This window comes from Balaenoptera borealis (genome assembly GCF_965194805.1).
Source record: "Balaenoptera borealis genome assembly, chromosome: 5".
Classification (NCBI taxonomy): domain Eukaryota; kingdom Metazoa; phylum Chordata; class Mammalia; order Artiodactyla; family Balaenopteridae; genus Balaenoptera; species Balaenoptera borealis.
The window spans coordinates 131896759-133050191 of record NC_138862.1 but is presented as its reverse complement, the minus strand read 5'-3'; the positions used below and the strand labels follow the sequence as shown (position 1 = coordinate 133050191).

General features: G+C 39.6%; 7 protein-coding genes, 1 long non-coding RNA gene and 1 pseudogene across 46 annotated transcripts; 6 read left to right on the top strand and 3 right to left on the bottom strand.

Moving 5' to 3' along the window:
• The first annotated feature begins 12400 nt into the window (after nt 1-12400).
• On the top strand, nt 12401-135296 carry DNAJC13 (DnaJ heat shock protein family (Hsp40) member C13). Of its 10 annotated transcripts, none has more exons than XR_014244815.1 (58): nt 12488-12661; nt 36612-36692; nt 50127-50202; nt 51004-51153; nt 51905-51946; nt 54622-54822; nt 56923-57129; nt 57221-57316; nt 57689-57780; nt 59146-59312; nt 59421-59500; nt 59583-59752; nt 60207-60306; nt 62326-62433; nt 63135-63290; nt 64043-64099; nt 66147-66268; nt 68590-68665; nt 68930-69025; nt 69776-69919; nt 72570-72584; nt 73156-73238; nt 75199-75352; nt 78299-78402; nt 78489-78648; nt 79926-79988; nt 81098-81199; nt 82661-82765; nt 84399-84601; nt 85696-85780; nt 88436-88590; nt 89296-89341; nt 91262-91416; nt 92808-93009; nt 94856-94971; nt 95519-95597; nt 98121-98256; nt 100946-101130; nt 101563-101637; nt 102660-102779; nt 104614-104793; nt 105510-105677; nt 107459-107572; nt 108893-109009; nt 110157-110334; nt 111678-111769; nt 113398-113497; nt 115473-115547; nt 115786-115898; nt 120581-120750; nt 120913-120955; nt 121337-121510; nt 123057-123236; nt 123674-123814; nt 125453-125596; nt 128825-128924; nt 133389-133497; nt 134436-134547. XR_014244815.1 is itself a non-coding variant. In XM_082392607.1 (58 exons), exons 3-58 carry the CDS (start codon nt 36625-36627, stop codon nt 134540-134542), a joined length of 6747 nt encoding a protein of 2248 aa, XP_082248733.1. In that variant the 5' UTR covers nt 12488-12661; nt 36339-36446; nt 36612-36624; the 3' UTR covers nt 134543-135296. The 10 variants fall into 10 exon arrangements, 7 of the variants coding, with proteins under 7 accessions (XP_082248735.1, XP_082248733.1, XP_082248734.1 ...); XM_082392607.1 differs by lacking the exon at nt 133389-133497 and adding an exon at nt 36339-36446 and having other exon boundaries at nt 134436-135296; XM_082392608.1 differs by lacking the exon at nt 133389-133497 and adding an exon at nt 18786-18913 and having other exon boundaries at nt 134436-135296.
• Nucleotides 135297-153853: 18557 nt separating this feature from the next.
• Nucleotides 153854-253320, bottom strand: ACAD11 (acyl-CoA dehydrogenase family member 11). 3 transcript variants are annotated; one of them, XM_082392655.1, is made up of 21 exons: nt 253019-253320; nt 246215-246314; nt 237831-237956; nt 236789-236950; nt 235012-235176; nt 219378-219519; nt 218669-218790; nt 216689-216795; nt 215230-215356; nt 209706-209783; nt 208932-209070; nt 204598-204705; nt 202418-202516; nt 181374-181440; nt 180661-180746; nt 177583-177654; nt 176530-176684; nt 174668-174841; nt 160192-160308; nt 159190-159299; nt 153854-158284 (listed from the first exon to the last, which is right to left on the bottom strand). In XM_082392655.1, the coding sequence occupies exons 1-21, from the start codon at nt 253165-253167 to the stop codon at nt 158170-158172; spliced, it is 2520 nt and encodes an 839-aa protein (XP_082248781.1). In that variant the 5' UTR covers nt 253168-253320; the 3' UTR covers nt 153854-158169. The 3 variants fall into 3 exon arrangements, with proteins under 3 accessions (XP_082248781.1, XP_082248782.1, XP_082248783.1); XM_082392656.1 differs by lacking the exon at nt 237831-237956; XM_082392657.1 differs by lacking the exon at nt 174668-174841 and having other exon boundaries at nt 253019-253318.
• Nucleotides 197158-202410, top strand: ACKR4 (atypical chemokine receptor 4). Its single transcript, XM_082392799.1, has 2 exons — nt 197158-197982; nt 200183-202410. Exon 2 carries the CDS (start codon nt 200192-200194, stop codon nt 201242-201244), a length of 1053 nt encoding a protein of 350 aa, XP_082248925.1. The 5' UTR covers nt 197158-197982; nt 200183-200191; the 3' UTR covers nt 201245-202410.
• Nucleotides 253321-253327: 7 nt separating the features above from the next.
• On the top strand, nt 253328-275034 carry UBA5 (ubiquitin like modifier activating enzyme 5). 11 transcript variants are annotated; one of them, XM_082392756.1, is made up of 13 exons: nt 253329-253799; nt 253896-254125; nt 259686-259731; nt 260202-260351; nt 263871-263980; nt 264826-264912; nt 265587-265671; nt 266448-266552; nt 266741-266868; nt 270724-270859; nt 272067-272142; nt 272290-272396; nt 272954-275034. In XM_082392756.1, the coding sequence occupies exons 1-13, from the start codon at nt 253743-253745 to the stop codon at nt 273035-273037; spliced, it is 1401 nt and encodes a 466-aa protein (XP_082248882.1). In that variant the 5' UTR covers nt 253329-253742; the 3' UTR covers nt 273038-275034. The 11 variants fall into 11 exon arrangements, 10 of the variants coding, with proteins under 10 accessions (XP_082248882.1, XP_082248881.1, XP_082248877.1 ...); XM_082392755.1 differs by having other exon boundaries at nt 253893-254125; XM_082392751.1 differs by having other exon boundaries at nt 253330-254125.
• On the bottom strand, nt 274595-320301 carry NPHP3 (nephrocystin 3). 13 transcript variants are annotated; one of them, XM_082392633.1, is made up of 30 exons: nt 320159-320272; nt 319580-319639; nt 318111-318212; nt 317641-317766; nt 316917-317067; nt 314996-315148; nt 313465-313598; nt 311899-312059; nt 309715-309871; nt 307075-307149; nt 305582-305755; nt 303535-303638; nt 302446-302560; nt 302046-302189; nt 301464-301561; nt 300299-300401; nt 299788-299870; nt 298239-298377; nt 296003-296167; nt 289296-289390; nt 288593-288715; nt 287024-287213; nt 286630-286871; nt 285549-285624; nt 284208-284335; nt 283083-283323; nt 280135-280260; nt 279436-279551; nt 278676-278852; nt 274595-278278 (listed from the first exon to the last, which is right to left on the bottom strand). In XM_082392633.1, exons 2-30 carry the CDS (start codon nt 319595-319597, stop codon nt 278230-278232), a joined length of 3765 nt encoding a protein of 1254 aa, XP_082248759.1. In that variant the 5' UTR covers nt 319598-319639; nt 320159-320272; the 3' UTR covers nt 274595-278229. The 13 variants fall into 13 exon arrangements, 11 of the variants coding, with proteins under 11 accessions (XP_082248759.1, XP_082248758.1, XP_082248763.1 ...); XM_082392632.1 differs by lacking the exon at nt 320159-320272 and adding an exon at nt 319865-319998; XM_082392637.1 differs by lacking the exon at nt 318111-318212.
• Nucleotides 320302-320504: 203 nt separating this feature from the next.
• Nucleotides 320505-358417, top strand: LOC309629120. Its single transcript, XR_014244853.1, has 4 exons — nt 320505-320577; nt 325703-325734; nt 330152-330234; nt 357723-358417. It is a non-coding gene; the product is annotated as an uncharacterized lncRNA (long non-coding RNA).
• A 42984-nt stretch (nt 358418-401401) lies between these two features.
• On the bottom strand, nt 401402-402341 carry LOC309629098 (neo-calmodulin-like; annotated as a pseudogene). The gene has a single exon. The product of its transcript is annotated as a neo-calmodulin-like (transcript).
• A 32515-nt stretch (nt 402342-434856) lies between these two features.
• Nucleotides 434857-1044255, top strand: TMEM108 (transmembrane protein 108). Of its 5 annotated transcripts, XM_082392730.1 has the most exons (8): nt 434857-434868; nt 637520-638679; nt 676423-678374; nt 684952-685066; nt 891613-891698; nt 1025585-1027018; nt 1035865-1036019; nt 1040947-1044255. In XM_082392730.1, the coding sequence occupies exons 5-8, from the start codon at nt 891659-891661 to the stop codon at nt 1041067-1041069; spliced, it is 1752 nt and encodes a 583-aa protein (XP_082248856.1). In that variant the 5' UTR covers nt 434857-434868; nt 637520-638679; nt 676423-678374; nt 684952-685066; nt 891613-891658; the 3' UTR covers nt 1041070-1044255. The 5 variants fall into 5 exon arrangements, with proteins under 5 accessions (XP_082248856.1, XP_082248857.1, XP_082248859.1 ...); XM_082392731.1 differs by lacking the exons at nt 434857-434868; nt 637520-638679; nt 676423-678374 and adding an exon at nt 678618-678667; XM_082392733.1 differs by lacking the exons at nt 434857-434868; nt 637520-638679; nt 676423-678374; nt 684952-685066 and adding an exon at nt 793746-799437.
• A 663-nt stretch (nt 1044256-1044918) lies between these two features.
• BFSP2 (beaded filament structural protein 2) lies at nt 1044919-1119288 on the top strand. Its single transcript, XM_082392797.1, has 7 exons — nt 1044919-1045476; nt 1091704-1091786; nt 1097572-1097728; nt 1098721-1098882; nt 1112631-1112762; nt 1117461-1117681; nt 1118998-1119288. Exons 1-7 carry the CDS (start codon nt 1044988-1044990, stop codon nt 1118999-1119001), a joined length of 1248 nt encoding a protein of 415 aa, XP_082248923.1. The 5' UTR covers nt 1044919-1044987; the 3' UTR covers nt 1119002-1119288.
• The last annotated feature ends 34145 nt before the right edge of the window (nt 1119289-1153433 follow it).

Genomic DNA, 1153433 nt, shown 5'->3' with positions numbered 1-1153433 from the left:
CTCCCCTTTTTGCAATAGAAATGGAAATGTCAGCAAAAGGTATTGGTTTGTTTTCTTTGTTCTTTTTATCAGCAAAGCCAGTGTGTTGCTATTGTTTCCTGGCCTGACAGAAAAGGAATCAAAGCTTTCACTGTACAGCTTTCTATTCTTCAGCCAAATGCTGAATCAACAGCCCAGCTTCTGCAACAGCTTGGTTTAATGATCCTAGACAGCTTCTGTTCGTGTCATGTACTGGGTCACATAAAGGAAAAAGGGAGAACAGAAAGGAGCATAAGACAGAAGTGAAATGAGCACTTTGAAGGTTATTTGGGCTGGTATCAAATTAGCTCCTCGGGAAGGCAGGACTGGAATTATTAGCTTCCTACTACATACATTTTTAGTTATTTCATGTGTTGTGGTAAAAATTAATGTTTTGTAAAATCTCTAACCTCATTTAACAGAGTGCATTCAACTATTCTCAACAAATCCTTTTATGATCTTCATAACTTTTTTGGGAATTTTGATTTATTGATTTTTAAAACTGTTAGTGAAGGACTTCCCTGGTGGCGCAGTGGTTAAGAATCCTCCTGCCAATGCAGGGGACACGGGTTCGATCTGGGAAGATCCCACATGCCGTGGAGCAACTAAGCCCATGCGCCACAACTACTGAGCCCACGTGCTGCAACTACTGAAGCCCATGTGCCTAGAGCCTGTGCTCCGCAACAAGAGAAGCCACTTCAATGAGAAGCCCGTGCACCACAACGAAGAGTAGCCCCCGCTCGCCGCAACTAGAGAAAGCCTGCACGCAGCAACAAAGACCCAATGCAGCCAAAACAAACAAACGAACAAACCAAAAAACTGTAACTGACTCTACCTAACAAGCACAGTCAAGGTTTTGATGCAAAATCAGATAAGCAGCCTCCAATCCAGACGCTTGTTAGGGTCTCGGGGTGCCCCCACAGCAGCTCTCACAGTACAAGTTGCTAGAGGGTTGAGTGACCCCAGGGCTATGAGTTAAAAATGATGACTTTCAATGATGATGGTTGCATTCTGAGCTAGAGGGAATCAGGCTTTCTTTTGGGACTTTCAAGTCACCACACCCTCCCATCTGGTTTGTGGCACTGAAGTCACCATCTTCCAGGAAACTTGCAGTAGAAGAGATGTTCAAGACCACAGTCATGAAAAAAGCAGCAGCAAGGAATGGTTGGCTGCCCTTTTCTACAAAAACCACTCTAATAATCTGAAATTGCATACCTGAAATGCCTCAAGTCAATGAGGACTCTTTTGAGCAACACTAATTAGGGTGTTTTTGTGATCAATGTTGACTAAGTAGTGAGCTATGTAGGGGTCCTTTTTAACTCCCTTAATGACAGAATGCCTTCTTGTCATTTTTTATGTAAAAGTCCCCTTGAGTGAAATTGGGGGACTGATAAAAAGTGAAGAAAAAAGAAAAAATTAAAGCTGGAGAGAGAAAAAAAGAGAGAGAGAGAGAGAGATCACTTAAACATATTTGGAGATAAAACCACCTATCCTTGCTCATCCTTTGTATGAGTCACCACCGTTTACTGTTCACTTCTTAAAATATTGGGCAAGTGTTCCCAAAGTTGAACTAGGTTTTCCCCTTTTCCCAAGACATATTTTACCAAATGGAAGAATAGTTAAGAAATGAAATTGAGGGAGGCAAAGGAAAGAGCCAACAGCTTCTAGGACCTGATTTCTTAATCTACCTGATATACCATGTATACTTGGACTCTGGGCACAAATCAACTGATAATGTGATAAATTAACTCAGACACTAAAATACTGCCATTTTACCGTTATAAAAGAAAAATATGAAAATTCCCTCTTTACTCCAACCATATGCAGCTTAATTTAAGTTGATTTTGGGTTATTTTGCAGTTTCACTTCCCTCTTGTCATTTATTTGATTTCATTAGAAACAGACTATTTACTTTCCATTTGTTTTATTCCTAATTTAGGCTACAAATGGGCTGTAACTGAGGGAAACTGCAGATGAGGGTAAATCACATTTGCTGTTAATTTGAAATTACAGACCCTTGATCTTTTTGAGGAGGTAATTTATCTATAGGTCAAATTTTAATTTAAAAAATACAGTTTTATAAAATTGATGTTGATAAGAATAAAAAACAAGTAATAGTCATTCTATACTATTCTGAGAAAATGTTCTATAAACAAAGTGTGAAAGAGTTGCACTATTTGTCTTTCCTTCATTTAAAAATCGCTAATATAAATTTTTAGTAGAATTATAACCAGAAGTAACTTCTGAATGCGCAAGGAAGGAAGTGATAATGGCTAGTAGAGCTTGTGTGTTAAATGACGTGTAAGCAGTTTAGAGCATGGACTTTAAAATCCAAGAGACCTTTAAAGGCTTTGTGGCTTTCTGGTGAAAAGACGCTGGGAAAGGTAAATAACTTCTCTAAAGTCTTGGGCTCCTTGTCTATAAAATAGGGATAATAATAGCACCTTACTTTACATGGCTGTGATGAAAATTAAATGAGATGATGCATTAAAGTCCTTAACCAGTACACAAAGTAACTACTCAATAAACAATAGACATAAGATAGGATGATATATGATATGAGATTTCTCTGAAACTGGCACAAAATTAATCAGAATTTTGAATTAACTAGAATATCTTTTCCTTGGTCATTTGAGAGAGTATAGAAAACCCTAAAACAAATTAATAACTTTTTTGGGAAGGTGCTAAAAATAATGATTTACTACATTTTGTTTGTTCTATTTGAATGTTTCACTATTATTATTATTCATCAGGGGCACTTTTGCAAAACCTGGTTGCTTTAGAACCAGTTTGGTTGGTGACAGAGATTTAAATTCAGGAATAAAAATGATTTCATTTTAATATTTGTTAAAAATCTCAAATTGTTTAACATATGGAAATATAGAAAAAAAGTTTTCTAATAGTTACATAGTTTTCCAGTAATCAATATTGACATGCAGTCACATAGGTTAAAGACATCCACATTAGAGAAAATATATGTCTTCTAAGATTATATTAAAAAAAAGGGGGGTGGTAAGAAGGACATTAAACGTAATGATCTGGTGAATTTTTAAAGACTTCTTTAATCCAAGCTATCCATATGACTTTTGAAAGATTCTATTATCAGACCATAAATGATACAACTAAGCCTACAGATGAGACTATATGTTGGAAACTCCTCACTGTAGAAATGTTAATAACTCTCAGGAAAAGCTTAACTCTCATACTTCTAAATAACTATTACTATATATATTTTCTCTCTGGTGGAAATCAGTGTTTATCATATTGTAATTCTCCTAAAACCACCTGCGACCTCCCTTAAGCATCTTTTCCTCCACCTGCTGATAGTAATAGTAATCACTACACAGTTTGTGTTCTGGTCATGGCAGAACATCTTAAATTTCCTAAGGAATACAGAGGAAGGACCAAAAGAAAATCTAATTTGTCTATTCCATTTGCTCAAAGTGTACCATTTCACCTATAAGTAAAAACAGTCATTGATTACTCTTAGAAAATCCTGGGCTTTGGAACCAGGCAGATGTGGGTTCCAATTCAAATTCTAAGTAGCACTTACTTAATTGGGAGGTTTTGGGCAGGTCCCATAAGCTCTCTGAAACTTGAGGAGTTTCCTCATCTGTAGAAAACAGGTAACAGTATGTTGTAGCACAGGGCAGGGCTTATGGTAAACCCCTGATGCACAGGAATGCCCTCCATTTGTAACTCTCCTCTGACCTCTCATGCCTATCTTCAACTCCTCTATTTTCCACATAGTTATATAAACAAATATATATCCACAGATTAAAAAAAAAAATCTCCCCAACTCAGAGCTGGATTTAGATCATTAGAGATTAGAGGTCCTCAATTTTACACCCATGAAAAAAATCAAGAAAACTCAACAAAATTCTGATTTTCCCCATGATTATTATTTTGATGTTTTTTATAAAACATTGACTAACAAATCCTTTCCAAGGTTTTTTTTTTTTTTCTTTTTAAATTTGGCGGAGGTGGGGGTGGGGGCGTGCATCTTTCCTTTGCTGGTGCCCTAAATACTTGCCTAAACTGCCTATTGTGCAATCCAGCACTGCCCCAAATGTTGCATTATTTGCTTTTAGAATTAAGGAGAAAGAGAATAAAAACTACATAAGGAAGAGTGAAAGTTAACACTTTTGGAACATCAGTGGTGCTTACTAAATGACCTATAAAAGTTAGTTTCCTTTTGCTCTTCTTTCAGGGTTTTTAAATAGTATTAATTTACTCTTATTATGAAAGTTGAAGATTTGGCTCATTTAGACCATCTCCCTCTCCCTTATCCCATTTTTGAGAGTTTATGAGCTTCACTCTTCTATTATGTATGTTTATAATATTAAATAATATTTAATAATATTTCTATCATTAGATAGAATATTTTGATTCTTCTCAAAACAACTGCAGTTGATATGTATATTACCTTTATCTCATTGATAAGGAATTAAGATTCAAAGGTTAAGTAGCTACCAAGTGGTAGAATTCAGATTTGAACATTTACAAGATAGAGCAAAGATAAAAGAAAAAATATATGCTCCCAAGTGAGTGAATACATTGTCAGAAGTGAATACAAATAGGAAAAAACTGGTACCTTACTTGCTGTAACTATTGTTACTTCCTAGCACAGTGTATTCTTTCAACTCTCAAAGGTTGTCTGACAGGCAGATCTATAATAGACCCAAAGTAACTATAGCATTTTTGAAATTGGGTGGCTGCAATGACTAGCATATGTGAGTTACTTTTGTATCAGTAAGCTTTTTCCAAATTGTATTTATTAGTTGCCTTTTATTTTGCTTTACATTGATTTACTATTTATCTTTTGCCAAATCCACAGTATGGATTTGAGAATCAGTAACTTAATAAGCTAACTAGTTGACCTTGAAATACTACTTCCAATATTAGTTTTATTTTCCTTCATGCTAAGTAGGTGGCTGCCACCTCATTTACAGCTGCTTACAAGAAAAATAAAGTTTTACATGAAATAGCAGTCATATCATCTCTATATGGTCAAAGTCAGCAAGAATTTGAGTAATTAAGTTTTATGTTCTTAGGTGAACATAATATGAATAAGTTATTATCCAATATTAACAAATATACATCCTTTCCTTCTCGTTTCAATGAACTTTGACAAAATTAATGGGAAGTAAAAGCTTCTGTTGCACCTAGTTAACTTTAGAGGATGTTTTCTCACCTTGATTTAGGTATGAATGAGCCATTGGCATTCTAAGAACTTCTTCGTGGTCAAATCTTGGCTCCTTATTTCTCAAATATTATGTTGTACAGACAAAATAACTGTATGCATCTAGGTATTTTTTGCATTGTTAACATTCATGTATATGACTTTAGCAAGTTGACTCTGTGTTCTCTTGTAAGAAGCAAAGAAATAATGACACCTTTTTTGCACGAACTATTTTACAATTTTTCATGATATATATATTCAAATATCGTTGTCAAGAATGAACACAAACTTCCCCCCTTTTCTGAATAACAGTCTAAATGTCTCTTTACATTGTCATGGTGAGTCCAAAGAAACTCAAGCACGAGGATAATACATACCAGTTGGAAACCCTGAGATTAACTACATATGGTGAGGAAACTAACAGTTATTGAGTGGTGAGTAAGCAGATGCTCCGCATATGTTACTTAACTCTCACTACTGTCTCTCAAGGAGGGTATCAATATCCCTAGTTTACAAATAAGGGAACTGAGGCTCAAAGAGGTGTTGACCTGAAACAAATGGACTGCCAGATATTTCTCCAGCAAAGACGGGCTTATTTGGGATCAGTAGAGAATTGCAATTCTGGGGTCTGCAACCATGGTGAGCCATGTGCAAGTCCTCCACACAGCAAGGGAAGGAGAATGCTTTTATACAGGGAAAAAAGAAGTTGGGAGGGCTATAGTAAACAATGTGTCTGTTAGGGAAACCACTGTCTGAAACCACCCACTCTGGCAGGCCCGATAGTAACCACTTGCATGAGTTATCTTCAACAGGAGGTTCTGGCAAGGAACGTGGAACTAACAAGCTACCACCAACCAGAAGAATTCGGGAAAGGTCAAAAGGAGAGAGGAGACTCCATGTCATACGTCCTACCAACCTCCCAGAATCCTTGTCGCTGAAATCCATCTTGGCTGAGTGATGCATGTGCCACCAGGAGGGACCCTGAGTCGAATGATTGGCCAGAGACAACCAGGAAACTAATCCCATCACCATAAAACCCAAGACTGTGAGTCACGTGGCAGAGCAGTCCTCCTGGGTTCCTTTACCATCCTGCTCTCCACCCAGGTGCCCCTTCCCAATAGAGTCTCTTGCTTTGTCAGCATGTGTATCTCTTCAGACAATTCATTTCCGAGTGTTAGACAAGAGCCCATCTCGGGCCCTGGAAGGGGTCCCCCTTCCTGCAACATGTCCATGGCTTTTCATTGGCTGAGTCCTTGCCAGTAAAAAAAAGGACTCTTTCTTCCTCTTGAGCTTGGCTATCATCACAGGGTGAGAGAGTTCCCCCTTCTGGTCTCCCAACTCTATTTAACTGAGGTTTCTGTTTATTATCTTCTACAGAGAATAAGGGGCTTGCCTCAGTTCTTTTTACCACCTTATATTTCCTTCAAGTGCTGATGGCTAAAAACGTCTGAATGTAATAATTTCACAATGGATTCGAAAACTTGTTCACTTCAAAACCCTCTATAGAAAAAAATATGTAAGGCTCTAGATTTTTCTCATATCTGGTAATACTGGAAGTGTTTGGATTAACTAGTAAGAATACTGAACTGGAAAATCCTCATATTGAAATTGAGCAGGACCCTGAGGGGGCCTCCTGGGTACAAAAGCCTGTCCATGTCCTCCCTTTCTTGTTTGTAGAAAAAGGCTTTTGTCTCCTAGCCCTTCCCTGAGTTCCAAAGAACAGACCCAAGCAGTTACTAATTAGAGAAGTGAAGGAATGCAGAAACAAAGGAAAATCAGCCAAGCAAGAAAAGTAATGATAGCTTAAACAATGGTTCAGCAATAAAACAGAGTCCTAGTTCCTCTCCAAGGAATATGCATAACAATCTGATGCAAATCTTTGAATTTTTCTGCAGAAACTAAGACCACCATACAGGTGGAGGATGGTGACTACATGCTGACCACAAGCACGTAGACCCCAGACTGGTTGGAACCAGCAGGTCAATGATTAAGATTCCTGAAACGTCACACTGTTACCTCACTACCAACCAACCAGAAGAAAGTCATGCACCCTGCAGCTCTACAACAAATGTTTCCTTTAAAAGCATTTCCCTGAAAACCATTAGGAAGTTTGGGTCTTTTGAGCATTAGCTGCCCATGCTCCTTGCTTGGCACCCTGCAATAAAGGCTGTACTTTCCTTCACCACAACCCAGAGTCAGTAGATTGGCTTTATTGAACAACAGGTGAGTGAACCCAAGTTTGGTAACCATTTTTTGCAAAAATAGCAGTTGAGGTTAATTTTATTGAGAGATGGACACAGAAAGGCCTTTTCCTTAATCAGTTAATATTTCAATAATGGTTTCAAACTGTTAAACCACAAAAAAGGTATTTCATTTTCCCTCTTTATCCAACTCTGATAATATGGTCAGAACTAGATAATTTCCTGTAATTGATTGGAAGTATTGGGGAGGAAGAAATTTTCCTCTACCTTTCTAGATTCTTCTGGATGGTCTAAGAATTAAATGGACATGAGACAAATTAACAGGAGAAGATCAAAGTTTAATAACATGTATACATGGGAGAGACCTAGGAAAACTGAGTAACCTGTCAAAATGGCTGAAGCCCTTACCTTAAATACCATCCTCAGCTAAAGATAAAGGGAAGTCGAGGATGAGGAGAGTCAGTTAAGAGAGGTTACAGGAAAAGCACAGTAAACAAGGATGATTTTGTTACAGATTTAAGTCATCGCCTATTCCATTGATAAGAGTTTCTAGAGATTTGGTCATCCTCCTCTTCCAGAGTTAGAGAGGGAGATGCCCTTACAAACGGAGATTCCCTTACAAATGTAATGTTTCTTACAAAAGTGCAAGTCCTACTTGGTTTTTAGAGCACTTCTAATGCGTGCTGTTTCTCAGAAAATAACCAGCTTAAAACAATTAATATGCCAAGGGACATATTTTAGGGTGGCAAATTCTGCTCTGGAAACTATATACATGTATACAGATACATATGTATATATGTCAAGTAATTCTCATGTCAATTTGCCAAATGTTGTCAATAATTTCAAGTCTATATAATATATTAGTAAGGTATAGAGAAACACAAAAACCAAATATATGTGGTGAGATAAACCTTGAGACAAACTACAGGAGACAAACAATAACAACCACATAAGAAATTAAAATGAAGTCCACTAGACATCATACTAAGTGAAGTAAGTCAGAAAGAGAAAGACAAATACCATATGATATCACTTATATGTGGAATCTAAAATATGACACAAATGAACTTATCTACGAAACAGAAACAAATTCACAGATATAGAGAACAAACTTGTGGTTTTCAAGGGTGGGGGTGAGGAAGGGATGGATTGGGAGTTTGGGATTAGCAGATGCAAACTATTATATGTAGAATGGATAAACAACAAGGTCCTAGTGTATAGCACAGGGAACTATTTCAATATCCTGTAATAAACCATACTGGAAAAGAATATGAAAAAGAATATATATACATACACACACATATAACTGAATCACTTTGAGTACAGCAGAAATTAACACAGCATTGTAAATCAACTATACTTCAATAAAATAAAATTTTCTAAAACAGAACAATAACAAAAAAATGAAGTCCAATAGAAAATGATTCCGTGGGAACTTCAAGCTTGCCAGCTCAACTGGAAAGTATTTTCTAACAGTATGTGTCTGCACAAGACCTTCTAAGCATCACCATCCAAGAGAAGTTTAACAGGAACCACATATACAATTTTACATTTTCTAGTAGCTACATTTTAAAAAAAGAAACAAGTGAAGTTAATTTTAATAATGTCTTTTATTTAACTGTATATCTAAAATATTTTTTCAACATGTAATCAATATAAAAATTTTAATGCAATATTTTAGATTTTTTCATATTAAATCTGGTATTTTAACTTTATTTCAAGTATTCAGTAGTATGGGGTTAGTGGTTACTATACTTGAAACAGTTCAAATCCTGCTGAATTATGCAGAGTTCTTAGGGATTCATTTAGGATCTGGGCTTTGATATAATTAGGCAGGTCCATTTAACAACAATAGGGAGCTTGACACGCAGCTGTTTGTCTTAGTCTAAAATCTTAAACCTCTCCTGTCTTGTATACTAACGTATGCCACTGATAAAAGCTATTGATATCTAAAAAGCTGTGAAATGTTGTAAATATATACCACATAATTTGTAAATTTGGTATGTGTGCACTATGAAAGTATCAGAAAAGCTAATGCAAACTCGGATTCTGAATAAAAAGATAAATCCAGAAAGAGAAATTTGAGGGTCATGCCTTGTATTTGTCACTCTTTTTAAAAAGGCGGGCAAAGACTAGGGAAAGAAGAGACAAGTCCTCCTACCCTTCCTGACTCTCATGCTTAGTGCTAGTGTTTTTCGGGGTTTTTTTTAACATCTTTATTGGAGTATAATTGTTTTACAATGGTGTTTCTGCTGTATAACAAAGTGAATCAGCTATACATAAACATAGTGCTAGTGTTTTGAGAAGGATACTAACATGTGCAAATCAATTAACAGCAACCAGGAGAATTGTGAAAAGGCTTGAAACCACATCCTGTAAGCAACAGTGGAAAGCACTAGAAATATGGCTTCTGAAGACAGAGGCTGCGGCCAGGGTGGTTAAGCACAGAGATAATAAGCAGAGGAGAACGGGGTAGATAGGATTTGCTGTACTGGCAAATACTTAAAAGGGATGTCACAGAAGAGGAATAGGCAAAAACAAACAAACAAACAAACTACTCGTGAAATAGAGGGCAAGTTGGCTGAATACAAAGAAAGTGGTTTCTAAAACTGCAATGAAAAAAATGCCTTGGAAGGCAGGGAATATCCCACTTTAGTGGAATTTAGGAGGGGTGGGGCAGGGCGGGGGAGGAGGGGAAATTCATAATGCCTAAGGCTCTTCCTAACTCCAAGTATGGATTTTATTTTTCCCAAATATTGAACAGAGAGGTAGTGTGGAGGTTTAATAGTTCACTGGCCTTGATGTTACAAGTCCTGTAGCTAAATCTTGGCTCAACCTTTAGGAGTTAGGTTACCCTGGGTAAGTTTCTTAGACTCTCTCGGTTTGTTTCCTCTATAAAATAAAAATAATACATCCCATATCTACTTCTGGGATTACTGGAAGGCTTTGTAAGCTATAAAATGCTACATAAACACAAATTTCTGTTTCCCTGGAATAAACCAAAGAAGGCCCCTTAACTGAGCCCTCCTATTTCTTTTTCCTTCTCCTCCCTTTATACTGTATTTCAGGTCCTGTTGTAATCAAGCAGGACCCTATGGGGCCTTCCTGGGACAGATTCCCTGCCCCCTCAAGTCCTCTGCCTGCCTCTTGTTTGCGAAAAAAAAAACCTTAGCCTCCTAGGCCTTCCCACAGTTTCAAAGAATAAATTTAATCAGAGAAGTGAGAAGCTGCAGAAACAAAGGAAAACGGTCAAGACAAAATAATAATAGTTTAGTCATTAAACAAAGTCAAGGACCTTTAGTTCCTTCTCAAGGGCTATAGATAATATTCTGAGCCATATCCTTTGAGCTGTTTTGCAGATACTGAAACCCCCACCAGGTGGAAGAAGTTAACTGTACACTGCCTACAAGCATGCAGACCCCAGATCGATTGGAACCAGAAGGTTGATGATGTTGACTCCTGATTACCTCACCACCAAACAATCAGAAGAATGTCCCTGAGCTGATCACACACTCCGCAACCCTCTCCCTCACCCTGCCTTTAAAAACCTTTCCCTGAAAGCCACAGGGGAGTTCAGGTCTTTTGAGCATTGGGGGCCTGCACTCCTTATTTGACACCTACAATAAACACTGCACTTTCCTTCCCCACAACCTGGTGTCAGTACATTGGCTTTACTATGCACTGGAGCCAGCGGGTCCAAGTTTGGTTCCGAAACAGTCTTCCCACACCCAGTTATTCCTGGTGCCACCCCTTAGATGTACCTTATCTTACTGATGGAATACAGGAAAAGTCTACTGTAAGGATAAATGCAGTCTTTTTCTACCTCAAGGTAGGGCAAAGGGTCAAAACAGTCAGGAAGCAAAATCTGTAAGAGCCATTGTCTACATTTTTCATCCTGCAATTGCCATCTCTAAAAACGAGACAACCAGTGAAAGGACTGCCAAAGAAAATATTATACTATTTCAGGATTGCTCTACTGAGGATTAAACCTCTTACCAGAGACCTTTAACCCTCATTAAAAAATGAATTCATGCCAGCCACCTACACCACCCATGTTTTGAAGTTTGCAGCAGAATTTTAAAGTTTGCACTGTTAGAACAAAAAAGAACTGGACTAACTTCAAATTATTTTGTGGTCTTTAGATTTCAGGTCTGAGAGTGGAGACTGAACTTAATTAAACCCTTACCCACAGGTAACACATACTATCACCTCTTTTCTCTAACCTGATTCCCCTCCCCCAGCGTCCATATACGTTCAGGGCGATAGCATCGAAGGTACAGGTCCTAGGGTGAGATTGCTTGGGTCCACTGCTGTGGAGAGGGGCCTCAATTTATCTGCAAAACAAAGATAATTCCTACTTCACAGAGTTGAGGATTAACTAAGTAAACCCGTGATCAGCAATAAAAGGGAGCTATCAGTATTACTATTCTGGCACTCCCACCAGCAAAAGGCTGTCGGTATTTCCGAAGCTTTGGTCTCCGTGACTTCCCAAACCAACCGATGTTTAAATCTTTTGCAGCTGTCTTCTGGGAGTCTCAACAGCAAGTGAAACTGCCGGCTCGCGATCCACCAAACCGGGTATAGACTGCCTCGCGGATACTCCATGGCATTTGAAGTCAAGACTGGGTAAATGCTTTAAAACAAGACCTCAAGAGATTAGGAGTGCAAAACCCGTGCCGCGTGACGACCACTGGCGGGACTCAGCCACACGCTGACAGGCGGGTTCCCTTCACACGCTGCATGGACTCCAAATCCCACTGCCGGCCTCGACCTTCTGCGCATGTCTAACTGCATTCAGGGAGGAGGGCGGGCTGACCAGCCGGCGGAGTAGCCGGCGGAACGCGGAATTTCACGGAAAGTGGGCGAATAAGACGCGGAGGGCTGGATGCGAGAGGGCGGGGCAGAAAGCGGAAGAATTGAAATCAGCTGACCGGGTCTTGTGACAGTCTGGGCGGGGGCGACGCAGGCGTATTGGAACGCGGTCGCTCAAAGCCTGAGCGAAGATGGCGGCCTCCAGAGTGAGCCTCTGAGAAGGCAGAGGGAGGAGGCGGAGGGGGCGCAGGGGTCGGAGGGGTCGGAGGGGGAGGGGAGGCAGCGCCGCCGCGGCATCAGGACCCCGCGGGAGCGGAGCTACAGGGCCCCCGCGGGGGAAAGGGGAAGTGGTGAGGGGGAGGAGGCCGGAGGGCGCCTCATCCCACTCTGGACGTTGAGCCGGCGGCGGGAGGAGCTCGGGCTGGAGCCTCTCCAGCCTCCCGCGAAGGTAAATCACTACGGGCACCGGACTCTGGCTCTGCTTTACCCCCTCGCCACGCCGCGGGGACTTGGGGGACCAACAGCAGGGAGAAGGAGGGGTGGTGTCTGGGTCGCAACTTCCTTCAGTTAAGGAAAGCAGATTACCCTCCCCCCAGATTGCTGGTCTGGTTCCTGTCCTCCGACCCCGCCCGCCCCCCGCGGCTCTGAGTGACAGTCGCCCAGGGCCCTGCCTTGTTCAGCCCCACCCCTCTTTTCGCCTTGTTTTCTGGTTTTCTACCCACCACGGTCCCCCACTCCACTCTGCACATCCTTACCCTACACAGCCCTTATTCCTCTCTGGGCTCCGCCCTCGGGATTCCCTTCCAGCTTCCTAGTCTGAGCAGTCTTCCCGCTGGAGGCCGGGAACTCTTGTTTCCTTGGGTGGGCGACCCTCCTTCCTCCCATGCCCTGCATAGACTTTATTTGCTTAGCTTTGTTTCGTTTTGTTAGGAACTGGGGAGCACCCGTGTGGTTTCTTCTCCAGTCCCTCCCTTATCCAAAATGAAGTTTTCGTCCACAGCTTTTCCTTTTTGCAAGGTAGCTTATTCACAGGGGCCTTTCCTTCGCTGCTGTGATTTTGCCTCTGAATGCGGCCTTTGGAGTGGATGAAATAGGACTTAAACGCTCAGTGAAGTGGCTGTTAAACGCGGATTTGACTTAGTGCACTTAAGAAGAGTGTATTCCCTTAAATTGTCTCCTTACTGTAGGATGTTAAGTTAACCACTCTTGTCTTGAGATTGTTACCTTTATCATTTGCTTAGGGGAGAAAATTAGAAATCTTCCCCAGATGTGGTAATGGTTTCCTGAAGTAATGATTTCTCAATTCCCCTCTCTGCTTTTCCTTTTGACCCGACCTTGATTTCTCTCAGGGCCTCTCTACCTGATGCTGTTGCCTCACTGTGAAGGACTTTATACTGTAGGGTTATTTTGAGCGTCTTGGAATATAGTGTCTTGGGTAAAAAGTTAAATTTCAGAATATTTCTTCAGGACCTGTCCCGAGGATTGTCTTACTGTGTTTTCTTTCTTGCTTGATGGATCTGGTAGATTTCTAGGTTTGAAAGTACTGTCTGCAGAGTTTAAGGAAATTACTCACGGTTGTCAGGTTTTGTAGTTATGTTACCAGTACTCTGTGAGTTTATGGGAATATGAAACAGAACTTGCCTTTAAAAAAAAAAAAAAAAAAGGACATTTACAGAATTACTTGTCAGTAATTGGGTATCTCCAAAAGGCTTGATTTCACTATTCTTTAGAAAGTGCTTTATTGTTTGACTTAAAACGTAAAATCTTGTTAACATTTTAAATGTAATGTGAAACAGTTTAAGCAGCTATATCTCAAACTTGGCTTTTGCGGTTAATATCACAATGGAACATAAGTCCATACTTGTTTAAAAATATTACATTATACTCCTTGTTTGAAAACAGGAAGTAAAACATATTAAGGGAGGAAAAGAGGAGTCAGAAGGTTAAGAGATAGGAATGTAAAGCTGTAGTTCAGTTCATGGAAAATACCACAATTTGTATTCCACTGGGAGGTAATGGATATTCCTGTTTTTCTAAAGTGGCAGTAGTAAATAGTCTAAAATATATGAATGGTATGAGAGGAAAAGTTATGGAATTATGGAAAGCATAAATTCTTATTTGTAAGAATTAACTTTATCCACAAATAAATGGAAGGTGGTTGCTTAGGTGGACGGAAACAATACTAGCTTTATTACTGAATTTGTAAAAAGGTTGGTAGTGGAGTCAGGTTCTCAGTAGCTGTTAAATTCTGCTTGAAATAAAATGTTTTAACTAATTTGGCTCCATTTCTCAACCAGTTCTATTTACACAGGTGAATCTGAGGTTTCCTTCGCACATACCTTTCCCCTTTTTCTCCGATTGAAGTACTTAAAATTGGTAAATAGAAGCAAGGCTAAGCAGATAAACTAGCAAAAATTTTGTTGCTACTAATACTGTAGTTTTAGGCCTAAATGTTAACTGTAATACTTATTAGTGGTTAAAGGGGAGTTGTTTTGAAAGAGATCCTTTAAGTCAGTGTTTCTCAACTTTATCAAACCCAATAAAGGCCAACTTTTTATTTCAAATAATTAGTAACAGCCCCTTTACTATCCTGAAATAATAGTTTATAAATAATATAACCACCTTCTGGCTTTGGCCCTGGGACAAAAAGAAGCTTTGCTTCCACTGTTAGAACAAAAAAGAACTGGACTAACTTCAAATTCATGACTTTTTTTTTTTTTTGAAACCTATTAAATAGCTGAGGCCACAGAGCAGACCACTGGCCCAAAGTTTAAGGAGAGAAAGAGTATGTATGAACTCACATTCACCTTCAGTAGACACAGCTGGACACTGTTAAGAAGTGTTCAGCTAGAATAGCTGACAAGAAAAGGAAGCCTGGATGCACCTTCTTCCAATCTCTTTACCTACAAACCTCACTGGGTACTCCTAGAAAAGACTGGGTTGAGCTCTGGGGAGTGTCTGCTGTGGTGCTGACCTAGAGGAGAAGAGCAGCAGAACTTTCTGGAGGGGCAAGAAAACTGTGCTCTGAGTCTTCCCCTCTGTCTCTTCTATGGAACAAAAGCCTTAATCTGTGGAGGGAAGAGCATCTTTGCTAGCAGGCCCTGTTGGTGAGCATTCATTGAGCTGGGGGAAGACAAAACCAGGGGGAAAGAATCTTTTCTTGGGGGAGGGGCACTGAGCCCAAAACTGCAGCCTGGGGAAACAGGAAGATCCTGTGATCCAGAGACACAGTGTATGTCTAAGAGTAAACCTTAATCAGAACAACAGAGACTGTACCCCCAACTCACTGCCATCAAGCTAAGAAGCTGTGAATAATAAGCAACTGCAAAATACTACAAGGTGAAGAACAAGATTATGCAAAGAGGCTCAGGGCAAAGAATCAAATAGACATTGCTTTAGTAAACCATCCCCCACCATAGGCACAAGCTATTCTGTAGATATTCGAAGCCTGTGGTACACTGAGGATAACCGTAGCAACAGCAAAATCATGAACCCAGCCCAACTCCTAACACCCAGCACTAAAGACCTAGCAAAGAAAAGGTGTGCCCATTTCCTGTCACAAAAATTATTTACCTCTATCTCTACTGTCTTATACATGTCCAGCTTTCAACAAAAAATTCAACAAGTCATACAAAAGGCAAAAAAAAATTCCCAAGAGAAAGAGCAATCATCAGAAATACTCATTGATTAATACAGATGCTACTATCTGGTAAGGAATTTAAAATGACTATAATTAATATGTTAAAGGTATGAACAAAAAGTGGACAATGTACAAGATCAGGTGGGTAATTTCAGCTGAGAGACAGAAACTATAAGAAAGAATCAAAAGGAAATGTTGGAAGTTTCATTACATAGTAAAGAGCTGCAGAGTGCCTTTGGGCTCATCAATAGATTTGACACAACCAAGGAAAGAATCAGTGAACTTGTAGATGTCAGAAATTATCCAACTGAAACAAAAAAAGAGTTCAAAAAAAGAACAAGATCTTGGGGATAATAGCAAACATTTATTATAAATATATGCATAGTTGGAATCCCAGAAGAGAACAGAGCAGAAGAAATATTGAAATATTTGAGGAAATAATAGAAAATTTCCCCAAATTAATGTCAGACATCAAACCACAGGTGCAAGAAGCTTAGAGAACACCAAGCAGGATAAATACCTGCCCCTTAAAAAACCCACACAAAACACACCTAGACATAACAAATTCAAGCTGATGTAAACAAAGGACAAAGAGAAACTCTTGAAAGTAGCCAAAGAGAAGCATTACAGAGGAACAAAGGTAAGAGTTACAGCAGAGAAACCATGCAAGCAAGAAGACAACTGAGTGACAACTTTAAAGTACTGAAAGAAAAAACAGTAAGATATAAAAAATGAAGACAAAATATAGATACTCTGAAAAGCCATGAGAATTCAAAGTATAATCTCTCAGTTTATATGATATATGCATTCCTGGAAAATTATGTGCATATTAAACTGCAAAACATACTTTGTGATTTGTATTTTAACATAAAACTAAATTCTGGGGTTAACTATAAACAGGCTTTTATCTATGTGAATGACCACTTGGATATTTGAAAGTCACTTGAGGACAATTCTTCAATCTATGGGACTGTCTTATACATTGAGGGATATCTAGCCCCATCCACTAAATCCTAGTAGTTTCTAATCATAGTGTCTCAAGGATCAGCATCCCCCCCCACCACAACCATTACTTTAATTCAGAATTTTAATCAGTGTTTTCAGCACGTTTTTCTGCTTCAGCAGTGTTCACACATGCTTATCACATGCCAGTCAGTAACGTCTCTTGTCATATGGTGTGATTCTTAGTTCTGGGAACTCCTTTGAGAATCACTGATTTAGGGGATATCTTTGTAGCAAGTAACTTAAGCCAACATGATTGTGATCATTTTTGCAAACTTAAGACACAGTTACCTGTGCAAAGTTACATTTAAGTATGGTTCAGTCAATAAAGCTGAGCATAATTTGCTAGTAGTTCTTTTCAGATGCTCTTAAGTTTATTCAGCCTACATATTTGAGTTTTACTTGTACTTTTATGGACTACTTAAGAGGAAGAGTGATTTCTAAAATAAAGTCTGAAATCAGTGGGGTTTTTATAGTTTCAGAACTTAAGTTGCCCTTAGAAGTAGGCCACACTGCTTAAGCAGTGTTCACATATTTAGCACATGCTAAATATGGTAATATTGGTAATTGGTAATATCATTTTTGCAATTGATCAATAAGAATTTGACCTTTTGATGAACAAATTGAAAACAAAATCTGTAAAGCAATCTAAATTATTTTAATGTTCTGATTTTGCCAAGTATGGTTGTGAAACATAATGGAAGGATTGATAAGGTTATGATTGTAGGAGACTTTCTCTAATGTGTAATAAATTCTGTACTAATTATATTAAAATTTAAATTCTTTTTTTTTTTTAAATTCATTTTATTTATTTATTTTTGGCTGCGTTGGGTTTTCGTTGCTGCGTGCGGGCTTTCTCTAGTTGTGGCGAGTGGGGGCTGCTCTTCTTTGCGGTGAGCGGGCTTCTCATTGCGGTGGCTTCTCTTGTGGCAGAGCATGGGCTCTAGGTGCGTGGGCTTCAGTAGTTGTGGCGCACGGGCTTAGTTGTTCCACGGCATGTGGGATCTTCCCGGACCAGGGCTCAAACCCGTGTCCCCTGCATTGGCAGGCGGATTCTTAACCACTGTGCCACCAGGGAAGCCCTTAAATTCTTTTACTAGTGCTGTGGGGTTTCTCTCTCCCTCAGACTTGTACAGAATATATTTTGGATGTTTATCAAATCTTAGAGTAGATAAGCCATTTCTTTCCCCAAACTAATAGGACTGGGTTTAATTTTAAAAGTAGAATTTTCCTTTTTTTTTTTTTTTTTTTTTTTAAATAACTGGTAGATTTGGGAGTGTTCTGTAAACTGTGAAGCACTATGGCAGAGTTAGGAATAATAGGGATTTTTCGGAAAGGGCCAAACTAGAAGCCTGCGTGTTGTTGCTATTTGTATTGGGTGAAAGAAAGGGAAATTGCAGCCACTTAAACTCTTTGTCTTTTACTAGTATAAAGAGCACAGGGTTTGGGTATTAAGATGCTTACTGTAAAACTTTCTTCAAGTTATATTTGTTATATGCTTAGGAAATTTAGTCCCCCATTATGCGTTTACTATATTGTTAAGAAAAACAAGTTAAAACGTGGCATTTTTTACCATTAGGGTCTATTTAGCATATTAGAGCAAGGTTATTAAGTGCCTGTTGGTGAGCTGACGAACAGTTTATTGAACTAGTACATTTTGTTCTTGCATAAGCCAAGTTAGCTTCAAAGATAAAATGAAATAGAAATTGTGTCTAGAAAGTTTTAAGAATGTGTGCAAACTAAAAATGTGTAAGTGATCAGTACCACTGATTTCACAGAATTGCTTAAGTGAACACATTTCTTAGTTGGTTTTTTGTTTGTTTTTCTCCAGGTGAATATTTTAAGGCATTTTTAAGTTTTGGAAAGGGAAGAGTCATAACCATGCATCTTTCCTGGCAAAAACATTAATTTTTTTTTTTTTTTACAACAGATAGAGGTCTATTTTGTGAGAAATAAGAATTATTCCCTCAGATTGAATCTAAAATATGAAGAGATAGGTATCTTTTTCAATATCTGATTTACATTGAAGAGAAAAGGCCAGCAAAATTAACTGCTATGGTATGTATGCTTGCTTCTCCACCCATTGAGATCATATTAAGTGTTTCTTCAGATTTAGGGGTTGCTTTTGAATTTCTCTTGCCCTTTTATTTCATGCATATATATTCAGTTTCTAATTGGAGAGGAATGGATTTTTTTAAAGAGAATGAGGGGAACTTAGATTATTTTGCCCTATGGTGGCAGAAGTATTTGAAAGTTTATGTTAATGTGGCAGACAGTTCAGAGGTTTCAATATTGTAACTCCTGGGCGATTATTTGGAGATGTGATTGTCAGCTGAAATTTGGTGTTACCACTGGCTTTCTTACCACATTTATTTCTGGAGTTATCAGGTTCTTCAGCAAGTTAAGAAAGCTAAGATAGAGTGTACTAAAACCTTACTTTGTGATCTATTTTATAGCTGTTTAAAGATCCCTGTATGGTAGGTGTCATACACATTACACATTACTGATTTGTTGTTTATTTAGAAGGAAATGCTTTTGCCTATACTTGAGTTATATATTAAAACATGAAAATTAAAAATTAAAAAAGAGGATTAAGGTTCATATCAGTTTTCTTTCATACACAGCACATTCTAAGATAGTCTAGTTGTAGCTTTTTAATGTGGGTAAAAATTAATGTTCTGTTAACCATTTATATTTTTTACCTTTTATTTGAAACTGAACTAACCTAGTGATATAATTCACTTAGGTTTTGAATCCAGTTACAAATAAAACTAGGTCTTTAAGAAGCCAGTAATAAGGGATTCTCTCTTCCGTCATTACTAAGGATTAGCCTTTGCCTTAGCAGTTGTTCTCCTTCCCCCTGCATTTTCAGTAAGATATAGATGTATGAGGAAGTATTAAGTTCATAAATTAGTTTCTATCGTGAATGTCTACCATATTTTCAGGTGTAGTTTTACAATGTAGCAGAGAAACAGTGTTTCTTTTGTAGGAGAGTTTGGTCAGAAAATAAAGGCAAATGTAGTTTTCCCCCAACTTAAAAGTTTTCACCTATAGCCAAGTTGAAAGAGATTTACATTAGGCACCCATATATTCACCTCCAAGGTTTTCACATTAATATCTTGCTATATACTTGATTTATCGCGTATCTATCCATCTTTCTATTCACCTTATTTTTTGATGCATTTCAAGACAACCTCATGTTTTTAATTCATTATTTGAGAGCAGAGTTAATGATGAAAGAGTTCATTCTTTCATTTTATAGACTCAAGCTGGAAAGTTAGTATCTTATCTGCTCTCTGGAAGTTGTCATATTTGTGTAAAAATCATTTCCAGTTGGTCATGCAAAATGTATGCTTTGAAGGCAAGTAGCCTTGATTAAAGCCAATTCCTTCATTCATTCACTAGTGTATTATTTTTCTGAGCATATTCATTCATCCCTGGCTAAATAAGTGCTCTGTTTGAGTTTTTACTTAACACAAGCCATGCACATAGACTTAATTTTGCTATGTGTGCAAATTCTTTTTCTTATAGCCTGGCTGAAATCTGCTTGGGTGCTTGTGGTGTTGAGTCCCTTCATTCTGCTTTTTGTTCTTAGTGTCATTTTGATGTAGTCTCCTCTCATTGGACTCTCAAATCCTGCAATTTTTTGTCAAAATCATACCGTCCAAAAGATTGTTCTCATTTTATCCATTAATGATCTTAAATGGATTGTCAGTTTTGCTGCCAGTAATAAATTAAAGAATGTGAGAATGTTAAGTGTTATTTGAAAGCATGAAGCAAGGGAGCTCATTGAAAAAGGTGAATCTAGCCAAAATCCCTGTTAACTTGAATTTGACTTTTTAACCCTTAGTACAGTTCTCTCAAAAGAAGAACAAACTGAGAAGTTGCAGAAAAGCTCTCTTGGTGGTGTAATATTAGGATATAGAATAAGAATAAGTGAAGCCAACTTTAGAGTTTAAGTGAAGCAAAATTACAGGGACTTCCCTGGTGGTACAGTGGTTAAGAATCTGCCTGCCAATGCAGGGTACATGGGTTCGATCCCTGGTCTGGGAAGATCCCACATGCCGCGGAGCAGCTAAGCCCATGTGCCACAACTACTGAGCCTGCATGCCCTAGAGCCCGCGTGCTGCAACTACTGAGCCTGCGCGCCTAGAGGCCGTGCTCTGCAACAAGAGAAGCCACCGCAATGAGGAGCCTGCGTGCCACAATGAAGAGTAGCCCCAGCTCGCCGCAACTAGAGAAAAGCCCCTGCACAGCAGCAAAGACCCAACGCAGCCAAAAATAAATAAAACTAAAAAAAAATTAGAGATACTTTCAATGTGATTTAGTTACAAAGGGCATGTAAACTTGAGTTTTTCTCATCAAAAAGGTCTTTGAGAATTTGAAGTGGGACAGTCCTGCAGGGAAGGAGATGAAATTTAAGCGGTAATTAGTTTGAACAGATAAATTCTTGCTAATTTGAATAGCACCTTAGCAACTGGCAGGATGGCAAATGCTGATGATACAGCTGCTACCAAGATCTCATCCAACAATTTTTACACTTTTTTACCTGGACAATTTGTTATTTTTTATGGAATATGCCTATAAATGACTTATGCTATTATGCTTGATGCTAAAAATTCTGCAGATGTTTCATCACTGTTAATGGGAATTATGGTTGCTTATGAGTTTTTGCCTATAAGCAACAGTTCTAGAACCACTTTTAGAGCTTATTTAAGAACTGTACAGAGGAGATAATTGAATGGGGAGTAAATTATTTTTATGGAGTTTTATGGAAACTTTTTTCCCAACAGTTTCATAAGCTATAACTTATAGGCATCAAACATAAATTTAAAAACATTAGGTTGGTTTCAGGTAAAGAAGCATTTCTAAGAGCTGAAATTCCAAATGCCTAAGTGGGAGATATTTTATTTTATTTATTTATTTATTTAATTTTTTTAAACGTCTTTATTAGAGTATAATTGCTTTACAATGGTGTGTTAGTTTCTGCTTTATAACAAAGTGAATCAGTTATACATATACATATGTTCCCATATCTCTTCCCTCTTGCGTCTCCCTCCCTCCCACCCTCGCTATCCCACCCCTCTAGGTGATCACAAAGTATCGAGCTGATCTCCCTGTGCTATGCGGCTGCATCCCACTAGCTATCTATTTTACATTTGGTAGTGTATATATGTCCATGCCACTCTCTCACCCTGTCACATCTTACCCCTCCCCCTCCCCATATCCTCAAGTCCATTCTCTAGTAGGTCTGTGTCTTTATTCCCATCTTGCCACTAGGTTCTTCATGACCTTTTTTTCTTTTTATTTCCCGTAGATTCCATATATATGTGTTAGCATACTGTATTTGTTTTTCTCTTTCTGACTTACTTCACTCTGTATGACAGACTCTAATTCCATCCACCTCACTACAAATACCTCCATTTCGTTTCTTTTTATGGCTGAGTAACATTCCATTGTATATATGTGCCACATCTTCTTTATCCATTCATCCAATGATGGACACTTAGGTTGCTTCCATGTCCTGGCTATTGTAAATAGAGCTGCAGGGAACATTTTGGTACATGACTCTTTTTGAATTGTGGTTTTCTCAGGGTATATGCCCAGTAGTGGGATTGCTGGGTCGTATGGTAGTTCTATTTTTAGTTTTTCAAGGAACCTCCATACTCTTCTCCATAGTGGCTGTATCAATTTACATTCCCACCAACAGTGCAAGAGTGTTCCATTTTCTCCACACCCTCTCCAGCATTTATTGTTTCCAGGTTTTTTGATGATGGCCATTCTGACTGGTGTGAGATGATACCTCATTGTAGTCTTGATTTGCATTTCTCTAATGATTAATGATGTTGAGCATTCTTTCATGTGTTTGTTGGCAATCTGTATGTCTTCTTTGGAGAAATGTCTATTTAGGTCTTCTGCCCATTTTTGGATTGGGTTTTTTGTTTTTTTGTTATTGAGCTGCATGAGCTGCTTGTAAATCTTGGAGATTAATCCCTTGTCAGTTGCTTCATTTGCAAATATTTTCTCCCATTCTGAGGGTTGTCTTTTGGTCTTGTTTATGGTTTCCTTTGCTGTGCAAAAGCTTTTAAGTTTCATTAGGTCCCATTTGTTTATTTGTGTTTTTATTTCCATTTCTCTAGGAGTTGGGTCAAAAAGGATCCTGCTGTGATTTATGTCATACAGCATTCTGCCTATGTTTTCCTCTAAGAGTTTGATAGTGTCTGGCCTTACATTCAGGTCTTTAATCCATTTTGAGTTTATTTTTGTGTATGGTGTTAGGGAGTGTTCTAATTTCATACTTTTACATGTACCTGTCCAGTTTTCCCAGCACCACTTATTGAAGAGGCTGTCCTTTCTCCAGTGTATATGCCTGCCTCCTTTATCAAAGATAAGGTGACCATATGTGCGTGGGTTTATCTCTGGGCTTTCTATCCTGTTCCATTGATCTATGTTTCTGTTTTTGTGCCAGTACCAAACTGTCTTGATTACTATAGCTTTGTAATATAGTCTGAAGTCAGGGAGCCTGATTCCTCCAGCTCCATTTTTTGTTCTCAAGATTGCTTTGGCTATTAGGGGTCTTTTGTGTTTCCATACAAATTGTGAAATTTTTTGTTCTAGTTCTGTGAAAAATGCCAGTAGTAGTTTGATAGGGATTGCATTGAATCTGTAGATTGCTTTGGGTAGTAGAGTCATTTTCACAATGTTGATTCTTCCAATCCAAGAACATGGTATATCTCTCCATCTATTTGTATCATCTTTAATTTCTTTCATCAGTGTCTTATAGTTTTCTGCATACAGCTCTTTTGTCTCCTTAGGTAGGTTTATTCCTAGATATTTTATTCTTTTTGTTGCAATGGTAAACAGGAGTGTTTTCTTAATTTCACTTTCAGATTTTTCATCATTAGTGTATAGGAATGCAAGAGATTTCTGTGCATTAATTTTGTATCCTGCTACTTTACCAAATTCATTGATTAGTTCTAGTAGTTTTCTGGTAGCATCTTTAGGATTCTTTATGTATAGGATCATGTCATCTGCAAACAGTGACAGTTTTACTTCTTCTTTTCCTATTTGGATTCCTTTTATTTCTTTGTCTTCTCTGATTGCTGTGGCTAACACTTCCAGAACTATGTTGAATAATAGTGGTGAGAGTGGGCAACCTTGTCTTGTTCCTGATCTTAGTGGAAACGGTTTCAGTTTTTCACCATTGAGGACAATGTTGGCTGTGGGTTTGTCATATATGGCCTTTATTATGTTGAGGAAAGTTCCCTCTATGCCTACTTTCTACAGGGCTTTTATCATAAATGGATGTTGAATTTTGTCGAAAGCTTTCTCTGCATCTATTGAGATGATCATATGGTTTTTCTCCTTCAATTTTTTAATATGATGTATCACGTTGATTGATTTGCATATATTGAAGAATCCTTGCATTCCTGGAATAAACCCCACTTGATCATGGTGTATAATCCTTTTAATGTGCTGTTGGATTCTGTTTGCTAGTATTTTGTTGAGGATTTTTGCATCTGTGCTCATCAGTGATATTGGCCTGTAGTTTTCTTTCTTTGTGGCATCTTTGTCTGCTTTTGTTATCAGGGTGATGGTGGCCTCATAGAAGGAGTTGGAGAGTGTTCCTCCCTCTGCAATATTTTGGAAGAGTTTGAGAAGGATAGGTGTTAGCTCTTCTCTAAATGTTTGATAGAGTTCGCCTGTGAAGCCATCTGGTCCTGGGCTTTTGTTTGTTGGAAGATTTTTAATCACATTTTCAATTTCAGTGCTTGTGATTGGTCTGTTCATACTTTCTATTTCTTCCTGGTTCAGTCTCGGCAGGTTGTGCATTTCTAAGAATATGTCCATTTCTTCCACATTGTCCATTTTATTGGCATAGAGTTGCTTGTAGTAATCTCTCATGATCCTTTGTATTTCTGCAGTGTCAGTTGTTATTTCTCCCTTTTCATTTCTGATTCTACTGATTTGAGTCTTCTCCCTTTTTCTCTTGATGAGTCTAGCTAATGGTTTATCAATTTTGTTTATCTTCTCAAAGAACCAGCTTTTAGTTTTATTGATCTTTGCTATTGTCTCCTTCATTTCTTTTTCATTTATTTCTGATCTGATCTTTATGATTTCTTTCCTTCTGCTAGCTTTGGGGTTTTTTTGTTCTTCTTTCTCTAATTGCTTTAGGTGCAAGGTTAGGTTGTTTATTCGAGTTGTTTCCTGTTTCTTGATGTAGGCTTGTATTGCTATAAACTTCCCTCTTAGAACTGCTTTTGCTGCATCTCATAGGTTTTGGGTCATCGTGTCTCCATTGTCATTTGTTTCTAGGTATTTTTTGATTTCCCTTTGATTTCTTTAGTGATCACTTCGTTATTAAGTAGTGTATTGTGTAGCCTCCATGTGTTTGTATTTTTTACAGATCTTTTCCTGTAATTGATATCTAGTCTCATAGCGTTGTGGTCGGAAAAGATACTTGATACGATTTCAATTTTCTTAAATTTACCAAGGCTTGATTTGTGACCCAAGATATGATCTATCCTGGAGAATGTTCCATGCGCACTTGAGAAAAATGTGTATTCTGTTGTTTTTGGGTGGAATGTCCTATAAATGTGAATTAAGTCCATCTTGTTTAATATATCATTTAAAGCTTGTGTTTCCTTATTTATTTTCATTTTGGATGATCTGTCCATTGGTGAAAGTGGGGTGTTACAGTCCCCTAGTATGATTGTGTTGCTGTCAATTTCCCCTTTTATGGCTGTTAGTATTTGCCTTATGTATTGAGGTACTCCTATGTTGGGTGCATACATATTTACAATTGTTATACCTTCTTCTTGGATCGATCCCTTGATCCTTATAGAGTGTCCTTCTTTGTCTCTTGTAATAGTCTTTATTTTAAAGTCTATTTTGTCTGATAGGAGAATTGCCACTCCAGCTTTCTTTTGATTTCCATTTGCATGGAATATCTTTTTCCTTCCCCTCACTTTCAGTCTGTATGTGTCCCTAGGTCTGAAGTGGGTCTCTTGTAGACAGCATATATACGGGTCTTGTTTTTGTATCCATTCAGCCAGTCTGTGTCTTTTGGTGGGAGCATTTAATCCATTTACATTTAAGGTAATTATCGATATGTATGTTCCTATTCCCATTTTCTTAAATGTTTTGGGTTTGTTTTTGTAGGTGTTTTCCTGCTCAGAGAAGTTCCTTTAGCATTCGTTGTAAAGCTGGTTTGGTGGTGCTGAACTCTCTCAGCTTTTGCTTCTCTGTAAAGGTTTTAATTTCTCCATCAAATCTGAATGAGATCCTTGCTGGGTAGAGTAACCTTGGTTGTAGGTTTTTCTCCTTCATCACTTTAAGTATATCCTGCCACTCCCTTCTGGCTTGCAGAGTTTCTGCTGAAAGATCAGCTGTTAACCTTATGGGGATTCCCTTGTGTGTTATTTGTTGTTTTTCCCTTGCTGCTTTTAATATGTTTTCTTTATATTTAATTTTTGATTGTTTGATTAGTATGTGTCTTGGCATGTTTCTCCTTGGATTTATCCTGTATGGGACTCTCTGTGCTTCCAGGACTTGATTAGCTATTTCCTTTCCCATATTAGGGAAGTTTTCAACTATAATCTCTTCAAATATTTTCTCAGTCCCTTTCTTTTTCTCTTCTTCTTCTGGGACCCCTATAATTCGAATGTTGGTGCCTTTAATGTTGTGCCAGAGGTCTCTGAGACTGTCCTCAGTTCTTTTCATTCATTTTTCTTTATTCTGCTCTTCAGTAGTTATTTCCACTATTTTATCTTCCAGGTCACATACCCGGTCTGCCTCAGTTATTCTGCTATTGATCCCTTCTAGAGTATTTTTAATTTCATTTATTGTGTTTTTCATCATTGCTTGGTTCCTCTTTAGTTCTTCTACGTCCTTGTTAAATGTTTCTTGCATTTTGGCTATTCTATTTCCAAGATTTTCAGTCATCTTTACTATCATTATTCTGAATTCTTTTTCAGGTAGACTGCCTATTTCTTCTTCATTTGTTAGGTCTGGTGTGTTTTGACCCTGCTCCTTCATCTGCTGTGTGTTTTTCTGTCTTCTCATTCTGCTTATCTTACTGTGTTTGGGGTCTCCTTTTCACAGGCTGCAGGTTCATAGTTCCCGTTGTTTTTGGTATCTGTCCCCAGTGGCTAAGGTTGGTTCAGTGGGTTGTGTAGGCTTCCTGGTGGAGGGGAGTAGTGCCCGTGTTCTGGTGGATGAGGCTGGATCTTGTCTTTCTGGTGGGCAGGTCCACGTCTGGTGGTGTGTTTTGGGGTGTCTGTGGCCTTATTATGATTTTAGGCAGCCTCTCTGCTAATGGATGGGGCTGTGTTCCTGTCTTGCTAGTTATTTGGCATAGGGTGTCCAGCACTGTAGCTTGCTGGTCGTTGAGTGAAGCTGGGTCTTGATGTTGAGATGGAGATCTCTCAGAGATTTTTGCTGTTTGGTATTACGTGGAGCTGGGAGGTTTCTTGTGGACCAGTTTCCTGAAGTTGGCTCTCCCACCTCAGAGGCACAGCCCTGATGCCTGCCTGGAGCACCAAGAGCCTTTCATCCACACAACTCGGAATAAAAGGGAGAAAAAATAGAAAAAGAGAAAGAAAGAGGATAAAATAAAATAAGATAAAGCTATTATAACAAAAAATAAGAAAAAACATGATTAAGAAAAATTTTATTAAGAAAAAAATTTAAAAAATTTTTTAAAATACATTTATTAATTTTTATAATAAAAATAAAAAAATTATTAGAAAAAATTTTATTAAGAAAAAAACTTTAATTTTTTAAAATAAAAAGAAAAATTTTTTTTTAATTGTTTAAATTTTTTAAAATAAAAAATAAGGAAAAAATTATTAAGAAAAAATTTATGAAGAAAAAAATTTTTTAAGTAAAAAAAAAAAAAACAAACCAAAAACGGACGGACCAAACCCTAGGACAAATGGTGAAAGCAAAGCTATACAGACAAAATCTCACCCAGAAACATACACATATACACTCAGAAAAAAAAGGAAAAGGGGAAAAATTAATATATCCTGCTCCCGAAGTCCACCTCCTGAATTTGGGATGATTCGTTGTCTGTTCAGGTATTCAACAGATGCAGGTACATCAAGTTGTTTGTGGAGCTTTAATCCACTGCTTCTGAGGCTGCTGAGAGAAATTTCCCTTTCTCTTCTTTGTTCGTACAGCTCCCAGGGTTCAGCTTTGGATTTGGACCTGCCTCTGCATGTGGGTCGCCTGAGGGTGTCTGTTCTTTGCTCACAGAGGATAGGGTTAAAGGAGCAGCTGCTTCGGGGGCTCTGGCTCACTGAGGCCGGGGGGCGGGAGGGGTACGGATGCGAGGCGAGGCTGCGGTGGCAGAGGCCAGAGTGACGTTGCAGCACCCTGAGGCGTGCCGTGTGTTCTCCTGGGGAAGTTGTCCCTGGATCACGGGAGCCTGGCAGTGGCGGGCTGCACAGGCTCCCGGGAGGGGCGGTGTGGAGAGTGACCTGTGCTTGCACACAGGCTTCTTGGTGGCTGCAGCAGCAGCCTTAGCGTCTCATGCCTGCCTCTGGGGTCCGCGCTGATAGTCGGGGCTCACGCCCTGGAGCTCTTCTGGCGGCGCTCTGAATCCCCTCTCCTTGCGCACCGCGAAACAAAGAGGCAAGAAAAAGTCTGTTGCCTCTTTGGCAGGTCCAGACTTTTTCCCGGACTCCCTCCCGGCCAGCTGTGGTGCGCTAACCCCTTCAGGCTGTGTTCACGCCGCCAACCCCAGTCCTCTCCCTGCAATCCGACCGAAGCCCGAGCCTCAGCTCCCAGCCCCCGCCTGCCCTGGCATGTGAGCAGACAAACCTCTCGGGCTGGTGAGCGCTGCTCGACACGGATCCTCTGTGCGGGAATCTCTCCGCTTTGCCCTCCGCACCCCTGTGGCTGTGCTCTCCTCCGTGGCTCCGAAGCTTCCCCCCTCTGCCACCCACAGTCTCCGCCCGCGAAGGGGCTTCCTAGTGTGTGGAAACCTTTCCTCCTTTACAGCTCCCTCCCACTGGTGCAGGTCCCGTCCCTATTCTTTTGTCTCTGTTGTTTCTTTTTTTTTCTTTTGCCCTACCCAAGTACGTGGGGAGTTTCTTGCCTTTTGGGAGGTCTGACGTCTTCTGCCAGCGTTCAGTGGGTGTTCTGTAGGAGCAGTTCCACGTGTAGCTGTATTTCTAATGTATCTGTGGGAAGGAAGGTGATCTCCATGTCTTAGTCTTCCGCCATCTTGCCCAGACCCCAGGGAGATATTTTAAATGTAGTAAATAAGATTGACTTGCAAAATAATAGTATTTTGTAGGAAGAACGTTGAAATAAAGAGAAGCTTATAGTTGACTTAAGATGATTTTTTAAAATGTCATCTATCATGGTTATCTTGGCTTTTTTATTTTTTCTTTTTAAAAACACTTTAGGAAAGAAATTGTAAAGAATAAAAATAATAATGATAATACCCTGATGTACTCCATCCAGTTTAAGAAATATGATATATTGGTATAGTTATTTTTGAATGAGCACATTAAAAACTATGAATACTGATTAAATCAATAGAACACTATTCTTCAAGGTAGAAATTCTGTGTGACATACTGGTGATATACATTGAATAGTACAAGGGCTGAAGTTAATAGATAAAAGACTTAGGATCAAGTAATTTAATAACAACTTTCCCTCCATAATGCCTTAAAAAGTACAGGGGCCTGTAGAAAATCTTGAAAATGAAATAATAATACTCCAAAGAACTATTGCATATCTGGGGTAGTATATTTAAAGTACAGTAATAATTATTATGATTGCTAACAAAAATATTAAGTATCTTTTTGAGTGCTTATTCTGACCCAGACATCACACTAACCCCTTTATTCAATTAGCTCACTTGGTCCTCACCATGGCCCTTTGAGACAGGTACTGTCATCCCTATTTTATAGATAAACTGTGATTCTGAGAAGCTAGGAAACTTTTGTTCAAGGTCATGCAGCCAGTAAATGGCAGTTATCACTAGTCTGTCTTTGACCATAAGTAATATTTTTAAAATTCACCACTTTTATCTTGGTGATAGCTTATTAAAACCACTTCAGCGTGTATCTTACTAACACTAGCTTCTTGTGCTCATCATTAGTTAATGTTTAGTGTGTGCGGTAGCACCTCTAGTTATCTGTGCTACAGGGAGGTATTCCAAGTGGGTCTTCCTAGATTGAATTATCACTTGACCATGGCACTTGGGGGACCCCTAGACTTGCTTTTACTCATTTTCCAGTGGTTCTCTTGAAGTTGTTCCAACTCTCACTTTAAATGATATAGTCAAGCACAGAATATTCTTGTCTTATTTTTTCTGCATTTTTCTAATATCTGTGCATTACCATTATCCACTAGTGAGTTATCTGTGTGTCTAGAAATATCCTCATGGTCTGAAAGAGTTAATGCAGTTTCCACATCAATTACCTTCATTAGATGAAATGACTTTATCGCAAAGTGGTTGAGGTTTTATTGAGCATATAAAATAGATTTACTTGAAAATGGAGAGATTAATATTACACCATTGGGAAGTAGGTCCCAAACTATCTCATTAATCTGGTGGTTTTAAAAGCTCATTGTTTGTTAGAATAGTATTATTCTGTTGAATTCTCCTTAAAAATTATCCTGAAACCACATATTGGTAGCAGATTTCTGTTGTCATGTATTTGTTTTGAACACTTTGTTTTTTTAAAACAATGTAAGCTTATCTATAGATGGAAACATTTAAAATATTTATTTTTACATGGTAGAGTATTTCAGCATTGGCAACACCTTTTTTGTTTTATTTCTTTTGCCCTGTGTTAAGTACGGTAATTTGTTGCACTGCTTGAAATTGTGGGTTTCAAAGTTGTTTCCAACAAGTGCCTAATCATATTTCCAGGTGAAGATAATAACTGGAACTAGTTCTGAATTAATCTAGGAATGTGCTATCAATGATAAATCTGTAATTACATGGTCAGAATGAATTTATTTTGATTTTCTAAATTTGAAGGAAGGTATTATAGTTAAGCTTAAGTATATAGAATGTGGAGTTAAGCAGGTTGAGTTCAAAAGCCTGGCCCAATCACTTACCAGTTGTTGTGACCTTAGAGAAGTGATTTAATTTCTCTAATTCTGTTTTCTTGTCAATAAAATGGGGATCATCATTCCTGTATCTTAGTGTTGTTATGGGGACAGTGAGATACATAAATGGGTGGTAAATGCCCGGTGTCTTCATTAACACATGATGAGTACTTAATAAAAGTTGCATAATTTCAGGACATGTCATAATTTTTTGGTTAGGGTCACCTACCCTCCCCAATTTTAGGATAATCTTTACTCAGGATTCAGAATAGAAAAGGGTTATCCTAATTTCCATTTTGAGGCTGTGCAGGCACTAATATTAGCTTTGAATTATCCCATCATTTCTGGGGTTGACTTGGCTACTTAGGTAAGTATTTCCTGCCTTCATTATCTCTCCAGTGTACCCTTACCTAAATATAACATGGCTGAAGGTGAGCTTTTCAGGTAGAGGAGTGATTTTCTTCCATAAAGAGCACTTCCATTTTACTAGCCTTAGCCTTTATTGGATTGCTGTCATTCAGGATTGGATGCAGAATAGCAATATCACTTGTTGCTTCCTAAAACATGAGAGGTAATTATCAAGTGTGCTGATTTTGGCCATAGGAACTTGTATTGATGTCCAGAGAATCCTTTAATCCTACATTATATTTTTCTGTTAGCACTGTAATCTGCATCAGGAATACAGTATTTTTTTTCTGACAGGCCAGATAGTGGTATACTTTTAAAATTTTTTAAATTTAATTTTTGGGGACTTCCCTGGTGGCACAGTGGTTAAGAATCCGCCTGCCAGTGCAGGGGACATGGGTTCGATCCCTGGTTCAGGATGATCCCACATGCCACGGAGCAGCCAAGCCCGTGTGCCGCAACTACTGAGCCTGAGCTGTAGAGCCTGCGAGCCGCAACTACTGAAGCCCACGCACCCTAGAGCCCATGCGCTGCAACTACTGAGCCCGCGTGCCTAGAGCCTATGCTCCACAACAAGAGAAGCCACCGCAATGAGAAGCCTGCACACCAGAATGAAGAGTAGCTCCTGCTCGCCACAACTAGAGAAAGCCCACGTGCAGCAACGAAGACCCAAGGCAGCCAAAAAGAAAAAAAAAATTTAATTTTTTGAGGGTAAGAACACTTAACATGAGATCTACCCTCTTAACAGATTTTTAAGTGTACAATACGTTATTGTTAACTATAGGCACAGTGCTGTACAGCAGACTCTAGAACTTACTCATCTTGCATAACTGAAACTTTATACCCGTTAATTAGCAACTCCCCATTTCCCCCCTCACCCCGGTCCCTGGCAACCACCATTCTACCTTCTGCTTCTGTGAGTTGGACTATTATAGATAACTCGTGTCAGTGGAATGATGCAGTATTTGTCCTTCTGTGACTGGCTTATTTCAGTTAGCGTAATGTCCTCAAGTTTCACTGGTGGTGTTGAATATTGCAGGATGTCTTTTTTTTTTTATAATTTTTGTTTGTTTTTTATAAATTTATTTATTTTTGGCTGCACTGGGTCTTCGTTGCTATGCGTAGCTTTCTCTAGTTGAGGCGAGCGGGGGCTACTCTTCGTTGCGGTGTGCGGGCTTCTCATTGTGGTGGCTTCTCGTTGCAGAGCTCGGGCTCTAGGTACGTGAGCTTCAGTAGTTGTGGCACACGGGCTCTAGAGCGCAGGCTCCGTAGTTGTGGCGCACGGGCTTAGTTGCTCCACGGCATGTGGGATCTTCCCGGACCAGGGCTTGAACCCGTGTCCCCTGCATTGGCAGGCAGATTCTTAACCACTGCACCACCAGGGAAGCCCAGGATGTCCTTTTTTAAGACTGAATAATATTTCATTGTGTGTGTATACCACATTTTCTTTATCCATTCATCTGTTGATGGACATTTAGGTTGTTTACACATCTTGGCTTTTATAAATAATGTTGCAGTGAATATGGCCATGCTGTCTCTTAGTGGTCCTAATTTCAGTTCTTTTGGATAAATACTCAGAAGTTTGATTGCTGGATCATAGGATAATTCTTTTTTTTGGCCATGCCACGTGGTTTGCGGAATCCTATTTCCCTGACCAGGGATCAAACCCGGGCCCATGGCACTGAAAGCGCTGAGTCCTAACCACTGGACCGCCAGGGAATTCCCTAATCTATTTTTAATTTTTCTGAGCAACTTCCATACTGTTTTCCATAGCGCACCATTTTACATTCCCATCAACAGTGTACAAGGGTTCTAGTTTCTGTACATCCTCACCAAAACTTGTTGTCTTTTATTTTTTTGATAATAGCCATCGAACAGGTGTGAGGGAGTATCTTGTAGTTTTGAGTTGCATCTCCCTGATAGTGACATTGAATATCTTTTCATATACCTGTTGGCCATCTTTATGTCTTCTAGTAGTTTAATTTTATATTAATGTGTTTTATCTTTTCTCCCTTTATTTATCCTAACCTTGGAACTCTCTGGAGTCTAGTGTTTTCATCACCCCCGAGTTCATAGGTCTCCAAAAAGTGGTAGATAAACCTTCTTGATGTAAACTTGTTTTAATTCCCCTCCTAAAAAATCCGTTTGAGTTATATATTCCCCCAAACCAGTGATACTTACGAGATCATTCTTTAGGGTTTTTTTTTTTTTAATTCTTAAATTTGCTTTGTTATTGTGAGATTTCCCCCCTCCCCCGCCTTTGATTTATTAGGGATCTTTACTCCTGGGTCATGCCATAAGTTCTCTGTGGCTGTCATTTTAAACTCTTACATTATTTTTTCTCTCACTTTTAAAGTCCCTTGATGAGGTCAGCCAGTCTTCACTCAAACACATTTTCTTTCTTGTCAGTTTTCTCTAGATAGGCCTTTGGTTCAGTCAGTCATTCTGATGTAAGAAATTGTGGACTCGGAATCCAAACACCACTCTTCAATATCAGCCATTTACCTTTTCTGTCCTCCTTTTTCTTACATTTTTCCAATCTTCAGTTACAGTATGTAAGGGGAAAATATCATCTGTAGACCTATAGTTTTTCACTTTTTTGGCACCTTTTCAGAGATCCAACCTAAGTTTCTTTTCAGCAATATCGTTTACTACAAGTGATTCAGGAGGCAGGGATGATGTGTGCTGGTGTAGTAATTCTTGGTTGGCTGCCTGTGTCATTTCAGATACACAATCCAGAAAAAACAAAACAGCACACCAAATGACAGGACTATATTTAACTGTCTCCATGCACACTAGTAGGAAGATGTCATTGACTGTTAAGAGATATTTCCTCTCTGGTAACAATAATGGTTTCTCTAAACTTGCTGTTACTTGTGGTTCTCTTATTATTCCTCAGAGCATGAATTGATGTTTTTCCGGATGGTTTGCCAAAACCTTATTTGGGAGTACCTTTTAGAATATCAACTTTGAAGTGGCCATCAGAATTGCTCATGGGGTTGCTGAATTTCATTCATTCACTCAAATACTCATTGAGCACCTGTTTTGTGTCAGGTACTCTTGTAGGCTCTGGAGAGCCTAGAGTAAATGAGCATAACAGACAGAAATACCTCTCTGGATATTCTAGTAGGATTAGATAAATAATAAATAGACTAAATTGCATGTTGGACTATGAAAGGTACCCTAGAGAAAATATGAGCAGGAGTTAGGATAGAGAGTGTAGAATGAGGAGGGTAATTAACAATTTAAAACAAGATAGTTAGGCTAGGCCTCATTGTAAAGGTGACATTTGGACACAGAGTTGAAGGAGCTGAAGGTGTTAGCCATGTAGATATCTAGAGGAAGAGCATTCTACAATACATAGAGTACAGAGGCCCTTGCTAATTTGCTGATAGAAGAACAAGAAGAATGAAGAAAGCAATGTCAAAATAGAGGTATTTTTAAAAATGTGTTTGCCTCTCAGATATATATCCAAGAGAAATGAAAACATTCACACAAAATGATTGTTCATAGCAGCATGATTGATAATAGCCAAAAAGTAGAAACAACACAAATGTCCATCAACTGATGATAAACAAAATGTGTTGCATCTATACAATAGAAGGAAACTGATCCATGCCACAACATGGATAAACTTTGAAAATGTTACGCTAAGTGAAAGAAGCCAGTCACAAAGACCACATATTGTATGATTCTATTTGTATGGGATTCCAAAATAGGCAAGTGCGTAGTGACAGGAAGTAGATTAGTGGATGCCAGGTGGTGGGAGTGAGGGGGATTGGGGAGTGGCTGCTAGCAGGGTTTCTTTTTGGGGTGATAAAAATACTGTGTTGGTTGTAGAACTCTGTGTACATGCTAAAAACCCATGAATTGTACACTTTTAAAAGGGTGAATTTTATAGTGTGTGAATTGTGTCTCAAAAAGCTGTTATAAAAATGTTTTTGGATGAAAATGGTTTTATTCTAATAATGAAAAGAATACTTGTTGACTAAAAAAAGTTTAGACATATAAAGATGTAAAGAAAGCTAAGTGAACCATACTTCTAACCATTCAGTTTGCATTATTGACCCTTTGGTATGTACCTTATAGTATTTTTTAGAGAGCATTTCTAATTATTAAGGGTAGGAAGCAATAGCCAAGTGACCAAAAAAAAAAAATGACCATATTCATTTTTAACTTTTATTCAGTGTGAAGCAAATGATGCAGAATTTTCAAAATTTATCATCAGTCTTTCATTAGTAGCCAGTTTATGCAATTATTGTGTAAAATTAGCTAAATTGAAATTTTTTCATGAGGTAAATGGATTCTGGATTTTTGACACCTCAAGGTTATAGTCAACAAACTAATCTTGAAATATTGCACATAACATGGTCCCTCTGCCTGTGGCTGTTAGGAAGTTCAACAATCTTCAACTGTCCTGTTTAACTAGAGAGTTCACTAACCAAACTGTAACAAACATTTCTAAACACTTAATTTCTGCACTCATCTTGATGTTTGCAACTACACTTTGAGTAGCATTGTTCTAGTATGGAATACCATGTGACTTAAAAATTATTTTCTCAAAGTATAATTCTGTGGAAAAAGGTTAATATTCTGTAAAAACAGGTTAAGTGGTATGAATGACAATCTCAATTTTGTTTAAAAAGTTATTTTTTCTAGCCAGAAGAAGGGAAGCTAGAATGATTATCTTTGGATGCTAGGATGAAAGATGCATTACTTTATGAACATTAAAATTTTTTTATTGTGTACTTGAATTACTTTTATAATGAGACTATTAAACCTTACTTATTTACAATAGGTTCCCTTTAAAGTGACAGTGACAGCAAGATGGCTGACGCTTAGCAGCTAAGTGTTTAGCTAAGTGTTTTGTCTAATAGACAAAAACCTATTAGAATTGGTTTGACCCTTGGCAAACATTTGTAGGTGCCCATCATGTGTTAAGACATTGTTTGGCAATGTGAGATTTAAAGATTCATTTACTTTAACATTTTTTTTATTAGGTTCTCTGCAATCGAGATGTTGGTAGAGGGTGATTCTTGTCCTCAAGAAACCCAGTGTAGTGGAAGAGAGCTGTGACAATATGCTGTGCTAAAGGCTGTGATAGAGAGGTGAACAGACCATCCCTATCCTTTAAAACCTTATGGTCTTGTAGAAAAATAGGTGTCTTAAAATCAGTGCCATATGGCAGGCTATGAAATTATGGTATGGGAGATTTAGGGAAAACTCTTAAGGATAGCACTATTATGAAATTTACCCATATTTTTATCTTTCAGGTTTCAGCACAAAATGAACATAATTAGGGAAAATAAGGATTTAGCATGTTTCTACACAACAAAACATTCATGGAGGGGAAAGTAAGTATTTCTGTTGGTTTTACTTTTCTCTGCCTCTATAAAGTATTTTAAACATTACTTTTTCAGTGTCTTGAATAGTACTGCACAACTCAGTAATGTCATTCAGCCCTTCTCTTCTGAAAAGCATATGTACATATTTTAAATGCAAATGCTACATTTAGAATAAATTATTGTTCTTTTTTCTTTTGATATGTCTGGTTTTCTCTGTCTGTCTTGGGAAGGAATTTGGTAGGAATTAAAAGGAATATAAACCAGTTATCCACTGTCTTGAATGCTGTCAATTAATGATGTTATGTAGTAGTGGAGTGTTAACTTCACAACTCTGTCGCTTAAAGATAAGCCTGTGTTATCAATACATATTCATTTCCATTTGACTCTCAGGGAAAATATGCCAATATTGCATTTTGTAATCTTTTTTTAAACCTGTAATGAAATTTAAAAATTGGGTTTGGTCTCTTCCTTGGGAGGGGATGATGACATTTTTCAGTAACTTGCGTGGTCAAAGCAAGGTGTACATGCTTATGTATCCTTTTGTAAAATGGATAGTAATTCCTACCCCTCAGACTGATATAAGGATTAAATGAATTGTTATGGAGTATGTGAAGGTTTTAAAATTATACCTTAAATACATTGAGTATTCGGTGAATGGCATCTTTTGACCATGACAGAAAAGTTTAGTCTATGGTCATTTTGAGTAGTAATAAGTAAAATGAGTGTGCCACACTTTGACAAATAGGTAACCACATTATTCCAGATCAGGCCTCAGACAGATAAAACATGACACGTGCACAAAGCCAATAACTTTAGTTCTTATTCTTTTTTTTTTTTCCTCTGGAGGATGAGGAGAGAGGGTGGGATAGTTCTTATTCTTAACTTTCCATTTTTTAGGTAATAGTGTTGTAACTTCTTAGAATGGTGCAACATCTGAATTCTGTAGTGTTTCTGGTTTGCATTAAGAAACTGACTACAATTTTGAAAGATTTGAGTGTTTAATTTTGTTTCCTTTTAGTAGCTCAGTTGTATGAGCTACTTAATTGTTATCCTGTGGAATACTTGTCTTGAATTTTTTTCTTCAGTTAATTTCATTGAGCAAAGTTAGAATATTGGCACATCCAGAATAGTATGAGTCTCTTTAGTTCTTTTAGCCTTAAAAAAAGTTGTATATTTAAATGATCTTTATTTTTTCCTCAAGAGTTAAATTGCTCTAATCATCATAATATAGCTTTTGCTTTTTAATACAATTATAGCATACTGTTGAATTAATTCTAAAGAACAAACTTCCAGTAATACTTTTTGCTTTGTGAGCTTATCAGTAATTGTGGTCACCTGGAAAAACTTTTAATGTTCTTAGTAATGACTGTGACTTAAAACAATCCTTTTTTTTCTTTCCTTTTTTGTAATTATTTGGAGCAGAACTATTTCTGTGCTCCGAGCATAATTCCTTACCTCCATCATTCACACCTTGAAACTTTTTTGCTTTGTTTTTATAGCAGCTTTATTGATATAATTTATTTAACATAAAACTCACTCTTTTTAGGTGTACAATTCCGTGGTTTTTTAGTGTATTTGTAGAGTTGTGAACCATCACCATTAACTATTTATAGAACACTTTCCTCACCCCCCAAAAATACTCCTCTAAATATATTAGCAATTCCTCCCCTCTCCCCTGCATCTGGCACCCACTAATCTATTTTTTGTCTCTGTATTGCTTATTTAGGACATCACATATAAATGGACTCATCCAATATGTGATCTTTTGTGACTATCTTCTTTCACTTAGCATGTTTTCAAGGTTTATCCACGTTGTAGCATGTGTTAGTACTTCATTTCTTTTTATTGCCAAATCTATTGTATGGATATTGCCACATTTTGTTTATCCATTCATCTGTTGATGGACATTTATAGTGTTTCTACTTTTTTACTATTATGAATAGAATAGTGCTGTTATAACACATACAAGTTTATGGGTGAATCTATATTTCCATCTCTCTTGGGTATATACCTAGGAGTGGAATTGATGGTATTGGGTTGGCCAGAGTTCATTGGGGTTTTTCCGTAACATCTTACCAAACACCCAAACGAACTTTTTGGCCAACCCAGTATATGGAGTTACATAGAATTATTGGTAACTCCATGTTTAACTTTTTGAGGAACAGTCAAACTGTTTTCCAAAGTGGCTGCAGCATTTTATAATCCTCCCATCAATGTATGAGGATTCCAATTTCTCCACATCCTTACCAACACTTCTTATTGTCTTTCTTTTCATTTTAGCCATCCTAGTGCATATGAAGTGGTATCTCATTGTGGTTTTGATTTGCATTTCCCTAATGACTAAGATGTTGAGTATCTTTTCATGTGCTTATTGGCCATTTTGTGTATATTTCATGAAATGTCTATTCAAATCATTTACCCAGTTTTTAATTGAGTTGTTTATTCTTCTGTTGTTGAGTTGCATAAGTTCTTTATGTATCATGAATACAACTCCCCTATAGAGGTATGATTTGCAACCCTCCTGTTCAGTGGGTTGTCATTTCACTTCCTTGATGGTATGCTTTGAAGCACAAAGGTTTTAATTTTGATGAAATTTTGATGAATCCAATCTATTTTTTTCTATTGCCATTTGTGCTTTTGGTGTCACATCTAAGAAGCCATTACCTAATCCAGGGTCTCAAAGATTTATTCCTATGTTTTCTTCTAAGAGTTTTATAATTTTGATTTTGGGTTAATTTTTGTGTGCAGTGGGAAGTAGGGATCCAGCTTTATTCTTTTGCATGTGGATATCTAGTTATCCCAGCACCATTTGTTGAAAAAACTATTCTTTCCCCATTGAACTGTTTTGACAACCTTGTCAAAAATCAATTGACCTTAAAAGTTTATTCCTGAATTTTCAATTCCATTCCATTGATCTATATGCCTTGCCTACCGTTATGGCAGAACCATATTGTTTTTTTTTGGCCGTGCCACACAGCTTGTGGGGTTTTAGTTCCCCTGACAAGGGATCAAACCTAGGCCCACGGCAGTGAAAGTGCTGAGTCCTAACCACTGGACTGCCAGGGAATTCCCAGAACCATATTGTCTTAATTACTGTAGCTTTGTACTAGGTTTCAAAACTAGAAAGTTTCAGGTTCCAACTTTGTTTATTTTCAAATTATGTTGGCTTTTCTGGGTCTCTTGCATTTCCAAATGAATCTTAGAGTCAGTATCAATTTTACAAAAAAGGCAACTGGGATTTTGATACGGATTGCATTGAATCTATAGATCAATTAGGGGAGTATCGCCACCTTAAGAATGTTAAGTCTTCTGATCCACAAACATGGGATGTCTTAACACTGAAATCTTTTAAAATTTCTTTCAACAATATTTTGTTGCTTTCAGTGTACACACCTTGAAACTTTTAACTTCTTCTTGAAAGGTACTACATTTTCCAGATAATGAATCATTTCATTAGGTTATATACATTATTATGTGGCACTGAATCTTTTATTATATTACCTACTTTATGTAGCCAATTCTAATCTAAGTTTAAAGTATTTCTCGTTGGTCTTATGAAAAAAATAAATGGTCAATATTAAAAATTTTCTGTTGTTTCAGAGTTGCTATTTGAACCCTCTCTCTAGAAACATATCTATATGCAACAAATTTTGCACGTGATTTTGGGGTTTTAGGGCCTCAGTTTTAAGAGATTCCAACTCAACCCCAACATTTTAGAAAAATGTTATTGATAGTGACAGTAAAGATGGACAAATATTTTTCTTTATCTTAATATACCTAAATTAAAGATAACCTCTCCAGATATTTCCCTTGGGGATATTCATGTGACCTATTTCATTTTACCTTTGTAATAGTTTTCATATGTTTACATTGCGGCCACTAGTGTTTTTAATGATTAAGGTCTCTTCACCCCTTGGCTGGCAAAGTAGCCTTTCTGCTGTGTTTATCATTTCCCACTTGTAAAATACACAGTTAAATTATATCTTTGTCTGGAAGGAGCAGGAAGGGGGAGGAGATTTCAGTGGTAAAAAGCACTTTTCTTTCATGAAAGAACAAAGTTTCCTTTTTGACCTGGCAAGTCATTTCTGATAGGAAGGAAGATGCATACATTTCAGTTAAAGCTGAAATGCAGATTCACTATGGAAAACTTCACAGTAATGTTGAAAATTAGGTACTTAATTTTTTTCTGGATGGAAATTACATGTAAAATCTACCTGTGGATCACTTTAATATTTGCATACATTAATTGTAGCAAATGCTCTGAATTTAAAAGTAGCATTTTAGTATCTGAACAGGATTTTAACTGCAGTACATTGGGATATATCATAATCAGTCTATGAAATTCATTGGCAGATGCCCACTACATTCATAGACAGCCTGTGTAATGACTAGATACAGGAAATTGAGAGAAGAGTTGAGGGAAAGGGAAGCTAGTGAATTTCTCATACCTTTCTTATAATGTAGGAATAGAATCCTACAAGAGAAGAGAGACTCTTCTCTTTAGCTGCCTGGCATTTACACATCTCACCAACTCTGATAACTCTAGGAAACCTGGGGGTCTTTTCCCCTGCTTTGTTGATTTTAGTCCTTGACCCTGCCAGCCTCTAAACCTCACATGCATCCATGCTGAATTCTCTTTGTGTTTTCTTTGTACATCTCTTTGTGCTTATTATCAAGCAGTCTGGTATTTGAATATCTTTCAAGTGCAAATAGGATCACATCTGCTAGGAATTTTATATTTTACACACAATGCTCTATTAAAAGCTAGTTTTAGGAGCAAAGAGTCTTTCCAACAAATGATACTTCTCTTTTCAACAAATGATACTCGAACACCTGGACATCCACATGCAACAAAATGAATCTAGGCATAGATTCTACATCCTTCACAAAATTAACTCAAAATGGATCACAGACCTAAGTGTGAAATGTAAAATTATAGAACTCCAAGAAGATAACATGCGAGGAAATCTAGATGACCTTGGGTTTGGTGATGACTTTTTAGATACAACACCAAATACATTAGCCATGAAAAAAATGAATTGATAAGTTGGACCGCATTAAAGTTGAAAACTTCTGCTTTGTGAAAGACACTATCAAGAGAATGTAAAGACAAGCTGGGAGAAAATATTTGCAAAAGACATATTTTATAAAGCACTGTTATACAAAGAACCCTTAACACTCAACAATAAGAAGACAAACAACTCGATTAAAAAATGAGCCAAAGATCTTAACAGAGACCTCACCAAAGAAAATATTCAGGGAATTCCCTGGCAGTCCAGTGGTTAGGACTTCACACTTCCACTGCAGAGGGCACGGGTTCGATCCCTGGTCAGGGAACTAAGATCCCACATGCTGTGCGGCGCAGCCAAAAAAAAAAAGAAAAGAAAATATACAGATGGCAAATAATTCAGAGAAATGCATGCAAATGTAGAGATACCACTACACATCTACTGGAATGGCCAAAATCCAGAACACTGACAACTCCAAATGCTGGTGAGGATGTGAAGCAACAGGAAATCTCATTTATTGCTGGTGGAAATACAAAATGGTATACCCGCTTTGGAAAATAGTTTGGTGGTTTCTTACAACACTCAACGTTCTCTTACCGTATGATCCAGCAGTTACACTCAGTTTACCCAAAGGAGTTGAAAACTTATGTCCAGACAGATGTTGATAGCAGCTTTATTCATAATTACCGAAACTTGAAAACAACCAAGATGTCTTTCAGTAGGTGAATGAGTAAACTGTAGTACATGCAGACAATGAGTATTATTCAGCACTAAAAAAAATGAACCATCAAGTCATGAAGAGACATGGAGGAAACTTAAATGCATAATAATATTAAGTGAAAGAAGCCAATCTGAAAAGGCTACGTGCTGTATGATTCCAACTGCAGTATATGACATTGTGGAAAAGGCAAAACTTTGGAGACAGTAAAAAGATCGTGGCTTTCAAGGTTTAGCAGGGAGGGAAGGATGAATAGGCAGAGCTCAGAGGATTTTTAGGACAGCGAAACTACTGTATGATACTGTAATGGTGGATACATGTCATTATACTTTGGTCCAAACCATAGAATGTAAGGCACCAAGAGTGAACTCTAATGTAAACTGTGGATTTTGTTGGATAATGATGTGTCAGTGTAGGTTCACCAGTTGTAACAAATGTATCACTCTGGTGGGGCTTGTTGATAATGGGGGAGGCTGTGCATGGGTGTGGACAGGGAGTATACTGGGAATCTTTGTACCTTCTGCTTAATATTATTGTGAACCTAAAACTGCTCTAAAAAAGCCTGTTTAAAAGAAAGCTCCGGGGCTTCCCTGGTGGTGCAGTGGTTGAGAATCTGCCTGCTAATGCAGGGGACACGGGTTCGAGCCCTGGTCTGGGAAGATCCCACATGCCGCGGAGCAACTGGGCCCGTGAGCCACAGCTGCTGAGCCTGCGCGTCTGGAGCCTGTGCCCCACAACGGGAGGGGCTGCGATAGTGAGAGGCCCGCGCACCATGGTGAAGAGTGGCCCCCGTACCACGATGAAGAGTGGCCCCCACTTGCTGCAACTAGAGAAAGCCCTTGCACGAAACGAAGACCCAACACAGCTAAAAATAAATAAATAAATAAAGTAGCTGTTAATTAAAAAAAAAAAAAAATCACAGAACTAGTTACAAAATAGTCCATATTAAATAAAAAAAAAAAAAAAGAAAGCTCCATCTGAGCTGGAAAAAATATGGACCCTGCATCACAGAAAATAAGTCCTTAAAATACTACATTTCATGGGATGCCCTTTAATTAGAAATGGGACATTTTCTCACTGAGTTACCGCAGAATGTTTCCTATACATTCCTTTTTTCTCTTTTCTGAGGAATACAACTTCTAATGTAAATGAGCCCTCTCAGGTGAAACTCATCTTTCAAGTGGAGTTTCACCAGAATGGAGTATCCCGGTAATATAATGAGATGAATGATCAATTAATTTTGTTCTGTATTTTAAATATGAATTCAGCAGTCATGGATACTTGAAACATATGATACTAATAATAATTAGTTCAGTGACTAGTGGAGTGTTGAACCCTCCCCCCCATTATTCAATCAACAGAATAAGTGCAATAAGAATAACATTTACTGATTATAAGCACTAAGTGACAACAACTTTACATGGATTATTTAATTCTCACATTATGAGCTAAGTATGCATATTATCCACATCTTTCAGATGCGGAAACTGAAGCTTAGAGAGGTTAAGCAAGTTATCAGAGGATACACAGTAAGTGAACAGTTTAGACAGTATTTGAACCCAGGCAGTGTGACTCCAGAGCTGATGGGCTTAACTATAAGAGTGCTTACCATTGATCTCTTAACTCTGAGAAACCTTGCACTTCGGTTATCCCTAGTTACGTTATCTGATGGGCTAAGATTTAGTTCAAGTAACTAGATTCTCAAGCTTTTAATAATAAAAGGAAAAACTCTAGATTCTGTGAGAATCCTAAAGGCTTCTAGAAATTGGTGTTCAAATCTTTTTATTTGTTTATTTATTTTGTTTATTTTATTTTTGGCTGTGTTGGGTCTTTGTTGCTGTGCACAGGCTTCCTCTAGTTGCGGCCAGCAGGGGCTACTCTTTGTTGCGGTGCGCGAACTTCTCACTGTGATGACTTTTCTTGTTGCAGAGCACAGGCTCTAGGCACACGGGCTTCAGTAGTTGTGGCACACGGGCTCAGTAATGGCTTGCGGGCTCTAGAGCACAGGCTCAGTAGTTGTGGCGCACGGGCTGAGTTGCTCCGCGGCATGTGGGATCTTCCCGGACCAGGGCTCAAACCCATGCCCGCTGCGTTGGCAGGCAGATTCTTAGCCACTGCTCCACCAGGGAAGCCCCCAGATCTTACTTTTAAATGGTTGAGGCACCTAGGTGTTCAACCTAGGAAAGAATTCGCACTGAAAGTCTTATTGGCAGAAAAATTAGGTATGCTTCATATGAAGCTGAAAGACAGAACTTGGAGCAGAGGGTGAAATTTGTGGGGAAGTATATATTGGCTTAGAACTAAGGAACAACAGTCAGTATCTGCAGTACTGGAAAACAAATAGAATTACTTTTAAGGAAGGTTAGTTGGTTCCCTCGTACCAGTAGTCGTCAACTACTAAAAGTAGCCAACTTTACTCAGGGTACTATAAGGGTTCGAGCTGTATGTTATGAGGACTAGACAAGGTAACATAAAAGCTGTCTTCCAGCTCTGATTAGATGTGTTTGGCTTATTTGAGACCTGTTGCATAGACTGTCCACTGAAAGGATTGAGGATCTTAAGTTTAAAAGTAACACACAAAGGTTTTATTATCCCAAGAAATTTGAGAACCATTATTTTATAATAAGCACAAGCTTTTTCTGTACCTTACAAAAAAGTAATGTTTAATTTTCTCTATTTTGAGAGAACTGAATAATATGAATTTCTGTGCAGAAGGGTATGACATTGTGATGGTGGCCAATATTTTTGTAATATCTCTTTCTCTTGATACTATTGTACATGCTTAATTGATATAAGCTAGTTAAGAAATTCAAATCCGAAATAAACTTTCATACAATGACTGACAAGTATCTTAGCTCTTACTACTTTGAAGTTTATTTCAGATTAATTTCTGAATTAGTTAACTAAATAACAAACAAAATGTCTGCCCAGAGGAAACTAGGTCTTTAAGGGACTCTTATTCACTGCCATAGCATTCAACCCAGCACACTGTGCTCATTTAATATTGGGTCAATCCATGATAATACTTAATATGCAGTATCTGATCTAACGTATTAGTTTTTTCTCCCCCCCCAAAAAAAATTGCCATATAGGAAAAAATCGTGATATAAAAAGTTGTTTAAAAGAAGAAAGCGATATTCATAAGGACTAGAAGGTTTAAGAATGGCATAACATTTTTATTTGCAGGAATTAATACAAGAGTGTGTTTGTTTTCATGTAAGTTAATATAAATTTAATCTGCCTATTAAGAAACCTGAACATCACTTATCAAAATCCGAAACTGGAGTACATCCCCAGCTTTTGCTTCAGCGGTCTTGCTTTCCTGTCAGATGATCTTTCTTATCTTATCAGCACTATTGTTAGCACATCTTTTGTTCTTATCACCCAGTTCTTTATCACCAATTGCTAAGGGAGCAAAATGCCCCCATACAGAAAGCAGTTGTCTTTTTAATTTATTTGAGTATCATTAGTTTCCTGATTCTAAATAACCTTATAGTTAATGGGTAATGTAAATCATTTCTTAATAGGCTATCACATTAGAATAAATCTGTGAGTTAAGAAAACTTAAGGAGTGGAAGAAATGCCTACTCCCTACTGGCATTTAATGATGTGTGTAGCTTTAGTTCCTGAAGAAAAGGAAACAAGTGCAGTAAATATATTGAATATTATATATTTACTAATGAATATTAATTTCATTAATATTAATAATGAATATTAATTTCATTTGGGGCAAAGGTGTTTGCTTTCACATTTCATCATGTGTATGGCATCATCTGTCATATATTTCTCATTTTGTCTACTTTAGTCTTTATTCCTTTTGTAGTTGATTTTATATAGCTGTATATTTTGTAATAAGAACTTATTTTTAGTATGATAATTTTTAAGAATGAGCCAACAGATTCATCTCAGACCCATAGAACTGCAAATTAAATTATTAGGATTTAAAAAGGGCAATTTCATGGACTTCCCTGGTGGTGCAGTGGTTAAGATCCGCCTGCCAATGCAGGGGACACGGGTTTGAGCCCTGGTTCCGGAAGGTCCCACATGCCGCAGAGCAACTAAGCCCATGTGTCACAACTACTGAGCTGGCGCACCACAACTACTGAGCCCACGCATCACAACAACTGAAGCCCTCGCGCCTGGAGCCCGTGCTCCACAACAAGAGAAGCCACTGCAATGAGAAGCCCGCCCACCACAACGAAGAGTAGTCCCTGCTCGCCGCCACTAGAGAAAGGCCTCGCGCAGCAATGAAGACCCAATGCAGCCAAAAAAACAAACAAAAAACCCACAACATTGCAAATCAACTATATTTCAATAAAAATTATTAAAAAAAAAAATTAAAATGGCAATTTCTCATTGCAGATAGTGAATAAAATGTATTTTCTTCCTAAAGATACGAACTTAGTCTTTTCCTGATGTCACAGTGGTTATGAAGAAAAAAATTGGTGTGCTGTTAATTGCTGTCTGATTTATATTGTGTTTTAAAAGCAAGAGTAAACTCTTGCTTAGAGTCATAGATCTGAATGCATGGATTGGTCTGTTTAGCTATTGGATAAACATTTATTGAGCACCTGGCTTTATGCAGTGCTGGGTACTATGCTAGGAGTTAGAGTTTCAAAGATAAGGAAGACATGTACCTCCTTGAATTTATGGAGTATTTGTCTATTCTTTATGACTTAAGACACCAGTGACTTAGTGAAAGTAAAAGTTAAGAGAAAAACCTTAAGTTGCAGGTATAACTAACATACCATTCATGTGAGCTCATTCAGATTTTAATCTCTAAATCTGATCTCCAAGGGGCTTTTTAGGTACTCTTTGAAGGTTTAGGGCTGCTTATAAAGGTTTTAAATGACTTAGAAGTATTTGCCCTAACGTTAAAGAGTAGTCCAGCAGCCATTCTAGAGGAGAGAGGCATGGGGAACTCTTAGAAGAAAGGAAGGGGAAAAAAGGGGAATGGAAGGGAATTCTCCTGAGAATTTTCTTACAACTCTCTTCTTAGGAAGGCTTTAGAGCTCTATATTTATCTGAAAGATAGCTCTGAGTTTACCAGTCATGACAGTACTTTGGGCACCTCACTCCAGCATCCTTTTGCTGCAGGATCTAGATTGTGTTCTCTCCAATATTGTAGCCACTAAACATGCATGGCTATTTAAGTTTAAATAAAATTTAGAATTCAGTTGCTCATTAGCCACATTTCAAGTGGTCAATAGAGCTACCTAATTGGACAGTGTAGATACAGAACGTTTCCATCATTTTGGAAAGTTCTTTTGCACGGCACTAATCAGGATGAAAAAGTTACATGAGAAAAATGTTAGAAATTAGAAAGGGCTTCATTGCGTGGAGGAGATTAGTATAGAATTGAAAAGGATATTTTCTTAACTGAGATCCTCTAAGATTTTGAATATGACAACATCAGTTGACATTTGGAACATTTCAGGCATTTAATTCTTACGCTTGTGCTTCCAGAGTAAAATAAATAAGTTCTGTAGTTTCATTTCAGGATTATAAAAATTGTCATGTTTGAAATGAACTCATTTACAAAACAGAAATGAGTCAAAGATATAGAAAACAAACTTATGTTTACCAGGGGTTAAGGGGGGGAGGGATAAATTGGAAGATTGGGATTGACATATACACACTACTATATATAAAATAGATAACTAATAAGGACCTACTATGCTAGCTCTTCTAATTGCTCTCTCTTCTGGCACAGGGAATTCTACTCAGTACTCTGTAATGGCCTATATGGGAAAAGAATCTTAAAAAAATTGGATATATGTATATGTATAACTGATTCACTTTGCTGTACACCTGCAACTAACAACATTGTAAATCAACTATACTCCAATAAAAATTTTAAAAAAACAAAAATTGGCATGTTTGACTCTCAAGATGATTCTGAAAGTTAGAATTCGTGAATTCATATTTCTGTCATACATTTGATTTCATTGTGCAATCTTCTGAGGCAAATATTGCTTTAATAAGATTTTCTTTGTTTTTCTTTGTTCCCATTAATTGATTAAGCCTCTGAAGCTTTGAGACTTTTTATCTGTTTAGATAAATCCTCATCCACTTCACCAATCCTTCAACTTCTCCCCACTTTAGAAAGCAGCAAATGAATGTTTTTATGTTAAAAGGAAGGGCTGTCATTCTTTAGTTTCCCATTCCACTTTAGACTTATGAAATTAGGGAGAAAAATTTGTAATATAGCAATATGGTAAAGATGAATAGAATCTATCATTTTTCCCCAAAATGGAAATTTCATCATTTTTATTATATAATATAATGATTAGAAGAAATAATAGGGAAATTAAAATGTGAAAGAGCTCTCTTGATCTTAATGGGAATACTCCTAGTGTGTGACCCTTGAGTCAGCTAGTGGCTGCTGGATTAAGGTAATGTATGCCTTTTTACTGTATTAGTAGTTTAAAGCAGAAAAACACAGTCTTTTCCATACATATAAAAAAAGCATCTGATTGTGTTTAACATCCATTTTTGATCATTTAAAAATCTCTTATTAAAATACAAATAGATATTTCAAAAAATATGATCAATTAATACATTTTTCTGATATTCAACTGTTTTCCTAAAATGACTGTCTTTGGTCATGGTGTATTACTATTTTAATATGCCATTTGATTCATATTGATAGTATTTATTTAAAAATAGATTGGTGTATTTTTTTTTCTTTTTTGTATTGTCTTACCAGATTTTAGTATCACTGAAAGAATTGAGAAGCTGTCCTTAGTCTGTTTCCTGGAACAATTTAAGAAGCATAGGATTTACCTGTTCCTTTAAGATTTCATCTCCTTGTTTGAGCCTTGGTACTTTTGTAGGGTGTAATTGTTTGCAGCTTTCTTAAATTCTTCTATACAGGGGTTGATTTATTCTTAATTTTCAAATTTATCAGCATGGATTTACACACATCATTTTTTTTCTTCTGTGTCTATGGTTATAAATTCTTTTATTCCTGATTTTGTTTTTGTATTTTCTTAGACCTATTTTATTATTTTATTTCCAAAGAGCTAATTCTTCAGTTTTAAATAAATTTTTCTAATTCAGTTTCCACTTTTATCTTTATGAATTGCTCTCTCTTCTAAAGGATTACTGATACCCAAATGGTTTTTCTCCTTCAGATATGTTGCTTTAAGTGAAGGAAGTGAAGTGAGAAGTGAAAATTGGTTGTCTGTGATGTAGCCTTCCTACTTCTATAAAATTGCAACACTTAAATGTAATAGGTAGTTGCTTAAATAGAAATTATTTAGATTCCAGAATAGGAGTGTGACAGACCAGTTGTAGACCATAGCTTTTCCTTCATTTGCATCATGTTCTTGTCGAAAGGATATTTTGAAACAATTAGTAGTGTACAGTGTCTTTTTTTTTAAATAAAATTTTCCCATTTAGATTCTTTTGGCATCCTCTGGCAGTGATTTGCTAACTTCATGTATACTAACAGCACAAGATTGCTTGCATAGGTTTTACTTTTCTACTTAAGGGTCTTATTGTTTCACAGTAAAATGAGTGATGGGTGGGTCTTAATACCAGTAGCATTTCAGAACATTAAAAATGTGAGAATATAAAATGAAGATATATTTAGTCACATTAATCAGTTAACACATTTCTATTTATTTATTGAAATGTTCCTTTTGTGTTATATGTATTTTGTTATAAAATGTTTCTTTTATTTAAGACTAAACTTAAGTACTTCCTTTGTAGGTATAAGCGTGTCTTTTCAGTTGGAACCCATGCGATTACTACATATAATCCCAATACCTTAGAAGTAACAAATCAGGTAATTATGTTAGAAGCTATTAGGTGTTTGAACTCCATTTGAATTTTAAAAGCCAGGTTAAAACCTGACCCATGACTCCCTGCCTGAAATCAGTACTTTAGGATAGAAGTGTCAAATCTGAAAAAGATTAATATGCTTATATAATGCTCAGTGCTCAGGACCAAACATAAATAAAGGGGGCATGTGTGTGCTTATTTCTAGGCTCTAAGGGGTATAACATTTTAATATGTTACTGTTGATTACAGCAGTCTTTTTAATGTAAAAGTTGTAAATTCTTTATAATTTTAAAGGCAGCATTGTTACTGTAATACAGGCATACATAAGTCACAAGTGCAGTGGTTGGAAAATACTTGTCATGAAAGTAAGGTTACTGTCTATAAAGGCAAGACTAATGTGAATATGGATAAGTAAACATAAATATATTCTAGTTTATTTTAATTCTAAATTAGGTATGTTTTACAGATTCTTCTTTTTGTTGCTGTTTTTAACACATTTGTAGGTAATCATAAAATGCTATTCCCCAGTTCTTTTCACATCTATGTATTTTAATTGCTTTGGATTAATGTCATCAATCATTGAAGTTGGAAAACGGATAGGACTTCTTTATTGTCTCTGATGACTGAAAACTTTTAAAAGTTTGTTTTATAGAATTACTGTAAGACAAAACCGTTTCTAGACCTCAATACTGTTTTGTAAAATTTTCTCATTTAATCAGTGATTGTGAAATTAAAGTAGTAAAAATAAGTGTTGCATTTCCCCATAGTATAGCACAAGTTGAAAGAATTCCTTTCTTTTTGTTAGTGGCCTTATGGAGACATTTGCAGCATCAGCCCTGTTGGAAAAGGACAAGGAACAGAGTTCAACCTCACATTTCGTAAAGGCAGTGGAAAAAAGTCAGAAACATTAAAATTTTCTACAGAACACAGAACAGAACTTCTTACAGAAGCATTGGTAAGAACCATTTCATGTTAATACACTAAATTTCTCTCTTCTTTTTCTTAATGAAACAGTTACATTAAACTACAGATGTTAATGTTCTGAGTCCCTGTTCCCACTATGTTTATTTTTTTCTTATTGACCCTTAACTCGACACTGTGAAACTTTCACTTTTTTCTTACTGACAGGCTGGTTAATCCTTTATATTTGATAGTTTTTGTCTTTTTAAATACATTATACAGAACAAAGCAGTTTTACGTTTAATTAATCTATCCAGTTTTTCAGTAATATTTTACACACTTTTTATTGAATATCCTTAAACTATAACTTTAATAACATTTTTTGTAATAGATTTATTTATTTATTTTGGCTGCATTGGGTCTTTGTTGCTGCACACATGCTTTCTCTAGTTGCAGCGAGTGGGGGCTACTCTTCGTCGCGGTGCGGTGGCTTCTCTTGTTGCGGAACACGGGCTCTAGGCGTGCGGGCTTCAGTAGTTGTGGCGCGTGGGTTCAGTAGTTATGGCACACGGGCTTAGTTGCTCCGCGGCATGTGCGATCAGCCTGGACCAGGGCTCGAACCCGTGTCCACTGCATTGGCAGGCAGATTCTTAACCACTCTGCCACCAGGGAAGTCCCTAATAACATTTTTTAATATCAGGATTACCAAGTTGGGATTTTAACTTTGGATAGAAAGTACTGAACTGAAATGTGAGTCTTTCTTACCAATCTGTTGTTACAAACTATGCTTATATCTTCTCTTTCAGAGATTTAGAACTGATTTTTCAGAAGGAAAAATCACAGGAAGGGCAAGTATTTAACATTTTTTAATATCTATCTTTATTTTTTCAAATGTTGTGCTTTAGAAATCCTTCTATGAACTGTGTGTTCCCTTTATGGCAAAGTTAAAGGGGAAAAAAATGAAACAACTTTAATGTCTCCTGATATCATGTGATAGAGAGATGAATGTAATTTAACAGGAAACTCAGATATGAATAATTAGACTTATGACTGTTAATGCTGATAGTTGGGAAAAAATCTTCCGGTAGAACTCAGCATTAAAAACAATGCTTCATTCACGAAGTCTTTATTCAGTATTCTAAACAGCAAGAGAAGCTTCACGCTGCTGTTAATACTTGTTAGACCATGCAGTAGTTGTTTGGTGTAGGAGATTCCTATTTCAGAAGTATTAAAGTTTTAAGAATGTTTATGTATTGAAACTGCCTTATTACATGTTCTTGCACTGGATCTGGCCAATAATGAAGCTTTGCATGGTGCACTGACAGCTTTCAGGAAGTCATGGTTACTCATTAGAATTTAACTTTTCCAGGCCTTCTCTAGTCATGTTTACAGCAGCATTTAAACTAAATCAGAGTCTTCTGGGGACGGTAAATGGGTGTTGATACTTTTTTCACTCCCTTGAAATAGGGGGGACGTAGAGTAATGTGTAAACTCATAGCACTGTCCAGAACGCTAGCTTCTGGCAGAAGGCAGGATCTGAACTCTCATATGCTGGCAGCACTGTTCCCCTGTTTTTTTTAAAAGCCCTCATTCTGTATATAGATGTTCTATTCTTGTTTTAGTATCCCAAAAGCCTCACTGATCTCAACTCAAGCAATTGACTGGTTGCCCAGGAGCCATTTAAAATAGCTTAATGGCATTTGGTGAGCTGCTTGTTTCTTATATATGATGAGCCACAATCAGATTTATATAAATCATAATTTGGTATGCTTATTTTAGTTATTTTATGTTAGTGAGTGAGTTTTCTGTATATCTCATCTGTTTGGAAAACAACTGCTTCCAGAAGCATACTTAAGAGATTTTGCTTATAAGCTTCCCTTTATATCCGTTAACTTCAGCAACTTAATACTTTTCAAAATTTTGTGGTGAAAACAGTATCCCTAGAAGATTGCCTGAAGGACAGCAATTTTATATAAGTTGAATTTGGCCTCAGGCCTCTCATTGTCCCTGGATACACTCTAAATCAAGGTCTCTCAAGACTGTCTTGGCCTCCACAGTCCTGAAGGACAATGATTTGTTTCCCTTGGCAAATCTCTTTACTTGACAGTTGATTATCAGCTGGAGGAATGGAGAATATCCTGTGCGAGTGGGCTGTGGGGCATGTAAACCAGCATAGTTGGGAAAAGCACCACTTTTTGTGGCCTCCCTTCTACCCCCACTTCTGCTGGAAAGGTGTGGTACTGCTCCATCCTTTAGTTCAGAATCAAGGCTCTTAATATATTCTTGGGTTAATGCAGGCCTTTTTGTCTTTCTGCAGAATTCCTTTTATGAAACCGTAATGTGCATGATGCCATAGATCAGTAATGCTGAGGGGATTGATGTGGTATGATCCTATGAACCTCATTGCTGGGTTTAATGTTGGGGTGTTAGCGGAGGTGTTTATTATCTAATGCCTTACTCTCTTTTCTGAACACCTGCAAGAGAATTTCTCTCTTATTTTAGTATTAGAAATAGTTGTACTCTTGAGCAGCAACCGGTTTATTTTTACCTTAAGAATCATGTAACTGACCATGCGTTCCTCTTCATACTGATGGGTAGAAAACTTTGTGGTCTTTTCAGGTAGACAAGGGAATGTTCATTACACATCTGACATTTTGTTATCCTTATTTTCTCTTTGCCTCATTTTGCCTTTATTTTAAATTATTCTATACACATCATTTTGGTTAGCAGCCTCAACTAAACATTTTTTTCTTTTTAAGAGTAAAACTGGGTAGTAAATGGATGTTGACCATTGTAATTATTTCTGATACTAGGTACTTTAATTTACAAAGGAATGTTCTCTAAATGGAATTTTACTTGCTAATGAGATCAAACTTCTAAAGATAAGTTTCCAATGGTGTGATTAGAAAAGCCTGCGGTGTTTAAATTGAATACTGTAACAGCTCTGAAATGTGACTTAGCTCTTTTCTATATCTAACTTGGTTAAAAGAAGGGACCTCAGCTCAGTGCTCTGTGATGACCTAGATGGGTGGGATGGGGTGGGGGGGAGATCCAAGAGGTAGGGGATATATGTATAAATATAGCTGATTCACGTCGTTGTACAGCAGAAACTAACACAACATTGCAAAGCAATTATAATCTAATTTTTAAAAATCCATCAACAAAAGTTGAAATCTTTTCTCCAATAGAACTCTTGAAGAATAACATTTCTATTTAGGATTTCCCTAAAAAAATTTTTTATAGATTTGCATAAAGGTGACTTAAAATTGTTTCACAAAATATTGTAACCCAAACCTTTGTTAATTGTAAAAGGACATACTGTCTTCAGTTAGCATGAACATTCTTAATTGAATAAACATAAACCTCCAAATGGCTAAAATAAAAATGTTTTTAACAATTTGGATAGTAGCTCTAAATATTTATAATTTTTGGTTGTTTCAGCAGTGACTGATAAGTTAAATGTAACTGTGTTTTATGGTAAACTTAAATATGAATCTAAAAGTATTATTATCTTTCTCTCTAGAGATATAACTGCTATAAGCATCACTGGAGTGATATAAGAAAACCTGTCATTTTGGAAGTAACACCAGGAGGCTTTGACCAAATTAATCCTGCAACCAACAGAGTCCTCTGTTCCTATGACTATAGAAATATTGAAGGCTTTGTAGATCTCTCTGATTATCAAGGAGGGTTTTGTATACTTTATGGAGGATTTAGTAGATTGGTAAGTAGTGTTTTTAAAAAGCCATTTTAAAAGGGACATGACCATTTGAAGGAAAGCAGAGTTAATTTTGAAATTTCCTGAGTCCTCAGGGAGGAAGTATGACATGTATTATGAGTGCAGGCTTTGGTATCAAAGAGACCTGAGCTTGAATCCCAATTTGCAGCTCTATAAAATGAGGAGAGTAATAGGTATGTTATAGGTTTTTGTTTTTTGGATCGAATCAGATAATTTATGTAAAATGCTTAACACAGTGTGTGGCTTAATATTCAATAAATGGTAGTTACAGTTTTATTTTCATTACTATTCATGTCTTACCTGAAGGTTTCTAAACTTTCTTTGAAAAGGTATTTTAAAATCTTTTTTTTAATAGTCTTCTTTCCTTCGCCCAGCTATTTGTAATCTGAAATCTGAATATTCATTGAAACTTCAAATTTGGAATTCATTGCCTGTTTTTGTCTTGAAATTCTGAATTATATGTAAATTTTGGGGTACCGCGGAATGCCCTGTATGTTGGCAGTAGAAGCTGAGCTATAGAAGATGACCATCTTTTTTTTATAAGAAACGTCCTGCCTTCCTTAATTAAACCCCACATCTCAAAGATGAGCATTAAGAGGGTCCACATGGAGAGGCTCAGCTGAACTTACTCTCAAGAATCCTTTCTCTTGAGAATTTTAATTCCTGTAGCTACCTTAATGTCCTGGGAACACTACTTCAAGATTTAGTGTTCTGTAGATAAATTATCCATCCCTGGGTAACAGAGCCAGGGCAAGTCTTTTGGATATACAAGAGGCTAGAGGGTAGCAAAAGGGAAGTAAAAAGAATGGTGGATGGGGTGAACAATCTGATTTACAAAATATGTTAACTCTTCAGAGTTATAGGCCTTTACTCATCCTGGATTTCACTGTTTACCCATATGATGGGTACCATCCTAGTGTCCCTCATCTAGGAATGTGCATGTAGACATTTTGTTACCTCTGAGTCTAGACCCAAAAGGTGAAGGCCCAAAGAGAAAATTAGTTCCTTATTCCACACTAAAGCAACCTAAAGCCTGCTGTCATGGTGCTGTCCAAAGGTTTTTCTCTTCCCTGGGTGGTGGAAATTTATAATGATTAACACCTTGGTGGAAAACATACCTAATTTCAGGAATATGGCCTCACAGATCTTAACAGAATCACAGTAATTCACCAAGCCTTACAACGCATAAGGTAAACATTAAAGATAAGAATTGTGACACTCCTCAATTGCCAACATTTTTTATTGCTTGATGGCATCAAGCACTTTTAAATTTTAATCATCCACTTTCTAAGCATACTGTCTGCCTTTTAAAAGACACTAGCTAAAATGAGACATTCACTACAAATATGAGACCATGACAGATCCATTCACCAAACCTTCATCTGGTACCTTCTGCATCCATAGTGACTAGATACGCTGCTGGGAATAAAATCAGGTTTTAAAACATGATCTGATCCAGTGTTTCTTAGCAGGGTAGTTAGTGGCATTCTGGGCAGGACAGGTCTTTATTGTGTGGGATTCTCCTGCCCTGCCCTTCATGGGATATTAGGCATTTCTGGCCTCCAGGTACCAAATGCAAGTAGCAATATATAATTAACCTTTGTAATACACTCTGGAGGTTGGTTTGTAATATTCATAGGCCAATGACTTGTAAACATTTAAACATTCTTCAAGGTAATCTTGCAAGAAAGTCCACTATATAAAAACAGATGAAGTCAGAGCTACCTTAGTTGAAACTGGGAATCCTGTCCACATAGTACCCACGCCCTGACTGGACTTAGCTGGGGTCCCTGGGGCCTCTTTTGGAAGCCCCAGAGTGCTGTTTTCCACGCGGTGATGAGAACCAGACTCTGAGAAGTTAGGAGATAATTTCCATTCAATGATTATTTTGCAAGCCTATCTCAGACTTTGTGATTTTAATTTAATAACAGTATTTCAGCCACAACACACTGCTTATTTACTTCTGATAAGATCTACCTTTTTTTGCTAGAAGTGCTCCTTCAGTCACTTTCCTATGAGTTGATTTCACTATGTCACATTTTAGTTATTTCAACCCTGACTTTTTAAATTTCAAAATTTATGCAGCATTTATTTGCATCAGAACAAAGAGAAGAAATTATCAAAAGTGCAATAGATCATGCTGGCAACTATATAGGTATTTCATTGCGGATCAGAAAAGAACCTTTAGAATTTGAGCAATATTTGAATCTTCGCTTTGGGAAATACAGCACTGATGAATCCATCACATCTTTAGCGGAGTTTGTAGTCCAAAAAATATCACCTAGACATTCGGTAAGCCCATGTGTTAAAAGTAAAAATTTGTTCATCTGATTTTGACATTTTTCTTCAATAATTTTTTAATATGTATCAATTTTGTTTGAAGGAACCTATAAAAAGAATTCTAGCACTTACAGAAACATGTTTAGTGGAACGTGATCCAGCAACCTATAATATTGCAACATTGAAGCCCTTAGGAGAAGTAAGTTTCACCAATATTAGCTTAAATGAGATTTCTCCCTGTTGATAAATTAGAATAATTTTCTATTTTAATATTTTTTAATGCCTAAAGAATAGGAAACAGGAAGAATCTGTATTTAATTCTTCATTATATTTACTGATCTTAGAACAATGAATATTGCAAAATTTATTTTCCGAGTATACAATGAAAACTTTTTATTTGGTATTGTGTGAAAATTTGAATGAGACTTTTAAGTGGCTCTTAAAGTCTGATACTATAAACAAGTTACATCTTTAAATATTGACTTTTGTCAGCTAAATGATGTGTAGTTTTTCTAATGAAATACTGTAAAACTAAACATCTTTCATGGAACTTGTGTTTTATTTTCCTTAGGTATTTGCATTGGTTTGTGACTCAGAAAACCCACAACTTTTTACCATTGAATTTATAAAGGGCCAAATACGGAAATACTCTTCAACAGAGAGGTATTTTTTTAAATTCATCTAGCTTTTAATATCCTAGTATGTGCAAGGCAAAGTGCTTCATTAAAGTGCTTAATTACATAAGTTACATTAAAATTATGTAACTTAGGAAAAGACAGCTCTATTCTGTTGCATATGTAAAATGTCCTTCATTTAGTTTTCAAGTTTCTAAAGAGTATAAAAATGGTGACTTGATTTTAAATGAAAGGATGAAAAATAAAGTGTATTTCTGAAACTTACACTTTTAAAGTATTTAAAAATAGCACCTTTCACTTTCATTCTTAAATTGTTTGGATAATGGCAGCAAGTTACTTTAATATAAATATACTCAATGAAACTAACACAGCATTGTAAATCAGCTATAACTGTGTGCAGGTTTTGTGTGGATGTAAGTTTTAAACTCCTTTAGGTGAACACAAAGGAATGTAATCACTGGATCATATGGTAAGAGGATGTTGAGTTTTGTAAGAACTGCCAAACTGTCTTCCAAAAGTGGCTGTACCATTGTGCATTCCAACCATTTTGCATTCCAACCAGCAGTGAATGAGAGTTCCTGTTGTTCCACATCCTCATCAGCATTTGGTGGTGTCAGTGTTCCAGATTTTGGCCATTCTAATACTGGTGTTATGGTATCTTGTTGTTTAAATTAGCATTTTCCTGATGTCGTATGATGTAGAGCACCTTTTCATGTGTTTTTTTGCTGTCTGCATATCTTCTTTGGTGAGGTCTCTGTTAAGGACTTTGGATCATTTTTTAATTGGATTGTTTTTCTTATTGTTGAATTTTAAGAGTTCTTTGTATATTTTGGGTAATAGTCCTTTATCAGATATGTCTTTTGTAAATATTTTCTCCCAAATGTGGCTTGTCTTTTCATTCTCTTGATGAAGTTTCTTGAAAAAGTAAAACTGTAGAGACAGAAGGAGATAAATGGTTGCCTTGGGGTGATGGAAGTGTACAAAAACTGGTTTGTGATAATGATTGCACAACTGTACAAATTTACTAAAAATTACCAGACTGTACGTTTTAATTGAATGAATTTTGTAATTTGTAAGTTATACCTCAGCAAAACTGTTAAAAATAATCTTAAAATTAAAAAAACAAGAGGAAAACGTTAAAGATCCATTCCTTTAGTAACTCGTACGTGGTATGTAACAGCAAAGTGAAGAGCTAGTATTGGAATGTCAGGTTCTCTCCTAATGTTCTCTCCTAATGTTCTCCTAATGTTCTCACCACTGTTCTTTTTAGCTTCTCTTGTACCCAGAGTGCCCCTCTGAGCAGGTAACCTGCTAAAGGGCCTATGCTGCCTTCTACATCAAAATTTTCCTAAATTATCAATCCTAAAAGCTTTATATTTTTAACCTTGCTTAGAGATTCCTTATTAGCAAGTTTGCTGGATGGAGTAAGAGCCTCTGGTAACAGAGATGTTTGTGTAAAAATGACATCAACTCATAAAGGTCAACGATGGGGGTTACTCAGCATGCCTGTCGATGAAGAGGTAGAGAGCCTTCATCTCAGATTCTTGGCTACACCTCCAAGTAAGTATTGATTTAAATGTAATTGCATTTCCATCCATCTACTTAACAATAATTTAAGAAATATAATGCAAATCTCTAAATCTTTTTGAACATTTCATCTCCTTACAGATGGCAACTTTGCAGATGCTGTATTCAGGTTCAACGCTAATATTTCGTATAGCGGAGTTCTCCATGCAGTGACGCAGGATGTAAGATAAATTGTATCATAATATGTTCATTGTCATTAACTTTTGGTATGGAAACTTTTTTGAAATATCCTTCCTTACCTAGGGTCTCTTCTCAGAAAACAAAGAAAAACTGATCAATAATGCCATAACGGCATTATTGTCCCAAGAGGGGGATGTTGTTGCTTCAAATGCAGAACTTGAGAGTCAGTTCCAGGCTGTGAGGAGGCTTGTGGCTTCCAAAGCTGGTTTTCTAGCCTTTACTCAGCTTCCAAAGTAAGTTGCCTTAATTTTTTTCTTCAGAGAATTTGAACAACTCAAAATAGCAAATAATCAACAATTTATACCTCTTTATATCTGAGTAAAACCTGATGACCTTTTAATATGGTGATATAGTAGTTTCTATTCATGAGAAATAAAAAAGGAAGGTGAATGGAAATGATATTTCTGACTTATTTATCCATTCACCCGTGATATTACTGACTCTGTTTTAGTGAATTTGAATGGGAAATTATATGCCTTTTAGTTTTAATTAAGCTTAAAAAAAATCTTCCCCTTGAAAGAAAAAAATTATTATGATAACTGATATGTTCCAGAGATGGGATTCAGAATATGTAATTGCTATAGTAATGCAATAGAAACTTAAGATGACTTATATTATATTTTAATAATAAAATAATAGAATAATGCTCAGGCATTGCTACTATATGCTGTTGTTTTGTTCCCCAAGGTTTCGGGAGCGTCTAGGAGTGAAGGTAGTAAAAGCACTCAAGAGGAGCAACAATGGAGTAATCCATGCAGCCGTTGATATGCTCTGTGCCCTCATGTGTGTAAGTACTAGTGTTTTTCTTAAGTAAACTGATTTTGTTTAAGTTGACTGATGGTTTAAACTTCCACAAATCCAGATTTTCATTGTACCAATTAAATTCAGTGTTTCTATATTTCCTAACTTGCTCTCATAGCCATCTACTTATTCAAATAAACATTTGTTTAACATAGCCTATAAACTAGGCACCATGCTATGTACTAGAAATACAAAGATGTTAAGGCAGAGTTACTTCCTTGAAATTGCTAACAGTCTAGTAAGGTAGGCATATGTATACAATATAAAGTAGTAGAGGCCATGGGATCCATAAAAAGCAGCACTTAATTTTAGTTTTGTGATGAGGAGAAGATAAAAGATTCTAAGCCAGTCTTTCTGGAAGACATTACCTTGATCTGAATCTTGAAAGGCAGGCAGGTATTTTCTAGCTGTGAGAAGACTTTCCTAGGAGGAAGGAATAGCGTGTGCAAAAGCATATTTGGGAAGCAGCAAATAATTGAATATGACTGGATCATAACCTATGTATGGGGGCACATGGGATTCGGAGTTATAGCTAGAGATGTATGCAGAGACAGCCATAAAAAGCCTTTTGTATCAGACAGAGAAGCAAGATTTTTGTATGCTTTAGTAAGGAACAACTGAAGGATTTTTCAACAGGAGTTCTAACATACCATGTTTGAATTTTAGAAAGCTCATGGATGGTATGTGGAGTGTAGATTAAAGGTCAAGTTAGAGGCAGGTAGAGCAAATTATCATGTAAGACATGAGATGCTGAGGTAGGATAGGCTAAAGAAGGCACATTTGAAAGCTGTTTGAGAGGTAAAAATCTAACTTGCTGACAGCTTGTTGGGGGGAAAAGCAGCTGTTCAATATAACTTTCAAGTTTCTGATTTATCTCAATTTTGTGTAGAGTATATGAGACTTTATTCCTTATATTAAGTGTTTTTAGGCAGACTTTGTGGTATACAGTAAACATAAGTAATCACTTGTTTAAAACCTTGCATTTATTCCCCAAAGTGGATTTTATTATCTTTACTACAAATAATTCCATTAAAGAATTAGTGAGGGTCTTCCCTGGTGATCCAGTGGTTAAGACTCCGTGCTCCCAATTCAGGGGGTCTGGGGTCGATCCCTGGTCAGGGAACTAGATCCCACACACTGCAACTAAGAGTTCGCATGCCGCAACCAGAGATCCCGCATGCCGCAATGAAGACCCTGCATGCAGCAACGAAGATCCCGCATGCCGCAACTAAGACCCCGCATGCTGCAACTAAGACCCGATGCAGCCAAATAAATAAACAAATAAATATTTAAAAATAATAATAATAAAAAAAGAATTAGTGGAATAATTAGAACATAAAATAACAGTAGTGTGAAGTAAACACGTTGAGACCTCATTAAAAGTTAGGTGTTTGCTGTGTATTTTACATGAATTATCTCATTTGAACTTCATAATAGTCCAGTGAGGTAAGTACTGTTATTCCCACTTTATAGCTGAGGAAAATGAAACTAAGAGAGCTAAAGTAATTTAACTGTATCTAAGCTTGGTTATAGTCAGTAGCAGAATTAGGATTTGATCTTTACTCTTAACTGTCATGCTGGAATCCTTTTTATGCTCTTAGTTTATTCCAGCAGTCAAAAGAGAATCATCTTGAGACAGGAAGTATTTACTGCTAATTTTAGTACTTACTTTTAAATGCTAAGTTTTATCATTTCAAATTTATATTACAAAATTGGGGGAGGGAGAATGGATGTCATTTGCTTTTTAAGAAGGAGATCTGTGACTTTTTCTCTCAAAATTACCTTGTGCAGTACTATCTACAGTTACTTGTTAGGCAGATCATCCACGAAGTCTCATCAGACCCAGGAGAAATTATCACTTCTGCCCTCTTATCACGAGATTCCTTTCTGCCTTAAATTTTAAAGGCTGTGGTTTTTAGTTCTTTCAGTGTTCAATGAGTACTCTTTATAAATGACTTTTGTGTGATGCCACTGCTTATGAATTATCACTGTTTTTAATCAATAGCCCATGCATGATGACTATGACTTAAGACAAGAACAGCTAAACAAAGCTTCTCTTCTCTCTTCAAAGAAGTTTCTGGAAAACTTACTGGAGAAATTTAATTCCCATGTGGTAAGTTATAATTAAATTTGTCTTAATGAGAGATACCATACATATTGAAAGGTATTCTGTAAGTACAGCAGGGACAGTTTTTTGTTTTGTTTTTAAATTGTGGCCCTCAACTTTTGGTCAGTATTGGTTTAGCTTGGTCATTAATAATAAAATATTTTGTTTTAGGACTATATACATTTATCTGGAAAGGATAAGTTGCAAAGCCTTAAAATCAGTTATATCCCAGATTTTTGCTTTTTTTCTCTCTTTAAAAATGTCATTATGAAACAAATTGCTTAAAAAAAAACTAAGCCAAATCTTTGTTCCTCAGTCATTAGTAAGTTTTGGAGATGGGCAGTATATAACATCTAGAAGGAATATGAACAAATTGCCAGAGTTTTGCAAGTGTTGTCAAAGATTGCTTTTTATACAAATACACATTAACCTTAGTTATATATGTTTGAAGAGTCTTGGTTTTTCTCTTGAAATTTGACTGAATTTTAATTATTTTCCCTTTGAGATATGGTAAGCACTGTGGATTGATACATTAGTAAAACAAGTACTGCTTCCAGTAGTACTCGTGTTAAGAGTACTTTGAAACTCATGTAGGGAAATTAAATGTTTACTTCTAACATATAGAATAACAGAAAGAAACCCATTACTGCTATGTTTTAAGTGAAGCTTTCTGTCCTAAGCCAAGGCAATATGTTACTTTGTTTCAGGATCATGGGACTGGTGCCCTAGTTATTAGTTCGCTCTTGGACTTCCTTACTTTTGCCCTCTGTGCTCCATATAGTGAGACAACAGAAGGGCAGCAGTTTGATATGCTCTTGGAGATGGTAGCATCCAATGGAAGAACACTTTTTAAACTCTTTCAGGTGAGAACTTATACTTTTATCAGATAACAACTAATCTGAGAGAACCACTTTTTGGGTCAGTTTGTTTTTAAAATAGTACATGTATGCTTCTGTGGTAATATAAATAAATATAGCCTAAGTACATTGTCATATAAGGACATTTAATTCCATGAATTTCTTTGTGTTTCACATAGAGCTCTGTTGATAGCCTTTGACCACTATTTGACTCTGTTGCCCATCTTTTCCATCTTAGAAGTAGTGAAAAACTCATTTTTTTCTGTGGTAGACCCAAAGTTCCCTTTTGTAGTTTTTTGTAGTTCCCTACAAAATTTCCAAATAATAAGATGAGCTTTAGCAGGGCTGTTCGTAAGCAATTGAAAATATTTATTTCATATAATACCATAATATTTATTATGTACATGTGTGTATATGATATTTATATTTATATTTTATATTTATATTATAAATGTCGATTTCTATTATTTTAATACCATAATTATTTGATATCATTCCAGTAAGTAGAATATATATTCAAATAAGTGCCAGCTGTTTTCTACTACTATAGACTCTTTGTTTTAAGTATGTGTGAAGCTATATTGTAAGAATACCTAACATTTTAAAACCAAACTGTGAACTGACTTTGAGATGTAGCCTTTACTAATTTTATGGCTTATGCCTTGCATAAAATTGTGTATCCCTCTTAAGAGCAACAGCTAAATATGTTGGGATAAGAGTCTTTTATTCTATGATACTTTTTTCTCCCTATTTTGAAGCATCCTTCCATGGCAATTATAAAGGGAGCTGGATTGGTTATGAAGGCAATAATAGAGGTGAGAGAACAATTTTGAAATGTTAAACTTACTTGAATGTTGATTGGCTATTTTAACTTGGGCTGACAAAATTAAGTCTTTTATGGAAAATATGCAGTTTTTCTGGGTAAGAAAAGTAATTTTAAATCCTTAGATTAGTTTTAAACTAGTTGCAGAAACAGTCCTCAATAATAAACTAAGAATTTAAAGTTCTTAAGTAAGTGGATTTAGAGCAAATGAATCTTTCTGGTCCTCCATTATTTGTTTGTTTTACTTTAAAAGAAAAGTTAGCATTCTTTCTCTCTTCCTCTTTTTTGGGGATGGTGGTGGTGATGGTATTGAAACTTTAGGTACTGAGTTTATATGGAAATCTGTTAATGGAGTTAGTTTGTAGCCAAGTAGTATCAAATAAGTATGGTAAGAAAAAGTTCCTCATATTAACCTGCATATGTAATTAAGCTCTAGAGATCAGGACATAATATTGGTGGACATGAGCTATTGCTTCTCCAGGATTGTTGCTTTAGCCTTATATGTTTTTTGGAAGATGAGATGGGGCTATGAATGTGAACTTACATACTGTATGTTTACAATATCAGTCTAATGACTTTTGAATTCTTGTATTCTTTCGTTGTCATAGTAATAATTTGGTTAAAATGTAAGAGTGTTTGCTCCTTTCATCAAGAAATTCTGCCATTATAGCTCATAAATCTAACAAGTAGCTAAATAATAAGCACAGAATTAGTATACTCTTAAGCAGCTATTAAAAAAATTATATATAGACATTAGATTGATTGGAACATCAAAGTTTATATGCATTTTTAGTGTATACATGCAGCTAAAGGCTAATTTTCCCCCTCCAGCTAATGGGTTTTATGCTCAATATTAGCTTCCAAAGTAAGTACCACATCTCTCACGTACAGAGCTTGAAGTAACCAGGGACAGTTAGGACCGTGAGACCATACAAAAGTATTTTCCTGACCTTGATCCACTAATATATTGCCATTCATTCAGAAATATTTAATGAGTGGCAGGTATAACCAAAAAGCCAACTTTGACTTCAGTGCAAGCCACACGTATCAGATTCGTAGCCAGTGACTACAGCCAATGTCTGTGTAAGGAAGGCTCTATTTATTTACACTGAAATCCTGGCAAGTATCTTAAATTATTGTTTTCTGATTGCAAAAGCAGTATATGATCTTTTAAGAAACATTGGGTTGTTTAGAAAAAAAACAAAGAAATAAATCACCTATATTTTTACCATCCAGAGACAACTGCTATTAGTATTTTGGTAAATTTCCTCTTAGACCATGTTCAAAATTATATATGTACATATACATACTATATATATTTTATATACATACTACATGTTCATTTGTGTCAAAATGATATATGTACGTATTCATACTGTGTGTATATTTGTATACTTACTGCATATTCAGTTATTCTATTTACTTGTACTTTTTTCAATAACGTGAGCATTTTTACTTTTCGACAGGTTGTCTTAAATATCACACTGCTTGCTATTCATAATTCTATGATTACCTTTGATTAATAGTTCTATCTGTCCTACCCTTTTGTCAAAGTGAGTCTAAATAAGCAGAGTGACATCAGAATAGAAAGAACTACCTCAACATCACATCATTCTTTAAAAAAGATAAAGAATTGTATTCACCATGAAAATGAATATATCTTTAATAACAAAAGCAAACCAGGTTTGCAGATGCCTTTGGTAGGAATTGCTGATTTCTGTGAGTCACCTCTCCCTTTCATTGGCTGATATTATATATACTTAGGGAATGAACCTAATTTTAATATTAAGCAAAGTTTAATTCATAAGATAAATTTATCTGGGAACATTTAAACCTCATTCCAAAGGCAAATAATATTTTTTAAGTAACTTGTACTACTGTTCACCTATGTTATTTTTGGATAATTGAAGTGGCATTTTAAATTTTTATTATATTGTATACTGAATAATTTTATCTAGAGATGTAAAATTAGTTTTACAAAATCAGGATAGCTTGCTGTAGATTGTTGCTTTAGGGATCATCTTACCCTTTTTCCAAAGGAAGGTGACAAAGAAATTGCTACAAAAATGCAGGAGCTTGCCCTAAGTGAAGGTGCCTTACCTCGACATTTGCATACTGCGATGTTCACAATAAGCTCAGATCAAAGGATGCTTACAAATAGGTAGGTTAAATTTAATTTGCTATAAGTTAACTTGCTGTTTAGAGAAGGGGTTCAGATATTATGTAAAACAAACAGAAGAAGTCTTTGGATTGCACAAATGTTTCATTTTCTTTTGATTCACTTAGTTCTTTTCCTTTCCTTATGGAAGGATTTTACCCAAATGATCATTGTCCCTATCCCTGCATAACTTGGGAGGAAAAAAAATAAAACTGCTTTTTTTCCCCCCACTCTCTGCTTATCAGGCTCTATACCCATAGTCATGGGACTGGAACATGGAAAAGAGTGCCTAGTAGTTTATGGAACTAGAGCCACATGTCCCCAGGGTTTTTCTCCTTGTATTTCCTCCTGGCCATCTTGCATGTAGATGACCCACCTAGTCAATTTTCAAATAACTTTGGTCAGTTAGGTACTCTAAGAATAAAGAAAACTTTAATATCTAACCAGCCTAACCTAAGCCTATCCTAAATCTCTTGTAGTTAAACAATTTTCCCTTTGGCAAGTCTTTTTTTTTTTTTTATAATAATCCTTCAAATATGAGGAAACACATAAATCTGTTTACTCCAGGCTGTATGAATTCCAGCCCTTTTAATTTTCTTTATAATTCCCGACATGTGATCCTTTCCTATATCCTTAGCATACCGTATTATTACTCATGACTCATATTAGTTAAAAATATATATATAATAAATGTTTTAATCATGTTCTTTTTGACTTTTTGAAATAACATAAATTGCTGACTTAGGCTTACTTTGTTATGGAAATATAAATTTCATTTCTTTATCACCTGTGTTCGGTTATTGGATGTTGTAGTATGCTGCCCTGCCAATAGTTTTCTGCTGTTTATACTATTATAAGAAGCTATCTGCATCCCTTACTTGTAAATGTTAGTCACAAAAGTAGTCTTCTGTGTTGCTTGTAAGGATAAAAAGATATAAAAGGAAGGTTATTTCCTTGGTCTACTGCCTTATTAGCAATGCTAAGCACCATCTTTTGTTACACTAGAAACTATTTGATGTCTAATTCTATTAAACCCCTTTATGTTAGCCCTTTGCTTTTTGTGTTCCTTTTTATTATAATCAATTGCGTTCCCTACTGTGATCAATCACAATATTGAAAAGCTGTCAAATTATAATAGAAATACTACTTTTCATTTGCATTGCTTTATCTTTTGCAAATTGCTGCTATAAAATGTTATCTCTCTTATCCCTAATTAAAACCTTTTTAGGAATCATTGATATGATACCTACCAAATGCCAGTGAAGGAAATTACAAGTGTCATTACTTCAATATGTTAGCTTCCAAATAGGCATAAGAGTGAACAGTTTTAGTAGTGGTTTTGTGTGTGTGTGTTTGTGTGTGTCAGAACAAAGCACAATTTGGGTTTTCCTATTGAACTTTTTTCTTCTGGGAATGTAACATATATAAATACATAAGCCTGTAGATGGTTATTTGGTTATTCCCCTCACAGGTTTCATGCTCATTCTTATTGCAAATGGCAGTTGAATCCTTATCAAAGCACAGAATGGTCTGTGGTGAATAAAATATATACCCTGTTTGTGAGGAGCTTCCAGTCTGGGTAGCAGATATCATCGTGGGGATTAAGATTAATAAATGACTAAGTCATAGATTCAACTTGGATCTTAGATTTTCACTTTGAACCGAAATGTGCTTTTAGCTCAAAAGTGCTTTAAGTCTTTGTTCAGACTCCAAAACTGAAAATATTTTCTATCTCTGACCTTGTCAAAAAGTATATATTAGAACATAGTTGACTTTTGCTCATGTTCAGAATTCCAAAGAATTCCAGAATGCTGTGGTCACTATAGCAGGATTTGTTATACAAACTTAATTATATTATCAAGTCTAATTGTTTCCCTATCTTTAAAAGTGGTAAGAACCTACTTCTTCATGTTCAGGTCCATTGAAAATTAGTGAGTTCATCAAGGAAGCATTTTAGTTTGGAGAAAATACTAAAACGTTAGTAGTATTTGAATTAACTATCTCATACATCTCTCCAAATTAAAATATTAATTTTTAGTATTTAACATCAGAATGATTTTTAAAACTTTTTATTGGAGTATAGTTGATTTACAATGTTGTGTTAGATTCAGGTATACAGCAAAGTGAATCAGTTATACATATACCTATATCCACTCTTTTTTAGATTCTTTTCCCATATAGGTTATTACAGAGTGTTGAGTAGATAGAATGATTTTTTTTTTTTTTTTACTGTAGTCTTATTTCTTATATTTTGTTCTTAAAAATTCCTTTTTGTTCTACCTGAGATAAAGAAGCAAACCTTTCTCAACGTCTGCTTTTTTCAGACAGCTGAGTAGACATTTAGTGGGACTCTGGACAGCTGATAATGTAACTGCGACAAACTTGTTGAAACGCATTTTGGTAAGTCAGTTGAATAACTGGAGAAATGTATATATTCTTGCCCAATAAAATTCCATTGATAAGTTGTTTATACTGTTAAGGGTTTATCTGTTTGTTTTTAATATAAAAGATACTTATCAAAGGAGTTGTCATATAATAAATGCTATGCTTAATAGCTAAATCATAGTATTAATTTATTTGGGTTTCGAAGGCTAGGTTTTTTGTGTGTGTGTGCAGTTGTTTTGAAAATGGATTTTATATCTTGTTTTTGTTTGTTGTTTTTAGCCACCAGGCTTGCTGGCTTACTTGGACAGCTCAGATCCAGTTCCTGAGAAGGATGCTGATCGGATGCATGTTAGAGATAATGTGAAAATAGCAATGGTAAATATGCTTGTCCTGAGTATCTTTTCGGGATGAAAGAGTACGTTTTTCTGAAACACATGTTAAATAGTAGTATTCTTTTTAAATATTATTATTAACAGCTTTATTGAGGTAAAATTTACATCCCCCAAATTTTAACCTGTTTTTAGTGTCCAATTCTATAATCATTACAGTTATGCAGTTATCACCACAATCTAATTTTATGAATAATAATAATCTTGTATTTTTTTTCTCTAACTCAGCATATTGGTACATTCACGAATGGATTTTTTTTTTTAATTTCAAGTGTATAAGGTGATATTTTGCACATAATATGTAATTGATAAATGTTGGTGAAGGGCCAACACTGAAAAAAATAATTTATGTAGGGCTTTTTTTCTTTACAGAGCTATCTTAATTATTAATGTTGGGCCATCTTTGAGAAAATTACTTAACATCTTTCAAGATATGCTATTATAATAATGTCTTATATGTATTCTTTTCCTGTCTTCACCTCACTTCTGTCTGCACCCATCTCCCACTCATATCTTGCCATCCCTCTAAAAGGATTCATCTTGAAAACTAGGTAGAAAAGTTTAAGATTTCTTGGACAAAATGTATAATTTGTTGTAGAAATTTTCACCATGTTCTTTCACTATTTTTTTTCAGTATTCATTTAATCATGTAAAATAGTGCAACTTGGCTTTAATTAGATTTTTAAAATAAATTTGAAATTATAGGACTGTAATGGAATTCAACGTTATTTTATAGGATCAGTATGGAAAATTTAATAAAGTTCCAGAGTGGCAAAGACTAGCTGGTAAAGCTGCTAAAGAAGTTGAAAAATTTGCCAAAGAAAAAGTGGATCTTGTGTTAATGCATTGGAGGGATAGAATGGGCATTGCACAAAAAGAGGTAAAAATAAAGTCTTCTTCCAAATTTCTAGCACTTCCATATATCCTAGGTTACTTCAATTGTTGCTGTTCACAGAAATGGTACAGATACTTTTGACCGAACACCTGAAGAAATGTCACTTAATTCTGATTATATTTTTATATAAATTTTTCTTAATTCATAGTTTTATGAGTCAGTGGTTAGGATTTTAGTTAGTTAATATAAAATTCCACTCTTTCTTACATAAGTTTCTTCCATAACTTGCAGTTTCCAGACTTTCGAATTCATATGTATCTTTTTCCTTCTCTGAACTTTGTTTTGTAGCTATACAAGTAAAGTTGCCCTTCTTGTTTAGCTTTTTTATTGAGAGCTAGCTAGACAAGTATTTTGAAAATAAGATTCACATTGTTAAAATTAAATTTACTATATGTACTTAAATTTCAGTATTATTAGCTCCTCAAATCAAGATCAGATCTGAAACAGTTTTAGTCTCATTTTTCAGCATGTAGTATGTGCTACAGAACCTATCCAGTAATGTTCATCCTTCTATCCTAGGATGGAATGTGCAGTGGTTAAGAATGATTTAAGGTTTCATGTAAAAGTTGACTTGATCTCAGTCTTTGTTGACCACACTTATATTCTTTCCCTTTAACCATCTCTTTATTTATGGTAGCTATTTTCTTATTCAAGGAAAGTAATATAAGTAACTTTCTGAAACAAACATGTTTCTTATGAATTTCCAGAATATCTAAACATAAGGCATCAGGTGCAAAAGAACAGAAATATTATTGTCTTGTGTGTCTATCTGAAATTGATACCAAAATTGAGTTCTTTAGAAGTTGAGCATAATGAATTAATGCTAATTTGTATGAGTGACATATGCACTATTAAGAATCATTAAACAGGCTTTCAGAGGTCTAGGATAGTAAAGAGAATACTGAACTTTCAATTGGTTAACGTACATCTGAGCCTGGTTCTGTCACTTACTACCAACCCATATGGCAAGTTACGGGTTTTCAGAATTTCACTTTCCCCTTTCATAAAATCAGAATAACAGTACCTCCGTTCTCTGTCCTTTGGGGTTGCTTTGATGTACAGGGAAGTCAATAATAAAAGCACCTATACTAAAAGACAGTGCATGTCTTGTCATGATAATATTGCTATAGCATTTGAAAATTGAAAGTCTGTAGATATGAAATGAATGATTTTCACAGTTGTTAAAAATTACAAGCTTTTGGCTTCAGGTAGTTAAACCCATTTCTGAAATAACAGTTGTTTCAAGCTGTTGGGTATAATTATACTGAAAATAAGTTTTTGGCATCAGATTTCTATATAACATTTATCCAGCATACACTTGAACACAAAGCTATTTTAGCTAGAAATGTGGATAGCATCTGTTATTTAAAGATAAAAAATTCAGAGGGAAAACAATGTATTTTTAATATCAATAATGTTTTATCAGTCTGTTGGTTTCATTTACATGAGGTGTTATCTAAAGTGCTGAGCAATTATTTCTGCCAGGACACTGTTTTCAACATTAATTTATGAAACAGTGAATAATCTTTGTGACTATTTTATTCGTAGAAATATTAACACCAAAATATCTAATTAATCACTTGTGCTTTAGCTAAAGTCTGAAAATTAACCATTGTCTAGATTAACTGTTTAGTCTTAAAATGAACTGCATTTCTTATATAATCAGAATGTTTAGGGAGTCAGTTCCATTTGTAGCTAATGTTCTTTGTTGGATTAATAATAACCTTTGGCTAATGTATAAAATTACTTTTTTCTTATTTATGTTATTTTCAGTTTAGGGATTTGTTTAGCCAGTTAGATCTTTTAACCTAAGTCTCTAAATCAGTCAGCTTAGTTTATGGAGAGCTGGTTGTCCTTTTTCTGTATAGTGTTTACATTTTCATAACTCTAGACTCCCAGCTTTTTGTCCTGAGGGCAGGGGAAATTGAAGAAAGTAGTACTTGATTAGAGGTTTTAAGGAAGGGTTTGTCATTAAAACTAAAAATATGAACTATTTATATACTTTCTTCAAGTCACCTAACATTAGTTTTCATGATAGTGCACAGAATTAAAATTTGTAGGGAATATTTCCTTAATTAATCAATATGATTTACATTTCAAACAGCATTTACTTTTTAAAATTTACTACTTTACCTTTTTTCTTTCTGTGATATCTAGTCTGTTTTCTTGCTTTATTTTATATGATTTGCCACTTCCTTAATGAAGTTACAGACTTTCATGTTTTAATCTATAACTACTTTCTACTTTTTGCTTCTGTCACATTGAGGATTAGAATTTTCATGACTGAAATATCTACACGTTTTACTCAGAGCAAAGATTCTTAACCTCCAGTCCATATATAGACTTACAAGAAATCTTTGAAATCTTCCCCTCCATTTGTAAACCTTATGTATGTGTCTTTCTCTGGAATAGGACCATAGCTTTCTTTGAATTCTCAAATGGGTTTATGACTGCCTAAAATTTGAGTCATAGACCTCAGAGAAGCAGGTGGGCCTTTTTCTGTCTTAAAGATGATTTATACTGGTGACATCCTTGTGGAATTTATATAGTAGAGATAGCATAGCAGATGTAGGCTCACTCTCTTATTTTTATTTCATTTAAAAATTTTTTTTTCCTTTTTTACAATTAAATTCAGGACAGAAACAATATGGTGAGTTTTAAGTCCCTGCTACATGTGTGAAATGCATTAAACTGCCTGCATGTGGAGTTGTCTTTGATATTCTTTGTCTAGTAAATTAAAGTCTCACTTCACATGTGTCTGAATGTAGATACTTATTTCTTGTCCATTAGCTATTTCAATTTATACTTGCTCCTCTTGGCTTTGGTAGCAATTTAATAACCTATAATCTTTTGTGTTTATTGGTTTGCCATGATTTTTGTATTAACTGCATGTAAATGTTTAAAATGTCACCTGTTTTTGACTGTTACAAATTTTATTAGTCATCACTGTAAACTTTAACAAAATTTGGATTTGAAACAATAACTTTAGGCTACATGGAAAATATTTCAGCTACACTATAGAAATATATGCTGGCAAAGTATTATATTGTGATATAATCTAATATTTTGTATTCATATTTTATAGATTTTGTTTCATTAATTTTGTCTCTGCCAAAATTTGATGAAGGAAATGTTTCTCATCACTTACAAAGTGATGATATTCTGACTGAGCTTATTTGGTAGCTCCAGATTGAGCACTATGAAGTTTTTTTCTTTTCCAGAATATAAATCAAAAGCCAGTAGTTCTTCGAAAGAGAAGACAGAGAATAAAAATAGAAGCAAACTGGGATCTCTTCTATTATAGGTAAACTTTAGGCCTCTTTTCCAATTAATTAAATTTGGTATTGCCAAATTTAATTTTTGGACAGTTGTTTTTTTGTTTTTTTGTTTTTGCCTGAATCTAGTGCTTTATGCTACAGGTATTTTTATGCTCTCAGGGTCAAGAATTATAACTGTTAAGATTGGTATGATTCAATGGAATATTACTCAGCCATAAAAAGAAATGAAATGGAGGTATTTGTAGTGAGGTGGATGGAGTTAGAGTCTGTCATACAGAGTGAAGTAAGTCAGAAAGAGAAAAACAAATACAGTATGCTAACACATATATATGGAATCTAAGGAAAAAAAAAAAAAAAAAGGTCATGAAGAACCTAGTGGCAAGACGGGAATAAAGACACAGACCTACTAGAGAATGGACTTGAGGATATGGGGAGGGGGAGGGGTAAGATGTGACAGGGTGAGAGAGTGGCATGGACATATATACACTACCAAATGTAAAATAGATAGCTAGTGTGAAGCAGCCACATAGCACAGGGAGATCAGCTCGGTGCTTTGTGACCACCTAGAGGGGTGGGATAGGGAGGGTGGGAGGGAGGGAGACGCAAGAGGGAAGAGATTTGGGAACATATGTATATGTATAACTGATTCACTTTGTTATAAAGCAGAAACTAACACACCATTGTAAAGCAAGTATACTCCAATAAAGATGTTTAAAAAAAAAAAAAGATTGGTATGATTAGTTATGCTTTCATAAAATTAAGACCTTTTGTAGAGTGTTGGTAGTCTGACTAGCCAAAGGTACTTTTAGCATTTTATTAAGGCTTAGAGGTGATTACTTTAAAACACTTTATCATGGCTTAGAAATAACTGTATTATAACTTCTTTCAAGCTTGTTGGAAATAGAGGCTTTAAAGAGTTGAATGATGAAACCATAAGGAGTCTTGTGGGAAATGGGTATCCAAGTTAGCAGACCTCATATACTTTTCCAGCCCCTGGAACCCCTCCTCCCCATCTACTGCTCCCACCACCTCCCCAGCACCCTCCACCTCAACACCCTCCCCCTACACACAGTTAATACACACATAGAAGGACTTTGGAACATTTTGGGGAGTTTGCAAAATTTTTTGAGATAACTCACAATACTCAGTCTGGAAGCTGACCTATTGATTATACCTTGGTTAATAAGGGAAAATATGTGCTTTGGGAACTTCCCACAGTACTTTAAAAGTGTAGTATGTATATAATACAGCCTTAAGAATATGCCTTGGTTTTCTTCCTCTGGAATCCCTCAGTTGTGTTGTCCTCCCTAGAATTCCCTTGGCATTCTGGCATCAGACTTTTTAGGAGGATTGCAGTTTGAAAGTGAATGGGTATAAAGCCCAACCACCCCAGTTCAGACTTGAATTCAAATTTATTATGATAGTTAAATAATTTCATGAATAAAAGGAAGGTATTTTGAAAGTATCAATCAGAGCTTGACAGTTTAGCAGTATTTTTTCTTGGGTAGTTTGTAAGGTTCTAATCTAGAATGTTGCTCATCCCATACATTTCATACTCAATTATCCAGAAATTCTTCTTCCCAACCGGTAATTTGATATCTGTTTATAATTCTTTTCTGACTGGAATTTATATTAGCAATAAATATTAAAATTGAAATATCAGTTCCTTGTTTTAAAATCCATACAGATTTGTCTTATAGTTTGGCTTCATTTTTTCCCCCAGCATTTTATAATGAAAACTTTTAAACATACAGAAAAGGTGAAAGAATTTTACAATGAGCACCTGTATACCTGTGACTAAAATTCTACCATTAACCTTTTACTATACTTACTTTACACAGTAGATTTTATTTTCTTTCTTTACGCTTGCTAAAGTTTATTAATTCCACTGTTTTGTTGCTTATTATAAGTTGTAGTAGGGGAGATTTATAGATTTTTAAAACTGTTTATTGCTTCCCACTATTTTCTGATTACATGTATATCTAGGTTTGGTCAGGACCATGCCAGGTCAAACTTAATTTGGAATTTCAAAACACGAGAAGAATTGAGAGATAGTCTTGAATCTGAAATGAGAGCATTTAATATTGATAGAGAGCTTGGTAGTGCTAATGTGATCTCCTGGAACCACCATGAATTTGAGGTAAATTTTAATTTTCGTAGTATAGTAGTTTTTTTTTGAAGCATGTATTACTTTTGGAGTTTTTCTTTTTTTTTTAATTTGTAGTTGTTTGACATATATCTTTACCTTTCACTCATAATTTTATGAAGGAAATACTGGAAAACTTTCACTTTGCCTGAGACAAATGAAAAATTAATTTTGTTTAGTACCTCAGCTTTTTATGTGAAAATCATGTAGGAGTCAATAAATTTGATCCTATGCATTCTAGATCTGTTCCTTGCTTTTTTTCCCCTTTAAATTCTTTATTGAAACATAGCCTGTTCTTATTTCTCGTAGCTTGTTTAATAGACTTTTCGTGGTAATTTGATTCTGAATGTGGCCATTTTTTTGCTGCTTAATTAAAATACTGATGTGAAGCATGACAAAGTAAGAACAAGAAACATGTTGGTGGTAGATAATCTTGTGTGTGTGTGTAAATTTTTATTATAGGTGTAAATTTGGGCATGTTTGTGACCCTGCCGGCTTTGCTGTTTAACCCAACTGCATTTCTTAAACATGTTAATGATTTGTTTTTGCTCATTCCCACCTCTTTGTGAAAACTTTCTTTATTTTGGTTTTGGGAGTCTGTATTCTCTGGGATTTTCTCCTTCACTGTCTATTCCTCCCCCTTTGCTCATTTTTCCTTATTGCCCCAACTGCTAAATGCTGGTTGGCCCCGAAGGACCAGTTCTTGGGCTTCTTTTCATTTATATTTATTGCCTCAGTGATCTCATCCATTCTCATGGCTTAAATGTTTTTTATTTGCTGATGGCTTCAAGATTTTTATCTCCTGCTTAGACTTTCTTTCCTAGACTTCATACTTTTATCCTATAAATTGGATATCTAATAAGCTTCTAGAACTTAGCTGTAAAACTGTGCTCTGGTTCTTCCCTCAAACCTACTTCACCTACAGTCTTTCTGATCTTAGATAATGGCTATTCCTTATTTTCTAGTCAAAACCTTTGACATCATCTTTTTTTCTTATGCCACAAATTCAGTTTGTCAGCAAGTCCTATTCAGTGCACCTTCAATATGTACCCAGAACCCAGCCCTCTTCTCTCTATGGGATTGTAGCAGTTTCCCTGCTTCCACCATTGCCTTTCTGTAATCTGTTATCAACATAGTAGCAGTGTGATCTTGTTATAATGTAAGTAGATCTTGTCACTTCTCTGCTCCAAGCCCTCTCTGGTGCTCTTATTGCTTCCCAACTCACTTAGTAAAAAGCCTGGGTCTTTAAAATAACTTACAAGACAAGATCTGTACCCCCTAAATCCAACCATTGTTTCTTTGATCTCATCTCCTAATATTCGCACCATTGCCTGTGGCCACACTGGCTTCCCTGAAAACACCAAATTCATGTTCTTGATTCAAGGTCTTTCTACTTGATGTTCCCTCTGCCTAAAATACTCTTTTCTACAGAGAGCCTCATTTCCTTCAGGTCTTTTCCTGAAGGTTGTCATCTGAGTGGGCCTTCCCTGGCCACCCTGTTTAAAAATATAGCCCTCTTCACACACACACACACACACACACACACACACACACACACACACACACACACCTGGCCACCCTGTTTAAAAATATAGCCCTCTTCACACACACACACACACACACACACACACACACACACACACACACACACACACACACACACACACACACCTGGCCACCCTGTTTAAAAATATAGCCCTCTTCACACACGCACACGGCCACCCTGTTTAAAAATACAGCCCTCTTCATACACACACACACACACCTGGCCACCCTGTTTAAAATATAGCCCTCTTCACACACACACACACACACACACACACACACACACGCACACACACACCTGGCCACCCTGTTTAAAAATACAGCCCTCTTCATACACACACGCACACACACACACACACACACCTGGCCACCCTGTTTAAAAATACAGCCCTCTTCATACACACACACACACACACACACACACACCTGGCCACCCTGTTTAAAAATATAGCCCTCTTCATACACACACACTTACACTCTCTCTCTTTCTCTCTCTCTCTCTTCCCCCCCTCCCCGCTTTATTTTACTCCATCGCACTTACTGTCACCCAACTATCATATATATTTTACTTTTTTATCTGCTACTTCTGTAAGGACAGAACTTCTTATGTTTGCTTAATGCTACATCCCTGATGACTAGAACAGTGCATGGCACATACCTTATATTCTTAATAAATGGAGTTGAACAAGTTAAAACTCAGAACTTACAGGAAAAAACTGAAATGGATATACATATATATTTGATTTTGTATAGTTTATATTTTTAGAAAACAGCTGTATTAGGCTTTGGAAAAAGAGTTTTGATAATCTAGTCAAGAAATTCCTTTTTACAGCTGCTTGCAAATCTTTGCTTGAGACAAACCCCAGTTCCCAATCAGGGGCTACTCCTCACATCTCACTTCCAGTGTGTAACCTGGAGTAATTGTACATAGAGAGAATGAATACTGTATAAAAATGTACCATAAAATGTAGTTGATGTGTTGGGAGATCAGGGAAGACCTGAAGTGCCTTGTGTGAGTTTGGCAAACTGTGTGTAGTGTGGGATCATTTACTTCTTGCTTGATTGTAGCCAGCCGAGAAGGGGAGGAAGCGCATTATCCTTTAATGGTGTTTTTAGTGTTTTCTTCCCTTAAGTCTTCATGGACACCATATAGTCTTGTGACAGTATTTATCAGCAAATTTTACATTCATAAAATTAGTGTGTAATTCTGACTCTCGACATTTAACTAATGAATTACCAGATATTTTAAGAAATGACAAATTTTTTTGTTAAAGGCTGTCTCATCAAGAAAAGAAAAAAACTCTGAACAGAAAGAATTTAAGAAGTGATTATGTGAAAATTGCCAAAAACAAGTATTGTAAACTAAAATAATGTAATTTGCTTTTATTAATAAAGGTTAAATATGAGTGCTTGGCAGAGGAAATCAAAATAGGAGATTATTACCTGAGATTACTATTGGAGGAAGATGAGAATGAAGACAGTGGATCAATTAAGAGATCGTAAGCTACTCTTCTATATCTTGTTATGTTTGTTTTCACTGTTAGTTTCATGGCTAATTCTATTGTGAACTTTTTTTTTAATCTAGATATGAATTTTTCAATGAGCTTTATCATCGTTTCCTGCTCACCCCAAAAGTAAACATGAAGTGTTTATGTTTACAAGCCCTTGCTATTGTTTATGGCAGATGTCATGAAGAAATAGGACCTTTTACAGATACAAGATATATCATTGGAATGTTAGAGAGGGTAAGGATATCATTAAAAAGTAACTGCTATTTGATAGTGTCATTGGAGTATATGTTAAATTTTCAAAGCTAAATTTAAGTTCTATTTGATCACGTTGCTGCCATAACTTTCTACATGAGTTTTTCTGTAATTTACATTATACTTCTTTAAATAAAAGTTAGATGAACAGGAAAATGACTGATGGGTTAGCGTTTGTCCATGTTGGTTTATTTTTTTCAGTTGCTGCTTTTGAACATCTTTAGCGACCTATTTGCCAATCTTTAATTTAAGTATGGATGAGCTGGACAGGTGTGTAAAAGAAATAGTGACTTTTAGAGTTGAATGTTCTTTTGGAATGGACATTTTGGAAAAATCTTAAATGATGTTAGCACACTAAACTTCAAAGTGTGAAAATAAAACTTTTTAGAACTACAATGATAAAGAAAGGGAACCTTGAGTTAGCACAGTTTTGGGGGGGGGGGGTTTGGGTTTTTTTTAATTTAATGAAGTTTGTCATTTAACATTTCAACAAGGTGGGAGAAGAACAAACTGATCAATTCATCCATTATGCAGCTCAAATTTGAGTGTTACTTACCTGTATACACTTTATTCTTTCATTTGTGTTTACATTCCTCTTACATTTAACAATTTAAATTTCAGTGAACTGACAGAATCATCTCACCAATTTTTAAAATGGTCATCAGTGCTTGCTGTAATTGCCTTAACTGTCAGTCAGTCATGCTTTGTGGATTAGAAAACTGGTTCTGAATAAGTTTACAAAACACACCCAGGAAATAACCAGATGAAAACCCTTATTTTTTGCTGTTACACTAGATTTCACTATTGAATTCTAATTCACTCTTACTCCAGTGAACTGAGTACTTGTGGCATAGCATTTGTATTTTAGGCAGTTAACATTTTTTCCTTCTTGTGTTCATGATGATGTGATTTATGTGAAACATCACTTATCAATTCTTTAGAATTTTTACTTAACTTGGGAGTATCATTTGGGCCAATTCTTTCATTTACTTCAATTTTTATGTACATTCTTAAAGCTATGTATTAATCTGTTTGTGACTTAAAATATCTGCCTTTCTAGGGAAATTAGATAAGGTTTATAAAATTGCAGAGAATGTAAAACATTGAGGAATTGCAATAATTGACAGTTTTCTCTGATTTTCTTTGTTTACAAGATGACTTTATTTCTTTTTGGCTGTTGGTTGATTGTGTCCAGTGATGGTAATGTCTTAATTTCTGTTTCTACTTACTTCTGACTAAATTCTAATTTATTTCAATAGTGCACAGATAAACTTGAACGAGATAGGTTGATCCTCTTCCTTAACAAGTTGATCCTTAATAAGGTACAGTATTTTGCATAAATATGCTATTATTTCCAAGTTAAATCACATGTATGTAACAAAGATAAATGATTACAGTTTGACTTAATTATCAAGACATGGTTCTTGTCTTATCTTCTCCTTTTGCTCTCAACTCTTGAAGGGAAAAGTTTTTGGCAAATATTCATTTTTGAAACCAACACTAACTTGCTTAATTTTATTCTCACTTTTAGTAAATAATGCAGATGTTTTTAAATGAAATAAAATGAGTAAGTCCTAGGAAAATTTAATTTAAATTATAATCTCTTCCAAACTTCTAAGAAATTACCAGTTTTTATCTTGCTTACAAAAACAAACTGGAACTTTAAAAAGTTTTTTAATGTACTGGATTCTATTTCTGAGTACAGAATATTTATTAACAAAAAGACATTGGAAAAATGCAGGATAATTGTAGAACCAGAGAGTTTATCCTGGCTGTTATTCCTGCCAGGCTTTAATTTGTTTATTTTTATTTTATTTTGTTTTGCTCAGAATATATTTAAGTAAAAATTCTTTTTATTCTTTTTTAATTAATTAATTTTCGGCTGCATTGGGTCTTCATTGCTGTGCATGGGCTTTCTCTAGTTGTGGCGAGCGGGGGCTACTCTTCGTTGCAGTGCACGGGCTTCTCATTGTGGTGGCTTCTCTTGTTGCGGAGCATGGGCTCTAGGTGTGCAGGCTTCAGTAGTTGTGGCACGTGGGGTCAGTAGCTGTGGCTCACGGGCTCTAGAGCGCAGGCTCAGTAGTTGTGGCGCATGGGCTTAGTTGCTCTGCAGCATGTGGGATCTTCCCAGAGCAGGGCTTGAACCCATATCCCCTGCATTGGCAGGCAGATTCTTAACCAGTGCACCACCAGGGAACCCCAAGTAAAAATTATTTATATGATCTCTCTGTAATATATTTTTGCCTTTTTAATTTTTATCTAAATTTATGCTTCCTTGAACACAAAATCCTGGAAATACTGAGTAATACCAGTTATGTGCCAGTTTTTCCAAAGAGATTCCAAATATTCTCTTCTTGGAGAGCCTTTTTAGGTAGTAATATCTATTGGAGAGAAAGATTTTAAATTATGTAAACATGTTTCTGTCTTCCAGAAAAATGTTAAGGACCTCATGGATTCAAATGGAATTAGAATCCTTGTGGACTTGCTTACCCTTGCACATCTCCACGTAAGCCGAGCTACAGTACCACTGCAAGTATGTATGCTTATGTAGATTTTATAAGTTTAACATTCTTTGAGTACAAATTTAGGATCAAAAGAATCATACAAATCTGAAAATATGTCAGGATGTCTGGCCATGAATCTACTTCTCTAATAATTATTATAGTACTAATGCCTGGGAGATTAAGTCACACACACAAAAAGTGAAATAACCAAAATGGACAGTGATGATCCAGTTTTATTTTTCTGATGTCTCTTTTGTCTTTTAAAGTAACTGCATCTCTAATGTGGCTTATTTTGAGGCAATGTATCCTTTAGGATTTAAACTGAATCCATCAGTTATATAACTAGAACATTCAGCATTGACATCCACTGAGAGTATACTTTGCCGGGCCTTATTGAAACCAGCCAGTAAGAGGACAGAGCTGCAGGTCTCTACCTAAAGGCCTCTTCTGATACCTAACTTATAGAAGGGATCTATACTTGGCTCATTGGTGATATTTTTGGTGTTAATGTTAAATTTTTGTTTAATCTCCTTGTTTGAGGAGATGTGTCATATTTTGGCAGAATTGTGTACAAAAGTGCTATTTGAATATTAGGACATGGTGTTTTCTATTATCAGGTACAAATAATAGTAATCATAATGCTTGTATCATATTATAGTGTACCAGGTACTGTTCTGGTACACATAATATATTAACTCTTTAAACCCCACAACAGCCCTCCCATTTTACAGATGAAGAAAGTGAGGAACAGAGAGACTAAGTATGTTGTCCAGGGTCACCTAATAAAGGACAGAGCCAGAGTTAGAACTCGGAAGTCTATGCTCTTAACCACTTTCCTATACCTCTCTATATGAATCTAACTGAAAGCTGATGGTAATGAGGGTATTTAAAATCATGTTTTAATAAAATATACTAAGTACATAAAAATTCTATCCTAGATTCTTATAAACATTGATATATGAAATTATAAGAATTATCTGTCATGAGGGTAGTAAATTGAAAGTAAGTGTTTAAAACCACTAAAAACTTTCCTGTTAGCATTTTAACTCTTTGATCTCAGGTATTTATTGAAACTTTTAGTTGGAGTGAGTTTTTTTCTTTCAAAAGAACTTTAGTATTTTTGAGCATTGTGGTTTTGGTTAATGGTATATGTTTGATTATATAGCTATTTGCAGTATTCTTTGCTACTAAAATTTTAGTGTCCTGAGAATTTATTAATGACCATCTGGAATACAGATGTCTTTGAGTTTAGCTTAGATTGCCAAGTGAATTTAGGAAACTGTTTACCTCAAATGCATAATAAGGAAGTAGCATTTTTGGACTATTAGGTTAGGCATCTAATACTTAACTCTTAAAATCGGGTCACTTAAAATTTTAAATGGATTTCTAAAGAAATATAAACTCAAGAAATTAGTACTGTGTAACTTTTTATGACATCTGCCCCCTTAGATTTCTGCCTTGAAAAATAACTAAATCTTTTTAAAACTTAGAGCAATGTAATCGAAGCTGCTCCAGATATGAAAAGAGAGAGTGAAAAGGAATGGTACTTTGGCAATGCAGACAAAGAAAGGAGTGGCCCATATGGATTTCATGAGGTATGTGTTTTGGAGAAACTTTTCATGGAAGTCTTAGCCATTTTTTATGTCCTCCTGATAGCACATATAGAGACATGGAATATTTTAAATCTATGATTTGATTTACTGTCATCAGCTCCAAGGACTCTGCCATTCTATTTCCACATAAAGGACTAGATGACTTGTATTTCTAGACACACACACACACAAAATCATGTCTTCAAATCTTACTGTTTAAAAGCTGTTGTTATGACATTGCTAATTATTAGAGAAATACAAATCAAAACTGCAATGAGATACCACCTCATACCAGTCAGAATGGCCATCATTAAAAAGTCTACAAATAACATTTGCTAGAGAGGGTGTGGAGAAAAGGGAACACTCCTACACTGTTGGTGGGAATGTAAGCTGGTACAGCCACTGTGGAAAACAGTGAGGAGGTTCCTCAAAAAACTAAAAACAGAGTTGCCATATGATCCAGCAATCCCACTCCTGGGTATATATCTAGACAAAACTATAATTCAGTTAGATATGTGCACCCCTATGTTTATAGCAGCACTATTCACAATAGCCAAGACATGGAAACAACCTAAATGTCCGCCAACAGATGAATGGATAAAGAAGATGTGGTACATATATACAATGGAATATTACTCAGCCATAAAAAAACAAAATAATGCCATTTGCAGCAACATGGATGCAACTAGAGATTATCATACTAAGTGAAGTAAGTCAGAAAGAGAAAGATACCGTATATGTGGACTCTAAAATATGATATAAATGAACTTATCTATGAAACAGAAACAGATTCACAGGCATAGAGAACAGACTTGTAGTTGCCAAGGGGGAGGGGGAGTGGGGGGAGGGATGGAGTGGGAGTTTGGGGTTATCAGATGCAAACTAGTATATGTAGACTGGATAAACAAGGTCCTACTATATAGCACAGGGAACTATATTCAGTGTTCTGGGATAAACCGTAATGGAAAAGAATATAAAAAGAATGTATATATGTATGACTGAATCACTTTGCTGTATAGCAGAAATTAATGCATTATAAACAACTATACTTCAATTAAAAAATAATTGATTTAAAAAATTAAAAATAAAATAAAAGTTATAGAAGTAGAGCTCAGGTTTTTAATGACTTTGGTATAATAATTATGTTAACCTATAATACTTCTTTATGGTATGAACAGGTAAGTTTTAATGTACAGTCTTAAATTCATTGAAAATTGCCTATACAGTCCAAGGGCAGTTTCCATCTTAATTAACATCTGGTGATGTTTGATCCTGCCAACTTGGCTTCCAATTCTTGGCTTCCCAGGCTCAGTCCGAATTTAGTCAAAGATAGTTTTATAGAAGACCAGCCTTCCGCTTATATATAATTTGGTTACTTTATACTCTGCCTATGGTGTTTATTCTTTCCAGTGTTCCTTATGCTCTGCAGTTTGACCAACTAAATGGTTATTTTCTAATATTAGCAGCCAAATTTGAGTTTCTGAAGGCCTGTCAACAGAAGTCTGTTGTTTTCTAATAGTGAATTTGCATGTGTATTTCATAGTTCAGTTTGTATTTTCTGTAAAATAGAAAACATTAGCAAACCTTTTCATTTTGTTTGGTCTGCTTGTAATAATGATGCCTTCCATTCATTTAGATGCAAGAATTGTGGACCAAAGGAATGTTAAATGCAAAAACCAGATGCTGGGCTCAAGGCATGGATGGATGGCGACCACTTCAGGCAATACCCCAGCTTAAGTGGTGTCTGTTAGCCAGTGGACAGGCTGTACTAAATGAAACTGACCTTGCTACCCTTATATTGAACATGTTGATCACAATGTGTGGATATTTTCCAAGCAGGTAAAATGTAATTGAACATTTCCGTAGTTAACAAGGACTCTAAAACATCTTGTTCTCCCCATTTGTATGGGTGCTTGCTAAGGCATGGGATTGTTCTAGTGACTTAGAGCAAAGGTTTTCTATTTGTGGCTTTGGGGGAATGCTGCTTTGGATTTTGGAGCTTTTTGAAACAAGATATAAAGAAATAATTTGCAAATTTTATTGATAAAGTAAGCTAAAAAGCAACTTTCTCTGGGAAACTTCAAATAATGTTACAAAGCTGAGGCTTACTAGCAGCTCTCTAGCAACAGTAACAATTGTCATATTCATTGAATCAGGTATGAAAGTTTTGAAATGAACAGTCTGTAGTTCATAGACCAGTGGTGAGTGCCTAGTGCCTGCTCCTGATCTGTCAGGTTAGCCTCTCCTGGTTTAAGAACATGAGTCTAGGCCCACATCTTGCCCCGCTTGACTAGTGAAGGTGAGACTTTGTTATCCAATGATAGTCATAATTATAACCCTTGCATGGAACTTTTCAGTCTTTCAAATTTTTCAGTCAAAATTTGCATATATATCATCTTGTTTTATTACTATAGTAAAGATACTTTGTGATGGAATTTAATGAGTAATTGTTAATTTTATAGCATTCGAGGCTTTTATAGTTCCAGTTCTCTTTAAAATTCAGATCAGGCTTAAAAACATACAATTAGTATTTAGAAGTAATGTAGCACTAAAATTGAGGCTACATTTGGAAAATACTGAGAGTAGTTAAATTAAGGTTTACATTTATTGAAAAAGCTTGATATGCCCTTTGGGGGGAAATCCACTGACAGTGTGTTGGAAAACACCAAGTTTAAATAATAAATAAGAGTCTCTGGCTGTTCTAGGGTACTGTTTTTCAAGGAAATCTTATGGAAGGAAATGAAGTCATATTAAGCAGACAAATAGATTTAAACCAAAATACCTAATCATGTTCCCAGCTGTATGAGAGCTTAGTCTTCATTAACAAAAATGTAAGGTAACATGCTTCATGCCTAGTAGAATGTCATAATGCTCTGAACATACAAATTTTAATAAATATATTAAATGTTGACCATAAAAAAATGTTTTTCTAGGGATCAAGATAATGCCATCATTCGACCTTTACCTAGAGTGAAAAGGCTGCTGTCAGACAATGCTTGCCTTCCACACATTATTCAGGTAAGTTACTTTTATGTTATAAACTAGGAACAATATTTTAAGAATCATTTTCCCTTATTTAACTTTATTGCGAGCCCCAGTCTTTGTCTTATTGTAGTCTGTTCCATTTTCAAAAAGCCTGAATTATACTTACCTCACTTACTCCTAATTGAGTTGATATTCTGAATATACTGTGGAAGGTTGTGTATCCAAGAGCCTAGACATGGGAGGCTTCCAGGCTACAGAATTATTCTCAAAAGGTTTTATTTATTATCTGTTCTTAAAAATTACAACATTGTAATAATTGAAAGGTGACATACTCAAGTTTGTGGTGCATGTTGATGTTGTTAGGGGTACTGGGAAGCACACCAGCATCCCACAGATGTGGACATGGTGGGTTATATCATAAGAAATAGTTACAGCAGTCTTGTCAGCTTGCCTCAGAGTATTTGAGTCTTCTCAGTTATATGTTTTCATGGATAACAACTAATCCAAAGCATTGAGTTGAAATTATGTAGGATATACTAAGTATCTTTTCTTTCTTTCTTATTGTTATTCTGCTCCTTGGGAATTAAGCTACTTAAACTCCAGATGAGCCCTAAGTCAGGTTGCAGAGATGTCAGGTCACTGTTTCTCTCCTGTCTATAGATTATTCTGTCAAATCTAATTTTTTTATATTAACCACACATGGTGGGGCTTTAAAATATGTCAGTAACTTGTGCCATTTGTATCTCTCAGTTGTACATTGGTGTGAAAAGGGAGAGGAGAGTTACTCAGTATATTTTTACATTCACCAATAGTGAAAGTCACTGGTAATGAAAAAGGCTTCTGAATATGACAGTGCCTTATCAACTTTTAAAAGAATTTTCCCCAACTTCTGTTACTTAAGCATACCTGCATTTCAACATTTATGTGCTTTTCTGTTGTGGGCATTTCTTTTCAGAGGCTTAAATGAAAGCCACTACCACCCTGGCCTATGTGTGTCTGCAGCTGCATATGTGAGGTGGTACAAGGAGAGGGATTTGTTTTCTATCCCGGCCTCTCTCCTGTAGAGAAAGGACCATGCCTAGAAAATCTATCTCTCCAAACATTTTCCCAAGACTTATGAAACTGAAAGGAAAGAAGTAAATGCAAGCAAGGTTGAATTTCAGGCCAAGGAGGATTGACTGAAAAACAGATTTTAAGAGATGTGGTCAGTGTAACATGAACCTTTGAGGGGAAGATCTATTTTAATTAACAAAAATTTTTAATAGTAACTGAACAAGTAGGATGATTGAAGAAATTTATTGGTAAACCTACCTGCTTTTAACAGTATATGTCTCCCAAATTTTTTTGTACTGAGTTCAAAAAAACATTTCTTAGAAGCTGTTTTTGTTTTCACTTAATTTTCTATATTCTGGGAGGCCTTATTCTTGCTAAGCACAGTTAGGCAGTTGTAGCGGTTTTTAGGAACATTATCTATCTACATTGCTTGGTACAGATTTCTGTACATCATTTGACTGTAAGAGCAATCACCAGTTTTACCATCTGATACAGCTCCAGAATTTTTGGAGTCATCTAAGATAAAGTGAATGAATGTCCTAGGTTTTCTGATATAGTCACAATTTCAGCTATTCTAGGCTGTGAATTCCCGTATTTTTGTTAGAGTGATGTCAAGTCTTAAACACAAACACCGTTAACGCTAGGGAAAATCCTGTGGTATCATATCTCAGTTCTTCTTTTGTAAAGTTTATCATAGTAGTGTTTTACTATGTATAATCTAAATACCTTGTTGAATAGGTAAGACACCAAAAACAGAGAAATTTAAATTACTTACTTAAAGACATATGGCTATTCAGTCTCATACACTGAATCTAGAACTTTGACCCCTAATCTGAGCTAGTACTTATTCTTGTTATTGTAATTTTTTACTGGTAGCATTTGACTCCAAATTGGGAATTCTTCAGAAGTAAGTGTTTATAGGAAATTGAAATGCCACTTTTATTAAAGAAAGTTAATAAGTTTTATCTTATCAGGTGTTTAGTCATAGCAATACTGTATGCTTTTTTTTATTAGCCCAGATTCATTCCAGTGATCCCAGATAGTTCCTTCAGTATTGCTAGCTCAGATTTCTGTAAACCACATCTCTTGGTACTTTCTGGTAGTGGCACTACTGGTATTTGGTTACCCTCTTGCCTTGTACCTGCACTTGTAGATCTATTTTTTAGTGCTGTTTCACTGAAAGCTGTTCTCTGCTCAGCTCTTTGAGTTCTCAGATAGTCTTCAGAGGATGCTTCATTTCAAATCAACTGACCTGAAACTAACCCAAAGGGTAGCTACTTTTTTTTTTCTTCTTTTGTCATTAACAGAGAAGTCCATTCAGGAAGATTCCTACACAGGAAATAATTTTATCTATAATCATGACAAAGCAGCTTCAGGCATGTTTGCACTTTTTATGAATAAGTTTTGATCAATTCTTTATTAATATTTTACTATCTCTGCATTAAATGCTATAAAATATTTTCAAATCTGTTTAGAACCTGGTAGACAAGCATACTGAGTCTGATTTTTATTTTGTTACACTACTTATAAGAAACTGTAACCCCAGCACATGAAATGCGTAAACCTAAGATGAATGGTGATGTTGCAAGTTTTTTACAGCCCAATAACCAGACGTTTTATTTCTTTTTTTTTTAGCTACTGCTGACCTTTGACCCTATCCTTGTTGAGAAGGTTGCAGTTTTGTTATATCGTATTATGCAAGATAACCCACAGTTACCTCGACTTTATCTTAGTGGAGTATTTTTCTTTATCATGATGTATACAGGTTCCAATGTGCTTCCTGTTGCTCGGTAAGAGCTCTAGTGATAATCTATTTGAAATTACTTGAATTGTACATGGACAGACTTATTAAATTAATTTTTTTGTGAGCATATCATTGCATTTATTAAATTTTTCATGATAAGAGCTGTTTATATGTCTGAAAATTTGAAAGTTAGAAGAATAGGGGAAAAATTATTCAGAATTACACCATTTTACCACATCTAACATAAGAATTGTATCATCATCTAGTATTTTAATCATACAGATTTAATATAACTATATTCATATTATATACAGTTCTACATTTTGCTTTTCTCTTAAAATTGAGTAATTTTTTTATATTATTACATAACTGTAATATGACCATAATTTAAATTTTTTTTTAATTCATTTAAGTTCTTGCCTTAATTAGAAATTAAACTATTTGGGAATATGGATTTACAAGTTGCCTTTTGTGGCTTTTATTTACATATGAAAGATCTGGTCTTAAACAACAAGGTCCTACTGTATAGCACAGGGCACTATGTTCAATATCCTATGATAAAACATAATGGAAAAGAATATTAAAAAAAAGAATGTCTATATGTGTATGAGTCACTTTGCTGTACAGCAGAGACTGGCACAACATTATAAATCAACTATACTTCAAAAAAAAAAAATCTGGTCTTAGAAAACTAAGGTTACTAAATCTAAATCAGTTCCTATACCTGATAAGTAATTTTTTTTTTTCCTAGATTTTTGAAGTACACACATACCAAACAGGCTTTCAAGTCAGAGGAGGTAAGGCAGATTAATCCTCTGAATACGTGACTTAATACTGGGGAAGCTGTCTTGGTACTAAAGTTTCCTTAGCTGTGAATTTTCCTTCCTTCCTTTCCTTATAAGCACTTGAGGGCAGGTATTGTTTTATTTTTTGCATTCCTTGTGGTACCTTGCACATAGAAAGTCTAAGCTAATATTTTAAAAATGAAAATAAATGTTGCCTATTAGACTTAATAGTTAAATTGTAGATATGAATTGTAACCTGACATTGCTATGAGTATAATTTGTTCCCTTGGTGTAAAATTTACATTAGTAATGTTCATAAATAATTCAGTATATACCTGAGTCTCATAGAGTCAGCTCAGATTCAGTAAGACTTCCACCTTTTTTTTGTTCATATCCCAACATGTTAGAAGTGCTAAGTTTCTTTTTTGAAGCTACTTAATTTTTCAGGTGCTCTCAAGTATTCTTGCCATTTTACTGGGGAGGAAAAGTAGGAATCCAAAAATAAGATAATACTTATCCGGGTAGCTCTGACAAAATGTAGCTTTATACCTGCATTTTACAGAGATATTTATTGTAAACACATAACTGAATTGTGTTTGAAATTTTGTTAGGCTTTTCATGGAACATTGATTTTCAAATTTTATTGAGAGCAGAATAAACCAAAACTAGACCACTGTTTAAGAGACTAACCAAGGAATGTTACACCAGTCTGACAACAGACACAAGACCAAAACTGCATGTTTTATAGAGCAGCCAGTAAAGCCCTAGCAAGTAATCTGTCTACAGTCTAATAATACTAAAGTGATGCCCATGGAAGTATGATTTCCATAGCTTTATACAAATAGAAAATGAGAATATAAAGTTTTTAAAAAATTTGCCCCTATTGTTACCACCTTAATGTAACATTAGGCACTTTTAATCATTCTTTTTTTTTTCCTTTTTTTCTGTGCAGTTATGCATATGTAATCTTTTTTTTTCCAAATTTTATAATATGAGAAACTATATACATCATTTTCCCTAACAATATTTTGAATAATTACAGCAAAACAGTATTTGTTTATAGCAGAACTCTAGATGTAGGAATTATGAAATAATAGTATTCTAAAGAAGAAGCAATTCTTCACCCCAAAGTTTAACAGATAGTGAATTTATGGCTTTTATTAGTAAAAAGCCTGAAAATATTTATCATCTAATTTGTCTTTGCACTAAGTGGTAAAACCATGTCTGGGTTTTTTTTCCCCTGTCTCTCTGTCAGATCCTAGAAGAATAAAACATCCTCAGTTTGCCTAGAAGGAAATAAGAAAAGTATTTATAGTCTTTAGGAATTTTTTCCATCAGGTAAAGAAATGAGTTTAAAAATTCAGCATGATAAGTATGAACATTACCCTGACTTCATATGGCCAGTCAGAGAATATGGAGTTCTTAGTACAGTTAATTATAATTACTTTGTATAGAAATACTCCGTCTAAATTCTAGCCACGTTTCATGAGGACAGGCTCTTTAAGATCTCAGTTTTTCTGGACTTATTTTTGAAAACAGAAGCAGGTGCAGGTGGGAACTACAGCCAACAATGTAACACAGAATAATTGATGTAAATCTTTGCAGAGTCTTCCTTGTGTTGTTCATTGCTATTATACATGGTCAAAGGCTAATTGTGCTAAATAATGTTGGCAACACCTGAGCCATGAGGAGGTTAAGGCTACTGCAGGGCTAGATGGGGTAGTTCCACCTTGGAGTTCATGCCAAGCCAGTCTATACCAGACACCTTGCACTTCTCATTTTGCCATTTTTCCATCTAAATTTCAAAAGCATAAAAGCAGTATGTTCCAGTTATTCTCCTTTCTTAAAATGTTCTCTAACCCCGATTCATTTATTAGAAAACTGAAAGATAACTTTAGTGTTTCTGATTACGTTTTGTTTTTTTTTTTAAAGACGAAAGGACAAGATATTTTCCAGAGAAGTATACTTGGGCACATTCTACCAGAAGCAATGGTTTGTTACTTAGAAAATTACGAGCCTGAAAAGTTTTCTGAGATTTTTCTAGGAGAATTTGATACTCCAGAAGCAATCTGGAGCAGTGAAATGAGGTAAATAGCCAGCTGATTGTATTTTATACACAGAATCTTTGCCTCTTCCCATCTGGTTTGACTTCTGTGAAAAGATTTCCTTTCACTAATTGCATAATCTAAAGCTACAGTAGTCATTGATGCCAAATCAAGTGACTGCTGTTGACAAGGCCCTGAGCTTTTTTCTGTTCTAAGATGATTTGACAAAATTACTGTTACCTTAGTAGAGCTTTATATAAGGGTGGAGCCTATTACCACTGGTGCTTTTAGACAATGAATTAATATGTACATAAGAGATATATAGGAATAAAATCAAGACACTCCTTCTGGGTATTTGGAAATAGAACTGTACGCCACTAATTAAAAACTATGCCCACATGGAATGGATCAGTCCAGAGATACCCACAATCATTTTAGAATGAGGGCGCCCTAGCCAGCACATATTGACCATAATCTGGAGTTTAGCAGGAGAATGCCTTAGGAAAAGCCTGTTTCCACCAAGAAAAAGGAGAGGCCCAGAAGCAGATGTCAGTGTCCAGGCAGGCACTGTCCAGGAAAGACACGGCAGTTAATGGTTCCAGTGTCAAGTCTGGCTCTCTGGAGAACCCCTTGCTCTTCTTAGCTGGATGGCAGTTGATCTTCTGAGTCAGTTACTCATTCTTCTTTGGCTGACTCATACTCACAGTGCCACCTGCTGGTCATCATTTGGCTTCTCTGATAGGTTGACGACAGGCTTGGCATATGCTAGCCATCAATTTGAATATATTCTGTATGAATATTCATATAGAAAATGGAAAATTTTCAATTTGAAAATTGACATTTCAAATTTCATATTGAAATATTCATATTTTTCATTGGGAACAAATGTATAGGAATATGAATACGTTTATTACAGTTATTCTGTATAATATTTTTCTCCAGAGATTGGTTAGTATGAGTCTCTCATCTAAAAGATGTAGCTCTCTGTATACTGAGCAAATCAATTTTCTGCTTAGCTGAGGGCCAGATCCCAGGTTGTGCTATGTTAACTAAAATAAAGACCAGGCAGTGAGCTTCTTTGGGGTGATAGCTAACTTGATTCCGTGGCTGTGCCCTCATGCATGCAGATTCCATACCATTTGACTTTCTAATGACTGAATTTTCAATAAGAAAGGCTGGTATTGTCAGCCTTTTTCTCTATGGTCTTCTTTATAGATAGTGTTACAAATAAGTTTATATCCATGGAGTGTTTTTACATAGTAAGTTTAGAATACTCTGAGTAACATTCTTACAAGCTCTCATTTTAGGCCAATAACTAAGTTATTCTGAAGAAGATCCATGTAATTACCTTGAATGATTACCTATCTTAACCTTTTCTTTAAAATAGAATAAAATAATGCCTTCATAATGCTTGGAGACTTTTCTAATTGTAGGCGCCTTATGATAGAGAAGATTGCTGCCCATCTTGCTGATTTCACACCTCGTCTCCAGAGTAACACAAGAGCACTTTATCAATATTGTCCCATCCCAGTTATCAACTACCCACAGCTAGAAAATGAACTATTTTGTAATATTTATTACCTCAAACAACTTTGTGATACACTCCGGTTTCCAGATTGGCCAATTAAAGACCCGGTAAGTCAGCAGATTAATTTTTGCCTTCTTAAACCATAAAAAAAACCTCTAATCACTTCTGGGTATTTCTTCTTTTTGTGATAAGAAGGATAATAGCTTTCTGAAATATTCCTCCTTACTTAAGCACTGTGTAATTCTGAGTGTAGTTCAGTATATTTGGGTAAATCCCAAACTAAAAGACAGTTTTTTCAGGGAGCGTAAAAGGACTTTACAATCTTGATCTTTTGTGACAAAAACAAAACAAACTCAATTTCATGTATATAATACAATTACATACTATAATAGCTTGGTGGGAGCTCGTCTTTATAGCAAATTCATTAAGCTCACAGATGCTGGAGTTAGGCAGTCTGGGGTTGAGTTTCAGTTTGGCCATTAATGGCTCTGTATAACATTCAGTGTACCGCTTGACTTCTCTAAGCCTCAGTTACAGTAATAGTACTACTACTACTAATAGCAACTGTTTCATGTGGTGGTTGGTAAGATTAAGTGAGAATTCACATAAAAAAACACAGCATATTCCTGGCACACACTGGAGGCAGTAAGTGTGACTTGCGCATTTGTATAGTAGTATCTACTGTCACAGTGCCCTTGGGACCCATCCAACTTGAGCCCCTGGATACCTACTGAAAGCGTGGAATAAAGTAGGCCTGGGTTCCCCTGTTGGTCTGTTACTATAGCAGAGGTTTTTACCATTACCCTTACCATCAAAAGACTTCAGAACAATTGCCATTTGTACCACTAGGCACTGCCTCTTTACAGTGCAATGACCAAATGAAGGCAGGTAGATGCTGCTGCTTGTTCCAGATTCAACATGAGGTAGTAGAAAAAGTGTGGACTTTTTAGTCAGACGTAGGTTTGAATCCAGCTCCATCACTTATTAACTGGGAAATATGCAGCTGTCTGTCAGAATCTCAATGTTTTCATGTATTACTGAAATTTTATACAAGAATTAAATCTGCAGTCTGTAAAGCACACACCTTCTTGGCACATAGGCATGCAGCAAATATTAGCTCTTTTCTTCTCACCCCTATCCAGACTCCCTTGTGTTCTCTATCCCTTATGTTTGTTTGAATACCAGTATACCAATAATTATGTTAGATCACCTTGAGAAGCATGCCATCATGTACTGCTTCCTCCCTTACTACAGTGAATGCTAATTCCAAAGTTTTCTGTACTTCCTGAACGTTTCTTTAACAATTAAAAGTAGAGACAAAAATTGGCAGAGAATTAAAATATCACTTTAGGGACTTCCCTGGTGGTCCAGCGGTAAAAGAATCTGCCTTACGATGCAGGGGACGCGAGTTCAATCTCCGGTCAGGGAACTAAGATCCCACATGCCACAGGGCAACTAAGCCCAGGCGCCACAACTACTGAGCTCTCGCACCTCAACTAGAGCTCACGTGCTCTGGAACTCGCGCACCACAATTGCAGAGCCCATGTGCTCTGGAGCTGCCTGTCACAACTGGAGAAGAGAAAAATCCGCACACCACAACTAGAGAGAAGCCTGCATGCTGCAGCAAAGGATCTCACATGCCTCAACGAAGATCCTGTGTGCAGCAACTAAGACCCGACACGGCCAAAAATTAAAAAAAAAAAAAAATTAAAATAAATAAATAATAAAATATTACTTTAAAAAAAATATAGCCCCATAACAAATACCTTGCTATCTGACCATTCAACAGTGCTAGAAGGTGATTTTGTTTATTTGTATTTTAGAAAGCTTTTAATTGGTTAGCCTAGAAATGTCAGTTGAAATAAATACAGCACAACAATTCTGTAACTTAAAAATTATATTCTGAAATAGTTTTACGTTAATAGATATAAATTTTAATTCTCTGTCTTTAAGGTTAAGCTTCTAAAAGATACCCTTGATGCCTGGAAGAAGGAAGTAGAAAAGAAGCCACCTACAATGTCAATAGATGATGCTTATGAAGTGCTTAATCTCCCTCAAGGACAGGGGCCGTGAGTCATTTTCAGTGTCATCTTCCCCCTTCTTCTTGCAGTTTGTGTTATACATGAGGAAGAGATTTGACAACAGTGTGTCTAGGATAGTAAATGACAAACATATAGGAAAGAATGCAGATTTATCATCAGTGAAGTTTTATAGTAGAATAGATATGTTAGAGAAAAAGTTTAAAAGACATTTTCTTAAGTATAGACTGAATTTGTTCATTTTTGACAAGGCTGATAGTTAAAATAACTTAGAATTATAGTTTGAAGTGACATTTTGAAAAGTTAGTTTAAAATTCATAGTTCTTCAAAACCCAAATATGGTTTTGTAATTTGAAGTGAATATGGTAACCTTGCATAGGGAATGTTTAGGTTTTATCTTTTCTGTGTAAAGATAACACATAGGAATCATCTTACTTAAATCTTACTGGGTTTAATTTGATATCTACTATATGATCATACACAAAAAAGTAAGGTTCTTAAAATATCATTTTAGATGATTGTGTAAATATTTTCTTGCACCTTACTTAATTCATGAAACAGTTTTCCTATTTTGTAGGCATGATGAGAGCAAGATTAGAAAAGCTTACTTCAGACTTGCACAGAAGTACCACCCTGATAAGAATCCAGAAGGGAGGGTATGTACTGCCTTTGGAATTAGGGCTTTGGGGTTGACTTGCTTTTGCTTTATTACTGTTTCAGCCAGAGAAAAGATACACTCATCTTATGCGCCAGTGTCTGCCTCATAATATATGTCCAGTATATGTTTAATTAACCTCTGACCCACGTGCCCAAGTTTTCAGCATAAATGGTCTTCTCTCATTTTATCAAAAGGACTACCCTGTGACTAGTAACTTTTGGGTTTTATTCTCTTTCCTTACCCATGTCTGTTTGAGAATTAACTCTAAAGGGCAGTCACATAAATAACTGAAACTTAGGATGTGGGTGAACTTAACTCATTTGTAGGTGATGCCATTGCCACCCAGATTGCTTTGGGTAATTTATTTTTTTCTAATGACATCCAACTTCATATCACTCTTAATGAAAAAGTAGAAAATTTGCTTCAGACTTAAAGTCATCTGCTGCCAGCATTCCCTGATCTTGTCTTTTCCAGCTTCCTACTACAGTGCCAATGGAGATTCATAAAAGATAAAATCAGACAAGGACCACTAAAAACAGTACTCATAGTTTGTTGCTAGAAACTTGGAGTAATTTCCACTGATTCAGGGCTAGTGTTTTTTATTAGAGACAGGCAGTATTCCTGAATAGGAAGACAGCATTGAAAAAATGTCACTTTTATATGTTTAAGGGATTTTTAATCAAAAGCCTGGGACATTTTTTGAGAAATCTAAAGCAATTCAGATTCATCTGGGAAAGAAAACAATCAATATAGGAAGAAATTTTGAAATTAGAATTAAGTTGCTAGACTTAAACTACCAGATATTAAAATACTCTATAAAACTGCAATAGTAAAATAGTATTATACTGGTACAAGGATCAACATATAGATAAGCAACATTATAGTATAGTAGTTTAAGAGCACAGATAGAGTCAGACCTGGGTGTGAGTCTTAGCTCTGTCAGCAATGGGCTTTGTGACTTTAGGCAAGCTATTTAACATCTTAAAAATGAAGTTAATAAGGGTACACACCTCACAAGGCTGTTTTGAGGATTAAGTGAGATAATGTATGTAAAGCATTTAGCACAGTGCCTGCCATAGTGCTCAAAAAACAGTAGTTCTTATCATAACTATTTTTTTTTTTTTTAAAGACTATTTTTCGAGGGGATGATTTTTTTTTTTTTTTAATAGCTACTTTATTATTTATTTATTTATTTTTGTTTTGTGTTTGGGTCTTCGGTTCGTGCGAGGGCTTTCTCTAGCTGCGGCAAGCGGGGGCCACTCTTCATCGCGGTGCGGGGACCGCTCTTCATTGCGGTGCGCGGGCCTTTTCACTATCGCGGCCCCTCCCGTTGCGGGGCACAGGCTCCAGACGCGCAGGCTCAGTAGTTGTGGCTCACGGGTCCAGCTGCTCCGTGGCATGTGGGATCTTCCCAGACCAGGGCTCGAACCCGTGTCCCCTGCATTAGCAGGCAGATTCTCAACCACTGCGCCACCAGGGAAGCCCTCATAACTATTTTTATAACAACTCATAAACTATCTCTGGTGTGTATGAGTTTAATATGACATATATGGTATAAGCTACTGAAGAAAAATTTTCAGTAAATAGTACTGAGATCATTGAATAACTATTTGGAAAAAAAAATTGTTTCACCTTAAAAGCATACCACCTTGGGCTTCCCTGGTGGCGCAGTGGTTGGGAGTCTGCCTGCTAATGCGGGGGACACGGGTTCGAGCCCTGGTCTGGGAAGATCTCACATGCCGCGGAGCAGCTGGGCCCGTGAGCCACAACTGCTGAGCCTGCGCGTCTGGAGCCTGTGCCCCGCAACGGGAGGGGCCGTGATAGTGAAAGGCCCGCGCACCGCGATGAAGAGCGGTCCCCGCACCGCGATGAAGAGCGGCCCCCGCACCGCGATGAAGAGCGGCCCCCGCTTGCCGCAACTAGAGAAAGCCCTCGCACGAACCGAAGACCCAACACAGCCAAAAATAAATAAATAAATAAATAAATAAAAAATAAATAAAAGAAAAATAACAAGTGGCAAGTGTTGGCAAAAGATTAAAAAAAAAAAAAAAAGTATACCACCTAGGGGCTTCCCTGGTGGCGCAGTGGTTGAGAATCTGCCTGCCAATGCAGGGGACACGGGTTCGAGCCCTGGTCTGGGAAGATCCCGCATGCCACGGAACAACTAGGCCCGTGAGCCACAACTACTGAGCCTGTGCGTCTGGAGCCTGTGCTCCGCAACAAGAGAGGCCGCGATAGTGAGAGGCCCGCGCACCGCGATGAAGAGTGGCCCCCGCTTGCCACAACTAGAGAAAGTCCTCGCACAGAAACGAAGACCCAACACAGCCAAAAATAAATAAATAAATAAATAAATGAAAAAAAAAAAAGTATACCACCTAGATTACAGTTAGAATGAATTCCTTAATGTAAAAAACAAAACAAAATAGTAACCAAAGAATTTACTGGCAAAATACAAATCGTCTGTGTTCTAAGTTGTAATTCGAGATGTTTACAAAAGTTAATTGTCTTTGGTTACATACAGGATATGTTTGAAAAGGTAAATAAAGCCTATGAATTTTTATGTACCAAATCAGCAAAAATAACAGATGGACCAGATCCAGAGAATATAATTTTAATTCTGAAAACTCAGAGCATCCTCTTCAACCGTCACAAAGAAGGTAAGGCATTCATTGTTATTCTCAAATTTTGATTTACCCTCCAGCTAATTCTACCATGCTCCTTGTTTCTGCAGCCTATTTCTAATTATTATTGCAAAAGACTCTTAGAATTGCATTTTAGATATAGTAAAAGAGTAGCTTTCTGTAGTTAGACCCAAAATGTTGTTTGTTTTATACCTTCCACTTCTTACCTGTGTTTTTCAATAGTTTACATTTCCAACCAGATTTCATTGTTCCGTCCTAAAGTACATTTCTGTTCTCTGGAGGTACTTGGTTAGTTTTTGTCTTTATCCATTTAGCAGTAAACATATTAAATGAGATCTAAAATGGACCTGGCATTTAAGGATCATTAAATGTCTTTTACAAGACTGTACCTATCCATAATCTTCTAAAGGCTGAAAACACCAAGAGTGTTCTGGTTTTTAAAAAGCAACAGAAACTTTTCAAATGATCATATATATCCCTTAACACCTCATTTCCTGTGGTAGCTTTCGAAACCCTCTGATCCTCTGGGACAGTTTGAAAAATTTATAGATAAAATAGGTGTGATTTTCTAACCGAAAGTGGGATCCAGCTGCTTGCCATTCAGAAGTCAATAAAGAGGCAAGGTTGGTGGAAAGGAAAGTTTGCTTTATTTTGGATGCCAGCAACCAAGGGGGTGGGGTGGAGGGAGGGCAGCTGCCTGTTCAAAGGCCGATTCCCCCCACCCCAAACCAGTGGGCAAGAGCTTTTATAGGCTGAGGGAAGGGGCTACATGCAGAAACAGTACAGTCAGCTATGACAGTCATCTTAAAATTGGTCATGTGGTGGTCTGACCAGTGTCATCTTGATTGCTTTAAGTACAGTTAGTCTTCAGTTCCAGGGTCAGTTTGTTCCCATTTCCTTGAGGCCAGTTCTCAGAATTGTGGCAGCTTATGTCATGGCTATAGTCTGGTCATAATGTAGTTAACTTCTTCCACCTGGTAGGAGTTTCAGTATCTATAAGACAGCTCACAGGATATGGCTCAGAATATTATCTGTAGCCTTTGAGGAGGAACTAAAGGTCCTTGACTTTGCTTAATGACTAAACTATTATTTGGTCTCCTTCGACTGTTTGCCTTTGTTTCTGTATTTCCTCACTTCTCTGATTAAACTTATTCTTTGGCTAAAGTTTTTGCACAGGTGGAGGACATGGGGGGCAAGGACCATAGGGTCCTGCTCTGTTTCAATTTCAGGATACAGGTTATTGGAAATCTCCAGCATGTTTTCAGGGCGATTTGTGGTAGCCCTAACAGTAGCAGCCAGAAAGCTAGGCGCACATTGAGAATTTTTAAGACTCTGTTGAGGGTGGGAGTTGGGTTCAATGTGGCAGGTGTCCATTGGCTTGGAAACTAAACTTGGCTTACACACAAAGTGGGAGACCCATTTGCTCTATAGGATGATGGGAGAAAAGAGAGGACAGTGGGGATCTGAGATAAGCAGGAGTGTTGGGTAATTGAAGACAAGTAGGGTTCCAGTATAAGTATTGGAGGGGACAGTGTGGGGATTGAGCAGCTTGGTCATTAGAGAACAGTGATTAATTGATTCACTTTCGCATATGAACTCAACAGAAAACATTTGTAAAGCATTCAGTTATATGGCATTTATCACTAATCAGAATGAGTTTAAAGAAGTCTTTTTCAAACCATTGGTTGTTTTTTGATGGCTGGTAAATCTGTATTAGCCACAAGGTGCTGTTGTAGCTCATCATTGGTATATTATCAAGGTCAGAATGTTTTTTCAGGCTGTCTTCCACATTTCCCAAAGGGGGTTTATACTCAGTAAGTTGGGATGGGGGTCCTGATCTGATAGAACTTAACATTAATTCACTCTTCTTCTTATGTATGTATGTGTTAGGACTACTGGGACCAGTTCCAAGGGGCTTTTTTTTTTTTTAAGCCATCTTAGAAATGAGTTAATTTAAAGCAGATTATTTGTCATCCTCAAAAGGCAAAAAGCTTTATGCTGATTTCAAGTGGGATGACAGAGATACCTATAAAGTCAAAGCCAGTTAATTTACATATTTCTGCCTCGTAGGTTAGTTTAAAAAAAAAAAGAATGAAAAGAACAAGAATTGAGCACCAGTATATTTCAGATTTCACTTTTAAATTTGCTTATCAAAATATGGAATTAGCCAAATACAGTTAATAAATTAACTTTCTATTTTGTATTCATAGTAACAAATTATATTCAGTATTTTCAAATGTTTATTTTATGATAACTGGTAAAATAGAAAAGTACTCTTGTTATTCAGAAAGCAGAATATAAAATATTCACTCTCATTTAAATCAAATGTTTCTGTCTCTTTATAAAGAGGTATGGGTCTCTGGTGCATTGGCTATGTCTTGCTGTCTGTGATCAGGTGAAAAGTTATAAAGATCACATGGGACAACATAGAAAGCAGATATTCTGCAAAGGATCAAAACCACTATACACAAAGTTCAGTTTTAATCTACCAGAAAATACTCTTTTTCTAGTGGAAACATTTTAGAAAAGTCAACCAAACAAGTTCACTAGTTGAAAAGATCCAAGGGATTTGTACTTGTTTAATTTCTTTTTACAAACTAGAATTAGGAAACATTTAAGATATTGCATATTTTAATCTTTTTTTTTTTTTGGTAACATAATTGAACATAGTGTCAAAATTAACTTAAAACCATGATTATTTCAGATTTACAGCCTTATAAATATGCAGGCTACCCCATGCTAATTAGGACAATAACAATGGAAACTTCAGATGACCTCCTTTTCTCAAAAGAATCACCATTGTTGCCTGCTGCTGCAGAGCTGGCTTTCCATACTGTTAACTGCTCAGCCCTCAATGCTGAAGAGCTCAGAAGGGAGAATGGAATTGAGGTAATATGGAATGACCTTTGTTCTTGTCTTCAAGCTAGTTTAGGCAAACTGTATGTCTCTTAGCAATAAATAATTCACCAAGTACAAATACAGTTGATACAGTTTCTTTAATTTATTGCAACAGATAACATTATTCTCTATATTATAATACCAAAATTAAAATAAATGGAGCTTTATTTCATAACGTGAATTGGAGAATATTGGATTCAAAATTGGTGAGCTTAATATTACTTGCAAGATAGCATAGTGGGATGCTTAAAAAAACTTCAGGGTCCTTTGTTTACTTGTTTATTTAACAAATGTTAATTGAGCAAACATTTCCTTGCCAAGTTTCTGATATTAAAAGGTTATTAATGTTTTATCCCTACCAGAAAAGGCTTTTCAGACTCCAAGTCAAAATGGACAGTTAATGGCTGACTTCTTTTTCTGCAGGTGTTACAAGAGGCATTTAGTCGCTGTGTGGCTGTCTTGAATCATTCTAGTAAACCAAGTGACATGTCTGTACAGGTAAGACTAAAACATATGGTTCCAAGAAAGTTACGCTAGACCAGTAGTTCAGACTTTAACATCTGTGAGAATCACTTGGAGGGCTCATTAAAACCTGGGTTGCTGAGCTCTGCCTCCCAGGTCCCCTGCCCACAGAGTTTCTGATTCAGTATGTCTGGGGTGGGGCATGAAAATATGCTTTTCTAACAAAATTCCCAAGTGATACTGATGCTGTTGGTCTGTGTATCACACTTTAAGAACCACTGTGCTAAATCATACGTAATCTGTTGGCTTAATTTTTTTTTTCTTAAAATAGAGAATGATATAATGAATCCCTGTGTCCCCTTTACCCAGTTTCAAACATTTGTCATTTTGCCACTTTTGTTTCATTATCTTCCATCCCCTTCCTTAATTTCCTTCTCTACCTCCCTCTCCGATCCCTAGTGTTTTCATTGGCTTCTTTTCTGTTGAATTCTTTAATAGAAAATCCATCAGGAGTTCATTAAGATCACTGTAGATGCATCTTTTTATGTGGCCTTTTGTTTATGCCAGCAAAATTTAGAATATAAAACAATCGAGTACAGGCTTTTGAGTTTCATCCTATTTTTAAGTATAGTACGTTATTAGAATTCTGGACAAAAATACTTTATTCCAGAGGTTGGCAAACTTATTTTTATAAAGGGCCAGAGAGTAAGTATTTGAGGCTTTCAGGTTACTTACAGTCTGTTGCATATTTTTATTTGTGATTTTTGCAACTCTTTCAAAATGTAAAACCCATTCTTAGCTTTCTGGCCATACAAGAACAGGTCATGGTTGACTTGGCCTGTTAGCCTTAGCGGCCATGGTTTGCCAACCCTGCATCTATAGGGAATCTTAACCAGAAATACTAATAATTCAATAGAAATGTTCTGTTTAATTTTGGAGTGTCATATATACCATTAAGCATTATTCACGAATCTCCGCTGATTTGATTTCCACTGTCTTAAATAAGGAATGCACATGTGACTTTTTTTTTTTTCTTCTCTCTTTGGTGTTGTCTGCAGGTGTGTGGACACATAAGCAAATGCTATAGTGTGGCCTCTCAGTTTGAAGAATGCCGAGAGAAGATCACAGAAATGCCTGGCATCATCAGGGATCTCTGTCGGGTGCTCTATTTTGGCAAGGTAGAGGTCATCTTTACCACTTTCTGGATTCAGTCAGCAGTGGGTTTTCTTGTCAAGTAGCCAGTCCCCAATTTATAAACAAGTTGTTTTCCTAAAATTATTTTCAAGTAAATTACATTTTTCACTGAAGCCTTGCTGTAAATGGTGGCTTTTGTTCCTGGGCTGGCCCACAGAGAGTAAGACTAGAGTGACATATCTAGAGGGAAGTTGGTCTTATGTGAACATTTGAACAGAGGCATGGAAGCAAGAGAGAAGACTAGACTAAATCAATCTAATGAAAGTAAATGACCATGTAAAACCTGAAACTTAAGAGTCGAGTCATTGCCTGGTGGAAAGGCTATAGGGATCTGAGAGCTTGCTGTTTCCTCCCAGTCTAGTACTGCCAAGGGAAGTTGTCTGTGGGTGATGTGATAGGTGGCTGGGAAGGAGAGTGATTTCTCAGGTAACTGGGCAGAGTAACAGTTGTGTTGGAATAGAACAGGATTGGAGTGCTGATCCCAGGCTAAGGTATCTAGAAATAAGAAATCTGATGAAAATAATGTCCTCAACTATATTTACTTGATGTCCTTAGAAGTGTTTAATAAGAATGCAAACTCTGGTATAAAGAAGTAAATCTGTACACCTGCACTAAAGATATCATTGATACACTTAAGATCACTAGCATGTGCATTGCTATTAATGCCTTATCAGTATTTTTAAAAATTAAAAATACAAGAAGTGAAACAAAGAAAACTGTATTCCCAAGTCTTTGACACTAACTAGCCTCAAAGATAGTAATTCTGATACAAATCAAAACCACAATGAGCTATCACCTCACGTTAGTGAGACTGGCTATCACCAGAAAGTCTACAAATAATAAATGCTGGAGAGGATGTGGAAAAAAGAGAGCCCTCATACACTGTTCACGGGAATGTAAATTGGTACAGTACAGCCACTATGGAAAACAGCATGGAGATTCCTTAAAAAAACTAAAAATAGAGCTACCATATGATCCAGCAGTTCCACTCCTGGGTACATGTCTGGAAAAATGAAAACACTAATTTGAAAAGATACATGCACCCAACGTTCATAGCACTATTTACAGTAGCCAAGACATGGAAACAGCCCAAGTGCCCATCAACAGACAATTGGCTTAAGATGTGTACACACACACACACACACACACACACACGCAACAGAATGTTATTCAGCCATAAAAAAGAATGAAATACTGCCATTTGCAGCAACATGAATGGACCTTGAGAATATTATGCTTAATGTAATAAGTCAGAGAAAGACAAACACTGTATATCACTTATATTTGGAATCTAAAAAATAATAAAAATGAATGTATATACAAAACAGAAACAGACTCAGACATAGAAAACAAACTTATGGTTACCAAAGAGAAAAGGGAGAGGGAGGTGAGGAAGGACAAATTAGGAGTATGGGATTAACAAATAAAACTACTATACATAAAATAGATAATAAGGATCTACTGTATAGCACAAGGATTTATACCCAGTATTTTGTAATAACCTATAATGGAATATAATCTGCAAAAAATTCAAATCTCTATGCTCTACACCTGAAACTAACACAATATTGTAAATCCACTATACTTCAATTTAAAAATTAATTAGTTTTCTAAAAGTAGTAATTCTGTGTTTTTTCACAGGGTTACTTTTAATTTTAGGCTTTAAAAGATATAAGATTCAGATATAAACTGGAATTGAAAATATAAGAGGAGGTAAACACACAATAAGATAGCTAGCTTGACATACATTCACAGCCTGTTTCTCTTGGGAGCTTTTTTTTTTAATCCTGTAATTAATTCCATTATTCTTATTCTCAGAGTATTCCACGGGTGGCAGCTCTTGGGGTAGAATGTGTCAGCTCTTTTGCTGTGGATTTCTGGCTACAGACACACTTATTGCAAGCTGGAATTTTGTGGCATCTGCTTGGTTATCTGTTTAATTATGACTACACACTAGAAGAGAGTGGTATTCAGAAAAGTGAAGAAACAAACCAGCAGGTAAGCTTAACACTACTTTAACATTGAATTTGAACCCATACCATAGGTTAATGCAAAGCAAAGCCCTAGCTCAAAGCCTCAAAGGCATAAACTGTTTTTCAAGATTATTAAGCTTATTGCTCTTTAAGCCCCAAAACTTTTTATCTTAACCACTTATCTCGGAAGGATTCGAGGCAAGGGAATTTGCAGTAGCATATTCTGGACATAACTTAATCTTTTCTTGATTACTCAGAGTCACCTTTATTTTTGCAAAATTATGGTTGTGTATCACAGGGAGATCATAACAGTGCTGTTGGGGCTAGCTCCCCTAAACACTTGAGAACTTACCTGATTTTTACAGATATTTTTTTCTGTCTGTCCTTTCCTGTTCACTGTCATTCATTACTCATATTGTGATATGTGCCTCTAGCGATCAGATCTACCTACCCATCCCTATTCCCCACCCTGTCCCCCAGTGTGCTTCTTCCAGTTATCTACAAGATACCGTATTAGGTATAAATGAGTACACAGATTCTGATGGTCTTTCATATAAATGAAAGAATAAGCTCTAATGCATAAACTCTCTGACATCAGTGTTGGGGACTTTTTTGTTTCTTTTTTTTTGCTTTCTGTTCCTTAATATGTTCCATACTGTTTTGATTCCATAAAGGTACTGTTGCCTGTGTAAGATAGCAGATCTATTTTAATGTCTTAATGTCTTAATTTTTTTATAACAGGAAGTAGCCAACAGTCTTGCCAAACTGAGTGTCCGTGCTCTAAGTCGCCTTGGAGGGTATCTGCCTGAAGAACAAGCAACACCAGAAAATCCAACCATAAGGAAAAGTGTAGCTGGCATGCTGACCCCCTATGTTGCTAGAAAACTTGCTGTAGTTAGTGCTACTGAGGTACGTGCTTCAAAAGTAGCCTGGGTTTTTGATAAATATTGCAAGATTCTTTAGATAGTAGGGGAATATAACAATGTTGATTGCTCTCGGAAACCTAAAAATTGAAAATGCTCACATGCTTGTTCTCTCAACTAAGAAATTTGGTTTGTTGTTGTGGCTTGATGCTGATGTTATCAGCTCCACAAGTCCAGTCTCTCTGTAAGGGTAGATTAACTTCATGTTTCTCAGCTGTAGAGCTCCCCATAATTCTTGATAATATTGAATCAGAAAGGAACAGGACAAGAGAGTGAACTTGGAATGGACAGAGAACTGGGAGTCAGGAGACCCAGAGTCTATTTTTAGCTGTTTGTTATAAGCTATAACTTACTTACAGTCAGCATTGAAATCCTAAAAGTCAGTATATACACACATATGCATTCATGACAAAAATAAGTATGATCGTGGCAGATCGCCCAACCTCTTCTGTGAGAATCATTGAGAAACAATCTAAGCATTAGAGAATTAACCTATAGAAATCCATTAAATAGAATATCTTGAAGCCTCAAATTGTAAAGGGATATGGGAAGACATTAAAAGATGTTTAAAGTATTTTAAGTGAAAAGGTTAAATCCCATTTTTGGTATTAAAAAAATGAATGAATGGATGGATCTGTATCAATATGTTAACTGTAGTTATCCCTGAATTGTAGAATTGTAGGCTATTTTTATTTTATTTCATTTTCTCTGATGATCATCTAATAGTTTTAGAAGAAAAAAGGCCTCAGTGTTCCAAATGTAAAATATTTTTAGAACTTATAAACAGCTTATTTGTTTTTTTAATCTAATCTGATTGAGTCTGTTTTTTAGTGCAAGACACTGCCTTTCAGATCCCCTGAGTAAGAGGGAAGAGCTTTAGATGCCAATCTTGATCTTGGTTCTTTTTCCGGACTTTGTGTTCACCAGTGTGAAGTATTTTGCTGACTGAAAACATTCTTTCCAGAAATACTAACAAGTTGTTGATTAACTACTACAGGAAAGAAAAAAAAAAGTAACACTTCAAAATTTGGGCCTGGACTCCATCTGGATTTAATAAAATGCTTATTTTAAACTGCCACTTCTCAGAGTTTTAAAATTTTCTTCATGATAAATTTTTTCAGTCATTTTACTTAACTAGTAGTTCATGTTTTGAAAACAAGGGTTGGATTTCTTTTTGTAAGATGGAGGTAATAACCCACTGCTTTCCTCCTAGCACAGAGCTCTGTAAATGTGAAGTGTAAAAAGTTCTTATTAAAACATTTAGGGAATTCCTGGTAGCCCAATGGTTAGGACTCTGCTCTTCCACTGCCGAGGGCCCGGGTTCAGTCCCTAGTCAGGGAACTGATATCCTACAAGCCACAAGGCACGGCCAAAAAACAACAACAAATATGTATGTAAAGGCAGTATGGTATGATTCTTTTTAAGCTTACATTTACTGAGTTTATAAAATGCTTTAACACAGAATATCGTCTGTAGTTTTCACAAAGCAGAGCAAATGTTAAGAATGTGAAGTCAAACAGATTCAAATTTGAATCCCAGTTTCACCACTTAAGGGTTGTGAGACCTGGGGCAAATAATTTGATCTTTCTCAGTCTTGATTTTTCTCAGCTGCAAAATGGAAAATATTAACAAACTTGCTAGAATTATTGAGATCTGTTATACTTAAGGCACCTATTACAGTGCTTGGCATGTCATAGACAATTTTAATGAATGGTAATTTCAATATATTTCCTAAATATTATAAAACAGTAATGTTCTTTCTCCTAGATTTTGAAGATGCTTAACAGTAACACAGAGAGCCCCTATTTGATATGGAACAATTCTACAAGAGCAGAACTACTTGAATTTCTTGAATCCCAACAAGAAAACATGATTAAAAAAGTATGTTATTGTTTTATAAATTTCTTACTCTAATGGAATCTCTGGAAATATAACTTAGTATTGACGAAACAGAAACCCATTATTTCTCCATTGCGTGTTGATCAAGCCTATAGCTTTTGCTACCTAATATTTGGCCCATTTAATAATAGCATTCTTATTGTATTTAATATACATTAGGATTTTTTGTTGTGTTTTTAATTACCACTTACATATAGCTGTCTTCTATTTTAACCAGTTTTTGTGCCCAGAAGCTCTGTTTTAATTGTTCTCTTTAGCCTCTTTTCCCCAGTAAATTAAAATTGCTTTCTGGTATCAAAATTGAATAATTTCTCCTATCCTGCCACCTTCTAGAGGAGAAGCTATTAAGCCATGAAAAAAACAAAAGACAGTAAGTAGAATGGGAGATAAGGAGAAGGCCTGGATAATACATACATTAGATGGTTGAGTCTTGATGGTTTAAAAGAAGTTGTGTTTTTGGGCTTGGACTTCATTAAAGAGTAACCATCACTGGGTGTCCTGAATTATTCAAAATTTGGTTTTGAATTCATTTCATGATAGTTACTCAGAGCTCTTCATTGATAGAAGTTTTGAGAATTGCAGAGCTAGGGAGAACAAGTCTCAGATTTCTATATATCATCTATTCTTTCACCAGGAGAGAACATCATTCTCTCTTCGTTTAGCCCTTTACAACTTTACAACAACACTTTTGCATATTATTTTAGTCCAACCTAAATTTTGAGTGATTTCCACCTAAATCTTCTTGGAGCTATTTTTTTCCCATTCCTCTTTCCTATCTTTTTCCTCGTCCTTAAATGGAAATTCTTCTTGCTTTGTCAACCCATCTACTATTACCTTGCTTTTTTATTCAGAGACCCTGTTTTCCAGCACTTTTCACTTAATGTATTACTTTTTAAAACCAGTCCAAATGTGTTCATTTCTTAGCTCTATCACCCTATATCTGACTGGGCCAAATGTTTGCTGAGCGGAGAGAGAAGAGCCACATGTCATACTTGCTTATGAACACTTCATTGGCTGACCTCAGTGATCTTTTGAAATTTTAAAATGAGTTACAATATTGATCTTTGGGTTAAGAAATAACATAATTCTATGCCTTTTCCAGAGTCCATATTACTGATTACAAACCTTAAAATTGCATTGAGTGCTGTGATGTGTATCCCACCACATTTTTCCCTCTGGAAAATGAATGGATCTTTCAAGTTATTTATCTGCTAAGTTATTAAACTGAATATGGATAGATTAATAAACCAGACACTAATGATTCCAATTTACCTCTAACAATCTGTTTTCTTTTTTAAAAAGGGTGACTGTGACAAAACCTATGGATCAGAATTTGTCTACAGTGATCATGCCAAAGAACTTATTGTAGGGGAGATTTTTGTTAGGGTCTATAATGAAGTCCCTACTTTCCCACTCGAGGTAAGCTCTCTCCTTTTAATTTTGTCTGACACCTTTGATCATTTGTTATTGAAAGCTACTAGTTTATTCACACTGTATACATTGAAATAATACCTGTTTTTTGCCAAATGCTTTGTACTAACTTGGGTGTGTGATGGGGTGACCATTGATAACTTATGATCCTCTTTATTTTGAATGTTAAAGAATTTAATTTTGTGGATTCGTGAATAAGAATTTATTCCTTTCCCAGCTGTTCCTGATATTTTATGCATAATGCTACCCCACTGTATCATGTATATATGCCTTCAGCTTTACTATTCTCTCATGGAAGTGTAAGGCTAATTACATACTCATTCCATCATGTTGAATATCAGACCACCAGACAGTAGTCCGTCTCTGGCCCATTTTTAGAAGAAAATAAGAAAATAGACGTGGAAAGCGAAGAGAATTTTTAGAAGATGACTGGGGTCACACCAGGTCATCTCTTGTGATGATGCCTAATCACCTCCGGAAGCAAATGATCTTCTTTTCCTTCCGTAGTGCTTGGAAATCATGTAGGAAATTTTTGTTGTAGTTCTTTTTGGAGGGGTGGCAAAGAGAATTTGTTGGTTGATTGGTTTGTAAGGAAGAAAGAAGTGAGGCTATTTCTCTAAAACAAAGAGTTTGCTCTTGGAAAAAAAAGAATTTACTAAACTGTAACATTTACTATTTATCACAGAATAATATCTATAAATAGCTGCTAAGCAGAATGAGTTCAGTGATTTGTGAAATGTCTTTGAAAACTGTCCTTTGAATTTATAATCTAAATATATATAATTTTTAAATATAAAAATATAACCAAATTATAGAAGTTACATATCATACTATCAATACCTTGGTAAAGGGAAGACATACTCATCTCAGAATTATTATACTGAGGTACTGATGGGAGTATATCAAATCTCTAATGGATTTGGACAAAAATGTTAAACACTTCCTAATGCAATTGGGTTTTGTCCCCTTTCTCCCCCTCTCCCCACTTAATCCATAGGTATATTCATGTGTATGTATAATTTAATCACTTTCATGGCTTGAAGTATTTTGTTGTTGTTTTTTTTGCTGTGGAGTCTTCGTTATAGGTTATTTCTAAGGGCACACTTGTTTTTAAATATTTTTCCACTCAACTTAGGTTCCAAAAGCATTTGCTGCAAGTCTCTTGGATTATATAGGCTCCCAGGCCCAGTACCTCCACACATTCATGGCTATCACTCATTCTGCAAAAGTGGAGTCAGAGCAACATGGAGACCGCTTGCCAAGAGTGGAAATGGCTTTGGAGGCTCTGAGAAATGTTATAAAATATAATCCAGGTGTGTGACTATACCCTTGATGAGTAAGATCCTTACAATGGAAGAGCCCAAAAATTCCAGTTCTCAATTTTACCAGGGAAATGCAGGAAAAATTGTACTTGGTTATCATGTTATACTTTGTATAACATTAAGAAGAATTGACTCCATAATATTTTTACCTCTAAATAGTAGGCTGGAAAGAGAGGTCAGGTCACCATGCTTAGAATAATTCGTATCTGTAAGAGCATATGACTTTCAATGAGTTGAAAAGGCAGAGTAACTTGCTAGTGTAAAATATCACATTGATGACATAAATTGACATACCAAGTATCAATATAAGCGCTTAAATTTTATTTATTAGGTGATCTCATTTTTGTGTCTTCTGGTCCATAACACAATGCCATGTTTTTGAAAAACTGCCTGAAGTTTTTGGTGTATAAAAACTGAAATAATAAAGTGAGAATTGTCATTCTTAAAACATCTTTAAGAAGGACATTTCCAAGAACATTATCACTCTTGCCTGACTTCAGGGAGATGGATGGGTGAAAATCCGAAAGCTTCTTCCAATTCTAACTTTGATAACAAATATAGAATATAAAACCTAAAACAATATATATTCAGTTTAAGTTACATGAAGATCTCAAATCTTTTTTATTAACACTTAATATTATCTTTCATGTACTTCTTTGCTCTTTTCACTATGTATTACAGTAATACATTATTCAAATAAAATAACCAATAATAATTAAATGTTGTTTAAGAAAATAAGTCATTCCCATGGTATATATACATGGGGATGTTTTTAAAGGCAGTATTATAAAATCTGAAGAAAACTTCATTTCTTATTGTTTGGAGTTGACATATTAGGTACAAAGGAATTGCAGTAAAGCTGGCTATTGATTTGGCACTTACTTGTTTATAATGTAGTTCTCAAGTGGCAGGGTTCTAACTCAGTCTTAATTAAAAGCCAGATGATGTCACACTCTCCCCAAATGTAATTTGGCTGACAAGGGTAGCTCTACAGTCTTGAGGTAAAGAGTAAAAATACCACCTTACACTTTTAATTTTTGAGTTGTATTTGGATTGTGTGTTTGATAAATTTCTTGTTTTTACCCTGTGGGTTAACTAGGGGTGGGGATGGAAATGAAGACAAAACAAACCTAAGATAGTCTAATATCATTTAACTTCTTAAGATTTACTGATCCTTAGTGATACTTCACTCACTTTGTGTCACAAACGTTAAGAAAAGTTTACCAGAGACTTATAATTGACAGTAAACAAAAATGTGTATCAGTTTCCTAAAGGTGGATAATTTAGAACATCTCTTGGAAATAAAAATTAAACATTTTATTTTTACTTCCTAGGCTCTGAAAGTGAATGCATTGGGCACTTTAAGTTAATATTTTCTCTTCTTCGAGTCCATGGAGCTGGTCAAGTGCAGCAATTGGCTTTAGAGGTAAAAGAATTTTGTACTAAAGGGTGTTGTCTTTCCTACAACTTACTGTACATGGTTTGATCCTTGATTAATCATCATCTAAAGTTGAATGGAAGTTTGCATGTGGTTTTTTTCATTTTGCCTATTAAGCCAAGTGAATATGTTTTTAAAATTTGAATTAATATGCTCATTTTGAAGAGCAAGTATTGTAGTGTTCAAGGTGCTTTCCCTCTGTGGTCATCGTCTGTCATGCATTAGAACTTGGGATGCATTTGTTCAGTGTCATGTGGCGTGAGTTAAGGAATGCGCTTTACTTGGGAAGCTTGGAAGCCACAGATCAACAAGAAAAGGAGGCAGGATTTCCCAGATCTCTCACTGTCCCCACAGAGAGACATGTTGAGACCAGGGCACTGTGCTGGCTGCACACTGTGGGTTTGTATTCCCTCCCCCTAAGTTGCTCTCCCTTCTTATGGTCTGGTACAAAAGCAACCTTTCCAGTGAGGGTGACAGACAGACACCTGGTGTGTTACGCTGTTTACAGGAGCTGTCTAGGAAAGGCAGCTGCCGAGAACCTGTGGGCCTTGAGGGTCCAAGAGTGGTTGGAGGCCCCTCCTTCAGGAGAATGAAATCATTGGTCCCACAGGAAGCTGTTTGGGTGGAGCCTTTTCCTCTGGGAGAAGCAGGAAGACCCTGGTCACAGGGGGCTCCTTGTCCAGGCAACCCAGAGTGAGCTCCCAGGGTCTTTTTTCAGATGATCCTGCCTATTATAACACACGATTTATTATAAAGAACACCAAATTCAACACTGCGGTAACAGGTTAATGAGTACTTTATGAATGATTAAGTGTTCTTAGATTGCATTTTGGTTTAAAAAAGATGTTTAATAAAATAATAAATGTTAAATTGGTCAAAAACCTTAACAAGCATGTTCTTTAAATTGAAAAGCATGCTTCTCCACTTATTTCCTTCAAGTATCTCTTGTAACTCTTTAAATAAGCATTATTAAATCTAGGATATTTTGCTTTGAGATGCTGACCACATAGTTCAGATTAAGTGACAATGATCTTTAGATCAATGTATATAATAAGTTAGACTTAAAAGTTCATCCTCTTTGAAAGAAAAACATGCCTATTTCTTTATAATGGAAAGATAGACCTAATCTGTTGTGCTGGGCACTGAAGACATTTACTTTCTCCCTCTAAAAGAAAAAGTCCCAGTAGTAAAGATGATTATCTTCCTAATCACTTGCCACCCCAAATCTACAATTGGAAAGCACTACAGTGTACACAATAGTTCTAGAGCATGAACTGGTGTAGAATTGAAGGCTTCTTATAAGCCTCAAGATTGTGAATGGGTGCTGAAATATTTGTTTAGATCTTTATATTTAATTCTTACCTCTAAATTAATAGAAAGCTAATGTATATAATATATGCTTTACCATTAACATTTTTTATTCTCAAAAGAACAGAGTAATAAGGCCAATCTTTTAAAATTAAACTCTTGCCTAAAAATTAAATATTTTGTCCTCCAAACATTTTCCTCACTTTGGTAAAGCCTTTAAGTTTATTTAGGTCTGACTAATTTGACTTAATTTGTTTAGGTCCGAAATTATTTCCAGAACTCTTAACATCCTATTGATTAATTTTCAGGTTGTGAATATAGTGACGTCTAACCAAGACTGTGTCAACAATATTGCTGAATCAATGGTTTTGTCCAATTTATTGGCTCTTCTACATTCTTTGCCGTCAAGTACGTATATTCACTGGAATTTTCGAAACAACAGTACAGTCAACCCATTGAGGGGAGCAGTTACACAGATGATACAAAACCTCTGACACAGTGTTATCCATGTTTTGTTTTGGAATATTTTAAGTGGTATTCTTTATATTAGATTTGTCTTTCTAATTATATTTTTACATAAGTTAATTATTTTGCATTTCTCATATCAGAAGTTGAAAGAGGTAAGAGAGATCCAAAAGCAAAAGGAAAATAATCTAGGATTTTCAGTATGTTGTTGTTGAGTTGTTGAGTATAAGCTACACATGAGTAATTGAGAATTGACTAATAGTCCATGGTTTATTTTAAAAAAAAACAGACACACACACAGTTGATCTTGGATGATAGGAAAAAATGCTTAAGATAAAAATCACCTTGTGTTAGCTTAAAGTTCAGTCCTGCATTATTTGTCCTTTACTGATTTGATGCTGATAGCGACTGTTACCACCAAATGATATCAATTTTTTAAAATACACCAACCTGATTTCTTGAATACAGCCTGAAATAATATAGACTCCTTACAAACTGTACAGTCGTCTAGCATAAGTGCTAGGATCAACCTTGAGATTGCTTTTCAAAGGCAATTGGCGATACCGAGTCCAACTTTGCCACTTAACCGTCAGCAGACATTGCTCAGTCGGCTTTGCTAGCCCCTTGGAAGTCATGTTAATCTTGACTTCATACCTGTTCACCTCCTTGAGAGCAGCAACCTGTCTCATTCATTTTATGCCCCAGTGCCTTGCACGTGTTAGGTGTTATGTTCAGTGAATTGAGTGGAGTTCAGTTTCCATTGAATATTTTTGTTTTCTTCAATAAACGACGTTTGAAATAGCTCTTTAAAATGACAACTTTTAAAAGTCATTCGCAGATTATTTTTATCATCCCTACAACCTTAGTTGGTTTTTCTTTTTTATTAGTTTTTGACAGCTTTACGAGGCTTCAAACAATGCAAAATTAAACTGATTGATGAAGTGAAGAATGTTACAGAAGTCATAACTTGAAAGATTTTATATTCATATCGGATTTATATAGTCCAGTCATTATTTTAATCTTACCGGTAAAATAGCTGACATCTAGATATCTCAGCCTACTCTGCTATCATTTATATTTTAGACTAAATTATCTTTAACTGTTTGCTAAGGGACATTAAAAACATAAAATGTTGACTTCCTCTCTCCCCTCCAAAGACTTGTTTTCCTTTGAAACTATGGTTAGAACAGTGGTAGGTTTTCAGTGAAGTACTGTTGCTTCTCTTAAAAATCTCCGTTTGAGTGTTTGTTCTCCTGCCTGTTAACTTAGCTCATTCTGTCTACCATCCTTTGTTGTTTTAGTCTCAGCCTAATACTTGGCAGCCTTCACCCTCTTTGCCAACTCTTTACTCCTTTGGTCACCTGTTGTTGCCATTTTGACTTTAGAAGAGTAAAGTCCATTAGCCGAGTCTACTTCGATGACTAGGGTGAGAAGCGCACAGACTATGGGCAGAAGGATGCTATTGTGTCTTAGATTGGAATAGTGTCTTGCAACTGTTACTTCCTACTTATTTCTCTAAGACACTAGCACCACATATAAATTGTAGATCCCTGAATAGAGTGTTCTCAGGGTGTCAGGAGGTGAGAAGATTTTGTTTGCACAGTGAACAGTGAGGTAGCAAGACGGTATGGCATAGTGGTTACGAGTGTGGATTTTGGAAGTCAGACTTCTATAAACCTCTATATACCTTAGTGGTATAGTGAGCTATACCTCTCACTAGCTGTGAATCCATGGGTTGGTCAATCTGGGTCTCAGCTTCCTCACTCATAAGGAGGCCACAATTCCTGTCTTGCTGGTTATTGTGAAGATGTAAGTATAATACCCTGTGTAGAACACCTAGTTCAGTGCCTGGCACTGGTGCCCAGTAAATGTAAGCTAATGTGATGATACATTCCTTGAAATGTCTTTTACTTTGCAGGTCGTCAGCTTGTTCTGGAAACTCTTTATGCTTTGACATCAAGTACAAAAATAATCAAAGAAGCAATGGCAAAAGGTAATGTATGGAGTGCTTTCTCATCCAGTCATGCTCAGTAATGGTGAAGCTTATTTTGAGCTGCTTTGTATAGTCTGATAAACTAGAAGAATGCTTTGGAAGGTTTACAGTTTAAAAAAAACCAAACGGCATTGAGTTGAAACAAGGTTGAAAATGAATTCTACTATGATTCTATGATTAGAAAAGTCTTTTTTTTTTTATTTAGAGTATAAACACTAATTCTTTCTTTCCTTCACAGGAGCTTTGATTTATTTACTAGACATGTTCTGCAATTCAACACATCCACAGGTTCGAGCCCAGACAGCAGAACTTTTTGCTAAAATGACAGCAGATAAACTAATAGGTCCAAAGGTGAGCACAAAATGGGTTCTTAGAAAGAAATTATTAAAGCTCTGTAACTTTGATAACGGATTACATGAGGGTTACCAAAGTCTGAGATGGTGAGGAAATAACTTAATGTGAAAGTTGGAAGATCGACATACCTGAAATTATTCCTATATATTACTAGTTAGAAAAAAATTATAGTCGGTGAAGCCTGCACTAGAATTGAGAAGTCTTAAGAGAGTATTTGAATTATGGTGATAAAGCTGTTCATCTCCCTTGAAGAAAGAAGAAAAGTATATTTAAGTTATGACGGATGATACGTTAGGTTAGACTTTCACACTTCAAGGATTGGCCTGTGGAGGTAGCTTGTGAAGGAGATACACCCCACACCTGTATTAGTTAAAGCCATATAGCACGTGAGTAACAGCACCTTTGCTTCCCCTCTCTGCAGGGAGATCTTTCATTAAGAATCTGGAGCTAACAAGATGATCTCTGGAACCATGGTCCAATTTGCAGAGCAGGAACCTGTTAGAACAGCACTTCTAAATAGAATTTCATCCAGACACAGGTGTAATCAAAGTCCCCTTCTTCTGTTATTAAATCAGTTTCACATGAAGTAATGCTCACTGAAGCCAGCCCAGATATGAAATGAAGGCTCCTGAGCCCCCACTTCCAGAGTGTTAGGTGTTATTTTACATCAGTAAAACACGCTAGATTCAGTTGTTTTTTTTCCTTGTCTGATCTCCTGAGAATCTGGCACAGGACCTAGAACTGTTTTACTTTGGGAATATGGTTAATAGTCTGTCATCAACAGGGTTGATGGGATAAGGGCGATTACATTTGGATATCTATAGCAAGGGTCCATAAAATCATGAATATTGATTTTTTTAAAAAAATTTTTGGCCACACCATGCGTGGCATTTGGGATCTTAGTTCCCCGACCAGGGATCGAACCCACGCCCTCTGCATTGGAAGGCAGAATCTTAACCACTGGACTGCCGGGGAAGTCCATGAATATTGATATTTAATATTGAGTTTTCTTAAAGCTAGAGTTGGGTAGCACATAATTATAATGTCTAATATTACATGTTTTAAATAATGTTTTAGATATTTAAAATAAATATGTATTGATTGATTGATTTTTGAGCTCTTCAGTAATTTTTTGACCTTTGAAATACATGAGGGACAAATTTTACCAAGGTGAATATATTTACACTTAAATTTTCTGTATAGGAAAAATACAAGTGTCAGCTCCTTAATTGAATGATTTGCAGCAAGAGATTCTAGAACTGGGGTCAGTAAACTTATTTTCCTTTTTGGTAACAACTTTATTGAGATATAATTGACATACCATACAAGTCACACATATGAAGTATACAATTCATTGGTTTGGGCAACAACAATCTATTTTAGAAACATTTTCATCAACCCAGGAAAAAAACCCATTCCCTTTAGCAGTCACTTCCCATTCACCTTCCCCCTAGCACCTGGCAACCACTAACCTACTTTCTGTCTCTATAGATTTGCCTATTCTGAGCATTTCATGTAAATGGAATCATAATATGTGTCTTCTGTGTCTGGCTTCTGTCACTTAGCATAATGTTTTCAAGATTCTTCCATGTTGTAGCATGTGTCAGTACTTCCTTCCTTTTTATTGCCAAATAATATTCTATTGTATACATATACCACATTTTGTTTTTTCCATTTATCATTTGAAAATGGACACGTGGATTATTGCTACTTTTTGGCTATTCTGAGTGATGCTACTGTGAACACATGTGTACAAGTTTTTGTGTGGATATGTATTTTATTTCTCCGAGAGTAGAATTTCTGGATCATATGGTAACACTATTTTTAACTTTTCAAGGAATTATCAGACTGTTTTCCACAGTGGCTGCACCATTTTACATTCCCACCAGTGATGTGTGAGGATTCTGATTTCTCCACCTCTTCTCTGACACTTGTTATATTAGGTGGGCCAAAAGGTTCGTTCAGTTTTTTCCGTAAGATGGCTCTAGTAGCACTTAGCTGTCTTTAACTTCATTCAAAACAATTTTGTTGGATTGTATGTGACAGCTGTCATATCAGCGTGCATTTAAAAAAAGACTTAATCAATATTGGTTAATTTTTGTGTAGCCGTTTTAATATTGAAGATGGAAGAAAAAAGCAACATTTTCAGCATATTATGCTTTATTATTTCAAGAAAGGTAAAAATGCAACGGAAACGCACAAAAAGATTTGTGCAGTGTATGGAGAAGGTGCTGTGACTGCTGGAACATGTCAAAAATGGTTTGCGAAGTTTTGTGCTGGAGATTTCTCGCTGGACGATGCTCCATGGTCAGGTAGACCAGTTGAAGTTGATAGCGATCAAATCGAAACAATAATTGAGAACAATCAATGTTATACCACGCAGGAGAGAGCTGACATACTCAAAATATCCAAATCAAGCACTGAAAATCATTTGCACCAGCTTGGTCATGTGAATCGCTTTGATGCTTGGATTCCACATTAAGTTAAGCAAAAAAAGCCTTCTTGACCATATTTTTGCATGCAACTCTCTATTGAAACGTAATGAAAACGTTTCATTTTTAAAACAAATTGTGACGGGCGACAAAAGTGGATACTGTACAACAGTGTGGAATGGAAGAGATCGTGGGGCAAGTGAAATGAACCACCACCAACCACACCAAAGGCCGGTCTTCATCCAAAGAAGGTGATGTTGTGTATATGGTGGGATTGGAAGGGAGTTCTCTATTATGAGCTCCTTCTGGAAAACCAAACAATTAATTCCAACAAGTACTGCTCCCAATTAGACCAACTGAAAGCAGCACTCCATGAAAAGTGTCCAGAATTAGTCAACAGAAAACACGTAATCTTCCATCAGGATAACGTAAGACCACATGTTTCTTTGATGACCAGGCAAAAACTGTTACAGCTTGGCTGGGAAGTTCTGATTTATCTGCCATATGCACCAGACATTGCACCTTAGGATTTCCATTTATTTCAGTCTTTACAAAGTTCTCTTAATGGAAAAAATTTCAGTTCCCTGGAAGACTGAAAAAGGTACCTGGAACAGTTATTTGTTCAAAAAGATAAGAAGTTTTGGGAAGATGGAATTATGAAGTTGCCTGAAAAATGGCAGAAGGTAGTGGAATAAAAGAGTGAATACGTTGTTTGATAAAGTTCTTGCTGAAAATGAAAAATGTGTCTTTTATTTTTACTTAAAAAACCGAAGGCACTTTTTGGCCCACCCTATATATCTTTGTTGAGTATAGTCATCCTAGTAGGTGTGAAGTGTTATCTCAGGGTTTTGGTTTGCATTTTCCTGGTGCCTAATGATGTTGAATGTCTTTTCATGTGCTTAAGTGGCCATTTGTACATCTTTTTTAGAGAAATATCTATTCACATCCTTTGCTCATTTTTTAATTGGGTTGTCTTTTTACTATTGAGTTGTAATTGTTCTTTATATATTTTGGATACCAGTCCCTTATCAGATATATGATTTGCAAATATTTTCTCCCATTTTGTGGATGTCTTTCCACTTTACTGATGGTGTCTTTTTTTAATTTTGATGAAGTCCATACTATCTTTGTTGTTGTTGTAGCTTGTGCTTTTAATGTCATATATAAGAAGCCATTATCTAATCCAAGGTTACAAAGATCTATGCCTGTATTTTTTCCCAAGAGTTTTATAGTTTTAACTCTTGTATTTATGTCTTAGATCCATTTGACCAAGAAAAGTGACACACATCCTGTTTTGTGGATGCTCTCTATCATGTAACTGACACTGTTTCCTTTAGTTCATTGGCTGCTAGGAGTTCAGGGCTAAATTTGTAATATATTGCTTGCAATTATACAGAGCTTTTGATGTTTCCTTTGTGTACTGACTTCCTATTAGTCTCATTCATTCAAATAAGTATCTGAATGAGTATACTCAGAGTATATACTGAATGAGATATTCATTCAAGTATCTGCTTGTGCCAGGGGCTGAAAATACAGCAACAGCAAGACAGACTTGGCCAGGGAAGATTTCTATAAGATGAGATTTGAGCACAGACTTGAATGACACAAAGGAAGGAAAACTATGTGAGGACCTGAAGGAAAAACTTATCTTTCCAACCTTCATTTTCCTTTTGTCCTTATGCCTCGGACTAATTTTCAGTTTGTGTGTATGTGTGTCTTGGATATATTTTTTTAAGCTGTTTTTTAAATCCTTTCTGGAAAAAGGCACAGTATAATGTAAAACACAGTATAGCAAAATAAATGCACTAAAAAATACTTGTACGCCACAAAGGTAGCATGAGAAAAATTTGTGAGGGTGTGGGGTGTGGGAGGGGTGGAGGGACAGGCCAGCTAAGGGCCTTCTGGGAAGAAGGAACAGCATGTGCAGGGCAGGATCTGGCAGGGTGGTGTGCTCTGGGAACTTCACACCCCACTGGTGCTGAATTTCTTAAAGTTTCTTAAATTTGAGGAGGAGAGAGGAAATGAACCTGGATAGGTAAGTAGTAGCAGGTCGTAGTGAGTCTTGTTACCTTTGCATAAACCAAGGTTTATCTGTTCTCTCAGTCCAGAATTTTTGGATGATAGTTGTGGCCCATATCAGCCATAACATAAATTACAGCAACATTCTGTCTTAGAGAAATGTAAAGCAGACCAAATATTGAGATGTTTCCAATAGGTCTCTTTTCTTTCTCAAACCTCCTCATCTAGGTTCGAATTACATTGATGAAATTTCTCCCGAGCGTGTTTATGGATGCCATGAGAGACAACCCTGAAGCTGCCGTACATATTTTTGAAGGAACTCATGAAAATCCTGAGTTAATTTGGAATGACAGCTCCAGAGATAAAGTGTCCATGACAGTTAGAGAAATGGTGCTCGAGTAAGTCAAGAGACGCGCAGTAACTTAGTGCCTTCAGGTGGGGTCACCGGGCAGGCAGGCGTGCCTCACGTTGTCTGTCACCTTTCTAAGGCTTACTCTACATGCATGAAAGTGTGTCTTGTGACTGAAGTTTGATGTCCTTTCTCCTTTTTTTTTCCCAAGGCACTTTAAAAATCAGCAAGACAACCCCGATGTAAACTGGAAGGTAAAGTATACTTTTATTCAGAGGAAGGAATTTTACATTTTACTGTAAATTTTTGTTGTTTTTTTAAACTCCTGATGAGTGAGTTTAATGCCAACCTTTTAGATACTTTGTCATTAAGAAACTTAGGTCTTCCCCTGGAAAATAAGGTTGTAAACATAAAAGTAGGAATACTCACTTTCAGAGTAAGTAACTTAATCAAAGGGCTTTTTCTGAATTTTGTTAAGAGAAAATAAAACTTACAATAATTTTGATTTGATTATATTAATGACTATTTAAGGACTAGTTAATTTCATAACGATTTCTTTAATAAGGTTTTTATTTCTTGCTTAATGTACAACTAATGATTAGTAAGTGACTTGACTATTCTTTCTCTATTTAAAGTTGCCTGAAGATTTTGCTGTGGTGTTTGCAGAAGCAGAAGGTGAACTTGCTGTTGGAGGAGTTTTCTTGAGAATCTTTATTGCACAACCAGCTTGGGTTCTAAGAAAGCCTAGAGAATTTCTTATTGCACTGCTAGAAAAGTTAACTGAGCTCCTGGAGAAGAACAATCCTCACGTAAGCTTTAGCCGTCAGCCAGACATTTCATATAGTTTGCTAAACATGTTGATAGTGTTTCTGTTAAAACACCATCCTCATTGACCATACATTAAGAATTGGCTACCTCTTTCAATGTAGCAGCCACCCTTAAATTCACACATGCCTTGTCAAAAGTGAAACTTCTTGGTAAAAGTTGGAGGTATGTATATTGAGAGGATGCTATTTCTAACAATTATAGTAGCTCTGAAAGGTTTCTGCTGTCCCATTTCCAGTGATGGTATGGTTTTAAGGAGAAACCTAAATGTGCAGTGTAGAAACCTAAATGGAAGTGTGTCCTGCTAGGGCATGTTCTTCACTTAGCTTGCCATAGATGGCAGGAATGACCCTACTTAAAAAAATTGACAGGGGAGTCTTAACTACATGGGTGAACCCTGTACCTATGCTCAAAGCCAAAGGCTAGTAGGAAAGCAGGAGTGAGTAGGAGAGTAGACTTGGTCTTGGCTTGGCAAGTCATAAACCCTGATGTAATATAAGGTTTTGTTATTTGAACTCATATATTGAAAATAATTGAGGTACATAATTAATTAAGCAAGCTGGCAGTAGAGGTGATTAAGAGCCCGATCTGTGTTGTTAAATGGTCCTGGACCCCAGTACCAGCCCCCCCACTGACTAGCTCTGTGGCCTGGAGTAATGCCTCCTGATTCTACCTCAGTTACCTCATAGAAGGGTAACAGCATCTGCCCCTAAGGCTGAAGTTTTCATGAGTTTTGATAAATGTGGAGTGCTTAGTATAATGTCGAGTACTTAGAAATCATTAGTTACTATCATTAGCTTTGCAAAAATTAACATTATGTCAGATATTTACATATGTCTCTTTCTATAGTCACATTTTCTCTTTACTAGAATTTTTACTACATACATAGTTTGCTTAAAAAATGAAATCCTCAGAAAGGAGAAACTTGCAAACAGAAAAACGTATAACATTTTCCTTCTATATTGCTTTCTTTTTCAGTGCATCCCAGCTTCCATGTTTATTTAAGACATGTTATGTTATGGATATATATGTTTGCATATAATGGTATAAGTTACAGGTCTTTGCAATCCATTTTCCACAATAGAAAGTGCATTATGACAGCCAGACATGTTAATTAGTAGGATTTTTAATAGAACTGGGGAAAACATTTTTGCTAGTTCTTCATTCTCCTGAATGATTGATGTTCTCTGACATTGGCATTTCTATAACATTATCTGAAAATTTCTAGTAATATCTTTTGAGAGCTGATCTCTTAATAGACATCTCTTATCTGCAATAGAAATGAGATGTGGAATAGAAATGCCCAGAGAAAGGTTGCTTAGATTAATGTATCACATTCTTAAAGTCCTTTAAATTCATGCCTTTGTCAAGATGGGGAAGTTTGTTGTTCTTTTAGGATTTAGGGATCACTTTTCAAGTATCAGCACTTAGAACTTGTGGACCCTTAGTAACACCAAATAATTACCAAGGATGTTTAGGACTTCATCAGTATTTTACAGTTTGCTTGTTTGTTTGTTTTATACCCTCCAGGGAGAAACTCTGGAAACTTTGACAATGGCAACAGTATGTCTCTTCAATGCACAGCCTCAGCTGGCTGATCAGGTCCCACCATTGGGCCATCTCCCCAAAGTTATCCAGGCGATGAATCATAGGAACAATGCCATTCCTAAGAGTGCCATTCGAGTTATTCATGCCCTGTCTGAAAATGAGGTATTGATGAATCCATTTAGTAGCTTATAGCTCTAGAATTCATCTGTGCTCCCTCTTCCTGACTAATGTACATTGAAGTATAAATCCCCTTCCTACCATATGCCTTAATCCATACGAGCCTCATGGTATTGTAACAATTCTTAAACTGGTTTAAATGATCTGATTAATAGGAGACTGAATTTGACTTAGTTCATTATTAAACTTGAGCTGATGGGACTTCCCTGGTGGTCCAGTGGTTAAGACTTGGCACTTCCACTTCAGGGAACATGGGATCAATCCCTGGTCGGGGAACTAAGGGATTTTTGGCGTGGCGCGGCCCAAAAGAAAAAAAAAAAAACTTGAACTGAATGTAGGTTTTTCATATATTATTGTGGTATTTACCGTGTTACATAAAATATTGCTAGTCTACAAGTAACCTTCTCTTTTTGGGCACTTAGCTGTGTGTTCGAGCCATGGCATCTTTGGAGACCATTGGCCCACTGATAAATGGAATGAAAAAGAGACCAGATACTATTGGTCTAGCCTGTGAAGCAATTAACCGAATGTTTCAGAAGGAGCAGAGTGAATTAGTAGCACAAGTAAGTGACTTTCTAGATTTCTATTTTAGGGAAGGCAACATACCAAACAAATAGATTTTCACTTATTTAGCACTGATTTTGGTTTCCCTGACTTGGCAGAGAGGTAACTTGTGAATTTGTGCATGCACAATTTTATATTTTATACACACACACACACACACACACACACACACAGGCACATGTATATATACACACAGAAAAGGTGGGCCAGCTACCAAAAATCCTTCCAATGTCAAAGTACTTTTGTGATGTCTGAATTTTAAATTTTGGTTATTTATCCTTAACTTGCTTTGTAAAATTTGTTTTATCCTTTTTGGAAAGATTCATTCTGTTTATTCATTCCTTTGTTTCTGAAGTCATGTTCAAAAAACATGCCAAGGTTTTTATAGTCCTTTTCAAAGAGACTACCCATCTAATGAAAAGAAGACTTTGTGGGTACCAATGTAGCAGACATCAAGGGAACCAAAAAACATATAATAAATTTAAAAGCCATTGAGAAAGTGATCTTTCTATAATACAACTTTTAAACGTGTAACTCATTCTTCACTTAAAAATCCTTCAATGGTTTCCCATTACCTGCCAGATGACAAAGTGACATTTGACATCCTTAGCCTGAATACAAGGCCCTGCATCCTTATTATCTGGCCCTCCTATTTCCCAGCCCCTTTTCCTCTCACATCTTCTCTCTCCATCCACCCCCACTTCCATCCCTGTTCCTTGTTCAGGCAGGTTAGAAGTACTGAGTACATTTCAAGGAGATAATTGGATGCTCTGAGGTTCAAATTTATAATTGGCTGGGAGGGTTGTTGTATTGGAAAGAACATGAGTTAGTTCTACCACTTGATGGCTCTGTGACCTCAGGCATGATATTTAACCTTACAGTACTCAGATTCCTCATCTGTAAAATAAAGTTATGACTTCTCACAGGGTTGTTCCAAGAATAATATCTGTAAAAAAGAGGTAGACTTACTTAGTTACTTCCACCTCTTTCCTTTGAATTTCAGAGCGGGCAGTGAAAATTATGTGGTAGCAGAGTATTACTTAGCTTTTATTAGGCTAATAGAAAATGTATGGTGAATGCAAAGGTTGATGTTTTAAGAAAATGTGAAAAAGAACTAATATACTGCCAATATTGTTGCCCATCAGTGTATGTCCTTAGAGGAAGCAGACCAGTATACTCGCTGAAGCTCAGGTTCTGTACTTTATAGGTCCAGACACAGATTCCATTACTGTCTAGCTCTGTGACTGTCAACATGTTTTACCCTCCATGCATTGATTTTTCCATTGGCAATATTATAGTTGTGCCTACATCATTAGGTGTTGGGAGGATTAAGTAAAATAATCAGCATATAGCATTTAGAATAGTTGATGGAACAGAATAAAATCTCATTAAGTAAAAATGTCATTACTATTAGATACCCTCGCCCCCGAAATTCTGCATCTGGCATTAAAATAAAATAAAGCAGAGTGTCCTCTTCCAGATATGGTTCTGGGAGTGAAATTATTTCCTCAGTGGACGGCTTACATTTTTTAAAGCGTATATATTTGTGTGTGTGTCTATATATATATATAGACACACAGACACATACATACATACACACACGTACACACGTATGTATACTTAATATTCTCTTCTAGGCCCTGAAAGCAGATTTGGTCCCATACCTCTTAAAATTACTTGAAGGCATTGGCCTTGAAAATCTGGACAGCCCAGCAGCCACAAAGGCTCAGATTGTTAAAGCTCTCAAGGCAATGACTCGAAGCCTGCAGCATGGAGAACAGGTGAGTCTGCACAGAGGTAACTTTGCCGATTACAAGGCATTTTCAAAGCCAGGTGTCTTGGCCATTGGTGATCTATGCACCTCAGCTCAGGTTCCACCTACAGGTGTGGTTCTTGACCGTAACTGGAGCAGATCCCAAGACCAGGGATGGACTAGCATAGCTGCCTCATAAAACACAAACTATATACTCAAATAGTCACCGGGAGGATTCTTTCTCTGGATAGTGGTAGCATGTTGCACATTCTTCAGCATAGAAGAATACTGAGCATTTAGTTGCCGGTTAAGATTAACTTTCAGTTCTAGGAGTTACTGTGGAATAGTGATAACTGCATTCATTAACCATCCCATAATACCATTTTAAAAGATACAGAACATCATTTTAGTTTCATCTCCTTCCGTTATTAGCACTTACAAAGTGTTGGCTTCCTTTTTGTTGTAACTTAGATTCTATTAATGTGTTTCAGCTGCATGCATATGCTGAGTTCAAACCAGTTCAGTAATTTAATTTTCCTCATTGGTTTTTTTTTTTTTTAAACATCTTTATTGGAGTATAACTGCTTTACAATGTGTTAGTTTCTGCTTTATAACAAAGTGAATCAGTTATACATATGTTCCCATATCTCTTCCCTCTTGCATCTCCCTCCCTCCCACCCTCCCTATTCCACCCCTCTAGGTGGTCACAAAGCACCAAGCTGATCTCCCTGTGCTATGTGGCTGCTTCCCACTAGCTATCTATTTTACATTTGGTAGTGTATATATGCCTATGCCACTCTCTCACCCTGTCACATCTTACCCCTCCCCCTCCCCATATCCTCAAGTCCATTCTCTAGTGGGTCTGTGTCTTTATTCCCGTCTTCCTCATTGGTTTTATTCTTTTTTTTTTTTTTTGAAATCGATTTATTTGTGGTTTGCAACCACAATTTTTAAAAAAAAAATTTTTTTTTAATTATTATTATTTATTTATTTATTTATTTATTTTTGGCTGTGTTGGGTCTTCGTTTCTGTGCGTGGGCTTTCTCTAGTAGCAAGTGGGGGCCACTCTTCATCGCAGTGCATGGGCCTCTCACTGTCGCAGCCTCTCTTGTTGAGGAGCACAAGCTCCAGACGCGCAGGCTCAGTAGTTGTGGCTCACGGGCCTAGTTGCTCCGTGGCATATGGGATCCTCCCAGACCAGGGCTCGAACCCATGTCCCCTGCACTGGCAGGCAGATTCTCAACCACTGCGCCACCAGGGAAGCCCTGGTTTTATTCTTAATGTTGCATCTGAGGAGTTCCTCATTCAGTATAGCCCTATATATATATATATATATATATATATATATAGCCCTATCTAGTAATGCTCTCTTTTTTTAAGTTGAGGTGAAATTTACATAACATAAAATTAACCATTTTAAATTGAACAATTTACTGGTATTTAGTGCATTAACAATGTTGTATAACCACCACTTTATCTAGTCCCCAAAACTCTGTACCAATTAAGCAGTTATTTCCCATTTCTTCTTCCCCTCAGCTTCTGGCAGTCACCACTCTGTTTTCTAGGAATTCACCAATTCTGGACATTTCACATAAATGGAATCATACAATATGTGACCTTTTGTGTCTGGCTTCTGTCACTTAGCATGTTTTCAAGGTTAATCTGCGTTATAGTGTGTTTCAACACTTCATTCCTTTTTAAGGCTGAATAATGTTCCATTGTGTGTATATGCCACGATTTGTTTACCCATTCATCCGTTGATAGATGTTTGGACTATTTCTACCTACTAATGTTCTTCTGTAGGTTTAAATTGACTTAAACCTCTCCTTTAGTGAATCCATTGTGTTTGTATGTTCCAACTAAAGAAACATTTTGTATGCTGTTGTCCCTCCTAGCAGTATTCTCATTTGAACTATTTAAGATGATAATAAAGAAGAGAGACAGCATGTGCTGCTGCAGTCATTAACTATATGTTGAATAAAGTTACCTGTGGGTGTTCTGAATGCCAAGCAAAGGCACTTCTGTGTACCGCGTGCCAGCAATTGTCCTCCCCTCTGGATTCCTGTTGATGAGAATTAGCAGAGCAACCTTGACACCCACCTTCCACTCCCAAGGGGAGGAAAGAGTTATGATACTTTCCAAAATAGGAACTTTAGCACCTTCACAACTAATCACTTCCACCATTGCTTCTCTCCAAGGTTGGGACAAAGAGTCTTTTGGACTCACACAGTCCCCGTATATATCTCTACTTTAATGCTTACCGCTAAGTTATCTGGCATTGTCTGTCTCCCCTACTAAACTGTAGGCACTTCAGGGACAGAGAAAGTCTTTCTCATCTTTGTGTCCACTGTGCAACCCACATATGAGGTGCTCAATAAATATTTGATCTGAACTTTGATATGCGAAAGATATCCTCTATATTGGAATTTCCTAAACTTTTTTTTTATCTATGTCACAGAAAGAAACATGTCTTCCATCTTAGTCCAATACACATTTACACACATGTTATTTATACTCGTGTGTGTATATATATCACAGGACAATTTTGCCCATTTTACATGTGATACTCTGACGCTTTCTATATTAATCTATTTTATTTTCTCAAGCATGTTGATCACAACTGTCTTAATAGATTTCTTAAACTTCTAACAGGTCACATCCATAGTTTGAAAAAGTGCTTTAAATTGTAGCTTGAGGGACTTCCGGGGAGGTCCAGCAGTTAAGACTCTGCACTCCCAGTGCAGGGGGCCTGGATTTGATCCCTGGTCAGAGAACCCGAATGCCGCAACTAAGAGCCTGAATGCCGCAATGAAGATCCCACGTGTCGCAACTAAGACCCGGTGCAGCCAAATAAATAAATAGATGTTAAAAAAAAAAAAAAAGTTGTAGCTTGAGTTTTGCAGTAGCTCCTCCCCAAACCCCTTCCTGAGGAATACTTCATGAACCCACACCACACTGTCAGCCAGTTGTTACTATCACAAGAACATCTTCGTGCCCAAATTACATACAAGTCAGTAAGTTCAAATAGTAGAGTCCAAGTTTAGAGGGAAGACTGATTTAGGGACTTACTTGCATTTGGCTTAATGAGATGTGCCTGGTATAGAGTGTCTGATGAATGTGAGGTCTTGGTTCATCTTTGGTTCTTTCCTCAGCTGGCCTGTTCCTTTTGTCTTGTAAGTTTGCTTTTTCTCTTTAATTTCATCTACCAACATCTAGCACTTAGTTTAAGTTCAAAGAGTTTGTTTTACTTCCCTAGGTGAATGAAATCCTGTCTCGTTCTTCAGTCTGGAGTGCCTTCAAAGATCAGAAACATGACTTGTTTATTTCTGAGTCACAAACAGCAGGATACCTCACAGGTAAACCACACCCAATTCTCTTCCCTAAGACACATGGCAGAAGCCACTTGGACCTTTCTTTTGCCCTGTCTAGACTAAAAATGGCATTTAGAGGGTTTTCCTAGGTTCCTAGCTACCTGTCTTGGAGATGCTGTGGGCATGCAGTGGACGTCTGGTTCTAGCCCAGACAGCATGCGAACTGCTGTGGTGTCGAATGTGTGCTGACTGCAACGTGGACACTGCTTAGTTTTGATCCAGTAAATCCATGGTGTCATATGTTGTATTTGGAGTATGGCTGTATTAAAATGTTTATCTTGAACATGTAAAAAAAGAGTGGAGAGATATCTACTCAGAAATATGATAGCATCGTTCCATTCTGTCAGAATACTAGGTTGAAGTTCCAAATATGCATACTCACATGTGAAATATTTTTTCTTCGAAGTTACCAGTGATTAATCTGAAGTTTTACTAAATATTTAGAGTTTATCTTCTCGTGGGAGGAAATATGTGGGTACCATAAAGGAAAGGATGTTTTACTGCCTAGGGATCAGAAGATAATACACTGCAGAAGCTTGGGACATTTGTCCATTTTACAGACTTATTTTAGCATAGTAATTTTGGAATACTTGTTTTCATATTAGCTTCTGTTTAAAAAGAAAGTCACAGAAGTCTATTGCTAAATGCTGAAAATGAAATATAGTCTTTGGTATAAAAGTTTTTAGTTTGAAATTAACCTTAGGAATATTAAGTGATTCTTGCAGCCTGCCTGAAATTATAGTATTTTAAAAAATGTCAGCCCTGCGTCCTCCTCTAACCAGAGATGATGTAGGTAAATTGAGAGAAAAAATTAATTACCCAGGGTTTCTCACACCAGTGTAACTGTTTTAATAATCCTGATCGCTAGTATAGAAATTTATAAATCCTGAAGACCAAATCTTGAATATTCAGAAGTGGGGACTTTGGTGAAAGTTTTGCATGGTTTTAATTTTAGACGTGGTTGTGACATTACTGTTTTTTCCTCCACTATGACCTCTTTAATATTAATCCACTAAAATTTATAATCAGACTTCTAGAAATTATGAACATGTGGTGCATGTGTGTGCATTAAGAGTAGAGTGCTGTGGGTTTCCCTTCTACCTTTCCCATCCCCTGCCCTATGATTTCTATGGAGAGAAATACCTAGAATATGGTCTTAGTCTCTTCCATATCTCTTTCAAATTCGGGGTAAAGCTGTAGCTTCTAAGTAGGAGTATGTTCTTATAGACACACTAAAAACTACCACTTTAGACTCTTTTCCCAAAAAGTTTACACAATACCACCTTTTCATGGTATTATATTCATTACTTTGTATGTAAGAACGGTACGATTGGAAAATCTGCCGTATTTTTTTCTAGCTGAGAGTAAACTTATTTAAAATTTGACCTTGAAGAATAGGAAGATATAGATTACAAGCAGGGACAGGAAGGCCTCTTCTAATTCTTTTTGTTCTTGAGTGTACTTCACATTCATTGCATTCACTGACTTGACTGGATGGAATAAAAGACTGCAGGTGATCTTTGACGTACTAACAGCTGTGGGTCAAAAGGTCTGTCGTTAGAATACAGAAGAGAGAAGGATTTATCTTCAGAGACCTAGAGTTCCTTTAGAAATCACTTGGTCCTCACCCCCACCCAGATTCCCTAATAACTGTAGGAAAAGTTCAGGGAGCCAAAAGGTTTCTGTCTGTGCCTTTCCTTTTACTTGGATCCCTGGAGTAGCTTCTGAATGAGTTATGAGAAGCAGCTTTGATGGGCTGCAGAAGGTTAGGGAAATAAAAAGGCTGGGGTTTATAAATTTCTTCACATCCTTGGTCTGGCTCACGGGGCAGCAAGTTCCATATAAAGCCATCGAGGGGTAGGTGGTATAAATCCCAGCCTGGAAAGGGCCTGGAGCTTTACTGTGGCCATTCTGAAGGTCATTGTTGAAGCCCAAGGGCACATCAGTTGACGTGGGACAATCTGGACTAGCTCTGAGCTGTGTTGGCCCCCTAATTGTCCAGTTCTTAGCACATCATCAGTCTGGGATGTTCTTTTGTTGTGAAAGTACTACCGGTTGAACTGATGTATATTTATCGCTTGGATTGCCAAATGTTTTCTTTTTTGTGTTTGAGCTTTTCCGTTGAATTGTGTGTCATTGTTTGATAAAAGGGGCTAGTACTTCTAATAATGATAAAATTCCGTTACATGGAACTCCATGGAATGTATACAGTGTTGTGTTGAATTGGAATTTTAAATTTACCCCACTCTGCCTTCAGTCTTGAGAAGATTCAGTTTGTACCAGCCCCTGTCTAATCAATTTGCAAATGAAATAAGGTGCTGTGAGAACATAAGTTGTCACCAGCCTTTTCTTCTGATAAGTAGATTTTGTTTAGGAGATGGGGAGAGATAAAGGAAAGTTAATTACTATTTCAAAATAAGATGGGAATGACTAATCGCATTTATGATTTTCTTCTTCCTGGCTGCTGAGCAAATGTCACTCAGTCACATGTTCAGGATTTGGGGTAAAAATTAAAATGTCCTAGGCAAGATTATTCAGTGTTGATAAATTGAGATGAGACGGACCCTCTAGCCTGGCATATTGTTTTGTTTTATGATAAATGTTCATCTAAAAGTGCCTCAGTGGGACTTTACCCATGGTGCAGTTAAGCTGTAACTGCTCATTTTGCAGGGCCTTGGGTTACTTAGCCATTTATTTTGTTTTAGAAGAGCTTGGTGCTAACAAGCTCAAAGCCCTATAAAAATAATTTCAGCAGTGAAAATCCTCAGATTTCCTTACCTAGAAAATCAGTAGAGAAAGAAGGAACAACAAGGAAAGAAAGAGAAGTGGGCCAAGGCAAAGATGCTTTTAAGAGCTAGAATTGGAGATGAAGAACTTTGTACCATATACTTATTTACTTCTATTTAATTAGAGGCATGTGGAATAGTTAACTTGTTTTCCTAAGGTCATCAAAGGGAGCAAGTGTGCATTTCTTGGGCCTCTCATCAAACTGGTCCATTAGTTCTTTGCAGAGTTGGTTTTTATTACCTTTTGTTTTTCTTTTTACACGTGTCCAAGACTACACAATGGGAGCCATGTTAGGAAAGATTCCCTAAGGTCAGTGTCAGTTTATTGTAGGACATTGCTGCTAAGACAGGGCTTTCTTTTTTTCCCCCCCACTGAGAATCCCATGTTCATTTTCACCAAAGGCCATGCTCCTTCCACTACTCCATCATGGCAGCCAATTCCATTCTGTGGGATTCTTGGTTTTCACATCCCTCTTAAGTCCAGCTGCCTTACACAGTGTGCCATGTGCCCCGTTTCTGGCAGCCCCTACTCTTTCCTGCCATGTTTCTCTGGAGAACACAGTGTCGTATCCCAGCAGACTGTAGCTTCCAGCCCCTAGAAGCCAGACATGTCTGGAAGAGGCCAGGGGTGTGAGGGAGAGAGCATCTCAGACTTCATTTAGAGAAATACCAGGAATTGACTTGTCTTTCCTAAAGAGGCAAATGGTGGGGCTAGAATTTGGTCTCTTCTGGATAATTCTTCTAGGCCCATCATTCACAATTTAGATTTTAGCCCAGAGGTTCCCAAACTTTCTCAGTTCACAGTGCCTTACTTAGTGATTTTTTTTTTCTTTATCTACCCCTAGGCCAAAAGAAATGCTTAATAATTAAGTTTATTAAGTAGTTATATCCAAACAACTTGCGATTAGTTGTTTGTATGGTATCCAACAGATATCATTTGTCTCTCAAATTAAAAATAGCCCGTGGTGTCCCGTGTGAATTTGCCCCGGGGTGCCTCAGCATGTAGTCTGAGAACCACATCCTTAGTCCTTTCTCTATATGTAGCATTCATGATTTGGTCTCATAATCTATTCATTTGATGTGAACTAAGTTGAGCCCACATCAGAAGTGCTCAGGAACTGTACCAGTCTGGAGTGTTTAGGGGTTTATTCTTAAGGGTTGCATCCTTGGCACGTTCCCTAGCAATCTTGCTGCTGCCTGAAGTTCAGAGTGGCAGGTTGGTGGGAAGTGATGTAACCGTGCGGCGCTGTTGCTCTGAACTGCTGTCAGGGGGGTATGGTCTCTTTCCTGAGCAGTCTGTGGAAGGCCTGGTGTCCTGATTGGTGGAAAGCAGGGGTTGATAGATGCAGGCCCACCTTGCCTTAAAAAAGGGAAAATCCTTTTTCTAGGTTTTCTAAGTTCCCGGGCACTCCAGGTGGCAAGTGGCACCTCACGTGAGCTGAGTTGTCTCTGGCCGCCGTGTAACCACGTGCTGCATACACAGTGTCTGCTTTCTTCACGTCCTCAGTACACATGCTCATGAGGTTAAAAACAAGATGAATCTGAATTGTCCCCCTTTTGTCCTGCTTCAGTCCCTGTTATACCTTAGCCTTCATCAAACTGCTCTGCTGTTTGCACTTCCTTATGACTTCCCTTGCTGCTTATGTTTCTTTTTTCCCCTCAGGTGTCTCTCCTTCCCTTCTAACTGGCAGCAGTCCCCTTCACCTCAGGAGCGGGCTTTAGATCCGCTCTGCCAGGCAGCTTGCTAACTTCTGTGTAGCTCTCTGAAGCAGGTAGAGAACCATTTTGCTAAATGCATGCCGCTTCCACTGCCTTTCTAGTCCTAACCCTTACAATGTTCCTTAGCTGTTTGCCTTGTTTCCTATGATTTCAGCTAAAAGTATTGTTCAATATGCAGTATTATGCTGCAGTACGGTGTCTCTTGCAAGTACTCTGTTGTGCAGAGTACAGTTGTGCAGTGATTCTGAGGTGTAATTAAATGTCTCTGCAGTTCATGATAAACTAGAGGGCTAAAGCCATTATATATGCTCATAGGCCACATCTTCATAAATGCTGGCATAGATAATGGCATTTTTGTGCACTAGAGATTGTTAGAATCAAGACATATAAAACTAAAATATTGATACCTTTTCCATAGCACTCTTATTTTGACCTATGAGCGATGTCCAGAGTTTGCGTTTTCTTTCTCAGAGACCTTGGTGTAGCAACCCTTGTACATTTGGTGTTACTTGTTAAAGTAGCATTTCTTTGCACCAAATGAAAATAGGTTAACTCGAATGTGGATAGAAGTGTTTTTTGTTGGGAATTCATCACGTATGACTTTCGAATGGACTGACCCAAGTACAGAGTTTCTTTCCTCTGTTCCCATTTTTTCTCATTTGACATTAGCTATATCCTTCAGCGTCCAAGATTTTTTGAAAGATTGAACTTCCCAGATGTGAGAAGGGAAAATTTTTCCATGTTTCCAGTGTTACTGTCCAGCATAAATTTTGAAATGATTTTTAACTTTGTCATATAGTAAAGGCAAACCATGAAAATGGTGCTGTGTAGCTGTTTATTAAGGTTTCGTTGTATGCTTAGGTAATCCTAATAGATTGTATCAGTTCCTTGTGATGGGGTGCTTGACCTGGTTCTGACATTTTTATAAAGGTCAGTGTTTTCACATCACTCTGCTCTTTAGAAGGTGTGTATTTTCCTTTCTCTCTTGCAGGACCTGGAGTTGCTGGCTACCTTACTGCAGGGACATCGTCTTCAGTCATGTCTAACCTGCCGCCTCCCGTAGACCGCGAGGCAGGCGACCTTGGCTTTCAGACTTGAAACTTTATTGAGAGACAATAAACGCTGAAAGGCCAGTGCCCCGTCCACATTCCTCCAGCTGATACGTTGAAGAAAACTCTTAACTGCCTTTCTCCTGGTTTCATGACAGTGTTATTCCTTTTTCTATAAATATATTTTTATTTAGGAAAAAAGTCAGTGATTCTAATTGTATCACGTTATAAGAAAGCACTCTGGGGATCAACCTAAGCGGGTACACAAGAATTTTTTTTCTTGATGTATGTAAGCACATTTTGTTCCTTTATATCTGTTTACAAGACTGTGAATCAAGAAGACAAAACTTTCTTCCTAGTTTTTATAATGTTTTTTTGAACTAGTGTGACCGTGGGGTTGAACTGCAGTCTACAGAAATTGGGAAATCTAAGTCACCCCTAAGAAGGGCATTTCCCTCTCCTGCATCGAGTCTGTGTGGCTGTTCTCCTACCGTCGAACACTATTAGGTTTTGTCCTTGCACCTGTTCGCTGGTATCCTCTCCTCAATCATTAACCTTCTGAGAGCTCACAGCATACGTTGGTATGTATAACTGGCTTTACCAAATTGAATGAAAAAGGAGTTGTGCAAAAAAATTTAAAAATGGATGTCAAGATGTTATGTAAGAGATTAGTGTAATTGTGAAATGTTCTATACATTATCAAATATATAAAGCTTTCTATATTGAATGTACATTATACAGATCATTCTTATGTGTACATAAAATTTTAAAAATAAAGGGAATTGACTGCTTTGTTAATGAGATATATTTGTTCTCGTTTCATTTTTCCCTTTGAAGACCTTGTATATCTTTATTTCTAAGACAGGTTTAGTAGTAGTAGCAGTAAACAGACTTTGCCTTACATTTCCAGTATCTCATACAGCTACATTGACATATATGTTCATTCCTAAATCCCTTCATTAGTATTTCAACCACATCTAAATTTCCAGACACAGATAGCATCTCATTTATTTTCCACACAATATTCAGGAATGGGTCAGGCTGTTAATAAATAGCTTAATGCATGTGACACATTAATTCCAATATTTTTAAGAGGAAAGAAGAGTGAGAGGAGATTTCACATAACAAATTTCAGCACTGAGGTCTTCTAGTGTGATCACAGACTACAAGAAAATATAAACATGTAAAATATATACAAACACTTCTTAAAGAATAAGGAAATATCCAACCCTCCAAGTTGCCTTTGAAAGCAAGAACCAAGTTTATTCCACAGTTGATGTGTAAGAAGAGCTGGAATGGACACTTATTCATATCATAAATTGTTAATTCAAAATTTTCCATCAGATTTATCATCTCTCAACTTAAAGATTATGGAGTAATGCACCCATGTAAGTATTTTAACATATAACTAGGTTTTTAGTTTCTAAGAGGAAATACTTAGTCATAAAAATATGTTCACTAAAAGAGATTCTAACAGCTAATTTACGAGTAGGTGTTTTAGAAGAGCATAAATCACTACAACAATATATTTTCTTTAAATACTAAAAGAATGTAAATATTGTGAATATTTACAATAAAGGCCCATTTAAATAAATCTGCAAGTCACTGATGTTTGAATACCAATAACAGTTCATCTTTTTTATTTATTTTTATTTTTATTTTTATTTTTTTAAGAGGAATGTTTAATGTTCTTTTTTTAAATTAATTATTTATTTATGGCTGTGTTGTGTCTTCATTTCTGTGCGAGGGCTTTCTCTAGTTGTGGCAAGCGAGGGCCACTCTTCATCATGGTGCGCGGGCCTCTCACTATCGCGGCCTCTCTTGTTGCGGAGCACAGGCTCCAGATGCGCAGGCTCAGTAATTGTGGCTCATGGGCCCAGTTGCTCCACGGCAATGTGGGATCCTCCCAGACCAGGGCTCAAACCCGTGTCCCCTGCATTGGCAGGCGGACTCCCAACCACTGTGCCACCAGGGAAGCCCATCTTTTTTATTTTTGAATTTTATTTATTTTTTTATACAGCAGGTTCTTATTAGTTATCCATTTTATACATATTGGTGTATATATGTCAATCCCAATCTCCCATTTCATTACACCACCACCAGCTCATCTTTATTGAACATTATGCCAAGCATTTTATAAAGTGTCATATGTGCATAACTTCAGTTAATCCTCAGCAAACCTATGGGCTTGTTGCTGATATAATTCCCATCTTCCAGGTGAAGAACATGAGGTTCAGAGAGGCAAAGCAACTTACCGAAAAGTCACACAACTAGTAAGTAACAGAGTAAGAAATTAAAACTACTTTTACTTGACACCATAGTCTGTTTTCTGAGCCACTATCCTCAGATAGCGATAATCTCAAATAGGTGTATGTGGCTAGGAAGACTGAGTTTCTTTGTTTTTTTGTTTTGTTTTTTTTTTTTAAATTTGAGTTATTACTTTTTTTTTTTTCTTTTGGCCACACCTCACGGCATGTGGAACTTCCCCGACCAGGGATCAAACCCATGCCCCGTGCAGTGGAAGCACAGAGTCTTAACCACTGGACCACCAGGGAAGCCCCTGTTTTTCATTTGTAAACATATTTTATTGTAAACTAAAACAGGTATAGAAAATCTCAGTGAACAAATTAGTTTAATGAATATTAGTTTAATATTCACTTCCAAAGAATGAATATAAGGCAAATCACCCTTGACCTCCCAGGCAGGTCAAGAACTTTGCCAGCCTCTCCAGAAGCCCCAAAATGTGCCCGCATCAGAATCATAGCCCCTCCCTTCAAAAGTGACCACTTGTCTGACACTTCCTTGTGTGACTTCGTAGTTCATCACCCACATGTACATCGCTAGACACCAGAGTTTGGTCTTGCTTTTTGTCTTTTTTAAATGTGTCTTTGAGTCTCTTTCAGTCTGGCTGCCCCTCCATCCCTTTCTTTTCCCCACCACTTGTCTGTCAAAGTCCCTGCGGCCATTTGACTTGTTGGTTTTCCTACAGTTGGAAGTTGCTGATCACACAGTCCTGATGCAATTCAGCTTGGTCCTCTGTCCTCTTTTGGAGTGGAAGCTTTATCTGAGACTTATGCGTGGGGAAATTTGCCCTGAGAGAGAAAAGTGAGACAGCATGAGCAGGGTAACAGGAAAGTAAGTATAGGATATCTGGAGGGGTGGGGCGGTATGGTGTGGGTGGCATATAGGGGTCCAGAGAGAGAACCGAACCTGAGGCCCAGGGAGGGGCCAGTTGGGCAGTGTCCTGAGTGCCAAGCTGAGGCATCGGCATGCAGGCCCAGATGTGGTTCAGGAATGAGAGCTGTGTTTTAAAATAGCAGTGGGCTGTGATCAATTTGGTGTGTTTGTTGGTGGGGGAAGGTGGTGAGAGGTGGCAAAACTGAAAGACACTAGTAACACACAGCCCATCTAAGGAGCAATGCAGGGGACGAACACGGGAGACGGGCAAGAGACCACTTTTGGAAGTCATATGTAAGCCCAAGGATTGTCACTAGATAATCAGCTCCAGAACCCTTTTCAGGCCAGAAATTCTGTGATCCCTTTCCTAATGCATATTGTCCATTATGTGATGAAATGTCTCTAAATGCCTAAACTTTACTAGGATTTGGGGAAGAGCAATTTGCAAAAAGTATTGCAGATAAACTCAGTCTGTTTCTGGCAAACTGTTGACTAGGAATTTAACTACCAGCTTGGAATGCACGGCCCCCTATATGGTATAAGCACTTCCCTTTTAGTGGCCAGAGGGGCTGTAAGCAAGGAATGCAAAGGCTCCCTTGCATTTGTTCCCTTTTCTATAAAATAATGATCATTCTTAACCCATCCTTCTCAGGGCTGTTGTGAGGATTAAATACGTCTGTGAGAGGGTGTTGAGAACTGTGAGACCTAAGAAGAGTGATAATAATGATGAGGTTGTATCAATAGCAACTGTTCTCGTTGTCTTCATACTTGGGATCAGGAATAGGGTAAAACAAATTCCAAGGACACTTTAGGTCAACATAAAGTGATTTGTAATTTTTTGTTAGTTTTTAAAATAGTCATGTTGCTATGTAATCGCTAACTAAAAAGTCATTATCTTGGCTCCAAAATCAGAGATGCCATAATCTTTGGTCAGCAAGACCATCTGTTTCCTACACACTAAAACATCTTTTCCCTTAAGCTGCTGCCTGTTTACCATCAGATAAGGTCCAAGAGGCAAGGCCCAGAGAATGACTTAAATTTACTTCCAAATTGAGGACGCTTAACAACTGAGTTGAATGAAGAGTTCCGTCCTAAAACTAAAACACAGACTGTTTACACAGTCAAATGAGTCTCACTATAAAATGAAATGTAGAATTCAGAGGTTGGAGTTGGTGGATTAGAAAAAGCTAGAGAATACAGAATTCCTTGGAAAGCTGATTTCTAGCAGGCAGGGATACCTGGACAACAGCAACCAGCCTCCAGTTTCCATTACCCTATGAAGAGACCAGGGCTAAAACCTTGGCCTGCAAAGGTCCGGTGGGCGGGTGCAGAGGGATGGCAGCTGTGCCAATTGGAGAGCAGCCTCTGCTTGGCTCCACTGAGACCTTCTGGGGGAAGAGCAGTCGCAGTGTGCTAAATGTTCCCATGCTCAGGAAGATAGGATCAAGTCTGGATTTCCCTGTGAAGTTGACTTTTAAAATATGGGCAACCCAGTCAAAGTTTTTAAAACCAAGTGGGCCATACAAAAAGTACCTGCAGATTAGATTTGACCCAAGGGTGTTCAGTCCTCTTGAGATCGAAAATAGGGGTTACCCGGAGTTGGATGAATGTGCTTTCTGTCTAATGAGTTAATTAAGTCAGTTGTATTTTTAAATGACTGAACTGCTATTGCAGTATGGGGTAGTTTCACCATCAGGTGAACTCATGATGCTTTCATGAAGAGAGGGAAGAGGACAAGACTTCAGCGAAGCTGTCATTATGGACTGAATGTTTGTGCCCTGCCCCCACAAACTCATGTTGAATCCCTAACCCCCAATGTCTTTGGAAGTAGGGCCTTTGGCAGGTGATTAGGGTTAGATGAGGTCATGAGGGTGCAGCCCTCATGATGGGGTTAGTGCCCTTATAAGAAGAGACACCAGAGAGCTTGCTCTCTCTCTCCTTGTGTGCACAGAAAAAAGTCATAAGAGCATACAGTGAGATGGCAGCTGCTTATAAGCCAACAAGAGAGGCCTCAGATGAAACCTACCTTGCCAGAACCTTGATCTCAGACTCCCCAGCCTCCAGAACTGTGAGAAATAAATGTCTGTTGTTTAAGCCACCCAGTCTGGTATTTTGTTATGGCAGCCTGAGCTGACTGATACACTGGTGCTGGCTGGAGGACCAGTAGCAGAAGGGAGAGGAGAGTTTGCTCATAGATTAGCAGGATAAGGGCTGATCAGAACCAGAGCCACCTGAGCATTGGTTGCACTTGGTATAAATTCAGCTTCAGTACCTTTGTAAAGAACACATAGCCTGTCCGGAAGTTGGGAAGGCAAACCTCCCAGGCTGGTCTACAGCACACACCAAAGTTTGGAATGGGCACTGGGTTAGAAGTAGGTAACTGGTTGGCTCCTGGGACCAAGTGTGTGTTTCCCGTTTTGTTGATTTTTTAATGTGTTAAATTTTGAGTATCCAGATTATATCAGAATCACTACTGGATGCCCAAGGACCTAGGTGTTCATCCTAAATAGTCCATCCTCATTCACATCAACCCCAAGTGGTTGTGTGGACTTTGGGTTGAATTCTGTGTCTCCCTGTGGTCTTGTGTCACCCAGTCTGTTTAATTGAGAGCAAGAGAGAGGCAGCAATTTGTCCTGGAACCAGCATAGGCCCTGGAGTTGGGGCCATCCAGGCTGCGGTTCTGGCCCTCACCGTGTGACCTTTCATCTTCAAATGGGGCTCATTAACACCTCCCTCTGTTCTGTAGATCAGAGATAATCGACATAAACACCTAACACGTCCTAGACAGTGCCAGCCTCCTAGACGGTGAGGTGGTGAAGGGGGAGAAAACACTGCCTTAACAGGTAGAATCTGCCCTGCTTGGGATTCTGATCTTGGGCATAAATTTCTTCTCTAAAATGCCTAGGTTGGTCTGGTCAGGTAATATTTCACTGTTAAGAATCTCATAAAAGATAATATAAGCCGGGACTTCCCTGGGGGCCCAGTGGTTAAGACTCTGCGCTCCCAATGCAGGGGGGCCGGGTTCGATCCCTGGTCAGGGAACTATATCCCACATGCATGCTGCAACTAAGAGTTCGCATGCCAAAACTAAGCAGCTAGCGAACCACAACTAAGACCTGGTGCAACCAAATAAATAAATAAAGATAAATATTAAAATAAATAAAATTTTAAAAAGAAAACAAAAAAGATAAGCAATCTATGCAAAAATGTATAAAGGCACATATTTTATATAAGAGAACTCAGTCCCTCTCTAACCCCAGTGCTAGATGACTTCTAAGAATTTTGATACTGTTGTCTCACAAATAACTGGACTTATCATGAAACAGACTCTTTCTATCCTCCACCATAGTGGGAACATCCAGGACTCTATCCTGCTCATCAGCACTTTCCTATTGCTAGTGTTTACTGCATACGTTGTTTAGTATATCATCTAGCATTTAGAGCAAAGAATTTCACATCTGGACCATCCATAACTTCCAAATTCAGGGAGTAAAAGATGAGGCTGGGTTACTGTGGGCTCCAGGGCCCCACGAATACAGGACGTAGGATGGCCAGTTTAAAAAGTTTGTTTTTCCATATGGCTTACAAAAGAAAATGTGTACATTTCCATCATTTTAGCCCAGCTTAGGGAAATGACTTTGTAAGAGTAGCTAAAGGCCCCAGAACTGTTAATGGAAAGTCTCAGTTATACATACAAAGAATGTTTATGCCTATATATTTTTAAAGATTTCTTTTGTTACTTATTTATTTATTTTTGGCTGCGTCGGGTCAGTTGTGGCACAGGGAATCTTTCATTGTGGCGCATGGGCTTCTTTCTAGTTGTGGCACACGGGTTTTCTCTCTCTAGTTGTGGTGTGTGGGTACCCTCAGAGATAAACATTGCATCCACAAAACAGCAGGATGCCACTTTAAAAAATACTTTTATTCAGAGAATTAAAACCAGGTCTTGTACATTTTAAAAAATTAAAATAGCAGAAATGAAAAACCATGAGAGACAAAGTTGACCTTGAGAGATAAAGTTGAGGAAATTTCCTAAGAAACAGAGTAAAAAGATGGAGATAGAAAAACAGGAATAAAAGTTAAGCAAGAGGCCCAGCCCAGGAGGCCCATTATCCAAAAAACTTAGATTCAGAAAGAGATACTAGTTTTTTAAAGTAGATGTTATGGACTGAATTTATGTCGTTTCCCCATCCCCCCACCCCCCCCACCCCCACCCCTGCCAAATTCTTATGTTGAAATCCTAATCTTCAAGATGATGGAATTAGGGTGGAGCCCTTATGAATGTGATTAGTGCTCTTATAAAAGGGACCCCAGAGAGTTTTTTCTGCCAAGTGAGAACATAGTGAGAATGCAGCATTTGGAAACCAGAAACAACCCTCAACAGATGCTGAATCTGTCCGTGCCTTGATCTTGGACTTCCAGCTTACATAACTGTGAGAAATAAAGTATGTTTAAGCCACTCAGTATATGGTGTTTTGTTATAGCAGCCCGAGCTGACTAAAATGAGCAGAGAACAAAATCAAAAAGTCAAACTTTCCCAGTGCCCAGCCCAATGGATGAAAATAAACCCTGACACATTCATGTCATTGTGAAATTTTACAATATGGAAACAAGAAGTTCCTATAAGCTTCCAGGGTGTGGCAGGAGAAGGGGAGAACATTTCTCAGAAAGGAACAAGAATCAGAATAGCCTGGATTTCTCAATAATACTGAATGTTAGAAGACAAGGAGGTGATGCCTTCAAAAGCCTAAAGGAAAATGATTTCCCAGCCTAAGATTCTAGATCCAGCCACACTACCAATTAAATGAAGGGGGGGGGGGATTAAGACATTTCCAAATACACAGGGTCTCCCATGAATGTTTTGTAAGAAGCTCCTGAAGGATGTTTTCCACCAAAGTTGGGTAACCAATAAAGCAAGGTGGGATTCTCCAAATGGTGGTGAAAAGAGATCCTAAAGTAAGGCAACAGCTTGCAGCTGACTTAGAGCATGACCAGACTGGAACAGGCCAGAGCAGACCAGAGGCTCAGGGAACAAATTCTTCAAGATGAAACTGATAGACAACCTACGTGTTTGAACATTGTAAGAGGAAGGAGGTTGATGTACCTGAGGAAAAGTTTAGAAGAGCTGGACAGCAAAATAACATTGTACATATAACCTGTAAGATTCTGACTGGTACTTACATAATTATAATGCCACCATGATTATATTGGGAGAATAGAAATGCAGGAAGGATGTGTGTGGGAGTGTAAGTTTGGTAGGGGAGAAGATGAAAGACAACTGAATAATGGCTAAACTAGAAAAAAATCAAGGATTAGCAATATACCAGAGTATATATGAATAACAGTATTTTATCCAGATCAAATTCCCCAAGTGTGGTCATTGTATTATGGATAAATGACATGATGTCTGCAACTAACTGTCAAATAGCACAGAGAGAGGGAGAGAGGGAGGGAGAGAAAGAGAAAGGAATGTGGATCTAGATAAGGATATTTGGGTGTTCATTTTACTCTTCCTGCAACTTTTCTGAAGGTTTGAAATTTTTCAAAATAAAAACTGGGAGATGAGTAGTAGCATACTTGCATTATTTAGAAGTAGATAGCCATGTTTATCAATTAGCTTAAAAGTTTTAAAGTGTTTGCCTACGGGAATGGGAAGTTAGCATGTTGGAAGGGTGGGAAGGAGGAACCACTGATGTTTTCATGACTAGCTTTGAACAGTGATTTGACTGTTGAACTCAGACATGTACACCTTTGATTAAAAATAAAAACTAAATTAACAAATCAATACATATTAAAGGGAAATTAAAAATCAGTAAAACCAAAACTTTTAAAAAGCAGCTTTTTTATGGAAAGCATGGAAAGATATCCCATGCTCTTGGTCTGGAAGAATTAATATTGTTAAAATGGCCATACTACCCAAAGCAATCTACAGATTTAATGCAATCCCTATCAAATTACCCAGGACATTTTTCACAGAACTAGAACAAATAATCCTAAAATTTATATGGAACCACGAAAGACCCAGAATTGCCAAAGCAATCCTGAGGAAAATGAACAAAGCTGAAGGCAAAACACTCTCAGACTTCAGACAGTTACAAAGCTACAGTAATCAAAACAATGTGGTATTGGCATAAAAACAGACATATGGATCAATGGAACAGACTAGAGAGCCCCAGAAATAAACCCACACACCTACTGTCAATCAATCTTAGACAAAGGAGACAAGACTGTACAATAGAGAAAAGACAGTCTCTTCAGCAAGTGGTATTGGGGAAGCTGGACAGCCTTAAGTAAATCAATGAAGTTAGAACACTCCCTCAAATCATACAAAAAAATAAACTCAAAATGGCTTACGACATGTCACCATAAAACTCCTAGAAAGACTTAAATATATGACATGTCACCATAAAACTCATAGGCAAAACATTCTCTGACATAAATTGTACCAATGTTTTCTTAGGTCAGTCTCCTAAGGCAATAGAAATAAAAGCAAAAATAAACAAATGGAACTTAATCAAAGTTATAAGCTTTTGAACAGCAAAGGAAACCATAAACAAAATGAAAAGACAACCTACGGACTGGGAGAAAATATTTGCAAATGATGCAACTGACAAGGGATTAATTTCCAAAATATAAAAACAGCTCATACAACTCAATATCGAAGAAACAAATGACCCAATCAAGAAATGGGCAGAAGACTTAAATAGACATTTCTCCAAAGAAGACATACAGATGGCCAACAGATACTTGAAAAGATGCTCCACATCGATAATTATTAGAGAATTGCAAATCAAAACTACAATGAGGTACCACCTCACACTGGTCAGAATGGCCATCATCAAAAAGTCTATAAACAATACATGCTGGAGAGGGTGTGGAGAAAAGGGAACCCTCTTGCACTGTTGGTGGGAATGTAAATTGGTGCAGCCACTGTGGAGAATTGTATGGAGATTCCTTAAAAATCTAAAAAATGGAGCTACCATACAATATGGCAGTCCCACTCCTAGGCATATATCTGGAGAAAACTCTAATTCAAAATGATACATGCACCCCAATGTTCATAGCAGCACTATTTACAATAGCCAAGACATAGAAGCAACCTAAATGTCCATCTACAGATGAATGGATAAAGAAGATGTGGTACATATCTATACCTACAATGGAATACTACTCAGCCATAGAAAAGAATGAAATAATGCCATTTGCAGCAACATGGGTGGACCTAGAGATTATCACACGAAGTGAAGTAAGTCAGAGAAAGACAAATATCATATGATATCACATATATGGAATCTAAAATATGATAGGGACTTCCCTAGTGGTCCAGTGGTTACAACTTTGCCTTCCAATGCAGGGGGTGTGGGTTCAATCCCTGGTCAGGGAGCTAAGATCCCACATGCCTCACAGCCAAAAAAAAAAAAAAAACAACAACCAAAAACATAAAACAGAAGCAGTATTGTAAGAAATTCAATAAAGACTTTAAAAGTGTTCACATCAAAAAAAAAATCTTAAAATAAATAAATATGATACAAATGAACTTATTTACAAATAAAAATATCACTTATATGTGGAATCTAAAATATACAAATGAACTTATTTGCAAAACAGAAATAGATTCACAGACATAGAAAACAAACTTATGGTTACTGAGGGGAAGGGGGCAAGGGAGGAATAAATTAGAAATTTGGGATTAACTTATACACACTACTATCTATAAAATAGATAATCAACAAGGACCTACTGTAAAGCACAGGGAACTATATTCAATATCTTATAATAAACTGTAATGGAAAAGAATATGAAAATAGAATATATATATGTATAACTGAGTCACTTTGCTGTACAGCAGAAACTAACACAACATTGTAAGTCAACTATACTTCAATTTTTAAAAAAAGGTAAAAAAGAAGATTTTGTACATTCAAACTGTGTGGGAAAGACAATAGAAAAAATATTATCCACAACAACTAAAGGAACAAAATATTTAGGAATAACATTAACATGAAATGTGCAAGATTTCTATGAAGACTAGCCCTCTACAGAGGGACATAGAGGAATTATGGAACAGGTAGACATGTCTTATTCCTGGGGAGGATGATTCGATATTGTAGAGGTGTCAGTTGTCTCTAAAGTAAACTCAATGCAATCTCAGTCAAAATCCCAACAAAATGATTTTATGGCTCACTTGTGAGAATACTATAGAACTACAAGAAAGAAATTGGATAACGAATTGCTCAACCAGATTTTAAAATATATTAAAAAGCTACAGAAAATTAAAACTGTGTGGCATAGGCACTGTAAACAAAAGGTCAACAGAAGCAAACAAACTGTCAGTCCAAGTACATGATAGACAGCGTGTGGTAAAGATGGCCTGTCCACTAGACATGTGGGGGGGGGGTTGAGAGAGGAGAAATGGATTAATCAAGCAACTGGCTAGCCTTCGTATAGATACCTCCTCCCATAAGAAAGGATCCACAGAGTGGCCCTACCTCATTTACTTACATGCACGTATATCCCAGCTACGTCAAACGTTTAAAGTGAAAAATAAAACTTATAAAATCCATTAAATAAGAGTGACTCTTCAATCCTAGCCAGTTGCCACACCAAGCCATGAGCATCGTCCTTGATTTCAGCCTCTTTCTCACCACATTGCTTTCAATTAACTGCGTTTTGTCTCTTCTACACCTTAAATATCTATAGAGTCTATCTCCAGTCTGTCTCCCCATTGTGAAGCCCTCCAACAAGTTGCCTTGGTTCAGGGCAACAGGATCCTACCTGGTGTCTGACTTCTAACATGGTTCGAGTCAAATCCATTTTTCATGGAGCAACAATTCTAAAACCAGGTATGACCTTTTTGATCCCATGTTCAATGCCCTTCCATGACTCCTCACTTCTCTCAGAACCAAGTCCAGTGGCTCGTCTTTGGCCCTGCAGCCCTTCATACTCCAGCCCCTTCACTCTCTGGCATCATCTCTCCTACTATCTCTGTATCATTCCAAAAATAGTGAACTTCTCAGTTTCTAGAGCTTGCCAACCTTTTCCCCAAAACCTTCCCATATACTGTTCCACCCAGAACATTTCTCCCACACCTCTTGTTCTTAAGGTCTGGGAACCTCCAGTGATCCCCTGATATCGTGGACTCCACTAATGAAATAATTGTATTTACTTGACCATCTCCCCATAAGTAAGTTTTGTGTGTGCCGGGATCATGTCTGTCTTGTCCATCTTAGATCCCCCAGAATTTAGTATTATATCTAGAACAAAACAGACATGCCATACGTACTTGATGAATGAATTGAACTGTGCTTGTATAAATCCGTTTTTCATAATTAAAAAAAAAAACAACCAAATTCACATGGTATAAAATTGACGGTAACAGCAAACAGCAACTTTTACCAATTGGCATTAATAGAGCCCCAGGCTGGGTCTGAGCCAGTGCTGTGTGGGCTGTTTACAAAATTACAAATTCCTGTTCCAGGGCAGTCTCTTCTGACGTCTAGGTATTGGGTTGGCCAAAAAGTTTTTTTGGGTTTTTTCCATAAGATGTTACAGAAAAAACCAAACGCACTTTTTGGCCAACCCAATATTTTCAACAATGCCAGCTGCTCAGAATCTGATCCCCTGAGGTTTGGGGCTGGGACTAGAGGTCCCAAATGAGGAGAAATCCCAACTGTGATCCTCCTTTGCTTCCTGCTTCTAGGTCCTTCAGCTGAAGTTGCTTCAGACTCATCTTGTGCACTGTCCTCGACTTTCTACAGTGGAAATGGGGTCTTAGAAATTCTAAAAATATTTTCCGTCATTTTCCACGTAAGTACCAGTTTATTTTCTCAAGATTGTGTGATTGATGAAAACCTGGCATTTTCTTGTAGAAATGGGTGGGAGTTTTAGGTTAAGGGAGTTGTCAGCTGACGGGAAGACCTCCTGAGGGCAAGGACAACATGGGTCTGTGGGCAAGTGCATCCCCAGGGGCACTCAGGAAGGACTGGGGGAATTGCCTGGGACCAGGGTGTTCTCTGCCTCGGCTCTAAAATTAATCTGGTGTTCTCTCAATTCCAGTTGGTCTAATGTCGTGTTGCTTCACCTAGATAGAAATACAAAGTCCTTTTGATTTAATACTTTAAAGAATCATGAGGCAGCAACACTGAATAGGAAGGAACTATTTTAAGTCCCTCAGCACTCATGCTCCACTTGGAGCAAATGGCAAAGCTTCTGTGACTGGTGGCTTCTGCCTCTCTTTTCTTCTGGATGGCTTTTCAAACTTTGTCAGCAAAAGAGAGGTTAAAAAGAACAAATAAAATCATTAACTAATTACGTGAGGGTCACAATATATTATGCGCTTGCCTGTCAAATTATTTACTCCTTTGGGATTTGGTCCAGCTGTCTTGATGGATTGGCAGGAGACTTCTTGCAAAGAGGTTTCAAATGGACTTGGAATTTAAATCTAACTTCAAGCAAAGCGGTCAGAGAGACTGCCAGGGTCCACAGGTCTGGGTGGGTCTGGCCTGAGGTCACGTGTGAGAGCTGGCTGTGAATGGAGGCTTGTGTGCTGTCAGCACTCGGAGAAGGGAGCCTGCCCTTGTAGGCACTGAACATCCACACCTGATGAGTGGGCCGTCCCTCCAGCTGTATTCACGGCTTAGTCCGTGAGTAGCAGAAAGTTTGTTTAGCATCTTGGAGACAGATAACAGGAGTTGTGATGGACTAAATGGAATGAAATGCAGCAAGTAATCCATTTGGGGGCCATCTCCCCTCAAGCCAAAAGCCTCATCATAAACAATTTGCAGAAGATGGGTTGGGAGAGAATAATTGATGATCACAGCTTGAATTCTATAAAAAGTATTGTCTCCATTTCCCATGACAAGATCATCATTAATTTCCACCAAGTGGGGTGGACTCTGCACACAAATCAACTGTGTGACCTCAAGAGACTGAGTTTACACCCTTCTATTTCCGTGTATTAGAGCCAAGCGTTTTTCCCACTTGGAAACCCTAACTGCCCTGAACAAACAGCAATTTTCCCTCACATGATCTTCAGGAATGGTTTACCACAGGACCCTTGGTAAACTAGAGATGCTTAGCAGTTCCTGTCATGATGAGTTTGTTTTGTTTGTTTGTTTTTTTCGAACTACAGGAAATGCATTGGAGTTAACTTTTTCCTGCACCAGACAAAAGCATAGAAGATATAAAAACACTACCTTCCCTTAGCTACAGTAGTAAACGGTGGTTTTGGCTGCTGAGCATCTGTTCTCTGTATCTAATGCCTCAAGGCCTTTCCTGCACTGCGTGTGATTGGCTGGTCGGTGTCTCAGTAACCTCCTGGCCAGGACAGTAGCCACTGGCCACGTGTGACTACTGAGCACTTGAAATGTATCTGAGAAACTAAATTTTTAATTTCATTTTAATTAATTTGTTTAAGTTTAAAAACTGATGCTCAATTCAGTTTTTGAAAACTTATAAATGTGTTTGGAACAATTCAAGTATGTGGATCTACTTTTTCAACTATAAATTTTATGAAACCCACAGACAGTTAACTTTTTACAGTTCAAGTATTTCCATTGAAAAGTTAGCTTCCAAATTGAGATGTGTTGTAAATGTAAAATATACTCTGGATTTTGGGGGAAAAAGTGCAAAATATCTTACTGGTAATTTTTTATATTGATTACATGTTGAAATGATAATATTTGGGTATATTAGGTTAAATAAAATATATTGTTAAAATTAATTTCTCACGTTTCTTTGTACTTCTTTAAATGTGGCACTAGACAATTTAAAATCACACATGTGCCAGGCACTATATTTCTCTTTTCTCTCCCTGTTCCAAGACAGGCCCCAGTGGCCTGTGAGCTGAGCTTGGCCAACCAGCCGCTCCTCAGAGCCTGATCGGGTGAGGCAGCGGGCGAGGCGCAGACTGAGTTGGGGGAGGCCAAGGGAGGTCAGCCCTGCTTGTCGGTCACTCTCCCTCCCTGTGTCCTTTCCTGGTGAGACCCTCCAGGCTTTCTTGGTCTTCTGCTTCCATGCCCACCTAGCAGATTCCCTTTAGCACACGTTAGCCAGTCTCTTCCCGGGGTTTTCAGCCAGACACCCGAAAACAGATCTGACCAGAATTTGAAGGGAGTGAGTCTCTAGGCCCTCATTTCTCCAGAATCCCTGGTGCATCAGTTACCACTGAAGTCACCATCACCAGCACTGGATTGGGGCTGGGCTGGAGCAGCTGAAACTCCTCAGGGGATTCTGATGCTCAGCCAGGATTGAGAAGCATGGCTTTAGAGCATCTTCTTTTAAGAAACTGCATGGCCAGTGAGCAAACAGGAGCTTGTGCTACCATACTTCTGATGGAAAGGAAAGCAAAGTTCCTGGGATCCCTGCACTCCAGCAGTCAACAGATGTTTAGTGAGGATTTATTAAGCACTCCCTGGGCATTGTTCTAGACACTAAGTGTGTAGCAGTGAGACAAACACACAAGTATACTTCTTATTGGGAAATGGGGGGATAATACGCCAAATAAAAAAGAAAGATACATAGTATGTTACAAGATGGACATTCTCAGGAGAAAGCCAAACCAGGGAAGGGGGTAAGGAGTGTGTGCATGTGTGTGTGTATGTGTGTGTGTGTGTTAGAAGGGCGGAGGCATTTAGTTAGGGTGATCACAGAGGGAACACCTAGAATGTTACATTTACAGGAAGGGAGCAAGCCTTGAGAATGTGGTGTTGGGCCACCCCCAACTTGTGAGGCTGAAGGCTGCTCAAGGCTTCTGGATGCTGGAAGCTGTTGCCCACAAGGAGCAGTGGTCCTGATGGGGAGGGGAGGGGGAGGGGGGGGTCAGAGTCTGTGTGAGGACATGATGAGACCCTTGCCTTAATGACATTCTCTACTTTGTATAACTGAAACTTGAATTCACTTTTGTCGGTTTAAGGGATCACAAAAGAATTTACGTAGTTTCTAGACCAGATACCATTTGTGGCCAGGTGGGTGCCCTACTTCACCCAAAATATTCCTTGCTAAGAAGGGACTTCAGGGCTTCCCTACATGAGGGTTACAACATATTATGCACTTGCCTGTCAAATTATTTACTCCTTTGGGATTTGGTCCAGCTGTCTTGATGGGTTGTCAGGAGACTTCTTGCAAAGAGGTTTCAAATGGATTTGGAATTTAAATCTAACTTCAAGCAAAGCGGTCAGAGAGACTGCTTTGGTTAAGAATCCACCTGCCAAAGCAGGGGACATGGGTTCAAGCCCTGGTCCAGGAAGATCCCACATGCTGCGGAGCAACTAACCCCGTGTACCACAAATACTGACCTGCGCTCTAGAGCCCGTGAGCTACAACTCCTGAGCCCACACACCACAACTACTGAAGCCTGCAGGCCTAGAGCCCATGCTCTGCAACAAGAGAAGCCACCAAAATGAGAAGCCCATGCACCGCAACAGAGTAGCCCCCACTTGCCGCAACTAGAGAAAGCCCATGCGCAGCAACAAAGACCCAACGCAGCCAAAAATAAATAAATACATAAAATTTATAAAAAAAAAAAAAAAAAAAAAGGAGGGATCTCAGCCTCTCACTGGAGGCTGCATGTTTTCAGCCAGCTGACCAGGAGCTGGGGTCTTCTTCAATCCCTAGCCAGCAGCACCCACTTGACTACCAGGGTACCTCTAATCCTGGCCTGCACAGGAGGATGTGGACTTGAGGCTCACGTCTGTCTGTCTGTCCAAGTGGACTGGGCCTGTGTGCCTAGGGACAGGTAGCCTTTTAACAGTTGGGTTTTGATCTGTTTTTCATGCATGCGAGTAATCAAAGTTAAAACTAGAGTAGCCTAATTTCCTGGGAGTAGGTGGAGAGCCTTCCTCTGTACAGAGTGAGGAAGGTTTGGAATCAATAGTCCAGGTCTGTTGGGATAAGTGAGAAAACACAGGAATGTTCTTTTTGCACATTTGTTTCTCATAAGAATGCCCTATTTTAACAGGAAACAATATATATCGTTTCTAATTTTTAAAAAAATCTGGGGCATCCGAGGAACAGCAGAAGGCCGGTATGGCTGGTATGCAGTAAGGAAAAACCAGTAGAAAAGGAAGTCAAAGAGGCCAGGGCAGGGGGGCGAGGAGGCATCTGCAGCCTCCACTTTCACTCGTTTAAAAGAGTGAAACGAATCCAAATCGGAAAAGAAGTAAAGCTGTCACTATTTGCAGATGACATGATACTATACGTAGAGAATCCTAAAGATGCTACCAGAAAACTCCTAGAGCTAATCAATGAATTTGGTAAAGTAGCAGGATACAAAATTAATGCACAGAAATCTCTTGCATTTCTATACACTAATGACGAAAAATCTGAAAGTGAAATTAAGAAAACACTCCCGTTTACCATTGCAACAAAAAGAATAAAATATCTAGGAATAAACCTACCTAAGGAGACAAAAGACCTGTATGCAGAAAATTATAAGACACTGATGAAAGAAATTAAAGATGATACAAATAGATGGAGAGATATACCATGTTCCTGGATTGGAAGAATCAACATTGTGAAAATGACTCTACTACCCAAAGCAATCTACAGATTCAATACAATCCCTGTCAAACTACCACTGACATTTTTCACAGAACTAGAACAAAAAATTTCACAATTTGTATGGAAACACAAAAGACCCCGAATAGCCAAAGCAATCTTGAGAACAAAAAATGGAGCTGGGGGAATCAGGCTCCCTGACTTCAGACTATATTACAAAGCTACAGTAATCAAGACAGTTTGGTACTGGCACAAAAACAGAAATATAGATCAATGGAACAGGATAGAAAGCCCAGAGATAAACCCACGCACATATGGTCACCTTATCTTTGATAAAGGAGGCAAGCATATACAGTGGAGAAAAGACAGCCTCTTCAATAAGTGGTGCTGGGAAAATTGGACAGATACATGTAAAAGTATGAAATTAGAACACTCCCTGACACCATGCACAAAAATAAACTCAAAATGGATTAAAGACCTAAGTGTAAGGCCAGACACTATCAAACTCTTAGAGGAAAACATAGGCAGAACACTCTATGACATACATCACAGCAAGATTCTTTTTGACCCAGCTCCCAGAGAAATGGAAATAAGAACACAAATAAACAAATGGAACCTAATGAAACTTAAAAGCTTTTGCACAGCAAAGGAAACCATAAACAAGACCAAAAGACAGCCCTCAGAATGGGAGAAAATATTTGCAAATGAAGCAACTGACAAAGGATTAACCTCCCAGATTTACAAGCAGCTCATGCAGCTCAATAACAAAAAAACAAACAACCCAATCCAAAAATGGGCAGAAGACCTAAATAGACATTTCTCCAAAGAAGACATACAGATTGCCAACAGACACATGAAAGAATGCTCAACATCATTAATCATTAGAGAAATGCAAATCAAAACTACAATGAGATATCATCTCACACCGATCAGAATGGCCATCATCAAAAAATCCAGAAACAATAAATGTTGGAGAGGGTGTGGAGAAAAGGGAACACTCTTGCACTGTTGGTGGGAATGTAAATTGATACAGCCACTATGGAGAACAGTATGGAGGTTCCTTAAAAAACTACAAATAGAACTACCATACGACCCAGCAATCCCACTACTGGGCATATACCCTGAGAAAACCATAGTTCAAAAAGAGTCATGTACCAAAATGTTCATTGCAGCTCTATTTACAATAGCCAGGACATGGAAGCAACCTAAATGTCCATCGACAGATGAATGGATAAAGAAGATGTGGCACATATATACAATGGAATATTACTCAGCCATAAAAAGAAATGAAATGGAGGTATTTGTAATGAGGTGGATGGAGTTAGAGTCTGTCATACAGAGTGAAGTAGGTCAGAAAGAGAAAAACAAATACAGTATGCTAACACATATATACTAAGGAAATCTAAGGAAAAAAAAAAAAAAAAGCCATGAAGAACCTAGTGGCAAGACGGGAATAAAGACACAGACCTACTAGAGAATGGACTTGAGGATATGGGGAGGGGGTGGGGTGAGATGTGACAGGGTAAGAGAGTGGCATGGACATATATACACTACCAAATGTAAAATAGATAGCTAGTGGGAAGCAGCCACATAGCACAGGGAGATCAGCTCGGTGCTTTGTGACCACCTAGAGGGGTGGGATGGGGAGGGTGGGAGGGAGGGAGATGCAAGAGGGAAGAGATATGGGAACATATTGTATATGTATAACTGATTCACTTTGTTATAAAGCAGAAGCTAACACACCATTGTAAGGCAATTATACTTCAATAAAGATGTTTAAAAAAAAAAAAAAAAAGAGTGAAAGGAGACTTTCCACCAGCTAGTAACAACCATCGACGCAGCGGGCAAAGGCGCTTCTGGCCACATGCCATTCTCCACCTGACAGTCAGGCGGCTGACTCAGAAAGGCACTGCTCAGGACAATCACCCTTTGTTTCTTCACATACTTTGGGGTGAAGATAAGGCAGATAAAAGCCCTTGTTTCACAGAGCTTATCGCAACCACACTCTTACGCTAGAATGTTTGTGGGTTTTCTTCATGATAATCACATAATCACAATGAGAAAGAGATAACAAAAAAAGAAATAAAAATATTGTCAGGATCATAAACCCTGAATGCTCTTTGGATGCCCTGAATTAAGTGAGGACACTTCCCAGAATACTGTTTATTTGGAAAATTCTAACAATTACTGAATGTGACTTTGTTTTTCTTAGTTACTCTGACTTCCCTCTGTACCTCAAGCTGATCACAGCACTCTGGCTGCTTAGGCTGCATTCCACATCAAGAAAATTTAAAAAAGTAAACATGCATTCTCTGAATTGTTAAAATACTCATTAAACACCTATTTCATCAACTGATCTGTCCAAACTGCTGTGCGCCCCACACTGCTGGGGCACTAATATCCCTTTTCAGCCCCAGTGTTTCCCCAGTTACCCGTAACCCACTCTGGGTCTGTTGTCCAACCACTGTGTTCATGGGCTGGTGCTCAGGCTTCTGCTCTGTTCTGTTTGCAGACCTATAAGTAAATGATTTGCCCTCTCAACAACTGCAAATCAGGGACAAGGAGAGCATCCATGCACATGAATTCATTCATTCATACTTTTTTTTTAATGCATACCAGCCAGGCATGGTTCCAGTACACAAAAAAAGTGGACTCTAGGGAGAAGACAGACCATAAATAAGTAGATATGTCAAGTGATAAGTGCTGTGAAAAGAGTGGCAGGTAAAGAGGCTAGAGAGTGGTGCTAGCAGGTGGTGCTAGTTCAGAACAAGTGCTCAAGAAAGGACCTTTCAACAAGGTGACTTTGGAGCAGGCATCTGGTAATCTCAGGGTAGATCTTCCCAGGCAGAGAAAAGAGTGAGAGCCAAGACTCCGAGGCCCAGCTGTGGTGGTCTGGTCTGTTGCAAGCACAGTCCAGAGGCTGTTTGGAGGGAGGCAGGTGGGTGAGCGCAGAGAGGTACTGGGGACAAGCTCAGGTGGATCCTTGTCAGCCAAGGTGAGGGTTAGGGTTTTATTCCTAGTGAGATGGAAAGCCACTGCAGCATTTTGAGAGGTTCAGGCTGGCCGCTATGAGAACAGATCTGAAGCCCAGTTAGAAGACTACCACAGTAATCCAGGCAAAGGGAGAGTGGGGAAATAGGTGCAACAGACAAACATTGGTCCCAAGTGCTAACAGGAGGCCCACTGCTTGGCCTGCACCCCTTCCATTCTGCTTCTTGGGGAGGGATCATCAGGCGCCTGGGAAAAAGAGAGGTCTGGCTGAGGCTACCTGGCTTGACTGAAATCAAGCATTTGTTCATAGCAGTCATTTTCTTAAATACATTTCATTTTATAATATCCTTTATTTAAGAACTTTACTAATTTAAATCCTTCAGAAGCCTGGGTGAGAAGTGCCTTCTTCTGAATTTCCCAGCAACTGTTGTAGCTTAATTCAAGAAAAACGGGAGACGTATTTGTCTGCAAGCCTTATGCAGCCTATCTATTGAATCACCTACATGCTACTATTGGTTTTGCTGCTGTCACCCACTTTATTTTCTTCGACAAAATGCACACATGCCTATGACATGTAAGTAGACCAGAGTTGTGGGAAGAGCTGGAGTGACGTGGACCTGGGGAAAGCCTTGTAAACAGGTTGATGAGGAAATCAGCTCCCCCGTGATCAGCTGAAATTTCTCTTGTGTGTTCTTAAGAGGTTAGAACATCAACTCCCAGAGATCCTTAACTGGCTGCTCCTTTGGATAAGCACTGCCACACCTTCTGTGACTGCTTATGTGTAGAGCTTTATGGTGACTTCCTGTCGGGCAGCCACAGCCCCTCCTCCCCTGCTGCTGCCCACACCGCAAATCTTGGTTAAAGCCCTGACTGGTGAGCTCTCCCCTTCTTCCTGCCTTCCTGTGTGGGGTCACCCTGAAGGGCTACTTCTCATTTTACAGCTGTGTGGGTTCAAATTCCTGGCAAACCTGGCTGACTGTCCGGGGTGGACTGCTCAGAGTGACCCACAGTGACAGCCTGAGGAGACCCCAGAAATGGCCCTGCCACTCCCATGTTTACAGTCAGTCATTCACTCACTGTGACTGAGGCATAGTTCCCTTGGTCTTACTTTATCCTTTGGAGACTGGAATTTTCTGTTTCAACAACTTCTACTACTCTTTTTTAACATGATTTTATCTGAATAAATTAAAGGTAGGTGAGAGAGGTGAATATGGATCACATTGGGGGATGGCTGTGGATGTGACAGACATAGATAAAAACAGATCAACTGAAATGAATCAACCACCAATATAGCCAGTTCTTCTCAAAGAAGAAAAAATCATCACAAAATTGCAACTACCAGATATAACTTTTAATTCTAATTGTTCAGAAACAATCCTGATTTCTCCTAAGTCGCAGCTTTTAAAACTAGTAATAAGCTTGACCAGCTTGGGTTATAAGATTTTATCCACTTTAAATAAGGATGCCTTATAAAGTACTTTATTGTGGTTCACAAGTATCAAAGTGCTTCTATATGGCTTCAGTGATTCCCACACAAGCCCTCAGTAGATAAGGGTCCTCTAGGTTTAAAAGTTAATCCCAACATACAAAAAGGAATACGAGGTGCAGCGAGGTTAAGGCTCAAAGGCAAATGTTTACAAAGCCCACATGACATGGGCTTCATAAATGTCTGGCCCTAACCCCACTCCAAGATGACATTTAAATAATGATTGAAATAATCTCTACGCATCAGTAAATTCATGTGATGTGTATGCTTTCTAATAAAACAATTTTAAAGCTTTCCAAACTCAAAATACTTTCATTTGAAAATTAAAAAAATTTGCCAGTAACTATTCCAATTCCACAAACTAAAAATGTAACGAGAAACAGGTAAAATTAATTTAAATAATATATTTTATTTAACTCAATATATCCAAAATATTACCATTTCAGCATGTAATCAATATTAAAAAGTATTAATGAGACATCTAATTTTTTTTTGTACTGAGTCTTCAAAATCTGGTATATATTATATACTTTCTTAATTTGGATGTTAAATTTTCATTCAAAATACTTGCTCCATATTTAGATTTCATAAAATTTATATTTGCAAAAGACAATTCACATACACAAGTTATTCCAAGCATACTTAAAAGTTTTCCAGTAACTGAGTTGAGAATCTATATTTAGATTAATTAAATTTTTAAAAAATCAAAAATTCAGTTCCTCAGTTATGCTGACCACAATTCAGGTGCTCAAGACTTACAACATGGCCCGGGCTGCAGTCCTCGGCAGCGCTGACTTAAAGTGCCCCAATGATGTTGGCTTAGGGTGTTGCTATTAACAGAATGGTGTTCAGAGAATACTGTCTTTAATCTCCTCTCAAAACTGCATAACTTTCTTGTAGGTTAAACTATCCACTGTTAGCATCAACATTTTATACATAATTAAAATTTTTCTTAATTATATTTTCTCATAAGATGCCATGTCCTCTAGTGACAATCGGATTTTATGTATAAATGCTTCCTGTTGAATTATGAAGAGGCTTATAGCAATACAAACTCTAAAATGACCCAATCAGTCATCCATCCTTCTCCAGGGCAAACATTACCACAAAGTGTTAAACCAGCCCCTAAAACCAATGTTAAAAAGGGGATCCCACAATATTTTTTACAAAGTAGTGATTAAATATTCCTTGACTATTTATTTAAATGGAACAATTCCTGAAAGTAAAAAAGTGCAAATATTTTTACGCTATGCTTTAGTTTGCCAATTTATTTCATGATTTCTTTACAAGAGGAGCGTTTAAAAAATAAATGCTATACACTTAGGTGTTAGACTGAATGACAACAGCTATGAAATTTCCTTTTTCACTGAAACCCTTGAAATTATAAGATTTTAAGTGTGACCCTTGAAATGACAAAACCCATTGATTAAAACAGATGCTCAAATCTTTACCAAAGTGAGTAATTAATCCTGTGCTTAAACTGCTGCAAAAGCTGAATGAGATACAAATGCTGGAGCCAATGAATTCTACACCTTGGCCCTCAGGCTTCTGGCTTGGTCCCACAGCTCCATTTTTGCGACTGCCGAGAGGTGAACTTCATCGGGCCCATCTGCTAAGCGCAAAGTTCGCGTTAGGGCATACCTGCAAAAACACAGAGCAGGGATGTCAGGACTTATCAAAGAGGAACCTGATGCTTTAACATCAGTCACTCTGATTCTAAGCCAAGATTATTATGGTTTGAAATCTCACCAAGGCAGTGATAAGAAAATTGCACAGGGAAAATCAAGGAAAGTCAGCCCAAGGGCTTGTGAAATGCCATTTTCAAGTCCTCATCTTGGGAGTGGAATCTTAAATGGCACAGTGCAGTGGGCTTAATCTCAGTCTTGGTTTGCTGTAGGTACTAGTATTTGCTAGAACTAGGAGATATCTTAGGTAATCCACAGGCCATGAAGAATATATAACATTTATATACAATAAATATATAGTACTATATATTTAGTTCTTTCTTATTAAAAATTGATGGGGGATAAACTGATGGGGCACCAGCCTCTTATCTCCAGTGTGAGAGAGAAGGTGGCACCATGCCTGGTGGTGATGGTCAGTGGAGAGTATTCCTTCTTGATCCCAGCAAGCACATGTGGACATGAGATGGTGGCTGGCATGCACTGCCGCAGTCTGGCCACGGCCTCCGGGTGTGGGTGGTAAAGTGTCCTAAGTGCATACCTAAGCCTTGCTCTGCTCCCTTCCTCTCCTTCCTGTTCCAGGGTGAACCCCCATGAGTTATTTACAGCCCAGGAACCCTCAGTGCATCTTCTCAGTGTAAAAGTGAACATGGTTGAGTGAAATGACAATTGTAATCATAAAACTATTTATTGGTACTGAGCTCTAGAGTAAAATACATATATTGCCTCAGTTAGCCTTCAATTATGCTTTAAAGTAAGTTAGTTATCTTTATTTTCTTCATAAACAGTTAGTATCAAGCCATCTGTAGATTTTTAACTCCAAGCCCATCAAATGTAGATGGTGATTAAATGACATCTACTCACATGTTAGCCAGAGGGTATTCGTGGGAAACACCGGCACCTCCACACACTTGGATGGCCTGGTCAACAATTTTGCAGACGGCCCGAGGGGCAGCCACTTTAATCATTGCAATCTACATAAACAAGATATAAAAAGAATGTTCCTTTCTTAGACAATACACAATGTGATAAAATTTGATATAATCTGTATTTTCTTTGTGAAAAGAAACAAGGGAACTTTCCCACATACACACACCACTGAAACACGATCTTTGATGAAAGCCAACAAAGATCCACTAATGCAGCTAACGGACATATTTCAGTCAACACAGACCTTTTGGAAAGAGATATCTCTTCCAAATCACATTTTATTAACTTATTTATTACTTGCATTGTCTTGTTTCTGAAAGGATTTCAGGCAACTGATAAGTGACATTCATCACCTTAGGGATCATAAAGAGTTAAAAAGTCTTCGCTAATCAGTTTTCCCTTGGCAATTTCATTGCTTTTATAATTAAACAATCATGTTCTTATTCCAAATAAGCCAGAAACATAAGAAGGCAGGGGACGAGAGGTGTCTTCTATGAAACATTTCTAGTTGGCAGCACAGTGCTCTGCATTCTGTATCAACTTGGTCAGTCTTTGCTAGAACCCTAGGCCATAGGCAGACAGGTCAGATACTTTGCCCAAGGTCAAGAGGTTAGCAGAAAGTAACATACCGGGTACAATTCCAAGTCAGTATAAAGTTTGGTATTTACCTTCTCTACCTTCTGTTGCTGCATCTCAAGAAAGCTGAAGATATTCTGCATCCTGAAAATCATTCCCTAAAGCAGCCCAGTGAAAGGAAAACTAGCAAGGGTGATTGTATAAATGTATAAATTATACATTTATAATTTTTAAACCGAAATCACATGGAAGCTTCCGATATTCTGAGTGCCCTCAAGGCACCATGAAACCTGGAATGCCCCAAGAGTGGGACAAACTTCTTGGAGAAGGCTTGGCAGATGGTGGTCCAAGGAGCCTCACCTCCTTCTTAGCACCAGAGCTGCCCAGAGTATCAATGCTGTGGGCAGCTTTCAAGGTCAACAAGCGGATCTCCTCAATGGCAATGCGGCTTTCAGCGATCCAGTGAGCCACCACCTCCTGCAGAGGAGCAAAGGGCAGCAGAAGAAGGAGGAGATAAGCTGGTGTCAGAGGTCCACATGTAACACAGACTGGTAGTTTGGTGAAAACATCCTCTACGCCAAGGACTGTTCTCAAGCCTTACTCTATATATTTTTATTTTTATTATATATTTTTAATATATTTATTTATTTTATCTTTGGCTGCGTTGGGTCTTAGTTGCTGCACGCGGGCTTTCTCTAGTTGCAGTGAGTGGGGTCTACTCTTCGTTGTGGTGCGTGGGCTTCTCATTGTGGTGGCCTCTCTTGTTGCAGAGCACAGGCTCTAGGCATGCGGGCTTCAGTAGTTGTGGCACGCAGGCTCAGTAGTTGTGGCGCATGGGCTTAGTTGCTCCACGACATGTGGGATCTTCCCGGACCAGGGCTCGAACCTGTGTTCCCTGAATTGGCAGGCAGATTCTTAACCACTGTGCCACCGGGGAAGTCCTCTATATATTTTTAAATGGAAGAGTTAATTTGTTTGAAATAACCAGCCAGCCACATACCCATGGAATGCTGCAGGTAACATTGGCGGATTTTAGAAAAAAACTTTATTTGCTCAGAGAAATAATTTATTTTGGATATCCTGGTGTCTAAAGTCAAGATGGTCTCACTGAGCAATTGTTTTATTGCCAGGACACTCCTTACTGGCCCTTCTGAATGCTAACTGCACACTCCCATTGAAACTTGGTTAAATGTAAGGTGGTGGACCTGCTTATTGACAATCTAGATAATTCCTAAGATATTTCAGTGTGAGAATGATCCAGCATCTTTTGTTGTGTTATTACTATTATTTATTTAGTAAACATGAACTTTTTCTTTGGTGAACAGTTCTATGAATTTTAACACATGTATATACTGGTATAACCACAAACACGATACAGAACAGTTTCATCTCCCCCAAAAAACTCCCTCATGCTGCCCCTTTTTAGCCCTACTTCTGCCCTCTAGCAACCACTGAATGGTTCTCAGTTATTATACTGTTGCCTTTTCCAGAATGTCATATAAATGGAATCATTTAGCATGTATTCTTTAGAGACCGGCTTCCTTCACTCAGCATAATTCCTTTGAATTTCATCCGAATTGTTCTGTGTATCAACTGTCCACGCCTCTTTATCACTGAGTAGTATTCCATTGTAGGGATGTACCACGACTTGTTTTTCCATTCACCTGTTGAAGGACATTTGGGTTGTTTCCAGTTTTTGGTGAATTATTAACAGAGCTTCTGTAAATATCTGTATATGGGTTTCTGTGTGAACATACCTTTTCACTTTTTAAAGCAAATACCAGGAGTGGAATTGTTAGGTCATGTGGTAAATACTTATAAGAAGCCGTCGAAGTTTTCCAGAGTGACTGTACCATTTTGCATTCCCACCAGCAGTATATGAGTTCCAGTTACTCTCCAAACCATCAGCACTCGCTATCATCTGTATTTTTAAATTTTAGCCATTTTAACAATGTGCAGAGATATCTCATGGTGGTTTTAATTTGCATTTCCCTAATTGCTGATGACATTGGTCACCTCTTGATGTGTTTATTTGCCATTTATAAATTGTTTGGTGACAAGTCTGTTCAAGTCATTTGCCCATTTTTTAATTGGGCTTAGAGAGCTGGGCTTAGAGAGTTCATTATTCAGTCATTTGTTAGATAGGCAATTTGCAAACATTTTCTCCCAGTCCATAGCTTTTTTCATTCTCTTAATAGTGACTTTCATAGTGCCAAAGTGCTCAATTTTAATGAAGTCCAATTTGTCAATTTTTTTCCCTTATGTGTCATGTTTTTGGTGCATGTCTAAGAACATTTTGCCTAATACCAGGTCAGGAGACTTTTATCTTCGTGATATTTTCACCTATATATAAAAGTCAATTGACCCATGTTTTTATGAGTCTATTTCTAGACCTGCTATTCTGTTCCAAAGACCTATGTGTCTCTCCTTATACCACACTGTCTTGTCGTAGCTTACGGTAAGTCTTCAATCAGATACTGTGATTCCTCCAACTTTACTCTTCTTTTTCAAACTCTTTTATTATTTTAGTTTCTCTGCATTTCCATATAAATTCTAGGATCAACTTGTTTATATCTACAAAAATGTTCTGCTGGGATTCTGATTGGAATTACATTAAATCTATAGATCAATTTGAGAATAGCTCACATCTTAACTATGTTAGCCTTCCAATCCATGAACACAGTATTTCTCTGTTATTTATTTAGGCTTCTTTTGGTTTCTTTTACACTTTTATAATTTTTAGCATGTAGATTCTATACATGTTTTGTTAGATTTGTACCTATTTCCTTTCTTAGTCTATTGTAAATGGTATTTTTAAAATTTCAGCTTCCGATTGTTCACTGCTAGTATACAGAAATAAAATTGTTCATTGCTAGTATACAGAAATAAAATTAATTTTATGTGTTGATTCAATCCTATGACTTTGCTAAACTCACTTATTATTAGTTCTAGGAAGATTGTTTTGTTCTGTTTGGTAGATTCCTAAGGATTTTCTACACAATCATGTTGTCTGCAAAGAGGGGCAGTTTTATCTATTCTTTCCCCCAACTATGCACTTTATTTCTTTTTCTTGTCTCACCACAATGGCTAAGACTTCCTCTATGATGGTAAAGAGCAGTGGTGATGGGACTTCCCTGGTGGCACAGTGGTTAAGAATACGCCTGCCAATGCAGGGGACATGGGTTCGAGCCCTGGTCCGGGAAGATCCCACATGTCACGGAGCAACTAAGCCTGTGTGCCAAAACTACTGAGCTTATGCTCTAGAGCCCATGAGCCACAACTACTGAGCCCACGTTCCACAACTACTGAGCTTGCACACCTAGAGCCCATGCTCTGCAACAAGAGAAGCCACCGCAATGAGAAGTCTGCGCACTGCAATGAAGAGTAGCCCCCCTCGCCCCAACTAGAGAAAGACTGCGTGCAGCAATGAAGACCCAACACAGCTAAAAATAAATAAATAAATAAAAATTTAAAAAGTGTTAAAAAAAAAAAAAAGAGCAGTGGTGAGAGTAAACATCCTTGCTTTGTTCCCAATCTTGGGAATGAAAACATTCAGTCTTTCATTATTAAGTACGATGTTAGCTGTAGAATTTTTAGATGCTCCGTATTAGGTTAAATAAATTCCTTTCTATCTCTAGTATGCTGAGAGCTTTATCATGAATAGATGCTGAATTTTGTCAAGTGCCTTCTTCTATCAATCGATATGATCATGTGGTTTTTCTTTTCTAGGCTGTTAATATGGCACATTACAATGATTAATTTTCTTAATGATTGATATTTGAATATGCATCAGCCTTGCATTCCTGGGATAAACCTCACTTGGTTGTTCTTTTTACATATTGCTGGATTACATTTGCTAGGTTTTTGCATCTATACTGGTCTGTAGTTTGTTCTTGTCTGGTTTTGGATTAGTGTAATTCTGGTCTCATAAATGAGTTGGCAAGTGCTTCCTCCTCTTCATTTTTCTGGAAGAGATTGTATAGAATTTGTGTTATTTCTTCTTTAACTGTTTAGCAGAATTTACCAGTGATACCATTTGGGCCTGAAGATTTCTTTTCTCAGGATATTTTAAACTGTGTATTCAGCTTCTTTAATAGTTGTAGAACCATTCAGGTTATCTATTTCACATTCAGTGAGTTTTGGTATTTTGTGGCTTTTGAGGAATTGATCCATTTCATCTAAGTTGCTAAATTTATGTGCTCTGCATACATGCCTGAGTGTGTGTTTCCCAAGCCCCAGATCTAGAGTGGAGCAGACTACCTCAGCTTCAGCACCAGTCCCTATTCTCCAGTTCAGGTTTTCCCAGAGAGTTCCACATTGTGGTTTATAGAATACTTGCACAAATTATGAAATTGGTATTTCCAAAGACTTCTATTTCCAGGAAGATGGAATAGATGTACTTTTCCCTATTCCTCCTGCAAAGTACAACTAAAATCTTGGGCATCATCCAAAGAACAAACACAAGAAGACTCTGAAAGGTAGAGAGAAGAAGCCAGACTGGCCAGGGACTTTGGGAACAGAAGAACAACATGGTAGTAAGTTCCCTCCGTTTCCTCTTTGTCTCATATATCCCAGACTTGGAGCTGAAGAAGCCAGCAACCTGGAAATACCAATGAGCACAGACAAAAATCAAACAAAAAACAGCCTCAACAAATACTGTCTTTAGCTGAAGGATTGGGAAGGGGCAGCTAGAAAGACAGAAAACTTAGAGAATAACCACTCTACCCAAGCCAATACTAAAGAAAAAAGCACTGGCCCCACTCCTACTCATGCCAGCACAGACTTCCACCCTTGTGAGTGCGAGATGAGGTACCTCAACACTCCTGCCAGGGTGGTATCAGACAGAGAGTGTCAAGTAAGGAGCAACACCAGGAACAAGTTCCCTCCCCTCTATGATGTCATTGGGGACCACCCGGTGATGAGAATGCACCCCTTTCCTCAGCTACCAGTGGAGGCTGAGCGGGAAGCTGGACTTCTACCTACCTCTGCCTGGCAGTAATGAGGTGCAACCCCTTCCTCTAACAGAGCAGTGTCAGAGAAACCCAGCTAAAATAGAAAGTTTAAATAAGATCCAGAATCTTATAACATAATATGAAAATGTCTAGGTTTTAATAAAAAATTATTTGTTATGCCAAAACCCAGGAAGTCTCAAAATTTATGATGATGACAACTCTGAGATGACAGAAATGTTATAATTTCTGACAAAGATTTTAAAGCAACTATGATAAAAATGCTTCAATCAGTAAATAGAAACACAACTGAAACAAATGAGAAAATAGAAAGCTTCAGCAAAGGAATTTAAGTCTTAGTAATGAAATTACTAAGAAGAAATAAAGAAGAAAAAAATGGATATTTTGTAACTGAAAAATATAACCATTTAAATAAAAAGCTCAGTGGATGGGCTCAGCAGCAGAATGGAGGGGACAAAGGAACAAATCAGTGAACTGGAAGACAGGACAATAGCAATTGCCCAATCTGAACCACAGAGAGAAAATAGACCAAAATTTTTTTTTAAAGAATAGCATTAAAATAGACAAATTAATTAATTAAAATTTTTTTAAAAAGAGGATCTCAAGGAAAATTGAAAAATACACTGATGGGATTAATATAAAAATACAATACATAAAAATTTGTGGAATACAGGTAAAGCAGTGTTGAGAGGAAAATTTACAGCACTAAACACATAGATTAGAAAATAGGAAAAGTCTCACATCAATACTCCTTGCTACCGCACCAAGAACCTATAAAAAAAGAGCAAAATAAGCCTGAAGAAAGCAAAAGAAAGGATATGATAAATAGCAGAAATCAATAAAATTGAAAACAAAACAAAAAAAATAAAGAAAATCAATGAAACAAAGATCTTGTTAATGTTGTCATATCAATTATTATATTGTATAATTTTATATATTAATAATTAATATATATTCTTTGAGAAGATCAGTAAAATTGACAGACCTTTAAGAAGACAGACAAAGGAAAAGGAAGGCACAAATAACCAATTTCAGTAATGAAACGGAATATCACTGAAGACCCTGCAGACATCAATAGGATAACAGGAGAATATTATGCACAACTCTAAACACATAAAATTGACAGCTTAGACAAAATGGATCACTTCCTCAAAAAATACAAACCACCACAATTCATTCAATATAAAATAGATAATGTGAATAACCCTATAGCTATTAAGGAAACTGAATTGTAAATTAAAAACTAACCCCAGACCAAATCTCCAGGCCCAAATTGTTTCATTGGAGAACTCTACCAAATGTTTAAAGAAGAATTAACATAAATATAGACAATCTGGTTTTCTTTAATTAACAATAATCTTTGACTTCAGACTACCTGCCCTTTGTTGCAAAACTCCTATATATCCTGGCTCCCTCCTAGGAACAGTTCTCTCAGGGTTACTTGAGATGCTGCCTCTCAGGCTTGAAGTCCTAAAAATTTCCACCAAATAAAACATAACTCTCAGGACTTCCCTGGTGGGCCAGTGGATTAGACTCTGTGCTCCCAATGCAGGGGGCCCGTGATCAATCCCTGGTCGGGAAACTAGATCCTGCATGCATGCAGCAACTAAGAGTTCACATGCCACAACTAAGAAGTCTGCATACTTCAACTAAGAACCCACGTGCCACAACTAAGTCCACATGCTGCAACTAAAGATCACACATGCTGCAACTAAGACCTGGCACAGCCAAAATAAATAAATAAATAGTAAATTTAAAAAAAACCAAAACTTTCCAAAAAAATAAAAAGAATTATACATAATGACAAAGTAGGGTTTATTCTAAGGATGCAAAGCAAGTTTAGTATTGAAAATCCATCAATGTACTCCATCATATTAACAAGATGAAAAAAAAATCACATGGTCATACAAATTAATGCAGAAAAATCATTTGACAAAATTCAACATTCATTCATGATAAAAACTCTCAGAAAACTAATTATAGAGGGGAATTCAACTTAACAAAGAACATCTACAAAAAATCTACAGCCAACATTACACATAATGTTCTCCTAAGAAACTGGATCACTCATACACAGCTGGTGAGAATGAAAAATGGCATAGTCATTCTGGAAGACAGTTTGGTGGTTTCTTAAAAAACTAAACATGCAACTACTGTATGACCCAGCAACTGAGTTTTTAGTCATTTATACCAGAGAAATAAAGAATTAAGTTGATGCTAAAACCTATACTTGAATGTTTATAGCAGCTTTATTTGTAACAGCTCAAAACTGGAAAGAACCCAAATATCCCTCAACAGGTGAATAGTTAAACTGTGATAATCCACACCAAGGAATACTACTCAACAATAAAAAGAAGCCAGCTACTGATACATATAACCTGGATGAATCTCCAAAGAATTATGCTGAATGAAAAAAACCAACCACAAAAGTTTAAATACTGTATAATTTCTTTCCTGAAATGACAAAATTATAAAGATGAAGAACAGATTAGTGGTTGCCAGGAGTTAAGGAGGGAGGAGGGGTGAGAGTGAAATGGGTGCAGCTATAAAAGGACAACATGAGGGCTCTTTGTGGTAATGGAAATGTTATGTATCTTGACTGTATTGATGACAATATCTTGGTTCTGATAATGTATTATAGTTTGATAAGATGTTGCAATTGGGGGAAACTGGGTCAAAGGTACAAGGTTTCTATCTGTATTATTTCTTTTTATTTTTAATTTAATTTTATTTATTTTTTTATACAGCAGGTTCTTATTAGTCATCTATTTTATACATATCAGTGTATATATGTCAATCCCAATCACCCAATTCATCACAGTCCCACCCCCAGCCCCCCACCACTTTCACCCCCTTGGTGTCCATACATTTGTTCTCTACGTCTGTGTCTCAATTTCTGCCCTGAAAACCAGTTCATCTGTACCATTTTTCTACGTTCCACATATATGCGTTAATATACGATATTTGTTTTTCTCTTTCTGACTTACTTCACTCTGTATGACAGTCTCTAAATCCATTCACGTCTCAACAAATGACCCAATTTCATTCCTTTTTATGGCTGAGTAATATTCCATTGTATACATGTACCAAATCTTCTTTATCCATTCGTCTGTCGATGGGCATTTAGGTTGTTTCCATGACCTGGCTATTGTAAATAGTGCTGCAATGAACATTGGGGTGTATGTGTCTTTTTGAATCATGGTTTTCTCTGGGTATATGCCCAGTAGAGGGATTGCTGAATCATATGGAAATTCTATTTTTAGTTTTTTAAAGAACCTCCATACTGTTCTCCATAGTGGCTGTATCAATTTACATTCCCACCAACAGGGCCAGAGGGTTCCCTTTTCTCCACACCCTCTCCAGCATTTGCTGTTTGTAGATTTTCTGATGACGCCCATTCTAGCTGGTGTGAGGTGATACCTAATTGTAGTTCTGATATGCATTTCTCTAATAATTAGTGATGTTGAGAAGCTTTTCATGTGCTTCTTGGCCATCTGTATGTCTTCTTTGGAGAAAGGTCTATTTCTGTCTTCTGGCCATTTTTGGATGGGGTTGTTTGTTTTTTTGATACTGAGTTGCATGAGCTGCTTCTAAAATTGGAGGTTAATCCTTTGTCAGTTGCTTCATTTCCAAATATTTTCTCCCATTCTGAGGGTTGTCTTTTCGTCTTGTTTATGATTTCCTTTACTGTGCAAAAGATTTTAAGTTTCATTAGGTCCCATTTCTTTATTTTTGCTTTTATTTCCATTTCGCTAGGAGGTGGGTCAAAAAGGATCTTGCTGTGATTTATGTCATAGTGTTCTGCCTATGTTTTCCTCTAAGAGTTTTATAGTGTCCGGCCTTATATTTAGGTCTTTAATCCATTTTGAGTTTATTTTTGTGTGTGGTGTTAGGGAGTGTTCTAATTTCATTCTTTTATCTGTAGCTGTCCAGTTTTCCCACCACCACTTATTGAAGAGGCTGTCTTTTCTCCATTGAATATTCTTGCTTCATTTATCAAAAATAAGGTGACCATATGTGCATGGGTTTATCTCTGGGCTTTGGATCCTGTTCCATTGATCTATATTTCTGTTTTTGTGCCAGTACCATACTGTCTTGATTACTGTAGCTTTGTGGTATAATCTGAAGTCAGGGAGCCTGATTCCTCCAGCTCCATTTTTCTTTCTCAAGATTGCTTTGGCTATTTGGGGTCTTTTGTGTTTCCATACAAATTGTGAAATTTTTTGTTCTAGTTCTGTGAAAAATGCCAGTGGTAATTTGATAGGGATTGCATTGAATCTGTAGATTGCTTTGGGTAGTGGAGTCATTTTCACAATGTTGATTCTTCCAATCCAAGAACATGGTATATCTCTCCATCTATTTGTATCATCTTTAATTTCTTTCATCAGTGTCTTATATTTTTCTGCATACAGGTCTTTTGTTTCCTAGGTAGGTTTATTCCTAGGTATTTTATTGTTTTTGTTGCAATGGTAAATGGGAGTGTTTCCTTAATTTCACTTTCAGATTTTTCATCATTAGTGCATAGGAATGCAAGAGATTTCTGTACATTAATTTTGTATCCTGCTACTTTACCAGATTCATTGATCAGTTCTAGTAGTTTTCCGGTAGCATCTTTAGGATTCTCTATGTATAGTACCATGTCATCTGCAAACAGTGACAGCGTTAGTTCTTCTTTTCTGATTTGGATTCCTTTTATTTCTTTTTCTTCTCTGATTGCTGTGGCTAAAACTTCCAAAACAATGTTGAATAATAGTGGTGGGAGTGGGCAACCTTGTCTTGTTCCTGATCTTAGTGGAAATGGTTTCAGTTTTTCACCATTGAGGACGATGTTGGCTGTGGGTTTGTTATATATGGCCTTTATTAGGTTCAGGTAAGTTGTCTCTATGCCTACTTCCTGGAGGGTTTTTATCATAAATGGGTATTGAATTTTGTCAAAAGCTTTTTCTGCATCTATTGAGATGATCATATGGTTTTTCTTCTTCAGTTTGTTAATATGGTGTATCACATTGATTGATTTGCATATATTGAAGAATCCTTGCATTCCTGAGATAAACCCCACTTGATCATGGTGTATGATCCTTTTAATGTGCTGTTGGATTCTGTTTGCTAGTATTTTGTTGAGGATTTTTGCATCTATGTTCATCAGTGATATTGGCCTGTAGTTTTCTTTCTTTGTGACATCTTTGTCTGGTTTTGGTATCAGGGTGATGGTGACCTCGTAGAAGGAGTTTGGGAGTGTTCCTCCCTCTGTTATAGTTTGGAAGAGTTTGAGAAGGATAGGTGTTAGCTCTTCTCTAAATGTTTGATAGAATTCGCCTGTGAAGCCATCTGGTCCTGGGCTTTTGTTTGTTGGAAGATTTTTCATCACAGTTTCAATTTCAGTGCTTGTGATTGGTCTGTTTATATTTTCTATTTCTTCCTCATTCAGTCTCAGAAGGTTGTGCTTTTCTAAGAATTTTTCCATTTCTTCCAGGTTGTCCATTTTTTGGCATAGATTTGCTTGTAGTAATCAATTACGATCCTTTGCAGTGTCTCTGCAGTGTCAGTAGTTACTTCTCCTTTTTCATTTCTAATTCTATTTATTTGAGTTCTCTCCCTCTTTTTTTTGATGAGTCTGGCTAATGGTTTATCAATTTTGTTTATCTTCTCAAAGAACCAGCTTTTAGTTTTATTGATCTTTGCTATTGTTTCCTTCATTTCTTTTTCATTTATTTCTGATCTGATCTTTATGATTTCTTTCCTCCTCCTAACTTTGGGGTTTTTTGTTCTTCTTTCTCTAATTGCTTTAGGTGTAAGGTTAGGCTGTTTATTTGAGATGTTTCTTGTTTCTTAAGGTAGGATTGTATTGCTGTAAACTTCCCTCTTAGAAATGCTTGTGCTGCATCATATAGGTTTTAGGTCATCTGTTTTCATTTTCATTTGTTTCTAGGTATTTTTTGATTTCCTTTCTGATTGTTTCAGTGATCTCTTGGTTATTAAGCAGTGTATTGTTTAGCCTCCATGTGTTTGTATTTTTTACAGCTTTTTTCCTGTAATTGATATCTAGTCTCATAGCGTTGTAGTAGGAAAAGATACTTGATACGATTTCAATTTTCTTAAATTTACTGAGGCTTGATTTGTGACACAAGATATGATCCATCCTGGAGAATATTCCATGAGAACCTGAGAAGAAAGTGTATTCTGTTGTTTTTGGATGGAATGTCCTATAAATATCAATTAAGTCCATCTTGTTTAATGTATCATTTAAAGTTTGTGTTTCCTTATTTATTTTCATATTGGATGATCTGTCCATTGGTGAAAGTGGGGTGTTAAAGTCCCCTACTATGATTGTGTTACTGTCGATTTCCCCTTTTATGGCTGTTAGTATTTGCCTTATGTATTGAGGTGCTCCTATGTTGGGTGCATAAATATTTACAATTGTTATACCTTCTTCTTGGATCGATCCCTTGATCATTATATAGTGTCCTTCTTTGTCTCTTGTAATAGTCTTTATTTTAAAGTCCATTTTGTCTGATATGAGAATTGCTACTCCAGCTTTCTGTTGATTTTCATTTGCATGGAATATCTTTTTCTATCCCCTCACTTTCAGTCTGTATGTGTCCCTAGGTCTGAAGAGGGTCTCTTGTAGACAGCATATATATGGGTTTTGTTTTTGTATCCTTTCAGCCAGTGTAGGTCTTCTGGTTGGAGCATTTAATCCATTTACATTTAAGGTAATTATCTATATGTATGTTCCTATTACCATTTTCTTAATTGTTTTGGGTTTGTTATTGTAGGTCCTTTCCTTCTCTTGTGTTTCCTTTGTAGAGAAGTTCCTTTAGCATTTGTTGTTAAGCTGGTTTGGTGGTGCTGAATTCTGTTAGCTTTTGCTTGTCAGTAAAAGTTTTAGTTTCTCTATTGAATCTGAATGAGATCCTTGCTGGGTAGAGTAATCTTGGTTGTAGGTTTTTCCCTTTCATCACTTTAAATATGTACTGCCACTCCTTTCTGGCTTGCAGAGTTTCTGCTGAAAGATCAGCTGTTAACCTTATGGGGATTCCCTTTTATGTTATTTGTTGTTTTTCCCTTGCTGCTTTTAATATTTTTTCTTTGTATTTAATATTTGATAGTTTTGTTAATATGTGTCTTGGCGTGTTTCTCCTTGGATTTATCCTGTATGGGACTCTCTGCCTTTCCTGGATTTGATTAACTATTTCCTTTCCCATATTAGGGAAGTTTTCAACTATAATCTCTTCAAATATTTTCTCAGTCCCTTTCTTTTTCTTTTTTTTTTTTAAGGTTTTATTTATTTATTTATTTATTTATTTATGGCTGTGTTGGGTCTTCGTTTCTGTGTGAGGGTTTTTTCTAGTTGCGGCAAGTGGGGGCCACTCTTCATCGCGGTGCGCGGGCCTCTCATTATCGCAGCCTCTCTTGTTGCGGAGCACAGGCTCCAGACGCGCAGGCTCAGTAATTGTGGCTCACGGGCCTAGTTGCTCCGCGGCATGTGGGATCTTCCCAGACCAGGGCTCGAACCCGTGTCCCCTGCATTGGCAGGCAGATTCTCAACCACTGCGCCACCAGGGAAGCCCCCCTTTCTTTTTCCCTTCTTCTTCTGGGACCCCTATAATTCAAATGTTGGTGCATTTAATGTTGTCCCAGAGGTCTCTGAGACTGTCCTCAGTTCTTTTCATTCTTTTTTCTTTATTCTGCTCTGCAGTAGTTATTTCCACTATATTATCTTCCAGGTCACTTATCCGTTCTTCTGCCTCAGTTAATCTGCTCTTGATTCCTTCTAGAGAATTTTAAATTTCATTTATTGTGTTGTGCATCATGGTTTGTTTGTTCTTTAGTTCTTCTAGTTCCTTGTTAAATGTTTCTTGTATTTTCTCCATTCCATTTCCAAGATTTTGGATCATCTTTACTATCATTATTCTGAATTCTTTTTCAGGTAGACTGCCTATTTCCTCTTCATTTGTTTGGTCTGGTGGGTTTTTACCTTGCTCCTTCATCTGCTGTGTATTTCTCTGTCTTCTCATTTTGCTTATCTTACTGTGTTTGGGGTCTCCTTTTTACAGGCTGCAGGTTTGTAGTTCCTGTTGTTTTTGCTGTCTGCCCCCAGTGGCCAAGATTGGTTCAGTGGGTTGTGTCAGCCTCCTGGTGGAGGGGACTATTGCCTGTGTTCTGGTGGATGAGGGTGCATCTTGTCTTTCTGGTGGGCAGGTCTGCCGCTGGTGGTGTGTTTTGGGGTGTCTGTGACCTTATCATGATTTTAGGCAGCCTCTCTGCTAATGGGTGGGGTTGTGTTCCTGTCTTGCTAGTTGTTTGGCATAGGGTGTCCAACACTGTAGCTTGCTGGTCGTTGAGTGGAGCTGGGTCTTGGCATCGAGATGGAGATCTCTGGGAGATTTTCACCATTTGATATTACGTGGAGCTGGGAGGTCTCCGGTGGACCAATGTCCTGAACTTGGCTCTCCCACCTCAGAGGCACAGGCCTGATGCCCGGCTGGAGCGCCAAGACCCTGTCATCCACATGGCTCAGAATTAAAGGGAGAAAAAAGGAAAGAAAGAAAGAAAAATAAATCAATAAATAAAATAAAATTAATGAAATAAAAAATAATTATTGAAAAAAAAATTTAAGTAATAAAAAAAAAAAGAAAGAAGAGAGCAACTAAACCAAAAAACAAATCCACCAATGATAAGTGCTAAAAACTATACCAAAAAAAAAAAACGGAGAGACAGAACCCTAGGACAAATGGTAAAAGCAAAGCTATACAGACAAAATCACACACAGAAACATATACATACACACTCCCAAAAAGAGAAAACGGAAAAAATATATATATCATTGCTCCCAAAGTCCACCACCTCAATTTTGGGATGATTTGTTGTCTATTCAGGTATTCCACAGATGTAGGGTACATCAAGTTGTTTGTGGAACTTTAATCCGCTGCTTTTCAGGCTGCTGGGAGAAATTTCCCTTTCTCTTCTTTGTTCGCACAGCTCCTGGGGTTTAGCTTTGGATTTGGCCCCGCCTCTGTGTGTAGGTCGCCTGAGGGCATCTGTTCTTCTCTCAGACAGGATGGGGTTAAAGGCGCAGCTGATTAGGGGGCTGTGGCTCACTCAGGCTGGGGGGAGGGAGGGGTACGGAATGCAGGGTGAGCCTGTGGCGGCAGAGGCTGGCATGACGTTTCAACAGCCTGAGGTGCGCCGTGTGTTCTCCTGGGGAAGTTGTCCCTGGATCACGGGACCCTGGCAGTGGCGGGCTGCACAGGTTCCCAGGAGGGGAGGTGTGGATAGTGACCTGTGCTTGCACACGGGCTTCTTGGTGGCTGCAGCAGCAGCCTTAGCGTCTCATGCCCATTCCTGGTGTCTGTGCTGATGCACCCGTCTCTGGAGCTCATTTAGTCGGCGCTCTGAATCCCCTCTCCTCGTGCACCGCGAAACAAAGAGGCAAGAATAAGTTTCTTGCCTCTTCGGCAGCTCCAGACTTTTTCCTGGACTCCCTCCTGGCTAGCTGTGGCGCACTAGCCCCTTCAGGCTGTGTTCACGCAGCCAGCCCCAGTCCTCTCCCTGGGATCTGACCTCTGAAGCCTGAGCCTCAGCTCCCAGCCCCCACCTGCCCCGGCTGGTGAGCAGAGAAGCCTCTAGGGCTGGTGAGTGCTGGTCGGCACCGATCCTCCGTGCGGGAATCTCTCCGCTTTGCCCTCTGCACCCCTGTTGCTGTGCTCTCCTCTGTGGCTCCGAAGTTTCCCCCTCTGACACCTGCAGTCTCCGCCCTTGAAAGGGCTTCCTAGTGTGTGGAAACCTTTCCTCCTTCACAGCTGCCTCCCACTGGTGCAGGTCCCATCCCTATTCTTTTGTCTCTGTTTTTTCTTTTGCCCTACCCAGGTACGTGGGGAGTTTTTGGCCTTTTGGGAGGTCTGAGGTCTTCTGCCAGCATTTAGTAGGTGTTCTGTAGGGGTTGGTCCACATGTAGATGTATTTCTGATGTATTTGTGGGGAGGAAGGTGATCTCCATGTCTTACTCTTCTGCCATCTTGAAGCTCCTCCCAGGCAATCTTGAAAAGAGAAAAGTGTAAGAAGTGACAGTTGATGCCGTGAGCAACTCTTTAGCTCCTACTCCATCAGCATTGTGGAGTTGTATCCATGGCCTCAAACATTCACATCTTCTTACCTTTTCCAACAGTGCCCATCTAACAGCTGAACCCTTGCCCTCAATGTTAACTAAAGGGGTTCTTCCACAAATTATTCCTAGGTATGTGCCATAAAGCAGGCTGTTATTTTTCCATAAGAACAATGTTACAACTAAATCATAGATATGCTGAATAATATCTCAAAAAAAAGCAAACATGGCCTATAGGAATTCAAGTTAAAAAATATACTGCAAAATTTTTGATTGTCACAAATGTACTTTACAAGGGGTTGTAAAGTACATTTGTGACAATCTTATAAAATGTACCAAAATACACATGTCCAGCAAACATGTCTAGCGAGGTTCTCTAGAATACAATTTTATCACTACAAGTGTGACCTAACACTACATGTTAGCAATCATAAGTATTAAATATTTAATAATAATTTTTCTTGCCTCCTTAAAATTTAGAAGGGCTTTTGGGGAGATGATTTGGATATCTCATTTCTCTTAAAATTTTTCTATTTCAGCTTAAAAGCTCCCTTCAACATTTCTTGTAAGCAAGGAAGTCTGAAATGATAGCATCTTTTCCTCTTTTTATTTTAAAATAAATTTATTTATTTATTTATTTATTTTTGGCTGCATTGGGTCTTCGTTGCTGTGTGCAGGTTTTTCTCTAGTTGCGGCGAGTGGGGCTACTCTTCATTGTAGCACACAGGCTTCTCATTGCAGTGACTTTTCTTGTTTTAGAGCACAGGCTCTAGGTGCACGGGCTTCAGTAGTTGTGGCTCACAGGCTCAGTAGTTGTGGCTCGTGGGCTCTAGAGCACAGGCTCAGTAGTTGTGGCGCACGGGCTTAGTTGCTCCATGGCGTGTGGGATCTTCCTGGACCAGGGTTCGAACCTGTGTCCCCTGCATTGGCATGTAGATTCTTAACCACTGCCCTACCAGGGAAGTACCGTCTCTTTTTCTCTTGATAAATATTCTCTAATTTGGATTATAGTGCCTGGATGTAAGGATGTAACTATATTGTTTACTGTACTTTGTAAACAACAGACTCAGTAGTGCATAATTTAGAGATGAGAATTCAAAATATCATGAACATCCCACCAAATGTTGATCCCATTTCTACTTGCATTTCTCCATTGACAGGAAGCTCACTTCTTTTTTAAAGCAGTCCATTCCATTTTTATATCTCTCTTATTTCACTGAGTTTTAGGCTATTTTCCTATATCTCTCCACTTATCTGTCCTAATTCCTTCCAGAAAGCCAAAGGACAAGGCTTCCTTCCTCCTTACAACAGCCTTCTCATGTCCACAGAGAGGGCTACTGTATGAGGTTCTCTAGAGAACGAGAGTCTGGGAAAGTTGAAGGAATTGTCCACACTCTGTGTGCTGAGGTGTTGCAGCACTTAAAGAGTCATTTAATCTTTCACAAAGATAACTACCTCTGGTCAGACTATATTTAAATTCAGACATAAATATGTTTTGTGGAAAACATATTTTCTCCTTGTTTATGCAGAGGAAATCTCTTGCTGATCAAGTAATGCTGTTTTGGTTCAAGGTTAGTGTAGTGCATTGGGCTACAACAAATTCAAATAAGTAATTATCCTTACATGTGAATACAGTTTCTTCTTAAAGGCCACCCTTTGTTTTGCCCGTTCACACATGATCTGTAAAGCACGTTCAGCCAAACCTATTGTTCTCATACAGTGGTGGATTCTGCCAGGTCCAAGGCGGCCTTGGGCAATTTCAAATCCCCTACCTTCACCTGTGAGAAAGAAAGGATAACATGACCACAGCCTATTTCTTTTGTTATTTACACAAATCCTGAGAAACTAATGAGCTGCCCTCAATAAAAATGGCATTCCGGTAGGAAAAAAGTCAGTTCTGTAAAAAGGTTCACTATACCTTTATGGAACTTTGATTTCTATGTATTTTAAACCACCATCAACAAAAACGTGGATCAAATTTAAGAACTGTCTTTTGAGTACCTACTCTGCATAAGTTGTTTTGTTAGTGCTGCAATGGTTACAATGGTAGATAAGACACAGACCCGAGTTTAGAACCTAGAAGAGGGGCAAGGATGCTAGGGATAAGGGATATGGAGAGGAACAAGAAAGGCAAAGGAGGGAGATGCTGTCTGTTCATCATGGTAATCTTAGGGCCTGGCAGGATCAGGGGCTTGTTGAGTGGATGAGATGAGGAACACAAGAACCTTCCTGAAAGAGGTGGCATCAGAGGTGTTCCCTGAAGGTTGAGTAGGATTCCAACAAGCAAGAGGATGGAGTCATTCCAGGCATACAGTGTTCAAAGTTATTTATGCTTCTAATGTGTATATGACTTGAATTCAGAAAGTAGTGAGGTTTTAGTAAAACAAGTAGAGGTTTGAAGATCATGTTTCAGGAAAAAGTGTGTTGCTCTGAATTGTATAATTTTTGTATTTAGCTGTGTTTTCAACTGATGTGATACCACATCAAATACTTAAATAAAACCTTATTATTCCATGTAAGAAAAATCCACCAAAGGAAAAAATTTTCCTTTATAAATGGAGTAAATAAGAGGGGAAAGTATCTAAATTATGGTATACTTCGTATCTTTTCCAGATTTAGCCCTGAAATTATTTTAAAACAAAATAATAGAGAGTCATTTTTCCAAACTTATCTCACCTAGTATTAAATTGGTGGCAGGAACTCGCACTTGATTAAAATGGATCTCAAAATGTCCTCCATGGAAATTATCTATAAAATAGAGAATAAAATTTTAAAAAGCAAAATGAATTGACCAAAAAACAGTCACAGATAATTAATCTACTGAAATATAATTACTCAGAGATAGTGGAATTTATAGGCCTCATATGTCATACATTCCTAGGTAGACCAGAGCCCTGAACCCCCAGCACTGTGTAGCCCAGAAAACTTATCAACTGTTTTAGAAATTTTAAGAGATTTTAGATATCATTTCATCAAGAGGTTTCTGAGCTCATTCTCTGAAGTTGTAGAGCTATGAAAAAGGAAGACGGCTCCACAGCTCTGATCAGACTATTTTATTATTGTTCTATTATTGCTTCTTCTTTGAAATTTTTTATATACGGGCTTCCAAAGAAAATTTTGCTTGGAAAAAAAAAGTTCCAATTGTTCAAAAATTGAAAGTGAATAATGTAATTCAAATTTCTGATTTGACCATTGTGGAAACCAATGCCTGATGATGTGAAGAACCTGCTTGAAGGGACAGAGCAGATTCAGCATTAGAGACAAAGCTGAGTCTGGGTCTTCAGGTATGTTTGCTCCCAGTCTAGGCTTGTTCACTGTGTGTTTGCCTCTTGAAAATGCTGGCATGTGACTGAGATTGGAAACACATTCACATTTTGTCTTTACATCACCCCTCCTCCCTGCCAAATTCTGCAGATAATCCCATGCTAACTCCACACCCTTTCCCAGTCAGAATAGACATTAATAATCAACTATGTCCACACTGTTTCTTTTGGCCTTGGCACAGGGAGTTGGAGAGGTGCTGGTGAAATTGTCATACTGAAATTTCAAACATAGGCTCTACAATGGAGGGTATTTGTAGCGAACCAACATTATAAACTCATTTTGGTGGTCTTTCAGGCTGTTGCTCTGCAACCCAACAACTTCCCATACACAGTTTGCTCCAGTGAGCTTGTTCATCCCCATCTTGCCAACACACTTTTCTTTTCTTTATAATTCAATCCTTTTTTCTTAAAGTTAATTTTTATTGGAGTATAGTTGCTTTACAATGTTGTATTAGTTTCTGCTGTACAGCAAAATTAGTCAGCTACACGTATCTCCTCTTTTTTGGATTTCCTTGCCACTTAGGTTACCACGTGCATTAAGCAGATTTCCCTGGGCTATACAATATGTTCTCATTAGTTGTCTATTTTATACATAGTATCAATAGTGTATATGTGTCAATCCCAATCTCCCAATTCCTCCCCCTCCTCCCTCCCTTGGTATCCATACATTTGTTCTCTATGTCTGTGTCTCCATTTCTGCTTTGCAAATAAGATCATCTATACCATTTTTCTAGATTCCACATATATGCATTAATATACAATATTTGCTTTTCTGACTTACTTCACTCTGTATGACACTCTCTAGGTCCATCCACATCTCTACAAATGACCCAATTTCATTCCTTTTAATGGCCGAGTAATATTCCATTGTATATATGTACCACATCTTTTTTATCCATTCATCTGTCGATGGACATTTAGGTTGCTTCCATGTCCTGGCTATTATAAATAGTGCTGCAATGAACACTGGGGTGCATGTGCCTTTTTGAATTATGGTTTTCTCATAGTATATGCCCAGGAGTGGGATTGCTGTGTCATATGGTAGTTATAGTTTTAGTTTTTTAAGCAACCTCCATACTGTTCTCCTTAGTGGCTGTATCAATTTACATTCCCACCAACAGTGCAGGAGGGGTTCCCTTTGCTCCACACCCTCTCCAGCATTTACTGTTTGTAGATATTTTGATGGTGGCCATTCTGACCAGTGTGAGGTGATACCTCATTGTAGTTTTGATTTGCATTTCTCTAATAATCAGTGTTGTTGAGCATCTTTTCATGTTTGCCAACACACTTAACCTGTGGGTGCATTCTCCAGCTGCAGCCTACAGAAAATGATGATGTCAAATGTTCCATAAAACTGCAAGTCTTATATCCACTACTTGAATATTTTCATTAGCCACTTTCAACAATAAACAGAAAGCCAGGGTCACCACAAAACCTGAAGTTCAGTAAACTTTTTCATAACATTTATCACCGGCTGACAGCTATATAACTTCTTATTTACATGTTTGTATTTACTCTCTGTCTCCTTCCCCCAGCATGTAAGTTCCACAAGGGCAGAGATCTTGGTCTACTGTGTTCACTAATGCATTCTAAGTACCTGGAATGGTGCTCAGCACTTAACAAATACTTGCTGAATGAGCAACCTGATTGGCAAGGAAACAGTGAACATGAGCCTGAGCAAAAGTATCCTTGCTTCTTAGAAATTCCACCCAAGGACAGAAGGAAGGAAAAGTTTTGCATTCAAATCAGTCAAAACCCATTGCTTATTAATAGCTCTTGAGGTTGATTGACTAAGAAAGCTAAACTTGAAAACAAAAATGAATGTTACTGTGGGTTACCTAGATTTAATTTCCAGGTGTATTTCATTAATCTATTCTCCTGGATGATGAAGAGAAGGCTGGCAGACAGAGTCGTTATTCCTTGAATACCAGTCTGCCCTTTCCCAAAAGCAGACAAAACATGGTAGAATGCTGCACCACCTTTCTTTTTATTTGTTCTGTTCTGAACTCCACTCGTATTTTTATTAAACATCAAAAGATTTCTAAGAACCCATCTTGTGCATTAAAATGCTATCTAGGGACCTCCCTGGTGGTCCAGTGGTTAAGAATCCACCTTCCAATGCAGGGGACGTGGGTTTGATCTCTGGTTAGGGAACTAAGATCCCACATGCTGTGGGGCAACTAAGCCCACGTGCCGCAACTACTAAGCCCGCGCTTTCTAGGGCCTGCGTACCACGACTAGAGAGCCTGCCCGCTGCAACGAAAGATCCCACATGCCGCAATGAAGATCCTGTGTGCCACAACTAAGACCTGATGCAGCCAAATAAATAAATAAATATTTTTTTAAAAAAAGCTGTCTAGTCCCTTCAGTGTTACTGCATATTCTAGTCTTCCTGCTTGCAAATACACGGACAGGTTGATTGAGTACTTACCCAGGTAGCCAAAGACAGACAAGGGCCTTACTACTTTTACTCCAGGTGTGTTGATGGGAACAAGAATCATGCTGTGTTGTTTGTGTCTGGTTAAAAGAAAAACAGATGTTAGGAAAAGTGTGCTAAGTGGAAAAATAAAACAGATGTTAGGCAGAGTCTCAACTGTCACTTTTTCATTGTTGTTATCATGTAATTATGTAAGCAATGATGTCTGGAATGGGAACTGTGTAAAAAACATACATTAAGTACATTCAGATGCAGGCTGTGATCTGGAACAATGATGATTTTAAAATATGTGAAAATTATTTAACTGAGGCTTCTCATTGCTCAAAGTGGTAACTGGCAACTGATATTCAATACATTAAACATTTCAAGACTATTGCCTTGGATCTAAATGTCTAACTTACAAACAGTTTTGAAAAATTTTATATATCTTAAAATCTGATCCAAACAGCTTTGAGGATTCAGCAACATTTTTAATACAGGAAATTCCACAGTGAAGAATGTACAGCAACACTCCCTAAAATGTTTTCTAAATATATCTTTTAGCAAAATAATTGTGAAATACAAACATGTGACATTTAATGTCATAATATATTTTATATTATTATGATTTGTGAGCCCAAATGGTGCGTTTTAAGTAAATTAAGTAGATACAGAGAAAGACCGACTCTTATTCCTCATAGATTTCTCAATCACTATTGTTTTATTACCTGATTACACAGTTATTGTTAGTTTTTCCCATAACAATTGCAATTTTGCACTTTGGATTCCCAGCTCCTAAAACCAGAGAGAAAATGAGAACAATATATCATAAAAAGAAATTTTTAGTCTGACATTTCACCCTAAAAGTTCTAATCTTTCTAAGTTTACCTCTGGGAAAACAAACAAACAAACATACAGGAAGAAAACCCTTAATTCATTAAAAAAAATAATGCTATGTACAAAACTGTATATCACCCAAGAAAAATCACTAGCCAAGGCCAAGAATGGATTTCGCAATGAGAGCTGCTGCATGAAAATAACCAGAAGTCAAAGAAGCCGTGAAAGAGCTGCAGCCCTTAAGACAAAATGACAGCTCTCCCATTCATACCATTTCAGACATCAGCATGCTAGAAAGGTTGTGAACTTCTTCTAGCTTATTTCCTCCTGTTTAGATCCCATATTTTCTGACATATGGACAAGAAGTACTAAAACTCATGATATTTACTCCCCAACCAGTGACTGAGAAAGACCTAATTTCCCCAGCCATGGGGCTGGGTGAGGGTGAGTCTGAGGATTTCAGTACCTATCCCAGATTACATCATTTGCCCTAGTTATGCTATGGAGTAGCTGAAGATGGTTTACTTGGAGCTGTCCACATATATGAGGCTCTGATTCCACCTTCAGTAAGCCTAGGTTCTCATTCATTGATTTATTAAGGGTTAAAATTTGAAAATATAAAGCTATTCTCATTTTAATGTAAACTTTTATTTAACTACAGTTTAAGGTCTATATCAATTCCCCAAAGGGGCCTTCTCGCAAAAAGTAAGTTTCATTTTCACCAGTCTAAGCACCTAGTCCCTCAGGGAAACTACCATTTAACTGGTGTTCTAATTATAAGACTGCAAGCAACTGGGTCAGATTAAGTTAAACACATAACTTCTTATAAAAAGTGGTTTTAGGAGATGTGAAATCATATGAAGATTAAATGTGAAATGTTAGGAATTATGTCAAATAGTAGAATAACACCATAAAATCCCAGGATTTAAAGGATAAACTCTATGGGACATATTAAAGGCCACTGCAAGGATGTAATCAGTGAGATCCAGATGGTGGGAAATCTACAAGACACATAATCCAGTTTCTTCAACAATTAAATTGCAGTAAAAAGGAAAAAAGAGGGATAGGGAAAAAAGGAAGGGAGCTTACAGATAAAAAGAGATGAAAAGAGACTTAAAAAGAGTATCAACCAACAGGAATTTTTAGACCTTATTTGGATCCTAATTCAATTAAACTAAAAAGCATTAATCACAATTATGAAACATTAGAAATTTGAATATGTAATGATATATAATGATATTAAGTAATTTTAGGTGTGCTAATGGTTTTGTGGTTACATTTTTAAAAGCACCCATATTGAGATACACACTGAAATGTTTGTGAAAGAACTAATGTGATGTCTGGGACTTATTTCAAAATAATATAGGGAGAGGAGGGAATGAGAGTAGGGATGAAGCAAGGTTGGCCATGAGTTGGAAACTGCTGAGTTGCAAAGCTATTCAGAGTATTCCTGGGAGACCTAAATATGTAGCAAAGATATAAAGGAGAAACATGGGTGGTACACTGAAATGTCTGCAAATAGGTCACGTACTAGTGAACATGAGGAGTAAAGGAGGGTAGGGCCCAGAGGAAAGAGATGCCTTAACTCTATAGATTGAGTGGATTGGGGTAAAAGACATAGTGAAGAAGCAGCACTAGAAGAAAGATGATTAGTTGAGAAACAGAGACCAAGGCAAGCAGAGGTAAAGAAAGAGAAGAGAGGGTAAAAATGAATAGAAAAACTAGAGAAAAGGGGTCTACTTTAAACATTGGCACTTACATCTGAAATTTTGAAACTCCTTACAATTGACTCTCTGGCTCTATAGAAGAAATGGATGAAACAGAATGCACAACTACAGCTCTTGCAGTGTTTTCAGTCTATATGAGGACATACTAAATAAACAGAGAAAACTATAGAGTGGAAACAATCTAATATTTCCTAGAGTTTAGAACGGAAACTGAATTGATAGCTTTTCTAAAACCAACTTGGAGAGATTCAAGATAGCAGAAATATGTGTTTATTTCCCATCGCTCCTGAGATCTCACTGAAGTAAAAACCTAAAAGTATAATGAAGGCATAACCATAACAGAAAAGGAAGTAAGGAATGTGAGGCAACAGGATTAGGGGTGTTGGTGGTCACCAACAAATGAGAGCTTTCAATAAATATCTGGGGAACAGATAGAGGCAGGTTGACCAATGAAATGCACAGAGAAGTCAGAGCCTAGCAAATGATGTAAGGAACTGCAAAGGGAGAGGGTTCTGACTCTGGAGTCAGAAGTTATGACTGAGAAGTGAGGCTACCAAAGGGGGATTAGTCCAGTATTTACAGTTGGGCAAATGTAACAGGTGGCATTCTCACAGGCAGGTATCTGACACTTAGCCTGAGGGAGAAAAGTATAGAGTATGTTACAAAAAAACTGAATAAAGTCATTCTGAGACCTGGGGGCCTGTAGCTTGAAAGCTAGCTTCCCATCAGCAGACTCTAAAGTGAGTCCCCGCCCAGCGCCACCAAAAGTTTCCTTGCGGAACTGCTTCTCAGGAGAGAAAAATGGCTGGAAAAGAGCTGTTAAAACAAAGGAAACCTCAACCAGCTACTCTTCCTTTTTTCTTAAGTATGAATAGAAAAACAAGGATCTGTAGTATGTGAAGAGTCTGCAGCATTAAAGAGAATGACTGACCAAAATAAAGAAACGGTAAAACTGATTGGAATAGGAAGACTAATCTAATAGGAGAGAGGTCTCCAGAAAAGAAAGAACTCAATAGAATTAAAGTTACAATTTAAAGATGTGTGTCTGTGTGTGTGCACACGCGTGTGTGTGTGATGGATAAGGGGAAGGAGATATAAAAGCAAATAATGAAATGAAAGAAAAATGGCAATTAGAAACTGCAGGAAAATAATTTGTAAATGTACAAGTGAACCATGGTCTAAATATAAAAGAAACTACAGTATGGCATGAATTTAAGTAATACATAGAGTGTAAAACTATTTTAACTGATGTTGATGCTTAGAAACACTCTCCTTACACTGGCCAAGGTGATATTATATTGAATCAGTTAGAGAAGGACAAGAAATCTATCTAATACACTACTCAGACCAGCATTGAAAAATATTAGCATAGTCCTATAAGGTAAGTGTTGGTTTTCAAAGTTTAGAGTCATTCTGTGGTCAACAGTGATTATGGTTGCAAGACAGAAATAAATTTTAGTAATTCTGACAATGTAAAAGTAGAAGCTGTGGCTGACATAAGGTAAAATATGGAAGGGAAGAATAAAAGGTAGAGAAAGGGGTAGGTGCACTCACGTAACTTTAGATTATAAAGAGGAGCTTGAAGAGATTCTGTGGAATGGGGATGCAGAGGAGAAATTTAGAGGTATCATCTAAAGTGTAAAAGGTAATCAATCAAAAAATTGAAATAATAAATGTCTACATTATGAAAGGGAAGAAAGTTATAATACATATGAGTGAAACTGTTCTTAATAAAATTGGGAAATCAATAAGTAGTGTCTAAAATGAATAAACTGGGAGAGAGAAAAAAACATTTTACCTAAAATTATAGCAGAAACCAGAGAACTAAAAACAGAAACCTGGAGTCTTCTCTAGGGTATGGTATGGTTGTGTGAAGGGATGGGAAACAGTATGTTCTTAAATATTTTCAGATTTGTTACCATTTCTAATCGAATAACAATAACTACTACCACTTTTTTTAAAAATTAAAAAAAAACCCAGCCTATTATCTTGTGAATAAATCTGTAGATTCTAATTCGGAGAAGGAAACTGAGAGACCTGCTGAATAAACTGCAATATGTTTTTTCTCTTTCCTAATCTCCCTTTAATCTGAACGTTTTATCTTTGGACTGTGGAGGAGCCATTTCCTGCATATAGTGTGGCATTTCCCCACTTCTTCTAAGTGATAATACATAACTCCAGAAATCCTACATGCACACCTCTGCCTTATGAAATGCCTAAGATGATAAAAACACTAAAAATAGATTTCATCTGGGAAAAGGAGGGGAAGGGAGGGAGGCAGTGTGCCTAAAATGGGTGATTCTGTTCATCCCCAGGCTGGTAGTGGAATAAGGAAACACCTTAAACTGATTTAGAGCTTGAATTACAAGACTGCTTTCTCCATGGCCAAAGCCAAAGGAATTGTCAGAACTTGCAATCATATATACATATATGATTTTATCTATGACTAGAAAGGAAGGGAAGGAAGACTTTTAACTGACAGGAGCAGAACATTTAAAAAAAAACAGCATTAAATTGGCCATTTGATGCAACAATGTAATCACATAATAAATATGTTAAGCAAAATTGTCTCCTATTTTTTCCCAAATATATGACTTATTACCTTATCCTGGGACTAAGACAAATATGACATATTATATATAAGATAACGGGCAAGACCATTTTCTCCACCCTTCTGTGCTTTTGCATCATAATCTTATTACCAGTTGCTTCAAAGAAAATTCAATAGAAAAGTTTTATATTGAAAAGAAATAAATCTGCTTTTTGTTAAAAGAAAAACATAAGCATCTTCACAAATATAACAGAAATTTAATGTTGTCCAAGTAGAACACTTTACAATGCTTTGAAAAGTCTGTGGTATGTGTATTGATATTAGATAACAAAGGCCTTTAATTCAGGTTAAACATACTTATTGTATACCAACCAATAATAAATGGCAGTTATAGGATTTCTAGAATTTTGTATATAATATATATATTATATATATATACATATATATAATTTTAGAGCAGTTTTAGGTTCATAGCAAAATTGAGGGGAAGTTACAGAGATTTCCCATATCCCCCTTCCCACCTCCATACATAGCTTCCCCCATTATCAATACTGCCCACCAGAGTGGTACGCTTTTTACAAGTGATGAACCTACATTGGCCTTCATAACCACCCAAAGTTCATAGTTTACATTATAGTTCATTTTTTTTTTAAATGATAACATTTTATTATAGAAAAAGTATCCCAAATATAGGATTTTGTATACACTGGTAGGTGAACAAATGCAACTTTAAAAGTAAATACAAAGTAAAGAGGCAAAACTACAAGCATTTTGCCTTTAAGAGAAAACATAACGTTTTCCTGCAGCGGTGAACCCACGCAGAGCACGAATGTGGCTCCATCTCCCATAAAGGCATCAGGTTTGCTTTCTGAACTATGCCCAGTTTATCAATTTCAAAATGATGGCAAGAAGGGAGTTCCCTGGTGGCCTAATGGTTAGGATTCTGGGCTTTCACTGCCAGTGGCCTGGGTTCAATCCCTGGTCGGGGAACTGAGATCCCGCAAATTGCACAGTGCAGCCAAAAAAACAAAAATCAAAACAAAACAGAAAAAACATGATGGCAAGAACTGGTATTGAATAAATGTCTAAGACTGATTCTTAACTTTCTATTGACTGTTACTTGATAAAAGTTCCCATCACACTTTGAGAATTTAAAGCCTGCTTTCTGATTGTTTTTACTTACAGAAGGACCCGTTGCAACACTATCCATCCTTCCTGGGCTTATTCCACAGTATTTTCATAGACCTGTATACACATTACTGATCATTTTTGATGTTGTACATTCTATGGGTTTGGGCAAAGGTATAATGACATGTACCCATCATTATATATCTCACTGTCCTAAAAATCCTCTGTGCTCCACCTACTCATCCCTCCCCACCCCCAACCCTGGCAACGACTGATCTTCTTACTGTCTCCAGAGAGTTCTGTCTTTTCCAGAATGTCATATAGTTGGAATCATAGCCTTTTCACTTAATAATAGGCATTTAAAGTTTCTCCATGTCTTTTCATGGCTTGGTAGCTCCTTTCTTTTTAGCACTGGATAATATTCCATTATACAGATGTTCTTCTTTTAAATGACCATCTCTCCTTCTTGCCTCTTCTTCTGGAACTCCAAGTACACATAGTTTAGACCTTTTGATATTGTCCCACAGTTTCCTAAGACTGTTCATTGCTTTCCATCTTTTCTTCAAATTGGATAATTCCTAATGGTCTGTCTTCAAGTTCATTAACTCTTTCCTCTGTCATCTCCATTATGCTATTAAGCCCATTCAGTGAATTTTTTTCAGATATTTTACTTTTCAATTCTAATATTTCTAATTGGTTCTTTTTCATGTTTTCTATTTATCTTCTGATATTTTCTTTTTATTTTTCTTAACCTCACTGAGCAAATTTATAATAGCTGTCTTAAATCCTTGCCTGATAATTCCAACATCTGAGTCATTTGGAGGGCTGGGCTTTCCCCTTGAAAGTGGATCATGTTTTCCTGGTTCTTCATTTCATGAGTAATTTTAGATTGTATTCTGGACATTATGATTCCTTTGTTTTGAAGACTCTAGATTCTGTTCTATCTCTCGAAAAGCATTAATGTTTTTTGTTTTATAGGGCAATTAACTTAAGTAGAGTCAAACTTCAGAGTCTGTCTCAATTAAGGTGAATGGGAGGTCACATTTCAGTTTAGCTCTTTTTATTTAGCTGCAAGGTGCTTTGAGTCGGCCCTGTGAATCACTTTGGTTCACGAGTAAGCCAGAGACTTGGGCAAAGTTTACACATGAAATAGAGCTCGCTTTTTCCAGGTTTCTCCTTTCCTGGAATCCCACCCTATTCTATCATTTTCTGGGAGTGATGGCTGCCCCAGACACTCTCCTCTGGTTCCTTAGTACACAAAGACCCGAGTTATCTAGAGAAGCTTCAGCATTCTCACACCACATTGTGTACTTAGGCCAAAGCCTTTTTTTTTTTGGCCGCATTGGGTCTTCGTGTGCTGCGTGTGGGCTTTCTCTAGTTGCAGCAAGCGGAGGCTACTCTTCATTGCAGTGTGCAGGCTTCGCTTTGCGGTGGCTTCTCTTGTTGTGGAGCATGGGCTCTAGGTGCACGGGATTCAGTAGTTGTGGCTCGTGGGCTCTAGAGCACAGGCTCAGTAGTTGTGGTGCATGGGCGTAGTTGCTCCACAGCATGTGGGATCTTCCCAGACCAGGGCTTGAACCCGTGTTCCCTGCATTGGCAGGTGGATTCTTAACCACTGCACCACCAGGGAAGTCCCTAGGCCAAAGCCTTAAAATGAGACCTAGCTCCTGTCTCGTCTTCCAAATTCTGACTCTGCTACAAAATCAGCCTATCTTTGGTCACTCCCCAGACTCATCAGGTAGTTTTTTTTTTTTTTTTTAATTAATTTATTTATTTATTTTTGGCTGTGTTGGGTCTTCGTTTCTATGCAAGGGCTTTCTCTAGTTGCCGCGAGCGGGGGCCACTCTTCATTGCGGCGTGCGGGCCTCTCACTATCGCGGCCTCTCTTGTTGCGGAGCACAGGCTCCAGATGCGCAGGCTCAGTAGTTGTGGCTCACGGGCCCAGTTGCTCCACGGCATGTGGGATCTTCCCAGACCAGGGCTCAAACCCGTGTTCCCTGCATTGGTAGGCAGATTCTCAACCACTGCGCCACCAGGGAAGCCCCGGTAGTTATTTTTTGTAGCTTTTTATTTGTTATCTGTGAGAAGGTCAATTTTAGGTGCTTTTTCCATCACACTAGATGTGGTACTCCCCTAGAGTTCTCTCCTTTAAACTTTGCCAAAACCAGGTCTTCACTTATCCAGTGTGATGGTTTTTTGCATCATGTACCTATCATTAGTGTCAGTTGAAGTTTTAGAAATGCAATGGTCTATATACACTACCAAATGTAAAATAGATAGCTAGTGGGAAGAAGCTGCATAGCACAGGGAGATCAGGTCTGTGCTTTGTGACCACCTAGATGGGTGGGATAAGGAGGGTGGGAAGGAGGGAGACACAAGAGGGAAGAGATATGGGGATATATGTATATGTATAACTGATTCACTTTGTTATAAAGCAGAAATTAATATACCATTGTAAAGCAATTATACTCCAATAAAGATGTTAAAAAAAAAAAAAGAAATGCAATGATCACCTCAAAATATGATTTAGGAAGCAGAATTAGGAATCTTAGAAGCTCTAAAAATTTTAAACCAATAAAACCAAGAGCTAACAATTCTATTCCCCTCAATTATTCTGTATTGTGAAGTACACATGTAAAGTAAAATACAGTTAAGATTAAAATGCATAGATAACTAATGAGAACCTACTGTATAGCACAGGGAATTCTACTCAGTGCTCTGTGGTGACCTAAATGGGAAGGAAATCCAAAAAAGAGGGTATATATGTATACGTATAGCTGATTCACTTTGTTGTACAATAGAAACTAACACAATATTGTAAGGCAACTATACTCCAATAAAAATTTTAAAAATATATGTGTCAATTCCCACTTTAAAAAATTTATCCAACAGAGTTTCACTTGTGTGAAATGATATATATATATAAGAGGTATTGGAAAACAAATTATTGGACGAATAAAGAAATTGATATTCAGGGCAAAAAGAAAAAAAGATTAAAATGCAATTGTTTTAAAACCAATGATCTAATTTGGGTTTCTCCAAATTTAATGGAATCTACTTTTCAATCAGTTCTGAAAGAACTTTTTATAAGAAGGATGTTTCAGCTGCTACATCTTCCAGATTTTAACGAGAAGAGATTTCCCCATTCACATATTTCAAAATTGTTTTAAAAATCTAAGATGTTATACTCTTGATGTTGAGCCCACTTGACTATCCTCATTTATTGAACCATGTCTGACTTTCCAAATTGTGTTTAGTTACTTTTACAACAGTGTGTCCTTCTGATTTTTATAGGTGTTAATACATATAAAATGAATTCCACAAATCTGAGGATCAACCCGAAGATCATTAGGATGATTCAAATGGTAGATGATAATACTTAAATTACACTGTGGATCTTAACTGAAATTTCTTATCTGAAAACACTGGGCTGGGGGAATTTTTTTTACCCTTGATCGGTCCTGGCTCTGCAATAATATGTAATCACGCTTTGATTCTTAGCTGGAAATTATTGAGAAAAGAGTCTTTTCCAGAAAGGCTTACTTTTAATTTTTCAACTGGATATTTTTCTACTTGGGGTTTTTGAGCTTTTACTCATAGGAAGACTTGAGGCCCTTAGGTTGAAGAGTCAGGCCACTTGCCCCATATAACACATTGTTTCCTTGGTGGGTGTACTTCTGAAAATCAGATTAGGACATAATGGTATGACTTGGGGTTCATTTTCATTACAGATCTTTTCTTTGTTTACTTTCTATCCTGGTAATCAAGAATATTTTGGGTAAATCTTTTAAGGTTTCATGGATTTTAATTCTAGATAGACAGAAGCTGAATCCTTCAAAAGTAAAATCTTCTCTACAATTCCCTCAAACCCTAACCAAAAGCCCTCTTTTTCCAATTCTATATTTCTCTCTAATATTTCCCAATAGTATTTCTTGTCTTGCTCTTTCTATCATAAAAAATTGTTGCCACAGCTTTATGTAAGTGCCCAACAGATTTCAGATATCAGGTAAATTTTGAAGAAATTCAAGAAACGAGGCAAATAATTCTTTAATTCTGCTTTGCTCAATCTAATATGGAAAACAATTCAGATTCTAAAAAGATAAATCTTCTAAATTGGCTCTCCTTTTTGGGGTCATTAAGTAGAGAAAGTAAGGGTGAATATATAAGCTGTAAATTTTGAAATATTTTGATTTAACCTTGATGTTTCAGAAAATGGGAAAACTCTCTCACAAATATATCATCTCATCTTAGCTACAAGCATAATTTGGCAGGTGCAGCAACAGAAATGTCCTTCTTCTAAAGGAAGTTTATGCTCTCATGTTATTTTAGTTAATGAACAGGATACCAAATGTCATAAATTAAATATATTAAAGGAAATCTGAATAGACCAGAAAACATCTAAATATATCTGCTGTGTCACAGGCCTTCATGAATGAAAACAGATGGCATAGATAAAATAATTTTGTTTTTAATCCAGACTCTGTGGTATTTCAAGACTGTTCAAATGCCAGGATTAAGTCAGGCTGAAAAGGACATTTTACTGATATTTGCTGATGAGTTTTAATTTCACAGGCTCTTACAACCACATGGTTATCAATCAAACAAAATCATTCTCTAACACAAGGAAAGATGACAGGTGGAGAAAAAACACGACTATTGGATATGGATATGGTCTGTAACAATAAAAAAAGTGATATAAACAATAATACAATATGAAGTGCAGTTAGCCATGTACAAAGTCTCAAGGTTATTTCTTCTACCAACATTGAACTTCTGAGGTGAAATACTTAAACTTCATTTGGTCTTAGCATTAATATTAATACTTAGCTTTAATTCAAATATGAATAAAAAACCAATATGAGTTAAGTAACATTTTACAATGAAATTTCCACTTGTTAAAAAAAGAAAAAGTTTATCATTCGGTTAAGAAAAAAAACAATCTCATGTGTGCCCTTGGAATATGTGCTATTATTAATAGGGGAAACAACCTTTGAAATTCACTTACTCTACTGCTAGGAAGGTTTACATTTAATAAGTATTCAATAAATGTTACATGCTGTCACTATTACAAAATATAGTTGGATCAAAATCAGGTCCAAATAGATCAGAATTGAAAATTCAAAAATAATTTAAATAATCAAGACATTAAAGGGCTTCCCCGGTGGTGCAGTGGTTAAGAATCCGCCTGCCAATGCATGGGACATGGGTTCAAACCCTGGTCCAGGAAGATCCTACATGCTGCAGAGCAACAAAGCCTTTGCGCCGCAACTACTGAGCCTGTGCTCTAAAGACCGCGAGCCACAACTACTGAAGCCCACGCACCACAACTACTGAAGCCCACATGCCTAGAGCCCGTGCTAAAAAGAGAAGCCACCGCAGTGAGAAGCCCACGCACAGCAACGAAGACCCAATCCAGTCAAAAATAAATAAATAAATAAATGTATTTCTATAAAAAGACATTAAAAAACTAGAAGAAAAAGCAATTTAGTATCTCTGAAATCTCTGGATGGGAAATAAATTTTAAGCCTCAAAAATAATAAATGTGGGAATTCCCTGGCAGTCCAGCGGTTAGGACTCTGAGCTCTCACTGCCAAGGTCCCGGCTTCAATCCCTGCACGCAGCCAAAAACAAACAAAAAAAAGAAATCAAAGGAAAAAGATTGACTGGTTTATCTGTATAAAATTATTGTACAGTAAGAAACAAAATTAAAGCAAAAAACAATTTAGGGAAAATATCTCACACATAGCTGGCAAGGGCAGGGGAAGGGTACTGAATCTGTTACAAGTCATTTAAGACAGCAAGATGGTAGTGGAATAACACATTCAACTGGCAATGTTCTAGGGAAATAGACACTTCCATATATTATTGGTGAAAGTGCAAAGTAATACCATCCCTATGGAGTACAATTTGGCAATATCCATCAAAATTACAGATTCGTTTATCCTTTGATCCACCAATTCAACTTCTGGGATTTATCCTACAGATATAGCTGCTTCTGAATGAACTGACAGATGTAGATTATTAACTGTAGCAGTATTGTTTATACTTGCAAAGAATTGGGCATAAATCAATATCCATCAATAGGAGACTATTATATGGTATGTCCACATAATGGAACCCTTCTAAAAAGAATAAGGAAGATTTCTATGCACTTAACTGAAAGAACTCTAAGATTACTCTACAGAATGCTATCTTTAGTGTAATAAGAAAACGGATAGTTATACATGGTTACTCCCACTCTTCAACATCCCTCAGTAAGATTAGATTAAGTGCAGTTTCCTACCATATCTACAAAGATGCTCTCTATAACATTATTTGTAATAGCAAAACACTGGAACATCCAAAAAGTCCTATAGCAGTTGAATGGTAAGTCAAATTATGATAATCCACATAAAATATTATTTAGCTATGAAAAATGTCATTTATAGTGAGTTTGAATAACATGAAAATGCTTAAGCAAAAATGCTAAATAAAAAACTCATATACAATATGAATTCAATATGTAGTATGGACACTAAAGAGTAATCATAAGATTATTAAATAATGCTCAATTTATATCTCAATATCGAAGACATTTTCAGTGAAAATGTAAAATATAGTTTAGTCAGATTGCTTCCCAAGCACCTAATACTGAGAAAAATGGCACTAGAAGAGGAAGATGAGAAATGGGTGTGGAGAGAGAGATTCTACAGGAACAAGGGACATTGCTATGTTAGGACCGGTGAGGAAGGGTGAGAGACAATTTATGGTGAGAAGCCAGTTGGAATCAACTTATGGTGGAAGAGAGGTACAAAAAAAAAGGCGCTAAAGAAGCATCAAGTAAATACTCTGAAAAGTTGCCTAAGGTAAGTGATGCCTTTCCCTATCCTCCAAGCTTTATGATTGACTTCCAAATGTTGTCAAGTATTCCCTATTAAAACACCTCTTCTAGTTCTGTTGAGGAGGAAAATATAGGAAAAGGTCAGTCAGTGAGCTAGTTTCACCATGTTTCATACACAGGTGTGACTCACTATATACTACCAGAAGAAGCTTGATCCTGAGATCCTTTATGTGTTTGAATTAGCAAAAATAATGACCGAATTGAAAAGATGTAAAGATTATAGCTTTACAACTGATTTACAAGAAGGGAATCCTATTTACAAGAAAGTACGTGGTTGAAAGTACATGGGGGAGGAAATGAAGGAAAAGGACGGATACTTTTAAATATCTATAAATATGTATCAAAATTCTATAATAGATGACATCATGGAATTATACATATGCATAAGAGATAGTATGAAAAAGTAGAAATTGTCTAAGACTAAAGATCTGGATCTAAAATACCAGCCAATGCCTGCCAATGCAGGGGACACGGGTTTGAGCCCTGGTCTGGGAGGATCCCACGTGCCGCGGGGCGACTGGGCCCGTGAGCCACAACTACTGAGCCTGCGCGTCTGGAGCCTGTGCTCCGCAACAACAGAGGCCGCGATAGTGAGAGGCCCGTGCACCGTGATGAAGAGTGGTCCCCGCTCGCTGCAACTGAAGAGAGCCCTTGCACAGAAACGAAGACCCAACACAGCCAAAAATAAATCAATAAATAAATGTATTTAAAAATAAATAAATAAAATAAAATAAAATTCCAGCTGCATTGCTAAATTTATAAGTCTGTGGAAGATAAGTTACTTAAGCACTGATTGATTGGTTGATTGATTGACTGATTCATTCATTCATAAATTTAATTAGTCATTAAAGAACTACAGCATCAAGGGCAAGTAAAATGGGACAATAATCAGAAGGGAAAGTAGAATTATTTATTAATTCAAAATATTTATTGAGTATCTACTATGTGTCAGGCACTATTCTATATATTTATATATGAACAAATCATACAAAAGTCCCTAATCTGATGAAGCTTATATTCTAATACAGGGCGAGATACATTAGACACCAAACACAATATAAATGATATGGTACATTAGCACATGAAAAGTGCTATGGGTAAGGTTGATTGGGAGTATAGGCAGGTGAAGGGTACTTAGTTTAATTAATTTATTTAATTTTTGCCTTCTGTTTTATTGAGATATAATTGACATACAGCCCTGTATAAGTTTGACTTACATACATCATGAAATGATTATCACAATAAGTTTGGTGAACATCCATCATCTCACACAGATACAAAATGAAAGAAATAAAAAAAATATTTTCTTCCTTGTGATGAGAACTCTTAGGGTTTACTCTCTTAACACCTTCCATATATAACATACATCAGTGTTAATTCTACTTATTATGTTGTACATTACATCCCTACTACTTATTTATCTTATAACTGGAAGTTTGTACTTTTTTGACCACCTTCATCCAATTCCCTTCCCCTTCCACCTGCCTCTTGCAACCACATATCTGATCTCTTTTTTTTATGTTTTGTTTTTGAAGTACAATTGACGTACTACACTATGTTAGTTCCTGTTACACGACACAGTGACTGGATATTTCTAAACATTTTAAACTGACCACTATGATAAATCTAGTTATGATATGTCAACATACAAAGATATTAGTTATTGGCTATATTCCTCACACTATACATTTCATCCCCATGACTCATTTACTTTGCAACTGGAAGTTTGTAGTCCTTTTTTTTTTTTTTTTTTTTTTGAAAATTTGGTGCACGCTATGGAATAATGTATTAAATGTATACATATCAACAAAGATATATTTTTTAATACATTTATTTATTTTATTTATTTATTTTGGCTGCATTGGGTCTTCAGGCAAGCAGGGGCTACTCTTCGTTGCGGTGGCCACGGGCTTCTCATTGCTGTGGCTTTTCTTGTTGCAGAGCTCCGGCTCTAGAGCACAGGCTCAGTAGTTGTGGCATGTGGGCTTAGCTGCTCCGAGGCATGTGGGCTTAGTTGCTCCGAGGCATATGGGTTCTTCCCAGACCTGGGCTTGAACCCGTGTCTCCTGCATTGGCAGGCAGATTCTTAACCACTGCACCACCGGGGAAGCCCTGTAATCTCTTTTTAAGAGTTTGTAATCTTTTAATCTCCCTTACCTATTTCTTTCCTCCCCCATCCCACTCCCACCTGGCAACCATCGGTTTGTTCTCTGTATCTATAACTCTGTTTCTGTTTTGTTATGTTTGTTCATTTGTTTTGTTTGTGAAGGATATTTTAAATATAATAGTCACGGGTTGCCTCAGTGAGGAGGTGGTGATTGGACAAAGACTCGAAATACATGAGGGAGTGAGCCTTGCAAGTATTAAAAGGAAGCACATTCCAGGCAGATACAAGAGCCAGTACAAAAGCCCTAAGAAGGAATGTGCTTAGCACATTTCAAAACAGCAAGGAGGTTGGTGTGGCAGAATAAGCAAGCAAAGGGGAGGAGAAGGAAATAAGTCAGAGAGGCAATGAGGGATGGAGGGTAGGCCATTCTAAGAATTTAGTGGAAGGTTGCTTGTTTGCTTCCTCCTGCCCCCAAAATACATAAGATAAAGAATAAGAGGTAAGAGAAGGCAAAAGACCAGAGAGTCTAGAGAGGGTAGGGATAAATTTAAGAGCAGTATCCCTCAGAAAGCAGTAAGAGAGCAGAGTAATGATCAGCCATGGTAAGGAGAAGAGATGCCTCTTTTGGAAGCATTGCGCTAGAATCTGCTAAGGAAGGCTGATATGCTCATCTCTCAGCAACTTTGCCCTCAGTTACTTCACATTGGTAGCTGAAATTGGCCATGGTGGGAGTGTTTACACCATGGAAAATGTCTAACACTACAAATCCAGGCACTTTTTTCTTTTTTTTTTTGCAATTTGCAAGTGTTTTATTTATTTAACATCTTTATTGGAGTATAATTGCTTTACAATGGTGTGTTAGTTTCTGCTGTATAACAAAGTGAATCACTTACACATATACATATATCCCCATATCTCTTCCTTCTTGAGTCTCCCTCCCTCCCACCCTCCCTATCCCACCCCTCTAGGTGGTCACAAAGCACTGAGCTGATCTTCCTGTGCTATGCGGCTGCTTCCCACTAGCTATCTATTTTACATTTGGTCAGGCACTTTTTTCTTGGTGAGGTGGTTTAGCGGCATGCAAATAACTCTTCTCAAAGACTGGTGGATAACAAGGAGGAGAAGTTGGCTGTACCCCCAGACACATACTGTGGGAAGATGAAGGCCCCAGTGCTCTAGAGTCTCTTTTCTGTGAATCACCAGGAAAGTTAGATCAATTGCTTGGAGAAAAAAAGGCATTGGTCTGAAATAACTTCTGAAGGGGGAGACTGAGCCTAGAGAAAGTAAATAAGGGAACTGTTATGCAAATGTGAGGAGAGTCAAGGCCAAGGGTTAAATCTGCATACATTTCTCTTCTTTCTCTAACTTTCATTTGTTTGGAAGTAGGGGGAGGGGGAGATAGCCTTTTCAGACAGAAGGATTTTGAAAGTTTGTAGCTGGTCATTGAAGAAGATTACAGGAAGGCACAAGAATTTAAAGTCGTGGGGAAAGGCATACTCTGGGGTCAAGGAAAGATAAGGAGTACAGTGAGGCCAAGGGGAGTCTCATAGCTTAAGCAAAATACAAAATGATGTGGTATAAAAATTTTAATTCTACTATAAATGCCTAATGATTACTTAGAATTTAGTTTTTGATAATTTAGTCTTCAAAAAGATATCTTTCTAGGTTACAATCATTTTTGTTTTCTTTCCTAGACAAAATAATTTTAGAGAGTATTTGTCTAGATGCTACCTACAAGTAAATACTTGTTAGCTGCCCTGAGGCGCTCTGGTGAATTCTTTTGGTTTGGCAGTCAGTACCTCAGCTGCAGGCACGTTCCTGTTCCCTTTGGCTAAGTGGAAACTTCGAAAGGTCTGTAGTTTTTGAAACGAGATTGAATTCCTTCAAGTTTGTAACCTAGGACACTTAAGAACTTGGATTTGAGTTCACAGGATGGTTATACATAAAATAAAAGATCAAGTGCTCACAAGGTTAAATTTCCCGAAAGCCTTACTGGATGTAAGACAAAGGCGGGGTATAAAACGAAAATAAAAGTATGCTGAGTTAGAGAGGTCATTCTATCTTACTCTCTGCACTCAAGACTGCTCCTGTCTGCCGACAGAAACAGGTTGGTTTTTTTCTTTCTTTTTTCATTCAGACTTTTATATGATTTTTTTTTAAGCCCAAAGGTTTGGTATATTTATGTATATAGAGGGAGTCTTGATGCATAAAAGTTTACATGTGCAAAAAAGAGCTATTTGAAAACAATTATACATGTTAACCTTAAAACAAAAATATGAATATAGCAGGAAGAAAATATTATTTTAATACCATTACTTGCTTATAAAACTTTGTTAATAATAGGTTTTGCTATATCATTTTTTCCTGCTTTGTTTTATTGTTGAATTTTTTTATTCTTATGATAATTACAAAGGCATTTAAATGTGTTTCTATGTTTCTGCCAGAAGGATCACTTCTGCAAATAGTTTCCATTCCTACTCTTACTTACTCATATTTTTAGTATGATTAATTCTTTTAAAATATCTTTCCTTAATATCTTATACTGTTTGGCCATATTATACCTTATCACCAGGTTCAAGATTTGTGTGATAAAAGAGAAGGAAAGAACAAAGTTCCTACCGTATTAATAATTAACATATAAGAAAACGAAGACTAGAGTAGTCTTTCAGATTGGAACTTTTCAAATAACGTTAAGGATAAAGGGAGACAGAAGGTCTAAGGAAAAAGCATAACAAAACTCAGCATTATAATAAAAACACTGAAAGTTATTATTACATATATTTTAAAACTTGTGAATTCTGTGCAAGCTTATCTTAATACTACAGGGTGTTAATAGCCAGTAGAGTAGAATAACTTAATGAAGAGACATGAGATTCCTGGAGTATCATCTTCCCATTCTAGAGTAATAGCTTTATACCTATTGGTAAAACCTTTAGTTTGACAAATATTTGCTGGGCACCTAGAGTGTGCCAGGCACTCTCTTTGGGTATTAATTATAAACATAAATCCAAGAGGTCATAGTCTTAGGGAACTTAGAGCACAGAGGGAAAAGGTAGTCTGAGAAACATGTCTTCCATAGGATGGGGTCAGTTCTCTGAGAGATATGCAGATACAGTTATTGGATCGGGAAAGTCTTCTGGAGAGGTGACATCTAAGTTAACTGGGTAGGAACTGGCCCTTCAAGGGAAGGGCAGGAAATAGTCCATCAGATAAAAGAACAGAATGAGTAATGATGTAGACATGTGCTGCAGCATGGTGTGTGCCAGAAAATCGCTGGCAAATCAGTATTGTTACTGTCTACTGTGCAGGGTGCACAGTAGAGGGATGTAGCAGGAACCATGGGTAGGACAACATTATGGAAGGAGCCTTGGGTGTCATGGTAAGGAGCTTAGATTGTATCTTTCAGATGAAGAGATGTGTCTTTCAGGTGAGGAGCTAATAAGCAGCAGTGATGGATTGACATTTTAGAGAGAGAGCACTCTGATGGCAGTAAGAAAAATGTTTTGACAAGTAGGTGGTAAGGAGGAATAAGAACAGTAGGATGCCAGTTGGGAAGATATTGTAATAGGCCAGGTAATAATGACGGTCGAATTGTGTGGATGTGTCAAGGAGCACAGATTAAAAGGAAGAGACAGATTTGAGACCTATTGGGGAGGTAAAATCAGAATTTAGGGGCTGACTGGAAATCAGGGATGAAGATAAGAGATAAATCAAGGATGGTACAGGCTGAAGGCTTAGGTGACTAGTGGAACAACAGTGCTACCAAATAGTAGTTTACAATCAGCATGTAGTGACAGGTTTTGGAGGGAAGCTAACTAGAGGAGACTTTGTTTTATAAAAGCCAACCAGTAAAATTAAGTAAAATGCTGAGATAATATATTTAACTTATTTTAAAATAAATTCATAAATAAATAAAAATAATATTTATTTTAATTAATAAATAAAATTACTTTAATTTTAAAATTTAATTTATTGTCAATATACTGGGTAAGAATCACAAAGTTGTATATGTAAAAGTTACAGGGTTTAATGATTAATAAAATTCCCCAGGGTATTATTTTTATCTTCCCTCTGTAAATCCCAGCTCCTGTACACAGACTTGTAAAAACAAGGGATGAAAAACTACTCTTGGGGTTATATTCCAACGTGGCTTCCAATAAAGAGTTTCAAATAGTGGCAGATTCAGGCTCACGTATGTTATGGCAACAATCTGTTCTCTAATAAAAGAATAAAACATATGCTAGATCAAAAGCGTTTCCACTTAAGCAATATTAAAATAAATATCCTGTATTCTTTTTGCCATTTAGATTGGAGCCATGGCTTTGGAACACAACCAGTCAACAGATTACTATTATGAGGAAAATGAAATGAATGACACTCATGACTATAGTCAGTATGAAGTGATCTGTATAAAAGAAGAGGTCAGAAAATTTGCAAAAGTTTTCCTGCCTGCCTTCTTCACAATAGCTTTCATCATTGGACTTGCAGGCAATTCCATAATAGTGGCGATTTATGCCCATTACAAAAAGCGGCGAACCAAAACAGATGTGTACATCCTGAATTTGGCAGTGGCAGATTTACTCCTTCTATTCACTCTGCCTTTCTGGGCAGTTAATGCAGTTCATGGGTGGGTTTTAGGGAAAATCATGTGCAAAGTCACTTCAGCCTTGTACACGGTCAACTTTGTCTCTGGAATGCAGTTTCTGGCTTGTATCAGCATAGACAGATATTGGGCAGTAACTAAAGCCCCCAGTCAATTGGGAGTGCGAAAACAATGCCGGCTCATCTGTTTCTGTGTCTGGATGGCTGCCATCTTGCTGAGTATACCTCAGCTGGTTTTTTATACAGTAAATCACAAGGCTAGGTGCATTCCCATCTTTCCACACCACCTAGGAACATCAATGAAAGCATCAATTCAAATGCTGGAAATCTGCGTTGGATTTGTAATACCCTTTCTTATTATGGCAGTGTGCTACTTCATCACGGCAAAGACACTCATCAAGATGCCAAACATTACAAAATCTCGGCCCCTCAAAGTTCTGCTCACAGTGGTCATAGTTTTCCTTGTCACTCAGCTGCCTTATAACATTGTCAAGTTTTGCCAAGCCATAGATGTCATCTACTCCCTGATCACCAACTGCGACATGAGCAAACGTATGGATGTTGCCATCCAAATCACAGAGAGCATTGCACTCTTTCACAGCTGCCTCAACCCGGTCCTGTATGTTTTTATGGGAAACTCTTTTAAAAACTACATCATGAAAGTTGCCAAGAAATATGGGTCCTGGAGAAGACAAAGACAAAATGTGGAGGAGATTCCTTTCGATTCTGAAGATGTTACAGAGCCAACCAGTACTTTCAGCATTTAAACATAAAACTGCTCTGTCTCTTGCTTCGATACACATGAATGAGGCTTCTCCCTCAGATAAAACATCTGCATTTTTCTGAAATTCAAATCTCAAACACTGTGGTGGCAACTTATAACAAAGAAGAGGTTAGAGTGGGGAAGGGGAGTGGGGTAGAAGCCAAGAAAAAGAGGAAACAAAAAGTAAATGCATAAAACACGGAAATTAAAATTAACAATATAGGAAAATAGTAGTAACAGTCATACATAAGAAAAACACTATCAGTTAGGTCATCTAAAACAGATTATTAAAGAAATTTAAATTAAGGGGCATTTATAATTATTTTAAATTATCTAAATTTTAATATAAGAACAATTTCCCTGCATAATTTTAGTACTTGAATAGCTATACAGCAAAATTTAATGTCTTTTTCTTTTTCTTGTTTCTTAATTTGTAAGAGATTTCATAAAACTCCAGAAAAAATAACAATTGGCAATCAAAAAACAAAAACAAAAACAAAAACATAAAAAGCTTTTCTGGCTATTGTACTATATTACTGGTAAGTTTCTAAACATGTAATTTGCTTTTATGATGTCAACTTTCTTTAGTTATAAGCTGGTTATCCTGTTAGATTTATCATTTATACTCTAGAAGCAATCCTCAGACAATCACATTTATCTAGGTTTCAATTTTTATAACTGCCTAAAGGGCTCATCCATTTACGTGAGTCTATTACTGAGGGTTGACTAAATAATATACTTTTCTATGTCTAAAGACTCTTATTTTTCACTTAAATACTTGTATTTTTAAACAATGAAAATATGTACCACAATAAATTATTTTTAATAATTTGGACTGCTTATCTCTTTAAAAACAATTATATATAAATTATTATAGTCCATGTAATATGCCCCTATTAAAATTTAATTTTGATAGAAATAACAATGGTCAAAAATAGTGTGCACTAATATAAATTTTTTCTCTCACAAACTGTAAAAAAAAGACGTTTTCTGCTCTTAAATAAACATCGCCTAGTCAAGACGTTGTTTTAAAATTACTTTTCTTTTTATCAAGTATTTGTAAATTTGAAAATGCTTTCAAAGGCAGAATTTAAAGAACTGTGGTCATGAAATGAATAACTATGTATCTTATTATTCTAGCACAGCATCTGGCATGAAGAATCAATAGAATACTCACCACTGCACCACCATTTCTTGCCGTTAATTACATAGCTATCTCCATCTTGCTGGATGCTACATTCAATATTTGTGGCATCACTTGAAGCTACATCGGGCTCTATAAATAAGCAAAGGCTGAATTTACAGGCAGGCAGATACCATTAGTTTACAAAAGACACTTAGTTAAAGAAATGTGAACTCTTTGAGGACAGAGGCATCTTTGTCTTTTTCATCTTCCTACCCTTCCCCCATTCCCCCTGGTTCTCCTTCAACCTACACATAGTAGGTATTCGATAAATGTGCATTGGAAGAATGAATGAATAAATGAAGTATTTAGAACAACTCAGATAGATCAACTATGCGAATTATGTTCTTGGCATTCTCAGTGATATATGACTTGGGATACAACTCAATCTTTTCTCCAATCATCAAACGTGCATTAAAAATATCGTTCTTTACTTCCCACAATGAAAATCTGTACTACATATTTGCAAGCCAGCTTTCCCCACCATAGGTTTAGTATCTTAAACAACTTCTTTTTTTCTTTTTTTTTTAAATTAATTTTTATTGGAGTATAGTTGATTTACAATGTTGTGTTAGTTTCTGCTGTACAGAAAAGTGAATCATATATCCACTCTTTTTTAGATTCTTTTCCCATATAGGTCATTACAGAGTATTGAGTAGAGTTCCCTGTGCTATACAGTAGGTTCTCAGCAGTTATCTGTTTTATATATAGTAGTGTGTATATGTTAATCCTAATCTCCCAATTTATCTCCCCCCTCCCTCCCCCGCTTTCCCCCTCGGTAACCATAAATTTGTTTTTGACATCTGTGACTCTATTTCTGTAGTATCTTAAACAACTTCTAACTGTGCCTTGCAAATTCCATCAGGAATGCTTTCACCAATCTATTTATTTTGCATTCTATAAAGCTTGCTCAACACTTAATGTCTTCAGAAAGTTTTCCACAGGACACTTTTACAAGACTGCTTTACTGCATTGCATTTTAGAACTTACAGGCTAGCTCTCAATCATAGTAATCTGCACTTGTTAATGTGCTGCTCTTTTGAATGGATCCTTAAGATATTTTATGTGTTCTCTTTCTGAAACTAGAGACCCTCTTTCTTTAGAAAAGGAGGTGTGTACTCTACTTATTTTGTAATTAATTAGAGCTTTGTAGACAACACAGCATACAGCAGGTGTTCAATAAATGCCTCTTACTGGTTTAAATGGAGATCAGTTTTGCTATTATAAATGTATGCAATGTTATAGAAGGACAATAAAATCTGCCCAAAATTATGGCCAGATGAAATTGAGTTTAATTTTAAACTCAAATATGAAACAATGATTTTGTCCTTTGAAGAGTTCTTAATTACTGTTTCCTATGTACAAATGTACCAAAACCCATTTTTATTAACATGCTCCTAGTTTAATTACCCCACATGATTATAATTTGAGCTATATGACCAACACTGGTGAAAGTTCTATTTTTCTGGGTTTATGGCAGAGTTGAGTAGTTTTTTTTTTTTTTTTTTTTAATTTATTTATTTTTGGCTGTGTTGGGTCTTCGTTTCTGTGCCAGGGCTTTCTCTAGTTGCGGCGAGCGGGGGCCACTCTTCATCGCGGTGCGCGGACCTCTCACTATCGCGGCCTCTCTTGTTGCGGAGCACAGGCTCCAGACGCGCAGGCTCAGTAATTGTGGCTCACGGGCCCAGTTGCTCTGCGGCATGTGGGATCTTCCCAGGCAAGGGCTCGAACCCGAGTCCCCTATATTGGCAGGCGGATTCTCAACCACTGCACCACCAGGGAAGCCCGAGTTGAGTAGTTTTTAAGTGTCAATATAAAATTATCACAAAGGTCAATATTTCATACACTAGGGTAAAAAAGATCTTAAACACCCACAGATGGCAATTTTAGATGCAAGTCAAAAGGTTATAAAACTAAGTTTACTCTGCTGCTAATGCCTAAAGCAGGCTACCAGAAAACATCATCTGGTGTCCTCCCAAAGGGGAGGACAATTTTATTCTGCACATTTAAAAATGCCAAAAATTAAAATTGGGCTCACAACAAATATGTTGACATTTCTGGTCACAGGCAAATTTGCCTGAAACACAGAGCCACATCCCACATTTCTTCAGTTCCTCCATAATAACCGGGAAAAGTGGCTGCACAATGGGAGAATGTGACTGATTTGCTCTTACCTGTCATACAGAAGCAAGAGGCAATGCTCCCTTGAAGAAGAGGCTCAAGCCACTGCTGCTTCTGTTTCTCACTTCCATATAGGTGAAGCACCTCCATGTTCCCTGTGTCTACACGTAATAAGGAAAAGCACTTGTTTTGCATTTAAAAATTTATCAATGTGAAATCCAAACTTTATATAGATAACAGACATGAATCTTTTTAGAGCAAATATTTACTAACAAATATATTTTGAAACATAACAGACGAGATTGGGTGCATTCAGGGTCGCATGGCCGTAGACTAAACATAATAGTAAATACAATTTACAAGGAAGGTATGCCATAAGTAGTTACAAGTACATGGCATTTGGTGCCTATTTATTCAACTTGTTCTGAATCACAGACACTTGTCTACTTCATCCCAATGAAGCATGGCTCTAATGAGTTTTAACTCAATTAGGACTGAGGAAAATAATTTACTGGTCTAACCTTTGCCTGCTATCTTGCAAATATACTCTGCTTGGAGTGACTGCAATGCTCTTAGAGAACAATTAACATTACTTATTACTGAGACTCCTGTTCCTCAAACACACCATGTGCTTTTTAACTTCCACCTGTTTGCTTGGGTCAGGCCTTCTCTCCGGTGAAATTCTACCTGTCACTCCTAAGTAAACTTCTGCTTCTGAGCCATCTCCATTGTGAAGACTCTCCAGCTACCCAATCAGAAATATCTCCTTCCTTTGACCTAACATAGTAATTATTGTCTTTTTACCGCTAACACTGCTCTTACTTTTGTGATCCCATACCACCTAGAAAAGTACTAGGTAATATCTCAAGGATGCTAAACATGGAATCCCTGCCCTGGATAGAAAATGACAATAGATAACTTCAAAGACCCTCTCCAGCCCTCAGAGGGCATTGTGCAATACATGATACACTGCAATATCACTCTCAGGTGAAAAAGAATGCTTCATGTCTGCTGTGGAGCAAAATGCTCTAGATGCCTTTCTCTGATTTTCATTCCCATCAAATTTCTAAAAATACTCTCTAAAACCTTTCTCTTGAATGCTGATTACTTATAAGATTTTGAGGAAGAATTTTTCAATATCGTCTCTTACAATGATATTAAGGACAGCTATTGAAATGCCTATGAAAATTGAGCTAAGTCTAAGTTAAGTCTCTCAAAACATATTTGTACTCTGTTCAGGCACTCCTAACAGGGCCCAAGTTATATTAAAATGCACACAATTCCTAGTAGATTAACACAAGCTTAAAATTCTTTTCAACTGAGGGAGAAAATGAGTCTTGAATTATAATTAATGAAGTTCATTGTTTTCTTTGCTTGTTTTAAATCCAGTGTTTCTTGTAGTTCGAATGAGGTAAATATTGAATAAAAACTTTCCAAAAATTAGTTTATTCTGAGAATCTGACAAACCAAAGTTACCATTTATAGGTTCGTTAAAAAAAAAAAAAAAAGCCTAGATAAATTACTTGTACAAAAAGAAAAAATTTCCCCCAAATTAGCCTAAAGGTCCCCAAATTTTCTAGTAACGGCTTTAGAATTAAAATGACTATTTTCAACATTCCAATATACAATATTGTATGACTTATTGATGGGCAAAGAAACCAAACCAAACCAAAACAAAAGGCAAATCAGAAGACTACATATGTGTACCATAATATTTTATAACTATTTGGGTAATAATTTGGGTATCTTGAATAGAAATTCATCTCATATACACTTAAGAAAACTCTTAAGTATTTAATCGACATCAGTTATATTCCCTTCTTTATCTGCTTTGTATAAAGCAAAACACAATGCTCTAAAACACAATAGCCCAAAGGCCTTCATGAAGATATCTCCACTACAAAGAGAAAATGCCTAGTTTTCTACCTATGGTTTTACACATCTTGTTTGCTGAGGACAGTTGCTTATCATACTTTGGTCAAAGAAAATGTATTTCTCTTGCGAATTTTAAAATTTCAGCAGTTTGGTGGTATCATATTACAACCGATAGACTAGTGAAATTTTAATACTAGAAAAAAGTCTATGACCACCTAGTGAAAAGTTCATAGGTCAAATGGAAAAATAGCGGCAGAGCTGCATCTGCAATGGATGCCTTCTATAGCATTATTTTTCATATTATGACCCATTAGTGTGTCATAAAATTAATTCAATGGAATATGACTAGCATTCTCTGAGAGATGAAAATAGATCAAAATAGAATACATTAGACTAGACTCAGTGGAAAATATATGAATTCATGTAGTAAGGGAAACTTGTTTCATGAAGCCTTTTTTCAGTAATATATGTCTCTCCCCTCCTCATTTCCATAAATCTATCCATCCATGAACACACACATAGAGCTTCATACGCTACATATTGGGTCACAATATAAAATATATTTCTTACTATGAGTGGCAATAAAAAAAGTTTTAAAAAAAAGACTACTAGTTCTCTTTCCACAAAATTATGCTACCTATGTAGCATGATATAATAGCTACACATAAAGAGATCAAATCTATAGAAACTCTGTGAATAGATTTATTTACTTTTACAGTAGCCTCATTATTGGATTAAAATGTAGTCAGCAGTAAATAGACAAATCAGTGTTCTGAAGAGAGAAAACCATATCTGGGACAAGTTCAACCATTATCAGAGGTTTATGGACTATCTTAATAATTCCTAAGAAATGAGAGTCAAAGTCCAGCGTGGAAACACTTCGAGAAGCAACTAGATTGTGTTTTCTCTGACATCCAACATACCTCTTTTGGGCACTTCCCCACTTCACTAACTCTTTTTGGGAGGCTTCAGTACCAGGGCCATACAATAAGCACAAAAGGCAAAACTGAGGCCTAACTTGTGCAGGGACACTATAGGATATTATACAATTATCCTTCTACTACAAATCAAGTGCCAGTCCTTGACTGGAAGCATCAAAAATAACCACAGTAACTTGGGGGGGAAAAAGACAAAAGACATATCAAGGGTCTACCCTAGACCTACTGAGTCAGAATCTCCAGGGATGAAGCCTGTGAATCCGGATTTTTTAAAAGCTTCTTAGGGGGTTCCTTCTGCAAATTGAGTTTGAAAACACCTTCTGAAGACTACATTCCTGGTTTATTCCTTCCATATTACCTTTTTAAAGAAAAGTTGGCCTCCCTCCCTCATCCTTCCAATTTTTCATGCCAAAGTCCTTGAAGGCATCCTTGACTCCCCCATTAATACTTCATAACCAATCAGGAAATCCTCTTGGCTCTGCCCTCAAAATATATTTAGAATCTTTCCACTTCTCACTCTTTCCACTGCTACTCCCTTGAATAAATTCCCATCATCTCTCACCAAGACCATCACAACAGGACTCCCTGCTTACTTCCTTCTCTCCTTTTGTTAATTCTCAACATAGCAGCCAAAGGGATCCTTTTAAAACTGAAGTGACATCTTGTCACTCCTCTGCTCAAATCCCCATTTCACTGAAAGTATAAGCACTCACCTGCCCTATAAGTCCCAACATACAAGGCTCTTTCCTCTCTGATATCTTTTGCTATTCTTTCCCAGACACACTGACCTCCTTGGCTATTCTTGAAATACACCAATCACACTCTTGCTTTAGGGCCTTTGCATTTTATGTTCTCTATGCTATGAAAACTCTTCCCCCAGATCTCAGCATGATTAACTCTCTCACCTTCTTTAAGTCTTTACTGAATGTCATTTTCTTAATAAGGCCTATTCTGAGCCTTTCATCTTAAATTGTTATACACATTACCTGTCCCTCAGCATTCCAGAGCTCCCCTACCTTGCTGGTTTTTTTCCCCAAAGCACTTTTCATCTTCAAACTTACTATATAATTACTTATTTAATCTAGCCATTGTTTATTTTTGTCTCTGTCTATTAGAATGCCAGCTCCATGAGGCAGGAATCTTTGTGTATTTTATTTCATGATAGTTCCTAAAATACTGCTTGGCATATAGTAGGCAACTGACAAATAATTGGTGAGTAAATGGAGAGATAGTGAGACTAACCAAAAGATTTAAAACTCTATCCATTCTAACTAACCATAGATATGTTTAATACCCAGTTAGAAAACTGGAAACCTTATATGGCCAATCCCTTTGGTGGTGACTTCTATTCACTAATACTCTTAATGTAATGATGTTTAATAAAAGAATAATCCAATGAGAACTTTAGGTCCATTTTTAAAAATATTTAAATAAAAGTAACTGAAAGTAAAATTATAGACAAATTTATAGATCAATGACTTTGTGTAGAAAAACTTCCTTGTCAAAAAATAGAGAAATTTTAAACACTGCTCAAAATATCTGAGAAAAGTTCTGTTTTTAAATAATGTAGTAACCTGGTGCTTGGCAGTTAAAGGCATCTGGAGCAAAAAAGCATTTTCCTGTTTCTTCAGCAATCAAGGCATAGTCTACTTGGCTGAGACCGCTTACAGCTGGCAAAAACAAGTTCCAGAGGCCTTCTGCTTTGGCCATTTCCTGTCAAGGTGATGAATATGCCAGAGTTATCATAATTTATCATGACCTAAAATTATTTGTTTTTAAAAGATACTGGTATTTACGCCTTTTGAACTTATGAAATTATTTATTTCATTGTATCTTACAATGCAAGTAGTTATTAATTCACTATAAATCAACAATTTCTTAACAGTTAAGCTTCCTTAGATTTGGCTGAAAAACTAAATTTGCTTGCTTGAGTACTTCTTATTGAATCACAGCGATTATAAAATCTCCTACATCTGAGCATAATTATGCCAAATATACTATTTTGTCCATTTCAATTCCTAACATGTGTTAAAATTTGAAAACATGAAATTTGGATTAAGCCCATGTGGGAAGAATACCCTGCCTCAACTTTAGTCTCAAATGAGTAGTGTTGATTGTATTTTTAATTTGAACAGCTGTTAAGAGGCTGTCTTCATCACATACCATACACACACACTACGTAACCTAATTTGTATCTTACAGATTCTATTTTTAACTTTCTTTTTAAAAAGTTATAATTGATACAATTATCCTCTACATATATAACAACAGAAGCAACAACAAACTAAGGTCTCAAAAAATGCCTGTATATAAATTTTCCACTTTTAAGGTTCTCTTATTTTTCTTACCTTGAGTTTATCAATCACTAAAGGTTTTTTCCACTTGTCTACTGAATTTTCATTTTGAACATAGAACTCAATTACCTCCTTAAAGTATAAAAGGAAAAAAAGTTCATTAGTTAAAGTTAGAAAAGTAAATAATGCCATAAACTGCTAATATCCAAAGTAAACATGTTTAGGTGAAGAAGTTTTTTCAGCTGCTACTGAATCAGTAAAATTTCTTTCTAGAACCAGACACAGAAGTATAAAAAATTCTAGATGTTTGCTCCTCACAAAATTATGCTGCCTCTATATTAGAGGATTAACTTTCAAAATACTGTACCAAGATTTGAGTGTTCCATTTTCAGCAATATGGCATACTAGATGGTCATAGAATCCCCTCCCAGGATAATACAACTAAAAATGCTGGGTAAAATATTAAAAATAATTAAAAAAAATACATGTAGTAATAATACATAGCTGTGCTGGAAAGAAAATAAGGAAATTCCTCAGAGGCCAGGAATACAAAAGCCTGACTCTTCAGGTGTGAGTGAGCACTGGAACCAACTTCGTCTGGGGGATGTAGGCTGATCTATGTTCGCCTGGGCCCTAGTTTGCAGTGGGCCATATAGGCAGGGGTCAGGAGGTGAAACCAAATGCCCCAAACAAGGCAAGAGGGAGGATCAGAGATCACCACTTCCCTCCACCAAAGCCAGGATGCCTGATCAGCAAAACCTAACTGGAAAAAAATAGAAAACAAAACCAAAAACCCACCCCTCAGTGGTAGACCAAGGGAATAAAGGCCATTCACAGGATGGAACAGAAAAAAGAAACATTTCTAACCTGAGCCTGTCTTCAGCCAAGTTTGAGATCTTAATTCACAGACCTATGGGACCCTAAAATTTTGAGTCAAAAATTAAGTTTACAGTGTTCCTGGTGACAATGCTTGAAAGCACCTGGCAGAAGCAAAAGCAAATTCACTCTGGAGGAAAAGAGCTTTTATAAAAAGCCTTAACTAATCCCTGCAGAGAAAATTCCATTCCAAAGAACATGAGTTCAGAATGAAAAAATACTAAACACTCAAGGTAACAAGTCACCATTAGCAAGAATTAACAAAAACAATAGTTCAACAAAACAGAATCACACCTGCAAAGGCCACAGATAGAATAAAGATCAAACACAGAATATAAAGTATTTGTGTCCAGTAGATTTCAAGAATAAAGGAAGGAATTAAAAGGATGACAAAGGACTATCAAACTTGGCCAGACAAATTTGAAAAAGAACTGAATGCAACTTGAAGCAAAGAAAAACCATAGTAATTAAACTTAAAAATTCAATGGCAGTGGTTCTCAAACTTTGGTGACATCAGAATCACTCGGTAAAACACAAGAACACAGGCCCTATCCTACTTCAGTGAGTCTACTTTTGTATTCCTACTTCTGTAATCTTAACTAGCTCTCTAGGCAATTCTGACACAATCCAAATAATGAGACCCACTGCTCTATGCAAGGTTGAAAAGTAGATTAGATGCAGCCAAAAAATAATAATAATAAATTGAAAGAAGGATCTGAAGAAATTATTCCTTTCTTGAATGAAGCACAGAAATTCAATAGAAGGAAAATATGAGTGGTTAAAAGATATGATGATACAGAGAGAATCATTACTTCCCTTTTCTCAGGCAAAAAAAGGAAAATAAAAGAAAAAAAAAAAAGGTAAAAGTTTATTAGCAGATTCTCATTAAAGGAACTTGATCCAAGAAGAAACATCTGACTTGTAAGAAGGAATAGTAAATAAGGTGATAAATACATGGGTAAATGGATATTTAAAAACTAGCCACATAAAAAACAATAACAATAATCTCTAATTTGTGCAACTAAATCAAGATGAACTAAAATATTGGACTATAAGGGCCTTCTCCAATATTTTGCTATTAAAGCATCTCTGTACTTATTTTCTACACATAGGCTAGTAGAATTACTGAATTAAAGGCTATGAACATTGGCCAAAACTCCAAATTACAAAATTATTTTCTAAAATTGTTCCACCAATTTACAGTCATATAAGTAATGTGTTAAAATGTTCCTTTTATTGAAGCATGGCTAGTCTAGAATACAGTTATATTTAGTTAAAACTTCAAGAAGACAAAGGATGGCTCTTTCACAGGCACCAGGATGAATAGCACTTGTCATTCTGTCAGGAAGTCAGTTAAGTTGGAAGATTTCCTGTTTAGTGTTGTTTATTATTTCCATCCCTCACATTACTATGGAAATAGTCAATGCAATTGTGTTTGATAAGATATATGTTATGTAATACGTGTACAAATTCCCCATCTGTGACTACCTCTCTATGACACTACAGTTCTGAGAAATTAAATTATGCCATTTATATAATTATTTTAAAATTTGTATTATTTAATACTTCCTGTTCTAAAGTCTATCAATTTGGAGATTTGCAAAATCTATTTGTGGTATGGTAGGAGTCAGAATTAAAATAAAGTATCTCATTACAAAGAAGCTTTCCTTAATTCTTGAAGTATGAAAAAGAGTTTACTGATGAAAAAAGAAAGCAGAAAATATGCTTGGTGCCTGATCAATTCTCTCCAAATATCACCTTTAACATCTAACTTTCTCATTCACTGATTGAGGTACTGCTTTGTATTATGTTGGTTCAGAATCTTAAATCTGAGCCTACAAATAATTTTGCAATATAATATGTTTTTTACTTTAAACTTAAGTCCGTTAGAAAAAAAGAAGCAACAGTTCCTCCCTAGTATATTATTAAACTCAGTAGGAAAATATGACTGTTATCATTATGTTAAAAGTGTGTTCTCAAATATGTCATGTTGCTAGTTCCTGTTCTACATGCTATTTTATTAGGACTCCATTTTAAATAGCAAGAATTGCCCTTTTTTTTAATTTCTTTTTTTCTTCCAGTTTTATTAAGATATAATTGACATATAGCACTGTATATGTTTAAGGTATATGGCATAATAATTTGACTTACATACATCATGAAATGATTATCACAATAAGTTTAGTGAACACACATCGTCTCATACAGATACAAAATTAAAGAAATAGAAAAAATTTTTTTCTTGTGATGAGAACTCATATTTCATATATAACATACAGCAATGTTAATTATATTTATCATGTTGTATATTACATCCCTAGTTAGCTATCTTATAACTGAAAGTTTACACCTTTTGACTACCTTCAACCAATTTCCCCTCCTCCCCCCAGGAAGAATTGCCTTTTAACATTTAAATGGATGATGGGTTCTGATGTTCTTACTTTATGATATCCAAGGAGTTTCAAAAGGTCATTAGAATAGCATAAACGGATCTTATTTTTTCCCATTATAGAAAATTGGAAAAATATGTAAAGTATTAAGAAAAAGTCATCAAGAGTCTTACTAGCTAAAGGTATGTACTATCAAGATGTTAGTGTATCATATGATACAATCTTATTTTCTAGATATGACTGTTTTAGTTTTTATAAATGTAGTTATAATCATATTGGATAGAATTTTATAGGCTTTCCCCCCTTCTATTTTGAAAAAGCTAATTACTTTTCAAATGTGTATGTTCATAAACCGGGATTAGTACAGTCCAGAATCATTCTACAGGATAAAATGTTTTTACGGATGTTAGTACAAGTTTTTAAAGAAAGAAAAAGCTCACATTATTAAATGTAGATATATTCCAGATTTGAAAGATCTGCAGACACAAAATGATTATGGCTTTCCTTGCCACACAAAATGTTGATAATCTTTCCTTTAAAACTAGAGTGCTTTTTAAATTTATCATAAAACATTTTCCTTTATTGCAAATTCTTTGTAAATATTTTAGTAGCTGCATGATATGAGGTTCAGCAGATGTATCACAACCCAATTTGTAACACCTCTTCTGTGCTACATGCTTCCCTGGATCGCTCATTTACATTTATGAATGAAAGAACATGGCTACTTGGTTTCCTCTCCCAATTTGAGTCTCCTTTGAATAAATCAGGAAGGCTGATAGGAAAGCTGGGGTCTACACCAAACCCGCCATTGGAAAAAAAAAAAAAAAAATGGAGGAGCACTAACCGTCATTCGAAACCCTGGCTTCTTTGAAACACATCATATGCTTTTTTAGAGTACTCTGGCAGCTTTTTGTCTGGGGCAAACACCATTGCTACCCAGGAGTGTTAGAAACCAACTCAAGCAGCCCACCTATTACAGGTTAATTCTTAATCAAACATCTTGATTTCTCTTCCTCTTCTCACTCTTGCTCTCCACAACAGGCAATCATAGGGGACTCCATTGTTTAAAAAAAAAAAATCGTTACCACCTGAGTTACAGTCCTCTCTTACTTCGAAATTCTTCTGAGATGTGTTAAGGTTTATTCTTTGGTATGATCCACTCTGCTTCCCAAATCCTATTCCATTCTCTTTTCAAAACCTTTAGTCCTGTGATGTGTACTTCTCCTGTTTTTGTGCCTTTACCAATTCCATTTTTTAAAAATTTCTTTATTGTTAATTCAAGAGGATTTTATTTGTGTGAGGGGAGGTAAATGCTGATTTCAGTCTGCCATCTTGAACTCAAAGTGTTGCATTTTCTTTTTAACACCCAAGAGTTCAGAATTTTATTTTTTAAAAATATTTTAATTTTATACTGGAGTATAGTTGATTTACAATGTTGTGGCAGCTTGAGGTATACAGCAAAGTGATTCAGTTATACATATATATATTCTTTTTCAGATTCCTTTCCCATATTGGTTATTACAGAGTACTGAGTAGAGTACCATGTGCTATACAGTAGGTCCTTGTTGATTATCTATTTTATATATAGTATATTTTATATATATAAATTTTTATAATAATTTTTATCTTTTCTTCACAGCATTTATCATCTCTTACTTAATGTCTTTCTTTCATGCTAAAGTATAAGCTCTGTAGAAGCATAAGCCCTGTCTTCTTGGTCTTCTTTTTACTTTCAATGGCCTAACCCATTACTAGGTACCTAATAATTATTTGTTAACTGAATGAATGAATGTGTCACATAACTTGCCTACTCTCAGTGAATTTACTGAAACTTAACACCTTAAAATAGTAGCTTGTGGGGGAAGTGATGGTAGTATCTGTGAACAGCTTGAAATGATATACAAAATTTTCTGGGTATGCCTCTCTTGTTTAGCCTACAGTTCTCAATTTTCAAAGGGGCCCATTAAAGAAAAAAAAAAAGGCTGAAAGTCACTGCCTTAAGAAAAGACCCCCAAAGTAGCATTTTACTCTAAAATATTTGAAGATCTCAACTTTGTAAACTGCTAATTCCCTCTGACTTAATTTTAACTCCACAGATTTATCTGTGGCATTCCCTTGGCATATTTTAGAAGCTTGGAATTTCTCAGGATCAGGTTCTGTAGCAGTTCAGTGCTAAGGTGAGGAGGGGCATCTAGGTAAGGATTGACTGCAAAGAAATGATACCACGGTACTCCTAGAAGCAGAGATAACAGAAGTAATTCATCAATAGTCTTGGAGCACAAATACATTCTGTTTGTTTATAGAATACTTACCTTTTCAGCTGGGAGGATGTGTTGTTTCATGAACTGCTTCACCCTAGTAAGAACTTCCTGGCCTGTCCTAGTCTGTACAAACAATTGTCTGGTAGTATCAGTCTGTGGAAGTGCAGTACTGAAAGTTCTTTATAAAAAAAAAAAGTTACAAAGATGTGCAAAACCATTATTATAGATTTCTGAATAGAATGTAAAGTCTTCCCCCAGTTTCCCAAAAACATCTCTCAGAAGAAGTTTCCATATTTTGGAGTTTTTTGTCTTTCATGTTATGGAAGGAATGCAGAATCACTTTATTTTGAACATTAAACTTTAGTGCTTAAAGCACTTTTTGGAGAAAACATAAGCCTGGCATGACCTCAATCAGTGGGAGTTTAAAATCTTTATTGAAGCCACATATCAGAATCTCTAAACAAGAAGGCAAAGAAATTGAATACAAATTTAATAATTACTCTTAGTATATGTCTCACAAATACAACTGCTGGATATCATTATAAACAAGACCTTTAAAGATCATTGTGAAGAGCAGTATCATCATTTGTTATGTTGTGGAGATAACAAATATTCATGTATGAGATGAACTGTAAAACACAACTGTCCTAATGATATGCCATGGATACTTGTGGCTTGGGCAGAATTTCCAGGGACAGCATCATCTGTGCATTCAGTAAGTGCTATATATCACACTGTTTTTTTTGTTTGTTTGTTTTAAATTTTGCTTTATATTGGAGGACAGTTGATTTACAACATTTACAATGTTTCAGGTATACAGCAAAGTGATTCAGTTATACATATACATACAGCTATTCTTTTTCAGATTCTTTTCCCATATAGGTTATTACAGAGTATTGAGTAGAGTTCCCTGTGTTATATGGTAGGTCCTTGTTGATTATCATTATCTATTTTATATATAGTAGTGTGCATATGTTAATCTCAACCCCCTAATTTATTTCTCCCCTCCATCACACCTGTTAGATGGGAGTGTGTTTGGAAAAAGTGTATTAGATGTTCAAAAGTGCTCCACTAATGGAGATATGAATTTCAAATACTCTTATGAAATGTCTGAATACATTTTCATGCAATGTCATGGTGGAAGAGAGCAACATTTCTAAACTTAATAAATCATCTTATATAATACATAACTTTAAACAGGTATATGTAAGTAACTTAAACATTAGAAGGAAACATTTGAGAATTTTATCAATATCTTAAAGGTTTATACATTCAAATTGGCAAAAAAAAAAAACCTTTAAATCATTAAACGGGTATTTTCTTTAAATCTAAGGTCAATTTATTTTCAAGCGTAAAAGAGATTTACTAAAAAAAATTTACCATGATTGGCAGCGGCAATTCTGGTGTTGTAAGCAATAAAAACAATCCCTATCCCCTTAAAGTTTATGACCTTCACATACCTAATAAAGGCTCTAATTTGAGTTAGCCACAGAATCTATATTTTGCTTACCTTTTTGAGAGTTGTAATCCAGTTTCTGCCAGAGGTTGCACAATATTGGCAAACTGAAAGCTACTTTCAGATGCATTATTTCCCAGAAGATATCTACTATATACTCCCTATAAGTAAATTAATACAAAGTGATTAAAATTCATGGAAAACTATTCTTCAACTATCCAGTCTTTCCACAGTTTCCCGGCTACGTGAATCACTAAACTTACAAGGTACTAAGATATAAATCAGACTATCAGTTCTATTAATTTACATGCAGGAATAATTATACCACTCCAAATTAAAGAATTACACTTGTATCATTTAGTTAACATACTCTCATCATAACAGAATTATAACTGGAAAACAAACCAAACTTTAAAGTGAGTTTAGCAATTACTAAAGATACCAAATTGGCAAGTTATACCACCTCTAAAGATCATTGCTCTCCCTTCACAGTGGAGAAAAAAAAAAATCTAAAGAAACCAAAATAAAATTAAAAACTATAAAACCAAAGAGAAGGCAATGAGAGACTTCTAAGAATATTTTATCTCATTTTTTGGACCCCTAATTTAGGTGAAACTATTTTCTTTTGAACAGTGTTAGTTGAATGCTCATCTGTTTTTCTTTCTTAATTCTCCATGTTCTGTGTTTCCAACATAATATACTCTCCTGTTCCCTGTCCCAAACACAATCAACTGAATTTCATTAGTTTATTTCTTTATATAATTCTTTGTACAATAAAACACTGTAGCAGTCTTTCCGTCATTTCCAATTTCACATTTCTAGTTAGAATGGAATGTTTATGATCATCTCTAAGGCTACTAACTACATAGTTTATGACATACATATTAATTTCAATCATAAACCATGTCAAGCTTTTATTTGAAATGAAAATATATTTTAAATTCAAAGCCTGTTATCTCACTTTGGAAATTGACAGATATAGAAACATACCATAAACCTATTTTGAGAAATGCATCCAATCAACATGATTAATATGATTAATATGATTCTAAACTACAGGATGAGATGTAAGACAACTATTTCCTAGACATTTCAGTTATTGGAGGACAGCATGAACTCTGAGGACAGGGAAAAATAACCAAAATTTTCGTTAATCCTTCTTTTCCCATTCTTTTTTGTCTCTAAAATCTTTTATTTACTTGTTCTTCCTCCAAGCCCTAACCCCTTGCCAGAGATGAAGCATCTCAATTTCTTAAATAAACTAAGACTCAAAGTATAAGGGAGCTGAGTTAGTATAATGAAGAATGCATTTGTCTAAACTGTAAATTTAAAAAACTGAATTTATGTTCAGTTTTCTCTCAAAATTTATCACATAATTATCACATTATTAGAAAATGGAAAATGGACAATTTAGCTTATCTGCTCACTCAAAAACATAATTAAGAGGCTTCTGTATGTTAGGTACTGTGCTGGCTTTGGGAAATACAATGATAATTCCTTCTTCCTCATCAGCCTTGATTAATAGGGTTTTATAATCTGAATCAGATATCATATAAGGAGTTTAACTCTTTCTTATATTGGATATTCAGGAAATAACCAATTCTCAAATGCTTTTTCTCTTTTTGTCATTATGTCTTTCTCTCTCCCTTCTTCCATCTTTTTGGTTTATTATACCAAAAAGTGATACCACATTTTGCTACTCAACTTTTTCCCTTGCCAAATTCCTCTTCTGTAAACTCTGGATTTATGTTTTATCCATGTCTGGTATTTGTTATTATGGAAACTAAATTGATCTAAAGATAAGAATATAAGGGAATACCCTGGTGGTCCAGTGGTTAGGACTCTGTGTTTTCAGTGTCGGGGGCCCGGGTTCAATCCTTGGTAGGGGAACTAAGATCCCACAAGCAGAGACATGATGTGGCCAAAAAGAAAAACAAAAAACAAAAAAAGGAATATAAAAGCCCCAAAGACCAAAAATATTGTCAACAGTACATCAATAAGTAATGGTGAAACACATGTTAAAAAATTAATTACCTGTGCTATTCCAGCAATTTTAAAATATGAAAGGGCAAGAAAGAAATTCCAGTTAGGAAGATTAGAATTAATTCCTCTGCAGCGGCAATATATTGAAATCAGTTCTTCCATTGATGGTATCCCTATAAAAACAGTACATACTATAAACTTTAATAAGAATGTCGTGGTGAATATTTTAAAATGTCATATTGCATATAAATATAAAACTGAATATAAAATTAATCCATATAACAAAACATTAATCCATATAACAAAACATTATAATCTATATAATATTATAATTAAAATATTAATTATAATATGATATAATATCTTATAATAATATATTATTACTTATATTATAGTATGCATTATATTCTATAATATAAATAATATATTATATTATTATTTATATTATTAATTATGTATAATAATAAAATATATTATAATTAAAACATTATGATCCATATAATTATAACCCATAAAACAAAACATGCTCTAAATGTTGATTTCCAAAAGAACATTATATACAAATGATTATATTTTGTAACAAATTACTAGAAGTGGAATGATATATTCAAAAAAATCGATAGAATAAAATGATTTAAAAACATTTCAAGAAACAAAAGCTATTTATCTAAGATTGCAATATAATCCTTTTTTTAACTATGAAGAAAAATAAATATAATTTTATATTAATAGCAATTTAGGCAACATTATGTTTTCATACCTATGTTTTCTTGCAAATGAGGACTTTGACTTAACAATGGAATGGTCCTTGGCCAAAAGTAGAACACAGAGAGATGAGCCAAGTCTGACAGAGGATGACCAATGGTTGAAAGCTCCCAATCTAGTACAGCTACAACTCGAGACTGTAATTAAAAATAAAAAGGTTTTAATATATTAAATCCAAAACAACTAAAATAAGGAGATGAATGAAACAGAATATATTGAAAATCATATTTTCCATCAAAAGCAAATGTGAGGCTGTAGTTTGCAGTCTTTACCCACAGTGGCACATTTCATTTATCAAATAGAGCCAAGTCCCCTGGTTCCATTACTGGCCAACAGCTCTGCATTTTACTTTACACAGCCTTAACATGTCTACTAATGAACGGAGGCAAAAGCAGTTGAAAAGTTTCAACTGGGAGTAACTATAGTAAAGAAGAAATTCTAACAATTACTTATAATTTAAGAATCTATGCTCTGGTAATGAATCTTACAACATAACAAATATTACACTCCTATGACAATAGTAATTTTTTAAAGTAAGTTATTTCATGCTGTAGATATAAAACTATAATTGTTATAAAAGATGCTGTTTGTTTTATGAATACAAAATCCACCATTATATAGCAACATGATAAAAGAATTGTGTAATTTGGAACCAATAACACAGAAAGTTTTCCTCATTCTATTTTGTAACAATATGTATCAAGGGACTATATAGCTTTATGTTAAGAACACAGGACATTCAACTGCAAATACAAGGGGAAAAGGCAATTTGTAAAATAATATGCATAGTATGATCCTATTTGTTTAAATAAAAAGGGTACAAATGAATATGCAAAGTTGAAAGAATATACACCAAACTGATAGCAATGGCTATGGTTACTTCATGGGACTGAGGCAGGAGGGATGGGATATGGGAGGAGACACTCCATTGGAGGGTTCTTTATGGGAGGAGTGACATGATAGGATTTGTATTTTAAGGTCACTCTTGCTGCTATATTTTGAATAGACTGTAGGGGAGGCAATGAGGAGGCTGCAGCAATAATCTAGACAAGGTTATCTAAGCCAGATAAAACAGCAAAGCTCACTTAGGCAATGCAAGTTACTGGGTTTCATGCCTTTATGTAACTTTGTGTGTGCTTGCACTCCCTTGCTTCTCTCACACACTTGAACACATTATTGTAGCTTTAAGGAAAAATGTGGTCTTTGGAATCACAGACCTGTATTCAAGTCCTAGCTCCACCATTTACTGGCTGTGTAATTCTGGACAAGCTAGTTAACCTTTCTGATTCTCAATTTTTGCAGCCATAACATACACCTCTTGCATAGAGTTAGTGTGAAGATGAAATAAGAGCAGGTAACATGTCTATTTTGTTTACCAGTGTCTAGCTGCGAAGTACCTGACATACAGTAGGTGGCCAAAATGTATTTATTCAGTGAATAAGTACAGAGCCTGGCATATAGCAGGCAATAAAAAACTTACCATTATGACTATGGGAAAAATTGATCACTGCTTCCTCTATGGTTTGACTTCATAAGACTTTTTATGGTTGTGATTATATTGAATTATGTTACCATGTTAGCTAGATTTGTTAAATTTGCTTAAAAAAAGGATTGGATGCATTTTTCTCTATACCATTCTGTTTGTTTCTGTGCTCTTGATGTCCAAAGAAAAGAAGATGATAAACTTAATTATGCTATAAATGTTTACCTTTTTTTAATTGAAAATTGGGAATTTTCCCCTGAGTTAAGTTTCAAGAAATTTGAAACATTTTAAAAGTAATTACCCAAAAAGCTATAAAACAATAGCCAGTGAGAAAAACTGATGGTTCATCAAATCATCAATTAGTATAAATTAATTAGCAATGGTTTATTAGAATCCTGTCTATTCCTGTTTGTGTACAGAGCTATAAAAAGCATAGCATAACTTCTAGTGGATGAGGTGAACATTTACTAATTCATTTTGCTGCTAAAGAACTTAAAATGATTTCTGAGAGTTTTTCTGAAACCTCAGCACAACTGAAACTTTTCATTTTGTTGATTATCTTCTACATTGAGTTTTATTTTCTAGGTATGCTTTTTGCCATATTGAATTTTTTTTTAATTTTTAATTTATTTTTGGCTGTGTTGGGTCTTCGTTGCTGCATGCGGCCTTTCTCTAGTTGCGGCGAGTGGGGGCTACTCTTCACTGTGGTGTGCGGGCTTCTCATCGCAGTGGTTTCTCTTGTTGTGGAGCACGGGCTCTAGGCACACAGGTTTCAGTAGTTGTGGCATGCAGGCCCTAGAGCACACGGGTTTTAGTAGTTGTGGTGCAGAGGCTCAGTAGTTGTGGCTCGCGGGCTCTAGAGCACAGACTCAGTAGTTGTGGTGCACAGGCTTAGTTGCTCCGCGGCACGTGGGATCTTCCTGGACCAGGGATCGAACCTGTGTCCCCTGCATTGGCAGGCGGAATCTTAACCACTGCTCCACCAGGGAAGTCCCTTGAATTTTATTAATATGTATGTATATTACCTTTTCAAAACAAAAGAAACACATGCAATACAGTAGGACTGACAATAGATGAAGGAGGTAGGAAAAAAGATAATAATTTTTAATAAAGTGATAAAGCTAAGAGCAGGTTATTACACAAAATTAAATGTCACAGGTCATATTGATATATAGTTTTTAGTGTTGACAGCAGAATTTGCTCTGAGTTCTCTATGGACAAAATAAAGTATGAAGCATAATCAGTCACAATGTTTATAGTGCATGTAGATTAAAAACAAACCAGCTGCACTTGGGTTGCTTCCAAGTGCCCATCAACAGATGATTGGGTTAAGAGGATGTGGTAATATACACAATGGAATATTACTCAGCCATAATAAAGAATGAAATATTGCCATTTGCAGCAACATGGATGGACCTAGAGAATATTATGCTTAGTGAAATAAGTCAGACAGAGAAAGACAAATACTGTATGATATCATTTACATGTGGAATCTAAAATATAATACAAATGAATGCATAGGCAAAACAGAAACAGACTCACAGATATAGAAAACAAACTTGTGGTTACAAAGGTGAAAGGGGAGGGGAGAGGGACAAATTAGGGGTATGGGATTAACAGATACAAACTACTATATATAAAACAGATAAGCATCAAGGATATATTGTATTGCACAGGGAATTATACTCATTATCTTATAATAACCTATAATGGAGTATAATCTGCAAAAACACTGAATGACAATGCTTTACATCTGAAACTGAAACTAACATTATATTACAAATCAACTGTACTTCAAAACAAAGCAAAAAAACCCAGCTGCTCAAGAGTGACAATTTTCATGGAGAGATCAGTCAAGAGATCAGTCAACTATAAGCAGAACAACCATCAATGAAAAAGACCAGAACCTACCAGAAAAGATCTTCTACAACTAAAAACATAAAGAAGGAACCACAATGGGGTGGGTAGGACAGGTGGACTCACAATATAGTCAAGTCCCATAACCCCAGTTGGATGACCCACAAACTGGAGAATAATTACACTGCAGAGGTTTTCCCACAGGAGTGAGAGGTCTGAGCCCCACGTTGGGCTCCCCATTCTGGGGGTCCTGCATCAGGAAGATGAGCCCCCAGTGCATTTGTCTTTGAAGGCTAGTGGTGCTTAATTATGGGAGTCCCAGAGGATTGGGGAAAACAGAGACTTCACTCTTAAACAGTGCACAAAAAATCTCACACACTCCAGGACCCAAAATAAAAGCCATAACTTGATAGGAGCCTGGGACAGACCTACCTGTTGGTCTTGGAGAGTCTCCCAGAGAGGCAGGAGGCAACTGCAGCTCACCTTGGGCCCACAGACACTGGTGGCAGCCATTCTTGGGAGCTCCTTCTACCATGTGGACATTGGTGTTGGCAGGCACCATTGTGAAATCCTCCCTCTGGCTTATTACCCCCAGGACCCAGCCCTGCCCTGGCCCAACAGCCTGTAGTCGCCAGTGCTGGGGCGCCTCAAGCCAAGCAACCCACTGGGCAAGGACACAGCCCCACCCATCAGCAGACAGGCTGCCTTAAGACCCCCTAAGCCCACAGCTGCCTCTGGACATGGCCCTGCCTACCAGAGGGCCCAGGACCTAGCTCCAGCCACCAGTGGGCAGGGACCAGATGGAAGAAAACCACAATCTGGCAGCCTGCAGACCCAGCCCATCTACCAACAGGCCAAAGACCCTGCCCTGGGACAAGCTTGGCCCCAGCCCTGTTCACTAGCAGGCTAATTCAAGCTTCTGGACACCCCCGACCCTGTGTCAGAAACCCACCCCCCACCAGCAGCAATCTGATACCATCTCTGGAATCCTTGGACCCTGCAACTGACTCCAGGACCTCCTCTGCCTGCCAGTAGTCTGGAAATAACCCCAGGACCTGGCTTCACCCACTAGGAAGGTGGGCAACAACCCTGGAGTCTTCTGGACCCTGACTCTGCCAACCAGTGAGCCAGCAATAGCCCTGGGGCCCCCCTGGGCTAGTTCTTCAGTCAGCGGCCTTGTGACCCAGCCCCGCCAACCAGCAGCCGGCAGCCTCCACATAAGGCAGAGCGTAGCAACCAACCAGACTGGGGGCTAACCAAACCTACCAGACTGCCCACATATTTAGCTGGCCACAAGAGAAGGTCCCAGGTAGCCCTCATAGGGGGAACCCCTAGAGCATATAGCTTGGGAGATGAGAAAGAAGTGCACTGCTGGGATGCATAGGACATCCGCTACAGAAGGTCACTTCTCCAAGGTCTGGAAATGTAACTAACTTAGCAGATACATAAAAATACAAACAGCAACTTAGGCAAAATGAGGTGACAGAGGAACATGCTCCAGATGAAGAAATAAGACAAAACCCCAGAAAAAGAACTAAGTGAAGTGGAGACAGGAAACCTACTTAAGAAAGAGTTCAGGGTAGTGATGGTAAAGATGATGAAAAAACCCAGGAGAAGAATGGATACACAGAGCGAGAAGTTAGAAGTTCTTAACAAAGAGTCAAAAAATATGCAGAACAACTGAACAGAGATGAAGAATACAATAAATGACATGAAAAAATATACTAGAAGTAATCAACGGTAGACTAAATGATACAGAGGAATGGATCAGTGAGCTGGAAGACAGAGTAGTGCAAATCACTGATGTGGAACAGAAAAAAGAAAAAATAATGAAAAGAAATGAGGACAGTTTAAGAGACCTCTGGGACAACATCAAGCACAATAACATTTGCATTATAGAGGTCCTACAAGGAGAAGAGAGAGAGAAAGGGGATGAGAACATATTTGAAGACATAATAGCTAAAAACTTCCCTAACCTGGGAAAGGCAATAGACATCCAAGTCCCATAAGTGTAGAGTCCCATAAAGGATTAACCCCAAGAGGAACATGCCAAGACACATTTTAATTAAAATGGCAAAAAGTAAAGATAAAGAGAGACTATTAAAAGCAACAAGGGAAAAGCAAAAAATAACATATAAGGGAACTCCCATAAGGTTATCAGCTGACTTTTCAGCAGAAACTCTACAGGCCAGAAGGGAGTGGTACAATACCTTTAAAGTGGTGAAAGGGGGGCTTCCCTAGTGGTGCAGTGGTTAAGAATCCACCTGCCAATGCAGGGGACACAGGTTCGAGCCCTGGTCTGGGAAGATCCCACATGCCATGAAGCAACTAAGCCTGTGCACCACAGCTACTGAGCCTGCACTCTAGAGCCTGCGAGCCACAACTACTGAGCCCACACGCCACAACTACTGAAGCCCACGTGCCTAGAGCCCGTGCTCTGCAACAAGAGAAGCCACCAAAATGAGAAGCCCACACATCACTACAAAGAGTAGCTTCCACTCGCCACAACTAGAGAAAGCCAGTGCACAGCAAAGAAAACCCAACACAGCTAAAAATAAATAAATTAAAGAAATAAATTAAAAAAAAAAGAATAAAGTGATGAAAGGGAAACACTACAACCAGGAATACTCTACCCAGCAAGGCTCTTATTCAGATTTGATGAAGAGATCAAAAGTTTTACAGACAGACAAAAGCTAAAAGAGTTCAGCATCACCAAACTAGGTTTACAAGAAATGTTAAAGAAACTTCTCTAAGCAAAAAAGAAAAGGCCACAACTAGACACAAGAAAATTATGAAATGAAAAAGTTCATTGGTAAAGGCAAACATAAGTAAAGGTAGGAAATTATCCATGTACAAAGCTAGTAGGAAGATTAAAAGACAAAAGTAGTAAAATCATTAATATCCACAATAAGCAGGTAAGGAATACACAACCAATTAGATGTAAAATATGATATCAAAAACAGTAATCATGAGAGGAAGAGAGTACAAATGCAGGGTTGTTAAAATGCATTTGAAATTAAGCAGTCAGCAACTTAGAACAATCATATATATATATATATATATATATATATATATATATATTTATATATATATATATATATATATATATATATATATATGTATACCCACCTACCTCATCATAACCACAAACCAAAAATCTATAATAGATATACATACAAAAAAGAAAAAGGAATCCAAACATAACTCTAAAGATACTCATCACATCACATGACAAGAGAACAAAAGAATAAGAAAGGGGAAAAAAAAGACCCACAAAACAATTCTAAAACAATTAACAAAATGGCAATAAGAACTTACATATCAGTAATTACCTCAAATGTAAGTGAAATAAATGCTCCAATCAAAAGACACAGAGTGGCTGAATGGATACAAAAACAAGACCTGTATAGATGCTGCCTACAAGAAGCTCACTTGAGATCTAAAGACACACAAAGACTGAAAGTGAGAGGATGGAAAAAGGTATTCTATGTAAATGGAAATCAAAAGAAAGCTGGGGTAGTAAAAGTTATATCAGACAAAATAGACTTTAAAATAAAGACTGTTACAAGAGACAAAGACACTACACATAATGATCAAGGGATCAATCCAAGAAGAATATATAACAATTGTAAATACATATGCACCCAACATAGGAGCACCTAAATACATAAAGCAAATATTAGCAGACATAAACGGAGATATTGACAGTAACATAATACTAGTGGGGGACTTTTAACACCCCACTTACATTAATGGACAGATCACCCAGACAGAAAATCAATAAGCCTTAAATGACACATTAGAACAGATGGACTTAGTTGATATATATAGAATATTCTATCTGAAAGCAGCGGAATACACATTCTTTTCAAGTGCACATGGACCATTCTCCAGGATAGATCACATGCTAGACCACAAAACAATCCTCAGTAAATTTAAGAAAACTGAAATCATATGAAGCATCTTTTCCAACCACAACGCTAAGAGACTAGAAATCAACTACTAGAAAAAAACTGCAAAAAACACAAGATGCTAAACAATATGTTACTAAACAACAAATGGAACACTGAGGAAGTCAACAAGGAAATAAAAACTTACCTAAAGACAAATGAAAATGAAAACATGATGATCCAAAATTTATGAGATGCAGCAAAAGCAGTTCTAAGAGGGAAGCTTATAGTGATACAAGCTTACCTCAGAAAAAAGAAAAATCTCAAATAAACAACTTAAACTTACACCTAAAGGAACTAGAAAAAGAAGAACAAACAAAACCCAAAGTCAGTAGGAGAAAAGAAATCGTAAAGATCAGAGCAGAAATAAATGAAATAGAGACTAAAAAAATCAATAGAAAAGATAAATGAAACTAAAAGCTGGTTCTCTATGAAGATAAGCAACACTGATAAACCTTTAGTCAGACTTATCAAGAAAAAAAGGGAGAGGTATCAAATCAATAAAATCAGAAATGAAAAAGAAGTTACAACTGACATCACAGAAATATAAAGAATCATGACAGACTACAATGAACAACTATATGCCAATAAAATCAACAACCTCGAAGAAACAGACAAATTTTTAGAAAGGCACAATCTTCCCAGACTGAACCAGGAAGAAATAGAAAATATGAACAGATCAATTACCAGTAATGAAATTGAATCAGTAATTTAAAAACTCCCAAGAAACAGAAGTCCAGGACCAGATAGCTTCATGCGTAAATTCTACCAAACATTTACAGAAGAGTTAATGCCTATCCTTTTTAAACTATTCCAAAAAATTGCAGAGGAAGTAACACTTCTGAACCCATTCTATGAGGCAAGCATCACCCTGATATCAAAACCAGACAAAGATATGACAAAAAAAGAAAGTTACAGGCCAATATCACTGATGAACATAGATGCAAAAATCCTCAACCAAATACTAGCAAACCAAATACAACAACACATTAAAAGGATCATACACCATGATAAAGTGGGATTTACCCCAGGCATGGAAGGACTTTTCAATATCTGCAAATTAATCAATGTGATACACCACATTAATAAACTGAAGAATAAAAATCATATGATCATCTCAATAGATGCAGGAAAAGCTTCTGACAAAATTCAACATCCATTTATGGAATTTTTCTCAAGAGAGTGGGCATAGAGTAGGGAACATATCTCAACATAATGAAGGTCATTCATGACAAACCCACAGTTAACATCATACTCAACAGTGAAAAGCTGAAAGGATTTCCTCTAAGATCAGGTACAAGACAGGGATGCCCACTCTTGCCATTTTTATTCAATATAGTATTGGAAGTCCTAATCACAGCAGTCAGACAAGAAAAAGAAATAAAAGGAATCCAAATTTGAAAGGAAAAAGTAAAACTGTCACTCTTTGTAGATCACATGGTACTATACATAGAAAATCCTAAAGACACCACCAGAAAACTACTAGAGCTCATCAATGAATCTGGCAAAGTTGCAGGATACAAAATTAATGTACAGAAATCTGTTGCATTTCTATACACTAACAATGAACTATCAGAAAAAGAAATTAAGGAAAAAAATCCCATTTACCATTGCATCAAAAAGAACAAAATACCTGGGAATAAACCTACCTAAGGAGGTAAAAGACCTGCAGTTGGAAAACTATAAGATACTGACAAAAGAAAATGAAGATGACACAAACAGATGGAAAGATATACCATGTTCTTGGACTGGAAGAATTAATATTCTTAAAATGACCATACTACCCAAGGCAATCTACAGATTCAATGCAATCCCTATCAAAATACCAATGGCATTTTTCACAGAACTAGAACAAATAATTCTTAAATTTATATGGAGGGAATTCCCTGGAGATCCAGTGGTTAGGACTCTGTGCTTTCACTGCCAAGGGCCCGAGTTCAATCCCTGGTAGGGGAACTAAGATCCCATGAGGCGTGCAGTGTGGCCAAAAAAAAATTAAATTTTTATGGAAACACAAAAGACCCTGAATAGCCAAAATAATCTTGAGAAAGAACAGAAGTGGAGGAATCATGCTCCCTGACTTCAGATTATACTACAAAGCTACAGTCATTAAAACAGTATGGTATTGGCACAAAAACAGACACAAAGATCAATGGAATATAACAGAGAATGCAGAAATAAATCCACGCACTTATGGTCAATTAATCAATGACAAAGGAGGCAAGAATATATAATGGAGAAGACAGTCTCTTCAAAACTGGTTCTGAGAAAACTGGACAGCTACATGTAAAAGCATGATATAAGAACATTTTCTCACACTACATACAAAAATAAATTCAAAATGGATTAAAGACCTAAATGTAAGACTAGAAATGAAACTCCTAGATGAAAACAGACCACACTCTTTGATATAAATTGTAGCCATATGTTTTTAGATTTATCTCCTAAAGCAAAGGAAATAAAAGCAAAAATAAACAAATGGGGCCTAATTAAACTTAAAAGCTTTTGCATAGCAAAGGAAACCATCAACAAAATAAGAAGACAACCTACTGAATGGGAGAAAATATCTGCAAATGATATGACCAATAAGGGATTAATATCCCAAATATATAAACAGCTCATACAACTCAATATTTAAAAAAAAAAAAACCTGATTAAAAAATGGGCATAAGACCTGAATAGACTTTTTTCCAAAGAGGAAATGCAGATGGTCAACAGGCACATGAAAAGATGTTCAACATCGCTAATCATTAGGGAAATGAAATCAAAACCACAATGAGATATCACCTCACACCTGTCACAATGGCCATCATCAAAAAGAACACAAATAGCAAATGCCAGTGAGGATGTGGAGAAAAGGGAACCCTCATACAGTGTTGGTGGGAATGTGAATTCGTGCAGCCACTGTGCAAAACAGTATGGAGGTTTTGCAAAAAACTAAAAATAGAACTATAATATGACTCAGCAATTCCACTCCTGGGTATATATCTGAAGAAAACAACAACACTAATTTGAAAAGTTACATGTATCCAGTGTTCATACCAGCATTATTTACAATAGTCAAGATATGGAAGCAACCTAAGTGTCCATCAACAGATGAATGGATATAGAAGACATGATATATATATATATATATACACAATGGAATGCTACTCAGGCATAAAAAAGAGGGAAATTTTGCCATTTGCAACAACGTGCATGGACTTGGATGGTATCATGCTAAGTGAAATAAGTTGGACAGAGAAAGACAAATGCTGCATGATATCACTTATATGTGGAATGTAAAAAATAAACTAGTGAATATAACAAAAAAGAAACAGACTTATAGACTTAGAGAACAAACTAGTGGTTACCAATGGGGAGAGGGAAGGAGGGAGGGGCAATTTAGAGGTAGGGGATTAAGAGGTACAAAGTATTATGTATAAAATAATCTATAAGGACACAGAGAATATAGCCAATATTTTATAATAACTATAAATGGAGTATAACCTTTAAAATTTGTGAATCACTATACTGTACACCTGTAACTTACATAATACTATATATCGACTATACTTTAATTTTTAAAAAGTAACAATTTTTCTTGGCAATGGCTTAAGAAAAATGTCACCCATCAGTCTGCATGAAGGAAACATTGTGTAGTGGACTGAAATGTCTTCAACAACATCAAGAGAACTTCCAGGGGTATGTAATCCCTAGAAAGTAGCTTGTGCTGAAAAGTGACTAAAAGGACAAAAACGAATCAAGTCTAAATGTGAGAGTGGGAGTCTAGATGTAAAAGGCAACTTGATAGTTCGAGAAGAATAGAAAAGATTTGAAAAAGCCATTTAAAAAAATGTCACAGATTTTACAAAGAGATGAAGTTCCAACCTAGATGAAATTATGCAGCATAGATATGTCCCAGACCCCATTAACGTGACTTTACGACTTCATTCTGTAGCAAAAATACAATGAACCAAGATCAGGGTTGGAGATTATATATAAAGTCAAGAGGTGAGAAGATTCTGGAATAACAATATAAGGTCAGGAAACTTTATAACTCTTACATTACTTGCACACACATCCAGTCAAAAAATTATTAATTCATTGATAATAAAGAAGGTAGTTCTTGAAATGATTGATCATGCCCACCTGGGCCAGGCAAGGTGAGAAGTCAAATGAAGTCATAAGGGGTTCATGGATTCTAAAGTAAGAGCAATCAAATTTGTAGCATCTCACGTGAGGTATAAAGAAATAAAAGAAGTAGAAGGTAGTGAGGCTGTGGTCAAAGACAAGGGTTTCAGTTTCTAGATTACCAACGCTGACCAGTTCCAACAGAGATAAGCAGCAGTACAGTGTGGAAGGAATCATATGGAATTGGAAGTCAGTAGGTCTGAGTTCAAAACCTGGCTTTATGACCAAAGAGCATATTAAGGGTATTTAAAAACATCTGAAAAGTAAAAAGATTGGAAAAAAACCCAATCCCCCTGTCTTTTCTAGCAATAAAATTAAGCTTTATAACTAAGCTTTTCTCTAACTACACTGACATCTTAGAAATAGTGGGGGAATTAAAAAGAAAAATCCATTAAAAACACAAGTTTTGTTTTGCATAACAAATTTTTTTTTCATAAGAGAACATATAAAAGGCCGCAAGGCAGATGACTTCAGAAGAAAGTGTCCTTATATTTATCGTAAATACATCTGACTACTAATTAATGAATGCAGATAAAATATCTATGGGTTTATTAAATATATTTATTTTTCAAGTTGAAATGGTAATATGTACATTAAACTCCAAAGTCTTAAATATTTCTCTGCCAGATAGGTAAGATTTATATTTGGAAAATTAATGATATTTTCCAGGAAAACTGGATTTCTTTTAAACATTGCAGTGAGCATTTTGTACTACTGAAACACTTGCTCAAACATTCTTCAAATACTTTACATATCAGTAACTAGAAAATAACTAGGGATTGTGAAATTGAATGATATATTTTAGTTTTGTTATTCCCTTTAGTAATTCTTTACTGGTTTACCACACACATTCCTAGATGGTTTATCATTTAAAATTGTTTTTGTTTTCTTTCTTAATTGTTGTGTTTTCTGACGACAAAAATAAAATATGCTGTTGTTTGGGGGAAAAAAACCCAATAAAACCTCAAACCTTAAACATTACAGAAATGTACAACTTATAAATCTCCTATAATTTCATCCCCTATAACTACTGTTTAGGTTTTAGTACATATCTACTAAAAGTAAAGATTTGCTTTTACCCCAATTTTTTCTAAAGAATAGACCTTGATAGGCAATCTTAGAAAAACAGAGGGGAAAAGAATGGAAAAGAAGAAGAGAATTGAAATAAGTTGAGCACCAGTTGTGCCAGGTACCAGCTAGTTGCTCCATATCAATTACCTCATTTCAGCTCCTTGGGAACCCTGAAATTTTTTTCCCCCCAATCCAAAAGGCACACAAGTCACACAATGTCAATTTCCTGGCTTTGATAATATACTCTAGTTGTGTGAGATCTCTTTGGGGAATCTGGATGATGGATACACAGGGCCCTCTACTATTTTTACAAATTCTTGTGAGTCTTTAATGATTTCAAAATAAAAAGTTACAATAAAAACTGAGGCACAGAAAGGGGTTAAGGTCATACTGGTAGAGAATAAAAATTAAGCATAAATAAATGAGATGGAAATAGTACCTTAGTGATTAATTAAAATCAATTCTTTTAACATAGATTCATTCAGAAACATGTAACTACCTGCAGAAATGAATAAGATGCATTTACTGCTTTATAGGAGCTCTTAGTCTAGAAGGTCCTCATTTATTGAGCATCTACCATATAGACTCTAGAAACAAAGGTAAGAAAAAAATTAATTAAAGGTATAATCCTTACCCTCAAAGGAAAAATAAAAAGCTTTCAATCATACCCCTAGGAATACATACAGTTGAGCACATACTTATACACATCCAGGGACTGATTTTCCAATTTGTGAAGTGCCTTCATGAAAAAACAAACAGTCTAATTTTCTACTTATTTATGAAATTTAAAAAATGAGATGGAACTATTGACTAGAATTAAACTATTGACTAGAATTAAATTCTAAAGTTTCATAGCTTTTAATGCCAGTCCACAGTGGGAATGTTTTCCTTCTTTGACTACTCTCTTAGTTTTATTGTATGATATACTTTAGCATTTGGGTACATATTGTTCTCTGCTGTTACCCGAGTATCTTTTCTCTCCATCTGTATTTTGAGCTCATTAAGAGCTGTTTTTCCTTCTAACCCCATGTTTCAGAGCACATAGTTGGTAATAAATAAATGCCAGTTGACTTGTACTTTGTCAACTGTATGTTACTTCCATAAAAAATTAGCTACACAGGTCTTCCCTGGTGGCGCAGTGGTTGAGAATCTGCCTGCTAATGCAGGGAACACGGGTTCGAGCCCTGGTCTGGGAAGATCCCACATGCTGTGGAGCAACTGGGCCCGTGAGCCACAACTACTGAGCCTGCGCGTCTGGAGCCTGTGCCCCGCAACAAGAGGGGCCGCGATAGTGAAAGGCCCGTGCACCGCGGTGAAGAGCGGCCCCCGCACCGTGATGAAGAGTGGCCCCCGCTTGCCGCAACTAGAGAAAGCCCTCCAACGAAACGAAGACCCAACACAGCCAAAAATAAATAAATAAATAAATAAATAAATAAATAAATAAATAAATAAAGTAGCTATTAAAAAAAAAAACAATTAGCTACGCATATTTATATGAGACAGAAATTGATTAACTTTGATTTAACTAATAATTATGGGATTACTGGGTATAAAGTAGAAGACATTTTACTAGCTACTATATAACCCTAAAACATAAAAGATAATGATATATGTAACAAATTAGCATTGCCTCCACAGAACTTAAGTTAGATGATTCCTGTTTGGCAACTTTAATCCTATAAAAAATGGTTTTCTAACACGAGATTAAATATAAAAAGGGAATAACTATTTGGAACTTACCTGCCATTACTTTCAGCATATTTAATATTTAATTTCAGCATATTTAAACATTTTGGTAGACAACACATAACTAAGGAGATTTAGGTCTGAATTTTTCCTTCCTTGCTTAAGTAATGAATGTAAAAGTACTGTAGTTATATTGATAGAACACATAAAGAATGCTGACTTATTCAAAGATAGGCTCCAAAAATATTAATGAACCAAATGAAATAGATAAAATATAGACCAGATCCTGCTGTTTTAAGGTATACGCTTTTCTAATTTTTCCAGGTTATAAATTAGCAATCTTTAATTTTCCTATTCTATATTTAAGTTATAATTCAGAATTCATCCATACCATTAACAATAAGTTACATATGCACACATACGTATAATTTCATATACATAATTTAAATACCCAAACTGACTTTTCTGTGAAAACTTTTCTGTCTTGATGGTGAATGTGCTCGTATGTCTTTATATTATATTTGAACTTTCAATTGATATAGTAGTACTTTGAATTACGACAGCAATGCAATTTATAATGTTATTTTCGTCCTGTCCTCTTCCTGTATGAAACGAACATGAAACCCAGAAGCTTAGCACATGAATTTAGAACAGCTCTTCCTGCCCTAAAACATCTTAGCATTCTGAGAAAACTAATGAACCCAGAAAATTTTCTCCTAAGAAGGAAGATTCAGGGAACTGTAAATCATTCACATCAATATCAGAATACTAAGGGCCAAATAAATGTCTTGTCCAAAGGCATACAGGTACAGAGAGGAGAACTGAAGTACTTTCTTCATTCCCACCACACTCCTCCAATCTTATGCCTCACTATGCTCAGTGGAGGAGGGTTATAGTTCTGATTTGTTTGTACTCTTTATAAAGATTACACTGTGTACATTTACACAGGGCAAGGTTACATTAACCTCATACAAATTCTTTTGAAGCCTCAAAAGAGTCTTTTGGAATTCTGTCCTCTCTGAGCTTATAATAATCAAATTAAAAATTCTTTATCAGATAGGGAAAAAAATGAAAATGAACCAGAAGAAAGAGCAAGAACGTGGATAAGCTAAATATATTTAGTAGCTGAAAAATTTCTTTGAAGAAAACAGCAACATGCATGTAAATTCCCAAATCCTTTTAAAGTAGTAAATCAGATGATTAGACCCAACCTTTTAAGTTGGGCAGATACCTATGCCAGAATATCTGCAGGACTTATTTCTAAAAGTTGTGAGTGGTAAAGTTAGTTTTGAATATAGGGGAAGAATGGGGATGGGGTGGGCTCCTTCAGTGCTCTGGGGGAACATCTACTTAGTATGTGTATCCCAAATCAGACATACTCAATTTTTTAGAAACAGGGCTTCCAATACCTCTTTAGGGTGGAAAACTATGTTATCTAGTTTGAAATCTCCATGAATCAAATTTTCTTCATTGTCATTGTCTGGCAAGTTTTTCATTAGCCAGTCAGATAGTTGGTTCATGGCAGGGATGTCCTGATGAGCTGCAGCTTGATATTGCTTTGTCCAGGTTGATACCTAAAGATATATAAATTTAAAAAATGACAGAGCTGAAAGTGGAATATAAGATTCAGCAATTCTAAAATTAAAACAAAATTCAATTATATCAAATTTTGTTTTAGTGTTAAATGCTCAGGACAAATGCCGTGATACTCATATTAGCCTAAACACTCATATCAGCCTGAAAACTTCAACATTTAAGTTTCTCTTCCATCTAGTTCCATTTTACTTACCTTGACTTTTATCAGGAAAAAAAATACTGGCCTAGGAATCAAGAGACGTGGGTTCTAGTCTTTATTCAGCAACTATTTTGTGGAAGGAGAAAAAAAAAAAAAAAAGAACACACACAAACACACATACGTACATACCAAAAAAATAGACATGGAAAATTTCTGGAAGGGTCACAAGAAATAAGTAATCCTTGAAAAATGTAATATGGGGACTAGAAGAAGAAGGGAGATCTTTATTTTTCATTTTAATCCCCTTATTACCCATAGAATCTTCTAAAGAATCTTCAAAAATATATTACAGATATGAAAAATGCAAAGATTTTTTTATTGTTCTTAGAATTGAATGCAAATAAGACAACCTATTCTCAAAGTCCTCCATCAACTGAAATAATATTATTTATCTACTTATATCTCTCTCTCCACTTTCTAAGGTATCTCTGTTCAATTTAGTACAGTAAAGATCTTCATCTTTGGAATCACAGAGGGTTGGGTTTAAATTATGTCTAAGCCACTTATTTGTATATTACTTAATACCTGCAAACCTCAGTTTCCTCATCTGCAAAATGGGGGTAGTAATACCTATGTATTAGGGTTGTTACAAAGATTAAAAAACACTAGGTCTAACAACTCACCTAGCATGGGAGCTGGCACATAACGAGTATTCCCTAAACCTTAGTTCCTGTTTCTCTCCCTTCCGCCCCCTCAAAAAGACATACGTACAAAGGGAAACAGCTCCATACATATCTGGTCTTGCTGTTCCTTTGATTTGAAATGCTCACCATCTCTTCCCTATTGCTCTAGATTTTATCCTTCCTTAAATACACAGTACAAGACATATCTTTCCCGGGAAGCTTTCCCCAACCTAAGCAAGGGCATACTGATATCTATCCTCTGAATGGAACAGCTTTCATGATGAGTACCAAACAATTTACTACCAGATTACATACTCTTTTACACCATTTTCAAGTCTCATGTAAATGAGATTCAGGTATAGATGTCTCAAAAATGACCGTAAGTTCCTTTAGGGGAAGAACTTATTTCTATTTTCCTGATATTTAACTCAGTATTCAGCACATATTAAACATACATTCATGCTTAATAAATATCTGTTAAACTAATTTAAAAAGGGAAAATTGTATAGAAAATATATTGGTAAATTAAGTGAAGAGATAGAAACAGCTTTAAATCTGTATTTATGTACATGCTGTTACAGAAGCTTTTGCTGAACAAAATCTGATCTAAAAATATAAAATTATTTTATGTTTAAAACAAGTCAATCTGACAGCTGATATTAAAAGTTATAGCCAAGTTTCAGAAAAGTATAAAGTAATAGGTTTTTATTTTAACTAATATTATTTCCAACAACTTGAGAAAAGGAGCTCTTTGTGTGGATGCATTACCTGTCTTTTGCAGTACCCAGCACCTCTACCATATCCTTCCAGCTGCAGTGACTGTATATTCAAGGAATGTAACTGAGCCAAGGTTTCTATCATGGCCACATATATGGCTGAGCGTTCTGCTGGGCTAACTCCAGGAATTGTGAAATCACGAAAGATTCGGCCCTATGGGAGCAATTACAACAGATAATATAAAACAAAATAAATCTTTTCAAACCAATTATTTGCTGTGTCATCATCCCCTGTTGCCTACAAAAAAGATCAGGATACAGTTTTACAACCAAAACCAATTCTTTGTAGAATGCGCTAGAAAAACTGTCATTTGTGAAACATGTTTAACATAAGAGTGTACATGCCAAAGGGAAAATACAAGGATACACCAAGATGAACTTAAAGGACAAAAACTAATCTCAAGTAACATCTTATAAAAAAAAAAAACCTTAAAACAGTTTGAATTTATTTTTAATGGATTGATGTCCTATTTGAAATAGTTTTTTCCCCTACTATTTGGATGGTTTATGTATTGCCATTACATATAGCTCTTTACTGACACCTAGAGGAAGACTAAGCCAATATGCCCTAATTACTAAACTTGTTCCTAGTTTACTTCATCCCGCTCAAACTGTGTGTGCTCAAAATAAAATGAAAGTTTAATACAACACAGGGAATAGAGCCAGTATTTTATAATAACTGTAAGTGGAGTATAACCTTTAAAAATTGTGAATCACTATGTAATACACCTGTAACTTATATAATATTGTACATCAACTATATCTCAATAAAAAAAATTTAAAAAAACAAAACCGAAACCAAAACAAAACAAAACTTCCATAGAGAACCAATCTTGCTGACACCTTGGCTTCAAACTTCTAGCCTCCAGAACTGAGAGATAAATTTCTGTTGTTTTAAGAAAAAGAAAAAAGTTTAAGCCCTTGCAAAGCAAACTAACTACCTACAATGTAGACTAATATACTATCATTTATTAACACCTAATTTCACAATTAAAAATAAAAGCAACAAAAAGTACAATTAAGTGTTAATTTACCTGTACATGTTCCATCACATAAAATTCTGTTCCAATGACACAAGTATCACTGCAGTACAATAAAGGTTTGGGAACGGGGAATCCAATTGAAAACAAAGTTTTCTGGACTTTAAATTCTCTATCAATCTAAATAGGATGATAGATAATTAAAAATCAGAAATACAGAAATTTAATAATTACTTGAGAGCTAACATTAAGGCTAGAAATTAATTTTAAAACAGTATCAACAAATAACCCAGAGGATAATGATTTCCTTAGTATTTTCCTTAAAAGTAGCCTTAGTGTGAGAGATTGGTTCAAGATGGTGGAGTAGAAGGACGTGCTCCCACTCCCGCTTACAAGAACACCAGAATCACAACTAACTGCTGGACAATCATTGACAGTAAGATATTGGAACTCACCAAAAAAGATACCCCACATCCAAAGACAAAGGAGAAGCCACAATGAGACGGTAGGAGGGGCGCAATCACGATAAAATCAAATCCCATAACTGCTGGGTGGGTGACTCACAAACTGGAGAACACTTATACCACAGAAGTCCGCCCACTGGAGTGAAGGTTCTGAGCCCCATGTCAGGCTTCCCAATCTGGGGGTCCGGCAATGGGAGGAGGAATTCCTAGAAAATCAGACTTTGAAGTCTAGTGGGATTTGATTGCAGGACTTTGACAGGACTGGGGGAAACAGAGACTCCACTCTTGGAGGGCACACACAAAGTAGTGTGCTCATCGGGACCCAGGGGAAGGAACTGTGACCCCATAGGAGACTGAACCAGACCAGCTTGCTAGTGCTGGAGGGTCTCCTGCAGAGGCGGGAGGTGGCTGTGTGGCACTGTGAGGACAAGAACACTGGAAACAGAAGTTCTGGGAAGTACTCTTTGACGTGAGCCCTCCCAGAGTCTGCCATTAGCTCCACCAAAGAGCCTGGGTAGGCTCCAGTGTTCAGTCGCCTCAGGCCAAACAACCAATAGGGAGGGAACCCAGTCCCACCCATCAGCAGACAAGTGGATTAAAGTTTTACTGAGCTCTGCCCACCAGAGCAACACCCAGCTCTACCCACCACCAGTCCCTCCAATCAGGAAACTTGCACAAGCCTCTTAGATAGCTTCATCCACCAGAGGGCAGACAGCCGAAGTAAGAAGAACTACAATCCTGCAGCCTGGAGAACAAAAACCACATTCACAGAAAGATAGACAAGATGAAAAGGCAGAGGGCTATGTACCAGATGAAGGAACAAGATAAAATCCTAGAAAAACAACTAAATGAAGTGGAGATAGGCAACCTTCCAGAAAAAGAATTCAGAATAATGATAGTGAGGATGATCCAGGACCTCGGAAAAAGAATGGAGGCAAAGATTGAGAAATTGCAAGAAATGTTTAACAAAGATCTAGAAGAATTAAAGAACAAACAAACAGAGATGAAACACAATAAATGAAATGAAAAATATACTAGAAGGAATCAATAGCAGAATAACTGAGGCAGAAGAACGGATAAGTGACCTGGAAGACAGAATGGAGGAATTCACTGCTGTGGAACAGAATAAAGAAAAAGAATGAGGCTCCCCTGGTGGTGCAGTGGTTGAGAATCTGCCTGGCAATGCAGGGGACACGGGTTCGAGCCCTAGTCTGGGAAGATCCCACATGCCGCGGAGCAACTAAGCCTGTGTGCCACAACTACTGAGCCTGCGTGTCTGGAGCCTGTGCTCCGCAATAAGAGAGGCCGCGATAGTGAGAGGCCCGTGCACCGCGATGAAGAGCGGCCCCTGCTTGCCACAACTAGAGAAAGTCCTCACACAGAAAGGAAGACCCAACACAGCCAAAAATAAATAAATAAAAGTGAAATTCTTAAAAAAAAAAAGAAAAAAGAATGAAAAGAAATGAAGACAGTTTAAGAGACCTCTGAGACAACATTAAACGCAACAACATTCGCATTATAGGGGTCCCAGAAGGAGAAGAGAGAGAGAAAGGACCAGAGAAAATATGTGAAGAGATTATAGTCAAAAACTTCCCTAACATGGGAAGGAAATAGCCACCCAAGTCCAGGAAGTGCAGAGAGTCCAATAGAGGATAAATCCAAGGAGAAACACACCAAGACACATAGTAATTAAATTGGCAAAAATTAAAGACAAAGAAAAATTATTGAAAGCAGCAAGGGAAAAATGACAAATAACATACAAGGGAACTCCCATAAGGTTAACAGCTGATTTCTCAGCAGAAACTCTACAAGCCGGAAGGGAGTGGCATGATATACTTAAAGTGATGAAAGGGAAGAACCTACAGCCAAGACTGCTCTACCCAGCAAGGATCTCATTCAGATTCGATGGAGAAATCAAAAGCTTTACAGACAAGCAAAAGCTAAGAGAATTCTGCACCACCAAACTAGCTCTACAACAAATGCTAAGGGAACTTCTCTAAGTGGGAAACACAAGAGAAGAAAAGGACCTACAAAAACAAACCCAAAATAATTAAGAAAATGGTAATAAGAATATACATATAGATAATTATCTTAAACGTGAATGGATTAAATGCTCCAACCAAAAGACACAGGCTTGCTGAATGGATACAAAAACAAGACCCATATATATGCTGTGTACAAGAGACCCACTTCAGACCTAGGGACACATACAGCCTGAAAGTGAGGGGATGGAAAAAGATATTCCATGCACATGGAAATCAAAAGAAAGCTGGAGTAACAATACTCATATCAGATAAAAGAGACTTTAAAATAAAGAATGTTACAAGAGACAAGGAAGGACATTACATAATGATCAAGGGATCAGTTCAAGAAGAAGATATAACAATTGTAAATATTTATACACCCAACATAGGAGCACCTCAATACATAAGGCAACTGCTAACAGCTCTAAAAGAGGAAATTGACAGTAACACAATCATAGTGGGGGACTTCAGCACCTCACTTACACCAATGGACAGATCATCCAAACAGAAAATTAATAAGGAAACACAAGCTTTAAAGGACACAATAGACCAGAGAGATTTAATTGATATTTATAGGACATTCCATCCAAAAAAGCAGATTACACTTTCTTCTCAAGTGCACACGGAACATTCTCCAGGATAGATCACATCTTGGGTCACAAATCAAGCCTCAGTAAATTTAAGAAAATTGAAATCATATCAAGCATCTTTTCTGACCACAGCGTTATGAGATTAGAAATCAATTACAGGGAGAAAAACATAAAAAGCACAAACACATGGAGCCTAAACAATACGTTACTAAATAACCAAGAGATCACTGAAGAAATCAAAGAGGAAATAAAAAAATACCTAGAGACAAATGACAATGAAAACATGACGATCCAAAACCTATGGGACGCAGCAAAAGCAGTTCTAAGAGGGAAGTTTATAGCAATAGAAGCCTACCTCAAGAAACAAGAAAAATCTCAAATAAACAATCTAACCTTACACCTAAAGGAACTAGAGAAAGAAGAAGAAACAAAACCCAAAGTTAGCAGAAGGAAAGAAATCATAAAGATCAGAGCAGAAATAAATGAAAAAGAAATGAAGGAAATGATAGCAAAGATCAATAAAACTAAAAGCTGGTTCTTTGAGAAGATAAACAAAATTGATAAACCATTAGCCAGACTCATCAAGAGAAAGAGGGAGAGGACTCAAATCAATAAAATGAGAAATGAAAAAGGAGAAGTTACAACAGACACCGCAGAAATACAAAGCATCCTAAGAGACTACTACAAGCAACTCTATGCCAATAAAACTGACAACCTGGAGGAAATGGACAAATTCTTAGAAAGGTATAACCTTCCAAGACTGAACCAGGAAGAAATAGAAAATATGAACAGACCAATCACATGTAATGAAATTGAAACTGTGATTAAAAATCTTCCAACAAACAAAAGTCCACAACCAGATGGCTTCACAGTGAATTCTATCAAACATTTAGAGGAGAGCTAACACCCATCCTTCTCAAACTCTTCCAAAAAATTGCATTGCAGAGGAAGGAACACTCCCAAACTCATTCTATGAGGCCACCATCACCCTGATACCAAAACCAGACAAAGATACTACAAAAAAAGAAAACTACAGACCAATATCACTGATGAACATAGATGCAAAAATCCTCAACAAAATGCTAGCAAACAGAATCCAACAACACATTAAAAGGTACATACACCATTATCAAGAGGGATTTATCCCAGGGATGCAATGATTCTTCAATATACACAAATCAATCAATGTGATACACCATATTAACAAATTGAAGAAGAACAACCATATGATCATCTCAAGAGATGCAGAAAAAGCTTTTGACAAAATTCAACACCCATTTATGATAAAAACTCTCCAGAAAGTGGGCATAGAGGGAAACTACCTCAACATAATAAAGGCCATATACAACAAACCCACAGCAAACATCAATGGTGAGAAACTGAAAGCATTTCCTCTAAGATCAGGAATGAGACAAGGATGTCCACTCTCACCACTATTATTCAACATAGTTTTGGAAGTCCTAGCCACGGCAATCAGAGAAGAAAAAGAAATAACAGAAATATAAATTGGAAAAGAAGAAGTAAAACTGTCACTGTTTGCAGATGACCTGATACTATGCATAGTGAATCCTAAAGATGCTACCAGAAAACTACTAGAGCTAATCAATGAATTTGGTAAAGTTGCAGGATACAAAATTAATGCACAGAAATCTCTTGCATTCCTATACACTAATGATGAAAAATCTGAAAGAGAAATTAAGGAAACACTCCCATTTACCATTGCAACAAAGAGAATAAAATACCTAGGAATAAACCTACCTAGGGAGACAAAAGACCTGTAGGCAGAAAACTATAAGACACTTGTGAAAGAAATTAAAGATGATACCAACAGATAGAGAGATACACCATGTTCTTGGATTGGAAGAACCAACATTGTGAAAATGACTATACTACTCAAAGCAATGTACAGATTCAGTGCAATCCCTATCAAATTACCAATGGTATTTTTTACAGAACTAGAACAAAAAATCTCACAATTTGTATGGAGACACAAAAGACCCCAAATAGCCAAAGCAGTCTTGAGGGAAAGAAACGGAGCTGGAAGAATCAGACTCCGTGACTTCAGACTATACTACAAAGCTACAGTAATGAAGACAATATGGTACTGGCACAAAAACAGAAATATAGATCAATGGAATAGGATAGAAAGCCCAGAGATAAACCCATGCAGCTATGGTCAACTAATCTATGACAAAGGAGGCAAGGATATACAATGGAGAAAAGACAGTCTCTTCAATAAGTGGTGCTGGGAAAACTGGACAACTACATGTAAAAGAAAGAAATTAGAACACTCCCTAACACCATACACAAAAATAAACTCAAAATGGATTAGAGATCTAAATGTAAGACCAGACACTATAAAACTCTTAGAGGAAAACATAGGAAGAAGAGTCTTTGACATAAATCACAGCAAGATCTTTTTTGATCCACCTCCTAGAGTAATGGAAATAAAAACAAAAATAAACAAATGGGACCTAATGAAACTTAAAAACTTTTGCAAAGCAAAGGAAACTACAAACAAGATGGAAAGACAACCCTCAGAATGGGAGAAAATATTTGCCAACAAATCAACAGACAAAGGAGTAATCTCCAAAAGATATAAACAACTCATGCAGCTCAATATTAAAAAAACAAACAACCCAATCAAAAAATGGGCAGAAGACCTAAATAGACATTTCTCCAAAGAGGACATACAGATGGCCAAGAAGCACATGAAAAGCTTCTCAACATCACTAATTATTAGAGAAATGCAAATCAAAACTACAGTGAGGTATCACCTCACACCAGTTAGAGCGGGCATCATCAGAAAATCTACAAACAACAAATGCTGGAGAGGGTGTGGAGAAAAGGGGACCCTCCTGCACTGCTGGTGGGAATGTAAATTGATACAGCCACTATGGAGAACAGTATGGAGGTTCCTTAAGAAACTAAAAATAGAATTACCATATGACCCAGCAATCCCACTACTGGGCATATACCTGGAGAAAACCATAATTGAAAAAGACACATGCACCCTAATGTTCATTGCTGCGGTATTTACAATAGCCAGGTCATGGAAGCAACCTAAATGCCCATCGACAGACGAATGGATAAAGAAGATGTGGTACATATATGTAATGGAATATTACTCAGCCATAAAAAGGAACGAAATTGGGTCATTTGTAGACACGTGGATGAATCTAGAGACTGTCATACAGAGTGAAGTAAGTCAGAAAGAGAAAAACAAATATCGTATATTAACGCATATATGTGGAACCTAGAAAAATGGTACAGATGAACCGGTTTGCAGGGCAGAAATAGAGACGCAGATGTAGAGAACAAACGTATGGACACCAAGGGGGGAAAGCAGTGGGCGGTGGGGGTGGGGGTGTGATGAATTGGGAGATTGGGATTGATATGTATACACTGATGTGTATAAAATGGATGACTAATAAGAACCTGCTGTATAAAACAATAAATAAAATAAAATTCAAAAAATATAATAATTGCTTTAAAAAAAATAGTCTTAGTGTGATTATTACAATTATAAATTAGGCCAGCACTAAAAATTGATCATTTAATTAGGCTAAAAGGATAGGCACATGCATGGAGCTTATTCCTAACTCTGATAATATGAAGGTGACATTTCCTGACCACAATATTTCGCATGTATCATCATAAAAACATCCCTTTTTTTTCTTATCAGTTCCCTGCTTGCTGGCTCACTCTTGCTTTTGCTCCCTACTCCCCCAACTCCAGTTTCCCATGGGGGTTCTCTATTCCAACCCTCTGGACACAGTCAACTACAGAGTGCTGGGGAAGGCCAGTGGGTGCCGGTAGAAAGGAAATGCACCCACTCCTTCGGGAGATCAATGGAGGAACTTGTTTCCAAGGCAAGGGTGTGGGGATCCTTCCTGGTACCCAGGGCTGCTGTGGAGCTCAAGATAACTACTGGGTAAGAAGGCAATGAGAAGCAAGCTGGTACTGAAGCAGGAGCCCAAATAAGACAGGAGAAGAAAAGGGCTTCCTTAACCAGGACAGATGTACAGGCTTATCACTCAGGACCCAGGGACACAGCTTACTGCAGAACTCTGATGCCAACTCATCTGCCTGCAAAGTCCACTTCCCCAGACTCAGGCAGTGGTGGCTGACCACTTCTAAGGAAAAGAAACAATGCAGCTCACTTTCAGAACAGGGATAAAGCAGCTACTGCTGCAATAACTACAGCAGGGAAGTGACTAAACCCATAACCAAGGTGAGAGCAGCCAGTGGTGCCAATGGCTATAGAAAGAAGTGTTTATAACCACCTAGTGCTGGGAAAGGGGGGTGGGGTGGGGTGGGGTGGTGGAGGCTGGTCATAAAGTGGATGGTTGTGTGGGAACACTGCTTTTTTCCAATGCAGATTTGGGAAAAATGAAGGAAGTCGAAACGAAAGTACTCCAGATCCTTGGGCTGAAAGCATTATGTTATGTTCTGATGTCTTCTAGACATCTAGGTCGTTATCAAGAGGAGACAAACCCAGCTGTTTATTGGGGCATAAATCTCCCCCTACAAGTGGGGATTTTCCTTCAGCCATGCCGTGTTGAGGCTTAATAAAAGTTACCAAACTTTTTCTATCTTAAGCATCCAAGTCACTTCATTTTCTGGGAATATGATACGGGACCAAGAAGGTCAGAATCTGCATTTTCCATTACTGTGATATTAAACCCACCCTTCAATGGCCCATCTCTAGTCAGCTGGGCCTGGGAAGCACCTGTTATACATGATTATAATAATACTCAAAATATGCATCATGCTTTTAATGTTCTCTTCTCTAAAAATCTATAGATAATATCCGTTTTTCTGAAAACAGAGTCAGTTTTCAACAAAAATCTCTTATAATTCTCACTGTCAATTTAGAGAATACTATAAAAATGATTATTTAAATATTTCTTTTTATCACCAAAAGATCAGGGAATTGTCATATCAAATATATTAAAGTATTCAGTGAGTATATATATTGTTATAAGATATAATAATGTGCTTCTTAAAACATAATTTAACCAAAGTACAAAATATCTATAAATGAGTAGCACTGAAAATATTTATTGGGTGACTGTGTTTCTAGCTAATTGTATAGGAAGGAATCAAATCCATAAGAGGACTGGATATTGCTCAGGATTAACAGCCTAAACACAGCCTCAGATTTCAAACTCAAATCCTTAATAAAAACTAAAAGGGGGGGGATACAATTCAAGTGAAATTTTCATCTAAGAAATAAAATGTATTTTCTATATTTAATAATTGTGAGATTATTTTTAAAAGCAATTTAAATTGTTTTGTGTGTATAAAATGCATTTATTAGTCAACAAGGAATTTATCATTGCGTTTGTAAACCATACCTTATGTGCTTTAGGAAGAAGTGAACCAGGTGGTTTTTTTCTGAGTACATATGCTTGGAAGCCCTTCTGGAGATAAAAGGTTGGATTGGACTGTCCTGATCTAGATAAGAGTAGAGAAAAGGTTAATAACAAAGATATACTTTTCCTTTTCCCCAAATCCTGCTGAAATTTCAAAAGAAAACACAAAATGAAAATAAACCCATTTCAATGCTGGAAAGCCAAGAGGGGTGCTATCAGCAGCTAAGAACATGAGCTTTTGGATGATATACAGCAGATGGTAACACAGTGGCAGCTGGAGAATCTACAACCTACACAGGTAGAAGAGAAGACCACACTTCCTACCTGCAAATCATGAGTTTTATCAGAAGCGTCCCTAGAACAATGTCTAGATCTAAGCAAAGAAAGGCTGGGAGAAGAGATTGTAGGTAATCAGTCAGAAAATTAATTAAAGGATGCTGGAACAGCTGGATTGGTATTCCCTCATCTGCCATTGGAGAGAGAACTCCAAGTACAGCTCTCTAAAGTGGGAATTCTGATAAGCAAGGTCCTAGAGTGGATATCTGGGCCAGGAAGTGCAACAGTGCCCCAGGTGACTCACAGACACCAGGGCACTGGCTTTCTCTGCCTTGTGAACAGAAATTCTCACGTGAACTAAGGAAATACACTCCAGCTACCAAAATTATTCAATCTATACCTTCATTTACACAGCTTTTAAATAATTCAACAGCATGAAAGAGAGGCCTTAAAGTAAAAAAACAGACGAATTAATCCCTGAGGTAACAGGTAATAGGGGAAAGTTAAAAACATTTTTTTTCTGAAGTTTCTCCCTAGGCCTCCAGCCTCCATCTGCAAAGAACAAGAGCAGTCCAGATTGACTGCAGCAGTACGTCCAGTGTCTACTTCTAACTCTGATAAGCCAGACCCATCCTCCCCAGCAATCATCTTGGCACCACCTAATCCTGGGTGGGGGGGTGCCTTTTAGCATAGGAAAGTGGAGATCATTGCCACAATGGTCAGGAAATGGGACCACTTCAAGCTGTGTTGTCTATCTTGACATGGGACAATTTATTTGTGATGCTCCAAAGCGTCAAGTTGCAATGAACCTTACAAAGACATTTTTTAATGCCAAATGTCTGATTGGATGCATTTTTGATAATGCAGTCATATATGAAGCACTGGCATTTTATGATGGTAAATGACCCAGGTGAAATATAAAAGGAAAACTAAAAGCTACTTATTGAAGATACAGCTGCCATATGATCTAGCAATTTCACTCCTAGGTATATATCCAAGAGAACTGTCACTCATTCTATGGGACACACCCTATACCTTATCAATAACAACTCAAGCACTGCATTATCCTATTTTTTAAGCATTTCTATCTCTAATCATAATTTCCTTTCTTTCATTCCCACTAGTACCTCCATTCCAGTGCCATCTTAGGCACTACAACATTCAGGGCAAAGGAGGCTCCAGTAGGCAAGAACAGTCTATAAAAGAGCCATAGGTGCTGGCTACTGGAAGCAGAAGCCACCAAACGAGGGTGTGCATGGAAACAGTAAAAAGGAATCCAAGAGAATCTGGGCAAAGTATCAACAATATCTACTAAAATAATTACTCTTGCTTCAAATTCATGACTATGAACCTCAGAGTGAACGCTGCCAGCAATCATAATATACTTCCTTGGCCTGTTCATTCTCCCATGCTCTTGGATGACTATTTCACAATTCCTCCTCTTTCTTCAAACCTCCAGCACTTTTCCCACCATCTTCACTCTCAGCTGATTACCTAGCTTCCTATTTCACAGAGAAAATAGGAGCAGTCAGGTGAGAACTTCCACAAGCTTACACTACCATATCTACTGCATAGAAGCACCTGTACCATATACTCTTCTTCCCTACAGAGTCTGTTGAAGAATGTCTACATTCCTATCTAAGGACAATCCCTTCTCTTGTGAATTAGATCCCATCCTACTCTTGTCTACTCAAGGACTTCGTTCTAGCCCTCTGTCCTACACAAATTTTTCTGTCTGTTCTGGATCACTGCCATCAGCATATAAACACGCTGCCTTTTTTTTTTTTTAAAGACTTCTTTTGACCCCACTTCCCCCTCTACATAAGACATTTATTTCTGCCTTTGTAGAAAAATTCAAGAGTTGTTTATATTCCTTGCTCCAATTCCTCTCCTCCTATTTTCTCTTGAACCCATTTCAATCAAGCTTTCATTCCTATCTTTCCACTGAAATTACTTTTTCAAGGTCACTAATACTGCTATGGTATCAGACCATGTTTCTCCCCATCTCTCTGGCCACTCCTTCTGAGACGCCTTTGGAGGTTCCGCCTTAATTCTTCAACTTCTTATATTGGGATGCCTGGGAATAAGTTCATAGACCTTCTGTATCTTCATGTAGACTCATCATCTAGGTAAGATCTCATAACTTTAAATACCCTCTCTATCTCAATGACTCCCAAATGTAAATGTCTAGTTTAGATCTCTGCCCTGACCTCTGGACCCATATATCTGCCTGCTTACTACACATATCCACTCCAAAAGGCATCTTGAAACTTAACATTGCAAAACTGAGTTCCTGATATTTCCCTTCCAGTCTGATTGTCTACAGTCATCTCTACTTCATTTCATGATAACTCCATCCTTCCAGTTGCCAAGACAAAAATGGAACAGTATTTGTCTCCTCTTCTTTTTCTTTCACACCCCACATCTGATCAGTCAGTAAATTCTTCAAAATAAATCCAGAATATGAGCACTTTGCACCTATCCTACACTACTACCCTGATCCATACCACTAATCGCTCTGTACTGGGTCATTGCAATACACTCCAAACTGGTCTCCTTGTATTTGCCTCTTTCAGTCAAACACAATAGGCAAAGAGATTCTGTTTAAAAAGACAAATCACTTCCCTCCTCTGCCCCCAAATCCCTAATCTCTCACCATTTCAACTAACGTAAAGGCCAAAGCCCTTATAACAGCCAACAGAATTCCTGTTGCCCTTGCTTACACAACTCCAGGCACATTGGCTTGTAGTCTCTCCACCCACGGGAGAGCCCTTGCTCTTGCTGTTCCCTCTGTCTGGAATACTCTTTCCCCAGATAGCTACATGGCTTACATCCCCATCTCTCTTTGCTGAATGTCACCTTCTCACTGAGGCCTTTCTTCTCCCTCCTCCTAAACATTTCCTATTCTCCTTTGTTTCTCTCCATGATACACATCACCTTTTCCTACACTGTAATATTTAGAAAGTGATTTTATTTATCATCTATCTTCTCCAAATAGAATGGAAGTTCCAAAAAGGCAAGATTTTTTTGTTATGTCCCCAGTGGTTGGAGCAGTGCCAGGCACATATTATGCACATAGCTGGAAATCATATGTTTTGTTCTATCAAGTTATACAATGCCTTCATTATTGTTTAAATCTAAATATTTTTATTTCTAATATGATTTAATTTTTGCAAATTCTAAAAATAAATTTTGCATAGATAAAAAATACTTACAAAATTTGTAAAGCATAAAGAATAACACAACAAACACCAGTGTTCTCACTACCCAGTTTAAGAAAGAAAAAAGTTACTGTATCTCTGAAGCTCTCTTTGTGTCCCTCCCTTCATTTTTTTATTTTTTATTTTTTGGCTGTGCCGTGCTGCTTGAGGGATCTTAGTTCCCCCACCAGGGATTGACCCTGGGCCACTGCAGTGAAAGCGCTGAGTCCTAACCACTGGACCACCAGGGAATTCCCTGTTCCTCCCTTCAGAGTAACTACTGTCTTGATTTTTAAATATATCATTCCCTTTACGTTTATCTCCTTAAACAATATACTGCTTATTTGTCCAGTTTTTGATTGTGTTGTTGTGTATAGCTGCAGCTGAATCATGTTCACTGCTGTATGGTGTTCCATCACGTGAATATACTACAATTTATTCATCCATTCTACTATTGATGAACATTGTGTTTTATTCCTGTATTTTTGTTATTACAAACAGTGCAATGAACATTTTTGTAGATTATCTCCTGATACCCTGGTACAAGAGTTCCTCAGGAGTATAAAACTAGGAATATTGCTTTGTCATAGGGCTTTGTCTTCCCAGCTTCATCTTTACAAAACTGTGCCAAATTGTTTTCCAAGGTAGTTATACTAATTCATACCCTCACCAATAGTGGATGAGTCCCTGTTATCTCATATCCTGCTTGATATTGTCAGATTAAAAAAAAACAAAGTGAATATGATGGTGTGAAATGGTATCTTGTCATTTTAATTTGCATTTCCCCAATTATTACAGTGTAATGAGGTTGAGTATCTTCAAGTCTTTTGCCCATTTTTCTGTTGGGCTATTGTAGTTCTTTATATGTTCTGGATATTAATCTTTTATCCATTATATACACTGAAAATATTTTCTTTTGTTCTTTCACTTTAAGGATTCTTTCACTAAAAATTTATCAGTCATTTCTTTCATGGTTTGTGCTTTTGTCTTTTTAAAGATTTTATCCTCTACTCCAAAGTCATAAAGATCTTCTCCTATATGTCTTCCAAATGTTTACAGTTTTGCCTTTACCATTCAAGTCTGTAGTCCACCTGGAACTGTGTGAGGTAGAGTAAGGGACAGGTCTAATTTCAATTTTATCATACAGATAATAATTATTGCTGTATAATTTACTGAAAAATCTTTTCTCCCTCCAACCCCACACACACTGATTCTCTGTGCCACCACTGTCATATGTCAAAGTTCTATAAACATGTGGGTCTTTTTGTGGACTCTATTTTATTGATGTTTGTCTATCTCTGTGCTAATAATATGCCATCTTAATTCAAATTTCCTACTTTGTTCTTCTTCAGGAGTGTTTTTGCTTATTCTTAGCCCTTTGCTCTTGTACATAAAATTTAGGAGTAATTTTTCAAGTTAGGGAAAAAATTAAGATTTTGATCGTCATTGCACTGAATCTATAGATCAGTTGGGAAAAAAGAGAAACGTACAATTCTGAATTCTCCTATTTGTCAACATGGCATGTCTCAATTTATTTAGTTCTTTTTAAGGTCCTAATACAGTTTTATAATTTCCTTTACAAAGGTCTTGCACATACTTTATTCGATTAATATTTGAGAAATTTATATTTGTTGCTCTTATTAATTTTATCTTTCTGAAAATTGTATTTTTACATTTTTGTTGCTAAAGTCAAGAAATGCAATTGATTTTTGCATACTGAACTTTGATAAACTCCATTATTTTCTGTAGATTATTGGCTCTTTAATCTGTATTTCAATTAGTTTCTAAAATGTATTTATTAGCTATCTTCTCTTGATTTCTAAACTTTTGGCATTTATATTCTGAATTTTTTTTTTTAAGAATGACGCTTTAGAATTTCTGAAACTTCCTTTGTGGCCTAACATGTCTTCAATTTTCATAAACTTTTTCATGTGTCTTGGAAATAAATGTGTATTCTTTGTGGAGATAGTTCCACACATATATACTATTTACGCCACAACTAATTCCATTTATCAAGCACAATTCTGGTTTAACATTCAACTTAATTCAGAATTAACTCTCAGTTAGATAATTCAACAACTCTAGGAGAGAAATATTACTATCCCCATTTTGCCAAAGGAGGAGTCAATGCTCAAAAGAGTTAAATAACTTGTTCAGATTCCCATAGCAAATTTGAACTTTGAGCTGTTAGTTTGTTTATAACACAAGGCTTCTAGGCTAGAAAGTTCAGCCATTTTTTATTCCACCTTCTCCTTCATCCTACAATATCTATTGTGACATGGTGCCTTTTATTTTTATTTTTTGTTGTTGTTTTTAATTTGGCAGCGGCACCGCACGGCCCCGGGCAGTGAAAGTGCGAGTCCTAACCACTGGACCACCAGGGAATTCCCACAGGGTGCCTTTTAATTCCACACCCACAAACCCTCTCTGATCCATCTCCTTTCCACTATTTTTAATTTCTCTGAAATCAGTAGTCAAGGAATATAAATGTCAGTGATAAATGCCACTGGTATACAGTTCTGTTACAGTGTTAAGCCATTTCACCTGTATTACTTCATTTAATTATCAGCATCACGCAGAACAGGCAGATATTTATTACAGATTATGAAACTAGTTCTCAGAGAGTTCATGTACCATAGTATTTAAATTCCCAGTCAGTAAGTGGCACGTCTAGTTTTCTGGAAGCCAGGACTGCTTCTATAGCTCTGTTTATCAAAATACTATTTTTAGAATAAAGTCTATTTGAAAATTATTTTCTATTATACAACATCAGACTAGAGCCAGATTCACGGTGGGGAACAGTGCTCTTAGAACGGTCACCCAGTTCTATTCCCCTACTTCAGAAAGAACTAAAGCCCAAAGTGGTGCTGTGATTTGTTAAACGGAAGATCTAGGATAAGAATTCGGATCCCCTAACTGGTACCATTAACTCAGCCTCCAAGAATATGCCAATGTGAACGGAATTACATCCGCTTCTCAGAAAAAAAGGTTATAGGACAAACGTTGAGCGAAGGCCTCTTTATATCCCACAGACCTTCTAACCTTAATTGCCTCAGTGAATATAGTTGTTAACAAAGATTCCTTCTTGTAGTTGGAATCGTTCATGTTATCGTGCTTCCATCACTGCCCTTGAAGTGGAAATACTCAGAATGTAATGCAAGGGACCGGTGACGGCAGCTCTCGCCTGCAGAGTGCTTCATTGCGGAAAAACAAACAGGATGGGGGAAACTGGGAACCCACCCAAGGCCAGAGGAAGAAAAACACAAGGCACAGATCTGTTTTTGCTGGCGGAGAAGGCTGGCGTCGATACCTGTATTGGGCAACGGTCAGCTTGGCCTCGGGCTCGACCCCAAAGCCGGGCAAGTGCTGGTGTAGGTAGGCCTCCAGAGACCTGCAGTCGAACTTGTGCTGGGGCAGCACTTCGGCCGTCTCGGGCTCGCGGGAGGCACCGGTCTCCATGATCAGTGCTGCCGCCTCAGACCACAAACTCAGAGAAACCACAAATCTCCACGGCTCGGATACCTCTGGCACGGGAGCGCCGCTCCACAGCCTGGGGCGAGTCCGAGACGACCGCGCGGAGGCGGGCCCGCGGCTCCAGCCAATCACCCCCCCCCCCCCCCCCCCGCCAGGTGCCGCTGCTGGGCAGCACTGGCCTAGGACTTGGGCTGTGTCAGGAAGTGCCAGAAGGGCCTCGTGTGTTTGGATTTAAAATTTTCAGTCAGCCTCAGAGTTGGAGGCCTCAATTCTAAAGAAAGCAAAACCACTTTAGTCACTACGGGTGACTACAAACGCCGAAGCCTCCTCCGCCTCCAAATTTAATGCACCAGCAGGCGGAAGACCTATAGGGTCCGGTTCAGAAAAGGGCCCGTCAGGACCTCGAGCCCAGGAATAAAAGATCCTGGGGATTCTCCTGGCCGCACGGTTGGAAAGGCAACATCGCAGGCCGCCGGCTCTGGACCCTGATGACCCGGGCCCTGCTTCGGCCCGGGCGAAGAGGGAAACTGAAAAGGCTGGTTTTTCTTTGAGGGGGAACGATGACTGCAACGCACCGGAAACGGCGCGCTGAGAGGCCCGCGGGAGCGGCGGAGACGGTCAGTCCGGGAGGCGCTGGGAGGGCTTCCTCAGGGTTGTGGGCTAGGAAGGCCGCCGCAAGGTGCCTCCTCACATACCCCTCGCGGGCCCAGCAGGCCAACAGCGTGGGGCGGCGGCGACGTCGACGGCCGGGGCTGGGAGCGCTGGCGGCCGGGGTCCCAGCCATGGCCGAGTCTGTGGAGCGGCTGCAGCAGCGGGTCGAGGAGCTGGAGCGGGAACTGGCCCAGGAGAGAAGTCGCCGGGCCCTGGGGGACGGCGATGGAGGAGGCGGTCGGGCCCGCATTGAAAAGATGAGCCCCGAGGTGGTGGATTCCAACCCCTACAGGTGACCTGCGTGGCGGGTCGGGGCGGGGAGAGGGGCGAGGTCACCGTCCCCAGGTGGTCAGGAGTGAGGCGCTCCCCGCTGCTCTCCAGCTCACACGGCCTCGCACCTCCCTTTTCTTGTTCTGGGGTCCTGTTCCCAAACGGGCAAGACCAAGTCTTAGTACTGGTGAAACGTGTTCTTCCTCTTTTTAAAAAACCCAACCGAATCAGCCATATGGTGCTGCTCCTGTGCTTGCTGAGGACACGTATCCAGTTAACTACCGCCCCTGCCTCTATTAGTCTTTCCTCGCTCTGCGTAAAACTGAGAGTAAAAACTTTCAGAAGACGCCAGATGTAAAACCCGCTAAGCCTAAACTTGGGAGCTTCATAAAGTCTTCTCAGTGTTTCTTAAATTGGGGGCATGGTGGAGAGAGCTGGATTAGCTCTAAAACCATTGGACTTCCCCAGGCCTGTCTGCTCCTCTCCTTTCTTCTTTTCCTAAGATTTGTTAATTCAGCGGGCGTGCACTGTCACTTTTCCTCTTCACCACAACCCCAGGAGATTGCTGCTATTATTTTATCCTCATTTTATAAGTGAGAAAAATGAGGCTTAGAGAGCTGCTGTGACCTGCCACAGGTCATAGAGCTAACAGTAGCTAAAAAGGCCTGGACTGGCATTAGGTTTGTCTTACTCCAAAGTTCACATGGAACTGTCTCCCCAGTAAAAATAAATAAGCCATTAAGTAGTGTGGCTAAAAACTGGATAGTTTTAGAGTAGGTGAAACAGGAAAGATATTATTGTTGCTCTTTCTCTTCAAAGAGCAGGAGAGTTTGGATTTTAAAGAAGGGTTTTATTTATGACATATAAAGCCTCAGTGGAAGTCTTAGGGTGCATTTTCATTTTTTTTTTTTTTTTTACAACCTAAAATGCAGACCAGTATTTAGGCACAAAGATGTTAATTACTATTTTATTTGTGATAGAAAAACCTGACCAAAATTATAATTGTTCCATAATTACAAAAGAGTTCATTTTAACCCAAATTAAGTGAAATCATGCCAGATTCTTGCTTTTCTCTCATTTATCTTACTACGTTTTAAAAAATTTTTTTTTCTTTCAGTTTTGAGATATAATTGACAGGGTGCATGTATTTTACTTGACACATATGAAGGGTTAACCATCCAAAATTTTTAGAGGTTGAATAAGCATGAATTGACATCTCTAATTAGAATGAGTGGAAACTATTCCATTTGGCATTCTTAAACATTTTTCAATTTTACAAATGAAAATTTTGAAATATTCCCTCCAAGAAAAGCAAAGGAATGTGGATCATATATTTATTTTTTAAAACAAATTTGTTTATTTATTTATGGCTGCGTTGGGTCTTTGTTGCTGCGCGCGGACTTTCTGGGCTTTCTCTAGTTGAGCGGGGACTACTCTTTGTTGCAGTGCGCGGGCTTCTTATTGCTTTGATGGCTTCTCTTGTGGAGCACAAGCTCTAGGTGTGTGGGCTTCAGTAGTTGTGGCACGTGAGCCTTAGTATTTGTGGCACATGGGCCTCAGTAGTTGTGGCTCACGGGCTCTAGAGCGCAGGCTCAGTAGTTGTGGTGCACGGGCTTAGTTGCTCTGTGGCATGTGGGATCTTCCCGGACCAGGGCTCGAACCCGTGTCCCCTGCATTGGCAGGTGGATTCTTAACCACTGCGTCACTAGGGAAGTCCGATCATATATTTAGAATCATCTTTCAGACATCATTTTAATGTGAGATGATTCCTTGACATTGTAATGACCACAAACCTAACATTCAGAACTCAAATTTAAACATTTAGTATTTTCGATATTATTTGCACCATTTGTCTTTATTAAAACTGCTACTTAGGAGATGGCAGTTGTCTCCCAAATCTCTGCACTAGTACATGGAAATTTGATAAAGATCAGCCTTAAGTTTTTGAATTGTTGTTCATTCAGCAAATATTTAGTTAGCACCTTTTCATCTCTAGCCGTCCTGGATAATGTTATCTACCACTTATTATTATGCATAGACACTGGGAATACAAAGTAGACATGGTCCTTTCTCTCCAGAGGTTACCAGGTGAGTGTGAGATAGATAGAAAAGTAAACATGGGATTACAATATGAGTGGTAAGAAATATGATAAAGTATTGATACATGGTTATCAGAAAAAATATAGGAGAGGGATTTGTAGGTCTCCTACATCATTTTAATTGCATCAAGTGATACAATAGAAATATAATATAAAGCCCCTGACCCTCAAAGACCTTTTGCTTTAGTTTGGGAGATTCAGTGGTTGTAGAATAATGATCAACACAAGTAACTGTAAAATTATGTGGTATGTAATATAATTAGAAGCATGTTGACTAAATGAAGAGGTGAGCAGAGGCTTTGAAATTAGAAAACCTGGTTTTAAATACTGGCTCAAAAACCCAACTCTGAATAATTGTTTGCCATTTAGCTAATCTTGGGCAAGTTAATTAACCTGAATCTTTTTCTCCATTCGTAAAAGGAGGTTGCATTCTTCTCAGCGTTATATATAAAGATTAAAGAGAGCATCAAGGTAAAGATGGCAGATTGATCAAAGGCATATATTATCACTGTCTACCCAATCCCACTAAAATGAAAGTAAAGGAGTTTTTAAAAAGGAATAAACCTCCACTGAAAAAATAGAGGGTTTCTATAAGTAATTGGGGGATGGGTGAGTCCCTGTACTTAAAAGATTATAGTTAGACAGTTTTAGAATCTAGAAAAGGGATGGATGACTGATAACTGATTTAAAGGATCCAAAGAAATTGACTCTAAAGGCTGCAACCCAGTTTATACAACAGAATTCCCCAAAAGCTCAAGAATAGGCATAGTATTTCTAGAAGGGCTTAAGGTAGGGCTAAGAAAGATATGGCTGAAAATCTGTTGAAGAAACAACCCAGGTTCACTACTTCACTTTGGGTAGCTGGGCAAATACTTCTTCTCTATCAGGAGAGAAGACTAGAGATTTACTCATTGGAGAGTAGAATAGATGATTTATATTAATAATTGAAGCAAGTCTTCATACCTGAAGAAAGGGGATTAACTAAATGTTTACATACTGAATGCTAGGACTCCCAACCTTGTTCTTCCATGTAACACCCCCAAACTTATGGGCATAAAGACTTTTCAGGCTGGAAATTGAAAGATTCTTCTCTAGGGAATCTGAGAGCACCAAAAAGAGAGACTGAAAGACACTGACATTGTGGGTTTCTCAACTAAACAACCCAGCCAGATCACCCTACAGTGAAGCCCGAAGTCAAACAAGCAATGCCCACATCCTTGCCTTTATTAGTGTCTGGCTCTTAAATATGAGCAGAATAAAGGATGAGAGAAGCTCCTAATGTGAAAGAAAGAAAATAAAATTAGTTACTTGAATAGACTATGTAAGGGGAACACAACCCAAATATTATTATTAGTATCTTCAGAAAGGAAAGATATTGTAAAAATGAAACAGGACAAGTTACTACAAAAAGAAATCATTCAGATAATTGAAAAGAATTCTTGCAAATGGAGAATGATAACAACAGTGAACATCTCAATAGAAGATTTGGAAAATAATGTTGAAAGAAATCCAGAGAACAGAGCAGAAAACTAAAATGGTGGACAATAGGAGAAAGAAATTAAGAGTAGAGGACTAGTCCAAGAGGTCCAACTTCCAAATAATAGAAGTTTCAGAAAGTCCAGGAAAAACAAACCAACCAAACAAGGGCATCATCACATTATTCAAGGAAATTTCCCAGAACTGAAAAAACATGTTTCCTATTTGAAAGAGTCCAACCAGTACTCGGCACAATTGATGAGAATAGATTCACTCTAAGGGACATCATGAGATTTCAGAAGCTAGAAGACACCTTAGAAATTTTGAAGGAAAATGTTTCTAACATAGAATTCTATACCAAGTTTAACTATCGACTAAGTGTGCGTGTGTGTGTGTAGGTGTAGCTTTCAACGATTATATACCCTTCAATTTGTCATTTTTATAATACATTTCTAAAAATAGAATTTTGATAAAACATTTTGATAAAACATTTTTAAGAAGTTTGGTAAATAACATTTTCAGACATACACGTTCTCAAAATTTACCTTCCTTGTACCCTTTACAAAGCTATGAGAAGATGTTCTTCCAACCATAGCAAGAGAATAAATTAAGAAATAATCTATAGCAGAGGCTCTCAAACTTTAGTGTGCATCACAATTACTTGGGGAGCTTGTTAAAACACAGATTGTTTAGGCCCCACATTCAAAGTTTGATTCGCTTGGTGATTATAGGGTGGGGACTCAAGAAATGATATTTCTAGCAAATTCCATAGGCCACTGATCCATAGGCCACACTTTAGAACCATTGAGCTCTAAGGTACCAGAAGCAGGAGATTAATACAGGATGAAGAAATGAAGAGAATTTGTAATATGATGAAGCGAGAACGCAGGATGGGAGCTGTATGTGCAGTAAATGTGCACATGGGGACATGTCAGAAGATTCTAGTATATCTTTAAGAAGAAATTGCTAGAATACCTCATGTATATCACTGTATCTAGAGGAATTTTAGACAACTGGGGTTGAATTTGTGAAAATACATAGAAAAGTAAACATAAGAACAAACACAATTATTAACTTCAAGGGTGGGGATCATACAGGAAAGGGTAAATTCTAATATACTACATTGTCCAGTTGTGAACAGTATTAACATCTAACCAAAATGACCATATAACAATATCAAGAGGCTGGTGAGATGGGAAATATTTGTGTTTAATGATAAAGAGTGAAATCTTCAGATAGTACCTAAACCTGAAAGTCAAGAAATAACAATGTTAGCATGTTATTTAGAGATATGTTGGTAACAGAGTTAAAAATGAGTGAGGAGAGGAAAATGGGGGAGCAGGCCAGAACACTGCTGAGTTTCCTAACAAGCCTGATAGAACTATTTGACTCTTACTAAAGTGTAAACTAATGGGGATTATATGTATATGTATATAGCTTTAAAGTATATGTATTTAAAAAAACCTAAAATACTGAAGAAGATAACAGACTAGCAGTGACTAGGTAAATATCTCTTAGAGTCCTTGGTATAAGAGGTGCTTACTGAAAGTAGACATTATCCATTGTGGGCAGAGGCAACAAGTGAATAGAATTCCAGCCATGAGATTATTCTGATGTTACACATTAAACATTAAGTCTGAGTTAAACACTAAATATTTACATATACTAATAAGCATAGGAAAATTTTGAAATTTCACTTTGACCCATTCTCTGGAAACTTAACATTTGAGTCAATAGGTCTCAATCTTGACTGCACATTAGAATGTATGAGGAACTTTTAAAAAATCTTGTTGCACAGGCTACATCTTGGAGGGAGGGTATTCAGGCATCAGTGCTGAAGTGATTTAGTTTCATCTGGTAAAAATTAGCTGAAAGATTTCTCTCTCTCTCTCTCACACTCACTGTTTCCTCTCTCACAGTTTATTTTCTGTGATGATGTATGTTTACCTATATCACTATTAATTAAAAGATTGTAAGCCTTAAAATATTTTTTTCCTTTGTTTTAAGCCGCCTGATGGCATTGAAACGAATGGGAATTGTAAGTGACTATGAGGTAAGATAAACCCTTCCAAGTTTTTGAAGACGATTTCAATAAATGAAAATAACTTTCGATGACATTTCCAACAAAGAATTATTATTTTTATTTATTTATTTATTTATTTATTTATTTATTTATTTATGGCTGCATTGGGTCTTTGTTGCTGCGCGCAGGCTTTCTCTAGTTGCAGCGAGCAGGGGCTACTCTTCGTTGCGGTGTGCAGTCTTCTCATTGCGGTGGCTTCTCTTGTTGCAGAGCACGGGCTCTAGGTGCGTGGGCTTCAGTAGTTGTGGCTCACGGGCTCTAGAGCGCAGGCTCAGTAGTTGTGGCTCATGGGCTTAGTTGCTCCGCGGCATGTGGGATCTTCCCAGACCAGGGCTCGAACCTGTGTCCCCTGCATTGGCAGGCAGATTCTTAACCACTGTGCCACCAGGGAAGCCCCGATGAATTATTAACCAACACATATATAATTTTGCATTTTACAGAAAATCCGTACCTTTGCTGTAGCAATAGTAGGTGTTGGTGGAGTTGGCAGTGTGACTGCTGAAATGCTGACAAGATGTGGCATTGGTAAGGTAAAAACATCTCTCTTTGTCTATCATTTAGGGAACCCAATCACTTCTGGAGTAAATCAGGTACAAATTAGAATTTTTTTTCTCCTTACTAATGGCTTATTGATTTGTGGTGTATTTATTTATTTATTTTCTATCCCAGGTCTTTTTTTTTTTTTTTTTAAATTGGGGTATAGTTGCTTTACAATGTTGTGTTAGTTTCTGGTGTCAACGAAGTGAATCAGTATATGTATACGTATATCCCCTCCTTCTTGCACCTCCTTCCCACCCCCCTTACCCCCCCGCACCCCCACATCCCACCCATCTAGGTCACCACAGAGCACCGAGCTGAGCTCCCAGTGCTATACAGCAGGTTCCTACTAGCAGTTTTCCACATGGTAGTGTATATAGCTCAATCCCAATCTCCCTATTCATCCCACCTCCCTAACCCCCCACCGCCGCGTCCGCATGTCTGTTCTCTATGTCTGTGTCTCTATTCCTGCCATGCAATTAGGTTCATCTGTACCATTTTTCTAGATGCCACATATATGCGTTAATATACGATATTTGTTTTTCTCTTTCTTACTTCACTCTGTATGACAGACTCTAGGTCCATGATTTGTGGTGTATTTATTCAGTTGTTTTTTCTACCCCAGTGGATGGGGTTAAGACATAAACCCACCCAAAAGGAAGCTAATATTATTACTAATTAAACAAGGACTACCTGATTGTGTTCAGGAACTTTTTTGTTTGGATTTAAGTGTTTTAGACATACAAGTTTAGGAAAGAAGGCTGTTAAATTGATAAAGTGTGTAGTGAAACACTGAAACATCCAAAAAAATTTTTTAAACACAGTTTTTATACAAGACAAACTAGAAAGCATCTACCTTTCTTCCTCTTGAATTTGAACTAGTGAATGCTCCAGATTTTTTTTAACCCATACATTTCTTTTTTTTTTTACTTTTTTCTAAATTTTTTTTTTTTTGGCTGTACCGCGTGGCTTGCAGGATCTTAGTTCCCTGACCAGGGATTGAACTGCCGGGGCCGTGGCAGTGAAAGCGCTGAGTCCTAACCACTGGACTCCCAGGGAAGTCCCATACTTTTTTCTAAAATTGATTTGATTGGGTAGGAAGGAGAAGTTAACTTTGTACCAGAAATCAGCCTACCAATCTTAGATTTATAAAGCCAGAGTCCATGATGTTAGATAGATAGTGCTTGAATACATAAGTTTTCCACAGTTGTATATCATTTTGCTAAACTTTGTGGAAAAATGTTTGCTTTATCAGTGCTTTTTAATATGTTGGTCCACTCCATGCCCCAAATTCTTAAAAGAAAGTGGTTTCAAAGTTGGCACTTATTTATCAATATAGAAAAGACAACACCAAAATACTAAAAATGTTTAACATTTTAAAGCCTTTCAAGAAGTTTATAAGAGCTAGCCAATAATTGCTTATACCTGACATACATGCCTTGGCTGATTGATCAAGGGTGGTAGAGATCATGGAGATTTGCTGGTCGCAGGTTTGAGTGTGCACTAGAATCACTTGGAAGGCTTATTAAAACACAGATTGCCGGACTTTACCCCAGTGGTTTTGATTCTATAGGTTTCAGGTGGACCTAAGAATGTACATTTCTAACAAGTTCCCAGGTGGTTCTGATGATGTTGTTCCGGGGACTATGCTTTAAGAACAGCATCACCTGGGAGCTTGTTATACGTGAAGATTCCCAGGCCCCACCCAAGACATGCTGAATCAGAATCTATATTTTAACAAGAACTCCAGATGATTTGTAGGCATATTAAAGTTGAGGAAGTACTCCAGTATTTCTAACAAGCTTCATGTGATGCTGACGGGGTTATCCCAGGCCACATTTTGAGTAGCAAGGGTCTAGAACAGTTAGCAAATATTGCTGTAATTAGAATCACCTTGGATGTTTAAAAAAATTCTTATGTTCAGACTGCACCACATAATAGGTTAATCAGAACCTCTGGGGATGAGACCTACACATTTGTATTTTTTAAATACAGTGGTTCCAATGTAAACTCAAGTTTGTAAGCTAAGGATCTACTTAGGTAAGTTTCAGAACTCTTTTCTTCAATATGTAAAACAGAGAAACAAGAAGCTCTTTCATGGGGTTAAGTAGGGAAGCGGAGGATTGGAGATCCAGAGCCCACTTCTTATTCCTGAAAGTTCTGGAATTCCTGGGGCACACTGAATCACCAGATCTAGATTAACTGCCTTATTTTACAGATAAGGATACAGTCCTAAACAGTGAAAGTGACTTACCCAGAAGCAGAGCTAATTAGTGACACAGTTACTGCTCACACCTCCTGTCCCCAAATTTAGGATTTCCTACAACTTACTCATAAACCAGCTATGAGGCTGAAACTCAGATTTAAAACTTGGCCTGACCTAATAAATATTGTTGACTGAGCTTAAATAAACCAAATTTTGGAGACTCTAAATAGGGTTAGAAAGTTTCATAGAGAGTATAAGTGATATCTTTTCTAGCAAGATACTGAGAGTTACCTACGTGTTGTTTTTATGGGCTGGGTTAACTTCTTTTAGTTTCTGTATGGAGAAGAGGAAAATCCCATTTTTGTTATTATTGTTAGATTTAGGATGCCGAGAATTACATTACAAAGTCACGGAATTTTAGATAAAGAAGGAGGGACTTTGGGAACTGTATATCATTTTTACACTGCTTTGAATTACTCCATAGGTCTAGAGGCTCAGTTTTTTGTTTTTTGGTTTTTTTTGGTTCTTTTTTCCTTCACTTTGGATAAATTGCATTGCTTTGCTTTCAAGTTCATTGATCCTCTTTTCCCCCTGCAACGTCTAATCTACTCTTAGTCTCATCCAATAAAGATTTAATTTTCGATAATTTAAAAAATAAAAAAGGGACTTCGGATATACTTGGGTTCAACCTGTTCTTACTGATAAGAAATGGACCTTTCGGCCATTTTAAAGTTGTGTGAGTGTGTTTGACAGATGCTGTCATGCCTAAATATATAGCAGGAAACAGCAATTAACTGATTGGTTAATAATTCTGTTTGGAATAATGTTTTAGCCATGGCATGAGTATATATAGTGCCTTATTCATGAAAGGAATTGTGTTATACTATGGTTTTAAGTTACAGCATTTGTTTTTATCTTATTTAAAAATTTCATTTATCTAATGGGTTCTTGGTTTTTAGCCAAACATTGGAACGAAGTAGGATTTTGGCACAGTTTGTAAAAATTGCAATGAAATGGAATGAACATTAATTTTTGAGATAATCATTTAGAGAGGCAGTACAGCGTTGTGTTTAGGGTACAGATGCTGGATTGAGAATGCCTGAATTTGAATCCCATTTTCACTACATACTAGCTGAGTGGCTTTTGGGCAAGTACCCTAGTTGTCTTATTTCTAAAATGAGGATACGAGTACTTATATATTGTATGGTCACTAAATGAGTTAATATATGGCACCTAGTATTTCAGAATTAGTTAATATTATTACTGTCAAACAGTTAAACCCATCAGGTGGAAAGCTGACTAGTTTGTTATTTTTAGTTTGTTTTTTGGTACGTTTTTCATCAGAATACCACTATTTTCATTTTAGTTGCTGCTCTTTGACTATGACAAGGTGGAACTGGCCAATATGAATAGACTTTTCTTCCAACCTCATCAAGCAGGATTAAGTAAAGTTCAAGCAGCAGAACATACTTTGAGGTAAATGGAATAGCAGTTGAAGGCAGTGAAATTGGTGAAATCTTCCTGTGTGTATTTGGTATGAGTTAAACTAACATATAAATGCACCTGAATTTTCCTTTATAAAAATGCAGGTTTCACTTATACAAAAAGAATTTTCTTACCTCTTTGATCTGGGTTGGCAGCCTCTTTTTTGATAGTAAATATTTTATGCTTTGAGGGCCATATGGTTTCTGTCAAAACTGCTCAACTTTGCAGTTGTAGTAGCTGTAGGCAGTATATCAATAAAAGTGAATGAGCACAACTGCTCCAATAAAAACTTTATTTATGGACTCTGAAATTTAAATTTCATATAAAATTTCACATCATGAAATATTGTTCTTCTTTTGACTTTTTTCTTTTCTTGCAACTATTTAAAAATGTAGAAACTATTCTTAGCTTGCAGAACTTACAAAAAAAAAAAGGTGGCAGGGTGGTAGTCAGATTTGGCCCAAGAGCCAGAGTTTGCCAACCCTTACTCTAGGATGTTTCTTTGTGGTCCTAAACATATTTGCACTGAATTGGATAAGTAACAAAGAAGCTCTCTGTCAGGCTGAACTGTAGCTAACAGACGTAATAAAGGCTTAATTCCCAGCACATAGATTGTGGGAATATTTTTGTAATCCTTCTGACAGTCTACATGTTTTGAACCTGGTCCTTGAAGTGGGACAAAAGAGGTAGAAGAGGACTTTGGATTTTCTTTGAATGGCTTGAATTCCATTTCTCTAACGTCTGTTAAATGATTTTTAGCTCTTTTAGTTCTTTATCTTGCTTTCTCTTACTGTTTTACTAGTAGTTTGTATAATCATTCCGTTTTTCCCTCTTAGGAACATTAATCCTGATGTTCTTTTTGAAGTACACAACTACAATATAACCACAGTAGAAAACTTTGAACGTTTCATGAATAGAATAAGGTAAAATTTTATTTATGAATATTTTGCACAATGTCCAGCTCATTTTAAGTATTATTAGAAAATCTGTCAATGATTGATTAATTCATTGAGTTGGTAGGTTGATATATATTTTGTTTTTAAAATAGTTTTAAAATTTTTTGTGTAATTTTTATGTATTGGGAGCTCAGTAAAAAGCATATATTGTCCAAAAAACTATAGTAACAACAAAATAAAAAACAAGTCTAAAAAAGCCTGTTATTATAATGATATAACAAGGGGTCCTCAATTATAAGTTCTGTGTTATAGATTATATTTCTATCTGAAAGTAGTTTTCTGCAGACTAACACCATTGAAATATTCAATTGTATTCAGTTAACTTTATTACATTTACATTTGTAGTGAAACATGAGTAAAAGTCTGTGAAAGCTGATAGGGAAATGGTAACTTTTGTGAACAGATTTTATATTTCTCGCACCCTTGTACATCTTATATAAGAAATACTGTAATATCATTGATATTATGTTTGTAATAGTGAGTACTCAATGTATACTGGGTCTTTAATATTAAATGCTATGTTATAATTATACTCAAACATTTACTGAAAGACTAAATGTATTGACTGAACAGATAAAGTCTAATTAGAGTGTATTTTGTGTCCTGATTTTTTTCAAATAAAATTTATTTTCTTTGCCTAGTAATGGTGGGTTAGAAGAAGGAAAACCTGTTGACCTAGTTCTTAGCTGTGTGGACAATTTTGAAGCTCGAATGACAATAAATACAGTGAGTATTCCTATTGTATAATGTGTTATATTCATGGATTTATCTATTTTCCTGTATACTCTGTCAGTATATATTCCGCATTCTGAAAATAGTTCTGTATTTAAACCCTTTGATAATGTGTTTTATTTGTTTTTAATGTTCTCTCATCCTGTTTTTGAAATTTATTCTAATGGGACCTGTCTAGCCTTGTTGGTGTGGCATATGTTTCAGTATCCTACTCTCTCATGCCAATAGAGCAAACTAAAACAGCAGATAATTTTGATGTACAATTTTTAAAATGAATGAATATCTTATAATACTGTCTTATTCTTGGTCGGCATTGGTTTTTACTTTTGTTGATTTATTTTAAGTAAATGTATAAATGTGTATAAATTGCCTACACACATGATTTCTCAAAAATAAAACTGAATTCTTTTTCTTTTGAATTACTGTGTTTTCAACTTTGCAAATGACATTTTGCATTTTTTTGTTGCTGAAATTATTTTAGAAAAATGAAGTTTTACATTAATCTAATAAGAAATCCAATAAACTATGGTTCAATTTAATTAGATATTTATATTGACTGCTTACCTGAATGCTGTCAGTTTCTTTTTTAAGGAGAGTGGCGATTGCTAAGGAATTCTATTATTTACAACTTTCTTCTATGTTTCTGAAAATTAATTTTTAAAAACCCTTTGTAATTCATTTAAACTCCAGTTTTTCATGAAAAGAACTTATGGTAAATTACTTCTTGCTTTTTTATGTTCTTTCTTGTGTTTTCACCTATTTCTGTTAAGGCTTGTAATGAGCTTGGACAAACATGGATGGAGTCTGGGGTCAGTGAAAATGCAGTTTCAGGGCATATACAGCTCATAATTCCTGGAGAATCTGCTTGTTTTGCGGTATGCATGATTCATTTTGGGTTATTATTTTTCACTGTTAAGTAGTGGAGTTCCTAGGGGCATTGAAGATGTTTACAATTCGAAGAAAAACCAAACTTTGAATGAATGTGATGGAATACTATTTGGAATATCTTATACTTTTTTCCCTTTCTTTTGAAATATATTTTCTTTTATTCTTTTTCATGTAGTGTGCTCCACCACTTGTAGTTGCTGCAAATATTGATGAGAAGACTCTGAAACGAGAAGGTGTTTGTGCAGCCAGTCTTCCTACCACTATGGGAGTGGTTGCTGGGATCTTGGTACAAAATGTGTTAAAGTGAGTGAAGGATAATTTTTCTGAATAGTCTTGTTTGCTTTTGACAAACATTTCAAATATTGGAATGACTAGCTAAGTATTTAATTTGTTTTTTTAATTTATTTTTAAATACACATATATTAAAATTTTATATATGTATAATATGTGTATACTTTTATAAATATATTTAATTTAAATATATATTAATTAATATTACATATATCAACACACACATATTTGTGTTACTCTCCATTTGGCATAGTTCTTGTTAAATGGTACAGTGGTACTGGTATATTTATTTATGAAGCATTAACCAAATGATTTAAATTTCTGCACATCTGGCCAAAGGGTGAAGACTTAGGCATAAACACACTCGCTTCCACTATCTTGGTTTAACATTTCTAAAAATAATATGAATGTGATTAAACATTAACTAGGGTAATATCTCTGCTATCCATAAACAGATACCCAGCAACCACACCGTCTAAACTATAACTAATAAAGACAAACATTTCTTTGAAGCTAAAATTAATGTCATAGAGTTTTTGAACCAACTCATACTTTATGAAAAGCAGAACTGCTTTAGTTGTGCCTTGATCAGGCCATTTTTTTCCCTCACTTTACAGTGTTAATAAGCTTAGTTATGTTTCTTAAGCATCCAATATAATAAGAACAAATTGCAACATGATACAGGGAGGCACTCTAATATCATTTATCAGCCATCAGCAAAGAAATACCGGCATACATAAGAACTCTCAAGGCAACTGTGTAGGGCTGTTTCAGATGAGACAAATAGCCTGTCAAATTTCAGTAGGTCAATCTAAACACAACATTTTACAGTATGTTATGAAGAAGGGAAAAAAAAATCATGGCTACAAAGTATTCTCTTACCGATGTGTCATATCTAGCCAGCCCTCTATTGATGGACATTTAAGCTACTTACAGATTTTTTTGCTATTATTAACAGTGCTGCAAAAAGCATCTTGCATTTATCTTTGTAGAGTAGATTTTTGTACAGTGTGAATTTTTAGAAGTGGAATTTCTAAGTTTATGCAATACTTATTTTGACAGATTTACTAAATTTCTCCTTCAAAAGGATGGTACATTTCCATGACAGTGTGGGAGTACCTGGTTTGTCCACACCTTTGGTAACACTGGGTATCATCAAACTGTTTTTTTTTTTTAAGTATAGTTAATTTACAATGTTGTGTTAGTTTCAAGTGTACAGCAAAGTGATATATATTCTTTTTCAGATTCTTTTCCATTATAGGTTATTACAAGATACTGAGTATAGTTCCCTGTGCTATACATTAGGTCCTTGTTGTTAACCTATTTTATATACAGTAGTGTGTATATCCCAAACTCCTAACTTATCCTCCTCCCTCCTCACCCCCCCCCCACTATCCCCTTTGTTTTCTATGTCTGAGTCTGTTTATGTTTTGTAAATAAGTTCATTTGTATCAATTTTTTAGATTCCACATATAAGTGATATCATATGATATTTGTCTTTCTCTGTCTGACTTACTTCACTTAGTCCGATAATCTCTAGGTCCATCCATGTTGCTGCAAATGGCATTATTTCATTCTTTTTTATGGCTGAGTAATAGTCCATTGTATATATATACCACATTTTTATCCATTCATCTGTTGATGGACAAGGTTGCTTCCATGTCTTGGCTATTGTAAATAGTGCTGCTGTGAACATTGGGGTGCATGTAACTTTTTAAATTAGAGTTTTCTCTGGATAGATGCCCAGGAGTGGGATTGCTGCATCATATGATAACTCTATTTTTAGTTTTTTAAAGAACTTCCATACTGTTCTGCATAGTGGCTGCACTGTTCTCCCCAACAGTGTAGGAGGGGTCCTTTTTCTCCACACCCTCTCCAGCATTTATTATTTGTAGACTTTTTGATGAAGGCCATTCTGACCAGTGTGAGGTGATGCCTCATTGTAGTTTTGATTTGCATTTCTCTAATGATTAATGATACTGAGCATTTTTTCATGTGCCTGTTGGCCATCTGCATGTCTTCTTTGGAGAAATGTCTGTTTAGGTCTTCTGCCCATTTTTTTTTTTTTAATTAATTTATTTATTATTTATTTATTTATTTTTGGCTGTGTTGGGTCTTTGTTTCTGTGCGAGAGCTTTCTCTAGTTGCGGCGAGCGGGGGCCACTCTTCATCGCGGTGCGCGGGCCTCTATTGCGGCCTCTCTTGTGGAGCGCAGGCTCCAGACGCGCAGGCTCAGTAGTTGTGGCTCACGGGCCCAGTTGCTCTGCGGCATGTGGGATCTTCCCAGACCAGGGCTCGAACCCGTGTGCCCTGCATTGGCAGGCAGATTCTCAACCATTGCACCACCAGGGAAGCCCTCTGCCCATTTTTTGATTGGGTTGTTTGTCTTTTTGATATTGAGCTATATGAGCTGTTTGTATATTTGGAAATTAATCCCTTGTTGGTAGCATTGTTTGCAAATATTTTCTCCCAGTCTGTAGGTTGTTTTTTAATTTTTTTTATGGTTTCCTTCACTGTGCAAAAGCTTTTAAGTTTAATTAGGTCCCATTTGTTTATTTTTGTTTTTATTTCCATCACTCTAGGAGACAGATCCAAAAAAATATTTCTGTGATTTATGTCAAAGAGTGTTCTGCTTATGTTTTCCTCTAGGAGTTTTATAGTACCCAGTTTTACATTTAGGTCTTTAATCCATTTTGAGTTTATTTTTGTATATGGTGTTAGAGTCATCAAACTCTTTTATCTTTGTCAATTTGATAGGTGAAAAATGGGTATCTCATTTTAATTTCCAGTTGTGAAAAGGGTTGAGCACTTATATTTTTCTGTGAATTGTCTTCTCACATCCTTTGCTCAGTTTTTTTGTCTTTCCTTGTTGTATATTAAGAACATGCATTTGCAGATTTTTTCCTTTTGTTGTTTATCTTTTGTACATGATTTTTCAGCTTTTCTATAAGCTTCTAAAAGGAATCAGATTTGACTGGAAGGGAGCACAGGGAGCTTTATGGCCTACTGGAAATGCACTATACAGTCTGCCCACCATTTCCTTGGGTTCTGCATTTGTGGATTCAACCAACTGTGGATCAAAAATATTAAAAAAAAAAAAAAATTCCAGAAAGTTCCAAAAGCAAAACTTGAATTTGCCACAATCTTGCAACTGTTTATATAGCATCTGTATTGTATTTACAACTATTTACATAGCACTTACATTGTATTAGGTATTATAAGTAATCTAGAGACGATTTAAAGTACATGGGAGGATGTGCACAGCTTATATGCAAATACTATACCACTTTATATAAGGGGCTTAATTTTGGTATCCTGTGGGTGGGGGGTGTTCTGGAACCAATCCCCCACAGATACTGAGTGCCGACTATATTTTGATCTGGTAGTGAATATTACATGGGTGAATACTTCTGTAAAATTTTATTGAGATTTAATACAAATTTAAGATTGTAAACTTTGCAGCAAGTTATATATAAAAAACTTAAAAAAATTAGATTTAGTACCATATCTCAGAGATTTTTAAGATACACTTCTGCCACATTTTAACTTCTGTGAAATTAATATGCTTCTTAAAGTTGTTGACATGTCATAGTTTAATTGGCAGCATTTTATCTTTATTACATGTTCAAAAAATAATAGTGCATTCTATGGTTGATGAAATGGAGTAGCCTTTCTTGACTTCATTCATTCAACAAAATCTACTATAAGCCAGGCCCTGTAAACAAGATAAGAAATTTGTTTTCTGGGTTGCTTGTTACAAAAATCATTACCTTCTTCAAAGTCATTTTTTAAAAAGTCAGTTACTTTTTTCTAATACTTTTATGGTTTTATTTCTTTATTTAAGTCTACTTTGATTTGTTTTTCTAGGTTTCTGTTAAATTTTGGTACTGTTAGTTTTTACCTTGGATACAATGCAATGCAGGATTTTTTCCCTACTATGTCCATGAAGCCAAATCCTCAGTGTGATGACAGAAATTGTAGGAAGCAACAGGAAGAATATAAGGTATATGTCAATGTGTCACAATGCATGAGAGATCATATTGCATAGGACAATAACTTAAAAAAGAAGAAAAAATTATTTAGATTTGGAATACAAGGTAAATGGATTCTGGATTTTTAAAGGTTTAATTTATTCACCATGCTTTAACATGAAAATTCTGTTCAAAGTCCTTTCTTGCTTTTGGTAAGATAAAAAACCTGTCTGAATTCATTTAAAAAAATTTTTTTTAATTTTAATTTTTTTAAACTAAAATATACTTGATGGATTGATACAATATTATGTTAGTTTCAGGTGTACCACATAGTGATTTGACATTTGCATACATTATGAAATAAGCACCATGATAAGTCCAGTTATCATCAGTCCCCATACAAAGTTATTACAATATTATTGACCATATTCCTTATGCTGTAAATTATATCTCTATGACTTATTTATTATATAATTATAGGTTTATACCTCTTTATCCCCTTCACCTATTTCACCCCCCACCTCCCCTATGGCAACATCATTTGTTTTCTGTATCTGTGAGTCTCTTTTCATTTTGTTTTGTTTTTAGATCCCACATTTAAGTGAGATTATATGGTATTTGTCTTTGTCTGACTTATTTCATTTAGCATAATACCTTCTAGTTCCATCCATGTTGTCACAAATAGTAAAGATTCTTTTTTATGGCTGAATAATATTCCATTGTATATATGTACCACATTTTCTTTATCCATTTATCTGTTGATGGACATTTAGGTTGCTTCCATGTCTTGGCTGTTGTAAATAGTGCTGCAGTGAACATTGGAGTGCATATATCTTTTGAGTTAGTGTTTTTGTTTTCTTAAAAAAAAATACCCGGAAGTGAAATTGCTGGATCATATGGTAGTTGTATTTTTAATTTTCTGAGGCACCTCCATACTGTTTTCTTTAGTGGCTGCAACAATTTACAATCCCAACAACAGTGCACAAGGTTTCCCTTTTCTCCATATCCTCGCCAACACTTGTTATTTGTTGTCTTTTTGATAATAGTCATTCTGACAGGTGTTATCTCATTTTGGTTTTGATTTGCATTTCCCTGATGATTAGTGATATGTGTCTGTTGACTATCTGTATGTCTTCCTTAGAAAAAAGCCTATCTGAATTCTTGGTTCTGATCAATTCTGACTGATGCTTCAGAGAACTGAAAATGAGTAAAAACACTGATACTGTTTGATTTCTACAGAAAAAGGTAGCAGCACTGCCCACACAGGAGGTTGTTCAAGAAGAGGAAGAGATAATACATGACGACAATGAGTGGGGTAAGAATTGTTTCATAAATTGAAATGGCAGCATAAAACAATCTTTTATGGGAGGGAAACTGATTATAATTAAGATATACGAGTTTTGAATGATTATTGCTCATTAAGTTCCTAACAACTGTTTTAAGATCAAGTTTAACCTTACAGGTATTGAGTTGGTATCTGAGGTTTCAGAAGAGGAACTGAAAAATTCTTCAGGTCCAATTCCTGACTTACCTGAAGGAATTACAGTGGCATATACAGTTCCCCAAAAGGTACATCTAAAATCTGTTTACCATAAGTAAATATAAGAGAAAATGTCTATTTATCTTCTTTCATCTTCAACCTATTTTATAATGCCAATGCAGTATTTCCTATTTTAGGTGTTTTACATTATAGGCATTAAGATTTGTGAAAGAGAGAGGTATTCAGTGTTAATATGGAAATACAGGCACAGCACAGTTTATACTGTTTGTAAACATAGATGTAAAATAGTTTTGTTCACTCATTGGTGGATCAATTGAAATAGATTTTGATTAAATGACAATACCATTTTTTTTTTGTATATTGATAAGTTTTAGCCACAATATCATTTAAAAATACCACTTCAGTAGAGATCTCAAGAACATTGAGATTACTGCCTTGCAAATCAAAAGACTGGTGGGGAAAATAAAGGATTTTGTCTCTCCTAAAAATTAGAAGGCATATTTATTAAAGAAAGTTTACTTTGTAAACTTGTTGAACATGGTTAAGGCTTACTGATTATATGTTCCTAAGCATTAAGAACTTTAATTGGTTATTTTTTCACCATGTTTCCCTCATTTATGGATAGCAAGAAGATTCTGGACCTGAAATAACAGTGGAAGATTCTGGTGAAAGCTTGGAAGACCTCATGGCCAAGATGAAGAACATGTAAATAATGGACTGGCCTGTATTTTATTTCCTGTGTCTAAACCTGTTCCCTAGCAATTAAAAAGAAAATCATTTAAAACTGAGAAAACTTAGGGCAACATCAGTTGATGTATAATCTTCACTGAATTGTTATACTGTTTAAAAATACTGTGACTATTGCTTGTTACTCTCCCCCCCACAACTAAATCAGAAACTCTCCTAAAACTTATGTTTCATTCTAGTAAGAAAACTTCAAAGGATTATTGCAGGCAGTTATAAATCTTATTTAAAACTTAGCCATTGAACTGTTTTGGCCTTTTGGGAGGGGTGGGAAGAAAGGACCAATTTGATTTGCCTGAGGCCATGGACAACAGAATAGTGTGTGGTCAAGTATAGGGAAAGGACAAGAGGTACAACCTATTGATTAGAGCCAGCAGGCATCTACTCATTGTGTTTGGAATTGCTCTCTACAGGAAAACTGCCCACTACTACTAACTTGAGCAACAATGAATTTCAAATAGTAAACCTATAAAATAAAAACATCCTTTCAAATGTTTCCTGATGAAACACAAGCTGAAATACAGTCATTGGAAAAGTTTGTAAACCTCTGAATTATATATTCAAAACAAGACAGAGTCAAATAAGAGGAAGCTTTCTTCATGGATAGACAGATAAAGATATTTTCAGGATGTACAAATTATATTTCTGCACTGATTAAGAAAAAGCATATCATCTGTGGAACATATATCTGAGTCAGTGTGCTTTATTGAGGAGCAAAAGATAAATTTAGGCTAAGATCATCTAAATTATACCCATCATATGGGCTACCTTCTAATACTTTATTTTATTTAAATTTGATTCCGTGGGTAATTAGATATTGGCAAAGGTTTGTCCTGGATAACAGACAATAAAAGAGGTCAAAATTGCCTCTGCAACGATTGACATGTATTTCTTCACAGGGAAGAGTATCATTCTCCCTGATCGTGACCACTAAATCGTAATTTGATAAGCTGGTTTTCTCTGGATTTTGCATACAAATAATGAAGGCTTAGAGGACCTTGTTTGAAATAAATTCCTAATGGTTTGGAGAGTAATAAAGACACATGCATGTGTAACCATTATCTGTAGGCTGGTACTATGCTAGTCTCCTATTCTGATGACTTTTTTTGCTCTGAAAAGATATAAATGTCTAAATTCTATCTCTAGGAGGAAAATGTCATTAAAAAATTAAAAGTGCATTTCCCACTTGTAAAGTAAAATTCTAAAAATAATTTCAGAAAGCCCCAAATATCGAATATGTTTAATATATTAGCTTTGAGATTTTAGCATACTGCAATTCTTATGTTTAGAGTGATGCCAGGAAAGTATGGGGATAGTTTCTCTAGCCTTGAAACATATTTACGTTGCCTTGGTAGGTCATTTGTTGTTGTTTAAAATTTTAGTGTAGTCATCTGTAAAATAACTTTTCTAGTTCCTAGAGATGCTTTGAATTTCAAAAAAGAAATGCAGTCTTTCTAAGTCCCATTCCTTTGGTATACTAATTTGGTACCTCTGGTACACTAATTTGGTACCTCTGGTACACTAATTTGGTAATGCTTTACTTATAAGTTTATATAGTTTGATAAATAGCTAGAACCTACTATCCTTTTTTTTTTAAATTTTTATTGGAGTATAGTTGATTTACAATATGTGTTAGTTTCAGGTGTACACAAATTGAAACAGTTATACATATATATATATTAGAACCTGCTATCTTCTAAAGACCTTTTTTCTGTTCTTAATTTGGCACTGTACCCTGCTGGTGTCTTATACTGTACCAAATCTTATCTAATTTTTTTGTCTTATATCTTCCATTAAAGTTATTATTTTAGCAGAAAAAATCTGATAACAAATATCTTTTGTAACCTAGAGAGCTGTCTTGACAATCTGTATGCCATGAAAACTTGTATATGTAGGCAGCTATGAAAAATTAATCATCACTGGATTTTACATTACTAAATAAACCCATAGTGCTTGACCAGATTTATAACACTATTGTTTCTAGTGTGAAAGATGGAAACACTCCCAAAATTGCCTTAGCACAAAGGCTCTAAATTACAGTAAAACAAACAATATGTTCAACTTTAATCCCTTTTTAATTGTTAGTGGGAAGTTAATTTGTGGTACTACTCAAATGTTTTATGTAAATAGTAAAAAAAAAAAATAATGTAGTATGGGTTTCTTTATGTAAAATTACTCCCTGAATACCTATAAAAAGGTAATACACATTTAACAATATTAATGAAGCTTTGACCACCCCCATCACATGTTTTTTTAATATTTTTCTTTCTGTAAAGTATTAATGAATGAAAATTAATTATAACTACCATAGTTTGGAGCCTACCAATTCCGATTTATAATTGTCTGAAAGCTACATTTTTCATTGTGAAAGGTGTATATTAATGCGCACATAATTATCCTATTTGAGTACCTCAAATACAAAGAAATGACTGTCTCAGCTATTTTTATCTTTTTAACTAGGCATTCTACATGAAAACATTTGAGTTGATAGTATAATTAGTAAGATCAAAATATAGTCCTTTTTTAAAAATATAGTCTTAAAAATTATATTTAAACTTAAACCTTTTGAAGTAGTCATCATCCCCCAACAAACTTACCATAAAGTCACTTAGAATAATATAAGTTTTCACTTTTTGTATATTTTTCAAGTCCAGATTTTATAGGAACAAAGAAAAAAATGCATATTATTCTTTTGCTAGTTTTTCCTTTTTCAGGGTTTTTCTAAAATATTAATCTCAGATTATTTCCTAAAGTTTAAGGCATTTAAATTTAATATATTACTTATAGTGTGTTAAATTTCTTATACCACTAAATAACCAAATTTTAAACTCTAAAAGATTAATTCTAAAATCAGTGTCTGGTATATTTGAATTCAGTTACTTTGTTCTTTTCACAGCTGGTATATTTGTAAATTCAATTACTTTGTGCCTTTCACAGCTGGCCATAACCAGAAAGATGTGTTATGGTTATATTTATCTTCTTTTTTCCCTCTTGAATTTCTCCCAGAAGGGGGAAGAATGATGCTCATTTTGTAAGATCCTACCTCATTTTTTTTAAGTCACCACTCTAGTGCCTTAGAATTAGACCACTGTTTCTCAAACATATGTGCATATGAATCTGGGGAGAGGCTGTCTGAATTAATAAGCTCCCAGGTGGCACTGATGATCCTGGTTCACAGACCACCTTGAGTAGCCAAGCCTTAGAGAACATTAACCAAAATCCTACGGAGTCACTGAAGCTCAAGTTGAGCAAACTACTCAGTGAATATTGACAACATTCTAGTATTTTTTGTAATGTTCAACATTTTTCTTAATTATATAAATATAATCCTCTTGTATTATTATATTATAAAAAAAGACACATTATTCATTTTCACCAAGAACTTTATTGAACAACATATTCACCCTTTTGTTTCACTACCTTCTGCCATTTTTCAGGCAACTTCATAATTCCATCTTCCCAAAACTTTTTATCTTTTTGAGGAAAGAACTGTTCCAGGTGCCTTCTACAGTCTTCCAGGGAATTGAAATTTTTTCCATTACGAGAATTTTGTAAAGACTGAAATAAATGGAAATCCGAAGGTGCAATGTCTGGCGAATACGGTGGATGAATCAGAACTTCCCAGCCAAGCTATAACAGTTTTTGCCTGGTCATCAAAGAAACATGCAGTCTTGTGTTATTCTGATGGAAGATAATGTGTTTTCTGTTGACTAATTCTGGACGCTTTTGATGAAGTGCTGCTTTCAGTTGGTCTAATTGGGAGCAGTACTTGTTGGAATTAATTGTTTGGTTTTCTGGAAGGAGCTCATAATAGAGAACTCCCTTCCAATCTCACCATGTACACAACATCACCTTCTTTGGATGAAGGTTGGCCTTTGGTGTGGTTGGTGGTGGTTCATTTCACTTGCCCCACAATCTCTTCCATTCCACATTATTGTACAGTATCCACTTTTCATCGCCTGTCACAATTTGTTTTAAAAATGGAACGTTTTCATTACGTTTAAGTAGAGAATCACATGCGAAAATATGGTCAAGAAGGTTTTTTTCACTTAACTTATGTGGAACCTAAACAGCAAAGCAATTAACATAACCAAGCTGGTGCAAATGATTTTCAGTGATTTGGATATTTTGAGTATGTCAGCTATCTCCCGCGTGGTATAATGTGATTGATTGTTCTCAGTTAATGTCTTGATTTGATCCTTATCAACTTCAACTGGTCTACCCGACCGTGGAGCATAGTCCACCCAACCATGGAGCATAGTCCACCGAGAAATCTCCAGCATGAAACTTCGCAAATCACTTTGACACATGCAAACAGTCACAGCACCTTCTCCATACACTGCACAAATCCTTTTTTGCGTTTTGGTTGCGTTTTTACCTTTCTTGAAATAATAAAGCATAATATGCTGAAAATGTTGCTTTTTTTCTTCCATCATCTTCAATATTAAAATGGCTACACAAAAATTCACCAATTTTGATAAATCTTTTTTAAAATGCACACTGATGATATGATAGCTGTCACATACAATCTAACAACATTGTTTCGAATGAAGTTAAAGACAACTAAGTGTTATTAGATCCATCTTACGGAAAAAAACAAACGAAACTTTTGGCCACCCCAATATAAACTGGAGTGGGAAAAAGAGAACTTGAAATTCCACTTTTATTCTAAAACAGTAAAATATGGTTATTACATCTTTCACCTTTACAATTAATACATGTTGGAATCTTACAAGTATTAATATTGAAGATTTTATTTATAAATACATAAATGGTATAAAACATTACCCCAAATTGGCAATATTTATAAAATCTATAAAAATATTTAATTTTCAGTATAAAATGGCCAACTAAGTTGAGTCCAAGATAAATGAAGAGAGAGATTTAGACCATTTAAGAAAGAAGGTCATGTCCATATTTTGGGAAAGGTCAAAGAATGCCAAAGAGCTTGACCTGTTACTGCATTAATGACTTCAGATTGTGCAGGTACATTCTACACAGTAAAAGCAATATACAGTGTAGAGAGCACGGAAAGCAGAGGGCTTGGCCCAATCTGCTGAATGAAAAGGTAGAATAAACAAAATGTAGCAGTCAGAGATTCCTATTACTAGTTCGTTTTACAGAAGACAATTCATACTTTCCGCCAACATTATCCCTTTACTCCTTGAAACTTTTCTTTGAGGTAGAGAACTGGGCCAGACTGCTGCTGAAAAGCAAGATGAGGAACGATGAGGCTAAAGTAACTTGAGAGAGGAGAAGAATCACGGAATTCTTGAACCCCTTATCTTAGCTGCTTTGCCAGCTCTTGTAGAACAGAGACCAGTCTACTCTCCATGATCAACTCTTCACGTCATCTTAGGATTCTAATGTGTCTACATCCTTGGTTCCCACACAATAGGAAAATTCATTTAAACAACTAAAAACAATCATGACTCAAACTTCAATATAGTCCAATACAATTTCATACAAATATCAGTTAAATCACACAAAAATAAGTTTTCTTAAAAACTATTTTTATAAGTTTTAAATTCTAATGTTCCAAATGTTTCTTAATTATTTTATCCTAAGTTGCATTTGCAATGAATTGCAGTTGCTGCTATTACCTTTGTCCTTGATGAAGGAAAACATTAGGAGAATGGGTTGTTTTTAAGCTAACCGTATCTCCACTTGATGAATGTCGGGAGGGAGCTTTTCCACCCAAAAGAGACGTTTCTGCTTCTTTTATTTCCATTGCCCTTCTGTATAGTTCAGCAGCTTTTTCGAAATCCCCTTCTTCATAGCTTTGAGACAAAAAAAATTCTCAAAATGAGAATATAACATTTTAACAATTCTAGATGACCTTATAGGATACAGAAAAACAAGTTGTGAATAATTGCTCATTTTTTCCAGTGCATTCATTCAGGCAGGCCAATAAAACAGAATACCCAAACTCTTCTCCTTTCTGTCTTGTGCTGTTAAGTGTCTCATAGGGGCACCATTAAGACTATGTTGTAATGGATGCAGTGAAACTGCTAAGGAAAGTTAGCATCCTGAGATAAACACAATGCAAAAATCAACATGTACTTAATGGTAAATCAGCTTTGAGGACAGCAAATTGCCCAGATTACCCTAGAACCAGTTAGATGCAAATGTAAACCGTCCTTCACTATTTGCCATGATACACTCCTCTACAAAATAGATCATGTCACCTTCATTCCACTCTGGATATTACTTCAGTATCTCTTGAAGTATATAGATCAACCCAAAACAACCCCTCCCACTACAAGAAAAAGCATATCAGCAATAAATATTTTGTGCTCTATGATGAGTCAAAGATGTTTTAAAAGGGATTTTGGCTGCATGAGGAAAGTGAAAAATTCTTACCTAAGCACAGCTAAATTTTTTAATGTTTCTCCAACTCGAGGATGCATCCGACCCAGGCTGTCCTCATAAATCTTTAATGCTCTTTCATATAACGGCAAGGCCTCAATGTGTTTTTTCTTATTAAAAAAGAAACAATGCTCACTTGAACACACTGCGTTTCTGAAATTACTATTAAGGTATTCTAGACTAAGCTGACCTACTTGGGTAAGCACTTTTAAAAAGTTAATATCCTCCTACAAGATGTGGATAAACAGATTAATTTAGGAATAATAATGGGAGAAGCAGTATAATAAAAAGTCAGAAACTTCAGTTTTAGACTCGGCTTGGTAACCAATGACATTAATCCAATTATATAAGTACAAACCTGTTTTTGCCCACAGGGTACCATACCTGTTTTTCACTCATCACAGGCAAATGATAGAGCTTAAGAACAATATTAGATATAGAGATGTAGGGAGTCTCCAGAATTTAAAAAAACTAAGCCTATGCAATGAACTAAACACTCAGTGTTTTACACTAAGAGGAAGGGACTATCTTACAAATGTAACTTCAATAATTTCTCAAGTATTAAAGGGAGCATTAGTAGATAACCTTAAATGTCCTTTAATTATTTTTACTGTGCCATATCTAATACATGTTTACCTATATTTCATACGTTAAAACCATTCACTTATAAAGAATTACAGTGTGGGAACTTACCATTTGGCTATAAAGAACAGCTAAGTTCACCAAGGCAGTAGCTACACTAGGGTGCTTTGGGCCAAAGGATTTCTGCCGGATTTCAACAGCCAGCTCATACAAAGGTACAGCTTTGTCAAGTTTCCCCTAAAAAACAAAAGTGAAATCTAACAAAAATATTAAAGCAATAAATAATTTCTGATCAGAGCTTGTTCCATAAATACAACTTTATATTAAAAAGTAATTTTGAGGAAAAAAGTTCAGAAGCATTTCCTCCCAGTTTAATGGTTAAGTTTATAGATAACTGACATCTAATAGAACATGTAAGTACAGCTACATTGAATATGAAAACATTTTCTTTGATAACTCAGAAAGTCCTTTAGTATCATCCATTATTACTATTTCTGATGAAGTAAAAAGTATGTTTGCTACTATACATAATTTAGAGATAGCATTAAAATAAAAACTTGTTTTCCACCAAATCCTTTCCAGATTATTCTAATTATTTCTTTTTTACTTGAAAGTTAGGCAGAAATAGCAAGTATGGATCCTTCATACTAAAACATCAACTTCAGTACCAGGAGGACCAGCAAGGGTCCTACAAACAAAGTCTAAATACAGTCTAACTCTGTAACTGTGCTAAATGAAAGCAGACTTCTCTGCTTCTCTTTCTTCTCCTTTTTTTTTTTTTTTTGAGAGCAGCTATAAACACTCCAAATATCACTCAGGCTAGAACCCTATGGTAAAGAATGGTTACATTTAATTGCAAGCAAAGAAAAGAAAGAATGAAATTAAAATGGTCATTTAACCAGCTATAAGAGACTCCTCCTTCAGTCCTAACAATTGGGTGATTCGTTATGTTTCTGGTAGCTTAACACAGCAAACCTAATCCTGGTTGAATTTTAGAACTTCTGAAATGTAATAGAAGAATAAGTTCCAATTAGAGTGCTGACAAATGCATTTGTATTTAGAATGTATTTTTAAAAACTAAACCAGTTAAGTCTGAAATAATATTTTTATTTATTTTTTTAAATTAATTTTTATTGGAGTATAGTTGCTTTACAATGTTGTGTTAGTTTCTGCTGTACAGCAAAGTGAATCAGTTATACATATACATATATCCCCTCTTTTTTAGACTTCCTTCCCATTTAGGTCACCACAGATCACTGAGTAGGGTTCCCTGTGCTAAACAGTAGGTTCTCATTAGTTACCTATTTTATACATAGTAGTGTATATATGTCAATCCCAATCTCCCAATTTGTCCCACCCTCCCCTTCCCCCCTTGGTAACTGTAAGTTTATTCTCTACATCTGTGCCTCTATTTCTGCTTTGCCAGTAAGTTCATCTGTACCATTTTTCTAGATTCCACATAAAAGCGGTATTATACGATATTTGTTTTTCTCTTTCCAACTTACTTCACTCTGTATGACAATCTCTAGGTCCATCCACATCTCTACAAATGGCACTATTTCATTCCTTTTTGTGGCTGAGTAATATTCCATTATATATATGTACCACATCTTCTTTACCCATTCCTCTGTCGATGGGCATTTAGGTTGCTTCCGTGTCCTGGCTATTGTAAATAGTGCTGCAATGAACATTGGGGTGCATGCCTCCTTTCGAATTATTGTTTGCTCTGGATATATGCCCAGGAGTGGGATTGCTGGGTCATATGGTAGTTGTATTTTTAGTTTTTTAAGGAACCTCCATACTGTTCTCCATAGTGGCTGTACCAATTTACATTCCCACCAACGGTGCAAGAGGGTTCCCTTTTCTCCACACCCTCTCCAGCATTTGTTGTTTGTAGACTTTTTGATGATGGCCATTCTGACCTGTGTGAGGTGATGCCTCATTGTAGTTTTGATATGCATTTCTCTAATAATTAGTGATGTTGAGCATCTTTTCATGTGTTTGTTGACCATCTGTATGTCTTCTTTGGAGAAATGTCTACTTAGGTCTTCTGTCCATTTTTTGATTGGGTTGTTTGTTTTTTTGATATTGAGCTGCATGAGCTATCTGTATATTTTGGAGATTAATCCCTTGTCATTTGCTTTGTTTGCAAATATTTTCTCCCATTCTGAGGGTTTTTTGTTTTGTTATGGTTTCCTTTGCTGTGCAAAAGCTTTTAAGTTTAATCAGGTCCCATTTGTTTATTTTTGTTTTTATTTTCATTAATCTAGGAGGTGGATCATAAAAGATCTTACTGCAATTTATGTCAAAGAATGTTCTCTGTTTTCCTCTAAGAGTTTTATAGTGTCCGGCCTTACATTTAGGTCTTTAACCCATTTTGAGTTTATTTTTGTGTATGGTGTAAGGGAGTGTTCTAATTTCATTCTTTTACAGGTAGCTGTCCAGTTTTCCCAGCACCACTTACTGAAGAGGCTGTCTTTTCTCCATTGTATATTCTTGCCTCCTTTGTCATAGATTAGGTGACCGTAGGTGTGTGGGTTTATCTCTGGGCTTTCTATCCTGTTCCATTGATCTATATTTCTGTTTTTGTGCCAGTATCATACTGTCCTGATTACTGTAGCTTTGTAGTATAGTCTGAAGTCAGGGAGCCTGATTTCTCCAGCTCCAGTTTTCTTTCTCAAGATTGCTTTGGTTATTCGGGGTCCTTTGTGTCTCCATACAAATTGTAAAATTTTTGTTCTAATTCTGTGAAAATGCCATTGGTAATTTAACAGGGATTGCACTGAATCTGTAGATTGCTTTGGGTAGTATAGTCATTTTCACAATATTGATTCTTCCCATCCAAGTACATGGTATATCTCTCCATCTGTTTGTGTCATCTTTGATGAAATAATATTTTTAAATGTTCTACTCAATTACTTGTTGAAAAACTAAATCACTATGATTTAGAAGCTCATAGAAATAATCTATCCATCAGAAGATAAATTATTTTGCTAATAGCAATTATGGCTTAATTGGTATATTATAAAACACATGTAGGCATGCCAAGGATTACTTACCATTTTCTTATACAAGACTGCAAGATGCTTCACTGTATAAGCCAAAGAAGGGTGATCAGGAGCTAATGCTCGTCTCCGAATGTCTAAGGCTCTTTCATAAAGTTCTTCTGCTTTATCATACTGTTTCTTTTCATTGCATAGAGCCGCTAGATTATTCAAAGACTGGGCACAGTCAGGGTGATCTGGTCCTAGAACTCGCTCCCTCATCTCCAAGGAACGCTTCAGAAACTGGTCAGCTGTTCTATGAACAAAAGCCACAAATGGTTTAAACAATTTATTCTCTAGAAGTGAGAATCCCTAGCCATAGTTAGGTGGAGAACTGAAGCACTTTTATTCTTAAATCCAAGATAGTTAAAATGAAGGATTCAGCTCAAAATCCTCTCCCCCTCTTTCCCACCCCCTCATCTCTTCCTGCCCTTTTCCAAAAACTAAAAATGCTTTCCTGATAGTGTGAAAGCCTAAAGTATCTGGACGATTGTCTCAATCCTCCACTTCACTTCTAAAACACAAACCCATAAATAGTTTCCAAAACAAGTTTTTTATATCTTAAAAATTACTAGGCCAAACTCAAAACATTTTGGTATTCTTTCTTTCTCCCTTTGTAGTACTAAATAATTTTTAATAAAAGAACCCTTTGTGAAGTGGGCTAAATATTTGTTGTGTTTTTCTGGTATCCAAAGTGTCAAATTTGTTATATTTTTCTGACATACAAAGAAGTCCAAAAACACCTCTTTCTCATAAATATTAATGCCTTTGTGAGTCTTTATGCTCAAATAAACTGAAGAATAAAACTAGCAGCCACCTACATTCTTTAGTCCCAAGTTTGTTCTTATGTGAGATCTTATGTACAATATCTACACAAACTCACTTTTCATAAACGTATAAAACATACTAGGGAAGCTAGAGAATAACTTTTTAGTTACTAAAGAAACAATGTGAAAGGAAACAGTAGAGAAAATGTCATGGTCCTTGTTAAGTGTGGCCATGTTCATAACATATCATACATGAAATTTGGCATGGTTTCTATCAATTTTTTCTAGCTTAGCTTGATAGAAATGTAAAACAGCTTTGTATCTAAGAGACAAAATGGATACCTGTTTTCATTATTAACACCATGGTACTCACTCCAGGTTGTTCTGAAGATAGTAGAGCACACCCAGTTCATTGAGGGTCCGAGCATTGTCAGGTGTATCCTTACCTAACGTGAGCTCTTCTAACTGTAGGGCCCGTCTACGTAAAAGGGCAAATCCATACTGGAGCAAACACAAGAAATTCACAACAATCACCAAGTAAGTGCAATCTTTGATTCTGAAGCAATATACTAGGGTTCTGAAAAAACCCTTTCTCCTTTTTTTCCCTTTTAAGTAGATTACAATTACTTTAAGTATCATACTGAATTAATCTAATGATTTATGAAAATATATATACTTCCATGTAGCGTCACATTCTTAAATTCATTAAAAAACTATTTTGTGAAAATAATTATGAGATTATTTTAGCAAAATGAACTGAATCCCAAAGTGCTTCAAAAATATTAGGAAACAGAATTAATATGCATATACTTATTAACCCTATTACTAAACATTTAAATATCAGGTACTTAAAATTGCACATAGCACTTGCAACTAGAAGACAAGTAAGTCCTGGAGCTCAAATGTACAGCATAGCGAATATAAGCAAAAATACTGTATTAAAATCATCAAACTTGCTAAGAGACTAGAGCTTAATTATTCCCACCACAAAAAAGAAATGATAATTATGTGATGTGATAGAGGTGTTAGATAACGCTATGGTAATAATCATATTATAATATATAAATGCATCAGATAAACATGTTGTACATCTTAAATTTATACAATGTTAGATGTCAAATATATTTCAATTTAAAAAATTGCACATAGCATTTTAAGTTAAAACAAACAAATATGCTATATTTAGATTTTATTAGCAGCTTAGAAAAATGAAAAATTTTTTGCACTCAAGGGTAATAATTTCTTGGCATTTGAATCTAACATAAAATGTTTACTAAATTTCTTTTATTCTGTTTTCCAACCCTTTAAAGAATTGAAACAACTTTTAAGTCCATCTTCTAAAATCTAACCTTTAAATGAACTGAATAGTTCTACTTTTTAAAAATTAAAAAAAAAATTCTCCAGATTTATTGAGATATAATTGACGTATAACATTGTGTAAGTTTAAAGTGTAAAACATGATATGTTTGTAGTGTAAAACGATTACCACAATACATAGTTCCACTTTTTAAAAGTCTACTAATTTGTACTTCTCAGTGATACTAATATTTAAACATGTATTATAAATAAGAAAATGTTAATCAGTACTTCCGTAGAAGTCACTTTAAAATCTAAAGTTCTTAAATATGTGAGGTTTATGCATCTACATTATGATATTCAGAGATGTTCTTTTCCTTTTCGTTCAAAACACAACACAAAAGAAATCTCTCATTACCAAGTTGCCTTTTCTCCTTGTAGCTTTCTGACGAATTTTAAAAGATTTTTTTCTAAAATGTTCAGCTTGTTCATATCTTAAAAAAAAAAAAAAAAAGTCAAACGAAAGAAACATATGTCCAAAGTGTCATACTTCAGTGAAATGAAACCAACAGTGTAAAGTTTTTTTGGCTAATTAAATACAGCATTATTTCTAGAAGTGATAGTCATATGGAATTAAAAATCTTTAACAAAAACTTTCATAAAACAAAATCTAACAAAACAAATCTAGTCCTCCAAGTAGCTGACATTTAACTGTTTTTAACTGATTAAACTCATTTTGAATCTCTAAAGGGTGATCTAACTAAATGAAAATCCAAAACTTTAGTTTGCTGTATCAGCTTCCACACAGGTTAATTTTTTGTCAAATAGAAATGTGAAAATCACACAAAATCTGTGTGAAATACTTCTAGAAGTTAAAAGAAAAAATTCCAATATGTATCACTTATGATTGAGCAAAACAAATGATTTCAGATAGAGGAAGAGATATCATTCAGAGGGCTTATTATACTAGGGATCGGCAAACTTCTTCTGTAAAGGGCTAGATAGTAAACATTTTAGGCTTTGTGGGTCCCGTGGTCACTGCTGTAACTACAAAACTGCTGTTGAAGCATGGAAGCAACCACAGACAATATGTAAATGAAAAAAATGTGGCTGTATTACACTACAACTCTACGTCCCAAACAGGGGACCTTCTGGACTTGGCATGTGGGCGACAGTTTGCTGCCCCCTGTATTAGTAGTACACTCAATATTACAAAGTTAGCGAAGAAGCCCGGTTTCAAACCCAACTATATGACTCCAAAGTCCATGCTCTATCCTTTGCACATCTTGAAATAGAGATGAATCTTGTAGTTCTACTTTTTTGTTCACCCCCCCAGACCAAGAATAATATTTGAACATGGTGGATTCAAAAGAATATAGGATAAGGAAAATATGGGACAAGGAAAAATACACAGCCACAAAACAAAGCCTCCCACACAAGTACATTAAGAACTGTAACTCCCTGTCATAAAACCAGAGAATTACCAATTGAAATCTTACTTATTTTGTTTCTGGTACAAAGTTGCAAGTGCTTCAAGTTCGCGAGCAATATGTGGATGGTCCGCACCATAGGCATTTTCTGAGATTTCCAATGCCTGTTTATATAGCTGTTCAGCATTGCCAAACTTCTTCCACTGCACGTACACACTCGCTAGTTGGTGGAGGGACTGAGCTACTCGTGGGTGATCTGGATCTAAAGCTGTTTCTCGAATTTCTAGAGACCTCTGCAAAGGCACCACAGCCTGGGGGAAGAAAAAGGTTAAAGGCCAATTAAAGTGAGTGAAATGCTGTAAGATTTGATTAGCACAACAAATAAAAGCTGCATTAACTCCTAGGAAGGAGAGAAGAGTAAACATGAAAACCCACACAGTCTCTAACTACCTGCTGAAGTTACCTGGCTGAGAAGGCCTAGATCCTTGAGAAATCGCCCCAGGGTTTCATAAAGGTCAGCTAAGCAAATCATGCTCTCCTCGCCTTCACAGTTTTTCTCATACTGCTTCAATGAATCAAAGTATTCTGCTGCCATTGCGCTTTTGTCTTTACCAACAAACTGCCAGTAACTCAGCAACTCAGCAAAGTGTCCTCTGTTGCAACAAATAACAGTAATTTAATGAAAAAGAAACTTTAAACCCCACTATTGAGTGAAGATGCCACAATTCATATAAAGCTATTGATAGTTTATTAGTAGGCTAGTCCAGTGTAGTGAAGTAAGGGTGTAGACTGGGACTGCCATCTGAGTCCACAGCAGCCTAGCTGTGTGCTCTCTTACACCTCATCATCCTCATCTGCAGAAGGGGCACACCGACACCACCTGCTTCAGGTGTTACTGTAAGGAGATTATGGCCTGTAGCAAGTACTCCATAGTGTTGGCTGCTACCATTAATATCATTATGGTTACTCACCAATGGAAACCTATCATAATCCTGTTTAGACATTTCATGATATGCAGTCAACTGCTGAGTTCACCCAAAAATTATTTTAAATGATAGAAATCAGAACAGAAGAAACTAATGAAACACAGGCAAACTGTCAGAATATCTGCTTTGTATTTTCATCAAGGAATTGAATGATAAAAGTAAGCTTATTCATCTGTTGATGGTATTAAGTAGGATGGGAGAGCTGGTAAACTAAAGGATGAATCTGATTTCAAATAAAATCATGAAAAACTGGGATGGAGATCAGAAATAATCTATAAGGTGTAACAAAGAAATTTGAGAGAGTTCACTAAGAAGCAAAACAAATTATGCATCTAAATTATGAGAAGTGAGTAAATTTCCAGGTGAGACAGAAAAACCCCATCGTAGGGCTTAGAGGTCAGAAGGTTGTCTCATAAAAAGGTGGTTCTGCCAGAGGCAAATTCAAACACACCAGAAGAGACAATAAGACATTTATGAAGGACTTCCCTGGCGGTCCAGTGGTTAAGACTCGGTGCTTCCACCGCAGGGGGCATGGGTTCAATCCCTGGTCGGGGAAATAAGATCCCACATGCCATAGGGCAAAGACAAAAAGACAAAATAAAAACTTTAAAAAAAAAAGACATTTATGAAAAAGGGTAATCCTTTCTTTAAATTCTGACACCAGCCAGATCCTCTGTAGAGCCGAGTCTGTTTTGAAGGCTATACTATGAAATATTTGAATACCCTGAGAGGCAGACATCATGAACTGCCTCTCTGGGTGGTCTGGATTTAAACCTGCTTCAGTGAAAGATTAAGATACAAAGCTATCTCAAGAGCGTTCCAGGTCTGATTTTATGAAAACTGCAATACTCTATCTTTCTTGTTTACCTCTTGGAAAAAGTAGATGTTGTGGCAATTTGCAAATTGTATTAAAATTTCTCCCACACCGTTTTATACTTCAGTTACCACTGAAACTGGACTAATTTTTAAATTTTTTCTTTGTTACACTGAACAACTGTTTAAATCTGTTTTTCTGGGAAACGATGTCCTACAAATAAGTTTCTTACCTTTTATAGAGGTTTTGAGACACAAAGAGGTTAAGAAGGCAATCGTGCAGCTTCAGTTTACTTCCCTGCTGCTGGAATAGCCAAGGCAGTTCATCTGCACTCCTCCAAGTCACTCGGTCCTGACTATTAGAAGAGAAGGGACAACATTCAATAATACATTGCTACAATGAGATCACTTCAAAAGGCTACAGACAAATGCTAAAGGAGGAGAGAGACATTTGAGATATATCCTTGACTCTGAGTATAATCTAATGCTGAGAAAACTAGGTCAAAGTCAGAAACTTGACCAATCTAACTATGAAAATAAAGTGATATTCAGGACCACTGACCAAACTCTAAAGTTTATTTTCCTAAAATTGAACTATTAAAAAAAAAATCAATAGACACAAATATACACACACAGATATAAACAGACACACACATATTTTTAAACTACTTAAACCATTTAACTAGAATAAAATAAAAATAATAAAATGATCCTGCATTGATATCACTTAAGTTTAAATCTTCAGCATAATATTAAAAGACTGACTTACATAATCATCTTTTGTTCTTTTGGCATTAACAGAATAGGAGAGGGCTTAACCTTTTAAAATCATAAGGAAATTTTTATACATTAAGTTACGCAAGAAAGAGAAATAAGGACACAGAGGTAGAGCGTGTTGCAGAAGCTACAGAAAAACAACATGGACATTTACAATACCTTAGCTGCATGGTGAAATAGTTGGTTAGCTTTTGCCTATATGAAGAAATAATGGTGGGATCTTCCATGTACTCTAGCCTCACTGTTTCCCAAGCCTATGGAGAAAAAGAAAAAACATTACAGTCTATTTTCTGTAAGTCACTGTACAATCTAACAATGAATTTGTAAAAAGAAATTTACAATTATTTCAATTTTATAGTTGTATAATAGAAAGAGCATTAGAATACTTTAATATTTGGTATATATTTATGTGATAAACTGACATGAGAATTCCTGTAAGAACTCAAAATATAATTCAATTCAAACGTTTAGTGAATACATTAAAAATCTGAAATGTGTTTTGCAAAAGTACTAAAAAGAGCAAATTATATTTAAGTGATATACAATAAAGGAGAAAGATAAGCCTGTGAAATTACAAACATTCCACACCTGCATATATAACACAGCATACTCAAATGAAAGACTTCATTTACATTTGTTTACATGTATAAATCAACCATCGCATTGCAGATGATAAGAATTATATTGGTATTTCTGTGGTATGTGTTGTGATTTCTCCTCTTTCATTTCTTGTTTTGTTTATTTGGGTCTTCTCTCTTTTCTTCTTGGTGACTCTGGCCAGAGGTTTGCCAATGTTTTAAATTAATTAATTAATTAATTTTTATTTTTGGCTGCATTGGGTGTTCGTTGCTCCATGCAGGCTTTCTCTAGTTGTGGTGAGTGGGGGCTACTCTTCGTTGCGGTGCATGGGCTTCTCATTGCGGTGGCTTCTCTTGTTGCAGAGCACGGGTTCTAGGTGCACAGGCTTCAGTAGTTGTGGCACGTGGGCTCAGTAGTTGTGGCTCACGGGCTCTAGAGTGCAGGCTCAGTCACTGTGGCACAGGGGTTTAGTTGTTCTGCGGCACGTGGGATCTCCCCGGACCAGGGCTTGAACCTGTGTCCCCTGCATTGGCAGGCGGATTCTTAACCACTGCGCCACCAGGGAAGTCCCGAGGTTTGTCAATTTTGTTTACTCTTTCAAAGAAGCAGTTCTTGGTATTATTGATTTTTTCTATTGTTTTAAAAATCTCTATTTATTTCCTCTCTGATCTTTATTATCTCCTTCCTTCTGCTGACTTTAGGTTTGTTTGTTCTATTTCTCATTCTTTTAGATGGTGGGTTAGGTTGTTTATTTGAGATTTTTCTTATCTCTATGAACTTCCCTCTAAGAACTGCTTTTGCTGCATCCCATAAATTTTGTATGGTTGTGTTTTAATTGTCATTTGCCTCAAGGTATTTTTAAATTTCTTCTTTGATTTCATTATTGACCCACTGGTTTTTCCGTAGTATGTTGCTTAGTCTCCATGTAATTGTTTTTTTTTTCTAGTTTCTTTTTCTGTGGTTGATTTCTAATTTCATGCCATTGTGGTCAGAAAAGATGCTTGAAATAATTTCTATACTTTTAAATTTGTTGAGACTTGTTTTGTGCCCTAGTATGTGGTCAATCCTAGAGAATGTTCCATGTGCACTTGAAAAGAATGTGTATTCTGCTTTATTTGGGATGTAATGTCTTGAAAATATCAACTAAGTCTAACTGTTCTATTGAATCATTTAGGATCTCTGTTGCCTTATTGATTTTCTGTCTCAAAGATCTGTCCATTGATGTGAGTAGGGTGTTAAAATCTCCTACCATTATTGTATTCCCATCAATTTCTCCCTTTATGTCTGTTAGTATTTATTTTATGTATTTGGGTGCTCCTATATTGGGTGCATATATGTTGATGAGTGTAATACCCTCTCCTTGTATTGATCCTTATATCATTATATAGTGTCCTTCTTTATCTTTCTTTATAGCCTTTGTTTTAAAGTCTATTTTGTCTGATATGAGTATTGCAATCCCCACTTTCTTGTCATTTCCATTTTCATGAAATATCTTTTTCCATCCCCTCACTTTCAATCTATGTGTGTCCTTTGCTCTAAAGTGGGTCTCTTGTAGGCAGCATATTGTCAGCTCTTGTTTTTTTCTCCAATCTGCCACTGTGTCTTTTGACTGGAGCATCTAGTCCATTGACAGCTGAGGTAATTATTGATAGATATGTATTTATTGCCATTTTAAACCTTGTTTTCCCATTGATTTTATATCTCTTCTTTGTCCCTTTCTTTTTCTTTTTGTTTTTCCTTTCATGGTTTGATGATTTTCTTTTGTATTATGCTTATGTTCTCTTCTTTTTGGTTCCTGTGAATCTATTGTATGTTTTTGATTTATGGTTACCCTGTTTTTCAAGTATGTTAACCCCTTCCTATACCTACTTGCCTTAGACTGGTAGTTACATAGGCTCAAACACATTCTAGAAAAAAAATCTACATTTTCTTATGCTCTTCTCCCACATTTTATGATTTTGATGTCATCTTTTACATCTTCATGTTTGTCCTTTTGCTGTTCATTGTGGTTCATGTGTGATTCTGTGAATCATCACTTTCACAGAAATTTTTTTTTTTTTAATCTGTGTACTGGCTTATTTAAGTGATTTATTTTCCAATTGTGGTTTTCTCTTCCCTAGATTCTTACTTCTTTTCTATTTAGATAAGATCTTTCAATATTTCCTTTAGTATAGGTTTAGTTTTTGCTTGTCTGAAAAATTCTTTATCTCTCCTTCTATTCTAAATGATAATCTTGGTGGGTAGAATTTCCTAGGTTGCAGGTTTTTCCCTTTCAGAACTTTGAATATATCTTGTCACTCCCTTCTGGCCTGCAACACTCCTGTAGAGAAATCAGCTGATAGCCTTATGGGGGTTCCCTTGTAATCAACTCTTTGTTTTTCTCTTGCTGCCTTTAGAATCCTCTCTTTATGTTTAACTTTTGCCATTTTTATTATAATATGTCTCGGTGTAGGTCTGTTTGGGTTTATCTTGTTTGGGACCCTCTGTGCTTCCTGAACCTGGATATCTGTTTCCTTCTTTAGGTTTGGGAAGTTTTCAGCCATAATTTCTTCAAATACATTTTCAATTCCCTTTTCTCTTTCTTCTCCTTCTGGGATCCCTATTATGCATAGATTGGCATGCTTTATATTATCTCATAGGTCTCTTATATTGCTTTCATTTTTTTTTTTCACTTGGCTTTCTGTCTACTGTTCTGATAGGGTAATTTCCATTATTCTATCTTCCAGATCACTTATTCATTCTTCTGCATTACTCATTCTGCTATTCATTGTCTTTAGCTCAGTTTTCATTTCAGCAAGTGAATTTTCTAATTTTTCTTGGCTCTTCCTTATAGTTTCTAGTTCCTTTTTACAGTAATCTGTATTTCTATCAATAGTCCTTCTTAATTCCTTCAGTATTTTCATTATCTCTTTTTTGAACTCAGTGTCTATTAGACTGAAGAGGTCTGTTTCATTGTTTGTTCTTTCAGAGGAATTCTCTTGATCTTTTAATTGGGAGTGGTTCCTCTGATTCATTTTACTTATATTTCTCTTGCTCTATGAGTTTAGGAGAAACAATTACCTACTGTGGTCTTGGAGGGCTATTTTTATATGGCAGCATCCCTGAGTAGGCTGTGTGTTACATGCCAACAAATTCAACAACCTAGAAGAAATGGACAACTTTCTAGAAACATACAACCCACTAAAACTGAATCAAGAAGAAATAGGTAACTTGAACAGACTGATAACTAGAAGTGAAATAGAATCTGTAATTTAAAAACTCCCTACAAACAAAAGTCCAGGGCCAGATGGCTTCACAGGGGAATTCTACTGAAAGTACAAGGAAGAACTTATACCTATCCTTCTCAAACTCTTCTAAAAGATTGAAGAGGAAGGAGCACTCCCAAAGACACTCTGTGAAGCCACCATCACCCTGATATGAAAAACAGACAAAGATACTACCAAAAAAGAAAATTACAGGTAGATATCTTTGATGAATATAGATGCAAAAATTCTCAACAAAGTATTAACAAACTGAATCCAACAACACATAAAAAAGATCATATACCACAATCAAGTTGGATTCATCCCAGCGTCACAAGGATGGTTCAACATACGCAAATCAATCAATATGATACACCACATCAACAAAAGAAAAGACAAACATCACATGATCATCTCAATAGATGCAGAAAAAGCATTTGAGAAAATTCAATATCCAATCATGATTAAAACTCTTACCAAAGTGGGTATAGAGGGAACATATGTCAACATAATAAAAGCTATTTATGACAAACCAACAGCCAATATAATACTCAATGGTGAAAAGATAAAAGCTTTCCCGCTAAAATCTGGAAGAAGACAAGGACGACCACTCTCACCACTTCTCTTCAACATAGTATTGGAAGTCCTAGCCACAGAAGTCAGACAAGAAAAAAAGTAAAAGGTATTCAAATTGGTAGGGAAGAGTTAAAATTGTCATTATATGCAGATGACATGATACTACATATAGAAAACCTTAAAGACTCCAAACAAAAACTACTAGAACTGATGAACAAATTCAGTAAGGTAGCAGGATACAAGATTAACATACAGAAATCCATTGCATTTCTTTACACTAATAATGAAACATCAGAAAGGGAATGTAAAAAAAAAAAAAAACAAAACCAAAACAATCCTTTTTAAAATCACATCCAAAAAAATAAAATACAGAGGAATAAACCTGACCCAGGAGGTGAAAGACTTTTATGCTGAGAACTACAAAACATTAATAAAGGAAACTGAAGATGATTCAAAGAAATGGAAAGATATCTCATGCTCTTGGACTGGAAGAATTAATATTGTCAAAATGGCCATACTAACGAAAGCAATCTACAGATTTAATGTGATCCTTATCAAATTATCCATGACATTTTTCAAAGAACTAGAACAAGTAATCCTAAAATGTATATGGAACCGTAAAAGACCCAGAATTGCCAAAGCAATCCTTAGGAAAAAGAACAAACCCTCCCAGACATCAGACAATACTACGAAGCTATAGCAATCAAAAGCATGGTATTGGCACAAAAACAGACATATGGATCATTGGAACAGAATAGAGAGCCCAGAAGCAAATCCAGACACCCACTGTCAATTAATCTTCAACAAAGGAGGCAAGAACATACAATGGGGAAAAGACAGTCTCTTCAGCAAGTGGTGTTGTAAAAGTTGGACAGCCACATGTAAGTCAGTGAAGTTAGAACACACCCTCACACCAAACACAAAAATAAACTCAAAATGGCTTAAAGATTTAAATATAAAAGACATGACACCATAAAACTCCTGGAAGAGAACATAGGCAAGACCTTCTTTGACATAAATCGTACCAATGTTTTCTTAGGTCAGTCTCCCAAGGCAATAGAAATAAAAGCAAAAATAAACAAACAGGACCTAATCAAACTTACAAGCTTCTGTACAGCAAAGAAAACCATAAAAAAACCAAAAAGACAACCTATAGACTGGGAGAAAATATTTGCTAATGATGCGACCAACAAGGGCTTAATTTCCAAAATATACAAACAGCTCATACAACTCAATAACAAAAAAACAAAAAACTGAATCAAAAAATGGGTGGAAGACCTAAATAGATATTTCTCCAAAGAAGACATACAGATAGCCAATAGGCACATGAAATTAGCTCATCATCATTAATTATTAGAGAAATGCAAATCAAAACTACAATGAGGTACCACTTCACACGAGTCAGATGGCTGTCATTAAAAAGTCTACAAATAACAAATGCTGGAGAGGGTGTGGAGAAAAGGGAACCCTCCTACACTATTGGTGAGAATGTAAGTTGGTGCAGCTACTATGGAAAACAGTATGGAGGCTCCTTAAAAAACTAAAAATAGAATTATCATATGATCCAGCAATCTCACTCCTAGGCATATTTCTAGACAAAACTATAATTCAAAAAGATATATGCACCCCTATGTTCACAATAGCACTATTTACAATAGCCAAGACATGGAAAAAATCTAAATGTCCATTGACAGATGGACATTCATGAAAAAGAATGAAATAATGCCATTTGCAGCATGGATGGGCCTAGTGATTATCATACTAAGTGAAGTAAGTCAGAAAGAGAAAGACAAATACTGTATGTGGAATCTAAAATATGACAAAAATGAACATTTCTGTGAAACAGAAACAGATTCACAGACATAGAAAACAGATTTGTGGTTTCCAAGGGGAAGGGGGGTGTGGGAGGGAAGGATCGGGAGTTTGGTATTAGCAGATGCAAACTAGTATATGGAAAAAAAAAGTTATATTAGTCATTATTTACTATGTGCTAGACATCATGCCTAGGACCTCATCAGGATCAATTAATTATTCACCACCTCAATTAATTATCTTTACAACCCCTGAGGTAAGCTGCAAACATCTGCCCAAGGCTCAGAGAACTTGCCCAAGGTTACATTAAGCTGTGAAGAGCTGGGCTGTGAATTGAGGCACAGTGACTTACAGAGCCAAAGTTCTTAAAACATATATAATATACCAGCAATTCAATGAAACATAAAATTGAAAAAACTACCTTTTAAAGTAATAGCCATTTCACAAAGGTACTTACTTCATAAGAATAATATTAGCCAAATTTTGTGTCTAACCTAAAATCACTGGAAAACATTTTTGTAATGCCAAATTTGAGATTTCAATTTTGTCTTGTAATTGAAATATTTGAAATGATGTGGTATTATATAGCATAATACATATGCGATGATATGTGGACATTTCAATAAGTGAAAAAAACCTTATTAAGATAACATTTACCTGTAGATGTTGAAACTTGAGCAAACCACAACCATAAGTCAACAAACACATTTTGTGTAAACTGTGAATAAGGGAGGTCAAGACAGCCCAGGACAGCTCAGGATAGAGTTCCATCAATTCTGATTCACTCACACCATTGTGACTAACATTTACAAGGCAGAGAATCTAGGTAGAAAAACGAATTAACAATGATTATAAAGCACCTCTATTAGTAACTAACAGCCATTAAAATTTCCACAATTCTTTTAAACTTTAACTTATTTGAATTTATCATTCAAGTGATTTAATAAAACAAGAAACAGATTTCTTAAAATAAAACACACTTTCCAAAAGGCACTAATAAGATAGTGTACATATAAAGTCTAGCACACCAAAGATAACACACATATAGAAAAAGTTTAGTGAAAATTAAAACTGCAGGAAATGTATTATTAAAACTAATGACAAAGTTCTGATTCTGGGAAGATGGTGGAAGAAAACAGTTCTCCTACTACAAATGCCTGTTAATGTCAGATAACACGTAACAAAACATTTCCAAAAGTACAGCTGAACCTGCAGAAAAGAAAGGGAAATCCCCCAAGTATCCCAAATAAATAGGAAACTGAAAATTAGAGGGCTAAGTGCTGGAGCTGCTGTCCCTGGGTGAAGTGGGGAGAGAGGATAAGCAGCAGTCCCGTAATTTAGCTTGGGTTTTCACACCCAGAGTCAGGATGGAAGGGGAGCCTTTAAGCTCTGTGAAGCAAGGAGCTGGAACTATGATAGAATGCTTGCCAACACAGGGACCTTTCAAAGGCTGTCCCTAGTGACGGAGTGCCTGAGGGAAACAGCCAACAGACAGAAGACTGTGGGCTTAGAGGCAGAATGAAAAGTCAAACCCAGGGGAACCCCCAACCTGAGAAATCGACATAAAAATGGATCCAGGTTAAAACTATAAGAGTTCCGCAAGGTTGCTAGTAAATTTCCAAAAATTAAATTGAATAACCAGCAACAAACAATTGTAAAATGCTATTTTAACTACAGAAACAAATTTTATCCTTAGAAACAAATTTTAACAAAAGATGTTTAAGACTTTTATGGGGAAAAAGATAAAATGTTATTGAAAATCATCATTCAAGAAGATGACTAAATAAATGGAGAGCTATTTAGCTTTCCATGAAGAAGACTTATACGATAATTTCCCCCAACTTAGCCTCTAAATCCAATGCAACTACAATTAAAATTGCATATTGAGTTTCCATGGCACTTGCTGAGCCAATTCTAAAAATACATGTGGGAAATGAGCCAAGACAACTGTGGAAAATATTAAGAGGGGGTTTGCCTAACCAAATATCAAAGCTTACTTTAAAGTTCTAATAGTTAAGACAGTGGTATTGACAAGGAATAGTAAATTGGAACAGAAGACCCTAGAAACAGACTCATGATTATATGTGAGCTTGATACTTGACAGATGGCATTCCAAATCAGTAGAAAAGATGTATTAAATAAAATGAACAATTAACTAGCTGTATTTTAAAAGATTGAGAAGTAGGTTCCTGGGAATTCCCTGCCGTGGCCCAGGTTCAATCCCTGGTCAGGGAATTAAGATCCCGCAAGTCGTATAGCCAAAAAAAAAAAAAAAAAAGAAGTAGATTCCTTCCTCACACAATAAATAAAAATATATCATATGAGTTAAGGACTCACACATGAAGAACAAAATTATAAAATATTTTGAAGGGAAAAAAATATAAGAATACTTTTATGATAGCAAAGGATTAAAAAAAATAAGATACAACAGGCATAAGCCATGAAAGAAACTGTTGATAAATCTGACTTCATTAAAATAAAACTTTGTATAATGACACCATAAAGTTAAAAGACAAGAACAGGAAAAAGACACTGATTTGCAAACTCTATAACAAAGGATTTGTATTCAATATGTAGAACATTTAAAAACTCCTAACAGATCAACAAGAAAAAGTCAACTCCGTTAAAAATTGAGTAAAGGACTTGAACAAGCAATTCACCTAAGAGGAAACAAGAATAACCAAGAAGCATGAAAAGATAAAAAATCTCCATGATAATCAGGAAAATGCAAATTCCCTGAGATATCACTTCTGGCCACAGCACACTATGGTAGTGGGTATAGTATATGCTCGAAACATATTTAGCATTACAAGGATTTACTGTTTACTTCAATTCACACACAAATACAAACAAGGCAAAATAATCTTCCCTTTATTAGTTTATTACACTTTACCTGTTTCATTAGTTCTTTATCCGTATCATTTGTCATGGACTCCTGGATAGATCGAAGAACAAGTCTATATAATGAAACAGTATCTTGACACTGGAAACACTGAAGAAGGATTTTATCTAAATTGCCTGCTCTCCCAGCACTGTTGGAATTGAGAACAGATTTAATTTCTTACAGTCTGCCAACATCTGTGAAAAATTTGGGGTAAATAAAAACAATGCTCTATTTTACCTCTATGTTTTGTACTGTTTAACTGATAACAGGAATTCAATAAAACATGACACAGGAAAACATTAGTTTTATGGGGTTGCTAGAGTCATCACAGTTATTTTAGTGTATTACCATTTAATTCAATTCAATAAACATATGCTGGGACTTAACTATGTGTCAAGTAATTACTATACATTATGGAACATAAAAATGAGTGAGACATGGTTCTTATCACCTAGAGGCCTGCCGCCTACATACAGGAAGCAGGAAAATAATTATAAATAAGTATTATTAGTTAGCCATGCAAATTAAATTAAAAAAAATAGAACCAGAATTTGGAAAACATCAGGCTAAAGAAAATCAGTAAATGGGGTTTATTTTAAAATATTACACAATATTTACCAGTAGTTTCTTTTTTAAATATAAAGATATGCAAAGAATAGGGAAAAACAAAAAAATGGTTCCACAGTCCCTCTTAAAAGAGATAATTTCAATAACTATTATGAAATGCACGACTCTTGAACTGTACTTATGCAAGCCACTGATGTTCACAGATGTACCGCCACAACTCTGGGGGCAGTGAAAATATCATGGACAATTCAAAGTTTCAGAAGATTTTTTTTGTTTCAAATTTGGTGCTTCAGGTGAGAATGTGGAATTAAGAGACAAGAGTACTAGATTTAGTGTCTAGAATATGAGTTGTGCTAGGATTACAACCTACTGTGATGAATACCAAAACAAGTGTTGATCTTTTTTACCTCTGGTTGTGAACAGACAAACTAGGTGAGGCTGTACTGATGAAGAAGTAAAAGTAGTAAAACACTCTACTGCTTATCTAAGGCAAATTATGAATGGATTTCTAAAATAGAAGACCTATTGTAAGATGAAAGGTTTATCAGGACGTGGGAACAGAGACAATTAAAAATTCCTACCTACATACCTACCTACTGATAGTGAAAGACACCTGAAATAACATTTTTATGCCTCAGTTGTCTCCTCACTTTCTCAGAGCTAGGGGCCTCAAGGAGGCGACAATGAGCACTCCTGGGTGGGCCCCAAATTGAGACCAAAGATGGCCTTCTTTTGCAACCTCCAGTCAGGAGAAAGTTATTGTGATGAAAACCAGACAGATATATCCAACAAGGTCTGATATTCAAGGACTAGCAGCAATCTTCAGTCATAAGTCACATTCTCACGGTTGTTAGTATCACTGTTAGAATAAACAGAATCTTAGTGGCCCAAGAGATTGTCATAATGATCAGTTTTCAGTTTCACACGGTGAAGAAGCGTTCTGCAGCAAACATAAACATGCTGAAGATGACATAAAATAACCACCACTTACCACGCAATCATTTTGCCGAAAAGAGTGACATAAAGGGCATTGCAGGTTGTAGCAGAACGACAGTGTCGTTCTAGCTTCTTCTCCTGCACCAGTTTACCAAAAAACAAAACAGAAATACAAAACCACCCTGGAATTAAGCGGTCTTTACAACCAAGCCATCAACAAATATCCCTGCAGAAATAACACGGTTCCTGCCACCTCATCAGCGGCATCACTGCCGTGTGGTACTGGACCACAGATGCCGTCAACATGCAAATGCTTTTTTGCTTTTAAAATACTGCTTAATATAATATAGTAAAGTAAACCTTAAGACCAAAGTCTTTTTTATTGCTTCTTCTATATCTGTTATTAGTTTAAGAGTAAATGCATTTAAGAAGGTAATTATTACTAAGTTCCAATTTTCCTTAGAACCATATAGAGTACGTATATTGAATTTTAAGTCTCATATAAGGTGTTTTTAGAAGGAAAGCTATAGAGAGTAAAAGAAAGCAGCAAAATTAAAAATACTTACCTGCTCTTTACTCAATTTAATGTCTACAGAGTGGCATTCTGCGATTATAATAGATTTTGCATCTTTCGGATTTAAAGGGTCAAGATGAAGTGTAGGCCACAACCTTTTATTTAAAGAAAAGAAAAATGAAATTCTCTTTTAATAATACAACAAAGCTGTAATCTACCCACAAGACAAGTCAAAGTCTATTACAAGAATTAAATTTTTATACTGCCTTCATAAAATAAAAAAATTAATCTGTTAATCATATTAAGTAATATTATTTCATTTTTTAGCAATTAATCACAACAAACACTGTTATAAATAGCTTATACACGAAGTGTATAACATTTCCAGTTCTATGTTCTATACCATCAGTAAAACAACATAGGTATTAGTGCCTGTGAGGAATAGTATCAGACAGTCTTCGTCCACAGATTACTTGTAATCCAATTAGAATTTACACCCTACAACATCCATTCTCAATGGGGTGGTGAAAATTGTTTGTTGGGGAGGGGAAATCTTACTCTCTTTATGCATAAAGCACAAATATACACACATATCTGTTTATATTCATGAATCGATATATGATGTATGTACAGTATTAACATTTCTTGGCAGGTGATTAGGAAGAAAATCACTAAAGGGCTCCTAGGGTGGGGAGGCAAAAATAGGTCAAGAAACACTGCCTTACAGAACTCAGCCACTGCATCCCTTTTTGAGGACTGTTAAGGTGAGCTTGCATTTCAGGACCACAGGTCTCTGGTCTATTTTTCCTAGCTCGGCCTTCCCCGTTTTCCTCACCCATAAATTTAACTGCCTACTAGACATCACCAATTGGAGCTACAATCGGCAAGTCAAACAAACCATGTCCAAAGACAAAAGTCATGACCTTTGCTCCACAAACCTGCCCATCCTTTGTGTTTCCCATCTCAGTTCATGGAACCACAGTTTACTTAATTTCTCAAGCCAGAAACCTGGGAGCTATCCTAGCTTTCTTCCTCACATCTCTGATCTAACCTCCCACCAAATCCTATAGATTGCATCCTTTTCTTGAATTTGTCCACTTCTCCCCATTCTCACTGACATCATATGAAAAATATGAGAAATACACATATCAAAAACCTTTCTTTGTTTATACTTTAAAAATTTCATGTAATCTGAAAGAATTAAATTTAGCACTTACCTCCATGCTGGAGGGCATGTTTCCACATTCACAGAAACAATTACTCTTACATTCACTGGCAGTGGATCTATCAGCCATTTCATGTGTTTTTCAACTTGCTTAAAAATATAAAAACAAAATTCCATCTATTAATTCAAAATATTTCAAAAGCAACCCAATAACAGCTCCCCAAGTAAAATGAAACTCTCATTAAATTTCTCATTATTATTAAGGATAAAATCTTATTTTTTGGATGATTTATCTCAGAATATTAGAAGAACAAGTGGCAAAACACTACTATCACTGATCTGAATTCTGGGCATGTAAGGAAATGTCAAGGCCCTAAAACCATGTCAAAATGAACAATATTTGCTAATTGTGAAAATACAGTTGGTCCTTCCCAATAAGATACTAGCATCTACTGGCATATATATATATATTTTTTTTATCCACATGCTTCCTCTCTAGAAATTAAGCAGAAATAAAAGAAACAACATCAACATTTTCTTCTCACAAACATATGATTTAAATGTCTGCTATAGTCACTACTAATATTTTTGTCTCTTTCTGAGAATATCAATAGGTTACAAAGTAAAAACATACCTGAATTTGATCTATAGAATCAATAATGATGATGATGCTGCCTTGATGACGGGCAGAGAGTTTTTCCAGCCAATGTGGAAATTCTTCCAGAAGCTTAGCAGGATCCAGTGTCAGAGCAGATACTGACCAAGAATGTTGCATCAACTACAAGGTGAGAACACATGCAAATTAAAGTAGCTACACTGTATCACAACTGGTGAGAAGTATTTCTGTCTCTGCATTTTAAGCCAAAATTGTCACCAAAAGGACCCAACTGCATTGAGTACAATTTTTAACCTTATGCAAAACCAAAACAAATGTGTAATACTGAAAATTGGTTTATCATCAGGTACTCAGGCCTGACAACTTCTGAATCTAAATAAAAATTCTGATACCTCCAAAAGACGGTATATTTTTCTACCTTTAGAGTCAGTCGTTTAATAATCAAGGAAGACTCTGAGCTGGTTGACATGGGCCTCCCCACAAAATGAGAAAGAATTAGTGTGTTAGGGGAATTCTTCTGTTGTAACTGGATCCTGAAAGAAAAAGACCTTTTATAAGACTGATGAAGCTCCTTTATGGTCAACAAAAAAAGAATTCACAATGCACTAAGCATCAAATGCTACCTGTTAGTAATTACATGGTCAGTCAATTTTGAATTAATATGGGAAACTTCCATTTTTACACCACTTTTAGATTCTTTTAAATAAACCATTAAAAATTATAGCTTCATTTTAATTACAAATTGGTGTTACTAACGTAAACCAAAACACTATACATTTGAGGTTAAAGTATTAGTAAAATGAGCATTAACCTTTAATTACAAGTATGTTATTAAAGGAAAAAGGAAGTTTCTTTGTTAAGTATAAAAATAGTATTTCCAAACATAACTTTGAATAAAAGGGCAATAAAAAGGAAACAACATACACTAACTCCTCAATGTAAATAACTACGCGTGAAAGAAAATGGTCTTACCACTTGTTTTTCAATAATATGATGAACTAAAATAAAACTAAGAGTTTATTAGCTTATATGAACCTTAGTCCATAATTTGAAGAACTAGTTTGCATTTGCAGTAAAGATTATCCTTTATTTTGATATTCTTTATGATTTATTCTACTCTAAATAGTCAGTCTTTGTCTTGTTTCAAATATTTAAAATCCCAATAAAACTTTTAAGACAAAGCCAGTAATTGAAAATAAAGGCACATGCCCTCTATAATTCACCTAACTCCATGCCACAGTGACCACTCCCTTAGCTCTGACCTACATAATTTATGTACACAATCACAAATGCTCACATTTCCTATTCCTTTCTCATTCTGTATCTTCTCTCTAACTTTCAAATTGTATCTATCTCAGGGCATGAGTCTGTTATATTACTCCTTCTGCTTTTTTAATGTTCAGTACAGGCCCTGCAGCAAGGTAGACATTCAATAATTCATTTTGTTGAACGAGTTCAGTAATTCAAATGATGACAACGATAACAATTTAATTGCACTGAATCATACCACTTTGATAAAAGAAGGGACTTTCCAGAGCCTGGTCCTCCAGATACAAGAAGGGGTGGAATTGGTGCTGCTGCTGCCACTAGATCATTAAGGCGTTGGTAATACTAGAAATAAAAATGAATTTAAATTGTGAAGAAGAACATGCCTCTTAGAATACTAAATAGAGTCAATTTCTGATTATCCTCTGAAATCAGTGGAGAAAAGCTGCATGAAAAAATGAAATCTACTTTTAATCAATAGCACCCTCATAATTGCTTATTTTTATGGCCAGTTAAATATGTCCAAAGTAGTAAACTAAGAATGGGCCCCAATTTCTCCTACCAGAGTATTAATGGATGAGGGGCAACCTTTCAGATCCCCATGGGGCTTTGCACCATTCAGATGTCCTGCAAAACGCTGCAGGGAGACTACTGCATTACCTTAAGTTCCTGAACCATGGAAAGTACCACAGATGGCCTTGAGGGCACCAGCAGGCATCCTACATCTCCTGGTCAGAAGAACACCTGTCCTGGAGACCATCTCAGTTTCCAGAGAAACAAGAGGGGGTCTTGTCTGGGGTCTTGGAGTCTCCCAACATGCTACTGAGAACCAAGCTAGGACACCTGAGATCTTTCTGAAACTGCATGTGTTCCATGCAAAGTCCAAGAACTCCTATTTCCTAGGCTTTCCCCAGATAGGAAAACCTCGTTCAGAGCTGAAAAGGACACACTCAGAAAACTGAAATATCTCAGTCGTTATAAAGGAGTTTCCAAAGTCATCTTGGGTGTTAGGATGTTTATTAAGTGTACCAGTGGTCTAAATGGTAGCTGATGAGGAATCAAAAGAATGTGTAATAAATAAGTAGTTTATGCGAGCTTTAGGGTAGCAGAAATTTCCAGCAACTACAATAAATAATTACTTGGTATAGTTTTTCAATCAATTTTTCTGTTTGTCATATCATATTCCCCAGGAACTCAAATATTTCTCATAGAAATGATACTTCTCAAGAAGAAAAGGGCTTAATTGATTTATGACCTTGTAAATCCTAACAGTTTAGTTCATGGTCCCAACTAAAGCCCATTTATAGACCCATGTTTCCCACATTAAGACCCCTTGCCATAGAAGAAAGCATAGGATTTGGAGCCAAAAGACCTAGGTTAAAATCTCACATCTGCAATCTACACCCTGTATGCTCTTAGGCAAACTATAATCTGGACCTTAGGGTCTTCATTTATATAATAAAATAGTGATAGCAATGTCTCTCTTATAAAATGACAACAATTTAACATTTACCATATGCCAGGTACCGTGCCAAGTGCTTTATGTGCATGACCTGATTTAGTCCCCCAAACAACCGTGTGAGACAGGTGTTATTAGTTACCCTCATTTTACAGACAAGAAAGTCAAAGTTTAGAGCTAAGTAACTTGATCAAAATCCATAGTGAGGAAATGGTGGAACCAGGACATAAACACTGAGAGTCTAAATTATGAAAGTCATTAAAAATCCTATAAAAATACAGCTGTTAGTGACAGCTACTGTAATATTCTTTAAGATATTAGTTCTTATATTAATTTTTAAATATTATTAAGTATTTTTGAACTTGAACACAGATTCTTTGTGCACTTCTAGTTTTGTTTATTTGCTTAGATATTTAAGGATGCTGAAGGACTGACCTGCCTACTGCATTAACTACTCTGCTTTGTTTTCTGAATGTTTGATATTTTGATTCCTCCAATAATTGGAACAATAGAGAGCCTTACTATTTTCATCAAGTTTCCTAGGTATTCTAAACTTGGTCTGGTGAATTGCAGATGGTAGCATAATAAACATGTAGTTGATAAATCCTAATCTGTAACTAAACATGTTTGATATTCATAAGTATATTTGAATCTCACACATCTTTCATATGATACAAACCTAAGCACATGTCTCAACATGGATAATTAAGCCATGAGGGCAGATACTAGCACAATCCTTAACCTTGACTATAATTAGATGAAACCACAATTATGACACAGGCTTTAAGCAGCAACTGATCTTTGTTGGAACAATACTCCAAATGCTTACTTTCTCGAATCCCAACTCATGGGCTGAATTTGAAGCCTGCTGAAAAGCTTCCATTTGCTCTTGTTCATCATGTATGTCCCACAGAACATCACCAAAATCATCTTCTTCTGGAATAGAATCTTCACTGCCCAAATCCTTAGTTTCCAGGTCTGTATTTTCAAAGCCCAGGATGTCCTGAACACCAAGAGCAAGCACACAAAAGCAAACAAAGGAAGTGAAGACCTTGTACAGTATTGTCAGCACACAGGCCTAAGATGGCCCTCACCTACCTCGGAGGGCGAGCCCAAACCTATGGCCTTTGTATGGTACCTCCAGGGATCAATTTATAACTATAAAAATAAGCAATAGTTTAAAAATAAAGAAAAGAAGTAAAGAAATATTAAAATAATAAAAACAAACACCACTCTCATTCATTAAAAATAAAGTTAGAGGGAATCTGGTTTCTGAAAGATGTTACACAATATCTTTGGCTATATCTGGCTGGCGAACAATTTTAAAGACCGTGCTAATGCCTAAGAAATATGCTGCTTTACATTTTTACAAGCATTTAATTACTAAGATGGGGTTTCTTGATATCAAATATCTCTGCTATGATGTCTAGTCTTTATATTAATCACTGAAAATATGTTGTCGTACAAATGGTAAAGTTGGTCAATATGTCCATTTTCACTTACTGCCATTTACTCTGTTCAATTCATCTTATTTTGGGGCTCACTCTTTTTTTTGATAACAAATCTGCATACTTGTAACACAAGTTAATTTTAAAAAGTAATTTAGTCCCTTACTTCTCAAATAGGGTCCCCGGTACCCTGAGGGAGGGGCCAGCAGGTAAGGATAAACGCAAGCTAAACATCTGGTGCCCATTTTACTTGAAGATAGGGAATTCTTTTTCTTTTTCTTATCATTATTAGAGTTTTTGCTGATACATAATTTTAAATGATTTTTAATATTAAAAAAAGACAGGTAAACATCAAGCAGAATATATAATTCACATAAAGTTTCAAGATAATACTGAGACATCATAGAAACTTTCAGTTTGAGACACCTCTGTGATCCATGATCTCAGACACCTAGAGGTGTGTTTTCACCCCTCTCTATTGCTAGGGGGATAATGTGGTGGAAAAATTCAAGACAGATTTTTCTAATATACAAAAACTCAAGGTGCACACAGAATCTAAGGAGACTCTCTGTTGAATAGGATGAACATTATCCCTCATATACTTCCTTTTTACCTACCACTTTTGTAATCCATTTTATACTTAACGGATATTAAAACATCAAATCGTTTGTGAGACAACTGAGAGATACAGATACATGGTACTGGGAATAACAAAATAATACCACCAGATGGACTCTTGCCAGAAACGAGGGCACTTTACCCTGGTATTGTTTTCAAAAACAACCAAACAAGTGATTTTCTCTGGAAAACCCAATTTTATTGAAATCACTCTTAAGATATTTGAGAAGAAATCTTACAGGGAATGCACATTTACCTGTTTAATAATCTTTTCTACATAAATATAGGTTTTATAGACTCCTTCTGCAGGATCTCCTGAGTGATCAATGATCTGGGGGGAAAAAAAGAAGTTTAACAACAAGAAAATAACAGGAGGAGGAGGGGGCGGTAAACACTTTTAGAGTGCTTATATGTTAGGAACTGTTCTAAGTACTTTGTGTATATTAGCTCATTTACCCTCACAACCCTATGAGGGAGACACTGTTATTCTCTCCATTTCATAGAAGAGGAAACTGAGGCAAGTTAAAAAACTCATCTAAGGTCACACAAGGGATTTAGTGTGAACAATGTTGCAAATAAAACAAAAAGTATGCTTTCTTTTTTGCTTATGTGTCCATCTGAGAAAGTGACTGGAGCTGGTGATACCAAAACTCTGTCCAGGACCTGGTGTCACCACTGAAAGTCCACTTTGGTCTGGATGATGCACACACCTGCACATTTTGACATGTGACAGCAGGAACCTGTTAAGGAACCAGATAGGTGGGATGGTGTGTGCTGGGGCCTTGGTAGCAGCGTCTGCGCTCCCATGGTGTGTAGTGAGGCCATGGAGCCTCTGTCCCTGCCAGCACTTGGATGCAAACAGAAGTAAATTTTATCATGTGGAGCAGAGAGTGTGGAAAATATTCCTAAATTTGGCTTGATTCTTTTCAGCTCACAGCCTTGGGGGAAATAGTTTTTGTTTTTCTCTTCTTGTCCTATAACCTGAACACGTAGGTTCATATAAAAGCCCTCCCTGAATAGTGCTTGCTTTCTGCCTGTTTGTTTCAGAAGGGTAACCAGGGTAACCTGAGGAAACATGGAAGGGTTGGGGTCCCAGGCTGTAGTGGTCAGAGGGAACTAACCTTTCATTCGTGGGAGACAATGGGGTCCCCTCTGCCTTCCCCTGTGGGCTGGGGCCTGGCACACAGTAGGTGCTCAGCAAATCTGTGGGTTACTTATGGAATGATCCAAAGGAGTGGGGGGGGGGGAGGGGCCATGTGCCAAGGCTGAGGGCAGCTCCATGACCTTCACTTGGGGGACAGGTTGGGGAGCCGGTACAGAGGACAAGGCACCCCCCGCCCCCCAACTGTCACTCTCAGTTCCTCCCCTGCTTGGCTGGGGGGCTTGGCCCAGGGTGAAAGGAATGGTCTTTTTTCAGGAAAATTCCAATGGCTGAATTCTCACATTTCTGCTTCAGGTAAGAACTTGTGGATACCTTGCTAATCAATTCACCTTTTTGGGTATGAGCATTCCAAAGCTGGGAAAACCAACACCGGCCTTTATTGTTTTAATCACTCTGCTGAGTGTCCCTTCTCTTGATGTCCTGAATAAAGGTCATTTTTTTTTTTTGTAAACACACATACACATATACACACGTACACGTGTGTACACACACGTATGCATGCCTACACATTGATACACACACGAGTTAAACAGCTACTTTAATTTCATCGTATGTATTTCTGTACCATTCAATACACATAACCTTCAAAATCCATCTTTATGCCAATAAAGCAAAGAAGTTTATCCTACATTTAAATTTATAATCATAGTAGAGAGATCTTATTTGACTCCTATATAAAAAAATTCATCCTCTAGTATACTAATTTTTAAAAGCAATATTTATAGAAAAAATAGAAAAAAGATAAAGATTAATATCTTTCGTCATGGCACCTAGTGAACTAGGCTGGTACTAAAATAATTCAAACAAAGAATGAAATGGCTCTGGAGATTAACTGTAATAAAAATGTACTCTTGTCTTAGACTCTTCACTATGTTATGCTGGCCTCAAGAAAAATGCTTGTATTCATATTTGATCTTATTTTCTGGCTAGGCATAGAGAAACAGAAACTTCGTCAAAATCCTAGGGTTGTTTTTGATTGTATTCTTAACACTAACTATAAACATTTACCAAGTTATCTCAGCATGCAGTAATGCAAAGCCTGTAATCTCTATTCTAAAATATATCCCACCACGCATATAGGGATGATCAAATCCTTCTACTAGTCATCAGTTTTTGGCTTTTCCCAATGCTTTCAGGAAAGGTTACTATGAAAAGGCTCCTCCTTACACTAATCCTTGGTCAACAATAGATAGAAGGACTCTGTGCTTGGGAAAAAAGCACAGTAAAGATTCTGATTTATCCACTTACAGATCATACACTTTTTAGGCACATATTGCTGTTGATGCCTCTCTTTCTCTCATAGTCCACAACTAATCTGTTAGGAAATCTATTGGCTCTGTCAAAATTTATCCAGAATCCTACTGCTTTTTATCACATCCTCTACCACCACCCTGGTCTAAGCCACCAGCATCTCTCACTTGGATGACGGCAACAGCTCTCCACCTCTGCCCTACCCCACTACCTTCCCTCCAAACCACAGTCAGTTCTCAACACAGCAGCCCAGGAGAGTCTTGTCAGAATAGCATTTCTTCCTCTTTGGTTAAATCCTTCAATGGCTCCCCACCTCACTCTAAGTAAAAAAAACAAGGTTCTTCAGCATCGGCCCCCGTGACCGCTCCTACTCATATCCCCTCACTCGCTCTGCTCCAGCCCCGCTGGCTTCCTTCCTCTCCCCAAACACGCCAGCACCTCTCTCTGCCAAGCATGTTCTTAAAAACAACCTATGAATTTTACCTTGGCTTTGTTGGTCTTGTTCAGGTTAGAAACTTGATCAATCAGGTGCTGGACAGAGTCAGAACTGACTTTCCCATCTTCCAAACGATGATAAAGTAATCGTGGTTTGCCTTCAGGGTTTTTCAGAAAAGCTTCTTCACAGTCTTCCAATAACAGGCTAGATTGGAAATCAGTATTTCTTGTGCTACACTGCACTGTGGCAGCACACAGTTAGTCAATTAACCTAAGTGCCAAGAAGGGGGATTTACTACAATGACAAGTGGCCAGAAAAGGCCCCGCTGCAGAATAAGTGAAACTTTCCAAAAATGGATGTTTTTATAGCTCTATTCTAGCTAAGTGTCAATATTAAAGTATAATATATCCACTAGCAGACAATGAGAGTAGGTACAATCAACTGTACAATAAATTTAAATTTTAAAGCATACATAATTTTAATTTTTTAAAATCTAATTTAAAAAAAAACTTCTCAAAAATACTGTTAAACACTGCTCAAAATAATGGTCCATACTCATGAGACTTTGCAAATAAATGGAAAACCTAATTCTATTCACAATTATATAATTTCAAGTTAAAACACAAATATCATCAGCCTCAAGGTTTCAAGATTTTTCTCTTCTCTAGTCCTTTAGCTTTTACTCATTCAATAAATGATCTGAACCCTTATACCCCAGATACACTGTAAGAAAGATCCAGAGGCAGATGGGGAAGGTTAAATAGCTATTAAAATCTTGACTGTGGTAAAGGTTAAAAAAAAATTCTAACTATGCTCAATGTACCCTAACTACAGTTTGTACTATTCCTATTTAAATTCCAGAAAAATCTTCAAATAACCTACTAGTGTTTTCTACATCACAAGGAAAACTAAACAATTCCCCTTTCTAAAAAGCATTAAATGAAAGTTTGTCTAGAAAGGCAAATTAGTGTGTGTATACAGGGGAAAGCCATTATATGATTCAGAATTTGCATAAAAAACTAAAATACCTGCCCCAATACGAAACAGAAAAAAAAAGCATAAAGAAGAAAAAAGAAAAAACAACATGGTTTTAACGATTAAAGAATTAACAAGAGAAAAACAACAAATGACATATACTATCACTTAAGATAAAATACTACCTAGATATTAAAGAATAAAACAGGATATATTCTTAATATAAAAACAAAACAGGAAAATAAAAGAGGGAAGGGGAGGTAAAGGACTCCAACTAAAGGAAATCAAGTTGAAGGAATCCTTAAACTTATTTTGGGAAAAGGTTCCTTGACCACGTAGCTCCCTGGCCACCTGGCCTCTGGGTAGAGTCTTAAGGATCAATGATAGGTTATACTGCAGGGACTCTCATAAAGTTTAGGGCTCCAAACACTTCCAAACACAGTTAAAGTCAGAGTTGGTCCTCAATAAAAAGAGAAAAATGCTTTGGAAGGATTAAATCCAATGAGACAGAAAATATAGAATGAAAAATTAACCTCTCATTTAACCTCCTATCTATCTTATTTTGTCTTCTATCTATATATCTAACTGGTAAAAAAAAAAAAGCTTCATTTGCAGACTAGATTCATTGGTGTGATTATATTTCACATTATAAGAAAACTGCTCACTTTACTGGATTTAAGTAGTTAGCTCCTCAGAGAATTAAAAATATGATTTAACACCTATGCAAGTGTTCAAGTGCCTCTCAAGCTGTATCTGAAGAAAGAAAATAATGAAGGTTAATGCTGATTATTGAAATCAGGGGTCACCACCTTCTTCTGTAAAGGGTCAGCTAGTAAACATTTTGGGCTTTGCGGGCCATACAGTCTCTGCTGAAATACTCAGCTCTGCTGTTGTAGTGTGAAAGCAGCTGTAGACAATACATAAATGAATGAACATACCTGTGCTCCAATAAAACTTTATTTATAAAAACAGGTGGCTGACGGGATTTGACTTGAGGGCCATAGGTTGCTGACCCCTGATTAAAATGATCTTTACATGAATGATGTTAATCTTATAACCTATTAAACAAGCTTAACAGTGTGAAACTTTTAATTTTTTATTTTATTCACGTATTAAAAGTCATAGTATTTATTGAATTTCATGGTTGTTTTTGATTATAAGAGTGCAATTAGAACTTATCTTTCAAGTTCATCTGGTAATCTCAATTCTATTTATGAGTTTAACTTCTATAATAAATTATAAAATTTTCATCTTACCTTGGTAAGGTTAAATGAATGAATAAGATAACTAATGAACTCTTCTCAATTTCCCATTTTCTTACAGTGAGGTACTGATTTTCAATATCAATTGGAAAATACACAGTATGGAAAAAGTATCCCATTGTCTCACACATTCTTTTAAGTTTAGGTGAATAGTCCTAAAAACAAATTAAAACATAAGAAAGCACAGCTTATTTAACTAAAGATCTAGTCAGCTTTATACTACTTAAAATCAAAAAGGTTATGTTGGATATTCTCTGATTTAAAACTTTAAAAAATATATGATCACATCTTAAAGAAAACCTTTAAGAGAAAAGGCAAGTTTCTCTATAAAATAAAAATAGTAATAGCTTAGCAACTTTCCTGTTTCCTAGCTCAGAAAATGATTTATCTCATAATAAACTTAAAACAACAGGAGTAAAGTATTAGGCTATTTTGCTTTGGTAGTTATTTATTTTTATTATTACAAATGACTTCTGTTTATTGTTATAGGGTGAAAAATGTAAATCCATAGATTTATATAGTAAAAAGTGTCCGCCGTGATATATTAGAACACTAAAGCAAACAGATATAAAAATATGTTGGTCTATAACAAATTAAGGTACTTAGTAATGATGATTATTATTACGCAATAAATTAGTAATTCCCTCAACATGTGTTTGGGAACAGCCTATACTGAGTAGAAGCTTTGGTTTTCAAAATACTTTGTCTTTTTACCAAAATTGATTATTATCAAAAAGGAAAGCTAAATGAACTTATTAATCAACAATCTGGATGATGTTAATATAGCAGGTATAGCATGTGACATGCATATTTATTTAAAATTCAGTTAGAACAGTAGTTGGTAAACTTTTCTGTAAAGGGCAAGATGGCAAATTAATAACAGCTTAAGAACTTGGCTGTTTTGGCAGAGGTTTTTGTGGTCCATTTAGTCTCCATCATAATTTATTCTGCCATTAGTGAGAAGCAACCTGAGACAATACATTGCACGTGGCTGTGTTCCAATATAACTTTATTTATAGACACCAAAATTTGAATTTCATATAATTTTCATGTCAAAATATTATTCTTCTTTTGATTTTTTTCAACCGTTTAAAACTGTAAAAACCAATCTTAGCTCTAGGTCATACACAGACAGACTGCAGGCCAGATTTGGCCCACAGGCTGTAGTTTGGTGACCCCTGCCTTAGATTAACCCCAATGGCTGCCTTGAAAAATTTAAAACCATGACAAGGATTAAATTTTGCCATAATCTGAAACAGATTCAAGAATAGAGCTGGCAGGTATTAACTATAGCAGGCACCATCAGTAAGGGCCATAAACACTGTGGAGAACGTGTAATGAAGCATTCAAAAGCATAAAGTTCCAAGGTCTTAATTTGAATATACTGATAATACTGAGTAAGACGTTTTCTTAAGAAAAGCCCAAGATGCTTCCAACTCTTTAAGACATAATCTAGTAGGTAGTAAACTACTTGGTTCAGGCAATCAATAGTATCATAACCGGGACACAATATTAACTTTATTTTAAATCAGTGAATACAGAATTTATAAATGTCCTCACCTTAAGGAAAAGATCAATTTCGGGCTGGGTTTCATCTGTATAAATGAGGTAACATCTGACAGTGTTACTCCACAGAGAATGCGAAAACAAGGGGGTAACTTGTAATAAACTAGCTACAGCAATATCCCAGTCATCTGAAAATAAAATTTCTCATAAGTTACTGAAAAAAGATTACTAGAAAACATTTGACAAGATGATTCCCCAAAAGTCTGAAAGAAAAAAACAGGCATCATCTGATCTCACTTGTAATACCGACAAAGCTTCTAGAATAAGATATTAGAAGGCAATCAGTTCTCTAACCTCAAATTCTATCCTGGGGATTAAAGCAATCAATGCCACCAGTGGTCTTTGCTGGGGTAACCGTGGCTCCAATCAAATGTCAGGGAACTAGGCAACATGGGCTGTTCAATTAGTTTGCTACTTGAGGAGAGCCTACATTCCCAGGCTGGCCTATAGTTTTATCTACTTATTATTCTTGAAATACATTGAGTCAAAATGAAAGTTCAAGAATGGTACAAAACAAAAAATAACCAAAAGATAGTTAGTGAGAATGAATATTTTAAGACATATTTGACTACTTCAAAATGCATAATTAAAAAAATAATCTTCATTTTGCTAATAGATAAATAATTTCAGGTTTTTCTGTTTGTTTTTTTAAAATTTATTTATTCATTTATTTATCTTTGGCTGCATTGTGCCTTCGCCACTACGCAAGGCTCTCTCTAGTTGCAGCGAGCAGGGGCCACTCCTTGTTGTGGTGCGCGGGCTTCTCACTGCAGTGGCCTGTCTCTGTCATGGAGCACGGGCTCCAGGCGTGTGGGCCTCAGTAGTTGTAGCACGTGGGCTCAGTAGCTGTGGCTCGCGGGCTCTAGAGCACAGGCTCAGCAGCCATGGCTTTAGTTGCTCCACGGCAGGTGGGATCCTCCCTGACCAGGGCTTAAACCCGTGTCCCCTGCATTGGCAGGTGGACTCCCAACCACTGTGCCACCAGGGAAGTCCCTATATTTCAAAGTTTTAAGAAAAGAGTGGAGCTACTTATAACATTTCAGATTTGAGGTGGTATTGAAATTCTGAACAGATCTTAAGAGCTGTTTTGGATACCAAATTATATAAAAGATAATGAATAAGAATACTATATTACATAACTGAAGTTTTGTACTTTACTCCACAACTTCTCTAACCTTCAACACCATCAAAGATGCAGAGGGAAAGACTAAACACTACTGTTTTTCAGTTAATCTACATTAGGCTCTCACCGCTCAACTAAAATATCCGAGAACTCACACCAGAAATTCAGTTATTAGAACCTATTGGCCAGTCTGGCTGGGAGGCACCATCTGATCCTGATGTGAATTATGTAACTTCATCACTCCTGGTCAGTGACAAGCACCAGTACATGATGGTTTGACAGTGGAAGACACCCAGAACACAAGTCTCATGCTCTGCTGATGGCAGTTTTCCCAGCACAAGATTATAGTACACAAACAGTCACTACCATTAACCAAGGTAATTGGCAAATGGTGTGTGTTACCTCTGTTGACGTTAGCAAAGGGTCCTTCTATATCTATAGAACTATGGGCAAACTCAGGGCCCCGGAAAGACTGCTGAAGCTGAATCATACTCCCTATGGAGGGCTCACTTCCCAAGGCTCCACCAGTCCAATACTCGCACTGGGGTCCAGCAGCTGTAAAAGCAAGAGATTTCATCTAATGAAAACCAAATTACACTGAAATTTCAAAAACTTATCATATATATTCAATGGATTTCTAATGCAAAAAATACTACAATATTATAAATACAACAGATATTCAAACTTTGATTTGAAATCAAAACAATGATTTTGAAAGTACTTTGCCACCAACTTCTGGCAAGTTCTAAGGTGGTGGTTAACATAATTCTGGTTATCATCTCAAACTTAAAAAGGGGATTAAAAAGAGAAAGATGAAAAGAAATTAGGAATACAATAACCAAAAGAATTATAATAACAGAGAGGAGTTAAAAACACCCCCCAACAAAAAAATTCTAAAAAACATTGCTAACTATATGATTTAGGTATCAGTGTAAAATGTGAAGGAAAGAATTTCAAAGGAAGACTATTACTGGCACACCAGTAATTAATATTGGTAATTCACTAGTATGTAAGCTAAGGATGTAAAGAGCACATTTTCCTTAACCTCCCAGAGCAAAAAAATTAATTTCTGAATCAATAGGTACTTATGAACACGTTGATTTTTTTTAATAAATAATAATTCATGGCATCCTTGACTAAACATAAGTAAACTGGTTTTTGGGCTAAATCTCTGGCAAAACTGAGATTATTATTTGTGGGTGACAAATAATGAGTGACATTCCCTCAAGCATTCCTTCTTCATGTTTATATCGAAATAGGAAGAAAGACCCATGAGGAAATATTAACTCATTTTTATTAACTTGCTAAGAGAATTAGAATATAATAGTTTTGAAACCCTGTACATTTTAACATATGTCAATACTGAAATAATCACTAGGACTAATGCCATTAAGAATCACTTCACTTTTTTTCTCAAAAGTTAGTAATAAAAGTCCCAGGATACTAGTCAAATTCCAATGGTACTAAAATGAAAATTAAGAGGGAATTATCAGTTGCCATATTTCACTCCAAAATACATCAGTTTGTAAGAATATAATTATAGTTTTTTTAATAAATGGGAGAGTGACTGCATTTTTCCACTGCATTTAAAATAGAATATTTCTCAAAATCAATCACACTTCATTATTATTTCCTTGGAACACAGTGGACCCTTTCATTCTATGATTCCAGTTTTTCTTTATTTCTAGAAAAAACACTTTCTATGTTTAATTGTAAAACAAAAACTCTAAAAGTATTTCACAAAACTGCATTGGAAACCACTCAATGAAATATTATGCAGATATTCTGATAGTTGTAAAGAATATATCAATTATGTGGAAAAATAATGTGACAGAGACTACTAACTGTCCTCCAACATCCATTCTCCCCTTCTTCCTTTAGTGACACAACCCCAAACTTTATGTGGACACATGGCTCTCCCCCTAATGATTACACTTTCCCATCCTCCTAGGTAGAGTTCTGGCCAATGGGATTTGAGTAGGAGTTATCTGTATATCTTTCAGATTGTGCTTTCAAGGAAAGTAAGGTATTCCCTCCCTCCCCCTGGCTAAATTGTAGATGTGATGTTGGGACTTAGAGGGGCTATCTTAGACCAGAGAGAGAAAAGCTATGGGTTAAGGTTGGTAGAGCAATGAGACAGAAGGAACCTCAGCCTCTACATCATGGACTTCATAGAAAAGAGCTGTCATAACAACTGAGAAAGAGAAAGTGCAACTCTATTTGTAACAGCAATTACTTATAAGTAAAAGGATTCAAAGTTGGCTCTATAATCATTATACCTATATTGAAATCTCAAAATATTATAAATAGGAAATAAATTTACCAGTAACATCTGTACAGTTGTCATCTGAATCAGACTCTCCAGGATCAAATACATGGATCCCCTGAACGTGTAGCCTCTGAAGTTTACTCTCCAACTCTCGCTTGGCCCTCAATAAATCCTGAATTTCATTTTCCTTGGTCTCCCTAAAAATCTTTAAAAGAAGGATTTTAATTTTGAAACCCTTTTGCATAATCAAAAATTGTATCATAAACTTTTAAGGGAAAATTCTTTCTTTCATAAAATCAATATTCATTTGGTCCTTGATCTCCCCTTTTGTAGAATGAATAATCTGAGTACCTCTACATCACTGTTTTGTAACTGGAACCCACTGGAATTCCAGCAGGATGTGTGTCTGTAGTGTGGAGCTGCCTCGTGTGCTACCTGATGTTTAGCAAATTTGTCCCCCTCCCATTTAGTGCCAGTAATGCTCACCCATAGAAAACATCCCCAAACATTCTAAATGCTTTCCCCTAATAGAAACACTTTCCTTCCCGCCCCCCCCAAATTCCTATTAAAATGTTCACTTTTATACCTTTTCTTTGAAACTACCTTAAGTTTACCTCGTCCAACTCAAAAATGTAAAAAGTGCTTTAGTTTAGTTCTTATAACTTTCATGGTTCCTACATCATTTACTTCTGGTTATTCATCGCAGTATTATATGAACTTTTAAAATATACTGCTTTTATTCCATATCACTTTGGGGATAAAGATGTATGAAATTTACCTTAAATTGCCTCTTAACTTTATCTCTGTCATGTTCAAAAGTAGCTGCTCTCTCCATTGCTTGATATTTTGCTTCTAAAGCACTTTCCTTTTCCCGAAGTATCTTCTGGTAAGTTTTCTGAAGTGCCTGGAATAATTTACCTTGTTATTTCTAACAAAAATAGCATGCCTCCCAAATTTTACATTATCTTATATACATATTAAATATCTTAGAATTTTAAAAATCTACTTACTTTTTCACCAGTTATCAAGAATGGCATATTGCCATTCTATTCAAACACATAATGGAAAAAAAAAATGCAAATATGCTTGAATTATAAATGAAGATATTCGACATTAAGCTTTCAATGGAAATTTATGCTTTTTCTTTGAAATACTGCACTAGTTCTTAATCTTCACTACACCTCAGCTTTCCCATCTTTAAGAGAACAAAAAGTACAACTTGTAAGGCTTAACCTGAAGGATAATTACTTCTGTGAGACTGTGCACTCCTTGGCTCCATGTCTTACTCCTCTTGCTAGTCCCAAGCACTTGCAGTGCCTGATACACGGCAGGCTTCCAGTAAATGTCTGACTGAATGGATTAAATAAATACAGAAGGTTTCTAACAAATGTCTAGATATGTGAGAAAGGAATCAAAAGGGTTATATAAGGAATCAGGATTGGTAACAGGAATAACCTGGGACTGTGACATTTGTCAACACTTAGTGCACTCTACCTTGGTTGGTCTGGCTTTCTTTTCTACCTCCACCTCAGTCTTTTGCAATATGCAGTGAATCCAAGACAATGGCTTGGATGCATGCAATCAGATATCTGAAATGCATAAGTCCATTTCATATATGCAAGTGCATTAAGACTGCCCAGTAGAAAATCTGTAAGACAACAGATAAAACTGCTTATGTCTTCCCAGATAACAGTGCTAATTATACAACAGCTAATGGGGGTGGGGTGGGGGTGGAGAGGGATTGACTAGAAGGACTAGTCTAGAAGGAAGAAGGCTTCTTCCTTCTAGAAAAATCAGGTCTGAGGTATTTATTCTATTCCTACTGTAATGAGCTCAGGAACACTTGGGCTGTCCAGAAGTCTCTTCCATAGTAAAGAAAAATAGAGTAAACAAACTACAACCCTCAGAGGGGCCCCAAACTGATGACACAAAGTCTCACGACTTTGCTCACAAAAAAATAGCTTTCCTAATAATCAGTTAAAATAGATCTTTTACAGGGAGGGCATGTAATAATTGTTTTTTGAGTAATTTAATCAAATGGATTAAGGAAATTTGACTATACCTAGGGAACGTTTTCAACCACAGCAGTTAAGGTGGTGAAAATCAGGGGCTGCCAGAAAAATTCACTTCAAGGTCACTGAAATCCAACAGCCATGGAACTTCACAAAGAAACGAAAACAGGGGCTTCCTGGTGGCGCAGTAGTTAAGAATCCACTTGCCAATGCAGGGGACATGGGTTCAAGCCCTGGTCCAGGAAGATCCCACCTGCTGCGGAACAACTAAGCCCGTGCGCCACAACAACTGAAGCCCGTGTGCCTAGAGCCCGTGCTTCACAACAAGAGCAGCCACAGCAGTAAGAAGCCACAGCAGTGAGAAGCCCGCGCACGGTGATGAAGAGTAGCCCCCACCCTCGCAAGCCCGCCTGCAGCAAGGAAGGCCCAACGCAGCCAAAAAAAACCAAGAATAAATAAATTTAAAAATATATTTTAAAAAAGAATAAAAATAAATTTTAAAAAAATTAAAAAAAAAAAGAAACCGAGACAGAAGCCCCACCTCCGAGTTATGTAAATTTGTGGGGGGGTAGGGGGGTGGGGGGTAGGGGAGTGGGGGGTGGGAGGGCGAGGCGTGGTTAAAAACTCCTAGGAAGGGTTTGATGAGTTGCCTCAACAGATGTCACCAAAATCTTTTGTGTATATGTGTGCTCCGTGTGGACCTACTTCTCTGGAGATTAGCATTTGCTGCTTCAGGACACTTCCAGGCTAACTGCTTCAAGGCATCTGAATGAATGGACCAGAAATAGAAAAGGGGGGAGCGGTTAGTTAGGGAATCAGTTTAGACCCCAAGACAGTATGTCCCCTCAAATTAAAATGCAGAGCAGTCAGGCGTCCAGGGTCCAGCTGGCAGTGCGGCCAAGAGGCTGCGGGGCGGTGGGCAGGCGGCCCCGGGGCTCAGTTTCCCGGGTGTCGCGGCCGTCCCCGGTGAGCGCCCGGGCCCGGCGTTACCTGCAGCTCTGCCCGCAGCCGCTTGTTCTCCGTGTCCAGCTTGGCCTCGCGGCGGCCCATGGATAACAACTCCTGGTTCTTGCTGACCCGGAAGATCTCGTACTCCTTCTTCAGCCGCTCGTACTCGGCCGCCGCGTACTCCAGCTCGGGCACCGACGAGCCAGTGGACTTGAAGCTGGCCCCCAGCAGCCCGCCGCCGCCCGCCCCGCGGGGCAGCGAACCCGGCCCGGCCCCCGCCGCCGCCCCCGCGCCCCGGCGGAACGAGCTGCGCAGCAGGCGAGCCTTGGGCTTCACCTCCACCGGGATCTCGCAGGCCTCGCCGCCGCCCGCCCCGTACGTGTCCTCGATCACCTCCCCGCCGGCGGGGCTCACGAGCGACGAGGCAGTCCCCATGGCGCTGGCGGCCGCCGCTCCTTGCCACCAGGCTACCAGGAGGGGGCGGGACCAAACGAGTGATTTGGGGCGGGGCAGCAGGAAGGGGCGGGGCGAGAGCATAGAGAAGGGGCGGGCCAGTGGGCGGACGAGAAGGACGGGGCGGGGCAGCCGGGTAGTACGGGGCGGGGCAGGGTGGCTAGGCGGGGCCAGAGGAGCGGAACGGATGGGGCGGGGCAGCAGGGCTGGGCTGGGAATGACAGCGGAGCGCGCGGGGCGGAGCGAGCAGCGTGGCGGTCGCGCAGGTCCACCACTGCGCTACGTCAGGGCCTACGGACAAGGTGAGCTTTCGACTTTTTGCAACAAGGGACACTGCAGACAGCACTTTAGAGGAATATGGGGCATCTCACCAAGTAAAGGAAAGGATAGACCATGACAGAATTTGAGGGATATCATGAAAAATGGAGAGAGATGGGAAAACAGTTTTAAACTTTTAAGTCAAGAAAAGCGTGGGGTTGGCATCTTCTCTCTTACGCTATCTTGTGTTCTTGCCCCTCCGCCGCGTTTCTAACCTCTCCAGGTTTGGAGCCCTGGGAAGGAGGACAGGAGAGGGGAGGGAAAGGCTTTATTTAATTGACACTGCTGTGAACTGGATGTTTGTGCTCTTTGGACTTGGCAAAAGGTTAAAACTGGCCCTTCTCAGAGATAGTTTTGTAAGTTCTTCAAAGACTCCCTCCCCCTCATAACTGGAAATCTTTAATCTTCGGTTTTCTTGACCTGGGCTGGTGCAGCTATATTCCAGCTGGTGCTCACTGCTTCCTTAGCTGTAAGGAATTCAGTGATACTTTAAGGATCCTGTCTGCTGATGTTTATTCCTCCCTACAGGGTCCCACTTGGACAGACCCAAGATAATCCATGCTAGTTCACTTGCTGGTGGGGTCCACATCTGATCTACAGGTGTTACAGGTCAGGTTTCCTGGGAAACAGATTCTGAAATGGAGATAACCATGCAAGATGTTTGTTTGGGAGTGTCCTTGGGATCAACACCTGTAGAAAGGAAGGGAAAGAAGCAAAACTGGTCAGTGGGAGAAGCTGAGCTTTGCTGCAGCCTCAACAGAGGCCTTAGCCAATCTACAGGGAGTTCTGATCCTGGGATAGCTCTGCAGAGTTGTTCTAAATTGCGGTGGGGGGCTGGGACTTTGTACCCCCATACCAGCCAGTCATCAGCTTTCTTCAGTCAAAGCAATCCCCTGGGAGACTGACAGTTGAGGACTGTCTGCTGGCATCACTTCCAGTGGCTGGAGGAACAAGTCTTTTAGGCATCACAACATCTACCACAACAGGAAACACATTTTCACCTCAAAGAACTCTGGGAATGCAGGCCAATTCTCACTCCCTCCATCAAAGTAGCTAGTCATCCTTTCTTTTCCCCTTTAAATTTTCTTCAGGAGGGAATCAGATACCAGGCCACTGTGTTCTTCAAACTCCAAGAGATACATATTAACTTCTTCAAATAGTCTCCTGAGATAAGGGGAAACATTCCCACCATCAAGTATCTCAAGAACTCCTCCCTTTTAAAGTCCTTTCTGATCTCCAGCTTCTAATACTTGTACCCTCAATGTGGATCAGTGGTTCAGGAAATCATTCACTAGGTTTCTGACCACCTCCTTTGAAAAATTCTGCATCTTAGTCTTGTACCTCCTTTGGAATGTGCATCAGCTGGAGACTTCCACTATTATGCTTGCATACTAAAATAAAAAGCCATCACTCATTCCCTCCAAACCAATAGCAAACAATAACTTCCCATAGTTTATGGAGTAAATTCAGATTCTGCAGCCTAGGACCAGTGCCCTGGAGCAATGACTCTCCTTTCCTCACCTCTGATTTATCCAGTAACATCCCTCTACCCGCGTTCTTCCACCCTAGTCGGGCTGATTTCTTCTTGTCCTTATACCAACGTAGTTTCTGTTTCCTTTCAGTACTCTGCCAACCCTCATTTCTTTCAAAGTCTAGCTTCTTTCTCTAAGAAACTTTCCCTGAATAATCATACCTTTCAAGGGTTTATCATATCAATATTTTCAATTCAATAATCTTTGCCTTTGTGCAAAATACTGTACTTAACTTTTCCTGACCTTGTTCTCCATTAATTGTGTCCCCATTCTATTCATCTTGGGTTTTGGTAGTTGTTATTGTTATGATGCCATTTGTTGCTTAGATTCATCACCAGCAATCGTATTGAACTCCTGCTGAGAACATAATGTAGTGCAAATGACTGATGACCCAAAAAGATGTCAGATGTGGCTGGGGTTCTCAAAAAGCATAGGAGTTGTCACTGCCTTCCCTAATAACCTTCACATAGTTTTGCAGATGCCCCCCAAAACAAATCCAGGTTTGCTGAGACCATGGAGACTCCTTTCTATATAGTGATTACTGGCTGTCTTTCTCATCAAGGACAATATGTATAAATTCAGCACACATACTGACCTTGGATAACTGTTGGTTAATGCCTAAGTGACATAACTGAGTGAGTGAACCCAGAGGTGACCAGTTACAGGGTGCTAGCAGATACTCAGTGTTGTTGGTTTCCAACATATTTCTTAATCCTAAACTTATCACAGAATTTGTTTGTTTCCAACCTCATAATTTGTTTCCCTTCTTTGTGCTGAATTTAACCCACCAACATCAGTCTTCATTTTGAAAGGATAATTTTGAATACAGAACTATGGTGAGGCATGAAGTCTCTGGCAGGCAGCTTATGACCCGTTAAAGATGGCTACAAATTTTTTAATACTCTATCCATTGAAAGGTGAGGTTTATGATGAGGACAGGCTACATAATTTGTGGAACCCAGTGCAAAATGAAAATGTAGTGCCCTTTGTTCAAAAATTATAAAGAATTTCAAGACAGCAATAAACCAAGCATGGAGTCCTTTTGAGTTCAGGTTCCTATGCAGCTGCACTTGAGGTTTTTCAAAGGGTCACACACCCATGACTCCAGTCTGTTTATGACTCCTCCTCTTGAATCTGGTTGAGCTCTGGAACTGCTTTGACCAGTAGACTATGGCAGAAATGACTCTGTTCCACTTTCTGTGTCTTGGAACACTCTCTCTGGGAGCCTTGAGCTGCCATGTAAGGAGACCTACTACTCCAGCCAAGGCTGCCAGACTGGAGAGGTTGTGTGTGTAGGCATTCCAGGCAACAGTCCCAGTTGGCCCAGCCTTCCAGCCAAGGCATGTGAAGTGAAGCCATCTTGGACTCTTCAGGCCAAACTATTTGCTCCTTGGGTACCACTAAGTGACTTGAATCAGTACCACAAGGAGAACAGAAGAATCATCCAGCCGACCTCTGCCCAAATCTTGACCCACAAAATCATGAAATGTAATAAAATTGTTAGTTTAAGCCAATGAATTTGATGGTAATTTCTTCTCACACCTGGAACATGAGAAAAATTTCCCCACATTTGGTCAGGTAGCTTGTAAAATTAATAAACAATGCTGCTGCCTTTAAAAAAAATATAATTTGTAGAATAAATATCATTTGTGTAGGTTAGTGTATGTTTGGTCTCAGACTGTGACTCTCAAATCTCTTGGAACATTTGTTAGAAATTGAGATCCACTGAGTTTTAATTTGTGAGACTGGAGCTTGCAAATTTGCATGTTTAGTTAGCTTCCAAGTGATACTTACATACTTTAAGATCTCAGAACCACTGAGTTTGCATGAAAATTGTGGCTAGTGGCTAGGGATGATCTAATTCATTCCTACGCAAAGTGTGGTCCACCTTACAAATGTCCAGCATCACCTTAACAGATGTCCCAAGTGATTCTGACGGGGGGCAGGATTTGGCCATCATCATGTTTTAAAAGCGACTCAGAGGATTTTAATCATTAGTCAAGGGGAAAACCAATGGTTTCATCCTCTGCTGACTCATTATTGCCAACATGTGTGCAATCCCTCTTGGTAACCATCTTGGCATATATGTATATGCGTCCAGATTCCTGTTTAAGCTTTCTTTCCTTTCATCATAGTTCATCATAGTGAGTGCACATGTGATTTTGACCATATTGATAGTATTGTGCTTCAATTTTGGAGCTGTGCATGGCATCACAAATGGCCGAAATGTCCCCAAGAAATGTATCACCTTGGGATAAATGACTATCTAATTGGATATGCAAATAGTAATAGACTTTGAAGAGAAAGGAATTTTACAGAGGGAAGGGATTCTAATTCTCATTAAAATTGCCAACCTTCTCTGAGCCCGTTTAGTCCTACTCAGTTCTACCACCTGAACTGATTCCTAAAGTCCCTTGCTACAAAGTCTATAGTGACTGATTTCAGGAATTGATTAACAATGGGGAACATCTAATCTGATTAAGCATCTGTGATTTAACATTTCTACCATTAGGGGACAGTATAACTCAGGAAAAAATTTGGCTGGTAATTTGTATATAAAAAACAATCATTTTTCTCATATGAAGATAAAGATTGTAAAGAATTCAGTCCAGGTATTATTGTTTTCAGTAGTGATCATCTGCATTGCCTTACTTAGTTCCCATCACAAGTAATCACATGACTCTGGAAATTAGTCATGAAATAGACAAGAGTAAGGGTTTGCAAACTTTTTCTATAAAGGACCAGATAGTAAATATTTTACATTTTGTGGGCCATATGGTCTCTGTCTCAGTTATTCAACTCTGCCATTATAGCACAAAACAGCCATACACAATACATAAATGAATGGGCATGTCTGCATTCCTATTAAACTTTATTTACAAAAACAGATGTCAGGGTTTGCTTTAGCTTGAGGGCTGTAGTTTGCTGACCCCTGTACTAGAGGGGTAGTTTTCAAACCTGGATAATTTTCAGAAGTACTTGGGGAGCTTGTTAAAAATTGAGTCCTGGACCACACATCAAATCTACTGAATCAAAATATCTGTGGATGGGGCCCAGGCATCTGAATTTTTTAAAGTCCCCACATGATTCTGAAGTAAATTCTTATTTAGCAATCATTAGGCCAAAATAAAGTTCCCCTTTTAGGGAACTATAAGGTCCTCCTCGGCATATTGTAATATTTTCAATATCCGAGTAACTATCCATGGTGCAAAAGATATAAACGTAGAGCTTAGGCTCAGATTATCTCTGTGGGTACTTTCAAAGCACATCAATGAAGGTCTCATTCCCATATAAATGTTTGTATTAAGTGACTGGTTTGGGGGTTGTTTTGTACCATAGCACATCCCAGCCTGTCCTGACTGATAGAGGGCCATACTGAATTACTTTGAACTGGGAAGGGGAAGAGATTGAAGACATGGAAAAAGGGGAAGGAAGAATGTAGAGAGATGGTGGAATGTTGTATAGTACTTCCCCAAAATGTCCCAAATCTTCAATAAACTTCCACTCTCACAAAAAACTTGCTGTGATTGGATTTTTGATTTTTTGATTTTTTTTTTTTTTTTTTTTTTTTTTGCAGAAATTGGTGAAGGCGAGGGGTTTAATGCCTAGGTGAGTACAAGGGTGAAACAAAGGCAACACACACAGTGGAAGGGAAGTTGGATAAGAATATTTTAAATATGGAGTATCCAGTCCTCATGAAGTATATTCTCTAAAGATAGGGTTGTCCTGGGCCGTTTTGCCTTGGACTAAGGAAATGTATGGGTATATAGAAGGCCATGCTTTGAAAAGAGCTGCAGTGGGTCTTGTTAAGAATATGCTATCAAAGATATTTACTTGTGGTTCTAAAGCATACTGCACATTTTGGACATTTGTTTAACAAATAAAATAGGTTTATTTTTCTGGGGCAGAAGCAGCCTCTGAGATGCAAGAAGCCATTTCTTGCTTGCTTGCTGAGACATGTCCCTTTGTTTCTGAAGTTCAGGACTGTTCTCCCCACTCCTCCCATCCCTACTCACATTCAGCTGTACAGTTAAATGTAACCTTAATTTCTTTTATGGAACCACACATCCCAAATCTGGTACCCAATGTCCACTTAAGACTGTCATTAGTGACATCACTTCTTACCCACACTTATGACCCACATGGCAGGAAGCAGTCAAGAAGCCAGATTTAACCAGCTCCTACAGAGAAAAAATGTAGTCTTCTTCACTACTGTATAAAATTGAGAAAGGATATGACTTTTCTGACTTAAGTCAGACACTGGGGAGTCAGCTGAGATCTGTTGTTGCAAGAAAGAACTATATTTCTTCATAAGAAATATATGGATAGTATTTAGTATTTGAACCATATTTTCTCAAGAAACAATGTTAGATCAGGTGGTATTGTTTCAGCTCAGCACACAGAATACTATTTATGCTTAGTGCAGAATAAAAACAACTCAAATACCATTGTATTTTGTATTCTCTGGAACCATGCTCTTAGCATATTAACTCGGATTTTCTAGGAATACATTGATCCTCAGGTTATGAAATCTTAGATATCACCCCTGTTCATGTTTGTGGCCTGTTAAACACTATGAAGAGGACACCTACAGAAGGAAATGATAAAGAGTAGCATAGAAGTAAATGAAACAGAGAATAGGAAAACAATAGAAAAGATCAACAAAACTGAGTTGTTTTTTTGAAAAGATAAACATAACTGATAAAACTGGAGTTGGGCTAAGAAAAAAGGAAAGAAGACTCAAAGAAAACATAGAGGAAAAGCTCCTTGACATTGGTCTTGGCAGCAGAAGCAAAAATAAATGAGTGGATCACATCAAGTTAAAATGCTTCTATATAGCAACAACAAGCAAAAAACAATCAACAAAATGAAAGGTGAACTGTGGAATGGGAGAAAATATTTTTAAACCATATATCTGATAAAGGGTTAATATCCAAAATATATAAAGAACTCATACAACTCAATGGCAAAAAATTAAATAATCCAATTAAAAAATGGGCAAAGGACCTGAATAGACATTTTTCTGAAGAAGACATACAAATGACCAACAGGTACACGAAAAGGTGTTCAACATCACTAATCATTAGGGAAATGCAAATCAAAACCTTAATGAGATACCACCTCACACCTATGAGAATTGCCATTATCAAAAAGACAAAAGATAGTTGTTGGTGAAAATATGAAGAAAAGGGAACAATTATGCCCCACTGTTGGTGGGACTGTAAATCAATACAGCCATTATAGAAAACACTCTGGAGCTTCCTCAAAAAATTAAAAATGGAACAATTATATGATCCAGCAATCCCACTTCTGGGTATATATCCAAAGGAAATTAAATCACTATCTCAAAGAGATACATGCACCCTATATTCACTGCAGCATTATTCACAATAGCCACGACATGGGAACAACTTAAATGTCCATTGATGGATGAATGCATAAAGAAACTGTGGTACACATACACAATGGAGTATTATTCAGCCCTAAGAAAGAAGGAAATTTTGCCATTTGCAATAATGTGTATGAACCTGGAAGGCATTATGCTAAGTGAAATAAGCCAGACACAGAAAGACACTTTTAGATTTCACTTGTATGTGGAATCTAAACAAGTTGAATTCGTAGAAGCAGAGGGTAGAATAGTGCTTACCAGAGGTGGGGGAGGTAGGGAAAATGGAGAGATATCAGTCAAAATATCAGTTATAAGATGAATAAGTTCTGGGGATCTAATGTATTGGATGATGACTGTAGTTAAAATATTGTATACTTGAAGTTTGCTAAGAGAGTAGATCTTAAATGTTCTCACCACACACACAAAAGAATGGTAACATATGAACTGATGGATGTGTAAACTAACCATATTGTGGTAATCACGTCACAATATATATATATCAAATTGTCACTTTGTATACCTTAAATACGCAATGCTATTTTCAATCATATCTCAATAAAACTGGGAAAAAATGTGACTCCACTACATACCCATCCAAATAACTAAAATAAAATGAAAAAGACAGACAATTTTAAGTGTCTGCAAGGACAAGGATTTGGAGCAACTGGAACTTTTCTACTCTGAGGGAATGTAAATTGACACGAGCACTTTGGAAAATTGTCGCCTAGTATCTCTTAAAGTCTGGTCCTAGGCACAAACCTTGCAGAGATGCATACATATGTTTGCCAAAAGACATGTACCAGAATTTTAAAAGTAGTATCATAACTACCCAGGTTCTCATCAACAGTAAAGTGGATGAATATGTGGTGGTATAATCACAGAGGAATACTACACAATAATGAAAATGAATAAATTACTTCAACAGGCAACAACATAATTACATTTCACAAATGTAGAGTGAAATAAGCAGACACAAAAGAATTCATGTTTCATGATGTCATTCATAGCATGTTCCAAAGCAGACAAAAATAATTTATGATGATAGAGGTCAGAGTAGTAGTTTCTTTGTGTATGAGAGAGAGCCTGGGGCCTTCTAGGGTGCCATACGTTCTATTCTTTGATCTGGGAGGTAGTAACATGAGTTGTTCACTTTATAAAAATTAACTGAGATTTAAACTTATGATTTTTGCATTTTTCTGAATGTCTACTATATTTTAATAAATGAAATTTATGCTTAAAAAATTAAAAAGTATTGTTCACTTTTTCTTTAGAGGATTTTAGATTTTGATGCCACCTTTTTCATCTCTGTGCAGTTTTAGAGCCACAACAATATTGCTCAGAATGTTGGAGCTATGCTTTCACCATAGAACATTCTCCAGCATTCGTCCTTTCCAGTTAATCCCTGAGATTTTCCAAAGCTTTGGTGTAGTGGAAGGGAAAAAAAGGAGGCACTGAAACACACCAGGGTTTTAATCCCAGCTCTGCTATTTTCTAGCAATGTGACTTTTGGCAAGTCACTTTACCTTTGCCTTTTTTCTTCAAGTCTTTTGTTTTTCCTTAATAGTAAAATGGAGTTGTCAATAGGTGCGTCATAGACCGGCTGTAAGAATTATATTTGATATCACAGGGTGACTGAGCTTTATCTCGCATGATCCCTTCTCAGTCGATGGTAGCTCCTTGTTCCCTCACCTCCCACCCAACCCTACCCACTTGCATCTGGGAACTAAATAGAACCAATTTCCTGAATAAGTTAAAAGGTTGATGTTCAGATGGAAGTAGGTCTGACATTATATGCATCATTAATAAAAGTCAATGAACATATGGCTGTCACTTCCTTGTAGTTCACTTACAGGGAAACCTCACCGATGGGAAATTCCACCCAAAAGCCACAAATGGAAAAGGAGAAAAGTGATGTCTGTAAAAGTCCTAGCACTTTCTGTGGCCAACATTCACCTAATTCACCGGAGAGGATCTGAGGTTGCCATGAAGGTCCTATGCACTATTATGTTAGATATTGGCTCCCAAATTTACAGTGGATTACAGGGCAGGAACACTGCAGTAGTGAAAACAGCAGCTGTGGCCTGAAGTCAAGGAGGAAGCAGGGAAACTGTAAAAATTAGGAGAATTTTTTTTTAAAGGGGGTAGTGTAGAATTTTTAAAAAAGGAGTTTAGCATTCCTGTTGTCCCTTTGAACATTGTAAGATAGTATAATAATCTATGCCAATAATAATTATACCTTAATTTTCAATAAAAGTATGTATTTTATGTTTTTAGTTGTTTTAAGTATATTGGAAAGTACGTAATACTTTTTTAATTTCCATTTTTTAAAAAGTAGGTAATATATAATATGTAAGTAGTTAATATATTTCCTTAAAAAAGATGTTGGTGACCCTTCATCAAGAAATTTAAGTTATCTTGAAATTTCAGTTTATAGAATAACTGTGGATGTCACTTACTTCCACTCATGCCTCTGTGTGTGCGTGTGTGTGTACATACACACATATAATTAATTCTTTTAAAAGATTTTGCTATAAAGATAATATATTCATGTAAAAATATCCTCTTTGAACTCTACATTGGGAGATTTACCCAGTTACTAAAAGAATAAAAATTCTTAATTCTAATATGGTTTCACAGAACATTGCTGCAGTGAGGTCTCAGAGGATAAAACCACATCTATCAAATACTATTTCCTTGGATTATGAACAAACATCCTTTGAGTAAGTTATATCCTTCTTTACCTTAAGAAATAAAATATCAGGCATCTCATCATCTCCTAAAAAGTAATTTTTGTCTCTCTTTCCTCCACATTAAATTATCTTGAATGTTTCAACTTCTTAGAGTAAATTGGCTTTCCCAGAACTACCTATGTTTTTGAAATTACTTTTCTTTCCTTAGAAGTAATTTCTGTATATGATTGAACTCTGTGGCGAAGTTCCGGTCCTGGGTAATTTTTCATTAGTAACTTCGTGGACTTAAATGCAATACTTGCAGAAGCCACATATAAATTGACAATATTTATTTTCAATACTCATGACTTAATTTTTTATTTTTTCCTCTTCTTTTAAAAACTTTTTTCCTCAAAATAAATCAAAGACTTAGATCCAACAGATTCTGGAGTTCTACTTCCATTTAAAAGGAAAAAAATTATATCTTACCTTCATTTAGATTCAAGTATTTAAAAATATTATTCCATCTCTCCATATTTGCTTGCTAGTTATACATTTATGTATTAATCTTTTCATGGTTGCTATAAACATTTCAACATGTATCCGTGGTTTATTAGAGTTTATTATGAATTAGAACTTTTAGCATTTCTCATATAATGCAAGAATTTAAAAACTTAAACTCTATATACTCTCCTTAACTTTTGTGCTTTTGTTGTCATGCATTTTATTCATATATATATTTAAAATCCTATAAGACACAATTCTTTTTATATAGTTGATGCTTATTCATATTTATGCCCTTTTTACCCTTTCTGTTGCTTTTCATTCCTTGCTGCATTCTCCTGCTTCCATCTGGGGTCACTTGAAAATTCCCTTAGTAATCTTCTTTTAGGAAAAGTCTGCTGGTGACAAACACTCTCCGTTTCTGTTTGTGTTAAAACATCTTTATTTCACTTTCTTTTTTGAAGGATGTTTTTGCTGAATATAGAATTCTAGACTGGCAGCTTTTTTAAATTTTAAATGTGTCATTCCATTTATTTCTAGCTTTCATTACTATGTTCCACATTCAGCTATAAGTCTTATTACTGAGACCTTGAAGATAGTGTCCCCCCCTACCCCTGCCTTCCATGCCTGCTTTTTGATCTGCTCTTTATCTTTCATTTTCAGCAGTTTGACTATGATTTTTGCATCCTGGTTGGGATTTTAGTTTCTTGAGCTGAAGGCTTGATATCTTAGGTTGATAATTTTTACAAATCCTAGCCAATCTCTTTGACTCAAATAATGTTTTTGCCCAAATCTCTCTCTTCCTATTCTGGTTCTTTGATTAAATGTGTGTTTGACTTTTTCACTTTACATTATATGTCTTATCTGTTTTCTACATTTTCTATTATTTTATTCTCATACTTCAGTCTGGATGTTTTATACTAACTATCTTCAGTTTCACTAATCCTCACTTATACTGACTTTAATCTGCCTTTGGAATCATCTATTTAATTCTCATATTTATTCATTTAGCTATATTTGCTTATTTATACTAGAATTTTAGTTTAATTCCTTGAAAAGAGTTCAGTTCTTTCATAAAATTCTCCATATTGTCATCTATTTTCTTTTTTGGTTATTCTACTATTTTTTAATTTTTATTTTTTATATATTTTTAATTGAAGTATAATTGATTTACAGTGTTGTGTTAATTTCTGCTGTACAGCAGAGTGATTCAGTTATACACACACACACACATACACATACATTCTTTTCTATATTCTTTTCCATTATGGTTTATCACAGGATATTGAATATAGTTCCCTGTGCTATATGATAGGACCTTGTTGTTTATCCATTCTATATATAATAGTTTGCATCTGCTAACCCCTAACTCCCAATCCATCCCTTCCCCACCTCCCCTCCTCCATGGCAACACAAGTCTGTTCTCTAGGTCTGTGAGTCTGTTTCTGTTTCATAGATAAGTTCTTTTGTGTCATATTTTAGATTCCACATATAAGTGATATCATATGGTGTTTGTCTTTCTCTTTCTGACTTACTTCACTTAGTATGATAATCTCTAGGTCCATCCATGTTGTTGCAAATGGCATTATTTCACTCTTTTTTATAGCTGAGTAACATTCCATTGTGTATATGTACCACATCTTCTTTTTCCATTCATCTGTCGGTGGACATTTAGGTTGTTTCCATGTCTTGGCTATTGTAAACAGGGCTGCAATGAACATAGGGATGCATGTATCTCTTTGAATTATAGTTTTGTCTGGATATATGCCCAAGAGTGGGATTGCTGGATCATATGGTAACTCTATTTTTATTTTTATTTTTTTAGGAACCTCCATACTGTTTTCCATAGTGGCTGCACCAACTTACATCCCACCAACAGTGTAGGAGGGTTCCCTTTTCTCCACACCCAATCCAGCATTTGTTATTTATAGACTTTTTTAAAAAAATTTGTTTATTTTATTTATTTTTGGCTGTGTTGGGACTTCGTTGTTGCGTGCAGGCTTTCTCTAGTTGCGGCGAGCGGGGACTACTCTTCGTTGCAGTGAGCGGACTTCTCATTGTCGTGGCTTCTCTTGTTGTGGAGCACGGGCTGTAGGTGCACGGGCTTCAGTAGTTGTGGCACACGGGCTCAGTAGTTGTGGCTCGTGGGCTCTAGAGCGCAGGCTCAGTAGTTGTGGCGCACACGCTTAGTTACTCCGTGGCATGTGGGATCTTCCCAGACCAGGGCTTGAACCCGTGCCCCCTGCATTGGCAGGCGGATTCTTAACCACTGTGCCACCAGGGAAGTCCTATAGACTTTTTGGTGATGGCCATTCTGACTAGTGTGAGGTGGCACCTCATTGTAGTTTTGATTTACATTTCTATAATAATTCGCAATTTTGAGCATCTTTTCAAGTGCCTCTTGGCCATCTGTATGTCTTCTTTTTTTTTTTTATTGGAGTATAATTGCTCTACAATGTTGTGTTAGTTTCTGCTGTACAATGAAATGAATCAGCTATATGTATACCTATATCCCCTCCCTCTTGGACCTCCCTCCCACCCCCACATCCCACCCATCTAGGTTGTCACAGAGCACTGAGCTGAACTCCCTGTGCTATACAGCAGGTTCCCACTAGCCATCCATTTTACAGATGGTAGTGTATCTATGTCAAACCAAATCTCCCAATTCGTCCCACCCTCCCCTTCCCCCTCTGTGTCCACATGTCCATTCTCTACGTCTATGACTCTATGGAGAAATGTCTAAGTCTTCTGCCCATTTATTGATTGGGTTGGTTGTTTTTTGTTATTGAGTTGTATGAGCTGTTTGTATATTTTGGGAATTAAGCCCTTGTTGGTCTCATCATTTGCAAATGTTTTCTCCCAGTCTGTAATTTGTCGTTTCATTTTGTTTATGGTTTCCTTTAACTGTAGAAAAGCTTCTAAGTTTGATTAGGTCCCATTTGTTTATTATTGCTTTTATTTCTATTGCCTTGGAAGACTGACCTAAGAAAGTATTGCTACAATTTATGTCAGAGAATATTTTGCCTATATTCTCTTCTAGGAGTTTTATGGTGTCCTGTCTTATATTTAACTCTTTAAGCCATTTCGAGTTTATTTTTGTGTATGGCATGAGGATGTGTTCTAGTTTCACTGATTTACATGCATTTTCCAACTTTCCCAATACCATTTGCTAAAGAGAATTTTTCTCCATTGTATATTCTTGCCTCCTTTGTCAAAGATTAATTGACAGTAGGTGTGTGGGTTTATTTAAGCACTCTCTATTCTGTTCCATTGATCCATATGTCTGCTTTTGTGCCAATACCATGCTGTTTTGATTACTGTAGCTTTGTAGTATTGTCTGAATCTGGGAGGGTTATGCCTCCTGCTTTGTTGTTTTTCCTCAGGATTGCTTTGACAATTCTGGGTCTTTATGGTTCCATATAAACTTTAGAATTATTTGTTCTAGTTCTGTGAAAAATGTCCTGGGTAATTTGATAGGGATTGCATTCAATCTGTAGATTGCTTTGGGTAATATGGCCATTTTAACAATATTAATTCTTCCAATCCAAGAGCATGAGGTATCTTTCCATTTCTTTGGATCACCTTCAGTTTCCTTAATTAATGTTTTATAGTTCTCAGCATATAAATCTTTCACCTCCTTGGTCAGGTTTATTCCTACATATTTTTTTTTTCTGGATATGATTTTTAAAGGGATTGTTTTACTGTATAGAACAGGGAACTCTACTCAATACTCTATATGGGAATAGATTCTTAAAAAGAGTGGATATATGTATATATATAACTGATTCACTTTGCTGTACAGCAGAAACTAACACAACATTGTAAATCAACTCTACTCCAATAAAAATTAATTAAAAATATGATAAATGGTATAGGATTTTAAAGAAAGGATTTTTTTACATTCATTTTGTGATATTTCATTGTTAGTGTAAAGAAATGCAACCAATTTCTGTATGTTAATCTTGTATCCTGCTACTTTGCTGAATTCGTTTATCAGTTCTAGTAGTTTTTGTGTAGAGTCTTTAGGATTTTCTATATAGAGTATCAGGTCATATGCACATAATGACAGATTTACCTCTTCCCTTCCAATTTGGACACCTTTTATTTCTTTGTCTTGTCTGATTGCTGTGGCTAGGACTCCAGTACTATGTTGAATAGAAGTGGTGAGAGTGGGCATCCTTGTCTTGTTCCAGATTTTAGTGGGAAGTCTTTGAGCTTTTCACCATTGAGTATTATATTGGCTGTGGGTGTCATCTATTTCCTTGAATGTATCTTCCAGAAATCTCACTAGACCAAAAGATTTCAGTAGACAACAAATCTGCTGAAAGATAACTGCTGCACTGGCCTATTGAATCTTATCTCTACAGGAAGGAAAAATAAACACAAGATATAAAGGTTAAAAGTCATGAGAATTATATGTAGCAAAAGAGAGGGTGATCTGCATTGATGACATAAAATGGTGATAGAATTTAAATGCTGAATAGGACTTTAGAATTTAAATGCTGAATAGGACTTTGGTGATAATGTCAGGTAAGCCCACCATAGTGCCTAGTGTCTTGCACCTAATGAACACTCAATAAGTCTATATTATGAGTGCATTCTCTAGATGAGTGAATCAAGCCCAGAAGATGACCTGCCCAAGAAACACAATACAAACATACCTAAGATGGAGCTCAACTCAGGAGAATGTCACACAGAGTTGTCATCTCTACAAAGTATCTTCCATTGACACGTCATTTTCCTTTATTTATTAGACTTTTTATTATAAAAACTGTAAAACATATACAAAGTAAATAGAATGATTTACACAAAGTAGATAGAATACTGAACACTGAATACATATCAACAAAGTTCAGAACTGTTCAACATTCTAATTATTATTTCATGTAATTATTGTTTCATCTATTCCTTTATCCACTCTCCAGCCCTCAATTTATAATATTTTTGAGGTAGAATTTATGAACATTGAAAAGACAAATCATAACTGTGCAACGTTGGCATGTGGATCTACTCATGTAACTGTTCTGTTATGGACTGAATTATGTCCCCCTAAAGTTCATAATTTTAGGCCCTAACCCCCATTGTGCCTGTATTTGGAGATAGGGCATATAATGAGGTTAAGTGAGGTCATTAGGATGGGTCCTTAATCTGATAGGACTGCTGTCCTTATAAGAAGAGGAAGAGACACCAGAGATCTCTCTCTGCACCCAGAGAGGATCACGTGAGCACACAGCAAGATAATGGCCACCTACAAGCCAAGGGAAGAGGCTTCAGAATGAAACTAAATCTGCCAGCACCTTGATCTTGAATTGTCGGTCCCTAGAATTGTGAGAAATAAATTTCTGTTGTTTAAGCCTCCCAGTCTGTGGTGTTTTCTTATGGCAGTCCTATCAGACCAATACGCATATCTTACCATGATAGAGAACATTTTAACCTACCCAGAAAATTCCCTCATGTCTCTTTCCAGACTGTCCCTATTTGCTCTTCTTCTCATTCTTGAGACAACATTTTTTACTTTAACTTACATTTGTTTTTTTAAATTGAAGTATAGTTAATTTGCAATGTTGTGTTAGTTTCAGGTGTACAGCAAATTGATCATATATATATAAAATATTCTTTTCCAGATTCTTTTCCATTATAGATCATTGTAAGATATTGAATATAGTTCCCTATGCTATACAGTAGGTCCTTGTAGTTTATCTATTTTATATATAGTAGTGTGTATATGTTAATCCCAAACTCCTAATTTATCTCTCCCCCAGCTCCCGCTCTCCCCTTTGGTAACCATAAGTTTGTTTTCTATGTCTGTGAGTCTATTTGTTTTATAAGTAAGTTCATTTATATCAGTTTTTAAGATTCCACATATAAGTGATATCATATGATATTTGTCTTTCTGTCTTACTTCACGCAATATGATAATCTGTAGGTCCATCCATGTTGCTGCAAAGGGCATTATTTCACTCTTTTCTATGGCTGATTAATGTCCCATTGTGTATATATACCACACCTTCTTTATCCGTTCATCTGTTAGTGGAAGTTTACTTGCTTCCATGTCTTGGCTATTGTAAATAGTGCTGCAATGAACATTAGGGTGCATGTATCTTTTCAAATTAGAGTTTTCTCTGAATATACGCCCAGGATTGGGATTGCAGTATCACATGGTAACACCTTATATTTGTTTTGCCTGTTTAAGAAATTTCTATACGTGAAATGACTCAGTATGTTGTCTTTGTCTTTCTTTTGCTCAGTATTATATCTGTGAGACTCATCGATGTTGTTGTATGAAAAGTAGTTAATTCCTTTTCATTGTTCAGTAGGATTCCATTGCATGAACACATCACAATTTATCTGTTCCCATAGTGATGGACACTTGAGTTGACTTCAGTTTTTGGCTATTGTGACTAGAGCTGCTATTTACATTCTTGTACAAGCCTTTTTGTGGACATAAGTTTTGATTTCTCTCAGATAAATGCTTAGGAGTAGAATTGCTGGGTCAAAGGATATGTGTATGTTTAATTTCATAAGAAACCACCAAACCTTTTCCTAAAGTGGTTGTATCAATTTTACATTCCAGCTAGGTATGTGTAAGAGTCTGGTTGCTCTGCATCCTTGCCAACATTTGGTATTTTTAGTCTTTGGTATTTTAGCCATTCTAGTGGATGTGTAGTGGGATTTTAGCTTGTATTTCCGTAATGATGAATGATGTGGAACACTTTTTTTATGTGCTTATTGGCCATTTGTATATTTTCCTTTGTGAAGTGTCTGCTGTGAGTATGCTTATTTTTAAATAATTTATTATTATTATTATGCTGTCATTGTTGTTGTTGTTATAGTGATTCATTATATGTTCCGGATATAAGTCCTTTGTCAGACATGATTTGTGGATATTTTCTGTAAGTATGTGGCTTGCCTATTCTTTTTCTTGATGTTGTCCTTTGATGAGCACAAGTTTTAAATTTTGATGAAATCTAATTTATCAAATTTTTCTTCTATGGTTATCACTTTCTACATTGTAAGAAATCTTTGCCCACTCTCAGTTTATGAAAATATCCTCATATTTTTTCTTTGAAGGTCTTTATGGTTTTATTTTTATGTTTAGGTCTATGATCTACCTTAAATATTAACATACTTGAGATACACTATGTATATAACTTTGTAATTTGTTCCCCCTCTATTTCATCAACCTTTTCACATGTCACTGAAAACACTTCATGAATATTATTAGGGACTGTATAACTTTCTATGCTATGGATGTGCCATAATTTATTTAACTATTTATCTTGGGACATTTAGGTTGTTTTCTGTTATAAATAATATTTGCAGTGAAAATGGTGGTTTTTTTGCATATATATGTGCATTTTAGATTATTTCTTTTGGGTGCATTCCTAGAAGGGGAATCACTGGGCCCAAAATATGGAACATCTTTAAGACGCTTAATACACATTACATCCCCAAATTACTTTCCAGTAAATGTGACAGCTTAAATTCCCTCTAGCAGCATATGAGAATAGTGATCTCATCATATCCTCTCAATGAGTATTAGCCCTCTGTAAATATTTTTTCCTTTGGCATGTTAAAGAAGATATTTCTTATAGTGTCAATTTGTATTTCTTTTATTATTAATGAGTTTGTACTTTTAAATTAGATTTATTAAACTTGTTTTCCTCATTTTTGAATAGCCAGATCATATAATATGCTCACATGTCCATGATTTATCAATAAGGATCCTACCTTTATTTCCTGTTTGTTCCACGAATTTATATATTAAAGGTATTAGTCTCGTTTCATTTTATACTCATATTATTGCCAGTTTTTGCTTGTGGTTTTTGCTTATGATTTTTGATGTTGTTAGTGGTTCTAGTCAATTTTTTGTCAGTGCTATAAAGATATTTAGAAATATATGAATTATAAAATTCCAGAGGCAGGGGAAAGGTAGTAATGGTGAGCTAAGCATAATAGCTTCCACTGGGATGGGAGAGTAAGGACTTTCATCTTTGACCTGCTCAGAGATTACTATGTATTCAGGAGTAGGTCCCATCTTTATCCTCTGCCTGTTTCCCTATGTATAAAATACAGATAATCCACATACCTATGGATAAATGCTAAAAATTTATGTAACTCCTAGATGATAGTATAGAATAATTAAATGCAAAATATTATGCCTATAAGCTATGTTAACTTACATATTGTGTGCTGTCTAGAGATCCACTTTCTTTTTTATATATTTGTAGGAGATAAGAATGTAATAAAATACATGTATCATTTTATATTTATGATAAAAATAAATTTATTATATTTAATAAAAACAGCTCCTTAAGAGAAAAGACATGTCATTGAAAGCAGATTCAATTGCCAATGTATACAATACCCTAGGAAAATTGAGGAAGAAAGAAAAGCCTTAATTAATGGAGAGGATGCATTCTAAACACTCCCTTTACTATCAGACACAGCTGTGCTTTCTAAAACCTTACATGGGCAGCTACTCCCCTTGGTAGTTAATACTAGAATTCACAAATATTCCTTATGGACTCAAGCCATCTTACTTATATCAAATTCCCTCCTTTGGATTATGAAATCATAGACTCACAGAGTTGTAGACCTGGAAGATTTGAAGACTATCTTGCCTAGTTTTATAGTTGTGAGAACTGAGACCCAAAGAGTTTCACTATTTTTCTCAAAAACTAGTGTTTCTTAAAAACTAATGCTAGGCCCAGACCAGAACCTGAAGTTCTTGCCTTCTACTCTGGAGATTTTCCATAGCTCTACATTGAGTATAGGAAGTAAGTAAGTAAATTTTAAAAAGCACAGCTACCTCCAAATGAAAAATAGGACACTTCAAAATTTGTACTTTTTATAAAATCTGTTAGCCCAAGAGCCAACAGGCTTTCTTGTTCTAAAGCAATGGCTTTATTATTGTGTTTCTAATATAACAGGAAAGAAACCACCAAATCTTAACATGTGGAAAATTATGTGTTCAAAAAGAATTGTAAATTATGACTTTCAGAGGGTTTGTCATTTGCCTGTAGAGTGTATCCAGCTTTACAAGGCTTTCTACCAGATGTCATAAGGCAAAACTTTTGGAGGTGTTTTCCATTTGCAACTTAAGAAAAAAATATATATACACATCTGAAAATCTCTTTTGAATTTACTTCAAAGGAAAAATATCTGCTGCAAAGACTGTTCAGTTTATTTATGGAAAATGAATTGTCATTTCATTTTAGAAAAAGGCAAACAAAGCCATAAAAAGCATTGCTCAGAACTGTCAGAGATTCATACAGCTTTTAAATCAGAAGGAAAGCTCACTGCTGCATATTAAGGTAGTGCTTTGTTATGGCAAACTAAGTAAGTGGTTGAAATGATGAAATAAAAAATTCTAGTGTTAACAATGATAAACATCCTATCTACACTCTTGTTAACCACTGCAGAGCATGACAAATGGAACCAATCCACTGACCTTTGTGGAGTAAGCTCCTTTCTGTTGGCTGTGTAGAAAGCTTGTTATTATCTAAATTTATTTTAAGTTAGATGGACTGTTGTTTGGACAAAATATAGTTCTACTAGTTATCAGTAAAAAAGGACCTAACTAAATGCTATTAATTTAGTTACTTTCCCTGAAAACATCTTTCTTCCACACATAAGTATCCATATAGACATATTGGAAAATAAGGAAGTCTGAAGTTTTTTGAGAATCTTTCTGAAAATTAATTAGGAAATAAGATATTAAATACAGGATTATTAAAGTACCGTCAATAGATTTAACTCGGTGAGGCTAGCTTAGCAAAATTGCCCATTTTCCCCCGTTGTACTTTCCTACAGAACATTAAAGTATTCTAATTAGATTCTCATAGAATAAACTACAGTGCCAATACTGGCAGTTATGGTTTACATTTTATTGAATCAAGTGTCTATTTTTTGTTTTTTGAACACTTGGACCAGTGACTCTTTGTGCAGCTGATATAAATGAGTTGGTGTAGGCCTTTTACTGTGAGCCCATTTCAGAGATGAATAAGCTTGGTTCTGGATGGAGAGTACCTATGAGTCCCTTAGCAGGTTGAAAAGGTGAGTGGCGGAGTGCTCAGCATCTAGAATTCAATTCCTGACACCTGGTCCAGAGCTCCCTCAATGACTGAATGCTAAGAATGAGTTCCTTTTGTAGCACACTAGGCAAAGGTAATACTGGGTGTTTTCATTTTGTCACATTTTTCTTAATGCAAATGGAAAGAGAGATGTTTTTAAATAAATTTACCAAACAGTTCTTTTTTGGGAGTTAATTCAACAGGAAACCTATTATAGTTTCCCTTTTCTAGGTCAAGAGAGAAATATTCCAATTCTCAGGGGATTTTTGAAATATGTATCACAACTCCCAAAAGAGAATTATAAAATCAGAACTATGATTGCTTAAATAATGATTAGAGTGAAGAAATGAACTCTATTCTAACATTCTAGTGCATTGCCAATGTAGCTTTGACATTAACTTGACATGTGTCTCAGTTCAGTAGAGTAGATTCCACAGAATTATTTTTTAGGAATGTGCTTTATAATGCTTAAAGAAAAGAATGATGCTGAATGCATCAAGAACAGCATCGAGGGTCTTGGGGGCACAGAGCAGTAGAGTAGAATGAGGACACATATGTTCTACAGGGATAAAGATGGTCCCTGACAAATATTGAAATAATGTGACCACTCCATGGTAATTACTTTGCAAATTTTGCCCCTGCATGGGGCTTCTTGTTAAATCAGGAAAGACAAAATTTTCAAGCATGAGACTGTTTAAGATTTTAACTAAAACTCCTGTGAGAAATAGAAACACAAACAGGATGACAATAATCATTCAGAATGGTGACTCTCACCCGATTTCCTGAAGATTTTGTCTATTTATGTTGAACTCTTGATTTTCACTCCTTGAAATTTAGCAACCAGGAAAGACCACTTTATTGGAATCAATTCTAATTATTTCCAGAGCATTAATCAGAGACAAAGTCAACATTTATTCACCGCAAACTATTAATTGGTATTTTCTACATGGTTATTTTTTTAGCTTTTGAATTATGTGAGTGAGATAAATGAAATTTTTATTTGGGATGGAAAGGATGATATATTAATCAGCATCTTGTTTGTTCTGTAGTAATTGCCTTCTTTCAGTCCTTGGTATTTTAGGTTATGCTGATGTGTGTATGGGAAAGCCAGACCCTCAGCAACCCTGCCAAAAATTGATTAACAATCAACAATTTAGTTTGTTTATGTATTAATTGTTCCATTTCAGACTGTTTTATTTAACCAAGGTTATTACCCTTAATGGATATAACTTTAAGCAATTTGTTTAACTCTTAGTATAGCCTTAGTATTTTATCAGAATTTTTAAAATGATAAAATGGGAACAGAAATATAGTCTGCTTCACAAAGTTGTAGTGGGTGGGAGGAGATAATATCTATAAATTGTTCAACCCAGTGCTGGCACATAGTAAGCACTCAGTAAATGAGTTATGTTAGTATTACTGATGATATTCTAAAACTTTTATGTTATGTATATCTATGTGCACATGTGCATGAGTATGTGTGTTTTGCCTGTAAAAGCATGTTTATTTTTCAGTAGGCTTGGTGCTTCAAAACAGAGCCTTTTGGAATTTCTAAAAACACTTAAGAGCAGACTTTTCATTCAACAAACAAACACGTGGACTTTAGAACTAAAGTTCTTAAATGACTAAAGTCATACTAGGAAGCATATTATGGATATTTACTGTGGATTATTTGAAAATAATATACTAAATATGAGAACTTTGATGGAAGAAGTAGAGAGTCTTGGTCTGAAACATATGAATAGAAGTGAATTAAACAACCAGAAGGTATGATTCCTCACTTGTTCTATCTTTTATGAGTTGTTGATATGGAAGCCTTTGAAAGAGAGTTTCTTCTCTAACAGAAAATACATGTAGATGTTACATTTGATTAAAAATTCTTTTTCTAGCAATGATTCTTCTAGATTATCTCATTAATAAGGTCTTCAAAAATAACTTTTCTCTTTCATTTCTAGCATAACATGTTAAACACTATTATGAGAATATTTTCCCATTGTCCTAGGTTTCACAATTTTTATACTCTATACATCTCAAAGATGACCAGCCATTAAAATTACACTTACATTGCAAGAAGAAAAATCCTAATTTCATCAACAAGACTTATAGATGCTGGCTTGACAGTGCCCAAAGCCTTGTCCCTTGATGGAGTTATAACCAGGGATCTCACTCTGCATCAGTCAGGTCTTAGGACATTCACCAAGGAGTTCCTGGACTAGGGGAGCATTTTGTGACAAACTATGTTTTAAAACCATTACTGGTCACATATAAGGGAGATCAGAAACAGGAAGAAAGGCACTCAGGTGGTCCCTGGCTCTTTCTGGCTTACATTTCTGTGCCATTCATTCATTTTTGTTTTTCAACAATGCTTGGCCTGTTTGCTGTTTTCTGAGAGCTTGAGGTCTAGTGGTGAGAAATAAACAGACACTCACCTTGCACTCATGGAGCTTAGAGAATCTACAGAGAAATAGTAATACAAACAAATTGTGTGAATCAATGTTAAATTGCAACTGTAGAGCAATTCCCAGTATGAGTCACCCAGAAAAGAGAGAGTTAACCTGGTAAGGGAGGTCAAGAAAGCTTTCCTGGAGAGAAGCTGTTTGAGCTAAAGTCTGAAAGGATAAGGTAGAATTCCTAGATGAGAGGCACTTTGGCTAGACAGAATCTAGTGAGTGCAGAGGGCTTAAAGAAGGACAAAATGGCCAGAACAGATGGCTGAGGGCAGTGTGGAGCTAGAAAGGCTATAGAGAGGTGGGTAGAAGCCAGAGCATTCCGGGCTTTGTAGACTGTCATAAGGAGTTTCTCCTTTATCTTCAAAGCAGTGAGAAGCCTTTAAAGCGTTTTGACCAACAGTATGACATGACTAGATCTGCATTTTGAAAAGATGCCCTCTCTGGTAGCGGGTGAGAACAGATTACTATAGGAGACAAAAGTGGTTCAGGAGATATTCTTTAGGAGGCTACTTCTGAATCCACACAAACAAAGGGAGTGGCTTGAACTAGCATCGTGATGGAGACGGAGAGAAATGGTCAGACAAAAAGAATTGGATATGGAGGGTGAGGGAAGGGGCAGCAGGGCTGAGACCTAGCTTTCAGGTAACAAGTTTTTTGTTTCTGATATGTTGAGTTTGAAGGTCATTTGAGGGCCCTGAGAGGAGCTGTCAAGTAAGATTTTGGGTATTGGAGTCCATCCAGGGCTTCCCCCACTCTGGGCTACCACTGCATCTGGCCTCTTGGGGAACATTTTAATATCTTTAACAAACTTTTAGTAGGAACTTACCTTGGATTTAGATCCTGGAGTTGCATTCCCTGGCCCTGGGCTGCACTAAATTCCTCCTTGAAGCTCCACTGGCCCCTTTGTTACAACAGGACTCTCTATTCCTCCCCACATGGAGCTGCCCTGAGCTTTAGCCCACTGGTGGAGTATCATCTCCCTTACTCTTCCTTGAGCTACTACAGGGAGAGATGACTTCTGGAAGTCCTATCCTCACCTCTGGTCCATTTCTTTCCAACGTATCCAACCTGTCTGAGCCGTATTCACCAGCATGTGTCTAGGTCTGTTCTATTTATCTACTAATGTATGGGTGTAAGCCTAATTGTTTGAGAGGACTTTAATGGTAACCCCCTATTCCAAGGGCCCTTACAGTTTTCTGTTGCTTCTCAGCTGCCACCAGCACAGACTTCTTGTTTCATTCTTTTTCAGCTAGAGCTACTTAGTAAACTTCCTGGTAAATTTCTGTTTCATGTCAGGAAGTTCTCAGCTTATGGGCAGATCTGAGAATATTGACAGGTTTTGAGCTTGCTTATAACCCTAAGTTCTGTTTGAGGACTTGTCCCTCAGGTAACTACCTCAAAGTGAATTTCTAGAATCCTGTAACTTCAATTTTATTTTTATTAATTAATTATTTTTAAAAGTATAACTGACGTAAAAATATTATATTAGTTTTAGGTGTACAACATAGTGATCCATAATTTTATACATTACAAAATGATCACCATGATAAGTCTAGTTACCATACAAAATCTGTCACGTTACAAAGTTATTACAATATTATTGACTATATTTTGCATGCTCTATATTTCATCCCTGTGGCTTATTTTACAACTCTAAGTTTGTAACTCTTAATCTCCCTCACCTATTTCACTCATTCCCCTCACCAGCAACCACCAGTTTGTTCTCTGTATCTATGACTCTGTTGCTGTATGTTATGATTGTTCATTTGTTTTGTTTTTTAGATTCCACATATAAGTGAAATTATACAGAATTTGTCTTTCTCTGGCTGACTTATTTCACTTAGCATAATACCCTCTAGATCCACTCATGTTTTCACAAATGGCAAGATTTCGTTCTTTTTTATGACTGAGTAATATTCAATTGTATACATATACCACATCTTCTTTGTCCACTCATCTATTGATGAATACTTTGGTTGCTTCCATATCTTGGCTATTGTGAATAATGCTGCAATGAACATAGGGTGCATATATCTTTTTGAATTAGGCTTTTTTTTTTTTTTTAAGAAAAATACCCAGAAGAGTCATTGCTGGATCATATGGTAGTTCTATTTTTAATTTTGGAGGAATCTCCATGCTATTCTCCATAGAGGCTGCACCAATTTACATCTCCACCAACAGTGCATGACAGTTCTCTTTTTCCACATCCTGACCAACACTTGTTATTTGTTATCTTTTTGATAATATTAGTTCTAATAGGTTTTTGGTGGTGTATTTAGAATTTTCTATATATAGTATTATGTCATCTGCAAACAGTGACAGTTTTACTTCTTTTACAATTCAGATTTTTTTTTTTTTTTTTTTTTGGCTGTGTTGGGTCTTTGTTGCTGGGCGCAGGCTTTCTCTAGTTGCAGCGAGTGGGGGCTGCTCTTCATTGCGGTGCACAAGCCTCTCATTGCAGTGGCTTTTCTTGTTACAGAGCATGGGCTCTAGGTACACGGGCTTCAGTAGTTGTGGCACGTGGGCTCTAGAGCGCAGGCTCAGTAGTTGTGGCTCATGGGCTTAATTGCTCCACGGCATGTGGGATCTTCCCGGACCAGGGCTCAAACCCATGTCCCCTGCATTGGCAAGCAGATTCTTAACCACTGCTCCACCAGGGAAGTCCCCATATTTCGATTTTTAAAATTTCTTTTTCTTGTCTGATTGCTGTGGCTAGAATTTCCAATACTAGGTTAAATAAAAGTGGCATGAGTGGGCATCTTTGTCTTGTTCCTTATTTTAGAGGGAAAGCTTTCAACTTTTCACCACTGAATATGATGTTGGCTGTAGACTTGTCATATATGGCCTTTATTATGTTGAGGTATGTTCCCTTTATCCTCACTTTATTGAGCTTTTATCATGATTGGATGTGCAATTTTGTCAAGAGCTTTTTCTGCATCTATTGAGATGATCATATGATCTTTGTTCTTCAGTTTGTTAATGTGCTTTATCACATTGATTGAGTTGCAGATATTGAACAATCCTTGCATCCCTGGGATAAATCCCACTTGATTATGGTGTTTGATCCTTTTTGCTAATATTTTGTTGAAGATTTTTACATCCATGTTCATCAGGGATATTGGCCTGTAATGTTCTTTTTTTGTGGTGTTTTTGTCTGGTTTTGTTATCAGGGTGAATGTTGGCCTTATAGAATGAGTTTGGAAACATTCCTTCCTCTTCAATTTTTTGGAATAGTTTGAAAAGTATAGTCATTAACTCTTCCTTAAATGTTTGGTTTAATTCACCTGTGAAGCTGTCTGGTCCTGGACTTTTGTTTGTTGGGAGATTTTTTTAAATTATTGATTCAATTTCTTTACTAGTAATCAGTTTGTTCAGATTTTCTATTTCTTCCTGATTCAGTCTTGGGACATTGTACATTGCTAGGAACTTATCCATTTCTTCTAGGTTGTCCATTTTATTGGCATATAATTGTTTGTAGTAATCTCTTGTGATCCTTTGTATTTCTGTGATGTTGGTTGTAACTTCTCTTTCATTTCTATGTTTGTTTATTTGGGCCCTTTTTTTTTTTCTTGATGAGTTTGGATAAAGTTTTATCAATTTTATTTTTCTTTTCAAAGAACCAGATCTTAGTTTCATTGATCTTTTCTTTTCTTTTTCTTTTTGGTCTCTATTTCATTTATTTCTGCTCTGATCTTTATGATCTCTTTCCTTCTACTAACTTTGGGTTTTGTTTGTTCTTCTTTTTCTACTTCCTTTAGGTGTAAGATTAGATCATTTATTTGAGATTTTTTCTTATTTCCTGAGGTAGGTTTGAATTGCTGTGAACTTTTCTCTTAGAACTGCTTTTGCTGCGTCCCATAGATTTTGGATTGCTGCATTTCCATTTTCATTTGTCTCTAGGTATTTTTTTATTTCTTCAGTGACCCATTGGTTGTTTAGTAGCACATTGTTTAGCCTCCATGCGTTTGTGTTTTTTGCAGTTTTTTTCCTTGTAGTTGATTTCTAGTCTCATACCATTGTGATTGGAAAAGATGCTTGATATGATTTCAGTCTTCTTAAATTTATTGAGACCTGTTTTGTGGACTAGCATGTAATCTATCCTGCAGAATGTTCCATGTGCACCTGAAAAGAATGTGTATTTTGCCTTTGTATATATCTATTAAGTTCATCTGGTCTAATGTGTCATTTAAGGCCACTGTTTCCTTATTGATTTTCTGTCTGGATGATGTAAGTGGGGTGTTAAATCCCCCTACTATTATTGTGTTACTGTCAATTTCTCCCTTTATTTCTGTTAACATTTGCATTTTGTATTTAGGTGCTCCTATGTTGGTGCATATATATTTACAATTGTCATATCTCCTTCTTGGATTGATCCCTTTACATTTTGTAATGTCCTTCTTTGTCTCATTACAGTCTTTGTTTTAAAGGCTATTTTGTCTCATATAAGTTTGATACCCTAGCTTTCTTTTCATTTGCATGGAATATATTTTTCTATCCTCTCACTTTCAGTCTCTGTGTCTTTAGATCTGAAGTGAGTCTCTTGTAGGCAGCATATATATAGGTCTTGCTTTTGTATTCATTCCTCCACTCTTTGTCTTTTGATTGAAATATTTAGTCCAATTACATTTAAAGGAACTATTGCCAGGTATATACTTAATGCCATTTTGTTTTCTGGTTGTTTTTTAGTTCTTTCTGTTCCTTTCTTCTTCTTTTGCTCTCTTTTCTTGTGATTTCATGCCTATCTTCAGTGTTATGTTTGGATTCCTGTCTCTATTTTTTGTGTGTATGTATTATAGATTTTTGGTTTGTGGTTACCATGAGTTTCATATATAACAGCCTGTATGTATACACACACACACACACACACACACACACACACATTACATATATGTTATATACATATATATAAGTTATATGTATATAAAATTTGCCAGGTAGGGTATTCTTGGTTGTAGGTTTTCCTCTTCATCACTTTGAAAATATTGTGCCATCCCCTTCTGGCCTGCAAAGTTTCTGCTGAATACTTAGTTGATAGTCCTATGGGGGGAGTTCACTTGTATGTAACTAGTTGCTTTTCTCTTGCTGCTTTTAAAATTCTCTCTTTATTTCTAATTTTTGCCACTTTAATTACAATATATCTTGTTGTGGACCTATCTGGGTTCATCTTGTTTGGGACTCTGTTTCCTGGACCTGCATGTCTGTTTCCTTTCCCACACTAGGGAAGTTTTCATCAATTTTCTCTTCAAATAAGGTTTCTGCCTTTCCTTCTCCGTTTGGGATCCTTATAATGCAATGTTAGTATGCTTCATGTGGTCCAAGAGGTCTCTTAAACTCTTCTCATTTTTAAAAATTCTTTTTTCTTTTTTTTTCTGTTCAGCTTGAGTGATTTCCATTTCTCTGTCTTGTAGTCTGCTGATCCATTCCTCTGTATTATCTAAACTACTGTTAATTCATTCTAGTGTATTTTAAATTTCAGTTATGTATCCTTTAGTTTCACTTGGTTCTTCTTTATATTTTCGAACTCTTTGTTAAACTTCTCACTGTGTTCATCCATTCTTCTTAGTTTGTTGTACATCTTTATGATCATTAATTTGAACTCTTTATCAGATATTGCTTATCACCACTTCACTTAGTTCTTCTTCTGAGGTTTTGTCTTGTTCCTTCATTTGGAACTTGTTCCTCTCTGTCCTCGTTGTGCTTAATTCTCTGTGCCTATTTCTATGTATTAGGTAGGTCATTTCCTTGATCTTGGAGAAATGAACTTATGTAGGATACATCCTATGGGGCCCAGCAGCACACTCCCCTTTGGTCACCAAAGCTATATGCTCTAGGGGTGCTTCCTTTGTGAGGTGTGTGGGTGTGGGCCCTTCTGTTGTAGTGGGGCCGACTACTGTGGGTGAGCTGATAGGTGGGACTGACTTGGCCTAATTGGCTGCCAGGCTCTGCCTTGTGCAGTGGCTGCCATCTGCTGGTGTGTGGAGCCAGGTCCCTGTGCAGCTGTCTACTCAGCCTGGGGTGTCCCAGGACTGGTGCTGGCCTGCTGGTGGGCAGGTAAGCCCCCGGGAGCTATTAGGCTAGCAAGAGTACTCCAAATGGTGCTTGTCAGTACCAGTGTCTTCATGGTAGACAAGATACCCAAAATGGCTGCTGCCAGCACCTGTGTCCCCAGGGGGAGTTCTCATTGCCTCCTGCTTCTCCAGGAGGCTCTCCAAGATCAGCAGGTGGGTCTGCCCCAGGCTCCTTTCAAATCATTGCCTCTGCCATGGGTCTTGGAGCATGTGAGATTTTGCATGCACCCTTTCTAAGTGGAGTCTCTGTTTTCTACACCCTGTGGCTCTCATGTATACAAGCCCCACTGGCCTTCAAAGCCAGCCATTCAAGGGACTCTTCTTCCCCATGCAGGACCCCGAGTTGGGGAGCCAAATGTGGGGCTTGGACCCCTCACTCCTTTGGGAAAACACCTGGAATTGTGATTATCCTGTTTGTGAGTTGCCTACCTGGGAGTGTGTGTTTTGACTCTACTGCATCTTCACTTCTCCTACCAATCTTGTGGTTGTTCCTTCTTTATATCTTTAACTGTGGAAAACCTTTTCTGCTAGTCGTCAGGTCATTCTCATAGATATTTGCTCTTTAAGTAGTTATATTTTTGGTGTGCTTGTGGGAGGAGGTGAACTCAGGGTCTTCCTGCTCTGCCATCTTGGCCACACTCCCTGTGACTTTAATTTTAGAACAGAAAAATACTTGACAAAAACAATATTAAGTACAGATCATTCCTTCAAAAGAGCAGGATCATTTTCAGCATATAAATGTCTATTTTTAATGACTGATTAATTCATTCACTTACTGATTTATTTATTTGACAAATATTTCCTGGGGCATTTCTCACAGGTTGAATTAGATGGAAGAATTTCCTTTTTTTTTGTTTTAACATCTTTATTGGGGTATAATTGCTTCACAATGGTGTGTTACTTTCTGCTCTATAACAAAGTAAATCAGTTATACATATACACATGTTCACATATCTCTTCCCTCCTGCATCTCCCTCCCTCCCACCCTCTCCATCCCACCTCTCTAGGTGGGAACAAGGCACAGAGCTGATATCCCTGTGCCATGTGGTCGCTTCCCACCAGCTCTCTACCCTATGCTTGGTAGTGTACATATGTCCATGCCACTCTCTCCCCCTGTCACAGCTTACCCTTCCCCCTCCCCATATCCCCAAGTCCATTCTCTAGTAGGTCTGTGTCTTTATTCCCGTCTTGCCACTAGGCCCTTCATGACCTTTTTTTTTTCCCCCTTAGATTCCATATATATGGGTTAGCATACTGTATTTGTTTTTCTCTTTCTGACTTACTTCACTCTGTATGACAGACTCTAACTCCATCCACCTCACTACAAATAACTCAATTTCGTTTCTTTTTATGGCTGAGTAACATTCCATTGTATATATGTGCCACATCTTCTTTATCCATTCATCCGATGATGGACACTTAGGTTGCTTCCATGTCCTGGCTATTGTAAATAGAGCTGCAATGAACATTTTGGTACATGACTCCTTTTGAATTATGGTTTTCTCAGGGTATATGCCCAGTAGTGGGATTGCTGGGTCGTATGGTAGTTCTATTTTTAGTTTTTTAAGAAACCTCCATACTGTTCTCCATAGTGGCTGTATCAATTTACATTCCCACCAAGACTGCAAGAGTGTTCCATTTTCTCCACACCCTCTCCAGCATTTATTGTTTCCAGGTTTTTCGATGATGGCCATTCTGAACGGTGTGAGATGATATCTCATTGTAGTTTTGATTTGCATATCTCGAATAATTAGTGATGTTGAGCATTCTTTCATGTGTCTGTTGGCAATCTGTATATCTTCTTTGGAGAAATGTCTTTTTAGGTCTTCTGCCCATTTTTGGATTGGGTTGTTTGTTTTTTTGTTATTGAGCTGCATGAGCTGCTTGTAAATTTTGAAGATTAATCCTCTGTCAGTTGCTTCATTTGCAAATATTTTCTCCCATTCTGAGGGTTGTCTTTTGGTCTTGTTTACAGTTTCCTTTGCTGTGCAAAAGCTTTTAAGTTTCATTAAGTCCCATTTGTTTATTTTTGTTTTTATTTCCATTTCTCTAGGAGCTGGGTCAAAAAGGATCTTGCTGTGATTTATGTCATAGAGTGTTCTGCCTATGTTTGCCTCTAAGAGATTGATAGTGTCTGGCCTTACATTTAGGTCTTTAATCCATTTTGAGTTTATTTTTTTGTATGGTGTTAGGGAGTGTTCTAATTTCATACTTTTACATGTAGCTGTCTAGTTTTCCCAGCACCACTTATTGAAGAGGCTGTCTTTTCTCCACTGTATATGCTTGCCTCCTTTCTCAAAGATAAGGTAACCATATGTGCGTGGGTTTATCTCTGGGCTTTCTATCCTGTTCCATTGATCTATATTTCTGTTTTTCTGCCAGTACCAAACTGTCTTGATTACTGAAGCTTTGTAATATAGTCTGAAGTCAGGGAGCCTGATTCCTCCAGCTCCATTTTTCGTTCTCAAGATTGCTTTGGCTATTCGGGGTCTTTTGTGTCTCCATGCAAATTGTGAAATCTTTTGTTCTAGTTCTGTGAAAAATGCCAGTGGTAGTTTGATAGGGATTGCATTGAATCTGTAGATTGCTTTGGGTAGTAGAGTCATTTCCACAATGTTGATTCTTCCAATCCAAGAACATGGTATACCTCTCCATCCATTTGTATCATCTTTAATTTCTTTCATCAGTGTCTTATAATTATCTGCATACAGGTCTTTTGTCTCCTTAGGTAGCTTTATTCCTAGATATTTTATTCTTTTTCTTGCAGTGGTAAATGGGAGTATTTTCTTAATTTCACTTTCAGATTTTTCATCATTAGTGTATAGGAATGCAAGAGATTTCTGTGCATTAATTTTGTATCCTGCTACTTTACCAAATTCATTGATTAGCTCTAGTAGTTTTCTGGTAGCATGTTTAGGATTCTCTATGTATACTATCATGTCATCTACAAACAGTGACAGCTTTACTTCTTCTTTTCCAATTTTGATTACTTTTATTTCTTTTTCTTCTCTGATTGCTGTGACTAAGACTTCCAAAACCATGTTGAATAATAGTGGTGAGAGTGGGCAACCTTGTCTTGTTCCTGATCTTAGTGGAAATGGTTTCAGTTTTTCACCATTGAGGACGATGTTGGCTGTGGGTTTGTCATATATGGCCTTTATTATGTTGAGGCCCTCTATGCCTACTTTCTGCAGGGCCTTTATCATAAATGGGTGTTGAATTTTGTTGATAGCTTTCTCTGCATCTATTGAGATGATCATATGGTTTTTCTCCTTCAATTTGTTAATATGGTGTATCACGTTGATTGATTTGCGTATATTGAAGAATCCTTGCATTCCTGGAATAAGCCCCACTTGATCATGGTGTATGATCCTTTTAATGTGCTGTTGGATTCTGTTTGCTAGTATTTTGTTGAGGATTTTTGCATCTATGTTCATCAGTGATATTGGCCTGTAGTTTTCTTTCTTTGTGAAATCTTTGTCTGGTTTTGGTATCAGGGTGATGGTGGCCTCATAGAATGAGTTGGGGAGTGTTGCTCCTTCTGCAATGTTTTGGAAGAGTTTGAGAAAGATAGGTGTTAGCTCTTCTCTAAATGTTTGATAGAATTCGCCTGTGAAACCATCTGGTCCAGGGCTTTTGTTTGTTGGAAGATTTTTAATCACAGTTCCAATTTTAGTGCTTGTGATTGGTCTGTTCATATTTTCTATTTCTTCCTGGTTCAGTCTCGGAAGGTTGTGCATTTCTAAGAATTTGTGCAGTTCTTCCAGGTTGTCGATTTTATTGGCATAGAGTTCCTTGTAGTAATCTCTCAAGATCCGCTGTATTTCTGCAGTGTCTGTTGTTACTTCTCCTTTTTCATTTCTAATTCTGTTGATTTCAGTCTTCTCCCTTTTTTTCTTGATGAGTCTGGCTAATGGTTTATCAATTTTGTTTATCTTCTCAAAGAACCAGCTTTTAGTTTTATTGATCTTTGCTATTGTTTCCTTCATTTCTTTTTCATTTATTTCTGATCTATTCTTTATGATTTCTTTCCTTCTGCTAACTTTGGGGTTTTTTAAATTTTTCTTTCTCTAGTTGCTTTAGGTGAAAGGTTAGGTTGTTTATTTGAGATGTTTCCTGTTCCTTGAGGTAGGCTTGTATTGCTATAAACTTCCCTCTTAGAACTGCTTTTGCTGCATCCCATAGGTTTTGGGTCGTCGTGTCTCCATTGTCATTTGTTTCTAGGTATTTTTTGATTTCCCCTTTGATTTCTTCAGTGATCACTTCGTTATTAAGTAGTGTATTGTGTAGCCTCCATGTGTTTGTATTTTTTACAGATCTTTTCCTGTAATTGATATCTAGTCTCATAGCGTTGTGGTCGGAAAAGATACTTGATATGATTTCAATTTTCTTAAATTTACCAAGGCTTAATTGTGACCCAAGATATGATCTATCCTGGAGAATGTTCCATGAGTACTTGAGAAAAATGTGTATTCTGTTGTTTTTGGGTGGAATGTCCTATAAATATCAATTAAGTCCATCTTGTTTAATGTATCATTTAAAGCTTGTGTTTCCTTATTTATTTTCATTTTGGATGATCTGTCCATTGGTGAAAGTGGGGTGTTAAAGTCTCCTACTATGATTGTGTTGCTGTCGATTTCCCCTTTTATGGCTGTTAGTATTTGCCTTATGTATTGAGGTGCTCCTATGTTGGGTGCATAAATATTTACAATTGTTATATCTTCTTCTTGGATCGATCCCTTGATCATTATGTAGTGTCCTTCTTTGTCTCTTGTAATAGTCTTTATTCTTAACTCTATTTTGTCTGATATGAGAATTGCTACTCCAGCTTTCTTTTGATTTCCATTTGCATGGAATATCTTCTTCCATCCCCTCACTTTCAGTTTGTAAGTGCCCCTAGGTCTGAAGTGGGTCTCTTGTAGACAGCATATATACGGGTCTTGTTTTATATCCATTCAGCCAGTCTGTGTCTTTTGGTGGGAGCATTTAATCCATTTACATTTAAGGTAATTATCGATATGTATGTTCCTATTCCCATTTTCTTAAATGTTTTGGGTTTTTTATTGTAGGTGTTTTCCTTCTCTTGTGTTTGTTGCCTAGAGAAGTTCCTTTAGCATTTGTTGTAAAGCTGGTTTGGTGGCGTTGAACTCTCTCAGCTTTTGCTTGTCTGTAAAAGTTTTAATTTCTCCATCAAATCTGAATGAGATCCTTGCTGGGTAGAGTAATCTTGGTTGTAGGTTTTTCTCCTTCATCAGTTTAAATATGTCCTGCCACTCCCTTCTGGCTTCCAGAGTTTCTGCTGAAAGATCATCTGTTAACCTTATGGGGATTCCTTTCTGTGTTATTTGTTGTTTTTCCCTTGCTGCTTTTAATATGTTTTCTTTGTATTTAATTTTTGATAGTTTGATTAATATGTGTCTTGGCGTGTTTTTCCTTGGATTTATCCTGTATGGGACTCTCTGTGCTCAGGACTTGATTAACTATTTCCTTTCCCATATTAGGGAAGTTTTCAACTATAATATCTTCAAATATTTTCTCAGTCCCTTTCTTTTTTTCTTCTTCTTCTGGGACCCTTATAATTCGAATGTTGGTGCATTTAATGTTGTTCCAGAGGTCTATGAGACTGTCCTCAGTTCTTTTCATTTTGTTTCCTTTATTCTGCTCTGCAGTAGTTATTTCCACTATTTTATCTTCCAGGTCACTTATCCATTCTTGTGCCTCAGTTATTCCACTATTGATCCCTTCTAGATTATTTTTAATTTCATTTATTGTGTTTTTCATTATTGCTTGGTTCCTCTTTAGTTCTTCTAGGTCCTTGTTAAATGTTTCTTGCATTTTGTCTATTCTATTTCCAAGATTTTGGATCATCTTTACTATCATTATTCTGAATTCTTTTTCAGGTAGACTGCCTATTTCCTCTTTATTTGTTAGGTCTGCTGTGTTTTTACCTTGCTCCTTCATCTGCTGTGTGTTTTTCTGTCTTCTCATTTTGCTTATCTTACTGTGTTTGGGGTCTCCTTTTCGCAGGCTGCAGGTTCAAATTTCCTGTTGTTTTTGGTGTCTGTCCCCAGTGGCTAAGGTTGGTTCAGTGGGTTGTGTAGGCTTCCTGGTGGAGGGGACTAGTGCCTGTGTTCTGGTGGATGAGGCTGGACCTTGTTTTTCTGTTGGGCAGGTCCACATCTGGTGGTGTGTTTTGGGGTGTCTGTGGCCTTATAATGATTTTAGGCAGCCTCTCTGCTAATGGATGGGGCTGTGCTCCTGTCTTGCTAGTTGTTTGGCGTAGGGTGTCCAGCACTGTAGCTTGCTGGTCGTTGAGTGAAGCTGGGTCTTGATGTTGAGATGGAGATCTCTGGGAGATTTTCCCCGTTTGGTATTACGTGGAGCTGGGAGGTCTCTTGTGGACCAGTGTCCTGAAGTTGCCTCTCCCACCTCAGAGGCACAGCCCTGATGCCTGTCTCTAGCACCGAGAGCCTTTCATCCACATGGCTCAGAATAAAAGGGACAAAAAATAGAAAGAAAGAGGATAAAATAAAGTATGATAAAATAAAATAACGTTATTAAAATAAAAAATAAAAAGTAATTATTAAGAAAAAAAATTTTTAAGTAAAAACAGAAAAAACACAAAAAAACGGACGAACAGAACCGTAGGACAAATGGTGAAAGCAAAGCTATACAGACAAAATCTCACCCAGAAGCATACACATACACACTCACAAAAAGAGGAAAAAGGGAAAAAATAATATATCTTGCTCCCTAAGTCCACCTCCTCAATCTGGGATGAATCGTTGTCTATTCAGTTATTCCAGAGATGTAGGTACATCAAGTTGTGTGTGGAGCTTTAATCCGCTCCTTCTGAGGTTGCTGGGAGAAATTTCCCTTTCTCTTCTTTGTTTGCACAACTCCCGGGTTTCAGCTTTGGATTTCGACCCTCCTCTGTGTGTAGATCGCCTGAGGGCGTTTGTTCTTCACTCAGACAGGACAGGGTTAAAGGAGCAGCTGACTCGGGGGCTCTGGCTCACTCAGGCCGGGGGGGAGGGAAGGGTATGGATGCGGGGCGAGCCTGCAGCAGGAGAGGCCAGTGTGAATTTGCAGCAGCCTGAGGCGTGCTGTGCATTCTCCCGGGGAAGTTGTCCCTGGATCACGGGACCCTGGCAGTGACGGGCTGCACAGCCTCCCAGGAGGGAGGGTGTGGATAGTGACCTGTGCTCACACACAGGCGTTTTGGTGGTGGCAGCAGCAGCCTTAGCGTCTCTTGCCTGTCTTTGGGGTCCGCACTGATAGCTGCGCCTCGCGCCCGTCTCGGGGGCTCGTTTAGGCAGTGCTCTGAATCCCCTCTCCTCGCGCACCAGGAAACAAAGAGGCAAGAAAAAGTCTCTTGCCTATTCGGCAGCTCCAGACCTTTTCCCGGACTCCGTCCCGGCTAGCTGTGGTGCACCAACCCCTTCAGGCTGTGTTTACGCTGCCAACCCCAGTCCTCTCCCTGCGATCAGACCGAAACCCGAGCCTCAGCTCCCAGGCTCCGCCCGCCCCGGCGGCTGAGCAGACAAGCCTCTCGCGCTGGTGAGTGCTGCTCAGCACCGATCCTCTGTGCGGGAATCTCTCCGCTTTGCCCTCCGCACCCCTGTGGCTGCGCTCTCCTCTGTGGCTCCGAAGCTACCCCCTCCGCCACCCGCAGTCTCCGCCCGCGAAGGGGCTTCCTAATGTGTGGAAACCTTTCCTCCTTCACAGCTCCCTCCCACTGGTGCAGGTCCCATCCCTGTTCTTTTGTCTCTGTTATTTCTTTTTTCTTTTGCCCTACCCATGTACGTGGGAAGTTTCTTGCCTTTTGGGATGTCTGACGTCTTCTGTCAGCGTTCAGTGGGTGTTCTATAGGAGCAGTTCCATGTGTAGATGTATTTCTGATTTATCTGTGGGGAGGAAGGTGATCTCCACGTCTTACTCTTCGCCATCTTCTCCTCTCCCCAGAAGAATTTCTTCTACACCTTTCACTAAGGAATTCACCAGGGAAATCTCTGCTGTCCAATTAACACAGGAAAAATAAATGGTTCAGATGCTTCTGGCATCAATAAATTAATTTTGACCCGATTTTTTAAAAAAACTTAATTCTCAAAAAAAAAAAGCCCTCATTTCCTTGCTAGAAGCACTTTACTGCTTTATTTCTCAACATCCCACTCCTGGTACATTAAAAATGCTGATTGAAATGTTTAAAAACTTGTAAGCTTCATTCACAATTCTTTGTGTATCTACCTTGTCATAAGATCTTTATTTTTACCTATCTTAAGTTTAGGCTGCAGAGGTAAGTTGACTCACTGGGCTATCTCTTAATTATCATAGTTATAAGTGTCTATGACATATAATTTAATTTATCTGCATTTTATCTCAAATATATCTGCAATAATAAAATGAGGTATTTCTCAGTGTTCTCCAACTGTCACCCTCAGATTTATATCAGAATCGAGGAGCTTGATTTTCTGTTTGATAAATGAAGAAACCAAGTCACAGAGCAATGAAATGTCAATCAAAATCACCCAAGGCCTGTGGTTGCAGAAACTAATAAATTGTCTGGTAGGAAATAAAATGGTGCAGATGGATATAGCTATCTCCAATCAACCTCCATGAACTCTTTCCTGATGATTTTATAATACTTTTTCCTCATTTTGAGTTTCCTCCATACACTGAGAATCATGGTCATTCTCATATTGTTTATTTTTGTTCAAATATGGCTTATAAATCTTTAAAATTATTTTTCATCTATGTGTGGTTTTGATCACATATTGTGGCTGTTAGAGAGCAAGGACCACAACTTTTATTCTTTTTATCTCCTTAGTGTATGGGGTACAGCGATAAGCATATAACTGGGGGGACATGGATGTTTAGTCAATTGTAGTTCTGTATTTTCCATCTTATATTGTTTTGAGTGAAAAGTTCCTAACAAAACTCTGCTTATTGGTGGTCAGTGAAATAACCCAAGATCAAGGAGATCTCCTGCTCAAGTCTTAACATCCTGCCATATCTGTGAGCAGGCACTGTGAAGAGAAGAAAAAAATATTTTAAACTTGTCGTGTAAAGGTTTAGCTAACATATTAGAACTTAATGCTCGGGACTTCCCTGGTGGGGCAGTGGCTAAGAATCTGCCTGCCAATGCAGGGGACATGGGTTCGGTCCCTGGTCCGGGAACATCCCACATGCTGCGGAGGAACTAAGCCCGTGCACCACAACTACTGAGCCTGCTCTCTAGAGCCTGTGAGCCGCAACTACTGAGCCCACGCACCTAGAGCCCATGCTCCACAATAAGAGAAGCCACTGCAATGAGAAGTCCACGCACTGCAACGAAGAGTAGCCCCCACTCACCACAGCTAGAGAAAGCCCATGCGCAGCAACGAAGACCCAAAGTAGCCAAAACATAAATAAATTTAAAAAAAAAGAACTTAACACTCGTCTTCTGACTTCAAATTCCACACTTTGTCTACCTGTTTTTTAGCTTCTTAAAAAGCATGAAGCGGGCATTTGAGGTCCTAGGTCAAATTCCTTCTAGCTATGGGAATGTGTATTATGTATGGAAATATTTCCTAACATTAAAATCAAGAAATAGGGAAGCAAATAATTCTTACCCAACTAAAATGCTTTTACATTAGTCCAGAAACTTAAAAAGATAATTTAATGTTGAGACATTCCAATAGTGTAACTGAAAAAAACAATTCAAAACATTGATTTAAAAAAATTCTTGCCCTTGTGGAAATATTCTGTTTTTATTTCTGCACATATTTCAGTGTATGTTCCAGTTTATGAGCTGCCAGTTGCTGAAGTCCCGAGTCAAGATCAAACACATCATGCAAAGAATAGCATTTGTCTAAAGTGTAATGCTTCTGTGCACCTGGAGTGTATATTTTATGAACAGAACTAATTTGATCCGTTCTTATCATATTTACAAAACTCAGGCTTATTTTGCAGTGATAGCGATGATGTTCTGTAACAAGTATGGAGATACAATTCTTTAGACATTACCTCATTTGGCCCTCACAGTGGCTCTATTAGTTGGGCAGAAGAGTCATTATTATTATTAATATGCCCATTTGAAACTGAGGATCTCAAACCATAGTCAGACAAGTTATCGTCCAAGGCACAAACTGATATATAGTGGAGGGGGTGTTTAATTAAGTGATTATAACATATTAGAATGACCAGTGGGTATTAGCTTTTTATATTAGATTATGTGAGATGAAGTATATGGATTAAGGACATGCGTTCTGGGTTCAAATCCCTATTTTATCACTTAATAATTCCATGACTTTGGGCAAATATAAACTTTCTCAGTAACATCATCGTTAAAATGGAGACAATAATATCACTTACTTCCTAGAAAATTAAATGAGTTAAGGGATATAAAACTCTTGGCACAGCATCTGGTACATATTAAGCACACAATAAATAAAGCTCTTAGTATTAATCCAACTAAACCTCATACACACACACACACACACATTACCACCACCACCAACCCTGTGAGTGGAGCAACATTTTCATATTCTTTCTTTACAATCACTCCTTGGATGATCTCCTCCAGTTTTATGGCTCTGAATACTACTTATTCATTAGTGACTTCCAAACCTCTATCTCTAAATCTGCACTTCTTCCCTGAACTTGTATATCCAACTCTCTTGACATCTCCTTAGGCATCTAAAACATAATGTACCCAAAGGTGAGGCCCTGATATTTCCCCTCATCTGGCACCTCCTGCAGCCTTCCCCATCCTAGGTAACAGCAACTCCATTCTTCCAGTTGTTCCCTACTTATCGCTGTATAACGTACGATACATTATACTGTTTCATCGTGTATATTGTCTGCTTCCCCTTAGAAGGCAAGCTTCATGGGAGTAAATAATTTTTATGGGACAGTAATAGTCTCTAGCACATAATAGGTACTCAATAAATATTTGCTAATGAATAAATAAATAAATGCTTATTTAATAGATGAGGAAACTGAGACTCACGGAAGTTTATGAAATTGCCCAAGGACAGGAGTGGGTAAGTAAAGGCACCTAGGTTTATATGACTTCAAAGTCCACATTTATAATTACTACACATTTTGTCAGGGTTAATTTCTGGATATTGGTTGAAACCTAGATGTGGCTTCAGATACACCTTAATGTAATGATATCTCAGCACATCCTTGGGAAATGAAGATTTCTTATAACAAAATCAGCCGATGTTTTAAAAAGTGTTTTTCAAGGGTAAGTGCTTATTAGCCTGAGCACAGAGAGAGAAGGGAGGGTTGGGAGGTCTGGGGAAGGAACTTCTGATCTTGTTTCTGTTTCCCTGACTCTAGTCCTGCCCACTTGGTGGGTCCCTGCTTTGCCAGAGTGCTGGGATTCCTGAGACAGAGGCACACTTTGCTCAGGCTGGGAAGACATACCTTCCCTCATCACCCTCTTTCTCTTTTCCTCTCTCTGCTTCTCTCCATCTTGTCTTTCCACATCTCCGCATCTCCCTTCATAACCTTTCCATCTCTCCTGAGATCTGTTTCCATCTTCTTGCCCCAAACTGCTCTTCTTGCTCCCACTCACCCCTCATGTATGATGTCAGGGCTGTCTACTAGGGTGTAGGACCCAAGATTTATCACACAGTATGTGAGCCCTGGCCCTTGAAACCCTGAAATTTTATGTAGCTAAATGATCTTAAATGGATGGTAAGTGACCTTAGGATAGGCAAAGATTTTGTAAAGAGGACACAAATAACACTTTTCATAAAAGTTGATACATTAAACTTTTAAAATAAGTTCTGTTCATCAAAATACACTGAAGAGAATGAAAATGTAAGCCACAGACTAGGATATATGCATTTATTGTACATGAATCTAACAAAGGCTTTATATTCAGAATATGTAAAGAACTCCTATAAATCAATAATAAAAAGATAAATAGCCCAATTACAATGGACAAAAGCCTTGAATAGACACTTCGCAAAAGAGTATATCCAAATGACCGATATGTAAATGAAAAAGTTCCCAACATAATTTTTCATCAGGGAAATATAAATTAGAGTCACAATGAGATTGCATGACACATCTACTAGAATGACTAAAATTAAAAAGATTTCAATGCCAAGTATTGATGAGGGTATGGAGTAATTGAAATTGTCATACATTGGTGGTAGGTGTGTAAACTGATAAAAACACTTTGGAAAGCTAAACATAAACCTACCCCATTATCCAACAATTCCATTCCTGGGCCAAGAAAAATGAGATTATGTGTTCACCAAGGGTGTGTACAAGGATGTTCATAGTAGCTATATTCATAAGTGAAATAAAACTGGGAACAACCCTATATCCATCAACAAGGGAATAAATAAGTGTATATTCATACAATGTAACACAGCACTTCAAAGAAAAGAATAAACTCCAATTATGCTTAACATCATGACTAAATCTCACAGACATGCTGAGCAAGAGAAGCCAGACACAAAGGGTGCATACATATTCTATAATTCCATTTATATGATGTCCCGAAACAAGAAAAAGCAATCAATGGAGACAGAAGTCAGAATAGTGATGACCTCTGCAGGAGTCTGATGACTGGGAAGGACACAGAGGGACATTCTGTATGTTGAAAATATGCTAAATCAATCTGGGTGGTGTTACACTGGTGCATATGAATATAAGAAATTGTCAGTCTGCATATTTATGATTTGTGCACTTTATGTATGTTACACCTCAATTTAAAAATAACATATCTTTGTGCCTAGGTATTTACCATACAGAGATTTATACATAAATATCCATAGCGGCTTTAGTCATAGTAACCCCAAACTGGAAATTACCCACATGTGAATCAACACTTGAATAGATAAACAAACTATGGTACATCTGTGCAATAGATTATTACTTAGCAATAAAAGGAACTGAATGATAAACGCAGCAACATGAATGAATCTCAAAATCATTACGTTGAGTGAAAGAAGCCAGACACAAAAGCCTGCATACTAGTATGATTCCATTTATATAAAATCCTAGAAAATGCAAGCTAACTTATAGCTACAGAAAGCAGATCAGTGGTTGGTTGTCTGGGGTCCCGGGTAGAGGGAGGGACTGAAAAAGGGCATGAGGAAACCTTGGCTGGGGGTGAATTTTGATTGTGTCAATGGTTTCCCATGTGTATATATATGTCAAAATGCGTCAGATTGTATCCTTTGAAAGAATACAGTTTATTTTCCATAAATTATATTTCAATAGAGTTGATGAAAGGTAATATATATCAAATTAAGAATACTCAGTGACCAAAAAGTTCCAGCAGACACTACTAAATAAACTTCAGTTTCCTTCCTAGGACCCCACACTCCAAATAAAATGAAAGCTAGTCTGGTAGGATCTGAGTAAGGGGAAGGGACAGTCCCACTCACTTTGCCTTATGGAGGCAAATGGAGGACATGAGTGGGGAGTGAAATTTAAAGAATTGTTAGCTACATAATTGAAAAAGTAAAAAAGAAAACACTGAGGTATCAGAGACAGTAATTGCAGGATGCAGCCACCCTCCCCCCAGGTTTGGGGGAAACAGGTGGAAGAGGTTAGAATTATTAAAACTTGGAAACTCAGAGGATGGTCCTGGGGGCTGGGACCCAGACCTCTGAGGAGGTGGCCCAGGCTGGCTGGCACAGGTGTTCCTGAGGCTAGTTTTACATGTCAAAGAAACTACAAACTAGATTCAGCTATTGCCACAGGAAGAATCTGCTAATGTTGGGGTGAGGAGGAATTTCTGGGGTGACACTTAGAGTAACAGGAAGCAAACAGGAGAAAGCACATCCTTTCTCCCTCCACCAACTTTTCAGTCTCCCTCTAGTGCCCCCAATTGGCGTTGCCTCAAAGTGAGCAGCTGGAAAAACTGCCACGTTGGTTTGCAGAGTCCAAGCTCCAGCCTTATAAACCATGGTGAATATAGGCGTTGGGGGACAGTGAAGTTGAGATTGGGCCTCGAGCAATTTTGTATTTAAATCTTGGCTTTTCCTCTCACTTGTTTTGTGAACTTGGGCAAGTTACTTAACCTCTCTGAGCCTCAGCTCCACATCAGTAAAATGAAGGTAATATTCCCTTATAAGTTTGTGGTAGTGAGTCTTCAATAAGTGGACTCCAGGTTACGTTGACTGGGCATGTTTTATTGGTAGCAGCATTCTTCCAGTTGGGTCAGGTCACACTTCACAGGGGCAGAACTTTTTGCTGGTAATGTTGCCTCCTCCCCAAAAGAACTTGGCTATCAAGTATTGCATCCCATTCATGAAGATCAGAGTTAATGTGGATTGGCTGAGAAGTTGTCTGTGATTCAAAGGACAGACTCAAGAGGAAAGTGGTATGATAAAGATCTACATGTGCTACTTTCCACTCCACTTCATGGATGCCCACTTTTCAACAGCATCATCTTTTATTTAAAGAGCCTCTGGGGACCTTCAAGGTGGCAGAGGAGTAAGACGTGGAGTTCACCTTCCTCCCCACAAATACATCAAAAATACATCTACATGTGGAACAACTCCTACGGAATACCTACTGAAGGCTGACAGAAGACCTCAGACTTCCCAAAAGGCAAGAAACTCCCCCACGTACCTGTGTAGGGCAAAAGAAAAAAGAAAAAAACAGAGACAAAAGAATAGGGATGGGGCCTGCACCTCTGGGGGGGAGCTGTGAAGGAGGAAAAGTTTCCACACACTAGGAAGCCCCTTCACTGGCAGAGATGGGGGGTGGTGGTGGGGGAAGCTTTGGACCATGGAGGAGAGCGCAGCAACAGGGGAGCAGAGGGCAAAGCAGAGAGATTCCCGCACAGAGGATCGGTGCCGACCAGCACTCACCAGCCTGAGTGGCTTGTCTGCTCACCTGCCAGGACGGGTGGGGGCTGGGAGCTGAGGCTCGGGCTTTGGAGGTCAGATCCCAGGGAGAGGACGGGTTGGCTGCATGAACACAGCCTGAAGAGGGCTAGTGCGCCACAGCTAGCCAGGAGGGAGTCCAGGAAAAAGTCTGGAGCTGCCGAAGAGGCAAGAGACCATTGTTTTGGTGTGTGCGAGGAGAGGGGATTCAGAGTGCTGCCTAAACAAGCTCCAGAGGTGGGCAAGGGCCGTGGCTATCAGCACGGAACCCAGAGACGGGATTGAGATGCTAAGGTTGCTGCTGCAGCAGCCACCAAGAAGCCTGTGTGCAAGCACAAGTCACTATCCACACCTCCCCTCCTGGGAACCTATGCAGCCCACCACTGCCAGGGTCCCGTGATCCAGGGACAACTTCCCTGGGAGAACACACGGTGCACCTCAGGCTGTTGCAACGTCACGCTGGCCTCTGCCACTGCAGGCTCACTCCACATTCCGTACCCTTCCCTTCCCCCAGCCTGAGTGAGCCAGAACCCCCTAATCAGCCGCTCATTTAACTCCATCCTGTCTGGGCAGGGAACAGATGCCCTCAGGCGACCTACATGCAGAGGCAGGGCCAAATCCAAAGCTGAACCCCAGAAGCTGTGCGAACAAAGAAGAGAAAGGGAAATTTCTCCCAGCAGCCTCAGGAGCAGTGGATTAAATCTCCACAGTTAACTTGATGTACCCTACATCTGTGGAATACCTGAATGGACAACAAATCATCCCAAAATTGAGGCGGTGGACTTTGGGAACAACTGTAGACTTGGGGTTTGCTTTCTGCATCTATTTTGTTTCTGGTTTTATGTTTATTTAGTTTAATATTTAGAGCTTATTATCATTGGTAGATTAGTTTATTGATTTGGTTGCTCTCTTACTTTTTTTTAATGTATATATATTTCTCCTTTTTCTCTTTTTGTGAATGTGTATGTGTATGCTTCTTTGTGTGAGTTTGTCTGTATAGCTTTGCTTTTACCGTTTGTCCTAGGGTTCTGTCTGTTTTTTGTTTGTTTGTTTGTTTTTTAGTATAGTTTTTAGCACTTGTTATCATTGGTAGATTGTTTTTTTTGGTTTGGTTGCTCTCTTCTTCCTTACTTTCTTTTGTAAATTACTTTTAAATTTTTTTTTTAATGTTCAAAATTTTATTTACACTGGGCATAGTATATATAGCACATATATGTCACATACATAATTTAGTTTGATTAAAACATAAATTTTGGACTAATGTATTATTTCCAACATACAAAATATATTTCTCTCAGAAGGCAATACATATAAAATATTAGCTGTTAGAACATTTATCCCATTTATAATGGGCTAACATATAATGCTTTAAAAGTGGATATTTGTATAAGCCGGACACTATTCTATTTTAGACTTTGCATGTAACACAGGAAGGAGAACAAGTTATATGCTTTTTTTTTTTCACAAACACACACTGTATTTTATTTTTACAAGAGCTAAATAAACTGACACCAACCATTGTAAATGGATGACCACAGCAAAAGCAACAATGATTGCAATTACCAAACATGAAACACACTCATACTATGTCATAATATTGACATTCAGTCCAGTACTTTTTAATTATTTTACTTTTAATAATAATTTTTTTATTTTATATTTTAATAACTTTTTCTTTCTTTCTTTCTTTCTTTCTTTCCTTTCCTTTCCTTTTTCTCTCCCTTTCTTTCTGAGCCATGTCACTGACAGGGTCTTGGTGCCCCGGCCAAGTGTCACGCCTGAGCCTCTGAGGTGGGACAGCCAAGTTCAGGACATTGGTCCACTAGAGACCTCCCAGACACATGTAATATCAAATGGCAAAAGCTCTCCCAGAGATCTCTGTCTCAACGCTGAGACCAAGCTCCACTCAATGACCAGCAAGCTCCAGTGTTGGACACCCTATGCCAAACAACTAGCAAGACAGGTACACAAACCCACCCATTATCAGATAGGCTGCCTAAAATCATAATAAGTTCACAGACACCCCAAAACACACCACCGGACTCGGTCCTGCCCACCAGAAAGACAAGATCCAGCCTCATCCACCAGAACACAGGCACTGGTCCCCTCCACCAGGAAGCCTACACAACCCACTGAACCAAACTTACCCACTGGGGGCAGACACCAAAAACAACGGAAACTATGAACCTGCAGCCTGTGAAAAGGAGACCACAAACACAGTAAGTTAAACAAAATGAGAAGACAGAAACACACAGCAGATGAAGGAGCAAGGTAAAAACCCACCACACCACACAAATTAAGAGGAAATAGGCAGTCTACCTGAAAAAGAATTCACAGTAATGATAGTAAAGATGACCCAAAATCTTGGAAATAGAATGGAGAAAATACAAGAAACATTTAACAAGGACCTAGAAGAACTAAAGAGCAAACAACCAATGATAAATTACACAATAAATGAAATTTAAAATTCTCTAGAAGGAATCAAAAGCAGAATACCTGAGGCAAAAGAACGGATAACTCACCTGGAAGATAAAATAGTGGAAATAACTACCGCAGAGCAGAATAAAGAAAAAAGAATGAAAAGAATTGAGGACAGTCTCAGAGACCTCTGGGGCAACATTAAATGCAACAACATTTGAATTATAAGGGTCCCAGAAGAAGAAGAGAAAAACAAAATTGACTGAGAAAATATTTGAAGATATTATAGTTGAAAACTTCCCTGATATGGGAAAGAAAATAGTCAATCAAGTCCAGGAAGCTTAGAGAGTCCCATACAGGATAAATCCAAGGAGAAACATGCCAAAACACATATTAATCAAACTATCAAAAATTAAATACAAATAAAAAGTATTAAAAGCAGCAAGGAAAAAGCAACAAATAACATACAAGGGAATCCCCATAAGGTTAACAGCTGATCTTCCAGCAGAAACTCAGCAAGACAGAAGGGAGTGGCAGGACATATTTAAAGTGATGAAAGGGAAAAACCTACAACCAAGATCACTCTACCCAGCAAGGATCTCATTCAGGTTTGAAGGAGAAATTAAAACCTTTACAGACAAGCAAAAGCTAAGAGAATTCAGCGCCACCAAACCAGCTTTACAACAAATGCTAAAGGAACTTCTCTACACAGGAAACACAAGACAAGGAAAAGGCCTACAATAACAAACCCAAAACAATTAAGATAATGGTAATAGGAACATACATATCGATAATTACCTTAAATGTAAATGGATTAAATGCTCCAAGCAAAAGACATAGACTGGCTAAATGGATATAAAAACAAGACCCATATATATGCTGTCTACAAGAGACTCATTTCACACCTAGGGACACATACAGACTGAAAGTGAGGGGATGGAAAAAGATATTCCATGAAAATGGAAATCAAAAGAAAGCTGGAGTAGCAATTCTCATATGAGACAAAATAGACTTTAAAATAAAGACTATTACAAGAGACAAAGAAGAACACTATATAATGATCAAAGGATCAATCCAAGAAGATGATATACCAATTGTAAATATTTATGCACCCAACATAAGAGCAACTTAATACATAAGGCAAATGCTAACAGCCATAAAAGGGGAAATTGACAGTAACACAATTATAGTAGGGGACTTTAATACCCCACTTTCACCCATGGACAGATCATACAAAATGAAAATAAGTAAGGAAACACGAGCTTTAAATGACATATTAGCCAAGATGGACTTAATTGATATTTATAGGACATTCCATCCAAAAAAAACAGAATACCCTTTCTTCACAAGTGCTCCTGGAACATTCTCCAGGATAGCTCATATCTTACGTCACAAATCAAGCCTTGGTAAACTTAAGAAAATTAAAATTGTATCAAGTTTCTTTTCCAACCACAATGCTATGAGACTAGATATCAATTACAGGAAAAAACTGTAAAAAATACAAACAGATGGAGGCTAAACAATACAATACTTAATATCCAAGAGATCACTGAAGAAATCAAAGAGGAAGTCAAAATATACCTAGAAACAAATGACAATGAAAACACGACAACCTAAAACCTATGGGATGCAGCAAAAGCAGTTCTAAGAGGAAAATTTATAGCAATACAATCCTACTTTAAGAAACAAGAAAAATCTCAAATGAACAACGTAACCTTACACCTAAAGCAATTAGAGAAAGAAGAACAAAAATAACCCAAAGTTAGCAGAAGGAAAATAATCATAAAGATCAGATCAGAAATAAATGAAAAAGAAATGAAGGAAATGATAGCAAAGATCAATAAAACTAAAAGCTGGTTCTTTGAGAAGATAAACAATATTGATAAACCATTAGTCAGACTCATCAAGAAAAAAAGAGAAGACTGAAATCAACAGAATTAGAAATGAAAAAGGAGAAGTAACAACTGACACTGCAGAAATACAGAGGACCTTCAGAGATTACTACAAGCAACTATATGCCAGTAAAATGGACAACCTGGAAGAAATGGACAAATTTTTAGAAAAGCACACCCTTCTGAGACTGAAACAGGAAGAAATAAAAAATATAAACAGACCAATCACAAGAACTGAAACTGAAATTGTGATTAAAAGTCTTCCAACAAACAAAAGCCCAGGACCAGATGGCTTCACAGGCGAATTCTATCAAACGTTTAGAGAAGAGCTAAATCCTATCCTTCTCAAACTCTTCCGAAATATAGCAGAGGGAGGAACACTCCCAAACTCATTCTACGAGGCCACCATTACCCTGAAACCAAAGCCAAACAAAAATGTCACAGGAAAAGAAAACTACAGACCAGTAACACTGATGAACATAGATGCAAAAATCCTCAACAAAATACTAGCAAACAGAATCCAACAGCACATTAAAAGGATCATACACCCTGATCAACTGGGGTTTGTCTCAGGAATGCAAGGATTCTTCAATATACTCAAGTCAATGTGATAAACCATATTAACAGATTGAAGGATCAAAACCATATGATCATCTCAATAGATGCAGAAAAATTTTTCAACAAAATTCAACACCGATTTATGATAAAAACCCTCCAGAAAGTAGGCATAGAGTGAACTTACCTCAACATAATAAAGTCCGTATGTGACAAACCCACAGCCAACATTGTTCTCAATGGTGAAAAAATGAAATCATTTCCACTAAGATCAGGAACAAGACAAGATTGCCCACTCTCACCACTATTATTCAACATAGTTTTGGAAGCTTTAGCCACAGCAATCAGAGAAGAAAAAGAAATAAAAGGAATCCGAATGAGAAAAGAAGAAGTACAGCTGTCACTGTTTGCAAACGACAAGACCCTATACATAGAGAATCCTAAAGATGCTACTGGAAAACTCCTAGAGCTAATCAATGAATTTGGTAAAGTAGCAGGATACAAAATTAATGCACAGAAATCTCTAGCATTCCTACACACTAATGATGAAAAATCTGAAAGTGAAATTAAGAAAACACTCCCATTTACCATTGCAACAAAAAGAATAAAATATCTAGGAATAAACCTACCTAAGGAGACAAAAGACCTGTATGCAGGAAATTATAAGACATTGATGAAAGAAATTAAAGATGATACAAACAGATGGAGAGATATACCATGTTCTTGGATTGGAAGAATCAACATTGTGAAAATGACTCTGCTACCCCAAGCAATCTACAGATTCAATGCAATCCCTATCAAACTACCACTGGCATTTTTCACAGAACTAGAACAAAAAATTTCACAATTTGTATGGAAACACAAAAGACCCCGAATAGCAAAAGCAATCTTGAGAAAGAAAAACGGAGCTGGAGGAATCAGGCTCCCTGACTTCAGACTATACTACAAAGCTACAGTAATCAAGACAGTATGGTACTGGCACAAAAACAGAAATATAGATCAATGGAACAGGATTAAAAGCCCAGAGATAAATCCACGCACATATGGTGACCTTATCTTTGATAAAGGAGGCAAGCATATACGGTGGAGAAAAGACAGCCTCTTCAATATGTGCTGCTGGGAAAATTGGACAGGTACATGTAAAAGAATGAAATTAGAACACTCCCTGACACCATGCAAAAAAATAAACTCAAAATAGATTAAAGACCTAAAGGTAAGGCCAGACACTATAAAACTCTTAGAGGAAAACATAGGCAGAACACTCTATGACATAAATCACAGCAAGATCCTTTTTTTTTTTTAAACATCATTATTGAAGGATAATTGCTTCACAGTGGTGTGTTAGTTTCTGCTTTATAACAAAGTGAATCAGCTACACATATACACACGTTCCCATATCTCCTCCCACCCGCATCTCCCTCCCTCCCACCCTCCCCATCCCACCCCCCCAGGTGGTCACAAAGCACCGAGCTGATCTCCCTGTGTTATGCGGCTGCTTCCCACTAGCTATCTATTTTACATTTGGTAGTGTATATATGTCCATGACACTCTCTCACCCTGTCACATCTCACCCCTCCCCCTCCCCATATCCTCAAATCCATTCTTTAGTAGGTCTGTGTCTTTATGCCCATCTTGCCACTAGGTTCTTCATGACATTTTTTTCCCCTTAGATTCCATATATACGTGTTAGCATACTGTATTTGTTTTTCTCTTTCTGACTTACTTCACTCTGTATGACACACTCTAACTCCATCCACCTCACTACAAATACCTCCATTTCATTTCTTTTTATGGCTGAGTAATATTCCATTGTATATATGTGCCACATCTTCTTTATCCATTCATCCAATGATGGACACTTAGGTTGCTTCCATGTCCTGGCTATTGTAAATAGAGCTGCAATGAACATTTTGGTACATGACACTTTTTGAATTATGGTTTTCTCAGGGTATATGCCCAGTAGTGGGATTGCTGGGTCGTATGGTAGTTCTATTTTTAGTGTTTTAAGGAACCTCCATACTGTTCTCCATAGTGGCTGTATCAATTTACATTCCCACCAACAGTGCAAGAGGGTTCCCTTTTCTCCACACCCTCTCCAGCACTCTTTGTAGATTTTTTGATGATGTCCATTCTGACCGGTGTGAGATGATACCTCATTGTAGTTTTGATTTGCATTTCTCTAATGATTAATGATGTTGAGCATTCTTTCATGTGTCTCTTGGCAATCTGTATATCTTCTTTGGAGAAATGTCTATTTAGGTCTTCTGCCCATTTTTGGATTGGGTTGTTTGTTTTTTTGTTATTGAGCTGCATGAGCTGCTTGTAAATCTTGGAGATTAATCCTTTGTCAGTTGCTTCATTTGCAAATATTTTCTCCCATTCTGAGGGTTGTCTTTTGGTCTTGTTTATGGTTTCCTTTGCTGTGCAAAAGCTTTTAAGTTTCATTAGGTCCCATTTGTTTATTTGTGTTTTTATTTCCATTTCTCTAGGAGCTGGGTCAAAAAGGATCTTGCTGTGATTTATGTCATAGAGTGTTCTGCCTATGTTTTCCTCTAAGAGTTTGATAGTGTCTGGTTTTACACTTAGGTCTTTAATCCATTTTGAGTTTATTTTTGTGTATGGTGTCAGGGAGTGTTCTAATTTCATACTTTTACATGTACCTGTCCAATTTTCCCAGCACCACTTATTGAAGAGGCTGTCTTTTCTCCACTGTATATGCTTGCCTCCTTTATCAAAGATAAGGTGACCATATGTGCGTGGGTTTACCTCTGGGCTTTCTATCCTGTTCCATTGATCTATATTTCTGTTTTTGTGCCAGTACCAAACTGTCTTGATTACTGTAGCTTTGTAATATAGTCTGAAGTCAGGGAGCCTGATTCCTCCAGCTACATTTTTCATTCTCAAGATTGCTTTGGCTATTCGGGGTCTTTTGTGTCTCCATACAAATTGTGAAATCTTTTGTTCTAGTTCTGTGAAAAATGCCAGTGGTAGTTTGATAGGGATTGTATTGAATCTGTAGATTGCTTTGGGTAGTAGAGCCATTTTCACAATGTTGATACTTCCAATCCAAGAACATGGTATATCTCTCCATCTATTTGTTTCATCTCTAATTTCTTTCATCAGTGTCCTATAATTTTCTGCATACAGGTCTTTTGTCTCCTTAGGTAGGTTTATTCCTACATATTTTATTCTTTTTGTTGCAATGGTAAACGGGAGTGTTTTCTTAATTTCACTTTCAGATTTTTCATCATTAGTGTATAGAAATGCAAGAGATTTCTGTGCATTAATTTTGTATCCTGCTACTTTACCAAATTCATTGATTAGCTCTAGGAGTTTTCTGGCAGCATCTTTAGGATTCTCTATGTATAGTATCATGTCATCTGCAAATAGTGACAGCTTTACTTCTTCTTTTCCGATTTGGATTCCTTTTCTTTCTTTGTCTTCTCTGATTGCTGTGGCTAACACTTCCAAAACTATGTGGAATAATAGTGCTGAGAGTGGGCAACCTTGTCTTGTTCCTGATCTTAGTGGAAATGGTTTCAGTTTTTCACCATTGAGGACAATGTTGGCCGTGGGTTTGTCATATATGGCCTTTATTATGTTGAGGAAAGTTCCCTCTATGCCTACTTTCTGCAGGGCTTTTCTCATAAATGGGTGTTGAATTTTGTCGAAAGCTTTCTCTGCATCTCTTGAGATGATCATTTGGTTGTTCTCCTTCAGTTTGTTAATATGTTATATGAAATTGATTCATTTGCGTATACTGAAGAATCCTTGTATTCCTGGGATAAACCCCACTTGATCATGGTGTATGATCCTTTTAATGTGCTGTTGGATTCTGTTTGCGAGTATTTTGTTGAGGATTTTTGCATCTATGTTCATCAGTGATATTGACCTGTAGTTTTCTTTCTTTGTGACATCTTTGTCGGGTTTTGGTATCAGGGTGATGGTGGCCTCGTAGAATGAGTTTGGGAGTGTTCCTCCCTCTGCAATATTTTGGAAGGGTTTGAGAAGGATAGGTGTTAGCTCTTCTCTAAATGTTTGATAGAATTCGCCTGTGAAGCCATCTGGTCCTGGACTTTTGTTTGTTGGAAGGTTTTTAATCACAGTTTCAATTTCAGTGCTTGTGATTGGTCTGTTCATATTTTCTATTTCTTCCTGGTTCAGTCTCGGCAGTTTGTGCATTTCTAAGAATCTGTCCATTTCTTCCAGGTTGTCCATTTTATTGGCATAGAGTTGCTTGTAGTAATCTCTCATGATCTTTTGTATTTCTGCAGTGTCAGTGGTTACTTCTCCTTTTTCATTTCTAATTCTATTGATTTGAGTCTTCTCCCTTTTTCTCTTGATGAGTCTGGCTAATGATTTATCAATTTTGTTTATCTTCTCAAAGAACCAGCTTTTAGTTTCATTGATTTTTGCTATTGTTTCCTTCATTTCTTTTTCATTTATTTCTGACCTAATCATTATGATTTCTTTCCTTCTGCTGGCTTTGGGGTTTTTTTGTGCTTCTTTCTCTAATTGCTTTAGGTGCAAGGTTAGGTTGTTTATTCGAGATGTTTCCTGTTTCTTGAGGTAGGCTTGTATTGCTATAAACTTCCCTCTTAGCCCTGCTTTTGCTGTGTCCCATAGGTTTTGGGTCGTCGTGTCTCCATTGTCATTTGTTTCTAGGTATTTTTTGATTTCCCCTTTGATTTGCTTCAGTGATCACTTCGTTATTAAGTAGTGTATTGTGTAACCTCCATGTGTTTGTATTTTTTACAGATCTTTTCCTGTAATTGATATCTAGTCTCATAGCATTGTGGTCGGAAAAGATACTTGATACGATTTCAATTTTCTTAAATTTACCAAGGCTTGATTTGTGATCCAAGGTATGATCCATCCTGGAGAATGTTCCATGAGCACTTGAGAAAAATGTGTATTCTGTTGTTTTTGGGTGGAATGTCCTATAAATATCAATTAAGTCCATCTTGTTTAATGTATCATTTAAAGCTTGTGTTTCCTTATTTATTTTCATTTTGGATGATCTGTCCATTGGTGAAAGTGGGGTGTTAAAGACCCCTACTATGATTGTGTTACTGTCGATTTCCCCTTCTATGGCTGTTAGTATTTGCCTTATATATTGAGGTGCTCCTATGTTGGGTGCATAAATATTTACAATTGTTATACCTTCCTCTTGGATGGATCCCTTTATCATTATATAGTGTCCTTCTTTGTCTCTTGTAATAGTCTTTATTTTAAAGTCTATTTTGTCTGATATGAGAATTGTTACTCCAGCTTTCTTTTGATTTCCATTTGCATGGAATATCTTTTTCCATCCCCTCACTTTCAGTCTGTATGTGTCTCTAGGTCTGAAGTGGGTCTCTTGTAGACAGCATATATATGGGTCTTGCTTTTGTATCCATTCAGCCAGTCTGTGTCTTTTGGTGGGAGCATTTAATCCATTTACATTTAAGGTAATTATCGATATGTATGTTCCTATTCCCATTTTCTTAAAAATTTTGGGTTTGTTATTGTAGGTGTTTTCCTTCTCTTGTGTTTCTTGACTAGAGAAGTTCCTTTAGCATTTGTTGTAAGGCTGGTTTGGTGGTGCTGAACTCTCTCAGCTTTTGCTTGTTTGTAAAGGTTTTAATTTCTCCATCACATCTGAATGAGATCCTTGCTGCGTAGAGTAATCTTGGTTGTAGGTTTTTCTCCTTCATCACTTTAAGTATATCCTGCCACTCCCTTCTGGCTTTCAGAGTTTCTGCTGAAAGATCAACTGTTAATCTTATGGGGATTCCCTTGTGTGTTATTTGTTGTTTTTCCCTTGCTGCTTTTAATATGTTTTCTTTATATTTAATTTTTGATAGTTTGATTAATATATGTCTTGGCGTGTTTCTCCTTGGATTTATCCTGTATGGGACTCTCTGTGCTTCCAGGACTTGATTAACTATTTCCTTTCCCATATTAGGGAAGTTTTCAACTATAATCTCTTCAAATATTTTCTCAGTCCCTTTCTTTTTCTCTTCTTCTTCTGGGACCCCTATAATTCGAATGTTGGTGCGTTTAATGTTGTCCCAGAGGTCTCTGAGACTGTCCTCAGTTCTTTTCATTCTTTTTTCTTTATTCTGCTCTGCAGTAGTTATTTCCACTATTTTATCTTCCAGGTCACTCTTCCGTTCTTCTGCCTCAGTTATTCTGCTATTGATCCCTTCCAGAGAATTTTTAATTTCATTTATTGTGTTGTTCATCACTGTTTGTTTGCAATTTAGTTCTTCTAGATCCTTGTTAAGCGTTTCTTGTATTTTCTCCATTCTATTTCCAAGATTTTGGATCATCTTTACTATCATTATTCTGAATTCTTTTTCAGGTAGACTGCCTATTTCCTCTTCATTTGTTAGTTCTGGTGTGTTTTGACCCTGCTCCTTCACCTGCTGTGTGGTTTTTTGTCTTCTCATTTTGCTTATCTTACTGTGTTTGGGGTCTCCTTTTCACAGGCTGCAGGTTCGTAGTTCCCGTTGTTTTTGGTATCTGTCCCCAGTGGCTAAGGTTGGTTCAGTGGGTTGTGTAGGCTTCCTGGTGGAGAGGACTAGTGCCTGTGTTCTGATGGATGAGGTTGGATCTTGTCTTTCTGGTGGGCAGGTCCACGTCTGGTGGTGTGTTTTGGGGTGTCTGTGAACTTATTATGATTTTAGGCAGCCTCTCTACTAATGGATGGGGCTGTGTTCCTGTCTTGCTAGTTGTTTGGCATAGGGTGTCCAGCACTGTATCTTGCTGGTCGTTGAGTGAAGCTTGGTCTTGATGTTGAGATGGAGATCTCTGAGAGATTTTCCCTGTTTGGTATTACGTGGAGCTGGGAGGTCTCTTGTGGACCAGTGTCCTGAAGTTGGCTCTCCCACCTCAGAGGCACAGCCCTGATGCCTGGCTGGAGCACCAAGAGCCTTTCATCCACATGGCTCAGAATAAAGGGGAGAAAAAAATAGAAAGAAAGAAAGAAAGAGGATAAAATAAAATAAAATAAAGCTATTATAATAAAAAATCAGAAAAAAATTATGAAGAATAAATGTATTCAGAAAACATTTTTTTTTAATTTTTAAAACTAGATTTATTAATTTTTTATAGTAAAAAATAAGAAAAAAATTATTAAGAAAAAAATTTATTAAGAAAAAAAATTTTTTAATTTTTAAAAATAAAAATATGAAAAAACTTATTACGAATTTGTTTTTAATTTCTAAAAATAGAAAATAAGGAAAAAATTATTAAGGAAACATTTATTAGGAAAAAATTTTTTTTAAGTAAAAACAAACAAAAAAAAAACACGGACGGACCTAATCCTAGGACTAATGGTGAAAGCAAAGCTACATAGACAAAATCTCACCCAGAAGCATACACATATACACTCACAAAAAAAGGAAAAGGGGAAAAATTAATATATCCTGCTCCCAAAGTCCACCTCTTGAATTTGGGATGATTCGTTGTCTATTCAGGTATTCAACAGATGCAGGCACATCAAGTTGTTTGTGGAGCTTTAATTCGCTGCTTCTGAGGCTGCTGGGAGAGATTTCCCTTTCTCTTCTTTGTTCGTACAGCTCCCGGGGTTCAGCTTTGGATTTGGACCCGCCTCTGCATGTAGGTCACCTGAGGGCGTGTGTTTCCCACCCAGACAGAACCGGGTTAAAGGAGCAGCTGCTTCGGGGGCTCTGGCTCACTCAGGCCGGGGGGAGGGAGGGGTACGGATGCGGGGCAAGCCTGCGGCGGCAGAGGCCGGCATGACATTGCAGCAGCCTGAGGCGCGCCGTGCGTTCTCCCGGGGAAGTTGTCCCCGGATCACGGGACCCTGGCCGTGGCGGGCTGCACAGGCTCCCGGGAGGGGCGGTGTGGAGAGTTACCTGTGCTTGCACACAGGCTTCTTGGTGGCGGCAGCAGCAGCCTTAGCGTCTCCTGCCTGTCTCTGGGGTCCGCGCTGATAACCGCGGCTCACACCTGTCTCTGGGGTCCACGCTGTTAGCCGCAGCTCGCGCCCATCTCTGGAGTTCGTTTAGGCGGCGCTCTGAATCCCCTCTCCTTGCGCGCCATGAAACAAAGAGGCAAGAAAAAGTCTCTTGCCTCTTCGGCAGCTGCAGACTTTTTCCCAGACTCCCTCCCGGCTAGCACCGAAGACCGAGCCTCAGCTCCCAGCCCCCGCCCGTCCCGGCGGCTGAGCAGACAAGCCTCTCGGGCTGGTGAGTGCTGCTCGACGCCGAGCCTCTGTGCAGGAATCTCTCCGCTTTGCCCTCCGCACCTCTGTGGCTGCGCTCTCCTCCGTGGGTCCGAAGCTTCCCCCCTCTGCCACCCACAGTCTCCGCCCACGAAGGGACTTCCTAGTGCGTGGAAACCTTTCCTCCTTCACAGCTCCCTCCCACTGGTGCAGGTCCCGTCCCTATTCTTTTGTCTCTGTTATTTCTTTTTTCTTTTGCCCTACCCAAGTATGTGGGGATTTTATTGCCTTTTGGGAGGTCTGACGTCTTCTGCCAGCGTTCAGTGGGTGTTCTGTAGGAGCAGTTCCACGTGTAGATGTATTTCTACTGTATCTGTGGGAAGGAAGGTGATCTCCGCGTCTTACTCTTCCGCCATCTTGCCCCTCCTCCTGCAAGATCCTTTTTGACCCAGCTCCTAGAGAAATGGAAATAAAAACAAAAATAACCAAATGGGACCTAATGAAACTTCAGAGCTTTCGCACAGCAAAGGAAACCATAAACAAGACCAAAAGACAACCCTCAGAATGGGAGAAAATATTTGCTAATGAAACAAGTGACAAAGGATTAATCTCCAAAATTTACAAGCAGCTCATGCAGCTCAATATCAAAAAAACAAACAACCCAATTAAAAAATGGGCAGGAGACCTAAAAAGACATTTCTCCAATGAAGATATACAGATTGCCAACAGACACATGAAAGAATGCTCAACATCATTAATCATTAGAGAAATGCAAATCAAAACTACAATGAGATATCATCTCACACCGGGCAGAATGGACATCATCAAAAAATCTACAAAGAGTGCTGGAGAGGGTGTGGAGAAAAGGGAACCCTCTTGCACTGTTGGTGGGAATGTAAATTGATACAGCCACTATGGAGAACAGTATGGAGGTTCCTTAAAAAACTAAAAATAAAACTACCATAGGACCCAGCAATCCCACTACTGGGCATATACCCTGAGAAAACCATAATTGAAAAAGAGTTATGTACCAAAATGTTCATTGCAGCTTTATTTACAATAGCCAAGATTTGGAAGCAACCTAAGTGTCCATCAGCAGATGAATGGATAAAGATGTGGCACATATATATAATGGAATATTACTCAGCCATAAAAAGAAATGAAATTGAGTTATTTTTAGGGAGATAGATGGACCTACAGTCTGTCATACAGAGTGAAGTATGTCAGAAAGAGAAAAACAAATACCGTATGCTAACACATATGTATGGAATCTAAGGAAAAAAAATGGTCATGAAGAACCTAGGGGCAAGACGGGAATAAAGACACAGACCTACTAGAGAATGGACTTGAGGATATAGGGAGGGGGAAGGGTAAGCTGTGACAAAGTGAGAGAGTGGCATGGACATATATACACTACCAAACGTAAAATAGATAGGTAGTGGGAAGCAGCCGCATAGCACAGGGAGGTCAGCTCGGTGCTTTGTGACCACCTAGAGGGGAGGGGATAGGGAGGGTGGGAGGGAGGGAGATGTAAGAGGGAAGAGATATGGGAATATATATATATGTATAACTGATTCACTTTGTTATAAAGCAGAAACTAACACACCATTGTAAGGCAATTATACTCCAATAAAGATGTTAAAAAAAAAGTGGACTCCAACATTTAATTTTTTTATTTATATAGCACTAGTCCCCCCATCACTCACTCCTCTAAATCACTGCCAGCGTCATGGCCTAGTTACCTGGTCCTTGGGATGGCTGTGCTCAGATATGCCTCACCAGCTCTGTGCCCTCCAGTCCCCTCATGAAAAGCCTCCTTATGATACGAGATTTCGAGAAGTAAGTGGTGGCAGCAGTGGACTGTGGTCTGTGGTGTATCACTTGGATTTCAGTCCTGGGGGAAGAAGTTAAGCAGCTAGCCTACCATCCTTTATCTCTTGTAACCAGGAGGACACTCCTGGGAGGTAAAGAAAGCAAGTGACCCAATGTAATCTCTTTATGAATATGCTGATAATCGGCCTCCTGGTAAATAAACTAATGAGACTGACTAGCAAGAGACATACCATTTATGGAACACTTTTAGCAAAACCGACCCTGGATTAGGATTGCTTATGGAAGACTAATTTAGAGTCTTTGAGTTATGAATCATGGCTCCCTGGAGGATTCCATTTAAGTCATAATGATCTGGGTAAAAATGGAGATGATTCATAACCTAAAGTCTCCCTATTGTGTAAGGTAACCCACACATCTCTTTGCCATGGGCTAAAGAGTACATGTCTGATGCAGGAAGAGAGGACCTGGGGAACCACACTCCAGATCCTGGACTCCTCCCTGCTTCACCTGTGCCTCTTAATTGCATGTATCCTTAAAATGATTAATGAAACTTGATAGTGAGTAACAGAGAAACTCACACTAACCCAGAGAGTTGTTGGCATGGTCCAGCCATGCTTTTTCAGTGAACTAAGTATTATTAAACCCTAAAAACAAGGGGTTAGAACCTCTTAATGACGTGTGTCAAATTCATTGGATTTTTAATTCACTAAGTAATATCCATGTTCTAGAATCTAACTCAGATATTTCTCTGGCTATCATAACTTTCTTCTCTCTAAAAGTGTAGAGGTAAAATGAGCACTAAACCTCCTTTAGAAAATAGGGGTTCTGGCCCTAACTCTGCTGCAAATGGACTGTGTGACCTTGGATAGAACCCTCAACCTCTCTGAACCTCAGTTTTATCATCTGCACAATGGGGAGGGTGATCATACTACCTCCCCCATGGAGCTGCCATGAGAATCAAATGAAAGATGTAGGAAAATGCTAAATAAACTCTACAAAATACAGTCATATTTCTACTAGAGCAATCAACTTAAAGAAGCAATACTCTCTCTCCAGTGCTTCTCCAGTACTATCTCTTCCAGTGCTTTTAGTAATACTGGCCTAAGTATGTAGTAAAAAAGTCTGAATTCTCTTACTCATACTTACAGATCCCTGATTCATCTCTGTTTCTAAAAAATATTTTATTAAAGTATACTTTCCAAGAATTGAAACACATAGATCTTAAATATACAGTTCAATCAATTTTGACAAATTCATACACCTATGTAACCCATACTTCCATCAAGATATAGAACATTTCCAACACCCATAAAGATCCTATGTACCCCCTTCTAGTCCATCACACCCTTAAGAAACAACCATTGTTCTGATTTCTATTGCAGTGTGTTAGTTTTGCCTGTTCTAGAACTTCATACTTTCTTGTGCTTGGCTTCTTTCATTCAGGATAATGTTTTTGAAATTTAGCCACATTGTTGTGGATATAAGTAGCACATTCTTTTATATTTTTCTGTATAGGATTCCATTGTATGAATATAACATAATTTATTTATCCATGCTCCTGTCAATGGCCATTGGGTTGTTTCTAGTTTTTAGCTATCAAGAATGGACTAAGGACAGTCTCATATAAGACTTTGTATAGACACATGTTTTTATTTCTTTGGAGTAAATACTTAAGAGTGGAATCACAGTGTAGTTGCATGTTTAACTTTTTAAGAAACTGCCAAATGGTTTCCCAAAGTATGTGAGAATTCCAGTTTTTCCATTTCCTTGCTAACATTTGGTGTTGCCAACGTTTTTTTTATTATAGCCATGGGTGTGTCGTGCTATCTCTGGTTCTTTTTTCAAGTTTTCGTGGGTTCTTAAACTCATGAAAGGGGGTTTCGTGGAACCCTCTTGGGGTATGTTCATGAAGTTATATGCAAAAATGTATGCCTGCTTACATTTTCATAAGGATAGAATCTGTATAAATTTCAGCTTTTTAAAGCAGCTCCTCATTCCCTCATATGTTAACAATTATACAAACAGTAGTCTCTGAAGATGTGATTTTTTGTCAGTCTGATAGGCTAGGCCATAATTAACCAGCAGCAATCAACTATTTATGTTCTCACAGCTTAAAGATTTTGTTTCACTGTAATGTGCAGTTAAACATAACACAGATTCTTATTAGCTCTTAAAGTCTTAAAATACCATTTGGCCCAGATTTCTGAAATGTCCTCATGTATCCAAAGTCCTTTCGATCGTGAAAATTATGTCCTCTGGCTCTGTGCTACTTATTAGGAAAGGAAATTTGCTTTCCTGATTTGATTAAGGAAAAATTAGTCATGGAGACTTTCACAAGGAATGTCTTTTGGTCTACCTGAAACTTGAGCAAATAAAACAGGTAGGGATAATTGCCACAGACATTCAGCATGCTCTGTAAGCCCAATTTGTTATTGTGATTAGCCTCATCAATGTAGTCTTTTAGGAATTTACTTTCTAGATTGTTGTTTATTTTCATGTGCATAATTTAGCTGAAGTTTTCAAAGCACCATTTGTGTGTGTGTAACTTAAAAAGGCAGTGAGCTTCAGAAGAGATAAAGTTTCCTTTTTGCAACCCCCTCACATCCACTTTTAGAATTCACACTGAATGAATTCAAGGATTAAAGAAAGAGTTGAGAAATGTTTGCTCATTCTGTAGATGTCCTGTTTATGCCCAGTTCAAAGCGTGCCATTAATTTGCAATGGTCATTTACAGTATAATAATAAAAGAGATGGCTTCTAGCATTTATCTTTGTAAATGCCTTTTGTTAGGAGTTTAGGTTTGACTAAAAGTAACATAGAATTATCATGAGTTGACCAATCTACATTGCATCTAATACATTGCTTGAGTATTCAAATAGTGACTTAAATAACAGTAGGATGGTACTTCATTCCAGACTATTATACTCATAAAGATATTAGTTTAGTCTCACTGATGGCCATTTGATATGACAAGGGGAGAAATTGAGCAGTAGAGAATATTCTGATATTCTTTTATTTTTTGGTAACAGATTTATTGAGATATAATTCACCTACCATACAGCTCGCCCATTTAAAGAGTACAATTCAGTGGTTTTCAGTATATTCACAGGGCTGTGCAACCAACACTACAATCAATTTCAGAACTTTTTTTTTCATTAACAGTCACCTCCCTCCCCCATTTCCCCTCAGCATTGCCAGCCCTAGGTAGCCACGACTCTACTTTCTGTATCTACGGATTTTTATGGTTTTGCCTATTCTGGAATGTCATATGCATGAAATCATACAATATGTAGTCTTTTGTGACTGTCTTCTTTTAATTAATATAATATTTTTGAGTTTCATCCATACTGTAACATGTATCCTTACTTCATTCCTTTTTATTGTTGGAGGATATTCCATTGTATAGATACATCACATTTTATTTATCCATTCATCAATGGATGTTTGTATTCTTTCCACTTTTTGGCTATTCTGAATAATGCTGCTATAAACATTTGCATACAACTTTTTGCGTAGACATGTTTTCAATTCTCTTGGTATGTACCTAGGAGTAGAATTGCTGGGTCATATGGGAAGTCTATGTTAGTCTTTTGAGAACCTGCTAAACTGTTTTCCAAAGCTGCTACACCATTTTACATTCCCAACAGCCATGTGTGAAGTGGTATCTCATTGTGGTTTTGAGTTGCATTTCCCTGATGGCTAATAATGTCGAGCATCTTTTCATGTGCTTATTGGCCATTTGTGTATCTTCTTTGGAGAAATATCTATTCAGATTCTTTGCTCACTTTTTAACTGGGTTGTATTCTTATTATGGGATCTAAGAGTTTTGATATGCTTTTGAGTAACAACATGAAATGGAAAAATATGGGTATCTCTGAAAAATGATAATAATATACATATTGATTGAGGTGCTTCGAATCCCATAACATAAGAGCTGGAGGGCACCATAAAGATGCCCAAGGCAAAGCCCTCCAAGGAAACAAACTTTTGTAAAGATTAAATGATTTCCTGAGAAGCAACAGACAGGAGATTAAAGAATGGAGATTCAAACCCAAATGTTTATGCAGAATTTGCCACTCTAGCTGATGCATTTCATTGCTTGGAAATGCAAAATTATGCTCTGTGCTGCCAAGAATTCTTAGATCTTTGCTTGCCTCTTGTTCTTTAAAGATGAGTACACCGTTTATATTTATTGCTGTGGATCATGCCAGGTTTCTGTTTAGGGCAGGACTAAAGGATAATGAGTTAGAGCAGTGCCTCTCAGACTTGAGCATGCATCAGAATTGCCTGGAGAGCTTGTGAAAACACAATTGTGTCCAACATACATAATATGCAGTATTATGTAAATATGTATTTAAAATAATGAGACATGATGCACAAGTGCCAGTGACAAAGGTTGAATAATGTATAGCACTTATTACATGACTCCAAATAAACATTTATTGAGTGGAAATTGAAAAACATAGTTTAATGTGTAATCTTACAACCATGGTTCTGAAATGAGCATGTACCAGAATCACCTGGAGGGCTTATTAACACACATATTGCTCAGCCCCACCTCCCAAGTTGCAGATTTGGAGAGTGTGGAGGGACCCAATAATTTGCATTTCTAACAAGTTCCCAGGTGATGCTGATGCCTGTAGGTCCAGGGACCTCACTATGAGAACCACTGTACTAGAGGAAAGAAGACATTTCAGTGTTTGGTGCAGGGATACTGTGGGGGAGGGCAGAACCAAATTATAATACAATGCCATATACAAGTGAAAAATTTTCCAGATGTTCTTAATTTTAACCTTTTTCAGTGTATACTTTGAAATACATGACTTGCTTTTTCTTATGCTAGCTTAAAAGGGAGATTGTAACAAACATGCCAGTTCTTTTGATTTCCATAATCACAAATTGCAGAACTTTGTACCATCTAAACATTAGATATAATTACATATATAAAATATATATATGAAACATTATATATAATTATATATACATGAAAACATTTGACAAGGATATTTGGCTTCACTTGTTACATAGAATGTTTGTTCTAAAACAAGACAGCAAGAAGATATTGTTATGTTGCAGCTGGAAAGCTGATCAGCTTTCTCTGAAAGAGCTAAGTCATGGCCAGGGTGCTTAGAGTACTTAACACTGATCCTTGTATACCATAGGTTCTCTGTAAATAGAGAACCTATGTTGTTGAATGGATGAATGCTTTATCTACCATGGGTTTTACTTTGGCTCAGTCATGATAACTTTCAAGTTGAAGAACATGGCTGATAAATTTTAGCTATACTTTTCAGGCTTCCACATCAAGGTGAGAGGCATATGCATTTTATTGTCTTTCTGAATCCTTGTACATCTTTTTCTCATGGGAGTTCTGAACCAATATCTGAACTTAAACATTAGGCCTTAGGTGATCAAGTATATTTAGAAACAAATGCCACACATCTGACACAAATTATGCTACTCAATGATTCCCGATTTCTAAGAGAATTCTAAGATGAAGCATTTGGAAGTTATCAAATGAATCAGCCTAGATAGAGTATGTTTTAAGTCTTTAGCATACTTACTGTTTTGGTTGGATCTAGTTTAAGAAGTAAGGAAATTTTTGTGTATAACCTTAGTTAAGGTGTTAATCATAAAAAACAGTGGATCCAAGGTTGAATTATTTACATAAAACTTGGGAAAATCTCATGATGTAAGACACCAAGTCCATATTTCCAGAACCAGATGCAAATTATTTTCCTGTTTACCATTTTCTAAAATGGTAGAATGTATAAGTAACCAACTAGCTGATTGCCTACCGGAGCAAGCACAGTAGAAAAGTGTATGGGCTTTGGTGTCAGAGCTGTGTTTGTATTCTGACTTTGTTACTTACTTCCAAGCTGTTTCACTATAGCAGAATTTGAGTTGTGTTGCTCGGATCCCTATTCTGGACTGAAGAATTTATTTTCTCCTGCTGCTGCAAGTGCTATAGATTGCATCCAACTTGTTGTCATGGAGTATAAAATCCTGGCCCCCTCACCCCAACTTGGAACAACTCTTAAGGGTCATCACAGCTCTAGGGCTCCCCATGGGATCAGCTGAGGCCTCACTGAGACTGCATCCTCCCTCTGTCCAACCCTGCTTCCTTCCCTTCTTCTCTAGGTATTAATCATGAGGGTACGCTCTATAAATTTTCTGAACACAAATCTCTGTCTCAGTGTCTGCTTCCTAGAAACCCAATGTGCAACAGTGATCTTTTATAAGTTATTTAACTTATTTAACCTTAAATTTCCTGTAACAAAGCCTATCTCATTTAAACTTGTTATCTGAACTAAATTAAATAACGTTCTAGCACAATGTCAGATACGGGATAGACGCCCAATAATGTTAAATTCTTTTCTGTTTTCCTGGTATATTTCCTTCCTGTTTGTAGCTAAGTCAGTTTTTCCCCAGACTACTCACCTTATGCAACTACACATAACTGGCAGAATCTAAGATTTGAGATTCTGTGAAAACTTACAGTTGGTTTCCCCAACCTCAGGCAAAACAATTCCATTCTGGGACTAGTTATGAAGAAAAGGGGGTCTACAGGATATTATCACATAGCTAAGTACACCAGATTATGGCTCCCAGTGGCTGTTCCTGTGTTAGGTTTCCTCTGATTGCCAAGAAAATGAATAGTAAACATTTTTAAAGTTAATGGCCTCATGTTTGATTTAAATAGTCACCTTGAGAGAACATGACCTTGCTTTGGGAGCTAGGTTTTTTTTTTTTTTTTTAGATGTTACTCTTTTCTCCTCAAAAATACAACACACCAAGAACATATTAAGTGCTTCACTATGCAAACTACTGGATCATATGGTAGGTGAAGCCAATAGTGTTATATATATGGCATATATACAGCTCATTACAGCTGGAAAGTCTACAATCCACATGTTACAAAAAGGGTTTAACCCAGATGAGGGCTCTAGGAATGATTATGATTGTTCACTTTGATAAACATTTATTAAGAAAAATTCTGTGTTAGGTTCTGAAGATGTAGAGACGAGTAAGACATGGTTCTCTGCCTTAAAAAAACTCATCTTCTATTCCTTCAAGTTGCTGGCTATATAGGATTCTTTGTCAGTAGGAAGGGGAATGAGAAATAGAAGGTCATGTTTTTTTAAACCATAATAGAAATCTATGTAATAGTGACAGGGTAGCTAATATAAATTGCTCATTATCCCCCAATATCCATTCTATCCTTCCTTTTAATAACAAACCACTTCCCTACAATTTTAACTGGGCATATGTCCATCCAGATAGAGACTACATTTCCCAGCCCCCCTAGCTGTTAGATGTGACCACATGACTACATTCTGGCCAGTGAGGTATAAACAACCGTGATGTGTGTGGTCTCTGGGTCACACCTTAAAAAGGAAGCTCTTTGCCACCACTATCTCTGTCCTCCACACCGCTGGCTGGGAGATGACCCATCCACAAATGAGAGCTGTATATTGAGAATGTAGAGACAACTACCAGCCACTAATTCCGAATACTACATAAGAAACAGATTTCTGTCTTACTTAAGCCTCTATATTTTAGGTTCTTTTTAGCTTATGCCCTAATACATGTATTTTCTCATTTAATCCTTATAATTAGCATGTGAAGTATCTGTTGATATCCCCATTTAAAGATGAAGAAACTGATTCAGAGATTAATTTGCCCAAGCAAGTAGGAAAACTGCAAGTGAAGTCCAGATAATCTATATTCAAGTCTAATTCTTTTCTCCAAATGGATTCTTTTCAGGAGAAAAAAAAAAAAAAAAACCATTTTCTAGTCCAGAAAGTAAAAGGTCAAGGAGACATGACAAAAGTTCATAAAATCAAGTAAGGAGCGTTTGAATGGGTCTTGTTCATCAAATCTTGTCTATTAGAGCTGGGGGGCTTCTTTGAAGCCTGAAACCAGAAGAGTTAAAGTTAATAAAAAGAGGAACTGTTCCATTTTGCATAGAAAGTCAACTAAGACAAATCACTACCCCAAGAAAAGTGAAGACAAAGAATAAATTGGCTGAAGGTGAATTAGGCCATTCATTCACAATAGACTCAGATTAGGGAAGTTTTGTTGGTGTTTGGGTACATCCTTAACTTGTAGGTTTAAGTTTTAAAGAAGAGCTCTGCCTTCCCCACGAAGTTCCCCTTGGGGCCGCTCTCTGCCAGAAATCTTAGATGGACTGGCTGACATGGCGTGGCATTCCTTAAATTCTCATGCTGGTGCTAGCACAGCACACCAAGCTGTGAGCAGCTATGCTGCCAACAACTTCAACGAGGAAGAAGCAGACCATATGCTAAGATGTGAGCTCTGTAAACGTCCTTAACTTCATAGTGATGTGCTTAATAACCATATTTCAAAATTATGTCACAGTTTGGGTTTTGGAAGAACATCAGTTCATCCTGTATCCACAACCAGAAGACTGCAGATTGTCTTTGAGTTGGTTGCTCTTGAAAGTTTTCTTATGTGAGGACCGTCAGAATGAAAGTGACACAAGTTGTTCTTTATCTTTGAGAACGGCCGTGCTCCCCACATGGGGTCTCAAGTTGTCTGCCTCCTTTCCTTTTCTTCTAACAAGTGTGCTTTGGTGCAAGATACCCCACTCCCTCCCCACTCCAGCCCTGCCCTCCCTTTTCCTGTTACCCTGCTTCTTTCTATTTATGATAGAGGAAGGATGTCCCTCCTTTCAAACATCAAAGGCCAGACCCCTTGCCCTCCTTATTTTGCTGGGCTATTGCTCCATCAATTATCCCTCTTAATTGACTCCCCAGCCTTTCCATCTGGTGATCCCTGTCCTTTCTTCACACACACCCCCTTGTGGTGGGTTTGTAATGTGTTAACTTGGCTAAGCTGAACTGCATTTCCCAGAATTCTTCTCCCTGTATATTTTTAGTTATCTGGGCCAAAGTGAGATTCTTGTGGGAGATTGGGTGGGTGGAAGTGAAGTAGCAGCCATTTTGTAGCTTGCACACGTTGCCACTTATCGGTTGCCGTGGTTGCCGTGAGGCAGCAGCCTGGTCTGCAACTGCCCTACCTTCCCCTGGACCCTCCTTCCGTGCTCCCAGTTCTAGGCCAGGCCTAGGAATTTAGCCTGTATGAATTTAGCTCCATTAGGAAGGTTCCAACTTCTGAAGTTGTGAAGTTGGAACCACACCACCCCACTCAGAGGCAGCGAGAAACGACATGGGTCTCAGTCCATCCTTGTGGGGCTCCAGCTCATGTTTGTGGGTTCTGGACTGCTCTTGATCTCCTCCACTTTCCATCCATCTTCCCTTCTATTTACCCTGTGGACTTCATACTCCAGCTCCAGACGCAAAGACAGCCTCACAGAGACTGCTTGTCCAGCTCCCATAATTCCATAAGGTCAAATCCCCATAAAAAATCCCTGTGTGTGTGTGTTTGTGCACACACATCTCCTAGTGGTTGGCTGTTACTGATACACACTTCTTGACATTTTTACCTAACACCCTCAAATTATATACTGCCCACATTCTTCCTTTTTTATCTCAACATTCTCTAGAATGTAGTTTATAGTCAGTATCTTACTGCAACATATTCAAGTGTTTCTCAAAGTGACTGGTCAGAACGCTTGTTAAAAATGCAGATTCTGAGGGCCCCCACCTCCAGACTGATTGAACCAGAATATGCATTTTGAATAAGGTCTCCCCAGATTGTGATGCACAGTAAAGTTCAAGCACAGTAGAGTGCTTGACACCCTGTAAGCCGGACCATCTTCCCTCACCTTCTTCTGTACCTTCTATATTCCACTTGAAGCTGCTGTCTTGAATGGCATGGGTGACTTTCTTACTTGTCTATTCTCTGGCTTTGATCCTCAGGAACAGCTGACATTATTGAAAATCCTTTCTTTTTATTCTTTATGTCCTCATGGGTGTATGTCCCAATGGGTGTCCCCTAAAATTTTCTGATCTGCTCCAGTTATTAGGCACTTAGGACTCTAGCCTAACTCTCCTCCTAACTCCCACTCCTTTTTGTTTTCTTAGCTAGCATTTCCCAGTGTAATATCTCAATTCAACTAAGAAATGTATTGAACAATTACTATGTGCCCTGCACTGTGCTGGGCCCTGGGAATAATCCTTACACTTAAGGAGCTCACAGTCTAATGGTCTGAGAGATGATTACAATTAAATCATTAACTATAATTTAGGGTAATAAGTGTTTCCAGGGTGACTAGTGGGTGCTAAGTTAGATGTAAGAGGCCAGGGCAATATGCCTAGAGGAAGGCTTAAAGATTTGTCACTCCAGCCAGGTACAGAATTGAATGAGGATGTTCCAGCAAAGAAAAGAGTCTGTCCAAAAGGTAGGAGGTGTGAGGGATCAAGGTACATTCTGGGATCTGTAAATAATTTGTTGAGGGAATGGCTAACATGAAGCTGACCAGGTAAGTTAAGGGTGCTCTTGAAGAGCCTTAACCACCTTGTTAAGGGGTTGGTCTTTATTCTAAGATGACATTAGGGAGTTTTAAGCAGCATAGAAGAAGGGTGACAGATTTATGTTTTGGAAATACTCTCCCAGTAGTGGTGATAAAGGTGGCACTACCAGAGCCAGAGGAACCAGTTAGGAGGCCCTTGGAAAAACTCAGGGTAAGGAATGGTGAGCCCCTTGAGACAAGCCTGGTTAGGGTGGTGGAAGATGAAGAGAGATATCTGGGAGGTGGGATTGATAGAACTCAGTGGCTGATTTGATGTGGGGCGGCTGTGGTGGTGGTGGGGTGTTTGGGAGTGAAAGAGAAAGAGGAACCTAAGATATGGTGTAGATTTCTGGGTTGGGGACTCATGGAGGAAAAACAGGTTGGGGTGGGGGTGGCAGGATAGGGACAAGGAATGAAGAGTTTAGTTCTGGGTCTGCTCAAGTGATGTCCAGTAGACAGGTGAACACAGGGATAAGCAGGCCTGCTCAGGAGGGCTGGGCCTTGCTGACCATATTGACTCTGCTTTTTTTGGGTACCCCAAGCCACGCATGCTTGACTGAGATTTTATTGGACAAATGGCTACCCAACACAGTGAAACAACCTAACAACTGAAATAACTTATTTTTTTTCCAGAACCCACAGACTTTATTTATTTATTTATTTAACATGAACTAACTTATTAATCCTATCCTCCTATAAACTCTGTAACTCAATACCTCCTGCCCCATCCCTCTTCCCTGTTCTCCCAACAACACTGAAGGGGAAGTTGAGGGAGGCTGAATAATGCCCCTCAAAGATGTCCATGTCCTAATCCCAGGAAACTGTGAGTATGCCACCCACGTGGCCAAAGGGTCGTCGCAGATGTGGTTAAAGTAAGCATCTTGAGATGGGGAGACTATCCTGGATTATGTGGGTGGCCCAGTATAATCACAAGGGTCCTTATAAAGAAGACGGTGGGAAGAACAGAGTCAGAGGAGATGTGATGAGGGAAGCAGTGGTCAAGGTAATGCAGGGCCATTAGGCAAGGAATGCAAGTGGCCTCTTGAAGCTGGAAAAGACAAGGAACTGGATTTTCCCCCAGCTTCCAGAAGGAAGCAGATTTGCCTACACCTTGACTTCAGGCCAATGAGACTGAATTTGGACTTCTGACCCCCAGAACTGAAAGATAATAAATTTTGTTGTTTTATGTCACTAAATTTGTAGTAATCTGTTATATCAGCAATAGGAAACTAATACAGAAATGTATCAAGAATCAAAGCTGGAGGGACACCCAATGGCCTTAGATGTTGGCATGACTGAAACCTCAAACCTGCCTCATAAGGGCTGAGTTACATCACTCCGAAAGGCCCCAGCATCTAAGTTCATTATTTATTGGTTAGATACTAGTAACCCATACAAGATCTAAGCAATTACACTTTATTGTCATCTCTTTTGCTAAACCAGTGGCTACCAGACATTAGTGTGCATTAAAATCACCTGGAGGGTGATTTCTAGGCCCACCCTCACGGTAGGGTTCATGTAGGGTCCGAGAATTTGCATTTCTAACAAGCTCCTCGCTGATGCTATTTGTCTGGGGATCACAACTTCGAGAACTACTCTAATGTCTATACTAATCTCTTTTGCTCACTCTAAGAGGTGTTGTACAGATCTTCTCTCCCTTCTTTATTACATCGTTAATTCTCTTCTGTGTATCCTCAGAGTTTAGCAATGTGCCCGACTAAGTAGACATTTCATGAATGTCTGCTGATTCCCTGCCCTATCCTATTCCCTAAAAGTTAGGGACCAAGCTCCTTTCAGCAAAACATTCTATTGCACAAAGCATTCTTTAAGATACAAAATTGTTTACAACCCCAGCAAATTTCATTGAGATATGAGCAGTCAGACACTATTTACAATTAATTGTGCATGGTCTGCTCTCTGGCATTTTTATATGTCTGAAAAACTAAGCTAATTATCTTTTGGTTGTTGGCAACTTCTCAATAAGAGATCTGTCAAGTGTAATACTATCACGAGGCAGTTGGTGACATAAAGAAGAAAGAAATTATATTAGAAGAATAAACATTTTCTCCCCTGGGGGTAGGAAAGGGGGTAAGGAGAAGAAAACCACATTAGTAGTTTAAAATGCTCTTTTCTCATGAGAGCATTCAGGAACAACAATGTTGGTTTTTACCAGTTAACATTGAGTTCCTAGAGATGATGCAGTTCTGTCTCAATGCAGCCTTTCCCTGACAGCTCAAAGCTTGGCTTTGCCCCAGAACCATTTTCTAGCCTGATGTGACTCCCCAGTTGAGCTCTAAAGAGATGAGGATCTCAAAGCAGGTTTTTAATCTTTCATAATGTTTTTAGAATTGTTGTGTTAAAGTGTCTAGAAGCCCCTGTGTATTGGATTCTTCAAATAATATTCTTTCTAGTTAGTTGGGCTGAAAAATATAACCAGACATTAGACATATTAGAATGACATATTAGACATATTAGAATATGATATTCTATAAGGTTAGAAAGTATAATTACAATTTTCTTTTGTTACTCTAAGTTGGATGCAATCCATATTGATTTATCTTTTAGAATAAGGCAGCATGGTTATAAGGCACTCACTTTATAGTAAGACAGCTAGGGGAGAGAGGTTTAATCCTAGCATCTATTATACTTTTATTTAAATAGGACTGATATATTTTGGAGGCATTCAGTACTGGTACAGAGGTGGCAAATACATGACTGACCAGACTGCATCTACCTGACTTTGCCCCATTGAACCCAAATGCATCTTCAGAATCCTTCTCAACATGTTAGATGATACAGGTAGAAGCCTGGCTCTGGAGTCAAGACAGAACTGTGTTTGAATATATGCTACTGCAGTTACTAAAGACATGGCCTTGGACAAGGTACTAATCTCTAAGCACTAGTGTTAGTAAACAGTGGTAATGATTATAGCTATCTTACTAAAGTTCTAGTGAGCTGAAATGAGAGAATGTAACACATTCCTTAGCACAGGGCCTGGCACAAAGAGCTCCATAATATTAGCTATTCTTCCTCTTATTATTATTATCATTAGATAACAAGAATGGGCAAAGGGTGAAATTATTTGAGTGCCACCCTCCTCTATAGTGTTTAGATCATGTCCGGGCAGAGGCCTTATTTGTTAGGTTTCTAAGTTGCTTACCTAATTGGGCTCTATCCCTCTGGCACGACAACACAGCACAACTGAGTGAGCACACAGTCACCTACCCAACTGGGCTACGACCTTCTGATTCCAAGCCCAGCACTCCCTGCAGCCTCAACCTCCTCCAAACCACCCTGCTCAAATTATGGTGGTTCAGACAGGAGAAGCTGCTGTTACTGTCATTTTCCACATCCTCTCAACCCTTAGAGGGCCCAGCTGAGAACTGTCTCGTACCACTTATTCCTGCTCCCATCTCTCACTAGAGTTTAAAGATATTGAATGCAAGAGCTGCACTCCATTCAGCTTCCCAAGCATATCTTAAACTCATCCAATTCTCTCCACATACATGCTGCCACCCCTCTAATTCAACACACCATTAATCTCTTGCCTGGATTGCTGAAATAGCCTCCTACATTGGCTCTTTCCTTCCTCTTTTGCTTCCCTCCCAAGCAGTCTCCATCTTGGCCAGTTTGATATTTTAAAAATGCAGTCCTGAACATGATCCCTCCTTAAAATTTTTCAACACCTTCCCAGGCTCTTGTAATAAAATGCAAAATCAAGAGCCAAGTCTACGTGGGGCAGTATGAATTTGCCTCTGCCTATTTCTCCATCCCCATATCATACTCTTTTCCTCTTCTCTGTGTCACAGCTATACTGGCATATTTCAGATCCTCACATAAGCCAACCTCTTTCCTTTCTCAGGGCCTTTGCACATTCTGTTCCTTTTGCCTGGAATGCTATTCCCTTGGCTCTTAACCTGCTTGGCTGTGATTCCCCCTTTAGGTTTTGGTTCAACTGTTCCTTCTTCAGAGAAGTCTTCAGTCATTCCCACTCCCTAACATAAGTTATATCCTCACCTATTATTCTCTCCAGATTATTTGTATTTTTCTTCCATAGAGCTCAGCATATAACTCTACACTTGCTTGTTGCATATTTCTTTCCCCTTCTATACTGTGATGCTTGTGTGCTTAATCTCCTAGCTCAGGGAAAATCTTAAGCAGGTTCTGTTTAGCTTCACAAGTAAAAGAGCAGGACCTTTCCCTTTCTCATCATCGTACCACATGGTAGATTGTGAGGGGCCCACCTTCTTTTGGGGGAGGGTGCTTACCGTGTCCTGGTATTTTGCAGTGAGGTGCCTGTCCTCATGGACTAACTTGGGTAAAGAGTGAACTAAGTCCAGGGACAGGAAAGTGTTACTTGAGCTGGGGGTGTTGCTTGGAATATTTGTCAGAATAGGCTAAAATTTCTGTAATGAACTTCAACATTTTAGTGGCTTAACAAGAGAAATTAACTTCGGTTCACATAACACAGATATTTCTGGTCAGAGTGGGACCAGAAACCCAGGGACTCTTCCAAGAAGGGACTTGGGGACCCAGGCTCCTTCCATCTTTTGGCTCTCCCATTTCCTATGGCCTTGTAACCTGTCATTTATACCTGGCAGAACAGGAAAGAGGGAGCATGGGGATTGCATTGGAAGTATTTATGGACAAGATAGGAAATGGTGTATATCACCTCTTCCCACAGGCCATTGGTCAGAACGCCCTGCTTCATGATATGACTTCATCTTTTTGCAAGGGAGGCTGGGAAATAGAGCGTAACTGTGTGCGCAGGAAGAAGAGGCGGGCACGGAGTTTGGATGCCTGGGGAAAGGATAGTTGGTATAGACCCAGTGTGGGTGGTGGGTGCTCCCTATGTGTTGGGTAAATGCAGCCTGGTTGCCATCTGATTCCTTGGTGCCTACAAATTCTCCTCACTCTGGCCCTGGGCTGAGATACAGCTTGTGCTCATCCACAGCCCTTTCAGGTCTGGAGCACTCCTTCCTTTCCCCACTGGCCTCTGTGGCAATTCCCTTGCCCTCCATCTCTCTTCCCCCTTTCAGCTCAGATGAATCTTTGCCATCTAGTGAGGTGTCTGTGTGGGTGTGGTCCGTTCATGCTAACATACTGTTTATGCTTAATGTCATTTCTGTTCTCCTAAAGTATAGGAAGTCTCCTTTTTTTCTCTGCTTTCTGCTTATTCCATCTCTCCCCTGAGGCAATGAGCATAGCCTAGCTACTTGATTGGGAGCAGGGAAAGAAAAAGTGAACTATTGGGAGAAATAACATTAGTTCATATTTCAAAAATATTGTCCATGACAAGTTTAAGCTCAATGAAGATAGAGACCTTATCTGTATATTCACCAGAATATCTCCAGAATCTAGCAAATGGACTCAGTAAATATTTAGTGAACAAATAAATGCGTGAATAAGCACACGAGTATTGTAAGAAACACCATTCCTCACAGGTATTCTCTTGCAACCTGATTCTTTCACGCCTTCTCAGGCTTTCCTTCTCAGGGGTGTGAGCAGTGCTCTGACGGCCCTGACGGTGCTCTGCACTCTGCAGGTTTGACATATTGTCGTATACTTTTACACGTATCCCCATAGACACTTGAAGAGAATAATAATCCACGAAAACAGGACAGGGGACAATAATAAAAGAAGAATAAAAAACACCCAGTGCCTGGCACATAGGAGCCCTATAGATATTTACTGAATGAGAGAAAAGAAGAAATGCCAAGTTTTCCCCATTCAGGGACTGAAACAGGCAATTCATGGACATGCATTGAATTCCAAAATTCTTTCGTTGAAAGTTTATTAAAGAGAGCTATGCTGTAGCCTGGTCACAATGTCACTCTTGTCCTTCAGCAATAGACTAGGTTTGTTTTTCTAGCTGGTGTCTCCGACTCTCAAGGCCTCTGTGAGTGCTGGGGGAGAGTTAATGCTCATGAGAGGCAGGATCAGGAGGCTCTGAGGTGGTTCCCATGCAACATTGAGAAGGAAAGTGATGTGGCTTCATTTGGATTCTAAATCACTGCTTTATTTGCTAATATTTTTCGTGGGTGCAGAATTCAATGAAAAGCTTTTTTAAAACCTCTCCTCAATCTTTGGTGGCCAACACCTCAGGTTAGTAATCGTGACTCTCATATCAAACCCCTTCTTTCTGGTCTATGTCTATTTCACAGGCTGAAAGACAAAAATACCATACCCAACCTCTCTTGAAGCCAAAGGAGGCATTTGACACAATTCTGGACAGGGAGACGTAAGTTACTTTTTTCTACCGTGAATGGACAAGATGGCAGTAGGTGTAGCTGCCATCTTGTGACCATGAGGGAGAGGTCAAGAGAACCACAGAGACGTTGGCCCTGACACTGTTGAGCCACTGAACCAATGCTAGCAGACACCTATCTTCAGACTTCTCTTATGTGAGGGGAAAAATAAAACCCCTCTTTGTTTAAGGCACAGAAATGACAGATTCACTTTCAGCCCAAAGTATCCCTTACTGACAGCGCTCCTTTCTTTTATTTTCCTTTTTTTCCAGATAAAAGTAAACAAAGCAGCTATATTGAATAAATATAAAAACCTTTCCACAAAATATTAAAATAAGATTTTAAAATATGAAATTGCACAATAGGTGAAACAATTTTGAAAAAGAACAAAGTTGGAGAACTCACACTGCCTGACTTTAAGACTTATTCTAAAACTAAGTTTTTATCAAGTCTTTATAAATCAAGACAGTGTGTTATTGGCAAAATGGACCAATGGAACATGACACATAGTCCAGAAAAGATCGAATTGTAAAATATTCATCACTGTGGAGCATTTCCATACAGAGGAAAAATCCAACAACCTAAGTTACCTCTTCTGCCTAGAGCTTCAAGTCAGCTCAATTCCCAGTGACTAAGCCTGAGATAAATTGTGATTGTAATGAATATGATTAAAAGTAAATTCTTTTTTTTACTTCCAAAGTTTTCTTTTTTTATAGTAAAGAAACTTTGTTACCTTAATAACTTGTCATCATTTACCTGAAAAATAATAGCAGGAAATACAAGGAAGTAGCAGAAAAATACAGAAGTGGAAGACTTTTTCTAGTCCATCTTCACGACTATTTAAATCTTGAAGAGTAGTCAGAGAAATCCAAATGTAAATATGTGATATAAGCCCTATTTTCAAAAAGCTCACTTTTGTTTGTAGTACCTTTTTTTTTTTAGGGGGGGAGAATGGTCTTTTATTTATTTTATTTTATTTTATTTTTTAAATATCTTTATTGGAGTATAATTGCTTTACAATGTTGTGTTAGTTTCTACTGTACAACAAAGTGAAGCAGCTATACATACATACACATATCTCCTCCCTCTTGCATCTCCCTCCCACCCTCCCTATCCCACCCCTCTAGGTGGTCACAAAACACTGAGCTGATCTCCCTGTGCTATGTGACTGCTTCCCACTAGCTATCTATTTTACATTTGGTAGTGTATATAAGTCAGTGCCACTCTTTCACTTCGTCCCAGCTTTCCCTTCCCACTCCCCATGTTCTCAAGTCCATTCTCTACATCTGCGTCTTTATTCCTGTCCTGCCCCTAGGTTCTTCAGAACTTTTTTTTTTAATTCCATATATATGTGTTAGCATATGGTATTTGTTTTTCTCTTTCAGACTTACTTCACTGTGTGTGACAGATTCTCGGTCCATCCACCTCTCACTACAAATAACGCATTTTCGTTCCTTTTTCTGGCTGAGTAATATTCCATTGTATATATGTGCCACACCTTTATCAATTCATCTGTCAATGGACACTTAGGTTGCTTCCATGTCTTGACTACTGTAAATACAGCTGCAGTGAACATTGTGGTACATGACTCTTTTTGAATTATGGTTTTCTCAGAGTATATGCCCAGTAGGGGGATTGATGGGTCAAATGGTAGTTCTACTTTTAGTTTTTTAAGGAACCGCCATACTATTCTCCATAGTGGCTGTATCAATTTACATCCCACCAACAGTGCAAGAGGGTTCCCTTTCCTCTACACCCTCTCCAGGATTTATTGTTTGTAGATTTTTTGATGATGGCCATTCTGACCGGTGTGAGGTGATACCTTATTGTAGCTTTCATTTGCATTTCTATAATGGTTAGTGATGTCGAGCATCCTTTCATGTGTTTCTTGGCAATCTGTATATCTTCTTTGGAGAAATGTCTGTTTAGGTCTTCTGCCCATTTTTGGATTGGGTTTTTTGTTTTTTTTGATATTGAGCTGCATGAGCTGCTTGTATATTTTGGAGATTAATCCTTTGTCAGTTGCTTCATTTGCAAATATTTTCTCCCATTCTGAGGGTTGTCTTTTCGTTTTGTTTATGGTTTCCTTTACTGTGCAAAAGCTTTTAAGTTTCATTAGGTCCCATTTGTTAATTTTTGGGTTTTTTTCCATTTCTCTAGGAGGTGGGTCAAAAAGGATCTTGCTGTGATTTATGTCATAGAGTGTTCTGTCTATGTTTTCCTCTAAGAGTTTTATAGTGTCTGGCCTTACATTTAGGTCTTTAATCCATTTTGAGTTTATTTTTGTTCATGGTGTAAGGGAGTGTTCTAATTTCATTCTTTTACATGTAGGTATCCAGTTTTCCCAGCACCACTTATTGAAGAGGCTGTCTTTTCTCCATTATGTAGTCTTGCCTCTTTTATCAAAGACAAGGTGACCATATGTGGTCATATGCATGGGTGTATCTCTGGGCTTTCTATCCTGTCCCATTGATCTATATTTCTGTTTTTGTGCCAGTACCATACCATCTCGATTACTGTAGCTTTGTAGTAGAGGCTGAAGTCAGGGAGCCTGATTTCTCCAGTTCCATTTTTCTTTCTCAAGATTGCTTTGGCTATTCGGGGTCTTTTGTGTTTCCATACAAATTGTGAATTTTTTTGTCCTAGTTCTGTGAAAAATGCCTTAGTTTGATAGGGAATGCACTGAAGCTGTAGATTGCTTTGGGTAGTATAGTCATTTCACAATGTTGATTCTTCCAATCCAAGAACACGGAATATCTCTCCATCTGTTTGTATCATCTTTAATTTCTTTCATCAGTGTCTTATAGTTTTCTGCCTACAGGTCTTTTGTCTCCTTAGGTAGCTTTATTCCTAGGTATTTTATTCATTTTGCTGCAATGGTAACTAGGTGTTTCCTTAATTTCTCTTTCAGATTTTTCATCATTAGTGTATAGGAATGCAAGAGATTTCTGTGCATTAATTTTGTATCCTGCTACTTTACCAAATTCATTGATTAGCTCTAGTAGTTTTCTGGTAGCATCTTTAGGATTCTCTATGTATAGTATCATGTCATCTGCAAACAGTGACAGCTTTACTTCTTTTCTGATTTGGATTCCTTCTATTTCTTTTTCTTCTCCGATTGCTGTGGCTAAAACTTCCAAAACTATCTTGAATAATAGTGGTGAGAGTGGGCAACCTTGTCTTGTTCCTGATCTTAGTGGAAATGGTTTCAGTTTTTCACTTTTGAGGACGATGTTGGCTGTGAGTTTGTCATATATGGCCTTTATTATGTTGAGGAAAGTTCCCTCTATGCCTACTTTCTGGAGGGTTTTTATCATAAATGTGTGTTGAATTTTGTCAAAAGCTTTTTCTGCATCTATTGAGATGATCATATGGTTTTTATCCTTCAGTTTTTTAATATGGTTTATCACAATGATTGATTTGCATATATTGAAGAATCCTTGCATTCCTAGGATAAACCCCACTTGATCATGGTGTATGATACTTTTAATGTGCTGTTGGAGTCTGTTTCCTAGTATTATTTTTTTAAATATCTTTATTTGAGTATAATTGCTTTACAATGGTGTGTTAGTTTCTGCTGTATAACAAAGTGACTCAGCTATATGTATACATATATCCCCATATCTCCTCCCTCTTGTGTCTCCCTCACACCCTCCCTATCCCAGCCCTCTAGTTGGACACAAAGCACCAAGCTGATCTCCCTGTGCTATGCGGCTGCTTCTCAATGGCTATCTTATTTTGCATTTGGTAGTGTATATATGTCCATGCCACTGTCTCACTTCGTCCCATGCTTGCTAGTATTTGTTGAGGAATTTTGCATCTATGTTCATCAGTGATATTGGCCTGTAGTTTTCTTTCTTTGTGACATCTGTGTCTGGTTTTGATATCAGGGTGATGGTGGCCTCGTAGAATGAGTTTGGGACTGTTCCTCATTCTGCTATATTTTGGAAGTGTTTGAGAAGGATAAGTGTTAGCTTTTCTCTAAATGTTTGATAGAATTCGCCTGTGAAGCCATCTGGTCCTGGACTTTTGTTTATTGCAAGATTTTTAATTACAGTTTCAATTTCAGTGCTTGTGATTGGTCTGTTTATATTTTCTATTTCTTCCTGGCTCAGTCTCGGAAGGTTGTGCATTTCTAAGAATTTGTCCGTTTCTTCCAGGTTGTCCATTTTATTGGCATATAGTTGATCCTCTCATGATCCTTTGTATTTCTGCAGTGTCAGTTGTTACTTCTCCTTTTTCATTTCTAATCTATTGATTTGAGTCTTCTCCCTTTTTGTCTTGATGAGTCTGGCTAATGGTTTGTCAATACTGTTTATCTTCTCAAAGAACCAGCTTTTAGTTTTATTGATCTTAGCTATTGTGTCATTTATTTCTTTGTCATTTATTTCTGATCTGATCTTTATGATTTCTTTCCTTCTGTTAACTTTGGGGTTTTTTTGTGCTTCTTTCTCTAATTGCTTTAGGTGTAAGGTTTATTTGAGATTTTTCATGTTTCTTGAGGTAGGATTGTATTGCTATAAACTTCCCTCTTTGAACTGCTTTTGTTGCATCCCATAGGTTTTGGGTCATCGTGTTTTCATTGTCATTTGTTTCTAGGTATTTTTTGATTTCCTCTTTGATTTCTTCAGTGGTCTCTTGGTTATTTAGTAGTGTATTGTTTAGCCTGCATGTGTTTGTATCTTTTATAGTTTTTTCCCTGTAATCAATATCTAGTCTCATAGCATTGTGGTCAGAAAAGATACTTGATACAATTTCAGTTTTCTTAAATTTAACAAGGCTTGATATGATCTATCCTGGAGAATGCTCCATAAGCACTTAAGAAGAAAGTGTATTCTGTTGTTTTTGGATGGAATGTCCTATAAATATCAATTAAGCCCATCTTGTTTAATATGTCATTTAAAGCTCGTGTTTCCTTATTTATTTTCATTTTGCATGATCTTTCCATTGGTGAAAGTGGGGTGTTAAAGTCCCCTAGTATGATTTTGTTACTGTCGATTTCCCCTTTGATGGCTGTTAGTATTTGCCTTATGTATTGAGGTGCTCCTATGTTGGGTGCATAAATATTTGCAATTGTTATATCTTCTTCTTGGATTGATTCCTTGATCATTATGTAGTGTCCTTCTTTGTCTCTTGTTATAGTTTTTATTTTAAAGTCTATTTTGTCTGATATGAGAATTGTGACTCCAGCTCTCTTTCTTTTTTCTTTTTTTTTTTTAGTTAGGTAAGTTGTAATTTTTTATTGGAAAACAAATATACAACTTGGAGTGGATTTGAGGCAAATTGTGCCATAAGCAGATTTTCTTTAAGTGGCTAAAACAACAAGCAAGTAACAATAAAAGAAATTGCTTCTGGTACAGGACCCGCAGTACAAAAAGATAGTGTATGAGTACCTGGATAAAACACCCATTTTGCAATAGTGCCACTTTTAAGTATATATTGTTGACTGTCCATAGCCCACACAGAGTTACAACTCCACACTTCAAACACCACATGCTGACAGTTCCTAAAGAAAACAACTTAAAAAGAAAGCATAACCCACATGTTCCCTCATTTGATCAACTCCTTCTAAGTTTAGAAGTGCAGAAGGGCTTAGATATATCCAGAGTAAGCCACATGCAGCATGGTACTTGATCAATTTTTCTAAAATAAGGTTTCAGGACAATGACAGTAAGATAAGAGAAGAAAACATGGAGGAATGAAGTCCTAATACATGCATATTTATTTTTTGAAAGTAGGGTGAAACCTTTTACAGATAAGTTACAAACAAAGAAAAGGCAAATAAACAATTTTGTACAAGAAATTTAACACACTCTGTACAATGTCTTCACTTTGTTGTCATCATTTGTACAAACTCTTCATAGTTTACTTGACCATCACCATCAATATCTGCTTCCCTGATCATTTCATCAATCTCTTCATCTGTTAACTTCTCTCCAAGGTTTGTCATCACATGGCAGAGCTCTGCTGCACTAATATAGACATTACCATCCTTATCAGACACACAGAATGCTTCCCTAATTTCTTCTTAACTGTCTGTGTCTTTCATTTTTCTTGCCATCATTGTCAGAAATTCCGGGAAGTCAATTGTGCCATTATCATCAGCATCCACTTCATTAAGCATGTCCTGTAACTCTGCTTCTGTGAGATTCTACCCATGAGACCTCATTACAGTTCCCAATTCCTTTGTTGCTATAGTTCCATAACCATCCTTGTCAAATAGTGAAAAAGCTTCTTTGAATTCTGCAATCTGCTCTTCAGTCAGTCAGCCATGCTGCAAGGGCTACCAGTCTCCGGGACGCGACTACACAAACACTCAGCTCACTCGCTCCACTTGGACTCCAGCTTTCTTTTGATTTCCATTTGCATGGAATATCTATTTCCATCCCCTAACTTTCAGTCTGTTATGGGTCTCTAGGTCTGAAGTGGGTCTCTTGTACACAGCATATATATGGGTCTTGTTTTTATATCCATTCAGCAAGTCTATGTCTTTTGGTTGGAGCATTTAATCCATTTACATTTAAGATAATTATCAATATGTAGGTCCCATTACCATTTTCTTAATTGTTTTGGGTTTGTTATTGTAGGTCTTTTCCTTCTCTTGTGTTTCCTGCCTAGAGAATTTCCTTTAGCATTTGTTGTAAAGCTGGTTTGGTGGTGCTGAATTCTCTTACTTTTTGCTTGTCTATAAGGGTTTTAATTTCTCTGTTGAATCTGAATGAGATCGTTGCTGGGTAGAGTAATCTTGGTTGTAGGTTTTTCTCCTTCATCACTTTAAGTATATCCTGCCACTCCCTTCTGGCTTGCAGCATTTCTGCTGAAAGATCAGCTGTTAATCTTATGGGGATTCCCTTGTGTGTTATTTGTTGTTTTTCCCTTGCTGCTTTTAATATGTTTTCTTTATATTTAGTTTTTGATAGTTTGATTAATATGTGTCTTGGCGTGTTTCTCCTTGGATTTATCCTGTATGGGACTCTCTGCGCTTCCTGGACTTGATTGACTATTTCCTTTCCCATATTAAGGAAGTTTTCAATTATAATCTCTTCAGATATTTTCTCAGTCCCTTTCTTTTTCTCTTCTTGTGGGACCCCTATAATTCAAATGTTGGTGCATTTAATGTCCCAGAGGTCTCTGAGACTGTCCTCAATTCTTTTCATTCTTTTTTCTTTATTCTGCTCTGCGGTAGTTATTTCCACTATTTTATCTTCCAGGTGAGTTATCCGTTCTTCTGCCTCAGTTATTCTGCTATTGATTCCTTCTAGAGAATTTTAAATTTCATTTATTGTGTTGTTCATCGTTTGTTTGCTCTTTAGTTCTTCTAGGTCCTTGTTAAACATTGCCTGTATTTTCTCCATTGTATTTCCAATATTTTGGATCATTTTTACTATCATTCCTCTGAATTCTTTTTCAGGTAGACTGCCTATTTCCTCTTCATTTGTTTGATCTGGTGGGTTTTTACTTTGCTCCTTCATCTGCTGTGTATTTCTCTGTCTTCTCATTTTGCTTAACTTACTGTGTTTGGGGTCTCCTTTTCACAGGCTGCAGGTTCATTGTTCCTGTTGTTTTTGGTGTCTGCCTCCAGTGGGTAAGGTTGGTTCAGTGGGTTGTTTAGGCTTCCTGGTGGAGGAGACTGGTGCCTGTGTTCTGGTGGGTGTGGCTTGATATTGTCTTTCTGGTGGGCAGGACCATGTCCGGTGGTGTGATTTGGGGTCTCTGTGAACTTATTATGATTTTAAGCAGCCTCTCTGCTAATGGGTGGGGTTGTGTTCCTGTCTTGCTAGTTGTTTGGCATAGGGTGTCCAACACTGGAGCTTGCTGGTCATTGAGTGGAGCTGGGTCTTAGCGTTGAGACAGAGATCTCTGGGAGAGCTCTTGCCGACTGATATGTGGGACCAGGAGGTCTCTGGTGGTCCAACGTCCTGATCTTGGCTCTCCCATCTCAGAGGCTCAGGCCTGACACCTGACTGGAGCAACAAGACCCTTCAGCCACACAGTTGATTTTGGAGGCTGAGAAATACCTCTGCAAGTGGAGGTCCAGGAAAGCTGGTGGTGTAGTTCCAGTCCAAGACCCAAGTCTGAAGGCCTGGAGAAACATGCCGCAAGCACTTCCAGGGCAAAGAGGCGGGTCTGTAGTACCTTTTGTTTTCCTTTGTGCTCTGTCTAGTTTCATTTGCTCATAGGTTGCTGTGGGCAGAGGCCTTGCACTGATGCTTCAGACCAGAATTCCTAGTGAGAAATGGTTCTTCCCCAAGCTTTTTAAAATTTAATTTTAAATTTACATTCGGTATGATTCTCTCTTTTTGGTGTACAGTTGTGTGAGTTTTAAAATTTTTTAATATATCCTTTGTTACAGATGTTTTTAGTTGAAATATAGTTGACATATAATATTGTGTAGTTTCAGGTGTACAGCAAAGTGATTCAGTTATATATATATATATATATATATATATATATATATATATATATATTACATTATTTTCCATTATTGCATATTAGAAGATATCAAATATTTTTTCTTGTGTTATACAGTAAATCCTTGTTGCTCATCTATTTTATGTATAGTAGTTTGTGTCTGTTAATCCCATACTCCTAATTTAGCCCTCCCTCTTCCTTTTCTTCTTTTTTCTACTTTTTTTATATATCAGGTTCTTGTTAGTTATCCATTTTATACATATTAGTGTATATATGTCAATCCCAATCTCCCAATTCATCCCACCACCACCAACACCACCCCCTCTACTTTCCCCCTTGGTGTCCATACATTTGTTCTCTACATCTGTGTCTCTATTTCTGCCTTGCAAACTGGCTCATCTGTACCATTTTTCTAGATTCCACATATCTGTGTTAATATACGATATTTGTTTTTCTCTTTCTGACTTACTTCACTTTGTATGACTGTCTCTAGGTCCATCTATGTCTCTACAAATGATCCAGTTTTGTTCCTTTTTCTGGCTGAGTAATATTGCATTGTATATATGTGCCACATCTTTTTTATCCATTGATCTGTTGATGGACATTTTGGTTGCTTCCATGTCCTGTCTATTGTAAATAGTGCTGCATGAATATTGGGGTGCATGTGTCTTTTTGAATTATGGTTTTCTCTGGGTATATGCCCAGTAGTGGAATTGCTGGATCATATGGTAGTTCTATTTTTAGTTTTTTAAGGAACCTCCATACTGTTCTCCATAGTGGCTGTATAATTTACATTCCCACCAACAGTGCAGGAGGGTTCGCTTTTCTCCACACCCTTTCCAGCATTTGCTGTTTGTAGATTAAGAGTAAACTCTGCACTAGCCTTTTCTTGGCTAGGCTACACGTCTCCAATTTGAGGTTTTCTTGCTATCCCCCTCTGATCTCCCTGGAGTTTTTGAAAAACTCCTTAGCCCCTCAGGCGAGCCAGTCCTGGCACTGTCCAGTGTCAGCACCAGCTATACCACCTCTAGTCTGGAGCAGGTGCCAGGATGGTTCTTTCTCATGCTCCCACCCCCCTTTTCTTGCCTTTACTAATTTTCTCCCCAGACACATCATCCATCCCCCTCCATCAGGGTGTCTTTGGCTCTGTTTCCTTCTTTTTCATTCCTTCCCCTAGACCGTGATACAGATCATGTCATCCCCTTGATTAACCCTCCAACAAATTCTGCTTTCATGGGGTGCATTCCTTCAACATATCAGAGACCTCAGGCATCATTGGTCATTGGTCATCCATCAGGAGTGCTCCACCCACATCTTGGCATAACCAAACCTGTCTGGACATTAAGGTCTCCCACCACATATTTTCTTCTTAAGCAGGTCTTCCTGACCACTCTACCTCCCCACTCTGCATCACTTCACCTATTCAAATTTTTTTCTTCAAAGCTTTATTAGTCTCTGATTATCTTGTTCATTATTTTGTTTTCTTTATTATTTGCCATCTCCCCTCACCTAAGTCTCCATGAGAGCAAAGGCCTTATCTACTAAAAGATGACATTTGTCTTTGGTTTCTAAGAAAATGAATTAACCTTCAGAGAAAGGTTCAGGTAATGTGTCCCTGTTTCCTCAGAACAGTCCAGGTTATTTCCATGTCATTATTAATAGCACTCCCTTTCATTCTCAAAAGTGCCAGTGGGATGGTGAGAATACCTTTCTCTGGTCTCTTGTCATTGGTGCTAAGCACTAAGAATTATCTTTTTGTGGTTTTTTTTTTTTATTGAAGTACAGTTGCTTTACAATGTTAGTTTCAGGTGGACAGCAAAGTGATTCAAATTCATATATGTATATATAAATATATATATATTCTTTTCCCTTATAGGTTATTACAAAATATTGAGTATAGTTCCCTGTGCTATACAGTAGGTCCTTGTTGCTTATCTATTTTATGTATAACAGTGTGCTTATGTTAATCCCAAACTCCTAATTTTTCCCTCCCCCCCTTTCCCCTTTAGTAACCATAAGTTTGTTATGTCTGTGAGTCTATTTCTGTTTTGTATATAAGTTCATTTGTATCTTTTTTTTTTTCTTAGATTCCACATGTAAGTGATACCATATGATATTTGTCTTTCTCTGTCTGGCTTACTTCACTTAGTATGATAATCTCTATGTCCATTCATGTTGCTGAAAATGGCATTATTTCATTCTTTTTTATGGCAGAGTAATAGTCCATTGTATAAATATACTACATCTTTTTTATCTATTCATCTGTCGATGGACATTTAGGTTGTTTCCATGTCTTGGCTATTGTAAATAGTGCTGCAGTGAACATTGGGGTGCATCTATCTTTTTGGATATATGCCCAGGAGTGGGATTGCTTGGTCATATGGTAGCTTTATTTTTAGTTTTTTAAAGAACCTTCATACTGTTCTCCATAGTGGCTGCACCAATTTACATTCCCACCAACAGTGCAGGAGGGTTCCCTTTCTCCACACCCTCCCCAGCATTTCCTGTTTGTAGAATTTTTGATGATGGCCATTCTGACCTGTGTGAGGAATTATCTTTTTGTGATCAGCACTCTTTGTAACCAAACTTCCCTGACACAAGGAAGGCCTCAGCCTCAATGTAAATTTGATTTGAAGCAGGGAATGGATGTGGGGTAAACATACAAACTGTAAATGTCAGCTCCTTCAGTTGACATAAAATTATTTCTCTGCTATAAAAGTACATTTGACTATTTTTAATAATTTCAGAGTATCCTGGCATATGGATGCCTGCTAATTTATCTAACTAATCCCTTATTAATGAATATTTCAATTCTTTTCAGTTTTTTCTTTGTTAACAATGTTGTGACAATGAACATTCATATATATTTGTTTTTGTATACTGGTGAAAAATTTCATCAGGTTAAATTTCTACATGTGAAATTGCTGGATCAAGAGGTCCGCACGTTTACAAAGCTGATGGTTATTGTCTAAGGCCATTTGAAACAGGAAATTAATATAATGATCACCTTCCACTAAAGCAAGCATGTGTTTCAGTTTCCATTTGGGAGTAATACACTTATATTTTACACATACATACAAATCTGCCCTCTATGAGGAAAAATTTTTAGATATTCAAACTATATAATTATCTTTTGCATTCCCAGCTTTCACTTTAATGATCTCTAATGCATGCATATGGAGTGAATTCATGGATCGTTAGCAGTGATACGCCTTTTGTGTTTATTTTAGACTATGTAATGGTCACAGATGGATCCCTAATTTACCTGTTTCTCCCTTTTTTTAGACAAGAGTCCCAATGTCTACAAACTTAAGGGTATAGTTATATGCTAAACTCTGAAATAAAGTCAGTCTTTGTGACTTTAGTGTGGGTACACTAAAACCACATCATATTAGAGCTGTAAGGGATCTTATAGTTCTGTAACTGGAGTGCCCCAATTCATAGTTTGGGATGCAAATAAGGCGCTGCTCAGGTGGGGGCCCAAAGTTGAATGTGGGAGCTCTCGCATGCCCAGTGAACAGGAAACACAGCGACCTTTGCTGAGAGCCCCTTCCTCTAATAGGCCAGGGCTGTCCTGGTCATTTCTGTTTCAACTTCTGGAGTCCCAACTGAGACTGGGGACTCTGCCGTTCCACAGAGGTTGGTGGCTCTAGGAGAAGCCGCTAGTGTAGCTTGCTTGGGCCACTGCTCTTCTTTAAGCGGCCAAAGAGGAGGTCCCAGCCCTCAGGAGTAAGTTCAGCCAGTGGTGGGCTTCAGGCAAACTTGGCTTGGACTCCCATCATTATAGCTCCACACTCACATGGCCACTTCCCCAGAACTCAAACCTGCTCCCTGATCCTGGGTTGGGTCTGGTCCCAGTGTGCACTACACTTTTGAACTCCTAAGTCGGTGCAGAAGCTGGGCTGGTGGTCCTATCTTTTCTCCTTGGTGGTGAGTTTACCTAGAGTCGTGGCCCTTCTCTGACTCTAGGAATAGCTCAGGGCAATCCCCAGTTCACCCTGACTAGTTTTAATTTTTGAGAAAAAGTGTAAGCATCTTGATCCCCTCCTGCCCTCATCCCCTAGGAGTGTCTTGGGCTCCAAATACAAATTTGGTTACTCCCTGACAGTGGTTTTCATTCTCCACATATCAGTATTTTTTTTCTCTCTCTCTCAGATATTAAATTCCATTTTACCCATCTGTCCTACTGGAGATCACTTAAGTCTAGTCCCCTCATTTTAAAAGTGAGGAAATTGAGGCACAGAGAGAAGAGAAGTTACTTACCCATGTCACACACCTGGTCACGATAGACCAGAGACAAGAATTCTTGCCTTCTAAATCATAATTCAGAGCTCTGCTGTTTCCACTAAGATGTTTCTGTTTTGTGGGTTTTCTCAGATGAAGTTTGAAATGCTAGCCATTTTCTTTCTACATTCTTGGCCACATTCCAAGCTGCCCAGCTGAAAAATGGTCAGACATGCTGGGTACGTTTTTATTTACCTAGTAGTGATTTCCAGAGTCAAAACCAAACCGCTCATTAAAATCAGCTGCTGTTTCAGAAAACTCACATAATTGTACCCCTTCATTAGGACGGAATAATCAAGAGCTAGCCCTGAGCACATTCATTGTCCTAGAATGTGCTTTGATGCTTCTCTGTGACCCAATGAATCTAGAAAAATCTTTATGCTGCAGCCCAGCATTTGGTGCATGTTTCCCTTTCCATAGCTCCTCTTGACTCTCCTTTGGGTCAAATATTTTCAAGGAGTTTCTGATTCTGTTTCATCCTAAACATTTGTCACTTGATGGACAGCTGAAGGAAGCAACTGGAAAGTGGTTTGGAGAGGTAATAAATCCGTGTGCAAAGCAGCTTCAAGTTTTGGTTGTTGACCCCGAGGGCTGGATTCCTTACCTGTGGCATGGAGTCCTGGGCGTTCACCCATTCCTCAGGCTGACTGCTGGCTTTGGTTGGGACGTACAGACAGGTTATGGGTGGGGGAAGGGAAGGGTAGGAGTGTTCACATTTAGAGGTCCTTCTCCTCAGGAATTCTATTTCACAAAGCCGAGAGTTTTGCTGAGTATTGGCAGAGTACGTGGAGTTGACCTGCCTAACATTGGGTCAGACTGCCAGGCAGCATTAGTCAGAACACCATTCTACAAAGACGGCCTCCAGAACTTTCTGAAAAACACCTTTGAAAGAATCATGTTTCCATCTTGATTTATCTTTATGCATTAAAATGCAGTGAAGACTTAACTGTCTATGTCTGCGACCATAAATTTTACTAAAATGTCACAGTTCCACTCTGTCATCCACGTTGGCTCATATCTCTAGGAGAGAAGTTCTCAGCCCTGGTAGCACATTGAATCAGCTGGTGGACTTTTAGAAATTTCCAATGCCCTGGCCACTACTCAGAGGAATTAAATCAGACCCTCTTGGGGTGGGACCTAGGTATCAGTACTTTTAAAAACCCTCTGGTGATTCTGCTGTGTAGTTTAGGTTGAGAACCACTGCCTAAAAATTGCTCCCTGCAGGCAATAATTTGCCTAAAGTCCAAACTCTAAGCTTTGTGAAGGCAGAAACTGGCCTGTTTACTCTCACTCATCCCCGACACCTCTAATACCTCCTGGCCTATAGTTGCTACTTAATAAATATTTACTAATTGAATGAATACATGTTTATTTTGAACTTCATAAAGATGTATATAAAGAAATGCTCTTCCTTTTGCCTGGGGATAATGTTATGCATCTGTAGTCATGGCACTAGATCAGGGTTAGAGGCTTCTAGTTACCCTGAATTCTTAAATTACAGGATCCTGGAAGGTTTGTGGCCCTCAAGGAGAGGCCTGGCTGGCCAGAGCGGTGGGGACTTTTAGGGGGGATCAGCACAGTGGCTATTTACCAACTGGAATGAAAGCATTTTGCTATTTTAACCATAGGTCTTTCTGTACTCATGTATAAGCAGGCCACAGTGGTTTGGGCTTTTCCTTCTACTGTTGCCAGAGATTTCTAGTCTCAAAGGCTATGTATGATCTGGTGTTGTCCTCTCTCTGACTTCACTTTCTATCATTCCCCAGTCCCTCTCCCTGCACTCCAACCACACCGGCCTTCTCTGTGTTTCTTGAACACTGTCAAGCTCCTTCTTGCCTCAGTGTCTTTGCACTTGTTGTTTAGTCTGCTGGACCATTCACCTGAGGGAGGCATGCAAAGTCATGGTGCAAAGGGCTTGGATACAAAGAGAGGCATGGCAGCAATCAGTTTGGCAAGAAACCTACCATGTGGCCCCTTTAGGTCAACACTCAGTCTCTCAGATAAAATGCTCAGCACCTCAGTTTTCTTCTCTCTCTCTCTCTCTCTCTCAGTGTGTGCTCAAAAACATTTTTGTTGCCTGCTAGAATCTGAATATTAACTATTTTCTTTATGTTTCTGCAGTAAATCTCCTAATTGTCTTTTCCTTCCCTTTCTACTCCATACTCCCTGGCCATCCCCTTCTCCAGATTAATGCTTTATACTGGCTAAGGAGATGCTTCATATGGAAATACAAAGGAGAAATGCACATTTATATGGTTTAAGATACTATCCCAATTATACTTACAATAGTTACTCACACTAGGCTCAAGCAAGGGGCTGAGTACTTTCTACATATTGTCCCATTTAATTTTCACAAGAGATTTTCTCCTGTTACATGTGAGAAAACTGAGACCTTAAATGGTTGAAGAAACTGCTCTAGAAATCCTTCCTAGTTAAATGGTAGAGCAGGATTTGAACTCAGAGCTGCCAAACTCTATAGCCCTTGCTCTTAAGCCTTGCGCTCTCTCTGCCTCTCTGTAAGATCATCATCTGTAAGGTCCCCTTTATAAACCTCCAAAATTCCTTGATGCTACCTATTTGTTTGAAGCGTGTTTACTGCTCTAAGGAATATGCACTAGCTGCAAACTGCCTGGCTAAAACTTCAAAGAAAATAGCAAAAAGAAGCATGACATGGAGAGTGATTGTAATGGCAAATCACAGAAGAATATTAGGGAAGTCTCCATACAGAAGGCTTTTTTCTAATCCAGGGAAATGGCAATGACATTTCATCATGGAGCATGACCTAGCAGAATGGGCAGCCAGGCTGAAATGTACTTGAATATCTTATCTTCGTGTTGGGCACATAAGCAAGGGTACATATTATATGCACGACTATTTTTCTTGGGGTTAAGGCAGTAAATTTCTCTTGGTATACTGTATCCAGTTAGACTTCTCAAAAAACTGTGATTTCCTAGTCCTAAATTCAACATGGCTGAAAAAGATGTTTCTTCACAGCTTCTATCATTTCTACTTAATCCTAAATTATTAATAGTTTCAATTTATTCCTAAGAAGTTACTATTTTACTTTCTAATTATTCAAGGGGAAGAGTTGAGTGAAAAAAAAAATGTTAGCACTTGTATTTTTTTTCTTGCTCCACACTGTTAGAAAACAATATTGGAGATATGTAAGATGGTGGAAGAGTAAGATGTGGAGATCACGTTGCTTCCCACAGATACATTAGAAATACATCTACACGTGGAACTGCTCCTACAGAACACCCACTGAACGCTGGCAGAAAACGTCAGACCTCCCAAAAGGCAAGAAACTCCCCACATACTTGGGTAGGGCAAAAGAAAAAAGAAATAACAGAGACAAAAGAATAGGGATGGCACCTGCACCAGTGGGAGGGAGCTGTGAAGGAGGAAAGGTTTCCACGCACTAGGAAGCCCCTTCGCGGGCGGAGACTGCGGGTGGCGGAGGGGGAAGCTTCGGAGCCACGGAGGAGAGCGCAGCCACAGAGGTGCGGAGGGCAAAGCGGAGAGATTCCCGCACAGAGGCTCGGCGCCGAGCAGCACTCACCAGCCCGAGAGGCTTGTCTGCTCACCTGCTGGGGTGGGCGGGGCTGGGAGCTGAGGCTCCGACTTTGGTCGGATCGCAGGGAGAGGACTGGGGTTGGCGGCGTGAACACAGCCTGAAGGGGTTAGTGCACCACAGCTAGCCGGGAGGGAGTCCGGGAAAAAGTCTGCAGCTGCCGAAGAGGCAAGAGACTTTTTCTTGCCTCTTTGTTTCCTGGTGCGCGAGGAGAGGGGATTCAGAGCGCCGCCTAAACGAACTTCAGAGACGGGCACGAGCTGCGGCTATCAGCGCGGACCCCAGAGACAGGCGTGAGACGGTGGGGCTGCTGCTGCCGCCTCCAAAAATCCTGTGTGCGACCACAGGTCACTCTCCACACCGCCCCTCCCGAGAGCCTGTGCAGCCCGCCACTGCCAGTGTCCCGTGATCCAGAGACAACTTCCCCGGGAGAACGCACTGCGTGCCTCAGGCTGGTGCAACGTCACGCCAGCCTCTGACGCCGCAGGTTCGCCCCGCCTCCTCTGTACCCCTCCCTCCCCGCGGCCTGGGTGAGCCAGAGCCCCTGAAGCAGCTGCTCCTTTAACCCCGTCCTGTCTGGGCGGGGAACAGACGCCCTCAGGCGACCTACACGCAGAGGCGGGTCCAAATCCAAAGCTGATCCCCAGGAGCTGTGCAAACAGAGAAGAGAAGGGGAAATCTCTCCCAGCAGCCTCAGAAGCAGTGGATTAAAACTCCACAAACAACTTGATGTGCCTGCATCTGTTGAATACCTGAATAGACAACGAATCATCCCAAATTCAGGAGGTGGACTTTGGGAGCAGGATATATTAATTTTTCCCCTTTTCCTTTTTTTGTGAGTGTATATGTATATGCTTCTGGGTGAGATTTTGTCTGTATAGCTTTGCTTTATAATAGCTTTATTTTACTTCACTATATTATAGCCTCTTTCTTTCTTTCTTTCTTTCTCTTTTTTCTCCCTTTTACTCTGAGCCGTGTGGACGAAAGGCTCTTGGTGCTCCAGCCAGGCATCAGGGCCGTACCTCTGAGGTGGGAGAGCCAATTTCAGGACACTGGTCCACAAGAGACCTCCCAGCTCCACGTAATACCAAACGGCAAAAATCTCTCAGAGATCTCCATCTCAGCATCAAGACCTAGCATCACTCAATGACCAGCAAGCTACAGTGCGGAACACCCTATGCCAAACAACTAGCAAGACAGGAACACAGCCCCATCCATTAGTAGAGAGGCTGCCTAAAATCATAATAAGGCCACAGACACCGCAAAACACACCACCAGATGTGGACCTGCCCACAAGAAAGACAAGATCCAGCCTCATCCACCAGAACTCAGGCACTAGTTCCCTCCACCAGGAAGCCTACACAACCCACTGAACCAACATTAGCCACTGGGGACAGAAACCAAAAACAACGGGAACTAGGAACCTGCAGCCTGTGAAAAGGAGACCCCAAACACAGTAAGATAAGCAAAATGAGACGACAGAAAAACACACAGCAGATGAAGGAGCAGGGTCAAAACACACCAGACTTAACAAATGAAGAGGAAATAGGTAGTCTACCTGAAAAAGAATTCAGAATAATGATAGTAAGGATGATCCAAAATCTTGGAAACAGAATAGACAAAATCAAGAAACATTTAACAAGGACGTAGAAGAACTAAAGAGGAACCAAGCAATAATGAAAAACACAATAAATGAAATTAAAAATACTCTAGGTGGGATCAATAGCAGAATAACTGAGGCAGAAGAAAGGATAAGTGACCTGGAAGATAAAATGGTAGAAATAACTACTGCAGAGCAGGATAAAGAAAAAAGAATGAAAAGAACTGGGGACAGTCTCAGAGACCTCTGGGACAACATTAAACGCAACAACATTCGAATTATAGGGTTCCCAGAAGAAGAAGAGAAAAAGAAAGGGACTGAGAAAATATTTGAAGAGATTATAGTTGAAAACTTCCCTAATATGGGAAAGGAAATAGTTAATCAAGTCCTGGAAGCACAGAGAGTCCCATACAGGATAAACCCAAGGAGAAACACGCCAAGACACATATTAATCAAACTGTCAAAAATTAAATATAAGGAAAACATATTAAAGGCAGCAAGGGAAAAACAACAAATAACACACAAGGGAATCCCCATAAGGTTAACATCTGATCTTTCAGCAGAAACTCTGCAAGCCAGAAGGGAGTGGCAGGATATACTTAAAGTGATGAAGGAGAAAAACCTACAACCAAGATTACTCTACGCAGCAAGGATCTCATTCAGATGTGATGGAGAAATTAAAACCTTTACAGACAAGCAAAAGCTGAGAGAGTTCAGCACCACCAAACCAGCTTTACAACAAATGCTAAAGGAACTTCTCTAGGTAAGAAACACAAGAGAAGGAAAACACGTACAATAACAAACCCAAAACATTTAAGAAAATGGGAATAGGAACATACATATCGATAATTACCTTTAATGTAAATGGATTAAATGCTCCCACCAAAAGACACAGGCTGGCTGAATGGATACAAAAACAAGACCCATATATATGCTGTCTACAAGAGACCCACTTCAGACCTAGGGACACATACAGACTGAAAGTGAGGGGATGGAAAATGTATTCCATGCAAATGGAAATCAAAAGAAAGCTGGAGTAGCAATTCTCATATCAGACAAAATAGACTTTAAAATAAAGACTGTTACAAGAGACAAAGAAGGACACTATATAATGATCAAGGGATCGATCCAAGAGGAAGGTATAACAATTGTAAATATTTATGCACCCAACATAGGAGCACCTCAATACATAAGGCAAATACTATCAGCCATAAAAGGGGAAATCGACAGCAACACAATCATAGTAGGGGACTTTAACACCCCACTTTCACCAATGGACAGATCATCCAAAATGAAAATAAATAAGGAAACACAAGCTTTAAATGATACATTAAACAAGATGGACTTAATTGATATTTATAGGACATTCCACCCAAAAACAACAGAATACACATTTTTCTCAAGTGCTCATGGAACATTCTCCAGGATAGATCATATGTTGGGTCACAAATCAAGCCTTGGTAAATTTAAGAAAATTGAAATCGTATCAAGTATCTTTTCCGACCACAACGCTATGAGACTAGATATCAATTACAGGAAAAGATCTGTAAAACATACAAACACATGGAGGCTACACAATACACTACTTAATAACAAAGTGATCACTGAAGAAATCAAAGGGGAAATCAAAAAATACCTAGAAACAAATGACAATGGAGATACGACGACCCAAAACCTATGGCACGCAGCAAAAGCAGTGCTAAGAGGGAAGTTTATAGCAATACAAGCCTACCTCAAGAAACAGGAAACATCTCGAATAAACAGCCTAACCTTGCACCTAAAGCAATTAGAGAAAGAAGAACAAAAAAACCCCAAAGCCAGCAGAAGGAAAGAAATCGTAAAGATTAGGTCAGAAATAAATGAAAAAGAAATGAAGGAAACAATAGAAAAATCAATGAAACTAAAAGCTGGTTCTTTGAGAAGATAAACAAAATTGATAAACCATTAGCCAGACTCATCAAGAGAAAAAGGGAGAAGACTCAAATCAATAGAATTAGAAATGAAAAAGGAGAAGTAACCACTGACACTGCAGAAATACAAAAGATCATGAGAGATTACTACAAGCAACTCTATGCCAATAAAATAGACAACCTGGAAGAAATGGACAGATTCTTAGAAATGCACAAACTGCCGAGACTGAACCAGGAAGAAATAGAAAATATGAACAGACCAATCACAAGCACTGAAATTGAAACTGTGATTAAAAACCTTCCAACAAACAAAAGCCCAGGACCAGATGGCTTCACAGGCGAATTCTATCAAACATTTAGAGAAGAGCTAACACCTATCCTTCTCAAACTCTTCCAAAATACTGCAGAGGGAGGAACACTCCCAAATTCATTCTACGAGGCCACCATCACCCTGATACCAAAACCAGACAAAGATGTCACAAAGAAAGAAAACTACAGGCCAATATCACTGATGAACATAGGTGCAAAAATCCTCAACAAAATACTAGCAAACAGAATCCAACAGGACATTAAAAGGATCATACACCATGATGAAGTGGGATTTATCCCAGGAATGCAAGGATTCTTCAACATACGCAATTCAATCAATGTGATACACCATATTAACAAATTGAAGGAGAAAAACCATATGATCATCTCAATAGATGCAGAGAAATCTTTCGACAAAATCCAATACCCATTTATGATAAAAGCCCTGCAGAAAGTAGGCATAGAGGGAACTTTCCTCAACATAATAACGGCCATATATGACAAACCCACAGCCAACATTGTCCTCAATGTTGAAAAACTGAAACCATTTCCACTAAGATCTGGAACAAGACAAGGTTGCCCACTCTCAGCACTATTATTCCACATAGTTTTGGAAGTGTTAGCCACAGCAATCAGAGAAGACAAAGAAATAAAAGGAATCCAAATCGGAAAAGAAGAAGTAAAGCTGTCACTATTTGCAGATGACATGATACTATACATAGAGAATCCTAAAGATGCTACCAGAAAACTCCTAGAGCTAATCAATGAATTTGGTGAAGTAGCAGGATACAAAATTAATGCACAGAAATCTCTTGCATTTCTATACACTAATGATGAAAAATCTGAAAGTGAAATTAAGAAAACACTCCCGTTTACCATTGCAACAAAAAGAATAAACTATCTAGGAATAAACCTACCTAAGGAGACAAAAGACCTGTATGCAGAAAATTATAAGACACTGATGAAAGAAATTAAAGATGATACAAACAGATGGAGAGATATACCATGTTCCTGGATTGGAAGAATCAACATTGTGAAAATGACTCTACTACCCAAAGTAATCTACAGATTCAATGCAATCTCTATCAAACTACCACTGGCATTTTTCACAGAACTAGAACACAAAATTTCACAATTTGTATGGAAACACAAAAGACCCCGAATAGCCAAAGCAATCTTGAGAACGAAACATGGAGCTGGAGGAATCAGGCTCCCTGACTTCAGACTATATTACAAAGCTTCAGTAATCAAGACAGTTTGGTACTGGCACAAAAACAGAAATATAGATCAATGGAACAGGATAGAAAGCCCAGAGATAAACCCACACACATATGGTCACCTTATCTTTGATAAAGGAGGCAAGAATATACAGTGGAGAAAAGACAGCCTCTTCAATAAGTGGTGCTGGAAAAATTGGACAGGTACATGTAAAAGTATGAAATTAGAACACTCCCTGACACCATGCACAAAAATAAACTCAAAATGGATTAAAGACCTAAGTGTAAGGGCAGACACTATCAAACTCTTAGAGGAAAACATAGGCAGAGTACTCTATGACATACATCACAGCAAGATTCTTTTTGACCCAGCTCCCAGAGAAATGGAAATAAGAACACAAATAAACAAATGGGACCTCATGAAACTTAAAAGCTTTTGCACAGCAAAGGAAACCATAAACAAGACCAAAAGACAACCCTCAGAATGGGAGAAAATATTTGCAAATGAAGCAACTGACAAAGGATTAATCTCCAAGATTTACAAGCAGCTCATGCAGCTCAATAACAAAAAAACGAACAACCCAATCCAAAAATGGGCAGAAGACCTAAATAGACATTTCTCCAAAGAAGATATACAGATGGCCTACAGACACATGAAAGAATGCACAACATCATTAATCATTAGAGAAATGCAAATCAAAACTACAATGAGATATCATCTCACACTGGTCAGAATGGCCATCATCAAAAAATCTAGAAACAATAAATGCTGGAGAGGGTGTGGAGGAAAGGGAACACTCTTGCACTGTTGGTGGGAATGTAAATTGATACAGCCACTATGGAGAACAGTATGGAGGTTCCTTAAAAAACTAAAAATAGAACTACCATACGACCCAGCATTCCCACTACTGGGCATATACCCTGAGAAAACCATAGGTCTAAAAGAGTCATGTACCAAAATGTTCATTGCAGCTCTATTTACAATAGCCAGGACATGGAAGCAACCTAAATGTCCATCGACAGATGAATGGATAAAGAAGATGTGGCACATATATACAATGGAATATTACTCAGCCATAAAAAGAAATGAAATGGAGGTATTTGTAATGAGGTGGATGGAGTTAGAGTCTGTCATACAGAGTGAAGTAAGTCAGAAAGAGGAAAACAAATACAGTATGCTAACACATATATACGGAATCTAAGGGAAAAAAAAAAAGTCCATGAAGAACCTAGTGGCAAGACGGGAATAAAGACACAGACCTACTAGAGAATGGACTTGAGGATATGGGGAGGGGGTGGGGTGAGATGTGACAGGGTAAGAGAGTGTCATGGACATATATACACTACCAAATGTAAAATAGATAACTAGTGGGAAGCAGCCACATAGCACAGGGAGATCAGCTCTGTGCTTTGTGACCACCTAGAGGGGTGGGATGGGGAGGGTGGGAGGGAGGGAGATGCAAGAGGGAAGAGAAATGGGAACATATTGTATATGTATAACTGATTCACTTTGTTATAAAGCAGAAGCTAACACACCATTGTAAGGCAATTATACTTCAATAAAGATGTTTAAAAAAAAAAGATGTTTAAAAAAAAGAGTGAACGGTAAAAGTAAAAATTTGAAGATGGTATTAAACTCTGAATTTTAACATATTACAGCATAACGTTGGCAAAAACAATGCACGTGGATTTCGTAAACTCTGTGAATAAGCAGGACATTTGTAATGTGAACAGTGGAAGAAGAAGGAAGAAAAGGGTTAAAGGAGTCATTATAGATTCAAGATATTGGTAAATGCTGTCTATAATTCATAAAGAAGGCTGAGAAAGGAAAAAGGGGGGGGGGGGAAAAAAAAACCAATATTAAAATGTGGTCCCTGCACATCATCTGGGAAACTTGTTTGAAATGCAAATTCTTGGGCCACCACCCCAGACCATATGTGTGTGTCCTAGAAGCTTTATAGTTTAAACTGTTGTATTTAGGTTTATAATTCATCTCATGTTAATATTTTTCCATGTACTTATCCAGTTGTACCAGCACCCTTTATTAAAAAGACTTTCCTTCTCCCAGTTGAATTGCCTTAGCTCTTTTGTTCCAATCAATTGACTATAAATGTGTTATTTCTGGGCTTTTTAATCTGTTTTACTAATCTATTTATCCTTCACCAATACCACACTGTCTAGATTATGGTACCTTTTTAATAAGTCTTGAAATCAGGTAGGATGAGTCTCCAACATTGTTTTTTTTTTGCTCCATTTACTTAGGCCTTCTATAATTTTGCTCAGCAATGTTTTGCATATAGGGTTTTGGTGTATAGGACTTGCATGTCGTTTGTTAAATTATGGATGTGTGTGTGTGTTTGTGCCCTTCTGTTAATGATATTTTTTTAAAAACATTTTTATTGAAGTACAATTGCTTTACAATGGTGTGTTAGTTTCTGCTTTATAACAAAGTGAATCAGTTATACATATACATATATCCACAGATCTCCTCCCTCTTGCGTCTCCCTCCCTCCCACCCTCCCTATCCCACCCTTCTAGCTGGTCACAAAGCACTGAGATGATCTCCCTGTGCTATGTGACTGCTTCCCACTAGCTATCTACTTTAGATTTGATAGTGTGTATATGTCCATATATACACTACCACTCTCTCACTTTGTCCCAGCTTACCTGTCCCCCTCCCCATGTCCTCAAGTCCATTCTCTAGTAGGTCTGCATCTTTATTCCCATCTTGCCCCTAGGTTCTTCATGACTTTTTTTTTTTTTTTCAGATTCCATGTATATGTGTTAGCATACGGTATTTGTTTTTCTCTTTCTGACTTACTTCACTCTGTATGACAAACACTAGGTCCATCCACCTCCCTACAAATAACTCAACTTCGTTTCCTTTTTTGGCTGAGTAATATTCCATTGTATATATGTGCCACATCTTATTTCTCCATTCATCTGTTGATGGATACTTTGGTTGCTTCCATGGCCTGTCTATTGTAAATAGAGCTGCAATGGACATTTTGGTGCATAACTCTTTTTGAATTATGGATTTCTCAGGGTATATGCCCAGCAGTGCGATTGCTGGGTCCTATGGTATTTCTATTTTTAGTTTTTTAAGGAACCTCCATACTATTCTCCATAGTGGCTGTATCAATTTACATTCCCACCAACAGTGCAAGAGGGTTCCCTTTCCTCCACACCCTCTCCAGCATTTATTGTTTCTAGATTTTTTGATGATGGCCATTCTGACCGGTGTGAGATGATATCACATTGTAGTTTTGATTTGCATTTCTCTAATGATTAATGATGTTGAGCATTCTTTCATGTGTCTGTTGGCAATGTGTATATCTTCTTTGGAGAAATGTCTATTTAGGTCTTCTGCCCATTTTTGGATTGGGTTGTTTGTTGTTTTGTTATTGAGCGGCATGAGTTGCTTGTAAATTTTGGAGATTAATCCTCTGTCAGTTGCTTCATTTGCAAATATTTTCTCCTATTCTGAGGGTTGTCTTACTGTCTTGTTTATGGTTTCCTTTGCTGTGCAAAAGCTTTTAAGTTTCATGAGGTCCCATTTGTTTATTTTTGTTGCTATTTCCATTTCTCTAGGAGGTGGGTCAAAAAGGATCTTGCTGTGATTTATGTCATAGAGTGTTCTGTCTTTTTCCCTCTAAGAGTTTGATAGTGTCTGGCCTTACATTTAGGTCTTTAATCCATTTTGAGTTTATTTTTGTGCATAGTGTCAGGGAGTGTTCTAATTTCATTCTTTTACATGTACCTATCCAGTTTGCCCAGCATCACTTATTGAAGAGGCTGCCTTTTCTCCATTGTATATTCTTGCCTCCTTTATCAAAGATAACGTGACCATATGTGTGTGGGTTTATCTCTGGCTTTCTATCTTGTTCCATTGATCTATATTTCGGTTTCTGTGCCAGTACCATACTGTCTTGATTACTGTAACTTTGTAGTATAGTCTGAAGTCAGGGAGCCTGATTCCTCCAGCTCCATTTTTCGTTCTCAAGATTGCTTTGGCTATTCGGGGTCTTTTGTGTTTCCATACAAATTGTGAATTTTTTGTTATAGTTCTGTGAAAAATGCCAGTGTTAGTTTGATAGGGATTGCATTAAATATGTAGATTGCTTTGGATAGTAGAGTCATCTTCACAATGTTGATTCTTCCAATCCAAGAACGTGGTATATCTCTCCATCTGTTTGTATCATCTTTAATTTCTTTCATCAGTGTCTTATAACTTTCTTCATACAGGTCTTTTGTCTCCTTAGGTAGATTTATTCCAGATATTTTATTCTTTTTGTTGCAATGGTAAATGGGAGTGTTTCCTTAATTTCACTTTCAGATTTTTCATCATTAGTGTATAGGAATGCAAGAGATTTCTGTGCATTAATTTTGTATTCTGCTAGTTTACCATATTCATTGATTAGCTGTAGGAGTTTTCTAGTAGCATCTTTAGGATTCTCTATGTATACTATCATGTCATCTGCAAACAGTGACAGCTTTACTTCTTCTTTTCCAATTTGGATTCCTTTTATTTCTTTTTCTTCTCTGATTGCTGTGGCTAAAACTTCCAAAGCTATGTTGAATAATAGTGGTGAGAGTGGGCAACCTTGTCTTGTTCCTGATCTTAGTGGAAATGGTTTCAGTTTTTCACCACTGAGGACGAGGTTGGCTGTGGGTGTCATATACGGCCTTTATTATATTGAGGAAAGTTCCCTCTATGCCTACTTTCTGGAGGGCTATTATCATAAATGTGTGTTGAATTTTGTCAAAATCTTTTTCTGCATCTCTTGAGATGATCATTTGGTTGTTCTCCTTCAGTTTGTTAATATGTTATATGAAATTGATTCATTTGCGTATACTGAAGAATCCTTGTATTCCTGGGATAAACCCCACTTGATCATGGTGTATGATCCTTTTAATGTGCTGTTGGATTCTGTTTGCTAGTATTTTGTTCAGGATTTTTGCATCTATGTTCATCAGTGATATTGGTCTGTAGTTTTCTTTTTTTGTGACATCTTTGTCTGGTTTTGGTATCAGGGTGATGGTGGCCTCGTAGAATGAGTTGGGGAGTGTTCCTCCCTCTGCTATATTTTGGAAGAGTTTGAGAAGGATAGCTGTTAGTTCTTCTCTAAATGTTTGATAGAATTCTCCTGTGAAGCCATCTGGTCCTGGGCTTCTGTTTGCTGGAAGATTTTTTCATCACAGTTTCAATTTCAGTGCTTGTGATTGGTCTATTCATATTTTCTATTTCTTCCTGGTTCAGTCTCAGAAGGTTGTGCATTTCCAGGAATTTGTCCACTACTTCCAGGTTGTCCATTTTATTGGCATAGAGTTGCTTGTAGTAATCTCTCATGATCGTTTGTATTTCTTCAGTGTCACTTGTTACTTCTCCTTTTTCATTTCTAATTCTATTGATTTGAGTCTTCCCCCTTTTTTTCTTGATGAGTCTGGCCAATGGTTTATCAATTTTGTTTATCTTCTCAAAGAACCAGCTTTTAGTGTTATTGGTCTTTGCTATTGTTTCCTTCATTTCTTTTTCATTTATTTCTGATCTCATCTTTATGATTCATTTCCTTCTGCTAACTTTGGGGGGTTTTTTTCTTTCTCTAATTGCTTTAAGTGTAAAGTTAGGTTTTTTATTTGAGATGTTTCTTGTTTCTTAAGGTAGGATTGTCTTGCTATAAACTTCCCTCTTGGAACTGCTTTTGCTACATTCCATATGTTTTAGGTCGGCGTGTTTTCATTGTCATTTGTTTCTAGGTATTTTTTGATTTCCTTTTGATTTCTTCAGTGATCTCTTGGTTATTAAGTAGTGTATTGTGTAGCCTCCGTGTGTTTGTATTTTTTACAGATCTTTTCCTGTAATTGTGGTCATAAAAGATACTTGATACGATTTCAATTTTCTTAAATTTACCAAGGCTTGATTTTTGACCCAAGATATGATCTATCCTGGAGAATGTTCCATGAGCACTTGAGAAGAATGTCCATTCTGTTGTTTTTGGATGGAATGTCCTCTAAATATCAATTAAGTCCATCTTGTTTAATGTATCATTTAAAGCTTGTGTTTCCGTATTTATTTTCATTTTGGATGATCTCTCCAATGGTGAAAGTGGGGTGTTAAAGTCCCCTACTGTAATTGTGTTACTGTCAATTTCCCATTTTATGGCTGTTAGTATTTGCCTTATGTATTGAGGTGCTCCTATGTTGGATGCATAAATATTTACAATTGTTATATCTTCTTCTTGGATTGATCCCTTGATCATTATGTAGTGGCCTACTTTGTCTCTTGTAATAGTCTTTGTTTTAAAGTCTATTTTATCTGATATGAGAATTGCTACTCCAGCTTTCTTTTGATTTCCATTTGCATGGAATATCTTTTCCATCCCTTCACTTTCAGTCTGTATGTGTCCCTAGGTCTGAAGTGGGTCTCTTGTAGACAGCATATATATGGGTCTTGTTTTTGTATCCATTCAGCCAGTCTATGTCTTTTGGTTGGAGCATTTAATGCATTTACATTTAAGGTAATTATTGATATGTATGTTTCTATTACCATTTTCTTAATTGTTTTGGGTTTGTTATTGTAGGTCTTTTCCTTCTCTTGTGTTTCCTGGGTAGAGAAGTTCCTTTAGCATTTGTTGTAAAACTGGTTTGGTGGTGCTGAATTCTCTTAGCTTCTGCTTGTCTGTAAAGGTTTTAATTTCTCCATCAAATCTGAATGAGATCCTTGCTGGGTAGAGTAATCTTGGTTGTAGGTTTTTCCCTTTCATCACTTTAAATATGTCCTGGTACTGCCTTCTGGCTTGCAGAGTTTCTGCTGAAAGATAATCTCTTAACCTTATCGGGATTCCCTTGTATGTTATTTGTTGGTTTTCCCTTGCTGCTTTTAATATTTGTTCTTTGTATTTAATTTTTGAGAGTTTGATTAATATGTGTCTTGGTGTGTTTCTCCTTGGATTTATCCTGTATGGGACTCTCTGTGCTTCCTGGACTTGATTAACACTTTCCTTTCCCATATTAGGGAAGTTTTCAACTATAATCTCTTCAAATATTTTCTCAGTCCCCCTCTTTTTCTCTTCTTCTTCTGGGATCCCTATAATTCGAATGTTGGTGCATTTAATGTTGTCCCAGAGGTCTCTGAGACGGTCCTCAATTCATTCTTTTCTCTTTATTCTGCTCTGCAGTAGTTATTTCCACTATTTTATCTTCCAGGTCACATCCGTTCTTCTGCCTCAGTTATTCTGCTATTGAATCCTTCTAGAGAATTTTTAGTATCATTTATTTTCTTGTTCATCATAGTTTGTTTACTCTTCAGTTCTTCTAGGTCCTTTTTAAACGTTTCTTATATTTTCTCTATTCTATTTCCAAGATTTTAGATCATCTTTACTCTCATTATTCTGAATTCTTTGTCAGGTAGACTACCTATTTCCTCTTCATTTGTTAGGTCTGGTGGGTTTTTACCTTGCTCCTTCATGTGCTGTGTGTTTCTTTGTCTCCCCATTTTGCTTAACTTACTGTGTTTCAGGTCTCCTTTTTGCAGGGTTCAGGTTCGTAGTTCCCGTTGTTTTTGGTGTCTTCCTCCAGTGGCTTAGGTTGGTTTAGTGGGTTTTGTAGGCTTCCTGGTGGAGGGGACTAGTGCCTATGTTCTGGTGGATGAGGCTGGATCTTTTCTTTCTGGTGGGCAGATCCACATCTGGTGTTGTGTTTTGAGGTGTCTGTGACCCTATTATGATTTTAGGCAGCCTCTCTGCTAATGGGTGGTGTTGTTTTCCTGTCTTGCTAGTTGTTTGGCATGGGGTGTCCAGCACTGTAGCTTGCTGGTCATCGAGTGGAGCTGGGTCTTGGCCTTGAGATGGAGATATTTGGGAGATTTTCGCCATTTGTTATTATGTGGAGCTGGGAGGTCTCTTGTAGACCAGTGCCCTGAAGTTGGCTCTCCCACCTCAGAGGCACAGCCCTAATCCCTGGCTGGAACACCAAGAGGCTGTCCCCCACATGGCAGCTATGAGGTGTCTCCAAAGAATCCACAAATTCACAAGGTAGCAGGAAGAGCATTCAGGATCTTGACACCTGAGGACAGGCTGTCATTAGCAGACCAATTTGGCCACATCTTGCCATGGTTAGCACTGCACTGTGGAAATCAGTGTGGACCCTTTAACACCACTGGGGATAGTGAGAGAACTGAATAAGGAGATGCGATGCTGAGCTTGAGACCATCCAGAGGCATAGGGAGAACACTGGGTACCTCCAAACTCCAGAACTCCACACTCCAGAGGCCCTCCTTTAGACCTGTTAATGATATTTTTAAGGAAGTTAAAAATTATGGTAAAGTATTCATAAAATAAAATTTTATCATTTTAACCATTTTTAAGGTACAGTTCTGTGGTATTAAGTATGTTCTCACTGCTGTGCAACCATTGCTACCGTCCATCTCCAGAACTCGTTTCATCTTCCCAAACTGAAACTTTGTACCCTTTACACAATAACCCCCAGTTACTCCTTCCCCCAGCTCTTGGAAACCACCATTCTACTGTCTGTCTCTATGAATTTGAGTCCTCTAACTACTCCTCTAGGTCCCTCCTATAAGTGGCCTCATACAATATTTGTCCTTCTGTGACTGGCTTATCTCACTTAGCATAATGTCCTCAAGGTTCATCCATATTGTAACACGTGTCAGAATTTTCTTCCATTTAAGGCTGCGTAATATTATATTGTATGCATATGTCCTATTTTATTTATCTATTCATTTATCATTGGAATGGATACTTGGGTTTCTTCCACTTTTTGGCTATTGTGAATAATGCTGCTATGAGCATGGATGTACAAATATCTGTTTGAATCCCTGCTTTCCATGGTTTTGGGTATATACTTCAAATGTTTTTTTTTTTTAAAACATCTTTATTGGAGTATAATTGCTTTACAATGGTGTGTTAGATTCTGCTTTATAACAAAGTGAATCAGTTATACATATACGTATGTTCCCATATCTCTTCCCTCTTGCATCTCCCTCCCTCCCACCCTCCCTATCCCACCCCTCTAGTTGGTCACAAAGCACAGAGCTGATCTCCTTGTGCTATGCAGTTGCTTCCCACTAGCTATCTATTTTATGGTTGGTAGTGTATATATGTCCATGCCACTCTTTCATGTTGTCACATCTTCCCCTTCCCCCTCCCCCTATCCTCAAGTCCATTCTCTAGTAGGTCTGTGTCTTTATTCCCGTCTTGCCAGTAGGTTCTTCATGAACTTTTTTTTCCCCTTAGATTCCATATATATGTGTTAGCATACTGTATTTGTTTTTCTCTTTCTGACTTACTTCACTCTGTATGACAGACTCTAACTCCATCCACCTCATTACAAATAACTCAATTTCGTTTCTTTTTATGGCTGAGTAATATTCCATTGTATATATGTGCCACATCTTCTTTATACATTCATCCAATGATGGACACTTAGGTTGCTTCCATGTCCTGGCTATTGTAAATAGAGCTGCAATGAACATTTTGGTACATGACTCTTTTTGAATTATGGTTTTCTCAGGGTATATGCCCAGTAGTGGGATTGCTGGGTCATATGGTAGCTCTATTTTTAGTTTTTTAAGGAACCTCCATACTGTTCTCCATAGTGGCTGTATCAATTTACATTCCCACCAACAGTGCAAGAGTGTTCCATTTTCTCCACACCCTCTCCAGCATTTATTGTTTGTAGATTTTTTGATGATGGCCATTCTAACAGGTGTGAGATGATATCTCATTGTAGTTTTGATTTGCATTTCTCTAATGATTAATGGTGTTAAGCATTCTTTCATGTGTCTGTTGGCAATCTGTATATCTTCTTTCAAGAAATGTCTATTTAGGTCTTCTGCCCACTTTTGGATTGGGTTGTTTGTTTTTTTGATATTGAGCTGCATGACCTGCTTGTAAATTTTGAAGATTAATCCTCTGTCAGTTGCTTCATTTGCAAATATTTTCTCCCATTCTGAGGGTTGTCTTATTGTCTTGTTTATGGTTTCCTTTGCTGTGCAAAAGCTTTTAAGTTTCATGAGGTCCCATTTGTTTATTTTTGTTGCTATTTCCATTTCTCTAGGAGGTGGATCAAAAAGGACTTTACTGTGATTTATGTCATAGTGTGTTCTGCCTGTTTTCCTCTAAGAGTTTGGTAGTGTCTGGCCTTACATTTAAGTCTTTAATCCATTTTGAGTTTATTTTTGTGTATGGTGTTAGGGAGTGTTCTAATTTCATTCTTTTACATGTACCTGTCCAGTTTTCCCAGCACCACTTTTTGAAGAGGCTGTCTTTTCTCCACTGTATATGCTTGCCTCCTTTATCAAAGATAAGGTGACCATATGTGCGTGGGATTATATCTGGGCTTTCTATCTTGTTCCATTGATCTATGTTTCTGTTTTTGTGCCAGTACCATACTGTCTTGATTACTGTAGCTTTGTAGTATAGTCTGAAGTCAGGGAGCCTGATTCCTCCAGCTCCATTTTTTGTTCTCAAGATTACTTTGGCTATTCAGGGTCTTTTGTGTTTCCATACAAATTGTGAAATCTTTTGTTCTAGTTGTGTGAAAAATGCCAGTGGTAGTTTGATAGGGATTGCATTGAATCTGTAGATTGCTTTGGGTAGTAGAGTCATTTTCACAATGTTGATTCTTCCAATCCAAGAACATGGTATATCTCTCCATCAATTTGTTTCATCTTTAATTTCTTTCATCAGTGTCCTATAATTTTCTGCATACAGGTCTTTTGTCTCCTTAGGTAGGTTTATTCCTAGATATTTTACTGTATTTGTTGCAATGGTAAATGGGAGTATTTTCTTAATTTCACTTTCAGATTTTTCATCATTAGTGTATAGGAATGCAAGAATTTTCTGTGCATTAATTTTGTATCCTGGTGCTTTACCAAATTCATTGATTAGCTCTAGTAGTTTTCTGGTAGCATCTTTAGGATTCTCTATGTATAGTATCATGTCCTCTGCAAACAGTGACAGCTTTATTTCTTATTTTCTGATTTGGATCCCTTTTATTTCTTTTTCTTCTCTGATTGCTGTGGCTAAAACTTCCAAAGCTATGTTGAATAATAGTGGTGAGAGTGGGCAACCTTGTCTTGTTCCTGATCTTAGTGGAAATGGTTTCAGTTTTTCACCATTGAGGACAATGTTGGCTGTGGATTTGTCATATATGGCCTTTATTTTGTTGAGGAGTTCCCTCTATGCCTACTTTCTGCAGGGCTTTTATCATAAATGGGTGTTGAATTTTGTTGATAGCTTTCTCTGCATCTATTGAGATGATCATATGGTTTTTCTCCTTCAATTTGTTAATATGGTATATCACGTTGATTGATTTGCATATATTGAAGAATCCTTGCATTCTTGGAATAAACCCCACGTGATCATGGTGTATGATCCTTTATGTGCTGTCGGATACTGTTTGCTAGTATTTTGTTGAGGATTTTTGCATCTATGTTCATCAGTGATATTGTTCTGTAGTTTTCTTTCTTTGTGACATCTTTGTCTGTTTTTGTTATCAGGGTGATGGTGGTCTCGTAGAATGAGTTTGGGAGTGTTCCTCCCTCTGCTATATTTTGGAAGAGTTTGAGAAGGATAGGTGTTATCTCTTCTCTAAATGTTTGATAGAATTCGCCTGTGAAGCCATCTGGTCCTGGGCTTTTGTTTGTTGGAAGATTTTTAATCACAGTTTCAATTTCAGTGCTTGTGATTGATCTGTTCACATTTTCTATTTCTTCCTGGTTCTGTCTCTGCTAGTTGTGCATTTATAAGAATTTGTTAATTTCTTCCAGGTTGTCCATTTTGTTGACATAGAGTTGCTTGTAGTAATCTCTCATGATCATTTGTATTTCTGCAGTGTCAGTGGTTACTTCTCCTTTTTCATTTCTAATTCTATTGATTTGAGTCTTTTCCCTTTTTTTCTTGATGAGTCTGGCTAATGGTTTATCAATATTGTTTATCTTCTCAAAGAACCAGCTTTTAGTTTTATTGATCTTTGCTATTGTTTCCTTCATTTCTTTTTCATTTATTTCTGATCTGTTCTTTATGATTTCTTTCCTTCTGCTAACTTTGGGGTTTTTTTTGTTTGTTTTTCTTTCTCTAATTGCTTTAGGTGCAAAGTTATGTTTTTCATTTGAGATGTTTCCTGTTTCTTGAGGTAGGCTTGTATTGCTATAAACTTCCCTCTTAGGACTGTCTTTGCTGCATCCCATAGGTTTTGGGTCGTCGTGTCTCCATTGTCAATTGTTTCTAGGTATTTTTTGATTTCCCTTTTGATTTCTTCAGTGATCACTTTGTTATTAAGTCGTGTATTGTTTAGCCTCCATGTGTTTGTATTTTTTACAGATCTTTTCCTGTAATTGATATCTAATCTCATAGCATTGTGGTCAGAAAAGATACTTGATACGATTTCAATTTTGTTAAATTTACCAAGGCTTGATTTGTGACCCAACATATGATCTATCCTGGAGAATGTTCCGTGAGCACTTGAGAAAAATGTGTATTCTGTTATTTTTGGGTGGAATGTCCTATAAATATCAATTAAGTCCATCTTTTTTAATGTATCATTTATAGCTTGTGTTTCCGTATTTATTTTCGTTTTGGATGATCTGTCCATTGGTGAAAGTGGGGTGTTAAAAATCCCCTACTATGATTGTGTTGCTGTCGATTTCCCCTTTTATGGCTGTTAGTATTTGCCTTATGTATTGAGGTGCTCCTATGTTGGGTGCATAAATATTTACAATTCTTATATCTTCTTCTTGGATCGATCTGTTGATCATTATATAGTGTCCTTCTTTTTCTCTTGTAATAGTCTTTATTTTAAAGTCTATTTTGTCTGATATGAGAATTGCTACTCCAGCTTTCTTTTGATTTCCATTTTCATGGAATATATTTTTCCATCCCCTCACTTTCAGTCTGTATGTGTCCCTAGGTCTGAAGTGGGTCTCTTGTACACAACATATATACGGGTCTTGTTTTTGTATCCATTCAGCCAGTCTGTGTCTTTTGGTGGGAGCACTTAATCCATTTACATTTAAGTTAATTATCAATATGTATGTTCCTATTCCCATTTTCTTAAATGTTTTGGGTTTGTTATTGTACGTGTTTTCCTTCTCTTGTGCTTCTTGCCTAGAGAAGTTCCTTTAGCATTTGTTGTAAAGCTGGTTTGGTGGTGCTGAACTCTCTCAGCTTTTGCTTGTCTGTAAAGGTTTTAATTTCTCCATCAAATCTGAATGAGATCCTTGCTGGGTAGAGTAATCTTGGTTGTAGGTTTTTCTCCTTCATCACTTTAAGTATGTCCTGCCACTCCCTTCTGGCTTGCAGAGTTTCTGCTGAAAGATCAGCTGTTAACCTTATGGGGATTCCCTTGTGTGTTATTTGTTGTTTTTTCCTTGCTGCTTTTAATATGTTTTCTTTATATTTAATTTTTGATAGTTTGATTAATATGTGTCTTGGTGTGTTTCTCCTTGGATTTATCCTGTATGGGTCTGTGCTTCCTGGACTTAATTAACTATTTCCTTTCCCTTATTAGGGAAGTTTTCAATGATAATCTCTTCAAATATTTTCTCAGTCCCTTTCTTTTTTTCTCCTTCTTCTGGGACCCCTATAATTCGAATGTTGGTGCGTTTATTGTTGTCCCAGAAGTCTCTGAGACTGTCCTCAGTTCTTTTCATTCTTTTCTCTTTATCCTGCTCTGCAGTAGTTATTTCCACCATTTTATCTTCCAGGTCACTTATCTCTTCTTCTGCCTCAGTTATTCTGCTATTGATCCCATCTAGAGTATTTTAACTTTCATTTATTTTGTTTTTCATCGTTGCTCGGTTCCTCTTTAGTTCTTCTATGTCCTTGTTAAATGTTTCTTGCATTTTGTCTATTCTATTTCCAAGATTTTGGATCATCCTTACTATCATTATTCTGAATTCTTTTTCAGGTAGTCTGCCTATTTCCTCTTCATTTGTTAGGTCTGGTGTGTTTTTACCTTGCTCCTTCATCTGCTGTGTGTTTTTCTGTCTTCTCATTTTGCTTATCTTATTGTGTTTGGGGTCTCCTTTTTGCAGGCTGCAGGTTCTAGTTCCCGTTGTTTTTGGTATCTGTCCCCAGTGGCTAAGGTTGGTTCAGTGGATTGTGTAGGCTTCCTGGTGGAGGGGACTTGTGCCTGTGTTCTGGTGGATGAGGCTGGATCTTGTCTTTCTGGTGGGCAGGTCCACGTCTTATGGTGTGTTTTGGGGTGTCTATGGCCTTATTATGATTTTAGGCAGCCTCTCTGCTGAAGGATGGGGCTGTGTTCCTGTCTTGGTAGTTGTTTTGCATAGGGTGTCCAGCACTGTAGCTTGCTGGTCGTTGAGTGAAGCTGGGTCTTGGTGTTGAGATGGAGATCTCTGGGAGATTTTCACCATTTGGTATTATGTGTAGCTGGGAAGTCTCTTGTGGACCAGTGTCCTGAAGTTGGGTCTCCCACCTAAGAGGCACAGCCCTGATACCTGGCTGGAGCACCAAGAGCCTTTCATCCACACAGCTCAGAATAAAAGGGAGAAAAAATAGAAAGAAAGAAAGAAAGAAAGAGGATAAAACAAAATAAAGTAAGATAAAATAAAATAAAGTTATTAAAATAAAAAATAATTATTAAGAAAAAAAAATTTTTAAGTTAAAAAAAACCCAAAAAACAACAAACAAAAACGGACTGACTGAACCCTAGCACAAATGGTGATAGCAAAGCTATACAGACAAAGTCTCACCCAGAAGCATACACATACACACTCACAAAAAGAAGAAAAGGGGAAAAAATAATATATCTTGCTCCCAAAGTCCACCTCCTCAATATGGGATGATTCGTTGTCTATTCAGTTATTCCACAGATGCAGGTACATCAAGTTGTGTGTGGAGCTTTAATCCGCTCCTTCTGAGGTTGCTGGGAGAAATTTCCCTTTCTCTTCTTTGTTCGCACAACTCGGGTTTCAGCTTTGGATTTGGATCCACCTCTGCGTGTAGGTCGCCTGGCGATGTCTTTTCTTTGCTCAGACAGGACGGGGTTAAAGGAGCAGCTGATTTGGGGGTTCTGGCTCCCTCAGGCCGGGGGGACGGAGGCGTACGTATGCTGGGTGAGCCTGCGGCGGCGGCAGAGGCCAGTCTGACGTTGCCACAGCCTGAGGTGTGCCATGCGTTCTACTGGGGAAGTTGTCCCTGGATCACGGGACCCTGGCGGTGGCGGGTTGCACAGGCTCCCGGGAGGGGCGGTGTGGAGAGTGACCTGTGCTCGCACCTAGGCTTCTTGGTGGTGGCAGCAGCAGCCTTAGCATCTCATGCCCGTCTCTGGGGTCAGTGCTGATAGCCGCGGCTCGCGCCCATCTCTGGAGCTCGTTTAAGCAGTGCTCTGAATCCCCTCTCCTCGCACACTATGAAACAAAGAGGCAAGAAAAAGTCTCTTGCCTGTTTGGCAGCTCCAGACCTTTTCCCGGACTCCCTCCCGGGTAGCTGTGGTGCACTAACCCCTTCAGGCTGTGTTCACCCCGCCAACCCCAGTCCTCTGCCTGCAATCTGACCGAAGCCCGAGCCTCAGCTCCCAGCCCCCGCCCACCCCAGCAGATGAGCAGACAAGCCTCTCGGGCTGGTGAGTGCTGGTCGGCACCGATCCTCTGTGCAGGAATCTCTCCGCTTTGCCCTCCGCACCCCTGTGGCTGTGCTGTCCTCTGTGGCTCCGAAGCTCCCCCCTCTGCCACCTGCAGTCTCCGCCCTCGATGGGGCTTCCTAGTGTGTGGAAACCTTTCCTCCTTCACAGCTCCCTCCCAGTGGTGCAGGTTCCATCCCTATTCTTTTGTCTCTATTATTTCTTTTTTCTTTTGCCCTATCCAGGTACGTGGGGAGTTTCTTGCCTTTTGGGAGGTCTGACGTCTTCTGCCAGCATTCAGTAGGTGTTCTATAGGAGCAGTTCCACATGTAGATGTATTTCTGATATATCTGTGGGGAGGAAGGTGGTCTCCACGTCTTACTCTTCCGCCATCTTCTCCTCTCTCCCCAATAGTGCCTAAATGGTATTTTTAAGACTATCTTCCAAATGTTTATTTCTAAAATATAGAAATACAATTGATTTTTATATATTGATCTTGTTTTCTTTCTGTGACTTTGTTAATTCATTTATTAGTTCTACTAGTTTTTTAGTAGAGTATTTAAAACATTTCTTCCATATAGTCTGTTGACTGTGAGTAATGACAGTTTTACTTCTTCCTTCTAAACTTCATGCTTTTTTACTTATTTTCTTGCTTTAAACCACGACTAAGACGTTAAGGACAATGTTTAGTACAAGTTGCGAGAGCAGACATCTTTGCCTTGCTCCCAATCTTGGGATGGAAGTGTTCAGTATTTCACTATTAGTGAAAACATTAGTTACACATTTTTGTTGACAGCTTTTATTGGATGGGGGAAACTCATTTCTATTCCTGCTTTGAGAAGAGTTTTTCTAAACAACTTTACTGAAATATAGTTGGTATACAAAAAACCACATGTTTAATGTATAAAATTTGATGAATTTGAACATATGCATACACCTGTGAAACCACAATCAAGGTAATAAACATATCCATCACCTCCAAAAGTTATCGTGCACATACACTGAATTTTGTTGAATGCCTTTTCTGTGCCTATTGAAAAAAATCTCTAGCAAAAGACAATGAATTTTGTGGACCAACAATGATTCAATTCCTGAAGTAAGGTGAAAGACCCAACTTCTTTGTGCATTTTCCTGCCTGAACAACAGTAAGATTTTATAAACTAATAAAGAAGAGAAAATGGTCGTTGGGGTGGCAACCAGCAGTCATGGTTATAAGAAGCCCTCTCAACTCAATTTCTGAAGCATATATTACCAGTAAATTAATAGAATGTCCGGCTACCTTTGACATCTTGTTTCACCTACCCGTCCTGCTCATGGCAGTCTAACTTGTCTTCTTAAATACAGATCTGACCATGCTACAGCTTTGCTCAAAATTTTTTGCTGGCTACCTATCACTACAAAACAAGTTCTGGGACTTCCCTGGTGGAACAATGGATAAGAATCCACCTGCTAATGCAGGGACATAGGTTCAAGCCCTGGGCCGGGGAGATCCCACATGCCGCGGAGCAACTAAGCCCGTGCTCCACAACTACTGAGTCTGCACTCTAGAGCCTGTGAGCCACAACTACTGAGCCCACGTGCTGCAACTACTAAAGTCTGCACGCCTAGAGCCCGTGCTCCACAACAAGAGAAGCTACCATAATGAGAAGCCCGCACACCGCAATGAAGAGTAGTCCCCACTCACTGCAACTAGAGGAAGCCCGTGCACAGCAACAAAGACCCAACACAGCCATAAATAAATAAATAAATAAGCTTATTAAAAAAAAAAAAAACAAGTTCTGTAGCATGACATCCAAAGCCTTTCTAGATTTGGCTCCATGTTGTCTTTTCAGCAGTATCTTTCAGTGCACCTCTTTCTACCTTTGTCACACATCTGCCCTTCCTCTGACATGCTGTGCATCCCTGTGTCTGTTATTGCCAGTAATACCTCCACATTATCACTCCACAATCCACGCATCTTTCAAAATCCAGCTCAAATGCCACCTCTTCCATGATACCAGCCACAATTGTTCCCGTTGCAATTGATCTCTATTATCTCTGTGCTCTCTGTTATATCTATAATGCTCTCTTGTTGGATATTTAGTGGCAAATGTGTTTAGATTATGTTTTCCTCAACTGTGTATCACAACGTTGTCTCACATAGGGGTTGCAGATAGACAGCTCAGAAGCCACAAGTCCCCATTTGTGAGCCCATGGAAAATATTACTAAATGATTACAGCATGATTTTCCACTAAACCTAAGTGCGCTTCAAGGCACCTCATGACATTATTTTTTTTTCAAGTATACAATATTGTTAACTGTAATCACCATGCTGTACATTAACCCCCCAGAACTTATTTACCATGTAACTGAAAGTTTACATCCTTTGACCAATATACCCCCATCTCCCCCACCCCCAGCTCCTGGCAACCATCAATCTACTTTTTCTATGAGTTCAGCGTTTTTAGATTCCACATATAGGTGGATCATACCGTTTTTGTTTTTCTCTGTTAGGCTTATTTTATTTAGCATAATGCTCTCAAATGTTATTCACGTTACAGCAAACATCAGGATTTCCTTCTTTTATGACTGAATAATATTCCATTGCATATATATGTACACACAGAACATTTTCTTTATGCATCTATCTATCCATTGACAGACACTTAGGTAGTTTCCATTTCTTGGCTATAATTAATGCTGCAATGAACATAGGATTGAAGATATCCCTTCAAGACAGTGATTTCTTTTCCTTCCAATATATACCCAGAAGTCGGATTTCTGGATCATACAGTAGTTATATTTTTAATTTTTTGAGGAAACTTCATACTTTTTTTGTAGTAACTGTACCAGTTTACATCCTTACAAGCAGTGCACAGTGATTTCTCCTCATTCTCAACAGCACTTGTTATCTCTTGGCTTTTTGATGATAACCAATCTAACATTTGTGAGGTGATATCTCTTTGTGGTTTTGATTTACATTTCCCTGTGATTAGTGATGTTGAGTACATTTTTATACACCTGCTAGCCGTTAGTGTGTCTTGTTTGGAAAAATGTCTATTCAAGCCTTTGTCCATTTTAAAATCAGATTATTTGTCTCATTGGTATTGAATTGTATGTGTTCTTCATATAATTAGGATATTAACCCTTTCTCAGATATGTGGCTTACAAATATTTTCTCCCATTCTGTAGGTTGCCCTTTCAATTTGTTGATTGTTTCCTTTGCTGTGCAGAAGCTTTTTATAGTTTGATGTAGTCCCACTTGTTGTTTATTGCTTTTGTTGCTTGTGGTTTATGTGTCATATACAAAAAATCATTGCCAGGGCCAATGCCAAGGAGGCTTTTCTTATGTTTTCTTCCAGGAGTTTTATGGTTTCAGGTCTTAATGTAAGTTTTTAATCAATTTTGAATTAGTTTTTCTGAGTTGTGTAAGATACAAATCCAAATTCATTCTTCTCCATATGAATATAATTTCCCCATTGAATATTCTTGGCTTGTCAAATATTAGTTGATGGTATATGTGTGGGTTTACTTCTGGACTCTTGATTCTGTTCGAGTGGTCTGGGTGCCTGTTTTTATGCCACTACCTTACTGTTTTTATTACCATAGTTTTGTAATATAGTTTGAAACAGAAAGTGTAATGCCTTCAGCTGTGTTCTTCTTTCTCATGATTGTTTTGGCTATTGGGGGACTTTTGTGGTTCCACACAACTTTTAGGATTGCTGTATCTATTTCTGTGAAAAATGCCATTGGAATTTTGATAGGAATTGCATTGAATCTATAGATGTCTTTGGGTAGTGTGGACATTTTATTAATAATAATATTTAATAATATTATTATTCTGATGTATGGGCATAGGGTATTTTTCCATTTACTTGCCTCTTCATCAATTTCTTTCATCAGTGTGTTATAACTTTAAGAGTACAGAGTTTTCACCTCCTTGGTTAAATTTATTCTTAAGTATTTTATTGTTAGATGCTCTTGGAAATGTGATTTTCCTTATTTCTCTTTCAGATAGTTCTTTGTTAGTGTATAGAAATGGAACTGTCTTCTGTATGTTGATTTTGTATCCTGTAACTTTACTAGATTCATTTATTCGTTCTAATAGTTTCTTGGTGAAGTCTTAAGGGTTTTCTATATATAAGATTAGGGATATTATTAATTTATTATTAATAACTGCTCCAGGCAGTTATTACCAGTTGATTAAATGAAATCTGCATTCCATCTTTAGCTAAATTTGTTTTCTTCTTCATAACAAAAGCTTAATGCTTTGGTTAGTTGAAGTGAATTTCACCACATAGACTCCACGGGTGGTTTCCACCAAGGACTAAATTTATTTGGTAGAGGATAGAAAGTTAGAGGATTATAATGCTATAGCATTATAGCATGTGGCAGAGCTGGCCACATGGAAGAAATCTATTAACAACAGCAACAAGCTTTTGCTGAAGAGAGGCCAGGCTGTCAGACCAATTTTATTTTCTTCCCAAGAAACCCATCGGAGACCTTTTTATTTTCTTGGTTTAGAATCTAAGAATCAGATAAAGGACTACATCAACTCTGTGTAAGGCCATACTCTGGGAATCTCATGGGCCAAGGTGAGGAGTGAGAGTGTTTCTGAATGTCACAATCCATTTCATTACTATGGGGCAAACCTTCATCAAACATGGCTATAAGTTTCACCCCTGGGAACAGCAGGTGTCTACAACAAATTGAACTCTTTAAACCATACAGACTGATTAACGTTCAAAAGTCAGTTTGGGAAATGACAGAGTCATCAGGGGTTTCTTTGAAGATAAGGTCAGTCTCAAATGTTTGTCTATTTCTTTGAAACCATTCTAAGGCTATACTGTCCAATACAATGACCATTAGCCACATTTGGTTATTTAAAGTTAAATTAATTAAACTTAAATAAAATTAAAACTTCAGTTCCTCAGTTACACTAGCCACATTTTAAGTGCTCAACTAGCCACACGTGGCTTGCAGCTACCACATTGGACAGAACAGATAAAGAACATTTCTACCACCACAGAAAGTTCTAGTGGACAGCACTGTTTTAAGGCCTACTGTAACAGACCTGAACTCCTCTGCAAAAGTTTTTGCTTGCATGCACCAGTTATATTCTTTAGTATTACCATTATTTATATCATGTAACTATTTTATTTATGTTTCTTTCACCCAAATAAATGCTTTTATCTTCCGAGGCCTTTCTGTTTAATGTCTCACTTGAGAAAACTATCAAGGAAGTTTTATTCCCTAGAGTTAGAGACCTGTGTGGTAAGCGAGATTCTATTATTTATTTTCCGTTGTTTCGTTATGGTGGTTAATATCTTCCCTGCTTCCTCTGAATTCTTTTTTGTGACCTGCTAAGTTGGCTATGTCCTTCATGGTTGTTTGAATTTAAATTACCTACCATTTTGCCTTTCTAAGGAAGATGTAGTGAATTCAGTCATTAAAGGAAGGGACTTTAGGGAAATAATGTTCCATATGGCTCCTATATATTCTGAGATATTTTTATCCTTGCCTCTTCTACCACGTTAAATCAAAGCTATTGTACATAGGGAGGTGTATTGAAAATAGACCACGTGATACAATGTGGCTAAAGCTTCCACATTAGTTTTAAATGGGGTTCATTTGAAATGACTTTAATCTTGGTTATGGTGGCTATTCAATATAATGTTCATTCTTTGTTACAACTCAAAGCCATATGCTTACTTTATTTATTCCTATGAAGATAAGATTAAATGTTTTTTAAAATTTTAAGTAAGGTGAAATATGAAGAAACAGAAATAAGATGTACTGTAGTATAAGAGACAAAATCTAATCATTTCTATCCCTATGGTTCACAGATTATCATTTTTCCTTGTAATTTCCTACTAAAGCACCTCTTTGAATAAGGTCTGGACTGGCTACTAAGTATTCATGTATTCTCTTTATCCACATGATGCTGAGGCTAAAGACTTGGTATATATTTGGAAAAAATGAACCCAAACTTCCCTTTTCCAGCTTCATTGTTGTCACGACAAGCCATCTTCAGAGACAGCTGTAGTGGGGGGTTAATTACATCCCACTAGGGTTTGAATCCTAGCTCCACCCCTGCTGACTGTGTGGACCATAAAAATTACTCTATATTGTTTCAGCTTCATCTTGGAGATGAGTTTGATTTCCAAACTACATCATTGGATTTTCCTGAGGTTTAATAAAAGTCCTTAAAACAGTGCCTTTACCTTTCACTCGGGTTCCAAGCCTAAAAAAATTAATTTTCTATGACTTTAAACCTTAAAAATGCAATTGCTATGGTCTGACTGGTTTTGTATCCCCCCTCAAATTCATAGAGCCCTTATGAATGAGATTAATTCCCTTATAAAAGAGACCCCAGAGAGAGCTCCCTTGCCCCTTCCACCATGTAAGGACATAACCAGAAGTCTGCCGCCCATAAGTGGACCTTCATTAGAACTCGACTATGCTAGCACTGTGGACTTCCAGCCTTCAGAACTGTGAGAAATAAATTTCAGTAGTTTATAAGCTGCCAGTCTTAAAGCAGCCAGAACACACTAAGACAACAATTTATGTCCAGTGAAATGCACAGGTCTTAAGTATACAGTTTGATGAGTTTTGACAAATATATACACCATATAACCCATTATCAAGGCATAAGAGATTTCTATCTCCCTATTAAGTTCCCATAGCCCCTTCCCAATCAATCCCTGCCCCCCACACCCAACACACATGAGGTAATCACTATTTTGATCTTATCAGCACAGCTTTTGTCTGTTCTAGAATTTCATCTCAATGGAATCAAAGAGTATGTATCCTTTTGTATCAGGCTTTTCTCATTTTCTATGAATTTTAATGAAATATTTCATATTCTTCTGTGATATCCCTTTCATCTACATTTTATATGGACAACCTGTCTTTAACACATTTAAAAATCACTGGTAGGGAGTTTTAATTTTTAAAGTCCAAGAGCATGACTTGGTGATTTGGAAATGGCCTTGTAATTCCTAGCTACCTGACCAAGGGAGTTTTGGCAAGTTACTTAAACTCTCTGAACCTCACTTATCACTTTAATGTGACTTCTGTAATACTTACCTCCCATGAATTTTTATTAGGATAAAACGAAATAATGAATGTAGAGTACCCACCACTTGTGGGTACTAAAAAATTGCCCAGTTCCCTCCCCTTTTAGGCCAGTTAAGTCTCACAGCAATAACCAACCAGTCATTTCGGCCATTTATATGACTAATCAGGTACCCATCAATTACATTGGATATGTTACTCTGCTTTAATTACTAAGTAGGCTCAAATCAAGGTTGTTTTCTTATATAATTACAACCCTTATTTTTATTTACCCCTTTATAATTTACAGATCATTGTTTCCATATGTTAGCTCATTTAATCTTTGTTGCATCTGTTATGAAAAATAACTGATATTGTTTTTACTTTACAGGTAAGGAAACCAAGACTCAATGTGGTTAAGTAACTTGTCCAGAATCATCCAAACAGTTCGTGGGCTTTAACACCAGTCTCTGGGTACTAAAGCTTATGCTTTTCATGGAGCAATGCTGTGTCCCCTGGGGTGAAGACAAGAGTGACCCAAGACCCTCAAGTCTAACTGCCATCACGTTGCACTCAGGAGAATTTCCAGAGCAACTTGGGTACCCAGGAGCTGGCCAGGCAGATGTGGGCATTTTCTAAAGCTCTCCATGTGTCTTCTGCCTTCAGCACAGGTGGTGCTTGGCTGTGAATCAACTATGGTCCAATTGTTTCTTTGTTTGTTTATTCATTCATCAACAGGTGTATGTTATTCTGACCATTTATGTGACTATTATATGCCAGAAACTATTCTGGGCACTAGAAGTTCAGCCATATGCAAAATAGACTAAAAAATATAACCTTGCTCTAATGGAACTTACATTCTAAATGGGGAACATGGGCAGTAAGTGAATGAACAAACATGTCTGTTTATTTACTTATTTAATGTTGAGGAGTAATAAGGTCTTTGAAGAAAAATAAAATAGGGAAGAGGAACCTGGAGGGCATGGTATTTGTTGTTCTAAATAGGGTGGTGAGGGAACTCCTTGTTGATAAGGTGAAGGAGGTGGGAAATGAGCCACACAGATATGGGGTGGGGTTGGAGTTTGGGGTGTTCCTGGAAAAGGGAAGAGCAAGTCCAAAATCACCATGGCAGGAGGGTACTTGGTATCTTCTAGGAACAGTCAGGAAGCCAGTGAGCCTGGAGCAGAGTGAGCCAGGGGCAGAGGGGTAAGAGAGGAGTAATAGGGCATCAATCATGATGGGCCTTATTTGACATTTTAAGGATTGGGGCATTTATTCTGAATGAGATGCAAAGCCAGTAGATGATTCCAAGCTGAGGAAGCACATGATTTGACTTATATTCTTAAAGGATTATTCTGGTTCCTGGGGTGAGAACATACCACAGGAAGGAAAGGATGGAGGCAGGCAGACCTGTTAGGAGGCTGTGGCAACAATCTAGACGAGAGATGATGTTGGCTTGGATGGAATTAGCAGTGGTGGAGGTCATGAGAATGGTTAGATTCTGGATATGACTTGAGGCTAGAGCCATCAGGATTTGCTGATGTGTTGGCTGTGGTTTGTGAAAGTGAGGTCAAGGTGATGTCAAGGTTTTTGTCCTGAGCCGTTGGAAGGGTAGAATTTCTATCACCTAAGGTGGAGAAGGCAGAGAAAGGAACAGGTTTGGGGAGAGATATCAGAAGTCTGTTTTTTGGAGAAGTTGAACTTGAGATGCCTGTTAGACATCAAGTGGAGTTGCTGGGTAGCAGATGGATATGAGTCTAGAGTGTAGGGGCAAGATCTGGGCTGAAGATACAAATTTGGGACTTGTGAGAAAAGATTCAAAGCTAGAGGCTAGATGAGTAACTGGAGGGTGTGGGAGTGTAGACAGAAAAAAGAAGTTCAGTTTGAATCTCCTTGTAACTTTGATGAAAATGTGAGTTAAAATGAAAACTGTCTCTCAATTACAGAAAGATTATTGGAAAGGTTTTATCCCTTATTACTATTTAATATTTTCATGACATTTCTCACTTATTCCTCACCCACCCTTTTCCTTACTAAAGAGGTTCTTACTAATTTTATCTTAATGAAAACCAGCCCTGCAGGCCACTTGTTCTGGTTCCCTCTCAGATTAATGGGCCCTGAAGTTACTATTGGTCTCTTTTTGAAACTGCTCTCCACTCTTTTCAATTCTTTGGAAATTAAAGGAAGCCAGGGAGGCACAAAAATAACTACTATATTTTCTGTGGGCTCAAGGGCCTTATCAATGTGAGGAACAGAGTTTTAGTTTTAAAAACATTGTCTTCCTGTGAGAAATAAAGATAGGAAACGTTCCAGCTGTTTTGTTTTCATCCGTGACCTTGAGAATTGCCTTCGTTTTCCAAATGGAGGGAAAAAATCTTATTTCATTGAAATGTGGATGGGCAGAAATAACCCTTTCACTACTCTGGATGTTATCATATAATTTTTAGATTGTTTGCAAAAGTCACTCTGAGAGTAATCTAAAGATGAAACGAAAGATAAAATATCAGGAAAGATTTTGTTACAGTTACTATGGCTGCAAAACAAATTACCCTAAAACTGAGTGGAATAAAGCAGACATTTATTATGCTCTCAAATTCTGTGGGTAACAAATTTGGACAGGGCACAGCAGGGCTGGCTTCCTCCTCCCTGATGCCTGGGGCATCAGGTAGAAGATGTGAAGCTGGGAGCAGGAATCATCTGAAGGCTCGTGCACTCAACTAGCAGCTGGTACTAGGTGCCACTTGGGGCCACAGTTTCTCTCCATTCGGGCTTCTCCATGTGGTCTCTCTGCATGGACTAGTTTGGACTTATTTGCAGCATGGTGGCTGGGTTCCAAGGGTGAGTGTCCTGAAATAGAGAGCCAGGTGGACGCTGTCTCCTTTTTCTGGCTTACCCTCAGAAGTCACACGCTTCACTTCTGCCATAGTCTCTTTGTAGGGGCAGTCTCAAGCTCACCCAGGTTCAGATCAAGGAATACAGGTCCTGCCTCTCAGTGGGGAGAGTGTCAATCACATTGCAAGAGGAGCATATGGAATAGGATATATAAATTGGTGCATCCATCTTTGAGAAAATACAATCTGCTAAAGATTTAGTGACTATCAGGAACATAAGCTGTTAAATTCAAAGAGTTTTTGAGGAGGGAAGTAGAGAAGAGATAAACACCTCTGAGAAGAGATTGAAGGTTGAGGTAAGAACTTCCGTCACTAATTTTAGGAATGCTTTTTTTTTCCTTCCTACTTTGCAGACCATGAAAATGTTGCTTCAGGAAAAGGTCTGTATCTGTATCTCAGGTTCACAGTCTCATTAAGGCAGTATTTGCACAGTTTGCTGGATGACTTCTCAGAAGGGCACAAGGAAGTGACATATGGTGAAGATGCAAACAATTACTGAAAGCCCTTGGGAGTTTGCAGACATCACCCATATAAGAGAGAAGCTTTCCTATGAAGCTGTTCCCCTCCCTGACAAGAGGCCAGTGAATTCCCTGACCCACTCTGTTCTTAACTTCCACCAATTCCCTCCAGAAATGTGCAGAAAGAATCAGGCCAAATCATACCCTTTACCTCTGAAGATTTAGATCTGGGGGAAAGCTCTTCTTTCCCCACATACTAAGTCAGCACCATGGACCAATTTTTAGAAGAAATTATTGTCTTTGTCCAGGTTAGAGGGTAGATTAGAAAGATTCACAACCTCTAGATAAAGACTGGGAGGGAAAGGAAAGAAATCCTTGGTGTTATGGAAGCTCATGGTAAAGCGAATGCAAATATGTGGGCAAATTTGGCGAGTTATTTGGGATGATTTCAGATTTCCAAGCAGTGCGTATGCTATGGGGACAAACATCAGGGTGACGTTTTCTGGCTTTGCCCATACATGGTCCAATCAGAGGAAGTTCTAGGCTCCCCATCAGCACTCATGAGCAAGGTGACAACAAAGCAGGAAGAAAGCTTTTTAAAAAATAAAAAGCACTTAGGTCATAAAATATTAGAATTGGTCTCAAATCTTAATGCAGTTTAAATGGACCAGAGTTTTGCAGTTTTCAAAGTATCAGACAACTGAGACTGAACTTTATTGATTAGTTCTATTTTAATCAGCCTTTGACTATTGGGACCTCAGGATGTTGGACTATGAAAGTCCTACAAATGTTGGGGTTTGGCTGCATGGGTGCTGCAGAAGCAGAGGCGTACAGGGGAATAGTGGCTGCTGTGAGAGCATTGCAGGGTCCAGGTGGACTTGGTAAAGGCCAGGAAGTGTTTGGAAGTCAAGGGTAAGTGAGGGAACCAAGAATAGAGAAGTTAGTTTCCCAGGAATGGGTAATTTCATGCAGGCACTGTGGAAAGGATTTGGAAGGAAGGTAGCAGTGGGAGATTGGGTTAGGGATGAAGAAGCCCAGACCAGTTCTGAGATAAATTTGAGAAAGAAAAGGTGGCCTGGGTGCGTGGGGTACTTACATTTTACATTCTGGGAGATAACATGAAATTTGGGTAATTTAATCTTTTAAAAAATAATTTATGTAGTAGGATAAGTCTCTGCCTTATGTGGTAGAGACTTCTAATGCTCACCCTATCCTGTTCGCCTCTCTTCTTGGCCCACGGAAGTTACTCTTGTCCATCTGTCTTCTATTTGGATGGGGCCATGTAACTAGTCTGACCTGTGGGCTGTGGGCACAGTTCATGTGAACCAAAGTATCTAATTACTGCTGTAAGACCCTCCACTTGTCTCTTACCTCTGCCTGCAGACCTGAAATATTCCAGATGATGGAACCTCCACTATTCTGGTTCTGGAATTATGGCGATGTGGACAAGAGACTCCCCACCCATAGCCCCACGGATGTAAAATGGACATGTTGCAAAGAAATAATTTTGTTAAACTACTGAGATGTGGGGTTATTACCTCAGCATAATCTAATTGGTTATGAATGACACAAGTCAGATGTGCAAATGCTATAGTATTATTTTCTATAATTTATTTCATTTTGCTCTCAAGTCTACATCTTGCTGGAGGCTGACAAGGGAACTTAAGCATGCCAATTAATGGTAATAGTCTCATTTTTTGAATTTATACATATCTATGTGTGTGTGTGTGTATAGTTTTTTGTTTTGTTTTGTTTTTCCCCCAAACTCAAGCTCATAGAGTTTTTTTTTTCTCAACCAACATGGTATCTAGACATGAGAATAGCTCATTTGTCTTCATGGTAGAGGGGAGGAGAGAGATTTATGCTCTTCCTGGACCCTGTATACCATGCTGACTTTGCTGCAGAAGTTTATGTCTAGGACTGCAGCTGACTCCATTTTTCCCAGGTTTTCCTAGGCTTGGCAGGTCCTCAGGTCTCGGCTAAGTCCCATCTAGTAGCCCTGCCCAGGATATCCAACCCCTGGCCCAGCCTCTACTATAGAGTTACCTTTCCATGGAAGTACTATGCAGACTTGAGAGTCCTTACCCTCAGCTACATTTTTGGGTCCCCACGTTGGCCTACAGGCCTGTCTGAATCACTTTTTTACTGCCTCCTCTTTATTTATCTTAGATTTCTATCATTTCACTGTCTGTCCCCACTGCCTGAGCTAAGGATCAGAGAGACAGGAGTGCTTGGGCCCTTAGGGACCAGACAGATTCTTCCTCCTACACTCTCCCCTGCCCCCAGCATGCTTTTCCGCCTCCAGATAGGGTATGACCTGCCCTTTCTTTCTGGTGGGGATTTCCTCTAAGTCACTTCCTTCTTCTCTTCTGTAGACATCTTTGTTCTACATGGCCCTGCCTCCTTCGTTAAGGCATTAAGCCTAGTGGCTTGGCATTAATGGCAAACATGATTTATGGGGAGAATAAAAAAAACTTAGGTTCACATTTTCAAGATAATTACATTAGCATTTATAAAGCACTTCCTCCTTGGAAATTCTGCCTACTGTCCTGACATTTTTGGCATTTGCTGACTCACTTGGAGGAGAGTCCAGCAGCCTCCAGTGTGTGGTAAGGGGTGTGAACAGCCCTGGTGTCAACCTTCCTGGTTCAGGTTGGTTGACTGACCCAGGGAGCTCCTTCCACTCTGTGGAACACTATATATAAAATATTTGCCTGCTGCAAAAATAAATTGAGTTTAACCTCCAATTCCCATAGAAACCCTAAGGGAAAGACAATCTTTTCTTTTCAGTCTGCCAGCTACTTTGTTTTCCTAAACTCCATACCCTAATTTCCTTTAGGGTCTTACTCAGATAGTCATGACTTATTTCAAGACTAGCAAGGATCAAATGAATAAATGCAGACTTTATTTTTTTTACCTTGCTTTTTGTCATATCTTTAGTTGGTACATGGACGTCTTAAGTGAATTTTGCCTTATTAAGAGAAATTCCCATTTTTGTACAGAGTATCTTGTCTAATTTTGCACCTCTCTTATGGGATGGCCACTGTAAATATGATACCAATAGATCATTTTAAGCTGAACCTCAGGGAGTCTTGCTGCTTTTGAGCCTTGAGAATGGTTTATCCTGGAGACTGTTAGTTATTCTTCATGAAAAATGATTACTCAAGAGCTTTCTCATTTTTTTTTTTTTTTAGTTTGTTGCTGAATATTTTTAGCCATGCATGATCTTGTATTTGTTGAATTCATGATACTCTGTCTTTTATCTCCCCATCAAACAATCAAATCATGCTTCAGGAATATGCCGTCTGTCTTCCTTGCTGAAAGTTTGTGCTAGATAAAATCGCTACATTTCTCTCTGGTGGCAGGGACCATACAGAGGAAACTCTCCTTTCCTCTTTAGTTGACACAAGATGTTGGGAGCATGTTCATGAGCAGATGTATAGCATTTTGACAAAAGATGCATTCCTGAAAGTTGCCTCTTGGTTTCAAATCCTATGACCTTATTTGTGTTGGACAGCTTTGTGCATTACTTAAAAAATTCATCAGGTCTACTTCTTACTTGAGCTACTTCTATGGCAGCTAGTTCCTGTAGACTTTAATCTGTTTCATGCAGGGGGTCTGGGCTCATGCCATGGTCATGCACCTCTACTTTCTTGCCCTATGACTTCTCTGATACCACATCATGGGATACTGCTCTGTACATACAAATATACAACCCCAAAATTCAGAGGAATAAACTCTTACTTGAGCCACCCTTGACCAATGGGAGAGAAGAGCAGATATATCCATCTGCTTCATCTTTTATCCCCAGGACACTTCTGAAATAAGGCTTCTTGGAAGGTCATGGTGGATCAAGTACTGGCTGCTCATAGTGAAGGCCAAGTCAATAACAGAAGGCTTTGCCTTCTTCCTGTTTTGCTTTTCCTGTCCTGCAGTCTTGTTCCCTAGGAACCATATTCCAAAATAACCTACCTGCAAGGAAGTTTTTACCTCAGGTTCTGCTTTGGGGGGGAAACAAGGCTAAGATAATATCTTCTTTATAAAATAGGAGCTAGTATTTTCTCATTAAAGCCTACTAATAGAGAGTCAAACATATAGAGAAGAAGCATTTGAGAGTTTGGTGAATGTGTGAGTATGTGTGCATGCATATGCCAGAGTGTGAAACTGCATTCCAAAGCCACCTGTATCAGTTATTTGGTTTCCCACACAAAGAGATAGACAAGTGGGTTATCCAAAAATCTTTTATATTTAAAATTAAGATGCACCCATTCCCCCCATTTACTAATAGTCAAAACTCATCTTTCCTTTTCTATTCCTGGCTTCAAGTTCCTTCCAACTTGATATTTCTTTTATAACCTAGGATCCTGTAGTATAATCGTAGGGAAGAGATCTTAGAGAATCTACAAAGCAGATAACAGAGTTAACTGTAAAAGTTAAATTGGAATTATCTGTTGCTTGGGATAATACATATTTTATTCCTATTAATATGAATAATAAGGATTGACTGAATTGGTACTGATGATAGAGAATATGATTTTCTTTTATTTAAAACTGGAAACCTGTTTAATTGGAAGTTCCTAATGGATTCATTGTCAAAATAGCTAATAGAAGGCTATTTAGGTGGTTAAAAGGAAAGGGGGTTAGAAGAACACCTTCTTAAGTAAAGCTAGGCCCGTTCCAAATTCTAGAGCCTCATGACTGTGGAGGGGGAATCCTGATAACCATTTACATAATCAATGTCTTGAGAAGGAAATTGTTCCTCTGCTGTGATATTGTGATTATAATAAATATATATTTGGCCTTCATCCCATTCCTAGCATGGAGCTCCTAAAACCCTTGGAATTTACTAAGTGAAGAGAGAGAAAGTTATGTTATGTTAATGATGTGACATTTGGAAAACCCCTAGGTAACCTAAGGATAGGGGCCGGTTGCCAGTGGAAACAATCTTGTGATTAGAGGGCTGGAACTTTCAGTCCCACTACCCACCCCCTTATCCTCACCTCTGGGGAGGGGAGGGGGACTGGATATTGAGTTCAATCACCAATGGCCAATGATTTAACCAACCATGCCTATGTAATGAAGTCCCCATAAAAACCCTAAAGGATGGGGTTCAGAGAGCTTCCTGATTGGTAAACACATGGAAGTGCTGGAATAGTGGTGCCCCCAAGAGAGAGCATGGAAGCCCTGAACCCCTTCCCATGTACTTTGCCCTGTGTTCTTCATCTGGCTGTTCATCTGTATCCTTTACAATATCCTTTATAATAAACTGGTAAAATAAGTAAATTTCTGAGTCCTATGAGCTGATCAATCAAATTACTTGAACCCAAAGAGGGGGTGATGGGAACCTCTGATCTAGTGGGCCAGAAGCCCTGGTTACAGCCTGGACTTGCTATTGGCATCTGAGGTTAGGGGAGGGAGGTGCAGTCTCATGGGACTAAGCCCTTAACCTGTGGAATCTGACACTATGTCCAGGTAGATAGTGTCAGAATTGAGTTAAATTGTAGGACACCCAGTCAGTGTCTTCTGAGAATTGCTCGGTGGTGTTGGAAAGAACACACATTGGACTGGCCCAATAGAATAGGGAAATAGAATCCCATCAAAATCTCAAAGGAACAGGTATGTTATAAGAGAGTTTTGGAGGAGGGGATCCCTAAAAATTTGCTGTCTACTAGGGTTGCTGAGGTTGGGGTTCTAGTCACTTGATAGCATGCTTCAGGTGATTTTTGTCCTATTATTGCTCATTTCTGAGTAACTCATTTCTGGTAGATATCATATGGTTCTGGTTTCTTTATCCTTTGCCAGGACAGGCAAAAGTAAGAGAAAACCTGGACTCACCCCCTTTCTTGTGGTTGCATTATGTAGGTAATTAGTCATTGTGCAATTTCTTTCATCTTTCTTTTTTTATAAATTTATTTATTTTATTTTATTTATTTTGGGCTGGGTTGGGTCTTCATTGCTGTGAGCGGGCTTTCTCTAGTTGTGGCGAGCGGAGGCTACCCTTCGTTGCGGTGTGTGGGTTTCTCATTGCGGTGACTTCTCTTTGTTGCAGAGCATGGGCTCTAAGCACGTGGGCTTCAGTAGTTGCAGCACGCAGGCTCAGTAGTTGTGGCTCGTGGGCTCTAGAGCACAGGCTCAGTAGCTATGGCGTGCGGGCTTAGTTGTTCCTTGGCATGTGGGATCTTCCCGTACCAGGGCTTGAACCCGTGTCCCCTGCATTGGCAGGCGGATTCTTAACCACTGCACCACCAGGAAAGTCCCTCTTTAATCTTCTGTTCAATTTTGATAATTTTATTTGCTTTGGTGAATCATAAGCAACCATGATTGCACACGTTCCCTTTTGAGATCTTTCAACAATATACCAGTTGAATAAAGAATTTCAGAAGTTGATTGTAGTAATTAAAACTATTTTGGTTGCAAATGACAGAAAGCCAAGTGATAGTTGTTGAAGCAAGTATGTTGTGGTGTCTCACAGATCTCAAGGGCAGGCCTCTCTCTTCACATTTTTCATGTTGATGTCTTTATTTTTCTACCTCATTTCCCTCTTCCTCACTCCTTCAGCTGGCTTGCTGTGCTTGCATGGGAAGAACACATGGTGGTCAACAGGACCTACCTGACCTTTTCATTTAGAGCTTCAGTCACCTGGGAAGAGGTAGACTCTCCTCATTTCAGTTACAAAATCCCTGGCAAAGGACTTGGAATGGCCCAGCTTGGATCAAATGCTCACTCTGGAACCAATCTGCTGGCTAGGACAGGTTCTGGGAGGTGATTGACCCAGATATCTTCTCCTGGACCAGCTAACTATGGCCACAGTACATTTTGTACAAGATGATTGGTCCAGAGGTTACCATGTTGATAAAACAGGGACGAGGAGGGAGAAGAGGTTATTTTCAGAAGAAAGCAGGGGAGTGGTAGAGGTGGCTCCATGTAGTTGAAGTAATAATTGTTCATTACACTGACCCACTAGCATCAATTTAAGGCAAATTTCACATAAAATACCAAATCGTTTTTGGTGCTGGCAATATTAAATGGTTCCTTGAGAAAAACATGGATGTTTTAAAAATATATGGTTCCTACTTATGACATGGATAAAGATAATGTAACAATTCAGTCATAATATCTAGTTTATTAAAAATATGTAAATATTGGAATGTTGATGGAGTATTGGAATGCAATGAAAATGAAATATCAAATCATTATAATATGGCTTAATTTCCCCAGCTACTGAAATGTTCCTTCAATTGAATGTGTATTTAGTTTTATTTGTTGTTATTTGTTAATTGTGTAAATAATAAGTAATTAAGCAGTCTAGCTCTGGGGGTACTTTGCTTGGTTTGGAATTTTTCTTTGCCACTTACTAGCTGTATGGCCTTGGAAAAATTACATAATCTCCCTATACCTCAGATTATTCACCTGTAAAGTGGGAGCAATAATTGTGACCTTTTCATAGGTTGTTATGACTATAAAATTAGTTATACGTGCAGAGTGCTTAGAACATGTGTCTGGCATGTAGTCAGCATTCAGTTAATGTTCGCTATTAATATTAGAATACTCTTTGAGAATTATTACTTTCTTCAAGACTATAAGAGATTGATACAAATGGACTTTCTTGCATACTTTTTTGAATTTCATTGAAATGATAAAATGGGCTCTTTGCAGAAAGTTCGTGAGCTCTATCTTTCAGAAAAATACAAAGTAGGGGTCAGTGGTCATGTTTGAAGGCTTGAGACATATTCTGCACTAGGTATCCGTTAAGACTGTTCACAAATGTTTTATTTCATAGATGTTCCAGCACCCTCTCCTCTGAGCACAAGGTAGGATTTTATTTTCCACTTACTGGAAGTTAAGTGACCTGCTCTGGCAATGATTTCTTGGCGTAGAAACTTTGAGTCAGGGTGCATGTTGCCTCACTTCCTTTTCCTTCTAGCATGACAACTGGCAACTTCTAAGATGAGGGCTTCTCCATTAGCCTGAATCCCTGATTGACAACTCACAATGGACATGTAGTGTGAACAACAAAGAAATTTTTGTTATTTTAAACAACTGAAATTTTGCTATTTAGATTCCAGTGCAACTCAAGACCTCCAAATAAGGCCTTTGAAAAGGAGGGTATATCCAGTCATTAGGTCTGGCTGGGCTGGTTCTCCTTTGGCTATATTTCATTCAGGAATGAACATCTGCATAATTAGGATATCAATTTCAAATAACATCACATTACTAAGAACAAATGTTTTACTGCAGGACAAAAACACCCACATTTTGTGCAATGATGCTGTTATTATTTAAAACTCTGGCATCAATTGAAAATTTATATTAAAGTAATAAATTTCTAACCCAGCCTCACAAAAGCAGAGCTCATTTTTAAGGCTGCCATCTCTATTTGCTTGGTAAAGCCCATATACCCCTCATTCCAACACTTCCAAATATTGGTATTGATAAAGTGTCTTTCATTGTTCTGTGTAGTTTTAACTATCCATTTCATCCATTTCTTTTATTGCTGTAATTTATAAGAGACCCGATTTTTTCTATCCAATAATTCTTTCAAATTAAGTCATTTGGTGTTTTCTTATCCATCTTGAATCTTAAGTAGCACAGTTTATTTGGCCCTTTAAAATAGTGTTTCCTGTTATTCCTGGGCTAGAAATGAGCATACAGTTGGGTAAAGAACCAGATTCAACTTGTGGAGATTTTGTCTTGCTGAGGCTGGAGTTTTACTGTAAATTTCCTCCACGTTCAACTGGCCAACAAAATCCTTTTAATGTTTTCCCTCAGAAATCTCTTTTTTTTTTTAATGAAAAGATACTTCATTTATTAAGACTCTATTATCTAATAATCTTAACTGTAGTTTTAACATAGAATAGTCTGTTCTTATCATTTGCGCTTTTTTTAAATAAAAAAATATTTTTAACATCTTTATTGGAGTATAATTGCTTTACAATGGTGTGTTAGTTTCTGCCACTAGCTATTTTACATTTGGTAGTGTATATATGTCCATGCCACTTTCTCACTTCGTCCCAGCTTACCCTTCCCCCTCCCTGTGTCCTCAACTCCGTTCTCTATGACTGTGTCTTTATTCCTGTCCTCCCCCAGGTTCTTTTTTTTTTTTTTAACATCTTCATTGAAGTTTAATTGCTTTAAAATGGTATGTTAGTTTCTGCTTTATAACAAAGTGAATCAGTTATACATATACATATGTTCCCATATCTCTTCCCTCTTGCGTCTCCCTCCCTCCCACCCTCCCTATCCCACCCCTCTAGGTGGTCACAAAGCACCGAGCTGATCTCCCTGTGCTATGTGGCTGCTTCCCACTAGCTATCTATTTTACATTTGGGAGTATATATAAGTCCATGCTACTCTCTCACTTCGCCCCAGCTTACCCTTCCCCCTCACTGTGTCCTCAAGCCCATTTTCTACGTCTGCGTCTTTATTCCTGTCCTGCCCCTAAGTTCTTCATGACCTTTTTTTTTTTTTTAGATTCCAGATATATGTGTTAGCATACGGTATTTGTTTTTCTCTTTCTGACTTACTTCACTCTGTATGACCGTCTCCAGGTCCATCCACCTTACTACAAATAACTCAGTTTCATTCCTTTTTATGGCTGAGTAATATTCCATTGGATATATGTGCCACATCTTTATCCATTCATCTGTTGATGGACAGACAATTAGGTTGCTTCCATGTCCTGGCTATTGTAAATAGAGCTGCAATGAACATTTTGGTGCATGACTCTTTTTGAATTATGGTTTTCTCAGGGTATATGCCCAGCAGTGGGATTGCTGGGTCATATGGTAGTTCTATTTTTAGTTTTTAAGGAACCTCCGTACTGTTCTCCATAGTGGCTGTATCAATTTACATTCCCAGCAACAGTGCAAGAGGGTTCCCTTTTCTCCACACCCTCTCCAGCATTTATTGTTTGTAGATTTTTTGATGATGGCCATTCTGACCGGTGGGAGATGATATCTCATTGTAGTTTTGATTTGAATTTCTCTAATGATTAATGATGTTGAGCATTCTTTCATATGTCTGTTGGCAATCTGTACATCTTCTTTGGAGAAATGTCTATTTAGGTCTTTTGCTCATTTTTGGATTGGATTGTTTGTTTTTTTAATGTTGAGATGCATGAGCTGCTTGTAAATTTTGGAGATTAATCCTTTGTCAGTTGCTTCATTTCCAAATATTTTCCCCCATTCTGAGGGTTGTCTTTTCGTCTTGTTTATGGTTTCCTTTGCTGTACAAAAGCTTTTAAGTTTCATTAGGTCCCATTTGTTTATTTGTGTTTTTATTTCCATTTCTCTAGGAGCTGGGTCAAAAAGGATCTTGCTGTGATTTATGTCATAGAGTGTTCTGCCTATGTTTTCCTCTGAGAATTTTCTAGTGTCTGGCCTTATATTTAGGTCTTTAATCCATTTTGAGTTTATTTTTGTGTATGGTGTTAGGGAGTGTTCTAATTTCATTCTTTCACATGGAGCTGTCCAGTTTTCGCAGCACCACTTACTGAAGAGGCTGTCTTTTCTCCACTGTATATTCTTGCCTCCTTTATCAAAGATAAGGTGACCATATGTGTGTGGGTTTATCTCTGGGCTTTCTATCCTGTTCCATTGATCTGTATTTCTGTTCCTGTGCCAGTACCGTACTGTCTTGATTACTGTAGCTTTGTAGTATAGTCTGAAGTCAGGGAGCCTGATTCCTCCAGCTCCATTTTTCTTTCTCAAGATTGCTTTGGCTATTCGGGGTCTTTCGTGTTTCCATACAAATTGTGAATTTTTTTGTTCTAGTTCTGTGAAAAATGCAGGGTGGTTTCATAGGGATTGCATTGAATCTGTAGATTGCTTTGGGTAGTAGAGTCATTTTCACAATGTTGATTCTTCCAATCCAAGAACATTGTATATCTCTCCATCAACTTGTATCATCTTTTTTTTTTAATAAATAATGTACTTTCTTCAGGCTTCTCCTTGCATAACACTGTTTATTTAAGTGAATTCTTTTGTGGGGTTTTTTTAAGTGGGAAGTTGGGGCTGACATTATCCCAGCTGCTGTTTTTTTTTTTAAACCATATTTTATTTATTTATTTATTTATTTATTTATTTATTTATTTATTTATGGCTGTGTTGGGTCTTCGCCTCTGTGTGAGGGCCTTCCCCAGTTGCGGCAAGTGGGGGCCACTCTTCATTGGGGTGTGCAGGCCTCTCACCATCGTGGCCCCTCTTGTTGCGGAGCACAGGTTCCAGACGCACAGGCTCAGCAATTGTGGCTCATGGGCCTAGTTGCTCCGCAGCATGTGGGACCCTGCCAGACCAGGGCTCGAACCCGTGTCCCCTGCATTGGCAGGCGGACTCTCGACCACTGTGCCACCAGGGAAACCCCCTTTTTAAAAAATTTATTTATTTATTTATTTATTTATTTATTTATTTATTTATTTTGGCTGTGTTGGATCTTCGTTTCGGTGTGAGGGCTTTCTCTAGTTGCGGCGAGTGGGGGCCACTCTTCATCGTGGTGCGCAGGCCTCTCACTATCGCGGCCTCTCTTGTTGCAGAGCACAGGCTCCAGACACGCAGGCTCAGTAGTTGTGGCTCACAGGCCCACTTGCTCCACGGCATGTGGGATCTTCCCAGACCAGGGCTCAAACCCTTGTCCCCTGCATTGGCAGGCAGATTCTCAAGCACTGCGCCATGAGGGAAGCCCCTGTATCATCTTTAATTTCTTTCATCAGTGTCTTATAATTTTCTGCATACAGGTCTTTTGTCTCCTTAGGTAGGTTTATTCCTAGATATTTTATTCTTTTTGTTGCAGTGGTAAATGGGAGTGTTTTCTTAATTTCACTTTCAGATTTTTCATCCTTAGTGTATAGGAATGCAAGAGATTTCTGTGCATTAATTTTGTATCCTGCTACTTTACCAAATTCATTGATTAGCTCTAGGAGTTTTCTGGTAGCATCTTTAGGATTCTCTATGTATAGTATCATGTCATCTGCAAACAGTGACAGCTTTACTTCTTCTTTTCCACTTTGGATTCCTTTTATTTCTTTTTCTTCTCTGATTATTGTGGCTAAAACTTCCAAAACTATGTTGAATAATAGTGGTGAGAGTGGGCAACCTTGTCTTGTTCCTGATCTTAGTGGAAATGGTTTCATTTTTTCACCATTAAGGATGATGTTGGCTGTGGGTTTGTCATATATGGCCTTTATTATGTTGAGGCAAGTTCCCTCTATTCCTACCTTCCGGAGAGTTTTTATCATAAATGGGTGTTGAATTTTGTCGAAAGTTTTCTCTGCATCTATTGAGATGACCATATGGTTTTTCTCCTTCAATTTGTTAATATGGTGTATCACGTTGATTGATTTGCGTATATTGAAGAATCCTTGCATTCCTGGGATAAACACCATTTTATCATAATGTATGATCCTTTTAATGTCCTGTTGGATTCTGTTTGCTAGTATTTTGTTGAGGATTTTTGCATCTATGTTCATCAGTGATATTGACCTGTAGTTTTCTTTCTTTGTGACGTCTTTGTCGGGTTTTGGTATCAGGGTGATGGTGGCCTCGTAGAATGAGTTTGGGAGTGTTCCTCCCTCTGCTATATTTCGGAAGAGTTTGAGAAGGGTAGGTGTTAGCTCTTCTCTAAATGTTTGATAGAGTTCGCCTGTGAAGCCATCTGGTCCTGGGCTTTTGTTTGTTGGAAGATTTTAAATCATAGTTTCAATTTCAGTGCTTGTGATTGGTCTGTTCATATTTTCTATTTCTTCCTGGTTCAGTCTCGGAATGTTGTGCATTTCTAAGAATTCGTGCATTTCTTCCAAGTTGTCCATTTTATTGGCATAGGGTTGCTTGTAGTAATCTCTCATGATCCTTTGTATTTCTGCAGTGTCTATTGTTACTTCTCCTTTTTCATTTCTAATTCGATTTGAGTTTTTGAGTCTTCTCCCTTTTTTTCTTGATAAGTCTGGCTAATGGTTTATCAATTTTGTTTACCTTCTCAAAGAACCAGCTTTAAGTGTTATTGATCTTTTCTATCGTTTCCTTCATTTCTTCTGCATTTATTTCTGATCTGATCTTTATGATTTCTTTCCTTCTGCTAACTTTGGGTTTTTTTGTTCTTCTTTCTCTAATTGCTTTAGGTTTAAGGGTAGGTTGATTATTTGAGATATTTCTTTATTCTTAAGGTAGGATTGTATTGCTATAAACTTCCCTCTTAGGACTGCTTTTGCTGCATCCCATAGGTTTTGGGTTGTCGTGTTTTCATTGTCATTTGTTTCTAGGTATTTTTTTTTTATTTCCTCTTTGATTTCTTCAGTGATCTCTTGGTTATTAAGTAGTGTGTTGTTTAGCCTCCATGTGTTTGTATTTCTTACAGATTTTTTCCTGTAATTGATATCTAGTCTCATAGCGTTGTGGTCGGAAAAGATACTTGATACGATTTCAATTTTCTTAAATTTACTGAGGCTTGATTTGTGACCCAAGATATGATCTATCCTGGAGAATGTTCCATGAGCACTTGAGAAGAATGTCTATTCTGTTGTTTTTGGGTGGAATGTTCTATAAATATCAATTAAGTCCATCTTATTTAATGTATCATTTAAAGCTTGTGTTTCCTTATTTATTTTCATTTTGGATGATCTGTCCATTGGTGAAAGTGGGGTGTTAAAGTCCCCTACTATGACTGTGTTACTGTTGATTTCCCCTTTTATGGCTGTTAGTATTTGCCTTATATATTGAGGTGCTCCTATGTTGGGTGCATAAATATTTACAATTGTTGTATCTTCTTCTTGGGATTGATTCCTTGATCATTATGTAGTGTCCTTCTTTGTCTCTTTTAATAGTCTTTGTTTTAAAGTCTATTTTGTCTGATATGAGAATTGCTACTCCAGCTTTCTTTTGATTTCCATTTTCATGGAATATCTGTTTCCATCCCCTCACTTTCAGTCTGTATGTGTCCCCAGGGCTGAAGTGGGTCTCTTGTAGACAGCATATATATGGGTCTTGGTTTTGTATCCATTCAGCCAATCTATATCTTTTAGTTGGAGCTTTTAATCCATTTACATTAAAGGTAATTATTGATATGTCTGTTCCTATTACCATTTTCTTAATTGTTTTGGGTTTATTATTGTAGGTCTTTTCTTTCTCTTGTGTTTCCTGCCTAGAGAAGTTCCTTTAGCATTGTTGTAAAGCCGGTTTGGTGGTGCTGAATTCTCTTAGTGTTTGCTTGTCTGTAAAGTTTTTAATTTCTCCATCAAATCTGAATGAGAACCTTGCTGTGTAGAGTAATCTTGGTTGTAGGTTTTTCTCCTTCATCACTTTAAATTTGTCCTGCCACTCTCTTCTGGCTTGCAGAATTTCTGCTGAAAGATCAACTGTTAACCTTATCGGGATTCCCTTATGTGTTATTTCTTGTTTTCCCCTTGCTGCTCTTAATATTTGTTCTTTGTATTTAATTCTTGAGAGTTTGATTAATATGTGTCTTGGTGTGTTTCTCCTTTGATTTATCCTGTATGGGACTCTCTGTGCTTCCTGGAATTGATTAACTCTTTCCTTTCCCATATTAAGGACGTTTTCAACTATAATCTTTTCAAATATTTTCTCAGTCCCTTTCTTTTTCTCTTCTTCTTCTGGGAACCCTATAATTCGAATGTTGGTGCATTTAATGTTGTCACAGAGGTCTCTTGAGACTGTCCTCAATTCTTTTCATTCTTTTTTCTTTATTCTGCTCTGCAGTAGTTATTTCCACTATTTTATCTTCCAGGTTAGTTATCAATTCTTATGCCTCAGTTATTCTCCTATTGATCCCTTCTAGAGAATTGTAAATTTCTTTTATTGTGTTGTTCATCACTGTTTTTTTGCTCTTTAGTTCTTCTAGGTCCTTGTTAAGCATTTCTTGTATTTTCTCCATTCTATTTCCAAGATTTTGGATCATCCTTACTATCATTATTCTGAATGCTTTTTCAGGTAGACTGCCTATTTCCTCTTCATTTGTTAGGTCTGGTGGGTTTTTGCCTTGCTCCTTCATCTGCTGTGTGTTTCTCTGTCTTCTCATTTTGCTTAACTTACTGTGTTTGGGGTCTCCGTTTCGCAGCCTGCATGTTCGTAGTTCCTGTTGTTTTTGGTGTCTGTCCCCAGTGGCTAAGGTTGGTTCAGTGGGTTGTGTAGGCTTCCTGGTGGAGGGGACTAGTGCCTGTGTTCTGGTGGATGAGGCTGGATCTTGTCTTTCTGGTGGGCAGGTCCAGGTCTGGTGGTGTGTTTTGGGGTCTCTGTGTAATTTTTATGATTTTAGGCAGCCTCTGTGCTAATGGATGGTGTTGTATTCCTGTCTTGCTAGTTGTTTGGCGTAGGGTGTCCAGCACTGTAGCTTGCTGGTCGTTGAGTGGAGCTGGGTCTCGGCCTTGAGATGGAGATATCTCGGAGATTTTCACCGTTTGATATTACGTGGACCTGGGAGGTCTCTTGTGGACCAGTGTTCTGACCTTGGCTCTTCCACTTCAGTGGCACAGACCTGACGCCTGGCTGGAGTACCAAGAGCCAAAAAGAGAAAATTACTTCAAAAGACCAAAATTACTCTTTGGCATAAATTACAGTTACCCAGAGGTGAAGTCACAAAGCTCAGTCTTGGAGCTCGTCAGCTCGCCCAGATGCATATTTCTGTTCCACTGAGGAATAAGCATAATTTGTCAGCCAGTGCCCAGCAGGGGAAAAAAGGGAGGATACCCCAAACAAATGGTTTTTGCAGCTACTAGGAACGTTCCCCCAAAACTCCTTCCTGGGGACAGTGAGCCAGGAGCAGCAGCCCCTCACAGCCACCCCTGTGAGTTTTCCAGAAATGTCTCTTAAATCCGCTCACCCTTTTGCACACCATGGGCAATACCATTGTTCAGCTTTTTCTCATCTCTTTCTCATAAATTTCAAGCTTCCCAACTGGTCTTCTGGCACTGTTGTCTCATCTACCATTAGAATTACCATTCTAGAAATCAAATCCTAGAAGTTCATTATCTGCCCAGGGGACAAAATGAACGCTTAAGCATTTAGAGTCCCTCTTCCATCTTCGCTTCCCCTCCCACCAACCTCCTGTACTCCAGTACTCATAATTCTTCAAAGACACATTTTCACCATTCACTGAGAATGTCAAAGCTTTTCACCCCCTGAGGTTCTGACCATGTTGATTTCCCTGATCTAAAATAACATTTTCTTTTACCCTGTATTGATTTGCTAAGGCTGCTATAACAGAATACCACAGATTGGTGGATTAAACAACGGAAATTCATTTTCTCACAGTTGTGGAGGCTGGAAGTCCAAGATCAAGGTGTTGGCAGGGTTGGTTTCCTCTGAGGTCTCTCTCCTTGCCTAGCAGACAGCCACCTTCTCGTTGCTTTTTCCTCACATGGTTGTCCCTCATGTCTCCTTCTGTGTCCAAATCTTCACTTCTTATTAGGAAACCAGTCTGCTTGGATTAGGCTCCTAATGGCCCCATTTTAATTGAACCAGATCTTTAATGGCACTATCTCCAAATAGAGTCACGTTCTGCAGTATTGGGGATTAGCGCTTCAACATATGAATTTTGGGGATGGGGAGGACACAATTTTGCCTGTAATATACCATATTCTCCAAATACTTATCCTTCAAGATCCAGTTTTTTGGGAAGCTTTCCCTGGCTCCTCTATTTATTAGCTCCCTGATGCTCCCATAACACTTGGTACTTACCTCAATTATCACACTAACTATACAGTATTATAATAATTGATGGCATAGGTTGGCAAAATTTTTCTTAAAGGGCCAGGTGTAAATATTTTAGGCTTTTCAGGCCAGACAGTCCCTGTCACAACTACTCAACTCTGCCATTGTAGTAAAGGGAATTCAGAGCTCTTTATATGCCCAGGTGCCAGTCTATGGCAGTATCACAAGTCCCCAGTATGAGAATTTTTCTTTCAATTTTCCTCTGAGTTTAAGAATGGTGGACTACAAGAAAACATCTTTTATTTGATATATATTCATTTATTTCTCATAAAAATCTAGTGTAGCTTGCAGAGCAAAAGCACATATACATTTTACGCCCAGGTGCCATTGGCCATTTATGCATGGTCTAGGTAACTTCACCAGCTGTGGGATCCAGAGCAGGTCACGTAATTTCTTTGGAAGCAAATTCCTAATTTTTAAAACAAACAGTTGGACAGAAAGTATTTTCAATGGGGGAGCAATTGGCATTGAGGCCGGTCAATATTTCCATATGTGAGACTCATATACATACCTACATATAAATATAAATACATAGACTCAAATAAATACCTCATGTTGAGTTAATTCTGAAATATTGCATGCAAGGTACATCATTGGGTTACCTCAGATTTAACACAATCTCTGATCCTTTTTCCAAAATGGTAACCAGTAGCCACATGTGGCTATTGAGTTTAAATTCAAATTTATTCAAATTTTAAAAATTAAAAACTCAGGGGAGACCTTCAAGACGGTGGAAGAGTAAGATGTGGAGATCACCTTCTTCCCCGCAAATACATCAGAAATACATCTACATGTGGAACAACTCCTACAGAACACCTACTGAATGCTGGCAGAAGACCTCAGACTTCCCAAAAGGCAAGAAACTCCCCACATACCTGGGTAGGGCAAAAGAAAAAAGCAAAAAACAGAGACAAAAGAATAGGGATAGGTCCTGCACCAGTGGGAGGGAGCTGTGAAGGAGGAAACGTTTCCACACACTAAGGATCCCCTTCACTGGCAGAGACGTGGGGTGGTGGGGTGGGGGGGAGAACTTTGGAGCAACAGAGGAGAGCGCAGCAACAGGGGTGCAGAGGGCAAAGTGCAGAGATTCCCGCACAGAGGATTGGTGCCGACCAACACTCACCAGCCTGAGAGGCTTGTCTGCTCACCCGCCAGAGCAGGTGGGAGCTGGGAGCTGAGGCTCCAGCTTCGGGGGTCAGATCCCAGGGAGAGGACTGGGGTTGGCTGCGTAAACACAGCCTGAAGGAGGCTAGTGCACCACAGCTAGCCGGGAAGGAGTGTGGGGAAAAGTCTGGAACTGCCTAAGAGGCAAGATACCCTTGTTTCTGGGTGCATGGGGAGAGGGGATTCAGAGCACTGCCTAAATGAGCTCCAAAGATGGGCGTGAGCTGTGGCTATCAGTGTGGACACCAGAGACGGGCATGAAATGCTAAGGCTACTGCTGCAGCTACCAAAAGCCTGTGTGCAAGCATAGGTCACTATCCATACCTCCCCTCCCAGGAGCCTGTGCAGCCCGGCACCGCCAGGGTCCTGTGATGCAGGGACAACTTCCCTGGGAGAACACATGGCACACCACAAGCTGTTGCAGCGTCACGCCAGCCTCTGCTGCCACAGGCTCACCCTGCATTGCGTACCCCTCCCTCCCCTCCACCCGAGTGAGCCAGAGCCCCCTAAACAGTTACTCCTTTAACCCCATCCTGTCTGAGAGAAGAACAGATGCCCTCAAGCGACCTACATGCAGAGGTGGGGCCAAATCCAAAGCTGAACCCCGGGAGCTGTGCGAACAAAGAAGAGAAAGGGAAATCTCTCCCAGCAGCCTCAGGAGCAGCAGATTAAATGTCCACAATCAACTTGCTGTAGCCTGCATCTGTGGAATACCTGAATAGAAAACTAATCATCTCAAAATTGAGGCGGTGGACTTTGGGAGTGACGATATATATATATTTTTCCTTTTTCGCTTTTTGTGAGTGTGTATGTGTATGCTTCTGTGTGTGATTTTGTCTGTATAGCTTTGCTTTTACCATTTGTGCTAGGGTTCTGTCTGTCCGTTTTTTTTTTTTTTAGTATTGTTTTTAGCACTTGTTATCATTGGTGGATTTGTTTTTAGGTTTGGTTGCTCTCTTCTTTCTTTTTTTTCATTTTTTATTTCATTTTAATTTTTAATTTATTAATTTTTAATTTTTAAAATTTTAAATTTATTTATTTATTTATGGCTGTGTTGTGTCTTCATTTCTGTGCGAGGGCTTTCTCTAGTTGTGGCAAGCAGGGGCCACTCTTCATCGTGGTGTGCAGGCCTCTCACTATCGCGGCCTCTCTTCTTGTGGAGCACAGGCTCAAGACGCACAGGCTCAGTAATTGTGGCTCACGGGCCCAGTTGCTCTGCGGCATGTGGGATCTTCCCAGACCAGGGCTCGAACCCGTGTCCCCTGCATTGACAGGCGGACTCTTAACCACTGTGCCACCACGGAAGCCCTAATTTTTTATTTTTAATAATTATCTTTTATTTTTTATTTTAATAGCTTTATTTTATTTTATATTTTTTTCTTTCTTTCTTTCTTATCCATTTTTCTTCTGAGCCATGTGGCTGACAGGATCTTGGTGCTCCAACTGGGTGTCAGGACTGTGCCTCTGAGGTGGGAGAGCCGAGTTCAGGACACTGGTCCACCAGAGACCTCCCGGCTCCACATAATATTCAAATGGTGAAAGCTCTCCCAGAGAGCTCCATCTCAATGCTAAGACCCAGCTCCACACAACGACCAGAAAACTACAGTGCTGGACACCCTATGCCAAACAATTAGCAAGACAGGAACACAAACCCACCCATTAGCAGAGAGGCTGCCTAAAAAAATAATAAGGTCACAGACACCCCAAAACACACTTCCAGACACGGACCTGCCCAACAGAAACACAAGATTCAGCCTCATCCACCAGAACACAGGCACTAGTCCCCTCCATGAGGAAACCTACACAACCCACTAAACCAACCTTAGCCACTGGGGGCAGACACCAAAAACAACAGGAACTATGAACATGCAGCCTGTGAAAAGGAGACCCCAAACACAGGAGGTTAAGCAAAATGAGAAGACAGACAAACACACAGCTGATGAAGGAGCAAGGTAAAAACCCACCAGACCTAACAAATGAAGAGGAAATAGGCAGTCTACCTGAAATAGAATTCAGAGTAATGATAGTAAAGATGATCCAATATGTTGGAAATAGAATGGAGAAAATATAAGAAACGTTTAAAAAGGACCTAGAAGAACTGAAGAGTAAACAAACAATGATGAACAGCAAAATAAATGATACTAAAAATTCTCTAGAAGGATTCAATATCAGAATAACTGAGGCAGACGAACGGATAAGTGACCTGGAAGATAAAATAGTGGAAATAACTACTGCAGAGCAGAATAAAGAGAAAAGAATGAATTGAGGACAGTCTCAGAGACCTCTGGGACAACACTAAATGCACCAACATTCGAATTATAGGGGTCCCAGAAGAAGAAGAGAAAAAGAGGGGGACTGAGAAAATATTTGAAAAGATTATAGTTGAAAACTTCCCTAATATGGAAAAGGAAATAGTTAATCAATTCCAGGAAGCACAGAGAGTCTCATACAGGATAAATCCAAGGAGAAACATGCCAAGACACATATAAACCAAACTATCAAAGATCAAATAAAAAGAAAAAATATTAAAAGCAGCAAGGGAAAAACAACAAATAACATACAAGGGAATCCCCATAACGTTAACAGCTGAACTTTCAGCAGAAACTCTCTAAACCAGAAGGGAGTGGCAGGACATATTTAAAGTGATGAAAGGGAAAAACCTACTACCAAGATTCTGCTACCCAGCAAGGGTCTCATTCAGATTCCACTGAGAAATTAAAACCTTTACAGACAAGCAGAAGCTAAGAGAATTCAGCACCACAAAACCAGCTTTACAACAAATGTTAAAGGAACTTCTCTAGGCAGGAAACACAAGAGAAGGAAAAGACCTGCAATAACAAACCCAAAACAATTAAGAAAATGGTAATAGGAACAGACATATTGATAACTACCTTAAATGTAAATGGATTAAATGCTCCAACCAAAAGACATAGACTTGCTGAATGACACAAAAACAAGACACATATATATGCTGTCAAAAAGAGACCCACTTCAGACCTAGGGACACATACCGACTGAAACTGAAGGGATGGAAAAAGATATTCCATGCAAATGGAAATAAAAAGAAAGCTGCAGTAGCAATTTTCATATCAGACTAAATAGTCTTTAAAATAAAGACTATTACAAGATACAAAGAAGGACAGTACATAATGATCAAGGGATCAATCCAAGAAGAAGATATAACAATTGTAAATATTTATACACCCAACATAGGAGCACCTCAATACATAAGGCAAATGCTAACAGCAATGAAAGGGGAAATCAACAGTAACACAATCAAAGTAGAGGACTTTAATGCCCCGCTTTCACCAATGGACAGATCATCCAAAATGAAAATAAATAAGGAAACACAAGCTTTAAATGATACATTAAACAAGATGGACTTAATTGATATTTATAGGACATTCCATCCAAAAACAACAGAATACATTTTCTTCTCAAGTGCTCAGGGAACATTCTCCAGGATAGATCATATCTTGGGCCACAAATCAAGCCTTGGTAAATTTAAGAAAATTGAAATCATATCAAGTATCTTTTCAGACTACAACACTGTAAGACTAAATATCAATTACAGGAAAAAATCTGTAAGAAATACAAACACATGGAGGCTAAACAATACAGTTCTTAATAAGCAAGAGATCACTGAAGAAATAAAAGAGGAAATCAAAAAATACCTAGAAACAAATGACAATGAAAACACAATGACCCAAAACCTATGGGATGCAGCAAAAGCAGTTCTAAGAGGGAAGTTTATAGCAATAAAAGCCTACCTTAAGCAACAAGAAACATCTCAAATAAACAATGTAACCTTACACCTAAGGAAATTAGAGAAAGAAGAGGAGAATAAAACACAAAGTTAACAAAAGGAAAGAAATCATAAAGATCAGATCAGAAATAATTGAAAGAGAAATGAAGGAAGCAATAGCAAAGATTAATAAAACTAAAAGCTGGTTGTTTCAGAAGATAAGCAAAATTGTAAACATTAACCAGACTCATCAAGAAAAAGAGAGAGAGGACTCAAATCAATAAAATTGGAAATGAAAAAGGAGAAGTTACAACAGATACCGCAGAAATACACAGCATCCTAAGAGACTACTACAAGTGAGTCTATGCCAATAAAATGGACAACCTCGAAGAAATTGACAAATTCTTAGAAAAGCACAATGTGCCGAGACTGAACCAGGAAGAAATAGAAAATAAAAACAGACTAATCACAAGCAATGAAATTGAAACTGTGATTAAAAATCTTCCAACAAACAAAAGCCCAGGACCAGATTGCTTCACAGGCTAATTCTATCAAACATTTAGAGAAGAGTTAACAACTATCCTTCTCAAACTCTTCCAAAATATAGTAGATGGAGGAACACTCAGAAACTCGTTCTATGAGGTCACAATCACCCTGATACTAAAACCAGACAACAATACTACAAAAGAAGAAAATTAGAGACCAATATCACTGATGAATGTAGAGGCAAAAATCCTCAACAAAATACTAGCAAACAGAATCCAATAACATATTAAAAGGATCATACACTATGATCAAGTGGGATTTATCCCAGGGATGCAAGGATTCTTCAATATACGAAAATCAAGCAATGTGATACACCATATTAACAAATTGAAGAAGAAAACCATATGATCATCTCAATAGATTCAGAAAAAGCTTTTGACAAAATTCAACACCCGCTTATGACAAAAAAAAAACTCTCCAGGAAGTGGGCACAGAGGGAAACTACCTCAACATACTAAAGGCCACGTACGACAAACCCACAGCAAACATCATTCTCAATGATGAAATACTGAAAGCATTTCCTCTAAGATCAGGAAAAAGACAAGGATGTCCACTCTCATCACTATTATTCAACATAGTTTTGGAAGTCCTAGCCATGGTAATTGGAGAAGAAAAATAAATAAAAGAAATACAAATTGGAAAAGAAGAAGTAAAAATGTCACTGTTTGCAGATGACATGATACTATACATAGAGAATCCTAAAGATGCCCCCAGAAAGCTACTAGAGCTAATCAATGAATTTGATAAAGTTGCAGGATACAAAATCAATGCACAGAAATCTCTTGCATTCCTATACACTAATGATGAAAAATCTGAAAGAGAAATTAGGGAAACACTCCCATTTACCATTGCAACAAAAAGAATAAAATACCTAGGAATAAACCTACCTACAGAGATAAAAGACCTGTATGCAGAAAACTATAAGATACTGATGAAAGAAATTAAAGATGATACCAACAGATGGAGAGATATACCATGTTCTTGGATTGGAGGAATCAACAATGTGAAAATGACTATACTACCCAAAGCAATCTACAGATTCAATGCAATCCATATCAAATTACCAATGGTAGTTTTTATAGAACTAGAACAAAAAGTCTTAAAATTTGTATGGAGACACAAAGGACCCCAAATAGCCATAGCAGTCTTGAGGAAAAGAAACGGAGCTGGAGGAATCAGACTCCCTGACTTCAGACTATACTACAAAGCTACAGTAATCAGACAATATTGTACGGGCAGAAAAACAGAAATATAGGTCAATGGAACAGAATAGAAAACCCAGAGATAAAACCATGCACCTATGGTCAACTAATCTATGACAAAGGAGGCAAGGATATACAATGGAGAAAAGACAGTCTCTTCAATAAGTGGTGCTGGGAAAACTGGACAGGTACATGCAAAAGAATGAAATTAGAATACTCACTAACACCATACACAAAAATAAACTCAAAATGGTTTAGAGACTTAAATGTAATACTGGACAATAGAAAACTCTTAGAGAAAAACATAGGAAGAACAGTCTTTGAGATGAATCACAGCAAGATCTTTTTTGATCCACCTCCTAGAGTAATGGAAATAAAAACACAAATAAACAAATGGGACCTAATGAAACTTAAAAGCTTTTGCAAAGCAAAGGACACTACAATCAAGACGGAAAGACAACCCTCAGAATGGGAGAAAATATTTGCAAATGAATCAACAGACAAAGGATTAATCTCCAAGATTTACAAGCAGCTCATGCAGCTCAATAACAAAAAAACAAACAACCCAATCCAAAAATGGGCCAATGACCTAAATAGGCATTTCTCCAAAGAAGACATACAGATGGCCAAGAAGCCCATGAAACGCTGGTCAACATCACTAATTATTAGAGAAATGCAAATCAAAACTACAATGAGGTATCACCTCACACCAGTTAGAATGGGCATCATCAGAAAATCTTCAAACAACAAATGCTGGAGAGGGTGTGGAGAAAAGGGAACCCTCTCACACTGTTGGTGGGAATGTAAATTGATACAGCCACTATGGAGAACAGTATGGAAGTTGCTTAAAAAACTAAAAATAGAATTACCATATGACCCAGTATCCCATTACTGAGCGTATATCCAGAGAAAGCCATAATTCAAAAATACACATGCACCCCAGTGTTCATTGCAGCACTATTTACAATAGCCAGGTCATGGAAGCAACCTAAATGCCCATCGACAGATGACTGGATAAAAAAGATGTGATACATATATACAATGGAATATTACTCAGCCATAAAAAGGAATGATACTGGGTCATTTGTAGAGAACTGGATGGATCTAGAGACTGTCATACAGAGTGAAGTAAGTCAGAAAGAGAAAAACAAATATCATATATTAATGCATATAGTGGAACCTAGAAAAATGGTACAGATGAACCAGGTTGCAGAGCAGGAATTGAGACACAGATGTAGAGTACAAACGTATGGACATCAAGGGGAGAAAGTAGCGGTGGGTGGGGGTGGGGGTGTGATGAATTGGGAGATTGGGTTGACATGTATACACTGATGTGTATAAAATGGATGACTAATAAGAACCTGCTATATAAAAAAATAAATAAAACAAAATTAAAAAATTAAAAAATATATATTAGCAAACAGAATCCAACAGCACATTAAAGGATCATACACCATGATCAGGTGGGTTTTATCCCAGGAATGTAAGGATTCTTCAGTATACCCAAATCAATCAATGTGATACACCATATTAACAAATTGAAGAACAAAAACCATATGATCATCTCAGTACATGCAGAAAAAATTTTGACAAAATTCAACATCCATTTATGATAAAAACCCTCCAGAAAGTAGATATAAATGGAACTTATCTCAACATAATAAAGGCCATATATGACAAACCCACAGCCAACATCATTCTCAGTGGTGAAAAACTGAAACCATTTCCACTAAGATCAGGAGAACGACAAGGTTGCCCACTCTCACCACTCTTTTTCAACATAGCTTTGGAAGTTTTAGCCACAGCAATCAGAGGAAGAAAAGAAATAAAAGGAATACAAATCGGAAAATAACAAGTAAAGCTGTCACTGTTTGCAGATGACATGATACTATACATAGAGAATCCTAAAGATGTTACCAGAAAACTACTAGAGCTAATCAATGAATTTGGTAAAGTAGCAGAATACAAAATTAATGAACAGAAATCTTTTGCATTTGCATACACTAATCATGAAAAATGTGAAAGAGAAATTAAGGAAACACTCCTATTTACCATTGCAACATAAAGAATAAAATACCTAGGAATAAACCTACCTAAGGAGACAGAAGAACTTTATAAAGAAAACTATAAGACACTGATGAAAGAAATTAAAGATGATACAAAGAGATGGAAAGATATACCACGTTCTTCGATTGGAAGAATCAACATTGTGAAAATGACTCTACTACCCAAAGCAATCTACAGATTCAATGCAATCCCTATCAATCTACCAATGGCATTTTCCCCAGAATTAGAACAAAAAATTTCACAATTTTTATGGAAAAACAAAAGACCCTGAATAACCAAAGCAATCTTGAGAAAGAAAAACAGAGCTGGAGGAATCATGCTCCCTGACTTCAGACTATACTACAAAGCTACAGTAATCAAGACATTATGGTACTGGCACAAAAACAGAAATATAGATCAATGGAACAGGATAGAAAGCCCAGAGATAAACCCATGCAGCTATGGTCAACTAATCTATGACAAAGGAGGCAAGGATATACAATGGAGAAAAGACAGTCTCTTCAATAAGTGGTGCTGGGAAAACTGGACAACTACATGTAAAAGAAAGAAATTAGAACACTCCCTAACACCATACACAAAAATAAACTCAAAATGGATTAGAGATCTAAATGTAAGACCAGACACTATAAAACTCTTAGAGGAAAACATAGGAAGAAGAGTCTTTGACATAAATCACAGCAAGATCTTTTTTGATCCACCTCCTAGAGTAATGGAAATAAAAACAAAAATAAACAAATGGGACCTAATGAAACTTAAAAGCTTTTGCACAGCAAAAGAAATCATAAACAAGACGAAAAGACAACCCTCAGAATGGGAGAAAATATTTGGAAATGAAGCAACTGACAAAGGATTAACCTCCAATTTTTGAAGCAGCTCATGCAACTCAGTATCAAAAAAACAAACAACCCCATCCAAAAATGGGCAGAAGACCTAAATATATTTTTCTCCAAAGAAGGTATACAGATTGCCAAGAAACACGTGAAAGAATGCTCAATATCACTAATCATTAGAGAAATGCAAATCAAAACCACAATGACGTATCACCTCACACTTGTCAGTCAGAATGGCCATCATCAAAAAATCTACAGACAATAAATGCTGGAGAGGGTGTGGAGAAAAGGGAACCCTCTTGCACTGTTGGTGGGAATGTAAATTGATACAGTCACTATGGAGAATAGTATGGAGGTTCCTTAAAAAACTAAAAATAGAACTACCATATGACCCAGCAATCCCACTACTGGGCATATACTGTGAGAAAACCATCATTCAATAAGAGTCATGTACCACAATGTTCATTGCAGCCCTATTTACAATAGCCAGGACATGGAAGCAACCTAAGTGTCAATCAACAGATTAATGGATAAAGAACATATGGCACATATATACAATGGAATACTACTCAGCCATACAAAGAAATGAAATTGAGTTATTTGTAGTGAGGTGGATGGACTTAGAGTCTGTCATACAGAGTGAAGTGAGTTAGAAAGAGAAAAACAAATACCGTACAGAGGGGTGGGATAGATAGGGTGACAGGGAGGGAGATGCAAGAGCAAAGAGATATGGGGACATATGCATATATATAGCTGATTCACTCTGTTATAAAGCAGAACTAACACACCTTTGTATAGCAATTATACTCCATTAAAGATGTTAAAAAAATATTTTAAAAACTCAGCATCTCAGTTGTAATAACCACATTTTGCTACACATATGGCTCTATTTGTGGCTAGTGGCTACCACAGTAGCACAGATATAGGACGCCTCCTTCAACACAAAGTTCTAAAAGAAAGTTCTATCCATCCTAGTATAAGGAGTAAGATGATTGTCTATTTTATGTGACATTTTATATTATTCAGCTCATTTTTCATACTGAGAATGCTATTATATACTATTTATTTAACAATCCAGACAGAAAAGCCTTTCCCCCATCCATTCAGGAAAGCTGAAAGCTTACTGTAATCAGTAAAACATACATTGGGCAATTAAGATATTGTAAATTTTCATGTGGAAGATCAGAATCTAGAACTGGCAGTCCAGATTTTTATATATGGAGGCCTAGTAAGACTTGCTTCTCTGTTTCCAAGACCCTTGCAAATATAGGCATTCCCACAGTCCCCTCTTCCTTTTTTTTTACACGTTTGGCATCACTAAAGACAAAAAAAGTCAGTCTAATTTGGCCCAAGTCTTTTTGATCGTGTGAGTTCCCTTGCTGAAGGGGCTCGCTTGCTGCCTGATGTCAAGATTAAAGAGTTTATATCTGGAGGAGCCTCTCTCACTTGTTTTTCCCTCCTGGAGCCCCACATGCCTGTATCCTGTCCCAGAAGGCAGGACAGGGCTTGAAATCGCAGAGTAGATGAGGCAAGTGTAAGATCACAGGTAGGTTGATGAGTCCCTCATGACCTCATGTGTTATGTTTTAATTAGTGGAGCTTTTCTTATCTCCATGCCTGTATTTTAATTGCCCATGGGACAGCCTTGCTTCCGAGATGAAGTTTCGCAAAGTCTCCCTGAGGTCCAAGAATGATTTATTGCTGCTTATCCAAAGGTTCCAGATGGTTTTCTGTTATTGCAGATTTAACTGAAATCACAGTTATAGGTAAGAGACCTACAGTGAGAGGTCAGTCTGATTGTTAGGCCTTTTACCAATTTCTAACTGTGTGAATTCCTTCCCCTCCAGATAGCCCTTTAAATGGGTAAATAATTTCTTGTATTTGTATAGTAATCATAGCTGGCATTGATGGAATTGCTTACATTGCACAAGGCAGTGGGCTAAGATTTTTCCTCCCAACTGGATGAGGAGGGTTCTACTAAGCTCTGTGCTCAGAGATTTAAGTAACCTATAGAATGTCACACAGTCAGGAAGGTGTAGGGTTGAGATTTGACCCCAGGCAGTCTGACTCCAGAGTATACATGTGTGGGTGCACTGTTCTATTAAATGCTTGATGTACTTTTCTATTCCATCTTCTTCACAATCTTATAAGGTATTAAAGGGCCCAAAATAAAGCCAAAGAAATAAAGATCCCAACACCAGAGAAGTTAAATTTACAGCTCCTGAACAAATTGACCTTCTTGTCCTCAGATAAGACCACATCCATTACATGACATGACAGCTCCTCCTGGGGAATGGGCATAAATGTGAAAGGAGAGGGGAGAAGCATGGTCTCTGAAGGGAAGTCTGTATGTCAGACTCCTGTCAATAGACTACTCTCTTGGTCAAGGGTAGCAGAGACTCTGGTAACTCAGAAATGGGATTTTCTAAAGTTTTTCTAAACCTACGTTTGGGGCAAATGTGGATGTGGAATTTTATGGAAATACACCCAATAAGTTTAGTCTTCTGAAGCCAGGAGGTGGAGAGGGGCTGGGATCTAAGGCAGTTCAAGGTATTTCAGGAATCTGCCCTTGGACTCCTCCACTGCCAGGACCAGCTTCTCTAGAGCATCCACTCTGCTCTAGGACGCCCACACCTGCCCCACACTACCAATCGCCTTATTCTTCCTCTATTTTCAATCCCCAAAACAAGAGAGGAACTCTGATGGCTCAGCAAATATCCCTCATTTCTGTTTGCGCAGAACCCGCAGTGCCCAGGAGGACTTGTTATAGGCAGATGATTGGCTGTCTTTGTGTCAAGTGCTCACCCCGGCTCAATCTGCTGGGCTGGAGGGGTGGGACAGTGTAAGGACAGGTGGGGCAAAATACCCCGGCAATGTTGGTCTTCTAGACCAAACCTTCTGCAGAGCTAGTCCCCTCAGAAGCGGCTGGGGTTCAGAGGCCCTAACATTAATGTATCTTCTACAGAGAGAAAATATTGCACTTGTGTCTAGTGGGTGTCTATGTTTTGGGAGGTGATTTGTCAATATTCTCCAGGTTACATAATTCCACAGCTAAACAGTCCAAAATGTTCATTCCCTCCCACTCTCATTAGATTTAGGTAAAATTCCTATGCTAAAGTTTTTCACCTGGAAACTTCTGAGACTCTTAAGTCTTCCCAAAACATAACCACCTTGTTTCTGCAGATCCCATTTGGGATTTTGGTTGAGGCTTTCAGTCCTCAAATTCTTATTCTTTATTATCCTCTCTATCACATAATTATTCTCACATGTATTCTGAGAGTTACTAATATTTTCTGCTGGCATTTACCCTACCTAGTGGTTCTCAGCTCTGGCTACAGGTTGGAATCAACTGGGAACTTTAAAAAAACACTGCAGCCTGTGGCATACCTCTGAAAATTATGATTAATTGTTTTGTGAGGGCCTGGGAATGTTTGAAAAACACCCCAGGTGATGTTGATGTGCACTCAGGGTCCATAACCAGCGTGGTCCTTGACTGGCAGCATCAGCAGCATCTGGGAATTTATTAGGAATTCAAATTTTGGGCCTTATCCCAGACCTGCTGATTTGGAAACTTTCGGGGTGGAGCTCAGCAATCTGTGTTTTAACAAGACCTCCTGGTGATTCTGCTGCAGGCTCAAGTTTCAGAACCACTGGTCTACATACAGTGTTTAATTTATTGTAACTCTTCATAGAACCATATCTCCAGCCTTTGAACTAAGCCTTTAGGATGGGGCCTCTTGAATCACATTTGTCACACAGCTTAACTGACTTTCTAGGAGCTGCATTGGGCTGTCATATGGCTTGACAGAAGGTTAATCGTTTTGATAATTTTGGCAATCTTCAGCTCATTTATTTAGGATTATTAATTACCAAAATAAAAAAGCTAAGTCTAGTCCTCTCAGTGGGCTCCCTTTATTATTTCTTTTTTAACATGATTGTTTTCCTGATTGTTTCAGACAATCATTTTCTCCCCACATATGTTCCATGACATGATAAATTGGCCACGTATTAAGCAGCTGCTTGATCTAACTTCAGCTGCCCTCATAAGATTTTCCAGTTTTAGGGGGAGTAACAACACAATATTGTTTACCAAGATTTTTGACACTAAATATTTTTACAAACACATAGAGCATAAGGTGCTTGCCATAAAAACAAATGCATGTTGTAGAGGGTATCACACAGGATCTAAAATTCAGGATGCAGTGCAGTCATTGTCATTGTATTGTAATGGTGTTTATGAGTCTGTCTGCCACTAAATACTGAGCTTCTGGGGGAGGGGGTGCATATCTTATTCTTTTCCATTTGGCAGAGTGGCTGATGAGTAGTAAACACTGAGCACATTTGGTGAATGAACACAAGAACGAATGAATGACGGCATCATTCAGTACTAGCTGGTCATGTCCACAGCTCGGCGTGACAGAGCACAAGTACAATTATTCGGATAATTATTAGAATTAAGAAGGAATCCAAATACATTGGTAGAAGGCAAGGTCTTTCCACCCCTGGGGACTGAGATACCTGGGGGAGGGTGGGGTGGGGGGAGCTGTGGGAGTGGTCGCCCACTAGGAGCATATTCCCCCAAAGGTATCTTGACCATAGGTTATTTAAAGTTCTCTGTTTAAGGCTATGATGAAAAGGCACTGGAGCAGGTGAATTATCAAGAAAGTTCTCTAAAGGGGGCACCATGTCAGCCCCCCAGGTCAGACCCTGGCTTCACGTGTGACTGGGGTGAGGTGTGGAAAGAGAAGGTGTCTGTGGAGCTGGGAAGAAGGCTGAAAAGGAAGCTCTCCAAAGCATGAGGGTTACCTCTGCAGGTCGGCCATTTTCCCCATCGCAGGTGAAGCTAAAGCAGCCAGACCTGATGCTGGGGGAGGGGGATTGGAGCAGCTGATTCTGGGATGGACGAGATGGCTCTTCTGGTAGCTCTCAGTCCTCACACAATGCAGGAGAGTCCCTGAAGTGGTGGACATTAATAGGGAACGTTAAGCATATGAAGGTATTAGACTCAGAACAGAACTTTCTTCCTCTGTGACCCGGGCATAGAGGCAGGGTGATGTGGTGGAGGACAAAGGACCTTGAGCTGAGGGAAACACAAAAAGAACCATTTTTGCACATTTTTAGCTTGGGACACAAGAACATTTTCCCTTGATACGTGCTCTGAGGTCTCCTGATCGCTCTAGTCAACTTTCCCTTCAACTTCCTCTTCCTTCATACTTCCTCTCCCTCCACCAGCCTCCACACCATTTACTTCTGCTCCCTGTCCTCTCATCGTCCAATTCAACTCTCCAGTCCAGTGGCTCTCCTCTATTTCCGGTCCACTGGCACCAGGATGTGGTAGTTATCAACAATCTATCACTATATAGTTTTCACGTGGGTTCCCAGCACACACAAAACATTTTAACAGCCCCAAAAGAGTTTCTGGTTATTATGAACATATGCAGGACAACTGGCCATTAGAAGCCTCCTTTCAGTTCCTATTGTGGGCAACTATAGCTCCTGCCTCAGCGTCTTGGCTATTCCTCTATCTGGAATATTTGTCTCCTTTTTCACAGAGTTAATGCCCACTCATACTTCAGATTTCAGTTCAACTGTAGTAATTGCAGTACAAGAGAAAATGATAATCTGATATTTCAGTATTTATTTCAAGTTTTAAAACTGTTATTTTATTTTTCAAAAAGTGTCAGCATAGCATAGTGGTTAAAAGCACAGATTCTAGAGCCAGGTAGCCTACTTTTGAATCTCAACTCTGCCATTTACTACTGTGTGACCTTGGGCAAGTTCCTTCACATCTCTGAGCTTTAGTCTCCCCATCTGTAAATGGGAATAATACTAGTACCCACCTCATAGGGTTGCTGTAAGTAACAAATAAATGGTATTTATTTTGACAATTCATTTGATTAAAAAATAGAAGCTTAATATTTAATGCATTTCCAATACAAACATATTTAAGCCTATTACAAAAAGGAAATGATAATATTAATTTATGAAAAAACCTTTTGACATACATTATTCTGTTATAAAAATACAATTAATAGAAATGAAGTATTATAAAATAAATTGATGCTACATAAAAATGACTAAAACTTGAGTAATAATAAAACATGTTGTAAAATAATTTTTGATCTTTTAAAAAAACAGTAGTCTTAAAAAACCAAAATGACAATCACATCATTATTGAAATTACAGAGTATTTTTTGGTAGAATTATGCAGTTGTTGGAAGCTCTGCTCTGTGAATATCAAGAAAGGGATTTAAAACTAGGACTTTTTTTTCTGACGTGTCTATCTTCAAATATACCATCTCTTAATCTCTTTTTTTAAAAGTTTTAAATTTAATTTTATTTATTTTTGTACATCAGGTTCTTATTAGTTATCCATTTTATACACATCAGTGTATACAACTCAATCCCAATCTCCCAATTCATCACAACACCACCCCCACCCCCTGCCACTTTCCCCCCTTGGTGTCCATACATTGTTCTCTACATCTGTGTCTCAATTTCTGCCCTGCAAACCGGTTCATCTGTACCATTTTTCTAAGTTCCACATATATGCATTAATATACGATATTTGTTTTTCTCTTTCTGTCTTACTTCACTCTGTATGACAGTCTCTAGATTCATCCATGTCTCTACAAATGACCCAATTTCATTCCTTTTTATGGCAGAGTAATATTCCATTGTATATATGTACTGCATCTTCTTTATCCAGTCGTCTGTCAATGGACATTTAGGTTGCCTCCACGACCGGGCTATTGTAAATAGTGCTGCAATGAACATTGGGGGGCATGTGTCTTTTTGAATTATGGTTTTCTCTGGGTATACGCCCAGTAGTGGGATTGCTGGGTCATATGGTAATTTTGTTTTTAGTTTTTTAAGGAAACTCCATACTGTTCTCCATAGTGGTTGTATACATTTACATTCCCACCAACAGTGCAAGAGGGTTCCCTTTTCTCCACACCCTCTCCAGCATTTGTTGTTTATAGATTTTCTGATGATGCCCATTCTAACTGGTGTGAGTTGATACCTCATTGTAGTTTTGATTTGCATTTCTCTAATAATTAGTGATGTTGAGCAGCTTTTCATGTGCCCCTTGGCCATCTGTATGTCTTTGGAGAAATGTCTATTTAGGTCTTCTGCCCATTTTTGTTTTTAATTTTTTTATTATTATATTTTTAACATCTTTACTGGAGTATAATTGCTTTACAATGGTGTGTTAGTTTCTGCTTTATAACAAAGTGAATCAGCTATACATATACATATATTCCCATATCTCTTCCCTCTTGCGTCTCCCTCCCTGCCACCCTCCCTATCCCACCAGTCTAGGTGGTCACAAAGCACCGAGCTGATCTCCCCGTGCTATGCGGCTGCTTCCTACTAGCTATCTATTTTACATTTGGTAGTGTATATATGCACATGCCACTCTCTCACTTTGTCCCAGTTTACCCTTCCCCCTCCTCACGTCCTCAAGTCCATTCTCTACTAGGTCTGCATCTTTATTCCTGTCCTGCCCCTAGGTTCTTCAGAATATATATATATGATTCCATATATATATATGTTAGCATACGGTATTTGTTTTTCTCTTTCTAACTCACTTCACTCTGTATGACAGACTCTAGGTCCATCCACCTCACTACAAATAACTCAATTTCGTTTCTTTTTATGGCTCAGTAATATTCCATTGAATATATGTGCCACATCTTCTTTATCCATTCATATGTTGATGGAAACTTAGGTTGCTTCCATGTCCTGGCTATTGTAAATAGAGCTGCAATGAACATTGTGGTACATGACTCTTTTTGAGTTATGGTTTTCTCAGGGTATATGCCCAGTAGTGAGATTGCTGTGTCATATGGTAGTTCTATTTTTAGTTTTTTAAGGAACCTCCAAACTGTTCTCCATAGCGGCTGTATCAATTTACATTCCCACCAACAGTGCAAGAGGGTTCCCTTTTCTCCACACCCTCTCCACCATTTATTATTTGTAGAATTTTGATGATGGCCATTCTGACTGGTGTGAGGTGATATCTCATTGTAGTTTTGATTTGCATTTCTCTAATAATTAGTGATGTTGACCAGCTTTTCATTTGCTTCTTGGCCATCTGTATGTCTTCTTTGGAAAAATGTCTATTTAGGTCTTCTGTCCATTTTTGGATTGGGTTTTTTGCCTTTTTAATATGAGATGCATTGGCTCTTTATATATTTTGGAGATTAATCCTTTGTCCATTGATTCATTTGCAAACATTTTCTCCCATTCTGAGGGTTTTCTTTTCATCTTGTTTGTAGTTTCCTTTGCTTTGTAAAAGCTTTTAAGTTTCATTAGGTCCCATTTGCTTATTTTGTTTTTATTTCCATTACTCTAGGAGCTGGATCAAAAAAGAACTTTCTGTGATTCATCTCAAAGACTGTTCTTCCTATGTTTTCCTCTAAGAGTTTTTTAGTGTCTGGTCTTACATTTAGGTCTCTAATCCATTTTGAGTTTATTTTTGTGTATGGTGTTAATGAGTGTCCTAATTTCATTCTTTTACATGTAGCTGTCCAGTTTTCCCAGCACCACTTATTGAAGAGACTGTCTTTTCTCCATTGTATATCCTTGCCTCCTTTGTCATAGATTAGTTGACCATAGATGCATGGTTTTATTTTTTTTTAAACATCTTTATTGAAGTATAATTTCTTTACAATGGTGTGTTAGTTTCTGCTTTATAACAAAGTGAATCAGTTATACATATACATATGTTCCCATATCTCTTCCCTCTTGCATCTCCCTCCCTCCTACCCTCCACATCCCACCCCTCTAGGTGGACAAAAATCAGAGAGCTGATCTCCCTGTGCTATGCGGCTGCTTCCCAGTAGTGATGTATTTTACATTTGGTAGTGTATATATGTCCATGACACTCTCTCACCCTGTCACATCTCACCCCTCCCCCTCCCCATATCCTCAAGTCCATCCTCTAGTAGGTCTGTGTCTTTATTCCCGTCTTGCCACTAGGTTCTTCATGACCTTTTTTTTTTCTTCCTTAGATTCCATATATATGTGTTAGCATACTGTATTTGTTTTTCTCTCTCTGACTTACTTCACTCTGTATGACAGACTCTAACTCCATCCACCTCATTACAAATACCGCCATTTCATTTCTTTTTATGGCTGAGTAATATTCCATTGTATATATGTGCCACATCTTCTTTATACATTCATCCGATGATGGACTCTTAGGTTGCTTCCATGTCCTGGCTATTGTAAATAGAGCTGCAATGAACATTTTGGTACATGTCTCTTTTTGAACTATGGTTTTCTCAGGGTATATGCCCAGTAGTGGGATTGCTGGGTCATATGGTAGTTCTATTTTTAGTTTTTCAAGGAACCTCCATACTGTTCTCCATAGTGGCTGTATCAATTTACATTCCCACCAACAGTGCAAGAGGGTTCCCTTTCCTCCACACCCTCTCCAGCATTGATTGTTTGTAGATTTTTTGATGATGGCCATTCTGACCAGTGTGAGATGATATCGCATTGTAGTTTTGATTTGCATTTCTCTAATGATTAATGCTGTTGGTCATTCTTTCATGTATCTGTTGGCAATCTGTATATCTTCTTTGGAGAAATGTCTATTTAGGTCTTCTGCCCATTTTTGGATTGGGTTGTTCGTTTTTTTGTTATTGAGCTGCATGAGCTGCTTGTATATTTTGGAGATTAATCCTTTGTCAGTTGCTTCATTTGCAAATATTTTCTCCCATTCTGAGGGTTGTCTTTTGGTCTTGTTCATGGTTTCCTTTGCTGTGCAAAAGCTTTTAAGTTTCATTAGGTCCCATTTGTTTATTTGTGTTTTTATTTCCATTTCTCTAGGAACTGGGTCAAAAAGAATCTTGCTGTGATGTATGTCATAGAGTGTTCTGCCTATGTTTTCCTCTAAGAGTTTGATAGTGTCTGGTTTTACACTTAGGTCTTTAATCCATTTTGAGTTTGTTTTTGTGTATGGTGTCAGGGAGTGTTCTAATTTCATACTCTTACATGTATCTGTCCAATTTTCCCAGCACCACTTTTTGAAGAGGCTGTCTTTTCTCCACTGTATATGCTTGCCTCCTTTATCAAAGATAAGGTGACCATATGTGCGTGGGTTTACCTCTGGGCTTTCTATCCTGTTCCATTGATCTATATTTCTGTTTTTGTGCCAGTACCAAACTGTCTTGATTACTGTAGCTTTGTAATATAGTCTGAAGCCAGGGAGCCTGATTCCTCCAGCTCCATGTTTCGTTCTCAAGATTGCTTTGGCTATTCGGGGTCTTTTGTGTTTCCATACAAATTGTGAAATCTTTTGTTCTAGTTCTGTGAAAAATGTCAGTGGTAGTTTGATAGGGATTGCGTTGAATCTGTAGATTGCTTTGGGTAGTAGAGTCATTTTCACAATGTTGATTCTTCCAATCCAAGAACATGGTATATCTCTCCATTTATTTGTATCATCTTTAATTTCTTTCATCAGTGTCTCATAATTTTCTGCATACAGATCTTTTGTCTCCTTAGGTAGGTTTATTCCTACATATTTTATTCTTTTTGTTGCAATGGTAAACGGGAGTGTTTTCTTAATTTCACTTTCAGATTTTTCATCATTAGTGTATAGAAATGCAAGAGATTTCTGTGCATTAATTTTGTATCCTGCTACTTTACCAAATTCATTGATTAGCTCTAGTAGTTTTCTGGTAGCATCTTTAGGATTCTCTATGTATAGTATCATGTCATCTGCAAACAGTGACAGCTTAACTTCTTCTTTTCCGATTTGGATTCCTTTTATTTCTTTTTCTTCTCTGATTGCTGTGGCTAACACTTCCAAAACTATGTTGAATAATAGTGGTGAGGGTGGGCAACCTTATCTTGTTCCTGATCTTAGTGGAAATGGTTTCAATTTTTCATCATTGAGGACAGTGTTGGCTGTGGGTTTGTCATATATGGCCTTTATTATGTTGAGGAAATTTCCCTCTATGCCTACTTTCTGCAGGGCTTTTATCATAAATGGGTGTTGAAATTTGTCGAAAGCTTTCTCTGCATCTATTGAGATGATCATATGGTTTTTCTCCTTCAATTTGTTAATATGGTGTATCACGTTGATTGATTTAGAGGGGTTAGTATTTGCCTTATGTATTGAGGTGCTCCTATGTTGGGTGCATAAATATTTACAATTTTTATACCTTCTTCTTGGATCGATCCCTTGATCATTATATAGTGTCCTTCTTCGTCTCTTGTAATAGTGTTTATTTTAAAGTCTATTTTGTCTGATAGGAGAATTGCTACTCCAGCTTTCTTTTGATTTCCATTTGCATGGAATATCTTTTTCCATCCCCTCACTTTCAGTCTGTATGTGTCCCTAGGTCTGAAGTCGGTCTCTTGTATACAGCATATATATGGGTCTTGTTTTTGTATCCATTCAGCCAGAATGTGTCTTTTGGTGGGAGCATTTAATCCATTTACATTTAAGGTTATTATCGACATGTATGTTCCTATTCCCATTTTCTTAAATGTTTTCGGTTTGTTATTGTAGGTGTTTTCCTTCTCTTGTGTTTGTTGCCTAGAGAAGTTCCTTTAGCATTTGTTGTAAATCTGGTTTGGTGGTGCTGAACTCTCTCAGCTTCTGCTTGTCTGTAAATGTTTTAATTTCTCCATCACATCTGAATGAGATCCTTGCTGGGTAGAGTAATCTTGGTTGTAGGTTTTTCTCCTTCATCACTTTAAGTATATTCTGCCACTCCCTTCTGGCTTTCAGAGTTTCTGCTGAAAGATCAGCTGTTAATCTTATGGGGATTCCCTTGTGTGTTATTTGTTGTTTTTCCCTTGCTACTTTTAATATGTTTTCTTTATATTTAATTTTTGATACTTTGATTAACATGTGTCTTGGCGTGTTTCTCCTTGGATTTATCCTGTATGGGACTCTATGTGCTTCCTGGACTTGATTAACTATTTCCTTTTCCATATTAGGGAAGTTTTCAACTATAATCTCTTCAAATATATTCTCAGTCCCTTTCTTTCTCTCTCCTTCTTCTGGGACCCCTATAATTCGAATGTTGGTGCGTTTAATGTTGTCCCAGAGGTCTCTGAGACTGTCCTCAGTCCTTTTCATTTTTTTTTCCTTTATTCTGCTCTGCAGTAGTTATTTCCACTATTTTATCTTCCAGGTCACTTATCCTTTCTTCTGCCTCAGTTATTCTGCTATTGATCCCGTCTAGAGTATTTTAAATTTCATTTATTCTGTTGTTCATCGTTGCTTGGTTCCTCTTTAGTTCTTCTACGTCCTTGTTAAATGTTTCTTGCATTTTGTCTATTCTATTACCAAGATTTTGGATCATCTTTATTATCATTATTCTGAATTCTTTTTCCGGTAGACTGCCTATTTCCTCTTCATTTATTAGGTCTGGTGTGTTTTGACCCTGCTCCTTCATCTGCTGTGTGTTTTTCTGTCTTCTCATTTTGCTTATCTTACTGTGTTTGGGGTCTCCTTTTCACAGGCTGCAGGTTCATAGTTCCCGTTGTTTTTGGTATCTGTCCCCAGTGGCTAAGGTTGGTTCAGTGGGTTGTGTAGGCTTCCTGGTGGAGGGGACTTGTGCCTATATTCTGGTGGATGCGGCTGGATCTTGTCTTTCTGGTGGGCACGTCCACATCTGGTGGTGTGTTTTGGGATGTCTGTGGCCTTATTATGATTTTAGGCAGCCTCTCTGCTAATGGATGGGGCTGTGTTCCTGTCTTGCTAGTTGTTTGGCATAGGGTGTCCAGCACTGTAGCTTGCTGGTCGTTGAGTGAAGCTGGGTCTTGATGTTGAGATGGAGATCTCTGAGAGATTTTTGCCATTTGGTATTACTTGGAGCTGGGAGGTCTCTTGTGGACCAGTGTCCTGAAGTTGGCTCTCCCACCTCAGAGGCACAGCCCTGATGCCTGGCTGGAGCACCAAGAGCCTTTCATCCACACAGCTCAGAATAAAAGGGAGAAAAAATAGGAAGAAAGAGGATAACATAAAATAAAATAAAATAAAATAAAGGCATTATAATAAAAAATAAGAAAAACATTATTAAGAAACAATTTATTAAGGAAAATTTTTTTTTAATTTTTAAAAGAAATTTGTTAATTTTTTGTAATAAAAAATAAGAAAAAATTCTTAAGAAAAAAATTTTTTTAGTTTTTTAAAATAGAAAATAAGGAAAAAATTATTAAGAAAAAAATTTTTTAAGTAAAAAAAAAAAAAAACACGGACGGACCGAACCCTAGGACAAATGGTGAAAGCAAAGCTATACAGACAAAATCGCACCCAGAAGCATACACATATACACTCACAAAAAAAGGAAAAGGGAAAAATTAATATATCCTGCTCCCAAAGTCCACCTCCTGAATTTGGGATGATTCGTTGTCTATTCAGGAATTCAACAGATGCAGTAACATCAAGTTGTTTGTGGAGATTTAATCCGCTGCTTCTGAGGCTGCTGGGAGATATTTCCCTTTCTCTTCTTTGTTCATACAGCTCCCAGGGTTCAGCTTTGGATTTGGACCCGCCTCTGCGTGTAGGTCACCTGTGGGCATCTGTTCTTGGCTCACACAGGATGGGGTTAAAGGAGCAGCTGCTTCGGGGGCTCTGGCTCACTCAGGCCGGGGGGAGGGAGGGGTACGGATGCGGGGCGAGCCTGCGGAGGCAGAGGCTGGCGTGACATTGCAGCAGCCTGAGGTGCACCGTGCGTTCTCCCGGGGAAGTTGTCCCTGGATCATGGGACACTGGCAGTGGCGGGCTGCACAGGCTGCCAGGAGGGGCGGTGTGGATAGTGACCTGTGCTTGCACACAGGCTTCTTGGTGGCTGCAGCAGCAGCCTTAGCATCTCATGCCCGTCTCTGGGATCCGCGCTGATAGCTGCGGCTTGCGCCCGTCTCTGGAGCTCGTTTAGGCGGCGCTCTGAATCCCCTCTCCTTGCGCACCAGGAAACAAAGAGGCAAGAAAAAGTCTCTTGCCTCTTTGGCAGCTGCAGACTTTTTCCCGGACTCCCTCCTGGCTAGCTGTGGTTCGCTAACCCCTTCAGGCTGTGTTCATGCAGCCAACCCCAGTCCTCTGCCTGCAATCCGACCGAAGCCCGAGCCTCAGCTCCCAGCCCCCGCCCGCCCCAGCGGGTGAACAGACAGGCCTCTTGGGCTGGTGAGTGCTGCTCGACACGGATCCTCTGTGCGGGAATCTCTCCGCTTTGCCCTCCGCACCCCTGTGGCTGTGCTCTCCTCTGTGACTCCGAAGCTCCCCCCTCTGCCACCCGCAGTCTCTGCCTGCGAAGGGCCTTCCTAGTGTGTGGAAACCTTTCCTCCTTCACGGCTCCCTCCCACTGGTGCAGGTCCCGTCCCTATTCTTTTGTCTCTCTTTTTTCTTTTTTCTTTTGCCCTACCCAAGTACGTGGGGATTTTCTTGCCTTTTAGGAGGTCTGACGTCTTCTGCCAGCGTTCAGTGGGTGTTCTGTAGGAGCAGTTCCACGTGTAGATGTATTTCTAATGTATCTGTGGGAAGGAAGGTGATCTCTGTGTCTTACTCTTCCACCATCTTGCCCAGACCCCCTTTCCATAGAGTTTTTAAAAAATCATATCTTTTATTTTTTTTATTTTTATTTTTTTTTTAATGCTATTCTTGTCTGCTTACATTCTTTATGTATGTATGTATGTATGGCTGTGTTGGGTCTTCGTTTCTGTGCGAGGGCTTTCTCTAGTTGTGGCAAGCGGGGGCCACTCTTCATCGCGGTGCGCGGGCCTCTCACTATCGCGGCCTCTCGTTGCCAAGCACAGGCTCCAGACGCGCAGGCTCAGTAATTGTGGCTCACGGGCCGAGTTGCTCCGTGGCATGTGGGATCTTCCCAGACCAGGGCTCGAACCTGCGTCCCCTGCATTGGCAGGCAGATTCTCAACCACTGCGCCACCAGGGAAGCCCCATGTCTTTTAATATTTCAAAATAGGACATGGTCAGACCTCAATGATCCCAAATTGTACATGTTATATACCAGACAGAAGAAAACAGATATTTTTCACTTTTCCCATGATTACCTATATGTATAGGGATCTGTTGTTTGAAGCCCTATTTGTTTAACAGAGTCATCCAAACTCAGTGAGCTGAGAGGGCCAGGGTTGTAGGAAAGCCTTCAAATATATATCTGGTTATGCATGATCATTCTCCCTGGGAGAAATGGGCAAAGTGTGGCAGATTTGAATTTTTCTGAGGTCATTTCTAATTCTAATATTAGACCTCAGTGTGATTGATAATATAACTCATCAGTTGTATCCTCTTGATAATTATTCTCCTTAGGCTCATTTTTCCCCTATGCGAAACCCAAATCATTTTACAAATTTTCACTTGCCAAGTAGACAAAAGTCCTCATTTACAAGGCAAGTGTAAGAGAGCAAGGCAAGTGCAAATGGCATTTAGATGAGGCTGGAAAAGGGGGATGCTCTTTTTTATTTAATATTTTTAGTTTCCACCTGTTCTTCTCAGATGTATTTTTACTTTAGTCTTTAGTTGTCTCTCTTGCTGAATGCCCTTTCCTACTCAATTCTTTTGAATTTCTGATTGGAGGAGTTTCTATAGCTCTTCAAGCAAGTTTAAACTGAAAATTCTTGTGCTTTAATATCCAAAGCAGTAGAATCTATCACCCCCCTGTCACTTATCTCATGTTTTGTGACCTTTGACAATAGACTGCAAACACCTCAAAGGCAGGGATAGAGGCTGATTCACATTTGTATCCCTGGGGTTGAGCTCAATGCTTGGCAATTGGAGATACACTATAAGGCTGTTTGAACAAAAGAATAAATGCATGAATGACCATTTCATTCTAGTCCACCCCATTAGACATTTCTGAGGTCCATGGAGAAGGTGTAGGAATGGGAAGCTAGTGGAGATGAAAAGAGGAAGGTAGGGAGGGTATTTGTAAGAATGTTAATGATGAAAATCCTTGGTTGCACTTATGTTAGAAAATGGGAATAAAATATAGCTCATATAGACAGACCTTATACAATGTACTGGTTGTATCACATCTCAGGAACATCCTTTGTGACATTGTGTGATCCCACCTATCTCTCTTTAGAACATTTGTCTCTGTGCTCATAACATTGAGTTGTTACAAATTCTGAAGGTCTCAGTCTTTGTGAGAAAAAAGACCTGAGAGTTCAGATACACCAACAGGTTGGCAAAAAAGAAGCACTTAACACAACTGAGAATCCTTTTATGCGTCATGGTATTTATCTACACATTTTCATTTAATATTGTTAATATCTCAACAAGGTTAATATTATCCCTTTTTTGAGGTGAGAAAATAGAGGTTCAAATAGATTTCATGTTTCAGGGAAGCTATGAGAACTATGGAAGTTCTTGGAAACTTGCCACCAAAGTACTAGAGTCTGGCTAACATCTTTGGCAGTTTTCTTTCCCTTAGTACCATGAAGTACTTTAATGAGCACCTCTGTGTGTGTGGGTTTGTGTGTGTAAGTGTACAATTGTATGATTCTTAAAATTATCATACAGTAAAATTGGCTTTTTTCTCTTTGGTGTACAATTCTATGAATTTTAACATATGTATAGTTTTGTGTTATGCCTACCACAATCAGACACAAAACAGTTCTGTCACCCTAAAGAACTCCCTTGTGCTATCAACTTTTACTTCTACCCTCCCCCCACCATCTCTATCCCCTGGCAGCCACTGATCTGTTCTCCATCACCGTAATTTTGTCTTTTTAATAATGTCCTATGAATGGACTCATATAATACATAACATTTTGTGATTGGTTTTGTTTACTCAGTGTAATGCTTTTAGGGTTCCTCTAAGTTGTTGTGTATATCAGAGTTCATCCATTCATGTGTGATGTGTAGGATTCCATTGTATTGATGTACCACAGTTTGTTTAGTCATTTGTCCATGTGTGATAGACAGATTGAGTGCCCTTCCAAAGATATTCACATCCTAATCCCTGGAACCTGTGATGTGTTGTGTTACATGGAAAGAAGGCATTAAGGTTGCAGATGGAATTAAGGTTGCTAGTCATCTGACCTTAAGATGCAGAGTTATTATGGGTTAGCCAGGTGGGCCCAGTGTCATCACAAACATCCTTTAATGGGGAAGAGAGAGTCAGCTGAGTCAAAACTAAAGAGATAGCATTGTGAGAAAGACTCAACTAGTCACTGCTGACTTCAAAAATGGAAGGGGCCAGGAGCCAAAGATTGCAGCGTCTTTAGAAAGCTAGAAAAGGCCAAAATATTTATTCTTCCCTAGAGCCTCCAGAAAGGAATGCAGCCCTGTCAAAACCTTGATTTTAACCCTGTGAGACCCATTTCAGACTTCTGATCTCCAGAACTGTAAGATAATAAGTGTGCATTGTTTCTAGCCACTATCTGCAGTAATTTGCTACAGCAGTAACAGGAAACTGGTGCATCATTGAAGAACATTAAATTGTTTCCAGTTTGGGTGATTATGACTAGAACTGCTATAACATTTATGTACGGATTTTTGTGTGAACCTAAGATTTCATTTCCATAGAGAAAATACTCAAGAGTAGGATTGCTGGGTCACATGGTAAATATACGTTTAACTTATAAGAAACTACCAAACTGTTTTCCAGACATTTTACATTCACCAGCAGCATATGAGAGTTCTGGTTGCTTCACATTCTCTTCAGGTAGTAACAAGATTATTTATTTTGGCCATTCTATAGTTGAGTAGTAGTTTTATTTTGCATTTCCCCAATGGATAATAATGTTAAACTTTTTAAAGGTGCCTATCTGTGCCACCTTTTTATCCTCTTTAATGAAGTGTCTAAGTCTTTTGTTCATAAAAAATTGGGTCATTTTCTTATTGTTGAGTTTTGAGAGTTCTTTATATATATTCTGTATACACGTCCTTTGTTGGACATGGGTCTATTTGTGTGTGTCTATTTCTGAACTATCTATTTGTTCTATTGATCTATATGTCTATGCCTTGGTCAGTACTACATTGCGTTGATTACTATAACTTTCTAGGACATTTTGAAATTGGATAATGTAATTCTTCCAAATTTACTCTCCTTTATCTCTATCTATCTATCTATCTATCTATCTATCTATCTATCTATCTATCTATCTGTCACCTATATACCATTAGCTATTCTACTCCCTTTGCCTTCCCATATAAAATTTATAATCTGTTTGTATATACCTACAAAAAATTCTGCTAGGATTTTGATTGGTATTGGTTAAATATATAGATCATTTGGGAGAAATTGACATCTTTACTATCTTTATTATCTCTCTTCATTTATTTAGATTTTCTTTAAATTCTTTTATTAACATTTTATAGTTTTCAGCATGCAGATGCTGTACATGTTTTGTTATATTTCTATTTCTTGAGTTATTGTAAATGTTTTTTTTTTTAATTTCAGTTTCTAACTATACATTGTTAGTATATAGAAGTATAATTGAGTTTTTGCCTGTGTTGACTTTGTATATTGTGGCCTTGCTAGACTCACTTATTAGTTCTAGGGCTTTTGTGGATTTCCTGAAACATTCTATACAGACAATCATGTCTGCAAATAGGGAAATTTTTAGTTCTTCCTTTATAATCTCTATGCCTTTTATTTCTTTATTTCTTTATTTTCCTTTTTGCACTGGCTAAGATTTCCTGTTCAATGTTGAATGGAAGTGGTAAGAGTGGGCATCCTTGCCTAGATTCCAATTTAGGGGGAAGCATTCTGTCTCCTACCATTAAGTATAATGTTAGCTGTAGGGTTTGTACATGCCCTTTATCAGGTTCAAGAAGTACCCTTCTATTCCTAGTATGCTGGTACTTTTCACATGAATAAATGTTATATTCAAATGTTTTTCTGCATCTGTTGACAGAATCATGTAATTAAAAAATATTCTTAGTATGGTGGATTACATCAATGGATTAATTTTCAAATACTGAATCAGCCCTGCATTTTCAAAATAAACTCCACTTGGTCTTGGTGTAGTGTTCTTTTTATATATTACTGTATTCTATCTGCTAATATTTTGAGGGTTTTGTGTCTATGTTCATAAGAGATATTGGTCTGCATTTCTCTCTCTCTCGTAGTGTCTTTGTCTGGTTTTGTTGTCAGGGTAATGCAGCCCACATAAAATGAGTTAGGAGGTATTTCCTCCTCTTCTATTTTCTGGATGAGATTATGTAGAATTGCTCTTATGCTTTTGTCAAATATTTGAAGAGAATATACCAGTGAAACCATCTGGGTCTAGATATTTATTTCTCCAAATGTTTAAAATATTTTAAAAAATTATCATATAATAAAATTGATTCATTTTCTTTTGATATATAGTTCTATGAATTTTTTATTGACATATAGTTGATTTATAATATTATATTAGTTTCAGGTGTACCACATAGTGATTCAGTATTTTTATAGATTATACTTCATTTAAAGTTATTACAATGGCTATACTTCCCTTGCTGTACAATATATTCTTGTTGCTTATTTATTTTATACATAGTAGTTCATATCTCTTAATCCCCTACCTGTATCTTGCCCCCCCACTTCCCCTCTCCCCACTGGTAATCACAAGTTTGTTCTTTATAGCTCTGAGTCTGTTTCTGTTTTGTTATATTCATTTGTTTCTTTTATTTTTTAGATTCCACATTAAGTGATAACAGAGTATTTGTCTTTCTTTCTCTGACTTATTTCACTAAGCAGAATACCTTGTAGGTCCATCCACATTGTTGCAAATGACAGATTTTCATTTTTTATGACTTAGTAATATTCCATTGTGTGTGTCTATGTGTGTGTGTTATATATATCACATCTTCTTTATCCATTAATCTGTTGATGGACACTTAGGTTACTCCCATATCTTGGCTACTATGAATAATGCTGCTATGAACATTGGGGTGCATGTATCTTTTTGAATTCATGTTTTTGTTTTCTTTGGATCAGTTCTATGAATTTAAAAACATTAATGGGGGAGGAGCTTCAAGATGGTGGAAGAGTAAGACGTGGAGATCACCTTCCTCCCCACAAAACATCAGAAATACATCTACACGTGGAATAACTCCTACAGAACAGCTACTGAACGCTGGCAGAAGACCTCAGACCACCCAAAATGTCAAAAACTCCCCACGTACCTCGGTAGAGCAAAAGAAAAAAGGAAAAACAGAGACAAAAGAATAGGGATGGGACCTGCACCAGTGGGAGGGAGCTGTGAAGGAGGAAAGGTTTCCACACACTAGGAAGCCCCTTCATGGGCAGAGACTGTGGGTGGTGTAGGGGGGAACCTTTCGAGCCAAGGAGGAGAGCACAGCAACTGGGGGTGTGGAGGGCAAAGAGGAGAGATTCCCACACAGAGGATCAGAGCCGACCAGCACTCACCAGCCGGAGAGGCTTGTCTGCTCACCCGCCAGGGCAGGCGGGGGCTGGGAGCTGAGGCACGGGCTTCGGTGGTCAGACGCCAGGGAGAGGACTGGGGTTGGCTGCATGAACACAGCCTGAAGGGGGCTAGTGCGCCACAGCTAGCCGGGAGGGAGTCCTGGAAAAAGTCTGGAGCTGCTGAAGAGGCAAGAGACTTTTTCTTGCCTCTTTGTTTCCTGGTGTGCGAGGAGAGGGGATTAAGAGTGCCACTTAAAGGAGCTCCAGAGACAGGCGCGAGCAGCGGCTATCATCGCAGACCCCAGAGGTGGGCATGAGATGCTAAGGCTGCTGCTGCAGCCACCAAGAAGCCTGTGCGCAAGCACAGGTCACTATCCACACCTCCCCTTCCAGGAGCCTGTGCAGCCTGCCACTGCCAGTGTCCCGTGATGGAGGGACAACTTCCCCGGGAGAACACATGGCGCACCTCAGGCTGTTGCAACGTCACGCTGGCCTCTAGCGCCGCAGGCTCACCCCGCATCCGTACCCCTCCTTCCCTTCGGCCTGAGTGAGCCAGAGCCCCCGAATCAGCTGCTTCTTTAACCTCGTCCTGTCTGAGCAAAGAACAGGCGCCCTCAGGCGACCTACATGCAGAGGCGGGTCCAAATCCAAAGCTGAACCCCGGGAGCTGTACGAACAAAGAAGAGAAAGGGAAATTTCTCCCAGCACCCTCAGGAGCAGCTGATTAAATCTCCACAATCAACTTGATGCACCCTACATCTGTGGAATACCTGAATAGATAATGAATCATCCCAAATTGAGGAGGTGGAGTTTGGGAGCAATGATACATATATTTAGTTCCCTTTTTCTCTTTTTGTGCGTGTGTATGTGTATGCTTCTGTGTGTGATTTTGTCTGTATAGCTTTGCTTTTACCATTTTTCCAAGGGTTCTCTCTGCCCAGTTTTTTTTTTTTTTCTGTAAGTTTTTAGCACTTGTTATCATTGGTGGATTTGTTTTTTGGTTTGGTTGCTATCTTCTTTCTTTCTATCTTTCTTTTTTTGTTTTTTTATTACTTAAAAAATTTTTTTAACAATTATTTTTTATTTTAATAACTATTTTATTTTATTTTATTTTATTTTATTTTATTTTCTTCTTTCTTCCTTTCTTTTTTTTCCCTCCCTTTTATTCTGAGCCATGTGGATGACAGGCTGTTGGTGCTCCAGCCAGGCATCAGCTCTGCCTCTGAGATGGGAGAGCCAAGATCAGGACACTGGTCCACAAGAAACCTCCCAGCTCCATGTAATATCAAACGGTGAAAATCTCCCAGATATCCCCATCTCAATGCCAAGACCCAGCTCCAATCAACGACCAGCAAGCTACAGTGCTGGACACCCTGTGCCAAACAACTAGCAAGACAGGAACACAACCCCATCCATTAGCAGATAGGCTGCCTAAAATCATAATAAGGTCACAGACACCCCAAAACACAGCACCAGACGTGGACTTCCCCACCAGAAAGACACGATCTAGGCTCATCCACCAGAGCACAGGCACTAGTCCCCTCCACCAGGAAGCCTACACAACCCACTGAACCAAGCTGAGCCACTGGGGACAGACACCAAAAACAACGGGAAATATGAACCTGCAGCCTGCGAAAAGGAGACCCCAAAACACAGTAAGTTTAGCAAAATGAGAAGACAGAGAAACACATAGCAGATCAAGGCACAAGGCAAAAACCCACCAGACCTAATAAATTAATAGAAAATAGGCAGTCTACCTGAAAAAGAATTCAGAATAATGATAGTAAAGATGATCCAAAATCTTGGAAATAGAATGGAGAAAATACAAGAAACGCTTAACAAGGATCTAGAAGAACTAAATTGCAAACAAACAGTGATGAACAACACAATAAATGAAATTAAAAATTCTCTGGAAGGGATCAATAGCAGAATAACTGAGGCAGAAGAACGGAAGAGTGACCTGGAAGATAAAACAGTGGAAATAACTACTGCAGAGCAGAATAAAGAAAAAAGAATGAAAAGAACTGAGGACAGTCTCAGAGACCTCTGGGACAACATTAAACGCACCAACATTCGAATTATAGGGGTCCCAGAAGAAGAAGAGAAAAAGAAAGGGACTGAGAAAATATTTGAAGAGATTATAGTTGAAAACTTCCCTAATATGGGAAAGGAAATAGTTAATCAAGTCCAGGAAACACAGAGGGTCCCATACAGGACAAATCCAAGGAGAAACAGACCACAACACATATTAACCAAACTATCAAAAATTAAATACAAAGAAAAAATATTAAAAGTAGCAAGGGAAAAACAACATATAACAGACAAGGGAATCCCCATAAGGTTCACAGCTGATCTTTCAGTAGGAACTCTGCAAGCCAAAAGGGAGTGGCAGGACACATTTAAAGTGATGAAGGAGAAAAACCTACAACCAAATTACACTACCCAGCAAGGATCTCATTCAGATTCAACAGAGAAATTAAAACCTTTACAGACAAGCAAAAGTTAAGAGAATTCAGCACCACCAAAACAGCTTTACAACAATTACTAAAGGAACTTCTCTAAGCAGGAAACACAAGAGAAGGAAAAGACCTACAATAACAAACTAAAAACTATTAAGAAAATGGTAATAGGAAAATACATACTGATAATTACACTAAATGTGAATGGGGTAAATGCTACAACCGAAAGACATAGACTGGTTGAATGGATACAAAAACAAGACCCATATATATGTTGTCTACAAGAGACCAACTTCAGACCTAGGAACCCATACCGACTGAAAGTGAGGGGATGGAAAAAGATATTCCATGCAAATGGAAATCAAAAGAAAGCTGGAGTAGCAATTCTCATATCAGACAAAATAGACTTTAAAACAAAGATTATTACAAGAGACAAAGAAGGACACCACATAATGATCAAGGGATCAATGCAAGCAGAAGATATAACAATTGTAAATGTTTATGCACCCAACATAGGAACACCTAAATACCTAGGCAAATACTAACAGCCATAAAAGGGGAAATCGACAGTAACACAATCATAGTAGGGGATTTTAACACCCCACTTTCACCAATGGACAGATCATCCAAAATGAAAATAAATAAGGAAACACAAGCTTTAAATGATACATTAAACAAGGTGGACTTAATTGATATTTAGAGGACATTCCATCCAAAAACAACAGAATACACATTCTTCTCAAGTGCTTACAGAACATTCTCCAGGATAGATCATATCTTGGCTCACAAATCAAGCCTCTGTAAATTTAAGAAAATTGAAATCGTATCAAGTATCTTTTCCGACCACAATGCTATAAGACTAGATATCAATTACAGGAAAAAATCTGTAAAACATACAAACACATGGAGGCTAAACAATACACTACATAATAACCAAGAGATCACTGAAGAAATCAAAGAGGAAATCAAAAAATACCTAGAAACAAATGACAATGAAAACATACTGCCCCAAAACCCATGGGATGCAGCAAAAGCAGTTCTAAGAGGGAAGTTTATAGCAATTCAATCCTACCTTAAGAAACAAGAAACATCTCAAATAAACAACATAACCTTACAATTAAAGCAATTAGAGAAAGAAGGACAAAAATCCCCAAAGCTAGCAGAAGGAAAGAAATCATAAAGATCAGATTTGAAATAAATGAAAAAAAAATGAAGGAAACAATAGCAAAGATCTATAAAACTAAAAGTTGGTTCTTTGTGAAGATAAACAAAATTGATAAACCATTAGCCAGACTCATCAAGAAAAAAAGGGAGAAGACTCAAATCAATAGAATTAGAAATGAAAAGGAGAAGTAACAAGTGACACTGCAAAAATACAAAGGATCATGGGAGATTACTACAAACAACCCTATGCCAATAAAATTGACAACCTGCAAGAAATGGACAAATTCCTAGGACTGCACAACCTTCCGAGACTGAACCAGGAAGAAATAGAAAATATGAACAGACCAATCACAAGCACTGAAATTGAAACTGTGGTTTAAAATCTTCCAACAAACAAAAGCCCAGGACCAGATGGTTTCACAGGTGAATTCTATCAAACATTTAGAGAATAGCTAACACCTATCCTTCTCAAACTCTTCCAAAATATAGCAGAGGGAGGAACACTCCCAATCTCATTCTACGAGGCCCACCATCACGCTGATACCAACACCAGAAAAAGATGTCACAAAAAAAGAAAACTACAGGCCAATATCACTGATGAACATAGATGCAAAAATCCTTAACAAAATACTAGCAAACAATATCCAAAAGCACATTAAAAGGATCATACACCATGATCAAGTGGGGTTTATCCCAGGAATGCAAGGATTCTTCAATATACCCAAATCAATCAATGTGATACACCATATTAACAAATTGAAGGAGAAAACCATCTGATCATCTGAATAGATGCAGAGAAAGCTTTTGATAAAATTCAACACCTATTTATGATAAAAAAAACCTTCCAAAAAGTAGGCATAGAGGGAAATTTCCTCAACATAATAAAGGCCATATATGACAAACCCTGAGCCAACATCGTCCTCAATGGTGAAAAACTGAAACCATTTCCACTAAGATCAGGAACAAAACAAGGTTGCCACTCTCATCACTATTATTCAACTCAGTTTTGGAAGTTTTAGCCACAGCAATCAGAGAAGAAAAAGAAAGAAAAGGAATCCAAATCGGAAAAGAAGAAATAAAGCTGTCACTGTTTGTTGATGGCATGATACTATACATAGAGAATCCTAAAGATGCTACCAGAAAACTACTAGAGCTAATCAATGAGTTCGGTAAAGTGGCAGGATACAAAATTAATGCACAGAAATCTCATCCATTCCTATACACTAATGATGAAAAATCTGTTAGTGAAATTATGAAATCACTCCCATTTACCATTGCAACAAAAAGAATAAGATATCTAGGAATAAACCTACTTAAGGAGACAAAAGACCTGTATGCAGATAATTATAAGACACTGATGAAAGAAATTAAAGATGATACAAATAGATGGAGAGATGTACCATGTTCTTGGATTGGAAGAATCAACATTGTGAAAAAGACTCTACTACCCAAAGCAATCTACAGATTCAATGCAATCCTTATCAAACTACCACTTGAATTTTTCACAGAACTAGAACAAAAAATTTCACAAATTTTATGGAAACACAAAAGGCCCTGAATAGCCAAAGCAATCTTGAGAAAGAAAAACGGAACTGGAGGAATCATGCTCCCTGACTTCAGATTATACTACAAAGCGACAGTAATCAAGACAGTATGGTACTGGCACAAAAACAGAAATATAGATCGATGGAACGGGATAGAAAGCCCAGAGATAAACCCACACACATATGGTCACCTTATCTTTGATAAAAAAGGAGGCAAGTATATACAATGGGGAAAAGATAGCCTCTTGAATATGTGGTGCTGGGAAAACTGGACAGCTACATGTAGAAGAATGAAATTAGAACGCTCCCTAAAACCATACACATAAATAAACTCAAAATAGATGAAAGACCTAAATGTAAGGTCAGACACTATAAACTCTTAGAGGAAAGCATAGGCAGAAGACTCTATGACATAAATCACAGCAAGATCCTTTTTGACCCAACTCCTAGAGAAATGGAAATAAAAACACAAATAAACAAATGGGACCTAATGAAACTTAAAAGCTTTTGCACAGCAAAGGAAACCATAAACAAGACCAAAAGACAACTCTCAGAATGGGAGAAAATATTTGTAAATGAAGCAACTGACAAAGGATTAATCTCCAAAATTTACAAGTAGCTCATGCAGCTCAATATCAAAAAAACAAACAACCCAATTCAAAAATGGGTAGAAGACCTAAATAGACATTTCTCCAAAGAAGATATACAGATTGCCAACAAACACATGAAAGAATGCTCAACATCATTAATCATTAGAGCAATGCAAAGAAAAACTACAATGGGTTATCATCTCACACTGGTCAGAATGGCCAACATCAAAAATTCCACAAACAATAAATGCTGGAGAGGTTGTGGAGGAAAGGGAACCCTCTTGCACTGTTGGTGGGAATGTATATTGATACAGCCACTATGGAGAACAGTATGGAGGTTCCTTAAAAAACTAAAAATAGAACTTCCATATGACCCAGCAATCCCACTACTGGGCATATACCCTGAGAAAACCATAATTCAAAAAGAATCATGTATCAAAATGTTCATTGCAGCTGTGTTCACAGTAGCCAGGACATGGAAGCAACCTAAGTGTCCATCAACAAATGAGTGGATAAAGAAGATGTGACACATATATACAATGGAATACTACTCAGCCATAAGAAGAAATGAAATTGAGTTATTTGTATTGAGGTAGATGGACTTAGAGTCTGTCATACAGAGTGAAGTAAGTCAGAAAGAGAAAAACAAATACTGTGTGCTAACACATATATATGGAAACTAAAAAAAAAGGAAAAAAGCGAAAAAAAAGGTCTTGAAAAACCTAGGGACAAGACGGGAATAAAGACACAGACCTACTCTAGAATGGAATTGAGGATACGGGGAGGGGGAAGGGTAAGCTGGTACAAAGTGAGAGAGTGTCATGGACATATATACACTACCAAACGTAAAATAGATAGCTAGTGGGAAGCAGCCGCATAGTACAGGGAGATCAGCTCGGTGCTTTGTAAGCATCTAGAGGGTTGGGATAGGGAGGGTGGGAGGGAGGGAGATGCAAGAGGGAAGAGATATGGGGGCATATGTATATGTATAACTGATTCACTTTGTTATAAAGCAGAAACTAACACACCATTGTAAAGCAATTATACTCCAAGAAAGATGTTTAAAAAAAAAAAGTATGGAATTATTTTGTAGAATGTTTTAAAATATAAATTCAATTTATTTAACAGTTATTCAATAGTTATAAGGCTCTTCAGGTTATCTATTTCATCTTGGGTGAGTTGTGGTAATTTGTGGGTTTTGAGGAATTAATCCATTTCATATAAATTTTTGAACTTTTGTTCCTAGTGTTATTCACAGTATTCCTGTCGGAGCCTTTTAATGCCTGTGGGGTCTGTAATGATATCCCCTTTTTCATCCCTGAAGTTTTCCTTAATCTGAGAATATCTTTATTTTACCTTTATTCCTGAAGGATATTTTCACTGGATATAGAATTCTGTGTTAACAGTTCTTTTCTTTCAGCACATTAAAACTGTTGTGCTTCTTTTTCCTGGCTTCCATGGTTTCTGTTAAACAGTCTGCTGTCCTTTGAATCACTCTTCCCTATAGGTAGTGTGTCCTTTTCTCTGGCTGCATTCAAGGGTTTTCTTTGATTTTAGTTTTCAGCATTCTAATTTTTATGTGCCTAGGTTTGGATTTCTTTCTTTCTTTGTTTTTTTTTTTCTATTTGGGGTTTTTCTTGCTTCTTGAATCTGTAGTTTTATGACTTTTGAAAAACTTGAGAAATACTCAGCCAATATTTCTTTAAATATTTTTTCAGCACCATCCTCTTTTTCCTTTCCTGTGGGACTTAAATGACACATCTGTTGTCATTTCTTGTTGGTTTTTTTTTTTGTCCCACAAGTCCCCAAGGCTCTGTTTAAGTTTTTCAATCTATTTTCTCACTGTTGTACAGATTGAATAATTCCTATTGAGTAATTCCTATTGATCTATCTTCAAAACCACTGACTTTTCCTCTGCAGCCTTTATTCTGGTATTGAGTGTATCCCATGAGGTTTTAATTTTTTTAATTAATTAATTATATTTTGGCTGCATTTGTGTGCATGGGCTTTCTCTAGTTGAGGTGAACGTGGGCTACTCTTTGTTGCAGTGTGCAGACTTCTCACTGTGTTGGCTTCTGTTGCTGCGGAGCACAGGCTATAGGCACGCGGGCTCAGTAGTTGTGGCTTGTGGGCTCTAGACCACAGGCCCAACAGTTGTGGAGCACAGGCTTAGCTGCTTCACGGCACATGGGATCTTCCCGGACCCGGGCTTAAACCTGTGTCCCCTGCATTGGCAGGAGGACTCTCAACCACTGCCCCACGAGGGAAGTCCTTAGGTTTTGATTTTTTATTGACTGTTTTGGTTCTATAATTTCCACTTGGTTTTTCCGTTGTTGAGAGTGTTCACAATTTCTTGTTCAAACATTTTTATAATATCTGATTTAAGGATTGTCCAATAATTCCAGTATCTGAGTCATCTTATCATTGGTGTCTGATGATTATCTTTTCCCATGTCTGTTGAGGTTTTTGAGGTTTTTTGTATGTTAAGTAATTTTGAATTATATCCTGGACAATTTCAATGTTATAAGATGCTGGGTTTTGTTTAAATCCTATGGATAATATTGAGATTTTTGTCTTAGTAGACACTTGGCCTCATTAGATTCAGGCTGCAAATTCCAATCCACCTTCTGTGGACTGTGGTTGCAATATCATATTAGTTTTTAAAGCCTTTACAGTGTTATTGGGATCTATCTCGTGTGTGTGCCACTCATTTTGGAATCTAGGTGAGAGTCCCTCTATTTACTCAATTCTCAAAAATCTTTGATATGCTAATCAAGCCCAGATCCAGAATACTCAAGTCAGGGTGAGCCCAGGAGTTCATCAACAGATATATGGGGTTGCTTTCTGAGGTCCTCCCTCTCCACTATTTCTGAGATACTTACTGGTCTCTAGGGCTTCCCTCTTTCGTCCTCTGGCCAGAAATCGCCATTTATCCTACTATGTTGGAAGAACAGAGAGAAAGGTGAAAAAATCAGTGGGGTTTGGATTGACCTGCCCTCTTGGACTTGCAGTTCCACTGAATTGAACGGAAGGTTTCCCTCCCTTAGAATGTTATCTCCTATAGTTTTCCTGTATTGCCATGCACCTGCCACTGGATTGCCTGGGAACAGGGGTAAGAGAGAACAAAAGGAGAGAATAACTGAAGAATTTACCCTACTATCTCTGAGCTTTAGGAGGTCTCTTTTATGTTCCTTGCCCCCCAATTAGAAGGATTCTTATGGCTCTCTCTCTGTTTGCATCACAGTGCTCACTTTTGTGTTTCTGTTGCATTTACTTTTGGGCTACAATCTCCTTCCCAATTTCAGCCTAGATGCTTCCAGAGAAGTTGGTCCCACTTATGACTCAGGGGAGAGCAAGTGATTCAGGCCCAAAACAACCCACTCAACACATTTTCCTGGTCAAAATTGATTGGTTTAGAATTGGACATAAGACCCACTCAGAGCCAAGGAGATGGGACAAAATTTCTGCTGGAATTTAGAGAAACAGCACTAGTTTTTCCCCCTCTAGATTTAAACCTTCAGCCCTAGGACCTGCTGGCAACTATGTTGGGACCATAGGAGAGAGGGTTCCCAGGAATGTCACCAACACCAAGGATGCAGAGCCAAGGAAAGAAGAGAGAGCAAGAGAGAGAAACCACATCCTGGTATCATTTAAGCTTTGGATAAAATGTTATCTGAAAACAGATCTCCCAATGAACTGTCCAGTAACTGGAGCCAATTTATGCCCTTTTATTGTTTACTACACTATGAGTTGAATTTTCTGACACTTGCAAGGGAAATATTTCTCACTTTATCAGTACTATCATTCTGTATTTCCTCACATATTGAAAAACACTAATTAGTTATAACCTGTATTTCCTCTTAAAATATTTTTCTTTACCTTTTTCTTATGGACCTAGGCAATCTTTTATTCATCTGTCAGTTTAAGTGATGAGATGTCAATAAACCCTCCTATGATTGTGAACAGGTGTCAGGTATTATCAAATACCAAGAGCTTATAAAAAGACGTTTCATCTGATGGTTTCTCCACTGTTCCTGATGGAATGTGTGTTGTTATGAGTGGAAGGTAGGGAGAGGTTGAAACAGAGATGAGTGTATAAAATTGCAATAATATACTACAAACTTTGGTTAAACTGTATCCATTTGAGGTAGCCCAGAGACATTTTTAACTTTTCTATCATGAAGGGGTAAGCTTCATGATATGAATAAAATCTCCCAAGATGCTGTAAAACCTGACTGGTAGCTCTCATCTATATGCTATCCTGGAGTCCAAGGAACTGGACCCTCTTGTGGAGGGGTAGCCTGGATTGGTAACATAGTGCTTAAAGGTGACTCAACAAATCAATGGAAGAACTGGGATTTGAACTGCCTGACTCCAATGTCCTTTATTCATCCTCGAGGCTACATGATCACTCAGAACACCACCACTTAGAGGCATCCATCTGAGCAAGACTTCCTGTTCACCAGCTGGGAGGTAACCATGTTGTCAGTACTCATCTCCTCCTATGCTATAGATTATTGCATCAACATCATGGAGACCATTGTCTCCTCCATAGTGGTCAGAGAGGCCAAAGTAGGTTAAATATGCCTGCACATTCCTTGTTACTCCTTCTACTAAGAGGCAGAGTCTAATTCTCACCCCCTTTTAATATTGGCTGACCCCAGTGACTTGCTTGACAAATAGAATGCAACAGAAGTGATCTTCTGGGACTTTTGGCACTAGGTCATAAAAAGCCTTGCAGCTCCTGCCTGAGTCTTTTGAAAGACTCTCCCTCAAAGCCCTGAGCTTCCATGTAAGAAGCCCAACTACACTGAGACTGCCATGTTGGAGAGGCCAATGAAGATGTTCCAGTTGACAATCCCAATTGGACCCAGCCACCAAGGCACCAGATGTGAGTGAAGTCATCTCTTGGCTGCTTCTTTGCTATTCTGTGAGATGTCCCAACACTGGAATCTTCTCACAGATTGAAGGATCTGTTCTGTCTAAGTGTCCTGGACCCTAGAACATACCTCAGTCATCTTCTGTCTGAGGTATTGGGTTTGTCTACCATTTACAGAAATCCCTTGAGCTCTCAGGGAAGCTCCCTCTGGTGGGTGTGCCACTCTTTCTCTCATTTTACCTAATTCACAGCACCAAACGCCATCCATTTCTCTCTGGGATAACCTGGCTTCATTTTCCTCAATAAAAAGTGTTTGCATTCCATCACAGTAGAGGTGCAGGTGGTGGTCCCATGGTAAAGTGCAGACTTCTTGGAAATACAGTGGTTTGGTGGGGTGGGGGCTGGGTCAGAGGGTTGCTTTGTTCTCCCCTGATGAGTCCACAGGAACAAGGCAAAGCAAAACAAAATAAACATAAGCCACAAGTTTGGTTTTTCTCTGATCTCTCAGTTCTTGGGATGGGCACCTCAACGTGGTCTCCAAGTCCTGGGAATTTCCAGAATTGAATGGTGTGCCAAAGAACATGCCACAGAAGCTCTCAGAAAACTGTCAGTCTTGTTGGAGAAAGGGGTCTCACACATACAGCAGAATATTTCATCAGGGGCAGAATCTTTCTTTCATGGAAAGGCATGGTTAGACTCATGAATAAGACGCAGTCCCAAATCTGAAAGAACTTTTAATTTTTGGGGGGGTCACAAGACATGCATCCAAGACAATCAAAATGCAGTACAGGTCAGTGGGTGAGTGATTCAGTGTTAAAAAGTTGTGGGAGAGACAGCTATGTCTGTCCTCAACTTGGAGAAAAGCTATTCTGAAAACCACCTCACAAAGGGAATACACTTTCTACCGCTGTTCTCAGATTGCCACTTTGCCCAATTGACCTCTTTTTGATCTAGAGACAATCTGCCTGTGAGTGTATGGAGTTTCCACTGAGTAACACGACAGGCACTCCCGCAGTCTGAGAGGACAGACCAGCAGCTGACAAAGGGGAAAGGAATCGGTGTGTAATTCCTGTCTTGGCCTGGCTTTGTCTATTAAATACATGGGTTTTTTTTCACCCCAACAAGTCCTCTGAAGTGCCTACAAGCTATAAGATGAAAAAGGTCCCAGGAGCCCTGCAAGCAGGAGAATGTCTTGTCCCTTTGAGACGGGGTATAATGAGTGGTTGAATACGTGAGCTCTGGCTTCAGGCATCCTGAGTTTGAGTCTCTTCCTCCATTAACATCTCCGTATCTCTTCTGCAAAAAAAAGTGCATAAACATTCCTCTCTCATAGGGTTTCTTGAGGATTAAATTTGTTAATATAAATGTAGTTAGAAGAGCGCCTAGCGCATAATAATCGCTCAGTGAATGCCAACAATTATATTATTATTCTGGCTGTTTCCTCTTTAAGGATATCTTTAAAGAACAAGCAATCTGTGATAGGTTTGCAGGCTAGGCTCTAATAAATGAAACACTAATAAATAGATGAGGTAACCTTTAGAAGCTTAAAGGAAGTAGTATTAAGACATGTTGAAAATAGTGTTGGCTTACCTGGCAAGTATGAAACTTATGGAACGCACTCTCCCAAGAGGTTGTACAAGCCAAAAATGTAAATAGATTCAGGGAGAGATGAAATAAAGCTCTGAGTGGTAGGACCTAGATTTAGAACATGCTGAACTTCTGAGGGCACAGAAAGCAAATGCTGTTTCCCTAGCAACCCCGTTGTTGCCTCCATTGGAGAGAGCAGGCTGGATGAAACATGGGCTGGGCCTTGTGGGAAATCTGTTTATGTAGAGCTTGAAGAGGTGAGTGGTTTGATGCCTGAAGTTTTCCAGAGCTCACAGCTGGAGGCCCCACACCTGCTTGCCCAGAGAAGGTGCTTACTAAGACTTTGTTGAATAAAAGAGATCTCCCAATTCTGGGACCCATCCTGGACACAAGGCAGTGAAAGGAACTTTTTTTTCCAGGAGTTTGGGTGGTGGTGGCAGTATTTTGGATTGTCTACCCCACAGTTATTCCCCCACCCCACTTCTTCCTCACTGACATGGCCCTGAGTTTGTTCACATACTGGGGCACAGTATATCAAGCCGCAGGGCTTGCATCTTGATTGTTCTAAACAATTGTGGTCATTCCATCCCTCCTCCCAGTGGCTGGTTTAGTTGTGGTCACCTGACCTAGTCTGGCCAAGGTAATAGAAGAGGAATTCAGCTAAAAAGTTTTGGAAAGGATTTTTCTCTCAGACAAAAAAGGCATGCAAGTTGTTTTATTCTTTCCTATTTTCAATACTATTATGTGAGGGTGTGATTTGTGGGCCTACTGCAGCCTCCTTGTAGCTATGAGGTAAACTGAAGAGAAGTTCAGTCTGAGTCCTGACATTGGTGAGTGACTTAGGCAAGCTTAGGAAAGCCTACTTCTAGACTTTGTATGTGAGATTACTAGTTACGCCCTATTGGTTTAAGCCACTTTTATCTGGGTATTCTGTTACTTGCAGACAAAAGCATCCTGATGTGATTACCATGTATGTTTTGTTTACCACCATCAACTATGCAGTGCTTGGCATATTGAGCCAGGAGCTCAATAACAGTTTATTGAATTAGTAAATGACAGCACTGTTCAATCTTACTGCTGAGTCTACTCTGTCCTGTTTCTGGTGATGAGGTCCCAGGAGGCTACCTGAGCCCCTATTTAGGTAACCTGCCTGGAGTTGCAGTCACTTGAACACTGAGTCTTTTTTCACACTTGTCAGTTCTTTCAGGGTTGGAGTTATGCAGTAGTGCCTCCCAGATCATCTTGAGCTCAACCTCTGCCCAGATTGTGAAAGGATGGCCTGCTTTCACATCTTCTGTGGCTGAGTTCCTTCTGAAGAGGAACTATGTGTTACCTTCTGCTGAACTGCCCAGCCATAGACCAATTGCCTGGACTGCCAAATTTTGTCTATTTTTTTCTTCCATCTATTCCCATATCTCTGGAGACTGCCTGCCTGGAGCACTCTCTCCACACCCCACCCCAACTACCATTACCATCCCCTGTATCTTGTCCAGGACTCCAAGCACCTGTGGCTCCTGGCAGGTGCGACTGGTTCCCATCACCCAGCACCCCCTGAGCTAGTATGATTTGGTCTATCAACAAACTTCCTGAACCCTGAAGGGCTTTCCTCCTGATACACTCAGAAGTCATTTCTGTCTTCTAACAGAGTTTGGTCAGATGTTAATGAATAATGACAACAATTGCTTCTTCTGCAGACTAAGAATCTTCACCTGTGATTGTGAAATATCAGGTAGAAGCTGAGCTAGAAAAGGAACAAGAAAATTCTCCTCTGCTCACTGTTCACTTCTAGGAATCAAGGAAGAGTCGAAGCCTTTTTGAAATCCCTGTACAAGGGCATTTTAACCTCACTCTTCATAAAATCAAAAAAATAAACTTTTTAAAAAACATCTTTATTAGAGTATAATTGCTTTACAATGGTGTGTTAGTTTCTGCTTTATAACAAAGTGAATCAGTTATACATATACATATGTCCCCATATCTCTTCCCTCTTGCATCTCCCTCCAACCCTCCCTATCCCACCCCTCTAGGTGGTCACAAAGCACCGAGCTGATCTCCCTGTGCTATGCGGCTGCTTCCCACTAGCTATCTATTTTACATTTGGTAGTGTATATATGTCCATGCCACTCTCTCACTTTGTCCCAGCTTACCTTTCCCCTTTCCCGTATCCTCAAGTCCATTCTCTAGTAAGTCTGTGACTTTATTCCCGTCTTGTCCCTAGGTTCTTCATGACCATTAAAAAAGTAAACTTATTTTTAATCTTACTAAGATTATTGAGAATTAGGAATGGTGGATATTTTTAGTAAATTATAAAATTACATGACCAGCCCAAAATGAAACCAGCCTAAATGCCCTTAGAATGGTAATTCAAATGTAGTATATTTATACAACAGAACACTAAACCAATGAGAATGAATGATCCACCATTCAACCATGTGGATGAATTTCAAAACATTATACCAAGTTGAAGAAGTCACATGCATATATATTGTATGATTCTATTTGTTTAAAGTTCAAAAACAGGCAAACCTAATGTACGGTATTAAAAGTCAGGATAGTGGTTACCCTTGTGAGAGTGGGAGGCTGTGACCAGAATGGAGCATGAGGTAGGCTATTAAGATTCTGATCATGTTCTCCTTTTTGATCTGGGAGCTGGTTACATGGATGTGTTCAGTTTGCAAAATTCAGTGAGCTGTACACTTATGATACGTATGTACAGTTTTCTATACATGTTATACTTCAGTAACAAGTTCAAAAAAATTACATGGCCATGGAAACAAGGCCTGGATCAAAAAGCAAACAAAAATCCACAGAATCCTAGTGCCAAAAATGAATCTCCTCATTTTACAGAGGAGCAGACTGAGTGCTCAGGAAGTCCAGTGAATCATCAGTGTGCCAATGGTCCAGTTAGACATGGTACCCATGTCTGATTCCAGCCTAGGGCTCTTTAATTGAGTGGGCATAAAGGAACTTAGATTATAGCCAAAAGTCTAGTGATATTTCATTCTGTGAATCCTTATTTCTTTTTGTTGGATTTACTAAAGAATCAGAGCTGGGGGAAATGTTCATGTATATTTATTACTAACAGATGCTTTGTTGTTTAACCGAGGTATACAGAAAACAGCACAGGGCTGGCAGTTGCACAGTGCCCCACACTCAGAAGAGCCCCAGCTTTGGTTTAATACCATCTTGAAATTCTGACTAATTTTTAAACAAGGGACCCAGTATTTTCATTTTGACTGGCTCCCAAATGTTATGTAGCCAGTCCTGCAGGTAAATGTTGATTTGTGTAATATAGATGGTATATAAGTCAAGAATTTGTAATCAAGATCCATTTTAAATGAACTAGGGAAATTTGTTATCTAAAGGTAAGTCTCATACAACAACAAATCAGTTTTATACAAAGAATAATCCCCTAATTTATTTATATTACTGTTAAATTTCTGTACCATCAGTTGACTTAAAAGAGATCAAATGGAAAGTGAAATAATAAATAAGAATCTTGGAATAGTCTAATTTAAGAACTGGAAAGAGGTCCTAAAAATCATCTAATCCATCTGTCTTATTTTGCAGATGGAGAAAATGAGGTCTAAAGAATGGAGTGATTTGCAAAGGAATTGAGTCAACTCTGTATGTGGAAGTCAATGAAAACTGATCAGCGTAGTGCAATATTTGAAGACTCAGTGATATTTGGAAATTTCTGGCAAGGTTTCTGGAGCACTTCTTTTTCCATCCGAGATAAAGTCTCTTAGCCAGGCCAAAACATTAAACTTTGCTTTATGAAGAATCATTTGCTGGAGAGAAAGCAACACAGGGAAATTGTTTACATTTTGTGTAAAATAATTACCTTAATGTAGCATCTCCTGTATACAATGTTCACTTGGAAACAGAAATGGCTGTCAGAATGGCTCTGCCTCAGTTTGTTAGCATCAACTTGACCCAACTTAATATTTGCCACATGCAGAAACCAGTGTCCAGCAAAGACTCTGGCATCTGTCTGGGGCACTGGGCTTGCATCTCAGCCCACTGCTGAGCTGCTTCGCTTCACTGAACAGATTTAGGTGGCTTGGTCATGACTGTGTTCTGCTTTAGATCAATGACATTTCTGGACCCAGAGAAAACATGAATTAATTAAAGTTTTTAAGTAGCTAGTATGGGCTAAGGGTTCTGCTAGGTGACTGGGATAAAATATACCTCTGTTCCCAGGAAGTCCTCAGCCTGGTTAGGGAGGCAGGCATAGTTACAATTAAGGCAGTGAGTGCTACAGTACACACATACAAAGGGAAGTGGGATAGTGGAGCTATCTGGTAGAGGCTGGCAGCAGAGTGGAGAGCAAAGAAGTGCTTCCAGAGTCTTAAAGGATGAGTAGAAGTTAGCCTGATGAGGGCCCAAGAGGAGGATGACATGGCAAGTGGGCAAAGAACTCCAGGGAGAGTGTGAACAAAGCCAGTGAATGGTTTTGAACAAGGAAGTGATTGGTGCTCCAGGAAGATTGTTTCTGTTTTCAATATCTGTAAGTCTGTTTCTGTTTTGTAAATAAGTTAATTTATATGGTTACCAAAGGTGAAACATGTTGGGGGGAGGGATAAATCAGGAGCTTGGGGTGAACATACACACACTACTATATATAAGATAGATAACAAACAAGGACCTACTATATAGCACAGGAAACTCTCCTCAATATTCTGTGATAACCTATATGAAAAAGAATGAATATATGTATAACTGAATCACTTTGCTGTGCACCTGAAACTAACACAACATTGTAAATCAACTCTAAAAAAATTAAAATTAAAAAAAGGAAGATTGTTTCTACATCAGGGACAATGGTTTAATGGATGGGGGAGGGCAAGACGGCAGACAGTGTTCCAGGGAAGCAAAGATGAGAGTATGACCTATGAGTCCTCCTAACTCCTTCTCAGAAAAGTTGCCTGAAAACAGTGGGGAGGTAAAGTTATCAGGACCTGGTCACCTATGAGTGTGGAGGGTAAGAGAAAAGACAAAGAGGCTCCATTTTGTAGCCAAGGTGGTGTGGGCACAGTGGAGCCATCAGCTGAAACAGGCGTTGCAGAAGGAGGACTTAAAGGGAAGGATGATACATTCTTAGAGATGCTGAGTTTGAGGTGCCCTTGGAACATCTAGATGGATAACTTTCCCCATTTTAAGCAGAAACACTTGAACTTTTTCTTAAAGTTATCTAAATATGTGCTTGTGGCCATTGGATAAGTGAGTTCAAAACTCATTGGTGCACACAATATGCAATATCATGCATCTTCATTTCAAGTGAACATATAATTAGATAATCATTTTTAAACCATGTCTAAAGAGAAGAGAGTAGGGAAATTATACTACAAGTTTATTTCTAAAAGGAGCCACAGTGACTACATTCCACATGAAGCAACTGGAGCTCAATGACACCAAGATCTCCCAGCTATTAAGTGGCAGAGCTGGGACTCCAGCCTGGTGCTGCATCCCCCACCCCATGCAACTCACCTGTCCTAAGTGACCCATGCCAACCTCCCATTTTAAAGGAGAGCTTTGAAACTCTTTCTTCTTCCAGTCTCTACGTCTGCCTACCACCTAATCATGGTTTTATTTTTTCCTTCTATCTCAGGTCCCAACTTTATCCCTGGCTTCTGTCCCCTGCTTGCTTTAAAGCTTCTCTGAGGAGTGCTTTGGAGAAGGTCCTCAGGACATGGTAGTTGACTCCGTGGTCTCCAGTGAAGTGGCAGGCCCCCTGCGTGACTTTGGTTGTGGTGGTCTGATTGCCTTCATTTTCCCTGGGAGCAAGCAGGGTCTTGAATTGTTAGAGGCACAGGGGAAGGCAAAGCAGGGAACTTTGGATCAGCTTTTCCTTCTAATGGTTCTTTTCAGGGAGAGAAACAGTATTATCAGAATCTGGGTCAACCGTGTTAGCATCCATGAGAAGGACTTTTCAAGTAATTTTAAGCAATAGTTTTTAAAATAATTTTACCTGGGCATTTCAAACCACACTCCATCCAAAATTCTAAGAAGGCAAATTATTATGTGTCATTACCAAGGCTTCATTTTACATCAGATTTATGCTTATTGGGGGCCCCTTATACCATCATGTGTACAGCAGAGTTATATCCAAATTATAGAAATCAGCAGAGACTATTTCTCTCTAAAATCATTACAGATTAATAGTAGCCTATTTGCACGGGGCACTACTTTCTCTGTCCCTGTGCCTCCAGCTTACTCCAGCCTTTCTTCTGGTGGAGAGGGGAACTTTAAGCATAACACAGAATCAACGTTAGGCTGTGAGAAAGCATCAATATTGACAAGAGGGAGATTTGTCTGTCTTGTTCTGCTCCACTCTGAAGAATTAAGGCCTTGGGCAATGAGATTTGCCAGCATAGCAACCATGGAGACTGAAGTAGGTGCGGTGGGCCAGGAGCAGTGGAAAAGGAAGAAGGGAGAGAAGGCATAACTTCCAGACCCATGTGAGCAGACCTTAGGACAAAAGGGGAACTGTAAAAACATTTTGACACCCCAGTGCTCTGTGTTCCAGATTTGCCTTGAGTAAGACAGGGCTCCTTCTGGTGAAAGGCTGTGCCTGCACACCTCACCATGCAACACAGCAGAGTTCTAGTTGCTTTTATGTTGGTAAGGGCCATGATATTTGGGGATGTGTAATAATGATGAAAATTAGACACTACCATTTATTGACCATCTACTGTGTGCTGAACACCAGAGTAGGTGTGTAGCTTGACCAAAGCCTCATAGTCAGGGAAGTGGTGCCCGGACCAGAATCCAGGTCCCAGGCCTCCCTTTTCAGAGCCTTTTCCATTGTAATATATTTCTAGTCTAGTTTGGAGCTGTGTGTGCACATGAAGATGGAAAAGCTGTCAAGACTTCAAAGAATGAATCTTAGGTGGTGGAATTTCAGGCATGTGATAAGAGTGGGACTTTGATTAGCTTTCTGAAAATAGTTCCAGATAAAAAGGCTGCTATAGAATGTGGTTGTTGGGAAGGTTCAAGATAACAAATGGTAAAGAGCCTGGTATACAGTGGTGATTAATAAATGAAATATATGCACTCTAGAGGGCCTCTCACACTGCATACTTGAAACCTTCCTTCCCTACTGCTTCGTCTCATGAGAGCCATTAAACATAGTACTTACCACATTTTGATAGACTTCGGAGAGCTCACCCTCCTCAGCAATCCTGGAGAGGCCTGGTTTGGAGGTCCATAGGGCAGATTTGTGGCTGCTTCTGCTCTGCCCACAGGGTTCACCAGGTAGGTCCTGGACAACCTTCCTCGGTCTTAAGGTCTTATCATTCACTAGTGATGTTTCCACCCAAGCCTGGGGCAGGAAGCTTGCTACCAGATGTAAATTTCCAATCCCAGACCACAGATGGTGCAGGGTTTTCTGACCCCTGGCATTGTGCAGGGACCTGTTCTGGCTCTGACTCAGCTTCCTGGGCAGACGTTAAAAGCCCTGCCCTTAAAGCGTATCTAAGACTCAAATCCTGTGGGCTGCATAGCTTCAACGTTCACTTACTGAGCTATCTAAAGTCTCCTTCTTTGCTTCTGGCTCCTGGGAATTACACTTTCTTGTTTGTATGTGTATTAAAGAGAAACCTTGAGGAGAATTCTCAACATAGGCCATCCACTGAGTAGCCCAAGCCCACGAGAAGATTAGGCAACCAATCCCAGACTTGTTTGAAACCAGACTTCACTATATGAGAGACAAGAAAAGAAAGATTTACATTCTGCCTCTTCGGCCAAATTGTTTTGCCATACAAGTTCTTTCAATTTCTACTTAGAGAAACCTGCTGACCTCACACCTGAGAAAAGTGATGTGGTTCTCCCTTCCAGGCAAGCAATAAACTCACCTTTCTTTCAGAACATCTTTGTTGGTCTTTGTTTCTTACTGCCCAACATATATCTATTTTTTTTTAACATCTTTACTGGAGTATAATTGCTGTACAATGTTGTGTTAGTTTCTGCTGTATAACAAAGTGAATCAACTATATGTGTACATATATCCCCATATACCTTCCCTCTTGCATCTCCCTCCCACCCTCCTTATCCCACTCCTCTAGGTGGTCTCAGAGCACCCAGCTGATCTCCCTGTGCTATGCAGCTGCTTCCCACTAGCTATCTATTTTACATTTGGTAGTGTATATATGTCCATGCCACTCTCTCACTTCATCCCAGCTTACCCTTCCCCTCCCCGTGTCCTTAAGTCCATTCTCTATGTCTATGTCTTTATTCCTGTCCTGCCCCTAGGTTCATCAGAACCATTTTTTTTTTAGATTCAATATATATGTGTTACGATTGGTATTTGTTTTTCTCTTTCTGACTTTACTTCACTCTGTATGACAGACTCTAGGTCCACCCACCTCAATAAAAATAACTCAGTTTTGTTTCATTTTATGGCTAATATTCCATTGTATATATGTGCTACATCTTCTATATCCATTCATCTGTCGATGGACAATTAGGTTGCTTCCATGTCCTGGCTATTGTAAATAGTACTGCAATGAACATTGTGGTACATGTCTCTTTTTGAATAATGGTTTTCTCAGGGTATATGGCCAGTAGTGGGATTGCTGGAACATATGGTAAATCTATTTTTAGTTTTTTAAGTACTCTCCATACTGTCCTCCATAGTGGCTGTATCAATTTACATTCCAACCAACAGTGCATGAGGGTTCCCTTTTCTCCACACCCTCTACAGCATTTACTCTTTGTAGATTTTTTGATGATGGCCATTCTGACTGGTGTGAGGTGATACCTCATTGTAATTTTGATTTGGATTTCTCTAATGATTAGTGATGTTGAGCATCCTTTCATGTGTGTGTTGGCAATCTGTATATCTTCTTTGGAGAAATGTCTGTTTAGGTCTTCTGCTCATTTTTGGATTGGGTTGTTTGTATTTTTTGATATTGAGCTGCATGAGCTACTTGTATATTTTGGAGATTAATCCTTTGTCAGTTGCTTCATTTGAAAATATTTTCTCCCATTCTGAAGGTTGTCTTTTCGTCCTGTTTATGGTTTCCTTTGTTGTGCAAAGCTTTTAAGTTTCATTAGGTCCCATTTTTTATTTCTGTTTTTATTTCCATTCCATTCTGTTTTTATTTCTGTTTTTATTTCCATTTCTCTAGGAAGTGGGTCAAAAAGGATCTTGCTGTGATTTATGTCATAGAGTGTTCTATGTTTTCCTCTAAGAGTTTTATAGTGTCTGGCCTTACACTTTGGTCTTTAATCCATTTTGAGTTTATTTTTGTGTATGGGGTTAGGGAGTGTTCTAATTGCATTGTTTTTACATGTAGCTGTCTAGTTTTCCCAGCACCACTTATTGAAGAGGCTGTCTTTTCTCTGTTGTGTGGTCTTGCCTCCTTTATCAAAGATAAGGTGACCATATGTGCATGGGTTTACCTTTGGGCATTCTATCCTGTTCCATTGATCTATATTTCTGTTTTTGTGCCAGTAACATACTGTCTTGATTACTGTAACTTTGTAGTATAGTCTGAAGTCAGGGCAGCTGATTCCTCCAGCTCCGTTTTTCTTTCTCAAGATTGTTTTGGCTATTTGAGGTCTTTTGTGTTTCCATACAAATTGTGATTTTTTTTGCTCTAGTTCTGTGGAAAATGCCAGTGGTAGTTTGATAGGGATTGCATTGAATCTGTAGATTGCTTTGGGTAGTAGAGTCATTTTCACAATATTGATTCTTCCAATCCAAGAACATGGTATATCTCTCCATCTGTTTGTATTGTCTTTAATTTCTTTCATCAGTGTCTTATAGTTTTCTGCATACTGGTCTTTTGTCTCCTTAGGTAGGTTTATTCCTAGGTACTTTATTCTTTTTGTTGCAATGGTAAATGGGAGTGTTTCCTTAATTTTACTTTCAGATTTTTCATCGTTAGTGTATAGGAATGCAAGAGATTTCTGTGCACTAATTTTGTATTCTGCTACTTTACCAAATTCATTGATTAGCTCTAGTAGATTTCTGGTAACATCCTTAGGATTCTGTATGTATAGTATCATGTCATCTGTAAACAGTGACAGTTTTACTTCTTCTTTTCTGATTTCGATTCCTTTTATTTATTTTCCTTCTCTGACTGCTGTGGCTAAAACTTCCAAAACTATGTTGAATAATAGTAGTGAGAGTGGGCAACCTTGTCTTGTTCCTGATCTTAGCAGAAATGGTTTCAATTTTTCACCATTGAGAACGATGTTGGCTGTGGGTTGGTCATATATGGCCTTTATTATGTTGAGGTAGGTTCCCTCTATGCCCACTTTCTGGAGGGTTTTTTATCATAAATGGGTGTTGAATTTTGTCAAAGGCTTTTTCTGCATTTTTTGAGTTTGTCATATGGTTTTTATCCTTCAGTTTGTTAATATGGTGTATCACATTGATTTGCATATATTGAAGAATCCTTGCATTCCTGGGATAAACCCTACTTCATCATGGTGTATGATCCTTTTAATGTGCTGTTGGATTTTGTTTGCTAGTATTTTGTTGAGGATTTTTGCATCTATGTTCATCAGTGTTATTGGCCTGTAGTTTTCTTTCTTTGTGACATCTTTGTGTGGTGTTGGTACCAGCGTGATGGTGGGCCTCATAGAATGGGTTTGGGAGTGTTCCTCCCTCTGCTATATTTTGGAAGAGTTTGAGAAGGATAGGTGTTAGCTCTTCTCTAAATGTTTGATAGAATTCGCCTGTGAAGCCATCTGTTCCCGGGCTTTTGTTTGTTAGAAGCTTTTTGATCACAGTTTCAATTTCAGTGCTTGTGATTGGTCTGTTCATATTTTCTATTTCTTCCTGGTTCAGTCTTGGAAGGTTGTGCATTTCTAAGAATTTGTCCATTTCTTCCAGGTTGTCCATTTTATTGGCATAGAGTTGCTTGTAGTAGTCTCTCATGATCATTTGTATTTCTGCAGTGTCAGTTGTTACTTCTCCTTTTTCATTTCTAATTCTATTGATTTGAGTCTTTTCCCTTTTTTTTGTTGAGTCTGGTTAAAGGTTTATCAATTTTGTTTATCTTCTCAAAGAACCAGCTTTTAATTTTATTGATCTTTGCTCTTATTTCCTTCATTTCCTTTTCATTTATTTCTGATCTGATATTTATGACTTCTTTCCTTCTGCTAAGTTTGGGTTTTAGTTTGTTCTTTCTCTAATTGCTTTAGGTGTAAGGTTAGGTTGTTTATTTGAGAAGTTTCTTGTTTCTTGAGGTAGGATATTATTGCTATAAACTTCCCTCTTAGAACAGATTTTGCTGCATTGCATAGGTTTTGGGTTGTTGTGTTTTCTTTGTTTCTAGGTATTTTTTGATTTCCTCTTTGATTGCTTCAGTGATCTCTTGGTTATTTAGTAGCATATTGTTTAACCTCCACGTGTTTGTATTTTTTATACTTTTTTCCCTGTAGTTGATATCTAGTCTCATAGCATTGTGGTCGGAAAAGATACTTGTTACAATTTCAATGTTATTAAATTTACTGAGCCTTGATTTGTGACCCAAGATATGATCTATCCTGGAGAATGTTCCATGAGCACTTGAGAAGAAAGTGTATTCTGTTGTGTTGGATGGAATGTCCTATAAATATCAGTTAACTCTATGTGGTCTAATGTGTCATTTAAAGCTTGTGTTTCCTTATTTATTTTCATTTGGGATGATCTGTCCATTGCTGAATGTGAGGTGTTAGTGTCTCCTACTATTATTTTGTTACTGTTGATTTCCCCTTTTATGGCTGTTAGCATTTGCCTTATGTATTGATGTGCTCCTATGTTGGGTGCATAAATATTTACAATTGTTATATCTTCTTCTTGGATTGATTCCTTGATCATTATGTAGTGTCCTTCTTTGTCTCTTGTAATAGTCTTTATTTTAAAGTCTATTTTGTCTAATATGAGAATTTTTACTCCAGCTTTCTTTTTATTTCCATTTGCATGGACTATCTTTTTCCATCCCCTCACTTTCAGTCTCTATGTGTCCCTAGGTCTTAAGTGGGTCTCTTTAAACAGCATATATACAGGTCTTGTTTCTGTGTCCATTCAGCCAGTCTGTATCTTTTGGTTGGAGCATTTAATCCATTTACATTTAAGGTAATTATCAATATGTATGTTCGTATTACCATTTTCTTAATTGTTTTGGCTTTGTTTTGTAGGTCTTTTCCTTCTTTTGTGTTTCCTGCCTAGAGAAGTTCCTTTAGCATTTGTTGTAAAGCTGGTTTGGTGGTGCTGAATTCTCTTAACTTTTGCTTGTCTTTAAAGCTTTTGATTTCTCTGTTGAATCTGAATACAATCCTTGCTGGGTAGAGTAATCTTGGTTGTAGGTTTTTTTCCTTTCATCACTTTAAATATGTCCTGCCACTCCCTTATGGCTTGCACAGTTTCTACTGAAAGAACAGCTGTTAAACTTATAGGGATTACCTTGTATGTTATTTTTTGCTTTTCCCTTGTTGCTTTTAATATTTTTTCTTTGTATTTAATTTTTGATAGTTTGATTAATATGTGTCTTGGTGTGTTTCTCCTTGGATTTATCCTGTATGCGACTCTCTGTGCTTCCTGGACTTGATTGACTCTTTCCTTTCCCATGTTAGCGAAGTTTTCAACTATAATCCTTTCAGGTATTTTCTCAGTTCCTTTCTTTTTCTCTTCCTCTTCTGGACCCCTATTATTCAAACGTTGGTGCATTTAATGTTGTCCCAGAGGTCTCTGAGACTGTCCTCAATTCTTTTCAATCTTTTTTCTTTATTTTGCTCTGTGGCAGTTATTTCCGCTATTTTGTCTTCCAGGTCACTTATCCATTCTTATGCCTCAGTTATTCTGATATTGATTCCTTCTAGAGAATCTTAATTTCATTTATTGTGTTGTTCATCATTGTTTGTTCTTTAGTTCTTCTAGGTCCTTGTTAAACGTTTCTTGTATTTTCTCTATTGTATTTCCAAGATTTTGGATCATCTTTATTGTCATTACTCTGAATTTTTTTTCAGGTAGACTGCCTATTTCCTCTTCATTTGTTTGGTCTGGTGAGTTTTTACCTTGCTCCTTCATCTGCTGCATATTTATCTGTGTTCTCATTTCGTTTAACTTACTGTGTTTGGTGTTTCCTTTTCACAGGCTTCAGGTTCATAGTTCCCATTGTTTTTGATGTCTGCCCCCAGTGGGTGAGGTTGGTTCACTGGGTTGTGTAGGTTTCCTGGTGGAGGGGACCGGTGCCTTTGTTCTGGTGGGTGGGGCTGGATCTTGTACTTCGGGTCGGTAGGGCTCTGTCTGGTGGTGTGTTTTGGGGTGTCTGTGAACTTAAGTTCTGTATGACTTTAACTAGCCTCTCTGCTAATGGGTGGGTTTTTGTTCCTGTCTTGTTAGTTGTTTGCAATGGGGTATCCAGTACTGGAGCTGGCTGGCCATTGGGTGGAACCAGGTCTTAGTGTTGAGATGGAGATCTCTGGGAGAGCTCTTGCTGATTGATATTATGTGGGGCCGTGATGTCTCTGGTGGCCCAATGTCCTGGACTTGGTTCTCCCACCTCAGAGGCTCTGACCTGACACCCGGCCAGAGCTCCAAGACCTTGCCAGCCACATGGTTCAGAAGAAAAGAAGAAAAAAAATGGAAAAAAAACAAACCACAAACAGATAGAACCCCAAAACCAATGGTAAAAGGAAAACTAAACTGACAAAATCGCACAAAGAAACATACACACAGTCATAAAAAGAAAACAAACAAACAACAACCAAAAATCCAAAAAAAAACCAACAACCAGTCAGAACCCTAGAACAAATGCTAAAAGTAAACTTAAACAGAGAAAATTACACAAAGAAACATACACACACACTCACAAAAAAAGAAAAATGGAAAAAAAATAAATAAAAATAATAAAATTAAAAATAAAAAAATAAAATACTAAATATTAAAAAAAGAATAGAGTAACCAAACCAATAAACAAATCCACCAATGAAAACAAGCACTAAAAACTAAAGTAAGATAAATATAAAAATCAGAAGAAAATCAGATGCAGAAAGCAAACCCCAAGTCTACAGCTGCTCCCAAAGTCCACCACCTCAATTTTGGGAACATTCATTGTCTATTCAGGTATTCCACAGATGCAGGGTTCATCAAGTTTTTTGTGGGGATTTAATCTGCTGCTCCTGAGGCTGCTGGGAGAGATTTCCCTTTCTCTTCTTTGTTCGCACAGCTCCTGGGGTTCAGCTCTGGTTTTGGCTCTGCCTCTCTGTGTAGGCTCCCCTCAGGCATCTGTTGCCCATCCAGACAGGAAGGGCTTAAATCAGTGGCTGATTAAGGCTCTGTTGCCCACTGAGGCCGGGGAGAGGGAGGAGTACAGTAGTCATAATTGTAATGCGGGGCGAGCCTTCGGTGGCAGAGCACAATGTGACATTGTAACAGCCTGAGGCACTCCGTGTGTTCTCCCGGGGAAGTTGTCCCTGGATCTCGGGACCCTGGCAGTGGCGTGTTGCACAGGCTCCCAGGAGAGGCAGTGTGGATAGTTACCTGTACTTACACACGTGATTTTTGGTGGCAGCGGTGGCAGCATTAGCATTTCATGCTCGTCTCTGGTGTCCACACTGATAGCCGCAGTTCATGCCCATCTCTGGAGCTTGTTTAGGCAGTGCTCTGAATCCCTTTTCCTCACGCACCCCAAAACAATGGTCTCTTACTTCTTCAGCAGGTCCAGACATTTTCCCTGACTCCCTCCCAGCTAGTTGTGGTGCACTAGCCCCCTTCAGGCTGTCTTCACCCAGCCAACCCCAGTCCTCTCCCTGGGATCTGACCTCTGCAGCCTGAGCCTCAGCTCCCAGTCCTCACCCGCCCTGACAGGTGAGCAGACAAGCCTCTTGGGTTGGTGAGTGCTGGTCAGCACTGATCCTCTGTGTGGGAATCTCTCCACTTTGCCCTCTGCACCACTGTTGCAGCACTCTCCTCCGTGGCTCCAAAGTTCCCCCACCCCCCGCCACCCCCAGTCTCCACCCGTGAAGGGGCTTCCTAGTGTGTGGAAACTTTCCTCCTTCACAGCTTCCTCCCAGAGGTGCAGGTCCTATCCTTATTCTTTTGTCTCTGTTTTTTCTTTTTTCTTTTGCCCTACCCAGGTATATGGGATTTTCTTGCCTTTTGGGAAGTCTGAGATCTTCTGCCAGCATTCAGTAGGTGTTCTATAGGAGTTGTTCCACATGTAGATGAATTTTTGATACATTTGTGGGGAGGAAGGTGATCTCCACGTCTTACTCCTCCACCATCTTCTTTTTTTTTTCTTTTTTTTTTGATGTTGAGCAGCTTTTCATGTGCTTCTTGGCCATCTGTATGTCTTCTATGGAGAAATGTCTATTTAGGTGTTCTTCCCATTTTTGGATTGGGTTGTTTGTTTTTTTAATATTGAGCTGCATGAGGTGTTTATATATTTTGGAGATTAATCCTTTGTCTGATGATTCATTTGCAAATATTTTCTCCCATTCTGATGGTTGTCTTTTGGTCTTGTTTATGGTTTCCTTTGCTGTGCAAAAGCTTTTACGTTTCATTAGGTCCCATTTGTTTATTTTTGTTTCTATTTCCATTACTGTAGGAGGTGGATCAAAAAAGATCTTGCTGGGATTTATGTCAAAGAGTGTTCTTCCTATGTTTTCCTCTAAGAGTTTTATAGTGCCCAGTCTTACATTTAGGTCTCTAATCCATTTTGAGTTTATTTTTGTGTCTGGTGTTAGGGAGTGTTCTAATTTCATTCTTTTACATGTAGCTGACCAGTTTTCCCAGCACCACTTACTGAAGAGACTGTCTTTTCTCCATTGTATATCCTTGCCTCCTTTGTCATAGATTAGTTGACCATAGGTGCGTGTTTGTGTTTTTTACGTTTTTTTCCCCTGTAATTGATTTCCAATCTCAGAGCATTGTGGTCAGAAAAGATGCTTGGTATGATTTCAATTTTCTTAAATTTACTGAGGCTTGATTTCTGACCCAAGATGTGATCTATCCTCGAGAATGGTCCGTGCACACTTGAGAAGACAGTGTAATCTGCTGTTTTTGGATGGAATGTCCTATAAATATTAATTAAATCTATCTGGTTTATTGTGTCATTTAAAGCTTGTGTTTCCTCATTAATTTTCTGTTTGGATGATCTGTCCATTGGTGTAAGTGAGGTGTTAAAGTCCCCCACTATTATTGTGTTACTGTCGATTTCCTCTTTTAGAGCTGTTAGCAGTTGCCTTATGTATTGAGGTGCTTCTATGTTGTGTGCATATATATTTATAATAGGTATGTCTTCTTCTTGGATTGATCCCTTGATCATTATGTAGTGTCCTTCCTTGTCTTTTGTAACATTCTTTATTTTAAAATCTATTTTATCTGATATGAGTATTGCTACTCCAGCTTTTCTTGATTTCCGTTTGTATGGAATATCTTTTTCCATCCCCTCACTTTCAGTTTCTATGTGTCCCTAGGTCTGAAGTGGGTCTCTTGTAGACAGCATAAATATAGGTCTTGTTTTTGTATCCATTCAACAAGGCTGTGTCTTTTGGTGGGAGCACTTAATCCAGTCACATTTAAGGTAATTATCGATATGTATGTTCCTATGACCATTTTCTTAATTGTTTTGGGTTTGTTTTTGTAGGTCCTTTTCTTCTCTTGTGTTTCCCACTTAGAGAAGCTCCTTTAGCATTTGTTGTAGAGCTGGTTTGGTGGTGCTGAATTCTTTTAGCTTTTGCTTGTCTGTAAAGCTTTTGATGTCTCCATCGAATCTGAATGAGATCCTTGCCAGGTAGAGTAATCTTGGTTGTAGGTTCTTCCCTTTCATCACTTTAAGTATATCATGCCACTCCCTTCTGGCATGCAGAGTTTCTTCTGACAAATCCGCTGTTAACCTTACGGGAGTTCCCTTGTATGTTATTTGTCGTTTTTCCCTTGCTGCTTTCAATAATTTTTACTTGTCTTTAATTTTTGCCAATTTGATTACTATGTGTCTCGGCATGTTTCTCCTTGGGTTTTTTTTTTTTTTAATTTTATGTATTTATTTATTTATGGCTGTGTTGGGTCTTCGTTTCTGTGCGAGGGCTTTCTCTAGTTGTGGCAAGTGGGGGCCACTCTTCATCGTGGTGCGCAGGCCTCTCACTACCGCAGCCTCTCTTGTTGCGGAGCACAGACTTCAGACGCGCAGGCTCAGTAGTTGTGGCTCACGGGCCCAGCTGCTCCGCGGCATGTGGGATCTTCCCAGACCAGGGCTCGAACCAGTGTCCCCTGCATTGGCAGGCAGATTCTCAACCACTGCACCACCAGGGAAGCCCTCTCCTTGGGTTTATCCTGTATGGGACTCTCTGTGCTTCCTGGACTTGGATGGCTATTTCCTTTCCCATGTTAGGGAAGTTTTCGACTATAATCTCTTCAAATATTTTCTCTGGTCCTTTCTCTCTCTCTTCTCATTCTGGGACCCCTATAATGTGAATGTTGTTGTGTTTAATGTTGTCCCAGAGGTCTCTTATGCTGTCTTCATTTCTTTTTATTCTTTTTTCTTTATTCTGTTCCACAGCAGTGAATTCCACCATTCTGTCTTCCAGTCACTTATCTGTTCTTCTGCCTCAGTTATTCTGCTATTGATTCCTTCTAGTGCATTTTTCATTTCAGTTATTGTACTGTTCATCTCTGTTTGTTCTTTAATTCTTCTAAGTCTTTGTTAAACATTTCGTGCATCTTCTTGATCTTTGCCTCCATTCTTTTTCTGAGGTCCTGGATCATCTTCACTATCATTATTCTGAATTCTTTTTCTGGAAGATTGCCTATCTCCATTTCATTTAGTTGTTTTTTTGGGGTTTTATCTTGTTCCTTCATCTGGTACATAGCCCTCTGCCTTTTCATCTTGTCTGTCTTTCTGTGAATATGGTTTTTGTTCCTCAGGCTGCAGGATTGTAATTCTTCTTGCTTCTGCTGTCTGCCCTCTGGTGGATGAGGCTATCTAAGAGGCTTGTGGAAGTTTCCTGACGGGAGGGACTGGTAGATGATAGAGCTCTCCTCCACCATCTTGAAGGTCTCCTATACTCCTTCTTATACTACCTATTCGGTATCCCCTTTGCCCCCTGCATGCACCTCAGTTGGTCATGGTTCTTTACCATGGTTGGGTGAACCAAACCTTCATTTTTGAAGGGACTGAGCCTTTATCAGTCCTGCCTTCATTGGGTTGTTATAGTAGTTTTCCACTGACTTTAATCACAGGGCAGGGTAGTACTAAGAGCTGCCCTAAGGGATCTCTTCTATTCCATAGGGTTTTTTACAGCCATTGCAGAATCTTACCAATAAGCCTAGGGTAGTTGCTGCTTCTTGCAATTAGCTCCAAGCAGCATAATATCATCAATGTACTGGACCCGTGTGATGTCTTGCAGAAGGAAAAGACAATCTAAGTCCCTTGGGAAAAATGGGAAGGGGTGGGCAGGGAAGCTGGGACACTGAGAACCACCTGGCACAACGTCCCTCCAGGAGTTCTAGCACCAAAGGGGTCATGTATCTATTTTTTTTTTTTTAAAGAATTTTTTAAGGCATTGTTTACGTTGTTTATTTATTTATTTTTGGCTGTATTGGGTCTTCGTTTCTCTGCGAGGGCTTTCTCTAGTTGTGGCAAGCGGGGGCCACTCTTCATCGCGGTGCGTGGGCCTCTCACCATCACGGCCCCTCCCGTTGCGGGGCACAGGCTCCAGACGCGCAGGCTCAGTAATTGTGGCTCACGGGCCCAGTTGCTCCGTGGCATGTGGGATCTTCCCAGACCAGGGCTCGAACCCGTGTGCCCTGCATTGGCAGGCAGATTCTCAACCACTGCACCACCAGGGAAGCCCCATGTATCTATTTTTAATTAAAAAATATTTGTAGGGGAGGAACCAAGACGGCAGAGTAGAAGGATGTGCTCTCACTCCCTCTTGTGAGGACACCAGAATCACAAATACCTGCTGGACAATCATCGACAGGAAGAGACTGGAGCTCACCAAATAAGATACCCTGCATCCAAAGAAAAAGGAGAGGTCACAATGAGAGGGTAGGAGGGGCACAATCAGAGTAAAATCAAATCCCATAATTGGTGGGTGGGTGACCCACAGACTGGCGAACACTTATATCAGAGAAGTCCACGCACTGGAGTGAAGGTTCTGAGCCCCACGTCAGGCTTCCCAACCTGGGGGTCCGGCAACAGGAGGAGGAATTCATAGAGAATCAGACTTTGAAGCCTAGTGGGAATTGACTGCAGGACTTTGACAGGACTGGGGGAAACAGAGACCCCACTATTGGAGGGTGTACATAAAATAGTGTGCACATTGGGACCCAGGGGAAGGAGCAGTGACCCTGGGGGAGACTGAACCAGACCTACCTGCTAGTGTTGGAAGGTCTCCTGCAGAGGTGGGGGGGGGGTGGCTCTGTTTCACTGCGGGGACAAGGACACTGGCAGCAGAAGTTCTGGGAAGTACTCCTTGGCGTGAGCCCTCCTAGAGTCTGTCATTGGCCCCACCAAAGAGCCCAGGTAGGCTCCAGTGTTGGGTTGCCTCAGGCAAAACAACCAACAGGGAGGGAACACAGCCCCACCCATCAACAGTCAAGTGGATTAAAGTTTTACTGAGCTCTGACCACCACAGCAACAGTCAGCTCTACCCACCAACAGAGCCTCCCACCAAGCCTCTTAGATAGCCTCAACCACCAGAGGGCAGACAGCAGAAGCAAGAAAAACTATAATCCTGCAGCCTGTGGAACAAAAACCACATTCACAGAAAGATAGACAAGATGAAAAGGCAGAGGGCTATATACCAGATGAAGGAACAAGATAAAACCCCCAAAAAGCAACTAAATGAAGTGGAGATAGACAACCTTCCAGAAAAAGAATTCAGAATAATGATAGTGAAGATGATCCAGGACCTGGGAATAAGAATGGAGGCAAAGATCGAGAAGATGCAAGAAATGTTTAACAAAGACCTGGAAGAATTAAAGAACAAACAAATAGAGATGAACAATACAATAACTGAAATGAAAACTACACTAGAAGGAATCAATAGCAGAATAACTGAGGCAGAAGAACGGATAAGTGACCTGGAAGACAGAATGGGGGAATTCACTGCTGCGGAACAGCCTAAAGAAAAAAGAATGAAAAGAAATGGAGAGACCTCTGGGACAACATTAAACACAACAACATTCACATTATAGGGGTCCCAGAGGAGAAGAGAGAAAGGACCAGAGAAAATATTTGAAGAGATTATAGTTAAAAACTTCCCTAACATGGGAAAGGAAACAGCCACCCAAGTCCAGGAAGCGTAGCGAGTCCCATACAGGATAAACCCAAGGAGAAACATGCCGAGACACATAGTAATCAAATTGGCAAAAATTAAAGATGAAGAAAAATTATTGAAAGCAGCAAGGGAAAAATGACAAATAACATACAAGCGAACTCACGTAAGGTTAACAGCGGATTTCTCAGAAGAAACTCTGCATGCCAGAAGGGAGTGGCATAATATGCTTAAAGTGATGAAAGGGAAGAACCTACAACCAAGATTACTCTACCTGGCAAGGATCTCATTCAGATTCGATGGAGACAACAAAAGCTTTACAGGCAAGCAAAACTAAAAGAAATCAGCACCACCAAACCAGCTCTACAACAAATGCTAAAGGAGCTTCTCTAAGTGGGAAACACAAGAGAAGAAAAGGACCTACAAAAACAAACCCAAAACAATTAAGAAAATGGTCATAGGAACATACATATGGATAATTACCTTCAACGTGAATGGATTAAATGCTCCAACCAAAAGACACAGGCTTGCTGAATAGATACAAAAACAAGACCCATATATATGCTGTCTACAAGAGACCCACTTTAGACCTAGGGACACATACAGACTGAAAGTGAGGGTATGGAAAAAGATATTCCATGCAAATGGAAATCAAAAGAAAGCTGGAGCAGCTATACTCATATCAGATAAAATAGACTTTAAAATAAAGAACGTTACAAGAGACAAGGAAAGACACTACATAATGATCAAGGGATCAATCCAAGAAGAAGATATAACAACTATAAATATATATGCACCCAACATAGGAGCACCTCAATACATAAGGCAACTGCTAACAGCTCTAAAAGAGGAAATCGACTGTAACACAATAATAGTGGGGGACTTTAACACCTCACTTACACCAATGGACAGATCATCCAAAATGAAAATAAATAAGGAAACAGAAGCTTTAAATGACACAATAAGGCAGATAGATTTAATTGATATTTATAGGACATTCCATCCAAAAACAGCAGATTACACTTTCTTCTCAAGTGCGCACAGAACATTCTCCAGGATAGATCACATATTGCATCACAAATCAAGCCTCAGTAAATTTAAGAAAACTGAAATCATATCAAGCATCTTTTCTGACCACAATGCTATGAGATTAGAAATGAATTACAGGGGAAAAAATGTAAAAAACACAAACACATGGAGGTAAACAATACATTACTAAATAACCAGGAGATCACTGAAGAAATCAAAGAGGAAATCAAAAAATACCTACAGACAAATGACAATGAAAACACGACAATCCAAAACCTATGGGATGCAGCAAAAGCAGTTCTAAGATGGAAGTTTATAGCTATAAGAGCCTACGTAAAGAAACAAGAAAAATCTCAAATAAACAATCTAACCTTACACCTAAAGGAACTAGAGAAAGAAGAACAAACAAAACCTAAATTTAGCAGAAAGAAAGAAATCATAAGATCAGAGTGGAAATAAATGAAATAGAAACAAAGAAAACAATAGCAAAGATCAATAAAACTAAAAGCTGGTTCTTTCAGAAGATAAACAAAATTGATAAGCCATTAGCCAGACTCTTCAAGAAAAAGAGGGAGAGGACTCAAATCAATAAAATTAGAAATGAAAAAGGAGGAGTTACAACAGACACTGCAGAAATACAAAGCATACTAAGAGACTACTACAAGGAACTCTATGCCAATAAAATGGACAACCTGGAAGAAATGGACGAATTCTTAGAAAAGTATAACCTTCCAAAACTGAACAAGGAAGAAACAGAAAATATGAACAGACCAATCACAAGTAATGAAATTGAAACTGTGATTAAAAATCTTCCAACAAAGAGAAGTCCAGGACCAGATGGCTTCACAGGTGAATTCTATCAAAACATTTAGAGAAGAGCTAACACCCATCCTTCTCAAACTCTTCCAAAAAATTGCAGAGGAAGGAACACTCCCAAACTCATTCTATGAGGCCACCATCACCCTGATACCAAAACCAGACAAAGATACTACAAAAAAAGAAAATTACAGACCAATATCACTGATGAGTATAGATGCAAAAATCCTTAACAAAATACTAGCAAACAGAATCCAACAACACATTAAAAGGATCATACTCCACGATCAAGTGGGATTTATCCCAGGGATGCAAGGATTCTTCAATATACGCAAATCAATCAATGTGATACACCATATTAACAAATTGAAGAAGAAAATCCATATGATCACCTCAATAGATTCAGAAAAAGCTTTTGACAAAATTCAACACCCATTTATGATAAAAACTCTCCAGAAAGTGGGCATAGAGGGAACCTACCTCAACATAATAAAGGCCATATATGACAAACCCACAGCAAACATCATTCTCAACGGTGAAAAATTGCAAGCATTTCCTCTAATATCAGGAATGAGACAAGGATGTCCACTCTCACCACTATTATTCAACATAGTTTTGGAAGTCCTAGCCACGGCAATCAGAGAAGAAAAAGAAATAAAAGGAATACAAATTGGAAAAGAAGAAGTAAAACAGTCACTGTTTGCAGATGACATGTTACTATACATAGAGAATCCTAAAAATGCCACCAGAAAGCTGCTAGAGTTAATTAATGAATTTGGTAAAGTTGCAGGATACAAAATTAATGCACAGAAATCTCTTGCATTCCTATACACCAATGATGAAAAATCTGAAAGAGAAATTATGGAAACACTCCCATTTACCAGTGCAACAAAAAGAATAAAATACCTAGGAATAAACCTACCTATGGAGACAAAAGACCTGTATGCAGAAAACTATAAGACACTGATGAAAGAAATTAAAGATTATACCAACAGGTGGAGAGATGTACCATGTTCTTGGATTGGAAGAATCAATATTGTGAAAATGACTCTACTACCCAAAGCAATCTACAGATTCAATGCAATCCCTATCAAATTACCAATGGCATTTTTTATGGAACTAGAACAAATCATCTTAAAATTTGTATGGAGACACAAAAGACCCCAAATAGCCAAAGCAGTCTTGAGGGAAAAAAACGGAGCTGGAGGAAGTAGACTCCCTGACTTCAGACTATACTACAAAGCTACAGTAATCAAGACAATATGGTACTGGCACAAAAACAGAAACATAGATCAATGGAACAAGATAGAAAGCCCAGAGATAACCCACGCACCTATGGTCAACTCATCTATGACAAAGGAGGCAAAGATATACAATGGAGAAAAGACAGTCTCTTCAATAAGTGGTGCTGGGAAAACTGGACAGTTACATGTAAAAGAATGAAATTAGAACACTCCCTAACACCATACACAAAAATAAACTCAAAATGGATTAGAAACTTAAATGTAAGACCGGACACTATAAAACTCTTAGAGGAAAACATAGGAAAAATACTCTTTGACATAAATCCCAGCAAGATCTTTTTTGATCCACCTCCTAGAGTAATGGAAATAAAAACAAAAATAAACAAATGGGACCTAATGAAACTTCAAAGCTTTTGCACAGCAAAGGAAACCATAAACAAGACGGAAAGACAACCCTCAGAATGGGAGAAAATATTTGCAAATGAATCAACGGACAAAGTGTTACTCTCCAAAATATATAAACAGCTAATTCAGCTCAATATTAAAAAAACAAACAACCCAATCCAAACATGGGCAGAAAACCTAAATAGACATTTCTCCAAAGAAGACATACAGATGGCCAAGAAGCACATGAAAAGATGCTCAACATCACTAATTATTAGAGAAATACAAATCAAAGCTACAATGAGGTATCACCTCACACCAGTTAGAATGGGCATCATCAGAAAATCTACAAACAACAAATGCTGGAGAGGGTGTGGAGAAAAGGGAACCCTCTTGCACTGTTGATGGGAATGTAAATTGATACAGCCACTATGGAGAACAGTATGGAGGTTCCTTTAAAAACTAAAAATAGATTTACCATATGATCCAGCAATCCCATTACTGGGCGTATACCCAGAGAAAACCATAATTCAAAAAGACACATGCACCCCAATGCTCATTGCAGCACTATTTACAATAGCCAGGTCATGGAAGCAACCTAAATGCCCATCGACAGACGAATGGATAAAGAAGTTGTGGTACATATATACAATGGAATATTACTCAGCCATAAAAAGGAACGAAATTGAGTCATTTGTTGAGACGTGGATGGATCTAGAGACTGTTATACAGAGTGAAGTAAGTCAGAAAGAGAAAAACAAATATCGTATATTAACGTATGTATGTGGAAGCTAGAAAAATGGTACAGATGAGCCGGTTTGCAGGGCAGAAGTTGAGACACAGATGTAGAGAATAGACATATGGACACCAAGGGGGGAAAACTGCGATGGGGTGGGGATGGTGGGGTGCTGAATTGGGCGATTGGGATTGACATGTATACACTGATGTGTATAAAATTGATGACTAATAAGAACTTGCAGTATAAAAAAACAAACAAACAAAACAACTAATACTAAACTTCATTGGGTTATTTGTATGGAAATATGTTAATATAAATGTTTCAGACATTAAAAAAAATTTTGTAGAGTCCAGCATTTCTCTATATTTGGAGCAGAACTTGGGGTGGGGTTGGTTTACACACTTGCTAAGCCTGCCACCATGCCTAGAAGTCGGGGTAACTTCTGCAGCTTTTACAATGTTGGCTCACATTGTGATAACTCCACAAAGGCCCTTGAGGTCAGGGGAATATGGGCACAGGGAGGGAGCACAAAAAGCATCTTTTCCTGGGGTACAGAAAGGCTCTCAGCTGCCCTGACCAAGGGCATGCCTTGCTCTTCAACCCAGAGTCTCAGAGGCAGGAGGGCCACTTTCTGTGTAGTCAGGAATTTGGGTTCTCACCATCAGCAGCCATATGGGTTTGGGAACATTCATCAGCTAGAGAACTCGCTGATCTGGAAAAGGAGACTTTTCAAAGGACAGCCCAAAATATTTTTTTTAAGCTTAAGGAAAAATGGAAGACTTTCTTCGTGTGCCAGCTGCTGATAAGCATTTTTGTTTATAGATATACCGAGTAGAAAAATAGAATGTTCCAAGGGACATTTCAGTGGATAAATGTTGGCTGTTCCAAGTGTCACTTGAAGGAAAAGTCACCCTCAGTGACCGAGAGATGGTGCTCCAGCCCAGGAAAAGGGATCTGGTGGGCAGCAACAGTGACTCCCGCAATGCTTTATTCCAAAGCCTATTTCATGTAGTCTTTTCTTTTCAGAAAATTCAGCAGTTTCCTTAGAACATCATGCAGTTGATCTCTCCATTAGACTCTTAGTCTTGAAACATGCTCTATGAAATATGCACTGAGGCAGAGCAAGTTTCTCTACCCAATTTGTGCCACTACACTGGGCCTGATGTCTAGCACCTTTCTATTTGGAATTCAGTGTTTTCTTTACAATAATAATAATGCAACATAGCACACACATATGTTTTCCTCTTCCTCAGACTAAGAAACTATGTAAACTAAAGTCTTATGCAACTCTAACATTTGTGGGTTCCTATGCAGGAGCACAAATGGAGGCCTATGTACCATATGTTGAAATATTTGAAAGGTATGAATCAAATGAACAAACTGTTAAATAAAATAAGTTGTACCTCTGTGCATTGACACATATGTCTTTATAACATCCTGGAAGGCCAAATTTGAGTTTTTCTTTTTCAGATTTCTCGAGGTTCCCTGCTGGAACAAGATGGCAGTGGAGAGTAGGCCACCAACCTGTGGTTCCCCTTCCCTCTTCTTCCATCTCTTGTTGTAGACTGTTCTGTGAGGGACCTTGTGCACAAGTGCGATAGTCTGCTCAGGCTGCCATAACAAAATACCACAGGCTGGATGGATTAAGTAGCAGAAATTAATTTTCTCATAGTTCTGGAGGCTAGAAGTCCCGGGTCAAGGTGCTGGCTAATTCAGTTCTTGGTGAGTTTCCTTCCTGGCTTGCAGGTGCTGCCTTCTTGCTGCATCCTTATGTGGCCTTTTCCCTGTAACACGTGGACAGAGGGAGCTCTCTTGTCTCTTTCTCTTCTCCTAAGGACATCAGCCCTGCTGTATTAAGGCCCTACCCTTATGACCTCACTTAATCTTTGCTACCTCCTTAAGGCCCCATCTCCAAATACAGTCACATAGGGGGTTAGGGCTTCAACATATGAATTTGAGGGGGACACAACTCAGTCTGTAACAACAAGCTTGCTGACATTTCAGCCTGGATATCTAAGCTCTATCTACAAAGTCATTTTGAGTCACCCAACCAGGCCTTGAGCTGCTGATAACAAAACATGATCTACATGGATTTTTGAGGTCCCAGAACTTGAGCTAGATCAGTGCTGTCCAATGCAGTGATGGAAATATTCTGTATTTGGGCTGTCCAGATCGTAGCCACTAGCCACTTGTGACTATTGAGTACTCAAAATGTGGTTAGTGTGACTGAGGAAGTAAACTCTAAATTTTATTTAATTTTAATTAATTTAAATTTAATAGCTACACTTGACTAGTGGCTACCATATTCATTGCAGATCTAGAAGTTGGGGGGCAGGTTTTATGAAAGCATGTCTCCTGGCCCCACAGACTCCTTGTCCAGAGAATGTGGAGCAGATTGCATTTTTCAAACATGACCAAACCCACGTATTTATCCCATCCCACATGCTCTTCTTACAATGTTATTGACACACCTCTCTACCAAGAGGGGGAATCTATGTTCCCCCTAGGCAAGGGATTGTGACTGCCTGGACCAAGGGAGTATGGTGGAAGTGATAATATGTGACTTCCAAAGCTAGGTCATAAAAAGGACACAGCTTCTGGCCACTTCACACTCTTTATCTCTCTCCCTTACCACCCGCCCCACACACAAACTTTCAGAACTTTTGCTTTTGAAATTGTGGAAATAAGCAAAAACCACCCAAATGAGAACAAACTCAAGCTATTTAATTCAGAGCTTGTGTGGTGAGGGAGTCAGCCACCATCACCTGTGTTTTGCAGAGATCCAAAGGCAGGCAGAGGAGTGGGACAGTTCTAGGTAGAGAAAGGGAAAGCCTCAGGTGTGCCCTGATTGGAAGTTGTTAGTCTGGGGAAGCTGCAAGCAGGCCAACTGGAAGTAGGGCATTTTGTGTGATTGATTAGGGGAGCAGATTTGGCTTTCTCTTGTTGGTCTTAAGTTGGAAATGGGGGCAAAAACTAGAGAAGCTCTCAGTTATTGATCAAGTCCTGGTCATTTGGGGCTTATTTCTACAGAAGTTGTATTGGGCTTCCAGGGCTGGTTGCACACATTGTGGGTCAGGGTTCTATTTTCATATATGGTCTGGCCGTTGTCCATTTGTATGTTCAGCCTCAGAACCCAGCCACCATCTTGTGAGGAAGCTTCCCATGTGGAGAGGAACCAAGGTCTTCTGACAGCAGCCAAAACTAAATTGCCAGTTCTGTGAGTGAACACCTTGAAAGTATATTCAAAGTCAAGCCTTCAAATGACTACAGGCCCAGCTGACATCTGACTGCAGCTTCATGAGAGGCCTTGAACCAGAGTCACCCAGTTAAGCTACTCCTCAATTCACAACCCACAGAAACCATGAAAGATGTAAATGACTACTGTCATTTTAACCCACTCTTTTACAATTTTTTAATGCAACCTTAGATAACTAATAAAGGACAGGAGTGCAGCAGAAAAGGGCCAGTTCCAGAACCCTCAAAGCTGTGGGGCCTGGGACAGGGACCTCTTTTGCCTGGATCTAAGGGCAGTACTGGTGAAAGGATATTGATTTTGTTTGTGTCAGTATCTAGGTGTTTCCTAGGGAAGGATGGGCTTATTTATACAAAAGAGGAATTTGAAGGACTGATTATGGTGTTTGAGATCAGGAGATTTTTTTTTACAAAAGCTGTAGCAAAAGAGCCTTTCATCTGGAGTACACAAATAAACTAAAATAGAATGAGACAATTTATTTGTTTGAGGTGTGAACACACAAAAAGTGTACACATTTAGGCATAGTCACAGTGGAAGGAGAGCTGCTTAAGCCGAAGATGTTGCCTATCACTTTTCAAAAATGCCTGTGAAACCTCTTTCAGAATTGCCTACGAAGCTGGATTATGAGCTTCCCGTGAAACGAGACTCATCACTCAGACTGAGACTTGGTTTGTGACCCTAGAGAGCATTTCCCAGCGTGATTACCCAACCTACTCCACAGACATGGCTCTGAATGGCTTAGAACTGTTTCTAAAACTCAAGTCCCCCCTCTGAGGACACTTGCTGTCAGAGTTATCTTTCTACAATACATCTCGGATCATGTGCTCTTGGTTGTATAGAGAATTAAGCCTCAACTTCTCAGCCAGATTTTCAAAACTTTCTACAATATACACCCCCCTCCCAGCCTTCCAGTTCCATCATCCCAAAACACACATGTCCTCTCTACTTACCGGTGATGGATACCGTTTACTGAGCCTTTATCACGTTCATAACACTGTGCTGAGAGCTTTACATAATACCCCATTTTATCTTTATATGATTTTGTAAAGTAAATGTTATCTTTATAGTATAGATAATAATAAAACTGTGATCACTAACACTGTGTACAGTGCTTACAGTGTGCTAAGCCACTGTACAATAGAAATATAATGTGAGCCATATATGTAATTTAAAATTTCTAATTGCTGCATCAGAAAGTAAAAAATGGTGAAATTTATTTTAATAAAATATTTTATCAGTGAGCTTATAATCAGTGTAAAAACTTACTAATATATTTCATATTTTTTTGGTATTAAGTCTTTGAAAGCTACCATGCACTTTATACTTACAATACCTCTCAATCTGGACCCTAACTTTTCATTGCAAATACTTGATCTGTATTTAGATTTCATAAAAAGTACAGTGGAACAATAAGAATCACATAACCAAGTTGTTCCATACACACTTAAAAGGGTTTTAATACCTGAATCAGTACCCAAAAAATCATTTCTTTTTCTATTCTCATTCCTATTGACAAAACTACTTCAATTTAAACATTTTAATTTCAATCAATTAAAATTGAATAAAATTTTTTAAATTTAGTTTCTCATTTGCACTAGTCACATACCAAGCACTCAGTGGTCACATGTGGCTAGCGACTGCCATATTGGGCAGTACAAGTCAAGCACTTTACTGCCAACATGAACGTATGGGGTAGGTGCTGTCATTATCTCCATTTTACAGATAAGGAAACAGAGGCACAGAGAGGTAGGAACTTGCACTAGTACACACAACTAATAAGCTGAAGCTCAGAATAAGACTTAGCTAATAAAGGTTGGAGCCTGGATTTGAACTCAGGATTATGTCCAAAGCCTAACTTTTCATCCATGTGCTAATTTCCTCTATACACTTAATTTCTCACTATTATCCTAAAATTCTTACTTTCTTATTTCTGGTTCTTTGTATCAGACTGTTCCCTCTGTCTGCAGTGCCTTGCAAGTGTCATTCATTCACTCAGATAGTCATTCAGTCAATCACCTTTTCAAAATATTGCCAGTTATTTTTCAGATGTCTCCCTTACAGCATAGAGCAGTGATCAAGACAGACGTAGCCCTGTCCCCCCAGAGCTTATAGTTTAGAACAGCACTTCTCCAACTTTGGTCTCATGACCTTGTAACACTCTAAAAATTGAGGACCACAAGGGGTTTTTGATTATGTGGGTTATAGCTGTTGATATTTATTATACTAGAGATTAAAACTAGGAAACTTTAAAAGTATTAATTCATTTAAAAATAACATAATGAACTTATTATATGTAAACATAAATAATGTATAACTGTGAAAAGATAACTACATTTTCCAAAACAAAAAAAATTGAGTTGCATTGTTTTATAATTTTGCTAATCTCTTTAATTTGTAACTTTTTAAAAGATAGCTGGATTCTCGTCTCTACTTCTGTCTTTACTTTGATGTGATATGTTATTTTGGTTGAGGTATATAAGGAAAATCTGGCCCCACCCAGATATGTAATTGGAAAGGAGTATCTTAAAAGTCTTTTCAGATAATTGTGGAAACTATTCTTTGCTACTATACCAAAAATCAATAAGTGGTAATTTCTTTTTTTTTTCTTTTAATAAGTGGTAATTTCTTAAAGGTTAGCTACAATGTGTAATCTGAAACCATATCAGTGGTAAATATATGAAATAAACTTTTCGTATATTAAAATTCATTAGTTTAGCTTGCACTTTCATTGGATCTTATATATGATTTTGTAACAACATTCATTGTTAACTTGGAAAACATTGATTCACTAAGTTATACTGTTCTTTCAAATGTTGGCACATTTCATTACACAATATAGAAAAAAATCACATTTATTAATATTAACACTGATCACATCAGAAAAGTCTTTAAGTGTTGGAAATTTGTTGAGCTTGTGGTGACAAATAAATTTTTCCAAAATTCTAATTTTCATTTGAATGCTTGAATTTTACCGCTGGCAACACATACTTGTTGTTTTTCTTGAAGTGACAGAACTATTTTGTTCATTTTGAGAGAATGTCTACCAAATACCCAGGTCTAAATAACCATAGTTTAACTGCCTATTGTTCTTTCAAGTAAAAAATGAAAAAAAATCTTCTAGCTCAGCTCACAATCCTAACAATCACACAAGCACTTTTCCTTGAGATGACCATCATGCTTCAGTGGGCAGCAAGGGCTTTGCATACTTCCCATTTTGTTATGCAGAATATAAAATAGTTATATACTCAAGGGTCATGATTTTAAAAAATTAATCACTTTTACTGCTTAATCAAAGACATTCTTAAGTAAAACTAGCATTTTTTTTTTCTTCTGTGAATGGATGGGTGAAGAATACAACGGCTAATGCTGTAGGTTGTTGTCACAGCCTTGATTCATCTTAAGGCACCAGCAGTTTTCCCACCATTGCTTTTGTACCATCAGTGCAAATGTCAATACAGTGGAAAAGGTAAATAACAGTTTTACCATCAACCTAGTTTTGACCTTGTGAACCCCATGAAATAGCCTTGGGATCACAAGGGTCTGAGGACTACACTTTGAAGACTAATCGTCTAGAAGGAAATATAATTACACAAGCACATGGGTAAGCTGACCAAGGGGTCAAGGAGGGCCTCATGGATATTTAAGGTTAGACCAGAAATACATGTGTCAGTGACCCAGGTGAACGAAGGGCAGGGTAGGGGAAGAGAGTGTCAGGCAGAGGCAGTGGTGTGTGTGAAAGCTGGAAAAGAGAGGCAGGCTGGAGGAACAAGTAGTGTTTGGCTGGAACTTGAACAATCGCAGGGAAAGCAGTAGGTGATGAGGCCAGAGAGTTGGGCAGGGCCAGCCTGTGAACAGGCCTGCAATGTGTTGAGGGCATCACGTCACCTCTGTTTACTCCTGAAAATGTTTAACCTGAATCTAATCATGAGGAGACAACCAGAAAAATCCAATTTAAGATACACTCTGCCAAACAACCTGCCTGGACTCTTAAAAAAAAATCAAGGTATTGAAAGACAGAAAAACGCTAAGGAACTGTTCTAAATTAAAGGAGACTAAAGAGACATGACACCTAAAAGCATTACATAATCCTTGATTGGATCTTGATTTTAAAAACCCACTAACAATAACTATAAATGACACTATTGGGATAATTAGGGGGATTTGAATTCAGATTGTATGTTAGATAATAATATTGTATCAAGGCTAAATTTTCCTAATATGATGATTGTATTATGGTTATGTAGGAGAATGCCTTTAAGGGTATTTAGGGGTGAAACATTAGGATGTTTGTGACTCAACTATCAAATGACTCATCCAAAACTATAAGTATATAGAAAAAGAAAGAGAAGGAGATAAGACCATCAGTACCATTTGTACCATCAGTGCAAATGTCAATACAGTGGAAAAGGTAAATAACAGTTTTACCATCAACCTAGTTTTGACCTTGTGAACCCCATGAAATAGCCTTGGGATCACAAGGGTCTGAGGACTACACTTTGAAGACTAATCGTCTAGAAGGAAATATAATTACACAAGCACATGGGCAAGCTGACCAAGGGGTCAAGGAGGGCCTCATGGATATTTAAGGTTAGACCAGAAATACATGTGTCAGTGACCCAGGTGAACGAAGGGCAGGGTAGGGGAAGTAGCAGTATGTTAATAATTGATGAATTTAGGTGCAGCGTATATGGGCATTTATTTTACTATTCTTGCAAATTTTCACTAGGTTTGAAAACTTTTCAAAATAAAATGTTGTAATATAAGGAGTTTGGGCTTTATCCGAGAATCAATGGAATCCATGGAAAGATGTTAACCAAGGGAATAGCATAATTAGAACTCTTAGGTTACAAGGGATCAAAAGCCAATTAGAACAGGAAACTTACTGACTCATGTGATCAAATATGATGGGTGATGCTGGTCTCTGGATTCCAGAATCCGGATCTCCTCAGGACCTACCACTCCACTTCCAAACCTTTCTCTCCCTCCTGTTACTCTATAACATTGACCTCATTCTTTGCAACTGCAGACACAATTTCTCTGCCAGGAACTATGGCCTCAGGTCAATGTGAGTTTATTGCCTTACTGCCTGGGAATCCTCTGCTCCCACCTATTTGAGACTGACTAATCCTCAGAAAAACATTCTGATTGGTCCTATGGGGATCATAGGTTCACCACTTTGACCGGTCATTGAGGCCATAGATGTGAATGATGATAATCTGTACCCCCTGGTCCTGGTCCTGCCCCTGCCCCTGTGAATCTGTTCCTCCTCTTAGAAACAGATGCCAAGAAAGGATTAGATTTCCAAGAGGTTTACTGAGGGGAATGCCAGCAAAAGATAAACTGGAAGGGAGCAGGAGTAGGCAGGGAGAGGCTTCAGGCTGTAATGTAGGCCTGATGCCTATGAAAGAAGAGAGGAAAGGAAGGATGAGCAGGAAGAGCCTCAGGTCACAGCACATTTCTAAGAAAGTCTTCACCAAGCTAATAGAGAATTCCCAAGAAGATTGCCATTGGAAAAGTACTACATCAGGCAGGAATGTCCCAGCTCTAGACCCCCATAATGCTCAGTCATTGGCTGGGAGCAGCCTGGGGGAAACATGGTGTTGGTATGACACCATGGTGGATCCCAAAGTGCAGCAGCTGGAGCCTATCAGTCAATTATGCCCCACCTCCCCAGCAGGCTCTTTAGAAGGTCTGAACTGTATACCTTATGGTTGCTACAACGTGATGGTCAGAAAGGGAATGGGGGGGAATGGAGAAAGAGTTGCTGGGCAGAAAAAGGATAAAAGCAATAGCTGTTACACTAGATTTCTCCACAAGGGAAAGAATCCTACCTTTTCTTTGTCCTTCAGTCCTCAGTTCTTTGAATCTCTATGTCCTTACACAGTAATCAAAGTTTAGTAATTAAATTTAGATTCTGAAGATGATTACAAAAAAAGAGGAATAAAACAGATTTTATGAAATAACAGTGTGATCTTTCTCAGCCTAGATGGAGTGATTCCTTTGAGGGTAAAAACATGCATTTGATGTGTAAAGTCTAGTGTATTAAAATTTGCTTGTCTTATCACTCTAACTTCCTGTGATTTCTAATTAAACTTCAGGACACCTGTGAGGGTTCTTGTTTATTATTTAATAGTTGTGTGAATTAGTGGCAGAACTAGAAATAGAAACTAGGTTTCATCCATGTTCTACCCTTGTTCCCTGCCTCAGTCTCATCACATAGATAACCAGGGCCAGAACACAAAAAGGCTGGATTTTCACTGAAAGATGTTGAGATGAAGGACTTGAATTTGGTTTGTGTTCAAATGAAATGGGATGGTACAGCTGCAATGGAAAAGAGTATGGTTGATCCTCAAAAAATTAAACGTAGAATTACTTTATGATCAGACAGTTCCATTTCTGGACACATACCCAAAAGAATTGAAAGCAGGAACTTGAAGAGGTATCTGTACATCCATGTTCATAGCAGCATTATTCATAATAGCCAAATGGTGGAAGTGTCCATTGACTGATGAATGAATAAAGAAAATGTGGTATATACATTCAATGGAATATTATTCAGCCTTAAAAAGGAAATAAATTCTTTTTTCTAAAATAGAAGCATAGTTGATTTATGATATTATATTAGGTTTCAGGTATACAACATAGTAATTCAATATTTTTATAGATTATACTCCATTTAAAGTTATTACAAAATAATGACTATATTTCCCTGTGTTGTACAATATATACATATTAGTTTGTATCTCTTAATCCCCTACCCCTATCTTACTCTTCCCCACCATCCCTCTCCACACTAGTAACCACTAGTTTGCTCTCTATATATGTGAATCTATTTCTGTTTTGTTATATTCATTGTTTGTTTTATTTTTTAGATTCCACATATAAGTGATAACAGAGTATTTGTCTTTCTCTGTCTGACTTATTTCACTAAGCATAATACCCTCTAGGTCTATCCTCATTGTTGCAAATGGCAGAATTTCTTTTTTTATGGCTAAGTAGTATTCCATCGTATATGTATAACACATCTTCTTTACCATTCATATGTTGATGGGCATTTGGGTTGCTTCCATATCTTGGCTATTGTGAATAATGCTACTGCGAACATTGGGGTCCATGTATCTTTCTGAACTACTGTTTTCATTTTCTTCAAATATATACCCAAGAGTGAAATTGCTGGGTCATATGGTAATTCTAATTTTAGTTTTTTGAGGAACCTCCATACAGTTTTCCATAGTGGTTTCACCAATTTACAATCCCATCAACAGTGTACTAGGGTTCTTTTGTGTCCACATCCTCACCAAAGTTTGTTATTTGTAGACGTTTTGATGATAGCCATTCTGACAGGTATGAAGTGATATCTCATTGTGGTTTTGATTTGCATTTATCTAAGGATTTTTTCCTGTGCCTGTATATCTTCTTTGGAAAAGTGTCTATTCAGGTCTTCTTCCCATTTTTAATTGGGTTGTTTATTATTTGATATTGAGTTGTTTTAGATGTTTATATATTTTGGATATTAACCCCTTATTGGTCATGTCATTTGCAAATATTTTCTCCCATTCAGTAGGGTTGTCTTCATTTTGTCAATGGTTTCCTTTGCTGTGCAAAAGCTTCTAAGTTTAATTAGGTTCCATTTGTTTATTTTTGCTTTTGTTTCTTTTGCCTTAGGAGACAGATCCAAAAAAAATATTGCTATGATTTATACAAAGAGTGTACTGCCTGTGTTCTCGTCTAGGAATTTTATTGTTTCAGGTCTTACATTTAGGCTTTAATCCATTTTGAGTTTATTTTTGTATATGCTGTGAGGAAATGTTCCAATTTAATTCTTTCACATATAGCTGTTCAGTTTTCTCAGCACCATTTGTTGAAGAGACTGTCTTTTCTCCATTATATATTCTTGCCTCCTTAAAAAGGAAGGAATTTCTGACATATGCTACCACACAGATGAACTTTGAGGACATTCTGCTAAGTGAAATAAGCCAGTCACAAAAAGACAAATACTGTATGATTCCACTTATATGAGTTACCTAGAGTAGTCAAATTCATAGAGATGGAAAGTAGAATGCTAGTTGTCAGGGGTCATGGGGAGGGGAGAATAAAAAAATGAAATGAGATGACTTTGGAAAGCCATTTGGGAGGATCAACTAAAAATGAATTTAGTATATTCTAGAACCCAGCAATCACACTCATTGGTATATGCCCAAGATAACTGAGTGCATTTGTTCATCAAAAGGCAGGGGCAAGGATGTTTATAGCAGCACTATTTATCTGGCCAGAAACATTCAGATGTCCGCCCGTGGGAGGATAGGTAAGTATTCGTACAGCGGAATACTATACAGCAATGGAAATGAACAAACTACTGCTACACACAACATGAATGACTCTCACACACATGAAGCTGAGCAAAAGTGATTCCATTATAAAGATGGTAAAGTAATCTCTGGTGTCAAAAGTCAGAATAGTGGTTAATTCTGGTGAGTAGGTGGAGGAGCAACTGGGGGCAAGCATGAAGGTGGCTCCTGGGTGCCGGTAGTGACCTGTTTTCTCATCTGGATGGTGGTCACATGGGTGTGTTCACCTTGTGAAATTTAATTGAACTTTACATGTATCATTTGGGTACTCTTTTGCATGTATACCTCAATTTTTAAAAGTTTGTTAAAATAATTGGTCAGAGTAATTAGGCTTCTAGAGTCACCATAGAGTTTGAAATTAGTCTTTACATATTTAACACTCAGAATTGATATAGTGGATAGTTTTGGGCCAAACTGTGGGAAGACAGAGAGCTTTTCTCCATAAAGCATGTATTGTTGGCTGACTATGTAGGAGTTAGTGGCAGACCCTTAGCATTTTAAAAATATGCTTCATGTTAAAAACACTTACGTACATTCACTCCTCACAACAAACCTGAGAGTAGCAATTGCTACCATCACTACCTTCCAGGTGAGAAGTCCAGCACTCAGAAAACCCAGTGACCTACAAAGGTGTCTCAGCTAGTAAGCAGTGGAGTCAGAATTAAGCCCAGGTAAGCTGTACCCAAGCTTGTACTGGCTCATCCTCCCTGCTCTGCCTCCAAGTATCTTTTATTATCTGGCAATGCCCCTCACTCACATGACATTGTGCCTGGGGAGTGTGGTTCTGATGAAATTATGTATATATTTCTATTGTAGAGAAAAAATTCTATAATTTTCCTTGGTGTTTATCAATTAGATTTAAATTTTGATTGTTTTAATTTTTAATTCAGTACTTTATTAGAATGTCAATACATTAAGGAGTTATTTTATTTAGGCTTTTACATTACAAAAAAAAGTGTAAATGACATTAAAGGAACTTGAGAAATTAAGAAGTCTTCCATAATCTTGCTCTCCCATTTAGATGGTAGTATCCCTTCTTCTAGATCTGCCCTTGTGTGTTTAATTTTCCCACTTTTTCCACTCAACAATACATATCTTAAAGTTTTTAAAAGTACATTTATAGAAATAACTTTTTTATAAGAGAGTAAAATTATTATTAAAAAATTGCAAACTGAAAAAACATGAAGAAAAAATGAAAATTAACTTAATTGCACAACTGAGCAAGAACCAGCACTAACAACTTATTGTGATATATGTGTGTGTGTGTATATATATATATATATATATATATATATATATATATATATATCCCCACTTTTTTTTTTTTTTTAGATTTATTTATTGATTGATTGATTGCTATGTTGGGTCTTCGTTTCCGTGCCAGGGCCTTCCCTAGTTGCGGCAAGCGGGGGCCACTCTTCATTGCGGTGCGTGGGCCTCTCACTATCGTGGCCTCTCTTGTTGCGGAGCACAGGCTCCAGACGTGCAGGCTCAGTAGTTGTGGCTCACGGGCCCAGTTGCTCCACGGCATGTGGGATCCTCCCAGACCAGGGCGCGAACCTGTGTCCCCTGCATTAGCAGGCAGATTCTCAACCACTGCGCCACCAGGGAAGCCCTATCTCCCCACTTTTTAAAGATTCTTTTCCCATATAGGTCATTGCAGAGTATTGAGTAGAGCTCCCTGTGCTATACAGTAGGTACTTATTAGTTAGCTATTTTATATATAGTAGTGTGTATATGTCAATCCCAATCTCCCAATTTATCCCTCCTTCCCTCCTTTCCCACCCTGGTAACCATAGGATTGTTTTCTACATCTGTGACTCAATTTCTGTTTTGTAAATAAGTTCATTTGTACCATTTTTTTTAGATTCCACATATAAGTGATATTATATGATATTTGTCTTTGTCTGACTTACGTCACTCAATATGACAATCTCTAGGTCCATTCATGTTGCTGCACATGGCATTATTTCATTCTTTTTTATGGCTGAGTAATATTCCATTGTACACGTGCACCACATCTTCTTTATCCACTCCTCTGTCAATGGACATTTAGGTTGATCCATGTCTTGGCTATTGTAAATAATGCTTCAATAAACATTGGGGTGCATGTATATTTTTGAATCATGGTTTTCTCTGGGAATATGCCCAGGAGTGGGATTGCTGGATGATATGGTAGTTCTATATTTAGTTTTTTAAGGAACTTCCATACTGTTCTCCATAATGGTTGTACCAATTTACACTCCCACCAACAGTGTAGGAGGGTTCCCTTTTCTCCACACCCTCTCCAGTATTTATTGTTTCTAGATTTTTTGATGATTATTCTGACCAGTGTGAGGTGATACCTCATTGTAGTTTTGATTGCATTTCTCTAATAATTAGTGATGTTGAGCATCTTTTCATGTGTTTTTGGCCATCTGTCTGTCTTCTTTGGAAGAGTGTCTATTTAGATCTTCTGCCCATTTTTTGACTGGGTTGTTTGTTTTTCTGACATAGAGCTGCATGAGGTGCTTATATATTTTGGAGATTAATCCCTTGTCAGTTGCTTCATTTGCAAATATTTTCTCCCATTCTATTGGTTGTTTTTTCATTTTGCTTATGTTTCCTTTCCTGTGCAAAATCTTTTAAATTTAATAAGGTCCCATTTATTTGTTTTTATTTTCATTACTCTAGTAGGTGGATCAAAAAATATATTGCTGCAATTTATGTCAAAGAGTGTTCTGCCTGTGTTTTCCTGTAAGAGTTTTATAGTGTCCGGCCTTACATTTAGGTCTTTAATTCATTTTGAGTTTATTTTTGTGTTTGGTGTTAGAGAGTGTTCTAGTTTCACTCTTTTACATGTAGCTGTCCAGTTTTCCCAGCACCACTTATTGAAGAGACTGTCTTTTGTCCATTGTATATTCTTGCCTCCTTTGTCATAGATTAGTTGACCATAGTGTATGAGTTTATCTCTGGACTTTCTATTCTGTTCCATTGACCTATATTTCTGTTTTTGTGCCAGTACCAAACTGTTTTGATTACTGTAGCTTTGTAGTATAGTCTGAAGTCAGGGAGCCTGATTCCTCTAGCTCCATTTTTCTTTCTCAAGATTGTTTTGGCTATTCAGGGTCTTTTGGGTGAAACCATAATTTTAATGGGCACATCACAGCTATTGGATAAAAATATTTAAAAGGAGACTTCACTGCATAATTTTTTCATTCTTAATGTTCTTTTCTAGTCTATTATGTATATAAATACTATAGCTTTTTACATAATTTCAAAGATTATAAGCTTTTTAGGGGCAAAAAGCATTTGGAATAAAGTATAGAATCTAGCCTGAATCACAATGATGCTCACCAAAGGTGTTGACCAAATTTGGGGACAACCTGGTGAAAGTTTTGGATTGTGGGTATCTATTACTTCTGGGTTAAAGAATATATGGAAACTGATATTTATTTATAAAGATAAAAGAATCTTTACATATCAAAGCAAATAGTCTTTGGCTGATGATAGGAAATAATAATATATACTTGAATGTGTCCCAAATACCTTCAGCTTTACATATGTACCCACTGGCCCACTTGCCAGAAATTTGTCCACCACCAAGTTTCTTTGTGGCATTCCCATGGTGGGTGTGGGTACTGGTGCTGGCATGGTTGCTGGGCTGCCACAGGCAATACAGAACTCTCCAGTTCCTGCCCTCACCCCTTCACTGTAATTGCTTTAAGGTTCCCCAAGGCTCTGGGTCAAAACCAGAGAGAAGAGGAATTCCCTCTCTTTCCCATTCCAAGGAAAGTAAAATATCCTCCTAGCTTTCCTTTACCCCAACATTATTATCAGGAAAAACAACCATTCTATTTAGGAAAAATCTTTACCCCTCTCACTAGAGAGAGATTTTAGTCTCTTGGCCCCAAGAAAGCAATAGCAAATTAGTTCAATCTTGGCCTGTCTCCCATAGTCTGATTCATTCTTTCTTATCTAGGATTTTTGGAGTGACAAATGCCCCAAAAGTGTAAATAGGTCAAGTTGATCTCGCCTAAAATTAAAAAACAAAAATGTGTTGGAGCAAAGAGCCATGACTTGTGTTCCAATCAGTTTCAGGCTGCTCACTTGGGAATACTGAGGAAGAGAGAGAGACAAAAATTATAAAATCAGGTTGCCACTTGCTGTCTAAATAACAACCTCTTTGCCATTCTCCACTCATTTAAATTCACCATAATGAAGAATGCCCTCTAACTTGAAAGCAAAGATGCAGTTAAAATAGTTGGCTATACTATTATTTTCCAAACAAGTTATGTTCACCAAATGATAAAGAGGGTTAATGTTCAGCTTCATGGCTATTTATTTTAGGCCTAAAATGATGCAGACAAGTGCTCAGAAACATGAAGACTCTGGAGGGTATTGTGTATTCAGTTCCACAGTTAATAAATTATGAGTGTTATGTATGTTGTGAGTTTAGCAGTTAAATGGGTCTCAATATAAAACTGTACCTTGTTGATGGAAATAAACAAATACAGAGCTACTTCATTAAACTTAATTATTATTTATGACATTGTAAGTATGAATAAGGTTTTGTTAGAATTGTGTACACCTGTGGTGGTACTTTTCTATAAAAGTGACCCAGAACCTCTTACCTTCTAAGATTATCCTGCACTTGCCATGTTTGACTGAGAATGAAAAAAAGAAACTTTGATTATGGGAATGCACACTATTGTGAATGGAGAGAACTCTATGCTTGCCTTCAACTACCCATGGTATCCTTTATTTCTTCCCCCAGTTCTCCCCTCTCCTCTGAACTCTCTCACTCCTAATATTTATAAGGCCCTGGAATCCATTATTTCCTTGTATACCAGAATTATGTGCTCTGTGCATATCTGTGCAGCAGGGAAGGAAAGAGCTGGAGGAAAACACATGAGGAGTGTTGAAAAGCAGTCTGGAGGAAGCAAAATGAAAGTGTTCCACAGAAATTAGTATGGTAATACAAAGGAGAAGCCTGTTCAATAGTGTTTAAAAAAATCATAGAGCCTAATTTAATTGAAAAGAGATTAGATCATTGCCAAAATGGGCACATATTTATAATGTGTGTATCCTCAAATGAAAAAGAATAAATGGTTTAGCTGGTTCAAATGTAATTTCTGATTAGACCCTTGCCAAGCTCTCCAACAAGTTACAATTAGAAAGGAAGCCCAGTAAATTTGGAGTTTGGTTGAGTTTAAAATCTGATTTTCCGATTCATTTATACTTAGAGATGTTGTTGTTTTTTCTCTTCTCCGATTTCAAATAGAACAGCAACTGTGGACCGAAACTAATAGTAAAAGTAACAGTGAGGTTATAACAATGAAATTTCCCCGTTAAGAAACAAGATTCCCCGGTCTTTGAATAGCATATAAATCATGTCAGAGTAATAGAGTGGATAACATCTCTTCTCAATACCTAAATCGATTGCCAAAATCCTGAGATGAAACTTTTCTTGAGATAAAGAACTAAGGCTTTGAAATATCTGTCCTAGTTATCTCTTAGGTTAGAAGTCCAGTCACCCATCCCTACTTCTGGAAAATGCCCTCCCCCATGATCTACATAATGGCACAGCCCTGGTTGATTAGACTGGGGCACCTGGGTTACCTGATCAATTTGGAACTAAGACAGAGCAAGCAGGATTAAGGACGGTGAAACCAGTAATGTGTCGACTCAGAAGCCACTAGCAGTAGCTGTTAAACCGTGTGGACTACAGAACATAAAAAGCTGGGAAACAGAATGGGAGAGAATTTGGGGTCTTCACCAGAGCATTCTGGAGCAGTCTTAGGTTCCAGTGTGTTCCTGAAATCCAGCAAGTTTTGCCTTTTGGTTCCATGATGACCACTGTCATCTTTATAATAAACTTTTTCAGCTAAAATTAAATCCAAGGGGCTTCTCTTACTTCTAACCAAGAAAGACCCTAGACAACTTTTGGAAATGGAATTTTATAATTATTTACTTAAAGCTAAAACCATTCCTGTTTTAAATGTTAAGTTCAGACAAGCTTGATATGAGCACTAATATTAATTTTGATGTTTTAAAATGATGGTAGATAATTTAAAACATTATGTTCTTCTACAAAACAATAAAATAACAAACTAGTCAAAAATAGAGAAGGAAACTTTGTGCCTTTCCTTAAAAACTAATTGATACTTTTAAGAAAATTTCATATTCATGAATCTTTCCTAACGTCTTCAAAGAGACTTGGCCATTCCCTACTTCTGTAGCAAAGCGTATTGCTATCATAAATGTATAATTATGTATAGCAATTAGCTATCATTCCCTGCAATCTATTGCAGCTCTACTCAGCTCTAATACTGAGAATATGAGGTTGAAGAGGCTACAGGCCCAGTCCTCAAGGGAAGACAAACATAGCATGTCACATGGGACTCCCTATTGCTTCAATGTGCCTACATATCAGAGACAGGGCAAGGGCCATCTCCACAGGAACTGCTGAGAGATAGCAAAGTCAACAGAATAGGCATTCTGTAGATTTTTATGGTGTGTTTATGAGGTGGTGTGTGAATAAAAATTAAATATGCATGTGTTTTGTTATATGGGCCTGACACTTGATTAAATAATCAAGGCTTTGATTATTGAACCATGATGTTGTCCTTCTATTTTTCTGCTCAATGTTGCTTAGATTTTGGATTGCTGACTGGTGTGAGGCAATTTTCAATGTAGAGAATGTTTGCTTGTAGATACAGTGGGATTATCTTGAGGGACATAACTGCAGAAAAAAAGACACTGGGACTTGAGGCTTGGGAAGGCAGGAAAAGAATGCATCTAGAGGTAGAGTGAGTGCTGGATAAATGTTCATGGGGGATGGCAAGCACAGTCAAATAATAACATCAGAAATACTTCTTAGACATTACCTTGTAAAAGACTGAATTGAGATAGGGTATATATTAGTTTGATATTCAACTTCAAGTGCTCTATATTTTTCTTTTAGGGCATACATATATGTATGCATTGTAGTTTGTAATTTGATTTCTGAAAGTAACTGAGATACAACCCTTTGTAATCCATGTATACATGGGCTGTGAACCATGCCTGGAGGCTCTTAGAATGACTTCACCAAGTAATAACATGTCAATTTTTTTGTTTTTGTTGTTAGAGAAGAGAGTTTTTAAGCAGATAAGTTTTCATGGGTGGTAGAAGGAGTCTGATGGCTTCAACAGTGAAAATAGGGAAGTAGCTTAGATCATGATTACCAGATCTAAGAAAAGTTAAAACAATTGTAGTGTTTTCACAACCTCAGACAGCCACCTTCCACCAGATTTTAACAAACGTTGACAAACTATTACAGTAGTGCTATTCAAAGTATGATTCTTTTTTTTTTTTTCTGTGAAAATAGCTTTTTTTTTTTTAAACATCTTTATTGGAGTATAATTGCTTTACAATGGTGTGTTAGTTTCTGCTTTATAACAGGCATGTCAATTTTAACTTTGGTTTTTATGGCAGATTTTATGGAGAAGGAAAAAATAACTGTATTTATTAAACTGACAGTGACTAGAATTATCACTGATCGAGTTTCTTGAAATGCAAGCACTGCTACCACTTCAACACATGTGCCTTTTGTCTAGGATTCTTTTGTCCTGATATAAGGACTATCTGCCTTTATAATTTATTTATTTGGGTTCAGGTAAATCCAGAGGATGCGATGCAGCATTCAACCTGAGTGTGATCTCAGTCTAGAGACACTAAACACCAGGTCAAAATAGGATTTATCACAGCATCTAGTCTGTTCTTGAATGTTCTGTTAAGCCCTTCTATTTAAGAAGAGTAGAAAGGAAATAGAAAAAGAGGGAAGGAAGAAACCAATATTTAATGAATACCTAATATGTTTGGTCAAAATTGTTCTCAGAGTCAATGCAGTGACATCCACCCACACTGGATGTATTGCCATGAGTGAGAGTAAAATGAGAGATCATCCTTATGTGTCTAGGAGGTTTGGAAACACCCAAAATAGCAATCACAGTTATCCAGCAGTCATCTCAAGGTGATAAAAATACAAAGTGATTGGATATTTTTTAGCAGAAATTACTTCCATTGTAACCCTCTTTTAGGGAGAGATGGGGTGAACAGAAAGGAGCATTTTTAAAAGGAGAGTAAGAGGCAAACATTGTCAGGGCACATGGAAACACCATACAAGAAGAAGTAGAAACTTGAAGATCACAAAGTCTTTTTTTGAAAAGAGGAGAGGAGGTCTTGGCTAAGTGGCTCTGAGGTGTGCTGCTTCCAGAGCAAGAGTTGCCCACAATGAGTTTGGTACATATGAAGATGTGCCATCCAGCTCCTTCAGGGTCTGCCTCCACTGCAGAGAGCTGCCAGTCCAATGTCGTGACCTTTTCGGGGCAGGCAGTGATGAGTGAGGCAGGAGGGCAAAGGCCTGCTATCTTGACCCTGCACTGGACCAAGCAGATGGGTAGGACGTGCTCCAAGCTCCCTGCTCAGTGGGCTAAGGCTTTGCTAGGTCTGTCTCATAGTTTACATTCTCACTTTAACCCATCCTGCTTCCTCCCCCTTCCTTTCACAGGTTTGATCTCTAACAAATACAGTGCACCCCAAATTGTCTCAGCATTACTTCCTGAGAACCCAACCTACAACCATGAGTAATAGTATCTCAGATTACTTTAGTGGACAGACACCTCTCAGGATGTCTCAATAGTCAAGATACATGTTACTTGAAATACTTCTCAGAGAATACCTTTGGTCTAATTTCATGCTCACAAATTAATTTTCTACTATCTGATTTCCACGTGGTTTCACTAAAAGGAAAGAATGCGCCGGTCAGGCCATCTTAAGCATCTAGTTTATTTGACAGTTATATTTTTTATTATAAATGAGTAAATTAGCCTTTTGATAAACTCAATCTCTGCAAACCTTATTAATATGAGTCTGTTCCTGGGGCATGTTCTCATTCTCAGAGTGCCCACAAAATCAGTGTCCTGACCATATAAGATTCAGGACCAAAATCTGATAGCAGGGTCAATGTTATGGTAGTGGACATCTGTTATTTTGTCTTTCTGGAAACCTATCCTCTGAGAAACACTTCTGCCTTTCATTCTTTGGGATTCTTTTGGCTCTCTCAAACACCACCACCACCACCACCACCATCACAGGGATAGACCTGCACCTCAAGCTTGACTGATGAAGTTCCTTCTTCTGGAAATTTGACTCTCCAGTGGAGATGCACACGGAGCAGAAGGTAGTTGGAGCTGAGTCATCTGATGGCAATGCTCAAGAGATTGTCCTTGAATTCCTAATACTGTGTTTCCTAAAACTGTCCTAGTTTGTATACTCCCAAGCTCTTTGTTCAGCTCTCTGTTCAATTTGTAAATGACTCCAGCAGTCTTCTAACAAATGCCTTTTACCTTCTCAGGTTAGTCAATGTATTAGTCAGGTCTAAGAAAACAGAAACTACTTAAGTGTTCTGGAATCAGATACAGGGGGTTGTTACAAGGTGAGAAAAGATCTGTGATGCCAACCCCAAACTGGGAAACAGCCCAGAGATTAGCCATAGTAAGAAGTTACTCTCACCCTTAGCTTGGAGGGATGAAGGTTGTTATCAGAGCCCAGGGGCCTGAGTTACCTGGAAGAAGCTGAAACCACAGAAGACCTGTTTAACATGAACTAGAGCAGTGAAGGAGACCCAGCTGCAGTAGGAGAAGCTGCTGGAGAAAGAGAGGAAGAGGAGAAATACCCTGGCTTCTCCCTTCCTCCTGCCCTCCTAACTCCCACCAGCACCTCCCAGTAGCCACAGCCAGCTGTCTGGGAGCCTGGGAATTGAAGCCTACCAGGTTAGCCCAACTACGACACAGAGCCCAGGGCCAGTACTGTCAGGATATCCTTCAGTCACCTGCATGGAAAACCTCCAAATAATATAGCCATTTGGGGACCTTCAATAGCAGGCAGCCTATATTCCTTAGATGGTCATTTCGACCATGAACTGTGCACCTTACAGGAATGGTAATTATATAAACCAAGTACTGTGCCAAGCACTGTTTACATTCTTTATTATAAAGCATTTCTAAATACCCAATATAAACCCACTTAGCTCCAGGGAATTGGCATTAAGAGGGGCTGATTTTAAATCACATCCATTCAAAACTTTTCATACGCCACCCAATAAAAGGTGAATTTAGCCCTATTCTGTTAATAATTCCAAACTGAACATATATGTGCCATGAGAATAAGGTATATAAGACCTCATTGAGTTCTAGAGAATGGAGAATGAAGAACGAATTGTCAAAACCTTAAAGAGTACATTTGTTTATGCTATTTTGTAGGGGGAAAAAATCAAATAAAGCTGGAATGTTACTGAATAATGGTATGTTTGAAAAATATCAATTACTCTGCACAAATCCCTCTGGAAAATGAAATGAATTGGATTCCTGTTTTCACTGTTGTTTTTTTACCTCTAATGCATGTTTCCTTTGTGTTTTCCTGAAAAGAGACTGTCTCACTGTAGGGCATGTGTTTACTTATTTTTATAAATATCCAGTAGAAAAATTATACCTTTTATGGCAAAAATATTTTGGGCAGGTGTTCCAAAGCAAGTTGCTTGTGATGTTGTCTCCCTGGCATGTTGGCATAATAACTATACATTTTTTTTAATTGCTAAGGCTATAGATTTCCAATTTCATTCTTGCCTATGGAAAATTACAAAAGACAACAGATAATTTTCAAAGAAATCAAGCCTACATATCACTTTTGATTTGTGGAGAAAACAATAAGAATAACTCATTTAACAGTAACAGGGATTTAAAATGTGCTCTAAAAGAAACTGGGTTCAAATGCCAACTTTGATTCAAAGCTATCAAAGTATAAATAATTTAAGGGTACCATGGCATAACACCCACACTCCACTGAGAACTAAATAAACATGATTGTCACTGAAAATTTGTAAAAAGTGATAATATCTAGCTTGGATACAATGATGAAAATTACCTAATGGCAAACCCGGACAAAATGGTGGTAATTAAGTTTAGTGCACCTAAGGAATCCTAATAGTTGGTGACCTCCACACACCCATGGTTTCCAGTTTTACCAAAAGAGAGTCTGAGAAGAATTTGAAGTTTCAGAGATTTATAATCGTTCCAGTTTCCAAACATAGTGTTATGGGAAAAGGAACAAATAAAAGTTGACTTTACAATGTATAAGATTAGGACTTTTCTTGAAGGTTGTGGAGATACTTGTACTGCAAATAAAAGTTAGAAAATTTACAAATTTGAAAAATCTCTTAAGACTAAATTAAGATCCCAAAGTGAAAATATTCTAGTAGTTTATCAAGTCAGTCACAAAGGTCCATTTTCCAAAGCACTGGACTGTAAGTGATGAGTTTCCAGAAAGTAAAGATGCTGAGATATATCCCAACCCCTTCCTCCTGTCTCTTACAACATTACTGTTATTCATTTCACATATCCATACCTTATTATCACTCAGTATCTTGTTTCTAATATTACTTCAAACAGTTATCTATTAGATCAACTAAGAATAAGAAAAATAAAACACGATATTTAAGCTTCATTTATTCCTTCTTTGATGTTTTTCCTTTTTTAATGTAGATCCAAGTTTCTGACTCACACCGTTTTCATCTTTCCGAAGAACTTCTTTTAACATTTCTTACAGTGTAGGTGATCTGGCAATAAATTTCCAAATAAATTTGTTTGTCTGAGAGAGTCTTTATCTCTTTTTGCTTTTGAAGGATAATTTCACTGGATATGAAATTCTACATGGGTGATTTTTTTCCCAACACTTTAAATGTTTGATTCCACTCTTTTCTTGCTTGCATAGTTTCTGATAACAAATCCACTGTAATTCTCATACTTGTTCCTCTATAGGCAAGGTATTTTCCCCCTTTGGCTTATTTGAATAATTTTGGTTTTCTGCACTTTAAATGTGATATGCATAGGAGGAGATTTTTAAAAAATTTGTTGACAATACAATTTTAATGACTCCTTTTGTGAATGTTGTTTTTAAACTCTTGGAAGATTTTCACTTATGTGATTTGTTCCTAACATTCCAAAACTGGCATGAATTTTAATTATCCTCAGATTTCATGTCTGAACAAAACATACAAGGGTACAGATAAGCATTTTAAAAAATCATTAACTTATTTTAGGACATTCATTATATTTTCATACACTGAGTATGGAGAAGAATTATCAATAACTTGTTTTATTACATGTTGGCAATTTATTTTTTGTTTTCATTTGTTTTTTAATTTAATTTTTATTTGATACTGGGGTATAATTGATTTACAATGTTTTGTTAGCTTCAGGTGTACAGCAAAGTGATTCAGTTATACATATACATATATCCATTCTTTTCCAGATTCTTTTCACAAATAGGTTATTACAGAATATTGAGTAGAGATCCCTTTGCTATACTGTAGGTCCTTGTTGATTATCTATTTTATGTATAATTTTGTGTATATGTTAGTCCCGAACTCCTAATTTATCCCCCACCCCTACCTTTCCCTTTGGTAATCATAAGTTTGTTATTGAAGTCTGTGAGTCTGCTTCTGTTTTGTAAGTAAGTAAGTTCATTTGTATCATTTTTTTAAGATTCAACATATAAGTGATATCATATGATATTTGTCTTTCTCTGACTGACTTAATTCACTTAGTATGATAATCTCCAGGTCCATCCATGTTGCTGTAAATGGCATTATTTTGTTCCTTATTTTATGGCAGAGTAATATTCCATTGTCTATATGTACCACATCTTCTTTATCTTCTGTCGATGGACATTATGGTGCTTCCATGTCTTGGCTATTGTAAATAATGATGCAGTGAACATTAGGGTGCATGTATCTTTTCAAATTATAGTTTTCTCCAGGAGTGGGATTGCTGGATCATATGGTAGTTCTATATTTAGTTTTCTAAAGAACCTCCATACTGTTCTCCAGAGTGGTTATACCAATTTACATTCCCACCAACAATGTAGGAGAATTTCCTTTTCTCCACACCCTCTCCAGCATTGTTTGTAGACTTTTTGATGATGGCCATGCTGACTGGTGTGAGGTGATACCTCATTGTGTTTTGATTTGCATTTTGATAATAATTAGTGATGGTGAGCATCTTTTCACATGCTTTTGGCCATCTGCCTGTCTTCTTTGGAGAAATGTCTATTTAGCTCTTCTGCCCATTTTTTAAAAATTAATTAATTAATTAATTATGCCTGTGCTGGGTCTTCGTTTCTGTGCGAGGGCTTTCTCTAGTTGCGGCAAGTGGGGGCCACTCTTCATCACAGTGCATGGGCCTCTCATTAACGCAGCCTCTCTTGTTGCGGAGCACAGGCTGCAGACGTGCAGGCTCAGTAATTGTGGCTCACGGGCCTAGTTGCTCCACGGCATGTGGAATCCTCCCAGACCAGGGCTCGAACCCGTGTCCCCTGCATTGGCAGGCAGATTCTCAACCACTGCACCACCAGGGAAGCCCCTGCCCATTTTTTGATTGGCTTGTTTGTATTTTTCTGGCATTGGGTTACATGAGCTATTTGTATATTTTGGAGATTAATCCCTTGTTGGTCATATAATTTGCAAATATTTTTTCCCAGTCTGTGGGTTGTCTTTTTTGTTTGTTTATGGCTTCCTTTGCTGTGCAATATCTTTTAAGTTTAATTAGGCCCAATTTGTTTATTTTTGTTTTTATTTTCATTACTCTAGGAGGTGGATCAAAAAAGATATTGCTGTGATTTATGTCAAAGAGTGTTCTGCCTATGTTTTCCTCTAAGAGTTTTATAGTATCTGGTGTTACACTTAGGTCTTTAATCTATTTTGAACTTATTTTTGTGTATGGTGTTAGAGAATGTTCTAATTTCATTCTTTTCCATGTAGCTGTCCAGTTTTCCCAGCACCACTTATTGAAGAGACTGTCTGTTCTCCATTGTATAGTCTTGCCTTCTTTGTCATGGATTAGGTGACCATAGGTGTGTGGGTTTATCTCTAGACTTTCTATCTTGTTCCATTGATCTATATTTCTGTTTTTGTGCCAGTGCTATACTGTTTTGATTACTGTAGCTTTGTAGTATAGTCCGAAGTCAGGGATCCTGATTCCTACAACTCTGTATTTCTTTCTCAGGATTGCTTTGGCTATTCAGGGTCTTGTACGTTTCCACACAAATTGTAAAATTTTTTGTTCTAGTTCTGTGAAAAATACCATTGGTAATTTGATAGGGATTGAATTGAATCTGTAGATTGTCTTAGGTAGTATAGTCATTTTGACAATATGGATTCTTCTAATCCAAGAACATGGTATATATTTCCACGTTTGTGTCATCTTAATTTCTTTCATCAGCGTCTTATAGTTTTCAGAGTACAAGTCTTTTGCCTCCTTAGGGAGGTTTATTCCTAGGAATTTTATTCTTTTTGATGTAATAGTAAATGGGATTGTTTTCTTAATTTCTCTTTCTGACCTTTCATTGTTAACATATAAGGATGCAAGAGATTCTGTGTATTAATTTTGTATCCTGCAACCTTACTGAATTCATTGATGGGCTCTAGTAGTTTTCTGGTAGTAACTTTAGGATTTTCTATGTATAGTATCATGTCCTCTGCAAACAGTGACAGTTTTCCTTATTTTCCAAGTTGGATTCCTTTTTTTTCTTTTTCTTCTCTGATTTCTGTGGCTAGGACTTCCAAAACTATGTTGAATCCAAGTGACAAGAGTGGACATCCTTGTCTTTTTTCTGATCTTAGAGAAAATGCTTTCAGGTTTTCACCATTGAGAATGATGTTAGCTGTGAGTTTTTCATATATGGCCTTTATTATGTTGAGGTAGATTCCCTCTATGCCCACTTTCTGGAGAGTTTTTATCATAAATGGGTGTTGAATTTTGTCAACAGCTTTTTCTGCAACTATTGAGATGATCATATGGTTTTATTTCTTCAATTTGTTATTGTAGTGTATCACAATGATTGATATGTGGATATTGAAAAATCCTTGCCCCCTGGGATAAATCCCACTTGATCATGGTTTATGATCCTTTTAATATAGTATTGGATTTTGTTTGCTAGTGTTTTGTTGAGGATTTTTCAGTCTGTGTTCATCAGTGTTATTGGCCTATAATTTTCTTTTTTTGTGGTATCTTTGTCTGGTTTGGTATCAGGGTGATGGTGGCCTCATAGAATGAGTTTGGGAGTATTCCTTCCTCTGCAAGTTTTTGGAATAGTTTCAGAAGTATGGGTGTTAACTCTTCTCTAAATGTTTGATAGAATTTTCCTGTGAAGCCATCTGGTCCTGGACTTTTGTCTGTTGGAAGTTTTAAAATCACAGTTTCAATTTCAGTAGTTGTGATTGGTCTGTTCACACTTTCTATTTCTTCCTGGTTCAGCCTTGCGAGATTGTACCATTCTAAGAATTTGTCCATTTGTTCTTGGTTGTCCATTTTATTGGCATAGAATTGTTTGTAGTAGTCTCTCATAATTCTTTGTATTTCTGTGGTGTCAGTTTTAACTTCTCCATTTTCGTTTCGATTTTATTGATTTGGGCCTGTTCCTTTCTTTTCTTGTTGAGTCTGGCTAAAGGTTTTTCAATTTTTTATCTTTTCAAAGAACCAGATTTTAGTCTCATTGATCTTTTCTATTTTTTTGGTCTCTATTTTATTTATCTGCTCTGATATTATGACTTGTTTCTTTCTACCAACTTTGGGTTTTGTACTTCTTTCTCTAGTAGTTTTAGGTTTGCACTTCCCTCTTAGAACTGCTTTTGCTGTACCCCATAGGTTTTAGATCATCATACTTTCTTTTTCATTTGTCTCTAGGTATTTTTTGATTTCTTCTTTGATTTCTTCAGTGATCCATTGGTTGTTTATTAACATATTGTTTACCCTCCAGGTGTTTGTGTTTTTTACAGATTTTTTTTCTTGTAGTTGATTTCTAATCTCATAGCACTGTGGTCAGAAAAGATGCTTAATATAATTTCAATTTTCTTAAATTTACCGAGGTTTGCTTTGTGACCCAGCATGTGATCTGTCCTAGAGTTTGTTCCATGTGCACTTGAGAAGAGTGTGTGGAATGTTCTATAAATATCTATTTAGTCCATCTGGTCTATTGTGTCATTTAAGGCCTGTGTTTCTTTATTGATTTTCTGTCTGGATGATCCTTCCACTGATGAAAATGGAGTATTAAATTCCCTCACTATTATTATGTCACTGTCGACTTCTTTTATGTCTGTTAGCATTTGCCTTATACATTGAGGTGTTCCTATGTTGGGTGCATATATATTTACAGTTGTTATATCTTCTTGGATTGATCACTTGATCATTATGTAGTATCCTTCTTTGTCTCTTGTAACAGTCTTTATTTTAAAGTCTATTTTTTTTGATATGAGTATTGCTACTCCACATTTCTTTTGATTTCCATTTGCATGGAATATCATTTTCCATCCCCTCACTTTCAGTCTGTATTTTGTCCCTAGATCTGAAGTGGGTCTCTTGTAAATAAGATATATATGAGCCTTCTTTTTGTATCCATTCAGCCAGCCTATGTCTTTTGGTTGGAGCATTTAATCCATTTACATTTAAGGTAATCATCAATATGTATGTTCTTTTTTTCTTTTTTAATCAGTCATCAATTTTATACACATCACTGTATACATGTCAATCCCAATTGCCCAATTCAGCACACCACCATCCCCACCCCACCGCAGTTTCCCCCCCTTGGTGTCCATACGTTTGTTCTCTACATCTGTGACTCAACTTCTGCCCTGCAACCCAGTTCATCTGTACCATTTTTCTAGGTTCCACATACATGGGTTAATATACGATATTTGTTTTTCTCTTTCTGACTTACTTCACTCTGTATGACAGTCTCTAGATCCATCCACGTCTCAAAAAATGACTCAATTTAGTTCCTTTTTATGGCTGAGTAATATTCCATTGTATATATGTACCACAACTTCTTTATCCATTCGTCTGTCGATGGGCATTTAGGTTGCTTCCATGACGTGGCTATTGTAAATAGTGCTGCAATGAACATTGGGGTGCATGTGTCTTTTTGAATTATGGTTTTCTTTGGGTATATGCCCAGTAGTGGGATTGCTGGGTCATATGGTAATTCTATTTTTAGTTTTTTAAAGAACCTCCATATTGTTCTCCATAGTGGCTGTATAAATTTACATTCCCACCAACAGTGCAAGAGGGTTCCCTTTTCTCCACAGCCTCTCCAGCATTTGTTCTTTGTAGATTTTCTGATGATGCCCATTCTAACTGGTGTGAGGTGGTACCTCAATGTAGTTTTGATTTGCATTTCTCTAATAATTAGTGATGTTGAGCATCTTTTCATGTGCTTCGTGGCCGTCTGTATGTCTTCTTTGGAGAAATGTCTATTTAGGTCTTCTGCCCATTTTTGGATTGGGGTGTTTCTTTCTTTAATATTAAGCTGCATGAGCTGTTTATATATTTTGGAGATTAATCCTTTGTCTGTTGATTCGTTTGCAAATATTTTCTCCCATTCTGAGGGTTGTCTTTTCGTCTTGTTTATGGTTTCCTTTGCTGTACAAAAGCATTTAAGTTTCATTATGTCCCATTTGTTTATTTTTGTTTTTATTTCCATTTCTCTAGGAGGTGGATCATAAAAGATCTTGCTGTGATTTATGTCAAAGAGTGTTCTTCCTATGTTTTCCTCTAAGAGTTTTATAGTGTCCGGTCTTACATTTAAGTTTCTAATCCATTTTGAGTTTATTTTTGTGTATGGTGTTAGGGAGTGTTCTAATTTCATTCTTTTACATGTAGCTGTCCAGTTTTCCCAGCACCACTTATTGAAGAGACTGTCTTTTCTCCATTGTATATCTTTGCCTCCTTTGTCATAGATGAGTTGACCATAGGTGTGTGGGTTTATCTCTGGGCTTTCTATCTTGTTCCATTGATCTATGTTTCTGTTTTTGTGCCAGTACCATATTGTCTTGATTACTGTAGCTTTGTAGTATAGTCTGAAGTCAGGGAAACTGATTCCTCCAGCTCCGTTTTTTTCCTTCAAGAAAGCTTTGGCTATTTGGGGTCTTTTGTGTCTCCATACAAATTTTAAGATGATTTGTTCTAGTTCCGTAAAAAATGTCATTGGTAATTTGATAGGGATTTCATTGAATCTGTAGATTGCTTTGGGTAGTAGAGTCATTTTCACAATATTGATTCTTCCAATCCAAGAACATAGTATATCTCTCCATCTGTTGGTATCATCTTTAATTTCTTTCATCAGCGTCTTATAGTTTTCTGCATACAGGTCTTTTATCTCCCTAGGTAGGTTTATTCCTAGGTATTTTATTCTTTTTGTTGTAATGGTAAATGGGAGCGTTTCCATAATTTCTCTTTCAGATTTGTCATCATTAGTGTATAGGAATGCAAGAGATTTCTGTGCATTAATTTTGTATCCTGCAACTTTACCAAATTCATTAATTAACTCTAGCAGTTTTCTGGTGGCAGTTTTAGGATTCTCTATGTATAGTATCATGTCATCTGCAAACAGTGACAGTTTTACTTCTTCTTTTCCATTTGTATTCCTTTTATTTCTTTTTCATCTCTGATTGCCGTGGCTAGGACTTCCAAAACTATGTTGAATAATAGTGGTGAGAGTGGACATCCTTGTCTCGTTCCTGATCTTAGAGGAAACGCTTTCAGTTTTTCAACATTGAGAATGATGTTTGCTGTGGGTTTGTCATATATGGCCTTTATTATGTTGAGGTAGGTTCCCTCTATGCCCACTTTCTGGAGAGTTTTTATCATAAATTGGTGTTGAATTTTGTCAAAAGCTTTTTCTGCATCTATTGAGATGATCATATGGTTTTTCTTCTTCAATTTGTTAATATGGTGTATCACATTGATTGATTTGCATATATTGAAGAATCCTTGCATCCCTGGGATAAATCCCACTTGATCGTGGAGTATGATCCTTTTAACGTGTTGTTGGATTCTGTTTGCTAGTATTTTGTTGAGGATTTTTGCATCTATACTTATCAGTGATATTGGTCTGTAATTTTCTTTTTTTGTAGTATCTTTGTCTGGTTTTGGTATCAGGGTGATGGTGGCCTCATAGAATGAGTTTGGGAGTGTTCCTTCCTCTGCACTTTTTTGGAAGAGTTTGAGAAGGATAGGTGTTAGCTCTTCTCTAAATGTTTGATAGAATTCACCTGTGAAGCCATCTGGTCCTGGACTTTTGTTTGTTGGAAGATTTTTAATCATAGTTTCAATTTCATTACTTGTGATTGGTCTGTTCATATTTTCTGTTTCTTCCTGGTTCAGTCATGGAAGGTTATACCTTTCTAAGAATTTGTCCATTTCTTCCAGGTTGTCCATTTTATTGGCATAGAGTTGCTTGTAGTAGTGTCTTAGGATGCTTTGTATTTCTGCAGTGTCTGTTGTAACTTCTCCTTTTTCATTTCTCATTTTATTGATTTGAGTCCTCTCCCTCTTTTTCTTGATGAGTGTGGCTAATGGCTTATCAATTTTGTTTATCTTCTCAAAGAACCAGCTTTTAGTTTTATTGATCTTTGCTATTGTTTTCTTTGTTTCTATTTTATTTATTTCCTCTCTGATCTTTATGATTTCTTTCCTTCTGCTAACTTTGGGTTTTGTTTGTTCTTCTTTCTCTAGTTCCTTTAGGTGTAAGGTTAGATTGTTTACTTGAGATTTTTCTTGTTTCTTTAGGTAGGCTTGTATAGCTATAAACTTCCCTCTTAGAACTGCTTTTGCTGCATCCCATAGGTTTTGGGTCGTCGTGTTTTCATTGTCATTTGTCTCTAGGTATTTTTTGATTTCCTCTTTGATTTCTTCAGTGATCTCTTGGTTATTTAGTAACGTATTGTTTAGGCTCCATGTGTTTGTGTTTTTCACGTTTTTTGCCCTGTAATTCATTTCTAATATCATAGTGTTGTGGTCAGAAAAGATGCTTGATATGATTACAATTTTCTTAAATTTACTGAGGCCTGATTTGTTACCCAAGATGTGATCTATCCTGGAGAATGTTCCGTGTGCACTTGAGAAGAACGTGTAATCTGCCGTTTTTGGATGGAATGTCCTATAAATATCAATTAAATCTCTCTGCCCTATGGTGTCATTTAAAGCTTCTGTTTCCTTATTTATTTTCATTTTGGATGATCTGTCCATTGGTGTAAGTGAGGTGTTAGAGTCCCCCACTATTATTGTGTTACTGTCAATTTCCTCTTTTAGAGCTGTTAGCAGTTGCCTTATATATTGAGGTGCTCCTATGTTGGGTGCACATATATTTATAATTGTTATATCTTCTTCTTGGATTGATCCCTTGATCATTATGTAGTGTCCTTCCTTGTCTCTTGTAACATTCTTTATTTTAAAGTCTATTTTATCTGATATGAGTATAGCTGCTCCAGCTTTCTTTTGATTTCCATTTGCATGGAATATCTTTTTCCATCCCCTCACTTTCAGTCTGTTTGTGTCCCTAGGTCTAAAGTGGGTCTCTTGTAGACAGCATATATATGGATCTTGTTTTTGTATCCATTCAGCAAGCCTGTGTCTTTTGGTTGGGGCATTTAATCCATTCACGTTGAAGGTAATTATCGATACGTATGTTCCTATGACCATTTTCTTAATTGTTTTGGGTTTGTTTTTGTAGGTCCTTTTCTTCTCTTGTGTCTCCCACTTAGAGAAGTTCCATTAGCATTTTTGTAGAGCTGGTTTCATGGTGCTGAATTCTCTTAGCTTTTGCTTGTCTGTAAAGCTTTTGATTTCTCCATCGAATCTAAATGAGATCCTTGCCGGGTAGAGTAATCTTGCTTGTAGGTTCTTTCCTTTCATCACTTTAAGTATATCACGCCACTCCCTTCTGGCTTGTAGAGTTTCTGCTGAGAAATCAGCTGTTAATCTTATGGGAGTTCCCTTGTATATCATTTGTCATTTTTCCCTTGCTGTTTTCAATAATTTTTCTTTGTCTTTAATTTTTGCCAATTTGATTACTATGTGTCTCGGCATGTTTCTCCTTGGGTTTATCCTGTATGGGACTCTCTGCACTTCCTGGACTTGGGTGGCTATTTCCTTTCCCATGTTAAGGAAGTTTTCGACTATAATCTCTTCAAATATTTTCTCTGGTCCTTTCTCTCTCTCTTCTCCTGCTGGGACCCCTATAATGTGAATGTTGTTGCGTTTAATGTTGTCCCAGAGGTCTCTTAGGCTGTCTTCATTTCTTTTCATTCTTTTTTCTTTAGTCTGTTCCTCAGCAGTGAATTCCACCATTCTGTCTTCCAGGTCACTTATCCGTTCTTCTGCCTCAGTTATTCTGCTATTGATTCCTTCTAGTGTAGTTTTCATTTCAGTTATTGTATTGTTCATCTCTATTTGTTTGTTCTTTAATTCTTCTAGGTCTTTGTTAAACATTTCTTGCATCTTCTCGACCTTTGCCTCCATTCTTATTCTGAGGTCCTGGATCATCTTCACTATCATTATTCTGAATTTTTTTTCTGGAAGGTTGCCTATCTCCACTTCATTTAGTTGTTTTTGTGCGGTTTTATCTTGTTCCTTCATCTGGTATATAGCCCTCTGCCTTTTCATCTTGTCTATCTTTCTGTGAATGTGGTTTTTGTTCCACAGGCTGCAGGATTGTAGTTTTTCTTGCTTCTGTTGTCTGCTCTCTGGTGGTTGAGGCTATCTAAGAGGCTTGATGGGAGGCTCTGTTGGTGGGTAGAGCTGACTGTTGCTGTGGTGGTCAGAGCTCAGTAAAACTTTAATCCACTTGACTGTTGATGGGTGGGGCTGTGTTCCCTCCCTGTTGGTTGTTTTGCCTGAGGCAAACCAACACTGGAGCCTACCTGGGCTCCTTGGTGGGGCTAATGAGAGACTCTGGGAGGGCTCATGCCAAGGAGTACTTTCCAGAACTTCTGCTGCCAGTGTCCTTGTCCCCGCAGTGAAACAGAGCCACCCCCCACCTCTGCAGGAGACCTTCCAACACTAGCATGTAGGTCTGGTTCAGTCTCCCCCAGGGTCACTGCTCCTTCCCCTGGGTCCCAATGCGCACACTATTTTGTGTGCGCCGTCCAAGAGTGGGGTCTCTGTTTCCCCCAGTCCTATCGAAGTCCTGTAATCAATTCCCACTAGCCTTCAAAGTCTGGTTCTCTATGAATTCCTCTTCCCGTTGCCGAACCCCCAGGTTGGGAAGCCTGACGTGGGGCTCAGAACCTTCACTCCAGTGGGTGGACTTCTGTGGTATAAGTGTTCTCCAGTCTGTGAGTCACCCACCCACCAGTTATGGGATTTGATTTTACTCTGATTGCACCCCTCCTACCATCTCATTGTGGCTTCTCATTTGTCTTTGGATGTGGGGTATCTTATTTGGTGAGTTCCAGTGTCTTCCTGTCGATGATTGTCCAGCAGCTAGTTGTGATTCTGGTGTTCTCACAAGAGGGAGTGAGAGCACGTCCTTCTACTCCGCCATCTTGGTTCCAAAAATTGTAGATGTATTTCTGATATATTTGTGGAGAGGAAGCTGATCTCTGCGTCTTACTCTTCTGCCATCTTGAAGCTCCCTCTTTCATTAATATCTTATGGTTTTCTGAGTACAGGTGTTTTGTCTCCTTAGGTAAATTTACTTCTAGATATTTTATTGTTTTTGATGTAATAGTAAATGGGATTGCTTCCTTAATTTCTCTTTCTGATCTTTCATTGTTCGCATATAAGGATGCAAAAGGTTTCTGTGCATTAATTTTGTATCCTGCAACTTTACGAAATTCATTGATAAGCTCCAGTAGTTTTCTGGTAGCATCTTTAGGATTCTTTATGTATAGTATCATGTCACCTGCAAACAGTGACTTTTATGTCTTCTTTTCCAATTTTAATTCCTTTTATTTCTTTTCTTCTGTGATTGCTTGTAGCCAGGACTTCCAAAACTATGTTGAATAAATGTAGCGAGAGTGGACATCCTTGTCTTGTTCCTGATCTTAGAGGAAATGCTTTCAGTTTTTCACCATCCCGAATGATATTTGCTGTGGGTTTGTCATAAATTGCTTATTATGTTGAGGTAGGTTCAGTTTGATATTTTTGATCCAAATTCAGATACACTTCCTTCCCGTCAGCCCTTGCAAAGTGATTGAATACATAAGTAAATAGATTACTCCCCAACTGAACTTAATTTTTGCATATTTGTGGTAGCGTTTTTATTTTTACAAGGAATCTGAGCTTTTGCAAGTGTTACCTCTTTATCCACAGACTTACTGTATCGTGATAACTAACACTTATGTAACACTGCATGAGTCAGTCGCTGCTCTAAGTACTTTACAAATATTAGGATATTTAATCCTCATAGCACACCATGAGGATACTGTTATTATCCCCATTTTACAAATGAGAAAACTGAAGAGCAAGAGATTAATTTACACGACCAAAGTTCAAGCATTTCAGTTGTCAATGTTGTTGCAGGCTGGATTCTCCAGAAAGCAGATCCAGAGATGAAGGTTAGCATGCAGAAAGTTCAATAAGAAGTGCTCTCAGGAAAACACCTGTAGAAAGCAATAGAAGAAAGGAGCATTGGGCAGAAGGAAAACCTGGACCAAATGCAGACATAGCACCAGAGGGAGCTCTGAAGCTTAAGTGGCCTTCAGAGTGCTTCCAAGTAGGGTCAGGGGGCCAAGGCCTCTACATTGACCAGTCATCGGATAAAGGCTGCCCTTGGAAAAGGGGGCATGACTTTGGTGAAGCAGCTCTCTGCAGCCAACAACATTTTCCAGAGAAGGACAGCATCCTCAGCCACTGGAAGAGTAAGCGTCTTGGTCCTGAAGGGGGAACTGGGAAGCTCATGCAGCATCCATTATATAACCTGCCTATGAATCATTCAAGGATCTTAAAATGCAGATTCTGATTCAGTGTGTCTGGGCTGGGGCTGAGAGTCTGCATTTCTAACAAGGTCCCAGTTGATGCCAGTGTTGCTGGTTTGTGATAATAAGGTCCTGGTCATGCAGCTTCAATGCTGCAAAGTTAGGAATAGAACGTAGGCTGTCTGGTTATGAGTCTGTGGTCTTACCACTTTGCGGCACTGCTGCTTAAAGAAATTTCTCTACCAAAATTTTAATTCTAAGGAATTAACTTGATATACCACTTGATATACCAGCCAGACTGACTAGCTTTAGAGCTTTTCAGGTCTCCTGGCCGACAGAAGACACACTCGTGTCTCTAATGGACGTGCTAGCCCCAGCATTTGTTAATTGCTATTTATCATTGCTGGCTTTCCTAGTGACATTTCATCCAGGAAATTCTCTTCAGCTAGCTTGACAGTTTTCCCCCCCTGACCTTTAAGCAAGTGTATCAACTATGAGAATGACCCTAGCTACTTGGTATTCATAATTTGTGGCACACAATGGCTATTTTTTAAAATCAGAAAATTACCATTTTTCTATTTAAAATGTTTATTATATTCTTAGGTATGCATTTATTATGTGTTAGAGTCCTTTTTTGCCCCGAAGGAGCCTATCTTTAATTTCAAAATGAGAACCAGTAAGAGAATTGGATTTGACATCCAGGTTCATTTATACTCAATTTTTTAGAACCACCTCTATTATATAAAGTCAAACCTACACTAAGAATTTCCCAGGTTACAATATCTTGTTAATTATATGATGATATTTTTCTCACCATGTACTCCCCACAAGCACAAAGGGAAGAAGATAAAATACTATGCAATTTTATAATGTTCACACAAAGGACAAATGTGAGAATCAGTAACATATGTGTGTCAACCCTTACCTTGTTTTAAATTCTTATATAAAACCATGATTTAATTATTTTATTTTTCATCTTTTAAAAAGAAGTATGTGATAAGAAATATATATATAATCTGGCATAGAAATTGGATAGCAGAGACATGGAATAAAGAAGTGACCTGCTTGAAGTTATTTATTGGCTTATAGGAAATAAAATCTTGAACTGGGGAACACTGTGGTTAAGAAACCTCTTCTAGCTCAGTCTGTTCCCTAGGCAACAAAAATCTGTGTTAAAAAAGAAACAAATAAAAAAACCCTTTAGAGTAGTAAAGCTTTCAGAGTTATTCTTCATTCAGAAGATTCACAATGGAAAATCATTTGTTCGAATACTGCAGTTAAAAATGGCGACTCTAAGAATTTGGTTCAGCAGATAGAGTAGTCATGCTTCTAGAGTGATGGTTCTCAAAGTGTAGTCCCTGGACTACGTGGGCATCACTTGGGAACTTGTTAGAAATGTGAATTCTTTGTCCCCATCCTAGAGCTACTGAATCAGAAACTGGGGGAGGGGAAGGAAGGCGGGGAGCAATCTGTTTCAAAAGCCTTCCAAGTGGTTCTGAAGTCACAAAAGTTTGAGAACTACTGTGGTTAGGAAACACTTTAAATCTGTTTAGAACTGCTTCTGTTCCAGAACGTTTTTCTACACACATATAGACACACATGTAATAGACAGAAAATCTTTAAAACATTAGTTTGAAGAAACTCTTACTAAAACAATTGTATCAGAAGAAAATTCCTTACTCAAGAGGAGTGGAATAGAAGAGTCTCTAAATTTCCCTTTAGTGCTTTTTTCTAGTGCCTTTTTCTTGCCTAAAGTTGCAAGTGGCACAGGCAACCTCAGTAGTAAAGGTGCCTCCCATAGAATTTAATTTCAAGCAATATCTGGAAGAGCAGTCAGCAGCAGGAGACATCTTTCAGGAGGAAAAAGACGTCTTTATTCTTTAAACAGAGTGGAAAATGACTCCCATCCGATTGTGGAAAGCAGTCTTCCTGTTAAGGCAGAGCTGCAGTTTGCAGTGCTCACTCCTCCCTCCCTGCTGCTTGGAGAGAAGGTCAGGGAAGATAGGAATAGTGAACAAGAGAGGAGATACTGTATTTTGTTCCTGGCTTTTCTTCCTTTTGCTGGTTGATATTGGAAGATAGGATCAGTAACCACTGGCTGAGGAGAAAAGACTTATTTTCAAAACTATAGAAGAGATAATCTAGAGTATTCGCCACCAATAGCTTAGAAAGGAGTTGAAAAATCTTGATAGCATACTTATCCCAAATCTTACAGCTATCTACCCCAGCCTTAGAAACAACTGAATCGTTTAAAAAAGAAAAAAAAAATGTATATCTAATATGATCTGGAGACAAGAACAAATTTGGATTAAGCTTTAATTTATTTATTAACACAATGTAGCAAGAGCTATATGGGTGTTTTAAAAATTGTTTTCCTACTAACATTTAGTGAGTGTCTATTAAGCACTGAATAATTTTGCTAAGAACAATCATGTGCAAATCTCTGTGTGGATATGTGTTTTTATTTCTCTTGGGAAGATACCTAACAGTAGAATTGCTGTGTCATGTGGTAAATTCATAGTTAACTTTTTAAGATACTGCCAAACTATTTTCCAAAGTGGCTCGTCATTTTACACTCCCACCAGCAATATATGAAGGCTAAGTTTCCCCACATCTTCACCAACGTTTGTTGTTGTCTGTCTTTGTTATTATAGTCATTCTAGAGGGTGTGAAGTGTAACGTCATTGTGGTTTAAATATGCATTTCCCTAATGACTGATGATGACTATCTTTTTATGTGCTTATTAGCCATCGGTATATCTTCTTTGGTGAAATGTCTATTTAAATCATTCACGCATTTTTTAATAGGTTGTTTGTGTTCTTATTATTGAGGTGTAAGAGTTCTTTGTATATTATAAGCCGACATAAATTATGTTAGTCCTAAACCAATTTCTCAACAAATTTTGGAAAGACAGTATATGGTACCCCAAACTCTGTACACCATGAAAATATTGAAACCACACCATATTATTTCTATGATGATGAGCAGATTCAGTAGACTGATGTGTAAGATATCTGCAAACACCCTATTTCTCTTTTCTGTGAGGTCTTATTCCTCATACCTGGAATCAGTGAACACAGCCTGCCTTTGAAAAGAAGCCCATTATTAGCACATTGTGGTGGTTTTAAAGCATGGTATCAAAGTCTTTGACGTTCCTCCCATCAAGAGCTGGGGCCCATCTCTCTTCCCCTTGATCTGTGCTGGCTTGTAAGTACTTTGATTAATAGGGTACAGTGGAAGTGATGCTCTGTGACTTCCAAGCCTAGGTTGTAAAAGGCCGTACATGTTCTGCCTCATTAACAAATACTTGCTCTTGAATCCCTGAACTGCCGTGTAAAATGTTTGTCTATTCTGAGGCTGCTATGCTGTGAGGAGGCCAAGCCATGGGAAGAGGTCGTGTATAGGCATTCCAATTGACAATCTCAACCAAGGTACCATGTATGTGAGTGAAGAATCTTCCAGGTCTTTCCAAGTCTCCAGCTATTCAAATATTCTCAGATGAGGTCCAATACTTCATGGAGCATGAACAAGAGACTGGTCATTCCTGCTGAGCCAAGTCTGAATTCCTCACCCACAGAATCTATGATATAACAACACGGTTGTTTTTTTTGTGCCACTACTTGGAAGCTCATTGTTCGTTCAGTGCTCTAGTGGCTACAAGGGACAGAAGCCCCTCAAGATTACTCAAATAAGGTGAAGTTTATAGTAAGAATCTTCTAATGAACTTGAAGGACAGTAGATTATCCATTAGAAACTGCAGTCACACTCCACCTCTCAGGGAGATCTTCCTGCTCTCATCTGCACACCTGCTCCTCTTCCCTCTCATGGCAGATAGGATTCCTTGGTGTACTTGTCAGTCATGTATGACCCCACGGCTTCCCCATCACGGCCCATCTACATCATCACTTTCCAGTCTTATGTCCCACTGCAAATTGATGGTCAATTTGATGTCTCAATTCAAATTCTCAAGTGAGAGAATCTAGAATAGTCTAGCTTATTTATTTGAACTTGGTCTTAGAGGGCAAGTGGAATTTATTAATTTTTCAGACAAAAGCAATAACTCAGGGCACAGAAGTAGCTGGCATAATGAGGAAATGGCAAGTACTTTCATGGGATTAGGTTGCCAGAGAACTGGAGACATGAGGCCAGAAAGTTAAGATTACATACGTGGAATGCTCCTTTCCATTGTAATCCTATTCAGGGGAGGAGTAAACTTTGAGTCAATGGTCTCTTCTGATCTGACTGCATTGATGAGGGCATGTGAGCCAGAGAACGTGGTCAGCCCTGAGGATACAGGAATGTCACTTCCTGTTTTGCTCCATCACAAAAACATGTTTGTTCCTTCTTGGTACTCACTATATTTTGTAATTATTTAATTTTTTTGTTTGCTCATTTATTTCCTGGCTACACTACTTGATTATAAGCTCCACGAAGACTGGGATCAAGTGTGCCTTGCTTATTATTTTGTCCCCAGTCTTACTATGATTGAATAAATGAATGTATGATGAGACAGATACAGCCTTGCCCTCAAACTGCTCATTGTCTGGTAGATATGTGATTACATTACAACATAACAAGTGGTTTAATACCTGAATATTGAACGAGCTGTAGGATACAGAAGAGAGAGAAAGTAATTCTGCCCCAGGGGAGTCAGAGAAGGTGTCACTGAGAAAAGGCTATTTTAGATGGTGGCTGCAGGATAAGTAGGAGTTTAGAAAGTAGACAGGAGTATTGTGGGCTGACATTCAAGACAGAAAACTTTGTATGGCTGTATGATAGAATGTGGCATGTGAGAGTAGTTGACATGATTGGGGCACAAGGGATAGGAGAAAGGTTAGCTTGAGATGAGGCTGGAAAAGGTTAGCTTGAGATGAGGCTGGGACCAGAGTGTGAAGGGCCTGGGATGCCATGCCATGGGTTTGAACCTTGCTCACACTGACTGGGGGGGGGGGGGCACTAGAGGCATAAGAGTAATGTCATTAGGTTGTAGAAATATGACCCTGGTGGTCAGTGGGAGGGGGGAAGGAGGTGTCTAACTGGTCTGGATTGCAGTCATCCAGGCAAGAAATGATGAGGTCTTGGACAAAACCAAAACCCTGGGAGTCAGAAGAAAGGAACAGATTTGGAAGATATTTAGAAATAAATATCAATGAGACCTGGTAAGTGATAAAAAATGATGAATTTGTGTGAGGGCAGAGTGAGGATTTATTTTATATAAGTTATTATGTGCCACATAAGTAGTATTTGTAAATACTGTTCTAAGTACTTTATAGGCATTAATGCATTTAATCTTAGAAGCCTTGTTAGGTAGGTACTATTTTTAGTCCAATTTTACAGCTTCGGAAGTCTAGGTACAAAGATGTTAAGTAACTTGTGCACCATCACACAGTTATGAAGTGGTAGAGCCAAGAGTTGAACCCGGAAATCCTGTCTCCATGTCCATGCCTCTGAACACTAAATGAGCAACCTCACAGTTGCCAAGGCTCCGAGGACAAGGTATCTGGGAGCAATGCAAAGCATATAAAAAGAGGAAGTTTGGTTCCTGGAAACCTTGAATGATTTTGTTTTTCTTTTGTCTTCCAAACACTAACCAAATACACCCCTCTTTCCAATATTAAGGATTTCAATGACTTTCTGAATGGAATCAACAGAGCTGAAAAGAGAGACCACTGCTTCTGAACAGATGCCAAAGGGCAGAGCTGGAGCCTGATTTCCAGAGCTCCATGGTGAATGGTGGTGGGTGGGTTCCACAGAGGGGACTCTGCCTCTAAGGGAAGACCCAGTCATGTTTGTGATTATGGGGCTTCTGACAGTGACCAGAGCTTGTAAATACCATCATCTTTGCTTGCTTGCCAGAAACCTACAAAGTATATACAGTGGGTTGCTGTTTTCCTGTAATTCTTAGGAAAAGCTTGTTATATGAAACACAATGTAGCTCATGCACTTTGATAAATCTAGAAGTTAAACCAAATGGACATGGAGCCAGCTTCCAAATCCACATGCTATTAGGAGCGAAAAGACCACTTTCTGGGGAATAACCTAAAAATGACTTTCCCAGTCTTTCATCTACATAATTCCTTTAAAATCTGGCCTAATTTCTTGAAACCAGGAATTGGGGATGTGGCCCTGGCCCACAAGATAGGAAGCAATGTTATCAGGAAGTACAACAGTTAAGGGAAATGGTTCTGAGACTTACTTGAGTGGTGGCAAGCAAGTAATTATTGGAGAAATATTTGAGTCCTTACTGTGTCATCAGTGTACTGTCCCACTGATAGACTCTGAATCTTAGTGCAACCTCTGTTCTGGGATGTGGGCAAAATATTAAAATATTTCTGTGAATAGAAATTATCTACTGACACTTCCAGGAACTACTAAGAGGATCACTGCTTGTGTTGGGTGATTTTAAATGGAAATTCCTAGTTATACAAATATAAATGCATTGGTTAAAAATTACAGTTTGTTAATGAGAGTAAAGCAACATTTGGCAAAGTGTTGTTGATTTGCAGGTGAGAAGTTGAGCAGCAGCTACAATGTCCTCTCTGTAGCCTGGAGTCATTTTAGTCTCCGTTCTGTTGGAGAGGGCTGACTTGACTTGTAAAACCTAAATTTACTGATATCATTGACAAAAGTATTTCACCCATATTTTTCTAATGCCTGCTAATTTTCATGCTTGATGTAATTGAGAAATGACTACATTTTTCCATGTAAAACTTGTTTTGTATAGTAAGCCCCTACATATGAGCAAGTTCTGTTCCAAGAGTGTGTTCATAAGTCCAATTTGTTCATAAGTCCAACAAAGTTAGCCTAGGTACCCAACAAACACAATCGGCTATATAGCACTGTACTGTAATAGGTTTATAATACTTTTCACACAAATAATATATAAAAGACAAACAAACAAAAAATAAAGAAAACATTTTTAATCTTACAGTACAGTACCTTGAAAAGTGCAGTAGTACAGTACAACAGCTGGCATACAGGGGCTGGCATCGAGTGAACAGGCAAGAAGAGTTACTGACTGAGGAGGGAGAGGAGATGGGAGATGGTAGAGCTGAAGGATAGTCAGCAATAGGAGACAGAGGGCAAGCTGCAATTTCACTCACGCCTGACGTTGATGGAACGCACATTTGCATATTTGAAAGTTCACAACTTGAAAGTTCGTGTGTAGGGGACTTAATTGTAATGGAGAGGTATTGCCTTAGTGTCAATTTTTTTCCTATGTGGATGTCAAAAGCAATACATGAAGTTAAGAAAGGAAAAATAAATATTAATTTTAAAAATTGTGATAACATACACAGAATATAAAATTTGTTATTTGAACCATTTTAAGTATACATCTTGGCTATATTAAGTACACTGACATTGTTGTGTCACCATGACCACCATCTTCTCCAGAACTTTAATTTTCCAACATATAAACAACAATAACCATGTCATATGTATTATTAGCCATTCATTATGTTCAAAGGGTCCTCAGGGAAGACTGTGAGTCACTCCCCAGTCTCCTTATGTTAGGAGACCTCACCATCCTGGAATTCTGGCACAGAGTAGGCAGGTTGTAAATTTGAATAAATGAAGAGATGAATAAATTTTTATCAACATCTCCATCCCGTCTCTTCTGGGAAAGTGCAGATGGTGCCTACTGTTCAATTCTATTTGGTCCTAATGAAGGGATCCTTGGTGTTCATAACTCATAGTGCTCTGGTAGAATCCTCAGTTGTAGGTGACAAAATGTGTAGGACTCAGTCACCTACAAAGGATGTTCAACTTTAGGTCTTATGGTAACAATGGCCTTGAGCATTTGCTTATATATTCCCCTTGGTCTGTGGTCCATAGAAATAGAAATATCAGAAATATGGAGAGAGTGTATTTCTTCCTTGTCTGCCTGGGATTTTTGCTATTTTTATTAGATCTGGCCCAGCCTCATTTGTCAGTAACTCTGGGTTTAGAAATTGGCCTTCTGTATTCCTTTGGGCAGTTGCTCAGCCTACCCATCTCTAGATGAGTAAAGACGTGAGAATTCAATGAGAATAATCATCATCATATCATATTTTGAACACTCATTGTGTGCCAGGCTTTGCAATATGTGTCTTACATGTGTTATTTCAAATAATCTCCCAAATCACCCTCTAAGATAAAGGTAAGGTTTCCATGTACGACTGCTGAGTGTCCGCCTGTGCTGTATATGCCATCTAACTTAATCCTTAAAGCCACTTTGTTATATACTTCATTTCACTAAAGAAGAGACTGGGGTTCAAAGAGGTTAGAAATCCTTGCTGGTTACTTAACTCTATTGTGATAAAGCTGGGATTCAAATTCAGGGCAGTCTGACCCCTAAGTCTATGTTATTTCTCTCAACCCTCTTTAGATTTCCCCTTTGAGTCATCTGACTTTGATTCCTGCTTGTACAGCTGATCTTTTGCAGGCTTGTTTTTTGTTTTTATACATCGTGGCTCTTTCTTGCCATCCATTAATCATGAAGATGGTGAATCAGATATTCAAAGTCCTGGGTCTTTAGGGAGGAGTTAAGACATAATTTGCTTCTGGGAGAAACAGTCTTGTCAAATCTTATGGCTATTTTAAAAACCTGTAATAACAAAAGGCTTTACATCAAGACTAAGTACTGGCCAAATGGACTCAAACATATGAATCGACCTTTATTAACACCATTTGAGATGAGATGGCGGATGTTGATAGTACGGAAGGCTAATACCTCAAACTCTCCCTGATGTATTCTTTCACCTTAAATGAACAAAAGGAGACAAGATATGACATAGCTGTAGTTCTTTCATCACATTAAAAAATCAATATTCATTTTTAGTAACTGGTTTTTGCAAGTCTTTATATTTGAGATTTTAATAGACTTTACCAAAATCATTCCATAGTCCTGTCCCTTTCCTGCCTTTCTCCCCTCATTACAAAAATAATGCATTTTCATTGTAGAAAAATTGTAAAACATACAAGAGCAAATGAAGAAAATGAAAAATGCACCTTGGTTGACCTCCTTTCTTTTTTTTTTTTAACATCTTTATTGGAGTGTAATTGCTTTACAATGGTGTGTTACTTTCTGCTTTATAACAAAGTGAATCAGTTATGCATATACATATGTTCCCATATCTCTTGCCTCTTGCATCTCCCTCCCTCCCACTCTCCGTATCCCACCCCTCTAGGTGGTGACAAAGCACCGAGCTGATCTCCCTGTGCTATGTGGCTACTTCCCACTAGCTATCTATTTTATGTTTGGTAGTGTATATATGTCCATGCCACTCTCTCACTCTGTCACAACTTACCCTTCCCCCTCCCCATATCCTCAAGTCCATCCTCTAGTAGGTCTGTGTCTTTATTCCCGCCTTTCCCATAGGTTCTTCATGAACTTTTTTTTTTTTTCTTAGATTCAATATATATGTGTTAGCATACGGTGTCTGTTTTTTTCTTTCTGACTTACTTCACTCTGTATGACAGACTCTAGGTCCATCCACCTCACTACAAATAACTCAATTTCGTTTCTTTTTATGGCTCAGTAATACTCCCTTGTATCTGTGTGCCACATCTTCTTTAGCCATTCATCTGTTGATGGACACTTAGGTTGTTTCCATATCCTGGCTATTGTAAATAGAGCTGCAATGAACATTTGGGTACATGACTCTTTTTGAATTATGGTTTTCTCAGGGTATATGCCCACTAGTGGGATTGCTGTGTGGTATGGTAGTTCTATTTTTAGTTTTTTAAAGAACTTCCATACTGTTCTCCATAGTGGCTGTATCAATTTACATTCTCACCAACAGTGCAAGAGGGTTCCCTTTTCTCCACACCCTCTCCAGCATTTATTGTGTGTAGATATTTTGATGATGGCCATTCTGACCGGTGAGAGATGATATCTCATTGTAGTTTTGATTTGCATTTCTCTAATGATTAATGATGTTGAGCATCCTTTCATGTGTTTGTTGGCAATCTGTATGTCTTCTTTGTAGAAATGTCTATTTAGGTCTTCTGCCCATTTTTGGATTGGGTTGTTTGTTTTTTTGTTATTGAGCTGCATGAGCTGCTTGTAAATTTTGGAGATTAATCCTTTGTCAGTTGCTTCATTTGCAAATATTTTCTCCCATTCTGAAGGTTGTCTTATCGTCTTGTTTATGGTTTCCTTTGCTGTGCAAAAGCTTTTAAGTTTCATTAGGTCCCATTTGTTTATTTTTGTTTTTATTTCCATTTCTCTAGGAGCTGGGTCAAAAAGAATCTTGCTGTGATTTATGTCATAGAGTGTTCTGCCTATGTTTTCCTCTAAGAGTTTGATAGTGTCTGACGTTACATTTAGGTGTTTAATCCATTTTGAGTTTATTTTTGTGTATGGTGTTAGGGAGTGTTCTAATTTCGTTCTTTTACATGGAGCTGTCCAGTTTTCCCAGCACCACTTATTGAAGAGGCTGTCTTTTCTCCACTGTATATTCTTGCCTCCTTTATCAAAGATAAGGTGACCATATGTGTGTGGGTTTATCTCTGGGCTTTCTATCCTGTTCCATTGATCTCTATTTCTGTTTTTGTGCCAGAACCATACTTTCTTGATTAGTGTAGCTTTGTAGTATAGTCTGAAGTCAGGGAGCCTGATTCCTCCAGCTACATTGTTTTTCTCAAGATTGCTTTGGCTATTCGGGGTCTTTTGTGTTTCCAAATAAATTGTGAAATTTTTTGTTCTAGTTCTGTTAAAAATGCCAGGGGTAGTTTGATAGGGATTGCATTGAATCTGTAGATTGCTTTGGGTAGTAGAGTCATTTTCACAATGTTGATTCTTCCAATCCAGGAACATGGTATATCTCTCCATCTATTTGTATCATCTTTAATTTCTTTCATCAGTGTCTTATAATTTTCTGCATACAGGTCTTTTGTCTCCTTAGGTAGGTTTATTCCTAGATATTTTATTGTATTTGTTGCAATGGTAAATGGGAGTATTTTCTTAATTTCACTTTCAGATTTTTCGTCATTAGTGTATAGGAATGCAAGAATTTTCTGTGCATTAATTTTGTATCCTGGTGCTTTACCAAATTCATTGATTAGCTCTAGGAGTTTTCTGGTAGCATCTTTAGGATTCTCTATGTATAGTATCATGTCTTCTGCAAACAGTGACAGCTTTACTTCTTCTTTTCCAATTTGGATTCCTTTTATTTCTTTTTCTTCTCTGATTGCTGTGGCTAAAACTTCCAAAGCTATGTTGAATAATAGTGGTGAGAGTGGGCAACCTTGTCTTGTTTCTGATCTTAGTGGAAATGGTTTCAGTTTTTCACCATTGAGGACTATGTTGGCTGTGGGTTTTTCATATATGGCCTTTATTATGTTAAGGAAAGTTCCCTCTATGCCTACTTTCTAGAGGGTTTTTATTATAAATGGGTGTTGAATGTTGTCGAAAGATTTTTTTGCATCTATTGAGATGATCATATGGTTTTTATTCTTCAATTTGTTAATATGGTGTATCACATTGATTGATTTGCGTATATTGAAGAATCCTTGCATTCCTGGGATAAACCCCACTTGATCATGGTGTATGATCCTTTTAATGTGCTGTTGGACTCTGTTCGCTAGTATTTTGTTGAGGATTTTTGCATCTATGTTCATCAGCGATATTGGCCTGTAGTTTTCTTTCTTTGTGACATCTATGTCTGGTTTTGGTATTAGGGTGATGGTGGCCTCGTAGAATGAGTTTGGGAGTGTTCCTCCCTCTGCTATATTTTGGAAGAGTTTGAGAAGGATAGGTGTTAGCTCTTCTCTAAATGTTTGACAGAATTCACCTGTGAATCCATCTGGTCCTGGGCTTTTGTTTGTTGGAAGATTTTTAATCACAGTTTCACTTTCAGCACTTGTGATTGGACTGTTCATATTTTCTATTTCTTCCTGGTTCAGTCTCGGAAGGTTGTGCATTTCTAAGAATTTGTCTATTTCTTCCAGTTTGTCCATTTTATTGGCATGGAGTTGCTTTTAGCAATCTCTCATGATCCTTTGTATTTCTGCAGTGTCAGTTGTTACTTCTTTTTCATTTCTAATTGTATTGATTTGAGTCTTCTCCCTTTTTTTCTTGATGAGTCTGGCTAATGGTTTATCAATTTTGTTTATCTTCTCAAAGAACCAGTTTTTAGTTTTGTTGTTCTTTGCTATTGTTTCCTTCATTTCTTTTTCATTTATTTCTGCTCTGATCTTTATGATTTCTTTCCTTCCGCTAACTTTGAGGATTTTTGGTTCTTCTTTCTCTAATTGCTTTAGGTGCAAGGTTAGGTTGTTTATTCGAGATGTTTCCTGTTTCTTGAGGTAGGCTTGTATTGTTATAAACTTCCCTCTTAGAACTGCTTTTGCTGCATCCCACAGGTTTTGGGTCGTCGTGTTTTCATTGTCATTTGTTTCTAGGTATTTTTTGATTTCCCCTTTGATTTCTTTAGTGAGCTCTTGGTTATTAAGTAGTGTATTGTTTAGCCTCCGTGTGTTAGTATTTTTTACAGGCTTTTTCCTGTAATTGATATGTAGTCTCATAGCATTGTGGTTGGAAAAGATACTTGATATTTCAATTTTCTTAAGTTTACCAAAGCTTGATTTGTGACCCAAGATATGATCTATCCTGGAGGATGTTCCATGAGCACTTGAGAAGAATGTGTATTCTGTTGTTTTTGGATGGAATGTCCTAAAAATATCAATTAAGTCCATCTTGTTTAATGTATCATTTAAAGCTTGTGTTTCCTCATTTATTTTCATTTTGGATGATCTGTCCATTGGTGAAAGTGGGGTGTTGTGTAGGCTTCCTGGTTTAGGGGACTAGTGCCTGTTTTCTGGTGGATGAGCCTGGATGTTGCCTTTCTGGTGGGCAGGTCCATGTCTGGTGGTGTGTTTTGGGGTGTCTGTGGCCTTATGATTTTATGCAGCCTCTCTGCTAATGGATGTGGTTGTGTTCCTGTCTTGCTAGTTGTTTGGCATAGGGTGTCGTGCACTGTAGCTTGCTGGTCATTGAGTGTAGCTGGGTCTTGGCGTTGAGATGGAGATCTCTGGGAGATTTTCACCGTTTGATATTACGTGGAGCTGGGAGGTCTCTTGTGGACCAGTGTCCTGAACTTGGCTCTCCCACCTCAGAGGCACAGCTCTGACGCCTTGCTGGAGCACCAAGAGCCTTTCATCCACACGGCTCAGAATAAAAAGGAGAAAAAATATAAAGAAAGAAAGAAAGAATATAAAATAAAATAAAATAAAATAAAGTAAAATAAAAAAATAAAATTATTAAAATGAAAAATTATTATTAAGAAAAAAATTTTGAAAGTAATAAAAACAAAAACAAAAATCGGACAGACAGAACCCTAGGACAAATGGTAACAGTAAAGCTATATAGACAAAATCACACACAGAAGCATACACATACACAGTCACAAAAACAGAAAAAGGGAAAAAATATATATATATATTTGCTCCCAAAGTCCACCTCCTCAATTTGGGATGATTCATTGTCTATTCAGGTATTCCACAGATGCAGGGTTCATCAAGTTGGTTGTGGAGATTTAATGCTCTACTCCTGTGGCTACTGGGAGAACTTTCCCTTTCTCTTCTTTCTTCACACAGCTCCCGGGGTTCAGCTTTGGATTTGGCCCCGCCTCTGTGTGTAGGTCGCCTGAGGGCATCTGTTCTTCGCTCAGACAGGAGAGGGTTAAAGGAGCAGCTGATTCCGGGGCTCTGGCTCACTCAGGCCCGGGGGAGGGATGGGTACGGATGTGGGGTGAGTCTGTAGCAGCAGAGGCCGGCGTGACGTTGCAACAGCCTGAGGCGTGCTGTGTGTTCTCCCGGGGAAGTTGTCCTTGGATCACGGGACCTTGGCAGTGGCGGGCTGCACAGGATCCTGGGAAGGGAGGTGTGGATAGTGACCTGTGCTTGCACACAGGTTTCTTGGTGGCTGCAGCAGAAGCCTTAGTTTCCCATGCCCGTCTCTGGTGTCTGCGCTGATAGCCGCGGCTCGCTCCCTTCTCTGGAGCTCCTATAAGTGGCGCTCTGAATCTCCTCTCCTCGTGCACCAGGAAACAAAGAGGCAAGAAAAAGTCTCTTGCCTCTTCGGAAGCTCCAGACTTTTTCCTGGACTCCCTCCCGGCTAGCTGTGGTGCACTAGCCCCCTTCAGGCTGCGTTCACGGAGCCAACCCCAGTCCTCTCCCTGCGATCTGACTTCCGAAGCCCGAGCCTCAGCTCCCAGCCCCCGCCCGCCCTGGTGGGTGAGCGGACAAGCCTCCCGGGCTGGTGAGTGCTGGTCGGCACCAATCCTCTGTGCGGGAATCTCTCCGCTTTGCCCTCCGCACCCCCGTGGCTGCGCTCTCCTTTGTGGCTCCGAAGCCTCCCCCCTCTGCCACCCGCAGTCTCCACCCGCGAAGGGGCTTCCAAGTGTGTGGGAACATTTCCTCCTTCACAGCTCCCTCCCACTGGTGCAGGTCCCGTCCCTATTCTTTTGTCTCTGTTTTTTCTTTTTTCTTTTGCTGTACCCAGGTATGTGGGGAGTTTCTTGCCTTTTGGGAGGTCTGAGGTCTTCTGCCAGCGTTCAGTGGGTGTTCTGTAGGAGCTGTTCCACATATAGATGTATTTCTGATGTATTTGTGGAGAGGAAGGTGATCTCTGCTTCTTACTCTTCCGCCATCTTGAAGCTCCTCTCTGACCTCCTTTCTTGATGTCACAGGAGAAAAGACCCTTGAGTTGCCATTCCTGCCATTCCTTTATAAAATGTACTGCAGGTTAACTTTCTCTCTCTGTTTTTAGTGTAACATATAGATTTCCAAAAATTCAATCTAAGAATGAACTCATATAAAAGAATGAATATACTTGTTAATATATTTTTGTTACAAAATGTAAGACCTCTTGATAGTTTGCAAGTAGCTTCTAGTTTGTGATTCTGTTTCTATTTTAAGGATAAATGATCACAGAAAAAAATCAGTAAGCCTCTAGTTGAAATTTTATTTGTGTTTGCAAAATACACCTTTACCTCCCTGATAGAATAGAGATACATCTATGGCATGTTTTCAATTATTTACAGCATTGAAAAATGCATCTTTGGGAGAATGGGATGGATACATAAAGTGTCCAGCACAGAGTCTTGTATCTAGAAGGTTCTCAGTGCATATCAAATGCTGATAATATGCACATCTTATTCAAATGTTGCTTATGCTGCTGGTGAACTTTCTCTTGTGTTGTCGTGGCTGAAAAGACTTAAGGAGGAATCACATCTCACTCCCTCTTCCTTTTCTTTAAACTTGTGCTGCCTTGCAGGGTTCCTGAGAGCAGAAATCACATGTATTTTTAACAATAGATTAAGAGACCTGTTAAGTTGTAAGGATTGTTCAAGAAGTAAATTTACAAGAATAACTTCCAGTTTATTTGCTCATGTGGTTTTGTCTGCTTGAAGGCCATTGTGAATTTTTCAAGTGGCTCAGACAGGATATTTCATAGCACTGCAATCCCGACAGGTAAAAATAAACAAAAATGATCTCTGTTCATTGCTCTATCTCCAGAACTTAAAACAGGGCCTGGCAAGGTGGGCACACAATAATTTATCCTACTCCTCTTACCATTTTCTTTTTCTTTTAATGGACTCACCAGCAAAGTCATCTTTGATTTCATCTTCTCCATACCTGTCTTAGGCTGTCTGAGGTGCTACAACAAAATACCATAGACTGGATGGCTTATAAGCAGCAGAAATTTATTTCTGACAATTCTGGATGCTGGGAAATCCAAGATTAAGGCACTGGCAGATTGATGTCTAATGAGAGCCTGCTTCCTGTTTCAAAACAACCATCATTTCACTGGTGGATGGAAGGGGCAAGGAAACACTCTGGGGTCTTTTATAAGAACACTAATCCCATTCATGAGTGTTCTACCCTCATGACCTAATCATTTTCCAAAGGTCCAACCTCGAAATATTATCACATTGGGGATTACGTTTCAACATATTAATTTTGGGGGGACATTAATAATCTATAGCAACCCCCATATCCAATTTGTCACTACATCTATCAATTCTGCCTGTAATATGTCTGGAGAATCACCACCTGAGAATAAATATACTCATCTGGTTGACATATGTGGAATTCCATTTCAGTGTTGGAGGTGTAAGGACATCCAAGGAAAGAGTGGAAGTGATAAAAGACAGGAAGTCCTCAAGAGCCAGAGCTCTTACTCACCGGAGTCTCCTGCATAAAGGAAAGAAGTCCATGGCTGCCAGATATTTTGTGAAACCATCAAGGATACACTATCTTGATCACCTTTCCCCATGGTAAGTACCGTGGAACTCCAGTTCTGTGGGGTAGAGTAGGTATTTTTTTTAAAAAAAGCATGTGGTAAAATAAGTTTGGGAAATTGGTGCTTAGACAATATTAAACCAAAGATTTCATATTGTTTTCAATTTGCTTACATTGAATTGTGAAATAGTAAAGGGGAATGATGGTACACATATTTTCCAGAATTACTTGGCAATGCAGCCCTCTTTCCCTAGACTTGGATGAGAAAACATAGCAGGAAGAGAGCATGGCTTCTTCAAGGCACCAAAAAAAGCTCAGTACATCAGAATATAAATTACATAGATCAGCCTGAACAGAGAATTGGGACTGAGACAGAGGCTGGGTCAGATGGTAGGAGGTCTTGTAAAACATATTGTGAAATTGAGACTTAATCCTAATGTCAAGGAGAAACCACTGAAAAATCAGACTGAGCAACCCTCAAATTATACAATTATGTGTATGTATAACTGACTCACTTTGCTGTAAAGCAGAAACTAACACAACATTGTAAAGCAACTATACTCTAATAAAAAAGAAATAGAAAATCCCATTTTGGGGAGAAATAATGGAGACCACTGATGTTGCAAAAGTACATGACCAGACAATGGGAAACTAAAAACCCTACATTTTACTTCACCAGCAATGAAACTTGTTTAATTGATTATATATCATAATCAATACCATTATATCATAACCAGTACTTTACTTGGGACTTCCCTGTGGTGCAGTGGTTAAGAATCCACCTGCCAGTGCAGGGGACATGGGTTCGAGCCCTGGTCCTGGAAGACCCCACATGCTGCAGAGCAACTAAGCCCATGCGCTACAACTACTGAGTCTGCGCTCTAGAGCCTGCAAGCCACAACTACTGAGCCCACATGCCACAACTACTGAAGCCTATGTGCCTATAGCCCATGCTCCACAACAAGAGAAACCACTGTAATGAGAAGCCTGGCGCCACAACAGAGTAGCCCACTTGCTGCAACTAGAGAAAGCCCACACGCAGCAATGAAGACAAAACACAGCCAAAAATAAATTAATTAATTAATCAAAATATTTTATTCTGTGTATTAGGGTTCTCTATATATAGACTATATAGTTATATAGGCTATATCTATATGTCTACCTCTATCTATATAGAGATAAATAGAGGTTTATTATGAGGAATTGGTTCACGTGATTATGGAGGGTGAGAGGTTCATGATGCCATCTGAAAGCTGGGGACCCAGGGGAGCTGGTGGTGTAATTCAGTCTCAGTCCAGAGGCCTGAGAACCAAGGGAGAGGGTGATGTAAATCCCAGTCCAGGGGCAGGAGACGATGAGATGCCCCAGCTCTTCAGTGAGACAGGGAAAAAAGGACAAATTCCTCCTTCCTCTGCCTTTTGTTCCATTCAGGCCCTTAATGGATGGCATGGTGCCCACCCACATTGGGGAGGACAATCTGCTTTACCAGCTCCACCAATTCAAATGCTAATCTCATCTGGAAACACCCTCACAGACACACCAGAAACAATGTTTAATCTGGCCCCTGTGACCCACTCAAGCTGACATACAATTAGCCATGACACTCTACTAGGAATTTATGTAGAAAAGTGACAAGAAGATACTGTTTATATCCTTGTAACAATTATTTTGCATTGTAATAAGATCAATATCTTAAAAAGTCCTGTGAAATTACTTTTTGAACAACCCTGGTAGAGTATAAATATTTATATTTAGAATAAATATGTTACTAACCAACAATATTCTGCTTATAGTTTTTTCTAATGTGAGAGTCAGTGTTCTCCATTTTAAGAATACAAATTAAGAGATTTTAAATACATATATATATAATTTAAATATAAGTTAAGAAACTTCAAAAACATTTTTCACTTTACAGAAAAAAATTCCTGCAATCAAAGAATCCCTCATGCTTTCATGGTTAATTAATTTTGGAGAGGAGGGGAGCAGAGAAACTTTATGGGTCAGCTGAAGATTAGTGAGAAATTAAGATAAAACATTGCTAAGTGCTGACAATGAGGGGAAATTGACTTTATCACTAATTTATTTTTTTAAATATGCACAGATTTTCAGGAAAACATCTGTTCTATAAAAAGGAACATGTGTATTCTCTGAATGTTTATGAATGTTGTTTTGAATAAGCTGTCAATAATATTATTCTGGTTGAAATGTGGCCTCCTCACATGGTTTCCAATGGCAAGGATATTTAAATGCTTCCACTTATATTCCACCGTGGCATAAGATGTCCCTTTCTTGATTTTGCTTGTCCTCTAAGATTGAATGACCTTCTCTTCCTTTCATGCTCTGCCCAAGGTGAATCAGTTCATGGGTCCCATGAACTTTAGAAGGGCTTTTTGCCCTTTGCAATTCATTTCACATGGTTGCCTTGCAACCTCACCTCTCTGATAGGCTCAGTGATAGGATTTTGCATGTTATCCAGTTTTTTCTCATTGTTAAGGTGGGAGTGCCACTTTCTGGCAGCTTTCTATATCCTAAGAGGAGGCAGAGTTTCTGTGGCTCATGTTAATACATTTTACATCACAGTGAGTGCATAGTTCAATACATGTAACCAAGACAAGTTTCCAAAAACAATATTTACTCTGATTTTTCTATTATTTTCCCTTTATTTTCTATGAAATGCCATTGTATTTCATTAAAAATTGCTGATTGTGACCTACTAAATTGCTCCCACACTCCACTAATTGGGTCAGGAACTACAGTTTTAAAAACACTGGTCTGTTTGAGATGCAACTGTATAAATGTATTATTAATATAGAATGAGTTAATTTGTACTACAGAATATATACTTTACCTGTGTATAATACATAGTATATGAATAGGATTCTTATTTGAAAACAATGGAACCCAACTCTAACTTAAGCAGTAAAATCGTTTAACAGGTATCACTCAAATCACAGATTCAATAGGAAACTTAAAGAACCAGCTTCAAAAATGTGGAGGATCCAATAGAAGGCAGGTAGCTGAGAGCATGTCCAAGGTCACACCACAGGAACATGATGGCTTCAGTAGTTGCAGCACACCAGCTCAGTAGTTGTGGCTCATGTGCTCTAGAGCACAGGCTCAGTAGTTGTGGCTCTGGTCTTAGTTGCTCTGCAGCATGTGGGATCTTCCCAGACCAGGGCTCGAGCCCATGTCCCCTGCATTGGCAGGCAGATTCTCAACCACTAGGAAACCCCCTAGGAAATTTTAAAGCATTCATTTCACTGCATGATCCTACCCAGGGGCAAATTGCCAGTTCATTGCCCTCACAGGAGGTCAGTTCCAGAAGTGAGGTCAAATTTAAAGCAGTATAGGACAGTTGTAGTTAATGGCACACAGTCTCAAATGTCAAGAAGTTCCAGGTTTAAATCCAAGATCAGCTACTTCCTGGGCACACTTGGGCCTGTTCCTTAACCTCCAGGAGGCTTAGTTCTCTCATTTGTAAAAAAGACACAGTAACATCTATCTCCCAAGGTGGTTGTAAGATTTGAATGAACCTGAGGTACATTAAGCACTTAGCATTGTAAGGGGCACAAAGTAAATAAATAAATTCTAACTACTGAACAGAGTTTTGGGAAGATGGTGGAGGAGTAAGGTGTGGAGATCACCTTCCTCTCCACAAATACATCAAAAATACATCTACATGTGGAACAGCTCCTACAGAACACCTACTGAACGCTGGCAGAAGACCTCAGACTTCCCAAAAGACAAGAAACTCCCCACATACTGGGTAGGGCAAAAGAAAAAAGAAAAAATAGAGACAAAAGAATAGGGATGGGACCTGCGCATCTGGCAGGTAGCTGTGAAGAAGGAAAAGTTTCCACACACTAGGAAAGGAAGCCTCCTCACTGGCAGGGATGGGAGGAGCTTTGGAGCCACAGAGGAGAGTGCAACAATGAGGGTGTGGAGGGCAAAGTAGAGAGAATCCCACAAAGAGGGTTGGTGCTGACCAGCACTCCCCAGCCTGAGACACTTGTCTGCTCGTCTGCTGGGGTAAGTGGGGACTGGGTGCTGAGGCTCAAGCTTCAGAGGTCAGACCCCAGGGAGATGACTGGGGTTGGCTGCATGAAGACAGCCTGAGGGGGCTAGTGCACCACAGCTGAGGGTGTCTGGGAAGAAACCTGGGCCCATCAGAGAGGCAAGGGACCATCGTTGCAGGGTGCTCAAGGAGAGGGGTGGACCCGCCATAGGAGCTTCTTTCTCCATGCACTCACAGACAGCAGGCCACTGCCTACATGAGCTTTAGGGGTGGATGCAAGCTGTGACTGATATCTCAGTCCCCAGAGGCGGGCATGAGGGCTACTACTGCTGCTGCTGCCACCAACTGCCCTGTGAAAAAGCACAAATCACTGCCCACACCTTCCTGGGAGCCTGTGCAGCCTCCCACTGCTGAGGGTCCTGCGATCTGGGGCCAACTTCCCTGGGAGAGTGAACAGCATGCCTCAGGCTGTTGCAACTTCTCACGGGCCTCTGTCTCTGAAGGCACTCCATGCACATCCCAATTATAATTGTCATATCCCTCCCTCTCCCCGGTCTGAGTGAGCAAGTGAGCCCTAATCAGCAGCTGCTTTTGCCCCCTCTTGCCTGGGTGGGGAACAGATGCCTGAGGGTGGCCCACATGCAGAGGTGGGGCCAAAACCAAAGCTGAATCCCAGGGGTGGTGTAACCAAGGAAGAGAAAGGGAACTCTCTCCATGCAGCCACAGGAGCAGTGGATTAAATCCCCATGATCGGCTTGGTAAACCCTGCATCTGTGGAATACTTGAATAGAAAATGAGTGTTCCCACAATTGAGCCTGTGGACTTTGGGGGCAAGCACACACAGGAGTTGGGCCAGGTCAGAGTTTGAGCTGGCCCCACAGTGCCCACAGCAGGTTCAGAGACCTACCTAGAGTTTGCTTTCTGCTTTTGATTTGTTTTTGGTTTTTTGTTTTTGTTAGTCTAGTTTTTAGTGTTTCTTTTCATTGTTGGGTTCATTTATTTGTTTGGTTGCTCTCTTCTTTTTTGTTTTCTCTGTCTCTTTTTTGGGAGTGTGTGTGTGTGTGATTCTTTGTGTGTTTTTGTCTGTTTGGTTTTGCTTTTACCATTTGTCTTGGGGTTTTGTTTATCTGCTCATTTTCTTTTTCTTTTTGTTTTGTTTTGTTTTGTGTGTGCATGTGTGTACATGTGTGTGTTTCTTTGTATGTGTCTTTCTTTTTTTTTCTTTTCTTCCGTGCCATGTGGCTTGCAGGGTCTTGCAGCTCCAGACAGGGGTCAGGCCTGAGCCTGAGGTGGGAGAGCCAAATCCAGGACACTGGACCACCAGAGAACTCCCAGCCACAGGGGATATTAATTGGTGAGAGCTCTCCCAGAGGTCTCCATCTCAACACTAAGACCTGGTTCCACCCAACAGCCAGCAAGCTCCAGTGCTGGATGCCTCGTGCCAAACAACTAGCAAAACAGGAACACAAACCCACCCATTAGCAGACAGGCTGCCTAAAGTCATAATAAGCTCACAGACACCACAAAACACATCACTGGACGTGGCTCTGCCCATCAGAGGGACAATTCCCAGCTCTACCCACCAGAACACAGGCACCAGTCCTCCTCACCAGGAAGCCTACACAAACCACTGGACCAACCTTGCCCACTGTGGGGAGACACCAAAAAGAGCAGCAGGAATTACGAACTGGCAGCCTACAGAAAGGAGACCCCAAACAAAGTTAAACAAAATGAGAAGACAGAGAAATATGCTGCAGATGAAGGAGCAAGGTAAAAACCCACAAGACCAAATAAATGAAGAGGAAATAGGCAGTCTACCTGAAAAATAATTCAGAGTAATGATAATAAAGATGATCTAAAATCTCGGAAATAGAATAGAGAAAATACAAGAAATGTTTATCAAGGACTAGAAGAACAAAACAAATAGTGATGAACTACACAATAACGGAAATTTACTCTAGAAGGAATCAATAGCAGAATAACTGAGGCAGAAGAACGGGTAAGTGACCTGGAAGATAAAATAGTGGAAATAACTACTACAGAGCAGAATAAAGAATAAAGAATGAAAAGAATTGAGGACAGTCTCAGAGACCTCTGGAACAACATTAAATGCACCAACATTCGAATTATAGGGGTCCCAGAAGAAGAGGGGAAAAAAAAATCGACTGAGAAAATATTTGAAGAAATTAAAGTTGAAAACTTCCCTAACATGAGAAAGGAATTAGACAAAAGTCCAGGAAGCACAGAGAGTCCCATACAGGATAAATCCAAGGAGAAACATGACAAGACACATATTAATCAAACTATCAAAAATTAAATATAAAGAAAAAATATTAAAAGCAGCAAGGGAAAAGCAACAAATAACATACGAGGGAATCCCCATAAGGCTCTCAGCTGATCTTTCAGCAGAAACTGCAGGCCAGAAGTGGGGGGCAGGATATATTCAAAGTGATAAAAGGGGAAAAACCTACAACCAAGATTACTCTACCCAGCAAGGATCTCATTCAGATTTGACAGAGAAATCAAAAGCTTTACAGATAAGCAAAAGTTAAGAGAATTCAGCACCACCAAACCAGCTTTACAACAAGTGCTAAAGGAACTTCTCTAAGTGGGAAACACAAGAGAAGAAAAAGACCTACAAAAAGAAACCCAAAACAATTAAGGAAATGGTAATAGGAACATACATACTGATAATTACACTAATGTGAATGGGTTAAATGCTCCAACCAAAAGACACAGACTGGCTGAATGGATACAAAAACAAGACCTGTATATATGCTGTTTAAAGAGACCCACTTAAGACCTAGGGACACATACAGACTGAAAGTGAGGGGCTGGAAAAAGATATTCCATGCAAATGAAAATCAAAAGCTGGAGTAACAATACTCATATCAGATAAAATAGACTTTAAAATAAAAACTGTTACAAGAGATAAGGAAAGACACTACATAATGACCAAGGGATCAATCCAAGAAGAAAATATAACAATTGTAAATATTTAAGCACCCAACATAAGAGCACCTCAATACATAAGACAAAGGCTAACAGCCATAAAAGGGGAAACCAACAGTAACATAATAATAGTGGGGGATTTTAACACCTCACTTAGACAAATGGACAGATCAACCAGATAGAAAATAAATAAGTAAACACAGCTTTAAATGACACAATAGACCAGATAAATTTAATTGCTATTTATAGGACATTCCACTCCAAAGTGGAAGAATACACTTTCTCTCAAGTGCACGTGGAACATTCTCCAGGATAGATCACATCTTGTGTCACAAATCAAGCCTCAGTAAATTTAAGAAAATTGAAATCATATCAAGCATCTTTTCTGACCACAATGATATGAGATTAGAAATCAATTACAAGGAAAAAAAAACTAAAAAGCACAAACACATGGAGGCTAAACAATATGCTACTAAATAACCAAGAGATCACTGAAGAAATCAGAGGAAATAAAAAAAATACCTAGAGGCAAATGACAATGAAAACACAACAACCCAAATCCAATGGGATGCAGCAAAAGCAGTTCTAAGAGGGAAGTTTATAGCAATACAATCCTCCCTCAAGAAACATGAAAAATGTCAAATAAACAATCTAACCTTACACCTAAAGGAACTAGAGAAAAAAGAACAAAATAAAACCCTAAGTTAGCAGAAGGAAAGAAATCATAAAGATCAGATGAGAAATAAATGAAAAAGAAATGAAGGAAATGATAGCAAAGATCAATAAAACTAAAAGCTGGTTCTTTGAGAAGATAAGTAAAACTGATAAACCTTTAGCCAGACTCATCAAAAAAAAGAGGGAGAGGACTCAAATCAGTGAAATTAGAAATGAAAAAGAAGTTACAATGGGCACTGCAGAAATACAAAGGATCATAAGAGACTACTACAAGCAATAGAGGCAGAAAAAGCTTTCGACAAAATTCAACACCCATTTATGATAAAAACTCTCCAGAAATTGGGCATAGAGGGAACCTACCTCAACATAATAAAGGCCATATACGACAAACCCACAGCAAACATCATTCTCAATGGTGAAAAACTGAAACCATTTCCTCTAAGGTCAGGAACAAGACAAGGGTGTCCACTCTCACCAGTATTATTCAACATAATGTTGGAAGTTTTAGCCACAGCAATCAGAGAAGAAAAAGAAATAAAAGGAATCCAAAATGGAAAACAAGAAGTAAAGCTGTCACTGTTTGCAAATGACATGATACTATACATAGAAAATTCGAAAGATGCCACCAGAAAACTACCAGAGCTAATCAATGAATTTGGTAAAGTTACAGGATACAAAGTTAATGCAGAAAAATCTCTTGCACTCCTATGCACTATCAATGAAAGATCAGAAAGAGAAATTAAGGAAACAATCCCATTCACCACTGCAGCAAAAAGAATGAAATACCTAGGAATAAACCTACCTAAGGAGGCAAAAGACTTGTATTCAGAAAACTATAAGATGCTGATGAAAGAAATCAAACATGACACGAACAGATGAAGAAATATACCATGTTTGTGGATTGGAAGAATCAATATTGTGAAAATGACTATACTACTGAAGGCAATCTACAGATTCAATGCAATCCTTTTCAAATAACCAATGGCATTTTTCACAAAACTAGAACAAAAAATCTTAAAATTTGTATGCAGACACAAAAGACCCCAAATAGCCAAAGCAATCATGAGAAAAAAACCAAAAAAAGCACAAAACAAAAAAATGGAGCTGGAGGAATCTGGCTCCCTGACCTCAGACTATACTACAAAGCTACAGTAATCAGGACAGTATGGTACTGGCACAAAAACAGAAATAGAGATCAATGGAACAGGATAGAAAGCCCAGAGATAAACCCATGCACCTATGGTCACCTAATCTATGACAAAGGAGGCAAGAATATACAATGGAGAAAAGACAGTCTCTTCATTAAGTGGTGCTGGGAAAACTGGACAATTACATGTAAAAGAATGAAATTAGAACACTCCGTAACACCATACACAATAATAAACTTAAAATGGATTGAAGACCTAAATTTAAGACAGGACACAATAAAACTCTTAGAGGACAACATAGGCAGAACACTCTTTTACATAAATCACAGCAAGATCTTTTCTGACCCACCTTCTAAAGTAATGGAAATAAAAACAAAAGTAAACAAATGGGACCTAATTAAACTTAAAGCTTCTGCACAGCAAGGGAAACCATAAGATGAAAAGACAACCCTCGGAATGGGAGAAAATAATTGCAAATGAATCAAGGGATAAAGGATTAATCTCCAAAATATACAAGCCACTCATGCAGCTCAATATCAAAAAAACAAACAACCCAATCAAAAAATGGGCAGAAGACCTAAATAGACATTTCTCCAAAGAAGATAGACAGATGGCCAAAAAGTACATGAAAAGATGCTCAACATCACTAATTATTAGAGAAATGCAAATCAAAGTTACAATGAGGTATTACCTCACACCAGTGAGAATGGGCATCATTAGAAAATCTACAAACAAATGCCAGAGAGGGTATGGAGAAAAGGGAACCCTCTTGCACTATTGGTGGGAATGTAAATTGATACAGCCACTATGGACAACAGTATGGAGGTTCGTTAAAAATATAAAAATAGAATTACCGTATGACCCAGCAATCCCACTACTGGGCATATACCCTGAGAAAACCATAACTCAAAAAGACACATGCACCCCAATGTTCATTGCAGCACTATTTACAATAACCAGGTCATGGAATCAACCTAAGTGTCCATTGACAGATAAATGGATAAAGAAGATGTGGTACATATATACAATGGAATATTACTCAACCATAAAAGGAATGAAACTGGGTCATTTGTAGAGATGTGGATGGACCTAGAGACTGTTGCACAGATTGAAGTAAGTCAGAGAAAAACAAATATTGTATATTAACTTATATATGCAGAATCTAGAAAAATGGTACAGATGAATGTGTTTGCAAGGCAGAAATAGAGACACAGACGTAGAGAACAAATGTCTGGACACCAAGGGGGGAAAAGGAGGGTGGGCTGAATTGAGAGATTGGGATTGACATGCATACACTAACATGTATAAAATAGATAATTAATGATAACCTGCTCTATAGCACAGGGAACTCCACTTTGCTGTACAGTAGAAACTAACACAACATTGTAAAACAACTATACCTCAATTAAAAAGTATATATAAAGACAACAAATAATTTTTTCAGTAAAAAATCCTAACTATTAAAGCAGAAACACATCAATGTAATCATTGTTCCATCTAGAAATAAAGAGATATCTTTTATTCGGTAGTGAATTAGAAACGTTAGCCAAGTCTTCCACTAGTATATCTCTTTAAAGAAATCTTTTTATCCTTAGAATAATGTAAGGGTCAAGTAAGTTTTTCTCAGCCTTCATTATCATTTACAAACATCTTTATGAAGAAACTCTGTGGAGAGGGGGATGGGGAGAGTGTACAGAGAAGAGGAGGTAAAGAGTTAAAGAACCTGTTTTCAGCTGAAAAACAACGTGCTTGGTGAAATGGAACCGAAACTGATAGGAGTGTATTGTCACCCACACAATTTCTTATCCAGTCAAAGATGAAGCTGGGAACCACACTTCATGAAAGATAAATACCTCTGAACTGGGGCTTCCCTGGTGGCGCAGTGGTTGAGGGTCTGCCTGCCAATGCAGGGGACACGGGTTCGAGCCCTGGTCTGGGAGGATCCCACATGCCGCGGAGCAACTGGGCCCGTGAGCCACAACTACTGAGCCTGCGCGTCTGGAGCCTGTGCTCCGCAGCAGGAGAGGCCGCGATAGTGAGAGGCCCGCGCACCGCGATGAGGAGTGGCCCCCGCTTGCCGCAACTAGAGAAAGCCCTCGCACAGAAACGAGGACCCAACGCAGCCATAAATAAATAAATAAATAAATAAATAAATATTTTAAAAAAAAAAAAAAACCTCTGAACTATTTGATTTGTTGAGCTCAATGGAGAAAATTTTCCACGTGCTTGCATGGTTTTCATTGGTTTTTTTCCCTCTTGTTATGTAGAATGCTGTCTGCCCTTATCCAAGCTGCTGATTGTTTATTAAAGGCATAAGGTGGAACAGATCTCTCCATGTGAGACACAACAACCTAACCCTCAGAGGGTTCTCATCAGTACTGGGAGAAAGATGCTCCACGACAATGCATTGCCCTGACATTTGGTTGAAAGACATTCGTGGTTCTGTACAACACCCAAGGGCACTATTGTGCTGCACAGAGTTGAGGCTGAGTGGTTTTCTTCAGACAAAGAGAGAAGAGGGGATTTCAGGCAAAGTTTAGGCTTTGGTACAAACTAATTAAAAAGTAACCATAAGGAAGAGAGGGTGAAATCCTAATCAGTATGACTATAACGGAATTCACTCTTTTTAATTGTGTCCCAATGTGGCTGGTTTTCTAGAACAAATCATTTTTCATAGTTTAAATATCATGAAATTTTATCAAATACTCATGTGCATTTTTATGGGTGAAGAAAGTCATTTTAATAGTATATTTTAATGATGGAATTAAATAATGGCTCTGACTCCAAAATTCAGTAGCGTTAGGTTATCATAAGAAAGATGATAAAATATTCATTTCTTTGTAATTAGTCTGAGTTAGAGGTAAAATGAGAAAAAGGTCTGTAGCCTTTTTCTGGTTTAAGAAGGGTGCTTTCTACAAAAGTGGAAGAGTAAATGCCCTGTGTTTAATAAAGAACACAAGGTCATAAAACATAGCTACTTCGCTAATCTGCTGTCCAAGTGTCAATTTGTCTGCAAGCAAATATCACCAGTTAGGGCCCACATAGTTTCATCGCAAATTTTATTACTATCCCATGTTTATTTTAGTTTTCACATAGCCTGCAGTTCAAAAGCAGAAATTCTTTGAAACCTAACCTATTCTCCCACCCTCTGCCATAATTATGGGGAATTTGAGATTATGGCTTAGTTGTTGACTTTTTATCCACTATAAAGTTAAAGTTCTTTGTGTTTTCTGTGTCATAAACCCCTTAGAGAATTTGAAAAAGACATAGGTGTCTTCTCTAGAAAGAAACCACCACACATTTGCAGACTGACACTAAATTTGCATATATTATCCAGGGGCTCATGGGCTCCTCAGAGTGCATCTTTGGACTCCAGCATGAGAGCAACCAATTCAAAAAGTAGATGGTTATTTCCAACTTGGAGTGGATTTGGGGAGTTGAGTGTAGATTCAAGATGAGGGAGAAATCAAAAGACTTCTTAGTTTTTCTGGATTTAAATATTTACAGATTGGTTTTAAAATGAAGTTCTAGGATACTAAACATACCCATATCCAAATATAATTTTAAAGTGATGATTTCTTGGTACCATGTCTCTAAAGGGCAAATTGGTGATATGTATCAACAGCCTTAACAATGTTCATAGATTTTGATGCAGCAATTCCAATTTCAGAAATCTATCCTGAGGAAATATTCAGAGATGGAGACAAAGGTCTATGTTCAAGGAAGTTTATGACAGTATTATTTATGAAAATAAGAATTTGGAAACAGATGTTTAGGGGGAAAAAGTGATGGGCAATTAAATTAATTGCACCTATGCAATAAATTATTTGCAGCTATCAAAATTTATGTTTTACAAACAAACAAACTCATAGAAAAAGAGATCTGATTTGTAGTCACCAGAGTCAGGGGATTGAGGGGTGGGGGTGTTGGGGGAATTGGATGAAGGCAAAAAAAATTGAGAAAGGAAAGAAGCTATGTAAAAAATGAAACTTCACAATCTCTGTTTATAGACATACTATTATTTTTGAAAAATAAAACTATTGAAAATAAACAAAAATTTACATTTTAATAAGAATATTTAGTGGCATGGGCAACTACTTAATATCTAAAGTCTGGTTAAAATGGATAAAAATTATGTACATTATCTAAATTATAGAATTAAAAATTGATGGGAGTGGGTTTTAAAAGCTGTACATGGACCTAATGAAACTTAAAAGCTTTTGCACAGCAAAGGAAACCATAAACAAGATGAAAAGACAACCTTCAGAATAGGAGAAAATTTTTGCAAATGAAGCAACTGACAAAGGATTAATCTCCAAAATTTACAAGCAGCTCATGCAGCTCAATAACAAAAAAACAAACAACCCAATCCAAAAATGGGAAGAAGACCTAAATAGACATTTCTTCAAAGAGGATATACAGATTGCCAACAAACACATGAAAGGATGCTCAACATCACTAATCATCAGAGAAATTCAAATCAAAACTACAATGAGGTGTGACCTCACACCAGTCAGAATGGCCATCATCAAAAAATCTAGAAACAATAAATGCTGGAGAGGGTGTGGAGAAAAGGGAACACTCTTGCACTGTTGGTGGGGATGTAAATTGATACAGCCACTATGGAGAACAGTATGGAGGTTCCTTAAAAAACTAAAAATAGAACTACCATATGACCCAGTAATCCCACTACTGGGCATATACCCTGAGAAAACCATAATTCAAAAAGAGTCATGTACCACAATGTTCATTGCAGCTCTATTTACAATAGCCAGGACATGGAAGCAACCTAAGTGTCCATTGACAGATGACTGGATAAAGAAGATGTGGCACATATATATAATGAAATATTACTCAGCCATAAAAATAAACAAAACTGAGTTATTTGTAGTGAGGTGGATGTACTTAGAATCTGTCGTACAGAGTGAAGTAAGTCAGAAAGAGAAAAACAAATACCGTATGCTAACACATATATATGGAATCTAAAAAAAAAAAAAAAAAAGGTTCTGAAGAACCTAGGGGTAGGACAGGAATAAAGACGCAGATGTAGAGAATGGGCTTGAGGACACAGGGAGGGAGAGTGGCATGGACTTACATATACTCCCAAATATAAAATAGATAGTTAGTGGGAAGCAGCCACATAGCACAGGGAGATCAGCTTGGTGCTTTGTGACCACCTAGAGGGGTGGGATAGGGAGGGTGGGAGGGAGATACAAGAGGGAGGAGATATGGAGATATATGTATATGTATAGCTGATTCACTTTGTTATAAAGCAGAAACTAACACACAACTGTAAAGCAGTTATACTCCAATAAAGATATTTTTAAAAAAAAGCTGTACATGTGTAAATGGTGGGATTGCACATTATTTAAAATTTTTTCATCTCTATATTTCTGTATTTTTCATGTGGTTTTACAATGAATTGTTTTATTTCATTAATTGAATAAACCAATATTCATTGTATGCCTATTATGTGCTAGGTACTATGCTATGCATATATCTAAGTAATGTTAGCACAGTTAGGAAAAAATAAAACAAATGAAACGTGCATGTTTCATCTAAAACACCCATCAGACACCTGAAATTTCTCTTGTACTGATTCCTGTGTATGTTTTACTTACCCATTATGATGTAACTTCTTGTAGGGTAGAGGATTGCATTTAACCCACATTTATTGGGTATATTTTTGTTTTGGGCACTGTTCTAGGCACTGAACTTGTTCAGCACTTTTTAAAGTTCTCAGCACTACTCAAAGTCCTGTAGAGTACTTTGTAAATTCCTGTTGAATTATATTCTAATGGCAAAGAGAAATACATTTGGACTTTGGTATCAACAGAATAAGATCAATCCTAGTTCTTCCTCTTAATAATTTTGAGATAGTGATATCTTACCTCAGTAAGAGTGTTTCTTCTTTTTAAAAATGGAGCTAGTATTACCTACCTCAAAGTGCTGCTGGGGAAATTAAATGAAATAATGCACATAAAATATCCATTATAGTATCAAGCAAGTAGCTGACCTTAATAAGGGTTTCTTTCCCATTCCTTATCTACAGGTTGAACCATATGTACCTAGTGCTAGTCAACCATTTTTAATCTACAAAAATGGCAGTTTCATATAGTTCAATCTAATAATAACTGATAGATATGCTATATAGTAGGGCCCTTGATGAATTATATAGAGAAGGTATAACTACAGATTGGAACAGAGAGGAAGAGCTTGATATAACTCTGATGAAATAATTCAATGAAATTCTGAGAACTCAAGATATTGCCTAATTTTAATCTGGGGATAGCATTCATACCAGCCATGTTTTAAAAACAAAAAGAGCAGTGATCCAGGAAACCATATGCACTACTGAGGGGTGGGGAATGTCTTCTTAGCTAAGACTGGAAACCTGTAAGAAAAGTCATACCTATTTGACCACATAAAACTTTAAAAAATCATATTAAAATACTATGAATAATATTGATTGATTGTGTTTCATCCCTAGAATGTGAGGTTCTAGAGGGAAGGGATTTTTGTCTATTTTGTTCACTGTTAAATCCTCAGTAAATAGAATAATGAATGTCTGACACATAGTAGGTATCATTACCAACAAAATACTATAAGCAAAGTCAACAAGTAAATAATAGATGTGGAACAAATATTTACAATGAGAGAACAAAGGATTAATATTTCAAATGCAAAAGAATTCTGAAAAATTAACAAGACGGTGACATGAAACATAGGAAAATAGGAGGTTCAAATATCCAAGGAGTATATGAAAATATTCTCAAACTAATACATAGCATTACCACTTCAGACTGGCAAAAATTAAAAAGATTGACAACTTGTATTGTTCATAGGAATGTGGGGGCAAGTGTACTACCATACAGGGCTGGTGAGAAGATGAATTGCCTCAGCTACTGTTGGGATGCAATCTGATGAATTCTGTTAAAATTTAAAATGCATATGCATTTTGATCCACAAATGTTTCTTCTGGGCATCTGTTCCATAGCAATGAAAACAAAAATACCATTATAACTTACATACAGAGATGTTTATTGCAGCATTATTTTAGAGGCACAAAAGAAAAAAGTAGAAACAAAGAGATTGCCTGCCCATCAATAATGGAATATTTGAATAAATTATGACACATTACAAAATTCTATGCAGCCATTAGAAAGAAAGTCATTGTCGAGAAAATGCAAGATTCAAAAATACGAGTTCCAATTTTTGCAAAATAATGACAAACCTCTCTATGCGTATGTGTATTTCTATATATTATGAATATGTATGTAGTTATTTATTTATGAATACATGAGCATAAAGGGTAATCTGAAAGCATATACAGTAGGTTGTTAACATGGGTAACTTCATGTCTATGAGGAGATAATGTAGATTGAGAGAGGGGTACATGGGAAAGGAAAAGCTAAAGCAAAATAAAAACTGCATTAAAAAAACAGGATGTGGGCTTCCCTGGTGGCGCAGTGGTTAGGAGTCCGCCTGCCAATGCAGGGGACATGGGTTCGTGCCCTGGTCCAGGAGGATCCCACATGCTGCGGAGCGGCTAGGCCCGTGAGCCACAACTACTGAGCCTGCGTGTCTGGAGCCTGTGCTCCGCAACGAGAGAGGCTGCGACAGTGAGAGGCCTGCGCACCGCGATGAAGAGTGGCCCCTGCTTGCCGCAACTGGAGAAAGACCCACAGAAACGAAGACCCAACACAGCCAAAATAAATTATTTAATTAATTAATTTAAAAAAAACCAGGATGTATGATATGATCACAGTCTATGAGTCTATGTAAAATTATATGTGACTGTTTACATGTACAAATAGGTTAAAAGAAAAAGTAACAAACAGAGCAAGGGAAGTGAGTTTCACTGAGCCTCTGGCCATTTCAGCGCAGCCTACATGTCTTGGTACGGCCATAAAGATAACTGTAATTCGACATTGACATGGAAAATAACACAAGGCAGCACTGCCAAGCCCACTGTGAGGGGTGGAGAGGGATGCAGTTCCATCATGAGATGAATCAAAATGAGTTAAGGAAGCCCAAAGAACAAGCTTCTGCAGACCATAGAAAAAGTCAACTAGCAGAAAAAAACCAAAATAGAAGATAATAGAGACCTCCGCTGTGAAGCACATTTGTTAGAGGCGGATGCTAGACTCTAGTTAAACTCCATGACAGAGAGAAGCCCTGAAGAGAAGCGGAAGACTTGAACTATGTCACCCACTGGCTGATTCCTAAGGTATATTCAAGCTTGAAAAGTCAGTGATTGCAGAATTGCAATGGGAATGCTCTAATATTTAGGATACATACATAGAATTTTGGAGCCGGATGGGCTTTGGAGGATTGTCTAGTAGTAGGTCCAAAAGGTTCTTTAATTTAAATTTTTTTATTGTTGTGAAATATATCTAACATAAAATTTACCATTTTAACCATTTTTAAGTGTATGTTTGAGTGGTGTTAAGTACATTCACAGTGTTGTGTCAAATGTCTCATTTCAATGGGCCCACTGGGGGACACTGGGTGAGGGTATATAAGACCTTCCTGTGTTTTCTTTGCAACTTCGCATAAATTTATAATTACTTCAAGTTTTTAAATTTTTTTTTAATGGAGTGCTTGTGTGTGCTTCAGGAGCTTCCTTGCTGGTACAGGAGAGGCAGCACGAGGAAGATTCCAGGCGTAACCTCTACTGCCCAGCTTCACTCGGAGCAACTCTGCTTCATCTCCTTCACATGCTGTGGTGCTACAGGAGATTTCTGAAGTTTCATGTTAAAAAACAGTTCCATTATAAAAAATAGTTTTGAAAACTGCTGACTCTATTATTTTACTAGTAAAGAAAGATTAATTTAGTTTTCCAATGTTGCTAAGCTAATAAATGACAGCTAGGAAGCAATTTCAGGTCTGCTGACTCCTGGTCTGGTCCTCCCTACACTATACAATTGCCTCCATTGAAAAATGAAGATTTTTTTCCCTTCCCAGCTCTGCCACCATTTATTACAAGCTAAAGTGAACATCTTCAGATAGCAACACAGGTAATGTGTGTATTATAGACATGGAGGAAACTGTAGTTGAGAACAAATCTAGAGGCTCAGAAACCTAGGATATCAGATACCAGTATCTCCAAGTTTGTAACCTCAATCAGGCATGCCTTAGTCCTGAAAGTATATGCAGTGAAAGATAATATATCTGACCCAGGTCTCAGAAGAATTTAAGAGAAAAATAAATGAATGCCTGTTTTTCAATTCAATTAGCAAATATTTAGTAAGTGTCCACTAAGTGCCAGGGACCATGACAGACACTTGGGATGCGATGGTAAGAAAACAAGACACGGCCTTTTCTCTCATGAGCTCACTGCCCGCGAGGATGGAATACACAGTTATTAATCCAGTAATCAAACTAATGAATAGATATTTCAACTGAGTTAGAGGAGAAAAAGGGATGAAACCTAGTACAATTAACATGTGTAGACAGAAAATGACCTAAAAACGTCAGAGCAAGCTTCCCTGAAGTGGTTTGAACTGAATCCACAAGATAAGTGAGCGTTAAAAGGATGTGTTTGTGAAAAGCTACTTGTAAATAAAATTATAGCTTAATTGTTCATTAGGGAGGCTTTATTTTTTTTATTTTTATTTTTTTAAACATCTTCATTGGAGTATAATTTCTTTACAAGGATGTGTTAGTTTCTGCTGTATAACAAAGTGAATCAGCTATACATATACATATATCCCCATATCTCCTCCCTCTTGCATCTCCCTCCCACCCTCCCTATCCCAGGGAGGCTTTATTGAAAAGATAACTTTTGTAGAGAAGACAGTATTGTTTAGGTTCAGCAAATATACTACCTTCCTACTGTCATGCTCCTTATCACTCAACCAATCAAATTCAGCATTCTTTTCTGATAAATCCTGATACACCATCTTGATAGAGGTTTCAGACAGCCCTTGCCAAGCAATCAGATTTGGCACTCAAAATGAAATGTATTTGCCATCTTAGGTATAGTGAAAAAATATCTCTGGCCTCAAATTTGGAAGTTCTGATTTGTAGCTGCACGGCTTCAACTAATGATATAAGGGGACCAGCCAACATACAGGCCATTCATCTCAGTTCCTGTGGGGGTTAATTTTATGTGTCAACTTATTTGAGCTAAGGGATGCCCAGATAGCTGGTAAAATATTATGTGTCTGTGTCTGTGAGGGTGCCTCCAGAAGAGATTAGTATTTGAATCAGTAGACTGAGCAAAGAGGATAACCTTCACCAAGGTGGATCGGCATTATCCAATCCACCTAAAGCAAAAAGATGGAGAAAGGGTGAACTTGCTCTGTCTGCTTGAGCTGAAACATACATCTTCTCTTGCCCTCAAACATCAGCGCTTCTGGCTCTTGCACTCAGACTGGGACTTAGACCATCAGCACCCCAATTCTCAGGTGCTTGGATTTGAATTCAATTACATCACCAGCTTTCCCAGTTCTCCAACTTGCAGACAGCAGCTTGTGGGACTTCGTGGTCTCTAAAACCATGTGAACCAATTTCTATAATGAATACACATATCTTATTGGTTCTATTTCTTTGAAGAACCCTGACAAATACAGTCCCCAAAGAAACAACAAATACTGCTACCCAATCTTATAAACTGCATGAGGGAGTCTATGGGGTGATCCCTCTTTGAATTCCACCTTCAATTTATGGGTGGGAGGGTTAGCCCAGAAAATGTGTCCTTGGGCAGTACCATTTGTGAATTTGCCTGGGGAATTTCAGAAGTATTTTGCTGAGACTTGCAAAACTAAAACTAAGAAGACTGCAAGTATCAAAGGCGTTAAATTTCAAGACAGAAGGTCTGATATTAAAACTTTACAGAGATGTTGATGGCACATAACTTAAAATTTGTGGGTACTCCCTCCTCTTCAGAGCACAGCGCCGTGGCAACGTTCTCGGAACAGTAAAGAACCGATTATACCTCAAACTCTGGCTGATTTGGAACATGGCTGCTTTCAAGAACTTCTGTTTATTTTGGGCTTGAAAATGAATATTAACACCATTTTTATAGTTTTTCTCCTAACCCCTACTATGTGTAAGAATGTGTGCTTGCCAACTGAAGTTTTGCCAGTCATGATACTCCAGCAGCTGGCAGAGGAATACTGGATTTCAAAAAATTTTTTTCTTTTTAAAATTTTTATCTCAACACAGGGTAATATCTTTAACACTGGCTGTTTACCATTGAATAAGATGTTTTTCATATCCCATGTCTTTAGAGCCACCCTGGTACCCTTTCATCTTAATACCTTTGTTACCATCAGCAGAGCCCTAGTAAGATGGTCTATGGGCTCCAGAGTGAACTTGTCCTCAGTCTGTCTAGCTGAAGAGACAGACGCTTGATTCAGGATGAAATTTTTGTGCTTTTCACTTCTATAATCTTATGATAGATAATTGTCATTATGCTAATAATAATAATTGTCATTAGCATTTGATTACGTACCTTACCCAGCTACACATTCATCAACTGCAGTCTTTCATATCAGTGCCAAATTGTATGAGAGTACAGAGGGGATTTCAATTTAATAGGTGTAAAGGATGTTAATAGTAATTTCACTAAGTAAGTTTGTTGGCAAATGAGTCAAAATGACACAAGTAACTCTGGATGTTGGCACAATTTCATTTACTCCAAAGAAAAATGAAGGTTGTATCTTCTGTTTATCTATTGTTGTTTTTATCTTCCTCTCCTCCCTCAAGCTCTGTTTGAGGGGTGTACAGGGGTGGAAAGGAAAAAGTTAGATAGTGGTGCTCATCATCTTTTAGGATGTGAATATAGTATTGCTTTGGGTGCGTATATCAAGAGTGTCAATGCACAGAGGCAGAGCAGAGCTACTCCTGTGGCCTACACACTTAGGAAGCTGCGTTTGCATATCTGAGTGTGTGTGTGTGTGAGTGTGGTGGGTGTGTGTGTGGTGGGTATGTATGAGTGTGTGTGTGTGTGTGTGTGATGGGTATGTGTATGTGTGGTGGGTATGTGTATGTATGCGGTGTGTGTGTGTGTGAGTGTGGTGGGTATGTGTGTGTGGTGAGTATGTGTGAGTGTGTGTGTGTGAGTGTGTGTGTGGTATGTGTGAGTGTGTGTGTGTGTGGTGGGTATGTGTGTGTGGTGAGTATGTGTGAGTGTGTGTGTGGTAGGTATGTGTATGTGTGTGTGTGTGTGTGGTGGGTATGTGTGTGTGGTGAGTATGTGTGAGTGTGTGTGTGTGAGTGTGTGTGTGGTATGTGTGAGTGTGTGTGTGTGTGGTGGGTATGTGTGTGTGGTGAGTATGTGTGAGTGTGAGTGTGTGTGTGGTCGGTATGCATATGTGTGTGTGATGAGTATGTGTATGTGGTGAGTGTGTGTGCATGGCGGCTGGGTGGTGCTCATTGATCTGATCACTCCTGCTTGCTGATCCACCTATTGGTGTTTGCTGCTTTGTTGTCACTTCCCTACAGAGTTGTCTCTTCTTTTTTGTCCATTGCTGCTCCCATCAGCTGACTACTGATCAAACCTTAGGGAAACAAAAACATGTGCTCAGCTCCCTGTGGTAAAATGTTGAAATGCAAGACTCACACAATTGAAACCCCAGACAGCTCTGTACCTGTGAGAGGCAGCCCCCCAGAGTTCCCACAGGTGTCTTTTTTATAAACTATTCCACTTCCCTTCCATTTCAAGTTTGGAAGGTATAAAGGTCCTTGGGAAGGAGCAGCCACTGGTGATAGCACCCCGGGTCTACAGGAAGCTGTTCTGCCCCCTGTTGGGAGTACCTGGTATCTCTGTGAGAGTTTCTTTGGGTGATTGGTAGGATTTGCATTTTTGAAAATCAGTGGTTTTAGAAAGCACAACTTTAACCAAGACACAAAATAGTTTTAGTTTTTGAGTAATTTAGATAATATGTAACTATGATATTTTGTCAACCTCTTGCTTCCAGGGCTATATATAAAGCCAGCTGTGTGACTTGGGGATGCCCACTTCCCTCTCTGGACATCAGACTCTACTATAAAATGAAGGACTTTAACCACATCAGTGGTTTTCACTCAAGGGCCACCTTGGAGGTCAAAGAAAGGTTCCAGTACTCCACCATCCACCTGAACAACTCAGCTTCTGCTTGGTTTGTGTTTTGAGATTCCTCATAAGATTTAAATTGAGAGAGACGAAGAAGAAGAAGAAGAAGAAGAAGAAGAAGAAGAAGAAGAAGAAGAAGAAGAAGAAGAAGAAGAAGAAGAAGAAGGAGAAGGAGAAGGAGAAGGAGAAGGAGAAGGAGAAGGAGAAGGAGAAGGAGAAGGAGAAGGAGAAGGAGAAGGAGAAGGAGAAGGAGGAGGAAGAGGAGGAGGAGGAGGAGGAGGAGGAGGAGGAGGAGGAGGAGGAGGAGGAGGAAGAGGAGGAGGAGGAAGAGGAGGAGGGAAGAGAAGAAAGAAGAAGGAAAAGGAGAAAAAAGAAGAGGAGGAGGAGGAAGAGGAAGAAGAAGAAGAAAAAGCATTATGTGGCTTAAGGTCGTTTGAGAAAACAACTGAACTACATAATTGTAAATATTTTTCCAGCTCATTTTTTGACTCAAAGAATCTAGATTCATCCATGAGACGTAAGGGGACTTGCAGTACTTGATTATTCACGTATTTTAGCAGAGTTATGACAAAAGGGGAGATGTAGCTTCTAAAGAGTGTCTCTCTTACAACTTGATAGAAACTTGTAGGAGGTGTGAGGGGTGTTGTCACTCAGTTACTAATATCCTGTCTTCTAGGGTCTACTCTATATCCTCTGACCTTGTGATTGCTTTCTTCTCTGTTGTCTTCCTGACCTTCACCCAAAGATTTCAAAGGAAATTGAAGGAACTCCAGCCTCATGGGGTCCCACATGAGCAGGTGGAGGCACAAGGATGAAGACTAAAACAGTATTGTCCCGCAGCCTGGTAGCCAGCCTCCAAGAGGTGGGTTAGCTGAGAATCACTTGAAAGGGTGGAATCCCTCGAAGATCCTTCCTCCGAGCCTCTCACCCAAAGTCTCCTTGCAGTCTGCCAAGGCCCCTCTGAATCCCCTCACCCCGCCCTGTGGCACATGCTGAACGTGACACTCCAGCCCTTACCCCTAGTCACTGAATATATCCTAAATTTTTCATAGAAATCTAGGTCTATCCTTGTGATTAAAAATAAGAAAATTATAAAAAGGAATATAGCGTTAGGAAAGATAGTGAACTTGCAGTTAACTTCAAAATAACTCTCATTTTATTGCATATAATTTTTTTCAGCTCTTAAAAATGTCAGAAATTGGGTGGGGTAATAAAACAAAATGGACAAAATACTGATAATTATTGAAGGTAGGTGGTATGTATATGGGAGTTCACTGTACTATTTTCTCTACTTTTGTGTATGTTTGAAGTTTTCTATAATATAACGTTTTTTGAAAGTGTTATGGAACCTGATGGAAGGAGCATTGGGCCAGGAGTCAGGGCACCTGCTTTTGTCCATACATTTAGATCCTACTGGCAGGGGAGCTGCTGGGCTTGTCAGAGGAGGAGCTGGATGAAAGCAGGGTGTGACGGTTCATTGGAATCTCCTTATGGTAGGGCTTCAGGAACCAGGAGGTAACCTTCCATGGATGGAGGCACCCAAGGAGAGATCTGTAAGGGCTGAGTAGACAGAATTGTGACCCTCTGAGACCAGGTTGCCAGGGTTGGGGAGTAAAAAGAGGAGTAGGAGAAGGGGCCAGACTCTTTTTGATGTTTCTTCTCCTTGTGTCCCCTTTCTCCCCTCCTCCTCCCTAGAACCTTCTGACAGGTGAACTTCGAACCTCTTCCCAGTCCTGGGGCTCAGTTTCTATGCCCAGCTTCTGGTTTGCCTGTCCTCACTTTCTTGACACCCACTTCCCCTTCCTCATCTCTGATTCCTGGGTTCTCCTTCTGCGGATCTGGGCAGGCAGGTCTGGGTGTAAACCAGACAGATGCAAGGCTGCTGAATGCTGCTTGGTTATACACAGGATAAATACTTTGAGATTTCACAGGAGAGCATTGTTGCTTTATAAAATTTAAATAAGAGGAAGCTTGGGATTTCCCTGACAGTCCAGTGGTTAAGACTTCACCTTCCCCTTCGCCCACAGGGGGTGTGGGTTCGATCCCTGTTTGGGGGGCTAAGATCCCACATGCCTCATGGCCAAAAAACCAAAACATAAAACAGAAGCAATATTGTAACAAAATTCAATAAAGACTTTAAAAATGATCCACATCAAAAAAATCTTTTTAAAAATTTGGAAAAAATATTTTTTAAATAATAAATAAATAAGAGGAAGCTAAGTCTATAAACTAATAAGAAAAAAAATTCCCTCAACTGGTTAGCATACTGATTTATAGGAATCTCTCCATTCTATTAATCAAAAATATTGTATTTAAAACTGCATGTCGCCACACCATTATTACTTTATGAAATCAGTAAGTCCAACCAGCAATTTTGCAATATAATAAAATAGGATCAAATACAAAATTTCAGGTTCATCACATGTAGTAAGAAAAAGTATTGTTGCATGAAAAGTATGATTCACTTAAATGTATACGAAGGTATGAGTATTCAGACAAGGATGCAAAGTATTTCTTACTGTGGGTGTGGGCAAAATGCTTGAAAATTACTGAATTCTAACAATTGCTCCTGGAAGTCAACTTGGGACCATGTACAGGCCTCCATTGGTCCTGGGAAGGTATCTGAAATGTCCGGGTAAATGTTCTCTCCTGATAGAACTCACTGCTGCCCTGGGGCCAAGGTAAGTCTTTGGGCTCATGAATGAAGTCCTCTGCCTCCTGAGGTAAAATACTCACCTATGACTTTGGATATATCTACAAGTCAATTTGGAACTGGACAGAGGCCTCTCCCTCATAGGTAAATGGAGTAATCAGAGAAATAGCCAACTACCTTTGAAGATGGATGGACCCAACTGTACCATCTTCCACTCCTGTGAAGGCAGCTGTGGCTGTGACTGTGGCTTCTCCTGGTCTCAGGAGGGTCATCTGCTATCCATCTGTCTCTAACCTGGACCACGTTACAGCTTCACTGAAAGATAATGGCCTCAAGAAGCTGCCTCTCACATATGCTGATAGCTGGTGAAGTTAAGTTCGGTGAAAAAAAACCCCAAACACCCAGAAATATCTGTCATGTTTTCACCATGAGAGATGTTCCACCATTTCATGGCTAGTTTGTACCGTCTTTTCAACCACCAGTCCTACTCTTTCTTTTGCCCCTTCATCCTTCTCTGCTTTATAGCCAGCTGTAAATATATACTTCCTGAGAATCATACATATAACTTCTGAACTTGGATATATATACATGTCTCCCTAGGCTCACAGTTGACCCATCCCAGGTCCAACACAGTCCACTGCCAAGACCCTAATGGCATTCAGGCTCTAAAGATGACTTCCCATTGCCACACCAGGAAGACTGCAGAATTCTCTACTAGCTCCATACAGCGAATATTTAGAACATTTTATATGCTCCAAAATCTAACATAAGTTTTAATTTGACTATCAGGCTTATTGATTTTCAGAACTTTGCTGTTCAAGCTGCTCTGGTATTAAACCTTTTGGAGCTAAACCATTGGAAGATATGTATTAAGAACAGATTGGTGTTTGCCATAAATGGAAGCCCACTTTTAAGCCATAGACTTCTGCAGTTTTGGCATGCAAGTCAAAGATTCCTGCCTACTTTAGTTTTTGTTAATGTGTCTCAATAGATGAAATGGCCAGTGAAATGGAAGCCAACAAACTCAGACTTATGTGAGGCCAAACCATCCACCGAGCCAGGCTACCAACATGAGTGTTTTGGTTAATTGCCGTTGGTGCTAAGACCTGGTTTGTAGGTTTTTTCAGACAGCACCTACAAAGGCCAGGATATATTTTAGGTGCTTAGTAACTGTGAGTTGTTGGTATTTTTATTCCCTTTTGTAACTTTCATCACCCCTGAAAAGGTCTACTTCAGATGTATGGTTTTCGTCATGATAGGGAATTATGAGCATGGATGGTTTAGTACAAAATCTCACCCATTTAAGAACTAAATAGCTCAATCTGTATTTTCTACTACTGGGTCATCAATGCCATTATTTAAAAATTTACAGTGTATTACCTCAAAAAGAAGAAATGGTATTGTAAATGGGGATAGATATTTAATCCCTCCCAGGTTCACCTCTGCCCCCCCAAATCCTGAGTGACTTGGATTCTCTGAGGAACATTCAGCAAATTTACTGTTTCAGAGCATAGGTATTTCAGCATCTTCCCCTGGAGCCAAGTTTTCTCATAATCTTTCCATCAAACAGTCCAGCAATAATCTTATTTTTTTTCTCTCTTCCCACATTCTAAGACTTCTTGAAAGAAAGCTTTCTACATTCACAAGTTCCTCACCTCCTGTGTTAGTTAGGGCACAGGCTAAGTAAGCTTCTGTGACAAAGAGATCCAAAAATACAGTAGCTTATATAATTTAGAACTCCTTTCTTGTCATGTAACATTCTGGTAGTAGGTGGTCCAGCCTGTAAGGCAGCTCTAGTCCATTCAGGAGCAGAGGTTCCTTTTATCCTGTGGCTCCACCATGCTCTGGAGCCTTGTCTTCATCTGAGTGATGAGGACAAAGATGATGCCAAGGATTTGACCTGAACAACAGGGAGAATGGCATTGCCATTAGCTGAAATGGAAGATGGCTTAGGAGGCAGAAATGAGGAGCTCACTTAGGCATGTTACGTTGTGCTTCCAAGTGAAAATATAAGTATGTAGTTGGATGAACTGGGTGGGAATTCAGAGGAGAGGTCCATGCTATAGACATGACTTGCGGAGGCATTGGTCATGGACCTTGATGAAATCAACAAGGGACTGAGTGTGTATAAAGAAGAGAAAAGGATTAGATATTAAACCCTGGGTCACTCAAAAATGTGGAGGTTGGAAACATGAAGAAGAATCAGCCAGTGAATGAAAAGGAGCAAATGGTCAGAGAGAGGGAAATCAAGAAAGTGTGGGGCTTCCCCGGTGGCACAGTGGTTGAGAGGCTGCCTGCCAATGCAGGGGACACGGGTTCGAGCCCTGGTCTGGGAAGATCCCACATGCCGCGGAGCAACTAGGCCCGTGAGCCACAACTACTGAGCCTGCGCGTCTGGAGCTTGTGCTCCGCAACAAGAGAGGCCGCGATAGTGAGAGGCCCACGCACCGCGATGAAGAGTGGCCCCCGCTTGCCACAACTAGAGAAAGCCCTTGCACAGAAACAAAGACCCAACACAGCCAAATAAATAAATAAATAAATAAATAATAAAAATAAAGGAATTCCTTAAAAAAAAAGAGAGAGTGTGGTGTCCTCAAAGCCGAGAGAGGAGCATGTGTCAAGGAGGAGCGGACAGTCACTTGTCAAATGCTACTTATGGGTCAGGTAAGGTGAGGACTGTGATATGACCATTAGATTTAGCTTCAAGTGGCAGTAAACACATCTGCAGAGCAGAGGTGAAACTAAGTGGAAGAAGGACTCCTGTTTTATTGAGTCATTTTTTTAAATTCATTGAGTCAAGAAAAATTGAATACCTACAATGCTCCTACATTCATGACATATGCCTTCAGGTAGATATTCAAAAAGACTGTTCATAAGTTGTGTCAGGTGTCTTAGATTCAATTCTATAAGTAGTGCTGTTTCTCTCCAAAGGTCCCCTCCACTCTCTCCTTCACAATCAGCTCCCTCCTTTTACTGGACACACCAGCTGCCTCAGTGGCCAGCCTGTGGCAAAAATGGTCACCCTGCAAGAGGAAGACCCTAAAGATAAACCACAAAATACAATAATCAGAGAAGACACAAACCAGTACAGAAATCTGATTGAGTGTTCAAAAGGGAAAATGCACAAAACTCTGGGAGCAACTAGGCTGCAGTTAAAGTCCTCTCCAGTTTCATGGGTCAGAGACCACAAGAGGATGTCATCGCAATGAGTGCGCACAAGCCTTCACTCCTGATGATTGCTGTAATGAAGTAGAACAATGGCATATATGAGCCAAATCAGCTTTGAAATCACTACATGTGCTTATGTTTGTATTAAGATGAGCTCGCTTATCTGAGCACATATCCCCATGGAGGGAGGGCCTGTGGTCAGGAGGGTGCCAGGGGGATGATAATGCAGGGCAATGCAGGACATTAAAATCCACCAGAGAAAATCCACAGGACAAAAGATAAAGAAGGGGGTGTAATCATCTAGCTGGCAGTAGAAAGACTGCTCTGAAGCAAACAGGTCACTGACTAAGGGGACAGAAGCCTCTGGTTCTGGTAAAAGCTGTCACTATTTCTGGACCTTCTGCAGTAAACTGAGGGAGTTAGACAAGATGGCCTTTGAGATTTCTTGTACCTCTTACATTTCAAAACCAAAGTCTCCCAAATGTGTGACAAGATTCACTTCATTGGTAATTAGGAAGTGCCTTTCCAGTCTCACTGTGAGTTTTGACCTGGATGCATGCATTAGTAGAGTTGTTAATGATTTTATCCTTGGAAGAAGCCACATGTGTACACACTTTACAGATCTGGAGGCCTAACAATGTGGGGAGGGGGCATTTGCTGCCTCTAACCTACATGCTCAGAAGGATTTGTCTCCTATGTAATGGGCCAGAGCAAGACAATGGGCTGGCTGTTGCTAGGAAGTGAAACATTGTTACTTAGCACACACACACACAAAAAGATGACAGCAGATGTTCGGGATCAGCCCTGTGGCAGAGCTCTGACAGGGTGACACTCCTAACGTATGCAGACAAACAGTTTCCGTCTTCCCTCTGTGATTTCTTGCTAAACCTTCCAAATTCATTCTTGGTGTGCTTTGTGGATGAATGTGTTGTTCTGTGCTGGGCTCCATGTCTACTGCCTGAATTGCATACAACTATGGAATTGTTGTTTGTTAATCAAGTCTATTAGTAGAATTTACATAAGGCCATCCCAGCACATCATTCTATTGTGGAAACTGAGTGAGCCTAGGGAAGATGTAGTCTTGAAAAGTAAATGAGGAGATATATATTTATATATCCTTCCTAGATGACAGTCACAGCCTGTTAGTTTATCTCATGTCCAAATGGGGCGGAGAAATAATCACATGATGGCATGGATCTCAAGCCCCTTGCAGGGGATTTTCCTCCACATTCTCAAAGAAAGGGATTGACTCCCCCAAATTCACACATTGACAAGCGGTAAAATTGGAATTTGAAATCAGATTTATTAACTTTAACTCTCTCATACATCCCAAACCACAATTATAAAACACAATGGCCCAATTTTTAGGCAACTAGCATTGGCACCATTTGAACTTTGGATGTAACCAGGCCCAAGGTGAGTTCAACCTTTGGATTCTCCAGTTAAATGAGCTGATAAATTGCCTTTTTGCTTAAGCTACTTGGACATTGGTTTCTGTCACTTGTCGATAAGTTTTCATAATGATATATGAACTTTCCCATTCTGGAAACAAGTCTGTGTGCCTATAAAGGAAAGATAATTGCATGTGCTGATGGTGACCTATGTGCCCAATGCTGTGCTGAAGGTTTTGCATGTGTATTCATTTACCCTCAAAACAGTGAGATAGATTTTTTTTAACATCTTTATTGGAGTATAATTGCTTTACAATGGTGTGCTAGTTTCTGCTTTATAACAAAGTGAATCAGTTATACATATACATATGTCCCCATATCTCTTCCCTCTTGCATCTCCCTCCCTCCCACCCTCCCTATCCCACCCCTCTAGGTGGTCACAAAGCACAGAGCTGATCTCCCTGTGCTATGCGGTTGCTTCCCACTAGCTATCTGTTTTACGTTTGGTAGTGTATATATGTCCATGCCACTCTCTCACTTCATCACATCTTACCCTTCCCCCTCCCCATATCCTCAAGTCCATTCTCTAGTAGGTCTGTGTCTTTATTCCCATCTTGCCACTAGGTTCTTCATGACTTTTTTTTTCCCCTTAGATTCCATATATATGTGTTAGCATACTGTATTTGTTTTTCTCTTTCTGACTTACTTCATTCTGTATGACAGACTCTAACTCCATCCACCTCACTACAAATGACTCCATTTCGTTTCTTTTTATGGTTGAGTAATATTCCATTGTATATATGTGCCACATCTTCTTTATCCATTCATCCAATGATGGACATTTAGGTTGCTTCCATGTCCTGGCTATTGTAAATAGAGCTGCAATGAACATTTTGGTACATGACTCTTTTTGACCTATGGTTTTCTCAGGGTATATGCCCAGTAGTGGGATTGCTGGGTCGTATGGTAGTTCTATTTGTAGTTTTTTAAGGAACCTCCATACTGTTCTCCATAGTGGCTGTATCAATTTACATTCCCACCAACAGTGCAAGAGTGTTCCCTTTCCTCCACACCCTCTCCAGCATTTATTGTTTCTAGATTTTTTGATGATGGCCATTCTGACCGGTGTGAGATGATATCTCATTGTAGTTTTGATTTGCATTTCTCTAATGATTAATGATGTTGAGCATTCTTTCATGTGTTTGTTGGCAATCTGTATATCTTCTTTGGAGAAATGTCTATTTAGGTCTTCTGCCCATTTTTGGATTGGGTTGTTTGTTTTTTTGTTATTGAGCTGCATGAGCCATTTTCCAGGTAAAGAAACTGAGACACAAAGGGGTTAAGTATATTTCCCAGGGCCATGTATCTAGTAAGATTCAGAATCAAGATTTAAACATTGGTAGTCAGATGTCACAGTCTCCACTCAAAACCGTGTTGCCATACAACCCCTGTATGTGTGTATACACGTGTGATTAACTGTGGTGTGAAGAGGTAGGCTAAGGGGGAAGAAGTGACGCTTCCAGCTTGTTAGTCATTTTCTGCAGAGCAGACTCTGACCTCAGGATGCCCAGCCACACAGCATGCTTAGAACAACTTCTAGGGAGAAGTCAGAAAGTTGGGACTAAGCCACTGGACAGTGGATCACAGCTAGAGTGTGGGGGATGCTTTTGGAAAGTGGTGGCTCATAGCATGTGGTCATTGAACAGGAAGTTTGAGTGAAGTGAAAGGACTTCTGGAAGCAGAATCTAGCTCAGGGAAGGCAAAAAGGATTGAACTGACAGAAGGGTCAGTCGGGCCCCCTTGTCCACACCCCACCCTCCATGTGCACCTAAAACTTAAGCAATATTTATTCTTATACCTTTTAATCTTTGAAAATATAAGGTATAAAAACATATTACTAAAAAAATATATATTACTATCTGATTTTAATTTGCTTTTTTTTCCCTCATGAGATTGTTCCCATGGTTGGCAATTGGGCCACCTGCCATTTTAAATTTTTTCTCCTGTGAATTGTTCAGCAGCAAATATATTAGGCCATATTATTTGATGGCAAATGACAGAAACCCAACAAACTTGAGGACTTATTAGATCTTATACCTGGGAAAAGTGGATGTGCAGCTACTTTTAGGCAAGTCTAGATCCAGGGCCTCAGACCACATAATCATGAAATTATCTCTCTCTCCCTCTCTCTTCCACTGTCCCTCCCTAATGGTCTGTCTTCTTAGCCAGTCTCTCCCCAATTGCAGCAAAGATGGCTCTAAGCTTACATTTGTCCTCAAGGTAGTGATTCCAGAAGGAAAAAAAGGAGAGGTTCCTTTTATTTTATAGCATATGCAACAACTTATAGCACCTGCAAAAGACTGACTCATTAGGAACATGCCAACCCCTGGACTAATCAGTGTGTCTGAGGGGTGAGGTAGTCTGATCAGTCACATGCCAATTCTTGAGGTAGGGAAGGTAGAGACATGCTCTTGACAGTTTCATGAGATAGTAAAGGGCATTTTCCCAAAGCAGAATTATGCAAAGTAGAGGGAAAGGCTATAGGTGGGCAAAACAAAAGATCACTAAAATACTCTTTTCTATTTAAAAATGAGGTATTCAACTTTTTATTGATTTGAAAGAGCTCTGTATATATTAAGAATGCTAATGTTTGGTTTGTACTATACAAACTGTGTATGTTTTTTCACAGTTTGTCACTTGTCTTTTCACTTTGTTTATGGTGTATTTTTTCCTCTTATAGTAATTTAAGACTTTTTTGTAAGCCCCCACAGTTTAGTGAGCTTCTCAGAGATGCCACTTGAAAAGGTCCTCACCCATGTCTCATTATCACTCACCATCTTACCCTACAGCCCTGAACAGTTAATATGCTAAAGTTCTAGTTTCCTACCTTCCTCAAAGAGATATTCAGGCATCAAATAGTTTCCCTATCTGTAAAATGGGAAACAATAGTACCAGAAGGATATACAATTATGTAGCAGAATGTCCTTACTTTTTGGAATTGCATGCTAAATTGTCAGGATGTCAATGGTTTAATTTGAAGTGGTTCACCTAAAAAAATAAAGAATGAGAGAGAGGTGGGTGGGGCAAATAGTATAATCTGTTAACAGTGTTGCATCTAAATGGTGGCTAAATGGATGTTCATTGTATATTATTTCTACTTTTCTTTATTTGAATTTTTTTCTAATTAAAAAGTTACTAAAAAGAGTGAGAAGAAGGAGTGTGGAACCTGTGGGTTATTTATTATACACATCCTCCACTCCACTGATGGTGTATCCCAGCGGCCAGCTGGGGGTTTGGGTTCCAAGTACAGCACTATGGAGTTCACACTGCAGTTATTGCTCTGGTACAGCCATTGCTGTGGATGTGGATTTGCAGGAAGGGGGATTTGTGCCACACAGGGGTGGTGAACCTCTGAGAAGCCTTACTTCCAGCTAATCTTCGGAAAGCTGTGCAAGGCGCTGGCCATGCTGCCTGATGACCTGGTCTAGACTTTGACTTGTCTAAGCTTCTTATGGGAGCTAGAGTCACATTTTTCACAGGTCTCATATTTTGTTCAGCATATTTAGGTCAAATAAAAGCCAGTTTTTATTAAAAAGGAAAAAATTTGCCCCAGAGCATGCTAACATTGATTCAGAAAACATGTGACCTCCTTGACAGCTCAGCTCTGTTCAAAAGGAATATGAAAAGCTGGAGTCATCTTTGAAGACTACTAGCCTGGAGAAAGGGTCATCAGAAATCTGGAGCCTAGAGGAAACTGAAAAGTTTAAGAATGAAATAACTTCCTGAGAATAAGACTTGAATGAAGAAAGCCCTACATGCACAGAACAAGAGAAGTTGGTGACTGAAATTATAAGGATGATCCATTCAAGAGAAAATGAGTTGAGACATCACATCACAAGCAGCTTTTCCAACAGAACAGAGGCCAAGAGCCAGTCCCCACTTGGTCCCTCAACAACAGCTGGGCCTTCGTGTTGAAAACAGAACTTTCCTCTCCCCTCCACTCGGTTCTCACCTTTGCTACTGGACTATGATCACCCGTCTCTTCCTCCAATCTGAATTCATTATTGCCAGTGGATCCAAGGGGACAATTTCTGCAAAAAGGACCTTTTCTCCTTCTTCTCTTTCTCTGCTTCCTCCTCTTGATCCCCACCCCTCCACCATCTTCACATCCTGAAAATTAAAGAGGATTCATTCTAGATTAATTCAACCTTCAAACAAATCAAATATTTCAGAACTGTGCTGATAACTTCCAGAACCATACTGAAAAACTTGGGCCCCCCCTTTTGTCTCTTTTTAAAGAAATACTTTGGAATTATATATCTTTCACTATTGGTTTAAGAACCTGCTGTTACTTAGGAGACTAAACTTTTGCTTAAATTGAATCTTGATGGGACTCTGGTTCTCAATGTTTTGAAAATAACATTTACATGCCAACTTATGAGTAATATTTCTGTTTATTTTATCCTTTACTTAGTGTAAAAGCTGGTATTTTAATTTTTAATTACCATCACTATAACCCCAACAGTAATAGGAGTAATATATGTGTAGCTCAGATATTGGAGTTGTTTTAAACTGCAAATACAGTTTTTGTTTGCCCAGAGGTGTTTTGACTACAGTTATAAAGCAAATGTAAAAGTTTATATTTACCTAAATAAACAGTGGTTAGTGATTGGTCTTGAAGAGATAACTGCACTCCTATGTTCATTGCATCATTATTCACAATAACCAAGATATGGAAATAACCTAAATGTCAATCAACCAATGAATGGATAAACCAAATGTGGAATACACAGAATGAATAAAGAATATGTGGTATAATATATGCATTGGGCCAACCCAATAACATACATCACTTCTGCCCACATTCCACTGGTCAGGATTCAGTCCATGGACACAGCAAACTGCAAAAGAATCTATGAGTTTAAGATGTGGTAACAGGAGGGAAAGAAAACAGGCTTTGGAGAACACAGAGAAGTCTCTGCTGCAATTTTGTACAATTTTGTTGTAAGATGAGAAGTAAAGACACTTATCATTTGAAAATTTGGGGTCACTTTTAATAAATCATCCCCCACTTCCTCCATTATCTTCATCTTCAATTTGTTTTAGCTGACAGCTTTACCTTTCACCCAGATCTTTGATTGTTTTCGGATTTTTGTATTGCTTTGTTTTCTTTTTCTTGTAGTGTGAAGTATGAATCCAACTTCACTTTTCTCTATATGGTGAACTCAATTTTCCCAGTACCATCTATCTAAATAATATAAATGTCATAATTTTAAAAATTCATTTAAAAATTGAGATGCCAACACATATCAAATTCCCACATATACAAGGCCTCTCTATGCTCTTCTAGTGGCCTATTTGTCTGGGTTTTTGTTCATTACCGTACTGTTTTTATTGCAATAACTCTTGTTACTGTAATAACATGTCCTGCAGGCCCAGGTCTGGGAAAAGCTGCTAGCAGCCTAGGTTACTTCATCATTGTCTCTGGATTACAAAATCTCTAAATTGGGTCTTAAATTATGACATCATTCCATTAATAGAGGGAGCATCAAGGCAGGTGAGATCTAACCACGAGGTCTGTAGGGCTATATGGTGAGTATATGGCCTCTAAGGCAACAGATGGGTGTCCTTGTTAAGTCAAGACCATGACAGCCAGGATGAGGGTTTGCTTATGCCAATGGAACAGGATAACATCTCTCTTATCAATTGACAGAATCCAGAATTCTCAGTAAAATTTCCTTCGCAATCTATCTCCAACCGACTATTCTAGTCTCACTGCTAGAGATAGTATTGTGTTCATTTTATCCAGTTCCTTCTTTTACCCTTGTGAAAGCCAAAACACTTTAAATCATTTACTCCAGATTATTCAGCAAGTTTTGTGAAAAGCCAGGACCAGAATTCAAATCTCCTTACAAGTCTACTGTGCTTCTCACCACCATCAACATGGATCCTGCAGGGGAAGCTGTCTCCATACATCTCATCCCTCTTCCTGAACACTTGAGAAATACTGTATCAGCTGATCAGAGATGCTGAGACCAGGGAGCAGGGCCTATTTTTTTTCTCCTTCTTCCCTCTGAATGATTCTTGCTTCTAGGAAAGAGGTGGATGAACATACTGCAACATTCCTCATCCCTACTTCCTTCACTAGGTTGTGGAGGTGAGGTTGAAGGCCAGCTGAATGTAAAAGTCTAACTGTGAAATCTGCAAGTCTTTACACCAAAAATACAAGGGGGGGGGTCTCATTATCACATCATCACATCAGTGAATATCAGGTGCTTAGGCCCTTTATTCCTGTCTCTTATCACCATTCTTCTGTGTATGGTTTGGGAAGGTGGGTACCGAGGTGGAATGTATTATTCTCAGGACCCACATGAATCATATTTCAGTTGAGAACATGGTGTCCTCTATGGAACAGCATTTGTGCATAACCATGAGTGGTCCGGAACTCCCAGGGATGAATTAGACTAGGGTGGAAAGTTTATATGACGCCTCCATTCTCTTGCCTATTAGAAGTTTTTTGTTTCTGTTTTTTTAATTAATTTATTTGTTTATTTATTTATTTTTGCTGTGTTGGGTCTTCGTTTCTGTGCGAGGGCTTTCTCCAGTTGTGGCGAGCTGGGGCCACTCTTCATCGCGGTGCACGGGCCTCTCACTGTCGCGGCCTCTCCCGTTGCGGAGCACAGGCTCCAGATGCGCAGGCTCAGTCGTTGTGGCTCACGGGCTTAGTTGCTCCGCGGCATGTGGGATCTTCCCAGACCAGGGCTCGAACCCGTGTCCCCTGCATTGGCAGGCAGACTCCCAACCCCTGAGCCACCAGGGAAGCCCTCTTAGAAGTCTTTTAAAAGTCCCTGTCTAATCATTTGAAAAAGGAGATACGCATTGAGATCCAAGAAATATATTGTCCACTTATATTCTCTCTGAGAATCTCAAGTAGAACTAGATAAAAATTAAATCTCACCCCAGGTGTTAGATGGATAAGGATAAGAACTTAGTCATGAGAAATGGAAGCAGAGAGGCAGTGACATGTCCAAAGCCAGATAAAAATGGAATTCCTGAGTCCTTTTTCACTCTGGTACAATTTTCATTAAAGCCAGAAGCTTCATGTCTTTATGTCTTGTTTCCAAAAAGTAAGATCTGTTTGGAGGGAAATGTACTCAGGATGGAGAGTTCCCACACTCCTCCTAACACCAGCATATATTTCTTGAGACATTATTTAACCTTCTCAGGTGAGAAGGAAAATGATTTGGAACCAGTAACAGTTTCTGAGATTCAAGTGCTCTTCTTTGCAGACTTACATTAAGCATCTTTCAACTAAGGGGTCTTAAAACTCCTTCCAGCCAGCAATCTGCTGGATTATGGTCTACGAAAACTTTGGCCTGTCTGAGGAGGATGCTGAGGAGAAATGACACAGAGGCACATGTGGGTCAGCAATCTGGGGCTTTACATAGGTATGAGTTACCAGCATCTGACACTATTTTAGGAATTTCAGGCTTCTAACTATTCCTCCACATATGATAGCCATTTCTGTGTGTCTGTGCATATTCCTCTGATGTGAATTAACTGTCTAAAATGAAATCCATCTCCTTTTGTACTCACTGCTCTTCTGATTCTGCCACTGCTAGTGAAAAAAAGAAGAAGAAGAAATGTTACACAGATTAATTTTTAATAATTCCCTTAAAAGGGAGGCCAAGGGAGCTTTCCTGGGCAGTTCCTTGAGAGTTGTCTGGGGGACTACTTTATCTTTCTCAGATGATGCCAGGAATGTTGAGGCTGCTCTGTCAAGTTTTGTGGCATGAATGATTGTCCCCAATTCAGAATATCTGTAATAGGAATAGAGTCCCAATCTATCAAACGTGGTTTGGATGCCATTCAACAGAAAGACCACTTAACTCAAGGGTCAGACACCCCACCTTTTTTTTTCTTCTATACCAACAAGCACCTTCCTGTAATTCTGAGAAATGTCATGGAATAATAGTGAGATCATGAACTTTTAAGTCAGAAAATTGGAGTTTGAATCTTGATATTGCCATGCATTATCTGTGGGAGCTTAGAAGAATTAATTTTTCTGAACTTCCCTTTTTCATCATAAAATGGAGATGCTGAGAGAATGAAGTAACCGAATGTACAATGTGTAGATGGTATGGTTTTATAAATTATATTTCCTCCCTACTCTTCAACCCAAATTTAAGAAGTGCCAAATAATGATGTCAGAGGTGGAGGTCAATGTAAGCAGTGGAACAAACAAAACTCAGCTGATATAATTTACACATTAATTCATTTAATTATTCAGTCAGTCAGTACACATTGATTGTGTGCTGTCTTGGTATTGTCCTGAGAGATGGGAATTAGACATGAGTGGAGAGAGACTTTTACCCTGATACCCCACCCCCAGCCCCAGCCCTGGAGCAAGTGAGCAGCAGGGGCAGGTGCTTCTCAGCAGTATCAAGCTCAGAGGTGTAAGTGCTGAGCAGATTCAAAGCTAAAATAGAGCTGATGTTCTGAGGCCGTTCGTGCTGGTCAGCATCCTCAAAGCCCGCCCTGTCCAGGCTCCTCTGTCTCCTGGTGACGACATAGCGCCACTGTTTTGCTGACTGACGCACATAGGGTTCCTAAGATGAAAGTGGCTTAATACTGCCCTGGTTTATTGAGTGGACTGTGGAAATTGCTGAGACTTTCTTTTCTTTTGCACTTCTCATTTCAAAAGCTTTAGAGGGCAGATAAGATGACCTCAGACTAAAGCTGGAAGACCTGCTGGGTCTACATGAAATATGTTTGTCTTCTTTGGCAGGCTGGGAGTCAGTGGGGCAGGCTGTGTGCAGCGTATGCTTTTGCCTGTGACATGGCAAATGTTTACTTTGAGTGAACTCACAGGAAAAAAACAAGTTTCCCCTTTGACTCTGGAATCTGTAATTTATAGCATTCTTTAAGCTGTCTGTTTTTAGAGTCATAATTTTTGTTTCAGACCAATTAAAATGTACATGAAGTCAAGAGCATCATGAATTGTTTATAAAAGAAAAGCTTTCATCATAATGATAGCAGCAATTTTTGAATGCTAACTTATCTTGTTTCACTGTTTACCTTGATCCACAATACAAGTGTACGAGGTAGGTATGACAATCTTTATTTTGCATGTAAGTTAAACTTGGATTTGAGAGGTAAGTACTTTGTTCAAGGTCACACAACTAGTAAATGGCAAACCCAGGTCTGACTCGGAAGCTCACAACCTACAGAGTGCTTTCTGCCATGGCACTGGCTCTGTATAATGTGAGTAAAATATGTGTGTAATACATGTGATATGATTTACAAAATGAGTATGTACAAAGTGCCACAGAAACCCCGCCATAGGAACAAGTTATTCTCCTAGGAAGGGCAAAAATGCTTCACAAGACAATCATCTCATTTTAGAGGCAAGAAAATGAAGCAATGAAACTCAGAGAGGTTGTGATTTGCCCACAGTGGCAAAGTGGCAAAGTTAAAACAGAACCAAATGCTTAAGCAGTGCTTTCCTACAAACAAGAACATGCTATCTCACTGTGCCCAAAGTGTTGGGGCCCCATAGCAGCTAAAATAATTTATAAGGTAACTAAGAAGTAAAAAGGCAGAAGTTTAGATGTGCTGGGAGGAAACTGGTCCCCAAGCTATCTGGTTTACCCAAGACTGGGTGTTCCCAAATGACAGTTCCTCCCTGCCTTGGATCAGCTGTCCAGTTAGAAGTTAAATGTGGCTGTGACTGGGAGATGTTCAAAGAATTCATCTGTTTCCAGCTCCAAGACCAGGGTGAGAAAGTTTGAGGAGCAGGTGGAATGGCATGGTGGGTGGTGGAGAGGGGCTAGACTAGTAGCTCTGTGCTAATACAGATGCTTTCTGCATCATCTGACATGTCTGACTGTTCTAGTTATCTATTGATGCATGACCAAAATACTCCAAAACTTAGTGGTATAAAAACCATTTCTTATGATCATGGATTCTGTGGATCAAGAATTCAGACAAAGCACAGCAGGGATGGTTCATCTCTGTTCCTTGATGTAGGAAGCCTCAGCCAGGATAACTCAAAAGGCTATTTCCTGGCTGGATACCTCTTTCTCCACATGACCTCTCCATATGTCTAGCTTGGGCTTCCCCATAGCCTGGCATTCTCAGGTAGTGGAACTTCTTATATGGCAGCTCAGGACTCCAAAAGACCAGGCAGAAGCTGCCAGTCCTTTTAAAATCTAGTCCCAGATCACATTTGCTATAATATATTTGTCACACTGTCATGGGTCAGCCCAGATTCAAGGGGAGGGTAGATAGACCCCAGCCTTCAATGGAAGGAGTGTCAAATAATTTAGGCCTATCTTTAGTCTATTACATTATCTCAGGAGAAGGGAACATGAAGAAGACTGTCTCCGCCTCATTCACTGCTCTGGTAAAAACCTAGACTTGGCTAATCCAGCAAGAGAAAATAATACCAATTCTTCACTTAGGATAAGACATTCAGTGAATTTCTTCTAAGTGAAGAAATTCAGGAAAGCCCAAGGCAATTAAGAGGTGAAAAAGGAAATAAGACAAGTTGTGTCTTTGAGGCAATATATTGGATAATATAGCAGAGAGAAGACTGGTTTGAAAGTTGAGACAGCTACTAATTATGATGTGATTGGGGGCAGGTCTTCTCAAAGCCAGAGTTTCCATGTTTGTGGAAAGGGGGCTGTCCTCCCTGTCTTGGGGGAGTGGTTGTGAAGGTTAGGTAAGATGGTGTCTTAGATTGGGCCCCCACAACAAACCTGGAAATTAGAATGCATGTGAAAATTATTTACTAGGAATCATTATTAGTAAAAACTAGTAGAGAAGTGGGAAATTGAGACAGGTAGGGGAAGGGGGCCACATAAGAGTGAGTTGTCAAGTCATGTATCACAGAGAGTAATTTTGGCTCAATCCCACAGTTTCTTTACAGGAGAACATAGGAGGCGGGAGGGAGAGGGGAATTTATACCCCTTCGGCTATACACTCCCATACCTGTGCCATTAGATAAAGGCTGCCCGGCGGTGGGGGGGATGTAAATTCCCAAGCACTTCCAGTTCCCACTGTGGCCAGAAAAGTGGGCTATAGCAACCTGAGGGCAGCCCTCCAACAAAAGGATGCAGTTTTAGGGGGCAAAAGCTATACCAAAAGCCAGTGTGCAAGAAAACAATAATGGAATTGGCAAGGATATGGGCAAAAAACTGCAGCAAAGCTATAGGTCAGCGGTCCCCAACCTTTTTTGGCACCAGGGACCGGTTTCGTGGAAGATGACTTTTCCACGGGGGAGGGGGGGATGGTTCAGGCAGTAATGCGAGCCATGGGGAGCGATGGGGAGCGGCAGATGAAGCTTCGCTTGCTCTCCCACCGCTCACCTCCTGCTGTGTGGCCCTGTTCCTAACTGGCTGTGGACTGGTACCTGTCCTCAGCCCGGGTGTTGGGGACCCCTGTTATAGGTGGTCTAGATAAACTGCCCCTCAATAAGTAGTAACAATTCTTGTTTCTTCTGATGCTGTTATTGGTAGACAATGTAAAATGCTTTGTATTCCCCTAAATTCTGGAGGAAAGGACACTGGTAGATAAGGTAGAATACAGTTTTCCTCAATCCAGGCCTCCTTTGCTGAAGTCCCACAGGCCCTATTATCTCTTCCTGAATCATCCGCTCACATCACTGTTTTGGTGGAAGGGAAAGCTATCTTTCACAATTCAAAGCCAGGGGTGAAAGAACAGCTTTTCATTTATTTATCTCTTCTACCAGCCACCTCTGCTTGTCAGTGGATTGTGTGGGCTACTGGGTCCAAACTGTTTCTAAAGTTTAATCATCACCCTTCAGACATGGAGAGGGGGAATTGGCTCCAGCATCTGATCTCTTTGGAATCACTGAGATCACACCCACATTTATGTTTGTCATCAAAATTTCAATAACATAAAGCGAGTGTGTTCCAACACTCCCAGTCCGTTTTTCTTTTAGAATATCTTCAGCGCCTTGGCCCAGGCTTACCTGGCAGAGAAATTCCCTCTGCATGGCTGTTGTGTGTGCTTCTAAGCCTCACCCAGGATAAGTCTCTAAGTTCTCCTCCCATAAGTTTCATAAAGTTTGGTGCTATGGGTTGAATTGTGAATCTCCTCCCCAAAAATATATGTTGAAGACCTAACTCCTTCTACTGTGACCTTATTTGGAAATAGAGCCTTTACAGAAGTAATCAAGGTAAAGTGAGGTCATTAGTGTGTGCCTTAATCCAAAATAATTGATGTCCTTATGAAAAGGGGAAATTTGGACACAGAGTTAGACATGAACAGAGGGAAGACGATGTGCAGACACACAGGGAGGATGCCAAGTTGACGATGAGGCAGAGATTGGAGTGAAGGATCTACAAGCCAAGGAACTCCAGGAGGATTGGTGAGAACCACCAGAAGCTAGGAAGAGGCCAGAAAGAATTCTCCCTCAGAGCAGTTGGAGAGAGCATGGCTCTGCTGAAACTCCACCTCCAGAAGTGTGAGAGAATAAATTGCTGTTGCCACTCAGTCTGTGGAATTTGTTAGAGCAGCCCTGGCAAAATTATGATCTCTGAGAATTCTGAGAACTGACTGAAGCCACTTCCCAAGTTCTCTAGACCTCGGCATCCTCATCCAAAAAATGTGGAGAATGAATTTAACAGCTGTGGCAGACTGTGTTTTCCCAAAACATCTGCAACCATGCTTCTCATTCCATATGCTTTTCTACAATTGATCATATTGACACTCATTCTGATGAGGTCCACATCCTCTCCCCTTGAATATGGGTGAGCTTATGACTCAATTATAACCAATAGATTGAGACAGAAGCCATACTGCATTACTTCTTTTTTTTAATTTTTAATTTTTATACAATTTTAATGGTTACTTTCAATTTACTGTTACTACAAAATATTGGCTATAGTCCCCATGTTGTACAGTATATCCTTGAGCCTTTCTTACACCCAATAGTTTGTACCTCCCACTCTCCAACCCCTACATTGCCCTTCCCCACCCCTCCTCACTGGTAACCACTAGTTTGTTCTCTATATCTGTGAGTTTATTTCTTTTTTGTTATGTTCACTAGTTTTTTTGTATTTTTTAGATTCCACATGTAAGTGATATCATACAGTATTTATCTTTCTCTGACTTATTTCACTTAGCATAATGCCCTCCAAGTCCATCCATGTTGCTGCAAACAGCAAAATTTCATTCTTTTTTATGGCTGAGTAGTATTCCATTGTATATATGCCACAGCTTCTTTTTCCATTCTTCTGTTGATGGACACTTAGGTCGTTTCTATGTCTTGGTAATTGTAAATAACACTGCTATGAACATTGGGGTGCATGTATCTTTTTGAATTGGTGTTTTTGTTTTTTTGAATATATACCCAGGAGTGGAATTGCTGGGTCATATGGTAGCTCTATTTTTAGTTTTTTGAGGAACTTCCATATTGTTTTCCACAGTGGCTGCACCAATTTACATTCCCACCAACAGTGCACAGACGTTCCCTTTTCTCCACATCCTGAGGCTAAGACATGAAAGTTTCCACTTTATCTCCTGGGACACTTGCTTTAGACCCCTGAACCATCATGGAATAAGCCTGACTATCTTGAGGCTGCCATGCAGGGAGGAGGCCCTGGTGACATGGGGAGGCCACAGGTACTCCAGTCAATGTCAGCAGGCAGTCAGCATCAATCCCCAGACATGTAAGTGAGGGTCCTCAGATTACAGGCATATCTCATTTTGTTGTGGTTCACAGATACTGCATTTTTTATGAATTGTAATTTTGTGGCAACCCTGTGTTGTCAGATGATGGTTAACACTTTTTAACAATAAAGCATTTTCAAATTAAGGTATGTACATTTTTAAGACAAAATGGTTATACATTTAGACTACAGTATACTGTAAACATAACAATGGGAAACCAAAAAATTCATGTGACTCACTTTATTACAATATTTGCTTTATTGTAGTGGTCTGGATGGAACCTGCAATATCTCCCAGGTATGCCTACAGTCTAGCTCTCACCCATCGAGTCTCCTCCAGCCATAGAGTCTTCTTAGCTGAGACTCCAGACATCCACAAGCAAAGACAAGCCATTTCTGCTGTGTTCTTTCTGAATTCCTGACACACAGAACCCATGAACATGATAAAATGGTTGTTATTTTATGCCACTAAGTCTGGAGATAATTGGTTGAGCAGAAATAGTAACTGGGACACTAACTCTTCAAGGTTTCTGTCAGATCTTACTGCTTAGAGTCTAAGAACCGGCCCACAGTATTCTGAGTAGAGCAGGAAGAGACTCTGGGGAGACCAGGCTACCTGTAAAGAGTGTGAGGGCCCTGGGACAGGCCCTGTTCTCCTGCTCTTCACCTCTCTATTGCCAGAGATGAGGAGCCAATATCAAAATAATTGCAGGTTTTCAGGACACCTCCAGTTAAGTCTTAAAGCATCTACACAAAGTTGGTGTGAGTCTGCTTTTCACCAGCCTTTACAAGTATCTCAGCCCAAATTCCATTCAATGCACAATTCTGCAGTGACTTTCATGATGGTTGGGCTTCCTCTGTGCTCATTTCCTGCTACTTTCCAACCACTGCCCTTTTACTCATTCGGGATAAAATTCATTCATTTGACAAAATTATTGTATGTCAACTATGTATAACCATTGTGCTAGGCTTTGGGGGGCATCAGGAAGGTATACAGAGATGAATCAGCCACTGATCTAGCTCTTAAAGGACTTTATATTAATATTAGAATCAGAGTTAAGGAACATCCAAAGAACTCCCACTTTAGGTAGAGGTGGTATGATGGCATACAAGAAAGCAGGCAAAGTGCTGAGAGTGCCGTGCAGAGAGAGGCCACTCCCTGGGGGACAGGTTGTTTAAGTTACTGCCTCTCAGTTCCAAACCTGCCCTTCCATACTCTGCTTTCTTACACTGAGGTTGGGACTCTGCAAACTGTCAATACATACATTTCTGCTTTTCCACCCACTCTCTGTTAGGCTCTGCCAATAGGGGGCGCTAGAGGAAGATTGCAGGGCTGGAGAAGGAAAAAGGGACTCACTTCACCTGTTTGCTTTCTGTTCCCGAGAGCACCACCCCAGCAATGCTTCTTCACCCTGTCAGCAGTACTTTGGTAATGGCAGTGAGTTCCTGTAGCAGCAGCTGAATCCAGTTCGCGGTCTCTCCAACATCACTGAACCAGCCTCACTGTCACCTCTCGGAGGTACCAGAACCAGACATCTTGTGACCACTTCTCAGTGGTCTCGATCCCAGCCCCACAGGAGCCTCCTCTAAGTCTTTAAATTTTAATAATTTCTATCTCTTCCCTTCGTACCCTCAGCCTGAAGAATGTTAGCAGCCGCCTGCATTGTTACTTCCTTAAAACATTAGTACTTCCTTTTTATCCTTTCAGTTACCTAGTAAACGATTTTTTATATTAAATTCTCTCTGTTCAAAAAGCCTGGTGTGAGGCTGGTGAGGATGTGAAACTGGACCCCTTGTGCACTGCTGGTGAGAATGTAAAATGGTGCACAAACTAGGGAAAAAGGTATGGAGGTTCCTCAAAAAAAAAAAAAAAAAAATATATATATATATATATATATAAAATAGAACTACCATATGACCCAGCAATTTCACTTCTGTTTATATATTTGAAGGAATCAAAAGCATACATATACATATGTATATATATATGTATATATATATATATAGAAATGTTATTTAGCCTTAAAAAAAAAAGAAATTCTGACACAGTCTACAATATGGATGAACCTTAATGACATTATGCTACAAAATAAGTCAATCACAAGAAGACAAATACTGTATGATTCCATTTACATGAGCTATCTAGAATAGTCAAACTCATAGAAACAGAAAGCAGAATGGTAGTTTCCAGGGGCTGGGAGAGAGGAGAATGGGAGTTGTTTAATGGATATAGATTTCAGTTTTGTAAGATGAAAAAATTCTGGAAATTGGTTGCACAACAAAGTGAACATACTTAACACTACCAAACTGTACATTTAAAAATGGTTAAGATGATAAATTTTATGAGTATTTTACCATAATTTTAAAAAAATGGTATGCTTTCTGTCTCCTGAGCAGACCCTGAATCATGTGGCAATTAAAGAAACTTTTGTATTACTTATTGAGCAAGTGCAGGGAGTAAGTGAATAATTGAAGGAACAAACAATTTAGATCCCAGTGGTTTCACACAATAAAAGTTAATTGATTCTCTCAGGGTTCAATGGGGCCAACAGGGTGGTTCTGCTCCATGGGGTCATTCAGAACTCAGTCTCCTTCCATCAATCAAGTGAGCTCACCATCTTGAGCACATGGTCTCTAAGACCACCACAGAAGGTAGGAGGATATGTAGAGAATGTCCCAGAGGGTTTATGGCCAGGGTGGTCATGCAGATATCACATTTGCCAGATCTCTCATTGGCCAGAATTTAGTCACATGACTTGAATTTAACTATAAGGGAAGCTGGGAAGTTAGTTTTCCAGAGAACACAGAAGGAAAATGAAATGAATTGGGTGAATACGCAGCAAGTTGGTAGTTTGCTCCCATGGCTCAGTGATAGAGGATGAGCCAAGAATCATGACCCCAAACTGGAACATAGTCTGGCAGATGATCCTGAGTCCACACACTGCTCCTCAATCAGTGTGAACCCTTGGTCCCTCCCAGTTTCCAACACAAGTACTGAGCATGTGGAGAGTAAATCATGCCTATCTTGAGGCATGCCTAGCTTGTCTCATTGAGCCTGTGGCTTCCACGGGCTTGCCCATATATGAAGACATTTATTCTTTTATTTTATTTTTTTTTGGCTTGTTTGAGGAGATATTAATAAAAATAAAGCCAGTAAAAGCAAAAAGATCATAATTAATGCTAATAAAGGGAAGAACCAGATTGTTGAGTGCATCTGTTCAATCTGGCTTTTCGAGTAGTTGGCAGGGATTTTATTATTGTTAAGTGGGAGATAGTGAATTCAGGGCCATTACCCATTCCTGATATGCCTACACACAGATAATGATGGCACAGTTTCTGTCCCCAGACCTTGGACAGCTTCCCAGTATGTTTTGTGTAACAATGTGATTGAATATAATCTGGGTGAGGAGATTATTCTTGATGTTCTGTAATGCAAGTACCCCTATGTGGAGTCTGTGTTTTGGCTATCTACCACTATGTAACAAACTTGCTAAACACAGTGACTTAGCAGTTCATTGTGCTCATAGATTCTTTGGGTTAGGAACTCAGAAGGGCACAGTGGACATGCTTATCTCCTCTCTATGACATCTGAGGCCTCAGCTGGGAAGGCTTAAATGATTTAGTGGAATCATCAGGAAGCTTATTCTCCCTGGTGCCTGGGCTGGGCTCACTTGAAGGCTGGGCTCAGCTGGGATGGTCACCTGGGGCATCTACACCTTAGCCTCTCTATTTGCTTGGACTTCTTACAGCATGAAAGCTGGGGTCCAAGAAGGAGGCAGGCATTCCAAAAGACCAAGGAGAAAAATGAATGGCCTATATGACCTAGCCTCAGAGGTCACCAAACATCACCACTACTCTATTGATCAAATAGTCACAAGCCCATGTGGATTCAAGGAGAGGAGATATAGACCCTCAAGATGGATGGAGTATCAAAGGATTTTCAGCTGTTTTTTTTTTTTTTATACCACCACACAGATTCATTCTTCTTTGTGGTAACCAAATTCTCTTGGTCTGAACTTTAAAACATATCTTAAATCCAACCACTTCTCACTACCTCCATTGTCATCACACTTGTCCCAGAATTCTTCCCCCAATATTATTACCATAGCCTGTTAAGAATCCTCACCCCCATCTTACCTGCCTAAAGACTATTTTTAACAGAGCTACCAGAGTGATCTTATTAGTCATTAGTCATATCATAGCATTCCTTGGCCCAAACCCTCAATGGATCCCCATTGCTCTCAGAGTAGAATTAAGTTCTTATGGTGGCACCTATGGCTCCCTGTTACCTCTCCTCCCTCATGTCCTATTACTCACCCTTGTGCTTCTTCTGCTCTAGCGGCACTGGCTTCTTGCTGCTCCTTGAACATACTAAACACAATCCCAGCTCAGGGCCTTTGCACTTGCTGTTTTCTCTGCCTAGAGTGATTTTCCCCCAGATGTCTGCATGGTTTACTCCTTCACCACCTTTAAGAGTTGACTTATATGTCACCTCAGTGAAAACTTTGCTCACCTATCTCAGAAGAACATCTCACCTCACCTCATCCTCTGCTTTTCCATAATGCCCATCACCATCTAACATATAACATATTTTCTTTTTAAATTTATTTATTTATTTATTTTAAATTTTACACTTTATTTATTTATTTTTGGCTGTGTTGGGTCTTTGTTTCTGTGCGTGGGCTTTCTCTAGTTGCGGCGAGTGGGGGCCACTCTTCATCGTGGTGCGCGGGCCTCTCACTGTCGCGGCCTCTCTTGTTGCGGAGCACAGGCTCCAGACGCACAGGCTCAGTAGTTGTGGCTCACGGGCCTAGTTGCTCCGCGGCATGTGGGATCTTCCCAGACCAGGGCTCGAACCCGTGTCCCCTGCAGTGGCAGGCAGATTCCCAACCACTGCGCCACCAGGGAAGCCCAACATATTTTCTTATTTGTCTTATTTCCTGACCGCCTCCCCCATTAGAATGTGACCTCCATGAGGACGGATTTTCTCTTTTTTATTCACTGTTGTATCTCTAGAATATAAGCACAATACTTGGTATATATTAGATATTCAATATATATATATTTGTTAAGTGAACAAGGGAATGAATGAAAGAATGAATGAGAGAAAAATGTAAGCTCTGTCAAATTGTGCTAAAAAATTGTTCTGATATAATAAAATGTTTCAAAGAGGCTAATAAAGGAAAAAGGTTTAACTCCATGGAGAAAGTATGGGTGGTCTGCTTTCCTTTTATAGGGAAAATGTGTCAGCTTAACATAATTAGTTGGGTTTTCTCCTCATCCTTAGATATATGTGTTGGAAGGGCAGTGTGGAGGCATTGCTGTGTAGCAGAAAGAGGTATAGACATGAATTTCTATTAATTAGTTGTATAGTCAAAGATAACCCACTTAGTCTCCCTAGGCCATAGTTTCCTCTTCTAGAAATTGAGAGAAATTGTATTTGAACAAGATGGTCCATCTTTAATATGCTCTAGCCCTGACATTTACTTCTTTGTCTTTGCTCACCAGATCATTCTCCATTGAATTCTAGAGGAAATCTAAGGGCAGCATCTCGTGCCCTGGGAATAAAGAGGAGGAATCAGGAAGAGAGAAGTTGTAAGCCAAGGGATCAGAGTAACCCTGAGCAAAATAAAATACACGCTGCACTGGAATGTTTCATGAAGGGAACAATATGGGGCACCAAATTCTAACATTTGATAGAATCAAAATATTGATCACCTTGTGGAAGGGGGGTTGAGTAATGGAGAGGAGGGGTTATGAGGGAGGCTTCTAGGGTACTAGAAATACTACTTGTTGATTTCAGTTGTGGTTTATATGGTGTGTTCTGTAAAATTCCATCCATCTCTCACTTATGACTTGTACATGTTTCTATATATATGTTACACTTCAGTTTAAAAGTTCACCAAAAACTTCCCACCCAGAGAAGGATTTATATATATGTCTAAAGCCTTTTATATATCTATATACATAAATATAGATATATAGAGAGAGAAAAAGCCTAAGGAAAATTTGGACATTTTACCTAATGACCTGGATAAAAATGAGAGAAAGAAAGATAGTGTAAGTGGTAGGAATTGGCAGTGGGAGTTCACTTCATGCCTTGGAAAAAAATTAGGATGATGAACCTCAAAGTGGTAGAAATTTGATGCTCTTACATATGGATTCTTCTCTTCTCATTTTTCCTAGACCTCCCTCTGAACTCTCTGGTCTATGCAGAGGGGTGAACCTGGAATGCTTCTGGAATTCCCAATTAACTACTGGACTCATTCTTGTTCTAATTACTCATAGCATCATTTCCAATCTACTCTGGGAGGTGCTTTCATACAATCTATTTCTGTGAAATTTTGATCAGTCAAAAGCCTTCAGGACTCTAAAAGCCCATTTGAAAAAGCAAAGGAGGACCATTTACAGATGGTAAAGGGAGAGAGGCTGCATGCCTTTCAGAAGAAGTCCCACAAGTTGAAAATCACAGCTAGTCTTTTGAAACGATTGTCCAGGCAGGATTTGGTGAGTAAGAGCTAGGTGTTTGAAGAAGATGGTTTGATTTCCCACTGTGAGGCACTCTGAACAAAATAAAGACATTTTAAGCTCAAGGCTGACATTCTACACCTCACTTATTATCCAGAGCAGAGACAAATCCCTTTCACAAAGTTCCCAGGTACAGAAGCTAATTGCAGTAGTTCCCCCACACTTCCTTTTATTATTGAAACTTGAGACAGTACACTGTGCTGATTATATTGACAATCACAGGGTAGTTGGTCTGCTTTGTGAATGGAAGATCTATTCTTTCATACTCAAAGTCATTCATGTTATTCGGTAAGATGCCTCACCCTAATTCTCACAGCTCACCTTTGGTGCTGTTGACTTTAAGATTTATATTAGTTAGACATTGTATCAGTTATCTATTGCTATGTAAAAAGCTACCCCAAACAAACATTTATTTTGATCATGAATCTGAAATTTGGACAGAGCTTGGCAGGGATGACTCATCAGCTGGGGCAACTTGACTGAAAGCTGGATGATACATGGTCAAGCTGACCCACTCACATGACAGACAAGTTGATGCTGGTTGTTGGGTGGGAATTCAACCAAGAGTATAGGTCAAAGGACTCTGTTCCTCTCCACATGGCCTCTCCACAAGCTGCTTGGGTCTTGATCTTGGGTGTCCAAGAGAAACTGTCCCCAAAGAATAAGATAGAAGTACATGATATTTTTATTATCTAGCTTTGGAAGTAAGAGTGTCACTTCTGCTATACCCTACCCATTAGGGCAGTCAAAAACCCACCCAGATTCAAGAGGAGGAGACATAGACCACTTTCCCTTCATGAAGGAATGCCAAGGTTCTAAAAGAGCATGTGGGAAGGGAGATATTATTTTGGCCATCTTTGGTAAATAGAGTGTGCCACAGATGTTGAAATAGTAGCTAACCCAGAGTAGTGACAATATGCTCATGAAACATACGTGTATGTATAGGCGTGTGTGAGATGTGAATGTGGAAGAGAACCTTTGGTCCCCCTTCCACATATATTTATGAAAGATTGTCTAGGCCAATCATCAGGAAGAGGTAGTATCAAAGGACTACCTATGACCTCTCACTCTACTCTCCTCTATCCTTTCCTCCCCAAGGAACAAAGTATGGCTAATTTCTAGGGCCATTTCACTGAAACTCAGACAGGGCTGAGTTTTTCTTCCTTTAAAGAAAGACTGAGGCAAAATATGTACAATAGACAGTTGGAGCTTGTGCTTTTTGTCTTCGTGGGAAAAAAAATCAAGTAGAGTTTAACTTGTGGCTCAAAATTAGTCACTCATTTAAAGGCAATAGAGTTTGGAATAGGCTGCAAGGCAAAGATTGGACTGCTTGAGTTGGTGTTGAAGAGGCGGGAGGGCATGTTAGGAAAAGGATGACAGGGTTTGTCTGGAGACCTGGAGGAAATCGGTCAGTTTAAGCCTTTCTCTTAGCCCTGTCCCATCTTTTGGCAGGAGACTCCAGGCACCTGCAGGCTTGCTGCCACCCATTCTCAGGAGCCTCTACGGGTTGCCTGAACTTGATGTCCAGAGTACTAACCCCACCTCTTCTCCTGCTCTACAGTCCAGGATTGACGTACCCAGGGAATTCAGCCTGCTTCTTTGGCTCCCTTTTTCCTGGAACATTTTGGCATCAAAGATTTTTCCAACTTCACTTGCTGAGGTTATGGCTCTTGGGGGAAGCCTACTCTATACCCAATGCGCATCTAGCCAGTCATCATTATTCACTGAATTCCACTGTGCCAGGAATGGTGCTGGACACTGGCTATAGGTTATGAACAAAACAGACCTAGTCCTTGGCTTCATAGAGTTTAAAAACCTAGTGGAGGAAGCAGACAATAAACCATAAATAGAGAAAAAATCCCAAATAATATGTAATTACAAATTGTGACAAGTGCTTTGAAAGAACTAAACAGGGTGCACAGAAATAAGATCGAGCAGGTGAAGCATCAAACTGAACAGGCCCAGCATCTTGTCTTATTCTTGCTAACATTTTTTTGTGGGGTTACATCCATATTTTGCCCTATACTAAATAATAATATCAGTGGTAGTATTGTAATAATAACCATACTTAACACTTGTATATCACTATGTCCCAGGCACTTTTGTAAGTGACTTACATGTGTTGACTCATTTAACATATTGGCTAATGGCTTGACTTGCACCAGAACTTAAGGTCTATTACCCATATCTCTCAAATTCCATGCATTATTGTCTTGCTCCTCTCACCCCATCTCACACACACAGGCGCCCCCTCTTCCCCATCAGCTTCTCCTTGCAACTGAGACCTGTGTGAATGAAGAATGGAGAGCATATCTGTTTGGTCTGTGGTTGTGATGGCTGATCTCTTCTTGGGGCACTGCTTCTGTCCCTGTATGTGTCCTGAACAATTTTCCCACTCCCTGTTGCCTTCTCCTTACTTGGTGTTCCCAAAAATTTCACAGTTGCAGCAATAATCAACCCTTTCAGGGAGCCAATCCTATCAATATCCAGCTGGAAAGAAAGATGACTACTGCAGAGATATGGGAAACAAAGTTGGGTCTGGAGATTTCAAAATCACACAGAGAGATAAACTTGGGCATACTAGTTTTCTAACATGTTTTTAGCAGCTGGATTCCTTTTCAAATGAAATATTATTTGGAAATTCCAATACATAAGACAGTTAAAGAGTGAGTGGGAGACCCATGGTCTAGGTCTACCCTTTCTCATCCTTAGGGGACACAAGTCAACCACATGGAACTCGATGGCTCTGCAGAACTCAGTTTTAAAACATTGCACCTAGCAATTACAAGGGGCAATTATGAGTAATTGAGTAGAGGATTACATTTTTTAAAGTGAAGTTTTAGGAAATTAGTTGGCAGTAATATACAGAAATAATTGGGTGAGGAAAGATGGAGTTGAAGAGACTCTAACAGATTGTTGCTGATCTCCTGATTTGAGGTGATATTAATAATGCCTTGTCTCTGTATAGTACGTTCTGATAATTAGAAACTTATCATGCACATTATCTTACTTGCTCCCACAACACTGCCATGTGATATGCAAAATGGCTGTCATTATCTCCATTTATAGTTGAGGAAGACTCATTCATAAAGACAATATGGAAATATTGTCTGAGAAATGTAGTTCTCAGTTTGTTAAATAAGATTTTTCTTTTGTTTCCAAGGCGGTAGCTTCGCAGTGTGGACGTGAAGAAATGGAACACAGGACAGATATATTTTAATTGGGAAGGGAGAAGAATTGACCCAAAGCAGTATTTTCCAAGATGTGTTCTTGGGATGTTTATAGGTATATTCATGGGTGTTATTTGGAGAAACTGAATCTATCTTCAAATGAGGTTGGGTAATACCAGGTTCAACTTACGTTTTCAAGCCATAGTACTGCTCAGAGATTTAATAAGCTGAAAGTGTGTTAGCTCCCTCTAAGTGGGGCATATAATACAAAGAATCTCCCACACTTTTTTGGCACAGAACTCTGTCTTTAGGGGCATTTCATAGAGTTTGATACGGTTCTATGAAGTGAATTTTGGGAAACAGTGGTCCAGACCAGGGGTTTGACAAACACTTTATGTAAAGAGCTTGATAGTAAACATTTTAGACTCTGCAGGCCCTATAGTCAGTCTATGCTGCAACTACTCAGCTCTGCCACTGTAGCAGGAAAGTAGCCACCAACAATAGGCAAACAAATGGACATGGCTGTGTTCCTTTAGAGATACTGAAATTTGAATTCCATATAATTTTCGTGTGTCATGAAATATTCTTCTTCTTTTGATTGTTTCCAACTGTTTAAAAGTGTAAAGTCGGGACTTCCCTGGTGGTCCAGTGGGTAAGACTCTGCACTCCCAATGCAGGGGTCCCAGGCTCAATCCCTGGTCGGAGAACTAGATCCCACATGCATGCCACAACTAAGAGTTCACATGCTGCAGCTAAGAAGTCTGCATGCCGCAACTAAGAAGCCCACATGCTGCAACGGAGATCCTGTGTGCCGCAACTAAGACCCTGTGCAGCCAAAATAAATAAATAAATACTTTTTTTTTTAAGTGTAAAGTCCATTCTTAGCTCTTGGGTTGTGAAAAAGCAGCCAGCAGGCTGGATTCTAAAACTTAGGGCACTACATGGGAAGGACTGGCTGCTGGGTGGAAGAATTCATGCAGAGACAGACATGAGGTTGAGACATTTGTGGTGTGGGAAAGAGCGGGGATGGTGGTGAGAGCTGACCTTAATGCCCTCAGAATTCTGCTTAGGGCTTGGCACTGTTGTAAAGTGTAACTTTGTGAGAACTTCAGTTCATCTCAGCTTCTTGTTTAGCCTGGGCCATTTACCCATAGCAACAACATTTGGGGTAAACTCACCACATATGTCTCAGTCAATATCAATGACCAAAGCAACAGTAGCAAGACAGCTCATTGACTCTCTTATCTGAAGAAATTTTGTTAACCTTGTTTGCCATCTTGCTCCTTGGTGAGCCCTAATTTCTGCTATCAAATCCCTTCCTCAATGGCAGGCAATTGTATTTTGGCCCTCTCTTGGGATTATCACACTGTAAATACCACTCATTTATCTCAAGGCAATGTTTGAAATGAAGTTATTCTTTTGTTAGCTGTACTTTTCATTCCTTCTGTCAACTGAAAAAAAAGAAAAAAAGAAAAAGCATAACATGAGAGTGGTGAGTTAAGTTTTATTTGTGGCAAAATGAGGACTATAGCCTGGGAGACAGCTCTAAGATAACTCTGAGGAAGTGCTCTGAAGAGGTAAGAGGAGAGGTCAGTATATGTGTGATTTTGGTGAAGGGGGATACATGCAATCAAACACACATTTGGTAGAAGCTTGCTCTGGTCATGAGGAGCAGATGAATCCGTTAATGATTTTAGTGCTTTTCCAGATATGAGAAGATGCAAGAAATTGGCTCAAAAAATCTTCTGAAAATATCTAACTTTCTGAAGGCCTGTTCTGCCAGTTTTTCCAAGACCACAGAGTGCCTCATTCCTGATCTTTGCCCTGAATTCCTTTCAGGGTGTGTTGAAGATCAGCAACTGCAGTGGCTAGTGACCTATTTCTTGTAGAGGCATATGGCAAGTGACAAGTTTTAGTTGGTGGGGTCCCCTCATGGTCATAAATTCTACCATGGTTTGGGAAGCACTTCATGACCATTTCATCTCATGGTGCTAGGAATGCTCATTCCTAGGTCAGGCGAGGATTTCTTTGATAGGTCATTCAATGTGCTATTACTGGACTAAGCCTTATTAACAGTAGCCAAAAGTCTCTGGACCACCTGTATTACTAGTCTGTTTTGGTACAGGAAAAGATTCCCTCTTGTTTATTCCCATATCTAGAGTTACACTATTACAATCATTATCTCATATAGAACTATATATCTGGTCAACTGCTTCAAGTCACCTAGTCATCATTTTATTGAAGTCTCAGTCACATAATTGGTAATGAAAGAAACAATAATTTTGTAAAACAGGCAAAATAGCTAGTAGTATTAATAAGGTCATAAGTAAGAATTTTAGCCAAGAACTTCCATTAGGTGCAGCTCAGTATATCCCCAGGTTGTCTGACTTTGTCTGTTCTGTACCAATCCTTATATTTAAGGGAAATTATATATTGGCATTGTTAATAAGGCACCCAGCCCAATTTCATAGTGTTATTAGACTGATTATCCTTAGTGTGGTTTAATTGTTCCCAACATAAAGAAGCCTTTAAACTTAAATAACCATAGCCTGGTGTTAACCACATAAATCCATCCCATAATTGTGAAAGGTTTCCTTCTAATAAATAGGAGATTATGGTTTTTCACTGAGATTCAGCTCATTGTTCTGACTGAGCTTGAGTGATCCTAAAAGCAAATTCATATTTATGGCCAGGGTCAGAGCAGATACTATTAATTGGCCAGCAAAGGGGATCCCACCTAGTAATATCAATAGTGACCTGAACAGGACTATAATTTCTTTCTTCTAAAATAAATTTTCTAAGGGCAATCCAATCAGAGCCTTGAAGTGGAGAAATCTATTGAGGTAACCCAGAAGTACTGGCTCTGTGTAATTGACCATAAACCTAACAACTGGATTAACTTTAACTCTGCATAAGATTGTGAAATGCATTTGGTTCATATGCGAAGGTGTGAGCAATTATCAAAGTAATTGTTATACAGACTTGGTTCAGCATCTTGGGTCTACTTCAGATGTCTTCCTCTCATCCTGGTCTGGTAGCTTCTCCTCTGTTTGAGCATTGTTTTAAGGTTATTTTAAGGTCAGCAATCCTCTCTATAGGCTAATCCAGTGCAGGGGCCCTTTCTAAGTGGAAACATTAATCCAAGAGTCAGTTCCCTTCAGTTTCACTGTGCATGAGCTAATTAAGAGTACCATATAAGTTTCCTTTCATCTAGGTGGGAGATAATCCTTTTTTTAAAATTGAAATAGAGTTGATTTATAATGTTGTGCCAATCTCTGCTGTACAGCAAAGTGACTCAGTTATACACACATATACATTCTTTTTTAAAAATATTATTTTCCATTATTGTTTATCGCAGGGGATTGGATAGAGTTCCCTGTGCTACACAGTAAGACCTTGTTGTTTATCCATTCTAAATGTAATAGTTTGCATCTACCAATCCCAAATTCCCAGTCCATCCCCCTCCCTCCCCTCCTCCCCCTTGGCAACCACAAGTCTGTTCTCTATGTCTGTGAGTCTGTTTCTGTTTTATAGATAGGTTCATTTGTGCCATATTTTAGATTCCACATATAAGTGATATCATATGGTATTTGCCTTTCTCTTTCTGACTTACTTCACTTAGTATGATAATATCTATTTGCATCCATGTTGCTGCAATTGGCATTATTTTGTTCTTTTTTAAGGCTGAGTAGTATTCCACCATATATATATACCACATCCTCTTCATCCATTCATCTGTCGATGGACATTTAGGTTGTTTCCATGTTTTGGCTATTGTGAATAGTGCTGCTATGAATATGGGGGGGAAATGTATCTTTTTGAATTATAGTTTTGTCCAGATATATGCCCAGGAGTGGGATTGCTGGATCATATGGTAATTCTGTTTTTAGTTTTCTGAGGAACCTCCATACTGTTTTCCATAGTGGCTTCACCAACTTATATTCCCACCAACAGTGTAGAAGGGTTCCCTTTTCTCCACACCCTCTCTAGCATTTGTTATTTGTAGACTTCTTGACGATGGCCATTCTGACCAGTGTGAGGTGGTACCTCATTGTAGTTTTGATTTGCATTTCTCTAATAATGGAGATAACCCTTTAATTGATGTATTTTCCAATATGCACAATTCCCTGGTTGCAGGTCATGGGGCATCTAATCTTTATCCAAAGATAGATTACTGAGATAAGCTTCAGAAATAAGCTTAGAGTGTCCTTTTAATAGCTCAACTGAACTTATAATAATATAACGTAATAGCAAGGAACTATCTAGGAAGTGAATCTTATAGACCTCAATTAACAAAACTATAATCTAATACCTCTGGAAACATAATCTTTTTCTCTCTAAAATTACTCTCATTTCTGCCAAATATAGCCAAACTAAGACTCATTTGTTTGCAAAATAAGTCTGGTTTCAATAAAACTGGCCTGATGTTTTATATAAGTGTAATTGATCATACAAACTCTTTTAAAATTGGTTTTGCTGGAACTTTTTATAAGGAATCTCAGATTGAATTTTAAAAAGGCTTCTGAGGGGAATCACCTGGTGGTCCAGTGGTTGGGACTCTGTGCTTCTACTGCAGGGGGCATGGGTTCAATCCCTAGTTGGAGAACTAAGATCCCACATGTCGTACAGTGTGGCCAAAAATAAAAAAAATAATAATAAGTAAGTAAATAAATAAATAGGCCTCTGAGGCCAGTAAAGCCACACCAAGGGCTTGTCACAGATTTCACCTGTGATATCTACAGATTTGGGTGAATTTCTCCCTTTTCAAAGGTCCTACAAATACCTTGAGATTCCTGCACCTGTTAGGAGGTGGCCTTCCTAATTCACCTGATAAATCTGTTGGGAACCTAAGAGTTTCCAATCTCTGGAGGGATCAGGTAGAGAGAAAAGATAAATGTTTCAACTCTGCTTACAAATGTATAATTTACCAAATTGCTATAAGTTATAATTAGCTTGAGGGGAAGGGTCTCCTTATATCTGGAAAACACAGATTAAAAGCCAGTAATGTTTCAGACAAAGCCCATAAAATTGTAACCATATTCACTAGTCTTTTATAACTAATCCTTTTTGTTAACAGTTTTATGAAGCCATCAGGTTTTCCATTAGAATTCTTTAATTTCTTACCCAGTTCAGCAGTATGATCTGAAAGTTACCAGAAACCTGTACTTGCTATGAGTCTTCTTGAAGAGGAAGCATTTTTGCAAAGTCATCAGAGTAAAACAATAACTGTCAGTGACAAAAGACTTAAGAAGGCATGGTTAAAGACCTGATTACAATGCAATTGATAAAGAAATTTGGTTACTGCTGCAACATACAACATTTTAAGATAATAGAATTATGACAACATTTTACCAGGCCATATCAGATTTTTAGAATTCCATATATTTTCTAGAATATCTATATTAATAACATTTACCCATAAAATAACCTAAGAAGATTTATTACTCTTTTGACAATGTTTCCCATGTAATTTAACATACTAAATGAACATAATTAGTTTAAAATCTCTCTTTGGGATGTTTCAGGGGCCCTTTGAAGCATCCCAAAGTTAGCCAGAGGTCAAAAGAAATTCATTAGAATTTGATTTGGGAAGTTTGTCAAAAAATATCAAAAAGGTTTAAAATACTTGGTCAAAGAGGATCATAGGTCACTGTGAAACAATATTTATTCACTTAACCAAATTGACAATAAAAGATTTCAAAGGCAAATACAGAAATTTATAACAGATTACCAGTTAAAGGTAAAAGAAACTTTATTATCTGTTATCAAATGCAGATCAACATTTTAAGAAAACTTTGTCCTCTTAAGAGAGAGAGAAACCAAATTTAGGTTTTGCACCAGCTTATTTTAAAATTCATTTATTCAACTAAATTTATTCTAAACTTAGCCAATCCTGACCATGCACAAAACTCTTTACTCAGGGTTCATTTTCTACAAATCTTCCGTAACTTTCTGTATCCATATTAGTTTTTCCTTATTTTTTCTATCCAGAAACAACCAGCTCTAGGACAAAATTACTTTCTTTTCCCTTAACAAAATGCAATTCCATTCTTCCATGTCTTCTTTTATCTTTTATTCCATATCTTCTTTTACTGAAAACACACAACCTATTTTCCTGGCATACTGAAATGTTTCCCTTATTATTTCTAGTAGCTTTAAATACACATCTAAACTAGAATCCTCAACTCTTAAAAACCTTAATTTCTAGTGAATTCTAAGAAGTAAGAAGTAAGCAATTATGAACTGTCTTTTACATTAACATTCTAGAGATTGGCAAACATAAATACCAATAATAATTTCTAAAAACATGTGCTATATTATAGAAAATATCTCAGTATGGCACCAAACATATTTATTAATAGTCCTAAATACATTTAGTTTCTCTGTGACAGGAAGACAATGTTCAGTAATTAATATTTCAGCAACTTATTTTACTTGGAAATGACCTAGCTATTTAATAAACTTCCATCATTTAACTTAATTTAGCACAATTCTAAAATTTCAAGTTACCAAATATCCAGAGAGATTATTTTTAAGTAGACACTCCTAAAACAATTATTCCTAAACAGTTCACCCAAAAGATCTCATCTCATTTATATTTAATTTACTTGTAAAAACTTTCATCATACCAAGTTTTTTTTCTTGCTGACAAATTTGCAACAGATATAATAAGATCTTATTTGATTTCTATTAAGCCTGGGTAAAATAAAGGCATTATACTTAATTTTGATGACCCTTAAGACATGTCTATGTTAATTAAATCAACAAACTTAAATACCAGGTATTAATCTAATATTGAATATTTTCCAGTGCACATGGCCCTGAAATTCATTCTGGCTAGTTTCCTTTTATATAACTGAGCATTTATATAAGTGCTTAATTTCCTTTAAGCCAATTAAATAGAGTTCATTTACAATTAATTTGGATAATACCATACGCATAGATATATATACAGACACAACCAGAGATCTCATAGCTTCATTTTAAAACTTAGTCATGAACCAGGTATTACAATATAAAACTTACTAGTTTATAAATAACAGTTGGAATAAGTTAAATTTAATAGGCTTCTTTCCCCCTTTTTTTCCTCCTCATTCTCAGGAATTAGAGGTGGTCTAGATAAGTGTTCCTGAGAGCCCTGGTCTCAAGGCACAGGGAGAGAAAAGCAAGTTCTCCTAGAAGAACTTGTTCTCTCAGGGTCAGAATTCTGAAAAGATGTTTTTTTTTTTTAAACATCTTTATTGGAGTATAATTGCTTTACAATGGTGTGTTAGATTCTGCTTTATAACAAAGTGAATCCGTTATACATATACATATGTTCCCATATCTCTTCCCTCTTGCGTCTCCCTCCCTCCAACCCTCCTTATCCCACCCCTCTAGGTGGTCACAAAGCACAGAGCTGATCTCCCTGTGCTATGTGGTTGCTTCCCACTGGCTATCTATTTTACATTTGGTAGTGTATATATGTACATGCCACTCTCTCACCCTGTCACATCTTACCCCTCCCCCTCCCCATATCCTCAAGTCCATTCTCTAGTAGGTCTGTGTCTTTATTCCCGTCTTTCCACTAGGTTCTTCATGACCTTTTTTTTTTTTTCCTTAGATTCCATATATATGTGTTAGCATACTGTATTTGTTTTTCTCTTTCTGACTTAATTCACTCTGTATGACACACTCTAACTCCATCCGCCTCACTACAAATACCTCCATTTCGTTTCTTTTTATGGCTGAGTAATATTCCATTGTATCTATGTGCCACATCGTCTTTATCCATTCACCTGTCGATGGACACTGAGGTTGCTTCCATGTCCTGGCTATTGTAAATAGAGCTGCAATGAACATTTTGGTACATGACTCTTTTTGAATTATGGTTTTCTCAGGGTATATGCCCAGTAGTGGGATCGCTGGGTCATATGGTAGTTCTATTTTTAGTTTTTTAAGGAACCTCCATACTGTTCTCCATAGTGGCTGTATCAATTTACATTCCCACCAACAGTGCAAGAGGGTTCCCTTTTCTCCACACCTTCTCCAGCATTTATTGTTTCTAGATTTTTTGATGATGGCCATTCTGACCGGTGTGAGATGATATCTCATTGTAGTTTTGATTTGCATTTCTCTAATGATTAATGATGTTGAGCATTCTTTCATGTGTCTGTTGGCAATCTGTATATCTTCTTTGGAGAAATGTCTATTTAGGTCTTCTGCCCATTTTTGGATTGGGTTGTTTGTTTTTTTGTTATTGAGCTGCATGAGCTGCTTGTAAATCTTGGAGATTAATCCTTTGTCAGTTGCTCCATTTGCAAATATTTTCTCCCATTCTGAGGGTTGTCTTTTGGTCTTGTTTATGGTTTTCTTTGCTGTGTAAAAGCTTTTAAGTTTCATTAGGTCCCATTTGTTTATTTTTGTTTTTGTTTCCATTTCTCTAGGAGTTGGGCCAAAAAGGATCTTGCTGTGATATATGTCATAGAGTGTTCTGCCTATGTTTTCCTCTAAGAGTTTGATAGTGTCTGGCCTTACATTTAGGTCTTTAATCCATTTTGAGTTTATTTTTGTGTATGGTGTCAGGGAGTGTTCTTATTTCATACTTTTACAAGTACCTGTCCAGTTTTCCCAGCACCACTTATTGAAGAGGCTGTCTTTTCTCCACTGTATATGCTTGCCTCCTTTATCAAAGATAAGGTGACCATATGTGCGTGGGTTTATCTCTGGGCTTTCTATCCTGTTCCATTGATCTATGTTTCTGTTTTTGTGCTAGTACCAAACTGTCTTGATTACTGTAGCTTTGTAATATAGTCTGAAGTCAGGGAGCCTGATTCCTCCAGCTCCATGTTTCGTTCTCAAGATTGCTTTGGCTATTCGGGGTCTTTTGTGTTTCCATACAAATTGTGAAATTTTTTGTTCTAGTTCTGTGAAAAATGCCAGTGGTAGTTTGATAGGGATTGCATTGAATCTGTAGATTGCTCTGGGTAGTAGAGTCATTTTCACAATGTTGATTCTTCCAATCCAAGAACATGGTATACCTCTCCATCTATTTGTATCATCTTTAATTTCTTTCATCAGTGTCTTATAATTTTCTGCATACAGGTCTTTTGTATCCTTAGGTAGATTTATTCCTATATATTTTATTTTTTGTGTTGCAGTGGTAAACGGGAGTGTTTTCTTAATTTCACTTTCAGATTTTTCATCATTAGTGTATAGGAATGCAAGAGATTTCTGTGCATTAATTTTGTATCCTGCTACTTTACCAAATTCATTGATTAGCTCTAGTAGTTTTCTGGTAGCATCTTTAGGATTCTCTATGTATAGTATCATTTCATCTGCAAAGAGTGACAGCTTTACTTGTTATTTTCCGATTTGGATTCCTTTTATTTCTTTTTCTTCAATGATTGCTGCGGCTAAAACTTCCAAAACTATGTTGAATAATAGTGGTGAGAGTGGGCAACCTTGTCTTGTTCCTGATCTTAGTGGAAATGGTTTCAGTTTTTCACCATTGACGACTATGTTGGCTGTGGGTTTGTCATATATGGCCTTTATTATGTTGAGGAAAGTTCCCTCTATGCCTACTTTCTGCAGGGCTTTTATCATAAATGGGTGTTGAATTTTGTCGAAAGCTTTCTCTGCATCTATTGAGATCATCATATGGTTTTTCTCCTTCAGTTTGTTAACATGGTGTATCACGTTGATTGATTTGTGTATATTGAAGAATCCTTGCATTCCTGGGATAAACCCCACTTGATCATGGTGTATGATCCTTTTAATGTGCTGTTGGATTCTGTTTGCTAGTATTTTGTTGAGGAGTTTTGCATCTGTGTTCATCAGTGATATTGGCCTGTAGTTTTCTTTCTTTGTGACATCTTTGTCTGGTTTTGGTATCAGGGTGATGGTGGCCTCATAGAAGGGGTTTGGGAGTGTTCCTCACTCTGTTATAGTTTGGAAGAGTTTGAGAAGGATAGGTATTAGCTCTTCTCTAAATGTTTGATAGAATTCGCCTGTGAAGCCATCTGGTCCTGGACTTTTGTTTGTTGGAGGATTTTTAATCACAGTTTCAATTTCAGTGCTTGTGATTGGTCTGTTCATATTTTCTATTTATTCCTGGTTCAGTCTTGGCAGGTTGTGCATTTCTAAGAATTTGTCCATTTCTTCCAAGTTGTCCATTTTAGTGGCATAGAATTGCTTGTAGTAATCTCTCATGATCCTTTGTATTTCTGCAGTGTCAGTGGTTACTTCTCCTTTTTCATTTCTAATTCTATTGATTTGAGTCCTCTCCCTCTTTTTCTTAATGAGTCTGGCTAACGGTTTATCAATTTTGTTTATCTTCTCAAAGAACCAGCTTTTAGTTTTATTGATCTTTGCTATTGTTTCCTTCATTTCTTTTTCATTTATTTCTGATCTGATCTTTATGATTTCTTTCTTCCTCCTAGCTTTGGGGTTTTTTTGTTTTTCTTTCTCTAATTGCTTTAGGTGCAAGGTTAGGTTGTTTATTTGAGATGTTTCCTGTTTCTTGATGTAGGCTTGTATTGCTATAAACTTCTCTCTTAGAACTGCTTTTGCTGCATCCCATAGGTTTTGGGTAGTTGTGTCTCCATTGTCATTTGTCTCTAGGTATTTTTTGACTTCCCCTTTGATTTCTTCAGTGATCACTTCGTTATTAAGTAGTGTATTGTGTAGCCTCCATGTGTTTGTATTTTTTACAGATCTTTTTTTTTTTTTTTTTTTTTTTTTTTTTTTTTTTTTTACAGATCTTTTCCTGTAATTGATATCTAGTGTCATAGCGCTGTGGTCGGAAAAGATACTTGACATGATTTCAATTTTCTTAAATTTACCAAGGCTTGATTTGTGACCCAAGATATGATCTATCCTGGAGAATGTTCCATGAGCACTTGAGAAAAATGTGTATTCTGTTGTTTTTGGGTGGAATGTCCTACAAATATCAATTAAGTCCATCTTGTTTAATGTATCATTTAAAGCTTGTGTTTCCTTATTTATTTTCATTTTGTTTGATCTGTCCATTGGTGAAAGTGGGGTGTTAAAGTCCCCTACTATGATTGTGTTGCTGTCGATATCCCCTTTTATGGCTGTTAGTATTTGCCTTATGTATTGAGGTGCTCCTATGTTGGGTGCATAAATATTTACAATTGTTATACCTTCTTCTTGGATTGATCCCTTGATCATTATATAGTGTCCTTCTTTGTCTCTTGTAATAGTCTTTATTTTAAAGTCTATTTTGTCTGATATGAGAATTGCTACTCCAGCTTTCTTTTGATTTCCATTTGCATGGAATATCTTTTTCCATCCCCTCACTTTCAGTCTGTATGTGTCCCTAGGTCTGAAGTGGGTCTCTTGTAGACAGCATATATATAGGTCTTGTTTTTGTATCCATTCAGCCAGTCTGTGTCTTTTGGTGGGAGCGTTTAATCCATTTACATTTAAGGTAATTATCGATATGTATGTTCCTATTGCCATTTTCTTAAATGTTTTGGGTTTGTTATTGTAGGTGTTTTCCTTCTCCTGTGTTTCTTGCCTAGAGAAGTTCCTTTAGCATTTGTTGGAAAGCTGGTTTGGTTCTGCTGAACTCTCTCAGCTTTTGCTTGTCTGTAAAGGTTTTAATTTCTCCATCAAATCTGAATGAGATCCTTGCTGGGTAGAGTAGCTTTGGTTGTAGGTTTTTCTCCTTCATCACTTTAAGTATATCCTGCCACTCCCTTCTGGCTTGCAGAGTTTCTGCTGAAAGATCAACGGTTAACCTTATGAGGATTCCCTTGTGTTTTATTTGTTGTTTTTCCCTTGCTGCTTTTAATATGTATTCTTTATATTTAATTTTTGATAGTTTGATTAATATGTGTCTTGGCATGTTTCTCCTTGGATTTATCCTGTATGAGACTCTCTGTGCTTCCAGGACTTGATTAATTATTTCCTTTCCCATATTGGGGAAGTTTTCAACTATAATCTCTTCATATATTTTCTCAGTCCCTTTATTTTTCTCTTCTTCTTCTGGGACCCCTATAATTCGAATGTTGTTGCGTTTAATGTTGTCCCAGAGGTCTCTGAGACTGTCCTCAGTTCTTTTCATTCTTTTTTCTTTATTCTGCTCTGCAGTACTTATTTCCACTATTTTATCTTCCAGGTCACTTATCCGTTCTTCTGCCTCAGTTATTCTGCTATTGATCCTGTCTAGAGTATTTTTAATTTCATTTATTGTGTTTTTCATCATTGGTTCCTCTTTAGTTCTTCTACGTCCTTGTTAAATGTTTCTTGCATTTTGTCTATTCTATTTCCAAGATTTTGGATCATCCTTACTATCATTATTCTGAATTCTTTTTCAGGTAGACTGTCTATTTCCTCTTCATTTGTTAGGTCTGGTGTGTTTTGACCCTGCTCCTTCATCTGCTGTGTGTTTTTCTGTCTTCTCATTTTGCTTATCTTACTGTGTTTGGGGTCTCCTTTTCACAGGCTGCAGGTTCGTAGTTCCCGTTGTTTTTGGTATCTGTCCCCAGTGGCTAAGGTTGGTTCAGTGGGTTGTGTAGACTTCCTGGTGGAGGGGACTAGTGCTTGTGTTCTGGTGGATGAGGCTGGATCTTATCTTTCTGGTGGGCACGTCCACGTCTGGTGGTGTGTTTTGGGGTGTCTGTGGCCTTATTATGATTTTAGGCAGCCTCTCTGTTAATGGATGGGGCTGTGTTCCTGTCTTGCTAGTTGTTTGGCATAGGGTGTCCAGCACTGTAGCTTGCTGGTCGTTGAGCGAAGCTGGGTCTTGATGTTGAGATGGAGCTCTCTGAGAGATTTTTGCCGTTTGGTATTACGTGGAGCTAGGGGGTCTCTTGTGGACCAGTGTCCTGAAGTTGGCTCTCCCACCTCAGAGGCACAGCCCTGATGCCTGGCTGGAGCACCAAGAGCCTTTCATCCACACAGCTCAGAATAAAAGAGAGAAAAAATAGAAAGAAAGAAAGAGGATAAAATAAAATAAAATAAAGCTATTATAATAAAAAATAAGAAAAAAAATTATTTAAAAACTGTATTAGAAAAAAAATTTTTTTAATTTTTAAAAATAAATTTATTAATTTTTTATAATAAAAAAGAAAAAATTATTACAAAAAAAATTATTAAGAAAAAAATATTTAATTTTTTAAAAAAGTATGAAAAAACTTATTAAGAAAACTTTTTTTAATTTTTAAAAATAGAAAATAAGGAAAAAATTATTAAGAAAACATTTATTAAGAAAAAAAAATTTTTTTAAGTAAAAAAAAAAAAAAAAACAAAACGGATGGACCGAACCCTAGGTCAAATGGTGAAAACAAAGCTATACAGACAAAATCTCACCCAGAAGCATAAACACATACACTCACAAAAAAAGGAAAAGGGGAAAAATTAATATATCCTGCTCCCAAAGTCCACCTCCTGAATTTGGGATGATTCGTTGTCTATTCGGGTATTCAACAGATGCAGGTACATCAAGTTGTTTGTGGAGCTTTAATCCGCTGCTTCTGAGGCTGCTGGGAGAAATTTCCCTTTCTCTTCTTTGTTCATACAGCTGCCAGGGTTCAGCTTTGGATTTGGACCCGCCTCTGCGTGTAGGTCGCCTAAGGGCGTCTGTTCTTCGCTCACACAGGACGGGGTTAAAGGAGCAGCTGCTCCGGGGGCTCTGGCTCACTCAGGCCGGGGGTAGGGAGGGGTACGGATGCGGGGCGAGCCTGCGACGGCAGAGGCCGGCGTGACGTTGCAGCAGCCTGAGGCGCCGTGTGTTCTCCCAGGGAAGTTGTCCCCAGATCTCGGCAGCCTGGTCGTGGCGGACTGCACAGGCTCCCGGGAGGGGTGGTGTGGAGAGTGACCTGTGCTCGCACACAGGCTTCTTGGTGGCGGCAGCAGCAGCCTTAATGTCTCATGCCCGTCTCTGGGGTCCGCGCTGAGAGCTGCGGCTCGCGCCCGTCTCTGGAGCTCGTTTAGGCAGCGCTCTGAATCCCCTCTCCTTGCGCACCGCAAAACAAAGAGGCAAGAAAAAGTCTCTTGCCTCTTTGGCAGCTGCAGACTTTTTCCCGGACTCCCTCCTGGCTAGCTGTGGTGCGCTAACCCCTTCAGGCTGTGTTCACGCAGCCAACCCCAGTCCTCACCCTGCGATCCGACCAAAGCCCGAGCCTCAGCTCCCAGCCCCCGCCCGCCCCGGCGGGTGAGCAGACAAGCCTCTCGGGCTGGTGACTGCTGCTCGGCGCCGATCCTCTGTGCGGGAATCTCTCCGCTTTGCCCTCCGCACCCCTGTGGCTGCGCTCTCTTCCGTGGCTCCGAAGCTTCCCCCCTCTGCCACCCAGTCTCCGCCCGCGAAGGGGCTTCCTAGTGTGTGGAAACCTTTCCTCCTTCACAACTCCCTCTCACTGGTGCAGGTCCCATCCCTATTCTTTTGTCTCTGTTTTTCCTTTTTTCTTTTGCCCTACCCAAGTACGTGGGGAGTTTCTTGCCTTTTGGGAGGTCTGACGTCTTCTGCCAGCGTTCAGTGGGTGTTCTGTAGGAGCAGTTCCATGTGTAGATGTATTTCTAACGTATCTGTGGGAAGGAAGGTGATCTCCGCGTCTTACTCTTCCGCCATCTTGCCCCCTCAAGCCAAAGAAAGCATCTGAAAAGATGTTTTATCAAGCCGGGTTTCTCTAACAACTGTGTATGCAATAAAAGAGCCCATTTTGGCCATTTTCAGGCCAAGATTTTCTTTTAATCCCCTATTAAGTAAGTACTTGTATGTGTAAGTTTTTTACATACATAAAGCTGGCTGAAGTTGTTAGTTGGAGGTCGGCTTTCTGAGGCCCCTCGTTTCTCTATTTGAGAGGCTGTATTTCCCATTTTAAAGTTGAATTTGTCAGGGATAAAATTTACTAATGAAATTATATGGTGGCCAGTGTGCTGCTTGTGAGCTTAACTCCTCTAGGCATCACCCTAGAGTCATTTCGGGCCTCTTACATGTCTTGTTACTCCCTTTGGTGGTCTAAGACCACTGTGAGTGCTTGGCTCACTGAATGGCCAATTCTTTTTTTTTATTTTTTAACATCTCTATTGGAGTATAATTGCTTTACAATGCTGTGTTAGTTTCTGCTATGTAACAAAGTGAATCAGCTATATATGTACATATATCCGCATATCTCCTCCCTCTTGCTTCTCCCTCCCACCCTCCCTATCTCACCCCTCTAGGTGGTCACAAAGCACCAAGCTGATCTCCCTGTGTTATGCGGCTGCTTCCCACTAGCTAGCTATTTTACGTTTGGTAGTGTATATATGTCAATGCTACTGTCTCACTTCGTCCCAGCTTACCCTTCCCCCTCCCCGTGTCCTCAAGTCCATTCTCTACATCTGTGTCTTTATTCCTGTCCTAACCCTAGGTTCATCAGAACCTTTTTTTTTTTTCAGATTCCATATATATGTGTTAGCATACGGTATTTGTTTTTCTCTTTCTGACTTACTTCACTCGTATGACAGACTCTAGGTCCATCCACCTCACTACAAATAACTCAGTTTCGTTTCCTTTTATGGCTGAGTAATATTTCATTGTATCTATGTGCCACATCGTCTTTATCCATTCACCTGTCGATGGACACTTAGGTTACTTCCATGTCCTGGCTATTGTAAATAGAGCTGCAATGAACATTGTGGTACATGACTCTTTTTGAATTATGGTTTTCTCAGGGTATATGCCCAGTAGTGGGATTGCTGGGTCATATGGTAGTTCTATTTTTAGTTTTTTAAGGAACCTGCATACCTGTTTACCATAGTGGCTGTCCCAATTACATTCCCACCAACAGTGCAAGAGTGTTCCCTTTTCTCCACACCCTCTCCAGCATTTATTGTTTGTAGATTTTTTTGATGATGGCCATTCTGACCAGTGTGATGTGATACCTCATTGTAGTTTTGATTTGTATTTCTCTAATGATTAGTGATGTTGAGCATCCTTTCATGTGTTTGTTGGTAATCTGTATATCTTCTTTGGAGAAATGTCTGATTAGGTCTTCTGCCCATTTTTGGACTGTGTTGTTTGTTTTTTTGATATTGAGCTGCATGAGCTGCTTGTATATTTTGGAGATTAGTCCTTTGTCAGCTGCTTCATTTGCAAATATTTTCTCTCATTCTGAGGGTTGTCTCTTCATCTTGTTTATGGTTTCCTTTGCTATGCAAAAAGTTTCATTAGGTCTGAATGACCAATTCTTATTTTTTCTTTTCAAAGGTATTTTTTTCAATTTGTTTATTTTATTTAGTATTTTTATTTTTGGCTGTGCTGGGTCTTTGTTGCTGTGCGCGGGCTTTCTCTAGTTGAGGTGAGCGGGCGCTACTCTTCATTGTGGTGCGCGGGCTTCTCATTGCAGTGGCTTCTCTTGTTGCAGAGCATGGGCTCTAGGCGCCCGGGCTTCAGGAGCTGTGGCTCGTGGGCTCTGGAGTGCAGGCTCAGTAGTTGTGGTGCATGGGCTTAGTTGCTCCACAGCATGTGAGATCTTCCGAGACCAGGGCTCGAACCTGTGTCCCCTGCATTCGCAGATGGATTCTTAACCACTGCACCACCAGAGAAGCCCCTGAATGGCTAATTCTTATACATCATCCCGAGATGAGCAAGTCTTTTAAATAATGAGTGGGTCTATGGAACCACTGTATAGTATGAGGACTCTGCCTCCACCACTCCAGGAAATTTCTCAGTCTCCTGCGAAAGCCATAACCAACCGGGAGGAATCTTGTCCCTCTTCTTTGGAGCAAAGCTCTCATGTAATATCTTTACTTTTATCCCAACAAATTCTATTAAGTCAGCTGAATTGAGGAAAGGCCTCAGATCATCCTCTCACCCAATCACTTAGTCAAGACCACTCATTGTCATTCAACTGAGCAAACCCCAGTGTCTTCCAACCAGCACCCCCGCAGTATCCTTCAACTAAATGGGTACTTTCCCGGTATCTTTCATCTGCCCTCTCCAGTAGCTTTCAACAAGGTGGGGTACCGCCCCTCCCCCAGTATCTTTCAACTGCAGGACCAGGTACCTGATATATACTGCCAGGTAAAACTCAAGATCATCAACCAGTATGAGAAATCTGAGAACCAGAAGAGATTCATCCAAATTTGTCTGGATTCTCTGAGGAGGTGGATGGGCACAAGAGCCCTCTGCTGGTACCAAGGCTCTGGTTCCTTGTAGTGTTCAGGTGAAGGAGAGAAGTCTGCTCTGAGTCCCTTTGTTAATCACCAAAACAGTCAACTGATAAAAAATGCACAATGTGAGAGTTGTGAGTTAAGTTTTATTTGGGGAAAAATGAGGACTATGGCCCAGAAGACAGCATTTCAAATAGCTCTGAGGAACTTCTCTGAAGAGGTAGTGGGGAGGTCAGTGTATGTGTGATTTTGGTGAAGGGGGATACATGCAATCAAGCACACATTTGGCAGAAGGTTGCTGCTGGTCATGGGGAGCAGATGTCTCTGTTAATGATTTCAGTGTTTTTCCCGATATGAGAAGATGCAAGAAATTGGGCCCATAAAATCTTTTCCTAAAAATGTCTAACTCTCTGAAGGCCTGTTCTGTCAGTTTTTTCCAGAGCACAGAGTGCCCCATTCCTGATCTTCACCCTGAACTCATTTCAGGGGGTGTAGAAGATCACGACTGCAGTGGCTAGTGACCTAATCCTTGTAGAGGCAGATGGCAAGTGACAATTATTAGTTGGCACTTTCAGTGTAACAGGGGCAAAACTCAGAAATACTTGAATCAACAACTTTTACTCTCTCATCATTTTCCCACTTATGCCTCATTTGCCAAGGTACAGGCTGAACAGGTTTGAGGATAGGAAAGGAAGAGAAACATTTTACCCTTTTACCTCTCCCAAACTCACTTCCACCGCTACCCAAACACTTTAAATGTTATTTTCTCCCAAAATTCAGTAGGCATTTTCCTTTTAGACATATTTTTTCTTATTATAAAAGCAACAAATGTTTATGTCAAAGACTTTTAAAAAGACAGAAAAGAAAAAGGGAGAGGAGAAAGTAAAGAAAAGCCACTTTAACCCACTACCCAGAGATAACAGCAGCTGGATGTTTTCCTGTATCTTCAAAGTTTTTAAATGCACATTTAATAGAAAGTGAGTACATTCTGTATATACTACTTCAAATTAGAAATTTTATTCACTAGTGATAGCAATTTTCCAATGATGGGTTACATGCATTTTAACCTAAATGAGTACTTCTCAAAATTTCTTCCACAACACTATTTCTGTGGGCAGTTAATATACAGTTAGAAAAAAAAATGGGAGGAAAGTTATGATCAAATACATTGGGGAACTGGGAAATGCTGCATTAAGTGTAGTTAAACAGGCTTCTTTAACTCAGGGCTTCCAAGTGTCTTTAATATGCTGGTGGGTGTTATAAATCTTCAGGATGAGGACTAGAGTATGGATTATTTCTCAATTTGTTGAACTCTTTTCTCCTGTAAGAATTGCATAAAACTTTTATTCCAGCACACATTCTGGGAAATGCTGGCCAAAAGTACTAGGAGCAGAAATCAAACCCTCTCATTTCTCATGGACATTTAAGGCACAATTTTCCCTTTCCTAAAGAACTTCATAAAAATTTGTTGCAAATAACTTACTTGGAAAAATTCTAACTGAACTTCCCTGTAGTTACTCTTAATATTATTTTGCCTTACTAAGTATAATTCAATGGACAACATTTAATTTTAAGGAAAACAGTGGTGATATATTATTGGTTGTGAATAGGTGCTCTATTGGGGAAAAATAACCAACGTGAACATTCTTTATTAGAATAAGGGGTGTTTTTTTTTTTTGCTTTATTTGTTTTTTATAAAGAATTTATTTTTTCAAGTGCAGTTTTAGGTTCACAGCAAAATAGAGAGAAAGGCACAGAGATTTCCCATATACCGCCTGCATCTACACATGCATAGCCTCTCATTACCAGAGTGATACATTTGTTACCGCTGATGAACCTGTACTGATGTGTTATAATCACAAGAGTAAGGTTTTAAAAACTTTTGGTAAAGCTTGCTTACATTGTTCTTCTCAGCACAAGTCTATTCTGTGTAGCACTAATGTCCACAGGCATCATAGTCAGAATGTTCTATCCATATGAAAAATTCTAATCTCAAACTTACTCATTGACTCATTGCTGGTATATAGTAGCCCATGGTGCAAAATTTTATTTTCATATTGTCCTAACTTCACAGTATACCTGGAGTTATATACTTGGTGTTATTTTTATATCGTGTCATGAGATCCTTGGGAAAAATGGTGGGCAGGACAAACTTCAGAAGGCCATTCCCAGCCCCCTTCTGAGACCCTTCTTCTAAGTCAAAGGTGGCCAAAGCCAATTAGCTCAGAGGAGAGCATCTAATCCTAAGAGACTCCCACTAGAGGACAGTGATCACCTGAAGCAATCCCATTTGGAGAGCTGGTCAGTGAGCTGATGATACCAGTGGACCCACAGGGCAAAATGGAGGTAGAGGGAGTAGCAGAATCACACAAGCAGGTGCAAAACTGAGGTAAAAGATACAGGAAGCCATTTTTGGAGACTTCTGGGCCCTAAATGACCTCTAGGGCCCATGAGTCCTCATTACCATGTCACCTGAGGTTTGGCTGTGCAGTTTTCCCTGAATGAGGCTGGCTAGAGGGTTGAGATTCTTATTTTGCTACTTTCCTCAGGTATTTTCACAATGAATTCACCTTAAGCAATAATGAGTAAGACTGTTCCTTTTGATGAGAAGAGCCCAGATCAACACAGCTGGAAAACACAGCAGGAAAAAATGGTGACTCCTCTTTCTTCTTACAACTGCCTTAATGAAACACCTGTCCTAACTGCCAGGAGGGAAAGGGGATGCCTCCCGATGTCTGCATCTTATCCGCTGGAAGTACTCTACAGTTTCAGATCTTTAGCTTAAGGGTTGCAATAGGTGGATGGGCTTTAGCATGTCTGTGAATCCCCTGATAGTGTATGTAATTTTTTGCCTATGTACAAATAGGGGTGAGGTACCATTCATAACTTTCTTTAGACTCTCAAAGGTGTCCCTAATGCAAAAATGGTTATAGATAGAAAAATCTAAGCCTGTTTGTTTTGGATCCATGAGATTTTTCTATAGATCAAATATCTTGACTCTCTGTATTAAAATATTAGGGTTTCTTGTAATTTCTCTGAATCCATTCTGCATAATTAAGTTTTATTTTCCTTGGATCTCTCCCAGCTTGATATTAATACTTTCATCTTAAAAGAAATGGAGAAGTGTCTCTATCTGATGCATAAATAAATAGCATTGAAAAAAGTGTACAAAGAGTCAAAAATATCATTTTAAGTTGTAAAGTGACATCTTTTTCTGGTTTCATAATGTCTCATGCCAAGGCTTTCAAGCTGAAACTACATCGACCTATAAAACAGTCAGCTGTGCTCATTCTGTCTCTTTTCTTCTTGCTCAGGTATATATTCTCTTTCTCTCTCATCCACCAAATGTAATTCAAAATTCCAGGGGCTGCAGGAAGAAAAGGGGAGAGCTCGTGAAGTCACACTGATAATGAATAAAAGAATGAAAGTCTTCGAAAATGCCAAAAAACCCAGCTGAAGCCAAACAAAATTATTTCATCATAGTGTTGAAATCTACCCATAAGGAGAAAGGAGAGAGCCAGTGAAGTCAGTTTCTTTAGATGAATACAAGAATAAAAATCATTGAAAATGCCAAAAACACAAAAGCTAAAAAATAAAACACTCTCATGAATGTGTTAAAATCTACCCATAAAAGAAGACATTTTTAATTGAAATTAATTATTTTGGCCTTGAGATAATGATTCCATATACTGAGACAGCAAAACAGACTAAGGTTATGACCTCAACTTAATGGAGAGAAAAGGGAAACATGGAATCAGTATAGCCCATGGATGCTCAGTGAGGTGGTAGCTCTGCTGGGACTGGGACTCAGAGTGTCCCTTTCCCAGGACCATGATTGGATCAATGACCCACATACTCTTCATGCTTGGTGCCCATGAGAGGAAGGTCAGATAGATAGTAGTGGAGTAGGTGATTTGAAATAAATGGTTAACTAAAAAAGGGCACACACAAGAGCTCATGGTCTCACAGGTTGGTCCCTGTTGAATAGTCTAGAAATGTAAATCCTTGGAAAGCTCCAGTGATGGCTTCCAAACACTACTTTTACTTCTTTCCCTTTGGATCAAGGACAGGGCTAGTCTTCATTTTTTTAAAGATGTTTATGTTTTAATCCTGGCCTATTAACTTTTGTTTGGAAAATGTAATCACTTTGCTTAGAGAACAGGAGTAAATAGAAATTTTCAGTGAGAATTTTAAAAGTGGGTAATGTTTCAATTTAAAAAATACACACACATATAAATACAACAATGGGTTTATTGTTGAATTCTCTTGACATTGTGCAGGACAAAAATAATCTTGTCAAGAAACCTAAAACATATTATTTCCATTTTTCCTTCTTTTAAAACATTTTAAAATGTAACAAGCATACTGAAATGTGCCTAAAACATCATTGTTGAGTGGTATTCCATTGTGAGACTATACCACAGGTTGTTTATCCGTTTTCCTGTTAATGGACATTGGGTTGTTTCCACAAGGCTATTATAAGGAATGCTGCTTGCTATGAACATTCTCATATGTTTTTGGTGCAAATGTCATGTGTTTTTGTGGGGTATATACCTAGGGATGGATTGCTGGGTCATTAAAGTATGTGTATCTTTAGCTTTATTAAATACTGCCAAACTTTTTCCAAAGTAGTTATACCATGCTTCGACAATTCTAATTTTAATTATTATAATGGTATGCCCAAGTCATGTGGTTAAGGACTGCACCTGGTTTTCCTGGCAAGAATAAGTTGGTAAATCGGTTTGGGAACAATTCTGTTTGCCAGCTCTTGTTTTCCTTGATTAAATTTCCCCCATTGATACACTACTTCAGACATTATTTTTCTTGACTTTGCCATGATAATACAGTCATTTTTAAATCACCCTTTGACCTGTATCAATATAGCTATGTAAGATGAGATTAGGGGACCCAGAAGAAAGCCAATACCAGGGAAACAATTTGCATAGGACATAATTTCCCTTAGGCTTAAGGCATCTATATTAAATCTTCTGTGATGTGCAGTACAATCTATTTTTTAATTCTTTTTTTAAGTCTATTTAAGTGATGCCAAAGTAACAGAATGATTTAACACAGTTAAATGCCAAACTGGGATTTTAAATACCAATGTTTTCTTCTTTAAAGTTGGATCCCTCCAGGATATTATGAGGATGCAAGCGTCTTCACGGCAGTCTGTCACCTTGTGGCTCCAGAAATTGAAAGTTCATCATGTTCATGGATCAGTACCAGTTTTACTTATTAATACTTTTAGTGTCTGCCTATAAATCAGACACAAAGTAAAGGGCTTTCAAAAATAGCCTACTCAGTCTTCTCAGGTTTGATATACTCTGCTAAAAAGAATTGTTGATATCAACATCTCCCTCCTTTCCCTTGCTGGCTTCTCTCTGAATATGGGATGTACCTGTGCTGGATCCAGGTCCATCAAGATCTCCAAAGATTTACCATCACTGGTCTTTGTTTCTGCAAAACTCTTGTAAAAATCATCTTATTCTTTCATCCAAGGATGGGCTCCAATAATTCAAAATTGGGAGCCAGAGTTTGGCTTGTGGCTAAGTTTTGTTTCAGTTTACCTAAGCACTGAGCAATAAAGAGATCTCACATTAAGTGAAGTAAATCATTTGCATGCTCAAAGTGAAGTCAAAGATAGTTTGGTCTGTGACAATTGTGACAATTATACAGTATTAAGGGTTTGGGGGAACACATGGGCACCAATATATTTTATGAATTTGTCATTTTATATAAAATAAATGATACAATCCCTGACCTTAGGGAGATTGAAATATAATTCAGGAGATTATACATATATAATGGAAATAACTGAAGAGCAAGTGTTTGGATGTACAACACAGTAAAACAGGACTTTAGGAATTCAGTCAAGGACTAACTCCACAAAGTCAGGTACTGAAGAAAGGACCAGAAGAGAGTTTGAAGAAAGTTAGTCAGGGAAAGAGCAGGGTGAGGAAAAGCACCCATGAGACATGATGATGGCATGTGAAGATGGCAGAGAGGCTGGATTAATATGGCCAGATCATGGCTGGGAGCTCTGAGAAATGTGCTGGCTACCTAGGTGTGGAGACCCATCCACAGGGAGTTTTATGGGCCAGGTGGAGAAGTGGCAAAGAGGTGCCACTGAATATTCTTAAACATGACAGAATAGTGATGGGAGTGACTTCTAGAAAGATGGACCCATCATGATTAATATCAGGCCATGGACAGGCAAGGGGAAATATTCTGGCCTCATTGAAAGAGAACTGGTTAAAGACGTTCGTTGCCACACGCAGTTGAGCAGATGGTGATCATGATATAAATGGCACCCAGCAGAGCTATGTGTGTATAACCTGAAAGATGTTTTGTTTGGGGACAGTGAAGTCTGGGAGAGTAAAAAGCCATCTCATATTCCATGGAAATCATAGTATTAGAGTCTTATAAAGTGCCCCCCCAAATCAACAGAACTATATATGTGCATTAGAGCTTGATATATACACTAACATTAACAAGTATATTATTTGATTTCCATACAAACGTTAGTCCCAGAATGTTCACAAAAGCATTACCCACAGTAGTCCAAGACTGGAAACAACTGCAAAGCCCATCAGGTAAATGGGAAAGAAACTGGAGCACATCTACCAGTGCTGTAGCACTCTGCAATAAAAGGGGATGAGTGAGTGATACATGCACAACCAGATATGTTTCACAGACATTATGCTGAGTAAAAAGAAACCACACAAAAGCAGTACGCACTATATGATTTCATTCATACAAAAAGAAAATGCATACTGATCTATAGAGACAGAAAGCAGATCAGAAGCGACCTGCAGGCCAGGGACTGCAAAGGTGCATAAGGAAACTTTTGGGAGTGAGGGAGAAGTTCTTTATCATTATTGTGGTGGTTTCAGGAGTGTATCTGTTACAAAGTCATTGAATTATACACTTTAAATATGTGCAGTTTACTGTACATAAATCATAACACAATAAATTCAATTAAAGAGAGAAGCTAAAGTTCCAAATATTTTCTTTCAAAAATTATAATTTTAGAGTTAAGTTATTAGTTAGAGGTGACTTCTTAGTTTTTAATCCTTCAAAGTATTTTTAAAAGATTTCTATGTTCTAATTCTTGCCTGTTTACAAATTTGCCTGAAAATGTAATCTAGCTCCTTTGGAGAATGAGAGAAAACAGATATTAGTATGAGTCAGGAAATCAAAAGCAACTGAATTATGAGAATTAAAAAATTATTTTCCCACTCACATTACCTGATTTTGCATTTTAAAATGCAAATACATTTAGAAATCTTGTAAAAAAGTTATTGTTGTTACTTCTCCTGATCTTTTCCTGATGTCATAGATAATTCAAGTTGACTCAATAAACTGGATCATTTCCCAACTAGTTTTTCTCCTATTAGATATTTGTTGAGTCGGCAGAAAAATCCATCCTGGTTTAGCTCCAGCGAATGAAAAGACAGCTTGTGACACACTTGTCACAGGAACCAGGGAAGTTGAAGGGTGACAGGCAAACTTTAAAGGGCCTCCTTTACATGGGGTGGCAGTGGCTTTCTTTCTTTATGATAATCTTTTCTTTTTCTCCATGGAGGATGAGCCAATTACAGTCATAGCTCAACAGGAAGCGGTTCTTACACCTTTGATCATAACAATGTTAATCACCATCCTGCTAGTGATTCTCTGTGACTTGGTCACATCAATTATTAATTTGTAAAGTGTGAGTTTGTCGTTTCTTACTGAAATGCTGGCCAGACAGATTGGTATACAGTGGAATGGAGGCTGAGCAAGGGGGCTGTCACTTCACCATTATGAATATCAGACCCTTGTTTGAAAAAAAAAATTACAGCTTGGAAAATGTTTTGCTTTTATACATTCAGCTGATACCATCCAGGACTTGAGTCTTAAACATTTTAAACATACTATTGGTAGGGTCTATCATAATGCATTTAGAGCAGTGGTTCTCAACCTTGGTCGCACTTGTGAATCACCTGAGGAGCTTTTTAAAAATGTCAAAGCTGGGCCCCACTCCCAGAGATTCTGACTTAATTGTTCTGGGATGGGGCCCAGGAAAAGGTATTTTTAAAAAGCACCCCAGGTGTTTCAAACGTGCAGTCAAGACGGCGGCGCACTACTGATTTAGAGGTGGGACAGTGTTTTTTAAATGTTCTTAACAAATGAAATACATATAAGTTTTCATAGTCCACGTTAATTCAAAAAGGCTTTAAAATGGGTTCCAGAAATATATTCATCCAAAGATTTTTTAAATTCTGAAAATTATAATTAAATAAATGGAAATTAAAACAAGAATGAGGTACCATTTTTCCCTTTTGGTAAAGATTTTAACAATTGATGATATCCAGTGATGTTGGGAATACATGGAAATGGTAATGCTGATACAATATATAGGCATGTTAATTGGTGCCAGTTTCCTGGAGGACAATTTAGCAACATCTATCAAATTTTACAAGTTTGTACCAACTGGTCTCTCAATTTCACTCTTAGGAATTTACTTGCAAAATTTCACCCAGATACAGGTTTAGGAACATTCATTGCAAAATTTTTTATAATAGTGAAAGCCTGGAGAAGACCACTGTCCATCATTCAGGGGACCAGTTAAGTAAATTTTGATACATTAGCAAGATAGAATATTATGGAGACATTTAAAAAGAAGTACTCCCTCTATATATGCTGATGCCAAAAGATCTCCCATATATATTATTAGGTGAAAAAGACGGTGCAGAAAATTATGTACAGTATGATCTCTTTTGTGTAAATTTAAATAAATGTAATTTAAAATAAATGCTCACAGGGACTTCCCTGGTGGTCCAGTGGCTAAGACTCTGCTCTACCAATGCAGGGGGCCTGGGTTCTATCCCTGGTCAGGGAACTAGATCCCACATGCCGCAACTAAGTGTTCGCATGCTGCGACCAAAGATCCTGCATACCACAACAAAGATCCAGCACAGGGCAACAAAATCTCGGGTGCCGCAACTAAGACCCGGCACAGCTAAATAAATAAATAAATATTTTTTAAAAAAGCTTCACTAAAATCATAAATAAATAAATAAACAAAAAAATAAATAAATGCTCACAGGTATACTTTCTTTTTTCCTTGAAGCAAACGTGGTTATCTTTGGGAAAATGGACTTAAGTAGAAGTGAGAAGCTTTTATTTTTATTTTGTACCTTTCTGTACAGTTTGAATTTTCTAACCAATTACATATAGAGTAATTATATATATATATATATATATATATATATATATACACACAAGTATACATGTGTGTATACATATATACATATATATATATATATAGAGAGAGAGACAGACAGACAGACCACAGAGATATTGTGGATTTGGTTCTAGACCACCTCAATAAAACAAATATTGCAATAAAGTGAGTCACACAAATATTTTGGTTTCCCAATGCATGTAAAAGTTATGTTTACGTAACTATATATACTGTAGTCTATTAAGTGTTCAATAGCATTATGTCTCAAAAAACAATGTACATGTCTTAATTTAAAAATTCTTTATTGCTAAAAATGCTAGCCATCATCTGAGCCTTCAGCAAGTCATAGTAGTAACATCAAAGATCACTAATCACAGATCACCATAACAAATGTAATAATAATGAAAATGCTTGAAAGATTGTGCGAATTACCAAAATGTGACACAGAGACACAAAGTGAGCAAATGCTGATGGAAAAATGGCACCAATAGATTTGTTTTGATGCAGGGTTTTCACAAACCTTCAATTTGTGAAAAATGCAATATCTGCAAAGTGCAATAAAAAAAGGTGTCCCTGTATAAATATGACATATAACTGAGTTTTCTGGGAAGTTAGATAATGTTCCATTTTTTCTTTATAATATAAACTTTTAAAAGTGAGGAAACCAGGAATAAGGATTTTTTAAAAGTTTAAAAAGAAGATAAAAGTATGAGTAATTTGGAATACAAAATACATGTCTTAAGGTCTCTGTGACTGCTGACTGCCACACATTTGGCTCTGATATAACAGCCTATAAAATAAAGGAAACACCATCAAATCAATTACATGACTCATGATGTCTGAAGGATAAAAATGCATTGTAGGGTAAGCCCAGCAATTCATAAAACTTAAGTGAAATTTTTTTAGGTGGATCTTCAAAAAGAGAATACTGTATGCAATTACGGGGAAACACCCTCAACAGTTACTCAAAAAAAGGTCAGAAATATTTATCTATTTTGCAGAAGAGAAAGCAGTTAACAGGGGCTCAGTTACTGGCCCTTTCTACTGAAATAGTGTTCTTAGTTGCAACAAGTGGCCTCTTCAACCAATGTTGCTGCTGATCACAGACACGATAGATAGCATTGGCCATGCTGAGCGCTGGTGCCAGACTGCCACCTTACTGCCCCCAGAAGTCAAACACCTTCACTGCCACCCTCCCCAGAAAACAGATCCCCTTTGTTCTTTTACAAACCAAAGTATCCTGCGTGACGTTTGATTGGTGGACCTGAAGTCATGTGACTTGTCATAGCTGCAATGAGAGTTGGGAAAGTGGGACAGGTCTCATAATACGGTGTTTCCCTCAGTGTGAGGGAAGGATATTCACATTCACAAGATGCAAGTTGGTCAGGAAAAGGACAAACGCTCACCTAGATTCCAAAGCAGATCCAGGATTAGAGTCAAACAGCTCTCAGTATCTATGATCATGCTTTGCATTTTGCCTCTTGCTTTGCTATCAGGAAGTTCTACTTGCACTTCGTCTTAACTCTAATGTCTTTACCAGTTCCAACACAGATCATACAAACATGTAAACTAATATGAGCTAAAGGTTTGAACATGTCTTCTTTCTATAGCTCCAGATGCTGATGGATGTTTAAACAAATAAAAACTGAAATTAAAATTCAATGCATAATGAAATCTGGAACAGCCCAAATACCTTTCAGCTGGGAAGTGGATAAGCAAACTGTGGTACAATATACACTGGTACACAGGAATGAGCTACTGATATATGCATCAACATAGAAGAACCTCAAAAAGCATTATGCTAAGTGAAACAGCCACAATCAAAAGTCTACATGCTGTATGATTCTGTTTATGACATTCTTGCACAGGCAAACCTGGAAGGACAGAAAGCAGATGGGGTGGTTGCTGGGGGTACTGTGGCCGGGGGAAGGGCTTAACTACAAAGGGGCATGGGGGAATTTGGAGAATAACAGACCTGTTTTATATCTTGGTTGTTGCGGTGGTTACATGACTGTAAATGCTTGTCAAATCTCTTGGAACTGTACACTAAAAGGGTGAATTTTACAGCATATAAATTATACCTTAATTTTTTAAGTGGGGGAAAAAGTCAATGAAAAATACTTGCATTCACTTTTTCACAAATATTTACTGAGCACCTACTATGTACCAGACACTCTTAAATGACCGTATATTTAAGCAAACTAATTTCAATGTCTGTAATACATTGGAAATGATCTAAATTACTCTCCCAATTCCTTAAACTTGATTTACAGCCAAAAACAATGCATGAAGAACTTTAGCAGTGATGGGAAACCGTGGCAAGTAGTTTCTTTAATCCATAACTGACAAACTATTGAAGTCTGGTGTGAAGACATATTGCAGCCAATGGATCTGACGCCCCCCGAGTACCAATTTAGAAAATCATTTTAGGTGATAATTGGCTCTGCTAAACTCACATTTTTGGTGCAAGGAGGCTTGGAATTTCTGTTGGAAAGAACTAGGGAAGGAAAATGGTGAGGGAGTTAGGGCAGCCTGAAGTAGTGAGGTGGAGGGAGCAGAGCAGGCCTAGGAGGTCTGGAGATCTCACTAGTCCTACTCCTGACTTGTGAAGATCACTTTGTCTTTCTGAACTCAGTTTCCTTAGCCATAAAATGAATGAATTGAAAAAGTGGGAAATACTGACTGCACAATGCAGAGCTCTTCCAGCAACCGCTTGTGACCATGGACAAGTCAGTTTTAGCTTCTTACTATATCAAATGAGAGATTTAATGGTTGCACAAGAATGTCAATACCACTAAACTGTACATTTTAAAATGGTTAAAATGGTAAATTTTATGGTATATATATTTTACTACAATAAAAAAATTTTTAATTGAAAAAGCTTTAGACAAAATGACCTTTGGGGTGATGTAGTTTGATCTTTCCTCTTTCTCCTGGGATTAAGTCCAAATTCCTTAACAAAGCCACTCATAGGGTGTGCAGACCCTGGGCAAATATTTGAGTCACCCAAAATCAGTTTGTCGGCACCATTCTGGTGACCCAAGCTCACATGATCTCACACAAGAAATACTGCACTTCCTAGCAGGAAAAATATGCTTGCCAGACTGACATTCTGGAACCATCACTTGGCTCTTGGGCCACAGGACAATCCCATAGTATGAGTCCTGGAGCATCTGGTCAACCCCACAAATGGGGTAGAAGATTAAGAGCCCTCTGAAGGAGAGAAACAGGGAGTCTGTGCAGGTCCCAGTCTGGGCTCTGGGCACGCCACCCAAATGGCACTGTCATACCCAACTGGTTCAAAACACTAGAGAGGGACTTAGAAAATTTTGAAGAAGGCCCTCCAAAGCACAGGCCCCTCCGCACAGGTCATGGGTCAAGGCTGGGAGCAGAGGGATAAGGGTAGAGTAGGGGTGCTTAAGGAATTTTCCCATGTCTAAGTGTGGAACTTCTTAATTTGGCTTATAAACCCTGTCTGTTCTGTCTCAAATGTGCCAAGGAGGCTCTCACCCTTGGACTATACACCTACATAGGGTTTCTCTATCAGAACACAGATTTCTCCTTCTGCCCCAACACTTATTAACCCATTTACTTAATTAATCCTATTCATCTGGGAGGTGTTAGAAAATATTTCCTCCTAGAAGTCTTTTCTGATCCCTGGTTAGTTACTCTGACGGGCTATGTTTTCAGGTGGACCTAGGATCTTGGAATCTGTCTTCTCTTTTTCTTTCCCAAATCAATTCACCAGAATATTCAAAATAAAAGGTAACAAAATCCCTCAGGAGTAGAATACAAATTTTAAATATGCTTCCCTCTTTCCAGACGCTGGAGAGGAATGGAGTAACTCTACATTGAGTCCTCAGGGGAGAAGCCTGCATTCAGAAGAAGGAGATTGATATTAGCCCCTCCCCAGGCTATCTGAAGCCTGTTCCTTGTGGTCTAATACAGCTTTCACTCATTCATTAATTTATGTATCTATCCATCCTTCATTCATAAGTCAACAAGCATTTTATGGCTCCCTACTCTATTTATGTTACTAAGCTAGACCTGGGGCTGGGTGGGGTGGGGTGGGGGGGGTAGACTCAAATAAGATATGGTTCCTTCAAGGTGTTCGTAGTATATTCGACATAACCCACTCTGGGATGTAGTTAATGGTGTTGTGCCAGGGATGTTTGGAGAATCCTGCCGATGGGTCTGGGGGCTTTCCTGACAATTTGCCATGGTACAGGGAGTATGTAATTTATGAGCACATGAATTCAGAAAACTGTTGTTAGGAGAGCATAAAGCTTCAAGGGTTAGACCATGCCATTGCCCTGGGAACTAAAGGGAGCACGAAGCATGGGATATTCTGCTTTTTCACATTAGACCCCAAGGCTGTTTGTATGCTTGCTACTTTGTAGCATTTCCTATAAGAAAACAGAAGCCCAAATGAGAAGCAAAGAATTATAATAGGAGGTCTTCACTGTCAAGCACCCTGAATGGATAAGACACTGAAGAGAAAGAAGTAATGACAAAGTCATATCTACAGGACTTGACCACAAACAAACCCCTTAATTTGCCCCTCCAAAGACTAGGGGTCAAGGAGGGAGTGTGGTGGCCCCTAATAACTACTCTATCCTTTGGAACAGCTGGACAGTTAAAAGAGAGAAACCTCTCCCACAGAGGTGCTGAGAAACCCATGTGGGTGATTTCTGAGATTGAGGCTTTGCTGAAAAACCTTTCTGACTAATGTCTAACTCTGTAATTGATTTTGGACTGGTAAAGAAATGGAAATTTCTATTTGCCCCAAATTTCCTTAAAAAGAAAAGTTCTATAGCATTTGTTCCATGACTGATATTTCTACTTCTGTCTCCAAATAGAATAACTAGGAAAGATTAACAGGCTGCCTGGTGTTTCCTCAGTGCCCTCTGCTTGGGATGAGCTACTTTGAGTCTATAATTCCTTTAGAGTGGGATGAAAGCTATGGGCCTCCTCCCCAGAAAAATGCATATAAGCCTATACACAAAATTTTCCATATAATTTCAGTGGATTCAGAGACCCACTTGAAAAATATCCATGTACCCTAGGGAATCTGTACTCCGGAAAATATTAAAAATGTTATTTGTTGCAAAATAGAGCTTCAACTTTAGCTGCATTAATTAATGAGTCTCCAGAAATATTGGACAGTGGTTCTCAGGTTAGAGGTTTGTGCAGAAGTTCCAAGGGAGGAGCGAAGTCAGTAGCTATGGAAATGGGCAAAATGACAGAATCTAACCATGTGACAGTGACACTACTCCTCCTAGTTAGGGTGGCCAGATAAAATACAGGATCCCCAGTTAAATTTGAATTTCAGATAAACAACAAATAAATTTTTAGTATGTCCCACACATATTTGGGATACTGTCTTAGTTTGTGCTTCTATAACAGAATATCATAGACTAGGTGGCTTAAACAACAGACACTTATTTCTCACAATTCTGGAGACTGCAAAGTCCAAGATCAAGACACTGGCAGAATCAGTGACTAGTGACGGCCCACTTCCTGGTTCAGAGATGAACATCTTCTCACTGTAACCTCACTTGGCAGAAGGGGCAAGGAAGCTCTCTGGGGTCCCTTTTATAAGGACACTAATCCCATTCATGAGGAGAGCTCTACCCTCATGACTTATCACCTCCAAAGGCCCCACCTCTAAATACCATTACATTGGTTATTAGGATTTAACATATACATTTCAGGGGGACACAAACATTTAGTGCATTGTTTATACTAAAAATAATTCACTGTTTATCTGAAATTTAAATTTTAATTGGGTATCCTCTGTTTTGACTTGCTAAATCTGGCAACCCTAGTCCTGGTCAATTCTATTTTGGCTGGTTTCCCCGTCTTGGACTTGTTATACCTCTGTTCTCTGTGTGTTCCTTTTGACAAGGTCTTTCTTCTCCCTTATCTCGAGATGTACGTTAGTTTGATGCAGCACTGACAAGAAACTAAGGATGATTGATTGTTATCATTTCTCTCAACAACACAGGAATAGTGAAACTGTGTGTGCCTGTGTATATGCGTGTGTAAGAGAGAGAAAGGGCAAAACAGAAAAGTGATGGATCATTCAGAAAGAAGTTTAAGAATTCGTGTTTTGGGCTTCCCTGGTGGCACCGTGGTTGAGAATCTGCCTGCCAATGCAGGGGACACGGGTTTGAGCCCTGGTCTGGGAGGATCCCACGTCCCGCGGAGCAACTGGGCCCGTGAGCCACAATTACTGAGCCTGCGCGTCTGGAGCCTGTGCTCCGCAACAGAAGAGGCCGCGTTAGTGAGAGGCCTGCGCGCCGCGATGAAGAGTGGCCCCAGCTTGCCGCAGCTAGAGAAAGTCCTCGCACAGAAACGAAGACCCAACACAGCCATAAATAAATAAATAAATAAATAAAAAATACTTAAAAAAAAAAAAAGAATTCGTATTTTGAGATAAACATGACTATTAGAAAATGAAGTCTAACCTCCAGTGACTATAGAAGGAGGTAGTAGTATAACTAGTACTCAATTAAGATAGAGAAGTGACTTCTTACAACAAAATATGAAAAAATCCTTGAGCCTTATAGAGAGTCACCAACTGCTTGCCAATGGGAGTAAACTTTTCTTCAAAATCAGGTAGTTTGGGAGAACTGCTAGTTGCTAATGCCAATATCCATTCTCTTCTTTTCTTTAAAAAAACCCTGATCTCTGATTTTGGTCAAGGTAGTAATGTGTTTGGCTAAAACGCATTTTTCTTCATTGTTTGCAGCTAGAATAGTCATATGACAACCTTAGCCAATGAGACATAATAGAAGATTGTTGGACATTCTTGGGAAATAGGTGCTTTTCTGATATAGGTGCTACATTTTCTTCCTTGTTGCTTCCTTCTTTTTTTTTTTTTTTTTTTTAAACATCTTTATTGAAGTATAATTGCCTTACAATGGTGTGTTAGCTTCTGCTTTATAACAAAGTGAATCAGTTATACATATACAATATGTTCCCATTTATCTTCCCTCTTGCATCTCCCTCCCTCCCACCCTCCCCATCCCACCCCTCTAGGTGGTCACAAAGCACCGAGCTGATCTCCCTGTGCTATGCGGCTGCTTCCCACTAGTTATCTATTTTACATTTGGTATTGTATATATGTCCATGACACTCTCTTACCCTGTCACATCTCACCCCACCCCCTCCCCATATCCTCAAGTCCATTCTCTAGTAGGTCTGTGTCTTTATTCCCGTCTTGCCACTAGGTTCTTCATGGCCTTTTTTTTTTTTTTTTCCCTTAGATTCCGTATATATGTGTTAGCATACTGTATTTGTTTTTCTCTTTCTGACTTACTTCACTCTGTATGACAGACTCTAATTCCATCCACCTCACTACAAATACCTCCATTTCGTTTCTTTTTATGGCTGAGTAACATTCCATTGTATATATGTGCCACATCTTCTTTATCCATTCATCTGTCGATGGACATTTAGGTTGCTTCCATGTCCTGGCTATTGTAAATAGACCTGCAATGAACATTTTGGTACATGACTCTTTTTGACCTATGGTTTTCTCAGGGTATATGCCCAGTAGTGGGATTGCTGGGTCGTATGGTAGTTCTATTTTTAGTCTTTTAAGGAACCTCCATACTGTTCTCCATAGTGGCTGTATCAATTTACATTCCCACCAACAGTGCAAGAGTGTTCCCTTTCCTCCACACCCTCTCCAGCATTTATTGTTTCTAGATTTTTTGATGATGGCCATTCTGACCGGTGTGAGATGATATCTCATTGTAGTTTTGATTTGCATTTCTCTAATGATTAATGATGTTGAGCATTCATTGCTTCCTTCTTGCTCCTGCCCAGAGAACAGAAATAAGGCTGGGTGTGGAATAGCCATCTTGAGACCATGAAGCAATCATGAGCTTGAAGGCCACGTGCTTAGAATGGCAGATCAGAAAGGAAAAAGGAGTCTGGGCCACTGACAACTGTGTTGGGCATTGTGCTATAACAGCCTAACCCCCCCTTCAGGACTAAAGTGTTTGATCCCCACTGCTGAGGCTCTTGATAGCAGGTGTCCCTCACCTGTCAGACCTCTTTGGGAATTGTCCTCAGCTGAAGACAGACACCCCACCACACCCCACATCATGCTCCCTTCCTGATGGGTAGCCTGCATCCAATGATTGGTTGATGAGAGGGTATAAAGCCCTGCTCCCTTAACCCAATACAGAAAAACTCTGAGGGGCCAGCTTCAGAGGTTTCCATATGATTGTCTGAGGTCTGTTGTGACCACACCACAGCCCAGCTTCTTCCTTTTACCTAATCCTGCTGCCTTTCCTTACCCCACAGGTGTTAATCCCAAGAGCACTCCTCAGTAAACATCCTGCCTGCAGTCTCCATTGCAGAGTTTGCTTTCCAGAAGACCCTGACCTACTGCTGGCTACTACGTCAGCCTACCTCTGAATTTCTGGTGGCATGAGAAGATTTTTACAAAATATTGGATAAGCCACAGCAGCTGTATTTCTCATATATCCAGCCCAAAGCAATGCCTTTGCAAAATGGAGGGGTATTTTATATCTTGAACTGTGGGCTTTAAAGTCTGAAGAAAGGATTGATTCACAAGATTTAGCTTGTGTTGCTGAAGGCAAATGCAATGTAAGTGAAACTTCTGGATTGACAAGGAAAAAATAATTCCCATCTGATTCCTGCTTTGGATTATGGAGATGAGGAAAAGCCATTCCCAAAAGCTGCAGGAAAAGGCAGGGCCTTGACATTTCTTACTGGAAGGCTAATGAAGGATGAACTCCAAAGAGACTTGGCTAGATTGAAACACAAATATTGGCTCTACAAAAGCTGGGAGCCCTCTTTGACAAAAATAGATGAAGGCACAGGAAGAGTTGGTCACCACGGCCCAGAGAAAACAATTTCAGCACTAAGGATTTAATGTTCAAATGTGGATTTGTGTTGCTATTGACAAACTCCTCAGACATCATTAGTGCTAGAAAATCTTGATAAATAGAGATGTAAGACTTCATCATAGGTACCAAAAAAAAAAAAAAGCCCCACAAAATTAAAAAGTAAACAAAAAAATCTAGAAAGGAGTGAAAAATAAAAATGGAAGCAAATGATTTCTCTTTCTTCTCAGTGAATGGAATATTGGAATATAAGGTTAAGTACACATTTGATCATCATAAAATTTGAATAAAATGAATTCTAGGTGAAACCAACAGTGAATCCAAGATCTCTTGAGACTACAGAAAACCTGAAATTGGTATTCTTCTTAGTGTCTCAATTAGATGCATTGTGATTATGTTGTTTAAGATGAAGGCAGAAAATCTAAAATCAGAAAAAAGTAAGGCAGTCCTGAGGGCTTAATCAATTCTCACCCAAGGCCATTGCATCATTACTAATAGATCACTGCCTTTTCTTTCTGGGTTTTAAAATTAGCACAATAGACTCTTCAAATAAGATAGTCATTGACATGAAAATGAGAAATGTGTACTTGGTCCATACAGGTTTTGACTGCAAAGATATTTCCCAAAGTAATTTAAATCTAATGACTTCTCAGACATTTGCTTGCCTTGAAACTGGGGCAATGACAGAGAAGTACATCTGTCATATCTTGAAAGGCCCAGCAAAAAGCAGGGATTCAAGTTTTAATTTATGTGCCTGAAATTTTTAGCATAACTTTTCTTTCCTATTTCTCTGCTTTACACAACCTGTACTATATTGAAAATGGTCACATTTGGCACAATAATTGCAGTCCTTTAATTTAATGTAGTTCTATAATGAAACAGTACAAGTCACTTTATACTCAGGCTAATGGATTGCTCTAGAGACCTCCAAGGATCATTCAAGAGCTGGGAGAAAGGAGAGTTGAATGTCTGTGGAATTCTCTTAGACCTAGTGTTCTAAAGCATGGGGCATATTTCCTCCTTAGGATATGTGGCCTCCTTTCTTTTTTAGTAGTGGTATCCAGATTTTATCCATGGCAACAATGTACCCTGCTAAAAAACCACACTTCCCAGCTTCCTTTGCACCTCACAGTGATCACATGACACAGTTCTGAGAAGGGGTTTGGGAGATTTCTCGATGGGAATTGACCATGTTAGCCAAGGGATATGTCTGTTGCCCATATCTGATTTATAGATGTGTTTTGCTTGGCCCATAGAGATTTATTTTTTTTAAAAACTGGATAAATTTTCATTAAAACCTCAGATTTCTAGATTATTCAAAATGTATGAGATGTGATCCATCTTGCATTCCCATGTTGCAGTAATGGGCTGTGACTCAGTAACCACACAGCCCCTACTTTTTTCTATTGCCTTATTGTCTGTGATACTCCTTTCTTCACCTGCCTCACTCTGTGAGCATTTGTTTTGTAAACCTTGCCTTAAACCATAATCTGTCTCTCTCATTCTTTTTACTTTCTGTGTCTTATGCCATGTTTTATCTGTCTGTGCCTTAGCCCTGGATGACAGATATGTCCTAAAACTCACGCAGTGATCATGCCCAGGGAGGGCTTTCTCAAAGCTGCAGCATGTATGTGTGAATAAATGGGATTATTATTCACTCACTTTAATATTTTAGTTACTGGTCCTGAGCTTGGATCACAGGCCATATTTCAAGGTGAAGTGGACCACATGAAGTCTTAAGGTCCTAGATTGCTCATTTGGCCTTAAGGATTAGAACTGTATTATAAGACAAACCTCAAGGAGTTTTTACTATATTCTTTCACCAAAGACAGCACCAGAGGACATGTGATAGGGGGGTAAGTGGTCTTCCCTTCTGTGAGCTATGAAAAACTAACAATTGATGGTTTTATCATTCATCTACTTGACAAAATACGTTTTGATTACCTTTATTTTCCTTACTCACATCATTCTCAGGGGTTGTGGGTACCACAGATTATACCCATTGAATGAAGTAGTACTTTTTTCATAAAATTCCCCAAGCTCAAGTTTCACAGGACCTTCTGCATTCCAGATTTCAGAATTGAGTGATCAACCTATCTGTACTGCTCTTGATATTAGAGGTTATTATTGTCCCACTTCCTAGCTTTTACCACTCTGAATTGAAAAATTCTCCCCCTTTCTTTCATTTGGCCTTATAAGGCAGCCTTCTATCTGGTGGAACTCTTGTTTTCAATCAGTGTAGCTGCCCTTTCCTGACACTTTTTCCAGGACAATTGTAACTTTCTCGAATTTCAGTAACCGAAGATACACAGTTTTATTGGAAAGAAAAAATATCTTTCTTTTGAATGATATTCAACAACTGACTGGTCATTTGAGCTGTAGTGCCACATTGAATTGACATCCTGGAATGATGTTACTCCTTTGGTCATAACCAATCATAGAGAGTAATTCCTTTTGTATATAGATTTTGGATTATTTATTAATTACTTTTTCTTATATTGTTTTTGAGTTTGTCATTTAATGGCACAGTACAATGATTCTAAATTGTGGTCCTTGGGCAAAAGCATCAGCATTCCTTAGGAACTTGTTAAAAATGTACATTCCCAGCCCTCACCCCAGACCTACTGAATCAGACGCTCTAGGGGTAAGGCCTGACAATTTTGTTGTACAAGCCCTCAAGGTGACTTTAATGCACACTCAAATTGGAGACCTACTGACATAGTGTTCTGTAAGTGAATGTGACATAGTGATAGAATAATTAATAGGAAAGGAAATTTTTACTTAGAATTAGAAAAACTGGAATGTAAACAAGTGGAATATCAAAAGTATCTTGTTGTAATGGGTTTTTTGCTTGTTAGGATTTATGGCTATTAAAACAATCACTGGCAATATGTATGAGGTGTCAATGGGTCATATCTGAAGTAGTACTATCTAGGTTTGATGATCTTACTATAATTAGCAGGGGGAAAGGAAGAAATATGAGAACGGAGAAAAGAATTTAACCTGAGAGGAGTTTAAATATTTATGCATGCAAATATTAGCAGAGAGAACACAGAGCCCAGAAAGGAAACAAAACATAAAGGAATGTAAATAATAAACCCTGCTAATAGGTAATGGCAATCGCCCAGTTCAAAGCAGAATCGTCAGAGATGCTCATAGAAGTAGAGGGAGGATTCTGAGAATGAGAGCTTCCATTCATTTCACAAATGATTATTGAGTATCTACTCTATACCAGGCATTGTTCTGGGGCAATTGTTCTTGTCTTGTTCAATGAGGGACAATATAGAAATTGTAAGTTCTGCCCTCACAGAACTTAGTCTAGTGGAGGTCATGAAACACTGAATGGCCAATTTTAATATGATGTGACAGAAGCCATGTTAGGAGACATGCCAGGTAGCTGTGGGAGCTCAGAGGGGAGGCGCTGAACTCAGACTCCGGAGACAATGGGGGTCTCGGTCATGGCCACTGTTTAGAGCAGAGGCATATTGTAGGAGCAAACTGAAGGAGATTAGTAAAGTAATTTTCTGCAGCTCATTTCTAATTATCTCTCTGAGGTGGGAAGCATTAGTCCCGGTTTGAGGTTTTAATAGAAAATGTGTGTGTTATAAGGACATGTGACGGAGGGGAGAGATCTTGGACCATGGAAGCCAACATTCTTGGCAGAAACACAGGACTGGGCCCAGAGTCCTCTTTGAAACCATTTCTAGCCTTGGGAAGCACAGGTAATTGTAACATTGGGGAGAGGGCTCTAGCCAAGAGAAGATGAATCTGTTAAAAAAAATCTTTGAAAACAGAAGACCTGAATATTCTCCCTGATAGGTTGCTATTCTGAGATCCTCTCAGGAGGAATTAGAGCCATAGGAGCTCTTGAGCATAAATAGTTTTAAGAATATATGAGGGCCATGTTTGGGGGCCCCTTGTTAGTAGTAACTTCTGTCAGAGGACTGTTGCTGATGGAGCAGGAGATGGCTGATGGAATTCCCAGGGAAGCCCAGTATAAAAAAGAAAGAAAATAAAGTGGGGAGAGCAAACAGCCTGTGACTTATTTTATTTCAATTTTTTTGGTTTTTATGTTTTTATTTACTGAAAAAAATTAATTTTAAAGAAGGTAACACTTATTGAATGTTTATTATGTGAAAGGCTTTCAGTTTGTTTTAAACCTGTAACTTTAAGTGTAACTGGCCAAGAAATTCGTCAGTGGTAATGTCAAGAGAGATAAGAAACAATAGGAAGAACAGGGTTACATATAATTCTTACCAGATCCAGTCAAATAGCCATTTCATTAAGTTACTTTAAGTCATGGAGACTATAATCGAGGTTAAAAATCATTGAATATTTAAGCAAAAGTAATATTTGGGGTTATCTTTTCTCAGGTCTCTTCTGAACCTTTTTATGAGAATGGGCAACAGCTACACATTTGTATATACAAGTCACCTCTTTGAGTGAGCAGATTCTCTATCTCTCAGTCCTGATGGTTTACCCACATTGATTTTGTTCAGCTTTGCAAGGTATTCTGAATACATGATTACTTTTACAGTAAAATAATTCTAACTTGCCCATCTTTGTGTATAGCCTAGTAAAGGGAGTCTCTATATAATTCTTTCAGTATGTTAATTTGCAGCAAATAATTCAGCCTGTGAAATATGCTCCTTTCCATTCTTGAGCAAATCCTTTATCCCACCAAGATCAAAGGATCCCACTTATTCTTTGAGTGACTTCCTCCCTTTGACATGTTAAAATAATCTCCTTTTATTGGTTTCAGAGACCTTGCAAGGTGTTCTTCAAAGTATTTTTGTTGTAGTTATTATTCTCCTCATTTATAATTGATTGGTTTCTTTTATACTCCCTTACCAATTTGGGGGAAATGCCCTCTTTTTTCTCTGATAATTTATATGGCTCTAAAAGTTCTCTTTTTAGCTCCTACCTCTAATGATTATTTTTGTCCCTTGGTATATGCTTTTCATGGAAAGCAAACAGCAAAGAGAAAGTACATAGGCTTTCTTATGGGTTATTGACTTTTTAAAGTTCTTCCTTTCAGTTGTCTCCTAAATAGGGCCTATATTTATCACATTCCCTTTTTAAAAATCTAGAGTGTATGGGATGGGTTTCTTGGTTTTCCCCTGTCCCACGAGGATGTGGAATTTAATTATGTTATTAATTTTTGCCTAGTGCCTCACCCACAACAATCTCTAAGGTCCATTTCTGATCCTGTTTAGGATGAAAGTTCCCTCCATTTCCCCTCCTTGTGGGATTTGGAAAGCAGTCCTCAATTTATTAACATCCAGCCCCCTACCCCTACTCCCATCTCCCATCCTGATTGAGCAGTTGGTTACTTTGTGTTTGGATAATTAAAGCCTCCTATTATTATCTGGATAAAATTATCAGCTTCCCCAATTCTATTTAACATTTTATGTCTCATCATTTCTCTTGAGTAATCTATTATATACATTTTTTTCAACATGGAGAAGTTTTAACGTGAATTCTTTTTACAATCGAAAGTTTTTATATGAAAAGTTACAACACGAGTCTATCCTGTGAAGTTTATTCAAATAATACTTTTTGAGTGTCTAGACACTGAGGATAAGCAGAGACTGAAATCAAAATCCATGCGCTTATATTCTACTGAGGCGTGAGGTAGGGAGACAACAAAGAAATAATTCATCAGATGTTGATAAGAGCTAAAAAGAAAAAAAAATATGTAGGATGATAGTTTAGAGCAGCCCTTTTCTACCAGTTCTAACAGAAAATTAAGCTCTGATGCCCAAAGACACCCTTTATATACAATGAATTAACTTCTCTCCTATGCACCTAGAATGACACCAGCAGTGTACAATCCTTGGGAGATGGGAGAAAACAGTCACTGAAGTCATTTTCTGTAGGGTTTAATACACTCATGGAACCCTGGCAGAGAAAGTCAGAGTGACAGTTGTAGTAGGTAGCACTGCTTTGGATCAGCTGACCAAGGAAGGCCTCTCTGACAAGAAGTCTTTTGAGCATAGACCTAAATTTAGTGAGGAAGGAGGGCCCTGCAGATGCAAGGTGAGGGTGAGGGGTAGAGGGCGGTGGCCAAGTATTCCAGCCAGCGACAAGGGTGGGCTTGGTATATTTGAGGAAGAGTTAAGAAGGCCAATGTGGCTGGAGCTGAGTTATCAAGGGACAGAAAGGTAAGGATAAGATCAGAGAAGTGGCTGGTGAGGGGTGGAGATGGGGTGATGAGGCACACCAGAGGCATTTCAGTTCAAGTCAGTTCAACAGAGATTCACTGAGCTCCAACTGTGTGTCATGACCTGGGGGTTTCAGAGATGAATGAACCATGGTCTCTGTCATCTTGCAACTGACAATATAGATTATATCACTTGACTCACACTAAGTAAAATAGTGTGATAAATGCTACACCTTAACAATAAGCAGACAGGTGACTGTAGATTGAGTCCTCCCAGAAGCAGCTCCTGAGCCAAGCATTCAGGTGTTAGTGATTTATAAAGGAAGTGCCCACAAGGAGGAGGAATTCATAAGAGCCAAGTAAGGGTGGGATTTCAAGCAACAGACTCAGCCTGATCTATGGGGAGCTCTGTAGTGTAAATTACACTGCAGAGTTTGTCACATTTTAAAGCAAAAGAGCTGTTAGTCATAGGCTATCGGCTGCCCAACGGGGTGGTGTCGCTGTCAGGCATTTTTGGTTCCATATAAGTGAGGTGGCTCCAGTGTCAAAGGTAATCCTCTGAAGATTATCACAAAGGGAGTGGAGGGTGGAGGATGGCGTGAACAAAGAGCTGGTGAAAGGGATTCAAGAGCATCTTGGGGCACCAACAGTCTCCATCCTAGGGCTAACAAATAGAGAACCCCAGGGGTGTTTCTGAGTGGGAATGAATACATGCATGAATGACATTCCAGGCCCAGGAATTAGTCTTGAAATTTTTAAGTATCATTTGGTGGAAACCACATGCCCCAATATTACATTTTCATAGAGGATGCTAAGCTCTTCTGCATAGGAATGGCAAGGTGGTAGAAATATAGTTCAAAAATCTGGGAGATATAATCATAAAAATGTCATATACACTTGAGTGTGAGTAAGTGAGAAGTGATGCATCTACGGAACAAAAAGTCCAAACTACTTAGAGTATGATGTGTTTTATTAAAAATTACAAAGAAGGACTTCCCTGGTGGCACAGTGGCTAAAAATCCACCTGCCAATGCAGGGGACACGGGTTTGAGCCCTGGTCTGGGAAGATCTCACATGTCACAGAGCAACTAAGCCTGTGCGCCACAACTACTGAGCCTGTGCTCCAGAGCCCGTGCTCCACAACAAGAGAAGCCACCGCAATGAGAAGCCTGCGCACCACAATGAAGAGTAGCCCCCACTCGCCACAACTAGAGAAAGCCCGTGCACAGCAATGAAGACCCAGTGCAGCCAAAATAAATAAATAAATTTATTAAAAAAAAATTACGAAGAAAAAAATTGCTGAAGACAATCTCTAAATTTTCAAGAAAATATGTAGGTCTGTCAGCAGCTAGTTTTTTGTGTGACTTGGTGTTGGACTGAGAGGGTCTTTTTATCACAGAGAACTTGCTTAAATGTAGATAAGAATCAGTATACGTGAGTGGCACTAGGATGTAGAGCTTGAAATCAGAGTTGTGTCAGGCACCAGGGAGGGCTGAAAGGTTCCCCCTGGGTGCCAATTCTGATTGGTTGAAGTGGGAGGTCACTAACACTGGGATGAGAAGGAGTCTGAGGCCATATCCAAGTTTAGAAGAATACTACTGATAATAGCTAACATTTTTTTAGCACTTCCTACATGACAAACACTGCTTAAACACTTTATATTGTTTAATTAGCTCATTAACAGATGAAAGAGACAAGTACTTGTATTGCCATTATATTTCCCTTTTGCAGATGAGAAAACTGTGCAATCATTATATCTTCCAAGGGCCAAACTGTCCAGGTTTATACAGCTGGTAAGTGGAGGAGTTGGGATTTGGTCCTAGATTCTACTCATAATCACTAGAATAGAGTTGAATGTCATGACTGATTAGAAAAGGGAGGAAGGACATATTTGCCATCCTTGCATTCTGGTCTTTTCCCCACCTTTCAATCACCGTCCATCCCCTTTAACAGCCAGTCAAATTAAACTACATTCTCTTCCTCAATGTTCCATCCTCTTGTGCTTTTGTATGGGCCGTTGCCAGCCCTGAAACACCCTTCTGCTAGTCCTTTCCTGGCTAACTCTTACTAGTTCTTTGGAATTCAGTTCAGGTATCACTTTTTGCAGAAAGCCTTCTCTGATATCAATAAGAATTGGTGTTCCTTCTTTGTTTTTTCTTATAGTGTATGAGCCTCACTTGTAACATAACACTTTTTATTTTGAATTGTGATGACTTAAACTTAACTTAAAATGAGCTAAAAGACAGGGTTCATGTAGTGTTTTTATTGAATGAATGAGACTTGATTGCTCTCCTTATCTCTGTTCCACAGTACTTATGTAGTCTTCTAAAATTTACCTGCACAGGAGTTGGACCACATGGAATTTCCAGCTTTGCTATCCTTTTCTTATATCAGTTCGGAACTTCCAAACATTTTATTCAGTAAGAATTTTGCTCACTTACATTTATGTTTTCTACTATATGCATACAATATGGTGTTTTCTTCCATGAACCATTCTCTCTCCTTTGTGGCTAAGCTTGCTAAGTGTGGTATCTCCATCTAAAAAATCAACTTGTTGGAAGGGGTACATGGGGGCTTTGACTTTATTAATAATGTTTTATTTCTTAATTTGGGGGAGGTATAGAGGGGCATATCATATGTTATAAGTATGAAATATTTTATAAAAAATATTACAAAAGAATATATATCTTTATAGATAATATAAAGAATATAAAGAACATAAACTTATCTTAAAACGTCCAGTGTGTTAGGCTAAATCTGTAGACATTTACACTACTAAATGGAAAAAAAGGTACCAGTTATTAAAGTACAGATACATAGACATAAAATGGTTATCCTGGCAAGATGGAAACTAGAATCTTGGGTAATCTGTGGGTCTTCATGAGTGAGAAAAATTAAGTTTAAAGAAGATATTTATTGCTAGAGAGATAAAAACATAATTAACAATCATAAAGCAGTCTGTGGGGGTTCTGATCATCATGGAGCAATGGGTGCATTTCTGAAGACTTGGCTGTTTATGTCTTATCTCTTTCTTTTCTTTTCAAATATTCCTAAATCTCTTACTAGGCAATTTCTGGGGGGGTGGGGGGGAAGGGAGGGAGGGGGGCTTGCATAAGCTAACTCCTGATTTATATCAGATACTAACCTATCCATTTCCTGACATAGGACAGCCAGGTTATACTTGTGAGGCAAGCAGACTGAGAAACAGAAAATGAATGACAGTCTGGATGTCCTTTTTTCAAATTCTTATCCTCAAGCAAGAATTTCTTTGTTTCTCGATGCCTCTTTTTGTAATGATGACACTCACAAAGAGAAAATAAATTCTTTTTTCTAGTTAAAAATTTAAATTACTGATGCTGGTTAAATATCAGTGAAAAATGTGCTTATTTTACCCAGTAGATAAAGCTAGAAGTTTACAAGGTGGGAAAAAATTCCCCCCATTTGAATGCTGTGAAATACATTTTTAAAAGTGTGAGAGCAGAGGGAAGTTAGATTGCAGGCTTACACATCAGGCTTCCATATTTCTGATGTGGCAAATAAAGTCACTTTTTTTTTTTTTAGATAAGTTTTTGTGATGTCTGTTTTTTTTTTTTAACATCTTTATTAGAGTATAATTGCTTTACAATGGTGTGTTAGTTTCTGCTTTATAACAAAGTGAATCAGTTATACATATACATATGTCCCCATATCTCTTCCCTCTTGCGTCTCCCTCTCTCCCACCCTCCCTATTCCACCCCTCTAGGTGGTCACAAAGCACCTAGTTGATCTCCCTGTGCTATGCGGCTGCTTCCCACTAGCTATCTATTTTACGTTTGGTAGTGTATATATGTCCATGCCACTCTCTCACCTTGTCCCAGCTTACCCTTCCCCCTCCCCATATCCTCAAGTCCATTCTCTAGTAGGTCTGCGTCTTTACTCCCGTCTTGCCCCTAGGTTCTTCAAGACCGTTTTTTTTTTTTCTTTTCTTTTTTTAGATTCCATATATATGGTATTTGTTTTTCTCTTTCTGACTTACTTCACTCTGTATGACAGACTCTAACTCCATCCGCCTCACTACAAATACCTCCATTTCGTTTCTTTTTATGGCTGAGTAATATTCCATTGTATATATGTGCCACATCTTCTTTATACATTCATCCGATGATGGACTCTTAGGTTGCGTCCATGTCCTGGCTATTGTAAATAGAGCTGCAATGAACATTGTGGTACATGACTCTTTTTGAATTATGGTTTTCTCAGGGTATATGTCCAGTAGTGGGACTGCTGGGTCGTATGGTAGTTCTATTTTTAGTTTTTTAAGGAACCTCCATACTGTTCTCCATAGTGGCTGTATCAATTTACATTCCCACCAACAGTGCAAGAGGGTTCACTTTTCTCCACACCCTCTCCAGCATTTATTGTTTCTAGATTTTTTGATGATGGCCATTCTGACCGGTGTGAGATGATATCTCATTGTAGTTTTGATTTTCATTTCTCTAATGATTAGTGATGTTGAGCATCCTTTCATGTGTTTGTTGGCAATCTGTATACCTTCTTTGGAGAAATGTCTATTTAGGTCTTCTGCCCATTTTTGGATTGGGTTGTTTGTTTTTTTGTTATTGAGCTGCATGAGCTGCTTGTAAATCTTGGAGATTAATCCTTTGTCAGTTGCTTCATTTGCAAATGTTTTCTCCCATTCTGAGGGTTGTCTTTTCGTCTTGTTTATAGTTTCCTTTGCTGTGCAAAAGCTTTTAAGTTTCATTAGGTCCCATTTGTTTATTTGTGTTTTTATTTCCATTTCTCTAGGAGCTGGGTCAAAAAGGATCTTGCTGTGATTTATGTCATAGAGTGTTCTGCCTATGTTTTCCTCTAAGAGTTTGATAGTGTCTGGCCTTACATTTAGGTCTTTGTTTCCAATCTTTATGTCATTAGTGATTTGTGTTGCTGAGTTGATTTCCTTTGTTAAACAATGAGTTCCTCAATCTAGCAGCTTATATAGGTATTCTCAAGCATGGCTGGATACAAGTCACCTGTGGAACTTTTTAAACCTATAGTTGCCCAGGTTCCACTCTTCACTCCAATCGGAATCTCTAGGCACAGGACCCCCAAAACCTATTTCCCTAAAAGCGTTAACATACACCCAAGCTTGAGGACCAGTGGTTTAAAGACAGCACAATAAACTTTCTCTGAGACTTTCAAACATATTTTTCTTGGTTAGACGTTTCATTACTCCAGCTGCATCCAGAATCATTGTTGTGCTAGATTCAGTGTATTCCCTGCAACTCTGAGCTTTGTGCTATGCTATCTCTGATAGAGACACTCATGAACAATGTCTGAGATTGCTAAGCAGGCTTCACTTGTAGGGCTGATAAGTCAGAGGCCCAAGACACACTGACAAGGGTGAAGTTTTCTCTAAGTGACAGTTTGATCACCTTGAGGAATAGTGAGAGAAAACTTCTGGAAGCAGTGTCACACCACCTGGTCTGAAGTAGGAAGAACGTTTTGGAGAATGCAGCACTTAGACCTTTGAATCACTTTGGTGCAGTCTTGAGTAATAAGAGCTTGACTGTGCTGAACAACAAATATTCTAGCAGCCAGTCTGAAAATACTTAGATTTAGGTCAAGTTTTAGAGATGACAGAGGCATTGGGCTTCCTGAATTCCAGACTCCGGAATTACTGACAGAAGGCTATCTCGACAATTTCAAAGATCCCTAAGATAGGATATGACAACCTCTCTGGCTTATTTTGGATAGTTCTGGCCTGAATTGTCCAAGATGCTGCAACAATTAGCTCCCTACATGTTATTCCTATATGTTTTTTCCTGAGTTTGCCTGTGTAGTTCTGTGACAGACTGCAAGTTTCCAGAAAGCAGAAACCACTCATGTTGCTTCTCTGGCCAAGAGTACAGCACAGTGACACACATGCCCAATACTTTAAGATGACCTAGTTCTCAATAAGGAGCGTCCACCAAATCGGCACAGGTTTGTGTCCCATGGGCCAAGGATGGGTGATGTTGAAATTAAACATACCTTCCCTCAGCCTGTGCCCAAACTACGAGCGTCACCAGAACACCCCTTGTTTAGTCAGTCCCTGGAATGCTTTCCATCACTTGAGGAAGTAAAAGGTCTTGAAACTTTTAGATAACATGGAGCGGGGGTTACAACTATCATTTTCTGACAAGTGTCCTCAAAATATTGCTACCCAAAGCGTGGTCCTCAGAACAGGAACATCACCATCACCGCCTAGAGCTTGTTAGAAAGGCAGAGTCTCAAGCCCCCATCTCAGTCTTAGTGGATCAGAATCCACCTTTTAACAAGATGCCCAGGTCATTCTTATTCATATTTAGAATTTGAGATATCGATTGATCTAGTAATTGATCAATCTAGCGCCAATCAACCCCCAAACAGACACTCAGCCCTTTGTGCACACCTCGCACCCGCTCCACTCGGTAGCAACCGAACCCCCAGAGACATCGGAGAGGGTGCTGCCGAGGGCAATTTGGTGATTGGCTGGCACTACCACGTGACCGGGGCTTGTCCTCCCGTGCTACTGGATTGGCTCTCGCGGACGCTGACGGACAGGGCCGGGGCGGGCCAAAGCCGGGTCGGAGAGGCGCGCGCGGGGGCGCGAAGGCGAGAGAACGCAAGTACGCGTGCGCAAGCGGCGGGGTTTTTTTTCCCCGAGCCGTCGGAGGGAGTCGGAGCGCTTCTCCCGAGGTAAGAACCGCCGCGGGGCGGCCTCCCTGTCCTTCCGCTGCCGGGTGCGGGCGAGCGGGGCGGCGGGAGGTCTGGGGTTCGCCCGCCCGAGGAGCCTCGCTTGGGAGAGGATGCAGACCCGGGCTCAGCCATCACCCTCGGTGCCTCGGTTTCCCTTTTTCTGCCCTCTAATGCATCTCCCCATCCTCCTCACCGCGGTGACGGGTCCGCCTGAGGGGAGTTGCCCACCTGGCAGCCTCGCCTCAGCCTTTGTTTCCCGCCCGGGGGGATTCTGGTATCGACCCCCTCCCGAGGTAAAGGGTGAAAGGTGGTGGGGCGGGGGCCGGGGAGAAGATGGCTTTAATGCAGTGGGACCTGTGACATGTGAAAACGAAGAAAAAAATGTGGTGTCACTTTGGGCAAGCCGCGGGACTCGAAGTAATCCGGCGGCGGCGGGCAAAGCCGAATTCCTGGCGCAGCCGTGCGGGCTGGGGTGGGGGCAAGGACCGGTGGGCCAGCCCAGGTGCACCGGTGCAAGGCTTCTCCGGACCTGCCCGCCAGCTCTCAGTCCCGGAGCTGCACCGAAATTGAGCGCTTTCAGCCTGCCGAGGGAATACAGAGATCCGTAAGGAGACGGAAAATGATGATTTTAAAAGCAGCTGGGCACTGGCGGAGCAGGTCTAAATGAGAGGCTACCATAAGAAATTACAGCGAAACTGATGACTGGTAATTGTGAGGAGGGAGATGCCTGCAGTGAACTGCAGACCAGACCATCACACTGATATTCTCTTTCAAGAAAACCTTTTTCTGAGGGGCGGGGGGGTGGGGTGGGGAGGGGAGGGAAGGGCGTTTATCTCTGTAAACTGGTTATCTCTGTAAACTGAGGTTTTTCTGGGCTGTCGAAGCAAGTAATGACTTATTTCCAGCATGTTAATGGGCTGTAGGGAGAAGGGTCTAAATTACACCCATTTAGATCTCCTTAATTCTTTGAAAAGTGCGTGTTTAAAGAAGACCATTGGATGCCAAACCTGCTTGTGCATGGGGGTGGGGGGGAATGTCTCCTTTAAGTCATACTTTAAAAAGGGAGGCATCCCCTGCCTCTTTCCTTCTGCATTTTCCCAGACCTGCAATAGCAAGGGCACACTGTACATCTTATAAAGAAGTATAGAAAGTCCCTTCGGTTTTCCACTGGTTAATCTGTTAGATGTACCTGGTAGTCTGCTTGGTAAGAAGTGGTTCAACTAACTGTTATTAGGAAGATTTTACTGTATACTGGAGTTTCACTGTAATTCATTTAGAGCTTATTCTGGTAGGAAATGGACAAGAATCTCTCCGGTTCCTGGTAGATACCCCTTCAAAGGCTTTTTATTACTCTTACCTTCCCCATACAAAGTTTTGTGTTTTTTTTAGGAAACAATGTGATTTTTTTCAAGCATCTAAGACACACTCCATGCCTGTGAAATGCCTACACTTGCTAAGAAATCAATTTACTTGGCAAGTTCAAACTAATTGAAGAGGGAACACTTAAATTTGTTAGGGGGAATCAGAATTAACATCAACTGTAACAAATCAACTTTTGGTGGTTCTCTGGGGTGAGCAAAAGTAAAAGAGAAGGTGCTGCAAAGCTTGTTGGGAATATAACAAATGACTCTCGTAAAGTAAAATATAGATTGTCACCTGACAGCTTGGAATAGTAAGAATAATTTTAAAATTTGTCAGTGATTTGTTTTTAGCTGGTATGCAGTGGGGAGAGGAAGGAATTCTGAGGCTGGGGTAGGTGGTGTAGTTTGAAAAGGTATATGCTTATGTTTAGAGAGAAAAATGTCACTTTTATTATATAAATACACAAAGGGCATGCAGTGTTTATCTTTAGCCTGTGGAAGGGAGGCAGGGGTTTTGGAAAGGTTGAGAAACACTTATTAGGTTACACAAGGGAACACAGAAAGATTGGCAGGCTTAGTTCATCTTGAGGGAAGCAACGTACCTCGGTGACCTACAGGACAAGGTTTATTCTCTGAGTCAATAAAAGCCCACTAGTGTAGCTTTCAAAGCAACAACAAAATCATTTCTTTTCTGTTGTTTCTGTCCCCTGGGTCAGGGACAGGGGGGATGGAGAGTGAATGAGAGAGATTAAGAGTCTGACCTGCATGCCTAAGCAGTAGCGTCCTTTGAGCAGGATCTGTGTCACATTGTGTAAATCTAAGAGCCTTCACGTTGAGAGGGGTCTGAGCACCTTCCCTGGGACGCTTGCTGTAAGATAGAGCGGGATAACATTGCCACAGGTGGGGGCACGGGTGAGATCATCTGATACAGAAGCATGGGGGTAAAGGAGAGCTAGGAAGTGTTTAATTCAGCAAGGCTCAGCCTTGAGGAGCCTTGAGGAGGCATTTCTAGGCAGAGCCGCCTCACTATTGGCTAGACTGGCTGGGCTTTTTGTGGCTTACAGAAGACCTGCCCTTCACGATGGGGGCTCCTGTGGAGTTCTGTGTGTCAGATTGTAAGCATCAGTTATGCTTGTAATGTGCTCTAGAAAAGAAAGGCTCACAAAGACACAAATCTAGGCTGCCATTCTTTCAGATCCTTGACATGTCACCCACTGGCTTCCAGAAAACAAGTTGTGCCCTCCCTACCAGTAGATGGCACTGCTGTCTCTGGGAATTCCTGGAAGAGATGAAATATAGAGGTGGCAAACCAGCAGTGTGTAGCCTCTAGTATAGATTTTGAAAGGCTGTATCGGTTCTCAAAGAAAATCTAAAAAAAAAAAAAAGTTCTGAAAGCCAGAAATGTTGCTCTAAGGTAGGGATGGTGATTGTGGGTGGGAATGGTGCCATTACTCTGCTGGTTGTGTGTGGGAGGTGGAGAGGGTAAACTGACAATTAAGCCTCATAGCACAGGTTTTGAAAGTACTTGGCATACATGTTGGCTAATTGAAAATGAGGTTGAAATCATGATTCAATCAAAATTCCCAACAACTTCATAGTTTCTACTTCTTTGCTTATAAAACTAGTCTCTACACGTGGACGGGACTATGGAAATACATGTCTAACTTTTAAACCTGATCAGTATCCAATAATTACATGCTCTGAAGATAGTGGTGAGGGTATTAGTTAAAATAATGCTCGTAGCTACTGTACTTCAGCGCTGTCCACAAAGGTAGGTCAAAGTTATTTTGAATCCTAAAACTTAAAAATTCCTAACAAGTATTTTAAGATATTAAGATTGTATTAACAATTCAAATCTTGAACTCTGGTTTCATTGACCTTTTTAGCCAGGGTTCGTTCATCTATTCCCCTGTTTTGAAATACCTTTTTTGTTTTTGTTGTTGTTTTTCATTTTTTGTAATTGACTGTTCTTTGAGATGGATTTTGTAGCCATGATATTTGAGGGAGGTAGTACTGTTGCTAGTGAGGTTGCTGTGCATACGAGCTTTGACCCTACTGGAGGCATAGAACACTGCTGCTGGGAGTCATTACCCCAGTCACCTGCTTCCTCGTGCCATCCCCATTCTATGGCTCAGCTTATTTGAAGTTTATTTCTGTCTCTCTTGAAGTGAACTCATGAGCTAGGTTCTACTACCAGTGCCAAATCCTAAAATCCTGCTGATGCTAGATGGCAGTAGTCAGAACAGTCCACTAACACTGCCTCATCATGTGACCTCAAATACATTTCTTTGCCCTTCAGAACCTCAGTTTTCTCACCTGGTCACTGGGATTGGTGAGATGTGGTGCATGTCTCTTAAAATCCCTTCTAAGTCTAAAATTCTATGGCCAGGTGAGTCTTATAAGGTATTTCTGAAACCTCTGAAAAATTCTCATCTAGAAGGTATTTTCATGCAGTGAACCTAGGGCAAAAAGAAATCTCACTAATATTTCTTCTCAGAGAAATGATTGTGCATTGTCTTAGAATCCTAATAATTCAGAGTTGTAAGAAACCTAGGGATGGTTTAGCTCAACCTTCTCATTTTACAGGCAAGGAGTTTCACCTCAGAGCTGAGTGACTTGACCAAGCTAACAGAGCTAGTTAGAGAACTAGGACCCAAGCTTGGGCTTATGTCAGTCTTGCCTTCTCCAGTGCTGTGTTTCTTCACCTGCCATCAGTACACAGAAGATGCTGTGTCTACAGGGCTGGAGCCAAAAAAATTCTGAGTAATTCCTTAATGTAGGTTTTAAAGCCACAGCATGACTAGTGTTGTGTTTGGGCAGAAATTCAAGGTCAGGCTTCTTTTTGCACCTCATTCTTTTCTTCTCTGACTGTTCTTGAGCAGCATTGTTACTATACATCCTTGTATTTTTAAAACTTTTCTGCATAACCTTTCCTGTAAGAAAAAGCTTTCATCATCCTAGAAGAGTCATTCCCCAATCAGATGTTTTTAAATTGGGTCCATGGACTCTTGAGGGCTATGTGGATAGAAGAGTATTTCCATATAATTGGCTTCCTTTGTAATCTTATATATTTTCTCTATGCATTTAACAGATTATTCTAAGAAGGAGCTCCTTAGGCTTCAATAGATTGCCAAAAGGAGGGGAGGGTCCATGGCACAAAAGTAGGGTAAAAATTCTAGGGTCTAGAATAGGTTCTGGGAAATGGCCAGGATGTGAGAATTTTTGAGGTGCTAGAGACACTATGGTGGAAGAGAGTTGGGGGTGGAGTACAGAAGTAAACCTATAGAAGTTCTTAGAACATTTTACCTTTATTAGAATGCTTGAAATTACTCACTAAATGAAGATGCTGATAATAACATTTTACCCATCTTAATGATGGATATGCAAGTATGGATTTCCATTTATCATTCCTTGCTCAGTAAGTACGCCCTCCTAATTTCACCAAAACACTTGCAAATTTATATGGCTTTATCGGAGACATGCATACTAAGAGGCTTCCTTCTTCCCCAATCTGATTTGATTTCCAGGTAAGTCAATGCCTTTCTGATTTGGGACTTGGAGTTTGGACTCCTGTCTCTCACTGCTGAGGCCCTATGTTTTACTTTCTGCTGTTAACTCCTAGGACTCACCATGATCTCAGAGATGGAAAATAATTTAGGTGTCGGGGATAAAAAATCTTGAGGTTCCTTTATTTGTCTCCAGGGTTGACTACAGAAACCACTGCTCCTCCTCAGCTAATTATTTCCTTTCCCTTTTTTATTTGCAATCTCAAATTCTCTTTTTCTAATTGTCCCCTAATAGGAGTGACTCAGTGTGTATATATGGAAACTAAAAATTCTTGTTTTTGCCAGAAGGTATACAGAAGTTAATTTGTGTTCAAGTCACATTTTGGACACATGAGATATAACTTTGATGGAAATCACTATGTTCTGAAGAACGTCTGCTTGAAAATCTCAATGTCTGTCCTGTAACCCCCTCACTTACATTTGGTACGATGGTGACCCATGCTGGTGAATGCTACCTTCTGGTACCTTTTTAGATTTGGGCCAGGGTAGCATTTATTCTCGCTTTAGCAGAAGAATAAAACTACCTTTTCTTCTTCAGAAGGAAAAGAAGAATTGAATATATGTAATAAGAGAAGAAATAGTCAAATTTCTGGATTCTAATTCCAGCACACTAAGTTGTTCTGAGAGTTCGGGGACATCGTTGACTTCTCTGAGTTTGTTTCCTTGTCTGGAATATAAGAGGGGAGAGCAGTGACCACTTAAATCCTTTCCAGTTCCAAAATCCTGTGACTCTATGAAATTTTACCTGGTACCCAGGCTAAACATATCCTGAAAATGCTGGCTAGTTGGGAATTCATGTATAATCAAAGTCGGTGCCAATATAATAATTCTTTATATCTGCAAATCACTTTGTGGTATACAAAAATATTCTCTAATTTTAAAAATCTCTTTTCTACTTAAAGTGTGGTCAGAGAACAGCAGCATTGGTGCCATCTGGGAGTTTGCAATCTGCATTTTATCAAGATGCCCAGGTGCCATGCATGTACTTTAAAGTCTCAGAAGTGCTGTTTTGTCTCATTTTGAATCTCACGTTGACACACCAGTCAATGAAGGAAGCAGGGTATTTCACAGATGAGGAAACCAGATCTCAGAGTTGTTAAGTAACTAAGTCAAGTTCACTGTGCTAGTGTCTCACCCAGAACTCCATACTCTAAAACTAACATTGTCTTCTTTGTTGGGCTGGAGTCAGGCTTGTATGAGACTGATTACTAGCTACCCAGCAACCCATGGGCTTAGGTGTGGCTGTGTAACTGAGTGGAAGCAGAAGAGGGTTGTGGTCCACTTTTAGGAAGAAAACACAAAAAGAGAACACCCATGTGAGTTCCTCCATGTTGTTTTACACTCCTCGTAGGCTGGACTGGAAAGGACCCCTGGGGGATCTTGGAAGCTGTGTCTAAGGATGGCAGGACTTTTGTCAGCCTGGGTGCCTGGATCACTGATCAAGGAGGGCCCCTCCACTGTTCACTTGTCCAGTATGTATACAAGGACCAGAAACAGACTTTTACTGAACTAGAGCTAGTATATGTGTTTGGGTCTATGTGTTAAGTAAGTACTTAGCCTACACTAGCAAATTCACTTGAGCAGTAGCTTGGGACTTGAAGTTACGGATCTTCTGGCCTAACGCATTCATTCATTTTTCGTCTTTGGTAGTTGGTAATTGATCGGTTGTGGTCCACCATGCAGAAGTGAGTGGTGAAAGGCAGCAGAGCTGATGGGTCGCAAGGATGTAAGTGCGTTTGAAGGCTCTCACACCCTCTACTCCAGGGTAAGTCAAAAGCATTGTTGCCATTGTTGCTCTGGTTTTACCCTTGTCTTAACAGCCTCTTGGAGTCAGCGCAATGGGGTGCCCTGTTTGTGAAAGGTTCCCAAAGCCTTTAGTGATTCAGCTCATAAACACCATTAAGATCAGCACTTACAAAGCTAAAACCATTGTCAGGGTGATGGGATGGAATCTCTGCATGGGAATATCTCAGCACAAGAAGTTTTAGTGAGTTTGTGTGGGATATGATTTACGTGGGTGGTGAGGGTGTTGCTGGGCCTTCCTGAGATACACTGTAGAGGAGGGAACTAGGCCTGAGTGCCACTTTCCTGTAGCCGTATCATATTGTTAGCTCTGCTGGCTCAAATTCCCCTCTCTCAGCATACTCCCCCTCCGTGGATTACTTTGCTTAACTTTTCCTGCATTAATCACTTTTCTTTTTGGGATGGGAGGCGGAAACAGCTTACCAGAGAGTTGATGATTCCCAGTTTGGTGGATAATAGCAGTAGCAAAGCACGTGGTTTTGCCCATTCCATTTTATTTTATCCAGTGTCACTGGAAGTCACATGTCCATTCCCTCCTCATCTGTTTGCAGTCCCTAGTGCAACGGATGTAGGCACTGGGAGCATTATAACCAAAGCTGGCTTTGGATTTTCATTTGTCCTGAAGATTTTTGAGACCAAAAGGAGAAGAAGTTCACTGTTTGGTGTGCCCTTCTCAGAGACCAGTGGAAGTCTGGGAGGGAGGGGTGGAAAGGACATCCAGTCCTTTCTGAACTCTCTGGCTTCTAGAGCTTAAACTAAAATCAGACTCACTGAAGAGAAAATTATAGTTAATACAAATCTAAACAGAGCTAAGGATGGTTAGGAAAGAGGGGGACAGGAAGTTATATAAAAAAAATAAAAGTAATCAGCTGAAAAACTGGATGGAGGGTTGTTTTTAAGCATCTTATTTCAATACTGTGGAACCCTTGCTGATAACGTCCCATTACCCAGGCTCAGACAGAGGGCACCCAGAAAGGCTGATGTCCTTCTGTGCCTCACATGGCTCAGTAATGAGTACAATTTACTGAACAAAATAGACAATTAGGGGCTGTAGACCTCTGGAGATTCCCATAAGCATACATCATTACTGCTCTGGAGTGATGTGCATGCTTAGAGATAAGCAAAGCAGAGAAAAGGCAGCTGCAAAGCACATCAACAACTGAAGAGTCCAAGTGAGTAGCCAGACACAGACCCCAGCTCAGTGCCTGGGGGTCGCTAAGGAAAGGACCTGGTATTGGCTAAGCTTTCTCATTAGAGGAAAGGAGCCACACTTTGCCAGCTTTCCTCATTTTCCTCTGTGGCTCCCATATATTTTCCATTTTAAAAGTAACTAAAAAGTATAGCATGCCAGAAATAACACTGAACTGGCATGTTTCTTGTGTAAATATTGTACAAGGATCAAATTACAGAGGGAGCCATTCTTTATTGACTAGGGGCCAAAGAAAGTAGTGCTGGAGATGCCAGAGGATCAGGGGTTCTCATCCTCGGCACCACTGACATGCTGAGCCTGGCGATTCTTTGTTGTGGGCTGTCCTGTGCATTGTAGCATGTTCAGCAGCATCCTTGGCCTCTACCCACTAGAGGCCGGTAGTTCCCCCACTCCATCCCACCACAATCGTGACAATCAAAAATGTCTCCAGACACTGCCAAATGTCCCCTGGGGGGGAAAACTGCCCCTGGTTGAGAACCACTGCTGGAGGTGTACAGTGACTTAATCTTGCTCTGAGTTTCTCTGGGACTGTATTTTAATCATTTAGCCTCATTTTGCTCCAGTTTCCCTACCTGTAAAATGGACACAGCATTTATAACTCAGCACCCTAAAGAAGGGATGTACATAGTGCTGTGTGATTACTTGGGAGCTCTATAAATGCTAAGAAATATCTGTCTCCCCAAATTTCCAGGACTCAAGGATCACTCTTAATCCTTGTGAAGGCAGTAGCTGAGGAGCAGGAGAGTTTGAAGGGTGAAGGGTTAGTGGTGTGGGAAATGATGAACAGTACTGGATTCTGATTTTACTTGAGAGCTTCATATTCAGCTCATTTCAATAATATACTCGTGGATAAAGGCTTTTTTTTTGGAAAGTTAAAAAATGGGAGAGTGGAGGAGGGAGAAGGAGGCTGTTTAGAAGAGCAGTCAAGGAAATTGCTTTTGACCAGGGGTTGGGGGGGTTGTGGTAATCTCTTAATGCTAAAGTGACTCATGTATAATCAGATCAAAGGACATAAAGAAGTAACCCCCCCAAAGAAAAATATCCTCCCAAATGACTACTGATCCTAGAACAGATTTTGCAGGTAATACAACAAAGACCAGAGAATGTTTGGAGAAATCTGTTTTTATTCTAGCACTTTTACATTTCTGTTTCTTCTCCCCTTTGGAATTATGGAAAAGGGTTTATCTTCAACTCATGCTCTTTGAATGATACATAAAATGTTTTAATATCACAGGTGTTCTGATAATCTTCTAGAACTCTGTGTTGGAATGGTGAAAAAGGCCATCACCCTGACTTAGGCCTGAAGCAATCACGTTATTTTACTAGAAAGCCTCAGTTTAACTCTAAGGAAGGGCAAGTGCAGGGATTAGATGTAAACTCTCCTGGCAGATTTGTGTTCAGCCTTGCTGTGTTTCTGGTCCCTGCAATTATTAGGTACACTCACAAAACTTACAACAAACGCTACCATATTGACACAGGCACAGTGCGGACAGAGAGCGTTGCCATCATCAGAGGGAATTCTGTTGGATAGCACTGCTTCAGTCTGGAAGGACCCTATTTGTCAGAAATGCACACTTGTAGTGACAGCAAGTGCGCTTGTTATAACAAGACCTCACCTCATTTAAAACAGGATTGCATTTTGGACTTCTCCATTCTTGGGCACTTTTCAATCTGTGAGTGGCTCTTGCTGAACTTTTTACCTTGCTGCAGCATCTGTCTGTTACAGAAAGTGCCATGGGCCTGTCTCTCTGACATAACTGAGCGCACTGCCTCAAAAATATTTGTGCTTTAATCCAAGGCTGCTGAGCTGTCTCTTTCCATCTGGTCTCTCCATGCCCTGACCCTTGGTGGTGAAGCTAGTTTGTGCAGGATGTCTCTTTTGATACTGCCTAGAGCATAACGAAGAGTCTGGGAGAAGTGGCGAGAGAGTTTTCACCTTCCCTTCTTCCAAGCCCCAGTGTGGCTCAAAAAAGTGTTTCATAAGAAGGTATTAATTCACAAGTTTAATCTCTCAAGTTTAATCTCTGAGGAGTTATCCCCTAAAGAATTAGTCTCTAGATTTTCCAACAGACATATTATAGTACAAATTTAGTAATTAAGCCCTTTAGCAACATGGAAGAATTTTCAGGTGATATTATCTATTAGTAGCACCAACATTAGTTGCTTAGAAACTACCATAATTAGAACAAAGGAAAAGATGTGGAAATAAAGACACACATTTTAAAAGATGTAATTTAAATCTGAGCCCAAGACTGTTTTGCGTGGTAGCAGGAGAGAACAAGGAGTTTGTGTGCTGTGAGTAGTGTTCCTGGAGGCGAGGGGAAGGAGGTAGCCAGGGCGAGGTGATCCCCGGACAGTCTTCACTCGACTGCTTCACTTCTGATGGTGCAGTGCTGGTCCTCTTACTGCCCTCCTCTCTTCATTTTGCCTTTCTGTCCTGCTTTGGTCTGCTGGGAATGTTGGAGGGGGCTCAGTGTTTCTCAAGGGAGGTGCTGTTAACATTTTGATACAATGATTCATCATCGTGTGGAACTTTGCTGTCCATTATAGGACATTTAGCATCCCTGGTTACTAAATACCTGTATTACTCTAACCAAGTCATTGAGTCAACCAGCATGGCCCCTCACATTTCCAAATACTGTCTGTGATTGAGAATCACTGGTTGCTAGAGAGTTGAGTGGGGTGTTTTGTTAGGAGGGAGGAGCAATTAGAGTTGCAGAAGGTGCAGTGCTCCGAGGGGCTGGCTAATTAATTTCTGATATGACCTGACCTTTTCCCAGTGCTGGAACTGCTTTGGGAGCCAATCTTATTTTTTAGGGACCAGAAGAATCAGGTTTTGCCAGTGGAAAACTTGGTCCCTGAACCTTGAAATCAACCAAGAAGTCACAGGGGGGATTCTGTCAGTGCCACAGAGGGTGGAGAGACTACTAAGGCTCCCATAGGATGCTGGGTTTTTATTCTTGACTTAACTGTGGCTGAACCTTCTAGATCTACTGAAAGTAAATGGTGGTCTACATGTGGCAGGGATCGACTGGGAGAAAAAATGCAGCAAGGGCAATTTAAAGACAGTCCAGGGGAAAGGGGCTTTGCCAGCCATTTCTTTTCTTTCTCTGTGATTACAAAAACTGGCAAAGTAGCCCTAAATTTGTGAGGTTATGTGTAGACTGTCAGATGGGAGATCTGAGATTGTTTTATAGTTAGTAAAGAGAAAAGGAACACTTTCAGGCATCTTGCTGTGGGGCCCCTATAAATGTCTTTGATTATGAGAACAGAAACTCATTCAAGTTACCTTAAGAAATGGAAGGCTTAAGTAAGGATGCATGAGAAAATAAAACAAATGTCAGACATGTGGCAAGTTGGGAGGAATCCCAGAGGCCTTTCAGGATGAGAAAGAGCTGTAGTCTGGCCAGACCTCATGGAGACAGGACCTAACTCAGGACCAGGAAGATTGTCCCCTGATCTGTTGCAACTCCAGCATGTATCTGCACTAACAGTACTTGATCAGTCCACATTCTACTTCTTGACCATTAACATGGCTCAGCATTTCCATTTTGGCTTCTCTGCTCAGGTCTTCCTGTCGCCACAACCTAACTGATGGTCTGTGTACGGACCAAGAAGGAAAGGAATATGATAATTCTGTAGTAACTACCATCCGTCTGGTCAAAGCTCTTCTACCAGGCAGTCTTAGGGGTACTCTCTTGTTCCACACAGCTGTGGCCTAGGTCTTCTTGCCTCAACAAGGACTGTGGTTTCTCTGGAAGGAAGCAATGGTGGGGTAGACTGATAGAACATGAGACCTCTCTGGTGTAAGGACCCTGAATTCTTAATTCTTGGAATCAATATAAACAGTGTTTGTGGGTCATGTGTATAATAAAGAATTGGAAGATTACTTTCAAAGCCTACACATTGAGTAGCAATTGTGAAAAAGCCTGTATCCTTTTTTTTTTTTTTTTTTTGAGGCGACTGGCTGCATCCCTGTGCAGAATGGTAGGGAAATTGCTGGGCTAGATGGTTGGGAAATGAGGAGTTGTATTTTCCATATGGGTATCTTATTTTTTGCATCTGTCAAATGTGATTCTCTCAACCACCCATGTATCCCACAGGAATAATGGCTGGGTGGCTGTCTAAATGTTGAAAGACGTTTTGACATCTCTGACAAGTGTTGTTCAGTAGCTGGGTTTGTAAGATTCCAGTTCTGACAAAGGAAAATAACTTGGCTTATTACTCCAAAGATAAATTCCATATAGATATTGTCATTTTGGGGATTACCGCCTTACAAAGCAGACTTTAAAATGTTTTGTGTTGTAGTGTGTTTTGTTCATTTACCCCTAATCTTGGAGAGTTAGTTTCATTTGAACCAGTGATTGAATATGACTTTACAAGGGAGTGCATTCTCATATTGCAGAAGGCTCTGTCCCTATTTATGATTCTGTGACAGGATAAGAATGATGGTTCCAGCTCCATGGGCCTGCACAGCTGTGAAGGGTGTGCCCTGTGGTAGCACAAACAGTGAGCACTTTGGCTCACTGAATCTACTGAAGGCTCTTACTCTTCTCAAGTAGCTGCAGCACGGTGGTGCCACATACAGAGAGTCAGTATTTCCTTGGATGCAGCTTCTTTTGAAAGAGGCAGAAGAGAAGTGCAGTGGGGCTTCTACAACTGCTGGTTGAGGAAAGAATGTACTCTGTTATTGAAGGATCAGCTTTCTCACCCAGCTGCTGCCTACTAAGGGGAAAGGAGCAGAGATGAATCTTTTGCTTCAGTTTCTCTTCTTACTCTGTGAAGATCCCTATCCCCTCTATTGAATTTTTTTAATGAGAAGGGAAAAATAGAGCATTGTATCGAATTAGTTTTAACGTATATATTCGTGTTTCTTCTGAGCAGGAAGATTTGTATACAGATAACCACATATTTCCAGATTAAAATCTTCAATTTTTATTTTAAACAAGTGCTAATCTTACTTTATCTTTAGTTTATACTGTAAGTCAAATTTGTGCATATCTAATTTATTTTTTACAAAAATAAAACAAAATTATGTTTTTTCTCATAGAATCAGGAATTAATTTGCAGCCCCTGCATGAAGATTCTGTAGCAACAGTAAAGGCATCTGCTCTCTCTAGGGTGTAAAGAGATTCTGAAAGATGGCTGAGGCCCCAGATCCTGAATCCTGGGATTTTGTCCTGCTGTAGTCCATTCCTTGTGAGGTTGTTGGGGGATAAATGTGCTCGAGAGGCAAGGACTGAGGACACAGATGCTTGAGGGGAGGGCTGAAACCTCCAGCTTTAGTGAACTGTCCTGTTCTTCCCATGAGCCACAGGAAGGGGTGATAGATCCTACTCAGGCCTTTTCCCTCCTGAGCACATCGTTGAATCTTGGCCGTCAACTTTCCAAGAAACACAGCTGTGGCTAGAGTATTGGGTTGGCCAAAAGGTTCGTTTGGTTTTTTCTGCAAGATGGCTCTAGTAGCATTTAGTTGTCTTTAACGTCATTGAAACAATTTTGTTAGATTGTATTGTGACAGCTGTCATATCAGTGTGCATTTTAAAAAAAAATCAAAATTGTTGAATTTTTGTGTAGCCATTTTAATATTGAAGATGGAAGAAAAAAAGCAACATTTTCGGCATATTATGCTTTGTTATTTCAAGAAAGGTAAAAACAAAACTGAAATGCAGAAAAGGATTTGTGCAGTGTATGGAGAAGGTGCTGTGACTGGTTGAACATGTCAAAAGTAGTTTGCAAAGTTTCGTGCTGGAGATTTCTCGCTGGACGATGCTCCACGGTCAGGTAGACCAGTTGAAGTTGATAGCAATCAAATTGAGACATTAATTGAGAACAATCAATGTTATACCATGCTGGAGATCGCCGACATACTCAAAATATCCAAGTCAAGCGTTGATAATCATTATTTTGTTTGCTTTATTATGTTCATCGCTTTGATGTTTGGGTTCCACATAAGTTAAGTGAAAAAAACCTTCTTCACCGTATTTCCACGTGCAATTCTCTACTTAAACATAACAAAAATGTCCCGTTTTTAAAACAAATTGTGATGGGCAATGAAAAAGTGGATACGGTACAATTATGTGGAACAGAAGAGATGGTGGGGCAAGCAAAATGAACCACCACCAACCACACCAAAGGCCCGTCTTCATCCAAAGAAGGTGATATTGTGTATATGGTGGGATTGGAAGGGAGTCCTCTATTATGAGCTTCTTCCAGAAAAACCAAGCAATTAATTCCAACAAGTACTGCTCCCAATTAGACCAACTGAAAGCAGCACTCGACGAAAAGCATCCAGACTTAGTCAACAGAAAACACATAATCTTCCATCAGGATAACGCAAGACTGTGTGTTTCTTTAATGACCAGGCAAAAATTGTTATAGCTTGGCTGGGAAGTTCTGATTCATCCACTGTATTCACCAGACATTGCACCTTTGGATGTCCATTTACTTTGGTCTTTACAAAATTCTCTTAATGGAAAAAATTTCAATTCCCTGGAAGACTATAAAAGGCACCTGGAACAGTTCTTTGCTCAAAAAGATAAAAAGTTTTGGGAAGATGGAATTATGAAGTTGCCTGAAAAATGGCAGAAGGCAGTGGAACAAAAGGGTGAATATGTTGTTCAATAAAGTTCTTGGTGAAAATGAAAAATGTGTCTTTTATTTGTACTTAAAAACCAAAGGAACCTTTTGGCCAACCCAATAATATCTTCAAACATGACTTCTTATCAGCATGTCCCCCTTAAAAGAAGTTTCCTGCATGAGGAAGAAGGCAGACCAGGTGCATGCTTCCCTTAGCTGTCAAAAGCTGTCCCCTTTCTATTGGAAAGAACACTTATTAGATCACTTCTGAAATTCTTAATTATTGACATTAGTAAAATATTTGCCAAACATTAAACAATAGGACATTATTAGTAACCCCCAATTAGTGTCTTTTACTTTGAGAGCCCCAAATCCTGTGTCAGTATGGTACTGGACTTTAACTTCTTGTTACTTCTGGTGTTTCTCTAAATGCCTTCCATCTTTTCCCTTCTCTCACTAACCCTGTTACCTGGTGTAGATCCTTTGGTCTCTTTGCTCCCTTTCTTACATCTTTTTTGATTTTCAAAGTTCTGTGATTCCCAGCAGCCTGCAAGACAGTGTGCTTCTTAACTAGACATAAAGGCAGTCCACAGTCTGACTCCAACTTACTTTCTGACTTTGTACTTTTTCTATGCACAAACTGCTCCTTACTCAGACTGGTCTTTGGTCCCATTGTCTACTCTCAGCATAGAATGCCCTTTCTTTTCAGTGACCATTTGGTTTGGTAGCATTGAAAGACCTTTATCCTGTTAGCCAGATCAGCATTTCCATCTGGTCTCTATCAGATTTTAGAAAGGTGACTTTGGGCAAAATATTTAATATCTCTCAGCCTCAATTTTCTTATTTGTAGGATGGGATTCATAATAACGCCCTTATAGGCTGCTTGTGAGCATGGTACCTGGGTTACTCCCTCGCCCGTGTCCTCTTTTCTTCCTGCCCAGCACAGAGCTCTGTGTGCAAGCTCATCATGTGTGCTTGCTGATGAAGTTACTGAACATCAGAATTGCCCAGCTGATCTGAATCACATTTCTTGATTAGCCATCCTCTGCCTGCTACTGCCACACCTCTAACCACATGTTTCTTAGATAAGACTCCAGCCCCCCAACTCTATCAGTAAGTACCTAAAGATATGCTCTCCTAGGGTATGGAGAAAGGGGACTCTTGTACACTGTTGGTGGGAATGTAAATTGGTGCAGCCACTATGTAAAACAGCATGGAGGTTCCTTAAACTAAAAATAGAGTTACCAAATGATCCAGCAATCTTACTCCTGGGCATATATCCAGAAAAGATGAAAACTCTGATTCGAAAGATACATGCACCTCAATGTTCATAGCAGCACTATTTACAATAGCCAAGGCATGGCAGCAGTCTAAAAGTCCATCGACAGATGAATGGATAAAGAAGATGCAGTATATATGTACAATGGAATATTACTCAGCCATGAAAAAGAATGAAATAATGCCATTTGCAGCAACGTGGATGGACCTAGAGATTGTCATACTGAATGAAGTAAGTCAGAAAAGACAAATATCATATGATATCACTTATATGTGGAATCTAAAAAAATGATACAAATGAACCAATTTACAAAACAGAAATAGACTCACAGACATAGAAAACAAACTTATGGTTACCAAAGAGAAAACGGGGAGGAGAGAGGGATAAATTAGGAGATTGGGATTAACATACACACTACAATATATAAAATAGATAAACAACAAGGATTTACTGTGTAGCACAGGGAACTATGTTCAATATCTTGTAATAACCTATAATGGAGAAGAATCTAAAAATAATATATATGTATGTATAACTGAATCATTTTGCTGAACACCTGAAACACTGTAAATCAACTGTATGTCAATAAAAATAAATAAATAAAAATGAAAAAAAAAGATTGAAAGAACTTGGTTCTTTGAGAAAAAAAGAAGATACTGTCCTCCTTCCACCTGTGATGGTGAAAATTATCCTGGACCCTCATAATGTCCTGGTGTATCTGCCCACATCAGAAATTGAAGGCAGTTTCAGGGTCACTCCATACAACGCTGAGCACTGATTCATTGTCTTCGCAGTTGTTTCCTCTCATGTATAGTGAGATTTATCATGAAGATCAAATGCTATGATTACAGCTGTCATCATAAGGTATACCTCTTTAAAACAAACTTTTCCAGCGCCCAACCAACAGGCTTTTTATTCCAAACATCATTTAATAAAATGCAACATGACATTAACAGGATTGCTTGTACAAACCCTTGGAATTCATTTAAGCAGACTGTGCCCCATATTGATTCTCAGTTATAGCACGTTTAACATGAATAAACCTGCCATTGTTCTCAAACAATGGTGTTGCTGTCCTGGCAGCTCTGCCCTTCTCACTGTAGAGCTGAAAGCATATCTGTGTTTCTTTTGTTCACTCTATTTAAATTATGGTTTTACACCTCTTGCTCAAATGATTTTAAGCCATATGTTAGGCTTATAAATTGTAGTTTTTAAAACCTAACTCCTTCTGGCCCTTCTCACTCTTTCTTCCTCTTTTTTCTCCATTTTCCTTATTGTATCATGCACAAAATAAGGCTTTAAAATTTTTTTCTACTCAAGGTGAGAATAACTTAAATATTGCTTTTCTGGTTTGATTTTTTTTTTTTAAAGTTTAAAAGTTTTTAGCATGGGCTGCAATTTCATATGTATGTGTGGGTCTCATTGCATTAATTTTGTCTCTTTTTTTGCTTTTTTAAAAAATTTGTATTGGAGTATAGTTGATTAACAATGTGTTACTTTCAGGTATACAACAGAGTGATTCAGTTATACATATACATATCCATTCTTTTCAGATTCTTTTCCCATATAGGTTATTGCAGAATATTGAGTAGAGTTTCCTGTGCTATACAGCAGGTCCTTGTTAGTTATCTATTTTATATATAGTAGTGTGTATATGTTAATCCCAATCTCCTAATTTATCACTTCCTCCCACGTTTCCCCTTTGGTGACCATAAATTTGATTTTGAGATCTGTGAGCCTGTTTCTGTTTTGTAAATAAGTTCATTGGTATTTTTTTAGATCCCGCATATAAGCGATATCATATGATATTTGCCTTTCTCTGTCTGACTGACTTCACTTAATATGGTAATCTCCAGGTCCATCCATGATGCTGCAAATGGCATTTTTTCATTCTTTTTAATGGCTGAGTAATATTCCATTGTATATATGTACCACATCTTCTTTATCCATTCCTCTGTCGATGGACATTTAGGTTGCTTCCATGTCTTGGCTATTGTAAACAGCTCTGCAATGAACATTGGGGTGCCTGTATCCTTCTGAACCATGTTTTTCTTCAGATATATGCCCAGGGGTGGGATTGCTGGGTCATATGTTAGCTCTAGTTTTAGTTTCTTAAGGAACTTCCATGCTGTTCTCCATAGCGGCTGTACCAATTTATATTCCCAGCCAGTGTAGGAGGGTTCCCTTTTCTCCACACTCTCTCCAGCATTTATTGTTTGTAGATATTTTGATGATGGCCATTCTGACCAGTGTGAGGTGATACCTCATTGCAGTTTTGATTTGCATTGCTCTAATAATTAGTAATGTTGAGCATCTTTTCATGTACTTTTTGGCCATCTGTCTGTCTTCTTTGGAGAAATGTCTATTTAGATCTTCTGCCCATTTTTCTGTTGGGTTGTTTGTTTTTTTGATATTAATCTACATGAGCCATATGAGAGAAAATATTTGCTTGAGTTTATTGATGAGAGGCATAAGTACAACTGTGTGGGTTTTTCTATGGAAAAAAAAAATCCAGAAAGTTCCAAAAAGCAAAACTTGAATTTGCTGCACACTGACAACTATTTACATAGCATTTACATTGTATTTACAACAATTTACATAGCATTTACATTGTATTAGGTAATACAGAGGTATTAGGTAATCTAGAGATTACTTAAAGTATACGAGAGGATGTGCGTAGGTTATATGCAAACACTGTTATTTTATATAAGGGACTAGAGGGTCTGTGACTTTTGGTATCCCAGCAGATACCTAGGGACGACTGAATTGTTCTTTACAGATCTTTTTTTTGGAGAAGAGTTATGATAGAGTTTTTTGTTTGTTTGGGGTTTTTCTGGGCTAGTAATCAGAAAGATTATCTAGTGTAACTTCTTTGAATGGAGAGATTTTATAGGCAGGCAACAGGAGCTCCCAACCACTTCTCTCCATGAGCACTGATGGAGGGAGTGCCTGTGTGTGAGTGTGTTTTAGGGTGGAAAAAAGGGAGGGTGCTAACAATAAACTGGGACACTGGGTTGCACAAAGTTGTTTGTTAATCCTTTTGAAGGGGAGACACCAGAGCTCAGCCATGTGTCCTTCCTCACAGAGTTATTCATAGTTGGAGGAGGCAAGAAATATACAGCCTCTGATCAAGTTGGATATTTTTTAAACTTGATTTTGCGTTTTTTATATTACGGGCACCAGGATGAGGACAGCAACGGGAAGGAGAGGTACAACAGCTGACATGTAGCCCCTTTGTGACTTGTGTTAGGTGGGGTATCCTACTCCTTCTTCAATTTTAAATAACCCTCTCAATTTCCTGCCCTGTGGGCTGAGAACTTTTCTCCTGCCGGAAGCTCTCCCCTGTTCCCTCAGAATTTAGGAAGAAGAGAAGATGGGGTCAGACTTACCTGAGAACGATTGATAGCCCCTCTGTGGGTTTGTTCCTGAGGAAGGAAAAAGAACTTGCATCTTACTTTACTTCATGTCACACCCTGCTTGACCCTCAAATCGCTGCTCTCAGATGTGCTCTCTCCGCCACATCCTGCCTGTCTGGGTTTCCCTCCCTCTCTTTTGTTTTGCTGCTGGGCAGGCCACTAAATGTTGTGGCTAATCCCTTGTGCCTACAATCCTTCTTCCCAGGGTGAAAAAGATGGGAGAGGGATGCTCCTGAGGGGTGAGAGGCCCAACAAGAAGAGACCTAGAGGTGCCAAGGGCAAAGCCCTATTTCCCAGTTCAGCGCCAGGCCTCCCTGCCTACCTGCTTCTTTGGGCATCACAGTTTAAGGCCACATTTTGGAGCTAGGAGACTTTGTTACTTATTGGAATTTTTTCCCCTCAATTACATATTTGTCTCCACAGTTAGACACTGAGTCTCCACAGGCGTGGACCCTGCCATGAACTTCTCTTGCATTCTTTGCATGGCCTACACTGTAGGAGGCACGTGGCAGGGCCTCAGAATATGGGGGTTTCATTGCATTAATAGTTTGTAGCCTATCTTACTCATTCTCTTACCTTCACTTAATTACCATTTTTATCTGTTTCTTCAATGACCACCACTTGCTTGGTTCTCCCTGGAGAAGCATTTATTCTTCCAGGTGGGTCAAACTCTGCATGCCTCCAAAGCTGTCTGCAGTAGGATTGGTTTGGCCATAAAGCTGATAAAGTCAGCTTTATCTGTTGAGCTGAATCTTACCTTTTCCTCTCTTGTAACCCTGTGAAGAGCCTGCAATCTCAGGAACATGAGGCTCACTTTTTACTTAAGGAGCTTCCTTAACTACCAGGAGATGGAAGGGCCTGAGTTCTTTTTCATCAGGTCTCACTTAAATTGACTGTGTGGTTAGAGAGTGTCCTTTCACCTCTGTGTAGTGTACTTTAATAATTGAGAGTCACCCCAGCTCCCTTAATCATATCACTTACTCTGTTACTTTTGCTTTCATTAAAGTCGTCCTATTCCTTTGTCATAGTTGTTTAATGCAGTTTTTTTTTCCCTAGCCAGACTCATTTCTTTGAAGGGCAGGGACAAGACCTAATCCTTATTTATCCTTGGCTACCCTTTTTCTCCCTATAGACCAAGCGTAAGACTCCATTCAAATTAGGTGATCCATAAGTGTTTTAACCTAATTAAACCCAAGCATTTATAGAGTTCAACAGCAAGAAATGCCTTTAATACATTAGCTTCTAAACACACCTTAGAGGTCATCAGGTCTACCTCTTTTTATGATCAATTTATTGATTCAGTTACTTCTTCATTCATCCCTCCCTCCTTCCCTCTATTTTGTACCAGGCACTGTGTAAGGAGCAAGGGATCTGAGGTGAATATAGACGTGGAGCTTACTATCAAATGGAGAAGATAGACAATGAACAAATAATTAAGTCTGAAAGCTCTAAGTACTGGGAGCTACAGAAGCCCACCACGGGGAGCTGTCTTAGGGTCCAAGGAGGCTTTTGTGAGAATGTAAGGTTTAAACTGGGGATTATCAACCCAGAGAAGGGAAGTGACTTGCCCAAGGCCAGTCAGTAGCTCCTGTGTAGCAGAGCTTGGCCTGTAACCCAGATTTCTACCCTGCCCTGGGTTTATTCCCCTGAATTTCGTGAGAATGCTGTGAAAACTCTCATTGTTAAAGTACTTTGATCTTCTGAATTTCATTGTGTACACACCTCTTAGCTATTACATGACTAGCTTACATTTTGATGAGAAAACCTTATATATTTTTTCTTTCCTTGCCACCTGTGAAGCAATGTGCAATGCTTTAGTACCTTCCCTCCTTCTGGAGTAGTTATTGGCTCGCCTTCTATTAACCTTCTCTCAATCCTGTGATAGTTTATGTTCTTCATAAGTTTTAAGTCTTATTTAATTTCCCCTAACTCATTAGGAGATTTTAAATTTTGTCCTACAGGGTGGTAAAAATTAAGGACTCAGGAACTATAGAAATTGAGAGTGGCCAAAAGATAAGTGATGATAAATAAGAACTTTAATAAAAATTTCAAATTTTCAGAATAAACTTCAGGGGTTCTCTGAGATGAGCCTCAAGAGTAGAGACTGGAAAGGGATCTTTTTGCCAATTTTTCCTAACTCTTCAAACCTTGTTACATAAGAGGGCTTGGCTAGAGATGCCAACTGGCAAAAACTAAGAGAAATCCTCATGTATCTACGCACAAATTTTTCACGTAGTATGCATGGGAGGAAGAGCAAGGCAGTGGGGATGGAGTCCTTGGAAGGAAGATGTTAGAAAGGGGCCCTCTTAACCTATAGATAGAGTGGGTACTCTGCATTGGACCTGTACAGATAGTCCTACGATAGAAACATTTTATCATTCGGTATTAGTTTGCAGAGAAATACAGAAAATATGATTTGTGCAAGATCACACATCTGGTTAATGAAGTCTTGAACTGTGTGGAATTGTCTGCAAAATGTTTACATTTAAGGGCATTTTTTTCTGGGTGGGTCTGTTTTCATAAGATTCTCAAACAGGGTTCTCATCACAGAAAGGTTAAGAATAGTGGTACTAGCAGAAAATACTGATTTTAAAAAGTTTGGAGTGATAGAATCTTTCCATATGTGTCATGAAAATCAGAAATTGTTTAAAAATTGCTCTTTTATAGTATAATAAAAGCTTACACATGACAAAAATCACAAGATTTAAAGATGTGACTAACTGAAAAATATTTAGAGCATGTTTATTGTTAATATCTCTAACATGCAAGAAGAAACACATCGGCAGTGTGTTTCAACAACATGATGGTGTTGGCAAGAGTGAAGACCTCTGGAAGGCTATGGTTGGTTGGGTCTATGTTGTTATAACCTTTCTGGAGGGCAGTGTAGCCGCATACATAACTATGTAAGATGTGCATACACTTTGGTTGAGCAATTCAACTTCTAGAATTTGTATAGAGAAGGCAATTGTACAGCTACTGAAAGATGCACGCACAGAGATACCCATGGCAGGTTTGTGTTTGATAAGAAAAAACTAGAAATAACCTAAGTATCCATTAGTAGGAGACTTGTCTCTAAATAATGGTACATGTCTACGATGGAATACTTGGTAGCCATTAATAATGATAAAGTTCTTCTGAACAGAGAGCCCGGAAATGAACCTACACTTATATGGTCACTTAATGTATGACAAAGGAGGCAAGGGTATATAATGTGGAAAAGACAGCCTCTTCAAAAAACAATGTTGGGAAAACTGGACAGCTACATGCAGAAGAATCAAACTGGACTTTTTTCTCATACCATGTACAAAAATAAACTCAAAATGGGTTAAAGACTTAAATATGAGACCTGAAACCATAAAACTCCTAGAAGAAAACATAGGCAGTACACTCTATGACACTGGTCTTACCAATATTTTTTTGGATCTGTCTCCTCGGGCAAGGGAAACAAAAGCAACAATAAACAAATGGGACTATATCAAACTAAAAAGCTTTTCTCTGTGAAGGAAACTATTAACAAAATGAAAAGGCAGACTACTGAATGGGAGAAGATGTTTGCAAATGACATATCCTATAAGGGGGTTAATATCTAAAATATACAAAGAACTCATACAACTCAACATAAAAAACATAAACTCTATTAAAAAATGAACAGATCTGAATAGATATTTTTCCAAAAAAGACATACAGATGGCCAAGAGAAACATGAAAAGATGCTCAACATCACTAATCATCAGGAAAATGCAAATCAAAAACCACAAAACCTTACACCTGTCAGAATGGCTATCATCAAAAAGGCAACAGATAACAAATATTGGCCAGGATGTGGAGATAGGGGAACCCTTGTGCACTGTTGGTGGGAATATAAATTGGTGCAGCCACTATGGAAAACAGTATGGAGGTTCCTCAAAAAACTAAAAATAGATCTATGATATGATCCAGCAACCCCACTCCTGGGTATATATCTGAAGAAAATGAAAATAGTAATTCAAAAAGATACATGTACCCCGATGTTCATAGCAGCATTATTTACAATAGCCAAGACATGGAAACAACTGAAACATCCATTAATAGATGAATGGATAAAGAAGACACACACACATACACACACATCCATATACATACACAGACTGGAATATTAGCCATAAAAATGAAATCTTGTCATTTGTGATGAGATGGATGGACCTAGAGGGTATTATGCTAAGTGAAATATGTCAGGGAAAAACAAATACCATATGATTTCACTTATATGTAGAATCTAAGAAAAAAAACAAATGAACAAACATTACAGAAACAGAGTCATGGATACAGAGAATAAACGGTCTGGTTGCCAGATTTGCGGGGGTTTGGGGGACGGTGGGTGAAATAGGTGAGGGAGATTAAGAGATACAAACTTCCAATTATAAAATGAGTCACAGGGATGAAATGTACAGCATGGGGAATATAGTCAATAAAATTGTAATAACTTTGGGTAACTAGTCTTATTGTGGAGATCATTTTGTAATGTATAGAAATATCAAATCACTATGTTCTAACATAACTAACATAGTATAGTATGTAAATTATACTTCAATTAAAAAAAGGTACTTTATTTTTATGGAAAGATATCTCTGATAAATTAGTAAGTTAAAATAATTGTGATCACAGAAAATCTTAAATAATGTGAATCCATATATATAAAATTGTTTTTATATATGTATGTGGGCAGAAGGAATATTGAATAACATCTTAGCAGTGCTTTTTTCAAGTGATTTTTATTTTTGTTTTGGTATTTTGCTGTGTAATTTAAATGCTTGTACAATGAGCATGCCTCATTAAAATTCCTAACAATACTTAAAACCTGCTTGGTCCTACTGATCAATTGTTTGTATCACCATCTAAACGAGGTAGCATGTTAACTGGGTGGAAAGGACTGGACATTGTTTTTATAGAACATCTATTAAGTTCAACTTGATATACACTGTGACATTAGGTGATAGGGATACAGATAAGTGTCTTTGTTGCCTAGGAGCTTAAAGTCTAGAATAATTCCAAAGTGATATGTTATCAAGTAGGTCTGCAGTTCTGTGGCATGGAGTATGTAAGTACTTGCCAAGCTTTTATGATGGCATGTGTATTCAAATTTGTCATTTTACCTTGAGTGTTTACCCACATGTGAATGGAAAATCTGTGAGTGCTTCACTTTGAAGGAGATATTTTGGCACAATTTTATGGACCTCCAGAATCATTTAACTGAGTGTTGCTAACAGTTTTGGCACTTATTTTTAAAAGGAGCTAGCAATTTCTTTCATTGGCAATTCATTAGGTATCCTAACCACCTGCAATTTAAATCTGGTAGCATGGACCCTGAGTCTTCTCCATGGCAATGCTGGAAAGTTGGGATGCATTTTCTAGAAGAAAAAGTCATTTATTAGCTTCGCAAATAAAATGAGTGCTTAGTCATTCCTTCACCCAGTTTTTCTTTATCTGACGTGGATGTTTCCCTCTAGCATCATCATATTGTTGTTGTTTTTAATAGATCTTTATTGGAGTATAATTGCTTCACAATACTGTGTTAGTTCTGTTGTACAACAAAGTGAATTAGCCATATACATACATATATCCCCATATCCCCTCCCTCTTGAGCCTCCCTCCCATCCTCCCTATCCCACCTCTCTAGGTCATCGCAAAGCACCGAGCTGATGTCCCTGTGCTATGCTGCTGCTTCCCACTGGCTTTCTGTTTTACATTTGGTAGTGTATATATGTTGATGCTACTCTCACTTCACCCCAGCTTCCCCTCCCCACACCGTGTCCTCAAGTCCATTCTCTATGGCTGTGTCTTTATTCCTGCCCTCTCACTAGGTTCATCAGTACCATTTTTTTTTTTTTTTTTAGATTCCATATATATGTGTTAGCATACAGTATTTATTTTTCCCTTTCTGACTTACTTCGCTGTATATTGACAGACTCTAGGTCCATCCACCTCACTACAAATAACTCAATTTCGTTTCTTTTTTTTTAAATTAATTAATTAATTTATTTATTTACTTATTTATGGCTGTGTTGGGTCTTCCTTTCTGTGTGAGGGCTTTCTCCAGTTGTGGCAAGCGGGGGCCACTCTTCATCGCGGTGCACGGACCTCTCACTATTGCGGCCTCTCCGCACAGGCTCCAGACGCACAGGCTCAGTAATTGTGGCTCACGGGCCCAGCTGCTCTGTGGCATGTGGGATCCTCCCAGACCAGGGCTTGAACCCGCGTCCCCTGCATTAGCAGGCAGACTCTCAACCACTGCGCCACCAGGGAAGCCCTCGTTTCTTTTTATGGCTGAGTAATATTCCATTGTATATATGTGCCACATCTTCTTTATCCATTCATCTCTCGATGGACATTTAGGTTGCTTCCATGTCCTGGCTATTTTAAATAGTGCTGCAATGAACATTGTGCTACATGTCTCTTTTTGAATTATGTTTTTCTAAGGGTATATGCCCAGTAGTGGGATTGCTGGGTCATATGTTAGTTCTATTTTTAGTTTTTTAAGGCACCCCCATACTGTTCTTCATAGTAGCTGTATCAATTTACATTCCCACCGACAGTGCAGGAGGGTTCCCTTTTCACCACAACCTTTCCAGCATTTGTTGTTTGTAGATTTTTTGATACTGGCCATTCTGACCGGTGTGAGGTGATACCTCATTGTAGTTTTGATTTGCATTTCTCTAATAATTAGTGATGTTGAGCATCTTTTCATGTGCCTCTTGGCTATCTGTATGTCTTCTTTGGTGAAATGTCTAGGTCTTCTGCCCATTTTTTAATTAAATTGTTTGTTTTTTGATATTGAGCTCCATGAGCTGTTTGTATATTTTGGAGATTAATCCTTTGTCCATTGTTTCATTTGCAAATATTTTCTCCCATTCTGAGCATTGTCATTTCGTCATCTTTATGGTTTCCTTTGCTGTGCAAAAGCTTTTAAGTTTAATTAGGTCCCATTTGTTTATTTTTGTTTTTATTTCCATTACTCTAGGAGGTGGGTCAGAAAAGATCTTGCTGTGGTTTATGTCAGAGTGTTTTTCCTGTGATTTCCTCTAAGAGTTTTGTAGTGTCTGGTCTTACATTTAGGTCTTTAATCCATTTGGAGTTTATTTTTGTGTATGGCATTAGGTAGTGTTCTAATTTCATTCTTTTACATGTAGCTGTCTAGTTTTCCCAGCACCACTTATTGAAGAGACTGTCTTTTCTCCATTATGTGTTCTTCCCTCCTTTGTCATAAATTAGGTGACCATATGTATGTGGGTTTATCTCTGGGCTTCCTATCCTGTAGCATTGATCTATATTTCTGTTTTTGTGCCAGTACCATACTGTCTTGATTACTGTAGCTTTGTAGTATAGTTTGAAGTTGGGGAGCCTGATTCCTCCAGATTTGTTTTTCTTTCTCAAGATTGCTTTGGCTATTTGGCATCTTTTGTGTTTGCATACGAATTGTAAAATTTTTTGTTTTAATTCTGTGAAGAATGCTACTGGTAGTTTGATAAGGATTGCATTGAATTTGTAGATTGCTTTAGGTAGTATAGTCATTTTCACAACATTGGTCCTTCCAATCCAGGAACATGGTATATTTCTCCATCTGTTTATGTCATCTTTGATTTCTTTCATCAGTGTTTTATAGTTTTCTGAGTACAAGTCTTTCACCTCCTTAGGTAGGCTTATTCCTAGGTATTTTATTCTTTTTGTTGTGATGGTAAATAGGATTGTTTCCTTAATTTCTCTTTCTGATTTTTCGTTATTAGTGTATAGGAATCCCAGAGATTTCTGTGCATTAATTTTGTATCCTGCAACCTTACCAAATTCATTGATTAGTTCTACTAGTTTTCTTGTGGCATCTTTAGGATTTTCATGTCATCTGCAAGCAGTGACAGTTTTACTTCTTCTTTTCCAATTTGTATTCCTTTTATTTCTTTTTCTTCTCTGATTGACGTGTCTAGGACTTCCAAAACTATGTTAAATAAGAGTGATGAGAGTGGACATCCTTGTCTTGTTCCTGATCTTAGTGGAAATGCTTTCAGTTTTTCACCACTGAGTATGATGTTTGCTGTGGGTTTGTCATCTATGGCCTTTATTATGTTGAGGTAGCTTCCCTCTATGCCCATTTTCTGGAGAGTTTTTATCATAAATGGGTGTTGAATTTTGTCAAGCTTTTTCTGCATCTATTGTGATGATCTTATGGTTTTTATTGCTTAATTTGTTAATCTGGTGTATCACGTTGGTTGATTTGCGTATATTGAAGAATCCTTGCATCCCTGGGATAAATCCCACTTGATCATGGTGTACGATCCTTTTAATATGTTGTTGGATTCTGTTTGCTAGTATTTTGTTCAGGATTTTTGCATCTATGTTCGTCAGTGATATTGGTTTATAGTTTTCTTTTTTGTGATATCTTTGTCTGATTTTGGTATCAGGGTGATGGTGGCTTTGTAGAATGAATTTGGGAGTGTTCCTCCCAATGCAGTTTTTTGGAAGAGTTTGAGAAGGATCAGTGTTAGCTCTTCTCTCAATGTTTGATAGAAATCGCCTGTGAAGCCATCTGATCCTGGACTTTTGTTTGTTGGAAGATTTTTAATTATAGTTTCATTTTCATTACTTGTTATAAATGTGCTTATATTTTCTGATTCTTCCTGGTTCAGTCTTGGAAAATTGTACCTTTCCAAGAATTTGTCCATTTCTTCATGGTTGTCCATTTTATCGGCATATAGTTGTTTGTAGTGTCTCTTATAATCCTTTGTATTTCTGCGGTGTCAGGTATAATTTATCCCTTTCCATTTCAATTTTATTGATTTGCGTCCTCTCCTGTTTTTTCTGTATGAGTCTGGCTAAGGGTTGATCAATTTTGTTTATCTTCTCAAAGAACCAGCTTTTAGTTTCATTGATCTTTGCTATTGTTTTCTTTGTTTCTACTTCATTTATTTCTGCTCTGATCTTTATGATTTCTTTCCTTCTACTGACTTTAGGTTTTCTTTGTTCTTCTTTCTCTAGGTGCTTTAGGTGTTGTGTTAGATCGTTTATTTGAGATTTTTCTTGTTTCTTGAGGTGAGGTTGAATTGGTATAAACTTCCCTCTTAGAACTGCTTTTGCTGCATCCCACAGGTTTTGGATCGTGTTTTTGTTGTCATTTGTTTCTATGTATTTTTTATTTTCTTTGATTTCTTCAGTGATCTCTTGGTTACTTAGTAGCACACTGTTTAGCCTCCATGTATCTGTGGTTTTTTCCTGTAATTTCCTGTAATTGATTTCCAATCTCATAGTGCTGTGGTCAGAAAAGCTGCTTGATACAATTTCAACTTACTTAAATTTTCTGAGGCTTGGTTTGTGACCCAAGATGTGATCTATCCTGGAGAATGTTCTGTGTGCACTTGAGAAGAAAGTGTATTCTGCCACTTTCAGGTGGCATGTTCTATAAATATGAATTAAATCTGTCTGGTCTAATGTGTCAGTTAAAGCTTGTGTTTCCTTATTTATTTTCTGTTTGGATGATCTGTCCGTTTGTGTAAGTGGGGTGTTAAAGTCCCCTACAATTATTGTGTTACTGTTGATTTCCCCTTACATGGTTGTTAGCATTTGCCTTATGTATTGAGGTGCTCCTACGTTGGGTGCATAAACATTTATAATTGTTATATCTTCTTCCTGGATTGGTCCCTTGATCATTACATAGTGTCCTTCCTTATCTCTTATAACAGTCTTTATTTTAAAGTCTATTTTATCTAATATGAGTGTCGCTGCTCCAGCTTTCTTTTGATTTCCATTTGCATGGAATATTCTTTTCCATCCCTTCACTTTCAGTCTGTATGTGTCCCTAGGTCTGAAGTGGGTCTCTTGTAGACAGCCTGTATATGGGTCTTGTTTTTGTATCCATTCAGGCAGTCTGTGTCTTTTGGTTGGGGTATTTAATCCATTTACATTAAGGTTATTATCAATATGTATGTTCCTATTCCCATTTTCTTAAATGTTTTGGGTTTGTTATTGTAGGTGTTTTCCTTCTCTTGTGTTTCTTGCCTAGAGAAGTTCCTTTAGCATTTGTTGTAAAGCTGGTTTGGTGGTGCTGAACTCTCTCAGCTTTTGCTTGTCTGTAAATGTTTTAATTTCTCCATCAAATCTGAATGAGATCCTTGCTGGGTAGAGTAATCTTGGTTGTAGGTTTTTCTCTTTCATCACTTTAAGTATATCCTGCCACTCTCTTCTGGCCTGCAGAGTTTCTGCTGAAAAATCAGCTGGTAACCTTATGGGGATCCCTTTGTATGTTATTTTTTGTTTTTTCCCTTGCTGCTTTTAATATTTTTTCTTTGAATTTAATTTTTGTTAGTTTGATTAATATGTGTCTTGGTGTGTTTCTCCTAGCGTTTATCCTATATGGGACTCTCTGTGCTTTCTGGGCTTGGGTGACTATTTCCTTTCCCACGTTAGGGATGTTTTCCACTATAATCTCTTCAAATATTTTCTCAGTCCCTTTCTTTTTCTCTTCTTCTTCTGGGACCCCTATAGTTCGAATGTTGGTGTGTTTAGTGTTGTCCCAGAGGTCTCTGAGATTGTCTTCAATTTTTCTCATTCTTATTTCTTGATTCTGCTCCTCAGCAGTTATTTCCACCATTTTGTCTTCCAGCTCACTTATTCGTTCTTCTGCCTCAGTTATTCTGTTAGTGATTCCTTCTAGTGTATTTTTCATTTCAGTTATTGTGTTGTTCATCTCTGTTTGTTTGTTCTTTAGTTCTTCTAGATCTTTGTTAAACATTTCTTGAATTTTCTCAATCTGTGCCTCCAATCTATTTCTGAGATTCTGGATCATCTTTACTGTCATTACTCTGAATTCTTTTTCAGGTAGGTTGTCTATCTCCTCTTCATTTATTTATTCTTGTAGGTTTTTACCTGGCTCCTTCATCTGTGATATATTTTTTTGCTGTCTCATTTTTTCCCCCCTTTTTTTAATGAGTGAGATTGTGTTCTTGTCTTACTGGTTGTTTGGCCTGAGGCTTCCAACACTGGAGTTTGTAGGCTGTTGGGTAGAGCTGGGTCTTGGTGCTGAGATGAGGACCTCCAGGAGACCTCACTCTGATGAATATTCCTTGGGGTCTGAGGTTCTCTGTTAGTCCAGTGGTTTGGACTCGGAGCTCCCACCGCAGAAGCTTTGGCACAACCCCTGGCTCATGAACCACGTTCCCACAAACTACATGGGGCAGCCAAAAAACAAAAACAAAAAATGGAGAACAATAACAAAGTAAAAAATAAATAAAATTCGACTAGGAAACTAACAGCTATCTTAGAAAAAATATAAAAATAAAAATATAGATGAAACAACAACTGGAAGGTAAAATAGAACCACGATAGTAAAAAAGAGGAGGAGAAAAAAAAAAAGGTGGAAAAGGCCTTGGCTGTGGAGGGTGGGGCCTAAGCAGGGGTGAGGTTTGGGCGGTAGGCAGGGCCTATGCTTCGGACCCACAGGGCTGGAAAAGGCCCTGGGAGGTGTGGGGGTTGGGGCTTAGGCTCAACCGAACAGAAGGGGCCCAGGGTGCCTCCTGCCTGTGGTCTCAGAGGGCGGGGGACCCCACCTGGGAATGCAGCAGGTTTCCTGGGCTCAAGTTGGGGGCAGGGGCCAAACGCCCTCCACTCCTCCTCCTGCTCCTCTGGTCTTGGAGGGCCCCTCCCACTTGACCTTCTTGTTCTCTCCTATGCCCTCCTCCCTCCTATGCCCCCAACACCAACCTGGCCCAGAGGGGACCTCTGAGGGCGTAGGACCCAGCCCAAGAGCTGGGCACACTCTCCTGGCTGATTGGGGAGGGGAAATGCTGGGCACGCTCCCCCCAGATCTGTACCTCTGAGGGTACCTCCAGGTGTGGGAACCCCTCCCCCCTTTCAGCCACCCTTCAGGGGCGCTGGTCCTGTCCGGCCTCCACTTTTCCTCCCCCTTCAGTACCCTTACGTCCTACCGGTTCACTTGGGTTTTCATCCTGTCTCCTTGGGTGTCAGGATCCCCCACCAGCATCCTGCAGGTGCCCTAGTTGTGGGGAGACGTGAACTCTGCGTCTTCCCACACCACCATATTGACTCCGCTGCCTCCATATTGTTTTTTGACATTGGAAAATCATAACCTCTTGAGTGAAGGCAAAATAATATCCATGAAACCTTTTTAGAGTTCTTGATAATTTTATTAATTCTCCATTAACATCTCATTATTTAAAACTGTTTTAATTTTCTGTGAGCTTAGAAAGTAAAAACATCTATCTGCAGCTAATGGACATTCTTTTGGGCCAAAGGCTAGGAGCCCATGATCTAAAGAATCTCTTTTAAAGGAAGTTAGTTAATGGCTTCTGCCATCCAATCTCCTCTTTTACTTTTATGAGAATTTGTGCTAAGGGGAATCTTTGGGAGCATATTCCAACTCAGGACATGTATACTGCCTTAGAAACTTGAAGCAAATCTTAAATGAAACTTACTTTCACAGAATTAAATTTGTTTCATTCTGAAATCTGGTGATATTATATAATGCCAGTTCATTTCTACAAAGATTTATCAAGCCCCTGTGGATTCAGGGAGAAGAAAGATGGGAGACAACACTTTTGAGGACTGTAGCCAGTCCCCTGGGGCATGCTGAGGGCTCACTGGTGATCTTGGGTTTAGAGTGAGAGCATTCAACAGAATTCTGTGTCTTTCCTCTCTCTGGGCCTGTGTGTGAAGGAGTGGAGAGAGGAAGTCAGTCACGGTGTGGCTTTGCCAAGTGAGCGGATCCCTGTGAGAGTGGGAGGGATTTTCACTCAGGGAGGGAGTGGTTATGACAATTGAACATGGAATTTAAACTGGTGAAGGAGGTGAGGCCAGACAGGAGGAGGCTGAGGGAAAGTGAGAAGTGGGAGGATCAGCAGGTCTCACTGGGGTCACTGGAGTGGGGGTACCAGAGGTGGGAAACTGAGAGGATGGTGGTGGTTGGAGAGGAACATGGAGGAATTTCAGTTAAGAATTGGTGTGTGTTCTTGGAGTTAGGGTGGAGGACAGGGACTGAGAAGTGGGGGATTGGAAGGACCATCTACGTGGACACCGAATTCACCGAGAATTGTGGCCACCATAGTGATGGAGAGTGACAGGGAGCCAGGAAACCAGATCTTCCTAGAATGCGGGGAAATGGGTGGTACGGTCTGATTTTTTGTGATTCAGAACTCAGAGTTTTTCGGAAGAGGAAAGAGGGACAGTGGTCCAGATGTGGTGAAGAGAAGCAATAAGAAATTCCACCCTACTTCTAAGCCCTGTGGTTTGAGAATGTGGGGAGAAAATAGACACCACTTGAGAAGGCTGGGAGTGGGAGAGCAGTGTCCTCAGGGAACAGCCAAGTAGGAAGATAGAGGGAGCATTCAGAGAGGAAGGGGATCTTCCTGACGGCTGCCTGTGAGTTCCAGAGAGCACAGGAAAAGGGGCTTCAGACACTGGGAGGGAGAGGGTGAGAAGTAAGGTCAAGAAAAAACTATGAAAGAGGCTGTTTGGGCATAAAAGTTGGAGGAATGAGAAGTGACCTGGGCTTCTCATTGTGTCTATTGTCAACAGGAATAAAAGGTATAATGAAATTAGTCCTGATATTCCCAAGGCTGAGTATAGGGAATGGGATGGGAGGCAGGCAGTGTGGATATTGGAGCACCCAGGGTTCTGGGTCTTCAAACAGACTCCTGCATGAGGGGTAGTCTAACCCCAGCTAGAGGAGGGGCTATCTTAATTCTGAGCACTCAGCTCATCCTTACCCCTGCCCAGGGAAGAGTAAAGAGCAGGAGAGGGTCATGGAAGGCTCTTCTGCTTTATTCAGCTTTGTGAATCACTTCACATATTTCACACATTGGCAGCATCACTTTGACTGTGACATATTCTGCTAATTACTTTGTGCCTGATAAAGAGCCCTCCTTCTTTTCTTTTTTCTTTCCTTCCCATTTACCCGTTTGTACTGCTTGTGTCTGGACAGATGAAGACCGTAATGTGTGCTAGTGTGAGGGCAGAGCATTGCAATATGCCCTATAGGGCTCTGCTTAGTTAGATACTATCTGCAAGAAAGCATTTGATTTAAAACCAGGGATCACTTCTGCCAACCTCAGGGACATCAGTTCTATCTTCTGGGCAATCCAAACAGGATTCCGTAGTACAAGCCAAAAGAAACTAAACAACTAAATGTATGAACTGACCTTTCAGTGACCTATTTTGGGTGAATTAATTTGTTTTTAACTCTTTGTGAGCACTGGATTTAAAATTCAAAATAAACTCCTTGATAAATCCTGACTGCCTCCCTGTGGACAGATGCTAGTTTCTTAATTCTCACAAGAAGAGATCCAAGAGAGATTTGTCAAAAGGACCTAATTTTAATTTTAACTCCTCTTTCTGGAATCCTGCTACCTTTACAAGGATATCACACAGAAATGACATTTCATGAAACATTTGAGTTGTTTTAACATTTCACTTCTAAAGGTCTACTTTGTGTGTGAGGGGAATTCTCAGAAATGAATCATAATTTTCAAAACAAAGGGAGGGAACAAATGTGAATATAAAGGTTGGTTAGAGAAGGAAACACATTTTTCTTGTGGAAAATTACAGCATGTGGTAGAGGTTTCAGAGGTGGACTGAAGCAGGGGAAGATGGCACTGATGAAACCATGATTTTAAAGGTACCCCTTCCTTCCTTACAAAGAAATCTATCCTACAGATCACTTACATAGTACATAAATAATAAACACAACCAAGTTTTACTGGCATTTTTTTCCAACTTTGCATTGACACTTCCTCATATCTGCAGTATAGTCATGGTCATAGTTTGGTCCCTGCAAGATTCTGAAAGTCCTGAGATAGCAAAGTTAAATCACATCCCTGCCAGGCTGTAAACTTTTAGAAAGCAGGACAAGACATTTTATGTCTTAAACGATGACTTTGGGGAAATGATCTCACCCTTTGGGATGTCCTAGATGCCAAAGTCACAATGACATGATACTTAAATGAATGTAAATATATTCAGTGTATATTTGTTGAATACATTAAATTGTGGCCAGTGTATTATTTAGTACTGTATATCTTTTCTAATTCTGTGGCTGCTAGCAATTCAAATGCTTGTGTGTAAGGAAATGTACAAATATACACACATACAGGTACACACACAGAGACATATACTGATACAGGACATACCTGGATGTACAGAGAGACACCCTGACTCTTCGCTAACATAATTTTCAATTACCCAGAATGCTGCATTTCCCAACTAGGTATGTATAAGTTTACTGTAAACGTAGTTGTATTTGTCAGTTTTTTAATCTTTTGCCTCATAGGGGAAACAACCATGTTTAGGAAACTATGTCTTCGGAAATAAAAATCAGCTCAGGAAGGGGAATGTGGCATCTCTTGGTAGCTTAAACCTAACCTCTCCACTGCTGACCTAGCTTTGACATTTTTAAGCTCTATTTTGTGCAGAAGAAACACAATTTTATTCATGCTCTATAAACAAGTTATTCTTGCGGAAAAAGTGAAGGGGCCTCAACATAGGTTCATATTCCTTAGTTAAGAGCTTCTATGATGAGAGAGAAGATGAAGGTGGTGGGATAGGATGTGGAATTCACCTCCCCTGACAAACACATAAAAAATACATCCTCATGTGGAACAGTTCTTTTTTTTTAATATACATTTATTTATTTATTTACTTTTGGGTGTGTTGGGTCTTCGTTTCTGTGCGAGGGCTTTCTCTAGTTGCGGTGAGCGGGGGCCTCTCACTGTCGTGGCCTCTCTTGTTGTGGAGCACAGGCTCCAGACGCGCAGGCTCAGTAGTTGTGGCTCACGGGCCTAGTTGCTCTGCGGCATGTGGGATCTTCCCAGACCAGGGCTCGAACCCATGTCCCCTGCATTGGCAGGCAGACTCTCAACCACTGCGCCACCATGGAAGCCCCTAGTTTTTTTTTTTTCTTAACGTTTTTATTGGAGTATAATTGCTTTACAATGGTGTGTTAGTTTCTGCTTTATAACGAAGTGAATCAGTTATCCATATGCATATATCCCCGTATCTCTTCCCTCTTGCATCTCCCTCCCTCCCACCCTCCCTATCCCACCCTTCTAGCTGGTCACAAAGCACTGAGCTGATCTCCCTGTGCTATGTGACTGCTTCCCACTAGCTATCTTTTTTACATTTGGTAGTGTATATATGTCCACATATACACTACCACTCTCTCACTTTGTCCCAGCTTACCCTTCCCTCTCCCCATGTCCTCAAGTCCATTTCCTAGTAGGTCTGCATCTTTATTCCCATCTTGCCCCTAGGTTCTTCATGACCATCATTTTTTTTAGATTCTATATATATGTGTTAGCATACGGTATATGTTTTTCTCTTTCTGACTTACTTCACTCTCTATGACAGACTCTAGGTCCATCCACCTCACTACAAATAACTCAATTTTGTTCCTTTTTCTGGCTTAGTAATATTCCATTGTATATATGTGCCACATCTTCTTTATCCATTCATCTTTTGATGGACACTTAGGTTGCTTCCATGTCCTGGCTATTGTAAATAGGGCTGCAATGAACATTGTGGTACATGACTCTTTTTGAGTTATGGTTTTCTCAGGGTATTTGCCCAGTAATGGGATTGCTGGGTCATGTGGTAGTTCTATTTTTAGTTTTTTAAGGAACCTCCATACTGTTCTCCATAGTGGCTGTGTCAATTTACATTCCCACCAACAGTGCAAGAGGGTTCCCTTTTCTCCACACCCTCTCCAGTATTTATTGTTTGTAGATTTTTTGATACTGGCCATTCTGACCGGTGTGAGATGATATCGCATTGTAGTTTTGATTTACATTTCTCTAATGATTAATGATGTTGAGCATTCTTTCATGTGTTTGTTGGCAATCTGTATATCTTCTTTGGAGAAATGTCTATGTAGGTCTTCTGCCCATTTTTGGATTGGGTTGTTTGTTGTTTTGTTATTGAGCTGCATGAGCTGCTTGTAAATTTTAGAGATTAATCCTTTGTCAGTTGCTTCATCTGCAAATATTTTCTCCCATTCTGAGGGTTGTCTTTTTGTCTTGCTTATGGTTTCCTTTGCTGTGCAAAAGCTTTTAAGTTTCATTAGGTCCCATTTGTTTATTTTTGGTTTTATTTCCATTTCTCTAGGAGGCGGGTCAAAAAGGACCTTGCTGTGATTTATGTCATAGAGTGTTCTGCCTATGTTTTCCTCTAAGAGTTTTATAGTGTCTGGTCTTACATTTAGGTCTTTAATCCATTTTGAGTTTATTTTTGTGTATGGTGTTAGGGAGTGTTCTAATTTCATTCTTTTACATGGAGCTGTCCAGTTTTCCCAGCACCACTTATTGAAGAGGCTGTCTTTTCTCCATTGTGTACTCTTGCCTCCTTTATCAAAGATAAGGTGACCATATTTGCATGGGTTTATCTCTGGGCTTTCTATCCTGTGGAAACTGGATACTGAAAACTAACTGGATCCTGGCAGAAAGATTCCTGTACAAGCAAGGTTGTGAGAAAGATCCACGTGGAATTGGGTAAGGCACGAAGAGAAGTGTGCCCCAGGGAGGAGACTCAGAGGAAAAGGAAGATTTTAAGGTCAGAGATCCTCCTTGGGGAGTAAATGGTTTGAACTACATATTGGGCACCCTAGTCCTGGGGTCCAACACAGAGAAGATAAGCTCCCTTGATTGTTTGGAGGACCAGTGTGACCAACAGGAGGGCTGTTGGAAGCCTGGCCTCCACTTCTGTGGAGCACACACCCACTTGCTTGCTCCCAAGGCAGGGCAGGGATGGAGGATTGAAACTGCATGGGTGGCTGCTGGTTTCCTGTGACCGTCTAGGTGCATGCCCCAGCCTGAGCTGAACAAACGCTCCAGCACCACTTATTATATGATGTCACAGCTTCACACCAGAGTGATGGCTACTATGGCCAAGGAAAGAGTTTGGCTGTTAGTCACTGAGGTGGCCCAGACCCAAAGTAACATCTGAGCAGGGCAGGGACAGCCATCACTGGCACTTGCACAGGCAGTGTATCCAAAGAGCCCCAAACTCTGTGGCTGGACCTCCACAACCTGCACCCCATCACATGCCAAGAACTGTCACATGCTGAGAGCCTGCTTGGGCACTTCTTCCTCCGTCACTACTCCCCTCTGGTGCAAGGATGCTGTTGCTGGGATGTGGGAGAGCTCACACTTAAAGGGAACAGAGCCAACTCAAACCTGACCCTCAGGGCTTCTACTCCAGTAACTTTGGACCCGACCCCCTCCACTAGGGCAGTGATGGCCACTGAGCAGAGGGGAAGCCCTGGCTCACACCTGGTTCAAGCCCTAGCCCCTCCTTCTCCAGCTTTACCTCCTACCTAGGTGACAACTGCCAGCACACCCTGAGGAAAGACGTGACTTCTCTTCACATCAGATCCAGCTCTCCCATCAAAGCCATCAGGCACATGCTTTGTGCCCACAAAAAGGGTCATGTCCCACATAAGGACACCCCTTCAGGACCTCAATAGGTAACTGTTTCAACTAACTTCATAGAGACAGAGAAAGTTAAGCAAAATGAGAAAACAGAGGAATTGGTCTCAATTGAAAGAGTAAGAGAAAACTCCTGAAAAAACAAATAATAAAACAGAAATAAACAATTTACCAGATAAAGAATTCAAAGCGTTAGTAATAAGAATGCTAACTGAATTAGGGAAAAGAATAGATGAAGGTGGTGAGAATTTTAACTAGAAAGGAACTAGAAAGTATAAAGAAGAACCAGTCAGAACTGAAGAATACAATAACTGAAATGAAAAACACATAAGAGGATCAATAGCAGAACAGGTGATACAGAATAATGCATAAGTAATATGGAAGATAGAATGATGGAAATCACCCAATCAAAACAGCAAGAAGAAAAACAAATTTAAAAAAATGAGAACAGTTTAAGACTTCTCGGGGATAAATGAGGCATACCAACATTTGCATTATAGGAGTCCCAGAAGGAGGAGGAGACAGAGAAGGGGGTTGAAAATGTATTTGATGAAATTATGGCTGAACACTTCCCAAACCTGAAGAAGGATACAGATGTACAGGTACAGGAAGCATAGAGGATCCCAAACAAGATGAACCCAAACAGACCCACACCAAAACATATCAAAATGACAAAAGTTAAAGAGAGAATTCCAAAGGAATCAAGAGAAAAAGTCATATACAAGGGAACCCCCTTAAGACTATCAGCTGATTTTTTTTTGCAGAAACTTTGGAGGCCAGAAGGGACTGGCATGATATATTCAAAGGGAAAAACATGCAACCTAGGATACTCTACCCAGCAAGATTATCATTTAAATTGAAGGAGAGATAAAGAACTTCTCAGATAAGCAAAAATGAAAAAAATTTAATCAATAATAAACCTACCCTAAAAGATGTGTTAAAGGGTCTTCTCTAAGTGGAAAAGAAAAGGCTATAACAAGAAGTAAAGATCTATAGGAAAGGAAAAAATCCTACTAGTAAAGGCAAATATATAGTAAAGACTGAGGATCAACCACATGAATAATCTAGTGCAAAGGTTAAAAGACAAAAAAAATGTGAAAGCAACTATAACTGTAATAAACAGTGAAGAGATAAACATGAAAATGTGAAATATGAAATCAAAAACACAAAATGTTGGGGAAGGGAGTAAAAAATGTATATCTTTTAGAATGTGTTTGAACTTAAATGACTACCACTTTAAAACAAGTAAATATAGTTTTAGGTCAACATATATGAACTCCATGCTAACCACAAATCAAAAACCTACAATAGATACACAAAAACTAGAGAGAAGGGAAAATAAGCATACCATTGATGAAAACCATCAAACCACAAGGGAAGAAACTAAAAGAAGAAGAAAACACAGAAGAACTGGAAAACAAGTAATAAAATGGCAACAAGTACATAGCTATCAATAATTACTTTAAATGTCAATGAACTAATACTCCAAACAAAAGAAATAGGGTGGCTGATTGGATAAAAAAACAAGACCTGTCTATATGCCACTTACAAGAGACTCACTCAGAGCTAAGACACACACAGACTGAAAGTGAGGGTTGGAAAAAGATATTTCATGCTAAAGGAAGTGACAGGAAAGTGGAGGTAGCCATACTCATATCAGACAAAAACATACTTTAAAACAAAGGCTATAACAAAAGACAAAGAAAGGCATTATATAATGATAAAGAAGTAAATACAAGAAGAGGACATTACGCTCATTAATATATATGCACCCAATACAGGCACCCCTAAATATATAAAGCAAATATTAACAAACATAAATGGAGCAATTGACAATAATACAATAACAGTAGGAGACTTTAACATCCCACTGACATCAATGGACAGATCATCCATACAGGAAATCAACAAGGCAACAGAGGTCGTAACGACACATTAGACCAGTTGGAGTTAATAGATATCTACCAAACATTCCATCCAAAAAAAGCAGAATACACATTCTTCTTAAGTACACATGGAATGATCTGCAGGGTAGATCACATGCTAGGCCACAAAACAAGTCTCAGCAAATTTAAGACTATAGAAATTATATCAAGAATTTGTTTTCAATCGCAACAGTATGAAACTAGAAATAAATTAAAGAAAAATGGAAAAGCACAAACACGTGGATATGAAGCAACATGATACTAAAAAGCCAATAGATTAACGAAGAAATCAAAGAGGCAATCAGAAAATACCTCAAGACAAATTAAAATGGACACACAACACTTCAAAGTCTATGGGATGTAGCAAAAACAAGTCTAAGAGGAAACATTATAGCAATGAAGGTCTATCTCAAGAAACAAGAAGGATCTCAAATAAGCAACCTAACCTACCATCTAAAGAAAGTAGAAAAAGAAGAACAAACAAAGCCCAAAATCAGGAGAATGAAGGAAATAAAGATCAGAGAGGAATAAATAAAATAGAGAGCAAAAAACAATAGAAAAGAGCAATGAAATCAAGATCTGGTTTTTTGGAAAAACAAAAGTGATGAAACTTTAGCCAGGATCATCACGAAGAAAAAAGAGAGGACCCAAATAAAATAAGAAATGAAAGAAGGGAAATAAGAACTGAACCGCAGAGACACAAGAAATCATAAGAGAATACTATGAACAATTATATGCCAGCAAATTGGACAACCTAGGAGAAAAGGACAAATTTCTAGAAACATACAACCTGCCAAAACTGAATCAGGAAGAAATAGACAATCTGAACAGACCTATTGCTAGTATTGAAATTGAATCAGTAATCAAAAACTTCCCAGGAAACAAAAGTCCAGGATTGGATGGCTTCACAGGGGGATTTTACCAAACATATAAAGAAGAGCTAATACCTGTCCTTCCCAAAACTATTGCAAAAAATTGAAGAAGACAGAAAAATCCCAAATTCTTTCTACCTCACCATTACCTTGATACCAAAACCAGAAAAAAGATACTACAAAAAAATTACAGGCTAATATCTCTGCTGAAATATATGCAAAAATGCTCAATAAAATGTTAGCAAACTAATCCAACAATATGTAAAAAAAGGATCATACACCATGATCAAGTGGCAGTTATTCCAGGGATACAAGGATGCTTCAATATCCAAAAATTGATCAATATGATACACTACTTTAACAATAGGAAGGATAAAAATCACATGGTCATCTCAATAGATGCAGAAAAAGCATTTGACAAAATTCAACATGAATTCATGATAAAAATCCTCATCAAAGTGGGTATAGAGGGAACATCTCTCAACATAATAAATGCCATTTATGACAAACCCGTAGCTAACATGTTCAGTGGTGAAAAGCTGAAAGCCATTCCTTTAAAATCAGTAACAAGACAAAGATGCCCACTCTTGCAACTTCTCTTTAATGTAGTATTGGAAGTCCTTGCCACAGCAATCATACAAGAAAAAGAAAGAATGTTCATCCAAGTTGGAAGGGAGGACGTAAAACTGTCACTGTTTGCAGATTACGTGATACCGTATATAGAGAACCATAAAGTCTTCACATAAATATTATTAGAACTAATAAGTGAATTCAGTAAGGTAGCAGGATATAAGATTAATACATAGAAATCACTTATGTTTCTTTACACTAGTAATGAAATATCAGAAAGAGAAATTTTTTCAAAAATCCACTTTAAAATTGCATCAAAAGAATAAAATACTTAAGAATAAATTTAACCAAGGAGGTGAAAGACCTATACTCTGAAAACTGTAAAACATTGAATAAGGAATTTGAAAATGATTCAAAGAAATGGAAAGAAATACCGTGTTCTTGGAAGAATTAAGAGTGTAAAACGTCAAGACTATCAAAAGCAATCTACAAATTCAATGCAATCCGTATCAAAACACCCATGACATTTTTTGTAAAACTAGAACAAATAATCCTAAAATTTATATGGAACAAAAAAAGACCATGAATTGCCAAAGCAATCTCGAGAAAAAGAGAACAAAGCTGGAGGTATATAACTCTACCTTATCTCAGACTATACTACAAAGCTACAGTAATCAAAATATCATGATACTGGCACAAAAATAGACAAGAGACACACAGATCAACGGAACAGAATAGAGAGCAAAGAAATAAACCCACATGCTTATGGTCAATTACTTTATGACAAAGGAGGCAAGAATATACGATGGAGAAAAGGCAGTCTGTTCAATAAGTGGTGCTGGGAAAACTGGATAGCTACATGTAAAAGAATGAGATTAGAACATTTCCTCACACCGTATACAAAAATAAACTCAAAATGGATTAAAGACCTCAGTTTAAGACCTGAACCCGAGAAGCAAGAAGAGCTACAGTCCTGCAGCCTGTGGAACAAGAACCACATTCACAGAAAGATAGACAAGATGAAAAGGCAGAGGGCTATATACCAGATGAAGGAACAAGATAAAACCGCAGAAAAACAACTAAATGAAGTGGAGATAGGCAACCTTCCAGAAAAAGAATTCAGAATAATGATAGTGAAGATGATCCAGGACCTCGGAAAAAGAATGGAGGCAAAGATCAAGAAGATGCAAGAGATGTTTAACAAAGATCTAGAAGAATTAAAGAACAAACAAACAGAGATGAACAATACAATAACTGGAATGAAAAATACACTAGAAGGAATCAATAGGAGAATAACTGAGGCAGAAGAACAGATAAGTGACCTGGAAGACAGAATGGTGGAATTCACTGCTGCAGAACAGAATAAAGAGAAAAGAATGAACAGAAATGAAGACAGCCTAAGAGACCTCTGGGACAGCATTAAATGCAACAACATTTGCATTATAGGGGTCCCAGAAGGAGAAGAGAGAGAGAAAGGACCAGAGAAAATATTTGAAGAGATGATAGTCGAAAACTTCCCTAACATGGGAAAGGAAACAGCCACCCAAGTCCAGGAAGCACAGAGAGTCCCATACAGCATAAACTCAGGGAGAAACACGCCGAGACACATAGTAATCAAATTGGCAAAAATTAAAGACAAAGAAAAATTATTGAAAGCAGCAAGGGGAAAACGACAAATAACATACAGGGGAACTCCCATAAGGTTAACAGCTGATTTCTCAGCAGAAACTGTACAGGGCAGAAGGGAGTGACATGATATACTTAAAGTGATGAAACGGAAGAACCTACAACCAAGATTACTCTACCCGGCAAGGATCTCATTTAGATTCGATGGAGAAATCAAAAGCTTTACAGACAAGCAAAAGCTAAGAGAATTCAGCACCACCAAACCAGCTCTACAACAAATGCTAAAGGACCTTCTCTAAGTGGGAAACACGAGAAGAAAAGGACCTACAAAAACAAACCCAAAACAATTAAGAAAATGGTCATAGGAACATGCATATCTATAATTACCTTCAACGTGAATGGATTAAATGCTGCAACCAAAAGACACAGGCTTGCTGAATGGATACAAAAGCAAGACCCATATATATGCTGTCTACAAGAGACCCACTTCAGACCTAGGGACACGTACAGACTAAAAGTGAGGGAATGGAAAAAGATATTCCATGCAAATGGAAATCGAAAGAAAGGTGAAGTAGCAATACTCATATCCGATAAAATAGACCTTAAAGTAAAGAATGTTACAGGAGACAAGGAGGGACACTACATAATGATCAAGGGATCAAGCCAAGAAGAAGATATAACAATTATAAATATATATGCACCCAACATAGGAGCACCTCAATACATAAGGCAACTGCTAACTGCTATAAAAGAGGAAATCGACAGTAACACAATAATAGTGGGGGACTTTAACACCTCACTTACACCAATGGACAGATCATCCAGGCAGAAAATTAATAAGGAAACACAAGCTTTAAATGACACAATAGATCAGATAGATTTAATTGATATTTATAGGACATTCCATCCCAAAAAGCAGATTACACTTTCTTCTCAAGTGCGCACGGAACATTCTCCAGGATAGATCACATCTTGAGTTACAAATCAAGTCTCAGTAAATTTAAGAAAATTGAGATCATATCAAGCATCTTTTCTGACCCCAACTCTATGAGATTAGAAATCAATTACAGGGAAAAAAACGTATAAAACACAAACACATGGAGGCTAAACAATACATTATTAAATAACCAAGATATCACTGAGGAAATCAAAGAGGAAATCAAAAAATACGTAGAAACAAATGACAATGAAAACACGACAATCCAAAACCTATGGGATGCAGCAAAAGCAGTTCTAAGAGGGAAGTTTATAGCTATACAATCCTACCTCAAGAAACAAGAAAAATCTCAAATAAACAATCTAACCTTACACCTAAAGGAACTAGAGAAAGAAGAACAAACAAAACCCAAAGTTAGCAGAAGGAAAGAAATCATAAAGATCAGAGCAGAAATAAATGAAATAGAAACAAAGAAAACAGTAGCAAAGATCAATAAAACTAAAAGCTGGTTCTTTGAGAAGATAAACAAAATTGATAAACCATTAGCCAGACTCATCAAGAAAAAGAGGGAGAGGACTAAACTCAGTAAAATTAGAAATGAAAAAGGAGAAGTTACAAGAGACACCACAGAAATACAAAGCATCCTAAGAGACTACTACAAGCAACTCTATGCCAATAAAATGGACAACCTGGAAGAAATGGACAAATTATTAGAAAGGTATAGCCTTCCAAGACTGAACCAGGAAGAAATAGAAAATATGAACAGAGCAATCACAAGTAATGAAATTGAAACTGTGATGAAAAATCTTCCAACAAACAAAAGTCCAGGACCAGATGGCTTCACAGGTGAATTCTATCAAACATTTAGAAAAGAGCTAACACCCATCCTTCTGAAACTCTTCCAAAAAATTGCAGAGGAAGGAACACTCCCAAACTCATTCTATGAGGCCACGATCACCCTGATACCAAAACCAGACAAAAATACTACAAAAAAAGAAAATTACAGACCAATATCACTGATGAATATAGATGCAAAAATCCTCAACAAAATACTAGCAAACAGAATCCAACAACACATTAAAAGGATCATACACCATGATCAAGTGGGATTTATCCCAGAGATGCAGGTTTCTTCAATATACACAAATCAATCAATGTGATACACCATATTAATAAATTGAAAAAGAAAGACCATGTGAACATCTCAAAAGATGCTGATAAACTGCTTTTGAGAAAATTAAACACCCATTTATGATAAAAACTCTCCGGAAAGTGGGCATAGAGCAAAACTACTTCAACATAATAAAGGCCATATAAGGCAAACCCATAGCAAACATCATTCTCAATGGTGAAAAACTGAAAGGATTTCCTCTAAGATCAGGAGCAAGACAAGATGTCCACTCTCACCACTATTATTCAACATAGTTTTGGAAGTCCTAGCCATGGCAATCAGAGAAGAAAAAGAAATAAAAGGAATACAAATTGGAAAAGAAGAAGTAAAACTGTCATTGTTTGCAGATGACATGATACTATACATAGAGAATCCTAAAGATGCCCCCAGAAAACTACTAGAGTTAATCAATGAATTTGGTAAAGTAACAGGATACAAAATTAATGCACAGAAATCTCTTTCATTCCTATACACTAATGATGAAAAATCTGAAAGAGATATTAAGGAAACACTCCCATTTACCACTGAAACAAAAAGAATAAAATACCTAGGAATAAACCTACCTAGGGAGACAAAAGACTTGTATGCAGAAAACTATAAGACACTGATGAAAAAAATTAAAGATGATACCAACAGATGGAGAGATATACCATGTTCTTGGATTGGAAGAATGAATATTGTGAAAATGACTATACTACCCAAAGCAATCTACAGATTCAATGCAATCCCTATCAAATTACCAATGGCATTTTTTACAGAACTACAACAAAAAGTCTTAAAATTTGTGTGGAGACACAAAAGACCCTGAATAGCCAAAGCAGTCTTGAGGGAAAAAAACGGAGCTGGAGGAATCAGGCTCCCTGACTTCAGACTATACTGCAAAGCTACAGTAATCAAGACAATATGGTACTGGCACAAAAGCAGAGATATAGATCAATGGAACAGCATAGAAAGCCCAGAGATAAACCCATGCACCTATGGTCAACTAATCTATGACAACGGAGGCAAGGATATACAATGGAGAAAAGACAGTCTCTTCAATAAGTGCTTCTGGGAAAACTGGACAGCTACATATAAAAGAATAAAATTAGAACACTCCCTAACACCATACACAAAAGTAAACTCAAAATGGATTAGAGACCTAAATGTGAGACCAGACACTAGAAAACTCTTAGAGATAACATAGGAAGAACACTCTTTGACATAAATCACAGCAGAATCTTTTTTGATCTGCCTCCTAGAGTAATGGATATATAAACAATAATAAACAAATGGGACCTAATGAAACTTAAAAGCTTTTGCACAGCAAAGGAAACCATAAAGAAGATGAAAAGACAACCCTCAGAATGGGAGTAAATATTTGCAAATGAATCATCAGACAAAGGATTAATCTCTAAAATATATAAACAGCTCATGCAGCTCAATATTAAAAAAACAAACAAACCAATCCAAAAATGGGCAGAAGACCTAAATAGACATTTCTCCAAAGAAGACATACAGATGGACAAGAAGCACCTGAAAAGCTGCTCAACATCACTAATTATTAGAGAAATGCAAATCAAAGCTACAGTGAGGTATCACCTCACACCATGTAGAATGGGCATCATCAGAAAATCTACAAACAACAAATGCTGGAGAGGGTGTGGAGAAAAGGGAACCCTCTTGCACTGTTGGTGGGAATGTAAATTGATACAGCCACTATGGAGAGCAGTATGGAGTTTCCTTAAAAAACTAAAAATAGAATTACCATATGACCCAGCAATCCCGCTACTGGGCATATACCCAGGGAAAAACATCATTCAAAAAGACACGTGCACCCCAATGTTCATCGCAGCACTATTTACAAAAGCCAGGTCATGGAAGTAACCTAAGTGTCCGTGGACTGATGAATGGATAAAGAATATGTGGTACATATATACAATGGATTATTACTCAGCCATAAAAAGGAATGAAACTGGGTCATTTGTAGAGACATAGATGCATCTAGAGACTGTCATCCATAGTGAAGTAAGTCAGAAAGAGAAAAACAAATATCGTATATTAATGCGTATATGTGGTACCTAGAAAATGGTACAGATGAACTGGTTTGCAGGGTAGAAATTGAGACAGATGTAGAGGACAAACGTATGGACATCAACGGGGCAAAGTGGTGGGTGGTGGTGGTGGTCGTGTGAAGAATTGGGAGATTGGGATTGACATGTATACACTGATGTGTATAAAATAGATGACTAATAAGAATCTGCTGTATAAAAAAATAAATAAAATTTTAAAAAAAGTAAAAAGAAAGGAGGATGGAGAGAAGGAAGAGGGTCCCAGGGCCCCAGCTCCCTGACCCTGTAAGTAAAGAAAAAAATTAATAAAAAAAAATAAAGTGGGCTTCCCTGGTGGCGCAGTGGTTGAGAATCTGCCTGCCAGTGCAGGGGACACGGGTTCGGGCCCTGGTCTGGGAGGATCCCACGTGCTGCGGAGCAACTAGGCCCGTGAGCCACAACTGCTGAGCCTGCGCGTCTGGAGCCTGTGCTCTGCAACGGGAGAGGCCGCGATAGTGAGAGACTCGCGCGCCGCGATGAAGAGTGGACCCCACTTGCCACAACTAGAGAAAGCCCTTGCATGGAAACGAAGACCCAACACAGCCAAAAATAAATAAATAAATAAATAAATTTAAAAATAAATAAAGTATATGTTAGGGGGACCTCCCTGGTGGCACAGTGGGTAAGAATCCGCCTGCCAATGCAGGGGACACAGTTTCGATCCCTGGTCTGGGAAGATCTCACTTGCTGCGGAGCAGCTAAGCCCCTGTGCCACAATTACTGAAGCCTGCACGCCTAGAGCCCGTGCTCCGCAGCAAGAGAAGCCACTGCAAGGGGAAGCCTGTGCACCGCAACGAAGAGTAGCCCCCGCTCGCTACAACTGGAGAAAGCCTGCGCACAGCAATGAAGACCCAACACGGCCAAAAAATAAAAAGACCTGAACCCATTAAACTCCTAGAAGAGAACATAGGCGAAACAGTCTTTGACATAGATTATAGCAATATTTTTTGGATCTGTCTACTGAGGCAAAACAAATAAAAGGAAAAATAAACAAATGGGACCTAATTAAACTTAAAAGCTTTTGCACAGCAAAGGAAACCATTTGACAAGATGAAAAGACAATCTACTCAATGGGAGAAAATATTTGCAAACTATATGACCAATAAGGGGTTAATACGCAAAATATGTAATCAGCTCATACAACTTAATATCAAAAAAACAAAGAACCCAATTAAAAAATAGAAGATCTGAATAGACTTCTTTTTCCAAAGAAGACATACAGATGGCTATAAAACACATGAAAAGGTGCTCAATATATCTACGAATTAGAGAAATGCAAATCAAAACCACGAGTTACCACTTCACACCTGTCAGATGTCTATCATCAAAAAATCTACGAATAATAAATGTTGGCAAGGATGTGGAGAAAAGAGAACCCTTGTATGCTTTTGGTGGGAATGTAATTTTGTGCAGCCACTATGGAAAACAGTATAGAGGTTCCTCAAAAAACTAAAAATAGATCTACCATAGGATCCAGCTATTGCACTCCTGGGTATATATCTGAAGAAAACAAAAACAGTAATTCGAAAAGATACACGCACCTCAGTGTTCATAGCAACATTATTTACAATAGCCAAATATGGAAGCAACCTAAGTTGTCCGTCAACAAATAGGTAAAGATGTGGTATCTATCTATCTACACACAATGAAATATTATTCAGTGATAAAAAATGGAATTCTGCCATTTGCAGCAACATGGATGGACCTAGATATTATTTAGCTTAGTGAAATAAGTCAGACAAAGGCAAAAACTCTGTTATCACTTATATGTGAAATCTAAAAAATAAAGCAAACGAATGAATATAGCGAAACAGAAACCAATGCACGGCTATAGAGAACAAAGTAGTGGTTACCAGTGGGGAGAAGGAAGTGGGGAGGGCAAAATAGGGGTATGGGATTAAGAGACACAAATCACTATGTATAAAATAGATAATCAACAAAGATATGTTATATATTAAAGGGAAATATAGCCATTATTTTGTAATAACTTTAAATGGAGTATAATCTCTAAAAAATATTTAATCACTATGTTGCACACTTGAAACTAATATTATAAATCAACTATACTTCAATTAAAAAATAAAATAAAATGCATGAATAAATTTTATTTTTAAAGAAAGAGCTTCTGTGATGTATTTAATTGATTACTCCTCGATCTTATTTCTAACAAGTTGTTTTATACATAACTGGGTCTATTTTTTAAATAAGAGGGTTTTTTGTGTCCATATGGCATTCATGTGTTTATGTATTTGTATGTAGCATTCTAGGAATAAAAATAATTTTTAAAATGAAAGTTGCAATACCAGCATGTGCCTATTTCTGCATAGTTCAGCCACTTTCAAGGCTTAAAGTGGGTGGGATTACACATCTGAATTTTTCAATATAATTGTAGGGTTACTAATGCTTGGCAATTTTGGGTCTGTAAACAAGGAAATATACTCTTCTGGAGGTTCTTCTGTAATGGGTAAATATATTCTCTAAGTTAAGTGTAAGGATTCAAAACAACCATAATAGCTATGAAAAGCTACTCATCTTTGCTTCATTAGTGTGGTTTCTGTGAGTTTTTACTGTGATCATAATTCTTACATGTACTTATACTCCAATTACTTTACTATGTTTGGCAGCCCAAGCATGTCATTCCTTACTGGATTTTCATTGAGTTACTTACACTCATATTTTCTGTGAAGTAAGGACTTTCCTGAACTTGAAATTTAATTGGTGTTATATTGGGATAACCACCAACTTTATTCCTATTTCCATCTGCAACAAGCCCCTTTAGTGTTTTGTGTGACTGGTTGCAGGATAATCCCGTCAATCTGCTCTGTATTATGATATTTTTTCAATGTATGTCTCCTTTATTTCATACCACATCTTGTTCTATAAAGGATTTAGAATGCTTTACAAAGATGCATTAAAATATAACAAGTTAAAATTTAAGAGTGAATGTGAAATAAGAAAAAAAAGGTAAGGTAATAAAAAATAGAACCCTGAATGAAGCTAAGAAAATCTCAGTTTATAGGGATGGATATTCTTGCTTTTGAAGGGACAGACACATGGCCTTGGGCTTTATAGCAGCCATTTTGCAGGGATCTCTGTTCCATTACACAGTATCTTTAATATAAGAAAAAACCATTTACCTCTTTTCTTCTGTAGTTTGGTCCGTGTTTGTTAATTGTTTAAAAAGAGTCAGTTTATCATACATAGAAGAGTAGTTATAATGTATAAGGTAAGGTATGAAGAATGAGACATATACTTCCTGTGTACCTTGCGCACAGCTGAAAAATAGAACATTACCACTTCCTTTGAAGCCCCCAATGTGCTCTTTTCCAACTGAATTCCCCTCTTTTCCCCTTACTAGATGTAATCAGTATCTTAAACTTCACAGTTATTCCTTAAGGTTTTTAAGTTTTTACATTATTTACATACAAAGTAAAAAAATGAAACAATCATGTGCATGTTTTTCTGTGACCTTGCTTCTTGTACTCAGCATTGTTTGAGATTCCTCCATGTTGAAGTTTGTACCATAGTTCCTTCATTTTTCCTTACGTGAGCATTCATTCTTTATTCCCTTATGAATAACAGTGCTATCAACGTTCCTGTTTGTGTCTCAAGGTTCATGTCTCCCTTATGTATGTCTTACATAGGTACTCACATGTGAGACTTTCTCTAGCCTCTATAATTATCAAATTGTTGTGTCATATGTGCATATTCAGCTTTGCTAGACAATGCAAAATTGTTTTCCAAAGTTGTTATACCATTTTACACTCCAACTAGTGTAAGAGGAACTCTTGGGCTCCATATCCTGATACTACTTGGTATTGTCTGACTTTTTAATATTTGCCCATCTGGTGGATTATTGATGTATTCTTTATAAAGGTATTGCTAGGCCGGAAGCTTGGTGTCAGAGGTGAATTTCCTGCTCATTGGATCCAAGAGTCCTTTCTGATAACTTCTCTTTAATTCCTGAAGTTTTCCTTTATGCTACACTTCGGAATCTCATCTACTTCAGCTCTCTGAATTACTAATGTTCGTATGCTACCACCTGCTTAGGTGAAGAATTTAGAACATTTTTCAAATGTCTTCAGTTACGATTTTCTCACTTAACACAGAAATCAATAATTACTTGACACTGCAACTAGTCCGTGCCAAGATATGTGCCCTGCTCTTGGAAACTTTATATGTCCTGTTAGGGTGAGGGTCAGTCGGGCTGTAAACAGATTAAAAAGGAAGCATCAGGTGCTGAGATGGAGTGTAATACGGGAAACGTACTTCAGGTAGTGTGGTCAGGGACGGCCTCTCATGCAGGCGAATTTAGCTGAGACATGATGAGTAGGATGAGGTTAGCTGGGATATGTGACTACAGTTGACCCTTGAACAACACAAGGGTTCATTTGCGTATACCTTATAGTCAGCCCTCTGTATCCACGGATCCTCTGCATCCGTGAACTCAACAAACCAAGAACGTGTAGTACTGTAGTATTTACTATTGAAAAATATCTGCATATAAGTGGGCCCATGCAGTTCAAACCTGTGTTGTTCAAGGGTCAACTGTACTGTGTGTGGGGTGCGTTAGAGGGAGGGGAAGGGACAATGTTTCAGACCAGGAGGGAAGAGCATGCACAAGGAGCTTGAGGCAGGGTAAAAGCCCACATGTTTATGAATTGTTAGAAGGCTGATATGGCTGGAAGGCAGATGCTGGTTTGGAGTGTTGTGGTAAGAGGTGAGGTTGGAGATTAAGAGCCAGTCAGATCATGTAGAATCTTCTAGGAGGGTAAGGACTGTAAATTCATACTTAACTGCAGTGGAATGCTGGTGAAGGGTTTGAAATGGAGGAGGTAGGGGGAGGGTGACATGATCTGGTTGAAGTTTTAAGATGACTCTTGCTGATATCTGAAGAATGAACTGAAGGGTAGGAAGCATGTTCATAGAATCACAAAATTATAAACACTGTTATCTGTGAGGATGCAGGGTGGGGTGTTTACCCTCCAGGGTCATTCACAATTATTTGGGATGGGGAAGCAATAAGAAAATTGATTGTGCTAACTGCCAAGTTTGTTGTACAAAGATAAGCCTTAGAGATTCAGAAAAGGGAGAGATCACTGTGGAGGGAGCAATCAGGAAAGGCTTCTTAGTTCAGTATGGACCTGGAATTATGGGTAGAAGTTAAACAGCAGAGAAGAGGGAAGGCATTCCAAGCAGGACAGAATGGTGTAGACCTCTGGATAGAACAGAGAGGGGCTGGGAGGTGAATTTAGAGAGAGGGAAAGCTGTTCCCACATTGTGAGAGACCATCTCTTCCCTAAAGATAGCACCACTAGTGAAGTAGTGAACTGACACGCTTCATGGCTTCATGAGGATGTAGCTGAGATGGCTCTAGTTTAGAAGACTTCACTAGGAATACAGTTTCCTTAAGAATAGCACCGTTTCATTTTACAGGGTATATGCCCAGTAGTGGGATTGCTGGGTCATATGGTAGTTCTATTTTTAGTTTTTTAAGGAACCTCCATACTGTTCTCCATAGTGGCTGTATCAATTTACATTCCCACCAACAGTGCAAGAGGGTTCCCTTTTCTGCACACCCTCTCCAGCATCTATTGTTTGTAGATTTTTTGATGATGGCCATTCTGACTGGTGTGAGATGATATCTCATTGTAGTTTTGATTTGCATTTCTCTAATGATTAATGATGTTGAGCATTCTTTCATGTGTTTGTTGGCAATCTGTATATCTTCTTTGGAGAAATGTCTATTTAGGTCTTCTACCCATTTTTGGATTGGGTTGTTTGTTTTTTTGATATTGAGCTACATGAGCTGCTTGTAAATTTTGGAGATTAATCCTTTGTCAGTTGCTTCATTTGCAAATATTTTCTCCCATTCTGAGGGTTGTCTTTTCGTCTTGTTTATGGTTTCCTTTGCTGTGCAAAAGCTTTTAAGTTTCATTAGGTCCCATTTGTTTATTTTTGTTTTTAATTCCATTTCTCTAGGAGCTGGGTCAAAAAGGATCTTGCTGTGATTTATGTCATAGAGTGTTCTGCCTATGTTTTCCTCTAAGAGTTTGATAGTGTCTGGCCTTACATTTAGGTCTTTAATCCATTTTGAGTTTATTTTTGTGTATGGTGTTACGGAGTGTTCTAATTTCATACTTTTACATGGAGCTGTCCAGTTTTCCCAGCACCACTTATTGAAGAGGCTGTCTTTTCTCCACTGTATATTCTTGCCTCCTTTATCAAAGATAAGGTGACCATATGTGCGTGGGTTTATCTCTGGACTTTCTATCCTGTTCCATTGATCTATATTTCTGTTTTTGTGCCAGTACCATACTGTCTTGATTACTGTAGCTTTGTAATATAGTCTGAAGTCAGGGAGCCTGATTCCTCCAGCTCCATTTTTCGTTCTCAAGATTGCTTTGGCTCTTTGGGGTCTTTTACGTTTCCATACAAATTGTGAAATTTTTTGTTCTAGTTCTGTGAAAAATGCCATTGGTAGTTTGATAGGGATTGCATTGAATCTGTAGATTGCTTTGGGTAGTAGAGTCATTTTCACAATGTTGATTCTTCCAATCCAAGAACATGGTATATCTCTCCATCTATTTGTATCATCTTTAATTTCTTTCATCAGTGTCTTATAATTTTTTATTGCAGACTGACTTTTTTGGCCCTGGATTACTATCTTATGGAACTTCACTAAGTCACATGGTTGATTTTTGTTTGTCACTGGGTCTTTACATAGAAGAATCAACTCTTTTTTAAATAGCCTAAGAAGTAATTAGAAAAGTGCAGGTTTAGGTAATAAAGGCACTTATCTTACTCCCTCAAGACTTTCCTTCATTTCTGCAGTAGTGTGAGGAAATGGTTGAGGCAACATGCATTGGTGGGGTCAAGTCAAGTCTGTTGTTCCTAGGAATGTACTGTCCAATTCAGTACAAATCCTTTTATTTACCATCCAAGCCCTTCCCCTCTCTATCTCACCCTTTGTTTAATGCCCAAACACCTCCCTAGGCCTGCCCTGAAGCTGGAAATAGCAAGACCACCTGGTATTCCATCCTGGATTCTGTCTTCCTTCATTTATGCCCATAGCTGGGAGTGGTGCCTGGTCTGTCCAATCTTTGTCTGGTCAGAGTACAGCTGTATAACAATGTGTACATTTCTCAGTCTGCTTAACTTATCTACTTTTCCTCAGTGTCTTGTATACCTGTATATAATCTCTTGAATTTAACGATTTAATATATATTATTTTTACTCACAAAACCTGATAGATTTCTCTCCTCCAGGATGATAGATTTCTCTTTGATTGATGCTTCTCAGCACCTTCCACCTTTAACATGTCCTTCTAAATTTATTTTCCTATAAAAGCCCACTGCTGCATTTTTGCCCATTCTTGTCTTTTGGCTCAGTACCCACCCCCAAGTTCTCCTCTCTGGGGGCACTGAGTGGCACCACCAGTATAACAACTGTCATAGGCCCTTGCCTACCTTCTCACACCTCTTTTCAGGTGACTCAAGCCATTTTGATACCTGTCAGGGTCACAGATTCAGAGGGACCCTCTAAGTGCCCAGTGTGTGTGAAGTTGTGCCTGGCTTCTGGGAGGCCTTCAGTCTTGGGAGAAGAGGGCTCATACAAGTGAGGAGTGAGCCCATAGCAGAAGACTGGCTTCAGCAAGTTGGCAGTCACCTGTGTTGAGCAGCCCGGCCTGGGCACTTGTAGAGCTGTGGTGCACCTGCTACCACTGTCCCCTCTCCTTACAGCTTGCAGGCAGTGAGCTGCAGAAACTGAGGAAATTCAAAGTGGATTTTCCTCTGGAAAAGGCTTAGGACTCTGATGTAACTTATGAGGAACTGCTATGAATACAGCTGTAAAGGAAAAATACAATAAACGCTGAAGAATGTTTATTAAGAAGACAGCATGATTTAAATTTCATTATAACATTTCATTATAAGGACTCATTCTCTATAATGAAGCAGTGTCCATGTCCTGGCAGATGACCCACAGAAAAAGCTTTTGTTGCTCTGACTACAATAAACTTTTGCAATGAATACTTTCTCTGATTCTTGTTCACTTAACAGCCACTTGTCATTAGAAATGAATTGTGTTCTGAGCTGGAGATGGGTACATGGAAGACAGGCTACTGCAGCAACCCTGAATGTTCTGTTGCCGCCCGCCCCTCCCCTCCCGTTTTTGTAACTCAATGTTTACTGCCTTCAGGAAATTCACATTGAGGAGATGGGGACCCTGGACAGCCAACTAATGCAAGTCTGATGTCCTTGAAGGCAGGAGCCCAGTACCTTGTACAGTGCTTGATATGCAGAAAGTGCTCAGTAGGAATTCACTTTTTAGAAAAGTTTAAATACAGTACAGAGATCACCCACATACTCACTACCCAGATTCAGATACACTTATTGTTAATATTTTGTCCCATTTGCATGCTCATGTACACACACTTTCTCCCTGCCTCTCTCTGTGTGTAGGTAGGTTGTTTCCACTTTTTGGTTATTATGAACAATGATGCTGTGCACATTCATGTGTAAGTCTTGGCGTGCATATGCTTTTTCATTTCTCTTGGATAGATATTTAGGAATGGAATCATGATACATTTATGTTTCTTTGCAAGAAACTCCCAAACTCTTTCTAAAGTAGCTGTACTGTTTTACTTTCCTACTGGCAATGTATGAGGGTTCCAATTCCTCTACATTGTCACTAACACGTGTTATTGTCTGTCTTTTTAATGATAGTCATCCTAGTGGGTGAAGAAGTATCTCTTTGTTCTAATTTGCATTTCCCTAATGACTAATGATGTTGAACATCATTTTCATGTGTTCATTGACCGTTTGTATATCTTCTTTAGTAATATGTCTATTCAAATATTTTGCCCATTTTCATTTGGGTTGTTTGTTATCTTCTTTTTGAGTTTTAAGTTATTTTTCTCTTCTAGATATGAGTCCTCTGTTAGATATACGATTTGCAGATATTTTCTATCTGTGACTTTCATTTTCTTAATGCTTTCTTTTGATGTGCAAAAGTTTTAAAGTTTGATAAATTTCACTTTAACATTTTTTTCTTTTATGTTTCATGCTTTTGATGATTCTAAGAAATCTTTGAATAATCCAAGACCATGAAGATATTTTCTGTGTTTTCTTACATAGCTTATATTTATATCTATAATCCATCTTGAGTTAATTTTTGTGTAAAACGTGAGGCGGGGTCCAAATTAACGTTTCTGCATGTGGTTATCCAATTGTCCAAGCACCATTTGTTGAAAACACTGTTCTTTCCCCATGAAATTGCCTTGACACCTTTGACAAAAATCAGTTTATCATAACTATAAGAGCTTATTTCTGTACCCTCAATTGACATTTATCTTTTTGAAGAAAACAGTCTTCCCCCACAGCTTTTTTTTTTTTTTTTTTTTTTAATAATTCCAAAATGAGGAACACTGTGATGTTTCCTCATGATTAGATTCAGGTTATGCATTCCTGGCCAGGATACTATGTAAGTTATATTGACTCCTTCTGAGGTCATTACATTTAGAAGTACTTGATGTCTACCTGTCCTACATTGGTGGTGGTAATTTTGGTCACCTGGTCAAGATGTCCAGTTTCTCCACTGTATAGTTACTATTGCAAATATCTTGCTTCTCATAAAATATTTTCCCCTACATCTAGCATCCATTGATGATTCTTGCCTAAATCAGTCTTTCCTGGGATGGTTGCAAAATGATTTTTCCAGACCTACCCACCCCCACTTTGCACATTGAACAATCAGCACTAGACATTCTGCTGTTGGCAAGAGCCCTCCCTTCTCTACCATTTCTGTATTTCTCCATCTGTTTATGATTGGTGTGGACTGAAGGATTACTGTTTTTTCAAAGGTTTATAATTCATAACAGTCCTTAACTATTTTGGTGCTCAAATGATCAGATTTGGCTATGCGGACATTATTTGAATTGAAGGTTTATATAAGCTGCATAAAACTGGGTAGCCTCTTGGTCAGTCATAGTACAGTTTCATGTCCAGAAATAGTCTAACATTCAGTAGTCAGAAATAGTCTGATATTTCACAGATACCAGTGAAAATGGTTTAAATCTTTCCTGAAGTTTCTTAAACCAGAATCAAAGGGGAATTCCTACCATGATGCACAGCGCCACTTATCACATCCTCCATCCCTGTCTTCATCTGCCTCACATATCACGTCTCACCAACGGCTCCCCCATCTCTTCCCTCTCAAAACTCATGCTTGCTTGTCTTCTCTCTCTCTGTCCTTCTTACTTTGAGCTCCTCTCTCCTGCATGTCCTCTTTGGAAAAATGTCTCTTCAGGACTCTGCCCATTTTTTTATTTGGTGGTTTGTTTTCTGATATTGAGTGGTATGAGTTCTTTGTATATCTTGGATATTAATCTCTTGTTAGATATATTGTTTGCAAATATCTTCTTCCATTCGGTAGGCTGCCTTTTCATTTTGTTGATCATTTCCTTCACTGTGCAAAAGCTTTTTCATTTGATATAGTCCTATTTGTTTATTGTCACTTCTGTTTTCTTGCCTGAGGAGACAGATCCAAAAAAATATTGCTAAGACTGGTGTCAAAAAGTGTACTAAGTCCTCTTTTTTTTTAATAAATTTTATTTATCTATTTATTTATTTATTTATTTTTAAAATTTATTTTTGGCTGCGTTAGGTCTTTGTTGCTGCGTGCGGGCTTTCTCTAGTTGCGGCGAGCAGGGGCTACTCTTCATTGCGATGCATGGGCTTCTCATTGAGGTGGCTTCTCTTGTTGTGGAGCAAGGTTTTCTAGGCGCACGGGCTTCAGTAGTTGCAGCACGTGGGCTCAGTAGTTGTGGCTCGCGGGCTCTAGAGCGCAGGCTCAGTTGTGGCGCACAGGCTTAGTTGCTCCGTGGCATGTGGGATCTTCCCATGGCTCGAACCCATGTCCCCTGCATTGGCAGGCGGATTCTTAACCACTGCGCTACCAGGGAAGCCCCCTAAAGCCTCTTTTTTAAAATAACAGCTTTATTGAGATACAATTTACATACCATACAATTCAGTCTTTTAAAATACACAATTCAGTAGTTTTTAGTATATGCACAGAGTTGTACAGCCATCCCCACTATATACTTTCAGAACATTTTCATCATCCCCAGAAGAAACCTCATACTCATTAGCAGCTACACCCTAACCTCTTGCCACCAGCCCCTGCCAACCACTAAGTTATTTTCTATTTCTATGGATTTTCCTATTCTGGACATTTCATATAAATGAATTCATTACATATATAACTTTTTGTGCTGGCTTCATTTATTCAGCATAATGTTTTAAAGTATGTTGTAGCATGTATCTCTACTTCATTACTTTTTATGTCCATGTAATATTCCATTGTTTGGATATACCATATTTTGATTATCCATTGATCAGTAAATGGGCATTTGGGTTGTTTTTACTTCTTTGGATATTATGAATAATATTGTTATGAATATTTGTGTACAAGTTCTTGTGTGGATATATGTTTTCATTTCTCTTGAGTATATGCCTAGAGTGGAATTGCTGGGTTGCGTGGTAATTCTATGTTTAATCATTTGAGAAATTGCCAGCCTATTTTCCACAGTGGCTGCACAGTTTGACATTCCTACAAGCAGTGTATGAGGATTCCAATTTCTTCACATCCTTGCCAACACTTATTATCCGACTTTTTAATTCTAGCCACCCTTGTGCCTGTGGTTTTGATTTGCATTTCCTTAGTGACTAAGAGTGTTGCTTTATGTTGTTGTTCTTATCACACATAGACACATAAATTCAGAACTTCAAGAGAACAGCAGAAGCAGCAATTAACTTTGATCTATCAGGAAGGCCTAGAAGGTGAGAGAGATGCTTTTGAATTTTGGTGTCACTGTATAGTACTAGTGCTCTGCCCATCCTCACTCCATACCACCTCATTACCCAACAAATACTCTTCCTGAGTGCCTATGCTGTGTTAAGTTTTATAGTTCATAAGTAAATCAAACTCAGGCCTGTCCTCTGGGAGCTCATATATCAACAGTCTAAATCCAATCACCCTTATAAAATGGCACATGAATGAGTCAGGGCAGAGTGTGTATGGTTCCTCCTGCCTTTCTGTCTCAAGTCTCCTGTTTCTTCTCATTTACTAATTCACCGTAGAGGTGACAAGCATCAGCTAATTAGCTGTTACCTCTCTAGATTGTGTGGAAACAGTGCTGCCATCAAAGTGTCTTTTGACTGTGTATGAGCATTTCTCTGGGATATATATACACAGGGAGTAGAACTGCTGGGTCATACTTAATTTTACTAAGTAGTATTTGATTGCTTTCCAGAATGGCTGTATTAGACAGTCCCCCCACCAGCATTTCTTGGAGGTGCTAGTGGCTTCTTGATTTCCCCAAGTTCCCACCAATGCTTGGCATTATCCAACTTTCTAATCTTTGCCAGGCTAGTGTGTGTAAAGTGAAATCACATTGTTTTTTTTGCATTTCTTTGATCACCAGTGATCTGAACATCTCTTGCTATTTTGCTGTGATTTCTAGCAAGATAAAGCACCCTTACTGAATAGTAATCTTAATTCCCAAGGAGTCCACCTCATCACAGTCTTCATTTGTCATCCTTTCCTTCATCACTCTTCATATCTAGCACATCCCTGTGGTTTTAACTTCTCCCCGGTCCGTAATTCCTTCTCCCTTGTACCTTATCCTTTGTGAGGTTGTGGGTAAGATAGGACATTATTTAGTCCACTCTGTATTTTGTTGCTGTGGGAAACAAGGAGCTTTCTCCTGCTTTGTACCAGCAGTGAGTCACAGAGGAAGTAACAGATGGTTTGAAGGGTGAGAACAAAGGCACAAAGCCACATGGGAGTAACGTTTCTTTAAAAACCAGCATTCAAGGGGAAGCAAGTAAAGGAGGCTGAAAGAGTGAAGAAGCATGAGACAGGTTGCTAAGAAAGGGGGTGGTATCTGGAGACCCTGGGGTCCAAAGGAAGGAGGAGATGATCTAGAAAGGAAAATAGCTTTGTATGATGTAGGACATTAAAGAAAGAGAGAGACTTAATGAGACTTGGAGAGGGAGGAAAGCAGAAGTAGGATTTTAGGGTCTAGTTTTCTAATACATGTACTTTGAAATACAATATATGTAGTAAAATGCATGTATTTTTAAATACATGTACTTGACCTTGTGGTGTATGAAATGTACTCTATAAAATTAAGCCAAAAGTCATAGTGTCAGCCCCCAAAGGACTTAACAGTCAACTAGCTGAGCTTTTAATTTCTTTAGAAAATGTGAGTCAGGGAAGATACCAATAGACACTTCTACAACATGTACTAAAGTTGTGTAGACAGTCTAATTCAGTGGTTTGCAACTTCTGTCCCACCCACTCAGCAGGGAGCTTTGGTACACTCTGGTCAGTAACAGTGACCAGAGTGTGGTTGATGAGTGCTCTAAGTGTGGCGGAGGAAGGGATGGAGGAGAAGGTCGAGATGAAGATCATGTCTCTAGAAGAATGGGCAAAGAGGTCAGTGATGATGTAATATGAGAAACCAGTCAGAGAAACAGCCCAGAGCAGCAGCTCTCCACTTTGGCATTTCAGAGGCCTCATTGCCATATCAATGCCTCAACTTAACTTTTTTGCCCTCCCCACAATACACAGATTTTAATGATACCTGATCTGCTTTATCTTTCGGTTAGGGTCCTCTGACAACAGGACTTTCTGAATTCTGCCTCTTGGTTTTTGAGATCAGCAGTGGCAATTGCTGAGAATCAGGGGCCAGGGGTAAAGGAAAAAACTATGGGGATAGGCTAGGGAAAATGCCGTGACTCAAAAAGGAGTTGAGGAGTAGGTTATAAGGCCCTCAGCATATTCTTTCTCTCTCAGACAAGTATTTAAAGCCAGTAGCTCTGGTCTTGGTTAGCATCCCTGAATTTCCCTTATTTTGCACCTTGTCCTGCTAGGGTTCTAATCTTTGAGTCTAGGAAACACATCTAGTTATTTAAGAGCTAAACTAAGAGGCCAGAGTGAAAGGTCAAGATGGAGAACAGATTAAAGATAGTAGTACTAATACTCCCTTACATGTATCTATCATTTCAGCTTAGTGTTCTTCTTATACTTTGAGGAGTCAAGTATATGACTGTCATCCTTACTATGCATATGAGGAGGCTGAGATACAGATGGGGAGAGGGACTTCCTCCAGGTATCCTGGAAGCTGAGACTGGTCCTAGGATTTTGAGTAATTTATTGCTTATGTCTGTGACAAAATGCTGCAGATTGGGGTGGGAGTGCCTGGGAAAAAGAGTTGACCATAAACTGGAGAACTAAAGGGAAAGAAGGTTAAAGAAAAACTGCAAATGCAGTGTATAATAAAAATTAAGCTACTCTGCCCTTAAAGTTGACATCTTATAATCTTCTACTTTAAATTGTTCCCTTGGATATTTTTAGAATCTAGAACCAGAATATTAGGGCTGGTTACCTTTTTGATATTCTAGTCCATCTTCATTTGGCTGAAGGCCAAAAGACAGCTTTCCAGGTTGAGATGTAGGAGGGCCTTGGAAGTGGGTGGAGCCAGAATTGCCTAATCCCTGCAAAATCCCTCTTTTTGCTAAACCACCTTTCCAAGGCTGACTGGAGTCGGGCTCAAGTCAGAGAGATCCAGATCTAGGGAGAGGCTGATGGCTGGAAGAGAAATCAAGTCCAGGGCCAAGAAATCAGAATCAGGTTGCCACACCAATGCAGGGAATGACAGCAGTCAGAGCTGGGAGGGCTGGGGGCACTGCCTTGGTTCTGTAAATCATATGGTCATGCTAGAGCCCAAGGGGCAGGTGGATTCATGGCACAGAGACCAGGACTTGGGGGCTGGGCTCCTGTGGTTCCTCATTCTTTGTCTGACTGAGCCAGAGACTTGGATAAGAGGCAAGAAAAGTAAGCTAGTGGGTGCCCAGCTGCTTGGGACTGATCTGGGGACGTGCAGGGTTGGCAACTATAAGTTGAAAGTTTTATAAGTTGAAAATTAATGAAAAAGGAATCTGAGGTGTTAGATTTTATTTTTGCAGAGAGAAAAAGTGCCTATTTAAGTGTGCTTTGTGTTTCTTCTACTCCTTTTTTCCTTTTCTATTGTCGCGATTGCAGTGGTGTTTAGTAAGGAGCCAGCTACCTGGGGGAGGGCCGCTGCCCAGAGGAAGTGCTGGGCAGCAGGGGGCGAGGCAGGGCACCCAGGCTACCAGTGTACCAAGAGCATAGGACCAGAGGCCGTGGGCCCCCCACGCAGATTCCAGTGAGTTGTTCAGGCCCAGAAGTTTGACGCTCTGTTCTATTGAGTTCCTCCTTGGGGAACTAAGAAATTCTGAGGAAAAACAAAGGCAAACTCAGTCTCCAAGAGCGATGTTTTGGTCACATTTCCTCTCCAGGGATAGCCTTCAAAGTTCTCACAGTGATAAGCCAGAAATAAAAACTTCAACTTTTCTTCTTGTTTTTCCCTCAAATACCCCTGCACTTCCAGTTTTCCTGTGACCAGGTAGATTTCTGCTTATTCACGCCCTTCTCCTGGCTGCTGCTTAGTCACAGGAGAGGTGGCCCACTCAGCGAAGGTCTCCAGTCCTTGTCTTCTATGTAAGGGTGAACAGGAACCTGGCCAGGGTCCCCTGAGCTCTCTCCCAGACTGACTCAGTGTTGCCTCTGTGGCCAGGATGCAGCCGGTGTGTGTCTCCCTAGGGCATTCAGAGGAATCACTGGGTGCTGCCAGCTTTCTTTTGTGGGTGTTCTAATCTAAGACAAGGTAAATCAGCCTTGAGGAAAAAGAGCTTCCTGAACTGAAATGTGAAACAGAGTGGGTGGGGAGTGGGGCAGAGCAAGTCTCGTCTGCATACCTTGGCCGACAGGGTGGAGTCTGGAGAACTTACGTGCAGTACGTACATATCTCCGGCCTTTGTTTTCAGCTATCCACAGATGCACCGCTGAGTCACTCCTTGTGGACAGCAGGGCATGTACCCCCTCCTTCCTAATCCTTTGGGATCGCTCATTCAGTATCACCCAAGGGACAGCTCCAGCCTGCATCCAGTTCTTAAGTATAAAAAAGATGGGTTACCCCCAAACAGGCCAGTGCCTGAACCCCTTGCAGTGAGTGATGCTAAGCAGAGCTGCTCTGAATTGCTGAGCTGAGCATACAGGGTTAGATTAAGCAAGGGTGGGAGAAGCCCAAGAAAAAGTAAAGCCATAGTTACAAGACTGTGACCCTCTGAAGAACCACGGAATTACTAGTGATATTTTCCATTTTAAATTATTAATAGTGACTCAGTAATTTAAGTGAATAAAATCAACTGAAACGTAAATGCAACTTAGAAAGTAATTAGAAATTTGAGATACGTTCAACGGGAAGAGTTTTAAGATTGGAATTTATCTATTCAGTCACAGTAGTTGTACTGAATAAGACTAAATTATTCATTTTCCACATGTGAAATGTTCCCCCCTCCCCTTCACACAAACACACACACCGTTCAGTTATACTTTATCACTCTTGGATTCTGTAGAAAAAACAGAGAAGAAACTGATGATTTATTTATTTAGTTAGTTACTAATATAGTTGATTTACAATATAATGTTAGTTTCAGGTGTACAACATAGTGTTTCACAATTTTTAAAGATTGTACTCCATTTAAAGTTATTACAAAATAATGGCTATATTTCCCTGTGCTGTACAATATATCGTTGTTGCTTATTTATTTTATACATAGTAGTTTGTGCCTCTTTATCCTCTACCCCTATCTTGCCCCTTCCCCTTTCCTCACCCCACCAGTAACCACTAGTTTGTTCTCTATATCTGTGAGTCTGTTTCTGTTTTGTTATATATATTCATTTGTTTTATATTTTAGATCCCATATATAAGTGATAACACAAGTATTTCTCTTTCTATGACTTATTTCATTTAGTATAATAATTTCTAGGTCCATCCACATTGTTGCACATTGCAGAATTTCATTCTTTTTTATGGCTGTGTTTGTGTGTGTAAGTACATATATATATGTGTATACACACACACACGCACACACCACATCTTTATCCATTCATCTGTTAATGGGCACTTAGGTGGTTTCCATATCTTGGCTAATGTAAATAATGCTGCTATGAACAATGGGGTGCATGTGTCTTTTTAAATTACTGTTTTTGTTTTCTTCGACTGTATACCTAGCAGTGGAATTGCTGGGTTATATGGTAGTTCTATTTTTAGTTTTTTGAGGAACCTCCATACTGTTCTCCATAGTGGCTGCACCAATTTACAGTCCCACCAGCAGTGTGCTAGGGTTCTCTTTTCTCCACATCCTTGCCAACATTTGTTATTTGTAGACTTTTTAATGATAGCCATTCGTAGACTTGTTGATGATAGCCATTCTGACATGTGTGAGGTGATATCTCACTGTAATTTTGATTTGCATTTCTCTGATGATTAGCGATGCTGAGCATCTTTTCATGTGCCTGTTGGTCATCTGTATATCTTCTTTGGAAAAATGTCTATTCAGGTCTTCTGCCCATTTTTTGATTGGGTTGTTTGGTTTTTTGATATTGAGTTGTATGAGCTGTTTACATATTTTGGATATCAACCCCTTATCAGTCATATCGTTTGCAAGTATTTTCTCCCTTTTGGGAGGTTGTCTTTTCATTTTGTCAGTGGTTTCTTTTGCTGTACAAAAGCTTTTAAGTTTAATTAGGTCCCATTTGTTTATTTTTGCTTTTATTTCTTTTGCCTTAGGAGACATATCCAAAAATTTATTGCTATGATTTATATCAAAGAGTGCTTAGCCTATGTTGTCTTCTAAGAGTTTTATGGTTTCAGGTCTTTCACTTAGGACTTTAATCCATTTTGAGTTTATTTTTGTATATGGTGTGAGGAAATGGTCTAATCTTATTCTTTTACATGTAGCTGTCCAGTTTTCCCAGCACCACTTATTGAAGAGATTGTCTTTTCTCCATTGTATATTCTTGCCTCCTTTGTCATAGAGTAATTGACCGCAAGTGCATGGGTTTATTTCTTTGCTCACTATTCTGTTCCATTGATCTTTGTGTCTGTTTTTGTGGCAGTACCATGCTGTTTTGATTACTGTAGCTTTGTAACATAGTCTGAGGTCAGGGAGCATGATACCTCCACCTTTGTTCTTTTTTTATCAAGATTGCTTTGGCAATTTGAAATCCTTTTTGGTTCCATATAAATTTTAGGATTATTTGTTCTAGTTTTATGGAATATGTGAGCTGTACAGGCTTTTCTTTACATCAGAAAAAGACCTGTAAGGAAGCCCATATTGGAGACTGTTAAACCATGTAGACCTGGTGGGCTGGTGTCCACTCTCTGCTGCCCACCCCCATTCATATTCACTCACTGTTGTTTTGATAGGGATTGCATTAAATTTGTAGATTGCTTTTGATAGTCTGGACGTTTTAACACTATTAAATTCTTCCAGTCCAGGAACACGGTATATATTTCCATTTTTTTCAACCATTTTCAAACTCCTTCATCAGTGTTTTATAGTTTTCAGAGTTTAGGTCTTTCACTTCCTTGGTTAAATTTATTACTAGAATAAAAATTCTTTTCGATGCAATTTTAAACTGGATTGTCTTTAAAATTTTCTCTTTCTGGTATTTCATTATTAGTGTAAAGAAAGCAACAGATTTTTGTATATTAATCTTGTATCCTGCTGCCTTGCTGAATTTACTTATTAGTTCTAATAATTTTTGTGTGGAGACTTTAGGGTTCTCTATATACAGTATCATATCATCTGCAAACAGTGACAGTTTTACTTCTTCCCTTCCAACTTGGATGACTTTTATTTCTTTTTCTTTTATGATTGCTGTGGCAAGGACTTCCAATACTATGTTAAATAGAAGTTGAGACAGTGGGCATCCTTGTCTTGTTCCTGATTTTAGATGAAAAGCTTTCAGCTTTTCACCATTGAGTGTGATGTTAGCTGTGGGTTTGTCAAAAATGACCTTTATTGTTTTGAGATGTGTTTCCTCTTTACCAACTTTGATGAAAGTTTCCATCATGAATGCATGTTGAATTCTGTTAAATGCTTTTTCTGCATCTACTGAGATGATCATGTGACTTTTATCCTTCCTTTTGTTAATGTTGTGTATCACACTGTTTGATTTGTGAATGTTGAACCGTCCCAGAATAAGTCCCATTTGATCATGTTGTATGATCCTTTTTATATATTGTTGAATTTGATTTGCTAAAATTTTACATTTATATTTATCAGGAAATATTAGCTTGTAATTCTCTTTTTTTTGTGGTGTCTTTGGTTTTGGTATCAGGGCAATGGTGGCCTTGTAGAATGAATTTGTGATTGTTCCATTCTCTTCAATTTTTTTGGAATAGTTTGAGAAGGATAAGTGTTAGCTCTTCTCTATATGTTTGGTAGAATTTCCCTGTGAAGCCGTCTGGTCCTGGACTTTCGTTTGCTGGGAGTTTTTTTAATGACAAATTCAGTTTCACTACTAGTGGTTGGTCTGTTCAGATTGTCTATTTCTTCCTGATTTAAAAACTGATCATTTTTAAAGACCCAAAAAGGTATTCATTTATCAAAAAATAGATATTAAAATCTTTTGTGTATAGCTCTCTGCTCAAAACTGTGAGGGGAATAGCATGCATGGTTCTTCCCTTTCAGAATCCTTCAGTTAAATAGGGAAGAGAAGACAAACTTGAAAAACAGTATGAAAATATTATAGCTATATAATGATCAAAGACAGTAAGCAGTACCAGTGGTATGTAATTAGATCCTAGAAGATCTTATTAGATCCATTAGATCTTATGGCACAGAAAGAGCTGTAACATAAGAAGGGAAAGAGATCCTTGGTAGCTTCATTTTACCAAATCATTTATTTTTCCCAAGATTTGTTTCCTGTGTGTAAAGAATAGGCCTGTAAACCTGGTCAGTTGAGACAAAATATGTACTGTATACCACATTTATCTGGGACTTGTCCAAAGAGTGGTCTCTCCAAAAGCATAGTCATACAAATCCTCCCAATGATTCTTTGGGGATTGTTGGAGATGCACTTAAAGGAACAGCAGATCAGAAGGGCTAATAGTTCCTTTCAGATGAGAGGGCCCCAGCAAGGTGTCCTTCTAAAGTAAATGGCAGGCTTGAAAGTAGAAAACAATACCTGTTCACAGTTGGCATCTTGCTCATCTGCTGGGATGGCAGTGTTGGATGTACCTTGTCTTCAAGGAAGGGCCTCACCAGAGGCATAGAGAGGCCTCTGAGTGCAGCTGAGGTGCTTCTCTACAAGACCAGAAGCTTTACCCTAGTGCACAGGGTGTAGACCTGAGTTTAGCACAGGTATTTTCTTGCTGCATGCCAAGGCATGAATAACCAGGAGAAGTGGACTCTCTTCACATACTCTACCTGTTATCATTTTGTCCAAGGGAATTGGTTGATAAGATAGAGCTCTGTGTGCTCAAGTGAGCTGTACAGGCTTTTCTTTACATCAAAAAAAGACCTGTAAGGAAGCTCAAATTGGAGACTGTTAAACCATGTTGTTCCCAAGACCTGGTGGCCTAGGGTCCACTCTCTGCTGCCCACCCCCATTCATATTCACTCACTGTTGTATATTGAGTAAGCAGGAATAAGCATGTGAAGGCAAAAGGATGGTGAATTTCAGAAACTTTGGTTTGTGATTAATTTCCAGGAGCTCCTAAAGAACTGATTAATGGGAATTGTGATACTGAAACTAAGCAAGTCATTTGCATCTTCGCCCTACCTTCTCTAGGCAAATGCCTCCAAGGGCATTTATAGGTCACCTTTGGTACTTGACAGTGATTTCAGGGAAGGAAGGCTTTATCTAATGCTTGCTCCTTCCTCAAGGCCCAAAGCAAATACTTTCTGCCCTGAGATCCTTCCCTGAGCTCTTCAGTCAAAATCAGTGGTCTTGTATATCTTCCCATAGCTTTTTGTTCATATCTCTTATGACCACATACTTGGTTATTCACATGTGTGTCTGTTTCCTCCACTGAATTTTAAGATCCTTAAGGACAGATTCCATATATTTATTTTCTACACTCAGAAGCTAGAAATAGTAGGCACTCAGTGCTGTGTGCGGATTGAAAGAAGTTTATATAGAGGATAGCCAGTGCAGTTCAGTATTGTCATTGAGAAGTACTGTCAGCCCTGTGTATGATGTTTAGGTATTTTCTCAGGTTTTGTAAAAATACTAGGTTCTAATGCTTATGGGAATGTAAGTTTTATAACTAGGCAGACTTTAAATTGGGTTTCATCATATATGGAACAGAACTTAACATTTTCCTCTTCAGCTCCTTAAAGCTTCTCCTCTGGGCTCCTCTATCTGTGAGGGAGAGTGGTCTGATGAAAGGAGCATGAACTCTAAAGCTGACCAGATGGGTGACTTGGGTAAGCTGCTGTCCTCTCCTGCACCTATTTCCTCAGCTGTAAAATGGGGGAAATTACAGTTCCCTTGCACAGTTCTAAGACACATGGTTGGCACCTGTGGTTAGGCTTTGTCACTTATGCCTTCCTCCATGCCCTCATCATTTCTCATCTGGATATTTAACTGGAAGATGATTGTGCTGGTCTTTCAAGCCATTCTGTACCCTATTGTTTGTGGAGCATAACTCTGTCACCACTTTCCTGTAGTACAGTACTTCTTTATCACCTCCAGAATAAAAGTCAAATTTCTTAGCATAGTACTGGAGGCTCTGACTCCCGTTTCATGCTTCAGCATTGTGTCCTTCTGCTTTCATGTTGATTGATTCCTCTAGGAAGCAAACACCAACATGGGATTACAAATGCAAGAAGGTGATAATGGGGAGAGGGAGCAGGAACAGGAAGGGAAAGCTTTCGATGCAATGTTGGTCTGACACCTGCGAAAAAGAAAGCAGGGAGGAAGGACAGCTGGGTAGGAAGAACTTCAGACTTTGGTGCAGCTCTGAGAAAGTCTTGTCTGACCCAAGAATAAGCTTTGGGTCAAAAATCACCTATAGGGGGTCCCTGCTAGTGAGGAATGGCAAGGCTTGCTCAGTCATTGGCTGGAACTGCCTGAGGAGAGCGTAGCCTCAGCTTGAAAGTTGAGGCAGATCCTAAAGACACCCATAGCTGGGAGCTGTTGGTTCACTGTGCTCCTTGTGGCAGATTCTCCCTTGAAAATAAATCTGAGCAGCATACCTCGTGACTGCTGCAGTCTACTTTGTATACTCGCCTCTGCCATGCCACGTTCCTTCAACCATCATTCAACAGATAAGAGTGCCCACTTAGTGCTGGTAACCAACCTTGCTGAGCAAAGCCAGGCTTCTCTGGAGCCTATAATGGGGGAAATAAGTGCAAGTCAGATGTTCACAGTGGCAGGGGTATGACTACCAGCCACACTGAGTGCTCCGGAGGAAAGGAAGCAAGAAGCATGGGAGCAGGTGACAAAGGAACCTGACCTCTTGCCTTCTGTCTTTGCACTTGTTGTCCTTCTGCCATAACATCCTTCCCCTGCTTCTTTGCTTGGCCAACATCCTTCAGTAATATCAATGAATACATGTATAAGGTGACCAAATGTCCCATTTGCTTGGATAATTCTAGTCGATTCCTTCTGTTCCAGTGTAGTATTAGCATCACCGACTCTCAAGCTCAAAATACCTCAGTTTGGACAATATATTATATGGTCATTTATTTGCCAAGAATTTGCACTGTTCTAGACATTATACAAAATATTCATTTAATGCTCAGTATGCCTTTAAAACAGTAACTTTAAAAAAAACAATTTTTCATTGTGAAACTGAGACACAGGTTAAATAAATCGATCAAAATCACAGAGCCAGTGATTCTGGGATTTGTACCCAGGAAGCCTGGCCCCGAGTCTGTGCTCTGAACCACCTGGCTATTTTGCCTCCCTCAAGGCTTTACTTGGGAAGCCCTCCTCTGTTGCTCTGTTGTACCCCTCAGCCTGGCTTAGCCGTTTGTGTATGAGCCTCTGTTGTAGCACATTGTGAGGGCCCTGGAGGCTGCCTCTCACTTCTCACCCGCCTCACCCCCAGCCCTCACACACACGGAGTGCTCAGGAAGTCTGTTGAATGACTGGATGGAGACAGATGAGAGTCGTTGGTGTGTGCCACGTGGACTGTTAACTGGAACAGGCTCTTGGGTGAGTTATATTGCTCCTTTTTAGATGTTTTTCCCTTTATCCAACCTTCAGACATTATTTACCTTCCCCTCCTGGCTGAATGCTGCCCCCAGACCTACCCAGTTAAGACACTGGGGACTAAAAAGGGACCTCTTTGAAAGAAGTGTGTTCCATAGTTCTTTGTTTTCTTTGTTTTGTTTAATTCTCCTTGTGGTGTCACATTCATTGGGAAATTTATATTTCTTTTCATGTCCCTGAAGTAATACTTTATTTTTAGATAGTTCTAACCCAGAGGGCATTCCAAAGACAATGATATTTCTGGGTTTGTTATAAAGGAATATATAATTTTTTTAAAAACCCATATTTTTCATTTCGCTAAGAGACTTTCAAAGGGATGAGACATTAAATAATTGGGAGATGAAGGTGTTGACTCTATTGCTTTTCCTTCTCACCTTCCTCAGGAACTAGTCCTGAGGTAATGTAGAAAGGGGACATATAGTAATTCTAAAAACTTCACACTCCCTTTGTGTGCATAGCTAAGACCTTCCTAGATAAATAAAATTTCTTAAGATGTTGAAGGTAAAGCTCTGAAGGTCTTGACATGGTTACAGGAAGCAGAGAAAAGGCATCCAAGAGATTACTCTTTGTAACGAGGAAGACCTCTCCCCCATATCCTCTGCTGTTGCTCCTCTCCGAAGTACCGAGATAATAGTAGTTGATGCATATTCCCTGAGTTTTTCAGATGCTAAAAACCACCACCAAATGAAAAAAATTAACTACTTGATGATCATAAGCACGTAGCCCCCAGACCTTCTGGCGCCTAAGGATCGATCACCATCAACCAATCAGAGAATTGTGCAGGAGCTGATCACATACCCTGGGGCTCCCCCTGTCACCCTCACCTTGCCTTTAAAAATACTTTGCTGAAACCCATGGAGAGTTCAGGGTTTGGGGGGCACGAGCCACCTGTTCTCCTTTCTTGGGCCTATAATAAACCTTTGTCTGCTCCAAACTCCAACATTTTGGTTTGTTTGGCCTCACTGCGTTGGGCACGGGAATGCAGTTTGGTAACATCTTCAGCCAGGAAGTTTTCTGTCATCTGTGCAATGCATACCCCAGTATCATGGAGGAGAAGATTTATTTCCAACCGTTAGGTTTTAAAAAATTTCATAGATTAAAAAAATTATTAGGGATTTTCAACTGATAAAAACCAGAGAGAACCGTATCATGAACCACATGCACCCAACTTTAGCATTCATCTGCCTTCTGTCAATCTTATAACCAGACTTGCCTGCTTGTCGTGAATGCTGTGCTCTCTAGTCAGTCGGTTTTCTCCCAATGCTTAGTTTCCCTTTGGTTAGGCTCCTTTACTCTCACTAAAAAAGTCAATCCGTTAGACCTATTCCAGCCACTCCTCTCTTCTCGTCTTACTCTAGAGAAAAAAATGATCTTACATCATGGTATGGAGCAGGATGCTGTGAAGTTGACTCATCCTGAAATGGTGTAGACTTCCAGGAGCTATTGAAAGACACAATGTTATAGGAGAACAAGGGAGGCAGAAAAGGGCAAATCCTGCCGGGATGATGAAAGCATCAGAACTGGTCTTTGAAGGATTATTAGCTTTTGGAGAAGATTTTGGATGGATAGCAAAAGAAATAATACTTGCAATTTTTTATTACCATAATGACAACAATAGCTACCAAGTTTGGCATGCTTACATGCCATGTATGTGTATCGGTACTCTTCCAAGCACTTTGCATATATTATCTCATTAATTCTCACAGCAACCAAATGAGGTGCAAGAACTGTTAACATTTCCATTTTACAGATGAGGAACCTGAGGCACAGGGGAGCTAACTCACCCCAGGATGTACATGGCACAGAGAGAGGGAAGTTCAGATATCCATGGGCTCACAGAGTGGGAGTGAAGGTCATGGAGACTGACTCCTTTGTTAAGGAAGCCATGACTCGCGGTGTAGGGAGCTTCTCCAGGACACATAGCTACTGGGTGGAAGGGCTGAGACTCTTATCCAGGAACCAGACTTGGGCCGGGTGTGTTTCACTTGTACCACACGGCTGTCTCCCCTGCTAGGAGCTCCTCAAGAGGTCTCATGATACCAGTCTCTACCTTTCAGCTTTTGTTAGGATTGACTCTTCTCTTACTGTCTCTTCCTTCCAGGAATATTTCTTGCTTTATATAGTTTGTTTTATCTTAACTCTGCAAATTGTTAAACTTTGCAGACATTTAGAGAATACAACCTATTCAAGGCATAGTATCACAAAGTAAATGTAGAGTTGGGGGAAGAGTCTCCTGCCTCCTTATATGAAACTCTAAGTATAAAAAGAGTTGTTTCTGTTCCTTTTTTCCATTTCCTCGACCTCATAGTCTAAAAGGTGTCTGAAGGATAATTTTTCTTTCTCTGCCATGAAAGGCATTGCCCACTGTGGTGCTTATTCACTTAATTTACCTTTTAGGATGGAAAAGGGCTATACAAAGCAAAAATCCAATGTGAAAGGAACACAGAAGCACAGCACTGATTCTCAAATCAGAGGCTGCAACAAGAGATGGGAATATAATTGAGTTATAAGGGTTTCCCTTTTCCTTTTTATTTTAATGCTTGTATCCTCATGGGTTTTTAATCTATTCAGTATATTACAATGATAGTCTTTTTTTCCTCTAAATTTGGCTACTGGAAGTCTTTAATCTGGTTTCTGTGTTGTTTTGACAAAACCCTATTAATCTTTGAGTTGTTACTTGCTTTCTGTGACATTAAGATGTTCCAATAAGATGTCATGTTGTATGTTCTTGGTAGATTTTTTCTTTTTTGTAATTATTTTAATTTTATCTTTTGTGGAAGAATAGAAGGAACAGTTTAGATTATATGGATTTTAGAACTCCTTGAAAAAGTTTGAAAACCATCAGTTAGATCAGTGTGCCATTTGTGATTTTTTTTTAAAAAAAAGTGTTTCAGTCTTCAAGAGCAATATTGTTACAGTGGAGCTTTATTTTGGAAATGGAATTTATAAGTTTTCTAAATCAAGTGTTTCTGTTTTTTTACTAATTTTATCTTTTCTCTTTTTCAACTCTTCCACTCATTTCTCACTTTGCTGAGCCACATTTTTAAACAAGAGAGAAGAAGAGAAAGAATATACTGATAATTGCTTACTAAGGAAATTTCACATGAAAAGAAATAGAAAGAATCCTCAGATACTGATCCTGCCCAGAGAATGGTGAAAAGGATGACATACCCAAATATTAGCTGTCCACAGTGACCATCTCTGCTCCCTCCTCCTTGAGTCTGTTCCTCCGCTCTGAGCCCCGCTGGCCTGTCCAGGGTTGGCTAGAGGTAAAAGCAACTTATTCACTTCAGAGCCAGATAGGAGTCACATTTTAGCTCTCTTCTTACTTAATTTCTGGAGCATTCAAGGCTCCCCCCACCGCCACCACCAAATCTGAAAAGTGAAGCAAAACCACCCATGTAAGTTGGAGGTGAGGATTAAATGACAAATTCTACACAATATATGTGTAAGACCTGCAGCATAGCAAGGGTCCAGTAGTTGTTGAATTCCGTCTACCTTATATTTACACATTTGGGATTTTGTCTGCCTCATTTCTCTGAAGTTTTTTATTGTTGAATATAAGACAACTACAACAACTGCATAAAATAGTTACAGTTTGATGAACTATCATAAGATGAGCATTCTTTGAAACATCGTCCACGTGAAACAGGTCTCGTCTTCCTTCATTGGACAAGGTACGCACTGGAGAACAGGACACGGTCTTGCTTCCACAGAATGGATGATTCTGTAGCACCTTGCACTGCCAGAGGTCAGACATGGTAATGAGAGAGGACATTTCATGTAGCTAAATTAAGTTGGCCCAAATCCAGCAAAGACCCTGTTAGCAGAAGGGAGAGCTTTTTGTTCAGAACACTGTGGTTGGGCATTGCTGTGGGTTAGCTGCACGATTCTACACCCCACTTCTATGGCTGTGCAGAGAATGGCCTGCTTTGTAGTTTTAAAGTTACAAAATGACTAGGAAAAATGCAGATGTGTAGAAATCCTTGTACTCATCCCAGGAATCTTAAGCTTCCACTTGTAAAAGGAAGTTCAGAATGTTGGGAATCCCTGAGGAAGAAGACTCAACTTTAGGATTTTGGCTCTTCTTGAACTTCACTCAGTGGTGGCCACCAGTGGTTGGCTGCAATCCTAATAAAGACATACTTGACTCACCTGGTCTCCCTCTTCTCTGGGCTTCTCCCTTGTTACGCTCTCTGGCTTTGACTCTGCTTTGTATCTCCTTGACCTGCTCTCCACTCTTCAGGACGCTGGGCTGGATAGAAAGTCTTGTTGAGTTCTGAACACTGCCTCTAGGAGTTCCCTCATACCTTGCCATCCCACACTGACTCATCTTTCTAATTCTGCCCAGTTTGAATCTGGTAACCCTGCGGTGTAAATCTTCTGGAAACTGTGTCCCAGGCTCCACATCTTATAACCACAAGAGGTGGCCACTTGCCAGCTTGCTCTGTTGCCCAACCCTCATCTGAGAGATCAGACACTGGCTTCTACTGGTGGCTAGGGGTTAACCAAGGAAATGTCTTTTTTTTCTTTCTGTTCATGTTTGCTTTTTTGTTTTTGTTTTATGCTGGCCCTTAAAAAATGTCATGAAGCTTTGGCATTATGACAATTAACTCTTGGCATTGCTTTTTGGAACCAGGTGAGGGAAACTTACTTCTGTCATTAAGACTGATTGTGCCAGGCTCACACTGTCCATTCCAGAGCACCCTTCTTACACTCTCTGGCATTGCTGATTAACTTGCTTTCGACCTTGTCTCTTTAACAAGACTACAGATATCTTGAGAGCAAGGACCATGTCCATCTTTCTTCCTTGACACCTGAGCACTTGGCGTTGTCATCCATCTGCCATGTGTGGCTGCAGCTAGAGAAGAGCCTTTTGTTTTGCCTGGTCATCGTGTAGAAAGTCAGGTCATCGCCTATTATATCATTAAAGTCAAGGTCGAACTAGCTAGTGCCTTTGAGAAATGATGCCTTCATTAGAAAGGGAGCCCACTCACATTAGAGAACTTTCAGAGAGCTGCAGAAAATATCATAATCTTGGTATTGTACCTGTTTGGTGAAGAGAAACAGATTGTTACTAGAGTGTTGAAATTGACTTTAGGGTTTTCTTTCTCAGTCAGGGCCCAAATATTTTAGGTAGGCATTTGGGGCAGTACAAGGATAGCCGTGGTCATTGCTCTCAAGGTGTCTGTAGTCTTGTTGGAGAGACAAGGCCCAGAGTAAGCTAACCAGCAATGCAAGGGCATCTGAGAAGGGTGCTTTGGGATAGACAGCATGTGCTGCAAGGTTGACAGTGTGCAGAAAAGGCCTCACAGAGGTGGTAAAACATGAAGGTCTTAAATTGGACCTTCACAAATGGGACGATTCCTAAGAGCAGAGAGGAGGGCTGTGGAGGGGGACACCCAGTTGTGAGCAAACTAATGTGCAGAATGTATCTGAAGGAACTGAGTATGTAAATTAGGCTGGAGTAGAAAGAGGATAAGACAAAGAAGTAGTGGTAGGTAAATTGAGAAGGGTTCACCATAGATCATAGGGGGCAATAAATGCCAGCTTAAGGGGTTTGGAACACTTGAGAAAAAGTGTTCTAGTGAAGGTGATGTTCTCAGATTAGCTGTGGAAGAGCCTGCAGGGTAGTAGGGATGGGGCAATGCTAAGAATAGGGCAATTGTGGGGATAGATTGCTGCTGGGGCTGCTTTTTTCAGTAGCAAAGCTTAGGCCACTGTGTTCTCCTCCTAAACTAATTCCAAACCATTTTTATAGATCTGTGCTAGCAGTTCATCACACAAAGAGTTTTTTTGTGGTGTATGGTGCTAGGCAGTACATTAACACTGTATTTGAGTGTTTGGCTTGGAATAAATATTGACATTGATAACTCTTTTTAAGGACATATCTGATTGATAATAGACATTTCAATAGCTGCTTACTAGATTGAACCCAGAGTCATATAGCTGTGGCATTATGACAGTCCTTGACATTGCTGTTTGGGACCAATGAAGAAAGCTTATTGTGTCATTAATATTGGTTGTGCCATGGCCACAAATGCCAAGAGCAGCCATCCTAAGTGTGCAGCCCTGGTCATCGTGCACACTGATGCATGGGAGATCAGAATGATGTCAGTTGTCTGGTCAGTTTGCCAGCTTATGTTCTGTGCCTTTTCTATAATTTTAACATATCATTATATTTTGAATTTTTTAATTTAAAATAGATTTTCGTTCTTTTAAATAAAATGCATATGAATCCTATTTTGGGCCTGTAATTAATTCATTTTTTATAGCTTTGTTTCATCCACTTTAATCTGAATGTGCCTCATAACCTTTTATGGTGCCCTATGGTGAGATAAGTTTGGTGACACCAATATAAGTTGTCACTTCATATGGATAGTGACTGAGTAAACAGTGAACCTGACAAGGAAAGAGAAGAGAGAAGAGGTTCAGGAGCCGCAGAGTCTGGCTTAATGAATATCTACCTTCCTTAATCTCAGATTTGTACTAGACCCCATGGTTCAGAGGTGCAAGCTAGCTCTCATTTCCTGACTCTTGGGGGAAAAAAGCTAACGGTCTGGTTAGAAGTCTTGTTTATTCATAAGCTGACCTGTTGAAGGTAGTCTGAGTATCTTGGAGAGTTGGAGAACAGGTCTGTTGTCTGGCTGCATACCAGCATTTGGTAAACATTCCAAGTTCAATCGAATGTCAGTTTAGCATGTGTTCAATATGTAGATTAATTCCTGAACCAAAATGCACAAAAATGAAAGGCTCAACTAATGGAATTTAAAGGCAAGTTCATACTCTGCCAGCTTTTTAAGCTGAGCATAAGCAGCAGATTAAAATGAGACCAGTGAAGGTGAAGAACATGGTAGGGATGGAAGAAGGTGACCAGTGGGTCTTACTTTATGTTCTTATGTTACTGAAATCCTGGAGAGCTTGTGGCCTAATTAGAAAATGAAACATTCATTACCTGAGAGGGAGATACTGCTTTTAGAACAAATAGATCCCTAAAATCCTTCATATAAAGCATCAGGAGCCAGGCAAAATGTTGTCAGTGAGGATTTCTGAACTCTCTGGCATCTTAAGGCAGTGCTGTGATTCTCATTGCTTGACAAATATAACAATTCTTCAGGAGAGTCTTTTCTCCCAACTTAATTTTAAAAGGAGATTTCACTTAGCTGCTGCTTTGTTAGGGTCCAGTCTGTAAGGGTTTTGAGGTCCATGTATCATTGGCTCCTTCCCATGTCAGCTCTGGGCAGGATGACTTTGGGACAAAGCTGTCAATACACATCAGTAAGTCATTTCCCACCGTTATAAAGATATTATATACTCATATATTGCCAAATAAAGCTTGATAACTCAATGCACTACCACTCTTGTACTGATTCTGTAAGAAATTCCAAAGTTTCATTTTAAGAGTGAGGTAAAGCAATCATCCATGCAGTCAGCATCCAGAGAAATCCATTGGTTAGCAATTTGGAGTTTTTCTTTCCAGTATAATTTACATGCATATAGATATGTACTTTTTATTTTATAAAATTGGGATCATACTGTATAAAAGAATACGTGTCCTACATTTTCACACATCATGTAACTTACCATGTCATTCATTAAATGTTCTTTGAGAACATGAGCTTTTAAGGACTGAATAGTTTTCTGTGGATGTCCCAGAATTTACTTGCTAATGTTCTCCTTTTGTTAAATGATCATTATCTGCTGTTTTATACTTGTATAAAACAATGATGGTTATCCTTGCACATTCGACTAGTGTTTGTGAATTTTTTAGGATAAATTAATGTAAATAAAGTTATTGGCTAAATACATACATTTTCAATAAACATTACCACAATGCTTCCAAAAAAAGCTGACTCTAGTTTATATTTCATCTAGGACTATGAGAGATTGTTTCAATGTGCTCCACCAACACTGTTACTGTTAAAAATTATTTTGCAGATTCATAGATAAAACATGGTATCTTATTTTAATTTGTATTTCTTTGCCCAAGAAATTGAATTTTTCCATATATTTGTGTACTTGTATTTATTATTGTTTTGGCTTATTCTGTACTCTACAGAGTGATTCTCTTTGCAGATTGGCTTCCCATATCGGCATGAGTGATGGGGCAATTATACTTTATAACTAACCACAAACCCAGGCAAAGGACAGCCATTTTTATGGATTGGTTGATTAGATCAGCCAGTGTACCTACTATTGATTGATTGATTGATTGATTGATTTGGCTGTGCCAGGTCTTAGTTGCGGCATGCGGGATCTTCACTGCAACATGCAGAATCTTTAGTTGCGGCATGTGGGATCTAGTTCCCTGACCAGGGATTGAACCCGGGCCCCGTGCGTCGGGAGCATGGTGTCTTAACCACTGGACCACCAGGGAAGTCCTAATGTATCTACTTTTATAATAATCTACTTAATGCACATCTGTCATAACTTTCTGTTCCTTATTCTTTCCCAGATGTTTATTGATTATGGTACATAATATGGTGTAGTAAGATCATTAAAAAAACTATCTGATGAGTGGAATAGTTTTTCTTATTATGAATTTATGAATTCATTAGTATCATACTTTTAAAACTGTCTATGTTTTTAAATACTACTCTCAACTTATTCACCATCAACCTGGTCAAATTCTTTGGCTTGAAGAAGACTGTGAAATCATCAAGATCACTTTCTGCCTCTAGGCAAAGCCTAATCAAATTAGGCTGAAGAGGCAGTAGAGAGAAAGCACTATGTTAAGTCTGAAGGTTTGGTTTTGAACCCTGGCCCTTTGAGTGACCTTGGCCAAGCCAACTTCTCTGAGCCTTAGAGTCTCCATCTGTAAAATGGGAATAATAATCCCAGCTTTACTCACCATAAAAAGTATTCATTAAAAAAAATATATATATATATATATATATAAAATATTGTGTAAACTTTTACAAAGTATGAAAATATACGGAATTGTATAACTTTTTCTTTTTATTTCAATAAGGAATCCAAATTCATGGGCCCAGCACGCTTCCTCTGTGCTACTCTGCTACCTGGAATTCAAATTCATGAATTGTGTAAACATCGACTATTTTGTACATGGCCTTCTGGTTTACAGGCCCCAAAGTTTTATACAAAGATTGGCTTATACCTGAAAGAGCATACTCCCTAATTCTCTATATCTACTAATCTTCTCTTTCTAAAAACTCTGACAAAGAGATACTTCTCTGATTTGAGAGTCATCTAAGAACTATCATGGTAGCATAAGAACACAAACATATCATGCTTCTTTTGATCCTCTCTGAAAATACACATTATTTGGTACCTTCTCTTGCTAAGTTTCAACTGGTCTGTCCCTGTATAATAATAAAATACTGAGTCTATAAAGTATGGTGACTCCAGCAATACTTACAGCTTCAAAATTACAAGGCATACCTTGGGAGGAGGCTTGCGGCTTTTTCTTCTGATGCCAAGCTAATGATGGCAGGGAGGGGAGCCAGGAAGAAACAGTCCATCATTTGAGCCTTGAATTTATAAACAATTAAGTGATGGAAATAAATCAACTTCATTTCAGATCCAGACTGGTAAGGAGTCAGGTATGAAAAGTCAGCAGAATTCTTTCTCATTGATTAGTTGGCATACTAAGAGTGCTGTGAAACATCTCCATTGTTTCCTGAACTCCAGGGTCTAGAACCTGTAGCTGATAGTATTCTCAAGCCTCTTTTACCCAAGTGATACTTAAAAGTTTTCTATCAAATTTTAAATTTATAATTTGCTTTAGTTGTACGATTTTAAATATATCAAAATATTATAATTGTTCACTTTTTAGAATCTTAGAAGTTTTTAAAATAGCATTTGCTATTTTTTTAAAAAATAGTTTTAAAAATAGCATTTTAAAATAGCATTCTACAACTGCAACACAGTGGCAATTATTAGTTAGTTTTTAACCTTTTTAAAAGCATGGTTTTACAAAGTGTAATCATAGATTGTATTTACTACTATAACTTGGATTTTTTTCCCTTAACATTAAATCCTAAAAAATTTTCCTAATTCACAGTGTAGTCTTGATGTTAATTACCAAGATGATGTTAGTAGCGAATTCATTTTCCATCAAGTGATCATACCCTTAACCATTCTGTATTGTAGGATCTGTCCATAGCTTCGAATTCTGTAATACTTTTTGAAGATATATTTATATTATAATGCATTCATTCATAAAGCATCAAATTTTTAAAAGTGAAAAGGGAAATTTTGTAGAAAGAAGTGGCACAAAGCTTGGGAATATCTAAAAAAGTTCACTTAGACTTACCTGAAAAAGTTGTTCTGTCACATCAGTGGCTTGGGAGGAAGAAGATAATCTCACTTTTAATATTTTATGTTTGTAGGTAAGGATTTGAAAGGTTGAAGTGAAATCCCACTTGAGGTGGGGAGCTGGAACTGTCCCTGATTAAAGCCTGAACCCTGAGCACGCTGTGTTCTTGGTAAGGGGAGTAGAATCCTCCTCCCACCTGGCCAGTGAGGAGAATAGCAAGAAAGCTTGCTCCCCAGGCCCTAGGTGGGCAAACAAAGTCCTGAGGCAGAAAATCTGCCTCTGGAACTGGTTCTATATCTTTATTATGTGTATAACCTTGGCCAAGTCATTGTTTCTCTTGGCTAGTTCCATCTTATGTGAAAATAGAGTCAGAACAGATAATGTCTAAGATACTTGCCAACAATCTCTAATTCTGTGATTTTTAAACGTTCAGAACAGATAATGTCTAAGATACTTGCCAACAATCTCTAATTCTGTGATTTTTAAACGTTCATCTGCTCAGCACTGCTCTGAATGGTCTGGAATTTGGGGAAATTTATGACTTACCGAGTAGAGGAAACTTAATTCTGATGGAGGCAGAAATTTCTAAGAACAGATAGATAGAAGGCCCAATGCAACTTGCTTTAAAATATTTTTTATGTTTTTCTTGGCATTTCATGTTTACTGTTAAGACAGCTTATCTTTCTGAATTGGAAATCTGGCTATCAAGCGAGATGTTTTCAATTTAAACTCAAGTGGTGGATGGCTGGCTGCTTTTCTGCTGGTTCCATTTTATCCTGCTGAGAAGTCAATCCTTGGCCATCCATGAACCTTCTATTTGCATTTATAACAATAGTAGTTAATGACAGTGAGGGGAGTTGATGTGTGAAGCAGGCACCTTGATAGCTAAGGTCTTAGAAGCTTGAGTTGTTATAGTTCATAGACCACTATTGTAGAGATGGAAATATTGTAGCCCAAGGTTCCAGTTAAGTCGTTGTTTCCAAAAGGAGCTTCTTTCATGATGTGAAAATATGCAGGTCTGTGTTTCTTAAACTTCTCATATCCCATGTCTCTTCTGATTAATCTCAGAGTTGATAATTCTCCCTTTTTCCTCTACTGTCATGTGTAGACATACACACATGAGAGATGCTGCTAGCTAGCTTGATAGCCCTCAGCACACATGGAAAAAATGCTACATTTATTCATTTCAGGGTAACTTGGTCATAGTCTCAAATCAGCCACTTACTAGCTCTGTGGCCTTGGATAATTTATCAAACTCCTGTTTTCTCTTCTGTAAAATAAGGGCTCTTTGGCTAGAGAATCTCCAAGATCCACAAAATTATACTTTCAGAAGCAGAAGGCCTGAGACGTAAATAAGCACAAGCCTGGCCCCAGGCACATTGGTAAAGCAAGACATGCTGCCTGCCTCTGGAATTTCTTCCTTTTTGCACACCTCATCATTCACTTTCCCCCCTTCCATTCCCCCCAGCGTCTGGCAGCAGCAGAGTTCTGCTGCCTCATGCTGGCTGGCTCCCTTAAGCAGCAGGTTAGCATATTTAGGCCATTTCTTCAGCCGTCTCTCCCACTTGGCATATTCATATGCTAGCCATCCTTCAACATTCAGGTTAAATGCCTTCTCCATGAAGCCGTATTTGATCACCTCATCTATATTAATCTCTCTTATCTACTAACTTCCATACTAATAGCATTTTTTAAATTCATGGTATTTATTCCTGTTTTGTAGATACAAATAATATTTCTTTTAATGGATTATAGTCTCTCTCTGAGGGCAGAATTCATGTCCCAATTCCTGGTATATCTGTTGTATGAATGAACAAGTGAATGAGGGAGGCAGTTAGTGAGTGAATGAGTGAATGAATTCATCACCTTATCCCCACTTGGTACTATGGTGTTCAGTTAGTAGATCTTCAAAAAAGTGTTGATAAATGAATAATTCCACTTTTCTCATCATTCCCTTAGGCCCTTTCTAGATAACTAGCTTCTTATTTTCTGATTAATGAAGAGGTTATTAATAGCTGATAGCCTGGTATGTTGCCTCTCAGAAAGGAATTTGTGTTCTAATAGCAGATTCAAAGGCCTGACTCATTAATGGTGTACATTTCAGATAATGGACTAGAAGAGGTTTGTGGGAAGTGTGGGTGCGTATAGTCAGAGACAGGAGGTGGTTCCATCTACTATGCATGCACCTGCCTCTCAGCCCCTGTAGAAACCTGGTCTGATTTATGTGTATTAACTTTTAATTTATTATGCAAAACAAAAATTCTCCATAGAACACTTAATAATTGTGGCAAAGCTGAAAGCCAGCTGCTGTTTTGTTCCCTTGCAAATATTCTTTCCATTCAACTGCAGTTTTCTCACTTTTGCCATCTTGGCCTGTGAATCTGTAAGCTATGCTAAAGAAAGAGGACTGTCTGAGGTTATCCCAAAGAATGAAGATCTGGTCTTCATAACCTCTTCCACAGTATCTTCCTGGAGCACATGAGCAGTGCTCACTTACATTCACTCTTGAGGATACAGAGGGTGGCATTTTTCAATGTGACTGGGAGATGAGGGAGTCTCTTAGGATGTCTCTACTAATGAGCAGTACAGTCTTTCTTATTTCTTTGGATTATGTCTGAACGGCCTCACCTCAACCGAGCACACAATTCTGATGGTTCTGCCTCACCAGGCAGTATGCACTGTCTTTCCTATAAGGTATATCAAAGGAGACAATAGATGGTAAAGAGCAGTGCAAATTCTGAAGGCCTGCTTGTTTTGTGACTGCTTGTTCTCTTATTTAATTCAGTCACTACGGTTTTCTGTGGATTATATTTCTCACATTTTAGAAGACCAAGTATATTTAAATAATATGGCGTAAAGCCCAGCAAAGTACCGTGCGTGAACTGACACTGAATAAATAACCAGTGGGGAGAAAATAGAGGTTTGCAAACATGACAACCAAGAAACCAGGGCACAATTCAACTTACCTTGAGCAGTTGGCCCTCAGAGGAAATGTCTAGGTGTCTCCGTGGAGGAGATGCCATTGTCTGTATTTGTAATGCAAGTATCTTCCCCATTCTCTTCTCCATCAGCCCCACTGCATGTTAGAAACATTGTGTATACATGAGGGGAAAAAACTAAAACTTGGTTAAATTGGCTATTCCAAACAATGTTATTGAAGTTACTTAGGGGCCATGACAGTGGGTCATCATGGGAGCAAGATACAACCTTTGATCTGTCTTCAGAATGCAGTGTGTTTACAAAAGCGATCACTCAAGGTTAATAGCCTGCATCTGTGGTGTTTGGTAGTTACAGAATCAATTTAAATGTCTTATGCAAAGGAAAACCTTAACAATGTTTTGTGGTGGTTAATGCATTTCAAGTATACTTGAGATTTAAGGAGCAGACAAAAAGGAAAAGAAGTGGATTTCTCATGGTTTAGACTGGTGGTGAAAACCATTTTTTAAAAAATCGAATTTCTTTAAAAAATTTTTTTTATTCAATTTATTTAAACTTATAAAAAAGTTCACCCATTTCTCCCACCACTTACCCCCCGCCTCTTGCAACCACCAATCTGTTCTCTGTATCTATGAGCTCGTTTTTGTCTTTTAAATTCCACATGTAAGAGAGATCATACGGTATTTGTCTTTCTCTGACTTATTTCACTTAGCATAATGCCCTTGAGGTCCATCCATGTTGTCGCAGATGGCAAGATTTTATTCTTCTTTGTGACTGAATAATATTCTATTGTATATATACACACCACAGTTTCTTTTTTTTTTAACCACATAGTCTTTTTTTATTTATTTACTTTTAAATTTATTTAATTTATTTATTTTTGTCTGGGTTGGGTCTTTGTTGCTGCACATGGGCTTTCTCTAGTTGTGGCGAGCAGGGGCTACTCTTTGTTGTGGTGTGCAGCCTTCTCATTGTGGTGGCTTCTCTTGTTGCAGAGCACAGGCTCTAGGTGCATGGGCTTCAGTAGTTGTGGCACGCGGGCTCGGTAGTTGTGGCTCACGGGCTTAGTTGCTTCGTGGCATGTGGTATCTTCCTGGACCAGGGCTTGAACCCGTGTCCCCTGCATTGGCAGGCATATTCTTAACCACTGTGCCACCAGGGAAGCCCTACACACCACAGTTTCTTAATCCATTCATCCATTGATAGGCACTTAGGTTGGTTCCACATCTTGGCTAATTCTGTGATGAACATAGGGGTAGACATATCTTATCAAATTAGTATTTTCATTTTCTTTGGATAAATACCCAGAAGTGGAATTACTAGATCATATGGTGGTTCTATTTTTAATTTTTTGTGGAAACTGCATACTGTTATCCATATTGGCTATACCAATTTACATTCCCACCAACAGTGCATGAGGGTTCCCTTTTTTACAAATCCTTGCCAATGCTTGTTATTTCTTGTCTTTTTGATGATAGCCATTCCAAGAGGTATAATGTGATATCTCATTGTGGTTTTGATTTGCATTTCTGTAATGATTGATGATGTTGAGCATCTTTTCATGTACGTGTTGGCCATCTGTATGACTTCTTTGGAAAAAGAAGTCTATTCAGCTCTTATGCCCAGTTTTAGTTGGGTTGTTTGTGTGCAAGCTTTGTTTCTTTTTTGTTTGTGTTTGCTATTGAGTTGTATGAGTTCTTTATGTATCTTGGATATTAGTCCCTTATCAGATACATAATTTGCAAATATTTCCTCCCATTCTGTAGGTTCCCTTTACATTTCTTGGTGGTTTCCTTTGCTGTGCAGAAGCATTTTAGTTTGATGTACTCCCACTTGCTTATCTTTGCCTTTGTTCTTTTGCATTTGACATAGATTCAAAAAATCATCACCAAGACCTATGTCAGTGAGCTTACCACTTGTGTTTTCTTCTAGGAATTTTATGGTGTCATGTCTTACATTCAAGTATGTAATCCCTTTAGGGTTAATTTTTGTATATGTTATGAGATAATTGTCCAGTTTCCTTCTTTTGCATGTAGTTATCCAGTTTTTCCAGAACCTTTTATTGAAGAGATTGTCCTTTCTCCATTGTATATTCTTTGGTCCTTTGTCATAAATTAATTTACCATGTATGTGTGGGTTAATTTCTGGGCTCTCTGTTTCGTTCCATTGATCTATGTGTCCTTTTATATGCAAATACCATACTGTTTTAGTTACTTTAGCTTTGTAATACAGTTTGAAATCAGGGAGTGTGATACTTCCAGCTTTGTTATTCTTAAGATTACTTTGACTATTTGGGGTCTTTTATGTTTCCATACACATTTTAAGATTTTTTATCCTATTTCTGTGAAAAATGCCATTGGAATTTTGATAGGGGTTGGATTGAACCTGTATATTATTGCTTCTGATAGTATGGACATTTTAACAATACTAATTCTTTCAATCCATGAGCATGGAATATCTTTCCATTTATTTGTGCCATCTTCAATTTCTTTCATCAATGTCTTGTGGTTTTCAGTATAGAGATCTTTCACCTCCTTGGTTAAATTTCTTCCTTGGTATTGTATTCTTTGATGCTATTGTAAATGGGATTATTTTCCTAATTTCTCTTTCTGATAGTCCATTATTACTATAAAGAAATGCAGCTGATTTTTGTGTATTGATTTTTTGTCCTGCACCTTTACTGAATTTGTTTATTAGTTCTAACCATTTTTTTGATGGAATCTTTAGGGTTTTCTATGTATAGTATCATGGCATCTGCAAATAGAGACAAGTTTACTTCTTCCTTTCCAATTTGGATGCCTTTTATTTATTTATTTTTTGTCTTGCCTAATTGCTGTGGCTAAAACGTCCAATACTATGTTGAATAAAAGTGGCTGGAGTGACATCCTTGTCTTGTTCCTGATATTAGAGCAAAAGATTTCAGCTTTTCACTATTGAGTATGGTGTTAGTTGTGGGCTTGCCATATATAGCCTTTATTATGTTCGGGTATGTTCCTCCTATACCCGCTTTGTTGAGAGTTGTTTTTTTTTTTTTTAATCATAAATGGATGTTGAATTTTGTCAGATGCTTTTTCTGCATCTATTGAGATGATCATATAATATTTATCCTTCATTTTGTTAATATGGTGAATCACACTGACAGACTTGCAGATGTTGAACCATCCTTGCATCGCTGATAAATCCCCTTTGATAATGGTGTACGATCCTTTTAATATATTGTTGAATTCAGTTGGCTAATATTTTGTTGAGGATTTTTCACCTGTGTTTATCAGTGATTTGGGCCTGTAATTTTCTTTCTTGTATGCCATCCTTGTTTGGTTTTGGTATCAGGGTAATACAGACCTCGTAAAATGTATTTGGAGGCGTTCTCCCATATTTTGAGGGCGAGTTTGAGAAAGATTGGTACTAATGCTTTGAATGTTTGGTGGAATTCACTGGTGAAGCCATCTGGTCCTGGACTCACGTTTGTTGGGAGATTTTTGATTACCAATTCAGATGCCTTGCTAGTAATGGATCTGCTCAGATTTCCTACTCGTCATGATTCAGTCTTGGTAGATAATATGTTTCTAGGAGTTTATATATATTCTAGGTTGTCCAGTTTGTTGGCATGTAATTCTTCATAGTAATCTCTTATGATTCTTTGTGTTTCTGTGGTATTAGTTGTAACATCTTTCCTTTCATTTTTGATTTGTTTGAGGCCTCTCTTTTTCTCTTGGTGAGTCTAGCTAAAGGTTTGTCAATTTTGCTTATCTTTTCAGTGAACCAGCTCTTAGTTTAACTGCTTTTTTCTCTTGTTTTTTAAAGTCTCTATTTCATCTATTTCTGCTATTACCCTTGTTATTTCTTCTACTAACTTTTGGCTTCATTGGTTCTTCTTTTTCTAGATCCTTGGGGTGTAAAATTAGATTGTTTATTTGAAACTTGTTTCTTGAGGTAAGCATTTATTACTATGAACTTCCCTCTTAGAACTGTTTTTGCCACATCCCATGGATTTTGGATTGTTGTGTGTCCATTTTCATTTGTCTCCACATATCTTTTGATTTCTTTTTTAGATTTTTTTTTTTTGATGTGGACCATTTTTAAAGTCTTTATTGAACTTGTTACAATATTGCTTCTGCTGTATGTTTTGGTTTTTTGGCCCTGAGGCATGTGGGATCTTAGCTCCCCGACCAGTGATTGAACCTGCACCTCCTGCATTGGAAGGCGCAGTCTTAACCACTGGACTGCCAGGGAAGTTCCTCTTCTTTGATTGCTTCAGTGACCCATTGCTTGTTTAGTAGCATATTGTTTAACCTCCAAATGTTTGTGGTTTTTGCAGTTTTTTTGTTGTAATTGATTTCTAGTCTCATACTGTTGTGGTCAGAAAAGTTGTTTGATATGTTTTAAATCTTCTTAAATTTATTGAGACTTGTTTTGTGACCTAGCATGTGATCTATCCTGGAGAATATTCCATGTGCACTTGAAAAGAATGTGTATTCTGCTTTTGGATGGAATGTTCTATTTATATCTATTATGTCTGCTTGGTCTAATGTGTCATTTAAGGCCAGTATTTCCTTATTGGCTTTTTGTCTAGGTGATCTGTCCACTGATGTAAGTGAGGTGTTGAAGTCGCCTTCTATTATTGTGTTGCTGTCAATTTCTCCCTTTATGTTTGTTTATATTTGCTCTATCTATTTAGGTTCTCCTATATTGGGTGCATATATTTTTACAGTTGTTATGTGTTCTTGGATTGAGCCCTTTATAATTATGTTATGTCCTTCTTTGTCTCTTGTTACAGTCTTTTTTGTTTTTTAAAAAGTCTATTTTGTCTGATATAAGTTTTGCTACAGCTTTCTTTTTGTTCCCATTTGCATGGAATACCTTTTACCATCCCCTCAGTTTGTGTCTTTTGATCTGATTTGTCTCTCTTGTAGGCAGCATATAGATGTGTCTGGTGTTTTTATACATTCAGCCACTCTGTCTTTTGATTGGAGAATTCAGTGTGTTTACATTTAAAATAATTATTGTTAGGTACATGGTTATTGCCATCTTGTTAATTCTTTTGCTGTTTTTGTAGTTCCTCTCTGTTCCTTTTTCCCCCTTTTTTTAATATTCTCATTTTGTTGAAGTATAGTTGATTTACAATGTTGTGTTAGTTGCACGTGTACAGCAAAGTGATTCAGTTATACATATACGTATATTCATTCTTTTTTTGGTTCTTTTCTCGTACAGCTTACCGCAGAATATTGAGTAGAGTTCCCTGTGCTATACAGGAGGCCCTTGTTGGTTATCTATCATATATATAGTAGTGTGTGTTTGTTCATCCAAGCTCCTGATTTATCCATTGCCCTGACATTTCCCCTTTGGTGACCATAAGTTTGTTTTTGATATCTGTAAGTCTGTTTCTGTTTTGTAAATAAGTTCACTTCTATCTTTTTTTAAAATTAGATGCCACATATGAGTGATGTCATATGATATTTGTCTTTCTCTGTCTGACTTACTTCACTTAGCGTGATAATTTCTAGGTTCACCCATGTTGCTACAAATGGCATTATTTCATTCTTTTTTGTGGCCAAGTAATACTCCATTGTATATATGTACCACAGCTTCTTTATCCATTCCTCTGTCAATGGACATTTAGGTTGTTTCTATGCCTCAGCTATTGTAAATAGTGCTTCAGTGAACATTAGGGTGCATATATCCTTTCAGATTATTGTTTTCTCCAAAGATATGTCCAGCAATGGGATTGCTGGATCATATGGTAGTTCTATTTTTTAGTTTTTTAAGGAACCTCCATACTGTTCTCCATAGTGGTTGTACCAATATACAGTCCCACCAACATTGTAGGAGGGTTCCCTTTTCTCCACACCCTCTCCAGTATTTATTGTTTGTAGACTTTTTGATGATGACTATTTTGACCGATGTGAGGTGATACCTCATTGTAGGTTTGATTTGCATTTCTTTGATAATTAGTGATGTCGAGCATTTTTTCATTTGCTTTTTGGCCATCTGTCTTCTTTGGAGAAATGTATATTTAGATATTCTGCCATTTTTTGATTGGGTTGTTTATTTTTCTGACATAGAACTGCATGAGCTGTTTGTGTATTTTGGAGATTAATCTCATGTCCATCACTTCATTTGCAAATATCTTCTCTCATTCTGTGGGTTGTCTTTTCATCTTCTTGATGGTTTTCCTTTTTTGTGCAGAAGCTTTTAAGTTTCATTAGGTTCTATTTGTTTATTTTAGTTTTTATTTTCATTATTCTAAGAGGTGGATTATAAAAGATTTTACTGTGATTTATGTTAAAGAATGTTCAGCCTATGTTTTCCTCTAAGAGTTTTATTGTGTCTGGCCTTATGTTTAGATCTTTGATCCATTTCGAGTTTATTTTTGTGTATGGTATTAGAGAGTGTTCTAATTTCATCTTTTGACATGTAGCTCTCCAGTTTTCCCAGCACCACTTTTTGAAGAGACTGTCTTTTTTCCACTGTATATTCTTGCCTCCCTTTCATAGATTAATTGATCATAGGTGCATGAGTTTATTTCTGAGCTTTCTGTCCTATTCCATTGATCTATATTTCTGTTTTTGTTCCAGTACCATACTGTTTTAATGACTAGCTTTGTAGTATAGTCTAAAGTCAGGGAGTCTGATTCCTCCAGCTCCGTTTTTCTTTCTCAAGATTGCTTTGGCTATTTGGGGTCTTTTGTGTTTCCATATAAATTTAAAAATTTTTTGTTCTAGTTCTGTGAAAAATGCCATTGGTAATTTGATGGGAATTGCATTGGATCTTTAGATTGCTTTGGGTAGTATAGGCATTTAGACAATATGGATTCTTCCCGTCCAAAAACATGGTATATCCTTTCATCTGTTTGTGTCATCTCCAATTTCTTTCATCAGCATCTTATAGTTTTCAGAATAGAGGTCTTTTGTCTTCTTACGTAGGTTTATACTTTATTCTTTTGGATGCGATGGTAAATGGGATTGTTTCCTTAATTTCTCTTTCTGATCTTTTGTTGTTAGTGTATGGGAATACAAGAGATTTCTGTGTATTAATTTTGTATCCTGAAGCTTTACTGAATCCATTGATGAGCTCTGGTAGTTTTCTAGTAGCATCTTTAGGATTCTCTATGTACAGTATCATGTCACCTGCAAACAGTGACAGTTTTAACTCTTTTTTTCTGATTTGGATTCCTTTTATTTCCCTTTCTTCTCTGATTGCTATGGCTAAAACTTCCAAAACTATGTTGAATAATAGTGGTGAGAGTGGGCAACCTTGTCTTGTTCCTGATCTTAGAGGAAATGCTTTCAGTTTTTCACCATTATGAATAATGTTTGCTGTGGGTTTGTCATATATAGCCTTTATTATATTGAGGTAGGTTCCCTCTATGCCCACTTTTTGGAGAGTTTTTATCATAAATGGATGTTGAATTTTGTCGACAGCTTTTTCTGCATCTATTGAGATGATAATATGGTTTTTATTCTTCAGTTAGTACTTAATGTGGTGTATCACGCTGATTGATTTACGGATATTGAAGATTCCTTGCATCCCTGGGATAAATCCTACTTGATCATGGTGTATGATCCTTTTAATGTATTGTTAGATTCGATTTGCTAGTATTTTGTTGAGTATCTTTGTATCTATGTTCATAGTGATATTGGCCTGTAATTTTCTTTTTTTGTGGTGTCTTTGTCTGGTTTTGGTATCAGGGTGATGGTGGCATCATAGAATGAGTTTGGGAGTGTTCCTTGGTCTGCAATTCTATGGAAAAGTTTAAAAAGGGTAGGTGTTAACTCTTTTCCAGATGTTCAATATAATTCACCTGTGAAGACATCTGGTCCTGTACTTTTGTTTGTTGGAAGTTTTTTAATCACTGTTTCAATTTTAGTACTTGTGTTTGGTCTGTTCATATTCTCTATTTATTCCTGATTCAGTCTTAGAAGGTTGTATCTTTCTAAGAATTTGTCCATTTCTTCTAGGTTGTCCATTTTATTGGCATAGAGTTGCTTGTGGTAGTCTCTTATGATCCTTTGTATTTCTGCAGTGTCAATTGTAACTTCTCCTTTTTCATTTCTTCTTTAATTGATTTGAGTCCTCTCTTTTTCTTGATGAGTCTGGCTAAAGGTTTATCAGTTTTGTTCATCTTATCAAAGAACCAGCTTTTAGTTTCATTGATCTTTGCTATTGTTTTCTTTGTCTCTGTTTCATTTATTTCTGCTCTGATCTTTATGATTTTTTTCCTTCTACTAACTTTGGGTTTTGTTTTTTCCTCTTTCTCTGGTTGGTTTAGGTGTAAGGTTAGGTTGTTTATTTGAGATTTTTCTTGTTTCCTGAGGTAAGAGTGTATTGGTATAAACTTCTCATTTAGACCTGCTTTCACTGAGTCCCGAAGGTTTTGGACCATCGTATTTTCATTGTCATTTGTCTCTAGGTACTTTTTTAATTTCCTCTTTAATTTCTTCAGTAATCTGTTGGTTGTTTAGTAACATATTGTTTAGCCTCCATGTGTTTGTGGTTTTTACAGTTTTTTCCCCCTGTAATTGATTTCTAATCCCATAACGTTGTGGTCAGAAAAGGTGCTTGGTATGATTTCAGTTTTCTTAAATTTACCAAGGCTTGATTTGTGGCTCAAGATGTGATCTATCCCGGAGAATATTCCACGTGCACTTGAGAAGGAAGTGTATTCGGCTGCTTTCCGATGGAATGTTCTATAAATATCAATTAAGTCCATCTGGTCTAATGTGTCATTTAAGGCCTGTGTTTCCATATTGATTTTCTGTCTGGATGATCTGTCCATTGATGAGAGTGGGGTATTAAAGTCTCCCACTATTATTGTGTTACTGTCAGTTTCTCCTTTTATGGCTGTTAACCTTATATATTGAGGTGCTCCTATGTTGCGTGCATATATATTTACAATTGTTATATGTTCTTCTTGGATTGATCCCTTGATCATTATGTAGTGTCCTTCTTTGTCTCTTGTAACATTCTTTATTTTAGAGTCTATTTTGTCTGATATGATTCTTGCTACTCTGGCTATCTTTTGATTTCAGTTTGCATGGAATATCTTTTTCCATTCCTTCACTTTCAGTCTGTATGTGTCCCTAGATCTGAAGTGGATCTCTCATAGAGAGCATATATACAGGTCTTGTTTTTGTATCCATTCAGCCAGTCCATGTCTTTTTTGGTTGGAGCATTTAATCCATTTACATTTAAGGTCATTATTGATATGTATGTTCCTATTGCCATTTTCTTAATTGTTTTGGATTTGTTTTTGAAGGTCTTTTTTCTTCCTCTTTTGTTCTCTTCTTCTGTGATTTGATGTCTATCTTTAGTGAAGCGTTTGGATTGCTTTTTCTTTTTTGTGTGTGTATCTATGGTAGATTTTTGGGTTGTGGTTCCCATGAGGCTTTGATATAGCAGTCTATATATAAACAAGATTGTTTTAAGTTGCTGGTCTTTTAATTTCAAATGCCTTTCCAATATCCTGCATTTGTACTCTCCTCTTCTCATGATTGCTGGTTTTGATATCAAACTTCTTTGTGTATGATTTCATACCTTTATCTTTTCCTTTACCGGTGAGCTTCCCCATTTGTAATTTTCTTGATTCTATTTGTGGCCTTTTCTTTCCTGCCTAGAGAAGTTCCTTCAGGATTTGTTGTAATGCTGGTTTGGTGGTGCTGAATTCTCTTAGCTTTTGCATGTCTGTAAAACTTCTGATTTCTCCTTTGAATTTGAACAAAAGTCTTGCTGGGTAGAGTATTCTTGGTTGTAGCTTTTTCCCTTTCATCACTTTAAATATGTCATGCCTCTCCCTTTTGGCCTGCAGAGTTTTTCCTGAAAAATCAGCAGTTAACCTTATGGGGGTTCTCTTGTATGTTGTTTGTTGCTTTTACCTTGTTGTTGTTTTTTTTTTTTTTTGGTCTTTAATTTTTATCAGTTTTATTAATATGTGTCTCAGCATGTTCCTCCTTGGGTTTATCTTGTATGGGACTCTCTGTGCTTCCTGGACTTGAATGAGTGTTTCCTTTCTCATATTAGGGAAGTTTTTGGTTATAATCTCTTCAAATATTTTCTCAGTCCCTTTCGCTGTCTCTTCTCCTTCTGGGACCCCTATAATGCGAATGTTGGTGTGTTAATGTTGTCTCAGAGGTCTCTGAGACTGTCTTCATTTCTTTTCATTCTTTTTTTCTGCTCTGTGGCAGTGATTTTCACCATTCTGTCTTCCGGCTCACTTATTCGTTTTTCTGCCTCAGTTATTTTGCTATTGATTCCTTCTAGTGTATTTTTCATATTTTTCATTCCAGTTATTGTATTGTTCATCTCTGTTTGTTCTTTAAGCCTTCTCTTTGTTAAAAATATTGAACACTTCATGAATTTGCATGTCATCCTTGTGCAGGGACCATGCTAATCTTCTCTGTATTGTTGCAATTTTAGTATATGTGCTACTGAAGTGACCATATCTGTTCCTTTTGTCTTTTCTTGCTCTCTTCACTTGCTGTTTGACTTTCTTTAGTGATTACATTTATATTTATTTCTCTTTGTCTTTTTTGTATTTACTGTAGGCTTTTGCTTTGTGGTTACTGTGAGGCTTACATATAATAACTTACATTCTGTTTTAAGTTGATAACAACTTAAGTGTGTTCCCACTTTAAAATCAACATTTTTACTTACTGTCCCCCTACATGTTTTATGTTTTTAATGTCATATTTTTACATCTGTTTATTTTGTGTATCCCATAACTAATTATTGTAAGCATAGTTACATTTACTACTTTTGTCTTTTAACCTTTACACTAGCTTTATAAGTAATTAATTATTACCTTTACTATATATTTACTTTTCCAGTGAGATTTATTCTTTCATATATGATCTTGTTACTAATTAACTCCCTTTTGAGTCTGTTTCTTCACCTATAAAATGGTATGATAATGTTTTCATCATAGGAGCTAAATTTATGTATGAAATGTATGTGAGGCTGCTTTGTAAATTATCAGCTACTTTATAAGTTTATTTTATTATAAAGTGGAAATATCCTTTCATGTCCAGTTTTTGTCACTTTGCCTTTCTGTTTATCTAGTAATCACATATGTGTATAGATGGCACTGAGAAGATTGCTTTAAAATTACTTATTATATTGTTTTATTAATATGTATTATATTTATTATTACCTATTTTATTGTTTTACTACTATCTGAATGTTTGACTTCTATGTAGAATTTATTTATAGTTTGACATCATTTAGTAATTATCCAGAGACACGGACATGGTTTACTGTTACTTTTTTATGACTAGATCTATTAGTAAAGGAAATAAGCCTCACCATATCCATTACTCTGTGCGGATGCTACAATTAACTCATCCATGACTTTATAAAGAGCTAGCCGTGGATTCCCAATGTAAGAATATTTGCTTTAGGTTTCTTACCTTAACCTTCTGGTTTTAATTTGATTCAGTCTGAGAAAGGCGAAGTAAATCAAGGACAGAGCAGGCCTGCTTTGTGAGTTTGGATTGAAAAAATGAGAAATTCAGCCTAGACACTTACCAGTGGGGATATGTGATGTAATCATTAAAATGGTGAAGGGTTAGGATTTGTTCAGTACCCCAAAGGAGTCCTCTTTAAAACTATACATATGCATTAGACTTAGATTCCCCTATCTAGTCCATCAAATATGAAACCAGGAAGTAATTTTTTTCTAATACTTTTCTGATTATAGCAGTAATATGTGAGTTGGAAGAAATCTATAAAGTACACTTGAGCTCAGTAAAGAAAATAAAAACCCTATGACACCACTTCATAGAGATCACTGTTGTTATTTATAACCATAATCACTGCGAATAGCCTTAAAAGCTTTGTTTTGTGTGTGTTCATACCTATATCTAGATATCATATGTAGTTGTGTATATAACTTTTGATTTGCAAAATTGAAATCATAGTGTTTTTATTACCTTAATTAAAAATATTTCCTCATTGTCACATGCATGTATGTGAAATATTCACTATTTAGATGAATCATAATTTATCTGTGCCCTACTTTTGGACATTCTAAGTTGGCTCCCAGTTTTTGCTCTTATATGTAATGGGGGAATGAAAACAGTCTTATATGTAAAAATTGGTGTGAAATTGGTAATTATTTTATGTGGACAGGACCTAAAAATGGAATATCTGGGTCAAAGTTACCTATAGTTTTAAGGATTTTTGAAACATATGCCAGATGTTGTCCATAAGAGTCCAATGAGAGCTCCCATTGCCATACCACTTCACCGTTGTCTTACCAGCTCACCAGGTCCTGTTTACTTTATGCACTGACTGCAAGTTATGTTCCTCTCACTGTCCCAGCCTTAGTTAAAGCCTCATCATTTCTTCACAGGTTTACTTCAACAGCCTCTAGTCTTGACTCTCCAAAGCATTCTCCACGTTTACATGATCTTTCTCAACCAAGAATCTTATCACATCAATGGCTTCTCTATAGTCTGTATGTGAACCTACATATTCCAGCATGTGTGCAGAGCTTGTGGTTGCATTGCCACAACCTCTCTAGCCTCATCTATAGATACTTGCCCACTTACAGTCTTGCCTTCAGTCCTCTTAAATTATGGTGGAAGCCTTCTGATATGAGACATGATTTTTTAATAAAAAATATTGGTTAAAATAGGGAGACATAAAAATGATATATTAAAAATGTTTATTATAACTTAAAACATATGTTCACATTTGTTCATCAGTCTTTTGATGTAGGGCCAAAGCCTTTCCCTTGAATGTGGCTCCACTCATCAAAGTACCTCATCAGTTTTCTTGTGTAACCACACCCATAATATGTCACTTACGAGTTCTAGTTTGAGTTTCTTTCAAGTAGAATGAATAAAAGAGCAGAATCTTGTAGGTTGTTACGGTGTATCTTCCAGTCTTTTACAGCTATCTCACTCACTTGTAATTTGACAGTAATTTTTTGGCAGCTAGTCTTTTTGAGTCTTTCCGAAAGATTCAACCTAGTTTTCTTAGAGACAATAACTCTTTTGGTTCACACTCATATTTCATTGGCTTATATAATATTTAACTAAATTACACACTATTTAATTAAATTAATTAGATTCTAAGGCCAAGCACAACTGACTTATACATGTTGGGAACCAATATAAGTGACCCTTAGCGAGCACATCCCTCAACTGGGGGAGTCATCAAGTGCCCTGGTCTACTGGAGAGAAACCATCAGTATTTGGCTTGAGTGTCAGTATGCCTTTCAGAGAGAATGGAGAGTGTTAATTCAGGAGTGAGTTCAGTAGAAGTCAGTGAAAAAAGTTTTTCACTGACAGTTTTTCACTGTGTTTACAGCTCCTTAAGTAAGTCATAGCCTCTCCCTTCTTTATTTTTTGGCCTGTTATTTGCTCTCAGATCCTTACAAATTGAATTTTGGTATCATGGCTTCTTCCAGGAAACTTTTCTTCATAGACCCTCCCCTTCCAGATAGTTGTTCCCCCTATTTGCTCACTTAGTGCCACATGCTATAGGTTAAAGTATCCCTATATTCAACTGTGAGCCCAGTGAGACCAGGGCCATGTCATTTATCTCTGATTCCATGGTCTTGACTTTTAGAAAGTATTGGATAAGTGAATTTGATTTTGTTTTTTCAGGAAGGTGGGACAAGTTGAAAAATATAAATACATATCCTCATTATTAAGATATGTTTAATGTTTCTGAAATTTGAATAGGACTTATAATAAATGTGTTTGTTTATAACCTCAGTAGCTGTTATTGAATTGATGGTGTATCTTAAACATCAAAGCAATGAAACTGGGTTAAAAAAGCGAGATCACTTCAGGGACAACAATATTCCTCCATAAACACCCCTCCATGCCGCTGTCAGAATCTCTGTTGTGGGCCAATGTAGCATTTCTTTTTGATGTCTAAGTTCTAAGGGTGGCTCAGGGTGGGGATGCTGTGCAGCCCATGGGTAAGAACACAAAGACTGGAGTCAGAGTGCCTGGGTTCAGATCTTGGCCCTGCCTCATACTCTGTGCCCTCGGACAAGTCAGGGCCTCACTTTTCTCATCTGTAAAATGGAGATAGTCATAACTTTTAAATGATCCATAAAAGCCACTTAGAGCTGCTTGGCACATTCTGTGCCTTCAAGATAAGTTAATGGTTGCTATTGCTATTATTGTGATACCAAAGAATTCATAAAAGTGATCCTATAAATAGTATAATCACAGAAGGATTTATAAAAATGCTTTCATAAATAGTAGCATCCCTTCTAAACCCTCACTGCAAGGCATTCAAAGAGGAAATACTAGGTGGGTAGATATTTACATCTGGAATCTACCATTTACCAGCTGTAACATTCTGGACTATTAACATCTCTTAGTCTTGATTTCTCTACCTGTAAAATAGAGATAATGACAATGCAAGACTCAGCGGGTTATTATGGATATTAAATTATAGGATGAATGTAAAATATAATCAGTCACAGATTTGGTATGCAAAATATAACTTTGTTTATAACTGAATTTTCTCACCTCTTGAGCCTCCGTTTTCTCCATTGGCAGGAAATGAAATCTTGCCAATTTAATGGTAAATTCAGAGACTTCCAGACACTTCCCCTCAATCTGTAGTTTGAGTAAATACTTAGTTGATTTGGGATTCTTTCCTTTTGCCTTTTACTTTACTTCTCCCTTAGGGTGAGGTTCTGGGGATTAGGTGTTATTCTGAGATCTGTGACACTTCCATTCAGATATAGGGTTTCCAATGGTGCTTAGCTCTGCTGAATACACAGCTGAAAGTTTTCATTCTGCCTCCTGGCCCCAGACCCTGCCGATACCTCTGGTTTCGTGGAGACTGGTGCACCTGCTTCATCTCTGATACTTTGAGGGAAATTCTTGTTTCTCTGTCACCTCACTGGAGAGTGCAGACCTGTACAGTGGCCCCCATGCATGTCCATGCTCCCCCTGTGCTGCCATGGCTCTTCCATCCCTCCAGACCCTGCTGGGTGCTGAGTTTCTCTCAGCTTCTGAACTCACCTGGGGTTTCTTTGCTTCGTCCCCCATCTACATGGGCTTGGCTCAGAGTGCAGATGGGGAGAGAAAGGCTCCATTTCCTTTCAGAAACCCATAACAGTATTTAACTCTTATTCTTTGCATTAGTTTTCTATTGCTGCCATAACAAATCACTGGACATTTAACAGCTCAAAACACCACACATTTATTATCTCACAGTTCCGTAGGTTAGAAGTCTAGGGTGACTTGGCTGTCTTCTCAGACTTGGGTTTCACGAGGCCAAAATCAAGGTTCACTTCAGGCTTACCAGGTTGTTAGAAGAATCCAGTTTCTTGCCTTTGTAGGACTGAAATCCCCATTTCCTTGCTGAATGTCAACTGGGGGTTGTTCTCAGCTTCTTGTGGCCACCCACCTTCCTTGGCTCATGGCTCCCTTCTTTCATCTTCAAAGCTAGCAATGGTGGGTTGAGTCCTTCTCACATTTTGAATCTCTCCGACCTCCCCTTCTGTCTCATCTTTTCTGCCTTCCTTTTTCCATGCATCTCTCTGACTCTTCTGACTCAGGTGATTACATTGGACCCACCTCGGTAATATCCCTGTCTTAAGGTCAGCTGATGAGTAACCTTAATCCGTTTGTGAAGTCCCTTCAGAGCAGTACCTAGATTAATGGCTGGATTAGTAGCCAGGAATAGGAAATGTCGGTACATCTTTAGAATTCTGCCTGTAACACTCTTACCCCAAATCTCTCTTGACTCTTCTCTGTCAGTGGAGGGATAAACAAGCTAGGCATGTATTCCTCAAAAATCATTGCTTATCCTAGGAGCTCAGCTTTTGATATCTAAGAAATGTTCCAAAGTGCCAAACTATTTTTTCTGTCATAGGCCTCAAGATGCTCTGGATGTCTAGCACTAAAATTAACCTTTCTCTGTGTTATATCATGTGTATCCCATGGACAGTGTGTACAGAAAGGCCTCCCTGTCTCTTTGGATGGTGGTTAAAGGATAAAGGCATGCCAGTTTGGTTAATCAAACATATATTGACTATTCTGTAGACAGTGGTATGAGAGATTCTAACCTCAAGGAATTTATAACCCAGTAGGGGTGAATTTCATTTAAATAAATACTTATAATAAATGCACAATGTGAGAAGACTGTGTAGGAATACACATGGTACTGTCAGAACCTAGAGGAGGAGGCTGGGACTTTCAATTGAGAGGTGAAGGTTTAAGAAACAGTGGCGTATAGGCAGGCCTAGAAGAAAAGTGGTGGTTGAGAAATAATTTTACATGCTTGCAATCTGAGAAGTATTTTTCTATACTGAATTTCATTTAGTAATCACAGTTACTTTTTGCAGTAGGAATTGTAGTATTTGTGCTACAGATATGGGAGGTAAGGCTGAGAAACTTGCTCAAAATCAGATTCCATCTTGACTGAGATTGAACCCTTGATCTAACTCTAGATCATGTGCTTTTTTACTAATCACATTAAGATGAGCGGGAGGAGGAGAGGCAAACCACGTGGCGAGAACTGGGTAAGCAGGGGTAGTGAGGTGGCTAATATGGTGTGTACAGTAGCTAGCCTTCAGTAGCCTCTTATGATCCCCACCTATGGGTATTGACACCTTTGTATAGTCCCCCGCCAAACTGGATTGGGCTGGCCTGTGAAACCAATAGGATATTACAAATGATGATGTGTGATTCTGAGGCTAGGTCAAAACAGAAACAGCTACCATGCCCTAAGAGACCAGCGTCCCTCTGGGGAGGTCCATGTGGCAAGGCCATAGGAAAGCCATCTTGGCAGCAGGTCTTCCAGTCCCAGTCAGGTCTTCAGATGACTGCATCCCTGTGGGAGACCCTGAACTAGAATCAGCCAGTTAAACTGCTGTCAGATTCCTGACCCACAGAAACCGTTGTGAGATATTTATTGTTGTTTTAAGCCACCAAGTTTTGGGCCAACTTGTTTCATAGTAATAGGTAACTAATGCAGCATAGGTTTTAAAAGAGTAAGTAATTAATCTTATTTAAATAGTGTTGAACAGATTGTAAGAAACCTGCCCTGCAGTCTAAGAACCTTAGTTTTTATTCTGTAAGCATGAGGGAGACACTGAAGGGTTTCGAACAGCAGAGCGCTTAGAAAAATAGAATATTGGAGAGTCTCTTATGTATGGAATATTTACAAATTAACTGACTTCCTTGCCATTTGGGCCTGGAAAGCAGTCACTAAGGAGTTAAACATCTTCTAAATACTTCAGTCTCATCTTTTTCTGAGTCTGAAAATCTGTATCTGACTCTTTGAGTCCTAGGAATCATATTTTATTTTTATTTTTCTAATTAGTGGAGAGCTTCCTACTTCCAGCATTCCTGCAAGGCTAGCATGAGCCCCTGAAAGACAAAATGTCTTGTCCTAAGAGTGTGCTACAGGCAGATCCATGGGTCACCACCAGAAGAAAGTGTACGTGGTGTGAGCATGTGATTAGATTTCAGCCAAACACAAGTACAGGGAAAAGTGTGTAGTAGAAACTCTGATCTGGAGCCTCTGTTCTCTGGCCTTCCGGTGCAGTCACATCCTCGGTTAGCTCTGCCTGAAGCTTGGGGGCAGAATGATACAGTGGAAAGAACAGTATATTAGAGAGTCTGAAGAGGAAAGTGCGAGTTCTCACTGTGCCACTGACAAGCTGTGTGATCTTGGGCAAATATCGAATCCCCTGGGTCTCAGTATCTCTGCCCATAAAATGAGGAAGGGTTGATTAGATGATTCCCAAGGTTCCTCCTAATTACAACGTTCCATGACTTAGGATTCCTTTTATGTGATATCTCCATCAAAACTGGGAGAGTTCAGAGTGATAATCTGACTATTTCTAAAGGGAATAGGACAAATACCATAACCAAAAATGTTCCTTGGAAACTTTTGTATTGTTATTAGACACAATGTATATCCGTTTGCTTAGTTTTCTGTGTAACATGAGTATTCCTTTGTAATTATAAGAATTATTTAATTTCTAAAAGGTTTGATTTCCCACCATAGAGGTTATGGTGGGAAAAATTAGAAATGCTGCCTGCCATTCATGCGTTAACAATACATAAGTCAGTAAGCGAGTCTGTGCCATAGGTATTGTTCAGTGTGATTTCTATTCTGTTTAATAATTGCAATTTTAATTGATAATTGTGATTTATACCATCATCTTAACACCTTACAGGAGGTGCGGCCCCCTGCCTACTAATCTAGACTGATCTTAGTTTTGGTGCAACATTAGTATGTAATAGGATGCTTGGAAATTGCAGTTTGTAGCTATTACAGATTTTCTTTTCAGGATTGGTAAGTGGAGACACCCCTTACAGAACCCTACAGGATAATGAAATCCATTAATTAATCACAAATCGTGTATTTTAGCTTCCATTGTAATTGTAAATCTTTTTCACAAGCCTGTTTGGCCACTTTTTTTTCTTTCTCCTTTTTCCCCCATCCATCTCTCAGAAGACTGGTGAAAATGCAACCAGGTAAGCAAGCAGATAAATGAAAAGGAAGAAAATCGAGTGGCCTACATGTTTTAAGAGCTACATAAACTCAAACTCTGGTGATTCTGGAGTTTATCTGAGTGCGGGGAGGGGAGGGGAGGGAAGTAGGTCACCAGTTACAGTAGCTTGCCCTGTTTGAGCATGTAACCCCAACTTCAGACACTGGCAGACAGGATGACAAGCAGAAATAAGTAGTTGGTGCTGGGTGTATGAAAGGAAGTATTTTCACATCAGTCCTTCCACTGTGGACCCTATTTACACACTCCAATAGGTTATTTTTTTCCTTTTCTACACTCCTTTCATTCTAAGAGGATTACACCCTCCATTGCTTTCGGTCCACAAATCCTCCAATGCCATTTGATCAACATGTTTGTGACATTTTTGTTTGGATCAGGATTTGACCATACCTGTAGTGGTCTGAGGAGGTGGCAAGTGTTGCTGGGTGGCCAGAATAGCCAGAGGGTGGTGTGAATTCATTGCTAAATTGTAGAACAGTGCCAGAAGGATGCTGGGATTCTTCTTCTTTTATTCTTTTCAAAACTCTGACTTGAAACAGATACAAACTCCCGAACTTACTGAAGCAAAACTCTATCTCCTAAGGCTGTGGTTTTTAAACTTGAGTTACCAACCCAGAAACACAGACTCTCTGATTCAGTAAGTATGAAATAAGGCCTGATAATTTGCATTCCTAACAAGTTTCCCTGTGTTGCGGATACTGCTGGTCCCATTTTGGGAACCGCTGTCTTAAAGGTTCTCCCAACCTGGAGCAATTGGAAATCAGGCTACAGTCCCCCCAGGGTTTCTCAATTCTCTCACTCCTTTGAGGCCAGCTTGGCTCTGCCCCACTGTCCCTTGGGTCTGGGGTCATGGGTGTGTGCTCATATCCTGTCCTTCAGACCCAGAGTGTCCCAGACAGCTGAGAACTCTGGGACGCCCAACCATCTGAATTTCTGAACACAGTATAAAACCAGAGATTTGGCACAGAAGTTGTGATCCCCCGTGACCTTAGGAACATTGTCATTTAATCTTGAAAATAACACTCTAGGTGGGGAGCATTCTCACTTTTGTCTATGAGGAATTGAAACTGAAGAAGTTGAAATTACTTGCCCAGAAGTAAATTGCTGAACTGGTATTTGAACCCAGGATTATGGCTTCAGTGCCTGATTTTCCTTTACCTATGTCTCTGTTTCTCCTGGGTTCCATTTTGACCTCTTTCCTCATTTCTATGTAGCCAAGATTACAAAGACTCTCTTTAATTAGGGTTTGAATTATGACTTACATATACATATGTGTGTATTTATGTATATGTGATTATATGTACACACACACATGCTCCTTGCTTCATTTTTATTATTTTGCATGTATTTGTAGTATAGTATATATTATGCACCCTTGAAGTTGCCCTAAAGCAGTTTAGAAACAGGGCAAGGAATACATATATACCCCTAAGTCTAGTGAACTCGTGCACATACACATTACTCATCCACACACAAACTGGCTTTTCCTCCATGCCTCACATTAAGGCTAAGAAAATCTGTCTCTTTGGTTGCCATTGACTCATACTAAGTTCCAGCCATGCCCTTGACTGCCATCAGTAAATGGAGTGAAAACTGCCTTTTCTGCCCTGTCCTCCTCGCATTATCCGCATTATCCGCATTATCCGCAGTACTTCACCATAAAGGAGATTTAAGTCATTGTTTAGTTCTGGTGGGAGAGAGTTGGCAGGTCTGTATTGACAGATCCACTCTGTTGGAAAACAAGAACAAGCCCTGAGGGCTTTGAGGGTGTGTCTGCAGTGAGAGTCTATATACTTTGTCCACATTAATAGCAATGTGGGGTTTTTTTTCTTTCCTAAAGAAAACAGCTCTTTTTCCACTGAGGGGTGGACCGGGGGAACAAACCAAAAAACAAAAATTCTGACGTCTGCTGTTGAAGGCTGTAGTGAACAAGGACCTGGGTTACAGGAAGAATGGTGATAAGAAGGAAAAATTGGTGGTCGTAGGTACCCCCAGGAACAAAATGACTGGGAAATACAAAATCACTTGTTTTTATTTTTAAGTTTACTTGTGGAAGTGGGTGTTGGAAAGGTTGCAGCTTGTGAGTTATTGTAAGTGGTGGAAGGAGGGTTGTATGAAATCTGAAAGGAAATTGTAACAGCAGCTGTGGATGGGTGGCCTGTATAACTAGGTACCTGATGGGTGTTAGAGGTATGTGCACGCTAGTGGATGTACTTCGGTTCAGCTGTGTGTGGTTTTCTGCAGTCTCCTAGTGTTCCTTCTGGCTGAAATTGCTCACAAGCAAACAAAAAATTTGCATTATGCTCAAATTGTTTCCTAGTATACCAATTGCATTGAAACAAATTTGTGTTTTCAAACAAGCAGTGTAGTACAACCGACTTTACACGTCAGTTCTCAGAGGATTCCCTGTTTCCCTTGTTATCAGAATACTTGATGGCATTCATTGAGATTAGGGGTATGTGAGGACGGCTCTCTTATACACATTTATTTCTTTTTTTTTATTTTTTATTTATTTATGGCCGTGTTGGGTCTTCGTTTCTGTTGCGAGGGCTTTCTCTAGTTGCGGCAAGTGGGGGCCACTCTTCATCGCCGTGCGCGGGCCTCTCACTATCGCGGCCTCTCTTGTTGCAGAGCACAGGCTCCAGATGCGCAGGCTCAGCAATTGTGGCTCACGGTCCTAGTTGTTCCGCGGCATGTGGGATCTTCCCAGACCAGGGCTCGAACCCGTGTCCCCTGCATTGGCAGGCAGATTCTCAACCACTGCGCCACCAGGGAAACCCCACATTTATTTCTTATCTCATAAAATTTTAGATAATATTAAAAAACACAAAGTAATTAGTAAAGTCCCCCTCCAATGTCACAAAACGGATGTTAGTTTTTTTGGGCCACATAAAAATTTCCCATGTAGCAAAATGACCTTGTTAAGATGACATGTTCTGACCCCATCCCCCACCTCACCACGACCTTTGAGCCAAGCCACGTGGGGCTGAGTCACTGATGACTGGATGTTGTTCGTTTTCTCCCTGATGATTTTCTTTGACTGATAGCCCAGAGAGGTACCTGTTGAAGTGGCTCTGTATTGTTTGGTGAAGTGTGTATACTCATTTGTTCAGGGTCTCAGGGCATTTCCTAGGGTCTCATTTATTGATTTCAGGATATGGCTGTGTGTATTAGACACTTCTCAGCAAATTCTGCATGCACAATATTTGTGATGGTTAATTCTGGGGTACCCTGGGTGTTTTATCCTTTTCAGGTCCACCTTGGGAAAAAGAGAAAATACACACGGAGAAAGAAGCAGCTTCACACCTTTGACCCTACATTTGCAGGGGAGCCATGTCTGGGAAAAGCATAGATAAAACAGTGTCTTTGGAAGGAGTATCTGGTCATTTTCAACAGGTTCAATATCTCTCTTCCAATTAGATGTGGCAGCTGGATTCTCATGTGTGCATTCAGATTACAGAGAGATAAGTGTTGCGCCACTAACGTAATTGCTGGGAAAGGTAGTATCCATATAAACATGTAGGAAATTTAAAAAAAAATCTAGATGTAGGAATAAAGTATGAGGTCCTAGAATTTAGGGCTGGAAGGAAATGTGGAGAGAAAGGATATTTTTGTCCTGTGTCTCATCTTACAATAAGGAATATGAGTCCCACAGAAGCAGCACAACTAGCCAGGAGATCCTGGCTCGTTATAACGGAACCAGGAACATTAGGGTTCCTAGCTCTTCTCTTTGCACCATGGTATTGATTTTTGTAATTCAGTAAGTTCTGACCACTTAGATTTCAGGCAGCCCTCATTCTGTTGCTGCTGCTCCCTTTAACCCTAGTATTTGTCACACGTGCTTGATTTGATTCCCCTGCTGCACACTTCCATTTTATTTTATTTTTTAAAGCTGAGAAAAATGAGGGTTGCTTGTATTCAGGCCACGGTTACCACTAGTTGCTTTACTTCTTTAGTTGACATCCTTTTTTTACCTCAGTGGATAGAAATATAAGAATAATCCTTGTACAAGGAGAACAAAAATGCTAGCCTACTCCGTATGGAGGCCTATTTTCCAACAGTTCTGTTTTATCTAGTCAGTGAAGTCCTCGGATGTGTTACTAGAGATGTGAGGATCTGGGAAGAACACCCCAGAAATTTTCAAGAAAAAATGTTTACCTCCTCAAGATATTTTTTAAAACCAAATTGGAAAAAGGTGTCTTATGAAAAATGTTTAGAATGAAATACAATATTTCAGATATAAAGTGTTCATAGTCTAGGGGCTTCCCTGGTGGCGCAGTGGTTGGGAGTCTGCCTGCCGGTGCGGGGGACACGGGTTCAAGCCCTGGTCTGGGAGGGTCCCGCATGCCGCGGAGCGGCTGGGCCCGTGAGCCACAGTTGCTGAGCCTGCGTGTCTGGAGCCTGTGCTCCGCAGCGCGGGGGGCCGCGATGGTGAGAGGCCAGCGCACCGCGATGAGGGGTGGCCCCCGCTTGCCGCAGCTGGAGAAAGCCCTCGCACAGAGGTGAGGACCCAACACAGCCATTAATTAATTAATTAATTAAAAAAAAAAACTAGCTGTTTATCCTCAAGCAACCACTCTCTTTAAAAATAAAATAAAATAAAATAAAGTGTTCATAGTCTATGTGGCCTTTAATCCTTCAAAATGAATTCTTAAAACCCTGTAATTGGTGGGCATATATGAAAGACTGTTTATGGTGTCAGTTTAGTACAATCTCCATACCCCAAGGACAAGCTAATACTCACTAAGCACTTACTGGGTGTCAAGCACTATTCTGCATGGCTTACAGGGAATCATTCATTTAATCCTCAATACAACACCATGAGGAAAATGCCATCATTATTACTACATTTGATGGGGGGAAACTCAGGTTCAAAAAAGTGGCTTGACTTGCCTAATGCCACCTGCTAATAAGTTGAGGAGCTGGGATGCAAATGGAGGCTCTGCTTTCAAGCTTGCACTACTAGTAGAAATGAAGGGAGGAGCTAGAAGCACCTGCCTTAGTCGTGCTTCTCTCACTCATCAGGCAATTCAGGGCATCCATCCAAGCAGTTTCATTCTCCATTAAAGGAGAATGTCAATAATACACAGTTTTCCTTTTCACAGGTTTGTTGTGATAATCTAAGAAGATAAGGGAGGGAAGTAGTGTTTAACGAGCATCTACTATGAGCCAGGGGCCATTGGGGTGGATATGTTTCACATAACATCATTCATTGCTGCTGTCCCTGCTATTGCTATTGTGTGGTTCTCAAATTCTCTGTTGACTGCAGAGTCACTGCCATTTTCAGAAGATAGATTAACTGCCATCTGTTCTCATGTGTGGGTTTTCTTGTTGCCTCTCACGCCTGTCTTGTTCAACTGATTTCACTGGAGGCGTGAGATTATTTTTAAAGTGATACATGTTATTTGTAGAAAATTTGGGCAAAGGATTTGAAAAAGCGGTTTAAGAGGAGGAAGCTCAAAAGGCTCTCAAGCATTGGAAAAGATACTCCGAGACACTAGTGATGAGAGAAATGCAAATTAAATCAGTAATGATGTGTATAGCATTTCAGAGAGATCAATTATGCCCAGTGTTTCTGGGGCTGTGGGGACCGTCATGCATTGCTAATAGGAGGTAGACTGATGCTGCCATTTTGGAGAGCCTGTGATAACTGCTTGTTCAGATTAGGCCCACTCATATCCCATGACCCAGCAATTATACTCTTGGAGATGTATGAAAATGTCTTTGTTTTCTATATATTTATATATATATACGTATATACACATACATGTATACATATATATACACACACATATGTATGTGCACATATATGTATATGTGTATGTATGTATATGTAAAACACCATAATAGCACATAAGAGGATATTCTCACAAGGTTATTGTGATGGTAAGAGGGAGCTGGAGGTAAACTGGGTGTCCTCCGCTAGGAAAGTGGTTAGTTCAAATTTAGTTGAATGAACATAAAGGAGTATTGTGCATCTGTTAGAAGCAATTGGTTAGATAAACATTTATCAACATGACTGGATCTTAAGGACATAGTGCCAAATGTGAAAAGTAAGAAAAATGAGATACAGTATAAAACCATTTCCCCAAGTTAAAATGCATGTCCACAAAATGATACTCATTTTGTAAGTGCACAAAATGAGGCTCTCTGCTTTCAAGCTTATACTCTTAGTAGAGATGAAGGGAGGTACAAAAGAAGTACCAGTTAAACCCATCAGAATGGTTGGATGAGGGATGAGGGGGAGAAGTGGGGAGATAAAAAGGGGAACAATAAATAAAGCAGAGAGAATCTTGCAAGAACAATGATAATAATGTGCCATAAACAGGATAACGATTAACTCAACCCCCTGAAAAGGAAAAAAGTTAGAAAATACAAGTCAGAACTAAGCAAGAAAATAAAATTATGTGTAGTTCCATTTACAGATAACTGTTAAAACTTCAGTGTGCATTCTTCTAGTATTTTATATGCATGTATGTGTATATGTGTATTTTATATATATCACACATATTTTTATTTACAAAGTAAATGAAATGTACTCTTTTTTTTTTGTACCCTAGCTATGACGAGGTACTAAGTTATCTCTAAAATGCCTTCCAATTCTAAGATGCTCTCCCTTCAGGGTGAATACCATATCATCATATTCAAATTTTAAACTGACTTGTGTTCAGCGTAACCCAAAATATATTTGCTAAAGACTCAGTGTCAACCATGAGATACTTAGTGCATTCAAAGGAAAATATATCTGCATTTGCATTTAATTCAAAAAGCCAAATTCAATTTGGCTTGATTGCTAAAGATCATTTCAGTGCACTCAGACCATTTCACAGGCTGACAGTTTAAGGTTGGATCACAGTATCAGAGGAGTGTTAATTCCAAATGGAACAAGTGAGGTTAAAAGTTGGTCTAATGTAGCAGGGAACCTTCCCATGTGAGTGCCTGAATGGCTTTTAATAGGCTAGAGCTGAACACGAGGCTTGTGGGATCTCAGTTCCCCGACCAGGGATCGAACCCGGGCCACGGCAGTGACAGCACCGAATCCTAACCACTAGACCACCAGGGAACTCCCTGAACAGTTTCTGATGACTGTTTAAAAACAAGTAAATCAGTGAATAATAGAGTTCTGAACCTTTAGTCTCTGTTTTGTATATGGACTGTGAACAACCTTTAATGAAGAGAACATTCCTCTCTGCCAGAGACAAAAGTACACAAAAGTCTCTCCAGGCCTCTTACAAAAGCCAACAGAAACCTCCCAAGGGAAACTCAGATTTCACATCATTGCACTGAGAGCAATAATGGAGTCCCCATTGGCTGTTGTTGCTATGGTAATCATTGCTGACCGCACAGGTCCTTCCTAATGATATTCTCAACAGGTTCACTAGTAGTATTTTCTCTCTCATGTGTGTGTCATGTGTGTGTGTGTGTGTGTGTGTGTGTGTGTGTGTGTCTCTAGGTCTGTTTGTTTGCTTGTGGCTAAGTTGTCATGTTTTACTCTGAATCCAAAGTCAGAAGGTAGCCGACATCAGTGCCTTGCCCCTAATAAATGCTAAATGAAGATTTGTGAGGCTGGATTCAGTGCACTGGGTTTGGAAAAAAAAAAAAAAAAATCAAAGTTATGAGGAGTTTCACAAATCTCTGCAGTTCTCAAAGTGTAGTCCTGGAAATCCATGTTGCTGGCTACCTTCTCTCGTGAACAGTTGCAGCTGCTCATTAGAGTAATCAGCAAACGTGAGGTTTGCAACTCTCCAAACTGCAAAAGCCAGGAGGGAGTAGCTATTTTAAAACTGCCTGCTTTAGGATTTATCAGTAAGCTTTTCTGGGGGAGGGAGCAGCATGGACTTAACAGGCTACTGGCTACTCACCAGGTTGCCTGGTCTCTGGGGGTTGCTTGATAGTGGTTCTCACAGCCAGCTGAGTATAATCCCTTCTTTGGGACACTGGTGCATTCCAGGTGTGGGAATCACTCAATGGTATAATATTAAGACTGTTTTAAGACTTTCCAATCCTGAGATTTCCCCAAACCTGAACTGATATTATAATTTTATCAGATTTTTGCTATGCCTCCAATGAAAACATGATTCCCCCCCCCCATAGTAATATATTACTTATGGTTGTAGAGTATCATGAGCCTTATATGGAATCGTTCTTTCCAAAAAGAAGGGAAGGAGAACATCCAAAGTTTGGAGGTAATTTAATTAAGCATTTTTGTTAAGTTTTGTGTTTGCAAAATGCGTTTCAGTTGGCTCTCATTTACCCTACAAGCCTAGCCACTCCTGCCCCCAGTGTCCCTCTCAACTTTACTAAGAATTAAACATTCACAGCAACAGGTAATTTTCTTTGGACATTGTCCCCAAACCATGTTTTTCACTGGCAGAGGAGAAGATGCAGATAAAACTGTGCTTAACATCTGAAAAGTAGCTGTTCCAGAACCTATTAAGTCCCTTGTGAAATCACAGTGAGGCCGAGGGCCATGACTCCTTCTCCACCCAGGATTCTGCTTCCCATGGATATAAGAGATCGATGCCAGGGACTGTCAGTTTACTGTAAGGGTGTGGGAAAAAAAAAAAAAAAAGCTTTGTTAAGTTCTAGGCAGTGTTGTGTGGGGCCATCACTGCAGACCAAGAGTGGGAGGACTGGACTCGACGCTGGGCTCTATCATTTTCTGACGGTACGGCCCTGATTGCGTCCGTAACCTCTCCTACTTGTAAAATGAAGACATCTGCCTTCTTGTCTCACAGGCGGTTGTGTCAGATGAGTAACGTGGATCATTCTTTGCAGTTTCTGGAGTGCTTTGGATATGTGCTAGCTTCATTCACCAAGGTCTGATGATTCTACACAAGCTGCAAAAAGCATCTGCACACGTGCCTTTTCTGAGTCTAGGTTGTCAGGCTCCTTAGGCTCCTCAGTTTGAACAAGGTGTTGGAGTGTATCCCAGAATACCAGATAAGAGAGGAAAGGAAAATAACATAGAAAAGAAGGCAAAAGTGTAGGTACTCCCCTCCACCCACTCTCCCACTCCATTCAACACACTGATTTTATTCAGCAGTCCTTTTTTGCTTTGTATGCACAGACAGAGCCTCTTGTGATAAATGTGCATGAACAGAAGAGTATAAACACTCATTTAAAAATAAATTGAGATGTAGTTGGCTGCAGCCATCTGACAGAGCCCTGGATCTCTCTTCCGCAATGTCATCCATTTGTAGCCCATTAATTCATGGTCTTTAATAATTTTTTCGAGGTAAGTCTGAAGTTTACTTTGTTTTATCTATGAAGAAAGGACCCACTGAGCAAATGAATAGTGTAAATAAATTTGACAAGAAACATATTAACCTGCTTAAGAGAAAGGGCTGTTTTCAAATGCCTTACTTGCATCTATTTGCATCCTAACTATGTACTGATTATGAGCGATTCTAGTTGTTAAAGTAGTCCTACGAGGATTTCTACTTGGTAATATTTTATTACCATTTAATTTGAGTTACTCTAATAAAACTCCACTTCTTTAAAACTCGTCCATAATTCAGTATTGTCACACAGATCTTCCTTCCATCAGTATGAATTTGTTGTAAGGTATTATTGTAATTAATTACATGCTTCTAAATCCCTTGGAAACTGGCTGGTACAATTACATCCTTTGAACAAGACTTTCAGTTTCCCTTGGATTCTTAAGATAAAAATGTCTTGACACTTAAATGGCATTGCTAAAGTTTGGATGCAGAGAAGAGTTGCCTGTAGAAGCCAATTAGGGAGGTAGGTAATTAGTTATGTCCACTATGACTGAATTTTAGTCCATGTAGGAGGCCAACTTCTTCAAGACCCTGAAAACTTGGTTAGATTTCTGTAATTACATAAACAAACCTTTATTCATAAAACAACTTCTGCCCTTTGCCTTACCTGTAGTGAACACTGAGTTAATACTTGATGAATGAAGGTATGAGGATACATACATCTTTGGGGTTTTCCTTTTTCTTTCATATAGACTGTCTTAATATTGAACAGTCTGTATTATGATAGGAACTCTGCAAGAGGATTGTGTTGAAAGCACTACCTGTGTTCATCCCATCCCTCCATTTACCCATCTTTCAAATATTTGGGGGGTAACCTACTCTGGAACCAGTCAGGCATAGGGAAGAGACAGAGTCTCTGCCCCCATGCATATCATATTCAGTGTACAAGCCTCTTAGCCTTTAGTAGAGAGATTGGTAGTGTTTTGCGTCTCACTATACTCAGAGTTGCTGTGTACTTGGTCCAAGTCCTATCCCAGCCATCCTTCTGTGGTTATTGCTTTGTGCCTGATTGGGCCACTAGTTACAAGGCAGGTGCTATGGACAATAGCTTATTCCTACTTTATGTTTGTGTCTCATATTTTTCACTGTATGCTACAATTATGTAACATCTAGGGACGCTCCAATACTAGGGATCCACAGTTCTAAGTAAATAAAGTAGCTTTGTACTAAAGGTTATAGCTAATATTTTTGAGCATTTACTTTGTCTATGCCAGACACTCTTCTGAGAACATCTCGTATGTTCTCTCATTTAATCCTCAGAGTATCCATGAAGTGAGTGTTATTATTATTCTCATTTTACAGATAAGGAAACTGAGTCACACAGGAATATACTTGTATAAGAGTTTCACAGAAGCAAACTCTTCCTTTCTTTAATAGTAAGACCATTTTGGCATCCCAGTTTTTTCAGATTGTTTCCACATATTACCTCACTTGATCTGGCACATCCATTCCCATTCATTTACGTGGGAGAAGTGAGGCAAATGAGGGTGAGTCTCTTCTTTCCATGGTTCTGCAGGTCAAGGACTGTAGTACTTAAACCAGGGCTTCTGAATCCTGGTCCAAGACTCTTCCTCCTTCTTTCTGCTCACCTGACCAGAAGTCTAATGAAGACTTGGGCCTCTCAGTTGTCATGAGAGATTATGAACCTTGGTGACTTTAAGCAGTTATTGGGAGAACATTATTATGTAATGTGTTTCATATCCACTCCATTTAGTTGAGGATCTAGTACCAACTCCCAACTTTTTTTTCCTGCTCCTTTGTTGTATTAATATTTGGAACCTACCCTTAACAGTTCTAGAGTAAAAAGGCAGTTCTGTGCCCAGGGAATCAATGCTACTTGGGAAATAAATCATATAGTTTGCTTTAGCTAAAAGGAAAAAACTCCCACAAATTTATCTGTCATTTTGATTCATTCTTTCATCCTTTGTAGTACATTTTCAGGGTCTCAGAGAAACTGCTCTGTCTGTGAAGGTGCTTGTTGAAGCATCTTGTTTTACATGTGATCAAAATGGAGAGAGCACTTCTTTTGACAGGAAACTTCACTTCTTGTTACTGAAAACCGTCACAACAGTCATTATGTCTGGCTTTCAGACATTTCCTGGAGTTAGGAGAACAATAGACAGTTAAAATGGCAGTGTCAAGAGCATTCTGGGGTTTTATAATGAGTACCACGGGAAATTTTTTCTCTTGAGTTTGTAAGAAAAAGGTAGGAATATTTGGGAGGCTGGAATAATGTGAAAATGAATTTTAATGCTGTATTTTTAAAAATGGAGTGTTCTTTCTAACCTTTGGAAGTTGAAAAAATTAATTTTATACCATGGTTCTCATTTTCTTGTTACTGAGTTGAAAGTGACTAAGGGAAATTTCTCTTCAGCTGTCCCTCTCTGCATTTTAAGTACTCTCCCAAAAAAGACACATTTTTGGCTTTCTGACTTTTTATTTGATTAAACATCATTTAGAGTTCTTGGATCCAGTTTATTGGTTCTTAAGTTTTATATATGTTCAGGGCTTCTGAGGCTTATGATTTCTAATTTAGCAGCAAGAGTTATTTCTCTGCTTCCTCCTCTCCTCCAACTCCAAAAAACAAAGAAACAAACAAAAAGACTCAAGCATTAGGAAGAGATGTTAATTTTGGCTTATTTTTTGTGTATTGCAGTGTGTTTTTCACAATTTTTGCCTTAATTTACATAGCTCTAATAGGATTTCTTAATTTCTAATCATTTTGAAATATTTACTGTTCAGCACATTAAAAGCACAGGCTTTGTAAACAATTTATGTGAGCTGCTGCTTCCACTTCTGCAGTTTCTCAGTTACCACAACAGCTGTGGATGGTTTAAGAGACTCCTGTGTTAGTTACACGGTATATACCTGAATGGTAAAAATAACCTGCTGGCTTTATTTTTTTTTAAACTAATAATATGAAAGCAGTTATGAATTATTAACATTTTTAAAGTATAAGACTTACTTTGTTTTAAAATTAATTAACATTTTAAAAAGCTATAAAGTGAAAATAAGTCTTCCTCCCTATTCTCTGATTCCTAAGTATCATTATTTAAAGGTAACTAGTATTAAAGTTTCTGCAGATCCTTCCGGAAATGATCTAATTTTTTTTTTAATTAATTACAGAAGTAATGCATGTTCATTGGACAAAAATCTCAAAGAATATAAAAATGTCTAACATAGAATATCAAAGTTTTCACATAATCTTGTTATTTCCTCAGAATTCTATTAATAGTAGATACAATGATATATTTAATGGCTGCTTAGTATTCTGTTGTAAGGCTGTACCATAATTTACTGTTAATTCTATATTATTTTCTTTTTTTTTTTTGCATTTTTTTTAATCAGTCATCAATTTTATACACATCAGTGTATACATGTCAATCCCAATCGCCGAATTCAGCACACCACCATCCCCACCCCACCGCAGTTTTCCCCCCTTGGTGTCCATACGTTTGTTCTCTACATCTGTGTCTCAACTTCTGCCCTGCAAACCGGTTCATCTGTACCATTTTTCTAGGTTCCACATACATGCGTTAATATACGATATTTGTTTTTCTCTTTCTGACTTACTTCACTCTGTATGACAGTCTCTAGATCCATCCACGTCTCAACAAATGACTCAATTTCGTTCCTTTTTATGGCTGAGTAATATTCCATTGTATATATGTACCACAACTGCTTTATCCATTCGTCTGTCGATGGGCATTTAGGTTGCTTCCATGACCTGGCTATTGTAAATAGTGCTGTAATGAACATTGGGGTGCATGTGTCTTTTTGAATTACGGTTTTCTCTGGGTATATGCCCAGTAGTGGGATTGCTGGGTCATATGGAAATTCTATTTTTAGTTTTTTAAGGAACCTCCATACTGTTCTCCAGAGTGGCTGTATCAATTTACATTCCCACCAACAGTGCAAGAGGGTTCCCTTTTCTCCACACCCTCTCCAGTATTTGTTGTTTGTAGATTTTCTGATGATGCCCATTCTAACTGGTGTGAGGTGATACCTCATTGTAGTTTTGATTTGCATTTCTCTAATAATTAGTGATGTTGAGCAGCTTTTCATGTGCTTCTTGGCCATCTGTATGTCTTCTTTGGAGAAATGTCTATTTAGGTCTTCTGCCCATTTTTGGATTGGGTTGTTTGTTTCTTTAATATTGAGCTGAATGAGCTGATTATATACTTTGGAGATTAATCCTTTGTCCGTTGATTCATTTGCAAATATTTTCCCCCATTCTGAGGGCTGTCTTTTCGTCTTGTTTATGCTTTCCTTTGCTGTGCAAAAGCTTTGAAGTTTCATTAGGTCCCATTTGTTTATTTTTGTTTTTGTTTACATTACTGTAGGAGGTGGATCAAAAAAGATCTTGCTGTGATTTATGTCAAAGAGTGTTCTTCCTATGTTTTCCTCTAAGAGTTTTATAGTGTCTGGTCTTACATTTAGGTCTCGAATCCATTTTGAGTTTATTTTTGTGTGTGGTGTTAGGGAGTATTCTAATTTCATTCTTTTACATGTAGCTGTCCAGTTTTCCCAGCACCACTTATTGAAGAGACTGTCTTTTCTCCATTGTATATCTTTGCCTCCTTTGTCATAGATTAGTTGACCATAGGTGCTTGGGTTTATCTCTGGGCTTTCTATCTTGTTCCATTGATCTATGTTTCTGTCTTTGTGCCAGTACCATATTGTCTTGATTACTGTCGCTTTGTAGTATAGTCTGAAGTCAGGGAGTCTGATTCCTCCAGCTCCGTTTTTTCCCCTCAAGACTGCTTTGGCTATTTGGGGTCTTTTGTGTCTCCATACAAATTTTAAGATGATTTTTTCTAGTTCCGTAAAAAATGCCATTGGTAATTTGATAGGGATTGCATTGGATCTGTAGATTGCTTTGGGTAGTAGAGTCATTTTCACAATGTTGATTCTTCCAGTCCAAGAACATGGTATATCTCTCCATCTGTTGGTATCATCTTTAATTTCTTTCATCAGTGTCTTATAGTTTTCTGCATACAGGTCTTTTGTCTCCCTAGGTAGGTTTATTCCTAGGTATTTTATTCTTTTTGTTGCAATGGTAAATGGGAGTGTTTCCATAATTTCTGTTTCAGATTTTTCATCATTAGTGTATAGGAATGCAAGAGATTTCTGTGCATTAATTTTGTATCCTGCAACTTTACCAGATTCATTGATTAGCTCTAGTAGTTTTCTGATAGAGTCTTTAGGATTTTATATGTATAGTATCATGTCATCTGCAAGCAGTGACAGTTTTACTTCTTCTTTTCCAATTTGTATTCCTTTTATTTCTTTTTCTTCTTTGATTGCCGTGGCTAGGACTTCCAAAACTATGTTGAATAATAGTGGTGAGAGTGGACATCCTTGTCTCGTTCCTGATCTTAGAGGAAATGCTTTCAGTTTTTCACCATTGAGAATGATGTTTGCTGTGGGTTTGTCGTATATGGCCTTGATTATGTTGAGGTAGGTTCCCTCTATGCCCACTTTCTGGAGAGTTTTTATCATAAATGGGTGTTGAATTTTGTCAGAAGCTTTTTCTGCATCTATTGAGATGATCATATGGCTTTTCTTCTTCAATTTGTTAATATGGTGTATCACATTGATTGATTTGCGTTTATTGAAGAATCCTTGCATCCCTGGGATAAATTCCACTTGATCATGGTGTATGATCCTTTTAATGTCTTGTTGGATTCTGTTTGCTAGTATTTTGTCGAGGAATTTTGCATCTATATTCATCAGTGATATTGGTCTGTAATTTTCTTTTTTTGTAGTATCTTTGCCTGGTTTTGGTATCAGGGTGATGGTGGCCTCATAGAATGAGTTTGGGAGTGTTCCTTCCTCTGCAATTTTTTAGAAGAGTTTGAGGATAGGTGTTAGCTCTTCTCTAAATGTTTGATAGAATTCACCTGTGAAGCCATCTGGTCCTGGACTTTTGTTTGTTGGAAGATTTTTCATCACAGTTTCAATTTCATTACTTGTGATTGCTCTGTTCATATTTTCTGTTTCTTCCTGGTTCAGTCTTGGAAGGTTATACCTTTCTAAGAATTTGTCTGTTACTTCCAGGTTGTCCATTTTATTGGCATAGAGTTGCTTGTAGTAGTCTCTTAGGATGCTTTGTATTTCTGCGGCGTCTGTTGTAACTTCTCCTTTTTCATTTCTGATTTTATTGATTTGAGTCCTCTCCCTCTTTTTCTTGATGAGTGTGGCTAATGGCTTATCAATTTTGTTGATCTTCTAAAAGAACCAACTTTTAGTTTTATTGATCTTTGCTATTGTTTTCTTTGTTTCTATTTCATTTATTTCTGCTCTGATCTTTATGATTTCTTTCCTTCTGCTAACTTTGAGTTTTGTTTGTTCTTCTTTCTCTAGTTCCTTTAGGTGTAAGGTTAGATTGTTTATTTGAGATTTTTCTTGTTTCTTTAGGTAGGCTTGTATAACTATAAACTTCCCTCTTAGAACTGCTTTTGCTGCATCCCATAGGTTTTGGATCATCGTGTTTTCATTGTCATTTGTCTCTAGGTATTTTTTGATTTCCTCTTTGATTTCTTCAATGATCTCTTGGTTATTTAGTAACATATTGTTTAGCCTCCATGTGTTTGTGTTTTTTATGTTTTTTTCCTTGTAATTCATTTCTAATCTCATAGCGTTGTGGTCAGAAAAGATGCTTGATATGATTTCAATTTTCTTAAATTTACTGAGGCTTGATTTGTGACCCAATATGTGATCTATCCTGGAGAATGTTCCGTGCTCACTTGAGAAGAAAGTGTAATCTGCTGTCTTTGAATGGAATGTCTTATAAATATCAATTAAATCTATCTGCTCTATTGTGTCATTTAAAGCTTGTGTTTCCTTATTTATTTTCATTTTGGATGATCTGTCCATTGGTGTAAGTGAGGTGTTAAAGTCCCCCACTATTATTGTGTTACTGTCGATTTCCTCTTTTATAGCTGTTAGCTGTTGTCTTATGTATTGAGGTGCTCCTATGTTGGGTGCATATATATTTATAATTGTTAAATCTTCTTCTTGGATTGATCCCTTGATCATTATGTAGTGTGCTTCCTTTTCTCTTGTAACATTCTTTATTTTAAAGTCTATTTTGTCTGATATGAGTATTGCTACTTCAGCTTTCTTTTGATTTCCATTTGCATGGAATATCTTTTTCCATTCCCTCACTTTCAGTCTGTATGTGTCCCTAGGTCTGAAGTGGGTCTCTTGTAGGCAGCATATATATGGGTCTTGTTTTTGTATCCATTCAGCAAGCCTGTGTCTTTTGGTTGGAGCATTTAATCCATTCACGTTTAAGGTAATTATCGACATGTATGTTCCTATGACCATTTTCTTAATTGTTTTGGGTTTGTTTTTGTAGGTCCTTTTCTTCTCTTGTGTTTCCCACTTAGAGAAGGTCCTTTAGCATTTGTTGTAGAGCTGGTTTGGTGGTGCTGAATTCTCTTAGCTTTTGCTTGTCTGTAAAGCTTTTGATTTCTCCATCAAATCTAAATGAGATCCTTGCCGGGTAGAGTAATCTTGGTTGTAGGTTCTTCCCTTTCATCACTTTAAGTATATCATGCCACTCCCTTCTGGCTTGTAGAGTTTCTGCTGAGAAATCAGCTTTTAACCTTATGGGAGTTCCCTTGTATGTTATTTGTTGTTTTTCCCTTGCTGCTTTCAATAATTTTTCTTTGTCTTTAATTTTTGCCAATTTGATTACTGTGTGTCTCGGCGTGTTTCTCCTTGGGTTTATCCTTTATGGGACTCTCTGCGCTTCCTGGACTTGGGTGGCTATTTCCTTTCCCATGTTAGGGAAGTTTTCGACTATAATCTCTTCAAATATTTTCTCTGGTCCTTTCTCTCTCTCTTCTCCTTCTAGGACCCCTATAATGTGAATGTTGTTATGTTTAATGTTGTCCCAGAGGTCTCTTAGGCTGTCTTCATTTCTTTTTATTCTTTTTTCTTTAGTCTCTTCCGCAGCAGTGAATTCCACCATTCTGTCTTCCAGGTCACTTATCCGTTCTTCTGCCTCAGTTATTCTGCTATTGATTCCTTCTAGTGTAGTTTTCATTTCAGTTATTGTATTGTTCATCTCTGTTTGTTTGTTCTTTAATTCTTCTAGGTCTTTGTTAAACATTTCTTGCATCTTCTCGATCTTTGCCTCCATTCTTATTCTGAGGTCCTGGATCATCTTCACTATCATTATTCTGAATTTTTTTTCTGGAAGGTTGCCTATCTCCACTTCATTTAGTTGTTTTTCTGGGGTTTTTTCTTGTTCCTTCATCTGGTATATAGCCCTCTGCCTTTTCATCTTGTCTATCTTTCTGTGAATGTGTTTTTGTTCCACAGGCTGCAGGATTGTAGTTTTTCTTGCTTCTGCTGTCTGCCCTCTGGTGGTTGAGGCTATCTAAGAGGCTTGATGGGAGGCTCTGGTCTGATCTAATGTTCTCTTTATCTACACACACACACACACACACACACACACATAAATATACATAAATACATATACATACATATATACACATAACACACATGTATACTTACATATGTATATATGGAAATGTATATGGATTCTGTTGTGAAATATGTTTTTCTTAGCAATATATCTTAGATATCTGCCCATATCAGTACATATAGATCTACCTCACTTTAATGGCTATATAGTATTCCGTTGTCATGGCATGTCATAATTTAACTTACCTTCTCTTTATCAGCATTTGGGTTGTTTCCAGATTTATCCTGTTGCAAACAATGCTGCAATAAATATCTTTGGACATATCTTTTCACATTTTTTGGTAAATATATTTGTAGGATACATTCAAAGCAGGGGAATTACTAGTGAAAGTGTGTGCATTTTTAGTGTCACTGAACAGTGCAAATTGTCCTCCAGAATTACTGTATCAATTTATACTTTCACCAACAGTGTATAATATGTTTCACTTCAGTAAATGCTCACTGAGTACTTACTATGTGTCTTCACTAAAATAGGATCTCGGGATAAAAATTGTCCTTGTCAAGTCATGAAAGTGAATAAAAAGCCCCTACCAGGGTCAACTTTTTGTTCTATTCCTGGCCTAAATTGGCAACTCCCCCATTCTGCATCAGTGGCCTTGCTTTCCTTGTGGAAGGCAGTAGCTTTTGTTTTCCTCCAGGATCTGACGTGATGATCTTGTCAGTTGCTTTCAGGAGCTAGGATCCACTGTTGCCCTCTGTTCTGAAGCGTTACCAGGCAAGCACAGAATTTTATCAGCAGAACAGCACAAAGGCAGGAGAAACACAGTTTATTCACTGTTGAAACCTCTTTGTCCTTCACCTCTATGGGTTCTCAGAGAAAGTAATAGATACCAACTATTTCTTCAGAATTCGCTGAGGGGGAAAGTATGGATCAGTCATTTTGGAACCACGTTGGTTTCTGATACCAAAATTACCTAAATGAGTACAATATAATCTGTAAGTTAAAATACCTGAGGGTCCTAAGTGCACAACATAATGGATGGATAAACCTGGTTTTCTGAATGGAGGCAAATGTACTGGTAATTCAATTCTTATAGCTGAGGATGAGCAAGATCTCCGGTTCTCTAAGAATTGAAATTTCCCTAGATCTAGCCCAGAGTGAACGCCTTAGAGCTGCCCACTCTTGGGCCATCGCCTTGAGCCTGTGGGTACAATCCCTGGGGCAAGAGGAGGCTGCAGTTTGCCCAACAGCTGTGTGTGCTCCAGGCCAGTACCCGGCGAAGCTGACTTGGCAGCTGCTCTTTCCACAGCCAACCCGCCAGCCCCTGCGTGTGTTCTGAAAGATAAAGAAGAAAAAAGTAAGCCCCTTTAGAGAGGTTGGAAGAAGCTGGTAGTTGCTAGGCAAGTTAAAGTAATTCAGTGTCCTTGCCAAACGTCTGCCATGCAAATAGGGAACTTTCAAGGAAGGGGAGTGAGATGGTGGGGCATGTTGGTTGCCATAGGAATGTTTCCCTGATTGGAACAAGACCACAGAGTGGAGAGAGCAAGACGGCTGCATCTATGGTTCTTTCTGCTTGGGAATGGGGGCCCAGAGTGGGCAGTGGAGCAGAGGTAAGCCATGGGGAGGAAGGGGCTAAACCCAGAAAACGTTCTTTAAGGCTAAGGGTGTGGGAAAGGTAGAAGGACGGTACATCCTGTGAAGGGAGGACGGCCCCAGCAGATGAGACCCTAGATGCCCTGTGAAACTAATGGCTTCTGAAGCTAAAATCAGGCAGGAGGAGTAAGAATAGTTTAACTCAGGAAAATTATGTGATGAACTTCTATGCTATTCTGAAGATCTGAGACTTGGAGAAATTGCAATCTAGAATTAATTCAGGGAGAATTCTGATTAGAGTCTGGAATAAACCCAGGTTTAAATTCGATGTAGATTTAAAATAGTGAAATTTAGTGGGAAGAGATAATTAATTTGAAGGTATTTTTTAATTTTTGTAAATATTATATCTTTAATTCATAAAACAAAGGTAGTGATTAAAGATTTGTTATTTAATTATGCTGCTATATTAAGTTCTGTTTTTATAGGGGGAGAAAAAGCACAATTGACCAAGTTGTGTGCTACTGGTATCAAACCTTAAAGAGACCCTCTGAGATGAGCTTACTGCTCCATTAATAAGCACCTTACACATCTGGTGGCAGCTTCCAGAATGACAGCTCAGGGTCCAAGCAGAAATCACAGCTTTTAGCTTTTTCAACTGTTGAACCTTGAATGTACTATTTAACTTCTCTGTGATTGATCAGTTACCAGCTCTTAAAATGGATGTGAGAGCTAATCCTTGCCTCTCTGGAATGTTGTGAGCATGGATGCTGCTGTCATTGAATACAATTTCTGGGGGTGGTAGAAGATCCCGAGGTTCCTATGATGATAATGATAGGCTTAGTTTTTTGTGTTTTTTTTTTTTGCCTGTATCTTTTTTTTTTAAACATCTTTATTAGAGTATAATTGCTTTACAATGGTGTGTCAGTTTCTGCTTTATAACAAAGTGAATCAGTTATACATATACATATGTCCCCATATCTCTTCCCTCTTGCATCTCCCTCCCTCCCACCCTCCCTATCCCACCCCTCTAGGTGGTCACAAAGCACCGAGCTGATCTCCCTGTGCTATGCGGCTGCTTCCCACTAGCGATCTGATAGGCTTAGTTTGTCATAGTGATTTAGGTCAAAGATCTTCTGGGGTTTTTTTAGGTTAAAATCTTAAGGGGAACTTTCTTTAGCTGATGAAGTTTTTCTTGTTCATGTGAAGTATATATAATTATTATCATTTGCCATATATTTGATTTTTGTGTTCAGAGGGTATTTAAAGTAGTTTCTTCTTTAGAATATATGTATGTATATATATTGGGATTATATGTAGTTGTTTCTTTACTTTTAATGTGGTTTCTTTTTTGGGTCATATAAAAGAAGAATAATAGAACGTGATATTTATTATCAAATATTTGAATTATAGAGACGCATAAATACAAAGGATGCCATACGACCCACATTAGGGGTTACTGTTCTGTTTCAGAGCTCACTCCCTTCGTCAGTGTCTTGGTCTGCAATTTTAGTGTCGTTTTTACTTTAATTGATCAGATACTGGTTGATTGACACAAATTAATCTGAGGATTGTAAGCCAAATGTCAAATTTTAATTTACTGGGAGAGTGTAATTAGAAAGACTATCTTTGGACTTCCCTGGTGGCGCAGTGGTTAAGAATTCGCCTGCCAATGCAGGGGACACAGGTTTGATCCCTGGTCTGGGAAGATCCCACATGCTGTGGAGCAACTAAGCCGGTGTGCCGCAACTACTGAGCCTGCGCTCTAGAGCCTGCGAGCCACAACTGCTGAGCCTGCATGCCACAATTACTGAAGCCCACACATCCTAGAGCCTGTGCACTGCAACTACTGAGCCCACACACCACAACTACTGAAGCCCACGCTCCTAGAGTCGGTGCTCCGCAACAAGAGAACCCACTGCAATGAGAAGCCCGTGCACCGCAATGAAGAGTAGCCCCACCCCGCACTGCAACTAGAGAAAGCCCACGCGCAGCCAAAAAGAAAGAAAGAGAGGAAGGGAGGGAGGGAGGAAGGAAGGAAGGAAGGAAGGAAGGAAGAGGAAAGGAAGGAAGGAAGGAAGGAAGGGGCATATCTCTTAAAAAAAAAAAAAGACTGTCTTTGGACTCTTCAGACGGTATAACCTTTCCCTAGTTTGATCTTGACAAAGAAGCCAAAATATCTACTGGTTATGATGTTTTTTAAAAAATGATATTCTTATCTAGACCTTCTAGAATCTAAGCAGCACTATCTAATAAAAATATAATGTGAACCTCAAATATGAGCCTTCTACGTAATTTTAAATCTACTACTAGCCACTTAAGAGTAAAAGGATGGGCTTCCCTGGTGGCGCAGTGGTTAAGAATCCACCTGACAATGCAGGGGACACGGGTTCAATCCGTGGCCCAGGAAGATCCCACATGCCGCGGAGCAACTAAGCCCGTGCGCCACAACCACTGAGCCTGCACTCTAGAGACCGTGCTCTGCAGCAAGAGAAGCCACAACAATGAGAAGCCTGTGCACTGCATGAAGAGTAGCCACTGCTTGCCTCAACTAGAGAAAGCCCATGCACAGCAATGAAGACCCAACACAGCCAAAAAAAAAAAAAAAAAAGAATAAATAAATTTATTAAAAAAAAAAAAGGAAACAGGTTAAATTAATTTTAATATATTTAACCAAATGTATACTGAAATTACCATTTTTAACAGTAATTAATATAATTATTAATGAGATATTTTGCATTTTTCTCATATTAAGTCTTGAAATCCAGTGTACATTTTTCACTTATAGCACATCTAAATTTGAACAGTAAATTTTCACAGAAAACATATGATCTATATTTAGATTAAAATTTACAGTTGAAAAGGTGGATTCACATACCCAAGTCATTCCAAACATGCATATCAATTTTCCATTAACTGAATCAGTGTCTATTTCTAAATTTAATTTAGCTAAAGTTAAGTAAAATTTAAAATAGAATCAGTCCCTCTGTGTCCCTGGCCATGTTTCAAGCACTCAGTAGCCTTGGCTAGTAGTGGCTGCCATACTGGATAGAGAGGACTGTTTTTCTCCAGCTTCCTTTCTTTACTCCCACATACCTCAGATTGTGAGACCTGTCTGAGAACTGTAATGGAGAGAGAATCTCACTTCATAAACATGGAACTACAAAGAGTTTACGTTCTTAAAAGGAAATTTCCATTCAAACTATCAGTATATTAGAACCTGCCTGGCAAGGAGTTGTCTGTCTGGTTGACCCTACTTTCTCCACCCTTCTCCCAGACATACCCATATTGTCTTTCCAACAGATAAAAACATGCCAACATTGACAGCATGCCTCACTCAGCCTCCTCTGGGCTTGTCTTCCATGCTGGCTCGTTTCCATTACATCAGTGTATTTCCTGGTTATAGGCCCTCCTTTATCTTTCTCATTGTTTCATTCTCCACATTTGGCTCTAATTTTTGTTTTAGTGAAGGATTCAAATGTTCAAATTCCAGTTTAGTTCTTAATTAAGGTCGTAGTGTTTGATTTATGTTAATTTGAATAAGGAATGAGGAACTTTTCCTCCTCTGCCCCTTGCTCCAGACTTCTAGAGTGGCTGGGCCAGGAAACTTCACTCTCCCCTCTACCCATGCAAGTATTTTTCTTTGGGCAAATCAGGGTTCTTCAGTATGGTCACCTGTGGTTAGACCTGTTAACCTTTAAGAACCTCTCTTTTTCCCTAGGCAGGAGGAATTAAGAAATATGTAGATAGGGGGTAGGTAGGTAATGACTTGGAAGATAAAGACCCCCCTTTAGTCTTGCCAGAATATTTTGCCCAGCACCTTGCTTGGGTCTGAACCTTGTTTGGCACATAGCCTGATAGACCCCATCACCAGGAGGTTATAGAGCACAGAGTTCATCAGTTCCTGTTGGGTACCTGCCACTTTAAAGGGACATTATCGATGATACTGTTGAAATTCACCCTTCATGTTCTGGAACGTATAAAGTGAAAACTACTTACAGAGCCTTTCCAGACGAGGAAATAATGTGTTATCCAAGACAGTAATGAGTCCTTCCTAGGCAAGAAAGGTAACTCAGAAATTCAGCCTGTTGAGTCATTTTGAACTGTTTTGAGTAGGAATGCACATTGTGCCCCTTCCTCATTACCATCAGAATCAAATAATTTTTAAATAGGACTTTGTGGAATGATTATCTGTGACAGCAGGAAAACCTTGGAAGCCAGTCCCTAGTCTATGAGCTGTGAGAGGTGTGACATCAGGAAAGCCATTGGCTTGCTCTGGGCCTCACTTCTCACCTGTCAAGTGAGAGTGTTAGACCAGGTGGTCTTGAGGCACCTGTCAGCTATCACATGTTTTGGTCATCTCGGCTAATTCCACAGCTTCCCAGATGAAGAACCAGAGGCCTGCAAAGTCACTTCCTGAGATCATGTAGCAATTGGGAGGCAGGTTTCTGGTTCTCAGTCATGTGCTTTGTGTACCCCAGGAGCTTCATCTTGCACTTAGAGGCTGAGCATGAACCAGATGAAGATATCCAGAAGGGTAGCTTGTTCTGTCTTTCCCCATAACATCATTTTGTCTGCTCATATTTTGAGGTTACTGGCCAAAACCTCTAAAACCCCTGGGTTACCTGTTTTTTGCCACCTTCAGTAATTCAGTTCAGGCATCTCTGTGGCATAAAGTCCCCCAGTGACTTCTAAATGAAAAGATATATATCAGTTCTTTGTTGCTGAAGATGCATGATAATAAAGGAAAAAGCAGCTGGAATGCAGAGTTAACTTTGCTCAAATATTTACCATTTAAACAACAACTAAAACAAAGCAAAGCAGAACAGAGGGCCACAGTGAAGTGCTCCTGTTCAAGTTCCCGGTGTGGGCTGGAGGCCTACTTCCAAGTGTTGGAGCAGCACTCACAGGTAGGCAGCTGAGCCTGACTTTCTCTGGATGGCACTTTTAGCAGGCAAATGCAGGGGCTTTATACTCCTTTAGGCTGGCATTCAGTTTTAAAAAGAAACCAAACAGAGGTGTTAAGGAAAGGAAACTTACTGATTTCCTATTAGTTGTACGAAGTATGCTAAATATTTCTATATATTGGCTCATTTAATTCTATAACCACCCTACAAGACAGGTATTATTTCCATTTTACAAGTCAGTAAAAGTACTCAGAAGAGTTATGTAGCTTGTCTAGAGTCACACAGTAAGTGAACAAGGATTTTATTTGGCTCTAAAATCTGATTACTTTCTAGTAATTCCACTAACATCCAATAGCAGTGATTTCACTTTGGTTCCATTGAGTTTGAGGAGGACACCTGATGCTGTGCTGAAGATACCAACATAAATAGACCAAAATGAAAGGGAGATACAGTAATGGAGTAAATTTCATTTATAAGCAGAGGTTGTTAACCTGCATCTCAGAGATCCTTTGAAGATACTGAAAGCAAAAATATTAAAGAATTTTTTTAAAATAATAGGTTTATAAAGATACCCACTAATCAGAATCATTGATCAGTGGCAAAAGATCAGTGGTAATCCTAAATCAGATTTAACTTTCAGTGGTGGTGCTTGCTACTTTTTGGGTAAAATATCGTACCATCATTTTGGTTTTTAAGAAGGCATGTTGTTTGGGTTGGTGGTTCTCAGTCTTTTATCCTTTGGGTACATGAGAGGATGACATTTTCATTCAATGTCCTTCCCATAGTTTATGAACGACAACAGTTATCTAGTGCTGCACAACAAAGTTAGCGTCTTAAAGCAACAACTATATTTATTTTGCTCACAGATCTGCAATTTGGGGAGGGCTCAACATGGACTGTTCACCTCTGCTCCACTCAGCATCAGCTGCATTGGCTTGGAGGCTTTAATCATCTGAAGCTCACTCACTCATATGTCTGAAGCCTGGGCTGGGAAGACTAGAACAGCTGGGCTGCTCTGGCATCTCTATTTCTTTGTGGTCTCTGCAGCACGACTGCTGCAGGGTAGCCAGACTTCTTCTGTGCTAGCTCAGTGCTCTCAAAGCACATGACCCAAGAGAGAAAGTCAGGCAGGAACCTTATCTTTTATGACCCACCCTAGGAGATCACACATCATCCCTACAGTGCATTCTGTTCATTGAAGCAGTTACAAAGGCCGGTCAGGTTCAATGGGAAGGGAAATAGATTCCATCTCTTGATAGGGAAGTGGAAAGTTTCTGGAAGAGCATGTGGAACAAGAAATACTGCAGTAGCCTTTTTTGGAAAATACAGTCTGCTACACAGATAAGCCAGGCTATGGGTTATATGCTGATGCCTAAGCCAGGTGTATCTCTGGGCATTTCTCACCCACCCAAGGGAGCATATTGGTATGCAAATGAAATATAATTTATTTCCCTATAATGCAACCCACCATAATTCACACTCTTCAAAAAAGTAAATCATCTGCAAAATTTTGGTGCTCTCTCTACCATTAGAAACAAATTACTTGTAAAACATGAATGGATTAGGCTAATGAGGTAGATAGGTTACTCTCCCTAAATTTTCCATCATTGTTGAGCCTATGCCTGTTGAATGTTCCTGAATTGTCATCATATTTCTGCTTTTCTGCCTTGCGCGCAGAGGTAAACAGCCGAATATTTATATAAACACCTTTGCATAGAAGCCTTTCCATTTAAAACTAAAAAGTAGAGACAGTTACACTTAAAACTGAATGTTTCCTGAAGGGGTTTATTCTAGAATTTTATAACATCTGCTGCCTCCTCTTTGGGAGATGAAATGATTATTCAAGACACACTTCTCAAAGTTTACAAAATTAGTATCTTCTCTCAAGCGCTACTTGTAAAATGTGGGAACGCTGTGGTGTGGCACACAACAGACTTATGTACTTTTTGCATTAATTGGACCAAGTTTGTTCTAGACCTTTTTTAAAACTGTAAAATATTTCATCCATATTAAAGAGAATATAAAATTTATATGTACGGTTTAAAGAACTAGAAACATGAATACTTGTGTACACACCATCCAAATTAAGAAGTAAACTATCACCTTCCTTATCCCCTGGAGGGCAAACCATCTTGACTTTTGTGTTAATCATCCCCTTTCTTTCCTTTATAGTATTACCATATCTATAGTAAAATCCTTTATTTGTTTGGATCTTCATTCAGTGCTTTTCACTTCAATTAAAAATACTTTATATAAAAAACTTGTACATCTTTTGTCAGTTTTACAGTTGACCCTTGAGCACCATGGGTTTGAACTGTACAGGTCCACTTATCTGTGGATTTTTTCCAATAAATATGTGCTCCAGTACTACACAATCTGCAGTTGGTTGAATTTGAAGATGTGGAACTGTGGATACAGAGGGCCGACTGTGAAGTTATATTTGGATTTTTGACTGCTCAGGGGTCAATGCCCCTGGCCCTCGTGTTGCTCAAGGGTCAACTGTATTCCTAGGTACTTTATATTTTTGTTGCTGTTGTTAATGAGGTCATTCTGATTATTGCCAAGTATGAACATGCAGTTGATTTTTATGTATTCATTTTGTGAAAGTCACATTTGCTAAATCTCACTACAGGCATACTCATTTTATTGTGCTTCACTTTATTGCACTTCACAGGTATTGCGTTTTTTACAAATTGAAGGTTTGTGGCAACCCTGTGTCAAGCAAGTCTATTGGCATTTTTCCAACAGCATTTGCTCAGCTGGTGTCTCTGTGTCACATTTTGCTAATTCCGGCAATATTTCAAACTTTTAAATTATTATTATGTTTGTTATGGTGATCTGTGATCTTTCATGTTACTATTGTAATTGTTTTGGGGCACCAAAATTGTTTTGGGGCCTTCTATTGGAAGAAGATGCCATCTAGGACTTTCATAGCTAGAGAGGAGAAGTCAATGCCTGGCTTCAAAGCTTCAAAGGACAGGCTGACTCTCTTGTTAGGGGCTAATGCAATGCAGGTGGTGACTTGCATTGCATGTTTTAGTGAATATTTAAGTGACATGTTTTAGTGAATATTTTAAGCCCACTGTTGAGACCTACTCTCAGGAAAAAGAAAAAAAGATTCCTTTCAAAATATGACTGTTCATTGACAATGTACCTTGTCACCCAAGAGTTCTGATGGTGATGTACAGTGAGATTAATGTTGTTTCCATACCTGCTAATACATTATCCAGTCTGTAGCCCATGAATCAAGGAGTAATTTCAGGTCTTATTATTTAAGAAATACATTTCATAAAGCTATCCCTACCATAGATAATGATTCCTATGATAGAGCTGGGCAAAATAAATGGAAAACCTTCTGAAGAGGACTCAGCATTCTGGATGCCATTAAGAACATTTGTGATTCATGGGAAGAGGTAAAAATATCAACAGTACAGGAGTTTGGAAGAAGCTGATTCCAATCCTAATGGATGACTATGAGGGGTTCAAGACTTCATTAGAGGAAGTAACTGCAGATATGGTGGAAATAGCACGAGAACTAGAATTAGAAGTGGAATCTGAAGATGTGACTGACTTGCTGCAAATCTCATGATAAAACTTTAACAGATGAGGAGTTGCTTCTTACGGTTGAGCAAAGAGAGTGAGTGGTTTCTTGAGATGGAATCTACTCCTGGTGAACATGCCCTGAAAATTGTTGAAATGATATCAAAGGATTTATATTATATAAACTTAGTTGATAAAGTAGGAGCAGTGTTTGTGAGGATTGACTTCAGTTTTGAAAGTTATGTGGGTAAAATGCTGTCAAACAGCATTACATGCTACAGAGAAATTGTGAACGGACTAGTCGATCAATGCAGTAAGCTTCATTGTTGTCTCATTTTAAGAAATTGCCGGGAATTCCCTGGCGGTCCAGTGGTTAGGACTCCACGCTTTCACTGCCGAGGGCCTGGGTGCGATCCCTGGTCTGGGAACTAAGATGCCACAAGCCATGCAGTGCAGCCAAAAAAGTAAAATAGAAGCAAGAAATTGCCATGGCCACCCCAGCCTTCAGCAGCCCCCACCCTGATCAGGCAGCAGCCACCGACATCGAGGGAAGACCCTCTGCCTGCAAACAGATTAGGACTCGCTGAAGGCTCAGATGATGGTAGCATTTTTTAACAATAAAGTATTTTAAAATTAAGATATGTACATTTTTTTTAGGCATAATGTTATTACACACTTAGACTACAGTATAGTATAAATGTAACTTTTATATGCCCTAGGAATCAAAAAAATTCATGTGACTCACTTTATTGTGATATTCACTTTATTGTTTAAATCTTATCTATCCTGACTGATTTTTGTCTGCTGAAGCTGTCAATTACTAGGAGAATTATATTGCAATTTCTCTCTCTGGTGATTTGTCCATTTCTCTAGTTACCATGTCAGTTTTTGCTTTGCATGTTTTCAGGTAATATTAATAGATACATGCAGGTTTATAATTCTTGTGTTTGTGTGTTGTTCCATGTTTTAAGTGTGTCTTTTACAGGCAACATATAGCTAGATTTTTATTTATTCAGTTTAAAAATATTTACCTTTAATTAGAAAGTGGGGTCTTTTGCATTTATTGCGGTTAATGATATATTTAAATTTATTTCTGTCTTGCTATTTTATGTACTTTTATTGGTGAATGTTTTCTATTTTTCCCCCCTTTCTTCTTGCTACCTTCTGAAATGATAATTTTTTTCCCATTCCAGCTTTTCTGCCTACTTCTTTGGAGGTTCTATGCTTTATGTCTACTCCCTTAGTAGCTGTTCTTGCTGCTTCAGCAGACATACTCTAAATTAAAGTTTCTATTTAATGAGTATGTTACCACTCATGCTCCAAAATTCAAAGACTTACCTCTCTTCAGCTTCCCTATTCTTCTTCCACAAATTACAGATTTTTCTTATAGTTTTAAATAAAGTTTGCTTGGTTTTATCCATCTGTTTGTCGAGATTTTCCCTCATTACTTTCTTCCATTTTGAAGTTTTCATCTGCAGTCATTTTCCTTCTTTCTGAAGTATCTCCTTTAGAATTTCTTTTAGTGAGATTTTTTTTTTAATAGTGAACTCTAAACTACATGTCAATGATACAGAGATGAATAAGAAACACTTCCATAAAGTATATAATTTCAGTGTAACTAAGTACAAATTCGAGATTAGGACAATGTGTTGCAAGCACAGAGAGGGGAGGCTAAGTATAAGGACCAGGGGTGTGGGGAACATCTCAGGAAAGGAGGTGGAGGGCTATGGGTGTGTTCACGGAACATTCATCAGCGCAACAGGCTGGAGCTTAGGAGTGGGTTGGTGCCAGGTGGAGCTAGAGAGGTTAGCTAACTAGCTAGTGGGTTGTGGAGAGCCTTAAATGCCAAACTGAAGGCAACAGAAAGTTGGCGGGGGGTTTTAAAGCAGTGGGGTGACATGACTAGATGCATTATTTAGGAGTGAAATGTATGACTGCATGGTGAGCCATGGGTGCAGTAGTCATCCGCGGGGAGGAGACTGGGTAACTAATCCAAGGCAAAGCAAAGGTAATGAAGAGGAGAAATGAAATTTTAAAAGACATTGACAAGGTAAAAATCTGAATAGCAGATTTGAAGCAGAGAGATTAGAGGATACACTTCAAGGACTATAATCTAGAGGGCTAGCAGGATTGAGAGCATGGGAGGTGGTGTGCATGTTGGGGGTGTGGTGAAATGCCACTGCAGGGAGAGGATGAGGTTAGTTTGTAACATAAAGCATTTGATGTTTTCAGGACAGATGGTGAGTTGGTTTTAGAAGAATCAGTGTTTAATATATTAGGGATATCTCTGTGCTGAGAACTCAGCAACATTTTCTGATTTTATCTGGTGGTTCTGCTCATTACTGTTTTTCCTTCTTTTGCTTCCTGAGTTAGAATATAGATCTCTACTTCAGGATGCAAAGGGTCTGTTTTCAGCCATAAATAACATATAATTAAATAATAATTGGATTTCAGTTAAATTTTAGGTCAGGAATTTGAAATGTAGAACTGCCTTCACTGCTCTTTGCAAAATGATTGCTGCTGCGCAGTGCTTGCTCTTGGCTGATGGGACCTCTTGTCAGGGGTCTATTTTTAATCTTAGCACTGTCCACAGGCTGGCAGATGTGACCCAGAGTGTCTAAGAGCATATGGTAAGACAGGAAGGAATGGAAAGAAGACAGACTCAGAGCAAGGGAAGAGGGAAGGGAAAAAATCCTTCATTTAATTAAAAGAAGTATTTGCAAGGCTTATGCTTCCTACCTGCTGTTTTTAGCTGGCAAGATCAGATTCTCCCCCTGTAGATTGCCGCCTGGCCTATGAGCTCAGATGGGGGCTTTCTTTTCGATGCATGAGTCATCACAGTGATTCAGTGACTTACTCGTCACTTATACATAATGATTGCAGTAGGCACTGCTGAGAGTTGAAAAGAGCTTCTCCCTGCCAGGGTGGTAAGTAGCTTTAATAGCAGGTGTGGTGTGTCAGTCCAGAACCTGAGCGACACCTTGCCTTCCACCTGGTGTCATAATGGAGTGCTCTGGACTCAGGCATGCAGAGGGCCCCATCACATCCAGACATTGCTTGACAGAGGAGGGAGCTGGCCAGGGAATTTGGGGGGGGGGGAAAACATGTGTTATAAACTGTTATGTTTGGTTAGCTGTACTCCATCTGGCAGCATCACCATCTGAAATATTCCTAGCCTTTTTATGTTGTTGGTGGTGGCTGATCCATGGGATCCTGATGTGTGGATCAGCTGCTGTTAAAATATCTTATCTTTTAGAAGTGACTCAGGAGGAAAAGTAAAAGTTATTCATTTCATCCTGGCTGGAAAAAAAAAAAGAATTTGAGTTGTTAAATTACAGAATGATTCCTATAATTTTTGTTGTTGCTGTCAAAAACTACAAATATAGATTCCTGTATCTGCATTGAGATGGATCTGTCACTATTAGCACCTGCCTCTGGATGGCATTGGTAAGGCAGAAAGTTGGTGACATAGGTGAGCACATACGAAGTGTTTTATCTAATTTACCTAAATTTTACCTAAATTATCTCATTTAATCAATTGTGCAGTTAAGGAAACTCAGAGAAGCTGAGAGAGTAAGGAAACTGTCCAGGGTCACTGAGCAGATACACAGTGGCCACAGTTCGAATCCAGGTACAATTAGTGGGAAAATTCACACAACACTGCCTCTGGGCATGTTTTGGTATTTACTTTTTCTCATTTGAGAGAACAGATGTGGTTTCTGTGATAAATTAGTCTCACCCAGGTGTTTTCCCTTGATAGAGATACCATCCCTCTATACCTGCCCCAGGTTCCAGCCTTTTATCCCTAGATGCTGTTTTCAAGTAACAAAAATAGGAAAAAACCTGAATAAGGGGCTTGGTCCACAGTGCAATACCAGCCCTACTGTATTCTTTCCTTTGTACTCTTTCTTGAATGCCCGTTAGGCTATTTGTCAGTGATGTTTAAACTATTAAAATTTCTGACTGTCCTTATCACAAAGACAGATTATACAAATCTCTGAGCAGCAAAGATGTCAGCTGTATAAACACAGGGATTTATTCCTTATTTTTCCTAGCAATTTAAACTTGACTAAATGCCAAGGATGAACCAAATGTCAAGCTATCAGGAACAACAGGAACGTATAAGGGTTGTTTTGGGAGCAGGTTTCCTTGGTACCAAACTGAAGTAGCTTCCTGCATTCTACCAAGCTTTGGGGAAACAGAGCCTTTAATGCACATGGAATGTTCTGTTGTCTTCAAGAGAACTTATAATCACTTGCTTGAATAAGCAGCATTTACAATAAGAAAGCTTGAGGACATGCATGGATAGCCTTTTATTATGGAGAGAGGCTGTGTTATAAAGGTGAAAATGTTAATACTTAATAGTTTTGAGATGAGAGTTGGAACTGGAGCATATATCTATGTCATAGTCATTTTCCCTGAGAATTACAGGTACCCAACCAAAAGACTGCAGTATTTTTAGCATGGCTTGTCACCCACAAAACACATGAAATGAAGAGCTAGAACCAGGAGTCAGGAGTTACGACAACATGAAACAGAAGGTAAGAGGATCAGTTAAGAGCAATGACCATGAGAGAGATCATCATTCATAGGACAGATATGATCCATTTTCCAGTGCAGAGTTTATCACCTGTTTGAGAGCCCACAAGGAGTGACTCCTGAGGAACCCCTACTAGTCTCTTTTCCTTCAAAAGAATTCTCAAGAGAAAAGAATAAAACAAAGGGAAGGGAGACTAAATGAAGGATAAAGATTGAGGAAGATCTTTATGTATATTTGATACAGGTAGACTGAACTTACCTCACCAGCTTTTAATTGTATGCCAACTTTTTGCAGGTAAATAAATTTCTGCAAAGCCCTAAGGAGCCATTTGTACTAACCTCAGCTGATTGTCTACTAACTTTTTAGAAACTCATGTTCTTAAACTGCTCAGAGGCTTTGGTTTTACCACCTGTGTAATAAAGGAGACAATGCAGATAGTCTGTAATGTTGTATAATTTGTGACCACAGTGGGTGGGTATAAATGAGTTTAGTTATCAGTTGATGCGCTAGACACACAATGAATGACTAGGGGAAAATCAGTCAAGGACAAGTAGCAAGTAGCTCGTTGGAGCCCTGTCTGGACTCTGCTGAGCATGCACAACTTTCCAGACCATCAGAGTTAAGGGGGCTCCTGGCCAGTCTCTCTTTGGTTGTTTCCTTCCCTGGATCTCCTTATTAAATTTCTGGCTTGTCTGCCATTTTATGCTTGTCCCAACCAGTATCAAGACCTCAGGCTACTCATGATGTTAACCTTTCCTGATTGTTTGCCACTGAGATAACTATTGTTTCCAACAGTGCCCAGGCAGGAATTTTTCCATGCTCTGCTCCAAATAAAGTCAGACCCCTGCAGCAGGGAAGCAGAACTGCCAGTTCCCACAGCCCTCTCCATCTACTGAGGCTTGGGTAGAATTTTCAGGTAATGAAGCTTCGGTAGGAGAGGGCAAGGAATAGGAGCAATCTCTGGCTAAAATGTCACAGAATCCCTTCTTACTGAGACTCAGTAGGTTTTCTTGAGTAAATCTTTAATTAGTTGTATGCCTTTGGTCAGTTTCCAGAATTTTTAAATGGTAGTTTTGTTTTTATTTTTTTATTGAGATATAATTGACATATAACATTGTATTCGTTTCAGGTATACAACATAATTTGATACATGTATATATTTTGAAATGATTACCACAATGTTTATTTAACATTCATCACCATACATAGTTATATTTTTTTTCTTGTAATGGAGTTTTTAAGATTTACTTTCTTAGCTACTTTCAAATATACGATAGGGTATTGTTAACTATAGTCACCATGCTGTACATTACATCCCCAGAACTTATTTATCTTATACCTGGAAGTTTATACCTTTTCATCACCATGACTCATTTCTCCCATCCCTACCCCACACGCATACCCTGCCTTTGGTAACCACAAATCTGTTCTCTGAATTCATGAGTTCATTTTTTTCTTTAGATTCCATACGTGAGGGATCTTACAGTATTTGTCTTTCTCGAATTTCACCTAGCATAATGCCCTCAAGGTCTATCCATGTTGTCACAAATGGCAAGATTTCTTTTTTTATGGCTGAATAATATTCCATTGTGAGTGTGCGTGTGTATCACGATTTCTTTATGCATTCATCCATCAGTGGACACTTAGGTTATTTCTATGCCTTGGCTATTGTAAATAATGCTGCAATGAACATGGAAATGCAGATATCTTTTTAAATTAGTGTTTTCATTATCTTCAGATAAATACTCAGAAGTGGAACTGCTGGATTATATGGTAGTTCTATTTTTAGTTTTTTGAGCAATCTTCACATTGTTTTTTATCGTGGCTGCACCAATTAACATTCCCACCAACAATGCACATCCTTGCCAATGCTTGTTATTTCTTGTCTTTTGATGATAGCCATTTTAACAGTGTGAGGTGATGCCTCATTGTGGTTTTGATTTTCATTTCCCTTATGATTAGTGATGTTAAGCATTTTTTCATGTATCTGTTGGCTATCTGTATGTCTTCTTTGGAAAAATGTCTATTCAGATCTGCCCATTTTTAAATCAGATTATTTGTCTTTTGATACTGATTTATATGAGTTCTTTATACTTTTTGGATATTAGCCCCTTATAAGGTATGATCTGCAAATATTTTCTCCCATTCAGTATGTTGCCTTTTATTTTGTTTATGGTTGCTATGCAGAAGCATTTTGGTCTTCTGTAGTCCCACTTGTTTATTTTTGCTTTTGTTGCCTTTGCTTTTGGTGTCAAATCCAAAAAACCATTGCCAAGACCAATGTCTAGGAGCTTACCCACTATGTTTTCTTCTAGTTTTATTGTTTCAGGCCTTACATTTAAGTCTTTAATTCATTTTGTGTATGGTGTAAGACAGTGGTCCTGTTTCATTCTTTTGCATGTGGCTGTCCAGTTTTTCCAAGATCATTTATTGAAGTGCCTGTTATTTCCCCATTGTATATTCTTGCCTCCTTTGTCATGAATTAATTGACCACATAGGCATGTTTTTTTTTCTGGGCTCCCAATTCTGTTCCATTGGTCTGTGTGTCTGTTTTTATGCCATTACACTGTTTTGATTACTATAGCTTTGTAGTATAGTTCGAAATCAGGAAATGTGATGTCGCCAGCTTTGTTCTTATTTCTCAAGATTGCCTTAACTATTTCGGGTCTTTTATGGTTCCATACAAATTTTAGGACTGTTTGTTCTATTCCTGTGAAAAATGCCGTTGGAAATTTGATAGGGATTGCCCTGAATCTTTATATTGCTTTGGGTAGTATGAACATTTAATATTCTTCCAGTCCATGAGTACGGACTATCTATTTATTTCTGTATTCTTTAATGTCTTAGGGTTTTCAGCGTATAGGTCTTTCACCTCCTTGGTGAAATTTATTCCTAGGTATTTTATTCTTTTTGATGCAATTGTAAGTAGGACTTGTTAAAAATTCCTCTTTCTGAAAGTTTATTAGTTTGTAGAAACACAATAGATTTTTGTGTATTGATTTTGTATCCTGTGACTTTACTGAATTTATTCATTATCTCTAACAGGTTTTTGGTGGAGTTTAGGGTTTTCTATACATAATATCATGTCATCTGCAAATAGAGACAAGTTTTACTTCTTCCTTTCTGACATGAATGCCTTTAATTTCTTTTTCTTGTCTGATTGCTATGGCTAGGTCTTCCAATAATATGTTGAATAAAAGTGGCAAGAATGGGCATCTTTGTCTTGTTCCTAATCTTATAGGAAAAGCTTTCAGCTTTTCACAATTGAGTATGATGTTAGCTGTGGGTTTTTCATATATAGCCTTTTTTTATGTTGAGGTACATTCCTTCTATACCCGCTTTGTCGAGAGTTTTTATCATGAATGGATGTTACATTTGTCAAATGCTTTTTCTGCAACTATTAAGATGATCATCTGATTTTTATCCTTCAGTTTCTTAATGTGAATTACATTGATTGAATTGTGGGTATTGAACCATCCTTGCATCCCTGGAATAAATCCCACTTGATCATGGTATATGATCCTCTTAATGTATTGTTGAATTCAATTTGCTAATATTTTGTTAAGGATTTTTACATTTATGTTCATCAGGATATCGGTCTCTAATTTTCTTGTGTCCTTGTCTGATTTTGGTATTAGTGTAATGCTGGCCTCATAAAATGAGTTTGGATGCAATTCCTTCTCTTCCATTTTTTGGAAGAGTTTGAGAGAGATTGGTATTAAGTCTCCTTTAAATGTTTGGTGGAATTCACCAGTGAAGCCGTCTGGTCCTGGACTTCTGTTTGATGGGACATTTTTTTAAAAAAACAGCTCTTAGTTTCATTAATCTTTTCTATTGTCTTTTTAGTCTCTATTTCATTTATTTCCACTCTGATTTTTGTTGTTTTAACAAGTTTCAACAAATTTGGTTGTTTTCAACAAATTTGTCCAGGTTTATCATTGCTTTTGGGGGCAAAGATTTGCTGAGCTCCTCACTCAAGCATTCCAGAAATCCCACCTTTTCTTCATGTATTTATATAATTTTCTTCAAAACCTATTGACTTGAAATTATATATGACTTGAAATTAGTTATATGACTTGAAATTAGTGCATGTACACTCCAGTTGTAAACATCTGAGTCCCTTCAGTTATCTCTATGAGCCCTAAAGGTGCAGTTTTTCATGACTTGGCCATAAACCATACTAATTTAATGCAAGCAATCAGTTTTGTATATTACCTGATGATCTACTGGTAACTTGAAAGATCATGTCAATAGGCATTATCTTGTGAAAGATAGAATACCTGTGAATTTTTAAATTCAGAGGCTAGGTTGATTCAAAAAAATATTATTAGCTGGGCAGTTTTGTACTTAATAACTCTGACAAGTTTTTAAGTTTTTTGTTTTTGAAAGAAAAGTCTGAGCAGTTAAGGGGTGGTAAAGAGTCTTAAAAACACCCTTACAAAATAGAAATTAAGTACAAAATTGGTTGCTCTTTACTCAGTCTATTTCTTTCATTTATTCCCATCTATTTTCTGCACTGCATAAGAAGTCTTGAGCTATAATCACATTTGAGTGATGGAAACACATCACAGTACCAGGAGACAGCAAATTCAAATGAAATAAAGCTCTGAGAATGAGATAGCAACTTGTCATAATTCATTTCTTTTGTTTTCTATAATCATTATGTATTGTGCTATTAAACTTTTCAGAGTATTTGTGCTATGTCCCTCCTCACCCTCCCAAAATTTTGCATGTGCCATCTTGAACTCCCCGCTTCAGTAGTGAAACAGGCTGTGACTATCACAGTAGATTAGGGGAGAGGCACTCACTGTGGAGGTTCACTTAAAGGATCCAGCTTACCCAACCATAGTGCTGCTGCTCAAATCTTATGGAATCTAAATTATTTAAAATAAAGGCTAAAATCATGCCATCTATAAGGGAAAAGTTGATATCCAGGAGGACCTTGAGGGCAGGTGGTTTAAACTGTTGAGGGAAGCAGGCACAGATCTCTCTAATGGTCAGGCTATTTCCAAAGATCTGGTGCCAGCAGGCCATTGTGGTTGAAACAGGCTCACAGCCAGTGACTGAAGTTCTAGAAACAGAGCCCATCTCCTGGCTAGCTGAGCCTGCTGAGAGTCAGAGGTAGAGGGTAAGGACCTGAATTTTGGGGTTGAACTGGAACTCACTTAAGAATCTAGAGCTGAAGCTCATTCATGGGGACTAAGCAAGTCTGGTGGTTGGTAAGAAAAAACTGCAATGAGGTGGGTAAGTGGGTGCCCTGGAGTCCTCTCTAGTCCCCATAGATATACCTGGGCGAGAGCAATAAAATCAATCTCAGACCCTGCCCTTCCCAGGTAACAGGATGCTAATATCCAGGTATCTAAACTGGACTGAGACTGCTGGTAAAAGGCCTTCAGACCCTATAGCTGGGCTGAGATTGGAGACAAGGACTGACCTATAGGATCGTCTTCTCAATGCCAAGGAGATGTCGTTGTCTTTATTCATAGTGAGAATTGAATAATCACTGCTGCTGGTGCTACTTAGGTGACCACAAGCCCCAAACAATATAAAGACAAAATATTCCCTCTTGTTTTTATGATCATTATTGCTGGTGATAAGGAACCCCAGGTTAGTGGATATGACCCTGGAATGGAAGTTGAGTCAGTGCTTAGCTCATTGAGATATTATAGAAAAAATCATGAAATTTGAATGAATCTTATTTTTCCATTATCCTGGATACTGTTGGGCAGAAGTTGCTCAACCTTGGTACAATGAATATTTTGAACCAGATAATTCTTTGTTACGAGGGAGGGCAGGCTGTCCTGTGCATTGTAGGTTGTTTTGCAGCATCTCTGGTCTCTACCCTCTAGATGCAAGGAGCACCTCAGTTCCCCTGTTGTGTAATCAAAAATGTCTCCAGATATTACCAAATGGTATCTGAGGACAAAATCGTCCCTAGTTGAGAACCACTGCTGAAGGCTGTAAAAGAAGCCTGTGTAAGACATGGCTCTGTTCTCAAGGAATTCACAATCCAGTTGGGTGTACACACATCTAATATACATGTATAATGTGGTAGAAATTATGTTTGGAATGGGGTGCTTCTCAGCATATATATGAAAAGAGTTAAAAACAGAGGTCGAGATTGGCTGACATGAGGAAATGTGCTGAAGAGGAGCCAGAATGGAAGTAGCATTTAAGGCTGGATGGCATTTAACATGTGTAGGGGAGATGGGAGGGCAGTTCAGCTGGTGAGTAAGGGTGAGTATGTTTGTTGGGAAACTGTGAGAACACTGCCCTGCTCGGGGTGGAGGCATGTGTTGGGAAGTAGAGGGAGGGAGGCTGGGCCAGGGAGCTGCTGCCCTGAAACAGAGTCTCACACTCCATATTTCCCTGGAGCTCCTTAAAAATCACATCCTGGACATGTAGTTTAGTTCTAAGAAATGGACTTTACATGTACTCAGTGTGATCCTACTCTTCATCTCTCTCTCCTCATGTGATTAATTATGATAATAAAATATCTTCCAGTACTTTGAACCAACAACCCATGTTCCCTCAATTAGGAACTCTACCTGATAAGATTATTAGTGGAGTATAATTATAGCTAATACTTACTAAGCTTTCACCATGCTCCAGGCACTGTTCTAAATGCTTTACATATGTCACTTCATTTATTTTCACAACAGCCCTAGTTGTATTACGTTGTCATTTTCTTGATTACATACGAGGGGACTGAGGCATGGAGAAGTTATACAAATACAAATAATAAGTTGAATAAACAGGATTTGAATACAGGTGATCTGGCTTCAGCTTCTGTGCTTTTAATCCGTACTATACTGCCTCTCTTCCCATGCTGATAACTTGTCATGTGTGCCAGAGGTAGCGAAAAACTATACAGATAAAAGAAACAAGTATGTGGCACTCATGCCCGTCGCCTCTGGTCTCTTGGAAGTCCAAAACTGTTGCTGAGCCATGAGCTTATCTTCTGGGAGTTCATATACGAGGGCTGAATTTAAAAGAAGCTCAACGTTTGGAATTACTATCACAAGCTACTTGATATGTTAAAAGTACTAGAAACATATCTTACTTTAGTCATTTTTTTTTTTCAATGGGATCTTTTGAATTTATCTCATTTCCAGATTTTGTATACTAATATAGTCAATTAATACTTCCCATGATATTAAAGTACATTATATTCATCTAGACCTGTTATAAAAGAATGCCTGTGTTTATAAAGCTCATTTTCAATTGCATTATTTTATCCTCAGAACAGCCCCAGAAACAAAACTGCTTATGAGGCAGAAGAGTTTACATTCATATTTTCATTCCTTTGCCTTTTATTATTGCCTGGTATGGTAAAAAAATGTTGTAAATTGCTTTCCAGACAAGGAAGCAGGGGTAGAGAGAGAAGCAGAAACAGGGTTTAGGTGTGGAATTCCCTTCAGCCCCTGAGCAAATCCTAACTATGCTGCACTGTACTGGGAGTGGAAACCCCGTGCTCTGTCTCAAACAGGCTGGTGCCCTGCCAGCCCAGTGCATGCTCCTCTCTGTCTTCACACACTGTATTTCCCTGGCCTGTAGTGCTCCGTCTCCTCCCCTCTGATTTACTCCAAGTTATGAACATCCCACAGGGAGGAGAAGGCTTACCTCTTACCAGTATGTTAGATACTGGCCAAGTAGCTTGACCTCTCTGGAGCCTCACTTTTCTGATCTATAAAATGTACTCAATATGATCTACTACCACCTGCTGAGAAGATTTTATTCAAAGAAACTCAATTAATGACCATTTCATTGTTTTTACTTCTCAGCCTGGCCTGAGACTCACCTGTTTTGAGAAATCTTTCTTTGATTAAAACCTTTCCCTGATTAGAAACTTTCCTGCTGTGAATGCTTGAATGAATCCATTGTTGTTGGATTAAAGTTGGATATAACAATATGAACTCATGTTTATTTTAATGTACATATGGTAATTGAGTTATCTATATAGACATAGGTTAATATACATACATATATTTTCTAGCTCTGTTCTCTGAGAGGGCCTAGGGACAGTAATACCCCTGTAGCAATGAACATACTTAATGCCCAGATCTTGGTTTCTAAGTACCATTTTCTAGTAAAATGAACCAGTGCTCCTTGGGGAAATGGCTGAAACTAGGGCTGGTAGAGGAAAATACCAGATGAACCTAGAGCATCTTGTAATGCCAGAAAGAAAGGAAATGCTCAAGGAAAAAAAAATGAGACCATGTTAAAAAGACACAGAAGCTAATCTAAAAGAATCTCTAAAGGCCAAAGCTGGAGCAATTTTAGCAACAAAATAATATAGTATTGTATAATCCAAAGAAGAAAATAAATATCAATGATACCATACTAATATAAATAAATAAATGGGGAGAGGGGATATTCTTTCCAAAAGACGTCTAATTATTAAATTTAGGAAATAGAGAGAGAAATAGAAAATCATCATTAGAATACCACAGTAAATTGCTACAGGCAAGATCCATCAATGGATACTAAATTTAGGGTAAAACTTTGAGAAATGGTATATTTGCATAGATTCAAAGTATCTTTCCCAAAATAGTTATTACTGTGGTGGTTTTAACATATGTTGACAAATTCTTTGAGAGTTCTTCCTCCAGTAAGTGAAGCTTGATTCCTGTCCCCTGGAGTGAGCTGGGCTTAGTGACTCATGTCTTATGAGTAGAGAATGGAAAGGGAACATTAGTAATTTTCCAGTGGAGAAACCTGGCAGACACCACCTTAACCAGGTGATCAAGGTAAATACCACCAGGACTAAATCACATTGACATCATGTACACCCTGATATGACATGATGAAAAGAATACTTCACCTCTGTGGTATTCTTCCCCACAATTCACAGCCCCAAATCAAGGTGCATTCTACAAAATACCTGACCAGTACTCTTCAAAAGTATCAAGGTCATGAAAGAGTGAAGGCAAGGAAAGACTGAGAAACTGCAATGGATTGAAGGAGGCTAAGGAGGCTAAATGCAATGTGGGATCCTGATTTGGAGCCAGGAACAGAAAGAGGATACAGGAGAGGAAAAATTCTCCTTTACCCTCTTAGGATCTCTGGCTGGGCTTAAGAACTACACTGACCTAAGATTATTAACAGAAGAAAAGCATACACCTTTTACTAAATTTTTGCCTATACGTGGGGGCCTTCACAAGAGAATGAAGACCTTGAAGAAGTGACCAGAGCAGGAAGCTTTTATACCTTTTAGACAAAGAAATGGTAGATTTGTGAAGAAATGACAAGTCAAAGGGGTTTGGGTTTGGGGGCAGTAAATTATGGGGAAGGCAATAGGACATAAATGGGGTGGGAGGGAAACCAGTGGAAGATAAAAGTTATTTTAGTAAGTTTATTTCTACAGATCCATTTCAACACTGATTCCCAGTCTCTAGGGATAAGGATGTTCTTTTCTTCCTGGTACAGAAGGGCACCTTTCTAAGAAATTTTATGGCCTGTTTTTAGGTAGAAAAGGAGAGGTCAGAGAGCCCTTCCTGCATCTGCTCTTTCTCAAGTGCCTTTAGTTCATAATAATCAATATGCCAAAGTGGCATATTTTGGAGTGCCATGTTCGGAACTCCTTCAAGGACATTAGTGAAAAAAAAAAAAAAAGGGAAATTCAAATGAAGTTGTAGTTTAGTCAGTAATATTGTTCCAATGTTAATTGCTTAGTTTATAATTATACAGTGGTTGTATAAGATGTTAGCATTAGGGGAAGTTGGGTGAATGGTATACAGGAACTCAGTACTATCTTTGCAACTCTTCTGTAAATCTAAAATTATTTCAAAATTAAAAGTTTTTATAGTTTTCTCCTGTATTTTTCTTGCTTTGCATTTCTTCAGCACCTGCATTTACAAACTCCACAGGGCCACAATTCACTTACTTATATCTTAATTAGGAATTCTGTTCTTTCAAATACATATGTTGCCCCAGTTTTTATATAAACACTACAAAAATTAACTTTTTGTAACTTCCTTGGTTCCACATATAATTCTCTTAAAATGTATCCTTTAATGAATGGATAAACAAATGAACAGAAACTGATTGAGAAAAATGGAAAATTATTGAAATATACCCAGTAAATATCCAGTGCATGCTGGTTTGTCAGTTGGTTGTTGTTTTTTGTTTTTTGTTTTAAGGTATTTCTCAACCATGCTTTCCTCTGAGGATGAGTTAGGTCTTTGGTAGGTGATTTTTAAGCAAACAGGGCACAGTTTTCCCAACTATGCTCATACAGTAAACTGTAGAACAGTGTCCTCAAGGACTAGGTCTTGGAAGGATGTGGGCCACAGTTTATATGTAATTTCACTCTAGAAGAAAGTGCAGAATCTAACACTTGCCTATGTTTTCCTAATTTTAAAAATACTCATGGTCTTTTAAAATGAGCAGAAGCCATGACATGGCCTGTTTGAATTCCTAGCCAAATGTTTCCCCGGGTTATAAAACTAAACCTCATGTGCTATAATTAAATTATGCTTGTGGGGTGTACATTGCCTGAAAAGTTTATGGCTACTGCTTTTGTTTTCAGGGAATCTTTAAAAGCAGTAATTGAAGTCTGTAATAATAGCTGTTTTTCTTGGGGCAGTTGAGAAATGCATAGGATAACTTTGGAACCAGGGCGCCTGGTTTGCTGAGATGGTGGTATTGTCCTTTTGTTTCTAAGGGCATCAGTTTTTTTTTTTTTAATTATCTTCCATGAAGACACTGCTGGTATCATATGATTGTGCTTCTAATTAGATGATCCTAACACTGGACAAAGTCCTGAGGTTTCATTTAAAGGTCTTCTATGCCTTCAAAATATGAATCTACATTATTAACAGGGCTGCATCATAGTATTTCTTATATTACATTCCTAATGAAAAACATTCAAGAGAGCTCCTCCTCAACTTTCAAATGTACTATAGGGTTAAAAAATTCATTTAACCCAGCTTATATAATAATAAAAATGCCTAAATCAGCCTGATAGACTTCACTGTCTGATACTGCTGTGGAGAGGGATGTCCAATAGGAACTTGGGTTTTGGGCCTTGCTCACCCTTCAGCACCCACAGACCCTCAGATGAGACAGTTCACTTTTCTTCATCTTGGTTTCTCTACCTGAAAAGTGAGAAGCGTTAGAATGTACGATCTTTAGAGTCCCTTCTAGATCAAGAGCATGATCAATTTATAGCTTAGCTTTTCTATTCTAACAAAGGTGTTATTTTATACCAAAGAAAAAGTCATTCAGTGGTTATGAAATGTCTGTAATAGTTTCTAAAGTGGGGTGGTACTAGGGATATAATGTACAACATGATAAATATAATTAGCTGTTGTATGTTATGTATGAAAGTTGTTAAGTGAGTAAGTCTAAGAGTTCCCATCACAAGGAAAATTTTTTTCTGTTTAATTTTTATCTATATTAGATGATGGATGTTCACTAAACTTATTGAGGTAATCATTTCATGATGTATTAAGTGAAATCATTATGCTGTATACCTTAAACTTATACAGTGCTGTATGTCAATTATATCTCAATAAAACTGGAAGAAAAAGAAAAGTGAAATAAAATAAGAAATGAAGTCCTGCCCCCAAAAATCTTTAATTAAAAAAAAAAATAGTTGTGTGGGGTCAAATGTCATTGTGTATGAGGAGAGGTAGTCTAAAGGCACACACCGTCATCACTCCAGCAGGTACCAAGATGGCAGGAGGCCATGGTCCAGGAACACTCCCCTCTTCCTCTCTTTTATTTTATTTATTTTTGTTTATTTTTTTTAAAGATTTTTTTTTGACGGGGACCATTTTTAAAGTCTTTATTGAATTTGTTACAATATTGCTTCTGTTTTAGTTTTTTGGCCACAAGGCTTGTGGGATCTTAGCTCCCCAACCGGGGATCGAACCCGCACCCCCTGTATTGGAAGGCGAAGTCTTAACCACTGGACCGCCAGGGAAGTCCCCTCTCTTCCTCTCTTTTAATGCCTCCCCCATACTCTTAAAATCAAACACCTTCACTTAGCTTCCACAACCTTTCATAATCTGGCCCCGGTTTACCTCTTGAGTTCATTATCCCAACCCAACTGTATCAATAGTGAATTTCTGTCCTTTTCTTTCACTTGCCATGTTTCCTGACCTGTATACCAGGTATGCCCTCTTCCCAGAATGCTTTTCTAGTGCTTCCTCACCTCTTCTATTTTATCACCATTCCTTCCAGGAAGTCTGTCCTGAACCCCCTCTAGGTCTGGATAAGTGTACCTTCCAGGTGCTCCTTTAGCATCAGTCCTCCTCTATCATTAGCACTTGGCATGCTGCGTTGTAAGTGGCTGGTAATTTTCTGTTGCCTTCTTGGGACTCTAAGTCTGAGGGCAGGGAACATGTTTATCTTGTTCTCATCCCTAGAACCTAGCTCAGTTCCTGGCACCAAGATGCTCAATAAATACTTGTTAAATAAATTGAATAGATTAATTAATGAATAAGAAATAATAAATCTGAACTAGGTTACTGAGGAGACTTTCCAAAGTTCACTCGAGATATTCAGTGGGAAAACCACTGTGGAAATCAAATACAATCTACCTTTGAAGCATAAATATTCTTTGCAAGGTCATTTTGTCACTTATATTCCAAGAAGAATCTGCTAGAAACTTGGGGTGGGGGAGGATCATAGGCATTAAGCCCAGGATTTTAAGCAGTGGAAATAAATTAACAGTAACAAAGAGCCCATTGTACTGCAGTAAAACAAGTCTTGTAGTTTGAGCTAATTTAATGAAGTATTTGAGTGCCAAATCTTTCTTTTGTGTTGTATGTTTAAATAGCAGTAGAGCGACTATATAGCAGTTCCTAAATATTTTTAATTGCAGATTGTCATTAAATTTTCTGTTATCTTCTCCCGTTAAGTAGAAGTTTGTTTGTTTAACCGTTCCATGGTATCTTGGTTGTCTCACGCATCACTTATCTCTTTTAGTGCTAGTGGCAGAGTGAACACCAGGCTGGGTAAGAGAATGGGAAGTTGAATGACATGGTAGATGCCAACAAGAATAGACCAGATGCGGTGGTGGGATGAATTGGGAGATTGGGATTGACATATATACATTAATGTGTATAAAATAGATAAGTAATAAGAACCTGCTGTATAAAAAATAAATAAAATTCAAAAAGAAATAAGCATGAAGGGGGGAAAAAAAAAAGAATAGACCAGATGCTACTGTGCCTCTACAATTGACCTGCACAAATAGAGTGACAAGCCATTTATTTTGTTGTTGGAGACTTCCATTGATCAAAATGGTATCTGACTTCTCAACTCCATGGGCAAACTTTGTCAGTTGAATGAGTCCTTCCAAGATGCCAGTAGAGTGTTCATTTTAATTGGAGATTCAAGTCACACTTCAGAAACAAGAGACAGAAGAAGGTACTTAGCTCTTCATTCACTGTGCCTTTGAAGAACAGCATTCGTTGCTAAGGAACAGCAATAGCATATTCTTGTGTAAACAGTTGGTCTGCTGGGAATTCACGTTACTGTTTCAACCAGGCTCTTTCCCCAGAAGGAGGCAATATCTCTTTTTGGCTTCTCAGTGTAATAGCAGCATGCTGATTTCTGTTCACTTCATCTATTTTGGCCAAGAGCTTATCTCAGGTGAACTTTCATAGGGGCAAAGGAGAAGCTAGGATGGCACACCTGCTCTCCATTGAACACTGATTTGATTCTGGAAAGAAAAAATAAAAAGAGGACATCCACCTTTATAGTCGTTCTGCAAATTGCCACTTGTTTGGGTAATGGCTTTGTCACATGGCTCCTCTGTATCTCCCCTGGGTTACAAAGGTCATGATTTCTATTTCACAGAAATAAAGACATTCAGTGGCTTACTTTGGAGGAATTGGAATTTAACTATCAGAGTCTGGAGAGCCTGGAAACTTGCAGGAATTTCCAAACTCTCATTACCTGGAAAAACACTTCTAAGTTGTTTTCTGAAATGCCCTTAATCTAAGCCTTTTAAAACAGAACCAATTCAAATTATTTCACTATAAGGTACATTGCAACACAGCAAGCATTTCCGTTAGCTTTTAAAATTCATGCAGTGTAGCAGTTAAGGGCGGCTTAATTAAAAAAACAACTAACAATATCGTTAAACTGGTGAACATAATAGAACTAATTTCAGACTAGAGTCCTACCTCTAGGCTGCATAGAGCTTTGATTTAATATTTGGGTTTGTTTCCTTTTGTTCTCAGGACAGAATTTAACAGCGAGGGGGGTTGGTTGTATTCTATGTACTTATTAAATAGATGGATTTTTCAGAAGAAATGAAAACTAACCAAAGCAAATCAAATTTGGTTCATGCAGAATCAAGTAGACAGTTTCTTTACTGTGTCCAACACTATTCTAAACAAGACATTCCTTCTAAACATAAAATTACAGTCAGGAGACCCAGATCTCATCTTGGCTCCACCATAAACTCGATGATCCCAGACAAATCTCTTGAATTCCTCTGGAGCAGATGGATTCCAAAGTCCCTTCCAGCCCTGAAGTTTCCTTATATGTTAATATCTGAGCTCAACTGGCTCAAGAGGAAGCATTTGGCAAAATTCAAAGGAAAGTAATAACCAACATTTAGTGAGTGCCTACTATGCATTAAGCTTGTTCTAAGTGTTTTTTGCATTACCTCACTTAATCCCACAACATCCCTATGAAGTAAGTACCATTATCCCACTTTTACAAACAAGGAAATTGAGGAAAGTTAAGTAGCATGCCCTGGGGGAGTTCAGTCTATGGTTATATTAAGGCAAATTAGACGAGCTATTGGAGAACTACTTCCACCATTATCACCTCTGCTTTTTCTTCAGACTTGGGTGCTAATCAAGCACTTGGTTTTTTGAGTCTTCCAATCTTGCCCTATATGCAGGAGCACTGCATTCATTCCAGTGTTTCAGGAGGAGTTCTGCTTATGGGGATCTATGGAAGTGACATTATGATGGCAAGATGACTCCTAGTGACTTCACAAAGAGAGGGACTTTCAGTATCTAAACAAAGGTAAACTTCTAGAAGTCTGTGCAAATCTGTGTAGGCTGTTCTAAGAGTGATGCATTGTCAGTAGCGGGCGGTGTGATTTGATGTGATGAAAACAGGAAGCACGCGCAGGTCAGGTTTCACAGCTATGAAACCTGTAGCTGTAAAGACAAGTGGCATCTGGAGGACATTTCCAAATGGAGCAGGCTTAAGATCTCCCTAACAATAAAGTAGTTGATTTAATTTATCTGGTTGTCATTTTTCTTCTCTGATGCCCAAAGCACAGCTTCAGTGTTCAGAAAATGGTGATTCTGTAGGTGTTTTATAAGTCAACCAAGACAAACTTAGAAATATAGTGCCTTTTATGAGGTAAGATGAGATAAGATGAGATGGGATGAGATGAGATTCTGTGAAGAACACAAAGTATATGACAGTGTGTCCTCAGGAAACACATAATTTAGAGATATAGTACATGTATAATATACATGAAGAGAAGAGTAATGTCAGATAATGTGTTTAATGAATAAATAGTGCAAATAAATAGCAAATTGGAATGCACTGAAAATTATGGGTGCAAAGATTGTACCTCAGAAGTTTTTAACTAAAAGATTAAGATTTGGAGTTCCAAAAACTGTTTGATTTACTATTTATGTGATTTAAGCAAGTTTTAATCTCTGTGAGCTTTCGTTATTTTATTTGTAAAAAGAATGCTGATAGAACCCACACTGTAAGGGTATGGGTTACAAATACCCTCATACAAATGAGATGAGTGTGAAAGAACTTTGCAAAGTTCTTAGATAAAAAGGTTGTCATTTGAGGTAGCAATTAGTGATGTTCACCAAGTGTGTCCAGCTGGTGCCTTTCAGACATATGAAAGAATTGTACTGCCTTGCCACCTATGAAGTTAGGTATGGCCGTGTGCCTTACTCTGGCCAATGAAATGTGAGCCCAAGTGGACATCTGTTACTTCCAGGTAGAAGTTTTAACAGCTTGTGTGTGATTCACTGCTTTCTCCCTTCTTGCTCTGCCACTGTGATTGTGGAAGCATCATTGGGTCTTAAATCAACCTGCACTCCCTCGAGTGGCCATGATGAGCAGAGCCCCCAGCCAACTAATGGTGAGCATACAGCATGAGCAAGAAATACATTCCTATCATGTTAAAGTAGTAAGATTCGGGGTTGTTACTGTAGCATAATCTCCTAGCATACTCTGACTAGACTGTGTATCACTCATCCTTCATATTACTTGAGTACCTATATATTCAGGTCCTAGGTATGTTATACTGGTACTGTCTGCTGCATATTGGAGTTGTTTATATCTTTGCTAACTCCACTTTTTCAAACATGTTGGTCTCAAACCAGTCATGTCTTTTTTTTCATCTTTCCTATCAGGTATTTAAAGTAGCTACATAGCATAATAGAACTGGCCTTTTCTGTCTACTTCTGTTTTTCAAAATAGAATGAATAGTTTTATTGAAGGGAAGTTATTGGTCAGGACAGAATTTCTGTTTGAGCATAACAATATTGGGAAGAGTAATTGAAAAATAACAAAAGACAAGTTACCTTTATTGTATATATTTCTTTCTTTTAAAATGTTTAGTCTATAGTTATTACAACAAAGTAATACCTGGGTCTTATTTTAGGCAACATGTACTCTTGCTCAGGTTTCAAGTTTTTACTCTACTTGACATACTTTCCTCACTTTGTGAGAAAAAAAATGGACCCATTTTCGACCATATGGCTATAAGCCTGTGCTTGAGAGCCATGCAATGAATGGCATTTTGAATAAGAGTACTTTTAAAACTTGAGAAAGACAAATCCTTTTGGATGGTGCCTAAGACAGCACCACTTTATTGAACCTTTTTCTGCATGAAAGAATATAGCAAGCCTCCAGTCTAGTCGTCGCTAGTCCTGAGGATCTGAGCCATCAACTAGAATGAGGGTGCAGGTTAGTCGTGTGAATGAACCCCTCTTTGGCCTTGGGTGAACGATTACCCCATCCCCAGGCAGCATGAGTGTGTGGAAAGACTGCTTGGTGCCAGCACCAGAGGTAATGACGTGGGCCTTTTGAGCGCTTAGTCTTCTTAGACTGAACAGATTAACCCATTTTGGGGAGCAGATTCTACGTGCCATATGCCAGGTACTGGAGCAGTCACTTTCAAATGGGTTATCTCCTTTAATCCTTCTAACGATCCTGTGAGTCTTATCAACTCCCTTTATTTATAGATTAAAACAAACACAAAATACAGAGGCAATTCTGCTTTCCACATTGCTCTCTCTTGTACCTCATATATCTTAGAGCTTGGTTAGATGTGAAGTAAGTTGGCCTAAGGAAGCAAACTTTTTAGTTCTTTATTTTAACAGCACAAAAGTGACACATTTTTCATAGATAATCAAAAAAAAAAAATGCCGAAGAGTTAATAGGAGAAAAATTGCCCATAATTCAATCATGCCTGAAGAGCAGTTGTTGATACTTTGATAAGCCACCCCCAAGTGTGTGCAGCATTTCATAGAAGGAAAGGGGAGAGACCACATCCCTCTTCCAGCAGGGCTGAGAAAACTGAGTGTCTCAAGAATGCGGGGCAGGAGAATTAGTTCAGTAAATAGGCAATTGTGAGAGATACTATCACAGAGCTAGTGTCCCTGGTTACTCTCTCCTGTTGACCTTTCCCCCGGATGGCTAATGTCAACCAGCTGCTAATCAAGGTGTGCGAAAAGTTGGGTAGCACAGCAGGTAGAGCTCAGCCCGTAGATATGATTACCAGGCTGTAAACACCATCAGCCTTTCCCCTACAGGGAGAGTGTGACAGTCATGCTGTATCTGTCAGAGCACGTGATGAATCACTTGGAAGAGGACAGCAAAAATGCAGGCTTGCCATACACAAAGGAAAAAATTTATTTCTCCCCAGATTGCATTCATCTTCTCCCCAGATCTTCACTTGTGACATCCCGCTGTTTCTGATAGGCTGTCCTCCATGGTTGTCTCCTATGTAAGCCAGTGGTGAGGCCCTCCACGTGTCAGTGATTATCATACCAGTTGACAATGATGAGTAGGATCCGTCACTCTGGTTATTTTGTGGTCTCTACCTGTAAATTAGTTTTTATTCTAGTTTTCTTAATTAAGTTAGGTAAATCCCCATGGCCCATTTTCCTGGAATTTAGATATTTTAAAGCATTTATACACCTATGCAGTTCTCTCAGTTCTCCTTGGCTGCATTTATCCATGCTCTAAATGGCTATTTTATTTGCCACCATCTGCTCAAGGGGATCCACCCCTCCAACTACTTAATCTTTGAGGGCTCTTTTACCTTGCTTGGCATATTTCTGGTATAATTCTTTACAAGAGTAGAACCACAAGTTTATATTCAGCTTTAAGAAACTGCAATGTTGATGATGTGATGATGATTAACACTTACATAGCTCTGACTCTGGGCCAGGCACTGTTTCACATGTTCTTGTTACCTGAATTCTCACAATGCTATGACTGGGTACTGTTGTTATCTCCATTTTACAGATGACGAAACTGAGTCACAGAGAGGTTAAATGAATTACCCAATGTTATGCCACTACCACTGGCAGAGCTGGGATTCAGACCCAGGCAGTATGGCTCTAGGGCCTCTTTCCTTTAACTCTACTCTGTACCCTTTCATTCTGCCTCCACTTTTCCCTTTTTCTGAATTCTCTCTCAATCTAGGTGAGGTCTCTCTCTGTTTTGTCTGGCAGAAGGCATCCTCCAGGGCAGGTGGACTTGCCTTAGGGCCTGCCTCACTTCAGGTGCATCACTCAGCTTCAGGTTAAAGTCCTCAGGCTCATGAAGGCCTAACATGCAGGGAAATCAGTGTTTGCTGGCTGGGGTCAGGAGTTGCCAGCACTCCATGATGGAGGAGCGGGTGGGAGAAGAGGAACTGACAGCATTCAGTGGAATCCTAGGAGGAAGCAACTGTGTTTGCTTGGTTAGTGGGTCTGGGTGTGAGATCACAAGAATATGTATGTGGTTCCAGTTCTCAAACCATAGCCATGCCTGAAGAGTTGGACTTCGGTGCAAAACAAGACTGCGTTTTCATTCTAGGTTGTTTATGCAGTCTTAGCAAACGAGAATGCGTTTTGCTTAGTGGTTTAGTATCTTTTCACTTCCATTATCCAAATCCCTGGCACTTGAAGGGCAAGAGGGTGTAGGTACTGACCACCTTGCAGTGGGTGTGGACCCTGGGACCAAAAAAAGAATGGAGCAGCTTTAAGTTAGGTAGTAATATAAACATCCCCTCATTCCCCCTGCCACCCCCCCACCTGGCTTTATGATGTTGTGCAAGGACCTCTGTTAGTGTATGATCAGGACACCCAAAATGGTTGTTCTCTTGCTCTCTGTGCATCCCCTGCTTGACCAGTCCCTGCTTCACCTACACCCTACTCACCTGACTGACCTTCCCTCTTAATCATAGAGCCCAATCAGTAAAAGCCTACATACTTGCCCAGGCCCCAGATAGTGACTGTTCTAATCTTTATATCAGAACATCTCCACCACAATAGCTTATCAAAGGGGCAGTAAACGATGTGCTCCTGGTTTCCTTGGTAACCAATGAGCCAACCTGACGTCAATTCCCGCTATAACTGATAACCTCCCTCTCTCCCCGGGAGCAAAGACTGCTGCCTTGTCCTGCCCTGCGCTGTCTGCTACATACAGTGGGGTGTTGCTCCAGGACACTGCTTCAGACATGTAAGCTCCCCCATCCATTAAACCACTGGTGTCTCTGTTACTGACTCTGGGCTCTTTCTTCCGTCTTGATGCTGGGCGAGTGCAGGGCTTGCTGGCCTGTGGAGTACAGCCCAACAGTTAGAAACCTAAGGCTTAAACAGGAGTAACTCCATATATGACATATTAAGTCATCTGTCATCTGTAATCTTCATTCAGATGTTCTTTGACTTTGAAAGAATGCTCAGATCCTTTTGAGGCTGGAATTAAATTTAGGGAGTACCCTGGCCTGGCTCCCTTGTTCCATTAACCACGAAACAAAGGTCTGGAGGGCTGAAGAGATTTCCTCAAGTTCTCACAAGTAATTGTCAGAGTTACAGCCCTGATCTTTGGCCTGCCAGCCCTGTGTTCTCTTCTGCTACTTCATTTCCAACTTCTGCTTATTGCAGGAGGGAAAAAATATTAGTTGGAGTGCTTTGAAGGTTGACAGGTGTCATTTGCTAGAATTTTTTAAACGTATATTTTAGCATAGCTTTCTTAACTATGGACAAAATGAGCTTTTGGGGTAGGTCTCTGAAATTATCCAACCCCTGTCCCTGCATTTCTCCACATCCATTTAAACAGGCGTATCTGGAATCCTAGATTGAAAGATACCTTTTTCTAGCATAATTGACATTTACTTACTGTTGGCTTAAGGAGGGCAAGAGGAGAGAAAAGAGGAGGCTGGAGAGAGAGAGAGAGATGGAGAGGGGGGAGAGAGGGAGGAAGAGTGAGAAAAAAAGAGAAGAAACAAGCAAACAAACTAATAGGTACTCCCAACTTTGTGACTTGAGGAACCTGATAACCTTTCTCAATATCTAATTAACATACTAGACTTGGGCTACCTCAGTAATTAACTTTTGTTCCCATTTACTTGGTGTTATTCATTTAACACTGAAACACCAGCCTCAGCAGGAAGCTGAGATTTTGTGAAAATGGAAGCAGTGAAAGGGGAAGGTACCTAAAAGCTGTGCCATGGCCTTTAAATATAGATTTTACTAAAATTTTGTTAAATTTTAGGAAGGTACTTGAGAAAAAGGCTTCCACTGGGTACTCTGTTCTGCCATCAAGAACCAAACAAGGCCTGGTTTGCACACTGAGGTCCTGGAAGTCCCCGAGCCCTAGAACTCATTCCAAAGAGTTTGAACACTGCCGTGGAGACAAGGTTAAAAATATTTTAGCCTTGGACCCTGGGGCCAGGAACCCTAATTAGAGCAAGGTTGCCTTGGACTGCCACCTTTGAATGCTTTCCTGTGTAGAAAAACTGATGGAGCTTCTCCCAGGGGGATCTTATCAGTTGACCACACCTTGCTGTCACTGCTCACCTGGCCGTGACTTCAAATCTCTGTTGACCTTGAAGACCTGCTTTTGCAAGTCACTCAGGCCAGCCATCCCACCCTACTTGTGTATTTGGGTTTGTCCAGCACTGTCCTTAGGCCAAGCTCTAGTCCTTGTGTGATTTCATATACCTCTCTGAGGGACTGTGTGAAGATTTAATGAACTATGTGCATGGAAAGCATGGCATCTGACATTAAGGCTATGCTGTCACCTGAGTCCCTGTAATAGCCACCTACCTGGCCCTCCTGCTTTCACCCTGTCCCCCCAAAAGCTATTTTCTATATAAAAACCAATAAGATCTTTTAAAAATGAACATTCCGTGTCATCACTTCCTTGCTTAAAGTCCTCCAGTGACTTCTTAATCTTGCCCCACTGCTCCTCACCCAAACCGGTGTAGCCCTGTGCCCTCTGCTCCCTACCTCAGGCTCAGATGTCAATTTGTACAGTCTCACTCCTTTGATTCAGCCACACTGACCTTCTGCCTCTTTTAACACTCCAAGTACCTGCTGACACTGGCCCTTGTGTACAAGCTGTTTCTGCTTCCTGAGGTGCTCACCCATTGATCTTCATGTGACCGGCTTCCTCACACCGTCAGATCCCAGCTTAACATCCTCAGAGAGGCAGTCTTTAATTGTCCAGTCTGAAGTAGCCACATAAAGAGACTCTGTCTATTTACTTGTTCATCTCTTTACTTGTTTATCTCTTTACTTCCGTTAGGAAATCACTTCATGAAGACAGGGACCTTTCAGGGCCTGTTCTTGTTGTTTTCCCAGTGCCTAGACTAGAGTTGAGAACATAGTAGGTAGGCGATAAATACTTAATGAATGACACATGGTAAGTGCTCTATGAATGTTCACTATTAGTATTAATTGTATTAGCAAAAAACAAAAAGGTGGAACCTTAATATAACTGGGGTTCTATTTGGTCCTGATTCTATGTAGTGACATGTTCAGAGAAACAGGTATCCAGCAGAAAAATATGACTGAAAGCAACAAAAATCTTTACTCACACCCTTAAGAATATGCCCAAGGTAGGAGGGTGTATTTTTCACCTATAACAGAACTTGTTAAAATCCTGTCTCGCCATTTCTGTTGCTCACCATATCCAACACTCACGGCAGTCACTCCACCAGTTTTCTCTTCCTGTCTCCCTGCCAACCCCCAACCAAAGAACTCTCCTCCAAAACCCATAGCCTGGCTGAGCACCTCCAGGTATTGGACCCATTTTCTGAATCAGTGTAACAAAAAGTCAGGAATCAAGGCAGGCTTGAAACCTGGGGTTGGGGAGGTGGGGGTGAGACTGGGGATATTCACAGGTTAACACAGAGCAAAAAAGGGGAAACTGAATAAAGATCTTAGTGAATTCTGAACTGAATGGTATTTAAGAAAGACTATACTAAATAGCTCTACTTGGGAAACATTGACTCTTAGGAACTTTTTATTAGGAACCAAATACACAGAAGGTATATGTCTTCATTCTTGGTTTCCTGCTACAAAGTTTTAGACCTAGGACAGGAGGAGATGTCTCCTATCACAGAGCTCTTCCTCTCTTAGAACCTTACTGACTCTGATTGGATGTAGTTATTAACTTGCTGTATTATTTCATTTTTAACTATTGTGTATTAGAAGGTGAACCTGAAAGGAAAGGGGAACAGTTAGTGGCAGAGAAAAGAACTTGATGCCAGACAGCCTGATGTGAGCAGAGCAGGATGAAGAGTGATCTCACTACCCCAGCCTAACAGCGACCCTGATTCCTCAAGTAGGGCCAGGTCCCACTTTATCCCTGACTTTTTTTCTCCAGTAGTGGGTTCTGGCTTCAAGAGCCGTCTGTTAGGCTCCCTCAGGTCCAGCACACATTGCAAGACGGACTCTTGAAAAGACAGGCTGCAATCGGGGAAGCAGGGCTCTACTCTGCAAATTACCAGGTCTGCCAAAGCAGCTTCCCTGAGCACACTGCTCCAACCAGCTGACCTCAGCTGACTCATCAAGTTATGAGAGGGGTTGGAATAGAAATCATCTCCCTGGGGGATCCTGGCTGTACAATAGCTATCATTTGTATGCAGTTGAATGATTTGCAGAGGAGCAGGGCTCAGAGCTCCCAGCGGCATTCTGTCTGTATATTTCTGGCAGTGTATGAAACAGTTGGGTAGGTGGTTTCCAAAAGGTGATGTGGGCATTATAGTAACATCTGAGGCTAGGGTTTTCTCCCACCCCATCTAGATTTTGGTCAGAGGTCTACATCCAAAGAACCTGGGTTTAATAGCTGTGGCCTGCTTTCCGATCACACGCCTGTCAGTTCTCCTGTTTCTGCCTGCCACAGTCCTGAGCTTCTCGGCTGCCATCCCCCAGAGAGTACCAAGGGAAGGAGTTAGATGTAAATATTCATGAGGGAAACAGAGAGACTCAGAAGGCCGGGGTCAGGGAACCCTTTTTCTGAAATGGGCTACTGGTTTCTTGCCTTACTTTTCTTTTCTTCTCATCCATCCTCTTAGAGTAACTTGACATTTAAAGTGGCCATTATCGTCCCCATCCGGTGGGGAAGAGCCAGACAATGAAGGCAACAGAGCCAGGAGAGGTGTGGGAACCACACATGATCCCCTGGAATGGCACAGTGTTCCACAGCCCAGCTTACACTAATCATGGGTAAATTGCCCCACAATTCCTCATACATGCCAGGAGTCAAGGAGGGTGGGATGAGGAGGGCAGAGAATTACAGGTGGTAATGGCTGTCATGGGTGACAGTGGAGGGGTGCAGGCGGAAAGTCTGTTCCTGTTTGCCCTTGCCAGGCCATCTGGGACCCTGCCTGGGGACAGTCCTTCAGGAGCTCGCACTGTTGCCTGATCCCCAGGCCTTTCTGCACCAGGAAAATCAGATTAAGAGGATCGAAGGCCGCAGCCTTGAAGGCTGTGGGAGAAGGAGGGTATTTCGGCCCTTTGCCTTCAGGAGGGGTGGGGGAGTGGTGCTCAGTGGCCTGAGTCTATGAGCCTTTGGAGAATTTTGCCCACGGTGGAGCATCCTCCTCTGCTCTCACCTTTTTCTTGTCTGGGTCAAATCAGCTCTGGTCACCAGGTTTCTAAAGCTTGGGCTGCTGGAGAAGGCCCCAGTTTGCCCCATACCAGGATCTGTTCTCTGACAGCTATCTGTTTCAGCCTCAAGTTTCTGATTTTCAGTTTTCTCACTAACCCAAGCTAGGATTTTGCCTATTCCTAGTTACCCTTACCTAGGTTTATCCTGTAACTAGCAATCAGAGATGCACAGTTTGATTAACTGTCTCTTCATAATGTTCCTTTTCCTTTCCTTGCATTAGAGTTGGTCTCTTAAGTTGAATTAATTTATAGAGTAGCCATCACAGCTATCTCTATGTGCCTGCTTTTGCATGAACTATATTTAGTGCCTTCTTCTACTATGTGGCAAGAATAATTTTATTAATCTCAACAGATAAGACCAAGTGTCAAGTCACAGGAAGGGCTGTGGATTTCTCCCTGACTTGATCTAACACCGTGAAGAGTTTCTTTGCTCCTTTAAAGGCTAGTTCTTCAGGTAACGGAACACACCAATGGCTTAACACAGTCCTTAACTTAGCCAGTCTCATGAGTCATGTGTGGAGAGCCTGACACCTTGACTCAGGGAGGATCTCTAAGCTGAACAGTGAAGACCCAGTACCCTGTCATTGGTGAGAATGCATGAAAAGCATTGTACGTATTGGAGCTTAAGAGGCCAGCGGGAGGCAGTGTGATATAAACGGAACACTGAACTTTTAGTGAGAGTCCTAGGTTTGGGAGCATCCTCACTCTGCCAGCTTACTGGCCACAGGACATGGTCAAGATCTTTAACCTGATATTCTTCAGGTATTAATGACTACTGTGTACCAGGCACCACATTTGGCATTGCTGATACAGTTGTGGATATGACAGGTTTTGCAGCTAAATGTGACAACCCTGGTTATTTTAGGGGGCTTCTTATGTGAGTCACTTCTTTTGTTAACTTTGTGTTCATAATACAAGTATTTCTACTGAAAATAACATTAGTAACAAGTATATTTTAAAGTTCACATGGGATAGCATTAATGTATCCATTCAGGATACCAGACTGAAAAAAGTACATAGCAGTGTAGATGGGGAATGCTGTTTGTCTTGTGGGAAAAGATTTCTTTATGCATTTATTCCCATATAATAGCAAAATGTAAAAACACTACTACCATTGATATGAGGGATATAAGTTGGCTTATTTAAGATAAATTTCATGAAGATACATGCAGCCCAATGTGCATAGCAGCATTATTTACAATTGCCAAGATATGGAAGCAACCTAGGTGTCCATCAAGAAGATGTGGTATGTATCTGTGTATGCATATATATATACATATATGTGTGTGTGTATATATATATATATATATATATATATATCTGTGTGTGTGTGTGTGTGTGTGGGTGTGTGTGTGTGTATATATATCTATATATATCTATATAGATATTTATATATCTTGGAATGGCCAAAAAGTTTGTTTGGGTTTTTCCAATACATACGTATACATACAATGGAATACCATTCAGCCAGAAAAAAGAATGGAATTTTATCATTTGCAGCAACGTGGATGGACTTGGAGGGCATTATACCAAGTGAAATAAGTCAGACAGAGAAAGACAAATGCTGTATGATATCACTTATACATGGAATCTAAAAAAGACAACAAATTAGTGAATATAACAAAAGAGAAGCAGACTCATAAATATAGAGAACAAACTAGTGGTTACCAGAGGGGAGAGGGAAGAGGGGAGGGGCAAGATAGGGGTAGGGGATTAAGAGGTACAAACTATTAACTATAAAATAAGCTACAAGGATATAATGTACAGCACAGGGAATACAGCCAATATTTTTAAATAATTATAAAAGGAGTATAACCTTTAAAAATTGTGAATCACTATGTGATACACCTGTAACTTACGTAATTTGTTTTTACATCTTTATTGGAGTATAATTGCTTTATCTGCTGTATAACAAAGTGAATCAGCTATACGTATACATATATGCCCATATCTCCTCCCTCTTGCGTCTCCCTCACAACCTACCTATACCACCCCTCTAGGTGGTCACAAAGCACCAAGCTGATCTCCCTGTGCTATGTGGCTGCTGCCCACTAGCTATCTATTTTACATTTGGGAGTATATATAAGTCCATGCCACTCTCTCACTTCATCTCAGCTTACCCTTCCCTCTCCCTGTGTCCTCAAGTCCATTCTGTACTTCTGCATCTTTATTCCTGTTCTGCCCCTAAGTTCTTCAGAACCATTTTTTTCTTTTATCTACATTCCATATATATGTGTTAGCATATGGTATTTGTTTTTCTCTTTCTGACTTACTTCACTCTGTATGACAGACTCTAGGTCCATCCACCTCACTCCAATAACTCAACTTCGTTTCTTTTTATGACTGAGTAATATTCCATTGTATATATGTGCCACATCTTCTATATCCATTCATCTGTCGATGGACACTTAGGTTGCTTCCCTGTCCTGGCTATTGTAAATAGTGCTGCAGTGAACATTGTGATACATGACTCTTTTTGAATTATGGTTTTCTCAGGGTATATGCCCACTAGGGGGATTGCTGGGTCAAATGGTAGTTCTATTTTTAGTTTTTTAAGGAACCTCCATACTGTTCTCCATAGTGGCTGTATCAATTTACATTCCCACCAACAGTGCAAGAGGGTTCCCTTTTCTCCACACCCTCTCCAGCATTTATTGTTTGTAGACCTTTTGATGATGGCCATTCTGACCGGTATGAGGTGATACCTCATTGTAGTTTTGATTTGCATTTCTCTAATGATTAGTGATGTTGAGCATCCTTTCATGTGTTTGTTGGCAATCTGTTTAACTTCTTTGGAGAAATGTCTATTTAGGTCTTCTGCCCATTATTGGATTGGGTTGTTTGTTTTTTTGATATTGAGCTGCATGAGCTGCTTGTATATTTTGGAGATTAATCCTTTGTCATTTGCTTCGTTTGCAAGTATTTTCTCCCATTCTGAGGGTTGTCTTTTTGTCTTGTTTATGGTTTCCTTTGTTATGCAAAAGCTTTTAAATTTCATTAGACCCCATTTGTTTATTTTTGGTTTTATTTCCGTTTTTCTAGGAGGTGGGTCAAAAAGGATCTTGCTGTGATTTATGTCATAGAGTGTTCTTCCTATGTTTTCCTCTAAGAGTTTTATAGTGTCTGGCCTTACATTTAGGCCTTTAATCCATTTTGAGTTTATTTTTGTGTATGGTATTAGGGAGTGTTCTAATTTCATTCTTTTACATGTAGCTGCCCAGTTTTCCCAGCACCACTTATTGAAGAGGCTGTCTTTTCTCCATTGTATATTCTTGCCTCCTTTATCAAAGATAAGGTGACCATATGTGCATGGGTTTATCTCTGGGCTTTCTATCCTCTTCCATTGATCTATGTTTCTGTTTTTGTGCCAGTACCAAACTGTCTTGATTACTGTAGCTTTGTAGTATAGTCTGAAGTCAGGGAGCCTGATTCCTCTAGCTCCGTTTTTCTTTCTCAGGATTGCTTTGGCTATGTGGTGTCTTCTGTGTTTCCATACAAATTGTGAAATTTTTTGTTCTAGTTCTGTGAAAAATGCCAGTGGTAGTTTGACAGGGATTGCACTGAATCTGTAGATTGCTTTGGGTAGTAGAGTCATTTTCACAATGTTGATTCTTCCAATCCAAGAACATGGTATATCTCTCCATCTGTTTGTATCATCTTTAATTTCTTTCATCAGTGTCTTATGGTTTCCTGCATACAGGTCTTTTGTCTCCTTAGGTAGATTTATTCTTAGGTATTTTATTCTTTTTGTTGCAATGGTAAATGGGAGCATTCCCTTAATTTCTCCTTCAGATTTTTCATGATTAGTGTATAGGAATGCAAGAGATTTCTGTGCATTAATTTTGAATCCTGCTCTGTTACCAAATTCATTGATTAGCTCTAGTAGGTTTTTGGTAGCATCTTTAGGATTCTCTACATATAGTATCATGTCATCTGCAAACAGTGACAGTTTTACTTCTTTTCCGATTTGGATTCCTTTGATTTCTTCTTCTTCTCTGATTGCTGTGGCTAAAACTTGCAAAATTATGTTGAGTAATAGAGGTGAGAGTGGGCAACCTTGTCTTGTTCCTGATCTTAGTGGAAATGGTTTCACTTTTTCCCCATTGAGAATGATGCTGGCTGTGGGTTTGTCGTATATGACCTTTATTATGTTGAAGTAAGTTCCTTCTATGCCTACTTTCTGGAGAGTTTTTATCATAAATGAGTGTTGAATTTTGTCCAAAGCTTTTTTTGCCTCTGTTGAGATGATCATATGGTTTTCATTCTTCAATTTGTTAATATGGTGTATCACATTGATTGATTTGTGTATATTGACGAATCCTTGCATTCCTGGAATAAACCCCACTTGATCATGGTGTATGATCCTCTAAATGTGTTGTTGGATTCTGTTTGCTAGTATTTTGTTGAGGATTTTTGCATCTATGTTCATCAGTGATATTGGCCTGTGGTTTTCTTTTCTTGTGACATCTTTGTCTGGTTTTTATATCAGGGTGATGGTGGCCTCGTAGAATGAGTTTCTCTCTGCTATATTTTGGAAGAGTTTGAGAAGGACAGGTGTTAGCTCTTCTCTAAATGTTTGATAGAATTCGCCTGTGAATCCGTCTGGTCCTGGGCTTTTGTTTTTTGGAAGATTTTTAATCACAGCCTCAATTTCAGTGCTTGTGATTGGTCTGTTTATATTTTCTATTCTTCCTGGTTCAGTCTCAGAAGGTTGTGCTTTCCTAAGAATTTGTCCATTTCTTCTAGATTGTCCATTTTATTGGCATATAGTTGATTGTAGTAATCATGATCCTTTGTATTTCTGCAGTGTCAGTTGTTACTCCTCCTAACTTATGTAATATTGTACATCAACTCTACTTCCATAAAACATAATAAAATTTTAAAAAATTTTTAAATTTTTTAAATTTATGAAACTGTACTTGATCCTCTTAAAAGCCATTTTTCTGCATTCTTATTGAACACCTGCGAAGACAGTGGGCTCTTAAAGAACAACCTCTATTTACATAGTATATTTCCATATCACTCCTAAAAGGGTCAAAAGCAGCAGAGTAGAGTGGCTGGAAGGGCTGGATTGAGGACAGTCTTCAGATCACCCTCTCATCGAGATGAATAGGCTTCATGAGGGCTTCTTTGCTTATTTGGAGCTTGAAAGACAGCCCCTGGGATCCTCCAGAGAGAATAAATACCCCTGGGATCCTCCAGAGAGATTGGGCCTCCAATCCAGATTGGGCATGGGGAGACTTAGATGCAGTACGCAGTGGGTGATTCAGAGTAACTGAGAAGAGCATTTTAAGATCATTAACTGTAAAGAGAGTTTACAAATCAATAAAAAGACAATATCCCATTAAAAACTCCTCATGACATACTGGTAAATGAAAAAAAAGAATAGAGACTGTCTTGTACATATAATCTTACAGTTTGGAAAAGAAGTATTTACAGGTGTATATAGAATTTTAACTGTGGTTATCATTGGATAATATGGTCCTGGGCCTATCTTTAGACTTTTCTGTATTTTCCAAGCTTTCTGCAGTAAGCGTGTATTTCTTTTATACTTAGAAAAATGGTGGTTTTAAACAAAACCCTAAAGTATTATCTATGCAGGAAAGGGACTATGTGCTGTTCACTATTTCATCCCCAGTGTCAGGGCTGTACATTAGAATCACCTGAGAGAGCTTGTGAACTATTCAACTTTCTGAGCCTCATGGCTGGAGATGCTTGCTCAGTTGGACTGGTCTGGTAGGATACGAGGCTGCCAAGGAAAGTGGAAGCAGATTCTGGACTGTCATACTAAAGAGTGTTATCAGAGCCATCATTTCCCATGTAAACTCCAGGTTCATTGTAACATTGGACAAAATCTGTACTCCAGTTGAATATTATCACTCTAACCTTCCATCCATCTTAGCTCCAGTAGTTGCTCTATGGGGGAAAGATAGATCTAGTTCAGTTTCCCCTGAGATACCTCACAGGCTCCTGGGACTTGGAAAAGGCAATTATCTGCCAAGTACCAGATGGCTGTTTAGATTGGCCCCGATGAATAAAAACAGTGATGCCAACAGAAGATGTGATTAGCTGGTTGAATAACAACAGGCCATCTCAACACAGATGTACTGGAAACAAGGGTAGGGTTGGATTCAAAAGTTTTTATTTTCTTGAGTGTATTGACAGTGCATTCATTACTTCAATAGGACTTTGATGTTAGCAGTGGGGAGACATGGAGAGAGAGCTAACTTTATGCCACAGCATTCTCATTTTTATTAAGGTAACACTTTCGTTAAAACTTCATGGTAAGAGATGACAACGTTATTTTCCATCCACTTGTAAAGAATGGTAATGTGTGCTTCCTGGGAGATTGATTCTATCTATCTATCTATCTATCTATCTATTCATTAATTTATTTAAGAATTCCAAAGTAAGCATTTTTAGCTCCATTTATGACTGCTGTGGAAAACTATTATTCACACTGTCTACCTATACATAACAGACCTATATTGTATTAAAAAGGAAAAGACAGTTGAGGCTACCCAAATGTTTTAGGCCACCATTCCATTTCTGCTTAGTTAAAAAAAAGCAAACACATTGAAAGTTTCTGAGATGCTGCCTATTGAAAACCCTGCTGTAGACTCTAGGATCTGCCAGCTCTCAATTAACTAAGGTATAAGTGGAGAGAGAGGAAAGATCACAGATAATTTAAAGCATGGTTACACCAAAACTAGTCAAAATGTGGTACCAAAATTTTAACTGTAAACATATTTAGTTCAAAACGTGTTCAATATTCAGAAACACATTAACATTCTAAAACATCATCTAAAAGCATAAACAATTTAGTTATTGATGAGGTGCAAGCAACTAAACATCATTTTACTTCCTCAGCAAAGAAATAGTCAGAATATTAAAATCAAAAACATTTAAAATCAGAGTTTTAAAAAGATCAAAGTCTGTTAAAATATACTGCTCATTTTTGGGGGGGGGCGGTTATCACCTCTATTCATTAGTATGTATTTTTGATATAAAGACACATTCAAAGATGTAGATATTCATGCTGAATTGTGATGGTTTTATTTTTTGACAGACAATTATCTATGCACACCTTTCGGGCATGGTTAATCTTCAGACTGATTTCTTTTCCACCCCTAGATAATGAACAGTTAAACCTCATATCACTCTGACCCATGTTCCTAAAATTTAGAAAAGTGATGAAGATTAGGCAAATAAAAGCAGTGGGTGTTATTACCAAGATACAGCTCTGTGAGGTGAGTTGGTCATCAGTTGATATTTTTTTCATTATCTTACTCACTTATTTGTGAGCCTGAGGTCACTGGTTCTGGCTTTCTCCTTCCCCTGACATCGAGATAATTTACCACCAGATAGATGATGGTTATGGCTGGCTTTCCATTAATCTGTGCCTCCATGTTGTAGTTGGTCCATACTTACTAGGTACATGAAAGAAGTTAACAAAGCTATACATGAAAGAAGTTAACAAAGCTATGGGATAAACAGATAAATGTTATGTTGTTTTAGAGAGTAACAATTTTATTTGAGGATGTTGGGGGGAAAATAATATAAACAAGTTTTATTAATGGTAAATAACTTTAAAATTATTTTCATATTAAAATAAATTGTACATATTATAGAATATATAGCAAAATGTGTTTGGTTTTTGAAGACGAAACAGGAGACTTGAAGGAAATTTCCTGCTTAGAGAGGCTACTTTCACTGTACCCTGAGACTCCAGAATGTAGGATTAGGGTGGGGGTGGGTGGTATTTTTTTTTCTCGTCTTATATTAAATGTACTTCTGTGAAAAGATAGAGACGCACTGCATGAGGGTGTCAAGAAAAATAGCGTGAAATTTCTTTAAATCGATGTCCATTTAGTTATACTTATGAAGGGACTCCATTCAGTTACACTTTTTCTGAAAAAGCCTACCTCTTAAATGAGGCAAGCATAAATCACTAAATATCCAGTTTATGAGGACTCAACATTTAGACCAGCGGTCCCCAACCCCTGGGCCACGGACCAATACCGGTCTGCGACCTGTTAGGAACTGGCCCACACAGCAGGAGGGGAGCCATGGGCGAGCAAGCAGAGCTTCATCTGCCACTCCCCATTGCTGGCATTACTGCCTCAACCATCCCTCCCTTCCCCTGTGGAAAAATTGTCTTCCATGAAACCAGTCCCTGATGCAAAAAAGGTTGGGGCTGCTGATTTAGAGAATAGTTTAAAGAAATACAAATGGGAGAGATTGGTACACATTGGCAGAGTAGAAGGACGTGCACTCATTCCCTCTTGCAAGAGCACCAGAATCACAACTGCCTGCTGAACAATCATTGACAGGAAGACACTGGAACTGACCAAAAAGATACCCCACATCCAAAGACAAAGGAGAATCCACAATGAGATGGTAGGAGGGGTGCAATCACAATAAAATAAAATCTCATGACCACTGGGTGGGTGACTCACAAATTGGAGAACAATTATACCACAGAAGTCCACCCACCGGAGTGAAGGTTCTGAGCCCCATGTCAGGCTTCCCAACCTGGAGTTCCAGCAACAGGATGAGGAATTCCCAGAGAATCAGACTTTGAAGGCTAGCGGGATTTGATTGCAGGACTTCGACAGGACTGGGGGAAACAGAGACTCCACTCTTGGAGGGCACACACAAAGTAGTGTGTGCATCAGGACCCAGGGGGAAGGAGCAGTAACCCCACAGGAGACTGAACTAGACCTACCTGCTAGTGTTGGAGAGTCTCCTGCAGAGGCAGGGAGGGGCTGTGGCTCACTGCAGGGACAAGGACACTGGCAGCAGAAGTTCTGAGAAGTACTCCTTGGCATGAGCCCTCCCAGAGTCCACCATTAGCCCCACCAAAGAGCCAGGTAGGCTCCAGTGTGTTGGGTCACCTCAGGCCAAACAACTAACAGAGGGGGAACTCAGCCCCACCCATCAGCAGACAAACAGATTCAAGTTTTACTGAGCTCTGCCCACCAGAGCAATACCGAGCTCTACTCACCACCAGTCCCTCCCATCAGGAAGCTTTCACAAGCCTCTTAGATAGCCTCATCCACCAGAGGGCAGACAGCAGAAGCAAGAAGAACTACAATCCTGCCTCCTGTGGAATGAACACCACATACACAGAAAGGTAGACAAAATGAAAGGCAGAGAGCTATGCACCAGATGAAGGAACAAGATAAAACCCAAGAAAAACAATTAAATGAAGTGGAAATAGGCAACCTTCCAGAAAAGGAATTCCGAATAATGATAATGAAGATGATCCAGGACCTCGGAAAAAGAACGGAGGCAAAGATCAAGAAGATGCAAGAAATGTTTAACAAAGACCTAGAGGAATTAAAGAACAAACAAACAGAAATGAACAGTACAATAACTGAAATGAGAAATACACGAGAAGAAATCAATAGCAGCATAACTGAGGCAGAAGAACGGATAAGTGACCTGGAAGACAGAATGGAATTCACTGCCATGGAACAGAATAAAGAAAAAAGAACAAAAAGAAATGAAGACAGACTAAGAGACCACTGGGACAACATTAAATGCACCACCATTCTCATTATAGGGGTCCCAGAAGGAGAAGAGTGAGAGAAAAGACCCGAGAAAATATTTGAAGAGATTATAGTCAAAAACTTCCCTAATATGGGAAAGGAAATAGCCACCCACATCCAGGAAGCACAGAGAGTCCCAGCAGGATAAACCCAAGGAGAAACACGCCAGGACACATAGTAATCAAACTGACAAAAATTAAAGACAAAGAAAAATTATTAAAAGCAACAAGGGAAAAGTGACAAATAACATACAAGGGAACTCCCATAAGGTTAACAGCTGATTTCTCAGCAGAAGCTCTACAAGCCAGAAGGGAGTGGCACAATATATTTAAAGCGATGAAAGGGAAGAACCTACAACCAAGATTACTCTACCCAACAAGGGTCTCATTCATATTCGACAGAGAAATCAAAAGCTTTACAGACAAGCAAAAGCTAAGAGAATTCAGCACCACCAAACCAGCTCTACAACAAATGCTAAGGGAACTTCTCTAAGTGGGAAGCACAAGAGAAGAAAAGCACCTACAATAACAAACCCAAAACAATTAAGAAAATGGTAATAGGAACATACATATCAATAATTACCATAAATGTGAATGGATTAAATGCTCTAGCCAAAAGACACAGACTGGCTGAATGGATAAAAAACAAGACCCATATATATGCTGTCTGCAAGAGACCCACTTCAGACCTATGGACATACAGACTGAAAGTGAGGGGATGGAAAAAGATATTCCATGCAAATGGAAATCAAAAGAAAACTGGAGTAGCAATACTCATATCAGATAAAATAGACTTTAAAATAAAGATGTTACAAGAGATAAGAAGGGACACTGCATAATGATCAAAGGATCAATCCAAGAAGAAGATATAACAGTTATAAATATATATGCACCCAACATAGGTGCACCTCAATACATAAGGCAACTGCTAACAGCTCTAAAAGAGGAAATCAACAGTAACACAATAATAGTGGGGGACTTTAACACCTCACTTACACCAATGGACAGATCATCCGGACAGAAAATTAATAAGGAAACACAAGCTTTAAGTGACACAGTAGACCAGATAGATTTAATTGATATTTATAGGACATTCCATCTGAAAACAGCAGATTACACTTTCTTCTCAAGTGCACACGGAACATTCTCCAGGATAGATCACATCTTGGGTCACAAATCAAGCCTTGAAAATTTAAGAAAATTGAAGTCATATCAAGCATCTTTTCCAACCACAATGCTATGAGATTAGAAATAAATTACAGGGAAAAAATGTAAAAAACACAAGCACGTGGAGGCTAAGCAATATGTTACCAAATAACCAAGAGATCACTGAAGAAATCAAAGAGGAAATCAAAAAATACCTAGAGACAAATGACAATGAAAACACAATGATCCAAAGCCTATGGGATACAGCAAAAGCACTTCTAAGAGGGAAGTTCATAACAATACAATTCTACCTCAAGAAACAAGAAAAATCTCAAATAAACAATCTGACCTTACACCTAAAGGAACTATAGAAAGAAGAACAAACAAAACCCAAAGTTAGTAGAAGGCAAGAAGTCATAAAGATCAGAGCAGAAATAAATAGAAACAAAGAAAACAATAGCAAAGATCAATAAAACTAAAAGCTGGTTGTTTTAGAAGATCAACAGAATTGATAAAACTTTAGCCAGACTCATCAAGAAAAAGAGGGAGAGGACTCAAATCAATAAAAGTAGAAATGAAAAAGGAGAAGTTACAACAGACAATGCAGAAATACAAAGCATCATAAGAGACTACTACAAGCAACTCCATGCCAATAAAATGGACAATCTGGAAGAAATGGACAAAATCTTAGAAAGGTATAACCTTCCAAGACTGAACCAGGAAGACATAGAAAATATGAACAGACCAATCACAAGTAATGAAATTGAACCTGTGATTAAAAATCTTCCAACAAACAAAAGTCCAGGACCAGATGGCTTCACAGGTGAATTTTATCAAACATTTAGAGAAGAGCTAACACCCATCCTTCTCAAACTCTTCTACAAAATTGCAGAGGAAAGAACACTCCCAAACTCATTCAATGAGGCCACCATCACCCTGATACCAAAACCAGAGAAAGATTCTACAAAAAAAGAAAATTACAGACCAATATCACTAATGAACATAGATGCAAAAATCCTCAACAAAATACTAGCAAACAGAATCCAACAACACATTAAAAGGATCATACACCATGATCAAGTGGGATTTATCCCAGGGATGCAAGGATTCTTCAATATATGCAAATCAATCAATGTGATACACCATATTAACAAATTGAAGAAGTAAAACCATATGATCATCTCAATAGATGCAGAGAAAGCTTTTGACAAAATTCAACACCCATTTATGATAAAAACTCTCCAGAAAGTGGGCATAGAGGGAACCTACCTCAACATAATAAAGGCCATATACGGCAGACCCACAGCAAACATCATTCTCAGTGGTGAAAAAGTGAAAACATTTCCTCTAAGATTAGGAACAAGACAAGTATGTCCATTCTTGCCACTGTTATTCAACATAGTTTTGGAAGTCATAACCATGGTAATCAGAGAAGAAAAGAAATGAAAGGAATCCAAATCGGAAAAGAAGAAGTAAAACTGTCACTCTTTGCAGATGACATGATACTGTACATAGATAATCCTAAAAATACCACCAGAAAACTACTAGAGTTAGTCAATGAATTTGGTAAAGTTGCAGGATACAAAGTTAATGCACAGAAATCTCTTGCATTCCTATACACTAGTGATGAAAAATCTGAAAGAGAAATTAAGGAAACACTCCCATTTACCATTGCAACAAGAAGAATAAAATACCTAGGAATAAACCTACCTAAGTATACAAAAGACCTGTGTGCGGAAAACTATAAGACACTGATGAAAGAAATTAAGGATGATACAAACAGATGAAGAGATATATCATGTTCTTGGATTGGAAGAATCAACATTGTGAAAATGACTCTACTACCCAAAGCAATCTACAGATTCAGTGCAATCCCTATCAAGCTACCACTGGCATTTTTCACAGAACTAGAACAAAAAATTTCATAATTTGTATGGAAACACAAAAGACCCCGCAAAGCCAAAGCAATCCTGAGAAAGAAAAACGGAGCTAGAGGAATCAGGCTCCCTGACTTCAGACTATACTACAAAGCTACAGTAATCAAGACAGTATGGTACTGGCACAAAAACAGAAATATAGATCAATGGAAGAGGATAGAAAGCCCAGAGATAAACCCATGCACATATGGTCACCTTGTCTTTGATAAAGGAGGCAAGAATATACAATGGAGAAAAGACAGCCTCTTCAATAAGTGGTGCTGGGAAAACTGGGCAGCTACATGTAAAAGAATGAAATTAGAACACTCCCTAACACCATACACAAAAATAAACTCAAAATGGATTAAAGACCTAAATGTAAGGCCAGACACTATAAAACTCTTAGAGGAAAACATAGGAAGAACACATGACATAAATCACAGCAAGATCCTTTTGAACCACCTCCTAGAAAAATGGAAATAAAACCAAAAATAAACAAATGGGGCCTAATGAAATTTAAAAGCTTTTGCATAACAAAGGAAACCATAAACAAGACAAAAAGACATCCCTCAGAATGGGAGAAAATACTTGCAAACGAAGCAAATGACAAAGGATTAATCTCCAAAATATACAAGCAGCTAATGTGGCTCAATATCAAAAAAACAAACAACCCAATCCAAAAATGGGCAGAAGACCTAAATAGACATTTCTCCAAAGAAGTTAAACAGATTGCCAACAAACACATGAAAGGACATCACTAATCATTAGAGAAATGCAAATCACACCTACAATGAGGTATCACCTCATACCGGTCAGAATGGCCATCGTCAAAAGGTTTACAAACAATAAATGCTGGAGAGGGTGTGGAGAAAAGGGAATCTTCTTGCACTTTTGGTGGGAATGTAAATTGATACAGCCATTATGGAGAACAGTATGGAGGTTTCTTAAAAAACTAAAAATAGAACTACCATTTGACCCAGCAATCCCCCTACTGGGCATATACCCTGAGAAAACCATAATTCAAAAAGAGTCATGTACCACAATGTTCACTGCAGCACTATTTACAATAGCCAGGACATGGAAGCAACCTAAGTGTCCATCGACAGATGAATGGATAAAGAAGATGTGGCACATATATACAATGGAATATTACTCAGCCATAAAATGAAACAAAACTGAGTTATTTGGAGTGACGTGGATGGACCTATAGTCTGTCATACAGAGTGAAGTAAGTCAGAAAGAGAAAAACAAATATTGTGTATTAACGCATATATGTGGAATCTAGAAAAATGGTACAGAAGAACTGGTTTGAAAGGCAGAAATAGAGACACAGATGTAGAGAACAAATGTATGGACACCAAGGGGGGGAAGTGGGGGGGAGGGGGTGGTTGTGGGATGAATTGGGAGATTGGGATTGACATATATACACTAATATGTATGAAAAAGGTAACTAATAAGAACTTGCTGTATAAAAAAATTAAATTAAATTAAATTAAAAAAAAGAAGAATGACACACACACACACACCCCAGTAAAAAAAAAGCAAAGGCTTCAGGGCAGTAATGTGGAGACTTATAATAAGATGGGTTATAATAAAAACAAATTTTCAATCTCAAAAAAAAGAAAAATACAAATGGCTGTATTCTCACAATTACCTGATACAGAACCATTAGTTTCCTCATTTACCTACTTTTATGTCTTGATTACCACTTTGGGTGTCAGAAGTTCCCATGATTTGTGCATACCTAGACTCTTGCTCCTGAACATTTCCTACAGACTCTGATGATGATAATGATGATGATAATCAGCACCTACCCAGTGTTTACTGTGTGGCAGGCACTCCTCTTAAGTGCTTTTCATTAACCCTCACCAGCAACCCTATAAGATAAAATTATCCCCATTTTCCCAATGAGGAAACTGAGGCACAGAGAGTTCAGAAATTTTCCTAAGGGCGTGTGGCTTAGAAATGGCAGAACCAAGGTTGGGAACTGGGTCATGGCTCCAGAATTCTCCTTTTAAACATTACCTTTTTCTGCTTCTCATCATAGAAATTATTAAACATTTACTATTTACAAGGCTAGAATTCATGAAGTTGTTGAAAGTGATGTTGGAGAACAGCTTGAGTCACATGAACAGCATTAACAAATGAGGAGCTGGTAGAATTATACAATCATGACTCAGTAGGTATTTCCAGAGAGAATCATTTGGTTACAAAGGAAATAAAATGAAGCCCTGAAATAGATTTTTTTAAATTACATTCATTATGTTTGTGCTGTGAACATTCTGTGTGAAGTAAAGGATGTTGTATGTTACTATTGGGCCATTCTGTCTAAAAAACACTCCAAGAAATAGTCAGTTTATTCTTTATTCAGAGAATGTTCTTTTCCCAGTCGTTTTCAGATAAAGACGATCTTCAGGAAGCTAGGCAACCATAGGAAGTTGACCGTGCCAAGTGCCAGTAAGGGTTTAGAGGAGTCTCACCTGTGGTCAGTTGTCCAGAAAAGAAGAGCCTGGGTGGCCATATCTATGCCCCATCCCCCCAGATTTCTTTATTTTTCTTTTATCATAAGAAAAGAGAGAACCCTTCTTCCCCTAGCAACCATTCGGGGGCTGCATTGTTCCTTACAACTGCTCTGAACTTGGAAAGCGTGCACACATGTGCTTCATTTCAGTCTAGTTGACAGCTTCCTTCCTTAGTTCTGTGGCTTTTGAGAGCAAAATCTGCGTTCTTTCTAAATACCGAAGGCTTGGGATCACTTCTTCATCACTAAAGTTGCTCCTCCCACAGCCTGGACTCAGTCAGAGATTGTCCTCTAAGGAAGAGACCTCATTGCAAAGAGAGAAACATTTTGAGGCACGTTTAAGTGGAACATACAAAAGTTTTCAAAGAGTGATTCTGTTCCAAGAAAGTTAAACTTTTAGCAGACTAAACCCAGAAGCACAAATTTCAGTTAAACACAGGATTTAGTCTGCTAAAAGCTTAAGCAGTAAGCTTTTGCCTCTGAACCCCAAATCTACCTTCCCTAGCACTGCATCTGGTATATTTCACCCTGTCTAGGCAGCCCCACTTGGCTTGATTTTCCAACATTTATCTGTCACACCTGTCAAGGTCTAATAGTTTCTGCAGGTGCTTGGCTGCTAGCTTTTTATTCCAGTTTTAATGGAAGCAGATTCCTTTTTTCCCACAGTGGTAGATCAATTAACCACACTGCATTGAGGGCAGGGAAGGTTAACTTTTCAGGACTGATAGTCCTAACAGAATATAAAAGATTAAATTTTGCTTTTATCTAGGAAAATGCATAGATTGGAGTCTCCCCAGAGAGCTTGTGAGAGCTGGCTCTTTAAAAAGAGGGGGTCACCCTTTGGGGAGAATAGCCTGAGATTCCCATATGGCTTTAATCACTGGGCACATCTACGCATTAGCAGACCGTGAGAGGAGAATCCTAGGAACCCCATGGTCATTAGGTAGCGGTGTACTGTTGTCATGATGTGGTCTTTATGTCTGCTACTTCGAAGGTTCATGATAAGGCATTTTCTTTCCATGTTTTAATAGTCTTGTAGCCTTAAATATACTGCCTTCTGCCTTTATTCGCCTATGTGTGTGAGAGAAGCTGCTTCAGCCAGCAAACCTCATTCTTCCCTTGTCTGGGAGCATAGAGCCCAGCTGGAGGTGTGCTGATATACCTGTCCTTTCAGTGAAGCCTTCTGGATTCCAGGGAGGATACCTCTTGTGAAATAGCACCCAGACCAAATATGCCTTGGTAAGAAGCTGTTTCTGTAGGAGGTGTACCTCACTGAGCTGTGTCCTCTCTGGCACCAGCATACTGACTGTACTGTTCAGTCCAGACATCTGTGTGTAGCAATAGCAGGTGTTAATCCTTAGCTGGAGGTAGAGGAGACTTTATAATAATAACAAAAGTATTAGTTGGGAATGTTTGAGCCCTCACTCTGGAATGATAATATATAAATAAAAACAAATAAATAAATGTATGTGTTCAGAGATATTAAACCAATGCATCTTCCCCTCCTCCCCTTAGAGTCTTGTCTCATTGCAGCTCATCATTCCTAAGGCACAGTGGGCTTACGGTGTTAGTGCAGGAGACTGGCACGATGGTGGGCTTGAAAGCAGTCAGAGAGGAGTGGGAAGGCCCATTAAATTCCTTTACCTGCTCCTAAGGTAAAGAGAAGACAAGCCTGGAGGGCCCAGCTCACAGGGTTCTCCCACAGTGTGGAGACTGGAGTCAGGAAGAAGAAAACGTGATGTAAGAGAAATAAAAGGTCTGCCTCTGTCCCAGCCAAGGTAAAGGTGGGAGGAAGGAAATGGAAAGAGGGAGGGAGACAGAAGCAAGGACAAGAGGGGCATCTCCAGATTTTTCTGTGAGCTCTGGTGTTGGGAGACCAAAGCATTCAGGGAAGCGCCCAGGTACCAGATTCTGTGTGCTCCTGTTGGGACTGGGGAGTGGGAAGGAGCACTGTGCAGACACTCTCCATGCTGAGGTGAGAACCAGAAGCATCACAGCAAGTGTAGGGGCGGACAGGCAGCCCAGGGCCACATGGTGCTGGGGCACACTTTGGGGTCTGCAGCCAGCTGAGGAAAAGCTAAACAGCAAAGGGGAGTTGGCCAGACCTACCTGGGAGCATTGCTGGAGGTGAAAGAAAGGGACAGCCTCATACTTTCCTATCAGAGGCCAGAAGGGCACATGGTGACAGGGAAACAAGGGATATCACTGCAGACCAGTGGGTGTGAGGCAGTGCACATGTCAGGACTCGTGCAATGCCTGATGACTCTCCCCCACCAGACACTGGGAGGGCCAGTGCCATTTATAGGAAGAGGGGAAGCTATCAGACAATCTGGATATTTTCTAAAGGAACGTTTAAAATTATTGTATTGGGCTAAATTTTAAGCTGGATTGGACATTTAGTTACAGTAAAAGGTGTTACATCAGAAGTGATCAGAACTAATTTTTTACTAAGTGGTTAAAACAGAATCATAAAAAATTATATATGTATATATCTTCAACATTTTATTTTAATTTATTGTAAATGTACATTCATATGGCAATCTTCTAATGTGGGCCTAAGACCTTTTCTTTCTTTACATATTGGTCTTCCAATTAGAGTTCTGTTGCTTATTTCTGGCATAAATCACCCCCATAATGCTTTGTCTACAATTTCTAGTAGTATTTTCTTTATTACATCAATTACTATTTGACTCTTGCAATGAAATTTGAGCGTAGAATCTTCGAGTTTTTACAGGTAAAAAAAATATTTTACAGTTGCCTTGACACCTAATTGAAAGCATTGTTAGAGGAAACTTGCCTTAATTAAGTCTATTCAAAGCATTTGATTTAGTTTTCATACAGACAAATCTTTCTCTTCAGGCACTTCTTTCTCATTTCACAGTATGTTATGCTATGTAACTAAAATAACATGTAAACTGGGCATAAACATATTTGAAGACACAACTGACTCTTGAAAGCAGACAACGTGGTGACACCCCAGAGAGAAACCTGTTACCTGTGAGTTCTCAGTGTTGCAAGGGAATTGGTCAGTGTGATATGGAGAGGAACGAGGGTGCTGGTTCATTCAGCAGGTCAGTTAACTGGGGGTTGGTTAAGAGTGTGAATAGTGTAACGTTTTCTGTCTAAGAGCAGATGAGGGCTCAAAAGGAAGACAGGTTAGTTACAGAGGACATTTTCAAAGTTGTGTTCTCCCCTGCACTTCTAAGTTGCAGGCACTGTGGGTTACACTTTGAAAGCCCACTGCATACATTCTGTGATAAATTAACCAAACCTTAAATGTATGTAGCTAATTTGTAAAAGGATATTCAATGGAACACTAATTTTTTTTTCTTGCTGACTCTTTTCCATGATATTCTTGATTGCATGATAGTAAATCAATAGTTTTTCTTTATCATCTATAGAGTTCATTCCAGTTTCTGCTTACACACCTCCTCAAAGGTCTCTTCAGATATGATCTTCATTGCTGTATTTGGAAGGAAGTTTGTTTCCTGCCACACATTCTTCAAAATTACAGCTGCCTGATCTACCACTTAATTCAGGTTTGGCTTGGCTTTGTTGCTCTGGTTCTGTCTATATTTCTCTACTCTGTGTCCTCTCTCAATGCAATGACTTCATTACTCTGTTTTCAGCTACTTTTGGTTGGAAAAGTAACTTTCTGCTTGGGGGTCCAAGCCAGAAACTGTTCTTCCCCCCATTGAATGGGCACATGGGTGCCTTCTGTTTAACTCTTAGATTTCACTCTGCCCTTTACCTGCACTTCTCCCTGTCTTCAAAGGTGTGCCTGATTAACCGTTTCATGTCCAGAGCTGTGCAGGTTTCTCTTGTTCTGTGCTCAGGCACTTTTTCCCTATGCAATAGTCTAAGGCCCCCTGAGCCTGCAGTGGAGCAGGTTGAAGGGAGAGTTGGTGAGCTCTTCCTTGACATTCTGCCTGTGCATGCACTCCCCTCTTGTTTGCAGAGCCAGAGATCCTACAGGTGAACTCTTAGCTGTGGAGCAAGGGGCAGAACTTCAACAAGTGCTCATCAATTTCTCCAGCTATAGGAAAATTCTCACCCAAGAATGAGCAGGTGCCTCTGCTGCCTTTGGCAGATGAATTGAGGACCTTCTCAGTCTGTCAGAGGATGCAGTCTCCAGAGCAGGGTTGACATCCTTCTCGTGTTGGAAAGTCAAGAGTAATACCCATTTTTTTGGTTTCATTTGTTATTGTTTTCTCTAGAGCCAATACTGTCCACTTTATTAGGAACTGTTAAGGGTTGCTTCACAGTGTTAATAACAATTTCTGATCCATTTGCGGCATATTTCTGAACATTACTTTCAAAACATTGGAAGTGGGAGTTGGTTAACTCCTCTCAAACCATTTGAATTGATACTACTGTTCTGTTCCTGCTATAAACACAGCTTGTAATTTATTTCTTACTGTCCTAGCTCTGAGCCATGCCTGCAAAGCCATGTCATGTAAAATGATTTTTAAAAACATCAACTGCTGTGCTGGGGTCAAGTTTTAATACTCTGAAAAGGCTTAGGAATCAAAACCCAGCTGAAAACTAGTCTGTCCTGTTTGTGAGTAGGAATGGAAATGTCAGTCAAGAACATATTGTGACAATCTCTGGGAAATGTGTCGTCCATTGATTTGTGCAGTTATCCCTGGAAAAAGCATATAAGGAAATAAGTCTTCCCAATCCAAATTTCCTTTTGATAAAACCTTGGCAACAACATTGGCAACAGCTTTTCTAATCCTAAATTTCAAGTCTTTAAGAATAATTTGACTGGATGATGCATGCTTTGAAGATATGGTATTTTAAATATCATACTGCTTCCAGACATCTGAGATTTTAACGTGCAAATTGATATATCATTTCTCCTGTCTCTGTGTGTGTGTGTGTGTGTGTGTGTGTGTGTGTGTGTGTATCCTGTCATATCAAGTCAGTCATATCAGAGAAACAGACCTTGGGCAAGTCAGTTAGCCTCTCTGGGCTGTATCCTCACATTGTAGTGTGAAAGAATTGCACTATATTTTATTTTAAGCATTCCACGGTTATAACATTCTTTTATTCTAATGGGAAAGAATCCTAAGGTCACATGCTTATGTGTGGCCTGCACGTGGAGAAACCATAGACTAAAGCTTTATCTCTGAAAGCCTGGACTGATAAGATTCACATATGTACAAGGACTGTTCTCTTAGCTTTTGTCTTATATTTTAATATATGTAAACTGAGGGGAGGGGGTAAAAAAAGATTAAAATCTTTTTTGACTAAATATTAGCTCCACCCCTAAGCCAGTCTTCACCATCAGCCCACCACTGCCAATTCCAACGGTGGAAGCCATAGAATAGAATAGTGTTACATGGGGCTCCTGCAGGGTTGAGGGTTGGGGGAGGAATTCTGGGCCTGGGTCTCCAAGGTGTTCACTAACTCATTCACTTCAGGAGTAGTCTTGAGGGGGATCTAACAGGACAAAATGGGTTTCCCAGCAGTTTCCTATCTACATTCAGGGGAGAGTCCTAGTTTACATTAATCTTTGCATATTTCAGGGCACTGACCTCTGGAAAAGGAAAAAGACAGGAACAAATAATCAATAGGCTTTAGAAAAAATCTGGTGCTTTATGTGCCATTTCTTCCTCAGAGCCATTAAAGACTGTCTTTTAGACTTAATTCTCTATTTCTAACCTGCTAAGATGAGGACCTTAGCTAGTCCTCACCTCCTTTCTCAATTCTCACACCCCATTAAGACTGAAGCTAATTTGTCACGTTGACACTGAAGAGTATTATTATTCAAAGCTGAATTAAAAAGGGAATTTATACAGAACAAAACCAATAAGCCAAGCAGCCTTGACATTTAATTTTCTTGGAAACCTTTCCCAGCAAACCAGGGAAGTCTGCACACTACACATTTGCAAAATGAAAAGTGGTATTGGAGGAGGATAATCTCCCCGTAGAAATGATGAGTGAATAATTTGAAAGAGATTGGATGTTACAGACGGTCCTTTCTCCTTCCCTTGTCCTCCCCGTCCCTACCCTGAAATGACATTTATGAGCTCCAGCTTCTAGAGGCAATCCTATTTATTTTATTCCTTTTTTTCATAGACATGGAGAGCTTGGGAAAGTAAAGGACAAGAAATTTTATTTATGTTTTTGGCCATCAATTCCAGGTTTGCACTTTTAAGAACATTGCTTCTTGATCCTTAAGCTCAGAGGATCAATGAGCAGTGTCCATCTACCAAGAGTTGCCTCAAAATTCTAATGTGAATTATTTAAGATTAGTTCAGGACACTTTCTGGCTCCTAAGGTGGGTTAAACGTACAAAAGGAACCATGTTTCAGGATCCATTTACTGCCTTTTTTAGTCAGGATAGGTAATACTGTTTGCATTAACAAAAAGCCAAAATCTCAGTGTTTTGACATAAAAATTTATCACTCACATCCTCATCCAGTGTAGGTTGGCAGGAGTTGGGGTGGAGAAGGGCCCTCCCTGTTCCATTTAGGGACCTAGAATTTCTCTATAATGTAAGTCTGCCTCCTCACATTCAGCATCCCTCCACTGGATTCTCTGTATCTACCTGGCAGCTAAGTTAGAGAGTAGAGGATCGTGCAGGATAGAGATGGGTCTGTATCCAGGCCAGGGACTAGAACTTCTCTGCCACATGGTCCCACCTAACTGCACGGGAGCTTTGGAAATGGAGCTGAGCTTCATGACCTGTAGAAGGAAGAAAAAAGTTTGGTGAATCCATAGTACTGACTCTACCTTGGTTCCCTTTCCTTTTGCTACCCATACGTGTGCACACCATCCTAGTTCTAGGGTGTCTACGTGTAATGACACCAGGGCATTTAAATGGACTGATCTAGTGGTTAGGCATATATCCATTTGACCCTATTTTATTCCATTTACTTTTCTCTGGAAGGAGAAGACTGTTACACATAGAGGAGGATTTTTCTCCTGTCAGGGATAAACATGTGTAAATACTCTGCTTGAATCACCATATTTTTAAAGAGGAATTCTACAGGGAGTGGCTGCTGACTGTTCAGTATACATACATGGGAAGTAAGAGGAGATATCATCCATTCATCTATTATATTAGTAAAATCTTTAAATGATTGTTCCTCTGTACCAAGGTGTTCCTCTGTGGGGAAGAAGAAAACATTATAGGACTTCAAGATAACCAAATGATCAAAAGAAAAACAAAGCCAGAGAGATTTCAGATTAAATGATAACGGAATAAAGTAACACCAAGATGTCTAGTAACAGATTACTTGATTGCAAATTTGAGACGCAGAGTTCTAGAGAGATTCATTTATGCCCTTTAACCTTACTCCAAAATTCAAGGTCTAAGGGATTCTCAATTCAAGTTGGTTCTTGATTAAGAAGCAATTCAGACATATGAAGGACTTATTAGATGGGACCAAAAGCAGTAGAGAAACATATTGACAAGGAACCGATAGAAGTCAGGAGTTGGCCTGTATACCCTGACTTTTAGTGAATCCTTCAGCAGAGCATGGTGAAGGCATAGACTGGCATTTTATCGGGCATGCTAGTATTTCACAGGGGAAATTTCTACCCATGGACATTTAAGACCCATCAAATATGGTTCTATATGCTTTTGCTTAGAATCCTTTCCCCAAGAGGAATGTGGGAAAGTACTATGTTCTTATTGATTATAGTACTACCTTCATCTGCCAGCAAAGGCCAGCACTGCAGAAAAATCCAATCGCCATGGCAACAGAGATCTCAGCTTTTAACTTGTTATCACATGAAAAAGTATTTTTTTCTCTAGCCTTAAAGATTGCAGTTTTGTGAATGTGGGGAGTGAGCTTTGGCAACAGGGTTTTGTTAGAGCATCTGGGCCAAAGGGCTAATGTCCAGGGTGAAGGCCTTTAGGACTTTTAATATGTCAACCCTGATTTTATTTATACCAGGTCAAGAAGTGATACTTAAGCCATGTTAGATATCATTTTCCTACCCAGGAACAATGACCTTTAAAAAAAAAAATTCAGGAGGTATCTCAACAGTAGAAGCATAAGAAATTTAATTTGTTGAACTTCCCTGAATATTGCCAGACCCCCAAAAATTGGGAGGGAGGAACTAATTAAATTAACCTCCATTGGATGTTACTGCTTTCTTTTCTTGCTAAGTTCTTCTTCTGCTGTTATTAAACCTCTTAGTGGGAGCCAGTCCTGTAAGGGAGGGACACCTGATCACCCTGGTCTAGAAAACTGAGCTTCCCTAGAAGCTGTGCTGTAGAGAAATCACCTGCCATCTCTGTTTTAAGACCTTAAAATGACAGTGAGTCTGATCAGCCAGATCTCTTCAATAAAGAGGCAGGGAGGAGCCTGGGCACGAGAGGAACCTGACATTTGTTGGTCACAGGCTCTGTGCCAGGCACTGTGCTGGCTGCTTGAGGCACTTAGACCAGAGTGTGTGCAGTCATCCTTGCTCTTGTGAACAGAGGAACATTGGCTCATGCTGGGTGTCATTGGAGGCAGTCACTTCTATTATGAGGATCTAAACTAAAGGTTCAACACAACATTCTTTAGCCATTGGTGTCAACGTTATGATTCCATCAGAGTTGTTGACAGAGCTGGTATTTCATTTAAACAGTGGTTCAGTGCAAAGAACAAAAACATCCTAAATACACCAGTCTGGCTCATTTTCATTCTTAATGACCAAAAACATTAAATCTCTTTTCATTTAGAATTAATTGGAAGAAGCAACAGAATATATTTTGAGTAGTACATCGTGAATAGACGTTGAGAATTGGGGTGGGGTGCCATAAGCAAGATAGCATGCAGAGATTTTTTTTGAAGAAAAATGTGGGGCATAAAGAGGCAAAATCAGAGAAAGGAATCAGTTTTAACAAAGCATAGTCCCTAACAGAACCTTAATAACTAGGTTGTAAATTCACCAGTTTTCTCTTCCACTGTTCACTATTATTGTTCAGTGAGCAAACTTTCAACTCTGTTAGTATGAAATAGGCCTCTTCTCCTTTGAAGTTTTGAGAGGTGTTTTTAGAAGTCATCATGTCTGTCCGGGGAGGCTGATTTATGCTGTGGTAGCAAACAATCATGGAAGTTTACTTCTCATTCATGCTATATGCCAACAAGGATGAGCTGCATCTCTGCTTACTGTCATCTTTACTCTGAGTCCTAGGCTGATGATGTGGCCTCTGTCTGGAACGCTGCCAGTTTTGTGGTTGAGAGGAAAGAGGATTCCTTCCTGTTAATCGAACACTGACTGTTAAAGCTTCGGTCCAGAATCGACACACATCAAGCCTGCTCATGTCTCATTAGTGAAACACATCACATCACCAAGCTTGGACAGGGAAGGAAGTCCTTCTTCTCTTTCTAAACTTAATCTATGTACCTTGAACTTTGGGGGAGACACCCTTAGTCTCTTTTTCCTGGGCTATTTTGTCCACCCGGGACCACCTTAAGCCATTCAGGGGTTTTTTAAAAGGTTATGAAGGCCACACCTTTAATTTGGTCCTTGCCCTGAAACTGAGATTTAATTAGCCTTCATTGCTCAAAGGTCTCCTTGTTTTTTTCTGTTACATTTTGAATTGTAAAGAAATTGCCTCTTATAATCCTATAAGACTTGGAATTTCTGGGCTCTTAGTCCCTTTTATTTCTGCTTTACAAAGCCTTCACTTATTTTTTTAAAATCATCTCTTTCTCACAGTACCTTGTTAGATGCAGCCAGCAGCAATCAGAGGATGCTATTAGCATTCCATTTTTCACCCTCTTCACCTAAAGCAACAAGCTCATTAGGTGCATTATATGTATTCTAAGTTGTCACAGGTGACAGTTTTAGCAAATGTTTTCCTGCTGCAAAATGGATTGCCGTTCTTCCAGGCTCCACTAAAAGAGTTTCTGCACGGGACCACTGCTTGGCCCTAAGCCAACGCCTTATGTTTTAGGTTTTTTTGTTGTTACTGGATCACCCCATTCCTGATAACAACTACTGTATTAGTTGGCATTTCCTAGGTTATGCTACAGTAACAAAAGACCTACAGATCCGAGTAACGTAAAACAAAAAAGGTTTATTGTTCCCTAACACTACATGTCCATCAAAGATCACCTGTGTCTTTACTTATCCAAGAAAGGGCTATGGATATTTCATAATGTGGTCAACTATAATTATTGATTCAAAATGTTATTTAGCTCATAAAATCTGATTTTGCCCCATCTTCATATACTTCTACTAATTCATGCATTCAACAAATATTTATTGATTACCCACTGTGTATGAGACTCTGTTCTTAGGCCGTGGGAAAATAGCCAAGAACAAGGCAGACAAGAGCCTTGCTCGCAAATCAGACCATCTTTCTATCCTGTTGACTTTGCTTTAACAAAAACACTTGTTTGAAAGTGATTTAACGAAAGCACTTTCCTTTTCCTTCCCATCCCATGAAGCTGACTTGATCAAGGTCCACAGAAGAGCTGATGTTTAAGCCAGCCCTTGAAAAATGAGCAGAGTTTGGATAGGCAAAGGAAGAATAGAGACCAGCACTCAAGTCAGAGGGACCAGGAAGGAATGGTGTCATGAAAGTGCGAGCCCTGTGCAGGGAGTTACCACTGGACTGAGCACAGAGGGCACGGGGTCCTCTCTCGAGTGGTTAAACTCAAAAGGAAGGATGGTCCCCTGAGGGATCTTGGTTTTCAACCTTTGTCTTGGACCTTTGTCCTGTGTCACCTCTGATATGGTTCATGAAGCAGGAGCTTTCCTTTCCAACTTCCTGCTTCCAGTTGGTCAAGATTCATACCCCTGTCATTGCCCAGTGGGGATGGAGCCCCTGAAGAATTTTAAGTACAGTAACATAGGATCAGCTTTGAGCTTTAGAAACTAAGAGATAGGAGGCAGATCAGCGGGAGACTATTAACAATCGTCTACTGGGCCTCGGGGCCTGCTGGGAATGAACCGATGGGGTGAAACTGCCCTGTTATTTAAAATATTACTATCGATGTAGTAATATCAGCCTGCTTCAATATGTCTGTGTGGCGCTGCCATGCCAGAGTGGTACAACCTCTCGAGCCCAGTCTTTGCAGGCAGATTAGTTTGCCCAGCCTCACCCCCACCCTACCCTGCCCCAGCTTCTTCCTCACCCCAGCTGGCTGTTTGGCTGAGATGTGTGCATGTTCCATGGCCAAGGATGCCCAGGCTCTGACAGATTGAAGAACCAATGCTTGGACATAGGAGGAAGAGCTGGGAAGCCATCACAATAGCAAAGGAAGGGTACACCGAAGTTTTTACCTGAGAAAAGTAAAATGTGAGAGTTTCACCTTGGGTTATTGAGAGAGTAAGTCCATTACCAAGACAGAGAACTCAGGGAGGGGGTTGAAATATGTGTTAATAGTTTTAAAAGTTTACTAATATTATTTTTGACACATTGGGTTTGAGGTATGAATAGGACTCCTCTGAGGAGTTGTCAGGAAGGTGGGAAGCTCAGGAAAGTGTCCATAGCTAGAGGCAAGACTAATGCAGTAAAATGTGAGAGTTTGAAGGGATTGTACAGGGAGAAAGTTTAGAGTAAGGAAAGAAGAGGGGGAGGCTAGGATAGGCAGAAATGCCCATATTTAAGAGGTAGAGAGCAGAGGAAGAGGAGACGGAGTAATGAACTAAGAGGAATATGGAGAAAGGCGAGATGAGCCAGGAAAGGGGAATACCACAAGAGCTAGAGTCTGTATTTACATCTGCAGATAAAACTGAGCCCTCAGTGCACAATGACACTGCCCACTGTGACCAAGTTCAAAAAACTTTAAAACATCTCCATAGATTTACTTTTATTCTGTCATATGGCAAGATATTGAAATAATTTTCGCTGTATATCTCTTGAACCGTGTATTCCTAACAGAGGCAGATTTGCCCCAAGGGAATCAAAGTTGGTTCTAGGGGAGGAGGGAGGGTAGCTCAAGTCTTAGAGATTGCAATAGTTTGTGGCCCTCCAAGACTCAATCCTATCCAGCAAAATCTTATTCCTTGGTATTTAATTTATCTACCTGGGTTTTCTTGGGTGTCACACAAGCAGCATTGACATTGAGTTCATGGAAGATACACAGAATACATGCAGTGCTATAAAACTATGGTGAATTGATGTGATTGGAAGATTTTCGCTCAATCAGTCCTTATCTCAAAGTCATATTGTGAGAGGTGGCCTGTGTGTATGCTTTTTGGGTGCTTCGTGGATATTGTGTATGGTTGATATTCAGTGCTTTTGTGTATGGTTTGGGCCTTCAGAATTAAATTCTAAAAATTTACATTTCATTATTTTACAAAAGTTATCCAACCCATTGTTAATTGTGTCATGTATATAAAAGAAAAAAGAATCTGCAATATCTAGCAGATAGCTAAAAGTCATTTACTCACATCAGGCAAAAGTTAAGTTCACCAAAAAAAATTTGTTATAAATTAGTTTTGTTTTCTCAATTGTTTTGCTTTGGAAGGGAGAATAACAGTTTTTTTTTGTTTTTTTTTAAAATGCTATTACATTGCTGTTATATAGTTGTGTAAATTACTAATTTGCATGTTCAATTTGATACGTTATAGTTTATATAAGTAAATTATATTAGGTTATTAAGCAAACACATTTGTAGAGTTAACTTAAATGTTAATAACTTTTTAACTTCTAATTTTACTTGTTTTAAAAATTTTTATTGGAGTATAGATTGCTTTACAATAAAGCAAAGTAATACTTACTTTACAAAGTAAGTATTGCTTTATGACATTGTGTTAGTTTCTACTGTACAGCAAAGTGAATCAGCTGTACGTATACATATATCCCCTCTTTTTTGGATTTCCTTCCCATTTAGGTCACCACAGGACATTGAGTAGAGTTCCCTGTGCTATACAGTAGGTTCTCATTAGTTATCTATTTTATACACAGTATCAATAGTGTATATATGTCAATCCCAATCTCCCAGTTCATCCCCCCCCATTCCCCCTTGATATCCATACTTTTGTTCTCTACATCTGTGACTTTTAATTTAAAATGTTTATTTAGTCATCCTTAACCCTGCATTAAATAAAAGATATCTTTGTACTTACTCTGTTTTTGTATAAAACATAGACATAGATATACTATGTAAACAGGTATACAGGGTATCCGTGGTACTAAAATTTCATGGGAGGAACATTTGGGAAAAATGTTCAAAAAGTCTCCTAAGGGAGACAGTAATTAAAAAGTTGAGAAATACTGCTCTGTACAGTTGTGTGTCATTCATAGAGTCTTAGTTTCTAGACTGATAGTTAATCTCTCTTTTCTTCTAGAGTGTTTCCTTCTAGCTTTTTTTACCTGTAATTTGAGTTGGCTGCCACCAGATGGTAGACTCTGGTCTCATGGTTCAACCAGACAGATTCAGCTACATAGTTAATGTGGACAACAGGAAGGTGGTGAACTTAAGGCAAGGTTAATGCTATTCTGGTGCTTCTACCAAAATAGAACTCTTGATTTAAAAGTGAAGTATAACATCTATTATAATTGTTACTGTGCATTTAAATAGCATCCTAGATTTAGAACAAGATTTAAAGAAATAACACGTTTTATGAATCTTTACATATCCTCAATGATTGCTAAATTGACCTGAGTTTCAGCCAGTTAGTAACCGTAACTCTTTTTACCTTTCTGAGAGTCAGATTAGGATTAAAAGAAGAACATACATACACTTAGTAACAATTTACGTTTAACCTTCCCTCTTTCCTAGCTTGAATTTCTCTTCATTTTCACCACAGAAACTCCCCCCATACACACACACACACACACACACACACACACACACACACACACACACACTTATTTTTTTGTGCCAGTTTTCAGTATTGTAAATACTCTTGCGGTGAGATTTAAATAGTTGCCCCCTAAGGCTGCTTATAACTCTGGGAGTTTTTTATAATCTATGCAGGATGTCAGTGTGGTTGTTGATGGACATAGGTGAAGGAAGAATTACAGCAGGTAAGGGTATTTGGAATAAGTCAATCTTGTAGCAAGTATATTTGAATTGCCAGAGGGAGAGAAAGAGGACATTTCTCACGGGTGATGAATACTGAAGTAGAAATGGGCAGCAGGAGGCTTATGTATGAGCGTGCATGGCAGGAAGTAGTAAGTATGCCAACTTGATGAGGAAGAAGGTGTTGGAAGCAATAAAAGATGAGACGGGAACATGCTGAGGAAATCTGATGTCTCAGGCCAAAGGAAGCTTGTGTGGATTCTTGAAAATGAAGTCTGCGCTATATATGTGTATGATTTCAGCAAAAGAAGTCAGTAGCTTCACAGAAACATAGAAAAATCAGCGAGAAGACTTTTTCAGGAATCTGGACCTGAAATTTTAGTTGGTCTAGAGCAGTACCTCCCTGGACCAGGAGAAACTTTAGAAAGGGTTTGGAACATTGTTTTGGAAAGTAATATTTCATTTCTTACAATGAAGCAAAAATATGTTGATCTAATCTCCAGTGTTGGAGACTAAAGAAAAGGTAGAACTTTGTCCTTAAACTGAAGAGTAAAAAGCTTTTGAACAATTGCTCTTGTTCCTCAATTTTAAAAAGATACAAATCTGTAAAAATCAAAGAGAAAAGATGTTACTTTTGACCACTTTGTAGAGGGACAAAAGAAATAAGTCTTCAGAGATGATTCAGTAAATGAAAAGTATTTGTTAGGAGCCTGTGTGATTATTGATGCTGTGAACACTTGGTGGATTTGAGTTTTCAAGGCTAACTTTTAAGAAATTCAGTGTCCAGAAGAGAATAGCATGGTTTTATGGAAAGACAATGAGCTTAACAGGCCTGAGTTAGAATCATAGTTCTACGATCAGCTTAGCTTTATGACCTTGAGTAACCTAAAGTTTCTTAGTGCTCCAAAGAAAACAAGACCACTAATGCCTACTTAATGATGTGAAGCCACTGGTGAAACAGTCCCACCTAGCATGTTGCTAGACACACAGTCATTGCACAGTAAATGTCAATTTCCTATGCTTTTACCTACAGTTTTAACCTATAGTGCCTAGATATGAATGGTGGGGCCTTAGATATACCATTAGGTTTATTTCTCAGATTACTGATCAGCTGGATTAAACAGATGGGCATGTTTTTTCATGTAATTAAACTCTTTGTATGAAAGTTGAGTGTATTATTAAGCTAGTTAAATGTAAGCATTAACTGGAATCAATCATATTTATATCATATTTAATTATAAGTTTTCAATTAAATAAAAAATGCTTAGGAAGAGTAGGAACATTAATTCTTGAATTGTATCAACCTCTACTTAATTTAACCTCACCTCTTTTGCCATGAGTTAGTAAATATGAATAATTTCCTGGGACATTTTCTTGAAATCCTACCTTTCCTATAGCATGTTATGCCAGTTTTGCTGTGGGTAGTTTTCTGCATTTATTAATTTTTTTTTTCAAATTATATCTCTTCTCTAGTGACTAGACTCAATTCAAACTAGACAAAGAGAAAGAAATAAGTTGCCTCTTCTGCCATATTTTTTAAACCAACTTCCTGAATGTTCAAACTTATCAGCATCAAAAAAGGAAGTAAAAGCCCCATGATATTTTTGTCAGTGTCAAATCCCATAACCTTATTTTCCAATCATCAAGGAAACTAATTCTTTTTCTCCAAGTTTACCCATTCTTACTGGCCAGAAAGCTGCCTAGGTGTGGTAAGAAACACAGCATGGGTTGGATACCAATTTCCTTTCTGATTCAGAACTGCTTTCTTATATTAAAGGCTTTAGATTTCCTTTCTGGTTATAAATTCAGTCTCATGAAATTATAACATCTTTAACCCTATTTACCATAGCCAAAATCATAAGAATATAAAATTTTTCATTACAATGACCTGTTTTTATGTTGGCATAACAGTTACCATGAACACTAACATGGTAAAATCCAGTGTCAGACTTCAGGGAACTAACACTTGGGGGTTGTGTGTGTGTGTGTATGTGTGTGTGAGTCAGACAACTATTTAACAGTCTATTATATAAATCATATATGATCTTAAATCTGGAAAGAAAAAAACTTGTCCCATTCATACCCTGAGCTTTTCCATATTTGAACATTTTGGTCCTGTTTGCTGTATGTGGAAGAACAATAAAAACAATCATAAGAAGACAACTAATTATATTTATATCTCTTTATCATGTATAAAATAGCTCCACATGTATTATCTAATTTAATACTTGCAGTAAGCAACCTCCAAAGGGTGGTACCATTTCCTGTTCTTCCATGTCACAAAATTTCAATAGTATGTGTAAGATCTAAGAGTCCTAAGAGACAGACTGGGACAAGATCTAAGGTTTCCTATCTTTACACCCTGTTCTTTCTCCATCACATTTATTGCTTTTTCATCCAGACATTCCTTTTGACATCCTACCTACCTGCTGAGGTTCATTTGGGCTGTCATCTTCAAGTAGGATTCTCCAGTCTTCCCAACTGGAGGAAATTCTTCATACTCTCAACTCCTACAGCATTGCATATTTTTATTGTGGTTCTTAACCTACAGGGCCTTTGTGTTGTCATTATTACTGTAGTATCATTACTGCTTCAAAACAATAAGCTCCTTGAGTCCAGGGGGTGTATTATTACCACTTACTAGTAGCAGGCATGCAGGAAAAGTGTGACTGAGTGAGTGAATGAACAAATAAGAACGAGTGACATTCCAAGAGTCTCTGCCGTGAAGCAGTGTTGTGATGACTCACTTAGCCAAGGATCTTTCCTTGGAGTTGCGGATAAATGGGGAAAATGGCTCAGATGTAAGATGAGGCTGAGCTTTGAACACAGTGCAGTGCATGACAAGCCATGGAGAGCACACCTATTTGGCCGTGGTCTTCTCTTTACAATGTTTTTTAAATTTCTCTTTTCAAGCTAGCACTTCTTTTGAGCCACAGTAGCTCTGGAGCTATCAGTTAGAAATCCCCACCTTTGTCTCTTGTTATCTAACAGTTCTCTTTTCAATTGGAGTGATGCAGGGACCTTTCCACCTTTCCCTCTACCTTTTGCAGATGGAAGCAGATCTCTTAGCTGTTTGTAAGCCATGGCCACACTTGTCATTTTCTCATTGTTTTGCCTCTTCTCATCTCTGTGTCTTCCTTGACCACTGTAGTTACTTTGGAGCAGTGGGAGAATTCTTTTTGAAGGAGGTCACACTGGCTGTCTTAATAGTCAGCCTGTGATGAAATCACTGTAGAGATAGCATTGTATGTGCTGCTTTTTTGAATGGACAAAATGCTTAGAGTTGTTTCGAGTAGGGCTCGCACAGAGCTTTTTCTCACCATGTAGCCTATGAGCTTGAAACCTACTAGTAGTGTATTAGACTGCTAATCAAAGTGGAAACAAATTAGCAAGGTAATTGCAAAACATTGTACCTTTTCAGAATATATAGCTACAAATTATAAGGGTAGCCATGTAGATTGATGTATTCCTTTGTAAAATAATTTAGCAACATGCATCATAAATTTATGTATGTTTAATACCCCTTTTGACCTGGCAATTTCCTTCTGGTTGTCTAGTTAAAGGAAATAATTCATAAAAATATGAATGCAGTGTACCAGGTGTGGAACTGTACTCAGCAGTGTCAGAGAAACCATTACAGCGGCTTAACAAAATAGACATTTATCTTTCTCACATAACCAGAAGTAAGGAGACCAACACTCAGAGCTGCTGAGGCATCTCCATGATACTGATGCCAAAAGCTCAGCTTCTCTGTACACCAGTGCCGAATCAAATCTCGGAGACAGAGGTTTGGGTGAAGTAGAAAAGGATAGCTTTATTGCTTTGCCAGGCAAAGGGGGGACACAGCGGGCTCCTACCTCAAAAAAAAAACAAAAACTAAAAACAACTATGTGTCCCAACCCAGGAGGATTTGATGCAGATTTTATAACAATGGTTCAAAGACGTGTTCTCTGACAAGATTAGGGTGTGAGCAGGGCTTGCACTCCCTTAATTTCATCTCATCTACTAATCTTGATGAGTTTCTCTGGTCCCTTTAATCTTGCCTCAGGTGGTTTCTTGGCTGCTCCTCCCTTGATTAGCAACTGTTTGAATCTGCCCCTTGGAACTCAGGGAAAGTCATGGAGGCTGGAGTCTTGCCTACAAGAAATGGGGGACAAAAGGACCTCCGTGCCCTGGAGCCCCACAGGGCTCTGCTTGGTTTCAATACGATTGGCATCCCAGGCTTCTTCAATGGCTTTTGCCCTCACTGTCGCTTGTGGTTGTAGGATGGCAAGTCATGTCATTGTTCCAGGTGAGAAGAGAAAAGGACAGAAGGACAGGTAAAACTTTCCTAGAAATCTCAGGTGGACTTCTGTTTATTTTTCATTAGCCAGAACTGTGTCTCCCCTAGCTGTAAGGGAGACTGGGAGATTAAGGTTTAGGTTTGGTACATTGTCAGGTTAACCCTTATTGGGTTTTCTTAGTAAGGAAAATTGGGAGAATGGCTGTTGGTGAACAACTAGTAATGTTGTCCATAGCAATCAGTGTACTGAAGATAACAAAAGTAAAATAATAGAGGCACACTTAATATCCATTTGCAGATTAATGGATAAATAAAATGATCAGACATGATAGAATATTCTGTAACTATATTAATTATAGTTAGGTCATGAAAACAGAAGCCAATCTAGGTATGAGGGCTAGGAAACATTTTAATAAAGGGAATTAGAAGCTATACAGTCCTTGGAGGGCTGGAGGAGTGAAAGTCAGGAAGACCCCTATCTTAGCTTGGAGTCCTCCCAAAGCAGAGCCTGAGGCAAGGACTGTGAGCAGATAGTTGACTTGGGAGGTGAGCCCAAGGATCAGCAGTGGGAGAGTAAGGGAAAGAGGAATAGCCAATGTAGGGGAGCATTGTAGGGCAGGGGTCCCCAACCCCTGAGCTGCAGACCGGTAGGGGTCCGTGGCCTGTTAGAAACCAGGCCGCACAACAGGAGGTGAGCGGCGGGTGAGTGAGCGAAGCTTCATCTGCTGCTCCCCATCACTGGCATTACTGCCTAACCATTTCCAACTCCCCCAAGTCTGTGGAAAAATTTGTCTTCCATAAAACTGGTGCCAAAAAGGTTGGAGACTGCTATTGTAGAGGTTGCATTATGATGGGTAGGAGCTTGATTCTGTCAGAACCTACTGAGAAACAGAGTACCTTCCAGAATTGTCTGCCCAAAGGTAGGAGCATTTATCCACTGGCTCCCAAGAATTGCCCCCAGAGATATTAACTTCCTGTATTTATGAGCTGCCCATGTGTATGTGAGCCAGCTAGCTTCCATGACATCTGAAGTGTTGGAGGAACCCTGGAGATGTGTCTCCTGCACTTGAGTTGGGATGCTGCCAGCATGAAGTGAGTTGAAACTTGTGTGGAACTATGCAACCATGGCTGAAATCAGAGGTAAAGGCAAGAGGATATGACCCAGGGTGCAGAGGCATCTGCTACAGCAAATATCAGGAAATTGGACATGAAAGAGTCATAGGGGAGTAGCCACTAAAAGCCTTAACTGCCTGTAGTATCCAAATAGGTGGTTCTCTGGTGGACGCTCAGAAGCTTCTGGCAGTGCCTTCCATCTCTGGCTCCCACAGCTGCTGCTGGGGAGTAACAGCTTCTCGTTACCTTTCAAATGTCATGCAAGTGCCTCTTTTTTTTTTTTTTTTTTAAATAGATTTATTTATTTTTATTTATTTATTTTTGGCTGTGTTGGGTCTTCATTGCTGCGCATGGGCTTTCTCTAGTTGCGGCGAGCGGGGGCTACTCTTCATTGTGGTGCGCGGGCTTCTCATTGCGGTGGCTTCTCTCGTTGCAGAGCACAGGCTCTAGGCACGCAGGCTTCAGTAGTTGTGGCACACGGGCTCAGTAGTTGTGGCTCACGGGCTCTAGAGCACAGGCTCAGTGATTGTGGTGCACAAGCTTAGTTGCTCTGCAGCATGTGGGATCTTCCCAGACCAGGGCTTGAACCCGTGTCCCCTGCATTGGCAGGCAGATTCTTCACCACTGCGCCACCAGGGAAGCCCGCAAGTGCCTCTTATTGGTGGGAATCTAATGGGAAACCTGATGGCAAGGGCCTCTGAGAAATGTAGTTTCCAGGCTTCATGCCCCTGAGGTACAAGGGAATGCTCAGAAGGGTGGAGGTTGTCCTGAATATCAGTGAATGATATCTGGCCCAGCAGCAACTGATGAATTATGTGCGAAGAGTTTACAAAACTTGTTTTAATTGCTTCCTATTCTCTGCACTGCTGAAGGAGGGATCCCGCCCTAGGGGCTTGGGGATGGCCAAACACCCAACACTGGATAGATGAGATCAACAGCAGCTGATTAGTCAGATGGACTCATCGCTGGGGGCTGAGGACAGGGATGCCATGCAGGGCACGAGAGAGCTGTACTCAGGAACAGCTGAGCAACCAGGGTCTGTGGGAGGCAGGCTTTGTAGTATCGAGAGGCTGGGGAGCCCCTGCTTCATGTGGAGGATGAGATTGGCTTGTGGGAATAACTCCACTTGCTTGGAGGCAATTGAAACCCGCTGCTCAGGGTTAAGCAGGAACTATGCCTGGTACCTTTGATAAGGAGAGTTGCTTGGCTAGGAGACTTTGACCATTGGAGCAGAGTGGGGAAGAGAACTAGCAGTTAGGCCATTCAAGGCCTTCCTGATTTTACCATATGTCAAAGCAGCACATGATAGTAAGCCTTAATTTGGGGTCTTACACTACATAAATGACAAGTAGTCTCCACTAGTTTGGGTAGAGAAAAAAAGGCATATCTTTTTTAAAATACTAAGATGAAATAGCTCTCATTTAATCATCTCATTTTGCGAGGCAGCCCATTCTTCCCAGGATTTCCTCCATTTGTGGCAAGCCCAAGAACCTCAAGGCCCAACTCAATCCCAAGGGTCAGACCTTCGTATAGTGTCCCCTAAGAAAAGAAATCGAGAAAACAGGGCCTGGCTCTTAGTGAAGATATTGGAAGATACTTGAATGAGTGAAAATAATCAAATGAATGAACACGTGAACCAGAAAGCAAGCCGAGCCAAGAGAGAGGCCCAGAGCTCGTCACTGCCTTTACTTCTGCAGATACTTGGTGTCATTTGCCATCCAGTGGTCACTCTTCCACCAGCTGTTATGTCCATAGATTCAACACCACCTTGTCCCTGGTGGGAAAGGAGTGCAGACTCTCCTCCTTAAATCTGAAACCCAGTCTTCCCTGCCTCAACAGCTGCTGCCACAGCCTTTAGTGGGTTGGAGGAAAAGTGGGAAGAATCTGGAACCCTGGAAGCATTGCCCACCCAACCCACCCTTACCTGAACCACTTCCCAGGGTCAGAAATCATAAATAACAAGTCTTCTGCACTACACACTCATTGTTTTTCTTTTCTTTTCTTGTTGTTTTTTTTCCCCACACACATTTCTACAGCCTCTATAACTGTGCCGCCCAATATAGTAGGCATTTAAATTTAAAATTTATGTCCCCAGCTACGCGAGCCACATTTTAAGTGCTCAAGAGCCACCTGTAGCTGGTGGCTACTGTGTTGGACAATACAACTTATAGAACATTTCTATCCTCACAGAAAATTCTGTTCGACAGTGCCACAACTTGTGGACAGTATCTCAATTTTGTAGGATCATTCATGCATTCAATCGATATGCTGAATACCTACCACGTGCCTGACCCTATTCTAAGCACTGAGGATACAGTAGTAGACAAGACAGACAAAATTTCTGCCCTCCCAGGACTTACACTTTAATTTACAAAGCCTGCATCCAAATGTCAGTGTGTAGCAATAACTTGAAGAAGTAAGCCCTAGGAAACAGATGGCTGCTAATTGTTTTTTGTTTTTTGTTTTAATCCTGGCTCATCCCCAGTCTGATTTCTGTGAGGTGTAGCTCAATTTTCTTCAACTATTAGACCTCTGAATTTTAGACTTCTGATTTGGGGTGATTTGCAAGGCACAAATCGCTTACATATTTGATTTACCTTTAAGTATTAGCTGTCATTGTTAAGTTTTTTACGTTCTAAATGAGAGTTTTATTTGAAAGTAGTTGTTCTAGGATATAATCATTTAAATCAATTCTGGCTCCCTGTGTTTAGAATTTTAATTCTTACAGATGGTATATAACCACAGCAGAGACAATACATTGCAACCATTTCATTGGTTTTCCTACCACAAAGCCCATGTTTTAATACACCCGCCCCATACAAGAGTTACTCGTAGAACATTAATAATACCAGCCTAAAAAGTTGAATAATGGAAATGGGTGGTATTTCTAAATTAGCCATTAGAATTCAGACACTGTGCTAATGCTCTCATCAAGAGCCACGATCACCAACACCAACAATCTGGGTGAACTAATGAACTGTAAATGTTTTCCCCACTGGTGAACTGATGAATTATAGTCTGTTACAGTTGAAATGGGTCTTTCTGATCCAAATCCCTCTTGCCCCATTATTGGTTCTTCAAATATGTAAATGATTTGTCCAAGGCAATAGTTGAAGAGTAAAACCCTGCCATAGCATAATAAAGGGGTCCAGAAATTCACCCATGCAAAGCAGTGCTTCTCAAACTTTCATGTGTGTCCTGGAGGGCTTGTTGAAGCACAAATTGCTGAGCCCCGTCCCCAGAGTTTCTGATTCAGTGGGTCTAGGGTAGAGCCTGATAATTTGCATTTCCAGCAACTTCCTGGGTGCTGCTGGTGGTCCACATTTTGAGAACCCCATTTTGTAAACCATGTGGTTACATTATCGCGGAGTTAATAAAATGAGAGCGCCTACACAGCTAGCCTAGAGATCTGAGGATCCAGCTGCATGATCCAATTCTATCCAAGTGTAGACTTGGGTTTAGCACCAGCTGTTGGTGGTCATCTAGTACTGGGTAAACACTGATGGGGATGCTTCTGGGTCCTATAGCTGTGTGGGACTTCCAGGACAGTGACATTCCAGTTATCTCATGGTTAGTAAGCATTTGTTTTGTTGTTCAGATCTGGGAAGATTAGGTCTTAGGGGCCCAGCTTCTGGATTTCTGCTTCCCAACCACTGCCTGCTGCTTCCCTGTCAGTCTGTCTTCTCCTCCATATTTCCTTCCCAGCCCTAGAAGGCGAAATCTTTGGCCCAACCCTATTTGAGAAGCTGGCGAGCCAGTTACATTATATCCCAAACTGCATTGTTTAGGAATTTTAAAGCAGCCAGTAGTAGGGCTTCTGCTGTTTAATGTATTCATCCAAACTCCTGCCTCAGTATCCTCTCTCGGCACCTTTGCACTTTTCCACCTTTACCTGTCAAAACCCTTCTTAACTTTGAAAGTTAATGCAGATTCCATCTCCTTCAAAAACCTTGTCTGGTACCCTCCAGAAGACGTCATTTTTCCTTCCTCTGAAAGGATAGGAATATTTTATTCTCAAGACAACCTTGCAGTGTAGGTGTGATACCTGTTTTACAGATAGGGATGCTGAGACAAGAAGGGTAACACATTTTCTACTTTGTTACAATTTGCTATAATATAATAGTTTGTCTGATACAGCTGGTAGGGCCAAATCTGGCTGTGGAGTGATTTTTGATGTGCCAATCTCTCCCCATGCTAAACTGCAAGCTCCTGAAGGCAGGGGTCGTGTCTCGTTTGCTCTTCTTTGCGGCCCCAGCCCCTGCTACTAACACAGTACTTGTTACATGGTGGCACTCTATTTTTCAAAGAATGGATCTCCAGGCTCACTGCTGCTTGTAGTGTGTCTTCCTGCCCTGCTTCTCTCTGTGCAGGGAGGGGGGCACCTTCAGTGTGGCCTCTCCCTGTGTTCCCACTCAGAATCTTCAGCCTCAGCTCTTCACTCTGTTCCCTCTATGAATGCAGCGTTCAGGAAAAGGAGCGTCACTCCACCTTGGGAACAAGTGATTTGGAGCTGAGGGTAGTTTCAGCTGTGTGCCAGGCTCTTAGTCTTCATGCGGCTTCCACACCCTCTTCACTGGGCCTCAGTCTCTCCTTTTCAGTCCTTATCTCTTAATCTTGGGCATCCCTATGAAGCAAGTAGCAGGGACATGTGAGAGGTTTATCAAAGAGATTGAGTAAAAGGTCACAAAGAGTTCATGTTGCTTACAACTTGAATTGCATGAGAGGCTGTGGATCAAAATATTTAAGAAACACTGATTCACTCATTTTCTGTTTCGAATATAACTTGCAAATGTGGTCATTTATCATTCCACTTCTTCCATCTCTAGGAAAACTACCAGTTTCAGGAGTAAGAAGAAGTGGGATTGGCCTCGCTGTGGCTCCAGTGCCCCCTTAGGCGGGGGCAAGGATCCCTGGTTCTCCACCAGCTGCACAATTAGAATCCCTGGGGGCTTCCCTCTGTCCCTGGGGAGTCTGATTTGATTGCTCTAGTATGTTCCTCCAGGGTTCTAATGTGCAGTCAGGGTTAGAGGTCCTAGATTCAGTTCTTGGTTTCCAGCCCTGGCTTATCATGAGAGCCAACTTGAGAGCCTTTTAAAATTGTCCCATCTAAGAACCTGGAATTAGAATTCCTGAGGGAAAAACCTAGGAATTTATTTTAAAAATAGATTCTGACCATCAGCTGATTTGGGAAACACCAATCTTGGTTCTTCTGGATATTTCTTCTAACCCTTGTAGTCATCAAAGCAAGACAGAATTATCAACACAGTTAAATGAGCTGTTCAATACTTCAGGCCCTCACAGGTGAGGTCGAATGTATTACTTAATGCATGCTTCCTGAAGCAAGGTGTAAAGTTCATCAGAAGTTCTTAGAATACCAGGCTTCCCCGTGGAATGAGCTTGTCTGCACAGGTCTTACCTGTGACCTTGATCCATACTCTTCAAGTGATGGCTTCCCCTGTTTTATATTGGCCCATCCCACTCTTGCCCACATAATTTTTCATGTCATAATTTTTATTCCAGCTGCACATTCAACAGTCTGTATCCTCTGGAATCGCTTGACATAAATTATGTATTTTCAAAGATTAAACCAAACCACAAATTAAAACTGTCTTCATACTAGCACAACAATTAAAGAAGGCTTTATGTGGATTGAGGTGGGATGGGAGGAGCGAAGGAAGGGGAATGGGGGAAAAAAGAGAGTTTGAGGTTAAAGGTCTGTGAATGAAAAATGTTGCCTGCCATATTAGTAAACAGAGGATGTTGCAGCCATCAAGCCGCTACAGCACCCCCAGTGGTGAGCCCTGAGGGAACTCAGGTTGGAGACAAATGGGCTGCCAGCTGCCAAGTCCTCACCACTGCAGCCACCCCAGTGGGGCACCCTGAGGGGGCTCAGGATGGGAAAGAACAATATAATGACCCTAGACCTGAGGGTGCATATCAGAGGAATGATTTCAATGAGCCCAGACTCTTGCATCTTCCCAAACAGAAAAGCTCTAAATTCCTTAACTTGAGAATTTGGTTTTCTTTAATAACAGTGATCTTTTGATGTTCCAGCTACCTGGCCTTTGTTGCAAAAACCCCTGTGTATCCTGGCTCCTCCATTACCTCTTCGGAGCAGTCCCTCAGAGCTACCTGAGAGGCTGCTTCCCGGGCTTGAAGTCCTCAGAAAGTCTGCCAAATAAAACATAATTCTCAACTGTTAGGTCGTGCATTTTTTTCAGTCAACAGGTCAAAATTCAAATTTAGCAGTTACTATGATATTATGAATAATTTCACATACTGAAATGTATTCCTTGTTCAAAACGTGCATCATGGGTTTAAATGCTCTTTCCACATGTAAACATTCTGATAAGAGTTTTGCCTGTTTCATAAGACCTTGCCTCTCTTTCCATTGTAAAAACTTGGTACATCTTTCAGAACAAATGCCTGCTACCCAAAGAAAATAAAGATGTTTTTTTAGATCCCCAAATTCAATTTCTGAGGGTGTTTCTCAGGCGCTGCTAAAGAAAAAAGAAAGATGCGTGAGTTTCTTTGTGGACAAAGAACCTGTGGACAAGAAATAATCTTTTTCATAAGCAGTGCAGTCAGAATGATAGAACATGCTCCTTTAGTATTTGGCATTGCTACAATATCATTTAATTCCTTGACCTCAGTGTTCAGTCTTTAATACCAAAACTATAAAAAGGGAAGTGTGATACATATTCTTCACCTCGCACAAGCACCTTTCTGTCTCCTTAAATGAGATAAGTGGTCTTAATACACTTTAATGCTAGAAGGAGGAGGTCTTTGTCATTCTAATATGCCTCAAACTTCTGGACCCGTTTTTACCCTGCTGCTGACTTCGGTGGCTGTGCACAGCAGAACACCCTCCCCCAACAAACTCAAAGTCCAGCTGGTCTTGAGGAACATTCAAGTAGTTACTTCTCAGTCCTCCAAGCAGAATCCACATCGATTGATCCCCTTTTGTAGGCTTTTCCTTAGCAGGAGATGAATAATTTTTACCCTTTTGTTTGGAATTCACCATCTCAGTGGATCTGACAACCTCCAATATTTTCTTTTCCTTTTCAGAGAAGGAAATAGGAAGGGGAGGAGAGGAAAGGAGCGCTATTGAAGGTGTTTTTTAATCCTTTGAAGTTCACCGGACCCCAGGCCTCCTGGAAGATAGAGCTTGGGTGGAAGGCAGAGCTGCAGGTCCTCCTCCCCGCCCTCCCTGCTCCCCCAACACACACTGTGCAGGTTCTGCAGCAGGAGAGCCTTTATAAGTCAGAAATCACACAGCCTGTTTCTTTTGGCCCACATGAATTAATTGCTAGTATTTTAAAATAGGGTGACTCATCTAAAATGTCTAGCCTCTCTTGAAAATTTAGGGAAAAAATTTTGAGAGGATTTTCAGTTTCTTTAAGAAAAAACCAAAAGATACAAAGACCTGTTTTCCTGCTGACAATTGGCTGGAGACAAAAAAACACTATTTTCTCCTGCTTTCAAGTTCATTATAGTCCCCTTGACTTCCTATAAACTAAACTTCCAGACCTGACAGAAAGCGACAGTCACTGTAATCATGCTCACACTGTTGATCATAGGTTCAGAGGAGGATGAACTAGTTCTTGCACAAAAGTGAGAAAATTTGGAATAAAGACTAGGAGGGCTACAAGTTTCAAGAAAAATGAGAGAGAAATTTCTTTATGGAACTGAAGGATATTCCTGTGTTTAATATGCAAAGAGTCTATGTCAAAAGAATTTGACTGAAAACACCATTGTGACCCAAACCCAGCCCTTGTGGACACATGCACTCATTTGTGACTTATGGTGTAAGTGAGCCTGAGAAACCATCATACTTGCCTTCTTGATGTAATCCAGCAGCTCAGGCCCTGGACTGACTTGCTGAACTTCAGTTCCCCTTGTCTTCCTAGTTCTCTCTATCCCCATATGAACAGAATAGTGTACAGAAACTGTACACTATTAGTTTAGGAGAAAGGGAGAGACGCATACAATATACCAGGTACACAGTAAGTGCTTTACTTCATTTAATTCTCTCAGCAATCCTTTGATTTAGGTGCCAGCCCCATTTACAGATGAGAAAGCTGAGGCGCAGAGAAGTTAAGTAACTTGCCCAAGGTCACATAGCAAAGGTACTCAGGGGCAGTCCTGCCTGACTCTTTCCCCAAAGCATGGTGTTCCTGCTGCTCATCAAAATGCTTTCCCTGAATTACTGCTTTACACAAAGACATTAGTTTTTACTGTGGGTTGATAAGGAGCAGCCATGGCAAGAATATTCTGTTCATATGCTTATCAGAAGATTTGTCTAATGATCTTTTCTTGGAAATTAATGGCAGAAAAGGTTTGTATTTCTGGACAAAATAGAGAATGTACTTCTATTTATGCAGCCGGAAAAAAATGGTGCTAGCTGTCCTTTTTGCCTTTATTTTCAGGAAGCTCCAAGGGAAGTGTATGGCCCCATTGCATCTTATGGTAAAGTGAATCACCCCTTTCTCCATGTAATTCTGGATTTTTCTTTCTGATGTCATTAATGTGCTTTGATATGTTAATAATTCTATTGTACAAGTTGCATCTGGTAGTAAGCTTCCTCAGATCCTTTTTAAGGAGGACAAATATATAAATTATAAATAAGAACCTTAAAGTTCAATTTATATCCCTGTAAGTAATTTCTAAATTCAGTTTAAATAAGACAGTGGATTTAACAAAAAGGGCTATTTGGGGAGTAGCCCAAAAGCCTTTGGTTCTTTTCTAGCTTAGGGGAAGCAAAATTAAGAGACAGTTGGTGAGCTCTGGCCTGATGTGTTATCTTGCCTTCTGCTGTTGGGTAACAGTTGCTGACGAGCACTGAGCACTTACTGCGTGCCAAGCACAGGGAAAAGTTCTTTGCATGCATTGTCTCAGTCTTTGCAGCAAGCATATCAAGGACCGTTTTTACCCCTTACAAGAAATTCAAGGATCAGAGAAGTCAAGAAACTAGCTCGAGGTCTTGGAGCTGGTAGGTTTGATCTTGAATAAAGACTATAACTTCTTGACAAAAAAATTAAAAATAAATAAAACACTACCAGGTACATGGAGGACATGAAATAAATTGTTAAATGACTAAATCAAGAAGTGAACAGAATTGATATGATTATCACATGAGGACTTTTTTTTTTTTTAAGATTTTTTTGATGTGGACCATTTTTTAAATCTTTGTTGAATTTGTTACAATATTGCTTCTGTTTTTTTATGTTTTGGCTTTTTGGCCATGAGGCGTGTGGGATCTTAGCTCCCTGACCAGGGATCGAACCTGCACCCCCTGCATTGGAAGGTGAAGACTTAACCACTGGACCACCAGGGAAGTCCCCCATGAGGACCTTTTAGAGAAGGAGTCTTTCTTGTTCATCATTACTCTATTATAATTTTTTTATGACAAGAAATGTAATGTCTAGAAAAGGCATGAATCACAGATATCATATAAATTAAACTTCAAATATCTAATTTTGTGGTATCAGAAATCATGTGGAGAATAAAATCATTATTTCTACTTAAAAAAAAACAAGAAAAAAGACTATGACTTCTTGGTGTCTGTGTCCTTACCTGTAAAATGGAGGCAGATGCTCCTTTCCAAACTTCTTCACAGGCCTGTGATGTTAGTTGATATGACAACTCTCCCATTTCTTGCCCCCCTCACTTTCCCAGAGGGCACTCTGAGGGTTGGCCATCAGCTTATTCAGATCTTCCTTTGTCCCAAAGAGATGGTGAGCCATTGTTCTGTTTCGTTCAGGCTCTACTATTGGCCTGGATTGTAATCATTTTCATTCTTTGCTCCACAAAATATTTTAAAGCTGAACTCAAATACCATTGATTTTCATTACTCATAATAGTTATGTTCTATAAAGTTACCATGAATTCTGAAAGAATGAAGACTGAACCAGTGCTCCTAACGGAAATATACGGTTAGGTTCCTATGAGCTCTGGTCACATTTGTGTCAACTGATCAATATATAGTCTTGTTTATATGTGTTTCTGTCTAAAGACAACTTATGTAATATACATTGTTAATTCATTAACTTTGAACTCACAGCCAACAATACTATAACTCATGCCTGCACAAAGCTTATCTAAGACACATATTTTCTCTGTAGGGCCCTTCACAGTATTCTTGCACTTAGGAACACTAGACAACACTTCAGCACTGTACTTGGGGGCCACTTCAAACAGAGATGTCAATAAAAAGCACAAAAATGCTAAAAAGCATGGCACTAAATTGCCTGTAGAAGGGACACTGTTCACAGTACAAGAGCTGAAACAAGAAGACAGAGCACTGCCTTGCTCGAACTCAGCTGGGAGCACGTGTGTTGGGCGACTCACATTTTTGCCATTCTGCACATGTATACAAATGATGGCTAAAGCACGATGAGTATTGATTTCGGGGAAAATTTATGGATGTTAACTCTTTGCTTCTTATAAGTTGAACATTTTTTTATACTTTTTAATTTGTATTTTTACTTAATTGTAGTTTTTACTGAGTAAGATTTTATGTAATAAAGTTTATCTTTTTCCTTATTGCTTCAAACTTTGATTCAGAGTTAGCAAAGTTTCTTTCTCTACCCCCCAAGTAATCGAAGAATTACTCATATTTCCTTCTAGTATTTGTATACTTTACTTTCTTACATTTAAATGTCTGCCTCATTTGGAGTTTATGCTCATGTGTGATATTTAGAATGAGTACAGTTTTATCTTTTTCCATATTACTCTGCCATTATCTCAAAATGTGTACTTAAAAGCTCATCTTTTTGCCCACTGATTTAATAATGCTGCCTTTGTCATATCCTAAATATCCATATATGTATAATTTGGTGTATTCATGTGCCAATTTCAAATTGTTTTAATTACAGAGGCTTTTGAGGATGCTTTAATGTCTGGTAGGCCTGGAAGTCCCTCTCTCCCTGACCCCATCTTATTGGGGTTTTTTTGGTTTTGTTTTCCAGGATTTTCCTGGCTATTCTTCCTCATTTGTTCTCTATGAACTTGTCTTTTCAAGTCAATTTACATATCAAATTCAGAGCTTTTCATGTGGTTGTTTATTACTTCTTTCCTGCTACGTGGACATTTCTAATGGGAACATTTTAAGCGGTCTATGAAAGAAAGAGATTTCCCTCCCGAGTCAGTAGAATTGATAGGACTGTTCCATTTAAGCCAAAGGGAGAGGCGGGGTTCTATGAGGCTCGCTCTTGTTAAGGAGTGGTTCAGGACCAGTACATGCCTCTTTGCCCTGGAAGCTTGCTTGCGGCCTGTTTCTCTAGCCATGTGGCTGACAGGGTCTTGGTGCTCTGGCTGGCTGTCAGGCCTGAGCCTCTGAGGTCAGAGAGCTGAGTTCAGGACATTGGTCCGCCAGAGACCTTCTGGCCCCTCGTTATATCAATTGGTGAGAGCTCTCCCAAACATCTCCATCTCAATGCTAAGACCCAGCTCCACTCAACGACCAGCAACCTCCAGTGCTGGACACCCCATGCCAAACAACTAGCAGGAGAGGAACACAACACCACGCATTAGCAGAGACGCTGCCTAAAATCAGAATAAGTTCACAGACGCCACAAAACACGCCACCAGATGCGGTCCTGCCCACCAGAAATACAAGATCCAGCCTCATCCATCAGAACACAGGCACCAGTTCCCTGCACCAGGAAGCCTACACAACACACTAAACCAACCTTACCCACTGGGGTCAGACACCAAAAACAATGGGAACTACAAACCTGTAGCCTGTGTATAGGAGACCCCAAACACAGTAAGTTAAGCAAAATGAGAAGACAGAAATACACAGCAGATGAAGGAGCAAGGTAAAAACCCACCACATCAAACAAATGAAGAGGAAATAGGCAGTCTACCTGAAAAAGAATTCAGAGTAATGATAGTAAAGATGATCCAAAATCTTGGAAATAGAATGGAGAAAATACAAGAAACATTTAACAAGGACCTAGAAGAACTAAAGAGCAAACAAATGTTGAACAACACAATAAATGAAGTTAAAAATTCTCTAGAAGGAATCAGTAGCAGAATAACTGAGGCAGAAGAACGGATAAGTGACCTGGAAAATAAAATAGTGGAAATAACTACTGCAGAGCACAATAAAGAAAAAAGAATGAAAAGAATTGAGGACAGTCTCAGAGACCTCTGGGGCAACATTAAATGCACCAACATTCGAATTATAGGGGTCCCAGAAGGAGAAGAGGAAAAGACAGGGACTGAAAATATTTGACGAGATTATAGTTGAAAACTTCCCTAATATGGGAAAGGCAATAGTCAATCAAGTCCAGGAAGCGCAGAGAGTCCCATACAGGATAAATCCAAGGAGAAACACGCGAAGACACATATTAATCAAAGTATCAAAAATTAAATACAAAGAAAAAAATATTAAAAGCAGCAAGGGAAAAACAACAAATAACATACAAGGGAATCCCCATAAGGTTAACAGCTGATATTTCAGCAGAAACTCTGCAAGCCAGAAGGGAGTGGCAGGACATATTTAAAGTGATGGAAGGGAAAAACCTACAACCAAGATTACACTACCCAGCAAGGATCTCATTCAGGTTCGATGGAGAAATTAAAACCTTTACAGACAAGCAAAGTTTAAGAGAATTAAGCACCACCAAACCAGCTTTACAACAAATGCTAAAGGAACTTCTCTAGGCAGGAAACATAACAGAAGGAAAACACCTACCATAACAAACGCAAAACAATTTAAAAAATGGTAATAGGACCATATACATTGATAATTACCTTAAATGTAAATGGATTAAATGCTCCAACCAAAAGACATAGAATGGCTGAATGGATACAAAAACAAGACCTATATATATGCTGTCTACAAGAGATCCACTACAGACCTAGGGACACATACAGACTGAAGGTGAGGGGATGGAGAAAGATATTCCATGCAAATGGAAAACTGGAGTAGCAATTCTCATATCAGAAAAAATAGAGTTTAAAATAAAGGCTATTACAAGAGGCAAAGAAGGACACTACATAATGATCAAGGGATCAATCCAAGAAGAAGATATAACACTTGTAAATATTTATGCATCCAACACAGGAGCACCTCAATACATAAGGCAAATGCTAACAGCCATAAAAGGGGAAATCGACAGTAACACAATAATAATAGGGGACTTTAATACCCCACTTTCACCAATGGACAGATCATCTGAAATGAAAATAAATAAGGAAACACAAGCTTTAAATGACACATTAAACAATATGGACTTAATTGATATTTATAGGACATTCCACCCAAAAACAACAGAATACACTTTCTTCTCAAGTGCTCATGGAATATTCTACAGGATAGATCATATCTTGGGTCACAAGTCAAGCCTTGGTAAATTTAAGAAAATTGAAATCATATCAAGTATCTTTTCTGATCACAACGCTATAAGACTAGATATCAATTACAGGAAAAAAACTGTAAAAAGTACAAACACATGGAGGCTAAACAATACACTACCAAATAACCAAGAGATCACTGAAGAAATCAAAGAGGAAATCAAAAAATACCTAGAAACAAGTGACAATGAAAACATGATGACCCAAAACCTATGGGATGCAGCAAAAGCAGTTCTAAGAGGGAAGTTTATAGCAATACAATCCCACCTCAACAAACAAGAAAAATTTCAAATAAACAACCTAACCTTACACCTAAAGCAATTAGAGAAGAACAACAACAAAAAAACCCGAAAGTTAGCAGAAGGAAAGAAATCATAAAGATCAGAGCAGAAATAAATGAAAAAGAAATGAAGGACACAATAGCAAAGGTCAACAAAACTAAAAGCTGGTTCTTTGAGAAGATAAACAAAATTGATAAACCATTAGCCAGACTCATCAAGAAAAAAAGAGGAAAGACTCAAATCAATAGAAATGAAAAAGAAGTAACAACTGATGCTGCAGAAATACAAAGGATCATGAGAGATTACTACAGGCAACTATATGCCAATACAATGGACAACCTGGAAGAAATGGACAAATTCTTAGAAAAGCAGCACAACCTTCTGACACTGAACCAGGAAGAAGTAGAAGATATACACAGACCAATCACAAGCACTGAAATTGAGACTGTGATTAAAAATCTTCCAACAAACAAAAGCCCAGGACCAGATGGCTTCACAGGCGAATTCTATCAAACATTTAGAGAAGAGCTAACACCTATCCTTCTCAAACTCTTCCAAAATATAGCAGAGAGAGGAACACTCCCAAACTCATTCTACGAGGCCCACCATCACCCTGATACCAGAACCAGACAAAGATGTCACCAAAAAAGAAAAATACAGGCCAATATCACTGATGAACATAGGTGCAAAAATCCTCAACAAAATACTAGCAAACAGAATCCAACAGCATATTAAGAGGATCATACACCATGATCAAGTGGGGTTTATCCCAGGAATGCAAGGATTCTTCAGTATATGCAAATCAATCAATGTGCTAAACCATATTAATAAACTGAAGGGTAAAAACCATATGATCATCTCAATAGATGCAGAAAAAGCTGGGAAAACTGGGCAGCTACATGTAAAAGAATGAAATTAGAACACTCCCTAACACCATACACAGAAATAAACTCAAAATGGATTAAAGACCTAAATGTAAGGCCAGACACTATCAAACTCTTAGAGGAAAACATAGGCAGAACACTCTATGACATACATCACAGCAAGATCCTTTTTGACCTACCTCCTAGAGAAATGGGAATAAAAACAAAAACAAATGGGACCTAATGAAACTTAAAAGCTTTTGCACAGCAGAGGAAACCATCAACAAGACGAAAAGACAACCCTCAGAATGGGAGAAAATATTTGCAAATGAAGCAACTGACAAAGGATTAATCTCCAAAATATACAAGCAGCTCATGCAGCTCAATATCAAACAAACAAACAACCCAATCCAGAAATGGGCAGAAGACCTAAATAGACATTTCTCCAAAGAAGTTAAACAGATTGCCAACAAACACATGAAAGTATGCTCAACATCACTAATCATTAGAGAAATGCAAATCAAAACTACAATGAGGTATCACCTCATACCAGTCAGAATGGCCATCATCAAAACATCTACAAACAATAAATGCTGGAGAGGGTGTGGAGAAAAGGGAACCCTCTTGCACTGTTGGTGGGAATGTAAACTGATACAGCCACTATGGAGAACAGTATAGAGGTTCCTTAAAAAACTAAAAATAGAACTACCTTGCGACCCAGCAATCCCACTACTGGGCATATACCCTGAGAAAACCATAATTCAAAAAGAGTCATGTACTACAATGTTCATTGCAGCACTATTTACAATAGCCAGGACATGGAAACAACCTAAGTGTCCATCAGAAGATGAATGGATAAAGATGTGGCCCATATATACAATGGAATATTACTCAGCCATAAAAAGAAATGAAATTGAGTTATTTGTAGTGAGGTGGATGGGCCTATAGTCTGTCATACAGAGTGAAGTAAGTCAGAAAGAGAAAAACAAATACCATATGCTAACACATATATATGGAATCTAAAAAAGAGAAAAAAGTTGTTCTGAAGAACTTAGGGACAGGACAGGAATAAACACGCAGAAGTAGAGAATGGACTTGAGGACACAGGGATAGGGAAGGGTAAGCTGGGACGATGTGAGAGAGTGGCAGGGACATATATACACTACCAAATGTAAAATAGATAGCTAGTGGGAAGCAGCCGCATGGCACAGGGAAATCAGCTCGGTGCTTTGTGACCACCTAGAGGGATGGGGTAGGGAGGGTGGGAGGGAGATGCAAGAGGGAGGGGATATGGGGGTATATGTATATGTATAGCTGACTCACTTTGTTATACAGCAGAAACTAACACATCACTTTAAAGTAATTATATTCCAATAAAGATGTTAAAGGAAAAAAAAGGAGTGGTTCAGGTTACTTGCACCTTCTCATTTTCCCTGAGCTAATAATCAGCAAGGTCCCCACCTGTGCTGCTGTCTCTGCATGTTTGGCCAAGTGTTTTCATCCTCCTCCTCTCTCATTTTTCTTTTCTTCAGCTTTTTGGCTATAAAACTCTGTACTTTCTTAGGATTTCATCCCAGAAATTAGTTGTCATCCTTGGAGCTCCTAAATTTTTCCCTGAGGGACCAGATACAATTAATGTTTCCTCTTATATGGTTGAAAAAAGAGGCTTTTGGTAGAATCTCACTGTGCCTCTCCATCTAGCCAAAGGAGTGCAATTGACCCATGAGACTCAGCTGAGAAACCATCATTCGGTCACAAAATGAATATACAAAACTGAGTCATTTCCATATAGAGGCAAGTAGAAAATATAATGGAAATAGAAATTCCATCATCGTGGCAAAAAATATATATATGTATAAAATGCCTAGGGATTAACTCGACAAGACTATAGAACTTGCAGGAAAAACATTGCAAAACTCCACAGAACTACCTAAAGATTAATTTTGAATAAATACTAGACCATATGGTGCTTGTAGTTAGAATAGCCCTGTGTAACCCAGATGATCTCAAGTGTCCCAGATTTATGTGCTCAGGTGTTTCTTTGATATGTGAATGACATGGCTCTATTCCGTCTATTATGGCAAGTTTAACAGTTTCTTGAAAATCTCTAAGCATTTCCAGAGATGATTGAGGGACTTATGTCCCCCTGGATCAATGTCAACTACAACTATTTCTCTGCTCTCCTATTACTTGATTATTCATTTATTCATTCATCCATTTGTTTATTCACGGCACATTTTTTACATGCTTACTGGGTCCTGAGCACTCCGTAGATGCCCACCAACCATGGCTTATGGCCCCTTTGGCTCCTACCTCCATTTCCAGTCACCCTTGTCTTAGAACATAGTCTCTTTCATTGCCCAGCTGAGCACCATTAATACAAGGCTGTTTTGTGCAAGACTTCTGCTGAAGTTCTGGAGGGTCTTAGTGGTGGATAAGTGTTGTGGGGCAGAGAAGGAGGGCAGATGTGGTGTCTGACGACAAACAGCATAAAGCAAGAAACAATGAAAAATTAAATATTATGCTTATTAAAGTTTGCAGGGAATTTCTCAGTTTATCCTTTATTCTTGGGTCCCACCTGCTGCTGTCTTTTGGAACTGCCTCTTCATTCTCTCAGCATCTCTTGTGTATCATCTCCTCAGCCTCTCAGATTTCTAGACCACTTAATCCCTCTTTCCTAGCCTTTTGGAACTCAAACCTCCTCTTATATTATAATGGAGAGAAATTTAACTCTCTCTTTTTCTCCTTCCTACTCTGCTAGTTCACACTGGGGTTTGGAGGAGGGGATCTTTAATTTGCCTAACCAAAGAAGTCATTGAGCTATTGTTCCCCAACTCCCTACCCCATCCCCCAAAACAAGAGCACTTCTCTTCCTCCAAAAGGAATTCTTCTGATCTCCAGAGCAACCATCTTTAAAGATTATTTTTTTCCTCACCACACTTGGATTTAGAAGAGATCAGGTCTCTCCCAAATTAATGAAGCAAGTAGAAGATAATTCCAACTATAATCCCAATGATATTTTTTCTGAAGTTTAATAAAATTATCTTAAAGTTAATTTGGGGGAAAAACAAGCTCAAAGAACAAGGTAAATCTTAAAAAGAAGAGTAATAATGGAGAACTAATTCTACCAAGAGTTTAATTTAAACAACACATATTGTTTAATGAAACAATGATCAGACAGAGAAGTAAAACATAACACAAAGTCCAGAAACGGATCTAAATGAAATAAAAAATACCAGAAGAAAATACAGGCAACTATTTATGTAATCCTGAATTAAGTAATGAAGGCCTTTCTAACCATGGTAATGTGTGTGTTTGTGTGTGTGTATAGTTCTTACAATAAATAACTAAGAAAAAAAACAGCATGCTTTACAGCATGAATGAACCTTAAAAACACTATGCTAAGTGAAAGAGCCAGGCACAAAAGGCCATATATTACATGATTCTATCTATGTGAAATGTACAGAATAGGTAAACCCATAGTAGATTAGTGGTTGCCAGGGACTGGGGAGAGGGGACAATGGGAAATAACTGCTAATAAACATGGGAATTTCTTTTTAGAGTGATGAAATGTTCTGGAATTAGGTACTGGTGACGGTCGCACAACTTTTGAATGTGCTAATAACCACTGAATTGTATACTTAAAGGCTGAATTTTATGATACATTAATTATATCTCAGAAAAAATTTAAAGATAAATCAGTTCCACTTGGGGTATCATAAGAAAAAAAAACCCAGCATGCCAATAGAGAATGATTAAAGAATGTCTTTAAAAAATATTCAGTGACACTTGTTAAAGGTGGCAAGGCATACTTTATTCAGGACCATCTGGATGGGTGCAGGGACCACTGCAGTGGGATTTTACTGTGGGGGGAGAGATTGGGCTCCACCCTGAACAAAGCATGGGCAAGTGGGAATTCATAGCCAAGGAGTAGTGTGGGGTCAGTGGACGGAAAATTACTAACAGGAAGCATCAGGGGTCAGGGGCTTGGCTGAACTGGCCCAACAGGGTTGTTGCTGAAGGCAGGCCAGACTGTCATCACCTGGGGGTGGTAGAGTAAATCTGACCAGATATTGAGGGTGATTATATATTGAGGGTTTGGGGTTGATGGTTAAACTGATTTAGCAGGGTTCTTGCTAAAACTAGTGTTACGGAACTCAGGTTTGGCTGCTCACCACTCAAGAGCCAATAATTTGAGAGGCAAGTGTCAGCAGAAAGAAAAGGTGCTTTAAGCAGAAAAGCTGGCAATCTGAGGAGAAGGCAGACTCGTGTCCAGAGACCAACTCCGAAGATTCTGCTCAGCCATGACAGTTTTTAAAGGGAAAAATGGGGGGAAGACTCTCAGTGAATCACTGAGGCAGGAGGTTGGGTTCTGTATCATTCCCCATTGAGTGCAGACTGGCTGACTCTCTCTTCAGATGTTATCTTGCCTATGGTGATCTGCCTGCACTATTCCTTAGGGGGCTGTTGAGGGTAGAGAGCTAGTCATTCTTTAACTACTTCATTCTTCACTCTTCTTTTTGTCTAGGAAAAGAATCAGCAGGTTAAACAAGACATGGTATGCATTCAGGAGAGCATAAGTCAGGAGTTAGGTTAAATTGCCTAATGATCTCATTCCTATAATTAGGTTCTTTTAAGGTTAAAACGGGAACAGAAGTGGGTGAACAGGAAAGGGTCAAAAGAGCTGCTTTCACCAGGTTTTACAAGGAAGTTCACAGATAGGCCTAGGAGAAAGTTCAGGAGTGTGACGAAAGACTCTTGTCAAATGTGAATTTAAAACTTTAAAAAGACAAATGACTAATAAACCTATAAAATGCAAATTAAAGTAATGAGATGGAATACGTGCTTATTTACTTGACAAAGATGGAAAGAAAATACAAATTTCCATCATTCGGTAGGTTGCAGTCTAATGGAGATTTTCATAATATGGTATTGATGAAGGGCAATTTGGCAATATATTTCAGAAACCTTAGATTGTGTCCTTGTGATTCCATTTCTAGGAATTTATCTTGAAAAAATACTGTGTACCATTTAAAATAAAGTTGTAAGGTGGGAATTCCCTGGTGGTCTCGTGCTTAGGACTCCGCTCTTTCACTGCTGAGGGCCTGGGTTCAGGGAACTAAGATCCTGCAAGCCGAGCAGTGTGGCCAAAAAAAAAAAAAAAAGAAAAGAAAAATAGTAGTAAAATACAGTAACAGCACAGGAAGATGTCGCTACTGCTAGGGAGAAAAATTAGAATGTGTAATACATAAAGCAAAACAGACCAGTAGAAGTATACACACGAAAGGCTGAAGAGATAGGTAGTTTTTAGTTTCTTGTACACCCTTATCTATATTTTGTTTAGCTGTATTTTCCAGATGTTCTTCACTTGAGGTATCTTTTTTTTTTTTTTAAGTATTTATTTATTTATTCACTTATGGTTGTGTTGGGTCTTCGTTTCCGTGCGAGGGCTCTCTGCAGTTGTGGCAAGCGGGGGCCACTCCTCATCGCGGTGCGCGGGCCTCTCACTATCGCGGCCTCTCCTGCTGCGGAGCACAGGCTCCAGACGCGCAGGCTCAGTAATTGTGGCTCACGGGCCCAGCCGCTCCGTGGCACGTGGGACCTTCCCAGACCAGGGCTCGAACCCGTGTCCCCTGCACTAGCAGGCAGACTCTCAACCACTGCGCCACCAGGGAAGCCCAAGAGGTATCTTTTATAATCAGAAAATAATAGAAAAGTTATTTAATATAATACAGTTTCAAATTGGTGGCGCTTTTGGGGGTGTTTTGTTTGGTGGGCACAATAACGGAACTGAGATTAGAAGTTTCTTGTTTCTCCTGTTTCAAGACTAGAGATGCAGGGGAGATGAATTGGAAGTCCTCAAAAGTTCCAAAGCCAGATTCTCACCCTCTAGTTGCCCATATGAGTGGTGTATGTAGTTTCAGAATCTAATTGATTAATTGGTAGTTCTATAACATAGACTGTACTATGGTATATTCACTCAAAGAATTTTTCTCTTCAAATCAGGTATTTTGGGCTTTACAACCAGGATCATACTGAGTGGAGTTCTTTCTGATTCTTGACTTGAATTCTGTTTCCCAGATGTAACAATTTTCTTCTCCCAATTTCCTAGACAGAATCATGAATAAACTGGAGGACAAGCAGGACCAGATGATACCATGAAGAGAAGTTTACAGGCCCTCTATTGCCAACTGTTAAGTAAGTTGATGTCACATTTCTTCTTTCCTAGAATAGATCAATGTTATTGTTTGCCCAGTGCCAGAAACTTGCACACCTTCTGGAGGAAGACCAGGGTTTGGTCAGTGAAGGACAGTACATTTTCCCTCTGCTTCATCTAGGTACTTGAAGTATCAAGCATTAAGTCATTCTATTGCCTTGGGCATCAGTTACTGTACATAATTACTGTAGACTTCGTTATAATAATTCTAAATTGGCATGTTAAGCACAATTTGAAAATGAGTGTCAAAAACGTTATTACTCTTGGTTTTGTGGCAGAATAAAGGGGGTTCCAGTATGATCCCCTCTGGGCTCCTCATGAAGAGGGAATGGTAGGCTGTGGGATTTAGTCACATAGAACCTATTACCATTCAGTGACTGTACAGCCTTTGACTTGGAATGTTTTGCATAGTTATGCGTGTTCTTAGATAATGAGTGGTGAAAATGTGGTTTGTTTAGGTTTGGTGGTAGAATGAAGTGTTCGATCCTGATCTTCTCTGCAGGTTGTTCATGTGTTTTGTGTATTGTGCCACAAAGTGCCAGTTGCCATATAGGGAGTGTGTAGTCTTTGGGATTGGATTGTCACTGAATGAATGTAAAATCCAATACCAGTTGGCAGGTTTGATATTCAGATTGACACATTTGGGACAACAGACATTGCTCACTCTGGGTCAAACCAAAGGCATTGAGTTGGGAAAACTTGAAATTCACTGTGCTTGTCTAATTCTTGCTGAGGTAAATAGAGGACCTATCTTTCCTAGGCTGAGTGGCTCCTTGTTAACTTTTGCCAAGGAAATAACATGAAAAGAGATTGAGATGCAAATCACCAGTCAGCCCTTAGAATTTAGCAATTCAGGTTATGTTGTGCCCCCAGTGCAAAGCACTTTATCTACAGACAGCATTCTGGTTGGGTGCTTTAATTGACTCATTTTTGCTATTGAATTCTAATCCCTGAAACACAGATCACGTCAGTCTGATTTCAGCCTGATGGAACATCGCCAAGAGTTATAGGGACTCTCTCATGTGCTTTCTCCATGTATTCTATAGGGTTTGTTGCCTTTTTTTTTTTTTTTTTTTAATGATAAGCTTGCTTGTTAGAGAAAAGGCTTTACGGATTGAAGAAGCAGTGTCATCAAGGAATGATTAATTCTGCCTTGATGGGAGAGGGAACATTTGAAGGATAAATAGGATTTTACACACATACACACACACACACACACACACACACACACACCCTCAAGAAGGCAAGGCAGGTTTTACAGGCAAAAGAAACAAGAAACAAAAAAGAGCATAGTAGATTTAGAAGGCAGCAGAATGTTTGTTTAATTCACCTGTGCTGATTGTATGCCCCAGAGTGTGCATAATATTATAAAGTCATATATTATCTGAAAGGCATCAGAGAAGTATTCTATGGTTTAGAGTCCAGTCTTATTCTATAACAAGTACCCATCCTCCCAGGTCCAACATATTGGAAAGCTGAAGGGATTTTCCTCAAACACTATCTGGATAGCTGCAGAAACTAACCTTGTCTTAACACTTTCATTGTTTGCAAGCTTGCCTAGAAACGCAAGCAACCCAGATTAGGAGGTAGGTAGTGGCCTTCAATAAACCACGCTGATTACTAGGTAGCTGATTGTGGGCTGGAGCCCAGCTTTGTACACAGCTGAAAGGGTGAAGCACTTGGGAAATAGATCAATTAGTCTGACTTCAGAGAATGGTTTTCATAAGTTCATCTGAGATGACAGACTGTTATTTATAGCATTTTTTTTCATGAGATGAGTTAGATATTTAGTAAAGTCCTAGATAACTTAAACTCTGGCATATATACACAAACAATATCATATATGTCATTGGTCAGCCAATTGTTCACTTATGCCTGGATTAACATTGTCCACAAACAAAATGGTTTTTCAGTGTCTAAAACTGACTTGGGAACTATAGAGTCAACATAAACTTATTATGTTACTTTATGTGACTCAGCAAACTGATGTTTTTAATTTGGAAGGGTTACAGAGTGTTCTGGTTATCTGTTGTTGCATAACAAATCAGCCCAAAACTTTGTAGCTTAAAACAACAATAATCATTTATTTTGCTCATGAATCTGCAATTTGGTCAGGGGTTGGCAGACTCTGTTCCACAGTGGCTGGGATCTGGGCTGGAATAACTCCCAAGAGCTGGGGCTTTTTTCCCTCAGGCCTTTTCACAGGACAAAGTGGGGCTTCCTCACAGCAATAGTGGCCTCAGAGTGGTCAGACTTTATACATGGCACCTCATGGCTTTAAGGCCTGGGCAAAACCTACAAGGCTTCTTAAGAATTAGGCTTGGAAATCCCAGAACAATACTTCAGCCACATCGTATTGGCGGAAGAAGTCACTAAGACCAACCCTGACCCAAGGGGAGAGGGATTGGACTCCACCTCTCAAAGGCAAGAGTAGTAGAAATTTGTAATCATCTTTAGTCTGCCAGGGAGTATCTGTTTAACAAGAAAAAAAGTCAAGCACTTCCTAGTGGACATGAGCCAGTCCATGAGGCTCATCAGAGAAACTCCTCCCTCTGGAGTGCCCACTGTGTTCCCAGACCTCTGCTGATCAGTTCACATGCACCATCTCACTCACTCCAGAGGTAAAAGCACCAATATGAAGAAGTGTTAGCAGTGAGTGAGTTAAGGACGGGCCGAGGGTGACCAGGTGGTGAGTGATGAGGTTGGAATTCACAGCCGGGTCTCTCGGACCTCTTTGTTCATGTCCATTTTTTTATCCTGCCTGGTGTCTCCACCACACACAGAAAAAATGAGCAGTGCGGCCCCTATGGCTAGACAGGGGTGGTTCTAACCCATGATGGGCAAAGTTTGCATCCTATTAGTGATGTCAGGTAAGGCTGAAAAAAAAATCCAAGCTCTCTCTGGGTCAGTACGTCACAATCACCAGTCATTGAGGCTTATGTGTGCTTGAGGGATGCAGTCTTCGGCAGACAGGGCAATTGAGGGTTTAATATTTTACTTTTATTACAACTGACTGTCTCTGCCTTTATTTTATTTCTTGGGCTTCATCCCACAGTGCAATACTGAGTATTTCATCCTGCCAGCTTTAGCCCTTTGGGAAGGTTTAACACATTTTAAACAATACCTTGGAATGACTAAGAGCTTGAGGATGAAGGTGGTGATGAGAACCTTCGTGATTATGTAAAAAACAAATGCTGCATTCATTTTTCCTTTTTAGACCTAAGTAATAAAGTAGGTGTGAAGCTAGTGCCAGGAATACCTGGGCTTTTGAGCTGCCAACCAGGGTTCAAATCCTATCCCTACCACTTAGTAGGTAGTTTATGTTAGGTAAGTTACTTAATCTCCATGTGCCTCATATATAAAATGGGATATGACCACCATGGTATATAGAACTACAGTAAATGCCTGTTCCCTTATTGGGCCTTCCTGTCTGCAAGAGAAGGATACAGCCTCTCTAGGAGCTCTACTGTAACTAACGTTTGGTTCACAAAACATTTTTACAGAATTTTTTTTTGAATTTTATTTTTTTATATAGCAGGTTCTTATTAGTTATCTATTTTATACATATTAGTATATATATTGTCAATCCCAATCTCCCAATTCACCCCACCATCACCACCACCCCCCACCCGCTTTCCCCCCTTGGTGTACATACGTTTGTTCTCTACATCTGTGTCTCTACTTCTGCCTTGCAAACTGGTTCATCTGCACCATTTTTCTAGATTCCACATATATGCATTAATATATGATATTTGTTTTACTCTTTCTGACTTACTTCACTCTGTATGACAGTCTCTAGGTCCATCCACGTCTCTACAAATAACCCAATTTCGTTCCTTTTTATGACTGAGTAATATTCCATTGTATATATGTACCATATCTTCTTTATCCATTCGTCTGTCAATGACATTTTTACAGAATTTGATCCTTACAAACCTTATTAGGCAAGCAGGACATTAATTATCATTGATCTCATTCTACAGAGGAGGGAGTTGACACGATCAAGGCTGCCTTTCCCAGGCCATGTCACAATTTTTTTAAAAAGTAATAATGGAAAATAAGGAGCATCATTATAAATGCTGAAGAACGTGACATTATTGGAGAGGCGCTGAGTCCTGAGTTGACAGATTTGGTCTTTGCCTGGGTGCTGTGTACTGGAAATTTGTTGCATTACTTCATTTTTAAGAAGACCAAGACAATCCTTTTGAGCTCATGAAAATAATTTTTATATACCAATATCTATTTAAGTCAAAGTTGTTTGGATACTTACTCAGAGTTAAGGAGCAATTATTTCCTTAACAATTAGCAATTAGTTGTTTAGTAAGTTAAGCATTTGCTCTACACCCAGGCATCTGTATTCTTAATTCGTACTCTGTATTATTGGTACATCTTGCTTGTTCTTGCATCCTCGGAATATACTGAACTGTGTTGACCATACAAAAAGTAATCCTTTGCTCAATCCAGAGAACTGTTCACGGGTCCCTGTTACTCAGAAGGTGGAAGAGAAAGAGAACTCCTGCTGTAGATTTGGGCCCCTAACCTGTAGAATTTAGAAGGTAAAAGATATCACCTTTTTTGCCCTCTTTACCTGGCCCATGGGGATTGCAACTGTCGCAGACTTGAATTATGCACACACACCCCAAAATCCATATTACTCAACTCTCTAGACTCTTTCAGGCATAATGAGAAGCTGGTTGAGAATGGAGTTCATTTCTAATGGGATGATCTGCATCTCATCTGATCTCTGGAACTGGGCAGAAGCCCCTAAAAATCCTTTACAGTGAGCAAAATGTCTTTGGTGCTTTTTTAGCTCTAACTAGCACTTTTTGCCAACCAGCTACCCAGTGACTTTATTCGTCCCTCCAGTCACTTCTTAAACTAGAAATATCCACATAGTAATATCTCCCACAGGGGATTAACATTTTCCCTCTCTTTTTCTTCCATGCTTATCCTTATCCCATAGTAGACCCAGAGTCCCACCATGGTACCTACCCAGACCAGTTGCCCTACTCTGGTCTGTGATCTGAAGTTCTCATGTATTCATTAAGGTAGAAAGCAATCTGACTAAATTAATTAATGCCAAGGTGTGCTTCATTGGCTAGGGAGTGTCTCCATACCTTTCAGGGATATTTGCATTTTTAAAGAAATTAACTTTACCTTCTCAAGGCAAATGCTGTGTTGGTGTCATTTTAAACCATATTGAGTATAGCAGTTTAAACAGATAAGTTTCCCAGGGCCTGTCCATTTCTCTGGATCTCCTTGAGTCAATGGTCTTTGAATCTTCATTCGTCTTTCTGGCTTATCTCTTGCCTCTTTGGCCAACTTAAACCAGAAATGATCTTATTATGCCTTATTTATACCCTTATCATCACCATCCTCCTGGATTTCCATCCCTGAATACCTAAAGTCATCTCAATTTGTTCTCTGTTCCAACCTGGATGCAGTTGGATACCAGCTCCCATGGACTCTAACTTGTTGTGAATACATTTCTCTGCATCCACATTGTCTCTGTTTAGTGAAGGGCTTCCTGTGGTCTTGCCTGAACCCTTTTAATAGTTTTCCTTCTTGCTGCCCTAATCTCAGGCCTCCTCCTTCTAATTCACCCTAACATTGCCACAGAATAGCAGCTTGTCCTCTGCTGATGATCTTTCAATGGCTTTGCATTACCAGGAACAACAGTTCTCCTAGTGTGGTCCAAGAACCTCTCGGGATCCCTGAGACCTTTTCAGGAAGTCTGTGAGGCTCTCCTTTTCCAACTACATTATCTTTTTTTTTTTTTTTAAATACTTTTTTTAAAGTATTTTTTTAAATTAATTAATTTATTTATTTTGATTTTTGGCTGTGTTGGGTCTTCGTTGCTGCAGGCGGGCTTTCTCTAGTTGCGGCGAGCAGGGGCTACTCTTCGTTGCGGTGCGCAGGCTTCTTATTGCAATGGTTTCTCTTGCTGCAGAGCACAGGCTCTAGGCGTGCGGGCTGCAGTAGTTGTGACACGCGGGCTTAGTTGCTCCGCAGCATGTGGGATCTTCCCGGACCAGGACTCGAACCCATGTCCCCTGCATTAGCAGGCGGATTCTTAACCACTGTGCCACCAGGGAAGTCCCAACTGCATTATCTTTATGGTTTATAGTCTTCAACTATATTGCAACAGATTGAATGCAGAAGCTGATGTGAGATCCAGCTAGCTGTCTTTCATAAGCCAGATATTAAGGAGATTTACAAAAATTAAAACAATGGCACCCTTCTCACTATTTTTTTTGTTTGTTTTAGAAATTATGGTTATATTTTATTTAAAATGTTATTTGTTAACATGTAATGAGTTTATTGTTATTTTAATGGATTAATGTTTTTGTTTCTCAGCTTTAATTTTTAGTATAGTAAATATTAGTAGATATAACCCATATAAACAAAGCCTCTTTGTGGTTCTCAATTTTTAAGAGTATAAAGAGGTCGTGAGACCAAAATATTTGAGAACCACTGTCTTCATGGTTTGTTTTTCCTGAGAAGTGAGAGGAAGTTTTCCCTGAAATTAAGGAGGGAGAGGTGGTATGAATCATAACTGACATGGAATTTATGTCCAAACAAGAACTAAATCCAGAAATGTAATCTCTTTTCAATGTTACAGGCAGTTATAAAGATATTGCATTATGTTTGCATATGAAATGAAGAATTTTCATTTCCTCCACCACCATTGAAGGTGCTTCCCTCTCTCACTGAAGGTGCCTGGCTATAACCTCCATGTGGAGTGACACTGTGGCAGCCACAGTTAAGAGCTCAGATTCTGGATTAAGACTACTTGGGTTCAAATCCTGGTTTGCCACGAATTCTTATCTAAATGATTTTCACCTCTTTCCATACAAAACATGCCAACTGAGCGTGCCTCCACTGCCAAACAGCTGTTGGACTGTCTGTCCTCCACCCCTTGCAAATCTATCACTCCGGAGGCCATGAAAGTAAAAGAGCATGCTCCATTTAGTAGCAGAGAGCAAAGTGCTACCACCAGTGGCTATAATAATGGTAATGACATGTTTGGTCTCCAGTCAGCACTATGGAAATGGGAGGCATCCATTTCATCCACACTGCAATTCAGTATTTTAGACTGGATTACTCTGATTGGCTTTCATCGGAGTTTCTCAAACCTGGATGTACATTAGAATCACCTGGAGAGCTTTTAACAAATCCCCTTGTCCAGACCCACCCCAGATCAATTAGAATCTTTGGAAGAGGGGGTGGGGAGCATGGGGCCTGGGCATCAGGTGATTCTAATGTGCAAGCAGGGTTGAGAATCACTGGCTTATAGCAGTGATAACCATGCAACAGAATCACCTGAAAGGCTTGTTTAAATACAGATTGCTGGGCACTATGCCTGGAATTTCTGATTCAGTAGATCTGGGATGGGGACGATAATTTGTATTTCGAAATTTTCAGTGATGCTGAAGCTTTGGTCCAGGGACCACACTTTGAGAATCACTGTCTTAGACTAAAGAAGGGCTATCCTGGAGCCAAAGATGCTTTCAGCTTCCCTGCATCACTTGAGCTGCCTAGTGGTGAAATGGATCTTGGAACAAAATCAGGGTCAGTTGGGAAGGAAGAGGAGGAGAAAAGATGTCAGGAAGAGAACCAGCAGAATCACAGTGTTGTAGGGTTAGGAACTGTAAGAACTTGAAGTTTCAGTTACTCCTCAGGATACACTGGAAGTTAGTTTTCACTCTGTTTTAAGAAAGGGCACAAGGAACGGACTAGCTAAGGTTATAAAGCAAAGACAAAACACAAGAGTAGCCCTTGGCTCTGACTCTTCACTGCAGTGGGCCCATTTTAGAACGTGATTTTATAAGACTATTTCTTCCTCATTTCATGCTAAATAGTTCTTTTGCAAATCAAGAATTTGAGGCTGGATTTTTTTTTATTATGCAAAAATATGCAAATGTTCTCTTAGGGAGAACAGGTCTCTTTGGTTCTGAAGGTTAAGTCATTCACACAGAAAAATTGAGGAGGTAACACTTTGAAGTGTGACATTAACCCAGGAAGTCTGTGCATACTGGGCCCTTAAAGGTGTCATGTTGATTTAATGTCTTTCACATTTTAAGTTGTGATTTTTAAATTTGCATTAAGTCAACAACTCTCTCATGCAGAATAACCAAACATTAGTAAGGCATTCTCATTGTAAGCAATGTCAGTGAAGACTGAGGAATAAAATATTTTAAAGAAACTCAATTTTATGACTTTCGAGTGTATTCCATTACATAGTTAGCAGGAACATAGGTGAGGGAAGTCATGCTCACACATAGAGCTGTTGACTTATGCAAATTTAAATGTTAACTCTTAATGAGTAAATTCAGTTTTCTATATGAAAGTGGTTTTGCTTAAACATACGGTGGGAGAGAGCATAGAATTTGGATTTAAAGAATGTACTTTGAGCTCTCACGTCTTCTCTTAGTAGTTATGTGACTTTGCACAGAATAGGTAACCTCCCAGAGAGGCCTCATTTTCCCTAACTGCAATACACAGATGATGAGTATATCTACCTTGAGGATTGTTGTGAGAGTTAAATGATCAGGGTATAAAAACATTTTATAAGTTGTAAAATGCCTTCCAAACATGGGTTATTGTTTTACTACTGTCCTTAAATAACTTAAGTATTTCTTTTGTTGTTAAATTATACTGTTGTTTAGTAAATCTCATTTAAAAATTTTAAAAAGGAAATGTGCAAGACAGTCCAGCATGTCCCCGCCCAGCTTCCAATTTAATAGAACACTCATTAGTGCATGTAAAACTCAATGGGGGCTATTCTAACAAAGGGTTTTCTGGCTTATCAGGATCTGATAAAATTCTGGAAAATTGTTCTAAATGAGAGAAGTTGGAGCAGAATTTTTTAAATGAAGAAAAGGGATTTTTTTCCCAGCAGATTCATGTTGGCTTGTAATAAATCTTCAGTGGACGTTTTCTGAACAGTTTAATCATTGCCTTTACAAATGTGATGGACACTGGAGATTCTTTAGGCTAGAATCCAAGAAGCTCCCAAAACCTAAGCCACATTGCCTTTGCCAGCTCTCCTTTCGTGTCTCCCTCTCCTGTTCACCCATTTCCCCTTCCTTTCCTTTGGTTCGTCTCCATCGCCAGGCTTTCTCTTCTCTTTGCTCTTCCCCTTCAGAAGTTTCTGAAATTTTCTCCTGCAGGGCATAAATCCTTTGTCTGCTGCAGGTGTCCTGACAGCTCCTCAAAAGTGAATTTCTTGTCTTTGATCTGGCTGCACCAGCATATCACTCAGGATATCAGGGTGCCCTGTGAGCTGTGGCCAGTCATATTACTCCGCACCCCCTCAGCATCTTCATCAGTTTCCCCATCTATAAAAAGCTCCCTATGGCTGCCGTATCAAATTAGCACAAACTTGGTGCCTTAAAACAATAGAACTTTTTTTCTCTCACAGTTATGGGGGCCAGAAGTCTGAAATCAAGGTGTCAGCAGAGGTACACTGCCCTCAAAGGCTCCAAGGGAGAATCTTTCCTTGACTCTTCCATTCTAGTGGTTCCAAGATGTTCCTTGGTTCATGGCTGCATCACTCCAAATTCTGCCTTTGTCTTCACATGGCTTTCCCTCTTATCCCTGTGTCTCTCCTGTGTGTGTCTCTTGTAAGGACACTTGTCATTGGATTTAGGGCCCACTTGGATCCAGCATGATCTCATCTCAAATATGCTTAACTTCATTACATGTGCAAAAATACTTTTTCCAAATAAGGTCTCATTAACAGGTTTCTGGGTTAAGACATAGATAGAACTTTTGAGGGACCACCCCTCAACCAACTAGAGCACAATATTGCTGTACTTCATTGAGTTGGAAATATAAGTATATTGAGCACTTAGCACAGTGCCCAGTTCAGAATATGTGCTCAGGAAGTGGTGGGTGTAGGTTGAGGAGCAGGGTATGAGGAAATGGAACTAGTGAGCTTATGAGTTTATACAGCTTTTTGGAGACGTTTTCCATAAAGTGAGGGCAAGAGAGGGCTGTAGCTAGTGGTGGTTAGAAGGCTAAGTGTTTAAAAAACAAAAGCAAAAACAAACAAACAAAAACAGTGAATTGAGCTGATGTAAAAGTTCCCAGGAAAGGTTTGCAGAAACTGAGTGCTGTAGGGCTATGAACTTCAGGGGATGTGAGATGCATGCTGAGGGTGAGCCCCTAGGGCAGGAGCAGCTCTAGCCGTGATTCCCGTGCTGTATATAGTTGGTGCACAAGCTATGTTTCCTGACCTTGCCAATGAATGCCAGTGCTGGGTACATAATTGTGCTGTGTTTGATGAAAAGAGGCAAGAATTAGATTCCCCTGAACTGTGATGAGTGAGTCTGGTTAACACTGAGCATAAGGGCTTTAATGATTTCCCTGAGATGTTCTCTCAAAGTCAGACAACTGTCTCCCCACAGGGCAGAGCCCAGGCTCTGTGCTGGCAGCTGTGGGTCTGCTAATTATAAAGTGGCTCAGGAGAGAGCCCAGAGCCCTCTGAGATGAAAAGATGCTACAGTTTACTTTAAAATTCCTTGGTTAGATGAAGAAATGAGAGCATACCCACTTTCCCCAAAAGCCAGAGTCCTTGAGTCACCTAGATGGGGGACCAGTATCATGCCCCAAGTGCCTGCTAGGTCATGCCCTGGCATCCCGGGTTGCAGTGGGAGATGATGGGAAGGGAGGGTTGGAAGCTCTAGAGTGGGGCACTGGAACAGAGATGGTGATAATTAATAATATAATGTCCTGGAGGCCATTATGAGGCCTGGACAGCCTCCAAGTTTGGGGGAGTGCCAGCCTGAAAGAAGCCCAAGTGGCTGGGCAGCTTTCTTGTCTGAACACCTGAGGTCTCATCTAAGCAGCACTCACAAAAGGAGGCTCAGACAAATATAGTCACAGTATGTCTTTGATATGTTATTGTTATTCTGACCTGTGGTAACTACAAAATAATTGAGCTAAGAAATAAAGCATACTATTTATTTAAATAGCTTAGCCATAGAAATTCTGTAGGGAAAAAATGTCCCATATTTCACCCAAAAAGTTGGTCTCATATTGTTAGGACATTCAGTTTCTCTTTTGGCAAGTGTCTTTGGTCAGGCTCCCTGGAAGCAGACCTTGACTCCTAAGAAGTGACTTGTTGGGAAACATTCCCAGGAAACCAACAGGGATGTAGGGAGTGGGCCTGGAAAGGGAAGGAGGCCCCGCCAGGGTGCCGTATCCAACAAAGCCCCACAGAGGCTGGCTTGGGCTTAGTTTCTCCTGTGAACTCTGGTAAGAGGGCAGGTCACACCTTGGCCTTGTCTCCATCATGAGTGACAGAGCTGGAGCATCCTATTCCCCTATCTGTGGGTCAGTGCATGTGCCAGGCGCCGTTTAAGCACTTTAAATTAATGACATGCATGTTATCACATTTAATACACTGAGACACGCAAAGCATTTGGAACAGAGCTGTAAATTTTGGATTGTTATTATTTCACCACCATTATCACCCCTTCCCCTACTCCTCCCGTTTCTCCGGAGTTAAAGTAAAACCTTATCTCTCTTTTATCTCTAGGACCTTGTTCTCATTCTTATGCACCATATTACAAATGCAAACTATTACATCTCTGTCCTTTCCCCTACGAGTCCTCCTGCTAAGTCTCCTTCTTTGAGAACCTGTCTGGAGTCCCAGCTGAGGGCTGGAGGTGACCAGTGAAGGGCTGGTGATGAAGGTGTCTGTGGTTAGAGGTGTAATTGAAATCCCCCCGGATGTGGTCCCCTGGGCTTCTCCTGTGCATTATTAAATTGGAATGATAAATGAGTGGGACCAGGTATTTTAGTCTTTCCCTGGAGATGTGGCTCTTACACATGTAGTCTCCTTGGGAATGTTTTCTCATAGGTGGAACTTTAGCAAGAGTCATTGCCAGTCTGAGGATCCAGATTTCCCCAATCAATGGATGCTTCAAAAATGTAAAGTTCTAAAAACTAGGAAATTATTTATAGACTTCTGAGAGAATTGTATTATAATTATAAAGGAAGGAGGGCAGTCTTTATGCAGAACGTCTAATTGTTCTTGTGAGGAAGCTGATCCAGGTTTTAGAGAAAAACATTTGTGTGTGTACACCAGGGAATTTAGAAGTTTACCTTCTGATGCTACATAAAAATGAGTTGGCTTGATACCAAATAAATTTCATTTTCTTTAAAAAAAAGGAGGAGGAGAGGAAGAGAAAGAGGAGACATCAGATAAGCAATTGCTAAATCTAGAAAGAGATTAGCAGTCAGGATGTTTCCACTTGCTTCCTTTTTCTTCCATTTTCCACGACAAGATTTTATTCCCTGGAATATATGGAAGAGTCATAAAAGCATATACTTTCAGAGCTGAATGGAAGATCCTTTAGTAATTGTCACCCCATTTGACAGATGAAGCAGTGGATGCCATCCTGAGAGGATAAGTAACTTGTCCAAGATGAAAGTCTGGTTGATGTGAGGGCAGAGGCTCAAACATGGGTCCACGGAGCCAGGTGCAGTGCTCACTCCAGGCTCTCCTTCCACCACCCTCCACCTTGCCTTGTGCTCCAGTCACACTGATTTTCTCGTCCTTCCTCAAGTATTCCAACAACCTGGCATGACTGGCTCCCTGCTGCTTGGGGCGTGGCCCCCCTGACCTCCTCCCAGCAGCTTCCTCTCCACCCAGGTTCTCTCCATCAGGTTACCCTGGTTTAAGTCTTGCATAGCACATGGAGCCATCTGACGTTTTCTTTGCCTTTTTTTTTGCATTGCCTACATCTCCCCTTGGAATGTCAGCTACAAGCCAACATGCTGTATTCCCAGCATTGAACAGTGCCCAGCTCATGAAAGTCCCCCAACAAAAATGGCATTAAAACAGAATGAACCGGACAGAGGACCAATGGGCAGGTTTCTTGGGTGGTTCATATTGTCAGGTGAGACTCATGTTGAAAGGGGGTGGAGTTATGGTCTAGATTAGTACTGTCTGATAGACATAGAGAACGTAAGTCACAATTTTATATTTTCCAGTAGCCACATTAGAAAAAGTGGGAAAAAATAGGTGAAATTAATTTTAGTAATGTATTTTATTTAACCCAGTATATCTAAAATATTATTTCAACATGTAATCAATATTTTATAAATTATTAGTGAAGTATTTTGCTTGCTTTCTTTCATACCGGGTCTTTGAAACCGCATATATACTTTGCACTTACAGCACATCTCAATTTGGACACTGAATTTTCATCAGAAATACTTGATTGGCATTTAGATATCATAAAATATATAGTTGAAAAATTAGATTCACATACTTAAAAACTTTTCTAACAATTGAATTTGTTATCAGTTTTTAAATTTAGTTAAAAATGAATAAAACTTTAAAATTCAGGTCCTCAGTCACTAACAACATTTCAAGCACACAGTGCCGCACGTGACTCATGGCTGCATGAGTCTGTATTGGTGACATCTGGCTGTTGGTTTTGAAGTTCCTCTGCCCTTCCTGCACTCCATCAGCCCCATAGTACGGAGCCTGGTGGGTGGGGCCCACTGAGGCAGAACACCAGGGCCTTGCTCCAGGATAAATGACTGTGCCTCTAGCCCATCAGTCTCTGGCCATCATGTTAAGAGATAGGAGTTGGTAAATCCCTTTAAGTAAAGTTGTTTTATTTTGAGTTGTTCCAGAAGAAGGGCAAGGTCAGGGGATTCTCACACTGCCCACAGAGAACGTGTAGTACAGAGTTGAACACAAAGCACACATGTGAGCCTCTCTCGAAGTGGGTAACATCAGGCTCTTGGAGCCCTTCGGGGCTTAGAAAACAGAGAACATCACATAAAGCAGAGGGCCTGACTCTTGAGCAGCCCTGCTTGGGTAGCTGTGACAGTGAGCCATGGAAACATTGAGAGTTTATCTGTCTAGGAAGGCTTCTTTCCTCAGATCCTCTGCAAGGCCCTGAACTAATGAGCATCCCTCCTCCAAAGCATGTTTTGAGATCCGCAGCCCCTCTGTATCCATCTCTTCCTGACCTCTGCTGCAATCCTGGCCTGGCAGCCCTGCGTCTCCCTCAGTTCCCAGGGAGCTTAATGATGCAGGGGCAGACGAGTTATTTCTCACAGCTTTCCTACACTTGTCCAGGAGGCCTGGGTATCATGCCGTGAGCTGATTCCACACCAGCAACCCCAAAGGAAACTTTCATGGTGCATGCATCCCTTGGGAGAACAAGGGTCATCAGATGTCACAGGCTTCTGTCATGGCTCTAGGTTAATTACTAAATGACTGTTCTTCTCTGCTAAGAACATTAGCAGAGTAACTCTAATTGAGATATCCAGAGCACAGATGGCCAGATAGGCAAGGGGCCTGATGAGCAGACAAAGGCTAAAGTCTTGAGGAAAACTATCTCACATAAATTCTTAAATCACAAACAATTTGAAGATAGAGCTCTTTCCAAATGAATGAGCTATCAAGAATGGCATTTTTACAAGACATCCCTACTTTAAATCCCTCTCTACAACCCCTGGGTAGATCATTTGGTATCCTTCTGTTTTCATTATCTTTCAACTCACTTTCATAAAGAACCTGCTGTGTATTTCACTCCTAGGCATTGTGCTAGGCACTGGGAGTGAAAATATGTGAGCCCTTCTCTCCACAAACTCCAGGCTAGTGGAGAGGGCGGCTTCACACAGAGAACTGGAGTACAAAAGTGGTTCATCATGACTCCTTATCAGACAGAGCACCTGCTGCACGTATGGCTCTGGGGAAAATTCTGGGGCTACAAAGAGATATAAGGCATAATCTACTCTCCAGAAGCTTATAGTATAATCAAGAAGACAGGTATAGAAGATAAAAAGAAAATAGTATGTTTTAGAATGTAAGAAGAAGCCACAGGTCAAGCCATGTTCTTAAGTCCAACTTAATAGTAATAAAGATGATGTTTTGATTCAACTTCTGACTCCTCTGTGTATGTTTTAATGGGTTCCCAACTTGGAGCAAGGCAGTGATTAGTCCCTAAAACCAGCACTACAACCAAAGGTGACTAATGAAAACAAGCCGTTTATACTTCACAAAGTGTTTTCTCATCTGATATGCCTTTCATCATCTTGACAACCCTGTTGATGGACATCATTTTTATCACCATGTTACTACAAATAAAATGGAAACCCAAAGAAGCTAAGTGTTGTGGTCAAGATCCTACAAGGAACTTGGACCCAGGTCTTCATACACCAAAATCTTTACCCACAGTCTCCCATATTTTATCTAAATCACAGTCCTTGTACTGGGAATACCGTACAACCCACTGAGGACAGTTGTGCCATCTGATTGTATGTTTCTTCTTGGAGTTTTTCAACTTCAGGCGATGAACTCCTCCAACCTTTCCCTTGCAATATGCCTCATTTTGTTTTAAAAGCTTTGGTGGTTGGTCTTTTTGTCATCCCAACCCCCTGCCCCTAGTCTGTTTAAAGAAATAAAACAAACAGTAATAGGATAAGGATATTAGCTCCCAAGTTGGCTGGGTAAGATTTGGGAAAAGGATGGAGGCAGTGGGCCATTCCTTTCATAAGCTGGTGAATCTGGAGTTCATTTAGCCTAATTATTTCTTAGTTAGCAAGCTCTGGTTGTGCCATCCTTATGGCTGTATTTTTAGAAGTCTTAGATTATTATAGCAACTGTGAAAAAGAATGGGAAAAGAAATCTGGCTCCCAGTATACATCTGCTTAATTGTTTCTTGAATTAGATTTGTCTTCATCCAGCCCTCAAAGGATACTGCACCCATCCTTATGCTGTTGCTGATGGGGCTACCAGCTGATGAGAGGTGTTTCAGGGCGCTGCAGGTCCTCCTCCTCATCCAGTTGTTTATTCTAGGTACCAGATGGACCTGGGAGGGTCAAGGTGGAAAAGGCCAAATAGGAAGCGTGCATAACTGTGACATGACATCTCCCTTGTGGTGCCAAGTGAAACATTAACAATTTGTGTTGAGTCTGATATTCTAGTCATGGCACTTAAGCCTCGTTCAAGCTGATGTGATAAGAGGAAGAGATTGTAATGGGACAGCCCCACTGTGCACTGGAGAGTGACAAGGGATTCAGGAAGTAAATAAATACAGTAAATTATTGGACTGCATCAGAGCAGCTGAGGGCAGGGAATGTTAGCCCTTAAACGGTTTCTCTCACATATGGTTAATTACAGAAAAGCTTTGAAGGAGTTGCAGAGGAAAAACCAGAGTAGGGAATACTCTGAGCATGAAGGATGTGAACTGACGTTTTACTGCCACCTCCTGCATCCTACAGCAGCCATCGCTCCCCCACCTGCCCTGCTGCTGTCCCAGGGGCTCACTTGTGGTCTCCTCGCCCACCGAGCTCCCATCAGCATCTCCCCCTAGGGAACTGGATTCTGTTTTCCATAAGTCCTCGGCACTGAGGGCCTGCCCCAACAGACTGGTCACCCAGCACTGTGACAGGGAAGTCGACTTGGCCTGGATTCTCTGGGTGTTCCTAAACTCCACAGCTGAACTCTCATGGCCTGTCCAGGGTAAGGTCAGATATGACACATCTGTTGGACTTCCCATGTTGTCAACAGCAACGCTGTCTCTAGCTGCTTGGTTTTCTCCAGCTCCTCCTCCTACCAAGTCTTGACTCTTCTTTCACATCCTCACTGGTTCATTGCTGAGGGGCTACCGTGCCTTACTGCCAAGCCCATCCAACATAGTTTATTTTCCTTCAGCATTTACAGTATTTCAAGAGAAAAAAATGCAAGATATGTTTGTGGGACCAGTGAAATAATCTATTTTGCCTTTTGTTTCCCCGGAAGAAGGATGATACAGTCCAGTGAGGAGAAGGGAGATGATAAAAATATTTTGAAGAAGCTTAGAATCCCAGAGTAATAAAGAATGAAGAAATGCAGATAACAGAGTACAAGGAATTAGAAAAGCGGTCATAGTTGAGTCCGGAGTTACTATGAAGATATGAAATGAGATCAGGGTGGTGGAAGGCTAGGGAAAGAGATGAAAAAGAGGAAGAAAAACGGGAGACGGAAAGTTAAGAGTTGAGAGGATGGAGAAATGTTTTAAGCAACCCCTAATCCCGTAATGTAATTATAGTCATTACATTATGACTGTAATTACAGTCATAATCATGTGGACAGTTTAAATTCATTATATTTTATTTGCTATTTAATACAATTTTCATAATAGAGTAAAAGTCCCCAAAAGCCCAGCATATGGAACTGTAAAAATCCCATTGATTTGCAAATACCTTGCAAAATCCTGTTGTTTAGCTATTAAGGCTGTCTACTAACTGCACAAGTGGATTGTTGGGGTGAATTTCAACAGGGGTTTGAGGTTGTGAGTATATCAAAAGCCAAAGATGTTCTAAGAAATGTAAGAAGAAAATAAAAAGCCTAAAGTGAATCAAATGGGCACCAGGCTTCTGGTCGAATAACAGGGTGTGTTAAATTTGCTGAGTCCAAAAGTCAAAACACCATGGATCTGCTCATTGTACTACATTATTTATATCAATAAAACATAATCAAGGAAACAGCAGACCTTAGTGATGAGTTTTCAGGTTCATCAGAGACTCCTACAATAGTGACATCAGCTATTGATTCTTAGCTGTTGCCATGGCTACTAGATGCCACTAGGATAACCCTGATCATCCTTATTCCATAACTGATGACATTTCAGAGGTGAGTTTATCTGATTAGGAACACTATAGGAAGCACCATCATTTTAAATTAATTTTGTAGTGATTAATTTCCGTCACATTAAGGAATAAGGAGCTTTTAAATTCTTTGAACAATACAGTAATTTAAGTGATTATCATGTATACAGTAGGAAACTTTTTCAAAAGAAAAGGAAATTTCTCTTTTATGAAAAATGCAGTTACATGTATTTTTCCAGGTTTATTGAGATATAGTTGACATATAACTGTAAATTTAAGGTGTACAATGTGTTGATTTGATACACATACATATTGCAAAATGATTACCACCATAGTGTTAAATAACACCAGCATTACATCGTATAATATACTATTTCTTTTTTATGATGAGAATATTTAAGATCTACTCATTCTCTTAGCAACTTTCAAGTATAAAATACAGTATTAACCATAATCACCATTCTGTACATTTGTTTCTCAGAACTTATTCATCTTACAACTGGAAGTTTGTGCTCTTTAACCAGTATCACCCCTTTTCTCCCACACCCCTGGTAACCACCACTTTAATCTCTGTTTCTATGACTTAAGCATTTTTTTAAAAATTATGAGCACCTTTAATTATTATTTATTTATTTATTTATTTATTTTGGCTGTGTTGGGTCGTTTCTGTGCGAGGGCTTCCTCTAGTTGCGGCAAGCGGGGGCCGCTCTTCATCGCGGTGCATGGGCCTCTCACTATCGTGGCCTCTCTTGTTGCGGAGCACAGGCTCTAGACGCGCAGGCTCAGTAGTTGTGGCTCACGGGCCTAGTTGCTCCGCGGCATGTGGGATCCTCCCAGACCAGGGCTCGAACCCGTGTCCCCTGCATTAGCAGGCAGATTCTCAACCACTGCGCCACCAGGGAAGCCCCTAAGCATTTTTAGATTCCACATATAAATGAGATCATGCAGTATTTCTCTTTCTCTTGTCTTTTTTCATTTAATTTAGTGCCCTCAAGTTCCATTCATATTATCACAAGTGGCAGGATGTCCTTCTTCACATGGCTGAATAGTATTCAGTTGAGTGCATGTGTATATATATATATATTTATACTATATATATATATATATATATATACACACATATATATACATATATATATATATATGTATATATATTGCACCTTCTTTATCCATTCATCCACTGACAGACACTTAGGTTGTTTCCATATCTTGGATATTGTGAATAATGCTGCAGCGAACATGGTGATGCAGATATCTCTTTGAGATCCTGTTTTTATTTTCTTTGGATATATACCCAGAAGTGGGATTGCTAGCTCATTCTATTTTTAATTTTTGAGGAACCTTCATACTGTTTTCCATAGTGGCTGTACCAATATTTACATCCACACCAACAATGCCCAAGGGTTCTCTTTTTCCCATATCCTTGCCAGTACTTGTTATTTCTTGTCTTTTTGATGGTAGCCATTCTAATTAATGTGAGGTGATATCTCACAGTGGTTTTGATTTGCATTTCTCTGATAATTAGCGATGTTGAACATCTTTTCTGTACCTACTGGCCATTTGTATTTCTTCTTTGGAGAAATGTCTATTCAGTTCCACTGCCTATGTTTTTTTTTTTTTTTTAATTTTTGGCTGTGTTGGGTCTTCGTTTCTGTGCGAGGGCTTTCTCTACTTGCAGCAAGCGGGGGCCACTCTTCATCGTGGTGCGCGGGCCTCTCACTATCGCGGCCTCTCTTGTTGCGGAGCACAGGCTCCAGACGCGCAGGCTCAGTAATCATGGCTCATGGGCCCAGCCGCTCCGCGACATGTGGGATCTTCCCAGACCAGGGCTCGAACCCGTGTCCCCTGCCTTGGCAGGCAGATTCTCAACCACTGCGCCACCAGGGAAGCCCCCCACTGCCTATGTTTTAATTAGAGTGTTTGCTGTTGTTGTTTATGTTTTTTGTTTCATTTGTTTTTTGCTATTGAGCTATTTGAGTTCTTTATATATTTTGGATATTAACCCCTTATCAGATATATGATTTGCAAATATTTTCTCCTATTTGGTGGGCTGCCTTTTCATTTTGTTGTGGCTTCCTTTACTGTGCAGAAGCTCTTTGGTTTGATATAGTCCCACTTGTTTATTTTTGCTTTTGTTGCCTTTGCTTTTGATTCAAGACCAAAAGCAAAGGCAACAAAAGCAAGACCGATGTCAAGGAGCTTTTTCCTTATGTTTTCTTATAGGAGTTTTATGATTTCATGACTTACGTTCAAGTCTTTAATTTATTTTGAGTTGATTTTTGTATATGGTGTAAGATAGGGGTTATATGAATTTTTTTAATATATATCTTTAAGCTTTAAAAATTATGCTTCCTTGAGGTATCAGACCATCATTGTGATCTCTAACTGTAGGGGTGGGGTGGCTTTAAAATAATTTCCGTTCTCTCAACTCTAATTTGTCTCCTGTTTTTCTTCTTTTTTCTCTCATTTCTCAAAGCAGAATTCTTTGGTATTGAGCCACTTGCCTAAAATCATATAGTGTATCACTGCAACAAGAATCCCTTGGATTTCGTTTGTTTATTTTACTTCATTAGAGGTCTAGTCTGATTTGTATAGTCCTGCTGGCATGCCCGGTGGGTCGGTGAGCTTCCCTAGGATCTCAGTCAGTCCATAGCCAGCCATTCTGTGACTCAAACAGGTGCTGAAAGAGATTAATAGACAAATATGCCAGGCAGGCACTGTGCTAGATCCTGGATGTATCCCTTAAAAAGCAAACAGACAAAATCTTAAAACTCTTACACTCCCTTTGAAAGACAGATGACAGTTATCCTTTTTCAGAAGAAATTTTCTTGGACATTCATTAAGCACTTGCTATGAAGGTACTGCAGAAGATATAACAGGTCTCTTCTCTTTAAAAGAATTTTGTACAACCAACCAACAGATATTCATTGTTTTAATCAGTGTAGGTCATCTGCTATAACAAACAGCCCCAAGATCACAATGGCCTAGCATAACAAAGGTTTGTTTCTCACTTACCCAAAGTTCCCAAATAGATGTTTCTGGTTGGGTGGCTTTCCTCCAAGATTTAATCAGGAACCCAGGTTTCTTCCATCTCATGATTCCACTATCTTCAATGTTGGCCTCTAAGACCATCACAAATGGGAGATAAATATTGGATACTTATCCTCCTCTGCCTAGAAGTACAATAATAAACATGAATTTCTACTCCTATCCCATTAGCTCGATTTAGTCATATGGCCTTGCATAGATGCAAGGGGACTGGGAAATGCTGTGAACAGCTGTGCAGTCACTTCCCAGAAACAAGTATACACTGTGGGAGGGAAATGTGAATCTTGGGTAGTCAAGTAGTCATCTCTTTGAAGCTCTACGTTTAAAACTCTAGGCAGAAGGATAACTAATGAAACAAGACAGCCTATCAAGCATTCGATTCTTCTGACAGCCTGTAGTATAGAGTAAAATAAAGGCAATAGGCATGTTTTTTAGAAATAACTAGTTCTAACCACTGTTGCTATGTAACTCCTGCAGCATTGTTTCACTGTTACGCAGTTCTGTTACCATCACTGCCATCATCTGTTGATGTGAGTGACCTTGAAATAAATGAGTGACCAGAACCACATGAATTTCAAGATTTTTTTTTTTTTAGTTGTTTTGTTTGTTTTTTTATACTGCAGGTTCTTATTAGGCATCAGTTTTATACACATCAGTGTATACATGTCAATCCCAATCGTCCAATTCAGCACACCACCATCCCCACCCCACCGCAGTTTTCCCCCCTTGGTGTCCATATGTCCATTCTCTACATCTGTGTCTCAACTTCTGCCCTGCAAACTGGCTCATCTGTACCATTTTTCTAGGTTCCGCATACATGCATTAATATACGATATTTGTTTTTCTCTTTCTGACTTATTTCACTCTGTATGACAGTCTCTAGATCCATCCACGTCTCAACAAATGACTCAATTTCGTTCCTTTTTATGGCTGAGTAATATTCCATTGTATATATGTACCACATCTTCTTTATCCATTCGTCTGTTGATGGGCACTTAGGTTGCTTCCATGACCTGGCTATTGTAAATAGTGCTGCAATGAACATTCGGGTGCATGTGTCTTTTTGAATTACGGTTTTCTCTGGGTATATGCCCAGTAGTGGGATTGCTGGGTCATATGGTAATTCTATTTTTAGTTTTTTAAGGAACCTCCATATTGTTCTCCATAGTGGCTGTATCAATTTACATTCCCACCAACAGTGCAAGAGGGTTCCCTTTTCTCCACACCCTCTCCAGCATTTGTTGTTTGTAGATTTTCTGATGATGCCCATTCTAACAGGAGTGAGGTGATACCTCATTGTAGTTTTGATTTGCATTTCTCTAATAATTAGTGATGTTGAGCATCTTTTCATGTGCTTCGTGGCCGTCTGTATGTCTTCTTTGGAGAAATGTCTATTTAGGTCTTCTGCCCATTTTTGGATTGGGGTGTTTGTTTCTTTGATATTGAGCTGAAGGAGCTGTTTATATATTTTGGAGATTAATCCTTTGTCCGTTGATTCATTTGCAAATATTTTCTCCCATTCTGAGGGTTGTCTTTTCGTCTTTTTTTTTTTTTTTTCACACACACACACTGTATTTTATTTTTACAAGAGATAAATCGACTGCCACCAAGCATTGTACATGGATGACCACAACAAAAGCAACAATGATTGCAATTACCAAACATGAAACACACTCATACTATGTCATAATATTGACATTCAGTCCAGTAATCCTCCACTGTAACAGCTCCTTTACTTTGCAGTGAAAATTGATTTGTATATTCTTTGCCTCTGAGTCCTTGTGGGATTTTTTTTTTTTTAAATTCAGACAGAAAGTCACAAAAATTATACTCATCCTCATCAGTTCACTCAGTCCCATGTAATTAATTTTTTTTTTCATCTTGATCTTTTGTTAGCACTTTTATGAGTTCATCAGTTTTTCATTAGAGTTCTGAAAATGCTTATTCATTCAGTTCAGCAGTACAGTCCGTTACCAGAAACCTGTACTTGTCAGAGTCTTTTCCATGAATTTCTTGAAGATGAAACCCTTTTATAGGAACATATTTGCAAAATCATCAGAGTACACCCAGAACTGTCTGTAAATGACAAAAGACTTAAAAATGACCACGGTTAAAGATTTGATGAAAGTTCATAATAATGCAGTTGACAAGAAAATTAGTTATTTCTGAGATATACATTTTAAAGTAATAACTAGGATTATTACTTATAACATTATACCAGAACATATAAGATTTTTAGAAATTTCATGTAATGTCTGAAACATTTATATTAACATATTTCCATACATATCTCCATACAAGTACAAATATAAGATTTTTAGAAATTTCATGTAATGTCTGAAACATTTATATTAACATATTTCCATACATATTTCCATACAAATACAAATATAAGATTTTTAGAAATTTCATATAATGTCTGAAACATTTATATTAACATATTTCCATACAAATAACCCAATGAAAGTTTAGTATTAGTTGTTTTGTTTGTTTTTTTATACTGCAGGTTCTTATTAGGCATCAGTTTTATACACATCAGTGTATACATGTCAATCCCAATCGTCCAATTCAGCACACCACCATCCCCACCCCACCACAGTTTTCCCCCCTTGGTGTCCATATGTCCATTCTCTACATCTGTGTCTCAACTTCTGCCCTGCAAACTGGCTCATCTGTACCATTTTTCTAGGTTCCGCATACATGCATTAATATACGATATTTGTTTTTCTCTTTCTGACTTACTTCACTCTGTATGACAGTCTCTAGATCCATCCACGTCTCAACAAATGACTCAATTTCGTTCCTTTTTATGGCTGAGTAATATTCCATTGTATATATGTACCACATCTTCTTTATCCATTCGTCTGTTGATGGGCACTTAGGTTGCTTCCATGACCTGGCTATTGTAAATAGTGCTGCAATGAACATTCGGGTGCATGTGTCTTTTTGAATTACAGCTTTCTCTGGGTATATGCCCAGTAGTGGGATTGCTGGGTCATATGGTAATTCTATTTTTAGTTTTTTAAGGAACCTCCATATTGTTCTCCATAGTGGCTGTATCAATTTACATTCCCACCAACAGTGCAAGAGGGTTCCCTTTTCACCACACCCTCTCCAGCATTTGTTGTTTGTAGATTTTCTGATGATGCCCATTCTAACAGGAGTGAGGTGATACCTCATTGTAGTTTTGATTTGCATTTCTCTAATAATTAGTGATGTTGAGCATCTTTTCATGTGCTTCGTGGCCGTCTGTATGTCTTCTTTGGAGAAATGTCTATTTAGGTCTTCTGCCCATTTTTGGATTGGGGTGTTTGTTTCTTTGATATTGAGCTGAATGAGCTGTTTATATATTTTGGAGATTAATCCTTTGTCCGTTGATTCATTTGCAAATATTTTCTCCCATTCTGAGGGTTGTCTTTTCGTCTTGTTTATGGTTTCTTTTGCTGTGCAAAAGCTTTGAAGTTTCATTAGGTCCCACTTGTTTATTTTTGTTTTTATTTCCTTTACTCTAGGAGGTGGATCAAAAAAGATCTTGCTGTGATTTATGTCAAAGAGTGTTCTTCCTATGTTTTCCTCTAAGAGTTTTATAGTGTCCAGTCTTATATTTAGGTCTCTAATCCATTTTGAGTTTATTTTTGTGTATGGTGTTAGGGAGTATTCTAATTTCATTCTTTTACATGTAGCTGTCCAGTTTTCCCAGCACCACTTATTGAAGAGACTGTCTTTTCTCCATTGTATATCTTTGCCTCCTTTGTCATAGATTAGTTGACCATAGGTACGTGGGTTAATCTCTGGGCTCTCCATCTTGTTCCATTGATCTATGTTTCTGTTTTTGTGCCAGTACCATATTGTCTTGATTACTGTAGCTTTGTAGTATAGTCTGAAGTCAGGGAGTCTGATTCCTCCAGCTCCATTTTTTTGCCTCAAGACTGCTTTGGCTATTCGGGGTCTTTTGTGTCTCCATACAAATTTTAAGATGATTTGTTCTAGCTCCGTAAAAAATGCCATTGGTAATTTGATAGGGATTGCATTGAATCTGTAGATTGCTTTGGGTAGTATACTCATTTTCACAATGTTGATTCTTCCAATCCAAGAACATGGTATATCTCTCCATCTCTTGGTATCATCTTTAACTTCTTTCATCAGTGTCTTATAGTTTTCTGCATACAGGTCTTTTGTCTCCCTAGGTAGGTTTATTCCTAGGTATTTTATTCTTTTTGTTGCAATGGTAAATGGGAGTGTTTCCATAATTTCTCTTTCAGATTTTTCATCATTAGTGTATAGGAATGCAAGAGATTTCTGTGCATTAATTTTGTATCCTGCAACTTTACCATATTCATTAATTAGCTCTAGCAGTTTTCTGGTGGCAGTTTTAGGATTCTCTATGTATAGTATCATGTCATCCGCGAACAGTGGCAGTTTTACTTCTTCTTTTCCAATTTGTATTCCTTTTATTTCTTTTTCTTCTCTGATTGCCGTGGCTAGGACTTCCAAAACTATGTTGAATAATAGTGGTGAGAGTGGACATCCTTGTCTCGTTCCTGATCTTAGAGGAAATGCTTTCAGTTTTTCACCATTGAGAATGATGTTTGCTGTGGGTTTGTCATATATGGCCTTTATTATGTTGAGGTAGGTTCCCTCTATGCCCACTTTCTGGAGAGTTTTTATCATAAATGGGTGTTGAATTTTGTCAAAAGCTTTTTCTGCATCTATTGAGATGATCATATGGTTTTTATTCTTCAATTTGTTAATATGGTGTATCACATTGATTGATTTGCGTATATTGAAGAATCCTTGCATCCCTGGGATAAATCCCACTTGATCGTGGTGTATGATCCTTTTAATGTGTTGTTGGATTCTGTTTGCTAGTATTTTGTTGAGGATTTTTGCATCTATATTCATCAGTGATATTGGTCTGTAATTTTCTTTTTTTGTAGTGTCTTTGTCTGGTTTTGGTATCAGGGTGATGGTGGCCTCATAGAATGAGCTTGGGAGTGTTCCTTCCTCTGCAATTTTTTGGAAGAGTTTGAGAAGGATGGGTGTTAGCTCTTCTCTAAATGTTTGATAGAATTCACCTGTGAAGCCATCTGGTCCTGGACTTTTGTTTGTTGGAAGATTTTTAATCACAGTTTCAATTTCATTACTTGTGATTGGTCTGTTTATATTTTCTGTTTCTTCCTGGTTCAGTCTTGGAAGGTTATACCTTTCTAAGAATTTGTCCATTTCTTCCAGGTTGTCCATTTTATTGGCATAAAGTTGCTTGTAGTAGTCTCTTAGGATGCTTTGTATTTCTGCAGTGTCTGTTGTAACTTCTCCTTTTTCATTTCTGATTTTATTGATTTGAGTCCTCTCCCTCTTTTTCTTGATGAGTCTGGCTAATGGCTTATCAATTTTGTTTATCTTCTCAAAGAACCAACTTTTAGTTTTATTGATCTTTGCTATTGTTTTCTTTGTTTCTATTTCATTTATTTCTGCTCTGATCTTTATGATTTCTTTCCTTCTGCTAACTTTGGGTTTTGTTTGTTCTTCTTTCTCTAGTTTCTTTAGGTGTAAGGTTAGATTGTTTACTTGAGATTTTTCTTGTTTCTTTAGGTAGGCTTGTATAGCTATAAACTTCCCTCTTAGAACCGCTTTTGCTGCATCCCATAAGTTTTGGGTCGTCGTGTTTTCATTGTCATTTGTCTCTAGGTATTTTTTTATTTCCTCTTTGATTTCTTCAATGATCTCTTGGTTATTTAGTAACGTATTGTTTAGCCTCCATGTGTTTGTCCTTTTTACGTTTTTTTCCCTGTAATTCATTTCTAATCTCATAGCGTTGTGGTCAGAAAAGATGCTTGATATGATTTCAATTTTCTTAAATTTACTGAGGCTTGATTTGTGACCCAAGATGTGATCTATCTTGGAGAATGTTCCGTGCGCACTTGAGAAGAACGTGTAATCTGCTGTTTTTGGATGGAATGTCCTATATATATCAATTAAATCTATCTGGTCTATTGTGTCATTTAAAGCTTCTGTTTCCTTGTTTATTTTCATTTTGGATGATCTGTCCATTGGTGTAAGTGAGGTGTTAAAGTCCCCCACTATTATTGTGTTACTGTCGCTTTCCTCTTTTATAGCTGTTAGCAGTTGCCTTATGTATTGAGGTGCTCCTATGTTGGGTGCATATATATTTATAATTGTTATATCTTCTTCTTGGATTGATCCCTGGATCATTATGTAGTGTCCTTCCTTGTCTCTTGTAACATTCTTTATTTTAAAGTCTATTTTATCTGATATGAGTATAGCTACTCCAGCTTTCTTTTGATTTCCATTTGCATGGAATATCTTTTTCCATCCCCTCACTTTCAGTCTGTATGTGTCCCTAGGTCTGAAGTGGGTCTCTTGTAGACAGCATATATATGGGTCTTGTTTTTGTATCCATTCAGCCAGTCTGTGTCTTTTGGTTGGGGCATTTAATCCATTCACGTTTAAGGTAATTAATGATATGTATGTTCCTATGACCATTTTCTTAATTGTTTTGGGTTTGTTTTTGTAGGTCCTTTTCTTCTCTTGTGTTTCCCACTTAGAGAAGTTCCTTTAGCATTTGTTGTAGAGCTGGTTTGGTGGTGCTGAATTCTCTTAGCTTTTGCTTGTCTGCAAAGCTTTTGATTTCTCCATCAAATCTAAATGAGATCCTTGCCGGGTAGAGTAATCTTGGTTGTAGGTTCTTCCCTTTCATCACTTTAAGTATATCATGCCACTCCCTTCTGGCTTGCAGAGTTTCTGCTGAGAAATCAGCTGTTAACCTTATGGGAGTTCCCTTGTATGTTATTTGTCGTTTTTCCCTTGCTGCTTTCAATAATTTTTCTTTGTCTTTAATTTTTGCCACTTTGATTACTATGTGTCTCGGCGTGTTTCTCCTTGGGTTTATTCTGTATGGGACTCTCTGCGCTTCCTGGACTTGGGTGGCTATTTCCTTTCCCATGTTAGGGAAGTTTTCGACTATAATCTCTTCAAATATTTTCTCTGGTCGTTTCTCTCTCTCTTCTCCTTCTGGGACCCCTATAATGCGAATGTTGTTGCATTTAATGTTGTCCCAGAGGTCTCTTAGGCTGTCTTCATTTCTTTTCATTCTTTTTTCTTTAGTCTGTTCCGCAGCAGTGAATTCCATCATTCTGTCTTCCAGGTCACTTATCCGTTCTTCTGCCTCAGTTATTCTGCTATTGATTCCTTCTAGTGTAGTTTTCATTTCAGTTATTGTATTGGTCATCTCTGTTTGTTTGTTCTTTAATTCTTCTAGGTCTTTGTTAATCATTTCTTGCATCTTCTCAATCTTTGCCTCCATTCTTATTCCAAGGTCCTGGATCATCTTCACTATCATTATTCTGAATTCTTTTTCTGGAAGGTTGCCTATCTCCACTTCATTTAGTTGTTTTTCTGGGGATTTTTCTTGTTCCTTCATCTGGTACATAGCCCTCTGCCTTTTCATCTTCTCTATCTTTCTGTAAGGTTCTGCAGATCACAAGTCCAGTGGGCGTCTTGGGTCCAGGTCTCACGAAGCTGAAATCAAGGTGTTAGCCGGCTGGGCTCTTAGCAGGAGATTCTAGAATTTGCTTCCAAATTCATTAAATTTACTTGCAGAATTCAGTTTCATGTGGTTGTAAGACTGAAGCCCCCATTTCCTTTTTCGAATTTCAAGTTTTGATAGACTCATGGGAGTAAATACTGCTGTTCACAGATTGCGAAGGATGAAAGGAGAGTAAAACATGATTCGTTTCAGCTCCCTGCTATGGTAGTATTAAAAGAGCTGAAAAAGTCTGGGTGTGTGAGATGAATGGAAACAGGGCCATTATCTAAGGTTATTCAGGATGTGAAGTGCACAGCGGTAGGGGCACCGTTCACATGCAGACTGTGTTAATGGTGTCCTCCTGGAATTATGTGGCTATTCTGGAAAGGACTGAGGGAAAATTTTAGCAATGGAATAGTAAGGAAAAAATAGTGTTTTAAACATAGTTTATGATGCATTAACTCGAAGTTCACATTGGGACCCAGCAGATAACTTTCCTTTTAGATTTTTCTGACATAAGTTCTGATCAAGTTTTTCTTGAAACAGTATATAAGGAAGTCTTGTTCATTAAGCAGGTATTTCACATTTCTGTGAAGAAATGGAAAGTAAAATCAAGAGGAAGAGAGTTGAGAATATAATGAAAGTAGAGAAACAGAAGTTGGGAGGGTCAAGGAGCTGTGACATACTGAGATTTAAATGAGTGGATGGAGAGACCTCTCTGAGCCTCTGATCATTCGTCTGTGAAATGGGAAGCTTAAACGAGGAAGTCTGACACCATTCCTGTGCACAGTGTTCAAAGAAACATAGAATGTAGAGCAATCTATTTCAGGGGTTTCTGTTTTACCCTACAAATATCACATAAAACAAGAATGGTAGTTCTGTGACAGAAACACTGGTCTGCGAGTCAGAAAAGCTGGGTTCTAATACTGACTCTGCTACTAATACCACGTTAATACTGCTCTTGCAGTCAATTATTTCCTTGTTCTGAGCCTCAGTAAACCCATTTCTGAGTCTCAGTTTATCCACCTATAAAAAGAACATTTGAAAAAGAACATCAGGGACTTCCCTGGTGGTCCAGTGATTAGGACTTCTCCTTCCAATGCAGGTGGTGTGGGTTCAATCCCTGGTCAGGGAGCTAAGATCACACATGCCTCGAGGCCAATAAATCAAAACATAAAACAGAAGCAATATTGTAACAAATTCAGTAAAGACTTTAAAAATGGTCCACATCAAAAAAAATATTTACGAAAAAAAACACAGGTGTTCTACAAGGTTGTTCCTACTCTTTTTTTTAATATTTATTTATTTATTTATTTTGGCTGTGCTGGATCTTAGTTGTGACATGGGATCTTCGATGCAGCATGTGGCCTCTCAGTTGCCCAGTGGCATGTGAGACCTTAGTTCCCCTACCGGGGATTGAACCTGCACCCCCCTGCATTGTAAGGTGAAGTCCTAATCACTGGACTGCCAGGGAAGTCCCTGTTCCTACTCTTAATATTCTCTGATTCTAGAATTTTTAAATGGATGGGTGTTCTTGCCCTAAGACAAATAAAAAGATATGAGTGTCATTGAATCTCCACACTGGAGTTAGACTGCATGGGAAGATCTCACCAAAGAAGAAACATAAGTAAGAGTGTATGTGGTCTTTTCAGTTAGTCTGTCCCAGGTGTTACTGCTTATTAAACATGTACTAAACTCTTTAACTCTTTAGGTATGATCAGATTTATACAGAAAACTGAAACACATGCCACCCTTCCGATAGGGTTTTTGAATTCTAAATCTATAGAAAGATTTCTTTTGCCAGTGGTCAATTTAATTTCACCTGTTTTCCTTGTTTACTAAGCTTCCCTTGATTGGCTGATAGTCACCTTCAAAAATGTATTTTGTATATTTGAAATTTGCTAAGAGAATAGATCTTAAATGTTCTCACCACCACCAAAAAAAAAAAAAATTTGAGGTGATGAATGGGTTAATTAGCTTGACTGGGGTGGTTATTTCACATTATATCAAAATATCACAGTGTATAATTTAAATACATACAATTTTTATTTGTCAATTATACCTCAGTAAAGCTGGGGAAAAAACAAAAACAAAAACTGTTCTGAGCATCTCCTGTGCATATTGGGCTTTTGTAGTCACTGTGAGTATGAAAGAAAATAAAAGGAAAAAGATAATAGGCCTGATCTCATAGAGCTTCTAGTTAATTCCAATAGGTATGGGAAGTAGGTAATTGGAGGGATAATTTTAAAAACTGAATTGTAAACCTGGCTGCAGCACTGTTGGGGGTCCTAAACATGTCATGTAAAGGAACATGAGCCATATTCCTATAAAGGAACATATGAAGGATATTTATTAAGTACTTGTAGGTTGAATGAATGTGCCTAGGAAATATCCACCTGCAACAGAGGCAGCCAATGAACAAACTTATGTCACTGTTAAGTGGAGAAAAATGGCTATTAGTGGAGAAAAATAGTAATAACATTAGCCTCCCTTGAGAATTTCTAACCACAGACCTGCTTTCTTGTGGTTTGGATTTTGAATCCATATTACACGTTCAGTATGGGTAACTCTAAGAGGAGATATAAATAAAAATAATGCCAGTGACAGCACCTTCTGGGAGCCAGCCAAAGCAAATGGAAATTCTCTTGGTAGGAAAGCATCCTCAACCAAAGAGCCTAAGGATACCTACAGATTAACTTCAGCCAAATGTGCCATCTCAATGAAAAGTTACCAAATACATAAGGAAACGAGCTGTAATGGTGGGAGTCAGCAAGAGAGAGAGGAGAGAAAGAAAAGAGATGGGGGGGGGACGGGAGGGGAGACAGATTGATTAGACTGCCAAGGACTTCAGCTATTGGAATTACCAGATACTGAATATGAACTAACTGGAATTCTTATAATCTGTCAATGTTTAATAAATTACTGCAGAATTTAGTGGCATAAAACAACCATTTGTTATGCTCGTAGAGTCTGTGGGTCAGGCATTCAGGGTCCAGGGGAAATGGTTTGTGTCTGCTCCGTGTTGCCGGGGTCCACAGCTGGAAGGCTGGAGTGACAGCCACAGGCTACTGCAACACTCTGAAGGCTCCTTCACTCATATTTCTGGTGGTTCCTGCTGGCTGTGGTTGAGACCTTAGCTGGAGTTATCAGCCAGAACGTCCAAATGTGACCTCACCTCATGGCCTGGGCTTCCTCACAGCATGGTGGCTGGTTCCCAGAGCATCTGTAGAGAGAGCCAGGCAGAAGAGTATCACCTTTTCTAACCTAGCCTCAGAAGCTTGATGTGTGACTTCCACAGCATTCTGGTTGTCAGGGAAATCACAAAGGCTTTGGCCAGGCTTGAGGGAAAGGAAAATAGACTTCACCTCTTGATGAGGGTTGGCGAGGTTCTGAGGGGGAATTTGGCACTAGAAATATTGTTGCAGCCATTTTATAAAAAGATAATCTGTCACAATAGGTAAAAATATTTGAACAAATGAGAGATGGAAATGGGGTCGGGGGATCATGAGATAATAGACTGTTAAAATTGACCAATTAGGTTTGAAAAAAGAACAAGCTAGAACTTGTAGAATTATAGAATATGTAATCATTGGAATTTGAAACTCAGTGGATGGATTAAGTAGCATATTAAATATCTTTTTAAAAAGAATTAACATACTGGAACACAGAGCTTAAGAAAGTACCCGGAATATGTTATAGAGAAATAAGAAGGTACAAAATTTGAAAGTGATTGAGACATGGAAGGTAATTTGAGAAGGCCTAATAGGTAGAACTGGGGGTTCAGGAAGGAGAGAATAGAGACAATGAGGAAGAAGAAATACTTGAAGATGTAAAAGCTCAGAATATTTTCTAGGATATATGAATAATGTGAATACTCAGATTCTGGGAGTATTGTGAATCTGGAGAAAAAATAAAAGGAACTCCACACCTGAATATATTACAAACAATGAGGTTGCAGATAAAGAGGTAGTCTTAAAAGCAGGCAGAGGAAAAGGTTACCTGTAAAGGAATAGCACTTAAAAAGACCATTGGCTTCTTTACAGCCACTACAGTATTCCGGAGACAGTGAAATAATGTCTTCAAAATGCTGGTAGTTGGTAACTGTCAACTTAGAATTATGGATCCAGTGAAACTATCTTAAAAGCATGAGAACAAAATAAAAACATTTTCAGATTTTTTTTTAAATAGAGCATTTCACAGATGGGCCCTTATTTACAGAATTTCTAAAAGATGTCCTTCAGGAAGAAGAAAAATTTTCTCAGAAGGAAGGCCTTAAATGTAAGAAGGAATAGTCATCAAAGAAATTGGCAAACAATATTCTGTATTAAACAGTATAATAATGTCTAATTTGTCAGATCAAAGAAAAACAAAACTAAAGAAATATACTGGACAATAGTAGCATTTAAGTTGGGAGGGGTTGAACAGAATCGGAGCCTTCTAACTCCCTTACAGTGTTTGAGAGGAAGGAAAACACATCAATTAAATTAGACATTGTCAAGGTAAATAGGCATGGCAAAATTTTAAGGGAACCACTAAAAGAATAGAGATAACTTCCAAACAAGTAGAGCAAAATAAAAAAAAAACAAAAACTATTGAACTAATTGAAATTGAAATAATTGAAATTGAATTGAATAAGAAAAATATATAGTTCAAAGGAAGATGATTAAAAATGGGCATAGAGAAGTTGAATGAGTAGGATAAGGTAGAAATAAGTACAAATATCAATTTGCACAGTAAATGTCAGCAGATCAAACGAACCAGTTAAGTGCTTCACAACTCACTTTACGAGATTACTATACATTTAATACAAAAGCCAGAAAAGGATAATATGAGAAAGGAAAATTACTGAGTCAATCTTATGCTCATCAACATAATTATAAAGTCATGGCTTGGTGGGAAGGCTGGCAACCATGAAAGCGGCAAAGAGCACAGTGCCTGCACCTGTCACTCCTGCTTTCAGGATGCCTCCAAGGACAAGATCGTGCCTTCTTCTGGTTTATTTCTTGGGTGGAGGTTGGCAGGAGGTCTTTATTGATATCAATTCATTTGAGGCTGTCTCTTAATATTCATGACCTGAGGCTGCTACATAGTGCCTGTGTTATATAACAGCACCTCTTTTACAACCCAAGATGTCACAGTCTGATGAGTAATGAAGTGCTTATGGGAGTTATTGAAGGATTAACTGTAGACTCTTAACCAATCCAAGAGTTGCAGGAGATGAGGCACCATCATAAAGAATTTATCAAAGTGATTCGTCTCTGTTGCTGTGGACAGATTACATTCTCATTCTGTCTCTGAAAGTTTATAACCAGTCTCTGAGTAGTTACAAAATGTATTATTAATAATCCTTAGAAAAGCAATACATTTTGGCATGGTTTAAGCATTGCTCAAGTCCAGAAATTTGCAACAATCAGACCTGACCTCATAATATCACTGCCTCTTAAAATTTGACCCTCCTGAAACAAAACCTAAAGCAATATTATGTCTCTCCCTTTGGATGCAGAGGACCTACCTGTCATCTATTCAGTGACGTGTTAAAGCTTGAGTTGGCAAATTAGGTTAAAGTTACAAGCGTGGATTTGCCTCTCCTCCTTCCTCTCTCTATGAGAGCTGTCATTGAGAAAAGGGCAAATAAAAAGGGATGCAAACCGCTCATAGGATTAGACTGGGTATCTGAACTGGGCAGAGTAGATGCTGCCTAGTTGTAAACTTTGGTCGATTCCCAGTGAAGAGGGAAAGTGCAGGGACTTCTCTTCCAGGCACTGATCTACTTAGTGCATAGCCCTGAGCTCTGCCTATTGTGAAGAAGTCAGAGACCCCGGCAGTTTTTGCTAGAGGAAAGGATCTCCCCAACATGAAGGGCTCCAGGAGGAGTTGTTTTGTGTGTTTCCCTCAGGGACCTTTTGGGAAGGGTAGGACAGGAATCAGGTGCCCCTGAGTCCCACGGTGAAAATACCATCCATACTCCACCCTTGTTTCCATCCAGCTACGAGAGGGCATTTTGGGAAGGCAGGAAAGCACACTAGGTGTTTCTCTGGAACCTGGTTTGGAAGGCCATGTGGTGGGTCCAGGCCAGGAGGAACTGGCTGCTGGGTCCTGCTCCCTCTTGGTAAGAGTAGATGAACTAGAGTGGCAGAACTCCAGAGGAGTCCCTCGGGTACTGGTGTGTCACATCCTTGTCCCTGAGGCAGCTGTCCATCCACCTCCCACTCCTGCAGCTCAGGGGGCAGAAGTGGAGCCCCAGCAGCGCTCACACTCTCCAGCATCGCCAGTGCCACCTGCTACACGTGTCCCTCCTCCTCAGACCTGCCCCCTCAGCAGTAGCCATCCTTAATACTTTGAGGAAAGCAAAAGGAATTCCTCATCCAGAGTGGAAGGGCGAGGGAGCAGGGGCGAGGCAGAAAGAGACACAGAGAGAACAAGGAATTGGACAACATCTTCTCACGCTATGAACAAAGGGCAAAACATTGTGTAGGGACACTTTTTTTTTTTTTTCTTGAGGATGGGTAGGGTTTCTTTTTTGTCTTGGAGGGACATCTCTATTGAAAAAAAAAGATGGTGTCGTTTAAGACTCTTGAACTAAATTTGGAGTATGAAGAGCAGTTTCAGGATTAGCTGATTGTTAGTGCAGCTGAGAAAGCACTAAAACAGACCCCGTCTGTGCCAACAGACCTGTGGACGTGCCTGGAAATAGTAGGAGATTTTACCTTTTCTGTTGTTTTTTGATTTAAGGTAAATGTGAAATGCTAAGTTACTCATTTGCTATGTTTTCAGAATTCTTCTGCCTGATTTTTACATTGCAAGTGCTGCAGATGCTAGTGGTTAGAAGTAGCAATTGCATTTTACAAAAGAATTGTATTGAAATTTTTCTAGCAATATCATTATTCTACATGTCTACCTGTTTTAGCATGACAAGAGGAGGTGAGAAACAAAACCAAGCTCTAATATTATGATAAATCAATTTGACCTTTAATATTGCTGTTTATGCTTTATTGTTAAGTATCCAAGATTTCAGTATTATTTTGGTTTAATGTGAACTGACTGTGAGCTGTATTAAATAACAAGTGTTTGCCATTTGAGCTTTGTGACAAGCTTGCATTCAAAACTTGGTCCTATCATTTACTAGCTGCCTCAGTTTCCTCGTCTGTCTAGAAGGAATAATATAACCTACCATGAGGGGGTTGTGAGGATTAAGTGAGATTACTTATTACCAGTTCCATGCACAATATCTGGTACCTAATAGATGCCAAATAAATAGTAGAAATTATTCCTTATTCACGTAGCTCTCTAGTAAGGGCTCTGGGCTTGATGACTGTGGTTTAAGCTTGAATGAGAAACTTTGAGGGAAAAAAAGAGTATAATTCTCATTCAGACAGAAGTCTAGGTACCTGGTGAGGTTCATGCCCAGCCAACAGCCTGCAAGGTCTGGAGCTGCCAATGAGAACTACCTGAGAATTAAATTCCTTTCCCTTTCCTTTTCTCCTTCAGACTCCTAAATCTAGTAAATTGGACTGGAAATGTCAGAAATCTGAGCTATGTGAGGCCATAGGATATAGGAGAAGATCATGAATTTTCCAGTCCTGGCTCTGCTCTTTACCAGCTGGGTGCTTTAGTTTGTCTCCTCACTTATTAAATGAGTGGTCCAGTGAGGTAGCATATGTGGAAATGGCAGCCAGTAACAGACACACAGCGCCTGGCGTCCACGTTCCTTGTTCTCACCCACCCCACCTCCCACACCCCACCTTTGGCTCCTCTTCTGTGTTGGAAAATCCAGTGCTTTCTAGCGGGTCATCTACCACTTTGGAATAGCTTCTTGGTGTCGTCCAGGCATGTTTGTTGAGCAACCCTGGAGCACAGAGCTCCACAAACCAGAGACATGCCTTAGGGACGACCAGGCAAGCCCATTCCATAGCCCAAAGGACCATTTCCAGGAGAAAAGGTTTATTCTTACAGTTGTTACATAGGAAACAGTGGGTTGATCTCTGCCTCAAGTGGTTTACAATTCATTGACAAAATGTAGAAAAATTTAAATGGAAGATTGGGAGAAGAAAAGTTTGCAGTCATATAAATAATAATGAGCAGGTTCTTGTTCATGATTTGAGGATAATAATTTTGTTACTTTAGTATTTACAGACCCATGTGAAGTAATCCTTGAATTTTCCTTTGGTTTAGTCTTCAGTCTCTGGCTGTCATGATGGGTAGCATTTTAATATAGGATAGTAGGTCCATTAAAATTCCTCCCAATCACCAAGACTTTCTTGGCACTTAACACATTACTGGTACTAAGTCAGAGTCTTGCAGAATTCAGTGTTGTCATCTGTCTGACTTTGTACCTTAATAAACCGGGTCTGTATACTTCCTTTTGCTTCTAATGCTTCTGTAGCCTGTGGTGAGACATCATCCTTTCCTTTATGATAATTGTGTTTTGGTGACCAAAGAAGTGTTCCTGGTGTTCTGAACCTTTCCTGATAGATCTTTTCTCTTCCCTATGAATGTTTGAGGAACTACCAGAGGAAGCCACAGAGAAGTGGACAAGTCCATGAGTACTGGACTTGCCTTGGCTCAGATGCTTATTGCTTACAGAGTAAAAGCCCCAGTGCTTTCACATATTTATTTACGAGGTAGATTTATGCAGATGAGAAAACTGAGGCTCAGTGAGGTTAAATCATATACCAGGCTACAGGCTACAAGTAAATAATAGAATTAGGATTTTAGCCCCTGGATTCTGACTTCAAGCCCAGTGTTCCTTTAACTATTACACATTAGCAGTTAGGGGAAATAATGGGTTACCAAAAAGAAAATATAAGTTTTGCAAAAGGAAGAGAAAGAGTAAGTCTTTGAGTCCTGGTATAGTACCAAGTGGCCACTAGTAAGGACAACTTGCATAGGGGCAAAGAAAGTTTTTCGATACCTAGAGGGTGGCTGTGATTCTTATAAATAGGATAGGCCTCAGGAGAATGGGTCTGGCAGATCAGTTCTTTGAATTGTCCTAACGGTCAAGGAGGCAGTTCCTAAATTGGCACAGAACAGGAAGATGCCCACAGCAGATTCTCCAGGGTCCAGCTAGGTGGATGCCTTGTGGAGACAGAGCCCAGAGCCAAGGATACTAAGAATTGGTTTTGTGGGTTCAAGGGGTGAGAGAAACTCTGATCAGATGTGGAAGAACTATGCCAACTCACCAACTCAGGTATACCTTAAGCCAGATGTTAAGTGTCTTTGCTTAGCACCTAGCTTGGTTCAGGAACCTGCATTCAGTGAAGTAGTTTCTTGCTTGTAGAGCTACTCACCTGTGACCATTTTAGACTTGCTTTTTGTTTTTAATAAGAATACTAGGCTTCTACTATGTGCTGGGCATCATTCTTGATAGTGAATAATAAATAAGATCTCTGCCTTCCTGGAAACGTGCAGTTGGGCAGCCCATACAATAAGGAAATGTTTAAAGTCAGAAAGAGACCCCTACTATGCAGAGATGTGATAGTGGGTGACTGGGTAGCTAGTTTGGTTAAGTGGTGAAGAAAAGCATCTCAGAGTAGGTTAACATTAGACTGAAATCTGAATGAAAATAAGCACCCTGCCCTGCCGAGGTGAATAAAAAAGAACATCCCAGGTAGGGAAGGACAAAAGGGGCAAAGGCCCTGGGGTGGGAACATGCTCATAATTGTTGAGGAACAGCAAGATGGCCAATTGTGTCTGGAGTGTAGTGAGTGAGAGGACCAGTGGAATAAGATATGGTGAACGGGGGTGAACAGAAGTGAGATGTTTGGGTTAAACCCCCATTGATTGTTTGAGCTACTTATCCACACTTGAGTTTATAAAGAGAGGGATAAGTGAGCCTTTGTTGAGCTTGGTGCTGATGGCAGTAACCGCATCATCTCTAGATCCTGAGATAGTTTGAACAAATGGACAGCGAGAAACCACAAGGAAGAATTGGGGCTCTCTTTGGAAGTGGTAGCTGTTTCATTCATTTATTCATCAAATAGTTAATATCTGCTAGATGTAGCTAAGTGCTGTGAATATATAAAGATAAGTTAGAGCTGCCTAGGAAGCTCACACTCCTGTGTCCTTGTGGGAATCTTCACAAACAGCCCATCTCAAAGTTACATCTTTAAACTGAGATCTTTATGGATACCAAGTCAGGTAATGTCTGTAATAGACACAGCTGCCCTTTGATTTCTGAGTTGGTTGTGGTCTTTCTAAGCAGGAACAATTTAGACCTTTTCCTTAATGCATTTCTGAAAGAGCGCTGGCATCTCTGCTCTTCCTGGCTGAGAATCAGTGATTGTTCTCTTCGCGCTCTCACTTACCTCTTCTTACCCACTCATTCCTGAGACTTACTAGTATACAATGGCAGAAAATATTACTCTTTTCCTGGAGGAATATAAAGGGTGCCTAGAGTGCTCTGTTTTCCCCTCTCCTAAGATCCAAGCTGCATTCATTTATCACTGAATATTTCCATTTTAAGAAGCTTTAATTCCAATAAGCATTGATGGAGGTTTGAAGCCCAAACATTTTAATGAAGTCATAAATCAAGAAGCCATAGCAGTTTTCTTCATATGTCCTCACACAAAATTATCTGCGGATAGGTTTCCTAAGGTGTTATAGTGCCTACTTCGGGCAGGCAGGAGCATTCCCAGCTTGGGTTTTAATAAGCTATAGTCAGCACAGTCCAAAAGTAGTATGGAGAAACTTGACTTCGTGATTCAAGTGTCAGACACTGCATGCCCTTTTCTCATCCCCATCTCAGATTCTAGCTTTGATCAGACCCAGCCTTAAAGTTGCACATGTCAGTGGGCAAATATTTGTTTCTTTACTTTATCCCTGCCCTTTTAACTGCAGTAACCAGTGTACTCACCATTCACATCAGGTCCCAGATTAATATCCAGCCTCATGTACTCATGTTTGGAATTCCACAGCTATTATCTTTATGTGTTGAAATGAGAAAGTCTGTTATCTATGGACTAAATTCTGTCTTAAAATATTCACTTACTTATAATCTCATACTTAATGCAGTTTTCCTGGGCTCAATAGCTCTGTTTCAACATATTGTGTCTGTTTTATATAGTGTCATGTATTATTTAAATGCATTTATTATGAAATGGGACATGCACAAGCTTTGCAGATTGCCAAAGAGGTTGCCCTCTGGGCAGATTTTTCTATGAACTGCATCACTCATGGTCTCCTCCTCCTTCCCACTTTCATTTACAGAGCATCCTGATGCCAGGCATTGCCATAGTAACATAGAAAGATTGTTCAAACAAAAATGGGAGAAAGAGAGCACTGAGCTTTCACCTTCATGGTTTAAGGTTTCTGTGAGCCCACCAACCCAGTCAGAGGGTCTGGAGGAAGCAGGGAGCCCTATCCCCAAGGTTACTGACTATAATTAGAGATAAGAGTGTTGTAATGCTTGTGGATTCTGAGAATTCAGTTCATCGGATATTTACTAAGTACCCACTGTGTGTCATTCAAGCAGCAGGAGATGTGGTACTGCCTTCAAAGAACCTGTAATCTAGTAATCATACCCCTTTCACACAAAAGGGTTGTTATGCAGAAATCTTAACAAAATTTCCAAAAAGAATCCCTTTATTACCAGGCATCTTTTTTCCAAATCTCCTGAGGATGGGCTCTTGATTTATGATTATAAAACAAATTTTTGTCCTGAATAGCCTTCTAATGGGATGAAAATGTGATCCTCCATTTGAAATACTTAAACAAGCCTTCCGCGTTTTTGGAAGTTCTCTGCTGCTATAGATAACGAAGTGATGGTTTATAAAACTTCGCAAGCCAAGTGCTTTGTTCCCTTGCAAAGACCTTAACCTGTTGAGAATACTGCAGGTGAGGTAGCGAGCGCAGAGGTTACAGGAATTCCAGATAGCAGTGAACTGGCAATTCATGTAGTTTCCTGGAGAAGAATAATCAAAATCCCATGGTGGTAAGTTAGAGGGAATGAATTGGAGTGAAAATTAGCTGAATTCCATTTTTTGCATAAGCAAATAGCAAGGAACATTTATGTCATCCGGAGCTAAGTTATTTCCTGAACGTTTGCTACCTCTGAAAGCTGTATCAGTCCTTCAGGTATACTATATATGGTACTGTTCACGACATTACCATTCTATCCTAATTGCAGTTAGATTAAGTGAGTCTTTTCAGTGCTTGGTGAATCTGACTTACAATTAAAAGTGAAATTTCTTCATGGATCTAAAAGTGTCTTGGTTCATAGATGAGCTCACAATGTTGAGTTATTAAATGATAAACATTAAAGAGTACTCACTGATAGTAACAGCTGATTTACTGGTTTAAATGAGTAGTTTATAATCTCGTGTTTACCTCCCTCAAAGTATTTCTGTGTAATAATAGTTTCTCTCAGAAAATGACTCAATTCCGTATAGTATTTTTGTGGTGAAAAAGAATAAGCTAAACAAAAATAGAACGTTATAAATTTTTAAAATTTGACCTTCCCCGATGCCCTGAGTGCTGCATCTTTACTCTTTGACTCGTTGGAAGGGTGAAAAGAAGCTCTCGGAGTGATATTACTCAGAGACTCTAATGATGCTTAAAAGTCAGATTCACTGGTTTGAGTTTTAATTCTATCATGAATTCCAGCCTCTAGAAGGATGGATTTGTAAGCAATCAAATGGCCCAAAGTTAGCAACAGAAGTGTGAGAAGGACACAGATAATCCACGCACTGTGTAGTCAGAGCTTGCAGGCAGCATTTGGGCAAGTTGGAGAGGTCAGTCTGTCGTGCTGTCCTTCTGCACACCACACAGCCTCTGCTAGAGCGCGAGGGAGAGACCCCCTGCCCAAGTCACAGCCAGTCTAGCAATGAGTGTTTTCTTCCTCTCTAGCCTGAGAGAAACTATTTCAGAGCAGTTATTTGATGTGTCCGTGGAGTGGTCAATAGCTCATCCTACAAAGAGAATAACCAGTGAGTTATGGAGTATTGGGGATCTGGAGGTGAAAATGCTTAGAGTTTAGATACCTGACTTTAGAGAAGTAGGTTAACAGTGTCAATTCCCCCAAAGAAGGCTGTTCTTAGCCATCCACATTCTCTTGTCCAGTTAGTCTTGAGCAAGAACCTCATTTGTAGCTGCTTGTCTGTGGTTAGAGATTCATTCTATGAACTTAGAACTATGACTTTCTCAGCAGGAACACAGCTAACTTGGGTTTAAATTTACATCCACAGGTGACAACACCATTTTCTAGCAAAGATAGCATCATCCACCACAAGTTGCCATTACATTCTGTTCCTTTCTGCTTTGGGTACAAATTCATCACAAAAATAAGCATTGATGTTCTAAGCACATGCCCTGGCTTTTGAAACAGTCCATGATATAGGTCTAGATTTGTTTGGAGGAAAAAATGAGACCACGAATGTGCAAAGTACTTACCACAAACAGAACTGGACTTGATTATCTGTAAAACAGGTAATGGTGAAATTACCTACCTTAGAGGGTTGCTGAGGGGACAAAATGAGATAATGCAGGGGTGTTGATCAGGAAAACAGTGCAGGAAGCAGAAATCACTCTAGTAGTTCGAGCAGAAAGGGATTGCATAAAGAGGATTAAGTGCTGACTAAACTTTTGGAAAGCCGGGACAGTGGAAGTCAGGAATGGTCAGGTCCAAGCACACACCACTGTAGCAGTGATCCAGAGGTCAGGGACCACCACAGCCTCCTCTAAGCTCTGACAACACCATGACCAGGATACAGGAATGCTGAATACAGCTGCCTCGCTGCTTGTCATTCTGAGCGGGAGCTGACCTGCAGGACAGTGGCCTCTCGCTTGCTTGGGCCTCCAGGCCTCCTGCAGCATGCAGTACACATCCAGAACACTGCCACAAGCAGGAGTCGGGGAGACATGTTTTAAGCCTCAGCCTCTCCAACTAGAAGGAAGGTGGAATGCAGATTGGGAAAACCAAGTCACATTATTTACCATGACAGGAAAGTGCTTACCACAGTGCCTGCTGAAGTTTAGTTATATTCCTGCTGCTTTTGATATTCAGATGTAAGGTAGTACTTTTAACTCCCATGTCTCCATCCTCATTTCCTAGAGCTCTTTGGACAAGTTGATATCTAACGGTACCCAGAGACCCAGAACGGTGGAGGGGTTGTTCTCCCACAAGGCTTGAACTTGACACTCCTGGCTTGGGAGGCCCTGTTGATCTGGTCGAGGCTGCTGCCAAAGCTCTCAGGGCACACGACCAGGTGTCCCATGGAACATACAGCTTTACCTGGGGACACCCCTCACTAGACAATGAAGTCAGGAGCCTCAATTAGCAGTTCTAGAGGAGAAGCAGTTTAGTCCATACCCTATAGAATTGTGCTGTCCAATATGATAACAACATATTTAACAACACATGTGGTGATTGAAATTTAAATTATTTGTAATTAAATAAAATTTGGAATTCTCAGTAGCCACATGTAACTAGTGGCCATCGTATTGGACAGTGCAGACATAGAATAGTTCCATCAATTTCAGCACTTGCTAGAATGTCTCTTCACATGACAGTCAGAACTTGCAAGCATAGCTGAACTCTACAATCTTTGCAAGTTTTCTGAAATATTAATTTCATAGAGTATCATTTTAGGGCCCCAGTGCTTTCCCAGTCTGCACTTGTAGTCCTAGGGCTTTTCGGGGACCCCCAAAGTTGCCCTTGGTGTTTGGCAAGGAGAACCAGGAGTATGGTAGTGGCTGTATGATACCTCACTGACCAGTTGACCACTAATCAAAGGTCGAGTATCCCTGATGGACTAGTCTGGCATGGATCCGCTAGGAATCATCACAGCCAGACGAGCAAGGCAGGATGCTTTGATTGCATGTTCTTTTTCCAACATACTCCCTCCAGATAGCTGCTTCTTCTGCCTCTAACATTCTGTATGCCTTTGAGGTTTGATGTTCTACCTTGAAACTTTGAAATAATTCATTAAAAAATTTGTCCTTGACCTCCCAACCTGTTGGTAGACAAAATGCATGCTTTGAGTTAGATGTGATCACTGTACCCTGTGCTGCTGTGCAGTGCTCACAGCACTGGCTCTTGCAGGTGAAATGTACCTTCCCTGCATCGTTTGCTGACACCCCAGTGTGGTGATTCTGAGCCCTGTGGGCAGGAGCCTTCATGAACCAATGTGGCTAGCATTCATTCCACACCTACACGCCTTCTGTCTCCACCTTCCATCCTTGGCAACAGAGCTGCATTGGGAGAATATCCCAGGTTTGGACTTAGCTACAGTTGGGCTCCTGCAAAAAGCCTGAGTGAGACCATTGAAAATGAATGGAATATTCATGATATTTTCTCCTCCAGGTTCTATAATTTTCTTGTATCAAGGCAGATGACAATGAAGCTACATACTTCATTATTTGGCTCTCCATAGAAATACCTTCACCACCCTAGAATTTAACATTATGCTTTTGTCTTTTGTTGAAAGTAGCTGTATGTAAAAGTTTCCTGCACTTTTTGTTTAAAAAAAAAGTATCGAAAACATATTCATGTGTTTCAATGCCTCTTGTGTAAAGAGTTGTGAGATAATTCCTCTTATAATTCAATACTAGAGCAAAAGTTGTCTTTACTGACAAACTTATATGCTACCTCTTTCAAATTGTTGACAGTTGTGTAATCCATTCAAATCTCTTTTTGTCTTGGCTCCAAGGAAGCTCTAAAAAAATTTTTGTTCACTTGCAGTAGTTTCCCTAGCCTGGATTTTCTGGTATAATAATCATCTCCTACCAAGACTTATCATCACTTGTTCTTATTATTAGACTTCCCTATATTTAAGAGTTTTGGTTTTTTTGTTATTGTTGTTTTGTTTTAGTAATCGTATGTTCTTATAAACCTCCTATTCTTTTTGGACATAAATTAAACATCAATAAATAAATGAATATCAACTTGTGTATGAAAAGTCACCTGTGGAGACTTTTATAAATTTATTTATTTATTTATTTATTTTTGCTGTGTTGGGTCTTCGTTTCTGTGCGAGGGCTTTCTCTAGTTGCGGCGAGTGGGGGCCACTCTTCATCGCGGTGTGCGGGCCTCTCACCATCGCGGCCTCTCTTGTTGCGGAGCACAGGCTCAGTAGTTGTGGCTCACAGGCCCAGCCGCTCCACAGCATGTGGGATCCTCCCAGACCAGGGCTCGAACCCGTGTCCCCTGCATCAGCAGGCAGACTCTCAACCACTGCACCACCAGGGAAGCCCCTGGAGACTTTTAAAATGTATATGTCTGGAGCTCACAACTAGTGAGTCAGAATCTCTGGGGGCAGGACTGGAATATGTATGTGTGTGTGTGTGTGTGTGTGTGTGTGTGTGTGTGTGTGTGTGTGTATACACATACATATATATATTCTTTTAAATCTCCACAGGTGATTTCGATGTGTTCTTCTGGTTAAGAGCCACTGAAGTAACTCGGTGGATGAGTGATGTGATAAAAAACTGGAAACTCAGCAGTCAATGGATTGTGTCATAGCTGGCCCATGTGAGATGGCAGGTCAAGCAAGTAGTGGCAGGTGCTTAAAGAACTTCCAAGAAAAAGGGATATAGTTGCAGTAAAATCATTATTGCAGGGCAGTTGACCTCCTTCATTTGTTCATTCCAACATATGTAAGTGCCTGTTATGATTCAGATACTATGATTAGCACTCAGTATACCAAAATGATACGGTCCCCGGCCTCTAAGGAGCTCACAGTCTAGAGGGACTGTCAGACATATAGATAACAACTAGACAGTGTAATAAATATAGGGATAGAGGCACGCCTAGGGCATCATGGCAACCCAAAGAAGAGTTATCTGGCCAAATCTGGAGGGAAGAGGTCAGTGAAGGCTTCCTGGAGGACATATCTGGGGATCTGGGTCTCAAAGGATGACTAGAAGTTACCCAGGTGAAATATTTTCCCGGAAGAGGCACCAGCATCTATAGCTGCACAACAACTTACCCCAAAACTTAGTGGCTTAAAGCAATAAACATTTATTATCTCACAGTCCCTATGGGTCAGGAATTTGAAAGTGGCTTAGCCTGAAGGGTTCTAGCTCAAGGTCTCTCTGAAATGGTTCACTCATGCAGCTGTTAGCCGGAAGCCTCAGTTCCTTACCATGTGGGTTTCTTGATAGGCCTGCCCACGTGTTCTTATGACATGACATCTGGCTTCTCCCAGAGTAAATGATCCAAGAGAAAGCAAAGCAAAACCAAAATATCTTTTATGACCTAATCTTAGAAGTCACACAAAATTCTAGTGATTATACAAGTTAGCCCTATGCAAGAAGGGAGGGGACTACACAAGGGCATGAGATCATTGAGGAGATCTTGGAAGCTGGCTGCCACACAAGGACATCAATATTAAGATACAGAATGGCAGAAGAAGCTGGCGAGGTGCAGGGCCTAATCATGAAGGACCCCAACAGCCATCATTAAGGACCTGACACTTCATCTATAGGCAGCGCAGAGCCACAGAAGGGAGCTGTAAGAAGAGAAGAATGGTGTCAGATTTATATTTTAGAAAGGGCTCTTGGACAGTGTGGAGAAAGAGTTTGGAATAGAAGGGTCAGTGAGCTGTCACAAAAGTCCAGCAAGATGACACAGGCCCAGATCAGGGCAGCTGTGATATGGAAATGTCTCTCTGCCTCTTTGCTACTCAAAATGTGGTCCGTGGAGCACAATGCCAAGCAGCACTGGCCTCATCTGAGAGCTTGTAGAAATGCAGGATCCCAGGCGTCACCCTAGACATAATAAAAGGATCTGATTCATATGGACCTAAAAGTTTGAGAAGTACTATTACAAAGGATGCAGTAGAAATAATTACAAATTTGAGTGCTGAGGGAAAAAGAGGGCAAAAGATTGACTCCTAAGTCATATCGGCTCCACTTCAAAGCTAGAAAGCATACTGTAAACATTTTTACCTGAATCTACAGAATGAGTCTAGAGAGCTATGGATTTTCACAGTGTCCCTAATGATGTCATACGATCTAATAACAAAAAGACATTCTCTTTTATTATGAATTGTAGTCACGTAAATGGTGCCAACAAAGGAAACATACTGAATATTTCCCTGTTGTAAAGCTTCATAATGTTTTCCAACCAGTGTATTTGTTTTGTCTCAGTCTGAAGAACAGAAACGTACATTTTCAGAAAAGAGGCCCTGAGGAATAATATGATAAACAGGGATTTGGAAAGCTACAAGATAGTGTACATTCTGGAAAATGTCCTAATTTCCAGATGACCTTTCCAAGTATTGTCTTCCCTGGGATCAGATTTGGGAGCCAATTAGCTACTGGGCCTCACACAGTAAACGTCTGCCAGGAAATCCGTTACTTTCATTATGGTCAATGGGAGCCACCACCCAGTGGTTTTTGCACTTGTTAAGTACAACTGCATCCTGTGAGGTCTGCCAGCTGGCAAGCACCCACTGCCATCATGTGCCATGTGCCAATCTTTGCTTTTCTCCTTCCTTCCTCTACCCAGATCTTTACAATTAGGAAAATTATATAAATGAGTTAGTTCTCATTTCAGAACTCAAATAGATATTTTAGCCAGTTCTGCAAAGAAAGAGGGAGGGAGGGAATGAATATATATGAATGAATCAATCAATCAAACCTCCAAAAAACTTACAACCAAGCATTGGCACAATAAGAGTATTTTATTCATGGAGGAAGAAGAGTTTCCAGTGAGTTATTGATCATTTATTGAGTCATTTTTAGTTGGCTTTTCACAATGATATTTGTTGCCATTTAGCGCGATTAGGCAGTCCCTGACCAATAAATCCGAGGCTCCCAGTAATTACAGAGTCTTGGGTAGTAAATCTGTAAGCTGCCTGTCACCTGTAACCTCCTCCTGTGGGATTTCCAAGAATCCCAAGTTGAGGAGGAAGCTGTCAATAGAAATGGCCCCTCCTGAGCTTTGGGACTTCCGTGTCAGTACTCCCAACCCAAACCCTTAGTGAGCATTAAAAATAAGATCCACCTTCTCCTCATGGAAATGAACTAGAGTTGAGGTAAGAGCTGCTAATTGAGATCATACCCAAATCTTGTGAAAGATAAACCTCATTTTCCACTCTTTGATTATGTGATCTCAACAGGCATCATGTCCCTATTCCTCAGAAGGTTTACTTAGGAAGGCATTCTTGAGATTCCAGAAAATCATCAGTCAGAGAATTTGTGACTTGCCCTCTCCCCCAGCCCCTGACTTCACCTCTTCTGGTCCTCCTTAACCTACTCTGCTTTGTTTCATCCCACAGTACTGATCACCCTCTAAACCACAAGATAATATACTTACTTATCTTTATTATCAAGCTCCCTCCACTAGAATGTGAGCCCCATGAGGACAGGGATTTTAGTCTTTTGTGTTTTCTGCTGTATCCCAAGCACCTTGAAAGTACCTAGTACATAGCAGGTACTCGATAAATATTATTTCAATAAATTTAAGATCTTAAAGGACCTTGAAACCTGTAGTGCCTTTGTTTAGAGATGAGATTCAAACTCTGAGAGTTTGTGACTTGCTAGTTTGCAGAGGCAGATATAAAACTCAAACCCAGATCTTCCTCTCAAACTTGTGTCCTTTTCACCACTTCCGGCCGCCTTTAGCTGGTGGAGCTGAGTTGGAGAGTGGAGGCTACTGGTCCTAGTCCACAAGAAGGGACTTTCTAAGGGCTTCCCAGATTTAGGCAGGTGTCATGGACATCTTCTGTTCTTGAGAAGACCTTGGTAGTCAAATGTTGCTGAAGCCTTTTGTTTCTTGGTCATATTAGCCAATTTCTGCTGCTAGGAATTTCTCCCTGCCTGAAGAATGGCCCTGCATAAGCACACACAATTCTCCAGCCTCCCCAGATCAGCACACAGCTCTGTCAGGAAGAGTCATAACCTCCACCGCAACCCTCTTTGGTGCACCTTGGGCAGAAGGACTGGTGATGGAGTCACTGAGGAGCTGAAGCCCCTTCCAAGCCATCCTCCTGAAGCAAGCACTGTTCTGACCTTTGAAACACTGCAGGACACTATCTTCTGTGACTCTTTGGTACTTACCACTCCTAGTTACTCCAGATGATCACACAGCCCAGCTCTGGACCCAAAACCATACCCCAACAACTGGGCAGTCTTGCTTGCCCTATCCCCTTACCCATACCACCCTCACCATCGCCAAGGGGCCAAAAAGGAGATTTGTAGAAACCAAGCAAGATTGAGCTCACTGATTGAGGGAAAGAGTCAAGAGTTCTACAGTAGAAAGGGAAGACCTAGGAAACAGGAAGAGGACCAGGAAATAGGCAGGGCTCACAGCCTACAGAGGAACATTGTCTGGGGAGGTGAATCAACTACATCACAGCGTCATTAGAAAATATTAACTTTTTACCCAGTGACTATTATGTTCAAAACCTCTCTCACAAGGCCCACAAATTTCCTTATTACAGGGCTGTCATTTTTCAATAGGAATACTCAGATTCAGCAGTTCAAAAGTGATTGCTTGGAATAATTTCCTACATGGTGTTAAATCTCTAGAGAAAAATGTAGAAGGTCTTTCTGCCCATCAGATGCTGTTCCCTAGAGAGAAGGGGAGAGAGAGGGGGAGAGCAGGAATTAACAGCATGGCTCCTTTGGCTTCACAGGAGCTCCTAGCTAGTGTGTGAGTTCAGGAAGTGTCTCATTTGCAGGGAGAGAGGGATTAACACACCAGGTACTGCTCTGGCTCCCCTGGGAGACAGAGGAGACAAAGCTGGAAGGTGACGTTCACAGGCCATCGTGGGCAGCCCCACCTAGAAGCCAGCCTAGCTTGTTTTTATCATTTCTTCCTTCTAGCACACAGCCCAGCCTTATTCCTGCACCTCGTTTCACCCATCTGAATCCCTACTGTATGTCAGGCTCTGTGCTAGGTATGCTTCAAGGAGGCAAAGATGAGTCCTGTGCAACCTGTCTTCAAAGACCTCAGGTGCTCAGTAAAGATATAAGTAGGTGAGCAAATAATCAGCAGCTATTGGCAAAATGAATGCATCATAATAAAAATGCATTGGCTTTGGGCTGTGAGCTCTTAACTGCTTCAGGAGCTAAAGCAGGCCTCTGAGCGGAGTTACCATCTGAACTTGGTGCCTCACAATTTCCCTTAATCAGATTTCCAGATTCTCATCAGTAAGCCCAACCAGGATATCCCCTCCCCTAGGACTTTTTCCGTCTTTTTTCCTTTATTCGATGTCTGATCTGTGTGGTCTAACACTTAGAGCATTGAAGGAGCATGCTGGGTCCTTTGTGTCTAACTCAGCCCTGTAGGAGCACTATACACTTTTTTTTTCCAAAGGGGGGTTTGTAATAATATCTGAACGGAGACTTCTGGCAACTTCCTTGAGGTAGGGTCCCGTAGACTCTACTCATTACTTCATAGAATCATCCAACTCTAGAGCTGAACTGACCCTCCAGATCACCTCAGCCTGTTTACAGTGGATGGGCATCAGCCTCGGGAGGCCAGAGAACTGCCCCGGAGGGCTGGATCTAGGCCAGGCCATGGTTCTGCACTTTTCTGGGTACTTTTCAGGTCCCTCCAGGGAACACACATTTGTCAGACTAGTGGAGTGAATAGGAACAGACGTGACACTCAGAGAAGGGGTGATGTGTGTGAGGTGTCGCTGAATCGTGGAGCTGGGAGGTCATCTCGCCCGCCTCCCTCATTTTCCTCATGAAGAAAGAGAAGCGGGAGAAGGTAAGCTTAATCTTCTCCACCAGAGGAGGCACTGCCCTCTAAGGGGGTTTAGAAATGTGTGTGATCATTTTTGGTTGTCACAATGACTAGGAGTGATACTGGCACTTACTGCACAGGTGCCAGGGATGCTAAACATATTGAAACAGTCCTATCCGGTGAGGACTCGCCCAGCCCCAGGTGGCAGCAGCACACGGAGAACCACGGGATTAAAGTGACTTTGCTTATGGCAAAAAGAGCCCGTCAGGAGCGCAAGGAAACTGGCTTTGTGGTAGTTTACAGAGCAGTAGTTCATCATTGCGTGCGTATTTGGGAGTGGGTCACCAACTCCTCTGAGAACTGATTAAAAATCTCCTCTTTGGGGAAACCTTCACATATACATGAACTTTGCACTTAATTTTAATGGGTTTTAAGCCCCTTTAAGCCCATCCATGAACCCCAGGTTAATAACTCTGGTCTAGAAAGAGACATAAAGGTAGAAGAAATTAAATATGTGTATATTTTCTTATGGATAAAGGGGTGTCTGCCTAATGGAATGAATAATAAACGTCTTTTTTTTCCCTGTCAAGTGGGTACAGTGCTATCCAGACTATTAGACCCCTTTTTTTTCATTCGTCAGAAGCTCTGGAAAATTCACTTGAAAATTATAGCTAATGTTTCTTAGTGAGAGCCAACTGAACACCGAATCTGCTTCCAGCACCTTCCTTCCCTTTGTTGTCCCCACATTAGAAGTGCTGGGAGATGGGAGTGGGTACTTACTTCAAAGGATCCCTCTCCTTAGCTGTGAAGAGTCTCTCCTGCAATCGTGTGTGTCCTGACTGAGTTAGAAGGACTGCAGATTTAAAATACTAGTCAAGCTGTAAATCATATGCTGTGTTTCTCAAATTTTCTAAGTGAGCAATTTCTGACTCATTAAATCACTTAAATGGCAAAATGCTCCATTTCAGGATGCTCTCTTCCTTCCTTTTGCAGCAGGTAGTGGATTGTCACGCCTCTATGGTGCTGTTTTGGAGAGGAGAGGAGCGGGGGATGAGGGCAGGAGAGGAAAGATGGGCAGCTCGCTGCCCCCCTGTGAGAAAGGACTTAGGGTCAAGTGTAAAAGTAGAGCCAAACAGACATTCCGGATAGTTACCCTTCAAGAACTTTAACTCACTCACACCTGACAGAACGCTCTGGGGCATATTTTCTTGTCCATTTTGCTAATGAAGAAACTGTGGCTCAGAGACATTAAGTAACTTTTTCACAGTTACATAAAATTCCAACCCAGCCCTCTGTGACACCTATGCCAAGTTCTCCCCACCCCAGTGCTTCCCAGACACCCAGCTAGCTTGTGTAAATGAGCAAACGCAGCTAATGATGCCTACAAACTGCTAAAATTACCTGCTCAGCAGAGGCCTCCATACCTTCAAATTACCGAAGCTCCCCAGCTGCAGCACCATTCTCAGGCTGCTCTGGGTCTGTCCAGGATGCTGGGGACGAGGCTGCTGACTTTCTTGTAGCTTTCTGATGATCTGTCAAGGCCACACAGAAACCTGTCAAGGCAACATCTCTCATGGGCTTTCTTCCCTCTTTCTCTTGACTTTGAACCTTTCCTTCTATACTGATGGGAGAGGCAAGTGCCTTAGAATGCAGCCCCTGAGAGCCTCCCAAGCCTGGCTTGGGCACATCAAGAGGCGGCCTGCGTCTACATTCACTTAGCTGATGGCTCTATTTCGTCCCCCAAAGTTCCTTGTTCTGCTCCCCTTGGATATTTGTTTTTCCCTCCGTTGAGCCAAATCCACTGTGTGCTGGTGGGCAAGAAGTCCTTTCCCACTGCCTTCTGTCGGGAAGTCATACCTATTGCTGAACAAGTGATTTCCTGCCTACTGCGACAGTGCTTACCATTCTCTTAGGTGGCTAACATCTTATTACTGAATACTTTGTGTCTAGAAGGTGATCTTTCTGAAGGTAGTGGGCCTTTGTTTGTACCACTTGCTAAGCAGAAAGGCACATCCCCCTCCCTTCCTGCTGGGTATGATTTTCTACCCCTGACCCATCTCCAGCAGAGTTGATGAAGGAGTTTAGTTAGGTCTGATCAGAGTCTGAGTGAAATTCCACTGCCTCTCTGGCAGGACACTCACCAAGATCTCCTTTTCTAAACCTAGTTGAAACCTAGCACATCAAATGGATCTAGTGAGCTACAGTCTTTCTCATTTTCTTCTCTAAGTCTCATCCAGTTATGTCTGAAACCATTGATTACAAGTTGGTGTTTGATTTTCCTACTTCCATCAGCAAGAACTACCAACACTCAGTCAGACTCTAAAATTGGTCTTAGAATTCCAGCGCCAAGTATAGAGCCCAGAGACTGTTGAGAGATTCGTCCTTTGAGGATTTTCATTCTGGAATCAGGTCTTTTGAAGGGAAAATAGAAAGAGCACTAAGCCAGGAGTCAGAAGACCAAAGGTTTAGCTCAGACTCAGCAACTAACTGCTCATACAACCCAAATCACTTTCTCATCCAGTTTCCCCAACTGTAAAAAAGAGTTTTACACTTAGATATTCTCTAAAGCAATGCTGTCCACTGGAAATATAACAGGAGCCACCTAAGTAATTCTAAATTTTCTAGTAGCTACATTAAAAATAGAAAAAAAGAAACAGGGACTTCCCTGGCGGTCCAGTGGTTAAGACTTCGCCTTCCAATGCAGGGGTTGTGGGTTCGATCCCTGGTCAGGAAGCTAAGATCCCACATGCCTCGTGGCCAATGAACCAAAACATTTAAAAAAAAAAAAAAAAAAAAAACCAATATTGTGGGCTTCCCTGGTGGCGCAGTGGTTGAGAATCTGCCTGCTAATGCAGGGGACACGGGTTTGAGCCCTGGTCTGGGAGGATCCCACATGCCGCGGAGCAACTAGGCCCGTGAGCCACAATTACTGAGCCTGCGCGTCTGGAGCCTGTGCTCCGCAACAAGAGAGGCCGCGATGGTGAGAGGCCCGTGCACCGCGATGAAGAGTGGCCCCCGCTTGCCGCAACTGGAGAGAGCCCTCTCACAGAAACGAAGACCCAACACAGCCAAAAATAAATAAATAAATAAATAAATTTATAAAAAAAAACAAAAAAAAAACAATATTGTAACAAATTCAGTAAAGGCTTTAAAAAGGGTCCAAGAAAAGAAACAGAAAATATTATTTTCAATAATTTTCATAATATATTTTATATAACCTAATATATCCAAAATATTGTTATTTCAACATGTGATCATATATTTCATATTCTTTTCCCTACTAATTTTTGAAACTCAATGCGTATTTTACACTAACAATGCATCTCAGTTCAGACTAGACACATTTCAAGTGTTCAGTGTAGCCACATGGCTAATGGCTATCATATTGGACAATGCAGCTTTAAAATCTTTTGGCTATTAAGTTTTAAATCTGCCACAGTTCTCTATTTGAAACTATTGAGGTCAGATGCAGGATTCAGAATTTTTCATCTTAACAGGTAATACAATATTTATCATATATTATGTGATACCCCTAGGGGGTCTAGAGTAACACTCCATGATCAAACAAATATTTCTGTAGCAAAAAGTATGACAATTCATACCAAGTGAGATAAATGAAGATGTTAATTAGTATCTTGTAGGTTGAATGTTGCTGGCAAGTGAGTTAAATAAAAAACTCTCGATTTTCAGAGGGTTTTATCTTTTGAAATTACAGATAAAGGATGTGGATCTGTACCATGAAAACTGTGTGTGCTTAGCTTCAATATTTACTTAGTTGTTTCATTTATCAAAAATCAGCCCAGAACTAATATGGTAATACCGTTGTCCATTTGCTGGCCATGGACATGGTATAATGGTTGTCTTCTCCCTTATTTTTTTATTTTTTTAAAATTTTTATTGGAGTATAGTTGATTTACAATGTTGTGTTAGTTTCTGCCTTACAGCAAAGTGAATCAGTTATACATACACATATATCCACTCTTTTCCCCCCTTATTTTGAATCTCAGTAGTGATGAGATTCAATCTTTGAATCTCCAGCAAACTTAAAAGGTAATCCATGGGGCCTAGATTTAGGATTGCCAGAGAAAATACAGGACACTCAGTTAAATTTGAATTTCACATAAACATCAAACAACTTTTTAATGTAAGTATGTCCCACACAATATTTGAATTTTAGATAAAGTTTATCCAAAATTCAAATTTACCTGGCCATCTGGTATTTTTATGTACTAACTCCGACAGGTTAAAAGCTGTCAGAAGTAGACTGCTGCTTCTTATGGGCCAGCTAAAGCAGTGTGAGGGAAGACTTTCTTTTTCATCTTGCATCACATTTTCTCAGACAAAATATACAGAGCGGTCTGTCTGGATGGTTAAGGAGACTAGAAATCTGGTTTTTAAATTCCAGAATCCAAAAAATCCAGAATGACAAAGAATGCAATTACTTATGTGACATTTGCAGTCCTCATGGCAAGGTCATTGCGAGGGAACTTTGAGCCAAAAGCTAATCTGACATTCTTAATTGACTGTCTTAATGTCCTTAAGAACCTCATCAGGTTATAAGCCCCAAACCAATCATGCAGCCCTGAGTTAGGAGCTTCTTAATCTCCACCATGGATTCCAGAAAGAAAACCAAGGAGGGTGAATTAGGAGCCATCTCTGTTTTTTTAAATGGGAGGTGTTGGGGGGCAGTGGTGGGCGTTTGTTGAGAGCATAATTCCCTCTCTAAATGTCTCAGAAATTAAGAGGTACCAAGAGGAAGTGCTGCTTTAAGAACCATCTGGCTCACCCAGGTGCAGGGATGGGGAGGCTTGACACTTGTATCAAAAGTGGGCTTCAGCCAGAGGTCCTAAATCCCTGGGAATTTGTCTTTTGTATGCTAATGAGATGACCCACAGGTTGGGGAGGACCCTAGATAGGTTCAGGATAGGGGCTGGCTGTCCTCACCCCCACTCCAGCCTCCTGAGAGGGGAGAGAGGCTGGAGATTGAATTCAATCACCAATGTCCAAGGATTAAATCTATCATGCCTACACAATGAAACTTTAATAAAAACCCCCTAAACAACAGAAAAAAAGAAAGTGGGCTTCAGCTCCTATAAACAGCATTGTTCCCAGCCCTCCCTGCCTAGCTGGGGGCTTTAAGTCTCTCAGAGAGAGTCAGCAGAGCAGGTGGCAAATTTCACAGACGAAGGAGAGGCCTGCTTGGTACCCACTGGTTCAGTGGGCTGCACTCAGGATCTCCCGAACTCAGGTGACATCCTTCCCAATGACTTGTGAAAGTGCTGGGTCAAAAGCACCTGACTGAGGAACTGTTCCAGATTAAAGGAGACCAAAGGGACATGACAAGCAAATGCACTACAAGATCTTGGATTGAACTCTGGATTAGAAAAAAAAAAAGTTGCTGTAAAGGACATTATTGACAGACAACTGGTAAAATTTGAATATAAGGCATTTATTAGACAGTAGTTTTGTCATTGTTATAATTCCTCACTGTAGCTGTACTGTGAATAAGAGAATGTCTTTGTTCCTAGTTTTTAAGGGTAAGGGTTTTATGGTTTCAAATGGTTCAGAAAAAAATATATATAGTATTTAGTACATAGAATATATAGTATTCTCTCACATACGTGCACAGAAATGTGGCAGAAATTAACTATTGGTGAATCTATGTGAAGTGTACAGAGGTTCATTGTACTATTCTTATAACTTCTAGTAAGAATTTTTTTAATAAAAATTTTTTTTTAATAAAAAAGGAGGAAAGGATGGCAGCCTGGCAAAACCTAAAAACAGATGTCTCAAAAGGATAGCCATGGGAGAGGACCAGCTCCCTGAGTCAGGAGCTGCTGGAATTCGAGTAGGTTTAGTCTCTCTGCACTTGAACTTCACTGACTTTCCATTTCAGAGGTCGTGTGGTATGGTGGGAAGAGCCTGCACAGCAGACACACAGGCCTGGTGTTCCGTGGGCTGCAGGGCCCTAGCTGTTTAACCTTGCTGAGCCTCAGTTTCCTAACCTGTATAAAGGGGGTATGGCAACTTACCTCGCAGCCTTGCTGTCAGGATTGGAGGTGATGTTTACAAAGCACCTGGCTGAGTATCTGGCATGTAATAGGTACCCCCCAACACCACCAAGTTAAATATATCTTTGTTTCCACAGAAAGACCATGGCTGGTTGGCTCCAGTCTTTTATTATTTTCAGGCACCGAAAGCAACAGTCTGTTGCCAAGTCTATGGACCTGAAACTCAGGCTCTGCCCCTCTGGAAACCTCTAACTGAAAGCCCCGATGGAAATCCTATTCGTTAAACTGCACCGAGCAGTGTATCCAAGCGTGATTCGTTTCCTTGCAGGCATAATCACTCCAGACAAAACTACTGCAAGCCCTTTCTAGACAGCTTTTGAAAATCTTTCCTTCCCCAGCTGCCACACAGCATGAGAAGTGAGATCAGGTTATCAGCTCAGAGGATTGAAAAGGATGAAATTAACTCTGGACTTTTACCTTGAGACAAATGACCTCACAAGACATGTGAGTAAAAGGAAAAAGAACTGTCTGGGGCTGTGAGTGAATGGCAGTGACGCTGAGCCAGAAGACTGGGGATAGAACGCTGCTCTGCCATTTGCTAGCCTGGGGTTCCAGGCGAGCCACTGTGAGCCCGTGGCTTTATTTGTGAGATGCAGATGCTAAGGCTTCAGTGTTGGTGAATTAATCAAAGAGACAAAGTCTGTGGAGGGGCTGGGTAAACTGCAAAGGGCTGTATCATAGGAAGCCTTGCTCAAAGTGTAGTTCAGCATCGATTTCATGGGGAGACAAAGGCAGACTCTTGGGCCCCACCCCAGACCTACTGGATCGGAATTTACATTTTAACACCACTCCCCAGGCATTCAAATGCACAGGAAAGTTAGAGAAGCTGAGCTAAAACACCACCCTTGAGTTGATTCTTAAGTTAGTACCTTTAAAGAGGTCTGAGGGGCTTAAAACCAGAACTTCCAAGTGGCCTGATGTTTGCTGGAACCTCAGAGCTGCTTGATTTTCAGTGTTTTGCCTATTGAGGCTATAAAGTATGTCAGGCAAGGGCCTGGGACACTAGCATAGTCTCTGGTGAACATTAAAAGCACACTGAGCACCCTGACCCAGCTTTTGCCTCCACAGAGGGCTGAGCTAGTCCTCTGTTCCACCCCCACCATGACCCCCTAAGTCAGCTCTGAGAGACACCTGTTACTTCCAAGTCTGACCTTTGTTCTGGAGACCACCATGTCCATCATGAGACCATCCTGGCTTTTCAAGGGAAAGACTGTAAGGGCTTAACCCAAGGTCAGCTGCAAGTAGGAATTAGGACCATCCGTCAAGTCTCCTTTTGCTAACAGAGCAGAAAGGTGGTGTCGACTGAAAACAATTACACAGCTTAAAAGTTGAGAGTTATGTTTTATTTGGCGGATTTCTTAGGACTTCAAGCCCAGGAGGCAGCATCTCAAGTAACCCTGAGAAAACTGCTCCGAGGTGGCAATGGGGGGAGCCGGGATATACAGGAGTCTCGCAACAAAAAGACCAAAAGATTACTGTTTAATAAAAGAAAACTAGATATCTCAAGTTAAGGAATTCAGTGCTTTTCTGTGTATGGGAAGATGCAAGAGCCTGGGCTTACTGAAATCATTCCTTTGATATGCACCTCAGCTATCTGAGGCAAGTATCCTGTGTTTTCATATCCTGAGTTTCCTCAGGGTGCACCTTCAGGTGGCTGTAATCGCTGATGACTGCGACATCCTTTGTTTACTGATATGGCAAGCAGTATTTTATTTCTCAGTGGTGATGACCCAAATGACCTCTGCTCACCCTTACAGTGGATTGAAGGAAAGGCCCTGGTCATAGATCCTACCTAACTCCACAGTTCTTTTCATCTACTTTACTTTGGGCCAAGGCCTGGCTAACTCAGAGCCCTCAAGGGCAGGAACTGAAGGGCCTCTATCCTGGTTTTCAGCACTTAGCTCAGTAGCTGGGCATGGTAAATGGCTGCCCAGTGAATGATTTTGATGAAAACTTCAGCACAATGCTTTATAGATATTAGGTACTCAATAAATAGCTATTGGCTGATTGACTAGGCCAGGGTGACTTTCCCGTTAGGCACCTATAGGCACAGAGCCCAGAACCTGTGACTTCTTCAAGGGACTATGAAAATGTTTCAGACCTGAAGATCGACAACAGACTTAATGACTCCAAAATACAGAAAGAAAACTGCGAAGTAAACATTAAAATGTGTAATTAGCTGGCTACAATATATGATACTATGTCGGCTGACTAGTCAAGTGCAACTTGACCCTGAGCATTCTGTACAACTTATATTAAATTGTAGGATGTGGGTACATTTTAACATGTTAACATGTTAAATGTGGCATGAGTGGAGCCTCCAAAAGTTAGTGTGTAGGGCCCAAGAAGGACTTAAAACAGCCCTGTCATAGCAGTCAGGTGGCATAGTCCCCACCCCTCCCCTGCTAGACAGCCTGGAGCAGGGGTGGATGAGTAGCTGCCTTTCAGAAGGAACTGAGGGGAGCTCAAAGGTAAGGCCCTAAGACAGTGGCAAAGAAATGGCACAGCAAAATCACAGAAGCCAAGATGTTTGAAAAATTATAGGGTTTTCTGTCCCTAGATAATTTTCCTAGTTTATTTTTTGGTAAGGAGAAAATCTTTTGTAAGGAGAGAATTTTCTGCTGCTTGTCTTACTACCCTAGTATTGATTAATGTCATGCCCTGCATCCTGTGGATTTCTATTTATTTCTTTAATCACAGGCTGTAGAGATTGGAGTGGGCTGAGTGTAGGGGGAAAGTGGGAATCACATTTTCATCAGTCTTTCCCATTTCCCTATTCCCCTCAAGAAAATAATTTTTGTTCTAAATTTCCATTAAGTTACTCATGTAGGTACCGTACAGAACTAAGTGGGAAATGTCCCTTTGCTCTGAGAGGCCCAATTTAATAAACATTCCTGCAGACAGTAATAAAGGGATCTTTATCAGTTGGTTTTTGCTGTATAAACCACCACCCACCCCCCCCCCGCCCAAAAAAAAAACCTTAGTGGCTTAAAACAACCATCATTTATTTAGCGCACAATCCTACCGGTCAGCTACACGGGCTGGGCTCAGCTGGGTGGTTCTAGTTTGGGCCGGACTCTCTCGTGCCCTTGTGCTCAGCTGCCAAGTGAGCTGTGGGGCTGGCTGATCTGGGATGGCCTTATTTGGGACTGTTCACCTCTGCTCCACATGGTCTCGCTTGCTCCAGCAGGCTAGCTCAGGCTTCTTCACACGGACACTGAGCAGGTGTCTAAGAGAACAGACAGTAATATACAAGACCTCTTGAAGTCCACCCTCAGAGCTGGCACACTGTCACTTCCACCTCATTCTGTTGGCCAAAGCAAGTCACACAGCAACCCAGATTAAAGAGATGGGGAAATAAACTTTACCTCTTAATGTGAAGAGCTTCAGAGTCACATGCAAGGGGTGGGGGCAGATACTGTGAAGGGAAGAACTGTAGTCATTTTTGCAATCTACCAGAGTCACATCAAAAGAAATATAGCCCTGAATGAAATCAGTAAATAAGACTTAAACTGCCAGGGCAAAAGAAGAGAAGATAAGGGGTCAGAGGAGTCACATATTTAAATGCAGTCAGACTGAGGGGGTTAGGAAATGAGAGCCAGAACCTCATCATTGCACTAAAGTTTACAAAATTGGTTTTGATGGGGAAATTGAATTCTGCTTTAGGAAGGGTGTGTGTGGATATGGTTCTGCCAGATAGCTGTGCTTCAAACGTCTGCAGAAGCATAGTATCAGATAAAAATTAACCTTGCAGTAGATACCACGGACAGTTGGGAACAGCCTTGGTTGACTGAGCATCTTTCTTTGTGCCCTGCAACCAAGGGTAGAGAGGTTTAAACAAAAAATGTTATGTCACGTGGCTAAGAAAGAGGCAAGCAGAGATGGCACTTCCAGACGGAAGTGCAGGAGCAGTTGGCACACAGTTGGTGATGGAGGAGGGTACTATGTCGAACAGCAGGGGGCTGGCTCAGGGTGACTCTGCTCCAGGTCCTGACTCTGCCACTAACCAGCTCTATGATGTTGCCCAAGTCACCTTCCCTTTCTGGGCTTTAGTTTCCTTCTCTACCAAATAGGAGAATGGGTTTAATCATCTCTGTGGTTCCTTCCAATAGTGAAATTAGGATTATTGGGCTGAGTACTTCAACACATAACAGCTTATCCCAAGAAACTCTACAGAGGGAAAAGAGTATTCTTAGACCACTGTAACCCTGGGCTCTAGTGGAGCTTTCCTGGACATGGGCCTCTCTGCCAAACCCAGTTTGCTTTTCTTTGAGAGAGAGTAATTATGCAAATAAGATCAGAAGGGACCCTACAGAGATTTAGAAGGTTTTCTCCCCAGTTTTCTAGTGCCATTTTAGGCAACACGGGGCCTTAACACAGTCATCTTATTGCTTACCTCCTTGCATGAATTCTTCACATCTGGCATGCTTCAGAAACTTTCTTTGACTTGGCCTTTTAATTCACCGATGAATTGGATCACCAAGAAGTCTTCAGGTGGTACCAAAGAAGGCTCTCCTGTGCCTGGCACTGATTAGATCACATACCCTTGTCCTGCTCTTGCGCATTTCCATTTGCCCGTCGTGATTTCATTTCTCTTTCTCTACCATTGTGAAGTTAAGAATGTGTTTCCTGTCCCCATCTCCATTCAGATTTTTTGTAAAGGGTGAAGTTCATTGCAGCAGTGTTTGTAATAGTGAAAAGTGGGACAAACCTGAACTCCCATAGAGGGAAGAATGGTTTAATAAAATAGGGCACAGCTATTTGAGGGAATACAGTACAGCAGTGAAAAGGAGCAAGGTTTATTGGTATTAACATCAAACATTTTCCAAAAGATATGGAGAAATGGGAAAAACAGAATAATGTGTCTAATGTGGTATTATTTACAGAAAAGGTAACTTAAATGATGTACTTCAAGGTACGTGTAGATGTGTGTACACAAGGTGAGATTGCTCAGGAAGGACACATGAATAGGTAACAACAGTTTTCTCAGGTCAGCAGAGTAGATGTAATGAGAATGTTTGCTTATCTGCATTACTTAGATTTTTAACATTAAGCATATAGTCATATATAGCATTTGTAAAATTTAAAAAAAAAATGTTAAACACAATTTCTTGTAAAGAGTTAGGTGGTGATGGTTTATATTTACCTCTGGATATAAGAAAATAAACAAAAAGTAGGAAAAACTTGCTTACTTGTTCTCAGATAAATAACCCAGAATCCTGGATGTGGAGATGTCATAAACTTTCTGACCCTTCAATGTGAGGGAAAATAACACAACAAAGGTTGCAAGAAATAAAAAGCCCATGTACTCCAACCTGGACAAGAGCCATCTGAAAACGTCTGCATTTCAGGTTTTAATTACTCTGTCATTTCAGTTTTGTTCTCAGAGCTAATTCCGAGAAGTGACAGCTTTTTTCAAATACTGTGCAATTTAATTACAATTAACTCCTTACAATTTAATTATAGGAAAGTACTATTTCTTCATAATCTGGGCAACCAGAAAGCTCACATAATCAGCAGCTTTCCTCTCTACTCTGCTTTCTGAAAATGAGACAAATAAGAGGCTGAAATTGAGGAACTTTTTCAAAAGCACCTTTCAGGTTCTGTTGTAGGATCAGTCCAAATGATGCTTAATTTCTTACACCTTCAGCAGTTATAGTACCATATGCTGATAACTGCTGTTTATAACGACGCACATTCCTAATGCAACTTTGGAGATTTCAGAGGTTAAAATATGGGTGGTATCTGGTGTTGCTTTCTGTGTTTTTGAAAATTATAATCCATGTGCCATTTATCCGGTGCCGCTCAGGTACCCAGAAAACTCATCAATGGCCTCTCCAAACTGAGAGATGTGGAAGAAAAGACCTGTGCAGAGTGTCTCCAAGGCATCAAACGTGGACTAGCTACGGGGCCTGGTGGCTGCTGTACTGCACAGCGCGATTCTAGCACATTCTGACAGGGAGTCGTCCTGGCCAGGGGGCTATAGGGTTGCATGGTGCTCAGGGTTTGGAGGAAGGGCTAGTTTGCCTTCCACCCAACCACATCTCCCTCATCCCCCCTTTGGTCTCCTGTTAAGTCCTCAGCTCCCAGGCAGCCAGAGGAGGCGGCATCTAGTCCCTGCAGAGCGCTCACGTCCTGTCCAGCTTGGTGCCCTTTTCTTTGGGCCGCACCCTCGGTCTCTGTCAGCAGGTCAGAATCACTCCACTCGGGGATCAGCCCTTTCCTCCACCCTCCCGGCCCCTGTGGCTCCCGCCCCTTCCCAGAGTCCTATCAGTGCACCCACAGAAAAGGCCACTTGTTCAAGGGGCCAGCATGGTTTAGGCCTCCTGCCTCTCTCAGACAAGCTATTTCTTTCTTCCTTTCTTTCTTTTTTAATTTTATTTAAGTATAGTTGATTTACAATGTTGTGTTTAATTTCTGCTGTACAGCAAAGTGACTCAGTTATACATTATACATTCTTTTTCATATTCTTTTCCATGCTGGTTTATCACAGGATATTGAATATAGTTCCCTGTGCTGTACAGTAAGACCTTGTTGTTTTTCCATCCTATATATAATAGTTCGCATCTGCTAACCCCAAACTCCCAATCCTTTCCTCCGCCACCCCCCCTTGGCAATCAGAAGTCTGTTCTCTATATTTGTGAGTCTGTTTTTGTTTCATAGATGTGTTCATTTGTGTCGTATTTTAGGTTCCACATATAAGTAATATCGTACGATATTTGTCTTTCTCTGTCTGACTTATTTCACTTAGTATGATAATCTCTAGGTCCATCCATGTTGCTGCAGATGGCATTATTTCATTCTTTTTTATGGCTGAGTAATATTCCATTGTATATATGTACCACATCTTTTTTATCCAGTCATCTGTTGATGGACATTTAGGTTGTTTCCATGTCTTGGCTCTTCTCATGGGGCAGGTGCCTTCGCCTTCTCCTCCAGTGGCTGCTGAGGCCCCCAGCTGGCTACCTAGCAACTGGCCGATGTTTTGAGTTTACCTCTTTCAAAAAATGGCTTTTGTCTCTTCTTCCCATGTTATTTTTCTGAGTTGCTGCCTATTCTGTTCAGACCCTCCCAGATTAATGCCAAAACCCTGACTTATTCAAACCAAGAATGATCCACAACCCTCCTTTTCTACTAGTTCTTGCAAGAACATTTCACTTTGTCTTTTGTGCTCCACCTGGCTTCATGCCTCAGTTCTGTCTTCCAGTGCACTAATTACTAAATCACTATATCACTGTCTAAGGTTTACTCCATGCATTAACATTTCTTAATTTGATGAACGTATATTTAATTACCAACATTTTAATTGGTAAATTTTCTTATTATTTTTGCATTCTTTGCTTTCTAATTTCTTTCTCTGTTTTTCAAGTGGAAGGTACTGCTTCATTTAGTGTTTTTGTTTTTTTCTGTTATGACCCAGGAGTGGAATGGCTGGGTTTTATGGTGGTAGAACTACATCTTAAAATGTGTGTTGAATCTCCTGCTCCACAGCAAGATGGTGAATGTGGAGAGACCTGTGGGTGGCTTGGTTCAGTTCCCATCAGACCATGACTTTGGTCTTCCTCCTCCCTGGACTTTCCACCTGCTAAAACTGCAGCCCCAAGAAGTAGCTAGAAATGACCCATTTTTCACTCTACTTTCACAAGCAGAAGAGCCCCACCTCAGCCCCTGACCTCAAGCTACGAGCCAGGTTCCCACCCCCTAGGTCCTGTGAGTACCATTAGTTCCTCTTTCCTGCCAGAGCCAGACTCCATCACTGTCTGCCTGCCTCCAGACAGACGCCCTGCTGACCTGTGGCTTAAGCAACTTTCACTGCTTTAACTTTCTGTTCCATTTCTGGCCCATGGATATGTTTATCTTGTTACTTAGTTCAGCTGTGTCTTCTTAGTTTTCTATTCTTACATTATAACTGGCATTGCTCTGTGCTTGAGGCCAGGGGGCAAAGTGGGAGATACATCAAAACATGAACTTACAAAGCTGTCTTGGCCAGTGGTGATGTCCCCTCCAATACCTTTCTAATCATAACACGCAAGTAAAGAGTTTTTCACTCCTACATTCATCATTCCCCAAGCATCTGGTCACAAGTATGAAAGAATACAGTACAATAGGCTCTCATTAAATATTTGTTGAGTGAATATATGAAATATCAAATCTAAAGACAAACGTTACACCAGAGCAGAACCCCACAAACTTTCAGTAAGGCCCTTTTGTATTATCTTAATGGGATGATATGAAGTGTGTTCAAAACTCTATTCCACTGAGCCATACAGGCCCCTAGAAATAGGACAAGTACATAATTTATTATCCAAAACCAGACACCTTTGAGAGTGAAAGAGAATGTTCTTAATAATTACCCCAGAATAACAGAGTTAAACTGGGACTCTGTCCAGCAAACCAGAGTGAACGGGCACCTTATCCTATGACCAACTCGGCAGTGTTTAGTTTCATGAGATTCCCACATCAAGCCAAGTGGCATCTTCTTTTCGCTCATTTTTCTGTTGATAGTCCACGTGAGGGGCCACAGCAGTGATTTTATACCCTCTCTTCTCTGGCCCCATCCTTCCCTTCTTCTCCAAAAAGATAGTCAATGTTTTTAAAAATTCAGTGTCCAAAATAGGGAACTAAGATCATTTTTCTGGATCTCTTTCTCTCCTGGTACCTCCTCCAAATCACTAAAGTAATCCATTCTATATGACACTCAAGCAAAACCCCACACACCCAGATTCCTCTTTAATACTTTCCCTAACACCCCTCACTGGTCTTGATTTCCTTTCAACAAAGCCAGCATCACTCTCCATGCTCTCCTCCAGACCAGCCGTGACCCTGAGAGCCCTCAGCTGATCCAGTTCACTAGTCATTCAACAGCATGCCAGCCATTCTACCCCAGGCTCCAGGCTCTAGCTCTAGAAGTGGCAGATGTTATGGTGCAGCAAGGCAGTATACCTGGTGTTCCTGTTATCCACTGCTGTGTCACAAACCACCCTAAAACTCAGCAGCTTCAAACAACAACCATTTTATTATACCTCGTGGTTTAAGATGACAGGAAGTGGAGGACAGGGTTCAGCTGGGGGATTCTTCTGCTCCATGGGGCATTGACTAAGAATGCTTGGTGGTATTCGGCTGGCAGGTGGGTTGGCCTGGAGGCTATCAGACAACTTTGCTCACAAGGACGGCTGGTAGCCTGAGCTTATTAGCTGGCACTGACTGTCAGCTGGAGCACCCACATCTGACCTCGCCTGCAGAGCAGTCTCAGGGTAGTTGGCTTTCTTGCATGGCTCTCAGGGCAGCCAGAGAGACTGTCTCAAGACAGCCAGATAGACACTGCAAAGCTTCTTATGACCTAGACTTGGAGGTCCCAGGAGTCACTTAAATTGCATTTTATTGGTCAAGCAAGTCACTAAAGCAGATCAAGATTTAAATGGGAAGGGAATTAGGCTCTACCTGTCAATGGGAGGAATAGCAGAGCATTTGTGGTCATCTTTACTTTATCACACCTGACTTTTTTTTTTTTAATTTACTTATTTATTTACTTACTTACCTATTTATTTATTAATTTTTGGCTGCATTGGGCCTTCATTGCTGCACGTGGGCTTTCTCTAGTTGCGGCGAGCAGGGCTACTCTTTGTTGCGGTACGTGGGCTTCTCGTTGCGGTGGCTTCTCTTGTTGCGGAGCACGGGCTCTAGAGCGCTGGCTCAGTAGTTGTGGCGCACGGGCTTAGTTGCTCCGTGGCATGTGGGATCTTCCTGGACCAGGGCTCTAACCCATGTCCCCTGCATTGGCAGGTGGATTCTTAACCACTGCGCCACCAGGGAAGTCCCACACCTGACTTTTTAATGATCCTGAAAGGGACTCCAAAATGTGATCCACGTGTTGTACCTGTATCAGCCTAGGGCTAGAATAGGACAGCAGCAAGAGGAGCAAAGCAGGAGGGAAACCTCTGGCCCCTGGCCGCTGACCAGTTGTGAGCATGCCTGGGTACCCAGTGAATGCACAGGTAGGTCTTGTGGCTGCATCTCCACTGCCTTAGTAACTGAAAAAGCTGCTCTTATCACGAAAGCAGGAAACAGACCAAACATGAAAGATGTAGAGGACAAATGTATGGTTACCAAGGGGGAACGGGGTGGGGTGGGAGGAATCTGGAGACTGGGATTGACACATATACATTATTGATACTATGTATAAAATGGACAACTGATGGGAACATGCTGTATAGCACAGGGAACTCAACCTAGTGCACTGTGGTAACCTAAATGGGAGGGAAGTCCAAAAGGGAGGGGATATCTGTATGTGTATGGCTGATTCATTTTGTTGTGCAGTGGAGGCTAACACAACATTGTAAAGCAACCACACTACAATAAAAATTAATTTTAGAAAAAGTACACAAGAAATGGTTTCAGCAATGCAAGAGAAACAAAACAAGAAATAAAGCTATTAAAAGCCTTAAAAAAAAAAAAAGGGATTGATTCTTCATGTACACGCTGATATCTGCTTCTCTGATGCTGTTTTCTTAGATTTTCATCTAATTAATACTCATGTTCTCTATTTTTCCAGCTCGAATATTGAATCCTGTGCTCCTCTTTGCTTTCAGAGTAGGCAGGGAGGCTGGACAAGTAAGAGGTTCAGGTCCCTCAAAGTCCTGCCTCACTGCCACAGGAATTGAGAGTGTAGCTGACAAGAAGGTTCTTGGTAGTTTTAATAATTCACCTGCTCCAGACAGTTTTATGTAGTGAGGTTCAGGAGATGATGAGCAGATTACTGATAAAGAATATGGATTAAAATTCTCCCAAAGCCTTACTTATAAAACCTCTTTAGAAGTAAATCAAGGCTGAGTATATTTATGGGTATGAGTGACCTCTGTCAATGAATCCATTAACCCAGGAAAAACTGTTTGGATGAAGCACCGTGCAGTATTAAAGGATACGATACAGTGTCTCGCATGCATTTACTCCCTGAACAAGCTACTGACAGATACAGTTTTACTGAGTTCCTGCCTTCCTAAGTTGCATGGAGGTTAACAGAGTTACTTCTAGCCAGTTCACTCTGTTTTTCAGAACGATTTTATTTGCTCCTTTGTATGAGATTGCTGGTTGTCTTTGAGGGGAGCTAGATTGAAATTATGATGTAATGTTGATAGCAAATTATAATAAAATGAATGTTGTGAGATAGGCTATGCTGATAAAATTCCAAAACAACTTCCCAGTCTAAGGTATGCTCAGTGCCTAAAAGAAATGGAGGCTGGTTGTAGACGGTTTGGTTGTAAATTTTGCCCTTGGGCTAAGTAAAACCCGAAGAATTTTCATTAGGGCCTCTCTCAGATCAGTAAACCAAACAGACTGTAAATCAAACAGTACAGATCATAATTTGTTCAACTTTGTTGAATACAGATAATCACTTAGGTTCCACAGCAAACAAATTCAGGAGAGCTGAGTAGAGAATTTTGCTGCTGTGGCATAAACGTCAGAGGAGTGGTTAATGGTCCCGTCATCACCCCTCACTCACTTAGGCTGGGTTCAGGATGATGGACCCAGAGACCCCAAGATGGGAACAATCTAAGTTACATTTTAATCAAGCCCCAGGAGGGAAGGGAGAATTATATCTAATGATTAATAGAAAATAGCAATTGTTTCTTGCCCTTATAATCAGTTGTACACCTCGTGCCTGAACAGCTGGATAGATTAGCAGCTGTGCCCCTCACAATCAAATGTGTATGTGGGCAGTTACATGAAGGTGTTACCTCTCTCCCTAAACTGATTTTTCCTAGTTCTTCCAAAATCATGCTATACTAGATTAGCAGCATTCTGATATACTTAATTTAGCAAAACCCCACTGCATCTGAAGTGCCAGGAGGTAGGAAAGAACTTAATCTTCTCTCTTACCCAGAGAACATTTCTACCCAGAACCAAGAAATCAGACTAAACTCAATGTGGCTCAGTTGTTTATAAAAAGCATCTGATGCCATTTGAATGCCATGTACTTTCTAAGGTAGGTACACAAAATTTCTTTTAGAGAGAATGTTTGCTAAAACCTATGTGTGGAATGGTGAATGCATTTGCAGCAGCCCAGCCCTGTTCTCTGTGATCGTGGGTGTTCCTTTATATTGGGGAAAATATCAGGAAACATACTTCTTTTTACCTGTATGACACATCCTGGGAGCAGAGCAGAGTGCTTGCATGTGGTAGAACTGCTGGTGCTGAGATGACAGTGGTAACAATACCCTCCACTTCAGGATGCCCAGCACTGTGCTGAATGCCTTACATTTATTAATTCATTTAATTCGCATGAGAAACCTAAGAGGTGCTGAAATACTTACAGATGAAACTTGGGATTTATGTCTCAGTTTTGGGGAACAGAGTATACAGGGTACGCTGGGGCAGAGTTGGCCATAACTGGATGGTTTTGGGTCTTAGTGATGGGATATGTTTTATTCTGTGTGCTTTTATGTAGGTCTGATATTTCTTCGTAATGAAAAGCAAAACAAAACCTAAGAGGTAGATACTATTATTTTCTCTTTCTTATAGATGGTGAACCTCGCACAAGGGTTTGCATCTAACCACTCTATCCATGGTTCTGAAACTGCACCACAGCTCCCCAGAGTGCAGCAGTGGGGGGCTGCAGAATATTTAAGTTGTGGGTGAATGCAGAGCAGTACCCCACACCTGTCAGATACCACCTGAACTACTAGCTCAAATTCTCAGTGTCCACGTTAGAGCACACTGCATTCCTGTGATGATAGCATATCTTTGTGAAACTGGCTTTTTAGCACTTGTGATAAAAAGCAAGTACCACATGAAAAATCAATGTGGAATAAGGACTGAAGGTTCTGGTGTCCCATCTGATTCTGGGGTTTGAGAAGTTTGTCATCCCTAATAGGTGCACATATCCCATTAGTAAGTAATTACAGTATTAAAGAATAAAATTAAAATATTTTTTCTTTCAATGTGTATTTCTTTTCAGATGGCTACTAAGTTGTTAGGACATAAATACTTCTTAAGTTTTTTGATCTAACTAAGTGCCCTGTGACCCAAAGTTTTGGGAATCCCTGCACTAGACTACACTGCCTCAGATGTGGAGGCTAAAACATAGAGCATCTAAATGTCCCCTGTGTTAGGTCACCTGCTTCATTAAAAGAAAGGCAGGTTCACAAAAGGCCCCAAGTAGCCAAAGCAATTCTGAGAAAGAAGAACAAAGCCAGAGCCATCACACTTCCTGACTTCAAACTGTACTACAAAGCTGTAGTAATTTAAACACTATGTACTGACATAAAAATAGACACATAGACAAATGAAACAGAATCAAGAGCCCAGAAATAAATCCCTACATATACAGTCAACTAATATTTGGCAAGGAAGCCAAGAACACTCAGTGGGGAAAGGATAGTCTTTTCAAAAAATGGTGTTGGGAAAACAGGATAACCACATGCAGAATATAATGAAATTGGACCTCAGTCTTACACCACTCATAAAAATTAACTCAAAGTGGATTAAAGACCTAAACGTAAGACTTGATATGGTAAAAACTCCTAGAAGAAAACATAAGGAAAAAGCTCCTTGACACTGGTCTTGGCAATGATTTTTTGGGACACAACACCAAAAGCACAAGCAACAAAAGCAAAACACAAGTGCGACTACATCAAACTAGAAAGCTTCTGCGCAGCAAAAGAAACAATAAACAAAATGAAAGGCAACCTATGGAATGGGAGAAAATATTTGCAGACCATATAATAGTAAAGGGCTAATATCCAAAATATATAAAGAACTCATACAACCTCAATAACAACACCAACAACAAAAACAAGTAATCCACTTTAAAAAATGAGCAAAAGAATTGAATAGACATTTTTTCCAAAGAAAATATCCAAATGGCCAACAAGTACATGAAAAGGTGCTCAATATCTCTAGTCATCAGAGAATCAAAACCAAAAATGGAGATCACCACACACCTGTTAGAATGGCTACTATCAAAAAAAAAACAGGAAAAAACAAGTGTTGGGGAGAATGTGGAGAAAAAGGGAACCCTTGTAGATTGTTGGTGGGAATGTAAGTTGGTTCAGCCACTATGGAAAACAGTACAGAGATTCCTCAAATTAAAAATACAACTACCATAGGATCCAGCAATCCCTCTTCTGGGTATACAGCCAAAGGAAATGAAAACAGAGTATCAAAAAAACATCTACAGTCCCGTGTTCATTGCAGCATTATTCAAAATAGCCAAGATATGGAAACAACCTAAGTGTCCATCAACAGATGAATGGATAAAGAAAATGTGGTATATGTACAGTGGAATATTATTCAGCTGTAAGAAAGAAGGAAATCCTGCCATTTGTGACAACATGAATGGACTTGAGGGCATTATGCTTAGTGAGATAAGCCAGAAAGACAAATATTATATGGTATCACTTCTATGTACAATCTTTAAAAAGCCAAACTCCTAGAAACAGAGAGTAAAATATGATGGTTACCAGAGGCTGGGGAATGGGGGGATTGGGGACATGTGAAAGAGGACAAACTTGCAACTGGAAGATGAATGAGTTCTGGAGATCTAATGCACAGCATAGCGATTACAGTCCACAACGCAGTATTATATATTTCAAAATTGCTAAGAGCCTAAATCTCAAATGTTCTCACCACAAAAAAAAAAGAAGTGATAGTTGTATGACATGATAAAGATGTTAGCTAAAGCTGCAGTGGTAGTCATAAGGCAATATATAAATGTATCAACTCAACATGTACACCTTAAACTTACACAATGTATATGTCAGTTATATCTCAATTTTAAAATGTGGTTTATTCATAAAATGGAATATTATTCAGGAAGGAAATTCTGTCACATGCTACAACATGGATGAACCTTGAAGACATTATGTTAAGTGAAGTAAGCCAGACAGAAAAGGACAAATATTGTATGGTTCCACATATATGAAGTACCTAGAGTAATCAAATTCACAGAGACATAAAGTAAAATGGTGGTTGCCCGGGGATGGGGAGTTAGTGTTTAAAGGGCACAGAATTTCAGTTTGGGAAGATGCAAAAGTTCTGGAGGTGGATGGTGGTGATGGTTTCACAACAATGTGAATGTGCTTAATGCCACTGAGATGCACACTTTTTAAAAAAGGTTGAAATGGTAGATTTTATGTTACGCATATGTTGCCACAATAAAAAATAATCCTTGCAAGGAAAAAAGGAGGGAAGGAAGCGGGGGAGGGAAGGGAAGAAGGAAGGAAGGAGGGAGAGAGGGATGGAGGGAAGGAAGGGAGGGAGGAAGGAAGGAAAGAAGGAAGGAAGGAAGGAAGGAAGGAAGGAAGGAAGGAAGGAAGGAAGGAAAGAAGGAAGGAAGGAAGGGAGGGAGGGAAGCAGGATGATTCATCCACTTACTCATTCACCCATACTTACAAAACACCTACTACTTGCCAGGTGCTGTGCTAGGCCCGGGGGATACAGCAGTGAACAAGACAGACAAAAATGCCTCCCTGATGGGGCTTATATCCTGATGGGAAGACAAACAATAATCAGAACTAACAAACAATAAGCATGCATTATATTAGACTTGATAAGTGCTAAGAAGGGCACAAAGCAGGCCAGGAGCATAGAAAATGTGGTGGAGCAGGAAGAAGGTGACGTTTTAGATAAGGTGGCAGGGAAGGCCTCGCTAAGATGGCAGTTTGGTAAAGACCTAAAAGAGGTAAGTGAACTATCAGCCACTTAACTTTGTTATTTATCTCTTAACAAAAAAAAAAAAAAAAAAAAATAGACTAATTCAGAAACAGAGCCCTGAAGTTAAGTTGTACAACAAACAGAAACTTATGAGAACTGGCCTACATCAGATAGAATCATTCTTGAAAAAGCAAAAGAAAACTGGTGTATAACTTTTCTTCTCTGTGGATAACCTCACTTCACTGTTTTCAGTGGACCTGAACTTGGAGAGTGAGGGAACAAAGATAATAAATAATCACACCAGCTCTGTACTATACCTCAATTACAATGCGAAATGAAGAAGGGCCTGGAGATTTTATGCAAATAAGAAATCATGTTCTCATGATTTGAGATGCTAAATGACACTAGCTAAAATGCTTAGCTGTTTTAAATGGGGTCTACACTGTACTCACACCAGCTGCTCACATAATAACAACTTAACAATATTTTGCTTTTGTATGTAGATGTTTTATGAATTTGGGAGTGGAGGGCCATGAGGGGTTGTTTTTTCTTGAACTATGGGTAATGTATAGAAGTCAATACCAAAAATGTTAATAGCAATTAGAACCATCAGTCATTCAGGCAGTAGGTTGTTTTCCTTCTGGCACCCTTTTAAAACCTTATAAATGGAAATATCAGAAGAAAAAAAGTTTAAATTACCACCACTGGATTTCTTTATGGGACAGGTGCAACCTTCATGGAGCTGTGCAATTTCCCTGAGCATCACCCAAGAGAAAATTGTAGATTCATTGATTATAAGCCCCCGATGTCCTATGTTCCTCAGCTTGCTTCTTGTCTCGCTTCTGTGTCCTTAATGAAGCCATCACACACAGAGGGCAGGGTTTCTGGAGGATCTGGAGCCATTTCAGCCCCTTTGCTTTCCTTCTTGGCCTCCAGCCTGTTAATGAGCGCCAGATTATCTCTCTGCCACCTCCACCCCTTCCCAGAAAGTTTGGAGTTAATCCCTCTGTAAATCATCTCTTGTTAAAACCATTTTGCAGAGCAGGATCTTCAGTGGTTCCCAATCCTGACTGCACACCTGAATCTCCCCAGGAGCTCAATAAGAACAGAAGTCTGTATTTAGTACATATGAGATGCCCACGAATTTGTACTTTTAAGTGCCTCAGATGATTCGGTTAGAAGACACTTCATGAGACTCTGGAAGGGTGAGTAGAAGTTTACCAGATTGGCAAAGGGAAGAAGAGAATTCTTTTCATATGGATATAAAATGCCATGTGTACAAATATGGGTGAAGATACATGTGTGGCAAGTCCAAGGAAGTGTGGTTTTTCAAACTCCAAAAAGTGTTCGGATGGCAAGGAAGCTATTTTGTAAACATCAGAGTTCTTCATAAGATTTCTTTTAATAAAGGTCTCACTGCCAAGCTCCCCTCCAGCTCTGCTGTTTCAGCCTTACCGGTGGTGGGTTCCTTGCCCAGTCCTCGCAGGCCCAGCTCCAGGGTCTGGGTTGGTCTCAAGCTTTCCTTTGATCCTACCATGGCTGCCTCTTGCTTGTCCTTTGCTTTGAAACTGCTTGTCATCATAAGAGAGATAAACAACATGGCTGGAACTTGGAACTTGGCTGCTTATGAAATACCTCAGGCAGGAGCAGCCCACCCAAAAGTGCTCTGCAGTTGACAGTGAGTTTGTATGGTTTTTAGCCTGCCCACTATGGGAACCCCAGAGACAGTTTTCATCAAGTTTTTCAAGCATCTATCCCATACTCTCAAGTACAAGGTCCTGTCCTCCTTTGCCCAAACAGAGAGACAGATGCCCTAGCCACAGTTTCCTTACTGTAGAATTCTGAATTTATTATTATCACTTTGATCGAACAAAGTTCTGTGAAGAGCTCTGGGCTTGAGATAGGTGACACTTGGCTTCCCGTTCTGTTTCATATGCTGCTTACTTATTTAACTTGAGCCAAATCACCTGGCCAAGCGAAACGTTCTCTCCTGTCTGAGTTCCCCTTTCTATAAAATTGGTATAATAGCATGCTTTATGTACTTTTTGCTGCCAGGAATAATGGAGGAGATCTCATGTGAATGGAGTTTTGAGAAAAGGGATATAGGCTACAAATGTGGTACTATTTCTTAAGAACAATAGGAAACAGAACCTTGTGTAATTCAACCTTGTAAGACAGGTTGCTTTGTCTGAGACACAAAGAAGAATCAATTTACCAGTAGGTACCTTTCAGGAAATTTTAACTCTCACTGATAGCGTTTCCATCTAGACAGTCTGCCATTCATCAGAGGATCTGGCCCCAGCTTTCTTCAACACTGAACCCGCAGCTGGAGTCAGTCATGCCTTCCCTTGGGTTCCCATTGAAGTTAGCACTTCCCTCCCTGAAAGCCTTTTCACACTCCTCAAGGTCAGAAACCTTCTTTGTATCTGTCCCCAAGCCTAACACAGGCCCTCGCACATAGTAAGCCCCTAACAAATGTTGGCTATTAAAAGAATGCTTGGACACTGTCCAGCGTTGGATTAGATGCACTTTAGGCTACAGATTAGCACAATACACATTCCTGAGTTAGAATGGATCTTAAGGATTCATCTTACCAACTTCCTGCCCTTAGCCAGAGCCAACTTTCAAGCACCTAACAAATTAGTGTCCTTTATTTTCAGTTCCTTCCTGAGAAGGACATTGAGTGGTTTTCCTGGCTAAATCGTTAAGGATCCTTTGTGCAGCTGAAGTCCATTTCCTCTTTCTCCACTTAAATGAAAGGGGTAGAACATGCCCACATTTTACATATAGGAGGGGTTTTTTAATATAATTGAAGACTTTTCTTATATCAGGGTCTGATCTAGTTTAGGTTGGAAGCAGGGACCATCATCTCAATTAGAGTACAACAGAAGAGCTAAGAAATTGTCAACTTGAATTTTAGAATTACTTCCAGTGACAGCTGGTAACATGGGAATCAGCTTCAGCACACAGAGGGGAGATGCTGCAGCTGGGAACACTGCCATACTTTTGCCAAAGATAGACTAGACTAGTATGCAGAAGATCTTTCATTTCTTATGTCTGAATATTAATTTCCTACTCTCTGAAGTGTTTAGTTCTCTGTGATGTGATTTGAGTGAATTTAATTTACTAGAATTGCTTTTTTGGGTAATGAACATTTGTATTTCTCCTCTTTATAAAAATACAGGGCATCTTCAGGCACAAGGAAAGTGATAGTATTAAACATAAAGAAGAAAGTTTTACTGTCCAGTAAAAATCTCCCAACCCTAGAGCTGTTTTGAGCTGATAGCAACATGGCTCTAAAATTCTTTGAACTTCTAGAAGAATGTGGTAATAAAAAGTGAAACTACCATTTGTGATATTTGTTTTACTTTTTTAAAAAATACTACTTTAGAGTTGAGAAGCCAAAGAAAACTATAAAACTGCCTCATGATGACTCATCTCAGGATGTTTTCTCTACTTCCTTCAAATATGATTATTTCCGGACAATTTAATTTAAATACTGCTGTAAGGATTATTTCTGGAGATGGGGGCTTTGCCTCTTGTGTTAATTCCCTCATCTGCAGAAGGACAGAATCAGTTTGATTCCCAAGTAGCAATATTGAGATGTATTTTTATCGGTTTGCTTGATTATTTTTTAAACTTCTGTCACTATTGATGGAAACTAATTAAAACTAAATGCACATCAGCTCTTATTAAATGACTGCTACTGAGATGGTGGAGTTCAGGAAATGACAGGCCAGCCCATTCCCTTTAACAATGTTGGCCGATTCACAATCAGGGTAATTTCAGATTTATGAGATTTCAAGCATCCATATGTCCTTACTGTTTCCTGAAGAATTCTTTTTAAAGAAATGAATGTATGTGCCATTTCAGTATAATGAGAGCAGAACCACCAACTGAATAATGTACATTCCTTGCCTGAAATAAAATCTCAGCAACGCTAGGAGTGTTACTGTGGCAAAAGCATTTGGGGTTTATCTACCAAGTAAAAGGCTATTTTCAGCTACTCCCCACTATGTACTTTTATAACAACAAATCATGGGAAAATAATGAATTTAGATAAAACTTGAGACACTAACATCACATGTTATTAGCATATAGGTCATAAGCTTTTTTTCTCATGTTTGTTTCATAAAAGGGACAAGTTTAGAGATTAGTGTAAGTTATGCAAAATTTTTGATGCAGAAACTAGGCAAAGTTTGCCCCAAACCCTGAGAATCATAGCATTTGAGATCTGAAAGAAGCCTTTTAGAGCAACTCGCCAAGAGGGAGGGATGGAGAAGTGGGCAGAGCAGAGCTCTGTTTCCATACCTGCTTGCCATTGTCCAGCCATGTGACCTTGGACCATTAGGTAACCCTGTGGCCCACAGTTTCCTTATCTGTAAATGGAAATGGTGGCAACACCTCTGCCTACCTGGAAAGTTGTGAGCATGAAATGAAATCTCCTGGAAGCATGTGAACTATAAAGCCCAATGTCAGGGTCAGTTGTTATGATTTAGAAAACCCCCTTACTTTTCTGATGAAGAGCAGAAGTGTACGTGACTTGCCCAAGAGCATTCTTTGGCAAAACCAGGCCTGGAATCCAGGAGGTCCCAACATCCAGACCAGGTTCTGCATATCCCCTAGGGACACTGAGAGAGCCGGGAAGGAGATAAGGAGTGCAACGTTAGGGCCTCCACTGGCTGCTGGGCCACTGGTTATGCTACTTCAGCTCATCCACTACAGACAGATAAACAGTTCCAGGCCAGAGGCGATGCAGCTGGCCCACTGAAGAAGGGAGAGCCACGGCTCACCAAGGCCCACTGGATGAAAACATCCTCTAGCCAACAAAGGGTAATGGGGCTGTCGATCGGGGAACAACCTCTCCTCCTAAAACAAAAGAACAAGACAGAGTGTTGTAAGACTGGGAAGGGTTCTTGTCTAAACTGTTTCTCCAAAATTCTCCCTTATTTCCATTCCTGCTGCTCCTAGTATGTCTAATGACTGTGTGTCCACCCTTAACACTCTGGTTCACATATTAACAAAAGTCCCTTTTTTCTTGGTTTTCTCTTAGTCATGTTTAAGTTTTTTAAAGAATTTTACTAAATACTAAAGGCAGGCCAAAAACAAACTAAGCCAAAGTAATAAAATTAATATTAAAGCTATCAAAGTAGTGAAGTCGGAATTTAAATCTCAGAGTATCTGCCCCCAAAGCCCTTGCTTTTGTGAGTTCATTAAACGTAAAGTAACGATTACATTGTTAAAACAGGAGTTACACACAGGAGGCAAGGTGCTTAGAACTCACAGGAATTTATATTTACACACAAAGTGCACGAAAAATCTGTTGCACAAAGAAATCATGTTTCTGCCTCTGTTTCTAGGAGGCAAAGTATCATATAGCCAGGCTAACCAAGAAGTACCATGTAAGCATAAACTGTTAATACCAGGTTACTAGGCTGCCCAAAAAAACGCTCACAGAAAGCAGTAATCTGACATTTTCATTGAACTTTATGCTTATCCAGATCTCTGTCCCACTCCTCATGGGGAGATGGACAGGTTGGAGGAGGGATCTGCCTGAACCAAGGCCACCAATGTGGCAGGGGCCAGTGTAGCAGGACAAGCGGTTGTTGGGGCCATTGGTGGACAGTGAGGCTGCAGGCCAGCACGAAAGGCCAGGAACAAACATGGGGGGTGTGCCAGGATGACTGCTGGAAACCAGGTTTGAATGAAAATGTGTCTGATTCAAAAGTATAGAATCTAAGGAGACAGCTTTCTCATTAGGTGGGAAGAAGAATGGAGAGTACGAACCAGTGAGGATGACGGACCCCTGGTGATGTTGGCTTTCCCCACTGTCTTGGGGACCCTGGTCCTCAGATATCTCATCAAGTCAGTAGAACAAGGCCCACGTCTGAACTGAGTCTCAGACCCTCTTTCTGATGGAGGTCAGAACAGCACCAGGCTAACAGTGGCTTTTCCTTAAATGCATGCAAGTACGCTAATAACGCTCATTAGGCGAAGTGCTCACTCATTTAATTCAGAGCATCTCATTGTGTCCCTGCATCGTTGCCAGGACAGATGTGTGCACGGCTCAGGCATACTTCTCTCTGCCTGAGACAGATGTTGGGATATTGGGCCATGCTGGAACAATGCCAGCGTGTTTATTAGTGACAAAAGATTGTCAGCCTCCCTTCCCCTAACTGAGGTTTTCATTTTGTAGTTAAAATGTCAATCCCAGCTCAGGAAAAGAAAGAAAGATTTTGAGAGAGGTAGAGGAAGAAGTAGGGGAAGCTGGAGAAAAAAATTGAAAGTGACGGAGAGGTAGAAGAAAAAGGGAAAGCTTGGGGTCAGTTGTTTCCTATCACTAAGATGATCTAGGTGATATATGATTCCCACACATGACTGGGATTCACCTTGGGAGAGATTAAAAATGCAGAATGCTGGCCCCACCCAGAGCTACTACTTCTTAAAGCCCAGTGACCTGTATATATTTAAGTTCCCCTGGAGTGGGTTGTGGGCCAGACTTGAAAGCCACTGGCTGAGGCAATCTCTAAGGTTTCTTTGTATCCTTGAGAGTCTTTTCTTTTGAGAAGGGAGAAAAAAGGGGATGAGGGTAAACACAGAGGGCAAGACTGCTGTATCCAAGTTGCTTTATCCTGGGGAAGAGGCTGCCCTCCTGGGAAAGGCTGATAAGATATCAAGGTCAGAGGAGGAGAGGGAGGGATGCTTGGCGTTGGTGTTGGTGTTCATTTCTTTTGTTGGAGTTGTTTATTTCACTAACTGTGGACAAGTCCCTGACAAATGAGGGTATTCTATCCCTACCTTGTAAGTCTCAAATGTTTTGATCTCTTTGATGTCTTTGTCCATCTAATTGGGCAAGATTCTCTGAGCTCCTGTTCTCCCCCCATGGACCACACCACTATCGAACCAGGGAGTAGGCAGCAAGGAAGTGCCTGTCCACTGACTTTAGTCCCTCTTCCCGCTCCTGGCTGCTAAAACCTCTTTCCCCAGTTATCTTCCTCTTTGAGGATATTCTTATGAGTAGGTTTCTATTAACTCTTTTTTTTTTTTAATTTTTTTAAACTGAAGTATAGTTGATTTACAATGTTGTGGCAATCTCTGCTGTACAGCAAAGTGACTCAGTTATACACAGACAGACATTATTTTTTTATATTCTTTTCCATTATGGTTTATCACAGGATATTGAATATAGTTCACTGTGCTATACAGTAGGCCTTCGTTGTTTATCCATCCTATATATAATAGTTTACATCTGCTAATCCCAAACTCCCAGTCCTTCCCTCCCCCTTGGCAACCACAGTGTGTTTTCTATGTGAGTCTGTTTCTGTTTTGGAGATACACTCCTGGGCATATACCCGAAAAAAATTATAATTCTAAAAGATACATGCACCCCTATGTTCATTGCAGCACTATTTACAATAGCCAAGACATGGAAGCAGCCTAAATGTCCATTGACAGATGAATGGATAAAGAAGATGTGGTACATATATACAATGGAATACTACTCAGCCATAAAAAAGAATGAAATAATGCCATTTGCAGCAACATGGATGCAATTAGAGATTATCATACTAAGTGAAGTAAGTCAGAAAGAGAAAGACAAATACCATATGCTATCACTTACATGTGTAATCTAAAATATGGCACACATGAATCTATTAACTCTTGGTAGAGCAGGCAACCCTCCCAGCTCTGCCAGAAGGACCAGGTGATTTATTCCAACCAGGGGCTCAGGAAGAATGTTTCCCTCCCACTGCCACCTCACAAACCTTGTCAAAACTTCCTTAAAACTTACAAAAGCTATACAGAATGTCTGGAAAACAGAAGATGCCCCTGAATCTCAGTACAACTGTTTTCATTTTATGTAGTCCCTTCATTAATTTTCATATTCATATTTTATATAGAATACTTATGATTTTGTGGGACCTTTTCTATTATAAGCATTTTCCTCATTGCTGCATAACCTTGATGATGATCTTTGTAACAGCTGTAAAATTCTCCACCTAGAAAAGGTACCACTTTGTTTATCAAATACAGTACTTATATAGTGCCTTCCATGTACCAGGTACACAAATATTATAATAAATATTAACTCATTTCATCCTCATAATATTTATAAACTCATTTCACACTTCTAACAACTATCATGCTAACAACTATCATGCTTGTGTTATAGATGTTATAGATAAGGAAATCGAGGCTTAGAGAGGTTAGGTAACTTGCACAAGGTCACACAGTGAGTGAGCGGCAGAGATAGGCATATGCTAGTTTGTGCTCATAACCACTGTGCAGTGCTGGCATTTTAGTTAACTGTCCTTCTCCTGTTTAACATTTACTCTGCTTGCAGTTCTTTTTAGAATTATAAATAACTGGAAAGAACGTCTTATTGCTCACGGCTTTTTTCGTTCTTTCAGATTACTTGTTTAGGGTAGGTTTCCAGGAGAGCTGCCTGCCCCACTTCCTGTTTTGAGCTGACAGAGAGAGGTGGCCATCCTACACAAATTCCCATTGCGGAAACCTGCACTGTGGGGAGAAAGGACACTTTCTTGTGAGGTTGTTAATGCTTGATTCACGGCAAGTGTAATCTAGGAACAATCAAGGGAAATTATAAAGGTCGCAGCCTAGTGAAGGTGAAGCCTGCTGACGTTGGATGACGCCATGCAGCCTGCTGTTTGTTGCTCACTGCCTCCCGGCGACCTGGAGGTCAGAAAGCCACTCTTCAGACAAGAAGAGCAAATTGTCTCTATTTATTTCAGTGGGGAAATAAAAGAGTAACTCTTCAGTGGCAAATACCTTAACCAGCCAGTTGGTAAGTCTAATCTTTCTCTTTTAATCTAGATGTTTTGACAACCTGTAAACACAAGTCAATTTGGAGGTCAAGCTCAAATCTCCAGATTTTCTGTATAGCTGGAGATGGGGTTGGCAGTCTTTTTGGAATGGAGTGAACGTAGCTTCAAGGCACGTGTCCTGAAGCTACGTTTGTATAGCAAGCAGGATTTTTCCTTCTGCAGTACAATTTGTTTAGGGGATGGCTTAGCGTGGAGGAGCTCATGGAAATTATGTCCCCCTTCACCCCTGGGCCCACCACAGGGTCAGTCAAGTCATGCTTAAAATTTTTGAGTGATGTTGGACCAAAACCATCAGAGATCTTAGTGAGTCAAACGGCATTTTTTTGCTTTTTCTCTCTTATGACACAGGCCCACTGTTCTTCTTTGCCTAGTATGATACTAGAAACATCAACAACTGAAACTTGTTCCCATTCCCCCAGGCCAATGTATATCTTCAACCTGACACACACACACACACACACACACACACACACACAGACTCTTCTCTTGGACCACTCTAATGATTACAATCATACATCTGTTCCCCTTTCTCCCCAATTATAAATGTAATTATCATATCTCATTAACACATTTTATTAAAATGGTTTTCCTATCACATAGAAGTGATAAATCTGAAAAACAGAGATAAGAACAGGGGAAGATCAGAGTGAGAAGAAAATAGGACTAGCTGATTTTTTGCCCTAAGTTTTTGGGAAATTACAGTGAGCCAAAGAGGACTGCGTGAAGTGTGTTAATGGCATAGTTAGAATTTGTAGGTTACCTGACAGGTCCATGCCTTCTCTTGCTCCTCAGCACACTATATCATTTATCAAGACATTGGAAGTCTCAAAAGTGTTTGTTCAAAAGATAAAGGATATTTTTTTGTGGTGGAAAAGGAGGAGGAAGTTGGTCCTGACCATAATTTAAGAATATAAAATAAAGACCTAAGTAAATAAGTCCTGAAAGAGAGTGATAAATGTCCAGGGGCTGTAGGCAGCATACCTGATGGTGTTGCCTGGCAACTTCAGCCGTTCCTGGAGCAACAGAGTCCCAGGCAAAGAGGGAAATTGGGGATACGTTCAGAGAGCTAATTTTACCACCCCTACCCCCTGTTTGCTGACTATGAATAAAATTGGGTAAGGGACTCTGTTTTGAAATGTACCCAGGATTTGTTTCAATCAGTTATGGTAAGACAGAGACATGGAAATGACTGTCGTGAAGGAATGTCTCACAGACCCCTAGAAGCAGTAAGCATGGCATGCCACACAGGGCCACATGGGGAAGCACCAGAGTCAGTCAGGAGGCAGAGGGGAAGCGTGGGCGAGAATCTTTATTGTGGTTTTCATGGGAAGGAGAGGGCGAGGCAAGGTAAGCAGGGCAGACAGGTTTAGAATTAGCTAGTTTAAATAAGTTTAGTGGTATCTGGACAATAAATTGCCCATATCCTGACCCTGGGGTAATTAGGGCAGAAGGATAGCATCCTGTGCTGCAGGGGCCTGATACCAGGAGGTAAATTGTGGGAATGGACTCAGGATTGGTTGGCCTGCATGTCAAAGGCAGGCTCACAGGTAAGTTTACAGTCTCTAAGAATTAGCTCACCCTGGGAGGGGCAGTCCTCCCTCAGGTCTGCAAGGCCCCAGATGCCAGAGCATAAGAATACAGAAAATAAGAAAATATAGTTAATACATACTCTGATACAACATAAGCAAAAGGTCTGCTGTCTGTTTTGTGATGTAGGAGGTATCTGTGTTTTAGGGGCTGGCATTCCCAGAGTAAGAAAGGAACCCTAAAAAGCAACATTAGAAAGATCTCCTGTTCTCTCCTTGTCCCATTGAAGCCCAAGAACATGGTGAGAACACCTACTAATGCCAAACAGGGTGCCTCAAGAAAAGCCATTCTTCTTTCAAGATGTGCGCTTTAGGATCTAAAGAACATTGAAGCATTTTACACAGTACCAACATGTAGTCCATGAGGTACAGGCTTGAAAGGATAACTCCAAACAGTGCAGGACTCAGGTCTGGTCATTTTGATTATCTCAACACAGAAAAGTGGGGAATGCATTTTCCTCAGCTCACCTGACAGGTTTAACCAGGGTTCAGGCATGAACTGTGTCATTTCCAATCACGTATAGTGAGCATTGCTAAAAAGCAGTATTTGGCAATACTATATTATGCCATTGTTGAATTAGTTTCAATAACGAGAATAAACATTTGCTGAGCCTTTTGTGTTTGTAAAATGGTTTAACAAGCACCGGCTGGCTCACTTGTTAATAATTTCTTTGGGGGATTCTTTTTTTTTTTTTTTTTATAAATTTATTTATTTTTATTTTTGGCTGTGTTTTGTCTTCGTTGCTGCACGCGGGCTTTCTCTAGTTGCGGCGAGCGGGATCTACTCCTTGTTGCGGTGTGCAGGCTTCTCATTGCGGTGGCTTCTCTTGTTGCGGAGCACGGGCTCTAGGTGCATGGGCTTCAGTAGTTGTGGCACATGGGCTTAGTTGCTCTGCAGCATGTAGGATCTTCCCAGACCAGGGCTCGAACCCGTGTCCCCTACATTGGCAGGCGGATTCTTAACCACTGCGCCACCAGGGAAGCCCTCTTTGGGGGATTCTTAACAATGCATATTTAGGAGATAGAAGTGATAATTCGGATGGGATTAAGGGAAAAGACAACTAATAGAAAAGCATTTAACACAGTCATTTTTAGTTCCATAGTCTCTGCAAGCCTGTACTGACTAACCATCATTTTCATTGCATTTGATTACACATTCCTAATGTTCAAATCCCAGCACAAATGTACACACATTGGGTAAAACCATGTTTTAATCTTTATGTTATCTACTCTTCCTTATTGCCCTTTGGCATCTTGATTTGCACAGTACATGGATGCAACCCAGGAAGCACTCTGTGAGTGCACCCACCCCCCACCGTGGGGCAGGAGACCTGGCCCCTGCCCTGCCTCTGCAAGGGATGACCCCCAGAACTTCCCCACATCTCTAAGCCTCAGTGTTCTCAGCTGTAAAATGGCTGAGGAAGGGAGGTACAGAGGGCACAGGTGGTTTGTAAGGTCCTGGCTCTTAACATCCAATGAATCCATGATCTCGCCACTTTCATCGTTTGCTGCTCCAGTGTGTGACTTCAGGCACCTCTTGCTCATTACCTCACTAAAACTTAAACTGACACATCAGCGGGACCACAGGAGCACATATACATGTACACACACAGGTACGTACACACACAGGTACACACACACATACCCTAGTTACCAAGGTTTACATACTGGGGAATTTACACCCTTGGTAGACTGAAGACATATTCCAAATTGAAATGTAAAATTCAGTTTACATTTTGCAAATATAAAATGTAAAATGTAAAATTTCATGGACTTCTGAATTTTCTGTTCTAATCTACATTTAATATTACAGTGTTTTCACTCTAATCTCCAAGTAGTATTGGCCCTCGGGGTCAGCATGATTCTGTAACGTCTGGCATCCCTGGAGCCCCCGCCCCAGGCAGCCCTGAGTGTGAGAAGAGCAGCAGTAAGCCTCGTGGGGCTCCGACTTCACTCCTTGCTGGGCCCTCAAGCCTGAAGTGAGGTGATAAATGGAACAGTGGACCTCTTACCCCCTACCCTGTTTTTTAACTGTCTCTTGATGAGTTCTGCTGGTAGAGGCTAAAGTGGTCCAAGAAATATGATCAGAACCAGAGGCCTGTTTGATAATAAAGCTTTTCTATGGGAACTTTTTCTACGACACTCACCTCTAATTTTACAATATAACTCTAATTATAGAAACAGGTGTTCTTTAGAGCCAACAATGGTAGCAAATTTCTCAAGAAGAATCACTGTGTGTAGTATTTATATATTAGAGTTGTCATTTTGAAAACACTTTTACATACATTTTAATGGTAACCACTGTATTTGGAGGATGTATGTACATGCTACATACTCTGCCTTACATCAGCCAGGTCAGTGAGGGTCCCCATAGGGAACAGATGGCCCTCACAGCAGGGAAGTGGGCAAGTTTTGGACCTTTCAAAGGCAATGTTTCATAATAGTGACAAATCTCATAGACAGTGAACTTTATCAAGGTTTGCCAAAAACAACTCTTTTTTGGGTGCCTTCCTAAACATCCCACAATGTATAGAAAATCAGTGTAATGTAATAAGTTGCTGAGTCAGAACACTTCTGAAAATAGCTTCCTAATATCCTTCTCCTAAAAATCAAGAAACTTGAGCAGTGAAGGAATCTGGTCATTGTTTATTCATTATTTATTCATTCGTTATGCAATCTTAATGAAACGTGAGAGCCTGCCTTAGTCATTAAAAAAACGCATACACTCTTAAAATGAGTACTATTATTTTACTAACCCAGGATTGATTTATGAAGGTTAAGGCACATGTAATTATGTGACAATTCACTTTGCAGAACTTTACTGCTATCATAATGAAATATCAAGGAAATTCAATTTCAATTGATTACTTTGTTGTAGTGGTTTTTTTTTTTTTTTTAACCTATTGAAAAGTCAAATGGTTGTATAGTTATGTGGTTGCTATTTCCCTTCTGCCTAAGCAGAAAATTGAAGTCTCTTTCTGTTAACGTAGTTTCTGACTCTATAACTATTCCTGGCTCGGAGCTCCACATTTCCCATGCCTTGTTATGTAAGCCAACATAGCCATGTGTCAGCTACTACTTCCAATGTCTCATGATGTGAGATCCAAGCTCATCAAGATATACTAACAGGGCTTCGCCATCCTAACAACTTCTGAGCCCAAACCTGCAAAATGGGAATAATTATCATCTTCGTTGGCTGTCATGATGATTAAATAGAATAAATGTAAGGAAAGGAACCATCATAATGTCGTAATGCCTGGTATATACTGCCTGGCTCAATTCTTTACCTTTCCTACCTGTGCCATAAAAGAGCTGTGGTCATCTCACTCCAAGACAGTACTTGACATTCTGATTCAACCATGATCATACAAGAATGGCCTGACAGAGTGGAAGCCTTCTATATTACATTTTCCTTCTAAACTTGGCTATACAGATGGTCCCCAACTTATGCTGGTTTGACTTAGGATTTTTCGACTTTACAGTGATGTGATACGCATTCAGTAGAAACCGTAATTTGAATTTTGAATCTTGAATTTTGATCTCTTCCTGGGCTGGCGATATACAGTACAATCCTCTCTTGTGATGCTGGGCAGTGGCAGTGAGCTGCAGCTCCTGGTCAGCCACGTGACCACAAGGGTAAACAAGCAACGTACTGTACTTACAACCGTTCTGTCTTCCACTTTCAGTACAGCATTCTATAAATTACATGAGATGTTCAACCCTTTATTATAAAATAGACTTGGTGTTAGATGATTTTACCTAACTGCGGGCTAATGTAAGTGTTCTGAGCTAGGTAGGCTAGGCTAACCTGTGGTGTTCATTAGATTAGGTGTATTAAATGCATTTTTTAATTAATTTATTTATTTATTTATTTATTTATTTTTGGCTGTGTTGGGCCTTCGTTTCTGTGCGAGGGCTTTCTCCAGTTGCGGTGAGCTGGGGCCACTCTTCATCGCAGTGCGCGGGCCTCTCACTGTCGCGGCCTCTCCTGTTGCAGAGCACAGGCTCCAGACGCGCAGGCTCAGTAGTTGTGGCTCATGGGCCCAGGTGCTCCACGGCATGTGGGATCTTCCCAGACCAGGGCTCGAACCCGTGTCCCCTGCACTGGCAGGCAGATTCCCAACCACTGCGCCACAGGGAAGCCCTAAATGCATTTTTGACTTGTGATATTTTCATCTTACAATGGGTTTGTCGGGACATAGTCCCATTGTAAGTCAAGGAAAATCTGTACTGATTCTTTGAACAGCTTTATTGAAGTATGAATTACATACCATAAAATTCACCCATTGCTGGTGAATAGTTCAATTATCTTCATAAATGTATGGAGTTGGGCTTCCCTTGTGGCTCAGTGGTTAAGAATCTACCTGCCATTGCAGGGGACACAGGTTTGAGCCCTGGTCTGGGAAGATCCCACATGCCACAGAGCAGCTAAGCCTGAGCGCCACGACTACTGAGCCTGCACTCTAGAGCCCGTGAGCCACAACTACTGAGACTGCGTGCCACAACTACTGAAGGCCATGCGCCTAGAGCCTGTGCTCTGCAACAAGAGAAGCCACCGCAATGAGAAGCCCGTGCACCACAACGAAGAGTAGCCCCCGCTTGCCGCAACTAGAGAAAGCCCGCACACAGCAGTGAAGACCCAACTCAGCCAAAAATAAATAAATATTTATTTAAAAAAATATGTATATGGAGTTGTGCAACCATCACCATGGTACATAGAACATTTAATCACTGCAAAGTTTCCTCTGCCCATTTGCAGCACCTAATTGCCACCACAATCCTAGGCAGCAACTGATCTGCTTGGTTTCTCTATAAATTTACCTTTTCTAGACATTTATATAAATGGAACTGTATAATATATGCAGTCTTTTGCACCTGGCTTCTACATTGTGCATGATGTTTTTGAGGTTCATCTATTGTACCATTGTGTTAGAATTCTCCAGAGAAATAGACCAATAGGAAATGAATAAATATATAGAAAGAGATTTATTATAAGGGATTGGCTCATGTGATTCTGGGAGCTAAGATATCCCACAATCTGCCATCTGCAATCTGGAAGCCCAGGAAAGCTGGTGGTATAGTTCCAGTCCAAATCTGAAGGCCTGAGAACCAGGCTAGCCAGTGGTATAAGTCCTAGTCTGAGTCTAAAGGCCCAAGAACCGGGAGTGCCATTGTCCAAGGCAGGAAAAGATAGGATATCACAGGTCAATCAAAGAGAAAATTTGCCCTTCCTCTGCCTTGTTGTTCTATTCAGACATTTAAAAGATTGGTTGATGCCCACCCAAATTGGTGAGGGCAATCCTCTTTACTCAGTCTACTGATGCAAATGCTAATCTCTTCCAGAAACACCCTCACAGACACACCCAGAAATAATATTTTTTCAGCTATCTGAACATCCCTTAGCCTAGTCAAGTTGATGCAAAAAATTAACCATCACAAGCATGTATCAATATTTCATTCCTTTTAATTGCTGAATAGTATTCTGTTGTATGGATATACCACATGTTACTTATCTTTCATCAGTTGATGGAGATTTGGATTGTGTCCAGCTTGGGGCTATTAAGAATAATGCCGCTATGAATATTCATGTATATGTCTTTGTGTGGACATTTGTTTTCATTTCTCTTGGGTAGCTTCCTAGGAGTAAAATTTCAGGGTTCCATGGTAGGTCTGTGTTTATCTCTTTAAAACTAACAAATTGTTTTCCAAAGTGGCTTACCATTTTACACTCCCACTAGGAATGTATGAATATTCCAGTTTCTCTACATTATCACCAACCCACACTTCTCTTGTCTTTTTTGTTACAGCCAGTCTAGTGGATATGAAGTGATATTTATTGTCGTTTTAATTTGCATTTCCCTGATGACTAATAATATTGAGCATCTTTTCATATACTTATTTGCCATCCATATGTCTTCTTTGGTGAAATGTCTGTTGCCCGTTTTTAAATTGGATTGTTTTTTACTGAGCTGTAAGAGTTCTTTATGTATTCTAGATACACGTCTTTGTCAAATCTATATTATGCAAATATTTTCTCCTGTAGCTTATATTTCTGTTTTTGTCTATGGCTTACATTTTCATTTCCTTAATAATATCTTTTGAAGCATGGAAGTTTTTAATTTTGATGTGTTTGGTATCATTTTTGAGAACTCTGCCCAACCCAAAGTCTGCCCAATCCCACTGGAGGATTACTTGCATATATCATGCCCTTTACCACTAAGGACTTCAGTGTGCATTCCCCAAGAATGACCTTCTCTTACATAACCACAGTGCAGTTACCGACTTCTCTAGATATGCTTTCATCTGATCATCAATTACCTATATTCCAATTTCACCAATTGGAATGTGCTTCATAGCATATTTTCCTCCTGAACAGGATCCAATTTAGAATCACACAGTTCATTTAGTTGTCATGTCTCTTTAATCTGGAACACTTCCTCAGCCTTTCTTTGCCTTTTATAATATTAACAGTTTTGAAAATACACTTTCAAAAACCATTAGCCAATACATATATATTGACAGTTTTGAAAATTATTTTAACATCATTTTAAAATACATTTTAAAGTAAATGTTCTTTGCTTTTTCTCTGTCTGACGTTTCCTCCTGATTCCCTTCATGTTGTGCTTCTCAAGTCGGAATACCACTTAGGTGATGGTGTGTCCTTCTCAGGGCAACACATCTGGAGGCACACAATGTCCATCTGCCTCACTGATGTTAATTTTCATCACCTAATCAAGGTGGGCCCAGTTTTTCCACTGTTTAACTACCATTTTCTCCTCACATTTAGTACGTCTTCTGATTTCTTTTTGTACCAGCATTTCAAATTTTTCTCAGTGTCCCTGGCAGGGAAAGGAACTGCTCCTCTACTTGCAATACTACTAGTAATTGCTACCCCCTGTGAAGAGAACATTGATAATGGTATTAAAGCCTGAAGACCTTTTTAATGTGTATTTAAGACCTTTCCCTAATGCATGGATGATTAGAATTAGAGAAAGCTGCTACCAAATGGATGACAGTTTTCTTATCCACTGTAATCTAATACAAGATTAACTCCTTTCCGCTATTCTATTAATATCTCCAAAGACTTCCCTGATTTGATCTCTGCCATGCTTGTTCATGAATAAATGGATGGAGCTGTGTTCCTGTAGGGATTCTTAAGGGTGTTTTTTTTTTTTTTTCCTATTCCATCAAATCAAGATAAACGAACAGTGCAAAAGAAAAGAAATGGCTCAGACTTTATTGGAAAGCGTAATACTTGGGAAAAAAATATTTTTAATAGCTTGGGAAAATAAAAAAGGATGATGACAACTCCAAAGCGTGTGCCATCTCTCATTAGTATCTCGACATCTAGTTAATAGGAGAGGATGACAGCTTTGTTATTAAATTATGTAGACCCTAATTGAAGGCACAACCAAATAGGAGGTTCAGTTGCCTTCAGAAGCACTTTCACATTATTAGCTGTGATTTCAGTGATGGAACTCAATTTCTAGACCCATTTCCAATTCTCAAACTGATACTTCTCCTAGGAACATGTATGGTTTGGGAAGGAATGGTTGTACAGCCAGTCTTCATGGAGAACCCTCATTCTCAAAGTCACTTTTACACCTGAAGATGTAAGCGGTCCCCCATTATATATTACAGCCAAGGTCACGGGAGAGCTGTAACCTGCACACTAAAGCCATTTCTCCACCTAGTCACACAAAGGTCTAGGGCTGGAGCTTTGTAACATGGAATCTATCCTGGTGATTAGTGGATGGATTAGACTTTGCCTAAAAGTCTATGGGGCAAAGATGGGTAGCATCAGTTTAGGATTTGGCATGGCCAGATCCCAACCCCCAAATCGCAGTACTATTGATACACCTCTCTGAGAGAAATATGATGGCAATGACCATCTAATTTGCATAGCCCTTTTCCCTTTCAAAGCACTCTTAGAAATACCTCCCTTCAGGCAATATAGCCAGAATGCCTTGGAGTAAATCTTGGCCTCACCATCCCGTGACTGTATAATCTTAAAATTGTCTAACCTCTCTATGTCTCAGTTTCCTCGTGTGTAATATGGAGATAATAGTGGTTCCCTGCTTGTAGGTGATTGTGGGAACTAAGTGAGATAATATTAATCAAGTGTTAGAATGATGCCTGGCACACAGGAAATGCTTAATACAAGTATTGTCATCATCCTAATATTCTATTGGAGAAGGCGAAGGCATGGATTGATACCCTGTTTTTAATGATGGAGAAGTAGCAGCCAGCAGTTCAGTGACTTGCCTGTGATCACACAGTAATTGAGGGGACCTAAGAGAGAAGCCGCTCTGAGCTTGTGAGTCCTGCTGTAGGTCCCTAGGAAGGGCCCTTCTCCCTCCAGGCTTTTGAGCATTGCATAACACTAAATGGTTCTGAAGCACAGACCCTCCTGAATATGTGAAACAGACCTGGACCAGACTGTGTCCCCACAGAAATGCTTGACCCCTTGCCCAGCCCCCAGGCCCACCAGAGCCTGGATCTGTGGCAGCTGCCAGCACAGATTCAGTGAGGAGCCAGTCAAGATGGGGGTAGGAACGACACAACCCCCCTGCCCTGCCAGGCGCCCAGCTACCCCAGCAGGAAATCTCTCTGGCATGCTGGTTCTGCCAAGCCCATCAGTCACAGTGACAGTAGCAAATATAGAAAGTTAGGTATCCCTCAGAAATAAAGACCACAGAGGGACTTCGCTGGCGGTCCAGTGGTTAAGACTCCGTGCTTCCATTGCAGGCGGCATGGGCTCGATCCCTGGTTGAGGAAGATCCTGCATGCCTCACAGTGCAGCCAAACAAACAAACAAATAAATAAATAAATATCAAAATGCTTTTAAAAAAAAAGGAAATAAAGACCACGGACATATTTGAGATATGGCTTTTGTAACTTCAGCTCTTTAGGGAACGAAAATTAAATTTGACGCAGCTTTAACAGTGGACACCACAGAAGCACTTGTTTGCAAAAATCACTTTCATTTTTGTATTACACATTAACATTAAAAGGAAAAAACAGAATACATAATTGAGTGAGCACTTGTATCATCCAGTTATTAAGAGAGAGAAAAAACATACACACACTCTGCTGCTTTAGCAAGCACCTGCTCTTAAAGTAGATCTCCTTGTGCCTAAGATCCAGGGACAGCAGAAAGCCCTGCAGCCTGTCCTGAAACTCACACAGATGGCAAAGGGGGAAAAGGGGCCGATACAAGACAAACATTGCTGCCAATCATCAACTGTTCTGGAGTCCCTATTTCACTAGTTATTCCATTAATCACACAAAACAGGAAGGATAAAAGGAAACACATATATGGGGGAGGGGGAGAAAAGGACTTAAAAAATAAAAAAGAAATATACTCCTCACATTCTTTAAAAAAAAATAAAGCTGGAAGAAATGTACCAAAGGGTTGAGTGATTCCCTTTGGGTGGTGAGATTGTGGGTATTCAGTTTGGATCTTCCTTCTATAGGTATCCTCCGAATTTATAAGAATATATTTTACAATGGAAATTGAAGAAAGCAGTCTCTTTAAAAGAAAATCAGTATCCATTGGGCAGCAGATGTAAAGGTCTATACTGCAGAGCCTGTGTCTCTAGCATCGTCACTTAGGGAGCTGTGTGGTCACTAGGTTTGTTTCCATCCTGTGGAGAGAGTACTAACTATGAACTGAGCACCACTTTGCCTGGTACTTAACAATTCAAGAGGTCTGAACCTTAGAAACTGAGGGCTTGCCATTACAAGGAGAGGTAGGTCATATAATAGCATGGGTGAACATCTTTTCTTCGTGGGTAAAAGATGTAGCCAAACTCTGTATCTCACCGTTGCCAAACTCCGTGTCTCACCGTTGCCTCTGAAATGATTGAAAATGAGCCAAAGTGTCAGATTCCTCCTCTCATCCAAACAGGACCTAGCTGGCGAGGTCCCCAGGGACCTGAGTCAGAACTAAGGTGGGCATATTTGGCCCTCAGTTTATAATATGCGAGACCAAGGGGGAAGCTGAAAAACAGGGTTTTGGGAGTTACCAAATCGAAAACCCAGAAGAGTGAGTTGGTATAGACAGAGCAGAAAAAGCTGGGTAGCCAGGGATGAAGTTGAGGGTGGGGGAAAGTTCTGTGTGGGAAGGGGACCCACAGCAGTGTCTTTCACCATCGGTGGGGAGAGGAGCACCACTGAGAATGCCAGAGAGGCCTGGGTGGGTTGGTGTGTAAATTCTTTTGAGCTTGTCAGAGGATTGATTCAAAAGTGAACTGCAACTGTGTTCCTGTGATCAATTGAAAAGCATTCCAAGTTCCTGGGCTGACAAACATTCTCTGTATTCCCACAGCCCTATTATTGCTCATCTCAATCTGACGACAGGGAAATCGAAAGGGATTTGTATCCCCAAAGAACGCGTGCATTGCTGTTACCATATTACTGTGATGGCTTAAAAAATATATATATGCCATTCCCTTGATACCAGATGTTTGACAGGCTGTCAGTAAAAATGCTGAGCTTTTACTACCTTTGCTAAGGAAGTAATAAACATTATCTCAAAGAGAGGAAGAAGATTTTTGCCAAATCTTGAAGATCTTGGCAGATATCAATCATATGATTTTTATAAGAAATGAGATTCTCCAAATTATGGGTTAACAGATTTACAGATTGCCCAGATGGCTTAGTGAATAAGAGATTGGAAACAGAACATAAATTATAGGCAGGAACATAAACACCAAACCAAAATTTGAAAATAATCAGAATAGAAATCTGAAGAGCATTAACAAATAGTAATTGCTTATAACCTTTTTTTAAGCCTTTTTATTCATTTATTTATTTATTGGCCGTACCGAGTGGCTTGTGGGATCTTAGTTCCCTGACCAGGGATCGAACCTGGGCCCCTGGCAGTGAGAGCGCCAGGTTGTAACCACTGGACCACCAAGGAATTCCCTGCTTATAACCTTTAATGTCATCTTGGCTAGAGATGTTGCTTGGTGTGGATGCCCCAAATAGCAACTGAAAAGGCTTTTTTCAACATGGTTCATTCTAGCAGATATGAATAGAGTGCCTCCTATGAGCCAGACACCATTCTAGGAGTTGGGGACACAGCAGCAAACAAAACAGCCCAAGTCCCTGCCCTCATGATGCTGACACTCTAGTAGGGAAAAATTAATAAACAGTAATAAATAAGCAAAACATATGGTATGTTAGATGGAGATGCATGCAATGAAGAAATATAAAGCCAGAAATGGGAGTAAAAAAAAAAAAAAAAGAAATGGGAGTAGATGTGTTGAAGGATGGTGATTCAGCTTGGAAAGGGGAGAAATGTGCCAGAGACCCTAATTTCAGGATACACATGGTTTCCAGAGTGGACGGAGGCTCTGGCCAGGCACCTCACTCCCTGGATCACCATTTCTCCATTGATCCAGTGAAGGCGGTTAGACTGTGATCTTTGTCACAAACAAGATCTCACAGCTCTGGTCGATGGTGGTACTTTGACATATGACACAAGGGAAATTAAGAAACAGATTGGATTTCAAACTTGCCAAGTGATTCACCAAGTTGCGTTCTTTTGTGCCAGGAAAACAAAGCCACAGCTCACCCTGAGGGAGCATCTGCTTTGGATGGGCACTCCCGAAAGTGGGCCCACTGGTGCTTCCACTCCTGTGATGGCAGATGCGAGGGAAAATGGGGATAACTGTTTTATGTCTTGAGGATATTACAGACTTGTACAATTGCCTCTTTAACATTTTGTTCTTTGACATTCACCACTTAGTAGGCACTGTTCTTTTTCAAGCCCATTTTATAGGTTAACAAATGGAAAATAAAGATTAAGTAACTTTCTCAAATTCATCCAGTTAGTTTCAGTTTGAGGATTTAAGCCCAGATCTGATTCCAGAATCTATCATCTTTCACTACGCCTGGCCACATTCTTATAAGTGCCTCACTCTTTACCTTAAAAACCTTTCCCAGTTGTAGATGCACTCAGCAAAATGCAGAATGTGGGACACTATACAGGACAAATTACCTGGTTCCTTCAGCAAATTAATTACAGGAAAAAGAGCAAGAAATAACCTATAGATTAAAAGTGACTTAAGAGACAACCAATTTCGATGTTTGGACCTTATTTGGATCTTGATTCGAACAAACTATTTAAAATCAATGACATGCATACAGGAATTTGAACACTAAGGTATTTGATAATATTGAAGAATTATTTTTATTTTTTCAGGTGTGATAAAAGACTAATGTTTTTTAAAACAGTAATTTTATTTTTTTTTGAATTTTTAAATTTTATTTTATTTATATTTTTATACAGCAGGTTCTTATTAGTTATCCATTTTATACATATTAGTGTCTATATGTCAATCCCAATCTCCCAATTCATCCCACCACCACCCCGCCCCCCCCACCACTTTCCCCCCTTGGCATCCATATGTTTGTTCTCTACATCTGTGTCTCTATTTCTGCCCTGCAAACCGGTTCATCTGTACCATTTTTCTAGGTTCCACATATATGCATTAATATACGATATTTGTAAAACAGTAATTTTAAAAGTACATGCTTACATATTTCCAGAGAAAATGATATGCTGCCTAGGATTAACTTTAGAATAATGCATTGGAGGGAGTATAAATAAACAAGACTGGCCATGTGTTGATCACCATTGTAGCAGTTTGTTATAGTATTCTCTTCAGTTCTGTATATGCTTAAATTTTTCCACAATAAAAAATAAAACCAAATCAAACACCCCTGCCATGGTGAATGTGGAATTGGTTGCACTGACCATCTGCCACTTTCTTAGGTACCCAGTCTCTTCCATTAGACTGGAGGCAAAAACCAAGTCTAATCATCAGAGCACATCTGCCAGGCCTGTGGCTGCCTTGGTTTACAGAGCTGGCTAAACGTTGGACTTCCTGCCCCTGGTAGACTCCCCTGTCCCGGGTCTGTGGCTTTTCTGCAACTAGCGGCATGGACCACCTCACCCAAGGAACCAGAGGGTGATGTGATACAATGAAAAGAAGTCTGGCCTTACTCTTTAGCAGCTGTACACCTTGAGCAAAACCCTTCACCTTGCTGAGCCTTAGCGAGTTGTGGTTATCAAATGGAGTAGCATTAAACATAATAGAATAAGATCTATTATGAAGATCCCTCCCAAAAATCTGGGCCCCCAAATGCCCTGGTCAGCTAAGACCCAACAATGAATGAATCAGGGGGAGGACTGGTCTCTGTAGAGGGAGTGACTCACGTTTTCTGGATCGTCTCTTTGTCCCACGTTGAACCACGCCCCTGAGAGAAGGAACCTGCATTGTGCTTCTTTGTGTTCCCAGGATAGTGAGATGGGAAGAACATGGCCTTGGCGTCAGAGAATCCCGTGGTTTAATTCTATATCTATCACTTACCTACCACGGAGCCTTTGGCAAAGCAACCTCCTTATCTGTGAAATAACAATAATAAAGCCCACTAAGAGGAATTAATGAAAGAGGACATTCAATGTCCAGCTCATAGTTGGTGTTCAGGAAGTGTTAGTTTCCCACCGCCCTCAGGTGCTCTCTTGATGCTTAGTGCATGAATGTGTAACTAGATGTTTCTCTGAATGTGGATGCCTCAGCAGCAGGGTCACCAGGTACAGATACACAGGCTTTTCACTGCACAAGGGCACCTGGCTGGACTCAGCTGTGCACCTGAGTGCAGGACTGTCTGCCCAAAGGAAGAGTGCCTTTGTCTACTTTGTGCAAAACTGCTGAGTGAGCTATCAGTGTCCCTGCTCAGAAGGAAAATGCTAGTCACCAGAGAAAGGGATTTGTTTTTATAATGCATGACTCCAACTAGTGCCAAGAGGCAAGAGGAAAAATAACTCTAATTCATATTGTCAAAGCACTGGGCCTTCTTTGAAACAAACCACATTTTGAGACCATGCTAAAATTTCTTGTTGGTTGATTCAGGTTCCTAGCCTGGGCATCATGGTACCAAGGTCATTAAAAAGACAGAAGCATGAAAATGCAAGTTATCCAAATGGGCTACATGTTAGGACTGACTTCCCCCAGGCCACCCTCAGGTCACAGTCAGCTCTGCATCCCAGATTGATGCCAGGTGAATCTTGACTAGTAATAGGAGTCCCCTGGCAAATGTCCATTGGCAGAAAGGCCCCGAGGGCCGTTGTTTCCTTTGAAGCATTTAAAGAGGTGCTGCCTCTCCAAAGCGGTGTCAGGGTCAGTGTGGTCTGGGTGAGCGTTTACATCTTCTCTGCCCATCACACTACTTCATCTCAGAAGTTCAAGGCCACAGAGGCTCAGGGGCAGGAATCCCACCCTTCTAAAATAAAAGAGCAGAGGCCGGGCCCACTTTCGTAGATGTGTTTGGGGTGGAGGTCAAAATGACTCTAAAGTCTGTCAGGACAAGCAAAGGCAAAAGGAGAGCCAAGAAAGTTTTGAAAAGAAGAGCAGTGAGGTTCAGTGAAGGAAGAAGGGAAGGCAAGAGGGAGGCAGGCATAACAAGTGTACAGGGTGAAATACGGATATACATCAATTTTTTCTAAATGTTTCACTGATTGTCCCAGTACCATTTATTGGAAACTCCTCCTTTTTCTTCTTTCCCAAAACCACCTTTGTAGACTAATTTTTCATCTATGGGGGGCTTTCTGTTTGGTTCCATTAATCTGTCTCTGATTTCATGCCAATGTCTCTAGTTGGTATCTAGGAACACTAGTAGTCCAAAGGGGATTTGGAACCACGTTCAGAATTGAAGTTAGATGTGTGCTTCCCTAAACAGGGATTGCTATCTTTTTGCATTTTGGAACCTAACATCATGAGGTCAGAGGAACTGTTTCAGATAGTGGTGTGTACACAGTAGGGAATTAATCATTTGTACCTGAGTGTAAGATCATGCCATGACCTCCTGACCACGAGGGAATAAGCGGATGTTGGAACAAAAGCTCGTCACCTGTAATTAAAAATCTGGTAGAGATCAAAACTAGAAATAGAGTTACCATATGATCCAGCAATCCTACTCCTGGGCATATGTCTGGAGAAAACTCTAATTCGAAAAGATACATGCACCCCAATGTTCATAGCAGCACTATTTACAATAGCCAAGACATGGAAGCAACCTAAATGTCCATCAATATATGAATGGATAAAGAAGATGTGGTACATATGTACAATGGAATACTACTCAGCCATAGAAAAGAATGAAATAATGCCATTTGCAGCAACATGGTTGGATCTAGAGATTATCATACTAAGTGAAGTAAGTCAGATAAAGACAAATATCATATGATATCACTTATATGTGGAATCTAAAATATGATTCAAATGAACTTATTTACAAAACAGAAACAGACTCATAGGCATAGAAAACAAACTTATGGTTACCAAAGGGGAAAGGGGTAGAGAAGGGTAAGTTAGGAGATTGGGATTAACAGATACACACTACTATATATAAAATAGATAAACAACAAGGACCTACTATATAGCACAGGGAACTATATTCAGTGTCTTGCAATAACCTATAATGGAAAAGAATCTGAAAAAGAATATATATATATATATATATATATATATATAGCAGATATATAATATATATATGTCAGATATGTATAATATACATAATATATATGATATATATATACATATATATAATACATATATTATATATATCTGAATCACTTTGCTGTACACCAGAAACTAACACAATATTGTACATCACCTATACTTCAGTTTTTAAAAGTGGAAAAAAAAACCTGATAGAGATCAATGAAAGTCCCTATAATTTGATCAGTTTTTGCTTTTTCTACAACTAACACGACTGTGTGAGCTCTCACTGCCCTGCTTACTGTCTGGAGCCCCCAGCCTGGGTCCGCAGGTGTCTTCCTCTAAGGCCCTGTGAGAAGCAGAGGGACTCTGGCTGTTTCTACCCAACCAGGTGAGAGCAATGTTACAGGCATTTCCAGGCCGAGAGCAGGTGTGGATTTTTCCTAACCCTGTCCTGCCCTCCTCACTTCCTGCTGTCAGCCTATCACCCAGCTGCACACACAGCCAGTGCACTCTCTCAGAGCAGTGGACAGAGGAAACCAGAATGTGTTTTACTTTTAGTGTCCAAGTCTGTAGCAGGGCACGTGTAATGTAGGACTGAACGCTGAACAACACTCTGAACCTTCTATGCCACAGGTTCCCTGAATAGCTGGGGGAAGGAGGAAGGAGGAGAGCAGGGAGGTGGTTAGAGGTGCTTTTCATGCCTGCCTTTCCAGCCTCACTGTGTTAAACCCATACCTCTGTTTTAACCCTTATCACGTTGTGATGCTGTTTATTTATTTATCTGGCTATTATCTCCCACCCACTGCCCCCACCCCCCTTGAGCTGCCTAAGAGTGTCAGGACTGCGAACCATTTTCATAATCTAGTATGGTGTCTGGAGTACAGTAGGTGGTAAATAAGTGTTTGAAAAATTATTAAGTGAGAAAGTCTCAGAGTATATATGACAACACTAGTGTTTTGTGAAAACCCCTGTTCCTGTGTTCAGTCCAGCCACATTGTGTGTGTGTGGTGGGGTGTAGAAGGGAACAGGAAAGAGTCTCCTTTAAAAAAATTAGCAGCCCCACTCTTGCCTGGTGCCTTGGAACATTTTCCAGGTCTATGTCACTAAAACCAGAGAAGGAATCTGGGAAATGAGGTTGGGGCTCTTGCTGAGGAAGATAAATATTGTTCTGTAAGCGGGTGACACATTACCGCGTGTGTTCATCAGTGCCTAGAACCCGTGACATCCTGGCGGTGACTGGCAGAGCTTTTCTGGGTCTTGTATCTGCAGACAGGATCGCGAGGCCTCACAGAAAAGCTCCAGGGAAAAGGAGGAGGGAAATCCTGGAAGTGGCGGAAGCCTGGCTTCCAATTGCTCCCTCGTTCTGCAGCTTCGACTCCGGGCAGCTTTGCCAACCACATAGGAAAGTCATGAGGGGAGATTTTACTTACCCTTTCCTTTGCTTGGTTAGCCTCATTTTTGTTTATTGTTTACTTTTAAGGCAAAGAAAAAGTTCAAATAATTCTTATCACAGCTCATAGGCACACGAAGTGAAGGCCCAGGGCCCTCTGTTCACCCCCACCCAAAACTGCACACACAGGAGCATCCATCTCAGAACCATCTGGAAGTGAATGGTTAATTGCTAATTAAACATGCTTCCAGACTGTGATCAGGATTTCCTGGGAGAAGGTTATAGGGCAGTATGTGGTTACACCCCCTCCACAGAAAGAAGATTAAAGTTCCTCATAAAGAGGAACTTGAGCTGGGGAAGATGCAATACGGTTCTCTAAGGAACAAGTTTCCTTGCCTTTTCATCCTTTGTATCTGGCAGTTTTGCTTTTGAAAAGAAACAATCACAATAATGAGAAGGAGGGAAAGGAACATTGAAAGGTCATAAACACAGCTACTTACTTACCCTGAAATGTGCTGGGTACACACAATTCCTTTTGGGAAGACAACTTTTTAAAAATAATTAAGTTGCCTTTAGATGAGAAGCTTTCTCTTGGCCAGCTCCGCTTCCTGGCCTTGCCGTGTGTGAGTCCGTGTTGCTGTGGAGAGCAGCTTGGGCCAGGAGTGGGGAGGCGGAGGGCTAGGATGAAGCCCTCTTCTAAATCTAAAGTCTGTGGGGAAAGGTTTAGCTGGGGAAACGATATTCAAGTGTGTGTGACTGTGAAAGAGAGAGAGAGGGACAGAGAGACAAAGAGGCAATATGTTATATTTGATATGTGGCTTATAGTTAGTTTTCTTGGAAAAGTTCTTTTCGAGAATGACGTAGGTGAAAATCTTGGGCAATAAAGCCATCTGGTTTTATAGGAAAGTATCTCATCACGTAGAGTATATCTTGTGTTTTTCTTTTGTTATTGTTGCTGTTGCTGGCCGTAGTATGGTTGCTTTGTTTTGTTGCTTTTGCTAAGATAAAATTCAGTACTGTGTCTTCCAACTACAGTCAGCCCTCTCTAGAGAATGGAGCTTGTTTGTGAACTGTATTCTAACTCATGCTTTCTCTGCTGACCACGTTGCACCTGTTTTTTTAATGTGTTCAATTTATTAAAAGTAATGAACAAATAACTTTATAACATAATATATCAGGCTGGGAGAAGAAAGGGATCCCTAAAAAGTATGATATTTGGGATTCACTTCAAAATAACAAAACATTAGAGGTGAGAAGTAGACAATGTAACATATCAGGCAAAGGGGATAAGAGAGATCCCTAAAAAATCGTTGTCATTATACAATGTCTGGAAATTTACCTCAAAGCAATGCAAGAAAGGAGGGAAGTGGATGGGGGATTAGATGAAACAGGACTGGGCAGGAGTTGATACTTGTTGGCACATGGAAGTTTCCTAATACTGTTTTGCCTCCTTTTAGATAGGTTTACATTTATCTGTGATAAAACATAAAAAGTTGTACCTGTGTCCCTCAGCCCCAAGATATGGAAGAGATCACAGTAAAAGAAGTCAGGCTGCAGGCTACCAAGACATTTTACTAAGAAAGATACTGACATTTAATGTGGGTGGTTGCTTTACTTGGGGATACTGACTGTTATCAAATGTCTCGGTAATGAAAAAATAATGCTGGAATAAAGAAACTCCTGGTTATGGATTTGATCCAGTCTTAATAGGTCTCTCCCATTGCTAAATATTTTATGGGGCAATTTACCATCTAATGAAACACTTCTCTGATGGAACATTCAAATAGAGGCAGAGAAACTAGACAAATGACTCTCTTTCCTAAAACCAACAACAAAACATCCAGTGCAGACTGCAGTATGGATTGAACAGTCAAAATATTGCCTTTCTTCATCTGTTAGAACCCGCTGGGAGCAGAAGGCTTGTGGAATCTGCCCTTAGCTGCCATATCAGTGCCATTTATAGACTGCAAACTACATATCCACAGGGTCCCAAAGGACCCATATTGATTATAATTTTTTTCTCTTCTGGTTTCCCCAGAAGCATGGCCCCCTGTGTTCCATGATGCACATATTTCCCTAGGGACAAACCTAATTAAGTATCAAGAATCAGAGGAAGCAATCTTATTAATATTTGTCAGAGGAATTCTGGTGATGGAGGATGAGGAAGTCTCAAGAACAGAGAGACCAGAGCAGAAGTCAGTTCATGTCAAAAATACATAGTGAGGGGCTTCCCTGGTGGCGCAGTGGTTGAGAATCTGCCTGCCAATGCAGGGCACACGGGTTCGAGCCCTGGTCTGGGAAGATCCCACATGCCGCGGAGCAGCTGGGCCCGTGAGCCACAATTACTGAGCCTGCGCGTCTGGAGCCTGTGCTCCGCAATAAGAGAGGCCGCGATAGTGAGAGGCCCGCGCACTGCAATGAAGAGTGGCCCCCACTTGCCACAACTAGAGAAAGCCCTCGCACAGAAACGAAGACCCAACACAGCCATAAATAAATAAATTAATTTTAAAAAAAACAAAACAAAAAAAAAAACAAGTGACGGGGGGACGGCGGCTGACTCATTTCCCAACTGCACCCTGAGTCCAGCTAAAAAAAAAAAAAAATACATAGTGAAACTTGGAATTCAATTTTGCATCTGAGGGCTTTGCATTATGATCTACCTAGATGAGTCAGGGTCCTTAGAGGGGGCTGAGGTATCCAATTTGCCCCTGGAATAGCCACTTCTTGTATTGGGAAGGGCAGTGTATAAGTGAGAAAAATGGTTTCTCCACTGAATTGTCTCATCTCTGGGAGGTTTGAGAACGCTGAAGATTCAACCTAGGTTAGAGTTCCACTAGGAGTAATTCTGTTGAAGGGGGAAGCTGAATATCTGGAAAAGTCTCTGTACGACTCCCACTGAAGCCACGTCAAAAACTGACAAGAGGGCTTCCCTGGTGGCGCAGTGGTTGAGAATCTGCCTGCCAATGCAGGGGACACGGGTTCGAGCCCTGGTCTGGGAAGATCCCACATGCCGCGGAGCGGCTGGGCCCATGAGCCACAGTTACTGAGCCTGCGTGTCTGCAGCCTGTGCTCCGCAACAGGAGAGCATGCGATGGTGAGAGGCCCGCGCACCGCGATGAAGAGTGGCCCCCACTTGCCACAACTAGAGAAAGCCCTCGCACAGAAACGAAGACCCAACACAGCCATAAATTAATTAATTAATTAATTAATTAAAAAAAAACTGACAAGAGAGAACTTCTTGGAATCCAAGCACCAAATGTGAATGGACACATCCATTCCCACCAATTCTGGAGGATGGTTGTCATGCTGGAAGAGTTGGAATATGTGGTGGGAGACACCAGTAGTGAGGCACAGAGACCAGAGATCTCCATCTCAACTTGGAGACTCCCTAGAGGCAGGCAGATGCAGTAGTGTTAGAACAAGATCCTTCTGATGCATGGCAATCAGCCTGTTTGAGAAATGCTTTTGGCCCCAAAATTAAATATAGAGCCAGGTTCTGGTGTATTTCAATACTTTCTGAAGATAGAGGAGGGAGAGTACCTGTACACCTTAAAGCCCTTCAATTTTAGCCTTTATCAAGCACCTAGATTCAGTCTTCTTACTATCCTTTCAGCTGATTGGTCACATTGCACAGCATGTTCCTCTAGCCAAGGAACCACTAGGAAAGTGGGTGACCATTAGTGTCACACTTATGAACTATTTCAGGCAGATAAAGTGAGAGAAGAGAGTCTATCCTCTGTAGTGCTCCAAGTGTCAGATCCCAGATCATTTGTCATAAAACCAGACCACCTCCTCAGTCCCTGACGCTAAGCCATCAAGACTTCATCTGAGGCGAGGCTTGAATGACTGTGTGTACCATGATGGCAAGGCCTTAGGGAGCTCTCACTGTGTGCAACACCTCTCCTTGCAGGGTGAGGTCCTCTTCTCTGGGAGCCTGTGGCTTATTTGCAATGCCTCTAACTCTGTGATGAAAGGTCTAGACCTGTACCTTCCAGTATGGTAGCCAATAGCTATATGTGGCTATTAAATTTAAATTTTAATAAATCAAAAACTCAGCTCCCAAGTAGTACTAGCTACATTTCAAGTGCTCAATAGCCGTATGTCTTTAGTGGCTACCCATATTGGACAACACAGATTGGCTACCCTATTGGACAACACCAATAAAGGACATTTTCATTACTGCAGAGAGTTCTTGTGGATAACACTACTCTATACCATGGATCAGCAAACTATGGCTTGTGGGCCAAGTTCAGTCCTCCTCCTATGACTGTAGATAAAGTTTTATTGAAAGACAGCCATGCCCATTCTTTTATGTATTATCTCTGGCTACTTTCACACTATATGGGCAGGGTTGACTAGTTTGCAACAGAGACCATCTGGCCCACAAAGTCCAAAACTTTACTGTCTGGACCTTTACAGAAAATGTTTGCCAACCCTGCTCCATACCCTTCTCCCAAAAAATTGTACATGGCTAAATACAAAATTTCACACCCAATTTTAGGACCCTTTTACTTCCATCCACATAAACCAAGCTCAGCTTACACATTTCTTTACTAGCTCCATCTTTCGAGAATTTTCAGGCCTCAGTTTCATACTGTGATATCTACAAATGCTAGATTTACATGATTTCAAAAGATTAAAAACATCTTAACTAATAACACTACAGAGTTTAGGGTCATGCTAAACTGTATGTACACTTTCATACAGCATCACTGGAAAGCTTACCATCATTTAAGAATCAGGCCATTGCCTCTACTTAATGTAAACCCCCTTCCTGCCTTTAACTCTTCCTCCAAGAGTCTAGATTCAATGAGACTCTGTTCTTAGGTTCACTAGCTAAACTGTCTATTATCTGTAGAAAGTTGTCCAAAAATCCTACATACTTCACATCTCTTCTGATTATTGAGATCTTTATCACTAAAACAACTTCATTTAGCCTTCTCCTTCATCTAGCTATTCTGTTCATTCTCAAATAGTCACACTTAGAGGCTACCACCTTAAGGTTCTACAGCACATCTTTGCAGAGTTTTTTGAGTTGCATATTGGTTGGAAGAGCATTTGTTTGTTCACATTTATGCATGTACATACACACACACACACACACACACACACACACACACACAAACTCTTACACATTCTCTAAGTTTAGCTTAAGTACCTGATTTAATTAGTCAAGAGGACAAAATATCATCTGAAGCCACAGGGTGTGGGATGCACCAGGGGCAGAAGGTGATAGTTGTTGCAACATATTCCAAAATGCCTCCCTTTAGCCCCCAGAGTCCCCAACGGTAAAACACAGCTACAAGTGACACTGTTTACACACTGGCCTTTCCAGGTCCAAAATGCTCCTGTCTTTCTACATCACAACTTTTTACACTAGCAACTTCCATCAACATATCAGTGTTTGTGCTTCTATTTAGGGCCTTTTGACAAATATTAGACCCTCCTGTCTTTTTTAAACAAACTCAGCCTCAGCAAGACATGAGCATCTGCATTCATTCAATGTCATTCATTTTTTTCTGTAATTTATCAAGTACCTGCTATTTCCAGGAACTGTTCTAGATGTTAGAGACATGCCAGTAAACAAAACAAAGAAATATGTTACCCTGGTGGTGCTTACATTCAGTGGAGGATACTGAAAATAAATTTATTTTATTTTATTTTATTTTTAGTATTGTATTTATTTTATGGAGAAAAATCAACAATTGGTTCAAAACTCAAATAGCCTTTTAAGGTACTTCATGGAATTTACTTAATGTAAATTTCTAATAGAATTGTGATGTGCCTGTATATTTACAGGCATACCTTGTTTTATAGTGCTTTGCATATATATTGTCTTTTACAAATTTAAGGTTTGTGGCAACTCCAAGTTGAGCAAGTCTATTGGTACCAGAAGATAAATTAATTTTAAAAAGACACAGAAAGTGGGCAGAGAGGGAACATACATCAAAACAATAAAGGCCATATATGACAAACCTATGACTAACATCATACTCAACAGTGAAAAGTTGAAAGCATTTCCTCTAAGATCAGGAACAAGACAAGGATGTCCACTCCCCCGACTTTTATTCAATAGAGTTTTGGAAGTCCTAGCCATGGCAATCAGAGAAGAAAAAGAAATAAAAGGAATCTGAATTGGAAAGGAAGAATTAAAACCATCACTGTTGGCAGACAATATGATACTATACATAGAAAATCCTAAAGATGCTACCAGAAGACTACTAGGGCTCATCAATGAGTTCAGTAGGATACAAAGTTAATATACAGGAATTTGTTGCATTTCTATACAGTAATAATGAACTATCAGAAAGAGAAATTAAGGAAACAATGCCATTTACCATCACATCAAAAAGAACAAAATACCTAGGAATAAACCTACCTAAGGAGGCAAAAGACCTGTACTCTGAAAACTATAAGATGCTGATGAAAAAATTGAAGACGACACAAACAGTTGCAAAGATATACCATGTCCTTGGATTGGAAGAATCAATATTGTTATAATAACCATACTACCCAAGGCAATCTACAGATTCAATGCAACCCCTATCAAAATACCAATGGCATTTTTCAGAGAACTAGAACAAAAAACTTTTTAATTTGTATGGAAACACAAAAGATCCCAAATAGCCTAAACAGTCTTGAGAAAGAAGAACAGAGCTGGAGGAATCACGCTTCCTGACTTCAGGCTATATGACAAAACTACAGTAACCAAAACAGTATGGCACTAGCACAAAGACAGACAAATAGATCAATGGAACAGGATAGAGAGCCCAGAAATAAACCCACACACTTATGGTCAGTTAATCTACAACAAAGGAGACAAGAATATACAGGGGAGAAAAGACAGTCTCTTCAACAAGTGGTTCCTGGAAAACTAGAAAACTACATGTAAAAGAATGAAACTACAATATTCTGTAAAACTATATACAAAAATAAACTCAGAATGGATTAAAGACCTAAATATAAGACCAGATACTGTAAAACTCCTAGATGAAAACGTAGGCAGAACACTCTCTGACATAAATCACAGCAGAATCCTTCGGGATCCATCTCCTAGAGTCATGGAAGTAAAAATAAAAATAAACAAATTGGACCTAATTAAACTTAAAAGCTTTTGCACAGAGAAGGAAACCATCAGCAAAACAAAAAGATAACCTATGGAATGAGATAAAATATTTGCAGATGATGCAACCAATAAGGGATTAATTTCCAAAATATACAAACAGCCCATACAGCCCAATATCCAAAAAAAAAAGCAACCCAATCAAAAAATGGGTAGAAAACCTAAACAGATATTTCTCCAAAGAAGACATACAGATGGCCAACAGGCATATGAGAAGATGCTCAACATCATAATTATTGGAGAAATGCAGGGCTTCCCTGGTGGCGCAGTGGTTGAGAATCTGCCTGCCAATGCAGGGGACACGGGTTCGAGCCCTGGTCTGGGAAGATCCCACATGCCGCGGAGCAACTATGCCCGTGAGCCACAACTACTGAGCCTGCGCGTCTGGAGCCTGTGCTCCGCAACGAGAGGCCGCGATAGTGAGAGGCCCGCGCACCGCGATGAAGAGTGGCCCCCGCTTGCCGCAACTGGAGAAAGCCCTCGCACAGAAACGAAGACCCAACACAGCCAAAAATTAAAAAAAAATAAAAAAAAAACAGTTGCCACCTCCCTAAAGTCATTAAAAAAAAAAAAAATGGACAGGATAGACATTTTTCGAAGAAAACATACAAATGGCTACAGGCACATGAAAAGATGCTCAACGTTGCTAATTGTTAGGGGAAAGTAAATCAAAACAACAAGACATCACCTCACACCTATCAGAATGGCTATCATCAAAAAGTCCACAAATTATAAATGTGGAGAAAAGGGAACCCTCTACACTGTTGGTGGAAATGTAAATTGGTACACCCACTATGGAATACAGTATGGAGGTCTCTCAAAGCACTATAAATAGAACTACCATATGATCCAACAATTCCACTCCTGGGTATATATCCGAGGAAAACAAAAACATTAATTTGAAAAGATATATGCACCCCAATGTTCATAGCAGCATTATTTACAATAGCCAAGATATGGAAGCAGTCTAAATGTCCATCAACAGATCAATGGATAAGAAATATATGTGTGTGAGAGAGAGAGAGACAGAGAGATATATACACATACATACATATGTACATACATACATACATAAACACACACATACACAATGGAACATTACTCAGCCATAAAATAAGAATGAAATTCTGCCATTTGCAGCAAAGTGGGTAGACCTAGAGAATATTATGCTTAGTGAAATAAGTCAGAGAAAGACAAATACTGTATAATATCACTTATATGTGGAATCTAAAAAATAATACAAATGAATGTGTATGCAAAACAGAAGCAGATTCACATAGAAAACAAACCAGTGCTTATATTGTAAATCAGCTACACTTCAATTAAAAAATAAAATAAAATGTGTGTTATTGTATATAAACTGGAATCATATAGCCTTGGCACCTTCCTTTGGCCAGGGAAATTCCAGGAGAAGGATTCTGCTGTGAGCAGCCAACACTCCTATTTGGGGGAGGACAGCCTCAGTCTTGAAGAGGAGATCTGAGTGGCGTACAATATTCTCTACATGGTTAAATGTAAAAGATGAAATTATAAAACAAATGGAGTAAAATATTGATAAATAGTCCAAAAATGGGATTGAAAAGGACTTTTTTTGTGTGATATTTTCCAAATCAGATAAAAGAGATGTAAAATAGCTATTAAAACAATAAGTTTTATCAAGGTGGGGAGTGTAGGTGGGAAGAGAAAGCAGTAGGAAAAGCCACCAGCATCACTGTGGTCCAGGTGGGACCTCCCTTGCCTGAAAGGCTGAACATCTGGAGGAATAGCTTTTCCTTCCAGTGCTAACAAAGCCCTGACAAATAGAGCGCATCAGCTTTGGTTTGCAGCCTGAGCTATTTGCTCCTATGGGACCCTCAGGATTACTTCACATTTGTGTATGGTGGGGAGGGGCTGATTTTCAGTCACCCAGAGGGTCCTGCTTACTTCAAACTCAACATGCTTGTAAGAAAGCATGGTCTCCAGGGAATATTCTCCCACTGGCTCCTACCTCCCCCAGCAACTTGCACTTCCCTGGCTAACCTCACCCCACGTTTGCGTGCCTGTATAGAAAGTCAAGACCATAGGAGCTGCTGAACATCCAGCATGGTGGGCTTTTTCTGGACATCCCATGTTCTCACTTGCTGCTTTGTTCTGAACCCTTGGGAAGGCCGATGGGTGGTTAGAGACTATGATGCTCTAGGAAGGATGAAGAAACCTTCCAGGTTAATATTATAATAATAGCAGCCACAGTGACTGTACCAGACACTGTGAGAAGCACTTTCATATATTATCTCACCAAACTTCATAAGTCTCCATTTTACATATGGAGGGAATGAGACTTAGAGTGATCAATTGCCCACGATCACACAGCTGAAAGCACTTTCTTGAGCCACCTGAATGTGAATGAAGATCTGTCTGATTCCAAAGACCTCATTGTTTTTGCCAGCTCAGTTCCTCTCAGGCTCCATTCAGTGAAGTGGGCTATGGAGACTACAGGCAGGAGACTTAGTGTGCAGCTATTATTACATCAGTGATTCTCAGTCTTGGCTTCACATTAGATTCATCTAGGGAGTTTCTTAAAATCCCATTGGTTCCAGTGAGAAGCCAAGGTTAAGAACTACTTATTAGATGCACGCCAAAAATATCCTAGAACACAAAGTTGGTGTCATCTTAAAAGCTAATGTTACCTCCTCCTTATGCTTTAAGGAGATTGCATCATTGGATAAAACTGTGACTATTTTGAGCATTTTATTTACAACTTTATTTTCATATTAACCTAACAGAAATAGTAACTAAACAAAAACACAGAACACAGCAGCTTCAGTAAGCTTAGAAATTTTAGGTACTGCAGTGCATCCTCATGTGTGGTGGGGAGTCATAGCTCTGAACAGAGTTAGAAAACCTAGGTTCAAGTTTCAGCCCTGCCACTTACCACCTATGTGATTTGATCTTGAAATTTCTCCTTAATCTGAAGGAAGCCAACTAGATTTTTGAGCAGCAGAATGACATGCTGGGTTGTCCTTTGCTGTGCAAAAGCTTTTAAGTTTAATTAAGTCCCATTCGCTTATTTTTGTTTTTATTTTCATTATTCTAGGAGGTGGGTCATAAAAGATCTTGCTGTGATTTATGTCGAAGAGTTTTTTTCCTATGTTTTCCTCTAAGAGTTTTATAGTGTCCAGTCTTGCATTTAGGTCTTTAATCCATTTTGAGTTTATTTTTGTGTATGGTATTAGTGTTCTAACTTCATTCTTTTACATGTAGTTTTCCAGTTTTCCCAGCACCATTTATTGAAGAGGCTGTCTTGTCTCCATTCTATATTCTTGCCTCCTTTGTCATAGATTAGATGACCATAGGTGCATGGGTTTATCTCTGGGCTTTCTATCCTGTACCATTGATCTATATTTCTGTCTTTGTGCCAGTACCATACTCTCTTGATTACTGTAGCTTTAGTATAGTCTGAAGTCAGGGCGCTTGATTCCTCCAGCTCTGTTTTTCTTTCTCAAGATTGCTTTGGCTATTTGGGGTTTTTTGTGTTTCCATACAAATTGTATAATTTTTTGTTCTAATTCTGTGAAAAATGCCATTGGTAATTTGATAGGGATTGCATTGAACCTGAAGATTGCTTTGGGTAGTGTAGTCATTTTCACAATATTGATTCTTCCAATCCAGGAGCATGGTATATCTCTCTATCTGTTTGTGTCATCTTTGATTTCTTTCATCAGTGTTTTATAGTTTTCTGAGTACAGGTTTTTTGCCTCCTTAGGTAGGTTTATTCCTAGGTATTTTATTCTTTTTGTTGTGATGGTAAATGGGATTGTTTCCTTAATTTCTCTTTCTGATCTTTCGTTGTTAGTGTATAGGAATGAAAGAGATTATCCTGCAACCTTACCAAATTCATTGATTAGTTCTAGTAGTTTTCTGGCGGCATCTTTAGGACTTTCTATGTATAGTATCATGTCTTCTGCAAACAGTGACAGTTTTACTTCTTCTTTTCCAATTTGTATTCCTTTTATTTATTTTTCTTCTCTGATTGCCGTGGCTAGGACTTCCAAAACTATGTTGAATAACAGTGGTGAGAGTGGACATCCTTGTCTTGTTCCTGATCTTTGAGGAAATTCTTTGTTTTTCACCATTGAGAATGATGTTTGCTGTGGGTTTGTCATATATGGCCTTTATTATGTTGAGGTAAGTTCCCTCTATGCCCACATTCTGGAGAGTTTTTATCATAAATGGGTGTTGAATTTTGTCAAAAGCTTTTTCTGCATCTATTGAGATGATCATATGGTTTTTATTCTTCAGTTTGTTAATATGGTGTATCACATTGATTGATTTGCATATATTGAAGAATCCTTGCATCCCTGGGATAAATCCCATTTGATCATGGTGTATGATCTTTTTAATGTGTTGTTGGATTCTGTTTGCTAGTATTTTGTTGAGGATTTTTGCATCTATGTTCATCAGTGATATTGGTCTGTAGTTTTCTTTTTTTGTGACATCTTTGTCTGGTTTTGGTATCAGGGCAATGGTGGCCTCGTAGAACGAGTTTGGGAGTGTTCCTTCCTCTGCAATTTTTTAGAAGAGTTTGAGGATAGGTGTTAACTCTTCTCTAAATGTTTGATAGAATTTGCCTGTGAAGCCATCTGGTCCTGGACTTTTGTTTGTTGGAAGATTTTTAATTACAGTTTCAATTTCATTACTTGTGATTGGTCTGTTTATATTTTCTAATTCTTCCTGGTTCAGTCTTGGAAATTTGTACCCAGATGAATGGATAAAGAAGATGTGGTACATATATATAATGGAATATTACTCAGCCATAAAAAGAAATGAAATTGGGTCATTTGTAGAGATGTGGATGGACCTAGAGTCTGTCATACAGAGTGAAGTTAAGTCAGAAAGTGAAAAACAAATATCATATATATGTGGAATCTAGAAAAATGGTACAGATGAACCTATTTGCAGGTCAGGAATAGAAAGGCAGATGTAGAGAATGGACGTGTGGACACAGCGGGGAAAGGGGAGGGTGGGATGAATTGGGAGATTAGGTTTGACATAAATACATTACCATGTGTAAAATGGGTAGCTAGTGTGAACCTGCCGTGTAGCACAGGGAGCTCAGCTCGGTGCTCTGTGATGACCTAGATGGGTGGGATGCAGGGGGAGGGAGGGGATATATGTATACATATAGCTGATTCACTTCATTGTACAGCGGAAACTGACACAACATTGTAAAGCAATTATACTCCAATAAGAAAAAGAAAAGAATGACATACTGGGATGCGGATGGGGAGCACCTCTTTCCAGAATACCAGAAGGCCGAGGACAAAGATGTTGCTCAAGGGATACCAGGGTATTGATAATTCTGCCTTCACCACCCACTTCCGTGAAGTTAAAGTTATGGGAAGCAGTCTGATGCTGATTGTGGCTCAAGAGTTAGGAGAGCCTGTTTTTGTAAGGATTCCTTAAATGGAACCACATATATTGTTAGTCTTAGTTCTTCCAAAATGAAGATGCAAAACCCAAGCCTACCAGAGCAGTGACATAGCAAGAATCTGGTGTGACTTCAGACATCCTAAGGATCCTATCCATCGGGTAAACGGAAGCCAGGTGTCCCATGCCCAGGATTGCCAGATCTGCTTCTGCCCTGTGCAGTCTCCTCATCTCTGGCAAATCAGGACCTTGGATTATCTGACTCAGAGTGGGCATGTGGGGTCTGCCCCAACTCTTACCACCCTCCTGCTTCTAGATTGACAGAGGAGTACTTGGTGTGAACTGGGAGAAAGGTGGTACAGTGGGAGGAAATAATCACCTCTTACACACATGGAGGCAGCTTAAGAGCCAGCCAAGAACCTTGTTGCTTCCCCAGTTGCTATGTTCAGGTCCTCCCTTTCAGAGAAAGAATAGTGTTGTGTCTTGCCTACTATCCATTTTAATCATACAGCCCATTTCCCAATCTTTTCTTCCCAAGCACCAAGCAGGCACATGATTTCTCCCAGATATGGTTCCTTGACATTTGGGAGAAGCAGCGATTTGCTTGTATCCTTTAAGGTTGCTTAGCAATGAGACCACAGGAAGCAGGGTGAGCAGCATGGTATTTCACAGGTGGCTCTTGCTTCCCCTGTTGCCTTTGTTTCCACCCTCTGTTTCGCCTCATTTTAGTCTTCTTACTCCTCTGTAAAGTTTTGATCTTAGTTTTTATGTTACAGAGGCTTATGTTTGTGCCCATCCTGTTGTAAACCACCTTGAAGCCTTTTTGAAAGTGTGAAAGGCATACGTCAGAAGTAAATTTTATCATTTCAGACTTCCACGTCTGTGATAGGAGTGTGGCGTATACCACATCTGGTGTGTGCCAGTGAGGCTCTGAGCTGGGGACACATCTGGAGATTGACTCGCATGGAGGCACCCAAGACACCTGTCAGGCATCTGACAGACCCCTGCCATGCTAGAGGAGCACAGAAAGATGAGCTGGTACCCAGAACATCATGTCACTCAGCCTCAGCTCCAGGGGAGCGTGGCCAGGAAGCTTGTTTACTACATTGGGTTGTACAGAATAGAAATATTAGGGTTTTGATATTGGATTCTAGCAGCACATTTGTGAAACAACATAAGGTGGAAAGAATAGGAGATTGGGTTAGAGAGACCTGAGTCTGAATCTCAGGCAGGAGAGAGACACAAGATCCATAACCAAGAGAAGAGACCCATAGTACAGCATGTGCTTTCCTCACCACACCAACAAGCACCCACGCCTCCCTAGATCCCTGCACCCCCTCCCCACCAAACAGAACCTGGCAGGCCCAGCTAGGAGAAGGGCTTAAAGGAGCCAAGCAGCCTCCTTAACTGTAGCAGTAGTTGTCAGATCTTACTTTAAATGTCATATAACCATTTTTTACACAGATATAAATTTCTAATTTGGATTTTTCCTTTACACATTTCTTTGGCATATGTGCTAAGCACATGTTTGGGAAAAAAACTAGTTTAATTCTGATTTTCTTCCTTTAAAATGATCAGCGCTTCACACTCCTTTGTACAATTCATTTTGTAAACCAGAAGATTTTTTTTGAGCTCACGGGGCGGGAGGAGGGCAAGTGTGAAGATACAGTTTTTGTGGGTCATTTCAAGTTAGCACCCGCGAGAATTCCATAGTTAGACCTGTTTCCATCCAGGAGACTTCCAGGGCACAGATATTCGGCTAAAGTATCTGAATATCCCTGCACAGCATTTGGAAATGGTTGCAAAGAAGGAAGGTGCTACAACATGCTGCTTCAAGGCAGTTGGTTTTTTTCTTTACCTTCTAAAGTTTGAAAGTAGGACTTCATTTAAGCACACATCTTCCTCTAGGTTTATAGTGTTCATTTTAACACCTCTGCAACTGGGATGCGTCTTAAGGTCACTGTCAGCCAGACAGCACTCAGACAGTGATCACAGCCCAGGCAGGCGAGTGTCGGCTGTAGTTGTTCACCTCGTCATCTCTCCATTTGAGGCACATGCATCATTGGTACTATGCGTCTTTAACTGCTATTTTAAATTCTTCAAAAAGATTCACTGTGACTCAGCATTGACTCAGAAGGTTGCTGTGTGTGCAGAGGGCATCAAAGCAGAGCAGCAGGGCAGAAATTAGATATTTCTGGAACAAGTGTTCATCATTGTAAGAATAGTCTCCATTCCATATTCCAGAGCAACAACCATGTTCTAAAATGGGACTAAAGGAAAGAAAACCTTCACAGAGCAGTTGAAACTGGGTTGTGTTTTGTTGCTGAAATGCTTGCAGAAGGATTGACAATTACGTACTGCATGATGTAAGTGAAGGGATGCATGATGAAAGTGTCTGGATAAGTCTAAAGGAGCTCTCTCAATAGTATAGAATAAAAATTGTAAATTTAAGAAAGCATTGTGTTATAGTGTAATTGGCAGTATTTTTTCTTTCTTACTGGTACATAAAACAATAGTATGTTGCTTCTTATGTTTGATGAAATATGGTACTTAAAACAGAAGAGCTAGAATTTCCTTAGATAAGTATTGTATCTATTGCCTGGTTGTTAGCATGAGAAAACTTACAAAATTCACTCCCAGAATCACACGTCTGGCCATAAGCTGACACATCCTCAGATGGTTTCAATGTGAACAAAGATTTCGTGGAATCCTAGAATGAGGAAGATGTAAAGGAGTCTTGGGGATTCTATGGTCTTACACATGGAGCTGCTGAAGCCCAGAATCCAGAAGCCTCCATTCAGTCACTGGACATTTATCTAATCAAGTGGACCATGAGAATGTGAGGCATGCATGCCCTTTTCCCAGTGCTCCAGGTGGGCATTTTGGGCTTAGAAGGGAGGGGAGGAGAGGGGAGAAGTGGGAAGGGATGAGGTTTCAGGTTGGGTGGCTGTTCATTCAGCCCTTACAGGGTTTGTTTTCTATGGACGCCTTCTCAACAATTCCCCTCTCATCTTTCCCTCTCCCTCCACCCCCATCTTCTTTCTTTGCTTTTGTCTACTCCTCTCCTTCCTTCCTGCCCTCCTTCTAAACCTTGAGGAGGCAGATTAGTTTGTGTGGGGAAGGGAATGGGGCATGTATGGAGAAAGCAGCACAAACAGGAGGCCTTGAAGAAACACTTTAAAAACTTAACTGGGGGAATTCCCTGGTGGTCCAGTGGTTAGGACTCCACGCTTTCACTGCCAAGGGCCTGGGTTCAATTCCTGGTCGGGGAACTAAGATCCTACAAGCCATTCAGCACAGCCAAAAAAAAAAAAAGTTAACTGGAAACTTTTCCATCTCAAGTCCTACCGTACTCTAGAGCAGGAGTTGGCAAACTACAGTCTTCTGCCTCTTTTTGTAAATAAATTTTTATTGAATCACAGCTACACCTGTTCATTTACATCTTGTCGATGTCTGCTTTCACATGGCAATAGCTGGATTGGGTGTCCTCAAAGCCCAAAATGTTTACTAGTTTGGTCTAGACAAATGCTTCCCCAAGAGTTTTCTGCAGAATTCTACTTCTGCAAAATGTTAAATACGTATTGCTGGAAAGAAAAAGATTCTCAGGTCAAATCATTATGGAAACTCTGCTTTTTAATCAGAGGACTTCTTAGAGCCTTTAATAAGCTAACATGCACTGTGAATTTCTGAGAGGTAGCTGAAGTATACAGCATTTTCCCAAGTTTATTTAGGAACCCTTTTCTTACAGAGCACCTAATGGGTATAGAGTTCCTCAGGAAACTGGAAAATGACTCTCTAACAGTATCCAAGGTATATTATTAAGTGAGAAATCAAGGTGTATGCATTACCCACCCATCAGTATAAAGAGTGAAAAGGGAAAATGTAGTTAAGTGTTTGCTTGTGAATGTCTCAATCATCTCTTGAAAGATCCATCATGAACTGGTAACACCATTCAGCTTGAGGTGCATTGGAACTGGGAGGCAGACTCTTCACTGTATTGATTATCCACATTTTGACTTTGGGATCATGCCAGTGTACTTCATTACCTAAACAATCAGTCTGTCAATGAACATAATTAAATTTTAAAACAAAAATGGTAAACCACTTTGGAAAACAGTTTGGCAGTTTTTAACAAAGTTAAATATACACTTACCATATGTCCCAGCAGTTCTACTCCTAGGTATTTACCCAAGAGAAATGAAAACAGGTCCATGCAAAGACTTGTAAACAAGTGTTCATAGCAGCTTTATTTATGATCGTCCTAAATTGGAAACAACCCAAATGTTTATCAGCAGATGAATGAAGATACGAATTGGGGCATAGCCATGTGATGGAATACTACTCAGCAATGAAGAAGGAGAAAATCACTGAGACAGGCAGCAAGTGGATACATTTCACAGAAGTTACACCAAGTGAAAGCCAGACACAAAAGATTCTATCTAAATTCACTTATGTGAAAATCTAGAACAGATGAAACAAACCTATAGTGATGGAAATCAGATCGTTGGTTGCCTGGAGTGGGTGTAGGGGAGATCTGACTGCAAAGGGACAGGAGGGAACGTTCTAGAGAGATGGGAATGTTCTATATCTTGATTATGGTAGTGGCTAAACAAGGGTGTACACTTGTCAAAACTCATCCATCTGTACACTTACAATGTGTGGGTTTTATTGCATATAAATCAACTTTAATAAAGTTAATTTTAAACAGAAAGAAACAAATGTCTCCCTGAATCACTCCAAAGGGAGCAGTGAAAGAGGGAAGAGTATTTGATAATGAGAAGATAGAGTCAAGTTAGCCCTCCAGGGTGGTTATAAACAGGATAAGTGTCTGTCCTATAGTGCAGGAACCCTGGAGAAATGGAGACAATTGAACACACTCTGCCTGCCCCAGTTCTTTGTTTGCCAGCTGTGGGTTCTGGTCTGGAAACCAGACCAAACTTATTACAGGTCACCTTTCATGAGCTCATAGTGGAACTTAGAACTCATAGTGTCACAGGTCTGCCCAGATGCAGGGGGAGGGAACATAGACGCTATCTCTAAATGAATGTCAATATGACATTGTAGGAAGAACCTGTGGGGTGAGATATTTTGGTGTAGTCATGTTTGGAAGATATAATCTAGCACAGTAGTAAAATGCATAACCTAGTACCTGGAACATAGTAAGACCAAATAAACAATACCTATCTGAGCATTACTACCGCCACCAGCACTGTTACTGCTATCACTTTTACTGTTAATATTATAGGTTACTGCCAGTAAACCTGATGTACCTGTCACTGTTGGTGTTCTGGTGCTTGCCCTTCCCATGGTGGTTGAGAGCCCCAGAACCAAAGCTATTTCCAGGAAATTGTTTAATGGAAACCCAGCTGCTGGCCCAAAACTTCTACATCATAATTCACAGTGAGTGAAGGTGGTATCATCATTTTGAGATGGCTGTGAGTACACAAGCTGTAAATAAAATGAAACCTGGGTGACAGAGAGCAAAGACAGGCTTCCATATAAAGATGTGTTTGTTATATACCTGCAGCCTCCTCCACAGTGACGTGACGCTGCCCCATGGAGCCCCTTCTTCCCAGCTTTCCCGTCCCACTCTCCTAGGGAAAGAAATGCGGCACGAGCTTGGCAAGTCCTTTAATTCACAGTGGGTCCTACCCACACCACAATCATGGACATCTCTGGACTGGCGACCCTCTGTACAACCCCACTGAAGACTAATAGCAGAATTTGGACTTCATCAATTGAAAGGCATTCATTTGGTAGGAGCCCGGGAGAAAATAAAGACCACAAATCCAAAGTGCAAAATCATGAAGTCAGCGTAGAATATTTTCCTAATGGAAAAGGATCACTGCAGCCACCCCTAATCCTCCACTGGCTTATGGTGCTCTCGGGAAGTGGCTGTATGTAGAAGCTGACCCACTTGTTACGGGCTGACTCTGGAGCTGCTGCTTCTCTCTTGCGGTCTGTTTCTGAACCTGGGCTACGCAGTCAGCTCCACATCCACAACCCAGGGAATAACAACCACCATTTGAGGTTGTGCTTTACAAATGCAAATTAATTTCACTGCTGGCAGACAGCTCAGATTCCATTTGTTCTTGGCTCACTTTATGTTAAAAAGGTACAGAGGACGAGGAACCCAGCCAGGCCAGAGGGCATTGTTTCCAGAAAAAGCAGCATCTGAAGAAGCCAAGCAGAGCGGAATGAAGCATTGCTGTAGCTCACCTGACTATTTTTATTTCAAATTTACTAACTTCCTGGACCATTTTCTGGGTGGCCTCTGCACCTACCTTTTCTCCCTTACTATCCTGTGGACGACATGGTCTCCTCCACTGATTCCTCTGCACTTCCTTCGGGCAGTACCTTTCAAAAACTTTGGTGATATTGGAATCACCTGGAGGTTTTATTTAAAAAAAAAAAACCAGATTGCCTAGGCTGTTGCCTGAGTTTCTGATTCAGTAGGTCTGGAATGGAGACCCAAGAGTCTCTATTTCTAGCAAGTTCCCAGGTGATGCTGATGTTGCTGGTGGTCCACACTTAGAGTAGCTCTTCTGGCGGCACCTATGCCTCTATCGTGGTACCTGTTATATTCTGCTTTCATTGTTATTTTTACAGGAAAGACTTAGATCACTATTGTCCAGTAGAAATGTGACCTACATATACAATTTTAAATTTTATACTAGCTACGTTAATAAAAATGATGAAATTAATTTTAACAGTGTATTTTATTTAATCAAATATATCCAAAATATTATCATTTCAGCATGTAATCAATACCAAAATAAATATTAATGGGATATTCTACATTTTTTGTACTAAGTCTTCAAAATTACGTATGTATTTTACACTTACAGCACATTTCAACTTGAACTAACCACACGTGGAGTGCTCAGTAGCCACATGTAGCCAGTGGCTACCATATTGGGCGGTGTAGACTTAGAGCGTGCTTACTGTGTACTAGACAAGGTTATAAACCCTTATATATTAACTCATTTAATCCTCACAATAATCCTAGGAGGTAGACAGTGTTACTAATCTCATTTTACAGGTAAGGAAGCTAAGGCACAGTGAGCTTAAGTAACTTGCCCACGGCCACTGAGCTAGAAAATGGGGGCAGCGGGACTGAAGCTTGGTAGTCTGGCTTCAGGGTCAGTTACATTTCCACAGGGCCCTCCTGCTTACCCACAGTGTAGGGAGGAAACATTATCTTTGTGCGTCCCCATAACACAGACCATGCTTAGCTCTGATAGGACACCCAGTAAATGTGTGCTGAATGAATTAAATGAGGCAGAGAGGAAGGTTTTGTCAAACATCCAGCCAGTAGGATCAGGTAGCCTCTAACCACCACTGTATGCAAGTGGGTGAGAGGGAATATTTTAAAATTAAATTTGAAATTGTCTATTCTCAGATTGCTCCCAGGCTAATGGAAAGATGTGAGAAAATACATAATGACGAGAATAAAGGTCTTACATACTATCATTTATAGTGGCATTCACGATTAGGGTGACTGAAACCAGGAAGGGGTACACTGAGAGAGGCTACTTAGAATCGGTGAATCTAAAGGGGTGTCACGTGAAATGGAAAGAATGTGGTGGAGTAAAGCACAGGAAAGGGATGATAAAAAGGAAGAATCATCATCAGCATTGATTGGATACTGTTTACTGCAGACCTAGATCCCAGGAAACAGACTATGAGCTGCAGATTTGCATACAACATCTTTTGGAGGGCTTCCCTGGTGGAACAATGGTTAGGAGTCCACTTGCCAATGCAGAGGACACGGGTTCGATCCCTGGTCCGGGAGGATCCCACATGCCGCGGAGCAACTGGGCCCGTGTGCCACAACTACTGAGCCTGTGCTCTGGAGCCCACGAGCCACAGCTACTGAAGCCAGCGAGCCACAACTACTGAGGCCCGCGCGCCTGGAAACTGTGCTCCGTGACAGGAGAAGCCACCACAGTGGGAAACCCGCATGCAGCAACAAAGACCCAAGTGGAGCCAAAAATTAATTAATTAATTAATTAATGGAAAATAAAAACAAACCACCGTTAGGAGAGTAAGGGCATGGAAAGAAGTGGGGCTGCGATGTAGTCACACCAAAGGCCTCAGCCAACCCCAAGGAGAACTCCCAAGCTGGGGTGGTCCTCCCAAATTGAGGCAAGGGGACCAGTCCTTTTAACCCCACATGAACAAGTCACTGGATGCAGGTTTCCCAGGAAGGAGGTGTCACCTTGACCTGAGAGCAATTCCTAAAGAGAAACTCGGCTGTGTATCCTCAGCTGCTAACACTCCTAGCAGAGATGGAATGAAGACCTCCTTGTTGGGGGCAGAAGGAGGAATCTGGGTGGTGCACCACAGTGTTCACTCTACCAGCTCAGTGCAAGATCTAAAGAACCAACAGGAGAGCACCATGGTGAATGGAAATCATGGGACAAATTCCCAACATAGCCAGCTTGTGTGGGAAACTGATGCAAGGCCATACAGTTAGTGAGTTTACACATAGTTCTGTTTGGTTCCAGTGTCTGTGTTCTCTCCATACCTCTCCAGGAAAGAGGAGAGAGGTAAAGAATAGAACTTAAACACCCTTTATTACCAACTGTCCTGTTCCTAGATCTGTAGTATTCAAACACTGTATGTTCTAGATTCTAAAATCTGGACTACGTTTGGGGGCCGCATTTCCCTGTGTGCTTTGGGTACCTGGCTTGTTGGCTGCAGTGGCTGGAGTGAGGGAGAGAACAGCTAAGGAAATTTCAGTGGCAAGAAACCATCTCCCCTTCTCCCCCTGCCTAGGAGGTAGGGGCAGCTTCCTTTCTCCTACTAAGCAGGGTGTCTACAAAAGACAGCATCCCAAGTGGCGCTTTGATGGCGGTCCCCACGCCACCCACAGTATTGACCTGAGGATCGGAGCCTTTGAGAGATGTACCTCACTTTCGATCCTGACCTTATTTTTTTGGGTTCAGATCAGAGGCAGGGTTTGAACTGTGTGCCTGGAGTGGAGCCGGACCAGAGTGGAACAGCCTTTGAGAGTCCGACGCAGCATAACCACCCACTTGTCCTCTCCAAGGCCTGCTGAAGCTAGGAGTCCTTTGATCAGGTGGTGAGCTCGCTGGGAGCAAAAGTAAGCAAGTGTTACCACTCAAGGGCTTTTGCAGCTGGCAGTGTCCACTGAAAATAGAAAAAGAGAAGGAAGGTAGAGAACAACAGATATATTACGTGTGTATCATGGGTCCCCCTTGAATGTGTGACCTTGAATAAATCCTTTAACCTCTCTGAACCTCAGTTTTAGAGAATGAGACCCACCTCGCAAAATTTAATGAGTATTAAATTAGTTTGCAGGCGTGAAATACTCACAAATATAATATGCTTAATAAATATATGTTCTTATTCTGAACATTAGCACCCTATAAAGTGTTTCCCACCTGTAGATAAACTTACCTTTTCAGAATTTGCCAGAATTTTCTCTGCCAAGATGCATTTTATTACCCATGGTGGGGAATGGGTAATGACAGCCATCTGCATGGCTGAGACCAGGATGCCAGTTTACCCAAGAAACACAAAGCCACACTCAGCCCTCAGTAGATGTTTGCTGAACATGTGAATGAAGAAATGGATGAATGGTGGAATGATAGTAAGAGGCTCTCGGTTTTCCTCCAGGAAGCCTTCCTGGGTTCCTCCAGCTTTTGTGGGTTCCCTGCAAGCTGCTGTCCATAAAATCTGCTCCATCCAACATAGTCCTGGATTACAGCCCACCTTCCGTTCTCTACTTGTTCTGTGTTCTCATCTCCTTGGCTTGATATGGACAAGATGATTTTATTATTTTTTCCTCCAAAAAACTACCTCCAAGTCCACACTGAACTATTCAGTTACCTAAATTCACAAATTTATAGTCCAAAAGAGAATAATAAAGAGGTGGAGGGAGAGTAGCAAGTACCCTTATAATTATATAGGACATGGGTTGAGATTTGTTCTTTTTTATCTCACAGGGTTTTGTGAAGTTTGAGTAAGATGACATATAAAAATTTCTTAGTAGAGTGCCTGGCACATAGTATGTGCTCAATAAATGGAGATTTAGAATTAGTGACAGTATCAGTATTGGTATTGGGGAGAAGGAGGGATGAGGTCGGAGGAAAGCTTTCATCCCCAAGCATGCACAGCCTGGAGGGCTGACTTTCAGAATTCAATTGTGAAATCTAACTCATGCCCCAAACCTAAATTATACCTTGGAGTATGGGCATCCTGCCTTGAAATGGGAAATTAGACAGTTTCACAAGGATGCACAACTGTGATGCCTGAGCCGTTTTGTTCCAGGCAAACTGGAACAGGTGGTGAACCTTTGGCAACCGAGGAGAGCAGTGCCAGCCGGCCTGCAGCCTGCCCGACAGGACCCGGGCCAGAATACCGAGCAGCCATGGGCTCAGGAGCAGCGGAGCCAGTGCCGGAGAGAGCAGGCACTCTTCTTGACGTCACCCCCTCCCCAGTCGCCCCAGCCTGCCTGCCCCTCCCCCCAGACACCTTGCCACCATCCCTGCTACCTCCCTGCCAGCCTCCTCCCTCCTCCTGTCCTCTTCTCTCCTCGCAAACTCTTCTGTGAGGAGGGGCACGTGCTGAGAGATGACATTTCAGACTGTCAGCAAGCCCAAGAGGATGTCAGGTCGAAAGCCCCAGTGCCCTTTTTAGGTGAGTGACTCTTAGGCGTGATCAGGCCTGGACTCTGTCTTTTTCTTCTCCTCCTGGCTTTGGAGAATTCTGAGCTGAGGATAGGCAGATGCCCATGTGCTCAGGCAGGTACCTCAACCTCTTTAGGCAGGTCCTGGGACTCCCCAGGGCTTCCTCAGGGTCCGAGAGATCCTATTATAGTTGCTGAGGCGCCCACTGGACCGGACCCCAGGCTGTAGGGCTAAAGGCTCTGGGGGAGTCATTTTATTGGATTTGTAGGAGCCACAGGTTCAGAGGCACCATGGCTGTCTAGGGCACACCGGGCCCTCCTTGGGCTGCCCTGCCAGCGGCCGCCCAATACAAGTCCTCCTGTTTGTCCTGCTTCCTTTCTGGTTTCATCCAAACCTTCCGAGAGCACACGCCTTGAGTTAGCAAGCCAAATCTGGGACTTGTCTGTAAAACCCAAATCCTGACAAATGCTCTCACACAACCCGTTAGAACTTTGGAAGGACAATGAAGGCCAATTTGCTTAGGTAATGAGGAATGGAACTGGCAGTGGCGGATGTGGTTGTGAGAGGGGTCGTGGCAGGGATCTGCAGGAAGCTGGTTTCATCCACCTCAGCCTTCTCCTGCCTCCCTGTCTTATGGGATTTGTGTTCATTTGAACCTATTAATATTAATCATTAAAACAAACAAAGTGAAAACAAGATGCACACACACACACACACAGGACTCACGTTGCTTACTGTATTCTTTTGTTGATATTGTCTTTGAAATAAACATCTATAATTTTGTGGCAAGCATTCAGCTGCAGATACCTCAAATGCATGGAATTCTCTAAGTCTTCTTTCATCCTCACATCTTTTTCAGAAAACATTGTCGTGCTTCTAGTATGAGTCAGACAGTGAACTAAGTTCTGGGGCTCCAGATGCTGAAGAAGCTCACGGCCCCAGGGGACTGACCTAAATGTAGCAGAAGCTAAAACAACAGTTTCCACCTGTTGCATCCAGGCCATGTGTGGGGCCTCTGTGCCTCTTCGTGTCCTGTTCCCACCCCTGAAAGCACCCTGAAGTTAGGCATTATCTTCCTTCCGTACAGCGAGGAGAACAAAGCTGAACTAATCTGCCTGAGGTCCCACCACTAGGAAGTTCCAGAGCCAGAATGGACCTAAATCCCACTGACCCCAGGTCCATCCCTGCCCTCCCACCACGCCCTTGGCTGAAGGGCTGTGTGGGGAGAAGGGCCACATATGAACGGGAGCAGAGTACCCTGGGAGCACTGGGCAGGGAGCCACCACTTCCAACTGGACGAATTGAGGAACTATGATCTCATCAAGGCAAGGTGACAGTCAGGTTGGGTTTTTGGAGATGGATACATGGTCACCCAGCAGGAAAGGGGTATGGGCAGAAACTTTGATAGGTTGGGTATCCGTCTGTATCCAACACCTCATACCTTTCATGTTTAGACGGTGGGGCAATGTAGCCCCGTGGTAATGATACATAAGCTTTGATTTTCATGCAGCCTGCTTCCTTGGTCAAGAGTGTTTATATTACATGTGTGGCATGTAACATAAACTGAATCCTCTGTTGGAATTTGAACAGGTTAAAAACCTATGTGTTCAAGCTGTCAGTCTCCCTGACGATTTCACCTCCAAACTCCACATTCTGAATGAGAACACTTTAAATGGTGAGAACCAGGGGGAATATATACAGATGCAGCAATAGTCATTCCCCTCTCTCTAAGTGGACTCCAAAAATGTGTCTGTGGGCACGTGATCTCACACCAGGGTGCTGGGAAAGTTGCCCACAAACCTCCTTCCAGTACCCACCCTCACACTGTCCCTGCTGTCTGACCTCTGTGGAACTTTTTTTTAATCTCAGAGTAGTTTTTACAGGAAAATTGCAAAGGTAAAGCAGAGAGCTCCTATATAGCCTGCACCTAGTTCCCTCTGTAATCAGCATCTTACATTACTAGTGTCCATTGTCACAATTAATGAGCTAGTATTGATACATTATTATTAACTGAAGTCCATACTTTATTCACATTTCCTTCATTTTTCCCCAATGTCCTTTTTCTGTTCCAGGACCTCAGCCAGGATTCCACATTATGTTTAGTTGTCATGTCTCCTTAGGCACTTTTGGCTGTGAGTTTCTCAGACTTTCCTTATTTTTGATGACCTTGATGAGGAGTACTAGTCAGCTATTTTGTGGAATGTCCCTCAATTGGGATTTTTCAGATGTTTTTTTTATGGTTAGACTGGGGATATAGGTTTGGGGAAGGAAAGCTACAGAGGTAATGTGCTATCTTTATATCCAGGGTGCATACTGTCACCATGACTTGATCACCTGGCTGAGGTAATGTCTGTCAGGTTCTCTCCTGTAAAGCAGGAAACATTTTTATGAGTCTTTTCCGTTTAGTTTGGGAGAGTACAAAGCAGTCTGGACTGGTGCATTTGTGTTCTTTTGCATTATGTCAGCGAGATGTTACCTGAATATAAATGATCCTGTTATTTTATTAGAAGCTGAGCTGACCTTTTCATCCGTCTAATTCTGATTTTTGTTGTTTGGAGAAAGTCTTTGAGAGAACATCTTTGGTGTGTAGGTTTGTTCCCCTGTCACAGCTGATTTTCTTCCCTTCTAGAATGGCAGCCCCTTGAAGGAAATGGTCATGTCTTCAATATGTAGGCACCATATACCACATACATATTCATATTGAACTCATGTCTTCAATATGTGGTCACCTTATACTAGTCTCCACCTTTATTCCATCTGTGCCCCCAGCCCACAAAGTACATGCGTGCCAGGAGCTTCATGCCACTGCTAGTATGCATTTATTCATTCCTTTCTTTAGGGGAACTTGTAGCTGTAGATCAGAGAAATCATGGTGCTGTAGAAAGAGCCCAGAAGTGAGATGTTTCCCTTTCCTTGAGTCTGGGGAGGAGAGGACAGTAAGGGAACCCAGGTCAAGATACGCCTGTTGAGCTCCAGCACTTAAAAACCCTGATGCTTAAATCCAGAATGGTCACTGAAAGAACTTTAATTTCACTTCTACAAAGATGATATTCAAGTTACTATTACTGCCTAACAAACCACCTCAAAACTTAAAAAACAACAGTAATCATTCATTTTGCTCATAAATCTTTAGTTCAGGCAGGGATCACTTGTCTCTGCTCCACCCAGGTAGCTCGAGTGGGGCTGAAGAAGGCTCACTCCCCTGGCTAGCAGGTCGCTGTTGGCTTCATCTGGAAGTTCAGCTGGGACTGAAGGCCTGGGGCCTCAGCTCCTTTCCACATGGGCCCCTTGGTGGACTACTCAGACTTCCTCACAGCATGGCGGCTGACTTCTGAGAGTAACACCCAAGAGTAAGGACTAGGAAGAAGCTGTACCATCTTTTATGACCTGGCCTCAGAAGTCATGTAGCATCACTTCAGCCATAGTCACAAACCTGCCCAGATTCCAGGGGATGGAACACAGACCTAATCTTTCAGTAGGAGTGCTGAAGTCGCATTTAGAAAAAGAGTAAGCTGGTTGGGGTGTGTTACAGTGGTTATTTTTGGAAATACAAGCTGGCTAGTGATTGATTTAGAAGAGGGTTTTTTTCCAGTTTTATTTAGATATAATTGACATATAACATTGTATTACATCATAATGATTTGATATGTATGTATATTGTGAAATGATCACCACAATAAGTTTAGTTAACATCAGTCACCTCACATAGGTATACATTTTTTGTGTGATTAAAACTTTTAAGATCTACTCTCAACAACTTTCAAATATACAATAAGTATTGTGAACTGTAGGCACCATGCTGTGCCTTATGCCCAGAACTTATTTATTGTAACTGGAAGTTTGTACATTTTGACCACCTTCCTGCATTTCCCCCACCCTCTATGGCCCACCTCTGGTAACCACCAATGTGTTCTCTGTTTCTGTGAGTTTGATTTTTATTTTAGATTCCACATATCAATGAGATCATATGGTATTTGTCTTTCTCTGTCTGTCTTATTTCAGTTATCATTAATTCCCTCAAGGTCCATCCATGTTGTTGCAAATGGGAGCATTTCCTTCTTTTTTGTGGCTGAGTAATATTTTTCTGTGTGTGTGTGTGTGTGTGTGTGTGTGTGTGTGTGTGTAATACCACATTTTCTTTATCCATTTATCCATCAGTAGAAACTTAGCTTGTTTCCATGGCTTGGCTATTGTAAATTATGCTGCAGTGAACATGGGGATGCAAATATCTCTTCAAGATAGTGATTTTTGTTTCCTTCAGAAATGTGCTCAGAAGTGGAATTGCTAAATAATATATTAGTTCTATTTTTAATTTTCTGAGAAACCTCCATCCTGTTTTCCATATTGGCTGTACCAACTTACATTCCCGCCAACAGTGCACAAGAGTGTCCTTTTCTCCACATCCTCACTAACACTTATCTCTTATCTTTTTGATAATAGTCATTCTAATGGGTGTGAGGTGATATCTCATTGTGGTTTTGATTTGCATTTCTCTGGTGATTAGTGATATTGAGCACCTTTTCATGTACCTGTTGGCCGTCTGGATGTCTTCTTTGGAAAAATATCTATTCAGACCCTCTACCAATTTTTTAATCGGATTATTTGGGGGGTGTTGCTAATTGAGTTGTATGAGTTCTTATATTTTGGATATTTAGGAGGGTTTCTTATTCTTCAGCAAAGATTTGTTGTGGCTAAGGTGCTGGACTAGATATGGGGAAATATCATTGATCCAGACACAGTCTTTGCCCTCTGGCAGCTTAGAGTTCAGACAGGGAAACAGATATTTAGACATATAGAGAGATGGGGGCTAGAACAGGGGTAGGCTTAGTGGTTACAGGCACAGAAGGAGGGGCTCCTAACAATGGCTTCAAGGCCCAGGAGGAGTTCTAGTTGGAAAATGCTTGTCCCAAATGGAACTGAATGACTAAGGCAGAGAAGCAAAGGCTGAGGATAAAAGGTGGTGTGGTTACCAAGTGTTTCCGCTTTGGAGGAAATTTTTGTTTTTTAATTGTGGTCATCACAGCCGTTACTATTGTTCTATCATTGCCTGTCTTCATAAAGCGTTCTCCAGCTCACGTAGGACATTTTCCTGGATCGAAACTTTCTCAGTACCTAGGTTCTGGAGCAGCCAGGGTCAGAGAAACCTGGGTTTAAATCCTGGTACTGCTACATGGTGGCCGCTCTGACCTTAGATGAATGACTTAACTGTGTGTTAGCATGGAGATGATGGGAGGACTCACATTTGTCATTCTTCCCTAGTTCCTGTTCCCAGGAGAGGAACTGTACAGTGCTTGTCTCTGTGTGCGTGTGTGTGTGAGTGCGCACGCGCACGAACTCACACATGCGTGCACATGTTTTTGTTAGGAAGCTGTGATCTGTCAGCCTCCCAGAGTTGCGACACGAGGTGAGTTCATAGGTGTGTCTGGGGCACCCAGGCCCATCTCGCGTGGTTTTCTAGCTTGCATGTGTTCTAGAGATTGTGCTCTGAGTAATAATTCCCAGTGGAGTCATGGACCTCATCAGCCCAACTGTGAAACCAGTGATCTCCAGACATTTCTGGAACCCACCAGGTGATGGCCTCAGGTATCTCTAAGAACTAAGCAGAACCCTCTGTGCTTTAGCCCTGTGACCTGAGGCATGTCCCCAGCAGGACTTGATGGGAGAGAACATTTGGAATGTGGCTGCTTGGAAAGAGGGTAGTAGCAAAGATATGTACCCAAAACTCCTTTTTTTCTTTGTGAAAAAAATCTCCCTTTCATAAAGAAGCCCGAGGTCACAGGCATGAGTACCTCTTCAGAGCAGTCACCCAGCTCACCCTAAAGTCAATGATGCATATTTATCTCTGAGTGAGGGAAACCATGCTCTTAGGAATGAGGAGGTTTTTGATCTTTAAAACAAAAGGGATCACTGAAGTACGGAGGATGGAGCACCAGAATACGGGGACCCCAGTGATATAAAAAGGACCCTGTGGGTTGGTGCATCATAGTGGGGCTGACCGGGCAGTGTGTGGCCCAGGGCAAGGATTCCACTTTGTTGGGGCTCAGCCTTCTCATTGTAAAGTGAATTAGATACCAGAGAACCCTAGCGCCCCTTCCGATTAAAAGACAATAATCTTGAAATGAAAAGAGCCTGTTTCCTGGCAAGATGGTATGTTATTGCCCACGTAGAAAAGACTCCCTGATGGTCAGACTTGATGTGCATGGGTTCTCTTTCTTTTTGTCATTGAAGCATCGGATGCAGAAGCTAAATTCCCAAGTATTCCGATTACTTATTGCTGCAAAACAAACCCCACCCAAACGTGGAGTAAGGCAGTAACAATTGTTTATGTAACAAGTAAGGCAGTAACAATTTTGTTCATGAATGTCCGGGTTGACTGGGCTCAGATAGGTGACTCTGTCTTGGGGTCTGTGTGGTCGAGGTCCAGTAGTGGCTGGACCAGGCTCATCTCCTGGGCTCCACCTCTCTCATGTCCAATGCCTGGCTGGGGCTGAAACAGCTGGGGCTCCTCACGCCTTTCTGTTGCTCTTCACACGGTCTCTCCACATGCTGGCGTCGAGGTGGCTGGACTTTTTACATGGGCCTGAAGGCCCCCAAGAGAAACCTGCAGAGGCTGAATGACCTTTTCTTCCCTGGCCTCAGAAACCACGTGGTGTCACTTCTTCCCCATTCTGTTCATCAAGGAGGTCACAAAGGCCCAGCTAGGTTCAGATTCCACCTCTTGGTGGGAGCAGTTTTGGAGAACTTGCAGACCCAGTTTTAAATCACCACACCAAGCATCTGGGATGACCATGCTGACATCTTGCTTAGTGATGGGGGATGGCTTAGAAGACTTCTCAGACTCCTGTGGTTCTGTCACAGGATTTAGAGGCAATGGAAGAATATCTGGCAGTGGAAACCTAACTTAACTGGGAGGGAAGCTCTACTTAGCAGATATTTTAAATCACAAGGAAAATGAGATAGGATTCTATTTATATGTGCAAGGGAAAACGTATACATGTAATAAATGTGCATGTGTGTAAGCAATTTTAAGATAAAAGTTATACAATTAATTTAATTAGTTAAACAATGGTGTGCATGAAATGCCAGGATTGGAAAAAAGGAGAGAATTAAAGCAAGGATGTCCAGCTTTTGTATTGTCCTACTACAAGTTCCCCCTAGTTACTTGCAAAATAAAGTTAATTGATTAACTTGTTAAAAGAACATAAATGTTAATATAGAGCCCTGAAAAGGAGGTAGAAGAAAACAGGTAAGAGGAAAGAAAAGTCAAAAGAGCAGTAATAGAAAATCAATTCCCAAAAGATAGTGGACCACTGCTTTTGAATGTGCAGAGCAGAGCGATGAGTGAACGCGGTTGAGAGTGTGGACTCCGGGGCCAGGCTGCCAGGTTCAAATCTCAGCTCCCCGTTCCTGGCTGTGTGGAAGGAGGCAGCTTCCTGTGCCTCTCTGTGCTGCTTTTCCTCAGTTGCAGTGGGGAGCTAATGATAGTACCTGCCTCATCAGGTTGTTATGAGGATTAAATGTGTCAGGACAGGCTCAGCCTTGGAGCGGCATGTGGCATGCAGGAAGCACTCGGTACAGATTAGCCATTTCTCTCTTCACCAATTCCCTCCTTGCCTTTGCCAGATGCAAATATCATGCCCAATATGGACTGTGGGCAGCCAACCAAATAAACAGAAGGAGGAAGGCTTTTCCTTCCCTTGGGTCCTGGGATCATGTATGCATTGGAATTCTAGGTAGGGGGAGGCCTCCCTGTGATATCGGGGCACCCATCAATCTGCGGGTTTCCACCCCCTACACTTGTCCTTATTCAGGCATGCATTAAAAACCGGTTCCACATTTAAAACACGTCAAGTTAGATTTTAGTTATAGTCTCTCCTATATATTTGGAATTAGAGCCTCCAGAGCCTATTATGCAAATCTATGCAAATGATATGCAATGAGGCGGTAGCCCCAGATTGTGGGGAGGGGAGTGCGCAGGCCAGCACAAAGGGCCTGGAGTGGAAATTTGCATCTGTTAGGGGAGCCCTGGGTGGAAGGCCTTGCACAGTTATTGTGACAGTGTGCGCCCTTGCATTCAGTCCTTAACCTTTTGTGCCAAAGAGGAGAGACGATTTCCATAGTGAAGGTGACAGTGGATGTTGAAGGAGGCATTTGGACAGTGCAGTGTTGTAGCAATTTTTATGATACAAATGAAAAGTTGCTTTGAAATAATGGCCATGATCCAGGCTGTGTCCCTAACCAGCTGGGCTCCTGGACAAGTCAGTTCACTCCTTCCGTTGCCTGCTCTGTGAAATGAGGGGATTGGACTAAGTTGCCTCTAGTGCCCTTATCACTGTGACAGCTAAATGTCATCCTCCAGGTGAAAGCCCTCTGCACCCAGGATGGCAGTATCCATTCATTGTACCGAAGTTTTAAAGCCTAAAGAAGAAAGGGCTGAGAGGTAATTTGCCCTAACGGTCCTCCTAGAGAGAAGAATAACATCAGGGGATGCTGGCGACTAAAAAGAGCTGCAGCAAGGGCAAACATGTTTACTTCCACTGTTAGTCTTGCAGGAAGCACTCCTGTCGTATAGTTCCCAGCTGGGAGGATTTTAGCCCCTGAAATGCTCGTGGTGGGAAAGTCAGGGGAATTTCTTTCCCTGAGTATTTTAAAGACCAGGATGCGTTAAGCCCTCTGCCTCTAGAGGCTGCAGAAGTTCTCCTGGAGGCCAAGCTGCTCCTCTCCCACCCCCGCCTGTCCCTGGGGTCCGTCAGGTCCTCTCTGAAAGCTTTGCGCTGCCCCTGACGCTACGGCCAGAAGGCGGCAGTGTCCTTGGTCTTGGGCCTTGGATTGTATGGAACACATCTGTGCTCCACCCCAGAAATCCTCTGGGCTCTTAATTTTAACTCCAGCAGCCTCCAGCCAGGCACAGGTGTGAGCTGACAGCTCCCGCCCAGGGCGTCTCTGACTCAGCCACTTGGGCCTTGAGGAGGAGGCGGGAGGAGGGCGTGGAGCAGCACCGGGCCGTGGGAAGGAGAGCTGCTGGGGGGAGGTGCTCCTCTCACAGTTTGACGTGCGTCTGCTCAGCCCCTCAGAGACCCCCAGTGGATTTGAGTGGCACCCTGATCAGCTGATAACCTGCGCTGGGATTGACTTTCCCTGTTTCACTCATCTCAGACCCCCGCCACTGTCCGCTACGGTCACTTCCCAAAATAAACCACCTGCACACGAGCCCCAGTGTCCGCCTCTCCTTTTTCAGGAATCTCTAAGGTGTGACAGGTATATCAGTCTGCTCAGTCTGCCATACAAGGTACCACAGGCTGGGGGGCTTAAACAGCAGAAAGTTTTCTCCTCCCAGTTCTGGAGACTGGAAGCCCAAGATCCAGGTGCCAGCAGGGTTGGAGTCCCCTGATGCCTCTCTTCTTGGGTTGCAGGTGGCCGGCCTTTCATGTGTCCTGCCTGTGTACAGGCGTTCCTGGCATCTCTGTGTCCTGAGCTCCTTTTCTTATAAGGATACCAGTCAGATTGGGTTAGGACCTACGCCAACGGCTTCATTTTGCCTTAATCAGCTCTTCAAAGGCCCTGCCTAACATACAGTCCCATTCTGAGGTGCTAGGGTCAGGGCTTCAACATACGGATTTGAGGTGGATGTGTTCAACACTTAGAGTGAACCAGGGTGCTTGTAAGCCAAACAGAGGCTTATAAGGGAATGTCCCTTAAAACCTCAGTAGTCACGACCACCAGCTCTAGGAGTAGATTGTCCCTGTGGTGCTAAAATGCCGGGAAGGACCTGGAATAACCCTGAACCGGTCAGCGCACGAGCACGTTGTTCCTTCTGTGGCTGCGACGTTCCGTCCTCTTCTCCTGCCTCACTGCTGGTGGGCGACCAGGAACGCCTGGGTGTCAAATACCCCTTCTGCTACTGAGGGGCTTTGAACACGTTACTTAATCTCCCTCAGCCTCAACTTCCTGCCGCATCAAGTGGTTGTGAGGGTTAAATCGAGAGTGAAAGACAGGGCCAGAGCCGGTGCTCAGCGTTAAACAGATTTTAGGATTGACCCGGAGAAGGAGAAAACACTGTTGGTGTATGGGCTAGACTATGAATGAAAGTTTAGAGAAACTAGGTCGCTTAGGGCAAAGTGTTGGTCCTAGAGATGTGGGCGCTGCCGTCTCTGCTCAGTCTGCAGTCCCTCAGCCTCCCCCACCCACTAAGTTAGACATGCAGGTTGAGGGGACACTGGTCCACCCCACCCTCCCCTAGTTGGAGGAGGCCTCCGTGGTGATCCTTGCTTCAAAGGAGTGTCAGGAGGTCTCCTCCTCCTCTCTGCTTCCAGAAACCCACCAGGGCCCCAGACATCCCCTGTCAGCTTTGCTGACCACCCCAGGCTCCCAGGAATCACTGCCAGGGCCCCTGCTTTGACCATTCATCCTGCTGGAATCTGGTCGGGGAGGGAGGCGCCAAGAGAGTTACCCGGCAGAGGCCCATCTCTACCATTGTCTGGGCGGCTAGCAGGGCTGAAGGAAGGGCATGCAAGTGACCCAGCAGGGGGCTCATATGAACAGGGCGAGTGCTCAGGACAGAATCAGGCCTTAGAGGTTTGTCAGGTGCTCCTCGGCAATACGGAGCAGCTCTTCCCAGCCTGTGTGTTGTACGGGGTGGCCAGTCTTCCCGTCTATAATCTGGATAGATCCTATGTCTCACATTGATAGGAGGTGTTATTTTTAAAGATAGGCACATGCTGTTGTGATTAATAAAATCCATACATATTTAGAAGAGTTTTTAAATGTATAGGTTTTTGTCCTTGTGCATTTTTCTCAATGAACTAAAAGCACACACACTCACCATCATGCAAAGTCCATGGTTTCCTTCTAATGCTCAGAAGGGCTCCTCCTGCTCTAAAAGGCTGGGCACCACCAGTGGTTTTCCACAGAGTTCAGCCTCATGAGCACATAGGACAAGCAGTTAACATGACAACAACCATACAACCAGCTGGCGTTCATGGAATGCACTTCTCCTGCAGGCTCTGTGCTAAGTGCTTAATAGGCACCAGATCTGCTCACCCTCTGAACCCCTGTCCCCTTCTGCCTGTCAGTCTCCGATGGTACTGAGACGTCCCTGCCTTGTTTTAGGATTATTTGTGGATTTATATGAGCTCACCCAGGGCCAGAGACTGCCATGTTCATTTTTGTGTCTCCAGGGTCAAGGAGGGGCTAGACCCTCCTTAATCGTTTGGTGGGTGGGCCTGAATGAACAAAGGTCTGTCGTTTGTGCCTTTGTCTAGTTCATAAATGGAAGAGTCAGAAGAGGCGTGGCCGCTGGTCCGCTCTGCCCACCCAGGCGCTACTCAGTGGCTCAGGGCAGCTCACACAGAGCTGCTGGCTTCCTTGTGGCCGCGCTGGCCTTGACTGCTCCCTGGTGCAGAGGGCCAGCAGGCACTCAGAGGCCACAAGTCTTCTTCCGTGCCCCTACCCCCAGCCTGTTCTGAGCAGCTGCCCTTGGGTGGAGGGCCATGGCATTTCAGAGGTATTTGGGAAAGGACGGGCCTGGCTGGCTTAGCCGGCTCTGCTTCCCCTGTGGCTGGGTTCTCTCTGGGACAGGTGCTGGGTGGCACCCACCTGCTGAAGCTTCCCCAAGTCCCCATGGTCCAGTGTCTGATGGGCGTGGACCTCAGGGATGCTCCCGATGTTTCCCTTGAGTTCCCAGGCGTTTCAGTTTCATGGGTAAGGAAGGCCCAGGGCCAAGCTGCTCCTGGGCATTTCACCTCTCTGTTCTCTGTCTCCTTCTCAAGGCTTCCTCCTGACCTTGGCACTGACTGAAGCACTGGTATTTGCTGCCCAGGAACCATCTCCCAGGGAATCTCTTCAAGTCTTCCCCTCAGGCACTACCCCAGACACCATGGTGACAGCACCCCTCAGTTCTACCAGACGCTCCTCCGTGGTGGCTGCCCCCGCTTCCGTGGTGGCACTGACCCCTCATCCCGACGGCCCCTCCTCACAGGCTGCAGCTTCCACGGCAACGACAACACCCGATCCAAGCGGACACCCTCCTAAAAACACCATCTCCACCGTCATGGCGACGGCAACCACCCCCCATTCTGAAGGCCCCCTGTCCACAGGGCCACTTCCTGCTGCCGTGGCAACCACATCCTCCCATTCAGAGGGCCGCCCCCCGGGCCAGGCCGTGCCCACCATCCTGCTGACAAAGCCAAGGGATGCTACCAGCCGTCCCCTCACGGCCCCCTCCCGGGCTACCCCACGCAGGCCCCCCAGGCCCCCTGGCTCCTCCCGAAAGGGAGCCAGCAGTTCACCACGCCCTGTCCTGCCTGCACCCAGCGGTCACTCCAGAAGGAAGGAAGGCCCGCGGGGACGAAATCAGAGCTCCACATATCTGGGGCAGAAGCGGCCCCTGGGGAAGATCTTTCAGATTTACAAAGGCAACTTCACAGGGTCTGTGGAGCCTGACCCCTCCACCCTCACCCCCAGGAACCCGCTCTGGGGTTACTCCTCCTCTCCACAGCCCCAGACAGTGGCCGCAACCTTGGCGCCCAGCAGGACCTCGTGGGTGCGACCCAGCACGCCCCTGGTGTCTGCGGAGGACAAGCCTGGCCTTACCAGAGCAGACCAGGGGGGTGGTCCCACCTTCACCAGCCAAGGAGGGGAGCCGGCCACCACAGCAGCCTCAGGCACCCCCGCCAGTCCACATCCTGCCCCAGTGCCTTCTCAGCACCCCCGTGGTGACCCACAGGATGGCCCCAGCCACAGTGACTCCTGGCTTACTGTCACCCCTGGCACCAGCAGACCTCCATCTGCCAGCTCTGGGGTCTTCACGGCCACCATGGGGCCCATTCAGGCTGCCTTCGATGCCAGTGTCTCAGCCCCTTCCGAGGGGCTTCCTCAGGGAACATCCTCAGCCCCGCAGGCCCCGGCCCGCCCCCCCGGGGTTTCAGAAAGCACTGTTTCCCTAGCCAAGGAGGAAGCTGTGGCCACCCCTACGCCCACCATGACTGGCAGGGTGCCCAGTCCCCTCTCCACGGTGGTGTCCACAGCCACAGGAAACTTCCTCAACCGTCTGGTCCCCGCTGGGACCTGGAAGCCTGGAACAGCAGGGAACATCTCCCATGTGGCCGAAGGGGACAAACCCCAGCACAGAGCCACCATCTGCCTGAGCAAGATGGACATCGCCTGGGTGATCCTGGCCATCAGCGTGCCCATCTCCTCCTGCTGTAAGTGCCCCACCCTCTCCCTTCTCCCCCACCCACCCACCACACCAGCTTGCCCATCCCTAGAATCCCTTTGCCCCACACGTGGGCAGCCCCCACCAAGTGGGCTGCAAACTTCCCAGAATCCTGGGAAAGGAGGTAGTAGAACAAGAATCATGGATTATCCCCACCCCTGGTCCTTGACTGGTCAGGCCATGGCTCACATGCCCACTGATGGTAAATGCACAACTCCCAGGAGCTGTGGGGTCCAATCCGACTCTGCATTTGCAGAAAGAAACACCAAGCTGGGGAGGGGACATGGTTCCCCCAGGACCCCAGAGTTACTGAGAGGCAGGGCTGGGATGTGAGCTCCGAGCACCTGTCTTCCAGCCCAGGGCTCTTGTCGTGACACTACCCTGCCTGCTCTCTCCTGTAGCGACATGGCACCAACACACCGCAGGTTGAAAACTGGTGCTTCCAAACTTACAGCTTCTGAGTAGCAGAGCCCTCGCCTTCCTCCCCGCCTCCCTTCCATCGCCCTTCCTGCTGTTCTTCTCCTCTCTCACCTCTTTTCCTCCCCCTCCTCTGTCTTCCCCTGAGAAAGAAGAAAAGATGAAGCTTTGATCTTGCGGGAAGTTCTGTTAGCCTTGATAAAAACAGAGTTCTTGTAGCTAAATTGAGGCTTGAGAGTTACATGTGAATTTAGCAGTCCCTCCCCCCCCCCACCCCTGTTTGGTTTGTTCATGGGTGGTGTGAGCTGATGCTTTGTGGACCTTGTCGTTGTCTTTTGCTCTCACTGGTATGTGGGGAAGGGCTCCCCCAGGCCACCAGCGCCTCCTTGCTGCTGCCCATCACTCCTTTAATGAAGAGTCGAGGGGATTCCCCACTGACAGCTCCATAAAGAACCTGATGCAGTCACTCAGGACCCAGGGCTTCCTTTACGCCTTCCCCGAGTATTCGATCCTCAGTTCTTAGCATTCCTCTGATGGCCCCACAGGAATCCTCACTGTACCCGCCACTCCCCAACCCACACGGCCATCATCCAGGCACCCCCTCAGCCCTTCCAGGGGTGAGAAACCCCCTGTGCTCCCCACTCATCAGGCCCTTCTGTGACCCATCAGGTTGTTTCCAGCTCTCCTGGGGGCCTGAAATTCGCCTCTTTGTAATTCCCACTCTTTGGTCCTAACCTGTGCCCTCTGAAACCATACAAAAAACAAGTCCATCCACCAACCCCTGAGATACATGAAATGGCTCTCAAGTGCAGGTTTTCCTTTTCCAAGCTGCTTATCCCTGTTCCTTCGAGTCTCTTCACAGGGCCGCCTGGCCCTGCCCCAGTCTGCCCCTCTGACAGCCTCCAGTTTACGCCGGCTTCCCCAGAGGGAGCACAACGTTGCACAAGCCCTGCCGTGACAAAGGAGAGCAGGTGGCAGTTGCTCTGTTCTGGACACTTTGGTCACATCCGGGCAGCCTGCACTGCGTCAGCCCCGTTGATTGTAATGCCTCACGTCACACCATGGTCTCAGCCCAATCTCAAGGGGAACGAAGCCCCAGAAGCTTTCCACAGAGGAGGTTGTTAAGCCAGGTCTCCCAGCCTTTGCTGTTGTGGGTCCATCGAACGTCAGCACAGGAGGTGTGTGCCTTGAACATTAAGCTGATGTCTGCTTGGCATTGTACTCTGGCAAGATCCTCTTTAATCTGGAGTCTGGACTCTTTCCAGGAGCCATCTCTCCCAGCTCCCTGTCTCCTTCTAGTTGATAAGCAAAACAAACTTTCCATGTCAGGGGTAGGCGGCCTACATCTGCTCAAGGCCCCAGTGCAGGAAAAGTGAAAATGTTTGCAGGTTGCATATTTCATTCTTTCATTAAGCAGCTGTATTGTCACTCATGGAAGCACAGAGGTATTCATAAAGCTGTAATCGCCCACGTCTAAAACAGAAGAATGATAATGAGAAAATGTAGCACTGTTAGCCAATAAATTATTAATAATGGTCATATTTGAGAAGTAACCACATTAGAGACAGCTTTCTAATTTTCCATTCTTTCCATGTGTCTAGAGGCTCTAGTTTACAAAGGGAGTTCCCATTATTTTTAATCATTCATCCTTGAAACAGACTAGCCAGAGGAATAAAACAAAACAGAAAAAGCAAACATACCATACAGGTGGGGAGTAAATCATCAAGTGAAATGACTTGCCCAGGGTCCCAGTCACACATGAGTCAGCCCAGATCTGGTGGTAGAATCCGTTTGACTCAGCACAGCATTTCCTGAGTACCCACTGTGTGCCAAGCACTGTTCCAAGCACTGGGGACCCAGAGGTGGGTCATGTGGCTCCCCACACCCCCAGCTGCCAGAGCCCTCTCCCCACCTGCACCCCCATGGGCCACACCCACCTGCGTTTGCAGTTCTAAAAAGACTTCTCCAGCCCTTTTGCCATGTCTGAGGTTGAGATTAGATAAGGTTTTACTGCAAAGTGGAAAACCCATGGGCTGCCTAAACCATGCATAGTAACATCAGCCAAGACAGAAGCAAGGACGCAGCCTGGAAATGCACCACGAGAATGCTTCTGGCCCTGACAGGAGCCTTCAGCTGCGGGGATAGAGCGTATTACTTCATAAAGGAAGATTGCCCCTGGGGACTGCAGCCCCCGCTTCCTTTGGTGTCTGTCTTGCATTTCCACCATCCTCAGGCCACAAGGTTCCAGCCTAGCTGCCTCCACAGACAGCTCCCTGTCCTGTGGGACCATCATTGACCCTGTGAAGGTGCTGATGAGAGGGGCATTGAGAAAGGAGACACTTGTCCAGCTTGAGAACGCTGTGCTCTTTGGAAGCACAGATGAGTAACTAGCCAGGCTGTTTTATAGCCTGGCACCACTCGAGTCATCAGGCAAGCAGACGTCTTCCAGGGCTAAGGGCCCTTGTATTTCAGACCTTCCCAGAAGCTACATTTATCCTAAAGCAAACTCTCCAGCCCTCAAAGAAGGGTCTCCTCCTTTGCTAGTTTGCCAGATATTTCAGGCGATCTGTGTTGGTAGCACAGTGTGTGCATAGATTTCCTCATCTGGCTTTTCAGAGTAGCCCTAGCCCTGGTCCTGCTTTTCGGCATTCAGCAGAAGCCAGGCTTCAGAGGCCGGGGCTGCCAGGCAGGCTGGCAAGTCCCCAGTTTCTGGTGGAAGCAGAGGGTGATCACAGCAAGTCTCAGGCCTGCCCAAGAAGGGATGTCACCACTTCCACCTGTCCTTCCAGATCGTGAGCCCCGCCCAGCGGCTGGGTGTATATTGTGCCAGGTCTGAGAAATGCTTTGTCTCCTGAGCCACACTGTAGACAGCCACACACAGTTTCAGATGTGCTGAGAACCGAAATTGATTGGATCCAGGCCACATTTGGCTGGGGCCCGGGAGCCATGTGGCTCCTGAGCTGGTCTCTGCTGCCACCATCAGGACGCACAGCCCACCACCTCCTACTGGAAGCCTCGGCCTGGCACTGAAGGGGTCCCCGCTCTCAGCTGTCACTGCTCTGGGTTTTCATCAGGAGGTCAGTTGTGTGGCTCTACCAGGTTCCCTGGCCTGTCCTGCACATGCCACATCCATTCTTGAGAATGTCGTCATCTAGCCTCCTTGAAAGAGATGGGGGTTATATGGGTGAAAGCAGGTCCCTGGCCTGTCCTGCACATGCCACATCCATTCTTGAGAATGTCGTCATCCAGCCTCCTTGAAAGAGATGGGGGTTATATATGGGGTGAAAGCAGGAAGCGAGGCCAGCTACGGATGTTGTTCATCATCAGTCCAAGTTGAGCTGTCCAAAGCAGAGTAGCGCCTCTCGCTGACCCTGGACCTGTGAGGGTCCACGTGCACCTTGCCCAGAGCAGGTTGGCTTCCTTCCAGGTGCACAGTAAATGCCGTTGGAGCATCAGCGCAGTACTCAGAGATAACACATCCTTGTGCCCATATGGCTCTTGGCTATATTACCAGTTGTTCTGTGAATGTTACTGAAAGCTGAATGTATCTGTGTACCTTTCACTCACAGACCCCAGTGACTTTGTAGTTATTATATTAAAAAACCTGGGTCAGAAGTGCTTTTCCAGTAAAAAGAATAGAAGAGATTAGGACAGGAAGGAAGTTTGACCAGGAGGTTGTCTCCTTGGGGCTTATGAGCCAATTGAAGGAGATGGGGAAGCCTTTGGACAAGGCAGGCTTTTCCGGGGTTGTCCCCGAGGTTGGACCAGAGTGCCGTGGCCACGCTCTCACAGCTCTTCCCTGTGCTTCCTGACCAGCGCCCCCTGCAGGAACCTCCTGGAGCTTCCTCAGGCACATCCCTACCCACCAGGGCGGGGAGTCAGTGAGCCCCCAAAACTGCTTTCCCCAGGCCCATGGCCTCTGTCCAGCCTGGTCTCCTTCTACATCCTGAGGCCTCCCCTGGCCTCCTCCCCAACTGAGACGTCAGAGCTCCCTGCCCTCTCTCACTTTCCTAACTTTAAACCCATGTGAATCACTTGAGAGGGAGCCTGGTGTGATAGGAAGCCTCGGCTTGGGAATCAGACACACCTGGACATAACCCCAGCTCTCCCACTCGTCACCTGTGGGACTTGGACAGGTTAAGCCTTGGGCCAATGTTTTCTCACCTGTGAAAATAGGACTAGCGTCCGCTGTGTTAATTCAGGGCCTTCAGGAGGCAGATACCAAAGCAGAATTAGGCCTGCAAGAGATTTATTTGGGAAACACCTGTGCAGTCTTAAGGAAGGGGCTGGAGGAGGCAGGGAGAGCCTCAGACCGCAGTACAGGTATGACACCTGAGGAAGGAGAAGGGGCCGGAGGGCTGGGAAGGAAGAGGCTTCCCAGCAGTGCAGTGCAGTCCTATGGAAGTTTCTGCCAGGTGAGGGTCGTCCTCAGGCTGTTAGAGGAGTCTCCTGTCCTGCAGGAACAGGCCTGCATAGTCAGCCACGGCTGGGAGCAGCCCGGGAAGTGTGGCCTCGGCACACACATGGTGGCGAGTCCAAGGGGAGGCGGCCGGGGCGGTACCTCGGCTGTGCCCCTGCAGCAAGAAAGCTGAGCAGGCACTCCCAGGGCTGCAGCAGCCTCCCCAAAGGCTTGTTGCGCACAGCAGAGCTGATGCATCTGAGGTCCTATCACAGCATCTGCCACAGAGCGGTGCCGGATGAGGGCAGTGGTCAGATAGTGATTATATTCATCTTGTCAGGATTTGCCACGCATTCTCCAGCAGGCCATGGAGAGCACTTTCATCAGGTATTTGAAAAGCAACCTCAGGGTCCTGTATGCTCTCATTTCCATTTCCCATCACACAACAGGTCCCATCCCTGAAATGAGGCCCCTCCCAGAAACGTCAACGCAGTACCTGGGCTCCATCTTCACATCAGCAACCCTCCTCCTTCCCGTCATACATCTGACAAGCTACAGCTGATTTCCCACTGACATGCCTGGGAAGCCGAGAGAGCTTGCTTCACCCTCACTCCAGTTTTAAAACTGTAGGAAATAGGGATCTCACTGACCTCCTTGAGAGTCTTGACAGCTGTTCCCTTTGGAGAAACAGAGCAGTTGAAGCTTTCAGTGGCATGGGAGAGGGGGTGGCTCACGCCCTGTGTGTGCACGGAGCTGTGTGGTTTATGCAGTGCTTCCACCTGCCTCAGGCACGCCCCATCCAGTGCTCAGAATGAGCTAGGACAATGACCATCAACGTCAGGGTGACAGAGACCTGGGTTCAAGCTCCAGTAATTAGCTGAGTAACCAGGATCAATTCTGTGAACCTCCGTGAACTGCAGTTGCCTCTTCTGTGAATGGGAAGAGTGCCAGCACCTTCCTCAGGCAGCTATTTTGTGGGTTAAATCAGACTGTAGAGCACCTGGGAATATAGTAGAGATTCCATAAATCTGATTGTACTTTTCTTTCTGGGATGAAAGTTCAGACCCCAAAATAATGAAAGCGCTAAACCACAGTTGGAGCCCTGGCCTTGAACCACCCAACAGCCTTGCAGCCCAGTTTTTCTTTCAGGATGTCTCTTCAGGGATGATGCTGAGAGGACAAGAAGGAAACTCTTATTAGTTAAGCACCAGGCAGTGTGCTCAGCATTTTGCATTCATGATCTCTAACTCTCCTTACAACCTTACGGAGTCCGTAGTGATCAGCGTGATGAAGTGACACTTAGTGTAACTCACAGCAGAGTCAGACTTGAACCCAGGTCTTTTGGACTCCAAGCCTGTGCTCCCCCTGCAGCTGGGCTGGCTTCTGGTATGTAAGCGAAATGGTGTTAGAGAGGCACCAGGAACTCCCTGATAGACGTGTAATCAGGCCGGGGCACTAACAACATGGGAGGGGGAGAAAGCTAGGAACAGAACTCCCTGTTCCGACCCCCAGCCCTTCCCGCAGGGCAGGATTCTGGTCCTGCGTCCTAAACAGGCCCAGGCCCCGGAGCAGGGGCAGTGTGGGCTCAGAGGGCACTGCACTGGGGCTCAGGGGACCTGGATTCTACAGCCTGCGCCCGCCTCGAGTAGCAAGGGGGTTCATGCAGCCTAGCCCTCTCCCTGTGGCTTAGGGTTGCCCAGCTTGAATTCCCCTGGGCTGCTTCACCATCCCAGTCCTGGAGCAGGGTGAAAAGTAGTGACCCTGAAGAATAAAGACTCCAGAAAAGGGGAGAGGGGACCTGGGGCCTCACCCCAGTCCCACCACTCGCTGTGACCTGTGGCAAGTCAGCTGGCTGCTTTGGACCAGAGTCTTCTCATCTGTAGAACAAGGAGGTGAGCCTGAAACTAGCAGATTTTCAGACTGACTCTGCAGCCTCCCTCCTCACCCCTTCCTCCTTCAACCAGTTGAAGAAAGGGCTCTTTGGAAGGAAGGGAGGAAACCCACAAAGCTTGAAGGAATCTCTGCCAGCCGGTCTAAAATTTCTTTTCCCTCAAATATTCAGAAATCGCCTTTCTATTTTTAAAATTTTTTGTGGGGACCTGGAAAAATGGTAAGCAAAGTAGAAGTCTTTTTGATCAAAGCAGATTGGCTGGAATGGAAATTTGCCCAATCTCTTGACTTTGCCTGGAAGCCTTTTCAGGTTGAGATACCAGCAAGGCCAACAGCAGGGAAGAGCTACAGAATTCCCCATTCAGCCCGCAGGGCTCTCGGTTCTGGGCCCTGAGGTCTCAGCCTGTGTGGATGCCAGCTTTTGCAGCTTCCCCACACCCTGGCGTGCACAGGCCCCCAAAGCCAGCCAAGTCTTTGGGCTGCGGTAGACAGAGATAGCCTCCACTGCCCCCCGATGGCCATTGCCGCCACAGTACCAGCCTTTGTGGGCCGCTCAGCACGGGCCCCCCCCCCCACTCACCAATGCCGATGATGGGCACCGCCGGGTTGTTGGATACAGCCCTGCCCACCCCTGGCCGAGAGTCTCACCCACCCTGTGGGCTCTGGTGATGGGAGCCTGGGCAGAAGGTGCCCAGTCTTCATATACTGGCTTCTCCCCAAGAGGGCGCCTGTCATCCTGGTCATTGCATCACCTGTTCCCCTGTGTGACCCTGGACAGGCCACCCCACCCTCCGACCTCGGAAGCCTTCCCTGTCAGCATGTCCAAGCCACTCTGTTCATACCTGGTTCATCAGCAACATCCAAACGTGCTGCTTCCTCCCGGGGCCCCCGAGTCTCCGAGACTGAACAGACAGTGTGGCACATCGAGCTGTGTGGAGGCCGCATCAGGCCCACCTGCGCAGTGCGGGCTCCACATCAGCATTTGGCTTGTCTTTGTGAGGCAGAATCACAGATGGTTGAGAGCATGGACTTTGGAGTCCAGATGTCTGGGTTTGCTCTTGGGCAAGTCACTTCACCTCTCTGAGTCTCCGTTTTCCTTTCTGTAAAATGGGGACCTCATGGAGTTACGTAGAGGATTTAAATGAATTAATGTTTCTAAAGTGCTTGGAGCCACCTGGCACATAAATGCTGTAAGACTGTTAGCAGCTATTTGTTTTTTGACGATGATGATGAGGCCAGAGCAGCTGTTTTATCAGGGTCCAAGACCTCTGCCCAGAGATTTGCTCTGTGAACCTCTGCCCTCTGTGGAAGTCAAGGCTCATTTTGTAAAATTCCCTGGGCTCTTCCCGTCTCTCTGCCACGCTCTCGCTCTGACTGAGAACGCTCCTAATCAGTCCCATGGTGCAACTTGGTGCACACATGCCATTCTCTGAAGCCAAGCTCTGGGGAGCCGTCCCAGCGAGAGAGCAAGGCCTTTCCTTGGAGCAAACTCACTGGGTGGCACTGCAGCATGCACAAGTATCCAAAATCGCATCCACGCCTCTTGCCCCTGAGCCTATGGAGGCAGCCTCTAAGCATCGCTCTGGCCTCACCTCCCACCTCACTCTCCCACACCCACCCCACTCCAGCCATGCGACTCTTTCCTCACACACAGGCAGCTTGTCCCCACCTCAGGCCCTTTGCACGTGCTGTTCCCTCCACCTGGGACATACTGCCCCTGTTCCACACATGGCCAGCTTCTTCCCCAATTCCAGTCTCAGCTGTAAGGTCGCTGCTCAGGCAAGCCTTTCACGATGGAGCCTCTCCCCCAGCTACCCCCTGTTGTCTCTCTCACTTTGCCACGTTTTCTTTTCTTTGAACAGTTCTCTTGTATATTGTCTGACCCCCGTGCACCCCTCCATCCACACGCTAAGAGGGAAGCTTATGAAAGCAGGTCAGTCTTGTCTTTCTCTTCTCTCCCCCTCTCCCCAGCACCCTGCACAAAGCAGGTGCTCAGCGTTTATAGATATCTGTTGAGCAGACGAACAAACGAATCAACGAGCAGGGCAAGTGGCTGGATGTGTAACCGTCATGGCCCACCTGGCCCTGCTCGCCACCCTCCCGCTCTCTAACGCGGACTCTCTCGACAGCCGTCCTGCTGACCGTGTGCTGCCTGCGGAAGAAGAAGAAGCCGGCCAACCCCGAGAACAGCCTGAGCTACTGGAACAACGCCATCACCATGGACTACTTCAGCAAGCACGCCGTGGAGCTTCCCAGGGAGATCCAGTCCCTTGAAACCTCTGAGGTAACGAGCCCCAAACCAGGGGCTGCCCCGGGGAGGGCTGCCGCTATGGGAAGAGCACAGGCTCCAAAGAGAGCAGAGCAGCTGCTCGCCTCTTAGCCCCTCGCCCCTCCGAGCAGCGTGGTCCTGGAGGCTGTGCGCCCGCCCCAGCCCTGCCAAATGGGCATCTGCATCAGCGAGGATCCCCGGGGGCCTTCTGCTCACGTTGAAGTTTGAGAAGAATGGTTCTTGGGACTTTGGGTTTCTGGGAACAAGTCAACGACTGTTCACTGAGGATTGTTTGGGGGCAGGCACTCTCTGGGGACTGTGAAGGTGAAAGCTTGCTCTCGAGGGGCCCAGGATCCAAGATTTGGGTGAGGTACGAACCCCGACATCATTCAAAGCAAACTACGGGGGGCTACAGGGAGAGGTACAGAGCTGGGGAACCCAGTGGAGGAAAGCTTCACAGTGCAGGTGCTGGGAGGGTGAGTATTTGCCTGAAACCCCCAGCCAGCCAGTGAGAGAGCTGCGCTTTGACCCAGGTCTCTCTGACTGCAGACCCCTTTCCACTCTCACCGGAAGATAGGGCAGAGGCCAGGGTGTGGCTGGAAAGGTAGATGAATTAGGCACGGCCTTAGATGGGGTTGAATGGAGTTTGTGCTTTAGTCTTGGGCAGCAGCGGGTCATTGAAAGTTTTGCGCTTTTTATGAACTAGTTGTAGAAAGATTGTGCTGATTGTCTGGTGAGGGCACGTCATCAGTGAAGGGATAGGAAGGAAAGAAGGGTAGTTTAGTGGATGGATGAATGGATGAGAGGACAGACAGATATACGAAAAATAGGTAGGTCACCTGGGATACAGTTGAGGTGGCCCTGGAGAAGAATGGCAGACGTCTGAGTAAAGGCAGGGGTAGCTGAGAGCTTCTGGAGGAACCGTCCCCTCTCATCCCTCCAGCAGCAGATGAGCTTTTATAAACAGGCATGTGATCACATCACTCCTGTGCTCAAAACCCTTCAGTAGTTTCCCGTTGCTGGTAAGTTAAAGTTCAAAGTCTTTTCAGGGCCTGCCAGGTGGACCTGTCCCCGCCCAACTCTCCAGCCTCATGTTAACGCCCTCTCCCTCTTGTCTGCTAAGCTCCGGCCACATTGCATTTCTTTTCATTCCCTTATGGCACCAAGTTACATCCCACTCCAGGGCTGTGCACGAGCTGTTCCCTCTCCTGGCATGTCTTCTGTCCCTCCCTGGCACCCCCTTGGCTCTTCACCTCAGTGACTCCTACCCACCACTCAGGGCCCAGTCCAACCGTCACTTCCTCAGAGAGGCCTTCCCTGTCTGCCAGGCTGGGTTCGCTCTCCTGTCGTATGGCCTCAGCTCCTGTGCTTTTCCATCGTGGCACTTATCAGGGTTGTCATTGTGCAGCTACTGGTCTGACATTGTAGTTTAGAATGTCTCTCCCCCCCGGAGTAACTGGTTGTCCCCGTATTGCTAACCCCAGGGGCCATTCTGGGCCCTCATTCTACTCCATCTACCAGCAGCATCGGCACAGTCCGTCGTTTCCTCCTCCAAACGTTTCTCCGCTGGCATCTGGGCCCCATCCTGTCCTGTTCTCCCCACCCACCAGCAGCTCCTCCTCAGTCTCCGTCGTTGGCCCCTGTCTTGCCCCGACCTCCAGTCACGGGAGGGCGCGCGCTCAGTGCTCCCACCGCTTCTCTTCTCTTTCCTCTCAGCTCCATGCCTTTAAATCCCATTCCTCACCGTGACTACCAAGTTCTGCTCTAGCCTGGCCGTCTCCCCTGAGCTCCAGACCCATGTGCCCAGCTACAGATGCACATGTTTCTAACAGGCATCTCCAAGCCAACAGCCCGAGACTGAACTCTCGGCTTCTCCCTCCTGCCCCGACGCCCAGAAGGCCCCCTGGTGTTTCTCGTTATTAGATGGCACCGCCGGCCGCCTTCTCCTCTCGCACACCCCACCTCCCGTCTGTCTGCGGCCCCGTTGGTTCTTCCTCCACGTGAGCAGGGCTCACCACTTGCCCTGCGACCCCTCGTCCAGGCTGCCATCATCCCTCGAATCGTGGATTGCTGCCATCGCTCTGCAAACAGCTCTCCCTGCTACTGGCTACCCGCCACGGTCTGTCCTAAACACAGCAGCCAGATGATCTTTCCAAGGCAGGACCTCCCGTCAGCCACGGCTCCCAAGCTTCACAGGGCCCCTCTTCACACTTCGGACGGAATCCAGATTCCTCTTAGCAGGCGTTTCTCGGGCTGGCCCTGCCCACCTCCTCCCCCTCTGCCAGAGAGCACATGCCCCAGCCCAAGAGTGAGCTCGTCCTGGCACCTGTCTGAAATGCTCTTCTGCCGGCTGCCTCCACCCCTCACTTCCTCCAGGCCTCTGCTGCAATGCCACCTCCTCAGGGAGGCCTTCCCTGACTGCTCTACACAGGTTAGAACCCCACCCTCCAACCCCTGGTGCTCTGTCCCCATCCCTGCTTCGAGCACGTCTCACTGCCTGGCATTGCACACTTCTCTCTCTATTGACTGGTGTGCATCCATCTCACCTACTAGAACATAAGCTGCCTGAGGGCAGGAGGGTTGTTTGCTCTGTTCACTGCCCTATACCCAGCTCCACGAACAGTGCACAGCACATGGTAGGTACTCTGTAAATGGTTGTCACGTGAGTGAACTTTACTCACGATTTACCCATTATCCAGCCCAAAGCCTGACACACAGTGGATGCTCAGTAAGAAGTTTTAGCTGAAGGACAAACAGAGGGACAGGCCTCACAAGGGCATTGACCTTTAGTGTGGCCAGGGTGCAATTTGGTGGCAGAAGTGTTCCTGAGAACTGTTACAGTGAGTGAAAAAATAGGTAACTTGGACAGGGGGCTGGCCCACTTTGAGTGTGGGCTGTGCACCCCTGGATCCTAAACTCCTCATATGCTCTTTACAGATTGGTAAATGAAAACCAAAGCTAGAGGACGGTGCCGGTGAGCGTACTGTCGCAAGGGCCCTGCTTGCAGATGCCGCAGTCAGGACCCCAGGGTCAGGAGGCTGCAGCGGCACCAGCGGCGGGAAGCTCTGCCGGCTTTAGAATGGGTTTCTCACCCTCCCCTCCCAGCCAGCCCCCTCCCCTCGTTCTGCTGTATTCTCAGTAACAGCAGCTGTCCCCTCCCTGGGCGCAGAGGCCCTGCCGCCCACCCACAGAGCGACCACAGTCACAGGACCATGAGCTCACCGCCGGGCGGCCAGCGTTGGAGGCTGCCAAGTGCTTTGCCTAAGCAAGTTTCCCCGGTGCCCTGCTCCCCTTCTGGGCTGATGAAAGCCACAAAACAGAATCCGGGCTGGATGGGCAGGGTTGTGATGCCCAGAGGCGCCTGGAAACTTTTCCATGCTTTCTCTTCTTTTTCCCTCCCCTCCTTCTGTTTTCTTCTTTCCTGCCTTAGTTATTTTCTACATAACTTTCTCTTTTCTAAGCAGAGTAACTTCTCCCACGTGGCTCACCCTTGAATGCTTGCGTTGTCAGAACTGTAAAGCCGCAAGCCAGATCTCAGGCTCCAAAATTCCCGTCCGCAGCTCAACCCCAAAGCCCAGTGGAGAAAGAGGATTTCTGTCCCCTCGCTGACATGCCGCCCTATTCTCCTTACTTAGACGGCTGGTCCCACATCCACCCTTTGGATGGGCGCACAGCTGATTCCAGACAGTGAAGGAAATTCTTGTCTTCTGAAAAGACATTTTACAACAAATGACCTTTCTTCCTGTCTCTCCTTATTACCCATAAAGTAATACATACTTGCCAAAAATAACATGTTTTGTTTAAAAATAAACTTCAGAGTATTAATCGTGGCTTCTTAAAACGAAGCCATGTCTAAGCTGGTCTGGCCTAAGCCGGTTACATCTAGGCCTGCTGCTGAGTCCTTGCCCTGAAATAGCCTGCAGGCTCTGAGCCTTCCGTTGTGTAGAACTGGAACAAACTATGGCTTTTTTCTCTACGTTAACACCTGGGCCTGAGTCTGAGAACAGCCATTTTGTGGCCCCCAAGTGCTTGCAGTCCTTGGTAGCTGCAGCCAAAGCCATTCAGATGACCCGAGCAGATTGTTTGTTTCTAGGCTTTTCCACTCCTCAGACTGTGTAGACGACTGAATTTTTCACTCACCGCCTATTGTGCAGTCACACAGAGATTCAGATCCCTTCAGCTCAGCACATCTAGTGCTACAAGAAATGGGCTGAGAATTCTGACCAGGCTATGGGAGGATTCGGGAGAGTAGAATTAGCCTTGGAGGCTCTGACAGGTGGGTGGCAGGAGAGGAAGGAGGTGGGCAAGCTCAGGGTATGTTCAGGAAAGAAAAGTGGCGAGGCCTCCCGGAGGTCTGTGACAAAGAGGCAGGAAGGAGAGTCTGGGGCCCAAGTGGACCAGGTTTTGCCCACCAGGGCAGCATGGAAAGCAACGCCACCTCTGGCAACCTGTGGTGGAGGTGATTCAGGAAGCAGGAAGTCTTCTTTGGAAGCTGCTATAAAAGTCTGAAAAAAGAGCAGAAAGGGCTCTGTACCCCAGCATCAGCAGTGAGGATGGTGAAAAATGGTTGTGGTGGGGAGTGAAATAGGTGAAGGGGATTAAGAGGAACAAACCTCCAGTTATATAACAAATAAGCCTCAGGGATGTAACGTACACCATAAGGAATATGGTCGATAATATTGTAATAACTTTGTATGAGGACACACGGTTATTAGACTTATCGTGGTGACCATTTCATAATGTGTGTAAAAATGTCAAATCACTATGTAGTACACCCGAAACTCACATAATATTGTTATGTTGACTATATTTCAATAACTTTTTTTAATGTTTACCAAGCACTCCCAAGTGGAAGTAAACGTCCCCGTGGGTACATTTCTTTAAGAATGGCCACCTGATAACCCCTACCCAGCTCATGCCATCTGCTCCCTCTGTCCCCCAGGACCAGCTCTCGGAGCCCCGCTCCCCAGCCAACGGTGACTACAGAGACACCGGGATGGTCCTCGTTAACCCCTTCTGTCAAGAAACGTTGTTTGTGGGCAACGATCAAGTGTCGGAAATCTAACTGCAGCAGCCCTCGCTTTGCCAGTCCCTACCTTTCGTCTCTAAATTATCAATATACAAATATATATTATAAATATAATCTTTGTGTAACCCTGACTTGATGAGAAACATTTTCAGCTTTTTTTTCCTAAGAATTGTCAACATCTTTTTTATAAGTGTGGTTTAAAAAAAAAACTTGACAGAACAATCCGTGGCTTTATAAAATAAAGGTATTTATAAGCAAAGCAGTTGCATTGATTGCTTCTCTTCATAACTGTCCTTGAGCATGTGGGGGTCCCAGCAGCCCCAGGCAGGTGAGGGGAGAGACCGACTTGTACAAGTTGATGTTAAAACGGCCAAGTGCACGGCCTCTGAGGCTTCTTAAAGCTCTGCTTCCTCTCGATTCAGTGTGACGGACCCCATTTCCGCCCCCTCCTCCGCACACCAGTGACGGAGCTGGGCCTCCGCCTAGAGGGACACCGGCGGACAAGGAAGAGGGAGCACCTCATCCTCCCAGGCGCTCCGAGCCTCGCGACGGCACAGTTGGCTGTCGAGGGTAATTCCATCCAAGATTCGGACGCAGGCAGGAGCTGGAGATCGCGGAGGCATCCTCAGGCCACGCCCCCTGACATCCCACACAGGGAGCGTCCAGGCCGGACTGCTTTCCCGGGCGACAGAAGGCTCCCCTCCAAGCACATCCCTGCATCCTCCCACCACCCACCAATGCATTAGACAGCGTGCCTTTCTCTGGAGAGGGTTTGGATGCGGATCCCAGCCCTGGAGCTTCGGAATGCTTGCTCTAATCCAAGGATCCAACGTTTTGGGGTTCACCTTCATTTTCTCAAAAGGCCATCACATCACACCACTGAGGAACAAACCTTGGAGTGTGGAGCTGTAATTTTCTAACCCTTCCTCCCAGGATCTTAAAATAACAAGATTGCCAAAGCGGATGGCTCGGGAGGAAGATGTCATTGTATTCTTGCTCAGCCCTGCAGGCCTGCCTGGGGGTCACGGGGACGTCTCCCCTCACTGCTCTCTCCATCGGTGGTCACCTGCTGCCCCGTGGGCCCACGGCCAACAGGGGTCAGACCCCCAGAGATGTGAGAGGGGCTTCCAGAGATGGCTGCTTCTCCATTTTATCCCTACTGTATAGTGGCTGGGAGAGAAGATAACTGCTTTGACCTTCCTTTCTCTAAAAGAAAAATAGTTTGATAGTATATTTTGAATATAGATGTTCTTATAGTCAGATTGGGACCTGAACTTGAATGTTGAGTCATATGTTCGTGTTATTGCTGTGGTCTCTTTATCATAACTTTTTCCTTTCTTCCTACATTTTCCTTTAGAAAAAAAAAAAAGATGGCCTTCAAAAGTGTGTGTTCTCAATGTCCTATGAACCTACTTAACATGAGTTTGATGATTGTCTGTCTTCAAAGACTCTTACCCACAAAGAAGCAGGTTACATGTTGCTCTGAGATTCATTTCCCAGCGTGTTGCTGTCTGATCTTTCAACCTTATCATAATATTTCTGTCGGTGATTGCATTTAAAATATCAATGTGTGTGTGTATATAGAGAAAGAAATCTGTTTGAAAAGTAAAATTTATATATAATATATGTAATCAGAGATACATATGTTATATATACATATGTGGGATGTATGACTTATTTTTCCGTATCCACAGAATTCAGCTACCATGTATATATAAATAAACTTATTTTATTAGCCAGAGGATTAAGTTGCTAATACATTTTGCATTCTTTTCATTTTGAAATAACTTTTAAGTCTTCCTTCAGTACCAACACTACCTGTCCATCTGTATTTTAAAATCTATTTTAACAGTAAGTTGGATTTTTATCAGAGTGATGAGCTAATAGCCATTTATCACTTGATAAAACAAATTCTTTAGAACATGTTTGGGATTTCTCCTCCCAAAAGTCATTTGTCTTCAGGTCTTTGGAGATACTGGTGTCAAGACACACCCTCCTCCCCTTCCCTGGCCTCAGGACTGTATTGTAAATATCTTTGGTCAGAGAAATCTGAAGTTAACCTGGCCACTGAGTGTCACCATTCCGTAGAGTAACAGTGCCTAAACATGGCACCTTTGCAAACAATGTAATCAGTGGCTTGAGCTCTTCATTTAGCCTTGGATGATGCATCCTAGAATTCCTGCAGCTCCTGGGACCCATCAGTGTCACCTGTTTTAGGAGAATGTTATTATAACACAGACTAATGGGAGCCACGGGCGTTCGGGGTGCACCAGAGGTGGTGTTCTCAGCAAGAAAGCCACATCTAAATAAACAAGGGACACTGCCAGCCTTTACTTGATCAAGTTGGTTCCTTAATCATATAATCATAATCATATAACCAACAATGATTTTTTATAAAGTACCCTCCATGTCATTTCAAATAGAAAAAGTAGAAGGAAAAAAGAAAAAGGGAGGAGCACATAGAATATTCCAGAATATTTAACTCTGCCTGTGTGACATTGGGAGGTACCCTGTTTTTTGGGTTTAGGGAGGCAGAGGGGGTCCTAGATAAGTCACTGGACTAGGAGTCAGAAGAGGCCTTCTCATCCCAGCTCTGCCACCTCCTGGACAGGGGACCTTGGGTGAGTCACTGCAGCTCTCAGGTTGTCATCACACAAGGGAGAATAGGTGATCATAGGACACGTGAAGATACTTCTGGAGTTGTGCACCGCGCAGCCCAAATGTCAGTGCATGTCAACCCTGAACCTACCTCCTAAGGTCGAATTGAGAACTCAGTGAAGTAAAGCATGGAAATCTGCCCAGCGCTGGATGGATTCAGCTGACCCCTTCCCCTTCTCTCCTCAAGGTACATTCCCACATCGCAGGATCTGGGGTAAATATCCATCTCTGGGTTTTGGATACTTCATTTCTCTAGGGTTAAACTTAAATGCAGTGGGTTTTAGGTCCATTTTGTTATCCGGGGGGCTGCAAGATCCTTTCTGGATACTGAGGGCATGAATTAAAGTCTAGAGGGTGTCATCCAATCCCAACTTGGAGCACCCTTAACGATCTTACCAGAAAACCTCTTTGTTTTTATTTACTAGTTTTCTGGCAGTTGGGGAAACAGAGGTGTGGGGAACATCTGGAGCATAATAGGTGGCCGACATGTGTGGGACCTGAATTTGCCCACGGTCCCTTGTCTAGTGCATGAGAGAGTTAGAGCCCAGGCCAGTGCATGGAAAATAAGGTCCAGAGAGGTGAAGCAGTGTGGCCAAGGTGAAGCAGTGTGGCCAAGGTCAAGCAGCTGATGAACACAGTGCAGGGGTGGGGGGGGGAGCGGGGCGGGAAGGTGCCAGGGAGGGACCTGAAGCTGCTGCTGAGGGAGGGAGCGTGAAGGAAGCAACAGGCTTACTTTGTTTCTCTGGAGTCCCTGGGGCTGCCTCCCACCAAGGCTGGTTCACAGCCATCTCCAGGCACATCTCCACAGTCACACAACACAGGTAAGGCTGGAGAGCCCTGACATCAGCCCTGGAACACCTGGAGTCAGTCCTGGCTCAGCCACTCGCTGCACATGTGATCTAAGGTCTCTGAGCCTCAGTTTACTCATCTGTGAAGTGGGGCTGCTGGGTGCCGCCTTGCCCTCTCAGGTAGTGAAATACACAAGCCCAGGTGAGCCACCTTCACAGCCTGCACTGATCCAGCCTCCCCACTACCCGCAGAAAAATCTAGGAGGTCATGTGCACAGCCTGCACATGACCCTGCGGAGAACGCCTGAGGGCCTCTCTGCACACAACCCTGGGCGGGCCGTTTCCCTTTCAGCTTGGTGAATGGTGGAAACTCATGGAAAACAGCAGACAAAGCAGCCCTGGCACAGGGAAGCTGCCAGAGAGGCCAAGTCACGGGGACGCTGGGGCTGGAAACCAAAAGCCACTGGCCTCTGCAAACCCACTAGGCACAGCAGAGGCAGAAGGGGTGATGAGCACAAGGCGAGTGGTGGTGGAAGCGCCCGCGGGGGCCAGCTCCAGCATGCCGCTCCAGAGGCACAAGGCACCCTTCAGGGGAGCACCGTCACCGTCCTCCCTGGATAGCCTCCCAGCCTCCAGGACCATTGCTGTGGGTGGTCTTGCCCGAACACCCAGGGTCTATGTAGGGATGACACCCAGTGGGTGCACAGGTGGCCTGGGTGCCCGCGTGACCCGCCGGGCCCTGGGCATCAGCAGCGTCTTCCTGCAGGGCCTGCGGAGCTCAGGCCTGGCCACGGCACCCACTCCAGGCCTGGAGAGGGACCTCAGTGCTGTCGAGGACCTGGGGGGTTGCCTGGTGGAATACATGGCCAAGGTGCACGCCCTCGAGAAAGTCAGCCAGGAGCTGGAGGCACAGCTGCGGATGCACCTGGACAGCAAGTCCACACGCTCAGAGAGCTGCAGTGCCCTCCGGGCCTCATGGACCAGCAGCTGCCAGCAGGTGAGTGCCTGGGAGAGGATGCTGACGGCTGCCTGCTGCACCTCTGGAGGGTCATTATCAGAGAGCAAGGGTGCCGAGGCCGGGGGCAGGGAAGTGAGTGGTCTGAGGCCAGAGAGACTGACCCTAACCCCTTACGCTTCCGTGCTAAAAACGTTCATGACGATAACAACAACAATAACAGGGACCACCATTTACTGAGGTGCCCTCGGGGCCAAGCCCACGCCAGGCCCTGTGTGGGCACTATCTCCTCTAGGGTCAAAGCAATGGTCTGCAGAGGCTCATTCATTGATTGCATCCTTAGATGAAAAAACTGAGGCACAAAGAAGTTATGTGCCCAAAATCACACAGCCAGTCGGGAGATGGAGCTGAGATTTGAACCTGAATTTTTCCAGGTCCAAAGCTTGCATTTGTCCCATCAGCCTGGGCTGACTCTGTAACCTTTGTGTTAAGAACGGGTTTTTACAGCCATCGTCAAATGGAATACCACTGAATGGATGTGACGTTAAAAACAATAGCTAAATGGAGGTGTGTTCCTGTATCCGTTTATACAGGGCTGTCCCGTAGAAATGTGAGCCACGCAGGTAATTGACAAGTTTAATACCCACAATAATAAAAGTAAAAAGAAACAGGTGAGGTTAATATTAGTATATCTTATTTAACTCAATATATTTTAAATGTTATTTCAACATGTAATCAATATAAAAAGTATTAATGAGATCATTTACATTCAAAGAGAACTTCTGCAATGATGGAAATGTCCTATATCCTCACTGTCTAGTCTGGTAGCCACCAGCCACCTCTGGCTATTGAGCACTTGACCTGTGGCTAATGAGACTGAAGAGTTAACATTTTTCTTTCATTTTCATTCATTTAAATTTAAATAGCCACATGTGGCCAGTGGCTACCTTATTGGCCAGGGCAGGGCACAGAGGTTTCCTCTCTGTCCCTCACTTGGTCAGGACCTGCTGTCCAGGGTGATTCTGCAGGGTGCCAAGCTCATCCGTCACGTCTGCCTGCAGCCTGTGGTTCTGACGCTGGGGCCGCAGCCAGCTTTGCACAGCTCATCTGTCTCTTTGTGGGTGGCTGGCTTCTCTCCTCCCTCCCTCCCACGAATGCTGGCCTTGGCATCCCTCTGAGCTAAATCAGCCTCTAGCCCAGCCAGGAACTGCCAACTCAGACCCCTTGCACCCTGGGGCACCCAGCACGCAGCCCACGGGGGGAGCTCACGAACCTTCATTCGTGTGTGGCTGGGTGATGCTGGGCAGACACACTCAGGGGCTCCCCATTTGCCCCTTCTGCCTCCCACTTCACCCCAGGATGCTTCTCCCCCACCACCAGCTGGTGCCTAGCTGACAGCACAGTACGCATGACACCCAACACTGTCCTCTCGGCTTTTCCCCAGAGCTGCTGTTCTGCTTGCATCCATCGATGCTATGAGGAGAACCATCTTAGAGCAGTCCGAGGCCTTAAAGCTGGCAAATCTCAGACAGCCATTCCTCCAGGGTTCTCTCCAACAGTGCTGACTCCAAATATTTGTGTCCTGTAAACCACCAGAACGCCCCTATTCCAATATTTCGATATTGGAATATTCCAATATTTCAGCATCTGCCAGACAATTTCTTGCACTCAGATGCCACACAGACTTTTCACGAGAGGTCAGGCATCCCAATTTCTAGGTCAAAAAGTACGACCACAAAACTTAGTCCATACTCAACAGAGACTGACTTGATCTGGCTCCAGAGGTTTGGGCAACTTACCCAACTTCTTTGAGCCTCAGTTTCCTTATCTGTAAAATGGGTATAATAACGCTGTGGGTATTCCAGCAAGTCCGTAGATAAATAAGTTGCATAGGTCCTGCCTGCAGGTAGGCTACAGACCAGAAAAGTGCACAGTGAGAGCAGTATAGGCACAGTGCTGTGGGCTGGATGCCAAGACAGTCAGCCCCCCAATGGGGGTCATTTTCCTTTCAAGTGACTCTAAGTGAGATTCTAGGTATGAATACAGAGTTCTCTTTTTCCTCTTTTATAAAACATGGACTTGAAGATACAGTTAGAACAACCTATAAAATGGAGTTATTTCTGTATCGCACAGCCCAGTCCTCCAGCCATGTTTAGCTCTGTTCCATCAAAAAGAACAAAAGAAAGTTCTACATATCTGAGATAGACACATGATTTTTTTTCTGTTGCTGTTGCAAAACTGACCCACATTCGGCTCTAAGCTGGCTTTGCTGATACCTGCTCTCCAGCCCGTATTCTCCACCCCATCACCAGAATGATCGTTTGGACATGCGCGATTTGACTGCATTATGTCCCTGCCCAAAACCCTCTGGGCTCCTCCTCACCAACAGGACACAATCCACAACCCTGGGCTCAGTCCACAAGGCCCTTCCGAAGCCACCTCCATCCTAGCCACACCACCCACCTGGGAGGCCGTGAACACACCACATGCCCTCGGCCTGGCTACTCCTCTGAGCTGCTTTCCTGCTCCTTCTGTGATCTCTTGACAGCCTGCACATACATCCACTGTGGCAGTTACCATGTTGTCCTGTGTCATTTGCATGTCTAGACTCTCACAGTCCAGGATCACTTAGGCAAGTGGAAAGGGCACAAGCTGGGGGTCAGGGGAACCTGCATTTGGCTGTTGGCTCTGCTACATACTAGCTGGGTGGCTCTGCATCAGTTACAACTTCTCTGAGCTTGTTTCCTCATTTGCAACTTGGGGATCACTTTATCTACTACACAGGGCTGTTAGGGGGTTAACTGAATGTAATGTATTTAGTAAAATCAGTGACTAACAGCCTAGAAAGAAAGTTTCATTCCTGGCACTGTAGATACCTAGAGCCATGTACACGATCGATGCGCAATAATGAGCGGGACCTCCCTTCAAATCCTGGTTCTGCCACTCACGTGGACCATCCACTCATCCGCTCCATGTCTCCCTTTCCCCGTCTTTGAAATGGACGAACACCTCACCAGTAGAATGGGCCACTATGAGCATGAAATGAAATATGTGAAAAGGGGCTGTGCACGTGCAACGTGGCATCCTCAGAGCACTTGCCCCTGGGGGCTGGGCCTCTGGCCAAGGGCTTGCTGTTGGAGCCATGGCTCCCTTCAGGGCCTTAGCAGGACTCCTTCCCCCCCCACCAACAGTGTCCTCTCGTCACCCAAGAACCTGGGGAGACAGCTCCCTCCTAAGCCCTCTCTGTCCCCAAACGGTAGGCCCAACTTCTGGGCACTGAGAAACAACACCCTTCCCACTGAGGGGCAGGCCCCACTGCCTCCCTGGGTGCTGGTCAAGGAGCCCTAGACCCCACCCCACCAGCCAGTCCCCTCAGAGCTCAGGAAGGACCCAACACCCCCCCAGGCCCTCTCCCCGTTCCTGGCCTAGAGCTCAGCCCCCCGCACCTCCACAGTCCATTTATTTCAGGAAGGGCCGCCTTCTCCTCACGGAGTCTCAGGGCCAGCCACACGTGCTGGGAGCTGCTGGGATCCAGAAGCCGAAAACTCTTGTTCCTCTGCCCTCACTTGGACTTCTTGGCCTGGAGCTTCCTGCCCATCTTTCCAAACACCTGCCCCCGCATTCCTTACCCTTCACAATGCTCCCTTACCCTCGCCCCTGGGAAGCCCATTTTCCTCCATCTGCAACCACCTCCCCGCCCTTGTGCACCCAGCAGAATTCCTCCTCACCCTTCAAGTCCAGTTCAATGGCACCTCCACTGTGAAGCCCTCCCTGATCTTCTTTGACTCCTCAGGACCAGCACTGTGCTTGAGGCTTGGGATCAAGCTCTCAGTTACTGAGCCCTGAAGGGGCTGAATGGTGGTTGGGCACCTAGAGAGAAATGTCCCCTCTTCCTTAGCCTGGGCCCCTAACAGAATCCAACAGGGACCTCTATCAATCACCCAAGAGCAGGTTGGGCTGGAAGTCCATTTCAGCGGCACATTCTCAGACCAGGCTGCAGGAGCCATGGGGAAGTTCAGAGCAAGTGACAAGCATGATTTCCTTTTATGTCCAACACTTCTGTAGCTGTTGGTGAAAAGAGAACAAAAGGTTGGAAGGGGACAGGACAGTGTTAACTGAGAGCTCCCAGAGCCTTTCTGGGAAGGGGCCTCTCCCATAGCCTCTCCCATCCCCATCAAGAGCTTTCACCCACCAGCCACGAGGAGACAAAGGCACATATTCAGAAAAACGAAGAAGGGGTTGAGAGGGGGAAAGAGATTGTTGCCACTGTGGGAAAAGCCACAGCATGGAAAGCAGCCCAGAACGGGGACTCAGGGGTTCACACCATAGCAGGGTCGGGAAAGCAGCCTGAGGAAATTGTCCCCATCCTCTTTCACTGTATACGTTGGTGAGCCTTGGAAGAACTAGGGTCAGAGCCAGGGCCAGCTTCACGAGTGTGGGCCGAGTACAGCCCTATGGAACCTGAGCTCTGAAGGCCCCCAAAGTTGGGATTTAAGACTCAGTAGCCATCATCTTGAAACTCTCACTAGCTGTATTTTTGAATTTGTATTTTGTAAGTGAAGTCCAATTGCACAATGAAGCATGTGTCAGGAACTTGGAGCCTTGGCTCAAAGGGGGTCCCTGTCTCCCTGGGACAGCCAGGTCCCATGACCCCTGGAAACCCAAGGCCTCTCCTGACCTCCCCTCCTTGCCCCACCCCCAGCAGAGGCCTGGTCACAGGGGCAGGGAGGGTCAGGGTGGCATGTTGGGTGGGGCGCAGATCCAGGGCTGGCAGCACCATGGTGCACTCAGCAGGCAACTGACAGGGAAAGGGTGAGCCTCTTGCCTACACTTGATCCAGGTGCCTACAGAGTAGCACTGAGGTTCAGTACTCTTGGGGGTCTCCTGTCCTCCATGGGTTAGGGTGGCCAGTCTGTGGGAAAGGGAGATGCCCGGCTGGACTTCCCCATCCCTGGCCAGGGCCTGGCACCTCAGTTCAGTGGCTGGCAGGAAGGGTAATCCCTTAGTAATGGGCCACACTGTGCCCCAAATCATGGGGCACAGCCCCCTGGGTGCCTTTGAGGGTTGCACCTGCCCCTTGACTATCCAAGTGCTCAAGGGATTGCAAGATTAAGCAGCAAAAATGACCATGATAGGTCAAGAGAAAAACCAGGAAGAAAGGAAAATTTTAGTACCTTTAAAGGCTTCCTTTCTCCTGCTTTTTGAACACGGAGCTCTATATTTTCATTTTGTACTGGGACCCACAAATTATGGAGCCGGTCCTAGTTAGAGTTAAATGTATATGAAGTTCCTTTTCAAGTCCAAATCTCTCTCTCTGTGACTCAGCTGTGTTAGAACCTCTCAGCTATTGATACTTCTGCTAAGCAGTAAAAACAGATGGAAGAATTCCCAGGTGGTGGCCACAGAGGCCAAGGAGGACCCGGGCACCAGCCCACTGCTTGGGCAAAAGGTGGTCCTTTCCCCCTCTGGCTTTTCTTGCCAAGTGAATAATACTGATAATAAGCTCTGGCAGCAACATCAGGCCCTTTCATCCTCAAACAGGCCAAACACAAGGTTGGAATTAGCAGCCTCCCTTCCTCGGAGCTGCGGATAAAAGGAGAGTGGGCACAGAGGAGGTGCAGCCACAGAGTCTCAAAGCACAGGGAGCGGGAGGAGGCCAGGTCCGCGGAGATGCTGCCTGGGGAAGAAAGGGAAACGTGGCGGCTTAAATCTCCATGGAATTTACGGGTCTCCATGGGAGAAAACAGTGGCTTACACCTCCAACAGCAAAGGCTGTCAGCTGGAGTACAGGAGAAATCAAAATTATTGAAAGGCAAGAGGATTAGAATTTTAAGTGGGCCTGATCTGAATATTTTCCCTGCTCTCACAGTCCCTCTTTCTGTCCCTTGCAGAGAAAGAGAGCCCATGCTCTGGGGATCTACCTACTTGGGGAAATAGCTGGAAACTTAGGCAATCTAGGTCTGGGCCAGGTTTCTCTCCCCACAGCACTTGTGGTCCTAGCAGGTTTTTAAATAAAAGATAAGAGAAGGATCCTCCCCACTGAATAAAATGAAAGGCAACAGGGTCATTGTTGTGATTCACAACCTGGTGTCCCTGAAAGGGGGAGGGAGAAAGAACTGAGCAGTTTTAGAGCCTGCAAAAGCTTGAATGCATTTACCCAAGTCTACTTCTCAAGAAATACAATTTCTTTAGTGAGAGGAGGCCAGTAAGATAGTTACTGTGTTAGCCGGTCTATAAGGGACACTGAAGTATCATTAGAAATGTAACTATACAGAGAAAAATATACTGAGAATTCCTCTGAGAGAGAGTGCTGTGTAAGAAAGACTGAAAAAAATCCTTGGACGGAGCAGGGGAGGGGAAGGAGGCTTGAGGCTCTTGACTGAGTAATACAGGTGGTCAGTAAGCTGCTTTCTAAGAAAGGTGGTTTCCTGGGGGCTCTTGTTTTGCTGCATGGAGTGTCTGGGAGGCAGCAGAATTGCTAAAGAAATTAGGGGAGAGACTGAGTCCTGTTACTCGGGGCCTCTGTGCCCTTCCCATACGCCGAGCTCAGACACTCTTGAATCTCTTAAGATCTGTTAAAATATGAGGTCCGTGTTGAGGAAGGGGACAGAGGAATCTAGATAATTAAAAATAGAGGGTGTGCTGCAAAAAGACTGGGAATTATGAAACCAGAGAGCCCTGAGGTCAAACTCAGGCCCCACATGACCTCGAGGCAAGTTCTTCCTTGATCTCTCTGCATCCTGATACCTCATCTGGATAATGAGGATGTTTGGAGACTTTCTTGAATGATAAGTTGTCTCTGAGAAGAAAACACTAGTGCCCTTCCTGCAGAACTTAAAAAGAAAGGGATGTGTACTATCTCTACTTCTATGTAACATTGGTCAGAGGTAGTCAATGCGATCAGACAAGAGAAAGTGATCGGAAAGCACCAAGAACTGGAACAAAAAAGGGAAAATGCTGGTCTTTCTGGAGAGTCCAAAAGGTTCCATGTGACAATTTTACAACAAACAATAACATGATTTTAGTAAAGTAGCAGGTTATAAAAAGAAATAAAGATCAATGCCCCTCATATCTATAAACAACAAAAAAAGATATAATGGAAGAGAAGAACTCATTTATGATAGCAAAAAATAAATTGAAATACCTTTAAATAAAGTTAACACGACATGTCCGGGACTCCCCTGGTGGTCCAGTGGTAAAAACTCCGCCTCCCAATGCAGGGGACGCAGGTTCGATCCCTGGTCAGGGAACTAAGATCCCACATGCCGCAGGGCAACTAAGCCCGTGCTCCACAACTACTGAGCTCGCACGCCTCAACTGGAGGGCCCGCATGCCACAACTGCAGAGCCCACGCACCCTGGAGCCCTTGCACAACAACTAGAGAGAGAAAACTCCCATGCCACAACTAGAGAAAAGCCCACATGCTACAACTAGAGAGAAGTCTGCATGCCACAACCAGGAGCCCGTGCCACAGCTGAGACCCAATGCAGCCAAAAAAAAATAAAGAAGAAAATAAATGGGACTTCCCTGGTAGGGCAGTGGTCAAGAATCTGCCTGCCAATGTAGGCGACACAGGTTCTAGCCCGGGTCCAGGAAGATCCCACATGCCGCAGAACAACTAAGCCCATGCGCCACAACTACTGAGCCCGCGTGCCACAACTACTGAAGCCCACGTGCCTAGAGCCTGTGCTCTGCAACAAGAGAAGCCACTGCAATGAGAAGCCCATGTACCACAACAAAGAGTAACCCCCGCTCACTGCAACTAGAGAAAGCCCTCGTCCAGCAACGAAGACCCAATGCAGCCAAATAAATGAATTTTTAAAAAAAGAAAAGAAATGAATAAATATTTTTTAAATGTCCAAAATCTATATGAGACCACAATAAAACCCTCCTGAAAGATACAAATGGAAAGAAATACGATGTGCTCAAATATAAAGACTCAATAGTATAAAGATGTCAGTTCTCTGTATTGATTTATAAATTTAATGCAATCTTAATTTTTAAAATACCACAGTTGTTTTTTCTTAGAAGTAGATGGGTTTATCATAAACTTCATTTGTAAGAACAAAAAGGCAAGAAGAGCCAAGAAGAAAAACTAAAAATAGAAGAGCAAGGGCAAGGGAAAGCACTCCCAGATAATAAAACATACTAGAAAGTCTCGATCATTAAAGCATTAAAGTACATGAGGGATAGGAAGGCCAACGGAACTTAAAACAAAATTTAAAAGTAGGACCCACTGTATATGGAAATTTAGTATTGATAAAGGCAGCATTTGAAACCAATGGAGGACTTTTCAGCAAGTGGTATTCAGGAAACTGGATAGTCATAAGGAAAATAATAAAATTGGGTCCATCCCTCACTGTACTCTAGGATCAATTCTAAATGCATCCTAGATTTAAATGTAAAAGAGGAAGCCGTGGGGCTTCCCTGGTGGCACAGTGGTTAAGAATCTGCCTGCCAATGCAGAGGACACGGTCTGAGCCCTGGTCCAGGAAGATCCCACGTGCCGTGGAGCAACTAAGCCCATGCGCCACAACTACTGAAGCCCGCACGCCTAGAGCCCCTGCTCTGCAACAACAGAAGCCACCGCAATGAGAAGACTGTGCACCGCAATGCAGAGTAGCCCCCGCTCACCGCAACTAGAGAAAGTCTGCGTGCAGCAGCGAAGACCCAGTGCAGCCAAAAATAAATAAATTAAAAAAAAAAAAGAAGAAGCCACACAGAGCTAAATTCCTTGGCTGTGGGAACATTTGTTCTTGATACAATTCAAAATCTAAAAGCAATTTATTGATTTTTTAAAATATTGATAAATTTGATTACCAAAAAATTTTTAATTTTACATTGCCATATAACAGCATAAGCAAAACTGAAAGATAAATGAAAAACTAAAAAAGAAGTATTTGCAGCTTAGAATATAAAGTGTTAATATCCCTATTCTATAAACAGCATTTAAAATTTGAGATTTAAAAAAAAGAGCCAGCAACACTCTTATTTTTAAATAAGCTAGAGATATAAAGAGACATTTGAAATAAAAATTAAATGAAAATGGTTCTTAACCATACAAAAGTTTGCTCAACTTCACTCATGATAGAGAAATACAAAAATAAAACAAAACAAAACCTACCTGAGATAGCATTTTCACCTATCAGATTGGCAAAACTCCACAAATATGTCAATCTATTTTGCTGGTGAAGCTCCAGGGAAGTTCATACAGTACTGATGGGAATAGAAACTGTTGCAACCACTTGTAGAGAAGAATTTGGCAATTTCTAGACAAATTTATATGCATTTATGTATATTGAATTTGATCCAGCAATCCCACTTCTAAGAATCTCTCCCAATGACACATTGGCAAAAAACGTGAACAAGAAGTATGCATAAGACTATTTATTTCAATCCTACGAATAATGGCAAAAGACAGGAAACAACCCAAATACCTATCAGTAGGGGACTAGTTGAATAAGCAATGATAAATCCACAAAAGGAATGAGGAATAGCCCTGTAACTATTATGGAATGATCACTTCCAGGATATATTGTTGAGTTAAAAAAGCAAGGTGGAGAGAATATGTATGTCATTCTACCACTTATCTAAGAAAGAGGAAGGGATATAAGTTCCTTCATGTCATACATATTTGCTTATAATGGAAAAAAATACCATAAATGTTTTTAAATGATCACTTACAGGAGGAGGGTAGAGGGAAAAGGAATAGACACTAGAGTTGTATTAACTTATCTTTTTGTGTGGAGATGACTTTGGAACCATGCAAATATTTTACAGAATTATAAAACAAAATTAAATCTTAAAAAGAAAACCCTAAAAATCAAAAAGAAAAGGAAATAAATGAATCCAACTATGTATCAACTTTATGGTATAATTACCCAGAGAAGAAATATTCCAAGTGACTTTTAAAATCACAGTAATTTGACTGAACATCCCTAAGGGGGATACAAAAGAATAATGCAAAAAGAATCCTAAATCATTTCAGAAATCATGTTGTCGGTGATAGGTTGGTATTATTGTGACCCCGCGGGGGTGTGTGTGGGTGCATGTACTGTGAGATAAAACAAAAGAGTAATTACATATTTGTGTCATTGAGAACTAAGACTTTTAGTGTAGGTGAAAGGAGACACAGTTATAAGACTGATGATAAAGTTTAGTGACAATTCTTTAGTTCTGAATTTGAATTGGAATTATCAGTAGAAAACCATGGTGTATGTCAACATAAAATAAACATATACCCATTTCCTAGCTCTGGTCAGTGAAAAGACCTAGAAACAATGTCCAACGCAGCAGTACTGAGCATTTTTAGCCTCAGATTTTGGTCTCTAACCACCATCTTTCACTACAAGAACAGAAGCTCCTTAGAGAAATGCCTAGATCCAGGTTTGGGGGCAGGAAATGTACAAGATGAGTCTGAGAAACCAAAGAAACTATAAAGAACTACTAGAGTCACATTAAAAGACTTAAGAGCCAATTTGAATAAGCTCCCACTAATCAAAGATGGCTAAGGGTCAATAGGAATATTAACTACAATAGATTGAAACATATCAAATATGTTTAAATCTATGAGTTCAGTATTAAACCCCTCCCTGCCAAATCCCACTAATTTGTTACCTTGGAGTCTGCTGGGGCACCAACTCATTTTTTGGAAACTGGTAGATAATGAGAAAGAACCAGGCATTCTTCCTGTCTTTCCTATAAGACCTGTAGGTACATCATGGTTTTAAAAAATAAAAAAAAAGAAGAGAGAAAGTGTCTTTTTGTAGAAGTATTACAGCTAAAAAAAAAAAAAGTAATTATTAATTTTACTTATATTTATCACTAAAAATAATTCCTAAAACAGAATTTGAATATCACCACTTTGCAACTATAATAAAATAATGGATCTAGGCAATAACAATCATCAAATAGCTACTAATCTCACAAAAAGAGAGACCAGCAGACATGCACCTCCTGGTGGAGTTCACAACACCACCTGTGAAGTAGTCTTGCGGGGGAGGGGGGGGCGCGGGGGCGGGGGGGAAGAAAAGAAATTTGCAAGGGATTAAGCCTCAAGATAGAACTACTAGTTTACAGGAAATACAAAAGGTCAGATGAACATGTTAATTGACACCATGGGGATGAAATCAGCAAATCCTGACTGTGGGAAACTACAGGGCTAAACACCCAATTTATTCAACAAGCAAAAATTGTGAGGGGAAAAAAGAGAGATGGGTAGGAGGAGGGGGTATCTATAAGTTAAAAGAGATTAAACTGACATATCAACCCATTGAAATGGACATTATTTGGACCACTATTCAAGGAAACTGTTAAAAAATACGTCAGATAATTGAGGAAAGAGGCACTGGGTATTTGATGATATTGAGGAATTGTTACTAACTTTTAGGTGCTATGTTATTTTTAGCTTTGTAGAAGTTATGTAGTTTTTTAAAAACATCTTCATAATTTAGCAATACCATACTGAAATATCTGAAGAAGAAATAATATGATATCTAGGATTTGTTTAAAATAATCTGGGGTGAGAAGGAAATGTGAGGGGATATTGGTGAAAATAGGCCATGCGTTTATAATCATTGAAGCTGGTGATGGTTATACGGGGGTCCATTATACCATTCTTTCTTTTTATATATGTTTGAAATTTTCATAATAAAAATGAAGATAGAATATCTACCTCATAGAATTGGTCCATAGGTATTAAATGAAATAATGTATGTAAATTGCTGGGTGCATAAGCAATACCCAGTTAAAGTTTGTGGAATTGAATAAACAAGAAGATAGAGACATTGAGTGGGTAGTAACATAAACAACTGTGTTTATGTTGTTCATAAACAACATGAATTCATGAGTGGTTCAAACCACAGACACTGCAGGAGTTTAGAGAATGAGTGGGGTACTAACCAGCCCTCAGAGGTGCCCCAGGAAATGGAGATGAAATGTGAGACCCAAAGAACCTGCCAGAAGCTCAGCATGGACCAAGTTGGGAGTCAGGACCAGGCATGACCGTCTGCAGGGCAATCGTCATGTGGGGTTGACACCCCAGCAGTCAAAGGGAAAGTCTGCACTGGACACTTTGTTAAAATCAGCAAGACAGGTTTTATTCAGACTACAGCAGTAGGGAGAGAGACTTCAGAATAGAACTGAGAACACTGAAGGAGGTTGAGGGAGGGTGGTCTAGGTAATTCGGCCATCTGTGTTTGCTACCTGGTGCTTATCCAGATGAGAAACACACTTCTCATATCTTTATGACACGAGCAAATTGGAGGAAGTGCCCCCCAAAGTTAGCATCATACCCTCCTACAGGAACCCAGAAGTTTGCATTTCACAGCTCCTGGAGGAAACATTCTGGGTTGTTGGAGATTCATATCTCGAAGGAGTAGAGAAGGCATTTACAGTTCCAAGTTTCCTAAAGTAATCGTCTAAGAAAAGGTAGGTCAGGAGCCTCTTGTCAGGTTTTGGCTGGAACAGTAAATTCTTTTGGCAGCTTAAGCTTTCTCAGGCAGGCATTTCAAGAGGGCTGGGGTCATCCTAGGGACATGGCCTGGAGCAAATGGAAGCCATGCTAGCGTCTGGTCAGGTCCCCTAGTGGAGGGAGGGGGTGGCTGGAGGGTGTCGTGCAGTTTTCAGGTCTCACCTCCAAGCGCCAAGCTCTCTCGGTCTGTGCCCCACCTCCCTCAGCTCTCTATTCCAAGAGTGGTACACCACAGCGCCCAAAAGGCAGCCCAGAGGGGCGGGGCAGTGAGGGCTGAATACAGAACCAGGCAGGCTCAAGGTTTCAAATCAGAACCCTGAAGAGAAATACTGGAAACAGGCCGAATGCTCCATGGGCTAAATAATGCAGCAGAATCCTCTGCAGTTGTAAGAAAGAAACAAGGAAGCTCGCTATGTACTGATGGGTAGCTAGCACCAATCTATATTTTTTTGAATAAAAAGGGAGACTGCAAAACCTGTCTGTGCTATGCCACTGTTTGTGTTTAATAAAAAAAAAAGGAAAGAAGGAAGGAAGGGAGGGAGGGAGGGAGGAAGGAAGGAAGGAAAGGAGGGAGGGAGGGAGGAAGGAAGGAAGGTGGGAGGGCAGACCGTCTCTGGAGCACACACAAAGTGGTGGCAATGGATGCTTCCAGTGTGGGGCTGGGTGACAGAGGCAGAAGCAGGCTTACTTTGGACTCGTGCACTGTTAGAATGTTTTATCTTAAAAGAAAATGAAGTTATAAATAAAACTGCTGCCAATGACTTGTCACTGAGGGCCAGGGAGGGGAGGGGGTGTTCCAGCCAGGTCCAGGGCCGCCGAAGTCCCCACAGCCTCACAGAAGCACCAAGCCGGGTCGGGGGGGGGGCGGGGGGAGGAGGAAGAGTCTTCTCCACAACCTCCTCTCAAGACAAAACCCCTACAAAGTTCAAGAGCCGTGTACAAGAGCAATAGGAAGGACCTCCTCCTGGCCTGTACTCTCCAGAAGAACTAAGTTAAAACTTAACCCAGGCAAGTGCCAAGGACGCATGTGGTGCCTCTGTACGGGGAGTTATTGAAAGAATGGCTGAACCCAGCAGAATGTAATCCAGGGCCCCTGGCATTGCAGAGGGCTTATGCTGATCTATTGAAGGTGAGGACTCAATTTAGGAAAATAAAACCTAGTTTATCGTTGTCTGGCTGGGGAAAAGCACATAAAGATTCATTTATCTGGCTGTAAACGAGCTGGTAGAGCTGAGTGTCACAAATGCATTATTCAGGAGAAATGAGAAGTTATTTCAGCTGTTATCAGTAAGTAATGAAAAGCAGTGTGCAGGGAGTGGAAAACTCCATCACAAAACAGACCTGCTATTGGAAAACTGGTCATTTTTATTTATTTATTTCAGGGACCAGTGAATAACTGTCTAAATAAGTCTTAGGGGAAACAAAACACTACAGCATGGAGAGAGAAATGAAGTTAGAAAGGCCCCCTCTCAGCAGACTCTGGGCAAAGTTACACTGGAGGCAAAGAACCCTCACCCTCCACCCCTGCCCACCCACCACCCCCCTTCCCAGAGCACCCGAGGCCCCGCCCTCACTCGCCCTCGCTGGCTGCTCAGAGCACAAGGCCTCACCACCAGCCTTTAACTGTGTCACCTCTCCATCATCTCCCACCCCTCCTGGTAAGGGCCTGATCTCGGGTGGCCTCGGCCTGCAGTGGCTTGAAGCAGGATTTCTGTTCCCAGCCAGAGACGAAGTCAGGCCTCGGCAGTGAGAGCGCTGAATCCCAGCCGCTAGAGCACCAGGGAGAGTGGCCAGTGACAGGGCCCTGGCCCGTCAGCCTTGTAGAAACGAATTTTCATCAAGAGACGGAAAGTAGTGAAACAAGTAATGTGTTTATCAGGAGTAGAAAGAGTCCGTGTGAATACACTCACACGGGCGGGCTCAGAGGGAGAGTCGTGCCCTCGTGGTCGTTTGAATCACTTTTATGGGACATTTCTTCCGGGTTTCCTCTGGCCAGTCATCTTGCTTTGCCTGGCTCTGAGTCGGATCTGGTATATCTGGTGTAACTCAGGGTCCTCCCCTGTGTGCGTGCGCATCTCTTAGCCAAGACGGATTCTAGTGAAGAAGCCTATGGGTAGGTTGACATCGCCTACTACGGGATGATGCCCCCTCCCCTTTTGGTCCCCGAGGAGCCTTTCTGCGCATGTGTAGTTGTAGTCGGGAGGTCTCCTTGACCTCAGAATGAGGGATACGTGGTCTCTTTGTCTCTTATCCGGGCAGGGCTCAGCTCCTCCTCCCTCCTGCTATTGTCTGCATCTTGGAGTATCTGTCCACAGGGCACCAACTCCAGCTGCTCAGCCTGGGGCACATCTATCTCCTGCCTCAGGCCCGCTGCTCAAGCCTGCTCCCGGCCACTCTGAGGTGGAAGTTTATCTGATGAATGAATTGACTGTTACTTGGGGAGGGATGTGTCTCTTAACTTACTAGCACTGGTTCACATACATAATGAAGGTGGAAACAGCTTTTGGCCCATCGGTGGCTGGGAGGTATGAATGAGACAAGGGAGTAAAGTTCCTGGCCCTGGCCCCAAGGAGCACCGCCTGCAGAGAAAATTGCTCCTGGTGGGATTTCAGTGCCCACAGGTGCCTGGGAGGGAGCCAGGAGGCCCCCAGCACACCCAGGGCCAGCCAGGCCAGTCCCTCATTGCAGAGGGCAAACCCCCAATTCCCGGGGGCTCTACCCAGGTCCCAGCCACCCTCTGGAGCAGGCACAGGTGCCCTGGGGGCTCTACATGGTTCCCTCCAGTGTCTCCTAGCAGAATCCTGCTCTCTGATAAGACACATGGAGGTGAGCTGTGCACACTGTCACTATGAGCCGCTGGCCTCCGGTAGGACCCTCATTTCTGCGGGACACCTGCAAGTATTAACAGAAACTTTTGCTCACTGTCTCAATGGATTCTCTCGACAATGTCTATGTCACCCAGGGAGATGGGGGAATGCCCACTGGATCAGTCTGCGAGGGTCGCCTAACCAAGTAACACAGACTGGGTGATACCGAAGGGCTTAAACTACAGAAACTTATTTTCTCACAGTCCTGGAGGATGGAAGTCTGAGATCAGGGTGTCTGCAGGATTGTTCCCTCTGAGGGCTCACTCCTTGCCTTATAGGTGGCCATCTTCTTCCTGTGTCTTCTCGTGGTCTTCCCTCTACACCCGTGTCCAAATTTGCGTGTCTTAAAAAGACACCAGTCATATCAGACTACGGTGACCTCATTTTAACCTACCTCTTTAAAGGCCCTCTCCCCAAATGCAGTCACATTCTGAGGTACTAGGGGTTAGGACTTCAACATGTTGATTGGGATGGGGGACACAATGCAGGCCATAACACCCAATTTATAGACAAAGAAACTGAGGCCCACAGAGATTAAGTTCCTCATTGAGTTAGTGTCCCAGCCAGGACTAACTCAGTATGTTGTCTGTCCCCCAAAAACTTATGAAAACCCTCCTGTTAAACTCATTTGAAAGACTCCAGACCCTAAAGGGTAAACGGGCCAGGGACGGCTTGAGTGCCCACTGCTTGAGAAGATAGAGTCATGGTCAGCCAGGACCGTTCTCTGAGAGGAGTTTAAACTCTGGGATGAGCCTCCTTTTTCTCCGTTTCTCTGCCTCTTTCAATTTGGGAGAAACTGCCAGAAACAGTGATTGATCCTTACCCAAGCTCACTCTAACTGGAACTAACGGCTTTAGCGAGGATGCGTGAGGCTGGGCGCCTTCCAGCTGTCACACCGCTCAGTACTGGGACTTGAAAGTTTAATGGCTTGGCTGTCAGGAATGGTGCAGCCCCCCAGGGATTTCTATTTTCCTTTTTCAGTGATTTTTAATGCTCAGAAAAATGTGCTGAGCAGTCGGCCCTGGAGGCGGAACCTCCCTCTCTGAGCAGAGCTGAGGAGCTCCCCGTGGTGCAGCTCCCCATGGGCGGTGGGTGCCTGCGTGGGGTGGTAGGAGTGCCCCTCGGAAAACGCGCACCTACATCACAGGTTCCCACAGACCACTGGGCTGGGGCCCCGGTCCCCTGCGGGGGTGATCGTCTCCCACCACACCTAGATCCATGAGCCCCTTGAAGAGCTGAGGGGTCTTCCTGGGAGGTGAGAGGCCACACCCGGTAGGAGGTGCTGACCCCCAAGGGCCTGGATGTGGGAGTGAGGCAGGCACCTGTTACAGCCACGCAGACCACCAAGAACACACGGCTAGGGGGACAAAGTCGGGTTTATCACTTGCTGCAGCAGGAGAGAAACACTCTGGGGGAACCTGGGACATCTCAGGAAGAGGGATTGGAAGGGGCTTGTTGTGAGGTTTGGGCCTGTACTGGGCGATTTGGGGGAAGTTAAGAGTAAGGACTTGTTCTGCACTTGATGCTGTCAGGGACCGGGGGCTCTTGGACGACTGGGTAGCTTACAGTTTGTACCCAGTGGACAGGAGCGAAGCAGGCCTAGAGCCGTCATGGGTAAACAGCAGTCCCTCACGGAGCTGGCTGGAAGGCGCGTGTTGCGTCTGTGTGGCTGCAAAGCGTCCTTGCCTCTCCGTTCAGATGCAATCACGGTGTGGTCTCGTCTCTGTGCCCTCCCACCAGGATCACAGAGTACCTGTCTGGTGGTCGCTGATACTCTGTGAGCGTTCGTGTGCAGGTGACAGTGCCATGGCCCAGCTGTTGGCCGCCGCTGCCCGCTGTCAGGGCCAGGGATTTGCTTCCTCCAGCCAGACTGCGCTTCCTGAGCCCCGTCCTCAGAGGCAGGAGGGAGGGCTCAGGACAGAGCTGGCATGTCAGGGTCTCTGCCTCACAGTGGCTACGCAGGGATCTCCAGGCTGAGACCGAGGTGCAGTTTCTTTGGGAAGCAGGACCCACTCTGACCTCAGAAATGCTGGATCCCACAATCCTCCCTGTGTCACCTTCTCCCCTGAGAGTCAGTCGCACGCCTCTGCGGTAAATGAGGTAGAACAGAGTGACTGAGAAGGGCGGGGTGGTGGCCTCAGACAGAGCCACCAGCTTTGTCCTTCCCCCACGGGAGGCCCTTACCTCAAGTTGAGGGGGGTAATCCCTATTTCATAGAATTGCTGTGAGGATTCTGGCAGATAATGCAGGGGAACTAGAAAGTAAGCTTCCAGAAGGCAGGAACTTGGCCTCTCTACTCCCTGATCTTTCTCTGGCGCCCTGGACAGTGCCTGGCACATAGTAGATGCACAACAAATAGTGATTAAATCAACAAAGATGTGCCCAGCAAAGTAATTAGTTAATAAGAGGTTTTCTATTTCTATTATATTTGTTTTCTAGGGCTGCCATAACAAAGTATCACAGGGACTTCCCTGGTGGTCCAGTAGTTAAGACTCCACACTTCCACTGCAGGGCGTGTGGATTTGATCCCTGGTTGGGAACTAAGATCCCACATGCCGTGTGGCGTGGCCAAAATAATAATAATAATAATAATAATAATAATCTTTAAACAGAAACAAAGTATCACAAACTGTGTGGCTTAAACAACAGAACTCGATTCTCTCCCAGTCCTGGAGGCTGGAAGTTGGAAGTCTAGGTGTCAGTAGGGTTAGTTCCTCCTGAGGGTTCTGAGGGAGAATCTGCTCCAGGCCTCTCTTCTACCTTCTGATGGGGGCCACATCCTTGGCATTCCTTGGCTTGTAGATGTATTAGTTCAGTCTCCACCTTCCTTCTCCCTGTGTGTCAGTGTCCAAATTTCCCTCTTATAAGGACACCAAGTCACACTGGCCTAGGGTCCACCCTAATGACCTCATCTCCACTTGATTACATCTGCAAAAATCTTATTTCCAAATAAGGTTGCATTCACAGGTATTCAGTGGGGGTTAGGACTTTAACATATCTTTTGGGTGGTACACAGTTCCACCCATAACAATAGCTATTGTTTTTACCACCTTATAGTCCTGATTTCCAACATTTTATCCTATTTCCTCAAATGTTTTAAAGGTTCCAGAAATGCGAATATTTCTGCACCTAATCCACCTCACCCTCACTTCCTTTTGCACTTGAAATCAGATCCCAAATCCTATAAACCACACAGAGCTTGGGGTTCAGAAAGGAAAGCCATGGTACAGACAGCCCAAGAAAGTACTATTCATATAGTTGAAACAGTAAATGCTACTAAGTTGCTGTGTGATCTTGGACAAGTTACTCCACCTCTCTGAACCTCAGTTCCCTTAACTGTTCAATGAAGAGATTGGGTCAAACTGACATCTCCTTGCAGACACACAGGGAATAGGCCAGATTCCCTTTCATAACTCCTTAGAGCAGGTGGTCACTTTACCACCCTCTCCATGGCCATGAAGATTCCAAATATAGCTGACTCCCATGTCTGTCTTCACTTTGTGCTGCTAACCGGCTGCGTGCCCTGAGGCAAACCCCTTTCTCTAAAAGGTTCCTCACCTATAAAATGAGAGGGTGGAATTCTCTGCTCTCCCAAGCCTTGACCCTAGACCTTTCTGTCACAGTTCCTTGTTATTCCCAAGCAGTGGAGGACGTCTAAGGGAAGAAACTGCCTTCCCATGAGCCCGGTTCCCTAACTTTTCGTGGCTCTGCTAGTTGGCCAGCTGCGATAGGAACGTTCAGTACATGTTGGCCACCTCCTTCATTTTCAAGGGTCAGGTGGTGGCCTGTGCCCCAGCATTAATGAAGCAGTTTTATTGACCCCCCCCAACACACTCACCTGCCAGAATATATCCCAGGCCTTGCTAACAGTCAGTGAAGGGAGATATTGTTAGTCAGAGGGTGACTGAGAGAGCCCAGAGCCCACACCTGATCTGAGATCACAAAAACCCAGATTAAATGTAACCAACAGACACCTGGAATTTCCAACTTGAACAGTGCCCATCATCATGCCTGACCTAAAGGTGGTACCAGATACAAGTGAACCTTCTTTCCTGTTCTCCAACATGCTCCCATGGCCCACTGCTGTCATTCATCCCCAAGAGCAGAGGTATAGTCCAACGGGTCCTGAATCTAACCCCCGGCACAATGCCAGGTGCACAGAAAGCATGGGAGGGAGGGAGACAGACGGAGACAGTGCATCACAGTGATTCATGACACAAGCTACAGAGTCCACAAGGACTGCCTTCAAATTCTGACTTTGCCATTGACTGGATTTGTGACCTAAAACAAATTTCTTAGCCTCTATGAATTTCAACATTCTCATCTGTAAAATATGAATAATAATGTTTACTCTACAGGATTGTCATGGGAATTAAGTAATTCACTTAGAGCACTTGGCTTAGCGTCTGGCCAGGCAAGCTCTCGATAAACTGTGGTTGTAACTGACGTCACTGTTTGCAGGGGTTAAAATGACAATAACTGCTTGGATTGCAAGGCCCTCCTATTATTACCATCTGCTCAGCCAACTCCGCAGTACCCCAGGGAGAAGGAATTAACAGCTGCACAGGGGCGATCAGAGATGGACCCTTGGTGTTTGGGAAGCATCTCACCTTGTGGCAGAAATCCAAGAATGGCCTCCAGGCCAAATCAGAGTGGTGGAGGAGCCCCAGGCGGCTGCCTCTGACTGCGTTATCTTGGCAAGTGGTGCCACCTTCTGGCTGCTCCAGGAACCGTCCTGCACCCCTAGTCACCCAGCTGCACAATGTGGTTTGTGCCAAGTTCTAGATGCCTAGAATCATCCCTTCCCTGCCAGAGCCACGCTGATCCGGTGAGGCCAGCCGCACACTTCACGCCACCCTGCAGTCACTCCATCCATGCCAGGATTTCCACGACAGCTCCCAATTTCCTGAGGATTATACATCAACCATAAGATTACACTTTACCCTGAGACTTTGCATACATTATCCAGCAAGTCTTATTCTCTCCTGCTTCCGTTTGTGGTGGGAGAAACCACCCCCTCCTTTTCTCTTTCAGTTGCATTTTCTGTGGCTTTGGGTTTTAGGTGAGAGCTTGAGTTGGGAGTAGGGGTCCTGAGTCTCACCTAGTCTCAGCTCACCAAAGACTTTGCCTGGGTCCCTAATCTCTCCACCTTCAGCTTCTGCATCTACAAAAGGACAGAGATAATTACACCTGCCATCATGGCCCCGACTCTTTTGAAATTTAAGAATAACATGAGTGGGAAAAGGCTCTGTCAGTGTCAGGGATCAGGCTGCAGCTCCTCAGCCTGTGGGTGTAATTAGTGTCACATGTAGCTACAGGATCTTAGGGATGTTGGTGCGAGCTGGCCCCGCCTCCTTCCTCACCAGCAGGCTCGACAGTGTAACCTTTGTCATGGCGGCTGCTGTGGAGCTGGCACAGAATTCCTTTTTATTCTGTTCATTCCTCAGGCATTGATGGGTTGACTCTGCACCAGGCACTATGGAATTCAGATATTAAAGAGTCAAAATTCTTGGCCTCCAGGACCTGGAGATCCAAGAGGGACGAGGAGTAAATAAATGAATCCACACATTGTTGAGAGCCTGCCGTACGCCAAGCACAGCGCTGGGCGTGCGATGGATGTCAACCGTGTGTTGAACAGGAGGGACTCATGAGGTCCACTTACAAAATCAGCTTTGGTTTGAAAGGAATTTCTTCCAAGGTCCCTTTCAACGTGTTCAGTGGGAGATAAATACTGTCTCCTGCCCCTGGTTGAGAACATGGATGGTCTCAGGATTTTTCTGATCACTTAAAGTAATTAAAAATTCTGTGCTCGTTCTAAGTCACAATACACTGTCTCAATCCAGTAAACAGCACAGCTAGTCAACTATTATTCAACCTGTGGACCCTCGTTCTCCCCCCCCAGGTGGGGACCAGCGCCCTCCCACCCCCACTCCCCCTGCTGTTTCTAACGCAGCCAGAGTGTAAGCAGGAAGGAAGGCGTGGAAAGGAGGGCAGCAAAGTCCTTTCCAGACACGCTGCTGTAAGGTGGCTTCCCAGTGTCTGGGTCTGGCTGGAGGTCAAACCAGATTCCTTCTCCTGGGGACACTTTCATGAGCTCTGCTTAGACCCCCGCTCCCCTGCCGGACCAGCCACTCCTCAGCTGGGGCCCCACGGCCTCCCCCACCCCACAGGTGCCCTCTCGCCAGGACCCCGCTCCGCGGATCCCAGGCCGCCATGCCTGTCGTGGGTTCCGCCTTTGCTACCGGGGTGGGTGCACCCTTGGGCACTGAAAGAGGGGTGAGTGGCTTCCCCGTCTGGGCTCAAGCAATTTAACGTTCTGCTACACATGCACATCTTTTAATCATCTTGCTACTCTGGGGAGAAAGTTTCCTCATCCCCGTTCTACAAACAGGGACTTCTTTTAGAGCACACACATCCCCAACTAACCAAGACAGGGTTTGAAGCCCTACGTCTCTGGTCAAGGCCCACAGTTCTCCCATGAGTCCTTGCTGCAGTCGCTAAAGGGAGAAGGGCCTGCTATGAGGCCTGGGGTCGGCCGTCACGCCTCTCTGTGCCTTGGTTCTTCACCTTGCATGATCTCCGAGAGCCCTTTGCATTCTAAAACTGCGTCATGGTATTTCTGAGTTGAGGCTTCCTGGAAGCTGACGGCAGAGAAGTCTGCAGGGCCTCACCCCCCAGCGTGGAAGGCAGCTCGGCAGCTCAACGCTCCACTTCCTGCTCTGATGCCCTGCGTCTCCTACAGGCCTGTACCTTAAGCAAGCGTGGGGGAGAGAGACACCATTTAACTGGTGCTGGCGTTCTGCTCCCTCAGTGAGGATGTGCCCTGTGCCCAAGAGATGGAAGGCGTGAATTTGCTTCCTCTTCAGACAGGCTCATTTCCCACGGGTCCCTCCTGGTGAGAGGGATATGCCTTGCTGAGCATGATAGGTGTTTCAAGAGAGGAGCTTTCCAGATAGCATGACTCCTCTTTTAAGTCAACTGTTTCATATGAAGAAAAACCCCATCTGTGCTGGATGTATTGACTGTGGGTCCCCCAGATGGCACCCTCCTAAGGGATTTCCAAGGATAATTTCCAAGAACATGCACTGGCCGTGTTCTCCTAACACATTGCTTTGGCGCCGTCTGTAGGACTGCAGAGCACAGCCGCACACAGTACCCTGCATGTTCTCTGCTGTGTCCCCCTAGATCCTCACAGCCTCTCTGTGGGGTAACAGAACTGGTGTTATTACCCCCTTTTACAGAGGCGGAAACTGAGGCTCAGAGATGAGAAATCCGTGTCTAGTGAAAACCAGAGCCAGGACTGGAACTCGGTTTCCTGTTCCAAGTCTAATACTTTGAGTTCTGTCCCCTCTTTCTTGCTGATGTTCACACAAGAATGAGTGAGCATTTCTCTGCCCTTCCCTAATTGTCTCCCTATCCAATCCCATTCCTGGACACGGTGTCCAAACCCGCCTTCCTGCACTTCAGCCAGCCTCGGGTATGGGAAGTGGGGTGGAGTCTCAGGCAAAGGAAAAGTGAGGATTCTTCTAGAGTTCTTTCAGTAGACTGTTAGCCCCACACCCACCCTTCCAATCTACTGACCGGTCCATTCTACACCGTCGTAATAAGTTGAGGTTATGTGTCCACATAACAAATAAATTGAGGTTATTTGTCCCCTTCATTAAATTAGCCTGGGTTAATTAAATTAAATTAGCAGACACAGGCTCAGGGGTAAAGCATGTTAATTCCTGATTGCCCTTAAGTGTCCCTTAAGTTCCAGTGAAGGGTAACAAAGGTAACGTTTATCGAGCACTTACTATATGCCAGGATTTGTTCTGAGGTTCTTGCGTATCTTAACTCATTTGACCTCACAACAGCTTTATGAGGCCCATATTTTATGACCCCCTTTTTAAAGATGAGGAAACTCACAGACATAGAAAACAAATTTATGATTACCCAAAAGGAAGGGGAGAAGGAGGGATAAATTAGGAGTTTGGGATTAACATATGCACACTAATATATATAAAATAGATAACCAACAAGGACCTACTGTATAGCACAGGGAACTCTACTCAATATTTTGTAATAACCTATAAGGGAAAAAAACTGAAAAAATATATATATATACACACACATAACTGAACGACTGTGCTGTACACCAGAAACGAACACATTGTAAATCAACTATACTTCGATAAAAAAATAAAATTAAAAAAATAAAATATAGATGAGGAAACTGAGGCACAGAGCAGTTAAATAACTTTTGCAAGGTCACACAGCTAGGAGGTGACAGAGAAAAGACTTTCAGCTTGGGTAGTTTGATTCCAGAGCCTGTGTACCCAGCAACCCTCTAGATGGACGACGGCTCGCAGCATCCTGACCCTGGAGAGTTTCTGGGATGAGAAGAACACTTGTCTCAGATGGATTCCCAAGAGGCAGAACCCAAGTCTAGGACTCTAGCAGGTGGCATATTATGGAGGTGTCCCCGGGAAGCCTGTGAGGGAGGAGGGAGCAAGCAAACCATCTCAGGCCAAGGGCCAGCTTCAGGGGAACTCAGGAGGGGAAGTTCCACCTCAGAGTTGTCCCAACCCCAAGCAAGGGGCTTTCACACCCTATGCCTGTCAGTCATTTCCGGAGGACTCGCGCAGGGAACTGAAAAGTGGGCTCTGCTGGCCGGAGGGCACTGCTCCAAAAAGAGCCCCGACTGCGGACCCCGGGAAGTGAAAGCACAGGGAACCCACAGGCGCAAAATGGGTGGAAAAAACAATCCAAGGGGATGTGGCTGAGCGCTGACAGTGTCTGCTCTAGCAGCCGCACCTGAAATAGGGAAGAGGAGTTCGCAATCCGGTTTCAGCCTCAACAAGTACCCCACGTATTTCTGAGCAACACAAATTCCTCTGATGTTGGCAAGCGCCCAGGAAACAAATCTTGTCAGAGGGAAGTCGAGGATAACTATTTCTGCAGGGCCTCCTCCCGGTAAACACAAAGTGCCTCTCCGAGCCCACGTGACCGTGGCCATGTCCACGGGGCCGGCCCACGCCTCTGCAGACACCTCCCAGCCCCAGCACACGGGCCGCACTGCTCTGCCCCACTCTCCCACGCCGAGTCCACCCAGGAAACCTGCTGCATCTTCATGCCCGCTGCCCAGAAGCCTCTTCTGGAGCTCTAGAGGTCCCCCTGCCCTCCACCTAGTGGTCTCCCACCACCGCTGACCTGCCTTCTCCATCCAACTGTTCCAGCCACTCTCGCGCTACATGATAGGGGCCTAGGACATGCCAGTCACTGCACTGATTTCCGTTCCCTCGTTGTTTTGTGACGTTATCTCATTCTTCTTAATCATGAAATATGTCAAACACATATAAAGGGGTGCCCAACATCCAAAATTGTCCACCTTAATGTTATTTGCTACAGACCTCTTTTAAAAACACAAAATCAAAGATTCCAGATACAACTGAAACACCCTTTGTGCTGCTCCGTCCTGATTCCATTCCCCTCCCCAGAGGCCACCACTGCTCTACATTTGGCATTTATCATTCCCACCAGTGTTGCTTCAATTTTACTATATATGTATGTAAATCCTTTATAGGATTGTTTTGCATGATTTTAAACTTTATATTCAATTGTATTACACTGTGTATTAGTCAGGGTTCTCCAGAAAAACAGAACCAATAGGATGTTTCGAGAGAGAGAGATATTTATTTTAAGGAATTGGCTCACACTATAATGAGGCTAGAAGTCCAAAATCAAGGTGCCCGCAGGTTGGAGATCCAGGAAAGAGCTGTTGTTCCAGGACAAGTCCAAAGACCATCTGCCGGCTCTGGGGACCTCAGTTCAGGATAGTTTAGAATAGTTTGTTCTATTCAGGCCTTCAGCTGACTGGATGAGGCCCCGCCAACATTGTGGAAGACAATCCACTTTACTCAGAGTCACCAATTCAAATGTTAATCTCATCCAGAGTAATGTTTGACCAAATCTCTGGGCACCATGGCCCAGCCAAATTGACACATAAAATTAACCATCACACGCTACTTCCTTCAGCAGCTTGCTTTCTTCACTCCTCATTTTGATTTTGAGATTTATCCATATTTATACATAGAGCATCTCGTGTTTATACCATAGGTTATGAATTTTTCTGCTGATGGATAGAGGTTGCTTTCGGTTTCACTATCACAAACAGGAGGGGCATGAACCTTCTCATGCACACATGGGATTTACAAGGTGGGCAAACTATAGGCAGAAATCTAACCAGGCGCCTGCTTTTGTAAATAAAGTTTGACTGGAACACAATCACACCCGTTCATGTACAAATTGTCTAAGGCTGCTTTCATACTCCCAAGCAGAGTTGTGTAGTTGCAACAAAGACCACAAAACCTAAAGTATTTCCTCCCTGGCCCGCTATAGAAAGAGTTTCTGGGAATTCCCTGGTGGCCCAGTGGTTAGGACTCTGCACTCTCACTGCGGAGTGCCCAGGTTCAATCCCTGGTCAGGGAACTAAGATCTCACAAGCTCCAGGTTAGTACCTAGGAGCAGAATGGGCTGTGCCCATCACCAGCTTTTATACGGCATTGTCAAATGGCTCTCCAAAGTGGCCGCACTAATTTACCCTCCCGGAAACAGTGTGTGAGATCCCCACTTTCTTCACATCCTCACCTCCCAAAGGTTTGCCAGTCTGATGCTTGTGAACTGGTTTCTCATCCTTATTTCACATTTCGCTTTTTAAACACATATCACTTATTCATTCAACAAACATCTATTAAGGGATCATTGTGTGCCTGGTACTATCAAGATCAAGCTGCCCCTTTTACAAGAGAAAACACTGAGCTACTTAGTGTGAGAATCACAGCTCCAACATGGTGGTAAGGCAAGATGGTCGTGTGTGGGTATTGCAGGCATGCCCTGGAGAGGGTACCACCATGAACATAAAATCAAACAGCTGACATTGTTCTGCAGGCCTGAGGATGCTCAGTTGGAAAATAAAACAACGACTTGGCTCTCTGCGCACAGCTTCTGACAGTGGCACCTCCATCGCAAGTCTTAGCAGAAAGGACCTACATTTCACACAGGTCATCAGTAGAGTTGTTTAGTAATTAAACTGGTTTTTTGTCTTCTCTTTTGACCTTAGAAAATAAAACATCTGCAATTATAAGAGAAAGACTGAGTGTGAGAAAGAAACTGTCCATAATTTATACAGCAAGACATACAGTTTTATTGTTTAAAGTTACCAAGATACCCAATAAATAAAGGAAAAGGGAGGTGGAGTGTGAGTGAGCTAAATCTTCATTTGTCCGCCAGGAGGTCAATAAATAATGCCTGTGGCTGATAACTCAAACAATCAAGAAGTTTGTAGAAATATGGGGCAAGCTCTGGACAAGTGAACAGCTGGGGACTAGGACATGGGGAGAGAAAAATGTGGGAAGGGGAACGCTTTTCTTTACAAGCCTTTGTAAGCATCTCTTTTTAGTATTGTTTAATTTTTTAAACCAATGTATGTATTGCTTTGATAATTTTTAAATTGAAATACAAGAAGTACAAAAGAGAGCATCTGAAATAATTATAGATGAAGTGATAGGTATGTAATAATCTCAGAGATAGGAGTAGAGATCAGTGGGAGTAGAGATTTTTTTTTTAAATTAGCTGTGAGATTGTCATTGTTGAAGTAAGGAGGTGAGTCTCTCTCTACCCTTATATGTAGTTTGATGGAGCTGAAATTTCCCACAATAAAAAGTTTTTTTGAGGGGCTTCCCTGGTGGCGCAGTGGTTGGGAATCTGCCTGCCAATGCAGGGGACACGGGTTCGAGCCCTGGTTTGGGAAGATCCCACATGCCGCGGAGCGACTGGGCCCATGAGCCACAATTACTGAGCCTGCGCGCCTGTGCTCCGCAAAGGGAGAGGCCGCGATAGTGAGAGGCCCGCGCACCGCGATGAGGAGTGGCCGCCGCTTGCCACAACTGGAGAGAGCCCTTGCGCAGACACGAAGACCCAACACAGCAAGAAAGCAAGAAAGCAAGAAAGCAAGAAAGCAAGCAAGAAAGAAATTCACCCTGTCAATATTTAAAAAAAAAAAAAAAAGGTTTTTTGAAAAAAGAAAAAAAGAGCAATGAGCTGTGAGTCAGACTGATACGGATTAAATTCAGCTGGGCCACTTAGTTCTGGGGGCAAGTTCCTGGACTCTCTGGGCCTCAGTTTACCCATCTGTATAATGGAAATTATACAGATGCACCCATTCTGAGGGCAGAGATGAGAGACTGTACCTGTCTCAGGGACACACATGTTAGTGGTGGGGAAAGACAGAAAAATATCAGAATAAAGTCTAACATGACAACTACAGTGATAGAGGTATACCCACAGGGAATATGAGAAGTACAGAGGATGACCAGGGCAGCGTGAGTTGTTTTTTTTAAAATTTATTTTATGGAAGTATAGTTGATTTACAATGTTGTGTTAATTCCTGAGCTGGGTTTTTTTTTTTTTTAACAACTTTATTGGAGTATAATTGCTTTACAATGGTGTGTTAGTTTCTGCTTTATAACAAAGTGAATCAGTTATACATATACATATGTTCCAATATCTCTTCCCTCTTGTGTCTCCCTCCCTCCCACCCTCCCTATCCCACCCCTCTAGGTGGTCACAAAGCACCGAGCTGATCTCCGTGTGCTATGCGGCTGCTTCCCACTAGCTATGTATTTTACATTTGGTAGTGTATATATGTCCATGACACTCTCTCACCCTGTCACACCTTACCCCTCCCCCTCCACATATCCTCAAGTTCATTCTCTAGTAGGTCTGTGTCTTTATTCCCGTCTTACCACTAGGTTCTTCATGACCTTTTTTTTTTTTTTCCCTTAGATTCCGTATATATGTGTTAGAATACTGTATTTGTTTTTCTCTCTCTGACTTACTTCACTCTGTATGACAGACTCTAACTCCATCCACCTCACTACAAATACCTCCATTTCGGTTTTTTTTATGGCTGAGTAATATTCCATTGTATATATGTGCCACATCTTCTTTATCCATTCATCCGATGATGGACACTTAGGTTGCTTCCATGTCCTGGCTATTGTAAATAGAGCTGCAATGAACATTGTGGTACATGACTCTTTTTGAATTATGGTTTTCTCAGGGTATATGCCCAGTAGTGGGATTGCTGGGTCGTATGGTAGTTCTATTTGTAGTTTTTTAAGGAACCTCCATACTGTTCTCCATAGTGGCTGTATCAATTTACATTCCCACCAACAGTGCAAGAGTGTTCCCTTTCCTCCACACCCTCTCCAGCATTTATTGTTTCTAGATTTTTTGATGATGGCCATTCTGACCGGTGTGAGATGATATCTCATTGTAGTTTTGATTTGCATTTCTCTAATGATTAATGATGTTGAGCATTCTTTCATGTGTCTGTAGGCCATCTGTATATCTTCTTTGGAGAAATGTCTATTTAGGTCTTCTGCCCATTTTTGGATTGGGTTGTTTGTTTTTTTGTTATTGAGCTGCATGAGCTGCTTGTAAATCTTGGAGATTAATCCTTTGTCAGTTGCTTCATTTGCAAATATTTTCTCCCATTCTGAGGGTTGTCTTTTGGTCTTGTTTATGGTTTCCTTTGCTGTGCAAAAGCTTTTAAGTTTCATTAGGTCCCATTTGTTTATTTGTGTTTTTATTTCCATTTCTCTAGGAGTGGGTCAACAAGGATCTTCTGTGATTTATGTCATAGAGTGTTCTGCCTATGTTTTCCTCTAAGAGTTTGATAGTGTCTGGCCTTACATTTAGGTCTTTAATCCATTTTGAGTTTATTTTTGTGTATGGTGTCAGGGAGTGTTCTAATTTCATACTTTTACATGTACCTGTCCAGTTTTCCCAGCACCACTTATTGAAGAGGCTGTCTTTTCTCCACTGTATATGCTTGCCTCCTTTATCAAAGATAAGGTGACCATATGTGCGTGGGTTTATCTTTGGGCTTTCTATCCTCTTCCATTGATCTATGTTTCTGTTTTTGTGCCAGTACCAAACTGTCTTGATTACTATAGCTTTGTAATATAGTCTGAGGTCAGGGAGCCTGATTTCTCCAGCTCCATTTTTCATTCTCAAGATTGCTTTGGCTATTCAGGGTCTTTTGTGTTTCCATACAAATTGTGAAATTTTTTGTTCTAGTTCTGTGAAAAATGCCAGTGGTAGTTTGATAGGGATTGCATTGAATCTGTAGGTTGCTTTGGGTAGTAGAGTCATTTTCACAGTGTTGGTTCTTCCAATCCAAGAACATGGTATGTCTCTCCATCTATTTGTATCATCTTTAATTTCTTTCATCAGTGTCTTATAATTTTCTGCATACAGGTCTTTTGTCTCCTTAGGTAGATTTATTCCTAGATATTTTATTTTTTGTGTTGCAGTGGTAAACGGGAGTGTTTTCTTAATTTCACTTTCAGATTTTTCATCATTAGTGTATAGGAATGCAAGAGATTTCTGTGCATTAATTTTGTATCCTGCTACTTTACCACATTCATTGATTAGCTCTAGTAGTTTTCTGGTAGCATCTTTAGGATTCTCTATGTATAGTATCATGTCACCTGCAAACAGTGACAGCTTTACTTCTTCTTTTCCGATTTGGATTCCTTTTATTTCTTTGTCTTCTCTGATTGCTGTGGCTAACACTTCCAAAACTATGTTGAATAATAGTGGCGAGAGTGGGCAACCTTGTCTTGTTCCTGATCTTAGTGGAAATGGTTTCAGTTTTTCACCATTGAGGACAATGTTGGCTGTGGGTTTGTCATATATGGCCTTTATTATGTTGAGGAAAGTTCCCTCTATGCTTACTTTCTGCAGGGCTTTTATCATAAATGGGTGTTGAATTTTGGCGAAAGCTTTCTCTGCATCTATTGAGATGATCATATGGTTTTTCTCCTTCAATTTGTTAATATGATGTATCACGTTGATTGATTTGCGTATATGGAAGAACCCTTGCATTCCTGGAATAAACCCCACTTGATCATGGTGCGTGATCCTTTTAATGTGCTGTTGGATTCTGTTTGCTAGTATTATGTTGAGGATTTTTGCATCTATGTTCATCAGTGATATTGGCCTGTAGTTTTCTTTCTTTGTGACATCTTTGTCTGGTTTTGGTATCAGGGTCATGGTGGCCTTGTAGAATGAGTTGGGGAGTGTTCCTCCCTCTGCAATATTTTGGAAGAGTTTGAGAAGGATAGGTGTTAGCTCTTCTCTAAATGTTTGATAGAATTCGCCTGTGAAGCCATCTGGTCCTGGGCTTTTGTTTGTTGGAAGATTTTTAATCACAGTTTCAATTTCAGTGCTTGTGATTGGTCTGTTCATATTTTCTATTTCTTCCTGGTTCAGTCTCGGCAGGTTGTGCATTTCTAAGAATTTGTCCATTTCTTCCAGGTTGTCCATTTTATTGGCATAGAATTGCTTGTAGTAATCTCTCATGATCCTTTGTATTTCTGCAGTGTCAGTGGTTACTTCTCCTTTTTCATTTCTAATTCTATTGATTTGAGTCTTCTCCCTTTTTCTCTTGATGAGTCTGGCTAATGGATTATCAATTTTGTTTATCTTCTCAAAGAACCAGCTTTTAGTTTTATTGATCCTTGCTATTGTCTCCTTCATTTCTTTTTCATTTATTTCTGATCTGATCTTTATGATTTCTTTCCTTCTGCTAGCTTTGGGGGTTTTTTGTTCTTCTTTCTCTAATTGCTTTCGGTGCAAGGTTAGGTTGTTTATTCGAGATGTTTCCTGTTTCTTGATGTAGGCTTGTATTGCTATAAACTTCCCTCTTAGAACTGCTTTTGCTGCATCCCATAGGTTTTGGGTCGTCGTGTCTCCATTGTCATTTGTTTGTAGGTATTTTGTGATTTCCCCTTTGATTTCTTCAGTGATCACTTCGTTATTAAGTAGTGTATTGTGTAGCCTCCATGTGTTTGTATTTTTTACAGATCTTTTCCTGTAATTGATATCTAGTCTCATAGCGTTGTGGTCAGAAAAGATACTTGATACGATTTCAATTTTCTTAAATTTACCAAGGCTTGATTTGTGACCCAAGATAGGATCTATCCTGGAGAATGTTCCATGAGCACTTGAGAAGAATGTGTATTCTGTTGTTTTTGGGTGGAATGTCCTATAAATATCAATTAAGTCCATCTTGTTTAATGTATCATTTAAAGCTTGTGTTTCCTTATTTATTTTCATTTTGGATGATCTGTCCATTGGTGAAAGTGGGGTGTTAAAGTCCCCTACTATGATTGTGTTACTGTCGATTTCCCCTTTTATGGCTGTTAGTATTTGCCTTAGTATTGAGGTGCTCCTATGTTGGGTGCATAAATATTTACAATTGTTATACCTTCTTCTTGGATCGATCCCTTGATCATTATATAGTGTCCTTCTTTGTCTCTTGTAAGAGTCTTTATTTTAAAGTCTATTTTGTCTAATATGAGAATTGCTACTCCAGCTTTCTTTTGATTTCCATTTGTATGGAATATCTTTTTCCATCCCCTCACTTTCAGTCTGTATGTGTCCCTAGGTCTGAAGTGGGTCTCTTGTAGACAGCATATATACGGGTCTTGTTTTTGTATCCATTCAGCCAGTCTGTGTCTTTTGGTGGGAGCATTTAAATTTAAGGTAATTATCGATATGTATGTTCCTATTCCCATTTTCTTAAATGTTTTGGGTTTGTTATTGTAGGTGTTTTCCTTCTCTTGTGTTTCCTGCGTAGAGAAGTTCCTTTAGCATTTGTTGTAAAGCTGGTTTGGTGGTGTTGAACTCTCTCAGCTTTTGCTTGTCTGTAAATGTTTTAATTTCTCCATCAAATCTGAATGAGATCCTTGCTGGGTAGAGTAATCTTGGTTGTAGGTTCTTCTCCTTCATCACTTTAAATATGTCCTGCCACTTCCTTCTGCATTGCAGAGTTTCTGCTGAAAGATCAGCTGTTAACCTTATGGGGATTCCCTTGTGGGTTATTTGTTGTTTTTCCCTTGCTGCTTTTAATATGTTTTCTTTATATTTAATTTTTGATAGTTTGATTAATATGTGTCTTGGCGTGTTTCTCCTTGGATTTATCCTGTATGGGACTCTCTGTGCTTCCAGGACTTGATTCACTATTTCCTTTCCCATATTAGGGAAGTTTTCAACTATAATCTCTTCAAATATTTTCTCAGTCCCTTTCTTTTTCTCTTCTTCTTCTGGGACCCCTATAATTCGAATGTTGGTGCGTTTAATGTTGTCCCAGAGGTCTCTGAGGCTGTCCTCAGTTCCTTTCATTCTTTTTTCTTTAGACTGCTCTGCAGTAGTTATTTCCATTATTTTATCTTCCAGGTCACTTACCCGTTCTTCTGCCTCAGTTATTCTGCTATTGATCCCATCTAGAGTATTTTTAATTTCATTTATTGTGTTTTTCATTGTTGCTTGCTTCCTCTTTAGTTCTTCTACGTCCTTGTTAAATGTTTCTTGCATTTTGTCTATTCTATTTCCAAGATTTTGGATCATCTTTATTATCATTATTCTGAATTTTTTTCAAGTAGACTGCCTATTTCCTCTTCATTTGTTAGGTCTGGTGTGTTTTGACCCTGCTCCTTCATCTGCTGTGTGTTTTTCTGTCTTCTCATTTTGCTTATCTTACTGTGTTTGGGGTCTCCTTTTCACAGGCTGCAGGTTCATAGTTCCCATTGTTTTTGGTATCTGTCCCCAGTGGCTAAGGTTGGTTCAGTGGGTTGTGTAGGCTTCCTGGTGGAGGGGACTAGTGCCTGTGTTCTGGTGGATGAGGCTGGATCTTGTCTTTCTGGTGGGCACGTCCATGTCTGGTGGTGTGTTGTGGGGTGTCTGTGGCCTTATTATGATTTTAGGCAGCCTCTCTGCTAATGGATGGGGCTGTGTTCCTGTCTTGCTCGTTGTTTGGCATAGGGTGTCCAGCACTGTAGCTTGCTGGTCGTTGAGTGAAGCTGGGTCTTGATGTTGAGAAGGAGATCTCTGAGAGATTTTCGCCATTTGGTATTACGTGGAGCTGGGAGGTCTCTTGTGGACCAGTGTCCTGAAGTTGGCTCTCCCACCTCAGAGGCACAGCCCTGATGCCTGGCTGGAGCACCAAGAGCCTTTAATCCACATGGCTCAGAATAAAAGGGAGAAAAAATAGAAAGAGAGAAAGAAAGAGGATAAAATAAAATAAAATAAAATAAAGCTATTATAATAAAAAATAAGAAAAAAATTATTAAGAAAAAATTTATTAAGAAAAAATATTTTTTAATTTTTAAAATAAATTTTGATTTTTTATAGTACAAAATAAGAAAAAAATTATTAAGAAAAAAAATTTTTAGTTTTTTAAAATAAAAAATAGGAAAAAATTATTAAGAAAAACTTTAAGAAAAAAGTTTTTTTTAATTTTTTTAGATAAAAAATAAAAAATTAAGAAAAAAGTTTTAATTTTTTAAAGGAAAAAATGATCAAGAAAAAGAATTTTTTAAGTAAAAAAAAAAAAAAAAAAAAAAGGACGGACCGAACCCAGGACAAATGGTGAAAGCAAAGCTATACAGACAAAATCTCACCCAGAAGCATACACATATACACTCACCAAAAAAAGGAAAAGGGGAAAAATTAATGTATCCTGCTCCCAAAGTCCACCTCCTGAATTTGGGATGATTCGTTGTCTATTCAGGTATTCAACAGATGCAGGTACATCAGGTTGTTTGTGGAGCTTTAATCCACTGCTTCTGAGGCTGCTGGGAGAAATTTCCCTTTCTCTTCTTTGTTCGTACAGCTCCCAGGGTTCAGCTTTGGATTTGGACCTGCCTCTGCATGTAGGTCGCCTGAGGGTGTCTGTTCTTCGCTCACAGAGGATAGGGTTAAAGGAGCAGCTGCTTCGGGGGCTCTGGCTCACTGAGGCCGGGGGGAGGGAGGGGTACGGATGTGGGGCGAGCCTGCGGCGGCAGAGGCCGGCGTGACGTTGCACCAGCCCGAGGCGCTCCGTGCGTTCTCCCGGGGAAGTTGTCCCTGGATCATGGGACCCTGGCAGTGGCGGGCTGCACAGGCTCCTGGGAGGGGCGGTGTGGATAGTGACCTGTGCTCACACACAGGCTTCTTGGTGGCGGCAGCAGCAGCCTTAGCGTCTCATGCGCATCTCTGGGGTCCGTGCTAATAGCCGCGGCTCGCGCCCGTCTCTGGAGCTCGTTTAGGCAGCGCTCTGAATCCCCCCTCCTTGCGCACCGCGAAACAAAGAGGCAAGAAAAAGTCTCTTGCCTCTTCGGCAGCTGCAGACTTTTCCCCTGACTCCCTCCCGGCTAGCTGTGATGCGCTAACCCCTTCAGGCTGTGTTCACGCAGCCAACCCCAGTCCTCTCCCTGCGATCCAACCGAAGCCCGAGCCTCAGCTCCCAGCCCCCGCCCGCCCCGGCGGCTGAGCAGACAAGCTTCTCGGGCTGGTGAGTGCTGCTCGGCACCGATCCTCTGTGCGGGAGTCTCTCCGCTTTGCCCTCCGCACCCCTGTGGCTGTGCTCTCCTCCGTGCCTCCGAAGCTTCCCCCCTCTGCCACCCGCAGTCTCCGCCCACGAAGGGGCTTCCTAGTGTGTGGAAACCTTTCCTCCTTCACAGCTCCCTCCCACTGGTGCAGGTCCCGTCCTTATTCTTTTGTCTCTGTTATTTCTTTTTTCTTTTGCCCTACCCAAGTACGAGGGGAGTGTCTTGCCTTTTGGGAGGTCTGACGTCTTCTGCCAGCGTTCAGTGGGTGTTCTGTAGGAGCAGTTCCACGTGTAGATGTATTTCTAATGTATCTGTGGGAAGGAAGGTGATCTCTGTGTCTTACTCTTCAGCCATCTTGCCCAGACCCCTGAGCTGGATTTTGAAGGATGGGTAGGAGTTCACCTGGCAGATAAGGAAAGCATGGAGGCTGGATGGCCTAGTTAGGTCATGACACACAGAGGTAGCAACATGAGTCAAGGTCTGGAAACTGGAGAGGCCCACGTCTGTTTAGAAAAATAGTTCAGCCTATAGCAGGGGAGAGAAGAAGAGATAAAGCCAGAGTGAAGAGCAGGGCCAAGTTATGAGGGTTTATTCAAGAGCACTCCCCTGAATAATTTCAAAAAATTCAAATTGCATCTCAGTAAGTTCATTCCAGTAGAAAGGGGAATGAGAAGTTGGAAAGCAGTTGCTCCAAATCTAGAAAGCAGAGAGAGACAGAGAGACAGAGATATCACAGAGGGAGACCAGCTGGCTGCCCAAACAGAGCCTCCCAGGGTCACTGTATCTTGATGTGCCTGGTGCTCAAAACTCAGATTTTATTAGGGCATGTGTAGAAAATTAGGCCCTGAAGAGCCGGGTCATGACACACACACGCAGGCTTACATACTGGTGGACCGTGGCAGTTAAACTCTTCAGTGCCCAAAGCAAGCCCTCCTATACCCATCCAGTGTAGCTGCAGGCAGGATGCTGGCTGAGCCCAGAGCCAGAACTTGGGGGAACAGGATGAGGGAGGCCTCCGCAGAAGGTGAAGCCTAGGGAACTCTGTCCTCCTCGAGACAGAGGGCAGCCTCTAGGGACCAGGTGCTCCCGATCGCCCAGCACTGTGAACACCAGCACCCGCCAGTTCTGGCCTTTCACTCCACACTCCCCCGACCTCTCCTACTGAGACCTTCTCCCCTCAGCCAGAGCGCAGCGTGATGATGAGGTCAAGGCTTACATGCAGTACAACTCAGAAGTGCCCACCATCCTGAACTTGCCCGGAAGACCTGACCTTAGCCCTCAGTGTGCCTGATTCTCCCGGGACCCACAGTGGCTGTGACTGTGCTTGGGGGGAGCTATCTGGGACATGACACCCTCTCCACTACCTGGTGACACGTCCCCTAACTCCACTTGCAGGTGCAACCTTAACTCACTGCGTGGGCTTCGTATTTTCCATCTTCAGGTAACAACTATCAGGCTGAACCAGAAAAGAGACAATTGGGGCTCGAACTAAGGCTGGATAAGGGACGGGAATGGAGTGAAACTCATCAGTGTGGGGAATTGATATGTTCTGATTTGGGGGTGAAGGGGAGGGAGGTACCAAAGATGATTCTCAGGTTGGAACTAGCTAGGAACTTGGGTGTCCCTGGAGGGTCTCCCCTTCCTGGTTGTCCATGAAGAAGCAGCATTATTTCTGGGCTCATTAATCCAACTGTATGTCTTGTACCAGACACTGTGCTGGGGATGGAACAACAGCAGGACAGAAAGGCGGTGCCTGGCCTCAAGGAGTTTATATTCTGGCAGCAAATACAGAGATGACAACTAATAAACCAATAAACAAAAATTGGTAATAATTACAAGCTGTGGTAAGTGTTTTAAAGAAAGTGAACAAGGCAGAGAGGGGCAGAGAGGAAGGAGGTCCTACCTTAGGCAGGGTGATCAGGATGAGGGAGCCACCCAAACACAGGAGCGGGGAGAGCAGTCCAGGCAGAGGAGTCCGCACGGGCTGAAGCCTCAAGGCAGGAGAGAGGCCCACGTGGTCCACAAAGACCTGGCGCCAGCAGGATGGAGCCTGTGAGCAGTGGGAAGATTGACACACATGCGGGGCCTTGAGGGCCGCTGTCAGAAGCTTGGATTTTATCTTAAGCACAAGAAACACCTCAGAAGAGTTTTAATTTAATTTAATCAGAGTGGCATGATCTGATGTGAAGAGTTGAAGAAAATCACTCTGGAAGCAGGATGAAGAATGGACTCAAGGAGGAGAGGACAGAGGGATTAGGAGGATGTTGCCATGGGGTCGGAGAGCGTGATGGGGGTGTGCACCAGGGTGACATCAGTGGAGATGTGAGAAGTAGATGGATTTGAGATACATTGGGGCGGGGTGGGGGGGGAATTGACTAACCTTGGTGTTGGATTAGATGTGGGAGATGAGAGAAAGCGTGATGTCAAGACTCCCTGGTTCCTGTTAGTACTGTTTACTGGCATGGAGCGCGGCGCGGGGGCGGTTTGCTTTTAGAGGGCAAAAATTCCATTTTGGTCACGTTAAGTGTGAGACATCTGAGCCAAGTAGAGAAGATGTCAAGGAGAGAATGGTATGCAAGCCTAGAGTAGAAAGGAAGGTTCTGAGCTAGAGATATAAATGCAGAAGTCATCCTCACATACATTTCAAGCCATGTGAATGGATCAGATAACTCAATGATTAAAGAGAAAACGCCCCAAGACCCAGTCGTGAGAACTCTAGCATTTAGAGGTCAGACAAGGGAGACAGACTTCACGCCGGAGGAAGCCAAAAGATGGCCAACAAAGTAGAAGGAAGAGCAGGGGAGAGTGGTTTATGGAAGCCAAGAGAGGAAAGTGTGTCTCATGACGAATGTAGCGGCAGGTCAGGATGAGCACAGAGAAGCATCTGGCTGGCTGGTGACATGCTGACCTTCACCATCCTGGTGAAGATGCAGTAAGAGTAGGGTATAGGGACAGAAGATGATTTCTTGTTCATTTATTGCTGGAAGCAAGTCATGCTGAGCATTTATCCTAAACTTGAAAGTCCAACAAATGTGAGAAGTGTTTCCAGGGCTCTTGCATCTGCCAGTGCACCAGCTGAGTCTCATTTCCCAGGGCCCAGTCTTACCCACCTCCTCCCTCACCTGCAGCTCTGGTTGCTGGGATGCCAATATCATTAACTCCAAATAAAGCTCTAATTATACCCTTGGGCCCAAATGATAACCCTTTTGAAAATGCTGCTCATCCTTGCCTTTTTGAAACACAATGAAGGTTAAATCCCTCACCTGCCACCACCAGCTCCATTTATTTTTATAACTGCATCCGCAGTGAGGATGGCAGTAGGAAAGGGTAAAATCCTCATCATCGTAGTACCAGGGACCAGGGCTTTTCAAATGACTATGGATGGAAAAACTGAAAGAAAAATAACATGAAGCCACTAGATAGAAGTCTTCATTCAGCCACCGGTGCATCCAGAAAAAGCAGAGTGGGGACAGTGCCAGACCACCATACCCAGCAGACTCACTCAACAATCACTGAACAACTGCTCTGTCCTAAGACGAATAACAACAATAAAGATGGCTACCATTCATGCTTACTCTGCTCCAGGCAGTCAGCCGAGTGCTTCCCAGGCATCGGCTCATTTGTTTCTCACAACTATCCCAGGGGGCAGGGAGTGGCATTATCCACATTCTACGAATGAGAAACTGAATCTTAGAGTCACTTATCCCAGTAACTGGCCCAAATTGGTGAGGGAGGAGCTGGGGTCAAGAATAGGCCAATGTGGTCATTGCCTGCATACAGTTTACACTGCGTGGAGAGACGGGGACATGCTCCGCTGTGGGGGGAACGTGACTCAGATGCAGGATGATTCAAGGAGGGAGGTAGGGAGACAGCTAGGGCCCATGTGCAGCCAGTAGCTCCGGCTAAAAGCCTAGGGGCCATCCTCAATTCCTCTCCCTCACTCTCCCCATGACTGCTCCATCCCCACCATCCCTCAACCGCCCTAGTCAAAGCCACCATCACCTCCCCTGGATGAGTGCAGGAGCCCCCTAGCTGGGCCCTCGGCATGGCCCCCTGTGTCCCACAGGAGTCAGGGGGATCCACTTACCACGCAGGTTACCCCTGTGCCTGCTCAAAACCTTCCATTGGCATCCCAGCAAATGCCACTTCCTTCCCGCTCTTCCCAAGGCCTTCCCCCCAGGATCTGGTCTTCGCCTGCCTTTCTAACCGCATCTCCTACCATAGCTGCTGATTCCCCAAAACCAGCACAGAGCCTGGCACAGAGGAAATAATAATCTCGTGCTGAAGACGTGAAGGTAGTAAAGGATGAGCGAATAAAGAAGCTTCGCAGAGGAAGCCATGTTCGAGAGGAGCGTTAAAGTGGGGAAGGGTTTCTCAGGTGGCCAGGGCGTGTCAGGTGGTAAGACCAGGTGTTCTAGGCAGAGGCAACGGTGTGGGTCAGGACAGCAAGGAGGTCCAGGAGCAGCCTGGGGGCGGCCTGAGCAGGACCGGAGCAGGTCTGTGCAAAGCAAAGGCTCTCAAAGTCGAGTGTGCATCGTAAGCCCCTGGAAAGCATGTTAAAGCACAGATCATTAGGACCCACTCCAGAGATTCTGACTCAGACGTCTGAGGTAGGGTCTGAGAATGTGCATTTCTCACAAGTTTCAGGTGGCGCTGAGGCTGCTGGTCCAGGGACCACACTTTGAGAAGCACTGGTGTAAAGTCCGCTAAGGAAGCGTGCACGTGGAGGCGCAAAGGAAGACAGCTTCAGGGAAGTCAGATGAGGTGGCTGCTGGCCAAGCCCGGAGCAGCTTGAGCCTCCGCAGCCAGCGGGCAGCGCCCCGCCCTGCACCGTCCCTCACAGAACACACCCCTGCCCCCCATGACCTCTGACTGCCTTTCCCCTGCCGCTCAACCCCCGCTACTCTCATCCACAGCATTTTAGGCTTTGAAGGTGAATTTCGTTTCTGGCTCCAGCAAAATTAATGGGTCCTAATCCCTTAAGACCAGCTAATCTCACATAGAGATTCGCACTGTTGCTGCTATGACAGTGCCTCTTTTCAACAGAAGACCTGGTGTTAAGTTACGTAGCCTTGATGGTAGGAGTCCCAGCTCTGTTTGGGCAGAAGGACAGAGAGGAGAAGATGTCATCTGCTGGTGTCCCCAGCACACCATGTGCAAGCTGCTAGCCTGCCCTCCCTTAAGTCTGCCCTTGAGTGCAAATGTTACATCACTTTATACTTTTCTCCTACTAGAAAAGTGGGCAGGAGTGGTCCCAGGGTCATGGGTAAGTATGTTTGTATTCACAGCATCAGTCAGGGACTGTACATTTGGTATTTTTATGACCTTCTCCCCTGGAAAGAAAAGGTGATCAGAGAAGTGAGGTTAATTTGCATCCACTTCAGCCATAAATCCAAGAGGACCAGATAGCTAATGTACGTCTCTCAAAGTTTTAAACACAAGTGCCCTCTCCTCTCTAGGGCCTGACAGCAAAGTTTGCAGCCGCAGAAGCCCCCTGGGCCTTCAGAGTCGGACCGCAGATCTGCCTCAGGTCTCCTCAGCTTACAGGGCTCAGAAATGAAAGCTCAGGGACTTGGAGTGGGAGACGGTTTGGTTTTTTTTTTTTTTTTAACATCTTTATTGGAGTATAATTGCTTTACAATGGTGTGCTAGTTTCTGCTTTATAACAAAGTGAATCAGTTATACATATACATATGTTCCCATATCTCTTCCCTCTTGCATCTCCCTCCCTCCCACCCTCCCTATCCCACCCCTCTAGGTGGTCACAAAGCACCGAGCTGATCTCCCTGTGCTATGCGGCTGCTTCCCACTAGCTATCTATTTTAAATTTGGTAGTGTATATATGTCCATGCCACTCTCTCACCCTGTCACATCTTACCCCTCCCCCTCCCCCGTGTCCTCAAGTCCGTTCTCTAGTAGGTCTGTGTCTTTATTCCCGTCTTGCCACTAGGTTCTTCATGACCTGTTTTTTTTTTTGTCTTTTTTTTCCCTTAGATTCCATATATATGTGTTAGCATACTGTATTTGTTTTTCTCTTTCTGACTTACTTCACTCTGTATGACAGACTCTAACTCCATCCACCTCACTACAAATACCTCCATTTCGTTTCTTTTTATGGCTGAGTAATATTCCATTGTATATATGTGCCACATCTTCTTTATCCATTCATCCGATGATGGACACTTAGGTTGCTTCCATGTCCTGGCTACTGTAAATAGAGCTGCAATGAACATTTTGGTACATGACTCTTTTTGAATTATGGTTTTCTCAGGGTATATGCCCAGTAGTGGGATTGCTGGGTCGTATGGTAGTTCTATTTTTAGTTTTTTAAGGAAACTCCATACTGTTCTCCATAGTGGCTGTATCAATTTACATTCCCACCAACAGTGCAAGAGGGTTCCCTTTTCTCCACACCCTCTCCAGCATTTATCATTTCTAGATTTTTTGATGATGGCCATTCTGACCGGTGTGAGATGATATCTCATTGTAGTTTTGATTCGCATTTCTCTAATGATTAGGGATGTTGAGCATTCTTTCATGTGTCTGTTGGCAATCTGTGTGTCTTCTTTGGAGAAATGTCTCCAGAGATGGTTTGGTTTGTTTGGTTAGCGTCCTCACACCCAGTAGGGAAGATGCCTCTTTGTCTTTGTGATGCAACCCAAATAGGAACCAGGAGTCCTGACTATTCTGTGTTACAGCAAAGACAGAAAACAGTCCTCCACAACAGAGTCTCTCTTGATTCTGATGTGCCTTTCAGTTTCCAAAACTGATGGCAAAGATAGGCACACTTTCAGGTCACATTAACCTGGTTTGGCCTTCTGGCTCTGCCACATTCCAGCTATGCGATTTGGGCAATTAACATATGCTCTCTGAGCCTCGGCATCCTCATCCATAAAATGGGTGAGTTGATATCAGCATTGGAGGAGGGCCGTGAGCATTTAGTGAAGTCATGAATATTGAGTATTGGGTGGCAGGTGGGGAACAGTCAGTGAGCTGGGATCTATATAACAATTGGCTCTCCATGGATGAAACGCTCTGCTTTATGGTGTTCGCCAATTTCCTAGTGTAGCTACTCTCACCGCAGCTGACATCAAGCTACCAGCATGAATGCAGAGTTGGGAAGAGATGCATTGTAGGACAGTGTTACATAGTGTTCCCACCTGTCGACTGAAGAAAAACACACAAAAGTTGAGAGTTAAGTTTTATTAGGGAACCTTACTGAGGACTATAGCCCCAGAGAGACAGCCTCTCAAATAGCTCTGAGGAACTGCTCGGAAGAGGTAAGGTAAGAGGCAGGATATATTGGTGTTTTTTGCTGGAAAGCATGTGGTTGAACATCAAAAGATTACTGCTAATCACAAGAAACTGACATCTCAAGTTAATGATTTTAGTGTTTTTCTATATAAAGGAAGATGCAGAGTCTGGGCTCATTGAAATTATTTCTTCAATATGCATCTTAACTCTCTGGGGCCAGTATCCAAAGCACAGAAGACTTGCTGTTTTTCTCCACCCTGAGTTCTCTGGGTGCACCATGGGGCTGGGGGCAGCTACAGTGGCTGATGGCTTGGTCCTTGTAGAACTGGAATGGTGGGCAACATTCTTTGTTTACCGGAATGGCAAGCAATGTTCCCTGTCCACACATCATTCCAGATACAATAGAAGCAAATAACCTCAAAAGCAGAGATGACCGTCAAACATAGTAAAACAATTAGGAAATGATGAGTAGTCATTACCTTTGTATTTTGAGTATTTATTACCTTTGTTTTTAGTATAATTTATGTAATTGTAAGTTCACATAATTAAAATTTTCATGGTGGCTGTGTTTAACAACCGGCTCACGAAACTCCTGAAATATTTATTTAACAGTCTGTCCTGGCAAACAGGTACAAGCCAGTACAAGCCAGCTCCAGCATGTGAGTGGGCCACACCTGTAGGCAGTAAATCCAACTTCTCTCCCTCTTCCTTTCCTGTCCTCAGTCCCGGGGAAGGTTTCACGGTTTTCCCAGGTATAGAGACAAAGATGGTCCCTGTCCCACTGTGCAGGCGCCACACTTACTTTTGGCCTTGGCCACCATCCCAGTCCTCAGCCTGTGCTAAACCTCAGCCAACGTCCCAGCCCTGGACCCGCCGCCTGACCCTTTCCTGGCTGGGGGCGCTGAGCCACCCCTGACACCCAGAGGACGTGGCCTGTGCGGGGCTGAGGGGCCGCGGGAGGACAGAGGAAGGCTCTCTGCACTCAGCGATGGCCTGGAGGTCTATTTTAGGATCCACTCTGTGGAGATGGGGAAGCACGGCCAGCAAACTGCGCTTTGGCAAGTCAGGGCCTATAATTAGCCTCCACTTGAGGCTCAAATAAACCCCTGGTTGTTACTAAACAACAGCGAAAGCAGGAACCTCCAGCTCCCCTGAGCCCAGAGCTGCCCAGCCTCCTTGGATAGACATTGGACAGAACCTCCCCATCTGCTGGGCGGCGTCCAAAGTGTCCCAGGCAGCCTCCCGTCCTCAACCCCAAGTAAGGAGAAGCAAGGACAGAGCCCTGGCCTCGCCTCCCATCAGCCTGTATCTCCTACCGACTCCTGCATTGTTGCTCCCGTCAGCCTCTTACTTATGAAGAGACTGCAGTCCGCTGGGCGGATGTCACTGATTCACACACAGGGGACAGTTGCTGCTGGGCGGAGCAAAGCCCAAGTCAAAAGGCAGCACATGCAAGCGCTAGTGTGTTTGTTCTGGACGGTGGGACATAGGTGACTGCATCCTCAGGCATCTTTCTGCTTTTCCAGAATTGTGTGCCTCTGAATATGGTACACGTATGTCCCCCCACGCCCCAGGGTTAGGTTTTGTTTTTTACTTTTTCTGTCCACCCCCTGCATTGCATGTTTTCAAAGCAGAAACAAAACAGAGCTGTACCCACATGAAGAGTTTAAGCCTCAAGCTCCCTCACTTGCACGTCCCCCTTTGTATTAGTAATTTTTTTTTTTTTTCTTAAAGGCAGTCTCCCAACTTGTACAAGCTCCAGGCCCACATCTGCCCGCATCTGGCCTTGCATGGCCAGCTACTCTAGAGCACTTTGGAAGCCATCATCTCTGAAGCTGGGGTTTTTGAGCCCGCGGTCTGGATACCTGCTATGACTCAAGGCCCCATGTTAGGGTGGAATATTTGCCATGGGCACCATTGGGAGAAAACGAGCAGGGTAATTGCCCTGGGCTGCAAATTCATCATCTGCAAAATGGCATCATGGAGCATCCAAAGACAAGGAAAGGGGCTCCTAAATGTGGGTGCAGCAGCGTGTAAAGGAGGGCGAATAGAGGGCTGGGTCAGAGCAGCCAAAGCCAGTCCTTAGAGGCCTCACAGAGCCAGAGCTTTTGAATGAACTATATTCAACGATATTAACTCTATGTTCTTATTTTCTGTATTCTTGATGCTGTGGCAGCTGGGGCCTCATTGACAGGGAGAGACGGCCCCATTGCAGGGCTAGTGATCCTAGAGATAGGAACCACTTACCTGTGACAGTGCCTTTGAGATGCAAACCAACCCATCCTGAGTCAATACCCCAACCTGCCTCCCCTTGCTGGGGCTCACACTCCAAGAGGCAATATTCCTCTGCTCTGACCACCCAGGGCTGGGTACCAGACAACAAGGGACCATCTCTATAGCCCAGAGACCACTGAAATTATTCAAACCAGCCAATCCCAGCTGCTTATACTGCTGTGCCCATTCCTTCCCATGAAAACCACAATAAAGCCTTTTGCCCATGCTTTCCCCTCGCCCCTTCTGCTTCCTGACCAGCCCTGGTTCTTCTCTGTGTAGCCCTACATGGTGTGGCTGCCCCCTCCTCTTGGGAACTGTGAGTAACAAATGATCTTTGCAATGTCAGTTGTCTCCTGATCTGTTGGCCTCTCCATACCAGAATAAAAGCAAAATCCCCTGTACATCTTAAAACACCCTTCTTGGGGGCTTCCAGAAAATGACCTCCAGACCTGGGACAGGGGAAGACTGGGAATGGCTCACCAATGGTCACACAATTCATTCATGCAGGCATTCACTCAACAGGTGTTGATGGAATGTCCACCACAACCAGAGCTTGGAGACACAGCAATGAACAAGGAGTTGATCCTGGGAAGGGCCACTTCAGCACAGTGGGATGAGGGCTTTGCTGGGGAAACCGAGGGAGCACAGGAGTGGACCAAGGTCCAGATCTGGGTGGAAGGGATGGTGCGCCCTTGTTCCAGTGGGGTCATCCTGTGTTGTTTGTCCACTTCATTGAATTTCCCACCAGCAACCTCATCTTCTCTCTGCTCCAGCCCTGCCCTGACGCACACTGGAGCAGGCAACTGGGGTCTCCCCCTCCCCGTTCTTTCTCATCTTACTCCGGTCTCTGACCTCTGGTGCCGGAAGTCCTCCACCAAGTCAGCAAAGAACTTCCAACTCATTTACTTTCAAGAGCAAAGGACTGATAAGAGCTTAAAACAGTGATTTGCAACCTTTTTTTTTCAGTTTTATGTATTTTTATTAAACATAATTTACATATAGTAAAACACACAAATCTTAATGGTACAGCTTAACAAATTGTTACCTACTATACATCAATGTAATCACCAGATCCAGATATGGAACATCTTTATCACTCCAGAAAATTTCCTCAGATTTGCATCCTTATTTTAAAGTAGCAGTTAGTTTATCCCCCATCCCAAGCTGAAGATTATCCGAAAGCCAATATGTAAAAAATATATTTATTTTAAAAAGAAGTTTCTCAGGTTAAGAAGATGACTATCCTCCCAAACCCCACCTGTGGGGAACCCTGAGGGGTGCTGAGGGCCAAGTTTGAAAAATCATTCTTCTCCATGAAACCCCCGAACTGTATGTACCATGTTTATGTTCACATGTATGTTCTGAGGGTGGACAGAATTCTAGAGCCGAACTGTCCAGTTCTAGAGCCACCTGTGGCCACCTGTGGCTATTTAAATGTAAATTAGTTAAGATTAAATAAAAGTAAATGTTCAGTTCTTCAGTTGCCTTTGCTACGTTTTGAGCGTTCGGTAGCCACGTGTGGCCATTGTGTTGGACCACACAGTGTAGAACAGTTCCACCATCACCGAAAGTTCTATTGGACAGCACTGGTCCAGAGATTTCATCAGTTTCCCAAAGGCATCCATGACCAGAAAATGTTAAGAGACACTAAGTCAAGCCAGTGAAACTTCATTTAAGGAGTCAGAAATTTCACTGGAGAGCCAAAAGCTCATCATTGTGACAGAGGCCACAGACAAGTCTGCCTTGAGTAATCTTTTTGCTCCAAAAATCCAACCCTAAAAGCCCTTAGAAGACACCCAGATTTTATGCTTCATTGTCTATCTCGCCCCCCTTTTCTTAGAGAGGGACACTTGAATTCTAAAAATATTTGCCATGAGAAAGGTGCTCTCAGTGCCCCAGAGGCTCTGTGCCCAGCGCGAGGCACAGTTTGAAGTAGGAGGACACCGCAGTGACCTTGTCCTTTGGTGTGTGGTCATTCTAGGTGGGCGAGGCGGTCCTGGAAAACGCACGGCTCATGCTGCAGACGGAGAATATCCAGGCGGGCGCGGACGACTTTAAGGAGAGGTAATGCTCCACAGCCGAGGGGACAGCCCCTCCGTGCCCCAGACTCCTGGGCCACTCGGGTAATGCAGCCCCAGAGTCTGCAGCATGCACCCCAGCCTCATGGAAGGCTGGGTGGGATAACAGCATCCCCAGGAGAATCCAGAGCCAAGAATATCTGGCTCAAACCCTCCTTGTAGACACAAATAGGTCCCAAAGCCTCAGAGATTTTGCCAGTGTCGCCTGGCTTAGAGCAGAGGTCTCAAAACCTAGTGTTCATCAGAACCACCTGAGGGACTGATAGAAAACGCAGATTGCTGTGCCCACCCTCAGAGTTTCAGATTCAGTAGGCCTCAGGCGGGCCCTAAAGCTTACATTTCTAACTGGTTCCCAATGATGCTCATCCTGCTGGCCCTGGGACCAAATTTTGAGAACTACTGGTTTGGAGCAATGCTTCTCAATCCTGGCTGCATATGAGAGTTACCTGGGCACTTAAAACTGCCAGTGCACAGCCCCACAGACATTAATGGGGGTGGGTCCCGGCCTCTGTATTTTTAAAGTTCACCAGGCTTTCCTGATGTCCATCCAGCCTTGAGAACCACCTCTTTGGAGTCTAATAGTGTCTCCTATAATGTGGCTGATGAAGATAATTTTAAGCGGTATAAAGATAAATGTTTTAATTTTAATAGTCATGTATTTATTTATTTATAAATTTACTATTTATTTATTTATTTTTGGCTGCAATGGGTGTTTGTTGCTGCACACAGGCTTTCTCTAGTTGTGGTGAGCAGGGACTACTCTTTGTTGCAGTGCACGGGCTTCTCATTGTGGTGGCTTCTCTTGTTCCGGAGCACAGGCTCTATCTAGGTGCGTGGGCTTCAGTAGTTGTGGCACAAGGGCTCAGTCGTTGTGGCGCACGGGCTTAGTTGCTCTGCAGCATGTGGGATCTTCCCAGACAGGGAATCGAACCCGTGTCCCCCGCATTGGCAGGCAGATTCTTAACCACTGTGCCACCAGGGAAGTCCCAGTCATATATTTATTTTTATAGTTACCTTCTGTTTATGGCCCATGAAACTGTTTTTCCACCATAGTACTACCATTTATAGTAGCAATTTAAAATTTATTTAAGATAAAGAGCTTTTAAAGTTTATTGATTTAAGATTTACTCTTTAAGTACATGAATTTAAGGAACAACATAAAGTAAATAATGATACAGAAAATACACATTTAGTGCAAAATTGTGTAGGTGAGTGGGGTTTGTAAAACACTGGCCTAATGGAGAAGCAAAATGAAGATGCCCCTTTTATGGATGAACACAGTGATTTTGAGAATATTTTGAGGGGAAGGTGTCCTGGGAGTTGAGCAAATGGGTGGATGATGGGATTGTTATTCCCTAAATTAGCAAAGATGAAGAGGAAAGGCATATAGTTAGGAGTCTATGGGGAAGACCATGATCCCATGGCCATTCTTATCTTAGGAATAAGAAGGGTGTTGTGATGAAAAAGGGAATCTCCACCATCTCCTCAGATCCCCAGTCATTTCCTTTCTTTGAGACCAAGCATCTCCACCTGCTAAAAGGCCTCCATTCGTGCCACTCTGGAGTCAAGGAGACTCTCAACCAGCCAGGGTTGCTGTCTTGCTCAGCACTGGTAGCCAAGGTCAGAGGCGCTCAAAGAAGTGCAGCCATCATCCAGCCACTGACAACTCTCTGCATGATTAAAGACAGATGCCAACTGGGACTTCCCTGGTGGTCCAGTGTTTAAGACTCCACACTCCCAATGCAGGGGGCCCAGGTTCGATCCCTGGTCAGGGAACTAGAGCCTGCATGCTGCAACTAAAAGATCCCACATGCCACAACTAAAAAGATCCCACATGCCGCAACTAAAAGGTCCCGCATGCCACAACTAAAAAAGATCTTGCATGCTGCAACTAAAGATCCCATGTGCCGCAACTAAGACCTGGCACAACCAAATAGATAAATAAATATTAAAAAAAAAAAAAGATGCCAATAGACATCGAACCATTCACACTAAATTTAAGGTAGAATTTAATTAAGTGTGATTAAGGTAGCATCTGACTGAAATGTTTTTCACTCATTCATTCATTTATTCCTTTTGGCATGAATTCATTCATTCAGTTGTTTATTCATTCATACATACCTTTGTCCTACCATTCAACAGAGTAGAATGTAAACTCACCGAAAGCAGGGGCTTGGTCTATTTTGTGCCCCAGTGTATCACCAGCACCTAAAAGAGTGCCAGCACAAGATAGATGCTCAAAAAATATTTATCGAATGAGTGAATGAATGAATTCAACAAATGTTTGAATGTCTGCTTTGTGCCAGGCTCCTTGCCAGGTGCTTGGAGTGCAGTGAATCAGGCATGGTTTCTGACCTCCGTGAGCCCACAGGTTAGTGGCAAAGACAGAGGGTGAACAGACAGTGATTACTGAGCAAATGTGCCATCACTGAGATGAGCCCAGATGAGGGGGGTCATTTAGCCTGGTTAGGGAGTGTTGACAAGAGATAATGCCTGATTTGGGTCCTAAACTCATGTAGAAGTTGAACCGGCAAATAAAGTAGGCATGACTTTCCAGGCAGAGGGGACAGCGTGTGCAAAGGCGGGAGGACATTAGAAGACATGGTGTGTTAGTGGAATCCCAAGCACCCCAGGATAACTGGGGCATATAGAGTGAATGAAGGGGAGACAGATCCTGGAGGACCATGTCAGCCATTCCAAAGGGCTTGAAATTATCTGAGAGCAGAGGAGACCCATAGAAGGGGTTCAAGCAGTGGCTCATCATGACCAGATTTTAGCTTTAAAGGAAGCTTTGTAGGGTGGAGAGGACAGGCAAATGAGCAGGAAACAATGAGAGTGAAGGGTTTGAACTGATGGAGAGGCAAGGTCTGGATTGGGAAGTAAATTGAGATCAGATTATTGAGGATGACACTTAAGGCATCTGGGCAGAGGAGTGACTCCATGTGGTTAAGGACAGTCACTCTGGGGGCAATGCTGTGGGCCTGGGAAGACAACGGGAGGCGTAGTTCAGGGCCTGCCTGGGATACTAGCAATGGGCAGACTTGAGGGGTGGGTTGAAGAACTAACCGGCTGGATTTGAAAATTATCTACACAGACAGCCTGAAAAGAGAAGGTTAAAGGTAAGTTCCAGACTTTGAACTTAGGTAATTTAGAAGGTGATTCTTTGAATGAAATAGAAAATTGGGGAGGGAACGCTTACCTAAAATTCAGGGTTTGATAATAAGTTTGGTTTTGAGGAAGCTGAGTTGAGCTGATGGTGGAGCAGCCAAGCAGAGGTGATGGGATGCCGTAGACAATGTTGTGTTAGAGTGGCCTGCAGGTCAAGGCAAGACAGCTCTGGGTGTCATGAGCACCCAGGGGTTCTAACTGAAGCACCATTCAAAATGAGGCAGTGAAAAAAATGCTAAAAGTGTAACAGCAGCCTTGGGGGATATCACAGAGTTATCCCTCGGAGGACTGCCAAGAAAACGGTCTGTAGGAGACCAGAACCTCCAGTAATGCTGAATGGATCATGTGCTGAAAGGCACCAGGCTCGCTGGAGAGGTGAGCAAAATAGGACTCCAGAGGCACGCGGGGGATTCTTCCAGCTTGGGTCAAAAGAGACTAATCCCCGTTGTATGAGAGAGTTTCCATTTCAGCTGGAAGGATAGGACTTGTTTCCAAAAGAACTAAATGTTAATAAGAATGCAATCCTTCAAAAAGAATAAATTTGGGTAGAAAATCTAATTCCACATATAGAGCACAGAAAAACGCTTCAGAAACCAGCCCCCAAGTGCTGATTCAAATGTAGAAATCCAACTCTGAGGGAAGTCTCTGGTGGTATGCCACAGGACTCTGTCCTCAGTCCCTTCATTTACTATTTTTAACTGCAAGGTGCTTGAAAGCAGGTGTGGCAAAATGGCAGATGATACAAAGCCAGTTGGGGTGGTGAAGAGTAGAATGACAGAATCACGGTTCTGATCCCAATACACTGGAACAATGGACCAATGACACTGAAAGAGGATAAACATAAACTCCTATTCCTGGGTTCAAATACCAGTTGCACCCAGGAGGACAGGGAAATTGGGCTGAAAGTAGCTGTTGTGAAAAATGTTCAGGGCGTCTACTTGGCAGGAGACTCAATATTAGTTAGCAGCAAATACAGCTAATCAAAATGAAATGAACAAACATACAAACAAAAACCCACAATACAAATCTTAGGATCCTTGATGAATAGAATTAAAGGGTTTAAACAAAGGAGCAGACAGTCCCACAAGACCCTGAAGTAATCAGGTAACATCTGGAGTTTTGCATTTCATTCTCTTTATCACATTTTAAGAAGGACACAGACCAATTGGAGCATTTCAAGTCATTCCAAAAATATATCTTAAACCTGCTGCTTCAAAAACAAAAATGAAAGGGTCATAGTCCCTGCCCTTGATAATGATGAATATGAAAACCCATTTACATGAAAAATGGAGGAAGGAAGTAGGAATGCTTAACCTGAGGACAAAAAGGCTTGGAGGGGTGTAGGGGATGGAGGTGGGGGACAAGAGAGTGACATAAGAGAGTGTCTCCAAATATTTGTAGGGCTGCCAGTGGAAGGATTAGACTGACTTTGGGTGTTCCACTGGGTGGAACTTAGACTCTTTCAGGAATAGAGACTAAAGCTCTTGAAGGAAGCAATTTGCAATAGTTAGAGCTGTCCAAAAATGGCATGATGGCCTTGGGAGATGATGAGGTCCCCGTCGCTGGAAGTATTGAAGCAGAGCCTGCATGATCACCTATCAACAATGACATCAAGGGATTGTCACCAGGCAGGAGTTTGGATAGTTGAACACGAAAATGCTTTAAAATTCTAAGACTTTAAGAGGCTTTCTGAAATGAGAGGTGTGAGATTTCTCCCTTCTGTGGATGGATGAAGGGAAGGTGTGAAATTTGGCTGAGTGGAAGGCCATGGAAGAAAGGAGTGCCACTGGGAGAAACTGCCAAAGATGTTGGGTAGTTGTTAGAAAAAAGGCCCTGTGCAAACCAGAGATTGAAACAATGCAGAGGGGGCAGTTTCAGACTTGTGTCTGCGTGTATATGTGTGCCTGTGTGTTTTTGCGTATTTCGCATGCAAATCCAGGTTTCTGGTTTCTCAAGAGAAGGGCATACCCCTTCCCACGCTGCAGTGATGGGGAGGGCTGGGCAGCAGCGCCCCTTTAGGTGAAGCATGTGCTGTCCTACGCGTGTCAATCCCCACCTCTTGCTGTTGCCCAGACCTGGCCCTCATCCCTCATCTACTTTCCCCACTTGGTCCCTGAAGGCATTTGGGTTTGCAGCCACGGTCCTGAAATTTTACCTGGGCTTTTTGGGAGAGGAACCATGCACGTTCTTCATTTGGGGATCACCAGCACACAGCCTGGGACTTAGCAGATTCTCAGTAATGTTCGTTAAAGGATCCCCAGGTGAAAAGGATGACAGATCAGCATAATGATGACAACACTGGTCCCCTTACCTGGATCTGCCCTCTTGGAGAAGTTTCCCTAGAGCTCTGTGCTTCCAGTGCCCCATGAGGATGGCACCTAATTAATCCAGGTGCCCTGTTATCAGAAGTTGGCTGCAATCGCTTTCATTTTAATAAGTCAACAGGCAGCAATTGCATTAACAGTGTCCTCAAACCCATTGGAACAGTGACTTTTAACATTCATTGCCTAAGTATCCATAATTGATCTGTTGGTCACATTTATAATCTGATTATTTTTCTTTGGGGTCACCCAGCTCTGCTGATTGAGTTCCTTTACCTACAGATATGAAAATGAGCAGCCGTTTCGAAAGGCGGCAGAAGAGGAAATTAACTCTCTGTACAAAGTCATTGATGAAGCAAATTCGACAAAAAAGGATCTGGAGAGTCAAATAGAAAGCCTGAAAGAAGAACTTGGTTTTCTGTCAAGGAGCTATGAAGAGGTAGGTGGGGGCACTCCTCTGTCTGGCTGAGCTTCACAACACAGGTGACGTTCCGCGTCACTTGCCCAGGGCTGCAGGCAAAATGCCAGTAAAATATTTCCAACTTCTTGTAGTGGGTGAGGTTACCCTGAGTTTCAAACTCAAATGGCTTCAGGGACCAGGCCGGTACATAAATGGGGAGGTAGCAGGTCCAAGCAGTAGTGAGTGATGGGACGTGTGTTGAATCGGAGGGAGCATCCCCTAAGCTTTCTAGTTCAGACTTTTTTTTCAACACTGTACTGGACAAACAAAATAACTCCAAGAGTAGACCCAGGCTGTGGTTTAGTCACACTCAATGAAATTAGGTCGGATCGTTGAGTGACAGGACTGAAGGGGACTGCCTGTGGTGATGTGGTCCCGTGTCCTGCAGAACTGCAGTGATTCTAAACCACCTCACACCAGTCAAGGTCCAAACATCCAAGATCCAAAAAGTGCTTGCAGTTGGAAAAAGTCAAAACCCATTTAACCATGTTCACATTGGGAAGTTCCTTCTTTTGTCCAACTGTAAGCTAACCAGGAATCAATAAGCCCACTTCCTCCTGTCCTTAGCTCCATAGTTTGTCACCACTCTCCAAAGGTAACGCTTTAAAAACTCCGCAGTTATCTTTAAATCTCTTTCCGCCCCCTCTGACTTGATGAAATTCATAAATTTCATCTTGCTGTTATTGCTTACTCTGTGTTGTTATTTTGTTATTTATTTATTTTGATATTTGCTTTGGGTGGGCATGGGTTTGTGAAGAGTAGCCTAAGAAATGCATCCTGGGGAGAAGAGAATATAGCGCCCATGCTGGGAAGAGGACCAGGGACTTTGCCTGTCTTTGTGAAGCGCCATGTTTGGCAGCAGCAAAATGAGAAGCAAAGTATTGCCCACGGAGCTGGGCTTCGGCTGGCTAGAATTCTGTGTCTTTTCTTTCTCCTCTGGACCTCACTGAGGTATATGTTGTCATTTTCAGGATGTGAAAATGCTATACAAACAGCTGGCAGGGTCTGAGCTGGAACAATTGGATGTTCCCATTGGCACTGGGCTGGATGACATCCTTGAGACGATCAGAATTCACTGGGAGAGAGATGTGGAAAAGAAGCGGGCGGAAGCGGGAGCCTTGCTCCAAGCTAAGGTAAGAGGCAGGACCAGCATGTTCACTCTGCCCTGTGCAGAAGGAGGCCAAGCAAAGATGAGTAGCAGCCGACATGCAAAAGAAGAAAAGCAACCATTTCAATCTCGTTAGACAGAAAAGAAATGCAATTTAAAACAAAGCTTTTTGTTTACCTGTCTAAATGCAGAAAAAGTTTAAAATGGTAATAGTGCTGGCAAGCATGTGGAAATGTGGGTGCTCTCCTGAGTTGTTGGGGAGCACAAACCCATGTGACATCTTTGAGGAAGGGATTTGATGACATGTACCAAGAATCATAAAATGCTCCTGCCTACCACTTGAATAATCTAGACTCCATCCTAAAGTTATAACTGAAAATACAGATAAAGTGTACATCCAAATATACCCACTGAAGCCTTTATTATTATAAGGGTGAAAAAAATTGGGAAGAAAACAGGATAAATATTTAATAACAGGAGAAAGACTAAGCCACAGCCTAACCATGCAATAAAATATCAGGCAGTTATTAGAAATGATATTTATGAAGCATTTATAGCAATATGGGAACTGCTCAGGCAATAAGGTAAAATGGGGAGAAAAAAGAGAGTACAGAATGGTATGTACCAGGGGTCAGCAAACTTGTTCTGTAAAGGACAAGATAGTAAATATTGAGGCTTCCTGGGCAAGATGGTCTCTGTTGAAATACTCAGCTCTGCCACTGTGGTGTGAAAGCAGCTGCGGACAGAAGGTAACCAGTGAGCATGGCTGTGTTCCAATAAAACTTTATTTACAGAAACAGGAGGTGGGCTGGATTTGACCTTCGGGCTGCAGTTGCCAACCCCTGCTATACACAGTAGGTAAAGCATTCAAACAAAGAAACTAGGCATCAAGAAAAGGTCAGAACATGGTTTATTGTACTTCAATTATACCTTAATAAATCTGTGAAGAAAAGGTCTCCCTTAAAAAAAGAATCAGAAAGAAAACTCTAAACTATAAAGGTTTAGCAGTTAGCAGTGCATTAGCAGTGGTTGTCTTTAAGTGTGGGACCCATTTCATGTTGTGATGTTTTTTCTTTCTTGTTTCCGAGTTTTTCTTAAGTTTTTTTTAAGTAGTATGAATTATATTCATGGAGGGAAAGCATCTTTTATTAAACCTCATAAATAAGAAAGGAATTAACCAGAAAATAGAATGCACAGGGTTTGTTCTTCCCTTCCCTTTCTCCCACCCATTCATGATTCTGTAATTCTGAGGCAGAGGATTGAAAGAGCAGAAGAGGAAGGAAAGCATGAAGGAAATGGGAAAAATAAAGTAGAATTTGAAAGAAGGCAAGAGGGCTGCTCCTGATTTCTCGGGGACCATTGAGTGGGTCTCAGTCCTGACTGCAAAACAAAATTATTTCAGTGCACTTTCAAAAACACCCAGGCCCAAGACCAATTAAATCAGAAGGAGGAGAGGGACTTCATGGTTTTTAAGCTCACTGATGATTCTAATACACAGTCAAGTTTGGGAACCACAGGAGTTGATAAAACTCCCAAAAGAAAACCAGGAGGACCTTTCTTCTCCTAGCCCTCCTCAAGCCCTGCCCCCCGCAAGTATCAACAGGAAACTTCCCCGCAGGGTCTTCACAAGTCTGGATCCCCCAATGTTCTCCAGCCCAGAAAACATCTTCCACTCCCCAATTCTCCACCCCCTACCCCTTTTCAAAAGCTCTTCTTTCTAACCTTCAAATCCTTGGGCCAGGTCACTACAAACAATTTCCACGGCAAATAGTGCCTAGTAACTCCATGAAATACAGCCCCCATAACCAGTGAGAGGCAAAACCACACAAAGAGAAAGTGAAACCAAAGGATAGATATGGTTTGGGTCCATTGCTTCTTAGGGGACTCATGAATATTTATAATTAATGACCCTAGAGACCATCAGTCCCATTCCCTCATTTTAGAGGTGAGGAAACTGAGACCCAGAGAGGGCAGTTGATGTCCTGGAGTCGCACAGCTGGTTGGAACACCACAGTTCAGCTCTCCTGGCTCTTGATCCAGGGATTTTTTTCTCTGCATTAGGCTGTCACTTCTCCTTGGCTCTGCTTCCAAAGCTAAATCACAGTGGCCCAGGAATTTGCAGACTTGTTTCTGTCCCAACCCTCCTGGGGTCTACATCACACAATAGTGATTATCTCTTTGGGAAAGGGTGGAGGGGCATTATAATTAACAGAAATTAATCCTGCATAGTGTGAAAAAGAAAAAAAAACTTCATTATTATTCACCCCTCACCCTCTTGAGAATCATCACCAGCCCAACAGTCATTCAAACATTAATTCTGAACAGATTCATTAGTGTTTTTTTAATAGAGTAATCTGAAAGCTGCATCTCAGAGAAAACAGACAGTACTTGTTTCAGTTTGGCCGATGCTCCCTGGGCCTCTTGCAGAGAGGCGGAGCTCAGAAAATATTTGCAGAATGAGTGAATTCCTCTAATCATCAACAGAGATCAGAGCTGACCGCCAGAAGTCCTCCAATAAATAGTTTTGTCAATTGCCGTCATGCCCTCGGGGGCTGACTTTTGTCCAGCCTGAACATCTCTTGTAGGTTTCTTGGCTGCAAAGCACAAATGTGAAATGGTTTAGCACACACTGCTTTCTAAACATTTTGCAGAGAGAATACAGACATGTATTTAATTACCTCTCAGCCTGGAGAGGCTAAAAATTAATTGACTTGATTAATTTGTCTTCATTTAAGTTCCTCCAGAAACTGATCCTGAGACAAATATTGAAGTGTAGGTGGTTTCTTTGGAAGTTGCCGCAAGTAGAGAAGCCAACACACAAAGAGCACGTTATCCAACCAACTTCCACTGGGGGAGACTGGAGCATCCCCATGGGGGCCTAGGGAACAGTGCAGAGTACCGGAGAGGAGAGAGGCGAGGAAGATGGGGTAGTAATACCCACTCCCCTCAGTCATCTGCCATCTGCTAGCAGAGTGACCTTTCAAAGACTTCAGAGAGAGCTCCCAGGGAGAGGTGCAGAATCTGACAGTGGGAAGGAAGCTGGGGAGAAGTAACATGTTATGGCCCAAGGAGTCAAGGTGGATGCCATCAGCATCTGCTATCACTTTCCTGCCAACTCTTTTTATTTCTTAATCAGTAAAAGCTTATAACACTAGGTTCTCTCCAGCCACGGTGTTATAGATGTCGGGAACCTCAGTGGTCCAGTCTTTGGAGCTTCTCAGGTTGCATGATTCAGTGACTGGGGGATCAGGTTGGTCCAGAGAATTTCCAGAGTGTTTTAAAGTCTGGCCCTTTCTTTTCTGTTTGATGCGGTTACCCAGCTCAGGGTATTTGGGGATACTTCAAGAACCTCCAGCAGCATGCCATACCACCCTCCACACCTCCTGGCTAGCCATGGAGCACACTGTCCAGTCTGCAACTGACAGACCTTAAAAAGACCACCTTGGGGAATACTGGAGGGTCACTATTATTCACCTGTTTCCTGGATTCACGTGCTGAGACATTTCCACTCTGTAGAGCGACAAACAAAAAAGAGAATCCTGAGTGCAAGTATGCTGTACACCGACATTGGCTAGATTAAGATTTCTCAGTGCCCTTCTTTCCTAAAACTTTTGCAGAACTTATGGGTACATCGAAATCATCTGTCAGTCATTGTTAGAAGACCTAGAATTAAAACATAAAACTGATAACCATGTGAGGCCATTTGTGCTGGCTAGGCCTCTGACATCCTTTCTGCTCATTTAATTCTCACAACAGCCTCAGAAGCAGGAACTCTTGTTATTCCCATTTCACAGATGTGTTTTCTGCTACCAGGAAGGAAGGAAGGGAGGGAAGGAAGGAGGAGGGAGAGCCGGCAGCTTCTAGTTTCCCTGCAGCCTGGCTGTTTCTACTAAGTTTTTCTTTCACAAATGCAAGCATTTCAGGCATCATATCATCAACAGGAAAATGAAGTTCCAGGTAGCCAAAAAGACACTTTCAAAAATATGACGCAGTTGTAGTCTTCCATGTCCGTGTCAGTCCATCATGATACATATAATCCCATGTTTCTTCCAACTGACCTTTTCCTTACAGTGTGCGGTCCTCCTGGAAACGGGGCCACCCTGCAGGCTAAGGGCTCCCAAAGTTTCTGAATCAGGCTGCTTAGGGTTCGAAAGGTTGACCTACCCCACTTCAGTTTCCCCTTGATGAGATTGGAGGCCCTCCCCTCAATTCTCAGAAGCCAAATCTCTGTCCCTTGTTCACTGCAGCTGGGTGACGTGCACAGAAACCAAAGGCTTATTCAATCACCAGTGTGAGCTGGAGGGGGGTGGGTGGCAGCTCCTATGAGTCCCTCGGGGCCAGGAACTCCACAGCAAATAGATTGCTCCCATGCTCCCTGCCCTGACAGTAGGTCACACTTCCCTCAGATCAGTTTAAGGTATTTGTGGTCAGAAACTTTATCTGAGCTGTAACCATCATGCCTCAAACAGTCAGGATGACAGATTGTGGAGATGGTTAAGAATGAAGAGAGGTGAAGAGATGGAAAGGAATTGCGAGGTTCCTGGTTATTGATAGTCTTAGAGCTGCAGGAGGCACCAGACGTGGGCTGGAGCAGTGCCCTCTGATGGAAGTCTCCGCAGTGATAGGGCTGTTCTGTAATCTGTGCAGAGTCCAGTGTGGCAGCTCAGCCATGTGTGGTTACTGAGTGCTGGAAATGTGCCTGATACACCTGAGAAACTGAATTCTTAATGTTATTTAATGTTTATGACTTCTTACATAAATATCTACATGTGGCTAGTGGCTACCATACTGGACAGCATAGGTCTAGATCTACCCATGAGAGACTAGAAGCCTTGGATAACATGTCACCATGTCATCCGTATTCACAAACAATAACTTGCTCTGTGAGGGCAAATACTTTATACAGGCTGCTGTGTCTATGCCTTTTCTTTGCTTGCTTTTACCAAGAAGATTCAGTATTTTCTAGGATATGTGAAATTAGATTAAATGGATTTCTGGCACTCAACTGTCACTTGCTCTAGGCTCCAAGATGGCCTAATATGGTCCTGCCACGATAGCCAACTGGAAGAGTTCCTTTGAGAGAGCAGAATGCTGAGAGCATCTGTAATCTAGGGGTCCCTGTGTGTTGATGAGTTGGCTATAATCTCAACGGCTCTTCTGTGAAATAAGCACTGGTTTATTCCTCCTGGTGCGCTCACAGCAAGCACTGAAGATGAGTCACCTAGCATTTCTAAACCTCAAAATACGTCACAGAGCGAGTTTTGCAAAAGGGCCCCAGCTTGCTTTTATTTCTTTTTTTATTTATGCATTTTAATATCTAATACCTTCACTTGGTTCAAAATTCAAAATGTACAAAATGATATACAGTGAAAAGTGTCATCCCACCCATGTCCCAGCCACCCAGTCTTTGTTGTAGGGTCAGTCAATGTTTTCCTTTTCCTGTGTGCCCTTTCAGAGACATTTTATGCATGTACAAGAAACTATGTATATCTTTTCTCTTTTAACACAAATAGTAGCATTCAGAACATATTGCTTTTTAGCTGCACAATATTGTACCACAGGGGGCAGCAAACTATGGCCCACAAGCCAAGTCTGACCTGCTGCCTGTTTTTCACAAATAAAGGTTTATTGGAACATAGCCATGCTGATCATTTACACATTGTCTATGGCTGCATTTGCATTACACCAGCAGAGCTGAATAGCTGCAGCAGAGACCTTATGGCCTGCTAAGCCTAAAACATTTACTATCTGGCCCTTTACAGAAAAAGTTGCCAACCCTTGTTCCAGCTAACAGGTATCCCAGGGTTTCTTTAACCTGTGCCCTGCTGATGAATGGTGGCTTCCAATCTTTAGCTATTATAAATAAGACTAGTCACTGACTTTGTAGGTCCCTCATTTCCCAATATAGAAATCTATCCGCTGGATAAATTTATAGACATGGAATTGCTGGGGCAAAAATTATGTGCATCAGTAATTTTGATAAACATTGCCAAATTACCCTCTATAAAGGTTATAACAATTTATATTCTCATCAGAAATGTTTGAGAGTGTCCATTCCCTGCATCTTCATTGATACTGTGAGTTCTCACAGTTTGTGATCACTTTGTGATCTTTGCCAATATTATAGGTAAAAAATGGTTTTTCAGTATACTTTTATCTTGCATTTGTCATATAATGAGGAAGGTGGAACATCCTTTTACATGCTGAATTTCATCCATATTTGCTTTTGTGTGTACTATCAGATCATATCTTTTGCCCATTTTTATTAGGTCTGGGATTCTTTTTTACTGGTTTGTGGTGGCTCTTTGTAAATTAGAGAAATTAGTCCTCTCTCCGTGATATAAGTTGCAAATATCTTCCCAGCTTGTCACTTGTCTTTTTTTTTTTTGGCCACAGCACGAGGTTTGCAGGATCCTAATTCCCTGACCAGGGATTGAACCCAGGCCCTGGCATTGGAAGTTCAGAGTCCTAACCACTGGGACACCAGGGAACTCCCTGTCACTTGTCTTTTTACTTAATTTATGGTAGTTCCAGCTGGCTTTCAAAAGATATTGTTAGCCCGTAAGGAAGTGTTAGTACAGCTGTGTGCTACGGTGGTGTGACCCAGCTGGTGTGGCTGGGGGCAGGAAGGTAGGGTACCAGACTAAGGAAAATAACGAGACTGTCTCATCAAGGGGGCACTGCCAGTCCTTTACCCCACTACCCAGCACAGCCACATGGGGGGGGGGCGCCAGGTCCTCATCTCCTTTATTGTGTTTCCAACCCCACGACTGGTCAACACCCATCCACCATTGTAACCTCATCCTCATACCCTCCACCAAGGAATCTTCACTCACTCATTCACACTCCATTTGTCAACCACAAACCAGGCTGCAGGCCCCATGCTTGGTGCTGTGGACACAACGTCCCTGGCTTCAATTCTTGCTCATCCCCAGCCACTGATTCTGCCGATCTCAAAGCTGTCTTAGATATTTCTTAATAGTAACTCTTTCCCAGGAAAAGCGTAGGGATCTTACTTCAAAACTAAGAGATCTGCAAAGACAAAACAACCCAAATCCCTGAGAAATTAAGGTAAGGTGGCTCGTATCCAACACTTAGTCTCCTGGCAGGGACAGAGCAGAGGCGAGCCTTCTTAGGAATGGGATGATCTCCATGAACCCGAACAAAAATGCTGTCTCTTAGACTTCTCCAATAATTACTTGCGGATGAAGAATTTATTTTTCTCCTCAGAATACCCCTCCTTGCTGAGCCCCTTCTGCCTCGTTCATCAGCAGGGTGTGCTCACTCACGACCAAAAGGGCAGCGAGTTTGCCAAGCCACATGCTCCTCTGTGTTTCCTTTGGCAGCTTTGACCGAGACTGGGAATTGGTCCTACACCCTAAAGAGAGCCGCTTAAACAGCCAAGCAGCTCTCATGTAAGTTCAAGGAGAGACATGGCTCAGCCTAGCCAGGCCAGCTCTTCTGCCAATGTTGATGTTTCACCGAGTGAGACATGCACTTCTTTTTAATTCCCACTAAGGAGGACCCATGTTCTGGTGAAGACTGGATGGCATCCAGCTTTCTCCCAAGTGAATCCTACGTCTGGCTGGGGTAGTTCAGGTGTGTGTGTGCTGCCTATCAAAATCTATCCTCAGCTAAATAACATTTATATGACACTGGGTGACTGGAAAGTGCCTTATAATCATTACAATAATGACAGCCGATCCTCCTAATGAAAAGGAGATTTAATTCCATTCCTGGTAGATCTTCCTCTTCCGGAGTCCCGAGCCTGCACCTGGAACACGTTGCAGACCTCCAATAAACATCGTTGGGCATGTTCTAGGGGTAAAAACCATGTTAGGTGCCCGGGGGTGTCGAGGGGTGAGTAAGAAGTTGTTCCTGCACACAAGGTGCCACAGTCTAGTGTGAGGTTGGCTGGGGTGCAGGTGGGAGACAACGGACAGAAAGACCACGCCAGGCAGAGTGAGCTGTGCTGGGAAAGCAGGGCCAGCAGTGCATTTATTGAGGTTTACAGAGCGCCCGACAGTGTCCTGAGCACTTGACAGGTCTGTTCTCATTTCACCTTCCCAACCCGAGATAGGTATTGTGATTTTATCCATTTTATACAGGAGGAAACTGAGGCACAGAGAGGTTAGGTAAATCACAGTTAGACCATGGCAGAGCAGGGATTCAAACCACATGTTCTGACTATAGAATCAACACTCTTAACTGCTACTCTGACCCAGACAGACCTCATGGAGCAGGCGGACCTTGATTCATCCCCTTTTTAAAGGATGAGCACAAGTGACATCTTGTGTGAGGTTGGGAGGGCTTTGTCTTGAGGGACCAAAAGGTTAGGCCAGACTTCTGTCAGGATCTTTCCAGACCACAAATCTGTGCCTTCCCTGCGGATAAGCTTCCTCTATCATGCAAGATCGGGAACCCCTTTGTCCCCAAGAAGCCCACTGCTTTCCCTTTCTCCATGAGAGTGACCATAATGAGGTCTGTGTGATCCTGTGGGATCTGAGAAGCTTAAGAGCAAGGCCGTTAGCTGTGCTCTGCAGCAGAGCAATACTCTCATAAAGCTGTCCCCCAGCTGCAAAAACCAGAGAGCTTGTGACTTGCTGGAACCCACGCAGCAACTGCTCGGGGAGAGGCAGGCTGCACACGTCCACCCTTGAGGGCTCAGCCTGGACATGTGTTCTGCTAAGAACACACCAGCATCATTGCTCTCCACATTCTGCCCCCTCCTAAACTCTCACTCTCCTCTCACACCACAAAGTGGCCATTTTTTCCAGTCGCCGAGGGTGTTTTGGGGAATGGCAATGCTAATCAGCCAAATGGGTGGGGTGTGGAGATGGCTCTTTTCCCCTCCATTTGGAGACCCTCCAATTCTGCATTCTGACTTACTTGACAGCCTGCTGCTCTTTGTCTGTCACATCCATCCTTCATGTGCAACACTGTGCCAATTTGTAAATTTTAATTTGAAAATTTTTAGCGTATTTCAAAATGCCAACATGCTTTCCTGCCCCAGAAACACAGCTGGAGTGCAAACCTGGGTGGCTCGGCTCGTGCGTAGTGGAGCCCAGAATTCAAGCTGGTTTGCAAGCCTGGGAACCAACATATCTGAACCTCAGCACACATCCCAGCAATGGCACTGAGTGACAGATCAGTCCTGCTTTCCCATGCTCAGGAGCTAGAACCACACACCTCCTATTCGGTCTGTGAGGAGAAATCTGTAGGCATTGGGTTGAAATGGAAACAGAAGTAGAGTTATTATAATAACGAGAAAACATAAATCTAAAAAGCCATTGGAGAAGAACATGTAACACTTTTAGGTGAGTTAAAACAATTAACTGTCCCCAGATGAAGGGCAAGTATCATTTGTGGCAAGCTGATTTGAGAAGGTCTGGGACGTGATATAAAACAAAATTGAAACACACAGTGATCAAATTAATTTATTTTTCTCTTTCCATCTTAATTAAAAAATGGTGCAAGAAAGTTTCCATTTGGTGCTGGGACGTCATTAACACTGCTCTTATACTTATTAATTTTGCCTTTCAACAAAGAGAAAGCCAGCTTTGAGACTCAGCAGCTTGGCAAGCAACATTTGCTAGAATATAATACAGTGGCTTGCTTTAATTTTATTGATTTTTTTCCAGTTATCTTTTATCTATGGCAAGTAATACAGTTTTATCAGTTTCTGTAGCAATCTAGAACTTTGCTTCCATGAACCAGGCATCATTAAATGCAGATTCCTGGGCCCCACTCAGGATCTCCTGAGTAAGAATCTGCATTTTCACAAGGTCCCCCAGATGATGCTGACACACTTTAAAATCTGAGAACTTAACTGTAGTTTACATTTTAAAGACATTTATTTACAAAGAAAAAGTGAATTGGTTCAAATAAAAACAGTTTGAATTAGTATTCAGATATATGACAAACCATGCTGGTTGTCCAAGAATATCTGGGAAACACTTGGGTACAGCATTTTGCCAATAAAACTAAGACCTGGGGATTCATTTCTCCAGAGACCAGTGTGTGCCACTGAACTACCGAGTACATTATCTGAGTCGAGAGGAGGGACAGTTCATTCAGTGCCGGGGCTATGGCCTTGGCCAGCAGCTTTACCCCAGACCTGCCCACCAAGGCTTTGAAACGTGCCTCCATGGGACTGGACTTCCCCTCATGCCCGGCTCTTACCCGTCCTGTGCTGGGGATGTTTCCCAACTGCTCTCTGCAAGGAAATGTAAACATATGTTTTTATGTGCCAGTCAAATTCATAACACTACCTAAAAGGTAACATAAAAGTTTCCAGTGATGTTTTCTTTATGTAATTTTAGAAATGACACATTTTAAGATAAAATACTTTGCTTTTCCATTTGCATCTATAGCTTCAGTGTGACTTGCTATTTCTTGCGAAATCCACCAACCATTTTTATAATTCTGTCATCAACAATAGTGTCACAAAGTCAGATTACAGAAAAATGCTTGATTATTAATATCTGATTAAGCAAATAGTCACTCACATCAATGATGAATGAGGATAGCTCTGCTATGAATTTTGGTTAATATTTGGATGAGTGCATTCATCAGTGTTGTGAGTGACTTCTTTGTGAATCACATGATAATTTTCAGATACTGGAAGAATAGTCCCTCTAATTTTTGTGCCATTCCCAGTGCAATAGCTACAGACATGACCCACTTTTAAGTTTAATCTGCATTATTAACATTTTCTGCATCCCTTTCTTACATCTGGACAATCAACAAAACAATAATTCAACCTCTGATTTGTAGTGTTTGCCAGTTTCCATGGTGTAAATACTCTCACCATGGCTGATTTCAAACTACTAACATGATGTAAATGAGCACAAAGTTGGGAAGAGATGTGCAGGAGCACAGCATTATGTGTTATTTCTACCACACAAGTACCATTGATGTAAATTACCTCAGTAGCATAGATAATGATAAAATGCAAAATAATTAGCCAGTGATGTGTTTATGTATTACCCTTTTTCATATAACTTATTCGACTGTAACTTGATATAATCTAATTTTGAATGATGGCTGCATAAGCACCAGCTCACAAAATTCCTGAAACTTTAGCACTTGGCTTTTGTGAGCTTTTAGGAGCCAACTTCAGCTCATGGTTGCCCCTGGCCACTCTGACTCCATTTGTCTGCTGGGGTACCCCTCTCCCACGCAGCCCATCTGGCCAGGCCCCGGCACCAGAGGGAGGAAGAAAAACCAGGCTACTGATCACAGGACTTGGTGAACCATGAGGGTATTTTAGAGGGATCCACATTCACTTTGAGGGAGACAGCTCTAATTTGGAGGGTCTTAAGTAGAGGCATTGGTGGAATTGGCAGCATTAAGTACTGGTTGTTAAGAGCACAGCGCTGGGGTCAGCTGCTGGGCTTGAATCCCAGCTCTGACCCTCATGGGCCATATGCTCCTTCTTTAAAAATTTTTTTTATTTATTTATTTTTGGCTGTGTTGGGTCTTCATTGCTGCACACGGTCTTTCTCTAGTTGCAGCGAGCAGGGGCTACTCTTCATTGCGGTGTGTGGGCTTCTCACTGCGGTGGCTTCTCTTGTTGCAGAGCACGGGCTCTAGCTGCCCGGGCTCAGAAATTGTGGTGCCCCCATCTTAGTTGCTCTGCGGCATGTGGGATCTTCCCAGACCAGGGCTCGAACCCGTGTCCCCTGCATTGGCAGGCGGATTCTTAACCACAGAGCCACCAGGGAAGTCCGGACCATTTGATCTTGAATAAATAGCTCAATCTCTCTGTGCCTCAGTTTCCTCATGTAAAATGGAAATAACAATGACACTTGCTCCACAGGGTTGTAAAGATTAAATGATATATGGACTTAAAGTAGTTAAGGGAATTCCCTGGTGGTCCGGTGGTTATGACTCTGCTCTTTCACCACTGGAGACCCAAGATCCCACAAGCTGCATAGCACAGCCAAAAAAAAAACAAAAAAAACAAAATGCAGTTAACAGAGCATTTGGCACAAAATGCTCAATATATTAGTTATCGTTAGTAGTATTCAACTCATAGTAGCTTTTTACAAACTCATTTGTTGGGTACTACATTCCTTGTTACACATGGAAAATATATATAGCCAATATTTGCATGATTTTAAGGTTCTAACAGCCTCCATATGCATAACCTGATGGGAGCCTCATAGTGATCCCAGGAGGCAGTCATCATATGATTATCGTTCCCCACTCAATGTCATCTACGGGCAGAGACTGGAACTCAGAGAGGCTGAATGATGGCCCGGAGACACACAGCCACGGGCCAACCAGTCAGAGGAGGGTCCACGGGTTATGTTCTCCTTCAGCTGCTCCCAAGCCTTTAATGGACATTTCTGTTGAGCTCTTTATAGCCCCCAAACAGCAAGAACTGGCAGAACTACTACTGAGATGTGAGCCTTTTGACTTGGGATTTCTTAGCCAGTCAGTTAGGTTGGACTATTTGCGCATAATTCTGTAAATAAGTATTCATATGTGGTAAAGATGGCAAATTCAGAAAGCCAGTAACTTAAGAGAGAAAGCAGTTTATTTTCTTCTACATCACTGACTTGTAGACATTTTATCAGACTGCACTGAAGATAAATGAGGGAGAGCTCTCGTGTTTTCCCTTTTCCCCAGCAAAGAGGAGTAATCAGAATATATCCATCTTGCTCTGGGGAGAAGGTTCAAGGCACAGACCTTCCCCCTAAATTCACAGTGTGGTCAGATGGGTTTTTACAGGGAAACAGGGACTATCAGGTCAAGTTTGTTCACTCCTTGTTTGAGCAAGGTGTGGGGCAATTGGAGCACTGGAAGCGGTTACAAATTCCCAACGTTTATCAAAATTACAAATGCCTACTTTTTTTTGGTAGGGGGGCTGCATTGGGTCTTCGTTGTTGCGCACGGGCTTTCTCTAGTTGCGGCGAGCGGGGGCTACTCTTCACTGCGATGCGTGGACTTCTCACTGAGGTGGCTTCTCTTGTTGCGGAGCACAGGCTCTAGGCTCGCAGGCTTCAGTGGTTGCAGCACGCAAGCTCAGTAGTTGTGGCTCGCGGGCTTAGTTGCTCCGCGGCATGTGGGATCTTCCCGGACCAGGGCTCAGACCTGTGTCCCCTGCATTGCAGGCGGATTCTTAACTACCGAGCCACCAGGGAAGTCCACAAATGCTTACGTTTTTGATTCAGCAGTTCCACTACAGGAATTTACCCCTCAGAGATCCTCCCATGTATGGAAAATGAGGGATTGCATCATTGTTCATAATGGGCCAAGACTGGAAACAAGCTAAGTGTCCATCAGTGGGGAACTTCCAAATAATCGTAGTACTTCCAAGCAAGGCATTACCATGCAGCCCTTAAAAAAATGTAAGTGATCTATATATACTGCTATAGAATAATTTCTAAAAATATGTTAAGTACCAAAGCAAGGAGGGATGCTCATATGCATTTATTTATAAATATATGAAATATTTCTGGAAGGAGATATGAGAAACTAGAAACAGGAGAACAAAGTAATTAGGGTACAGGAAGAAAAGGAGACTTTCTACTATATATCCTTTAGAAAATTTTTTGAATTTTATTCCATTTGCATGCATTATATGTTCAAACTAAATAAATGTTGGAATACAAGCTGGTGTGGGTGCCAATAGAAAAAGAGTGATTTTTAAATCAAATGGCTGTTTCCTCTGCGTTAGAGGCCGCGGGGTGGTGACGGGAGAAGGTAAGAGGGAAGGACGGGTTCAGGCCCTGGCTCCCCTTGCTCACCCCTGCCTCTCCACAGCAACAGACGGAGGTGGCCCGCAGGGCCCAGACCCAGGAAGAGAAGCTGGCTGCTGCCCTCAGGGTGGAGTTGCACAACACTTCCTGCCAAATCCAGAGCCTGCAGGCTGAGACGGAATCCTTACGGGCCCTGGTGAGTGGGCCAGGAACAGCCTTGGCCTTTCCTGCGTGAAGTTTTACTCTCAAATGTCTAATTGTAGTCATATGGGTTTCCCATCTCACAGCACATGAGTTTTGAGGGCTGCAAAGGATCATCCGATACCAAATGACAAATGTAGTAGACACAGTTAGTGCCCCAGCGAAATCCCCTTCACCAGGCTGCTGCCATGACTGTTGGCTGCTGACGCCACAGATGCCCAGAGACTTGCCCTCTGCCGAAAAGAAGACCTGGCCTAGGATGGTAGGTGTGCCCCCCCAGTCCTCAGCCGTCGGCCAATGACTGACTGACAGTGGGGTCTAAAAGCTGCAAAGTGGACTCCACTCTCCAGAGTGGAGCTCACCGAAGTGCCACACCCACCGTGAAGCCTAGACCCTGACTCCAGAGCTGGGGTGATCCCTCCCACCTGCCACCCACTCACACTCAGAGCCCCCTGGTTCATGTGGTTATATCAGCTCATGCACTGAACTCACATTAACTCCTTGAGGGCAGGGATCATGTCTAATTAGTTTTATGTCCCCAAAGCACTTGGTACAGTGCCCAAAACACAATTTCTTCAAAGTGATAGAAACAGTAATAAGAGCACGCTCACCTGCATTCTCTCATCAGAGCTTCATGGAAACATTAAGTAGGGTGGATTGTGACTGCATCCCATTTTGCCGAAGAGAAAACTGGTTCAGGGATTTGCCCATTAACACGAGTCATAAGTCGAGAGGCAGAGCTCTCTGGCTCTATCACGCACTAGACGGTGGCAGTCCTGTGGAGTTGGGGTCGGGCGCTCAGACCCTGGAGTCTTGAATCCTGGCTCCTCTACTCACTAGCTGTGTGACCTCCCTAAGATGCCGTTTTCTCCCTTGTACAGTGAGGATCTATTTTGGTTATCACATCCATCTGCTGTGTTAGTGGCTTAGGACAACAGGAAATCATTTGTTCATTTATTCAGCAATTTAGGGAACGCTCGGCAGAGATGGCTCTTCTCCATCCCATGTGGCATCTGCTGGGGCTGGAACGTCCAAGAACGGCTGCTTCAGCTCACATGCCCGCTGCCTCAGCTCTGCATCTCTTTTTCTCTCTCCACGTGGCCTCTGCACGTAGCTGGCTTTGACTTCCTCGTATCATGGCAGTCTTACATTGTTGGACTCCTGACATGGCATCTGGCTTCCCTCAGAGGGTGAGCACAGAAGGTACCAGGCCTCTTAACACCTGGGCTTGAAAGTCCCCGAATATCATTTACACAGCATTCTGTTGGTCAAAGCAGTCACAGACCAGCCCAGATTCCACAGGAATCTGCCTCTTGATGAGGCAGTGGCAAAATTATGGAGGGAAAGTGCAGGTGGGATGGAGAGCATTGTTGCAGCTGCCTTTGGAAACGTGGTCAACCACTGAACCATCGTAGCATTTTCCTCATAAAGTCATTGGCATGATTAACTAGATAATGCAGGTCAAGCCCTTAGCACCCTGCCCGGCACAGAGTGAGCAGTCAATAAATGGTATCTGTTATTAATTATCCTTATAAAATTATTATTATAACCACTAGTATAATAGCCCCAAGTTGGCATCATCTGATCACCACACTTAAACCCCATGGTCCTGACTATTGGGACAAATAGGACAAGAACTCACCCCCCCACCAGAAGATGGAGCAGTGACGTGCTGGCTGGGCTCGGAACCCAGGATGGGCTGCCTCTGTCCCCTGTGGCTCTAGCAGATCAGAGTTCTGGTCGCTGGGCCTTGCAGGCAAGGTTAGGAACACAGGCGAGCCAGAACAGGTAGCACACACGTCTACAGCTTTCCAACATGGCAGAGTTCATCCAGCCATGCTGCTACCCTCAGTCACAGCAACCTGTGCACACACAGGGCCTCACAGCTATGTAAGCCTCAGACAGCCGAGCTGGTGACATTTTCAGCTCCTTTGCCAACAAGGCACTGTTTATAGCGGCAGCCAGGCATCAGTAATGGTGTCTAAGGGCTCCTGAGCTCTGTGTTCAGTCAACTCAGACCAGGAATGGAATTCAGTCCAGAAATCACAGAAGGTCACTATTTTACTTTCCAGAGGGCTTAGCAATTTAAGGAAGTCCCTTCAGATCTCTAGAGACAAGAGTAAGCATGCTTTTGTGACCTCAGTTTGCTTGCTGGTGCTGTGTCGTGAGTGGGCTGGGGCAGGAGACCCACAGCAGTGGCTGATCATAGAGACTCAAGCACAGGCATCTCTGTGAGAACCAGGCCAAGATGTCAGGGACATAGGTGCAGAAGCTTGACTTGGATTCTAAAGGTGGAATGGAAAAGACACGGCACCTCTGATTCGTGTTCCCATGAACCCACCTTGGACAGTGGGTCCTAAGTCTTCAGCGAAAAACCCCAGGCCACATAGAAAAGTCACCACGTACACAGGGCAAAAACTATAGACAGGTGATCCAAACCTGATTCCATGAAAGGTTTTCCCAAATCACATGTGTTACAGGTCCAATGTCAACAACCACCGCTCACAAACCAAGCACTTTCCTGATAAACAAAGGGAGAAAACCCAGAGAGGTTGGAACAAATGATTCTCAAAGTCCAGGTGGCCATTTCTGCATCCTCACTGCCATGGAGGGGTTTTCAGATCTCACCAGCAAAATAATAACCAGACCAGACACTGATCTAGATTTATTTCCAGTAATCACATTTTGCCACCTGTAGACATACCTAGGATGGGAATCTGACTCAACTTCCTCATATCCTATGGAATTGGGAAGATTTAAATAAGATAATATGGTGGCCCCTGCTTAACAGCAGTCATGATTCAAGATGACATCATGACCAAGAATCTTCGATTTCAGCCACAGTGGTCAAAAGAGGATATAGAAACTTGTTTCATCAAGACTTGACTCAGTCCAATTTAGAAGGATATTTATTTGTTTCTTATGTGTTATATAAAATAAAAAGCCAGATGCTAAATTATAGAACTACATAATTACTACTACTAAAAGATGTTAAAGAGAGAGGCATACCACTTTTTAAGGTATGCCTTATATGTGTTTATTTATATATATGTTTTATTTTTATATGTGTTTATTGGTCAGCCCTACAGTTTGCAGGGCTTGGTATATGGGAAGATGAGAAGAAAGTTTCAGTCTAGTGGGGAGACAGATAGGGCAATAAATGCAACCATAATACAAGTGTTGTCACTTGGGCAACACACACACACACACACACCTATTCTGTGCCAGGCCCTGTCCTGTCGCTGAGGTTACAGAGACTAGGTTTCTGCTCTCAAAGAGCTCAGCATCTGCTAGAGGAGACATGCCCCTAAGAAGCTCAGCCTGCTATGATAAGGTCAAGGGCATGCATGTGCTTGGGTAGCTGTGAAACCCAGAGGAGGGACACCCTAACCCAGCCTGGTGGTGGCAGAGGCAAGAGGGCATCAAGGAAGTCTTCCTAGGAGAGGTGACCCTTGAGCTTGGACGTGGGGTGAATAGGAGTCAGCCAGGTGAGGAGAAGGGGAGATACAAGCCCAGATTTGGACTTTAGACAGTGCACTGTGGCTGCTGCAGGGGGATGTAGAGGGGGAGGAACCACAGGCAGGGAGATGAGCTAGGAGGCCACGGAGGTTACCCCAGGTGAGAGGTGATAAGAATCGATCTGGGGCATTGGTGGCTGGACAAGAGGGGGCACGTATGGGAAAATGTTTCAGAATGTACAAGAGGTAGGACTCAGTAATGATTGAATTTGGGAGGGAAGCAGGATCAGGGACATATCTTTCCCCAGTTTCTAGCTCATGTGGGTTCACCAGCTGGAGCACAGGAGAGGAGGGGCCAGCAGGTTCCGAAGGAAGCCGATGGCTCCATTTTGGACACCTTGATTTGAATGGGGCCCATGGCCTGCATATATTTCCAGTAAGAACCTCAGTACCGAGTCTGCTTGGGGAAGAGATCTGTGCTGGACGCATCAACACAGGAGTCATCCACAGAGATGACCAAGCTGCGAGTGGAGTAGAGACCAACCTGCACAGCACAGCTCAGGGAGAGGAGGGGGCGAAGGGGCAGCAAGGGGCAGAGGAACTAGCAAGATGTGCTACTAAAACATAAAAAACCACAGTGAGTGTGTAGAGGCCAGAGACGTTCGTTCTGACTGTGGGAATCTGGGAGGAAGGCAGGAGGAGACGGCATTCCAGCTGGAAGGTGGGTGGCAGTTCACTGAGGAGGGAGGTGGCCCAGGGGTGAGGAGTCAGGAGCAAAAAAATCCCCGAGGCGGCTCAGGGAGCAAGATTTCTTTGAAAAAACACCTGCAAACTGCCTCGCGTGCGCGCGCGCGCGCGTGTGTGTGTGTGTGTGTGTGAATCTCTCTCTCTCACTTGTCCTCTCTCATTCTCTCTCTCACTCATCTGCCTCTTCTCTCATCATTCTCTCTCATACGGCTCTCCGGTTCCTGTCTCTCTCCCCCTCCTTCTTCCTCTTCTCCCTCCCCACCTCCACCCCTGTCAGAAGGATCAGTGAATCAGACTAAGCAAGACTCTGGCCTCCCCAAGATGATTCATTACTTCCCCAGTGAGCCACATCAGCCTGTCAAGGTCATCGTCCTGGGAGAAACAGACAGACCAGGCCGATGCCAGCCCCTCCCACTGCTCTGCCCATCTCCCTCTTCCAGGGCCCTGCCCATCGGCCTTGGGTCTGGACCGTATTCCCTCTCTTGTAGAAACGAGGCCTGGAGAACACCTTGCACGACGCCAGGCACTGGCACGACATCGAGCTGCAGAACCTGGGCGCGGTGGTCAGCAGGCTGGAGGCGGAGCTCAGGGAGATGCGCACGGAGGCAGAGCAGCAGCTGCAGGCCCGCGAGCACCTGCTGGCACACAAGTGCCAGATGCAGCGGGACGTGGCGTCCTACCACGCGCTGCTGGACCGCGAGGAGAGCGGGTGCGTCTCTGCTCGGCTTTGTTAGGAAAGGAGTAGATACTCATGGGTTTAAACTAGACGATTTTTCAAACACTATAGAAGTAATTAGTGTAAAAAGGAGAAATCACCTCCCAAACTTCCCAACACCCAGCCCCACTCCCACAGCCTGTGTCCTTCCAGGATTTTTCTATTCATATATACGCAAATATATAGACAAAAATATATTATGTACTTATGCATGTATATGTATATGTGTGGATGTTTGTATGCATTCATAGATGCAGACATACAGCCACACACCATAGACATACCTATATGTGTTCATGCGTACTTCCTACCATACATGGTCTATGTATGTATATGTGTCTATGTGGTATATATACATATATGTATACACATGCACATATATATGTAGTCTTTTTTTAATGGGTGAGGATTCCTGTGGCGTATGCATGAGTCTTGGGGCTTAGCTTCCTTGCCAGCTTTTTAAGGAAATTGAAGCCTTTATCACAATTCTATATCTTCATATTGCCCTCCAAGGTCCCTTCTGTGGCATACATTGAATGAGGAAGAGAATACATAGTAGAACAGCAGCTCTAAGAGACAACTTATCGATTACGTAGTACAACCCCTCCTGATTCCAGAGAGAATAAGAAGGCCAGTGCAGAAAAGGATTTGCCAGTGATCAGAATAGGAGGAAGAGGCAGAGCTGGACCAGAGCCTAGGTCTCCTGGGTCTCCCGTGTGCTCTGTACCATCCCTTTCTCAGAAGGCAAGAGGGCCACATGGAAGCAACCTAACCCTTGCTCTTTCAAACAAAAACTTGTCATCCAGCTCCTTTCCAGCTGTCTTTTTATTGGATTGATTTCTGTTGATTATAAAAGCTAGATGTTTGTAACAAAGCTAATTTTTTCAGATACCTATGAATATCTGAGTACACAAAATCGTATTAAACAAATACAAAATGTAACAAGATAGACTGAATTTACTTCAAGAATATAAGGACTCCATCCAGTGAGTGCCTGCTATGTGCCAGCACAGTCTTAAGCTCTATGTTATCATCATTTCTCCACAAAACCCTGCCAGAATTACATCATTATCCCCATTTCACAGACAGGAAACAAAACCTCAGAGAGCTTAAATCATTTGCCCAAGGTCACACAGCTAATTACCAGGGAGGTGGGATTTGAAAGCCAAACTGTCTTGTTCCAAAGGCCAAATTCTTTCCATGAGACACCTGCCTTTCATACAATTCTGTTGTGATTTCTTTACTAATTTTCATCATCCATTGCTTGTCTCACTCAAACGTGTTTTTTGGGTTTTGTTTGTTTGTTTCAGCTAATGGAGAAACACCCTCTTTTCATGAAGAAAATGCTGCCTTCCTCACCGAGTGACCAACGAAGTTCCTTGAGGAGTCCCCACCCCCTCACACCCCCCAACCCGCATCTTCCCTCACCCTCCCCACCCCCATCCCAAGCTGGATTCCCTGCTGGATTCCCCAGTTGGCTCAGCTTGAGCTGAAAAGCTTCCTGGAAGTGGAGAGTGTCCTGCTGCCTGAATTCAAATAGTCTGTAGCTTGAGCAACCTCCCTTGCCCCTCTCCAAATAAATGCTTTGTGTGTGGCTTCCAGTCTGCCCACCTTGTTCAATCCACTGTCGAATGGAGATGGATATCACTTTACCTGCCTGGCCTTTCCTCATGGGGCCATTCTTAAAGGCTTCGGGAAGGGTCCTTGAGCGTGACGCCATCTTCCTCGTTGTTCAAGGGTCAGCTGCTCTTGGGTTTATCAACATAAATGTGCTTCTTGGGCAAGAGTTGTGCTCATGGCAGGCAAGGTTGCCACCACTGGAGGCAAAAGCAACGTTCTTGCTAGAGAGGGGGTCTGTGTGTATCATAACCACAGGCATCACAAAGCATTTGGGTGGCTTTAACGTGCTCTTAGAGGGTAGTTATGCACAGACACACCCAGTTCACTGCTGTTAGCAGAGCACTTCTCGACCAGCTTAAAGGGAACTTCAGTTTAAATCTGTGGGGGATGAATTAGGCTGTGGTTGCCTACACTTGCAGCCTCAGAATATACTTCCAGGGTCCTTCCCCAGCCCTCTCAGAGCCCAGGCCAGCCAAATATAGTTCACGATTCCGCCACATACCCAGCCAAGACTCGCCTGCCTTCTGATTAAAACTGAAACCACCACCTGTGTCCTAGCGCAGTCTTGCATGCCTCCAAAACCACACGCGCAGCCCAGACTTAATTTCTCAGTTCTTCCCCCAAGCTTCTGTCAGTCCACCTGTCACACAGAATTGCAGACCAAAATATCCAAGCTGAGTCTCTGTCCTCACATAAGCTGCTAATCCAGACAGGACCATGTGTCCAATATGGGCACATTGGAAGACGCCCTCCCTCAGTACCTGGGCTTCCAAATAGCTAGGGCCGACGAAAACAAACGAAATCTTATTTACCCTTAAGAAAGCTGGAAAGAGAAGCAAGGCAAGACATTAGGTCTCCTGGTTGAAATTGCTCCAGCTGCTTTCCCTTTTTGGCTTCCAGGATCAAAGAAATTGTAATAAGTCCCGTGGGCAGGACAGCTATTTACAGTTTGTATGGCACCTTCGCACAATTCCCTCTGCTGTTTGAGGCACAGAAATCATCAAGACACCACCTAACGCTGCACTTCAGCAAAGCTGCATTTCAGCAAAGCACCAATCCCCTCCGCAGCTGCACACCCCAGGGGTGCCCATGACTGAAACACTGGGTACCAGGGCCTCCCCAGAAGAGAGAGTGTACGCCTGGCTATATCAAATGCCCATTCACTGAGGTCTGTTTCTTTTCTTTCTTTACTTGTTACAATGAATTTTTGCCCCCCAGCCAAGACCTGAATCCCTAACCTAAACACAGCTGGAGGGCCTCAGAAGGAGGTACTTCTGTGTCTGAATGGTTGTGCATTTTCCAGAACCTGGACGCTGTCTCAGCCACGGGAGGAAGGGGAGGATGGATTTGCACACCCTCCTGAGTTCCCACCAGACACACGCTGTGCGGGGCCGCACACACTCAGTCTCCTTGGCTCCGTAATCTCAAAGAGCCGCTGCCTTAAACCATTAAGTTAATCATCCTTTGGCAGGGAGAGCCCAGCAGACTGGTGCTTCCACTTCTCAGCAGTTTCTTGCTGCTTCTAATGAGGCTTCATTAACAGGTAAGAAAAGGCACTGCGGGCCCCCTGACTCCTCTGGGGCCTCATTTAACTCAGACTCCCTCTTACAACATCCAGTACAATTACCCTCTGGCGGCAGTTCACTGACAGGTGGGCAGGGAGAACGCTGCTTGTGCCGGTCTCAAGGACAGAGCGCTTGCTCTGGGGCAGACCAGAGAAGGGCTCCCGACGGACTCCTCCGAAAGCGCAGACAGGCTCTACTTCCAGACGAGGTAATGAATTCCACTGGCCTCTGGCCTGGCTCCTGGAGCACAGTGTAAACTCCCACTGAGATTGCTAGAACATCCGCCGGATTTCAGACCAAAGTCCTTAAGTCTCACCTTCATTATCATCTATCACACTTCCAAGCACCTGCTGGTGCCCAGACATTTTGTTGGACTTTGGGGATCCCAGTAAAAAGAAGAGACAGTTTCTGCCCTGGTGGGTTTACAATCTCTTTGAGGAGTTCACACGTGCACATAAAAGGAGAAACAAAGCAAAGCAGGCAGAGCAGCACATTACACTTTGCACGACCCCTTCACATAACTCAGTTTATCGTAGGAAACATGAACATAGACATTCAGATGTGATCTCTGCTGGTTTCGGTGAGATGGTTCAGCAGGAACCATCAAGCACCATGCTGGTCTCTGATTATCTCCAAATAGCACACAAATATTTTTTCCAGATTTATTAAGATAAAATTGACATACAACACTGTATAAGTTTAAGGTTTACAGCATGATGATTTGATGTATTGTGAAATGATTACCACAATAAGTTAACATCCATTATCTTAAATAGAGAGCAAAAATATTTTTCTTCCTTGCGATGAGAACCCTTAGGATTCACTCTCTTAATAACTTTCATCTATACCGTACAGCAGTGCTAACTATAGTCATCATACTAACTATGACATCATGTATGTTACGTCCCTAGTACTTATTTATCATATACTAGAAGTTTATACCTTTTGACCACCTTCATCCAATTTCCCCTCCCCCGACCCCCTACCTCTGGTAACCACAAATCTGATCTCTTTTTCCATGAGTTGTTTTTTTTTTTTTTTAAGGTGCCACATATAAGTGAGATCATACAGTATTTGTCTTTCTGTGTCTGACTTACTTCACTTGGTATAATGCATTCGAATTCCATTCATGTTGTCACAAATGGTAAGATTTCTTTCTTTCTAATGGCTGAATAATATTCACTGTGTGTGTGTGTGTGTGTGTGTGTGTGTGTAATCTCACAACTTCTTTATCCATTATCCATCAATGGACACTTAGGTTGTTTCCATACCTTGGCTTTTGTAAATAATGCTGCTATGAACATGGGGGTGCAGATATCTCTTTCACATAGTGTTTTCATTTCCTTTGTATATAGTCCCAGAAGTGGAAATGCTGGATGATGTGGCAGTTCTATTTTTAATTTTTTGAGGAAACGCCACACTGTTTTCCGTAGCGATGGTACCAATTTACAATCCTACAAGGGTTCCCTTTTCTCCACATCCTCTCCAGCATTTGCTATCTTTTGTCTTTTTGATGCTAACCATTTTAACAGGCATGAGGTGACATCTCATTGTGATTTTGATTTACATTTTCCTAATGATTAGTGATGTTGAGCATCTTTTCACTTACCTGTTGGCCATTCATATATCTTCTTTGGAAAAATGTTTGCGTGCCCTTTGCCCATTTTTTAATTGGGTTATTTGGTTTTTTTGTTATTGAGTTGTGTGAGTTCCTCATTATGATTTGGATGTTAACCCCTTATCAGATGTATAGTTTGCAAATATTTGTTCCCAATCCATAGATTGTCTTTTCTTTTGTTGATTGTTTCTTCTGCTGCACAGAAGCTTTTTAGTTTGATGTGGTCCCACTTGTTTACTTTTTATTTTGTTTCTTGTACTTTAGGTGTCATATCCAAAAAATCATTTGTCAAGACCCATGTCAAAGAGCTTTTTTCCTATGTTTTCTTTGAGGAGTTTTATGGGTTTCCATCTTGCATTTAAGTCTTTAATCCATTTTGAGTTAATTTGTGTGAGTGGTGTAAGATAAGAATCTAGTTTCATTGTTTTATGTGTGAATATCCACTTTTGCCAGTTATTGAAGAGACTGTGTTTTCTTCATTGAGTATTTTTGGCTCCCTTGTCAAATACTAGTTGACCATATATGTGTGGGTTTATTTCTGGGCTCTCAGTTCTGTTCCATTGGTCTATGTGGCTATTTTATGCCAATATCATACTGTTTTGATTACTATAGCTTGAAATCGGGAAGTGTGATGCCTCCCACTTTGTTCTTCTTTCTCAGGATTGCTTTCTCTATTCAGGATTTTTGTGGTTCCATGTAAATTTTAGAAGTATTTTTTCTACTTCTGTAAAAAATGCCATTGGAATCTTGATAGGGATTGCATTGAATTTCTAAATGGCTTTGAGTAGTATAGACATTTTAACAATATTAATTCTTCTAATCCATGAATGCAGAATACCTTTCCATTTCTTTGTGTCTTCTTTGATTTCTCGCATCAGTGTCTTATAGTTTTCGCTGTAGAGATCTTTCACCTCCCTGGTTAAATGTATTCCTAAGTATTTTATTGTTTTTGATGCTATCGTGCTATAGATATCCTTTCATAAACACATCATCTTTTTGTTTTGAGAAATGGTAAAAGAGGATGGTGCCTCTTTGGGGCAATTCTAGCATCTTATCTGGGGTTGCTGGACTTAGAAAATAAAAATACAAGGTGCCCAGTTAAATCTGAATTTCAGATAAATAAAGAATAATTTTTAATAGAAGTATGTCCCACATATTGTTTGAGACATACGTCCACTAAAAAGTTATCTGGCAGCCCTAATCATATCAGACAGAAACACTCCATACTTCATATCCCCGAAATAGTTATCTGACCTCAAATAATACATGAAGTTTTGTCCAGCATTTCTAGCTTGGATATTCCAACACACAAGAAGAGGAAGGGGTGACCCAGGCCATGTCCTTGCCCAGTCTTGATTGAAAACTCCGTCTCCTGACACAATAGCACAGCAGGTCCAGTCATGGTCAAGAAATTAATCTGCTAGATGAGTGATGAAATAAAGAAAACTATTTTCTCCGCGGAAGCGACTGGCTTAATTAGATCATATAGACTGGTTATTTTGAACAATAGATTGAGCAGGAACCAGAGTAGATCCCAGCATAGATGTGCTGTGCTGCAGAGTCAACAGAAAACCCAATTGTCCTGGTCATGCACAAGAGGAAATACTCCATTTTCTCCAGCTCCTCCTGAGAGTGAAAAGTAATTCACACCACAGGGAGTCAAGCTTTCAGTGTAGTTCTAGGATTGGACACAAAAGCCATGTTGCATTTTAGAGGAAGGCATTTTGCAAAGTGGGTGAGCAACAAACTACATAATTTCTTTGGAGAAGTCATAGATACTTTGTTGGCTTGTTTTGTTTTCTGCAGCAAAATTCCTTATTGACAGCCTGGACCGGAAAAATGTATAAACAAGGTTCACAATTTTAAACTAAAAAGCGTACTTGGCAAAAGAGCGTACAAGTTGTTGCTAACCAGTGGCGCTCTGGATGCTTTAAGAGGCAATCACAGGATGGGGGGGGGCGGGTGGGGGGGTGGCAGGAATCAATAGACTAGTGGTAGGTTCAGCACCTCATCATTTAGCTACTGGTGACCAAGAGAAAAGAGGTAAGAGAAACATATAGGGTCATACACTGTCCTGGGAAAGTTAAAGAGTGGTTTTACACATTATTTTGGGAATTCAGTCTTAGCAGTTTACCTGAGCAACCATCATGCTCAGTAGTGGAAAACTCACTCCAAGATTAAATCCTCTTCCTCAATAATCATTTATGCAGCCCTGTTACATGTCACCATGGTAGGTGCCAAGGATAAAGAGATGTACGAAATGTGGACTTGCCTTCAAATAATCTAGATCAGCACTGTCCAATTGAAATAGAATGTAAGCCACATATGTCATTTAAAATTTTCTAATAGTCACATTTTTAAAAGGGAGTGGGGGACAGGTGTATATATGTCAAACTAATTTTGATAACATTTCACTTAATCTCATTATATCCAAAATCCTATCATTTCAGCATGCAATTTATTAATTAGAAATTTTGCATTCTTTTGGGGTACGAAATCTTCTAATCTGGCTTATATTTTACCCCTCTAGTCCATCTCAATTTGGATACTAAATTTTCATCAGAAGTACTTGATCTGTATTTAGCTCTCATAAAATTTATAGTTGAAAAAGTAGATTTACAAATCCAAGTTGTTCCAAACATACTTAAAAGTTTTCCAGTAAGTGAATTGAGGACCAAAAAATTGTTTTCCTTTGATGTTTACAACTATATTGACCACCTATATTCACCTTTATCAGAAGAGTTCATGTAACTTTGAAGCAAAAGCATGTCAATTTCAAAACCACACCTGCCCAAGTTGAGTAAATCCACTCACTCTTGTGTCCGATTATTAATATCATGTTAAGGAGATATTACATAAATTGCAAAATCAATTCTAAATCTATAAATATCAAAAATGAAACATGTTTCAAATTTTTCTTATAAGTTTTACAGGACAAATATTCTATACTGTTTCAATTTTTAAATTAAAATTTTAATTAAAATTAAACAACATTTTAGTTTGCAAGGCAGAAACAGAGACACAGATGTAAAGAACAAGATGGACATCGGATGGACATCAAGGGGAAAGAGGGGGTGGGATGAATTGGAAGATTCATAATACGTATAAAATAGATAACCAATGAGAACCTGCTGTATAGCACAGGTTTGTCTATATACACACTTTGCTGTACAGTAAAAACAAACACAACATTGTAAAACAACTATATCCCAATTAAAAAAAAATTTTTTTATAATTTCAGTTCCTCAGCCACAATAGCCACATTTCAAGAGCACAATAGCCACACGTGGATGGTGGCTACCATATTGGACAGTGAAGATTAAAGTTGAGTAGAGGTGGGTGGGATGTACAATGGGCTTAACCATGAAAACAACTGAGGTCATATTTGCAAGCTTATTTGTGAGAAGTCCTGCTTTCAGTTCCCCAATTATGCCTGAAGTGCCTGGCAGGCGGGTATCCCATAGTATCCTAAGTGAGTATAAATTACGTGGCTGCCATTCCGACAGTTTTGCAGCATTCCTCCAGGTAATCCTTCTACTCCACTGCACTGCTTCTCATAACCAGCTCTTTTGGAAGGAGTTCCCCTAGCAGAGCGCTTGGCCTCCTGTGACATAGGTCTTTCATTTTATGGGCATCCCTCTCCTTTCTTTGGCCTCTTGGAAGGGGTAATGAATCAAGAGAGGCTCACATGACCTCACATCTAGCACCCACTTGCTCAGCTGAACCATTCTGCCAGTTCCCTCTCCCTCATAGTGACTTTCTCTCCAAGGTCCCACAGCCTCTCCCTCAGTCTAGCTACATCAGGGCTTACCACCAACCACTTCAGTTCCTCAGACAGATGTGAACCCCACATCTGGGCTGAATTCATATTCTTTTCTCGGCCCCATGCAAATCAGGGTATGTGACCAGGCATCTGTTTCAATGTCCCCAGATATTTCCTAAGTTTTAAGAAACTCCTGAACTGTCAATTTTAGTTAGGGGGGCTAATCTCCCCAGAGCACAAAAGGGACCTCTAGGGAACAGGGCAGTCCAACTCCACAGGGTCTCAGCTGGACCCAGCCTGAGTGCTCTATTACATACTATGTTCATAGAACTTAAGGTATCATTGATTATAAAATGCACCATTACTGGATATAACCCTAAGAAATAAAACCACCCCAATTGGAAGTCTACTAGGAGACCCCAGATAAAGCTGAGACACTAAAGGCCTCAGTTTATGGGTAAATGAGAATATACAGAAAAGAGACAGCAAGAAAAAGACAAGCAGAGTAGGACAGAAAGAGAAGCTTCAGCCAGAGCCTGAAGCTTACACAATTTGGAGCCATCTTTAAGGAAGGAATAAAGAATATCTTTTTCTTGCAAATTTTACAAAAACAGATGAACATATGAAGCTGTGACTCAGGCCCCTTGCAGGGCCTTGGAAGAGCAACACAAGTGAGGGGCTTGAAGTTTTAGTTTCATTGGCTTCAGGTAGATCCGTTTCTGCCCCCAAGGGACTGGTAGAAGCAAACAGAAATCCTCTGTGAATGAATTCAATTTCAATCCAACTGGAAAGCAGTAACACATCATCAACTGTTATCATATCTTGATTTCAGAGATGTTAAAGTGTGAAACAATGTGCTTCTTAGGACCAGTGAAATATGGTACTTATGAAGGAAAGTGGTAATGTAAATTTTGGCCCTGGTTTGGCTTAAACAATAACAACGACAACGATGATGATGATGATGATGATGATGGTACCATTTATCAAGCTCCTTCAGTGCGCCAGCCTTCTTATAATGCTTTTCTCTGCCCCCCATGAGAGTTTAGTGCCACCACCAAAGACTTGAAGATGCAGGGTGGTGGTTCCTACCTTATGCCCAACTAACTCACCTGGGTGGTCAGCGCACAGTCAGGTGGGTCAGGGAGAATGATCACAGAGTAAGCAAGTGGTGAGGGGAATCACAGCAAGATTGTAGGGGTGGTATTTTCACTGGAGCAAATCCACATAGCCCTGGCACCTGGTGTGCCTCTATTGACCTGGAAAATGCTTTTATCCCCATCCTCTCCTGTCCCTCCCAGCAGGGACAAAGGTATACATTTCCTGTCTTGCCTCCAGCCATGTCTGCTCCCCTGCGCTTGGTCATAATGTATTCTAGAAGGACCCAAGAACACCAAGCTGATCCATTACATGTTTTCATGATGCTAATGGGACTTGGTGGGCCCAAGGAGCTAGCATCTAGGTGCCTCAGTAAGGTACCTTCATGCCAGATGGGGGAGATAAACCCTAAGAACATGGGTGAAGCCTCTGAGGGTCCAGTGGTCTGGGGTTGTTGGGATAGACCTTCTAAAGTGAGACACATGCCGTACTTTACACACCAGCCACCACAGGGAAAGGGGCACAAAGCTAGATTTCCAGAAGCAACACAAAGTGTATTTGTCTGTAAGCTAAACTCAGTAACCCATACGCTACAACGTTTGGGATTTGAAGATTTGTTTTCTTTTACTTATTATTCTGACATAATTTCAGACACAGAAGAGTTGAAAAAATAAATTTCAAAGAATTCCTGTATACCGTTCACTCAGATTCCACAAATATTAACATTCTAGATAGATGATGACAGATAGATGATTGATGGATAGATATAGATAGATAGAAAGATAGATAGATAGATAACCATCCCAAAATTCTTAATGCAGTATTAAGCTTTACTAACTTCAGACGTATATATGCTACAAACTTACAAAAAATTATTTTAAAATTAAAGTATTAAAATTTCTTGTATACTTATCTAGCTCTAGAAATTCTGACTGGCAAACATTGAGACAAAAACTTTAAATTTGGGATTTATTATTTAAAATTTATAAAATTAGGTAATAATTTCTAATTAGTAGACTATTTTTTACAACGGTTTTAGGTTTACAGAAAAATTGAGCAGATTGTACAGAGAGTTCCTGTATACTCTCTCTCCCACACAGAATAGTGTTCTCTATTATTAACATCTTGCATTAGTGTGGTACCTTTGTTACAATTGGTGAACCAATATTAATACATTATTATTAACTGAAGTCCATAATTTACATTAGGGTTTGCTCTTTGTGTTGTACATTCTTTGGGTTTTGATAAATGTATCCACCATAACAGTATCATACAGAATAGTGTCACTTCCCTAAAGATCCTCCTCTGTGCTCTACTTATTCATCCTTTCCCCCTCCTGGCACCCCTGGCAACTACTGATCTTTTTACTGTCTCTATAGTTTTGCTTTTACCCGAATGTCATATAGTAGGAATCATACAGCATGTAGCCTTTTCAGATTGCTTTCTTTCACTTAGCACTATGAATTTAAAGTTCCTGCATGTTTTTTCATGGCTTGATAGCTCATTTCTTTTTATTACTGAATACTATTCCACTGTATGGATGAAATATGGTACACCAATTTGTTTATCCATTCATCTATTTCATCTATTGAAGGAAATCTTGGTTGCTTTCAATTTGGGGCAATTATGAATATGCTACAGACATCTGTGTACAGACTCTGTGTGGACATAAGTTTTCAACTCATTTGGATGGAATATTATGTATTACTTTAAAATACATGCTTTGGTTTTATATAGTATCAGTTCTCTATAGTAGAAAACATGCAATTATTAGCACAGCTACACCCTTTCTCTTTTTCTTTCTCTTTCCCTCTTAGTTTTTCTTTTTTTTTTTTGGCTCACATCATTTTTACTTAATCAAGGTTTGTAGTATTCACATTCTTTTCTGAAACTATAATTCCTTTTGTTGTCCAGCCTTGGTCTGTCTATATTTAAATGAACTATGATTACTTTAACCACAGCTTTGTCATTCTTGGATTCTTTATTGTATTTCATCTCCTGGTTAAATAGATTTATCTTTAATGAATTTTCCAAAAAGTGCTGATGGCTGATGGGTACTTGACTTCCTGACTTACTTCATGTTTGAGCATGTCTGACCGATTCTGTTACATTTGGATAAGAATTGACTAGGTACAGTGTTTCTGGGTCACACATTGTTTCCCTCAGAACTTGGCTGACTTTACTTCATAGTCTTTGGCTTGGACTGTTATGAAAAAGTCTAAGGCCAGGGGGCTTCCCTGGTGGTGCAGTGGTTGAGAATCTGCCTGCTAATGCAGGGGACACGGGTTCGAGCCCTGGTCTGGGTAGATCCCACATGCCACGGACCAACTAGGCCCGTGAGCCACAACTACTGAGCCTGTACGTCTGGAGCCTGTGCTCCGCAACAAGAGAGGCCGCAATAGTGAGAGGCCCGTGCACCGCGATGAAGAGTGGCCCCCGCTTGCCACAACTAGAGAAAGCCCTCGCACAGAAATGAAGACCCAACACAGCCAAAAATAAATAAATTAATTAATTAATTTTTTTAAAAAAGTAACAAATGTTCAAGTACAATTGGTGTCTTTAAAAAAAAAAAAAAAAACAACTCTAAAGCCAGCCTAACTCCTACCTCTTCTTCCTGGACACCTGAATAATTTTCCTCCATTATTTCAAGTTCTTAAATAAATCAGAATGTAGATCTGCTTTAATCACCATCATTCTTAATCAGTTTTTCCAAGTATGTGATATGCCCTTTCTGACTAAAAATTTTATTCTTCTTTCATTTCAAGGCAACTTTTTTGTATTACATCTTTGAATATTTTTTCTGTTCCATCTATGAGAGTCTCTACTTCAAAGCCATCAAAGGGTCATCTTTGCCCTCTTCAATACTATCATCTCCTGTCTAATTTAAAAAATTTTTTTCTCCTTTTCTCTGCATTCATTCTGATTATCTCAAGACTCCCCAGCAAAATTTGACTTTCAGCTACATCTATTCATAACTATATTGGGTTTATTTATTACATATTAATAGTATTAACTTTTATTTAGCTCTGCAATATCCTCTTCAACCCATTCTGCTGTCTTGCTGATTATCTCATAGATATTATCATATTAAATTAAGAATCTACATGTTCTTTTAGTGCAAAGCACTTATGGAGAATATGCCCCAGGTTAAGGGTGATATTTTCTTCCATGCTGGTATCTTTCTATGTTGTTTATATCTGAATCATTTATTCAACATAGATTTGAGTACCTACTACTGTAAGACAGGGTTTTGGTCTCTGGCAATACCACAAAACAGAAAAAGTTCTTGCTTTCATGGTACTTTTGTTGTGTGGGCCTGTTTGTGTGTGTACATAGAGTGTGTCTGTGTATTTGGGTTTGCTATGATATGTTTATGTAATAACTACATCATTTTTTGCCATTTTACTGATAGTTAACCTGGGCTGTGCTACCCAGATCTTTCATTTCTCTAATGAAGTGAGATTGAATTTACCTTGACATTTATTGTTTTCCTGTTCTCTGGAACCGGTTTGAATTCCCTTTAGAGCTTCAGATTAAATTATCCATGTTGATTTTAATCTACTTTTCTGTAGCCTGAGGATAAAATTGTTGCGATTAAATTTATGGACTTCAATCTTACAAATGGGAATTCAGTTTGTTGTCATAACAAACTTTTCTTTATAAACTTAATTACAAATTATATAACTGCATTTTCAAAAAGTTGGAAAAGAATAAAGCCACCTCTATATGATTCTATTGGACAACAATTTATATGTTTTTTGTTTGTTTGTTTGTTTTAGTAACTGGACCATTACCTAAAAATGAAAAAGCTGAGGAACCAATAGAAGGAGCCCACGGTCTCCATGGTAACCTATAAGAACATGCATTACATGACTTTGAAAATCCCTTATTGACTCTTTAGGAGCAAACCACTAAGCTTTTTTCCAAACGACTGAGCAATCCTGAAGGTATTCCATATCTTGGTTGTATTTCATCACAAAAATAACCATATGTATAATTATGATTCATGTGCAAGTGTAATTTCATTTCTGTCCAAACTGGAAATACAGCTTCCATGTTCTCCTTTGTCTTCCTCTCAGTCAAGAATCATGTTGATTTCTTGGGTGGAATGAGAAGGAATGGTGTCAAGTATCAGAAATGAAATATGTCCTCTCTAGATTGTCTCCAAAACCAAAGAAGAAGGCAAGAGGCAGGAACTTTGGCAAATTCAACGAACACAAAATTGCCTTAAAGTATTCACAAAGAAACTTTTCAAGGACTGACTCTCAAGGGAACCAAATACAGAATGATAATACCAACTCAGACTAAAGAACACTCTTGCCTCCAATCATAAAATGTATCTCTGAGTTTCCTGGCAGCCAGGACAAAAAGGAAAATAAAATAGGTGTCATACTTCTTTTTGCCTTATAAATGAATGTTTTGCAGATTATTGCAAGACTCCAAATTTTTCCCATCTTTGCACTCTGAAAGGACAATTTTTACATGGATCTTTATGTATAGGATCATGAACAATGGAATAGACAACATTCTCAAAACGTAAGGAGAGATCTACTTACATCTTCTATGATTCCAGATATGAAGACAATAAAGAAAGATGTAGTTTTATAAAGTCAATGCCACAAAAGGAATTCTTCGAAGTCCTGTCTAGATTAATGAATCCCTTGTGCGGTTTTCTTCTTACTCAGTGTTCTATTTTCCACTGCTCCTGCCTCTGTGCACTTTCTGTGATTCTGTTTCTCTCTTGGGCATGAAAGCCTCATCTGTTACAAGCCATTGTTCAACAAACCATTCTGACAGCCAGAAGAGAATGAGTAAGCTGTTGTCAGAAGCAGGTCATGGTGAAAGCAGGAAGCAGGAACCATTCTTCCACTGACGCTCTCTCACCTCTGCATGGCCCTTATATCTGCCACCCGTGGTGGGACCTCACTGATCTCTGGACTTACAACTTCCCACTGCCATATCCCTGTCTAGGCTCACCTCTCAAATATTGCCACAGCTTTACCTCCTCTCTCTTTGTTTTTTTAAATTAGTTTATTTTCATTGAGGTATAGCTGATTTACAATGTTGTGTTAGTTTCAGGTGTACAGCAAAGTGATTCAGTTATATATACATATATATCTATTTTTTCAGATTATTTTCCCTTATAGGTTATTACAAAATATTGAGTTTAGTCCCCTGCACTACGCAGTAGGTCCTTGTTGGAGATTACCTCCTCTCTTTATTTTCTATGAAAACCTCTCTGTCTTCAGGGCTGAGCGAAGCAACAAAAGGAAATTATGTATATCAATCCAGGTTCAATCAGGGAAGCAGAACCGCAGTGAGCTCTGGGATAACGGATTTGGAATTAGACCTTATACAATGACGGGAGGAGCTTGGAAGTGGAGGTCAGAAAGGAGGAGTGAGATGAGAAAGTCGCCAGCATGTCAATCAAAGAAGTACATCCGCTGTTGAAGTGGGATGAGAAGGGGAAGCTGATGGAGAAACGTGTACGAAGATGTGCCTGTGTGGGCTGTGGGTCTACAGCATCTGGTGATGGGCCTGGGGCTGCCGGTGGTCATCAGGGACAGCACTTGGATAGAAGAGCTAGTCTCAGAGCTCAGGAGGGCCAGGGCGAGCCGGAACGCACTGGCACCTCTCCACCTGTCACTGCCTCTAACCATGACGACATCCAAGAGTAATGCCTTCTGCTTCTCTTCCACCTCCCGAATTTGGTGCAGGTTCCTCTATTGGCCAACTCTAACCTGAAACCATACAGGAAAGGGGATTCTGGAAACATAGTTCCCAGTTAACCAAGTTGACAATAGAACAATCCAGCAGAGTATGTTTAGGTTAATTCACACAGAGTCGCAAATGCCTGATACTCTCTGCGAACGGCTCTGGGAAGGATACTTTCCAATGAAGCTTTCAGGGGTCGCAGGCACTGGCAGGCCAGTGATGAACATCCTGGGCCGGGGGATAAGATAGCTTCCTGCTGCCCTCGTTACTTGCTCCAGGGCTTTGCAACGTCTCCATCACCAAACCCCTGATCAGATACGACAGTAAACCTAGACTCAGGAGGACTGGGATTGTAGCCCAAAGAAACCCACTACAAACTCATGATTTATTTAAAGTCTTCTCTTTTATCTCTATTATTCCTGCAAATCCTGTGTCTTACTTTGCTAGTTTCAGTATCAAAATAAATTTTAAGTTGCTTAATACATGTCTTAATTTTTTTCTCCTCTAACCATTCCCTTACATGCAAGAAGATGCACGCATTCATCCTGTGGCTTCAAAAGCCCCGACCACACCACCATGTAACCCCTGGGAAGTGCATACCCAAAACTGAGGAACATAGGCTTTCCCTTGAAAAGTGGCTCAGCTAATCAGCCACTTCCCTGCTTCAAACGTCCAAAGACTCCTGACCGCTCTCAGGATCAAGTCCAACCTCCCTAGCCCAGCATTCAAGGCCTCCATGGTCTGGGATCACCCGCTTCTCCTGCCTCTCAGCACCCACTCTTACCTCCTGAAGACTCCCTTCCAGCACTTTCCTCAGGGTCCCTGACCACCCTGTGATCCTGCTGCTTCCGCACCCTTCCCCATGCTATTTCCTTTCCTCTGCCACACTTCTTTGCCTGAAGAAATCTTCCTCAAGCCTCAAGACCCCACTCATATGCCTGTCACATCCCTGAAGCATCCCCTCCTCCTTCTTTGTTTGCACCATTAGTGCCATGGCTTCCACTCCATTACCTGTTAGCATTTTGTCTGGCTTCCCAGGTGGGCTGTGAGTGCCTCAAGGCAGACACTGTCAGAAGCCTACCCAACAGCCATGCCCCTCTTCCTCCTTGCAGACAGAAGACCAATCATATTTGGAGAAATCACGATTAGGCTAAACCAGTCATGGCAATCCCATAGTCCTCTGCCAGTGAGTGACATAAGCTTGGGCACGTGGCTCATTTCTGGTCATTAGGGTGTAGAGAAGAGATACCAGAGCATGTGCTCTCTCTCTCTTTCTCTCTCTCTCTCTCTCTCTCCCATGTAGGACATAGCAGGAAGGCAGCCATCTGCCTGCCAGGAAGAGAACTCTCACCAGAAACTGAACCCTGCCAAACCTTGACCTTGGACATTCAGTCTTCAGAACTATGAGAAAATGAATTTCTGTTGGTTAAGCCAACAAGTCTATGGCATTTTGTTATAGCAACCCCAGCTGCTAGTTGATAATGCTTAAATAGCTGAGATTTGCTAAGTGCTTGCCATATGCTAGACACCGGTCTAAGTATTTTTTAAGCACCAATTCATGTAATATTCACAACTTTCCAGTGAAGTAGGTACAATTACGATCTTATCCATCATACAGATAAGAATCTGAGGCACAGAAAGGCTGAGTACTTGGCCTTAAATCATGAAGCTGACAAGTAGCAGACCTGGGATTTGAACAGAGGTCGTCTGGCTCCGCATTCACACTCTCAACCTCCATAGTATTCTACCGCTTCTCAAGGGCTGGCCTTATCTGATTCCTCTCACAATTCTCCAAGACCAGCACAGCGCCTGACCCTTGGTAAGGCATTTATTGAGCGCTGATGTTCTAGGCAATCTGCCAAGCTTTGTCAACAACTATCAATTTCAGCCTCACAACAAGCCTATCAGCATGGAGGCTGAGAGTCCTGTTTGCCCAGGGCTGAGGGGGTTCATGGGATGCAGGACTTTCTATTTAAAACTGGGATGAGTTGGTCACCTTACCTATTAGGTCAGTTCAAGGCTGCGTTATGACTTTCGTTGGCCCAGGAACTTTTGCTTTCGAGGGCCCCTCCCACTGTAGTAGATTTTAGTGGGCCCTAAAAAGTTCATTTTTTTATGATATGAGAAAAAAATGTAAAATGTTTTCTTCAACCCTAAAGGGTCATTTTCTTCCTTCTGATTTTAAAAGAAATCAAACATTTTAGTAGGCTCCTAAAAATACCATGTGCCCCAGTCATCGTGCCCACATCCTCCCAGGCCTAACAATGTGTTGGCCCTGAGCCATATTCTGTCCTAATTCCCATTTCACAGAGAGTTTAAGTAATTGCCCAATAATCGTACATCTAGAAAAGTGATGGAGCCAGGATTGGAATAATTCTGTCTAACTCCAGAGCCTGTGGTTTTCACTGCTCTATCAGTGTTTTCAAACATTTTCGTTGGTGACTCCCAATAAGAAATAAGTTTTACAGCACAGTGCAGTACTCACACTCACACACGCACACATATACACAAACACAGAGGAATCAAAAGGTGCATGTAACAATATTTATCCTTACCGCATATAATTCGTGCTGATTTATTCTATTCTATTTTATTTGGTTCTATTTCATTTTTTTAAAGGCCAATTGCAGCCCAACAGAGTTCAGGACCCATCAATATGTTGTGACCCACAGCTTGAAAAACCCTGCACTCCTCTCTAATACCATTAATAAATATTTGTAGAAAGAATGTCTTGGGTGTAGAGACAGAATAAGGACATCACCCAACATAAATATTTTCAGCCAAATAACTATCAGTTTCATCTGTCTCTTTAACAACTGAAATAACATGAAAAGGAAACATGTGTTATTTTAGAAACACAATGCCAGTGGCTGAACATTTTAAAGTATCTGCTTCCTAGAAAGAATGTGGTGAGAGCTTTGATTTTACATGGCTTTGTCTTGAATAAGTCTTAACTCTCAGCATTCCATTCTTCTTAAGACAGGGCGTGAAAATGTGCTTCCCAAAACTCATGAATCCAGGGGCTAAAATGAGACAGCTCACTCTCCTGTGTCTGTGTATGCCTGTTTCCTCCTTGAATCATCAAACATGAGCCTTTCACCAGTTTCCTTAACTGTGTGCTAGGGGAAAATGTGAATTTCAAGCCGGCTAGCTGGATAAATAATGGTTACTAAACTAGATCAAAAATAAAGATGAAGCCATGTAAATAAGCTATTGGGCTAATTTTCAATCATTCTGAAACCTGTAGGACTTCTGAACCCCTAAACAAAGATGTTAATACTACTGGTATTAATTAGAAATCCTCAAGTGACACTGAGGGGCTGGTGCTCCTGTCTTTCTACATTTGGGGACTCTTCTCGATAATGAAGAACCTTCATTCACTAGGACCCTCTGATATCTAGCTGTACACTCAATGTCCAGATTGGCCCTGGGTACCAAATAGCAGCTGGTCGCTGATGGATGGACAAAGACCTACATGAAGGAGTGCAGGAGTGTTAGCACAACCTCAAATTAAGGAAGTTCAGAGGAAGGAGCTGTAAAACCCAATCTCTCAGAGTGGGGGTGGTGAGGCAAGAAGGATCCTAGTGGAAGGCAAGTAGGGGGCATAGGTTCTGTCAGTCTTGGTGTCAAGCCTGCAATATGATAGTAGCAATAGCCTTCACTTTTCTGACCCTTAGTTTCCTCAACAGTAAATTGAGGTGTCTCCACGCAATGACATTAAATGTTCCTTTCAGCTTTCAAATTTCAGAATTTCCAGATCTGAACACTGAAGGTCCTAGTTTGGAAAATTTGACATTAGAAAGAGGTCCTCATGCCCAAAGAAATGGGGACCTATACTCACATCTTCATTGGATGGCACTGCTTTCCTGGGGCTGGGCTTAGGAATCCCAGTTCCTTCACTGATTTGCCAGCTAACCAAGGAAAAGCCCCAACATGCCCTGTACCCTTTAATGTTCCTAATTATAGGTACAATTGGGCCAGGCATTGGGCTAAATTCTTCTTGTGCATGATCTCATTTTGTCCTCACAGCAGCCTGTGAAGTAAGGACCTCTATGCTATAGACTCCCACCTAGGATGATTTCATTTTCTCTTTTTGCTCTTTCCCTACTCCCAGTTTTCAAGATCCTGACCCCCTGAATTCGTGTACACTTCCTCCCTCTTGATTACAGTGACTATGGAAATCTCACGAGATTCTATTACTTAATCCTCTGGTATTTGTTATGCAAGCTTTACTATGTAGTTCCTTGTGTTCAGTTATTCTTGTTGGTTTGGGAATTTGACCTGTGGTATTTGCTCCTCTTCATAGCATATGCTGCCAGTTTTCTTGAATGATTTTAAAATTAGAAGCCTTAATGGATTCCTCACCTTTGCACCTTGTCGGAGAGGCTTTCTGCAGCGTCAATGTGGCTCACCTCACCCCTCCCTGAGAACCACCTCACCCACCTTCAGGAAGGGGACTTGGCAGCCATTTTGTCACCAGTGACCTGCTCGTCCCTGACCATAGCTGACTGGGCCAAGGATGGACATCTGACTGAAGATCAGTCAGTCTTCTCCCAAAAATGTAAATTGGGCCTAAAGTAAGTGAGTCCATTTCTGTTGGTTGCTTGACTGAAAGATGGGCCAGCTCAGGAGCTGTGGGTGGGCAGAGAAATCTAGAAAGCTGGTCTACTGAGGGGAAGACAGGAAACAGACATGCAGAGAGGAGGAGAGACAGAGAACTCCCAGCTTTGGAGACTGAGTAAGATCTCTACCTTGGCTCTCAGAGTGTATAGGGCTCCTGTTCAAGGCCTTGGCAGACTCTGTTTCCTGTGGGTCTCAGGAAAGACCTGTATGCTCTAGAAAGCTTACACTTTTTGTTTTAACCTAGCCTCCATTTGACCAAGACCTACATTACTGCCCTGCCCACCCGTTATCCTTTAACACTAGGCACAAATATCCCCTGCTCTGAAATGCCTTCCCTGACCCTTCCTCAGAGTGACCATTCCTGCTTAGGATTCCTGTACTATCATAGTCCCCCTATATGCTACCACAGTCCCCCTGTGTACAACCACAGTCCCCCTGTATACTACCGCAGTCCCCTGTATACTACCGCTGTCCCCCTGTACACTAAAACAGTCCCCCTGTATACTACCACAGTCCCCCTGTATACTACCACAGTCCCCCTGTACACTAAAACAGTCCCCCTGTACATAACCACAGTCCCCCTGTGTACAACCACAGTCCCCCTGTATACTACCACAGTCCCCCTGTATATTACCACAGTCCCCCTGTGTACAACCACCATCCCCCATATACTACCGCAGTCCCCCGTACACTAAAACAGTCCCCCTGTGTACAAACACAGTCCCCCTGTATACTACCACAGTCCCCCTGTATATTACCACAGTCCCCCTGTGTACAACCACAGTCCCCCTGTATACAACCACAGTCCCCCTGTATATTACCACAGTCCCCCTGTGTACAACCAAAGTCCCCCTGTATACTACTGCAGTCCCCCTGTGTACAACCACAGTTCCCCTGTATATTACCACAGTCTCCTGTATACAACCAACGTCCCCCTACACTGCACAGGCCCCTTGTACTACCACAGTCACACTCTTATCACTGCCCTTGGGCCCATGAGCATCATCTGATTCCTCATCTACTAGACTTGAGCCCTCACATGATAGTGACAGTGTCCCCTTCAAGCCCCTTCTCTTAGGCTTAGAACAGCACCTGGTACCTAGTAGGTGCTATACAGATCTTTTTGAATGAATGAAACAGTGTGACAATGAATTTATGAGGGGGGAAATCACTTGACTATTATTCAATGACTGTCATTCAACACTGCACATTTCAAATTTTTTTCAGCTGCTTGTGAGAGTTAGACACAAGCCCGGTGCTTCTTGTCCTGTCACCAGTGTGTCCCAGCACCCCACACAGTGCCATGTAGAGTGGACACTCAATAAATGTTTGTTGAATGAATGAATGAGTTAGCAGATATGGGAGGAAAGAGACGTGGGTGGGGGGGGTTGGGCTGCAAAGAATCTTAAACCTTCACATCCTGTAAATCCTTGCCCATGGATGGTAATTTTCTAAAGGCTATTCATAATTGTTGACCTTTTATTTGCATTCCTTGTTAAAGAAAACCTACAGAAGGAAATGCAGTGCTCTCATCAGAAAGAGTGCTAGACCACTGGTTGCCTGACTCCTATCCCCGTACCGCATTCCTGAGCAAAGGCAGATGGTCCCCCGGAAGTACTGCTGTTTGCCCTTCCTCTTCATCATCTCAGGGAAGATTTCATTTCTCTGACAGTAGCTCACCTTTCCTGCTGAGGAGGTCTCCTCTCTGTCTTTCTCTCACTCTCTCGCCCTGCCCTTCCTCCTTCTGATGAGACCAGGCCCTGAATTCCTTCCCCCACTTCTCACCATCCATTCTGACCAGGAGCTCCTAGTAAATTCTTTGCCCTGGTTCTGACTGAGGCAGGAAAAAAGAAGGAAGTGTGACCAAGAATTCCCATAACAGATGTTTATGAGAAAGAGTGTCCATGATGTGTCTTGCATATTCTGGTGTTACTGGGCATACAGACTAAGAGTCCACAGTCCCTGTCATCAAATAACTTAGTTTTATGGAGAAAATAGATATTCAATTCCCATGGAATTAAGAACACTACCCTTCCCCCAAAGACGTGGCTAAATGGGATTTTAAAGTGATCTCTCAAGTAGTTATGGATATATGCACAGATTTAGATAAATTTAGACACATCTAGGATGTTTGTAACAGCCCGATATACATATTAGTTTGCTAGGGCTGCCATAAAAAAAGCCCACAGACCGAATTGCTTAAACAATAGAAGTTTATTTTCTCACAGTTCTGGAAGCGAGAACTCCAAGATCAAACTGTCAGCAGATTTGGTTTCTTCTGAGACCTCTCTCCTTGGCTTGCAAATGGCCACCATCCCGCACATGGTCTTTCCTCTCTGTGCACAAGCTTCCCTGGTATCTCTTTATGCATCCAACTTTCCCCTTCTTTTAAGTACACCAGTCAGATTGGATTAGGGCCTGGTCTAACAGGCTACATTTAACTTAATCACTTCTCTAAATGCCTATCTCCAAATACAATCACATTCTGAGGTACTGGGGGTTAGAGCTTCAACATATGAATTTTGGGGGGACACAGTTCACCCCATAACAGTATATAGTAGCTAAACACATTAGAACCAACTGACCTATCTAATGATAGGATAATGGTTAAACTCATTCAGCAAATATATACTGAGAGCTTGCAGGGCCAGGTATTGCACTGGGTGCTCAATGCCTGTCCACAGTCGAGTGGGAGCAAGGGGTTGATAGACAAATCATAAGAGAGGCAGCAAAGTATGGTACTCATGTGCACAGACTCTGGATGTAGACTTCCTTGCTCCCCCACTTACTAGCTGGATGACTGGGCAAGCTGTTTGACCTCCTGTACCTCAGTTTCCTCATCTGTAAAATAATAGCACTTACCTCACAGGTCTGTTTTGAGAATTAAATATTTATAAAGTACTTAGAATAGTAGCTGGCACATAGCACTATGAGTGATAAATAAGTAAATTGGTGAACATCCACATGAGTCTGGCATTGAAAATGAGGTCTGTGGTAGATTGCATCATTGGCCCCAATTTTACCTTCTTCCTTGTATCCAGGCCCTTTTGCCATGTAACTCTGCAATTCCTCCACAAATGGTAGAGTCTGTTTCTTTGCCCCTTCACTTTGGGCTGGCCCATGTGACTTGTTCTGGCCAATGGGATGTTAGCAGATGTGAAATTAGTAGAGATTTGAAGTGTGCCAGTGGGGTGAGTCCCCTGTGTTTCTCTCATAATCGTGAGAACATGTTGGAACTAGCCTGCTGATCCCAGGGGCAGGATGGAGACATACAGACCAGAGTCACCCCAGCTGACCTGAAAACACTTAAATGAGAACTAATGTTAACTGTGTGTGTACTGAGAATTTGAGATCACTTGTTACCCAGCAGTAACTGACTAACAGGAGGTTGACTGACATTATTACATGACATGAGGAAATGTTCCCAATAAATTACATGATGGCAAAAGAAGATTACAAAATAATTCATACAGTAAGATCTTATTTTGTATTTTAAATAAATTTGTGTATTTTATAAATATAAAAATATTTACCAAAATGTTAAAAATATAAAAAATATAAACCAAAATGTTAGTCAGTGGTTATCACTGATGGGTGGTAATTTTTATTTTGTATGTGTTTTTTTCTATGCTTTAAGTAAGCTAAATGACCACATTTAGATTTTGTATTTAGAGTGTGAAACATTACTTGAGAAGATATCTAAGCGGATGGAGAGATGAATGGTAGCTGGGTAGATGGAAGCAGTCCCTCCCTGGTGCCTGTTCTCTCATCCCAGACTTTGGTCTGGATTCTTATGTGGTAACCAAACACACACTGCAGTGGGGCCGCACAGAATGTCTGTGATTGTAGGAGTCTGAAAAATGATTTGTAAGATAGCCTCTCAAGACAACTTGTTAAGATTCTTCGAGGCCCTCTGAAAGAATCCTGTAGGGCTTGGAACATCGTGTTTAAATGCATTTGGACACATGCCAGGTCAGGGTGAAATTAGAGGTTAGCTTTTAGTTTAAGAACAAAACAAGAGAAGGCCTGAGGAACAAGTTGAAATATCTGCTCTGCTTGCAACAATTACTTCATTTTAGGGCACACTGTCCCACACCACTGCCTTGGCCTCCCCAGGGTGATCAGCCCTGGTAGGTGGCACCGGGGTGTACGGGGCACGGCCTCTCCAGCCAGAGCAGAACAAACTGTGCAGCCTTGGCTCCATCTCACTCTGGATTCAGAATCCACACTGGCACCACAGTGGCTTCCAGGCCTTGGTAGGAGAGACAGCTGGTATTTTCTCTTCTGATCTTTTTTTTTAATCAGCTTTGTTGAAATATAATTTAGAGCCAAAAAAATCCATCCATTTAAAATGTACAGTTCAATGAGTTTTGACAAATATACACGCTCTTGTAACCAAGATATAGAACTTGTAATATATATATATCTTGTAATCAAGATATAGAACTTCACCATCACCCTTTCAGGTTCCTGCAGGTCCCTTTGTAGTCAATCCCAACCCCCATTCCCAACCTCAGGCAACCACTGATGCACTTCCTGACTGTACGTTAGGTTTGCCTCTTCTAAAATGTGACAGAAATGAAATCATACAGCATGCACTCTTTGGTGTCTGGCTTCTTTTGCTCAGTATAGTGTTTATGAGATTCATCCAAGTTGTGTATGCCAACAGTTCTTTTCTTTTTGTTGCTTAAGAGTATTCCATTGTAAAAAGGAATGAAATTGAGTCATTTGTAGAGATGTGGTTGGATCGAGAGACTGTCATACAGAGTGAAGTAAGTCAGAAAGAGAAAAACAAATATCGTATATTAACACATATATGTGGAAGCTAGAAAATGGTACAGATGAACTGGTTTGCAGGGCAGAAATTGAGACACAGATGTAGAGAACAAATGTATGGACACCAAGAGGGGAAAGCAGCGGGGGGGTGTGGGTTGTGGTGTGATGAATTGGGAGACGGGGATTGACATATATACACTAATATGTATAAAATGGCTGACTAATAAGAACCTGCTGTATAAAAAAATAAATAAAATAAAATTCAAAAAAAAGAGTATTCCATTGTGTGGATGAACCACAATTTCTTTATTCATTCACCTTTTGATGGACATTTGGGTGGTTTCTAGTTTGGGGCTATTATAAGTAAAACTTTTCTTTCCTTTTTCGAGTTTCAACTGTACTTGTTCAATAGCTGCTATGGGACTCACTAGCTACGGAATGAATAATTTTCCCTGAAGCTTGCTTTTGCACTAAGAAAAAATATCTGTGATCAAACAAGTTGATAGTTCATTATATCATTCAACCAAGCTCTCATTCAGTAAGCCATTTATCAAGTAAACATTCACCTGTCACCTACTATTACTACCAGTAATAATTTAACAATATTCTTTATTGAGTGCTTAATAAATATTAAGGTCACCATGCCTCAAATGTTACTGGATTATCACATTCATTTCTCACAACAGTCCTGTAGGGTAGCTGTGACTGGGCTAGGCTTAAGGTGCTTCTTAAACCATAAAGTGCCATGCAAATAAAGTTGTATTTTTTAAACAAAAGAATTTTCTATATAACTTAGGTTTTTCATTTATTTATTGGCCTGCCCTCCTCTCTCTCATTCCTCTTGCTATGAACTGATGTGGTTTTATGACATCTCTTCTTTAATCAGGACCAAATGGTCTGTGACATTGCTCAGGCCTGTATGTTTATTGGCCGACACCAAGAGGAAGACATTACACTCCCTACACCCCTGGTGTCAGAGATGGATTGGTATTCACTCTGGACGCACACGGAACACTTCATCTTCCAGACACACGATTGAGCCAAGGTGCTATATAAGTCAAATAAATAAGTAAAGAGCTGGAAAGCCAAGGGCAGTTCTGTCTTTATGTGGCATACGGAAATACAGTTAACTTTCTGAGTTCCTACTGAATGCTAACACGCACCAGGAACTTTGGAAAAAGAAAGAAAAATGAAGAGGAGACAGAGAAAGACTCTCTTAACTCTTGAAGAGTTTACTTAATATGAGAGCCAAGAATAAGCTGAAAGAATAGTTATCAAGAAAGTATAAATGAGGGCAGAAAACTAGCTTATCTTGAGCTTCTACCATCTGCCAAAGAATGTGTTAATCCGGTGGTTCTGAACATGGCAGGTCCTCAGGATCCCCTAGGAGACTTGTGAAAACATAGATTGCTGGGCCCCACCCCAGAATTTCTGATTCAGTAGGTCTGGAGTTGAGCTCAAGAATTTACATTTCTAACAAGTTTCCAAGTGCTATTGATGCTGCTGGTCCAGGGACCACACTTTGAGATCCACTCAGAGTTGATAATATGTGCTAGACCCATATATTATCTCATTTAAACACCCCAAGAGCACTATGAAGTAGGTCTCATTGTCCCCATTTTGTCCATGAGGAAAGTGGAGCTCAGAGAAGTTCCACAATTTGCCCTGGGTCCATAGCTAGTGAGTGGCAAAGGCAAACTTTGAATTTAGGTCTGTCTTACTCTAAAACCCATGGTTTTCCCACTATTTCAAACTTCCCCCAGACTCTTCCTGGAAAAGCAGACCTAGAATATTATCTGAGCTGCTCAATGGTGTCAGAATCTCCAGCGTTTGAGAATAAACAGGCACAGTGACATCATTTAGGATCACATGCTACCAAAATAACAGGGTTTGGTAAGGATCCAGAATGTAGGAGTCAATGACCCTGAACAAAACTACCTACTTCTAGAAACAAAACAAAGCAAACTACCTGCTTCTTTGAAGCAACTCAGGATGCAAAAAACTTCAAGGTGACCCATCACCCCTGCTTCCTCCTTTCATAAAGACAGAGCCTGGTTACAAATCAGATTTTCATCTGTCTCCCTTCTGCTTCCCATAAGCCTCCTGCTGCATTAATTCAGCATAAGGAATAAATCTATAAAACATGTAAAAGCAAAAACCTCTAACATAAGTAGATTCTCTCATGTGAACAAAGAAATTCTGTCTTCCTGTTTAATTTTTGTCTTCTAAAAGAATTTAATTCAGGGACATCCCTGGCAGTCCAGTGGTTAAGACTCCATGCTTCCAATGCAGGGGGCACGGGTTCGACCCTGGGTCGGGGAACTAAGATCCCGCATGCTGCGTGGTGCAGCCAAAAAAAAAAGACTTTAATTCAGACACAAATTACCGATTTAAGAAATGAGAGAGAAGACATCACTATAGATTCTACAAAGATTAAAAGGGTAAGAGACATTTGGGACTTCCCTGGTGGTGCAGTGGTTAAGAATCCACCTGCCAATGCAGGGAACACGAGCTTGAACCCTGGTCCTGGAAGACACCACATGCCGCAAAGCAACTAAGCCCATGCGTCACAACTACTGAGCCTGCACTCTAGAGCCTGCGAGCCACAACTACTGAAGCCTACATGCCTAGAGCCCATGCTCTGCAACAAGAGACGCCACCGCAATGAGAAGCACCCGCACTGCAACGAAGAGTAGCCCCCGCTCACCACAACTAGAGAAAGCCCACATGCAGCAACGAAGGCCCAATGCAGCCAAAAATAAATAAATAAATAAATTTATTTTTTAAAAAAGGATTAGAGATGTTTCTGACCAACTTAACTTTATGTCCATAAATTTGACAACTTAGATGAAACGGACGAATTCCTTGAAAGACACAAACTACCAAAGCTCACTGAAGAACAAACAGATAACCTGCCTATCATACCTATTAAAGAAATTGAATTTATAGTTTAAAAGTTTTCCATAAAGAAAACTCCAGGTCCAGATGGCTTTACAGGTAAATTCTACCAGACATGTAAGGAAGAAATAATATGAATTCCATACAAATTATTTTAGAAAATTGAAGAGGAGGGATTATTTCCCAACTAACTATGAAGTTAAAATTACACTGAAATTCAAAGACTTTACTTCAAGGTCAAATACTGCACTTAATATTAAGGGGAGAAAAAAATATCACAATTTTGGTAATAGCAGGCAAAATGGAATCCTCAGTCTCATAAAAGCTCCAGGAAGTAAGCAATTTCATTTGTGTCCCTGCTTCACAGATAAGGAAATAGGTTGGGGAAACTTTGACCTACACATCTCCCCTCTGGTGGTAGGCAGAAATAGGAGAACACCCAAAATAAGCTATTTCACAATTTCCCTGTGGATGAGGTCGGAAAAAGTTTGAAGTCACTAGAGAACATAAAAGATGGTCCTTAGAGAAGGACTCCGGAGATGGCAGTTCACTTCATGGGAAGTTTTTTTGTTTTTTTTTTCTGGCTGCACCACACAGCTTACAGGACCTTAGTTCCCGGATCAGGGGTCAAACCCGGGCCCCCTGCTGTGGAAGAGTGCAGAGTCCTAACCACTGGGCCGCCAGGGAATTTCCTAAACTTTTTATTATAGAGAATTTCAAACTTATCTAAAGGAGTTAGAATATAATGAAGTACCATACCACTTACCCAGCCCCAACCAACAACCATCAACCAGTCTGTGCATCCAGACCTCCATCCATTTCCTCCATCACATACAGTAGTCCCCCCTTGTCTGCGGGGGATACAAGACCCCCCCGTGGATGCCTGAAACTGTGGACAGTACTGAACCCTATATATATGATGTTCTTTCCTATACATATATACCTAAGACACAGTTTAATTTATAAATTAGGCACTGCAAGAGATTAACAACAATAACCAACAACAAAATAAAACAATTATAACACTATACTGGAATAAAAGTTATGTAAATGTGGTCCCTGTAAAATGAGGGTTACTTGAATATGAGAACTGCACTACAATGGCAGTCGACCTGATAACCTAGACGGATACTAAGTGGCTAATGGGCAGATACGCTGGACAAAGGGATGATTTACATCCCAGGCAGGATGGAGTGGGATGGTGTGAGATTTCATCACGCTACTCAGAATGGTGTGCAATTTAAAATTTATGAATTATTTCTAGAATTTTCCATTTAATATTCTTGAACCAGCACTGACCACAGGTAACTGAAACGGGGCAGAAAGCAAAACCGCGATGGGGGCAGGGGGCCAGCTACTGTATTATTTTGAAGCAAATCCCACCCATAGGATCCTTTTACCCATAAATATTTCAGTATGTATCTATCTCTAAAACAGAGCCTCTTAACCTCAGCACTATTAACATCGTAAGCCAAATAATTCTTTGTTGCGAGGAGCTGCCCAGTGCATTGTAGGATATTTAGCAGTATCCCAGGGTTCTACCCACTAGAGGCTAGTAACACCTTCCCCCCAGTTTTAACAACCAAAAATGTCTTGAGATTGCCAAATGTCCTGAGGAGCAAAATCTCAAAACTGAGAACCACTGCTGTAAAAGATGAGGGCTCTTTTTTAAAACATGGATATGATAATACTATCATATATTTTTAAATTAATAATTATTTCTTAATGTAATCAAATATCCAGTGTTAAAATTTCTAATTGTCTCATAAATGGTATAAGTGGACTGTTTCTGAAGGTTTTTTTAAAAATAAGGATTCAAATAATGTCCATACATTCATTGTGATTGATGGATATGTGTTTCAGGTATCTTTTACTCTATATGTTTCCCCTCCATTCTTTTTTTTTTTTTTTTTTTAAAGAAAAGAGGTCATTTGAACTATAGAGTTTCCCGCAGTCTGGATTTCACTGATTACATGTTCATAGTGTAGTTTAACATTTTCTCTGCACCTGAAGTAAACAGCCACTGATGATCAATGCCATTGTAATTCTACCATTCTTTCTCCATTTATTAACTGAATTCTTGTATAAAGGGAAATTTCCCCTAATGAGCAAGTTCTTTACATTAGTAATGGCCACCAGCAAGGCTGGGATGAATAAGATTCTGAAGCCCTGTTGAAATTCAGTAGAAAGAATGGCAGTGTTGATTACTGATGTCTGATGTGGGCATGTGATGGGACAGTGGTAGCGATTTCTACTCCTAATCTAATTTACTCCCCTGTTTAAGAAGTGAAGTCTCAGTAGAAAGAAGTAAGATCATTAATGCTTAAGGACAGAGTGTTGAATGTGATTATGGAGTCAGGGTAGGCTCAGAATCAAAGTGGTTATTTTTCTTTTCGTTTTTAATGATAATTTCCAGTGTTGACAATATGCAAGGAAATGGCACTTTCAGATGCTATTTGTGAGAATGTAAATTGGTACAATTTTTCCGGAGGACAATTTGACAATATGTAAAAAAGCCTTAAAATTTGCATATCCTTTAACCTAGAAATTCTACTGCCAGAAATTTATCCCAGGGATGTGCAGAAAGACTCAGTGAAGGTTGTTCACGACAAATCTGTAGTAATAAAACATTGGACACAGGGACTTCCCTGGTGGCGCAGTGGAAAAAACTCCGCACTCCCAATGCAGGGGGCCTGGGTTCGATCCCTGGTCAGGGAACTAGATCCCACATGCATGCTGCAACTAAGAGTTTGCATGCCGCAACTAAGAGTTCGCATTCCACAACTAAGGAGCCCACGTGCCGCAACTAAGGAGCCCGCAAACCGAAACTGAGACCTGGTGCAACCAAATAAATAAATAAATATTGAAAAAAAGAAATCTAGCCTTTAAAAAAAACAATAAGTAACATTGGACACAACTTAAGTGTTCGCCTATAGGGGATTCGCTGAAGGCTGTGTGTTATCCCATCAATGGCCTTGCAGTCATTTTAATGTTACAGAATACATAAAGGCACAGAAAGATGTTCATGATATATTATTGAGTGAAAAAAGACAGGTCTAAAGTAATGTATTCAGTAATTCTCTTTTTCTATTTTTAAAAAAGGAATTTATGCATATAAACATATGCATGGAAAAAGAGGTCTCAGTAAATATTCCAAAGTATTAACAGTTAATATTAAAATATTAATATTACCTGATGGTAAAATTAGGAGTAATTTATATTTTTTTCCTTTTGCTTATCATTTTTCAAAAATTTCTATAAGTAATTCGTATTATTTTTTAAAAGAAAAAATTTTAATGACAAGCACTTTAAATTACAGTTGCCAAATATCATGGGACATACTTATACCAAAAAATTATTCATTGTTTAATCTGAAATTTAAATTTAATGGGGTGTTTTGTATTTTTATTTACTAAATCTGGCAAGCCTACTTTTAATGCAAAACAATCAAAGGAGACATCAGCGTGCTGGACCCTGATGTGCTGGCCCCTTTGAAGACAGGAGAGTCATTGATTGTTTCAAGTCTTTTAAACCAGGAAATAGGATTTGATGGAATAAGAAAGGAAGATCAATTTGGAAGCCACGTCTTCCTTATCCGAAATCTGGACTCTGCTACCACCACCACCATCCCTACTCCCCCACCCCAGCCCCATTCACCCCACAATCTGGACGTCTCTGGGCAAGTCACTTGGCTCCCTGAACCTCAGTAATAACTCCTGTCATGCCAGGATCAAATGAAAACATGTGTGTGAAGGCACTTAGTAAACTGCAGTAGTTTAGTAAACTACTTAGTAAACTGCAAGTGCCAAGCAACACATTATTATCATGTTAGTAAATTATGCACACAAGGACATGTTGAACAGGAACAAAACATCTGCCACAAGACAACTGCAGAATTGTTCCTTGCAGCAGACTTTTGATGGCTCTCTGAGGTCAAAACAACTCAAGGTTTAGTCACTCCAGGACTGAACCCATACATTAACATCCATCCAGATTGTTCTTACGACCCTATTTATAGATGCACTGATCATTAAATAGTGTTGGAACACTTTGCCGCAAGTCAGTTGTTAAACTGCTCGGCGAGTGGCTCAGAGGAAGCCCACGTGGTTTACGAGTTTGGCAGCTCATAACTACAGGCCCTCACCTCATCCTCACACACCAGGCTCAGTCACCTTGGAAACTGCCCTATTCTAGATGCAGAGCACAGAACGCCCGACTGACGTGGAATTAATCAGCAGCCGCCTTCTCTTCTGGTCTCTGTTACTGAGAAACCGTCAGTGCTTCTCAAGCCACTTTAGGGAGGAGCCCATAGGGCAGTTTCAAGGATCTTCCAGGGGAAAATTAATACAGGAGGTTGAGGATTATCACAATGTGGAAAAACAAATTGAGGGAGAAAGAAATTAAGGGAGAAGGAAAGAGGAAAGGAGGGAAGTTAGAAGAAAAAGAGGAAAAGTTCAGAAGGAAGAAAATGAGAGTATCATCCTATTTTACAGATGAGGAAACTGAGGCCCAGAGGCCCAAGGTCACATGACCAGTAACAGCTCCTCATGGGAACCAGACACTCTGGAAAGAGTGACACGAGAATGAACCTTGCTAGTGAAGTGGCACAGCACAGGGCAGCCATAGAGAGAGGCGGCCGCCCGCCAGCCCTCACCAAACACTAACCCTGTTCTGGGACTCGTCAGCCTCCAGAAATGTTAGAACTAAATGCCTGCTGTTTAAGCCACCCAGGCCATGGTGTTTTGTTAGAGCAGCCCAAGAGCAGACTAAGACGTTTGGCAATTCTCTTTAACTGATGGAGGAACCGCGGAACTATTTTCCACATGGCTGCACCGTTTTCTATTCCCATAATTGATATCTGAGGAGGGAGTACCAGTGTGGAGTCCCAGAGTCCCCAGCCCGAATCTTGCTGTGCCACAGACTCAACTGGGTGACCTTCTTACGTAACCTCTTAGAGTCTCAATATCCTCATTGTAAAATGGGGACAACAGACTTGAGGGAAGATTACATAGATGACATACAAAAAGCTCCTAGCACATGGTGCTCAGCAAATGTCAGTGGAGAGAATCACAACATCTCAGTGTGGGAGGGAGCCTGATAGGTACAACACACAATGCTACTTCCTGGGTTATCATAGCAAGGCCCCCTGTCCTGTGTCCCACCCAAATATCCCCATTGTTGCTCACTGTAGGGCATCAGGGGAACCAGCTCCACAGGACATAGGGAGGCATTTCCCAGCATTTCTTGGAAACCTGGCTTTCACAGGGCATAAAGGAATGCTATAAGGTGGGGGTAGCGGGGAGGAATTCTGAGGTCAAATAACTGGGAAACACTGGGTTAAATGACATCAAAGCAGGTTTCTCTTCTGCAGGACTCCTCAGAGCATTGAGCAGAGTTATGCACTTTGAAATCCCCAATGAGGCATGGAGTCAACAGCGTTTCCTAAACCTCTCTGTCCTGGGAAGGGAAAATCTGCATCCAAACATAAGGCATCGTCCACACAGCAGGGAAACCACATACAACCACCAAAGTCAGCCTCAGCTACGAGTTCTAAATATTCACTCCCAAACCTCTGCATTGTAGCAATTCTCGCCTTTCCTGCTTTATCCCAAATGGCAACTTAGAAACTGCAGCCACTGCTGCTCTGCCATCTTTCTTAATGGCACCATTCATCCCTGCTGCATGAAGCCAATACCCAAGTTCAAGTTCAAGGTGTTAGATAATCTTCCGAGGCTGAATGAAGAGAGTCACCTTGTCAGGATTGAGGGAGTTCGCCCTCCCCACTCCCACGCTGAAGCAGGTCTTGAACACAAGTGGGCAGAATTAGGTATCCCTTCTCAACCAGGGTTCTCATCTGAGTTCAGTAAATTTCCAGAGAGCCAGCTTTCTTGGGTCCTGCAATTGCCCTTTTGTATGTTTATGCAGTTTTTTAAAAATCCATGATCTGTTTGGAGGCTGTAACTAAGAGATGTAAGAAAAGGTCAGAATCTGGGACAGAACAAAAGCCTTAGCAATTTTTTGAGACCCTGGGGAAGGGGCTGAAGGGATTGTTCCAGAAGACCTGACCTCTAAAGTTCACAGTAAAGCAAATGCAAATAAGTTATACCCTTCTGTTGCTGCCACCTCCCAGAATGGCAAATAATTCCATCTCAGATGGTGATCAGATAAACGACTCTCACTTCACGTACAAGTTTACCCTGAGTCCTTTATTCTCAAGGGCACTGAGGAAACTGAGGCTTTTTCCTGAACTCTTTTAACTAGAATGAAGAAAACAGTCCCAGGATGACCACAAGACAGGAACAACTGGTGCCAATGAACCTTTATTAAGCACCTACTATGGGATAGATGCATATAGTCCAACAGCTGGAGAGAAGAGCCAACCGCACAAATGCATATGGCTGGGATAAATGCAACCCAGCCCTGGAATCACCACCAGCTCCTCCAGACTGTCTGCTCAGCTGGAGTTTGGGAAACTCAGCAATGTCTGTGTAAGGAATCTGATGCACCCAGCCCTATCAACCCCGTCTGAAGACTGCAGCTGCAGCGAGGCCCTTAGGACTACTTACTTAAGTATGAAGTTAGAAGTGGGTTCGTCTTTCATCAACACACTTGAAGGCAGTAGGCACTGGAGACAGCAGAAGAAAGGCTGACCCAACTCTATGGGTGGGTAAGGTGGACCGCTGCCTGGGAAGCAGGGGGCCTGGCTGCAAAAACTATGGTGTGGCTTGTAGCTCAGGACTTTGCATGTCCCTGTATCTTAGCTTTTTTGGTAGGGCCTGGGTGTAGGGGACCAAGGATGTTGAGGAAGAGAGGCAGCCTGCTATGGCAGGCTGGGGGTCACCAGCCTTGACTTTACCCCTGACAGGCTGGGTGACCTCACCAAGTCATTTCCTCTTCCTGACCTCAGCTTCCTTATCAGTAAAAAAAATGAGATGGTTGTTCTAGATCTGTTGATTGGGATTTTTTTTAATTGTTGTATTTTGTAAAATTCATATAACATAAAACTTGTCATTACTGACATTTAGTACATTCACAATGTTGTGCGACCGTCACCACTATCTAGTTCCAGGACATTTTCATCACCTCAGAAAGAAGTCCTCCACCCATTAAGCAGTCACTCCGCATTACCCCCTCTCCCTATCCCCTGGCAACCACTAATCTGCTATCTGTCTCTGTCTCTATGGATTTGCCTATTCTGAATATTGCTTATAAATGGAATCATACAATTATGTGGTCTTTTGTGACTGGCTTCTTTCACTTAGTGTAATGTTTTCAAGGTTCATCCATGTATCAATACTTCATTCTTTTTTCTGGCTAAATAATTTCATTGTAGAGATATACCACTTTTATCCATTCATCAGTTATCAATTATGGACATTTGGGTTGTTTCCACCTTTGAGCTGTTGTAAAGAGCCAAACATTCAATGAACATATGTGTACAAGAATCTATTTGAGTATCCGTTTCCAATTCTTTGGAGGTATATATCCAGGAGTAGAATTGCTGGGATATAGGGTGTTATGGACTGAATGTCTGCGTCCTCCCAGATTCATGTGTTGGAGTCCTAACCTCCAATGTGATGGTATGTGGACGTGGGGCCTGTGAGAGGTAATTTAAGTTTAGATGAGGTCATGAGGGTGGGGCCCCCATAGTGGGATTAGTGTCCTTATAAGAAGAGAAAGAGACCAGAGGTCTCCCTCCCAACCCCCCACCCCTGCCCACCCATGTGAGGACACAGTGATCTGTAAGCCAGGAAGGGTGTCCTCACCAAAAACCTAACCCTGATCTTATACTCCCAGCCTCCAGAACTGTGAGAAATAAATGTCTGTTGTTTAAGCCACCTAATCTATGGTATTTTGTTACAGCAGCCTGAGCAGACTAAGACATATGGTAATCTATGCTTAACTTATTACAGAACCACCACACTATTTTCCACAGTGGCTGCATCATTTTTCATTCTCACTACCAAGGTTTGAGGATTCTATTTGCTCCTCATCCTCACCAAACTGATAATATCTTTAAGCAGGAAGGGAATTTAGTAGTAAAACCTTTTCTTCTAATGAAATCTTTCTTGG

Bases quoted from the DNA above. Each gene is read 5' to 3' on its own strand.
- DNAJC13 (XM_082392609.1), top strand. From the start codon at position 36,625: ATGAACATAATTAGGGAAAATAAGGATTTAGCATGTTTCTACACAACA. The intron at 59,501-59,582 runs GTAAGATAAATT...TTCCTTACCTAG, and splicing joins TCCATGCAGTGACGCAGGAT to GGTCTCTTCTCAGAAAACAA. The intron at 84,602-85,695 runs GTAAAATGTAAT...ATGTTTTTCTAG, and splicing joins TGTGGATATTTTCCAAGCAG to GGATCAAGATAATGCCATCA.
- ACAD11 (XM_082392655.1), bottom strand. From the start codon at position 253,167: ATGGAGACCGGTGCCTCCCGCGAGCCCGAGACGGCCGAAGTGCTGCCC. The intron at 237,957-246,214 runs GTATGGTTTACA...CATCCTATTTAG, and splicing joins TTCTTCCTAAAGCACATAAG to ATTGATAGAGAATTTAAAGT. The intron at 176,685-177,582 runs GTGAGATAAGTT...TCTTTCTCACAG, and splicing joins TGCCACCAATTTAATACTAG to GTGAAGGTAGGGGATTTGAA.
- TMEM108 (XM_082392730.1), top strand. From the start codon at position 891,659: ATGAAGAGAAGTTTACAGGCCCTCTATTGCCAACTGTTAA. The intron at 891,699-1,025,584 runs GTAAGTTGATGT...CTCCTTCTCAAG, and splicing joins CCTCTATTGCCAACTGTTAA to GCTTCCTCCTGACCTTGGCA. The intron at 1,027,019-1,035,864 runs GTAAGTGCCCCA...CTCTCTCGACAG, and splicing joins CGTGCCCATCTCCTCCTGCT to CCGTCCTGCTGACCGTGTGC.
- UBA5 (XM_082392751.1), top strand. From the start codon at position 253,743: ATGACTGCAACGCACCGGAAACGGCGCGCTGAGAGGCCCGCGGGAGCG. The intron at 263,981-264,825 runs GTAAATGGAATA...TTTCCCTCTTAG, and splicing joins GCAGCAGAACATACTTTGAG to GAACATTAATCCTGATGTTC. The intron at 272,397-272,953 runs GTACATCTAAAA...ATTTATGGATAG, and splicing joins CATATACAGTTCCCCAAAAG to CAAGAAGATTCTGGACCTGA.
- ACKR4 (XM_082392799.1), top strand. From the start codon at position 200,192: ATGGCTTTGGAACACAACCAGTCAACAGATTACTATTATGAGGAAAAT.
- NPHP3 (XM_082392628.1), bottom strand. From the start codon at position 320,257: ATGGGGACTGCCTCGTCGCTCGTGAGCCCCGCCGGCGGGGAGGTGATC. The intron at 305,756-307,074 runs GTAAATGTGCAT...CTTGGTGTTCAG, and splicing joins TAGAAAAGATTATTAAACAG to GACATCCTGGGCTTTGAAAA. The intron at 286,872-287,023 runs GTAACTTCAGCA...TTCTTCCCCCAG, and splicing joins ATCTAGGCCTTCTCAGCCAG to GCTGTGGTGCCTTTGCAGAG.
- BFSP2 (XM_082392797.1), top strand. From the start codon at position 1,044,988: ATGAGCACAAGGCGAGTGGTGGTGGAAGCGCCCGCGGGGGCCAGCTCC. The intron at 1,045,477-1,091,703 runs GTGAGTGCCTGG...TGGTCATTCTAG, and splicing joins GGACCAGCAGCTGCCAGCAG to GTGGGCGAGGCGGTCCTGGA. The intron at 1,112,763-1,117,460 runs GTGAGTGGGCCA...CCTCTCTTGTAG, and splicing joins CGGAATCCTTACGGGCCCTG to AAACGAGGCCTGGAGAACAC.